This window comes from Homo sapiens, chromosome 6, assembly GCF_000001405.40.
Source record: "Homo sapiens chromosome 6, GRCh38.p14 Primary Assembly".
Classification (NCBI taxonomy): domain Eukaryota; kingdom Metazoa; phylum Chordata; class Mammalia; order Primates; family Hominidae; genus Homo; species Homo sapiens.
This window is the reverse complement of record NC_000006.12, coordinates 143,938,693-145,070,790: the sequence shown is the minus strand read 5'-3', so window position 1 is coordinate 145,070,790 and position 1,132,098 is coordinate 143,938,693. Positions and strand designations below refer to the sequence as shown.

Sequence of the window (1,132,098 nt, the reverse complement as noted above, 5' to 3'; positions counted from 1 at the left end):
ATGCCTCCAGTTCCATCCAGATGCAGCTATTCTGTCTGTGACACAAGCCACCACTCCTATGTGGACCCCACCTCATTTCCCACGAGGTGATGGAGCTGATTCTGGACAGGCCTTATCTCAAAATCCTTGCCTGATTCACTCCACAATCCTTTTGACTGTGCTATAAACATTCTATGTACTCAATAAATATTTTAATGACTTGATTAATTCAAATTGATTTTGCTGTGAGAATTTTAGTCCTTTGGAAGAATTATATACCCCTTGAAATGGAACAAGGCAAGCTGAGACTGCATGTATAATACACTCTTATTTCACATATATCTCTCATATGAGCAATGTGTCAGTAAACTCCCTTTTAGATTTTAATATACAAACTTGACAAAACACATGTATCTTTCAACACACACACACACACACACACACACACAGACACACACACAAAACAATGTTTTTCTGTTAACACTGATTAGGAAAATTTTTATGTGAATGTCACCAAAACTCATTACAACATCATTAACAACATGATGTGCAGATAGAAGTCTTAAGTTATACTCAAAGTACAGCATCACCAAGAGTATAATTGTGCTGTGAGTGTCTCAGCTGTTACTGGTGCTGAGAGTAGACCCTAAGAGACGATCAAACCAGAATGAGTCATGCAGAGGCAGTGACAAACATTACGCTGAAACATATTGGTGATATGACAATATTTCTGTTTAAAACTTTTTCTTTGAAGTAAGTAAAGTTGTTTGCTTTTAGCATTTTTTCATCCTAAAGCCTGAACCAGCTCCCCTGCAGATTGATCACAACCTCCTGTTCTGGAGCTTTTCAAATAGCCTCAGGAACATGGTGCCTCTGTATCAGTTCCTCTGATTCTGAGAATTTGCCTAAATTTGTCTTGTTGTTGCTGCTGTGGTCTGAATATTTGTGTCCCCCCAAAATTCACAGGTTGAAATCCTAACCCCCAAAGTGATGGTGTTAGGAGATCGAACCTTGGGAGCTGATTCAGCCATAAGGATGGAAACCTCATGAGTAGGATTAGTATTCTTACAAAAGAGGTCCCAGAGAGCGCCCTCCCCACTTCCACCATGTGAGGACACAGTGAGAAGGCAATATCTAGGAACCGGGAAGCTGGCCTTCACCAGACACTGAATCTGGACTTGTCAGCCTCCAGAACTGTAAGCAATAAATTCCTATTGTGTATAAGCCACCCAGTCAATGGTATTCTGTTACAGCAGCCCAAGGGGACCAACACAGTCACCCAGGCACAGCAACTCCTCATACCACCTCTTTCCATAACCCTTGACAAACCACTGCTTCAATCCTTCTCCCCAGCTCCATTCTCAACTTTTTTCAAGCTGTAGATGACAAAGAATTTATTACAAGAAACTAGCTTTTTATTGTAACTTTTTGTTTTTTCCCTAACAGCTTTATTGATGTGTGTTTATTTCTATGCCTTATCATAAACATAATATTCATGATGTGGCATAAAAACTGTATATGTTACTGTATACACAGTCATTACTAACAGCCTAATTAACTGGTGATTAGAAAGTGATGTTTAAGCTTTTTATTCCTAACATGGTAGTTACTTCTACCTAGACATTTTACTAGGTTTAGTTATCTTTTAGGAAATTGGTAGGTTGTTTTGTGATGCCACACAAAAAATTGGTAGGTTGTATTATATTCTTTCTCGTCTTCAAATAGTGGGCAAGAGGCTCTGGTTAGCATTTTCATGAAAAAAATGCCTGATTTTCAGAAACACACTCTTGTAACTATCATTTCATTACATTAGACTGAACAAAACAATTTATTCAGCATTTATGAAGTTTCTATTGTATTCAAAGAACTGGACTAGGTGCTATAGAGAAACCAAGATGATCACTCTGTGATTCTCCACCCTCAAACAGCCCCAGAATAGTAGGGGAGATAAACATCTATTCACCAAATCACAATGCAGGTCTAATTGTGGAAAGCAACAAAGTCCAGGCAGAAACAAAGCTCTATGTGAGCAGAGATGCAATCATTCCAATTGCAACAAAGGGTGGAGACTTCACAATGAAGCCTAAAACCATCAAGTTGAAAAAGAAAGTGTATAAGCACTTGCAAATGTGTTGATACATATTAATGACAGCATCAGAGTTCTAAAGACAGCAGCAAATATATCAAATCCTCACTGATCCCAGCAGTAGTAGGGATGAGATACAATTCTGCAATGCTGGTGAAAAGGCAAGTTTATTTACTAAACAAATAGGTTAAATAAGAACATGAATGAAACACCTATTTCCTAAGCAAATGATGTGCTTGGATTATTTTTAAATTATATATTAGTCATATGATCTTCAGCAAGAACTTAACTATTGTTGGCTTAATTTTCCTCATCTGGAAAACTAGGACTTGAATTAAGTGGTATCATAAGGTTGAATATGCTGTAATTATATCATTTGCATACAATTCACCAAATTTTTGAGTGCCTGCCCTGTATATAATGCTGTGTACACTGGAAAATTAAAAAATACCGTAATGCATAGCCTCTGACTTCAAGAAACATAATCTTTGTGAAAAGGGCCATCAATATCAGGCAGTCTGTGTCTAAGTGTTGAAAGGAAAGGTCCAAATAATAAGCATTGTGGGAACTGAGCGCATAGGGTCTAGGAGCCAAGGAAAGCTTCCTGGAGAAGGAAAATCTTGAAATATAACTCAAAGGAAGTTAAGATTTGGATAGGATATCGGAGGTGGAAGGCAACCACCATCTTCACCCATCTGCTACCCCCGGCCGAATGCATCTCCAAGTGGGTGTGCAGGAATCAATTCAGGCTCCAAATCACTGTTTGGAAAATATTGTTATTTCATTTCAGCAGTTACCCACTAAATGTCAATATCCAGGCCATGCATTGGAGCAATTAGCAAAGACTGGTTTTCCAGGCTTTTGTAATGGATTAACTTACAAACATTACTTCTGTTGGCACTGTTCTTAGTTTTATGTAGTCATCAATTTAAACTTTGAAAACAAATCTACAATCTGTGCAATAGCAGTAGTGATGAAAACCATGTTACCTTATTCACAGAGTTTATTATTAATGATAATAATGCCTGTTCAATGATTCATCCCCCTTCCTCCCTGGAGTGCTCATGGCTGCTATTATCTCATCATCACAGGTATTGTCACTGGGCATAGTATTCTATGAAATGTAATGGTCTTGTGATTATTACACTGTGGCATATGAATAATGTACTTCATCAGTTTATAGACTATCCTTTGTGAGAATATGTTACTGTTGTTTTGACTAAGATTTCTTAGGAAACAAGAATGAAATTTTAATACCAGAGATGCTTTCAGTTAAATACAATGACTCACTCACAATACAATCATCATACATAGCCAGTTGGGAAAATTAGAAAAAATGTAAAATTATCTACATCACTTTTTGTTTAAAAGATCGATTTTAAAACATCAACCAAAAAGGAAACTAAATTATGCAAAGATTCTGTAGGCTTTATACATAGTTACAAAGATAACCTATTTTATAATACATACACTCAATGCCATATTTTTTCACTCACTGCCTGTGTGGCCAGCTCCTTTGTCACCCTTCCCAAGATGCTCTCTATACTTATGACTTATTCTTTCCTGTTAGTCTGTCTTTTTTTCTAACTTCCTAAATGATCATCATTACACATACCTCTCGAGATTTGTAAGGTAAGGTAGGTTTTTATCATTTTTAAAGTGTTCTGAGAGCATTCACCTGTTTATGTGAATATATTACAATGCACTGTTTATGTCCGGTGAAATTCATCAAATTCTACTTTGAGGGAATTTGTACCATGAGAACAATTCTGGCTGATGTCTGGATCACACTAAACATCATGACAGCTTCCCTCCAAGCCCTGAACTTAATTCAAGACTTGGTCCTGATTTTGAATCCCCAAACCATAAATCCACCTTAGGCAAGGTAGAAACTGATAACCAAGACTTCAAATGGGTATATCCCTACTCCATCCCCTTATGGCAAGGATATTAAAAAACTCCAATACATCAAGGACTTGACAGCATCCTTGGCCATACTGTCTAAGGAATCTGTGTCTCATAATTTCTCATTTGGAAAGAAGCACTAAAATCCCTTTCTGTGCTAAAAGGATGAAGCTTGAGGACTAATGAGAAATTTGGAAACAAGATGCCATTTGTCAGAAATGCAAAAGCATTGTCAATTAATGTGTGCTTCATTGAGATGGGAGGCTAAGGGGTGCATGAAAAAAAAGGGAATCATGCTTTTGTACATAATACGGCCAAATTTTTCACTTTCATAAAAAATCACAAAGAATAGTTTTTTAACAATAGGAGTAAAGAGGGGCGCGTAAACACTGAGTAAGCATTTCTTATGTAAACTAAACTTGGGAAACTTTTGAAAGAAAAAATCAGTTATCATGGTCACCATACTATTTGTGTCCAAAATTTCTAGAAAAAAATGAGACCACAGTTCTGTTATTGGGCCAAGTTTCAACAAGAGAACCTTCCATTATCTCAAACTCGTCTTTCCTACGACCAGAAGTCCCCTCCAGCCATGAGGAAACAGCACCTGTTAGAGCAGACAAAGCTCTGCTGACATCCAGTCAAGCTACCTGAAGACTAGACTGGAACTACACATGGGACTGAGCAAAGACTCTGGCGAGTTGGGTGTGTCCAGAGAGAGATGGCGGAAACACTGAATAGTGAAGGGTTAAAGAGGATTGCATGGGAGGGGCTATGAGAAGGATTGTCAGGAGAAGGCTAGCATCATGGAAGGCAGGGGCATCCACCTGAGTCATCCTCTGAAGGAAGACTGACCACAGGAGAACCTATGTTCTACCAGGACTTAATTCCAGACACTCAAACTCTGCTCTTGTTCAGGACACTTAGAAAGAAATCAGTCAAAGGACAAATTACACTTCCTTTGGAGACTAGTGTGTACTTACTGGAAGAAGATGGGAAAGGTAATAGCTCTTTGGTCCATGGTCATCTGAAGGGCACTTGCCAACTCCAAGTAAAGGAGTGTGCCAGTCTGCACCCATCTAATCAGCTTGGGAGATTTTGAATCTGATGCCCCAAACTCCTCCTCTTTTCCCTGCACAGAGGAGCTAGGAGCTACCTCCAAACCCAAAAGCCCTGCTAAGCTGAAGTAACATATCAGTCTATTTGGTGGTGTTTAAGCAAATCTTAAAACAATCATGTCTTAAAATGTTTTAGAATAAATTCACACAGTGGTAGGAGTTTTAACAGGAGAACTTATTTGAGTAACCATCTTGTAACTTTACTGGCAAAATTCAGGGTCCTCATCAGTATCTCCATTTCAGAAAAAAAAGGGGGGTTGAAAGAGGAGAATCAGGAAAAAATAAAGATAGGAAAGAGGAGAAAAACACAGCAGACAACATAAGAGTTCTTTATTCAGCCTTAAAAAACCCCAGTGTTCTAAAGCCTATAAATATTATGATTTTCTTCTCCAGACAAGATGGTATTTTGACTCTTATTTATTACACTGAGCTGGAAAAATCCAGAGTACCACGAGACAGCCAAAAGGGTTTCTCTGGGCCTTTATTTCCTATTAGATGCAGAGCCAATTAATATCCAGACAAAACTTTCACTGCTTCCCACTGCCTGAAGATTGGGTTCTGTAATTTTCCAAAACATCTTGAACCCACTTAGGGAATCTTCCCACAAATTTGATACAAGGGATAGCAAAAGCACCAGCAGTCTCTTTCCAGAAATCTTTCCTAAGTCCAGCATGTCCTGTCTTAACTGGCTTTGGTGGCTTGGAAGGAAGGATAGCAATTATTTCTTTCCTCTGTACTTCCCTCGACTGTGGTTCTGTAGATGACTGAGTCAATTTTAAAATAAATGCCACATTTGGGTGCTGTTAGGTTGTCATAAAATGGGAAATGATAGGATGTAGAAATGTCTACACCATCACACCCTCACCTTATACATTTGGAAATACCGTGTTTCCTAAGGTAAATGGCACTGGCACCCAGATTCCTCTGAGTCACTATTGGCTAGGCCTTTGTCAATGAATTAACACAAGTTTTCACACTAAAGTCTCCATGCAGGTTTCGTATGCTGCCTCCCTTCAAGGTTATGATTCTTAATCTTATGGTGACTATGACAAAGTAATCAACTTGCTATCTAGAAAAAAAATGAACAGATGCACAAATACTCAATATTTCCGAGGGTTCCTGGACCCCATGAAGCCTATACACTGATCCTTAGGGGCACATGGACATGGAGTTGCAAACTCCTACACAACTGAACCACTTCTGGACTTATACCATGAAAATCTCTGCAGTTGAGCTTTTAAAATTAGCAGCTCTAACTCATTTTAATAACTTCAATCACTTGCCTTGGTACAAATTTGGAAATGAAGAAATGACATTCCCCTAGAGAATTGAGTGAAATAGCCCAAAATGCCAGTAACCAAACTTTTAAGAGTGGCATATAGTATCACAAAGATCAAGTGACAGAACTGCAAAAGGATGCATGTCCAAATAATTGAGAATAAATTTAGATAAAGTCTATTGCCTTATGAGAAGACAGCTTCCATATACTTTACATCATTGGAATTCTCAGGAATTACAAACATTTGTCGTATTTCAGACACTGAAAATCTGTGTTTCAGAGGGTTTCTGGGTTCCCTGAAGCCCATGCACTGCTTGCCTAGGGGCCCATGAATATTTAGTTACTACATCCTCCACAAGTATATTGCCTCTGGGAATGCTAACACAATTTAATTCTCAATGTGAAAGTTATGAGTATCATACATTAAGCAGCCAGTGTAGATAAGGTTTTGACAGAACTTTTCTACTTTAACACTAATTCTCACCTTATAAGAAGAACATGATACTTAACCCCAATAGCAAAATTTTAACAATAGTTTTGTATGATATTGACATTAAGCAATAAAGTCAATAATATATTAAATAATAAGTCATTAACAGCAAGAGTACACACAAACAATAAGAAAAGATAGCACAGTGAGTCCAGAAGGAGAAAAAAGAAGCAGAAACAGAGAAGCATGGAACTCTATCTTTAGATGCTGAGAAAAATACAGAAATAAGACATGAAAGAAGATTTTAAATACAGATTTATATAAACTTAAAAAAATAGAAACTTTCAAAAAGGGAGAGCATGGAATATTCCAAAGTCAGGAAGGTATGACACACACAAGGACAACACTAGCTTGATCCCCCAAAAATAAACCCTATAGAGTCATTAAAAAGTTTGAAGAATTTTCCAGGAGAATCAATTTAACCTGAAATCTAAGGTGAAGTTTAGAATTGAAGAAAATCTGACCACCAAATTTTTTTCTGCATGTTGGTATCAAATTTCATATCTTTTTAATGAAGAGGACCATCTGGCTTTCTTTACTTATGTATACAGTCTTTGGAGATGTGGCACTATTTACTTCTGCTTAATTCTGTAATAGTCTCTTTTCTCTTTTTACAGCTTTCATTTCAAGCATGCCTTAGAGAAAAACATTCTCTAGAAGACTGCTGAATTGCATGACTTCTGAGATTCTTGAGAAAACATTTTGTTGTTCTTGCTATGAGGAAATCTTTGAGGGAAGTTATGAGTATAGTACATTAAAACAATAAATATTTATTTAGGTGTGTAGGAAGCTGTACATTTTTGTAATGTTATACAAGATGCTATGGTTCTAATGTGTATGTTAGTATTAGAGTATTATGAATTTGATTATATATTTACATTTTTCAGTGAATTTTATTCTTTCATATGTTTTCATGTTACTATTAGGCTGGTGCAAAAGTAATTGCAGTTTTGCCATTAAAAGTAATGGTGAGAATTGCAATTACTTTCGCACCAACCTAATAATTAATAGCCTCTCTTTCCAGCTTGAAGAACTCCCTTTAGCATTTTCTGTAAAGTAGGTCTAGTGATGCTGATCTCCCTCAGTTCTTGTTTCTCTGGGACAGTCTCTATTTCACCTTCCTTTCTGAAGGGTAGCTTTGTCAAGTAAAGTATTCTTCATTGGTAGTTTTTTTTTTTAATTACTTAGAACTTGGACTCTATCACTTCACTCTCTCCTGGCCTCTGAGGTTTCTGTTGAGAAATCCACTATTAGCCTTATTGGCAACCCCATGCACATGATAACACTAATATGCGTAGGTTAGAAGAGGGTTTTCCTTCTTCAAGGGGCCTGCAATTCAGCTTTCAGACAAAACATAATAGATATTAAATTGAAGGCAGTATAGAATCAGTATCAAGTAAACAGTACACACAAGTATACAGTGAAAGCAGGGGATCATGTGAGGTTGGGTGATCATGAAAAGTTTGAAGGACTGGGTAGAAATGGACTGTTTGCTGCATGGACACCTGAATAAGATGGAGCTGAATGAAATATGCTGATTATGATGACAGAGACCTTGAACCTCATTTCTTACTCATTTTCCTGGTCAAAACAACATGTACTCTTAGTGGCCAGCTCTATGTGTACAGAGAACCAACTGCTAATCAAATTTTTGGAACTGAGAAATCATATTTAGATTAAAATCAACCATATACCTAGTTGCTCACTAGAATGAACACAACTTTAAAGAAAAGTGGGAAAAACCTAAAGGATTTGATAGTATATATTTAATTGTATTCTATTAGCCATTTTTCTCTTCTTAAGTGATGTTAAGTGGCTTTGGGAATAAAAGATTATAATAACATAGGTTTTTTAAATTATTCAATTAATGTCGGTGATTAATTAACATGCTATCTTACTATTAGTGTGTTAGTACTTTGAGACTCAATGAAGACATAATAGTTTTCACCTTTACAATATTATTATGTGACAGATGCATGTGTTTTAATGCCCGTGTTTCTCACACAATGGCAGATTACCTAACAAATGAGTAATGACTAGAAATCGCTCTGGATAGAGAATATTTTTAAAACTTCAAAATATTTATGAAGACCAAGAAAATGGGAGAAGAAGCAGATACATTTTCTGTGCCCTGCTCTATTTCCTTTCAGAATTTAAATTCTTTTGGGTAATTTTTGATCCAGATTGTATGCAGCTGGTCTAATTAGCAGAAGAAAATGGATTTAGACCACTCAGTAAGTCAGGAGATATCTGTAGTCTCCTTGTACCAGGTATATATTCTAGTTAATTTCCAATAGAAATATGTCTATAAAAAATGTTTTGGTTAAAAGACCAAAATTTTGATTACATGTGATTAAATGTGATTAACATATTTGTCCCAGAAAGGTTTTTTTAATCATTCTTATCACAAAAAAATTCACTAAGTTTCAAGAGGATGCATGGACAAACAAAGTGCAATCGTTTAAAGCAAGATCCTAACTTGCATTTCCAACCCCACATCTCCTTTCCTATCTTCTACCATCCGGCCCCTGGGTAGAAACCCAGCAGTGTAAACCTCAACTGATACCATGAACTACAAACTAACTGTAGCTGAGGCAAAGAGGCTCCAGTTTTCTGGAATCCACAGGCACTGAACACATATAATCTATATTCACAAGATCTGAGGCAATAGTTCTTCTCACAACACTATAACAATCTGCAAAAAGAAAAATAAGAAACTTTAGAATCTGACAGCCTAAGTCAATGGGATTCATAGGACAGTATTTTGGGGAGGTTAGGGTTTGGGGCATGTAGGCCAGGTCCAGGTGGGGCAGTGGGGCATTTCTAACAAGTTGTCAGACGCTGCTGCTGTTGCTTCTCTAGGGGCTTCACTTTGAAAACCACTGGTTCATTGATAAACTCCTTCCTTCCTGTCATCCCTACCTATGTGGCAGTTTCTGGGCACACTGAATCATGCAGAATGCCACTGCTCCCTGTCTGCAAGAATGGACTTTTAAATGGTGGCACAACATCTAAAATAACTTCCCTTATTTATTTTTGAAATGATGCAATACCCTTCCTCAAATATCACTAACATTTTTTCTATGAAGACTAATTTTTGAAATCAGAAGTGACAAATTTATCAGAATTCTAACTATACATTTTTTCATATTAAATGGCATTAGTATGATTTCATTCTTATTCCCTCTCTGCCCCTTACTCCCCATCTTGCCCATTTGTAAAATGGCTCAGTAGGGAAAATGAAGCAGCTTTTTTATTCTCATGGACTTCTTGCTCTAAAGACATTTAACGAAAGAAAAATAATGTGAATGTTAATTCTGTCCTAGTTCTATTTTCCTTGCTAGGCCAAAATTTAGACAACACAGTATTGGAGTATTCTCCATGGGGCACCATCTGACTAATACAAATTTCAATTAACTTCCATTCTATGCATCTAAAACATCAGCTCAGAGTAGTTTTTATATGAATACAAAAACACATGTAAAAACAGTTTCAAAAACTAAAGATACTATACAATCATTCTAGTCAAGAATCTTGGTTGCAACCAACTCCAGCTAACTAAAATACAGCAATGTGTTTGTATACATCTGGGAGAAGTGGGTCTCTAATTCAGTGGAATATTAAGGAAGAACACTTGGGACAGTTCACTAACTACAGATGGAAAGCAGAAACTGGGAAGGCCAAGGATGCTCTCAATCTCTCTTTCTCTCTGTCTCATGGCTTCTTGTCATAAATGATGCATTTTTCCCCTCTATCTCCCTGTCTCTAATTCCACCAACCTTAACCTCATTCTAACCAAAAACATGCTCTTCACAACCTCTCATCTTGGTTCCCCATGGCTTAACTCCCCCAGCTCCTCACAGTCCAAACTTTACATTTACAGGAAAGAAGGGAAAAAAGATCTCAACTACTTCAACTTTTTTACACAGGCTGGATTTTCTTCCCTTGGCAGTGGGGTTTGATCACACATAGCAAACCTGCTAGCCTAGGCCCAGTCTTGCACAGGAATTGGGAGCAACACCAGTGTAAGAGGAGGCATGACACAGGATTACACAGAAGGAGAAGCAGAACCCAATGCAAGCCCACCCTTAGCCTCAGTCAGCCCACAGCAACCATCCAGAATTGTTGTTTCCAGTTGGGACAAGGGGCAGGTTCATTATACCCCTTAATTGACGGTCACTGGACCTGACCGAAGCTGTCCCTGAAAAAAAGAAAGTGACCTTGAGTGAGTCAGTTTCCTTCAGCTAAAGCAACTCTCAAAGAGGGCTGACCACTGAGCACCATCTTGGGGCAGCACTCTCAGCAGCTGGGGAGCAAATCTTTCATTCCTGAAAAGACATCGGGGCAGCACACAACACCATTAACTCAGCTACCCTAGCACCATGTGGATCAATTCTTCCTGTAGGTTCTGGGAGCAGCTTCTCCAGAATTCCAGGGTACCTCCCTTCCTAGGTGAAGCTAAGAAGAAGGCCAGTGAGAACCATGCCCACCAGGGCTGGAGTTGATCTCAGGGCCACAGCTGACCCATTGTGTCCCTCCTTTACTGACCAGTCTGGATTCTTCCCACCCACAGCTCAATAATTTACCTGATGTTGTGACTCACATCCTCATCCCTGGGATCTAATCACCTTGACTTCTCTGACTGGGGTGGTTACGCTTGTCTATTTACAGCCAATGTAGGGCAAAAGAGTACCAAGAAGTATGTATGTGGATTGCTGGGGTGCAAGATGTACTCCTCCATGTCCCCATGTGTAACAGCAGTCCTATCTCCTCCACCTGATGAGAATCACTTACCTCTGCTAGAATGAAAATGCATCTTCTTGTTTGCTATTCTTTGGTACAAGTAGCCCAAAGTGCCCAGAGAGCAGCTTTAGCTTATAGTTTGGCTGTGTCACCTGAAAGAAATGCTCCCCCTTTGAGAACAAGGATCTCTAAACTCACAGGGATGGGAAGCACAAATTTCCCAAGTAGATCAATATGAGTAATGGCTAGCAAGGTTAACACCTTCTTCCTCCACACTTGTTTCCTGAAACTATATGTTCCACCTGTTGGGAACACAGCACCATTAAGAGATTTTTTTATTTAAAATAATTTTTGGCTGGGTGCGGTGGCTCAAGTCTGTAATCCCAGCACTCTGGAAGGCCAAGGCTGGCGGATCACGAGGTCAGGAGATTGAGGCCATCCTGGCTAATACGGTGAAACCCCGTCTCTACTAAAAATACAAACATAAAATTAGCCAGGCATGGTGGCGGATGCTTGTAGTCCCAGCTACTCGGGAGGCTGAGGTAGGAGAATGGCGTGACCCCGGGAGGCAGAGCTTGCCGTGAGCCAAGATCACGCCACTGCACTCCAGCCTGGGCAACAGAGAGAGGCTCTATCTCAAAATAAATAAATAAATAAATAAATAAATAAAATAATTTTCATTCCAGAAAATGGGGCCCCATCCCAGTAAAGTATTACCTTTGAATTACTCTTTCAACTGTGTCTTCAATAAACTGTTCTTCCATTCTATTGTCTGGCATTACTGGGTATTGTAACACACAAACAGTGAATTCTGCAGTCCTGGATTCCCATCTGTACCTCCTTTGCTGGAAAGTGTGTCCATTGGTCTGATGCAGTGTGATTTTTGCTTGGGAATCAAACACTCTCTTGGTCCTTGCTAGTGATGCTGGTGGGAGCCCTGCAGGCAAGAAAGGCAAACCACCCATACATGGAATATATGTCTATTTCCATAAAAAGGAATCACTCTTCCTTCCAGGGTAGAAGTATTCAAACATACTCAACATGCCACAAGTAGATATTGGTCTTCCCAAGGGATGCTATTGGTGTCTCAACTGTATTGGTGGCTCAACATTGGTCTCTGCCACTGGCAGTTTGAGAATGCATTGTCAGCTCAGTCAGCCTTCTTGGGCTATTGGGCCCATGCAGAACTTCCACAACTGCAGTCATGACTATTCATTTCATGCATCTGTGTGATAGCACTGGAGTAAATAGAACAGAAGCTGGCTGATTTCAACTCTCTATTTGCTTGTCCTGTGCCTCCTCCAGGGCATATACTATTTGGTGTTTATATCAAAGGTCCACCCACATGCCTCTCCTCCCAGTTCTCTTGTTTCCCGGTCTTCTAATCTTTCTCCTTTCAGGACCCAGGCCAGTCAACCAAAGCATGAACCTCCACTCATGTGTTTGTATATGTTTCATCCTTGAGCCACAAGGAATACCGGATGCACTGCCTGAAGCTCTACCCAGGAACATACCTGAATTGTACTGTAGTGCAGCCACTGTCCATTTTCAGCTAAGCCTCCTATGAACTTTGCTTGGGCTTTTTCCTCTTCTATCAGCTTGTATAAAGGTTTTCCCATGTTACCACCAATGCAGGCTGAGAGAGAAGCACTGAGCCAATAGTGGTGGAGAAGTGGATGTCCAACCCACATGCTCATCTAGCTTGCTCATGCTCCTGGTTATGTCTATGGGTTATCCCAGATGAACATCCCCTATCCTTTGAAAAGTTAGCTGCTGGATGTGCCTGACCTGGACTTAGTGGGTCTGCACAAACCTAACTGATAATGGATAATACTGTCCACATGAGCACTTGGTGCCCATGGTCAGGTGTTCTGTTCTACTAAGGCCCAGGGGTATCACGAAGTGTTTTTCAAAAATTGTGTTTCTCTTCTTTGTTGCTCCAAAGCCCTGCTCACGTGCACTGCAGTTTCCCCAGCAGGGGCTTACCATAATACTCCCTGTGGTATGTACCCTCCACCAGTATCTCTCACACCACAGGGCCTGCCCACTCACCTAGCCCATGTTGCAGAGCAGCCTCACCCACTTTTGGCTGTCAAAGCTTTGCACTTTCTGCATTTAATGGTGTTTTCAGACAGAAGCCTGTTCAATGATTGTTAATGAATCCTTTCTTGCCCTGAGCCTAATTCAAATTTGGCAGCCTTTTGTGTCACCCACTATATAGACATGTCAGAGCAGTGTTCCCAAGTGTGGAATATGCTGCAGCTACAGTCCAAACAGGCCTGCCACGCACTGGCCTTTCTTCTTTATGGTAGAAGCTGCAAAATGAATAATTTGTCCTTCATTTTTGGGGAGATGTGCTGGTGTGGAGAATGTGTAGGCTCGCTAAATGTTTGCAGGCTTGATTGCTCATTCTCTGGAGAATGAATCCTTACAGAGTTCTCCATGCTAGCAATTTCTTGCTTATCCATTCTCTTTAGCATGATATTATCATTACAGAGACCAGTGTGATGTTCTACAGGACGTTCATCTGGTCAATATTTGACAGCTGGAGGAGGAGGTGACATAACATTGGAACAAAATGGCAAATACTAACTTCCACTTAAAGTAAACACAAACTCTTTCTGTTCCTCTTTTTGGATGAAGATGAAAATAATAGGAATACATGTAACTGATCAGTGGTCAGATATCATGTATTTGAAGCTGTGTTAGTCTAATCTTGCAAAGATATGTCTTCCAGCACAGTATATGCGACCGATCAACTGCTGAGTTGAATTTGCAATAATCTGCCATCACCCTGTAGGACCAATCTGGTAGTTGCAGGGTCCAAACTGGTAAGTTAAATGGAGGTGTGGTGGGATCAAGACAACTTTAGGGCTTTAAGAAAGGCACTCATTTCTCCCCTATACCCCAAGATAAGATTTTTTTCACAGTATTTATTATTGTTAAGGAGGGTAGGAGAACATTTTAGGGATTTTCACCTGACTATCCCTACTATAATAGTTTTACCCCATAGGCCAAAGATGAAGTTGGGTTGAGTGGAGGATTATGACAATTACCCAGTGTGTCTATTGTACCTTTGGGTTCCAGGAAAATAAATAACAGGTTCATCCAAGGACCCACTGAACCTATCATAAGCTGCACCAGATACACATAATGCTCACACTCTAACAGGTTTCAAGTCTGCAGGAAGCAACTCAGATCCTTGTCCATCAGGCCTCAAAAGGTTTGGGTGTTGCTCTTTCCTCAGTACACAATTACTCCCACAAATGGCAGTAAGTACCATTGGGGAAGGATTAGGAAAATCATGACTAGGTACATTTGGCCAGTATTGCATGGTCTGTCCCTCAGGGGACCTAGCCTTTCTTTCAGTCAATAAATTCTGGGTTCAAAAACTGTTTCAGGTCCAGAAACCTGGTAAGGAATTGCAACATTTTATTGAATTAGCTGCTCATAGCTTCCTGATTACCCAATTTGATTTCCATTGACTGTACAAGTTCAAGTACACTTGTTGGCTGCCCGTCTATTTTGCCTGTAGGTGTGTTTAACCATCTTGATAACTCTCTTTGAGTCAGGCCCCTTTGCTGCCACTAATTGTGATAATTGGGTCCACTTGGCTTGAGAGGGTGACATGCTGCTATCTGAATTCGTTTTTTTTTTTCAGGATTCTGTGGTTCCCATTGCCATTTCTGAGCCCAAATCTGTAATGGAATCTCCCATTACAGATGGAATACATGACCCGTAATGATGTCAGCCCTGAGCTTCTCGGTGATGTTGCCTCCATTCTCACCAGTGCGTTCCTCATGGCTACGGCCAATGACGTGTCCCTCAGGCACATCCACAGAATATAGTCATCGGTGGAATTTCCAGAACTACATATTATAGCCTCTCCAGCAAGCCTATTTTTCTGAACCTTTTAATCCCTTCTTTCATTGTCTGCTGTAGGAATTCTGGCATTTCCCTCTCTCTCTGTGCAGACCACAGCATTTTCTGTACTTCTTGGAGCCATCTGAGAAGAACATTCGGGGCATCTCCAGATGCTTTCAAGGTGCTAAATTCTGTATCCTGAGAGAGTGCTCTCTAATGATAAGTTCTCTTTTATCTAAATTTCTGTTGTGCCACCTCTTGGGCTATCGCCCTCAGCATACAGTCGCACATGTGCTTTTCTAGCTCCTGCTAGTACGTATTGTCCAGGAATCCCATTTTCTTCAGGGATTACTCCCTTTCCTCTACTAGAGGACCCTGCATAGCCCTGTCTTTGACCTAATTATTGCTCTAGTAGCCGGGAAGGGAAGATCCTGAGGGAGCAGATGATGTCTTCCAAAAGACAGGCCTCCAAATGCTCTTCAAACAAGAAAGGAGTCCCAGCCTTTCACTTGTGTAGGCTCAGGGGAACTTAGGGATACAAGATTTACACGCACATTCAACACGTAAGTTTCCATCCTAAATGCAGGGTCCTATTCTCTTCTGATCAGGGCTTTTACTTTGACATAGCAGACCAGTCTTTTTTATTATGATTATTATTTTTTGAGACAGAGTTTCACTCTGTCGCCCAGGCTGGAGTTCAGTAGCATGATCTCGCCTCACTGCAACCTCCGCCTCCTGGGTTCAAGAGATTCTCCTGCCTCAGCCTCCTGAGTAGCTGGGATTACAGGCATGCACCACCATACCTGGATAATTTATTTTTAGTAAAGATTTATTTATTTTAATTTATTTTTAGTAGAGATGGAGTTTTGCCATGTTGGTCAGGCTGGTCTCGAACCCCTGACCTCAGGTGATCTGCCTGCCTCGGCCTCCCAAAGTGCTGGGATTACGGGCATGAGCCACCATGCCCGGCCAGACCCCCTCTGTTTTTTTGAGACAGAGTCTCGCTCTGTCACCAGGCTGGAGTGCAGTGGTGTGATCTTGGCTCTCTGCAACCTCCACCTCCCAGGTTCAAGCGATTCCCCTGCCTCAGCCTCCTGAGTAGCTGGGATTACAGGTGTGTGCCACCACATCTGGCTAATTTTTGTATTTTTTTAGTAGAGACGGGGTTTCACCATGTTGGTCATGCTGGTCTCGAACTCCTGACCTCATGATCCGCCCACCTCGGCCTCCCAAAGTGTTGGGATTACAGGCGTGAGCCACTGCACCCGGCCCAGACCCCCCTTCTTTTAGAGTTCAACTTTTTTTGAACTTTATGAGAAGACAGGGGTTGGCCTTCTGCTTTCTCTGCTGTTCCACTGAAGGAAATGAGAACCTCTTTATATGCTGCTAAGGAGGCCCTTTCGCTTTCAAATTTGGCTTTTTTCAACAATTAATCACTCTTAGCTTTGAATTATCTTTTTTCAGAGTACAATATTATCAATAGCTGCCTGATTTAACCATCCATATAGTTCCCAAATTCCTGACACATGGCACCAACTAATGGTATAATTAACTTTCATCAGTATAGCATCCCATTTCATCACCAGTAAACATTTAAATAATTTCACTGTTAGTGCCAAGAGCTATCTGTGTTCCACACACCAATAGTTCCATGTTCCAACTGGACAGTAGGCCATCCAACTCTAAAATCCCTTCTCAGCATCCACTTTCATCAATCTGGTACTCAGCTTTGTAGTTTTGAGTTCTCTGGAACATAGACTTTGGCAGGAAGATGGATGTGCACAATGTTAACTAAGGAGGTGTCTTGGAGCCAACACCTGTGCAAAGGAGTAGAAGAAAACAGGATTCGCAGAGGAAGAGAGTGAGCTGTGACGAAGTCCCAGTGAATGTTTTAGCTGACCTCCCATGAAGCTCTAGAATTTGGATAGCCCTTTAGGGGTGTCCCAGGTTGAGGCTAGGGGATCAAGCCTTTATATTACTGGGTTAATTACTCATCGATGTGGGCTGTCCCTGGAAAGAGGTATGACCTTGAGTAGGGTATGACATTAACTGAGACAACTCCCAAGTAAGAGTGACAGCTGAGTGTCATCTTGTGTCCGTCCTTCCAGCAGCTGCAAATAAGCACTCTAATCCTACAGGAGGAATCTGGGCAGCACCACAAAACATGTCTATGAAATAAAAATTAAGTATTCTAAGAATTATGGATACAAAAAAAAGAGAGAATAAGACCTACTATTTGATAGCACAATAGGGTGACTATACTCAATAATAACTTAATTTTATATTTTTAAATAACTTAAAGAATGTAACTGGATTGTTTATAACTCAAAGTATAAATGCTTGAGGGGATGGATATCCCATTCTCCATGATGTACTTATTTCATATTGTATGCCTGTATCAAAACATCTCATGTTCCACATAAATATATACACCTACTATGTACCCACAAAAATGTAAGTATTCTAAAAATTATGATTGTAAAAATTATTATCAAAGTCATATGACTATGGGACACATTACTAATCATGAAATATTTTGACTAATTATATTTTTCCTCCCCAAAACCCTGTGAGGTTATCAGGTTTGGGTATCATTATCTTTAATATACAGATTTTTAAAAAATTTTTAATTTTTAATTTTAATTCCTTATATTAGCAAAACTGTCACTCACTTATGTTTGACATTTGCACATTTGATATTTATATAACTATAAAAGGATGAAAAAACAATGTAATTGGACTTCACGTTAAGAATGCTTTCCACTATACCACTGAGGATCCTTATATGATAAATAAAAGATCCAATAATAAGAGCATAACATCAAACTTCCCCTCTAGAGTATGTGAGTGAAATTTCTGAAACTTTTCATTCCAGCTCTGATCTTTTATACCAAGGAATAATTATAAGAACCGACACTTGAGAAACAGGTTAATCAGTGAATAAGAAAAGAGATTATTTTTAAAAATAAGAGTTCTTAGCAGTTCTTGTGGGCTGTAGGGAGGCATCTCTCCAAACTCTGAAATAAATTTCTTCCCTGAGAGTTAAACTTAAAAATCAGGGCTTAAAGATTAGAAAAGAATAAAGCAAATTCATCTTGAAAAGACACACCTAGGCCCACAAATTTTAACTACAATTGAAATATAAATACACTTATATTTAAAGAAGAATAATGTGCCATTTTAAAGGGGCTTAGTCATAGCAGGAGAGAATCAGCAGCTTTGGCAGCAACATTGGCATATTCAGGCTAACCTTGCCACTAGAAAATTGTGTCCAGCGTAGGAACTGCCTGCCCAGGTCTGGTGGGAGGAATATGCAAAAAGTAAGGAAAAGTAAGGTAGATGCATTAGATCACCTTAGCTTGCAATCATCAAACGTCTTTACAAAAATGAACACTGGGCTATTAAAATTCTATTACCAGGGCTCTTTGCACTCCCTCCTCCCCACAAAGGGATTATTGCATCATCATGCCCTTTTTGCATGGCAGTCAAAACATTTGATGGAAATTCCCCAGCCACTGAATTTTTTTAGACTCTCAGTTTTTACACTCAGTTTGTTCTTGGCACCTAGATAGGAGAAGCAATAACTATCATGAGGCCCATATGGCAGGAGAAGGCCATTTGCTTTGCATGGACTGATGGATGGGCTTATTCCAGAAAGCTTCAATTTCTAGGAGAAGTGACAAGCCAAAGTCTGTATCATTCTTTTCTGAGGAAGCCAGAATTTCTTTAACAATACCCAACCTTTACAAAAACCCTATTGTAGGAAGACCATGTGCTCACCACTGGACTGCCCCCAGAAACAGTGAAGTCTGCAGAGACAGCTCTTCCTCAGAAGGCTCTCCTTCCATCACAGCCCTGTCTATGATTCTCCTATTTAAAGCTGACAATAGTGAATTTTTCTTTTCATCAGGGAAATTTCTATTAAAAGAGAATAATCAACTCAAAGAAAAACTGTTCTTAAAACTGCTGAATGAATATACAAATATACTGATACATGGTCTGGCTGTGTCCCCACTCGAATATCATCTTGAGTTATAGTTCCCATAATTCCCACGCGTCGTGGGAGGCACCAGGTGGAGATAATCAAATCATGGGGGCAGTTTTCCCCATTCCGTTCTTGTGATAGTGAGTGAGTTCTCATAAGATCTGATGGTTTTATAAGGGGCCTCCCCCTTCACTGGGCACTCATTCTTCTTCTTGCTGCTGCCATGTGAAGAAGGACGTGTTTGCCTCCCCTTCCACCATGATTGTACGTTTCCTGAGGCCTTGCCAGCCCTGTAGAACTGTGAGTCAATTAAACTTCTTTACTTTATAAATTACCCATTCTCAGGTGTTTCTTCAGAGCAGCATGAGAATGGACTAATACATATATGCATATTAATAAAACGTTTTGCCTTTGCAACTCATTTAAAGGAGTCTGTAATGCCACTCCCATGAACTGGAGGTGGCATATCCAGAAGTAGCAAGTCTTTCTCTTGGAAATGGAGGGAAAGGAAGAAGAAGAAAAGGCCACAGACATCTTCATGACTGTAGCATCCTTTATTGCTTTTTAGATGTAGGTTGAGCAGTGTCAAAGGATGCACTCCAGAGGCAGTCACTCTATCTAATGAGGCTTCGATGCTCTCCACAGTCCTTGGCTTCTTCAGCTCCAAACTAACGTAGGTCTCCTGTGAAATGTATTAGAACCCTAAAGTCCACTCCAACATTCTTCAGCAGAAATGAAGTAAAGTAATACAATCAAATAATCAATAAAAAAGGAAATATGTATTACTCCCTTTTTTGCTGCCTCCCCTATACCTTTTATATATAACTCTACTGCTTTGTTTATCTTAGTGTATGAAAATTCTATGTTTAATACTGTTTCTCCCCACTAGGCTGTGAGATCTGTTGAACAGGTCATAATTGGGAGGCCATTAGACTCCTGCACTTTAAGTTTCTATGTAAGCAACCCAAAGCCCAACATAAGGAGTAAAATGAAACCACAGACTTTACCAATCAGACACTCAGAAACTGTCAAGTTGTAATCCTAGCACTTTGGGAGGCCAAGGCAGGCGGATCACGAGGTCAGGAGATTGAGACCATCCTGGCTAACTCTGTGAAACCCCGTCTCTACTAAAAATACAAAAGATTAGCCGGGCGTGGTGGTGGGCGCCTGTAGTCCCAGCTACTCAGGAGGCTGAGGCAGGAGAATGGTGTGAACCTGGGAGGCAGAGCTTGCAGTGAGCCGAGATGGTGCCACTGCACTCCAGCGTGGGTAACAGAGCAAGTTCCACTCTGACCAATCAAATATATTTTCTTTGTGTTGCTCTGCAAATGTCATATAAACATTTCTCTATCACCTCATCCCTGCACAGTGGAATGCTAACCTGCTTGCAGTTTGGTACAGCACAACTCATGAATCATTAACTGTTCAAATAAACTCTTTAAAATTTTAATATACCTGAGTTTACCTTTTAACAATTCTGGTGTCATAAGTGAGGACCAGGGTGCTGATGGAGACCCTCAGAGTAATGAACAAACAAACATAGGTACCTAGGAAGACCACTGTGCTTACTGTTTTTCTTGCTGCACCAGAGGTCACTCAGTAAGCACCCACCCTCAAATACAAGTTCCACAACTTGGGTCAAGCACCTGTAGTTTATCTGATCATTTTTAATCCAGACTAGATTTGAAAGTCATATTGGGTTCAACATCAGATTGGGTCTAACAAAACCTGAACTGGGTCCAGTAAGAGGCCTCAGGCAGGAAAGATCATGGAAAGATATCTAGGAAGATTCTGCGAAATAACTAAGAAGATTTAGATAATGGGTTTATCCAAATTCACAGAGTTGGGATTCCTCCATCTTGGAACCTATTATTTTCTAGAAAAATAGGTAAACCTTCCCAAAAATAATTTAGAATTTTGGTGGCCACAGTGGGGAAGTCTTAACCTAATCAAAATTGCTCATCTGTGGAGTTCACTGAAGAAAAAGGGGGATCTCAAATGCCTCAGAAACAATGAGATGTATTTTTGATTATCATGCATAGGTTTCTAAAAGATGAAATAAATTAAAAGTTGCCTTCTAAAGACTCCTTACAAAGTGCAAATAAGAAATCTTAAAGATCTCCTTTACAAATATTAGTCAAAAGTTTTAGATATTAGGACAGGTAATTTTGTTCCATCTGCCAGAAACAGAATTCACATCCAGATATTTATTTACAAACTAGTAAGTTTTGTATGACTGTACCTGGAACATACTAAAACTCCAGAATGAAAGCTGTAAGATTTCCTTCTGTTCATATGTTCATGTATGTCTATGTATGTTACACATATGTGATACATTTTTCTACCTCTGTACGCTAATGTCAAAATTAATTTATTAAAAAGCTCTATTTAATTGACTTAAAAGAAAAAGTAAGCACTTATATGTTGTATTCTTTAACCTCTTTGAAAAATAAGAACTAACCCAAAATAATTTAAATTTACATGATCTGATATAATCTTCAGTAAATAAAAGCTAAAGTATGTTGGTTTAATTAAATGTAGGAATGTCTTCAGAGTGTTGGCATTATATATAATGCAGACACACAACTTTTGTTTTACATGGATTTATTAATCAAATGCATTTATGTTATCTCTACTAGATGTTTAAGATGCTAAAACTATAAATAACTTCTATCCAAGAACAATTGTGAAAATGGATGCAATGTTTACTACTTCATATATATCCAGCACAGCTACAACAAACAAAAAAAAAACACACATATTTAACTTTTTAAGGATTCTTGCTTTCATGATAACTACTGCCTAACATGTGCACCATGTAAAAATAGTTATCAGGTAAATAACTTGAGATAATAGCCAGCTTTGTCTAATGGCTAGCTTTTGTCTCATAAATTTTAATGAGTAATCCAAGATAATTGTTAAATACAAGTGAATTAAATAACCAAAAGAGAAATAAACATTTATAAATAAACTTTTCAAGAATAATTATGTTTTTAATATGTCTGCTAAAATAATTTTCCAAATCTCTTTCATACCTTATACCCTTAGAGTTTTGCTAAGTTAAATTATGAATATTTATTAAATTATCTAGATCCTTTCCAAATAAGGTAAATTACTGAATCCTATTAATTACTGAACGTAAGTTTAACCTTATTCACATTTGGCTTATTATAGAAGAACTAAAGATATTTGAGGCAGTTAGTAAACATTTCCTGTGCCGCAATGAAAAATTGTACTATGAGGAAGCTGATACTTCTCAAAAATCATAAAAAATGATGCTAATCTACTGAATGCTAATGTGACAGAAAGTCGACAATTGCTTACTTCCCAATTTTTACTAGAAATTAAAGCTACTAGAACGTAAGAATTCTAATTAATATATTAATTAAAAATAGAATTAAGGGAAATGACTTTTGGGTCTTATTAAAATAATTAATAATTTTTGCCTTTTTCCAGTCTTTGATTACTTCAAAATAAATACTGAGTCCTCTCTATTGAAAGAGCTAAGATTTTCTACAACTAAGTAACTTTCTGTATTTGCTTTTAAGGTATTTTAATTATCAGTCTGGTTAAATGAATGACTCTAGTTTCCCACTAGCCGATGATCCTGTTTAATAAAGTATTTAAACTTTTTATTTAGTTTAAACCAAAATCAAATTCTAAATTAAGTCTTTTTGACTTTGGACTAACTTTGGGAGCTTCTAGAGGGGACCCAGAATATCTCAAAATACTTTATTCTCTCTTCTTATAAAAGGAGAGATGTTAAACTAATTTGAGTTATTTGATGTGTTAAATTGCATGGAAAGTATTGACAAAAAATAAGTGACATTTAACTCTCTTAGAGTTATATTTATATGGATGAGTTATTAATGTGTTCCAGAAATTGTGTGAAATTCCTAAAAATCTGATAGTCTTGATATAACTTTCAGTCATAATTCTAGTTATTATCTTAAAATGTTGTATGTCACTGAATTGATAAAATTTTCTTATCAATTGCATTGTAATGAACTCTTATCAGATCTTTTACCATGGCCATTTTAAATCTTGTCATTCATAGACAGTTTTGTTCTGGTATTTTACTGAAAGCTTTTGCAAGCAATTATAATTTTAAAGTGTTTTGTATTCAAGGAGATATATGAAAAGGACTGACAAGTACAAGCTTCTAACTTTAAGGATTTTGCCATTGGAATGAGTAAGAATTTCCAGACTTCTAGTGAAGAAACCGATTGGTTCATGAAACTGCTCACATCAAACAGAACAAGAATTAATTACATGGGAGTGAATGAACAGATGAAAAAAATGGGTTTCTATGGCCTTTTTGTTTGAAACGTTGCTAATTCTTTAATGTTTTCAAGATTTAAGAAAACCTTTTTCTTTTTTCTTAGGCTACCAATAGCTTACAGCAATTTGGTAAAGTATACCTTTGTGAGCAAAATTGAAGCATGTACTTTTTTCTCCCTACCTGAGCCCTCCAGAATTCAGAAACCATAAAATATTCTTATTTTCATGGCAATATAGTTATTTGCATAAGTTCAATAAGAATTAGTTGCTTTTGTAACAGGACATAATTGGAAACATAAATTATATTACCAAAGCTTTGACTGGAATGTCATATTTAAGAATATGCATAGTTTTAGATATGACCAGATAGTTTTAAAGAACTGAGATTGACTTTATGGAGGCAAGAAAGTTCTTGGAAAAAATTGGCCTACTATTTGGCTTTAAAGGTTCCCTAGTTTATGAAAGTAAGGCCCAAAAATGTAAAAAATATTTTAAAGACCTCAAGAGAGAAATTTACCTAAACGTATAGGTATTGCTGGCAAAGTTTGACGACAAGTTCTTGACATGGCTTGCTAGTCTGAAGAGGCTTTTAAAATTCGAATCTGAAAGTCTTTATTAAAAGTTCTGGCAAAGCACTCTGAAAAGGAGGCGATATGGTCAACCACTAGACTTGCTGCACTTATGTGAATAATCAGTCCACGTTTCATGACTTATTTCACAAATAAATTTGTCTTACTGTGATTTTCTTTGTTAAATACAGGGACAACTGTAGAGAGAAAAATAATGTTTCAGTAAAAAACTATGATACAACCTCATAGATATCAGATTCATCATGTTCATTGTTCTTGAAATTTTTTTAAATATGAACTTAACTTTTCACAAAACCCTACAAGCTGGAGCAAGACTGTTCGACATAAATTTCACAGGACAACTTTTGGGCCTGATGTTATGTGGCCCACTCAGGGAGTTCACCAAGATGCCTGATGCCATAACCAGTGACATTCAGACTGCAAACTAGGAAAATATGCTTTGAGCTCAAATCTTAACATTTTCTTGACTAACTGCCTTCTGAACACACAGACTGAGTTATATTCATTAACCTGGTTTTTTTTTGTTGTTGTTGTTTTATTTCCATAGAAATGTTAGCTTGTTTGGTTTCTGGAAACCTTGGCTAAGCAGTATACTCCAATCTTCTTGGATTTCTCTTCCTGATAGCCCTCATTTAATCTCCCAGGTGCACTGTGTTCTCTCAAGTATTTTAAATGCATGTTTGCAGCCATCAACAGTACAACAGATGGTCTCCCTGTGATTAGTGACAAAAAACAAGATGAACAAAAGGAATATTTCTTCAATGAGTCTGATGTCATGAGTTATGAGTTCCATGCTGAGACCAAGACAAAACAGACATGATTATGACAGAGAGGTGTGCTTATGGTCAAGTTTTGGCCAATCTCTCATAAGTGAGTGGCAGACAAAAGAAGGAAATTGTTAAAAAATTTTTTTTTAACTACGAGGCCGTTAGACTGGGGCAGTCAAGTGCTATAAGTTCCTATGTAAGCAAACTGAAGCCCACTATAAGTGGTAAGATGAAACTAGAGAATTTATCAATCAGAAACTGCCAAGTAATCTCTAAGGACTTTCTACCCTAATCAAATATGTTTTCTTTGTCTTTCTTCCACGAATATCTTATAAAAGTCTCTCTCTCTTCACTCTCACACCAACCCTCACCTCTACAGTGAAATGCTAAACCATGTGCAGTCTGGTGCTTCTCGATTCATGCATTGTTAAATGCTAAAATAAAATCTTAAAAATTTTAATATGCCTAAGTTTATCTTCTAACAGTTCCTCAAGGGGCTATGGAAATAAACAAAGACCACCACTCGAATGAGAATAAGCATGAGTTGTTTATTCAGAGCTTACTGCAGGAAGGGAGTCAGCTGCCATCACTTGCATTTAGCAGAGACACAAAGGTAGGCAAGGGAGTGGAAAGGCTTTATACTTCCAAAAATAGAAAGTGTCAGGTCTGCTCTGATTAGCAGTTATTAGCATGGGGAAGCTAGGAATGAACTAAATAGAATTGGTGCCTCTTATGTGATAGGGGTCTGGGGAGCATATTGGGTTTTCTGTTTGGTCTTGAGTTGAAAGCAGAGCCAAAAACTAGGAAAGCTGGCAGTCATAAGCAATGCTCTGAACATTCTGGGCTGACTGCTGCAGAGGTTACTGTTTGGCTTCCTGTGCTGTTTGCTACAGAGGTCGTGAGTCAGTGTCCTGTATATGCTTTCACCATTACCCATTCGTACATTCAGTCTCTTGGGGGAAATCCTACATCTTGTTTTAATCTTTCTCACTTGGTTCTAGCCCCAGGACTGGTAAAGAATAGAAGCTTAATAAGTATTTGAAGAAGAAGAAAGACAGGGAAGGAATTAAAGGGTTCAAATTGCAGTGAACCCTGATTAGATATTGTGAGCTGGTAAGGGAAGTGTTCATATAAGAAGTGTAATGAAGTTCCTCCAGAAAGCCAGGTGCAGTGGCTCACGCCTGTAATCCTAGCAACTGGGGAGGCTGAGGCAGGCAGATCACTTGAGCTCAGGAATTTGAGACCAGTCTAGGCAATATGGCAAAACCCTGTCTCTACAAAAAAATCACAAAACTTAGCTGGGCATGGTGGCAGCTACTCAGGAGGCTGAGGTCCCAGCTACTCAGGAGGCTGAATGGGAGGATGGCTTGAGCCTACAAGGTCGAGGCTGCTGTGAGCCATGATCCTACCACTGCACTCCAGCCTGGGCAATAGAGCAAGACCCTGTCTCAAAAAAGAAAAGAGTTCCTCCACAAGATCTCAGGAAGCACTCCTTCAGGTAGTGTTGCTTTGCTTAGCTATTGCTTGATCAGAAACACAAGCAGACCACTTATGGATGTGGTATGCAGCAATCTAAAAGGAGGTCACTTAATCAGGGCGAAGCTACGTGGCAGCCACATGCAAATGAAAAGAGTCACAATGACTGGCCGACAATATCGTCCTCCCCCAACCCCAGCAAAAGTTATAATCTTTGAGGTAGTCCCCTGTGGGACCAAGTGCTCCAGTGTCTTTTAAACCAACTTTCCCTGAATAGTGAGCCCTGTCAGAAACTTCTGAAATTCAATGAAAGATGGAGAGATTATCTTCTGTTTAGACTGCTTCTGGATGAGTACTTTCTACTGCTTTTACAAGCACTTAACCTAAAGAGGACATTGCAGATCTGTTTGTCCAATTCCTTTGCTTTTTATATACACCTGCACGCATGCACACAACCACTACCCCACACACACGTTAAGAGCCAGAGAGAATTTAAATATGTTCAATGTGATCTGAAGGAAAGAGTGGTAGGTTCTTTAAAAAGGAAGCAAATGCGTGCGTGAGGTATTTGTGAGAGCCCTACTTAAGAAGTGAGAAATAAGCCAAGGGAGGTTAGCAAAGACATAAATTGTTTGTTAATTTCAAATTAGCATTTACACCAGTTTAAGGCTTCAAAGGGCAAGAATCTAAGGAAAAGGTAGAAGTCTGTGTAGGAAAATTATTTGTCCTCGTTGAAAAAAAAACAGTCTTCAGGGATTCACAGTAGGGAGTCAGGTACTTGGGATCATTGTCATCTGTCTGCTGTTTTTAGCTGAGTTGCATGTAGCAAAAAGCCATTTCCTTTGGCGTGAAACTGAGAAGCAGGGAGGCACTGCAGAGCAGGTGATGGTCAAGGACATCAGAGACTTGAGGTCATAACTCAGAGCCAAAAGAAAATTATGAAAGTTTTGATACCTGATATCAAGAGCTGTCTTCAAGGCACTAGAGCTATGGAGATAACCACAAAAGTCTAGAAAGATATGGAGTGAGAAATTCTGTAGGTCTTGTACTGGGTTAAATAATTTCCCCCTTCTTATAAAGATACCAATCATTCTTTTAGAGCAGGCAGATAGCTAGACATGAGCAGGGGTGGGGAGCCCCTGAGAAAAGTGAGGTCTGGAAAATGTCACACCCCAGAGATCACCAGAAACATGCATGTTAGAAATGAGCTGAGATGAGGGGAAGGATATATGCAGAAGGAAATGCTTCTTTAAATGCACCAATAATCATTCGCTCTGCAGTTAAAATGTCAGAATGTTGTTAGGTACATGCTAATAAGAAAGGAAAGAGAGCAAAAGGGAAAATTCCTGAGAAATATGCTGGCACCATAAGTACAGGTTAGGGCAAACGGGAAAATCCTAAGAGATAAGAGATACTCAGGTGCAATAAGTATAGATTTGACCACCATACAACCTTCCTGGGGTGGCGGTAGTGAGCAATGTAGCCATTAGGTAGAATTCAGCTCCAACACCGGGCCCACGTGTGTGCACCAACTAATAGTAAGTGAGGGTCCCACAAGCCTGGAGTGGAAACTAGGCAGGGAAAAGGCAGGGACTTAAGGAAGAAGAGGGAAAACTAGATAAAGAAAAAAGACAGAGACTTAAGACGGAGGTGGGAACTTGAAGAAAAAAATCTGACATCATAATACCCAAAGCAGAACTGTTGGGCAGCTGCGGGTTCATACTCTTTATCAGCAGCCTGCTCTGCCTCATCTTTCAAAGTGTGCTGTCTCTCTCTAAATAAACTCTCTGCTCCCTATTTTCCTTCAATAAATTCTCTTTCATGGAGGCTAAATTGTCTCTTGGTAGAATTCTTTCTCCCAAGTAAGACTAAGAACTTCCCGGTAACAATTCAATCAGGGCCCACCCAAACTGGTGTGACTTCATCCTAACTTGAGTACTTCTGCAGAGGCCCTATTTACAAATAAGGCCACATCCACAGATCTTGGGTAGACATGATGATATGGTTTGGCTGTGTCCCCACCCAAATCTCACCTTGAACTGTAATAATCCCCATGTGTCCAGGGCAGGGTCAGGTGGAGATAATTGAATCACGGGGGCAGTTTCCCCCATACTGTTCTCATGGTAGTGAATAAGTCTCACGAGATCTGATGGTTTTATAAGTGGGAGTTCCCCCACACAAGCTCTCTTACTTGCCTCCATGTAAGACATGACTCTGCTTCTCATTCGCCTTCTGCCATGATTGTGAGGCCTCCCCAGCCATGTGGAACTGTGAGTCAATTAAACCTCTTTCCTTTATAAATTACCCCATCTCAGGTATGTCTTTATTAGCAGCATGAGAACAGACTAATACACATGAGTTTTAGGTGGGTCCTAATCAAATGACTGGTATCTTTATAGGAAGATGACAGACACATAGGAGAAGGCCATGAGAAGGCAAAGGCAGAGATTGGGGTGAGGCAAGAGTGGCCAGCAACCCCCAGAAGCTAGGAAGAGGTGAGGGAGCATGGCCCTGCCAACAGCTTGATTTTAGACCTCTAAGCCTTTACAAATGTGAGAAAATAAATTTCTTATGCTTTAAGTTACCCAGTTTGTGGTAATTTTTTACAGCAGCCACAGGAAACTATTGCAGGACTGAGGAAAAAAATTACATGAAAAGTTCAAAAATGGATGCCAAATAACCTCAGTAGCTATTTATTGTGTACTTGCTATGCCCCAGACTGCAGGTGCAGAAAATATAAGGATATCTATGAACCTATTCTGCTTTTGAGGAGCTTAGAATCAGGTAGGTTTGCAAAACAATTTAAAAACACAATTATTTTATGATAATGAAATAGCCTTTTTTACCCATCAAATTGGTGAAAGTTTTAAATATTGTAATATACAGTGTGGTAAGCACATAGAGAAATGGGTGATGACAGGAATGTAAAATGGTACAGCTGATTTTGAGAACAACTTGGCAGCATCTTCAAAATTTTTAATCTAGCTTCAGAAGTTTATACTACTTACATAAGTGGACAACAATATTTTATTCATTGGCCACATGCCTTTCATTATGCTAGGAGCTGGAATGACTACGATGAAAAAGAAAAATACAGTATCTGACATCAGAGCACTTATATTCCAGTAGGAAGATGAGAAAACAACAAATGAATAGACAAATATTTAAATCAACGAAGGGCTGAAAGATAAAATTGAAGCATTATTTGTACTGGTGAACCAACCTGAATAGTATTGGAAGAATAATTGTATAAACCATATAGAGTCAGGCATTGATTAATGACAGGAATACATTCTGAGAATGCCCCATTAGGCATTTTGTGGTTGTGTGAACGTCATAATATGTATTTGCACAAACCTAGATGATCAAGCCTACCTCATACCTAGACTATGGTACAGCCTATTGTTCCTAGGCTACAAACCTGTGCAGCATGTTACTCTACTAAATACTGTAGGCAATTGGAACACAATGATAGGTATTTGTGTATCTAAACAGATTTAAACATAGAAAAGGTACAGTTATAGGGTCTTATAATGTTACAGGACCACCATTGTATATGTGGTCTGTTATTGCCTGAAATGTCATTATGCAGCACATGACTGTACATTCCTACTATGAAATATTATGCAAGTGTTAAAAAAGATGAGGTGTACTTTCTGTTATGGATTGAATTCCCCCCCCCACCCCCCCCCCAAAGATTTCTTGAATTTATTTGGAAATAGGGTCTTTGCAGATATAATTAAGATGAGGTCATATTGGCATAGGGTGGGCCCTTAAACCAATATAACGGGTGTTTTTATTAGAAGATGAGAAGGAAAACAAAGATAGACATACACAGAGAGGAAAGCTCCATGTGAAGACACAAACACGCAGAGGTGCACGATCATGTGATGACGCGGGCAGAGGTTAGAATTATGCAGCTGCAAGCCAGGGGATGCCAGTGAACACTGCCAACCACTGGAAGCTAAGAAGAGAGAGCATGGCCCTGCTGGACCTTGATTTTGGACTTCCAGCCCCTAGAAGAGTAAGATAATACATTTCTGCTGTTTGACTCCATTTGTGGTGCTTTGTGACGGCTGCCCTACAAAATGAATACACTGGTAGAAACATTCTGGTATCTAAACATCCTCAACATATGTAAGCAGAGAACCAAGACAGGAATCTTTATTCAAACTATATTTTTAAGAACTCTCTTTTCCACGGGTATTGATAACTAGCATTTCTTTTTTTCTTTTTTTTTTTTTTTTTTGAGATGGAGTCTCGCTCTGTTGCCCAGGCTGGAGTACAGTGGCAAGATCTCCACCCACTGCAAGCTCCGCCTCCCAGGTTCACGCCATTCTCCTGCCTCAGCCTCCTGAGTAGCTGGGACTACAGACACCCGCCACCACGCCCGGCTAATTTTTTGTATTTTTTTTTTTTAGCAGAGACAGGGTTTCACCATGTTAGCCAGGATGGTCTCGATCTCCTGACCTCGTGATCCGCTCACCTCGGCCTCCCAAAGCGCTGGGATTACAAGCGTGAGCCACCGCGCCCGGCCGATAACTAGCATTTCCACTAACATGAATAGTGTGTTTTATTAAATATTGGGGCTTTTATATGAAAAACCATTGACCGGATCTTGTTCAACAATAAAACACTCAGATTTGGCCCCCAACTTGAAAGGGAGAGGACGGCCAAGAAAGGAGTTCATTGTTCAGACCATAGAATTAGAACCCAGGCTCCGCTGAGATTCGTCTGAGGCCAATTTACCCAAATGCAGGCACAGTGCTGCCAACTGCAAAAATAAGCCCCACCACAAATCATCGTGATATCATTTGCAATGTTTCTGTTTTTCATACATCTGACTGATTTACCTCTACTTCCCCAGTTCTCAGACTTCACTTTACCTAAGAGTTGGAGAATCCTTAAAGAAGTCTTTCAGGTTCTTCTTTTCCAGTATTACTGAAAATGGTCCTGCAAACGAGGCAGAAAGCCATCTAAGTCTGATCGCACAACGAGCAGCTTGGGAGGCCTCTGCTCGCATGAGCACACTGGATTGATTGAACTGACTGCCTCATCCCCAAATGTTCTCATGGTTACAAAGCTTCCACTGACTTTGAAAAATATTTTTTTCTCTTCCTTTAAATAACCCTGTCAGGTTAGCAACCTAAGCCACAGAATGAGACAAGAGGATCCAAGCTGTATGTGGCATGCAATATTTTGAAAAGACCTGTAAACCACGGCAGAAAAATACATGCAACTTTATGACAGAAAGGTACAATGCAACTCTAGAAAAGTGAACTTTCTGAACCACTTTTCCTACCTAATGCCCATTCCTTTCTCTTCAGTAATAAAGAAGGCCAAATTTGAAGTAGCAGGAAAGTAAAAAGTTGGGGAGAGTTAATGACTAATAGCAATATCAATGCTGACAGGTGCTGGAGGAAACTTCCAACCTCTAGCATTTCTACCCATAACAAACCTGTCATCAGTGAAGGCACTCAAGGAAGGCTCCTTGCTAGTCTTCTGAGCACTAGAAAAATAATTATGGTAATGTAAATGATCTAATAAACATTTCACGAATGAAAAAAAAAATGACCCTTCTTCTGAAAATCCCCTTCCAAAATGATAGTTTATCCCTTAGGGGTGGAAATTGACTTCTCTCTTCCCCCAGGTAATAGGATTAGAACAATTCCACCTGATATTGGTCCCTGAAATTTAAAAAAAAATTAATTTATAAACTCTGGAGCTGATGGTTCCTGAGGTTAATTCTTCACACGGCCTTTCACATTCTCCCAGGAAGACCTCTTTCCGATATGGTGTGGGTTTGGGCTATGGCAAAGAAAAACTGCACTGCACAGAGTTAAACAAACAAGGAAGACTTTATTTAAGACGATTACAATAGGGGTCAAGTCTGTTGCCAGAGGGAACACAATTCTGGGTACAGACGAAGCAGCTGGGGGTTTATAGCCAATGGGAAGGGTAAGGGAGTGAATGAAAAATTACTAAAGGAACTTGGTTAGATATCAGTGGTTGGGGGTGACGGGGCTTCTGCTCATCTGGCTTGGCAGGATTCTTACTGAACAGGGCTAGAAGGCCAAGGACAGCAGGCCAGGGATGAAGACCAGTCAAGAAGAGAGCTCAGAGAATCCCGAATCAGTTGACACACCCAGGGTCTGAGGAATAGACTGCATTGACTCCGTGGTTTTTGCTTTGGTGTTTGTTTGCTTGTTTTTAAGATGGAGTCTCACTCTGTCACCTAGGCTGGAGTGCAGTGGTGCTATCTCGGCTCACTGCAACCTCCACCTCCGGGGTTCAAGCAATTCTTCTGCCTTAGCCTCTGGGGTAGCAAGGGTTACAGGCAGGCACCCCCACACTCAGCTAATTTTTGTGGTTTTTTTAATAGAGATGGGGTTCACCATGTCGGCCAGCCTGGTTTCAAACTCCTGACCCCAAGTGATGTGCCTGCCTTGGCCTCCCAATATGCTGGAATTACAGGCATGAACTGCCATTCCTGGCACTTATTTTGTTTTTGTTTGGTTTATTTACTAACTGTTTAAAACATTATAGAGCCTGATATTTAAATCGCTCAAGTCATTTTTACTAATTGGTATTTGTAAGTGTATAGAAAGGCTACACTTCAAATAACCAATATGATTATATCAATAAAAAAACAAAATACTTAAAAATAACTTTCATGGTGAAGTTGCTTATTTCTTGCTGTTGGTGATAAGTTATACATAAAGGACAAAAGGAAGACAGAGCAGACAGGAATGAAAGACACACTCTGTCACCCTTATGCACAGCACCTGGTAGGCACTCCCTCCCTTGGGGAAGCCTCAGACCCGTCCTATGACTCACTCAATGTCAAGTGTAGAAGCCAGGATTTGAAGCCAGATCTGTCTGACTCCAGAGATAATATTCTTTCCATTACACCAGTTCTTCCCAAACACCAGGCACTGGACATGGGCCAATTCAAAATTAAGTTATAAGCTGTCAGAGGCAAAGTGAAAAATATAAGGACAATGCAGTGAGTTTTTTGTAAAACAAAGTAAATTCAATTTAAGGCACTGTTCCTTCTGAGAGTATGGCCTACTTGAGGTGTCAAAAATGTTTTATTTTATAAAATGATAGTGATTATAACAGTTACTATTTGTTTTGGTTGTTTAGGGTTTTTGTTTGCTTGTTTGTTTTTCAATTGTGCTTACTTGGCAAAATTTAAAATTCAGCAAAGTTGTATTAGCACTGGAGTATATTCAGTATATCATTACATTCTGATATTTTATCATTTGGAGAATTTCAGAGCCTGGGAGCCAGGACTCCAAAAGGGAACATTCCCATGAAGCGTGGATGGTGATAGAGCCAGGAAAGGCAACATTGTGGCTTCATTCAGTCGTTCTCCACCTTCACGTTCACCTCCACATTCACCTCCACCTCTGAAATTTGGAGAAAAGCGACTCCAGTTTAAAGAAAAGTTAACATCTCTCATTGTGATCAAGCCAAGAAGGAACCAAGTACAGACACCAAGGCACAGCAGAGGGGAGTGAGAATCAAGACAGTTCTAAAGAGGAGAAGAAAAACAGCTGTCGGAGAACTAATGACATGGAGGAGGAGCCACAGGACGGTGATCAAACGGAGGAGAATATGTGCAGCATGGCTCCTGAGTGCAGGGCAAGCAGGATCAGTGTCCTCTGTTGGCTCCATCATGTTTTCATATCTGGGATTTTGTGCACTGGAGGGATGCTTGCTTTTGCTGCTTCCTGTGTGAACAAGCAGCATATTTGTATGCGCAGAAGGGTATTATTTCTCAGATGTCTCATGAGCCATTTTTTAAAGATGACTAGACATACATCTGTAGTATGTCTAGTCACCTTTAGTAATAACAGGAAGTATTCTAGTTTTTACTTTTTCTCACTTACTTATATGAATAAGAAAAAAAGGAAAAAAGACCTTGTTTCCTACCTAACCTAAAGGAAGCAGAGTAACGTCATGTTTCAGAGTCGTAGAATTAAAACAATTAATGTGTGTACTATCCATTTATGTGTGTAACTCAAGGCAGCTCTCTGAACTCTGGACCTTTCTACTTCCACCCCATCCCAACCCACTCCAGAGACTCAACCTTTCAGAGTCCCACAGGGCTTGTACATGGAAGTGAGTGTGTGCCATGTGCAATGTTGGCTCTCTGCCTCATGAGGTCAAGGCATGTTGGTTTACTTTAGACAGCGAAAAGCACTGCCCAAAGGGTACTCACTCTTGTTAACAACTAACTGTTGGTAGATTGATTAACACTGAGAGAGGAAATATGATGGCAAAATGAGGACATGAGTGTTATTCTGAAGACCAATAGTTGCCATTCATCTACTTTGAGGGAATCCATTTTTGAAAGCGTTTCGAATTCTTGATAGCTTTTCCAAGTTTATTTCTAGGCATCAGTGACCTTTTTTTTTTTTTTTGAGACAGAGTCTTGCTCTGTCACCCAGGCTGGAGTGCAGTGGTGTGACTTTGGCTCACTGCAAGCTCCACCTCCCGGGTTCACACCATTCTTCTGCCTCAGTCTCCCGAGTAGCTGGGACTACAGGCACCTGCCACCATGCCGGGCTAATTTTTTGTATTTTTAGTAGAGACAGGGTTTTACCATGTTAGCCAGGATGGTCTCGATCTCCTCACTTTGTGATCTGCCCTCTAAGGCATCGGTGTCCTTTGTTATTGCTTCGGAATGGTCTTATACACAATCTTTATTTCTTTGTAGTTTATCATCAGAGTTCATTTTTAAACCAAATGATATGGTTTGGCTGTGTCCCCACCCAAATCTCATCTTGAATTGTAGCTCCCACAATTCCCATGTCTCTTGGGAGGGACCCTGCAGGAGGCAATTGAATCATGGGGGTGGGTCTTTCCTGTGCTGTTCTTGTGATAGTGAATAAGTCTCATGAGATCTGATGGTTTTATAAAGGGGAATTTCCTGCACAAGCTCTCTCTTGCCTTCCGCCATGCAAGACATGACTTTGCTTTTCCTTTGCCTTCCGCCATGATTGTGAGGGCTCCCCAGCCATGTGGAACTGTGTGCCCATTAAACTCTTTCCTGTATAAATCACCCAGTCTTGGGTATGTCTTTATTAGTAACATGAGAACACACTAATACACCAAGTTTTACTTTTTACTGAATTTTTTTCACTGTAAAGTTGATAATCCTACTAGGGTTTAGAGATTTCTGAAACAAAGTGGGATTACTACTGGAGGTCACCTAAAGCCACATTCCTTAAGTGAGGTGTCAGCAAACTATGACCAGCAGGCTAAATGGGTCAGCTGCCTGTTTTTGTAAATAAACTTTTATTGGAACACATCCATACTCCTGCATTTACATATTTTCTGTGGCTGCTTTCACACTGCAAAGGCAGATTAAATAGTCATGACAGAGACTGTATGGCCAGCCAAGCTGAAAATCTTTCCTCTATGGCCCCTTACAGAAAACAAACTGCTGACCTCCACCTAATTGAGTCAGACCACACTGAGACAAGTTACTAACATCATAATTAAGTAATCAGTTCTGCCCAAAAGAGTTTCCACTTATATGGCAGCATGCCATAAGATCTGATGCTTGAAACTCTTTTCTGTTTTGATGGTTCAAAATGAGACAAAAATTACTATCTTCCAATGGGAATTAACCATTGGAAGTTCTATGTTAGGAATCCTCTCCCCAAAAACGCCTTCTGTTAATCAGAGTTGAACACCTAAAAAAAACTACATTGGGATAATTTTGGTGGGAAAATAAGAAGATGGAAACTTAGTCTAAGCCTCGATTACATTTAATAACTGAGACAAAACTCCAGATTTGGAAATTTTTGTAACTAAATCTAAACAACAGTTTAGTTGAAAAAAAAAATACAGTTCCTGTCTCTTTTTACCACACTAGAAGGAAGCTATGTATTGCAGTACAGTCAACAGCAATATTTTTTCCTCCTGCCCTCTTTATTTATGTTTTTGTGGTAAAAGCACTCTTATAAGATCTACCATCTTAGCAAATTTTTAAGTATACAATGCAATATTTTTACCTATAGGCACCATGCTGTAGACGATAACTCTAGGATTTAATCATTTTGTGTAACTGAAATTTTGTACTTTTTGGCCAATACCTCCCAAATTCCTCCTCCCGCTAGCGCTGGGCAACTATCATTTTACCCTCTGTTTCTGTGTCTGGCTTTTTTCACTTAGCGTAATGCCCTCCAGGCTCATTTGTGTTTTCCTAAGTAACAGAATTTCCTTCCCTTTTTAAAGGCTGAATAACATTCCATTATATATATTTCTCACATTTTCTTTATCCATTTGTCTGTTGATGAGCACTTATGTTGTATTCATTTCTTGACTATTGTGAGTAATGCTGCAATGAACATGGGAATGCAGATATAGCCTTAAGACATTAATTTTATTTCCTTTGGATATATACACAGAAGTAGGATTACTGCATCAAATGGTAATTCTATTTCTAATTATTTTTAGGAACTTCCATCCTGTTTTCCACAGTGGCTGTACCAATTTATATTCCCACCAACAGTGTACAGGGTTGCCTTTTCTCCACATCTTCTCCAACACTTCATTTTTTAAATAATGGCCATCCTAACAGGTGTGAGGTGATTACTCACTGTTATCTCAGTTTTCTGATGACTGTTGATGTTCAGCACCCTTTCACATACCTGCTGGCTATTTATGTGTCTTCTTCAGAGAAATGTCTATTCAGTTCCTTTGCCAATTCTTTAATCTGGATATTTCTGACTTTTTGCAATAGGGTTGTAGGAGTTGCTTATATATTTTGGATATTAACAGCAATATTTCTGAGCCAAATCTGAAACCAAATAATAAGTACTTAGTGTTAATATGTGTTAATCAAAGTAATTATTCTTAATGGTTTGCTCCATTTGTGGAATAAGAAACAAAGGATGGAAAAATGAGACTATGAGATGTTAGGCCAGAAAAGCTACTCCTGGTTCCTCACACAAAGACATTTTTAAAAACTAAAATAAACAAAATATATTTCCTCTAAAGAATAAGAGAGAATGGTGTTCTGTTAAAAAGACAGCTTTCTCATATTGTTTTTTATTTGTTCATAGTCCCTGCCACAAGTTCCATGCATTTTTCTTCTGTGTGTTGGGGGATTGTATACTGCTAGGTTGCATACATTCTGAATGATGTTAAGCTTTCACTGACTTCCCTTAATTCAGGCATCAATAAAATTTTCCACCCAGTTAAAATTGTCACATTCCCTATGGAAAGCAGCTTGGAAAAACATTTTAAGATACACAGAGCGTTCAATAGTCTTTGACCCAATTATCTCATTGCTGGGAGTTTATCTTAAGAAAATAATTCAGAAAGAAATTATGCAGGAGAATAAAAATTCTTATTAACTACAAAATTATTTATAGTGGCTAAAACTCTTGACATCCAGAAATAAGGGAATTATGATATGTCAACTATAAGAGCTGTTATACAGCCATTAAAAAAATTATGAAAACTAAGTAAACACAGAAAGTATTTATGGCATGTTAAGAGAGAAAAGTAGAATGTAAAATTTTTATCTGCTTTGTGATTACCATATGAAAAATGACATCTGCGTATGAACTAAGACTGAAAGAATCACAAAAATGATTTATTGGATAAGTCAAAGTATAAAATTATTTATGGTGGTCTGATGAATACTATATATTTTTCTTTAAGAAATGTTCATTTTTATGGTATTGTTTATAAGATTAAAAATGAAGGAGAACATCTCATTTTGTTCTCTTTTCTTTACTATTTAAAATAATTTAGTAATGATATCGGTTATGGTCTAGTCACAGAGAAGATAAAACTTTTCCAAATACTTTAAGCAGAACAGAATTTGTTACAGGATCAAGACAATTTATTATAGAATCAAGACCAAAAAAATTAGACTCTCAGCTGAGTTTGTAGGGATGATCCTCAAGGATGTACCACATATATTTGGACCACTGAAATAATTGATTCTCCCGCCATGACCAAGAAGCAGCTTATGAAACAGGAAAGTTGTGCTTACAATCTGTTAGCTCCGGAAGAACATTGCCTTTGTAAGGTCTGCACCAGTAAGATGGAGTTTCATGTCCTCTTTTGCTATGTAACCCAGTTCTGAATTTGAGTCTTGAACAAGCACATCAGACTGACCATACTTAAATCACATGCAAAATGCCCTACACCTTTCCATGTCTAGGAATACACCAGAAGGAGGTTGAATAGTGAACGAGCCAGTTTGTAGTACCTGCCACGTAGGATTGCCAGATAAAACCAAAGATACTCAGTCAAATTTGAATTTCAGGTTAACAACAAATAATTCTTTGTATAAGTATTTCCCAAATATTGCAAGGGACATACTTATACTAAAAAACTATTCACTGTTTACTTGAAATTCAGACTTAGCTGAGTATCTTGTATTTTTATTTGCTAAATATGGCAACCCTACTTCCATGAAAACTAGCAGAAATTGAATTATTCCCAATTCATACAAAGCTTTAGTGATATTTATTCTCAGATAAGGATTCCTGCAATAGAGTGGCCCCAAATATCTAATGGAAGCATTGTTGTTTTTTTAAACCAATAAATATTCTCTGATTATTTTAAGGTTTCTCCCAAAATAGGAAGCAGACAGGTATATGTGGGTTACAGTCTTATAGCTGATCAGAGGGTATCTATGCTGGATGAGACCCTAGAGAGAATGTATTCCTTAGAGATAATCACTTTTATCCCTTTCATTTAACAAACAAGAAGTCAAGTTTGTATGCAGTCTCAGCGTTAGAACCCAGGACTCCCAGACTTAACCTTTTCTAGTTGAGTGCCTCCAAAAAGATAAAACTTCCTATTTCAGTTGTGGATTTAATTCAAATTTAAGTTGCTATTACCAAAATGTAGTGTCTTTATTAACTTCTCACGATTATTGAGTGCTAAAGAAAAATGTGAGTTCAACAATTGCAGTCGAAAAATCTCTGGGCCAGGGATGGGCTGGATTTTAGCTCTGGAAGTGTTACTAATACACTCAATGAATTTGGATATGTGATAATTCTTCTGAGTCATAGTTCCTTTGTCTCTAAAATGAGATCATTAGTACTTTTCCTGTCTCCCTTATGAATTTGCCATAAGGATCAAATAAGTTCAAATATGCAAAGTTTTCTAAAATACAAGAAGTGCTATTTAAGAAGCTTTGTACAATCTCATAATTGAAAATTTCTAAAGCTTTAAATATTCACTATTTCAGCTGTTGTCCCTTCCAGGGGTGGGGTGGAAGGGCTTATTTGTGATAACTTTAATTCTTGCTTATTTTACTCTTGAGCAGAACAAACTTAAAGTAGTGATGGAAAGCCCAAAGTAGAAATGGTTTAAATAAGATAAACATATTTCTTGCACAAGTAAATGAATTCTAGAGGGAAGTGACCATGGGATTAAATGATCCTTAAAGGCACTGGTTTCTTCTGTGTTGTTCTTCTGCCATCCTTATCACATAGATTCTACCTCATTACCTAACATGGCTGATCAAACTCCAGTCATCACTTCTGCATCCCAGGCATTGGGGTAGCAGGATGGAGGTAGTTTTGAAGAGAGTATCCATCCTTCTTTTGCACTGTACGTGCTTCCTGGAATATAAATACCATTTTCACTTATATCTTGTTGCCATCACTTCATCAGGTGGCCACACTTCACTACAAAAAGTAGAGAAATGAAGTTGTAATTTCAGGTAGCCATGTGTTCCTCTACAAATCAAGACCTATATGGCTAAGTCGGTTGGCAGTCTCTGCCACGGTAGGTAAACTCCAAATATCTTCTCATATGAATTAGCTGGTAATTGAATTAAAAATAATCTTTTTTAAAAATGAAGACACAGCTGGAAAAGCTAAATGAGGGTTGCTTTAATCATATAATTAAATCACTGCTAGCTAGATTATAAATGCGATGTAGCAATAGCACAGTATCTGCCACATATTGATAGTTTATAAATAGTTGAAGAATGAATTGAATAAACATCTGTTTAAGAAGGAAGAATCTCCCATCCTGGATAACACGGTGAAACCCCGTCTCTACTAAAAATACAGCAAAATTAGCCAGGCGTGGTGCCGGGCACCGTAGTCCCAGCTACTCGGGAGGCTGAGGCAGAAGAATGGCGTGAAGCCTGGATGCGGAGCCTACAGTGAGCCGAGATCGCGCCACTGCACTCCAGCCTGGGCGACAGAGCGAGACTCCGTCTCAAAAAAATAAATAAATAAATAAATAATAATTAAAGAAAAAAAAAGAAGGAAGAATCTCATATTTTATCTCTGCAGAATAAAACTTCCAACAATAAAATTATTCTGCTATTGAGAACTGACATAGAATCGACTTGCAAAACTGTCCTCTGGCTCACAAAACAGGTAAAGTATCCTAAATCATTAAATGGAAGCAAATTATCTGAGATCACAATTTTCATTCCATTCAGACATACGTTCCAAGATAAAACCACAGATAAACCGATCTAACTTTTCCCAGATTCATAAGCCTTCTGATTGTTCAAAAACCCCCGAGTTTACAAATTCTGACCAGTATCTCAGAAGACCTGCCTGTGATTAGCTCCAGCCTACAAGTAATACTGTCGCCTAACTCCCTCTTTTCTGAAATACCCTACGGTAGCCTTGGTATGTGTTAATTACACTAATGAATTTAACTTTGATACGCCTGTGTTCCTGGTGTTGCTTGGCTAGTAGTCACAGTATTAATTACCTTAACAAAAGATAATGAACATAATTTCCAGGCAATTTTTTATTAAATGCTATGCTCATTGTTAATGTCTGATTTCACAGAATATTTAAGGAACCGACATGTCTTCAGGATGTATATTGGACATTTCAAATCCTTTCTGCTAAAAGGTAGTAGAAATATAGATAGATAATCAGTGTGAGAACTGAAGAAGTTTTTTTCCAACACAAATTATGTGTTATCTAAATTATCCCTGGTAAAAGAGAGAAGAAATTGGCTGAGACATGGTATCTGTTGAAAAAAATGTCATGAGAGGCAGCAGGTACAAGAAAGAAATATTTTTGAATCACTGTCAACAAAATAGAAAATCACTAGTGAACAAAATAGAAAAATTTTCCATACTGAAAAATATAAGTCAGATACATTTATCTTACAGAAAGTTATTGCATTCCCCTGCTTTTTGTCTTTTCTACAAGCCTTAAAGGCTAATAACTAGGCAGAAATTGACACCAGCTTTGGATTCAGAATATATTATTATACATTTTAATTTTGCTTCTTATATGACTTGGGGCACCCATCTGAGTTTTAATAATCTCTTTTGTAAAGTAGAGATATTATATTACATTTAACATTATATGTTTAGCCATATGGCTGCCTTTTATGTAATTAGAAAACACTGTACATTTTATTTTACATGTAGACACTATATTATTATATAGTCATCTGCATGCATCATGTACTGCTGATGTTCATAGTTCTGTACTACGTATGATTCTATACACAAAATCATGTTTATTATACCTTATGAGCAATTCTAATAATTTTTCATAGATAGTTCTGAAATGTCTGGAAATGAATTGTAAAATAGTTTTTTATTCCACTGTAAAAACTATAACACAGATGAGTGGTTATGAACATTAAAAGAAAGTGGTAAAAATGTCGACACATGATAAGTTCTCCTTTTTGTGGGCCAAATCTGAGTTTTTATTCCCTAAGCCTAAGACAAGCATATTTTAATGATATAAACAGCAGAAGGGTAACATCTTATAGCAAAGACAATGACTGTATTAACGATAGTCACCTAACTACACTGAAGGCCACCAGAAGATGGCAGTCTCATTTCTTCAAGGAATAGAATGACTCTAAGACAAATGAATACAAAGATGACAGATAGCACGGGAGACAAAATTGTCAGGTCAGTAATGGATACTGCCTGTCAGCATAATTCTTTCTCCAGGTAAAGCCAACAAACTTGCTTTACAGGAAGTGCCAGAAACTAAAAAGCATGACCATCAATGTTATAGATTTTGCCAAAACATCATATATATGGAGAGTGAAAAAGAGTTCACAATTCATCTGAAACTTTTTCACCAATGGTTTTTTCTCATCCATCTTGGCACATTCCTCCTCCATGCTATGTCAGAGTACGTGAATCCTGAGCTAAAACGGAGGGCACTCCTTTGTAGTTTCTTCTAGATACATTTATTTAAAGAGAAAACACATTTACTGTGGTCAAGAGGTGACACTGAGACCAATTATCTAGTCATTCCCATGTCCTTTAAAAAAGATATTCCAACCTAAAATACATTTAAATCCAAAAATATATATTGTCTGGCCTCTTTCCCAACCCTGAGAACTTAGGCATTAAGGAACTGGACATAAGCAACACACTGGACCGTCAGGCTGCGTGCCTCCTAAAACCCCCTCCTATTGATCTTTGTGACTTTCAGATGTACCACAAAAGAGATACGCTGGGCACAAAAATTCAAACATTCTAAATTGAAGTTCTATAATGGTTACCCTGCTGTTTTATTTCCCGTCTTTTTGATAAGCTGCGTCTCTCCAACCTATGCATATAGAACAGAAACAATTTAGTTTGCCTTTCAAGAATCCCTCCCCTCAACAAAAAAGAACACTGACGATATTCACATTTTCCAAATGTAGATTCACGTAATGCCATTTTTTTCAATTCAGTTTTGAAAGCTTGAAGAGTGGTGAAAGCTCACATTAATAAGCATAACCATTTAATTTCCAAAATTAATAAGTGCAGCTCAACATATTGAGTGCATTACACTGGAATATTTGATGCCTTTGGAATTGCTGTGAAACAAAGAGAGATTATGATGACCAAATGGTGCTAAACTAATGATGTTTTCATAGTAGGATAGAAAGAGAGAGACATAAATATTGTAGCATGCTTACACAATATTGTTTCAATTTGTTGATGACAAAACACATTTCATCTCAATTAGCAAGTAAACTTTGTTATGCAGTGCTAGTCAGATTGCTAATAATTAAAAACCCAATGTGTCTTCAGTCATTATAACAGCACAATGATGAAAGGTTGTGAAAAGTATTTGAATTCTGTTTGCCATCCTTATTTGGGGAAAGAAAAAATTCCCTATCTTCCTAATGAATTAGTTAATAGTCCCTATGATTATTCTGGGTCTTCTGGAAAAGTTAAGATATCATTTCTCAGCGTTTTCCAATGATGATACCTCAATATAGAAATTGCGTCCAGAGAATCCCAGGATAGTTCAAATAACCACCCACCCCCCAGGAACTAATTTCCTGGCACTTACTCCACATACCTGTGTCCCCAATATCTTTGATAATACTCACTTTTTAAAGTTAGTAATTAACAGTTTACTCTGATATGTATGCTTTCTCCTACTTGGGGTTATACTCCTTCTGGGTAACTGGCCTACATGGCCAGTTTTATTTTTGTTTGTTTGTTTGTTTTGACTTGGGCCACATAATTGCTTTAGCATTTTGTGTTGATTACTTTAGCTACCCATTTTCTCCTTCCTTTACCTGCACCTTAGGCTCTAGACATAATTTTCTGCATTCAAATTATCACCAGCATCCATTTTTTAAACCCAAACCAGCTTAGGGTCCAAAGATGTCAGTTTCCAATATATTTTATGTTTATGCCAATTGCTAATCAGCTTCAATATTTACTAAGGACCTCTTTCACCCTAAAATTTTAAAATAGTGAGCTCATGCCCTGTAGCAATATTTGCCGTTTCAAAGTCCATGTGGTCCTGTGGTGCTGTGGTGCTTCCGTTCTTGCCTGGACTTTAATTCACCAGTATCAGTGGCAACAGAGACAGTGAACTGGACCTGCACATGGTACCCACAATGCCAGATGCTGTGCACATAAAGCTAAAAAAAAGGTGCTTTTTGTCCCCTGGGAACTTTCTTTTTGAGATTAATTTGATCTCAAGTAGGATTACAATATGATTATTCCTGTCTGAAAAATGCAGACTGAAATTTCTGGCACAAATATGCCTTAAATTTATTTTGTTTTATGCTGATCCAGAGCCTCATCTACTTACCAAAAAATTGAAGCGTTCAGCAAATGTTAAGGATTTTTTTTTAATCAGAGTTAGCCATTCTATTTAGCCATTATATTTAATTTTCTTTTACATTATAGGCACTGCCTTAACCATTTTATCCCAAATACAGACGGTTTGCCAATAAGTGATTCTTCTTGACAAGAATGGTCAGACACTAGATTTTCTATCCTTATGCTTATATTTAATACAAATGAGTGAATAACTCATTCAGATCATAAAATTTGAAATTGTAATAATCATCACAGTTCAATTCCCATGGAATTTTCATTTAAAGAATCCAAAGTATTTTCCTGTGTTTTGCTTTATTTTCTCTAGTCTCCTAAAATGTAATAAGAAAAAAAATGCATTTTATTTTGATTTTCATTTTTCTGACTGGACTTGTATGGTACAATTTGGTTTAGTTGACTTGCAGTGGTCATTCATTCACAACGCAGTATTCAATCAATATTTACTGAGCACTTATTTCATGCCAGGGATTGTGCTACATGCCGGAAATAGAACACTCAGGCAAAACAAACACAATCTCTACCCTTGAGCTTTCAGATACTTTTATAGCCAATTTGAAGTAGACCCTAGAGATTCAACATCTCAATTTCCTGTTTATTTCTTTAACCAGTAAGATATGATTACCCAACAGATTTAGTTTTTAAATTTAATTTAATTATCTCATATTTCCTCAACTCTCAGTAGAATGTTTTGGCAGAAATTTTTCAGATATCATTAATTTAGTAGCAAAAATGCTATGAAATGTGATGATATTATGAAAGTATAGTTCTACTCATAACATTTTCTTAGCTTTCTTTATGGAATCTTCTTAACTGAACAAATAAAAATAAGAAATTTCTTAAAGAAAAATTAAGAAATCATTATTGACTCAAAATTGTCTTTTTTTTTTTGAAAGTGCAGGTCTTTTTTAAGAAATATCTTGCACATGACAGCCAGTTAGTGAATGACTTTTTGAATGAATGTAAGCTCCATGACAACAGACTTGGCCACTTTTGTTCACTTCTCTATTTCCAGCACATTAAACAATACCTGGACCATAGTAAGCACTCAATAAATGTTTCTTTAATGGATGAATGTGGCCTAATTGGTAGCAAAATACCAATTCTTACTATTGAACTGAAAAAGAAAAAAAAAATCACATGAAATTCCTCTGTAAAGAACGTTTTTGCAATAGTTTTGGTCTACTAACGATGTGTGACAATATTTACAGGAGGATTTCTTTTTAAAAAATGTATATTGCTTAGGACTTAAGTCTTGTTTTGCAGATTCATATCTGTTTTCAATTCTGGAAAATTCTCACTTATCTCTTTAAATATTACCTCTCATTTTCTCTATTTTTCTATTTCTGAATACATGTTAAATGTATGTGAGAGCTTCTTTTTTTTTTTTTTTTTTGAGACAGAGTCTCACTCTGTCGCCCAGGCTCAAGTGCAATGGCACTATCTCAGTTCACTGCAACCTCTGCCTCCCAGATTCAATCGATTCTCCTGCCTAAGCCTCCTGAGTAACTGGAATTACAGGCGCCCGCCATCATACCCAACTAATTTTTTGTGTTTTTAGTAGAGACAGGGTTTCACCATGTTGGCAAGGCTGGTCTCAAACTCCAGACCTCAGGTGATCCACCCACCTCAGCCTCCCCAAGTGCTGGGATTACAGGCGTGAGCCACCATGCCCGACTGAGAGCTTCTTATTCAGTTTTCTATCATTTAATCTCTCTGTCATGTGTTTTATTATTTTTATCTCTTTCTGCTGTATTGTGTTAGATTTCATTGTTTCTAGCTTTTAGTTCACAATTTCTTTACTGTGTCTAATCTGCTCTTTAACCTATAAAGTGTTTAATTACAGCAATTATATTTTTCATCTTCAGAAATTGTATTTTTATTCTTTTCCAAATCTATCTGTTTCACTCCATAGTATCTTATAAATTGATAATATTTTTATTTCATCTTTTATTTGTCACTGTTTGTATTATGTCTCTAAAGAAAATGTGAACCTCAGGAATCTATTATTTGAAGTTCTGGGGAAACATAAATTCGTATTTTGCAACTTCCAAAAACACTTATTCATGGCCTGTGTAGAGAGCATGGCCCTGCTGAAATAATTTCCATTCGTTTCTGCTTACTGCCTCCAGGTGACTACGCTAATGGGCATTATCACCTCAAGTTTTCCCAGTAGGTAAACATTATCTTTTCAAAATACTTAATGAAATGAGGCCAGGCCTATGGTTACAAATTCTTGGAGGTGAGTTTTTTCTTCCATTCACCAACAAGGTCATGACAGATAGTTTTACCTTTGCTGGTAACTATATATATATATTTTTTTTTTTTTTTTCTCAGTCCATCTTTTCACTGTTATGATTGTGGTTTTCTATGCAGTTAGTTGATTTCCCATTTTATGGAGTCCAGGTTTTTGTCTCCCCCAAGGGCAATGAAAACCTGGTCACCAAATCTAGCTAATGCCCCTAAGAGAGCTCAGCAATGACTTGCAGCTTCCCAGTTGCGTAGATTTTCCCTTTCTATCTTTGAAACTCAGCCATGCAATCAAAGTGTCTTGTTCAATTTTGCCTAGCGACTTTTTTTTTTTTTTTTTTGGAAGAGAGGGTAGTGGAATACCTGGTAGGTCATATTACTAAAAATAAAAGTCTTACAAGTTATTTTTAGCTCTCCTTTATTATTTTGCTCTTGGTCCTGGCACACATAATTAAAAGCTGCCATTTCCATCTGAGTTGAAGGTAAAGAAAAGATGACAGATACACTCTCCTTTTCCCAGGGTGCTGGGACATCTGCAGTCCTGCCAGAAAATACTTCAGCTTCCAGAAACTTCCTTTGAAAAGCTGCTGATGCCTGTGCTGGAGGGTATGACTGAAGTGTAATCTCTTCCTAAGTGTAAATGAATGCTGCCCATCAGTCTGGGCGAAGGTTACTGAATCTTTATTTCTTCTCTCTTTTCACATTGCAGTCTGCTTTCCTGATGTCCCCTTGACTTGGATCCCTCTGTGAGTCAAGGACTTTCTTCTTGAGAAAAGAATCATAACTCATCTGATCCTAGCAGCATAGAAATACCCATTATGAGGCTACACCCACAAATGAGGACAGACTCCTAAATCTTAAAAAAAAAAAAAAAAAAGACAATGCATCCTTGTTTTCAAGCACTTATTTCCCCTCCCCCCCACCCAATCAATTTCCAGTTAAAAGCATGTGGCGTTTTTTTTTTGGTGGTGGTTAAATGGAAACTATGTGTGTTAAAGATAGGAATAGAAGTGAAAATGAGAAAAATCAGTCCTTAAAACATCTTCCTGACTGGAAGGCTCCCACAGCATTCAGAAGCCGTTCAGTGGTCCTGACAAGTTAAATCAGTGGCATAATTATTCTTGCAGAGGAAAGATAAGTCGTGATTTCAAAAGAATATGAAGAATGCTTACAGAAATCTGCATATTTATCTTATTCTTAAACCTACTCTTTTCAACTCCCACTCTCATCATATTTATGGACAAAGGAAAGGGTGAAGAGACAATTTAAAAGGCCACATGATGTGCAGGCTGATTAAAAATGAAAGCCAGATCTGCTGACAATTGACAAAAGATCAGGTCATCATTTATTTAATTGGACTCTGAGTGACAAGAAGAGGAGATGATTATCGAAGAGATGACTCCTTTGTTCCAGCCTCACAGTTTAAGTCATTTCAAATAGACAGGGAACTTTTTCAATTTCTCTAGGACATCAGCCTGAAGAGGTTTTTCAGTGTTAATCCAGGTAATCAGGATCAAGAATACTATTTGCCTCCCTTACAGAAAGAAAAGATTATGGGCCACTGAAATGGAAAGGCTAGGAATGAGAAGGTATTAACTCCGCTGCATGTCAATGAGACACAGGGAAGTGAATAATCAGTCTGTGCAGTTTGACTCTTCCATTTTTATTCAGTGGTATAAAATTATGGCTCAAAAGAGAAACACTCAACTTCCATCCTATTGCCAGTGTAACCTATGGAAGAATTGGAATTTACAGTTTACAACTGCTAGAATTCTGACCCAGGAGTATGACTTCTGGTACAGAAATCTGGATAATGGGGGCAAATGTTTTATTTTCTTTGCATTAGATATATGAGAAAGAAAGAGAAAAGAGTTAAAATTTGCTGATTATCTAATATGTGAATATGTGTGAAGCAGTGTGCAAGCCACATTAAATATTTTATTATATTACTTCTCACAATAACCCTGTTTTAAGAAGAAAATATCTTAAATCTTCGTAAGGCTGAAACACTTTGAAAAAAATGATTATTTACATCTCCAATACTTTTGTGTTTGATTTAAAGGTAAAAATGAAATAGTCAGTTTCATGACAGAATGTTGCTATATTCTCTGTTTAAATCTCAAGTATTGGCCTCTCCAAGGGAAAATGGCCTCCCTCAAGAGAATATCAAAATGTCCTTAAAGCAGACTGTATCACTAGTAATTCCCAGCAGCTAAGGGGTACTTTCTGAAAAGGAGGAAGCAGTGACCTATATGGTAACCCCTCCTTGTTTGTGATAGGTGGCACTTCCCACCATGCTAGGGGAATTCATTTCCATAGTTGTAGGGTTGGATTTGATCTGGATAGGCTGGAATCAGGATAAAAGCAAATGGAGAATTTGAAGATTGCTGCTGGTGTCAGATTAAATTTTACTTACACAAGTAATGCATGAATACAGGGTACTCTGGAGAAGTGGGTAAGAATGCCGTCAACAAGCCTTGGGAGATGACAGTGGTATTGTGCAGGCTGAATGGAAGCAGCTGGTGTCTGGAAGGCCACCTCCTATTCACTAATTTTCCCTTCCCCTGCCGTTCCAGATGAGTATAGCTCTGGAAAGACGTGAGCCCGTGAGGTCACCTCAAGACCAATGTCAGCAGGAGAGAGGAGAATTCTCAGATGGTGGCCACATTAAGGCAAAGGCACATAAGAGCTCTCCATAGATGAAGCTTCTCTACAAGTAGCCCATTAGAGCATCTGCAGAAAGTGGAGGGCCAGGTGGAACTGCACTGCAGTCTGTGCCTGTCACTCAAAGAATCTTATGTTAGACTCAGAAAGGGAGAATATCCACTGTGCAGGATCCAATGGCTAGGGACCCACTGGGCAGGGAGATAGACTCTAAGCACAAATTCCAGAGACATCTTTCTCTTGATTTGAAAGAACCTCTTGCTATGCAGTATATTGATATGTGATTCCTAGAAGGAAGGAATAAAACCAGCAAGCTACATTTGAGAAAAAAATTACAAGTGTGTGCAAGGATTTTCCAGCAGACAGCAATCTTACCAGGATGAACCTTGAAGAACACAGGAAACCTTTGGGGTGAAGTATAGGCAACATGTCAGACCAGCAAGGAGCAGAGCAGAGCATTGATGAGTTATTTCTCTATTCATGCCCAGAATGGAGAGGCCTTTGCTGAAACTGAAAGCAACTTTACACAAAAGTCTACCAATGCCAAAAGACTGGGAATACAACCTACAACCTGTCCTGGTAATTTCATCCTTCAGCGCTTTCCTGAGACCATCTTTGAATCAGATCCAGGCAAACTAACTCTTGCTGACTGCTAAATTATATTGAAAAGCTCTCTGATCTCTCACTTTATAGGTTTCACCTGATAACAAAGTAAGCAAGCATTTTCCAAACTATATCCCATGGAGTTTCAAGTGTTTCCTGAAAGAAAAATTTCTACATCAAAATAATTTTCAGAATTCTGAACACAGTATCTCCCTCATAGAGAGTCACATGTATTTTAGGATATTAAAAGTTCTGAGGAATCCAGCAATAAGGGAATCCAGTTACATTTGTTTAATTCAATGATTGCTAAACTTATCTGACCATTGGACCCTGACCGAATCGACTAATAAAATCTCTTGGAACTTCATTCATCATAATTGAATAGACAGTGATCCAGCAGATGAGATCATCATTAAAATTCTGTAGACCAATCAGAACAATCAACTTTATTTCATTTTCTCATGGGTTCTGCTTATCTGTTCATTTATAAAGTATTTATTCAGAGCAATTTATATGACCCATATAGTAATGTTACCGGATAATATGTAAATAAATAGAAAATACACGCATCCAGCCATTTGGGGAGGAAGGGAAATTAGACAAGAAATAAATACTACAATTACTAATAGTAGCAAGTGCTATGATGAAAATGAAGAGTAAAAAAACATGGTCAGAAAAGACCTGAATTGGGGCCTAGCCTTGAAGAATTAAATGATGTCAACCATGAGAAAGCTAGGATCAAAGGCTCATAGCAAAACAACTAAAGCTGTGTGCCCTTGGAATACTACTTTTGTTTTTCACACAATAATGAAAGAAACTTCTTAAATTCAAGAAAGTGCCTTCTTCTTATTCTACCATTCTAAAAATAAAACGTGGGATATTACCTTCAATATAAGTTCCTTACATTATCCTGCATTTTTTTTTCTCATACTGGTCATTAAGTATATTTCCTGTTCCATAAGCATCTACTTTGATTGTCTATGGTAAATGAGGGCAAAGACCACGTCTGTCCTATTCCCTATCCTGCCATATATTAGACACTAAAAAACTATTTGTTCCATGAATAAAATATTTACCTAGCCAGGTACAGTAGCTCACGACTGTAATCCCAGCACTTTGGGAAGCCAAGGTGGGAGGATCACGAGGTCAAGAGATGAGAATATCCTGGCCAACATGGTGAAACCCCGTCTCTACTAAAAATACAAAAATTAGCTGGGCGTGCTGGCGCACACCTGTAGTTCCAGCTAGTAGGGAGGCTGAGGCAGGAAAACTGCTTGAACCCAGGAGGCTGAGGTTGCAGTGAGCCAAGATAGCACCACTGCACTCCAACCAGGTGACAGAGCGAGACTCTGTCTCAAAAAATAAATAAATAAATAAATAAATAAATATTAAAAATAAAAATAAATTAAAGTAAAAAATGTACAAATAATTGCCTTGTTCCTCAAGAAGGAATCAGGGCAACCCATCACAGAACCTACTACAAATATCTTCCTTTGGGTAATATAATCTTTATGTCCAGAGTATTTATTGTACTTTGTTTTTAACTACAAAAACTTTTAGGTGTCATTAATTTGGCACACACAGTCTGAATAGATACAAAGGTTCTTTACATTATTCTGTATCTAATAATAGTGGGTTGGAGAGTAGGGAGATGTTGATCAAAACATACAAAATTTTAGTTAGACAGAAGGAATAAATTTAAGAGATCTATTGTACAAAATGGCAACTTTATTAATAACAATTCACTGTATTCTTGATAATTGCTAACAGTAGACTTTAACTGTTCTTACCAAGAAAAAGTATGTGACTGTGTGAGGTAATGCATATGTTAATTAGCTTGATTTTACAATGTATACATATTTTAAAACAACATGTTGTATACAATAAATGTATACTTTTTTTACCTGTTGATTAAAATAAATAAAAACTGAACAGAAAATAGATATATATCTAGCAATATTTCAGAAGCTGAGGTGATACTCTTTTATTTAATTAGAAAAAAATTTAAGGTGATTAATATGCATCAACAATCATTAGCATAAAATTATACCTGCATTTATGTTATGGCCTAAGTTCTCTCTACATAAGACTATAACATTATTCAAAGAAGGACCACAGGGGAGGCAACACCTTTTTTTCGACCCATCTTAGGTTCAGGCCAGGGCTCTGTAACTCTGACTGCCAAAAGACAGATGAACAGGAGAAAGGCATACACACTTTACTTAGTAATTTTCACATATGCTTGGGAGCCCTCACAAGAGAAATGAAGACCCAAAGAAGCAGTTAGAGTCAAAAGCTTACATACCAGGCAGGACAAAGGGTAGTAAATTGTGAAAACACAGACTAGAAAAGGGTTTGGGCTGGGGCAGTTAATTGTGGAAAAGTAACTAGAAAGATAATGGTTGGTTTAGCAAGAGTTGTTTGTATGGATTTCTCTCACCTTGACCCCCCATCTCCGATGATAAGAATACCTTCCTTCTTCCTGGCACAGAGGGGACACACCTTTCACAGGAGAGTTTTGTCTCCTGCTTTCAGGAAGAAAACGGAAAGTCAGAATGCCCTTTTTGAATCTGCTATTTTTTTTTTAATGCCATTAACTCAAAATACTTCTTACGTCAAAGTAGCATATTTTGGGATGGCATTTCTGCTGCCCTATGGAACCAATGATGGAACAAGACTCATGTTTTGGAGAGAAAGGAGGGATAATCATAAAAATAATGTAACTCTGAGTAATTTTAAAATTGTAATTTCAAGGAAAACAAAGACGAACATTAAAAAAAATAGAAGAGGAAACTTAATAAGAAAACCAGATGACTTTAAGCTAAGAAAACTCTAAAGAGACCATTTGGGCCCTTTTGTTGAACGGTTCTCCTGACACAGTGAGTGCTTCTGAGCCATGGTCTGAGGTTGCAGCAACTCTGTTGGTAAAGACTTTTTTAGACTAATTTGCTTGACTCACACTTCACAGGAAGGAGCCCTCTCAGATCCTCTGAATAAAAGAAACCTGATAATGTCTTGACTCTGTTAAACAGACTGCCATCTCCCCAGAATGGGGTTTTGTAACACAACTGTCATCTCTAAATCTTCAACAGCCTTCCGGATAAGGAGGGCTTGGGAAACCGAGGCAGAGATGTGATGCATGTAAGGATGGCTCTGACTAGGATGTGACCAGGAGAGGCTGAAGCAGTGTGGTGGGTTTGGTGTTTTGTCATTGCTGTCTTCTTTTTTAGATTTCCACAAAATTCACTGTAACTCACAGGGTAGGAAAGCAAATAGGGACATGGGGTCATAAATAAAGTATTTGCAAACTGCTAAAGCCATGCATGAGCAGATGCTTGATTGAGGCACAGACACAGACAGGGCAAGGAGAATATTGACTGTGTTTATGTTGCCTTGAAAACTAACCTAAGGTATTCACAGCCAATTTCTGCAACATTTCTCCTCAGCCAAGTAACCAAGTGAATAATCAAAGAATGAATGAATGCTTTGTGGAAATGATGTCTAATAATTAGCAAATCACTCAGCCATATTATAATTAAACTATACTAACTGATTTAAATGCTGTCATTTTGTAAAATCTAACAAAAGTAAAGCAAACATGTTTGTGAAACCAGCCCAATTATCCCATAGAAATGATATTTAGATTTTTGAATAAACATAGTGATTGACCCTCCTGGTCTCAAAGTTTGAAATTCATGTGTGTGACATCTGAGTTCCTCCCTCAGGAAACTGATCCTCAGGCCAGGGACTAAACCTCACCAGATCACCACATCCAGACAATGATACACCAGACCTCATTCCCTATGATTGCTTCCTTACCCCTCCTTAATTCTTATTTTACATTCCTTCCTCACTATATAAACTCCCCAATTTTAGTTGGTTGGGGTGATGGATTTGAGACTGATTTGTTCTCCTCAGCTGCAGCACCTGGTTAAAGTCTTCTTTCCTGGCAATACTTATTGTCTCAGTGATTGGCTTTTTGTGAGGCAAGCAATGGGCCCTAAACCAAATCCCTGACATTTGGGTAACATTTGGGATTTTTTTTAAGTTGCTATAAAATAGACAGAAATAATTCTGACAAATATCCTAGGCCCAGAGCTACTTTTTTGGTTGTGTGAATGTGTGTATATATGTGTATATTTGTATATTTTATATGTATAATTGTATATATTATATATGTGTATGTGCATATATGTGTGTATGTTTGTATAATTTAATGATCCCTCAGACACTGTTGTGGCATTCTACGTGGCTAAAATGACATATGATTTGTGCATTCTTTTGCCTTCACCTGTACCACATGTTGTGGTCACCATCTTATCCCTGAATACCATGAGATCCACAGTTGGAGTGCAGATGTAAGATTTCAAGTGCATTTAGATAGCAATATGTCCTGGAAACCCAGAAATGAACAAGTGCATTCTTAAAAATCATCTGCCCTCCTGACATGCCTCTTTAGGGAAGTCTATATAAGAAACTAAATCTGACTCAAAGTATGACTCAGTCATTCCAGTAGCTGAGTCAGTAACTCCCAGTAGTTGTCCCCCACACAGCAAGGCTGGCTGTTAACAACTGTGCTGAGCACACAGCTTAGACCCTGAAGACTAAGTGTGGTCATTCACTACCTCCTTCTAAACCTGACTCTTAGAGTTTACCAAGGGCATTTATTTCTGCAAAGAGAGAGATAATGGCTGACCTGCCCAAGGTGAGCCAGTCCGGCCCTGACTAGTCCTCTCACCTGTGACAGCTTAAAGAGAGAAAGCAGGAGAGACAGGCCTTGGAGAGAACTAGAAAACCTCCTTGCATTATTTAACATATAACAACTCCAATAGCCAGTTTTAAAAGTGGCTTGGAATACCCACTTTGGGCCTAACATTTTTCTCCATTAGGAAAGCTGGTAAAATGCATGTGCTTGCACAGGAAAAGGACAGGAAAGATTTACAAATAAAATATTTAAAGTGGCTCTCTTTTGGTGTTGGGGTTATGTTTACATTTCATATGTTTTGTACTTTTCTGTATTTTCCCAGTGGACATATATCATTTTTATAATCAGAAAAAAAACTTTTAAAAAATGCTGCCTTTTAATATTGGTTTTGGCTTTTAGTCCATGGTCATGTGAAAATGATAGTCTACAAATTTCAGGAAACATATTATGGCTTTTTTACTGGAGTTTTTACTTTTGATTTGGCAAGAAAAAATTAATTCTTTAGTTCAGTATTGTTAATGTAAATCACTCATAGGTACATGAGTTCAAATTTTTTAGTCATATCAGTAGTTCCTGGTTATGTTAACAAAAAGTAGTCTAATTTTAAAATATTTTCCTGGAAATAAGAAAAAGAATTCAAAATTCATTTTTTTTATTCATTCCAGCATTGAACTTATTTATTGGCTACTATACGCAGAGTTTACAGAAATGAGCAAAACACAGTCCCAAACTCAAGGCATTCACAATCTAGTGGGAAAGACCCACAAATTGACAATCATAAATAATTACAAACATATACATCTACACACACACATAACGTTAGAGAAAAACTAAAAATAACTCTTTCCAGGGGAGATAGTGTTTGAGTCTTGAAAACCAAACAAGAGGTAAGTCAGCATTCCAGAAGGGAACACAGGGAAAGAGCTGCAGAGTGCAAGTAATAGTATTTGCAAAGTCATGAATCTGTGAAATACTTAGGGCATTCACTACATTTCCACTAACTCAGACTGGTTGGAATATGGAATATATGAGTATGACAGAAGGTGAGCATGGGATGTGGATCACATAGGTTTTATAAATTCACTTCGAAGAGATACAATTTAACTCTTTGAGCAATGGGAAGCCAGTAAACATTTTAAAACTTACAAATGTCAAAGTCACTTTCAACTCAATATATCCAAACCCAGTACATCTAGTTTCCCTCCAAACCTAGCTCTCACCTGGTGCTGCATATTCTGGTGACTGTTGCCATCATCTGTGGTATTTCATAAACCAGAAATATATGCAGCATTTTTGACATGAAATCTCAATCCCCATACTTACTCTGTCAACAGATCACTACTAAAATATCTCTCCAGTCCCTCAGTTTACCTCCTTTTCAACAGTCACCACCCCAGTCCAAGTTTCTAGTACTTCTCATCTAGATTATGTTGATAAAGTACTAGCTGGTCTTCCCACATCTCTGGTTTTCCTCCAAGCTGATATTCACATTGAAGCAAAAGCTAGTAAAAAGTGCAAATCTTATTCCTTCTTTACCGTATTTAAAACCTGTTACTTTGCAATGCTCTTATGATGAAAACTAAGGACCTTAAAAAGTGCCTGTAATAATTTGCATAACTTGGCCCTTGCTGGCTTTCCCAACTCTTCTCCCCTCACTCTCTGGGCTACGGCCATGCTGGTCTTGTCTCAGCTCCTCAAATATATGCTGGGCCCCCACCCCAACGCTGTTGCACTTGCTGCCTTCTCTATCTAGATTAACCTATCTACCCTCCATAGTTTCCACCTCTCTCCTCCATTGTCACTTCCTCAGGCTAACCTTTTCTGACATCTCCAGTAGGTCACATACTTTTGTTACATATTTACGTGTTCTTCAGTGTAATTATTAGTACTTGACTGTGTGTCTTTGCCATTGAACTTTCTTTTTATCATTATTGTATTTCTGGCATCTAATGATGCTCAACAAATCTTTTTGAGTAAATGAAGATGACATTAACAATTTGTGTTTTAAAAAGTTATTTTTGATAGGAATATGAAAAAAACGAATTTGCGTGAACATGATTAAAAGTAAGGATCGAATTAAGAGATAAGTTTGATAATCAGACTTGAGATGGTGGAGGTTTGAACAAAACATGGAAGTAAGATTAGAGAGAAGAAGGCAGATCTGAGCCCTATCAAATAGAAGCATCATCTTACGTAACTAAGATTTCCTTCTGAAATCAGAAAATAACCTATCAGTTTATAGAAATTGCTGGATGGCTGTCACAGTATTTAGATGCTTCTAGGTCTTTGGGCCAGGAACTTTTCTTTATAGCAGAAAGTTTAATTGATTGTTGATGCATAGGTTATTTTAAACAAGTACAAAGAGGTATCCTAAGATAAATATAAGTCGTTTCTATTTTAGGAAGGGGTCAGTGGGGAAGTGAGAGAGATCCCAGAATACATGTATTTCAAAAAGTTTCCTATGTGAAATTGACATAACCTTTACTTCTACTTCCACCCTTGTTATTGGCCCCTGATATAAGCTCTTTGCCTTGACTCCATTAGGGATGGGAGATGAGTAGTACCATGATGCTACCCTACAGCTTCAAAAGCCTGTCAACTCTGAGCAATCAGAGCTTTTTATGTTGTAAAGAGCTTATGCTAGATGAATAGAATACAATTTTGGCTCATCTATGCATGAGATGCCTTAGAAAAAACTTAGTCACTGTGGTGTAGTCTTAGGCCACAATGAATTTCTGAGAGAATACGGCAGTGCCATAATCTATTTCAAAGCACTTGGAACGGAAAAGTCCTCTTTCTAATTTTCAAGGAAGAATTTGAAGAGTTGAATGTGGCAATGCCATGTTTGCTCTTTCAACCTCCAAATGTATCCATTCAGCTCCTACACATAAAACTCTAGGAATCTTCAGTGTGCTTTGTCACCCATGAATGTGCCTATTAAAAGACATTTGCAGAAATTTCTCTTTCAGTTAGTGTGCTTCCCTGTGAATGGGCTCATCTTTTTAAATGTGGAAAAACATTAGGGCCATTCAGCGTCCTCTGCAAGATGTCTATTAGGGATGCAAATGTGCAGATATGGACAAAAATAGTAGTCCCACTTGTAAAACATCGAGTTTGGGAAATTTAACTTAGAGAGAAAGCACTGCTACTTTCCATTTGAGCAAAATTTTTTAATTCTTTGTATCTACATATTCTCAGACTTCATTTCCTCTCCACTCCTCAGATATGGTCATACATTTAGTCCTTGGCATTCTAACTTTCTTGTTCTACATTTTTTTATCACAAAATTCTCATACAAATTCTTAGCTTCACTATTTACATCTGCTACTCTGAGATTTAGTCCAACACCTCCAACTGCCTGCTAGACAATTCTACTTAAACTTAAGATGTCATAAGCCAAGCTCATCATCTTTCACCTACCCCACCCACAGAGACATTATCAGTGCAATAGACTAGATGTCAGCCTTCACTTAACACTTTCTGTGTTGACTGGTTCAAATGGTAATCGAGTGCTGTTGGCCCTTACCATGCCTACTATTTCACAAACCTATCCTTATCCATCAACATTCCTTTAATCTTACCCACCAATTGTGTCTCTGCTGACACCACAGTTCATGGATTTTTTTGCTCTTTAACCTGAACCAGGCTCTCAGTACTGCTCATCAACATTTTGTTTATTTGTAGTTGAATTGCTCTTTAAATCCTCACCGCAGCTGTTGCTCACATCCTCCCGTGGCCCGACACCCTCATCTCCACAGTCAAGCCAGGCTACATATCACAAGCTCTCTAAGCTTGCGTATGCTCCTTCTCCAATGTATGTTGTTATATTTGTATCTGTTACTTTTTATTTCCAAACACATATTTTACATTTTGCCCAGTATAACCATTTCCCAGTGTCCTGAACCCAGTTTTATTCATTTTCCCTGGCAATTTATTTCATCATTCATCCTCCATAGTTCCTTCATTTCTGTTCACATAATATCCATTGGCATTTTTTCTCTCATCTACCAATATATATAGTTATAACATTTTCTTAAAAATAAATTTAGAAATACCTGTGTTTCCTCTTCTAGCTGCTGTACTAGCTCTATCTTCCATTTCTTGGGAAATGTCTATAATCAAATTATTTCTGTATACTTTTAATCCTGATTTCTTCTCTACCTACTTAATGATTTGGCAGTGCATGATCAGCCATTACACTGCTAATAAAATCACACTTTCAGGGTCATCAGTAACCTCCTTATTACCAAACTCAGTAACCCTTTTCAGTCTTCCTCTTCCCTGACTACCCTGCATTATCTAACATTTAACTCTTTTCTCTTCATTATCTCTCTTGCCTAATTTCCATGAGATTACACTTACCACTAAGCAGATACTCTCCTTAACTTTGTGACAAATCTTTTTAGTCCTTTATTGGCTCCTCAATAGTCTACCTCCACAGCTCCTCAGGCTTCTCTCCATGTCCTTTTATTTTCCTTCATCTTCAATACATTCTTCCTTGTTATTTTTATTATTATTATTATTATTATTTTTGAGACAGAATCTCACTCTGTCACCAGGCTGGAGTGCAGTGGCATGATCTCAGCTCACTGCAACCTCTGCCTCCCAGGCTCAAGGGATTATCCTGCCTCAGCCTCCCGAGTAGCTGGGATTACAGGTGCAGGCCACCACGCCCAGCTAATTTTTTGTATTTTTTTTTTTTTTTTTTTTTTTTTGAGACGGAGTCTCGCTCTGTCGCCCAGGCTGGAGTGCAGTGGCGCAATCTCGGCTTACTGCAAGCTCCACCTCCTGGGTTCACGCCATTCTCCTCCCTCAGCCTCCCGAGTAGCTGGGACTACAGGCACTCACCACCACGCCCAGCTAATTTTTTTTGTATTTTTAGTAGAGACAGGGTTTCACCATGTTAGCCAGGATGGTCTCAATCTCCTGACCTTGTGATCCACTCTCCTTGGCCTCCCAAAGTGCTGGGATTACAGGTGTGAGCCACTGCGCCTGGCCAATTTTTTGTATCTTTAGTAGAGACAGGGTTTCACTATGTTGGCCAGGCTGGTCTTGAACTCCTGACCTCAGGCGATCCACCAGCCTCAGCCTCCCAAAGTGCTGGGATTACAGGCGAGAGCCACCACGCCCAGACCCTTATTAATTTTTTCTGTTGCTATTGCCTTTGCTTCAGTGCTCATTTCTTAGAAATGGATCTCAAATTTTGTATTTCCAGTTTCAATGCCCAACCCTCTTCCTACACTTGAGGCAATTATTCATTACCACCATATTTTCCCAAATTCTACACTTAAATAAATCTCATTGTCTTCAACTAAATGCCTCTACCTCCTGCATTCCTTTTGTTTTTCATTTTTTTCAGTTCTCCATATACTAAGTGTATTCATTCCACATTTATTCTGCTCATGCTGTGTCAGTTTAAGGATTCAAACAGAAAACTAGAAACCACTAAAAATACTTTAAACAGAAAGAACTTTCTGCAGGAAATTGGTTCACAGGTGATGGAAGACCTGAAAAGCAAGACAGGATGTCTCAGTCTATTTCTGCTGCTATAATGAAATTCAGCAGAATGGGTAATTTGTAAATAATAGAAATTTATTTTCCACTTTTCCTAAGGCTGGGAAATCTAAGATCAAGGCAAGTTCAGTGTCTGGTGAGGGCTGGGTCTCTCTGTTTCCAAGATGGTATCTTGGAAACACTTTGTCCTCCAGAGGTGAAAAACGCAGTGTCCCTACATGGTGGAAGGTGGAAGGTAGAAGGTCAAAGGGGGCCTAAGCTAGTTCCCTCCAGCCCTTTTATAAGGCACTAATCCCTTGCTCAGAGCAGAGCCCTCAGGACTTAATCACATCCCAAAAGATCCCATCTCTTTGACCACCACAGTGGTGATCAAGTTCCAATACATGAATTTTGGGGGGACATTTAGATCATAGCACAAGGGATGGTGAGGCAACACATAGATTAGCAAATGCTAATCTTAGCTAGAAGGATGAGGAGAGGAAGTTTTGTAGAAAGCTCAAGATTTAAGTTCACTCAGAAGAAACTGGAACTATGCCAGAAGCTATAGCAACAGGAAAGATGCAGCTGTTCCCAGAGAAGCTGTTCAAGTCAGGAAGAGAGGGTGAGAAGTACCCTAGATTCTTACTTCTTCTTGTCCACCAGTCTCCCCTGGTGCCTCCTACTGACCAAACCAATCTGGAAGCCAGTGGTGATCATAACCTGGGAAATGCAATCTACAGAATTCATCCCTCCCTTCCTCCCTACCCAACTCTGCTATATGGACCAGAGTCAGAGGAGAGTGAAGACAGGATGTGACAGCAAAATAGGCCAAAAATGGATTATTCTGTATCCATTTTTACTATTCAGCCATCTTTTCCTCTCATGCAATACCACCAAGCTTCCACCTAATACGTTGTAAGTATTCTTTGTAGAAAGTTCTTCCCGTGTGCTCCTAAAGAAAGGAGATACAAACCTCTGTGTCTGTCCCTATGTCTATCTCAATAACTCAGGGACTCCTCATGATATGCAGTTATCTACATCTATTTCAGATGTAATTTCTCATTGGCCTAGCGACTGTGAAACTCAACTGTAAAGTTAAGCACAGCCAACATCCCTTTTATTAAAAAGTAGAGGAAAGAAAAAGAGGAAAACATAATGTCCTTAGCAGCCTCAGTCCCCATTTATGTAACTGATGCCAAGACCATAGCTAATATTTTTTAATATAAAAGCTTTTCTGAGATGTAATTCATATACTGTACAATTCATCAATTCAAAATATGTAATTCAATGGCTTTTATTATAGTCAGAGTTGTGCAGCTATCACCATAGTTTTAGAAGATGTTCATCACCCCCAAAACAAACTCTGTGCTCATTAACAGTCACACTCCATTGTTGAAGATCCCCCGTCTCATTTCTTTGAAGATCAGTTCAAGACTTAGCCACCTAGGCTTTCGGGCTCTTCTCCAGATTCTGAAATCTGTAGCATTTACTGTCTGGACAATTCATTTGGATTCCCCCTAGAGCCATTCATCTTTTTATGTATGTGCTCTGTCTCTCCAATTAGATTATAAGCTCTTAAGAAAAAGACCCTTGTCTTGATTGAAGAGATAGAAAAAATATTTAGAAATGTAGCTCCTTCATCGAATTTAATCCTTTTTCATTTGTGTTTGATTAATTCATATTACTGCACACTCTTCTCCTAACAGAGATTTTCTTGCTTAATCATTTTCCCAGAGAAAATAATTCAAAACTGCCGGAACAGACTTAAACAGAAAATTTAAGGTGTTCATTAAAATGCAAAAATGGAACAGATTAGAAAAAAAAACATCAGAAATCACTTGTTATTCTCATCTACTGTGAATATGCATTTAAGATGTGCTGGAAATGCTGGTTTTTCTTTTATTCCAGTATTAAAATAGTGCCCATTCACTGTCGTATATAACAAAGCATGATATTAACTAATGGGGAAATAAAACACATTCATTTCTTCTAATAAATACTAAATTTGCAAGTTAAAGTTGGTGTTAGATCTAGCACACTTGTAATCAATTCTTTCAAATGTATAAATATTTATATATGTTTTTAAATATGTGTAAGGATATCTTGAAGTGTTTCTTATGAACTGGAACACATGTACCTGTTGTTTATGGTTTTCTTTTTCCTCTCCTCTCTTCCCTTCCTTCATTGTTTTCTCATCCTTTTCTTTTTTTTTTTTTTTCTTATATCCTCTTGCTTCTTCCATTTCTCTTAGGAAGACATTGGTACAACTTCTTATACTTGTTAGGAGCAATCTTGAAAAGCTAAGAAAATTAAAATAACTGAGTAAGAGGAAGTTCTTATAAAATTAGTGTGAAGTTTTTTTCCCTCTCTAAATCTTATGGTCACCATGAAAATAGCAACAGGTCATGTATCCTTTATATTACACTCTAAAATGAATACTTACCTTGAAAACTATTTTGAAATATACCAAAAATTTTACATTAGACTGCATCAGGTAACATTTTTATAGTGCTTATTTTGTGTGTGGAATTGCATAAATGGTTGAGAATGTTTTATAATGTACTAGAGAAAGACATAAAAAGAAAATAATCACAAGGCAGTGAGGAAAAGATGTATAAAATGTGATAGGAGCACTGAGCCTGGTCATTCAGTTTACAAGTAATTATGAATGCCCAGTTTGTGCAAGGTACTGCTCTAGGTGCTGGGGATACCAAGTATTTTCCTTCAAGCAATTCATGGTTAATACATAGTGACCTTACAGTGTGATAATCCACCTGAAATTTAAAGGTGAATACAGACTGTTATGTGGAAACCAGAGAAGGAAGTCAGGACAGGGAAAGGAATTTCAGGAGTGTCAAGAAAACTTTTGAAAAGAATTTACTTCAGACTGGGATCTTGCACAATGAATAGAAGTAGAACATACTCTACCTTGTAGAAAAAACAAAACAAAACAAAAAAAACACAAAAAAACGGTGCGTGGAGATGAAAAGGACAAGAAAAGGGCATCCCATGCAGAAGGGACGGCACAAGATTGTCTTCATCTACTGAGGCTGCTTTAACAAAGTACCATGAACTGGGTCACAACAGAAATTTATTTCTCACAGTTCTGGAGGCTGGGAAGTTCAAGATCAAGGTGATGATAGACTGGGAGTCTGGGAAGGTCCTCTTGCTAGTTCAAAGATGGCCATCTTCTCACCGCGTCCTCACATGGTGGAAAGAGTGAATAAGCTCCCTTGGACTTCTTTTATAAAGGGACTAATACCATTCATGAGGGCTCTACCGTCCCGACCTCATCACCTCCCTAAGGCCCCCAGCTCCTAATTCATAGGATTTTAACATATGAATGGGGGGCAGGCACAAACATTCAGACCATAGCAATGACCCGTATAAAGAACCAAGTATTGTCTTTCAATGACCACAGATTGGTATCTCTGAATTTCCAGGTGCTCCTGAGGAATTCGCAGGAGACAAGACTGGGAGGCAAGCAAGCAAGAACCAAGCCATTGAACTTTTTGTGCCATGCTAAAGTCATCAGATTTCATTCTGAACACAATAGGAAGCCATTAAGAAATTGTTAAGTAACATTACTATCAGGTTTACGTTTTAGAAAAATTAGTCTACTCCAGTGACAGGATATGCTGGCCAGCTGAATGTTGGAAGAAAAGTATTGAGGATAGAAGGAGATTCGTGAAGAATCCCCATTGCCGTTCTACAGGTGGGAAAGTATAAGGGTCTGAACTGAGGCTCTGGCAGTGGGGATGCAGAAGAGAGTAAGAAGAATAGAGAAAGTTAGTTTAGAAACAATAGTACTTATTACTTTTTTATTGTATAGAGAGGAGAGAAGAGGAAAAATTATTGTGGCTTGTGCAGCTTATAAGGAACTAGGCAGAGGAATATTTGAAGAGGAAGAAATGAGTTAAATTTTGAACATACTGTGCTTACCATTCTAAGATAACATTAAAATATTCAGGAGGCAAGCCAGGCACAGTGGCTCACACCTGTAATCCCAGCCTTTGGAAGATCAAGGCAAGCGGATCACCTGAGACCAGGAGTTTGAGAGCAGCCTGGCCAACATGGTGAAACCCCATCTCTACTAAAAATACAAAAAATCAGTTGGGTGTGGTGGCAGGCACCTGTAATCCCAGCTACTCGGGAGGCTGAGGCAGAAGAATCTCTTGAACCTGGGAGGTGGAGGTTGCAGTGAGCCGAGATTGTGCCATTGCACTCCAGCCTAGGTGACAAGAGTGAAACTCTATCTCAAGAAAAAAAAAAAAATTCAGGAGGCAATTGGAGGTATGAGTTGATGTTTGAGGAAAGAGGTCAGTGTTGGCTGTGTGTATGTGCGACACAGAAAGGGTGTGAGGGGAGAGATACAAAGTTAGGAGGGAAGAGAAGTCTTGGACCAAAAGGAACTCCAGTACTTAAGCATCCTGCAGATGAAGAGAGAAGTCATAAATGGCAGACAAGCAGCTGGAAGGAAAACCAGAGAGTGCTAGAACCACAAGAGCAGTTTTGAAAAGGAGTAGGCAACCGTGTCAAATACAACAAAGATATATGCACATTTATTTCTTTATACTTTTCCATTGTCTAAAAGTTTTCTAACCTTAGTTTTTATTTTAATAGATAGAAAATCTCATACATAACCAACATCACTCCATCTTTACTCCAGCCTGAAAATTACTTCATTAGAAAAAATTTCTATTTTTAAAGCCCTGCGGGATGACCAAATTTGTGTTTCAGAAGGTCATTCTAACTGAAAGTAGTTTAGAGGCTCTAGTAATAGTTTCAGAGATGACAGAGAGAAAGGGATGAATTCAGGCAATATATTTATTATTGAATTGATGGAATTCTATATTTAAATCAGAAAGGAAAAGTGAAGGAGATGAGAGAGTCATGGTTAATTTAGAGGTATCAGGGCTGAGCATCTAGACAAAAGATGGCCCTATCCGAGAGGTTTTAAAAACTAGGTACTGAATCGGGAAAGGTGTATTAGCCAGGGTTCTGCAGAAAACAGAATCAATGGAGTTTAAAGAGATATATAAGAGGAAATTCATTATGGAAATTGTCTCACAAGATTATGGAGACCCTGAAGTCCTACAATATACAAGCTGGAGAACAAAAAAAGCCAGTGGAGTAATTGAGTCTGAGACTAAAAGCCTGAGAACCAGTGAGTGTGGTGAGTGTTAGGGGATGCTGGTATAGGTTTTGAAGCCTGAAGACCCAAAAACCAGGAGTTCTGATGTTCAAAGTCAGGAGAATATGGAAGCCCTGGTTTAAGAAGACTGAGTAAATTCACCCTTTCTCCACTTTTTCATTCTATTTGGGCCATCAAAAGATTTGACAATGCCTACCCACATTGGTGAGGGTGATCTTCTTTTCTCAGTCTACTGATTCAAATGCTAATTTTTTCTAGAATTACCCTCCTAGACACACCCATAAATAATGTTTACCAGCCGTCGTGTCATCCCACAGCCTGCTCAAGCTGATACATAAAATTAACCATTATGGAAGGGACAAGTAGTAGATAACAAAAGGCAATCCAATGTATTCTCCTAAGTAGTGTATTCTTTTTGCTTCCATTCTAGACAAAACTCTGGTGGTGATTGGTGCTACTTATTAAATATTTCCTGCTCTCCATCTCCCTGACATGCAGTTGAATTGCACTTCTTCTCCTACTTCTAAATGAGTGCACCTTGTGATGAGTTTTAGCCAACAAATTGTGAGCAAAAGGAACTTGGGCCACTTGAACACCAGAGCACTTTCTTGCTAATATGAGGCCCTCCACAGCTGTCTTCCCTGTGACACTGTAACTGTCCTTGTTTGAGTTGATAGCTGGACAGGGAGCCTGGGTTCTTGAACGAGGACAATGAGCAGAATTCCTCTTCCTGACCCACAATGGACACATTTCATGAGCACGAATTAAACTTTTGTTGTTTAAAACCGTGAAAACTTGGAGAAGTTATCTCAGCATAACCTAGTCTTTCCTGACAAATATATGCTCCCTGGATAATTTCATAATCTCCCTTATCTTCAGTTGCTATTTATGCACTGATGAATCCAGATCCACTGCTCCAGCTCTCACTCCTGAAATCCAGACCCTTATTTCTAGAACTACCTGTAGAATGTCACAAATGTTTCAAATTGACCAGTCTAAAATAAACTCATCAGTAGTGACTGCATTTTTCCTGAGCACTAACTCTGTCCCAGGTACTTGTCATAACTTTTATATAAATTATATCGTTTCATTCACAGGATAACCCCAAGAGCCAGATACTATCTGTATTCCTGTTTCCAACCCTAAATCCCAAGGGGAATAGGAGGTGGTAAAGAAGATGGTGAAAGTACAGCCAGAGAGGTGGAAGGAGAACCAAGACAGGCGAGCAAAGAAGAGAATCACAACTAATAATTAGTAATACAGAGAAGTCAAAGGAGGCAAAATAAAATCATTTTACTGCTTTGGAATTAGGAAATCACTAAAACCTTAGGAAAAACACCCATGATGCAGTGAGGTAAGGTGGAGAGAGTGAATATGGAAAACTCCAGAACTTTGGTGATAATTAGGAGAAGGAAGGAGACAAGATATTAGCTGGAAGTGGGCTCAGGATTTAAAGATTTAGTTTGGGAATTGTTTTTAAAGAGACACAAGCATGTTTATAGGCTAAGATGAGAATGTAAACATAAAAAAGAATGTGAGAATTGTTAATGAGGTAAGCTCCAGAAAGAGCTAGACAGAAATGGAACCATGACACAGTTGTAGGATTTAGAGTTAGGCAAGAAAAGAGCTTTCTATTCTTCTAAAGTTGTTTAAGAAACGGTTATGGTACAGACAGGCTTAGAGGTGCAGTTAGGATTTAAACCAGTTCATGTCTGATGTTCTCAAGAATCTTTGTAAATATGTCAAGGCCATCTGCCCAGAGCTCAAGGAGGATTGGTCACAGGGCATGTTTAAAATGTTTATTTGAACTTATAAAAACAATGAGCTTAAAAAATTCAATACTAAAAATGCAAATTGGAAAACACTTTTTAGAAAATAATAAATCCCATAATGAGTGAAGAGTGAGTGCTGATTCTTTGTCACAGCTAACTTCTATTTAATCATTCGTGAAGCTCTGTGTAGTGTGATGATTGCCGCTTACAAGTAATCTCAAATTTCATTGTTATCCATCATTTTAATTTCCTCTAGGACTAAGCTTTTTACTAGAGCAGTTGACTCTTATTCCTAAAGTGTGATTTAAGTGGCTTTTCTTTTCTTTTTTTTTGACAGAGTCTCACTCTGTAGCCAGGCTGGAGTGCAGTGGCACAATCTTGGCTCACTGCAACTTCCGCCTCCCGGGTTCTAGCGATTCTCCTGCCTCAGCCTCCTGAGTAGCTGGGACTACAGGCCCATGCCACCACGCCCAGCTAATTTTTGTATTTTTAGTAGAGATGGGGTTTCACCATGTTGGCCAGGCTGGTCTCGATCTCCTGACCTCATGATCTGCCAGCCTCAGCCTCCCAAAGTGCTGGGATTACAGGCGTGAGCCACTGTGCCTGGCCTTAAGTGGCTTTTCAAATTAGGAAGAAGACCTGTAAGACAGAAAGAAAATTGACCAGGGAATTAGCAGGCCCTGCCTCCAAACCTAATTCTACTACCAGCTCACTGACACCTCCGAAAACTGCCTCTCTTCTCCACGTATGTAATTACGCATGAATCCACTCCCGGTTCTAATATCCCAGTTCACTCTAATATGGTTTGGCTTTGTGCCCCCACCCAATCTCATCTCGAACTGTAATCCCCACATATCGAGGAAGGGACCCAGTGGGAGGTGATTGCATCATGGAGGTGGTTTCCCTCATGCTGTTCTCATGATAGCAAGTGAGTTCTCATGAGATCTGATGGTTTTGTAAGTGGTGGTTTCCCCTGCTGTCTCTCTCACCTGCCACCATGTAAGACATGCCTGCTTTTCCTTCCACCATAATTGTACATTTCCTGAGGCCTCCCCAGCTGTGCAGAACTGTGAGTCAATTAAACCTCTTTTTTGTATAAATTACCCAGTCTCAGGATGTCTTTATAGCCAGGTGAAAATGAGCTAGTACAACCTCCTTCTATTTCAACTCCTCATCCACCCATATTCATGTATAGCAAGAGGGCTCTTGACCTTTACAAAGAAAGAAGATTCAAGAGAGCAAAGTATTTTGAACAAATCCCAAACTGCAATATCAGTCTGTTAATCAATAACTTGTTCTCTTAAGTATAACTATCCCCTCAATGATCCAGAGCATCATGGATATAAGGACCTTCTGGTGCATGTATTGGCACAGCATAGAAGTCCCTGAGGCTCCCAGTGAGGCATAATAAAATACGTGTGTTTTATGTATGTGTATGTGGCTGTGAGTAGTATGTGGTGTGTGTGTGTGTATAGGTGGTATGTGCATATGATATATGCATTAGTGTGATATTAATGCTATAATAATGCTAATGCTATAATATACTAATACTAATATACTAATGCTATAATAAATAAATCCTACAATATAGTAGCTTAATAAAAAAGATGTTTCTTTCTCTTGTGTCATAGCCCAATGTGAGTGTTGCTGGGTGGTGGAAGTTTGCCTCTTGTGCAGTAATTCAGGGACCCTCACTCCTGCCATCTCATGGCTCTGTATTTCCTCAGATCTCAGGTTTACTGCATCCAGTCAGAAGGATAAAGAGACGGCAGAGAAGGCATGCTCACTTCTAAAACCAGAAATGATACACATCTCTTCCTTTCACATTTTCTTGGTGAGTACTGATCACATGACCACAACTTGAAACAGCTGAGACTGGTAATGGTGGCCCCTGGCAAGGCACCATCTCCAAGCTACAGTATGGAAAGGGAAGTACAAGTATTCATTGGCATCCAGCTATCTCGGCCACAGCCTGCCTCTCTGATATAGCCTTCTTCCCACACATAAAGCACCCACTTTATGCCTCACTGCCTCTCCAAGGATGTTGACCTAAAGTCCCATCCAATCACTGTGCCTGGCGGTGTAGAACATTCTCCATCAGGGACAGATGTGTGTGTTGTCTCATGGGCCACTGACCTATATTCCAATTAAAATTTCTTTTGGGTAGAGGGAAGAATGGGAGCTACTTAGCAGCCGTGGTCTGCAGCCATAAGAAATCTTCGCAGGAAGAAACAATATAGACCCCTTGCCTTAGCAATGGAAGACATCCATTGCTTTGATTCTGCTTTGGCTTTATTTATCTTGTCAATAGTTCTCTGTGGCCCCTGGTTCTGTTCCCTGGGAGTTTTCTATTATCTTTATATTTGAACTAAGCATTGAGAAGTGTTCTCTTTGAAGCCTACATTGCTTTTTCAACCCGTGTTCTGCTGGTGTCATTTGGGAGCCTTCAGGCTGATTTATAAATGCCAGTTTTTAAAAATCTCAGCTTGTGATGACTTTATCAATACAATTTACTAAAAATCTTAATAGATTTCTGATTCAGTTGATTCTATTCACCTCCACGTGCCAGGATCCTTTGACGAACAATTCAGCACTGCTTAATTTCACGGCTTTCTCGCCCTTATGACTCTTTTTCATCTTTTTGGTGGCTCCTTTGTGGCCATCTAAAAATTAGACCAGAGTGGGGAGGAAACATCCTTTATGTGTTCTTTGCTGCAAGAGTAAGGTTCCTGTTTAACTAAAAATTTCAAATGGGTCTTTGTTGTTTGAACTTCTTTCTATTATTATTAATGTCTCAAGTTCAAAAACGTCTGCTTTTTCCAATTCTAAAAGTTCTCAGATTTCAAGATTCTTCAAGTTTCTTTCCAATTATTTCTGCTCCAAGTCTCCAACTCTTGCCTAAGCTTACCTAAACTTTGAGACGCCTGCTCAAAGAACCCAGCTCTTCCTCTAGTTTCCAATGGCTGCCAGGATTCCTTGGCTTCTGGTCCCATGACTCTGGTATCTTTCTCTTCAGCCACATTACCTCCTCCTCGTGTATGTGTGTGTTCCCTCCCTCTCCTTCCTCTTATAAAGATACATGTAGTTGCATTTAGGGCCCACCCAAATAATTCAGTATAGTCTTCCCCATCTCAAGTACCTTAAAGTAATCACATCTGCAAGAACATTTCTCCAGATAAGGTAACATTTACAGGTTCCAGGATTTAGGATCTGACATCCTTTTTTTTTTTTTTTTTTTTCCCTTGAGACAGAGTCTCGCTCTGTCACCCAGGCTGGAGTGCAGTGGCACTATCTCAGCTGACTGCAACCTCCACCTCCTAGGTTCAAGTAATTCTCCTGCCTCAGCCTCCCAAGTAGCTGGGATTACAGGCGCCCTCCACCACACCTGGCTAATTTTTTGTATTTTTAGTACAGATGGAGTTTTGCCATGTTGGCCAGGCTGGTCTCGAACTCCTAGCCTCAAGTGATCCACCCACCTCAGCCTCTCAAAGTGCTGGGATTACAGGCATAAGCCACTGCGCCTGGCTGGACCTGACATCTTGAGGGCCTATTCACCCTACCACCATTAGGGTAGTGGATCATGAGCCACATCTGACACAGGCTATGGGTGGTTGTGTAAGTGTTATGTATGATATGGTATGTTGGGAGGTGTATTATGGAATATGTATTGTGGGGAATGTGTAGGAGATAACCACATTGTGGTACATAGTGGAGTGGGTATCTTTGTGTGTGTGTCATATGTGTGGCATAGAGGTATGTTTGGGCATGTGATATGTGTGCCTGATATTATGCAATGTGTATATTTGTAGCATATTCGAGTGTACTGTGTGGGGGTGTGAATCGTTGTGAATGTGTATGTTTGCTATGTGCCTTGTGTTTGTGCACATGGGTAATGCGTGTATTTGTAATATTGTGTAGCATAAGTGTGTTTGCACCTATGTGAATGCATGCATTTGTGTTTTTGTGTTTTGTGGATGGTTTATGTATACGTGGTATGGCTCTACATGCAGATAGTGTGTGTGAGATGTACATGTGCATAGTATGTGTGTATATGTATTTGTGTGTGTGTGTGTGTGTGTAAGATTCCTTAGAGCCTCACATCAGCATTTGTTTCACTCCCATTATGACTAATATTTGATCATAAAAGCCTAGGAAATGCAGATTTGGCAACAACCAAAACTCATAACTTAAAATGCTGAAAGGAAAGGGAGACTTGGAGCTTCCAACTATGAGGCTCCCAGTCCTAGAATTCCTCTTAAACACAGTTTCCTATTTTCTTCTGCTGCATAAGGGATCTTCTAGCACTCCATGCCTTGGTGCCCCCTTGAGGGCCTTGAGGAATCCATCAGACAAAATTGCTCGCCTCAGCCTCCTACTAAGAACTCTGAGTAAGTGGAGTTGGGGGGATGAAGTATAAACTGTGTCCTAGAGTGAAATAGACAATGTCATCCCAAACTTGTGGCTATCTTATTAAGAGCAATGTGAAGGAGGGGGTTGGAGCTCTGGAGGGAGGGGAATGGGGAAGACACTTGTTCCTTGCTCTGTCAACTCTACTTTGGCAAAGCAAGGAAGAGCCAGGATTTTCATATACATGAGGTTGTCTTTGTTGTAGCATCTTGTCAAATAAATTGAGTCTTTAATGTGCAGTGTGTTTCCCACCCCCTCCCAAACGTTCACTTTCAAGGAGACACAGTATCAAAGGATGGCACGCACTCAATTTCACGAACCAATAAACACAGCTTTTGCATTAATTACCATTTTCAGCTCCTTGGAAAACCGTGATGAGAGTTATCAGGAAGATGTTCATTATTGCCAGCCTTTATCTGATGGAAATAGAAATCCGGCTTGTCACAAAGTGAAGATCCCCAAATGAAAACCAGCTATCACTTGTGGGAACAGGTCTGGCTGCCCTCAGATAGTTTTTCAACATTTTATTAGCAACACTGGGCTACAGGTAAAACTTCTTTCTGCAGCCCTCTCTTCACTGACTGCCTGGCTCAAAAGGATGTCAGCATTTCCAGTTCTAGCCTTGCTACTCTGTTCAACCCTCTGCTGGTCAAGACCATACTATGTGACTCTGTGTCTTGGTCCATCAGTGGACAATCCAGGCAAGGTATCCATCTTGCCCAGGCTGGATCAGTCAGAGTCTCTCTCCTATACCTTATTGTGAGGCCTGGGGACTGATTTTTACCAGAACTGAGTTGAGTTCATGAGTTGGACTACAGAAGACATTAATTTCTGCTGCTGAAACCCCAGAGTTGTACAAGGACCTTTTCTTCCACCCGGAGTTTGGAAGGAACTCCAAATTCTCCCTGTACTTTAACAAATTTCCGTAGTATCTTTCCAATGAATTCCTTTTTTCTTTAAGCTCAGAAGGGTTGGTTTATGTTTCTTGCAACCCAAAGAATTCAAATTAATATTTCCTTTGGGATGCAGCTTAGAAACCAACGAGCTAATCATATTTTCAGCATGTTGCTGAAAATGAACCCTAAATCCTCCTGGAGAACAGCCTCAACATTTTTAGTAGCTATATTTCCTCCCTCACTCTCTCCTCACTTCCCCCAGATTCTAAAAAAATCTTTAAGGGACTTGAGAATTTGTCACACTCTACCCAGGGACTTGACCTGCTTCTTACCAAAGTGTGGTTAGAACTAGGGACATTCTGGAAGGGAAACTAGAAAGCGGGATTAGAGAGACTCCATTTTTAAGTACCCAGAAGCTTCCCCTGATACCCTTTCAGGCAGCTTTATAGAAAATTCCCCTGGAACCTCAGGCAGTGGATTCCAGCAAGTTCTGCAAGCTTGGCACCGCAGTGAGCTCTTTGCCATCCGGTGAGCCACAGCCCTGAAGGGCTCCTTTTCAATGGCATCTAGAGCTCAGCCCTGTAGAGGTCATTTCTTTGGGCTGTCTATCTCAGCCCTAGGGGCAGTGGCTGATCTTCACATCTATTATTCCTGCGTTCTACAGAGTTCTCTTCATATCCTATTAGCCAATCCCTCATTGCATCAATCCCCTGTCATAGTTTATAATTTTATACTAAACTTCTCCTTTAAAAATTCCTGCATAGCTTCTGTCTCCTAGATAGACCCTGACTGGCTGATATAGTTAGTATCCCCATTTTAGAGATAAGGAAGCTGGGGTTAATGAGGTTAGTAAGACACCTGTGGACAAGAAGCTACCAAAGGGAAGAGAAAGAACTAATATACCATTTCTGTCTAATGACAAAGGCTGTTCTCCATGACCTGGAGATTCCCACAGCCTACATGATTCCTGGAGACATTCAGTAGTTTAATAGGGTGATTGCAGGCAAAGCCTTTAAGCATAATGTCTTTTAAACCAGTGCTATTTCATCTGATCTTCAGACTTATACCACTTTGCAAACTGCTTGTTACTGATGTGCAATGAGATAAGCACAAAAATTGAAAGGGTACAAAATCTCAATTGGAAGGAAAAAACTTTTTTATTGAATGTTTATTGCACAGCATGGTGATTTATACAATAATAGTGTATTATACATTTCAAAACTGCTAAGAGTACATTTCATATGCTCTCATCACAAAAAAAATGATAAGTAAGAGAGGCCAAGTGGGGGCTGTGGAGAAAAAAAGCAGAAAGAAAAATAAGTGATAAGTATTTGAGGTGATGAATATGTAAATTAGCTTGATTTAATTATTTCATATTATATTCATAGATCTAGCATCACTTCGTATCCCATAAACATATGCAAATATAAATTGTCAACTTACAATAAAATCTTTTAAAAGGAAATTTCACATTATGACAACATTCAAATTCATTTTTATTATATTTTACAAAAGTAGTACAGATCCACAATAATTTAAAAAGAAAAGACAATACTAATTCCTGTACTATGGACAATTTTCTAAACCTTAGGACAAGATTAAGCATAAATATACCTCTGCAGTTGTTGCTGCTTTTTGAATTATAAGTGGAGAATCACTTGAGTCTGGGAGGTGGAGGTTGCAGTGAGCCAAGATTGTGCCATTGCACTCCAGTCTGGGCAACAAGAGTGAAACTTTGTCTCAAAAAAAGGAAAACCTATTATCAGGGTGGAGATGAGAAGAGATTATAAGTAGTATAATTATCACAGGACATAGATGTACTGTAAAGAACGTATAAAATTAATCATCTTTCCCTGGTGTTGAAAGTATACAGATCTATAGAGACTTTATAGAACCCTTTTTAAACTTCACAATGTTTTACCCATGTTAGTGTGAGCACCAATGTAGTTCTTGACATCTCTGTTAATAATCAGTTAGGGAAATTTCAAGTAAGCAGTCTAGATAAAAAGTAAATTGATATATTTAACCATATTAAGTTATTTTTTATTCAAGGTATGGTATAATATGTAAATTTATTCAAATATGATAATGTGAATATCATATATGTCTTTAGTTCTCCATACATTTCCTTATTTGGTTCCCTCTTAAACTTACATTGTAATACATTAACTGGTGATCATACATTTACTGATTAGTAACTGTGTGCACAGATCTGAGCTAGTCTTTGTGGGTGATTCAGAAGTATTGTGAGTTACCCTTGTGTTGGTTAAAATGAGCCAATCTCAGTGCTATGAATAGGAGAATGGAAAAGCTACAGTGGAATCCAGTGGCTAACAATGAATTAAGTTCTGTAGCATAAATTACAAATATTCCAGAAGATAAAAAATGCATATGTCATTATGAGTGAAATAACCAAGTCATGGAAAAAGAGGCTTTGAGTTGGTCCCTGACACCCAAGCCTCCTTATGCTGTAGCTAAGATGACCTGATTTGAGAAACAGTAAAAAAGTAGCACAAAGCCATCGAGATGTAGAAATACTACAAACCAGGAAAATGCCTGAGAAAACATATTGGGGTAGCTCATGCATAGTGCAATTTAGGAAATAAACGGTAGTGTCTGCTTTGATCAGTACCCATAGCACATAAATCCTGCCTTTCTTTTAGATTCTAAAGGATGTCACCATGGAAAGAAGAATGAATATTCTACACTTTCTTCCTTGGAAAATATGAAACAGGCCTGCAGCTTTAGTCTGGTAACTTTTTCTTTGGCTGCTTCTCCTTGACTCCTAAGTAGAGGCGTGATTATAGAAGAGAAAAGGAGAAGATTTTGGGGAGAGAGCTGTGATAAATTTATCTATAATCCTATGTCTCTTACAAACATATTTCACTTAACAGAACTCCCCAGCAGAAGCAAAGAACTACCCATATAATGACAGTTTCTTCTTAAATTTCGTTTTAAACATGTTTAAAAGAAAAAAAAATTGACACGTTACACACATCTTGTCTTCTTAATAAAAAGGTGCTAGATATAATGTTACATTTATGGAGAAGAGAATCAAACAACAGTAAGGTTTATGCCTCTACACTTAGTAGAATGAATGAGATTATTTTTTTAATGTTTGCAATTTAGAATATTTTGCCACTTTTCTTGCATCAGTCTCCATTTTTTCTTAAGTTATAATTGGAGCCTTTGCTTTTACAACTGCACGTTCTTTACCCTCTCTGCCTACTCCTTTTCTAGTGAAATGGGCTGACAAAACAAATAATTCAATGCACTAAAATGGTGTCTAGAGTAAAGGTAAGTAGATTTTGAGTGAAAATATGTATTGCTCTTTAAGAACTAGGTTTTTGTTGTTGTTGTTGTTGTTGTTGTTGTTTTCCCTGAGATGGAGTTTCCCTCTTGTTGCCCAGGCAGGAGCGAAGTGCAACAGTGTGATCTCGGCTCACTGCAACCTCTGCCTCCGGGTTCAAGCGATTCTCCTGCCTCAGCCTCCCAAGTAGTTGGGATTACAGGCATGCACCACCACACCCAGTGAATTTTGTATTTTCTTTTTCTTTTTATTTTTTTAGTAGAGACAGGGTTTCACCATGTTGGTCAGGCTGGTCTCAAACTCCTGACCTCAAGTGATCCACCCTCGTTGTTCTCCCAAAGTGCTGGGATTAGGATTACAGGCATGAGCCACCATCCCCAGCTGAACTAGGTCTTTGACATATATTCCTGATCTTGACCTTTTAATTATAAAAAGGATACAATTTTTTCTTCCATTTTTAAAAATTTTTAATTATCATGGATACATAATAGTTGTACATTTTCATGAAGTACATGTGATAGTTTGATTCAAGAACTCAATGCATAATGATCAAACAGGGTAATTGGGCTATTCATAACCTCAAGCATTTACTATTTCTTTGTGTTAGGGATGTTCCAGAAATTATAAAAATATTTTCATAATAGGAGAGTTGGAAAAAAAGTAGAAAGTTTAAATAATTGTAATGCCATTTGATTGAAGACAATTTGATTTCTGTGTCTCAAAGAAGCTGAGGTTGTCAAACTGGTGGACTTCGGTAGTATGGTCATCTGGATCGGTCACTGCTCACTTAAGACAGACTTTAAGAAGGAACTCTCTTACTCACAGGAAATCCGACTCCCTATTCCTGCAGTCTGCAACTTGACCTCTTCCTCACAGATTCTATGCTATTCATAAGTCAGCTTCTCCTAGCCCCAGAAAGTCCAAGTTTATAAGGACAGTCATAGGTAGAGAGGTACACCCTTTTCCTTTGCTGATCCCACACTAATTTGCTGTTCTTCAAATTTTGGTACTTTTCAAAAGCAAACAGTCACCCTCAGTTTACATAAACATATGTAAAGAAATGTCGTTACTTTCAACCTTAAGAAATCAGTTGGATTACAACCATTTTCTGGTCAGTGGTTCCAGTGGAAATCAAATGATTTAGAAAAAAATTATTCAGCCTTGGTTAAAGTTGAGAAAAAATGTAGCATCCGGTAGTATCTAATAAGCCTTGAAAGGAAGCATCCTGCTGACATAAATCTGTTATAACTGGGTTCTAGAAAGATAAAGAATAAAAGATGAGAAAATAGGAACATTCCTTGAAAACCAGATCACAGTGAACAAAGGGCAATGATAAAAGATTATCCCGGTGAATAAAAGGTCTCTCAATTTACACCTGTATGGTTATGTCTTATTATCTTTACTGAGAGCGAGCAGTGTGCTTTCTGAGATTTTTTAACTGTTAACCACAAAGCTTCTATTTAAAGTCTCAGGAATATAACCCTCAACCACAAAGCATATAAAAATCAGAACACTCATAAAAATTTTGATTTATGAAATAAAATTCATTCCCATAATTTGTAAAAGAACACTCTAAGCCTTCTCTCCAATAACCTTTTTTATTTGGCCATCAATCACCACCACCTGTTAATTGGATAAACTTACACCTTTCTGTCCAGTTTTTTTCCTTGAAGATGCATGAAGTAAAAGATGTCTGTAGATTCTAACCCAAATGCACAACTGGAAGCCCATTTTCTCCCAACCTCCTAAATATTGGTCTGCAAGTAAAGTTTCTTTGGTCTGCAAAATCCTGGGGAAAATGGGGAAATGGCATGTTTGTTCAACAGATTATTATTGAGCACTATCATGGGCAGGTAAACACAGTCAACTCTTGTTCCCAACATAAATTTACTTTACTTTACAGACTCATTTATTCTGGTATTATGTTTTTCTTGCTGTTTGGGGGTTAAAATATGGTGATACCAAATGATAATTGGTTGTTTTTAACATCCTTACTTGGAAAAATAAAATGTTGGTGGTCTGATATCAATCCCCACATTTATTTTTGCAATTTTACTCTCCATGAAATCCTCAAAGGCTACAACCACTGATTTTGCTCCTTCCTTCACTCAAGCTGTCTATCCCTTACTATATATCCAGCACCAAAACCCATGGCTCCCAATTTATGATTACTGAATAAATAACTACTGGATGTATGGATGGATGAATAAACGAATATGTCCATCTCTCTGAGACAATTTACTGATTAGAAAGAGCCACAGTTGTACTAAATCAGGAAGCCAAGATGTGCCAAATGTGCCTGAATGTGCTACCATTCTTTACTGGTAATATTAGTGTGTACTATCACAGCTCTAAGAACTTTGTATTTGCCAACTCATTTAGACCCCAAAATGAATCCCTAAAGAAAATAGTTTTGTAACATCATTTTACAGGGGGAAACTGGGTCACAAAGAAAATTTTAAAAACTGCTTAAATGGAGACATCCCAGACTCTGTTCTTAATGACGACGTTATGCTGCCTCTTGTTTACAAGGAGAGCAGTAAGAAAATGAACCAGAAAGGAGTATAGAAAATTCACCTGTGACTTCCAGTCCACACACACCAACCTTACTCTCATGTAGCGTGTGCTACAAATTCTAACTCATAGTAAGGCTATTCCATATTAATCATAATATCAAGTAATGCCTATATCTGCTTTAAAAATGTAGCTGCTATGGTTTTAGGCACGTGTGTTCGTGTCCATTCTGTCTTCTGCAGGGCCTAGAGTTGCGTCGTGCTCATAGTAGGCACTCAAAAATATTTGTTGGTGATATAGTTTGGCTCTCTCTCTCCACCCAAATCTCATGTTGAATTATAAATCCCCAATGCTGGAGGTGGGACCTGGTGGGAAGTGTTTGAGTTATGGGGATAGTGAGTTACTGTGAAATCTGGTCATTTAAAAGTGTGTGGGCTGGGCGCGGTGGCTCACGCCTGTAATCCCAGTAGTTTGGGAGGCCGAGGAGGGTGGATCACAAGGTCAGAAGATCAAGACCAGCCTGGTCAACATCGTGAAACCCCATCTCTACTAAAAATACAAAAATTAGCTGGGTGTGGTTGCACATGCCTATAATCCCAGCTACTCGGGAGGCTGAGGCAGGAGAATTGCTTGAACCCAGTAGGTGGAGGTTGCAGTGAGCCAAGATCATGCCGCTGCACTCCAGCCTGGCAACAAAGCGAGACTCCATCTCAAAAAAAAAAAAAAAAGAAAAAAAAGAAAAGAAAAAAGTGTGTGACACTTCCTCCCTCCCTCGTTCTCTCTCTAACTCCTGCATTCCTCATATGATGTGCCTGCTCCTGCTGCACCTTTTGCCATGACTGTAAGCCTCCTGAGGGCTCCTCAGAAGCAGATGCCACTCTGCTTCCTGTACAGCCTACAGACCTGTGAGCTAGTTAGACTTTTTTTCTTATAAATTATCTAGACTCAGGCATTTCTTTATAGCAATGTGAGTATGAAGTAGTACAGTTGGATTCAGTAAAATTATTTCAGAGGTGCTAAGATTTGAATCTCACAGGTGCAAACTGCCAACCCATACGACTGAAGGCATTGAGCATGAGCTTAAAGCACAAAGTAGCAAATGAACAATTTCTGACATAAGGAACATCTTAAGGGCTTTAAATAAATACCTATAGAAATCACCTGAAGTTGTGAAGACTCAATCAATTATGTCACAAAAACCAGAGAAATACACCACCTCCAACAAAGCATTGTGCAGAATCCTCATCAGGCAGTGCTTTCTTGGTGCATTGAAAGCTCACCATTCACAGTACTTACCCAATGGCTGTTCAAAGTCATACAAATTATTGCCATGACAACTACTTCTTCAGCAATAAAATTATGAAAACCACAATTTCCCTGGCAGGCAGAAGGAGCTTATCATTTTCTATTCAGAATGAGTTTAATGTTTACCCCTCAGCAGTCATCACAGATAAGACACCTGTCTAGTAATGCAGGCACTCACCAACGTAAAAACGGGTGCACCAGAAGAGTATGGACAGTGTTTGGATTTCAGGAGGAATTATCCCCTAGAAGAAAACACAGAAATGATGTCAGAGTTCCACACTAGCCCACAGAGGCCTAAATAGCCCGTATGATGGCAAAAATGCATTACATTTGAGGAGGGGGAAGGAAAACATACCATTGCTATATTCATAATTAACAACAAAAGCAAAATAGAAAAGAAAGTTAATCTGGAGAAGAACCTCTGGAGAGTGTTAAGGACTTCAAGGCTGACAGGATGGCTTGGTTGCTTTGCTCTGTTGAGGAACCTTGTCTCCTGCCACTTTCTCTACCCCTCTCTGCTTCTGCCTCACAGACTTCTTGTCTTCCTCAACCTTTTCAGGCTCTTCTGAGCTCAGGGTTTCTGGACACACTTCTTCATCAGTCTCTAAATCTCCCCCTCCTACACCCAGCTTCTCCACATTACCCAGGCCCCCTTATTCATCTTCACAACTTCAGACCAGAGGGCTCTCCTCTTTGAGTAGCATAGTGCCCTGAGCATTCATGCATTTACCTCAATCCTAATTCTTGGTCATAGTAGGGTCACTTGTCTGGATAGCCCTTTATTCCTGTCTCCCCAACTAGACTATAGGCTTCGTGATGTCAGGGATGTTCTCTGTCCTGGTCACCTCTATGACCCCATTACCTACCTCTGCCTGTACTAAATATTTGTTGCATAAAAGTATTTTCAAACCAACCTTCTCTTATCTTGATAAAAATGTAGCCTTTACATGATTCTTAAGCCATGCAGTATTTTGAGGATATCATCTCAGAAACACAACAAAGGAAGAGAAAAGGGACTGATCTAAGACACCTGAAAAGAAGGAAGGTTAGATTTTCCACAGCAAAATAAGTGCTGGGGAAAAATCATTAAAAAGAAATAGGCAAATACATCCTCTGCATGCTCTCATTTCAAAGGATAAAAGGAATTGGTAGCAAAGAACTATTACATCATACAATTCCCAGAACTGAGCAGAAGAGAATATCATGTGGATAGGCAAAGGCTGTCTGAATCAGGTAGGGGCAGAAGAGAATAAAGGCAAAACACAGCTCACAATTCATCTGTTTAGTACCAACACAACTTAGGGGTTTGTAACTCAAGAAATGCCTTTTCAGGGAAGTATGACTTTAACTTGATAAATATCGTTTAGTTTAGCTTCACTTATTTTTTATCTTTTCTTCATTCATTTAATTCTTTTGAGCCCCTGCTGTATATTAAATCCCAAGCTATGTCCCAATGATACAAGATTAACAGGACAAGAGCTGATGAAAAACTCATAATTAGGAAACTGGATGAACAACTATGAGACAATGTCAGAGCCCTGTGCCAAAATTGATTCAAATAAATAAATCATTGCATGGGCTTGCCAAGGGAAAGAGGAAAGAGGAAATGTGAATGGGGCACTGGGCAGAGGCAGCGTTTAAGCTGAGACTTAGGGTGAAAGGAGTTTGTCTCTCCAACAAGGGAAGAAAACGCACTCGTAGAGAAGGAAGAGCATGTGCAAGGCAGAAGGGAGAGAGTGTGGCATGTTTGAGAACAGAGGAGCAGTTTTCGGTGGCTGGAATAGAGGATGCATATTGTGGGCTGGCAACAGTGAGCCTGGGACAGAAGTTGGGCTAGATCTTAAGAAGCCTTGGAAGTCATGAGTTTAAAATGTTTTTAAGATTAATGATTTTCCAAATCCTTAACACTAGCAGCTTCTTTCAGGCAATCTTATATCATATCAAAGTCTAGCATATAAAGTAGAAAAAGACATAGGTTTTCCAGGGGCCACCTGAGCCCCCACCTCCAACCTCCACATTTAGCCTAAGGTTCATCTTTAAAGCTAAGACCTTTGAAATCTACACTTGTGGACAGCACAGTGTTGTGCAGGCAGAGCAGGGACCCAGTAAATAAATCAGCAAGTCACATGACCAAGTAAGACATTCATTTAGCCGTTTAATTTTTGCTTTAGAGATTACTCTGACTGTCATGGCGAATGAATAGGAGATCAGGGAGCTGGTAGAGCAAAGGGCAGGCACCTGAGTGTGGCACAATGCAAGATGGAAGTACATTTTCCCCTCACGAATATTCTCACAATATTTTCTACTCCCTTCCTTGCATTCCCCCCAATCTTTTGGTCTCCAATGCTCTAGGGGACAAAAGTATCATTACCCCTATAACAGAAGTTGCCTTCTGGCCTTCTGTCATCGGCTCCAGGCAAGAAGGAAAAGATCCAAAGAGGGAAAATGAAAAGACCGTCCCAAACCGAAAGGAAGCCTAAGATTAGAGCAGGGACAAACCAAAGGTTTCATGGGTCTGAATTGCATACCATTTAAGGAATCTTTTTTAAAAAAAATACAAAGTTGTGAATACAAAATTAAGGAGAAAATTGATTTAGAAGGAGAAAAAAACACAACAAATTATGCATTTTAAAGACATTTAAAAATAGAAAGCATCATAAATCCATAAATAAATTATAAATATTTTATTTATGAAAGGCCTTACCCACCTATATGATAGTATTTTTGCTTACGTTTATTATCTGCGCACTCTTTGACAGCCTTTTCATATGACAATTGTTAATTTTCTATAGCAAAGGTAGAAAATCTTTCTTCTAGCAGAGTTCATTGAATTTTGATATATTATTGTCTTTAGTTGTTATTTAAACTTTGAAAAATTTTCTTTCAGTTCTATAAATCATTTTGGTAGTATCATGCAAATATTTTGAATTGTCAGATTCAGGAAAACTTCTATCAAGTTTCTTTTTTATGTGAGCTGTAAGATATCAGGTCATTTCAAGTTTTCTTTGGCTGCGATCAATCTTAAATACCATTTCAGTTAATAACACTCATTGACCAGTTTGTCATTTATGTCGTCATTGTAGTATTGTATTATGCATTTATAATATGATCATTAAAGTCACTATTTCATCTTAAAGTGGCAAGAAATTTAAATCTTTTTCTAATTTGTTCATATGAGTCACTTCTCGTCATTAATTGGATTATTAAATAATCCAGAAGCATATTCAGTAATTCCACTTATCACTTTTACATACAGAGAATTTTTGGCTGGTGAAATATTTAAAAGTCATTCATGAGGTTTCAGTGAAAACAGTAGCACATGATAATAACCAGCGAATCACATTTGTTGTAGATGCTATAATAATACAGTAATTTTTGGTGTCTGGTTTACCTGATTTAATACTTTATATGTTTTCCCATTATTTAGTTCTAGTGAATAATTTGGGATAATTAAGGCACATTTGGCTATTCATTTTGAAATTTTTTCTAAGTGTTCATACAAAAACAAATCAAATGTAGCATTTATTTAGTAACTCCCATTATTTCAATAATTATCATTACTTGAAGAACACCATTTTTCATTGTGTTCTCTGAAGGGGAAAGGCCTTCACTTAAAAATTTGATAGGAAGAATGACATCAGAAAAATGGCAGAATAAGATGTCTCAAGCTCCACACCCTCTACAGAAAGTTTATCTAGCAAGTATCTATAGCCTAGAGCATCCTTTTGAAAACCCCAACATTTGGCAACAAGCCTGAGACACCCATGTTTTCCACAGAATTGAATGAAATTTTAATTAGAAGGATAAGAAGAACAGTCTCATACTGATTGTGCTGCCCCATCCTTCTTCCAAGTCTAGATGGTGCCAGATTGAGAGGATTTTCTTGGGCCTACAATTTCTACAAGGGGAAAAGAGACCCTGAGGAAGTCATCCAGTTTTCCTTGCGTTCCAAGATGCTTTCTGGGCAGCTCACTCTAGTCTCATTTTATGGGGAACACTAGGAAAAATGGCATGAGTAGACAAGGTGGAGTTAGGTAGAAACAAAGAAAGAAGGCAGAGGTCATAGTGACCAGTGCACAGATCTTGGTAGTACCTCTGTGTTCCTGCCAGCTATTCTTGCCAAATCAGAGATATCTGTAAACCGCATAGCCCACCTACAAAGCCGACCTGATCCCCTTCAGAAGCATGGTGGGAAGTACCACCTAGCTTGAGTTCCTATACTGCTAGTCTCCCTGTCTGGTCTCAGAACCCTTCCTGATGACCACACCCAGGCAGGGAGATTTCTACTTTCCCATATCTCAGATAAGTGTATGAGATAGACCAGCTTTACTTTAGAAGTCGAGCTGTGGCTCCACCCATCCAAAAAGCCTGGCAAACACCCTGCCCAGGCAGAGAGACTCCCACTTTTGTGGAATTCAGGAAAGCAAAGGGGCTAAATCTGTTTGACTCAGGAAGTCAGGCAGTAGCTCCGCTCAGCCAAAAAGCACTCCCAATACTCTTCCCAGGCAAAAAGACTTTCACCTCACTGATCTTAGAGAAGCAGAAGGGTTAAACCTGCTTGACCCAGTAGGTCAAACAGCCAGTTAACTCAGCTGAAAGCTCACCACACACATCTCCACCCTAGCAGTGAGACAATCCTCAATCATGCATTTCTAAGGAGCATAGCCTCTGATACTACCTATTCTGAGCAACAATTCTACCTAACCTCCAAGCCTAGCCTGCAGACCTGCACAACTGTACATCTCAAAGAGCAGAATTACCCAGCCTGGAAATACATCTTGTGACCAACCCGATAAGAATCCCTCACAATTCCCAGCCAGCAGCTCCACTTGATAGCAATACCCAGCCAGTAATCTCAACATACAGTGGAGCACAGTCAGCAGCCCACCCAACCTCAGAACAAAGGCAGTGGGCCAGTCAACTAGAGAATTCACAACAAGCTCTGTCCGCCTGGTGTCATTACCACCTGACCCTTCCAGAATCACAATCTGAACTAAATAGCGAAAGTATATCCTCATCGTAGAACACCTGTAAAGGCTGGAAAAGGAGGCAGTCTCCTCAAATATACAGACAACAACACAAGGACACAAGGATCACAAAATTGAGGGAATCCTGACACCTCCAAAAGAAACTAATTAAGCTCCAATAACAGACTCCAAAAAAATGAGGAGCTATGAATAATATTCATAAAGAGTTCAGTGAACTACAAGAATATGCAGATACAAAATTTAAATGAAATTTGAAGAAAAAACAAGAAAAACAGTGAGAAGTTTGACAAAGAACTAGAAACAATTAAAAAAGAACCAGATAGATATCCTGGCAATGAAAAATACAGAGGCTAAACTGAAACATTTAGTTGAAAGCTTCAATGAAGGCTTGATCAAGCAGAAGTAAGAGTCAGTGAGCTGGAAGACAGACACTTGAAATTACCTAGTCAGAGGAACAAAAAGACAAAAGAATGAAAGAGAATGGAGAAAGCCTATGAGAAATATGAGACACCATCAGGACACCAAATCTTCACATACTAAAAATCGCAGAAGAAGAAGAATGGGAAAGGGAGCAAGAAAATATATCAAAAGAAATAATGGCCAAAAACCTTCCTAATCTGGGGATAGATGCCAACACCCAGGCACAGGAAGTGTAAAGGTCTCTAATCAATTGCAACCCAAAGAGGAGTACACCACAACACATAATAATCAAACTATCAAAAATCAAAGACAAGCTGGGCATGGTGGCTCATGCCTGTAATCCCAGCATTTTGGGAGGCTGAGGAGGGTGGATCAGGAGGTCAGGAGTTCAAGACCAGTCTGACCAACATGGTAAAACCCCATCTCTACTAAAAATATAAAAATTAGCCAGGTGTGGTGTTGCATGCCTGTAATCCCAGCTACTCAGGAGGCTGAGGTAGGAGAATCGCTTGAACCTGGGAGGCAGAGGTTGCCGTGAGCTGAAATCGCACCACCATACTCCAGCCTGGGTGACAGAGCAAGGCTCCATCTCAAAAAAAAAAAAAAACAAAAAACAAAAAACAAACAAACAAAAAAAAAAACAAGAAAATATTCTGAAATTAGTACATAATAAGAAACACATCACATACAAAGGAATTTGAATATAACTACCAGCAGATTTCTCAGCAAAACTCTGCATAACAATGAAGAGTGAAATGACATATTCAAAGTGGTGAAAACAAATCCTGCCAAGCAAGAATACTTTATTCCTCAACTCTGTCTCTCAGAAACTAGGGAGAAATAAAAATTTTCCCAGACAAACAAAAGCTAAGGGAGTTTATCACCTTAAACCTGCGTAATAGGAATTACTAAAAGGAGTTCTTCAAACTAAAACAAAAAGCTGGTAATTGATAATGTGAAACATGAAAGCACAAAATTCAATGATATAAGTAAAACAGAGCCATATTCAGAATACTCTAGAACTTTAAAGATATCATGTAAGGCAATTGTGTCTCTAGTACAATGGTTACAAAACAAAACCATTAACAATAAACATATCTAAAATAAATTATCAAAGTATGCATATTGCAAAAAGGTGTAAATTATGACATAAAAACATAAAATGGAGGGATGTAGAGCTGTATGCAGTCAAATTCATTGTTATAAGCTTTAAATAAGCTGATATAACTACAATATGGTCTATGCATGCCTCATGGTAACCACAAAATGAAATCTTTTGTGGAAGTACAGAACAAAAATAAAAAGGATTCAAAGCATACCACTAAAGAAAGTCATCAAACAATAAAGGAAGATGGCATGACAGGAAGAAAGAAAGTGTCTGCAAACAATTAGAAAGTAATTTTCAAAAAGTAGTAAGTTCTTACCTATCAATAATTACTTAAATGTAAATGGATTAAATTCTCAATATAAAGATACAGAGTGACTTAATGTATAAAAAAGTAAGATCCAACTATATGCTGCCTGCAGGTAAACTCACCTAACTTTCATGGATACACATAGACTGAAAGTGAAGGGATAGAAAAAGACATCCCACACAAATGGAAACCAAATAGAACAGGGAGAGCTATACTTATATCAGACAAAATAGACTTTAAGTGAAAAACTGTAAAAAGAAACAAAGGAGGACATTATATAATGATAAAAGGGTCAATTCATCAAGAAGATATAACAATTTTAAATATATACACTTAACATTGAAGCACGCAAATATGTAAAGCAAACATTAAAGGATCTGAAAGTAGAGATAAATTGCAATACTTTAATAGTGGAAAATTTTAATACCCCACTTTAAGCAAAAGACTGTTCATTCCAACAAAAACGCTAATAAGGAAAGATTGGACTTTAATTATAGTTTAGACCAATAGACCTAAAAAACTTATAAAGAACATTCTATCCAATAGCATCAGAATATGCATTCTTCTCAAATGCACATGGAATATTCACCAGAATAGATCACATATTAGGGCACAAAACAAGCCTCAGCAAATTTAAAGAGATTAAAATTACATCAAATATTTTCCAAACAAAATGATATAAAATTAGAAATCAATAAAAGGAGGAATTTTAGAAAATTCACATATAGGTGGAAATTAAACAACATAATCCTGAACAATCATGGAGTAAATAAAGAAATTAAAAGGGAAATTTAAAAATATCTGGAGGCCAATGAAAATGGAAACACAACATACCAAAGCTTATGTGATAGATCAAAAGAAATACTAAGAGGAATTTCTATAATAATAAATGTCTACTTCAATAAAGAAGAAAGATCTCAAATAAACAACCTAACATAACACCTCAAGGAACTAGAAAATAAAGAACAAACTAAGCCAAAAATTAGCAAGAGAAAGGAAATAATGAAGACCAGAGCAGAAATACAGTTGAGATGAGAAAAACAATACAAAAGATAAATCAAACTAAGAGGTGGTTATTTGAGAAGATCAAAAAAATCAAATCTTTAACTAGACTAAGAAAAAAATGGTAAGAAGAATACAATCAGAAATGAAAGAGGAGACATTATCATCAATATCATAGAAATACAAAGGATCATGGGACTTCTATGAACAATTATAGGCCAACAAATTGGATAACCTAGGAAAAATTGATAAATTCCTAGAAACATACAACCTACCAAGACTGAGTCATGAAAAAAAAAAAAATATGAATAGACAAATAACAAGTGAAGTGCTTGAATCAGTAATAAAATGTTTCCCATCAAAGAAAAGCCCAGGACCTGGTGGCTTCATGGCTAAATTCTACCAAGCATTCAAAGGAGGATACCAATATTTTGCAAACTCTTGCAAAAAATTGAAGAAGAGGGAACACTGAACTCCTTTTACAAGGCCAGTATTAATTAACCTAATACCAATGCCAAAGACATTACAAGAAAAGAAAACTACACACAAATATCCTTGATAAACATAGATGAAAAAAATCTCAACAAAAGCTAGCAGACCAACTTCAACAACACATTAGAAGAATCATCTATCACAATCAAATGAGATTTGGCCCTGGGATACAAAGATGGTTTGACATCTGCAAGTCAATAAATGTATTATATCACATTAACAGAATCAATGAAAGAAATCAACTTATCTAATTAGATGCAGAAAAAGCAATTGAAAAAAATGCACATCTTTTTATGAAAAAGCTCTCACCAAATTAGGTATAGAAGGAATGTATTACAACATAGTAAAAGTTACATATGAGAATCACCAGAGCTAACATTATACTCAACGGTGAAAATTTGAAAACCTTTTTTCTAAGACCTAGAACAAGACAAGGATGTCTACTCTCACCATTTCTATTCAACATAGTATTGGAAGTCTAGAATAGACTTCTAATAGCAAAATAAACAAACCAAAAGCATCCAAATAAGAAAAAAGTGAAATTGTCTCTGCTTGCTGATTAGATGATCTTACAGAGAGAACCCTACTCAATACACCAAAAAGCTACTAGAACTAATAAACAAATACAGAAAAGTTGCAGGACACAAAATCAACATGCAAAATCAGTAGCATTTCTGTATGCTAATGCCAAATTATCTGATAAAAGAATCAAGAGAACAATTTCATTCACAATAGCTACAAAAATTAAAATTCTTAGGAATAAATTTAAGCAATTAGGTGAAAGACCTGTACACTGAAAACTATAAAACACTGATGAAAGAAATTGATACGATTTGGCTGTGTCCCCATCCAAATCTCATCTTCTCATTGTAGCTCCCATAATTCCCATGTGTCATGGGAAGGGCCTGGTAGAAGGTAATTGAATTATGGGGGTGGGTCTTTCCCATGCTGTTCTCATGATAGTGAATAAGTCTCACAAGATCTGACAGTTTTACAAAGGGGAGTTCCCCTGCACACTGCACACACTCTCTTGCCTGCCACCATGTAAGACATGCCTCTGCTCCTCCTCTGCCTTCTACCATGATTGTGAGGCCTCCCCAGTCATGTGGAATTGTGAATCAATTAAACATCTTTACTTTATAAATTACCCAGGCTTTTGTATGTCTTTATTAGCAGCATGAGAATGGACTAATACAGAAATTAAAGACACAAATATGTAGGAAGATATTTCATGTTAATGGATTAGAAGAATTAATATTTCTAAAACATTTATACTACAAAGCAGATCTACAAATTCAATGCAATACCTATCAAAATTTAAATGTCATTTTTCATAGAAATATAAAAAAATCCTAACATTTATATGGAGCCACAAAAAAAATAAACAAAATACAGATAGCCAAGGCAATCATGAGAAAAAAATAAACAAAGCTGGAGGTATCACACTACCTGATTTCAAACCATACTACAGGCTATGGTAATTAAAGCATCATTACTGGGAAAAAAAAAAAAAAAAAAATAGACACATTGACAAATGGAACAGAATATAGGGCCCAGAAATGAACCCATGCATTTGTGAACAATTGTATTTTGACAAAGGTGCCAAGAATATGCAACAGGAAAATTATAATCTCTTTAATAAATGGTGATGAGAAAGCTGGATATCCATGTGAAGAAGAATGAAATTGAACCATTATCTCACACCATTTACAAAATTAAACTAAAAATGGATTAAAGACATAAACATAAGACCAGAAACTATAAACCTACTAGAAGAAGACAGAAAGGAAAAACTACATGACATACATCTGTGTGATGATTTTTTCGAGTGTGACCCCAAAAGCACCAGAAATAAAAGCAAAAATAGATAAATGGGATTTCATCACACTAAAAAACTTCTGCATAGTAATGGAAACAATTATCAGTGTGCAGAGATAGCCTATGGAATGAGAGAAAATATTTTCAAGCCATACCTTTGATAGGGAGTTAATATTCAAAATATGTAAGGAGCTCAAACAACTCAACAGCAAGAAAAAAAATTCAATGAAAAGATTGATACAAGGGACTTGAATAGACATTTTATGAGGGACCTCCATACAGTTTTGTATAATGCCTGTACTAATTTACATCCCCACCAACAGGGTACAAGCGTTGCTCTTTCTCTACCTCCTTGCCAACGATATGGAGGTCTCTCAGTAAACTAAAAATAGAATTACCCTATGATCCAGCAATTCCACTTCTGGGTATTTGCACAAAATGTTTGAAATCAATTTGTTGAAGATATGTGTGCACTCCATGTTAATTGCAGCATTGTTCAAGTTATGGATTCAACCTAAGTGGCCATCAACGATGAATGAATAAAGAAAATGTGGCATATACACACAATGGTATACTATTCAACCTTAAAAAAGAAGCAAATTCTGTCATCTGTGACAACATGGATAGAATTGGAGAATATTATGATGAGTAAAATCAACCAGGCACAGAAAGACAAATACCAGATGATCTCACTTGCATATGGAATCTAAAAGGATCAAATTTATAGAAGCAAAGAGTAGGATGGTGGCTACAGAGGCTGTTGGGTGCATGAAATAAGGAGATGATGATCAAAGGGTACAAAATCTCAGACAGGAGGAAATTTTTTATAATTCTATTTCACACCATGGTAGATATAGTTAATACTAGAGAATTGTACGTTTGAAAATGCTAAGATAATAAATTTCAAATGTCCTCACCACAAATAAGTGTTATAATGTATGTGATGTTATGAATATGTTAACTAGCTTGATCTAATTATTCTACATTATGTTTATAATTCATAACATCCCTTTGTACCTTATAACATTGATACAATTATAAATTGCCAATTACAATAAAAAAGGCATAACCACTCTTTTAAATGTTTAAAAAGAATACTAAACATTAATAATAAAACTGACTCTTCTCTGTTCTTCAAGGTGGTGTCTAGTGCATTTGTTTTTGATTGATATGTATTCCAGTACCCGCTTGTCTGTGGAGTATTCCTGACTTTCAGGAAGTTATGTCTGCCTATTAAAACACTTTCTCAATTATACAATATATACATCTTATCTTGGACTCACTAGCTGGGATCTCAAAACAGTTTGAACATTTTTCTTTTGGTGTTGTTCATAACACCAACTTTAAAGATATTTCTATTGTCCATTGTATATTTGTTAAACTCTCTAATTATTACTGGCATCATAATTTGAAGAGGGACACAAATTTCTTTGATAAAACAATGCTGGAGTACATTTATCAGGACAAACATGCTACTTATCAAAGTCAATTAATTTTCCCAATAAAGCTGTTATTGAAATTCCTTCATGCACTGGTAACTATACAAATTATGTTTTTCTTTGCTGTTACTTTCATTTTCCTTCTACTTTTTGTTCACAGGGTGGGAGTCTATTCATTTATTTATCTCTTCTGTTGTCATCCCTATTATCTGTTCATGTTTTTGCTTGTCTATCATGATTTTTTTTTATGATTTTGACCATCAGAATTTTTAGTTTCAGTTACAGTAAAAGAGTTTTTGACATGTTGCCAAATTTTGTCTTTTTGTGCCAAATTATCTTTTGCCAAGATTGTCTTTATATTACATTTCCTAGCTTCCATTAGAATCTTCTCTTCCCATAGAATCTGGCTTTTTTTGTAGTTAATAATTTGGATAACAATGTACATAATTAATTTGAATTTAAGGTATGTACAAAAACAGTTCAAATTTATTTTTAGCCTACTGCCATATTGTCATGAGCTCCATAGTTGTGTAATAATAATTTTCTAATATTAAGTATATTAACATAATAATAAATACATATAGCATATCATTGGACCACTTATTTTTTCAGGGTGTTTTGAAATGTTGGTGGTAATTTTGAATGTCAATTCATCTGGGACTCCAAATTACTTCAGGACATATGCCTCAGATATACTAAGATTTGAGCTAATTTTTTGGGATGCATAAAACATGATTTCGCACTTAGAGGTACTTAATATTTATGGCACTGCTATGTGGAAAGTGTTTGTATTGTGCTACAAATACAAATATTCTGAGTAAAAATATTCTCATGCTTTTAGCTTAAAAATAAAAACGTAAGTGATATTCAAATAATTGTATATAATGTATTAACAAGTATATTCCTTATAGAGGATTTCTTGACTAATTATCAGCAAGAATTGCTTCAGTGCTAAACATCTGATAACTGGAAGAATTTCCCATAGACTAGCTTCTGGCTCCAAACTTTTCAAACCTCATTTTTTCTTCATTACCCACATACTTCCAGTGCCTTAGGATCTGTTTATATCACAATCAACCTCTGGTCCTGCACCACTGTTTTCAATACTGAGCTAGTCATGGGAGCATTTCTGAAAACCATTCCTATAATCATATGAAGAGCAATAATGTAATCACACACAGAAGGCACCCAGCATGACCTCAGCAAACTAAATATTTCCTTGATTCAACTTCCATTTAGTATGATTTCCATAACACCAGCAAACACTCCAAAGCCATCTAACATGAAAAGAAATCAGCATACATGTGCATGTGTCTTTATAATAGGATGATTTATATTTCTTTGGGTATATACCAGGTAATGGGATTGCTGGGTTGAATGGTATTTCTGTCTTCAGGTTTTTGAAGAAACACCACACTGTCTTCCACAATGGTTGAATTAATTAACACTCTCACCAACAGTGTAGAAGCATTTCTTTTTCTCCACAACCTTGCCAGCATCTCTTATTTTTGACTTTTTATTAGTAGCCATTCTGACTGGTGTGAGATGGTATATCATTGTGGTTTTGATTTGCATTTCTCTAATGATCAGTGATGTTGAGCTTTTTTTCATATACTTGTTGGCCACATGTATGTCTTCTTTTAAGAAATGTCTGCCAAGATGGCCAAATAGGAACAGCTCCAGTCTGCAGCTCCCAGCAAGATCGACACAGAATAAGGATGATTTCTGCTTTTCCAACTGAGGTACCTTGTTCATCTCATTAGGAGTGGTTGGACAGTGGGTGCAGCTCACGGAGGGTGAGCCAAAGCAGGGCAAGGCGTTGTCTCACCCAGGAAGCACAAGGGGTCAGGGGATTTCCCTTTCCTAGCCAAGGGAAGCTGTGACAGACTGCACCTGGAGAAATGGTACACTCCTGACCAAATACTGCACTTTTCCCACAGTCTTAGCAACCGGCAGACCAGGAGATACCCTCCTGCACCTGGCTTGGCAGGTCCCATGCCCACGGAGCCTTGCTCGCTGCTAGCATAGCAGTCTGAGATCAACCTGCCACACTGAAGCTTGATGGGGGGAGGGGCGTCCACCATTGCTGAGGCTTGAGTAGCTCACAGTATAAACAAAGAGACCGGGAAGCAGAAACTGGGTGGAGCCCACTGCAGCTCAGCACAGTCTACTGCTTCTATAGATTTTACCTCTGGGGGCAGGGCATAGTAGAACAAAAGGCAGCAGACAGCTTCTGCAAACTTAAATGTCCCTGTCTGACAGCTCTGAAGAGAGAGGTGGTTCTCTCAGCATGGTGTTCGAACTCAGAGAATGGACAGACAGTCTCCTCAAGTGGGTCCCTGACCCCAGTGTCGCCTAACTGGGAAACACCTCCCAGTAGGGGCCAACAGACACCTCAAACAGGCAGGTGCCCCTCTGAGACGAAGCTTCCAGAGGAAGGATCAGGCAGCAATATTTGCTGTTCTGCAGCCTCCGCTTGTCAAATCCAGGCAAACAGGGTCTGGAGTGGATGTCCAGCAAACTCCAACAGACCTGCAGCTGAGGGGTCTGACTGTTTGAAGCAAAACTAACAAACAGAAAGGAATAGCATCAACATCAACAAAAAAGACATCCACACCAAAACCCCATCTGTAGATCACCAATATCAAAGACTAAAGGTGGATAAAATCACAAAGATGGGGAGAAACCAGAGCAGAAAAGCTGAAAATTCCAAAAAACAGAGCACCTCTTCTCCTCCAAAGGATCACAGCTCCTTGCCAGCAAGGGAACAAAACTGGACAGAGAATGAGTTTGATGAACTGACAGAAGTAGGCTTCAGAAGATCAGTAATAACAAACTAATCCGAGCTAAAGGAGCATGTTCTAACCCATTGCAAGGAAGGTAAAAACCTTGAAAAAAGATTAGATGAATGGCTAACTAGAATAAACAGTGTAGAGAAGACCTTAAATGACCTGACGGAGCTGAAAAAAATGGCACAAGAACTTCGTGATGCATGCACAAGCTTCAATAGCCAATTTGATCAAGTGGAAGAAAGGATATCAGTGATTGAAGAGCAAATTAATGAAATAAAGTGAGAAGACAAGATTAGAGGAAAAAGAGTGAAAAGAAATGAACAGATCCTCCAAGAAATATGCGACTATGTGAAAAGACCAAATATACATTTGATTGGTGTACTGGAAAGTGACGGGGAGAATGGAACCAAGTTAGAAAACACACTTCAGGATATTATCCAGGATAACTTCCCCAACCTAGCAAGGCAGGCCAACATTCAAATTCAGGAAATACGGAGAACACCACAAAGATACTCCTCGAGAAGAGCAACTCCAAGACACATAATTCACCAAGGCTGAAATGAAGGAAAAAGTGTTAAGGGCAGCCAGAGAAAGGTAGGGTTACCCACAAAGGGAAGCTCATCAGACTAACAGCAGATTTCTTGGCAGAAACCCAACAAGCCAGAAGAGAGTGAAGGCCAATATACAACATTCTTAAAGAAAAGAATTTTCAACCCAGAATCTCATATTCAGACAAACTAAGCTTCGTAAGTGAAGGAAAAATAAAACCCTTTACAGACAAGCAAATGCTGAGAGATTTTGTCACTACCAGGCCTGACTTACAAAAGCTCCTGTAGGAAGCACTAAACATGGAAAGGAACAACCAGTACCAGCCACTGCAAAAACATGCCAAATTGTAAAGACCATTGATGCTATGAAGAAACTGCATCAATTAACGGGCAAAATAACCAGCTAACATCAAAATGACAGGATCAAATTCAAACATAACAATATTAACCTTAAATGTAAATGGGCTAAATGCCCCAATTAAAAGACACAGACTGGCAAATTGGATAAAGAGTCAAGATCCATCATTGTGCTGTATTCAGGAGACCCATCTCACGTGCAAAGACACACGTAGGCTCAAAATAAAGGGAGGGAGGAAGATCTACCAAGTAAATGGAAAGCAAAAAAAAGGCAGGGGTTGCAATCCTAGTCTCTGATAAAACAGACTTTAAACCAATAAAGATCAAAAGAGACAAAGAAGGCCACTACATAATGGTAAAGGGATCAATTCAACAAGAAGAGCTAACTATCCTAAATATAAATGCACCCAATACAGGAGCACCCAAATTCATAAAGCAAGTTCTTACAGACCTACAAAGAGACTTAGACTCCCACACAATAATAATGGGAGACTTTAAAACCTGACTTAATATTAGACAGATCAACAAGACAGAAGGCTAACAAGGATATCCAGGACTTGAACTCATCTCTGGACCAAGCAGACCTAATAGACATCTACAGAACTCTACACCCCAAATCAACAGAATATACATTCTTCTCAGCACCACATCACACTTATTCTAAAAATGACCACATAATTGGTAGTAAAACACTCTTCAGCAAATGTAAAAGAACAGAAATCCCAACAAACTGTGTCTCACACCACAGTGCAATCAAACTAGAACTCAGAATTGAGAAACTCACTCAAAACCACTCAACAACATGGAAACTGAACAACCTGCTCCTGAATGACTACTGGGTAAATAACGGAATGAAGGCAGAAATAAAGATGCTCTTTGAAACCAATGAGAAGAAAGACACAATGTACCAGAATCTCTGGTACACATTTAAAGCAATGTATAAAGGGAAATTTATAGCACTAAATGCCCCCAAGACAAAACAGGAAAGATCCAAAATTGACACCCTAACATCACAATTAAAAGAACTAGAGAAGCAAGAGCAAACAAATTCAAAAGCTAGCAGAAGGCAAGACATAACTAAGATCAGAGCAGAAATGAAGGAGATAGAGACACAAAAAACCCTTCAAAATATCAACGAATCCAGGAGCTGTTTTTTGAAAAGATCAACGAAATAGATAGACTGCTAGCAAGACTAATAAAGAAGAAAAGAGAAAAGAATCAAATAGACGCAATTAAAAATGATAAAGGGGATATCACCACTGATCCCACAAAAATACAAACTACCATCAGAGAATACTATAAACACCTCTATGCAAATAAACTAGAAAATCTAGAAGAAATGGATAAATTCCTGGACACATATATCCTCCCAAGACTAAACCAGGAAGAAGTTGAATATCTGAATAGACCAATAACAGGTTCTGAAATTGAGACAATAATTAATAGCCTACCAACCACAAAAAGTCCAGGACCAGACGGATTCACAGCCAAATTCTACCAGAGGTACAAAGAGGAGCTGGTACCATTCCTTCTGAAATGATTCCAATCAATAGAAAAAGAGGAAATCCTCCCTACCCTACTTTATGAGGCCAGCATCATCCTGATACCAAGGCCTGGCAGAGACACAACAAAAAAGTTGAATTTTAGGCCAATATCCCTGATGAACATCGATGCAAAAAATCCTCAATAAAATACTGGCAAACTGAATCCAGCAGCACATCAAAAAGCTTATCCACCACGATCAAGTCGGCTTCATCCCTGGGATGCAAGTCTGGTTCTACATATGCAAATCAATAAACATAACCCATCACATAAACAGAAGCAATGACAAAAACCACATGATTATCTCAATAGATGCAGAAAAGGCCATCGACAAAATTCAACAGGCCTTCAACAAAACTCAACAGCCCTTCATACTAAAAACTCTCAATAAGCTAGGTATTGATGGAACATATCTCAAAATAATAAGAGCTATTTATGACAAACCCACAGCCAACATCATACTGAATGGGAAAAACTGGAAGCATTCCCTTTGTAAACTGGCACGAGACAAGGATGCCCTCTCTCACCTCTCCTATTCAACATAGTGTTGGATGTTCTGGCTAGGGCAATCAGGCAAGAGAAATAAATGAAGAGTATTGGATTAGGAAAAGAAGAAGTCAAATTGTCTCTGTTTGCAGATGACATGGCTGTATATTTAGAAAATCCCATCATCTCAGCCCAAAATCCCCTTAAGCTGATAAGCAACTTCTGCAAAGTCTCAGGATACAAAATCAATGTGCAAAAGTCGAAAGCATTCCTATACACCAATACTAGACAAACAGAGAGCCAAATCATGAACTCCCATTCACAATTACTAGAAAGAGAATAAAATACCTAGGAATCCAACTTACAAAGGATTGAAGGACCTTGTCAAGGAGAACTATAAACCACTGCTCAACGAAATAAAAGAATACACAAATAAATGGAAGAACATTCCATGCTCACGGATAGGAAGAATCAATATTGTGAAAATGGCCAAACTGTCCAAGGTAATTTCTAGATTCAATGCTATCCCCATCAAGCTACCAGTGACTTTCTTTACAGAATTGTAAAAAACTACTTTAAAGTTCATATGGAACCCAAAAAGAGCCTGCATTAGCCAAGACAATTCTAAGCAAAAAGAACAAAGCTGGAGGCATCACACTACCTGACTTCAAACTATACTACAAGGCTACAGTAACCAAAACAGCATGGGACTGGTACCAAAACAAATATATAGACCAATGGAACAAAACATAGGCCTCAGAAATAACACCACACATCTACAACCATCTGATCTTTGACAAACCTGACAAAAACAAGCAATGGGGGAAGAATTCCCTATTTAATAAATGGTGCTGGGAAAACTGGCTAGCCATGTGTAGAGAAAACTGAAACTGAATCCTTTCCTTACACCGTATACAAAAATTAACTCAAGGTGCATTAAAGACTTAAATGTAAGACCTAACACCATAAAAACTGTAGAAGAAAACCTAGGCAATACCATTCAGGACATAGGTATGGGCAAAGACTTCATGACTAAAATGCCAAAAGCAATGGCAACAAAAGCCAAAATTGACAAATGGGATCTAATTAAACTAAAGAGCTTCTGCACAGCAAAAGAAGCTATCATCAGAGTGAACAGACAACCTACAGAATGGGAGAAAATCTTTGAAATCTACCCACCTGACAAAGGGCTAATATTCAGAATCTACAAAGAACTTAAACAAATTTGCAAGAAAAAAAAAAACCCATCAAAAAGTGGGCAAAGGATATGAACAGACACTTCTCAAAAGAAGACGTGTATCCAGCGAACAGACAGATGAAAAAACACTCATTATCACTGGTCATCAGAGAAATGCAAATCAAAACCACAATTAGATACCATTTCATGCCAGTTAGACTGGTGATCATTAAAACATCAGGAAACAACAGATGCTGGAGAGGATGTGGAGAAATAGGAACGCTTTTACACTGTTGGTGGGAGTGTAAATTAGTTCAACCATTGTGGAAGACAGTGTGGCGTTTCCTCTAGGATCTAGAACTAGAAATACCATTTGACCCAGTGATCCCATTACTGGGTATATACCCAAAAGACTATAAATCATGCTACTATAAGGACACATGCACACATATGTTTACTGTGACACTATTCACAATAGCAAACACTTAGAACCAACACAAATGTCCATCAATGATAGACTGGATTAAGAAAATGTGGCACATATACACCATGGAATACTATGCAGCCATAAAAAAGGATGCGTTCATGTTCTTTGCAGGGACATGGATGAAGCTGGAAACCATCATTCTAAGCAAACTATCACAAGGACAGAAAAGCAAACACCACGTGTTCTCACTCATAGTTGGGCGTTGAACAATGAGAACACATGAACACAGGGTGGGGAACATCACACACCGGGGCCTGTTGAGGAGTGGGGGGCTGGAGGAGGGATAGCATTAGGAGAAACACCTAATGTAAATGACAAGTTGGTGCGTGCAGCAAACAAACATGGCATATGTATACCTATGTAACAAGCCTGCATGTTGTGCACATGTACCCTAGAACTTAAAGTATAATAATAGTAATAATAAAAGAAATGTCTGTTCATGCCCTTTGCCCACTTTTTGTTTTTTCTTGTAAGTTTAAAGTTCCTTATAGATGCTGGATAGTAGACCTTTGTCAGATGCATAGTTTGCAAAAATTTTCTCTCATTCTGTAGATTGTCTGTTTCTGTTTACTCTGTTCATAGTTTCTTTTGCTGTGCAGAAGCTCTTTAATTAAATTAGATCCTATTTGTAAATTTGCTTTTGTTGCCATTACTTTTGTTGTCTTCATCTGATGAAATCTTTGCCTGTGCAGCACTATTCACAATAGCAAAGACATGGAATCAATGTAAAAGTCCGTCAATGGCAGACTGGATAAAGAAAATGTGGTACATAGACCCCATGAAATACTTCGCAGTCAAAAAAAAGAATGAGATCATGTCCTTTGCAGGGACATGGATGTCATTACTACTGCTATTGCTACTGTTTTCTAATTAACTGGGAACTTCCTAGTCCCCTGTAATGACCAGCTTCTCTCTCATTAGCCTGACAAGAGGTGGATTCAGAGTACACTATCGACAACAAAGAAATGTAACACATCTTGCATGGCCAGATTTGAGTTTGTGATTACAAATTCATGCCCATTATAATGTCAGTATTCCATATGAAATACTTGTTATTTCTGAATGCCACCCCAATAAGCAGAGAGGGTAATAATAAATATATATCATTATAGACAAAGGCATGACACTAGCTAAGGAAGGTATTAAGGACATTATTTTCATTGAGAATACTTTTTTTTTTTTTTTGAGACAGAGTTTCACTCTTTCACCCAGGCTGGAGTGCAGTCGTGTGATCTCGGCTCACTGCAACCTCCACCTCCTGGGTTCAAGCGATTCTCCTGCCTCAGCCTCCTGAGTAGCTGGGATTATAGACACTCACCACCACAACCAGCTAATTTTTGTATTTTTTAGTAGAAATAGTGTTTCACCATACTGGCCAGGCTGGTCTCAAACCCCTGACCTCAGGTGATCCACCCGCCTCAGCCTCCCAAAGTGCTAGGATTACACACATGAGCCACCACGCCTGGCCCATTGAGAATACTTTCAAAGGATAGTCCATAACACCCCTCAATATATTTATGCATATTCTTCTTTTCATAACACTATAAAAAGTGATTTGCTTCTAGTTAAGTAGTTTCATTTTGTTTTCATCATTGTTAAAGCCAAAAATCTGAGTGGAAATACTTTAATGAAAAAGAATAGTGTTCTGTCTTGCACTTGGGTTTTTTTAATGCCTCCTTCTGCACCATAATCAGAAACCCATGGTTACTCTTGTACCTCCATGAAAATTTCTGGATAGAATCGTCATGTTTAAAATACTCCCCAGGTCTCCGACAAGCACTCAGAGAACAGTGAACATTGCACTCACAGCTTTTGCAAAGAACACTGGAAACTACTGTTACAGAAACTGCTGCCTGACAAATAATCAAGGATCTCATGAATTTAGCTCCTGGCACTAAATAAAAGAGAGATTCTGTGTTTACTGACCAATCTGAAACACAAAATACTTTGTGTTTTTGCAGCACTTGTGGAATCATTTCGATCTGCCACTAGTTTGACACTATGTGTTAATAAGTGTAACATTGGGTGAGAGGATGACGTGTACACATCACTCCAAATTCCTGGAGGAAAAACAAATTCTAGGTGCCTGAACAAAAATTGATGGCACATAGAACAAGATGTCAGCAATGATCATTTTGAAATGTAAGTCCCAGTTCTATTCTGCCACAGGGTAAAACGTGTTGATTTTCCCTTCAGGTTAAAAGAAAAGCATGAGTGCCCTGTTATCATTTAAAGGACGATGACATTGTAATCTTTTCATCTCCCAGGGAGACCTGCCTCTAGCAGCTTTAAGAAGTCTGGGTCCTTACAAATGTTTTAGTCACTCTGAGCCTGTAATATTATGCGCATAAACAGGGGTCTAGAATTAACTGTCGATGCCCAGCAGCTGAGGTAAGAGATAGCATGGGGTGGATCACTCTGCTCATCCTCACCTGGTATCACAGATGCCTTGGGCTGAAAAAGTGCTGCACAACTGGAACAATTTTTCTCAAAAAAAGAATGGTACTCACTTCTCTTTCAGGCTCATTAACTTGAGGTCAAGCTCCTCCACCAGGAAGGTATGAGTGTGCACAGTTGAAGCTGGGTCACCTTGAAATTATGGTGCTATTCCAGTGCTTAAAGTGCACCATTTCTCAAGAACTAGGCAAAGTGGTTAAGAATGGCTTAGTCTGAGCTCAACTTGAGTACTGTCTCCCTGTGATTTTGTAAAAATGACTTGTCCTCCTGAGTCTCAACTTCTTCCTCCGTCCTATAGAGATAATGCCAGTACTTTCTTCTGACGTTAGGCAAGATAATATATGTAAAGTGCCTGACTCATAATAAACATTCAAACACAAGGGGGCTAATATTTTCTTCAAACTCCAGATAGAAGTCGATTCAGTTTTCAGTTTTGAGTCATCCATTCAGTCATTCTAAATAATAATTACAACATATTCACTAAATATGCATTGAGCACCAACTCTGTGTGAGGTGCTAAAATGGGCAATGGGGATATAGCAATGGGCAAGACACAGTCCCTGCTCACTACTCTGCCCCAAAAGGCCAACTCAAGGCATGTCTGAGCAGGAGAAACTCTTGACATGGTGTGTGCCTCGCTCTCAGTCATAGTGACTTCCTCAAGGAGACTAAAAGGCAATCATCAGAAACAAAGCACACACTTGAAATTATTCAGAGCCAAATAGATCAAACTGCTTTACTGATTTTTAAACACTGAAGACCATAAAGATCATACTGCACATCAATAAATAAACACACCTTTTGAAGTCTTAACGCATTTCCTCAAGGGTCTTCATTGTAAGGCCAGGTCCTGCCTCTGAACGCTATTTCAGAAGCACTGCAGACGTGCATTCCACGATGATGCCATTAAATATGCAACTCATCAAATCACTCTGGATTCTGAATCTGTGACCCTCATTGTCATTCACTTTCCCAAGAACTTAACTACAGACAGAGAATCCATTCCCCATGCAGGCCCGCATGCTGCCCATAGCTTGGACATCTTTCCCTCAATTGACAAGTTTTCCTGAATGCCTACAATGTGTTAACTGATGTTCTAGATGTTAGAAATACGAGAGAGTGAATAAGACAGGTTAATTTTAAATCCTCTAGGAGCTTACATTCTGATTATCGAAACAGTAGTTTTTCCATTCTTCAAGGAGCTGGCTATGGGACTCAGATGGTGGTATGAAAACAAAAGAAAAAAAAAACCGAAATATTGAATTATCCTATTTTATCAACTCTAAGAAGCACTTTTTTTTTTTTTTTTTTTTTTGCTTTGTAACCTCTCTGAAATCCAGGTACAATTTATAATCAATTAATTCTGCAGTCATTGTTATTTGTGTCATAGTTTTATAAGGGAAAAAGTACCTTGGTTATTCTAACAATAAGAAGCAAGCCCTCGCACAGCAACTGCTGTTAACAGGTAAACCTCAAGTTTTGCAAGCAACTCAAAATAATAAGTCTGTTTCTCTCGCAGCCCAATGCTAGTGTTCCTTTTTGAGTAGCTCTCCCTCGAGTCCTAATTCAGGGACTAGGTTCTCAAGGAATACCCTCCAATCAGGGACTGTCAGAGTTTCTCTGTGGGTCTTTTCCTTTGTCCAGGCAGAAGGGAAAGCATGTGTAAGGTCCTATACAGGAAGTTTCTGTGGGCCAGGCCAGGAGGTGGTCCACAGGACATCTGCCAACATTCCATTGGCCAGAACCCTGTTGCATGGCCACACCTACATGCAAAGGAGTCTGGGAAATAAGGTTTAGCTACAGGTACAGGAGGAAAGGAGAAGAGTCTGTGGACCAGTGAGCCGATCTTTTCCACTGGCACTTAAAATGATTCTTCAGAAGAAGCAGCTTTGTCTCTTCCATGTCTTCAGGAGCGTGAAGTGCTTGGTGAAGTGTTTGCTGATATTATTTCAGCATTCTTTCCCTCTTTTTAAGGAGTGGAAGCTATCAGATTGTTTTTACAGCACGACAGCAACAAGGGTAGTATCAGCATTAGCAGGACAGCCCCACTATGTGATCTTATCAAATTAGAAAGGGTCTTATTTTCCCTCCAAACATAACATTTAAACCTGCAACTCAATCATTCGACCAATAACTATTAATTATCTAGTAGAAGCCATGTTTATCCTAGATTTTCTCAAAGATGCTGAAGACCTGAAGAATTAACCAGTGATGTTCGGGAGCTGGCAATATGGCCGCAATTTAAAAACTGACCTACATGAAACAACCAAGAAACAATTCATTAAACTGTGCAATGTTACCTCTAAGTTAAAATGGTGTTTGAAGAAGAGAATGATTAGTGTAGGATGAAAGAAATTATCTTCATTATTTCTAATGTGGGAAGGCTTGAGGTCACCTTCTAAGCAGCAGGCTCAGTCAGCTTTGAAGGCCATCTCTCTTCATTCCTCTCTTCTTTTTGCTCTTTCTCACACATGGCACACCTAAGAATGTAAGTTTCAAGATCTAGATCTGGGCTAGGAAATAGAATTCTCCACTCCAGCGTCTTGCTATTCCAGCCATTATCAGAGCTCTGGATGGTTACATGTGCTTTCCCAAACAAATAAAGTGATGCTTCCATTCCTATTTATTGTTTTTTTGTGGGTTTTTTTTTTTTTATTTTTGGTACCTAAACTTAATTGGCCAGAATCTTCACAGGGAGGAGTTATAGATGGCACCTTCAAGCCCCTAATCATACTCACAGAAGTCTTCTTTCAAAAGATGTGATTTGAGATGGGATTTTAGCTAAGAATACAGAAAGTGAGAGTGGCAAAGAGAAGCTAGATATTCCACAAGGTGGGTAGAACACGCAGAAAGATTTGGAAGCAGGAATGAGTGTGGTGTGGATGAAAGGTAGTGGAGAGCTTAGCCAGAGGAAAAGGAAAAAAATGTCTTGCCCATTTTCTTGGCTGAACCTTTAATAGAAAGTGCAATATCTGCAGCTGAGAGCAAGAATCAGGGTCAGCTGTAAGAAGTCCACAAATCCTTGTATCTTTCAGACACAGAGCAGGAGGATGAAAAATAGGAAGCTTGTCTAATAGGTTACACTTGCTAGTATGTTTTAAAGCTCTTGTGTTTTCCCTCTCATTCACTCCTCAAAATAGCTTTCTGAGATGGGTAATTTTTTTGCAAATGAGGGATGGAAACACAAAGACTTAGTGATTTGCCTGATTCTATATGGCTGATAATTAGGGTGACCACATTATTTATCTTCTAAACCAGGATATTTTTGAGAATGAAAGGGGGCAGTCTTAATAACTACACTGGAGAGCAGGTGTAAATTGGGCCAATCCTGGGCCACGTACTGGTGGGATGTATTTTCCACCAGTACATGGGACAGAGTATGAACTGAAGCATAGAACTCCAGCCCACAAATTTGATGTTCTTCCAACTATACTGGATCTGGTCTTTCAGTCCAGCTGAAACTAAGAAATTCATGTGGAAAACAGTTCTTAGTCCATCCAAGAGTACTGTATTTAAAATAAGCCTTTAATGATTGCAAATAATATGTTTGCAAAATTTTAACGAATCTCAGAAAATGTTCAGTAAAAGTCACAGGCATTGAATCCATACAAATAAGATAAACTGGGCTTTAATTGCAGGTAATTTAGTTTTATAGTGAAAACCAAGGGGAATATAGATTCGATCAATTCTGTTTTGCACAGGAGGAATGAAATTAGGTATAGGACTCCATGCTATGACCTGTGATTCATGTGAACAAAGGGAATCTGCCACCAAGGGGATATGTGTGAGGGACAGAGCTTTTCCCCTGGACTTGTGAATAAGAGGGACCATGTAATTTATCGTCTAAACACTTTAGAGAGTGAAGGGGGATTCTACTTACAGATATTTCAGGAAAGCAAGTATAAATGTGTACTGCCACCTCGAGCAAACTGAGATGTATGATCATCGCCTATAAGGGGAGAAGAAGATTCTTTTTCTTATCCACCCACAGCAAATCATACTTAGGGAGAAATCAAGAGTCATGTCTACTTCACTGGTCCACGTTTATGTTTAGAAGAAAGTTTCAGTTAATGAGGATTTTCCCAGAAGATGCAATATTTTATCTTCGCTAAATTAACATGCTATCCAGAAACTTCTCTGATTTCTGTAATTGTAGGAAGAACTCTAAAGCAATCATAATTCCTGGAAAGGTTTTTTATTGTAAATAATGCAAATGTTTAATTTATTTATTAGTAAACGTTTGCTTATTTATATTATTAATAATGTATCTGCCCTAGACTATAACAATGTTACATGAAACTGGCTCCTTCCTTCAATAATAGCGCTGAATAATTCTTTAGAAATAAGTAACCAACTACTGAGGAAAATGACCAGTTGTTGTATTAAACCAGTATGCAGCAGGCCTATTTATCCCAGAGGTTAATCCAAACAACCTTGTATGTAACCAAGCCCACATCAGTACCTACTTTCCTAGTCTTTCAGTTCCTTAAAAAAAAAAGTGAAATTTTATTCAAAAGCCACTCAATAAAATATCAGCAGAGAACCGCTTGTAGAAAAGACAATTAATTTTGATATTGTTACAACTGTAGAAACTGGGCATCCTTTGCACATTTTTCTCAATACATAGTTCATAGTTCACTTTGTTTTTTGTTTGTTTTGTTTTGTGTTTTGTTTTGTTTTGAGATGGCGTCTCGCACTGTCAGGCTGGAATGCAGTGGCGTGATCTTGGGTCACTGCAACCTCTGCCTCCCACCCAGCTACTTTTTGTCTTTTTAGTAGAGGTGGGGTTTCACCATGTTGGCCAGGTTGGTCTCAAATTCCTGACCTCAAGTGATCTGCCCACCTTGGCATCCCAAAGTGCTGGGATTACCGGTATGAGCTACTGTGCCCAGCCTACATAGTTCACTTTGGTCAGATCATCCTGGAAGCCTGAAAATAGAAACCCCCTACCCGCAGAATGATTTTCAACCACAGTTGCTCTAACACAATTTCCTGGGTCTGATCATCCCAGGAAGAGGAACAAAGATTATGTGGGTCTCACTAATCACATTTCTAGTGTTCTCTGGGGAGCAATCAGAGAGATGAGCCCTTTGACTCCGTATGTGATCTGGGCCAAGTGTGATCATTGCCTGTGTTTCACATTGCCATTGGGCACACAAAAATGCTACTCTGAATGCCTGCTACCATTACGTACCCCAGACACGCAGAGACTCAAATGCAGATAGGATAAGAAGATACAGAAATAACCCCAAAACACTCAGTCTCAAGTGTTTGTAGCATAGCAAGATAGAAAAATAAGCCCAAATCAACACAACAGTAAAAATAGGAGCCTAGGACCTTTATTATAAGGATTATAGTAATAACAGGGACCATCTTCATTCTTTGTGTTGATGTTTCTTGTAGCAACTGTAACTAGAAACGTTAGGCCATTGCTGGTTTTCTAAGAGGTTGACTCTCACTCATGGATCTACCACTTCTCCTCCACAAGCCAAGAACCCAAGCAATTCTTCCCTCTGAATATACAGAGCAAGGATGTGATAGTGATTTTGCATATACCAAAGGCACTCAAATGTTTATATTTGCAGAGATGCTTCTTTGGTATGTATTCCAGTTATGTATGTCTTAAAACAAACCCTTGTTAATTTAGTAACATACAACTACGACAGTTTTATTATGCTCACAGATTTTGTAGGCAAGGACTTAGGAAAGTGCATAGCAGGGACAGCTTTTTTTTTTTTGCCCTACATTGTCTGGAGCCTCAGTCAGAAAGACTTCTGAGGCCGAGAAGTGGAGCAGCGAGGGTGAGGGGAGCCACTTCCAAAGTGGTGTCTTCATTTGCATGTCTGATGCATGGGCTAGGGTGAGTTGAAGGCTGGCTTGACTGGGACTGTGGACAGAACACCAACAAGTCATTTCTCCATGTGGTTTGAGTTTCTTGTGGCATAGAGACTGGGTTTTGAGTGGGAGTGTCCAAAAAAGAGAGCTCCAAGAGGACAGGTAAAAGCCACACAGCCTTTTCTGACCTAGCATCAGGGATCACCACCTGACCCACGGCAGCAGGGGTCAGAGAAGTTACAAATCCAACCAGATCCACAGGGAAGGGATGTGGACGCCATCTGCTAGTAGGAGGAGTGGCAAAGAATTTTTAGGCCATGTTTAAAACTGGCATGTATGATAGTAGCAAGCGGCTCTTTTTCCTTCATCTTTTTCATCAGAATTGCATTTGGAAGCTATTAAAATCACAATAGTAACAGCTATAATGAGCTGTATTTTTAAAATATGAAACAAGCTAAAAGATAATTTGTAAAATAAAAATAATATTATTGCCAGTAGTCTTGACACTTTGAATGTGGCAGTGGGGCTGAGAGTGCAAACAAGGAGTAGAGAAAAATACTAAATTCAAATTACTTACTCAGGACAACAGTCAAGGCAAACCCATGCAGGACATACTATGGGCCATTGCTAGACAGGTTTGTACTCTTTTTCTTGTCCACTCTGCTAATAGTGGAGGTTCAGGTGGTCAGAGCCTGACCTGCTGAGACATTACTCCACGTACAGCTACAGACACTCCTCAGCTTCTCAACTAAACCCTATCTTTAGTCTTACAGTCAGCAGTCATTTGTCTCTGTTTCTCTCATACTGGTTTTTGGGTAAAAATATGTTCTATAAAGATAGATAGTTATGTGGTTCCAGGAGACTGGATTGAGGGAACTGTGATTAGAGTCTTCAGTCTTGGTGTCTGGGCCCCTGGAGTTGATAACCCTTTTGTAATTCATAGTACTTTGTTATTGCTGGAGGCAGTGGTTGTCTTAGTAAGTTGCTATAACAAATTATTATTGACCTAACAAACGTTTGGTTGGGTGGCTTAAACAGCAAACATTTATTTCCCACATTTCTGAAGGCTGGGAAGTCCAAGATCAAGCACTGTAGGCTGTCTGGTAAGGACACTCTTCTTGTTTGCAGAGGGCATCTTCTTGTATCCTCCCATGGTAGAAAACAGGGGGACACTCCTTTTTCATAAGGGCACAAATTGCATCATAAGTTCCTCCCTTTTTGATTGAATTAAACTTAACCACCTCCGGATACCATCACATTGGGGGTTAGGGTTTCACCGTATATATTTTGAGGGGACACAAATATTCAATCCATAGGAGTGGTGATGGTGGTATTTAGCCCAGTGTTTTAATGGTGGTAGAAATGGTGGATCTGATCCCCTTTTTCATGCTGGTTATAGATAAATATTCCAGAGAACTAAGGACCACTCTCTTACCCACCCCACCCACTTTGCCTTTCTACCCTCCTCTAACCAGGAAAACTCAATGCTGTTCTTGGTCCCAATACATGGGGACCTAATGGAAGGAATCATAACTGTGTATATTCATGATTCAAAAGTTTATGATTTCTATGAATTCTAGCTCTGGGCTTTGCTTTGTGTATTACCTTGTACAACAGTTTTCCTATCTCAACCTGTTTCCCTATTGTTTTCCTTTGTGAAAATTGGTGAGAAAAGTATTTTATATGGTGGTTGTGTAGTTTAAGTGAAATTATACATGTAAAGTGCTTAGCATATTATAAATATGCAGGAAGTCAGTACATATTAACTTTTCTTAGCTACTATGACTCCAGTCCCAGCTGGAATTGATGATTTTAACTTTTCCCTCTCCCATTTTATATAATCACAAGTTTGAATCTTTATTTCTCCCCTAGAGCTATATCATTTCATTGCTTCATCTCTGATTGCCTCTGAATTTACAGAGAATATTTTTCTCTGAGGGTTACTCAGACATTCCCAAAGCTCACAATTGCCTTAGAGTCTTAGAGTCCTGAGTTGCGGGATGTAACTTCTCAATGTCCTTTCTTCTCCGCCCAACTTCCACTCCCTACATACACATAACACAGAGTGTGGCACATGAGAAGAGACGCTGGCCTGGCATCTTATCCTCCTAACAGCCCTCATCAAGAGCTACCACTCCCCTGCCACCATTCCCCTCAAAAAAAAGGGCCCATGTATGGTAGAGATGCTTTCTCAGTGATTCACACCACGGGCACCTGGGAACCAGATCAGAACTTACTCTGCTGATACAGTCTCCTATTCAAACAGCAACACATCAGAGTCCACACTTAGCAAGGACAAGTAATGAACAAGATGATCCCTCAGAGCCATGCCGGCTCGAATTTCCTGTGATGACAACATTTTTAATACTCATGAGCTATGGCCAGTGGTGCACCGGAGCCCACTTGCACTGGTTTACAAGCGCCAGTTATTAACTTTTCAGGATTTTCGTGAGTCAGTCATTAAATAAAGCCAGTATCGAAAGTTAAATTATATATACTTATAATCAAATGAATTATTAAAAATAACTATAACAATGTACAACTATTGTGTATCCACAATAATTTAAAATAAAAAATTAAAAAGCAAAGATAAATACCTCCAAATTCATCACATCCTAATTATTTAACTACATTTTCCTATTGTCTATGCCTTAGAGGTTCCTTATGTCTAGTATATCTGTATGGAATGAATAATATATGCTGATGTGCTATTGTGTATCTCTTCACAACTCTGCAATCAGTGATGTTATGTCGGTAGCTTTAAATTGGACATGGTGGCTACCAATCAGAGCTTGATTTACTCTTTTTCTGATAGTCTAGACATGAGAACGTGATGACAAACATGTTAATAATGCAGATTAAACTTATATGTCTGGTGCCATTACAATGTGAAGAGCACAAAAATATTGAGGACTATTCTCCCTGTATTTGAAGCAAAGGAGTTGCTCACATCATTGACACACTAAAAATTCTGGCACACATATTTATTTTTTCATTTCACTTTTGTCTTACTCATTAATGCCTATAAAAATATTAAACAACATTCATATGAGAATTACCTTCACTTATCAATTGCAGCCACAGGTTGGCTACATAAGGATAACAATTTCAGCAAATATCAACTACAGCATTCTATGAAAATCAATTTACAATGAAGAATATGTGTATTTTATTATTTTTTGTCAGTTGTGTGCTATGCACACAAATAAATAAAATATACATATAAATAAATAAAATTTGTGATAAACTTTTGTACATATATGTATGCATAGTTTTGTTTGTTTGTTTTTTCAGAAAGCCTGTTGTGAAACATTTACTAGACACCAGTGATGCAGTGACACTTTCTACTAGTTCCTTATAGAAGGGTCAGACAAAGCTTAGAGAATGTGTAAAGGATTCCAGAATTCCCAAGGTATAGATCTTGACTTCTTCAAATACTTGTGATGGCTTCTTTGCCTTATAGCATGACTATGATGTAATGAAGCTGATTTGATAACAACAGCCCACAGTTCTTGCTTACCCTAAGGAAGAAGCCCTGGTTTCAGGATACAACCAAAGCTCCAGGAGGCACCAGTTTCTCAGCATCTGCCTTTTTGCTTGCTTGTTGGTGAAGCATTAGGAAAAAGCAGCAAAGATTCTTTGCAAGATGTCCTAGGGAAAGAAGGTGCTGGATCTTCTGTCTCCCAATAACTTGTTAGGCCAGAGCCAGTGACACAAGCAGCTATTCTTGCTCCCAATATGAGGAGGCAAAGAACCTAGTAAGTTCCATCTGATCTGAGATCGTGTCTGATGTAAGCCCAAGGTGTAAGAGGAGACAGGGCTACAAGTGAGTGCAAAAAGGTCCTCAGGTGCACCTGATCTCCCCAGTAACCTGGCCAATGTGAGTAATAACAACCCCCTGGAGATGCAAAGGAAAGCGCAGAATGATCCAGCAGTCAAATGAGATGGCAAACAAAGAGCCCAGGAAAGCTAAATTTATGCCGTAAAAAGAGGAGACCCAGAAGGACATGGCACCTTCTTTCAAGGTACCAATAAAATTACAAAAAGAGAATTGTTGGTAGCATGGGTTAGTGGGAAAAAATGGAGATAGCATTTGATGCAAAGAAAGAAAACCTTTGCCTTTGATTATGGAAAATACTTTAGGAAAAAGTAATTCATAAGCTGTCTTCTAAGGTAAATAAGTTGAGTCTTTTTTAATGAATATTAAATAATGGGTTAAAGGATTACATCACACTAGGAAAATTATAATGCGGAACTTTCAAAATGAATGATGCTTTTACAAGAGAAGTTTTAATGATTCTATGCCAATAAGTTCTATAAATATGTTAGCTAATATTAAAACTATACCTTTATTTCATAGATTCATTGGTCTGTGATCATATTTTTCCTAAGGACATTGTTTGCACAATAGAAATCCGCATTTCCAGTTTCCTGTTTCTCATGATGACAAGCTCCTCATGTATGATATCATTGAATCACCTAACTGGGACTACAGACTGGATTTCATTATGATTGTTTGGGTTGTAGGATATTAGATTTTTACTCAGTAACTACACATCTTAAAAGGAGCACCATATTTAATGGCATGTACATTTACGATTTCTAAAAGTCTGGGCTCCAGAAGACTCTCTGAAAGAGTATACCTATTTCTAAGACTTGCAAATAGGCACCTTGTTCCCAAATGGAAATGAGTAAAACATTTAATGATTTTTAAATAATTTGTTACAAATTAGCCCCTTGATTTTAATTTTGAATGTGCAAGTTATCATGAATTTATTTAGGAAACATGGTTCAGATTGAAAACATTTAAACCCAGGTTCCACTTTCAGCCAAAATGAGAGTTTTGTTTAATTCTCTCAACATACACAAGTGGAAGGTGATGGAGGAGCAAGCCAGCATTTCACAGACCTTTCTACACCACAAACTGGAATGTTTGCAGAATATCAGTACTGTCCCTGCTGTAGTGGATGTAGGGGAGCTTGTCGGATGAACTTCCAGAGCCCATTCATTTGCCCTTTGTGACTTATATGCCAACATCAAAACCAGAGTGCTGCCTTTGCTGTACAACTAGTCCTGGCATGAGAGACTTGACACTCTTTCTTAGCAATCCTTATTTAAATGTGTTCTTATTTTGTCTAATCTAAATCTTAGATGCCATATTTTATACTTAATTATTTGGCCTTATCCATATGAGATATGAAAAGAAAAAGAAAATTATTTATTCTTTGCTTAACATTTCTTCCTGTATTTGAACTTCACCAATCAGTCTCTTCTGAATAGGCATAGTGTGATGGTTAATTTCATGTGTCAACTTGAGTAGGTGGTGGGAGCGGGGATAGAGGGGTATTGTTTCTGGGTGTGCCTGTGAGAGTGTTTCTGGATGAGACTAGCATTTGAACGGGTAGACTCAGTAAAGTACTTTCATAATGACATTTCAGTCAAGGATGGACAACATATACAATGGTGGTCCCATAAGATTATAATGGAGCTGAAAATTTCCTATTGCCTAGTGACATTGTAGCCATCGTAAGGTCGTAGCACAATTGCTTTTCTAAAAACTTATTAAAAATAAAGTTGAATGTGAAACACCCTCAGGCAGGTCCTTCAGGAGGTTTTCCAGAAAAAGGCTTTGTTATAGGAGGTGACAGCTCCAAGTCTGTTATTGCCCTTGAAAACCTTCCAGTGGGGTAAGATGTGGAGGTGGAAGACAATGATATTGATGATTCTGAATCTGTGCATGCCTAGGCAAATGTGTGTGCTTGTGTTTCAGTTTTTAACCAAAAATTTTAAAAGTAAAAAAAAAATTTAAAAATTTAAAAATAGAAAAAAATAAGAATAAAAAATAGAAAAAAGAGAATAGGATATAAAGAAAGAAAATACATACAGCTATACAATGTGTTCATATTTTAAACTAAGTGTTATTACAAAAGAGTAAGAAAGTTAACAAAATTTGGAAAGTAAAAATGTTACAGTAAGCTAAGTTTAATTTATTATTGAAGAAAGAAAACTTTTTTTCTTTTAGAAATGTAGTGTAGTTTAAGTGTACTGTATTTATACAGTCCACATTAGTGTACAGTAACATCCTAGGCCTTCACACTCACTCACTGACTCACCCAAAGCAACTTTCAGTCTTTCAAGCTCTATTTATTTTAAGTGTTCTATAAGATATACTATTTTTATCTTTTATAACTTTTTTCCCTGTATCTTTTCTATATTTAGATATGTTTAGATACATAAATACTTACCATTGTGCCACAACTGCCTACAAAATTCAGTACAGTAACATGCTATACAGGTTTGCAGCTTAGGAGCAATAGGCTATCCCATATAGCCTAGATTTGTAGTAGGCTCTGCCATCTAAGTTTGTGTAAGTACACTCTATGATGTTTGCACAATGACAAAATTGTCTAACAATTCATTTCTCAGTATCCTCATGGTTAAGCAATGCATGACTATAGATCATCCTCCCAAATCTGCGTGGGCATTATCCAGTTCACTGAGGGCCTGAATACAGCAAATGGTAGAGGGTGAGGAATTTGCTCCTTTTTTCCTACCTGTCTGCTTGAGCTGGAACATCTCTTCTTCTCCTGCCTTTCAACTGTGATTTCCCATGGTTAGTTTCCCAGATTCTCAGGACTTGGAACTCAGACTGAATTACACCACCAGCTTGCGTGGATCTCCTGCTTGCAGATGGCAGACCGTGAGATTTCTCAGCCTCCATAATGATGTGAGCCAATTCCTCATAATAACTCTATATACATAGATGGATAGATAGATGATAGATAGATAGATAGATAGATAGATAGATAGATAGATAGATGATAGATAGATAGATACATAGATACATAGATGATAGATGGATAGATGATAGACAGATAGATGATAGATGGATAGATAGATGATAGATGGATAGATAGATGATAGATGGATAGATGATGGATAGATAGATGATAGATGAATAGATAGATGATAGACAGATGGAAAGATAGATGATAGACAGACAGATGATAGATGGATAGATAGATGATAGATGGACAGATAGATGATAGATGGATAGATAGATGATAGACAGATGAATAGATAGATGATAGACAGATGGATAGATAGATGATAGATGGATAGATAGATGACAGACAGATGGATAGATAGGTGATAGACAGAGGTCTTCTTGACAATTGCCTGGTGTAGGCCTAACATTCTCAGTGTGTGTACAGAGGACCATTTACAAAGCCTTCACTTCAGACAGTTCCATGTTTCACAGAAGCCCTAAAGTTTAGTTGCTTAGGGACTTAATTTATTTCATGTGAGCCTAATATTAGTTGTGCCACTGTAGATTAGAGCTTTACACAACTTCAGAACCAGTCTCCAGTGAATGTCAAAATTCTCTTTTAATTGTGAGATGTGGAATATCAACTCCCAATAAATTATTCAACTTACCACAGTTAAATTTTCTTTAAGCCCATGGGTGTTATCTACATGCAGGCACATGGCCAAGCCAAAGTTGAACTATTAGGTTGGTGCAAAAGTAATTGCAGTAATTGAAGGTTTTGCCATTACTTTCAATGACAAAAACTGCAATTCCTTTTGCACCAATCTAATAGATTAAGAGATCACTGAAAGCGACCTAAGATAAAACTTGAAATAAATAATTCCCCTGCACTCCTATTCACAGGAAGATAATGAACTTCTTCACAACTCCCAACAATGTGTAGTGATATGTAAAGTAAAATTCTAGCAAGGACCAAGGCCATGAGTCATTGTCTGAATTCCCCCAAGCTGTATTTGCAGTCTCAGAGAGCATTTTTACTTGAGATACCATACCGCTTAACCAAAAGGAACTGGTGAGCATCTTAGGCAAATGCTAGAAAAGTTTGTAGTGGGTATTCAAATCGTCCTTATTTAAACCAGCAACAATCCCTTCCCACCTAAGCCATTCAGAATGCCTTTTGTTTATTTAAGGTGTAACATGCTGAAGGGAGTCTGGTCATGAGGGCTTCTCAACAGAAATAAAATAAATTGATGTAAAGTTCTTTTCAAAAACTTATTGGAAGAACATGTAACAATACCTGTTGAATACAAAAGGCACAGTTGAGGGTACAGAGGAAAAAAAAAGGAATCTTTATTGTTTCTCATGTTGGCCTTTCCTTCTATTTCTTGGGCAGATTTCATAGTTTCTCTGGTGTCTTTCACCTAATAATAAACAGTATCATCTTTTAAGATAAACAGACTAGTTCTGTCTAATGTCAAACTTCACTCTCAACCGATTTAAAGTTTTTCTGCCTCCTGACCTGAGCCTGCAGAAAGGAAGGGACAGGCCCTGCCTCACTTCGGAACTATTTCTTCACTGCCATCCTTCCCTCCTCCTTCCATCTCACTGTGCTACCTCTGGTGTCTGGGAGGAGGGGAAACAAAAGAGGAAAGAAGGAAGGAGGGCCAGATGTGGTGGCTCATGCCTGTAATCCCAACACTTTGGGAGGCCAAGGAGGGCAGATCACTTGAGGTCAGGAGTTCGAGACCAGCCTGGCCAACTTGGTGAAAACCCGTCTCTACAAAAAATATTTTAAAACTTAGCCAGATGTGGTGGTGTGCGCCTGTAATCCCAGCGACTCAGAAGGCTGAGGCACAAGAATCACTTGAACCCAGGAGGCAGAGGTTGCAGTGAGCTGAGATCGTGCCATTGCACTCCAGCCTGGGCAACAGAGTGACACTCTGTCTCAAAAAAATAAAAAAATTAAAAAAAAAAAGAAGGAGGGAAATGGCTCCCTTAACTAGTATCATGACAAACTATCCCCACAAAGTCCTCTGTTACACAGTTGGTTCTTTCTTTCCTGGGCCAATTCCAAAAACCTTTGGCCCCCTCTTTACAGAGACCTCTCACAGCTAGTCTCTGTGACCTATGTAGTCTCTGGCTAGACCCCTAGCCAAACCCCTCATTCCTGCCACCAGTGTGTGCCCCATGTAGGCTCTCTCTGCTGGGGTCCTTCCTGGGATCAGGCAGCCCATTGGAGTGGGACCCGTTTCAGGTCTGACCCTTGCTTTGTTCTTCTTCTGGCTCTCAGGAAAATACCCAGCCCCTTTGCCTGCCAAATCAGAAAATGCAGGTGGCCCTCTCCTTTCATGTTGCCATCAGGGGCAATGTCAGCCAGCTTCTCACCTTTGCCCTTTCCAGATAAGGACCAGACACAATCTCTGAAACTCTAGCTTAGGAGGCACAAGGAGAACAGAACTCAAGTTCTCCAAGAACCTTCTCTCCATTCTTTGCTCTGATCCTAAGGTCATCCCCGAATGGCATGGGGCCCCCATGTTTTGCATCTTAACGTACAGGGCATGAGAAGAAGACTGAGATGGCAGTCTCCTCCCTGGAAGACATCCCTCCCAACTCAGAGAGCATCTCTGTAGGCCCTCAGCTCCCTTCTTGGTGGACTAGCAAGCAATCCAATACCATCCTCTCCCAGTGAGGGCAATACAGCCAGCCATTCACTTATCTCAAGGAAATCCTCATCTTCTGCGTACATCAAGCACCCTCTTTAGAATGTAGGGTATTTGCCACTTACTGCTCTTAGCTCTGAGGCCTCAACCACAAGTAAACCAGCAAGAATAGTCTCATTTACCATCCTGTTACAAACGTTTGCTCGATTCAGGCCCGCCTTCCATTGTCTATCCCTCCGGAGGATCTGCTCAGAGTCTGCATTCTTATTATGTGGCTCACCCTCATCTCCAATGACCTGAGGTTGAAAGCAATGCCTTTGAATGCCAGCCACATTCTTTCATGGCTGCTAGAAAGACACCACAGGTCATAGCCAGCCTGTGGCACACTTACCAATCTGATTAAAAAAAAAAAAAAAATGGGTGGGGGAGTGTCCACTACCCTTAGCTCAAAAACAGCGCTGCTTTCCTTAAACATCTGGAAATATGCCCCAGCAATGCTGAGGCTGCTGGCAGAGGTAAAAAGACCAATTCCCAAAACATAAAATGGTGGGTAAAACAAACTTATCAAGCATTAGCCAAGGGAAATTCTACTTTTTGTAGGTGTATAATAAATACAAGAGGGAGGGAGAAAGAGACATACACAATGGGGGAGGAAAGAGATTGGGCAATAGTGAAATGAGACTTTTGGAGGGAGGCAAAGTGAGAACTTTTAAAAAAAAAACACAACCATCCTTAGACTTGATCAGAAAAGCTGAGTGAGGTAGGAAGGTGTGTGCACACCTGCTTAGGCAAGGCAATACTTTGAAAATAATGAGCCAGTATTTTTTTTGGCCAGAAAAGGAACTCACCAAAAATAAAGTGGGAAATGTTTTAAATCTTGTTAATTCTGATAAACACATTCACTTTCACATGACTTGATTTTTTAAAAATAATTTCAAAGGCAGAGCAGAATTGATTGATGGTGAGCTGGCCTAGCCTGAATACTATAGGTAAGGGTCTGACTTCTGGGATGATTTTACTCAAACATTCTCAATGAAATCATTTATCGAATTCTCCAGTTGAGTTCCTACCATGTGCAAAGCACAGTGCCAATAGAGGAAATAATTAAGCAAAATACAAATGCTATAAACATCAGCTATGGGGAACTTGTAAAAAAAAGCTATTATATTAGGAATATTTAATATTTGCCTTATCATCTTCAGCAATTTCCAGTTTGCTATTTAAGAAAAATTTCCAGCTTGCAACCTTACCTCCTGATCATTCTAAATCAAGAGCTTTTGAATATATTTAACACTTTTTATTTTAAAGGGAGCTGGAAAGGAAATAGAGAAATGAGATCAACAGATAGATTCAGTAATTTACCATCAGAAGTTTCCCCAGAGCTGCCAGTAAATCCCTTGCAAAGTACACAATTAATATTTATGAGGGAGACATGTAGGTCTTACATCTGCCATTGCTTGGTAATTCACTTAATTTCTTTATGGTTCTGTTTTCTTAGCACTACGATAGAATCAATCTACCCCACTCCCTTGAGTGAGGGGGATGGGATTTGGTGTAAAAAAAGGTAAAGACTTGAAATTTTAAAAAAATAATCTGGGTTGGGTCATCCTTCCTGGATGGCAAAGATAAACCAGTTTGCACCTAGTAGAGGTTCTTGTAACTTGATCCAAGCTCAGGAAAGAGTCAAAGCCTCTTACAATAATGACAGAGTTTATTATTCTTCAAGGGCAGGGTGACTATTCTTTCTCCATATGATATTTGACTGTACAGTCAGTCGCCATATCCACGGGTTCCACATCCACAGATTCAACCAACCACAGAGAGAAAAAGAGAGAGAGAGAGAAACAAAGAAGGAAATAAGGAAAGGAAAGGAAAGTGGGAGGGAGGAAGGAAGGAAGAAAGGAAGGAAGGAAGGAAGGAAGGAAGGAAGGAAGGAAGGAAGGAAGAAAATACAGTAATTTAAAAGAATACAAACAAAAAATACAATATAACAATTATTTACATAGTATTTATGTTGTATTAGGTATTATAAGTCATCTAGAAATGACTTAAAATATGCAGAAGAATGTGCATAGGTTATATAAGTTGACAAAAAAAGCCAGAATCTGTAAAATATTTGAAGAGACTTATTCTGTGCCAAATATGAGTGATCACTGCCCAGGACACAGCCTCAGGAGATCCTGAGAACATGTGCCCCAAGTGGTTGGGTTACAGATTGGTTTTATACATTTTAGGGAGACAAAAGTTAGAAGCAAAGACATAAATCCATACATGTAAGGTACACATTGGCCTGGAAGGATGGGACACGTCAAAGTGGTGTGGCAGATGAGGGCTTCTAGGTCATAGGTGGATTCAAAGATTTTCTGATTTGCAATTGGTGAAAGTTAACCTTTGCCTAGAGAGTTGAAGTCGGCTTAAATAAATGCTTGAATTAAGATAAGGGGAGCTGTGGAAGCCAAGGTTCTTGTTATGTAGATGAAGCCTGCAGGTAGCAGGTTTCAGAGAGAATAGATGGTAAATGTCTCTTTTTGAAACTTAAATGTGTCAGACTCTCAGTTAAACCTCCTGGATCAGGAAAAGACCTAGAAAGGGAAGGAGATTCTCTACAGAATGCAAATTTCCCCCGCAAGAGATGACTTAACAGGGGCATTTCAAAAGATGTCAAAGAAAATATATTTTGGGGTAAAATAATTTCCTCCAAAACCTGCTATCTTTCACATGATGCTATATCAGAGTCAGGCTGGAGTTGGTTATCTTATTGCTACAAAAAGTCTGTTTTTCTTATGATCTTTATCTTAATGTTAGTGCTGGTCAGTTGTGCCTAAACTCCAAAGGGAAGAGGGTATAACAGGCAAGTCCAACCCTGTCTTCCAGTCATGGCCTGAACTAGTTTTTCAGATTTTCTTTAGGATCCTGTTGCCCAGGGGGTGGAGGAGTCCATTCAGTTGATTAGGAGCTTACAATTTTATTTTTTATTTATGTATACAAATACTGTGCCATTTAATATCAGGAAATTGAGCATATGGGGATTTTTATATCCATGAGCTGTGGATACTGAGGGATGATGGTATTATCCAGGAGAAAGTAATTTTGACTGTGACAGTGTGTTCTGGCATCCCAGGAAAACTTGTGAGGAAATTTCCCTGCCTATATCTGGTGGGGAGACTAAAGAGGATTTGAAATTCCCGTGTCCATCATCACTTGCAAGACTATAACTTACAGTCTCCCTCCTCAAAAGCTAATTAGTGTTGTGCTAAAGTTTCAAGAGGGAGAAATGGTGGTAGAAGAATCTCCACGTGGAGACTAATGGAGATTCTCAAGGAAAGGTGTTGGGGATGCTAGAAAAGTTGTTGAAGGGGGAGGTGGCCAAGAAAGGAGAGGGGACTGAGATGAAAGAGTGCAGGAGAAGGGTTTCATGTGCGTCACCCTACTCTGGAAGGCCAAGTTTTCAGGTAAAGCTACAATCTCCTCTGAAGTCTGAGCTTCTAGCAAAATTTGTTTCCAACTCCATCCTGATTGAGTATGTGTTGGGTTGGAGAAGACTCAGAAGGAATGGAAGGAGGAGGTGGCGCCCAGGGGAAAGACGATCACCTGTCATTCCTATTGCAGAGGTTTGATCACAGATAGTGAAACCACTTTTGCAAAATTATGACTGAGACAGTGAAAAAGATCTAATTTAGTGGACTCCATCTTGCTTCTAACCTCCAAGCTGTCCTTGTTCATTCCTGGGTGTAGGCTGAACTCACTTTGGGAGAAATATGGTTTATACTTTATAGTTTAAAACAAAGATGATAACAGCCCTTTCCCAAAGCAGACCTCCTTCTTGCCTGAGGACTAGATCGCCTTTGTAGAACTAACATTAGCCACAAGTTTAGAAATTATGGTTTAGGAGTCATGCAGCTGGAGGCTACAAGATTCTCATCCTCCCTAAACTGCTCCTAAGATCAGTGCTTGAGATATTTTGCAGACCCTGCACTTGATGGATCAGCTGGCACCACCCAGATTGATAAACTGGCTCATCTGATCTTGTGGTCCCCACCCAGGAACTGACTGAGCACAAGACAGCTTCAACTCCCTATGATTTTATCTCTGACCAATCAGCACTCCTGGCTCACAGGCTTTCCCCCAGCCACCAAGTTGTCCTTAAAAACTCTGCTCCCCGAATAGTCAGGGAGACTGATTTGAGTAATAATTAAACTCCAGTCTCCCACATAGCTGGCTCTGCATGAATTACTCTTTCTCTATTGCAATTCCCCTGTCTTGAGAAATCGGCTGTGTCTAGGCCGCGGACAAAGTGAACCCATTGGGAGGTTACAATAGAATGAAGAAGGACCTCCTCCATCTCTACCCCTACCTCACCCCTGTCCTGGGGATTTCTAGGCAGAGCTGTCAGTGACCTGTGGAGTAGGGAGATACACAGGCCTGCAACAGCAGAGAGACCTCACTGGCCCACATGGCTGCCTGCCTTGAGTAAGGAACAGTCTTTAAGACTGGGAACAATAAATCTTCAAAATACACTGTGAGTATCAAATTTGACAATTTAAATGAAAATACTTTTCTATCTATAAAGTACTATACAAATAAAAGTATTATTTTTAAGTATGTGCTATTAACTCAATTACATAGATCTTGACCCAAAGTGTTTGGTCTGTCCTTCTGTCTCTAATATCAAAGTAATTTTTTTAATGCCTACATATTAGCATTCTGGGTTGAAAGCCACCTTGAATCCAGTATAACCTCTCTATTGACTCTATTTACCACTTGGCTTATTCCCAAGGTAGTCTGGAACAGAGTGTGAATACACCTCTGTAGCCTGGAGTACAAATAAGAAGGCATTGAATTAATTCACTGAACTGTTTTGGAACATCTACTTTGTCCTAGGCAGTGTGGGAGATACCAAAGAGAAAAAATAAAAAGCAATTTGTACTCTAAGGAGATCTAAATCTAGGGGAAGAGCTAGACAACAATTCAGTGGAATTTAGGACAAGATGTCCTATAATAGGAGCATCACTCTTCTTAGAGACAAATCAAAGAGAAGCATTATATTCTAAGGAGCTGGCCTGGTACATTAACAGTGGGGTTAGCAAAACACCTTTTACAATATGCCTACAAAAAGGGAGTTTAAATTGATTGCCTAGTGATTCACACTGGTAGATCTCTAGATTTGTTATGAACTCTGGGTGTTGCCAAGAATATAAACAAGAATATGGTGGGCTGTGGGGTGTGAGCAGTAGAATAATAATAAACATGGAAATGCAGAGGACACATCTTAACCTTATAAAGGTAGTATCCCATGATCAACTAGAGTCTGGGCTCTAAATCATTCTACCACATTTGAATTCCAAGGTCTACTCCCTAATCACTATGTGATCTCCAGCAAGTTAATTTAACATTTCTTGCTTCCATTTTCTCATTTGTAAACTAAGATTAATAAAAGTACCTACTTCAAAGAATAGTTTCACAAATGAAAAAGAATATCCTGGAAAAACACTTAAAACAACTCTGGCAAAAAGTGAGGGCTCAGTAAATCCATTATCAGTGTTATGTTTTTCAGCTCCAGGAAAAGTTAAATGGCAAGAATTATTGGGAAGAAAATCAATTTCAGACAGGCAGGCCTCATGAAGTTTGCAATATCATGAACTGGTAAGTCATTGAGAATCTGAATAGCGCTAATGCTGTTTTTTGTTTCCAGGCCTCTCTCCCATGGGCTAATCCTTCCTCAGCTATAGATCTGTTTGCTTTCACCCAGCCTTTGCCACTACTGTGCCTCAGCTCTTCTCCCCAATTCTGGGTCTATGGCTTCTTTCTTGATTTCACTGCTGCTGGCTTTCCAGTTTCTGTGGGCTCATGCTGCTTCCTCCCTGTGTGGCACTTAATTTCTGCTACCATCACCTATGTATTGGTCTATTTTCACACTGCTATAAAGAAATACCTGAGACTGGGTAATTTATGAAGAAAAGAGGTTTAATTGACTCAGGGTTCTGCTGGCTTAACAGGAAGCATGGCTAGGAGGCCTCAGGAAACTTACAATCATGGCAGAAGGCAATGGAGAAGGAGGGCAAAAGTCAAGTCATCTGAAAATATCTAGATTTTGTTTATGTATGTGAAGTAATATATTTTACACACAATTGAATTCCTGTATCATGCCTAAATGTAAAATGAAAGAAAGAATACCTTTAAGTTTAAACCCATGGAGGCTGCCCCAGGACAACAAATCCATTTATCATAGAATGAACTTAAATTAAGAGAGCCAAGAGAGCAAAAATATGCTGTCTTCCCGTTAGAATATTTCAATACAACATGAAAATTCAACTGAGTCCAACTTCACAAGCACACATACAAAAAAGGTGGAGTATTCATTCTTCTCCCTTATGGTATGGACTATTATTGAATTTCTATTTTCTAAACTAAATAATGGAATTTTTACTTTCTAAAAGAATATATGGAAGGAAAAACGCTACCCATTTTTAAAAGAAAAATTTACATCTGCTAAAGCCACCCTTGGTAAAAGAAAACAAAATTTTTGTCTAACTGCCAGAGCTATTGACAGTAATTTTGAAATCTCAGAGAAGTTCTGCAAATGGCAAGTTTACTGTGTTTTCTGGGTGACACACAGGTGATCTCTGTACTTGCCAGCCCATGCGACCACTCACCTCAGCAGTCACTAAGGGACCTTTGCCAGTGAGCTTGGTTTTCTCTATATGAATTGCCAACCCCCTCCTCAAACAACCAGTAAACTAAACCTTTAATCTTGGGATTGCTGAGAAAGATTTGATAAAATGTGTTTGATAAATATTTACTCAGTGTCTACTTTATGATAAGCAGTATTCTGGCTCTGAGAATAAAGCAGAGAAGGAAACAGGCAAAATCTCTACCCTTGTGGAGTTTACATTCTAGTTACGGGACACAGAGAATAATAAAATAAGTAAGTAAAATATATGGAATGTTAGATGGGATAAGTGATATGAAGAGAATAAAGCAGGGAAGGAGGATAGAAAACGTTGAGTGAGAATGGTTGCAATTCTTCATAAGGCAATCAGGGAAGGACCTACTTAGATAATATTATACTTGTGTAAAGACCTACCTGAAGTTGATAAGAAAATGAGATGTGCATATTTGTGGAGAGAGTATTCCAGGCAGAGAGAAAAACAAGTACAAAGGACCTTTATAAATTATTAATAAAATGAAAGCTATTCTTCCATAAGGAGTTGCTTGGGATGAAAGAATCACATGCATACACAAAACGAAAATCTGTTTACAAACCTACTTCTCAAACCCTATAAAAATTTTTGCATCCTAAACATCAAAATACTAGGTGAATTTGGTTTTGGAATTTTTTTTATCCTGTGTCTACGTTTAACTAAAGAAAACTCAACTTGATAGAATACAGTAGGAGGCATAGTTGAAGAGTTAGTTACTGTATCTGTTAAATTTATGACAAGATTTCCCACCTCAAAAAAATAGACCTCAAATTGGATGACTTACTCAGTTGGAATTTTCTGGCTTTTAATTTTAGAGGGAAGAAAAAAATTAGGAGAAATAAGCTCATATTAATTATTAAAGGGGCAAAACTAAACTTTCAGATTATGCCCTTGGGTCTTTAATATTTATTCCTGTCTTTTGCAGTTTCTGTATTTGCAATTATAATTCTAGAAAATCAAAACTAATACTCATATGGAGGCATGGGAAAATTTCCAATGTTCAAGAAAACATAAATTATCTTCATAGTACTGAATTTACTAAACAAGAAGTATATACATGTTGATATCAGAAAGATCTCTATCTAATGTTGATACATTAATAAACACTAGTATATTGTATATTTATAAGCATGTAAAATATCATAATCTGTATCATGTCTCTTCATGAGTCTCAGAAGAGCTAATCACAGATATTACTAAGGGTCTTAGTCAGTTTGGCTGCTATTATGATTACCATAGACTGGGTGGCTTAAACAACAGAAATGTATTTCTCACTGTTATGGAGGATGGAAGTTCAAGATCAGGGTGTTCTAATGATCTTGACCTAGCATGGTCAGGTTCTGGTGAGGGCCCTTTTCCAGGTTTGCAGACAATCACTTTCTCGCTGTATCTCCACATAGCAAAGAGAAAGATCATCTCTTTCTCACATCTCTTCTTCTAAGAACACTAAGCCCATTCTGAGAGCTTCATTCTCATGACCTAATTACCTACCAAAGGTTCCACCTCTCATACCATAGCATTGGGGGTGAGGATATCAACAGGTGACACACAAACATTCAGTCCATGGCACTGAGATCCTGAATTCTAAGATGATAACAGCCTTTTCTTCCTCCTCACAAAGACAGACTTGGGTCTCCAAGTGGTGGGATGAGGAAGCATCTCTGATGTTTGCCTCCTTCAGCAGATGGAAGAGTTCTACCTTTATCAAATTTAGGAACAGAAACTCTTCTCCTCAGAACTCCAAGAGGCTTAGCAAACAAAACACTAGGATATGAACCTAAAAGTATTAGCTATTCAGAAGGTGGCACATTCTGGATATCTACCCTTCATACTAAATTATGAACATAGAACAGCCCTGCTTTTGGAATATGATGGTGCCCCCTTTTTTATGGTGTCACTTAGAAGGATACTAGACCACATCCAAGATCCTTTGGAGGGAGAGAAATGAATTCATAATTATAATACACTGATGGATGAGGCAAGAGGGAAACGTCTTTCAGCTTGCTCTGAAATGGTGAGTTTCTTACTCTCCGAAGCATGAGGACCTAATTCTCCTTTCAATTTTATTTTGCTAAAGTTTTACTATTGCCTGTTTCCATTAAAAAAAATCATAAAGTCCCTTTGTTAAGCTCAAAATACCTTCAGAGAATCTTCCAGCAATGCATGTTTGGTATACCATTCCCATAGGAAACTAAAATGACTAAGGTCATGGTTACAAATAATTCAATCTTCAGAAAGTATTTCTTAACCACCTACTTTGTGCCAGAGCCTCTGCTAGGAAAAAAAGCTAGAGCAGAGTCTAGGATAGAAACAGCTCCTACCCTCATGGAGTCTGTAGGCTCATCTAGGAGGATCTAGCAGAATGATTACAACTGAGATGATGGGTTTGAAAATGCAAAGGGTGCAATAATTACAAAACTTCAGGCACCTGACTTTCAGGGATATCAGGCAAGGAGTTTCCTCTCAAAGTGCCAATTAACCTGATAGGTGAAGAATGAGCAGAAATTAATCTTGGTCTTAGGAGAATGAGGGGAGGAGTGTGCCAGGGAAAGAGGCTTCCAACAGAGGGATGAGCAGTTAGTGCCATTCAAGCACCAAAGAGAATGTCTTTTGTGACTTGAACGCTGTAAGAAGGGCAGCAGTCAGGTCCTGTAGGACTTCAGAGGCCCATGGAAGATTCTGAACATTACTGTAAGAGTGCTGGGAGGCTTTAAGGGTTTTAAGCAGGAGAATTAAATGACCAGGTTTTAAAAGTTTGAAAGATTGCTCTGTGTGTGCATTAGTCCGTTTTCATGCTGCAGATAAAGACATGCCTGAGACTGGGTAATTTATAAAGAAAAAGAGGTTTAATGGACTCACAGTTCCATGTGGCTGGGGATGCTTCACAATCATGGTGGAAGCCAAAAGGCACGTCTTACATGGTGGCAGACAAGAGAGAATGAGAACCAAACCAAAGGGGTTTCCTCTTATAAAACCATCAGATCTCGTGAGACTTATTCACTACCATGAGAACAGTATGGGGGAAACCATCCCCATGATTCAGTTATCTCCCACCAGGTCCCTCCTACAACACGTGGGAATTATGGGAACTACAATTCAAGATGAGATTTTGGTGGGGATATAGCCAAACCATATCAGTGTGCAATCTGAAATTTGTCATTAAAGCTTAGAGAAAACAAACAAGCATAAAATGCAGTCTCACCCCAGCCTGCATATGAGAGATTGGGTACATATGGGTGCTCATGACAGGGCAGCCTTTCCTAGCTGTTAGGAAAGCAACTTCTAAACATACGCTCTTGTAACTGCCCACAGAGTCATGGCCGGGCACGGCTCAATGTCTCACAAGAACAGAAATCTTACGTGACCTTCATTGACATTGACTGGCAGTGTGGATGTAATAAAATTCTCCTCAGAGGTTTTAATGGTCTGTTATATAGCTCAGGTCATAGTCCATCTTGCTAATAACTTTGTCAAAAAGCAAGCACCAATATATCATCAAAAAGACTGTTTTCCTTTCCTTCAGTATTTGAAGAGTGCTGATTTCCTCCAAGCTCAGAGGCTAATGATTGGTTGTGGCATTAATTAGAGAGCATGTTTGGGAACTTCATGTTGCACTCTGGTTAATATACTGTCTGAGGGAAGAGGTAATATTCTTTTTTTTCCATTAACCCCTAATGCCTTCTTGTCTCACCCCTACTCCTGGATTCAGCAGGATACCAAAAAGCCTCGGGCTATTCCAGATTTAGTAATAATCCCAAAATTCAGCCAATAGTCTCTGACATGTGGCCTCAATCTGCATTTCCCAGATTCAAACTTGCTTAACTCCATCTAGAACTCACCAGCCCACCTTTCAGAACACCTGAGAAAAAGGTCTGTGTTTTGTCTTCCAAGATATAAATGTCCTAGGAAGGTGTTCACCAAGCTTGAGTTCTACATGTTCTCTTGGGGCCCAAGGTCAGGATGAGGCAGAGGTTTGCTGAGTCCTTCCTTCATGGAGCATGCGTCTGCACAGTCAGGGATCATGACAAAGACAGATCAAGTTTAAAGTCTTTTTTGGCTCTGGGACTCCATTTCACCTAGCCAGCCTCCCACCTTAAACATTTTTATGTTATCAGATCAGAGAGAAGAACTCTGAGTGGATAGCTTTGAGATATCAAGACTTTCCAAAATGATCTTCACAGGGGTCTGCTATACCGGATAAATGAAAAATCAACTCAAGAATAGGCTTCTCCCCAGGAGGATGAGAGCCAAGGCCATTTAATATATGAAGGTTGAAATGACACTTTGCAGTCACTTCTAAATTCACATCTTCATTCCACTCTTTTCTTCCCTTTATCCATCCACGACCTTACATTAGAAGAATGCACTGCCTTTGCAAAAGACCTCTGTTTTTTAAAAAAAAATGTATAGTTTCTTAAAGAGTAATTTTAGATTTATAGAAAAATTGAACAGAAAAAAAAACGCCAGAGACTTCCCATATTATCCTAAGCTACCCGCCTTCACCAATTTCCCCTATTGTTAACATCTTGCATTAGTATGGTTCATTTGTTACTTTCAGGAAATAATATTGATACATTATTATTAATTAAAGTTCATAGATTACATTAGGATTTACTCTGTGTAGTAGAGTTCTATGGGTTTTGGCAAATGCGTAATGTCATGTATCTACCATTATACTATGATATGAAATACTTTCACTGCTCTAAATATCCCCTGTGCTTCATCAATCCTTCCCTCCATCCATTATGGCTGAAGTAGAGACAACACAGAGGAGAGCAGTAGGGGACGAAGAGAGAGTTAGTGAGGAGCCAGGCTATCCCAGCCCTCAGAGGCCATTGAAAGGACTTTGGCTTTGAAATAAGGAGCCATTGCAAGCTCTTGAGCAGAGGAGTGACATCATCCGGATTATGTCTTCACAAGATCTGCCACCTGTGGAGAATAGACTGAAAGGGGGCAAAGGACAGAGGCAAGGCCCAGTTAGAAACAATCAAAATAACCCAGGTGAGAATTGATGGTGAGCTGGTCTAGAGTGATGAGTATAAAGATAGTGAGAAGTAGTTAAATATTTTTCAGGCATTCTGTATTTGCCATCTGTGCTATCACTTCACATTAGCAAATAACAAAATTAATTAATAAACAAATAAATATATTGAAATGTTGCTAATAGGCCCGATTATGATACACAACTGCTGGATAACATAGTAGTAGGCTCACCCAAGGAATGTCCAAGGTTTCCAAACTCAATAGTATGACAACCTGCCAGAACCTCTGACACCCCTGCCTGGGGGAGTTAAGAGTTTTAGGAGTTTGGGTTTGGCCACAGAAGGCACCAGAGAGATAGACAGAGAATGTGGAAGTTGTGAGACTGCTGTGAAAGTGTCTATGGGGCCATTCTCTCTCCAAAGTTTGATTATGCTTTCAGATCATCAAGCCCTCTCCTGGGCCATTGTGAGGTGATTGCTATGAGTGCAATTCGGAGACAGGTCAAAGGCTGCAGGTATCACATAGATACTGTCAGTTTGGGCTTGGAGGCTGGAATCTTGGGAGAAAATGTAGGATGTGGAAAACACAGTACCTTATTCTACTCCCTATTAAAGTGCATTATCTGGCCTTCTGGGAGAGTCACGCACATCGTTTCTCATTTCTGTTTCTTTAATATGACGAAGGTCTTTGCTCTGTGTGAAGTCCATTTCTTTTATGTCTTTTTCTCCTAAAACACATTGTTTCAATCATCAACACTTTTAAAATGTCTCTTCTCAAAGTCAAAAGGTGTTTTTCAGCTATCTCAGACAGAGAGTTTCCACGCCCTGCAGCTCTTATGAGATGGGAGAACTTTCTTCCATGTGTTGGGTCACCGAATACTCTCCCTGGCAGACCTAATCTAATCCAGTCCACTGAGGCCCTAAACTAACCAGCCAGTTGTCATCACTAATTAAAGAGATCATTTTAAAGTCATCTCATGAATGATTCACAGACACATCTCAGTGTCCTTCGTATTTCTGATGGCATTGGATCACAGAAGTAAATGTACTTGAAAAATATCCCAGGGCTAACCAGTAACTACTTCAACCAATATTTCCTATTTAATTGTCTTTGGCCCTGTCAGGGGCCTTGAATTCTTGAAGATTTTTCCCCCATTTCAAACAGTTTGCTTCTTAATAGATCATCCCTTCACCATTTTTTCCCTAAATCCCATGATTTCTGCTTTATTATTTCTATGTTCCTGAATTCTATGGTACATCTTTCCAAACCTTTTACCTAAGATTAACATGTCATAATTGGCCATCATTAAAGACTTTTACAAAATAGTTTCTAAAAGTATTTTTTAAACCTCATCATCAATTCTAAGGTCAATGAACCAAGCCCATAAGGGGTTATTAGACAACTGAAGAGAAATTCCTGAAAATCATGATCCACTGGGTTTCCATAATTTTTTCTTAGTCATAATCCAGAAGGTAAAACAATCATTTGGCATCAAGGCTGACAGTTTAATTTCAGCACTTTCTTCCAAGAATAACCTCAAGATTCCAGCCTGTTTATTTCTAATGCTGGAAGACAGCAGCGACTAGAAAGACCCTTCCTTTACTTGTTTTGAATTCCGTACTTCTCAAAAAGCAACTCTACAATGAAAGTAAGAGTGCCATCAGCTGCTGTTTGTCAGGCTTCAGCTTGACTCAGCCTGGGCTGACAGAGGGGTTAGCACTCCGGGTAATCCCTTCCAGCTTACCTGATTTCCAGTGCTAAAAGGAATCACTACAGGCCTTTGGTATACTCTGCCTCAAATAAAAGTAAACATTTGCTTCCTGAACTAAGTCTTTTTGATTTGGTCCTTGATGTCTCGGGTGGATGCCAGGGCCAGAGACAGAACAGACCATGCTAGGGAAGCTCAGGTGCTTTGCTCAGCAGTCTTTCCTCATCAGCACTGTCTGTGTTGTGATTCTAGAATGTGTATTTGACAGTTTTTACAGGCATGGCAGGACAAGCAAGAAATAAATGAAAAAAGAAGGATACAATTTTATTAATATGCATTAAATACATAAACTATCTTGAATTATCAATACTGATAGTATTCGTCAGCCCTTCTTTAGGGTATAGTTATGTCAAATCTACAAAGAGCGTGAGATGGAACAAAATAATAACAAATGGCTTTTTTTCCTCAAGTCAGCCAGCCAGGGATTTTTTGTCCCAGAATTAGATCTCTGGAATTATGGAGCTTTGGGCTGTAACTTTATCAACTAGACCAACGAGCTTTCCAGATTCTATAGAAGTAGCTGGTAGAAAATAAGCCTGCATGACAGGCTAATAGTTTGTGAAAAATAAGCACCCAACAAAGGGCTTCAGTTGCAGGAGGACAGCCACCACAGAGAGAGGCAATGGAGAAAAGCAGGTAAGGATAGGAAGAGATTTAGTTAAAGAGCGCAATTTCTTCTACCATTGCTGAACCAAAAAGACCATTTGAATCTGTTAAAATAAAATTAATGGTTCCTTAATCAAAACCTAAAGCAATGTTTTTAGGTTTCAGCTGAACTTTTCAAATGCTTTGCTCACTCTTCTGACTCATCCCCTTCTCCTGCACTCAAACATGCTTCTAATATGGAACTACAGTCTGGGGATGGTTTCTTTATGCTGTGGCACTCTTAGTCTGGAGATTATTATGCACATGTGTCTGGTTAAAGAACAAATATTTGGGGTCAAAGTCAATCATATCTTTTTATACTCCCTCCAAATGAGTTCAACTGATGAGAAACTGAGACTTAGGGGAGTTAAGTGATTGGTCTAAGTTTACACAGCCACTAAGAGCCAGGATCAAACTTAAGGCTAGCTCTAGTTGAGTTCAAGTCTCAGATGTAGCAGTGTGTCTTTTGCAAAGTCTGGTCAATCAATATCCTCTGGGTGATAAGAGAGTAAATAAAGTAAAAAAATGATTATAATAACTCTAAAACACTAGAACTTTGAAAAGAGCCTTTCCAGAATACCCAATTTCATTTTCCCATTTTTTAAAAAAGATATGGGGATGGGGTCCAGGATTGGATAGAAGAAGAATAAGCATTTCTTTTTATTTCACCAACAGCTAAGAGATCTCCTTTGGCAAGTCACTTAATCTCACGCGTTTTGGTTTCTCTAAAGAAAATGAAGACACAGTACTGAACATTCTGTTACATTTCCCAATTAGTTTAAGAACCTCAGATGACCTGCACTGCATGAGAATGGTGACTAGAATTGAAAACAAGGCATTCCAAAATTCTTATTTGTTTTTAAAATACATGAATAAGTAGAAAAAGCAATCACAGGGCGTCACCTTTCCCACTTGAACTGATGCCTCAATACTCACTGAAGGGTCTTAGCACAGAGACCCAGGGAAAGATCTAGAAGTTCACCTATACCCTGACTCCTTTCCCAGTTTCCTCAAGAGATGAAATTTGGGGCCTGTTGAAAGGCAGGCTGTCAGTCCTGACCCCTACACAAAATCTGAGTGAAAATGGCTGATGAGAGGAGAAAGACGCTTGCTATCTAGACACAGAGCAATTTATGACCATTAATTCAATTATACTAAAGAAATATTGATTGAGTGCCTCCTAAGTGGTGGGTACTGTGCTCTGTGCTACGTATACAGTTATGAACAAGATGAGGTTTTCCCCCAGGAACCTTACAGAAAGGCCGACTGAATTCCAAATTGACACAATGATGTCAACAGAATAGAGTGAGGGCAAAAGGAGGAAGAAAAGAGTTCTGCTGGCTGGGCACGGTGGCTCATACCTGTAATCCTAGCACTTTGGGAGGCTGAGGCGGGTAGATCACCTGAGGTCAGGAGCTTGAGACCAGTCTGGTCAACATGGCGAAACCCTGTTGCTACTAAAAATACAAAAATTAACTGGGCATGGTAGCACGTGCCTGTAATCCCAGCTACTCTGGCAGCTGAGGCAAGAGAATCACTTGAACCCGGGGGGTGGAGGTTGCAGTGAGCCAAGATCACACCACTTCACTCCAGCCTGGGTGTAAGAGTGAAAGTCTCTCAAAAAAAAAAAAAAAAATTCTGCTAGAGAAGAGAACATCCTGAGACTTGAAAGGTGAGCAGTGAGTAGGGAAAAGACAGAGAAGCAGTGGGGACAACATGCACAAACGGTCAAGAGCATGAAACACACCGTAGATTTGAGGAAAAAGAAATAATTCCATGACAATAAAAAGAGCTGGGTAGTATTGAGGAGAAAGGACACAAAGCAGTGTCTGAAGAGGTAACTCTGAGGAGGGGCATAGAGATGATATCATGAAAGACTTACCAGCCTGGCAAGAAATGTAAGCTTTAATGTGAAAGCCATAGGAATTAAAGATATTTCATCAGGAAAGGGCATACAAAAACATTTGGCCTGGCAGAGTTGTGGAAACAAATAGAGTGTAGCAATTGTCCATGCAGGTTTTGGGGGTCAAGACTGAGACTATAATAGAAGGGATTGAAAAGTGTGGGCTAGACATCAAGATGTTAAAATTTACATGATTTAGAAATCAATTGAATGTGGGTAGATGGAGGAGAAGTAAATTAGATAGGTGCGAGTTCATGTCAGGTGCCCGGCTTGGATAGCAAAATGATAGATGATGCCAGTCACCAAGCTAGGCAAGACATTTGTCTATCAGCTTATATGCATGTGTGCTGGGATGAGACAATGAGCGTTAGACACATCGTGTGTGTGGTGCTAGTGGAATGGAAATCTGAGTGAAGATGTCCAGGGTCTTGAACACACAGAGGCCCAGGTTATTATGGGTCTGCAGTTAAAACTTTGAGATTAAGTGATATCATTTAGGGAGAAAATATAGAATAAAAGGATCAAAATCCGAAGACGAAATGCTCAGAAATAAACAGAAACAAAGTATCAAAAAAGAAGAAAGATATCCAGGGGAGAAGGGTGATATGGTTTGGCTGTGTCCTCACCGAGATCTCATCTTGAATTGTAACTCCCACAATTCCCATGTGTCATGGGAGGTACCCAGTGGGAGGTAATTGAATCATGGGGGCAGGTCTTTCTTGTGCTGTTCTTGTGATAGTGAATAAGTCTCATGAGATCTGATGGTTTTATAAAGAGGAGGTCCCCTACACAAGCTCTCTCTCTCTCTCTGTTTGTGTGCTACCATCCATGTAAGACGTGACTTCCTCCTCCTTGCCTTCCACCATGGTTGTAAGGCCTCCCCAGCCACATGGAACTGTAACTCCATTAAACCTCTTTCTTTTGTAAATTGCCCAGTCTTGGGTATGTCTTTATCAGCAGCATGAAAACTGACAAATACAAAGGGTATCCTAGAAGTCAAAGGAGAAAAGGATCTACAGGAGGAAGGGGCCATCAACAGTATCAAATCTCACAAAGCAGATGAGAAAACATCAATGTGTCTGTCAATTAGAAGGCGTGAACATCCATTTCTAGGAATGTAAGGAGTTGATGGGCTCTGAATAAATGAAGGCAGAAAGTGCGGACTGCTTTTTCAATATTCTTGGTTGTAATGGGGTGCCTTGCTACAGGGCTTTGGCTGAAGAAATATAGAGGCCTAGCAGAGGAGTTCATTTACAATGAGCTTTCTTATGTTCACAAGGTGTTGAGAAGTCAGTGAAGAGGAAAAAGTTTAAAAATACTAAAGAGGAGTAAATATAGAAGTGATAGGAGAGGATGAATGAACTTGAGATCATCTGTAAATTGAAGCTTCTTTCTCTAAGGCTACAGAGGAAGAAGTGAAGATGTGAGTCAGCCTGGAGTTCATCCCACTTCAACTTCAATTATCTTTGGGACGTGGACAACAGCCTCGGCAGCTAAAAGAAGAAAGTGCAGGGGTGGAATAAGAAACTTGATCAGAGCAGTTAAAATCCATGATCCTTCTGGGGTGAATGGCAGAGGAAACTGACCAGAGGCAGACAAAGGTCTTGTTGAGTAGTTTAAATGGCCCATCTGAAGCCAAAGACCATTAAAATGATCCTGGTACCAAGAATCCAAATGTGTTATTTTCTCTACTATTCGTTAATTCATCTGTAGAAGGAGAAAGAAAACCAGTTAGATTAGAATGATTACAAGATTTGTGTGGTAGAAAAATGGAGGAAACCATTGAAAACAGGGAAGAATTGATTGAAGTAACTAATTGTGAAGTCTGCTCTGAAGTGGGAAGAATGTTAAATCATAAAAAGAACAAACAAGGAGAAAAAAGAAAGGATTAAGGAACTAGAAATCTCAATGATGGTGAAGAACAGGCAAGTGTACTGGACATGTAACATGCAGGAGGAATAGAATGAGTTCATAAAAGGAACTTTACTTTTGGCTCCCACTTACCCTTTAACCTTGCTGGGTAGGGGCAGAGGGTAGAATGTCTTCTGTTTCTGAATGAGCGGGTTCTCAACTCCCCCTCTGACCCTTTTCAGGTAGCAAAAATTTCTTCAGATCCTTTAATTCACAAACAATTCAGTAATAAAAAATATCTGGTTCAACATTAACCCACAATTCAATCCAGCTTGGAAGGTAAGCCCTATCACCCTATCCCCTCCTCACCCTAGGTTAGGGCCAGGCATAGGTAGGCTGCCTGCCACTTGGGGAGGAGGATGGTTTCTTCTCCCCACTGAACTGACTGCTATTTCAGACTTTGCCAGAATGGAAGCAGAGGGTGGGAGGAGAGGTAAGGGATACTCGAAAGTTCTTGACTACTTCTACTTTAGCTTGCCTTTATTGTCTCTGAATCTAGCAAATATTTAAAGCTCATTCTTATCTCCAAGGGCTGTTTTGTGCCTTTGTTAGAGACTCCCCTTCAGGAACCCCCTGACTGCAATTATCTTGATTCACAGAGTCCTCTTCTCTAGCTAACCACCCCTGATTCACTCTGAGTTTCTGTCCCTGCTTTTTGTTGCTTGGCCCCTTATCTGGCAGGCCAGAGTCATCTTTAGAGAAGAAAAGAGAGAGAAAATGTGTGTGTGTATGTGTATATATACACATGCATACACACACACACATATGTGTGTGTATATGTAATAAATATATATGTATATCTGTTTTATGCATATACACTTGCATATTTAATTTCTTCCTATGGATTTCAGTCACTGTCCAGTATCAGTTCTTTCAGCCTGAAAGAGTTTCTTAAGTACTTCAAGTAGGACAGATCTGCCAGCAACTAATTCCCTCAGTTTTTGCTTATCTTGTAATGTCTTTGTTTCACCTTCAATTTTAAAAAAGGAGAATGAACAGGGAGAAAAAACATCATTGAATACATCATTGGGTATAGGATCCTTGGTGAATAGTTTTGCTACATTCAGCACTTTGAATACATCATTCCACTGCCTTCTGGACCCCATTGTTTTGAAGGAGAAGTCAATCATTCATTGTTTGTCATTCCCTTGTATATAATGAGTCACTTTTTTCTTTTTTTTTTTTTTTTTTTTTTTTGCTGTTTTCAGTATTTTCTCTTTGTTTTTAACATTCATCAATTTCACTATGATGTCTAGAAGTGGGTCTTTTTTGTTTATTTTACTTGGTATTTGTTCAGCTTCTTGGATTTGTAAATTGTTTTCATTAAATTTGAGAAGTTTCAAGGCATTTACTTTTTCTTTTACTTTTCTTTTTTTTTTTTTTTTTTTTTTGAGACAGGGTCTGACTTTGTCTCCCAGGCTTCAGTGCACAATCTTGGCTCAGTACAACCTCCATCTGTGGGGCTCAAGCAATCCTCCTACCTCAGCTTCCTGAGTAGCTGGGACTATAGGCACATGACACTATGCCTGGCTAATTTTTGCAGGGTGTTTTGTTTTTGTTTTTTTCTTTTTTTTGGTATAGACAGGGTTTCATCATGTTGCCCAAGCTGGTCTCAAACTCCTGGGCTCAAGTAATCCACCCACCTCAATCTTCTAAAGTGCTGAGATTACAGGCATGAGCCAGTGTGCCTGGCCGCCATTATTTCTGAAAACATTTTTTCTTTATTTTCTCTCTTTCTGTGAGACCTATTATATATATAGATACACTTGATGTTGCCCCTCAGGACTCTAATACTCTGTTAATTTGTCTTCTCTCTTTTTTCCCTCTGTTCTTCAGATATATCCAACTTCAAGTTTGCTATTGTTTCTTTTGCCATCTCAAATCTGCTCTTGAGTCCATCTAGTGAATTTCTTATTTCAGTTATTGATCTTTTTAACTCTAGAATTTTTATTTGGCCTTTTTAGAGCCTCTATTTCTCTCATGAGGTTCCCTATTTTTTGAGTTATTGTCACAATATTTTTCTTTACTTCTTTGAGCATATCTGTGAGAGATGCCTTGAAGCATTTTTCTACTAAAGCTTACACTTAGACCTATTCTGAGTCTGTTTTTATAAACTGGGTTTTGGGTTTTATTTTAGTATGAATCACACTTCTCTGTTTCTGTGCATGTCTTATAATTGTAGCAAGTATAGATTCTGTTTTATTTTTCCAAGTGTTACTTTTTTATTAATTTGCTTGGACATAAACTCCAATGTCTGTCTCCCCAAAAATATGTACCTACTGATGTCTCCATTCTGTATTCTTTTCTTTTTATTTTTCTATTTTACCCTGGCTTCCTAGGTGTTATTCCTATAACTGCACAGTTTAGTAATCAGACAATAATGTAGATTGAGGTTGTGTTCAAACCCCTCAAGCCCATAAGTTTTCCTCCTTCTGTTCATTGATCTGTACATGGGCTGGGAAGTACATTCCAAGTTGCAGCAAGTTTTCAAGTGTCCCTTAACTTATACTTTACGCTAGGATAAAGCTAGGATAAATGTAGTTTCCCAGTAGGCCGAGGATATATGAAAAGTATATCTTAGGACTTTCATAGCTCTTTCTCTTCCAAGATCTTCTTATTAAATTTTTACTAGTTCACTGCTCACCCTAACCAGGACCACAAACCTAGATAAGCAAAGCTACAGGTCCTCCCCATTTATTTTCTACCAAGTTCTTTAGTTTTAGCTGACACAGCTATGGGGTTTTGTCTTTTTTCTCAAATTGATTCTGTCCCCTCTGGCAATAAAGCTGCTGGGTTTTTTAGACAGCACCACACTGGTAAAACTATACTTCTTGTCAACTGTGCTGGGGCAGGAGGGAGGATGGGAGCAGCCCAAGCAAAAGGGCATAGATGTCTGCCTTTCCTTCCCAAAGCACTCCAGGTTTTTAAGAATACATGATTCTAAAATTGTGGTTTACACACTCTGGGCTCTATGGTCAGTCCAGTGCCTGGAAATATTTCATCCTTTTGACAATTTTGTTCAGTTTGGCTAAAAGGATTCACCAATGTTTTTATGCTACCATAACTGAAAATCCCTCCAAGACAGTCACTTTTAAAATGAGTTCAGGCTGACATTACTAGTGTGGTTCCCATACCTGGTCCTTAGGAATCATGCCCACTGGTCTGCAGTTGGAAGGAAGGCAATGCTATCACAGACAGTTCACTCCTAAACCACAAGCTACTGCAGCCTTCTCAAGCATGAGCCAAGCCCCATTAATCTGATTCAAAACCTACAGAGATTGCATATCAATTTCTCAATGTAATCCCATTGGAGTTTTTCATGCTAGACTTGGGATTAGGGGCAATTGCCCCCTTTACACACACTCTCTCGTTTCATAGGTTGAACTCAACAAGATAGCTCACTGCAAAGAAGTCCTCTCCAAATTCTACTTATCACGCCCAATAATAGCCACTTTTTAGATCGTTAAAAAGATCTAAAAAAATCGTGTGGCTTGAGAGTCATTCAATCAGTGAACTGACTTACAATTCATTTTAGAAGGTGTCATCTAGTGTCTTTGGCCTCAATTGAAAGACAGGACAAGTCCCATTTTAATGTCCTGTTATAGGAATAACCTAATGAAATATTTGTACATACACAGGTTGAGGTTAGATGGCAACAAGAGTGTTGTAACATAGGAGCTGCAATATTGACAGCTTGCTTAATCCAAATAGAAAGTGATTCTGCTAATACAGGCACCTTCAATTTAGCTCACCCTTAGAAATGAATTGACATTATTCTTTGCTGTGTAAGAAAACAACTGCCTTCATGCACTGCTCATACAGACAGCTAATTAAATGAAACAAAAGTTGCTACAAACAGAAAGTTTCATTAAGAGGCCCCTGTGGATGATTCAAGTAATTATGTCTGTCAAGGGAAGATATTATAGGAAGGATGTTGTGTTTGGAGAGCACACAGTATTATTAGTGTTATATTTTGGCAGTCTGAGACATCATAGCATCCTTTAATGTATCAGTGCCCTTAAGAAGATCAAAGGAGAAGAAACCTCTCTGCCTGCCTTTTTAAGAGTTAAAAGAGATTTAAGAATGGCAGAGCTTGGCTGTAATAAGTAAGCAAACAACAACCTGCAGGTATCTAGTGATTCCTGTTTATAATTAATTAAGTAAAAGACAAAAGTCATTTCTCTCAGAAGGCAGTGTTTCAATACTGCCAATGTTAGTTAAGAAAGATTTTTTGGTGTCTCCAGCCTCCTTAGGGGTATCTTCAATCAGAAAAAAAAAAGATTTCAAATGAACAATCATGTATATATGTGTGGTGAGGTGTGAAGGTATATGCACATTTATAATAAGTACATTCATTTTCCATATATAGAAATGCAGCTTCCTGCTTAGGTATTTTTGGCATTCACTAAAAACAGTAAGCATGCTGTTAGACAAATTACCTCTCAAGGTCTCAGTTTCTCCATCTGTATAATGAAAGGAATCACAGATGGCAAATAAAATTTTCCTGCTGAAACAAAATGGTAGAGGCTCTATACCATAAAGAAAATGATTTCGAGGCTATTGAGGGCTTAGTAGACAAATGTGCTCTGGTAAATAAGTAATGTCTTTCATGGCCAAAAGATAGGAGAGTGGTAATTTAATTTGCAATTTTGCCATCTCTGGACAATATATCTAAGGGTTCTTTAACATCTTACAAATCTCTAACTCTATGTTATAGTCTGTATTATATCTTCTAGAGCAAGTCAATCTAGTTCATAAACAGAAATAGAACTGAGGTAGGAGACCAGCAGGACTGGTTTTCTGGACACAACCCTGCTAACCAAATCAGGGTCTGGTCCAGACAGGATAAAGTGAAGAAACCAGCAGGAACCAGCAGATGGCGATGAAAGCAATCTCTAGTGCCATGACTATTTACAAATGCCACGACAGCAACCCAAAAGTTACCCCCTCTTTCCATTCTAACAACCCCTAAGTTACTGTCTCTTTCTTAGAAAGTTCCAAATAATCCTTCCCTCAATTTGCATTGACCTGCCTCTTAATTCACATGTAACTGAAAGTGGGTTTAAGTGAGTACAAATACAGTTGCCAAGAGCCCATACATTGATAAATCTGGGTGCACTGCCTATGATTAGAACTTCTCTGCAAGGAGCAGTACTGTTCAACAGAAGATTACTGTCTTACTGGTGATCCGGCTTGCCCTTAAATTCTATCCTGGGTAAAGCCAAGGACCATCCCAGATTAACGCTAAATTTTGGAACCCATCCGTCCTGCAACAGGTTCACTCCATAGAAAATTGAGGATGAAACTGATTTCATTGGTAGGTAGACTGGTCACTCATTTATATGAAGAGATTTGGGGAAGTAGAGTAGACAGAAGTTCCCTTGCATCATTAACAATGGAAGTGTTTTTCGTGGGTCTAGTATTTTCTCTACAGTTTATATGCAATCACTCCTAGGAAATTAACTCATCACACTAAAATGTCATTGAATAATATCAATAAACACGTTTTTATTGCGATATTCACTTTATAAAATGCTTTTATACTCATTTTTTTCTCATGCATAGTTGTTATTTCATAATAAGCCTGTAAGGTAAATATCTTTATTCATATTTCAGGTGAAGAAGTTGATGCCAGTGAGGTTAAGTGAATCAGTTGCTCAAGACTCCCCGGCTATACAGATAGTAAGGGTTAGAGATGGGACCTGAACCCAGAGTACTTAACACTAAGTCCAAAGAGGTTTTTTTGATTGTTTGTTTGTTTGTTTTTGAGACGGAGTCTCGCTCTGTTGCCCAGGCTGCTGTACAGTGGCGCGATCCACATACAATAAAAATGTATGTGTTTATTGATATTATTCAGTGACATTTTAGTGTAGTGAGTTAATTCGCTGCAAGCTCCACCTCCCGGGTTCACGCCATTCTCCTGCCTCATCCTCCTGAGTAGCTGGGACTACAGGCACCTGCCACCACACCCGGCTAATTATTATTATTATTATTTGTACTTTTAGTAGAGAGATGAGGTTTCACCATGTTAGACAGATGGCCTCGATCTCCCGACCTCGTGATCTGCCTGCCTCAGTCTCCCAAAATGCTGGGATTGCAGGCTTGAGCCACCATACCTGGCCTAAGTCCAAAGAGTTTTACACCACATCACAGCTAATCCTTCACAGAAAGTAGTGTTCAATAGGAAGAAGAGAAATGGCGTAATAGAAATAGTTATTCAAGAAGGCAGGAATGGAGGAGGCTAGTGGTGGTAGAGTCAGATGTTTAGGAAAGAAAAGAAAAATCCAAGCCTCAAAGCCACACATTACTGACTCTCTCCTTTATATCTCAACATCCTTCACTCTGACTTTAAAACTCATATAATCCACAACCATTTCCACAAGGAGAACTGTTTATTTTTACCCCCACGCTCCCACCCTGCCCAAATCTACTCTTTCCACAGTTTTCTACATACTATTACATGGTATATTAATTTGCTAGAGATGCCATAAAACATTACCACAGACTGCATGGCTTAAACAATGGAAATTTATTTTTTCACAGTTCCAGATGCCAGAAGTTAAGATCTAGGTGCCATCAGTGTTGGTTTCAGGGCTGTCTTCCAGGAATGTAGTTGGCTGCCCTCTTGCTGTATCCTCATATAGCTTTTCCTTAGTCTGTGAATAGAAAGAAAGAGATGTCTGGTGTCCCTTCTTCTTATAAGGACACCAGTGCTACTAAACTAGAATCCTATCCTATGACCCCATATATCCTTAATTTTACCTTTCTGGAGGCCTTGTATCCAAATATAGTCACACTGGGATATAGGCTTCAATATATGAATTTTGGGAGAACACACACAGTCCATAACAACATGGAATAGCTTTTCAATCAGTTATTCCGGTCAAAATACTAGGAGTTATATTTTGAAGGTAGATAGTTTGAATGTGAGATGTTTGGGAAAAGAGGAGTCAAGGATAACTCCTAGTACACCACTGACTTCTCATCACCTCCATTGCTATGACCAAAGACCAAGCCACCTGCCCTCTCCTGGACTACTACAAAAGCCTCCTAACTGGTCTTCCTGCCAAAGTGGTCATTTAACCCTCTAAATCAGATAACTCCTCTTTTTAAAACCATCAGTGACTTCCCATATCCCTTAGAATTCAATCCAAACTCTTCCTAGTGTTGGGAAGGTATTGACTAATCTCCAAGTAACCTCCCCCTTGCTCAATGGTTTCCCCAGCCATCCTGCTTCTCTTGCTAGTCCTCCAACACTCAAAATCCTTCCCATGCCAAGGGATTTGCCCTGACTCTTCTCTCTGGCTAGAATGCTGAATTTCCTAGAACTGCTCACAGCTCACCCTTCACAACAGTCAGACCTCTACTAAGGTTTCATCAACTAGGAGGCCTTCCCTGACCACACCAACTGAAATAGCCCCCAGCATTCAAACTATCTCAACCACACAGCTCACTGTCTGCAGCTACAGGGCATCACTCTTCCAGAAAACCCTGGCTCAGGAAGATAAAGTTGCAGATCACGTGATTGTTTCAGGAACTTCCCAATGTCCATTTATCCAAACAACACTAGCTTTCATTCAAGTAAACTCCTTTTCTCAGATCAACAGATTGCTCATCTGGGTTCATCAAACATGGTTTATTTCATGCACATCCGTGTGAAGAGACCACCAAACAGGATTTGTGTGAGCAATAAAGCTGTTTATTTCACCTGGGTGCAGGTGAGCTGAGTCCGAAAAGAGAGTCAGCGAAGGGAGATACGGGTGGGGCCCTTTTATAGGATTTGGGAAGGTAAAGGAAAATTACAGTCAAAGGGGGTTGTTCTCTGGTGGGCAGGGGCGGGGGTCACAAGGTGCTCAGTGGGAGAGCTTCTGAGCCAGGGGAAGGAAATTCACAGGGTTAATCACTCAGTTAAGGTGGGGCAGGAACAAATCACAATGGTGGAATGTCATCAGTTAAGGCCGGGCAGGGCCTTTTCACTTCTTTTGTGATTCTTCAGTTACTTCAGGCCATCTGGGCGTATACGTGCAAGTCACAGGGGATGCGATGGCTTGGCTTGGGCTCAGAGGCCTGACATTCCTGCCTTCTTGTACTAATAAGAAAAATAAAACAAAATAGTGTTGAAGTATTGGGGCGGCGAAAATTTTGGGGAGTGGTATGGAGAGAGAATGGGCAATGTTTCTCAGGGCTGCTTCAAGCGGGATCAGGGGCGGCGTGGGAACCTAGAGTGGGAGAGATTAAGCTGAAGGGAGATCTTGTGGTAAGGGGTGATATTGTGGGGTTGTTAGAAGCAACATTTGTCGTGTAGAATTATTGGTGATGGCCTGGATATGGTTTTGTATGAATTGAAAAACTAAATGGAATAAGAAAAGGAGAAAAACAGGTATAAAAGGACTAAGAATTGGGAGGACCTAGGACATCTGATTAGAGAGTGCCTAAGGAGGTTCAGCATAGTCCTGCCAGCAAAGATTATTTATTTACTTCAAGAGTTTAGAGTGGCAGTTTGGGGATAGCACGAGGAGATATCAGCTGTGATGGCTTGGAGAAACAGTGTAAACCGGCAGTGTAAACAAGAGCAGGGCATGTATGAGTAGTTGAGAACGGCAAATAGGAGTATGACTAGACAGAAGATAGTAGGGATGACAAGTTATTTGGGGGCACAGTCTAAGTTGGTCGGGTGTCTGGAATGAGAATGGGACCTAATAAAAAGAAGCGTCTATACAGGAGCTTAAATGGGCTGTACCTTGTAGCATTCTGAGGACAGGTCTGACTTCTGAGGAGGGAAAGTGGTAAAAGTATTGTCCAGTCCTTTTTAAGTTGGTGGCTGAGCTTGTTGAGGTGTGTTTTTAATAGACCATTAGTCTGTCACTGAATACTAAGAGCCTGAAAAACTGCTTGGCTGATTTGACTAATAAAGGCTGGTCTGTTATCAGACTGTATAGAGGTGGGAAGGCTAAACTGAGGAATTATGTCTGACAGAAGGGAAGAAATGACTGCAGTGGCCTTCTCAGACCCTGTAGGAAAGGCCTCTACCTATCTAGTGAAAGTGTCTACTTAGACTAAGAGGTATTTTAGTTTTTGTGACTCGGGGCATGTTGAGTAAAGCTAATTTGCCAGTCCTGGGCGGGGGCAAATCCTCAAGCTTGATGTGTAGGGAAGGGAGGGGGCCTGAATAATCCTTGAGGAGTAGTAGAATAGCAGATGGAACACTGAGAAGTTATTTCCTTGAGGATAGATTTCCACAATTGAAAGGAAATGGGAGGTTCTAAGAGGCGGGCTAGTGGCTTGTACTATAGCATAGCCTGCCTTTGCTGATGTGTGGCGATTAGGCCTGGTGGAACTGCCATCAATAAATCAAGCGTGATCAGGGTGAGGAACAGGGAAGAAGGAAATGTGGGGAAATGGGATGAACATCAGGTGGATCAGAGAGAGGCAGTCATGAGGGTCAGGTGTGGTATCTGGAATAATGTGGGAGGCTGGATTGAAGTCCGGGCCAGGAACAATGGTAATTGTGGGACTTAACAAAGAGTGAGTACAGCTGAAGGAGCCAGGGAGCAGAAAGTATATGCATCAGGTATGAGGAAGAAAATAGATTCTGGAAGTTATGAGAAATGTAGAGAGTGAGTTGAGCATAGTTTGTGATTTTGAGGGCCTCTAAAAGTATTAAAGCAGTGGCAGCCACTGCACGCGGACATGAGGGCTAGGCTAAAACGGTAAGGTCAAGTTGTTTGGACAGAAAGGCTACAGGGTGCGGTCCTGGCTCTTGTGTAAGAATTCTGACCGCACGAACCATGCCTAGGAAGGAAAGGAGTTGTTTTGTAAGGGACTGAGGTTTCAGAGATTAATCGGACACGATCAGCAGGGAGAGCAGAGCACGTGTGTTTTTACGAGAATTATGCTGAGATAGGTAACAGATGAGGATGAAATTTGGGCTTGACTGAAGTAATGGGGTCTGTCTGTGAAGCCTTGCGGAAGTACAGCCCAGGTAATTTGCTGAGCCTGATGGGTGTCAGGGTCAGTCCAAGTGAAAGCGAAGAGAGGCTGGGATGAAGGGTGCAAAGGAATAGTAAAGAAAGCATGTTTGAGATCCAGAACAGAATAATGGATTGTGGAGGGAGGTATTGAGGATAGGAGACTATATGAGTTTGGCACCATGGGGTGGATAGGTAAAACAATTTGGTTGATAAGGCATAGATCCTGAACTAACTTGTAAGGCTTGTCTGATTTTAGGACAGGTAAAATGGGGGAATTGTAAGGAGAGTTTATAGGCTTTAAAAGGCCATGCTGTAGCAGGTGAGTGATAACAGGCTTTAATCCTTTCAAAGCATGTAGTGGGATGGGATATTGGCATTGAGCGGGGTAAGGGTGATTAGGTTTTAATGAGATGGTAAGGGGTGCATGATCGGTCGCCAAGGAGGGAGTAGAGGTATCTTATACTTGTGGGTTAAGGTGGGGGGATACAAGAGGAGGACTCAAAGGAGGCTTTGGATTTGGAAGAAGGGCAGCAATGAGATGCAGCTGTAATACAGGAATAGTCAGGGAAGCAGATAATTGGTTAAAATATCTCGGCCTAATAAGGGAACTGGGCAGGTGGGGATAACTAAAAAGGAGTGCTTAAAAGAGTATTGTCTAAGTTGGCACCAGAGTTGGGGAGTTTTAAGAGGTTTAGAAGCCTGGCTATCAATACCCACAACAGTTACAGAGGCAAGGGAAACAGGCCCTTGAAAAGAAGGTAATGTGGAGTGGGTAGCCTCCATATTGATTAAGAAGGGGACGGGCTTACCTTCCACTGTGAGAGTTACCTAAAGCTCAGCATCCGTGATGGTCTATAGGGCTTCCGAGGCAACCGAGCAGCAGTCTTCAGCCGCTAAGCCGAGAAGATCTGGGAAGGAGTCAGTCAGAGAGCCTTGGGCCGGAGTTCCAGGGGCTCTGGGAGTGGCTGCCAGGTGAGTTGAACAGTCTGATTTTCAGTGGGGTCCCACACAGATGGGACGTGGCTTAGGAAGAATCCCGGGCTGCAGGCATTCCTTGGCCCAGTGGCCAGATTTCCGGCATGTGTAGCAAGCCCCTGGGGGAGGAGGTTCTGGAGGAACGCCTGGCTGCTGCAGTTCAGGCGTTTGGAAGTTCTTGTGTGCTGGAGATGTGGCTGGGGTTTGTCTCACAGTGGAGGCAAGGAATTGCAACTTTTTTCTGTTATTGTACACCTTGAAGATGGGGTTAATTAAATCCCGTTGTGGGGTTTGAGGGCCAGAATTTAATTTTTGGAGTTTTATTTAATGTTGGGAACAGATTGGGTAATAAAATGTATTTTGAGACTAAGACGGCCTTTTGACCTTTTAGGATCTAGGGCTGTAAAGCGTCTCAGGGTTGCCGAATGAGCCATGAACTGGGCTGGGTTTTTATATTTGATGAAAAAGAGCCTAAACGCTTCTGATTTGGGATAAAGAAAAAGGAGCATTAACCTTGACTATGCCTTTGGCTCCAGCCACCTTTTTGAGTAAATTGCTGGGCAGGTGGGGGAGGGCTAGTCACGGAACAAAACTGTAAGCCAGACCAGGTGTGAGAAGGGGAGGTGATACAAAGATTATAGGGTGGAGGAATGGAGGCTGAGGAAGAATTGGGATCTAGCTTGGCCTGGCAAGGAAGGGAGAGGTCAGATGGGTCTGTAGAAAAGGAAGATTAGAAAGACTCAGCGACGCTTGGGGTTGGGACTGAGGGGACAGGCGGGAGGGAAAGAAGGAAAATTTGGGACAAGTTGCACTGAGCACAGAGACTAGGAAGGGACTGATATGTAAAAGAATGCCTGGACATCAGGCACCTCAGACCATTTGCCTATTTTACAACAAGAATTATTTAGATCTTGTAGGATGGAAAAATTGAAAGTGCTGTTTTCCGGCTATTTGGAACTACTGTCAAGTTTGTATTTTGGTCAAGTGGCATTGCAGAAGAAAATAGGACGCTTAGATTTTAGGTCAGGTGAGAGTTGAAGAGGTTTTAAGTTCTTAAGAACACAGGCTAAGGGAGAAGGAGGAATGGAAGGTTGCCCATAGTGAAGGAGGCAAGCCCAGAGAAAAGAGTAGAGACATGGAGAAGGGCTGGGGGTTTCTTGCCCTCCAGAAAAGCAGAGAAAGGGTTGGGGCATGGAAATAAGGTATTGGGGGTTCTTGCACCCTAGAAAAGTGGGACTTGCCACTAACGGTGAAGGAGAAGGGGTTGAGGGGTTCTTGCCCCTGCCCCAGAAGAGCAGAGAAGGGGTAGAGACACAGAGAGAAGGGGTTGGGGTACTTGCCCCTCCCCCAGAGAAGAGGGACTTGCCACTAAGGCTGAAGGAGAAGGGGTTGAGGGGTACTTGCCCCTGCCCCAGAAAATCAGAGAAGGGGTAGAGACATGGAGAGAAGGGGTTGGGGTACTTACCCCTCCCCCAGAAAAGCAGGACTTGCCGCCAAGGGTGAAGGACCAAGGCAGGCATCCCTGTGTGGTCTGACACCTTTGAAACGTGGGTGAATAATCAGAGAGGCATCCCTGCAATGATTAAACACCAAGGGAAGGCTGCCTTCCCAGTCCGTGACCGGCGCCGGAGTTTTGGGTCCATGGATAAAATGTGTCTCCTTTGTCTCTACCAGAAAATGAAAGGAATTGAAATCAAGAGAAGGGAGAGATTGAAGTGTGGCGCCAAGATTGAAAGGAGAAAGAGGTTGAGGGATAGTGAGGGAGGTTGGAGAAGAGAGTAAAAAGAGGCCACTTACCGGATTTGAAATTGGTGAGATGTTTCTTGGGCTGGTCAGTCTGAGGACCTGAGGTCATAGGTGGATCTTTCTCACGGAGCAAAGAGCAGGAGGATGGGGGATTGATCTCCAAAGGGAGGTCCCCCGATCCAAGTCATGGCAACAAATTTCATGCACGTCAGTGTGAAGAGACCACGAAACAGGCTTTGTGTGAGCAATAAAGCTGTTTATTTCACCTGGGTGCAGGTGGGCTGAGTCTGAAAAGAGAGTCAGTGAAGGGAGATAGGGGTGGGGCCGTTTTATAGGATTTGGGAAGGTAATGGAAAATTACAGTCAAAGGGGGTTGTTCTCTGGTGGGTAGGGGCGGGGGTCACAAGGTGCTCAGTGGGGAAGCTTCTGAGCCAGGAGAAGGAAATTCACAGGGTTAATCACTCAGTTAAGGTGGGGCAGGAACAAATCACAATGGTGGAATGTCATCAGTTAAGGCGGGGCAGGGCCTTTTCACTTCTTTTGTGATTCTTCAGTTACTTCAGGCCATCTGGGCATATATGTGCAAGTCACAGGGGATGCGATAGCTTGGCTTGGGCTCAGAGGCCTGACAGTTTACTCTTCCAAACCCAAGCCTCTCTGTGTCCATTCTCAATCAGCCCTGACATTTAAAAGACCTGTCTTAAACCAGATTTCAAGAACTCAGTAATATTCTACTTTTTCTCTTCCACTCTAAGACTCTCCTAAGACTTTGTCAAGATAGTAGTCATCTTCCTGCATTAGTGATAAACTCAGTTTTGCTTTATCAGCAGGTCATTTTAATGATTTGGAGGAGGAATTGGCATTTGAGTTTATTCATTTTCCACTTACCCTGCTTATGTTTTATTCATACTATTTATTATTACCAGGTACCTATATAATCATTTATTTGTTACTCATTTATTATCTTTCCCTCAGACTAGAATATAAGCTCTTTCGTGTCAGGGATCTTATCTATCTTATTCTCAGCAAAATTCCTAGAAACTAGAGCAATGCCTGGCACAGTAAAATCTCATTAAATGTAAATTTAAAAGAGTGAGCTCTGCAGTTGTGCTGAGATGGGATCAAGGAGACAAGGCAGAAATAGAAGCCTATCCACATTCATCAAGATCGAATGCATTTCTGGGTGCCTGGAAGGATTAGAGAGGCTGTAGAAAATCCCTCCGAGTCCTGCACAACAGCACTGCACCACCAGAGCACAGATGCCATGGGGCCCATAGGGCTGTGTCCAGGGGATTCTGTGTGTTCCAGCACCCCTACCTCTCTGTAGCAAATGCAAAGCTTACCAGTGCTCTGTTCTGCCTTCCTCTCCTACCTCTCCTGTTTGCTGAAAGAAAGAGAGGCACGGTGGTGAAGCAACATGTCTGGGAACACTTCTGGTTCTGTTGGCTCTTCCTCCTGAGATGTCTGCCCTACATAAAAGCTGGCCAGAGTGAGGCTGCATGAGAAGCAGATGTTGGGCACACTCTCAGCCACAGCAGCTACTGGAGACACAGTCATGCTTTGGGAGGAGCATCTATACCAGGGCAGCCAGATAAAAGACAGAATGCCAAGTTAAATTTGAATTTTAGATACACAATGAATTGATTGTGGCATAATAGGACAAATAATTCATGAGATATATGTACACCAAAAATTAATGTGTTGTTTATCTGAAATTCTAATTTAACTGAGTGTCCTGTATTTTTATTTGCTAAATCTGGCAACTCTAATTTATACACTTACAAATGGGCACATGTAATAAATACAAGGGGACTACTGAATGTACATATCCCCAAATATTAATCAAGGATAACTTGTGTTTTTGTCAATTTTTAAAAATATATAAATCCCTATGACATAGTGGTTTCCCATTCAGATACCATAAAAATACAGCACTGACGGGCATGTGCCAAAACAATTAAGTAACACATACAGGCATAAACAGAATTCACTAACTAAATCAATACTATGTGGAAATTAAATATTAACCAAATGGAAACAAGCAAAGGAGTCAGCCACCGTTGCTCATGTTTTGGCAGAGACTCAGAGGCAGACAAAGGGGTGGAAAAGCTTGGAATAGAGAAAAGGGGGTTCAAACGTGCCCTGATCAGAGACTGCAGGCTTGGAGCAGGCTAACTCATCATGGAGCACGTCATATGGGTGCATATTTGGCTTTCTCTGGTTGGTCCTAAATGAGAAGTGGCGACAAAAAATAGGGGAGCTGTCAAGTATTATTGAAGTCCTGGTCTTTTTTTGCTAAATGTTACAGGGGTGATTGGCTTTCTGGATTGTTCTTAGAGGTCTGACTTCATGCAAACCTGACTTGGCTTTTTCCTGGGCAGGTCGCTGTCTGTAATGGGTCAGAGTTCTGTTTTTATCTACAGTGTGGCCATGGTCTGGATATTCAGTCCATCAGCTGTGAAGCTGCACTATCCAACCTGGTAGCCACTAGCCACATGTGGCTATTTGAATGTGAATTAATTAAAATTAAATTTAATTAAAAACTTATTCCCTCTATCAAATTAGTCACATTCCAAGCATTCAGTAGCCACATGTGGCTAATGCACTCTTAAATTGGATAGTGCAGATATAGAATCTTCCTGGCATTGCAGGAAGTTATATTTGACAGCACATGAGAGGACAAAATGCTTTTAAAACTTTGTTCATTAGACTTTCAAACACCTCTAGGAAAACACAAGCACCATTATTACCCCACTGGAAAAGCTCTACCTTCTCCATTTTCCCTCTGAGTCTCATTTCTTCTGTTTTTCCACAACTTTACATTTCTTATTCTCCTTCTTCATTACCAGACTGTGCCTTTGCCCTGTTTTGTGCTTTCCTAGTTTGCTGAGTTGATGGTCTCTTTTTTTCACAAATAGTTTTTAAAAGTTACTCTAGTGAACACTTATTGTCTAATGCTGCTTTTCTAGAAATGACTTCCTTTTCTGCTACCCACAAGCTTACCCCAGAAGCTGACACATTTCTACAGTGTGTCACCCCACCCTCAAACACCATGGTCTCATTGATTCAATGCCTGAGACAGCAATCAGTCCTGGGAATTGGGAAAGCAATTCTTTAGCTTGAGAGAGCAAGAAATCTGCTTCCCACTGGGTCACTAGTCTGCGATAAGTAACTGTTATCTGGAAGCACGAGGTACCAGCTCTTTTATACAAGGCCATAGAGCCTGTGAGAAAGCAATGAGAGAGAGTCATGAAAGAGATGTACAGAAGACGCGGAAATGTGAGATGGAGGAGGACTCTGGCTTCCTTGCAGCATTGCAATCTTTACTTTGGTTCCTAAGGTCTAGTTGCTTCATTGCCCTCAAATTCAATGACATGGTCCATGATCTGTCCAATAAATTTTCTTTTCTTTTTTTTGCTTAGAGTAGTTTGAATTGATTTTTGTTATTTGCAAGCAAAAGAGTCCTAATCAATATAAACTACAATCAAGGGAATTTGGAAGTTGCCTATTTAGACCCTTTTTCTTTCTCAAAGTGTCACATGTGATCATCAAGCCCTTCTTTACTGCTGGTTGGCAGAAGATGTGTCATATCTGAAGCTAATCTCATGAAAAGAAATGAAGAGACACAGGATACACCTGTTTTTAGAATAAAGTAGTTTAATTAATAATGCTTACTTCCCAAGTTCTACCAATAAAAAATAGAAAAAAAAAGAGGTGATATTTTCTGTAATATTATTTAAATCATTAAGGTTCCATAATCATTTCTGACAATACAAAAAAACTAATTCTTACCTTTTTATTCACTTATTTATTTATTCAATAAATATTTATTGAACATTTTTATGTGCTGGGTACTAAGAACATTGGGGTTTCTAAAAAAATAACTTCTGAAGTCTGAAATTCTGACTTTTGCATAATTACAAAATGAATACATGTTAAAGATTCTATTCAACTTATTAATAAGAGAACTGTCGGAAGGTAATCCTCTCTCTGTTACTTAGTATTCCTGCACCGTATGTGTCTCCTTAGCATAACAATTGATATGCTATAATGACAGAGAATGCCTCCTCTTTTCCCTCCCCCAAGCATTTGCTTTTCACATATTAAGGGTGTCCTTCATGGAGCTGTTTGTCTTCTTTATGATGAAGACACTTGCTCCCATTCCAAGATGAATACAATATTTTTTATCTCTCCCAGAACCAAATATTTATTTTCCAGAGTAAAGACCTTCCCCTCTTCCATGACAGGACTTGTTTACATTCTGAGTAAGATAACCAGGTAAAAACTAATATCTCTCTCCTTCTCTAGAGGGGAAGAGGGAGTAGATGTTTCAGCTTCTGTATAAGCTCCAAGCTGCTTCATAATTTTGCAGTTTCTCTCCTGTGGTACAACCCCTGTACTCAGAGGTATAACCATGTGGCTGTCATTGCAGCATCCAATATGATGCTGGGCATGAGAAACCAGTGTTACACTGTTATTGCTGTGAATAGCAAAGGTCTAATATCCTACCTAGCATCTGATGTTTCTGCAAGTAAGGTAACATCTCAGGTTCTTCACACTTTCTGACTTGGGAAGTAGTAAAACATTAAAAACTGGTTCAAAGGAGAATTTGAAGAACAGATACACAAACACACACCCACACACAAAATCAGAAATGCTGAAATAAATTTGTTAATAAATATAAAGCTGGTTAATACCCTTTATGGCAATAAAATGTAATGTTTTGACCATTATCTCTTTGATGAAACATAAGCTACAAGATAAGACCTTGTCTTTGCATTCCTATGCATGGCTATCTGTTTTCTGTAACTTCTATGCATATAAAACTATAAGATAGCTTAGTCAGTAGAAAAATAATCAAAGATGCAAACTCTTAGAACGTTGATAATGCTAAGATAGATACTTAGAGAGTGGAGCTGCAAAGGGTCCACTAGACCAGTGGTCCCCAACCTTTTTGGCAATAGGGACTGGTTTCATGGAAGACCATTTTTCCATAGACAGGGAGGCAGGGGATGGTTTCAGGATGATTCAAGTGCATTACTTTTTTTGTGCACTTTATTTCTATTATCATTACATTGTAATACATAATGAAATAATTATACAACTCACCATTATTATCATAATTCTACAACTCAGCATTATTAACTGAGCTACTTTATTCTAAAAACAAGTGTATCTCACTTTCCACATTTTATCCTGTGTTTCTTCATTTCTTTTAATGAGATTAGCTTCAGCTATGACACATCTTGTGCCAGCCAGCAGTAAAGAATCTGTGGGAGCCCTGAGCTTGTTTTTCTGCAACTAGATGGTCCCATGTGGGGGCGATGGGAAACAGTGACAGATCATCAGGCATTATATTCACATAAGGAGCGTGCAACCTAGATTCCTCACATGCACAGTTCACAATAGGGTTTATGCTCCTATGAGGATCTAAAGCCACCACTGATCTGACAGGAGGCAGAGCTCAGGTGGTAATGCGAGTGATGGGGAGCAGCTATAAATACAGATGAAGCTTCAGCCACGTGAGTGCTCCTCACTGCCTGCTGTGCGGCCCAGTTCCTAACAGGTCATGACCAGTACTGGCCCCTGGCCTGGGGCTTTGGGAACTCTGCACTAGGCAGTGCCCAGTACTCTAATGAAAGGATACCCAGAAACCTCTTGCCTATTTTTAAGGCTTGGACAATTTTTTTCTGGTAAGATAAAAAGAGTAAAATACATATGGTCCTGACATTATGGATCTTATAGTCTTGTGAAAGAGATTGATATTAATTAAATAATCATAAGGATATGTTTCTATTTTTAACTTTTTTATTTCCCTGTTCTGAGTCTCCGATGTTTATTATACCACTCTGCATGCCTTTGCATACCTATAGCTTAGCTCCCAGTTATAAATGAGGAGACAGTGTTTGGTTTTCTATTCCAGAAGTTACTTCACTTAGGTTAACGGCCTCTAGTTCCATTCAAGTACCTGCAAAAGACATTATTTCATTCTTTTTTTATGGAAGAATAGTATATAATGTATAAGCTATTATATAGTATGTATATATTATAGAACTATTACATAGTATATGTATATATCTCCATATACAATAATGTCGTGCTATTCTGTTTACTATAGCCTTGTAGTGTAACTTTAAGTCAGATAAAATGATGTCTTCAGGTTTCTTCTTTTTGCTTAGGATTGCTCTGGCTAGTTGGGATCTTTTTGGTTCCACATGAATTTTAAGATTTTTTTCTAATTATATGAAAAAATGACATTGGCGTTTTGGTAGGAATAGCATTGAATCTGTAGGTTGCTTTGGACAGTATAGTCATTTCCACAATATTGATTCTTCCAATCCATAAGCGTGAGATGTATTTCCATTTGTTTGTGTCATCTATGATTTTTTTAAGGAGTATTTTGTAGTTCACCTTGTAGAGATCTTTCACTTCCTTGGTTAAGTATTTCCTAGGGTTTTTTAAAATAACTATTGTAAAAGGGACTGCATTCTTGATTTGATTCTTAGCTTGGCCGTTGGTGTATAGCAGTGCTACTGATTTTTGTATATTGATTTTGTAACCTGTGACCTTACTGAATCCATTCATCAAATCTAGGAGTTTTTTGGAAGAGTCTTTAGGGTTTTCTAAGCATAAGGTCATATCATTGGCAAAGAGAGATAGGTTGACTTCTTCTCCAATAGGTTGACTTCTTCTGCTCCAATTTGGATGTCTTTTTATTTCTTTCTCTTCCCTGATTGCTCTAAGACTTCTAGTACTAAGTTGAACAGAAGTGGTGAAAGTGGTCATCTTTGTCTTGTTCCAGTTCTTAGGGGGAATGCTTTCAACTTTTCCCCATTCACTATGATGTTGGCTGTGGGCTTGTCCATATGTGGATTTTATTATTTTGAAGTATCTTCCTTCTATGCCTACTTTGTGGAAGTTTTTTTTCATAAAGAGATGCTGGATTTTGTCAAATGCTTTTTCTGCATATATTAAGATGATCATATGGTTCTGGCTTTTAATTCTGTTTATGTGATGAATCACATTTATTGACTTGTGTATGTTGAACCATCCTTACATCCCTGGGATGAAACCCACTTGATCATGGTAAATTATTTTTTTGATATGCTGTTGGATTCAGTTTGCTAGTGTTTTGTTGAGGATTTTTGCATCTATGTTCATCAGGGACATTGATCTGTACTTTTCTTTTTTTGTTATGTCCTTTTCTGGCTTTGGTATCAGGGTGATACTGGCTTCATAGAATGAGTTGTGTAGGATTCTTTCTTTCTCAGTCTTTTGAAATAGTTTCAGTAGGATTGGTACCGATTCTTCTTTGAATGTCTAGTAGAATTCAGCTATGAATCTGTCTGGCCCTGGACTTGTTTTTGTTGGCAGATTTTTTTTTATTACTGATTCAATTCACTGCTTGTTATTAGTCTGTTTAGTATTTCTATTTCTTCCAGATTCAAACTGGGAAGATTGTACATTTCCAGGAATTTTTCCATTTCCTCTAGATTTTCTAGTTTATGTGCATACAGGTGCTCATAGTAGTCTGGAATGATCTTTTGTATTTCTGTGGTGTCAACTGTAATGTCTCCATTTTCAATTCTAACTGCACTCATTTGAGTCTTCTCTCTTCGTTTCTTGGTTAATCTAGCTAGTGGTCTATCAATTTTGTTTATCCTTTCAAAAAGCCAACTTTTCATAGCATTGATATTTTGCATTTCTTTTTTGTTTCAATTTCTGCTCTGATTTTTGTTATTTCTCTTCTTCTGTGAGTTTAGGGTTTGATTTGTTCTTGTTTCTCCAGTTCCTTGAGGTGTGACATTGGGTTGTCAATTTATGATCTTTCTGACTTTTTGACGAAGGCGTTCAGTGCCATAAACTTTCCTCTTAGCATCTCTTTTGCTGAATCCTAGAGATTTTGATAACTTGTGTCACTGTTATTATTCATTTCAAAAAACTGTTTTAATATCAATCCTGATTTCATTGTTAACCCAAAAATCATTTAGGGGCAGATTGTTTAATTTCCATGTATTTGTGTAGTTTTGAAGGTTCCTTTGGGAATTGATTTCTAGCTTTATTCTGCTGTGGTCTGAGAACATACTTGATATGATTTCAATTTATTAAAGTTTTTTGAGACTTGTTTTGTGGCTTATCATATGGACAATCTTGAAAAATGTGTTATGTGCTGATCAGAACAATGTATATTCTTCGGTTCTTGGGTAGAATGTTCTGTAAATATTTGTTAGGTTCATTTGTTCTAGAGTGCAGTTTAATCCAGTGTTTCTTTGTTGACTTTCTGCCTCAATGATCTGTCTAGTGCTGATCACTGAGTGGAGTGTTGAAGACCTGAACTATTATTGCCTTGCTGTCTACATGTTTTCCTAGTTGTAGTTGTAATTATTTTATAAACCTAGGAGGTCTGGAGTTCGGTGCATATATACTTAGGATTGTTATATCCTCTTGTTGAATTGATCCTTTTATCATTATATAATGAAAAAACAAAAACTTTTAAAATCACAAAAATACTTGAATAATTGAAAATTAATGAATAAAGATATGATAAACAATGACAGGAGAACATATGGGGAACCTGGTATGGTTGACGGTCAGAAAATAGTCCTTAGCAAAACATTGTCATAGACCAAATTTTTCTATAAAATAATTACTTTTTGTGACTTTTTTGTGATTAAATGCAGATGGTACAAAATTTCAAAGGCAACAAATGATATACAGTGAAAAAAAAATTTTCCCTCTAACTTCTAATCCCCAGTCACCCTGTTCCCCTCCTGGAAGAAATTAGTGTCCAACAGTTTTTGGCTTATTTATTCCATCATACTCTAGACACAATCATATGCATTCATGCATACACACATACATACATTTTACACAAATAATAGCACTATTCTGATTTGCTTTTTAAAACTGAATAGTATGTCTTTGAAATTATTTTATATCAGTATAGAGAGAGTGCTTAATTCTATTTAATGATTACAAAACTGCCCATTAAATGTATGTACATACATACACAATTTACTTAAAAAGTTGGACAAATTTTTAATTGAAGAAAAATATTTATGAGTATAATAACTTTAACTAAACTGTATATATGTTACTCATGTCATATGTGAGATTCAGTTCTGTCCAGGCTATAATTATCTATCGTGTATGTGAAAGAGTATTGAGTTTGTTTGATGAGGTGTCAGCCCCCATCTTGGCTCTGGTACTTATCACGTGTAAGAGTTTAAACAAATTGCTTAAATTCAGTTGTCTGAAAAACTTGAATTAAAAATGCCTGCCCTATGTAGTTTGAAGTGTAGTGGTAAAAGTATATGTCAGTGGCTTTGAAGTTTGATGTATGCAGCTAGAAGTGGCAGAGCCCTTAGTCCACTGAGACATAATTTCCTTCCCACACTCTACCATACACACATGTTAACCTGCGCATCTCAGCTCTTTAATCCATTTATTTATTTTAAGCTTCTGTATTAGTTCGTTTTCACACTACTGAAAAAGGCATACCTGAGACTGGGTAATTTATAAAGAATAAGAGTTTTAATGGAATCACAGTTCCACATGACTGGGAGGCCTCACAGTCAAGGTGGAAAGCAAAAGGCACATTTTACATGGCAGCAGACAAGAGAGAATGAAAGCCACACAAAAAGGGTTTCCTCTTATAAAACCCTCAGATCTTATCTACCATGAGAACAGTATGGGAGAAACCACCCCGTGACTCAATTATCTCCCACCGGCTCCCTTCCACAACACATGGGAATTATGGGAGCTACAAATCAAAATGAGATTTGGGTGGGGACACAGCCAAAGTGTATCAACTTCCAAGTAAGATGTTATTTGAAGGCAAAAAAGAAAAAAGTGATTTTTAAAATTTTCAAGTATATGGAAAATTATAAGCTATAAAACAATGTATAAACATAATATGTTATTGTTACTATCCTATTAGAATAAAAAAAGAAACATAAAGAAAAAAGGGAATGAATTAAGGTACCAGCAAATCTATAGGGCAAGTAGTGTAGCAAAACTCAACTCCCTTGAAGTATCCCTTTTTGAGAGTAAGTCATTTTGGAAAAGGCAATCTTCTATTAGAAGCAACTGAAAGGGATCATTTAAGGAAGAAAACAGCATTAGGAAACTCAATCTCAGTTTGGTGACTTCAGAACAAAAGCTTGAGAGAAGGCTCCAAATGAATGACTAAGTATGCAGTTCACATTCAAAGCATTAAAGGCCTACACAGAATCCATGAGTAGGTACATTTTCAGTAGCCTGTAGGCCTGATGTTATTTTGAAGTACCCATCTACTCAGCCTTTTCCAGAGAAAAGTACATTTCATCACAAACACAAACCCAGTATCCTTGGCTTAAAGCTTCTGCAGAGAAGTAGTCTCCTGAGTATTATAAGTTACCTTATTTTTAGAGACAAAATCCCAATGTGTGACTCTTCACATATATACAGCACCACAAAAAACACTTTTTTTTTGAGACAGAGTCTCACTCTGTCACCCAGGTTGGAGTGTGAAGTGGTGCAACCTTGGCTCACTGCACCTCCGCCTCCCGGGTTCAAGCAATCCTCCCACCTCAGCCTCCTGAGTAGCTGGAACTATAGGCATGTGCCACCATGCCTGCCTAATTTTTGTATTTTTAGTGGAGACAGGGTTTTGCCATGTTGCCCAAGCTGGTCTCGAACTCCTGACTTCAGGTGATCCACATGCCTAGGCCTCCCAGAGTGCTGGGATTACAGACATGAGCCACTGTGCCTGGCCACAAAACACTTTCAATATATTGAGTAAAGTGACCAAATACACAAACATAAAAACAAGTACACAAAAAGTCTTCCTCTTCTGAGCATCAGACAGTCAACAAAGAAAGATATGACAAGCTTTCTCCTATGTGCCCAACATTGTGCTGTGTTAAACACTAAAGCTACATAGATCAATGAGATACAGCAAGAGCTTCCAAAAACTGGAAGAGCTGTCTTTGTGGGAGATAACTAAGCAGATACTAGGGAGGGCATTCCAATCAGAAGGATCTGCTGGTGTGAGTTATTAGAATTAACATGACTAAGCTCCTGCTTCAAGAAAAGGAGTCTAAATGCAAACCAATCATAGAATAAGTAATTGAAAACATTCCAGTGTTTGACTCTCTCTTCTGGTTTCACTTTTCCCCTTGTGGTGAAGTTAATCTTTTTAAACCCTCAGCTTTGCCGCAGTTTAGCTCCTGAAAATGACTCATGTATTTTTTATAGTATTGTTTTTTCATTATATTTTTTACTTATTTATGGTATAAAGAAACGTTATTGAAGTTTGTATATTGTTGAGCTCTCTTTTAGCCCAAAGAATTTTCCCATTTATTCTCTTAGTTTGTTGCTTAAGAGATGACAAAATTTTCAAGCAATGACAGTTTTACCTCTTTCTTTCCAATCTTCATACATTTCATTTTATTTCCTTTTCTTATTGAAAGGACTAGGACCTATACTTTAATAATAGGAAAAGCAGACCTCTTGTTTTATTCCTAAATTTAATGGAAATACATTCTAAGAGTTTACCATTAGGCATCACATTTACTTTTGATACTTGATATATCCTTTAGCAAATTAAGGAAGTTTCACCCTGCTCTTAGTTTGCTAAAAGTTTTTATTGCTAACAGATTCATCATAAATTGGTGTTGAACTTTATCAAATGCTTTTTCCTGCATATGGCTCTTCTTTGTTAATCTCCAAGTAATATGCAACATTATATTGACAGCTATTCTAAAGTTGAACTATCATTTCATAAAGCAATATATCACCTTGGTTATGATGATTATTTGTAATACATTGTTATATTCAATTTCCTGGCCCACAATTTTATTTTCTTGTACTTTTTCAAGTTTTTATAACAGGGTAATAAAAATGCGTCAGAAAGCTTTAGCTCTTTTTAAATTTTTAGGAACTTTTAAAATAAGATGTGGTTTAACTGTTCTTTGAAAATTTGCAAAATATTGCCTATAAACAGCCTACTGTATTTTTTGGGTGGGTGAGTAGGTGAGGAAGAAATTTTTGTTACTATTTGATTTCTCTGATGGTCATTGGTCTATGCAGGTTTTCTATTTGTTCTTTTCAACTCAATTATGCTACTCCATAATTTTCCTTTAAAAAAGTTCATTTCATATAAGTTTTCAATTTTTTGATGAAGAATCTGGTCCATGAAGAATCTGGCCCTTGTCTTAACATTTTACTCCCAAGTGCTTAGCAGATGTTGAACTGAAACAATTAACCATTTCAGTTCTCTTTTTGCCTAGGCCTAACGTTAACTAGCATGGCCTCACTGCCTTCTAAGGGTGGTATGGCACATTGATTCCTTCCAAGCCTGTCAACGAATACTGTGTAACTCAACAATTGTGCTGTGATTTGTAACTGTAGCAAGAGAGCTTTTTTGGGGTGATTTCTAGTCTTCTACTACCAAAAGAACCAGTGTGGCTTTAGCACAAAAAGGAAAATTATTTTTTCCCATTTCTGTGTGTTGTATTTGCAGTTACTTATTGATTCTTGTGAGACAGGACAAAGGGAAAGTCACACATCTTACCAATAAAATGCAGATATGCAGCCAAGCTCTTCTTTACATGCTTTACTTTGAATTTTATTTTGGATTTTTTAAAGAATAGGGAGGTTTTAGCTACTTTTGGGTCTCTCATTTGTATGACACAGTTAAAAAGAATTGTGGCCTTAAAGGAATTATAATCAATGAGAAGACCATATAAACGTTTTAAACAGACCCAAAAAGAAGCATTTCATTTAGAATATTTAGTTCATGGAAGCATCCAACCAAAACAAACAATAAATATGTGCCTAGATGTTGTAAGGCAGGAGGTCCTTTTTCCTTTCTGGAAACAAACCACCAAAATAAAACAAAAATTATTTCACCTGCCCCTTTGAACCGCATGTCGGCTGACTTCAAAACCCCTGATCACTCCTATTTGCCTCATACATGGTCTCCTGATCTTTCCCCCTTGCTTCGGCACTTGCTTTGCTGCCTAACTCTCCACCATTCATCTTGGCATAATTTCTTGTGCAACATCCATTTTCAACATTTTTTCAGGTTCTTGATGTTTCTCAGCCCCAATTATTCTTCTCTCTGCCCTGCCTCAGCCATGCAACTCATGGCCATATCTTGTCATCATGAAGGACTACATATTTATAAACTATCTTTTGACTCCCCTCTCTCTGAGACTCAATTTCAGTATTTCCAGTGTACCCTAGTAATTCCATTCCAGTAAGGTTCTGACCTCACTGCAACCCCCAATCATATTTTTTTCCCTGAATAATATGCCTTTAGTGTACGCATTTCTCTCTGAAGTTATTTGGGATTCAAAGTAGAGCAAATACTCTTAATTTCCTTGCCCTTCTTTCTCTCCTTTTAACCCCCTTAGCAACACCTAGTTCTGATAGTACCTAAGTAACCACTCATTCTTCACCTTTGCCAAATCAGCTGAATGCTTCTGGAGAAAATCAGATTCCTGTGCTGACTAGACTCACCTTAATCTTTTTAAACTACAAATAGAAATTTGACAATTAATTTGGCAAAATAGTGCTACTATAGACCCTTAATAAATTTTATCTGCCTCTCTTCAAAATGATTATTTAATAGCTTCTCCTCTCCCTTGACAAAGCCTCTCCTTGACCAAAGTTTAGTGAGTCGCCCCTAAGCCATTTTCTCAACTAGGCCTTGTCCTTGGGCTTTGTCTTCAGGCCTGCATAGCCCAGTTTCAGCAAGAATCATACAAAGTCAGTTGAGTAAGAATCATTCACTCTTGATATCTGTTACCTTTGGTATCTGATCAAATCCTCACTTCCTTACTATCGGCCAAGTGATATCTGATCACCCTGGCATGACTTCATCAAGGATCCTGTTAGATCAGTTTAGCAAGAATTCCTCCTACTCTTCCAACCCCTGAGGTCTCTGTTTTTTTTTTTTTTTGTTTTTTTTTTTTAACCCAAGACAAAGTCTTGCTCTGTCACCCAGTCTGGAGTGCAGTGGCACAGTCTCGGCTCACTGCAACTTTGGCTTCCCAGGTTCAAGCTATTCTCCTGCCTCAGCCTCCCGAGTAGCTGGGATTACGGGTGCATGCCACCACGCCTGGCTAATTTTTGTATTTTTAGTAGAGATAGTGTTTCACCATGTTGGCCAGGCTGGTCTTGAACTCCTGACCTCGTGATCCACCCACCTCGGCTTCCCAAAGTGCTAGGATTACAGGCGTGAGCCACCGCACCCAGCCAATATCTCCTCTTAGTAATTTTTCATCCACCAACCTTGCCCAACTGCCACCCCAACTTGCTCCTTGGCTATAAATTCCCACTTATATTTGGAATTGAGTCCAGATCAATCCTGAGGTCTCTTTTTTTTCTCCTATTACAATATTTCCTACATAAAATCGTTTTTCATTCTTTCTTTCTTTCTTTCTTTTTTTTTTTTTTTTTTTGAAACAGGGTCTCACTCTGTCACCCAGGCTGGAGTACAATGCTGTGATATTGGCTCATTGCAACCTCTGCCTCCTGGGCTCAAGTGATCCTTCCACCTCAGCCTCCTGAGTAGCTGGGACCACAGGCACATGCCACCATGCCCAGCTAATTTTTTTTTTTTTTTGGTTGGTTGGGGGAGAGATAGGGTTTCATCACTTTTCCCAGGCTTGTCTTGAACTCCTGAGCTCAAGTAATCTGCCCACCTTAGCCTCCCAAAGTATTGGGATTACAGGTGTGAGCCAACGCACCCAGCCTAATAAAATCTTTTTACCACTTTAACTATCTGGCTCTGATTTTCTGTAACATCCCTCCAATTTTAACATCTTATCCCCCCTCCACGCTTTCAGCTGACAATGGCTCTGGTTCACACATAATGGAAAAGACAGTAGCCATCAGTGTAGAACAGGGTCTGCAAATTATAGTTTTAACAATTGGGGAAAAATTATTTTGCAACACATGAAAATTCAAATTTCAATGTCTATAAAATAGTTTTTGGAACACAGCTACATACTTTTGTCTATGTCCTGTCTGTGACTGCTTTCATGCACCAATGGCAGTTGAATAGTTGCAATGAAGGAAGCATGGCCCACAAAGCCTAAAATAGTTACTGTCTAACCCCTTAGAGAAAACATTTGCCAATATCTGGCCTAAGACAACCTCATCCCTGCACAAAGGTCTTTGTGCGTGGCCCATGCTTTGACTGCTTTTCTGTTACAATGAAAGAACCTCCCTTCTCTAGCTCAGGCTCTCGCTCCATTTACTTCATGCACTCTTACTTTCTCAAGAATTTCACTTGTACAATTAACCTTTTTTATCCTTCATTATCAATATATTCTTCTCTACTGGATTATTTCCATAGACATAAAATCATGCCTTAATATGACCCAATTCTTTAAAAACCTCTATGATGTCGTGTCCCCCTCTAGCCACTATCTATTTCTCTATTCTTCATGACAAAATTTCCCAAAAGGGTTTCTGGCCACACTGTTCCCAACTCCTCCCATCTTTTTCTCTCTTTCATCCACTCCAATAAAGGCTTTTCTATTTACCATTTGCCTGGAGTAGTTCCTGTTAAAGTCAGCAGGGACCTACCTCTTGCCAAAGCCAAGGCGAGGTCTGTGTTTTTTTCCCATGGATGTGTCACTGTCAATCTGTCAAACAATACATTTTTGCACTTGCATTTTATTCTATTCTGTGGCCAGTTGTGGGCTTGACATAGCAACAGTGTTTCATAAATATTTATATTTGAATCTAGAAATAGAAATTAGGGAATGTATTTAATGTCCTTTATTACAGATGGCATGTAATAAATTTCCTGAGTAATAGTATTGTTGTAATTTTGGAAAATGTCTTTAGGAGAGGCGTGCTAAAATATATAGAAGTGTAACATGGTTATAAATTACTTTCAAATGGTTGAGAAAAGATACAGCCAGGAATGGTGGTGTGTGTCTGTAGTCCCAGCTACTCAGAAGGCTGAGATGGGAAGGTCACTTGAGCCGAGGAGGTTGAGGCTGCAGTTAGCCGTGATTGTGCCGCTGCACTCCAGCCTGGGCAACACAGCGAAACACTGTTCCAAATATAGATAGATAGATAGATAGATAGATAGATAGATAGATAGATAGATAGATAGATAGATGTGTGTGTATGTGTGTGTGTGTTTATGCAGAGAGAGAAAGACATCAAATATGACAAAAAGTTCACAAATCTGCATGAAAGGTATATGGTTGCTCACTGTACTACTGATTTTAACTTTTCTATAGGTTTGAATTTTTTAAAGTAAAAACTTGGAGGGAAAATGAGGGAAAATTATGCCATAGTCAATTTGGGTTCATCCCAAAAATCAAAATATCATTCAGCTTTAGAAAAACTATCAATGTTTTGATGGTTTAGAAAAACTATTAACTTTAGAAAATCCAAAGTTTAATGGAGAAAAAAGTAGTGATTTTAACACATACAGGAAAATCATGTAATAAATTCAAACCCATTTGTGATTTAAAAAGAGCTTTTAGGAAATTGAGTTTAGAAGATAACTTTCTTCATTTGATTAAAGAAATTTACCCAAAATCTATAACCAATCTTATTCTGAATGATGAAATTACCATTAATTTCAAGACTGGAGTTTCTGGCAAATTAAACAAGGAGAAAAAATACACATATCCTTGAAAGGAAGAAATAAAAGTGTCTTTCAATGCAGAAAATAAGATTATCTATATAGAAAACCCAATAGACTCATTCATTTCTGGCAATGCAGTATGCTACCAATAACTGGAAATACTCTCTTCCCTTACAAAACACTAGAAATTCTGGAAAACATAATAAATTTCTCCCAAGAACAGTAATTTCCCATGGGCCAGAACAAAGAAGACACTTAAAAGCAAGCAGCAAGCAGAAGTTGATGTCTTGGCTGCACGGCGTGAAGGTGCATTGTCTGGTTATCAGGGGGCTTGGGCTCCAACAGCCACACAGGAATAGGAATTAAGGCCTTGAGCTCATGTGAGGCAAAGAATTGGAACCAAAGACCTTCTCATGAAGCCACGACTCTTGATGGGCTCTAGCTCCTATAAAAGGGTGGATTAGAAAAACCTTATCCATCAGCCCAGAGAGATGACAAGATCTCTTGTTTGCCTAAAGTTAGTATTTTGGTGAAGAAAAAAATTCTCCCCTGAGAGCTCATGCCTGTGTTCATACAGTTTAGAGTTTGAATTTACACTACTAATATCATCTGATAACCCAGAGGGAGAGAAATCAGCATACAAATAGTTCCAAGATGGTGATAATTCATACATAAGGAGATGGATATATTCTCTGGAAGAATATACCATCTTCAAAGTACACAAGGTCTCACAAATCATGCACAACAAAACATGAGCTCCCAATTCTGAAATAGAAGACACACAAGGAAAGAATTATTTATAAGTCAAATCTAACAGACACAATCAAAAGTCGACTTAATGCCCTAAGAACCTGAGAAAATAAAATTAGGAAATATAGGTTCAAAAGTTAAAATTATTAAATACTTATGGAAGAAATGTAAATTCATCTATAAAATTAAAATCTAAGTTGATAAGCCAAAGGATAATTAGGTACAGCTAAATAGATAAGTAATAAAAGCAAAATCAAGCTCAAGAATGTAGCCAAATTCATCAAAAGAATTGAATAAGTAGAAAATATAAACGGGAAATAATGAGACAGAAAGGCTATGAGAAGATGCAACATACATCTTTTTAATTTTTAAACACTGTTTCAGTAGGAAAGAATAGAGACATTGGGAAGGGGTACTATTTTAAGATACAACTGAGAATTTTCCAAAATTGATGAAAGATATGAACCACCAGAATAAGGAATCTTTGAATTTGTTAATCCAAGACAAGGTAGATAAAATAGATCCACAGCTAACATAATTAGTAAGTGGAATACTGAAAATCTTAGAAGAAAGTAGACATAAAATACTGTTTGTTAACGTGGAGGGAATAAGACTAACCACGCATATATCAATGTCAACAATTAAAGTAGAGAAGAATGAATAATATCTTCAAATCACTGAAAGAAAACTGTATATCTAAGATCATATACTAACCAGCAAAGAATGAAGATAGAGTAAAAACTTTTCTGATAGACATAATCTAAAAGAACTTTCTTTAACAGACCTCACTTGAGGATGTACTCCAACAAAAAAAGAACATAAACCCAGAGCAGCGGCCATTAAAAAAGGTCTTCGCTATATCTGTGATTGTTTTTTTCTATTTAAAGGAAACAAATACAATAAAATAGTAACCACTGCTAATGCTGGGTGGCAGTAATGTAGGTATTTGTTGTATTTTTTTAGTTTAAAAATTTTTAAATTAAGCAAAATTTATATATAGTGAAGAACCATCAATAAACTCTCATGTGACTCTCCCACAGTGAAGCTGACAATGTTTCTTTGTGAAATTTTTAGGAAATGAAATATTTTTGAACTTCCATTTATTTAAATATATAGTACAAGTGTCTACCATTTGTCAGACATGCTACCAGACATGAGAGACAAAGGTAACTATTGTCATGGCCCTGCCTCAAAGAGCTTAAAATATGGTAGGGAGATGAAAGTAGCAGACAGATAACTCTCATTCTACAATTATAATTTAAATTAAATGCCTGACAAAGACAAAATCAATAAGCAAAAGAAATAGCAAAGAAACCATTATTACTTTCTCTATATTTACATTATTACTAGAAGTTTTAATGTTTGTAATTTTCAAATTTGATTTATTGTCTATCGCCAAAATATAACTTATTAGTCCCAGAAAATCACAGGTAAATTATGAAAATGAAGCAACTTTGCCATTTAGAGACTGCTAGGAATAACTCAATGTGCCTTTTTTATAGGAAGAAAAATAACTTCTCTTTTTTTTCAGGTATATTTCTAAGATAACTGGAGATGAGCCACTGACAAAAGATAGGAGCTAATATGACCATCAACTAGAAAAATAGGGAGAAAAAAGCATTTTTTGAATAGGATCTCCAAATCTCATACTGCAAGTGATTTGCAGGCAGACTCAATTTGTTTTCTGTACCTGCAATGCTTTCTTTCAATTCAGACAATTGAAAGTGTTTTCAAACTACATCTTACTATTCTCACATCATATTCCAAGTTATAGGCAAGATTGTATTAACCCTTAGAATAGCTATATGGACATAGGTTTAAACAGTCTTTATTTAATTATTATATTAACAAAAGACACAATTTTGACATTAGATATAATGTTAGTGAGTATGATTATTGACCTGATTATTTTAAAATTTGAGTGTAGCAAGATGTAAAATATATATAGACTTTTTATGCTGAAGCTGGAATCCCCACTGTTTTTCTAGGAGGAGTCTCCGTGTTGCTCCTGTAAGTCATTGCTCAGGAGCTATGGCATGAGAATGGAGGCCTTACAGGAGTATTTGGGACCAGAACAGGAGGAAGTCTCAGGAGGCATAAAGCAAACTATGCTAAGACGTGAGACTCCTTTTGTGTGAGCATCCTATCAGAGCCTTCAATAATAGAATCAAATAACAGTATCTGTACAATAGGAAACTCTTGCTGAGAGAAGAGTGATGGCTTTTCCTCCACAAAGTGCAAAACAGGAGATAAACAAGAGCCCATGGTTTTGTTCCCTTTTCAGAATTTGCTGGTATCAATATGACATAGTGGAAAGAACAGCACTTCTGAGCATATCTGATAGGAGTTTAAATTCTGCCCCTTCTTGTCACTTAGCCTGGGACCTCAGCAATACTTTATCTCACTATTCCTGCCTCAGTAAAATGGAAATTTGACTGTTTCCCTCTTAGTATGGTTATTGGGATTAGAAATATTACATATATAGTACCTACCACATAGCAGGCACACAATATATGGTAGTTGTGATAATTAATTTTTGTTAATAATGTCCTTCCAATTCCTTTGAGATTATAGTTTATCATTCATTCTACATGCTGTGTATTAAATCAAATTACATATGGTGCTCCCTGGATAGACAGACACATGAAATATGAGTAAGAGCAATAAGATAATGATTATGAAGGGTTAACTGTTGGCGATGGTGGTGTCTCTTGGAACACTTGGGGACAATACCTGCTCTTTGTAGGCAGGAGGAATGGAAGCTAATGTGTTGTCAAACGGACTGACTTAAGTGTGGGATAGTGCATTCTCTCCTACACTTTTAGGACTCAGATCCTCAGACAAATCATTGAATTTTTGCATTTGTTTGATGCAGTTCTTTAAGTCAAATATTCTCTTCTTCCTACTAGAAATCTCTAAAGTCATGGAGACAGAGCTCTTGATTTATCAATTTCAGAGGCAAGTAACCATTTAGAGACATCTATACTAAAGAAATTAGTTAAAAGCTGAAGCCAAACTATTACTCACGCACTAAGTAAAGAAAGTAGTAGGAGAGTTGTGCTTCTGGCCATGATGGAGTAACTAGTAACAAAATTTCTTACCCACTTAAACTACTTAAAACCTGGATAAAACATATGAAACAATTACCTTCAGGTACTAACAAACAGTATAAGACTGTGATGCCAGAGAAAAGGAATCAAACAAGGTGAGTGCTACATTCACTCTGGAGTTCTGCTTGGAGGCACTTCATGGATTGACACACAGGGAGAGAAAACAAAGAAAGCAGCAGTCTCGTTACATTGAGCAGATGAAGAGGTTTAGAAAAAAACAAAATCAGTGACTTGAAAACATGGCAATAGAAACTATGCAAACTAAAGCACACAGAGAAAAAAGAAAAAATAATTTTTTAAAAAATAGCTCCTTAGTGACTCTGGAACAATGTCATCGTCTGATACATGTGCAACTAAAGTCCCACAGGAAGGGAATGGGTGTAGGAAATTATTTGAATAAATTATGAACAAAAACTTTCCAAATGTAATGGAAACTATAAGTCCACAAATCCAAGAAAATGAACAAACCTCAAGTAGAAGAAACAAACAAAAATCACACCAAGACACATCATAATAAACCTGCTGAAGACCAGAAAATTACAAAGCAGACAGAGGAAAAAAGAATGACTATAGACTTTACATCAGGGGAATAAAAGCACATTTGAAAACAATGGTATAATATTCTCAATTTATGCAAGAAAACACAGCCAACTTGGAATTCTACAGCTAGCAAAAATATCCTTCAAAAGTAAAGGTAAATCATGTGGAATTAATCTCAGGAAAGCAAGGATGGTTCAACATATAAAAATCAATCCATGTAATATATTGTATTAAAGGAATGAAGGAAAATAAATAAGATTATCTTAAATGATACACAAAAGCATTTGACACATGATAAAACCACTTAACAAACTTGAAATGAAAGAGAACTTCCTCAACATGATAAAGGACATCTATGAAAAACCCATAGCTAATATACTCAATGGTAAAAGACTGAAAGCTTTGTTCCTAAGATCAAGAAAAAGATAAGGATGCCTACTTTTGCATTTGTATTCAGTATTAGATTGGGAGTTCTAACCAGAGCAATTAAGCAAGTACAAGAAATGAAAGACATTCACTGGAAAGGAAAAAAATCCATTGAGAACAGCATCAAAAAGAATAAAATAATTAGGAATACATTTAATCAAGGAGGTACAAGACATGTACACTGAAAACTACAAAATATTGCTGCTGAAAGAAATTAAAGAAGACCTAAAATGAAAAAACATCTATGTTCATGAGTTGAAGTACTTAGTTGTCAAGATGGCAATATTCCCCAAAGCAAACTACAGATTGAATGCAATCCCTCCCATAATGCCAGTAGCCCTTTTCAGTCATTAAGGAAATGCAAATCAAACACAACAGGATATACCACTTAGCACCCCCTAGGATGGGTATGATAAAAAGAATTTTTAAATCCCACCAAGTGCCAACACTGCAAGAAAACACTGTCAACTTGGAATTCAAGTGCCAACATTTGTTGGGATTTAAAAGGATATGGAAATATTGGAACCCTCATACATTCCTGGTAAAAATGTAAAATTGTGCAGCCACTGTGGAAGACAATTTGGTGGTTGTTCAAAAAGTTAAACATAGAATTACCATATGGCCCAGCAATATACTTCTAAAATAATTGAAAACAGATATTCAAACAGATGTACACAAATATTCATAGCAGCACTATTTACAACAGCCAAAAGGTAGAAACAACCCAAATGCCCATCAATGGATAAATGAATGAATAAATAAATTGCGGTATATCCATACAATGGAATGTTATTTAGCCAGAAAAATGAATGAAGTACTGATATGTGCCATAAAGTGAATCAACCTCAAAAACATTATGCTAAGTTAGAGAAGGCAGACATGGAAAGTCATATATTGTATATTCCACTTACATGAATTATCTAGAATAGTTAAGTCCAATTAGTGTTTGCCAGGGACTGGGGGTATGAGAGAATTGGGAGTTGCCTATAATTGCTTAATAGGTACAGGGTCTCCTTTGGGAGTGATGAAAATATTTTGGAATTAGATAGAGGTGATGGTTGAATGACATTGTGAATGTACTGTCTCACCAAACTGTACACTTTAAAATGGTTAATTTTATGTTACATGAATTTCATCTCAATATAAACACATAAATAAACAAGTAAATTTGATTTTACTCAATTGCCAAAGAAAATGAAGGCAAAATAGACATTTTAGCAAATCGAATCTGAGAGAATTATAAAAACTAACCTAAGAAATACCAAACCTCTGTGTGTGTGGGTGTGGGTGTGTGTGTGCATCAAAGAAACCTACAGTTAGCTTCATACTTAATGAAGACTAAATTCTTTTCACCTAAAATCAGGAATGAAGCAAGGATTCTATTCTCACTACTTCCTATTCAAAATAGCACTAAACAGCCTAGTCAATGCAATGAGGCAAGAAAAGAAATAAAAAGCATATGGATTGAGAAGAAAAAAATAAAATTATCTTCAGATGACATAATCACAGATATAGAAAATCCTTCAGAAACCACAAGTTACAAAGAACTAATAAGTGAATTTAGTAAGATCCCAGGATATAAGATAAATATACAAACAATCAATTGTATTTCTAAATACTATGGAAAAACAATTGAAAAGTGAAATTTTTAAAAATATGAAAGTTTATTTCAGAAAAGTATCAATAACATGACCTACTTGTGGATAAATTTAACAAAATATGTGCAAAGCCCACATAATAAAAATGTTAAAACATTACTGAAAAAATTACTAATAACATAAATGGAGCACTATACCATGCTTATGAACCAGAAGATTCAATATTGCTAAGCTATTCATTCTCCCCAAATTAATCTACAGATTCATCACAACTGCATTCCAAACCCCAGCAGGCTCTTTTATCATAGAAGTTAGTAATGGTATTCTACAATTTTTATAGAAATACGAAGGCTGAAAATTTAAAAAAATAAAAAATAAAAGAACAAAGTTGTAGGATTTATCCTACTTGGTTTTGAAGACATGTAATAAAAAATCAACAAAAATATATTTTTGGAGTAAAGATACAAATATAGGTCAGAGTAATAGAAGAGGGTCCAAAAATAGGCATATACACATACACAGTCAACTGATTTCTGAAAAAGTGTCAGTTGGGAAAGAACAGCCCTTTCAAAAAATATTGTTTGCAAAAGTAGACAATTTTTTTTTAATGTCAAAGAACTTCACCCCCACTTCATATTACACACAAAATTAATTTGAAGTGTTAACCTAAACATAAAAGCTTAATTATAGGCTGGGCGCAGTGGCTCACGCCTGTAATCCCAGCACTTTGGGAGGTGAAGGCAGGCGGATCACCTGAGGTCAGGAGTTTGAGACCAGCTTGGCCAACATGGTGAAACCCTGTCTCTACTAAAAATACAAAAATTAGCTGGGTGTGGTGGTGGGCACCTGAAATCCCAGCTAGTCAGGAGGCTGAGGCAGGAGAACCACTTGAACTCAGGAGCCAGAGGTTGCAGTGAGCTGAAATCACGCCATTGCACTCCAGCCTGGGCGACAGAGCAAGACTCTATCTCAAAAAAAAAAAAAAAAAAAAAAAAAGCTAAATGATAATACTTGTAAAAGAAAAACTAAACTCTTAGAAAATAATGTAGGAAAATATCTTTGTAACCATGATAGGTAAAAATGTCTTAGATAGAACACAAGAAGCACAAAGGATAAAAGAAAAATTGATAAATTGGACTTCATTAAAATTAAAAACCTCTGTTCTTTGAGAGATAACATTAAAAAAAAATAAGGTAAGCTACACACTGGCAGAAAAGTTTCACAATACATGTATCTGACAACTTATACCTAGAATTTATTTTTTAAATGTTGTAAATGCAATTAAAAGAAAAATAACCTAATAGAAATGGGAAAAATGTTGAAACAAACATTTAAAAATGACTAAAAAGCACATGAAAAGATACCCAACATCATTAGTCATCAAGAAAATCAAAATTACAACTGCAATGGGATAATAATATAAACCCACAGCAATGACTGGAATTAAAAAGACGGACAATATCATGTGTCAGAATACAGGCCAACTGGAACTCTCATATACTATTGATGGGAATGTAAAATGGCACAACCACATTGGGAAATAGTTTGATGGTTTCCTGTAAGTTAAATTACTCTTGCCACACAACCCAGTAATTTCACTCCTAAATATTAACTCAAGAAAATAGAATAAATTACATACCAAGTAATTACCAATATCACATATCAAGTAATTATTTTGCAAAAAAATTAATAGAAGTGTAAATAGATAAACAGATGGTGTTACCTTTGTACAATGTAATATTACTCAGTGATAAAAAGGAATAAATGTCTGTTACACATAAGACATGGATGAATCACCAAATAAAATTTTTAAATGCTGAGCAAAAGAATCCAGACCCCAAAGATTCCAGAACCCCTGCTTTATTTCATTTACATAAACTTCTAAACAAGCAGAACTATAATTGCAGAAAGCAGATTCATTCTTGCCTAAAGCTGAGGTTGGGTGTGGCCATTAATTGCAAAGCATGAGAAGGAAATTTAGGGAATAATGGTCAGACTTTCTACCTTGACTGCGGTGATGTTTACATCTTTACATTTGACAAAACTCATTAAACTTTTTCCTTAAAATTACGCATTGTATCTTATCTTAATTATACCTCCATAAAATTGCTTTAAAAAATAAATGCATAAGGAGATACATATTTAATATTATTTATGATATAGGGCTCTCAAGAATGTGTATTTAACAAATATAGAGAAAGAAAACTTGTTTTTCCATGGTGAGTCTGTTGCTTTTCAGAGAACTCAAGGCACATTTCCTCCTGGCAGACAAATAGGAGTAGAAAGGCAGGTAAACTTTCCTTGTCATAAAAGCCATATATTGGCTGATTCCTAGTTAACTCATCAATTAGAAGAAACTTTCAGGAAACTACCAAGAGCAGAGATCAAAGTCAGATCCAAGAGCAACTTCTAATTCATCATGAAAGAAAACCTCAGAAAATCTGTTTTGGCTATGACAAGAAGTAGTGCACAAGGCCCTGAATCATAGATTTAAGAATCAGAGACACTAAGAGCATCTTTTTTGAATATTTTAAATCAAAGGTGAGGCTATGGCAATTCATGAAGAAAACCTCTGACTCACCCACGGAAATAAGAGGTGCTGACCACAAAGGGCTTTGACCTTCACAGAGCCTCAGAAATTTCATGACTGATCCGTAAGGGCTTTGAAACACACCATTTAATTAATGGAATCATAATGGTATCAGGATGAAAATACGGAATTCCTCCTCTATGCTTCTTCCTAAAGGAGGTGAGAAATTTATGTCACCAGAAAAAGAAGAAATTATTCTATCCTCAATTGACAAATCAGTTGATTTAATACACTTAGGACCGATGAGGCTACTTTCTCAAAATATGTTTTTTAAAGGTCTGATGTGAGCCTTCGGGATGCTAAGCCAGAGGTGTTATTGATTCCAACTGATTCTATAGTTGACTATGGGCTACGTGGGGTAAAGAAAGGAAGGCTGGGCTGAGTAAGAGGTCTGAATCATGGCTCTGTCACTTGCTGGAATGTGAGCTTGGGAAAGTCACTTGATCTTTATTGTTTCATTTTTCTCATCTGCAAACCAAATCTTCCTGGGCTGGGCTCTATGGAGAAGGAACTGGAGCTCTGCAGGCCACAGGAGGCCCATCATGCAGGAAGTTCAGCTTTAAAAGCCAAGTTCATGGGTGAAGGCAAAACCAGCCCAATTGCCCCATAGAAATTACGTTTACGAGGTTTTGAATAAACACAGACATTGTCCCTTCTGGTCTTAAAACTTGTAGTTTACATTTGTCTCATCTGAGTTCCCCCTCAGGCAAGGGACTGAAACTCATCAGACCCTGCATTCAATGAGATGCCAGACCCCTCTTTCTTCGTAATTGCTTCCTTACCCCTCCTTAATTCCTGTTTTACATTCCTTTCCCACTGTATAAACCTCCCAATTCAGTTGGTCGGGGAGATGGATTTGAGACTGACCTTCCAAAATTCATATGTTAAAAGTGCTAATCCCTCTAATACCTTAGATTGTGACTATATTTGGAGATAGATAGAGCTTTTAATGAGATGACTAATTAAAATAAAGCCATTAGGGTAAACCCTAACCCAAAATGACTGGTGTCCTTATAAGAAGAAGAAATTTGGACACACAGAGACACTAGGGATGCACACACATAGAGAAAAGACCACATGAGGATATAATGAGAAGGTGGCTGGCTGGCTGCAAGCCAAAGAGAGAGGCCTCAGAAGAAACCAAACCTGGAACAACTTGACCTTGGACTTTCAGCCCCTTGAACTATGAGAAATAAATTTCTGTTGTGTAAGCCACCCAGTCTATGGTAGCTTGTTATCACAGCCCTAGCAAAACTAATACAGTGTTCAATTTCAATTTAATTAGTTGAAATTGATTAATTACACTTAAGCTACATATTCAAGCAGTGAGGAGTATGTATTTGCAAGAAATGGGAGGTACCAGAAAAGCAACTTTCTAATTGGCTTTGTGGATTCTCTAACAACAAACACATGAAGGAACATTGACTGATGTTCCTATCAATAATATGCTGAAAGACATGTAAAATATCATATTCCTTAGAGTGTTTACAAGTAATACCCTAAAGTTAACCTTTCTGGAAGTAGTCTGAGTTGCAAAAGACAAGAATGGAGAATGAGATCCAGATATTTTTTCATGATATGCTCATGATGTCCTAGAACTCTCTAGAAGCAGTCAGGGTAAACCTGAACTAATCGCCTATGTTCCAATGCACTTCCAGGCCCAGAGCTGTGACCAGATTTGTCTAGTGGCCCAAAACAGATGCTGGATGGCTTTAGGCCAGCAACAGAGCAAGAGAAGCTTAAGTGTTCTTTCCATCCTCATTGATGGAACAGTGAACACGGGGAGTTCTGCCTGAAGAATCAAGAAAATAGAGGGAGATATCAGAGGAACGCAAAATAAAATGCCCTGCTTTTATTTAGAGAAAGAAATAAAATGAAATGTGAAACTCAAAAGCAGGTAGATTTCGTGTTGCTTCCTGGCAATCTCTTAAAACAGAATTAGTTCTACTTTGAATGCCAGGCTTTTAAAAGAGAACAGGAAGAGTAAACAGGGCAATTAGGCAGAGAAAGACCCCGCTGAGAAAAGTCAAAATAACAGACTGGAAGCCTCTTTGCTCCAAGGTTGCAGCTCTGCCAGGTTTCTCTCCAGGAGGGTGGGGAGCAGAAAGGACATCACAGATCCCAGCATGATGGCAGTCTTGGGTCACTGGAGACAGCTCCCTTGAGGGAGAAACGTCTGCTTTTTGTACTCCTGCTCTGAGCATGCCCCTGGCTTTTTAATCATGTGCATCAACACATCGGTGGAATAGTGAAGGCATCTGGCATTTTCCAAACCTAGCTGGGCTGGTGAAAAAGCCACCTATTCATCATCCATCCAGCCTATGGGATAACTAATTTCTGTGAACCCGAGGGATGTTCCTTCAGTGTAATGCAGGTGACAGAAGAATATAAATTACATGTTTACAGATGTCAGTACCTAGCACAGTAGCCAGCTTGGTGGACAGCATAGAAACATTGACAGATTTTAATATAATGCTGTCTAGCCATGGGAATGTGTACACAGACTCACAGAATCATCCATGACCTTGGAGGGGTGTCTCCTTTGTTCTTCAGTCTTCAAACAAAATAAACTTTAGCTATGTAGAACAGAACTTATCCATCATTTTTTTTCCATTCTTCTGCAACAGTGTTTGCAGGGAGCCAACTGTGTGCCAGGCACTGAGCCACGTGCAAGGGGTTAGAGTGTGAATAATTCCAGCTACTCCCCACGTGGTGCCTGAGAAACCACCAACTTATCTGATGACCATAGCGTCTTAGGGACAATGCAGGAGCATCTTCCCTTGATAGGAAAGGGAATGAGGCAGATTTATGAAATCTGAGAGGTCTCATTTTAAAACTTCTGGAGAGGGAGAAATCGTGTAATCTTCATGAATGCTATAGAAAACCTGATCATCTGGGGGAAGTAATCCATTTCCTTTCATTCTCTCTTCAGTGGGGCCATCATGAGGCTCAAAACCATCCTCTTATTGGCACCTCTCAACAAGCATGGTATTTCCCTGATGGGTAAGCCAGTGCATCTCTCTTTTCACCCCATCCTGCATGATACCTTCTGGGAAAGGAGAGGGGGTAGTGTTGACGATGAGATAGGGAGAGGCTTACCCTTCCCAGCCCTGCAGAACAGAACAGTGAAGACAGGAAAGAAGCAGAAGCGGTGGGGTATGAGAGACAGTGATGCCACAGAGCCAGTGTCACTGCTCCAGGTGTTGGGCAAGAGCATAGAAGGTGGTACAGACACGTTGAGGGGAATGACTTGAGCAGTGGACTTTTGAATAGAAATTCAAATCCTATTGGATTCTGAAACAGATCATCTAGAAGCTGTCCTCTCTTCATGGACAGGTAGCAGAACTTCTTCCTGCTCTCTGGTGTCATGGGAAAAAAGCTCAAGCAGCATCACAGGGCCTGCATTCAGCCTATCTTGAGGTAAAAGAGCCAAAGAAAGAATGTGCCAGAGACTCAGAAGGGTCAGGAGCTCAGGGGAGCCCAATTAAACAAGGACTCTGGCCAAGGCAGGGAAGATGTAACCATGAATTACACAAGCCTCCAACTTCAGCTATGAATGGTAGCAGGAACTAGGGGTAAGAAACCATGCTGCAGAGACTAGAGGAGGCAGATCTGAGGCCCCCTTCCCTCTGCTGGGAGGAAGTCCCAGGAAGTCTCTTTGTGCACCCAGATAGCATCGCTTTGAAGAGAAACAGGGGCAACAAGATCTGAATTCAAGCATTCAACCCAGAGAGACTGTCCAAATTACTGAATCAGCAAAAGGATGGTCAGCAACATGTGCTTGGTGGCTGCTGAAGAATGGCAGAATTTCAAGTGATTTTTACTTTCTTCTTTACTCTTATGTATCATTTGGATTTCCTACCATGAGCCTGAATTATTTATATAATCAGAGAAATACGCTATCTTTAGCATACTAAGACTGCTGGATTGGATTAAATCAATCCTCCCCCCTTACACACACACATCTTATCCCTCCTGCTATTTAGTGAGCAAGGGGTCTAAAAATGATCACTAATGCAGGGAGAATAAGAATTACATTTTCCCTGAAGTCTCAGCTTAAGGCAAAGAAATTTGCAACCAACTCCTACATGCCACCCCCACAGCCATGTCTGGAACTTCAGACTCCATGCCTCTCTTTGTTGACACACCATATCTTTTGTCTCTCAGAAGCAAACTATTCTGTGATTCTTGATTTCCCATAGCCCTGACATGCTCTTATATTTAGTTATTTATCTTTCCCACCCTTTGCCGGTCCTCCTTGTTGAGATAAGGATTCATAATGTCTATAAAAAGAGAGAGAGAGAGAGCAGATTCAACAATTGTTTCTTTTGTTTGTTTGTTTTTTTGTAATATTTGTGTGTACTCAAAGACATAGTTCTTACTCAACATCCCAAGTAACCTTTAACTAAATTGCCCGTGCCATTCAACAAGCACAAGACAGGACTCCAGACAAAGAGGTTGAGCAAATTAAACATAAGGGTCCAATTCAATACCCTCTACATAGACTTAACAGGAGTAAGTCAGCCCCTGAATGTGAGCAAAATGATCAGGAGAAAGGAACAAAGATGAAATGGGCCAAAGTGAATTTTCAATGTACAAATAATAATGACAAATGGAAGAAAAAGAAGAACTTCCCCCCCGAGAGGTGGGGTGGAAGGAGTAGAGACCAGAAACCCTCTCAGCCAGTGGGCCCTGTTTTCTCCAGGCTGAATTTAGCGATCCATCCAAATCAGGCAATCTCAGTCCCCTCTTCTCTAGCTCGAGGAGCCTACCTTCTCAGCTCCAGTGTGACAATATTTCAATCACTTCCCCTAGGTCTCTAGGGCTGGGGTAGCAGAGGCCTGTTCAGCACAGGCTCATGACCAGGATGCAGCCAGTTTAGACCCACAGAGAACCTTCCAATTTGCCATTAAAAATGACCTCTTCCACACCCCAAATCATGATTGCCTCTTTGCCACTTGTTTTTTGCAGTTGAATCTGTTCTTCTCTGATACGCCATGCTCTTACCCTGCACCGTCACACTCAGGTGTGTGTTCCCCATTCTAAGGGAGTGCACTTTGTTTTTCCTAAGTGCCCTATCTTTGGCTGGACCTTATTGAACACCAGGCTGTTTGCTTCTGACCACTCTCCCTAAGTCCCCAAGATCCTTTGTGATCTTGTTTTTTAAGATGCCACTACCACCTGCCTCATTGCTTCCTTGACAGCATCCCCACGCTGAACACTCCTCTCCATCACTAAGCCTCTAGAAGTTCTCAAGTGGGAATGATTTTGCCTCCCAGGGGACATTGACTTTGTCTGGAAATATTTTGGGCTGTTACAAAACTGGGGATGGGAGAGTTGTTACTAGTATAGAGTAGGTAGAGACCAGAGATGCTACCGAGCATCCTACAATGCCCAAGGCAACCCTCACAGCAAAGAATTATCCAGCTCAAAATGTCATAGTGCCAAGGTCAAGGGACCACTACCTGGAGGATGATTCAGCCTTCAAGGACCCTGGTAGATCTCTCCAGTGGGGTGGCGGGGGGGAATTCTTTATCCCACCACCCCCAGCCCATCAGCCAGACATCTTTCTTCCCCATCCCCCGCCTTTTTTTAAGTTATGGAATTGAAGAACACAAATGTTGAAATTGTCTCATTTCACAGATGAGGAAGTTGAGGGCCCAAGGGAACATGAACCTCTACCAAGGTCAAACAGTGAAGCTGGACTGTCTGGAATGTTCAGTTATGGTAAATTCCCCATTAATCTATCTGGCAGGCATTTTATTCAGAAATGCAAGCTAGGTCAGTCTGACAGGACCCACTCTTGACAATTCTACTCTGTGTTCTTCTGTTGTCTCCAAAGGACATTACAATGTCATTCTTCAGGCAGGCTTCTGAATTATTCTTAAATTATTTGACGTCTCTGTTTCCCTGTATTATGTATTTAAAAAACACATTGGTGTAATATCCGGTGTGTCTGCATTGCTCTTAGTTTACTTATTGCACATTACCTTCCAAAGCTACACTTTCCCTGGACTGACGTTTGCATACGAAGACATTCGGTAAGACAGTGTGTCACCATGATTATGAGATTCCATCCTGTAGTGACACAAATTCAGATTCAGCATTTTATGAATCTTCTTTTCATTGTGGTGACGGAAGCTCGATTCAGACTATCTTAAGCCTAAAAGGGGAATTTTGGAGTTCATTTATTCGGGAAATTCAAGGTAATGGCTGGCTTCAGGAATGGCTGAATCTGGGGATTCAAACAATGTCAGGGGGATTTATTTTCCCTTTGCCCTCTGTTTCCCCCTGCTTTTTTCCATGGGTTTTCTTTAAACCAACACTCTCTACGTGGCAAAGAGGACCCTCAATGCCTCAACAGCACTAGGCTCTCAAGAGCTGGGCTCTCTTCCTTCCAACATCAGAATCAATCTACAAAAAGCTCTCTGTGGCCAGGCGCGGTGGCTCACGCCTGTAATCCCAGAACTTTGGGAGGCCGAGAAGTGATCTCCTGATCACGAGGTCAGGAGATCCAGACCATCTGGCTAACACGATGAAACCCCATCTCTACTAAAAATACAAAACAAAATTAGCCGGGCATGGTGGCAGGCGCCTGTAGTCCCAGCTACTTGGGAGGCTGAGGCAGGAGAATGGCATGAACCTGGGAGGTGGAGCTTGCAGTGAGCCGAGTTCACACCACTGCACTCCAGCCTGGGCAACAGAGCAAGACTCTGTCTCAAAAAAAAAAAAAAAAAGAAAAAAAGGTCTCTAGTGAGCCTCACTTGGCAGAGAGGTTGAGGTGTCCCTTTGATTGTCAGGCTTATCAGAATCCTATGAAATGGGAAGGAGAAACTTTACCAAAAGGAAGCATTTAGAAGCAGAGAAAATATTAACAACCATATATACTGACAAATATATGTGCCAGGAAACCATCACCACAGTCAAAATCATGAACATATTCTTTTCCGCCAGAGAAGTTTGCTCCATAGTCCCAGCAATGCTTGGTACAGTCAGTCTTTTTAAGTTTTGCTATTTGAATAGATTTGTAATGGTATCTTATTAGGGTTTCAGTTTATATTGTTCTAACAACTAATGATGTTAAGCTACTTTTCACACCCTTGTTTGTCATCCATATACCTATTTTGGTAAAGTACTGTTTCAAATCTTTTGCACATCTTTATTGGGTTTTGTTTTGTTTGTTCCTATTACTGTGTTCCTAGGATGCTTTTGTTTTTGTTTTTTTGAGACAAGTCTTGCTCTGTCACCCAGGCTGGAGTGCAGTGGCACCATCTCGGCTCACTGCAACCTCCACCTCCCGAGTTAAAGTGGTTCTCGTGCCTCAGCCTCCCGAGTAGCTGGGATTACAGACATGATCCACCACACCCAGTTAATTTTTGTATTTTTAGTAAAGATGGGGTTTCACCATGTTGATCAGCCTGGTCTCAAACTCCTGGCCTCAAGTGATCTGTCCATCGTGGCTTCCCAAAGTACTGGGATTATAGGCATAGCCACCGTGCCTGGCCAACTAATTGTTTAACTAATATGAGAATCAGTTTACTTGCGCCGGGCCAGGATTCTTTATATATTCTGGATACAAGTGTTTTTTGTTTGTTTGTTTTTAATCAAACAGGTTATTTGAAAATACTTTTTTTCTCTTTATCACTAATGTTTTCATCCTCTTAACAGTATGTTTATAACAGCAGAAGTGTTAATTTTGATAAAGACTATATTATCAATTTTTTCTTTTATTGATTGTGTTATTAGTGCCATATCTAATAAACGAATTGCCTAACCCAAGGTTACCAATATTTCTTGCATGCTTTTTTATAGAAGTTTCTAGCTTATGGTTTTACATTAAGAATTATAATTTATTTTGTGTTAATTTTTATTTACAGTGTTAATTTTTTTTGCATCTTCATATCCAATTGTCCCATCATCAGTTCTTGAAAAGACTATCCTTTCTCCATTGGATTGTCTTTGCAATTTTGTCAAAAGTCAATTGCCGGCTGGGCATGGTGGATCACACCTATAATCCCAGCACTTTAGGAGGCTGAGGCATGTGGGTCACTTGAGGTCAAGAGTTCGAGACCAGCCTGACCAACATAGTGAAACCCTGTCTCTACTAAAAATACAAAATTAGCTGGGTGTGGTAGCATATGCCTGTAATCTCAGCTACTCGGGAGGCTGAGGCAGGAGAATCACTTGAATCCAGGAGGCAGAGGTTGCAGTGATCTGAGATGGGCCCACTGCACTCTAGCCTGGGCAAGAGTGAAACTCCATCTCAGAAAAAAAAAGTCAATTGCCCCCATATGTTTGAGTCTATTTCTTGAATGGATCCAGTTCCATCAATCTATTGAGCTATCATTATGCCAATACACACTTTCTTGATTATTATAGATTTTACTTTAAGATTTGAAATCAGGTAGAAGTCCTCCAACTTTGTTCTTCCTTTTCAAAGACTATTCTGTATACTTGGCATTGTGTTTCCACATTAATATTAGAATCAGCTTATCAATTTCTACAGAAAAATTGTGCTGGTATTTTGACTGGGATTGTATTTAATCTGCAAATTAACTTGAGGACAATGGACATCAGAAGAAAATTGTCTTCTGATTTATGAACATGGTATATCACTTAAATTGTTTAGGTGTTCTGTAGTTTCTCTCAGCAATGTCTCATTCTGTACACGGTTTCTTGCACAACTTTTGTCAACTTGATACCTAGGCATTTTATATTTGTTATGCAATGTAAAATGATACTGCTTATAAATTTTTTCAAATTTGTTTTAAAATTGTTTTCAATTGTTTGTTACTTGTTTATAGAAATATAGTTAATCTTTGTATGTTGATCTTGTATACTACAACCTAGCAAGGGTCACTTTTTATTTCCGGCTGCTTTTTGTAGGTTTTATATATACTTCAAGAGGATCATGCCATTGGTGAATTTTTTAAAAATCAGTTATCATCTGGAGATTCAACTGGGGAAGAATTTGCTTTTGAACTCATTCAGACTGTTGGTAGAATTCACTTAGAGGTCATTCTTATTTCTAAGAAGTCAACTGCGATTCCTTGCTATGTGGTCTTCCTTGGCATGTCTGCTTATTTCATTATGTCCACAAGGAGAATCTCTGGATACAGTCTTCTTGAAAAACAAAGTCTTAAGGTAATAGAACCACAGAAGTGATATCTTGCAACCTTTGCTATAGCCAAGTAGTTAGAAACAAGTTACAGGTCTTGCCACATGCAAGGGGAGGGATTATACAAGGATGTGAATACTAGAAAGTGATCATTGGAAATCACTTAGTGTCTGTCCACCATAAATTCTGACATAGGGTAGCAATATTCTGGCTTCCAAGTGTTCTGTGCTTAGGAATAAGAACAGGTGTGTGTGGGCGGGGGTGTGTGTGTGGCTTTTTGTTGGCAGAGAGAGAACAATCAGCCCCTTTTGAGCTTCAGTCACTTCCATTTACAGTTTTCATTTCCCTGCTTCATCAGTCATTATATGTGATTAGTTTTATGTGTCAAGTTAGCTAGGCTACAGAACCCATCATTTAACCCATTTATTACTACAGTCTAGGTGTTGCTATGAAAGAATTTCATAATGTGGTTAACATGTACAATCAGTTAGCTTTATTTTATTTTATTTATATATATTTTTTGAGACAGAGTCTCGCTCTGTCACCCAGGCTGGAGTGCAGTGGCACAATCTCAGTTCACTGTAACCTCCGCCTCCCAGGTTCAAGCCATTCTCCTGCCTCAGCCTCCTGAGTAGATGGGATTACAGGCACCCGCCACCACTCCCAGCTTGTATTTTTAGTAGAGACGGGGTTTCACCATGTTGGCCAGGCTGGTCTTGAACTCCTGACCTCAGGTGATCCGCCTGCCTTGGCCTCCCAAAGTGCTGCGATCACAGGTGTGAGCCACTGCCCCTGGCCAATTTAAATAAAGGAGATTACCCTTGATAAAGTGGGTCAACTTCATTCAATCTGTTGAAGGCATTAAGAGCAAAAACTGAGGTTTCCCAAAGAAAAAGAAATTCTTCCTCAAGACTGCAGCATCAGTTTCTCCCTGAGTTTCCAGGCAGCTGGCCTGCCCCATGGATTTCGGACCCATTCCCTCTCAATTACATGAGCCAATTCCCTAAAATAAATCTCATAACATATACATAGGTATCCTGCTGGTTGTGTTACTCTGGAGAATCCTGGTGAATAAACCATACATTTGTTGAAATATTGCATCGGCTGGTAGCTTTCTTTCCATTCTTTTTACCTTGTGGGTTTATAGCTCTTTAAAATCCCTTTAATAATATTTTAATGGAGTCTTTCAAGGGAAACTGTACAACGCTGTGCTCAATCTGAAAGCAGATGTCAAGATAAAGATTACTTGGCTGAGTAAGACTTGATCCTCTAATTGCAAATGTGTTACTCTCATGGGTTTATTTTTAATTTGGAAGTTTCTTTAAAAGTGTCTTAAAAATCATACTATTTATGTGGAAGATGTAAAAGAGAAAAGCTAAGGAAAAATACGATTAGAGGCAGCATCCAATTTCCAAAAAAATTTCTTGAATATCTACTTAGGACCACAATTCATTCTGAGTGGCCATCTATCATCAGGGAGAAGCAGATGGCCACTTCAGCTAGATTTGATGTGCTGCCTAAGGAAATCTCTTTTTATTGACTTTTTAATACAAAAATCCAAGGATTTTTCACCAGCTTTTCCGTATATCTAATGTATTCACAAGTGAGCATGAATGTGTTAAAAAGCAAGGCATCAACTGGACTAAGCAATTAATTGCTAGTGAGCAAGCAGGGACAAGAAAGCATTTGATAGTCACCATGGAAAAGTGGACATGATGGAATAATGGCAGGAAGACTTTAATGTTTCAATTGTATGTGTTTTTTCTCTACCTGCTGAAAAATAAAAATGTATATGTAAGTCTTTTCACTGCATTAACAGAGAGAAAAGACAGCATTTTTTATTACATAAGACTTCCCTAGGCAATCATAATAGCTGTAATAGGCATATTTGCAGCATAGAAAAAGTCATGCATCTATTTCAGGATTACACAGATATGCACAGTAGCCAATAGGAAAAGAAATAGCTACCTAAGTACATGGGTACATGTTCACAAAAAAATTAAAGGCTAAAAGTCTGGTAATTACTGAGATACTGACAATTTAGTGCAATATTGATAATAACTAATATTATTATGTTCTCCCTAGATGCAAGACACTGTGCCACATGATTTTCATGTATTGTGGTGTCTCCTTATCTCTGACGTTTTTTGCTTCAGACTGTCTCTAGCACAAGTGGTCTCAATAGACTATGCTTATCAGACCACACCAGGCCCCCTTCACTGGTCTGGCTTCATTTCTGCCACATCATGATATGACTCTCATTCTCCCACTGAGCTTTTCTTTATCTTAAGCTTTGATGAACTCTGTCCACTTGAGTTCACACTTCTCTTTTGCTCATTCAGCTTCAGACTTTTCTAGCCTTCATTCCAATCATTTTCTGACTGATCCCCTAAACGTCAACTTAAGTTTTCATTTATTACTACAAAACAATCACTCTTAATCATTGCCATTGAACTTATAATTACAGCAGTAGCCCTTATAACTCGACTCATGGTGGCTCACACCTATTCCTCTGTTGATTAAGGATTTCTTGATTGTCTGCTCCGTGTCCAGAATATTCCTCTTCTCTGCAGTGAGTAAACATGTGTAAGACCTGTCTCTGTCTGTGCTGAGTTTAACATAATTTTCCCCTTTGAAAATCTTCCACTGCCACGTCTACTGACACCTGCTCCTGAATTTCAACAGATGATTTTTCTCCTCCTGCTCCATTCTTGCATTTGTGGATTTTTCTGCTGGTGCCTTCCTCATCTTGCATTTATTCTCTCCAGTTAGGCAAGATATGAAATCTTGTCAAAGTAAGCATTTTAGTGGCTCTGCACAGTAACAAACTCTCAGTAAATGTCTTGAGAAGGATTTGAGGTACAATAATGATGGAGTTGCATCCTTAGTTCCCATTTATCTCTTTCGATTTTTCTTGAGGTCATAGAACAAGGGGGAGAGAGAGAGGAAGAGAGAGAAGCTAAAGCTCATTCGTGGTAAGCCCACTTGAGTGGTGGCTGAGGATTCTGCAGGAACAGTATATGGACCAGGATTTTTTACATTATTGCATCATTATTCCCTTTTTCTGCACTTCATGATGATGTTTGAAAGAACAGCACTTAGATAACAGTGAACATGAAGGGCTTGGAGACTTAGTTAATATCCTTAAATACACCAATATGCTTTAGTAGTACAGTAACTGAAAATCTAATGAAAGTCTAATAGGTAAAATGTAAGCACGAACAATTATTGTCCCTGCCCTTTCACATTTCTCCCTCCTTACACACTGAAATGAACATGCCACATTACTTAAGATAATGACATTAGACTTGTATTTAATTTTTATTTGGACCATAACACCCTTTCCTTTTTTGGTGTTAATCGCATTTAAGAGAATTTAAATACAGACTTGCTCTTAGCATAAGGGAGATGTGTAATAACTATACTAAATATGCCAATATTCTTGCTCTGCCCTCAGACCTCTTCTGAAGAGGGAGAGGTGAAGACTGATGGGGTCAGAGTGGACCCTTGACCTAAGGGCTACCTGGCTATAGGCTAGGCAGGAGCAGTTCAGAGATAAAGAGCAAAAGGTGCTGCTTAGGCAGGTCACACAGACTGTTTCTACATAGAATTGGCGTGGGGAAGTAAGAGAGAATTAACTAGTGGGTGGGTAGTGAGAGAAATAAAAATAAAATACACAAAGACAAGCAGAGAACAAAAAGAAGCATAGTCACCAAGGTGGAATAAACTGGGCTAGCTGGATCGTGGACCTGCCTTGGGTCTTCAAGTAAAACTCTTGTGTTTTTCTGGTAGTTCAATCTCTCTTTATGCCATTGGTCTCATGGTAACTCCTTTGCTGGAGGTAGCTATAAGCTCTTGAACCACCAAATGGCCTAACCCAATACACCATTTCCTATTATCCTTTATTGTTCTGCTTGATTCTCAAATATGGTAATAACTGAGAAGTAGAGGACAAGGTAGTGCATATTATTAGTCACTACCTGGCATCCATTTCCTCCTGCAGCCTTCTTTATTTACAGAAACTGACATGCAGTGGAAAATCCTCCAGGAAACTTCTAAGAAGTTTTCTTGTTCCTAAGAAAAAGCTACAGGAAATCACACTCTCCTTTTCTTCTGGTTGCTGCTAGAATGAAGTTGTTGCTGAAGAAAGCGAAAGAGAGGGAGAACAGCCGGAGTCATGAAATCAACCTGAAGTTTCCTCCACTCCTGGACTTGCCATTATTCACATTTTTGATGTCTTTTATATTTCAAACTGCCTGAGTCGAGGTTCCTTGGACCTTGAAATGCATCATTTCCTTTATTTTCTGCTGAAGATTCCTTGTAATGAAGATGAGGGGAGAGATTGGGGGCCACTGGAGTTTTTCAACAATAGGGGAAGATTTTAAATAAGGGCTCTGGCATCCCACATCCAGGCCTGGTACTTCATTCATAGTGTGCCAGGAAACACAGGTCAGTTTCCCAGTGCATGCCTGGACCTCTAGCCTAAGGCTCCAGGGCAAACCAGAGGCGGAGAGCTGATGTTGAGGGTCTGCTTACTATGGAGCAGCATCCACTGCATCTTTCTTGGTGCCTGGCCACTCACTTACATCTTCTTCACTCCTGAGCATCATGGCAGGGATTGTTTTAATTTAATTCAAGCAGCATAGCTCAGGGAAAGGGGACATTTCAAGATGATTTATAATTTAGTATAAGCAAATTTGAGATATTTTCTTTAAATTGTATCCTCATACGGAAGACAATAAACAGAAGGGAGAAAGAGAAGGAAATAAAGGCTCTTAAAAAGAGAATGTGTTAGTTTGCCAGGGCTGCCGTAGAAAGTATCACAGACTGGTGATTCTGATGATTTAGACAACAGAAATTTGTTTTCTCACAGTTCAAGAGGCTGGAAGTCCAAGATCAAAGTGCCAGCAGGGCTGGTGTCCCCTGAGGCCTCTCTCCTTGGCTTGCAGGTGGCTGCCCTTGGGCCATCTCTGCACATGGCCATCCCTGTGTGCACACACAACCCCAGTGGCTCTCTATTAATCCAATTTCCTCCTCTTAGGGCACTTGTCAGGTTGCATTGGAGCCCATTTGAACGGCCTAATTTTAACTTAATCCTCTCTATGAAGGCCCTATCTCAAATACAATCACATCCTCAGGTCCTAGGAGTCAGGGCTCCAACACTTTAATTCTGGGGAGACACAATTCAGCCTCTAACAGAGAAGGAAGGGGATGTGGTACCAGTGAAAACTATCCTTTCCTGGGCACAGGACGACCGCTGAGTTCCAACAGCATGTGGGAAATTACATGTTTCGTAGGTGAGGTGCAGAGGGCCCCTCTAAGGAAGGCCCTGGGCCCTGGTGAGCTCTGCTTTCCTCACTGCCTGCCTTGTTCACAGCACACCCCACCTTCCTGATTCTCCTGAAGGTCAGGCTGTGGCTCTTCCTGGGCAGTTGCTGGCCCATGCAACCACATTCACGACTTGGACCCTTCAACAGATGTCCTGGGTGGATGTTCTTGAGCTTGGCAGCCCAGCATCCACTGGCTGCTTTGAGCAACACTGCCTTCGCTCTCAGCCCTTCCTGCCAGCAGTCAGCCCATTTTCTCAGAACTACCTGAATTATTTTTAACTCATGATTTTGAGCCCAGGTGTGGTGGCTCATGCCTATAATCCCAGCACTTTGGGAGGCCAAGGCAGGAGGATCACTTAAGGCCAGGAGTTTGAGACCAGTGTGAGCAACATAGCAAGACCCTCATCTCTATAAATAAATAAATAAACCCATGATTTTTAAAAATAGCCACCAACAAGGCTTTCTGGATTTCTGTGCCCATGGGTTTATTCTCTGACTGACCTGGCTAAGATGCTGAACTACTTTAAAAATGTCAAACGCTGAGGACTCCAATGGTAAAAGTCAAGCAGGCTTTATTTCTACATGCTGGGCAATGTTGTTTTCCTGAATGTCTATCAAAGTAGATGAGCAATGCCCAGTTGCATGTCTCCTTCTCGTTTGAAAATGTCTGTCTTTTGTGTCAGCTAACAAGCAGGGATTTCTACCAAGCGTTCTTTCAAGCACAACAGGCCGACCTTGAACTCCGTGAGTTTTAGGAAAACAGTGGGGTGTTTCTTGTTGGCAAACCACAGTAAATATTTCCAAAAGCTGTCACCTTCCATCTCAGTGACACTCCTGGTGCTGTCTCATGTCATCTGTATCAGGCAAAACTGGTTATTGGTCATGTATGAAACCAGTGAAGGAGGAGTACTATGTTTCTATGGATTATTTTCCTACATCTGAACATTTGATTTTGTTTTATCCACATTATATTTGCTATGCTTTATTATATTTGTTATGCTTTATTTTCCCTTTCGTATTTCCAATAAAGTGTTTACTTCCCAGCATGGCTGGTTTTTACTCAGTCCGGAAATCCTGGTCCTATCAGTCTCCAGTGGTGGAGTAGAGGAGAGATCAAGAGCATCAGAGGTCAAGGGAAGGGAAGTCATTGTGGGCTTCCTCCAGTCTCTGGATTCTGCCTCCCCGATCCTGTTTTGGGTCTCTCTGACATTGTGCCTGTGAGCCACATATAGCCCTCATCCATAGTCTCCCTTCTTTTTGCCGTGATGAGATGTTTGATAGCTGGTGACCAATTTCACTATGAAGCCAGGCTTTCAACATGATCACAACTTCAATAGAAAGAAGCCAGTTGCCAGAATGTTTCTGTCTGCCTAGCTCCATATTAATACCTCCGGAGGTTTCTGCATATATTCCCAGTGCCTGTGTCTGTCGGAAAGATAAAACCCTAATGTATTCGTTCGCCTCCAGGGAAGCATTGTCTCTCTCCTAGCCCCTTCCATCTTTCTGTAAGGGGACACTGTGATAAATATATACTAGGTGATGGCCCTAAAGGGGAAAGAAAAATCCTTTTCCTCATAATTTCAATTCTAATTTCCAATTAAGTAAACTTAGTGAAGGGTGGAGATAAGACTATAACGAAACAAGAAGACTCCCTGGGTACCTCTTGTCTCCTGAAATGGAATCATAACACTTGTGTGCCAATGAACCTGAATTGCTTGATATCAATTTCTGTCACAACTAGCCTTAGGTTTCTGCCTCCAAGGGAGTGTGTTCATTATAGTTAAGAGAAATGTGAAAGAGAGGTGAGGAAGTGACATTTGTATTCAACCCCAAGTCTTGCTCCATCAAGTTTTCACTTTTTTTTTTTCATATCTATCTTCTTATGGAAAAATTGATAGGAGCTGTAATTACTCTTGGAAAGAAAGAGGTCAAACTTTTTTGCTTGCAGAGAGGTCTGCAGAGATGAGAGGTGAAAGAGAAGCATCTAAACAGAGACACTGCTTGCCTTTCTGTACTCCTGTATTGGATTAAAAGCTGGTCGGGACCATCTACCAGGAGAGGCACAAAAAATAAATGTCAGGAGTCAGAAAGATTGTCTCTGTCCTTATTGGTAGCTCAGTGCAAGACTACCAGCCCTACACCATCTCAATCCTTCCTAATTCTATTTTTCCAAAGTTTAGAATGATACCACCATTTAAAAATCATGTCATATTATTATACATAGGAAGAAGCTGCACCGAAGCCTCAGAAAATTGCTGTCAGCAAAGACTGAAGGGAGGATGAAAAGATCTAGGAAAGTGATGCATCATCTCAGACCAATAGCCAGTTGGCTCCATATGTCTGAATATGGTGGATGATTTTGTGTGTGCTGTGGCTGCAGGGCAGATGAGGGATTTCTTTTTCTTTCTTTTTTTTTTTTTTTGAGATAGAGTTTCACTCTTGTCGCCCAGGTTGGAGTGCAATGACGTGATCTCGGCTCACTGCAACCTCCGCCATCTGGGTTCAAGCAATTCTCCTGCCTCAGCCTCCCGAGTAGCTGGGATTACAGGTGCACACCATCACTCCCTGCTAATTTTTGAATTTTTAGTAAAGATGGGGTTTCACCATGTTGTCTAGGCTGGTCTTGAACTCCTGACCTCAGGCGATCCACACGCCTCAGCCTCCCAAAGTGCTGGGATTAGAGGTGTGAGCCACTGTGCCCAGCCCAGATGAGTGATTCCTTAGCTCTGAATGCAGAAACCAGTTGGAGCTTTGAGAGACTATTTTACCTGACAAATGATGGTCACCCCTGCCAGCTTTATGGCTGCCTACTATAAGTCAGGCTTCCTGCGTCATTATTTTCTGCATCTCTGTGGCTTTCTTAGTGTCCCTTTCTGCAGCCTAACATGGTTCTCATCTCTCACTTTGCCTCTAATGGACTCAAACTTCCTGGAAAAAACAACCGGGTAGATGCATAAAGCTCAGGATGAGAGATGGGGTTTGGTTGAAAATATTTTAGTAGGGACATTCCTCCACACTCCATTCAAATGTTTGAAAAATGTGGGACCATCTGGCTCTCTTCTATTCCTGTGGTTTGAATGTCAGCAAAGGTCCTTGCAAGTCAATTTGATGTAGGTACTAAATTTTTAAAGACCTGTGGCAACCTGGCCCCCTCACCACGAATTCTCCTGATTCTTGATGGCTAACTTGCCTCGGGCACCTTCTGTCTCCACCACCACGACAACATGAGCTACCTCAGTCACTGCCCAGGCATAAGCCTCACCTTTCACCTGAGTTCATAACAGATGCACTCACACCATACACATGGGGATGTTAACTTTGCTGGACATACGAGGAGTCTTAGGGAAGGGTCCTATCGCACCACATGCAGCCATCGGCAAAACCTCTCATCCGTCTTCTTCGCCTTCGTCTCTTCTTCTATCTGTCACCACCCTTCCCACCCCCTTTCCAGAATAAAGGACATATTTGTCTCCTTGTCTCCCACTGAACAGCTGTACTCCAGGAGCTCATGACATGTCACTGGCTATGGCCAAACCCTGATGGGGTATTTTTCTGAACACAAAACCAATTTCCTTCTTAAGGGGAATTCTGGTGTCAGACGCTTATCTGGTAATATTGGCTATTTTTTATCAATTATATTGGCAGCTCCAGAAATGATATTTGTGTCCACTCACGCTAAAGGAGTTATTGAACCATGAGACATCAAAGGGGGAACAAGGACCTTAGTGAATTCACTGCCTGCCACCCAAACCAACCTTTCTCAGTTCTTATGTTTTCCTGTTCTAGGTGTTAGAAAGAGCAACAAATAGATTTTTCAGAATTTTGTTGCTGTGGAGGACATCCTAGGAGGAACAAGTGTTGAGACATTGGGTCTGGTGAGAGCTCCCCTCTCTTTAATGTTTCACCACTCTGCTGTCACATGCAGCAGAACCGGCAGCCCTGATTTGTGGCTCTCTTCCAAAAGTGCCATCTAGCACACATTAAGTAAAATGCAAATTAATTTCATAGTGGGAATGTCTTATCACTCCAGAACATTCCAGGGTTAGGAATCATACTTTTATTGGTGTTTACTTTTGGTACAAATGATACATTGCAGAGGAGGGTCTGCACTTTCATCTGCTTGGGCTGCCATAACAAAATACCATAGCCTGAGTGGCATATTTTCTCATAGTTCTGAAGGCCAAAAGTCTAAGATGAAGGCACCCTCAGGGTTAGTTTCTGGTGAGGGCTCTCTTCCTGGCTTGCAGACAGCTTCCTTCTTACTGTGTCCTTACGCGGCTTCTTCTCTGTGAGCACATGGAGAGAGTGAGCTCTTATGTTGCTTCCTTTTCTTATAAGAATGTCAGTTGTATCAGATTAGAACTCTGTAATCTCATTTAGCATTTATTACCTCCTTATAGACCCCATCTTTAAATGCAGTCCCATTGTGGGTTAAAGCTTCAAAATATGAATTTTCAGAGGACTCAGCTCAGTCCATGGCAGCCTGAAATCAGACTTCTACATGGAATATCTTCAAAAAGTGGCCACATCAAAACAGCCATCACTTTTTATAGCACAGATGATTCCTGAGACAAAACCACACGTGAGCTTTATAGCTTTCACTATTTTATGAGCGGCAAGACAAGTAGCATTATCCTCGTTTTTAGATGAAGGGATAGGCTCACAGAGAATAGCTGGCTTTGAAAATGTCTTGGCTGGGGAGGAGCAAAGCCACGACTGGAGTCCCCATTCCTTACCCCAAAGGGGTTCTAGTGCAGGGTTTATGCCTCACAGTGAGCCCTCAGCATCCTCACACTTGCACAGAAACCACAGTAAGCATTTTCAAGAACACATAAAATAAAAGGCTGACATCAGACTTGCCTTAGTGGTAGGGGGAGGAGAAGGAAAGTGGATAATGGCAAAAAAAAGGGAATTATCAGACAGATAACAACAGGAGAGGAGTCTGGCGCCAAGCCGGGAAACAGTGTGACATGAACCAGAGGCTATGATTAACTCAGCCCTCTACACCTGTGGAACAGAGAAAAGTAATGGCTCGATGCCCAGAACGTCCCTGATGTGAAAGAGTCGGGGACAGTGATAGAAATACTCATCCTGGCTTATCTAAATCTGAACCACCTTCTTGTAACAAGTATGAAGGAAAGTATGGAGCTCTCCTAAAACACTTATTCCCAAAACATACTTCGTGATGTCCTTGCCTCACTGGAGTTTTAACTTGATTGATGTTAGTTAGACTATCTGTGGCATACTTGCTCCTTTGAGAGGCTGGTTTTTGAGGTGAGAACACAACTTTGGAGTGAGATATATTTGGGTTTAAAGCCCAGGTTAGCCTGTTACCTGCTTAGGAAGTAGCCTTGCTGAGCAGGTTCTCTCATCTGCAAAATGGCCGTAATAGCCATCCTGCAGGATTTTATGAGAAGTGGAGTAAGGTATGTAATGGGTCTAGAACAAGTGTCTAAGAACATGGTAAGTGTTGAGTAAAGACAAGGTTTATTACTTTTATTTCTAGTAAAGTGCCAGGGAAGAACACATTGAGGAATCTGGAAGTGATAAAATGCATCTCCCCCGTGTTTAGACGGCCACCAGGCAATTAATAAACAACCAAATTTACGGACAGATTCTACCTTGGGAAAGTCATATATGAAAGTATAAAAGAATGAAATTTCTTAGTTATTAAATATCAGCTATAATTAAATATATTTGTAAGAATTAAATAGTAATAGGTATGTGTACTTTTTAAAACGTTTTCAGAAATTATGTTGTTAAATGAATTATCGCATGATTCCCTGAAGAAAACACCTAGTTTTTGCTAATCACCGAGGGAATGGTGACCCTAGACCAGGCAACAGTGAAATATTGTAGTCCTGTACTGCGCAGTGGTATTTTACTAGATGTTTTAAAAATTGATAACAGGAAAGTTTATTGTTTGTAGGATCACAGGGTGTTCTTTGTTAGGAATGGAAAAACTCCTTCCTACGTTTAAAACAAAATTACTTTCTCAGCATTAAAAATCATCACTCTTCCCTCCTGTTTTGCGTGAAGCTTAGTGTTAAATGATGACCAAGTTTGTGTGATTGCAGGCAAATAAGTGTTGTAATTTTTATGTGGCTTTAAAAAAATGTTTGGTCAATTAGACAATTAGATCCATCTCCCCTTTGTCCTTGAGTTTTGAGTGTGTGTGTGTGTGTGTGTGTGTGTGAGAGAGAGAGAGAAAGAGAGAGAGAGAGACAGAGACAGAGAGAGAGAGAGAAGGAGACAGAGAGAGAGAGAGAGAGAGAAGGAGACAGAGAGAGAGAGAGAGAGACCAAGATTGAGGCAGAAACAAGGAAAGACTATTAATGGTGGACTGGATATAGGTCAACTATCAGAAGAGAAACTTCGAGTTTTCAAAGTGAAGTTTCACAGAAGCTTCCCCCTTTGTTAATTGCCAAGTAAGCAGATACTGAACTTTCTTAAATTCTGTGTTCTTCTTGGGTATCATGTGGATTGATGGAAAGAGAATATTAAGATTCCAAATGCAGTCTTTCTTGCTTTTAGGTTCACTTCTTCTCCCTTATCTTGGCACTTTCACCCTGCAGGTCAGAACCTTCTGTGATATAGACCACTGCATTTAAAGGGACATTGCATACCTCCATGGCTTGTTCCACATTCCCTTTCACTCTCACAGTTATACTTCTCATGAGTTGATACAGATAATACTAACTAACCTCTTTATTCAATTAGTCTCTTGTGATCTGCATCGCCCCCAGTACTCTACTAAAAAATGTACTTTCACAATAGTTAAAAGGTGGAAATAACCTAAATATCTATTGAAGTATGAATGGATAAGCAAAATGTGTCATAAACATATGATGTCATATAATTCAGCCTTAATAAGGAATAAAATTGTCATACATGTTACAACATGGATGAACTTTGAAGACAAAGTGAAATAAACCAGACACGAAAGGGCAAATGTTTATGATTCCACTTACAAGAAGTACCTGGAATAAGCAAATTCATAGACACAGAGTAGAATAGTGGTTTCCAGGGTCATGGGGGAATGCAGGATAAGGAGTTAGTGTTTAAAGGGTACCAAGTTTCATAGTTTCAATTTGGGATGATGAAAATGCTTTGGAAATGAATGTGAATGTATTTAATACTACTAATCGTACACTTAAAAATAGTTAAAATGATACATTTTGCAATATGGATTTTACCACAATGAATTTGAAATACTTTTCCAATACTTTTGTAAGTTTCTAATGATTTCCTAATCAATTCTTATGCTTTATCTTGGCCTGCAAGTTCCATAGAAGGATTGAATACCTATCTACTCTTTTGTGTCTATGCTTTTGCCTTCAGAAAGCTCATGTGTCCGAATGTTTAACAATTGCAAATCTCATCTTGACCTTGTTACTTTTGCTCCAATCTGACAAACACAACTATATGGTTTTTAACATCTTACTGGTACTTTAACTAATTTAAGGAGTAAATCTTTAAATGTTCATTTATATTTGTAGGTGAGTCATGATTTTACCTTTTAAAAAGTATTCTTATCACAATAGTTTTCTAAAGTGTATGGGGTCTCAATTAAAAATATTTGTATAGTTAATTTGATAAAATAGCACAAACTCTCTCAGCCTCCATTGACTAATTGGTTTCCTCAGTTCCTGTAATCTTTGAGGCCCAAAATATTCAAAAGAATATTCAAAAGAAGGTTGTTATCTGTGTATCAGAGCAATTGGATTCTACCCTAACATTAGGAGATTCTCAAACTGGACCCTATACCAGGGCTATTAAAGCAAGATTGTTGGGCCAATCCAAGAGTTTTTGAGTCAGTAGCTCTGAAGTGGGGCCCAAGAATTTGTAGATCAACAAGTTTTCAGGTGATGCTAATGCCGATGGTCCCAGAAACACACTTGGATAATCAATATCTGAAAGTAAGCAAAACTTACTGACTATATTGCTGAGCAGGATGATCCGATTTTGGTCTGAAGATTCCACTTTACTGAGACTAGCTCTCTTATCTCATAAAATTTGACAACCATTTTCTCAGTCGATTAATGATTATTAGGATTTTTCTTAAATATATTAAAACACTCCTCCCCCCCTTCACCAAAATTCTTTTTATCTGAAAGTAACTCAAACAAATGTGTGCACTGCATTTTCAGTTTCAGTTGCTAGCATAATACAATACCCCCAACCCTTGCTAAATAAATTGGCCGTGACATGAAGCTTCCTTAGACTCATAAATATCACAAAGTAATTTTCAATGAAAATTTGTGATGTACAAGGTGAAGTTATAATGAAGATAATTATTATTTAAATCATAGTAATTGCATGTTTGCAAGTAGATTTTAATATTGACATATCTAAATTTGCAGTCTATTTTCATCAATAATATGACAATTGCATATGCAATACTAGGATAATTACATTTTGTGTATATGCAATGCTCCAAAGGAGATAAAATATATAAATATGTGTATATAAATCTACCTACACACAGCTGTCAATGTTAACATGATTTTACTAACATTACTTTAGCATTTTACTGTCTTTGTCTACATGATTTTACTATCTGATAATCTCTTGCCCAGGAAGAAAAAAGTTGCAAGTAACTTCATTGTTTATTCCAGGAACTTCCCAAAACCCAATTTAAAGGAACATCAAATTGTTCAACTTTACCGTTGATATAGCATCACACATCTGTTCACTCTTCATAGTCTTAAGATTTTGCCTCGGAATTCTTGCCTTGCTAAGCCTATAAATTCTAAACTATTATAGTATGACCCTCACGCACTCCTAATATTGAAAGATCCTGTATTGAAAGACCTATCTTAAACCAGAATCCAAACCCTTATATGTATACATCCTGTCTTTGCTCTCCTCATTCAAGACTGTCAAGCAGTACTTTATTACCAGCTTCATCTTATCAATAGGTTATTTTGGTGCTTTGTTTTGTTTTTAGGAAATCAGTATTTGACACGCTTAGAGCTCCCACTAGGATTCCTGCTCAAGATCCTTGACTTAATAATAGATACTTGGTGGCTTCTTGAGCCCTGGGAGAACTTGTTAGAAATGCAAATTCTTGGAGGGGTCGGGGGTGGGGGAAGAGCATCAGGATAAATAGCTAATGCATGTTGGGCTTAATACCTAGGTGATGGGTTGATAGGTGCAGCAAAGCACTGTGGCACACATTTTCCTATGTAACAAACCTGCGTGTCCTGCACAAGTATCCCAGACCTTAAAATATAATAAAATAAAATATTAAAAAAAGAAAGAAATGCAAATTCTTAACACCTCTCCACCACTGTCTCAGAAACCAGTGGTGAGTTTTCTATATGCTAAGTTTAACTCTTAGGAATAAAGAATCCATTTTAGGAATTATTTGTTCTCTGATCAGATTTGGAAAACTTTTATTTATGGTGCAAACTGCCTTAGTATTAACAACACAACCACTTGTTTCTGTCTCTCCTTGTCACTTTTTGTTGTGTATTTATAAGAGGGAAGTTCACAGGAAAGAGGACAAGCAGAGGTCCCACATTCCTTCACAAACTGGCTCTTTGAATTGGAAAGGTCAAAAGGTTTCTTCTCAGAATTTGTAATCACCCAAGGGGTTCTTCCTGCCTGCTGCACAGATAAACCCAATTCACTAAAACAGCATTATTGCAGTAAAGAAAGAATTTAACTAACATAAGGCTGGGCAAGCCAAAGGACTGGAGTTATTGCTCAAATCAGTCTCCCCAGGAGCTCAGAGACCAGGGCTTTTATGGATAATTTGGTGGGCAGGGGGCTAGAGAATAGGCGCTGCTGATTGGTTGGGGATGAACCATAAGGGTGTGGAAAATGTCCTTGCACTCTGAGTTGACCTCTGGTTGGTGGTTGGGGGTGGGGACAGGAACCATGAAGTCATGAGTCACAAGTCCTGATGGGGTCAGTCAGTTGCCAGAATGCAAAAGTCTGAAATACATCTCAAAATACCAGTATTAGGTTCTACAATCATGATGTTATATGTAGGATCAACTGGCAAAGTCACAAATCTTGTGACCTCTGCCCACATGACTCTGAGCAGTAAGGGATTGTAGAAAAGCAAGTTAGGAGACAAAGGCTAGTTATCATTTAACTACACCTACATTTTAACAGAATTCAGGCCTCTTCCATAACCCTAATCTTGTGGCCTTTCATTAGTTTTACGAAGGGAAATTCAGTCCCTGAACAAGGAGGGTATCAGTTTTAGGGAAGGACTATTATCATCCCTGCTGTACAGTTAAACTAGCAACTAAATTCCTCCCGTAGTTAGCTTGGCCTATGCCCAGGGATGAACAAGGACAGCCAGCCTATGAGGCTGGAAGCAAGGTGCAGTCAGCCACACTAAACTTCTCTCACTGTCATCATCTTTGCAAAGGTGTTTTCAGTTTTGTTGTTTGAACAAACTTTGTCCCAGATCACTACACAAACCTTATGAGAACTTTCCCTAGTCTCATCTTGTTTTGTCCACAGAAGTCTAATTCTGGAAAAGTTCTTTTCTCCAAGCCTTTCTGTATTCCCTAATTAGTCAGGTTTGCAGTCAAGACAGTCTGGCCTTTAGGCTGGGAGGCTTGAGCCATGAGATACACAAACTACACTTTGACCAACAGTTCCAAGATTCCCAGGGTTTGTCTCAGTCACATAACTGTCTGTCCGCATCTCATCTGTGTCAGAGGCATGTGAACCAGAGCAACTCCATCTTGAATAGGAGCTGGGTAAAATAAGGCTGAGACCTACTGGGCTGCATTCCCAGGAGATTAGGGATTATTATTTATTTATTTATTTATTTATTTATTTTTGGCAGAATCTCACTCTGTCACTCAGGCTGGATTGCAGTGCTAAGATCTTGGTTCACTGCAGCCTCTGCCTCCCAGGTTCAAATGATTCTCATGTCTCAGCCTCCCAAGTAGCTGGGACTACAGGTGTGCATCATCACATCTGGCTAAATATTTTTGTGTTTTTAGTACAGAAGGGGTTTCACCATGTTGGCCAGGATGGTCTTGAACTCCTGACCTCAAGTGATCTGCCTGCCTCAGCCTCCTGAAGAGCTGTGATTACAGACGTGAGCCACTGTGCCTGGCCTAGGTAAGGCATTCTTAGTCGCAAGATGGGATAGGAGGTCAGCACAATTTACAAGTCACAAAAACCCTGCTGATAAAACAGGACATGGTAAAGAAGTCAACCAAAACCAAGATAGTGATGAAAGTGACCTCTGGTCATTCTCACTCCTTGTTATATGCTAATTATAATATATTAGCATGCTAAAAGACACTCCCACCAGTGCCATGACAGTTTACAAATGCCATGGCAACATCCAGAAGTTACCCTGTATGATCTAAAAGGGGGAGGAACCCTCAGTTCTGGGAATTGCCCACCTCTTTCCCAGAAAACTCATGAATAATCCACCCCTTGTTTAGCATATCATCAAGAAATAACTGTAAGTATAGTCAGTTGAGAAGACCATGCCGCCACTCTGCCTATGGAGTAGCTATTCTTTTATTCATTTTACTCTATAGCCTGGCCCCAAATTATTTCTTGCACAAGGTCCAAGAACCTTCTCTTGAGTTCTGGATTGGGACCCTTTCTGGTAACATCTGGGCCAATTCTGTAGTTTGAGTGTAAGAAATCTGCCTCAGATTTCTTACATTCCAACTTCAGATCATGAGTTTAGTTTTCAAAATGTCATATTCCCCAAGGATAATTTATCATTATATTTGTTCCTTGGTCTGTGGTGGTTGATTCCAGGACCCTGCAGATAAAAAAATCCACAGATGCTCAAGTACCTTATTTAAAAGGGTCTACTATTTCATATAGCCAATGCACATCCTCCTGTAAAATTTTAATCTCTAAACTACTTATAATACCTAATACAATGTAAATGCTATGTAAATAGTTTTTATACTACCCACCTCCCAGGTTCAAGTGATCCCCCCACCTCAGCTTCCACAGTAGCTGAGACTACAGATGCACACCACCATGCCCAGCCAATTTTTGTACTTTTTGTAGAAACAGGATTTCACCATGTTACCCAGGCTGGTCTCAAACTCCTCAGCTCAAGCGATCCTCCCACCTCAGCCTCCCAAAGTGTTGATATTACAAGTGTGAGCCACCACACCTGGACTATATTAATTTTATTGTACTTTTTAATGCTATATTTTTCAGATATTTTCTCCCTGTGGTTGGCTGGATCCACAGATGTGGAACCAACAGTCTTGAAACCTGTGGGTATGGGGGGCAGACTGTACAATGGTCATTTTGGGAGAAGTTTGATATAATCAAAATTGTTCATTTACAAGCAACCTTAGAATTAATGGGAACCAAAATTTCAAACATCCAATTGTCTGTAAATTTTTATTGGTATAAGGAAGCATTTAAAAGGAATTCCAATTTCAAAATTGTTTGCCTAAGAACATTCTTGGCCAAAACATAAGAAAATGTGAAAAACATAAAACAATCTCCCTTTTCGATACTCTCAAATCACATGATGAACCTAATGCCTTTATCGTGCCATTGCTTTTCCACTGCACTACACACCCCCATTTCCCTCTGCTCCTATCTCTCTGTCTGACACACTGCCCTTCCCTCCCAAGTAGCCAGAAACCCCCAAAGCTCAACCAGCTCTTAAATTTTTCCACAGAAAAGGGAAAGCTTCTGTAGCGGCCAAGGGAAAACTTCTCCTTCACCCTCTGAAGGCTGGCTGAAAATCAACTAACAAAAGGCAGATTAAAAGGAGAAAAGGCATGCAAATATATTAACATGCATAGGGGAGGACCACGGAGTGATTACCAACCACATATTCCAGTGGGACCCAGATACTTATATAGCCTTTTACTAGAGGGCAGGGTGTAGGAAGGGAATAAAAGTAATGCTGATGAGGGTCAATGAATGATTACTAGGGAGAATGAATGGGTTGGGGAACAGAGGTTAATTTATAAATGGTTCTCTTTGAAAATTGAATGAGCCTGAGAGACAGACATTATCTTGTGAAAGAGTCTGTCCAGGTGTGGTTACATTCTTCAGTCTCTTTTTCTGCGGGAAATAATGAGATGAAATAACAAGGAGGGGAAGAAAAATAATTGTCCTCCTTGGTTCGACCCTCTGGTCTTTATATAGATGGGCAGAAGTCTCTTCTGGCATCTGTTGAACTTGAAGGGTCTTTATTTATTTATTTTTGAGATGAAGTCTCACTCTGTCACCCAGGCTGCAGTGCAGTGGCATGATCTCAGCTCACTACAATCTCTGCCACCTGGGTTCAAGTGATTCTCCTGCCTTGGCCTCCTGAGTAGTTGGAACTACAGGCATGCACCACCACGCCCAGCTAATTTTTTTGTATTTTTAGTGGAGATGAGGTTTCAACATGTTGGTCAGGCTGGTCTTAAACTCCTGACCTCAAATGATCTGCACACCTGGGCCTCCCAAAGTGCTGGGATTACAGGCATGAGCCACCACTCTTGTCCTTTAATGACCTTTAATCCTGTCTGGCCTCTGAGCCCAAGATAAGCCATCATATCCCCTGTGACCTGCACATACACATCCAGATGGCCGGTTCCTGCCTTAACTGATGACATTCCACCACAAAAGAAGTGAAAATGGCCTGTTCCTGCCTTAACTGATGACATTGTCTTGTGAAATTCCTTCTCCTGGCTCATCCTGGCTCAAAAGCTCTGCCACTGAGTACCTTGTGACCCCCACTCTGCCCGCCAGAGAACAACCCCCTTTGACTGTAATTTTCCTTTACCTACCCAAATCCTATAAAATGGCCCCACCCCTATCTCCCTTCGCTGACTCTCTTTTCGGACTCAACCCACCTGCCCCCAGGTGAAATAAACAGCTTTATTGCTCACACAAAGCCTGTTTGGTGGTCTCTTCACATGGACACGCATGAAAAATCCAAATACACATTATACCAGGAAGCCACATTTTGGGGTGAAATACTTTGGTTTCCTTCACTTCTTATGGTTGATTTTGAGTTCTGGTCTCAGTCTGAGCTGACAGCCATTTTCAGAAAGTTTCTAAAGCCTAGAAATTTGCAGAGGAATGTAGAATAGTTTTAGAAACAAACAAGCCAGTGTGTCCAGTTCTGTACCAATTAACTAAGTGATTAGTGGAAATTCAGATGCAGAAAATTAAAAGAATAGGCAGAACAGGAAGATCTCAAGGGTAACCCCAAAATAGCCTCAATTGCATAGGAATCTAGAGGGTTTTTTAAAAAGCTAGAGGTGTTGAACACAGTCTTTTGGAGGCTATCCCCAAAAGCTTTCTTGTGAAAATAGGCTGGACTCTGATAGAACTGTAGGCAGAGAAAGGATGAGTTTATTTTATACTTCAATGGCAGGTTCTTTACCACCTTTAGACAGAATGCAGGGGTATATCCCAAGGTAGATGTCCATCAGCTTTGTGACTGTAGGTGGCCAGAAAATGCCACCCTGAAGTATGACTGTAGGAGATTAGAATATACCACCCCCAATGCAGACAGTCCCTGACTTACATTGGTTCTACTTATGATTTTTGGACTTTACAATGGTGCAAAAGTGATACACATTCAATAGATACTGTACTTCTAGTACCCATACAGCCATTCTGTTTTTCCCTTTCAGTACAATATTCAATAAATTACAGAAGGTATTCAACACTTTATTATAAAATAGGCTTTGTGTTAGATAATTTTACTCAACTCTAGGCTAATGTAAGTGTTATGAGCACGTTTAGGTAGGCCAGGCTAATCTATGATGTTCAGTAGGTGAGGTGTATTAGATGGATTTTTGACTTAGGACACTTTCAACTTACAATGAGTTTAACGAGATGAACCCCTATTGTAAATCAAAGATCATCTGTATGCCTCTTGACCATAAGGGTTATTTTGAGCTGATATTTTTAGAAAAGTTAGACACAGGAGAAGCTCTGAAAATAGAATTACCAGTTACCCTTTGAAAGGAAGATTTACATATATAGGTAAAATCTCCATATCTAAGCGTGTTTCCCTCTCTGTACCAGGAAGAGAAGTATAACCTACATCACAAGAGACTGTCAGACTGTCACCAATGGAGAAGTCTGGGAATTAAATCTGCATAACAAATCTTACTCGTGTTTACCATGCCATTTCTGGTCATCGTTCCAAAACTTGCCTCCCTCAAACCCATCTTTCTTTGTTTTAGCTAAAGAAGATATTAAAGCCCAAGTTCTAAACACCTGTTAGAATTAGTCTTCCCAGACTTTGTCCCATGTATGTATGAAATATACATGTAAACAAACCTTGCTTGGTTTTTCTCTTGTTAATCTGTCTTTTGTAACAAAATGCCCAGCTGAGAACTGAAAAATGTAGAAGGAAAGATTTTTCCTCCCCTACACTCCCCACTTTTTGTCAATAGTCTTAAACTAGAGTAAATCAAAAATAAAATTCTAAGCCCCCCAACCAGCTTGAATGGACCCCTCCTCTCAGCCAAGGGCATCCTAAAGTAAACCTGAACAGTACTTCAGGCCATGATGGGAAAGAGAGCGTCAGATATGTCTCATTACATCCTTCGCCTGTTGGAATTCAGGCACAGCTGATTAGCATTAACATTAAAAGAGACCTTAAGACTGGCAAAACAGACTCTTTGTAGCAGTAAAATACCAATACGACAGATAGCAGGCCCTGATAGAAATCAAAGTATTTTAACCCCAAATATATTTCTTTGACATATTTTGAAATTGCCCTGCAAAGCTGTCTCTTGTGGGGAAATTTTATGTGCTGTAGAGAATTCCTTTCCCTTTCCAAGTCTTTTTCCTGATCCAGGCGAGAATTAACTAAGAGTCTGGCATCTTTTCAAGTCTGATAAGAAATTTTTACAATCTATTCTCTCTGGAGACTTCATCTGTATAATAAGAACCATGGTCTCTATAACCACTCATCTTAACCCCAACAATCCCTTCTATTGGTTCTAGGTCTTTAGATAAACTTTTTCAACCAACTGCCCATCAGAAAATCTTTGAATCCACCTATGACCTGGAAGGCCCTGCTTCCAGTTGTGCTACCTTTCTGGAACGAAACAATGTACATCTTACATGTATTGATTGATGTCTTATGTCTCCCTAAAATGTGTAAAACCAATCTGTTGCCTGACTACCTTGAGCACATGTTTTCAGGATCTCCGGGGGCTGTGTCACAGGCTGTGGTCACTCATATTTGGGTCAGAATAAATCTCTACAAATATTTTACAGAGTTTGACTCTTTTCATCAACACTAGAAATAGGGGATCTAATCTGAAAGTGAAAGTGGGACTGGGAAATAGTTCTTTTATCAGGCTTTCAATCCCTCATTGAACATTTTGAAAAAGGCTTACTCCAAAAACAGAATAATACTCAGGATAAATTTATGGCTTTACAGGAAAAAAAAAAATACATCTAGAAGCTCCCATACCCATCATTTTATATGGGCAAAGGGAGCTTCTGATGAAGTCATGGGTAGTTACTGTAAGCAGAAAGACATTGGAAAAAGAATAGTTTTGTGTTTGCTAAGAAACTACAGGAGAAAAATAAAGTGGATGATCAATGAGGGTACTCCAAGGAGGAAGCAAACACTGAATTTCCTGTTTTACCCTGAAACTCACAAGGAGAAATTTCTCTAAACATTAAAGGGAAACCTTGCAATTTGTTGTATTGATAGAGATGCTGCTATTAAACTGAAACTCTGTCTCTGTTATGCAACCTCACTTTTGATGTGAACAAACTACTCAGGTGGTGGGTGTCTCTAACAATTGTCAGACATTCCTTGTGTTCCAGTCCATAAATGTCACCCTCGGATGTGTATATACACATAGGTGTGTTTGTGTGCATGTGTGTGTGTGTGGCGGTGGGGGCTGTGTGTGTCTTCTGGGTTTTTAACAGGGATGATAAGAATATTATAAGGAATGCTGCAATGTACGATGAGTCCTTTCTCAGGCTTTTGACTATTGGTTATAATCGTTCTTTAACCTCTGGTTAAGAGGATATTGTACAAGTTTGAGTTGAGGTTTAAATGGCACAGCCTTAACCTTGATGGGCTCAGCCCCAATAATGCTGTCTACAAATGCTAGAACATTTGTTGGTTAAACGCTGATACCTCCTTCAGATCTGCAATGTGGGCTTCATTGAGATACACAGACATTGGTAAATCAATATTCAAATTAGCTATGCAATTATTATGAATAGGAGGACCCTTGGGGATATATATATACACACACACATATATTTATACACACATATATATACACACACATATATATATACCCGCATACACACACACACACACACACACACACACACATATATATACACACACACAAATATATATACACATATTTGTTGAAGATATCGGGATAGTTATTCCCTGTTACCTTGTAGTGGCAAACTCAGATACTATTTTATTTTATGTGGCTTCTGAGGCTAACAATTTTACAGTAGCAAGTCTGCATTCTGTTTGTTTTAGTGTCCCTTTAGGTCAAAATAGTCAGTACCTGTTTGGTTTCTCCTGGAAAAAACAACAATACTCTAACTATTGTGGCCAAGGAAGTTATTGAGACACTCTCCTACTCTTCACAAGTCTTCAATCGCAACCTCAATGACTTTAAATGTTCCTGTCATTTTGTTCTTATCCAACATGTAATCACCTGATGGATTCTTCTCACCCAGTACACAGAGAAAACCAATTGACCAATATCATGGTGTTGCAGTAGAGAAAGAGTTTAATTGATGCGTGACTGGCCTACATGGGAGAACTGGAGTTATCACTCAAACCAGTCTCTCTGAAGGATCAAAAGTTAGGGTATCTTTGGACAAGTTGGTGGACAGAGGGCTAGGGAATGGCTGCTGCTTGTCGGTTTGGGATGAAATAGGGGTATGGCAAACAGTCCTCATGCACTAAGTGCACCTCTGAGTGGGGCCACAGGACCAGCTGAGTCATAAGTCATGAGTCCAGTGGGATCAGTCTGAAAAAGATGTCAAGAAAATCAATCTCTGGTTTTCAGATGTTATCTACAGGAGCAATTCAGAAAGCCACAAATCTTGTAGCCTCTGGACGTACGACTCCTAAGCAGTAAGGGGTTATAGAAGCTACACTTACATCTTATCAGAATTTAGGCCCCTCTCATAATCCTAATATTGTGGCCTTTCCTTAATTTTTACAAGACAGTTTAGTTTTGGTAAGAACTGTTATCATCCCTGCTTTAAGGTTAAACTATAAACTAAATTCCTCCCAAAGTTAGCTTGGTCTACACCCAGGAATGATTAAGAACAGCTTGGAGGTCAGAACCAAGATGGAGCCAATGATATCAGATTTCTCTTACTGTCACAATTTTGCAAAAGTGGTTTCAAATATGTGGTTGACCTTTTGTTTTTTTCTAAGGATGAGGTGGGCTCTAAGATTGATTCCATGTATCTGCTTGCTGTTTTCAGAGAGGGCATAAGTTTTCCAAAGAGAAGTTACAATTTTGTCAAAGTAAAGTTCATTACCTCGAATATGACTTTTCTCAAGTCCTCTCTTAACAGACTTGGCCTTTCAAAACTTTTCCAGATAAGTAACTAAGAAACAAGAGGATTCCTGGATCTCACTGGATACAGGAGTTACCAGCTTTCCTAAAATCCCACTTCATTGTATGGCTTAACCAAATCCCTGATGTATTAGTCTGTTTTTACAGTGCTATAAAGAACTAGCTGAGACTGGGTAATTTATAAAGGAAAGAGGTTTAATTGACTCACAGTTACACATGGCTGCGGAGACTTCAGGAAACTTACAATTATGGTGGAAGGTGAAGGAGAAGTGAGGCATGTCTTACATGGCAGCAGAGAAGAGAGAAAGAGAGAGGTGAACTGCCAAATACCTTTAAACCATCGGATCTCATAAGAACTCACTTACTATCATGAGGACAGCATGGGGGAGACCATCCCCATGATCCAATCACCTCCCACCAGATTCCTCCCTCAACACATGAAGATTAAAATTTGAAATGACATTTGGGTGGGAACACAGAGTCAAACAGTAACATTCCACCCTGGGCCCCTCCCAAATCTCATATCCTCACATTTCAAGAGGAAATCATGCCTCCTCAGCAGTCCCCCAAAGTCTAAACTCATTCCAGAATTAACACCAATGTCCAAGTCCAAAGTCTTCTCTGAGACAAGGCAAGTTCCTTCCACCTATGTGCCTGTAAGATCCAAAGCAAGTTAGTTACTTTCAAGATACAATGGGGGTATAGGCATTGGGTAAATGTTTCTATTCCAATTAAGAAAACTTGGCCAAAACAAAGGGGCTACAGGCCCATGCAAGTCTGAAATCCAGCAGGGTAGTCATTAGATCTTAAAGCTCCAAAATGATCTCCTTTGACTTTATGTCTCACATCCAGGGCACACTGATGCAAGGGGTGGGCTCCCAAGGCCTTGGACAGCTCTGCTCTGCAGCTCTGCAGGGTACAGCCCCTACAGCTGCCTTCATGGGCTGCTATTGAGTGCCTGCAGCTTGTCCAAGCACACAGTGCAAGCTGTCAGTTGATCTACCATTCTGGGGTCTGGAGAATGGTGGCCCTCTTCTCACAGCTCCACTATGCAGTGCCTCAGTGGGGACTCTGCATGGGGGCTCCAACTCCATATTTTTCCTCCACACTGCCCTAGGAGAGGTTCTCCATAAGGGCTCCATCCCTGCACAGACTTCTGTCTGGACATCCAGGCATTTCTGTACATCCTCTGAAATCTAGGTGAAGGTTCCCAAACCTCAACTCTTAGCTTCTGCACACCCACAGGCCCAAGACTACATGGAAGCCACCAAGACTTTGGGCTTGAATCCTCTGAAGCAATGGTCTGAGGTGTACCTTGGCCCCTTTAGGTCATGGCTGAGCTAGAGCACCTGGGACACAGGGCACCATGTCCTGAGGCTGCACAGAGCAGTGGGGCCCTGAGCCCAGCCCATGAAACCATTTTTCCTTCCTATGCCTCTGGACCTGTGATGGGAGGAGCTGCTGAGAAGATCTCTAACATGCCCTGGAGACATTTTCCCCATTATTTTGGCAATTAACATTCAGCTCCTTGTTACTTATGCAAATTTTTGCAGTGGCTAGAATTTTTCCCTGGAAAATGGATTTTTCTTTTCTACCACATGGTCAGGCTGCAAATTTTCCAAACGTCTATGTTCTGCTTCCCTTTTAAATACAAGTTCCAATTTCAGATCATCTCTTTGTGAACACATATGATTGTACGCTTCAGAAAAAGCCAAATCATTTCTTGAATGCTTTGCTGCTTAGAAATTTATTCTGCCAGATACCCTAAATCATTTTTTTTCAATTCAAATTCCACAGATCTCTAGGGCAGGGGCAAAATGCCGTCAGTCTGTTTCCTAAAGCATAGCAAGAGTGAGGTTTACTCCAGTTCCTAATAAGTTCCTCATCTCCATATAAGACTGCCTCGGCCTGGACTTCATTGTATGTATCACTATCAGCATTTTGGTCACAACCATTCAACAAGTCTCTAGGAAGTTTCAAACTTTCCTCATCTTCCTAAGCCTTCCAAACTGTTTCAGCCTCTGCCTGTTACCCAGTTCCAAAGTCACTTCCACATTTTCAGGTATCTTTATAACAGTGACCCACTCTGCTGGTAAACATTTTCTGTATTAGTTTATTTTCATACTGCTATAAAAAGCTATCTAAGACTGTGTAATTTATAAAGGAAAGAGGTTTAATGGACTCACAGGTCTGCATGGCTGGGGAGGCTTCAGAAAACTTACAATCATGGCTGAAGATGAAGGGGAAGCAAGGCACGTCTTACAGGGCAGCAGGAGAGACAGGGAGGAAGTGCCAAACACTTTTAAGCCATCAGATCTCATGAGAACTTACTCACTATAATGAGAACAGCATGGGGGAAATCTTCTCCATGATCCATCACCTCCAACCAGGTCCCTCCCTCCACATATGGGGATTACAATTCAAGACGAGATTTGGGTGGGGACACAGAGCCAAACTATATCCCTTGGTAACCAAAGCTCTTCTCTGAGAACCCCAACACAAACACTCCTTTCAAAAGTTAAAATTAACTCTTCAATAACATCTCATTCTATGCCAACCTAATTATCATAAACTTGTCTATTCATATATAATGTGAGAGATTTGAATAAGCCCTGTGTGTTCTAATTCAACTTCTTGTGAATAATCAGAGACCAAAAGCTCACTACAGTTTCTCTCTTATCTCAGTGGCAAAAGTCTACTCACCTTGCCTAAGGGTGATAGCCACAGCAGCTAAACTAGGGAGACTCTGTTCACTTGATTTTTAGAAAGTTCTTTAAACTTGATGGTCCCTCCCAATATCTGGTCTTTGTCTCTCACTGAAAATAAACGATAACTATCAGTAAGTAAGCTTACCTCCTAGAAGTTCTATTTCTCTCTCTTTATTTGCATATCTCTATTAATTACTGAATTTTGCAACTCTTCTTTCATTTTCTTTAAAACAGGGACACCTATGACTCTCTAACCTCTCTTTTCAAACTATCTATTCCCTGAATAGATATGCGAGAAACTACACTAGGAAATCAAGATTTAGTTTTGTTTGTTGATGGACCATATCTTAAGACTAAACAGAAAAATATAATTTTAGGTAAAACCTACTGTATCAGGTCTCATATTGTTCCTAAAATATGACTCCTTATAGAAGCAAAATCTACCAGGTGCTAAAACTTAATGCTCTCATCAGAGCTTGTCAGTTAGCTAAAGATAAATGAGCTAAAATACACACTGAGAGTGGACAAGCTTTAGGAGTAGTTCACAATTTTGGAAGGCTTTGCAAACCAACAGGGGTTCTTGACTTTTGTAGAAATCTCAAATAAAAATGTTTAGCAAATTAAAGGAATTTTCAGTGTGCTAATGCTTCTTAAGGCAGTAGCTATAATAAGGTAGGAACTTGTACAAAAGGAGTTCAGGCAGCCTTCACAAGGATCCTACCCTAAGAAGCCAAATCTTTGGGTATGTTCAAAGAAGCTATTTCAGAAGGCTAGGATTTGACTCCAGCATAAAGAAAGGATACTGGGAAATATGTAGTTGCAAACTTCCCAGGGGTGATTTCAGGCACTTTAAGGATGGCCCTCAGTAGCAAAGAAAGTTTGCAAAATTTTACATGGAACTATCCACCCTAGCAAGGACATATTTGCCTCTACACTCAGTCAACATCAGCAGCAAAACTTTACCAAAATGGTCAAGGGTCCTCTGATACATGAATCATATGTCAACAGCACAATTCTAATAAAAGCTATAAAGATGGGACGTGGACAAGAGCCAAGCCTCAGAACCCTTCCAAATTGATTTCATATATATGCATTCTGTGATGACTTTTGAATATGTCCTGATCAATATCTGTTAATTTGTAGTTGGATTGAAGCCTTTCATCAGACATTTACAGCTCTAACAGTAGCCAAAAATATATATTTTTTTATTTTGTGTTCCCAAACCTGGGAATTATTTATCTATCACTTTAGTGATGGAAAACCCATTTTACTGGGGCTTAGCAAGAGCTTTGAAAAGCTCTGCCACTTATTCAGGAGTGTATGTGTCCATCTGGACTTAGGAATATGTCCACACGATTGCAAGCAGCCATGGCCAAAGAATGCTGGGGATTCAGGCAATACACTTAGTCCTACCGTGAACAGGTGGGAGCTGTCTTTCTGCCTCTTAAGTTATCTTTACATGAACTGAAACCTAGAGAATGGGTCTTCTAGAAATTATATCAGAGAAAGACAGCCCTGAAACCCTGATGCACAGTACCCCTTGAGGTACTGTTAACAATTAGCAGGACAGTAAAAATCCAAGGGGTTTATTCTTGGAGCTATGTCTTTCAGTCAAGCATAAACCATCCTAGAAATGGAAGATGAAGTCCTCTGTGAAGACCTCAAGTTAACCTCTATAAACAGACTTTGGGAGGAAATAGCTTCCACCAAGACTTCTGAATTCACCTTGGATTTATGAAACAAAGCCACAGACTATCATGCTTTAAAATGAATTATTTTGTTATTTTCCTAGCTATCTTGTTTCCTCTTTTGCTTGTTTCAGTTTGCCTTTAACTATGTTATCTATAAGGCACCTCTTTCTAATATATTTTTTTTGCATTCTTAGTCACTCCTACGTCTAAATTCAATGTCTATCTAGAATTTCCTTGAGAACTGGCATACAACCAAATGTACGGTTTCGTTTGTGCACCATCCCTTTGAGAAATATTCTGCTTCTCTTCCTATCATTTCTTTGTAATGAGTTAGTTGACTTCTTAGGTACTTGGATTCAACAATGAGATAACTTTTTAAATGCAAATATCACAAAAGGACTGATCACTGGAAATCTAAAACCCTTATCACATTTGTATTAGTCAGGGTTCTCTAGAGTGACAGAACTAATAGGATAGATGTATATATGAAAGGGAGTTTGTTAGGAGAATTGACTCACATGATCACAAAGTGAAGTCCCACATTAGGCCATCTGCAAGCTGGGGAGCCGGGGAGCCAGTCCAAGTCCCAAAACCTCAAAGGTAGGGAATTCGATAATGCAGCCTTCGGTCTGTGGTCAAGGGCCCAAGAGCCCCTGGCAAATCACTGGTGTAAGTCCAAGAATCCAAAAGGTGAAGAACTTGGAGTCTGTGGTTCAAGGGCAGAAAGCATCCAGCACAGGAGAAAGATGGAGGCCAGAAGACTTAGCCAGTCTACTCTTTCCATTCCTGCTTTTATGCTGGCAGCTGATTAAATGGTGCCCACCTAGGATGAGGGTGGGTCTGCCTCTCCCAGTCCACTGACTCAAATGTTAATCTTCTTTGGCCACACCCTCACAGACACATCCAGGAAAAATACTTTGCATAATTCAATCCAATCAAGTTGACACTTTAACAGTAGACATCTGGCGAGGCTGCGTGTGGCCCTTTCTTTGCAGGTCAGCCACTCACATGATAAGAGCTTGTGTCTGATTTTCCACAATTTCAGCTCTTTCTCTACAGGAGATAAGACTCTAACTCAGGGCAATCTTAGCAGATTTGAGGTTCAGTATGTGCTTCTGGAACAGGGAGTTAGAATCCCTGAGTTCATTGTTTTCCTTCATCATTTTGCCTAGCGAACTTAGGAGCAACCAACCAACTTCATTATATTCCTTGGTTCTCCACATATAGTCAAAAGTGTTATGTATAGAGTCACTAAACTCCTTGCCTCTCACAAGCAGTGAATTAGGAGTATTGAATGCATTTATTTTGCATAACCCTTGAAACAGTTCTTGCCAAGAAGTATGAGTGTTCTCCATACTATTAGAAGTCGAGTCCTTAGCATTTTGGGGTCTAATAATATTAAGCATCCACCTCCAGAAACCCCAAAACCAACTAAATAAATTCATCCTTAGAATTCTGTTCCTCTACAACTACTCCTGGTACCAATTCACTGTATTAGCCTGTTCTCATTCTGCTGATAAAGACATACCCGAAACTGAGTAATTTATAAAGGAAAGAGGTTTAATGGACTCACAGTTCCACATTGGCTGGGCGAGGTCTCACAATCATGGAAGAAGGTAAAGGAGAGGCAAAGTCACAAGAAACATGGTCGTAGGCAAGAGAGCTTGTGCAGGGGAACTTCTATTTGTAAAAACCATTAGATCTCATGAGACTTATTCACTATAATGAGAACAGTGTGGGGGAAACCATCTTCATGAGTCAATTATCTCCACCTGGCCCTGCCCTTGACATGTGGGGATTATTACAATTCAAAGTGAGATTTGGGTGGGGACATAGAGCCAAAACATATCAACATCTTACCTAGAAAGGTTGGTTCCTACCCCTGCCAAGACTATATTCGGGGAACTTTCATGAAAGCTAGTCTTTGGCACTGAACTTTCACAGAAATAGAACTTGGAAACAGAGGGTATATATTTGACGGCTGTCTTAAACTTTTGCAGCTCTTAAAAGGCACACTTTCCCTTTTCTTTATCTCCATCTAATGATATCAATACTACAAATTTCATTGTCTGGTGTCATGCCACTTTTGATGAATTGTATGAAAATTGTTCAAAATTTCTTGGCAAGGGTTCACCATTGTTTCATAGGGATATTTTGGCTAAAAAAGAAAGAAAGAAAGATTATTGGATGGTTCCCCAGTGACAAGTATTGGATTTTTGGCTACTGCCTGGATTAGGGGCTCCTTGTGTTGTTAAACTGATGCCCACTTTCTGGATAATCTCTGACATCAATCAGAATATATTTTGGCCAATCAGTTTTTTTCTTAGACAAAGAGATTGTTTGATAACATTTCAAGAAGGATAAAAATTTTGACTTGATTTGGAGCCATAACTATTCAAGGAGCATTCTGGGTTACTTTCTTCTCTTTTCAAGAGAGAAGTCCAAAAAATTAAAAGAATCATACATACTACATTTCATATACTAGCAGGGGAGTTAGACAATATCACCAAGACTATAGAAGTCCTGGCCTGCGACGTTCATGAAATTGAGCAAGTGGTGGTTGAGAATAGAGCTGCTTTAATCAGCAGCTCATTTTTACAGCAGCTCTTCTTCTAGGTTGCAGAACTTGAATTTGTGATCTCCAGCATTTTGCATACTCTGTGCAGCCATTGTCCCATGTAACGGTCCAACAAATGATCATCCAACAAAAGGAACAGGAAAACCTGACACTTACAGTGGTTGAAAAGACCATCCTGGGAATATAATACATAATCATGACACTCCAAATTGCGGTGAAGGTGTGGCTTGATCCTGCCTCCAGATATTAATGATTTATCCTTTAACTCTGGCTGAAGAAGCTGAGAACCAAAAGCATCTTACACCCATGCAGCTTTCTCTACATTGACATGACTTTATGCGTTCATTATCTTCACTAACATAGCTTTGATATTCCTCTGTCTTCAAGATCATGACTATATTGTAACTTATCTGTTCCAAAAATTTTCTAAAACTTCACTTGTATGAACATCAAACTGTTAAATTATTTAATAGCATCAAACAGCTGTTTTCCCCAAGATTCTTCAAAATCTTTGCCTCAAAACCTTTGCCTTGCTACGTCTCCCAATCTTCAACTATTACAGCATTCTCCTTATGCAATCCCATTCAAGATGTTTCCCCTCTGAGATGCCACAAAAACTGTCAAGGACTGTTCTCTTATGGCTTTTAAAAATAGCACAGCTTTGTACCATCAATAGCTTATTTTGGTGGCATTTGTCTGAAACCGGCAGACATATATAACACAGATTCCTGAGCATGGTCTGTGGAGCTTCATATTCAGTATTTTTGGGGAGAGTCTACCGAGACTCCAGATGATTCTGAGGAGGGTGCTATGAGGACCACAATTTACTGCTCTAATATAAAGTTGTGTTTAAACTTGCAAAACCAGTTAAAGTTAAAATGACTAAACAATTCGTCTCTGAGGCTAGGACAAATACAGTGACATATACTCTGGTGTCCTTATATGTATGGGTTTGGTCCTAAGCTGTTCTGATTCAGGAACTCCACTTAATTTATCTACGGGTGGTGATAAAACTAAAGAGAACTGATACTTGATGATTAATCTCAAGAGAATTAGTTTATATTCACAGGGCACATTTCCAGTAATTGCTATATAGAATTCCTTTTGTTATCAATATTATGAGAAATAAATTTAAGAATTAGTACATGCTTTCTCAAAACACTAAAGGAATAGAGTTATAAAATATTTCAAATAGGCTGTGACGATCTACAGCATTGTTCTTCTTAAAAAAAGAAAAAAAGATCTGAAGAGAAATATGAGTAAGCTTTTACCTGTATGCAAAAGAGCCAGACCTTCAAAATAAAGGAGAGGTTGGAAGAGAGAAACTAAATGGTCCTTACAGTTGTATTTATTACATGGCAGTCACATTCCAACTGGATAATATATTTTTTTTTTTTAGAGATAGGATCTTGCTGTGTCACCCAGGCTAGAGTGCAGTGGTGTGATCACAGTTCACTGTAACCTCAAACTACTGGGCTCAAGTAATCCTCCCACCTCAGCCTCCTGAGTAGCTAGGACTATAGGCACGTATCACTATACCTGCCTAATTAAAACAAATCGTTTTTTTTTTGTAGCGACAGGGGCTTCACTATGTTGCACAGGTTTGGTCTGGAACTCCCAGCCTCAAGTGGTCCTCCTGCCTCAGCCTCTCAAAGTGCTGAGATTACAGGCACGAGCCACCATGCTTGGCCTTGGATGTTTTAGTCAGTTATAGGAGAAGCCAGGAAATTCCTATTCTTAATTAGGCAAAGAAACAAACAAAACATTTAAAAATCAATATTTTAATATTTTTGAAAAATGGCCCTAGAAAAAATAATATCAAGGACTAAGCGTAATTACATCCCATGGCAACCTGGAAACTCTTCTCATTTAATTATGATGATGTTGACTTTATGTGTCATCTTGACTGGGGTAAGGGATGCCCAGATAGCTGGTAAAATGTTATTTCTGGGTATGTCTGTGAGGCTGTTTGTGTAAGAGATTAGCATTTGAATTGGTACACTGAGTAAAGAAGATTGCCCTAACCAATGTGAAAGCATCATCCAGTCCACTGAAGGCTGGAATAGAACAAAAAGGTGGGGGGAAGGGCAGATTTGGTCTTCCTGTGCAAGCCTGGAAGCCCATCTTCTGCCTTCAGACATCAGCACTCTGGGTTCTCAGGCCTTTGGGCTGAGATTGGGACTTACACCACTGGTTCCCCTAGTTCTCAGGTTTTTGGGTTTTGGACTGAACTTCACCACCAGCTTTCCTGGGCTTCCAGCTTGCAGACGACAGATGGTGGGACACCTCAGCCTCCACATTCATGTCAGCCAATATTTCATAGTCAATCTCTTTCTACATATCTATATCTATCCTATTGGTTCTGTTTCTCTGGAGAACTCTAATACCATTACAAATTCAAAATTTGTGATTTCTGGTCTGAGGACAGAGCTAAGCTGAAGGCAAATTGTCAGTTCATTTCTCCTAATTACCCACAAAATTCAAAACTACCAAAAAAGAAGCTGTCTCTAAAAGAATATCTGAATTTAAGCATATGTGTCAACTGCAAATACTCTAAAATATGCCACAATTTGAAGGCCTCTAAAATGAGAGATTAGAGCTAAGTTTGTAAGTTTATGCAAAGTGCAAATAAATTGCATGCTTTTAAGCATGCCCCTTGGGAGGGGCACTGTAGCACATGTGCCCTACTGATTTGGTCAAAGTGAGGAGCCTCCTACATGTTGTGTGTTCTTCCAGCTAAAATTTTTTAATGCTAAACCTGAACAAAGGTTCATCTGAGCAGTTTATTGTAGCATCTTTATTCCATTTCTCACAGTTTTTTTCCTTTCCTGTTTTTATTTTTCCTAATTTTAGTATCAGTTCTGAGGTCTTCTTCTCTTGGGACTTTAGGCACAGGCATGATAGATTTTCCTACTTGTTTTTTCTTTTGAAATTGCTTTGTTAGTTTGGAGTGAAAGGGCTGATCTTTTCGACCTTTGTTTTAAAAGAAGCCCCTGTAAAGAGGCTACTGCCTTTTCCTTCCACTGGAGCAGTGGACATGAAGCCTAAGGAAATGGATACTTTATATTCTGGCTCCAAGTTCTCCGCTTTGCCTATCTCAAGGTTTACATAATGAAACCTAATGGCCACCAGTTCATTATGCTTTCTATAGCTATACCTATCCTTTATCCTTGACTTTTGCAGTTTCTCTCAGTACAGACATGAAATGTATTCCCCATACCAAGATGTGTAATTTGCTTTGACCAACAGAATTTGGCTGAAGTAAAGATGTGCCACGTTTCAGCAAAGGCCTCCTTCTGCATGCCCACACTTCTGTCATTGCATGAGAACATCCCTAGGTTAGCCTGCTAGTGAATCAAGGAACTCATCCAAGTGTCCCCAGTCATCCTAGGTTAACCATGCCACATTGGTCAACAGCCAATCAGCTCCCAGACCTGGGTGCAACCCAGCCAGGATCAGCAGAGCCCTCAAGTGATCCAAAGCTGGCCACAAATGTGTGAGCAAGTCTAACTGAGATCAGAAGAGTCTGCCCAGAGTAGCTGAACCCCATATACCATGAGCTAAATAAATTCTTATTATTAAGATTTTATGGCTCCCATGCAGCATGACTGTGGCAATAGATAACTGATACCATAGGCAGTGGATGCGATGTAATTGTGATTATCTCCTGCTGTCTGTAGCAGCCTCATTCTGGTTACTTAATTAACCTCACAAAAACACAAGCTGACATTGTATGTCAGTGAAGCTTTTGGATCCTACTCATAGGTTTAAGTAGTAGCGTTAGTGGTGGTTTACTGTATTATCATTAAATTCTCCACTAATGAATTTAGAAAGGCCTTTGAAAAAGCTGGCATACTGAAACAGTGAATGTGGGTGGGAGAAAAGATACACAGGAGCAAACTACAAAGATTATCTGTCTGTCTATCTCTATCTATCTATCTATCTATCATCTATCTATATCTATCTATCATCTATCTATCATCTATCTATCTATCTATCTATCTATCTATCTATCTATCTATATCTATCATCTATCATCTATCTCTATGCCTTCACAGTATATATAGTATACTGTGCCTTGATTGTAACATATATATTATATATATATGTGATATATAACAACTTGAAGGCACAGTATACATCTTTATTCTATTTTGTGTTGCTATAACAGAATACCACAGATTGGGTAATTTACAAAGAAAAGAAATTTATTTCTCAGCGTTCTGGAGGTTGGGAAGTCCAATATCAAGGTGCCAGCATCTGGTAAGGCCTGTCTTGCTGCGTCATCCTATGGTGGAAGGTGACAGGGCAGAGAACATGCAAGAGAAAGTGAGAGAACCCAACGTGCTTTGGTAATAAACCCACTTGAGATAGCAAACACACTTCTGTGATGACATTAATCCATTCATGACCTCTGACCTCATGATCCAATCACTTCTTAAAGGTCCAACCCCTCAACACTATGGAATCGGGGATTAAATTTTCAACACATGAACTGTGGGTGACACATTCAAACCACAGCAGTATGAAAGCAAAACTTGTTCATTTGTTCGCACTTCTATTTTCAGCTACCTAGTCAACAAGTTGCTGGAAATCAAGTGTTTTTTCAGGAATGCTTAATGTCAGCATTACTTAGTGGTACACAGGATGTTTAAAATGTTTGTTCATCAGAATGTATCAGTTTTCTTTATTTTAACAAATTATATTTTAGATGATTTTTCTAGTTCATAGACAGCTTTTAATTTTAGAATAAAGCAACATGATTCTCAACATTGTTTCCCACTGAATGGCTTCAGAAATTGATTAAACCTACTAGAGTGGTTAAAATCCAGTGTACGGATAAAAAGCATACAGTATTTGAGAGCATGAAACTAAAAGTACATTTGAAAGGAACTTAATGTCAACAGCATCTAGTTATTAAAACACTCAACAGGTTTTATGTACACATTTTTACATCCAATATTACTTTTCTCTATCAATAAACCTTCTATCTGGAAAATAAATTGAGAATCATATAATTATATGTATGTGTAAGAGATGGGGAGAGAGAGAGAATGAGAGCAACAGGAGACTGTATTAGTGTGTATGAGAGAAACTGCAGGAAAAAATGTAGATGTATCAGGACACAGGCTATCTCTATATCTTGTTTTCATAAATGTGCATTCAAAACTCACATTCTATCAGTGAATCCAGCTGAAGAATATCAAAGTCATCTTGTGTTAAAATTACTTTTATTCAGGATGAAAAATACAATATGTAACCAGATTAGATGATAGTCTGTGATTAGTTCTTTACCACATATTTCAAAAGAACTACATACTTACTTCCCATTGTTACTGCAATATATTTCTTTTTATTTATTATTACTTAGAAGGTTACAATGTAGTGTTTTACGTAGCTTTTCTTTAATAGCAGATAGAGGACATTTTGCATACAAATACAGGCAGAAAAAAAATTAACACATGACTTTTTAAAGTAAGAACAAGGAAGACACCAAATCTACAACTTGGAGTTGAGAGCTCAGGGAATTGTTTTTTCTTTAAATAGGTGCTTTCTTGGGTATGACATGGCCTGATAAAAGCTCTAGACTTTGCAGACTGCAGCAGCATAAAGCAGTTTCCAATGCAATGGATGAAGATGGATCTGAGGTAGAAAGGTGGTCATGGCTTTCCTTTTTATATAAAACAATTTTCTTCTTTTCAAAATATCTCTGCTGCAAATAGACACCCTTGCCCCCCAACCCACCCAACCTATTCTAAAATAATAGCAATTTCTAACTTTAAGCCTCCTTCTGGCCAGATCCCAGCTAAAGAGAACCCAAAGTTAAAATGTCTTTATGTTTTTATGTCTTTAGGTTTGAATCAAAACATATTATTTTCACCTTTTTTTGGTTCCTCTACATTTGCTAATTAAGTAACATGTTTAAACTGAATCAATTAAATGTTAAATCAGAAGCTAAACCAAAATACATAATTGAATGCACTCAAAAAGATGTAGGTGGAGGTACCATCACCTAAGCATTAATTTCATTCTTCTGTAGAAGCAGTGACATAGACTTTTGATAAACATTCTTTCCAAATATATTGATCAAGTGAAGGGTATAAAAACATCTGATCTTTCACCCGAAAGGTAAAATAAGCCGTGCACTAAATGTGTGTCTGCTTTCAACAAGAAAACAACTAGGAGTTTCAAGAACTATTAAGGACTTGAAAATACAAAACAACAATAAAATTCTCTTTGAAGGGAACCAAAGACAATGATGTGTTCTGGTATCACAATAGGTAAAGGTCTGCTGTGCATGTAATGATGAAAATCAAGACATGGGAACTAGGAAAGGTTGTACTAAATTTTGTTTCTGTGTCAAAATGAAAATATGCTCAAGTGGGCAACCTTTGGTAATATGATCTTTGAGATTATTATAATGTAGTCTTCTTTATCAAATAGATTAAGACATAAAATAAATAATTAATTCCTACTTATATAAAAAGGGAATAAAATGCAGGAAAAATATCCCAAAAGAAATGCCATTTAGGCTTATAGGATTTTTATTACGGTTATCCAAGTGGTCAGCAAAGAAGTAAGTGGGCAACGTCAAATAAAGTTAAACGGCATACACAGGGCTGTAGCTTAAACCATATGTGTGTATATATAAGATATTTGATTGAAATTTATGAATTTATTAATGTGGCCAAATCACGGAAACAAATACATGGATCTATTTGGGATCTAGTTGGTTATATGGCTGATAAACATATGGCTGATAAATTATAAATAACCAAAACATTGTGGTAAAAGAGTCAAAGAAAAAATGAAGTAATTGTGCAAGGTTAATATGAACAGCAGAAGGAATGTAAAAATGTAAAGTGGTCTTCTAATTCTTATGTAAGCTTTGTCATAGTTATTAAAAAGACGGTATCATATTAGAAAGCCCCCACCCACTTTCCCAATGCTGTATACATTATACAAATCCGTGACAAATGTATTACCATTTCCAAATACCTCTCTGTTCATTAATTTACACTTGCATAGAAAGGGAAGAAGAAAACAATAATATATGGTTATTATAAAAACAAAATATCCATTTCTCTTTGGATAGTCAGTGTTTTACTCTTTCAGTAGAACACACAGTCAGCACTCAACATCGTGGGCCAAGGAGCCATGGAGCTTCTGATTTAATGGAACTTGGAATTGGCATTTGCTGAAAAGGGCAACACTGTACGTCAGGAAACATTGGTTGGCCGGATGAATACTTCACATTGCCTATGGGAAGGGAAAATAGCACTGTCAGAAATTTGCACAAAACATTACAGGAAGCAGAGATCTGTCAATTCTTCAAGAAAATAAAAGTGCTTCTTTCAAGAGTCTTAACTCTACTGTGACTTTTGCTTCCTGCAATGAGGTCCCTCCCTCTCATGCTGAAGTTACCTAGTCTGCTTTCTATCACTGCAGCTGATTTAGAGGGAAGTCTGAAAGTCTTTTCTCTTGGCCAGGCTGGAAGCAAAGTTAAAATGGAGAGGACTTCATTTCTTTCTGCTGAAGGTACCAATGGTGAGCGAATGAGGCTGGTGAAAATATCCCATGTCTTCCTGGGGGACTGTGGGAGGTCATCTGTAGAGGGGGTACCCTAACAATGCCAACCATCTTGATCCCAAGCTGGAGTCCAGAGAAGAGGAAGGCAAGGCAGGAATCATAACCCAAGGGTGTTTAGTGGTGCCAGTTAAAGTTAAATGTCCCAGGTCAGAGACAATATAAATCCAGGCCACACTCATGGAAGTGGTATCAACCTTTTGAAGGGAAGGTCAAACATTTGGTCTTCTAAAAGGATTTTGAAATTAGAAAAAAATAAAAAAAAAGTGCTAAAATGAAATCATCCAAACTGGTCCATGCCTCATAAATCATAAAAGGCCTTTCTGGACCCTCAGGAAAGATATTCCATCTGTCTTTACACCTTATTTTATGGGGGACTTTATCCTGCTCCCTGGAAGCATGTTCCTAATGAAGCCACTGGAAAAACTGCCCACGGAGCCCCTCCTTTTCCCAGGTATGCTGAAAGCAGCAAACTCATTTGACTCTGGCCTAGAGCCCATTCTCCATGACTATTCAAATTTGGATTCTTCAGACACTTGCTTCTCCATTTTGAACATTTGATTGCCATGTTAGAGGGAGCAAAAATTCAGCAAACACTGATGGGTTCCAGGCATTGTACTGAGGGGAGGCCCTCCTGTGAAGCAGGTGTGGAAGATATCTCAGCCAGGCAGCCTCATTCAATTGTAATATGAGGTAAGTGCCGGCCACAGTAAATTCAAAGAAGTGGTTTGAGGACAGAGAAGGGGAGAGATTAACCCCATATGAGAAAGGAACATTTTGTTACATATTAATATTGATAACTGAAACTCTGGCGCTGATTCATGTTAAATATAAAGCCAAGAGGATTTTTGAATTGTGCCTATATACTCCATTATCCTTGAGAATGAGATGTGTCTATTAATTGGACACACAATACTGCTCATTTTAGGTGTCAGAATTCTAAAAATTTAAGATCATGCTATGTAAATATTAGCCCAACCCTCCAGGTGAAAATATATACTTTTCATGAATTTCCATTCGACCCAAGACATGAAAAAATGAAGAAAAGAGAAGAGCAGGAAAAAACACATGGAAAGGGAAGGAAGAAAATGGGAAAGGGGCCTCTTGTATTGAGTTACATGTTTGCTCCATCCACTAAGTTGCTGTACAACTGGGAACCATTTAGCTCTTTGTAAACTCAATTTCTAAAATCTAGAAACAGAGTAGGAGGAGAAGGCCTCCTCAGATAATTTTCTGCTTTAAATTCTGAGCACTTGTATTATATCTGAGGATTTTAAAAGATTCTCTCTTCCCTCCTTGCCTTTGTCACTCACAGCCTCATTCCACCTGGGGACCATCAGGACTAACCTCTTTGTACCCTTTATCCCTAATTTTAATGGGCCACCCTAAAAAGCTCTAGACTCCTGGTTGCCCTTCCATCACCTGTATTCTAGTCATATAGAGATCTGCATACCCCTTTTTGTGACCCTATGCCTCACTCTTCCTAGCTCTTGAAACCTGTCCTATAGGTCATGTGGCCTGTGATCCGCAAAACCCATGTTCCCAAACCCTTCTCTGAATGCTGCCTGCATCTACTTGCTCTAATCAATATCTGCATCTACCTGAAGACACAGCTTCCCTCATAACCCTCTCACACAGCACTTCCCCTCCCCATTCTCCCCCATTCCTCATACACTGCATGAGTCTTCCTTGGTCCTCATTGGGGCCTCTGGGGTATCTTCTTTCTCCTCTCCCTAAAAACACCCAGCTTTGAATCTCATATCATCAGACTATATGACTCCATTATGCAGTCATCTACTGACTCCGTAGGTCATGTTCCTTCACTTCTTGAAGTAAAAAATGGCTCAAAGTCCCCTACTCTAAAGCCATTTTTAAATGTTAGTGATTTCAACACCCATGGAGATGATTCTTCCAGCACTCTGGCTTCTTGGTTCTTTAGGCTCTTTTCCTCCAATGGTCCTGTCCTCCAACCTTCTTAGCCATTCACACAAAGGTCCAAATATGGACCATTACCAATACTTGCAACCCCTCTAATTTCAGTATCATTCAACCTAGCTTCTGACAACCACCTCTACCTCCACAGCTTACTTCCCCTACAACTGCAAATTTATCCATCCTTTGACAATAGGATCCATTGATCCTCCCATCTTTATTTCTGTCTCCCACACTGGACATTTCCTCATTCCTTTCACTACTGAGCTTAAGCATCTGGTTCAATCATTATAATCACTTCTTTGCCTCTTCCCTTGAATCACTGTACTCACTTTGTCAAACCCCAACTTCAACTTTTTAAATGCCAATACTCAGCCCATTCTGGTGCCTGTGCTCATGAACGTGAATATGCCTAGAGGGCAACTTACAACCCTGCAGAATGGCCTCATGTTAAATTCATGAGTGGCACCTTTAATGCTGCTTATAGTCACACTCTATTTCCCAGGCCATCTGCTCTTCTATTCTCCAAGAAGCTATCACACATCCTCCAGTCTCTCCTCGCACTTCTGACACCTCCTCCCCAACCTCACTCCCTGCTAAAGTCCCGGCTTCCAATTCACTTAGACAACAGAAGCAAGCAGGAGAGAACACCCACAGCTCACCACACCCCTAGCCTACTTCACATACCCTTGTCTTTTAGTTAAGATCCCAGCCTCTCTTGCCAATAAGACAATCATTCAGAAGGCTCATTGTTTCAAAAAGATTAGTAAACAAGTTCATGAAAGAAAATGTTCTCCAAAGCTGCTGTGGCTTTGTGGCACATTATTACTAAAAGTATGTGATAAGAAAATGTGAATGGAAAACAAAATCTCAGGATCCCTAACTCACTATGCTAAAGGGAAAAATTAAAAGTGGGAACTGAGTCACACAAAAACTACCTTCCTAAGCAGCTACTTGCAAAGATAGAAGGCCAGTGACCTCCCTCACAAATTGCTCACAAGGAAATTTCTAAGGGTCCCCAAATCTTTACCCTAAAACAGAGTTTTGTTGAATTTCACCCTGACAATGTGAATTAACAGCTTATCTTTACAGGACAAAGGCAGGACTAGAAGTCATCTCTCCTCCCACCCTGAGAAAAATGTGTACTTGACTGCTTCTTCTACTCTAGGCATACCTTATCTTAATTATATAAAACGCAGATTTACTGAGCATAAGACAAATGCATAATTGACTGTTCCTCCACCCCCTCCTGCCTGCTCTTTCGTTTCTGTGAAGCCCTCAAAATCCTTTTTGGGAAAAAACAAAAACAAAAAACAAAACAAAACAAAAAAACAAAACAAAACAGGCTACAAATCCTAATGAAATTTATCTCTCTTTTTCCCAGGTGTGTCCTCAACCTTGGCAAAGTAAACCTGTCTCATACACTTTTTGGTTTATAGAAAATACTAAAAGGCATAAGGGTACAGCTGCCAACAGTTCTCAGCAAAATTTTTAAGTAAAAAATTGAAATATTTTCCCCTGCAAAGTAACAAAACCACCTCTGTGGTACCAGTCATTTTTTTTTTAGGTCAATGTTCTGTGATAGCCACCTTAAGTAGACATTTGAGAGAGCAGTGGTGGTCAAATCTATCTAGAGTGACTTTATGTAGCACATAAGATGCCATTAAAAAGCTGTTAGAACACAAAGGATCAAACACATGGTATTTTTGGTATCTGTGGCTTGGGAGCCACCCCCCACTCCCAGACTGACAAACTGTTGTACAGAATCAACTAACATTTAAATGTCAAGTAAGTTTACTTATTTACATGGAGAATAAAGTAGGAATAAAATCAGTCGTGGATAATCTGCTTACTCTAGGTTGGGATCAGTAACATAGAGCCAACCAAGCCATTAACTCTTACCTGTGGCCTGCTGGGAACATTTGCTGAAAGAGAAAACAAAAGAAATCACTTAATGGCAGTCCTGTTACTTTGTTGGTTCCAACTCTCAGGCATGCAAATGCGTGGAAAGTATCACTCTACATAGGGTAATAATAGCCCAGTTGTTAAATGGATGCTAATAGGAAAAACAAGAAACACATTTTTTTTTTCCTGGCTTAATGCTTCAATGAGGGCTAGTTTTCCTGGTTAGTTTCTCATATCCCATGTGATTTAAGATTTAGTGCATACACTAAAGCATTCACTGAGCACTTAGTCTTGCAAAAAATCTCATTTCCTATTTAAATCATACTGTGTATTTGGTTTATGTATCAGAACAGAGCATGTTCTACTTACTTTGCTGAGTACTAATTCTGACCAAGGGACCACTGAAGGCATAAGTCTTTGGTTTCTGCCTCTCTTGACCCACCCTTGACACACCCTGGACCCTAACGCCCAGGAAAATGGTGGCCAAGTACTTGCATCAAGGAAAGTGCTGGCCTAATCCTCAGTGTCCTTCTGGACACTTGGGATAATAATAGTCCCTTGGATGGGCCCAGTTAGGAACAACGGAGAAGTTAGAATATGGCATCTAATTCTCCTTTCCACACAGATAGCTCAATTCCTTTTTGGTTCCAGAGCCCATAACAGTGAAGACGATCTGGCGGGCTTTGCAAGGGCAGCCACTGCCATCTCTTCTCTAAGGCATCTGCTTTTCGTCCCCTCTTTTGCTACATGATCATCTCGTTCTCAATGCTGGGGGGAAAAGAGGAGATCTGTCCCCCAGTAATGGCAACAATCTGTTCTTGGTCAAATAAAAGTTGTCCCTAGTCATCTAGCATGCTGCACTCCTTCCATCTCTCACTGTTCTATGCTGAGTGGGAGAAAGGACATCAGTGACCATGTGCTGTGTGCTGGGAGCTATGTGAGAAAAAAAGAGCAGGCATGAAGAGTACCCTTCCTATAACGTCTGGAGGGAAAGTGTGAGGCCCGGTATTTGGGGGAGAAATCAGGCTAAAAGAAGCCTAGTTCTAACAGATCTGTAAGTTACATCCAGGAGAAAAGAGTGGACCTCCACAGTGTCCAAGGGATAGCTGAGTTGAATTATTATTAAGTACACCATAGGTTTACACACTCTTTTTAAAACAGACAGAGTTATGCTTCTCTTGCAAGTAACAAATATAACAAATAGCCAAACCCTAGACAGAAGTCTAATCCATTTTGCTCTAAACCAATACTTTTAACCTTACAGCCTTTTATCAAATAAAAGGCTATGGGTATTTGCCTGAACAAATCACACAAAAATATTTTAAAAAGGAAATCACTGCATTGCAGTGGGTTTTGGGTTTTTGATGAATGCCATTCAAGCTTAATAAACATAGGCAATTCATAGTAAAAATATGCCTGTGGGTCAAAAATAATTTTGAAAGCATTTCTTGGTCTATCAGCAAAAATTAGTTGGCTTACTGCCAGTATTTCATACATTTGAAGGACATAAGTAAAAAATGGACAAAAAAAATTTATACCAAAAAATAAAAATAGTTACTGCAGTCAGTGGGAATTTTAGTAAGTACACTTGTTAATTGGCAGTACATTTAAACCCCTTTCCTTAACTCCTTGCCAGGAAGTGAAGGAAATGTCTGCTTCTCTGCTCTAAGACTCAACATAAATAATTTTAAAAAGACTTTAAAAGGCCATAATTCAAGGATGCTATCAGGACCAACTGGGATATTAATTCAGACAAAGGAGTTCTAAAGTGTTATGTGCAACAATGTGTAGACACAGTTAAAAAACGGTCATGTTAAAATAGGCAATTCACACAATTAGGATTTATGAATACAGAGTTTCATTTTAATTCCAAGATTGCCAAGAGTGGAAATTCATTTGGGGCCATGCTAATTTTTAATCCACAAAGGATCAAAAGTCAAGATTAACATGAAGATCAATTCATTGTATGCTGGCGACAAGCATTTTTAAAGTTCTCATTAGTTACAGGGGCTCAAGGGATTGGCTTGGCATTGGGAGGGTGCCAATCCGATTTGTTTAGATAAATTCTCCAAAGGTGGTTGGTAAGCTTTGGGAATCACAAAGGCTTATTAAAATATTTGCTGGCTGAGCAACTTTAAAGGGACAAAAGAACAAATGAATCCTACAAAACGTTCTGAGTACTATCTAGGAATGCTACAAGGAAACCTTCCCAGCTAGAAAATGTAATCATTCACTCAAGTCAGAAACATGTATTGGGGCCGGGTGTGGTGGCTCACGCGTGTAATCCCAGCGGTTTGGGAGGCCAGGGTGGGTGGGTCACTTGAGGCCAGGAGTTTGAGACCAGCCTGGCCAACATGGTGAAACCCGATCTCTACTAAAAATACAAAAATTAGTTGGGCGTGGTGGCATGTGCCTGTAGTCCCAGCTACTTGGGAGGCTGAGGCATGAGAATTGCTTGAGCCTGGGAGGTGGAGGTTATACAGACCTGAGATCGTGCCATTGAACTCCAGCCTGGGCAACAGAGTGAGTCTCTGTCTCAGAAAAAAAAAAAAAAGAGAGAGAAAGACACATGCACTGGGCACTGAGTCTACCTCCCACGCTGATTTCTATTTTGCATCAATTTTTAAAAGGTTTAATAATTACAGGCAGAATATGAAAATATGTATCAATTTTATAAATAAGTCAATACAGCTTTTATTTTTATGGAAAGCTGTCCCTGTCTTGTATATAATACCAGAGAAAAAATATGAATAGCAGAACTTTCAGAAGCCAAAAATTAAAACATGGAGATTTCAAAGGATTCTAAAATACACTTTTCATCATTTCATACATGGATGTGCTTGAATTCTTGAAAAGAAGACATGACTAGTAATGCTCATTCAGAAAACTATGACTATTATAAATATTTGTGAATGTGCATAGTTAACACTATGAAAACATGAAGCCAGCTGCTCCAAACCAATACTTTTAAACCAACAGCTTTTTATCAGATAGAAGGCTAAGGGTATTTTACATACAAACATATTTAAAAGGAAATCATTGCATTTCAGTAGGTTTTGAGTTTTTGACGAATGTGACTCAAGCTTAATAAACATTAAGGAATCTCAGGGCTCCATAAACCACTCTCTGAACACTGAGAATGACATTGGTGAAGAGGGGACCAATGCAGGGGAGAGGATGAATCTCTGTGATGTGGGTCCCATTGAAGGTACTGTGTATACTCCTCTCAGAAACCAATATCAATGAACAGCTAACAAGATCCCCAACCAATAGGAATTTTATACTTGCCTTTAAAGTGAGGCCATAAAAAGAGATACATACATTTACCTGTTACAATTCATTTTTGCTCTAAATTATGATTATTTATTTTTAATAATGTTCTGTTTTAAAATGACATGGGTCCAGCTTTTGTAAAATCTGGATGTCAGAGTATACTTTGAGAAAAATTTAAGAGTAAATTCTTTAGGAAATGGAACTTGGAAAAAATCCCACATTTTTAGAATAAAATTTTTAATATGGAAATTATATATTTTATATATATTACAAGGTGTATATTGAAACACATTTCCCATCCTGGCTGTCACTGCCAACTGACTTTTACAATTGAAAATGTCCATGATATTTAAATAAAAACTTCTAAACAGCTTTGATGTACAGAATTTGTTTTTAACTAATTATTAAGGTTATTTAGGTATAAGCTGAACTAAAAAGTAATTTCCTTTAAGAATTTAATTCTGGCTCATAAAGACTATGATGAGATTTTATCTACTCACTAAGTAACATAACAATTGAAAATCAAAACCTCTAAATAAATTTGACCTTGAATTATAATTAATAAACTAGTTTTAATCAGTTTATCTATTACTGTGGTTACAGAGCCTAGAAAATAAGCAACAATCTGGTAGCATGTGAGCATTCAGTGATCCTCTTAAGCTTTTGTGAGACTCTAAAAGCCAAAAGTGTGTCTATATGGGTGTGCACATGCATGCATGTGCTTTGGGGGGTGGGGAGGTGGGGAGGTGGGTGTGGAGACTGATGTAGTGTAAATGTGATTCTGCAAACTTTGAGAAGCATTATAGTAGATCTACAAATGAAAACCTGGGAAACACTGGCAAAACACAAATAGATATATTCATGTGCTGGTGGAAACCATAATATAATCTTCAGGCAAATATTCCTGAAAATTCACAAAGAAATATATGTTTTATTTATTCATTTATTTTGTTGTTGTTGTTGTTTTGAGATAGAGTCTCTGTTGCCCAGGCTGAAGTGCAGTGGCATGATCTCAACTCACTGCAACTTCAGCCTCCCAGGTTCAAGCGATTCTCATGCCTCAGCCTCCCAAGTAGGTAGGACTACAACTACAGGCTTGTGCCACCATACCTGGAAAATTTTTTTGGTATTTTTAGTAGAGATAGGGTTTTGCCATGTTAATCAGGCTGGTCTCAAACTCCTGACCTCAAGTGATCCACCTGCCTCAGCCTGCCAAAATGCTGGAATTACAGGCATGAGCCACCGCACCTGGGCCAGAAATATATTTTAAATAGCTGTTTTCACATTCTGCTAATGATGGTATTTTAAAAATTACAAAGTTCTATACAGTAAATAATAATCTTTAAATGAAGTCAATATATCTTATTTACCTACACTCCTGATAATTGATAATCTCTTTTTCATCATTTCGGATGGCTTTTTTTTTTTTTTTTTTTTTTTTGGAGAGGAAGTCTCACGCTGTCTCCCAGGCTGGAGTGCGGTGGCACGATCTCGGCTCATTGCAACCTCTACCTCCCAGGTTCAAGCGATTCTCCTGCCTCAACCTCCTGAGTTGCTGGGATTACAAGTGCATGCCACCATGCCCGGCTACTTTTTGTATTTTTAGTAGCGACAGGGTTTCACCATGTTGGTCAGACTGGTCTCGAACTCCTGATCTCATGATCCACCTGCCTCGCCCTCCCAAAGTGCTGGGATTATAGGTGTGAGCCACCGTGCCCAGCCTGGGATGGCATTTTCTAAGGAGATGACAGACAAGGGTAAAATAAGAGGCTATGCTTTACATGAATTCTTATTTTAGTGACTGCCCTGGATTTAAAATCAGTTTGAGAGTAAATCTCTCTAAAATTACAAATAATGTCTTCAAATCCTGTCAAAGATTATTTAAAATATAATTATAGTACTAAGTAATTTATATGCATTTATATATTTGTATGTGTGTGTGTATATATATGTATACATATATACAGTTTACTTGTATGTATATATTCTGCTAGAAACACCAGAAGTGTTTTAGGTGAGAGCTCAGCCAAAATTGCAAGGTGGCAAGGTGCTGAAGACAAAACACTTGGAAAAAATGAATAAGTAAGAATTATTATATAATTTCCCCAGGAATTTGGTTATTTTCTGGCTCTTGGTTGTTCAGATGGAAACTTCACAGGATCCTAATCTATGATGACTTAAATTGTTTGGCCTTTATACAATGACTATTTTATTCCATGAGAAAAGAAACCAGCGGGAATAAAAAGGGAAAATCTGAAAACAATCCCTTTCTGCACTGGAGTCTGATGACATTGGAGAACAATGTTTGAAGAAAAGAGAGGGAATTACACTAGAAAGGCTGTTTCCATGCCTTGTTTGGCATGCCACTGAAAGCTCTTCTTTGAACTAAGATGTGTTCCTTATGATAGCTTGCATCGAAGAGGATAATTTCTTCTTAAAACCAGACTTATTATTTTATTTGCTTTCATTTTATCACCCATCAGGCATATTGAAAAATCTCAAAGAGCAGAATTGCGTTGCGACTGTACCCCCGTTACTTGATAGTATCTAGGTTGAGCTTCATTTTCTTATATAATGTTTGCCTTATTTTCAAATAATATTCAGTCCTGTTTGTAATAAGGTTTTTGTTATCTTAAGGAAGAAGGCGAAGGGCCGCATGCAGAAAAAGAGAAAGGGAAGGAACACGTGCAGCTGTGGTGCTGCAATCTTTCATACTCACGGCAGCAAGATGGAAACGTGCTGTGAATCTGCTCCATGACCTCCGTGAGATCCGTGCTGGTGTCGTGCGGTGGGGCCAGCAGGTCCTCTCCCGCTGTGACAGCAAATAAAGAGAACAACAAAGCTTCTCAAATTAATGTCTAGCCTTCCACTAAAACCCAAATTCAGGAGGAAATACTCCAACCAGCCTCTAAATATCAATGTGAAAAGATTTCCCATTGCAAAGGACAATTTTAGGGGAATATACCCAAAACATTTTTGCTTGAGTGTTGGTAATATAATTTTACATAATTGACACGTACTAGCTGTTTGTTTGTGTAGAAAGAATCCACACACCAGGGGACTGAAAAATATGAGACTGAAAAACAAGTAATATGGTCTTATTATTTCAGTGTTTGAATGAGAAATCTATTATTTTTGCACCACAGGTATGTTTTCATACAAAAAAAATTTCACCAATTTCTTTTTCTGTCCTCCTTTCTTTTTGGAGACTTCAGCTTAGGCCAGCTTATCCTGCCACAAAAGTAAAGGCATCTTATTTAAGATACTTTTCACTAGGATGTGTTTTTTATCCTATAATCCATAGTCAAGATAGTTCTCTTATTTAAAAAATATGAAAATAATCTTAATATTTTAATATATATATTTTTTGAGATGGAGCCTCCGTCACCAGGCTGGAGTGCATTGGTGCGATCTCGGCTCACTGCAACCTCCGCCTCCCAGGTTCCAGCAATTCTCCTGCCTCAGCCTCCCGAGTAGCTGGGACTACAGGAGTGCTCCACCACGCCTGGCTAATTTTTGTATTTTTAGTAGAGATGGGGTTTCACCATGGCCTCCCAAAGAGCTGGGATTACAGGCGGGAGCCACTGCATCCAGCTAATATTTTAATTTTTTTCTGGTTAATGTACCAAAAGATATCCCACCAAGAAATTAATTTGGTTACAATATATCGTTCTCAGTAAAATTCTAGAATTTTAATTTAATTGATAACAAAATGTCATTGGTTAACACCTAGTTTACTGAGTCCTTCCTAGCATCAGTGACAGGTCCCCATTGTGACCAAGGACAGGCTGCGTGGGACCGCTGCCTCTGATGGGACAGGCAAGACAATGTCTAAGTGGACTAGGACGAAGAAAAGTGAATAAATGAGTTTCCACACCTTGGCAGATACAACCATAATGTTTGGTGTAATATTATTAGTCCTGAATATGCACCAATGTAACATTTTAGAGACAGAAAGTGTACTAAAAAAATCATTCATAAGCAAATAATTTAATTTCTTGCTCATTCTAAAGGGCAGAGGAGGCTTTTTCATCCAAACTTCAATCCACTTCTACAGATTATATAAACAAGTGTATTATAGCTTATTTGAAAATGTTTGCTTTTTGATATTGTTGAAATGGATTTGCACCTATTTAAGACCAAATACAAAAAACTCTTTTACTTCCTAAGGCACCAGTGTGTAGGAATGTTACTTAACAGGAAACACAAACTAATGGCAAAGCACAAAGCAGACTCAGCAGAGGAGCTGTGTGCTGGGGACACCGACCTGCCTGGTGGAACTGTGGGCCGGAGGCATCTGGATCAAGCGAGTAGCTCAGTGCAGAATGCTGAGGAGAAGCCCATGGGGAAACACCATTGATTCGGGAATCAGATTCAGGCTGGAACCACATTCAGAGGTTAAAGCAGAGAAAGGATTCAAATAATCATAAGGAAAAACATTTCCTTTTTAACTTCCCCGCCCTCACCATGGATAATTAAATCATATAGAAGTCTTTGCCTTCAGATGTTTTCCATACATTTTAGCATCAGCTTGGTGGGGGCTTTGGTCCTTCTCTTTCCGCTTGGACACCTTGAAGAATCCACTTGGTTATGCTGCCAGACTCATTTATCAACACCATTTTTATCCCTCAATTTTTCTGTTGTTTTAATGTTAAGTGAATTCATAAGCATAGTTCACTCATATTTTAAACATCAGCACTGGGTTTCTAATACAGTAAATTTATCCAATTTCAAAATCAGCTCATACTCCAAGGCAATATTGAGAGAGTGATTAGAAGCATGATTATGGATTCAGATTGCCTGGATTCTAATTCCCACTCTGCCACTCATAAGCTGTGTAATTCTGGGAAAACTGTAGAACCTTCCATGCTTTCAGTTCTTTATTTGTAAAATGGGGAGGGTAATAATAGTGCTGTGTTATAGAGTTTTGTGAGGGGAGTGAAGAATGACTATTTCTAAAATGGTTAGAACAGCCTGACACTTAGTAAATACTTCGTAAAGGCACTCACGCAAATCTTCAATATGGATACGCTGACAAATATATGGTCAAATTAGAAAGTGTGAGCCATCATATAGGGAATGCAGATGTTACAAGTTTTTCATGCAGATTTTTCCATTAAATCTATATTAGTTGAAGCCTGGTAGTTCTGCTAGTTTTTACTATTAGAGTTGAATTTTCCATCTACTTCTAGCATTCATCATCCTAAATTGTTTAGAAGAGATAAGAGCTCTGCAGTCTTGGATATAGAAGCCATTTGGATATTAGCTATCTCTAAAAGCATTGCTATGTGATTCTCAAGGCACATGAGCCATCAGGCAGCACTGTCTAATGGGATGGAGGGAGTAGGGGAAGGCAAGGGTGAACAGAAAAGCCTTTTGCTCTCCTGTGGGCATCAACCAGCCATGGCAAATAAAGGTTTTGAGCACAGCTTCCTTCTGTAGCAATTCCACCTATGCACTAAGTTGTTAACACTAACACTTCATATTCTAAACAAGAGATTGCAAGAGAAAATCCATCCCTTACACAGCACCATTTGGAAACTTCAAGTTCGCGGAATGAAAAATGTAACGTTTTCAATGTATGTGGCTGGCACTAAGTAAGACTCAAACATTCCGAAGGGCTTCAAGAAACCCACGTCTTGGGTCACTCTTGGGAAACTCTTACTTTCCAAATTGTGGGATTGAGAGGCCCTGAAGTAAGCCTTCCATTGAACAGCCTCACCCAAATTCTGAAACACTGAGAGACATAGAGAAAAGTGTATGGTCAAATTATGAATTGCCTACACAAATTTCTGTGTAGGTAAGGCAGAAATGACACTGTTTTGAATTATTCTGGTAAGTTAAAAAGACTGAGAGCAACTGTGAAAAGGCAGTTTTCTAAAATTTGAGAGAATCACTGGAGAGAAAGTTGTTCCTGCTTTGAGTCAATAAATCATTTCTGGAGAAAGGCACTCCTATTATATCACATAGGAGCTCCACACAGCACAGGCTAGAGAAAAAGACTAAAGATGACATGCATGTTGATGTCAGGGATTCTTCAAGAGAGAGGAGCTCTTGGCCCCTGTGCTGGGACTCTACGCTCTCTGCACCTGCTGCAAAGGTCTCTCCATCACTACTTCTGAGACATCACTCCTATTCCTAACTACTATGTGCCATCAAGCACTTAATTCCCTACAGTGTGCTGTGTCTTCACATATGAAAGTATCTTGCTGTGATCTCTAACAAGATGGCAGGCACCAGAAAGGCAGAAACTGTATTGATGCTTCTTTTATATCTCAAAGAACAGTGTTTTTCAAAACTGAATGCAATAACCCACCGATGAGTTATAGAATCAATTTAGTAGGTCCTGACCAGCATTAAGAAAGAAAAACAGAAGGAAGAAAGGGAGGGAGGAAGAAAGGGAAAATAGAAAATAAGAGCTGGCATTTCTCTATAAAGGCAAGTATTATTTTGTATTCTCCATACATGCATGTATTCATCTTAATGTAAATTGTATTTCTTATCATCCAGAAAGCTTGCAAGCAACTCCCATAAAACATGGTCCAGTGTTAGGAAATAATAGTAGCAAATTAATAACCATCTTTAACTCAATTTCTTGAGAATAGAAAATAATGATTCTTGGAGTCAGCATTCTTGTCTCACTGGAAGAAAGCTTTAGAATGCCGATTTCAGGTCTCTTGCTGTTCCTTAATACAGATGCTTCCCATGTATAATTTAGGAAGATATATGTCATAGGATATTTTCTCTCAAACAGTTCAGAGCTGAGGCGGACTTCATTGTTAAAGAAGACTGGGAAATTCCATTGTAAGCTGGGCAAACACATTTTTGTGTGCCAATGAGGATTTATATGCTTACATGTAAAAGGAAATTTCTAAGCCAGTCTGAATTAACTACGGAGGTAAGAAATTGAAAGTGGACTTCTCTGCCTCTCCTGACACCTGGACCATCATCTCCCAGGGCAGTGGACAGATGGCCTGGGGAGGTGTGACGCTGAATTCTACACACCCTACCTGCTCCAGCAGCTGTCGGAGGCGGTGGAGCTGAGACTCCAGCTGTTTATTGTGATCTTCTAAAATCTGCATCCTAGCCTCCAGCCGACCTTTGTGCTGCCTGAGGAGTTTTGCTTCTGCTATAAGTTCTGAATCCTCAGACGTGTGATGGGGAGATATAATCGACTCTGGCGGTGAACCGACAGGGAGCCCCCTTCGGAGGTGCTGGTCCTTCAGCTGCTCATACTCCACCTGTAGATTTCTAATACAGAAAGAGGGAGAAACAGAATGACTACCACGTGCATTATCGTCTCTCCAAAATCGTCTGTGAGGTTCAAATTTAGCTCATGCTAGTTCCTCTTATATAAAAATGTGTATTAATAGCAGGATGAGCATGCAGGAATAAAATTGTAGTTTTAAGCAAGTGTCCCAGTAGACATCATCAATGAACCCCCAAATGCTGCTGTATTGCAGCCAGCATCCCAGTTTGTTAATAGCCTCTAAAATTTTCACTCCACTGAGATTTCTTAGACAATAGTCTTGAAAAAGAGAATAAATGGGGGCTACAGTGAAATTCATACAAAAGAAAGGATGACATATTTCCTTCTCCCAGGCCTAGCACACCTTTGTTCTTCCTCCAGGTCAGCAATGATCCTCTCCAGTTCTCCACGTTCTTCCCTCTCTACTGACTTCAGGATCTGAGCTGGGCTCTGCGGCTGGCTCACTGGGGACTCTCCTCCGAGTGTTTGGCAATACTGCTGGATGAGGGCGTGCTCGTCTTCCCTAGCAAGACAAAGGAAACAGACCCAGAGGCTCACATCTGGATGGTGATGTTTTTGGACATAAAGGAAGTAGAAATAATGATGGACAGGATAGTGGCTGGGCCAAGTTTGTCTTAGAGCTCAGTGTCTCCATGACCTCCCTTTTAAAACTCTAGGAAGAAGTTCATCTAGCAGAGCATGGATATTACATGAGTCAACATTTCAGGCTTCTCTTTCATCTAACAGCTCTATCTCATAAACTTCAGAAGGGATATCTTACTCAGCAGAAAAAACAAAAATAAGGAACAGCATTTAGTATAAAAGCTACTGTAGACAAAATCAATTACTCCATGCCTAAAGAGTTGATTAAAAGACTACTGAATTAAGAATCATCTGACTTCACTGTCTTTAGAATTTCGTTGAAAGTAACTTTGAAATGCTTTGTAACCCATATGACAAGGTTTATAATCCTTATGTTCTTTTATTTAAATAGCTCAGCACAAATTATAATTGTAGATATTTATAATGTCTCTACAGATATTTTACTTTATATTATTAGCAGGTCATTTTTAGGGTTGATCACTCTGCATTAGAACAAGAAACTACATTTAATGCATGTGGGTTCTCCCACTTATCTAACTACCTGTCTAATGAACTAGACATAGCAGTAACGTGGTTGAATTAGTAACTGACATAAGTGAATGTCTAACAAAGTTGATATATTTATGGCAAGAAAATGCTTTCTAGCAGACTCGGAATTTCTTATCTTCTTTCAACAAGAGAGATCCAGTGAGATCTTATAAATGTGCAAATACCAATCTCCTGGCTAATACTAGCAGGGCAGTCCATTAGCAGATGGCACGTGGTCCGTTTTGATGGCTTTTGGTAAACAAGTCCTGGAAATCGATGGCTTTACAGGATAGGGCAGCAGGAAAACCTCATGTCAGTTATGTAGCTATCAGAGTGTCAAATGGGGCTATCTCATGACTGAAGCAGCTCCTTCCTGTGTAAGCGATGGGGGCTGCGAACATCCCTTAGAGACTTCTTCTGTTACTCTGGAGTCAGACAGCATCCTGTTGCAGCCAGAAAGAACCTGGTGTGTGGTGCTGGCAGTCCTGGGCCTCTCTCAGCTTCACCAGAGCCTTGAGATTACCTGTGCCCTTGAGCTGATGAGTAACACTTGATGCTGGGGAAGACCTCTGGTACTTGTAATTCTGGTTTGAAAATTCATCTTGGTGTTACTGCAGTTTACTCTAACAAGGAAGGGACTTGAAATTGTATCAGACAGTTGGTGAATTCCTAGAAAAGGTTTATCCTAAGCATTGAGATCAGAGAGCTAGATGAAGCAATTGAGAAAACTGAACGTTCTGGTATTATGCTTGTCAAACAGCCAAAGCAAAAGTTCAGATGTGCCACTTGTTGATTTATTTTGCTTTCTTCATCAATAAACCCCCTCTCTTTTTCTCTCCCTCTAGAAATATATAGATATAGATATGAACATGTGTGTATGTGAGTATATATATATTTAAATAAAGGTCATATACTTTGGTTAAGGCCACAATATAATAATAAGTACCTAACCTGACCTTCTTGCTTTTATCAAATAAATTTTAAAAGAGGATGGGGTGGGACCCTTACAACACAGTTAGCAACTGGAAATAAGGAACACCAGTGGGTTAAGGATTGAAGTAAGCTGCGGCATTATCCTTTGATTCCCTTTCCTGAGAAAACGCAGCATCACTGGGAAATGAATGAAGGAACCTCTGCAAGAACCCCATGCTTGTTCCTGGGTTTAGAAGGACGAGAAGAAGAGAGTATGGGTACTGCACCACTGCAGAGAGCAGCATTTGAAAGCAATCCAAAAGCTCCTCAGTTTCCCATGTAGCTAAATCAAACAGACTGGCAGGGAGATATGGGTCTGTGTATGTGTATATTTTCCTCATAGGAAGTAAATGGCCAACACCCTAAACCTAGCTGTGTTATCCGGGGCAGAAGCAAGCTGTAAGACTAATGTCTCAACACCACCAGGACACCAATGAGCTGCAGTGAATTACACAATGCAAAGTCAGCGATGCCTGGAGGCACCTCACCAAGTTCATGTGAAGAGAGAGGTGATAAAACATGACAAAAGAGCAGCTCTAACATATGGATAGGACAAATGGACAAAGCGTAAAGATATAGTAGATAGATATAAAATAAAACAGCAAAATAAGAGTTCAGTAGAACATCCTGTAAATATTTCTCATTTCTCAGGATGAAAAAGATCTGAGTATAGAAACTATAAAGACAGAGTACCCAAAAATAATAATAACAAAAGAAGCACATTCATATGTATCCCTGGAAAATGTCTGTATTTTAAAGATAAAGTATCACAAGCAATCTGCCAGAAATCAAAATAAAACAGTAAATCATGTTCAGCGGTGGAAAAAGGTTTAGCTTCCTATTTTCCATAATATTAAATGTCCAAAGACAATGGAGCAATATCTACAGTCCTAACCTATCCATCCATATGACCAGGCAGGTCATTCAAGTGTACAGGCAAAGCACTTTGTCCACATAGCATATGAAAGAAAGAATGAGCAAGGATAATGCAAAATGGAACTAAAGTAGATGGTAATCTCAGGTGTTACGATAAAAATAGAGGTAAACTTATTCTAATATTAGTTAAAAAAACAATTAGTTGGCTGGGCACGGTGGCTCACGCCTGTAATCCCAGCACTTTGGGAGGTCGAGATGGGCAGATCACTTGAGGTCAGGAGCTTGAGACCAGCCTGACCAACATGGTGAAACCCCATCTCTACTAAAAATACAAAAATTAGTTGGGCTTGGTGGTGGGCACCTATAATCCCAGCTACTCGGGAGGCTGAGGCAGGAGAATCACTTGAACCCGGGAAGCCAAGGTTGCAGTGAGCTGAGATTGTGCCACTGCACTCCAGCCTGGGCGACAGAGTGAGACTCTGTCTCAAAAACAAAACAAAACAACAAACAAAACAAACAAACAAAAAATTAGTTCTATGATACCTATCAATAACATACCTAAAAGAAAATAATAAATATGGAAAGAAAAGACTTAAAATAAGAACTAATATAAGGACAACAAGAATTAAAAGAAAACTTGGATCCCTTTAAGCTATGTGGCTGATCTTGTGGCCATGATTTGACCACAGATCCTGGCGTAGAGTTCCTCCAAGATCACAAGCCACCATTATGCCCTCAGAACATTTACTACAGCACCTGACCTCATGGATTAACTTCAGTGCTTAATATTAATACCAAGTAAATTTTTGTTTTAAAGATTTGGAGACTGACTATCCATAGTGAAACCAGCCAAAATTAGATTTGAGATGTATTTTTGTTGTCAACATACATATAGATTCACTTCTCTGGGGAAGCTGATAGAGTTTAACACATTATTATAATTATCATCCCCACTATCATTGCATTCTTTCATTATGGTATCTGGAAGAGAGTTAAGGCAGTTTTCACAAAAATAAGAATTTAACAATCATTTATATAAAACATACAATTTTAGTCTTAAGTGTTTTTCACAGATTATTAGGTCTAAATGTTGAATATAAAAATAGATACATTCTAGTTCTTAATTACATATAGTAAAAACCAATAACAAACTCTTTAAATGCAGATAGAACATGAGGTACCAGATCAGGGACATTAAACATCAATCGTATGTCTTGGGCTAAAATAGAAAATGTTGCAAAAATAATAGGTTTGCACCAAGGAAATATCATTAGATGGAATATAATTATACTACAGTTAAGTCACACATAGTAAACACTATCTAGATTACAAAATTAGTACATATCAGATGACAAAAAAACTGTGATTCATTCAATGAACTTTTGAAAGTAGACAAGACATAAATAAAAATAATGATTTTCTTTCTTTTAAGGATTGTTCTGTTCTAGGTTTCAGATTTGCAAACTGCAATGCCTGTGTAAACCACAGTCAGCCTCCCCATTCTTTCTTTCCAGTGTCACCCAAGGGCAGATGGCAGATGGAGTGAGACGTCCTGATAGCCATGGCCCAAGGAATTGTCCTTGCGTTCCCACTTCTGAGATTCCCCAGAACCGTCATGAGTCCTATCCTGTCCTGAGATGTCACTGCTCAATTTTTCCTTCAAAGATATGTAGTATTCGTAACATCAATTTCCTTTTAAATTGTCCAGAGTCAATCGAACGTACTCATGTATCTAATTGTAATAGATATATGGGTGATCAGGGACATGTCATTTATCTTTCTGGATGTCAGCTTCCTTGTTTATAAAATAGGACTCATAATAATGCCCATCCTAGGGTTCATAGGAGATTATTTGTTTCCTTGCATCATCTAGCACCTTGAGGTCACCTGCATTCCTCATTTTCAAAGCCAACACAGCAGCATCTGCAGATCTCTCTCTGACCTCTGCCTCCATTGCTACGTCTCCTTCTCTGACTCTGGCTCTCCTTCCTACCCTTTATGAGGACCCTTGGGATTACACTGGGGCCATCTGGATTATCCAGGATAATCTCTCTATTTCAAGGTCCTTAATTAAAAACCTGTGGCAAAGTCCCTTTTGCCAAGTAAAGTAGTATATTCATAGGCTTCAGGGATTAGGATGTGGACATCTTTGGGGGGCCATCATTCTGTTTACCACAAATGCCTTCATCATGTTCTTCTGGTAGGACTACTTATCTATTTCCTTTCTAGCCTATAAGATTCATGGAGACAGTATCTGCATCTATAGACCTATTGCAGTATTGGGTGCATGGCGGTCGTGAGTTGGTAAATGTTTAACAGGTTCTCCAAGAGAAAAAGACCTTGATTTGTGGCATTTGCAACTTCTGTGATTTAAATACTTTTTGATCATGGCCAATTTCAAGTTCATGACTTCACTGAATGTGGAACTGGGAAAAGATACACATTTGTACACCACCTGACAGAGATAATGAATCAGGAGTATTCAATCTTTTGGCTTCCAGGAACCACATTGAAAGAATAAGAATTTTCTTGGGCCACACATTAAATACACTAACACTAATGATAGCTGATGAGCTAAAAAAGCAAAAAAAAAACAAAAAACAAAAAACAAAAAACAAATCACAGACAAATCTTATAATGTTTTCAGAAAGTTTATGAATTTGTGTTGGGCTGCATTCAAAGCTGTCCTGGGCCACATGTGGCCTGTGGGTTGCAGGATGGACAAGTTTATAATAAATAATCCCAAGGGCATAGATATTAGTGAAATGAAGTAAAATCATTAGGGTGTGATGAGTTTTGAGAATTACTTTTGTTTTTGTTTTAATCTAATTTATTTAATTGTAACTGTATATACATGTATATAAATTATTTTTAAAAAGGCTCTGTTTAACAGCTTACAAACATCCTGAAAATGTAACAATCAGCTCTCACAATTGGCTCCAGCATACCATTACATGGTAGGTATATATTAATAACAACTGTCTGTTGGATGGGTGAATGAGTTAATATATATAATGACAGTATATTAAAATGTATCTGACTGTTAATCTTCTGACTTTTTTCTTTTCTTTTTAAAAAATGTTAATCTTTTCTGAAACAGTGCTAAATCTGAAAATAGTATTTATTCCTATTTTAAGATACAATATACTAAATTTGAGCATTACCTTTACTGTGTTCACAGGGCATGACAAAACATTTTAAAGAAGTAAGATTTTGTTCTGAATTATTATCTTTTATTTCCTTTAACGCTTTGGCTATGGTCAGCCTTGAGGAAATTTGTTGATTTAGGAAAGATTCAAGATACTTAACTACTTTACATGAAATGCACACCAGTAGGTTAAATATGAAACAAACATTATGAATACACCTTTATTTTGATTTGGGAATTGTTTCACACTCATAGTACATGAATGATAATGTATAAATCTCTACTACATTACTGTCAAGTATTAAGATGCAATCTTTGAAATTTGAAATTGAAAAACCTCCTGATAACTTTTATTTATAACCATAATAAATAAAACAAGTTTTAGAAAATATGGAAAGAGAATATTCTATATTTGAGCACTTTAAGTATTTTAACCTAGCACTCTCCATAGTTTTTTTTTTTTTTTAGTGAAAACACCCAACTACTATGTTTGACAACTTTTCTGTCTACTTTACAGATTCCCATCAGATCCAAACCACAATAGAGCTTTGTTAGTCACATAAGCTTGACAGTATTAGTCTTTTAGATATTATTCAGGATTAAAAATGTGAATTCCAGGGCACAAAAAAAAGAATAAAAAGTTCCAAAAGTAAGAGTACACACAATAGTGGGATAATCAGTGATAAAATATTTGCTGAGAAAGTTCCACAACCAAGTGGAATATACACATATGGGGAAATCAGAAATAAACTAATTGGCTAGAAAGCTTTTTAGTATATAATATCTTTTTAGTATTCTAAAGTCAATGAGGCTTTTCTTAGTTGCTAATAAAATAAAATATTGGCAGAGGAGTTAACAGTTTTCAATGAAGGGTAGGAGTATATATCTAAGTATGTGTGGGTCAGAGGTGCTAAATGCAGATATTATGGAAAAAATGTTAGCTAGTGGAAGAAAGAGGATTTCACAGAAAGGGCACATATTCTGTCAAATTACCTTTGTTAAATTAATAAGAAATATAAGACAAATGGAATGAATATATACACCTGTTATCCTAAATAAAACAATCTGATTTTCGTGGGGTATATAAGTTGACAAATGTAAGATTTTTTTCATTAACTTATATGAAACAAAGTAAATAAACATATTGAGTTTATACTATCATGGTTTGAAAGCATAAAATCTACGTAGAAATTTTTGGAACCACACTTAATAATTTTGATTGGGATCAAGATTCAGAGCCACATCAGTGAAGATTGTTTCTGACAGCCATAATACAAGAACTAGCCTTCCCAGGCAGCACTAATTTCATGATTTACTTACACACTTCCTGTGGTGGAGCTGCTATCAGTGAGAAAAGACCCATTAGTCCTTTCCATCTGGGCCAGTCTGCAAAATAAAAATAAGGAGGTTAGACAACATGGCCATATAGGACATGGTCAATTGGACGTACATCCTTAATCATTTTTAAATTGTCAAAATTCTGACAAAACATAGAAAGATCCAAATCTCCTAACACGACTGTAAAACTAAAACGTTTCATGTTGAGCTACCTTTCTATCACCACTGCCTTAATGCCTGTAGGCCTTTATCTTACGCCATGTTGTAAAGTCTCCTAACTGACCTAATCTTCTAATTGAGCTCCCAGACCTAGGCTTTCCTTAACCCTCTAGTTGGTCTACATCTAAGTGAGCGTGACATTCTCAAACAAATAAAATGATGTTCCTCTCATAACAAAAACTCTCCATGACTTCCCTTCAACTAAGGACATGATCCAACTCTTCAGTGGCTGGGTTTTTCATTATCAGACCTCAACTTCTGTGTCCTTCACTTTCTCATCTATTTCTCTTTCCCCTACCTGCAGTTCAGTAAACAAACCATGCCCTTTCCCAGCTCAATGCTTTTGAGTATATTATTCCATTAGTCCAAGACTTTCCCCTAGAAATTCTAGTTGGCCTAGACCCAGTTCAAATGTTACCATTTTTATGATGCTTGAATTAACCTTTCTAGGCAAAGCTACTTACTAGAATCACAGACACCTAGTATATACCACTTTTCTGAAAGTCTGTGCACACCATCAAGACCAGCCTATATATTATTTAGAGACTCTAAAATAAACCCCTATCCTAAAGCATTAGCATAAATTTAATTACATATTGTAATTCACATGTGCACCATCTCCTGAGAATACCTGCAATCCCACTTTCATTTACTGAAACTTGGTTACACCATCTAAATCCTGCTTGTACAGTGTTTGGATTCTCATTAGCTGGAGAATCACATCCTGGTTAGGTTTACTTTTCATAGAATATATAGCAGGTGTTTGGTAAAGTGCAAACTGTGTCATGAAAATATGAGAGCCCAAATTCCAAATATAATGGAATCATAACTCCTGCAAAACTGCATTTCTTAAATCAAGGTATATTAATGATATTAGATTAATTAGACATAGATACATTCTGGGTGGCAGTGCAGTGGAGGGCTCTGATCAAAGTTTCTTACCGTGTGGCATATTGTTCTATTCTTGAATGGGTGTCATCATGAAACAGTTGAGGAGATTGTGAGGGGCTTTAAAAGAAAAAAACAAAGCAATAATTTTATGCCCAAATATTGATAGGTGTTACTATTAGAAATGTTAGGTTACTTAAGTAATGAATCTGCCATGCAAACAGACCACTAGGATTGTTACCCGGAACACAGAAGTATTATTTTAGACCAAGAGTTTAGTAAGACCCCCATGCTAGTACCACTGATCAGAACACCTCTCCTGCACGTGGGCTATGAATACTCACTCATAGTGCTCTGGCCACATACTGATGAGTGTGATAGGACTGCAAAGAGGGGAGAGGGAGACAAAAGTCACAGAACAAACACTTTAGAGCAATTTAAGACAAAAGCAGTGGGGGTGTGGGGAGATTCTCAATTATCTTCCGCTCATATATGTGGTTGCCCTGAGAGCCACCATGGGGAAATCAAAAGTAACAGAAGTCACAGTGTATTCTAGAGAAGTCGCCGTGTATTCAAGAGTCTGCAGGGGCCTTTTCACAGATATTACAGGATATTTGTTCAAGGATAGCAAACACATCTTTAAACAGTCATACTGGGGAAAAAACCAGAATGCTCAAAAATAACTCAAAATTATAGAATAATGTAAAGATACCATTCTATAATATACCAAGGGGGATGCAATCATATTTTTGTTTTTCCTAGAGAAGAAACTTGGTTAGAAAGATGAAGTTAAAAATGAAACACTACATTATATGTTGATGGCAGAGGTGCAATAAAATTAGACTTTTCTGTTCTTCATGTAATTTTAAATGTAAACATCCAAACCCAGATGTACCCAAAATACCTCAACCTCACACACACATTGAACAAACATGCAACCTAGATACCACCCCTAGATCCCACCAAAAATGTCACATCATAAATAACACTGAAGGCAACTTCCTGAGATCATGATACATTTTCTTCAAAAAAAAGTTTTTTAGAAGTTTAAACTATGAATCGATGCAAAAAAACTTGTTCTGCTTGACTCAGGGGCTTGTGTCTGGAGCCAGATCATTCAGTGTCACTCTTAATGCTGGGGATGTCATATACTGCCTAGGAAGAATTCCCAAGTCTCCATGAAATACTTTTGAAAACAACTGATCCTAATTAAAAGCTAGTTCCAACCCTAGCTTTTTGAGGAGGAAGGAGAGTAAATGAATGTAGAACATTTACAGTACAAAGAAAATTAGCTATTTAATTAAATAAAAGTCTGCAAAAGCTAACAGTGTTTGAAACAAAATTATTCCAAAACTCCTTGATTCTCCTATTTCTATTATACATACCTACTTAGACAAAGAAAGTAGGTATCTATAATGCCTACTTTTCTCTTCATCTCCTATAGTGAAGTGCAGGTTGATGCCTGCACAGCAAAGACTTTTGAACATTATCTTATTGGGATGAAAAACTAAGACTCTTCAGATCTATTTTCAGAACCAGGCATTTATTTATTTATTTATTTATTTATTTTTTCTTTTATTATTATTATACTTTAAGTTTTAGGGTACATGTGCACAACATGCAGGTTTGTTACATATGTATACATGTGCCATGTTGGTGTGCTGCACCCATTAACTCATCATTTAGCATTAGGTATATCTCCTAATGCTATCCCTCTCCCCTCCCCCCACCCCACAACAGTCTCCGGTGTGTGATGTTCCCCTTCCTGTGTCCATGTGTTCTCACTGCAGAACCAGGCATTTATCCAGACTGTTTGTCAGAATATCTATACTGTCAGTAAACTTAATTTACATATGTGTAAAATAGATACAATAACAATAAAACAACATAGTATTAGTCAATACTATTTCCACGTCACTGTTCTTCATTAACCCTGAATATGTTAAATGTCAGGTGAATGATATGCTATATACTTTCTAAAAACAGTAACTGCTTAAGAGATTATTTCCAAAATTCAAGTGTAGCAAAACATATGCCACGAACTTCAAATAGAAGAAAAGTGTGTATTTTTTTTGTCTTAATCAACCTTGGGAAAGCTCTGTCAAATTGCTTGACTGGTTCTTGCTAACTTAATCCAGTTAGCACAAAAGTGATCCATGACCTAAAAAATGAGAATGGCAAGGGTAGAGAACTGAACTGAAGGGTTTCTCAAGTTTTGTTATATATTTGAAAAATTTCTAAAAAAAGAAATAGAGATAAAAAAGTCAAACCTTGGGCTTCATTGACTTCAGAAAATTTTGATTTGTAGAAAAAAAGATTAAATGATAAGCTTTTTCATTTAATTCTGAAAGGAGAAAATAAGAAACTGCATAGTTACAACCTATCATTACAAAGCCTTGGAAATAAGAACAATGTGTGTGTTAGCCCAGGCTTCAGAACGCAGCCTATCCCTGCTCTCCAGCATGGGGGCTGAACAGGTGATTTTGTCAATCACACACTAATATTCCAGAAAGCAGACTCTGCTACAAATACTTAGATATTATATGAAATGTAACCCAGGCCAGCCTCGGTAGCTTGTGCCTGTAATCCTAGCAGTTTGGGAAGCTGAGGCAAGAGGATCACTTAGTATCATGTAAAATGTAACACAGGCCAGGCTCGGTGGCTTATACCTATAATCTCAGCACTTTGGGAGGCTGAGGCGGGAGGATCACTTGAGCCCAGGTGTCTGAGGCCAGCCTTGGTAACATAATGAGACCCCATCTCCACAAAAAATAAACACATTAGCTGTGCGTGGTGTCATGATGCCTATAGTCCCAGCTTCTTGGGAGGCTGAAAATTTCACCCAGAAGTTAATTTACAAACTGATACAAGAAAACTTGTTCTGCTTGACTCACAGGCTTATGTCTGGAGCCAGATCATTCAGCGTCATTCTTAACGCTGGGGGGACACCCCCCCCCACCACCAACTTCACATACTGCCTAGGAATTTCCAAAGAGGAACACTTGAGCCTGGGAGGTCGAGGCTGCAATGAGACAGTGAGCTGTGATTGTGCCACTGCACTCCAGCCTGGGAAACAGAACTGGACCCCGTCTCAAAAAAAAAAAAAAAAAAAAAAAGATATATATATATATATATATATATATATATATATATATATAAATAAAATGCTATATTAATATATATACATATGTATTATATTTGTGTATATATACATATATATACAATATATACATATTTATTGTATATGTGTATATATACTATATATACATATTTATTGTATATGTGTATATATATACAATGTGTGTGTGTGTATATATATATATAATGGTTTTATATATAAAACCCAGATTTTGAAGAACTTAATGACCCTTTTAGTGCCTTAAATTGTCATTAGACTCTTCCTTGTTCTTTGTCTTCTGCCTTCTTCAATCCATTTGCTCCAGAGCAGGGTAAGTGGGATCCCTGCTGCTTTTACTCAAAGACCCCCAAAGGCTCCCCACTGCTCTCAGAATAAACTCCAAACACTTTGGCATGGCTTAGAAGGCCCTTCATTATATGGTTCCATCTTCTCTCTCCACTGCCATTTCTTGCCATTGTTGATAGTTTTCCACCCCAGTTTCTGAAACTATCTTGCCTCCAAGCTTTTGAAAATGCTTCCTTGGACCAGAAACTCTCCCTCTCAACCTCCCACATCAAACACATCATACTTAGCCCTATTAATCTTTCAGGTCTCAACTTGGCTGTCATACTTCCTTCTAGTCGGATGTTAACTGCAACTGTAGTTAAACTTATAGTGTATTTGTTTCTTGCTATAGCAAAGGCTCTTAAAAAAATCTTTAAACTCATTTACTCCCCTTTAACCAATACCAGGGAGAGGTGTCTATTTTACTTTTTTTAATCTTTAGGGAAACCAACCTATCTCTTTAGCCAATAATAATTCTCACAACCCTTGAATTACTTTTGCTACTATTTTAGCTTGTTCCTCAGATTTATTTTCAATGGAGTATTCTTTAATCAAACTCTACTCATTTATTGATTTATTTTCTGGAAAATTTTGCATAGTTATAAAATTAATCGAATAAACCTTAGCATGGATTTGTTTACTCCCTTTTAGTAATAACTCATTTTCCCCATAAATCCCCTCCTCCATGCATGCATGTGTAACTACTGGGCAGAGGACAAAATGCTACATTTTGCAAGGATGAAAAAGAAAGAAGCAAAAGAAAATTCTAATTAGCTTCATAAATAACTTCAACACATTTGCCACTTCGCTGGTTTTTCTCCAATGTTCTCCTCCCACAAATAGGAGAATAAACAAAATCAAACTTTTTTATTACCCACTCACATAAATTGTTACACCAGAAGATTAAGCGGCCCTGTACTAGAAAGGGCTCAGCCGAAAAGTGAACTATATCAAATCCCGAGAGCTTGGTCTAGGATTAAAAAAAGAAAACCTGCCCACTATATCTAGTAGTTCATAAATCTGTCCAAAAAGGATCTTGGTGCATCTGATGCAAGCTTACACTTCTTCCTTTTTTTCTCTTGTTTTCCTCTCACAAAAAATGCTCATAAATTCATTTTCAATTGAATGAATTGAGGCGAGGCATTTTCAGAATTACACCCCAAAATCACAGCACAAAATTATTTGGCATGCTTTTCTGTTAATTTTTACCTAATAGAGTCACTCAGAATAGGATGACTGACACCAATGATTATTTTGACATTGAAAGGCAAATTAAAAATGTTTTAAAGGAGTATAAAATATGCATCTATCTGCATGATTCCTGTAAAGCGTGTAGATATTTGTGATGCAAAATGCCAATGGTTTAGCAAAAGATTAAAAGGCACATCGCTTAGTTCAAACCTATCAAATTATCCCGTAAATTAAAGCACCAAGTAATAATTCTGTGCCTCAGAATTATCCATTCCAAAGGTTAACTGGATGGGATACAAAAAAAGTACAATTTTGTCTTTATCCTAAGGCATCAGCACAGTTAAACATATATTAGATACTAAGACAAATAAGAATCTATTATCACACAACCTTTTGAAGGAAAGGACAAAAGCATACCCACAAATCAAAAAGAGGACCAAAAGTCTACTGTTCCTGAATGTATTCGAACAGCTCTCTTTCAATTGAAATTGCTTTATTAAAACTTTTTCTAAATTGTACTATGCAAAAGAATGTTTAGAAAGACACAGATCTTAATTGTACACAGTTTGATATCAAGTGGAAAGAATATATCTTAAGTGTACACAGTTTGATATCAAGCACAGTAATCACACAGTTGAAATTTTTTCTTACCTTTTGTATGTGTATGTGTTATACATGGACCTATCTAAATATGCATTTGCATTGTATTTCTTTCTGTTTACACACACACGACATTACCTATAGAGGGAAAAAGGTATCTCCTATGCTTTGGCTGTGTTCTTTCTTCTATTTCTTAGCCATTCCACAAATAAAAGAGATAAACTGGTACATAAATTTAGCAAAGTTTGAGGTCTACAGGGATTTAAAAAAATCTATTTTGGTCTGCAGACCAAATACTGTATTCTTCTATTTTGACATGTTTGAGACATTGACTATCACAAAGCACTAAAATATTACTACTTCCTGATTTTCTATCATGTACAAAATAAAATGAACTATGAATCTGAAGGCTAAAGTTTCATTTCACAAAAATTGCACTTGACATTTTTTATACTTCTTACTACAATTTTCTCTATTTTTTATAAAGTAGAAAACTTCACACTTTTGAGTTTCTCTTCTCTAGTCATCTGAGACGGTGTCTTTCTCTGACTAGAACTTCATTATGCTATACAACTGGGCACTCTGTTGATGATTAGTAATAAAAGTTCATTTTCCCCAAGATTCAACCACAAGAAAATGGCCTTAGCAGGAATATTTATCCTGACATATGAAAAAGCAATTCAAAGATTTAAAATCTATCTATTTGGATCTTAACACATAATTGTTTAGTATCTTAAAATTACTTCTTTGCATTTTTTCTGGGTCATTGAAAAACATTTTTTTTCTTTTCACTTCAGGCCATAAATTCTTATTCCCTTTGCTTTATAATCACATGGTAATTTCACCATCTTGAAACTTTCATGTATGCTAACCAACTCAAATTATACACTTTGAATAAATTTTTTCTATTTTATGTAATATATAAAGCTATCTCAGTTTGCTGTCTTCATTTTCAATAAAAAATAGATTAGAATCATAATGTGATACTTTAGAATTTTAGCATAAATATCTGAATCAACAGATTAAGTATTATTAATAAATTTATATTAAAGAGATGCAAAAAGAGTATAAAACATACTCTGAGAAATAGTAAAACACCCCCCATAAGGGGAAAAAAAGGAAAATAAATAATGAAAGACTATATAATGCCACACTTTAAGTGTTTTTAAAAAGAAAAGAGATGACCAACAAAAGAGATGACCAGTGTGTATTAAGGTTGACATATTAATACATATTTTTAAAATTTAAGGACATGTGCAAGGTTAAAATTGAAATTTTGGCTGTGACATTGTCAAAAGTGAATTGTAAAAATTCATGTTGTGAAGACTGATTCCAAGTTTAATTTACCTCCTCTAAAATGCAGTTGGTATTAAACAATTTCTCTTGTGTTACTAACATAAAAAAGACAACATCAGATATAAATGTTCACACTAGATTTAATATTAAAATCAAACTTACGTCTCTAAGTTGTCACCTTCAAGAACTGTCTGGACAGGCAGGTAACCAAGTCGAGGGTGTTTGGCAAAGTACTTCTTCGACCTGAACTTGTTCTTAAGTACCTTTGTGAAGTCTCGTACATCTTCCCCAGATGTTGTCTATAAGGTTGAAAACAATTACACTTCTCTCAGTAAAATGGAAGGCAATAACTATCTATAACAAAATCAGAGCCGATGTAAATTGATGCAATTAAATGTCAACAGTTTTGGTAGTTTTATGCATTTTTGAAATAAAGCAGTCTCATGAAAACACTTGGCAATAAGAACTCATCACTAAATATATCCAGTGATATGTTTATACTTTTTCATTCTCTGTTGAAAATAAACCATACCTAGTTCATTTCCCCAATATTTTAAAACTTGGGCCAAAAAGTATAATTAGTTTTGAAATTTTTCCAAACTAATTTTTCCAAACTATTGGCTGGTTCTTATCACTAAAAAAATTTTCAATTTGCTATTAATATAGTGATGACAGAGTATTGTGGTTTTAACCACAATGGTTTTAACCAAGCTGTGTTAATGGAAATTAGTCATAGAGCCGATGCTGGCTACACACAAGCCAGCATATATTCTAGTGGGGAAAAAGGTAAGACAATAAATAAGAGAGAAAGAGCAGGGCCACATTGGTGCTCTGTTTGGGAAGGAATACTGTCAATTTCTTTGTCCTTTCCCAACTATGCAGACATATAATTATTTTACCTGAACTACATTTTTAATAGTGGTATAAAATGTCACTGTTCCCTTAGGTATTTCTAAATGATTAGTTTGATAATCATTTAGGGTGATATGGACTAACACTATCCCAACCCCACCCACCCCATCATCCTATCCCATGAACTATTGTTCTCCAAGCCCCAGTTTTCTACTGTATATCACAATTCTAGTTTCTATTTACAATACAGATATCAACTGTGATCCTTCCGAAGATGCATTTAAAATATTTACATTACCTGCACAGAACTTAATGAAGCCCATGATCCTCTGGCTCCAACTTGGCTGCTCAACCTACCACTCATTATACCTCACTCCCTCCTCTTAGAGACAGAAAGAGAGAGAGAGAGAGAGAGAGGAGGAGGAGGAGGAGGAGGAGGAGGAGGAGGAGGCGGCGGAGGAGGAGAAGGGGAGAAGGAGAGAGAAACTTTCTTGTAATCACAGACACTGAATGATAAGTATATTTGCTTACCTGCTGCCTGCTCCCTGTCCCTGCCCTTCAGCTTTTCCTTCACAACATGCATGCCCAGGACTCACAGAAACTTGTTTTGCAGACAGAAACTTTTTTTATTTTTTTGAGACAGAGTCTCGCTCTGTTGCCCAAGCTGGCATGCAATGGCACGATCTCAGCTCACTGCAACCTCTGCCTCCCAAGTTCAGCCGATTCTCGTGCCTCAGCCTCCTGAGTAGCTGGGACTACAGGTGCGCACCACCACACCCAGCTAATTTTTGTATTTTTAGTAGACGGGGTTTCACCATGTTGGCCAGGCTGGTCTCAAACTCCTGACCTCAAGTGATTCACCTGCCTCAGATTCCCAAAGTGCTGGGATTACAGGTGTGAGCCACTGCACCCAACCAAAAATTGAAAAAAACAAAAACAAAAACCAAACTATTTTTGAAAACAACTAAGTTCTGAGTTAACCCTTATATAGTTTTGCCACTTTCTATCCATTCCCCTTCTATCAAAACATGTCTGCTTCTAGTCAATAATTAAGGGAACTTTTGATTCTCTTGGCTTGCAAAGCAGAGATGAGACATGATTAAGCCGCAGCTACTTATCATTTAAAATTCATCAGTTTTTACACTGACAAAACAAACAACCTGCAACAAGGTGCCAGCCCCATGCTATCACCAGGCTTTGCCATCAGATTCACAATGACCCATCTTTTCCTGAATAACTGAATATTAACTACATAATGATCTGCAGTTATATGGATATAGGGCTTCCCAAATGCAAAGCAAAAGTGCAGAAGAAAAAGGTATTCATGAAAAGAAAAAGAATTCAAGGAAACCCTGTGGAGAAAAAAGGGTTGTTATAAGATCTGACGGTTTGAGAGTATTCAGCTCTTACCAGGCAGAAAAGGAAAAAAAAAAAAACAACAGATTGTAGTTGGGAGCAAATAAGGAAACTTTTAGAGAAGCAATATCTGGGTCTCAGAATAAAGCCAAAAGGATATATCATCTACTATAAACGATTTTCACATCTTTTGCAATGGTTATCACAACTGCAGATAATTTAGTGTAGAGATATGCTTACCCTAAATGTCTTGGTAAGGAAGGAAAAAAAGAAGTTTCCATAATAGAAATGCATAAAGAGGACCCGTGTATAAGAATAAGCATTTATGACCCAATTTATTTCTTTGTCTGTTCTTAGTACACTGTTAATATAGAGAAATACTTAATAAGCAATGGACTCCAGCTTTTACTTGGGAGTAAACTCCATACCTAGCAATGTAAAAGTTTTGATCTCTTAGGCCAGTGGTTTTCAAGCCATATCCAGGTCTTCAATTCACAGCCCTGAGTGGAGTGAGTGGGTGAGAGGAAAGGCCAGGTGGGCAAGGCATCAGGCCCCTTACCCAGTGTGCCTCAGAAAGGGTAAGGTACAGTTTACACTTCAGTGGTTTTCAGTGAATTCATAAAGTTAAAAAAAATCACCACTATCTAATTACAGGTCATTTTCATCACCCCAAAGAGAAACTCTGTACCCATGACCCTTCGCCTCCCACAACCCATGGCAAGCATTAATCTATTTTCTCTATGAATCTGCTTATTCTGGACATTTCATATAAACAAATTAATATAATATATGGTCTTTTATGACTTGCTTCTTTTACTTAGCATCAGTTCTTCTAGTTTATCTATATTTGAGTTCCAACATGAACTCTTGCTTGTGAAAAAAATGACAAATTATTCAAAAGTGCCAGTTCAATTCCACAGCATACATTCTTTAGCTAAATATTTTCAAGACATGAAAGACCAAAGCAAAACCACCAATAACAAAAACAACCCCTTTCTATCCCATGCACAAAATAACAAACAACTACTTGCTGTCCCCAAAAGTTATAGTAGTTATTGAAATTAGAGTTTCTAATAATACTCATATTTACATGTTTTTAAAAGTTAGTACACACACAGAAATAGCTTATTTTTATTTCCTTGGGGAAAAGCTAGCACAAAGAGTTGTAATCTAAGAGCATTAACTCATTATTGCCATAAACTTTATGCAATATTAAAAGAAAAAGTGAAAAGTAATTCATCCCAAGGAATTAGGGATTATATTCAGGTTATCAGAATGTAATTCTTCAGCTGGGATAGAGCCAATAAAGTGAATTTAACCCATTTTTGCACCGAAATGTTAAAACATTTATATATACTTGGTCCAATTTGATTTTTATTATATAATAGTAGTACCTAATATTTCTCTATTTTAAAATGCTAAAGTAATGGTTTGGTTTGGAAAAAAAGAAAAAGAAAGAAAGAAAAAAGAGAACCACCCACTTACCATAATAAATATAATCAAACTCAACTCTGCCTTTACACTAGGTATAATACATTTTTCTTTTTTTTAAGGAAATAACTTTTGATATTATGATAGAAAGATAAAATTGAAAGGAACAATCATTACTACACAAATTACCCAACATTTTAAATGCATTTCTTGGAAGATTCGGTTTCTGTTTATTTCTGTAAGAAAAGGAGAACAGATTTTGCAGATCCCATTAGATCAAACACAAGGGTAACAGGTTAGCATAGGACCTTGTACCTTATAAATTGTTTTCCTTCAATCTCATTTAACCATCATGGCCTCTGAGGAGATTATCATCAGGTTTTTGAAGCCTAAGTAAACTCACACTAAGCCTTTGATGGACTCCAACCAAGTTCAGTAAGGAAAAAAATGTTCTTGAAAACTTGAGCCTTTTTACAAGACTATGTCACTGCTTCTAGAAAAATGGAACTGTTTTAAGTTTTGAAAGGGAAAGAATCCATAGCCATTGACTAAAATATCTAATATTGCATCCTAAATTTGTCCTTCATTTTAAATAATGTACTGATTAGATGCCATGTGGTTGGTTTTCTAAAAAATTATATTAAAATGTCATTTTATAAATAGGCTGGATGCAGTGGCTCACACCTGTAATGCCAGCACTTTGGGAGGCCAAGGAGGGCAGATTGCTTCAACTCAGGAGTTCGAGACCAGCCTGGGCAACACGGCAAAACCCCATCTCTATAAAAAAAAATTTAAAAAAAAAAAAAAAGGAAAAAAGCTAGGCATGACAGCACGTGCCTGCAGTCCCAGCTACTTAAAAAAGATTTAAATGGTGTATATAACACGTTTGGTATAAGTACAACTAGAAAGAAAAATAAAATATACATGAAGGAATAAAAATAAAATAAAAATTGCCAGCTATTTGACCATCCAGAGACAGCCATTTGTAAAATTTTGGTGACTAGACTGATTTATTTTTAGAATTCTTTTTATTTTAAAGTAAAACAAAATATATACACAAAAAAGTATGGCTTAATGAAATATTATCAGTCAGAAAATGGAACACTGCTGCACATTCGAGAAGCCGCTTCCAGGCAAAACTTTCTTCCCCTCTCCATTATTACCATCAACTTCATTTTTTGAAGTAGTACATAACTTGAATTATGTTTCAAAAATAGTTTTATCACTCCAATGTCTATCCTTAATTTGTTTTGCTTATTAAAAAAAAATCTGACATATTTTAAATCACTTTTAATTTACAGGTCCCTCCTCCACACCTGCCATTTCCCTACAGTTTGTCTGTTGGAAAACTCAGGCAATTTGACCTGCAGAGTTTTCCAGAGTCTGGATTTTACAGAATGTCTATTTTTGGTACAGCTCAGTACTTTCGTCTGTCCTCTTGATAACCTCCTACAAATCTGCAACTTGATCCAGATAATGCAGCAGACTTTTGTCAAGACAATTAGTGGTATTTGGCAGTGTTATAGGAGGCACATAATAGCTGTCACCTCTCTTAGGTGATCTTAGCAGCTGTTCATGCTAAGTGTCCGTATCCATTCATTGGGAATTGCAAAATGGTGTCATTCTATCATTCATTTTTCATTTATTACTTGGAATACTTTGTGATGGTTAATACTGTCAACTTGATTGGATTGAAGGATGCAAAGTACTGTTCCTGGGTGTGTCTGTGAGGGTGTTGCCAAAGGAGATTAATATTTTAGTCAGTGGACTAGGAGAGGCAGATACACCCTCAAACCCGGTGGGTACCATCTAATCAGTGGGCACCATCTAATCACTTGCCAGTATGGCTAGAACAAAGCAGGCAGGAGAAGATGGAAGAGCAGACTTGCTGAGTCTTCTGGCCTTCATCTTTTTCCGTGCTGGAAGCTTCCTGCCCTCGAACATAAACTCCAAGTTCTTCAACTTTTGGACTGTTAGACCAGTGGTTTGCCAGGGGCTCTTGGGCCTTCGGCCACAGACTGAAGGCTGCACTGTCGGCTTCTCTACTTTTGAGGTTTGGGTACTCAAACTGGCTTCCTTGCTCTTCAGCTTGCAGACAGCCTACTGTGGGACTTCACCTTGTGATCATGTGAGTCAATACTCCTTAATAAACTCCCATTCATATATACATCTATCCTATTAGTTCTGACCCTCTAGACAGCCCTGCCTAATACATACTTTTATAAAGAAACATCACCATGTCTAACATTTAGGTACTCTGTGGTACAGTTCATTTAGAAAAGTCAGGATAAATATTTTACTGTGTTGACTAATTTTCAGTATCATGAAATGGTTTCCTATTATTTTCCAAAGATGATCAATGCTTTTGTTCATTTTAAATATCATGAGATTTTAATGTATTTGATGGGTTTCAATCTATTGCAATTCTCATTATTGAAGGTCAAGTTCAGTTGGCAACTTTTAATGTGACTCTAACAGTCTTCAACAGCTTCCTTATTAGCTACTATTACAAGATGTTCCAAGCACACCTTTTAGGCCTTTTCAGTGTTAACAGGCTTTTTCTTTGCACAGAGCTGGGAAATATGCATTTGAAGGTAAAATTTCTCTTGAAGTTACATTGATGATTCCAATTCAAATTTCTGATTTAACTTAACTTGTTTTCTAATACACCTCTATCTCCTTTTTTCAAAACCAAAAATCTGGTTCTCAAGGACACAAGAGATGATAGACCTAGACAATCCCATAATTATTCATTTGCTTTTTATCATATTACGTACACAATAGTCTTAGAACACTAATACCAATACTACCACCCACATGATTAGTGAAAACATTAAAATATAGATTTACTTTTCCATTTTCCTCCCATTCATAAAGTAGTTACACTGGCATGCTTTATTTGTAGTGATATAATTTTGTTCCTTATCTCTTTTTCTTAAAATTCCTTTATATGAGATTTGGTCTTGATACTTTTGTTGCTCATTTTTTTGGTTGTATAATTAATTTTCCTAAACTTTTATAACAAAATGAGGTTGAGGAGAGCTTTTCTAACTTCACAGAGATTCCTCTTCTTTTGCTTTTGTGTGGTATTTACAATTACAGCATGTGTCTCAATCTATTCAGTCTGCTATAACAGAATACTATAGACTGAGTGGCTTAAATAAAACAGCAGAGATTTATCTCTCACAGTTCTGGAGACTGGCAAGTCCAAGATCAAAGGATTGGTAGATCTGTGGTCCAGTGAGTCTGCTTCCTGGGTCATACACAGCCGTCTTCTCACTGCGTCCTCCCATGGTGGAAGGGAAGAGAGAGCTCTCTGGGGTCACTTTTATGAATGTACTAATTTCATTTATGACAGCTCCATCCTCATGACCTAATCACTTCCAAGGCCCCATCTCCTAACACTATCACACTAGGGATTAGATTTCAACCCATGAATTTTTGGGGGACATAAACATTCCATTCATAGCAGTACTTGAGTTTGAGACTTCCTGGTCCTGTTCCCCCATACCCTCTACCAGCACGTAGGAACAGTTTGGACTAGGCCTTCTCCTTTCATTTCTGTTGCCTTGAGATGCTCCATATTGATTCTATTCCCAGAAGTTTTGCTCAGCATGAGACCTTCTTTCTAGAAGGAAGCCCTGATGGGTCCAGTCTGAGAGCTCACAGCAGGCAAGAGCATTCTAGAAATGTCACACCTTTTTTACCCTAGCCTCTGCGCATGGCAAAACCCTTCCAGGTTTAGCTCTGCTCTCAAGCCAGCTTTCCATTAAATATCTGTTGCCTATTTTGGGGGCTATCTGGTTCTTAGGCACCCTCACTTCCTTGTCTTTCCTCTCATACAGGCAGTGATGTCTTGTACGTTTTGTGGCTGGTGGTGGCTTATCGCCACCTGGATTTATTTTGGATCTCTCTTGTCATCTAGTTTGGTTGCAAACATTGTACGTTTTAGTTTTGCTGTCTAGTTATTCTCTTTACAAATGTCTCTTTATAAATGTAACTGCTTTACCAATGGAAGGAAAATGGCAAAGGCAAAAGACATGGAAAAACTCTGGGCCAGGTGTGGTGGCCCATGCCTGTAATCCCAGCACTTTGGGGAGGCCGAGGCGGGCGGATCACGAGGTCAGGAGATCGAGATCATCCTGGCTAACAAGGTGAAACCCCGTCTCTACTAAAAATGCAAAAATTAGCTGGGCGTGGTGGCACATGCCTGGAATCCCAGCTACTCAGGAGGCTAAGGCAGGAGAATCACTTGAACCCGGGAGGCAGAGGTTGCAGTGAGCCAAGATTGCGCCATTGCTTCCAGCTTGGACAACAAGAGCGAAACTCCATTTCAAAAAAATAAATAAATAAATAAATAAAAATAAAAATAAAAAAATAAAACAACAACAACAAAAAAACTCTGATGCCATGCTACCACCATCTTCCCCAGATGCCTCTGGACTGATTTTCAACAAGCACATAAAAATTCACATGTACAAATTAGGGCTGTCCTTGAAATTGTCATTTTTGGAAAGCTAATGACAGTGACTCACTGTGAAAAACATTTTAGAACTGAACCTACACAGATAAGTGGGCATGTGAATTCTGAAAATGTGCTTTACTCCACTGTACTGCTATTAAGTAGCCGTAAAACAATGAAAACTTACCTGTATAATAAGAATTAATCAATTTTTTACTTGTTCCCCACCAACTAATATAAATGAATAAATAAAATATGGAAAGTATCACTGAATTATAAAATGTACCCTGTGATACATCTATCTGTAGCAAAACCCTAAAGAAAAACCCTAAACAAAATCACTTTTAAGGCGAAATCAAATAATTTTTTACTTTTGAGATTGTATTTTACCAACCAAAATACAGTTAGGAAATTTTCAATTTTCTTCCATTTTATCCTTGACAGAGAACAAATATAGATACATCACATGGAACATAATTTAGAGTTACTCTATCTTTTGCTTGAGTTTGTATATCTCTATATGAATGCATGTGTATCCTTCTATATGTCCCTGTTCATATTGCAAACTGTATAATCTTACTTTATGCTGAAATCTATGCACTACTGAACTTCAAAAGCATTAATACATGGCTGAAAGTTCCCTTTTCACTAATATGTATCACAAGAAGCAGCAAGGATAAGGTATAGAAGAATCTAGAATGTAGAAAAGCTAACCCCCTTCCCCCAGTATTCATAATCAAGTGATCCTTGAATAAACGGCTTTACTAGGTCAGCTCAAAGGACTCTTATTATTATCCCCAAAGACCGGCAAAGCAACACATGAAAGGAAGCTATTTACAATGCTACCAAATAACCTAAATCCCGTAAATAACTTCTAATTACCAAACAATTTAAACAAAACAAGATAAAGAACCACAAATAAAGAAACAAAACAAAACAGAAAATATTTGTTTTAATTCTCCCCACAACTTTTTTTTGGGGAGTCACTTCTTAACTTGAGATATCAGTATTAACTAATTCCTTAATGCTCCAAACAGTGGATTTAAATTGTTAATTACAAATATGAATAAGTTACATACAGAGGAAAACAAAGGCTTACAAAGAGGCAAATCAAGGTTATATAAAAAAAGTCACTTGGCACGCAAACAGAATAATTAAACATTATCATTTGGATCATGCACAAGTGCTAAAATCATTGTTGAACAGCACCCTCATTAGCAAGAGTTACTTCTTAAATATAGAAACCAGTAGTCCCAACTGGTACATGCATACTGCTAAGCGGTACATTTCATTATCACAAGACTTATTTTAAAGATATTCTTAACAGGTTTTTTTTTTTTAACTATAAAACAACCTCTCAGTTTTTATTTAAGTTTCAATGATTTCAACAAGTTGAAATTCAGACACATTTGAATGCCATGGATAGGATGCAATCAGTAAGAAAAGCTCAGAGACTTTCAAGCCCTAATGAAAATATATGAAGCTAAAAAAATTAGCATTAGCAGAATTACCAAGGAGTCAAGAATCAGTGGGATGATAAGTCATCCAAAATAAAATGGATTTTGCCCAAACCTCACCTTAAAAGCTAATGACAAATCTAAATGCACTGGACCTACTGGTAAAACGATGTAAGGAGAGCAGGAGCTGAAACACCACTTCAGGATGCTGAGGTCAGAGAAACAGCCGTGATGCTGCGTTTTCAGTATATTGGCAAACACCCCACATCACATCTGAAGAGACAAGACTGCCAAAAAACAAACTACCCTAACTCAAGGTAGAGCTTTCCAAAGAATGAATCAGCATTTTTAAAATATTTGATTTTTATAGTCTTACGAAGTACATTGATGCTGGCAGGGGTGGAAAGGATTGATCAAAACAACTGCTTCTAGATTTTTTTCTTTGTTCTTTTCGGGTGTTTTGTGTGTGTGTGTGTTTTATTTTTGCCAATGGCATATAGTTCATAAAAAAAAGGCACAATTTATCTTTTAAAACAGAAATTCGATATTTTTTACTAGAAAATTGTAATTCTTCTCACTGAAAATATGATTCTTCTCATGGAAAACATGTAATTTTGGTTTATTTCCCTACATATTAATCAATATCAACAAGAATACAGTTGAACCTCTTGCTTTTAAAACAACTGTATTTGCTTAAAACCTGCAATATAAATCTGTTTTGAGTGGTATTAATTTAATAAGCTGTTTCTCATTGAGGTATTTTTTTCCTGTTGTTGCCTCTTCTCACTAAACTCATCAAAGTTACCAGTACAAACTAGTCCTATGTAAAGCTCAGCAACTAAACTATGACATTGACAATGAATCTACCCTTGCAATTGAAATGCTGGAAGTAGCTGATGCTGTTGACCTTTCAAGCTACAAAATTTTGCAAATATCCTGTCTCTTCTCCCTCAGCTAACATGTCTCTCAAACTACCTTTCTATCCTGGCTAACCTTTCCTTGCTTATTTCCTCCTTCTTTCCTTTTACTATTTCCTCCATTACCTTGCTCTATTTCACATTTTCTCTCCATGGATGGGGTTACTGTACCTCACTATATGCATACAGCCTATCTATCTACCTTTCTTTCTCCATTACAGTGGATTCTGTGTTCTTTTACACATTACCTTACATTTTGTTCATAATTAGTATTTCAACCTATCTCCTTGAATCAATCCCGAAGCTCCCATGATAATGCCATTTCCTATAACATCTTTTTCATTTGTGGCTGTATAATCTCTTTTTCATAACAACCAAGAGAAAAGGATGTTTACACTTGGCAAGGGTTCAGGACACACTACCTCCAAATATGGCACATTGGCAGTTGAGAAAACAGCAGACGTAGCAAGATCTCTCTGACCTTCTCCCATCCTTCTTCCCTAAAGGGTCATAAGACCCTTATTTGAGAGGTGCCCTCCTTATTCCTGGAGGGAAGAAACATCCTTATCACTGAAAACAGAAGGACACAGAAAAGAATCTGAACAAACAGGCCTTGCTAAGTTCGCCTAGTTCATTAGCATTAGGTCGTATCTTCTTATTCAATCATACTTCTACGCAACTGTCCACTCTTCATCAAACCTAAGCATAAAAATACACAGGCTTCCGTTTCTTTGGGTCTTCTCTTCCTGATGAAGGCTTCCATATAATGTAAAATTTATATTAAATCAATTCGTATGCTTTTCTCTTGTTAATCTGTCTTTTGTTACAGGAGCCTCAACTATGAAACTAAGATGGGAAGAAGATATTTTTTTCCTCTCCTACACACCCTTTTCCCCTTAGCTTCATCTACTAAAGCCAATGTGCCCTTCCCCTCTCCTTTGATGGCACAACGCCAGACAGGGCTATCATCTGTCACTTCACTTCTAGAAATGCAGTGATGACCTTCTAAAAGCCATCTCATTTCTAGAACCTTCTATGTCCCACTTCAGTCACACATTGGGGTATGGCCATACCCCAGGCCTCATCATAACTTAAAACCACTTTTAGTCCAAAATCTCTAACTTGAAAAAATCTTTCACTGACTGGAATCTTCTGACTCTTCTTCTCACTTCTTATATTATAAATAAACCTCTTCTTTCCCCATCATCTTGACGTCTAGCCCTTTATCCCACCTTGGGATTTCTTCAGCATGAGGATACCTCAAATCAACCACAGTATCATTAACACCTTGGAATTTTTCACTCCCTTGGCCTTCAAATATACTTTTCATCTTTTAATTCCAAAGCTGCTGAGCAATGATGGAGTCACAAACTACAAATCCTTGTCAATTAACCTCAGCTGCACTCTAGTGGCAAGGTAGCAATCAGTTTACTCATCTCTGTGTGACTCAAGATTGACCCTAGTAGCTATTCTAAACATTTTCCATTATCCTTAGTATTTAACCCTATCCACTTCTCTCTCACTGTCAGCAATTGTATGAACTTTTATAAATCATGTGAAATTTAAAGAAGAACTCTCCAACTTAAAGAACTATCTTTGGTTCAGTCATTATGAAAAACAATCTAAAGGTTCTTTAAAAAATTAAAAATAGAACTATCATATCATCCAGTAATCCCACTTCTGGGTACATATCCAAAGAAAATAAAATCATTATCTCCAAAAGGTATTTATACTCCTATGTGCACTGTAGCATTATTCACAATAGCCAAGATATGGAATCAAACTAAGTATCCTACAACAGAAAAATGGATAAAGAAAACACAGTGAAATATATCCAGTCATAAAAAAAGAAGGGAATTCTGTCATTTGCAATAACTTAGATGAGCCTGGAGGACATTATACTAAGTGAAATAACCCAGATACAGAAAGACAAATACTGCATGATCTCACTTATATGTGGGACCTTTAAAAAAAAAAGTCAAGCTCATAGTAGCACAGAGTAGAATGGTAGTTACCAGGGGCTGGGGGGTGGAGGAAAAGAGAAGAGACTGGTCAAAGGGTATAAACTTTCAGTTATATGATGAATAAATTCTGGAGACCTAATGTACAGCTTGTGGCTACAGATAATACACTTGAAATTCACTAACAGACTAGATCTCATCTCAAAAAACAAAACCACACACTATCTTTTATATGCTCTAACAACATATGAAAATGTTTCTAATTTGAATTAAATTTTGGTTACTTACAACAAAGATGATTTTAAAGAAGATCTGAGTAGGGTAATTTTCACGATGAAATTAAATCATCATAAATAAAAAAGAAATTTAAATCTGAACATCTTTAATATAAGATATAACTATTTATTTAAAAAATGATAATCCCTGAATTCAAAGGTTTAATGCATGGATAATACAAAAAAAAATTGACTACTCTCTTGATTCATAAGCTTAATCATTCTAAAAAATATTACAGTCTTGTTGAATTTCTCCACATAGAGGTATTTTTTCTCCTTCATGAAATTTTCTCTCTATTTCCAACTCCTAGCAAAATGCCTGGTATGTAAAAGGGTATTCAACAAACATAATATTCCAGCAAGGATATACACAAACCCCTATTTTCCAATGTGCTAACTGCGTGTGTGTGTGTGTATTTCCCTAATGGAGTTAAGTCACTAAATCCATACCATTAACTTTGCACAAATCACTTACCTTCTCTAAGACTTAGTTTTTTCTTCAAAATAAAGATAAGTTAGATGATCTCTTAGAGCTTTAATTCCAGCTTTAATATTCTATAACTAGTATTTATAAAGTCAGATACGAGCTCATCTGGCTTTTATGAGGCAAATTTAACTAACACAGGGAGAAAAGTATAAAAGTCATCCCAGTCCTCAAGGAGGTAAAAAGATAATTGAGAAGACAAAAACACCACAGTTAGAAAATGATACAAGGGAACATAGAATCAAATCCTAATTGGTAAAGTAGAGGCTATTGGCAGAGGCCCCTGAACTAAGTGCTTTGATGAGGGTAAAACTGGAGGAGCTGGGAGAGATTTCACACACAAAGTGGGAGTTGAGCTGTTTTTGTGAGAAGGTGGGATTTGGACATATGGAGACAGAATGATGACAGGCATTAAATATCATCTGTGTCATGCTGTCTCTTGAAGATCAACTCTTATTAAGCCTAATGAAAGAATTCTTAAATGTACAAATTTGGATTATAGAATAGTAGGGGGAAATAAGACAAAAAATCATTTCCTAGAGAAATAAAAATTCTGCTACATTTCTTCAGATAATTTATATATACATATATAAATTATCAATATCATAAAATACTTTCATGAGTCATGATAGTTCATTCATATACCATTAGTCTTCTTACAGCTAAAGGAAAACATTACCATAAATCATAAGCAGATATATTGGCAAAATATTTAGGGTGCTTTGTGGATTTAAAATAAGGTTTCTAAATTGCAGAAAGCTCTTAAAAATAGAAACATTCAGAGTCAGCTGTAAAGGACTTTGAAAAGGAAAGAGATGAAGTCAGTAAGGTGACTGGAGCATCTTCTTAACTAAAAAGGGAGATGCAGTCTGAGGAATGCAAACATCAAGGTCCATATGGGAAGGTCTGATCCATTTAACACTCAAGTGTTGCTTATTATCACTGTACCAAACAAATTCACACTTGAGTTCATTTTCTAAGGCAGACATGAAACGACTTTAGGAAATGTTGAGTAAAAGATGGATGAACCATAAATAAAACTTAAAAGAGTAGAGCAAATGTAAAGAATGTGGGTGAACAGAAAGAAATTTCAGAAAGCAATGATTTCTGAATACTTGCATTTATATTTTTCCTGTTTTCTACATTGAGAATATAGTACATCTAAAATTTGTATTTCGAATGAGAGAGAAATATGTCCAGACTTGATACCTGGTTTAGGCACAAGAGTGAGCAAGCAAAGGTTTCTTCAAGCTAATGGTGACTTAATTATTGCACAAAGATTACACATGAAGGGAATGAATATAAGAACAATTCCAATAGTAAAATGGGGTCCAGTTGGAATAGGTCTGATTAGTTTAGTTGTAAAGAGATGCATCTTTCTCTGTGGCTTCAGAGAATGAATGGAAAGACATTAATGCTACAATAATAGCAATCAGATCATTCATTGCTATTAAATGCAAGTATCTTTTTAAAGATTCAATTTACATATATTTCTAGTTATTTTACAAAAAGTTGTAGGGTCAAATGCAGAAAGTGACCTGTCATACAGATGATTTATAAGTAGGCTGTTGATAAGATCACTACAAAGCCTCAGAAATGGGCAAAGGATGTCTTGAAAAATGAAGCTATCCTTGTATAATGCAGGATAAGCTGCAATCTTGGAAATGATAAACAGTGACTTTTGAAAGACTATGCAACAAGAACAGTTTTGGGTAACTTACAGATTTCATTTAAAATTGGTAGTTGGAGAGTGGAATTCATATGTGTATCAGTGATTCTTAAGTATGCACCTACTGCATGACAACTGTTGAAGATATGTGGGTTTCAAATTGTTTAGGTATTTTGTAAAGCCATTAAGAATTATTATATGTTCAAGACCAAGAAAAATAGTAATTTTATATATCTTTACTATAACAACATATATTTACTTTATGATATTTTGATACTAGCATTTTATAATCAGTTTTCTAAACTTCTATAATAGCTATTCATGTAAATATTACTATGATATTTTCCCCCAATCCAAATTCCTTACAATGATCCCCAGGGTTCTATACAATCTGATAGTTGCCTTTCTTTTTAATTCCATCTCCTACTATTGTCTCTCTTTTGTCAAATTTGTCCTGGTTTCTTTCTGTTCCCTGGTTACACCCACCTCTTTCCCAGCCTCAGGGTGAGCTTCAAAGATATTGCACTTATGCAGTTGTACAGGGCCCTACAATCAGAAGGGCTTTGAACTATTGCACTTATGCAGTTGTACAGGGCCCTACAATCAGAAGGGCTTTGAACTTCATTTACTCCTCTGATGTTGCCAACTCGGAAGTCTTAATAATTGTTAAACAAGGGGCCCCCCAGTTTCATTTTGCACTGGGCACTTCCAGTTGTGTAACCAGTGCTCCTTTCCATGCGCCCCTTGGGGAACAGGCTTCACTTTCTGCAGCCCAATCACGCTAACCTTTTTCCCAACTCAGACCACTATATGTTCTGTTTCTTCTTTCTGAAACATGCTTCTACTAGTTCTTTACAGGGCTGAATCTTTCTCAAACTTTGGTCTCAACTCAAATGTCAACTCAGACAAACCTTACTGATTTCTTTATCTAAAATGTCTCTTCTAATCATTCTATCTCATTATCCATTCATTTCCTTAAAGGCACTTACTGCAATGTATAACAACCCCATTTATTCGTTTCCTTGTTCATTCTCACACATTCTTCCTCCTAAAGGGAGAGTAGCAGGAAGTCCACAATCTTATCTTTCTGGGTATACTCTGATACACTATCAGAGCTGAAATTACTGACAAGGATTCTCTCCTTGACCAAATTTGAGTTGGCCTCCTGTAAGCTCTGTTGTCTACTGAAGCCTTGGCCTATAAAAGCTGCAAATTTTCAGCACAAATCATTTTGTCCATCCCTGTCCACCCACTTCTCCATTAAAAGACTTAAACAAACATGAACATAATTTATAACAGTTCAAGACCACATCCCTAGGATGACCCTTAAAAAAGGGATTATTAAGGCGTCTGACCCCTTAAAGCGTCTGCCTGAAAAACAAACTCCAGACTGCCAAAAGAATTTACTGTTCACTCTAGCCAACACCTGAAGACAGGTCCCTGCTCACTCTTTCTTAGGGCATTTACTGGAAAGGGTTTACAATGGGGAATCCTTCCTCTGTCCCTTTGAGATGTGGATGTATCTCCAACAACTCAGGAGTGTCTTTCTCAAGGATCTGAAAACCATTTCTTTGAAATGTAATCATCAGGAAGGATAGGACCCCTGTCTCCCAGTCTCTCTCTGGAATGGTAGAATCCTAACTCTGACAATTGCCAGCTCACAGACACAGCTGGTCTGATGGAACTGATGCTGACCAATGCTTTGTCATTTTTCACTTCCTTGCCTCTGCTCAAGTCCCTCTTTTGTTTCCCCAGTCTATTCCCTTCTGAAAACACCCAGTCACCTCTGTACAAACAGAAATACATGTGCATAATCAGTATATTATTGATTAAAATCTGTCCTTACCACTTTAACTAGTGTCTGGTTTTGCTTATCTTTGACAAGAGGGCCTGACACCTGCAAAATGTTCAATATTAATTTGTTGAGTGAATAAGTTGATAATAGTAATAAATGATGTCTCACAAATTTTCTTGGGGAGATTTCTTTTTCCTGGTTAAAGCTATAATGTGATGTGGGCACTTCCTCCATTATAATTCAGCAATATTTTCTACAGATTTCCTCTCCATACACAGGGCACTTATTTATTTGAGATAAGATACCTATGAGTGTGAGATTTATATGTGTATATTTTATAAGTATTACAGCCTTTCTGTCAATTTATGATCCAAAAAAGTAACTCAATTCCCTAAACCAAAGAAAATAGACAGCTTGATGAATACATTTGGGCATTATTTGGAAGGAAGTAAAAGAATAGCTATTAATAGAACATGAGGATAACTTCAGGAAAAAATAGCTGTAAATCAAAGGAAAAACAAGAACTTATGTCCAATACTGGTGGGGCTTAGTAAAATTGAAACTTTAACAAAGTGTGATAATAATGTAAATTGGGATAAACCTATTTTGAAAAAAACGTTGACATCAAGTATTTTGACCATAAAAAATACCCATATTCATTGACTGAAATAACCTACTTATAGTGCTTTATTCTATTGCAATGTAGTTTACATAATATCTGGAATGAGCTACCCTCACAAAGATACTTGTAAGAGTGTTATTTATAACATCAGAAAATTGAAAATAAACTATATGTCCAAATTTCAGGGAATGGTTAGGTAAACTGTAGTAATTCACTCAATTAAAAATTTTGTGACTAAAAAAAATTACACTGTGTGACGAAATGGAATGTCGAGTGAAAAATATCAGGGAAAAAGATACATAAATATAAATATAAATAGAATCTTAAAACCAGAGATATGGAAAAATTAGAAGGTAGTTTATTCAGGAGCTAGAGTTAGGAACTATATTTTTAATATCTCCATTTTCTGTATTTTGCTAATATGAATATGGTATTTAACTATGAAAGCATAAATATGTCTAAAAGAAACATGATTTTTCGTTACATAGTATCATTTTCAGTGTAGGTCAGTATCAGCTCTTAAAAGAATTTGCTACCAAAAAAGTTTAAAATCAAAACACAGATATTTAAAAAAGTTAATATTTTTTTCTGCACTAATTAATTCAACATAAATGAGTTTACTTAAAAGAAAAAAAAAATCTTCAAAGTGATATTTTTTCAAAAAAGATTAAGTCTAAATAAATAATAAAATTTTAGATACTAGTTAATTCAATGGCAATGTATTAAAAACAAAACAGTGGGTTAGTACTCACAGGTATACAATATTCCACCATTGGGTAATGTAATTTGTGACCTTTTGCTGTTCGACCCGAAAAGAAACAACTCTGGCAGACATCATAGTTAAAATGCTTAAGGCTTCTATACCTAGAGAAAACAAAAGAAAATTTATTGGCTTGCATTACTATCATTTAGTCTAAATTTGTGGTAAGAAATTTCATTCATCCGAATTACCAAAAAATAAAATATAAAATTTTGGAGTTCAAGTCTCTGAAACATGCTTCTATCTGTTTATACATGAGAGGGAGACAAATATGCATGTCAGAAGATTTCTTTTAATGTTTGAATACGAATGGAAAATGATAGGCAAGAAAAGAATTATATCTATTAAGTTGAAACATCAAATTTTAAAATATCAATTATACCACCAATAAGAAATGAATTTTAAAATTCCCTCACAAAGATACAGTTTTCAACAATGAGCACTTTTATATTTGGTTTAAATTAGTCACTAGAAAAAAAAGAAATCAAGAAATACTGTGTAACAAAGGAAAAACTAAATAAAGCCTTGATCACAATGCATCCTTGAATGGAAATGGTGTTTTAAAATCTCTGGCGTAAGAATGACACTGCACATTGACTTGTACTTGCAGAATCTTATTTACAAAAGCAAAACCTTAGACGATAAGTTTCTATGGGTCTGAGTGGAAAACATCTTCTCCGAAATCTGTTCTGTCAGAATTGCTGGTAGAACTAAGAACATAAATTATACCCACATCTACAGAAAAAAAATTAAATGATAGAACCAACAGAATGAAAATGGAAGCAAAATTTAAAAGTTGTGTGGCTGTAAACTACTAAGTACTGAGTAGCTTCTAAAATGACCTGAAAAATCACTTGCAAATCAATCTTAAGGAAATCATTCTGCATATACTACAGCCAGCTTACTTTTGCCAAGGAGGCTATTGGTTTGAAACAATCACATACACTAACGACATCTCTTGGCTTATCAGCATGGCTTGACAGGTATGACTGACATCTTCTTTCTAAATGAAATTTTGTTTTCTGCTGAATACTCCCTTGGCAGATAGCCATTCTCTCTTTTTCATTGGTAACATACCCTTGTACTGTTAGCACATTTTAGCAATGAGCCTTGAGAAAATTACTGTTTCTTAGCCTCTCTTGCTGATGTTGGTGACCAGTGCAATAAAAACCAAAGTTATTGGGTGGGGGTTCTAATTGGAATTTCAAGGGACTGAGTTAGCTGGGAAGAGGCATGCTGCCTCTTCCTCCCCACTGGAAAATGGATCTGACATCCAGAAGAGTCACTTTGTTAGCATGAAGTGACTTTGAAGATGGAAGCCACATGTTAGGGATGACAGTGCATGAAAACAGAGCTAAGGGCCCAGGTGGTCACAGAGAACAGTCTTGGATTACCTACCTTCACTCTGTTTACAAGAAAGAAAACTAAAGTTCTAATTTATTTATGCAACTACTATTAAGGAATTGTGTATGATTCTAACTGAAACAATTCCCAGCTTACAAAACATTATGTAAATCTAAGATTTCATTAACATTTTATTTGGAAGTAATTAGTGAAAAACTCTAGCAGTATTTATAAAAGTTCGGGGAAAATGAAATATATATATATATATCTTGGGTAGAAGCTTGATAGAAAGACAGTCTGAATGAAGTTAAGATTATTCTATAATAGACATATTCCTCTATCTTTATTTCTGTACTTGTCTTTCCATTCATTCTCTGAAGCCACAGAGAAAGATGCATCTCTTTACAACTAAACTAATCAGACCTATTCCAACTGGACCCCATTTTACTATTGGAATTGTTCTTATATTCATTCCCTTCATGTGTAATCTTTGTGCAATAATTAAGTCACCATTAGCTTGAAGAAACCTTTGCTTGCTCACTCTTGTGCCTAAACCAGGTATCAAGTCTGGACATATTTCTCTCTCATTCGAAATACAAATTTTAGATGTACTATATTCTCAATGTAGAAAACAGGAAAAATATAAATGCAAGTAAAAGTAAGACAATATATCACTTACCATCTTCCAATTTTCAATATCCTGACATATTTTAAGTTATAGCTAGATTTCTTAAACAAGTTGTTTGCACATATTCGCCTATGTATTTTCCTGAGCCATCTTTATAACGACACGGATAGAATCCTCTCTAAGATTCCCAATGACTTCTGATTCAAAGAATCTTTCTGATGCACTTAACACCTCTACCATCTTGCTAAAGCACACTATGCGTCTTTATTTCTCTGAAGAATCCTGTTCTGTCCCTTATTATACCTCTCTCTAATCTTGCCTTTTACTGAGCAACATCATTGTCCAGGTTTTTCTGGCATTTCCACTTAATGGAAATGTTCAACAACACACTCATAGGTTTAGCTACTATCACACTAATGATGTTATTGGTAGTAACAAAAAGAGCCAACATTTACTGAATGCCTACTCTGTGATAGGAACTGCCCTAGATACTTTCATGTATTAACTATTCCTATGAGGAAACACTCATAGAATTTGAAGTTGAAGAAACTCAGGTTCAAGCAGGCCAAGTATCTTATTCAAAGTCTCAGCACCAAACAATAGATCCAGGATTGAAATCCAAGTAGCCTGACTCCAGAGCTACTTCTCAATACACTATCTCCTGAATATCCTCCCATAACCTTAATCTCTGACCTGCTGGTCAACTTCACATCTCTATCATAGAGACATTTACAGGTCAATTTGATAGTACTAGCAGAAACTTAAACCCTTGAAATTTAACACTTCAGGTTGTTCACCCTTTATAATTGCTCTTTCATATTTTTCTTATTAAATATTTCAAGTTAATTCAAAAGTAGGGAGAATATAATAAACATCCATGTCCCACAACTCAGTTAAATCTTAATATTCTACATAGTTGCTTCAGGTCATTTTTAATTTAAGAAATGAAACTTTAAAGGTCATTCAAATATTTAATGTTTTTAGAGTATTTTATCCTCTCCTTCACTCTCTACATCCATCAGATGCTGAGAAACATGGTCCCTCATGGCATCTCTAGGTTATACCAATGGCCATATATGGCAGATTTTATATATATCTATATATGGCAGTCTCTTCCCAAGTCAATTAATCTGGATCTTTCCCATGGCTTCACATTACCGTTTATATCCAGAGTAATATTTTTGGTCTAATAATTAGTGCTTTAAATCAATTGCTCTTTTCAATACCATTTAATTACTTCTTAATATTAAATCTCTCTCTCCTAAAAATCTAATCTGCTTTTTAAAACCATCTTGATTAAGAACACAAACTGGAAAACCAAAGGGTTCTGGATTTGAATCCTAACTTTGTCTCTGCACAATCGGCTGCCTGGCCTTGGGCAAGTTGACTAATCTTGGAGTCTTAGTTCCTTTATGTGTAAAGTAGAGGTAATACTCCCAATCTTACAGAGTTATTAAGAAAAGTGACTAAAATAACAAATATAACACCTCTTAGCACATTGTCTGGCATAAAGTAAACAATAAATAGCAGTGATTATTAGCTTTGATGACTACATCTCTCATTTGAATTATCTTCCCAGTAGTAGACTGACCTTGCCACATTCCAGCTATTCCCTCTCCCATACATCTATGTCTACCAGATACTCCAAATGTAGCCATTCCAAGAACCCTGCTGCATTTAAACTGTGACTTTACCATTCTTCTTCTTCCAACATTTGTGCTTTGACTTCCACTGGAAGTCATCTATTACCCTAGCTGTCTGCCAGGCTAATGCTCACTCTACTTCACACTACCTACCTGTCTTTTCCTCCTCTTAGAATGCATAGCAGCAAGGCCCTCTGACCTCACAATACTTTAGTCTTCCCAACTACACCATAATGCATGAGAGAAGAGAACTTTTGAATTTTCATTTCTTATGTTAGCCATCCACAGAGAATGCAATGATATGCTTCGTACAAACTATTATGCTGATAAAGTCAGTCAAATGAAAACAATTCTGTTTAATTCAAGATACTAATACTGATACAATATACAACAACAACCAATCCCAGCCCTCCTGATTTGACTCTCCCTCAGAGAATCACCGTATTGGTACTTGATCTTCTGGTACGAATAAAAGATACACATAGGGCCAGGTATGGCGGCTCACGCCTGTAATCCCAGCACTTTGGGAGGCCAAGGAGGACAGATCACATGGTCGGGAGTTTGAGACCAGCCTGGCCAACATAGTGGAACCCAGTCTCTACTAAAAATACAAAAATTAGCTGGGTGTGGTGGCATGCACCTGTAGTCCCAGCTACTCGGGAGGCCGAGGCAGGGGAATCGCGTGAACTTGGGAGGCAGAGGTTGAAGTGAACCAAGATCGTGCCACTGCACACCAGCTTGGGTGACAGAGTGGGACTTGGTCTCAAAAAATAAATAAAAAAAGACACACACAAAATCTTGAATTTCCCTACTGAGTAGGCTTATGTTGTTTCATAATAGATTTCCAAATTAAACTGGGGCTATTTTCCAGATTCCCCCCAGTAGAGAAATATAATATATTCAAGAGGTCAAATGCATACCTATGTTAAGAGGAGTGGATCAGGATGTCCAAAAATGTCCACCTTAGGACAAACCACAGACTCTGCACTGTCGGCTTTGGGGTCACAAACTGAAGAGTCTGACACACTGATTACATTAAAGTATGGCATTTAGCAGTGCTCCTCATGGGAAGAAGTCGGGTTAATGTACTTCACATCAAACTTGGCAGAAATAACACAAAGTAATTTGATTACTTCTCAGCTGGTAATTAAACATTGCTTCCTGCTTACTAAGTTTGACCCCAAGACCTCAGAATATTTACCAAATTCCATCAGGGTTATATATTTATAATCAGCCATACAGTTTTCATGGATGAATCATTTCTGTGACCTAAGTAAACAGACATTCATAAAAATCTCTGGTTCTGATCCAAGTAGTGTAAATGACAATAATAATAGCAACAATAATAAAATATGCTTCATGTAGTAGTTATAAAAAGAAATGCTACTTTTAGATAGATGAGACATACTGAACATACCATTTATTTAGAAAGCAAACCTCCAAATGGGAATGAATGGGAATGGAGGATGGACGTACCACTGAGATTACACAAAGGAAACAGAAAATAGCCTCCTCCAGCACTGGCACGCCTTACCTGAACCCGACAATTGGACATTCTTTACAGATGTTGCATTTGGCCTGATGTTTTGCAGTCTCCGCTGCTGCCACTCGATGTAAAACTGGGAGCCAAACCATGGACTGTGGTTCCAAATGCATCCAATCTATAAACTCTTTCACACTTATTTCTGGTTTATTGTTATTCTGGTGAAAAAAGAAATATATTAAAAGTGAAGAAATGCCTTCATTTAAACTGTAGCTAGTGTTGTTGCTTCATAATCTTCTGAAAATTTGTGCAGAAGAGGAAACTATATAACTCTTTCCATGTCAGTTAAGTCACAATGCTTTAAGGTTCTTCAAGTCAAGAAAATTCTAGAACTTATGAGTAGAAAAAGCAGAAATTGTCACATAGGAAGAAGCAAAAAAATACCAAGACTTCAATATACTCAGATTTTGAAAGAAACAAAAGCAAAAACCCAAACCACTCAATTTAAAGTCATCTTTTTACATAAATAATTCTGTAAAACTCATTTGGCCGGGTGTGGTGGCTCAAGCCTGTAATCCTAGCACTTTGGGAGGCCGAGGCAAGCGGATTGCCTGAGCTCAGGAGTTTGAGACCAGCCTAGGCAACACGGTGAAACCCCGTCTCTACTAAAACACACACACACAAAATTAGCTGGGCCTTGTGGCGTGCACCTGTAGTCCCAGCTACTCGGGAGGCTGAGGCAGGAGAATCGCTTGAACCTGGGAGGCGGAGGTTGCAGTGAGCCGAGATCACGCCACTGCACTCCAGCCTGGGCAACAGAGCAAGAATATATCTCAAAAAAAAAAAAAAAAATTTCATCTAAGACAGTAAAAACTTGTGAAAGACTCACCGATAATTTTACAAACTTGAAGGCCATTATAAATGCTAAATAAAAGCTGTCATTTTTGTGTGTCCTGCTCTAGTCCCATTATATCATCACACAGAAAGCATATTGCTATGGATGTACTTTGCAGAATTTATCAGGATAAATTACATAAAACTCCCCAATCCCTCTTCAATTCCCAATACTAAGTAATTTTCCTATGTGCAAAGCTAAATATCTACCAATTTTATCCTCCTGTTGCTGTTGAGGTCATTCTGTGAACCTACATGTATGACTATAAATCATATTTAGAATTTGCATTTGATATTTTTTGTATTTCTAAAATAAGAAAAAGGGCCATTATAAAATGTAATAACCCATGACATCAATTCTCCTCAAAGACACGGTGTGAGCCTTTTTTTTCCCTAGCAATGATAAATCACTGGATATGCTTTGCCAAAATATCTGTAGACTTGTACTTTATGCATATGTATAACATCAGTAGTAACATTTCTAAAATGTCTTTATATGCAGTAAACATTAAAAAGAAATGAAAGTGCTTTCTCAGTTTCAAATTAGTAACTTAGATCAGTATAAAACTTCGTACATCTTTCTTTTGTATGCATAGTCTCAAAGAAAAAAAACTGATACTTTAATAACATCTTTAATGTATATATATTTTAAAAATCTTGTCTTAAAAAGAACTCAGGACATTTTAATTCAGTTCTTTAGCAGATATTTATTAAAGTAGTTATGATGTTCAAGGCACAGGAAATGTAATAATCTGAATATTTTTGTCCCCCAAAACTCATATGTTAAAAACCTAACCACTTAGGAGATGGTACGAGGAGGTAGAGCCTTTAGGAAATGATTAGGTCATGAGGGTGGAGCCCTCTTGAATGAGGTTAGTGCCCTTATAAAAGAGGCCCAAGATCTCAGAAATAATGCCACACATCTACAACCATCTGATCTTTGACAAACCTGACAAAAACACGCAATGGGTAAAGAATTCCCTATTTAATAAATGGTGTTGGGAAAACTGGCTAGCCATATGCAGAAAACTGAAACTTAACCCCTTCCTTACACCTCACACAAAAATTAACTCAAGATGGATTAAAGACTTAAATGTAAGACCTAAAACCATAAAAATCCTAGATGAAAACCTAGGCAATACCATTCAGGACATAGTCATGGGCAAAGACTTCATGACTAAAACACCAAAAGCAATGGCAACAAAAGGCAAAATTGACAAATGGGATCTAATTAAACTAAAGAGCTTCTGCACAGCAAACAAACAAACAAAAAACAAACAAAAACAAAACAACAACAAAAAACACCTATCATCAGAGTGAACAGGCAACCTACAAAATGGGAGAAAATTTTTGCAATCTATCCATCTGACAAAGGGCTAATATCCAGAATCTACAGAGAACTTAAACAAATTTACAAGAAAAAAATAAACAACCCCATCAAAAAGTGGGCAAAGGATATGAACAGACACTTCACAAAAGAAGACATTTATGCAGCCAACAAACATAGAAAAAAAGCTCATCATCACTGGTCATTAGAGAAATGCAAATCAAAACCACAATGAGATACCATCTCACACCAGTTAGAATGGTGATCATTAAAAAGTCAGGAAACACCAGATGCTGGAGAGGATGTGGAGAAATAGGAATGCTTTTACACTGTTGGTGGGAGTGTAAATTAGTTCAGCCATTGTGGAAGACAGCGTGGCAATTCCTCAAGGATATAGAACCAGAAATACCATTTGACCCAGAAATCCCATTACTAGGTATATACCCAAAGGATTATAAATCATTCTACTATAAAGACACATGCGCACGTATGTTTACTGAGGCACTATTCACAATAGCAAAGAGTTGGAACCAACCCAAATGCCCATCAATGATACACTGGATAAACAAAATGTGGCACAAATACACCATGGAATACTATGTAGCCATAAAAAAGGATGAGTCCATGTCCCTTGCAGGGAAATGGATGAAGCTGGAAACCATCATTCTCAGCAAACTAACACAAGAATAGAAAACCAAACACCACATGTTCTCACTCATAAGTGAGAGTTGAACAATGAGAACACATGGACACAGGGAGGGGAACATCACACACTGGGGCCTGTCAGTGGGTGGGGGACTAGGGGAGGGATAGCATTAGGGGAAACACCTAATGTAGATGATGGGTTGATGGGTGCAGCAAACCACCATGGCACATGTATACCTATGTAACAAACCTGCACGTTCTGCACATGTACCCCAGAACTTAAAGTACAAAACAAACAAACAAAAAAAGAGGCCCAAGAGAGATCATTCACTTCTTCTGTCATATGAGGAAACAGCAAGAAAGGTTGCAATGAACCAGAAGGTGGGCCCTCAGCAGATACTGAATCTGCTAGCACCTTGATCATGGACAGCCTCCAGAACTGTAGAAAATAAATTTCTGTTGTTTAAAAGCCATCCAGTTTATGGTATTTTGTTACAGCAGCCTGAATGAACTAAGACAGGATACAACAGTAAAATGATAGCCGTAGTCCTTGTCTTCATGGAGCTTAGGTTCCTAGAGAAGAAACAAACACTAAGCCATGAATTATATAATTCAGTGTGTAATTATAATTGCACTGAGTATGAGAAGGAAGAGGTGGACGATATTAGGTGAATATAATAGGAAAATACAGCATTATCTGAAGAGGTCAGAGAAAGATTTTCAGAGGATGTAATAGCTAAAGCTAAAATCTAAAGATCAAATAAAGATTAGGTATGAGAAGGGAGGTAGTGGGCAATGGGGAAGGAAGAACGTCTAAACAGCAGACACAGGTCCAAAGGCACTGCTGAGGCAGGAATCAAGGAAATAAAACAGTGCAGCTGGAAAGCGGAGAGCAAGGAGAGGAATGGTAGGAGATGAGGCCAGGAAAAGGGCAGGACAAACAGCAATCTAATGGCACAGGTTAAAGATTGTAGATTTTATCAAAGAAAAACAGCAAGTCTCTTTGCAAGGGTTGCTATTTTTTGAAGCAAATGAGCCTTAGGAAATAAAATACACCACTTGTTGGATGGTACCCAAAGTCTTCCAGTATTTGGCTCCAGCCCGAGTTCCCTATTCCATGTCTCAGAACATCCTCAAAACCCTTCGCCAACACATCCTACACACCAGTGATCCTTCATGCTTACCTGTTGGAAGCAGCTGCGAACACTAGGCTCAATATTACTGCCTCCAAAAGCTGCTACTTCACCTAGCTGCCGGGGGATCTGGATGGCATCATGAAGTAACAGGCCCAGCTGCCTCTGGTCACACATTTCTGTTGGCCCTGCAACTTCCTTAAAGAGATCTGCAAAGAGAGGCAAGAGGTTAACTTTCATCTGTCTACCATGTTCTTTTACTTAAAATATATCTTTGGTAATGTGGACTGAACCATGCAGATTAAAAAAATTTCAGAAGGACATGAATCTGATTCGTTGTCTCCTGAATTCCAATGACCTTAATATTCTGATCTTAATATTCTGCATTACATATGATATTAGATTATTTTAAGAAGCATGTAGTTAACCCGTTCCTGCAAGAATGGGTTATGTATACATATAAACATAAATCATGCATATATAATATAAATCAATAAATGCAAATTTCCTTTTTAAAATGATACAATAAATGCATATGAATTAATTTTATGATCTTCATAAGAACTCCCCTTCTTATTGAGAAAGAATGAGCCAAAACAAAGCTTCCTTCATGACTTGTCAAAGGAATAGATGTAGTTGGGTGCTGTGGTGCATGCCTGTAATCTCATCTACTGGAGAGACTAAGGCAGGAGGATCACTTGAGCCAGGAGTTTGAGACCAGTTTGGGCAACATAGCAAGACCCCAACTCAAAAAAAAATAAAAAAACACAAAGGAATAAACGTACCTTAAATAACAAACCTTTAAATTTTAACAGATTTGTTTACAAACTTTGTGTGTTCACTCCTAAATTCAATATTCTACTAAATGTATATATATTATAACTTATTTTAAAGACTTTTATACTCACATCTATTTTATATAAGAAACACTAAAAAGTACAAGAAGGTGTGTTTTTTCTCCTTTGGGCCAGTCTCCCATTCCTTATTAGCTATAACCACTATTTTTGTTTTACTTCATGTAATGAAATACATTTAATCAAATTTAAAAATTTGTGCATATTTTCATACAGTTTTTAGGTTTTTCCATTCATTAAAAAACTGATTTGTTTTATAATTTTCTTAATTCAGTAAAATTAAAACTCTTCTATTTTGTCCACTCTTGGTTTACCTTTTATTCACCATATACAATACTTTGAAGATCAAAATTATATATTATTTTCAACAATAAAGCTAATATCCTAAGATAAGTTACTTTTGGAAGAGGAAGAAATTTCAAATACAAACAATCTACTTCATTATAGAAATTAATACTTTTTGGAAATAAATTTTCAAGTTCTAAAAATTCAAAAGTACTTAAAATCTAAATGCTCTTCATGTGACATTTTCCAAGAATAGAAGAAAGTGGAGTAAATATTTATTGGATTCTAAAACTATTTTCAAACAGTACCTGATATCAGATCAAAATGCATCATTTTCTCTCTCTCTTTTTTTTTTTGAGATGGAGTGTTGCTCTTGTTGCCCAGGCTGGAGTGCAATGGCACGATCTTGGCTCGCTGCAACCTCCACCTACCGGGTTCAAGCAATTCTCCTGCCTCAGCCTCCTGAGTAGCTGGGATTACAGGCATGCACCACCACACCCAGCTAATTTTGTATTTTTAGTAGAGACAGGGTTTCTCCATGTTGGTCAGGCTAGTCTCGAACTCCCGATCACAGTTGATCTGCCCTACATCGGCCTCCCAAAGTGCTGGGGATTACAGGTGTGAGCCACCGTGCCTGGTCCATTCTCTCTTTTTATAAGGAATATAATGCTAGATCTAACACTGTCAGTGGTGAAATTTCAAACTGAACCAAGCTCAGTGATATTGACACAGTAATTATAATGAAGTATGGCTTTAATTATAAGCATACATAGGGAAAGCAAATTCAATGAAGATAAATTTGATTTTTATTATAATTTTTTCACTTAGATTTGGTTAGAGCTCTACTTATTTCTTTCCATTAAAAACAATAAGACTATCATAGACAAAAATATTTATCCAGTAGTCTTAGCATGATGTTTATTTTAAACCAGTCCCTGGGAAGAGGTCTGTTAAGTAAATAAAAGTTGATGCATATGTATAATAATCTTTGCAGAAAAGTGCACATTTTCAGCAAGATCAACTATGCCCAACTTTCCTCTTTTGAGGCATATGGCTATACCACTATGCCACTATTAAAGTAAAACTACTCACAAAACATAAGGACAAAAGTGTCCTTAGACATTTTGACATATTTCTATAAATCCTTATAAAAGTTCCTACAAAAGTTCACATTCTCAACATTATAGTAAGATACAAAAAGCAGTGTCAGGGTAAAGGGGCAGGTAATAAGAAAGTCATAATCTAAAAACTCAAATTCTAATAAATAAGCACAGAAGAGATACTAATGATAATTTAAAAGGATGGTTTGAAAATGTGTACTTTTTTTTTTTTTTTAAGGTCTCGCTTTGTCATCCAGGCTGGAAGTGTGGTGGTCCGACCATGGCTCATTGCAGCCTCCGATTCCTGGGGCTCAAGTGATCCTCCCACCTTAGTCTCCCAAGTAGCTAGGACTACAGGCATGAACCACTGTGCCTGGTCTGTAAATGTGTTTTTGATGAGGCAAGGAAGCTAGCCAGCTATAAGCATAAAGGCCAGGGCACTGTTAGAAACTAAACAAGGAATATTCTTAGGAAAGGACCAAGAGAAGAAGGTGTTATGGGGTGAAGACACTGACATTGGGCATTGTATTAATAAAATCAATGTTCAGACAGATACCAATGATCTTGAATGGCGGCCCTGCCATTGCATTTGAAGAGCAAACTGTCTTGAATATTAATTCTAATAAAGGAAACAATAATGATATCACAGAAACTGGAATCAGAGTGGTGAAGGTCCTCAAAGTAAAAAGCAAAATAAAACCCCAGGACATTCCAAAGTCTAGATATCCCAGTAAAGATTTAGATTAAAGATTAAAACCCAAGAGATTTCATATTTAATTAGTTCTAAAATGGCATACTTCCTGGATTCAATTAAATATCAGAAATTTCACGGCAGAGCCTTCTGCTTCCCCTGCCAAAATCTGAAAGTTAATGTTGAATTATCCACAATGTAAGCTTTGAGGTTGAATTTGCAAATATTTCAGAGTAAGCTCCACACTATAACTGTTACTTTCAGAGAACCCTAATTGTTTCAGAAGCACAAGAAACCCCAAATCAGAGATGATAAAAAATCCATTTCTAATTTTGTAACATTGGTGTTTTCATTAACATTTTCCTTTCCTGATCATTATAAAAAGATAACGTTTTCAGCTGTTGAAATTATATCTTTTCATGATTATGATTCCAAAAACTACTTCAATTCTGGATAAAGTGCCACAAAGCAAAAGTCTTGGGCAAAGCTTTCTTCTGCATGGCTAACTAGGCTCTCACTCCGTCATAGCACCTTATCTCCTAATCCTACAATCAGCTTTTCATTTTATATAAATCCACATTTCTTTTCACTGACATTCTTGTCAAACTATGTAGAAAAAACAAGCCATCATGGTCTAGACCTGAAATTCAAAATCCAATAACCTCACAGAAATCCCAGAAAATAAAAGCTTTTAAAATGTATGCATGTTGACATAAGACACAAAACTTAACTCAGTTTACAGGGCCTATAATCAAACATCCTATTGTTTTTTAGTATCTCTCCATTCATGGAATATCCCTAAACCTCTCCCACAAATGTATGGATTTATCTGTAAAGAATCATCTGGGAATATGCATGGTGGGATCAAATTCACATTTTATGGACAAAAATAAATCAAAAGATATGTGATAGTAGTTAAGGGTTTGGGGACTCAGCAGCAACTGCTACCATTTATTCAACAACTGCTATTTCTAGGTACCTTAAACATTACTCCTAATTATTCTCCAAGCAGGAATTATTAGCTTCATTTTTTCAGTTGAAGAAAATTTGCTAAATTTCAGCTTCTTGAACTGTAAAATTGGAATACTATTACCTCTTAGTTGGCAATATTCAATGAAATCACATAACCTGCCCAAAGACACTCAGCTACTAAGTGGTAGAGATTTGAAGACAGGTCTCCTTGGCTCCTGAACACAAGTCTTTTCCAAAGCCAATATACCTTTCATTAACTGACAGGTAAAGGAACACTGTTGATTTATTTGATAAATCCAAATATAATAAAAATTTAAAAATCATGTTTTATTTTGTCACAGCTGTAAAATATATTTATTTAGGATTATCGTCTATGACTGTAAAGGTTCTAGTTCATCTTTTTCTTTTAAGCATTGGAAGTATAAAGAAATAAAAAAAAGTTTAGGCTTTGGAGTCAGAAAAACCTAGTATCTAATTCTAGCCCCATCCCTTATCAGCTCTGCAGTCTTAGACTAGATTCTTAACCTATCTCAGCATTAATTTTCTCAGCTAGAAAATGAAAATCTCAAATGCCTACATTATGGAGGGATTATTCTAAGAATTAAATGAAGTATAATTTGTAGTTGGGTCTCACTCCATCCTGGCACCTCACCTCTTAGTTATAATCAGCTTTCCATTTCACACAAAGCCCCAAGTCTTTGCACTGCCACCCTCTGTCTAACTTGGTATAGGCACAGTAAGGGTTAAAAAAAGAGAGAGAACTATTACTACTAACAAATTATATAATTTAAGTTTCCAATAAATTGTTATAATCATTATTATTACTAAAAACACTGTTGGTATAAGAAAGGTCTTACATACATCTGTATTTTTCTTCCAAGAGACCTTTGGAGAGAGACATTAATCCAATCTTCAGACTCTGCACTCTAATTTTTCCAGTTCGACCCCTAAAATTATAAGAATGTTAATGTGTTAGATGCATTTAAAACCATATACAGCATGTTCATTGTTTCTGAATATCTATTTTCTTGGGGGTAAACCATCAAAAATAATTGTATCTTAAAGATGCAACTTTTCTATTAACTTTTAACAATTAATATTAAACCAATACTGTAATTTCATGACATATATTAACAGGGTGTTTGGCCAAGGCTAGAAGAACACACAGCTTGAAGCCACTTTGCACACAACACATAAACTAAGAAGAACGAACTAAAGCAAAATGAAAATGATGATTATAAAGCTGAAAAGATTTCACCTTTAAAAATATTATGAATTGGCTGGGCACAGTGGCTCATGCCTGTAATCCCAGCACTTTGGGAGGCCAAGGCAGGCGGATCACCTGAGGTCAGGAGTTCGAGACCAGCCTGACGAACATGGAGAAACCACATCTCTACTAAAAATACAAAATTAGCCAGGCGGGTGGCGCATGCCTATAATCCTAGCTACTCGGGAGGCTGAGGCAGGAGAATCACTTGAACTTGCGAGGCGGAGATTGCAGTGAGCCGAGATCGTGCCATTGCACTCCAGCCTGGGTGACAGAGCGAGACTCCATCTCAAAAAAAAAAAAAAAAATACTATGAATTAAACCTATACGTTAATAATTGTAGATGCAAGATTCAAAACAGCTAGAGCTACGCACACTATATATATATATGACTTCATACAGGAAGAAAAGTCTAGTGATATATCTAAAAACAAGAACACAGACTAGAAAATTAACTATATACTAAGAGCTTACAACTTGCTGAATACTAATTGGTAATTAAGTATTAATTAAGTATAAATATTGGTATTTAAGTATTCAGCAAATTATAAGCCCTCAGTATATAGTTAATTTTCTGTCAATGCAGTTTTTATAAATTACTATTGCAATTTTAATAGTCAGTGATCTTAGACAGATGTGAAATCCCTATTTGGGGAAATATCAAATTATAATTAAAACCAGAATGTATTAATTAATCAACATTAGAACATAGTTTTACACAATGCTAAGGATAGATCATTTCTATTTCACTTATAAGTCGACCAGATGAAACATGTTTTTTTATCTTTAAAACCAAAGAGTTTTCTTAATTTCATTGCTTATCAAAGAATTACTGAGTAATCTACCAAATGTTAGTCACAGTAGTCCCAGTCCTAGGGATTGGAAGATAATTACAAAAATTAATAAGATATTATCCTTGCTATGGAATAACACATAGCCCAGAAAAAAAGCCTTTATTGCTATCTTTATTATTACACATTTAGGATCCATTTTCATTTTAGGTTTTTATTGTCCATTTTCTTATATGTTTTTAATACACAAGTACAGCACACTTAAAACCTATAACTAAAAGTTTACATAAATATATGAATGTATAAAAGTTAACAATTTGTGCTATTTTAAAAACATAAATATTTGTATCACGTAACTTTAATTTTAAGCAGTCTTCTTGCCAAACTATATTTAATCATTGATTTTATTGATATTTTTACTACTTACACTAATTGATATTCTTCCATTCTCAACTATATGTACTGAAGGAAGTTTCTGTACGCATATTATGACATATAAAGTATGCAATAAATAAGAAAGGAAATCGTGCTTAGGGATTGGTGCAATGTATTTTCAAAGTACTCCCTCAATAGGATAGAGTTTATAATTTATATTAAATCATATCTAATAAACTTACTGAACCCTTAGTATGTAGGTATATGACATTCAGAATTAACCTATGAAGTGACTAATACTTAATATTAAAATAAACATAGCCCTTCTAAGCAGAATTTCTAAATTAATATAATCATTTCTCACAATTACAGAAACACCAGTTTCACATTAACCCTACAGACAGCCATGCTACAAACTGTGTTTCTACTTTATATTTTTTAGAAGTTTCCTAATTATCACATGAAACAGACAATGTTTGCTTCCTTTCAAAAGCAGGAAATTTTTACTCTCTGGACCCAGTCAGACAATAGACTTGCAGAGGATAACAGAAGGCTTTGTGAACGGGCTGAGACAAGTACATGAATGTGGCTAAGGATAAAGTGATCCCTACAGGGAAAAATGGTCAAAATAATATGCATTAAAGCATGACTCCCACTTTACTGTCACAACACAAGAAAGGAATATCATCAGGAAGACAACTGATGCTGTCAATCACCCATTCATCACACCATCACCAGTTACAAAGGCTTACTGTGATCCTGACATTGCTCTGTGTACTGTTGGGACCAAGAGAAAAGCAGAAGACATGATTCCTACCCCGATGAACTCACACACTAGCTGAGGAAGGTAAGATAGGAATACAACTAGAAAACATATGAGACAATCCTTTATGTATGGAAATCAAACATCAAGTACAAGATCATTGTGGCTGCCTATCATTAGTGATTTAGTCTAGGTAGTCATTAGTTTCACAACATGTGACAGAGAAGATAAACCCAAAATCAGACATAGAAGGTATGTCATGCCATGACAGTCCCAAGTAGGAGAACATAGAGTATCACAGAGAAAGCCTGAGCAAAGGCACAGAGGCAGGGGTGTGAGCATCGGAGATAAGACACATTCAGGCCCGGCGCGGTGGCTCACGCCTGTAATCTCAGCACTTTGGGAGGCTGAGGCAGGTGGATCACGAGGTCAGGAAATTGAGACCATCCTGGCCAACATGGTGAAACCCTGTCTCTACTAAACATACAAAAATTAGCTGGGCGTGGTGGCGCGTGCCTGTAATCCCAGCTACTCGGGAGACTGAGGCAGGAAAATCGCTTGAACCAGGGAGTCAGAGGTTGCAGTGAGCTGACATCATGCCACTGCACTCCAGCCTGGCGACAGAGTGAGACTCTGTCTCAAACAAAAACAAAAACAAACAAATAAGATGCATTCAGGTGGGTCAGAGACTTGCATCAAGGTTAACTGGTTGACTGAACTGTACAGGTTACGTGGGACCAGACAATAAAGGACACTGATGTAAATAAGCTACATGGATGTGAGAGACAAGAGGGAGACAGTAAAATATATTAGTGAGTGACATAGCCCAGTGTTGACATATTTAGTCTCCTGATAGTTTTCATAGGCAACTCTTTAAACTGGTTTAACTATAAAGACATTTACTTTATAAAATTATACCATCTTTGGAATAGTGGAACAAATGACACTACTGCAAATGAGGTTAATATTTTTGGTAGAAAAAAACACATTTAAACCAAGTACTACAGACTATTGCTTTATATCATGATTTAAACACTTTTGATTTCCATTAAATCCAGAAGGAAGATTGTGAAATTAAGACCTTTTAATCTGGTAAGATGACTGAGGCTGCAAATTCATAAATGAAATCAATTTTATCTTTATAAAGTACTTTTTACATATATTAGTTCATTTGCCCTTCATAATCACCTTTTGTGTGGTAAGCAGAGTGGATATTTTTATTTCAATTTTTCAGATGAAAAATTAAGATGCCAATGTTAAGTAGCTGCCAACTCACACAGCAACCAGAACCAAAAATTTGAATTCTTGTCATCCATGACAGATGAAAATAAATTTTTTTTACAAAGTTCAGAATATCAGGAGGTGGGTACATGTTAAAATTGGAAAAAAACTGTTCACTTAAAATAAAGTACTATGTTTCCTAGATATAGAAATATAGTAAGAATAATCAAATGATTATCAAAAGACTGAACACTAGTTCTTTAATTATGACTAATATGCAATAGGTAGATAAATTCTCCTGTCTCAACGGGCAAGGTTTTCAATTAGTAAAGAGAAAAGGGCAGAATTAAAGATCCCCAAATCCTTCTACTTTGAGAATTCTGTGATCTGTGTGTGCATCACTCATTATCAAGAGCTGGCTGAAGCTGAAAACACCAGTTCTGGCTGTATCACATGCCAGGAAAGAAGGCAGTCACGGGTATATGATTAGTGAGTGAATGTCAGGACGGCTGAATGAATAGAAGTGTTAGAACAAGGTACCATTCCTCAGATTCACAGATGTATGAGTCTGTAATGTCCTAATTGGAGGGTAGATAGTAATTTCTATCTGATTCTCAAAGAAAATTATTGGTTGAAAAGAGTTAATAACTATTATTTAGATTAATAAATAAATCATGGTTGTTAGAGAAACCTGGGCAACCAGCTCTGGCCGTCTGACATTACTGTCATAAGAATAACTGTTTTTTCCATAGATTAATCCCCAATACTCTCTCCAAGATAGAAAGCTACACTGCATGGGCACCATTCTGATCCAGCATGGTCTTTGCCATCTTTCTTTTTCATAGAAGGGAGGTTAGTCCTGAAAGATTTTTTTCCTTTAAAATGAAAAATGAGAAATTTCAAGATACTGTCTTTCTAAATGAGAAACAGTGGCAAATTGTAGCATTTCCCACATATTCCCATTTGATGGAGGCAAGTGGAACTGTGCCAACATTTAACTCCCTAGAATATGAATCACGGCATTTCACACACTGCTTCCTCCCAACCAAGTGGCACTATTCCCTTTGGGCTGTCCAGTGAAAAGAGCATATGTGTGCATTATGCACTGAACTGTGTCCCCTAAAATTTACAGGTTAAGGTCCTAACTCCTAGTACCTCAGAATGGGACTGTATTTGGAGATAGGGTCTTTAAAGATGTAATTAAGTTAAAATGAGGTCATTAGAGTGGGTCATAATCTGATATGACTGGTGTCCTTAGAGGAAGAGGAGATGAGCACACATCAGACAAGGAAAAACCATGTGAAGACACAGGGAGAAGACGATCATCTGCAGACCAGAAAGAGTGGCTTCCATAAAGACTCAACCCAGCCGACACCTTCATCTCACACTCTCAGTGTCTAGAACTGTTAGGAAATAAATTTCTCTTGTTGAAGCCATTCAGTCTATCATTCTTTGTTATGGCAGCCCCAGAAAACCAAAACAGTGTGTCAGAGCCATGGACAATATAAGGCAACTGAACCTCTTCTCCAGTTCTTCCTTAAAATGTAGTTCAAGATGTATACCTCTACCATATTCTATAGGACTGAATGGAGTTCCTAAGTATTCTATGAATTTAGCAATTTTCCTGGGATGTAAAAGTTAAGTTACAGGTTTTGTAGTTAAAACACCTTTGACCAACTATTTTGGTGAATTTACTATGAAAAAGCATCTTCTGAGGATTCAAATTATTGAAGAGCAACTTAATGGTGGATTAAGGCTAATGGTAATATTTTACCCTAGGAGAACTTAAAATGTGCATTAAAATGAAATGTATTAAAAAATATCAGACAGAGATATCGCAAATCCCGTATTCATTATGGTAACTGAGACTCATGCTTCAGCAGGTTTCTTAAGAGCCCTCAAGCACACAGTGGCTGATTATTTAGAAAGACTTTGTTATGATATTTATGAACACTAAAAGATAAAATACTTCTCTAATTAAAAAAAATCGAGAGAGGAGGACAGGGAAAGTTTCATTAATTGGTACAAAAGTACATATAGGTAGGGGGAATAAGTTCTAGTGTTCTATAGCACTGTAGGGTGAATATAGTAAACAATAATTTATTTCACAGGTTCAAAAGATAGAACAGAGGATTCTGAATGTTTCCAACATAAAGAAGTAATAAATATTTCAGGTGATGGATATTTTAACTTCCCTGATTTGATCTTTACAAACTGTATACATGTATTGAAATATCACTGTGTACCTCATAAATATGTACAGTTATTACATGTAAACTAAAAGGAATAGAAAAAAAATCCAGATTTTTAGTCAGCTCATTGCTAAAGCTACTGTCATCATTATTTACTTCCTATACAGAACCAATCAGCTCCTGAATGTGTGCATTTATGAATGATCATCTATCTTATTTATCTCTAAATCAAAGGTTGGTAAATAGAAGTTTTCATGTAGCTAATTAATAGATAATAACTTTTTGGGCATGAGAGGCAAAACAACAGTTCTAGTTTTCTTTTCTTTTTTTTTTTTTGAGACAGAGTCTTGCACTGTCACCCAGACTGGAGTGGAGTGGCACGATCTCAGCTCACTGCAACCTTTGCCTCCTGAGTTCAAGAGATTCTCCTGCCTCAGCCTCCCAAGTAGCTGAGATTACAGGCACCTGCCACGATGCCTGGCTAATTTTTGTATTTTTAGTAGAGACAGGGTTTCACCACGTTGGTCAGGCTGGTCTCGAACTCCTAACCTCAGGTGATCCACCCACCTCGGCCACCCAAAGTGCTGGGATTACAGGCGGGAGCCACCGTGCCCAGCCCAGTTCTAGTTTTCTTATTTCATCTTTGCATACTTTAACCTCCCACCAGAACAATGAGTAATTCCTAATGTTTCAGAAATGTCAGCCCACAGCAGGTCTTTCTAGAACTGACTATTTCACAAATGTACTGTCGTATTCAAAAGGGCCAAATTAATGGCAAATGAGTTATGCTGGGAGTTGAGAGTGTGCTTTATGAACAGTGAGTACCTAATTAAATGACAGATATTAAAGTGTCCTGTAGCATAAATTATTTAAAACACCATATATATATATATTATATATATATACACACACACATAACCACTATGCAAATAAAGCAAATATTAAAAGACTACCTCGTTCATGGCCATTCAAATCACTCTTCAGTTGGATTACAAAGATTGTAGAGCAGATTATTATGAGCTAATAAATTACTGTAATTCATAACAATAAACAGAAGATTTTTTATTTTGAAAAAAGAAATACTGTGAGACATTATGAAACAAGAAGAAAGTAGGACTTAGCTATATTGTTTCCCCTAGCATTTTGGCAAAGAATACTATAAATTTGACAGTCTTTGTAAATTGAAGCAACATTTTAAAATGAAAGATGTACATTCTTTTCTGTTCTATTGTTTGTTAAGAAGCTCAATGATTTGTAAAATCATTCAGTTTCAACAACAAACATAAATATTTCCACTGGGAAAGTAATTTGAAAGCACTTATTAAAAAATTCACTTAAAAATCAGACATTTTCTATTAACATATTTCATTCAGTGATCGTATTTTAATGAGAAAAAATATAAACTTACGTGTCATAGACATTGAGCAACCAATTGAGACACATATCAACACAGAGTGGAACGTTGACCAGGTCCTTATGCATTTGCTCAAGTCCATCATAAGTTGTTGTCAGACAGTTGATGACATCTGGAACACTGAGGAGCTGGTCATTTTGGTTCAACTTGTGCTGTTTGAAAATTTCATTTGTTGTACTCAACTCTAAGAGATCCACTAACCAGGAGAGAAGAAGGAATGTTTACAGTCATTACATTACATTACATTACATAACAACATCACAACAAAGGCATTTCTAGTCTCAAGTATTTAGCTTGATTCTTCAATTTAAGAATCTATCCTTTTTAGCTAAATTTCAGCTTTTAAAGAAACAAACACATTTCTATTCTTACATTTTACCACACTTTCATACTTTTGAATCTGAACTCTGTTGCTTCCCAATCTTATCTCATTTTTTGCTCTTTGGAATATTAATTATTCCTACTTTCTTTTTCTGGCTTTCCCTTTGCCAGGCTCTTTTTGCTTTTAAATGTAGCAAGGCATAAATCTCTCAATCTACTCCAAATGGCAGCGCATCTCAAATATTACACTGCTCTCCTCATCTTAACTCCTGCAAGCAGCCTGTGCACTGCTCTCTTCATTCTTTGTATCACAGCCAAACTAATTGTTCTTAAACAGTCTTTTATCATGTACATCATTACATACAAAATTTACTGAAGATGCTCCATATTAAAAAACAGGTTTTATAGAAAAATAACAGCTCTCCACTGCCTGCTGAATCAAGCCCGATCTATAAGATTGTCACAAACTGGCCCTAACCTGGTTTACTTCCGATGATGCTCTGACACAGAGGTGACCTGTAGCTAAGAAGAAGTACTAGAGCAGTCAGTACTCTAGACACAGAGGTGACCTGTAGCTAAGAAGAAGTACTAGACAGCCCCCACATCCATTGGTCTTCACAAATTTGTTCCCATCCTTACTCTTCATGTGTACAACATCTATGGTAGGCATGGCTGGGGCTAGAGCCAGGAGGGTGTGCACAGGAGGTGAAGGCAGAGCCCCTGCTCTCAAAGACATACTGATGGCTTTACTAAAAGGAGGAGTAAACATGCCCTATGAGAGGAATACGCAAATTTCTGCTAGAGCTACTACTTCTAGGAGAGGAAAGACAACTGGAAAAGGCTCCCTGGAGAGGTGCGATTTGAAATGGGCTTTGAAAAATGGATAAAATACAAGAGATCCACATGAAGTGAGGAAAGAATTCCAGGTTTAGAGAAGTACTTGAGAAAAGGCAAGAATTCACTCAAGCCCAGAGGCTCTAAGGAATGGTGGACTGCAGTGTGGGTGATGCGTGACTTACACACGAGTGGTGTTTGCCGGCAGTGAAACAGACAGGAGAAATGCATGGTCCAGGCACACACTGCCCAAGGGGAGGCCCGCAAAGGCCCGAAGGAGGAGTTTAGATGAAAACGACAAATTTTTTTTTAATTTAATCAATTTTAAGTCTTTCATTCACTAACTGAAAACAAAGAGACAAAGCAGATTATCAAACTACCATGTATCTATCTATACATTTATTGAGTGTGGAGATGACTCTTCTAAATCTAAACATCTGAGTAAGGAAAATTAGAGTCCACATTAATTTAAGGTCTGCTCATAGACATCAGTTTTTATAAAATTCTTTCTCTGTCTCTGTATTTAACCTTTTAGCATAAAAAAATTAGACTAGAAGAACTCTAATCTTATTTTTTCTTATTTTTTAACTTTTTGGCATTAAAAAAATAAGAGGCAAAGAGAAAATAGTTGGTTATATATACACATATGTTATATATTTAACTTTTAGCATGAAAAATAAGAGGCAAAGAGAAAAAATAAGGTTATATACATATAAAACCAACTTCTTTCTCTTCGCCTGATGCAAAAACTGTTCTCTCAAAAAATATGACATATTTTGACAGTTAACTAAAATGAACAAATAGCTTCCTTTGTATTTATCCATTTGTAACCACTGAATAACTAATAATTTTGAATTTTTAAAGACATGTATGAAATGTGTCCATGCTAGCTGTCTGAGTAACACAGAATTATTTATTTTTTAAGTTATCTACAAATTAAAAGAACTGCTTTAAACCCATACAGAGTAAAATGATTTCAAAAACAACTCAACAGGGAAGACTTTTTTTTTTTTTAAAGAGATAAACATAAAACATACAAGTCTGGATAACGAACCAATCCATTTCCTTCAGATGCCAAATGTATCATTGGTAAACTTAAGCTAATAACAAAAATAAGTCAAATAAGCTTCATATGAGTTAGAGAAGGTGTCAGAAAAAAACTAAGAACCATCTGGAATTTTCACTGTAATTCTTACCTCATTTCTTTGCCCTGTACAGTTGACGCTTGAACAGCGCCAGTTTGAACTGTGAGGGTCCACCTACACGTGGAGTTTTTTCAATTAAAGTTAAGCACTGAACGTGCCTGCCTCTCTTTTCTCCTCTACCCTTTCTGCCTCTGTTACCCCTGAGACAGCAACACCAACTGCTCCTCTTCTTCCTCCCCCTCAGATTAATCAACATGAAGTCAACAAGGATGAAGACCCTTTATGATGATCACTTCCAATTAGTGAATATTAAATATATTTTGTCTTTTACTATTTTCTTAAAATTTTCTTTTCTCTAGCTTACTTTGTTGTAGAATAAGAGTATATATTACATAGCATATCAAATATGTGTTAATTGACTGTTAACATGTTAAGTTTTGGGTGTCAAGGGTCAACTGTACACAGTTTTCAATTGTAAACCTCTAGAGGGCAGAAGCAAAGTGCCTGACAAAGGAAAGTGTTTAATAAAGGGCAGTAGCTAGGGAACTACAGCTCCCCACAGACACCAAGGAACATATTCAAATATGGCCAAAAGGCTGTAAGTTTTCTGAATTCCAACATTAATTATGCCAGTAACACAGCACTGCTATTGGATCCCCACATGGCATCAGGTGACAACAGACCAAATTCCAAAAAGCCCATTTCCTGCATCAGGCTGTCCTTGCATTTCTTTCTGAAGTCTCCCTGGTTATACACTCTGTAGCTGTGACACTAATTTGCCACATCCCACAGACTATCATGTCTTCAATTTTTAGTGATTTACTCTGACACTTTGTCTTAGTGCCTAAGTCAAGCGTAAATCTTCCTGAAGTGTGTCACATTTAGGTACCTTTAAAGAACTGACTACATTTAAATCACAGAAAATTATGATTAAGATTTTCTCATTTCAAAGGGAGACAAATGACAGCTCAGTCATGTGGTAAATGAAACAAACAGCATAATCATTTTCTATCCAACTTTCTGACTTTTTCTTTAATCCCACATACAAGGCACAGGGGATGGAATAGAAATGCATCATCATTCTCCTGTTCTGCAAAACAATGAACACTGTTAAGCATCCAATCTTGGGCTTCAGTGACACTTCTCCAGGTGTCAAGCTATGTGGCCATTCTTTATTTTTTTATTTTATTATTATTATTATTATTATTATTAGCATTTCCCCTATCTTCTCTTCCCCAGAAATATAGGCAGAGCTCAAGGTTTCACATCTGGCATTTCATTCTGTGAGCCTGAGGCCCTCACTCACTCCTCTTACTTCTATTATTGCTTCTCTTTGGATGGCTCCAGATTCTCTTTTCTCCTGCTGATCTCCTGCCTCAACACTTGACCCATGTCCCATTGCTCTGATCCCTACAAGAGCTATATAATTCTCTTTCAGGAACCTCTCCCCATAAAGGCCTGGCCTTCTTGTCATGATGAAATCCAGTCTGCAAACCGTGAAATATCCTAACATCCTTCCTTCTTCTACCTGCCACAATTTACCAACTACCCAATACCCCGAGTCATCAGTTCTTCCTCAGGCAGCCTTAAAAATCCAGACCCTGATCTCCCCTCCTACAACTCCCAGCCAGCTCAGCTTTGATCATCCTTCACCTGAACTATTTACCCATTCTCTGTTCTCTGCCCTTTGGTCTTTCTTAGATATTCCCTAAAGCATACTTCCACTTCTGGCCCTATCTCTAAACTCCCACAATACAGAAAATGCCTCATGGCTCCCCATTCTATAACGAAAAATATCCAAACATGAAATACAACACAATAAGAACTTGAGGAAAAAAACCGAAAGGAATTTCAGGAAAAATATGACGTTCAAATTGACCTAAATTAACTTTAAGGAAATTTCTGGATATTGGACAAAATAGCTAAGCTATTCCATTCAGACTCTATAACTTAATGTTCCTTGAACACCATCTACACCTTAATTCTCACACAGATAACTCCTTCCCTTCTTATCCCCAATTAACTGCCCCATGCCTAAATCCCAGGTGCCTTTTATAGCCTGGCTCATATGCCCACTAATCAAGGAAGCCTGCCTTCTTCTTCATAATGAGAGGACTCTCCCCCTCCTCGGAACATACTTCCCTTTTGCTTTTCTGCTATTACCTATCACATAAAGTTTCAAAATCAAAATACAAAGGAAAACAGAAAATACATATGTGTGGTCTAAAAGAAAATAATAGAACAAATACCCATTAGTCCATCACACAGCTGAAAAAAACAGAATGTTACCACTATCTTGGAAGCTCCTTGAATCCTGCCTAATTACATCCTCTTACAATTATGGGGTAACCATTAACCTTTGTATTTCACTTTCAGTTTTTAAAAGTGTATATAGCATTAGTTTTGCATGGGTTTGAACTACATATAAATGGAACAGAGTGGTACACATTTTTTTTCTGCCATTTAATTTTTTCATTTAATTTTATAGTTCTAAGATTAAATCATGTTGATGCTGATTACTAGCTCATTGATTTTTGTTGCTGTATTATATTTATAAATATGCCAAAACTGAATGAGTTTTACTATGAAAAGTACTGCTATAAATCTCCTTGGACACATCTTCTGGAGTACTGCTATATAACCTTCAAACTCAAATCATTCACTCAGTGTGTCCTAAGCAACCCCTGCTCTGTGCCAGAAATTGTATGAGGTCCTAAGTAGAGACGAACACAGACTCATCCATCCCATGATGGAGAAGCAAACAATAACTAATAAACAGAATATTAAAAATTACCATTGACACTCTGCCTTAGTGCCTAAACCAAGCACCAGAAGTGTCATGTAAGGAAAAGAACAGTTCTATGAGGAGCCATAGAAAACCTCATTAAAAGAGAGGTGATCGACAACATTGAGACCTACAGGAATGAGTGTCCCAGCCAAGGGAAGAACAGAAGGATTAAGTTGGTGCAAAAGTAATTGAGGTTTTTGCCATTACTTTTAATGAAATACCCTAACTTACTTTTAACGGCAAAAACTGCAATTATTTTTGCATCAACCTATACAAAGAGCTAAGACAAGTGCTTTTTAGGCAGGAGGAATGGAATACAGAGTTTGCCATTTCTATCACTAAGTGGATGATGAAATGGTGATGCCCCGGTGGAGCAGAGGGAAGGAGGTGGACAGAGAGGTGAGCCAGGCAAAGACCATTCCATTCTGAGGGCAGCAGGAATCTTTTGTAAGCAGGGCATTGGGTCCATGTGCAACGTTCTCGAAATATGAGTTCCTTCAGTGTGAGAATCAAGTCTCTTTATAGTGTTTTATCTCCTGCACAATCTTGGAGCCCAACAAATGAATGAACAATGACACTGCCCTCTGCCTTATGCTGGGTGGAGATTTGCACATAATGAGAGACAGCCATGACCTAAAGTAGTTCACAGTGGAGATGGGGCAATCCACCAAACATTATTCGAGCACACAAAGGCAAGCACTTGTCACTAAGGTGAGAGAACCTGCTATTACAGGCAATCATAAACTACTGGGAAAAAATGTGGAGACGGGTAGGATTAGCTTGTAAATGTTTCCAAAAGAGGTAAATCTTTAACAGTATTTGGGAGGAAAAAAGGGTTACAAGCCAGTGCAGAGAAAGGGTCAGGGTATTTCTAGTAAACTGAAAGGAAGGGAGAGGAAGAAGCAGATTAATAATAAACTGATGAGCTCCAGGAGTGGCCCAGAGGCCTTGGCTGGAGGGCAGTGGGAGAAGGCTGTAGGAAAAGTGAAGGTCAGTTGGCTCTGAAAAAAGCACCTCATATACTTGAAATCCAATACAATCTAGCCCTTTTCTAACTGTCATTTAGTTGTTTAATTGTCATTACCAATCTCGTTTAGTTTAGAAGTTGGAGAAGCGTCCCTTCTGTTCCTCTCAGGTTTGAGGGGAAGAGCTGAGGAGGGGGTTTTTTTCTTCAGGAATCCAAAGAACCAAGAGAAGAAAACACCAAATGTGTTAATATGCTTATCCACCCATAAGTGTTGTCGAAAACTGGGACCATGTTCATAATGACAAAAAGCAGTCTTCTGTCAATGGAAATTTTGTGGCTGAGTCATTTGTCCTCATTTTATAGCTCATCAGGCCTGAGAAGAACTTCCAGACCCATCAACTGGATCCTGGATGTGCAGCTGAGCCTCTTTCAAAACTGCTGTCACCATGGACTCCTGCGCAGACCAAACATCCCTTTTGTGTGTTCGTAATTTACTTCCTATTCTCTTTTCGCTCAACATACTGATCAGTAGCCAGAGCGTGGTGGCTTTCTTTTCTTTGTCCGGGTAATTCTGCAACACTTGCTGCAACTACTACCACCTGCTAATTATCTTTGAGGCTCTGTGGATTATGCAAAAGTCAAGGTCATCTCATTCTTCCTTGCATTGCCTCATCTGGAGGTGTCTTTCAGCCCTGTAGACTTCTCTTCCATACATAGCTTAAGCTTTTCCTATTTTCAAGCTTTGCATTGCTATTTTTTCTCAATGACATTATACCTCTCTTTCCTCAATTCTTCGTGCAGCCAGCTTAAAATTTATTGCTAACTTCTATTGACTTTCAAGGAGCAGATTTTTCAACCTTAACATATCATTTTTCAAAGCATAATTTTCAAAGCATCACTGAACTGCCTAGACGTATATTAACAGTTAACAAAAGGTAGCAAAGAAGAATACTTGAAACTTTTCAATTTACCCTATCTTAAAAGAACAGGTAAATATCACTTTCCACATCAACTATCTGACAAGGCCTAGGGTAGACTCAATCATTAGAACTACAACCACAAATAGAATCCAGATAGCATAAATCTATATGCTAAGTATTCACACTGCTACTTAATTTTAGGTTATTTTGCGGGAGGAAATATCCTTTTGATGAAAGGACTGCCACAGAATTCCACTCTGAACACATCCTCCACAGGAAAAATGCATTGATAATACTAAATGTCTCAAGATATATTTAAAAGAAAATAGAGCCTTTTATCTCACTTGTTAAGGTGCCAGTTCAAATTTAGATCAGGAATGTGATTTTTTAGTGTTTCTTTATATATAGTGGTATTGAGACAAACTGGAACTCTACATTGCCAAATGGGCAAAAGGTACTGAAAACACATGACTTAATACTTTCTTTGATTTAATCCTTTTAAATTGGGTGGCAGCACAATTTTTGAAAAAGCTTTTTACATTACTCCTGTGTTTTGGTTAATTTTGTTCTCCAAGTAAGAATGGCATGTGTTCAGTACTGCACACTGATGGGGCAAGTAATAAAACATTTATAGAAACAAAACCAACTCCTTGAGTGAGGTACACTGAAGACCAGATTAACTTGGCAAACACTCCATCCTCTTCATTTATCTTCCTCTTGGAAAAAAAAAAAACGCAATTCAAGTAACAGATTGATTAACTTTGGTAGAATAACTCACAACATAGTGCTTTTTGTAGTCTTCGGATTTTGATTGCTGTACGGTAGGCAGAAAAACGTACATTATTCAGGTCAGCTGAAATAGAAAAAGAAACAATTTGAAGATAGGCTTATTATTGAATATATATTGAATGCCCAGAATGTATTTGGTTACTTTGGATGATGAAAAAATATTATGTTTGCCTGAAATAAAAAGTCTTCTCCCAAATTCCCCAACACGTATTTAAGAAAAAAGTTAAATGATCATTAGCACCATGTTGAGATACATCTCAAAGCAGTGCTACAGAGAAAATTCTAAGAAAGTATTTTCAACAGGTGTCAGGGCTCAGAACATGGTGGGTTGAGTACTTTGAAATGAAGGAGACTGGAAGGCCTCAGTAGTAAGGTCTCTCTGACCTCTGGGTCTCTTGTCTCCTGACCCTCTTTCTCCTTCCAAAGTGATAAATAGAAACCAGAATTCCCCTTCCCCAAGGTGGGTCATGAAAACTAGAACTTCTCTTCCCCAAAGCAAGCCATAAAATCTAGCAAGTTCACTGTCACCTTCTCCCTTCTCTCCTGAAGATTCTCCTGTGACAGGTATCCTGTCCCTAGAGGAAAGGAATATGCTGCAGGGAGAAGCCAAGAAGAATCTGAATAGATAGGCCTTGCTGGAATTCCCTTCTCAGTCTATTATCATTAAATTATACCCTTTCATCCAATCACAATTCAATGCAGTCATCCATTCCTCACTCAATCTAAGTGTAAAAACAGACACTTTTCCCTGTTTTCTTTGAGTCTTCTGAAGGTTCTCATGTCAGGTAAAACTTTGATTAAGTAAATTTCTTGTGCTTTTCTGGTTGACCTGTCTTTTGTTATAGGAGGGTCACCATGACCCTTATGATGGGTGAGAAAAGGTACCACCCCTTTCAGCCCTTTGGTAGGAAAAAGAGGAAGGTGATGAAGAGAAAGCACAGCTGTCACATGGCTTATTAAATGCACTGCACAGTAGGCAGAGGGCCCTTCCTTTTTTTCCCAATAAAGGAGATTTTCCTCCAGGGGCATCTTCCCCAAGGACACTTCATTTTCTTCCAACCACACTGTCCAGTTCACTATTCATGGAGCTCATCTTATTTCTATGCTCCTCCCATCCTGATTGATTTGGTTTTCCTGCCCTTTTGCAGATCTGGTTCAAATGATCCTACAACCAATACTCAACTCTTTGGAAACAATAGATATTGTAATTTCTTTCTTTGTCCCCTAAAGACAGAGTATCAGAGATTAGTAGAGTTAAAAGAAAACTCAGATATCATCAAAATTTGCCCCCTCATTTTACAAACTAAGCAAACCAGTTCTATGTCTTTTGTTTGTCCAACTTTTGCAGGCCCCTTCACCCACCAAAAAAAAAAACACTCACACAGAAGCCCAACATTTAAAGAGATTAAAAAAGGGGGCATCCTTTTTATTGAAATGGGAGAGGGAGGCTTCGGGTGCTGTTTTTCCCTCCAGCATCTCCTTAGCTACCCAAAGAGAAAACTTAAAAAAACCGCTGGACCAACCAGAGGAAGTAGGTTAAACAATAAGTTGAAAGCCACATTGCACTAGAAATTAAAACAAAACCGGAATTCTCGTCTGTGTTTTCTTGCATTTTTATATAAAAATGAATTTAGCTTTTAACAATTTAGACAAATTTAAACTAGGTGAGCTAATTTGATGGCACGTACTAAATAAAAAGTGAGCCAAAAGCAAATTTAAGGCAGTGGATTAAAGTTGGCTATATTGTAATTGTATATCTATATATATTTTTTGCGTGCAAAGCTGAAGGTTAAGATGACTCAATACGAAGGAGGTAAAAACTACAATTACATTCCTCCCTGTAAATCAACTCTTTTTGGCTCACATGATTTCAAACCACACAATTCTCCTAAGAAAGGCAATACCTGTTTACTGCATTGCCCTTAGAAATTTAACTACTTTTAAATGTCAATGACATGATTCTTTTAACATTAATATGCCATGTAAGAAAGGCTGGTGATTAGCTCCTATTTAACAATATACAGTTCTCGGCCGGGCACAGTGGCTCACGGGAGCACTTTGGGAGGCCGAGGCGGGTGGATTGCCTGAGCTCAGGAGTTCGAGACCAGCCTGGGCAACACAGTAAAACCCTGTCTCTATTAAAATACGAAAAATTAGCTGGGAGTGGCGGCGGGCGCCTGTAGTCCCAGCTACTCAGGAGCCTAAGGCAGGAGAATTGCTTGAATCCGGGAGGCAGAGGTTGCAGTGAGCCGAGATCATGCCACTGCACTCCAGCCTGGGCAACAGCGAGAATCCACCTTAAAAAAAAAAAAAAAAAAAAAAAAAAAAAAAAAAAAACCGGTTCTCAGTTGTTTAGGTTAATTTATTACTATTAATAACACTTACCAAGGGATTGAAAGAGTTCGGTCATTTTAGGATGGTCCCAACAGGTGGTCTGTGTTTGATGGCTGGAAAAAAAAGGTAAAATTTTAAAAATAAACAAAAAATCAAAAAACTTCATATAGGCCAAAAACGAAATACCCAAGTAGAAATGATTTTTTTCAAATTTTTAAAAATACATGCAAAATTATCCTCATTATCAACCATTCAGAAACCCAATGCCCAATTGTTACTTAACATTTGAAACATTGGCCAGGGGCAGTGGCTCTTCCTGTAATCCCAGCACTTTGGGAGGCCGAGGCAGGTGGATCACTTGAGGTCAGGAGATTGAGACAAGCCTGGCCAATATGATGAAATCCCATCGCTACTAAAAATACAAAAATTAGCCAGGTATGGTGGTGGGTGCCTGTAGTCCTAGCTACTCAGGAGGGTGAGGCATGAGAATTGCTTGAAGCTGGGAGGTGGAGGTTGCAGTGAGCCGAGATCGTTTCACTGCACTGTAGCCTGGGTGACAGAGTGAGACACTGTCTCAAAAAAATAAAAAATATTAATAATAAATTTTAGCCAGGTGTGGTGCCTCACATCTATAATCCCAACACTTTGGGAGCCTGAGGTGGGAGCCCAGGAGTTTGAGACCAGCTTGGCAACATAGCGAGACCTCATCTCTATACAAAAGTTTTTTATAAAAATTTTTTAATAATAAATTTCATTTGAGCAACTACATTGTAAAAACACAAATGAAATCTTTGCTTTGCCTATTTCAAACAGAACTGAAACTACAAATTAAAACCTAGATATAAAATGTGACTGTCATGAACCCTTCGGTCCTGGCTTGATGTGGCCAGATCAATGCAGGCTCCAGAATAAACCCATATCTGTTAAACAGATGTAGATTATCATTCAGAACGAATCCTCCAACAGCAGAAGTAGTGCTGTGGGAGTCACTACACCTTAAAAGTCTCGTCATATTTCCAAAGATTGCAGAAACAAGTTTAACTCTGAATAACATCATCCCACAATCTACAGAGCCTCCCTCCTCTTCTACCTTGAGTCGAACTTTCCTCAGTGCAAATCTACCCTTTCTTCTCTTCATGTGTATCTGGATTCCCCACTCCCCTCAGGCAAGTGTCTCTTGCCACTTAGACTCTGTGTTCCTCTTCTCAGCTTCCTCTCATTAACCAGTATTATTATTTTCTATATGTATTAAATTGTTTTCCTCATGTTCTTCACTTTAAAAGCAAGTTTTATACTTTCTCTTTTTCTGTAAATTTCAAAACTAATTCATATGTTAGATGGAAGTTTTGGGGTAATAAATTGAGGTTAAAACATAAATGGAATGCTTCAATTAAGTTTCTTAGGTAAACAGTTCATGACTTTGGTGGGTCAGTGGCCTTACATTTAAAAAGAGTTAACTGCCCCTTATCTAGGTCAGGGTAGATTCATAACATTTAATAGTGCTCCAAAGACTTCTTAAATGACACCTAGTTCTTATAAAACTATTTAGTAAACTAAATGAACCAGCATAGTACCTAAGAGAGTGATATTACAACATTCATAAAATCAAATTCAAGAGAAATTATTTTTCAAGCCTATGTAATATATCAAAAACTGGGGCATGTCACTGGGAAAAGAATATCATCACTGTTATATATACACAGGTAACAAAAACCCCAAATAACTCATACTTACCTTTGAAAAATATTTAAAGTGTGTATTTGCAGTTGGGTACGTATCCCGGAAATATTAGCAATTGGGTATGTATCCTGGAAATTCCAAGATCTCAAACAAAATAATGTAACTACAATGTGAAGATCTGTCTTGGAAAGAGATGGAAAGTTGTCGGGCTCCTCTACCCAGATTCTTGACTCCAATGCAGAGACAAATACTTCTACTTCATGGTCCACTACTGAACACCAACAAAACCATTCCACCCTTTCGGTTTGATGGTAGTGATACTACAAATTGCTCAAAAGACCATGGAGCCGGGTACTGAAGTTGTTTGACCTAAATTCTTACTATTCATCATTAGGCTCAGAGCTTTACAGAAATGCAGAGTCTCAAAAAGAATTTCCTCCCTATTACCAACAAATATGGAAGGATTTGCTGAGGAGGTAATGCAATTCCAGTAAGGCATCATGGGCTCCCAGTCTGAGAGAACCTACTAGGGTTCATTGATCTCTTGTCTTCTCTTTCAGGGAATTTCAATCCCCACGACAACAGTACTGTCCAGAGACAGACATCCCATCATGATGGAGCAAACCAAGGCTCAAGAACCAAACTAAAGCCATCGGTAATGTAGAGCCAGACGTTATACTTAAACAACAAATATGCTTTCTCTGGAATTACAGGTGTGGGTCTTCACCTCACACAACCCCTACGGAATCACAAGAGGAAAATACCACTATTTCTCAGTCAGGCGGAGGACTAAGAATTCAAGGTGAACACCTCTTGCTAATGGCTCTTTTTAGTGAAACCACTACTGAGAGCTGACGGAACACACACATTTGGCAAACAGATGGAGGGAGGGAACGGGCATCTCCCTTTGTGAATTCAATACCAGTTGATTCATTAGGCAGAACTGCCAACACAGAAAATAAATACAGCCTCTGGTTACAAAAGTATAACTGCTGCTTACCAAACAACAGAAATAAAAAAAACAGGCAATGCAGTTGGCTGCTGTTTTTTTTTTAAGTCGGGGGAGAGGGTTAAAGCAAAATCCACAATGAACCCAAAGGCTTAAAGTATTTGAACAGCTGCAGATAGCTCAGCTCCTCTTGCCAAAATGCCTGAAGTTCTCCCAGAGTAGGCAACCAAAACAGAATAAAAGTAGCATTTTCCCCCAAAATAACAACAGCTTGGGTTCTAATTAATCTCAAATATGAACAGGGAGTGGGACTTCATATTGTGCAGCTTGATAAGCTCTAAAATAAAATTATGATTTTATTACTAAAAATCCTCTCTTTAAAAGGCAACAGCCATGGGAATCTATCCAAGAATAAAATTAAAAAAAAAAAAACAAAACAAAACAAAAAACAAAGTAGCAATTAACAGTTAAGTACAAAATCATATGAAGCAAACAATAGTGAGAACATGTGACATGTAACTAGGCTGGCCAGCCATCCAGTTTTGCCTGTGCAGGGAAAAATTGTGAAGGTCTTTGTTGTGGGCAAAAAATGAGTGGGTATCCTGCAAAGCTTAAATTATCTCTGAGCTATTTTAAACTCTGCAAACTGAAGAAAACAGATAGTAATGCAAATGATTTCTGTCCATATAAATGCAAATTGTGCCCAGTGGAATGCAATTGATTATTGTCCTGTGGATATTGACCAGTTTGTCAGCTTTGCATCCAGAGGTAAATTCATTTTAGCATCCCTAATCTCACTATAAATATGTGACATTTTGTATTCTCTTTGGAACCTATTATAACTTCTTACTGGTTCCCTTACTATGAGTTAAATGAAACATGCTCTTTTTGTATTTGTATAAGAGTTAAGATTTTTGCCTATTTTGAAAACTATCCTTCAAGCAGTATAAATCCTGCTTTATACTAGACTGTATACAGGAATTACATATCAGCATCCTGGTATAATTATTAAAAGTGCCCCCTTACTCTGAAGAGCCCCAGCTGGGATAACATATAATCTCTGCATTTTATGGACATTATTAAAATATTAAGCCAATAAGGTTAAGAAGTAGTATATCCTTCCACCTATCTATTATTATTCATAACAATATAACACTGATAAGCCACAGAAAGTAAAACACAAATAATATAAGACTGTAGCACCAACAAATAAAACAAAAAAAGTTGTGCTGCAATACTGCCTAACATGTAACACAATGAACCAACAGCAAAGGACATGCACTTTTGATAGGCTGGTAAAATCTTGATTTCTGGGCAAATGACTGCTCTGTGGAAGATACTTCTTAAACCCATTTGTCCTCATTAGAGTGGTCTCATATTTTTCCATGAAACCTTAAAGGATGATCAGAAGGCAACTTGTTTCTCCAAAAACTAACACTTACCCAAATATACTTATTTGTTACTAGCTATCCAATTTTATGCTTATAACTGGATTTTGTGAGGTTTGTTATATATCATTCCATTCCAATTATAATTATAAAGGCATATAACAGAACAAAACTAAAGATAAGTAAAAATACAAATGTGGGGACAAGAACTATGTATATTGCTCTGAGATAAGACAATCAAAGAAAAAAATATTTCTTCTTTGCTGTGCAAAGTAAAATATACTAGGTCAGGATGTATATTAATCACAGTAATAACATGCTATTTGAGTGCTCGATTTGTACCAAGTAAACTTTTTTGGATAAACTTTTTCTATGTGTAAATTCTATTTGGATTACAATTCTATGACTTGGGTGACAATATTGTCTCCATCTTACAGATGGAAAAAACTAGGGCAGAGAGTGCTTAGATAGCTTGTCTGAGGTCCTATAGTAAGTAATAGAAATGGGATTTAAACAGAGATAGTCTCATTTTAAGCTAAGCTCTTGATATGGAAGTATATTTGCATAATTAAGGTTTTAAAATATTTCTTGATGAATCTGTCCAAATTTGAGTCCATGGTCTATCATTAGAATCATTACAAATAACCTCATCTCCCTTGCTTCTCTCTCACCCCTTGCAAATCCCAGGCCTGGATCAGCTCAATTACTTGCCTACTCTGGACCTGAGCAGCTGTGGATAAAAACAACTGGAGAAAATCACTCAACAGACAGACTCAATTTACTTTAAAATATGTGATTTCAAACCTCAAATGTCCAACTCCTGGCAACTGCACTATATTCCCTAATAAACTTGCTTTCCCAAACTCCAAAACAGAAATTCACTACTGCTATCTCTCTCCCCAAACTGGTTTATTTCTCTGCCTTAATATCATTTTACTTTATCTCACGCTTCATTGAAAACCTAAATACTACTAGATGAGGACTCCTTTCTCTCTCCACCACCAACTCAGGAAACTTCCCTCCAACTGCCAGTCTGTTATCCTATCTCCCCTTTAACTGAGAAATTGTCCCCCTTCTTATTAAAGGCCAATTCTTCCCAATGATTTCTTAAAAATTTCCTGTGCTGCACTGTCAACCCCTCTCTCAAGAAGACTATCCTTTGTAGAATATAAATGTTTACAGACGTGCCATCCTTAAACACACACACACACACACCCCTACCTCAAATCTACATTTTCTGCTAGTTATCACCTTTTTTCTCTCCTTCACAGGCAAAATTCACCAATGAGTACTGTACCATATCTACTTCCTCGTGTCCCATTCACCACTCCAGCCACTTCTGTTTGGCTTCCAACTTTTCTCCTGCACTCAAACTGGTCCTATAATTATTAGCAATGAACTCCATGGTGCCAAGTGGAGTGGCCATGCCTCAGGATGGGGAAAAATAAGAGACGACAAACACTGTAAGTAAGTTATACAGTGTATTAGAAGGTGGGAGGTACTATGAGAAAACCAGAAGTCTCCAGAAAAGGAAGTTGACACAGGCAAAATACAGGTTCTGTTAACATTTACTTTATGTACACTTATAGAAGTTACATATATATAGCAATCAAGCACGAGCTCCCAACTAATCGATTTTGCATTCAACTGCCTAAAGTATGAAGAGTGAAAACAAATGTTGGCAATCTGATATGACAACATTTATTTGAGTAACACCTTCTTAAAGATCTGAGAGGTGGTGTACTTACTTTGGAATTTATAATCTTTTCAGTCCTTGTTTCACCCAAGACTAGAATATAGGAAGAATGTGGAGTACCCCCATCAGTAACATTGATTCTCACTCTGTGCACGTGCTTGTGTGTGTGTGGGTGTGGGTGTGGGTGTGTGTGTGTCTGTGTGGAAAAGCCCCTGGGGAGAGGATGGAGGTAGTGGGTGAGAAAGCTGCAGGAATAACTTATATATTCCTCAGGTTATATTCAACTTCCTCATCCACTCGCAAACACTGTCTACTGTCCTCTAAGCTTTTAAAGGCAGGAAATCCAAAGATATACTTTTAGAAACAAAAATTAACTTAAGAGAAAAGAAGCGTGGAGGTCAGAATTTCAAGAAAAAAAAAATTCTGTCCAAAATTCAAATAAGATATATGATCCTATTTGATAATAGGTACTGCAAAAGTTTAGAGTCTTCCTTAAAAAATGCCATTAGTATCTCATGATAATGAAGACAGGAGGCAGGAAGACAACATTGTAAATAATGAATAATTCCGTAGGATTTGACTATAAAATGCATTTAAGCTGGGCACAGTGGCTCATGTCTGTAATCCCAGCATTTGGGGAGGCCAAAGCAGGAGGACTGCTTCAGGTCAGGAGTTTGAGACCAGCCTGGGCAACATAGCAAGACTCCATCTCTAAAAAAAGTCCAATTAGCTGGGCATGGTGGCATGTACCTGTAGTCCCAGCTACTCAGGAGGCTGAGGCAGGAGGTTCACTTGAGGCCAGGAGTATAAGACTGCAATGAGCCATGGTTGCACCACTGCACTCTGGCCTGGGCAACAGAGTGAGACCCTGTCTCTGAAACAAAATACACTTAAAGTAATTTCACACTCAAGAGTAGATTTAAAGATACAAACATGGAAAGGACTATATAGAAATAGGCTACCATACCATACACCCCAAAATATAAGATGTCAATATTGCATGTATGACTACTAGAACATTTGTTACAAAACAATAAGACAAAGTTTATTTGTGTTTGTTTTTAAATAAAGTAGTAGAATTAATGATCAAAACTGATGTGTCTACGTGCGAGGGGAGGGACAGGTGATAATTGTCTTGAGGGTACTAAATTGCTTGGAAATATAAACATGCAAATACTCAGTAAACCCAGGGGATCTGCTAGCTTGATAATATTTCTACATGAGCCCAGAATTCATAGGGAACCCCACCTCCCACCCAACCCTACCCTCATCTCCGTGACTCTCAAACTGGGGAGATTCAGACCATCAGCCAAATTCCTGTAGGTCATTTGTTGTTGCATTGGCCCTGGGGAGCCTTGTATGCCCCCATCTGAAGGTGTTAACACCAGGACTATGTTCCCACAACAGTTGAGGGGATCATTGTATCCTTTAAGTTTGCTTTTAAAAGCTGGATTTGTAGCTTTTAGCTTTTTATTAAAAAAAATTACTACTTTATCTCTTTCTTTTATGTATTTTTAAAAGAAGGGATTAATTACTTCTATTTTTTTCTATATGGTTATATGAAATCTTTTACTGTATTATTTTACTTTATAATCAGCATATTTCTATTTATTTTACAATTTTAAACATTATTACTTCTGTACTTTTGCTAATTGCAATGGCAGTTTTAAAAATTTAATCTTTATAAAGTATAGATATCTTTTTTCCTCTCTAAATGGCCCCACAGTGATCCTTCCTACATTGTATGGTAGAACTTTACTAACTGCATCCCTTACCCTAAAAATCAAATTGCCCAGTAAGGCTGATGGTGTCACTATAATGCAATAGAGTTGGGTAATCTAGAAGATTCCAAGCCAAAATACTACTTCATGGCCCAACAATATGTAGACTAATGGCAGTGAAGGTGATATTTTAAGTCCTTAACTACCTAATGTCTCTCAAAGACAATATCAATTCCACCTAAATTACCTCAATTAACTAGGACACCAGTAATACATAAGATTTCTTCCCAGTGACGGTTTGCTGGCTGCTGCAGGGCAGGCTTTCTACTGTTTAGATTTTTAGTTAGCCAAGGTATGCTTATGCTCATTTATCTGAAGCCCCTCCAAGCCCAGGGGTTTAGTGATCCTAAGGTACTTACATTCTTTCATAAAGCAATTTTGTTCTTACCTCCCCATCAGCAGACTTGGCCCAGTGAGTTTTAAATATTTATTTTCAGTAAAAACAGAGTCACAGACTACTAGAAAGACAGACTCTCCAGTACATTTTGCTTATGCTTCTATTTCATTTACTTCTTTATCATTAAAACCAAAACCACAAGCTCCAGTTCTTGAAAGAGATTCAAAGTGCGGCCCAAGAGTTCTTTACTTAAAAAACTGGAACCAAAAAGATACCATCCCTCATCTTCACGAAAGAGGGAAGGGAGAAATAAAGACTGCTGTAGGGACCCTTTTGGAGAGAGCTATGTTTATTTTTCATTGTTAATTATACCTTTGTTACGGGTTTATTCTGTTCTGGGATAAGTTTTCTATAACCGTTAATGATAAAATGCTTTATGTTAATTCTTCGTTGTTGCTGTTACACACACTTTGTTAGCTTTCATTTTCCTGTTAGGCTGAGTATTTGGAGATTGCCTTGCTGATACTCCTCTCTGACCATATTTAGGGAAGGACTATTTCTTCTGTATTGCCTAAGCTGGCGCACAATTCTTCTAAAGAAGTATGCATGAATTCTCTCCTCTAGACGGTATATGTAGTTCTGCCAAGACAAGTATATACAATCTATGCAAATGAACTGTATGACTGCGATAAAGATCAACTACTCGCTCCCCAAGATTTTACAACTATTACAAATTTCAATTCCTTTCAGTTACTGAAGGATTAGGGCAGGTAGAGGGTGGCCTTGGGAAATGAGAGTAGGTCTAAAAGAGCTTTGCAGGATTATCAATAATGGGCACAAGAATGGAAAATAAAAGTATAAAGAGAGATGTAACAAATTGAGGATAATCTTCATTTGGATCCACTCAGAGGGGGAGTTAGAACAAGGGAAAGAAATGTAAGACAGCAAATTTTATAGATATAGACAAGTTTATGCTGGTTAATTTCTTGCAATATTGAGGAATGTCAGTTTTAGAAAATGTGACATGCATGGTATATATAACCAGAGATTACTAATATGTACATAATGAAAGCTGTGTGTTGTGTGATATTGTACATTGTATTTAGGGTTCTATGAAGAATTAACATCTGCACTGCAGACTCCAGTGGGAAAAACTGAGCTATAGAATTGTTAAATTGTGATGGTGACACCTTGTCACAAGAACAGAATAGTCATCTGTAGCAAGACTAAAGGCTTACTGAAAAGTCAACAACTCAGGCTTTAGAGAAGGTGTTATAAGGAAAAAGGAAAATCTTATTTCCTAACTACATCTTATTAAATTCTATTAAATACTGTGACTTACCAACAGGCCGGATGTATAGAGAACCATCTGTGTTTCAAGTCCCTTAGGACTTATAAGCCAGCTTTGTTGGCCATCTTACTCGCAGATACTTAAATCTACCAGTTGACAGAAATCTTCAGATCATGTGAATGGGGAAAGATAGAGGAAGGCCAAAGAGTGTGTTTCCCCACCTCAGAGTTCCTCTCAAGGTCCAACTGGCAAGCACTGTGGGAATGACATCTTCCTATCTATGAAAAAGCACCTTTGTCCATTACCAGACCACAGTGTGAAACTGCTTTAAACATCTAGAAAATAGATCCTCCTGTAGAAATTAGCCTATGGAAAAGCCTATACAACGGCAGTGTGGAGTACTGGAAAAAGCATGGGCTTTGTCCTTGGACAGCTGGACTCAGTTGCTGGCACACAGGAGGTGCATAGTAAATGGTAACCGTCTATGGTATGAAAGAAAGGATGTTTGCTCATACTTTCTCCACTACTATCCTCCTTCCTAAATATAATCCTTCATCCTATTCAAAGTTTCCATGGGACTAAAAACTTCCGTCCTCTGACTCAACTAATATTGGGGCCAGGACACAGCACCGCATAGTGATCAGGAGTTCAGGAGCTGTAGACAATCCCTGGGTTTGAACACTAGCTCTTCTATTTACCAGCTGTGTAATCTCAAGCAAGCTGTAAGCGTGCTTATTAATTACTTTTAATGCAGTTATTGATAATTCATTAAGACTTATGTGTAAATGGGGGTAATTATAGTACCTATACTTCACTTGGCTAATGAGAGAATTAAAAGAGATCATCTATGCACAAGATTCAGCACAACACCTGGCAAATAAATGACTGTTCAAAAATGTAATTTATTACAATGATCATTATTACTTCCCACAGCAACTATTTATCATTATTATATGTTATTATTATTTCTGTGGCAAACTGAGAAATGGTGAATTTTACATGGTTAATGTGATGCATTAAGAAAGTTCAACCGAACCCAAAGCTTTCATTCCTCTTATTCCTCATATTCCCTGGAAGTTGACTTTTATCTGAGGAAATGAACAACTTGTGCAAAATACATAACCAAAAATTTACAATGAGAGATATCTGGCTTTTATGGCAGATTTTTGTATATTGTGAAGGCAGCAAGAACCATTTTAAATTTTCTTTTTCTCTCTCTCTTTATTTATTATTATTATTATTATTTTTTAAGGAGACAGAGTTTCACTCTGTTGCCCAGACTGTAGTGCAGTGGTGTGATCATGGCTCACTGCAGTCTTGACCTCCCGGGCTCAAGTGATCCTCCCACCTCAGCCTCCTGACTGCTGGGACTATAGGCGCATGTTACCATGCCCAGCTAATTTTTTGTAGAGATGGGGTTTTGTCATGTTGCTCAGGCTGGTCTTGAACTCCTGGGGGCAAGCAATCCACCCGCCTCAGCCTCCCAAGCATTAGGATTATAAGCATGAGCCACTGCACCCGGCCCCATTTTAAATGTTCTTAAACCCTGAATACAATGAGCTCTCATTGCACTATACTAGGAAAAAAGAAATAACTAGATCAGTTTCAGAAAGTCTACCTTAGAGGAAGCAAATAAAATTTTCAAATGTTAATTTTAACTTAAGATATTAACAAATAGAGAGGTTTATGCTATATAGACTAGTTTTAACTTAAGATATTAACAAATAGAGGGATTTATACTATATAGACTAGTTTTAACTTAAGATATCAACAAATAGAGGGGTTTATACTATATAGACTCTTTCAGTTCAGATTTATATTCTTTCATTTTCTACAAACACATGAGCCATGGAGCCACCGCAGTGCACTTCAAAATATTAATAAGGAATTACCTAGAGAGACAGAAATGCAGTGGGAAGCCATCAAAGTGGGCTTTAAGTGATCTATAAAATTAAAATATGACATAAAAATAATTTGCCCTTCCTAGTCTCCTTTCAACTTTCTGGCCATATTCTAACAGTGAATACAAAGATGATATACTTAAACACCAAAAACGTTGAATATTTCTACCTGAATATTATTTTTTGTTAGCCATATACATTCTAATTTGCTCCAGGAAATTCTCATTGCATGGCAATCATGCAAAATTTGTTTTAAACATTTTTCTTCTACTTTTGAAGCCACGCAAAGGGAAGTGTATATTAAAAGCTTTTTCATTCTCCATTTGCTTGGTTATTAATTTGGGAATTAAATTTTGTTTTCATAACAATTCTTCACACATAAATACTGGCTTTTATAACTCTACCTTCAGAATTTGATGTTCCTTCTTCATGAGGAAATAAACTGTTAAATTACACAATGAAAGATCCTGGTTAAACAAGTTTTGTGAAAATGGGAATTTGCTATATACAAATGAGCACATTTCTAAAAATTTGGAAGACTTAAAAGACATTTAACACTAAAACTACATATATTTTAAACAATCTGATCTTTTACTGGTGATGGAGAAGATTTTTTTAAATGCTACAGTCCTAAACGTTATTATTTAAAATAGTGGCCATCATTATATTATATCTATTTTCCAGTGCTGGTAATAGTGCTCTAGCCAATGGGAAGCCAGGTAAAACTAACTTTTATTCTACCAATCTGCCCCATAAGAACTCTGCCCCACAAGAACAAGAATACAATCCTACCAGATCCTTCCAAAATTATAAACATTTTGAATTAGAGAAATTCTGATTTAGACAATTCTCAGTCATATATAATTAACCTAAACATATAGAAATTCATTTTTAAAAAAGAGCTAAAATTAAGGATGGACTTTAAAAGTCCCAAACCACACAGATAATCATGATATAAACATAAAGCAAGATATTTAATTTTTTTTATTTAGTAAAACCCAAAAACTAGATCCAGTTTGCATTTTTAAAAAAATCAGATGATAAAAGACTCTAAGTCAATTCAATAAATTAATTAATTTCAATTAATTTGCGTGAACTTCTTGATTTTTTTATAGTACATGCATTAATTTTCTATTGCTGTTACAAAAATGTCTCCCTGGGATAAAATCAAAGTTGGCAGGGCTGAATTCCTTCTCTGGAGGTTCTAAGAGAGAATCCCATTTCTTTGCCTTTTCCAGCTTCTAGAAGCTGCCTGCATTTAAGGATCATGTCTGCTTCCTTTACCTTCCAAGCTAGTAGCTAGCATTCTCAAATCTCTGCCTCCCCTGCCACTTTTAAAGGCCCCTGGGATTACATTAAGCCCATCAGGATAATCCAGAATAATCTCCCTAATTAAAGGTCAGTTGATTTGCAACCTTAATTCCATTTACGACCTTAATTCTCCCTTGCTTTGTAACCTAACATTTTCACAGGTTCCAGGGATTATGATGTGAGCATCTTTCAGGGGTTGGGAGCAGTTATTATTTTGCCTACCACAGTACATCAGATTTATATCTAAATTTGTAAGATTAAATTCAAGTCAATATTCAACCAAGCAAATTAAAGTTCTCTAATACTATTACTATTATTATTGTTATAGTGTACAATAAAAATGTAAACAGTTTTAAACATTTTCAGTTAGATAATCACATCTTCTTTCACTAGAGACATGCCAACTTAACCAGCGTCTGACCTCTTTCCATTCTTACTTGGGCAAATTTGACACCAATCAATTGCTTTAATACCTTGTTCTCAACTCAGTTCACAACTCAGTGCATTGTAGGTTATACACTGATAAAAATATTAAACTCCCATAAGCTAATGTAACGTATATTGCTTATTATATTTATTATATATTATGCAAACCTGTTTTTTACCCTGAGCTTACATCTCAGACTGTAATAAAAAATTATAAGAAAAGACTATTTCACCAACATGGACTTCACACAACGTTTTCAGGAAGTATACTGGAAGAGCAGATTATTAGCATTTGTATAGATTTTGGAGATACCACACCCCATGTTAGAAATGATAAAAAGGAAACTTGGCCCAGAGATCTTCATCTGACTTACCTGAGGTCACACAGCTAACCTGAGACAGAGCTGTCTCCTGACAATAAGTAAGTGTTGTCATGATTATGATGCTGTTCGTCTGACACATAAAATAGGGTCAACTATGACTCATCACTAGAGCACGTTGTAAATTAATATCTTTACTAAGTTACACTCCAAGGGACTATAGAAGTAGAATTTTATCATTCTGTTCCATGACAATATATAGCCCTAAGCCAAGGATCAACGCCTACTAAGAGCCTGTGTAAATTATACAAAACTTATAAAATGTCATATAAGAAGAAGAAACAGTATGCAAGAAGGAGAAACTAACTGGACAACAGAATCAAAGAATGATGAGCCTATGCTAATAATGCAGATAACTTCTATAAGACAAAGAAAAACTTGACAATATTTCACTTTTTCATGATAAATCATTATTTCTTATTGGTGGAATAAAATGACAAGAGTATAAGACATTTTTATATGGATTTTCTTAGAGGAAGAAAAATGGTTTAGAATTTGTACAATTTGACAAATATCATTATGTCAAGAGTATTTTGAAATTCTGTCATTTTTCTCCAATTTTTTTTTTTTTTACTTTTTAGAGACTGGATCTTGCTTTGTTGTCCAGGCTGGAATACAGTATGGCCATCATAGCTTATTGTCTGTCTCCAAATATTTAAATCTCTACTTTAAAATATATCAGCTAAACACACCTATATCCCTAATCTGATACATGAAAAATATAATTCTCATGTTAAAAGTAGTTTCTTTTTAATATTAACTATATCACAGTTTCTTTCAGATAATAGGACTGAATTCTATTTTTAAAAGTTATGGGGAGAGAAGCCTCTTAAGTTATCAATAAAACATGATTTTCTTGGTATCATAAAGGAGAATTAAAATCAACTTACTTGATGTAATAGGGCACTTTATTATGTGAAATGGATCTTTGCCACGGCAGCTGGACTGACGCTGAGGAAACAAAGGGAGATTATTGGAAACGTTGGAAACCAAAAAGCCTTACACCTTAATGCAAAACAACTGAACATTTTATAGCAAATTCAATGAACTGCTCTGGTTTCTGAGCTGGATTCCTATAATTATGAGATCCACTGGGCCAAACAAAAAATGGCTTTAAGGATTCATTTGAAGTAAAACAAGAAACAATACAGGTTCAAGGTCTAATGCCAACTAATCTAACCTGTTGATAAAAATACTTTTAAACTTTCAAATGGTGTTGCTTATAAATACTACAGTTTAAACCTTAGTGCCATCTGGAAACTGTACTCCATATATATTTTTGATAAAGCTAAAACCAAAATTAATTTTACCTGGTATATCCAGATTAAAAATTAGATTTTTCAAGACCGAATTTTCCAGATGACTAATAACATTGTTTACTTTGCATCGTAGTCACAGGAGTAGCTATTGAGTACAGATGGCATTTAAGTAAATTCAATTCTATAACATTTAAAAAGAAGGAATTTAAAAATAGGCAAAAAGTTGTGAAGAACCAAGGCAATCGTCTAGGCAGAAAAATCCCAATTTCTTACTTTCATCTGAAACATACAGAGAGCCCAGTCTCCTACTTTTGCACTAGACCTTACTATGACTGAGATTTTATGGGGTTTTTAAATTGAGGTACTTTTTTTTTTTTTTTTTTTACAATTCTAGTTACTTCTTACTTATAAAAAATATATTATTCCTACATTAACCAATTATTTTAAGACTTATTTAAGAAGAATAGTACATGTGAATTTAGTGCCATAAAAGAATTTTGCTAAATGAACAAATATAAAAATTCAAATAATACTTGGAATTTTCATACTTTGCAAATATCATCAGATCCTCACGTAGCCAGTTGTCACCAATACTTTTTTTCTCAATTTCATGTCACATTAATATCTTACAACTATTCAGCATTCTAAACTTTGCCAAGCATTTTCAAATATATGTTTTCGGTAAGGAAGCCAGCAAGATACACGTTAAAGTTCCATTTGATAGATGAGGAACTAAATGTGTAGAGATAAAATAACTTGCCCAAAGAGTGACAGCCAGTAAATAAACGGTCGAGCTCAGATGTGATCTCAATTTCTGAACACTAGCTGAGCAATTCTTCTACTCAACAATTCCTCCTCTCTTTATAAAAGGCAAGCACTCTGTTCTCAATCTATGCCCACCAAAGTATAAACAGGGATGAAAATGAGGAAGTAGGTATGTTACATTTCTCATTAGAGCCAACCTCATTTCAGTGTTGGCACCAGGCTAATAGGTCAGTTTTTATTTTGTGCCTAACTAAACAGGCTTCTTTTATAACCATGGCTGAAGTCCAAGAAATATAATAAAGCCAAAGATTCCAAGCAGCAAAGGATAACAATTATTAAATGTATTAATTGGGACTTTGTTTACACTTCCCCACTCATTTTAATAATTGTTTTGATTTGAATAACTTCTACCTCCTTGGATTCTCAGTGTTAGATAATACAAGGCCATGTATTTGACTTTTACAAAAATGTGTATAAATTTCACAATATTTCACTTCCAAAAGAATATGTGCTTGATTTCCACTATGAGAGTGATTGCTAGGTGAAAGTATAGCATTTCATCAATATTAAAGATAACTGATAGTTAGAACTGTAAAGACAGTCTCAATTATTTTGTAAATTCCTCTTTCATTTGGTCTTGGTACATAGCTTTACATTTTGAAAAACTGAGCTTTAGAAATCTGGAATACTTAATAATCTAATAAGTATACAGCAAACCTATTTACTTCATCAACATTGATGGTATCTGGACTTTAAAAATGTGTCCTGGCATCTAGGTACACAGTATATTCCAGGAAGGCGTATACCAAAGATTAACTACCTAAGGTCTAAGGTTTGTGAAACAGAAAAACTGTATGGAGTTGAGGTAGGGGTGGGGGCAGTGAGGAGGGTGAGAGGTAGAGAGGTGTAGGGCAGGAAGGGGCAGAAAATGACTGATTAAGATTCTTGAAATTGTAAAAGAAAAGCCCAACCTTTAACTGAGGTAAGGCAGTTTATCAAGAGTGACAAAAACATTAAGAGGAAATATAAATGTAATCAATTTAGTTAGAAGATATAGTACTTTTTAGCTGTTTCTATGGTTATAGTTGCAAAAAAACTGTCATAATTGAGAAATAAGCTTTGCCCTAAGTTTTAAAGTTTACTTAAATTGAATTAAATGAAACAAATTGCTTTCTTACATATATTTGCTAAAGGAAATGAAAGGAAAGGAATTAATATTTATTGAAAGCATTTGTGTCAAGAACTGTGCTAGGTGCTTTGTGTAATTCGATATGCCTTGTCATTGAGTTCTCAAAACAATCAGAGGAAATAGGTAATACGGTATTTTAAGACAAAGAAATCAACCTTCAGAAATTCACAGGTCTGGTAAGCGACAGAATGAATGTTTAAACTCAATCTGGTTGACTATAAATCCGACATTCTTTAGTATCTTCACTAGTGAATGATAAAGTAGAAGCTCAAATTGTTTATTGAAGATCTCAAGAATAGTCCATAAATTTATCAATTCCAGTTGAAAAATATTACATAAAATTCTGCATAGGTGGTTTGGCTACATACGCAATACTCGAATAGCAGAAAAACTAAATATAATCGCAGCGAGCCTAATAAATCAAAATCTTCCCACTTAAAGATTTATGGGGAGTGATTTTTTTTACTTTGAAAGTTGAAGGTGTGTTTTAAATAAGCACATTTTAAGCAGAAAAATTAATTTAAAACCTTAAAAGATAAAACTGATTTCTTTATTATGAAAAAGTTCATAATCTTTGCCTATGACAAAGCAATGATGATATGATACTATGTTAGTTATCAGACATTCCAATGAGAAACCATAGCTAAAGATGAGTTCATTTCTGTTCCACCTTGAAGACTTCTCAGTTGTCATTACGTTATTACAAATAATAACCATTAAGCAATATTTTCTTTGATGTTAGTACCTCCTTACAAGGATCTATCTAAATAAACATATTTATAGCAAGGAATACGGCTTCTTCAATTAAAGTGAAAGAAAATGCTAATTCATTCAATTAATGCGATCAGTCCAGTTTATTAGTACTTACTAGAGAGAAAATGCTGAGAGGATGGTCCAAAATCTCTGTGGGCTTCCTGAAGCTGTTTAAGGCGATCATCCACAGAAACCTGCACACATACACATGCAAGTCAGAGGAAATAATTTGATTCCGAAACAATAACTTTAATAATATTTTTGCTTTAAAGACTATAATAAATGATGCTATTGCCCAGGATATGATTGTTTATATAGACCCCTTGGACCCCTTCTCTGTCTCTGGTATCAGAGTAATGGTAAAAAAAAAAAAAAAAAAAAAGACTCCTTCTGACCTCAAATAATAGTAAACAGTGCCAGGTACTCTTCTAAGCAATTTATAGAAATTAACGCTTTAGTCTTCACAATAACTGTAAAGGTTATTTTTATCATCATCTTACAGATTAAGAAACTAAAACACAAAGAGGTACCCAAGGATATAAAGCTAGTGAGTGGCAACACTCCTGTTCGTATTCTGGTCATACAGTGCCAGAATCTGTGCCCTAACTGTTACTCTGCATTGCCTCTAAGGCAGTACATTGTTTGTAAAGCCTCTAAAGTCAAAATGTGGTCATGGGATCAGTGACCACTCATCTCTCTTTTGTAAGGAAGATGGTAAAAAGTGTTATGGGGAGCAAATGAAAAAGAAGCCTAGGAAACTAGATAGTTAGATAGATAATAGATTATATATATATATGGGGAGTGAGAGAGAGAAATAGACAGTACATAGATAGTGGATAGTTAGAAGGATAGAGTGAGTGAGGTGGTAGAAGATAAACAGAGAATGAAAAGACATGTGAGTATGCAACATCTTATTTTCCTCCAAATTTGTATCTGATCATCTCTACTTCGGGTTGAGATATATATTTCAGTTTGTACAGGCATATTAATGTACTCTTCGTATTTTTTTTAATATACATTTTTGGTTTTGGTTTTGTTTTGTTTGTAAAGACAGAGTCTCACTCTGTTGCCCAGGCTGGAGTTCAGTGGCACGATTATGGCTTACTGCAGCCTCGACCTCCTGGGCTCATGCAATCCTCCCACCTTAGCCTCCCAGGTAGCTGGGACTACACGCATGTGCAATCATGCCGGGTTAATTTTTTTTTTTTTTTTTGGTAGAGACAAGGTCTCACTATGCTGCCCAGGTTGGACACTCTACATCTTTTATCCACATCTTTGTTTTTGTTTTATTTTTAAAGACAGGGTCTCACTCTGTTGCCCAGGCTGGAGTGCGGTGGCACAAACATAGCTCACTGTAACCTTGAACTCCTAGCCTCAAGTGATCCTCCCACCTCAGTCTCTCAAGTAGCTAAGACTACAGACGCACACCACACCACATATGTAATTTTTTAATTTTTATTTTGTAGAGACAGGCTCTTCCTATGTTGCCCAGGCTGGTCTCAAACTTCTGACCTCAAGCAACCCTCTCACCTCAGCCTCACAAAATGTTGGGATTACAGGCAAGAGCCCCCATGCCTAGCCTTTTAAAAATACACATTCTATAGTTAGTTCTCTGCATTATGAAAATGTAAAGGGTTACTAAACTGAGAAACTAAATGCAAATCAATAACAACTGCACACAGCCTACTGACATTTCCATTTCCTTTTTCTAGCCTTGGTCATGTAATGCTAGTTACTGTTCCACTTAGAGGGACAATCTCATTTGCAGCTGTCCTTAAATGAAACTGTGTATGTCTGATTCCCTGGACAGCACTAGTTCCTCCTGGCTAGCTATTTAAATTGCATTAGTATGCACTTTGTTCATTAAGGCCTAAAAGCCTTCAAATGCCACACTTTATGAGTAAAGAAAATATTACTCCTGCAATTCAACAGTGTTGCCCACCAGCATAGATTTTTCTCTTCTTTTCCAACCAGCAACTAACATCTGAGCTCTAGAGGTTACCAGGATCATAGATAAGGATGACAGAATACATATCTTCTTTCAAGTATAACATATTCCCCGACTTCTAATCTTCGGAAATGGTGATAACAGAAATAGAATGGGAAGTAAATCAAGATGGACCATAAGAATCATCACATGAAGATAATGAATTAGAGAAACAGAGCAGAAGAAAAAAAAAGAATAAAGAACAAATATTTCTATGTTCCATCCACTAGAAAAACACATAAATTTAACAGATTTTGCTTTACTAATCCTAGGTTATTAACACTCTTTGCAAAGACTAAGATTGTAAAATATTGTACACTAATTTCTTACTTCTTCAATTTCATTAAGAAAATATGAACCATTGAGTGCTTTGATATTTGAATTAATTCAGCAAACCTATTATAGATAAAATATATCTCTCAAATGTTTTTATGTGCTACATCAAAATTGCATATTTAAATAAGGTCTAGAGTCATTAAACCAACTGCATTAGCTAAAATCTAAGAACTAAAGGTAAACACCACTGGTATAAATGTGCTATCTGGAAAAAATAAGGAAGATATTTAAATAGCAACCAGTTAGAAGAAAAACAATAGAGACTTTCCTGATTTTTCAAAATGAAAAAAAAAATACATGATGAAAGTAAGAAAAATGACTCCTTTATTAGCCATTATGTGAAAAATGTTTCTGTGACCTACCACAGGTTTCAATTACTGTGATTTATTTAACCTTTTGCAATTTTCTACAAATATCATATGAATAGTACATCAAAAAATTAAATTAAACTCTATAAATAAATGAGGCCTTTAGGTTCAAGATACTGAAAGACAAATACCTGATGTCATCACATGCTAAATTCATTATCAAATACCATCAGCAAAGAAAGAGAAAACGGTGAGTGGTAATATAGTGAGGTAGGGTTTAAAGACCACCCAAGGTGTAAGCCTGCATTATGAAGGGGAATAAGCTGATACCTGTAAAAGTTTCCATCGCATATTAAGGTCATCTAGCTGGCGAGACATCTTTAGAGAGGGATGCAGGTCAAGTGGAGACAGCTGACTGGATAAATCATTCACCGTTTTAACTTTAAAGTTGATTGGTGCAATTTCTTCTCTAAATGCCTAGAAGAAAAGAACAAAAAATATATTATTGGAAACGAATATAACAAAAGCTAATACAGTTGATCCTTAAATAACTTAGGTCTGAACTGCATGGGTTCACATATGCACAGATTTTTCTCAACCAAACTTCCTGGGTCCATTTATGCACAGATTTTTTTCAACCAAACATATGGAAAATACAGTATTTGCAGGATGCGAAACCCATATATATATGGAGAGCTGACTTTTCCTACATGCAGGTTCCATGGGGAAATGTGGGACTTGAGTATACATGAGTTTTGGTACATGCGGGGTCCTGGAATTGTACTTCCAAATAAATGGCAAGGCCAGCTCAGAGGAAATCAACTACAGTTGCCCACTCAACAACAGCTGACTTAATTCAGGTCTTCAGTAACTTGGATGAAGAACCAAAAAGTCATTGTTTATTACCCAAAAATATAAATAAATGTGTGAAGAGAAAAATTATAATTCAAACTTTTAAAATGATTATGTATTTCCTTTCATGCTTTCTATTATATGCAGTTTACTCTGGAAAATGTATGCCATTATTTTCCACTTTACTGATATCTAATGTTGATTCTATCTTTAGTTTGTATTCGTGTTTTCTTTTTATTCTGTTTTAACATAGCTACCTTAATATTTTTTCACCAAATGCAACAACTTGATTTTAACATGTTTCCACTTAAAATTAAATTAGAAAGTGGCCAGTAGAAACAACATTCCTAACCATGAAACCAATGCCTATTACAGACTCAAGAGGTAAGATCTATCCCTGTCAAAATCATTTATAATCACTGTCTGTGGTTAGGGCTTGGGCAGGAAGAGTGGAGTCTACAGAAAAAAGGTAAATGAGTCTTAGAATTGACAAATGCCACCTCTGAGCAAGGTCTAGAATCATTAAAACAACTTACTAAGAGCACTTAGAAATTGTAATTATGAGCATCCACATTCTTGACGTTCCCAGTAAAGAATGGAAGCTGCTTGGGAATAGACCCTCACTATTCAGCACAGAACTTGCAATCCAAGAGAGACAGAATTAATTTCTATTGACAAAGGCCCACAAAAATGATATTTGAGCAATATTAAGCTAACACAGAATGGATAATGGAACTGGGATATTAAAAGAAAACAGTTTAAATTTAAATTGGCCACAAAATTATAGTTAATAATGTACCAAACTAAATTTAGAAGTAGTAGGTGTTGTAAACATCCCATTAGCTTTGCCCTCAGGTTTCCTCATTTCTACATTGTCCACTCTTTAAGTGGGGAGGCTCTTTAAGTCTCTTTAAGAGACTAGAGTCAGGGTGAGAACTATGAATGTTGGAAGTTTGAAGTCAACATGTGTAAAGTAAGAAATATTACCGAACCCTGCAGCTACCAACATTTCAAAGACAGGGTAGAGGAAGGGATGCATACAAATTCATGGGAATTGCTTCAGTATGGAAGGAGAAGAAGAGTTGAGATAGTTTTTTTTCCATTGCTGCAGATTCGGCATTTTAATGGATGACAGAATGTGCACACACAGAAAAACACACAAATACAATTAAATAAGAAGAGCAGTTGTATGGTAATAGAGGCATTATAAGTGTAAAAAATTCACAATTAATATAGAAGCACAGGGAAGGAGGAGGGGTGGGTTAGGGTGGGCAAAGGGATTTTTCAGTCTGAACTTTGAAAAGGTCTGGGTCTCTCAGATTCAGTTTGAGAACAATTACAGAATTCAAATCCTTCAAGGTTTCTTTAGTCAGGATTTTAGCTATATGCATTAATATTCTCTCCATGGGTAGGTACCTTGGAGGACTCAAGAACTGTAATTAGCTTTTAAAATCAACATCTTTTTATTTTTATCTATTAAAGATTAAAAATGAAATGCCAGAAAATGTTTTGAGATGCATATAATTTCAAATAATAGCCTATTTTATTTCAAAAGATAGTAAACTTTAAACAAATAGAATATAACTTCAAGACAGGCTTTAAAAATCTTTTGGAACAAAAAAGAAATTCAAATTTTTCCTCTCCAAAAATAATGTTTCCCTATATAAGCCACAGGTTAAAACATTTAAAAAGCTTTGACAAACAAGGTCTTTGGTTTTTGTTTTTCTTTTTATGGTCAGGTGTTATATGGCAATGAGGAGTCTTTCTATCAAGAAAGTTTATCTTTTGTTTTTGAAGAGCTTCCAAATTAAGGGGCTCGAGATAAAGCAAGTTTTAAAATGGTTTCAGAACTGCTGTGTGTTCTAGCATAAAGAACCTATTTATCATGTTATGACTGCACTTTCCTATAACAGAATAAAAGACTATGTGGCCTTCCTTGCCATAAAAACAGAACATCTGCTAGTATCAAAGGTGCTAACTGGAAGTCTGTTGGCAGGTGTGACTCCTAAGCCCTTCTCCTGCCAGAAGGTGTGTATTCTGTAAATAAGAACGATTAATGATAATTTTAGGCAGTTAACATTATTTGATTACCCCCAAGGATTTCGTTTTCCAGTTGTTTTGACATATTTAATAATATTTAGCAAAATTCAGTACTTATTTTTATCTGACTACACTGTCAATGAGATTTGGGGTATACTTTAAACCATCTCTTATATCTCTTATTGTCTAAATTTTATTAACTTTTTTTTCAGGAGATGTTCTAGAATATGGGAACCAAAGGGGAGGTAACCATAAGTCTAACATCCATAGCTTTGGGCAATTCCTTACTACAAACAGAATTTATAGCTAAACTAATTCTTCATTAATATACAATAAGATACAATTTATAGATGAGAGTTCCCAGTAAAAGAGTGTGCTTTTGATTAAATCTCTATCTCCATCCACCAATTTACAAGAGATACCGAGTAGAGAGGAACCTGGAGACTATACCATATGGACACAATTCTGCAAAATCCAGGCTCTGGGAATCAATACAAAACAAACAATTCAGTGTCTTTAACAAATAAACTGAAAAGGAAAAAGGAAGAGAGGGGAAATCTGGGGATTAAAAATATTTTTTAAAAATAGGTAAACCTAATCTACATTGTCTAGAGATGCACAGTTGGATAAAAAATAAAAATAAATGTAAATTATCATAAAAGTTGCATTAGTTGTTATTTGGGGGCAGGGGGTTCCAATGAACCCCAATGAGGGTCATATGGAAAGCACCTGTCCTGACTCCTGATGGGTGGGGTTGCAGCGGCGTTGGCTTTGTAACAATCCCTTATAACAATTTATATACGTGGCTCTCTTTATTTGTGTTATATTTAACAAGAAAACATTTCTTAAAAATCCTTCAAAGACAATGATGCTGACCATGATTTTTTCAATGTGATCCTGCAGCGAGTCAATGAGTAAGTCTCCCACGGGCTTCCAGCCATTCCGCACGGACTCTGCCTCCTTCATGTCAGCGTCCAGGTCATCCATAGCTCCCTGCAGGTCTCTGAGTTTCTCCAATGCCTTGTCCACTTGCTTTTGCCAATTGCTAGTTACAGCATTTAGACTTTCCCATTTTTCTTTGACTTCAGAAGACTGTTTGCGCATGGCTTTGGCAATCTTTTGGGCTCTCTCCTCAGGAGTTAATTCTGTGATTAAAAAAAAGAAAAAGAATAATTTGGATGTCTGATTATATATTCTTAATAGCCAAGTGTGAGTGTTACCATCGTTACTGAGAAATACGGAGAAAAAGTAAGAAAAAATTACTCCAGGGTAAAAATTGTCCAGGGTAAGAAAGAATTTCTCCATACTTCATCCATGAATTCTCTGCTACATTTAATCACACACTCAAAAGGATAATAAAACAGTTACTGAGATTAATAAATTGACCCGGTTTTTGAACTTTAATATATTTCTAAAGCCACTGAAATGTAAGAAGATAACACAAGAAATAAACCAATTTTTCTTTATCATAAATTCAGTTACACAAAATCCAAAGACACTTTTTCATTTCAGTATTCTCAAGAGAAATGGTAAGTATAATTAATGAAGAATGACTATAAATTATAAGCAAAAACTCTCAGAAAATAAGATTAATGTATTGTGTTCCTAAAAATAAATACTGAAGACAAATAACATACCTTAGATAGTGATCATCTCTCTAAGGCTGTTTAGCAGTTTAGTTTTAATAAAGGGCATCATCTGCAGCCCACAGACATTTTAGCAGGAAGATAGCAAGATTTCAAGGACCATCCTAAGTTTGTAATAGAGCAAGGGGGCTTCCACAATGCCTGAAATAAACTTAGAGTTTCAGATAAAAATAGCAAGCATAACACATGGACAGGCCACAGGATGTGGGCTGGAACAGTCCAGAGGAGAAGCAAAGGATACAGACAGAAATCAAAGTCAAGTTCAAAGCCAAGGGTCAGAAATATAAGAGATGGGGAGCTGGTAAAGCAAGGGCAGAGGAATGCAGTCAACACTGAGGAGAAATTCTCAAGACAGCTTAGAAAGGTCTCCAGCATGGCTCCACACTCCTGGGGCCTCACTATCTTCTACACCTTAAAATACCTCCTTTCCTATCTAGCTGGTTTGATGGTGGTATCCAACTGTCCACTGCAAATAAAGAGGCAGTGCAATTGACATAAACTGTACATTAATTTGAGACAGAAAACACATTCTTCTTTGTGATAACATCTCATCTTTCAGTACACATCACATTAGCAATTTCCACTTCACCTCAAAATGTTCCAAATCACTTGGAAAATGATCATCATAAGATGAACTTCACCATAAAATGCACAGAAGCAAGCTCTCCTAAACTGTAACTTTCATCCTCAGTGTAAATTGGTCTGCCTGCTTTATTTAAATATTATATAAAAGCCAAGTCAAAGGTGACAGAACACATATGTTTGTCTCTCTAAATTTCAAAAAAATTCTAGACATTGATATTTAGCAACCGCAGAACTACAAGTTGTGCTGCTTAAGTGGTGGAAGTCTACAGGAAACTTCAGAAATCTCTTGGCAGCTGAACTGAAGGAAGAAGAGAAAACATCACAACTGGTAGATAGGCTGAATATACCAGTACAAGATAAATAAAGAACATAAGTGAATTAGAGGCCAGGTGTGGCAGCTCATGCCTGTAATCCCAGCACTTTGGGAGGCTGAGGTGGGTGGATCACCTGAGGTCAGGAGTTGGAGACCAGCCTGGCCAACATGGCGAAACCCCATCTCTACTAAAAATATAAAAACTAGCCAGGTGTGCTGGTGGGTGCCTGTAATCCCAGCTACTCAGGAGACTGGGCCAGGAGAATTGCTTGAACCCAGGAGATGGAGGTTGCAGTGAGCCGACACAGTGCCATTGCCTGGGTGCCAGAGTTGAGACTCCATCTCAAAAAAATAAAAATAAAAATAAAAAAATAAGTGAATTAGAGAAACAGGTTCAAGTAACTGTCTAGGAGCCCAGAGAAAAGCCCTAAAACATGCAACATGTCAGGATTGCAAAGGCTTCTTGAGAAAGCAGCTCTCTGAAGGCCAGTGTATCATTAGAAAGACAAACTTTATTTAAATCCTTATACCTTTAAGATATCTAGGCTGGGTGCGGTAGCTCACGCCTGTAATTCCTGCACTTTGGGAGGCCAAGGCAGGTGGATTACCTGAGGTCAGGAGTTTGAGACCAGCCTGGCCAACATGATGAAACCCCGTCTCTATTAAAAATACGAAAAAATTAGCTGGGTATGGTAGCGCATGCCTGTAGTCCCAGCTGCTCAGCAGGCTAAGGCAGAAGAATCGCTTGACCCCGGGAGGCAGAGGTTGCAGTGAGCCGATAATGTGCCACTGTACTCCAGGCTGGGCAACAAGAGCAAAATTCCATCTCAGGAAAAAAAAAAGATATCTAAAAAATGATGAATATATAATACTTATATTGTATATATTTTATATAAATATAAAATGTTATGTCTAAGATAAAAAAATCATTCTTAGTCTCATGAGAGGTGGTAACTTTTATGATTAAACACCTGTGTTTGTTAATAAGTCACTTGGGCTTTTTCAAAAATATATCTTAAGCATTGACTACTGTAAAAAAAGAAATACACTACTCATTTCAGAACGGACAACTTAATTATGGTAATTTTCCTCAGATAAAGTAAAAACTCATTCTGTCAGACATTAAATAACTTGGCACAGGGAGGCCCATGGGTTCTTTGTCTTGTGACAAAACATCATCTGCTGCCTCTGACGTTTTTATCTTTCCTTAATGTAAAAATTTATTGATTGAGCAGTCCTTGTGCAGTATTTATTACATAATCCCCACTCAAGAAGCTACTCAGAAGAAAAGAAAAGCTCTGTGTTCAATTCACCATCTGTCTGCCAGAAAGGAAACATATCAACGAATCACTTTTGAGTCAAAATAAGAGTTTCCCAGTGCAGCAACAATCTCAGCTGAATGCATACTTTAAGCCAAGCACAGAGCAAAGTAAAAAACAAAACAAAAACTTTCTAGAAGTCTGTGAAATACATAAGAAGAAGCGACATGTGAAATATGAAGGTATGACTATTTGGGGTAAAATAAATAATAAATAAATTCAAACATCTAAAAGGCAGAAAAAAATGAAAAAAAGGGAAATTATTGCATTCTTAAAAAAAAAAGTACTCTCATTTGAAAATCAAAGGACAAATGTTACTTGAGATTTTCTGAATAGGTATTTGTGGTAAATGCTAAGGACCACCTACAAGTAGAAGCAGAGAATCTGCTTCACCAGTGAAGAACCCCGGTGTCATGTTAGAAACGACCCTCACAGTGAGGGACTGAGTGAGTTTTTAAGGCTGATAATCCAGGAACCCTCCCCCAAAAGGTAGTGATTTCCCTGGTCAGCGTAAGGTCTGGCATGGATAGATAGATGCCAAAGCTCCCCAGGTGGTTCTAACAGGTTGTCAGGATGGAATGTGGCTAGCCTATTGGCATATAAATTGATTTCTCTGGACCATGTAGCTGAAGCTTACGGGACATTTCCACTCCACTGGGTTCTTGTGTCAACACAGAGCACAGTCACTAAATACTGGAGGCCAGAGAGCAAATGAAGCTCAGTGATAAGAGGGTAATCTAATTTGCATTGGGAAAGGCAGTAATAGAGGCTAATGCTAGAGACAGAGGAAACAGCAGGAGAAAACCAAATAAATTTGCTAGCAATTCTGAGATCAGAAGACTTTTTTTTCCTATGTCACTTTCCTATTCTCTAAAGTGTGTGTGTGTGTGTGTGTGTATGTGTGTGTGTGTGTGTGTGTGTGTATGCCCTGTCACTCTCCATTCTCCTCCCTTCGGGTCTTCCCATTGAACTGGCCAAAATTTGAGGGTAGAATTATATTACGTACATATACACTCAACTACTCAGAAGAAAATATATATATTTATGTATAATATACATAAGTAAAATTATGTATATATTATACATAAGTAAAATTATGTATATATTATACATAAGTAAAATTATGTATATATTATACATAATTTTTATATATCTATATATTTAAAAATTTTATACACACACACACACACACACACACACACACACATATATATATATATATGTATACACCATTTTTTTTTTAGTCAGGGTCTTGCTCTGTTGCCCCAGCTGAAGTGCAGTAGCATAAGCCTGGCTCACAGCATCAAACTCCTGGGCTCAAGTGATCCTCCCACCTCAGCTTTCTGAGTAGCTGGGATCACAGTTATGTGCCACAGTGGCCAGCTAATTTTTTTTTTTTTTTTTTAGGGATGAGGTCTCACTATGTTACCCAGGCTGGTCTCAAACTTCTGGCCTCATGTGATCCTCCCACCTCAGTCTCCCAAAGGGCTAAGATTACAGGCATAAGCCACCGCACCTAGCCTCTTACTTATACTTTTATATTTATTTATATTATATATTTATGTATCATGTATTATGAATATTATTTTATATTCATATTTCATAATTTTTAAACACCAATTTATTTATTGCATTACAAAGCTATTTAAGGGACCACAGATAACTATCTTTTAGAAAGAAGAAACAGGAAGAAGACAAAGGAAGAGAGGAAAAAGGAAAGATCAATCCTGATGTTTTCTGTCATCCAATTACCTTTACTTCTTCAAATATGCAAATTAGTGGCACAGCATTTATGCCACGCTCTCCTTTATACCATGAGGAAGAAGACTATAATACACTTCCCTAGAATGCAGGTGAAAAACCAAAGCTGGACCAGGAACAGAGACTAGGATTTGGAATCAGTCCTGCTCCCATTTTGCCCATTGCCCCTAGGCCAGTTACTTGACCTGCCCAGCCCAATTTTATCAAGTGCAAACCCTATTTTCTCATGCTAGAAAAATATTTTATTTCAAGAGTCTATTTTACCTCAATTCAATTATGTAAGAAGGTTGAGCCTCTGTATATCTCAAAGAAATCTTGATAGTAGAGGAAAAAAAACTCTTCCTTTGAGTGCTTATGCAAAGCTATTTTTTAAATTTTAAAAATGAAACTATGTTTCTCCCATGAAATAATGATAGATATTTATTAGAATTCGCCCAGTGTTATTGTTTAATAAACATTTCCCATATGTATGGTGTTTTTTTCTCAATTATGATATCAACATTTGTAATCTCCATTGTGGCTTTTCTACACTTACGTTTTAAAGCCCAATGTCAAGAATGTTTTCTTTCCTTCCATATTGATTTTATAGTAGCCAGTCTAGAGATTGGTATGTCCTCAGTATATAATTACTTAATTGAGTTGGACGGAATTGAATTTTTAGTGCTCCTCTTTATTGAGAACATTCAACTTTACACTTTTAAGTGGACATATTTTCACTTCATTTTTCTTCCTCCTTCTCACATCTGTGTAAAGCACTTACAAAAAAACTATTGTGAAATAGAAGGATCAACCTTACAAAGTCATTTCAGGTATGGTAATTCCAAATACCTTATTTATACTATTTGCTTTTTTGCATGTATCTATAATCTTATTGTTTTATTCTACCAAAAGACGAAAAGGAAATATTAAAACAATCAAGTAAAGAAAAAAATTCACAACTGGCATTTTTACTGTTGGACAATTTGGTAGAAGAAAAGATTAGGAGATTGCATGCCAGTTCCAATACTAACTAGTTACATAATCCTAGATATATTCCTTATCTCTTTCAACCTCAGTTAATACATAGAAAGCTACTGGCACATGTGTGGCACACAGTAGGTTCTTGAGGAAGGTTACTCTTTCATTCCTTTTTACTATTTTATAACTAGCTCTGGGAGGCTTAGATATCTGTAGAGATTTTCACATAAGCAAACCAGGTTGATTAGCCAATAAGAACTCAAAGGAAAAGACTTGACTTGCTCTCTCTCAATATCTCTCTCTCTTTACCCCCCTCCTATTTCTCTCTCTCTTTCCTCATGACCAAAAGATGTTTCTGATTAAAATATTGGGAAATACATTATTTCCTAATTTTCTGATAAAGTGATTAAGATCCATTTAATAACTCTGAAATGTTCAATCAGTGTTTGAGAGGGCCCTGACCATTTCCTACTCTGTACAATAACTGATGACAACCACTCATTATGAGCCAGATTACAAGTACATCATCAAGTGCCACGGCTGATTAGTGCTTCTAATTATGTCCATTTAATAAATTATAAGGATGACAATAACAAGAGGCTACTCAGAGCAGATTCACCTGTTAATATGTAGCCTAAATCTTTCAATACAGATATGATAAAGATGGCATAGATTCATCCATGCTGCCAGTGGACTTCTCAAATTCTTTTTTTTTCTTTTTTTAAGAAAAGAGAACCTAGATATATTTAGGGAACATCAAGACCTCAAAAGTAAACAGATTTAGGGACTACCTTCCACAAATAGTAAATGCAAGTTATTAAGAGAGGGGACACAAATGAAGGGGAACTCAGAATACAAAACACGCTTTGGAGGGAGCTACATGGCACCACTGACCTGAAGTCAATAGAGGCAGAACTGGAGTCTAAATACATTCAAGGTTTACTCTTCTTGTGAAGTGGCCAAAGTAAATAAGCCCAGAGTTGAGTGGAGGAAGAAGCAGGGGCCAACCACTAGACAGACGCAACTCCAAGGAAAGAAGCAGGAAGAGCAAAGAGACCCTGGAACAGACAACCAGGGCCTCGCTAAGCAACCTGAGATCTTTCCATTTTCTTCATTCAGGAATAATCCCTGAATTTCCTCCAAGTAGTGGCAGTTTTGCGATTTATTCAAGTGAATTCCTTTGGGCTGGACATCAACAGATGGGTCACTGGGGGCAGGCAGGTGGCAATAAAAGGAAAGAGGAAAAGCTGAGAATGTTTCAGGAGGAAAAAAACATCTGTTTTGCCTACTACTGTATCCCGAGTATCTAGAACACCCCCCTTGTAAATGGTAGGCACTCAAAACGTACTTGTTAAATGCATAAATCAATCTCTGTACAATATCTTTAACTAGAAAAAGAAAATAAAGAAGAAAATTCTCCCCTTTCTCTTTCAAGAATCAAAGGACAGGAGTTTTAGATTCAAAGTCTTTTATTTCTTGCCACATGACTGCCCATCTCTCCCCAGGCTGCTTCCCAGCTAAACACAGCCCCTAGTGATTGATCGAGCTACAGAGAAGTCTGGAGCTTTCTACCCATGCTCTGCCATTCTTATAAGTTAAATATGGCTTATGTTTATGTACTGCCAAAATAAGTGATGAGTTTAATTGAAGAGGAGAATTCATGCCTTTGCTAGGATTATACTTCTTAAAAAATGGCAAAACCTCTAATTCTTGGAAGATTCCAGTTTTCTACTAAGAACAACAACAATCACAAAACATAAGTACATTATACCACGCTCAAAGAGTCTTGTATCCTCCGGTCCTTTATGTTTAAATCAGAAAGTAATGTCTCAGATGCTGATTATAATAAAATACACACGTGTAAACGATTGCCATCTTTTTATGAGGCAAATGTGATTTATGAATGGCTGTAACACTGATTAGAGAACATAACAGATGGTAAACAATTAATTGAAAATGCTATGTCTATCAAACAAATCTTTATCATATAATTCTTCATGAAGACTATTGTTTATTTAAATGAGATTTTATTACTACAGTAGGAGTTAGCATGAAAAACATTTTCCAAATTTTTACCCAATCGATGGGCTTACTCAGCTGGCTCGTTGTATTTTAGAAAAGTTGAAGACTAGATGCATTATATTCATACAGATATTATAGAACTTTAATTTGTGAAAAATCACATTACTGCTCTGTAGTTAAGAACACCGGAAAAGAAAGTAACATTATATTTTTCTGCGCTTTTTCATGCATTACAACTTTACTAATCTAATTTGGACTTGAGAAGCTAATGAAATTATTGTCGTGGTCTATAGGCCTGAAAGCAATTACTTATACTTCAAATTTTTATATGAAAATTAAAAAGACAAAGTCTAATATTGCCTAGACACCTTCTCCCTCGGTGTTAGGAAATCAGTGAACTGTTTATGATTCCATTATGCAGCGTGGTATTTCAGTGAAGAAAGAGCAACAATAAAGAAAAAAGCAAAGAGTTATAAACATATTCAATTACTGTGTGAATTATTTTAAAATCGAAGAAAATGAAAATAAAATGTTGTTTCTATTGAATAGCTACAAATACTAATTATTACGGAAGTAGTTTAAGATAGTACACTATGGCAGTTAAGAGCATCAAGTTTTGTGACATAAGCCTTAGTTTGTATTTTGGCTCTGTCACATAGAAGACAGTATGCCTCTAAGCCTCTCAGACTCTCAGTTTCCTCATCTGTAGAATGGGTGGTAAGTATTCACCCTTCAAGGAATTATTATGAGAATGCAATTAAACAAGGTAGGTAAGTTTCTTGGCACAGTGTGTGGCACATGGTCAGCACCTGTGAAATTCTGGCTTGTTGGGAATGTCTGCATTTACTACCATTTTTCACTTTCCCCTTCCTTTATGGGATTGGATTCTTCCTCCATTTAGCATGATATTATGAAGAAGGTCTGCCAATCCTAGCAGTCCCTGAGTCCCATGTTACTCGGGCCAAGTCAACCAGAGCCCTCTCCTGGAATATTCTGGATCTAAAGAAGGGTGAGCCCTTCCTGGTATGAGGTTGTGAGCTATACAGTCATAGGAAAGCTAAGAAAATGAAAACCTGTACAGAGAAGCAGAGAAGAAGACATGGAGAAAAGCCTTCTGGGTGGTATTCCAGTCCCTGTGGTCAGCTACGTCTCTACCGTGGCTCGGTTATGGAGGCCAATGCCTTCCCCTTCATGCCTACACTTAGGGAAGCTGTGTGCCTGTCATTTACAATGAATGAGGCTCCAATTAATAAAGTTGTTAGTGAGGAAAACAAAAGCCCTGGGAGAAAACACCCATTAGTTTTACTAGCCCAGTTACTTCTATTAACTAATGTGTAATTTGTCCTCATTTTATTACATACAAGAAAATAATGTTGTAACCTTAAGTTATATGGAGAATATAAAAGTAACTTCTACTAAACTATATAATAATTTCAAATCTTCACTCATTTAATAACTATGAAATTGTATTTGCATAAGTTTGCTAATACTGGCATAAAGTGGACTGACATAGTGGACTGAATATGTCACTTATAAATTCTTCGTTGTATCACAAAATATATGAGATTTTACAGGGAAGAAAAATAGTCTTAATACTTGGCTTTCTAAAATATCAGGAAATATTTAAAAATTAAACAGTATACCCTGAGTTAAATATTACATACCATATTATGTACTAAATATACATAGCCATCTGTCAAAGGACCAAAGAGGAAAACATTAACCCATACATACTTTTTCATCTGAAAAATTATTATTAACTATTCATCACATATACATTCATACACAACTATATAAAGTTGTATATGCACATACACACATACACAACTATACCCACTATACTCAACTATACATGCACAAATAGACTAAATTAAGTAATAGCTGGGTTTTTCTATGATTATTAATAAAATATTTAAATTAAGCAAAATTGACTGCTCCAGGCTGAAACAGAAATGATATTCAGGCAGCTTAAATAAAATAGTAGTTGTAGTAACAGTAATTCTTTAACTGGAATAATTTTTAAAGATGATTCCTGAGGAAACTGGTGGATAAATAATGCAATCTCTTTTTTAATCTAAAAATATCACAAGAAGAGGACAGGTGTTTTCTCCATACATATGTATACAATGAATTGTGTAATTTTCTAAACACATTTAGAGGTGAGATAGCCTATAAAATTGTTAGCAGTTTTATTTAGTGATTGATACCTTAGCTTTAAATCATAAAGTATGTTTGGTGGGGGGTGCTTGTGCATGTGCGTGCCTGCCTGCCTGCATCTGTATGTGGTATGGAGAGAGGAAGACCGACAGAAGGCTCCAACTCCCCTGTGCAGATCTGACTTTTAAACTGAACTGAAGGTAATGAACAGGAGAGAAGGCACAAATATTCCCTAATTCCCTCTGGAGGTTTGGGGGTAGGGGTGGGTGAAGGCTGTTGTCTTGCACAGCTTCACTGTGCAGCAGTGTGGTTCACACAGGAATTCTGATCTGGTACTGAGAACAGCCAGGGGAGGCTGGCAGCACAAGGGAGAGACCAGAAAACATGGATGCAAGTTTAAGAGGCTCTAGACATTGAGATCAAGGAGGAGCTAGGAAGTTAGGGGCCAGATGGCCGTCAGTGAACACAGATAGAGGAGATAAAATCGAAGGGATGAGTCAAAAGCCAGCCAAAATCCAGAGGTTAAGGAAGTCATTGTCATAGACGCATAGGGCTCTGTTCTTGCATCTACCTTTCGTTAGCTGGATGACTTTGGTCAGCACCATAATATCTTCTTGGCCTTTGTGTTTTTATTTTTAAAAAAAATCATACTGTATGATCGGCTCAACTCATTGGGATAGACAGGAGAATGAATATGAAAGTTGCTTGGAAAGTACAAAGAACAATGCAAAGGATGAGAGATTGTTGTACTGTGATACTTTCTAACACATACAAACTAGGGATTAAAATAAAAAAAAAAAACAGTTCAATTGCATTAAAAGGAAAAAGTATACATTGACATGATACAAATTAAATGAAATTAAGTATTTCCATATTGCTCAAACAAAAGTCAGGGACTACTGACAAAGTTGTGAACTTGGTAAAATTTCTACAAGGATTCAGATAATTTTAGTTCAGCTAAAAATCATATTTACTTAATAGCCATTTATAAGCAGAAATCTGAGTAGTTGAGTTTTCCAAAGAGCTACATTTTACCCATTTAGCCCTATTTTTTTATGGTTACCATTTTGGAAGAAAATTTACTAAAATATAATATAAATTCCTATGCCTTCTCTTAACTGATTTATATTCTGTCTTCAGAAATACACACACCATAATTCACAGCTTCAGTTTTCTTTTACTGTTGAAAGTCCCAAAGACTACCTCGTTTTGTTTTATTTTAGGATTCTTGCATATCTTTTTATCATTTCTTTCTCCTCATTGCTGTCAGACAGCTGGAGTCATTTCTTACCATTAATCTTTGTCCCTGTCCTGTCACTTCATTTTGCTACTTACCCATCACTCACCGGACATCAAGTTCATACAGTCGCACCAGTGTCTACAGCAGAAGTTAATACCTCTGAGAAGTACTTCAGTGGCTTTCCCATGATCTAAGAAAAGGATCTGCACTATGTTTTCCATACAATCTCTATCCTGGCTGCTCAGATCATTTTTTTACACTCTTTCAGACTCTCCATCAATGAGGGTAATCACTAAAAAAAGAGGGAAGGGCCAAGCTTCAGACACAGACATTGGAAAACACAGTGAGAGAGACCACAGGGTGCCAGGGAATCATGGCAGAGAGCTCGGGAAGGGAAAGCGTCCAGGAAGACACAAAGCCCCAGCAGAGCCGGCAGGATGACCAGCAGCTGCGTGGGCAAATGAGGCAAGCGTTGGAAATCAGGTCAGAGGACCTACAGGCAGAAAACTGGGATGGGCAATGGGGCAAAGGCAAGGAAGACCACTACCTGCAGAATGTAGTGAGGAGCCTGGCTCCCAGCAAACCTCAAGAGTGGAGTGAAGAGAGGCACAAGGTGGGGCCGGATGGAAAAGCTGAGGACAAATTGCTGTGCAGCCTTCTGTGCCAGGTGGAGGAGCTCAGATCCCATGGCATGCACTACGGGCAGTTTTTATCTCCAGGAAACCTCATGCCAGGTTTGTGCTTTAGGTTTATCATTTTAGGATTTATGTTAATGGAGAAATGCCAATTAAGAATATATTGAAATAGGCCTAGCATAAGATTGGTATGGAGGAAACTAATGTGGAATGGTCAATTAATAGTGATTTTTAAATACTTAAAAATACATACAACAGTATAAGATAATTAGTAATGGAAAAAATTTAAAGGAACTGGAAGAAAAAAAGGCATTGGAGATAAAAATCATGGAGGAAAGTGTTTTCTAGAATGGTTACCTAAAAGAAAAGAGGTGACTCCATCTTGGTATGTCCTTATAGCATGGTACACATCACATACTCACAAAATGCTTATTAAATAGAACCGAAAAAAATCACTTGATTTCTTCCTGATCTAACCTCTCCAACATTGAGTACTTCGGCATCAAACAGGATAACTAATGTTCAAATGCTTGCTACTTCTAATAGCAGATGTACATAAGTCATGGTAAACAACAAAAGTATAAAAGCTATTATGGATAGTTTTCTTCGATTTATTTTTAACAAGTAAAACCAGCCATTGTTATAGAAAATAGTATCAGGAAAGGAGGCAGTATGAAAATTGCTAATCATAAACAAACAACAACAAAAAAAACCATAAAGTTAAATTGACATGACTTCTTTTTTTCTTGTCCCCCCAAATGTAGTATTAAAAACATGGAGCTTAAAACATCCTGAATGTCACAGTAAAATAAGAACTCAAAAACCAGTATTTTTTTTTTCTGTGTATCTTTCTAGACATTTTATTAGGGATTTGAAACATGTGTGCCCAAATGACTTCCTCACCAACACTATGAATGACGCATGACTAGAATGTTCATGAAACTTTTTTTTAAATTATACAATATCGTTTTAACCCTTAAATGACTGACCACTGAGAAGAGTCCAGAATAATGTGGCGTTTTAGTGATGTAACACTTTGTACTGCTTTAAAGTAGCTTTTTATAAACTTCGCAAAGTCCTAGGGAAGAAAGGAGACAAGAAAAGCTGACTGAAGGTAGATTTTAAATTGGATAAGATGAGACAAGTGAACTTCTTATTTTTTTCCCCAAGCTTAAAAAAACAAAACTGTACTAGCACCTTCTTTCTTGTTGTATGAAGTTACAATGTTCTGCCTGACTTTCCAGGTCCTCTGTAGGACCTTTCCAGGTCCTCTGAACCATTCAGCACATACAACCATCTCATCCCCATCTGCCGTCCAGGCACAAGACTCTGGCAACCAGGCCAGGCTGTCTACTGACTCCCCAAAATACAGCTGCTCTTTCCTTATGGCTGAGCTGTTCTGCTAAGGATTCTGTCCCCAGCATGGCCATTCCTCTTTCCCGAACTTAATCACTTCCTACCTGTCCATACCCCTAAGACTAGCTCAGGAATCAACCTCTCTCCACTCTGACCCTCAGAGTCCTTCTCTCCTGGAATGCCCGCATCACTTAGAATCCTCAGGACACAACTGAGTGCATGACTACGGACACTTTTACATTGCTTGCTTTCTCACGCTCTGTGCTAGTTTTGATCTCCCACTAAATTGAAACCTCAGGAACATGCGTTATACTTCTTTATCCATCTTGGACAGTGCTCAGCTCATGCGTATTCTTTCAAACACTATGTAATAAGCACTTACTATGTGCCAGATAGTATTCTAAATATTACAAAATACAGCAGTGAAAAAAAAATAACCCTCTGTCTTCAAGGAGCTTACATCTACAGGGAGTGGAACGAAAGGGACAATAATAAGAGACCAGGTCAGAAATGTAACATGGCACCCCCTGGCATACAGTCTGTGAGCCATTATAAGAATCTGACTTCTCTGAGTCACATGACATGACTTATATATTCAAATGGTCCTTACAGCTATTGTGTTGGAAATCTCTAATAAGGGAGCAAAGGCAGAGCAGGCAGATGAGTTGAAGGAACCTGCAATCATCCAAGGGGTAGTGGGGGCTTAGACCAGGAAAGCATAGTAGACGTGGTGATAAAGGATCATATTCTAGGTACCTTTTGAATGTAGTGATGACAGGACTTGCTGACAGAATGGATTTGGGTGACAAAAGGACAAAGGAGCCAAGAGCGGCCCAGTGGATTTTAGCCCGAGCAACCCAGAAGACGGAGGAGCATGAGGTAAGATGCAAAGACTGATGGAAGAATGGACTCAGGGTGACGGGAGGGGGCAGGGGCTTCTTGACAGATATAGGAAAGGAATTTCGTAAATGTTGAGTGCTCATTCTAGAAAAGTTGGGGTTTATTTCCATTTCATCTTAAAAATCAATAATCCAATTACTCTACTGCTGATAATATCAGTTTCTCCCATCTACAGTTATTCTTTATAGACTCAAGATTGTGAGGAAAAGCAAGTACTGATGAGTTCAACTCTTTCAAAGAATTCTCTACAGTTTCGGCTTGTTTCCTTTTTTGAAAATTTTTGTGGGTACACAGTAAGTGTATACATATTTACGGGGTACATGAGACATCTGGGCTCATTTTCCTTGTTGTTAAATATGGTGATGGCGGCCAGGGGAGGGGTGAGAGAGGAATCATTGTTAAGCATCTAGCTCATAAAAATGTTCTTGTAATAGGTTGTATATGAAGTCAGAATAATAAATAAATGAATTTCTTTATACCTCTTATTTACTCAGGTAGTCATGTACTCTTCATCAAACTTTTATTGAGTACCTGATATATACAGGCATTGCATAGGTTATAAAATGCTCAAAACTGGATTCCTCAACTTAGGGCAAGTAAGAAAATTTTAACATCTGAAAATCAATACAAACAATAGCTGCATATGTTAGATATCCAACAGGACTGGGCTGAGACCTGAGCAGTTCATTTTTCCTCGATGGACCTCAGTTTTCTCATCTGTTAAGTGAATAGCCTTGGACTAGTTCATCTCTAAGGCTCTTAACCATTCTAATATTGTATATGAAGGACATAAGCAAGCCTTAAAATGTTCTTTTGAAAGAACTTCAAAAGATGGAAGAAGGGAAGGTAGCACATCCATGACAAGACAGTTCCAAAATCATTCAAGGAAGTAGATAGTATAGATTGGTTATGGAACTATAAAAATGGTAGTAAAAAATTTGTTGAAAAATCAGGAGGGCTTCAATTACAAAGTTTTTTTTTTTTTTTTTTTTGAGATGGAGTTTCACTCTGTCACCAGGCTGGGTTGCTATCTCAGCTAACTGCAATCTCTGCCTCCCGGGTTCAAGCGATTCCCCTGCCTCAGCCTCCTGAGTAGCTGGGACTGCAGGCATGCACCACCACACCTGGCTAATTTTTTGTATTTTAGTAGAGACGGGGTTTCACCGTGTTAGCCAGGATGGTCTCCATCTCCTGACCTCATGATCCGCCTGCCTCGGCCTCCCAAAGTCCTGGGATTACAAGTGTAAGCCACCGCGTCCGGCCAAAAGCAGTATGTTTTCCAAATGGCAGTAATGTACAAGGATTGTGTTCCATTTGATCAAATGTGCTATATTCAAAATAGCCCTAAGCTCAGCAAATGATATCTTCAGAGTGCAACATATGTGCACAGAAATCACATTTGTGTGCTTTAATCAGTAGTCTCAATTATATGCCTAATTGCTGCATGTTTGCATTCAAGGTGATGATCCAAAGATTTTTAAAATAAATATTATGCTAGGCTGGGCACGGTGGCTCATGGCTGTATTCTCAGCACTTTTGGAGACCAAAATGGGAAGATGGCTTGAGCCCAGGAGTTCATGACCAACCTAGGCAACACAATGAGATTCCATCTCTACAAAAACTTTTAAAAAAGATAGTCTGTGGTAGTCTCAGCTACTCAGTAGGCTGAGGTGGGAGGATTGATCACTTGATCCTGGGACGTTGATGTGCAGTGGGCCGTGATTTCACCACTACACTCCAGCCTGGACAACAGAGCAAAACCCTGTCTCAAAATAACATAACATAACATAACATAACATAACATAACATAACATAACATAACATAACATAACATAACATAACATGACATAAAATGAAACAATAAATGTCATGCTGGAGGCCAAGATTTTTTTTCAGTATGCAATGGAAAGTCAAGAAAGATGTATAATCAGGGGAGAAACACGAATATGATTACATGATAAGATTTACTTATCAGTAGTAGACTAAAGTGGAAGAGAGAGAATATATGGGCAAATACTACGTGTTGCACACAGATGACAGAACAATGCAATGGGACCAATGCTACCAAAAGTAGCAACAGATTCTGCCTAAAACTATTCTAAGTCTACACACAAAAGGCTGAGAATGTGGAATTAATGGCAGTATGTGTGTGCACATGAGTATGTACGTGTGTGTGTATACATTTTTTATATATATATATGTGTATATATATATATGTGTGTATATATATATATATGTGTGTATATATATATATATATATGTATATATATATATATATATATATAAAACAGAGTACTCAAAAGGAATAATTCTTCAAAGATAGAAATAACAAATATAAGGCTGAGTGTAGTGGCTTACGTCTGTAATCCCAGCACTTTGGGAGGCTGAGGCAGGCAGATCACCTGACGCCAAGAGTTCAAGACCAGCCTTGCCAACATGGCAAAACCTCGTCTCTACTAAAAATATGAAAACTAGCTGGGCGTGGTGGTGGACACCTGTAGTCCCAGCTATATGGGAAGCTGAGGTATGAGAATTGCTTGAACCTGGGAGGCAGAGATTGCAGTGAGCCGAGATCGCACCACTACACTCCAGCCTAGGTGGTAGAGTGAGACTCTGTCTCAAAAAAAAAGAAAAAGAAAAGAAATAATAATTATGAGTGATTTGTAGACCACTGGATTTGGTGAAAAGTGGAAGACTCAACAATGACTTAGCTTTGTAGGAGGCTAACTGGAAAGACAGTGTTACCACCAGCAGAAAACAAAAAGAAATGCTAGACAAGTTAAGTGTGCTGTGTGTGTGTGTACATGTGTGTATATACACACACACATATATACAACTAGTTTCAGAGAGTCAAAAAGATTATGGTCTTGATGGGAAATTTATTCGGACTGAAGAAGGTTCCTTGAGTAAGATTCAGTAGGAAAACGGCTACCTGTCCATATGTCTGATCCAGTTCCAGTTATAGTCAAAGAAAGCATTTTCTAACTATGCTTCCCTTACAAGTAATAAATGTTCATGATTTACACTGCTGGACACAGCATGAGGCAATCTTTCAGGTTTGCTGTTACTATGTGAAGTGAATGATGAAAAACGATTTTGAATGGCATGTTTATTTTTAAAAATGCATCAGAATGATTTTATTGTCAGCAGTGAAAAATCACAATACAGATATATATTGGACCCAGAATTCATTACACATTTTCTCTTAAGTTTACTATGTGATATATTGCTATTTGTTAGTAGGGTAGTTACTATTTCAATTTTAAGCTAAAGTATATAAATGTTACAGGTTATTTTTAAATTAAACAAATGTTGTCTGCTTGTAAAAGAAAAGTATTTGGTCTCTCATTTTTAAAAGTAACCTTACATATAGATATTTAAATATTTTATATATTTACTATTATATTTTAATAAATGTCTTCTACTTGCAATTATTTATCACATAACATGTTTAAATATAAGAAATATATATTTTTTGCTAGTAAATTTGCTAGTAAGGTAGTTATTATTTAAATTTTAAGCCAAAGTAAATAAACACACAGGGTATTATTTTTAAATTAAAGAAATGTTGTCTGCTTGTAAAAGAAAGGACTTTGGTGTGTCATTATCAAAAGTAATCTTACTTATAGACCTTGAAATATTTTGTATATTTATTATATTTTAATAACTTTCTACTACTTGCAATTATTTATCATGTAACTTGTTTAAATATAATATAAATTTTTATTTCTTATAGAAATTACTTTTATAGTTACAGTACACTTTTTAGACAATCTATTTTTTCTGCAGTTAATTTCCTTTAAAATTGATATTGAGGTATACAAAAATTTTATTTTCTTAATTTAAGAATCTAGATATCTGTGAATTAATGACATATTTGAATAAAGTAACACTTAGAAGAAAAGATTTAAATATTAGATCCTAAAATGCTGTAAGGAAATTTCCTACTTGATTTTGGGTTTTTTGTTCTCCTAGCATGTGTTTTTATGATGTAGTGGAGAAACCAGTCTCACCTGTTTTTGATTGTAGGTTTCTTCTTGGCTCTTCAGGGGCCTCAATTGGCTGATCAGCCAAGAAAACTCGGGCCTGGTCGACAGCATTCAGGACAGAATATTCTTTCTCCTTTAACTCCCGTCTCAGGGCCTTTCAAAAGAGAAGCAAAAGTTGAGTTTGTAACCTCACGTGTTCACCAAATTATGGGACATCTTCAACTATACCACTTCTGACCACACTTAGCAAGAAAATGACTAATAGCAAGCATTTCAGCTAAGTTAGAAGCCAAAATGTAAATTTTATAGATATGAATGAAGAAAAATACAAAGGAAAAAAGATAATTTCTGTAAACGTTAAGTATACAAAAAAAGAAACAGCTTTAAAATATTCACTTAAGGGAAATTGTTACAGTGTATTTGAATTTACACAAAATGTACTTTTAGGATTTTCACTGATGTCAGATTGATAAAATATAATAGCCTTTGCTAAGATACTTTTTTCTTGTAAGACTGACTGACAAAAAAATTACATCCAATGATACAGAGAAAGGTAATTTCACAAGTAGCAATAAGATCCTCAGAAGGGTTTTACATTATTTAGAATACATTAAGAAAAAAAAATGAAGCGATAGAAACAAAGTACATACATGAAATCAAAAATAAACCAATGAGGGCACATATAAAACAGTCTCCAATTATCTTAAAATATGTTCCATCTCTCATGCTGAGGCAATTACTATTTTTCTTTTGTGAGGTTTTTCATGCAAATCTATGATTCTCAGAATAGTTTCTCTTTAGCACCTTTGTTCCTTGAAGTGGAGCTAAACTTTCACCCCTGCACCTATAAAAACAACCAAACTCCTTCAGTGACTGCTGCAAGATAAGAGTAATGAAGATTTTCCCAGGTGCAATTTTAACGCTGTTGCCAAATGGAATTTGTTAATGTTGTTATCCTCTTAAAATTAAACACATAACCACCTACTGGCTCTAGTATTTTGCCTTCGGTGTAGTTCCCTGGCAACCTATTATGAAAAGTCAGACTTTTATTTTCTAAAATACTGAACTTTCATTATATGTTAGAATGAATAAAATCTTTCCTTTTGAAGACAACTAAATTTTTAGTAGTATTTGACATCACTATGTTGAGATGCTACAGTATTTGCAGGCTAGATCCTTTTCTTCCATAGTCAATAAAAGGTAAGAATGAAAAAATCTAGAAATACCAGAATAATTATCTTATATAAAAATATGGATCTAAGCAACATACACACAAAAAAACCCTGGTAATGAAGCTGACAGAGACTAATGGGCTACATTTTCTATATCCAGAAAATCTCATGATAGCCTTTAGGAAATCTAAAGATTCAAGGAGGATTTAGCAGTAAATCAAGAGTAGAGTGCTTGATTGAATAAGGCCATGAAGCATGCACACGCCACCCGTTACCCTCCTCAAGTACTACTCTAGAAACCACTATTACTGATAATTTTCCTACTCGTGTATAGAGGAGATAAGTCATAACATGGTAAGCATACTGGAAAGTGTGCTTGGACTAACCAAAGTGTAGCTTAACCCTCACAGGTGGGGAGGGATGAGAAGAGCTGACAAGAACTAGTGAGAGACGGAGTGACAAAAATGCTATTTTTTTGTGTGTAAGCATTGTAAATATTATTTTGATTTTTAAACTATACAATTATTACTTTGATAAAAAATTTAAATGAACGAGCAAAGTGAACCAAAAAATCCACAATTAAGATATAGTGATGTAACACAGGATATAGGATAAAATAAAACTTTCTCTAAAATGCAAAGGTACATTTATATGTCCTTCCTAGATCCATAAAACCAAAGACTGACAGCGAAGCAAGCACAAATCAACTAAATTCACACAGCAATTATCACTGATGAGCATTAAATGACTATGTTGGTGGGTGGGGGCGGGGATAACAAACCTTCCATCATCTCCTATTTAACAAACGCAGCTTGTGAAGAAATCGCAGGATGTGTGACATTCAGGAAATTAAAAAAAAAAAAAGATTATATACATCTGGCACTTAAAGTTTTAATATATGGAAATAAAAAGAGATACAAGAAAAATGGAAAAAAAAAGATTTTTAATCCAAAAAAATACACATTTACAAGTCTTGAGCCAGTTCTTTAACTTAGATTATTATGTTGTTAGAGCAAGAAGCTCTAGAGGAATAAAAATATTCCTAGCATTTACTTCCATAATCACCTAAAAATATATAATAACGACATGAAAAATCATGTTACTTAAAAAATAGTGAAAACCAGCAGGTAATATAGCAAAATTATTTTTTTTAATTTTAGTGGTCAAGATATTTCCAAAATCCAAATCAAATCAGTAAATATGGGAGCAGTAAACATTCCTTTTTTTTTTTTTTTTTTGAGATGGAGTCTTACTCTGTCACCCAGGCTGGAGTGAAGTGGCATAATCTTGGCTCACTTGCAACCTCTGCCTCTCAGGTTCAAGTGATTCTCCTGCCTCAGCCTCCCAAGTAGCTGGGATTACAGGTGCCTGCCACTGCACCCAGCTAATTTTTCTACTTTTAATAGAGATGGGATTTTACCATGTTGGCCATGGTTGGCCAGGCTGGTCTCAAACTCCAGACCTCAGGTGATCCACCTGCCTTGGCCTCCCAAGTGCTGGGATTACAGCTGTGAGCCACCACACCCAGCAAGGAGTAGTTTGTTGGGTTTTTTTGTTTGTTTGTTTTGTTTTTTGAGACAGAGTCTCGCTGTGTTGCCCAGGCTGGAGTGCAGTGGTGCGATCTCAGCTCACCGTAACCTTCACCTCTACCTCCTGGGTTCACGCCATTCTCCCGCCTCAGCCTCCTGAGTAGCTGGGACTACAGGGCCCCATCACCACGTCTGGCTAATTTTTTTGTATTTTTAGTAGAGATGGCATTTCACTGTGTTAGCCAGGATGGTCTCGATCTCCTGACCTTGTGATCCGCCCGCCTTGGCCTCCCAAAGTGCTGGGATTATAGGCATGGGCCACCACGCCTGGCTCAGGAGTGGTAAAGATTCTTAAAATGCTGTGCAAGGCCTGTGCTAGATTTCTTCCTGGGGAAGGGGAAGTTCCAGGAATGTACAGATTTAATGCAAGCCACTGAAGAGAAGATGAAGATCTTAGAACAGGTCTTCACTCTGGTTTATCAAATAGGAGGAAGAATTCACACAATGGCATTTAGAATTTAGCACAAAAGATCAACCAGAAAACACCAATAGGCAATAATGTGGAAAGATTAAAAACTGAGAGAAGACGGGACATAAAGGCAAATGACTCAGAGAAGGAAGAGCAGAGGCAGAACTGGCCCTCTGGAAATATAAAACTATTACGGGGCATATATTTTACAGGCAAATCCAGATCTTTTGTTGGAGAAAGAAGACAATATGATCTGTGCAACTTAGGTGTACAGTAATTTCTGATTAGGAATTCTAGACTATTAATAGTCCACAAAATGTGCATTGTGCAGGGGTGTGGGGAGGGAAGAGGGCAAAGGAGAGATTTGTCTTGGAACTTCTTTTTAGATTTCAAAAATTGAAATGGAAATATGTACATATTGGTCTATAGAAAGGATACTTTGGAAAACCAACCTATCAACTTCCTTTATGGATGGAATTTTATTTGTTTAACATGGAGACTCTCACAATAGAGTAATCTCTTTGGCTGTCTGTTTGCTCTGCCTGGAAAGCTCTTTCCCTAGATTTAGCCATATCACAGATTCCCTCATCCTTTTTAAGGCTGTCTAGAAGGTGAGGCCCACCCACCTACCTTATTGAATGTAGCATTCCACCTTTCTCATCCCCTACATTTCCCATTCTCATTATTCTGCTTAACTATCTTTGTATTTCCTAGACCTGGCACCTTCTACTATGCAAAAGAGGTGACATTTCTATATTTCTTGTTTAGTCCCTCTCTTAGATAAAATATAAGCTCCACTAGACCAGGGACTTTTTCTGTTTTTGTTCAGCATGGTAAACAAAGCACCCAGACTAATGCCATGTCTGGGACCTAGTAGAGCCTTGGGGGATCTGTAATGCTTCCTGGGGGAGGTGGTGCGTAAATTGAGTCTTGCAGAGAGGGAAAGGTACTCCCAGCAAAGGAAACTAAACACTAGCAGAGAATGCAGGAGTGTCACAGTGTGCGCCCTCAGGGAACTATAAAAACTTCAGTACTCAGAGAGCGGTAGCAGCTGAAGCTGAAGGTGTGGGCGGAGGTCAGGCCACAAAGACCACTGCACTGCTTCCTATGCACTGAGACTCACTCAACCCAATCATGGGCTATGGGAAGCCACTGACAAGTTGGGGGGTATTGTCAGATTTTTATTTTTGTTTTTTATAATGTATCATTGTCAGGTCTCCTGGATTCATTAAAAGCAAGTCTGAGTCTTAGATTGTATTTTGCTTCCTAACCACATTAAACTCCGTGCTTCAGAAAACAAAAAAAAAAGAAAAAGAAATCCTCTCTGCGCAGGGTGCTGGCTGGAGAATGTCTCGCGAACTCCTTTGATATGCCAATGTAGGGAAGTACAGGAGGCAAGCCTGGGCAGGTGGGAACCATGCCAAGTAAGTACAAATACAGGGCTCTGGCCCTCATGCCAATGCACCACCCAAATATCCTACAAAGCAGCATACATATGATAATTTCCATTCATATCCTGTTTTGTAAATTTAATTTTGTTATTCAATTTGTCCTATTTCAATTATATTTAATTGTATGTCAGAAATAGATTTAACTTTCAACAGTTTTATACATATAATCATTTCACACTTTAACTCTCTCAATTAGACATAAAAGAAAACCTGCATTTCCCAACCACCTGGTGAACATTAATGATAAGATCATTAGACTCCAATGAGCTGTTTTGTACACAGAGCTACAAAGTGGCATTCAGCTTTAAGTTCTAATATCACGTGACTGATATATGGGCCACCTTAAATGCATATAACATAATATAATTGGAATTTTTCTGTTTTAATGAGTTTATATTTTCATTCAAAACAGTTCTGTTCCAGATAATAACAACTTTTGGTGAGGATGTGAAGAAACAGGAACCTTGATGCTTGTTGGTGGAATGGTAAAATTGCAACCTGTATTAGTCCATTCTCACGCTGCTAGTAAAAACATACCTGAGACTGGGTAATTTACAAAGGAAAGAGATTCAATGGACTCATAGTTCCCCATGGCTGGGGAGGCCTCACAATCATTGCAGAAGACGAAGGAAGAGCAAAGGGACGTCTTACATGGCGGGAGGCAAGACAGCATGTGCTGGGGAACTCTCCTTTATAAAACCATCAGATCTTGTGAGACTTATTCCCTATCACAAAAACAGCATGGGAAAAACCTGCCCCCATGATTTAATTACCTCCCACTGGGTCCCTCCCATGACATGCGGGGATTATTACAATTCAGTGAGATTTGGGTGGGGACACAGAGCCAAACCATATCACAGCCACTCTGGAAATCAGTTTGGCATGTCCTCAAAATGCTAAACACAGAGTTGTCAACATGACCCAGCAATTCTACACATAGGTATATACCGAAGAAAAAGAAAAACATGTCCACATAAACACTCATACATGAATGTTTATAGTAGCCTTATTCATAATAGCCAAAAGATGGACACAACCCAAATATCCATCAACTGCTGAATGGATAAACAAAATGTGATATATCCATAATACAATGACATCTTATTCAGTAATAAAAATGAATGAAATACTGATATGTGCTATAACATGGAAGAATTTTAAAATCATGCTCATTGAAAGAAGCTAGACATGAAAGGGCATAGTGTAAGATTCCATTACCATGCAATGTCCCAAACAGGCAAGTCTAGAGAGGCAGAAAGTAGATTACTCGTTGCTTAAGGCTGGGGAACTGGGGAGGGAGGGGAGGGATAGGAGTGACTGCTTATGGGTATGGATGTTCTTTTTGGAATATAAAAAAGTTATGGGCCAGGCGCAGTGGCTCATGCCTGTAATCCCAGCACTTTGGGAGGCTGAGGCGGGAGGATCACAAGGTCAGGAGTTCAAGACCAGCCTGGCCAATATGGTGAAACCCCATCTCTACTAAAAATATAAAAATTAGCCAGGCGTGGTGGCGGGTGCCTGTAGTCCCAGCTACTTGGGAGGCTGAGGCAGGAGAATCACTTGAACTCGGGAGGCAGAGGTTGCAGTGGGCTGAGATTGCGCCACTGCACTCCAGGCTGGGTGACAGAGCGAGACTCCATCTCAAAAAAAAAAAAAAAAAAAAAAAAGTTATGAATCTAGATAGCAATAATGGTGCACAACTCTGTGAAAATACTAAAAGCCCCTGAATTGCACACTTTAAATGGGTAAATATTATGATACAGGAATACTATCTCAACAAGGTTATTATTAAAATAAAACAATAATTCTGTTTTTTACACAAAACAATTCTCTAGGTAATTTGTTTCTTTTTTTTCTTTCTTTTTTTTTTTTTTTTTTTTGAGATGGAGTCTCACTCTGTCGCCCAAGCTGGAGTGCAGTGGCATGATCTTGGCTCACTGCAACCTCTGCCTCCCGGGCTCAAGCAATTCTGCCGCCTTAGCCTCCCAAGTAGCTGGGATTACAGGCATGCACCACCATGCCTGGCCAATTTTTTTTTTACATACGTTTTTGTAGAAACAGGGTTTCACCATGTTGCCCAGGGTGGTTTTGAACTCCTGAGCTTGGGCAATCCACCCACCTTGGCCTCCCAAAGTGCTGGGATTACAGATGTAAGCCACTGCACCCAGCCTAATTTGTTTCTTTTCTAGTCTTTATCCCCAATGCATATGCAAAGTAAGAGCTCATTCTGTGTGTTCAGTATGTGCAATAACAAGATGGCTGCTCCCACCTCAGTGTTTCTAGAGCACTTCCTATTCCTCTAACAGAGCTTGTACTGTGTTAATGTGCATATATTTTGACCATGCATCTGTCCCCTCCATTAAATTGTGAGTTCTTGCATGGTAAGGTTCAGGTCTTAATCATCTGAAATCCTCTACTGTACCTGCCTAGACATATATAGAAAGCACTCAATAAATGCTTGAGCATAATAAATTATGGGAGAAATGCTCTCAGAATTAAATACTATGTATTTAATGTTACAAAACATGTCAGAGCAAGATATAACAAAGTCACCCAATCTGTTCATCTTAAACTGAAATAATGGATTTCAGTTAGTTCTGTATTTTTAAATTATCTACTTTGCAAATTGCTGGTAGTAATTTTTTGATGTAAAACTAAGTCTGTGCTATTAATAAGTATTTCAGTCTGCAGTTGGTTTTTATTTTAGTAATAGCAAATATCCTTTTCTCTTTTTAGATAAATAAGGAACTGATCTGACTGTCATGGATGGTATGGATTCACTCTGTCTTCCTCATTTTGTGACATTCTCACCCATGAGGTAACCCCTTAGGGCATGGTTTCCAAATTACTGTCAGTCATTAGAATTGAAGGGTGTTTCCATTATCATGACTGTGTATCAAACCTATATAAAACTTATAGCTTAAAACAATGACAATTATTTTTCATGATTGTGTGGGTTGGCAATTTGACCTGTTCTTTGGCTGGTACCACCTGGGATTACTAGTGAGGTTATAGTCATCCTGCAGCTTGGATGGGGAGGGCGGGACAAAACAGCCTCACTCACATGTCTGGAAATCATCACTGCCTATTGTCTGGGGTACCTCAGTTTCTCCCTATGTCGTCTCTAATTGCTCTCCAATATGGTACCTGCTAGTCACATATGTTTATTTAGTATCTGAAATATGACTAGTACAGCTGAGGAACTAAATTTTAAATTTTATCTAATTGTGATTTAAATACAAATGGTTACATATGTCTAAGGGTTCCTATGTTACACAGCAAAGCTCTAGAGTTTGCACATCACGGTGTCACAGTCTATTGTTTGAAGCATGTCATGAAGCCAGAACAGATTCAAGAGAATGGAAAAATGTACTTTATCTTTTGATGAAAAGAGCAAAAATTTCCCTCTGCATAGGAGTGTGGACACAGGGAGGCATGATTCATTACTATAAAAATCTACCACACAGGATGAGTGGGAGAGGATGGTGGGTTGAAGATGAGGGTTGGTAATATTTTGTGTAAGTGGTCAGGGAAGGCATCTGAAAGACAGCGATATTTAAAAAAAAAAACCGGAGGGAAGTGAGGGAGCAAGGCATGAGAATATCTGGCAAAAGAGCAATCTAGGCAGAGAAAATGGAAAGTGCAAAGGCTCTGAGGCAAGTGCATGCCTAGCTTAGAGATTGGTGCTCTCAGAGCTGAGTGAGTGAAGAATGAGGGTGATTGCTTCTGTTAAAATGTTTTCTATCAAGGAAGTTAGGGAAAGAGTCCTTGTGGTTGATGGGAGAGACACCTAGCAACCACATACTTCTCTATGCAGCAGATATCTGGCTACTTGCTGGCTCAAGGCTTGGCCATTGAGCTAAAAGTGCTCTTACATGACAACCTGTCACAAAGCTTATGTATTTTGCATTCTACAGGTTGAGCATCCCTAATCTGAAAATCCCAAATCTGAAATGCTCCAAAATCTGAAACTTGAGTGCTGAAATGATTCCACACCTGATACTCTTGCTTTCTGATGGTTCAAATGTATACAAACTTTAGTGCATGAAATTATTTAAGTATTGTATAAAATTACCTTCAGGCTATGTGTCTAAGGTATATCTGAAACAAATGAATTTCATGTTTACACTTGGTTCTCATTCACAAGATATCTCATTATGGATACACAAATATTCCAAAATCCCAAAAACTGAATTTTGAAACACTTCTGATCCCAAGAATTTTACACAAAGGATGCTCAGCCTGTAGTAGATATGTGAAAAGACCTTCAATTCCCCTCCCAGACAAATTGTATAAAGTGAAGTTTTGGCCTCCAAGCAATAGACCAGCATCAGTTAGAATAAGTAGGAAGATACAAAATAATTTCAAAAAGGAAAACTGAGGCTGGCTGTGGTGGCTCATAACTGTAATCCCAGCACTTTGGGAGGCCAAGGCAGGAGGATTGCTTGAGGCCAGAAATTTGACACCAGCCTGGGCAACATAGCTAGACCCCGTCTCAATAACAACAACAAAAATTAGCCAGGCATTGTGGCATGCACCTATAGTCTCAGCTGCTCAGGAGGCTGAGGCAGGACTGCTTGGCTCCAGGAGTTTGAGGCTACAGTGAGCTATGATGGTGCCACTGCATTCCAGCCTAGGCGACGGAGCAAGACACTGTCTCAAAACAACAACAACAGCAACAAAGGGAATACTGAAATCATGTTTTAGAAGTCGCATGCTCTGAGGTGTTTAGTAGAAGGAGATATAATCCCAAATACCTCAAGAGTCAAAAATAACAACTGGAGAGCACAATGATTATCTTGTGTCCAAAAGAAAACATTCAAATTTTCTCCCATCCTTAGGTGGCATTAAAGTATATAATAGATTTTTCAACAAAGATTTCCACCAAAATAAAAATTTTAAAGTACAAATATATACAATATATAAAAATACGTTAGGCATAAGAGAAGGCAAAAATCAGCTATAAACTCAATCTTTGAGAAACTTATAGTATAAAGGGGAAGAGAGAACAATACTAGCCCAGAACGTGGTTAAGTGCCACAAATCTCTGAAAGAGGTACACACGGGGTACCAAGGAGCCTCATTATGAATAAATACACAGAGGAGGGAGGGAGGTCAACCTTCTCAAACACACATGAGCTGTGTGTTGAAAAAAAATTGTAACTAGCTTAGAGGTAATAAGGTGGAAAGCAACTCAAGAAAACAGATAGAATAAACACATTGAAGGTAATGTAGTCTCTCATGGCTTGTCCGATTGTGTACCTTCCACATACTTACTTAAACTAAATGAAGCCGTGAAATGGCAGATTAATGAAGACCTGATTGTAAATATCAGAATGTAGCTACTAAAAATCACAGTTTCCATTCTCAACAGAATGTCTAAGAGCCTGAATTCACTTTATTGAAGACACCCTTCCTCCTGTCCCACCTCTCCGACTCCTTCGAACTCAGGGTGCTCTTTGGATGCTACTGGTGTGCCTCTGAGCACCAGGCAGCCGAATAAACTGCTGCTTATTCAACTTTAAATGTCTATACAGAGATTCCCAATTATCCTCCTTTAATGGTCTTGGAACATTTCTCCCACCTGCTACAACTTAGTGAGAAAGACAAGAGATTAAAAGATAAGACGGTATAAAGAAGTGATTGGCGTGGCTTAGGGCAGAAATACTTGGAAGTCAATCAGCTGATCTTCATTTTCTTCATGAGCATGGCATCAGCTCACCATAATGGCTGGGTTGCTGACATCACTGACCGAGATGGGATCCTGCAAATCTTTTAATAAGAAAACAGGGTCTAAGAGAATTGGAGGGAAGAGGGGAATCCCTGCTAAACCCTTCTCTCCTAAACTAGCAGTTGGTCATATGGACTGAGCTAAGAACAGAGAAAAGCAAACATGTGGGTGTGAAATAAATCCTGGGGTCACCCCCCTTCTTTAAATAGCAACTCTTTCCTAACCTTTCTTCAATCTAAAGCCATTATCCAAATTGTCCGTGTATCAAGCACCAAACTTTGCTAACATGCACTTTTCTTAAAATTTTCTAAATTACAAAATTAAAATGATAGATAAATCAGATCCTGTCTTCTGTTTAAAACCCTCCTCCCATGGCTTCCTGTTGCACTTAGAATAAATTCTAAACTTCCTACCAAGGTCTGGACCCTCCCTGCTGTCTGATGTCATCTCCTAATACACCCTCATTTCTAGCTTCAAAGTCCTTATTTCTGTTCCGAGAACATGCCAAGCTATTTCCTCCTCATGGTCTTTGCAATTCAGAAGGCTTTTGCTTCAAATTTTCTTTCTTTCTTTCTGTTTTTGAGATGGAGTTTCGTTCTTGTTGCCCAGCGTTGAGTGCAATGGCGCCATTTCGGCTCACCACAACCTCCGCCTCCTGGGTTCAAGCGATTCTCCTGCCTTAGCCTCCTGAGTAGCTGGGATTACAGGCAGGTGTCACCACGCCCAGATAATTTTTTATATTTTTAGTAGAGATGGGGTTTCTCCATGGTCAGGCTGGTCTCGAATTCCTGACCTCAGGTGATCCGCCTTCCTCGGCCTCCCAAAGTGCTATGATCACAGGCATGAGCCACTGAGCCTGGCCTTGCTTCAAATTTTCAATAGCTCTGCTCTTTCTCATTAGATTCTAGCACTCAGTATATCTTTTGGATTAATGAATGAGAAAATGAATAAACTGGCATAAAAGAAAATGTGGAACCTCAGGAGGCCATTGTTAGAAGGGGATCAAGGAAGGAAAACACCTGAGAAATGGGAGCATTTCATACAAAGTAGGTCTGTGGAAGAAAGCAGCATGGAGCAACTCTGCAGTAGAAGGAAGTAGTCTTCCCCTTCCAGCCCCCATAGAAGACATTATTATCTCAAGACAACATCTGTGTTGTTTTGCTTTCTTAACAATCTCATTGACCCTCACTGGTGAAAGTCAAAGAAATCCACAGGGCTCACCCCTTTTGACCCTTCAGGGATCCGGCTCCAGTGCCACCTGCACCACCAGCATGAGCTGCAGCCTTCCCTCACGGGGATCCAGCATTCACCACACTCCCTCACCATGGCCTCTTTGCAAACCTGACTCTGGTGCCAGACTGAGCCCTCATGGAAGGCTGAAATTTGTGCCAGAGCAGGTATAGCGGAAAGCCAATAAATTTTTGTATGAATGAAGGAGGAGATGTTAAAAATACTGTTCTGTGGTAAAGTAAAACCAGACAAAGATTTGCAGCCAAAGCCTTAGGTACAGTCCAGTCCATACCACACAGGCACACCCTTACTCATCCTGTGCTCATGGGCCCTTACTTGGGTTTGTCCCTTAAATTCTCTGCGTGTTAATCATCTCTCTCATTTTACTAACTTCACTGGTGAGACAGTGAATGAAAAGATATTTTGAAACTATTCAGTGCTGTAGAATAAAAAATTACTTTTTTTAAGAGACAGGGTCTCACTCTGTTGCCCAAGCTGGTACACCATCAAAGCTCACTGCAGCCTTGAACTTCCGGGCTCAAGTGATCTTTCTGCCTCAGCCTCTTAAGTAGCTAAACTACAGTTGCATGCCACCATACCAGGCTAATTAATTTTTTTTTAAATAGGGACAGAGTCTTGCTATGTTGACCAGGCCAGTCTTGAACTCCTGGCCTCAAGTGATCCTCCTGACTTTTCCTCCCAAAGTACTGGGATTACAGGTGTGAGCACCACTCCCAGCCCATTACTATTAAAATCATGCTAATCTAAAATTCTACCATGTTTCTCAGCTCTTGTCTCAGACTGAATTTCTTTCCAAAGCCTCTATTCACTCTTACTTGTAGAGGAAGGTTCTAGCCATTTTACCTAGAGCTTTGGTTGACCAATGCCAGAACAAAGCCCTCCGTTTGCAGGAACATCTGAAAGTAGATGACTTAACTCTTCTAAGGGATAAATTATTTAATTATGAAAAAAATGGGCCAGGTGCAGTGGCTCAGGCTGGGCACAGTGGCTCATGCCTGTAGTACCAGCACTTTGGGAGGCTGAGGCGGGTGGATCATGAGGTCAGGAGTTCGAGACCAGCCTGATCAACATGGTGAAATCCCCGTCTCTACTAAAAATACAAAAATTAGCTGGGTGTGGTGGCAGGCACCTGTAATCCCAGCTACTTGGGAGGCTGAGGCAGGAGAGTCATTTGGACCCGGGAGGCGGAGGTTGCAGTGAGCCGAGATCGAGCCATTGCAGTCCAGCCTGGGCAACTGGGCGAGACTCTGTCTCAAAAAAAAAAAAAAAAAAAGAAAAAAGAAAAGAAAAAGAAAAAGAAAAAAATGGAATTATGTGATTCTCCAAGATAAAGCCAAAATATTTCATAAGCAGAAAACTGTGTTGCAAGACTCATATCAGTTTAGATTCTTAGAAAGCAAAGAAATAAATGCAGCGGTTTTTTTGTGAACCGGTTTCTTCCAGAATAAAAGGGCAAAACAATTCTCTAAGGAGGTATAAATGGTCAGCTAGATGACATCACACACACTAATTTCAGACAAATATAAATTTCTTCAACTAATGTGTTTAACAAGCCATGGAGAGCTTTTCTCCTATCCTTCTAGGCATGACTAACCCAAACATCAAACCAGTTCTCCTCTTCCTCTTTGTGGAGAGAACCTTGACTCAGGTGTCTGATATTCCAAAACTGTTTTCTAAATTTCTATACATCTATGAAGTACTAGTATTTTACTGCTAACAATACAAGGATCACTAATAATAGAACAAAAATGAGAAATCACAGGCCAGGGTATGGTAAAGCTTCACTTTCACACATTGCTGGAGGCAAAAAATTGGTTTGATCATTTGGGAAAGTAGGCTGGCAATATATCAAAAGTCATTACTATGGTCATATTGTGTGAAACAGGAATTTCACTTTTGGGAATATATCCTAAGAAAATGATCCAGAAAAGCTACGAACACAAAAGTGTTCATTATAACATTATTTATGATTTTTAAAAAATTGAAAGAAACTTAAATCTCCAACACCTGGAATATATTTAGGTTCTATGATATGGCCACAATAGAGGCCATTATGCAACCTTGAAAAGTTATTGTGATAATGACCACATAGCAATGTGAAGAAATAGGCATGACATGTATCTAAGTGAAAAAGATGACATAAAAACTCTGCACCCAAGTAAAACTATGCAAAAGGTAAATATGCAAAAAGGAAATAATGCAAAATGAAAAGGGTTGTTATGGTGATAAAATTATGGCCATGTTTTTATTCTTTATTTCATAAACTCTGTAATATGTTATTATTTTCATAATTAAAAATTATACTTTTAAGAAAGGAATGCCCACTAGAATTGAGCTCATTTAGCATTGAATAAATTACTGCTTTCAAAGAACAGCATTATGAAGAATTACAAATGTGTTTAGAAGCCCATTTTTTGTATTTGTAACAATTATAAAACTTTCCCTTTATATTTTGCTTCAATGACTTGGGGCTATATTTATTTATAAAATATAATGCATGACAACATAGTCACTGAATGAGAGACTCCACATGTTTAAGCTTCTCCCTGCATTTGTTAAGAATCTCAACTCAACTAGCATTCAAAGGTATCAAATTCCTACAACAGAGAGAAGCACAAACACTGGAAGAATCTAGCAATATCCAGCACATACAGCTAAAAAAAAAAAAAAGCTATATTTTAAAAGCTATCTCAACAATTAAAGGTATGCCAATTCATTTTCCCTTAAATAAAAATCTTTCCCATTCTTGAGTTGAAAATTTAGGCAGTATTAAGATAGAGAAAAGATAACCTCTGAACTGACTACAATATCAAGGCATAAAGTGCCATTGTGTTATTTAATTTGCTTACATTTCAAATATGTCATGTAACTGAAATGATTTCTAGCTCTCGAGACAAGATTATTGCTTACACTTCTATTTCAGTTATTACCTTTATTAAACATTTGGCTATTTAAAGTAGGAATATTTTCAAAATGTAATATTCTTTAGAACGCAAATGAATAAAAAAGAATTACTGAGAAATAAAGAGACAAAAGGAACATTCACACCAAAGGACATGTTCCCTTGGGTATAGCTCTTTCAGTCAACATTCAACTTTTATCGAGCATCCAGAGTACCAAGCAAAAAAAAAAAAAAGACATAGAAAATAAGTCATTGTGTTAGATTCTGATAAATGCTATAGAAAAAGAAAGAAGTAGAAAAGGGTGGGGGGGGAAGAGAGAGAGAATGAGAGAGAGAGAAGGAGTGCTCAGAGGGAGCTGCAGTTCAAGTAGAGAAGTTGAGTAAAGAAGGGGCATTTTGGGCAGAGCAGACAGGCTGGCACTGTGACTGAAAGCTCAGCAAGGGACCAGTGTGGCCGAAACCAGTGTGTCAGAGAAAAAACAGCAAGAGAGGAAATGAGCAAGGTGTGAGTAGGGGGTAGGTCAGATCAGGCAGGGCCTTGCAGACCATTCCGAGAGCTGTGGCTTTTCCTCTGAATAAGTTAGGAAGCCCCTACAGAGTTTGATTTATTTTAATAGGAACACTCTGGTTGCTGGACTGATACTTCCAGAGACAGAGGAGTGTCACAGGTGGTAGATTCAGATTCTATATTTTGAACAGAGAACCAACAGGATTTCCTAACAGACTGAAAATGAGAGAAAGGCAGGACTAAAGGTGATTATTATTTGTTACCTAAGCAACTGAAATAATATTCCTACCAACTGAAATGCAGAACGCTGGGTAGAACATGTTATAGGGGCCAATTCAGGAAGCCAGTTTGGTCATATTAACTGTGAGGTGTTTATTACACACTCAAGTAGAGATGACATGTAAACGGATATATCTTTGGGAGTGCTTGGCATATAGATGGCATTTTTAAACCCAAGAAGGAGTGAATACAGAGAAGGTGACATGGCCTGACAAGTGACACATCCCAATTTTAGAAGACAGGGGAGAGAAGGAAGAACCAGGAAGGGAAACTGAGAAAGAGCTACCAGTGACGTAAGAAAAACATCAGGAGAGTGCGGTGTTCTAGAAGTCAAGTAGAGTCCGAGGAACAGTTAATAAGTCAGCAGGAAAGGTGAGGTCTTGGAATGAACCCCTAGTCAAAGCTCAGCCAACACTAACAAACAGAGACATCACAAATTACAACAAGGGGCATGTAACTCAGAGTGGGGCTCAGGATGGCTTCCTTACCTAAGGAGATGGAAAGATGCTTGAAGCAAGTTTTAAGAGGCATTCAATATTGTGTTACATGTGTCAGAATATATATGTTAATGTTCTTCGCAATGCAAGCAGGTCTGGCTATGTGATTGCAGACCTCAGTGTAACAGGGCCCCTTGTCCAAATATTACTAAGAATCTCAAGATGGCAGCAGAAGAACATTAAGCCAAGTGCAGAAACCTTGTAAGAGCAGAGCCCTGTGTGACTGCATGGGACACCTGAGAAGCTGGCCCTAAATGCAGGGTAGCTGAATTATAACAAATAGAGGTATTGCTGGTACAGCAGGCTTCTTTAGCTTTTGGTTTCAAAAAAGCAGTTAACTGCTTACTGGAGAATATAAGCAGAAAAAAATAAATGATGCAAACATGAGACAAATCTGCTAGAATGTAATTTACTCTTTTCCCAACTTGCTTTCAAAGCTAAATCAGCATATATGGATCTGAAGTCATTACAGAATGACAGCAAAAAAGGGCAGAGCACTCATTAAATTTGATAGCACTAATAAAACTACATGAAAAAGGAGACAGAAAACAGGCTTACTTTCCGTTGGTATGCAGACAAAATTTAAAAAAAAATCTCCTACATAGTGCCTTGAAAGTTTTGGTTAACATCCCTCAATGAGCAGTTAATATACAAAATTCATTTTGGTTCCACCCCAGTGACATAAAAAATAATGCCTGAATCAGAATACCAAATATCAATGTTAAAAATGAGACAGAAATTCTTTTGCTTTTCATAGTAATAAAATAGTATCCTTCCCTGTACTTTTTTTTTTTTTTTTTTGAGACAGAGTTTCACTCTTGTTTCCCAGGCTGGAGTGCAATGGCGCGATCTCGGCTCACCGCAACCTCCTCCTCCCGGGTTCAAGCGATTCTCCTGCCTCAGCCTCCCGAGTAGCTGGGATTACAGGCATGTGCCGCTATGCCTGACAAATTTTGTATTTTTAGTAGAGACGGGGTTTCTCCATGTTGGTCAGGCTGGTCTAGAATTCCTGACCTCAGGTGATCCACCCACCTCAGCCTCCCAAAGTGCTGGGATTACAGGCATGAGCCACTGCACCCTGCTTTTTATTTATTTATTTTTTTTTTTGAGACAGAGTTTCGCTCTTGTTGCCCAGGCTGGAGTACAATGCTGTGATCTTGGCTCACTGCAACCTCCACCTCCCAGGTTCAAGCGATTCTCCTGCCTCAGCCTCCCAAGTAGCTGGGATTACAGGTATACACCACCACACCCAGCTGATTTTTTTGATTTTTTTTTTTTAGTAGAGATGGGGTTTCACCATGTTGGTCAGGCTGGTCTTGAACTCCTGACCTCAGGTGATCCACTCACATCAGCCTCCCAAAGTGCTAAGATTACAGGCATGAGCCACTGCACCCGGCCCCCTGTACTCTTTAAAATACATGCACACATAAATGTATTCCTTCATCCAGCTAATATATGCAATACAGGTTGAGTATCTCTAATCCAAAATCTAAAATACACCAAAATCCAAACATTTCTGAGTGTCAATATTGTTACTCAAAGGAAATGCTCTTAGGAGCATTTTGAATTTCAGATTTTCTGATTAGGGATGGTCACCTGGTAAGTGTAATGCAAATATTCGAAAATATGAAAAAATCTGAAATCTAAATACTTTTGGTCCCAAATATTTCACTAAGGGATCCTCAATTAGTACCTATTCTAATGTGGCACTGGATTAGGTGCTGAACTTGTATTTTCTTCTTTCAGTCTTATTCTAAGTATCATCACAAAAGGAGGTAAGCAGCACCCCTTACTCTACTGCATACTCCAAAACATGCCATGGCTAATTTGGAGGATTTTCTCCCTAAAGCATTTTGGTAACACCTTTAGTGATTTCTTACTTATTCCAAGGCATCTTTCAGCTCAAAAGCATCTTGCTCTGTGGAGCCTTTCCCAATCTTCCCAAGCACAAATAATCGTGATTCATGTCTCCTTGGCTGTGTGTCCATGCCTGTATTACAGCACTTTTAATATCTACTGTAGTACTTGTTTTCAAGCCTGCATCACTGCTAGAGAGTGAAGTGAGCTCCATGATTGCAAAAATAGTCTTACAAACTCATGCATGCTTGGCACCTAGCAAAGTATGCAGCAAACATCAGGTACAATATAGAAGTTTCAACCTGAGTGAATATATGAACTGCTAGATAAAATAAATTATCTCTGGGCTAAATATGTGCAGAGGCAGTAAAATGATTGTTTTGCAAAAGGGTTCATTGGTTTTACAGGCCTCTGTTTCTTGCCTACATTTGTGATCCACTCTTAATTTTACCACCAGAGAGTGACACCTATTAGGCTGTCTCACCTCTCCCTCTAAACATGGACATTCTATGGCCCTTTGGGGTAAAGTTGCAATATTACATATTATGATTAGGAGACAAGTCCAGGTGCAGACAACCAAATGGGGTGTTGCAGGTAGGTGCAGGCTCACTGACAGAACTGCTGCTTCAGGCCTGCACACAAGTAACAGCTTGACTAATGGGCCTTAAAGAGCTGAGCGTTTAATAAGGAGTAAGTCAACACAGACTGGCAAAGGTTGGAGAGGAACTTGGAAAATAATTTTTTTTAATTTCAGAAAAAGACAAGTTTCCCACTGTAGGCAACCTTCTAACACAACAAGACCTCAAAATTACAGAATTTCAGGCAGAGTCTCCGATTACTTTAGTAGGGAAAAAAAATTCTACCACACCTACGTGTGCACAGACACACACACACACACAGCCTAAATTTAACAGTAGGGTGTTGTTGTTTTAAAGACAATGTTAGAATTTGTTATTTTAATGAGCAAGTTTGCTAATGTTTCTTGGCAATTCAGCTTAAGGCCAGATATGTTCTGAGTCTTATATAATAAAGCTTGAATATAGGAAATAAACTGGGTTAAGCAAAGGCCAGAGTAGCCCTGAGGGAAAGAACACACAAACAAGAAATTATACCTGAATCATGCACTTTCAATTATTCTAGATTTGCTTTTCTAACATCAAATATGCATTCTATTGGAGAAAGGGTATTAGAGCTCTGATAATTGCTCCTACATAACTTAATATTTACATTGTTATGAAAATGAAGTGCAAATTGTACAGTAAAATCTGCATCTGCAATTTTATCCACTCAAGAGCATTTGGTTAGAGTAAATCCATAACATTACAAACACTATATACATTGTAGGTGCATTATAGGTAATTGTTGACTGAATGATAAGCTCACATTCTTGAAAGGGAAGTTGCATATAAGTGACCTCAGCTTCTTCAAAACTTCAAAAATGATTCTAAAAATTCGATTGAAGTCATTAGATGGGAAGATTCAACTTTACCCATTTATTTTATTATTTATTAGTAAGCTGCTTTTTTTTTTTTGTTTGTTTGTTTGTTTTGAGACGGGAGTCTCAATCTGTTGCCAGGCTGGAGTGCAGAGGTGTGATCTTGGTTCACTGCAACCTCCGCCCCCTGGGTTCAAGCGATTCTACTGCCTCAGTCTCCAACAAGTAGCTGAGATGATAGGCACCCGCCACCACACCTAATTTTTATATTTTTAGCAGAGATGAGGTTTCACCATGTTGGCCAGCCTAATCTAGAACTCCTGGCCTCAAGTGATCCACCCGCCTCGGCTTCCCAAAGTGCTGGGATTACAGGTATGAGCCACAGTGCCTAGCCTATCCATTTATTTTAAAACAGTCCTTAAAACACTACATATTTTTTAAGTAGCAATTTATGTTAACATTTGAGGGAATTAAACATGTACTTACACGAAAAAAATAATGAGTGTGCTGTTTACCAAACTGATACTTGCAAAGACTATAAGGTGACCCTTGTCTAATTTGACGGGTTAATCTAGATAGTAATTGAAAGCTAGTTCTGTTGGGTTATACTAGGTGGTAAATAACAGGTATTAATACAGTTTTATTTAGTTAAAACTGCTCATGTAGCCTATATAGTTTTAAACAAAATAAAAATGATCAAAACTATCAGAAAAGACTCCCAACAATTATGGGAAAAGATATCAGCCACCTTTTACTGAGTGTTTACTATGTGCTAGGCCCCAGGTCTCAAATGTTTATGTATTGTTGAAGCACTGAACAAAGTATTTATTATTGATGTTGCTGAAAATATATCAATGTTCTGAGACACTGATTAAAACACCCAAGAAAGTACGCACATTTAATTAAGGATCAACAATACACTGAAGTTTCATAATAGCAGTGCCTGGGGCATTTACACTACGGAAGGAAAGGATGCCAATCTGTGAATCACTCATTTCTGTGTGTAAGAGAAGGGTTTTGAGCTGAGTCTTTGCTATGGGGCTTCCTGCCTGCTCATCACTAGGGTCTGCTACATTTTTCCAGCAGCATCAACATCACTAGCTAGTTTGCTTTTCTGCTTTGTTTCTGGCCTGTAGAATGATTGTCATGTTTTGGAGCCCACAATGCCATGTTTGGTTTTCTGTTTTTTATATTTGATCTATAACCGCTAGGTGTTTGAACATAGGAGATGCTTTAAAGCATTGCTTTATATCCCTATTCTAAGGCGAAATCTCAGAGCCATCACCTAAACATTTAAATGTAAAGTATTCCCTCTGGATACAGCCAACAAACCACAAGCACAGGGCTTTTAGTAATAGGAATTATTAAAATATATCACTGAGGTGCAGAGGCTATACCTTATTGCTCTTCGTACAGAAGCATCAACTTTAACATTAAGACATTTGGTGAATAGTGTGGATAGGTGGGTGGATGGATGGGGAATGAAATGATTGGCACCACTATTATCAAAGAGTAACTTTGAAAAGGAGTCATTAAATCATTTATGTACATATAAAGGACTAGAATATATAAAGATAGTTCGGAATCAGAAGACTCAGAATATATGAGTTTCTATAAATCAACCCCTAAATAAAGGTTGTATATAGTGGTATTCAAAACTTGCATTTATGAGATCATACCTTTTGGAATAATTAAATTAGTGTTAAGTTCTTTGTCTCTTCACAAAATTCCATCTGATATTCTTTAGACATCTTAAATTAGCAGTGAGAGTTTACGTCAAATTAATCAGTATTGTGTTGCTTGAAATAAAGTAATTCAAACTATTACCTTAAGATTAGAGAATGAATTAGAAATCAAGTACAAGGTCCCTTTCTTTCTATGGGAACTTTTAGGGAATAAAAAACCTTGGCTAATATTAGTATCAAGCCATCTGAGGGTTGATCTTGATTGATTCTAATTATGTACTTTTGAGCTGTAAGACAAGAGTTCTTTGTAGCTAAAAAGATTTTTAAACTTTATTACAAAAAGGAAAAGACCTAAAAAGTAGGAGATCAGAAAAAATACTAACAGAATTTATAATAATAGACAAGACTAAATGAAAAGAGAAGCAACTTTATTTCAGTAAGCTAAAACATATCTGAAAAAATTGGTTTTAAAAGTTATTTTATGTTCTGTTTAAAGCTACATCATAATGTTATAATTGAAAAGAGTTCTGTATTCCCTTAAAGAAGAGATTGGAAATAAATGGGTACATGAACTAAAAGCTTGCCCGAATTGCAACGAAGTACTATGGTTTGAATGTCCCCTCCAAAACTCAAGATGAAATTTAAGTGACACTGTGCTGATATTAAGAGGAGCAGCCTTTAAGCGGTGATTAGGTCATGAGGGTTTGACCTTCATGAATGGACTAATGTCATTATCACAGTGGGAGTGGGTTAGTTATAGCAGGAGTGGGCTCAAAGGATAAGTTCAGCTTCCATCTCCTCTCTGTCATGAACGCTCTCTTGCCTTTGTGCTTTCCACCATTGGATGACACAGCAGGAAGACCCTCATCAGATACAGGCCCTTGATTTGAACTTCCCCGCCTCTGGAACTGTGAGCCCAGCCTCCAAAAGTGTGAGCCAAATAAATCTCTCTTCCTTATAAATGACTCAGTCCCTGACATTCTGTTACAGCAGCAAAAGACAGACTAAAACACCAAGGGAGAAAAGTTGGGGTTACAGAAGTGGATGACTGGGCAAAGACAACCTGAGATTTGGGATAACAATGCGCAGTTCACAGCTCAGCCATAACCTTTTGGGAAATGATTTCTCAAAACACAGAGAACAGGAACTCTAAGTTTAAGGATAAGCAGAGGATCTCCCTTGAATGTAAATTTCATGTAAACAGGGACTGTGTTTTTTTCTATACCAGGACCTCTCTGGTGTCTTAGATCCTAGAAGAACTCAGAGGGGATGAAGGCGTGAGGAGTCAGAGGCCCGAGGAGTCAGAGCCTCTAGAGAAGAAAGGAAAATATGAGAGGCCAAAGGCAAAGCCTCTAAACACTTTATCTAAAAAATGGCACTCTTTTTTATCGATTCAGTTTTGGGACTGGAAAATACAGAAGACTTCTTGGTTTATACATGGTCTTGTAAAAGAATCAGTACTTACAACTCTATTGCAATTCCAAGTATTGAAGCAATCGCAGAATTACCTCTGGACTACAAATTTACAAGATTCTCTTCAAGCAATTCAAAAATAACTGGCTACTATCCAAACCTTCCATTGGTCTTATCAAATGATCAGACACTGATAACCAAATAAGTTATCTTTACTGAAAAGTGAAGTGAAGACCCATATATGCAGCTAAAAAAAAAAAAAGTTAATTTTCAAAAAAATACTGTAAAAAGCTTTAAGAAACGAGTTTTTAATGAAAATTGACCAAGAAGTTGATATTTGTCCATAGGTCTCCTTTTATAAGCCATCTTGATGTTTAACAACTCTTATTATATTAAAATCTGAGTATCCTAGAACTTAAAAGAACCTTATTGAAATTTTCTATACGAATAGTTTTGAGATTAGAAGTCACCTGGGGACACACACCACACACACACATTCACTCTTACACAAATGCCTAGTCCAGCAGTTCTCAAAGTGTGGTCAATAGACTAATAGCATAACATTACCTGAGAACTTGATAATGCACATTTGCAGGCCCCACCCAAAACCTGCTGAATCAGAAGCTCTGAAAGTGGGGCCTACCAATCTGTGGCTTAACAAGCCCATCAGGTGATTCTGATTTACACTATAGGTTGAGCCCATATCCTCCAGAGACTGGCTTAATTGGCCTGGGTAAATATAACTGAGCATTGATATCTTTTATATGTCCTAGGAAAGTGCAGCCAGAATTGAAAACAACTGATCTATACCAATTCTTTCAATTAATAGCCTCACTGAGTCCAGTGAGATTAAGTGATTTTTCCAAGCTATTAGGTTTTATGCTATTCCTGTGTTCTCCCAAACAACAAAATAAAGAGACATGATTTCTTCCCTGATCATACAGCAAGTATGGAACAGAGATGGTCTAGAAGTCAACTATCTCAATCTCCATTGTTACCCATTAGGTTTTTTTCTCTCTAATAATGTTAAAGGCTATTTAATTTATTTCATCAACTTTAACCCTTACATTCTCAACTGGGAACAAAAATTGGTTCTTGGGGTGAAAAAAATCTTAGATATGGATTGTGACCTTCCAAAATCAGCCTACCCAACAAAATCTTTTGTATTAATTTCTCTCATTAGGAAGAAATTTATAGTTAAAGCTATTTAATTTAATTTGAATTTAATTTTTGTAATTGAAAAGGAGGGTAATGATAAAAAGGTTGAGAAAAAATGCTTTAAAGGGTTTTACAGGCATACTACAATCCAGGATTGCTGTGCTCTATGTGCTATGTATAGTCCTATTAGTAGCTATTTGTTGCAAGATACTTGGAGCCAAATAATGTTTACAGTATAGGTTCCTGGCTACTCTTTATGCTGTAATTTCACTCTGTCTATCATGGGCAGTATTAGAAAATACACTGGGTTTTCACACACTATCAGTATTTTACCTGGATTGTAGTGGAGAATTTAGCATATTGATGCATGCAATGGGAAAAAAAAGAATTTTGTTAAAATTTGTAAATGTTCATAAAAATCCCAGATATACAGTGGGATGAGTATCTCTGGGTAGGTAAAAAAAATTACGGAAAATTTTCCCTCACAGTCAGTAGCTTTGTTTGATATTTACCAATAAGTATATGATGACATACTTGAAATGTATTTGCAGAATGTCATTGGAATATTATAATGAGAATACGTAATCAAGTTTAGGACTAAATGAAAGATGCTGTCTCATGTATGCTTTAAATAGAGAATTGATTTTTTTTCAAAATAAAGTTATTTTTCCTTAAAAAATAAAATAAACTGCCAGGCATATAGTAAGTAAATGAAAGTAAGAGAGGGAAGGAGGGATGAAAACTCAGGTTTGCTTAAACTACACTGTGCCTCTCATGTTCCTCTACCGTAAATAAGAGGACTGGACTCTTATTTCTTAGGGTTCTTTCAGTCCAGTAATTGACAATTCTAAATTATACATGAATATACACTAAATAAAGACTTTTCCTGATCAATGGAATATGACAGCAGAGGAAAAGGACATTTTCAAGGACTTAAAAAAAAAAAAAGCTGCCCTGAAATATAGAGCAATCTCTTACACACCCATAAGAGATTTTGATTTCAAGAAAAGACTCAGGATAAGTTAGAGACTTAGGTTTATGTTCGAACACTGGCCAAAAACTATTAAATAAACTCTTAGGAAGGGAATTCTTGGATGCAAGGCTAAGGTTAAACTATGCTTAGACTATTCGATAATTATGACTGATGATGTTCAGTAAGATAAATAATTACGGGTAGGTACCACACTTCTTTAAATATTGCTCTAAATCTACAAATGCATAATCATTAGCCCTAACTGTAATAATGTAGATTTATATTAGTATGAATTAATGTTAATTATATATATTTTATATAATATTTATAGTAACGTAATTTTAAAACATTACTCTTGGCAATTGGTAAAGAAGGTTGCTTTTGACAGAATATACATAATTAAATAAAATTATATACTGCCCTTCAGCACTTTACTTTTCCTAAATTACTTTCATTTCCACTATTTCATTTGATTGTCAGAACAATTCTGTGTAGAAATGGAACTACTTGCTACAGTTTGAATGTCTATGTGTCACCAAAATTTACAGGTTGAAATCCTAACTCCCATAGTGATGGTATTGGGAGGTGGGTCTTTGGAAGGTGATTAGGGCATGAGTGAGGAGCTGTCATCAATGGGATCAGTATCATATAAAAGACTACCTTCCACTATGGGAGGACACAGTGAGATGACATCATCCATGAACCAGACAGTGGGCCCTTGGCAGACACCAAATCTACTAGTGCACTGATCTTGAACTTCTCCGCCTTCAGAACTGTAAGAAATAAATTTCTATTGTTTATAAGCCACCCAGTTTATAGTATTTTGTTACTGCAGCCCAAAGGAACTAAGATACTACTTATTTCCATACACTGAAGCTTGGGTAAGTCAAATGACTTTTTCAGGGTCACCCAGGTCATCAGTGACAGAGCCAGCCTTTAAATAAAAGTATTCTCATTCTAGCTCAGTGCCTTTTCTACTACCAGTACCTCACTCACACCTCTAACCCAAATTATCACACCTATGAGGAGCCAACAACCCTCCTTACCTGCCTCCAGTGCACCCTAAAACCCATGGCCACACACAATTCACAGTAGATTATCTACATTACAGATCTTGTGTCTCACATTAAAAAATGTGACACTGGACTTTCAAACCTTTACTCACAAAGCAACAGCAAATGTCACAACCTATAAAGAAAATATGAAGAATTCATGTTTTTGGGTTTTTTTGTTTGTTTTTGAGATGGAGTCTCACTGTGTCGCCAGGCTGGAGTGCAGTGGCGTGATCTTGGCTCACTGCAACCTCTGCCTCCTGGGTTCCAGCAATTCTCCTGCTTCAGCCTCCCAAATAGCTGGGACTACAGGCGCACGTCACCACACCCAGCTAATTTTTGTATTTTTAGTAGGGGCGGGGTTTCACCATGTTGGCCAGGAAGGTCTTGATCTCTTGACCTCATGATCCGCCTGCCTTAGCCTCCCAAAGTGCTAGGATTACAGGTGTGAGCCACCACGCCCAGCCAGAAAATTCATCTTTTAAGCTTTTATTTCTTCCCTCGAGTTTTTCTTTTCTGTAAGGGTAATGTCAAACATGATGGCAACTAACTTACTTATTAATACATGATGGCTACCCTGGAAGGAATCAAGGAATCCTCCAGCCCTGTGACTTCAGCAATGACCTACAAAGAATGCTTACCCCAAACCCAGCACACCTTTCTGTACTGTGTCATGTTCTAGAGGAAGCAGATAACTGGAGGGTTTTTTGTATAAATTCTGTGAATCAACTTATTCAGCTAATCTATACCGAGTACTAATTTAGCAGAAAGCTAGCATTATACACTAAAATATTAGTTCTTGAGAATAATATGTTAATATTCATTTCTTTATTGTCCATTTTTGGAAGGCAGCTAAAGAAAAAGATAGGGTGAAAAAGGTGGCTTCATATTCTTTCATAAACTAAGCTAGGAAACTGACATAATAGAGCAAAAAAGAGGGAACAGACTCAAGTAAAAACAAAAACAAAAATGTGAGGATATATCTCCAGTGCTTAGAATGGTGCTAGGACATAAAAGTTATTCGGTAAGTAGGTTTTAAATGGATGATGAATATATTTGGAGTCAGACAGACCTAAGACCCACTGCTCCACTTGTGCAATGGATTGCATCCTGCCACTGTTTGAGCTGGTATCCTCTCTCCTGCATCACTGATTCTTCCCACTTCACAGAATCATTCTTACCAGCATAGAACATGCTGAATAATAAAATAATATTAATATATTATTTCATAATTCACTACTCAGCAATGAGTTATAAAACCACTACTTGACCCTACATTCTTTCTTCAGCTACTATCTGATTTTTCTGTTACCTTTGTTGTAAAAGTCCTTAAAATGGTTTTCTGTACTTTTGTTCATATTCTCTCTTGAATCTACTCCAATCATGCTTCCAACTCCATCATGCCACTGTAACACCTCTTGTCCAAGGTCAACAAGATGGTCTCGAGATGATTAATTTTCTGTCCTCATCTTATTTAACCTCTCAGCAATATTTGATCCTTGTGATCACGCCCTCCTTCATAACACACTTTCCTCCTTTGGCATCCTGGACTCTGTTCTCTCTTGGTTCTTCTAGCCTTCTGGCTCTTCCTTCTCAGTTTCCTCATTTTCCCAACCTCTGAAGTTGTGGCTCCTCAGGGCTCATTTCTTAGAATATTTTTTTTCCCTTGGTACAATCACATACAATCTCTCCCTATAGGTGATCTCATCCAATCCCAGGGCTGATATACAGGCTGACAATTTTGATCTCTAATCCTGATCTTTCTTCTAACTCATCTCTAATCCTGATCTTTCTTCTAACTTCAGATTTATATATCCAACAGCTTAAACATCTATAAGCTTAACATGTCAAACATCGAGCTCTTACATTTCCTTCCCAGACTGCTCCTCCAGCAGTTTTCTTATCTCTCTAAAAGGTACTTCCATTTTCTATTTGCTTTGTCCAAAAATCTTTGACTTCTGACATCTTTGGCTCTTCTTCTCTCATTCCACACATCTAATCCATCAGCAAATTTTGTTGATTCTTTCCAAATGTCTTCAGAAAGCAGTTACTCTTCATCATCTCTCCTGCTATACCCTTTTCCAATTCACCACCACTTGGGTTACTGAAATAGTGCTGAACTCCTCTATATTCTACTCTTCATAATTTACCTATATTATTACATAATATTAGATCACAGCACTATAGATACCTACATCTTCCATGGCTTCCTCTCTCATTGAGTAAAATCCAAAGTCCTTAAGAAAGAATATTCAAGGACCTAAATGATCTGAATCCCTTTCTCCCACCCGCCACCCCAGCTTCATCTCCTATCTACCATATTTGGCTAAATTTTTTCAAACATATTGGTCTCCCAGCTATTCCTCAAATATGCCCCAAACATTGCAGGCTCTGTGGCCTTTGTGCTCTCTGCCTCCTTTCCCTAAATGTTCTACTTTCAAGAGGGGTTGCTAAGTGCTTACTACATCACTCCAGGTCTCTGTTCAAAAATCACCCAATTTGTGATACTTTCCTGACCTTCTCCATATAAAATAGCACCTTGGCCTATAATCCCACATCCTCCTGTATCTTCTTGACCTTGCTTTATTTTTGTTATTACCGTAGGACATATATATTTATTGCCTATTTGTCTAGTGTCCATCTCTCACAATCAGGTAAGAACCTGGTTTTGTTCATTATTGAGTCACCAGTGACCAGAATATGCTGGTTCATATTAGGCACTCAATAAATACTTGCTGAATAAATGAACCAATTGTATTACCATCATTATCAGTATTATCTTCATTACCTAAAGGCTTAGGTCTCAAGGACTGAAGCAGAGCAACTGCCTGCAGTGCTCTAAGATAGAGCAAAACACAACCTAAATCCAGGTTACCTTGCTGGGAGGGAGGCCAAAATACAGCCAGGACAGACTGAGAGGCTGATACATACTTTATGTGCTAAGGCCAGAAGAGGAAAATCATTTCATACCTCAAGATGTGGATTTCGGTAAACACTATTAGCATATGGCCATAAGCAGCTTGTATTCCTTACAGAGCACATCTATTAGAAGAGCTTTGTGTTATTCTGTTTCATCCCTAATACTGTAACCCACAAAAAGGGACTACTGTATGAATAATTAATAGAAGTAAAAGTTAGAAAAAGTTAGGAGAGAATAGGATTTTCTTAAATCGGTCATTTTAAATCTTCTATTATTATTATTATCTTGCATATCATACATCAACAGTGTTTTCCTTTTTCTTATCTTGGAGCTATTTCTCTATCATATTCCTGCTTCGAGTAGAAAGAAAAAAAATACACCCAAATGGTAATTTTGATAATCTAGTCACAAGGGTTCAAAAAGCAAATAAATAAATTTCAGGGTCTTATCATTTTGTATTAAAGCAACTTATTACATAAATGACATTTTCCTTTAGGAGATGTGTGCATTCGTGTTTGTCATTTTTAAAATGGAAATAGAATCATAGTGTCACCTTAAAATGACCAGATTTAGAATGAGAACTTTCATTACATGGGAGGAGTGAAAAATACAATAAAATAAGATGATATGTATATACAAGAAAATGGGCATAAAGAGATATTAAAGAAATCAATGGAAAGTGAACAAGGCACAAATTTAATCACACAAGGATCTAAGGATTAATGTGTCAGTTGATAACATTTCAGCATATCTTTTGGCTGATCAGAGTAAAAGTATACATTTGCATAGGAACAGAAATTTGAGCAGTATAAAAATGTAATCAAAGAAAAGGCTTGGCTCAGAAAAGTAAAACACATAAAATGATTTTAAATAGTATGGTCTTCATCTGCATTACTTTTTTTTTTTTTTACTACAAGTCCTTATTTTTCACTTTTATTAAACACAAACAAGATAGTTTGTAATTCCTTATGACTCGATGCCTTTTGAATTTAAGATTAATTTGTAGTTTAAAAATTTTCTCAGGTCGGGTAAGGTGGCTCATGCCTGTAATCCCAGCACTTTGGGAGGCCGAGGAAGACAGATCACCTGAGGTCAGGAGTTCGAGACCAGCCTGACCAACATGGTGAAATCCCGTCTCTAGTAAAAATACAAAAATTAGCCGGGCATGGTGGCATGCGCCTGTAGTCCCAGCTACTTGGGAGGCTGAGGCAGGAGAATCTCTTGGACCCAGGAGGTGAAGGTTGCAGTGAGCTGAGATCATGCCACTGCACTCCAGCCTGGGCAACAGAGCGAGACTCCATCTAAAAAAAAAAATACAAAATACAAAATTAGCTGGGGGTGGTTGCAGGTGCCTGTAGTCCCAGCTACTTGGGAGGCTGAGGCAGGAGAATCACTTGAACCTGGGAGGCAGAGGTTGCAGTGAGCTGTGATCATGCCACTGCACTCCAACCTGGGTGACAGAGCAAGACTCCATCTTAAAAAAAAAAAACAAAGTTAGTTGGGTGTGATGGCAGGCACCTGTAGTCCCAGCTACTTGGGAGACTGAGGCAGGAGAATCGCTTGAACCCAGGAAGCAGAGGCTGCAGTGAGCCGAGATCATGCCATTGTACTCCAGCCTGGGCAACAAGAGTGAAACTTGGTAAAACAAACAAACAAACAAACAAAAAACAAAAAAAACCCAAAACCTCAATATATTATGATTCTAAAACCTATTAGAAATTTAGATAAACTTCATAATAAGCTAAAAGCAATATTATACTTCAGATACTGGTAGTGTTTGAAAAAAATTTAGTTAAATGTGAAGATAATACAAATGGAAACAATGTATGCACTTTAAATGTCTACTGGCAACTAAAAGCAGACGGTGGTGGGGGGGGGAATCCTGTGATAATTGGTTCAACTCTGATACTTATCTATAATTGTATTTCAAATATCTACCTCACTAGAATTTGAATTAAGCGACTCACTATAGGTTATCCACTTACCTTACAATGGTCATACTGGAGCTGTAAGGCTGGAACATCTCCTCCAATAGGCATTTGTTTCTTAAGCTCTTCATCTTTCATATTCAGCCATTTGATCAGTTCTTCTAAGGACATCAGCAACCTGTTCCACTTCTCAGCGCTGGCCTCCAAATGGGCCCTGTTGAGAGATAATAATAATAATAATAACCACATTTAGAAATGCAAATTACATTCACAAAATTATCTACCTTCCTTTAGCATAATAATCTTATCTGACCAAGTAATGTTTACTTCCACAAAAGAGACTGACTCCTTGTAAATACATATATATATGTATTTATAATATACTATATATACATATATATGTATGATATACATATATACAATACATATATTACATAAGTATATATATTTATACATATGTATACACACATATATCCATTTCCTGTAAGAAACAGCTATTTTGAATAGGCTATAATATTCAGAGGATTTATTGGTAATAACTATCAAAATTTAAAACACAGACCTATACAAAACGAAGGCTTTCAAGAAGGATGTCCGTGATAGAATGTACAATTATAAACCAAGTTTTGATAGTTTATGTATAGTATATACGCACATCCAAATATATTTTTTTCTCATTTTATCTCTATACATGGAGAGAGAGAGAGGAAAATAACCACTAAGAGCACAGTAAATACCTAATTTTAGCTATTTTTACGCCATTTAAGGATTTACAACAGACTCATAGTATTTTTCTTTCCAAAAAAAAAAAAAAAAAAAAAAAAAAACCACTGACTAATTATTATTATTATTTTTTTTTTTGAGACAGAGTATTGCTCTGTCACCCAGGCTGGAGTGCAGTGGCGCAATCTCGGCTCACTGCGACCTCTGCCTCCTGGGTTCAAACTATTCTGCTGCCTCAGCCTCCTGAATACAGCTGGAATTACAGGCATGTGCCACCATGCCCGGTTAATTTTCGTATTTTTAGTAGAGACGGGATTTCACCATGTTGTTCAGCCTGGTCTGAAACTCCTGACCTCATGATCCACCGGCCAGGGACTCCCAAAGTGCTGGGATTACAGGTGTGAGCCACCGCGCCTGGTCTTGATTAACTTTTTTAGGAATGGAAATTACTGATGTGTTACTTTCTCTTGTAACCAAAAACTCCTTCTGTTGTAACCAAAAAGCAGAACAATAGCAATGTTTACTTCAAAAAGTTGGAAAATAATCAGGCATTGCTTCGACAGGATACTATTTGGCTTAAGGTTGACCAATGTCTAGTGACAAATGACCAGTGTGAATAGAGAACAGTTGGGCGAAAGTCACTGCAGTACTTTATACTCTCATTTAAAGGTGAGGTCTTTGTTTCAATAATAATTTCTGCATTTAACACAGAAATGCACCTTCAGATTCTTAGATTATGAACTCCATAATCACAGATATGTTTAGGAAATACATTTTGATATGGTTAAGGTTCCAATAAGAGCAAAGGCCCTTGAGAATAGGAGTATAAATCTATGCACATGTTCCTTTTTTGCTCTTGTTAGGGCCCTGGTGAAAGCCCACTTATCCAGCCTCAGGCCCACTGGTGGGCTGGATTTGAAAATATGGATCAGTCAGAAACAACTCCAGCGACTCAAGGAATCGAACTGGGCTTGACTCAATCCTGCATCATCCCAGAGGGCAGACTGTGAATGCGGGCTTATGCCTTAACTTGGGGAAATGGAATTACTGTGACTGCCCATGATCTTTGAGGTTTAGAGGTGTAACAAGGCACACGTCTGCCTTTCATCAGCATATGCTGATTAAAAAACGCTGTGTGAAATAATAAAAAAAGTTTAAATACAGAACGAAGTTCAAAGCATTTTGTAAATCTCTGAGAACAGTATGATTAGAAAATTTATTTTCTTGTATTTATGATCAGTTCTATTTATTCCACAGGTGCTACAATTGAACTCATTTTACAAAACTGTGGTTAACAAGGTCCTGATTCTGCTTGAGCTCCAGCTTTTCTGTGTTCATATTGATTAACTTTAGGCCAAATATGTAATTACCTTTCCCTGATAACTAATAATTTCACTTGTCACAGAGCAGAACTAAATAATTTCAATTATATTAACTGAAAATTCTCTGTAGTTCTAAGCCATTTTGCAGCAAATAAATTTGACTGAGCTACTGCAATTTCTTTCCAATATTTTTAATTGCAAAACCAGCTAGAAATCAGATGTCCTCAATCAAGAAGCACTTGAGTGTCTCCGTGTGCAAAACATTTATACGTGTTCCCTGCCCTTTTATTTCAGATGATTTGATCCTGCATCTTCAACGTCTGTAGTTTAACTCAATAATCAATAACTAAATCACACATTATATTCCTTTGAAATTGAGTTGCAAACACTTATTGTATTGAAATGCACACAAACATATTTTCCAATGCAGTCTTCTTTGACTGCACAGAAATAATGAAACTGATTACTGAAACTTACAGTATTTAGAATCTGAAAAACTATCTATTAATTATGAGGATGAAGACAATACTTTTTAAAAGAAATGCTGAAGTGGCTTTGAAATCAAAAAGAAAACATTGGTATATGTGTGCTTCTCTGCATCTTTGATTTTTCATAGTAAAAAGCAAGTTGATCTGCCAGAATCTTTGTCTGGCAAATCTGTTCTGGTTATTCTCAAATAGATTATAACTATGTGTTTAGTGGATTACTACCATATGCTCAAATAAATGCATGCTTCTGTAGCAGCCTTCAGTGTTCTAGTTTCATTTTAATTCTTTCATCTTGAAAGATGAAAGCCTTTTCTTGGGCAACAGGTCGAATGCTTTGTAAGAAGAAACTTTAAATTTGCGTTCAGCTTAGTGGTACTTTCTCAATTATCCTATAAGCATTTTAAAACTTAAATTTCTCTAAGACTATTGATAACTAGTGATCAACCAGATTTTCAAAATCTTCACATAAAACATTTCTTTATCAAACATATCTGTGGGCATTCATATTTTTAGACAATTGACTTATTCTAACATCTCAGCTGCTTCAGTTCACTCCTTTAGTACTTTGATATGTACAAAGCAATAAACACTTTTATTGACTGTATTATCAACCTAGGATGATGTCTACTACAGAATATCTTTTACGCAAGTTACTCCTTTTAAAATTGAATCATTTTTTACAACTCTATAAGTATTTTTAAGTGACCAGTTATTCTTAAAAAATGTAATGCAAAAACATGTTAGAAGGTAAAGACCCATAAAAATGGTACTTCATCATTTAAGCACAGTAGAAAGGAATTATGGAAGTAACTACAAACCAGTATCTGTTTTAAATCAGCAAAAGCCTCCAACTTTCAAACAAACTGTATCTTCAAGCAAGTTATTATTCCTTCTCCCAGTGTACAGATATAAAAGGAAATAGTGTGAGTAAGTGTGAGAAGGAGCATTGGTTAAAATAAAATACAGTTTTTCATTTACTCAGCACAAGTAAACATTTACGGAGCACCCACTCTGGCAGATATCCCATCCTCTGTTGTGTAATGACTACCCAGAATCAAATGTCCAATTTGGTATTCTTACTACAAAAGTATATATATATATTTTGGTTTATGGTAAAATCTCCAAACTATAAATTGGGTTATAATGAAAGAAAATACCTTTATTAGTCCAAGAACAACAAGTAACTTTAAAAGATTGTTCCTACTCCCAGGAAAGGAATTAAGACATATTAGGAGAAAAGAGTCAAGTCTTCAGAATTCAGTCTGACGGTGCTGAAAAGAACACCAAAGCCGTGATTCCAATACAGTAGACATCAGCAGCATGTGGCTATTTAAATTTTAATTTAGGATAAATAAAATGAGTAAATTTTGAAATTCAGATTATCAGTTGCACTGGTCACATTTCAAGTGCTCATTAGGCCACATATGGCTAGCAGCAATTGTATTAACCAGTGTAGATATAGATAATTTCTATCATTGGAGAAAGTTCTATTAGAATGTGCTACACTAGAGAAACCAGAAAAAAAAGAGAGCAGTTCCTCTATTAGATTTGGAAAAAAAAAAAATTTAGTAGTTTCACAATATGGTTAGGAAAAGCAACTATCTAAGGCTAAACATAGTGTCAATGACACTGTAAAATGTGGTAACATTAGATTTAAATGATGATGTTAAAGGTTAATCTTCTCTACGGGCTTTTAAAAAGGTGCCCTGAATTTTTAATAGACTCATAAAAGAAAGGGAAGATAGAATTTTATCTTTGAACTCTGTTTTCATTAGATTTGACAATTTTACTGGCCTTTGAAACCATGTTAATAAAGATCTATATTAAACATCATTATGCTGATAAATGGATATTTAATTAAGACAATCTCAAATTAAATAAGTTTAACATGAAAATTTAAACCCATGTTATCCACAGCAGAGAACTTATTAGTGTATTTCCAATTCATATTTTTCCAGTGAGTAAAAAATATAATAAAAGTTCCTGACAGCCTGTCTTCTAGCTGACGTTTCAAATCATTAGCATTCTTCTCTTGTACAGATTGAAGTGAAATTTATCATTGTATGTATTGTTTTAGATGCTAAAGGAGATGTAGCATGTTGGATTTTAGCATATAAAAAGTTTAGGCTGAGCGCAGTGGCTCACGCCTGTAATCCCAGCACTTTGGGAGGCTGAGGCGGGTGAATCACAAGGTCAGGAGTTCAAGAGCAGCCTGGCCAACACGGTGAAACCCCGTCTCTACTAAAAATACAAAAAATTAGCTGGGCGTAATGGCGGGTGCCTGTAATCCCAGCTACTTGGGAGGCTGAGGCAGGAGAATCGCTTGAACCCAGGAGGCGGAGGTTGCAATGAGCTGAGATCATGCCACTGCACTCCAGCCCTGGCAACACAGTGAGACTCTGTCTCAAAAAAAAAAAAAAAGTTTAATCATGGCTATCCAAAGAGAATGAAAAATAACGTTTAAGATATTAACCTATGGTATTGAGCCACATATTATTACATTGTTCCAATGGCCACACCATGGTCAAAGAAGTTAATACCTGTAAAACACTTAGGGTAGATCTAGCATATAAATATTAGCTGTTATTATGATCTTAGCAGACATTTTCTTTTTAAAAAATTATGATAAATTAGAGCAAATGTTCCCTGCCATGACATTTTATGCTATAAAACTTTAATATCAACTTTAGCGCAATAAAAGCATAATGTGAAATACAGAACCAATGCATATTAAATACTCCAAGTAGCATAAAGAGTATCAATCAGATAGCCTCACTCTCAAAAAAAAAAAAAAGGCCACCTGCAGAGAGAGAATTTGGGGACTAAAAAGGATCAAAATCTTTTAAAATAGGCATGGTGATATCAGAGCAGAACTGTAGGAGACTGAGACACAAAAAAACCATTCAAAAGATCAACTTATCCAGGAGCTGGGTTTTTGAAAAAAAATGAAATAAAATAGATAGACTGCTAGCAAGACTAATAAAGAAGAAAAGAGAGAAGACTCAAATAAATGCAATCAGAAATGACAAGAGGGATATCACCACTGACCCCACAAAAATACAACCATCAGAGAATATTATGAACACCTCTATGCACATAAACTAGAAAATCTAGAAGAAATGGATAAATTCCTGGACACATACATTCTCCCAGGACTGAACCAAGAAAAGATTGAATCCCTGAACAGCCCAATAATGAGCTCTGAAATTGAGTCAGTAATAAATAGCTTACCACCCAAAAAAAAGCCCAGGACCAGATGGATTCATAGCTGAATTCTACCAGATGTACAAAGAAGAGTTGATACCATTCCTAATGAAACTGTTCCACAAAATTGAGGAGGAAGAACTCCTCCCTAACTCATTATTTGAGGCCAGCATCATCCTGATACCAAAACCTGCCAGAAACACAACCACCACCAAAAAAACTTCAGGCTAATATCCTTGATGAACATCAATTCAAAAATCCTCAACAAAACACTGGCAAACCGAATCCAGCAGCACATGAAAAAGCTAATCCACCACAATCAAGTAGGCTTTATCCCTAGGATGCAAGGTTGGTTCAACATATACAAATCAATAAATGTGATTCTTCACATAAACAGAACAAGACAAAAACCACATGATTATCTCAATACATGCAGAAAAGGCTTTCAACAAAATTCAACACCCCTTAGGTTAAAAATTCTCAACGAACTAGATACTGAAGGAACATACCTCTAAATACTAAGAACCATCTACAACACCCCACAGCCAACAACATACTGAATGGGCAAAAGCTGGAAGCATTCCCCTTGAAAACTGGCACAAGACAAGGATGCCCTCTCTCACCACTCCTTCAACACAATATTGGAAGTCCTGCCCAGGGCAATCAGGAAAGAGAAAGAAATAAAGGGCTACCAAATAGAAAGAGGAGAAGTCAAACTATATCTGTTTGCAGGTGACAAGATTCTATATCCAGAAAACTTTATAGTCTCAGCCCAAAAGCTCCTTAAGCTAATAAACAACTTCAGCAGCGTCTCAGGATAAAAAAAATCAATGTGCAAAAATCACTAGCATTCCTACACATCAACAACAGTCAAGCCAAGAGCCAAAGCAGGAACACAATCCCATTCACAACTGCCACAAAAAAATAAATTACTTACGAGTATAGCTAATCAGGGAAGGGAAAGATCTCTACAAGGAGAACTATAAAACACTGCCCAAAAAAATCAGAGACAACACAAACCAATAGAAAAACATTCCATGCTCGTGGATAGGAGGGATCAATATCATTAAAATGACCATACTGCCCAAAGTAACTTATAAATTCAATGCTATTCCTATTAAACTACCAATAATGTTCTTCACAGAACTAGAGAAAACTATTTTAAAATTCATATGAAACCAAAAAAGAGCACAATAGCCAAGGCAATCCTAAGCAAAAAGAATAAAGCTGGAGGCATCATGATACCTGACTTCAGACTATACTACAGGTCTATAGTAACCAAAACAGCACGGTACTGGTATAAAAATAGACACATAGACCAATGGAACAGAACAGAGAACTCAGAAATAAGGCTGTATGGCTACAACTATATGATCTTTGACAAAGCTGACAAAAATAAGCAATGGGGAAATGATTCCCTATTCAATAAACGTTGCTGGGTAACTGGCTAGCCATATGCAAAACATTGAAACTGGACCTCTTCCTTATATCATATAGAAAAATAAACTCAAAATGGATTAAATACTTAAATGTAAAACCCAAAACTATAAAAAAAAAAACCCTGAAAGACAACTGAGGCAATACCATTCTACACATAGGAATGGGCAAAAATTTCATGATGAAGACACCAAAAGCAACTGCAACAAAGGCAAAAATTTGATAAATGGGATCTAATTAAGCTAAAGAGCTTCTGCACAGCAAAAGAAACTATCAACAGAGTAAACATACAGAATGGGAAAAAATTGTTGCAAACTATGCATCTGACAAAGGTCTAATATTGAGCATCTATAAGGAATGTAAACAAATTTATAAGGAAAAAACAAACACCATAAAAAGTGGGCAAAGGACATGAACAGACACTTTTCAAAAGAAGACATATATGCAGCTGACAAGCATATTAAAAAAAAACCTTCAACATCACTGATCATTAGAGAAATGCAAATCAAAACCACAATGAGATACCATCTCACACCAGTCAGAATGGCTATTAGTAAAAAGTCAAAATATAACAGATGCTGACAAGGTTGAGGAGAAAAAGGAACACTTTTACACTGTTGGTTGGAGTGTAAATTAGTTCATCTATTGAGAAGACAGTGTGGCGACTCCTCAAAGACCTAAAAACATAAATACCATTTGACCCAGCAATCCCATTACTGGGTATATACCCAAAGGAATATAAATCATTCTATTATAAAGACACATGCATATGTATGTTCATTGTAGTACTATGCACAATAGCAACAACATGGAATCAACTTAAATGCCCATCAATGATAAGACTGGATTGAAAAACTGTGGTACATATACACCATGGAATACTATGCAGCCATGAAAAAGAACGAGACCATGTTCTTTGCAGGAACAGGGATGAAGCTGGAGGCCATTATCCTGAGAAAACTAATGCAGGAACAGAAAACCAAATACCACATGTCTTCACTTATAAGTGGGAGCTAAATGATGAGAACACTTGGATACATAGAGGAGACCAACAAACACTGGGGCCTATCAGAGGATGGAAGATGGGAGGAGGGAGAGGATCAGGAAAAATAACTATAGGGTACTAGGCTGAATGCCTGAGTGATGAAATAATCTGTGCAACAAACCCCCATGACACTAGTTTACCTATATAACAAACCTGTACATGTACCCTGAACTGAAAGTAAAAGTTAAATAAAATAAACATGAAATCTAAATAATAAATAATTAAAAAATAAAATAAAATAGACAAGGTGGTGAATATAATAGAAAATCATTGCAAATCACAATGCCAATTTTAAGTAGAAAGTATCAAATTATAGCAGGATCAATGTTACCATTTTTCACTTTCTAGTGCAACACTAGGCAGAATCCAAGATTAAAGACAAGGGATAGAGAGAGTATGGACATTGGAATGTCAGAGACTGGGAAATAGAAGAAGTTAAAAGGGGAAAGGAAATTCAAGCTCTTGACACTGCTGAAGTATCTTATGATGGGCTCCAAACTAGGTAGAAGGGATTAATGGAGTCTGAAAAGAGGAAGGGTTTAAGTAACTGAAGATTAGAAGAAAGATGTGAAAATTCAGGAAAAAAAAGGAATAAATGTTTAAAAGCTGGAGAATTTGACAGTTGAAAATACTTTAGGATGTGCATTTAAATATAATCAAGTTGGGGCCAGGTGCAGTGGCTCACGCCTGTAACCCTAGCACTTTGGAAGGCCGAGGAGGGTGGATCACTTGAGGCCAGGAGTTCGAGAGCAGCCCAGCCAATATGGCGAAACCTTGTCTCTACTAAAAATACAAAAATTAGCTGGGCATGGTGGCACGTGCCTGTATTTCCAGCTACATGGGAGGCTGAGGCATGAGCATCACTTGAACCTGGGAGATGGAGGTTGTAGTGAGCCAAGATTGCACCATCGCACTCCAGCCTGGGCAGCAGAGCAAGACTCTGTTCCATAAATAAATAAATAATCAAGTTGAAATATTGTAGATCTAGCATATAAACTGAATAAAACTTTTTTTTTCCCTAGATGTTGAATTGGAAGCATTGTTAGCATGCTTCTTCCACTTGGAAAGACGAAATAGTGTGTAAAGATTCATACTGTGAACTTATTTCCAAGAAGCAACACAGGAACTTAACAAGAAAACTGACAGACACCACAGACCCTTTGAAAGAAGCAGCAGGCTGCAGTGTATATCATGAGCCAGGCCAAAAATTGTAAGTCCCCAGAGTGTGAAAAAGGGAGAAACTGCCTACAGCACATACACACCCACCGGGGAACCTGGCAATCCAGGTCAGGGAAAAGGCCTTAACCCTACCCAGCTCCGGAGCTGGTGTAGTGAGCAATGGGGAGTAGATGAGAAGGAACCACATCGGGATGTGCTGTGTGTGCACTCCCAGTCTCCAGAGGGATGAAGGGAAGTCATTCCTGATCCTGTCTCACAGGAGACCTTGTGGAGGTCAGCCAATTAACTCAGGCACGGGTCGCAGGTTAAGAGATGCTCCCAACTGAAATTCATGATATAAACTTGAGTGGGCATAGGAGCTGGGTGCCCCTGCTTCATGGGCAGATGAGGATGGGCATGGCCTGAAAGCCCTGCAGTTTCCATCTCCACTGGGAAGGCTTATGATCTGGGGCAGTTTTGAGTTTCAGTGCAGACTGGCTGGAACTTTGCTAGCTGTTGCTGTTAGTGGAATGCTGCAGATGTGAGACCTGCCTTGCCAAGTGCAGGGAAGCTAGGTGGGTCTTACTGCTGCTGGCTACACCCCCCTCATTTGCACTCTTCTGTGCAGCAGAGGCAGCTGTGCTCCTCCTTGGAACACTACCCCAGCAGCCAGCAAACTGTCCTCCAATCCCACTAGGGCTGCTGCTTGCGTCTGCCTGTGGAGAGCCAGAGCATGGACTTGCCTGACCCACCTCCCTCCTGGTTTTGCCCCTTCACTCCTCCTGGTAGCTTAACACACACACACACACACACACACACACACACACAAAAAAAAAAAAAAAAAAAAAACAGAAACTTTTGGGAGCTCTATGGCCCCTCCCATTGCTTGGGACACCAGAGTACCTCCCCTGGGTAACATAAGGCAAAGCATAAATCCCACCAGTACCACCACAGCCAGTGCCCTTTTCCAAGTGCCACCTTCTAGCTGGAGGCCAACTGACTCACTCCATGATAGCATCTGCAAGGAGAATAACACCACACCAGGAAGGGGAAAACTTGTGTGACCTTGGCCGTCACCATTACCTGCATCACCCTGGCTAACCAGGAGGCCCTGAGTCTGCCCACGTGACCTGTTCGTTACTATTACACATGGCATGTGAGAAAGCCAACACACTAAGGCTATTTATAACCAAGGAATATCACAGAGTCTACATCACTCCTCTGCAACCCCCCTCAGAGCTGGTGCTGGCACCCACTGCTGTGAGACTTCAGGACAGGTCACATCACTGGATCCCTTGCAGACATTCCCCCTGCACCAGCCTGGACTGTGGCAGTCCAAATGGGTTGCTAGACTGAGTGGAGCAGCAGCATTCACAATAGTCTGGCCCTCAGGGATTCCTCCTCCTAGGGGAAAGAGGGAGTGCTCCACATCAAGGGAGCAACCCGTGGGACAAAAGAATGACAAAAGAATGAAGACAGCAGGCCTTGACTCCCAGACATTTCCACCTGTGGGAAGTTTCTTTCAGCAGAGGCATGGGTGTAATGCTGGGCTCAGTGGAGAAAGTCTGCAGCTCTGCCCCAAGAGTCAGGCAGCCCTGGTGCTCCTGAAGGGTCTTGGAGGAGGGGACTTCTCTCCTTCACCCACCATTGCAGACACACCTGGGGCTGCTCCCACAGGAGCTTGGCGTGGGTGCACCTGTAGACAGCCATTCTAGAACAGTGGGGTGACTGCATCCCCACAAGAGAAGTACCTTCCAGGTTCAGGCTTACATGAGGGGTAGAGTCACAGTCCCTCTCTATATGTAACATCAGCATTCCTACAGATGGAAAGAGGTATCTGTGTCATCTGAATAGCCAGGAAACTGGGTCAGGAGAGTGACTGGGTAGTGGGGCTTTCCTGCTGGCCTGACAGGAGGGCTGAGGTAGCTTCCTCCCTTTTCCCTGAAAAGACCTCAGTGCATTTCCCTGAGAGATCCCCTAGCTGCCTCTGTCAAGGCTGGGACCTCTGTGCATCACTGGGTATTACATTACCCACCTGTTTGGTTTTTACTCATGGACACCTCCACTACTGGCCTGAAACCTGAACTGTTCAACCTAGTAAATGAAATACTGGATAAAATAAATAAGTGCACACCACTGGGGAATGAGATAACCTTCAAGAGACCACTGCCATTCCAATGCCACAGGAGACAGTGAACCCACTCACACACCAAGCACATTACTACTACAATGAGTATCTGAGAAAGCCATCATACAGACTCTATAACCAAGGAACTCATACAGAGTCTTCACCCCTGAAACCATGCAGAGCTGAATTGGGTTACAATAAACTAGAGTCATTAAAATCACATCCTCAAGGAGAGAAAAAGAAATTTAAAAGAACACATAGTCGAACAAAAAATAAATTAAAAAATAATTAGAATAAATAGTTTTCTGCAATGAGAAGGAGCCAGAAAAATAATTCTGGCAATATGACCAAACAGGGTTCTTTAACACCACCAAATGATCACACTAGCTCTCCAGCAATAAATCCAAATCAATATGAAATCTTTGGAAATACCAGATAAAGAATACAAAAGGATGACTATTAAGTTACTCAACCAGATACAAGAGAAAAGTGAAAAACAACATAAAGAAGTTATAAAAACAATTCAAGATATGAATGAAAAATTTTCTAATGAGATAGATTTAAAAAAACAGAACTTCTGGAAATGGAATACATATTTAAGGAATTACAAAACGCAGTGGAAAGTTTTAATAGATTAGACTAAGTATAAGAAAGAATTTCAGAGCCTTGTCAAAATTCTGTCAAAAGCCTGTCAAAAGACAAGGCTTTCAAATTAACCCAATCAAACAAAATTAAAGAAAAAAGAATGAAAAGAAATGAACAAAGTTTTCAAGAAATATGGGATTATGTAAAAGGGCCAAATCTAAGAATCACTGGTGTTCCTGAGGGAGAAGAAAAACCAAATAGTTTTGAAAACTTATTTGAGGAAATAACTGAGGAAAACTTCTCTAGCCTTGCTAGGGATTAGACATCTAAATACAAGAAGCACAAAGCAGTCCTAGGAGACTCACTACAAAAAGGACATCAGCAAAGCATATAGTCATCAGGCTATCTAATGTCAACATGCAGGAAACAGTTCTAGGAGCACTGAGACAAAAGCATCAAGTAACCTATAAAGAAAAACTTATCGAATGAACAGCAGACTTAGCAGACTGCTAAGTCAGACTCAGTAGAAACCTTACAAGCTAACAGGAATTTGGATCCTACCTGTAGCCTCTTTAAACAGAAAAAACCGTCAGCCAAGAATTTTGTATTCAGCAAAACTAAGTTTCATAAATGATGGAGAAATAAAGTATTTTTCACACAGCCAAATGCCAAAGGAATTTGTCATATGCATATATATTTAGGATTATAATATCTTCTTGTTTGATTATTTCATTATTATATAATAACCTTCTTTGTCTTTTTTTGATTGTTTTTACTTTAAAGTCTGTTTTATCTAATGTAAGAATAGCTACTCCTCACTTTTGGTTTTCAATTGCAAATAATATATTTTCACCCTCTTTACCTTGAGTCTATAAGAATCCTTATGCGTTAGGTGAGAAAGAGAAAGTCTTCCCTAACTCATTCTATGAAGCCATTATCACTCTGATACCAACACCAGGAAACAACCTAACAAACAAAAGTACAGACCAATATCCCTGATGAACATAGATGCAAAAATCCTCAACAAAATACTAGTAAACCAAATCCAACAGCACATCAATAAGATAACTCACCAAAACCAAGTAGGTTTCATCCCAGGGACGCAGGAATGTTTCAACATATGCAAGTCAATACAAGACCAGCCACACAAGAAATGCTAAAAGGAGTTCTCAATCTTGAAATGAAAGGTCATTATGCCCCAGAACAGAACCTTCTGAAAGCATAAAACTCACTGGGTCTATAAAACAATAACACAATAAAGAAAACAAAGTGTCTAGGTGACAATCAACATGATAACTGAAACAGTGCCTCACATCTTAATAATAACATTGAACATAAATGGTCTAAATTTCCCACCTAAAAGACATAGTGGCAGAATGGATAAAAACACCCAAAGTGTCTCTTCAAGACACTCACCTAACACATAAGGATTCTTATAGATTCAAGGTAAAGTGGAAGAAAATATGACATGCGAATGGCAACCAAAAGTGAACAGTAGTAGCTATTCTTATATCAGATAAAACAGACTTTAAAAGCAACAACAGTTAAAAAAAAAGACAAAGAAGGTCATTATATAATGACAAAAGGATCAATCCAACAAGAAGATACTACAATCCTAAACATGTATGTGTCTAGCTCTGGAGCTACCAAATTCAGAAAGCAATTACTACTAGGCCTAAGAAAAGAGATAGACTGCAGCACATTAACATTAGGGGACTTCAACACTATACTGACAGCACTAGACACATCACTGAGGCAGAAAGTTAACCAAGAAACACTGGACTTAAACTACACTCTAGAACAAGCGCACTGAACTGCTTTTTACAGAACATTCTACTCAAGAACTGAAGAATATACAATCCTCTCATCAGCATATGGAACATTCTCCAAAATACATAAGGCCACAAAACAAGTCTCAATTAATTTTTAAAAATCAAAATTATATCAAGCATCTTCATAGACCAATGAAGCAGAATAGAGAACCTAGAAATACAGCCAAATACTTACAACCAACTGATTTTGACAAAGCACACAAAAACATAAATTGGAAAAAGGACATGCTATTCAATAAATGATGCTGGGAACACTGGAAAGTCACATGTGGAAGAATGAAACTGAATTCCTATTTCTCACTATATACAAAAATCAACTCAACATGGATTAAAGACTTAAATCTAAGACCTGAAACCATTAACAATTTTAGAAGAAATTCTAGGAAAAACTCTTCTGAAAATTGGCCTAGGCAAAGAATTTATGACTAAGACCCCAAAAGCAAATGCAAATGTAGCAAGAACAAAAATAAATAAATGGCACCTACTTAAACTAAAATGCTTCTGCACAGCAAAAGAAATAATCAACAGAGCAAAAAAACAACCCACAGAATGAGAGAAAATATTTGTAAACAATGCACCCAACAAAGAATTGATATCCAGAATCTCCCAACAAAGAATTGATATCCAGAATCTACAAGGAACTCAAATTAGCAAGAACAAAAACAAATAATCCTACTAAAAAGTGGGCAAATGACATGATTAGACATTTCTCAAAAGAAGATATACAACTGGGCAACAAACATATGAAGAAACACTCAATATCACTAATCCTCAGGGAAATGCTGGTAAAACCACAATGAGATACCACCTTACCCTGACCAGAACGGCCATTATTAAAAAGTCAAAAAACAATAGATGTCAATGAGGATGTGGTGAAATGGGGATGCTTAAACACTGGTGAGAATGCAAATTAGTACAATCTCTAAGCAGATTCCTCAAAGAACTAAAAGTACATCCACTATGTGATCTAGCAATACCACTGCTAGGTATCTACCAAAAGGAAAAGAAGTCATTATGTCAAAAAGACACTGGCACTCGTATGTTTATCACAGCACAATCCACAATTGCAAAGATTTGGAACCAACTTAAGTGTCCATCAATCCATGAGTGGATAAGGAACATGTGGTATGTGTATACCATGAAATACCACTCAGCCATAGAAAAGAATACAATAATGTCTTTTTCAGCAACTTGAATGGAGCTGGAGGCCATTATTCTAAATAAAGTAACTCAGGAATGGAAAACCAAACACTACATGATCTCACTTACAAGTGGGAGATAAGCTATGGGTATGCAAAGGCATACACAGTGATATAATGGACATATGAGACTCAGAGGTCGGGGAGGTTACCAAGGCAGTGAGGGATAAAAAAAATAAAACTACAAAATGGGTACAATGTACAGTACTCAAGTGATGGGTGCACTAAAATCTCAGACTTCACCGCTATACAATTCATCCTTGTAACTAAAATCACCTGTACCCTTAAAGCTACTGAAATTGTAAAACTTTTAAAAAATAAATAAGTAAAAAATAAAAATGAACTGGATAAAACTGTAAAGTTAAATAACAGTAGATAGACAGGTCCAGTATATAATAAGCTAATGAAGGAAGGCACCCCCCTGGATAGGACTCATAACCTTAATGTGAAGGAGAGCCATCTTACTGATGAGGTTGAAAACAATTCTTATTTGATTTGATACAACAGAGGGCTCTTCACTAACTAATAGGGGAAAACCAATTGCATTCAGATGCACATGGCCAGGTCGAATGTAATAAAATAAAATGTGTACTCTGGAAAACAGTCTGCCCTTGATCTCCTGGAAATTGATTATCTCAGGGATGCCAAGATGACAGGAAATGTTAACTGACTCCCAGTGTGACAAGGTCTACGGGACTTAGAACAGGGATAAAGGCATTTACAGATAAAGTAAAAAGAAACTTGGAAATCAAAATATAAAAAGTTGTGAATATGGATATTGGCACCAACAATAATAGTGGAGAAAAGGATGGAGAATAAAAGGTAAATGGGGCTGGGCGTGGTGGCTCACGTCTGTAATCCCAGCAGTTTGGGAGGCCAAGGCGAGTGGGTCACCTGAGGTCAGGAATTTGAGACCAGCCTGGCCAACATGATGAAACCTCGTCTCTACTAAAAATACAAAAATAAGTTGGGTGTGGTGGCAGCCACCTGTAATCCCAGCTACTTGGGAGGCTGAGGCAGGAGAATCACTTAAACCCAGGAGGTGGAGGTTGCAGTGAGCCAAGATCGTGCCACTGCACTCCAGCCTGGGCGACAGAGCAAGACTCTGTCTCAAAAAAAAAAAAAAAAAAGTAAAGGGACACTTGAATTAATGAGGAATGTAGAAGCATGTCCTATATATAGATCAGGAAGAAGCAGAAATAAGATGATGAAAGATTAGGATAATGGATGCATTCACTTCTAAGGAGATGTTGTTGAAAGATGGAGAAGCAATGCTTAATGAGTCACAATGAGGCTGGCAATTGTCCCTCTTATCCCTGTGTGACAGGGCTCCCTTTTCAGCCAGTGTTTTCTGGCACCACATTTGATGTTTATGGCTGGTATTCAGGCCGTTTGGTGTCCATAGCAGTTGGTAGAGATTCAGAATATTCTCATTGGCTGCTAGGTGAGGAAAATGAGGAAATTAACCTCTATTGAAAAGAGTTTCAAGCGAAGTAGGCAATTAAGGGGAAACCCAACATTTAGAGAGAAAAGTGATGGAAAAGTTTCGAGAAATATTTGAGACATAGGAGAATGTGTTCACAATAGAAGGCAGTATAAGGAGCAGATTGTGCATGAAAGGAATGAGAGGAAAGAACAGAGAAGTAGGGCTGAACAGTGTGCTCCACAGTGATCACTTTCAGTAGGCAATGAAGGAGCCAGGAGCCTGGGAGGTGGATTGCCTCTACAGATTTGTTATGAGAACACTCCTCCCACTCCTTGGGGAGGGATTTTCTCACTAAGCACACTCTGGTCTCTTCTCCACCCCTGAAACAGTCCCTGCAAAGGTAGAGTGACGAATCTGATCTGTAAATTCAGGGAGAATAATTGGGCATGCTTAGCTCAGCCCATACGGTCCACTTGACGACAGGCCATGAAGATACTGAGTTCTTTTCTACTCTTCCATGTATGGTTTCTCACTTGGGAAGCCACCTTGCCCAGTGACTGCTGGTGATTCTGCCTCATTCTGGGGTTTGGTTGACAGCTCCACTCACCTTCACTCTAAGTTACCACCTCCAACCTGGCCTCTATCAGTAATTAACATGGCATTTGAGTTCTCTATTGGCCACATGATGAATGCCCCTTGAGCACACTTTGTTTCATACTTGTTCAGAATCCAGCCAGCAAAGGGGGAAGCTGTTTTGGGAGACCTTCTCAGAAATCCCCAACATTACCGACCGAGAGAAAAACATAGGGTAGAGAGAATTCCTGTGTATTTTAAATTAGTGCCAAACAAAGAGGTAATCAATGAGAATAATAATAGCTAACAATTACTGAACACATACCACGTGCCACCATTTTTGGCAAATGCAGAGGCTAAATTAAATAACAAACTATTTTATCTTTTATAAATATCCAAGTAATAACAAACATGCTATTTTAATTTTATCTTATTCATTTTTTAAATATAAAAATAAAGAAGAGATCATTTACGCCTTTAGCTAAACTTACCTAATCTAGTTAAAAATGGCTTTTATCCAAAAGTCAGGCAATAACAAATGCTGTCTAGCATGTGGAGAAAAAGGAACCCTTGTGAACTGTTGGTGGGAATGTAAGTTAATATAAACACTATGGAGAACAGTTTGGAGGTTCCACAAAAAACTAAAAATAGGGCTACCATATGATCCAGCAATCCCACTGCTGGCTATATACCCAAAAGAAAGGAAATCAGTATATCGCAGAAATATCTGCACTCCCATGTTTGTGGCAGTACTGTTCACAATAGCCAAGATTTGGAAGCAACCTAAGTGTTCATCAACAGATAAATGGATAAAGAAAATGTATTTATACAAAATGGAGTACTATTCCACCATTCTGTCATTTGCAACAATGTGGATGGAAGGGGAGATCATTATGTTAAGTGAAATAAACCAGGTGCAGAAAGACAAACATTGACTATTCTCAGTTATTTTGGGGATCTAAAAATCAAAACAATTGAACTCATGGAGATAGAGTAGAAGGATGGTTACCAGAGGCTGGGAAGGGTAGTTGGTGGGGCAGGGGGGTGATGGGGAGGAAGTGGTGATGATTAATAGGTATAAAACAGTTAGAAAGAATGAATAAGATCCAGTATTTGATAGCAAAACAAGGGTGATTATAGTCAATAATAACTTAGTTGTACATTTTAAAATAACTAAAAAAGTATAATTGGATTGTTTGTAACACAAAAGATAAATGCTTGAGGGGATAGATACCACATTTTCCACGATGTGATTATTATGCATTGCATGCATGCCTGTACCAAAATATCTCGTGTACTCCATAAATATATACACCTACTATATGCCCACAAACATTAAAAATAAAATTAAAAAAATTTTTAAAAGCCATATCTAATCTCTGTAAAAGCACGGACAGGTTAATATAGATACAGATACAGCTTCAAGCTGTTATAAACTTGCAATACTATCAACTATAATAATAGAGCAAATGCATTCTTCCCTCCTCTTCCCTTCACAGATGAGTTCCTTGAGATAACGAGACTGAGTAGACTCAGTTCTTTTTCCACGTACTCACCTCCCCTTCTGTCTCTTTAGTCCTCTGCAATCAGATTTCTCCCTCAACCAGAAAAAAAAAAGGCCCTGGCAAAAGGCCACCAAAGCCCTTCTAATTGCTCCTGGACTCTGCAGGCCTGATCTTACTCCACTTCCTCAAGCAGCTTGCACCATTACTTATGCACTTCTTTTAGAAATCCCTCTTTCCTTGGCTCTCGACAGCATTCCTGGATCTCATCCCTCTTCAGGATAGGGACTTCTCAGTTTCCTTGCTGCTTCCCTCTCCTTCACCATTCCTTATGTATTAGAGTTTCTTGGACTTCTTTGCCCTCTTCTAATGTTTCAACCTCTCTAATAACTAACTCACAATGGTTACCTGCCACCTGTCTCTGGACACCGCCTCCCGTCTGTCTATTTCACCTACTGCTCTCTTTTGAAGAGCAGATCTCCATCTAATGGCTTTGGCTGTCTTCTCCTGGATGTCTCACCAGTGTCTTAACAACGTGAACTAATTATCTGCTCAATCTCTCTTCCCTTTCCTAGATGCCGAAAGTGTCTCCTACCAGGTCTCCCCTCTTCAGAACAGGCTCATCCGAGGCATCCTCCGTAGCTGTGTGAGGGATTCTTCCAAAGCCCAAATCTAATCATGTTACTCAAAAGGCTCCCAATTCCATCCACAATGGAAGGGAGCTTGGTTACACATAGGTGTGCATGACTTGTCTCTTACACCTCTGTCTTTTTGTTAGCCATAGTCTTTTCCCCATGACACCAGCAGCAAACTGTATTCTCAGCCAGACTTAATGTATTGATTTTCATATCAACACAGTGTTATTTCAAGCCCCTAACTTAGTTACCCTTCCCCAGTCATCACCTAGACTATCTGGGGAATAACTATATATGTTTCAAGGCTCAGCTAAGGAATGACCTCTTTTATGAAGCCTTCTTTGATCATCTGAAGTGAGAGTAACCACTCTCTGCTTTGGGCCCTACCTTAATCTAAACAGATTTGTGAACCTCTAGGGGTAGGGACTACATCTTATTAATAGCAATGCCTTAAGCACAGAAATAAGTTTTTATTACATGCTTGAATAAGTGCTTGAATCTCTTGAGGTGACTAATCAAAGTAAAAGTTATTTTAATTCATTATCACATTAATTTATTATTACATTTTACTGGAATGTCTGATCTACCTTAATGCAAAAGTCCACTGCCACAAGCATATTCTCCCATCTTCTAAAAATAATGTTAACTTACTTATTACATAATATTCCAACTGTAGTTTATAAGTTCTTTCTTTCCAGGTTAAAAAAAAATGTGTCATGATAGGCTTAGGCAATAACTCCCAAGAAAGACCAAAAATTTCTTGTCTGTAACTTTTTACTTAGAATGATCTGTTTATGATATAGGTCTTCATTAAATTATTCTTCCTAAATAAGTCATTCTCTAACCTCTGAAAATCCCAGCACCATGTATACCATCTTCACTAGGGCCAGCTCTGGAATTCTTAGGTTGCTGGCATAGATGACTTGCTGGATGCTCAGTGAATGCTTTTCACTATTAATATTTTAAATATTTTTGTTCATATTTATGAGGAATGGAAAGTTGCAACCTGATGGGATCTAGGCAGTTGAAAATTCAAATCTTAAAAAAGTATAATCCCTCACTACATAGAACTCCCTAATTTTCTTCTCTTACTAAGAAAAAGTAGTTGGCCAATGCTGACCTATTGTATTTCCCAATGGGAACTTTACACAGAGCATCCATGTCCATGCTGCATTGCTCCCTTCCTCACATGTAAGAGGAACTGCAAATTCCACTCTCTGAGCTCCAGAAGAATAAAAACCTTTCAATACATCTTAGAAAAAAAAATTTTAATTCATTTATGATAAGTAATCATTGAAAATTCTGTTCTCCATTAAATCTTGAAACCAGCTGAGGCAGATCCAGTGAGCCCCTTTATGTATAAAAATACTTAACTAGATGCTTTCTTAGGCAGGATTTACATAGATTAGGGAACTATCAAACCATTCCATTAAATCTTCATAGCAATCATGAGTGTTAAATATTTCTATTCTGATTTTGTAAATAAAATAATCCAAGGCTCAAAGAGGCTGAGTAGTTTGTTCAAGATCAGAGAGTAAATAGTGAAGTCAGAGTCAAATTCAAGACCATTTGGTTTAAAGGATGTACACTTGGTACAAGGCAAAAAACAAAACAAAACAAAAGCTGATCCAGGACTTCCTGCCAATGTTCTGCTTTTAGATTTTTGCTCAATAACATATTTTTCAGCCAGTATTCACTAAATTTATATATAATTAGGAGCTGTCCACTCTCTATTAAATATGATCTTAAAATATTCTTGATCCCAATAACACTAATCATACTGTCTCTCTGGGTAATTTTCAAGGTCTTTTCCTAGTCAGAATTCTGGTCCTAAGGTTCATCCTTATTTAATTTTACTCTCTCCAAATGCAGACATGAATCATCAATTTTCCATTTTAGTGTCCATAAGAGATATTTAATTTCTATAAATACATCTTGAATGAGGCATAAAAAACAACATGATTAAGCAAAACATGTTCACTGCCAAGAGTAAAAAAGATCTAGATTCAAACTCTGACTTGGCACTTCTTAGCCCCAAAACTTGGCAAGTTCCTTATATTCATTAAACCTCTGTTTCCTCATAGAAGAAATAATGTTACCACCCACCTTACTAGGATTTTTTGATTACGAAATAAAGTAACATTTGTAAAGATCCTAACAAGTACTTAGTCAAGGTAAACACTCAGTAATTAGCAGATGTTGCTAACAGTATTGTTACTAGTATTGTTAGATTTAAAATATATGAACATTTATGAATAGTCTAGAACAGGTGGCAGAAAGTATTGGACACAAATAGAGCTTGAACTATATAACTCAAGGAAACAGGCTTTGCATTAAAATCTTAAACTATTTCTGATGAAATAGAAGTGGTGGTAAGGCTGCGCTTTCTCTTTCTGATATACAAAAATCACAAGTATCTACCCCTTCCACCCCATTATTTTTATTTTGATATTGACTATTCTGACCTGATGCTAGCAGATTTTGCTTTTAAGTCATTCCATCTTTGGTTCATATCATCCAGTCGATGTTGAAGCATAGTAGCCTCTTCAGAATTTCCCAAAGCTTTTACCATCTTCTGCCTGTTTCCGTCAATGCTTTTAAATATGTCATTGTGGGCATCAATTTCTGCCTGGATGTCCTAAACAGAAAAAAGCAAATAGATAATGCAAGTGTTAGGAATCAGTATATCTTTATATTCACAGATGAGTTGCTCTCAAGCAAAATAGTTCATTTCACCTTAAATTATAAGAAATTCAAGTGCTTCCAAAATTCTTATTATTCTGAAAATTATAGTCTTTAAATCTTCAGTACCTCCAGCTTTGTTCTTTTTGCTTAGGATTGTCTTGGCTATACAGGCTCTTTTTTGGTTCCATATGAAATTTAAAGTCATTTTCTCTAGGTCTGTGAAGAAAGTCAATGGTAGCTTGATGGGAATAGCACTGAATCTATCAATTACTCTGGGCAGCAAAAGAAACTACCATCAGAGTGAACAGGCAACCTACAGAATGGGAGAAAATTTCTGCAATCTATCCATCTGACAAAGAGCTAATATCCAGAATCTACGAGGAACTTATATTTACAAGAAAAAAAGCAAACAACCCCATCAAAAAGTGGGCAAAGGATTCAAAGAGTCACTTCTCAAAAGAAGACATTTATGTGGCCAACAAACATATGAAAAAAAGCTCATCAGCACTGGTCATTAGAGAAATGCAAATCAAAACCACAATGAGATACCATCTCCTGCCAGTTAGAATGGCAAGTACACAACAGGTGCTGGCGAGGATGTGGTGAAATTGGAATGCTTTTACACTGTTGGTAGGAGTGTAAATTAGTACAACCATTGTGGAAGACAGTGTGGCGATTCCTCAAGGATATAGAACCAAAAATACCATTTGACCCAGAATCCCATTACTGGGTATATACCCAAAGGATTATAAATCATTCTACCATACAGACAAATGCACATGTATGTTTACTGCAGCACTATTTACAGTAACAAAGACTTGAAACCAACCCAAATGCCCATCAATGATAGACTGGATAAAGCAAATGTGGCACATATACACCATGGAATACTATACAGCCATAAAAAAGAATGAGTTCATGTCCTTTGCAGGGACATGGATGAAGCTGGAAACCATCATCCTCAGCAACTAACACAGGAACAGAAAACCAAACACCGCATGTTCTCACTCATAAGTGGGAGCTGAAAAATGAGAACACATGGACACAGGGAAGGGGACATCACACACCGGGGGATGTCGGGGGGTAGGGCGAAAGGAAAGGGAGAGCATTAGGACAAATACCTAATGTATGCAGGGATTAAAACCTAGATGATGGGTTGATAGGTGCAGCAAACCACCATGTCACATGTACACCTATGGAACAAACCTGCACGTTCAGCACATGTATCCCAGAACTTAAATTGAAATTTTTTAAAAGGTGTTCAATACACTGACTCCTCAATTTTTTTAAAAAATGTATTGTAATCTATAGTTCATGTACCAGCTAGTTAGATGTTGGTATATCAGATTCAATTAGCAATTTTTGAAATCTTATACAACTGTTGTTGCCAAATCACTGAACTTTGCCTAATATCCAACAGACTCTTACTCTCCCGTTTTCACATAGGTAAAACTTCCCTTAAAATATTACATCTTACAGAGGTCACTAAGATATTACATAACTATAACTAAAGTGTTTTTCACATTTTGAAACATTTACTAATAGTTTGTCCTTTCAGTCTTATAAAATTTATTTCTAAAATGTTAAAAGAATATTTTTATATACAAGTTCATCATCTTTAAGAAATAAAAACTAGTAACAACGGTTTCATCACACACCGGGGCCTGTTGTGGGGTGAGGGGCTAGGGAAGGGATAGCATTAGGAGAAATACCTAATGTAGATGACGGGTTAATGGGTGCAACAAACCAACATGGCACATGTATACCTATGTAACAAACCTGCACATTTTGCATATGTATCCCAGAACTTAAAGTATAATTAAAAAAAAAACAAACTTTTAACGTGTCAGCAAAAATACTTCCAAAAGCATAGAATAACTGATATATTCAGGCTTATGCACACACAAAAACAGAGAAAGAGGGGAGAGGGAAATTTTGACAAGATCTAGCCTTTATGCACATATTTAAGTGAAGTTATCTGATTTAAAATGGTTCTTAAATTTATCAACCTAATTATTTTATTATTGATGTGAAAGATCATTCTTGGGAATAAGCACGAAAAACATATATTTGGCATGTAAATAACAATCTAATTCTTCTGTAACAGAAAAATTTCTGGCTAAGTATAAAGAAAGTACAAAGAAAGTCAGTCTCCCTAACTTTACTTGCCCTTAATCTATTTTGATAACTAAATATAAAAGAAAATATTATCCCACTGATTTATCCAAAACAATTGCATGCATTATCTGGGAAATTTCAATAATTTATTTATATCTAGTATTAAATGAAAAAGCCAAAAAAAAAGAAAAATAGTTTATCTTTATAAAATACATTTGGGGGCAGTTTAAGTAAAATTAGAATTATTATAAATTTTTTTAAAATTGGTTCAGATTTTGGGGAAACATTTGGCAATCTATATCAAAAGCCATAGACTTAAAATTCTTTTGAGGAAAATGGCAGATAGGAGACAGGTCTAATGCACAGCTCCTGCTTAGGCAGACAGAACAGCGTCTGGAGACTCACACCGTGAACTTTCGCTCCAAGAACCACTGCAGGAACATACCAGGAAAACCAAAAGAATTCACAGACCCTTTCAAGGAAGCAACTTGCCACTGCAAATGCCACAAGACAGCATAAGCTCTTGGGAGTTTTACAGCCTTACCCATCACCTGAGATGACCTGAGTACTCATCCTGGCCAACATAGGGCAACATTATACCATCCTTCTACTACTGCAGCTGGTGCTCTCTTGAAAGCACCACCTCCTGGCTAGAGGCCAACCAACTCAAGTTATGACAGCAACTCATAACAGAACAACCCTGCTCCAAAGAAGGAGAAAACAACAGCTAATTCCACTGCTTACCACACATCAGCTTAACCACAAGTCCTGAGTCTGTTCACATGACAACTTCACTGCTAGCATAACTGGCATTCGAGAAAACCAGAGCACTAAACCAAACTACAACCAAGGATTCCCACAGAGTCCACTTCACTCCCCTGCAGCCTCCACTGGAGCAGGTGCTACTATCCATGGCTGGGAGACCTGAGGACAGATCACATTACAGGACTCTTTGCAGACATTCCCTAGGATCAGATTGGAGCCCGGTAGCCCTGCTGGGTGGCTAGACGCAGAAGAGCACAACCATCACTGCAGTCTGGTTCTCAGGAAGCCCCATCCCTAGGGGAAGGGGGAGACCACTACATCAAGTGATCATCTTATGGGGCAAAAGAATCTGAACAGTAGCCCGTGAGTTCCAGATCTTTCCAATGAAACAGTTTATTCAAATGAGAAGGGGAACTAAAAAAGCAGTTCTGGTAATATGAAAAAATAATGTTCTATAACACACTCAAAAGATCACATTACCTTTCCAGCAATGGATCCAATCCAAACCAACAAGAAATATCTGAATTGCCAGATAAATAATTCAGAAGGCTGATTATTAAGCTACTCAAGGAGGCACCAGAGAAAGGTAAAAACTACCTTAAAGAAATTTTAAACATGGCCAGGTGTGGTGGCTCATGCCAGTAATCCCAGTACTTTGGGAGGCCAAGGCAGGAGGGTCACTTGAACTCAGGAGTTTGAGACCTGCCTGGGCAACATGGTGAAACCCCATCTCTACCCAAAATACAAAAAAATTAGCTGGAAATGGTGGAATACACCTGTGGTCCCAGCTACTTGGGAGACTGAAGTGGGAAGACTGCTTGAGCCTGGGAGGCAGAGGTTGCAGTGGGCCAAGGTCACACCACTACACACCAGCCTGGGTGACAGAGGGAGACCTCATCTCAAAAAAAGAAATTAAAAAAACAACACAGGTTACGGATGAAAAAGTCTTTAGAGAAATAGATATCATAAATAAAAGACAATCACAACTTCTGGAAATGAAAGACACACTCAGAGAAATGCAAAATACACTGGAAAGTTTCAAGAGAATTGAGCAAGTAGAAAAAAAAAACTTTAGAGCTCAAAGACAAGGCTTTCCAACTAACCCAATCTGACAAAGACAAATAAAAAATAATTAAAAAAAAAACAGCCTCCAAGAAATTTAGGATTATGTTAAACAACCAAATCTAAGAATAATTCATGTTCCTGAGGAAGAAGAGAAATCTAAAAGTTTGGAAAATTTATTTGAAAAAAAAAAATCAATGAAAACTTCCATGGTTTTGCTAAAAATCTAGACATCCAAATACAAGAAGCTGAAAGAACACCTTGGAAATTCGTCACAAAAAGATCATCACCTAGGCATACAGTCATCAGGTTATCTAAAACCAAAATGAAGAAAAGAATCTTAAGAGCTGTGAGGCAAAAGCATCAGGTAACCTACAAGGGAAATCCTATAAGATTAACAGCAGATTTATCAGCAGAAACTCTGCAAGCCAGAAGGGATTGGGGTCTTATTGTTAGCCTCCCTAAACAAAATAACTATCAGCCAAGAATTTTGCATCCAGTGAAACTAAGCTTCATAAATTAAGCCGAGATAAAGTCTTTTTCAGATGAATAAATGCTGAGAGAATTCACCACTACCAAATCAGCACTACGAGAAATCATAAAAGGTGCTCCAAATCTTGAAAAACGACTTGAAATACACCAAAATATAATCTCCTTAAATCATAAATCTCACAGAACCTATAAAACAACAACACAATTTTTTAAAAAAGGGTATTCAGGCAGCAACCAGCATAAGGAATAGAATAGTACCTCACATCTCAATACTAACATTGAATGTAAATAGCCTAAATGCTCCACTTAAAAGATACAGAATGGCAGAATGAATAAAAATCCAACAACCAAGTATCTGCTGTCTTCAAGAGACTCACCTAACACATAAGGACTCATAAAAATTCAAAGTAAAGGATTACAAAAAGATATTACATGCAAATGGAAACCAAAAGCAAGCAGGAGTAGCTATTCTTATATCAGACAAAACAGACTTTAAAGCAAAAACTAAAGAGACAAGAAAGGATATTATATAATGATAAAAGGATTAGTCCATACACCTAACATAGGAGCTCCCAAATTTATAAAATAATTACTACTAGACCTAAGAAATGGGACAGATGGCAACACAATAATTGTAGGGGACTTCAATATTCCACTGACAGCACTAGAGGGGTCATCAAGACAGAAAGTCAACAAAGAAACAATGAACTTAAACTATACCCTAGAACAAATGGGCTTAACAGATATTTGCAGAACAGTCTACCCAACAACTGCAGAATATACATTCTTTTCATCAGCACATGGAACATTCTTCAAGATAGACCATATGATAGGCCATAAAACAATCCTCAATAAATTTAAGAAAATCAAAATTATATCAAGTGCTCTCTCAGAAGACCACAATGGAATAAAATTGTGAATTAATTCCAAAAGGAACCTTCAAAAGTAAACAAATACATGGAAATTAAATAATCTGCTCCTGAATGATCTTTCAGTTAACAAAGATATCAAGATGGAAATTAAAAAATTATTTGAACTGAACAATAATAGTGACACAACCTATCAAAACCTCTGGGATATAGCAAAAGCAGTGCTAAGAGGAAAGTATACAGCATTAAATGTCTACACCAAAAAGTCTGAAAGAGCACAAACAGACAAGGAAAGGTCACACCTCAAGGAACTAGAGAAACAAGAACAAGCCAAACCCAAATCCAGCAGAAGAAAAGAAATAACAAAGATCAGAGCAGGACTAAATGAAAGTGAAACAAACAAACAAAAAACACAAAAAGTAAGTGAAACAAAGAGCTGGTTCTTTGAAAAGATAAATAAAACTGATAGACCATTAACATGATTAACCAAGAAAAGAAGAGAGAGGATATAAATGAGCTCAATTAGAAATGAAATGGGTGATACTACAACTGATACTACAGAAATACAAAAGATGATTCAAGGCTACCATGAACAATGTGAACACCTTTACACACATAAGCTAGAAAACACAGAGGAGATGGATAAATTCCTGGAAATATACAACCCTTCTAAATTAAACCAGGAAGAAAGAGAAACTCGGAATAGACTAGTAACAAGCAGCAAGATTGAAATGGTAATTAAAAAGCTACCAAAAAAAAAAAGTCCACACCAGATGGATTCACAGCCGAATTCTATCAGACATTCAAAGAAGAACTGGTACCAATCCTATTGACACTATTCCACAAGACAGAGAAAGAGGAAATCCTCCCTAAATCATTCTACGAAGCCAGTATCACCCTGATACCAAAACCAGAAAAGGACATAACAAAAAAGAAAACTACAGACCAATATCACTGATAAACACAGATGCAAAAATCCTCAAAAACATACTAGCTAACTGAATCAAACAGCGTATAAAAAAGATTATCCATCATGATCAAACGGGTTTCATACCAGGGATGCAGGGATGGTTTAACATCTGCAAGTCAATAAATGTGATACAACACATAATAGAATTAAAAACAAAAAATCACATGGTCATCTCAATAGCCACAGAAAAAGCAATTAACAAAATCCAGCATCCCTTTATGATTAAAACCCTCAGCAAAATTGGCATAGACGAGACATTCCTTAAGGTAATAAAAGCCACCTATGATGAATTCACAGCCAACATTATACTTAATGGGGAAAAGTTAAAAGCATTCCCCCTGAGAAATGGAACAAGACAAGGATGTCCACTTTCATCACTTCTATTCAACATAGCACTGGAAGTCCTAGACAGTGCAATCAGACAAGAGAAAGAAATAAAGGACATCCAAATCTGTAAAAAGGAAGTCAAACTGTTAGCTGTAAAAAGGAAGTCAAACTGTTAGCTGATGACATGATTGTATACCTAAAAAACCCTAAAGACTCAACCAAAAAGCTCCCAGATCTGATAAATAAATTCAGTAAAGTTTCAGAATACAAAATGAATGTACACAAATCAGTAGCACAGCTATACACCAACAGTGACCAAGCCGAGAACAAATCAAGAATTCAACCCCTTTTAAAATAGCTGTAAAAAAAATAAAATACTTAGGATTATACCTAACCAAGGAGGTAAAAGATCCCTACAAGCAAAACTATAAAATGCTGCTGAAAGAAATCACAGACAACACAAACAAATGGAAGCACATCCCATGCTCATGTATGAGTAGAATAAATATTGTGAAAATGACTATACTGTCAAAAACAATCTATAAATTCTACATGATTCCCATCAAAATACTATCATCATTCTTCATAGAACTAGAAAAAAAAAAAACTCTAAAATTCATATGGAAGCAAAAAGGACCCCACATAGCCAAAGCAAGACTAAACAAAAGGGAGAAATCTGGAGGCATCCCATTAGCTGACTTCAAACTATACTACAAGGCTATAGTTACCAAAAGAGCATGGTACTGGTATAAAAACAGGCACACAGACTAATGGATCAGACTAGAGAGCCCAGAAATAAAGCCAAATACATACAGACAACTGATTTTCGACAAAGCAAACACAAGCATAAAGTGGGGAAAGTTACTCTATTCAACAAATGGTGCTGGGATAATTGGTAAGCCACATGTAGAAGAATGAAATTGGATCCTCATCTCTCACCTTATACAAAAATCAATTCAAGATGGATCAAAGACTTAAATCTAAGATCTGAAACCATAAAAATTCTAGAAGATAACATCAGAAAAACTCTTCTAGATATTGGCTTAGGCAAAGACTTCATGACCAAGAACCCAAAAGCAAATGCAACAAAAACAATTATAAATAGACGGGACTTAATTAAATGAAAAAGCTTCTACACAGCAAAAGAAACAATCAGAAGAGGAAATGGACAGCCCATAGAGTCACAGAGTGGGAAAAATATTCACAAACTATGCATCCAGCAAAGGACTAACATCCAGAATCCACAAGGAACTCAAACAAATCAGCAAGAATAAAAACAAATAATCCCATCAAAAACTTGATTAAGGACATGAATAGACAATTCCCAAAAGAAGATACACAAATGGCCAACAAACACATGAAAAAATGCTCAACATCACTAATTATCAGGGAAATGCAAATCAAAACCACAATGTGATACCCCCTTACTCCTGCAAGAATGGCCATAATTAAAAAATAAAAAAAAATAGATGTTGGTGTGGATGTGGTAAAAAGGGAAGTTTTACGCTGCTCATGGGAGCATAAACTAGTACAACCACTATGAAAAACAGTATGGAGAGTCCTTAAAGAACTAAAAATAGAACTACCATTTGATCCATCAATTCCATACTTGGGTATCTTCCCAGAAGAAAAGAAGTCATTATATGAAAAAGACATGTACACAGGAATGTTTATAGCAGCACCATTTGCAATTGCAAAAATATGGAACCAGTACAAATACCAATCAGTCAACAAGTGGATAAAGAAAATGTAAACATATATGTATACACACACACACACACACACACACACACACACACCATGGAATACTACAATACTACTCAGGCATAAAAAGGAATGAAATAATGGCGTTCACAGAAACCTGGATAGAGTTGGAGACCATTATTCTAAGTGAAGTAAGTCAGGAATGGAAAATCAAACATCGTATGTTCTCACTTATAAGTGGGAGCTGAGCTATGATGACAGAAGGTCATAAGAATGGTATAATGGACTCTGGGAGCTCCAGGGGAAGGGTGGGAGGTGGGGTGAGGGATAAAAGACTACACATTAGGTTCAGTGTACACTGCTTGGGTGATGGGTGCACCAAAATCTCAGAAATCATCACTAAAGAATTTATGGATGTAACCAAACATCACCTGTTCCCCCCAAAACTACTGCAATTTTAAAAAGCCATAAAAATGTTAAAATTATCTAACTTAAGAAGACTTATGTATAAAAATGTTTTAACACACTGATTGTTTTTAGAGTAAAAGAGTGGAAGCTATCATAATATATTAGTGGTGATATAATATTTTTAACAACAGGATATAAAACTATATATTATGATAATTTCATTTTTAAAAGTACATACTTTAATTGGCATATGCATTTGTGTATAATTTGACACATACACAATAGGACTACAAAAATAAACAAAAATAGTGTAACCTCTATAGAAGAGGATTACAGATAAGTTTAGTTTTCATCTCTATACTTCTCTGAGTTTTCAAAAAGTTAAACTCAAAGTTTCTTTTTATTAGATAAATCTAACAAATTTAAGATATAGAGTGTCTATCCAATTTTTTTCCTACTTTTCCCTTATAAAATTGTCAGCATAACTATCCATATTAGTTTGGCAATTATCTTTTCCTCCTGAATTTAATGGAAGCAACCTAATTGTAGCTAACTCTGGCATGACAGCCAGTAATGTATCATAAGTAAGTGTGAATTACAAACAGAAAAGCAGGGACCAGAGCTGGGTATGAAGATGTGGTGTGAGTCTCCATGGCTATCATTGGTAATGAACAGTAAAACAGCTCACTGCAGAAATAAAAAACTTGCATTTCAGGCAATGAATCTGAATTAGTAAAGGAGAGCAAACTCCTAAACACCATAGTTCTATTGTCCTTCTACTCTGAAGCTTTTCTTTATAAGACTCTGCTATAGTCTGAATATTTGTGTCCTCCCAAAATTCTTTTTTTTGAACCCCTAACCCTGACAATAATGGTATTAGGAGGTGGGGCCTTTGGGAGGTGATAAGGTCATGGGTGGAGCTCTCATGAACGAGATTACTACCCCTATAAAGGAAGCCCCAGAGAGCTGCCCTGCCCTTGCCATCAGGTGAAGACCCACCTAGAAGGTAACACCTATGAACCAGAAAGTAGGCCCTCACTAGAATATCGAATCTGCCAGTGCCATGATCTTGGACTTCCCAGTCCCCAGATCTGAGAGAAATACATTTCTGTGGTTTATAAGCTACTCAGTCTATGGCATTTTGTTATAACAGCCCAAACTGACTAAGACAGCCTCACTCATTGTAAGTTTCTCTTGTTATAAATAAATAAGCAGGGTGAAAATTTACATAGGAATACTTTAAATACTCAGAATGCTTTTCTTTATTTAAAATTCACTCCTAGTAAGCACACCCATGCATTCTACCAAGAATCCAGGCTTAGGGACCAGCATCTAAGTGCTTGTTTTTCAATCACCCATAGACCTCCACTAACCAGAAACACCCAAGGAAGGGCCTTTTGCACCTCACTACTCCAATCAGCATGTTAGGAAGATGTCAGTTACATGAGGTGAATTGGCAGCACTGACCTAGTATTATTTCTGATGGGATTTGAGATGTCTAACATGACACTAATAGGGTCAGATTTAGAGACTGGGTGAGATGAACACAAAGTTTAATAGACAGCTCCTGCAAGATTTATGGTCCAAATTTGCAAACCCATTGATCTCTGAGGTTATCTGACCCAAATGACAAAACCAAATCTGGTCCAATGCAAAGTGTGGTTTGCAGTTTGCAGAATTAGGCCTAACCGCTGAATAAAAACTCTGAGATTGTTGAATCTTTTGCATTTCACTGGCAGTTCTATCCCAGAGCAGTGCAGAAGAGAAGTGAATAGGGCAGCTGGGAAACAGAGCCAGATAATGATTCAAGGTTCTCAGGCTGTGCAACATTATGTGTAGAAAATTGCAGTCTCATTATAATCATAGTTTGAGATGTGCCAAATAGAAATTCTCAGTGAAAAAAAGAAAAAGGGAAGTTCCGCTGAAAAGTTCTTTGGTGTCATCTCCTGATACAACTGTTCTATTTTTGTGTCCTGAAGTGCATTTTAAGACCTCTAAAGAGACATATTTAAAGGTGTGCAGATAGTGTTTTGCAATGATTTTATGCTTACGCTATATATCTGTAAGGTAGCCATCTTTCTCAGGAAGCTCAATGACACGACAAGCAAGGCACCTCTTTGCTCTCTATTGCCAAGGAGAACCTGGCTTCAAATTTCCTGTTTAAGTTCCTATACATCATTATCGATGAACCACACCTAAAATCACAAGACAACTTCAAACTACAACATCCTGATGTGGTTTGACCTATTTGATTCCTTTCACATTGAAGAGAAGCAAAAAGTAAAAGGCCGGGCACAGTGGCTCAAGCCTGGAATCCCAGAACTTTGGGAGGCTGAGGCAGGTTGGTCACCTGAGGTCAGGAGTTCCAGATCAGCCTAGCCAACAGGATGAAAATCCCATCTCTCATAAAAATAGAAAAAAATTAGCTGGGTGTGGTGGTGCATGTCTGTAATCCCAGCTACTCGGGAGGCTGAGGCAGGAGAATCACTTGAGCCCTGGAGGCAAAGGCTGCAGTGAGCTGAGATGGTGCCACTGCACTCCAGCCTGGATGACAGAGGGGGATTTCTTCTAAAAGAAGAAGAAGAAGAAGTAGAAGGAGGAGGAGGAGGAGGAGGAGGAAGAAGAGGAAGAAGAAGTAGTAGTGGTGCATTAAGATGCATAGTTTTCTAAGTTTCACAAGAGCATACGCAACATCAGGACATTTGGGTTCCAAGAACATAAAGAAAATTCGCCTTCTCACATCAGATCAGGCGATGTGTTTTCCAACCCAGCTACCACGACGAATGGGAATGAAACAGGACTGCATAGCTGGCCCAACCAAGGATGATAAGCAGTTCCACAAACCTTTCTTTAACTGTGCTACCAGTGATCATATGTTCATGTTGGAATATAATTTTCAGTATGTGGAAAACCCTTCCACACATGATCATCATCAAAAGTTGGGAAGAAAATCAAACCACAAGTGATCAAAGAAAAGGAAATCCACAGACATTATTTTGTTTTATTTGACATTTGGTGGCATATTAACTTTGCCAAATATACCCAGAGTGCCTCAAAACAGAAAATCATCTTAATATTTCTTCTGTATCCTCACAGTCTCTGTTACATAGAAGGATCCTAATGTAAACAGAGTAGATAGATGACACATAGATACACATATCAATGTATGAGTGGATTAATAGGTTTATTTTGATTGACTGGCAAATTGGCCACTATAGTGCTAGGAGAAAACCAAACAATTGAAAAATTGGAAGGAAATGTAGTAATCATTTTGTGCAATTTCTTCACTTGAAAAGTTTAATGGGGGAACTTAAAATAATTTAGAAGCCTGCACTGCAAAGTCCTGGCTAAGCTTGCACTGAAAATTTAGAAATAAATGCAGTTAATGAATCATGTTTCTTCGTAGATCACTATGCAATGATGCACTGATTTGAAACTCAGGATGTCAGCATGGGAGGCTGTCAGATCATGACCCTGATGTGGCGTCAAATGCTACAATAAATTAAAGTTCCATGAAAGAGGGCTGGCTCTCACTGCACAGCTGGGAGACTTGGCCCTACTGATGCTTACCTCTGTCACCTGCAAGCCCTTCTGAACTTTAAACAGCACAAAATGGTTACTGATAATTAGTTATGGGAATGTAATCCATCTTGAAGCACAAAGCAATGCTCTTCCAAGCATTTAACATAAGCCAGTCATGTGCACAGAGGGGCCATGGCAAGATATTCAAGCAGTTGAACTAACATTTGAAAACAGGGCAGAAGCAATGTCCTAAGGATTCACTTGAAAAGTATTTTAAAACAATGTAAGTATAATGTAGAAGGTTAAGAAAAGCCAGGAGTTAGAAAAATAGGACTACACACTTTTCTCTAAATAAAACACCATCAAAAGCATAAGATGCAAACCCTCAGAACAGCCCTCCAGAAGATGGCTACAAAAGCTCACTGAGGTTCACTGATAAGTGGTTAGTCTTTCTGTAAACAACACCCACTATTCAGATCAAGATAAACTTCACAAATACGGGAAAACATTTATTTATTTACTTTTTACTTATTTAATAATTAGTATTTGACTACAAGTTTTGCCCTTAACTGGGCATTTCTCTAATGATATAACCCATAGAGATATAACTGTAAACACTTTATAATGTATATCAAATAACTTGTTTATAATGTTTCACAGTCAAGCTACTACTTGATTATAAAGCTACAAGTAGTAGCTTGATTATAAAACATTATAAACAAATTATGTGATATACATTATAAAACAAATCAATAAAACATCATGAAAATAAAACATATTTTGCTTAAATATGTAAGCAAAAATATTTCCTCACATTATAATAAACAGAACTGTCTGAAATCTCTGACAGGAAACAGAGATTTAGAACAGTACCACCAGGAAGTCTTCAACAACTAAATGGGTGCTAGACTAGATTCATCCTCTTTGGTCTTGTTAAAATAATTTTGGTTTATTTTTGCACCAACTATTTACTTAACCTTATGTGGCAACAGTGATGTTTTTTTCTGAAGGAGTTCTGACCCCTTTCCTGAAGGTGAAGAAGAAATGAGGTTAGAACAATTTCGCTATCATGTCCCAAAGCTCAGCCTAACTAAACAAAGTTAATCATTAGAGGAAAATAAATCCACCATTCCTTTCAAAAGTCAGACTAGATTTCAGAATTATTATCAGGAGCTCAGCAGGATTACTGCCAGAGCTTTAGGTTTTGAAAATGAGGAATCATGATTTTAAAAATATATATATATATTACTTAAATAATAATAGAATAGGCAAATAACATCATCTTCAAAGGTTATGTCATATGTAAATATGTTTTGAAACAGTTTGTGAGGTTTCTGGGATAGTAATTGTCATTAATTATTCAATTAATTTATTGATTTTAATTATTATTCTATAAATTTTCTTCCAACAGCTAATCTCACAGATTTTAATCACTCTATTGAATCACATTTTTGACTGACAATAGAGGTGGTATCATCAGGTCTACAGCAGCATTTCTGAATTAAGAAATCGATGCTAATAATGTTCTTTTCCTATTATCTGTGATGATAAATATAGGTAAGACTCGAGGTGGGTGGATAGCTTGAGCCCAGGAGTTCAAGGTCAGCCTGAGCAACACAGCAAGTCCATGTCTCCAAAAAAAAAAAAAAAGTAAGACAACAGAGTAGAAAACAGTCAAATTACTAAGTGGAACAAACTCAGATAGTGTGATGAAAACTGAACAAACAAATCAGATCGTGTAATCAAAACTGAACAGGTCAGAAAACCCAGAGAAAAATTATCGCATTTCAAATGTTTAAAACTACAAGCCTGGGGCACACAGCTTCTCAACTTCTGACCCATGTCAAAGCAGTCCCTGTTACCCTGAAAGCTCCCAATTTCTTCCCCTGACACAAGTCCACCCATGGGCCACACACATGCACACACATTGGTATATAATCTCATTTCCTTCTTTCAACTTAAACTCATCTGTTAAGTCTCAGTTTAAATGTAATTTCTCCAGGAGAGACTTCACAAGTACTGAGATTAGGGCTATCATTACTCTTATAATTTCATCTACTTTTGCTTAATTATGCAGTTGTCATTGAAAATGTCCTTGTCTGTATCCTCCCATTCGGCCATAAGATCAATGTCTTCTCCATCTATACACTTAGACTAGCACCTGGTACATACTTCACAAATATTTGCTAAGTAGGGAATAAATGAGGAGACTTTGAAATGTGTTTACTATATCTTATTGAGGACACATTTGTTTTAAAATGAGATATGGCAAACTGAGCAATACAATATAGCTTCAAATTGTAATTATAAAAGATAGAGTCATGTGAAAGGAGGTAAATGCCATAAAGTAATTCAGCATTGAGTGGTTTCTCTCTGTGTTGTTATGATAGGAAGCATCTTTGCCCAAGGAGTCACCAAGAGAATGGTACTAAGAGAACGGCACTCACACACACAGCAGACACATACATCAAAAAATCCCTTAGAGAACTACGATTATCATTAACCATTCAGTAGCAGGTCTGAATAAATTAATAAAAGGCAGCAGTCACTCAAAATGTCACTGAGCTAAAATTGGCCATTACACTATCCTCTGTGACTATTAAACAAAAGAAATACAGTACACAATGCAAATGGCTTAAGTATGACAGTATGTTAATAGTCCCTAAAGTCATGAGATACTTCCTTTAGGAAGTACTTTCAGGGAAAAAAATTAATTAAAATCAGCGTGGCAAATAAAACTACCTATTGGCTGGATCTCAGAGAGGTGTGTTGGTGGACTAGTCAACTTTGAATGTGAACTCTTCCCATAGTCACCCTTGAGCCCATGGCCACAACTTCTCATCCCTTATCACTTTGTTAGATGATTAGGACCTGCTTGCTGGCAGGCACATCTTGGTATGGGGTCATCCTCCCCTGGTAAGAAGTTCTTCCTCTTTAGGTACCACTCGAGTTGGCATGGTTCCCTCCAATTGGGCCTTCCTAATCTGTAATGAGCTGTCATCTTGTAGGAACATAATACTTCCTGCCTGCAAGAGACTCCTAGCCTTGCCCTTTCTGGTTCTAGAAGACTAGAAATCAGTACCCAATGTAAGAAATTGCCCATCCTGCCTGTGCTGGGAAACTACAATCCCAGCATCACACATGCTGAGACAAGGTGCTCAACCACATGCCAAACATTCTTATATGAGTATAACATGCCAAACATTCTTATATCCAGTAAAAATCACAAAACCACTGGATGTCTCCAAAATTCAAAAATATCAACTAAAATATCCCTTTCAATTTACCTTCACAAAAAAACTGCTGTCTTAAAGTTATGCTGAAGGTCTGCTTTCACCTGGGAATTTTAATGATCTGACCAGTCTATAACTTTCCAGATTAGCCACCATTGGAAGGCCTGCTGCTCAGCTGTTGGCCTCAACTACTAAGCGTATCAGGATTTGAGTCTACTAGTCCAACAGTGGACCCTCGTTTTCTTAAAGCCTGAAATTCCTTCAGGAATACAGCAAAATCCCCTTTCTACTGTGGTCACCTAAACTTCAGACTGAACAATGACAACTGCTGATATGAAAAGTGGTAAATCGTTAAGGCTAGTATTCTCTCTAGAAACAGGTTACTAATACTGAGGAAGAGACAGGACTGAGAATTGAGGGTAAAGGGACTCTACCTCTGCGTGTAGAATGGCTGTTACTCAGCTTCTGAAGGGATCCTGTGGCTTCTGCATTATAGCAGTAGGCCTTGGTCTTTCCCTAGAAATGGCATTATTGCTTTGTTGGGGGAAGGTGGTTAGTTGTATTTGAGACGTGTGAGGTACTGATACTTTTCCGTAATTCCAGTTTTCCTGCCAATAAACCAATGAAGCAACATCTCAATATATGAGACAGATTTTGTAAGAATACGCAAAGGATTTTATTAACACTTTGGAAAGAATACATTCATGTACGACAACTTCCTAGAAGTAAAATACGGCCAAAGAGATCAACTTTCACATAGGTTTTTATAAAACTGCCTAACACAAAAATACACATATATGGAGAACTTCAGACTGAGAATTACATCAGGACTGTTTCTTTGAGTTCGCCTTTTGTCTCAAAAATAAATAAATAAATAAATAGATAATAATAATAATAAAAATCCCAAATCAAGCCTTTGACAGGAAAAAGCCAGTAGATATCTTCTACTGTCAATTCAACTACTAAAATAGGAATAAGACAAATACTAAGACATGGGAGTTAAAAGGGGAAACATGCTAATATAACCAGAACTTCTAACTCTGCCAATAAAATGGCTTGAAGCTGAGGCAGGTTAGGAACCCCTGGTATCTGACCTAGACTTTTAAGACTAATAGCAGCAATTACAATACAAAAGTCCAGCTATTGCCCACAATTACTGCCTCTCAGGGGGTCTAAGTAATGAATTATTCATGTAACATATGCTCTATACCTTTAAAGGAAGAAACAGACAAATCTATACAAAACAAGCTAACAGACCTCTTTATGGTCATAAAGTTTGTCACCTGCTGTTACCAGCTGCCATAAGGAAGATATTCCTTGCCTTCCCCGCCCCTTCTAAGTGGAGAGCAAGCTGAGGGAGAACCGTCTTTTACTCTCAGGAATTTAGATGCTTAACCACATATTAAAGCGAGAGGTCGAAGTCCGCCCTGTGTTACAAGCCTAATCCTTACATTACAGTAGAGGTGCAGAGAGAGATTGGGAGAAGCAACTGCAGCCAGGAGGGAGCAAAGAGCTAAATTCTTCTCTCTCCACATTCATCCCACCATAACGTTCCTATCATCAAAAGGCAAGCAGTGACTGCAATTGTTTTGGAAAAGCTTCCAAACTTTTCAGATGGCATGATGTTGCATCTTTTCCCTCTGGCAATTGTGGTTTGTAAGAAAAAGCCCATTATTCTTTTAATGACTCAATCCAGTCCCGCTTCTACAGTATTTGTACTTGCAATGATCCATGGGGCATTCACGGTGAAAGCCACTGAGCACAGCTTTTTAAATATTAATAATTGACTTACATACCAAGTGAGGGAGGACTTCACCCCTTTCTGCCTTTCTTTTTCTTTAAAGACTGGAAATTGGAAGAAGATTGGTGTTTGGCATCCAAAGGCTAAAGAGGGCAGGAGCGCATACACGCATGTGGAGGTTTTCTGTTTTAACTATAAATGTAAGGTAGTATTTGGCAGGCTAGACTCCATCTAGATTGTGCCAGGAGCCTTCCTATGGAAAAAAGAGCTACACGCACATTTAATAATCCAAGCATTAAAGCTTCACAGTGCATGCAAGCACTCCATGTTTAAAACAGACACGCTCAGATAAAAAGCCTGAGGTCAGATGTGCCACTGTCACTGTGAAGCGACTTCTGCCACCCACAGCTGAGTCCCCAGGCAGAGGGCTGTACAGGGCAGTGCACGGCAGGCAGTGGCTGGACAGATAAACCTGAGGGGTATGGAGAACAGAACCCATGCCTACGAAGTCAGACTTTGGCACCAATACCCAGTGTTTTTTGCTGGATTTTTATTTTATTTTCATTTTCTTTTTTTTTTCTCCAAAGAAGTTTCAGTTAAATTACCAGCTGACTTGAGTACAAAGAGTTTCTTCTGATGTGGAATTCTAAAAGTGACAGGCATCATGAGAAGCCCTCCTGACCAAAGGAAGTAATTGCTAATTAGCCCTTTACTTGAAAAACATCTTTAAAGGAGACAGCAAAATTGAATATTCCTTATAAATTATACTAAACCACCAAAGAGTCAATAGAGCATCTATCTAAATGTATAGTGAAAAAAAAGGCAAGAAAGAAAGGAAAAAAGTACATTCATGAAGTTTGCTTTCTGCATACCTTTTCAAATTTTGTCAGCAGTTCCCGTAAGTTGAAGTTCAGACCAATCATTGTCCAGTAGCCCTTGAAGCCTACATCTTTCCGGCAAACTTCCTTCAGACAACAGCGTTTAACTTCTAAACACCGTATCTTTTCTGGCTATACTTTAAAATCCTTTGTAAAATCCTTTACAAGCCTTGCCCTTGAGCTATGGTCCATCAGCAGCAGCGGCAGCTTGCGCTGGGACATTTTAGCCACCCCACTGTGGGTCCGTTTTTTCATGGACTTCGGAGTTCGCAAGGAATAGACCTGCTTCTGTATTTCCTGGTAGCTGTGTTCCACGAGGCTGGCATGGTCTCCTCTTTCTCTGGGAAGTCCAGGATTCCCTTCTGCTCACCTCACTAATGACCTGCAGGCCACAACTGTTCTCTCCAGGGCCCCAAGCTTAGAGTTTGGTCTCAATTACATACAGCAAAAAAAGAAGCTATATCCTGGAAACTTGCATGAGAGAAGAAAAAAAAAAAGCCAAGTATTACCAACTTCCTCCATTCAGACCGATTTCAGAACGAAAAAAAAAAAATCCTGGGTAAAGAGCCAGTTTTCAAAGAGCATGACTTATGTAGAGTTCGAAGGAGGAGTGTACTCTTAGCTGAAGAAACACCAAAACACAGGACAAGAGGCCACCGGTTCTCACTCTCCCAGACACCAGCAGCCTGGGTTGCTATGGTAACCACCAAGCTAGTTTCAGTCCATTTCCCTAGGTCAGCCTGGCCTAAGGGATGCTGTCAATGCAACAGAACTAAACTTGTTTTAAAAGGTGTTCTGTCTGTCCAGAGAAAAGCTCTCGCAGCAAATCTAGTCCCTTCTGCCGGCTTTGTGGCAGGGGAGAGCAGCCTCAGTGGGCTCTGGCAGCTCCCCTGGCTGATCTGACAGCAGTGTGGTAATCAACTTCTCTTTCCAGCAGTTGTTTATTATTTTAATCAGCATCCTCCCTTTCCACCACCCCTCACCCAGTTTGAAGTGAAAGCTCACTCCCACTTCCTGGAGGCCTGCCTGCCCCAAAAGTCAGTTCTCTATCTTTTACATTGTCTCAATCTTGAATGGATCACAGGTTCCATGTTCCAGTTGGGAGCCAACCCATGAAAAGAAAAGGGAGTGAATGTACAAAACAATACAAATCACAAAAGGAAATACGCGTTGATTAATTTTATTTTTCAAAAAGGTGTTAGCAGGCAACTGATGAAGAAAATAGTTTTAAAGTGTTTCGATCTCTTTGATGCCGCTGAAAGTCATTCAGACTGTTTTCTTATAGGGAATTTACTTGTTTCTGACATAAAACTTAATGAGAGAAACTACTGTACTCAAAATGTGAGTAATAACTACATTGAATGTGTCTTCCATTTTGATGTTAAATTACTACTGGCACTCAGAGAAACACCATCTTCCAGGAAGTTTTAAGTGTCATCGCTTTAAAGAAAAAAACTCCAATCCAAATTATAAATTCTTTGTAGTGATATTATGGATATCATTCCAAGGCAAATGTGATTTTGCTTTTGCATTACATAGCTATACAGTATACCAATAAAGTATAACAGAAATGTCCATTTGAAACATGTTTCTCTAGTTGTAGGCAGAGTTTCATCATAAAGATGCAGTGCTTATAATGGTGACACTACCACAAGTAGAATAATGTAAATTTTAATATAAGTAAGTTTACTTTTTTTGCATCAGGGCATAGACCAAAGTGGGGGGGGGAACCCCTAAAATCAGAATATGCATCTCCTAAAGGGCTAATGAGTTGCTTAAATATCAATACCGTTAGCACTTATTTAATCATGGGTCGTAAGAGATTCCATTTAAAACCAGAAAAACTAAAAATCTATCAGGGAACAGTATACAATGTTGGTATTATTTTTTGGATTTGCAAATCATTTTTCTTTCTATTTCATTCCTAACTTATTTTCATATCAGTATTTAAATAGCATGTGTTTTACATATGCCCATCTATACAAATTTTAACAAGCTTTTAAAATATTTTCATTATTTTTTCATAAAAACCTGTATGTCCCCAGGGGCAAAATGGCTTTATGAGCTTTCTAGCAGAACGTGTTTCACCTCAACGCACATTTGATTTCAAAAACAAATGTGTTAATCTAATGCTTATTCAGAAATTCACAGGTAAAAATAATCTACAGTTTGGATCAAAACAGCACTGACATCAGCATGAAGACCAACCATCAGAACTGTGGTGAAGAAACTTACAGAGAAAGTGGCCACAGGGAACCTGGTCTGTAAAGACTCTGGGGCCACATGCTGAGATCTTTCAAGAGCAGCAAATAAACTTTTTACATAAATACAAGACAAAAGAAACCACCAGCACCAGCACCATCACCACCACCACACACACAAAAAAATAAATAAATAAAAAAGGGAGAGAAAAAGAACAATCTTTCTCAGCTGGGCAAACTTCCAGCTACCACCCAGGGTGCTGGATGGCTGGGATCAGGGACATGTGCAAACACGCCATTCCATTCCCCCATGCACAGATCAGAAGGGTGAATTAAACAAAAACTCCGTGGAACAACAGGGAATACCATAGTCTTTCTCTAAAGTAGACCCTTTCTGTTTAAAGGGCTCTTATAACAAGACAAGAATGATATGTTATTGTTAGAGTCCCACATATCTTGTATCCACACCCAAGGTTAAACACAAGGCATAAAGATGAGGGAAAAGAAAGGGTATCCTTTGTATTAGGCCTTCTTCCCAAAAGATAAGAGCATGGGAACTTTTATCAGCCTGATAAGTACCTGAGTCCTGGACAGGAGAAAGGAACAAGAGTATGTTCTCCTGTGGAATTCGAGAGTAGAATATCCAGAAACTGTTGCCTTTGTATCAGCTACCTTCTCAGAACTGACATCCTCTGCTAAGGTAGAAACGATGACACTTACCGAAAACTCCCTTATATACAGTTATGCAGCAACAAAAACTAAGATATTGACAAATCTAGCTATGATGTCAGCCTCTTTTTTTTTTTTTTTTTTTTTTTGAGATGGAGTTTCGCTCTTGTTGCCCAGGCTGGAGTGCAATGGCGCGATCTCAGCTCAGCGCAACCTCCACCTCCCAAGTTCAAGCGATTCTCCTGCCTCAGCCTCCCGAGTAGCTGGGATTAGAGGCATGCGCCACCACGCCTGGCTAATTTTGTATTTTTAGTAGAGACGGGATTTCTCCATGTTCGTCAGGCTGGTCTCGAACTCCTGACCTCAGGTGATCCACCTGCCTCGGCCTTCCAAAGTGCTGGGATTACAGGCGTAAGCCACTACACCCAGCTGATGGCAGCTTCTTTCGAAGAAAGAGTACAAAACTCAGTGGATCCATATTCAAAAACAGATCATCAAAAGAATATGGGATCATTTGAAAGATTTTTTTTAAATTCTTAACTAATTTTAATCACAGGGTAACTATACTCTCACTAAAACACAAGAAAGCAACTAAAAATGTTGTTTTTTAAGTGTTAAAGTCAAATAGATTATTCATGTAAATATCCAAAGTCATTCTGTGAAATTCAAATAGCTAAATATCTAATATATTACTCAAAAGTATTGCACTCTTTGATAACTGATACATTAAAAGACTTGTAAATGTGAGTTGCTTTTATAAAAGTGAGCACATTTCATCATGAATTTGTGTTTGATATCTATAAGATAAAGTGTACTTTCCATTACCCAGATGTAGTGGCCCATGACGATAATCCCAGCTACTTGGGAGGCTGAGGTGGGAGAATCACCTGAGCCCAGAAGGTCGAAGCTGCAGTGAGCCGAGATCGTGCCACTGCGCTCCAGCTGGGGCAACCAGAGTGAGACTTTGTCTCAAAACAAAGAGTACTTTCTTAGTTTAAAGTCAGTACACAAAATATCATCTTGGTAATATACCTACATTTCTACAGTCCTTTTTTATCAACCACCTCTTTGATACATTATCACCTGTAATCCTGTAATTATTAAAACAAAAAATAGATGCCTCCAGTGTAAGCAATACATCACCAGAGAGACTTAATAAATTAGATGATGACATTTGAAGTAGTTGACATTTTCCCAATTTAAGCCAATGTGCAAATAAATTGTTCACTAATCCTCAGTAGGTGGAATATGCTTGACACTACCAATCCCTGTATCAGATCAACACTGAATAACCCAGGAATCTCTAGCTAAATAAACCATGTTTCAAACATAGACATAGAGTTTCATGAGAAAGCAAAAAGTTCCAGAACCACAGAGAAGCACAGGAAAACTCAGCAATGGACTCAAGAAAATCTAAATCTAAACTGCTTAATAAAAACCACATTCCAATGCCAAAATGAAGAGAGCTATAGGTATGGCTTTGCCAACAACTTTCAAAGGGTAGGACAATTTACAAATGTTTTGTACTTAAAAACTATATTTCATATAATTTGTTAAAAGATGACCTATTTAGTAATTTTATTAAGGCAATAAAAGATTCTTTACAGCTCAAATAAGAACTTTACATCTTACTCCTATAGTGGATCTTAAGGCACCCTTCCCACTAAAGACAATTTTTAAAACTGTAAAGATCAAGTATGTTTTCTATGTAAATTCTAACAGGTTTCTCTTTATATTGGCCAACACAAAGAACAAAAAGAAAAGAAAAGAAGAAAAGCTTCTTAGGAGCCTCTAAAGTGAAGCATATGGAAGGTCAATAGGTGATTACACATAAATCGCTACATCATGGCTTATTCATTACTAAAATGAGGAGTTTCTGGCATGGGGAGAAAAGTTTATTTGTTGTAAGCCCATTCTGACTCAAAGAAAGATCCAACTTATTTCTTGTGAAAGAAATATACACAATTCTCCTTTTCATAACCCTTCTAACTTGGGATTTAGAATTCAAAAATAAAATAGCTTCAAGACCCTAATCGTGATCTGAGTTTTCAATTCATTGTCTTCTACCACTGAAGTTCCATTAGGGAGAGACCAGTCCATACATTTCGACTTTCAAGTTAACATCAGCCTGCAGCAAAGTGTGTCAGCTGGTAGCTATTTAAGGTAATATACAGCCCTAAAGGGCAAAAAGTTCAATCTAAGGATGGAGGCCTGAGTCCCCTGATGAAAGGGAAAACTCTCCTTTTATCCCAGGAAGTTCAGGCACTATGCTTTGTACGCAAAGAATTATTTTTAATGTTTGTCTCTTCAGTATAATGCCATCTACTTTGATAATTTTACAGGTGGTCATGGAGAAATAAAAATTAGGATTCATAAGAAAAAGATTCAATACTTAATATATTTTCTATAACACATAACCAAAAGATTCCAATAGACATTCAAAGAGGCTCAAAGAGCTTTTTCTTCTTCAGGAAAATGGGTGGGTGGGGTAGGGGTTCAGGAAGAGAAATACCAGCTGATTTGCTTCTGAATTAGCCAACCAGGTGCAGGAGTCAGCCTTCAGCAACCTTCTAAATATTTAACAATTCAGACGGCACTTTATTAGGTGACTAAAAATAATGCCAAGACAAGTTAATGCTTCCAAACCATATTCTTCCTAAAAAATATGCAGCATCAGACAAGAGGGAAACAATCTCAGGAGGCCAAGCCTCAAATTCCAGATGTCTACTGACAGCACAAGCCTGTAGCATATGCAACTAAATCCACAGGGCTCTGGGAAAAAGGCTCTTAAAGGTTTTCAAAAGGTTTTATAAAGGTTTCTCCAGTTTTCTTCAGCTATGTAGATTTAGTAAATTGAAGCCAAAATTAAAATACAAATTTTAATAACAGCAACTAAAATGTCAAAACAAATCAAAATTGAAAGCGCCGTTTTCAGTCACAAGTAAAAAGCTGGTACTTTCCCCAGGAGGGCATTGTTACTATAATCTGAATACATATTTAAGGAACTGAACATTGGGTAAACACAGAGGAAGTTCAAACTAACCCCACGCGATCAGCTATACTTTTGTGTATAATACTAAGCAGTGGGATTTCTCTCATGCTTGGAGGCTAATCCATTCATTGTGGAGCTACTGCTTCAACTCTGAACCATGTCCCTGTCATCTTCTTACTTAGGAACCCATTCTGCATTCTCTGCAAAATCACACTCTAAACCTACTTCAACTCCCTAATCATGATCCATCTTCACTAATATCACCAATAACCAGTTAATACTTAACCACATGAACCACTCACACTTACAACTATGGTTTCCCACAAAAAGTCACACACCACAATCACACATTTTCTCCCCTCCAGTCATATTTACTTTCTGTACCGTTATCTCTCTTCCTTCAGATGTTTGCTCTGAGCAATGAGTTCTACATAGACGGTGAACACAGACAATGTATTATGCACCTTTCATGGAAATCAGTAGGCTGATTACAAAATGAAGAATTCCTTTACTTTAAGTCATTACATTTCCTAGAGATTATTAGAATCTGCCAAATTTGAGGGTAAGGGATAATTTAACAATGCCCATCAAATGTTAAAATGCATATAACTTTTGACTCAGAAATTCTATCACTAGGAATTTGCAAACATGTGTACAGACATATGTACAAGGATGCTCAATAAGTCCTACTTGACTTATTGAGCTGAAAACAATCTATATGTCCATGAAAAGGTAACTGGGTAAACAAGTTATGGCAGACTCACATAATGAAATGCTGTACAACTATGGAAAAGAGAGATAATTTCTTTTTTTTTTTTTTTTAAGATGGAGTCTCGCTCTGTCGCCCAGGCTGGAGTGCAGTGGCGTGATCTCCGCTCACTGCAAGCTCTGCCTCCCGGGTTCACACCATTCTCCTGCCTCAGCCTCCCAAGTAGCTGGGACTACAGGCGCCTGCCACCACATCTGGCTAATTTTTTGTATTTTTTAGTAGAGATGGGATTTCACCATATTTGACAGGATGGTCTCAATCTCCTGACCTCGTGATCCACTTGCCTCAGCCTCCCAAAGTGCTAGGATTACAGGCGTGAGCCACCGTGCCTGGCCAAGAGGGAGATAATTTCTAAGAGCAAATAATTAACCTCTAATATGTATGCACGTACATATCCTATGTATACGCCAAAAAGGGGGGGAGTGATATGTAGTTATGTACAGGTACAATCTATGAGATACAGATAATATTTCTGTAAAGATCTATAATACAGCAATAATGGCGACCTGGAAGGGAGGGACTGGAGAGCTGAGTGTCTAGAATGAAACATTTCAATGTTCAATCTTTTATACTGTGTGAAAATTTCACCACAGCCTGTGTTTCTATTTTCATACAAAATTAAATCATTAGATAGAAAATACCCAAGTAAAACACATTTACCTTCCTGAGTAGATACCTATTCCAAAAAGGGTGGCATCATTATATTTGAAAGCTAATGCTACTGGAGACAATTATTTTTGCCTTTAAAAGTTTCAGAAGTTTTGAGGTGCCAGATGGTCTAACACTACCAAACCAGCCCTCAATAGAAACAAGCTTTCTGCAGCAGTGGGCTGGTCAATGGTAAGCTTTTCTAAGGGACAGACAGAACAAAGCCTTTTTGTTGTCATAAGTTACTTTATAACTAGTAACTCCTGCTTACTTAAAGGACAACTTTGTGTCTAAACAGGCATTATATAACTCGAGCTATTCTCTTCCCAAGGAAACGAGTATCCCTATTGTCATCTAATACTGTGATACTACGGTCTAAAGTTTTTTGGAATGTTTATAAAAATCCATTGATAACGCTTGAAAATGAATGTCTGGCCTGATTTGTCCAGGCAATTGAAGCATCGCTTTATCTTTCAAGTAGGTTTAAGTGATCCCACCTAGACTGTGGCAGAGTGAAAGCGCCAGAGTCTACTAGTGTCTAAAGAGATGCTGCAATGTGAATAGCACCTTCGTACATGGATCTAAGTTGCAGAAGTGAAAAAGAAAATTATAGTTTAATCGTGAGGGCAGGTCTTTCCCGTGATTTTCTTGTGATAGTGATTAAGTCTTATTCCCTGGACCCTGTTTGTCAGGTTCAGAGACAGGAGGCTTTATGTGCCATGAAGGTTACTGTAACAAAATATTAAAGGAAATGAACGTCCACAGGTGAAGCACCATCTGACACTGACATCAGCCACATTCTTGTTTAGGGATAAGTTAAGCCACAGTAGAAGGGACTTTGCAATGTCTTGTCATCTCAAGCTCTGCATTTGAAATTGCTAAACAAAGGAATTTAAAGTACAATTTCCATCTAGAATTTAATCTGGAGAGTGTTTTAACTTTAAAATCAGAATATGGAATAATTAGGAAGTAAAAGAGCCTTTAAAAGTACAACACAATGGGGACTCAGGGGAAAGTGTGGGAGGGGGGTGAGGGATAAAAGACTACACATTGGATACAGTGTACACTGCTCAGGTGATGGGTGCACCAAAATTTCAGAAATCCCCACTAAAGAACTTATTCATGTAACCAAACACCACTTGCCCCCCAAAAACCTATTGAAATAAAAAAAAATACTGTAAAGAAAATAAAAAGGCAAGACACAAACTGGAAGAAGATATTTACAACACGCAAACTGACAACACTACACATTGGTATAGAAAAGACTATATGTAGTTCAGGATGATAAGAACTTAAGTCATCAGAACATAACTTCCTCACTAAAAATTGAGTCAGATCATTCTACTACTATGATAGTCTGAAAAGCAATACAGAAAATGTTTTAATTGTATGAGAAAATATTCATTGATGTTACATGTAAACTAGATTACTTATCTGTATTATTTCATCCTGGCCCTATAGTATATATTTCATGGGATAAAAAAGAAAGAATAACACTCTCGAAATCAAACGACCTGTGTCATGATTTCCTTTATGACACTTATCTAGCTGCTTGACCCTGGAACTCTTGTCTGAACCTTGATTTTTCTGTGTAGAATATTCCTCTAACACTTGAGCAAACACTCTTATCAAGAAAGACATTCACTAGTACTATATAATTGCGCATTTGTTTCAACACAAATTTATTGAGATTTAGATAGTTTTAGTTACAGGACAATTAAGACTTTCTTATTATTATATGTATACCAGAAATGCCTGCATTGACTTTTTCAGAGGTGAGGGTTCCACTAGTTTTCATATATATCAAAAAAATTGATAAAAACTCTAAAAATATATTATTATAGTATTATTATTTCGGTTGGTTTAACAGCAAAAACCGTGATTACTTTTGCACAAACCTAATATTTTGAGAGAAGCTAAGTGTATGATATTTTAAAATATTTCTTCATTTTTTACCACAAAGAAAACTTGTTATGAGTTAACACTGGTTATTATTAACAATAAAATTTTAAAATAAAATATAAATAGGTTACATAAAGATTTATCAATGACCAGTAATTATTATTATTATTATTATTATTTGAGACAGAGTCTTGCTCTGTCGCTCAGGCTGGAGTGCAGTAGCGCAGTCTGGGCCCACTGCAACCTCCGTCTCCTGGGTTCAAGCGATTCTCCTGTCTCAGCCTCCTGAGTAGCTGGGATTACAGGCTCGTGCCACCACACCTGGCTAATTTTCGTATTTTTAGTAGAGACAGAGTTTCACCATGTTGGTCAGGCTGGTCTCAAACTCCTGACCTTGTGATCTGCCCGCCTTGGCCTCCTAAAGTGCTAGGGTTACAGGCGTGAGCCACGGCGCCCGGCCTATGACCAGTAATTATTAAAAGCCAGATTGAATAATAAAATATTCATCACATCAGTGAAGCCATTCCTAAAATAGCAATGCTCTATTGTATTCATTGACGTATCCCCAGAAATTACAACAGTCTCTACCATATAGTAGACAACCAAAAGTCGTTATTGAATTACTAAATTATCTCATACATATCATCTCAAACAACTTTGAAACTTTAAAACAAGTTGGAATCACCAATTAATACACCCACATATACACACTACTTAAATATCAAAATATCTTAATATTTTTTGATATTTCTTGCTTCTTTTCTCTTCCACCTCCTGATATGGTTTGGCTGTGTCCCACCCAAATGTCAACTTGAACTGTAGCTCCCATAATTCCCACGTGTTGTGGGAGGGACTTGGTGGGAGGTAATTAAATCATGAAGGTGGGTCTTTCCCATGCTGTTCTCCTGATAGTGAATAAGTCTGATGAGATCTGATGGTTTTATAAAGGGGAGTTCTTCTGCACAAGCTCTCTTGCCTGCCACCATGTAAGATGTGCCTTTGTTTCTCCTTTGCCTTCTGCCATGATTGTGAGGCCTCCACAGCCATGTGGAACTGTAAGTCCATTAAACCTCTTTTTTTTAAATAAATTACCCAGTCTTAGGTATGTCTGTCTTTATTAGCAGCATGAGAATGAGCTAATACATCTCCTCACAGGATTTCTTCACGTCATCATTCCTGAATCCAGTCTCTCTGTATTCTCCAGTTCTGTATGCTGCATGACAAACCTAACTGAATTTGAAAACTAATGAAAAAGTTACTTCCTTTAGCTCACCTTCTATTTCCTCATTAAAGCTAGTATACTAGTAGCTAATTTAAAATAAAAAATAAATATGACAGTTTTTAGAACACTTATACAAAATGCTTATACCTTGCAAGTTCTGTTTATGCTCCATCGAAAACACTTAACATTAAAAAAAAAGAAGTTCCCTTTAAGTTCCCGGCTTACAGATTTAAAATTCAAACATTCTTTATACTGTCGTATCATTCCCTGTTTCTTTAATGATTCTCCATATTCCAACCCCCAAATAACTAAACTGTGATGCAGTGCTGTCCAATAGAACTTTCTGTGATAATGAAAATATTCCATCTTTGTGTTGTTCAATAATAGGATGGCTATTAAACATCTGAAATGTGGCTAATGATGTGACTGGGGAAATACATTTTGATTTTGATTTTAATTCATTTAAATTTAAATAGTCACATACAACCAGCGGCAATGGTATTGGAGAGTGCAGCCCTGACTCCTAACTTTCAAGGTGCCACAATACAGCCTTATCCTACCTACCAGGCATCATTCCTACAATGTTCTAAACAACAGGCTTTCCTAGCATGCCCTGATGCACTTTGTACTTTTTCTCTGTTGACAGGATTCTATTTTCTTAAATAATAGCCTCCTCGTGTTTTGTTTTTTTTAAATCTATTCAAATTTTATCCACCCACTGAGGACCAATTCAATTTCCACCTTCTACTCAAAGCCCTGCATTAAAACCCTAATTCAACAATTCCCTATCCAAATCGGCCATCTCCATTATGCTGTACTGTTACCCTGTACCTTATTTACATGTTGCCTTGGCTTGTTTACAGGTTGTTTTGCCAATGTGCTTTCCCTTCCTTGTCACCCCAAGGGAGTTAAGCTCTTTAAATAATGAAGAAAAAAGTTAAATTTATTTGTTCCTCAAATGACCTATAGAATCCTAAACATAAAACCATTGCTCAATAAATACTTTTTATTTGATATGAGCAAAACAATTTGAATATATTAAAATGATTCACTCTTCATGTTTTGCCATAATAGAAAAGAAAGACATGATCTTGACAGACTTTTACACATTTACAAAGTTACCAAAATAGTCTCCAAATTCAAACTGCAAGTCAAAAATTCTAGGGCTTGATTTTAATCCATCGTTCCATTTTCTAAGGATCCCAAGTTACCCTGCAGATCTGCACTCATCTTAACTCATAAATTGCCCCCAGGACAGAGAGGCTCCCATCTTCCTGTAAATCATTCAAGCTTAACTTCATGATAGAAAACGTTAATTTGATTGTATTTTTTTAGTCATACTTTAAATTTTAAAAGAAAGTGCTGCCCTCTTGTGAAATGAGCTAGAAGATTTATCATTTCACTGACAGTTGTGTAAATACTACAAAGGGATTAAAAGTTAAATTTTAACATTAAAACAAAAACAGGGTTTATCTCAAAGTTGTATGTGTTTCCCCTGAGGTCTCTCCCCACTGTGCTTTTCTGCTCTGTTGGTGAATTTCCCAACCAAACAAGAAATGGATATTAGGGTAAACTGCTCGTCCTTGCACTATAATTGAAAAATAATGAATGAGTGGTGTATTTTCACTCTATTGGGAATGAAAGGCTGTAGTTTCTCTATATTACTGAAGGAATAAAGGGAACAAGAGCCAGCAAAGGAGAAGACGCATCAGTGACAACATGGGAAGACACAAGTCAACTCACTGTCTGACCTTGGGCAAGAGTTTAACCCATACATGCTCTACTCTCAGCTATAAAGTGATTATTTCAACAATATTCCAAACTGTGTAGAGTTGTGTTAATGTTAAGTAAGAAGTATAGGTGACATAAATAGCATAGTGTTTACCATCACACAGTAAGTGCTTATTATAAGTCATTTAAACAATAGGGTCCCTAAGAAAATCTAACAACTGTAATACATGTGGTCCTTTATTCAGGCATTCACTATGTGGCACAGGTACTAGACACCATGAAAAAATACATATGAAAGTATTATTTTACAGGAGCTTCCATTTTGAACTATCCATGTGTGAAAGTTGTTGATACCAAAATGGAATCAATTATGTCAAACCCTAGCAAATGGAGTTGGAAGGCCACGAAGGGGGAGCCCTCACTCACAAATGCCTGTAAAGGCCTTATAGGAGACATTCCCGCATTTACTGCACATTTGCCTGTAACAGGACTTTTAGCAAGGAAATTCCCCTAGACCGCAAAGCTCCAGATAAGCAGCTTGCACAAGGACATCTGTCTAGTAATGACGTCTTTAACAATGATTTGTCGCCAACTCTTACAGCAAGCTCTTGTAACCAATGATCTTTCTGGTTTAACAAACAGTTTATGAAGACTTCTCTTTGTCTTTAAAAGTCTCCCTTTGGTCCCAGTCTCCTTGATGCGCCTGTGATCTGGCTCAGCACACATTTTCTGGGTTATAATCCTCTGCTATTTTCAAATAAACTCCTCTGTTCTGGAGAACCTAAGTTTCTTTTCAGATTGACACATGAAAATACATGAAAAATTATTCCATAGTTTCATGAAGAACAAGTATGAGCAGATTCACAATTGACAGAAATGACCAGTATAAATCCTATGGGCTTTAAGGATCTAATTAAATATATCAGTTCACTCGAAACCTACCTGAGTGACAAATAATGAATTATCTCAATTCTAAGGGTACTAAGAACTAGACAGGAGAAAACAAATACCAAACTGAGTATTATCCAATACAGTTTTCTTTCTTTCCAGAGTGTGTTTTTTGTAATAAGATTTTGCTTTTACTCCTATCCTCTCTTCTGGAATTAGGATGAAGGGAGGATGAGAGATTGGCTGGACAAAATAGCATAGCAAGAGCAGACTGAGCTATTTTGACTATATTTCTAACATCATTAACAAACTTGAGTAACTCACACACTGGTTTTCATTTACCCACCACATTGGGTCTCACATGTAAATAGGTCCATTTACATAAGAATATTAGGAACAGGTGTGCCCATTTTAAAATGTGTTTAAAATGTAGAACATTCTTTGATTTTCGGTACACTGAGGGAGTTGTCTACATAAAGTAATCTTTAGAAAAATTCTTTTGTAATGTAGCAGATCTTTTGTCAAATTAAAAGCCGCCCCCTGATACATTTGCTTTCCCAGTTTGAATTTTTATGTGTGAGAGGTTTTCTTGACTTAGGAAAACCTCCCATTTCTTGATCGGTATTATGATAGGGAATAAAGGAATGTTGGCATGGTGAAGTGAAAAAATGCCTCAAGGAGAGTATGGATCTTATATTTCCTTAATATAATACATATTTTCTCTTTTTAAACAAAATCTCTTTTTAAAAATAACCTGTAAGAATGGAGGAATGACAGTCATGTTGTTCTGTTATTCTAATTAGTTGCTTGTCTGTTCAAATAGTAGACAGCCACAGAGGAACCTAGTAACATTTTGGTGAGCTAACTGTGGAAAAAAGTCTCCAATTAAATGCAAAGAAAGGAACTTAACATGCACACATTTTAAATTAAATAATGCTTTGACTTTACTGGAGTCAGGCAAAACCAGTGTTGACTCATCATACACTTAAGGGAATGCTTCTACTAAATAAATGAAGGTTAAAAAGGTGGAAAAACATGCCTCAATAACTTTTCAAGCCGAATAGAATTGCATGACACTGTAACCACTAATTTTCTTAATCTTGTAGAGGGGGTAGAAGTCTGACAAAGTGAACTGTTAAGTAAGTATACAGTAAAATCGAAGGAGTAGACCTAGGCCTTGTTACCATTTATTTAATCAGGTAAAATAGAATCTGTTTAGTGACCCATATGAAAGATCAACAAGAAAAGGATTTCAAGTTCAGAGAATAAGAGAAATGAACCCCTAGAGTGTGTGCTAAATAATATGTTTTCAATAAAGGTGTGTTGATTCAATGTGATGGACCACTGAATACCATTTTGACATAAATTTTTTTAAAGAGTTGCTTTCTCCCCCACTCCCATTACAAGCAGCCAACTCTGCTCTGACCTCCCACTTTTTGCCAGAGTCAGAACCATGCTTTGAGAAGCCCATAATACTCACATCACCAACACAGCTTTCTCCATACCTCCTGCCACTTTTAAAATTTGTTCTCCTTGAGCCCCAACAGCCCCGTTATACAACACAGACTTCTTGATCATCACCTTTAAGGGTGTCTTCTCCAGATCCTTTTATTTTTTCAGATTCTTATGCATTTCCTCTAACCCTTCAGATTCTGTCTCTTGTTATTAATCAAAAAACTAACATCACCTGTATGTTTGCCACCTTGTCAATTTTGCAAAGTATCGTTTTATGACGTGAATCCTATTTCCATTATTTACCTAAATGTTTGTGTTTTCTCTGTTCCTTCTAAATTGAACTAAGAGGAAAGCCCAAGGAATAATGCAGAAGTTATCTTTGAAGCCAGTGAATTTAAAGACATCTTCAAAACAAAATACTTTATAACAAAACAGTATCTAAGGACTATAAGTATTTTAAAAGATACAATTCTATTGAACTGAATAAACAAAATTATTTTTAATAATTAAAGCAGACACAAATAATTCCTTAGAGTGTCCTTAAGAACAAAAATTACTTGGGAATAGAATCCAATTTAATCCCTGGCATGGATATACCTCCAGGACTTTACAAAATTCTATGCTAATCTCAACCTAAAATAAACAATAGAGGGACCAACTCTCCACAACAAAGAGTTTATTGAGAATAGCAAGAAATTGCAATTCGGGTTATGCTTGCTATGGCCCACCACAGGTGCATGCAAAGAGGCTGAAGCAAGGGGAAGCTTTTGAAAGAAAAAAAGTCCACATGAACTGTTTTGAAACAAAGACCACTGGTTCCAGGAGCTTGTTACAGGAATCCACATTAGCTCATTGATGAAGGCAGCTCTTGTTAGGCAAACTTCCTTGTGCAAGCAGCTTATCTGGAATACTATGGTTCTGAGGAATTTCTTGGGAAAAGTTCCATCATAGGCATACATGTGTGTGCTCCCTTACTTCATGGCCTCCTGGCTCCATTTTATTACTGCTTGGCATAAACCACTCCATTTTGGTACTGGCAACTCTTACATCAACTAAATTCAAATTTATTATTACTCTTTAATGAAGTTGAGATAAAGTTGGTTTCTCTGACAAACTAAGAATTACAAAATGATACAATTTCTTTTTAGAAAAACACTGTGGAAAAATGTAACTAAAACACTGCCAGGGAAAAAAATATAAAGTAGGCCCTAAAAATATATGACTAATATATAGCCAAATATATAATTCCATATACTTTATATTTTATGGCTGTCATAATTATCTCCATTTTTAGAACTTCTTGAGATTATTATGATATTAACAGTTTGTAAAACTAAATCATATTACATGTATAATAAAATATTTATTTTCACTTCTTAATGAGTCAGATAAAAATCATTCATTTGGAATACCCTGGTATTTTATTCAAAAACCCAATTCAGTTTAGAAAAGTATTGAACCTATGTATGAAGCTCTTATATTTTGCATCTCTGGATCCAAAATGACATGTAAGCATCAGCCATTTGAACAAATCAGGGAGATTTTTCCAATACTAATTTTAGAGTTAATTTAAAATGGCATAAGAGGATAAGGATTAGGAATTTTTACTTAACAAGCATTTAGTTCTGTGCATAAGGTTTCTACATAGGCCTACATAGGGTTTTGCTTTTCCTTCACATGTATTGATTTGCTTCAGCAATTGTGGATTCATGCCTCTTATTCATATATTTCCCTGCTTTGCAAAAGTAAATATAAATTAGTCATACGTGATTCAATATTAAGAAGAAAAATTTCCCATCGATTTTGCCTTTTTCAGGAAGATGATGAAAATAATTAACTACATTACAAATGCGACACGACAGAAATATCATGAACTCAATTGTGCAGGTAAAGCAATTTTAAAAAACGTGTGCATGTTTCTAGAAGAATATAGTGCTGCAATTTTTGATCCAGTCTCAGGACCACCTCAGCAAAATTAACAAATTTTTTTTTTTTTTTGAGATGGTGTTTCACTCTTGTCCAGGCTGGAGTGCAATGGCATGGTCTGGGCTCATTGTAACCTCCACCGCCCGGGTTCAAGCGATTCTCCTGCCTCAGCCTCTCAAGTAGCTGGGATTACAGGTGCCTGCCCCCATGCCTGGCTAATTTTTGTATTTTTAGTAGAGATGGGGTTTCACCATGTTGGCCGGGCTGGTCTTGAACTCCTGACCTCAGGTGATCTGCCCGCCTCAGCCTCCCAAAGTGCTGGGATTACAGGCATGAACCACCGTGCCCGGCCCAATTAACACAAATTTTTAACAAAACAAAACTATTTACAAAATAAATAAAAATCTGAACAACATGACTATCCAATACAACCTACTCTCTTACAGGAAAACGTTAAACTCTTTTCTTCTTGTTTTACTCAAATGTAATATTTTAAACCTTAACTTATACTTTGGATACTTACAGTCTCCTTAAAATACATTATTTTCCATTCCTCTCTGATAGACCATAATCTAAACTTTCACCTTTAAAGTCCCCCCTACCAACTTCCATGACTCTTTCTCTAGTTTTAAAATGATAACCACTCATGTATGTTACTTTCTAGTCTCCATCATTTTCTGATAGAGACATGAGCTGTTGACTACCCAGTACCTTTAAGTTTAGCCTTGAACTTTTCTCTCATGCACCGGTAGGTTTTCCAGGACAATCTATTATAAAATAGTAGATACTACTATAAAATAGTAGCTATATAGATACTATAAAATAACAATAATAACTCCAGGAAAAATATCCTGAAGATCAGGATGAAAGGAAGACTGAAGCAGAGGATTTGGGATTCTGATAAACTCCATGGAAAAATAAAAAGTTTATGTAAACTCAGAAGGAGCAAAAAAGTATTAAATTAGGCTCATGGTCAAAATTTCTCTGATTATGTAAAATCTATTTGAGAAGCACATCCAATAATATATTTTACAGTCAGAAATATAATCTACCCAGGGAAATCAATATTAAAAAACCATACCAATATTTATTCCCCCAATTCTAGGGAAGACTATATAGTCAAAATAAAACAACCGCCCTACTGGGGAAAAAAAATCTCCTCCTTCTTGGGCTGGGGAGACTGTGTCACTATTTTGTAATTTCCCCAAAATAAAGAAGGCATTACAAATTAAATAGTTAAGAAAACGTGACGTTGTAGAGTCCCCTGAGAGAGTAGAGGAGGTGGACAGATTTGTGACATTTTATCTCTAGACGAACTTTCCTGTCACTAGTACAAAACAGGAGGAATGGAGCCATTTGCAGCACAACTTATCTGAACAAGGGGAAGGCAAGCACAAAACTTCTCAAAAATCCCTCAAAATGTATTACTTTTGCCTCTTGGGATTAGAGTTAGAAAAACAAAAGATTGCAAACACAAAAAAAGAAGATATTAAGGTGACAATGAAATCAGATTATCAGAAAATGAAAAAGAAATGGCTTGAAATAAGATCTAAACATGACAAGGACAACTAAGACAAAAAATTAGGCTTTATACAACGAATATAATCTCTGTGGACCCACACTACATATTAAATCCACACCTGTTAATTTTGCTGGCTCATAATACTGGGTATTTGTATAAGTAGTCTAAATTAAAGGAAAATTAGCCATAATAAAAAGAGAAGTTCAGACCACGCTTTTGCAGCTTTTTAACTGGGTCAAAATTGGCCAGCCCAAACACAGACAGTAATTAAGAAAATATCATCATCTTTTCAAAAAGGGACATACACTCTATGCCTTGTTTGAGATCTCATTAACTTGGAATAAGTTCTAGTCAAAGACAAACAGGTTTTACATACCTTACTAGATTTTAATTATAGCTAAATATAGTTGCTAATTTCATATTCATGTAAACACTTGCATTGCCTGTGTCAAGATTCCTCAGCAATATTTCTGTGAACTGAAAAGCATAAAGTCAACCAATCACTAATCAACCGCTTTATTCATGGCAATATTATTCGGGTCTTGAGTATTTTTTCCTTAATAACGAGTTCTACTCAATTGAATTTCTAAAAACGTAAGAGAAACTCAAACTCTAAAAGTAGCATTTTGGTATCTACTTAATATAAGCATGGCATCCAGAATCTATAATTACCTTAGGGCCAAGGAATCATTTCCATAATGGGTTATGTAAACCCAAAATAAAACTCTACATGCCCCCCTAACCATCTGAATGGACCAATCCTCTTGGCCAAGGGCGTTCCAGAGTTAACCTGAAAAACTAGTTCAGGCCAAGATGGAAGAGGGGGTCAACATGCCTCATTACACCCCTCCAGCATTAACATCAACACAGACTTTAAGTCTGATATGAAACATCTGTAATCTGTTCTCTCTGAAGCCTGCTACTTGGAGGCTTCCCCAGCAGGATAAAACTTTAGTCTTCACAACCCCTTATTGTAACCCAGACATTCTTTTCTACATTGAATAATTCTTTCAACCAATAGGCAATCAGAAAATTTTCAAATCTACCTATGACCTGGAAGCACCCGTCCCTCCATTTTGAGTTGTCCCACCCTTCCAGATCGAACCAATGTAAATCTTAAATGTATTGATTGATGTATTATGTCTCCCTAAAATGTATAAAAGCAGGCTGTACCCCAACTACCTTGGGTACATGTCCTCAGGACCTCCTGAGGCTGTGTCATAGGTGCATCCTTAACCCTGGCAAAATAAACTTTTTAAATTAATTGAGAACTGTCTCAGATATTCTTGGGTTCAGAGTTATTATCATTGGTAAGAATGAGTTAGGAACCCTAAGATACAATCTAGTGCACAGTTTGTACTACTAATAACTGATCTTCCTCAATTTCAAAGGAAAAAAATCTTTTATTTCACTTTATTTACTTATTAATCTGAAATAAATATTCTTTGTTCAGGAACTTCTGGTCTTCAAATGAAACTGATAACCAAAAGACTGCTGGCATTAAAAACTATTTCAACTACAAAAATTAAAAATTAGTATATTTTAGGTTTCAAAAACAATGAGGATCACAGTTGAGAAGCAGTTCTTTTCAAAACATTTTAATTTATAATATAAATATTGGGACCAAGTTGGCAGACTTTCATACAAACCCCTAATAATAACAGTTGTTAAAACAAGCATTTATATAGCAATTTTCATGAGATCAGAGCTTTGAATAAACAAACATAAACTGTACTCCTGATTATATACCTCCCTGCTCAAATCTGTAAGTTATGAGATACTCTTTAAGGGATAAAAACTTAACACATTTTTTTCTGGCAATTTCTCAATAAACTCTAAATTCATGATCTTAGTACAGAAATATATAAATTGAATGTACGATATCAGTTTAGGAAGACGTAAAATAGAGTTTAGACACTGTAAAGCTTTTGGGGTTCCTTGGTATTATACTAAGGGATACACTTAATGTATCATGTTTGGGACTGGACTTTGGCGGTCCTCTCTAATCTACTCTTTACAATAATTCAATTCCATCTATAATATACTTGATAAGTATATTCCAATTTCTCTTTGCGCATCTGACACAGTGGGGAACTACTTCTCATTAACATTAGATTCCACAATTTGTTCTTGATATTAAGGTGGAGGGGGGAGATGTTTCCACGATATGTCTTAGCTTCCTCTTGTATCACAGAACCAACACATTTTCAAAAGATAATCCTTCCTCTATTTGACTATAACTATCATGATCCCTTGGTTTCTCTCTCTCTCTCTGTCTCTCAATCTCTCTCTCTCTCAAAACCAAAAACACTTTGTTCACTGGGCCATTTTTTCAAATCTTAATGTTGTCTGCATCATCTCTGGCACATGCTGGAGCCTTTCCTGGGAATAGCCTCCCTCTCTCCTGCCCCTGATAATGCCTCATGGCCCTGTGGCCAAGATACTATCAACACATTCTTCAGAATTATCTGCAGACGCTCTTCCCTGGAAAGTCTGCTTTGGCATTTCAAAGCTTTGTTAATGCCCCTCTTCCATATAGAAACTCCCACAGCAACATGGCACAGACAGCCCTAACACAACACAGATCACCTTGTCTGTTTATACAGCTTCATGATTCAAAAAAATACTGAAAATAAAAGCAATAAGATAAGAAAAAAAAAAAGTAAGAAGCAATAAGACTGTGTATTTGATTGATCGGGTGTGGAAAGGAAGAGAAACAATGTATTCAAGAATGATACCTAAATTTCTGGCTTGGGTAACTGAGCAAGATTAACAAACAAGGGAATATACTAAGGGAAACAGATTTGAGTTTTAAAGGGTCTGTTGAATCACGAACTTGTATGTCCAGTGAGCAGTTGCATATAATAATTTAGAGCTCAGGGAGAGTTATGGGATGGAGACAAAGCAAATAGATTGTTACAGAAGCCTGGGAAGCCTGGGAAGAGTATATCCAGTGAAAATGAAAGAGATTTAAGGACAGAAATCTGGAAAATTAGTTAAGTATGGAGCAAAGGAAAGTGAACAAAGAAAAAAAGTGAAAAAAATGGCCAAATGTAGCAATAAAATTAAGAGTATATGACAAATCAAGAGGTGAGGACACTTGAAGGAGAGTATTGTCAGTGTACAATGGGACAGGAAGATAAAATTATGTAAAATCTGGGGAGAGGTAAGCAGTAAGGTCATCAAAGATCTTGGCAATGCCCATGCTGTTGTCACTGATGCAGAACATCATTGCCTTCCTTTTCTTTTATTTTTATTATTTTATTTTATTTTTTAGAAACAAAGTCTCATTCTGTCCCTTAGGCTGGAGTGCAGTGGCAAGATCATAGTTCACTGCAGCCTTGAAGTCCTGGGCAATCCTCCCACCTCAGCCACCCAGGTAGCTAGGACTACAGGCATGAGCCATTCCTGACTAACTTTTTTTAAAAAATTTCTTAGAGATCGGGGTCTCGTTATGTTGCTCATGCTGGTCTTGAATTCCTGGCCTCAAGCGATCCTCCCACCTCAGCCTCCTTGAGTAGCCCCATTGCCTTCTAAAAGGATTATAAGCAATAACTACAATTTAATATATATCATTCTCTCATACAAGAAAAAGAAAATACACATAAAGTATGTGTGCAACTTCCAAAATTAATTTTAAATACCACTGGTAACTCAGAGCACTATTTAGTAACTTTGATTAATTGAAAATCAATTCTGATGTAATTTTCCAAACAGATATACCCTAGACCTAACTTTTTGCTAAGAAAATGGATGTTGTATCACTATGAAATTCTACATACAGTGACAAAGACAGAACTATGACAGACCTATGTTAAGTGACTTCTTTCACTGTTAAACAAAAATTCTAATGATTTACTACCTGTGAATCCCTATTTAAAGGAAGCATCCAGGCCCTAGAGATAAGCAGTCCCAAGAGGAATAAAACCAATTTCACCACATTCAAAACAAAACACTGCAGTCTGAAAGAATGACAAAAAACATGAACTATTTTTTCTATTTAAATACATTTCAAAGAATAAAAACAGTATGAATACATCAACAAGGATGACAGATGCTCAAGAGCTTATCTTCCGAGTATAATGAGCACTGTTTTAAAGAAAAGTCCCCTGTACTTCAAAATTGTTTCAAATGTTTCAACTAGAAAATCATTAGTGGTTTTTTTAAAACAGTGCTCTCATTAGATAAAAAGCTTTTCGGAGTTTATAAACTACATTAACCATTTGGGGTATTTCAGAACTAACTAACATGTTGGAAAAGAAAATTTCCTAAATACTATCTTGATATCTAGAGCTACCAAACACTGAAGCTATACAAATACAGCGTAGTGTCTAACAATGTCTGATGCATAAGGTTAAATATGTCTCTTCTATGAGCCATAATTCCTGAATCCTCCTATTCACTCAAGTTGTTTAAAAGGCTCACGTAAAGAAGCCATAATAAAACTTTTTAAAAAGATTTTTTTAAAAATTCAGAAAAAGAAGAACATTAAATCAGAAAGTGGAGGCTATCGTAGGCAATTATAATTGAGCACAGGGCTCCCAGCAAGTGTAAATGAGCCTGGAGCTCCCTGGCTGCCAAAGCTAACAGAAAAGCAGAAATTAGTTACATCATTACCCAATGTCCATTAGGGTGGAGGGGAAAAGGCAAGATGTTGAAACATATGCCACGTACAGAAAAACACCATTTCTTTTTTTTTTTTTAAACAACGTGTATGTGAATACAAGTGCTTGTATAAAAATACATAAAATTTTCTGGAAAGCTGTATAAGAAACAGTGGTTATTCTGGGTGTGGTACTTAGGAAGAATCCCAGGGCAGGAGACGTTGCACGTTATAACATGTATCTACTACTATAGTTGCTCTTTCAAGAAACGTGCATTATTTCATAGTGTAAAAATCTATATTAGATTTATATATAGTTTATATTAAACTATAATTTTATTTTATAATTTAGAAGTATAATATAAATGAATGTAAAATAATAAAGAAGATAGTACAGGGCAGAGTAACGTAAGGGCCACATAACTACATTAGATTCTGAACATCACAATATGATAGAAATCAAGAAGCACTTGGCTGGGCGCAGTGGCTCACGCCTGTAATCCCAGCACTTTGGAGGGACGAGGCAGTTAGATTGCTTGAGCTCAGGAGTTTGGGAGCAGCCTGGGCCACATGGCAAGACCCTGTCTCTACCAAAAATACAAAAAACTAGCCGGGTGTGGTGGCATGCACCTGTGGTCCCAGCTACTTGGGAGAATGAGGCAGGAGGATTTCCTGAGCCCAGGCAGCAGAGGTTGCAGTGAGCCAAGATCACATCACTGCACTTCAGGCTGGGTGTCAATGAAGACTCCGTCTCAAAAAACAAACAAACAAACAAACAAAAATCAAGAAAGAAGCACGATTTCAACCACCTCATCACAAAATAGTTACCAATAAAAAAAACCTCAAGGCTACTCTGTTACAGTTTGTAATCAAACTTAAAGATAGCTCAAAGCAGAAATCCAATCATGTTCTTTCACAAGACCAGTGAGAGAGAGAATGAGAGTTCAAGAAAGAGAGAATGAACGAAGAAAAAAGAATAAGGAAGATGTAAATGCTATACTGCAAGCAACTATAATCCCAATGTATAGCACTGGAGTGAGCTATAAAGATGACTATTACAATGTCTGCAAATATGTATTAAAATGTCTGGAAATATGAGGAAAAGAATACTTCTGCTGCTAAAATCTATCTTCTTTGTTATCTTCATTATCAAAGGAAAACTTTCTTAGAGAAACCAGCTTAAAACTATTTTTTTTTTATTATACTTTAAGTCCTGGGATACATGTGCAGAACGTGCAGGATTGTTACATAGGTATACACATGTCATGGCGGTTTGCTGCGCCTATCAACCCATCATCTACATTAGTAGGTATTTCTCCTAATGCTCTCCCTCCCCTAGCCCCCCACCCCCTGACAGGCCCCAGTGTGTGATGTTCCTCTCCCTGTGTCCATGTGTTCTCATTGTTCAACTCCCACTTATGAGTGAGAACATGCAGGGTTTGGTTTTCTGTTCCTGTGTGAGTTTGCTGAGAATGATGGTTTCCAGCTTCATCTATGTCCTTGCAAGGGACGTGAACTCATTTTTTATGGCTGCATAGTACTCCATGGTGTATATGTGCCACATTTTCTCTAATTACAAGCATAAGAAAGTATGAAACAAATCATGACGGCTTACACTTCGATGGAATAGAAACTTTTATTAAAAATTTGCAACATACTATACCTTAAAAATTTCCACTTTTAAAAATACTATCACTATTACACTCAATTCTAGGGTACTTAAAATTCATACATATAAATTATAAATAAACACCCAAATACAGTGTCAAAAGTCACCACATTCATATATTTAAAAAAAATAATAATTTTCTAAGAAGTCACAGCCAAAGGAAAGAATGACTAGGTTTAAATATTTCAATAATGTGAATTATTAAATTTTTTTTAAAGGCAGCAGGGGGGCCTAGGCTGGGCACGATGGCTCACACCTGTACTCCCAGAACTTTGGGAGGCCAAGGCAGGCAGATCACTTGAAGTCAGGAATTCAAGACCAGCCTGGCCAAATGGCATAACGTCATCTCTACTAAAAATACAGAAATTAGCCAGGCGTGGTGGCATGCACCTATAGTCCCAGCTACTCAGGAGGCTGAGGTGGGAGGATCTCATGAACCCGAGAGGCAGAAGTTGCAGTGAGCTGATATCGTGTCACTGCACTCCAGCCTGGGTAACAAAGTAAGACTCCCTCTCAAAAAAAAAAAAAAAAAAAAAAGAAAAGAAAAAAAAAAAAAAAGAAAAAAAAAGGCTAGCTGCTAAGTAATACTGAGAAGTCTATGAATTCAGAAAAGGACATTGCAGGCTGGGCATGGTGGCTCACGCCCTTAATTCTAGCACTTTGGGAGGCCAAGGTGGGCAAATCACTGAAGCCTCAGAGTTGGAGAGCAGCCTTGGTAATGTGGCGAAACCCTGTATCTACAAATAATAGGAAAATTAGCCAGAGGTGGTGGTGTGTGCCTGTGGTCCCAGCTACTTAGTAGGCAGAGGTGGGAGGATCGCTTGAGCCCAGGAGGTCAAGGCTGTAGTGAGCCCAGATCATACTACTTGGACTCTAGCCTGGGTGACACAGTAAAACCCTGTCTCATGTCTCCAAAAAAAAAAAAAAAAAAAAACACACAAATAACTGGAGGTTTTAGATTGTTGATTGCCTTTAAAAACCATTTCATACTAGGTGACAATATTCCCATATATACACAAAAGACTAAAAACATATTAACAGGCCTAGCAGTTCTACTCAAGAGGAATAAAACCACACAAAAACTTGCACATAAATGTTCATAGCAGCATTATTCGGAATAGCCAAAATATGGAAACAACCCAAATGCCCATCGACTGATGAGTGGACAAACAAAATGTAGCCTATCCACACAGTGGAATATTATTTATCAATGAAGAGAAAGGAAAGTACCACAAAAGCTACAACATGAACAAACCTTAAACACATGATCCTAAGTGAAAAAAGACAGTCATTAAAGCACTATAAACTGTAGGATTCTATTTATATGAAATACTCAGAATGGCAAACAGAAAGTAGACCCAAGGTTTCCAGCAGCTAGGGAGAAGTAGGGATGCGGAGATAATAGCTACAGGGTGGTGATGGTTGTACAGCTCTATAAATACACTAAATACCACTGAAATGCACAATTTCAATGGGTACATTACTTGGAATATGAATTATATTGCAACAAAGCTTTTACAAAATAAAAAACATATTATCAAGTCAAGATTCTCTTCTATTGTCTCCGTTAATCTTAACCTCATAAACCCTAATCCTGAGCCATTGCTGCCAGAAACAGAAAAGAACTTACGCCATCCCAGCCATGCATCTGTGGGAACATTCAAGTAAAGTCTCCTAGTTGTCACCCACATGGCAACGCTAACCAGGGATGGCCAAAAGATGACCCTGACGGACAGTCACAAGGTGGCAGCTCATCTGAAGGGCCCCCAACTGATACCAGGACTTCTTCACCCAAGCTCCTCAATTCAAGATACTTCAGGGTGGCCCAGCAGTTCAGATTTTCTAAACCCAAGTTCTCATGAGCTATTTACTGGGCTCTAAAATCCTGAATTCTTGATCACTGCGAAGGCAGCATATCCACACATCCCATGCCTGGACTGTCCATGTTCTCACTAGGCACCAGCACCGGCTCGGACACTATGCGTGATCTTATAGTTTGCCTGAATGGGGCTGAACAATAGGAGTTCCCCTGGGCAGCCTGTTCTGACTGCCAGGTTGGGCTTTTTTGCTCAGCTGTGCAGCTAGACATTTAAAAGCAGGCAGAATGCCTATTCCTGCACATCTAATCCAAAAACCTTCTAGCTCATAGGAAACACTATACTAATCATGCTTGAGATTACCAGTCAAGTAGTGAGGAAATATTTTCTGACAAATTGCAAAATATTATTTTTTCAAGTATTTTCAGTTTCCTGGGATTGAATAAAACCATTTTAAAAGAATTTATCATACCGAAGGGAAGGAAAAGAATGAAAACTAGTCTAACAGATAACTAAAAACATGCAGTTAATTCATCAAATAGAATATTAGTGTAGTGCAGCCCATTAAATGGTACTTAGATTGCTTTTCCTTTTGATGACTACTCTGGTGACTATCTGAAAGAAATTGTGTGTTCACTGAGATAATGTACTCACTACAAAACAATACATCATTCAATGCCACACTTCTGAGGAAAAAATATTTTGTGAACAAAATGGAGAAGCAGGCCGGGCGCGGTGGCTCACGCCTGTAATCCCAGCACTTTGGGAGGCCAAGGCGGGCGGATCACGACGTCAGGAGATCGAGATCATTCTGGCTAAAACGGTGAAACGCCGTCTTTACTAAAAAAAATACAAAATATTAGCCGGGCGTGGTTGCAGGTGCCTGTAGTCCCAGCTACTCAGGAGGCTGAGGCAGGAGAATGGCGTGAACCCGGGAGGCGGAGCTTGCAGTGCGCCGAGATCGCGCCATTGCACTTCAGCCTGGGTGACAGAGCAAGACTCCGTCTCAGGAAAAAAAAAAAAAAAAAGGAGAAGTAGTGAGTTATATTTCAAGTTTCCTTACTCCTTAAGAAATGTACTATCTGACGGAATAGGTAAAATAATTATAAATATATATGTCCAATTTATTTTGTTAAATGCCTCATTGCACATAAGCAATGAAGCACTGGCAAAATACTAAATTATGCCAAATATTATTGGTTGTTTAAAAACATACTTTAAAAAGGTAAAAGTTGGGCCAGGCATGGTGGCTCATGCCTGTAATCCCAGCACTTTGGGAGGCCAAAGCGGGCAGATCACCTGAGGTTGAGAGTTCAAGACCAGCCTGACCAACATGGAGAAACCCTGTCTCTACTAAAAATACAAAATTAGCCAGGCATGGTGGTGCATGCCTATAATCCCAGCTACTTGAGAGAATGAGGCAGGAGAATCGCTTGAACCCGGGAGGCGGAGGTTGCAGTGAGCCAAGATCTTGCCATTGCACTCCAGCCTAGGCAACAAGAGCAAAACTCAGTCTCAAAAAAAAAAAAAAAGTAAAAGTTTACAATATAAAAATAAGTCTATTCTTACACAGTATTTCTAACATTTGTGAAAACAAATCACGGGTATGCTCTTGCTGTTAAGATGTAAAAATTAAATAAGACCGCAGGTATCAGAGAAAGGAGTTTCTGCAGTTCAAGACTGAGGACAATATTTTACAAAATTGTACATCTCTGCTGTCAAGAAAGACAATTTATAAAGGTCTGAGTCATGTTTGCTATTATTTCACTTCTCATATTTCTGAAATTTTCAGGAAAAAAAAGTAGAAAAAAAACTGCACCTCAATCTGTCTGTAAGTTTCTATTACTTACTTCCCAGATCTTCAATTTGAGGAGATGTCCCCCATCTTACTGAGACTCTCCAGCCATATTCACAAACGTTTCTCAGCTTTTGATTTCTTTTTCAGTGTCAGTATATTTATAAAATATATTTTAACACTTGGATACAATTATAGAACAGAATATAGACAATATGAATAACCAAAAACCAAATGTTAAAAAAAGAGGATCCATTTTCATAACTTAGTGCAGTTGAGACTTAAGTTGTTTTCACATAGGATGGAATTAAGAGGAAACTGGGTTTTCTCAGTACAACTTTGGTTCCCTCAAGATCATGTAAAAGCTAGATGGTCCCCACAGAATTCAGAAAGCTTTCGGATATGCATGTTCTAATAAATGTCTTTACATTTTTGATGGACCCTGGCGCTTCCCAGGTCCCTTACAAGCCAAGGTATCTGAAAGACTTTTTCTTAACATCCAAAGGGTAGCAATGTCAGTCTTTTACGATAACTCAGAAAAGGTCAGAATTTCTTCACCATGGAAAATTTAGCCTCCATTCCCTCTAAATTAATTTTCCTTCTTTTTCTTTCTTTCCAGAGCATTAGTATGCCTCAGTGAAGTATGACATTATTGTGTTCCGAATGCCAAGTGGAATAACTTATAAAACTTTTTTTAATAGAAGGAAATAGAAGATAGAGCCCAAAGCCCTCCCAAATATGAAATGTGAAAAGAAGTAAATGAGAGGAGAACCGATCCACAGTAGACAAAATGAAATAAAATATTCTACGCTCTTTTGAAATGATGACAAGCACCTCTCTCAACATCCTTGATTACCTGTTAAGTTACCACAATTTTCCAATACATACGCCAAGCTCTCAGCACTCCCTGCTACTCCTTTCCCTCACAAAACCTTTTCTTCCTTAATTATGTATCCCCACAAATTAGTCATTTTTGGAATTTAAAGAATGATGAGCCAAGAGTACTTTAAGAGCTCTCTAAACTAAAACTTCTTTCCAAACTCCCTCTCTTTCCTCCAATATTTGGAATATAAGCTATACAATAAGATATCCTAAGATCAGCATTGCTGGAGTTGGCCAGGTGAAATTAGTGAATGCCAGACAGGAGGTTACTTAGGAATAGTTCCAAGTCATCTTCAAAAGAATAGTTACACACACACACACACACACACACACACACACACCTCTCTCTCTCACACACACACACTCACTCTCTCTTTCTCTCTCTCTCTCTTTTGGTTTTACCTTCAGCAATGCAACCTCAAAAACTTGTACTCCATCCTCATACTAGAAGGGAATATCACTTAGCAGGTTCAGCTACAGACAAGGACAGAGAAGGATCTTTCCACTGCAACTGATATGACACCCTCTGCTTTGCCTCAACCAAGGTCAGGGGACATGACCGCTAATACCACTGCATGTATGAAGGGAAGGCAAAGCAGGGAAGAGAGAAGAACCAAAACCAAAATAATAAAAGTATCTTCTTTCTTCTTCTTTTTTTTACATGCAGATGAAAAAAAAATCTGAAAAGTCTTCTTGGGGTGGTTATTGTGAAAGAGCAGGGCTGAATGAGGGACAAGGAGGGTGACAGTTGCAGCACAGGACACATAAGCAGATAAATACTGAACTCAAGCCTAATCTTCAGGACTACAAACCGAGGAAACATATTAATGGTATGCAGAGTAACTTAAATATGCATATAACAAACTCTCCAGCTCAATTCTATTCAATAAATATTTATTAATGACCTGTTTTGTATCAGGATGATATGGTTTGGCTCTGTGTCCCCATCCAAATCTCACCTTGAATTGTAATAATCCCCACGTATTGTGGGAGGTAACTGAATCAGGGGGAAAGGTTTTTCCCATGCTGCTCTCATAATAGTGAATAAGTCTCACGAGATCTGATGGTTTTATGAAGGGGAGTTCCCCTCACACACTCTCTGGCCCACCGCCATGCAAGACGTGACTTTGCTCCTCCTTTGCCTTCCACCACGATTGTGAGGCCTCCCCAGCCATGTGGAACTGTGAGTTAATTAAACCTCTTTCCTTTATAAATCACCCAGTGTCAGGTATGTCTTTATTAGCAGGGTGAGAACAGGCTAATACACAGGCCCTCAGCAAAGCATGAAAATTAACAAGACTAAGCTCTCCTTTTGAGTGTTAATCCTTCCTATAATATATATGCTTAGTAACTCCCAATCAGAATGCCACTTCATTTTTTATTTATTTTTTGAGATGGAGTCTCGCTCTGTCACCCAGGCTGGAGTGCAGTGGCGAGATCTCGGCTCACTGCAAGCTCCGCCTCCTGGGTTCATGCCATTCTCCTGCCTCAGCCTCCCGAGTAGCTGGGACTACAGGCACCCACCACCACGCCTGGCTAATTTTTTTTTGTATTTTTAGTAGAGATGGGGTTTCACCATGTTAGCCAGGATGGTCTCAATCTCCTGACCTCATGATCCGCCTGCTTCAGCCTCCCAAAGTGCTGGGATTACAGGCGTGAGCCACTACGCCCGGCCAGAATGCCACATTTGAATGCTTTAAAATGTTTTAAACTGTCTTCCATATTCTAGATCTCCATTCTACATTAGCAGGTATGCAATATGCCTAAAATGACACAAATAAATTAAATTACAAAGGAGATGGAATTATCTTTCACATATCTAAATCATGCCATGGCTAAAGCAGAAGCAAAGTTTCAGCTCAGATGAGGAGCACAGTGATTACATGACAACATCTACATTGGAGTTCAAAAGCACCAGGAACAATCCAACAATGCTTAAAGGAATTAGTCTCTAGACTTAAACACTTAGGCATTTAGGATGCAACATCCCTGCTTCCTTGCTGGACATGGAATCACAAGACTCAGAATAGAGGTTACTTTTTGAGAGAAGAAGGGGGATCTGATCAAGGAGGCACAGACAGCTTCTAAGGATCAGCAATAACTTGGAATAGTGATTGTTTTAATTATGATTCTTCATGCTGTCCATGTATGTTTTACATACTTTCCTGTATGTATGCCACACTTTAAAATAAAAGACAATACAGCAAGTATCTCTGGAAGAGCACACAAGAAACTGGCATCGGTGGCTGCCTCTTGCAAGGGCGGTGACAGTCTATGGTCATGATGCGTCATTTAGGACGCAGTACACTAGATTTTTTACTACACATCCTTTTTGCTTTTTTTTTTTAAACTATGTAGCACCTTCTGAAAAATAAGTAAGAGCAAATAAGCAAATATGCTAACACTTTGCTCACGCATGATATTAAGATTCAAGGTAAGCAATGAAGATTTGTATGTCACAGTCAAAGGGAAAGATTTTCAAGAATGTGGATAAGTACTGCTATTGGCCATGCTCAGAATAAAAGAAAATTTCATAAAGAGAGCTACCAATGTAATAATCAATTTTCCATACACAGGGTAATCATTAATCAAATTTAACAGTTGCAGAACCTTATTCCTCCAGCCCAAAGATTTGTCATATTTTACAGGTCCAATGCCACACAGGTTAAATGCCCTGATCAGTTAAACCAGCCCTCAACTCCAGAACCTCCTATCTGCCCGGGCAGTTTAACTCTGTAACAATGACCAATGTATCCCAAAGAGATGAGAGTTGTGAATCGTCAGATCTATCATCCTCAGCCTCAGGGAGCCCCCTGAGGAATCTGAGATTCACCATACTGTAAGAACCCTTAATAGTCACATACCAACCAAAATGGAATCAACAGAATGTTTCTATGCGTTCTTTTGGATGATTCTATTTAGGATATGAGTTAGTAAACCATGAAATCTAGTTCACAGAACAACTCAGAATGAAGGAGCTTTAACTAAAGCATGTCTATTAGAGAAAAAGTCAAGGAAAAGCTGAAAATGTTGGAAGTTCTAAAGAAACACAGTTTAAACAGCTCAGTAGGGCTTCCAAAGAGAAGCATTTCAGTGGAATTCTTGTGGGATAGAAACCAATGGTTTCTGGTGGAAGTTTTAAGCACTGGAGTTCTGCACACATTTCAAAAAAAAGGGGCTAACACCCTCCTCTCAGGAGTACAATAATAAAAGAATACTATATTCATACAGATTTTTCAAAGGAAGTGAACACTGGAACAAGAGCTTTGAGAGGTGAATAAAATATCTGATTAAAACGTCATGTTTATATAGACCCCAAAGAAATGAAAGCAGAGACTAAAACGGATACTTGTACACCAATGTTCATAGCAGCATTATTCACAATAGCCAAGAAGTCAAAACCCAAGTACCCATAGATGATAAAGAGATAAGCAAAATGTGATATATGCATAATAATTAGCCTTAAAAAAGAAGAAAATTGGCCAGGCAAGGTGACTCACGCCTGTAATCCCAGCACTTTGGGAGGCCGAGGCGGGTGGATCACGAGGTCAGGAGTTCGAGACCAGCCTGACCGACATGGTGAAACCCCGTCTCTACTAAAACTACAAAAAATTAGCCGGGAGTGGTGTTGTACACCCATAATCCCAGCTACTCAGGAGGCTGAGGCAGGAGAATCGCTTGAACCCGGGAGACGGACGTTGCAGTAAGCTGAGATCATGCCACTGCACTCTAGCCTGGGTGACAGAGCGAGACTCCACCTCAAAAAAAAAAAAAAAAAAAAACACAGAAGGAAATGCAGAAATGTGCTACAACCTGGATGAACCTTCAGGACATTATGCTAATGAAATAAGCCAGTCACAAAAAGACAAATATTGTATAATTCCACTTGTATAAGGTAAGAGTAGTCAAATTCTCAGGTACAGAAAGTAGAGTGGCCATTACCAGGGATTGGAGGGAAGGAGGAAGTGGGGAATTACTGTTTAATGGGAACAGAGTTTCCGTTTGAGATAATAAAAAAATTCCAGAGATGGCTAATGGTGATAGTTGCACCACTGTAAATGTTTCTAATGCCACTGATTTGTACACTTAAAATGGTTAAAATGCCATATTTTGTATATTTCACCATAGTTTTTAAAAAGATCATATTAACAGAGTTACAAAATAGAGCAATGAATTCAAAGACAGAAAGATAAGGGTTATCAATATTATTAAAAACGCCTCTTATCTGAATCACATGAAGAAACAGAAAGTAAACCGATAAATGAATGTAACAGCTATTACTCCCTTTGACAATGCTTTGGCCTTTACAATGGGAATGACACCATTTAGATGTAATGCCCTTGTGCAAAGCACAACTGTACCCAACATCTTCCTCTTGGAGACAACTCTACCCCCAACCCTACCCCACCCCACCCTCCTATCCCATTCATCCTCCCACTGTGCCATGCTCCTCCCCAGCCCCCTAACCCCCCATCTGCCGCGTAGTGCACACACACACACAGGTAGGGCAAAAGGTTACTGAATGGGGCCTAAAACTAGGTCAGTGTTTTGTTTGTATATATCAAATCTTATTTCTCAATGATCTACAAAGACATAAGATATAAACCAGAGGCTGCAAACTGAAATGCCTAAAAGAGACATGCAGGTAACACAAACGCAGACTGTGATTTGTGTATAAGAAAAGCCACAACACCAGGTGGATCACAAGGTCAAGAGATCGAGACCATTCTGGCCAACACGGTGAAACGCCATCTCTACTAAAAGTACAAAAATTAGGTGGGCGTGGTGGCGCTTGCCTGTAGTCCCAGCTACTCGGGAGGCTGAGACAGGAGAATTGCTTGAACCTGGGAGGCAGAGGTTGCAGCGAGCCGAAATTGTGCCACTGCATCTCTAGCCTGGGCGACAGAGCGAGACTCCGTCTCAAAAGAAAAAAGAAAAGCCACAACACAAACTTGCTACAGAGGCAGCAATCTCAGTGTTGGGGGAAACTGAGTGGCCTGTAGGCAGCTGTGGACATGTGCAAACCCACTGTAACCAAATCTACCGATTTTTCTGCCTTAAAAGAGGAATTATTTCTAACTCATGAAGGTGGAGTAGAATTGGAGAAATGCAGAAAGGCGGGGAGGAAAGCGGATTCACGTTTGAGGTCGGAATGTCATTTGGGTTCTTCTCTAGTCTGGCCCTTGACCAGTTGCGAGAGGGAAACTGATTTAAAGGAGATTGGAGTGATACTTTGTGCCCAGAAAACCTGCAGACGTCTCTGAAAGCCATGCTTGGGATAACAAACTATTTATTACTGACCCTGTGATAAGGAGAGTTTTTCAGATGTTTGTTGAAATAATTTTTGCAGTACCATGGTAAACAAACTGAAAAGGTGAGAGATAATAGACTAGTTTAAAAATGTAAATCAAGATTTGCATGAATTCTTTAAATAAACACCCATCACTGCTTAACATATTTTTAATTAATAACTATACAAGTCCATATTTGCTTTCTTTGAAAGTATGAGGCAATGAAAATAAACTACTGGTCACTGTCAGCCCCTAATTTCTGTGATACAGCTATAGAAATATTGTCTGAAAGAAAACTGTTTGATCGGTCCAGTGTCAACAGAAACTTTTCAGCCAGAAACTGATTTTTTTTCCTTCTTTTCAAGCTTAGAACAAGGCTTTATAAAATCTCCAGTTTTGTTTATGTTTTCAAAACAATTAAACATCATTTGATGTTTCTCAATTATTTTTGTCACATAAAAGGAAGATGAAATATATTCAACTGGCCCCATGAAAGCAAAAACAATCTTAGTAAGGCTGTGCTTTAGGTTTACTTCTGTGGTACAGAAGGTAAAGATTCTAATAAGTAATAGAGGACTAAGGGGCCCTAGGGAAAATATGTAGAGCAAATCAATTCATAAGTATTTGCATTAGCACATTCCTTCATAAATTTGCCAGCTTCTCACTGAACATGGCACCAATTTATCTCAGTCCTCCGGCTTTTCAACCACTTCCTTTGAAAAATCTAAATGAATTCTAATGGTTGTGATTTTAGACCAGTATTCTTTACATGCCAAAATAAACAAAATTCTTTCAAGTTTTTAATTCTGAAAACCAACAAAGTCAAGAAGTCGCAGGTAAGTTAAGGAATCAAATATGCAGATAAATACCTCACAAACAGATTATCCCATCAAATTTCCATGGAAAGCATAAACCATAAAAATCCAACTCAAAATAGTATAATTACATAGCTTTCCATAAGACAGGTAGCCAGTAAGGGTATCTAAAATATTGATGAAGGCAAAAGACAGTTATTTTAACAAGAAACTGATTCTATTAATTCATTGTTGACCTAGAATTACAGAAGTCTGCTGTGGCTGCTCCATATTTGAAACGTTACATTCACTGGTTTCTTTACAGGGGGCATCACACTATTTCTTCCAGACGTGTGGATATTTTCTTCCTAATGAAAGTACTTCATTAGGGCCTTTATTGCCAATCCAATAATTCAATGTTAGTAGCCATTAGAGTGCCTTAATTTCAATTTTAGCCACTGCTGTGGAAAGTGAAATGGAATTTCAGAAGCACTATTTTCCTCTGTTATAATGGTCATCTTGTCCTCTCTTCTGACTCTGCCCTCAGAGAAAACACATTCCGCTCTCTTTTCTAAAAAGAAATCTCTGTCTCATTACTCCCTCAACGTATTCATGGTATTTGATTTCACTGTCAAAAACGATCTAGACTCACTGCCTCATCAAGCATTGATTTTTAATCTAAGTTCCTAAGGCTATTTACTGAAATGCTCTCGTAAAGACCTGACTTCCTATCCTATCTTAGTACTGTATCACCACTGCCTGCTGCACATTTCTAGCTGGAGAGCTGACTTAGCTGCCAGGATGTCAATGAAGCCGAAAACTCCTCATCTCCTTCCCATTGCCCCTTCTGCCCAGCCCCAGTCAACCTTACCCTCACTTCACTCTTCCTGGTAATGGCCCCCGGCCACCCTTCTGATCTTCTGAACTGAAATTTTGGAAGTATCTCCAAATGTTCCCTCCCCTCTCGCACACCCATGATAACCAGGTATCAGTGGCTATTTTCTACCAATTCAAACTGCCCACATCTACTTCTGCTTTTCCATTTTCAGTGACATTTCCATTCTTCGGTTGTTGGCTGACTCTTGTCTAAGCTCTTACTGTCGTCGTGCCTGGTCTCCCTCTTCTTTCCACCTATTACTTTTCTGTATTACATTATAAATTGTGGCCAGATTAATCTTTCTAAAGCACAGTAATGCCCTCCCTTGCTCAAAAACCTTCAGTAATATACTCAAATCTAGACTCAAGTTCATATTCTTTGACAAGAACTCAAAATCCTGTATTATCTGACCTAATTTTACCTTTCTGTCCTCATTTTCCCAATATGCTCCTTTTAACAGACACTACTTGGCAACACTGGCTTCATCCCATTCCCAAGCCACTAATCAAGCTGTCCCCTCTGCCCTCAATGTCATTTTCTTTCTTTCCCACCATTTCTACCTTTAGGAACCCAGCATAAAACATCTACCTGGTGGCCAATTTTCCCAAATAGAAATAATCTCCCAAATCTGAATTACTGTAAGACTTTGTTCCTCTCTCTCAATGATTACTTTCTTCTACTTGTCTTCTTTTATTGCCCCAGAGATATAGTTTTATCTGCCCTCTAAAATTCCAAAATTCAAAATTCAAAAATTATTAAAGGTATCATGTATTTTTCATCTTCCTGTCTTTCAGTCCCCTACCAATGCAGGATAATTTTCCCAAGATGTGCTATAGAACCTGTTGTTGAATGAAGGGAAAAAATCCCGTGAATAATTTTTTAAGCACTGAAATCTAAATACTAACAAAGCAAATAGTGAATTAGAAATATTAAAATTAAATACATTTTCTATCTCTGTAACTTGCAAAGCTCTAAGACATTTTTACACCAAGACTTCCAAACAGCTGACTTAGTAATCTATCTGAAAGAGGACTACCATTTTTCTTCACTAAATTCTGTGTGCCATAATGAAATTAAAAGCAATCTTCAATCTTCCCCAGTGTTCCAAAGGGGATCTATTTCAATGTATGAATGAAACAGCGTAGTTAAGAGTAACAAGTACTTAGAATCATTTAAAGTCATTTACAAAATAGCCTTAAACATTAACTCTTACTATCACTGTCATTTGCAAATAAAACACTTTGTAAAAAATTTCCAAAGGTGAATTAAAGGTGTATTTTATATCTAAGTTCCTTAAATGATTGAAAAAATGAATTTATATACACAAGCTTCACTGACATCACTAATATTTCTGATTGATAAAATATATTGCTAAATCAATTATTTCGACCTTTCTCATATTACAGATGAAGAAATTGAGGCCCAGAGAATCTAAACGACTTGATCCAATTCACACAGCTAATTACAAAATCAGGACCCAAACTCAAGTGTTCAGTCCTCTATTTACAGAGCTACTACTTAGGCTGATAAAGTAACACCAGTGGGAAAATAAGTTTATCTAGGAGATTCCTTTATAATTTTCTGGAAGAAATCTGGCTGATTGGGAGAACTGCCACTGTAATTCTTTAAAATGCCATGTTGCTAGCACTGTCTCTATACTAATATTAATGGAGTTGCCAATAATCTTGCTCTTCTGTTAATTAGTTATGTCTCATTTTAAAAACAAAGGTGATCCAGAATGAAACAGGTATCATCTGCAACAATCATTGTCCAATACGAGAGTGACAGTCACTTTCCAATGCAGATGGGAGTTCCTACAATCCTTTCCTGTTTTCTAGAGCTAAATTTCCTCTTTGTGAGAAAACATATTTTAAAAGTCCATTTATAAATAAAAGCCTATAAATGTTCATGCTTTATTTCCCCTTGGATAAGGTAAAACAACATTACAATACAGATGATTTCTAACATTCTTGTAAAGATATCAGAAAAGACACATTATTATTCCATCTAAAATAGTAAACCAATATATTTTTCTTATCACATGATCCCACAAATATATAACTGGCTATTATTCTTAAATTTGATGTCATAAAAATACTTATATCTTTTCTTGATTAGAAGATACCATCCAGCCTGGCACAGTGGCTCACACCTGTAATCCCAGCACTTCAGGAGGCCAAGGCAGGCAGATCACTTGCGGTCAGGAGTTAGATACCAGCCTGGCCAACATGGTAAAACCCCATCTCTAATAAAAATACAAAAATTAGCCAGGTATGGTGGCATATGCCTGTAATCCCAGCTACTTGGGTGGCTGAGGCAGGAGAATTAATTGCATGAACCTGGGAGGCGGAGGTGGCAGTGAGCCAAGATCGTGTACTCCAGCCTGGACGACACAGCAAGACTCCGTCTCCAAAAAAAAAAAAAAAAAAAAACAACAAAAAAAAATGGATACCATCTATTGTAAGATAAAACACTCATTCAATGGTATATTTGAGAAGAGTAATATTACACATATGTATAAATAATAGAAAATATTCAACTGTTTATTAAAATTTCATGAAGAATGTGATAAAACATGTCACGAATACAATGAAGATCTATTTATATTAAGGATGAGCAAAAATAAGCAAGAGCTTTAAATAAACTAATTATAACCAAAAAAAGGAGAAGAGGGAGAGAGAAGGAAGAAAAAGGAGGACAAGGAGGAAGAGGAGGTGGAAAAGGACAAAAGGAGGAGGCAAAGGAGAAAAAAGAGAAGGCGTAGGAAGAATAAACATCTTTTCCATAAACCAAACAGATCAGCTTAACAATTCCCTTCAGCATTACTAGCAAATGAATCAGATAGTTATTACACTCTTATACTGGGGGTCTCATATGCAAGGTAAAAGATACGGCAGTGATTGAGGTATAAGGAGAGTCTGACTTGTGAACACGATGAGAATCACTATACCTTTCCTAATTAAGTATCAGCAACATCCACCTGTTTCACATACACAGGCTACATATGTTATTATTAACACTATGAGAAGACTCTGCATTGCCATCAAGGAGAGAATATACAAATCTGAGAAGAGAATTGCATCATAGCGAGATAAGTGCTATGGGAGCCCAAGATAGGGCGTAAACTCATTCTGTCTGAAAGGGATGAGAGACAATTCACTGATAAGATACATTTGATATGGGCCCTGAAGGATCAGTAAAACTTTCTAGAAGAAAGGCATCCAAGCAAAAGGATAGGTACAAAGTCAGAAAAAAATACATGGTTTCTCTGGAGAACCATAAAAAGTTTCATATACAGTATGGTTTGTTCACATTAGCAATAAAACAACTATCGTTCTCTAAAATGGTTCATAATCAATGTTTTATAACTCACTGAAATTGCTATTCCCACTCCTAATAACAGTTATTAGTAAAAATGAATATTACAAATAGGCGTTTTTCTAAGCACTTTACCTGTAATAGCTCATTTAATCTTGACAACAACCCTAAGAGGTAATACCACCATTAATTACTCTCATTTTGTAGATGGAGAGACTGGGGCCCAAAGAGGTTAACTAGTTTGTCCAAGGTTACAGTCTGACTTCATGATACCCTTAGATCCAATACTGTAAATCACACACTCAATCATTAACCCTACTAATACCACACTGGAGCTGCTCTTACTATGCAAGCTCTCCTCACTTACACCTGACCAACCTAAGTATGCTGTGGACAAAAAGAATGGGAATCCCAGATATCTTCAGGCCTCCTTAGAATCCTTACCATGTCTCTTCTTTTCCTTCTTCTCCCTCAGTGTTTCAGACCTCAAAGCTGCTATTTCACTTTACAATAATCCTTAATTCCCTCCTCATTCTCATAGTAATATCACCAAGAAGGCAGCCAGATCAAAAAGAAAAAAAGTAAAGAGTTTGTCTATAACAGGTAAATCCCCAGAGTTGTCTTGTCCCCAGCTCACCACACCTTTATTAGAGAAGGTAGGTTTTCATGAAATACAGACATAGAGATGTACAAGAGATGGAAAAAAAGTAGTAAGAAAACCAGTATTATCTTGGATGCTGTTTCTCATTGACTACATACATCTCAGCACAGTGATGGCAGAAATTTAACATCTCCCAAATAATACATTTTTCAAGAGTTCTGGTTCTTCTTTCCCTTGAGAAGCTATGCTTTTTTTCAAAGTGATTTTTTGAAATAAGAAAGGCCTGTAAGTCTACCAATTAAGCAGATGGAGCCTTTATTAGAACAGGAGCAGAAGCTAAAAGGGCAATGGCATGCACACCCCGATTAATTTACCCAGGCATCAGAGTTAAAGGAACCCGCTCTGGAGCAAAAACATAGTAGCCAATAAAATGCAAATGGAGAGTTTAGCAGCACAGGTGGGTACTTAAAAATGATTTAAGCAAACTGGCACATAGTAGTGACATTTTCCATTCTGCAATCATGGCCATCACAATGATCTCATTAAATTTACAAGCTAACTCCAAATAAGCCAGGCTCAATATAAACAGAAGGCATCTAAAGTGATGCAAGAGGAATCCAATATATAACTCTCCATTTGCATCCTTAACAAAAAAGATAAAGAGAGACACATTCATGCAGACACACTGGATATCTGGGAGAGCTCCAGAAATATCCACACTTACACATTACATGTGATGTGGTACTCCAGGTTTAAAGACCTTTCCTATTACAGAAGGAATGCCCTTCCTGGGTGGTCTAGTGTTGAATCATCCACCTGGTTTTAAAATGCTTCCTTATTTCTAACTCAACTGCAATAGAAACATTATCCGCAAAATTTCACTTTCAAAATGGGGGCAGATATTAAGGCATCATTTTTAAGTCCTCTTCTCTCCTATGGAGTCCATCTAACTTTGTCTTCTTCTTTGTCATCTAACTTTGTCCATCTAACTTTGTGTTAGAAAATTAGTAGAACTGGGATATTTCACATTTTTGACACATTTTGACAAACCCAACCAAATTCCACAGCAACTTCACAAAGATTAATGTACATCTCCAGAAATAAATCACATAGAATAAAAAATGTATTCACCATTGAGAAATTTCACAAGGCACATTAACACCTTTTTCTGTGTAGACACCCAAAAGTTTTAAAGGTAAATTGGGCTTCTCCCATATTCTGGTTTAAGAGGTTGTAAAGTTGTATTCTGCTTCAGTAACTATTCAGCTTCATTCTATAATGAGTTGCATTTCTAGACTGACCAAATTGATAGGCAGAGTCCTCAAAGGATAATGGCATCATTTAAAGTAGAAGGCACTGCTTAAATGCCAAATAATCCTGATGGCATAAAAAACAGCTGTACTTTACTAATGAATATGACATTGTGGTCATACTACTACATATTGATTTAAAAATTAATAATGATAGTCTGGCACAATATTAAAAATGTGTTTATCGACCAATTTGATATGAATTTTGTTGTGCTTATTTAATCACATAGATACCAAATTCATAATATGCTACTAAGACCTCGAGGGAGTCATCTATGACTCTAAACTTACTATGATCACAAAGAAATTATATCTAAAATAATGGGCTATTGCTAAGTGTCAGCAAAATCGAATGATTCTATTTAAAAGATCAAATAGCTTAATCACATCAAAGTTATGCATGGTCAATTTAATCCTTATCTTTAAAAAGGCTCTTGTTGAAAGAATATAAATTCTGATGTGAGGAACATAAAAGTTGTTAAATACTATACCTAAATATATCATTTTAAATATTTGCATGTAAATAAAACATATTTGGTGTGTTCTAACTTTATTTGGCTGTTATTGTTGTGTTTAATGATACAGCACCATGCTTAGCTTTAACTAATATAGCATATAATATAGAGTATTTTAATTTCCAAACTTTAAACAATAATAACAGAGTAAAAGAACTGGGAAAAGGTTATCATTGTGCCAAGTACATAGTAGGCACAAAAATAAATATCTGTCAAATAAATGAATAGCTAGATGGGTAAATAAAATTAAAATGGGGCTCATTTTTTTAAAGTTTCTTGGTTAACTACTGACTACTAAGATTCTTTGAAGCAAATAGATTTTGAAAACCAACTCTAAAGTCTTTTAGCCTGTAACCAAAGTACAGTTAGTGCATGCCTAATAAATAAGCATGTGTTTTGTACATGCCTAGTTAATACATGGAAGATTAAATTCAAATGTCAAGCTAAAGACTGGTTTGTGGCAAAATATTCAAACAAATTGAAGAAATATTTATTAAGGAATACACTCAAGGAAGCACTGTACTTAGTAGTATCATCAATAAAAAGTAAATATAATATTTAAACTTGAAAAAATTTCAGCTGAATAAATTTCCAAATTTAGTGTGGCATTGTAGAGGAGAGGTAAAACCTCCAGTGGATATCCCAAAGCTTCCATTTTCCAATGTATGACAATGACATTAAAAATTATGACCCTAATTATAACTTTCAAATAGTGACAGATGGCTTCTCTGAATGGTCTCTGTACCTTTTAATTTAGTTTGCAAAAAAGATCCATCTGAATTACAATGTAAGTGCATTAACACTCACATGTATTCTCTTTTTAAACACCCAGGTGCAATTTAATCAAAGCAAGCTTTTAGAGAAACAATACAATACAGTCAAAGGAAAGGATTTCTCAATGTTCTGCTAAATCGAGGGATGGCTTTTTTGATTATCTGGAAGAATAGTTGAACTGCCCATTTCAAACAATCCTCCCTGAACTCCCAAGCAAGCTCTGCATGGTACCGAGTGGGTAGCAGTAAATTTGAGATTATGCTCCCCTGCAAGCATACTCCCCGGTAGAACAGTAGCTCTGTGCAGCTTATTCAATGCAAGGTGATCATGCTTCAACAGCTTGGCTATGCAGAGCAAGACTGATGGACATTTACGAAGAGCTGAAAAAAAAGAACACCTTCCTAAAGAGAAGTCCACCTCAACTCTCCTGAAATGATCTGAAGAAGTACAGGGGCCAAGTTCACTCAATGCAATCCCAAGGGCAATCTCCTGCAGTTCATCAACAAAGCATAGCCACAATGACTTTAGACTGGAAGATGTTCAAAGCAAACATAAATCAATACTCATAGTTCTGGTCTCCATAAACATAACCTCAGCAGATCCAGTATTAAGAAATATAACTTGCTGAAGCTGCCAAGAGGAATTTATTGCCAAACGCAAACCTGGATACCAAATTGAGGTGACTTACAGTTACACTACTTTAAATAGAGGAAATATCATGTGAAATCATGATGATGGTTTCAGAATAGTTAATTGATAGCAGGGATTGGATGGGTAGGCCAGTGGGTGATTAAAAACATTCTTAGTTATGTTTCTAAACATATCATTTGTATAATACAGAATGCTTCTCTTTTTGCTCACCAGAGTGATGGTATGGTGGATATAATTCAGCCAAAAGAGGCATCAAATCATTAAGAACTCACAATGTGCAGACAGATGGAAGACAGAACACATTCCTGACTAATCCCAATGAAAATTATCCACTGATATCTCAAGAAATCATTTCTATTGACCCTGAATGTAACCAACTACAGTATAACAGTATTATGGCACAAGTTCTGCTTGAAAATCAATAATGCAGGGTTTGAATTGAATTCATGGGACTTTATTCAATAATAGATTTCTGCTCACGGATTCAAAGGCAAAGGATAGTCAATAAAGGCCACAAATAGTCTTCCCGTATTCCTAACAGATTTCTACACCAGGTGGTAGAACGCTATGGCGGGCTGGCTGCACTGATGCCCACCTGCGCCTGGAATAGAACCTGGCACAAGAAACACAGGCTCACAATTTATAAGAGCGGAACTGGCATAGAATTCAGAGAGACTGTACAATGAGCCAGTGGGCATAAGATTTGGGGAGACTAAAGAATTCTTTTCTTGAAAAGGAAGTGGTAAGCCATTCTGGGTATTTTTAGAGGCTATTAAATAACTATAATAATATACATAAAAATCAAAGTAAAAGGCTACCAAAGATGTTCACTTTGGTTAATTTTAGATTGTGTGAAATTCACCTTTATTTTTAAAATCTTTTTTAAAAAAGGGCTTTTCAAAAAAAAAAAAAACTATCAGACAAAACACAAATTTCCGAAGTAACCACTGATCCATGAGTGCATAGGAAACAAACTGACTTATATTTGTCATTAGCATTACAAGGCTTGCTACTGCAAATTATAATGGCTTGTAGCTTAATCCAAAGGATTCGCTAACAGTTATTTCTCTCATCTTTATTATACATTTCTATAGATTAAAGGTATCCAACAAATTGTCTTTAAATTCTAGCCACAAACCCTGCTTTATTAAGTAGTTCTTAAGCAATAATGGTAATTATAATTAACTGTGTGAATTATTTAACAATAGTTCAGAATCAATACTTGTTAAATTATTCAAGATTTCACCTGTATGCTGTTAAGGCCCACTGCTTATCTAATTCAGAGTAACTGAATTAAACACAGTATAAAACATTGTACATCCTTAGGGTCCAATGCTACTGCCGAGAAGGAGTTACAACATGGAGATCAGTGAAAACTGTTTCAAGATAATGAGACACTAGTGCAAAGGTCCTGTGGTAGGAAGGCTTGGTATGTACAAGGAAGAGAAAAGAGCCAAATACAGTGGGCCAGGGGACAGGAGTGATGGTTAAAAATTTTTAAAATGTCAGAGAGACAAATGGCCCTGCCTGATCATGTAGGACCTGGTAGGGCAGCGTAAGGGGTTTAGATTTTATTATAAGTGTAATGGGAGCCTTTGGGTTGTTTCAAGCAGAGAACTGACATGACTTGGTTTATGTCATGTTATGTATTTGCTTCCATAACTTATGTTATGTATTTGCTTCAAATACTAGAAGCAAAAACAACACTTAGATGGCTACTCCATTTGTCTGGATAAAATGGCATGGCTTTGATGGATTAACCATGAAAATGAAGAGAGACAGATGATTAAGAATATACTTTGGAGGCAGAGACCAATGTGCTAGCTGAGGTACAACAAATAGGAATACATAGGGTAGGTGAAAAAATGAGCAATCAAGCGTGACTTAGAGTGTTCTGGTTTGAGCTAAAGGATTCAGAAACTAACTGAATGAAAAAGTCCTAAAGGGTATCATATGAGCACAGAGAAACTCCTAGTCCAGGTGTCTAAAGGGAAAGGCAGTGAGATAGGCTTCCCAGGAGAAGTAATGCCTGAGATGGCAACTGAAGTTAGACAAGTGGACTCCTAAAGAAAACAGTCTAAACAGACAGAGGAAATCATATTTATGAAGGCTCAGAATTAAAAGATCATGTCCAATCATTTATGAAACTGAATTAATAGTGATTATGGCCAAGTAATATAGGAAATGACTTCTAGGAAGCTGCGCCATTGAGAAGTGTGTCATTTTATAATATTATAATATATAATACTGACTCTCCACTGAAACTACAGATCTAGTGCTTTGTGGACATTCTTTCAATGTAAGTATTTCTGAACAGTTACAAACAAACTGTTTTAAATAAACTAAAATGTCTGTAATTGATTCATAACAATGTTTCATGAAATTTAGCATCTTTTCTGTATCTCAACTTTTCTGTCAAGTATTTTATACCCTATAAATGAATATCGGGAAAGAGGGGGGTTTGTTATTTAGACTAATGCTCTAATTTGTGCCTTTGAAATGTTGAGGGTTTCTTAAAGGTTCATATATTGAAAGCTACACGTTATCTTTGTTTAAGGTCAGGAATTGCTTCTAAACTTCTTTAATTATCATGTAAATAACTTTCCTAAGAGGAGAACAACTTAGAAAAAGCCTATATTTCTAACCCTACATAGACTCCATAGCCCAAAGTACAAGAAAGAATTTATTCATCCACATATTTAACACCACTGTGCAAAAGCACATTTGACCTCCTCATTTACAAGTTAATTCATAGGGATCATTCTAACTGAAGTGCTGCTGGTAATGGAAGCACCACAGGCCAAAGGAAGCTTGCAATGTTCAGGGAATATCTAGCTCCTTTTGTTTATTCATTCCCTTGTTCATTCATTCATTTACTTTGCTTGAAGAATGTGATGCAACTGACATGTAATCCATCACATATCTGAGAAAACCTTACAATTATTTTCGAATTTGTACTTAATTAGGAAGATGAGCTGAGACTAAAGGGATGTATTTAACCTAGCGGTTAGGTTCAAAAACTCACTGGAAACCTTCCCAGGAATCTGTCCTTGGGGGAAGGTCCTGGGACTCCTGTATTTTTTCCTATGATTTGGTAGCCACTCTTTTCACTCTTGTTTCTTCTTCATTTGCTCTTTCTAGAATCAGCTGGATCTTTTCTCCATGCTTTACTGTTTCTGTTTTAAGATAATATTTGAATTTATATTCTTGTTTACCACCATGAATCTCATTCAACACCTCCCCACAGCACCTTTTAGAAGCAGGAGAAAGCATTACATACCAGCATTATACCTATTCTTTCAGGCTACACCTGCAACCATTGGTAAAATTAATGACAGGCAAACCAAGCTGCTGAGACTTCTAGTGTTGAGTCGTTACTATAAATTCAGAAAAGGAAAAAAAAGGCTCTGACTCATAATGAGAGAATCATTCTTTCCCACAGTCACAGGTGAGAGGAGGAAAGAAGAAATCAATGACAATCTGATGAGTACTTTTAGTATGGGAAAAGATAAAATAAAATAGTGTTTTGAAAATATATATGTTTGCATACATGCATTAGAACACATTTTAATGCGTGTATATATATTTAATTTTACAAAATACAAGAGAATCATATCACTATTTTTTATAAGTTCCTTCCTCAGTTTTCTTTGGGGAGGGGTTTCTTGTCAGCTTTATTGAAGTATAATTAATTTAAAATAAAATTTTAAGTACACAATCTGATGAGTCGTGGCAAATGTATACAGTAGCGGGACCACCACCACAATCAGCATATAGGTCATTTTTAACACTCTAGAAAGTCCTTTCATGTCCCTTTGTAGTCAATTCTCAAGCCCCTGTCAACAATTGAACTGCTTTCCATAACCATAATTTTGCCTTTCTAAAATGTGATATGAATGAAATCATACAACATGCATTTAGTGTTTTTGTTTTTGTTTTGTAATTGAAAAACCATAGTGGTACACATTTATGGGATACAATGTGATACATGGATACAACACGGCATGATCAATCAAACTAATTAACCGATTCATCTCCTTGCTTACCTGTCATTTCTTGATAAGACATCTCAAATTTATTCTCTTAGAAATTTTGAAATACATAACACATTATTGTTGATTTGGTTGGTAGCCACTCTTTTCATTCATGTCTCTCCTTGGTTTGCCATAAATCCTCTTATCTATCTGAAACTTTGTAGCCTTTGATCAACAATTTCCCCTTCCTTCTCTCCCTCCCTCACCCACCAAGCTTCTGATAACCATAGTTCTACTGTCTACTTCTATTAATTCAAATGTATTAGATTCCATAGATAAGTGATATCAGGCAGTATTTATCATTCTTTACAAAGGACTTTAATCTCTTTACATAATGACTTCCAGGCTCATTTATGCTATCACAAATGACAGGATTTACACCATTTGTAAAGGATGAATAGTATACCATTATGGAGATATACCACATTTTCTTTATCCATTCATCTGTTAATGGATGTTTTGTTGTTGTTTCCATATCTTGGCTATTGTGAATAATGCTACAATGAACGTGAGAGTGCAAATATCCCTTTAACACTGATTGCAGTTTCTTTGGATATAAAGACCCAGAAGTGGGATTACTTGGTTGTATGTATTTCTATTTTTACCTTTTTAAGAACCTTCATACCATTTTACATAATGGCTATACTAATTTACATTCCCACTCACAATATATGAGTTCTTTTCCTTTTCTCTGTATCTTCTCCAACACCAGTTATCTTTCATGTTTTTGACAACAGCCATTCTAACTGGGGTGAGGTAATATCTCATTGTGGTTTTGCTTTGCATTTCCCAAGTAATTAGTGATGCTAAGCATTTTTTCCTGTACCTGATGATCATTTCTGTATCTACTTTTGGGAAATGTCTGTTCAGGTACTTTGTCAATTTTTAAATCAGTTTATTTGTTTTCTTGCTGAGTTGAGTGCTTATATATATTGGCTGTTAACCCCTTATCAGATGTACGGTTTGCAAATATTCTCTCCCCTTCTGTAGGTTATCTCTCCACTTTGATTGCTGCCTTTGCTGTGCAGAAGCTTTTTAGTTTGATTCAATCCCATTTGCCTATTTTTGCTGGTGAACGGCCATATTAAAAAAATCATTGCCTTAACCAATGTCAGGAAACTTTTTCCCCATGTTTTCTTCTAGGAATTTTACAGTTTCAGGTCTTATATTTAAGTCTTTAATCCATTTGAAGTTGATTTTTGCCTATGGTGTAAGATAGGGGTCTACTTTCATTCTTTTACATGTGGATATCCAGTTTTTCCAACATAATGCATTGAAGAAACTGTCCTTTACCCATTGTGTGTTCCTGGCACCTTTGTCAAAAATCAGTTGACTATAAATGTGTGGGTTTATTTGTGGGTTTTCTATCTTGTTCCATGGATCAACGTGGAATTGCATGCCGATTTTATGACAGTACTATGCTGTTCTGATTACAGTCTCTTTATAACATGTTTTATAACCAAGGAATGTTAGGCTTCCAGCTTTGTTTTTTGTTTGTTTGCTTGCTCCAGATTTGTTTTAGCTATTTAGAATCATTTGTGGATTCATACAAATTTGAGGATTATTTTCTATTTCTGTAAAAAATGACACTGGAATTTTAACAAAGATTGTGTTAAATATGTAAATTACATTGGGTAGTATGGAAATTTTCACAATATGAAGTCTTCTAATCCATTAACACAGAATATCTTTCCATTTATTTGTGTTTTCTTTAATTTTTCTTCACCAGCGTTTTATAGTTGTCAGTACACAGTCATTTACCTCTTTATTTAAATTTATACCTAAGTATTTTGTTGTTGTTGCTACTGTAAATGGGATTGTTTACTTAATTTTCTATTTGGATAATTTGTCATAGGTATATGAAAACACTGCTGATTTTTATATGTTGATGTTGTATCCTGCAACTTTATTAATCAGTCCTAGAAGTTTTTTAGTGGAATCATTAGGGTTTTCTATACAGAAGATCATGACATCTGCAAATGGAGACAATTTCATTTCTTCCATTCCTGTAAGAATGCCTTTAATTTCTTTCCCTTCCCTAATCGCTCTGGCTAGGACTTCCAGTACTATGCTGAACAGAAGTTGTGATAGTGGGCATCCCTGCCTTGCCCCTGATCTTAGAGGAAAAGCTTTCAACTTTTTACCACTGGGAATGATGTTAGCTAAATGTTTGTCTATACATCCTTTACTGTGTTGAGGTACATTCCCTCTACAGCTAATATGTTGAGAGTTTTTATTATGAAAGGGTGTTGAATTTGGTCAAATGCTTCTAATGCTTTTTCTGCATTTATCGCGATGAACATATGGTTTTTGTAATTCATTTTGTTACTGTGATGTATCACATTTATTGATTTGCATATGTTGGGCCATCCTTCCATCCTGGGGATAAATCCCAATGATCATGGTAAATGACTCTTTTTATGTGCTCCTGAATTTGGTTTGCTAATAGTTTGTTGAGGGTTTTTTCACCTGTATTCATTATGGAGATTGCCCTATTGTTTTCTTGTTTGTTTTGGTTTGGTTTGGTTTGGTTTTTTTGAAACAAAGTCTTGCTCTTGTCCCCGAGGCTGGAGTGCAATGGTGCAATCTCGGCTCACTGCAACCTATGCCTCCAAGGTTCAAGAGATTCTCCTGCTTCAGCCTCTCAAGTAGCTAGGATTACAGGCAAGTGCCACCACGCCCGGCTAATTTTTGTATTTTTAGTAGAGACGGGGTTTCACCATGTTGGCCAGGCTGGTCTCAAACTCCTGACCTTAGGTGATTCTCCCACCTTGGCCTCCCAAAGTGCTGGGATTACAGGCGTAAGCCACCATGCCTGGGCTTGTCTAGCTTTTGTATTGCTAGCTTTGTAAAATTAGTTTGGAAGTATTCTGTCTACTTTGATTTTCTAGAAAAGCTTAGAATTGGTATTAGTTCTTCATTAATATTTGGTAGATTTCAGTAGAGGAGTCATCCAATTCTGGGCTTTTCTTTGGTGGGAGAATTTTTATTACTGATTCAATCTTCTTACTTATTATTGGTCTGTTCAGGTTTTCTCCTTCTTCATGATTAATCTTGATAGGTTGTGTGTGTCTAGAAATTTATTCATTTCTTCTATGTTATTCAATTAGTTGCTGTATAATTGTTCAGTTCTTATGATCCTTTGTATTTTGGGAGTATCAATTGTAATATCTCCTTTTTCATTTCTGATATTTACTTCTTTGGGTCTTTTTTTTTTTCTTGGTTAGTCTAGCTAATGGTCTGTTGATTTTTTTTTTTTCAAAAAAGAATCTCTTAGTTTTGTTGAAATTTTTCTTTTATTTTTCTAGTCTGTATTCCATTTATTTTGGCTCTGATCTTTGTTCTTTCCTTCCTTCTGGTCACTTTCAGATTAGCTTGTTCTTCTTTTTATTGTTCCTTGAGGTGTAACATTAGATTGTTTATTCATGATATTTCTTCTTTCTTGATATAGGCATTTATTGCTATAAATTTCCCCCTTTCTGCTAATTTTGCTGCATCCCATAAGTTTTGGTATGCTGTGTTTCCATTTTTCTTTGTCTGAAGGCATTTTAAAATTTCATTCTAATTTTTTCTGTGACCCAGTGGCTGTTTAGGAGCATATTGTTTAATTTCCACATATTTGTTTATTTTCCAAGATTTCTCCTGTTATTGATTTCTGGTTTTATCCCACTGTGATCTGAAAGAACACTTGATATGATTTCAATACTCTTACATTTGCTAAGGTTTGTTTTGTGGCCTAACATCTGATCTATTCTGGAGATTATTTTATGTTCACTTAAGAAGAACGTGTATTCTGTTGCTGTGGAATGGAATGTGCTGTTAGGTCTATTTGGTCTATACTGCAATTCAAGTCCAAAGTTTCTATACTGATTTTCTGTATGGATAATCTGTCCACTGTTCAAAGTGGGATGCTGTGGTCCCTTGCTATCTTAGCACTGCAGTCTACGTATCCCTTCAGGTCATTTTATAATTGCTTTATATATTTAGGTGCTCTCTAATGTTGCATTCATATGCGTTTACAATTATGTCTGTGAATTAATACCTTTTTATCATTATGTGATAGCCTCCTTTGTATCTTTTATGGTTTTTGACTTTAAATCTATTTTGTCTGATATAAGTATAGCTCCCCTGGCTCTCCTTGGGTTTCCATGTGTGTGAAATATCTTTTTTCACCCCTTCACTTTCTATGTACATGCTTATTAGGAAAGCAAGTCTCTACTAGGCAACATGTGATTAGACCTTACTTTTTCTTTAATCCATTTGGCTACTCTGTATCTTTTTATAATAGAGAGTTTAATCTATTCTTTATTTCCCCATCCATTGAGCCAGTCTTGGTTATTTTATTGAAGAATTTAATCCATTTACATTCAAGGCAGTTACTGATAGGTAAGAATTGCTACTGCCGTTTTGGAATTTGATTTCTAATTTAGATCCTTTGTTTCCTTCTTCCTCTGTACTGTCTTCCTTTGTGGTTTTTCTGGTTTTCTGTGGTTGTATGTTTTGAATCCTTTCTTTTTATACTTTGTGCAACTACTATAGGTTTTTACTTTGTAGTATAAAAGTTGCAGATACCAAGATGAAATTACTCTTCTCAAACCCAAACAAATTGCAGCCAGCAAAGCACATAGAGAGGTCGTGTGTGGATGTCTGAGATAAAACCTATCTCAAGTACTTTCTAAAATAGCCACACAAGAACTTTTTCATGTCCTTCACATATCTCCCTCCCACAAAGGGACCCAAAATGGCGAGGAAATGGAATATCCTCCTCCAATTCACTTTTCCCCCTGTAGAAACCATGGGTCTAGGGAAATTCTCTGTGTGTGCCACTGTCCCAGCTTGGGGGAGGGGTGGTACAGTCAAAGAAAACTGTTCCGCTTATTGTTCAGCCACAGCTTTTCTCAGTTCTGTGGTCAAGTGGATGTCTCAAGTTCTGGGTTATTCACAATGGTATTCTTGCCTGATGATAGTTGTTAGTTGAATTTCTGGGAGAGAGGGGAACAGAGAATGAGGCCCGATAACTTCTATTCTACCACCTTGCTGATGAGATTTATTTTAGGAAATTGGCTCACATGATTGCAAAGGCTTGACAAATCCAAAATCTGCAGAATAAGTCAGCAGACTGGAGACCCAGGGAAGAGCTGCTCTTCAAGTCCAAAGGCCATCTGCTAGTAGGATTCCCTTTTCTTCTGAGGAGGTCAGTCTTTTTCTATTAAGGCCTTCAACTGATTGGATGAGACCCACCCACATTATGGAGGATAATCCGCTTTACTAGAAGTTGACTGATTTAAATGTTAATCTCATCTCTAAAAAATAACTGCATAAAACATCTAGTTTGAACAAAAATCCGGATACCATGGCCTAACCAAGTTAACACACAAAATTAACAATCACATTAGTGTGGAGAGATGAAAATGAAATCTGGGGAACACAAGATTTGTGTTAGAAGGCAGTAGAGTGATTGACCAGCCTGCTTTATCTGGGACTGAGGGGTTTCTCAGAGCAAGAGGATTTCAATGCTAATGCTGAGACAGTCCCAAATAAAACAAAACAAGGTCACTCTAAAGCAAGGTTATTTCATCAGTCCTTGTTCTTGTTTCAATCTCTTCCAGTTTATCTCTGACCTTCTAAGTTATACAGATTCATGGGCACAACAGTCTTTGGACAAGAAACTACCAAAATAATGAAAAAATGTACTGTAGTTTATACAGAAGTTTTTGGTGAATTTTGATCATGATGATGAGTGTCCATCTCTAAGTGTACTGATGAAGTCTAGTGTACAAGCCCACCAGGATAATGTCATCAAAGTTTCAAAGTGCCCAAAAAATCAGACAAATAGCCTTTACCCAGTGAAACCTATGGTCCTTTTTGCAAATTTTCTCAAACAAGATTATCAGTGAAATGTTGGTATAGCAGAAAGAGCATTTCCTAAACTTATTTCCATGGTAAAAGTTGGTTCAGAAGAAAAGAAGATGTTTAGAAAATATTGACATGAGAAGATGTTTAGAGAATATTGAGATGAACAAAGTTAAATAGCAGAACTTCCCATAGCCTTAAAAATATAATGTGCATCGTGCAGCTCCAAAGGAAAGCATAATTTGCAGAATTTTCCAAACTGGGCCACAGAAATCACTTTCACAGTACACACTATCTCCCAGAATAGGGTTCAACAGAGATCCAGTTTGTTAAAGACAGGATTAACAAGACATACATAGAAAATATTTCAGCTCATCAAAATATTTGCAGAAACATAATTTCTGGCTCAACATTGATTCTCATAAGCAATTTTGCAGACTCCATATTTGTTTATGTATCTTAGTAAATGATTCAAATGTTGATTCACTAGTGAGTTTTACCTTTAAAGAGAAAATTACTTTTCTTCTTTCACTTTAACATATTTACAAACCAGCAAATAAATGGGTAAAGGATGTACAATGAGGCCAAGGACATCATGTGGTGGAGCCACAGCCCCTCACTTCTCTCCTCCTTACAGGCGTTCACCTGAAGCATCCTGGGTAACAGATCTCTCTCTGAGCGAGGAATTGCAGGTCACCTGTAAAATTATTCTAATTGACTTACACTTCACTAAATTTTTAAAGTTAATATTGGCACTTACACCTCAAACAGAAATTCCAGGATAAAAACTCAAGAAAGCTAAGACAATGAGATTTTAGGAAAATGTGTGTTGCAGGTTATGGAGAATTTCTAATTCAGTATCTAAATTATGTAAGATCAAATTTATAGAATCCAATTCGAGAGTGTTGGATACTATATTTCTAAGAGTTTGCATCAGTGCTACTTTGACCCACTGGAAATACTGCTTTAAGACCCAGATCAATTTGAGAGAAGGTCTGAGAAACATTTTTAATATAATACAAGGCATTCATGCAAACTTGAAAACAGATACTTACTGGAATGAGAAAATGCAAAACTAATGAAAATATTGAAAATGTCAGTACATTGTGTAGCACTTAAACTGAGCATTAGCTAATTTTAATGATTGCTTTTTCCTGTGCTACTGCCAATATTGTCAGCAACAGATGTTGTTACTGAAAATGCTAATTATTATAGGTCATAGACACCCTCTAGCTCGCTCTCTTTCTTGCTCTCTCTTTTGGTTTGTATTGGTAATTACATCTGTGCATGGATAAGCTGCATATGATTTGAAGTTGTGTTTTGTGTAGGATGATGTCATCACATCAAAATAACAAAGAGATCAGTTGTTTAACTTCCCAATGTCAAACATTGTTTTACAAATAGTACTGAATAAAACTAAGTTCATTTATGATCACCAATCACTGCATTGTCACATTTCAGGTCGACAAGGTACAATTAGAATATATTTCCATTTGGTTATAACAAGCAAATAACCTCAAATTAAAATGTTAAGACATGAAAAAAATCACAAAACATATACTATATTAAATTTCCAAGAAAGAGTTTTTGCAGTATGGACATAAATGCCACTAAGACAGGTACAAAACTTGAAAATTATTTTTAGTAACTCAAAAATGCAAACATTTACAAAGAAAGATAAGGAGAATTTAAAATAAGAGTAAAAAGCTGTCATAAAATCCTCAAAATAATTTCTTCTGCTTAATTTCTAAATATCCCAGATATCAGGAAACTTAGCCTGCATTTATACTATGAAAATCTGAAATGAAGATTTCTTACTTTATACTTAAGTATTAAGTTCAGTTGTTAGATACAAAACATGAAATACCAAAAAAAAAAAAAAATGGCACCCACACTGAAGTTAACAGATTCTGAGATTAGCTGCAAGAAATAGGACTGTAGCGTTTTAAAGTAGAGGTGACACAATAAACAGAATATTGATTCACTTCTAAGTAATTTTATACAAATAATTGACAGGTTATCTCTTGTCAAAACTGAATGGTAATGGAAAAGTTATTCGGTCACAATGAAATAAGAGTGGGAACAGACCTGGAATTGGAGTTTCATAATGAAACAGCAAAGGAAGTTCTATTATCAATGCCCTGCCTAGCAAACTGGTAGTTCTATTCTATCCTAATTCATCTCATCAAGTACTCTTGCATACCTATTATATGCCAATGCTGGATATCAGGGCTGTGATTCTGTGTATAGCAAACCTTTGGCAGATGTGCTATAAAATTTTGATGCATGAAAAATTTAATTTTGTTAAAAATTTTGTACCGTGCTGTTTTGGATATATAACTGTCATGGAAAATAGGATTAACTGAGAAGGTCCTATGACCTGGTACAAAGGTGATACCATTAGCCTAAGATCCAAGGGGTAATGACCAAGACATTCCAAAGAGAGATCTGTGTTCATTAGTAATTAGAATAACTTTTTCAAGGCAATAGAGTTTTACTCAATAGCAACAGAGAGCTGCAGGGAAGCCAACGATATATCGTGAGAAGTGGATTCTTCCATAAATATGAGACTAGGCTCAGATAAAATATTTGCAAACTTTAGTGATTTTTTTTTGTCGTTTATTTTTCATTTATTTATTTATTTTGAGACCGAGTTTCGCTCTTGTCACCCAGGCTGGAGTGCAACGGTGCAATCTCGGCTCACTGCAACCTCTGCCTCCCGCGTTCAAGTGATTCTCCTGCCTCAGCCTCCCCAGTAGCTGGGATTACAGATGCCTGCCACCATGCCCGGCTAATTTTTGTATTTTTTAGTAGAGATCGGGTTTCACCATGTTGGCCAGGCTGGTCTCGAACTCCTGACCTCAGGTGATCCACCTTCCTCAGCCTCCCAAAGTGCTGGGATTACAAGCATGAGTCACCACGCCTGGCCTTTTTATGCTATCAAACTTTAATATTCAAAGTTGAAAAAAAATTACAAAGTATTCCACATATTGTACTGGGGAGACACATGACAGAAAAAGACAACTTCTTCATGATAGAAAGAACACACCATTAGCTGAATAATAATAATTCATTTATACAAAGCTCCTGAGTTTAAACAAATTATATTAGTCTAAAGTCAGTTTCATAATCTTGCAGATCGGCCTAGAATTTTATGAAGTATAGTAACAACATGCAATTTTTAATTCTTTAAAGCCTTAAAATCAGCTAATTGATTTCTTCAGGCAACATCATTCATAATTGAGTGGAAGTTGCCCCACTTCACACTCTTCTTTTTCTCTCATAATCCTATATGGCTTTTCAGAAGGCCACACGGAGTATAACTACAGCATATATGGCATACCTTATACATGTGTAGGCAATGTGCTGGGTAAGACATGGCCATGCATGGTTTACCTTACGAGCTCAGAGATATGACTTACTGTTTCTACTGCCTAGATGTGAAAAGGGCTCATAGACCTCGAAAGTAACATAATCAAATGTAAAACAGTATCTAATTTTAAAGCCCAGTGGATCTGGAATTACAAGGAAGCAGAAAAATGGAGACAGGATGCAGAGGTAGAATTCATATTCTGGAAAGCATCATATTTCAAACACACCCCTATAATTCAAACATTTTATTTGATGGAAATCATATGAGGCTCTGAGTATTGATATACCACTGCTGTGTCAAGAGTTGACTAGACCATTTCTGAATTAATTAAAATATAAAAGTAAATTCCCTTAAAAATACTAGTTATTTTAATAATGCTGGGCCCATTCTTGTAACTTCTGCTTTCTTTTTAGGAACTAATGGATATATCAATGACTAGGTATTTTTAATAAATCATTGGAATGTCTACTTTTTTCATGAAATATCGAAAGTTTTTACGATAAAGACTGAAATTTTGTTCTCAAATACTTAGGGAAAAATATACCTCATTACTTCGATGACAGAACTGCTTCCTAGTAATTGGCATTTCTTAACATCAAAGAGATGTTAACCACGTGTTGAAACATCAAACACACGTATACCACCTCAAAGGAAATAAACAATTTGTCATGGACAAAGGGTCAATAAATATAACAAAAAATTCTTACAAGTAATCACTGATGCATAAAATGCTCAAATTAACAAAGATATAAAAATTATAAAATTCAAGGCTAATCAGAGTATGGCGAGATGAGTGTTCTCATATGCTATAGGAGTAGACATTGGGACAGCCTTTCTGGAAAGCCACCTCGCAATGTATAACCTTTGATCCAGCACATACACAGAGAAACCTATCCTAACAAAACACAATCATTTGTTACAGTAAAAGATATGCATAAAAAATTCATTGCAACCTTATAAGATCAAAATCAGAAAGCTATTTGTCCAGAACACAAAATGCAACAGAATGTTTACCACTGCCCTAAAAATATGACATAAAATAGTTAAAGAAATACAAATATGCTTATAAAGTACTATTAGGGAGAATCAAACAAAAAAAATTCATAAAAACAAAAGGAATTCTATAAAAGACAATTCTAAATTTGTGCAAAGATGCTTTACATGCATACAGGCGTATCTCAGAGACATTGCAGGTTTCGTTCCACATCACCACAACAAAGCAAATGAGTCACACAATTTTTTTGGTTTCCCAGTGCATAAAAAAGCTATTTTACACTAAACTACTCTATTAAGTGTGCAATAGCATTATGTCTAAGAAAAATAATACACAGCAGGTCCTAGAATAATGTTGTTTCATTCAATGTCATTTAATTCAACATTCTTTCATTATAATATTGATGAGAAAAAACAATGCTTCCAGTCAGGGCCCCTGTCTGTATGGAGTCTGCACTGAAAGTGTTCAGTGTTCAGTGAGTAGTGCTTGTTTGTGATTGTTTTGGAATTGCATGGTGGGAGGAGGCGATACTGAGAATTTTCACTTTGCAAACATTTGTTCCTTTATTAATCTACTCCCACCACTATGACAGACATCACTCATTGATTCACCTAAAACTGGGTAAATAAGTATCTCACTTGTATTTACTAGTCTTTCTTAAATGTATGCATAGCTTACAATTCAATGTTTTAGAAGTATTTTGGTCTTTATTTAGAAGTTTGGTGATCTTTTGTGATGAGAAATATGCTGTAGGAGGCCGGGCACAGTGGCTCACGCCTGTAATTCCAGCACTTTAGGAGGCCAAGGCGGGTGGATCACATGATGTCAGGAGTTTAAGACCAGCCTGGCCAACATGGTGAAACCCCATCTCTACTAAAAATACAAAAAAAAAAAATCAGCCGGGACTGGTGGTGCGTGCCTGAAGTCCCAGTTAGTCAGCAGGCTGAGGCAGGAGAATTGCTTGAACCTGGGAGGCGGAGGTTGCAGTGAGCCAAGATCGTACCCCTGCACTCCAGCCTCGTTGACAACAGAGTGAAACTCAGTCTCAAAAGAAAAATAAAAAAAAAATGCTGTAGGAATTTAACTCTTCTTTATATCAATTGACTCATGATAAAACTGGTTTTGTTATATGACATTTTGCTTAAAGTCGTAGTTTCCAAGAACCTATCAACAATGTTAAGGAAGGACTTACTGTACATACCTTAATTTTAAAATATTTTATTGCAAAAAAAAATGCTAACGATTGTCTATCTGGGCCTTCAGCAAGTCATAACCTTTTTGTTGGTAGAGGGTCTTGCCCTGATTTGATGGTTGCTCAGTTAAGGGTTGACTGACATTTTCTTAAAATAAGACAGCAATGATGTCTGCTCCATTCACTGATTCTTCCTGTCTGCCCCATTTATTGAATCTTCCTTTCATGAAAGATGTCTCGGTAGCATTTTGTCCACATTAGAACTTGTTTCACAACTGGATTTGTTCTTCTCAAGCCTCTCAAAGCCACTACTTTACTAAGTTTGTGTAGTATTCTAAATCTGTCATTGTCATTTCCATAATGTTCATAGCATCTTCACCAGGAGTAGATTCCATCTCAAGAAACCACTTTTTTTGCTCATCCATTAGAGGCAACTTTCCAACAATTCAAGTTTTACCACGAGATTGCAGCAATTCATTCCCATCCTCAGGCTCCACTTCTAATTCTACTTCTCTTGCCATTTCCACCACAGCTGTAGTTATTTCCTTCACTGAACTCTTGAACCCCGCAAAATGATCCATGAGGGTAGGAATCAACTTCTTCCAAACTCCTGTAAATGTCACTATTTTGACCTCCTGCCATTAATCAAGAATGCTCTTAATAGCATCTAGAGCAGTGAATCATTTCCAGAAGCTTTTCAACTTACTTTGCCCAAATCCATCAAAGGAATTACTATCTTTAGCAGCTATAGCTTTATGAAACATTTCTTAAATAATAAGACTTGAAAATCAAAATATCATCTCGATCCATGGGCTGAAGAATGGATACTGAGTTAGTAGGCATGAAAATAGCATTACTCTCCATCAGAGCTCTTGGTTGACCAGTACATTGTCAATAGCAGTAATATTTTGAAAAGAATCTTTTTTTCTGAGCAGTAGGTCTCAACATTGAGCTTAAAATATTCATTAAATCATGCTGCAAACAGGTGTGCTGTCATCCAGGCTTTGTTGTTCCATTTATTGAGCACAGATAGAATAGATTTCACATAATTCTTAAGGGCCCTAGGATTTTCGGAATGGTAGGTGAGCAATGGTTTCAAATTAAAGTCACCAGCTGCATTAACCACTAACAAGACAGTCTTGTCATTTGAAGCTTCGAAGTTAAGCACTGACTTCTCCTCTCTAGCTATGAAAGTGCCAGATGACATCTAATTGAAAGCTGCTGTTTCATCTACATTGAAAATTTGTTGTTTAGTGTAGCCACCTTCATCTATTATCTTAGCTCCATCTTCTGGATAACTTGCTGCAGCTTCAACATCAGCATTTGCTGCTTATTATTTGTACTTTTGTGTTATGAAGATGGTTTCTGTTCTTAAACTTCATGAACCAACCTCTTCTAGATTCAAACTTTTCTTCTGTAGCTTCCTTAACTCTCTCAGCCTTCATAGAATTGAAGAGAGTTAGGGCATTGCTCTGGATTAGGCTTTGGCTTAAGGAAATGTTGTGACTGGTTTGATCTTCTATCCAGACCACTAAAATGTTCTCACTATCAACAGTAAGGCTATTTTGCTTTCTTATTATTTGTGTTTTCACTGGAGTAGCACTTTAAATGTCTTTCAAGAACTTTTCCTTTGCATTCACAACTTGGCCAACTGTTGGATGCAAGAGGCCTGCCTGGCTTTTGACCTATCCTGACTTTGGACAGTCCTTCCTTGCTAAGCTTAATCATTTCTAGCTTTTTATTTAAAGTGAGCATTGTGCAATTCTTCTTTTCACTTAAACACTTGGAGGCCAATGTAAGGATATTAACTGGTCTAATTTCAATATTGTTATGTCTCAGGGAATAGGGAGGCCCAAGGAAAGTGTGAGATGGGAATGGTGTGTTGATGGAACAGTCAGACCACACACAACATTTATCGATTAAGTTCAGCATCTTATATGGGTGTGGCTTGAGGTGCCCAAAACAATTACAATAGTAACATCAAAGATCACTGATCACTGGGTAAAATAATATATAATAATAATGAAAAAGTTCGAAATATTGCAAGAGTTACCAAACTGTGACACAGAGACACAAAGTACATGCTGTTGGAAAAACAACACTGATAGACTTGTTTCACAGAGGGTTGCCACAAACTTTCAATTTGTAAAAATGCTACAGCTGGAAAGCACAGTAAAGCTATGTGTGATAAGATGGGGGTATGCCTGTGTACACACAGAAAAGAAGAGTGAAATGAAAGTAAGACATTAATAATATTCCCTTCTGAATAGTATGGTTAACTGGTAAGTTTTATTTTCTTCTTCCTTCCTTTCTACTACATTTTACAAAATGTGCACTTTCTTTTTAATATATCCAAGAGTAAAAGTGTAAATGCTATTTTAAAGCTAATGAAATCTATTTTCATTTGCCAAACAAAATTATAAGTGATTTGCTGTATATGCATATTCAAGCTGTCATTATACTTCTTTGACATTCAGAGGTTTTTCTAAAAAACATTTTTTATACCTTACAAAATCAACTTAGAGATTTAAAAAAAACAAGTTTCAGCATAGTTGACATATCCATTTCACTCCTCACAGTTAAAGGTATGTCCAGAATAATAACCTCCCGCCTCCAACCCAGTGTGTCCCTCACTGCTTCGTTAATTACCTTAATTATTTGTTTAACCTCTTAAAGATTTTTTCAATATAAAATAATATCAAGAGAACTACTTAATTGAGTACTCTTCCTCACTTTCTTCCAGCCCTAACCAACCACCCCATTTCCCCAAATACACCTGTACTAAATCAGGTATATATCAGGAAATACATGGGCTGGTTAATTCCTGGTCTTCAATTTCTGTCCTTTATTAGTAAAGAAAACATTCTACTGCTTTACACAGTGCTTTGTGCCTTAAATGAGATTTCTCCTAGACCGCAATAAATATTTGCTAATTTTGATTTAATTTAAAGACGAGGGAGGTTAATCAAGAGCAATTAATCAAGAGCACAAACTAGATGTCATAAATAAATAAATACATTTTAAAATTCTCCAACAACCTTTGAGTTATTTCTAGTCTAGCAATATTCATTCTGATTTGGAAACCAAAAGTAAAATTCTATGGCCCCCAACCAACTGAATGGATCCCTCCTCTGGGCCAAGGGCATTCTAAAGTAAACCTGAAACACTAGTTCAGGCCGTGATGGGAATGGGTGGTTGGACATGCCTCATTATAACTTCCTCTCTTTGGAATTCAGGCACAGCTGACTAGCATTAACATTAATACAGCGACCTTATGATTGACAAAACAGACTCTCTCTAGTAACAAGATATCAACATGACAGATAGCAGGCCCTGAAAGAAATGTAAGTATTTTACCCCAAAATATATTTCTTTGACATATTTTGAAATACCCCTGCAAAGCTGTCTCTTCTGGGGAAAATCTACATTCCATAGAGAATCCCCTTCCCTTTCCAGGTCTTTTTCCCTATCCAGGAGAGAATTAATTAAGAGTCTGGTACGTTTTTATGTCTGATAAGAAACATTTACAATCTATTCTCTCTGAAGCCTGCTAACTAGAGGCTTCATCTGCAATAATAAGAACCTTGGTCTCTGCAACCCCTTATCTTAACCCAGACACTCCCTTCGATTGATTCCAGGTCTTTAGATGAACTCTTTCAACCAACTGCCAATCAGAAAATCTTTGAATCCTCCTACGACATGGAAGCCACTTCAAGTTGTCCCGCCTTTTTGGACCAAACCAATGTACATCTTACACGTATTGATGGACGTCTATTTTCTCCCTAAAATGTATAAAACCATGCTACACCCTGATCACCCTGGGCACATGTTATCAGGATCTCCTGGGGCTGTGTCATGGGCCATGGTCACTCATATTTGGCTTGGAATAAATCTCTTCAAATATTACAGAGTTTGACTCTTTTCGTTCACAGATTCATCCTTGGAAGCCAGAATGATATATGTTGTTCCATATAATTTTCAGTAAATAAGGAACAACCCTATGTTTCAAACATTGTAATTCCTATCATTCTTTCACCAGATAAGCAGGGGAAAATTCAGGTTATCTGGCAGTGTAAAAATTCTAGATATAAAGAAGTTTAAAATGTAATGATTTAAAAACAACAGTATGTGTGCTAAAAGAATCACACCATATGTGATTAAGTCAAATTATAAAGCACCAGCTTTAAGTAATGACTCAGAGAAATGAGAAAAGCAAAACAAAAAGGTATAGTTATGAATGGGCTTCACATTGACTTATTATGAGTAAATCATTCCTTTGACAAAGTTTATGCTTCTTTCATAGATAAAGACCAGGATAGTTCTAGAGCTTAAGAATAGAAACTTGACAACTTTCTACTAACCTTGATGAATAAGAAAGACAAAAAGATATTATGTCAACACCAAAAGAAGGGCCCCCATGCCTGTCTCAACAAAAGTTATCAGTTGCAAGCCTTGTTAAATAAGGTTACACACCAACTTTCCTACTATATCGAATTTTAGAGAATGACAGCTTTCATAAAGGACAATTTTGTTGCTCATCTCTACAGGAATTAGTAAAATATAATAAATGAGGGTATCAACTCTACATATTTCATGCTTTGAAAAGTTGCAAACTTTTATAGTAGGCATGCCTAGCTTTTGCAAAAGGAAAAAATGAATTTTTAAATGTGTTTCAGTTAAATGTAAATGAGCTAAATGAATGAAAGCTGCAGACTCAATAAATGTTTATTGCCAGGTAAGTTAAGGCACTTTTTTTTTTTTTTTTTGAGACAGTCTCACTCTGTTGCCCAGGCTGGAGTGCAGTGGTACAATCTCGGTTCACTGCAACCTTCGCCTCCCAGGTTCAAGCAATTCTCCTGCCTCAGCCTCCCCAGTAGCTGGGACTACAGGCATGTGCCACCACATCCGGCTAATTTTTTGCACTTTCAGTAGAGACAAGGTTTCACCATGTTAGCCAGGATAGTCTCAATCTCCTGACCTCATGATCTGTCCACCTTGGCCTCCCAAAGTGCTGGGATTACAGGTGTGAGCCACTGTGCCTAGCCAAGGCACTTTTAAGCCATTTTGCACTTGTCACCATCTGAAGTTGAAACATGAAGAATCCAAAAACAAAAGCATTTCAAGTTCTTTTATGATGCTCAACAGTAAAGTATGCAAGGGCTCAAGTAATCTGACAAGCTTTTATTAGAATAGGGTTGTTGTTACCTATAAGACATTTTATCATAAAAATATTCAAGCATACAGAATAATTGAAAAAAGAGTAAAATAAATACCCATATACTGACAACCAGACTCAACAGCTGTTAAGATGTTACCATATGTGTTTTATCTAAAGAGATACATTTCATTAATTAATTTTTGGAACCACCTTCAAGTAAATCATTTACTCCAACTATTTGATTCATTTGATGTCAATAGTCCAAATTAGAAACATATAAAATACACTTTGGTAGTACAGTCCCATGAAACCCAAAAATGGAATATATCCATATCATCGCAGTTTGGTCATTGCCACTACTAATTAATCCTATAGGATTAACTCTTTTAAGCTTCTGTCTCCTGATCTTGAAAAAATCAGGAAGCTAAACTTGAGAATATCCAAAGTCACCATAGGTTATTAAATGTTACCATTTCAATACCCACAGGAAAACTCTACTCTCACTGCCCTGTTTGATCTGCATATGAAACTCGGAAAAACCATAAGACACCTGGACGACAGCTGGCCAGAAGCTGCCCCGTACCCTAACCCGCAAGGATGTGGACACATTTCTAGAAATCACTCCAGCTTTTAAAGTAAGGATGACATTTGGCATAAGTAAACTATTGAATTATTAAGTTGTCTAATGAGGTACTGATTCTCAACCACATGCAACTTCCTGAAATTTTGGTTTATATGACATAATTTCTCCAATCTTTCTCTAGCTTCCTATCAAGCTTACTGCTCAGCTTTTAGAAATAAGCATAATAGGTCATTAGGCTTCCATTAGAAGCAATTACTTCAAAATAGAGCAAATGTTCCCCTTTCTTTACCACCACACCGTATAAGGATCTTCCACAAAGACAGGCCATGTAATGAAGCAATCTAGGTTTTGTTTCAAGAATTAATGCAAAACAGCACTCAGTCATTATGGTCATTAATTCAGGTTATTCACTACCTATCAAAATCACACTCTCAAAAAACATATTATGCAAAGCCACTTGAGATTTACCAGAATGTTTAATTATTATTGAAATTCAAGAAAGATCTTCCTTCTTCAAGCCTTCCCAGCATCTAAGATTACTAATGTATAGATTTTTAAAATTATGGCTGCCCTAATTCTGGATTGAATAAAGACTTCAAAATACTTCATTTGACTAGATGCTGCAGACTCAGGGGCTATTAGTCCTGCTCTGAAGACATGGACCCTTTTATGTAGCCCCAGTTTGAATCTAAGTTGTTTGGAAATAGTATGATTTTACTGGCAGAGAATGTACCTCAATATGGAAGCTGGCTGTGTGCCCCAGGAAAGAAGAAAAATGAACTGACCCTGCATTGCAGAAAGACCTAAGGTGGTTAGTATTCAACATTCTTCCGCCTCAGTTGAGACACACAGAAGTTTGAGTTAGTCACTGTTTTCAAAACGCATTTCAGCAGTGCATGGTGAGAAACTCAAATGTAGGTAAATATTGTCATTGATTGTTATTTGTTGTTTTTATTCATAGGAAATTTAATATTTCGATTTCCATAATACTCCAGCTCTGCATAGCAAATTCATAAACATTAATACACTGGTCCTATAACAGCTTTCTAAAATATGTGGAATGTAAATTATTCCCACTGTCTAGAAGACAAAACTGAGGACTGATATGTCACTTGGGTATTACATAAGATCAAACAAGTAAGGAATCAAATCTAGATCTTGTGATTCCAAATTCAGCATTTTTCCCATTATACTTTACTTGTACTGTATTCTAAATAATTTCTATTAAAAGTACATTACTGTGCATATTTTATAGATATGATTTACATAGCATTTAACATAAGCTGCCCTAGATAGTACTAAGAAAACTCAAAACTATCAAATTCTCTAAGATAAAGTAGTAAATTTATCACAATGAATTAGAATTATATTTCCATGACTTTTACCTAATCCCATGGTTTCAAAATCTTACTGTCAATCTAATATTAAAAAGAGAAAGTGTTCAGGGTTGCCTAGGGCTGGGGCAGTGCGGTGGGAAGAAATAGGAAATGACTGCTCATGAGTGTGAGGGATTTCTTTTTAAGAAGAGACAAAAGTGCTCTAAAATTAGATTATAGTGATGGCTGCACAACCCTGTGAACATGCCAAAAGCACTGAATTGTACATTTTAAAAGTGACTTTTACATGAATTATATATCAATAAGACTATTTTGAAAAGAAAAAAACTAAAGTCAAAGTATATAGAACTTCTGCTTTACTGTACTAATTTTTAAATCTAAGGAAAAATTGAAATTTGGTTTATTTATTCAATATTTACAAATACTGTTTTGTCCACAGAACTAGAAAACAAGGTATAGTCCCAAATTCAAGAGTTTACAATTCAGAAGGTCAAAAAGAAATAAATAGCTAATTATAGTACCAGGCAAAGTTAAATACAAGTTCCACAAAAATAAATGCACATAAGATGTAGTGAAAGATACTACAGTAATCTCCTGGGAGCTTAAATATGGAGTACCAGTGGGTTGTGTGACCTTGGGCAGCACAAAAAAAATATATTAAAGCACTTTAAGAGCAAAGCTCTACATAGATGTTAAGGCACTGCTTCCCTATTTATAAAATAAGGAAATTGGTCATTTCTACAATTTCCATAAACTCTAATGTTCTACAAATCTATAATTTAATTCTAGACAGACTGACTTCTACTGTGAATTATTTTTCATTTTTGCTTGAAATATTGTGTAATTCCCTCATCAACTAAGTCATAACATAAAAGTATAACATTTTTGTCACTCCCATACCAAACTGACTTACATCCAAAAGAAGGCTGTTTCCTTTAAAAGAGGCATTCTGAAGAATTATGTCCTTATTTTAAAGATACAAATATTATGCAATTTCTTTTTTAGAATTCCTTTTTGGAAATGCTGTCTGTGTTTGAGTATCTCCAATATTCACAAATATTTTTCCTTTGAAAATGAACTAAATTTTGGAAACAGTCAAAAAGATCTGGCATACATAGCTGGCAATCAAAAGGGCAACTTTTTTATTAATATAAAAATGTAAATGAATGAACTTTGTAGACATTTATGATGGACAAGTACCCAATGTTCTCTGAATACAATCAGCATACTTTTGTGCTCCATGTCTGAGGCAGAAGAATAGGGTCTGGAGACAGGCAGCCTAAGGCCAAGTCATGGCTGAGTTCTTGGAATTGGGCCAAAAGGAAAACCCCATCTCTCCATGCCCAAGTGAGAAGAGGCCAGAGACTCCCCTCTTTACAAAATCCCTCTACCCTAGCCTACAAATGGGAAATGCCTCTGATTGGTTGCAGGCCAAAGCTTACCTTCAGCCTCTGATTGGTCGCAAGCCAAGGCTTCACTTCAGCCTATGATTGGTCACAGGCCAATCCTTCTTTCATATAGGGTGTTGTAACCAATTGGAGGCCTCTAAGGGTACCTAGGGGTGTCACCAAATTTTTTTAGTTTAATAAAATCCCTAAAGCAAATTGCAATCAGGGCTTTTGGGCCACCTGCTCAAGCCCATTCCCACTCTGTGGAGTGTACTTTTCTTTCAAAAAATCTGTGCTTTCATTGCTTCATTCTTTTGTTGCTTTGTTTGTGCATTTTGTTCAATTCTTTGTTCATTGCGCCAAGAACGTGGACAGCTCCCAGTCAAGACTTTGCATTCTGGTAACAAGTTTACTCATTCAGTCTATTCGCAGAGTTTTCTGCTCTACTAAAATTCTATCTACTCCTCAAGATCCATATTAGTACTAACACTTCTCTGACATTTTAAATTCAGATTTTACTGCCCCTTCTTCTGTGTTCAAACAACTTCTAGTTTTATTATACTGTATTTGTTGCATCCCATTTTAGAAACTACAGTGACTGGGTTCTCAGTATCTGAAATTCAGACAGTTCTGGGATAGAATATTTGATCCCACACAGGTAAATCATTCAACTTGACTAGGTTTCCGTTTATATTCTATAACAGGGTTATGATTTTCATCTAACAACTTCATAAAATATTTTTAATTGGTATTGCCTATTGTCTGTGAGGATACAAGAAATCAGGCATTCAAGCTGGTAGTGGTTATGTAAACAGGTGCTACCTTGCAAGATGGAAATCCGGCAATAAATATCAAAAGCTTTTCATTGGCTGGGCACGGTGGCTCACACCTGTAATCCCAGCACTTTAGGAGGCTGAGGCAGGGGGATCACGAGGTCAAGAGATCGAGACTATCATGGCCAACATGGTGAAACTCCGTCTCTACTAAAAATACAAAAATTAGCTGGAAGTGGTGGTGCACGCCTGTAGTCCCAGCTACTTGGGAGACTGAGGCAGGAGAATCACTTGAACCTGGGAGGTGGAAGTAGCAGTGAGCTGAGATTACTCCACTGCACTCCAGCCTGGTGACAGCAAGACTCTTGTCTAAAAAATAAAAAAAAAAATTTAAAAATTTAAAAAGCTTTTCATTGTTCTGGTCCTTTTGGTCCAGTTATGCTATTCTAATAACGTACCCTGGACATAATCAGGATGCACTTAATGATGTATAAGGATCATAGAATTATTTATCATGAGAACATTGGTAACAACCTAGTTACCTAACCATAGTGGGTTCCCTGAATAAATTATGGTGCAGCCACTCAATAGAATTTTATTTACATTGTTTTAAAAAAGTCACAATATAAGACATAAAAAAAGCATTCATGACCTACAAAGCATTCACGATGTGTAAAGTGTAAAAGGAAGGCTATAAAATCCTAGAATAAAGCTACAGAGCAAATTGCATTTCCCGTACTTCTATATTACAACCACCCTAGCCTGCAGGATGCCAGGGTAGGTGCAGCTACACTCTAGACTTTTAAAATTCTGAACCCAGAGTAAATACACAATCAGATAATGTTTTCAACTAAAAAAGTTCCCCCTTTTCTCTACCTCTTTAACTCTTGCAACATTTACCCTGAAGAAAAAGGAAAATTCTTCATTTTATAAAATTTTTGAGCCAAGAATCAAGAACTTTTTTTTTCCGGCTATAATTAATACTAGATTTATACCAAGAATACTAAATTCGGATTTTGGGGGGTGAGTTTAGACTCAAAACTGATGGCACCAAAAAGCATAATTCTTAAAATGTATACTTTCCAGAAGTACATTTAAAATTCTCAGTATTTCTTTCCATCCTCTACTAAGCAACCATGTTTGTTTTTCCTCCTGTATCACTCACAGTAAAGACGACTTCTTTCCTTTGCTTTGTTTAGTTTCTGGCAATGGAATAGGATTCTTTTTAATATGAGGTTTTATGTCAATCAGCATTATATCAGTTTCTTTGTGGGTTAACTAGATTTTTAGGGGCCATCTCAGAGCCTAATCTATAATCCAGAAAAGGCTTCATAAATTGAGGAGCATCCTACAGGATCTTCTATCACAAGCCCCACTGGTCAAGGGAAGTTTTTTCTTGCATTTCCTCAAGCTGAGACTCAGAGAAAATAACAACCCCAGGGAAAATTTCAAAGATTTATTTTCTCCTTCACTGTTGAAAGCAGGAGTTTATGGCATCTTCGCAGTGGGGTGACCAGGGTGCATCTGAACCCCAGTGAGTCAAAGTCTGCAGGGGCATGAATCCTTTGGAAAAATTCTCTGGGCGACTGTAATGTGAACATCCTTGTTAAGATGTAAGGGTTACTTCAGAGATAAAGATAATGAAGATTATGATGCCATCACCACAACCAAGAGACATGAGACTGTGCTAGGCATGTCAGGTGGATCATCTCATTTGATCCACACTCAATCAAGGTGGGAGAATAATCCTACCAATAGTGGTAACGGTAACAACAGTAGCCAACCCACATAGCAGATATGTGCCAGGCTTTGTTTTTACCATTTTATCAATATTAACTTATTTAACTCCTACAACAACCTTATGTGTGTGTGTGTGTGTGCATGTGCGTGTGTGTGTGTGTGTGTGTGTGTGTGTGTGTAGATTGAGAGAGAGAGAGAGACTAATTCCAACCCTATCTTCTGAAAAGGGAACTGAAACACAGAGATGTGGAAGGATTTGCCAAGGTTACATAACTGGTAAGTGGCAAAGCCAGAACTGTTTGAATTTAGTCTCACGCTAGACTCGTGTGAACGACTAAAATTCCTCAGAACAACATATTTGTACTTCCTTGTTTCCCATGGAAAATGCAACACTGCATTTTACATTTATGCTGCTTAGCACATATCTCTGATGCATGACAGCCATTCAATACATGTTCTTTGAATTAAATTTTTTAAAAATATATACATATTTCTTATTTTAAACAACTCAGTCTGTTAAGTTAGTTGACTCCTTTCAGTTTCTTTCTTAGGGAGCTATTATGTCCTTTTAAATATAATGATAAAAAACTACATGTGGGTATGGAGAACTGGGTTCAATGAACACATAATTTAACGTTTGTACTGTTAAGAATCAAACCAAATTAAGTTATAAATCAAAAACCAGAACCAACTATTTTAATATGGATGGAAATGACCCAATCCATCTTTCTTATCAAAGTGCAAAATGAACTCATTTTTAAAAATCTTTATTTCCTTAACATTATATAGCCAATACTTGAACATCGAACATCGAAATAGTTTTGAAAAGAATATATTTCCTTACTTTTAAACTTCTAGGAAAACAAGTACATAGCCACCTGCTCAAAACTGTCAGGAACTTTGGAAGGCCGAGGCAGGCAGATTGCTTGAGCTCAGGAGTTTGAGACCAGCCGGCGCAACATAGTGAGGCCCTGTCTCCACAAAAAAAATACAAAAAAATTAGCCCGGTGTGGTGGCATGCACAGTAGCTGTGATCCCAGCTACTCGAGAGGCTGAGGCGGGAGGATAGCTTGAGCCCAGGAGGTCAAGGCTGCAGTGAGCCATGATAGCACCACTGTACTCCAGCCTGTGTGACAGAGACCCTGTCTCAAAAAAAGAAAAAAAAAAAGCTGTCAGCAATAAAACATCCATTATAGACTATCTCTGTTTCCTTATGTCCAAAATGAAATGGTTGAATCAGATGATTTCCAACATCTCCTCATTCTCCAGAATTCCATGTTTTAAAGGAACATGGAATGTTCTCATGCTCCAGCTCATGTTTTAAAGGAGACTGCAGGTGAAATTTCTTTAGACAAGGAAATGCATATGGAAATAATTCAGAACAAAACAATATCTATTACTTAGTTAATGTAATCTCTCTTTCTATATCTTCTATACTGAGTGACCCATTTTATCCCAATATAATTCCAAAAATTCTCTATCTAAAATTACAGGTAGAGAGACACTGGCTATTGAAGCAGAAAATCTATGTTGAACACAAGCTGCACCGCATACTAGCTGAGCAACTAACTACTGGCATGTTCCTTCACTTGCTGACTTGCAAAACAAATTTCTTTCCTATCTATCTCTTAAGGACACAAGATAATATAATATTGTTAATATTACATTTATTAATGATGTAATATATGAGAAAACACATTGTAAACTCTAAAATACTAAAAATGTAAGGAAACTGTACTAGCAGTATCAAGATATTTTCCCATCATAACAGCTAACAGTTATTCTATTGTTGTAGTCAGCCATTTTTCTCTCAATTCTGTTAAAATAAAAACAAAATAGTTGTCTATTGTGCAAACAGTTCAACATCTTCTTCCATTTGATGTTTTTCCAAAATTCTTGCTTAACTTTATGAAGCCATACTTTCACATAAGCCTATTATTTATTAAGCACTAAAAGGCACTGTCTGCTTTTATAAGTGAGCTTTGTTATAAATTAATCTTTTTAGAGTTCCACAGAACTGAACAAACTAGAAGATGAAAAATGAAAAGCAACCCTCTGATGCACTTCACATCCTTTCCAATTTCAATTATTTGGACTCATTTACCTCGCCCAGAAATGAATAAGCTTTGTGAAACTGAGAAAGCTACCAAGGCATAACATTTTCTACATTCTTTTATCTCTATGGTAGGAACTCTACTAATTACTTATTTTAGAGAACTAAAAATAAACTACCAAATATACTAAGAGAAGTTGGTAGTGATCACAGTTAAGAGTAAGAGGAAGGAGCTATGTCTGCACATTTAAAATCTAGCAGTACCTACAGCTAGGAAATTTCCACTTGAAATTTAATAAACTTTGCCTCTAGGAAAACACAAATCATCAACCCTTTAAGTTACAATTATCAAATAATACTCTACAAATAAAAGAGACCTTTTATCCGTATCCTTAATACTACTTCAACTCCATCTCAGAAGGACCTTCTATTTGTTCCGGATTTGTACTAGTATTACACTTCTAGACATACACCAATGATAATGATATCTTGGCTATAAAAGAATTTTAAAATGCTACCTTATAGAATGTATTAGTTATTCTTTAAGTGAGTGACAAAGCATTGCATCAGATCTAATTATACTGTTTTTAGCTAATTATATTGACTTTATCCAAGTCATTGATAGCATGAGTTTTCTGATTAAGAAAATGTTAGTTAATTGGATAACTTTTTAAAAACATAATTTTGACAACACATATCAACTTGGGGAACTACAGCAAAACAGAGGTCCAAGAGCTTTCTAAAATGGCACTTGTGCTCTTGGAAGCCACAGGAATCATGTCTGATAGTGGCAGGCAGGGGTGCAGGTGTTTTCTCCTTGATCCCGTCTCACTTTTGTCTGTAATCTTGACCTGACTAGGAAGTGCAGAAACAAACGCAGAGTAGAGAAAGTAGTCTGTGTGGGTATCCATACAGCTCCCAGGAAACACACCTACAGCATCCATAGAGAGGGTTAGATGGAGGCAAACCCATCTACATACGCCATTTTTCTCCATTAAACCTCAACCTTCACACAGTTTCTGTACTAATCTAACCAAGACTTTCTCATGAAGCCAAGAAGAGACAACTCATATGATCAAGTGGGAATTCTAACTTGCAGACTAGAGGGTCATGACTCTGAGCTCCATGGTTCAAACAATCTATGTATGAGTTGGTTATTGAGAGAAACTGAGGGAATCCAAGAGTTGACCTTAAAATACACACATCTCAACAATCAGATCATGTTAAAGTAAATCTCCATTGCCCTGGATCACTTCAGGATTTAATTGTCCAAGGAGAGCAGGGTTCTCCTGTGAAAAAAAGGTGGGGAAATGTTTGAGAGTAAAAAATACAAAATTCAACCGGTCGAAAATACACCACTCCATTCAGTGTCTTCTAAAAAACCACATACTCAACCTTAACTACCTCTAAATACAGGGAGCTGTACATGTAGATGAAAAATAATATGTGACCTTACTTCATCAGTGAACATAAAAACCTGCTGAGAGATTAATGTGCCTTCATGTTCATTATCTATTTACTCATTAGCACTACAAGCAACTACATAGTTCTGTGTTGTCCACGTCCACACATGAAAACACACACACACAGCCACAAAGCAAGCCTTTTGTAGACATCACTGGTCAATCGTGACTTCCCAGGTGGAATCTTCTGGTCTCTTCTATTTTTCACAGAATATTCAGAAGTAGTTGCTTTAATACCACAGAAGACACAGTATTCCGGGGAAGACTTTGAGATCAGCACCACACTGAAAGCTCAAGCCCCCTAGAAGGCCAGGCTAAGAATAGCCATAGTTTCACTCTGTATGTAAATGACTAGTCACCAAAATCGTGTTGTGTATACCACATAGAGAAAAAGAATCAACTGTGGTACAAAAAGGCAACAGTAGAAAGTAAGAACAAAATTATACACTACTAATATTTAATACATGATTTCACCATGGCATATATGTATAATTTTTAAATGAATACACATCTATATACAGCTAGATGTTTAAAAGATTTTTGCTGAAGAAATATGATCAGAATAGTTTGGGGGGTGACTAAAACCACTTAAACTAAAATGATTTACATATACATTCAAGCAAATAGAAGTTATATCACTTAAATCAACATTTTCTAAAATGCTTGAGTCACGAAGGAGTCAATTTACAGCACTAAATATTTTTAAATTTTTCTCATTTTTCTATAATGTTCATATCCCAATCTACTTTACAGGAAACTGCTTTTTACCATGCCCTCAATTGCTAAATATTTTACAGAAATTGGCACTAAGAAAAAAATAAGGAGGACTTACAAAAATCTCTTCTGATTTAACATTAACACAAATAACCCAGTTCTAATCTAAAGACTTCATGATATAAAACACCCCAAAGTAATCACGTAACAATAAAAACAAATTAAATTCAATATTATTTTTCAAATCATTTACATCAGCTTTTTTTCTACTGTGCTCTACTAAAAGAAAAATTATTTTATAGGCATGAAAATTTTAAAGAAACTAAGCAAACAAAACCATATCTGAGAAAATTAGCATCCAGTGTAGGGTGATTTTAGGTCATCAGGGCAATTTCAATGCTGCTAATTATATCTCCAAGTAAGCAGCACTTACGTTTTTGCTTCCTGCTCAAATTTTATTGGATGTATAACCGAGAAGAAATATTTTTAAAGGCAAAAAATACACGTGAATGTGTAAATAGATTGTGGGAGGGGAGTATATTTTAACTCTGAGAGCTGTGACATGCCTTTTTTCATTCCTCCCTTCTCTTTGAAACATACAAGAAAACCCACAAAATGAGAATATTCTACACAAGTATCTACTCGTGTAACACACACACTATCTTCTGACAAACAAGAGAAGTATGAAAATAAGCAGAAAAGACGAGCTGCCACAGAGGGAAAAGTCTAACAAAAGACTAAACAAATAATACATAAAAAGAATGATCCTCAAGAGGAATTTAAAAGAAGATAAAAATATTCAGACACTGAATTTCAAAATGCCAATATGAATTTTAAATAGTCAAATTTCCCTCAGATTATGCCACATTTTATTCTCATTCATTTTGGTCTCTACATGTATTTACAATAGACTGTTTCTGTATTTTTATGGAGATACACAAACTTAAAGCATTTTTTTCTAAGAAACTAAATTTAGAGAATGTGGGAGGAATAAGGAGAAAGTCAAGACAGCATTTACAATTTAATGGGAAGGGAATTTACAGTGTCTTAAAGCAAATAAATGTCAAACCCATTTAAACTTTTAGGTATGACACATGGACTATTGATAATTAAAATACAATTAAGTATTTTTGGTTGGTATAGCTACCTCTATCAATATTTGAGATGGCAACTGTTAATATTTAAGTCTACAACTAAATTTTCATTTCATTACATTAATATAGCTCAATAACTTAGATCAGTTTTCAAAATATAACCACACAAATAAAATTTATCTGTTACTAGTTTATTTATTTCATAGTAATTGTGCCGCTTCCTAATCTGGATTTCCAGTTCTTTAGGCAAAATCTCCTATGTCACTGCCTTATACTGACACCTGCTGCAATGTACTGGAATTGTACATTTCTCATTGCGTTAATCAGGCAGTTGTTAATTTTGCATATGGGAAAGAATACGTGGAAGATAGTATTTCAACAGCAAATAATGTAAATTTTAATTCTCTAAATGAAATAAGTAACATTTATTCTAAACATTTAAATTTTCATGGTATCTTTAGGAAATTATAAATCAAGAAGTCTTCCCAAAAAGCACTTCTGATGGTAATTTATCCAATGACTTCAGTGACTTAACTTGTGCCTATTTGCGGTAGAATTAGCAAACTAATTAGCAACTTTCTCCAATACTTGACTTCTGCTGTTTCATCTTTTGCACTAACTTAATACCTTCGACTTTAGAAAAATATTTGGTTTTGTGAAAGTACACACACAAACGGATCAGGAAAATGACCCTGCTCTTAAAAAAAAGAAAGCTTTATACATTCATACTGGTAGTTAAAAAAATTAAATAGCATGAATTAGTGAATGAGCTTTTCTTATCTATTATCAAAATTGCCTTTTCATGAAAAACATAAATGTTTTACCAGAATAAACTTATCCACTGAAGTAGAGCAAAACACAACACATTGAAATAACTAGGTTTACAAATCTTTGTAACTGAATTAATTAAGCTCCATTAAGTTTTAATTAACTTCTTATGCAAATAAAACTCTTGTAAGTATTTCTGAAAAGAATACCCCACTACCTGAATCTGTCTCCCAAAACTTCCGGAAAAAAAAAAAGTTTCCAGACAGCAATATATCTAATTGGCCAAATTGTAAGAAATTACAGTGTGATATAATAAAGTTAATGGAATACTGCTTCCCACCTCAATCTGCTGCCATATAAGCATCATCTAGATGCCTGGACATGCCATACTGTATATCATCAGAAAAATAATATTTTCTTAGAGGCAGTTGTTTTGATCACAAATGAGTTTGGGCAGCTAACAGAGCAACAAGATACATTCTTGAGAACGGTACTAAAAATATGATAGGAAGGAGGAATATAGTACTGCGGTAGTGTAAAAATTGCTATTATAACTCTCTCCTTTTATATCAAAACACTCTAATTTTGACAAAAGTAATGACATAGTATCAACATAGTTTGAATAAAACAAAACTATGATCAAACATATAACAGCTGACTTAAAAAAATACAGCAGCTGATTGAATGGTTTATGTTCGGGATGACGTAGTATTAGAAATTTGCAACTGTCAAACAAGTTGTCTCCAGTAAGTCTACTTAATTCATCCATCCAAGTGAAATTAAATTCTTCAAGTGTAACTATAATATATGGAGATTTAAGAATATAGGGGATGTTTTATGATGAAATTCAGTCTGATCATTTTTTTAAAATGTCTTTTAATTGTTTTAATTGAAAAAGCAATTAGCTATAAAACAATGGAACATTTTTTAAAAATCTACTGAAAGATTATTTGGCACTCTTCTTTTAATTTTACTAAAATTTACATAAGATTAATGTGCCATTCACTATTAAGATACTGCAAAGTACCAGAGAGGTAACAGGTCTTAATGAATGTAGTAGTTTTGCATCATATTTTCTCCAAACATTTCACTAGCCCATCTCAGAAGACAAGATTGTGTCAATTGCAAAAGAAACTATGTACTAAAACTAAAACCTGTTTTAGATTTTTAAACAAAATGTAATTATGCAATTCACTTTAACAGCTTTCACAATCAGTTACTAAGAAAGGGAATCTTTCCTTGATAAGAACCTGAAAGATTAGTTTTTAGAGCCTGAGAAACAGTAGAACTGTCAGACACCCGAGATCCTTATTTTCAATCACTCAGTTACCTTACAGAGCTTCTGATACCGAGGAGAAGAAACTGCCATCCTTTGTAAGCGATGCAACAAAACCACAACTTTCTGCAGAGACGTTCTCACCACAGCCATCATTTTAAGTTTACCACACTTCTGGAGACACCTCAGAATTTGCATTATAAATGAAGAGCAACGATCATTTCCTCCCGGTCACTGGACAATGATTTGTCAGTTCTCTGAGCATGCTCGTTTCCAGGAAAGCATTTGAAAGATACAGGGGGTTAGGTTCTAGGAAAAAGGAGGCTGGTATTCCTTCAACTTCTCAATTTAAAAAACACAGACAAACGCCACAGAGAAAGCCCCCCAGCAGATGCTCACAGGCAGCACTTGCTCAGCCCGGCATGGCCAGAAATGAAGGAAGTTGTCGAGCAGCCAAGCGCTGCCGGCTGCGGGAGAGGAGTGCGCTCAGTAGCCAAAGAGGATATTAAGTGAAACATTAAAGCTGCAGATAGAAAGCGGACATCCCCTGGGAACAGGGATTCAACATATCACTGCCACCACCACGGTGCATGCCCTGTAGCTGGTTTCTATTAAGAGAGAACAGAGCATTCACCGTCTCTAAAGAGGGATATGTTCACTACCCAATAAATGCAGCTCTAGCTGTGCTCTGTGAATTAGTGAACAGGAGACCCTGTTATAAATCTTGAGAAGAGCAGAAGGGTACACCTGACTCTGATGACAACAGCCCATACATTAAGTGCTAAAAAATCACCCCCAGACAGATCTCAGCCCAAAATCACCTAAAACAAAACAAAACAACAAAAATAAAGCAAAACAAAAAATACTTGCAGGGGTTATATGACTAAGACACCCTAAAAGCAGAGCGATCCAGTGGATTCTCATCTGCCTGCCTAGAAGGAAAGCCATTAGAAATGGAATAGGTTAGGATTTGTCTAATTAAACAGCTAAGTGAATAAAAAATTAAAAGTCTGTAATTGACTACTGAACATTCCAAATTGCCACATTTCCCCTTAGACAGCATCTTCATGATCTCATTGTATTTGCCATAAAGCTGTTTTAATTTTATGAATAGGAAATATGAGGCCATAATTATATCATATAAAAATCCAGTACATAATTTTGGGGTTCTATGTGTATATATATACACACACTTGAGACATATTCTCTACTGCAGCCTGAACATCATTGCAAATATCAACTGGGGTAAAGTACTATCAGGAGATGTGCAAAATAACCCTGGATGATTAAATGACTGGGTCAAAGAGCACAGCCAGAAATAGAACCCAGATGTTGCTCATTATCAGTGTCCTGCTCAAACTGGTAACCGGGCTAATGCTGCAATTTCACCTCTGTCTAATGTTGTCATGATTCTTTAAAAGAAATGCAGTATTTTCAAGTATTTGTTTTTCCTCCTTTACTTCATTTGCCTTTCTTAGTCCTTCATGTTACAACGATTTAAAGTCCTATATTGTGTCTTACAGAACGGTGTTTATCAAGCAGTGCTTTGCCGACTTTATTGGGTCTTATAGAACTGTGTTCATCAGGCAGTGTTCTGTGGACTTCTGCCTGTATCTTTTTTCCCTGCAGGTCCATACTGAGAATCTACACTGCCTCCCTCTGGTGAGGCTAACAATGTCACCATATCTGTGTAAAGCCAAAAGTGGAGAACATATTCAAAGGATAGAGTATAAAATGTTAAGGTATTTGGCAAATAGATAGAAATAGATTAGTGATTGTTCAGAGGGGAGGGAATTGGCGGGGAGGAATGGGAAATTGCTAGTAAAGGGAAGGGGTTTCTTTCTGAGGTAATGAAAATGTTCTAACTTGATTGTGGTGATGGTCGTACAATCGTGAATAGACTAGAAACAAATGAATTGTAAAATTTAAATGAATGAACTGTACAGTATGTGAATTATATGCCAAGAAAGTTGTTATTAAATAAGTATGAAGCTATAATTCCTGTCCTAGAACCAGCAGATGAAGTCCCCATGAGATAGGCATTCACCCCTCAAACACAGTGCTAAGCATGCAGCTGGGCACAGGAGAAAATCTAAAACAATCTATAATCAAAGTCTGCATCTATGGAACAAGACGATGAAAATGAGGCTAAAAGCAAACATAGGAGATAAAAGTGTAATAATCCTAAAACGTAAATTATTAGAGAGCAAAACCAGCCACCCATGACAACACCACTCCAGAAAGGCAGCAGAACTCAGGATTTTACCCAGCAAAGAATCAGAGCATTTCAATTAATTGGTAATGCCAAATGTAAAGCTGAAATTTTTAAATATAATTAAAAGAATAACAATCTTTTAGAATATGAACATGCACATTAAGAATAAATGCACTTGAACTAATAAACTAGTTGGAAGTCAATAATGGGCTTTCATACAAAAGCAAAAAATAAAGTTTCTGCATCTTTGGCCAAATACTCTTATCTGAATATAGATTCACAGTGACAACTGCATACCAGGCAATTCCTCCTGGATGTTACTCCAATGCTTCATTTCAACAAAGTCAAAACAGATGAAATTTGCCATCCCCACACATTTCCCGCTAACTTGCAACCCTGCTCTGACATTTTCTTCTATGTTCCCAGTCTTAGGCTCTAACACCACTTGGCAATCTGCCTTTCCCCTTCCTCAGTCTATGTATACTATTGAGTCATTAGATCTACTACCCCTGCCATTGTCTCCTTTCTGGTAATTATTACCTGTAGCCTGGATGGCTACATGAGTATCCTAACAGGCCTCTCTTCTGTCACTCTTGTCTAGTTCAAGTCCATTCCTCATACCATCAGCTAAATTCCTATAAAGCAAAAATCCCATTGCATCACTCTTGTTACTATCCTTTATGACTTCTCTTCATTGCCACTGGATTAAAATATAAATACTTGCATGGCATTTAAGACCCTCTATGAGCTGGACTGCTCAGTTCTCAAGGAGCTTGTCTCTCCTGCAGGGCTCCAAAGAATCGGCTTTTCTCTTGCCAAAAGGCTTCTGCTGGGGAATAAATCCTAACAGCCTTGCAGCAGGGCAATGAAACATAGATACATAAATCCAAATCATCATCCATCCTTAAAAGAATGGCATGTATCATAGCATACTCCCAAAAGTTAATCATCTTCCATGTGCTTTAGACCTATCCTTATCAAAATTCACCCAAGATTCACCTTAAACTGAGCATAGAATAAACTGCTTTATCTTCCTGAAATACTCCCATGGCCTTGGATCTGGTTGTCATAAGACATGAAGCAAGTATAAACAGCGAATGTGTCAGCTAAGTAGTTCTACATACACATCCTGTGCATGCAGCAAAGATACACGGAGCTCCTTATTCCATCTTCCTTAGTGCACAAAGACTGTGCACCACCAGCACCACCACCACCACTGCCACCACCATGCCACCAGAACTTTTCTGTTATGATTTGCCATGCTTCTGTACAGTCATTTTCTCCAACAAACGTCTCTCCATTTCCAAACAAGTTTCTATTTTAAATGTCTGTTTACTCATACAAAAGGAGAATCATTAATATACAACACCATAAAAAAATTAAAATTCTCTTGCCTCAGAAAAACTCAGTAAAAGGTACTAAATCTCTAACAATCTTCTATCTATAAGGTGCTGAAAATAAAACCATGGAACTTTTTTAAAAATAGAATGGAGAGAACACTTTAAAATTAAGAGCATTTAATAACAAAGCAAGGGAGTGAAAAATCATGCGAATTACCGTAATGTGAAACATTCTAAACATAAATGTACATATTTATCTTTAAACAAAGGAATTTTAGTGGACTCTTAGTAAATGTCCTCTTTATTACTTTCTACCAGCCAAAAGAGACTATTTTTAGCAACACTAAAGTAATAATGTATTATATTTTATAAAGCATTATAATGTATTTTAATATTTTTATCAGCACCCTTTCTTGATGCTGTTTGCCATAAGTAATCCTGTGCTTAGATATTTTTATTTTGAAAGATTTTAAACATTTCTATTTACATTTGTCTTCCACTGTTTGAATATTCATTAAATATTGAGAAGAGTCTTAGCTATGGTAAGAATATATCCTAAGATAAAATATGTCAGAAGACATCATTAAACTCTAGAATAGGCCTGTGTTTTGCTGGTGCTCATTACCAGGGTTCATTTAAAGCCTCCTTTATTCATTGTGTATAAACTGTTACCTACTCAAGTGCACAGCCTAGATAGCTACTGAAATTAAACCATTGCATAAGTTAACTAACTGTGAGCATTTATAGGTCAGGCTTTTTCTTGTTTAAATCATAAAAAAATAAATAATCTAGCATCTATCCACACTTAGAGTCCTCTATGACCTCCTAAAATACAGATGATGGCTAAATATTTTATCAATTAACATTTATAGTGACCTCATGAGGCTCAAAAGAGTGAGTCAAAGGAACAGATTTAATTTTGATACTTGCCTGGTCACACTCATTACCAAGTCACAAAATGTATTGCGCAATGAATAAGATAGAAGCAGCAATGTATTTAAACAGAAATTTTCAACAAATGAATCTTAAGAACTCAACAGTAAAACACCATGAGTTTTCATGCACAGGGACAATTTATAAATAAGCTCATTCCAAAAAGATCTGTTTTTCAAATTGTGTAACTTTTCAGTGAAAATAATTTCAAACTTAAAGAACAATTGTAAGAATCAGAGTAGTTCAAAGAAAGACTCTGTATCCTTCATCCAGATCCACACATTTGTTGACATTTTACAAAATGGTCTTTTTCATGTTTTCAGAGAAAAGAGTTCCTAAGAACGGATTTAAAAAAGGTTTCAATGCTGAGTTTCATAACGGTGAGTCAAGGTCCAAGGACAGCAGTCAGTATTCACTTAGGATTTGCACACAGGGCACTGCGTAGGCAACAATACAGATAATATAATCTCTGCCCTTGAAGAACCATGTGACCAACTGGGACAAGCAGAGACATGTATCAAAAGACAATGGAGGCCAGGCACGGTGGCTCAGGCCTGTAATCCCAGCACTTCGGGAGACCGAGGCAGGTGGATCACTTAAAGTCAAGAGTTTGAGACCAGCCTGGCCAACATGGTGAAACCCCATCTCTACTAAAAATACAAAAACTAGCCAGGCATGGTGGAGCACACCTGTAATCCCAGCTACTCAGGTGGCTGAGGGATGAGAATCACTTGAACCCAGGAGGCAGAGGTTGTAGCAAGCTGAGATTGCACCACTACACTCCAGCCTGGGCAACAAAACAACAACAACAAAAGACAATGGAACACGTGTTCACAGGTACATCAGAAATAATAGTTGTCAAACTGATGTGAGCATGGCATGGTATAAAGTAATCAGATGTAATACTATGGTTGACAAGGAGACTTCCCCATTGAAATAGGTTTTTGTTTTGTTTCTTTGGGAGTGGACAGAGTCTCGTTCTGCCACCTAGAATGAAGTGTAGTAGTGCGATCTTGGCTGACTGCAACCTCCACCTCCTGGGTTCAAGTAATTCTCATGCTTCAGCCTCCCAAGTAGCTGGGACTACAGGTGCGCACCACCACGCCCGACTAATTTTTGTATTTTTAGTAGAGATGGGGTTTCACCATGTTGGCCAGGCTGGTCTCAAACTCCTGACCTCAGGTGACCTACGCACCTTGGCCTCCCAAAGTGCTGGGATTACAGGCGTGAGGCACCACACTCCGCATGAATCAGATTTTGAACTGGAAGGTTCAAGAGTACTGAAGCAGAACTACTTGAGGGCAAAAAAAGATTCAGACGTATTTCATAAGATTCCTTATAATGTTTATAAATGAAAAGTTTTATATTAGCACATTTTGTGTAGAAGAAATATTTGAACCTCAGACTACATATACAATCACAGTTATCAAGCTAATGACATAAAAGTAATATCATCAAGCCTAATATTCTTAGTTATAAACTAAGCCATAGAGCTTTTGCAGCTTTTATATTAAGTATGTATAATAAATGGAGAAAGAAACAACTTCACATTAAGGGAAAATGCCCTTATAATTTAGGATTCAATAAAGCTAACCATAATAGGGCTTAAAATGACAAAAAGCAGAATAGCTGTGAGCCTCTAACTCTAAATAAACAATTATTACTTCCATAAAACAAGGTGGGTTTTTTCCCCTCTAACATTAAGTAAAAATATCTAATAGAGCTTATTTCAAGAAACCTATTATTCACAGGAGAGCACGGATTTCATAAGAGAATAAAGTGACAACTTCACCTTTTAAGGGTAACACATTTGCATGCAGAGGGATCAAAAGCACACAGGGCAAACACAGGTACTGGTGTGGTTTCCCATGCACTTACCTGCATCTGCTGTTTGAGTTCCCTGGCCAAGATACTATCCTGAAGAGCATTCTCCCGATGAGAGGCATCCACAAGCACATTCACTGTGGTCTCTGCTTCTTGGATCCACTTCAGGAAGTTTTCCAGATCTCTGCGAGAGGCCTGCACCGTCCTCCACTCAGCCTCCAAGGCGTTCTGTCTGTCAGCAATACTGAAAGTAACAATATGACAGCACGGCTCCATTACTTACAGTGTTGTGACATTCCACATCACGCATCCCCTAAATAAAAAACTAACAGGCAGCCCCCAAAGGACCTTTTATTCAAGTCACCATAGGTAACTGGGAGATTTATCTGTATGTGTGTCTTGAATAATCCTTAGTGGAGGGATCATGTGAATTCTGAGAAGAGTGAAAGGGGGAGAGCCATAAAAATATTAAAATCACATCCATATCATAAAATAATTATAACTACATTTTACAGCTCATAATTGTAAGTTAAATTATTCCCCCATATGTTGTAGGTCAATACAAAAGGCAATTCTATTCATTCAGTCACTGAATCCTACCACTCCTTTAAGGATTAAATATTCATACAGTCAGCGACTATACGAATATTTGTTGATACTGCCTTTATGTAAGTCAATACAATTACCTTTTGTGTTGACTTACATAAAGACAGTATCAACAAATACTCCTACAGTCAGTGGCTAAATGAATTCTAGGAAGAAATAATATCTGAAGAAATATTTAAGACAAAATAAAAATAATTGAAGCAGCTGATTTTATATATTTTAAACAATTCATATATATACAAGTTGGTTTCTTATTTAGTAATATTTAGAATGCATTGGACAAATGAGCTTCTATAAACCCTTCATTAAATCTACATCAAAATTAGAACACAGAGCTATCTTGGAGTTATATGAGTTAAGAGATACACACACCTGTAAATTCAACATTTAAAACTTTATATTCTTCAGAGCTCTATAATAAGAAAACAACTCAATTTTAAAAATTAGTATCGATAATTTCACTCCTAGGTATTTAAATCCAAGAGAACTGGAAATATTTCCACAGAAAAACTTGTACACAAATGTTTGTAGCAGCATTATCTATAATGGCCAACTAGTAGAATCAACCTAAATTGAGACAGAAATTAATAAACAAAATACACTATATTTATACATAGACTATTATTCACCCATAAAAAGGAATGAAGTACTGACACGTGTTACAATATGGATGAACTTTGAAAACACTATGTTAAGTGAAAGAAGTTAAACACAAAGGGCCAGATATGGTGAAATTCCATTTATACAAAATTTCCAAAATAGGTAAATTCATATATATAGAGAAAGTAGATTAGGTGTTGCCTAGGATTGCATGGTGGAGGACAATGGAGGCTGACTACTAATGGTATGGGGTTTCTTTGGAGGATGATAAATTTTCTGAAATTAAGAGTAGTGATGGTTGCCCAACATGGTGAATATACTAAAAATCCTGATGAATTTTGTGATACAGCAGTCCCTCCTGATCTGTAGGGGATACATTTCAACATCCCCAGTGAATGTCTGAAACCCCAGATAGTGCCAAACCTTATATATACCATGTTTTTTCCCATGCATCATACCTATTTTTACAATATAAATTAGGCACAGTAAGACATTGATGATAATAACTAATAATAAAATAGAACAATCATAACAATATACTGTGTAAAACTTCCGTCAATGTGATCTCTCTCTTTCTCAAGATTTCTTTTTGTATATACCACAGGTAACTGAAACCACAGCAAGCAAAACCACAGATAAGGGGGGACTACTGTATACAAATTGTATCACAGTAAAAATCAGCATATCTAATAGACTTTATTTACACGTATTTTTTCTCTCTGTCCATCCATTCATCCATCCATCCGTCCTTCTATCTGTATATATACATAGAGGGAGAAATGTCTGGAATATTAACTTAATATTCAAACAGTTATTTTTGGGTGCTGGGATTTAAGTTGGTTTACTTTCCTATTTGTACTTTTTGGCATTTTTTTTATTTTATAATGATGCAGTATCTTTTTTTAACATATCATTTTAAAAAATGGGCAAAAGATTTAAACCTATACGTTACCATAGAAGATGTTTAGATGACAAATAAACAAATGAAAATATGCTCAGCACATTAATCATTAGAGAAATGTAAATTCAAACCACAATGAGACATTACTTCATGTTAAAACGGCTTTAAGAAAATGACTATACCAAGGGTTGGCAGGAATGTGGAGTAACTGCAACTCTCATACATTGCAGGTAAAAGTACAGCCATTTTGAAAAACAGCTGGCAGTTTTTTGTAAAGTTAACCATGCATTAGTGATACAACTCAGCAATCTTACCCCTAGATATTTATCCAAGAGAAACAAAAACATATGTCTAGGTGGGGCACAGTGGCTCATGCCTGTAGTCTCAGCACTTTGGGAGGCCAAGGCAGGCAGATTACTTGAGGTCAGGAGTTCAGGACCAGCCTGGACAACATAGTGAAATTCCTTCTCCACTAAAAATACAAAAATTAGCTGGGCATGGTGGGGCATGCCTGTAATCCCAGCTACTCAGGAGGCTGAGGCAGTAAGAATTGCTTGAATTCAGGAGGCAGAGGTTGCAGTGAGCCAAGATTGTGCCACTGCACCCCAGTCTGGGTGACAGAGTGAAACTGTCTCAAAAACAAACAAACAACAACAAAAAAAACCACCATATGTCTACATAAAATCTGTATGCCAGTGTATATAGCAGCCTTATTGGTAATGGCCAAAAACTGAATACAACCCAAATACCAACTGGTATTACATACGGATAAAGAAAGTTTGGTACAGGGATACAATGGAATACTATTCCACAATAAATATAAGCAAACTACTGATACATGCAACAACATGCATGGAATCTCACATGCATTCTGCTAAGTCAAAGAAACCAGACACTAAAGACTACATACTAACATTCTGTTTATATGACATTCTTGAATGTCATCAACCTCATCCTAGCACTTACTTCTTAACCTGCAGAATCAGTTCAAATTTCCTCGCCTGGAATTTAATTTCCTCCATAATTGATCCCAGTTTACTTCTCAAACTTTATCCCCTAGTTTTCTTCAATACTCTGTTTAGGTAATAGTGGTGTGCTCCTTTTTCTCTAGAATATTCTTAATATTGTGTCCACACGAAAATGTTATATCCACATAAAAATGTCTTGCTGACCCTCTCCATTTATCACAATCCTACCACAATCCTACGACTCCTTTAAGGGTTAAGGACTACCTCTTCCAGAATATTCCATCCCAGTTCAGTATCCTTGTTATGAGTTCGTAAAAGGTCAATAATCCTCTTCAAACAATGATTAATCACATGAATCCTGGAAAAAGGCCTTGAATGATGATCTTGTTTCATTCTTAAATTGTATTTTAACTACATTATATAGTTTTCGTATCTTTCCACCCATTCTATAAACTGCATTTCAGCAGAACTTTTTATACCTTCATATTCCTGAGTCCTATTTATACAAGTATTTACCAAATGACAATCTTTCCATAATATTCCTTTATTTTATTTTATTTTATTTTATTCTAGAGATGGAGTCTTGCTCTGTCACCAAGGCTGGAGTGCAGTGGTGTGATCTCAGCTCACTGTAACCTCTACCTCCCAAGTTCAAGTAATTCTCCTGCCTCAGCCTCCCAAGTAGTTGGGATTATTGGCGCCTGCCACTACACCTGGCTAATTTTTGTATTTTTTTAATAGAGACAGGATTTCACCATGTTGACTAGGCTGGTCTCAAACTCTTGACCTCAGGTGATCGGCCCGCCTCGGCCTCCCAAAGTGCTGGAACTACAGGGATGTGCCACCACACCCAGCAAATTTTTGTATTTTTTTTTTTTAGTAGAGATAGGGTTTCACCATGTTGGCCAGGCTGGTCTTGAACTCCCAACTTCAAGTGATCTGCCTGCCTCAGCCTCCAAAAGTACTGGCATTACAGGCTGAGCCACTGTGCCCGGCCATGCTATGTCTTTAAAATTAGCTCCTACGGTTAAACAATTTACAAGAAAAAATCAAACTACCAAATCAAAAAGTAGGCGAAGGATATCAACAGACATTTCTCAAAGGAAGACATTTATGCGGCCAACAAACAGATGAAAAAAAGCTCAAAACCACAATGAGATACCATCTCACACCAGTTAGAATGGCAATTACTAAAAAGTCGGGATAAAACAGATGCTGGAGAGGATGTGGAGAAATAGGAATGCTTTTACACTGTTGGTGGGAGTGTAAATTAGTTCAACTATTGTGAAGACAGTGTGGTGATTCCTCAAGGATCTAGAACCAGAAATACCATTTGACCCAGCAATCCCATTACTGGGTATATATGCAAAAGATTATAAATCATTCTACTATAAAGACACATGCACATGTATGTTTACTGTAGCACTATTTACAATAGCAAAGACTGGGAACCAACCCAAATGCCCATCAATGATAGACTGGATAAAGAAAATGTGGCACATATACAACATGGAATACTATGCAGCCATAAAAAAGAATGAGTTCATGTCCTTTGCAGGGACATGGATGAAGCTGGAAACCATCATTCTCAGCAAACTAACACAGGAACATAAAACCAAACACTGCATGTTCTCACTTATAAGTGGGAGTTGAACAATGAGAACACATGGACACAGGGAGGGAAACATCACACACCGGGGCCTGTCAGGGGGTGGGGGGCAAGGGAAGGGAGAGCATTAGGACAAATGCCTAATGCATGCGGGGCTTAAAACCTAGATGACAGGTTGATAGGTGCAGCAAACCACCACGCACATGTATACCTATGTAACAAACCTGCACATTCTGCACATGTATCCCAGAACTTAAAGTAAAAATTTTTTTAAAAAAACTAAAAATAATAATTGAGCTAATTATAAAAAATAACTCCTACATACCATTTTTCAAGAAGCTCCTAGATATCCCCCACAGAACTCAGTTTGCAAATCAAGAAGGAGGAAGATATGAGAAGCATAAAAAAGAGATCCAGCCCAGGAAGAAGCAAAGGGGCTCTCCTGTTAATGGTGAGAGGAGATCACAGAAAAGAGGGTCTGAATCCAAACTGGAGCAGGTATGGGCTGTCTTCAGCGTTGCCACCACTCTGTATTCCTGTTTTAACGTGACAAAACTTACAAAGGATACACTCAGACAAAATGAGGAAATCGCCCCAAGAAGAAAACAAATAAACCAAACCAAAACAAACAAACAAAAAAGGCAAAAACAAACGAATAACACAAAACTTCCATGAGATCCAAGCAACAGGGATTCTAAACTAGGAGCAAAGCAAATACCCAGCATGATGGCTGTGCAGCAGGCCTAGAAAGCATGTCTCCAGAAGAGAGGTCACCAAGGACCAAGGAACAATATTAGAAGTGATAGCCTGCTGAATGTGACTGGCTTTGTGGAAAATTGTACTGTCAGGTCACTGGAAAATGTGGGAGGGATTAGCAATAGGTGCAAAGAAAACTAGGCATATAAAAATAAGGCAATTATTAATTTCAGGTAAAACAAACACATAGGAAACAAAATTACAGTAAACCTCAGTTTTTAGCTGGTAATAATGTTTGGACAAGCAAAATAATGTCAACACTGTATATGTATTTACCTAAAATTCAATGGCGAAGCAGGGAAAAGAACAGTAGCATCCCTAAGCAACTTCCTATGTATTTACCAAAATAGGATATCAGCAGACAATTTCTAATACTAAAGAATTGAAAGATGATGGCATACCCATTTTATTTAGAATATGGAAATGTAAAAATGATAGAAGAAGGTAAGGAGAATAGTTGCCTCTAGGAAGGGGACTGCAGTGAGTCGAGGGAAAAGAACTATATTCTGTTATAAACCTTTCAGTGCTTAGTGGTTGTTGGTTTTTTTGTAATCATAGGTGAATTTTAATTTTTAAAATTTAGAAGTTACCCACTAGAATTTGAGTAGTTGTTGTTGGTGGTGTTTTATCCTTCCCCAAACCCTGCCCATATTTTCCATTTTTAAAACATCAACAGAAAAAACATTAAGAATAGCCAAATGAAGGCTGTGCTAAAAAGGCACTAGAAAACAAAGATTAAAGGAGTGCACATATGCAATCAATCCACTACACACAGGTGATTCTCCTTTAAGAACATTCAATATATAAAATTTAGTCATTAAAAAATTTAGTAAGGTCAAACACCTTCATTTCCCATAATCAGAATTCTTTTTTATTATTTAAGAATATTCATATGCACATAATAGGTTATATGGCAACAGCTAATGTAAAAAGAGATCATTACAGATTAATTCTATTAAACCCTGAGAATGTCCAAACTAGGGAAAAGGATGCAAATGTCCAAGAAACCTAAGTGTAAAGGCAGATGATTCTTCTTATATGACAGATATTTAAATACCTAGCAAGTATAAAGGACAAGGCTACGAGGGGAGGTAGACAACCTACGGTCATACTTCAAAGGAAAAGTGAGCTAAGGGACCATGAGCACTTGGCCTCAGACAGTATTCCACTGGGTAAAGTAACTTCAGCAGCACACTTTGGTGACCAGTGGAACATTCTCAATCCAGAAGCTAGACCACCCATTGACAAATTATCTACTGATCATCAGTGAGAAAAGAGATACTACTTTAAAAAATATTCACTTTGTATGAAACTTTCAGAAAAACAAATTTTAGTTGTTTTGTAAGAGATGTCTACTTTGTTGGTTATATAAGTAAAAAAATATGGATTTTGGATTAAGGTAGACAAAGCTCCATTGCTCACTAGCCATGAGCGCTTGGGCAAGGATTGTCTTCATCATCCCTAAACTTTGCCTGATACACAGGTTTTCCATCATCTGACTCTGGCTCACCTCCCCAGGAGGCATCTCCCCACTTCACACTTCATATGTTATTTATCTATAAAAATGAACCAATTATTAATCCTCTGAGTGGTCACTGCCTCTGTCGCATCCAGACCTCTACATTTTACTTTTTTTTACCTTAAATATCCTCCTGCTCCTTTCCTCCAGCCTCCACTAATTTTCTCCATCCCACCTAGTTAACTTCTACTGACCATCCAGACCTGGGTGCAAACACTTTCCAAAACCATGGTACCTTCCCCAAGGCATCCCATAGTTTCCCCTACCATGGCTATTGGTGTTTCATTGCTGCTATCATAAATAACCACAAACTTTGTGGTAAAAAACAACACAAGTTTATTATCTTACAGTTTTGTCAGTGATCAACACGGGTCTCCACTAGACTAAAATCAAGTTATCAGCAGGGCTGCATTTATTTCTGGAGGGTCTAGGGGTGAATCTGGTTCCTCTTCTTTTCCAACTTCTAGAGGTTGCCACATTGCTTGACTCATAGCCACTTCTTCCACCTTCAAATCCAGCAACAGCAGGTAAAGTCGTCAAATCACATCTCTCTGAACCACTCTTCTGCCACCTCCTCCACCTTTAAGGACTCCTGGGATGAAATGGGGCTCACCCAGAAAATCCAGAATAATCACTTTGGGGGACACTTTTCTGCCTTCCTCATTGTATCTCTGATCATGACAGTAAGCAATTGTTTTCTTGCCTGTTTAAAGCTGTTGCTCATCAGTGCACCCAATAGGACCAGGACCTACATACAGTAGAAACTCAACAAGTATTTATTGAATAAACTTATACAGCAATAGGAATAACATCTCCATATTGCAGCAATATTTGAAGGAGGAAATGAGATATACACATATAAATGTATCAAGATATAGTGAATACTCAGTAAATATTTTCCCTAACCTCATGTATGAATTTGGTGAAATACTAGGCAATTAATTTTGCTTATTGCATGCAAATGTGAAATTTAATGATAAGTGTCCTGGAATTTTTTTTTAATGCATATATAGCTGGTATCAAATTTTTATCATAAACTTAACTACTAAACATAATGACTATACTAAAAGTCAAACCCTACTTATAGCAGTGCAAATTGTCTTCATATTATTATAATGAATGTATGTGTTTAAGTTTAAAATCATAGCTTATACATGTTATTTTATATTCTGATTTTTGAAATTAATATAATTTATATAAAATTTCTAATAGACTATAGCTTAGTTGTTTCCTCCACCTCCAGTTTATTTTTTCTTACTTTTAAAAATTAGACCCTAGGCTAGAGTATGGTATACTCAATATTACAAGATTTTTTATCCATTCTCAAGGAACTCCACATGATTTATCATAATATCATAAGTCAATAAAATCACTGAAATTAGAGTCTCAGGAACACGTATTCATACTTTATTACACAGGTGAATATACCACCTTTAATGCCATTTGTGTACACTGCTCTCAAAAGACAATGACCTAATTCTATCACCTCCACCATTTACTAGCTGTATGGCTTGGGGTAAATCATTTCAAATCTCCAATTTATTTTTTTCATCCTTAAAATAAGGGGCTTGTACTGGATCAGTAAATTACCCATTTCAAAATCTCCAGAGATCCTTTTAAAACTACATAATCCATCACAGGAATCACAAAACCTACTAGAAGTGTTCCTCCACTCTCACCTCCATCCCTAGTTTCAAATTCAGCTTCATTAAGAATTGCTGCATGTAAACGAAAGATGACTGGCGGGAATAGATGAGTAGTGTGCCGATCGCAAAAAAGGTTGGGAAGCATTAATGTGGAAGAGTTCTAAGATCGCATCCAGCACTGAACTTGCATTCGTCTATGATTCTCAATGTAGATTTCATATTTGGCAGTTCTGACTGCTACGTCTCAAGAAAGATCAGAACACAGCTAGAGGACGTATTGAGAAAAATAACGAGATAATACAAGGGAAGGAATGCTGTTACAGGAAAAGAAATGATTTTAAGCTTAGGAATTTGTGGCTAGAAGACAAAGGCAAAGAAATTTTTTTCTAAATCTTTTGTTAAATCTACAAATCACAAAGAACACAGACTAAAAACCTAAAGATACAACATTTTAAGTTTAGAAGGGTAACATTAGCAGAAATAATTTTTTTTTTTACTTCAAACAGAAGAAGCAACAGACTATAAAAGTCTTTACTGCAAGAAATGACACCAAGTAAAAATATAAATAGCTTCCCAAAAAAGATTTAAGGACATCCACGGGTGACAGATTTATAACACTTTACAGTAAAGGGAAGTAGGATTTTTTTTAAATGTAAACGCTTAGCTTTTAAAAGATATTTTTGTAATAAAAGCAGCTATGACACCCTATAGCCTATAATCATTTTGTAACACAATAAAACATGACATACTTGCCTTTTTAAAATGTTATTTTAAAGATGTTAAATAATACTTGATATTTTAAGCTACAAGATATATTATTTAATCAATTGTGCATTTACTTATAATTGGTCAAAAGAGTATTTGAACATGAATAGATATGTCTCTCTTTTTAAAGAGTTTAATGAAAAGAGCATCTCAGGAAACCCATCAATGTGTGTTGCCAAATTTTGGTGTGCTCAAAAGGTGACCTTTACATTAATATAATATTTAAATACATTTATCTCTTTTAGAATGAAAAACAGCAGCATCAGTAGTTTGAGTGGCAGGTAGAAAACTTACAATGAAACAATACCTTAAACTTTTCAGTGAGCACCTTCACAAGGTAATTTTGTTCTTTTAAATAATATTCACCTGGGAAATACATTAAAGCATGCTGTGGGGAAAAATGCAGTTGAAAGAAGAGTCAGTCTTCATTTCACAATCCCCTGCTGCTACCCCATGATCCCTGCCCACAGCCTTGTGAACCCAAAGGAGCATCTCTCTTGGGGCTGTGATTGTCAGGAAATAAATAGTCAAGACCACAGAGCCATTTCTTTGAGAGGATTTCCCTCACCACATCCTATTTCCCCTTTAGCTAAGTCACTACCAGATATTTGGTCTTCATTAGTCAACCAATATTGAATCATAACTCCAATACCTTCCCCAGTCTGCTCCAACACACTCCCCAACCCTTCTTCCACCATGCTCTAGAGCTCCTCTTCTAGGATCAGCAGACTCTGCTGTACCTTCCATCTCCCCAGGCCAATCCCTTTTTGTCTTCACTGAAACCAGTTTCCATAGGGCCATTATTTCTCCTGCAAACTTTTTGTTTTTTCCAGAGTCTGGTTCTGTCGCCAAGGCTGGAGTGCAGTGGTGTGATCACAGCTCACTGCAATCTCCACCTCCTAGGCTCAATCGAACCTACCACCTCAGCCTCCCTAGTAGCTGGGACCACAGGCATGTGTCACCACACCCAGCTGATTTTTGTATTTTTTGTAGAGATGAGGTTTTGCCATATTTCCCAGGCTAGTCTGGAACTCCTGGACTCAAGCGATTCACCTGCCTCAGCCTCCCAAAGTGCTGGATTACAGACATGAGCTACTGCATGGGGTTCCCTGCAAACTTTTCATGAAGTCTTTTCCTTTTTCTCTCAGATCCTTTATGCCTCAGTTTGAGAAGCTGGAATAAGGGTCCTCCCTGCTCCCCACTGCTACCTCCAGGTTATTGTTCACCCATCTTCCAGGCAAAATCCCACTGTAGAAAGCACAACACATGTATCCACTCTGTTCCTATACTGAGCTTCAGGTTCAGGGGCACTGTATATAGAGGTTGACCACTGCCTCAATGAGGAAGTGAAGTTTGAAATCCAACTTAAGGTCTGTTTGCCAAGCCATAGCTCTAGTGAGGAATGACACCACCCAGAGAAAGGGACACATTAGACACTATTATGGACCACAGGCAATCCTGTTCTCCTCTCATTTCCAAAGATCTTACTCTTCCCTGCTCCATCTTTCTCCCACTTCCATCTGCATTCTTCTTCATTGCCTCATTGAGTAGATGAATGCTATTAAAGAGTAGTTCAACAGGGCTACCTTTCCTTACATTTAATAATATAAACCACAAATAGGCACTCATTACTGCCCAGCAATACCATATATTTACCCTAGGAAACTCTCCATCCCACTCACAAAGATCTGAACTTACACCCAATCCTCTCTCTTCCAACTTCTCTTAGTCCTACCTCCAACTTCACTGACAATGTGCTCGATAGATCATAAAGCTCAGTTCTTGCATGGAGAACCTTTCATCTTCCACCACTAATGGTCTAGTTCACGTACATCTAAACTCACCTTCTCGTTGACTTTTCTGGTCATAATGAAAAATGCATTCCAGTTCTTACCAAACCCAATTCTCTAAATCTCACTTTCTTATCTTCTCAAAGCCTTCCTGTCCTCCTTCCTTTGTCCCCTCTGCATTTAATCATCAGTCTCTCATCTAGTGGGTCATTCTCATAGGCACACAAACATGCTTTACTATAATCCATTTTAACAGAAAAGTCAATCGACTCTCTTAACCTTACAGCCCCCACACTAAGCACTACCTAAAATCTCTGTCCCTCTTCACACAAACTTCTCTAAAGTTGTTTCCACAAACTGTTTCTACTTCTTCACCTTCATCTCACTCTCTAGCTTCCAGCCACATTACTTCCTCCAAATTGCTCTTTCCAAAATCACCAGGAATGTCCAAGCTGTGGAATTACCAAAATAGTGTGCTGTGTCATCCTATTTGGTTATTCAGCCCAATTCAATCCAGTAGATCATTCTTTCTTAGAAACATTCTCCTCTCTCCATTTCCTCTAAGAGATATTCTCCTCCCTCTATTTCTGAACATGACAAATCTGCGTTTTTTCACTTCATTGGAAATTTTTTCTGAGTCCCTTTTGCTCCTTCCTCCTTTTTTGTTCAATCACCAAACCCTAGGCCTTATGGACTCAGTTAAGCATACCCCTCTCTTCTTCATCTTCACTCCTTCCCTGGTGATCTCATCCAGTCCCACATGTTCAACCTCCAATGTGAATGCTGAGAACTCTCAATTCATATCTGAGGTCCAGAACATCTGAGTTCCAGATTAACATACATAATTGCCTATTTAACCTATATACTTAGATATCTAACAGGCATCTCAAACTTAACAAAATCCAACTTGCAATTTTTGTTCTTCCAAAACTCCCACATCCTTTCCCAATTCGGTGAATGGTACCACCACTCATCCTTTTACAAAATACCATCTTGGATTGTTTCCAAGCCCTTAAGGCATATATCTAATCCACCAAAATGTCTTTTCTACTTCCAAGGCATATCGCAAATCTAACATCTTATTTCCATCATTGCTGGCATACAGTAGCCACGGGGACCACCATGTCCCAGTTGGACCACAACCATCACTTCCTTTCTGATCTTCGCAATTATTCTACTATACCCACTAGCAACCTATTATCCACATAAGATCCAGAGAGATTAAATTTTAATATATATACACATTAGACAGTGTCACTCCCTTCCTTAACAATTCCAATAGCTTTCTATTGTACTTTTAATATCCAAACTCCTTCCCATGTGATATGATTAGGTTTTGTATCCACACCCAAATCTCACCTTGAATTATAACCCCTATATCCCCATGTGTCAAGGGAGAGACCAGGTGGACATAATTGGATAATGGGGATGGTTTCCCCCATGTTGTTCTCGTGATAATGAGTGAGTTTTCACAAGATCTGATAGTTTTATAAGGAGCTCTTCCCCCTTCACTCAGCAATTCTCTTCCTGCCACCTTGTGAAGAAGGTGCCTTGCTTCCCCTTCACCTTCCGCCATGATTGTAAGTTTCCTGAGGTCTCCCCTGCCATGCTGAACTATAAGTCAGTTAAAACTCTTTCCTTTATAAATTACCCAGTCTCAGGCAGTTCTTTATGGCAGTATGAAAACGGACTAATACCCCATGTCTTACAAAGCTCAGCATGATCTGGCCTCTGCCTTCCTCTCCTACCGCATCTCAAGCTCTTACCATCATATTCATTATATTGCAACCACATGCTGTGCTCTTTCCTGCCTCATGACTTTTATATTTGCTGTTCACTCTGTAATTTTCTTCAGATGGTTCCTTCTTAACCTTCAGAACCAGCTCAAATGCCACCAAGTTATGCTTTCTAAATTTGCCTCAGTTAAGTCCCTCTCTTACATAGCACCTCTTTAATTTCTCTTACCTCCAAAACAACCTCCTATAATTATGTATTATTTTCCTATTTACCACTTACGTACATTGCAGGCTCCCCCTATGCAATGTCAGCTTCCTGGGAGCAGGAATGAGGTGTATTTATGGTTGAATCTTTAGGGCTGGTCACAGAGCTTGGCAAATAGGAAGCTAAATAAATACTTGTTTAACTGGTTGATTAATCAATTAATGGAAAAAGAAACAAATGAAAACAAAAACAAAGACTGTGGGCATTGTTTCTGTGGGCATTGGCTCTTTAGTTTGTTTGATATGGAGCTAAATGTGCTGAGAAAATATCCGCATGCTTGAGTTTGATATTTACAAAATGAAAACATTAACATTCATAGGCATTTATCACAAAGACATTGTTGGCAATTGTTTTTTAAAAAAAGTAATAAAATGATACTTGAAATATTAAAACAACGTAACAGAAGAGGAAAATATAGAAGACTATAATTTTTACCCTTCTCTTTTTGGCCAGCTTTATTCCCAGCTTGGAAGGGAAAACTAAAAATCAAATCCTAGCAAAGAAAATAAACAAAACAAGTTGAAAAATAAAGGTGATTTTCAGGGAAAGAAGTAAGCTTCCGAGAGGATAAATCAAGTTGACTGACCCAAATCTCTGAACCTCATATTGGTGGGCATGCTAGGAGGATAAGGCTACCTGTACTTTTCACCTAAGCCCATTCATTCGGGAATGACAGCTGCTACAGCATTCATTTTTAAGAGCTTGAAGGTTGAGCCTGGCTGATATCAGGCCTTATGAAACAATCCCAATATAAGTATCTTCTACTGATCACTGTTAAAAGGAATTGACCAAATTGGACAAAGAATAAATGCTGAAAAAAGCTTCATTTTTATTAATCTATAGGGACAATAAACATCATTACTGAAAAAGTAATAACAGATATAATAGAAGCTTCCAAATATACAACAAAATTACTTGGAAAGTCAATCAAAATTAAATTTTTGAAACTTAACCTGTTTTCAGAATAGTTACAAAATCAGTCTTTACTATACACAATATTTAAATAACCTTTTGAAAACTATATACATTCCACATGTCTAGCTGGCCATTATTAATTAATAAATATTAATGAGAAAGATAATAGCATTTCAAAAGAAGAAAATAAAGTTATCTTACTGAATAAATCTGTATTTGTGCTCCCACATTAAATAATTGTGTCTTATGAACAGACACTTCTCAAAAGAGGACATTTATGTGACCAAACATATGAAAAAAAGCTCAACACTACTGAGCATTAGAGAAATGCAGATCAAAACCGCAATGGGATACCATCTCATGCTAGTCAGAATGGCAATTATTAAACAGTCAAGAAACAACAGATGCTGGTGAGGCTGTGGAGAAATAGGAAGGCTTTAATGCTGTTGGTGAGAATGTAAATTAATTCAACCATTGTGGAAGACAGTGTGGCATTCCTCAAAGACCTAACAACAGAACTACCATTCTACCCACCAATCCCATTTCTGGGTATATACCCACAGGAATATAAATCATTCTATTATAAAGATACATGTATGTGTATGTTCATTGCAGCACTGTTCACAATAGCTAAGACATGGAATCAACCCAAATACCTATCAATGATGGACTGGATAAAGAAAATGTGGTACCTATATACCGAGGAATATTATGCAGCCATAAAAAGGAATGAGATCATGTCCTTTGCTGGGACATGGATGGAACTGGAAGCCATTATCCACCGCAAACTAATGCAGGAACAGAAAACCAAACACCGCATGTTCTCACTTATAAATGTGAGCTCAACAATGAGAACACATGGACCCAGGGAGGGGAACAACACACTGGGGCCTGTAGGAAGGGGGCAGGAGAAGGGAGAGCATCAGGATATATAGCTAATGAATGCTGGACTTACTACCTAGGTAATGGGTTGATAGATGCAGCAAACCACCACATTTACCTATGTCATAAACCTGCATGTCCTGCACATGTATCCTGGAACATAAAATAAAATAAAATAAAATATTTTTTTAAATAAATAATTGTGTCTTTTTAAATTCCGTATCTTTTCTTCCCAGGATGGTTGGACTTTTGCTTTGGCAGAAAATGCTTAATTGCAAGGTAAATTCAGCAACTGTGATAATTCTGCAAACCAAGGAAACTGCATTTTTTAAGAAATTTCATCTGTTAATAAAATTTTAGAATATCTATACTGCACTCAGAAAAGCAGACAAAGAAGTATTTTATCATTAATTAAAGTAGAAAGAGTTAGAAATGACTATGGACAAACAACTGATAATGACTCAACCTTCTGCTAATTTAACCCCAGAAAGTACTGTGCATTTGACTAAAGGAAGTGGACTTATCAGAAAGACATTATATGAAAGAGCATATGATGACACTTTGGGCATCTTTTTCTTAAGCATATACTACCTACCAAGAACTTTTACACATAACTTTTGATATCACAATAACCCCACATATTAGACATGTTCTCCACTTTAGAATCAAGGAAATGGTGACTCGGTGAGTTGAAATAACTTCCTATAGGTTAGCACAGAAGGCAAGTGCCTAAGATGGGCTTTTAACCAAGGATTGCCCCATATACCTTACACTCAGTGCTTTCTGTTCTGCCTGTACAAACCTAGAAATACCTTAACATAGGCAAGGTAAAATGCGATAAGGACAAGGAGAAAAACACAGAGTAATTAGTGATTTCTAAGAAACTATTTATAGCACACAGTTATACTGTCTCATTTCCTTTACAATACTTCAGTGTAGATAACTATGTGTGTATATACATGAGTGTGCATATATATACATACCTGTATATACATGCATGTGCAAACACGTCTATACACACAGTTATATGTGTGTGTATATGTGTGTGTATAAACACACACATATATGTGTATGTATATATACATGTGTGTTACACAGGTGTGTATACGTGTGTGTGTGTATGTATATATATATATATATATATATATATATATATATATATATATATATATATATATAATGTTATTTTTGCCCTGGAGTGCCAAAATATATACAGCTAAAATAGCATTTTAGACCCAAATCAGGCATCCACACTGACTGTGCTATAAACACATTTCAACAATCACTATCTCAACTGGCACTAGAAAATTTGTTAATTAGCATTAAGAGATGGAAGGAAAAAAAGTGATAAGTAAAAAAAGTAGTGGTCAGGATATATAGATTAGTTAGAAACATTAGAGACAGGCCTACTTTTCAAAGAATCCAAAAAATCAGGATTCAGTTGCGTTTCAGAAGTAATATTATTTTTGAACATTAGAAAACTAATATTATGAAAGTAACTATATTAATTACTACCCCTGAACAGGGTCTGGGGAAGCAATCAAACACATTAATATTTCTGCAGCAAGGAAAAAGGCTATTCATACTAACCAGAATAAATAAAGACTTTAATAAAGAGCTGCATGGTAATTCAAAGATTTCTGTTATCAAAGCTGTTTTTAGATTTTGGCATTGTAGATAAGGGATTGTGGACTTATAATTGTGAATAGCTAAATTATTTAGGCTAACTGCAATTCATACAAAACATTTCCTTTGAAAGCTGATATTGAACTTCACACATTATGCTGCACAGTATTCCATGTGCAAATATAACAACCCTTCACCCCTCCAGAATTTGGCTGACAATGATGTATATAAAGAACAGGCTGGAAGATAAGAGGGCAGCCATGGTAAAAAGGCCTCTCAGCAGCCATTAGACGGGGTGTGATGGCCACGTACTGGAGTGCATTACATTATGCATAAAAAAGGCCCCGTATCTTTCATCTGATATGGCTTCTAAACTCAACACAGATAAGAATCAGTAAGCGGAATTACAGACAGAACTGAGAGGCGGGTACACAAAGCAGTCACCAAGAATGTCAGCAACGGCTGACAGTCTGATTCAAAGAACAAAAATGAAACTGTTTTTAGAGACAATAAGAGCCTGGCTTGCCAGTCAAGCTTGAATTCCAATCCCAACTCTGCCATTATAAGCTGTGTAGTCTTGAGTAATTCCTTAACTTCTCTGTACTTCAGTTTATTCATTAACATAGGACTGATGAAAATGCTACCTCTCTCCTGCAGTTGTTGTGAAGATTAAATGAAATGATGTGTGTGAAGAGGTCAGTACAGTGCCTGACAATGAGACGACACTCAAAATTTATACGCACAAAACAAAGCCCCAAATCTCACAAAGTATAGCAGCCTGAATAAATTTACTGCCAATTCTTCAGAACTCACAGCATGAAGAGCATTACCATTTAGTATAGAAAAATATCATCCTGACTGTGTTGCATGACTTTGAACATGTCACTTAACTTCTCTGAGCCTGAGAATATTAGATTAGACCATGTATTCTCAACACAGGTAATAAATGGTTATTTCTTTTCAGGGGGAGGGTGAAAAAATGTATTCTTTTTATGTATAAAGCACAACCATACAGTACACAGTATATCATGGTATTAAAATTTCATGGGAAGATGAGTCTACACAGGCTCCTTAGGGAAGCGATAATGTAAAGAAAGGTTGAGAAACACTGGTTCAGAAGAACTCTAAGGTCACTCGTATCCATTAAAGTTCCTTAATTCTATCTTTGCAACAATACTACCAAGAATTCAGAAAAAAGTTAAATATACATTCACAAGCTTTAAGAAGGCAAAGAAAGATTTATATATTCTACAAAGATGTCCATTTAAAATAGTTAAAAATTGTAAAGTTCACTGGGTTTAAAAGAGAAAACTCTCTTTACATATAGAAGCCCTAGTTATCATTCACGAAGGGATCCTATGAGCCAGTTTTGCTCTGTTTTCCCTGTTTTATAGATAACAATATATCTAAATCATGTCTAAATATTAATATAATTACTTATTTCCACCCCCCGGAAAATGCAGAGAGAAAACACAATAAGGACAACCACTTGTAACTACAAAGAAACTGGAACATTGTAATTGTCTTAGCTATGATAAACGAAAAATCACCTTGCAATATAATTCATTTTTAATTGCCTCTTCCATCTAATCCAACTACTGCTGTAGGCTGTCTTAAAATATTTACAAAGTAAAAGCAAAAAAAAAAAATAAGAAGAAGAATTGGAGGTGCTAAATAAAGCAGGCCACACATTCCTAACGGATAAATTTTTTGTTAAGTTTACAAGGAAAACAAAGTCCTAACTCTTATACATGGAATTTTTGGAAACACAAAGACAGAGCATATTTAAGGACTATATCTCTTTTTTTTATGTTAGCTATATTATGCAAATAATTTTTATTCATCGTACTTACTGTAATACGTATATGTTTTCATCCACAGTTCCTGCAACATAACTCCCATAACACTTGTTATAGCCTTTTGTTCTAATATTGGGGTGCCTCAGGGCTCAGAAGCAGGCCTCAGAAAACAATCTCTCTCTGTGACCTTCTCCTGCCCTTTCACCTCCTTCTTTCTCTCCTGAAGGCAGGAGTCTTCCCCTACCTTTCTGTCTTGGAGATGGCCATAAAGAAATTCTCTAACCTGCTTTGTCTGATTGTAGGTCTTTTCTTTTTTTTAATTATTATTATTATACTTTAAGTTTTAGGGTACATGTGCACAACGTGCAGGTTTGTTACATATGTATACATGTGCCATGTCGGTGTGCTGCACCCATTGACTCACATTTAACATTAGGTATATCTCCTAATGCTATCTCTTAAGGTTAAAGCTGTTTTTAATTCACCTTCTTCCCTGCCTGAGTTATGATATCCTTACTAAATCCAAATAACCTATTATAATAAAAGAGAAAAGTTGTAGTAAAATGTTAGAAAGACCAATATTATAGCCACTCTGCTTTAACCACTTGTGAAGTTTTGTCTTTGCTAACCCAGTCTTATTTTCTCCAGTATCCAAGGTATATCTAACAACACATTCAACCTCACATTGTGCCATCATAACCCTCTTCTTTGAGTTTTCAGAGCTTCAGAGATTGTAACTAAAAATAACACTCTGGAAGTGTATAAAACGTATCCATGTCAAAATGTTATTAAATGCTTAGCCATACTTTATTAGCAGGAATATATCAGGAATATAAAGTGCTCTAATACCCATTTTATTCACGTCAAAATAGATGTGTTTTGATACCAAATTGGTTTTAAGACAGTTGCATTTTAATAAAGATGTGCGTAATTTCACCTAGACACAGGCATTCCCAGTACTATATGCATGATGTAAACATCTTTTTTTACTAATGATGAATATAAATATGCAGTCTTAAAGAGATGCTAATCACTGTTTATAGTTTCTCAAATTCTAGGTGTTCAAGTGATTCAAGTGACAGAAAATTCTCTTGTAAACACATATTCTATTTTGGGCTGTTCCAAATACTCTGACTAGACAAAGTAATGGGAAAAAAGATAGTAAATTAACTAAAATCCTAAATGCACATAGATTATTTCAGGGATCTAGTGTTGGATCCATGTGTGTCTGGTCCTCAACTTAGGATGCCCCACCCAAATAGCACGCTATTCCAATTACCTTTAGGGATACCATTACCCTGATGCATCTGTAAACACCTGCACTCCTTACCATCAGAAGACTACAAAGTGTATTCTAGATAATACTGAGAGCGTAAGACAATCAGAACACATAATCATTGGCAAGGTTTAGGCTGATTTAAAAAAATAAAATAAAAAACTCCATTGTAAAAATTCAAAAACATATTGTATAAGCATACATTCTGTACTAAGTATGATAATACTAACTCAGAACATCACAGTATAAAAATACATAATAATAAAATGTACTTGTAGTAGCCACATGTTTGGCAGGTTTCCACGAGAAAGCCAAAGCCATCAAATTCTCAACTTGACAATATACATTTACCTGCCAGGGCCTTAGACTTACCTTTGTTTGAGATTGATCCATGATGTTTTTAAGTACTCTGTGGTTTCTTTCACATTCCTTGTGTCATCACTCCCATATTCCTCCAGGAGTTTCTGCAGGACGTTATCGAACGCCATGACGATACCATCTCCAGGACCCAGTTCTTGAAGCAGTATCTGAGGTGCAAGTGCAGGTCTGTTTGTTAGACTTGGTCACTCAGTAATTAGTATAATCAAAACAATGGTACTCCCAGCAGATTTTGACATGCTTTAGATACAGATATCACAGGATGAAAACAGACTGGGGGCAAACCCTTTTGTTATATGTAAGCTTAAACCAAAATTAGTAGAAGTGAAAAGAAACATGTCCAAGAAAGTGATCGAGTACATAGATGACAATATTACAAGATTATTATCATTTTCTTTTTGAGATATTTTCCTTCCTCAAACCATTTGTCTTTTTCATTCCTTCTGCTGTACCTCTCTGATCCTTACACGGACATGCGTCATAAAGGACTGAATACAGAGACAGTTCCTGCATACATGCCTGGAGAAACGTGAAGAATCAACAACATGGACGTCTTCCATCTCTTGCCCCTGGATCACAAGGTGTGTTTACAAAGATAACCACTTGAATGGATCAAGCTGCCAAGCAAGGTTTACTGAGAGTTTGCTTGAATAGCCAAACTGATGCTGAATTTGTCCACTGGCATTGGTTCTTTGACATAGTTTTTCAGCCTCTGAGAGTCTCTGGATCAAGGTACTCACCATGAAATCTAAATGACAACTGAAACCTTTAATATAATGCTTTTTGTAGCAATTGGGAAGATTTTAAATCAGCCTAAGGTTTCAGAAGAAAAGAATCACACTGCTGATTAAAAAATAATGTTCTAATATGATAACTGAAACACTGACATCACTTTTAATTGTATTCCTCTAGTTAAGGGGCCAGGGGCTTCACTATTACTTGGGAGTCATTTGGTGGAAACAGTCAGCAGTATCACAAACACACAGAATGATCCAGAAATGCATATAACTGGCCACTTGCTTTTAAAACTGTAACCAAGTAAAGTCTGCATTTGTGGAGAATAAAAACATACTTCCACATTTTCGATTGTTTTCTACATATACTTTCTTAAATTCTTCACAAATATACACTTCCATCTTAGGCTAGCTGAAGGGCAAATAAATGTTATACCAAACTATAACCTCACAACTAAAACCTCCAATTCAAGAATATTTTATAATTTTATACAGAGAATCTTAAAAGCACTTTTAAAAATACCATAGTTGTTCAATATTATCAACTCTATAACTGAACTGATGACAAAAAAGATGTCTGCTATTACGAAATTGATAAAACAGTTTGGTTAAAAAGTCATTAAAGGAAACTAAACTTACTTATCTGATTTGTTCACTATAGTAGTCCTCAAATGAAAGTCTTGGAAAAACTTATTAATAAAAATAACCTTCAGGGTAAGTAAGTAATATGGTTTGGATTTGTGTCCCCACCCAAATCTCATGTCCAATCGAAGGAGGAGCCTGGTGGGAGGTGACTGGATCATGGGGATGAATTTCCCCTGTGCTGTTCTTGTGATAGTGAGTTCTCACAAGATCAGATGGTTTAACAGTGTGTGACACTTGGGAGGCCAAAGTGAGCAGATTACTTGAGCTCAGGAATTGCAGACAAGCCTGGGCAACATGGCGGAACCCCGTCTCTACAGAAAATACAAAAATTAGCTGGGCATGGTGGTGCACGCCTGTCATCCCAGCTACTTGGAAGGCTGAGGCAAGAATCGCTGGAACCCAAGAGGTGGCTGTTGCAATGAGCTGAGATAGTGCCACTGCATTCCAGCCTGGGCGGCAGAGTGAGACAATGTCTCCAATAAATAAATAAAATGTGTGGCACTTCTCCCTTCTATCTCTCTCTGTCTTGCTGCCTTGTAAAGAAGGTGCCTGCTTCCCCTTTGCCTTCCACCATGATTTTAAGTTTCCTGGTACCTCCCAGTCATGCTTCACTACAGTAGCCCTCAAATGAACTGTGAGTCAATTAAATCTCCTTTCTTCATAAATTACTCAGTCTCAGGTAGTTATTTATAGCAATGTGAGAACAGACTAATACAGTACAGAAGGGAGCAAAAGAGGGTTCCTGGAATCTTGAAAGTGTTCTCTTTCTAGATGCTGATTTGAGGGTGTGTTTCACTTGCAAAAAGTCAGTGAGCTATAAATCTCGGAGACATGCATATTCTTACTTGTTATGCCTCCAGAAATTTTTCGAAAAAAATCTTCCAGATCAAATTCTTCATATAAATTTCATTAGACACTCTAAGAACTTAGGAAAAAACATGGCAGGGTCCTATTGTTAAGAATTACAGTGAACAATAGAAAAAAAGTATATCCAACAAAACAATACTGCCAAAAAATATCTGATGAGTCTTACTTGGTTATCAGAAATTTGTTTGGTGAGTGGATCCCGTCGGGCTTGCTGAAGAATATAGAGTCGAGCCTCATATTTTCTCATCAGTTCTTCAGTCTCCTCCCTATGGTCATCCCACTGAAGACTGTCAATAATCATGTCCTCAAGCTGCTGCTGTCTTAGCTCAACGCCATGCTGGGTGCCATCCCACTGGTTCTTGACCCTTTCCACTGAGGGTAGCATTATAAAAGAAAAAAAAATCCCAACATGTAACCCTCAGGAGAAAGAAAAAATATCATATATCAAATGTATCACAAATAAGTCTATAAACAGAAGAAGGCAAGCTGATAAACACATTTTGAAGGAATTTTAATATACATCTGCCATCCTATACAATTGATATATTTCTGAAACGGTGTTTGAGAAAAAAAAATCTTGAACTCTTATTTTCAGTGCTCTAAAACAACTCCCAAAAAAATATCTACTATTATAAACTGATACTGCCAAACAATTATAAAGAAAATACTGTTCTATTTAATTTTGTATTTACAGTTGTATTTATAGACCTGGTTTGATGAAGGTAGGGTTTAACAGTACTTCATGACAGAACTTTAAGACAGAGAGATAGTCACCTGTTACCCTCAAAGGAGAATTTTCTAAGGCAGTCTTGATTTTAGAAGAAACTGAACTGTGTAAGAATTTTTTTTTGCATTTGTTTTACTGTAGCAGGAAAACTCTCTAAAAGGAATTTTATATATTCAAGTTCAAGAGAAATGCTAAAAGTAAAAGAGACTCATGAACTGTGCACCCAGCAGCTCTTCATCATAAAAATTCCATACTGGCTCTTGTCCTTCCTCTTTTATTATTGTTCATTCCTTTCACTCATTATCACCTTCTCTCTCTTTCTATTTCTCCTCAAGCTTTCTCTCTTCTCCTTTCTCTATTTTTAACAAGGTTTTAAGGACAGACAGATCTAAGGAAACTTTTTTTTTTTTTTTTTTTGAGAGAGAGTCTTGCTCTGTCGCCCAGGCTGGAGTGCAGTGGCACGATCCTGGCTTTCAGCTCGCTGCAACCTCCGCCCCCAGGTACAAGTGATTCTCCTGCCTCAGCCTCCCATGTAGCTGGGACTATAGGTGTGTGCCACCACACCCGGCTACTTTTGTATTTTTAGTAGAGAGAGGGTTTCCCCATGTTGGCCAGGTCTCGAACTCCTGACCTCGTGATCTGTCTGCCTCGGCCTCCCAAAGTGTTGGGATTACAGGCATGAGCCAACGCACCCGGCTGGAAACTTAAATTTTTTATTAATCACTTCAGAGTTAGTTCATAATCTTGAACTGAGGTACTAATAAACAATAACTTAGAATATCCGCAAGAACCTGCTGATAATAAGTAGGTAGAATGTTAAAACCACGCTGCTGAAAGATGCTTTGGATATCAGACAAAAAGAAAGGCTATAGTTAAGTACCAGGCCCAAGAGGAACGTAACTACAAGATAACATTCCAGCTGAGTTATCATGGAACACTTTGGCAAAGTTCTTGGGATAATATATGGTTATAGTGAAACATAAAAGCTATCAACTGGCTGGGTGCAGTGGCTGACACCTGTAATCCCAGCACTTTGGGAGGCCGAGGCAGGTGGATCACCTGAAGCCAGAAGTTCAAGACCAGCCTGGCCAACATGGTGAAACCCTGTCTCTACTAAAAATATAAAAATTAGCTGGGCATGGTGGCAGGTGCCTGTAATCCCAGCTACTTGGGAGGCTGAGGCAGGAGAATCGCTGGATCCCAGGAGGCAGAGGTTGCAGTGAGTCAAGATTGCACCATTGCATCCAGCCTGGGCAACAAGAGTGAAACTCCATCTCAAAAAACAAAAAAGCTATCAACAAGGCTGTTCAGGCCTTAAGTTATACTTACATGTCATCATTCTTTAAAACTTGCTCAATGAGACAATCTGTTTCATTCTGTCTTAGCTGTTTAAATAAATTGCTTAAGTTTTAAACTTAAGGAAGAGAGGCCAAATCTATCATAATGTTCTCTTGTCAGTTAAAAAGTTACATAAAGTACTTATGACCAATTCTATTACTAATAGAATCCTTTAACAGTAAACAAATGAAACCAAAGACATCAAGCGAGAGTAAATATCACAGGTTTATCATAAGAAATAGGCAAATTATCCCATTCATTGTGAGTTAAGCCCTAAAACGAGGTTACTATTGGTAGCAATACATTCCCCCTGGGAAGGGTTTTTCATATAATGAGGAGTGATGAAGGTTATAGAACCTCTACACACACAGAAATATTTATATATAGAGAGAAAATAGAGTGTGTACATTCAATGGGAAAGGGAAGATATTTAGGAGAAGTCTTGTAAAACAAAAAAACAAACACCTGAAAGAAGTTTTGGACAAAAAGAGAGGTGATGGAAAAAATAATAATTAAAAGAAAACATCAAGATGATAGAAAAAGCAAACTGGAAATGGCTTGTCAATAGTTTGGTATCACTAGAGCAGAGGAGCTCCCCTGTGATGTGAGGGAAACCAGCTCACTCCAAAGTTCCATAATAGGCACAATCCATCCATTCATAAAAAGAGAAAAGAAGGAAAATGATGTATTTAGTAAAAATAAGCCAACACTGTTAGACATTAAAAGTTCTTTTCTAATGTATCTCCTATAATAACCCTGTTGCTACCATGACTATTTTGAAATCAAAACATACTTTTTACAGGGAGAGTAGCTGACTTTCTTCCCTTGACAAATATTAGGATTTATCCTTCCAGTTTATATTTTGTCACAAATATTTATTAGGTAGTTAATTTGTATTGGCACTGTTAAAGGCCCAAGGGCAGAAAGACGGATATTCACAATCTATGGAAGAGAGAGACAATTAAAGTAGTTGTAAGATCTATAATAAAGCAATGGGGGGAAAGGCCATAGAAGGAACTAAAAATAGAAATTAACATTCACCAGGGACCAGAAGAGGAGGGAAAGATGTCACAAAGGGGATGACATTTTAGCTGCTGCGTAGAATTGCACCTGGGAAGAAAAGGCCAAGAGAAATAAAATAATGCAAATAAAGGTAAGAAGACTAGGAAATGTCAGGATATTTTAAGGAATAACAGCATAATTACAGGCCGGGCTGAGGGCTGAAGTGAGAAAAGGGGTAGTGGCAGCAGATTGTGACAATCCCTAGGTGTCACTCTTGAGAATTTAGACTTCGTTTGCTATTGGTAGTACATTCCCACTAAGAAGGGTTTGTAGAACCTAGATGCTTCTGAGCTAGAATGCAAACCCCAAGCAAGGATCTTTGTTTGCTATTGTTTTGTATGTTTATTTTTTGTTGTTGTTTTCTCTCATTTATAACTAAAGTATCCCCAAATTAATGCCAGTCACATAAGCACATAGTAGTTGCTCAATAAATATTTGTGGACTGAATTTTGGGTTGAGTTAAAAGACACAGTAAGACCTGATTTTAGAGAATAAAGTATAATGAGAGAAAGGATTTGCATTCTTGTGAGTTCCTTTAACCTTTTTTTATTCCTCTAAAAGAAAGCCTAAGTTAAGAGAAGAAAACCCAATGTGTAAGTAATTACTTAAGAGTCGTGATGTTAATAATTAAGGACTTCATAAGGTTATTGTAACAATGTTCACAAAACATAAAAACAAGGGAAAGCTACATTTCTGTATAAATAAAGAGTAACAAATATTAAACACTATTACTTTCTAGTTGAATAATCTTTGAAAATGTGTTTGTGTGTGTGTGTGTGTGTGTGTGTGTGTGTGTCACCATTTGCAGGGAAAGTGGATGATAATACATAACTTTTTTTAAAAAACTTACATTTTTCTGTAATTGCTGTTCTCATATCTGAACTGGAAGCTTTATTTTTCAAATTCTGTGCCAATGTAAAAACATAATCCAGCTGAGGATGGCGCTGTTCTAAGTCAGCCTTTGTAATCTGTTAAGTAGAAATGATTATTCGGATAGGTTAATAAGCCATATGAGAAGAATAATAAGCAAAACAGTTGTGCTGACATCAAAGTTGTCGTTGTTTTCCTCCTCTATGGCATAGTGAAGCATCAGCAACGTGGCAGAAAATGAGTGCATGATTTAAAGTCAAGGATCCTGCATTCAAATCTCAGTTCTTCCATTTAGCACCTGAGTCACCAGGCAAGGAGCTTTACCTCTCTGTGTTTTTGTTTTCACAAAAAAGAAATAATAAAATACTGACAGCTCAATTACATCCAGTCTGAGGACATTAAACAAAGAAAATCCCTTCAAAAGCTGAAAAATGCCCTGAAAACATTAGCAGTTATTGCTGCTGATGATGACTTGCATATCTGTTCTGTGTCAGGTACGAACACAAACTAATGTCATAGGGTTGGGGGTGACACAGAAAAGTGCTAAGAGGAATAACTATAAATTAAATCCTCTTAGACACGAAAAACTGCTGCTGTAGATGGTTTGTCTCTCAGTGCTAATAAATATGGGAGAAATGGTAACAACATCAGGAAAATCATGTGTTTTCAGTACAGAACTAATGACAGTCATAGAGACTAGAAAGCAATTTACAAAAAATACAAATAGTGGCAAATGACTTTTTCCCAGTCCTTCCTCTTTACAAATTCACCCGTTTTGTAGATTCCAGCTACTCCTTTGGTGTCAAATATTACTTCTAAATGGATTGCTCACAACTTTCAATCCTAAATCCCAGGGCACATGGTAATGAATACTGATCACTTCCTTCTAAATGGCATAAGGACTCCCCACCACAACACGTCTGAAACTAAATCACTCAAACCCTCATTCACACTCAATTTCTTCTATTCCTTATTTCTGCTAATTGCAACAGCATCATCTTAGTCATTTCAGAAAGGGCTCTTTGCCTTGATTTATGCATTTCTTGCCTCCAATCCATCCTAGTCTTCTACTAAAGCAGAGCACGGTTATCATGAGTTCATAAACACAATTTTAAAAAGAAAAAGAAATGGGAAGGAAGATGTTTACCAATTGCTTACAGACTAAAAATCCAAAGGGCTTTGCACAGCCTGCAGGCTCCTTCACAAAGGGAATTTGAGCTGCTTTTCCTGCCTTGTTTCACACTGTATTTCTTAATTGCACAAATGTTGGCCCTACTGTCCTTTGTGCCTCCTGTACCACATGACTTTATTCACTCTGTTCCCTATACCAGGAATGTCACCACTTTGTCCCAGATGCCAAAATCCCACACAGTTTGCTTTCCATCACTGGAGAAGTGATCCCCTTCCTCATCCTGGCTCCCCCAACAGGTTGCCTGTACTTCTCCTGAGGCTTTTATTAGACTCTTGCCTTGCTACAGTAATTTGTCAACTCATATGCACTCAGTGCCTCTGCCTCGGTGTGGACTTATTTGTAATGTGGGGATAAAAACAGTACCTATCTCACAAGACTATTAAAGAATTGAATGAGATAACGTGTACAATACTTAGAAAAATGACCAGCACACATGAAGCACTTAATAAAATTTAGCAAGAGCTGTTATTATTATTTCATTGTAGTTTCCCAATTTCTACCTAGAATATTCTTGTCAGTATCCTTGTACCACTCACAGCCCAGAACTTAGCACACACTAAATAGGGAAAAAGAATTTTTACAAATGAATATTAGATGGTACATGTATAGTAGTAAAGTTATAGGAGATATTCACTTTTAAAATCAGAAATTAATCTCATTATGAAATATAAGTTGCAAAGGCACTTTAGGAGATTATCCTACATCACACAACAGGCATGAAATGCTAACGCCAGCTTATATTTATACTAATGTGCCTAGCTTTACGGTATCAGTTTTAGATTTTAAAAATGCACTGGGTCTTTAGTTTAAGTCAGTAAACCTGATCATATCACAACAGTATAAATGCAAGAAAAGCTCTATGCTTTGTAGTTAGCCCTGAATGGTTGTTTGACAGATACAGAATTTTTTAAACCTCATTCTCTCATAGTTTAGGATAAACAAAAGGGATTCAAACAGATCTGGTCTACCTCTGGGTTGTGGCGTTTCCATGACAAGCTTTTACACTATGCACCTACTTTCATTCGGGAAACGGTCTTATTGATCTCTTCTACATCCCCAACAGTGACAATGTTGGACTTCAGCATCTGGTCGATTAATACCAGCCAGTCGGCTAGTTCTGTTATAGTTTTATCAAGATCAGCAGGAATTGAAATTTCCGAAGTACGATGAGACTGAACAGGAATATCTGACGCAGATGATACTAGCACCACCTTTTGGACATTAGGATGAGCTGAAATGAAAAATGTAGCAAAAGAGAAATTAATCAACAGGATGTTTTAATTATGGTGGTGTCATGGTGACACGTGTATGTGTATTTAAATAAAATTTAGTTTAAGTAAAAAAAATTCTAAGAGGTTATTTTTTCATACTGAAATGGCTATGGTATTACCTGTAATATCCATATGTCTTTGGTAGCTATCAAGCCAACAAAACAGTTTTGCAACATTCTATAACATAATCAGCACTGACACTGAGAAAAATTAAAAGTACAAATGTGGGAGAACTGGAAGTATTATTTTATTTTGGCAAGATGATTTTAATTATAAAGCCAACTTATTCATAATTTTTTATTTTTTTCATTTAACTTTATAATGTGAGCATATTTTATTCTTAGTAAACACAATTATGAATACCTATGTAATAACCTATACCCATATTCACTTTTATTTAACCCTTGGATATTTAGATTGCTCCTGAAATTTTATTTTAATTTTTTAAAAAACTTGCAAAGAATATCTTTTCATGTAGAGTATTTTGCACATTTCTGATCTCTATCTTAGCATAGATTTCCCAAGTAGAATTACTGAGTCAGAAAATACAAAAAAAAGTATGTATTTAATATTCATTGCCAAATTGATTGGTTTTGATACAATAAGTAGTTGAATTAGTAATTAAAACTATCTGTAACCTACTTCAGGTATGATATATTAGATGAGGCTTAAATAATTTTCTAAAATGTATAGCCAATCTGTAAATTCAGCACAATCCTAATAAAAATCCCAACAGGCTTGAATGTAACAAAATCATTAATTCAAATTTCTGGTTATAAAATTAATATTGAAGAGAAAAGGACAAAAAACAGTCAAATTATTTTTTGATAGAGGAATATGCCCTCCCAGATATTAAGTTATATTATTTAGCTAATAATTATTAACTCAGTATATTATAGACTGAGACATTTAAAGAGACCAACAGAAGAGAAGAGTCACAATGTGTAGGTGGCAGAGAAATCTGACCTTGGCAGAGACTGAATTACAGATCAATGAAGAAGAATTTACTGTTCAATTAAGTGAGTCACCACGGCTGCAGCAGGGAAATGATGGGACTGATTTTAACCTCACATACACCATAGAAAAATTAATTCTTAGTGGATTAAGGACCTAAATATGAAAAACAAAATTGTTAGTTAAAAATAAGGAATACTTTTATTACTTCAGAGGACTGAAGTAGCTCTCAAACAAAACACAAAAAAGGGAAGCTATTAATAAACCATTAATGGTTAAGAATTCCAAAGAGCACCATAAGTAAAGATTTTAAAAGCCTTTGAAAGATGAAAGGAGATGGTATTTGCAATGCCCATTGCAGACAAAGAACTGATAGCCAAAATACTTTTTCTAAAACTTAAAAAATCATCTAAAGACAATCCACAAAAGAGGAAATAAAAAAGGCAATAAACATAAAAATGTGAAATAAATGTCTGACCTCTTCTATAACTGAGATAGTACAAATTAAAATGAAATACCCTACATCCACAGGACCACCATCAGAAAAGTGACATCTGAGAAGCTCTAGGTTAAGATGCCTACACTATTATCATCAGCACATTATTTGCCTTTTTAGGCTCAGTCTCTCCCACGTGTACAGTGTGTTTTATCTAAGTCTACATAACGTGACATCACAAGAGACCAAATGCAGAAGCAGAAATAAGAATACAGCTGTGTTCTATTAAACTAGACATTTAAGAGATTTCAAAAAATATAAAACTGCAGCTTTTCCAGGATTTTGTTTGTTTTAGAAAACAGAGTTGTTTGTTTGTTTGTTTGTTTGTTTGTTTTTTCTTTGAGATAGGGGCTCACTCTGTCACCCAGGCTGGGAAGCAGAGGCACGAACACAGCTCATTGCAGCCTCAACCTCCTGAGTTCAAGTGATCCTCCCACCACTGCCTCCTGATTAGTTGGAACTACAGGCCTGCATCACCAAGCCTGGCTAATTTTTTTTATTTTTAATTTTTTGTAGAGACAGGGTCTCCCTATGTTACCCAGGCTGGTCTCAAACTCCTGGGCTCAAGTGATCCTCCTGCCTCAGCCTCCCAAACTGCTGGGATTATAGACATGATTCACTGTGCCCAGCATCTTATGCTAATGTTACAAAAACATGCTATTTTTGTTAACATATAATGGCTTTATTATTATTTTTAAACAACTTAATAAATGAATTAATGGAAAATTTTTCTAGTTAGGTAAATACGGATAACTATCACTCACAAAAGCAAAAGCTATTTGAGGGTCCTCAATAATTTTTACAAGTGTAAAGGGGTCCTGAGAGCAAAGTGTTGAGGTGCTGGTAATGCTGTAGAACAATAAGAACCCATTACACACAGCCAGTGTCAGTGTAAACTGGGCCAAGTAATCCAGACAGCACCCTAATGGCAGCTAGTGAAGTAGAAGGCACCCATATGCTAAACCCAGTGATTCCATCACTAGATATACACCCTACAGAATATCTCACACATCCTTCTGCCCCATCTTCACTTTAACTTTTTTTGTAGATAAAAAAAATTCATTGTTTTAATTCATCAAATACCTATTAAGAACCTATTATGTGTAAGGGGCTATTCTAGACGCTGCAGGCATGAGAGTGTGCAAGACAAAGTTTGGGCTGGAGTGCAATGGTACGGTCTTGGGTCACTGCAACCTCCACCTCCTGGGTTCAGGCGATTCTCCTGCCTCAGCTTCCCAAGTAGCTGGGATTACAGGCGCCCGCCACCACGCCCAGCTAATTTTTGTATTTTTAGTAGAAACAGAGTTTCACCATGTTGGCCAGGCTGGTCTCGAACTCCTGACCTCAGGTGATCCACCCGCCTTGGCCTCCCAAAGCACTGGGATTACAGGCATGAGCCACCGTGCCCTGCCAGAGCTTGCATTCTATCAGGAAAATGGATGTGTGTTATGAAGTAAAATCAATACAAGAAGACAGAGACAGGGTGTATCTGAGATATTGTGGGCAAGAAAGGGCTATTCTAGAAAGGGATATCTGAAGGAGAACTAAAGGAAGTGAGTATGTGAAACATGAAAATATCTAAGAGAAGAACATTTGGGGAAGACAAGAAGAAGGAACACCAAGCACAAAGACCAGAAATGATTACGTTCTTGGCATGTTTGAAACAGCAAGAAGACCAGTGTATTTGAAACAGAATGAACAAAGGGAAAAGTAGTAAGAAATGTGATTAAAGAGACAGGCAGATATGCATGGTGTTCTGGACTAAGGCCAGACTTTGGAACTCATTTATGTGGATGGAAGTGATTAAAAGACTGTGAACAAAGAAACGACACAATCAAACTCGTTTAAAAGAATCACTCTATCTGCTATCAGAGGAATAGGTCATGGAGAAGTACTGAGGCAAGAATAAAATCAGGATTATGAGTTAGGAGCATATTCCAATAATCTAGATAGAAAGATAAGGGTGTTCAAGACCACGGAAGTAGGTGGAATGGAACATGGAAATGATGCTACTTGCTGATGGATTGAATATTAATTCCAGAGAAGAGTTGAGGTTGACTACAAGTTTATTGGCCTAAGGACTGGGTGAATCATCTAAAAAAAAATGTCTACAGTTCTGGGACTGGTAAGCATAGGTAGAAAAGAGAATTTAGAGGATTGTAGTATATCCAATGTTATGTAATACTGTACATCAGTTTAAATGAGTAGACTAGAGCTACATGCTTCAAAAGGTATGGCAATAAGGATGATCTAGTAGCTATCAGAGAAAGAGGATACGTAAGCAGCCCAGAGAATATGGGATCCTATGCATAAGTGGAGGAGCTGGTCTTAGGAAAAGAGATAATAACCCTTTCACTGAATAGGAAGGAAGTGTGTAAAGTATATGGGTACAGCCGCAGGTAGCTTGATGGATTCTCTGGTGGGAAAACGAAAAAGGTTTTTTTTTTCTTTTGAAAATGAGATGAGGTCACTAGTTGAGAAATGAGTACCAAGGAGTACTCAGAAGAAAGTACGGTAGGACTGTCTCTTAGCGCTGAGTGCTTATTTGAAATGAATAGTCATAGCTCTGAAATGAGTACAGTCGGCAAGGTGTTGGCAAGGATGAACCTCAAAAACATTATGCTAAGTAAAAGAAGCATCGTATGACTCCATTTATATGAAATATCCAGAATAGAGAAATCCATGGAAACAGAATGCAGATCGGTGGTTGCCAGGGGCTGGGAGTAGGAGGGAATGGGAAGAAACTGCTTAATGAGTAAGAGGTTTTAGTTTGGAGTGATAGAAATATTTTGGAACTAGATAGAAATAGTGGTTGTACAACATTGTGAATGCATTAAATGTCACCAAATTGTTCACTTTAAAATGGTTAATTTTATTTTCTAAATAAAATGTTAAAAAGAAGGAACTGAATTAAAACACTGCGTAGGAGGAGAGAGACATACTAAGATTAGCTTCAGGTCTCAGGCCTATCCCAAGGACGAATATCCTGTTAAAAATGAGCCATCCACCTAATGGAAGTTGTAGCTTTGCTGTTAGCTTTTTATACTTCTAAATATGTATTCAAATTTTCCCTGCTCCTTTACCATATAGAGGTTTTAAAAAGTAAGATAACCCATGACGATTTTATAAAATGCATCAAATTCTTTCCCTATGATTATGGAGTTGAGCCTGTATTTGCAAAGCAGCAGTACCCAAATGTCAACTCAAGTGTTCTGAATATTAATCAAGAAACTTGATCAGGCCCCAGGTACTTTTTGTGCAAATTTCCAGAAATACAAGTAATAAAAAACACAAACTTGGTCCTCAATTAGCTTGCAATCTCGAAAAATGAAAAAAAATATATTGTCTGTCATCACTTTTTTCAAAACTTGAGGGGAGGAGGAGGAAGAGAAGGAAAAGAAAAGAAAAATAAGAGGAATAAGAGAAATAAAAAGAACCCTCCCAAAAAAAAGAGGTAGAAGAGGTAGAGGTGGAGGACGAGAGAAGAGGTAGAAAGTAGAAGGTGGACATGGAAGTCAAGGAGGAGGAGAAGGACAAGGGAGAAGAAAAAAGCGGGGAGGAGCAATAAAAAGAATCAGCAGAAGCAGCTGTCAGGGAGTGAGTGGACAGTTAGAGTTGGTCACATTTGCGGTTTTGCCAGGTGACTCAACAGAGGAAGAGCAGGGCATGATGGTTCAGAAAACTTGCAAGGCAGTGGCAACAGTGGCTATGGGGCAGGAGCCTGCGATCTAATCTGGATAAAGAGAGAAGGAAATAGTGAGAAAACATTCTTCTTTCTCCACATCCAAGTGAGAAGTATTTGTCTCCTAGGTTGGAGAATGCTTCTAAATATCCATCCCCCACCTGCTTCCCAGGATATCTAAGCCTTTTGTTCTCAGTCATGATCAGGGTCTAATTACATATGTTAACCAAGCTCATGTTAACACAACAAGTTATAGCTGATTTCCTGAAAAGCTGCCTGGACCCAGAAAACTAGTCCCCAGTTTTTGCACCTAGCCTCTCATCTTCCCTTCGGCAGGACCTGTGGATGCCCAGGTAGCACTGGAGTCCAGAGAAAGGCCAGCCTTATCTGCCGCGAGAACAAATGCCTTACCCACACTGGGCAGCCAAATGTGTCTTGGGTTTAAAGAAGATGTTCTTTCCAAATCATTGAAAGTAGATTAAATAAAGAAAATGGCACGACGTTTCTAAGTCTTTCTAATTCATGTATGAGGCTCATATCACAAAATTTTACATACTGATTTTTTAAAAAACTTTGTTAAAGATAAACATATCTTACCAGCAATCCTTGTCTGTGAAACAGAACTGGGCTCCTGGATGCATTCCTTCAGGGTGGTAGGCACCTCTCTGCAAATCTACCGCATCAGGACAAACAGAAAGAGAAGAATACTACGTAAATAAAGATGACTGTAGTTCAAAAGAAGAGGTGTTATTCTGAATGGCAGCTCTGCTACTTTTCTTCCCCTAACGACCTAAACTTCTGGCTCTACCTTCACTCTCCATTGCAATCTTGTTTGAGCCCCTAACTCCACTGACATTGCTATCAAAAACACCAACCAGTCCTTAGCTGTCCTGACCCCTGTGCACCAGTTAATGCCGTCCACTCCCCCTCCCTTGAATTCTGTTATTACTCTGCAATTCTGGCTTTCCTCCTACCTCTCTGGCTGGCTCTCCTGAATTTCCTTCACCAACTCCTTTTCCTCTGCCCATCCATCAAATACCAATATCCTTCAGGGCAGCTGTGTTGCTCTTCTTGCCCTTCACCCTGGGCTCTCCCTGAGTCCTGGTTTCCAAAGATTTCAGGAATCAAATGGAGTTTTGAGAGGCTAAAGACTGCCCAAAACATATCTTCAGTCCAGCCCTCTCTGTGAACTAGATATTCAGATATGTCCACATCTGAATTCCTTATCCCTATCTTCCCTGACACCCGTTTCATAAACTCTTCTGAAGATTCTAACTCATCTTTCTATATCAATTCTTAGGATCACTTCATCTATCTCCGTAGTGAAGCTATAGCAATATTTCAAAAACATGACTTTCCTCTGCTTAAAACCCATCAATAGCTGCCCACTACCCTCAAAGTGGTAGATTGTTTGCAACATGGAGCTCAAATTCCTTGTGATGCACAGTGAGTCCTCCAGGATCTCATCTCTGAGAACATCCCTCAGCCTTCCATTCTACAGTGGGCTACTTCCTGGACCTATATACACTGTGCTCATTCTCTGTCTCTTCTAGACACTTTCATTTGCCACTTCTCTCTACACTGCACTTTCCCTCATTCTTCACCCGACCAATACTTATTCATCCTTCGTAAATTAACCAGAATGTGATCTTTTCAACAAAACCTTCCACAGCTACCCCTCAAAGCCAAGCAGGTGCTCCACCTTTATGTACCCATCACTACCTGGATGTTATAATTGGTTGTCTGCTGGTCTCATCCATGATAAGCTCTTTGAGTTAGAAGGAATGCCACACTCTTTAATGCATTCCTATCTCTTAAAATGATACCTGGCAGAAAGTGAGACTCCAATAAAAACCTATTGAGTGAATGAATGACTGTATGAATGAATGAAATAAACCATGTTAGAATTTCCCAAATTATGTTTGTTGAGATTTTCTGCACAATGAGCATTGTTGGTCTTAGACATTCATAATTCACCAAAGTGAATTATATTAAAATTTACATGAAATTCTGCAATAACCAAAGCTCTAGCTTTGTCTGACATAGTGCACCCAAATTAACAACTGTGCCCTTTTCTGCAGAATACCCACTGATACCCTTTGTGTTAAATAAATATGTGTGCTCCGACTGAATATGGACAACCTTTCTGGCAAGTGACACAGGACCTAACATGTCTGGAAAGGAGTGTAGGGGAGAGAGAGCAGTGGATATTGTAGGAGAGATCACAGGACGCCAGGCCATGAGAAGCCTCATAAGCCAAAAAAGCATTTTGGCTTTCACCCTGAGCAAGATAGAAAACCATTGGTGGACTTTGCTCAGATAAGTCACTTGATCTGAATTATGTTTTAACCAATCATATTGGCTGCTTTGTCTAGAACAGAATAACAAAGGGCAAAGGAAGAAGCAGGGGAGATGAGTGGGGCAGCCTTTGTAGTCATCAAGACAAGAGATGATGGCAGGCTTGAAACAAGTTAGTGGCAATGGGGGTTGTAAGAAGCAGTCAAATGTATGATATTTTTTGACCTAAGAAAAGTCGAAAGAATTGTAGAGGAAATATCTATGTGCCCTCTGACATCTACAACTGTCAAACTTCTGCTACATTTGCCTTATCACACATAGCCATCTGGCTATCCAATAAACCATCCATCCAGTAGATACGTATTTTGAAGGAAAAGCTGCTAATGGTGACTGAGGTATAGTTTTTGGTTTGGGGGTTTTCTTTGTTTCTTTTTGTGATAGAATTCATATACCATAGGATTGACTCCAATATTTCTGACTTAAGTAATAATAAGATGAAACTTCCATTGACTAAGGTGGGAGATGTATATTAAGGCACAGAAGGGAGAGGGATATCAAAAGCTCGATTGTGTATGTTAGTTTGAGGTGCCTATTAGACATTTAAGGAGAGATGTTGAGCAGGTAGTTGCATACACAAGTTTAGAGTATGGAGAAAGGTCCAGACCAGAGATACACATGTGTGAATCACAGTGACTCAACAGGCAGTGATTCCCAATCAGAGAGACCAGATCAATAAAGCACCTGCATCATTAGCTATAGGATAATGGCTACCATTTAAAGAGGATGAGAGAGAAAATGACTGATATGGAGTCCATCCAAACCAAGGACAGAGACATATCCATTCAATGTCCTATACAGACGTCATACTCTGAAATGGTGTGTACCAGGTCAAACAAAAAAGATATCTATGACTTTATCTACTTTTAACCGTTTCAATGGCAAAAAAAAAATAATGGTAGGAGGGAAAGATATTAGTTGTATTTGTAGTCACATGCCATTACATTTCACTGGAACCTAGTAAATATATATTTAATGAAAAAAATCATTGAAAATAAACATACATGTGTGAAAAGTCATGTGCAAAATCAGGATGCTATTTTCTTTATTTATTTCTTTTTTTTTTTTTTGAGACAGGGTCTCCCTGTCTCACCCAGGCTGGGGTCCAGTGGTGTGACTGCAGCTCACTGCAACCTCCACCTCCCAGGTATAGGCAATTCTCGTGCCTCGGCCTCCCAAGTAGCTGCGATTACAGGCGTGTGCCACTACGCCTGGCAAATTTTTCTATCTTTAGTAGAGATGGGGTTTCACTGTGTTGGCCAGGCTGGTCTCAAACTCCTGGACTCATGTGATTCCCCCCATCTCGGCCTCTCAAAGTGTTGGGATTACAGGTATGAGCCAACACACCCGGCTCAGAATGCTATTTTAAGGTCTTCATTTTCAGAATATCATCACTGGAATTTTCTTACTAATTCCAACATATATTCATTATTTAATGTAGTATATAATGTATAAATCCCCTAGGCCAAAGAGTTCTGTATAAAATAAAAAGTATTCTTCTAGAATATATGCCTCTGTCTATGACAGATAAAAAATATAAACATTAGTAAGCTTTAGTAAAATTTGCCCCATTTGGACATACTTGAAAGTAAAGCAGTTACATGATCCCACATCTCTGACAACAAAATCAATAAATATGAGAAATGTGTGATAGTAACTTTACACACACCTTATTCCATGTCATATTTACAGTCCTTAAGCTTTCTGAAATTTTATCCCTTTCAGGTAAACTCAGACTTTTATCTGAAAGCATCTCCAATTCAGTTCTATTCAGCCATTTGAGTTTTTCAGCATGTACTTCCATTTCTTGAGTTAAGTCCTGGAGAAGTTAAAAGATAGGTGTGGTTAGAAGGTAGTCAGATAAGGGAAAATTCAAGAACTGTATTAGAAACCTTTTTGGTATTATTACAAATGTAACTTTCTAATTTGTTAAGTGAAAAAATAAACTTATAAGAAGCTTAAGCTCATGCTAACAAATGATAACTAGGAAGGGAGTGAGCACATGCCTTCTGTGTGTATTTTTGCACTCCTGTGCACAAACGGGCTCTCTGGTACTCACTGTCTCTTAACCGGGTCATATATTATTTTTACACTGCTAATTTAACATTCTGTTCTTATCTCCTCCTTGCTACTCCATCCTAATATACTGTTCCACCTTTTCTAACTCTCCTCAAATTGTTTACAAAAGAGACATTCCCAAAAAAACCACTGAAATTTTTAGGTAAAAAAGGAAGCTTGTTAGATATTGTCACATTTTAAAAAGAAAACTTAATATATGTTCCACAAAATATTTTTCATCATTATTCAATGTTTCTTTCTCAAAATGCTTCAATCATACTCCTTTATAGACAAAATCTCTGAATTAGTAAGTAACCTTTCACACACACTTATGCTTGTACATGTATGAATACACACTCATAATTTCTTTTTTTTTTTTTTTTTTGAGACGGAGTCTCGCTCTGTCAGCCAGGCTGGAGTGCAGTGGCACGATCTCGGCTCACTGCAACCTCTGCCTCCTGGGTTCATGCCATTCTCCTGCTTCAGCCTCCCGAGTAGCTGAGACTACATGCGCCTGCCACCACGGCCAGCTAATTTTTTTTTGTATTTTTATAGAGATGGGGTTTCACCATGTTAGCCAGATGGTCTCGATCTCATGACCTTGTGATCCACCCGCCTCGGCCTCCCAAAGTGCTGGGATTACAGGCGTGAGCCACCACACCCAGCCCACAATTTCTTTTTTTAAAAAAAAATGTGAGCACATTATGCTGAGTGTTCTGCAACAAGTATTTTAATTCTTAACACAAAAAATAAATATTTATGAATACAAAATTTATGGATATTTGGATATATTTATACATCTATATATGTATGAATTTTTATAGATTATATACATATACAACTATAAACAATACTTGTTAGTTGCAAACCAACAAAGAAAATCTGATTAATACAACCATGACACTAAACCTATTGCAAGCTGCATTTTGTTCCTCAGCAAGTCACTCTGATAATTACTGATTATCTATAAAGTTGAGTTTTGCAGCTTTATAGACAATAATCAGTAATTTTCTTCCAAATCTAAAAACAAAAAACGATATTTCATAGCCCTATTGTATTTTAAAATGATAAGGTCAGTTTACAATATCCTAAAAACCTTTGGTCTAATACTGACACCATAATAGTTTGTTCTTTTTACATAAGTGAAGTTTAAGCTCTGCAAGACCAAAATTATAACTGCTCTTTAAAAAATAAAAGATATTCCTCTTTCAGGTTCACCACATTTACCAAAAAGTACAAAGTTTCTTTTCCCTTTTCTTCTTGAGACACGCAGTATGTGACTCTGAAGTATAATGTTCGGGCACCAAAAGGCATATAGACAGAAATAAACAACTTACTCTTAATTCTTGCAGGTTTTCTCCCAATTCGGTGGTTGATCTCTTTTGCATAGCATGCTCAGCCTTTGTTAACCAACAGATAATCTCATCTAGCTGATGCCTGTACTTCATCACCTGCTTACTTTCTCCTTTTAGCCTAAAAGAATATATTATTTAAAAATATTGAGGAAAAACTGTCCAATTAAGCAGAACCTTACATATTTGCTTTGAATATCCTGACTAAATATTTCCCAAAATAAATAATTTCTAATAATTATTTTAATATATATTTTAAGTGAAACAATGTATATATTCTACAATATAAAGATTGCTTAATAATAGACCAAGAAGCTTTTTTCCTTAGTTAAATTCAAAAACATTGAAACTAAAGAATATTATCTTCCCTCATCATAAAAAGTTATGTAGAAATTGAATACAAAAGCCTTTTTTACAGTTAGATACCACTCCGCAACATAATGGAAATTTTTTAAAACATGAAAAATGTCTTTATCTAAAATAATAGGGAAAAAGCATAATTCTCTTTGAGTGTTTCACGAATATTGAAAGGAATCATTATATGACATGTTATCACATTAGGTGGTAACTATTACTCTGCTTTATTCATAGAACAGAAAGAATAAGAACAAAGCAAGGTATCAAGAATGGGAGAATCTTACAAGTATTAGGGAAGACAAGAAACATGTGAATTTGGCTTGTTTATTAAAATAACTATTATATTTGAATAGAGCACTGTTACAAAAAGAGATATAGAAAAAAACAAAGCAAAAATTTTAAATGATGCAAGGAAAACAGTCAAATGAATATAAAAAAGGAACTGCCTCAATTAGATCTTTATAGTGTTATAAGAATAACATTTATAAGAATATAAACCATCTGTCAGAAGAGAGGAATATGATTAGAACTCATATGACAAATAAGATTATGTGTTTTTTAAAAGGATTTGAAAGCTATTAAAAGCCTGGTGGTATCTTTATTTTTATAGCTGCTATAATTAACTGCTGGTTTAAAAACTGAATGCAATTTTTAAATAAATTGTATTGTATCATTCCTAATAAGAATTTATGTTTTTGCAGCTAGGAGTTTTCATTTTTAATCACAAAAGTTCTCACATAATCGTGCAATACATGTAATAAAATATTAGATAATACTTCTATATTTAATAAACAGTCAATATTTGATGTATAATGTTTAAAAAAATGAAAATCACTACAAAATCATAATTTTTAAGTATCCATCAAGAAAGAATGCTCCTTTAAGATTAAAAATAAATAAATACAGCAACAGCACTAATTACTAAGACTAAAACAAGTAATCTACCCTCCATAGTGAAAAGTATTTAACTTAAATGACAACTTTGGAAACACCCAAAATACTATTATAGGCCTTTGTTTCTAAAAAAGAGTTGAAATTTCACGTCCAATGTTTCAAGATCATGACTAATTTAGTACTTTCAAAACAGAACTATGAAGAAAACTAGCATTATAAAGTGATTTCAATAAGATATATTTGAGTCACCCAATATTTTCATCTGCAAATTAGCTAAATATAATCTACATTTTAAATATTATCCCCAAGAGTAAAAACAAATTATAAATTCATGTTCTAACAGAAGAAACAATTGCTCACTAAGGAATAACCCACTGGGCATGGTGGCTCACGGCTGTAATCCCAGCACTTTGAGAGACTGAGGCAGGAGGATCACTTGAGCCTAGGAGTTCGAGACCAGCCTGGACAACATGGCAAGACCTTATTTTTACAAACAATTTAAAAATCAGCTGGGTGTGGTAGCACACACTTGCAGCCCCAACTACTCAGAAGACTAGGGTGAGAGGATTGCTTGAGCCCAGGGGCTCAAGGATGCAGTGAGCTACGATTGCACCATTGCACTCCAGCCTGGGTATCAGAACAAGACCTTGTCTCCAAAAAAGGGAAGAAATAACTCTGCAGGTTGCTGAACTATGCAAATACTTAACTACAGGCACTCAATACAAAAACAAATTGAACTGTGTGATAATTCTCAATTACTTTGTTAACAACATATATACAATCTACCCAAAATGGTCCCAATTTAATATAGACTACCAACCTAAGGTGAAGTTTAGCGTTAATTTACAAAGACAAATATTGTTTTAGTCAAAATATAAGCTGTTGGGGAAGAGATTCATTATTCTTTTCACTTCCAAAAAATGAGTAAAAACACGTATTAGCTTCACCTTATTAGTTTTAGGAGCTGTAATTACCACACTCCACAGATATCTACCTTTAGAAGAATTTCTGCATTTATTGTTAAAACCCTCCCAGCAGGTACATGTTTTTCCTTAAAAAGGTATAAGAGAGGATAGGCTCAGTGGCTCATGCCTGTAATTCCAGAACTTTGAGAGGCCAAGGCCAGCAGATCAACTTGAGGCCAGGAATTCCAGACCAGCCTGGCCAACATGGTGAAATGCCATCTCTACTAAAAATATGAAAATTAGCCAGGCATGGTGACAGGCACCTGTCATCTCAGCTACTGAGGAGGCTGAGGCACGAGAATTGCTTGAGCCGGGGAGGCAGAGGTTGCAGTGAGCTGAGATCACGCCACTGCACTCTAGCCTGGGTGACAGAGCGAGACTCTGTCTCAAAAAACCAATAAAGGTCTAGGAGATAAATCATTTCAAGCTAAGACCCTCCATGCAAACTGAATAGCATGACATATAAGATCTTATGGGACCTCATTTTCCAATCCTTCCCCTGGTCATTGAACCCTCCTCTCCTTTCAATCCTTTGCAGATCTCTCACACGACGATGCTATTTATGCCTCCCACCTCTGCTGTTTTACTTCTTCTGCCTAGAAGGCCCTCCCTAGAAGAAATTTATAGAAAATTGCTATAAATGCTTTAAAACTCAGCTTCGGCATGCTTCCTCTGTGACACTTAAATTCCACAGCGCATCATATCTGCCTCTGTGACACTTTATCTTTTTAATGATGTTTTCTTTCATCATTTTCTTCTTCTTAGTCTTTGAGTTCCTAATCATACTTGTATCTTCAGTGCTAAACATAGAGCTCAATAAATATCGATCAAGTCATTAATCAATCATTGGCAAAATTCAGCAATATGCTTAGAGAATAAGTTCTAAGATAACTTGCTTTCATAAGAAATAGATACTTTAAGTGTTTACTATGAATAGTCAAGGCATGCACATTTTCCAAACACTATTGCATTTAATCCTCATGACAGTCCTCTGTGGTGATATCATAGTTCTCATTTCCAGAGGAAGACACTTTGGCCAGAGAGTTCTGTGCTCTTTCCAAGTTCGTACAGCATAATATTGAGAGCATAAGACAGTATGATCACTTACTTTCTATGAGATCTTGGACAAGTTACTTAACCTCGCCTCTCTTAGCCTCAGTTTCTAAAGCTGTACAAGGCTTAACAGTCCCCTAAGAGGTGAGTCATGACTCCTAAACAAGGCAATGTGTGCAAGGTGCCAGATACTCTCTCTGCCATGTGGTAATCTCTCAACCAAAACGTACTAATTATTATTTGTCTCTTACCAAAACACACAAAATAATAGATTTTTTAAATGAAAAGCAACTGTAGGTCACATGATACTTGAATATTTTAGGTTGCATAATAATACTGGACCTGATAAAGTATTAGATTGGCCTTTCACAAAATGATAGCTTATCACTAAAATAATACTTCATCAACAGAGTTAAAATTAACAGAAAAAAAAATCGTGGAGTTTTTAACCCTAAACTACCAACAAGAAACAAACAAACAAAAAAGATCATTAATGACGGAATATATGAAACAAAGTAGAAATCATTCATAAATCTTGACTGTCTCAGAAAATAATGTCAAATAATTTTAAATATGGAAAGTGTCTATAGTGTTGGGCATTATATTCCAATTGCAAAACAAATTTGCAACTGGAAGATGCCCAAATAAAATCTGAGTCACTGTAACATAATCTGACATAAAAATTAATAATACTATATTATATTATATTATATTACATAGATGAAGAACTTTATTATTGGCAAAGCATGAATAGAACACAACATTTGACACCAAAATAACTTAGTGAGACGTATTACTAAGGTAGGCTCAATCAGGAAATAAGCAAAGGGAAGGTCTGATCTTGAACCCAGACCTTCAAACCTGAAACCTGGAGTTTCAGTTATTTCAACTACTTTAAATTCCCATCATAATCACCATATCATAATAAGCAGTTGTAAATAAAAGGAATAAAGGTGTTTGGTTTTTACATATGTAGCATTTGAGTAGAAAAGTGAGACTTTATGGACAGCCTAAAAATACAGGAAGGGAGAACGTGGGCAGTGGAGGTCTTAAATGTCAGTAAAATTCCTATTATAATGTCAAACAATAAAAGAACTCATTAGATTGCATCTTAAAAGATTCTATCCAAAATATGTTCACTCCTGTGCCTGCAAACAATCATAGCTAAATCACCTTGGCTGCCTATCCTTCACTTCTGCAACAATTGCATCCCAGCGTTGGTTTAAACCTGCCAGTTTTTCTTTCAAGAAGCTTCCATCTGCCTGGGAGAGTTTCTGCACAATCCCATCCCCAGTTCGGTTTAGTGCTGCAAAACTGGGCTGGTGGCTGCTGATGCCCACCTCAAGTTCCTGTAACAGAGCACAACTCAAGATTAGTTTCACTAATAAGTAAATGATTCTGATGCAATGAATCCACCCAAGTATTGTGGTATCAATTTAAGTGTGAAAGAAACAAACTCCTGGAAAGATATTTTATGTTAGAAAAAAAAGGCATTTTAAAACAATTTAATTACATTTCAATGAACATGCTAAATGAAATTTATTTTGAAATCTAACCCACCTTCATGAATGTCATCAGGCAAAATACAAGGAAATAGGGCAGCTTAATAACTAAAATGAATAACAGCTGTTTACATTAAAGCATAAGCATCAATCATGTTTGATGAAAATGAATTGCTCATCTTCTTTCAAGCAAGTGCTTGAAGGCATTGCTTTAAAAAATTATATACCCCAATAAATCCTTATATCCTTGTGTCCTACCACATACAAGTAAACCTAAATGCACATTTTACTAAGATATTGCTTCACTGGTTGATATGGTTTGGTTGTGTCCCCACCCAAATCTCATCTTGAATTGTACCTCCCATAATCCCCACATGCCAAGGGAGGGACCCAGTGGGAGGTAACTGAATCACAGGGGTGGTTACCCTCGTGTTGTTCTAGTGAGAGTGATCTGATGGTTTTATAAGGGACTTTTCCCCCACTTTGCTCAGCACTTCTCTCTCCTGCCGCCATATGAAGAAGGACATGTTTCTTTCCCCTTCCACCATGACTGGACGTTTCCTGTGGCCTCCTCAGCCATGCTGAACTATGAGTCAATTAAACCTCTTTCCTTTATAAATTACCCAGTCTCAGGTATGTCTTTATTAGCAGCATGAGAACAGACTAATACACTGGTCTACAAATGTTTAAGTAACAGATTGAATGAATATTTTCAAGTCAAATTTAAACACTTATCTGTAACTCCAAAAATAAGAAAAATGCATTAACACATTTATTTATTTATTTATTTATTTATTGACACAGTATTGCTCTGTCACCCAGGCTGGAGTGCAGTGGCACGATCTTGGCTCACTGCAACCTCTGCCTCCCAGGTTCAAGCAATTCTCCTGCCTCAGCCTCCTGAGTAGCTGGGACTGCAGGTGCGTTCCACCATGCCCGGCTAATTTTTTGTATTTTTAGTAGAGATGGGTTTTCACCATGTTAGCCAGGATGGTCTCGATCTCCTGACCTCATAATCCGCCCACCTCAGCCTCCCAAAATGCTGGGATTACAAGTGTGAGGCACCGCGCCCGGCCACATTAACACATTTATAAGAAAAACAAATGAATTATCTTTAAATTGTCATGTCCTTCTAAATAAAATACATTTAAAAAACTTAATAAAAGAGAAAATATTTTTATCAATGGTAGAATTGAAATTGCGTGTGCTTTCTACCATTATTTTTAAAGACCTATTGTTATCAGAACTAACTTTGTGTTATATTTTCCCAAGACTGAATTAGACTTACATGAGCAGCTGCCCTGCTGTCGCTCCAGAATAATTTACTTTATGATAATTATCAATGATACAAAGAAAAATGAGATGCCTAAGTGTTTAAGTACAAAAAACAGAGGTGAGGCATGCAAATATTTTTTCTGTTCTTGGTATAGTCTTAGGCATAACAGTTTACAAATTTTATTCTAAATATAAAATTGTTTAAATAAAATTGTTTTTCACATTAGCCACCAAGGAGTATTTTTATTTAAATTTCTTTGAAATCCTGATTGAAAATTGTGATTGACCAATTTCTTAAACTTTTATAACTGGTAACAAGAATTGGAACAAAAATTACAAATTGTCCATTGACTTCTGAAAAATTAATATATTTTGTCCCTACTTCTGAAATCTGTCTTAACAGGCATACACTAACCATATGTGCAGTCCCCCTCCTCTAACAGAAAGCACTCACCTGCTGATGTATCCTGGCTTTCTCTAAGTCCAGGCTGCCACCTGGAGCACAGGTATCAACCAGTAATTCTTCAGCCTCTGTTATCCACTGTGTGAGGTCATTAAGGTCACAATGGAACTGTCTCCATTCTTCCATTGCCCTGTCAAAACAACTAGAGGACAATACACAAAATAAAATAGGTTTCCAAATTTTCCAGGACTGCCTAAAGCCATTTTTCTAAAAAAGAAAATCAAATTTCATTTAAACAGAAAGACCTCAAACAACTGAATTCACAGCCTATTGCTCCACAAAACCAATTTTCGTAGTGGGATACAGGTAATAATTCCTCCTAGAGATATATGCATCATAACAAGGGCAAAGCAATCTGCTCACACCACCAGCTACCAAATCCTCTCTCTCATACACACACACATGCACACTCACGTATACACACATGCACACTCACATACACACTCACAAACACACTCACACACACACTCGAGCAGCTTTTTAACTAAAAAGATGCAGCCTTTTCTGGCTTGAAAAATCAGGATCGATTAGTTGTAGGCATGTTAACGCATCCAACTTTATACATTTAACATTTAAATACTGTGAAATATAAAATATGATTCATTATTTTCTTGGGGAAAAATATGTTGTTTTACTACCAGAACACTTAGTTCCCGGCAAGAATAAAGCACAAAAGGCCAAAACACTTCAAAATGCCCGTATACCCCTCTATCTATATGTTATATACTGAATTATGTCCAATCAAAATTCTTATGTTGAAGCCCTAACCCCACAGTGTGACTGTACTTAGAGATAGAGCTTTCCAGGACACAAATAAGGTTAAATGAGGTCATAAGTGTGGGGCTCTAGTCTGAAAGGACTGGTGTCCTTATAATAGGTGGAAGAGTCACCACAGAGCTCTCTCATGTGAGGACACAGCAAGAAGGTGGCCATCTGCAAGCCAGTAAGAGAGACCTCACTAGACACCAAATCTACTGGCACCTTGATCTTGAACTTCCAGCCTCCAGAACTGTGGGAAAGTAAATGTCTGTTGTTTAAGCTACCCAGTCTATGTTATCTTATAACGGCTGCCTGAGCAGATTAATGTACTTCGGGTAATGACTGGTCCTGAGGGTCCCATTTACCTAAATACAGCAAAGTATGAAATTGCATGCAGAGCCCGTTATGCAATAAGACAGAGGGCTATTGAGATTTCTGTTTAAACCAAACTCTTTTAAAGATGGCAAAGTAAAACCCAGTGCTTGTTATATTCAGGATACATGAAATAAGCATAAAAAGGAAAAGCTTTATTGGACCAGGATCCTAAATAATTTTTTCTCCTATCTTTTTGTTTAAGAGTAATGGAGCTGAGTTTTAGAAGTGATCTCTGAGATCTTAACAATATTAATAAAATATATATTTTTTAAATAAAATGGCTCCTAATATCAATAACCCCTAAATAATGTGTATATCGTCTTTCTCCATGAAAATTACTTTTAACATTTTGCTAATACTGCCCACAGTAAAGCAATTTTCTATTGAGCATGGAAAAAGAAAAGCACTTAAAAAAAAGGCACTATGAGGTGATATTGACACTCATTATCATTTGCAAAAATTCACAATAACTACACAACAATCACAATTTCCAAATTCGAGATGCTATAAGACTGTTCCAAAGATCTAAAGACTTTGAAAATACAAACATTAAACTTAGAATGTATCATCAGTGACAGAGAGAAAAAAAAATGGTGGATAGGAGGAAGGTCTAACTTGCAGCTCCCACTCAGACAAACAGCAGCATGTGCAGACACATAGTGGACTTTTGTTCCAAGAACTACCGCAGGAACATACCAGGAAAACTGAGAGAATCTACAGACCCTTTGAAGGAGGTGGAATGCTGCTGCATGCTGCATGGGAGAGCCGAGGAACTGGAGATCAGCTTGCGTTCTCAGCTGGGAGACTTGTCACCTGGGGCAAGTTCTCAACCCTGCTCACCAGCTGCCTGGAAATAAACCCAATGCTGTTGGGCCAGTGGGGGTGTGGGGGTGGCGGAAGGGGTTCCTGATAGGACTAAGACTGGCCTTTTGGGCCGTGGGCTGCATGGAAACTGAGTGAGGCCTGCAACTGCACGCTTTCCCTCACTTCCCTGGCAACCTGTGTGATGCAGCAGAGGCAGCCATAATCCCCCTGGGAACATAACTCCACTGGCCTGGGAACCACACCCCCATCCCCCATAGCAGCCACAACAAGCCATGCACAAGGAGAGTCTGACTCAGCACCTAACCCTGCCCAACCTGATGGTCTTTCTCTACTCGCCCCAGTAGCCAAAGACAAAGAAGATAATTTCTTAGGAGCTCTATGGCCCTGCCTGCCGCCTAATCCTCTCTATGCTACTGCAGCTGATGCTCTCTTGTAAGCACCATCTCCTGGCTGGGGGCCAACCAACAGAAAACCAGCGAACTTAACCAAAATACAACCAAGGACTCTCACAGAGGCCGCTTCACTCCCCTGTTACTTCCACCAGAGCAGGTGCTGGTATCCACAGCTGAGAGACCTGAAGACAGATCACATCACATCACAGGACTCTTTGCAGACACTTCCCAGTACCCGCTCAGCACCCAGTAGCTGTGCTGGATGGCTAGCTTCAGAAGATAAATAATAATCACTGCAGTTCAGCTCTCAGGAAGCCCCATCCCTAGGGGAAGGAGGAGAGCACTACATCAAGGAAGCATTTCATGGGACAAAAGAATCAGGACAGCAGCCACTGATTCCCAGATCTTCCCTCTGACATGCTCTACCCAAATGAGAAGAAACCAGAAAAACAATTATGGTAATATGACAAAACAAGGTTCTTTAAAATACCCAAAAAGATCACACTAGGCTGGGGGCAGTGGCTCATGCCTGTAATCCCAGCAACTTGGGAGGCCAAGGCAGGCAGATAACCTGAGGTCAGCAGTTCAAGACCAGCCTGGCCAACATGGGGAAACCCTGTCTCCACTAAAAATACAAAAATAAGCTGGTGTGGTGATGCGTGTCTGGAATCCCAGCTACTCAGGAGGCTGAGGCAGGAGAATCACTCAAACCTGGGAGGCGGAGGTTGCAGTGGGCTGAGATTGTGCCATTGCAACTCCAGCCTGGGCAACAGAGTAAGACTCCATCTCAAAAAAAAAAAAAAAAAAAAATCACACTAGCTTACCAGCAATGGATCCAAACCAGGACAAAATCTCTGAATTGCCAGAAAAAGAATTCAGAAGGTCGATTATTAAACCAATCAAGGACACACCAGTGAAAGGTGAAGTCCAACTTAAAGAAATCAAAACAATGACACAGCATATGAAGGAAAAAATCTCGAGTGAAATAAACAGCATAAATAAAACAACTTTTGGAAATCAAGGACACACTCAGAGAGATGCAAAATGCACTGGAAAGTCTCAGCAATAAATTCGAACAAGTAGAAGAAACCTCAGAGCTCAAAGACAAGGCTTTTGAATTAACCCAATCTGACAAAGAAAAAGAAAAAAGAATTTTAAAAAATGAACAAAGCCTCCATGAAGTTTGGGAATATGTTAAAAGACCAAAGAATAATTTGTGTTCCCAAGTAAAAGAGAAATCCAAAAGTATCTAAAACATATTTGCAGGAATAATTGAGGAAAACCTCCCGGCTTTGCTAGAGATCTAGATATCCAAATACAAAAATCTCAAAGAACACCTGGAAAACTCATCGCAAAAAGATCATTGCCTAGGCACATGGTCATCAGGTTACGTAAAGTCAATAAGAAGGAAAGAATATTGACAGTTGTGAGGCAAAAGCATCAGGTAACCTATAAAGAAGAATCTATCACATTAACAGAAGATTTCTCAGCAGAAACCTTATAAGCTAGAAGAGATTGGGGTCCTATCTTCAGCCTCCTTAAACAAAACAATTACAAGCCAGGAATTTTGTATCCAGTGAAACTAAGCTTCATAAATGAAGGAAAGATAGTCTTTTTCAAACAAATACTGAGAGAATTTGCTGCTATTAAGCCAGCACTACAAGAATTGCTAAAAGGAGCTCTAAGTCTTGAAACAAATCCTAGAAATACAACAAAATAGAATCTTCTTGAAGCATAAATCTTGGCCAGGTGTGGTGGCTCACGTCTGTAATCCCAGCACTTTCGGAGGCTGAGGCAGGTGGATCACCTGAGGTCAGGAGTTTGAGGTCAGCCTGGCTAACACAGTGAAACCCCACCTGTACTAAAAAATACAAAAAAAATTAGCCAGGCATGGTGGTGGGCACCTGTAGCCCCAGCTACATGGGAGGCTGAGGCAGAGAACTGCTTGAACCTGAGAGGCAGAGGTTGCAGTAAGCCGAGATCATGCCACTGCACTCCAGCCTGGGTGACAGAAGAAGACCTGTCAACAACAACAACAATAAAGCATAGATCTCAAAGAACCTATTAACAATAACAAAATGAAAAAAAAAAAAAAACCAAGGTATTGAGGCAACAAATATCATGATAAATAGAATAGTACCTCATATCTCAATAATAACATTCAATGTAAATGGCCTAAATGCTTCATTTAAAAGATACGGAATAGAAGAATGGATAAAAATTCACCAACCAAGTAACTGCTGTCTTCAAGAGACTCACCCGACACATAAAAACTCACATAAACTTAAGGCAAAGGGGTGCAAAATAACAGTCCATCCAAATGGACACCAAAAGCAAGCAGGAGTAGCTATTCTTATATCAGACAAAATAAATTTTAAAGCAACAGCAGTTAAAAAAGACAAAGAAGGACATTATATAATGATAAAAAGACTAGTCCAACAGGAAATTATATCCTAAATATATATGCACCTAACATTGGAGCTCCCAAGTTTGTAAAACAATTACTACTAGACCTAAGAAATGAAATAAACAGCAACACATTAACAGTGGTGGACTTCAATACTCCACTGATAGCACTAGACAAGTCACCCAGACAGAAAGTCGACAAAGAAACAATGGAATTAAACTATACCCTAGAACAAATGGACTTAACAGATACTTACGGAACATTCTATGCAACAACTGCAGAATATATATTCTATTCATGAACACATGGAATATTCTCCAAGATAGACCATGTGATAAGCCACAAAACAAGTCTCAACAAATTTAAGAAAACTAAAATTACATCAAGTACTCTCTCAGACCACAGTGGAATGAAATTGGAAATCAAGTCTGAAGGGAACCCTCAAAACCATGCAAATATATGGAAACGAAATAACCTGCTCCTGAATGATCATTGGGTCATCAATGAAATCAAGATGGAAATTTAAAAATTCTTTGAACTGAACGATAATAGTGACGCAACCTATCAAAACTTTTGGGATATGGCAAAAGCGGTACTAAGAGGAATGTGCATAGCATTAAATGCCTACATCAAAGAGTCTAAAAGAGCACAAATAGACAATCTAAAGTCACACCTCAAGGAACTAGATAAACAAGAACAAACCAAACCCAAGCCCAGCAGAAGAAAAAAAAATAACCAAGATCAGAGCAGAGCTAAATGAAAATGAAACAAATAAACAAAAATACAAAAAAAAATGAAACAAAAAGCTGGTTCTCTAAAAAAATAAATAAAATTTACAGACTATTGGTGAGATTAACCAAGAAAAGAGAGAGGATCCAAATCAGTTCAATCAGAAACAAAATGGGTGATATTACAACTGATGCCATAGAAATACAAAAGATCAAGGCTATTATGAACATTTTTACATGCATAAACTAGAAAACCTAGAGGATATGGATAAATTCCTGGAAATATACAACCCTCCTAAATTAAACCAGGAAGAAATAGAAACTCTAAACAGACCAATAACAAGCAGCAAGATTAAAATCATGATTAAAAAATTACCAGCAAAAAAAAGCCCAGGACCCGATGGGTTCAGAGCTGAATTCTATCAGACATTCAAAGAAGAATTGGTACCAATCCTACTGACACTATCCAAAAGATAGAGAAAGAGGGAATCCTCCCTAAATCATTCCATGAAGCCAGTATTACCCTAATACCAAAACCAGGAAAGGACATAACAAAAAAGAAAACTACAGACCAAATCCCTGATATAGATGCAAAAATCCTCAACAAAATACTAGCTAACTGAATCCAATAGTATATCAAAAAGACAATAAACCATGATCAAGTGGGTTTCATACTAGGGATGCAGGGATGGTTTAACATACACAAGTCAATAAATGTGATACACCACATAAACAGAATTAAAACAAAAATCACATGATCACCTCAACAGACTCAGAAAAAGCCTCTGACAAAATCTAGCATCCCTTTATGATTAAAATTCTCAGCAAAATTGGCATAGAAGGAACATACCTTCAGGTAATAAAAGCCATCTATGACTTTTAGCCCATAGCCAACATTATACTGAATGAGGAAAAATTGAAAGCATTCCCCCTGAGAACTGGAACAAGAAAAGGATGCCCACTTTCACCACTTGCATTCAACATAGTACCGGAAGTCCTAGACAGAGCAATCAGACAAGAGAAAGAAATAAAGGGCATCCGAATTGGTTAAAAGGAACTCAAACTGTTACTGTTTGCTGGTAACATGATCATATACCTAGAAAACCCTAAAGACTCATCCAAAAAGCTCCTAGAACTGGTAAATAAATTCAGCAAAGTTTCAGGATACAAAATTGACGTACAAAAATTAGTAGCACTAAAAATTTAAAAATGAAAATAAAATTGAGATGTAATCTATCACTATTAAACTGGCAAAGTTTTTTTAAATAATAAAAAAAAAACCTGTCAATGTTAGTAAGGGCTCAAAAAGAAGGATATTTTTACAAATACTGTTGGCAGGGGTATAGTAACCAATTTCATGATATAATACAGGGGTTTAAAATGTCATTATTTTTAAAGAAATTTGTCTTCATCTAATGATCAAGCCTAATGAAATATAAGTATGGATAAAGATGTATGTAAAAGAATGTTCTCCAAAGGTACAAAGAGAAAATTTGTAAAATCCAAACAAAGGAATATACCAAAGGCCACTAAAAGCTATCTTTTCAAGGATTAGTCACATTGAAATATGTAGGCTAAAATAGAAAAAAAGAGAAGGAACATGATGCCTAGTTTTTGTGCGTATGTCTCTCAAGTTACCCAATGTATTATTCTGTGCTCCCTTTCCTCTTATACAGCGCTTTCCACTGGGTTATTTCATAACTTATTTGCCTTTCCATCACATCCACAGCTACTGGCAAAAATCTTGCCTGTTTTCATTTCTACCTATTAATAGTCCTGGTCAAAATCTAGTAAGAAGGCTCAAAAGCATTCATTTAAACAGAAGGCTATAAAAAAGAGTTTGGTACTATATATGGATTCTAATTATCTGTAGCTGCCTCTGTTCTTCACTCACATTAATCATCAAGTGTGCTGAGAAAGTGAACATTAATGAAAAATTTCTTTAGTTTTTTTAAAGAGAATGGACACTATTTAGACACTAAAAATTAGAAGTGCTTCCATATCATTAAGATATTATGTTATAAATGGTCATCTATACATGATCACATTCCTCCTTTAAGGAACTATACTCATCACAATTTATTAAACAGGGCATAAGGCCGGGTGCAGTGGCTCACACCTGTAATCCCAGCATTTTGGGAGGCCAAGGCAAGGCGGACTGCCTGAGGTCCGGAGTTCAATACCAGCCTGGCCAACATGGTGAAACCCCATCTCTACTAAAAATACAAAAATTAGCCAGGCGTGGTGGTGTGCGCCTGTAATCCCAGCTACTTGGGAAGCTGAGGCAGGAGAATTGCTTGAACCTGGGAGGCAAATGTTGCAGTGAGCTGAGATCATGCCACTGCACCCCAGCCTGGGTGACAGAGCAAGACTCCTTCTTAAAAGAAAAAAAAATAATAGGGCATCCTACAAGGATATGAAACATGTTCTCATTAATCTCAGTGTCCACATGATCTTCTTCACGCCCATGAACTTGCAGGCATTTTTTTAAATTAAATATTAATTTCATTTACACATACCCTTTCCGATCACTGTACATTCTATTAATTCTGTCCCATTTTGCATTCAGCTGAGTAAGTGTATCTCTGATCTGAATGGCTTCAGGTCCAGAGGCTTCAAGGATGACATCTGGCTGTTTTTCATGAATGACTGCAATCTGCTCTCCAAGTTTGTCCAGTTGGTCTTTGATATTCTAAAAATATATTGTCATAGATTAACAAAATCCAGCAAAGTAACAAAAAAAGGAATCACAGATGACCAGATATTTATATTGTAGAACACTCATTTGAAATAATAATGAGACATAATCATTGTTAATCATGAAAACTGAAAACTTTTTTTTTTTAAATGATACTCTGTTTTAACCAAAGTGTGTGGAATATGCTACATAATATACTCAAGGCAGGAAAAAAAGTCCTCACAATAGTAGCATTTGTACAGAACACATGAAAGGCTTCAGTAACATTCTCTATAGGTAATGAGGCATTTGAAGCTGGAAATAGTGATATTTTCAAATATCTAATAATGTTAGTTTAAATGAGAGGAATGCACTATCAAATCCATATTATCAGTGAATTTATTGTGATTTTACATATAAATGCAATCAAGTTACATGAAAATGCCTTGCTAGAATTTAAGTTTAATTAACTTACAATCAAGATGCCATTCCATACCTCAACTGGCCAATTTTAAACCATTATAGATTGCCTGATAAATGCTGACAATTAACATCAACTGACAATCTAGTTTATAAGACAGGAAGGTGGTCTATGTCTCTGTTTAATTTTAAACAAGGCTCTGATGTTGCAAATAATTTATAACTGTGCACATTTAACAATCCATACCCACTTTTTAAAAATTCAAAATTTAATATATTTTCTTTGACAATATAGGAAAGCTTTACTAGTCATACATATTATTAATCCCCTGGCACAAATTGTAAAAGATATAGACCATCTAAGTAGGCACAAGAACAAATTTCTTCCTCTACTTCTACATTAACTGTGGCCATTCAAACACAGTGCCCAGAGGTCTACCTTCAGAGAGTCTTCCTGAAAAGAGAAGTCTTCGTAAATAGCAGTGTTGAGCTCTGGAACATTAAGCGATAATTCAACATCATCCATGCAAAGTAAAATTTTGTTAATTTCAACCAGATAATCTGTAGGAAGAAGTGATGATCTAATTCCAGAAGCAAGTTGACCCATTTTCCTCTGTTGAATAGGGATTGCCTACAAAAACAGCAAAAAAAAAAATATATATATATATATATATCTCTTAAAATACCCCCACAATGAATAATAACAAGACTATTGTGTGAAGGAATGCAATATCATGAACCAAATTTTTAAAACTTAGTTTTAATATTTTATATTATAAACCTACCTTGCAACAGAAAACCTTAACAATCTGTATCCTAATTTTCATCTGCAGCATGATATTAAACAGTATAAGTATGTTATTAATTTGACAGGCTTTAAGATCTATGCCATCTAAACTCAGTTAGCAAACAAAAAACAACAATTCCTTTCTTGAGTTGTTGAAAGAATGAGAATATCCTGCCAATCACAAAGTTTTGTATGAAATAAAACATTTTGATACATTATTTCACTCTTTTAAAAATATCACAATTTTAAAATTGGACCTCATTGCTAAAAATATAAGCAAGTTAAACATGTTTCCATAACACAACATGAAATGCACAAAGGGTTTTGATTAAAGTAATATCCAGGTAATTCAGTATGTAATCTTAATCTCTGAGAATAATATTATAGAGCAGGAATATCCTACATTAGAAAATAGATCATGAAGTGTCATATTTAGACAGACTTGAGGCTCTATGGACTACTCATCTGCCCTAATATAGATTTTCTGGATCCTCTTCTCAGAGCTTTCTTTTTCATTTTTATTTTTTTGGGGGGGTGCAGGACAGAGTGTTGCTCTGCCTCCCAGGCTGGAGTGCAGTGCTGTGATCTCGGCTCACTGCACCGTCTGCCTCCCAGGTTCAAGCGATTCTTCTGCCTCAGCCTCCTGAGTAGCTGGGATTACAAGCATGCACCATCATGCCCAGCTAACTTTTATATATTTAGTAGAGATGGGGTTTCACCATGTTGGCCAGGCTGGCCTCGAACTCTTAACCTCAAGTGATCAGCTGACCTCAGCCTCCCAAAGTGCTGGGATTACAGGCATGAGCCACCATGCCCGGCCCTCTTCTCAGAGCTTTCTAAACAATAAAGTGCTCTCTGGGATGGACCGCCAGTCCTTCAGGAGTTCAAACCCTTTACTCCTAGATGGCCACAATTTAATAAGTGCTACGTATTACCACTTGCAAAGGGCCAAACTGCAGCTGCTCATGAATTAAGGTACCTTCCTTGACACTTTCACTTCTCCTATGTTGAACTTCTAAAAAATGATAATCATCTGTAAATTCAAGATGATAGGTAAAACGATCACAAATGCATGTTAATTCAGTTAGTGATCTTGAAAATGGTTACAATCCAATCTCTAAAGGAATCCAAGACTCATGACTAAAATCATTGAGTGGATAACATGGTGTTGAACCTAGAGGACTGCATTATTGCCTCCTAGAATTTGTTAAACTACTGCGTCCATCATTTGAGGGTAGTTCTGGATAGCCAGGTTAGAAGCAGGTCTATACATTTCTTGACTTTAACAACAGAACTAATTACACTTGTCTCCAAGATTAATTTTATTATCCTAATGCCGCAAGTTTAAATTTTAGTCAGAAAGCATTTCTAGATATTTACCCATATGTCTAAGGAAACAAATTCTGTGTTTTAAGCAAATATAAAAGAATGCTGAAATAAATAACATATCTACCCAGAAACCAGTTATGAATAAAAAGATGCTAAGTATTTTTTAAGAAAAGAAAAAATCAAAAATAATTCTTTTGGATTTTCATTTCAAATAAGCCAGTGTTTTTATTTTGGAAGATCAGAAAACTAGGCTCAATTGTTCTCCCTCTTAACTTTAAGGAAAAGAAAATAGCCCAATGAAAGTATTTCTAGGTTGAGTAATCATGTCGAAAAAGTAAAAGAGGAAAGTGGGACCCGTTTTCCTTCTTGGCTTCCCATCCATTAACCAAGATTTTGCTGAAAGGTCATCTGTTTTCCAAAAGACCAAAAAACTCCAGACATCCAACTACTTTATTATGCTTGTAGGGACATTTACCTTTGTAGTACTTTCCTCATTTAGCACCACTAGATAATACATGCCACATTTGTTTTTTAATCTGCTCCATTAGGTAAATGTTGGGAGCCACTTTTATACCTCAGCTACTACTGCAAGACTGGAATTCCTGTGCTGCTTCTTCAGTTACATAACGGATTGTCATTCTGCAAGACCACGTGTACCTGAAGCTTTAGAATAAACTAGGGAGGTTAGTAGGTATCATAAAGATCCAAGTTTAAAAAATTCCCATTCATTAAGACTGCCTCTTTTTCTTTTCAGACTATAGGACAATCCAGGATTTTTCTGAGCCTTCCCACTCTTGCAGAAGCAGCAAGGCCGTTCAAGACTTAAACATGTGCTTTCTGTATTCCCAAAATAGATTTTTTTCCCCCAAGAGAGTGATCAATCAAAATGCCCTAGGACTAAAAAAATGTCCTCGAGATCTGACCGAGACTTTACTTCTGGACAATTTTATTTTTAAAGAATTCTCCAAGGACACAGAAACACAAATATACTAGAGGTCAGTACTTAAATGAGACAGTGTTACATGACGTAGCTCACATCATATAGCAAAGATTAAAGAGATTTTTAAGTGAGTGTTTTATTAAATTTCTAAGTTTTGTTTTTACCAAACCATAGGAAAAACCTGGAACTAAACAGAATTGAATATTCATCAACTTTCTGGAGGATGAAAACTTTTTAGATCCCAAAACAGAAACCCCTGAAAAATCACTAAGGGAAAACATAGTCACCTGTGGCTAAACAAAAATTTTAAATGGTTATATCTTAAAGATAAAATAATTAGAAGATAAATATCAATAAGATAATATTTTATAGCAATTATGGCAAGTGGTTAATATCTTTATAAAGTGCTCATACATAATTTAAAAACAGTAATACTCTAGTAAACAAATTGGAAAAGGTCACTTAACATATATTTCAGGTAAGACAATGAGTCCTGTAAACTAGTGCTTCTCAATCCTAATTGTACATTAAAATCATCTACAAATGTTTTGTGTTTTGTTTTTGTAAATGCCCACACCTAGGTCCTGAGAGATTCTGATTTACCTGTTTCAGGAATTAGATTTGGGCACTGTAGTTTTTTTAAAGCTCCCCCACAGTAATTCTCATGTTCACACTTAAGAATCATATAAGTTTGAAAACTATAGATTTGAAGTTTGTAACATAGTTCGCCTACCAATGTTAGTAAAGCCAGAATGAAATTAGCTTGTATAGTATATATTAGTACTTTTAACAAACAAATTTATTTATGTATTAAAAGCTTAAAACTTATTTCTATTTTGTGCCAGTAATAATTTCTGATTTCGGACCCAAAGATGAAAAAGATATTGCCTGAACTTGGAGAAGCATTAGGGAAGAAAGATACTTTAAAAAGTCACAATAAAGCAGAGAACTATAATATAATCTGACAGAAGTTAGAAATAAAAATGGAGCTGAGTTTTAAAAGATAACGCATTTTTCAGCTAACCTAAAAAGACAAAACTCACTCTAGGGAATCGGAATAAAATTAATAAGTTCCCAGATGTGCTAAGGCACATGATGTGTTTAGGAAAATGTAAAGAAAAACCAGCATAGCTGTACTACATGGGAAGTGACAGCACATCAAAGACATAAGGAGCCAGGGGTCAGACTGAAGACTTTGTATGTCGTTATATTGACAGACCTTGCATTTAAAGCTTTTTCTGTATTTTGCAATATTTTCCTAAACAGTTTCTTCGATGAAGGAATGACATGATCAGCCATGACTTTGGGGAGAATAACTGTGAGGAAGAGACAAAGGACATGCTAGAGTGAGAAAAAACAGACATAAGAATATGTCCATGGGATATAATATCATGGGAGAAAATCATTAGTCTAAATTATGGAAAGGATAGTGAAGTAAAATAAGCTAAGGCACTTTCTGATGGTCATAAAACAAGCAGCTGGTAGAGCAATATCTAACTTCACGTTCAAACCTGTATGTTGCTTCAAGCAGTCTCAACAGTTTTAATGCCTACTCAGTGTGATGTGAGAAGATATGTGAGGAACAAGAAATAGTTAAGAAGGATGTTGAGGCTTCAGCCTTGAGAGAATGGCTAGTTTTTAAAGTATAGTCATGCATTGCTTAATAACAGGGACATGTTCTGAGAAATGTGTCTCTAGGTTATTTCATTGTCATACAAACATCATAGAGTGCCCTTACACAAACCTAGATGGTACAGCCTCCTGCACACTTAGGCTGTGTGGTATAGTCAATTGCTCCTAGGCTAAAACTTTACAGCACGTTATTGTACTGAATACTATAGGCAATTCTGAAACACAGTTGGAAGTATTTATGTATCTAAACATATCTAAACATAGAAAAGGTACAGTAAAAATACAGTACCATAATCGATCTACTTAATTTCCAAAGTCATCAAATAAAAATCGTTCTAGAAGGAACTACCAAAGAACGGACCCCAGGGAACAACAGCACACTTAAAATGCAGCTAGAAAGATTGCCGTTTAAAAAAGAGCTGGAGCTGGATATGGTGGCCCACACACCTGTAGTCCTAGCAACTTGGGAGACTGACATAGGAGGATCACTTGAGCCTAGGAGTTCAAGATCAGCCTGGGCAACATAGAGATACCCCATCTTTAAAAAAAAAAAAGAAAAATATAAAGAAATAAAAAGGGAGCTGGTAGTGAATCTTTACTAGAATATAAATCATATTACATCACTTTCACAAACTGAGTTATTTTTAAACTAGAAATTTTTTTTGACATAGACAAGACCTTCACAAATAAAATATGGAATTGGAGGAAGCCACTTCTGAAATAGATAGATCTCTTTTAGGTTTGATAACATAATCAGAAATCCAAAAGAGATGGCCAATAATAAGGTTTTACATTTCCATTTTGAGTTCTGCACCATCCAAAAATATGAACACATCTAGTAACACACACTAGAAAGGAGGAGATGATATTCCAACTGGTGTGTTTTAAAGCATCTGTGATGCAGCATCACACATCTGAATGGCAAGAGTTAAGTAAGGTATTTAAATGCAACAGAGACTCTCCAATCATAATACCTTAATTTTGTTGTATCTAGTATGCAAAAGTAATAATTGCAAACGGATCTTTTCTTTTTTATTATCTTCCATAGGTTGATGTAACATTTCTTCTCCTCTTTGTAGAACTTCCTCAATCTGGGCACTCTCCTCATCCATCTAAATTTTTAAAAGGAAAAAAAAAATGACTCAAAAGAAAAATGCATAAGGTCACTTCCTATCAACTCCTAAGGAGGAAAACTAACCTACTTAGTATAGTATACGTCAAGATATGTTAACCTGAACGATCAAAAAATTTATGTTTTTTTTAAATATATTTTATATTTGAAGATAAAATGTCTCAAAGAGAGTTTAGCAAACATTAGATAATACTAAGGATTATGTCTAGTTCAGAAACTGAGTCTATTTTCTTTTTAAGCACATGAATCATGTGACTCTTACATTGACACACATCAAAAAATCACATTTGAATCTGTTTCATCATGTTTGACAGATTATATGGGCAAACATCTTGATGTAAAAATGAAATTAATAGAGAAGAAAAATGAGACCACCATGGTTTTGAAATCTCCTTGAACCAACCTTTTCATCTTCATCACTGGATTCCAAGTGTTTTTCCACAAATTTTAACATATTTTCTATGTCATTTTCTAATTTTTCCAAGTCAGAGAAAGGCACACCAGTTTCAAATGTTTCAGTGGTGACCAAACATTGGTATAATGGTTCCTGAGCAATTAGCAACTGTAGAAGGAAAAGAATTCTCTGAAAATAGATTTTTAATTTGACTTTCCATCATTAATCAGAGAGATGGGGTGTCAAGAGAGAAACTAACACTTTTTTAACTGACTTTTCTATTCAGCTCAGCTAACTTTTGTTTCATTCATTTATATGGCAATGATTTTACCAATTCAGACTTCTCTGAATGACCCGTTTTCTCCAAACTCTAGCCAGGGATGTGACGTAGTATTGCAATTCATTGTGGCTGCCCAGAGTGTTGTGGCGTGGATTTGGAGACCACATGCGAGCATAGCAGGAAACTATGGCCATGATCCAGAAACTATCCTTACCATGGCCACAGAAAGGAAGAACAGCCACCCAGCCCCCAGGGCAGGGACACCTCACAGAATGTCTCCCAGTTAAGTTTCCTCAGTAGAATTCCCCTTGGATTTTCATACACAAACGTCAAAGAAGTGCATATTTCTCAATGTCATCTTTTCAGATAACATCTACGTAGAAAAATTTTATATTTGTTTAAATAAAACTCAATAAAACAATTTTAATAAAACTAAATGCAGATAAATACCATCTGGGGTTGGCTAAGTGTGGGAAAACTAGCACTCTCATAAAGGTCCTATTTATTACCCTGTTAATTAAATGTCTAAAGCTCTTTATTAAATTTATAAAATCAGGTAGTACTTTCCTACATTAGGATTAAACTGTGAAATTATCTGTAACTTTTAGATTTGTCGTCATATAAAACAAAAAAAAAAACAAGTTCTGTGGTGTGTGCAATGTGAAGACATATATAGAGTGTGACCATAAAATAAAGGGTTTAATATTCATCCCTAGCTTGGGAATTAGTTTCATCATTTCATAACCAATTCTAACCTTTGACTGAGTCTTTGAAACCTTTTCTCAAATAGGTTATTTTCTTCAATACTAATTGCTTGTTTTCTCTCCTTCATATGCACAATCACAAATAAATACGGACAAATGCTCCATTCAAAGAAAAAGTGATTAAAAACATTTTAATTTAAAAATTGTTGGCCGGGTGCAGCAGCTCACACCTGTAATTCCAGCACTTTGGGAGGCCAAGGCGGGCAGATCACTTGAGGTCAGCAGCTCAAGACCAGCCTGGCCAAGATGGTGAAACCCTATCTCTCCTAAAAAAAACACAAAAATTAGCTGGGTGTGGTGGCAGTTGCCGGAAATCCCAGCTACTTGGGTGGCTGAGGCAGGAGAATAGCTTGCACCCAGAAGGCGGAGGTTGCAGTGAGCTCATGCCACTGCACTCCAGCCTCGGTGACAGAGAGAGAAAACAATAAAATTAAAATAATAAAACAAAATTGTTGATGTATGTACTGTATGACTATCATTTAGATACATACCCATAGGAAAAATGGTTTACTCTAAAAGCATAATTACTCACTTTGGCACTTTTGATATGTTGAGACACCTTTTCAAAGTTCCTATTCAGCTCAGCTAACTTTGGTTCTACAAGCTCCCTGCTTGAGCTTCCACGGGCATTCATCAAAATAAGGGCTTGATCGCGGACATTTTCAACCTGGAGGTTGGCATCATCCAGCTCAGATACTAAACGCTAATTATAAGAAAACACAAAATTATCTCATGGGAAAAATCAAACCCAAACATGAGTGTGATGCTTATACAGAAGGAAAGGTAGTTTAAATAAATATCTGGGATCCCCAGTAAGAGATTTCAGCATAATCAACCAGGTGAGAGCTGTTCACATAGGACTCATTGGAGAACACAGAGGTAAGTAATTCTCATTGGAAAATACAGAAGTAAGACTCGCTGGAGAATACAAAAGTATGTAAGACTCATTGGAGAGTACAGAAGTAAGACAGACTCATTGGAGAATACAAAAGTAAGTAAGACTCACTGGAGAATACAGAAGTAAGCAGCACTCAATGGAGAATACAAAAGTCAGCAATCAGCAAGACTCATTGGCATCTTATGTGAATAGGTCTTACTCCGGTTGATTGTGCTGAAATCTCTTACAAGTCTTTCAATTTCAAGTTCGTCTCTTATTTTGTCTCTTATTGTCTCAGTTTCTCCCATCAAAATAAATGTTAATGAATCTAATGCTTGGGAGGAATGAGAGCTAAGTAACTTAGAGCATTCCAGAAGAGAAAACATGACAACAAAACATGCCACTCCCAAAAGCGTTACTGATGTCTGTGTTTGCTACCTTCACAATTTCTTCCTGTTTACTTGTTGGTTTCTTTTCAATTTCATCCAATAGAGCTTCAGCTTGATAAAGCCAGGTACTTATGTGAGCCACGTTCCCATCAAATATTTCTAGCTGGTTCTGATGGTTCTACAAAGGAATTAATAAAATGCTTACATAACCATATGAAATATTTAAGATGATAATCTTAAAAGAGATTTAAAAGACCTTCAAAGAGCAAACTGTACCATGAATTTAAAGGAGAGCTTTCACCTTCCTGCAGAGCTCTTCTTCAGTGAATAACTCATCTTATTCCTAAAAATGCACATCTATGGTGCTTAACACTTTTTAAATTTATTTGATTTAGACCTCAGCACAATAAAAAGTTGAAGTAGAATAAAAGGTGAAAGTTTCTTTTTCAATTTCAATGCAAGTTCATCTCTTATTCCTTATTCTTATATTACAACTGATCTGATTTGCCCTCTTCAATCTTTTTTTCTTTTTTCTTTTGAGATGGAGTCTTGCTCTGTCACCAGCCTGGAGTAGAGTGGCACAATCTCAGCTCACTGCAACCTCCACCTCCCAGGTTCAAGTGATTCTCCTGCCTCAGTCTCCCGAGTAGCTGGGACTGCAGGCTTGCACCACCATACCCAGCTAATTTTTGTATTTTTAGTAGAGACGGGGTTTCACCATGTTGGCCAGGAAGTCTTGATCTCTTGACCTTGTGATCCACCTTCCTCAGCCTCCCAAAGTGCTGGGATTACAGGTGTGCGCCACCACACCTGGCCCATATTTTTAAAAAACTCATTTAAGGAATAATTTTTTAAAATGATGAAAATATGAATTGAAAAAGATTCTGTATGCTCTGCTCAAAGGACAGTGCCTTTGTATCCTTACCTCAGTATCACCAGCCCTTAATATTACATCTGGCACAGACCACAGCAAGATGTACTGAAGCAGGACATGAAATGTGCTTGACAGAACAGATTTGAAAACAGAAGCAAGAGTTAAGCAGATTATGACTGGGAAAAACAGTTAATCTAAGGCAAGAAGTTAGAGTGTGACCAAAAAGGGTAACGAGACTTATGATGAAATTAACCTTTAGCAATTATATTTTGTGGGATAAAAGAAACTGGAAAATGCTTAGACAGTAAAAGTTTTTACAAAGAAAGAAATCATTAATCTATAATATGAAACATAGTTGAAAAAAGAAAATGTAGGCTGGGTGTGGTGGCTCACGCCTGTAATCCAGTACTTTGGGAGGCCCTGATGGGAGGATCACTTGACCTCAGGAATTCAAGACCAGCCTGGACAACATGGTGAAACCCCCTCTCTACAAAAAATAAAAAAATTAGCCGGGTGTGGTGGCGCATGCCTGTAGTCCCAGCTACTCTCAAGGCTGAGGTGGAAGGATCACCTGAGCCTGGGGAGGTCGAGGTTGCATACCACTGCACTCCAGCATGGGTGACAGACTGACACCCAGCCTCAGAAAAAAAAAAAAAGTGAACAAATAAACAATATAAAAATAAAACAAACTTGCCCTTGTACCCCTGAACTTAAAATAAACATTTTTAAAAAAAGAAAATGTGAACTAATAAATGATATGAGAAAATATCAACAGTGATCTGGATTCTAAGTAGGAAGAACTGATGAGTGCCAGACTTGTTTACCCCTATTAAGCAGGTAAATCAAATGTTCTAACAGCACTAGAAAGATACTGCTTGAATGGAGAGTTTGAAAGGTGTAGACTGAAGAATACAGAAATAAGGGCCATAAGAATGTGAAATAAAGCTAGTAATTAAAAATTAATATATAAAATATTTAATGAGCATATTCTATGTGCCAAGAATCTCATATTCACTATTATATTCAATATTTAACAACTCTGTTAGGTATATACTTTTGTTCTCATTCTGTATATATGGAAATTTAAGCTTAGTAACATTAAGTAACTTAGCTAAAGTTAAACAGATAATAAGTCATGGACTGTGGATATAAATCTGTTAGAGATCAAGAGCAAAGCCCATGCTCTTCACTGCCCTACACATCCTGAGGAATTTAAATAAATATTCAAACACATGATAATGTATTTTTTATGTCTCTATCCATTACCTAGTAATTCTATAAATTTGATAAAAGTCCTATCTCAGGTATTTCAGAATTAAAAAAAATTATAAATGACAATGCCTTCCTCAGCAGGGGAGGGTGGGGTGGCCATATATTCACAATTAGTATCATAGGAACATAAAACCATATAAAAATTAAATGGTAACTATTTCCATGAGATGCAAATTTACAGAGCAGTGGCATAACCAAAGACTAACACATATACAATATTTAATAATTATAATCATAGCAAAATCTAAAATTGGTTGTTTTGCATATAGTTATTTAAGAGCACTACATGTTTAAGGCTCATAATCAATCATTGCAAAACTGTATGAGATAGATATAATAATGTCCATTTTACAAATTAAACAACTGAGGTTTAGAGAATGTTTAAGTAACTTTACCAGTGTTACCAAGCTAGTAATGAAAATTTTTACATAGGCCGTCAGATGCTAGAGCCTGTGCTCTTAACCAGTATGCCATTATTCAAACACTATGAAGATTTTATATAAAAATAGCTTCTGATAGTACGAAAATCAAATACAATATGAAATCATTAAAATGAAACAAATAAGGTGCATTTACTAAAATATGAAAGTACCTCATTCCATGCAGATCATGAATATTTAGAAACACTGTAAATTCTTTCTAGTTATTACCTTTCCAAAGAAAAAATAAAACCTAGTCTAATGAAATTAATTCACAAGCAAAACATCACTGTGACACACAGTAAACAGGATTTGAAATTTAATCAAAGTTGTATTCATTTAAAAAATAACTAGAAGAGAGGAGAAGATTTCATCATTTACTTTTTCCTGAGACATACCATCAAGGTATTGCACCAATCTTCAGTCCAGGTACGAACTCGGCTCCACCCAGCGTTAAGGACGCAGAGCCTCTCTTCTAAAATAGGCTCACTGCCCTCAATCAAGTTTTGCAGGGCAGCACTACTCTCTGTGATGGTATTTAAATCAGCTTTTCTCTTTTCCAGATCCTTCAGAACATTCTAGAAAATAAAAACACCAAGACCTACTTGATGCTTCAGAATATTATAAAAGTATATACAACCTTAAATTATTAAAAACTTTTCTGCCACATATACAAAGTAGTCCATGACTCCCTATATAATTTACAATGTCAAAGTTTACAAAATTCCCAAACTTATTAACATAGTGAGAATTCTTAAGTTCCAAATGGAAAACAAAATGTGTAATTCAACAAATACCAGTGAGTGTAACACACTCAGCTGTGGGAAAGCAATTATTTCATTTATTTAAATATAAATCCATTTATTACATATGAATGCCAATTACCTTCATCATCACTCTAAATGTAAAGGCTCAATTTCATTTTCAGTAACTACAAGCTGGCAAAGCAGAAGGATCCTAGAACTCACAACTTAAAAAAATTCACAATGAATTTATCTCCTAGATTACCAGAGGAAACTATCGATGTGTACTATAGGTACTTGCAAGGATAACATCTTACAGCTGGGTGATTTCACATATAATATACTGAATAAACATTACAAAAAAACATTTCATGTAAGTAACTCACAAGAGAGCAGCAAGTCTAAGCTTTGGTCTTACAACTGTCATAAGTGCAAAGATAATACTCTGGATGGTATGATGATAAAGTGATCGGCACATTCGTAAGTTTCACCAGGCAAAGTATATAGTCACAGAATTATAGAGAGAGCATGAGTTCCACAATTAAAACTACAAAGCTCTTTCAATCAAAAAGCAATATGCATGTATCTACCCTACTGCTACTATTATTGACCATTTTTTAAATCAACATTTAAACCAATCATTTTAAGGAGCTCAAGTTTATATTTCTACATTAAATCACACCTTGGAAAGCATACCAATTACAAATTCACAAATGAGTCCAGGTTTAAACACTCACTTGGCCATGTCAATTACTGGCATATTTATGACAGAACTGAAATACTACTTTCCAATATTATTCTCTAGCAAGGGGGGAGAAAATAAAGGATACCCAATAGCTATGCTCTCAGCAATTATTAATAAGAATCTTTCATTTCTTCAGTGGGCATGTACTGATTGACTAGAATAGCATTTAAGAACTATAAAAAATAATGAACTACAAGTAATTACATCTAAATAGTACACATACTTTTTTACAGTAAAAAAGATTACATTGAAAATAGTTATATTTAAGTTATGGAATAAAAACAGTATTCAGAAATGAAAATATTATTTATTTAAGCTTTGCATTGAAAATAATTTTACATAATCTTTAAGTGCAAATACATTAAAATGTGGTGAAATCTGCATGTTCCTTAAATCTGAAAAGACAGTGATAAAAAGATGGTGGTTATTAATATATACTGATGTTTCATTTGATTTACTCTAATGAAGAGAATGTGCTGTGAATTTGTGACTTGTATATATCATCTTTATCATTTCAATTCTGAAATAAGATTAAATGGAAACTTAAGAGCATATTGTTCCAAAAGAAACAAATTTTTCATTGCTTTGAGTCTTTACCTAAAAAAGCTATGAGAATCAGCTGAAAAACAAATTGAATTTATGAGTATATGAACATGGATGTTTAAAAATTGAATATATAAAATCAATATCACCTATGTACCAACAATAAGCACTCTGTAAAAAAACCGAAAAGTATATTTTTACATAGCAATAAAAATAGATATGTAGGAATAAACTCCTGTGCATATATGAATAATGTTTATAAAGAAAAAAATCAAAACATTATGTAGGAATGTGAAAGAATTTAGGACAAAAATGAGACATATATGTTACCGAATAGAATTAATATAACAAAGATATCAATTCTGCACTACACAAATGTATGAATTCAAGGCAATTCAAATCAAAATTTCCAATAGAATTTAAGAATTTAACAATAAAAATTCTAAAGTTCATATAAGATATATACCAAAAATGAAGCATAAAGAGAGGGAACCCATTAACTGCAGTTAAAATATACTATAAAACATGGCTAAACATTCTAAAAACTGGTACATTTCATGGGGCCAGATCAGTGGAGCAGAAAACAACGAAAGGCAACAGGAAAATAAGAATATATGAACTTAGCATGTCAAATCCATGGGGACAAGGTTAATTACTCAACCAATAGCACTAAGATAATTGGTTATCCTTTTGGAAAGAAGGTTAGAGCCTTACCTCACGAAATACACCAAAATAAATACTGGAAAGATTAATGCATTAAAGGTAAAAAGATGAAACTATAAAAGAGCTAGCAGAGGAGGTGGCTGGCAAGATGGCCAAACAGGAACAGCTCCAGTCTGCAGCTCCCAGCAAGACCAAAACAGAATGCAGGTGATTTCTGCATTTCCAACAGAGGTACTTGGTTCATCTCACTGGAACTGGTTAGACAGTGGGTGCAGCCCACGGAGGGTGTCGCTTCACCAGGGAAGCGCAAGAGGTTGGGGAACTCCCTCCCCTAGCCAAGGGAAGCCATGAGGGACTGTGCCGTGAGGTACGGTGCTATCCAGCCAAGATACTACACTTTTCTCAAGGCCTTCACAACCTACAGACCCGGAGATTCCCTCAGGTGCCTACATCACCAGGGCCCTGGGTTTCAAGCACTAAACTGGGCAGCCGATTGGGGAGACACCAAGCTAGCTGCAGGAGTTGTTTGTTTGTTTTTTTTCACACCCCAGTGGTGCCTGGAACACCAGCAAGACAGAACCATTCACTCCCCTGGAAAGGGGACTGAAGCCAGGGAGCCAAGTGGTCTAGCTCAGCAGATCCCATCCCCATGGAGCCCGGCAAGCTAAGATCCAACGGCTGGAAATTCTCGCTGCCAGGACAGCAGTCTGAAGTCGACCTGGAATGCTGGAGCTTGGTGGTGAGAGGGGCATCCACCATTACTGAGGCTTGAGTAGGCAGTTTTCCCCTCACAGTGTAAACAAAGCCTCCAGGAAGTTCAAACTGGGCAGAACCCACCACAGCTCAGAAAAGCAACTGTAGCCAGACTGTCTGATCTCTGAAAGAAGGGTGGCAGCCCCAGCAAGGGGCTTATAGAGAAAACTCCCATCTGCCTGGGACAGAGCACCTGGGGGAAAGGGCAGCTGTGAGCAAAGCTTCAGCAGACTTAAATGTTCCTGCCTGCTGGCTCTGAAGAGAGCAGCGGATCTCCCAGCACAGAGCTCGAACTCTGCTAAGGGACAGATTGCCTCCTCAAGTGGGTCCCTGACCCCTGTGCCTCCTGACTGGGAGACACCTCCCAGCAGGGGTCAACAGACACCTAATATAGGAGAGCTCCAGCTGGTATCTTGTGAGTGCCCCTCTGAAACGAAGCTTCCAGAGGAAGGAGCAGGGAGCAATCTTTGCTATTCTGCAGCTTCCCCTGATGATACCCAGGCAAACAGGTCTGGGGTGGACCTCCAGCAAACTCCAGCAGACCTGCAGCAGAGGGGCCTGTTAGAAGGAAAACTAACAAACAAAAAGCAACAACATTAACATCAACAAAAAGAAGGACCATGCAAAAACCCCATTCGAAGGTCACCAACATCAAAGATCAAAGGTAGATAAATCCACGAAGATGAGGAAAAACCAGCGCAAAAATGCTGTAAATTCCAAAAACCAGGATGTCTCTTCTCCTCCAAAGAATCAGAACTCCTTGCTAGCAAGGGAACAAAACCGGATGGAGAATGAGTTTGATGAATTGACAGAAGTAGGCTTCAGAAAGTGGGTAATAACAAACTCCTCCAAGCTAAAGGAGCAAGTTCTAACCCAATGCAAGGAAGCTAAGAACCTTGAAAAAAAGGTTACAGAAACTGCTAACTAGACTAACCAATTTAGAGAAGAACATAAATGACCTGATGAAGCTGAAAACACAGCACGAAAACTTCATGAGGCATACACATGTATCAATAGCTGAATCGATCAAGCGGAAGAAAGCATATCAGAGATTGAAGATCAACTTAATAAAATAAAGTGTGAAGATAAGATTAGAGAAAAAATAATGAAAATGAACAAACAAAGCCTCCAAGAAATAAGAGACTATGTGAAAAGACCAAACCTACATTTGATTGGTGTACCCAAAAGTGACAAGAAGAATGGAACAAAGTTGGAAAACACACTTCAAGATATTATGCAAGAGAACTCCCCGAACCTAGCAAGACAGGCCAACATTCAACTTCAGGAAATACAGAGAATGCCACAAAGATACTCCTCCTCAAGAAGAGCAACCCCAAGACACATAATCGTCAGATTCACCAAGGTTGAAATGAAGGAAAAAATGTTAAGGGCAGCCAGAGAGAAAGGTCAGGTTACCCACAAAGAGAAGCCCATCAGACTAATGCAGATCTCTTTGCAGAAAACCTACAAGCCAGAAGAGAATGGGGGCTAATATTCAACATTCTTAAAGAAAAGAATTTTCAACCCAGAATTTCATATCCAGCTGAACTAAGCTTCATAAGCGAAGGAGAAATAAAATCCTTTACAGACAAGCAAATGCTGAGATATTCTGTCACCATGAGGCCTGCCTTACAAGAACTCCCAAAGGAAGCACTAAATACGGAAATGAAAAACCAGTTCCAGCCACTGCAAAAACATACCAAAATATAAAGACCATGGACACTATGAAGAAACTGCATCAACTAATGGGCAAAATAACCAGATAACATCATAATGACAGGATCAAATTCATACATAACAATATTAACCTTAAATGTAAATGGGCTAAATGCTCCAATTAAAAGACACAGACTGGCAAACTGGATAAACAGCCAAGACCCATCCGTGTGCTGTATTCAGGGGACCCATCTCTTGTGCAAAGACACACATAGACTCAAAATAAAGGGATAGAGGAATATTTACCAAACAAATGGAAAGCAAAAAAAAAAAAAATGCGGGGGTTGCAATCCTAGTCTCTGATAAAACAGACTTTAAACTAACAAAGATCAAAAAAGACAAAGAAGGGCATAACAGAATGGTAAAGGGATCAATGCAACAAGAAGAGCTAACTATCCTAAATATATATGCACCCAATACAGGAGGACCCAGATTCATAAAGCAAGTTCTTAGAGACCTACAAAGAGACTTAGACTTCCACACAATAATAGGGGGATACTTTAACGCCCAACTGGCAATATTAGACAGATCAGTGAGGCAGAAAATTAACAAGGATATTCAGGACTTGAACTCAGCTCTGGACCAAGTGGACCTAGTAGACATATACAGAACTCTCCACCCCAAATCAACAGAATATACATTCTTCTCAGCACCACATAGCACTTATTCTAAAATTGACCACATAATTGGAAGTAAAACACTCCTCAGCAAATGCAAAAGAACAGAAATCGTAACAAACAGTCTCTCAGACCACAGTGCAATCAAATTAGAACTCAGGATTAAGAAACGCACTCAAAACCGCACAACTACAAGGAAGCTGCACAACCTGCTCCTGAATGACTTCTGGGTAAATAACGAAATTAAGGCAGAAGTAAAGAAGTTCTTTGAAACCAATGGGAACAAAGACAAAACATAACAGAATCCCTGGGACACAGCTAAAGCAGTGTTTAGAGGGAAATTCATAGCACTAACTGCCCACATGAGAAAGCAGGAAAGATCTAAAATCAACACCCTAATTAAAAGAACTAGAGAAGCAAGAGCAAACAAATTCAAAAGCTAGCAGAAGACAGAAATAACCAAGAGCAGAGCAGAACTAAAGGAGATAGAGACACGAAAACCCTTCAAAAAATTCAATGAATCCAGGAGCTGGTTTTTTGAAAAGATTAATAAAATAGATAAGCCACTAGCCAGACTAATAAAGAAGAAAAGAGAGAAGAATCAAATAGTCACACACAAGAAAAAGATAAAGGGGGTATCACCAATGATCCCACAGAAATACAAACTACCATCAGAAGATACTATAAGCACCTCCACAAAAATGAACTAGAAAATGTAGAAGAAATGGGTAAATTCCAGGACACATACACCCTCATAAGACTAAACCAGGAAGAAGTTGAATCCCTGAATAGACCAACAACAAGTTCTGAAATTGAGGCAATAATTAATAGCCTACCAACCAACAAAAGCCCAGGACCAGATGGATTCACAGCTGAATTCTACCAGAGATACTAAGAGGAGCTGGTACCATTCCTTCTGAAACTATTCCAAACAATAGAAAGAGAGGGACTCCTCCCTAACTCATTTTATGAGGCCAGCATCATCCTGATAACAAAACCTGGCAGAGACAAAACAAAAAAAAGAAAATTTCAGGCCAATATCCCTGATGAACATCAATGTGATAATCCTCAATAAAATGCTGGCAAACTGAATCCAGCAGCATATCAAAAAGTGTATCCACCATGATCAAGTCGGCTTCATCTCTGGGATGCAAGGCTAGTTCAATGCAAATCAATAAATGTAATCCATACACAAATCAATAAACGTAATCCATCACATAAGCAGAACCAATGACACAAACCACGATTATCTCAATAGATGCAGAAAAGGCCTTTGATAAAATTCAATACCCCTTCATGCTAAAAACACTTAATAAACTAGGTATTAACTGAACATATCTCAAAATAATAAAAGCTATTTATGACAAACCCACAGCCAATATCATATTGAATGGGCAAAAGCTGAAAGCATTCCTTTTGAAAACTGGCACAAGACAAGGATGCCCTCTCTCACCACTCCTATTCAATATAGTATTGGAAGTTCTGGCCAGGGCAATCAGGAAAGAGAAAGAAATAAAGCGTATTCAAATAGGAAGAGAAGAAGTCAAATTGTCTCTGTTTGCAGATGACATAATTGTATATTTAGAAAACCCCACAGTCTCAGCCCAAAAACTCCTTAAACTGATAAGCAATTTCAGCAAAGTCTCAGGATACAAAATCAATGTGCAAAAAATCACAAGCATTCCTATACACCAATAATAGAGAGCCAAATCATGAGTGAACTCCCATTCACAATTGCTGCAAAGAGAATTAAATAGCTAGGAATACAACTTACAAGGGATGTGAAGGAGCTCTTCAAGGAGAACTACAAACCACTGCTCAATGAAATAAGAGAGGATACAAACAAATGGAAAAACATTCCATGCTCGTGGATAGGAAGAATCAATACTGTGAAAATGGCCATACTGCTCAAAGTAATTTTTAGATTCAATGCTATTCCCATCAAGCTACCATTGACTTTCTTCACAGAATTAGAAAAAAACACTGTAAATTTCATATGGAAACAAAAAGAGCCCATATAGCCAAGAAAATCCTAAGCAAAAAGAACAAAGCTGGAGGCATCCAGCTGACTTCAAACTACACTATCAGGCTACAGTAACCAAAACAGCATGGTACTGGTACCAAAACAGATATATAGACCAATGGAACAGAACAGAGGCCTCAGAAATAACACCACACATCTATAACTAACTGATCTTTGACAAACCTGACAAAAACAAGCAATAGGGAAAGGATTCCCTATTTAATAAATGGTGTTGGGAAAACAGGCTAGCCATATGCAGAAAACTGAAAGTGGACCCCTTCCTTACACCTTATACAAAAATTAACTCAAGATGGATTAAAGACTTAAACGTAAGACCTAAAACCATAAAAACCCTAGAAGAAAACCTAGGCAATACCATTCAGGACACTGGCATGGGCAAAGACTTCATGATTAAAACACCAAAAGCAACGGCAACAAAAGCCAAAATTGACAAATAAGATCTATAAACTAAAGAGCTTCTGCAGAGCAAAAGAAAGTACCAGCATAGTGAACAGGCAACCTAGAGACTGGGAGAAAGTTTTTGCAATCTATCCATCTGACAAAGGGCTAATATCCTGAATCTACAAGGAAATTCAACAAATTTACAAGAAAAAAACAAACAACTCCATCAAAAAGTAGGTGAAGGATATGAACAGGCACTTCTCAAAAGAAGACATTTATGTGGCCAAAAAACATATGAAAAAAAGCTCATCATCACTGGTCATTACAGAAATGCAAATCAAAACTACAATGAGATACCATCTCACACCAGGTAGAATAGCGATTATTAAAAAGTCAGGAAACAACAGATGCTGGAGTGGATGTGGAGAAATAGGAATGCTTTTACACTGTTGGTGGGAGTGTAAATTATTTCAACCATTATGGAAGAGGTGATTCCTCAAGGATCTAGAACCAGAAATATCATTTGACCCAGAAATCCCATTACCGGGTATATACTCAAAGGATTATAAATCATTCTACTCTAAAGACATGCCCACGTATATTTATTGCAGCACTATTCACAATAGCAAAGACTTGGAATCAACCCAAATGCCCATCAATGTTAGACTGGATAAAGAAAATGTGGCACATATATACCATGGAATACTATGTAGCTATTAAAAATGTGAGTTCATGTCCTTTGCAGGGACCCGGATGAAGTTGGAAACCATCATTCTCAGTAAACTAACACAGGAACAGAAAACCAAACACCACATATTCTCACTCATAAGTGGGAATTGAACAATGAGAACACATGGACACAGGGAGGGTAACATCACACACTGGGTCCTGTTGGGGGCTGGGGGGCTAGGGGAGGGGTAGCATTAGGAGAAATACCTAATGTAGATGACGGGTTGATGAGTGAGACAAATGACCATGGCACGTGTATACCTATGTAACAAACCTGCACGTTCCGCACATGTATCCCATAACTTAAAGTATAACAATTAAAAAAAAGGAAAAAAGCTAGTAGAAAAAAAAAGTGAATAATTAAATGAACCTGGAGTTGAGGTGGTCTTTCTAAGCACTAAAGGCAGAAATAATGAAGAAAAAGATGGATTTTGTTCATTAAAAAATATTCAGAAGGATTTACTTTTTTTCAAAAAAAAAATAAAACTTAAAAAAACAAAAAAGGAAGCTACAGTAATAAAAAAATTTGTTTGCAATCAAACACAACTCACTAAGCATTGATAATCAGAACAGATAAAAAGCTCCAAATTAAAAGACCAATTTGGTGATAAAAAATGGTCAGAATTAGAGTAAAAAGCGGTATTTTTAACAGCGCTATAGAAGACCTATAAACTTGTCAAAAATGTTCTAATTAAATAACCAAAACATGATGTCAAGTAGAAATTCTCATTCGCATGTGGTAGGTGCACTATTTCTGAAGAACAATTGCATAATATGTATAAGACTTAAAAATGGATATATTCCTGTCCCTTGATCAATACTTTTAGGGTTAAGAATTTATCCTCAGGAAATAATTATGAATGTATGATATGGTTTAATATATTCACCATAGCGTTATCTATAATAATGAAAATGGTAATAATTTAAATGGACATGAATAGAGAAATGAGAAAATAAAAAAATTAAGAATGAAATACTATGCATATCTCTAATATGCTATATAAAAACAAGTATAGGTAAAGAAAAATGCCAAAGATGTAAGTTTTTAAAAGAAGGTCAATAAATACTAGTTACAACAAAATTTATTTTTAAATATATGCTTTTGCATGTGCACATCGAAATGTGCTCAAAAAAATGAAAAAAAATAGCATTGTTTGATTATAGGTGATTTTTGCTCCTGTTTTTTTGTATTACACTAGGCAAATTTCATTCAAATAGCTTCTATTACTTATGTTACTAATTTAAAAAGTAATGATTTTCAAAGTATACTGCACGAGGATGATAATATGTCCTTGAAAAACTTAAATTTAACAACAATAAAGTTTGGTGCCTTTGTTTTGCATTCAACCACAACACACCGATGACTTGCAATGCTCATTTCCCTCATACATTCCTTTCTTCACTTCCTTTACACTCACACTGCTCATGGCATGATCACGCTTTTCATGAGCTTTTTTCTAAACTGAGAATAGTCTTTCCAGTGTCTACTATCTTAACTTTCTCCCAGCTGTCATCTCCACAGAGCATTCAAAGTAAGCAGGAGTTGTGTCACCCCACAACCTCTCAGCACCTTCTCCTCAAGGCCCACAGCAAACGTGTAGAGCTGTAGAGGGTGTCAAACTGATACTTGTGGCTTTATATAAACATCAGTCACAGTATTGATCATTTATATTCAGCACTTCCCACTAGTATACTCGCTTCTTTCTCAGGAAAGAGATTTAGGAAAACAGAATGCCTTGTTAAAAGAACCACTCATGTTCCATTCAATTCTTTCTCTACTGCAGAAGCCAGAACCAGCAAATCAACTTTCTAATCTCTGTGATTTCAAAGTACAGGGTTAAAGAAAACTCTTGTATTGATTTTTTAAAATTCTATTCCTAAGTTCTTTACATCTGAAAGTTTGCAATAGAAAGATTACTTATTGGTTTTAAAATGTTATTAAAGAAGAATTAAACTCAGCACAATTCTTTGTAAACACTCTGTAAATATGTGTCATTGATTTTAAAGGTGGTGAATTAGGCTTTTAAGTACTATATAAAAATAATACCTATAAAGGCCTTGATGATCCATGAATGTAATGCTTTTGGAATCAGGATAAAAATATCTTATTAAAAGAGCTGTTTTACAAATAACCCCATTAAAAAGTGGGCAAATAAAATGAACAGACACTTCAAAAAGGACATACTAGCAGCCAACAACACACGAAAAAATGCTCAACATCACTAACATTAGAGAAATGCAAATTGAAACCACAATGAGATACCATCTCACACCATTTAGAATAGCTATTATTAAAAAGTCAAAAAATAACAGATGTTGACAAGGTTGCAGAGAAAAAGGAACACTTTTATACTGTTGGTGGGAATGTAAATTAGTTCAGCCTCTGTGGAAAGCAGTTTAGAAATTTCTCAAAGAACTTCAAACAGAATTCTGATTACTGACCCAGAAATCTGATTACTGGGTATATAGGCAAAGGAAAATAAACTGTTCTACCAAAAAGACACATGCACTCATATGTTCATCAGCACTATTCACAAGAGCAAGGACATGTCATCAACCTAGGTGCCCATCAATGGTGGATTGGATAAAGAAAATGTGATACATATACACCATGGAGTACCATACAACCATAAAAAAGAATGAAATCATGTCCTTTGCAGCAACATGGTTGCAGCTGGAGGCCATTATCCTAAGTGAATTAATGCAGGAATGGGAAACCAATTACCACGTTCTCGCTTACAAGTGGGGGCTAAACATTGGGTACGCAAGGCCATAAAGAAGGGAACGATAAACACTGGGGACTAGTAGAGGGGCGAGAAACAGAGGGAGGCATGAGCTGAAAAACTACCTAGTGGGTACTATGCTCACTACCTGGGTGATGGGATCATTCATACCCCAAACCTCAGCATTACACAATATATCCATGTAACAAACCTATATGTGTACCCCTTAATCTAAAAGTAGAAATTATAAAGAAAATAAAATATAATCATTATTTTTAAAATATTTTTTCTTAGGACAGAGAAGTGGAAAAACAATGCAAAAAAGAAAAGGCTAGATTTAATATAAAATGGAGGGACATGGTATCCAACCAGGTCGCCCGAACAAATGCCATGTTACGCTGGCATCATGCTGGTGTTTCATCTGAACTGCAACTTACTTTAGCCCAGGAAATTTCTGTATCCAAGTCACCAAGCAGACCTTCTGAAGTGGACTTCTGTACCAATTCAGTTTCAGTAGCAGAAAGCCATTCAGAGAGAGAAGCAGCCTCTTTCTTCATTTTCCGGGCCAACTGTGATGCTCTTTCCAGATCCTGTTTTCCTTCTGTCACCTGAGACGGAGAGAGGCAGGGAGAGACTGAGACTGAGATGGGAATGAACATAAATGAGAATGAATCAGAATGTTAACTAAAGATCCAAACTGATTCATATATAACCCCCAAGACATACATAACCTTTGTCTTAGCACCTTAGAATCCTCTAAGCTTGCATTTCTGCAAGGAGGCAATATGCTGTAGTGGTTAAGTGCCAGGCAATCCTGGGTTTTCATCTTAGCTCTATCATTAATTTCCTAAGTGATACTGGCAGAGGTATAGCCCTCAAAAGATTGGTATGAGGCTGGGCACAGTGGCTCATGTCTATAATCCCAGCACTTTGGGAGGCCGAGGCAGGCAAATCTTTTGAGTCCAAGAGTTTAAGACCAGCCTGGGAAACATGACCTCATTTTCTACAAAATGAAAGACCTCATTTTGTAAAAAATACAAAAAATTAGCCAGTATGGTGGTGCGTGCTCGTAGTTCCAGCTGGTCAGTAGGCTGAGGTGGGAGAATCGCTTGAGCCCTGGAGGCTGGGGCTGCAGTGAGCCGTGATCCTGCCACTGCACTCCAGCCTGGGCAACAGAGCAAGACCCCGTCTCAAAAAAAAAAAAGATTGTTATGTGTATTAAGCGAGAAAAACACACATAAAAGGGCAGAAATAAAGTTGAAAAATCACTAGTATCTATTATAATTTTGAACATAAGATATCTTAGAATCCTCTCCATGAAGGAAAAATACGGTATTATAGTAACTTGAGGGGAAAATAGCACCATTTTCACAATTATATGTTTTATAATTAACCACTTTAACTTAAAATGCAGTACACGACTATACAAACCAAACCTTATTATTATTTTGCTCTCATTGTTGTTGACAGAAAACAAATGAACTTAACTAACATTTACCAAGCTCTTAATACAGCTTCCGTGTTGTGCTAAGGAATCTTACACACGTATGCAATAAAATTCACAAAGCCTCTTTCTACTTTATGGATAATGAAAATGAAACTTAAAGAGGTTAAGGCCAAGGCCAGGGTGGTACAATCTTTGGATTGAGCCATGCCATTCTGGCTTCTACCACCATCACTCCCAGACATTGCCCTTGCTAAGTTCAATAATGACCCCAATGGCAACTGATCTAATTAATATGTTTATGTGGACATCATATTTAACTTTCAAAATATCCAAAACAGGTAACTGCACTCTGTCAAAATACCATCTTCCCCTAGCTTTCCAGACCTAGTACTCAACTGTGTCCCTACCACTTCTTGCTACTTACATTAGTTTCTTTTGCAAGCTCATCTTCCTGAGATTTCTTACTAAATGATGTAATTCTTAAGACTTGGTTGAGGGCCCTCTTCTTTCACTATATCCTGTTCCTAGACAATCTATCATCCCTGATTACTTTAATTATGACCTCTATGCAGATGACTCATAAAATCCACCTCTTCAGTCCAGATATATTCTCCAGACCTGAATAATCATGTGAGTACCCGACATTTCCAATTAACATTCTCAAAGGTACTTAAAATGTCAACATGTCCAATACATACCTGTGATTTCTGCATGCTTCTACCTTTTTTTTTTTTTGAGACAGAGTTTTCACTCTTGTTGCCCAGGCTGGAGTGCAGTGGCACAATCTTGACTCACTGCAACCTCAGCCTCCCAGGTTCAAGTGATTCTCCTGCCTCAGCCTCCCGAGTAGCTGGGATTACAGGCACATACTACCACACTCAGCTAATTTTTTTTTTTTTTTTTTGAGTAGAGACGGGTTTTTGCCATGTTGACCAGGCTGGTCTCAAACTCCTGACCTCAGGTGATCCACCACCTTGGCCTCCCAACGTGCAAAGATTACAGGCATAAGCGACCGCACCCGGTCCTCTATCTTTTCTTACAGCACCCATCTCAATGGCCACACCATCCACATCATCAAGCCAGAAACCCAGGGGTCATCCTTCATCTCTCCTCCTGGACCAAGTCCTGTTGATTTCACTTCCTACATATGTCTGAAATCAATTCACTCACTCCATCTCCACTCTCCATCCTAGTTCAAGGTACGACCATCTCTCACCAAGTGTACAATGACTTCGAAACCAGTCTCCTCACATCCACTCCAGCCTCCCTCCAATTCCTCTTCCAAAATGCAGTGAGTAATCCTTTAAAAGACATATCTGAGTATGTAATTTGCCTACTAAAACCTGTGCAGTAACTGCTTAAGACACAGATTTTAATCTGTAACACAAACTCTATGACATTGGCAGGATTTTGTCTAATCCTATCTCCCTAGCACCATGTTCCTCACACTGGCTCTCTCTGCTCTAGCCACATAAATGTACCACACTGCCTCCTGCCTTAGAGCTTTTATATATACTGTTTTATCAGTCTAGAAATCTCCTCGTTTCACCCAGGTTACTCCTACCCAGACTTCAGATCTCGGCTTATGCATCACCTCCTCAGGGAAGCCTTCCTAACACAAGACTGGGTGAAACCCCCCTTTACCTATACTCTTAAAGAACCATGTACATTCTTCATAACTCTTCAGACTGATAATGTGACATCATCTCATGTAACTACTCAATGTTTTTCTCTTTCACTACCCTAAGTTCCATTAGACAACGAGATAATTTATATCTTTCCTCATCACTGTCTCCTTGTATAATTCCTGACACAGAGTAAAATCTCGATTGAGTGAAACTTTAAATGATAAAATTAATTAATACTAAAATTATAGTCACAATTGGAGAATTAGTGCAAAAACCAGCAATACCATTCCATTCATAAAATGCCCAGTCAGTGAATAAATATAATAATATTTAACGAATAACCAGCTGTATAATTCCAAAAAGAAGCTCTAAGGTGTGTGTTCCAGACATGTAATACATCAAAATGTATCACATCAACAATCTAAGCTTGCAGAAGTGAGATCAAAATCACCCAGAAAAAGTATAAACTGGTCGTTCTGATTTCAACTGAAAACAAAATTTCAGCTATTTTTCTCTGGGCTTATATAGAAACTTCAATATTACCTCAACTGGAAGTAGTTAATATTTCCTAACTGAAGGAGGATCCAAAATACTATCAAACATGGGTTTTCAATATTACCTATTAAGGTTTCACACTTCCACACATTCTTTGCTCTCCTGGTTTCAGGGCAAAAATTCATTCACTCACAGTAAATGCTCAACAACTCCTGCATGGATTCACTAAAATGCCCAAATTAGAGATATTTCTTGCCAGGATTTCAAATCCTGGTAGATTAATGTGAACTTCTTGCCACTGGTTATTTACTAGAGCCCTGATGTTTTAACATTTCTCGGTAGACTGTTCAATTTAGAAATCTAAGGACCAACAACTTGAGTTTTTACAGGGATTATTATTTCCCATTTTTCCTACATGAAATGGGAAAACATTAGGACTAAAAACAGAATGTTTCTCACAATTAAAATTACACTTAGAAAAATCTTACATGTTGCGACTAGAAAAAAGCCAACACCGGCTACTGCTATCCATTGAAATTTGGAATTATTAACATTTATTTTTTCCCTTGTATTTCTTTGAAGTACTAATGAGAGGTGACAGCATGCTGGCAGTCCTCACAGCCCTCGCTCGCTCTCGGCGCCTCCTCTGCCTGGGCTCCCACTTTGGCAGCACTTGAGGAGCTCTTCAGCCCACCGCTGCACTGTGGGAACCCCTTTCTGGGCTGGCCAAGGCCAGAGCCCACTCCCTCAGCTTGCAGGGAGGTGTGGAGGGAGAGGCGCGAGCGGGAACCGGGGCTGCGCGCCACGCTTGTGGGCCAGCTGGAGTTCCGGGTGGGCTTGGCGGGCCCCGCACTCGGAGCAGCAGGCTGGCCCTGCCGGCCCCAGGCAATGAGGGACTTAGCACCGGGCCAGCGGCTGTGGAGGGTGTACTGGGTCCCCCAGCAGTGCCAGCCCACCGGCGCTGCGCTCAATTTCTCACCGGGCCTTAGCTGCCTTCCTGCGGGGCAGGGCTCGGGACCTGCAGCCCGCCATTCCTGAGCCTCCCACCCCCTCCATGGGCTCCTGTGCGGCCGGAGCCTCCCTGATGAGTGCCACCCCCTGCTCCACGGCGCCCACTCCCATTGACCACCCAAGGGCTGAGGAGTGCAAGCCCACGGTGCGGGACTGGAAGGCAGCTCCACCTGCAGCCCGGGTGCGGGATCCACTGGGTGAAGCCAGCTGGACTCCTGGGTCTGGTGGGGACGTGGAGAGTCTTTATGTCTAGCTCAGGGATTGTAAATACACCAATCGGCACTCTGTATCTAGCTCAAGGTTTGTAAACACACCAATCAGCACCCTGTGTCTAGCTCAGGGTTTGTGAGTGCACCAATCCACACTCTGTATCTAGCTACTCTGGTGGGGCCTTAGAGAACCTTTATGTCTAGCTAAGGGATTGTAAATACACCAATTGGCACTCTGTATCTAGCTCAAGGTTTGTAAACACACCAATCAGCACCCTGTGTCTAGCTCAGGGTTTGTGAATGCACCAATCAACACTCTGTATCTAGCTACTCTGGTGGGGCCTTGGAGAACCTTTGTGTCCACACTCTGTATCTAGCTAATCTGGTGGGGACATGGAGAACCTTTGTGTCTAGCTCAGGGATTGTAAACGCACCAATCAGCGCCCTGTCAAAACAGACCACTCGTCTCTACCAATCAGCAGGATGTGGGTAGGGCCAGATAAGAGAATAAAAGCAGGCTGCGCGAGCCAGCAGTGGCAACCCGCTCGGGTCCCCTTCCACACTGTGGAAGCTTTGTTCTTTTGCTCTTTGCAATAAATCTTGCTACTGCTCACTCTTTGGGTCCACACTGCTTTTATGAGCTGTAACACTCACTGCAAAGGTCTGCAGCTTCACTCCTGAAGCCAGCGAGACCACAAGCCCACTGGGAGGAACGAACAACTCCAGATGCGCTGCCTTAAGAGCTGTAACACTCACTGCAAAGGTCTGCAGCGTCACTCCTGAGCCAGGAAGACCATGAACCCACCAGAAGGAAGAAACTCCAAGCACATCCGAACATCAGAAGGAACAAACTCCAGATGCGCCACCTTAAGAGCTGTAACACTCACCACGAGGGTCCACAGCTTCATTCTTGAAGTCAGTGAGACCAAGAACCCACCAATTCCAGACACACTAAGTCTACCACAATGAACATATATTACTTGTAGTATCCTTAGAATAATTTATGGAATATCAGTAGCCATTGAAAGTATAAATATTAGCCTGAATTAAATATTAAAAATAAATTTTTTTTAAAAACAGTGTCTCACTCTGTTCCTAGGCTGGAGTGTAGTGGTGTGATCTCAGCTCACTGCAACCTCTGCCTCTCAGGTTCAAGCAGCTCTCCCACCTCAGCCTCCCAGGTAGCTAGGACTACAGATACTCACCACCATGGCTAATTTTTTTTTGGAAATTTGTTTTGTTTTTGGAGGTTTTCATTTGTATTTTTTTGTAGAGACAAGGTTTCATCATGTTGCCCAGGCTGGTCTCAAACCCCTGGGCTCAAGCCATTACCTGACTCAGCCTCCCAAAGACCTGGGATTACAGGCGTGAGCCACTGTGCCTAGCCAAAAATAAATTTCTATGTAACTATGAATCACTGTAATATTACCACATACATTTAAAGAAATATAACAATTATTACAATAAATTGAAAACACGTATGAATCTCATAATTTTCAAACATGCATTTTCCAAAAAATGAAATTTAAAAATACATGAGAGAGAACGAGAGAGAGAGAGAGATTGAGAGAGAGAGAGAGAGAGACAGAGAGATGAGCTGTGGGGCTGCTCTCCTCACCTGTGCGCCCAGGTCATTGTAAAGAACCTTCAGGGAAGTCAGCTGCTCATCCATCCCTTTTGGGTTGTCCGTTTGCTGTTTCTGGACAATATGTCTTCCTGTTTTAATCACAGTTTCCACTTCAAGTTTGACTTCACTCAAAGTTTTATACAGTTTCTTTAAAACAAACAAAGAAAAAGACAAATTACACACTGTGGTGACAACTTGCCAACTGGCATCATGTCAGACCACAGCTTACACAGATTGACAGCCAAGACCTAACTATGGTGATCAAAGGCCATCATCTTTCTCAGATTTGGTCTGAAGGTCGAGTCAAATGAAATCAAGCTTGTAATAACTTCTTCAAATCTGACAAGAAAATAAACTAATAGAGTTTATGCTCATTCTTTCAAAATCTCAGACAAATGCTTATGAAAGTACTTGATAATATAAATATTTTTCCTACATAAAATGGGAAAACATTAGGACTAAAAACAGAATGTTTATCACAATTAAAATTACATTTTTAAAAAATCTTGCATGTTATGACTAAAACAAGCCAACACTGGCTACTGCTGTCTGTTGGATTTGGAATTATTAACATTTATTTCTATTTCTCAGAAGTACTAAGTCTACCACAATGAACATATATAATTTGTATGATAAAAAATACAAAACTCGATATATCAAGATGTATATAACTATAAGTAAACAGATTTCTGATGCAAATCAAAACCACAATAAGATACTATCTCACACCAGTCTGAATGACCATTATTAAAAAGTCAAAAAACAACAGATGCTGGCAAGGCTGCAGAGAAAAGGGAACACCATACACTGTTGGTAGGATTGTAAATCAGTTCAGCCCCTAGGGAAAGCAGTTTGGAAATATCTCAAAGAACTAAACATAGAATTATTATTCAACCCAGAAATCCTATTACTGGGTATATAAGTAAAGGAGGATAATCGTTCTACCAAAAGGACACATGCACTCCCGTGTTTATCACACCACTACACACAATAGCAAAGACATGTCATCAATCTAGGTGCCCATCAATGGGGGAATGGATAAAGAAAACGTGGTACAAATACACCACGGAACACTACACAGCCATAAAAAATGAAATCATGTCCTTTGCAGCAGCATGAATGCAGCTCAAGGCCATTATCCTAAGTAAATTAATTCAGGAACAGAAAACCAAATACTAAATGTTCTCACTTATAAGTGGGAGTTAAACAATGGGCACACATGCACATAAAGATGGAAAGCAAAGACAATGGGACTCCAAAAGGAGGGAAGGAGGAAAGGGGCAAGAGCTGAAAAACTACCAATTGGGTACTACATTTATTATTTGGGTGATGGGTTCAGTCGAAGCCCAAACCTCAGCATCATACAATATATCCATGTATCAAACGTGCACATGTACTTCCTGAACCTAAAAGTCTTCAAAAATTAAAAATAAAAATAAATTTAAATATAAAAAAAGAAATCGTAGTTCTGTAGGTCAAATTCAGAGCTGTCTTCTTCCTAGTTACCTGAAACCAAAAAGCTTTATTCTAAACAGCTTCTCTTGACACCTATACATCATCATCTCAACATCTCATAGGACGCTGTCATGTAACAGACCCCTGAACTATGTATGTTCCATGAAGTCAAGGACAGCACTTTCTCTGATTACCATTATGTCACAATAATCAAATAAATACTTACATACATGCACATATATATTAAAATTTATCCTTTGTTTTGAAAAGCACAAAGAACTGTCCCTATACCTCTCCTGTCCTAAAGAGTCTCATCTTAAGTTCTGTGATTCTCAAGCAGAACACTAATTCTAAGATTGTGTCCCCTTAGCCACATTATTTTTAAATTTCTATTCAATTGAATTATAAAGTTCAAGACTAAAAAAGTAATAAGGCCTTATATATCATTTCTTCTTTCCTATCTTAAGGTTTAAATTTCTATTGAAATTTTTATTTTCCTAGAAAATGGAATTTTTACGATATCCATTCTAAGTATGGTTCTTCTAGCTAATTCAAATTTATCCTTGAAAACTTTGCTTATTAGTCACACTCTGCTGAAGCCCTCCTAACTTCACATGGTGATTAAGCTGTATTTCTTTTGTTTTGGTTTTTGTCATCATGTTATATACATGTCTATTCTAGTTTCCTTAGCTATCTCTCTTATCTCTTCTAATTTCTTTGGAGGGAAAGACCACACTTCTTATTTTTTAACACGTTTTCCATCATCAATCCTTATGTTTAGCACACTGTAGACTAGTGATCACTGGACACACTAGGCATGTACTTGCTAGACCAAGCCATAACAGCTGCTGAAAAAGCCACTGGATGTGCCAATCACCCAAAAGCCTCACCATACACTTGTCCAGGTGCGTCTGTATGACGTCAGGGTCTACGTCCTTCACATCCAGAACGTGAAGTTCTGCTTTCACGCCATCCAGCACACGCTTGCAGTCCAGCATGCGCTGCTCGAAGTTAGCTGGCTTCTGGAAAAGCTGGAACTTTGTGGACACCTCTCGGAGTTTCCTCTGTTTGCAGAAATGAAAATATGCAATTCCCATCAGGATGATTATCTCTCTCATCATGAGCATAACAGATACTACTAAAAATTTGTACCATAAAGTACCAAAAGAAAAAAATTCAGAAATATGACCCAAAATAAAAAACTCCTAATGAATCTCAGTGAGGGTACCCGATCACCTAAGTGAACTGCATAGCCCAGTGTCAAAAATTACAACACTCAGTGTCTCAATCTCAGAAGTAATAGATTTGGATAAGAAATTTAGATAAAGCTGACCTCACTGGAATTAAAACTTCATGTTCAAAAAGATAGTTCAGGAACCTAGAACTCAAAATGCCCTTCATCACAAGTTCAGAGTGAAAGTCAATGTCATATCAACCATGAAAGAACTAAATGATGCTGCATCCAATTCATGCTCGGCCTGCCCACAGCATCAGCCACACGATACTGACAGAGGCTCTGCATTAAAGAAAAAGTGTATATAAAGCTAACTTCTAAATCTGGCTCACTCTCTTGTTTCTCATCTCAGCTATCAAAATCAGATTTCATATTTTTCCACACATGCAACAATTTGTTTCTGCTGCCCTAGGATGCAACCTTCAACACATCATCACTCCCATCCCATGGTTTACATCACAAAGAATACAAACGGTGCCCAAGTAATCAATTCTTTCTCTTTTTTGAAGAAAATTCCCAACAAGTTGAAAAGTAAAAGGAAGCTCCTGGCCTTCTTTACCTGTAGCACATCCATCTGACTTCCTCCTCTGGCAGTCCTACTCTCTGGGGAGGTCAGGGGCTGAGAACGCATATTTCTTCTCAACTCCTCTAGGGTTAGCTCATGGGCTGAGATCTCTGCTTGGATTTTCTAAAAAGAGATTGGAAAGGGGAGAGGATGTCCTTTTTTTTTTACTTAAGTATAAAAAGAGACAATACAAAAGTTCTATATCGTTGTGTAATACATGATATCGTATTTTACATAATGTTGACCTCCACAGAAGCTTTAATAAGTTTTTGTAGGCCAGGTGCGGTGGCTTATGCCTGTAATCCCAACACTTTGGGAGGCCGAGGCGGGTGGATCACGACATCAGGAGTTCAAGACCAGCCTGGCCAAGATGGTGAAACCCCATCTCTACTAAAAATACAAAAATTAGCTGGGCACGGTGGCGGGCGCCTATAATCCCAGCTACTCGGGAGGCTGAGGCAGGAGAATTGCTTGAACCTGTGGGGCAGAGTTTGCAGTGAGCCGAGATCGCGCCACTGCACTCTAGCCTGGGCAACAGAGTGAGAATCCGTCTAAAAAATAATAATAATACGTTTTTGTATAATAATAATAATATGGCCCACTGCATGGTATGACTATTGTACATGACGCACCTGCTAAGGGCTTTGCATTTGTCGTTTCTAATGTTCACAACTTATTTATAAGGAAGGAATTGTCCCAACTTCACAGCTAAGAAAACTACAATTTAAAATATACAGGACTTTTCAGCCAGGCACAGTGGCTCACGCCTGTAATCCCAGCATTTTGGGAGGCCGAGGAAGGTGGATCACCTGAAGTCAGGAGTTTGAGACTAGCCTGGACAATATGGCAAAACCCCGTCTCTACTAAAAATACAAAAATTATTGGGAGGCCGAGGCAGGCAGATCACTTGAAGTCAGGAGTTCAAGACCAGCCTGGCCAACATGGCGAAACCCCGTCTCTACTAAAACTACAAAAAATTAGCCGGGCGTGGTGGCGCGTGCTTGTAGTCCCAGTTATTCGGGAGGCTGAGGCAGGAGAGTCACTTGAACCCAGGAGGCGGAGGTTGCAGTGAGCCAAGATCGTGCCACTGCACTCCAGCCTGGGTGACATAGTGGGATTCTGTCTCAAATAAATAAATAAAATAAAATAAAATAAAATAAAATAAACTATATAAGACTTTTGCCAGAGTCTCACATAGAAAGCAAGAGAACTCCAAAACCCAAATGCTGCCCTGTAAGTAAGGTCAATCTTTCCCATTGACTCTCGGTTTTGGAGAGCAGGAGGGGTTCTCTTATAGTTGAGGAGGCAATTACAAAAGCTCTCTTTACAGCTCAAAAGCCCTCAAATGCACGGCAATACCTGAGCTTCCTGTGGAACTTGGAAAGCATCTATCCTGTCAGTCAGGTATGTGGTGAGCTGTTTGTCCAGCTCCCCCAAGCTCTCTTGCAAGACTTGAAGCATCTGGTCAGTTTCCCGCAGCACCTGGAGTTGCTTTTCCAAAGAAATCTGCTTGCTCTCTGCCTGCACAAAGGAGAAATTGAATCATTAGTTGCCCAACACAAATATAAATAGCAGAATATATATATTCTGGCCACTAAGAAAAGACCATAAAAGCTTTCATCCAAGACTTTAGCTTTCTTTATAAATAAATAATAATTACTAATGATAACAGTGAAAATGTCCCACTAGGATCTTATGTACCATGCAGCTGAATTACTAATTATTACTTCTTTCTATATATAATGTTGAAATACAAAAATGTAAAGGTTTCCCATAAGATGCATTAAACAGAAGATAAAAATGTGTTATTTATTATAATTTTAAAGCATTTTTAGGAATCAGCAATGTCTGCCAATTAAGAATATAAAACATAAGAAAAATGTCTATCAATACACAAACATCAGAGTCTCTTTTTTTCCAAAGCCTAAAACAAATTCTATAGGTGTACATACATATCAAACTACTATTTACAGCACTTTTGGGTTAAGCTTGATGTTATTCATGGGCTGAACATCAACAGTTATTATTTAATATGTGTTTGGAAGCACCTAATATTCATACCCAACCTTCCTATAAAAGAAATGTTCTTTCTCTAATTTGTGATACGAATATGTATGTTACAACCTGGATATGAACTAAGAGACTATGGCTTTCACAGCAGCTTATGTGAAATATCATGGCCCTAATATTTACTAGGATAGTATGAGTTGTTGTTCTTATATACAGCTATCATATGATCCTTAATGAAAATTAAATGTTTGTAAGTAGAAGTAATCTCAAAAATAATTTTTTTAATCATCCAGTTCTGTCTTAGAGTGTTAGATCTATTCTTCCTTTCTGAATATTTCAATACCCTCAATGCCCCTGTTAGCATTGGTTACCAACTTTAACCAACATTAAAGATTTTTCCAACATTAAAGCTCTATGATATGGAGCTTAGGGCCAGCTCCACTTCATCAATACCTAATCAACACCCATGTATGTCCCAACTCTTACCAGGTGACTTAGATCTTCATATCGGCTGTTGAAAGCCTCCAGTTTCTCACTGATTATATCATCCAGGATCCCCCCATCAATCAGAGTCTGGCCAAGCTCTCGAATCTGGGTGCGATTATCTGCCGGGTGGCGCAGAACAGATTCCAGAGACTGGAATGGAGATGGGAAAAAAAAATAATAATGCATTTACTAAGGCAAAAGGTATCAAGGATCCCCAAAATGTCTATTTGTTAAACAAGTAATTATATTTTCTAAAAATCTACCTAAGTAACAGGACCAAAAGTTAAGTAAATTACTAATTCACAAAAATATCCATCATGGGATTAAAAAATGCATAAAATTGAGAAATTAGCACAAGTGATATATGATATAATTTCACAAAAATAATTTCAACTATTATTAATTATGGGAGGGTGAGGCAGGAGGATCACTTGAGCCCAAGAGTTCAAGGCTGCAGTGAGCTGTCATACCACTGGACTCCAGCCTGGGCAACAGAGCGAGACTATGTCTCTAAACAATAAATAAATGAATAATAAAAAGTTAAAAATAATTATTAATTATATGGGGAAATGCTCATGACACAAAGTTCAAAGGCAGAGAACAGTACTATACAAGCAAAATGATCTCAACTTTTATTAATTATATTACTAAAAATAAGTAGTCATTTTCCTACAATATATGCAGAATAAGAGGCATTGTTTTATATACACACTTTTTATATACATAAATCTAATTAACCATATGGGCTAAATAGCATTCCCAGTTTACAGATTGGAAAATTGAAGCTCAGAAAGGTTAAATTACTTGCCTACATACACACAGTCAAAAGAAGAGCTAAGATTCCAACATGGCTCTAAAGCTTTAAGACTCCAAAGCCTGGCCAAGTGCGATGGCTCACACCTCTAATCCTAGCACATTGGGAGGCCGAAGCGGGTGGATCACCTGATGTCAGGAGTTCGAGCCCAGCCTGGCCGACATGGTAAAACCCCATCTCTACTAAAAATACAAAATTAGCTGGGGTAGTGGCACACGCCTGTGATCCCAGCTACTCAGGAGGCTGAGGCATGAGAATTGCTTGAACTCAGGAGGTGGAGGTTGCAGTGAGCCAAAATCATGCAATTGCACTCCAGCCTGGGCAACATAGCAAGATTCCATCTCAAATAAAAAGATAAATAAGTAAATAAAAGACTCCAAAGCCTTTGATCCAATATACTACCTTCTAGTATGCATACATAAAAGATAATAATTAGGAAGAAATCTACAAACTGTTTTAAAATGTTTATCTTAGAGTTTGCTTTATACTTTTCTTTATTTTCCATATTTCAAGAATATATACGTATTCACTCTTACATTAGGAAAAAAATTAAGCTTTTCATATTTTTCATTCACTCTGTCTCTCACTCTGCTATATTTGAGAAGTGACATCTTTTCTCTAGCAGAGCATCCGTCTCCTGGAATGTAAGTGCCACATTTTACTCATTTCTGACCTTTAATCCAGTTGTCCACTCAGTTCCCACATGGTACCATGACATTTTTAAAAGCCTATCTACCCCCTTCCCTTTTCTTTTTTGTTAAGCAAACCTACCCTCTTTGCACTGTATTTCATTTAAGAAACGGTTATTAAGTTAACATGTGCTACACACTGTGCTGGGAACTGAGGAATAACAAAGCATCGGGTACATTTCTTGGCCTCAAGGAGTTCAAATCCAGGCTTGAAGACAAGCTCCTACGACAAGATCCCATGGCTCAACCACTGTCTTAACTTCTAGCATCTGAAGGTAAGAGACAGGAATCCCCTATAAACTGTCAGTGCTGTGTTTAGTGAGTAAAAATAACTTGTTGATGAAACAAGAGAGCAGTTGTCCTAATAACATATGGCAGAGCTTTGTCCAGGGCCTACTAAAATAAACTGGAAAACCACTAGAGTGCTTCAACATGTCTAAAATGTAAGATGTCAAACAGCTAACCACGTCTTGAGGCTGATATAATGGGTCACCAATAATCTAAATACACATGATTGTATAAACACTTCAGGCTATGGAAGAAAATGCAAGTGACATTGAAAACCACTGAGGAAGCAAATGCATTTGCCTGCGTAAAGCATTACATTCCTCATTGTAATACACGTGTGGCCTCATCACAGCAAAGAGAAATGCCGTGGAGATCACGGGTTCCAACCTCCAGGGCTTCGTTGACAGCATCCGTCTTCTCAGGCAGGACCTCTGTGCTCTTCATCCGCTCTTCCAAAGTGTTTAACCAGGTAGTTTCAAGATCCAAATAGTGAAGCAGTTCAATCCAACAAGACCAGACCTCCTAAAGCATGAAAAATTTTAAATTAGACAAAAAGCCATTTCACACATCGTATCTCTAGTACTACACATTCTCTTTAATCGCTAATAATTTCATTTGGATGTGAGTATACCTAGGAATTCAGAACTGATGGAGTTGAAACTTCAAAAAAATAAAATAAAATCGGCCAGGCGTGGTGGCTCACGCCTGTAATCCCAGCACTTTGGGAGGCTGAAGCAGGCAGATCATGAGGTCAGGAGATTAAGACCATCCTGGCTAACACGGTGAAACCCTGTCTCTACTAAAAATATATATATATATATAAAAATATTAGCCGGGTGTGGTGGCGGATGCCTGTAGTCCCAGCTACTCTGGAGGAGGCAGGAGAATGGCGTGAACCCGGGAGGCGGAGGTTGCGGTGAGCTGAGATTGCACCACTGCATTCCAGCCTGGGCAACAGAGCAAGACTCCATCTCAAATAAAATAAAATAAAATAATCAACAAAATCATATGAGACCAGTTGGTGAAGGGTGGGGAGCAAAGAGTGGGCAAGAGGCTGCCTCACTCTTTAAAATAAATTCCATGATCTGATTTAAATGTCAAAAATAGAACTATATAATTAGTAAGAAAAACAGGAGAGAAACATTATTTAGTTTGTTTTTTAAAGACCAAGTGCGGTGGTTCACACCTGTAATCTCAGCATTTTGGGAGGCCAAGGCAGGTGGATCACATGAGGTCAGGAGTTCAAGACCAGCCTGGCCAACATGGTGAAACCCCATCTCTACTAAAAATACAAAAACTAGCTGGGCATGGTGGCAGGCACCTGTAATCCCAGCTACTCGGGAGGCTGAGGCAGGAGAATCACTTGAACCTGGGAGGCAGAGGTTACAGTAAGCCCAGGCCACGCCACTGCCCTCCAGCCTGGGTAACAAGAGTGAAACTCCATCTCAAAAAAAAAAAAAAAAAAAAAAAAAAAGTTTGGTTTTTGAACAAAATGAAAAAATTGCTCCCAATTGTAAATTTTTAAAAAATAATTTCATAGAAAATTGAAATCTCCTGGGCCCCACCCAATTCCAACTTGGAGCTAACTGATGTAAAAGTTTGCAATGTAGCCTTCCCAACTTTTTTCTAAATTCATGAGGACATGTCAATATAAGAGAGCCACATTTTACCAAAACTGGAGTTATACTGTTCTTACTGTGTTGGTTTTGATCACTCATTCCCCTCTGAGGTTTCCAGAGCAGGGACCCAGGGGTTGTGTAGTGGGTGGAAACATTTATAAATTTATAATCCCTTATTATAAGAGGAACTTATTTGAGTGGTAAGTTTAGGAGAAAGAACTCAGCTGGATGCCTCCTGGGCTTGTCGTCTTGAATGTACTGAATGAGTGGAGGCATCTTCTGGTTTACATAAATGAGTGAAGGCACCTGCCGGTCCACTCTCCATATGAAGTATGCTTACCAGATCAAGGAGCAGTACATTTTTCTACAAAGGGCCAGCCAGTAAATATTTTAGGTTTTGGGAGGACACATTTGCTTCCTATCACAGATTCTTCTTGGAGGGGGGTATGTGTTGTACAACCCTTGAGAAATGTATAAACTATTCTCAGTTAACCAGGTATCCAAAACCAAACTACAAGTTAGATTTAAACCCTCAGCCAGTCCGGGTGCAGTGGCTAATGCCTTTAATCCCAGGACTTTGGTAGGCCAAGGCAGGAGGATGGCTTGAGCCCAAGAGTTCCAGACCAACTTGGGCAACATAGCAAGACCCCCATCTCTACAAAAAAAATTTAAAAATAATTAGCCAGGTGTGGCATTGCAAGGCTGGAGTCATAGCTACTCAGGAAGCGGGGGCAGGAAGGTCACTTGAGCCCAGGAGTTTGAGGTTACAGTGAGCTGTGATCATACCACTGCACTCCAGCATAGGTGACAGAGCAAGACCCTGTCTCAAACAAAACAAAACAAAATCCTCAGCCATAATTTTCCAGCCACTGAATTAGAATAAAAGAAAAGAGGTTCTAGTCCCCCAATTTCCACAAGCAAAAAGCAGACCAAAAATCTGCTCAGATGCAAGCACAACCTCTTTTCTTATGGGAAAGAAAAAATGACTCAAAGAAGACCACTTCCAAGAAGCAGACAGATCCCAAATCAAGTAGCTTTCTTACTAACTTGCCTCAATGATATATATTTATCTTAGCACAAAATTGGTTTAGAACAAGAAACGAATGAATTTACAAATGAATGAATGATCAAAGTAATGAATGAATTTAGGTTAAATATTGCAGTTGCCATTTTTTACCATTTCAAGATTTGCCACAATACAAATATTTGTTTTACGTCAAATTGAATGTAAATTAAATTGTTGTAAATTGAAAGCCTTCTTAAATCTTCCAACAAGCAATAACAAAAGTCATACTACTATAAAAACAAACAAGCAAAACCTCACTCTTAGTTTAAAAAAATTTCATAGACTCATCTACATTTTACGTGTAATGGCCAGGGAGAAAAAAAAAAGGTATTTTATCTAAGACCCAGTAAAACTGTCACATATTTAAGTTCTATTTTTCCTTCAGGTGACTCTTGAACTTTAGACACCACTCAAAAGAAAATAATTCCTCTCTATGTACTCAACCAGGCAAAACAAAACAAAAGAGAGGCTTGAAATGTGCTCTGCAATTTTTGGACTGGAATAGGCCCTACAGATCATCTGTTACATGAAAACCTGGATTGCACCTATAAAAAAAGTAAAGTTTGAATATACAAAATGACTTGCCCAAGAACCTTCTGATAATTAGGGACAGATTTTGGTCTCCTGTTTTTAACCCCTCTTTCATTTTTATCAAACTATTTCCCAAGAACTATTTTTTCTTTATAATCCAGAATTTGAAAGAAAAGAGAAGTTTTCTCCAAGATTTGAAAATGGCCAAAACATTACAGAGTTTGGATCTCAGAAATACATCACTGAAAATAATAATAATAATAATAATAATAATAATAACAACAATAATAATAATAGCATACCTCTAGCGTGTGGCACTTTCCTCGAATTCTATTACAAAGAAGTTGGTAATTCTCCAGCACAACATTCAGCTCAGACGTCAACTCCTGGCCACCAGAGGGCACCTTGGCAGCTAATAACTTGATGTTGTCCTTGAGAATCTTCACTCTCACCTCCTTCTGCAACACATCCTCTTTTGCCCTCTGTTCCAAGAAAGGATGGATGAACTTGAAAAACGTCTCCCTTTCTCAGTAACCAATTTCTTTTCTTTCTTTTTTTTTCAAGAATTAAACCAAAGTTAAAACATCTGGATGATTCTAACTGCCAAAATAGAACATTATTTAGGTAACAGTGAATGGTTCTTTGTGGGGTTTTGTTTTTGTTTTTGTTTTTGAGATAGAGTCTTGTTCACTACAACCTCTGCCTCCCAGTTCAAGAAATTCTCCTGCCTCAGCCTCCCGAGAAGCTGTGATTACAGGCACCCACCACTATGCCTACCTAATTTTCATATTTTTTAGTCGAGATGAGGCTTCGCCATGTTGGCGGGGCTGGTCTCAAACTCCTGACCTGAGGTGATCCACCCACCTTGGCCTCCCAAAGTGCTGGGATTAGAGGCGTGAGCCACTGCACCCAGCCCAGTTGAGCGTTTTTGAAATAAGAATGCTAACTCTGAAATTTCACTCATGCATCCAATGTACTCAGCTCCCACAAATGTTTTCATTTCATAACAGCAGTGTTAACGTAAGTTATCCAAAGTATGTTTACTGACATGAAGTATTTTCAAAGTCTGGGTCCAAGATCAGAATTTAAGTGAGTGAATTTTCATTATCACTGGAGGGCTGAGCAGATTACACTGTGATAAATATATTTTCACAAAAATTGAGGTACACTATGGTAGAAGTATCTTTAAAAGTTCTCTAAATAATTTAAGCTTTTTAAAAAATTATAGAACATAGGCACATGTATCCTTCTGCTAATTAATAGCATTTCAATGATAAAGTTAGACTGAGATGATCTGATCCAGAAATAGCTGTTTCTCAGTGCTAAGATAAACAATCTGACATTCAGGAAAATCAACCTATCAGGTTGGTGCAAAAGTAATTGCAGTTTATGCCATTACTTTTAATGGCAATAAATACAAATAAAACAGTCTTTCACTTTCCCCTTTACTTTTCTCTACTACTTAATGGTTTTGAACTTCCTTAGATTGGGGGAAAGTAATTAAGTGTAGTGGTTTTGTAAGTCCTAATGGCTGTTTGAAAGAATAAAAATAAATAAAATGTTGCCCAATCAAATATTTAAATATCATTTTTCTCAAATCTCATCTATAGCAACTTTTAAAATCCACAGAACTACAATGCCAATAGTGTAAAGAAAGACAATAAATGAGACAATTCTTAACATGGTAGCCTATTTTAAAATACCTTATGTACTGAGTATTTTTAAATCTTTCAAAAAGAGCTACACTAAAAAAGATGTTTTAGTGAAAAAACAACTTCCAACAAGTCTCCTGTCATATTTACTTTGATTCATGTATAATAATGTATGAATGTCATATAATCCCTTTTTTGAAAAAAATCACAGATTTTTGCTTTAGTTACACTTCTAGGTAAGTTAACTTTGAGGTAAAACATTAGTCACTGTGTTGCTTAAGCTTACAGGAAAAAAAAGCTTTGAAAACACCATCTCCTTTGGCTTGAACATTCAAGGACAGTTGAAGCTGTGTTAGAAATTTGGGAATGATGCCCAGTTCTTTTATTATATATAAAAAGAGAGTGTTCAAGACTATCGACAGAGGAGTACAAGTTTACAGGAAATGTATCCAGTGGATCCAACTAATATGAACTCCCCGATGCATTCCTACCGCTATTCCTACCTGCTCTAATGAAACGTCAGTGTTCATATGTGCCGTATGTATTAACTGGAAGATTAGTAACAGGAAAATAAGAATAAACCTCAGACAACTTGGGAGGTCTCTTTTGTTCCCCTTACAAAAAATAACTCTTTGTGAAAATGTTTGGAAATAGTGATGAATGCAATTAATGCCACTGGATTGTGCACTTAAAAATTAAGCTGACCAATGTTATATGTATTTACCCCAATTAAAAAAAAATGATCATTCTTCCTCATGCCCACTACCAGAGGTTTTTAAGTCATTCTCTGTAGCCTCCCAAAGGTCTAACTTAAGAGCTTGTCTCATGGGCCCTCATGGACTCAACTCATGGGCCAAGCCAAATATGTGGACTCCTGGCTTTCTTCCCCTGCTAAAATTAGAGCAGCTACCCTGTTATGTTTTTTTAATTCAAAAACCTACTGTGAAAGATGCTACATGCACATAGTGTTTGACAGATAGACAGATGATTGATGTGCTGGTTTTAAAGGGAGGAGGGAGGCATGAAGCCTGTTGGCACTGGTCGTCCCCGCCTCACCTTCATCTCTTCCACAGCACTCTCAAGCTCTTCTGGTGACTTGTACTCAAAATCCCGCTCCAAATATTCTTCCTCGGCCTGGGTCATCCATTCCTGCATCTCTGCCAAGTCTTTCTTCAGGTTCGCAGCTTTTTCTTGACTTTCAGACAACCTACTTTTTTGAGTAGCGATCTACAAAGGAAAAGCCATTCCCCCAAATAAACAAATGTTAATGTGTTCAATGTCAAGTTTTAGCTCTTAATATTTAAAGGCACAGTAATAACTTTCCACAACGAATTGCATGCTTTAAAATTCAGATAAAATCTCATACATCTCATGCTAACGCTGTGGAATATAAGCAGTAATGAAAATAATCTTAAGACTGGGATTCCACACCACATTTGGATAATACTCTTATCTCGAAATAGCTATTATAATTTTGACAATGCATAACTGTTGACTGTAATCCCAGATGTAGGAATCTAATCTATAACAGTAAAAGCACATATATGAAGTAAATTTAATGTAGCACTACTTATAATGGAAAAAAGAAAAAAGAAAGCAAAAACAAAAAATCTAGAAGCCAGTCAGTCTTGGTGGCTCACACCTGTAATCCCAGCACTTTGGGAGGCCACGGCAGGGGGATCACCTGAGGTCAGGAGTTTGAGATCAGCATGGCCAACATGGCAAAACCCCATCTCTACTAAAAATACAAAAACTAACCAGGCATGGTGGTGCATGCCTGTAGTCCCAGCTACTTGGGAGGTAGAGGCGGGAGAATTGCCTGAACCTGGGTGGCAGAGGTTGCAGTGAGCCGAGATCGCACCACTGCACTCTAACCCAGGGAACAGAGCGAGACTCTGTCTCAAAAAAAAAAAAAAAAAAAAAACCCCTAGAAGCAATCAAAATGTCCATTTTCTTCTTTTTAACTGCACTTCCCATTAAGATTTCACTTTTAAAAAGCAGGGAGGGAGAGGCTGCTATTAAAGATGTCATAAGACACCGCTCTATAAAATTTTGGTTTTGATGTCTACTATGTTTGTATATGCCACACAGACACAAAAAAGTTACAGTAAAAAATAGATAGTTGTCTGATTCTGATTCAGTAACTTAGTTAAAAATTTTGGAGAAGTCTAGAAATATTTTCAGAGCACTCCTCCCCATAACGACAAACTGACTTCTACTGTGAGAGAAGGCGCCGTTCTGCAGTCACAGTCCAACCTCTACTTGGCAGGTTCAGCCTCATGCTCAAATTAAACGCCACAGTAGTGGCCACCCTGCCAGGGCCTGCTTGGCTGCTAGGTGGATAGTAACCAAAGGCCAGCACAGGAGCTGGATGGTTCTCACAGAAGTTAGAGTTAAGCAAGAGACAGAGGCTTTCCCAGTCCCTCCCTCCAAACAGGATCTCCGGCATAAAAATAGACAGGACCAAACAAGAGCTTTTCTTCCACTGTCCCCACAGGGTAACCAAGGAGCTGATGCCAGCAACACTCACAATCCCATTCCCAAGCCTGGCTGATCATCAGGTTAACCTGGTCAGCTTTTCATAAAAATACATGCACACACACAGAAAGAGAAAGAGAGAGACAGAGATTCTTGGGCCCCATTTCCAGAAAATTCTCTGTATGTGTACTTCTTGAACACTAGTCAGCAATATAATTTTCACAGATCCAAAAAGAAATGAAGAAAATAAAGACACTACCATAAGCTTAACAACAACAAAACACCCTCAAAATTATCTTTAATTATCCTGAGAATATATACTTTCTATTTTTTGGCATTAAAATGTTCCTTTTTTTCAGGATATCATGAATATAATAGATGAAATAGACTATCTTTGTTTGTTGATTTGTTTTATATGCCTGTTCTTTTTAGCAAAATGAAAATTTGGCAAAATTATGTTTGTCCAAAACTACTTCAACATTTGTACTAGTCAATGCAATGCAATAGTCTGGAAATGCTCTAGATAATTATTCACACATGTGGTTACCTCCTTCCTGAGGACACTTTAAATTTCCCATATATTTATTCCTGTATTTTGAATCAGTAATTCACAATGAATTATTTGTCACCATATGTATGTGGATGGATGGATAGATAGATAGATAGATAGATAGATAGATAGATAGATAGAGATACAAACTTCTAATTATCACCTTCCTTGATCCTCATTGCCACTTCCAAACCATTTTCTATTTCCTCAAAAACCCCAGTTCCTTAAGGCACATGCCATCAGATTATAGCACATTGAGAAAAATTTGAATTTAGCTAGGATAAGAGATGAGAGTATAACATTATTAGTTTCTTAAGTGTGATCATAGTATTGTGGTTTTGCAGAAGAATGCCTTCATGCTTGGAAAATCATGCTAGAGTATTTAGGGGTGAAGTGTCATGATGTTTTCAACTTACTGTTCAAAAGTACCAAAAAAAAAGGGTGTGTGCGTGTGTGTGTGTGTGTGTGTGTGTGTGTATAAAGAGAAAGGCAGAGAGAGAGAAAGCAAATGTGGTAAAACATTAGCAAGTCTCTGAATGGATGGATATACAGCTGTTCCTTTTTATCATTCTTTAACTTTTCTTTACATTTGAACATGTTCAAAATAAGTTGGGTAAAACAATAAACACAAAGCAAAATATTCAGTTATGCAAATATAAATTTTTCTGATACAAACATTAGCCAAAAGCATTTTATTAAGAAATACGTACTATTTACGTGACTGTGGGGTAAGCCTATATTTCATATTGACTTCTATTTTTCACTGCTTTGTCACTCACTTCAGCTATATATAGCCTCACTATTATTCCACTAATAAAAATCAAAGCAATTGGGAAAGAATACCTCCCAGTTCTACTGTTCCCATATCATTTCCTCCCTTCCATTACCACGGAGAAACCATATCTCTAGCAACATCTTCACTTAGACGGTGGATCTCATCCTCGCATAATCACAGACTTCACTTGATAAATTCTCCTATCTCAATCTCTTTCTGCACCATCATTTTTTTTCTAAAGTGAGGTCCTCTTATTAATATCTCTCATTTAATATCTCTCATTATTAAAAATAACAAAACCACCTCTTTGGATTCCCATCACCAGCACCCACCCATTTCTCTGCTCCCCTGAAGACAGAAATTTCTCAAAGTTGGTTATGCTTGGTGTCCCAGCTCCTCAGTTCCCATACCCTCCTCGAACTATCCACTATGACTTTTTTCCCACCAGTTCATTGACCCTGCTTTCTCAAGGTTATTAAATGCCTCCTTCTTATCAAATTTAAAGCTCGATTTTCTGTTTTGATTGGCCCCTGCAATCCTCAGCATTAGGCCCTGTGAAAAGTTTTCTCCACCTAGCATTTGGGACCCCACATTCCCCGTTACTGATTTTTCCTCCTTAGCTTCTAGCATCAAATTTAACCCTTCCAGAATGGTAGTCATCATTTCACCTACACCCACAGAAGCTTCTCCTTCGTTATTGCAGTAAATGACACCACAATTCACACAAAGTGGAAGCTTTGTAAAAATCCTGAGTCATCCTTGACCATTCACTTTTTCTTCTATCACACATCCAATTCTTTCCTTAGGTCTCTTCTTTATTTTCAAACCTAATATTTCTCATGCCCTCCATCACTACTTCGTTAAGCCTCCCTAGTGTATGGGTCCATCCTCTCTCTCCAAGCCTGCAGTAACCTTATAAGAATTCTTTCTGTTTTCATTCCTGCCTTCCCAGAGCAAACTATTCACATGAAAACCAGAGAGAGGCCGAGTGCAATGGCCCATGCCTGTGATCTCCACGCTTTGGGAGGCTGAGGCAGGAGGATTGCTTGAGGTCAGCAGCATCTGACCAGACTGGCATCTGGTCTCAAACTGCTGACCTCAAGCCATCCTTTTGCCTCAGCCTCTAAGAACCCCATCTCTACAATTTTTGTTTTTTTTTTAAGACAGGATCTGGCTCTTTCGCCCAGGCTGGAGTGCAGTGGTGCAGTCTCAGCTCACTGCAACCTCCATCCCCTGGGCTCAAGCCATCCTCCCACCTCAGCCTCCTAAGTAGCTGGGACTATAGGCGCACACCACCATGCCCGGCTAATTTTTGTATTTTTTATAGAGATAAGGTTTTGCCATGTTGCCCAGGCTGGTCTCAAACTCCTGAGCTCAGGCAATCCACCCACCTCAGCCTCCCAAAGTACTGGGATTACAAGCATGCACCACTGCATCTGGCTCAAAAATATTTCTAAAATTATCTAGGCATAGTGGTGAACATCTATAGTTCCAGCTACCCAGGAGGCAGGAGGACTGCTTGAGCCCAGGAGTTCAAGGCTGCAGTAAGCTAGGATTGTGCCACTGCACTCCAGCCTGGGTGATACAACAAGATACTGTTGCTAAAAAAAAGGAAACAAAACAAAAAGCCAGAGTGACCTTAAAAGATCTATATCACATGTCACTTCCCTGTTCAAAACCTTCCAATTGCTTTCTGTGTAATATCATACTTGAAATAAATCCCAAGTCCTTTCCTCCAAGGCCATAGCTAATCCATCCTCTGCCTACCTCTAACCTCAAATATTCCCATTCTCCAACTCACTAACTCCTCTCTGTTTTATTCCAGCTACACTGCCTTCATTCTTTATTAAACAGACCAAGTTCATTCCCACCACAGAGTTTTAAAGCCTGCTATTCTCCACGCCTGAATGTTCTTATCTGAACCTTACAAGGCTCATCTCTTACTTTACTCAGTTCTTTATTCAAACATCCCCATCTCAGAAAGTCCTTCCCTGACCATCCTATTTGAAATAACCCACCTAGCCCTAACTCCTTGCTACTCCTCCATGATATTATTCATTATCCATCTGCCTCACTAGAATGTAAGCTCCTTAAGAGGAGTTTCTTCTTCCTTGTTCAATGCTGTACCTGCAGTGCCTAGAATGATGCTTGACAGGTGGCAACTGATTAAGAAATATTTGCTAAGTAAATAAATGGTCCCACTCAAATGTCTTAGGGGTAAAGCAAGTGTCATAAATGTGTTTCAAGCCAGATTTAAGACAAGAATGGATAAGCCCTGAGCCAAACTGGACAATCAGCACCCTCTCTTAATTTAAAAAATGATGCCTTTTTTTTTGGCCCCAGCTCACTACCCATGCTGGAGTTATTCTAGACCATCGTTTTTCAAACTGGATGGGTCATAATACATTTAGTCAGCTGAGAGAAGCTACAGTCTACATCTCCTGAAAACCGTAGGTAGTAAAGTTGAAAAACTCACCTCCTTGCTAAGTTTCTCCAGTTGAGTTTGGTAGTCACCTAGTCTTGTCTGCACCCAAGTTTTTATTCCAGCAACTGGACCACTTCGAAGATTAGTCTCTATTTCCTTCATGTTTTTCAGAGATGATTCAATTGTTTCTATTTCATTAACAAATGCCTAAACACATAAAAGATGCATGTTGAGTTCATTACTATATAAGTGGATGCCATAATTATAGTTTGTCTGCTTATCTCCCTGCAAATATTACACAAGCAGACTGCTTAAGAGTCAGTACTTCTAACTACTTAAGAAATATTGTGCCTTAAGAAACTCATTTCACCTGGGTGCTTGATATAGCCATCTGCCAAATTAGACTGGAAATACTTGACTCTCAGAAGGGAATAGCCTTTTAATTAATGTAGAGAAGCCTGATGATTTCACCAAATATAAACTGCATGCACTATTACTAGCAAATTCATTTCTTGTTTTTTGTTTTTTTAACACTTTAAGTTCTAGGGTACACGTGCACAACATGGAGTCATTGTATATTGCTTTTCTTGTGCCACATGGTGAGGATTTAAGAAAAACATACTTAAATGAATTTGATGAACAGACACTTCTCAAATTCATTTGTTAAATATGTTTTTCTTAAATCCTCACCATGTGGCACAAGAAATGCAATATACAATGACTCCTAATGAACCAAAATTGTTCTTGTTCTCTATTCTATAACCTCTCAAAATTCTATAACCACGTCCAGAAATAAAAACTTGAAGAATCTGTCATTCTTTTATTAGCTATAAAGTCATAAAAGCTTTATGATGAAAGATATTTTATCTAGATGTAATGCTATGCTATATTCTCACAATTTTAATAATAGCAGCAAATAACATAGAAAAAGAACAAAATGTTATTTATGACAAGTTCCCCAGATCAGCAGAACTCACAGAGCACTGGTCTAACTGCCTCTGTAGACCTGCGTCGTCTCCTTGGGCAGCCTGCTGTTTCATTAAGAAGTCTTTCACGCCATCCATCCACTTCTCAATGACTGTTGAATCGGCCTAATCGAACATGATAACAGAGGGGGATATTACTTCGTGACGTTCAGCCTACTACATCTCAAGATCTACCGCCACTGGAACAAAGGAACTTTTTAAAGCTCCGATAGCATCGCTTTCATTTATGTTATTTCTTTTTCTAAACCTTCCAAATTTGAAAATGATTATTTTCTTCATTCTTGACTAAAATCCTCAAGAGATGACAGGTTAGTAACCACTCTAAAAATTTCCAAACGCTAGCTCTTTTTGCTTAAATGCAAGCAATAGTTATGATTTAAAATGCAAATTACAGGGAAAAAATGCATTTCTAGGTTTTATCAGCTATAAAATATTTTGCTCTGATATAATTTAGAACAATTTTTCTCTAAAGTTAGTAACTCAGAGCAGGAATAAACAAATAGCACGGTAGAGGGAATACAATAGATGGTTCTCATTTCTGCTTTTGGATGCCTTTTTATCTGAGAACTCAAGACAGTCCCCGTTCAGCTCCAATATTTCATCCAACATTTATTAAGCACCTACTATATATATAAAATCCAGCTACTGTGTATGGCGATAGGGGTTCAAAGACAAATGTGAAAGCAAACATTTTGCAAAGAGAAAGAGACTTTAGAGAGAAGGTAACATTGGAACCAGGCCTTAAAGAATGCAAATAAGGGCCAGGTACGGTGGCTCACGCTTGTAATCCCAGCACTTTAGGAGGCCCAGGCTACGGATCACGAGGTCAAGAGATCAAGACCATCCTGGCCAACAAGGTGAAACCCCGTCTCTATTAAAAATACAAAAATTAGCTGGGGGCGTGGTGGGGCACCTGTAGTCCCAGCTACTCGGGGTGGCTTAGGCAGGAGAATAGCTTGAAACTGGGAAGCAGAGGTTGCAGTGAGCCAAGATGGCACCACTACACTCCAGCCTGGCGACAGAGCAAGACTCTGTCTCAAAAAAAAAAAAAAAATGCAAGTAAGTAGATGCAATTTTAGCTTTTGAGCTCCAATACCAAAATCATTGTCATTTCTTTCCATAGGTGGGCAACTGCCATGTTTTTCTCTGGTCTTCTACTGATTACATGTTCCCAATTCCTTCCATGATGTCTGTAGGACATGATATTTAGGTATTGCTCACTACTCTGATCAACACGCTCTGGAAACTACATCAATTTTTAATGTCCTTAAAATATGCCACCCAGAACCAACTATTCTGATCCTTATAATGTTTGAATTGATCACAAAGATCTAACTAGTTTATATAAGGTTATCAGAGATTATCTCAAATACTTTGGTGAAATCAAGACTTGCCAAGAATGTTCATTTGTGAGCATTATTTGAACTAAATGAGAGAGCATCTTCAAATGTGAGATGTTATCACTCTGTGTATCTAATAATCTAGGCTTCCTCCTCCAAAAAAAAAAAAAAAGAAAAGAAAGTAGTACTTAAAGGAAATGAGTCTGGGCAAGGCCTATTATTGGTATCCATGTTGATTCCTGGTGACCACGACATTCTTTCCTAAGCACATATAAGATCTCTAGTCGGTTATTTATCTTACAGTTTGGCTAGGAACTGACATCAAACTTACTTTATATCTTCTGCTTCTAAAAACTAATGTTTCCTCTTAATTAGGACATTCCTCCATCTCCATTTTTCTGGTAATTTCTCACAAGATTATGACGTAAATGACCCTGAGATCAAGGGTAAAAATCCCACTTGGGATGTAGATTTATGCATCTGGAGGAGCTCTGAGTGGTTTTGCTTGTGGTCCTAAGTTCAGGCTCTAAAGCACTCTCAGTAATGACTATTCTATACTTTGTAGTTTTGAAGGCCATTCTCTGATGAAGATGGCAAGTAAAAAGTGCTTATCTAGCTAGGTTTCTCTGTGTCTTCCATTAATATTATACCATCCTGTCTAAGCACTTCTGCATCTCGTTTATTCTTGGCACAGCTTTGAAAGCCTTTCAGTTCCATTGCACACTTTCCCCAAGCTGCTTCCTCCTCTCTTCTCCAGCCTGTCTGACACTATTCCCACAGGTCCATGCTACCCTTATATATTTTCAGTTGGTTACAGGTCACTTCTGTGTTTGCTCCAGCATTTCAAGGTCTTAGCATAGAAGGCTTCTTGGGAAGACATGCTCAGGACGGGTAGAGTGGGGCATCCAAAAAAGACAGAAGTGCAAAAAGAGAGAAAGTGTGAATACATTCACAGAGTTCATAAAATGACTTTAAAAATTCTCCGTTTAACTTGTCACCACAGATTCTTGCACTGCTAATCTCCATTCTGCACTTTTAAAGAATGCATTACTGCTGTATAACTGGGAAATTCATTAACTCTAGTTTGAATAAGGAAAACTGATAGTCTCCTCAGCCAAAATTTTCAAAATTTATATGGAAGCATTATATTTCAAGGAAGTTTTAACCACAATTGGCTTTGACTTGAGTAAGTGGCCTTAACTACTCCAGTCACTGGCATATGAGGAAGTTTTATGGCCTCAACAGCCTTCCCTCCTCCCTCCTTCCCACCCTCTCTCTAATACACGCAGACCCATCAGGGCACATGCAATTCACATGTATCTGTTCCTTCTCTCCCTCTGACATGAGAAAAAAAGAAAGAGAAAAGAAACAGATCCCTCTCCCTCTCCCTCTCCCCCTCCCCCTCCCTCGCCCCCTCCCCCTCCCTCTCCCCCTCCCTCTCCCCCTCCCTCGTCTCCCTCTCCCCTTTGCACGGTCTCCCTCTGATGCCGAGCCAAGGCTGGACTGTCCTGCCGCCATCTCGGCTCAATGCAACCTCCCTGCCTGATTCTCCTGCCTCAGCCTGCCGAGTGCCTGGGATCGCAGGTGCGCGCCGCCACGCCTGACTGGTTTTTGTATTTTTTGGTGGAGACGGGGTTTCGCCGTGTTGGCCGGGCTGGTCTCCAGTTCCTGACCGAGAGTGATCTGCCAGCCTCGGCCTCCCGAGGTACCGGGATTGCAGACGGAGTCTCACTCACTCAGTGCTCAATGTTGCCCAGGCTGGAGTGCAGTGGCGTGATCTCGGCTCGCTACAACCTCCACCTCCCAGCCGCCTGCTTTGGCCTCCCAAAGTGCCGAGATTGCAGCCTCTGCCCGGCCGCCACCCCGTCTAAGAAGTGAGGAGCGTCTCTGCCCGGCCGCCCAGTCTGGGAAGTGAGGAGCGCCTCTTCCCGGCCGTCATCCTGTCTAGGAAGTGAGGAGCATCTCTGCCTGGCCGCCCATCATCTGGGATGTGGGGAGCGTCTCTGCCCCGCCGCCCTATCTGGGATGTGAGGAGCGCCTCTGCCCGGCCGCGACCCCGTCTGGGAACTGAGGAGCCCCTCCGCCCAGCAGCCACCCCATCTGGTAAGTGAGGAGCCCCTCCGCCCGGCAGCCACCCCATCTGGGAAGTGAGGAGCGTCTCCGCCCGGCAGCCGCCCCGTCTGGGAGGTGGGGGGCGCCTCTGCCCGGCCACCCCATCTGGGAAGTGGGGAACCCCTCTGCCCGGCCGCCACCCCGTCTGGGAGGTGTACCCAACAGCTCATTGAGAACGGGCCATGATGACGATGGCAGTTTTGTGGAATAGAAGGGGGGGAAGTGTGGGGAAAAGAAGGAGAGATCGGATTGTTGCTGTGTTTGTGTGGAAGGAAGTGGACATAGGAGACTCCATTTTGTTCTGTACTAAGAAAAATTATTCTGCCTTGGGATGCTGTTGGTCTATAACCTTGCCCCCAACCCCGTGCTCTCTGGAACATGTGCTGTGTCCACTAAGGGTTAAATGGATTAAGGGCGGTGCAAGATGTGCTTTGTTAAACAGATGCTTGAAGGCAGCATGCTCGTTAAGAGTCATCACCACTCCCTAATCTCAAGTACCCAGGGACACAAACACTGCGGAAGGCGGCAGGGCCCTCTGCCTAGGAAAACCAGAGACCTTTGTTCACATGTTTATCTGCTGACCTTCCCTCCACTATTGTCCTATGACCCTGCCAAATCCCCCTCTCCGAGAAACACCCAAAAATGATCAATAAATACTAAAAAAAAAAAGGAAAGAAACAGACAGAGAAGCCATGTAGGCCAATGGATCATCCCAAAAGTGACAAAGGGAATAGAAGGGAACCTGTAAAGCCACACTATAATATTTTCACTACTAAAAATCCTGCATGTAATTCTAACCACACTGTGCTCTAAAAGAGACAGTGTGCCCATATAAAGAAATGCTGAGGTCTGACTACCAAGCTCAGCACCTGCCTAGCCATGGGGCCTTGAGAAACTAATTTTTCTTTGAGCCTTAATAACTCATTGTGAAACTGGAATCATAACAACTATCTTGTCTGGTTGTTCTGAAAAACAGAGACTCCCACATAGAAGAATGCACTAAATGGTAGCGATTATTATACTAAGATCTACAAAACCAACTGCTTTATTATGACCAAGATTGAGACCATAAAAGAGTTACCACATCCAAGTTTTGGTGTTTATGTCCCATCAGAGGCACCACAGGAATGAACAGCCAGGATGAGCATGTGTTTGCATAAGCATGGGTTTCACTTTTTTAATTGCTGCCAACATTAATGCTTGTTCTATCCTGTAACTGTTTCAAAGTAACTGTTTCAAATGGCTACTGCTTATATATCTGGCTAGACCTGGCCAAATACAGCTCATGGGAAGGAATTGGTACAGAAGGAAAGGCCCATCCTTTAGAAGTGCCTGGCAGCAGCAGATTCACTCGGCGTTTCCACCTCGTGGCACACCGCGCGGGAAGGGTTATCAAGTCCCAAAGATCAATGCTACCTACCACCTGTACCTGTATGGGTGAAGGCAGAAGACAGGGAGCTCTACTCTGCCTTCCACTCTCCCTATCTTATCTCCCCTTTCCCTGAGCAAAATATTGTCACAATCAACCTGTAGCAGATGTTTCCTGTGCTTTTCAAACATACCAAAAGTCTGCTCATCTTTAAGTCAATTCCACCACAACAAAGAGGTTGATTACAAAGATCGTCAAAGAGCTCACATGAAAATAGTGTTTCTCTGTCCATTTAAAAATTACTCAGCTGATGCACTTACAAGCTTCTAATCTACAATAATGACGATTTTTTTCTTCACCTCCATCTGCTTACAGAACACACGCATGCACACACACACACACACACACACATTTCTTTAAGGGACTTCAGTTCTTACAAACCAAAACGAAATATAAAAACTGTTAGTAAATTTCTAAAGCAAATGTCATTATTTCACATGCAAAAAAAAATAAACTAAGTACTAATCTGGGGCAGCCATTTCTCATACCTATTTTTACTCACAAATATTCAAATGAATATAAAATTACGAATACAGTATTTTTTGAAAATCAAAATATCAAATATTCTAGTATGGAAGGGTCAAAGTCTACATGGACCATCACTGCTCAAAAGCAATGATTTCTAAGCATTTCAGATGGGCAACAACCTGCTATGGGATCACGGACAAGGAACAGCAAGGTCATTAAAACAATTCCTCTGACCCTATCTCACCTCATTTCCCATCCCCCATCCTGTGACCTAAGGATGGAGGTAATTTAAAGCTTGGTAAATCTGGATTTAAGACAGTAAGATTGCAAGGTACACAACTACCTCTGGAGACTTGATTACAGCTAAATTCTTGGCATTTTCTTTTGCTCCTCCCCCATCTGTCGGAATGTCCACAGCTTTTTAAGACATAGACCAGAAAAAAAAAAAAATAGTGTGAAGCCAGAATTAAAACAGTAATTTAAGGCAGCCAGGTTCCTATTTTGTTTCACTTTATAATACTCAATAACCTCAAAAACACAACCTTGAAAATGTGCTCTCTCACTTAGTAGGGAAGACAAACAATGACACTGCTACTACACTTATTAAAAACTAATAAGGTTCTTAAATCTAAGGAAGGGAATATATGAATATTCCCTTCAGTAAAGTAAAATGTGTTCACAAATGAGAAAAAAAACTCAAACCCTTATGAGATAATTATATCAATTATATGTTACCTAAGAAGGGTTAAATCATCCGTACTAATATTACTCTTAGAAAGTATTGCATTTTTACCCTAAAATGCTTTCCAAAGTACTCTCAAAACCTGGTTCTGCCTGTTGGAGCTCCAGCACGCCCCCCTCCAGATTCCGGGTCAGAGCAAGTCCATTCATGTGTGCCTTTGACTGTTCAACAGTTGAAGGAAGAGGCATGACTACACAGGTGTCCTGCCACTTAGGATAACCAGGCTTTAGACTGTATAAATCCACTCTCACTAGAGAGGCCGGACACATCAATTACATTCACATCTGCTAACTTGCTCTATGCCTGACAGGGATCCAACCCTCAAAGAGCTCATGCCTCGTGGGAAGAGAGACACACATTTCTCACCATAATAAAAGACGGCCTGAGATGGGTCATTGTGAAGGTGTAAATGACACACAGTCGAATCACAGAGGAGGGAACGATTATCTAGCTATGGGTGTAGTGATGAGCTGGGCTGAAGACAGATGAGCAGACAGGAGGAGGAGGGATGTGAATTCCTAGCAAGTACATGACATTTTCAGAGAAAGGCAATAGTCTAGGATGGTCTTTGGTGACCCACCGTATTCTCCCCACCTGACTCAGCTCACAGTGGAGATGCAGGGAGGGCTTCAGGGCAAGAAAGGGACATTTTGTATTAATGGCACTTGGTATTAATTTGTATTAATGGTGAAGACAACCAGATCCTTTCAGAAGTACAACTCTGGTATTGGTGTGAAAGATGAATTCCAGAGAGAAGAGACAGGAAGTGGGAATCAGATTTAAAGGGTAATGAAATTTTCAGGGAAAGAGATTGCATGAGAGCCTGAACCCAGAAGGAAGGGCCTGGAGGAGGAGCCTGAAAAGGCAGGAGCGCTGGAAAATAGAAGACAGTTTTGTGTGTGCCTTGGGGACATCTTTCATTTCCCAGTTATACATAGGGCAGGAGCTCTTGAATAAGGAAAAGGAAGTACGTAATATGAAATACTTTGCAGCCCCTAAATCCAAAGATATTACTACTGGTGAGGAGAGATATATAAGCAGCCTCTTAGGATTTTATAATATGTTATCCCCATGATTCACATGAAAATCCAGTCAGTAAAATCAATAATGGAAAAAAGAAATACCCATTTCATGTATTTTCAAATGTTTTGTCACCTGGAAGGGGTATAGTAGTTTGTAAAAAGTAACAATGAATATTTTACCTCGTAAGTACAGGAATGGAGGTTATTGCTTTGGCATGGCACAAATAAAAAGAACTTAAGAATGTATTTGGGCATAACACAATGAATAAAAATATGTAGGTCCAATCTCAACATGCACAAAAGGAACCAGCTATGGAGACAAAGGAAATGCAGGCAAATGAGGAAAAACACTGCAATGCCAACAAATAACAGAAAACTGAAATTCGCACACAACTAACAGCCTCTTACAAATATTGAAGGATAGCAGAAAAAAGCAAGCACATGGCCATGAAAACACTTTCAAAGTTTAAATGTGCTGTATCAATGAAAGATGTTATTAAGTAGTGGGATTCACTTCCAAACTCTATCTGGACTATGGATTTAAATGTCCTTCACAGAGTTCCAATATCATTTCTTTCCACAGTGTGGGGGAAAATGATTGGAATTAGCAATATTTGTCAATTGTTCTTGTCTAACTTGTATGTACAAGGATCCACTGTTAATATTAGCTGCCCCCAGGAAAGAAAATGGTATTGGGGAAGAAAAGGAACTCTAAATGTTCACTGTAAGTATTTCTGTGGTATTCAATTTCTTCACAATGTGTAGGCTTCAAGTACTACTCATGTAATGAAAAATGCATTTTAAAAATAAACGAGTTAACTATTTTGTTCCTACAAAACATTATTATGAATTGGCATTGAATCTAAAACCTACTGTGCTTCATGCCTTAAAGACAAAAATAATTAAATGCCTAAAAAATCATATATCAGGTCATTGAAAAAGGGAAAACAATGATAATCTGCAAATAAATATTTATTATAATTATCTAATAATTTGAGGGTGTGGAATTTAAAGTTTTCCCAAGTAAATCATGAGTAGTTAAGTAACCAGCAATTCCTACAAAGCAAAAAAAAGGAGTTTTCTTTTGAATTTAAGATAAAACATGTATTTCAATGAAGAAGTTATACAATTAAGAAATATAGACACTGTATTCCTTAACCACAATCTTGCAGTTAGTACACAAGAAGCAAATAAAAAAAGTACTGGACATTACAAATCTGCTACTGTAACAACAAACACTTACATATCCAGACACACACCCTTGATGTTGGATATTTTTAATGGAAATAAATATTTCCAAGTGACCACTTTTAGTGCCTGGATTTGCTACATTAATAGCAACAACCCACCAAAGCTTAAAGCTGGATTACTATAACCACAGGACTCTTTTGTATTTTGGGAGAATATTTATTCTCTTTAAGCTCCATATTGAAATAGTAGCATACATTTAGCTAACCCTAAGATATACTTTTAAGAGTCAAAAGAAGACTAACTCTGAGGTTAATCTCCATTTATACTTTGGACTTAAATCTGAAAACAAAGGGATGATCTTTTGAAAAGATGGGGAATGTTTCATCTGGCATTGCTAAACTTTGGCACTAGTGACATTTGGAGCCAGATGATTATTTTGTTGTGAGGCTGTCCTGTACATGGTGGGATGTTTAGCTGCATCCCTGGCCTCTACCCACTGGAAGTCTTCTCCCACAGTTCTGACAACAGAAATGTTTCCAGAAATTAACAAGTATCCTCTGGAGGGTAAAATCACCCCGGTTGAGAATCACTGATAATACAATGCTGGGACCATAACCAAAAACTTTAGAATTATAGAAAAGGCCAATGCTCATTTTGAAAGCCGGGAACAATTGCAACTCATAATACACAACGAGAAGTGGGACCATCGCAAAGTAAAATGGGCCAGGCATGGTGGCTCATGTCTGTAATCCTAGCATTTTGGGAGGCCGAGGAGGGTGGATCACCTGAGGTCAGGAGTTTGAGACCAGCCTGGCCAACATGGTAAAACCTCATCTCTACTAAAAATAAAACCTTAGCCGGGCATAGTGGCATGTGCCTGTAGTCCCAGTTAATCAGGAGGCTGAGGCAGGAGAACTGCTTGAACCCGGGAGGCTGAAGTTGCAGTAAGCCAAGATTGCACCATGGCACTCCAGCCTGGGGCAACAGAGCAAGACTCCATCTCAAAAAAAAAAAAGTAAATGAGTCAAAAACACTAAGCCACACAAAACACATTTCTCTCCATAATTACTGGTTTATTTGAATGAGATCTCCATCTAGAACTGCACTTACACCTAGAGAAAAACTACCTCCTGTCACTACCATCACACACAGCTACCCACACACACACACAACCCCTCCATCTGTATCTTCTGCTGATCATTCATTGGAACTACCCATTAGTTCCTGAGTCAAAGAACGCCCCTCCAAATTCAGTGGTCCACTCAGAGAATCTGGCTGGATCCCTTCCACACTAATCTGTGAGGTCTTCCAGCTCCTCTTCTACCACGTGTTCTCTGACTTTGATTTTCAAAACATACATTTTCATTAATTTTTGTCTTCGCTTTCAATCTTTTCACTTTTTGGGGGCAATATTCCTTATGCAAATTTGCTTAGCATCTAAATCCAAATCTATATATATTTAGATCTAGATCCAAATATATGTAGATATAATATTTAGATGTAGATCCAAATATATGTAGATATATATATTGTATCTACATATATTTGGATCTACATCTAAATATATATAGATTCGGATTTAGATTCTCTCTATATAAATAAAGATGTATATGCATATATACAGAGACATCTCCCTATATATATAGATATATATCTACACATATTTGGATTTAGCTTCCAAGAGAATCTATCTATCTATATATATAGATAGATAGATATACAGAGATATATCCAAATCTAAATCTCCTATTGCTAATTTCATTTCATTCGTTGAAAAATATTGATTGGATGCCTTCTCTGTGCCAGGCATTGCTCTAGTTATGAGTACATCTTGGCATACATCGGTGAATAAGAAATTTAAAAAAGACAAAGATCCCTGACTGATGGGGAAAAAAAAAAAAAAAGACCAAGGTAAGGAGTCACTGGAGGATAGGAAGCCTTGCAGGGAGAGAGTGTGATTGGTTCATTCTCCACCCAGAACTTTCCTATTAAAATACCAGGTGACCTGGAAACTCTGCTTCTCCATCTTTCTCACAGGCAGAATGTTAAAATCTGACACTGACTTCTATTGACATTGACTCTCTCCTTATACATCCTCACATTTATCCTTTCCTCTTAAACTTTATCACTGCTGCATCTGTCAACATTTTCAGGTGTAGTGAAGGATCCTGTTTCTGAATTTTCATGTCCCTGGAACGATTTGCCTTCCCACTCTGACACTGTCAATGGCCTATCTCTGACTTTTGACTTCAAATGTCAAAAACCTGCAAAAAGTAGTTTCATGTATTCAGCAATTTACTACTACCTGGGCTATTTCTACCACCCCAACCAAGTTACTACTATAATCTAATCAACAGTCTGTATTTCACACAGGCCCTCCATGCCTGAAACATTATTTTGACCATTTTTAAGCAATTTTCTCTTATCTTCAAGGTCCAGTTTACTCTACTTTTGACTTTGCTTCCAGGCAAAAGGAAATAAATGTGCTCTCTAGCACATTAAAAGTACATCTTTGATAAGTCCCAACTTAAATACATAATAAATGGGGATCTAGAAAGAATGTAAAATATTTAAATAATAAATACGTGAATCTTATAAGATAATTACTATTTACCCCGTAATAAACTTAAACTCCCAGTGGCCTCTGGATTTACCTCAAAAGCTCTGAGTGTGAGAGCAATTTCCTCAAGCAAATGTAGATCTTTGGAAACCAAGACCTTTAGCTTGTTCCACTTTCCTTGCACATCATCAAATTCTTGCTTATATAATTTTTCTACATCAGGATGAACATTTTTCTCCAGAGCCTTTGTTTCTTCTGCAAGTTTATGTAATGCAGGTTTCTGATTCTCAAGGATTTCATCAAGGGTCTGGAAAAAGTTTTAAAAGATTAAAAATATGCACAAAAATGTGTCTGCACAGATATAGTAAAATGGGCTATATAAAGTCAAAAGTCACTTTAAAATGCATTAGAAAGCATTTTTATCTAAAAAGAACAGTGGGTGGGAGTGTGAATTAGTTCAACCACTGTGGAAGACAGTGTGGTGATTCCTCAAAGACCTAAAACCAGAAATGCCATTTGACCCAGCAATCTCACTGGGTATATACCCAAAGGAATACAAATCATTCTGTTATAAAGATATATGCACACTATGTTCATTGCAGCACAATTCACAATAGCAAGGACAAGGAATCAACCCAAATGCCCATCAATGATAGACTACTTAAAGAAAATGTGGTACATATCAACCATGGAATACTATGCAGCCATAAAAAGGAACAAGATCATGTCCTTTGCAGGTATATGGATGGAGCTGGAAGCCATTATCCTCGGCAAACTAATTCAGAAACAACAAAAAAAAATACCGCATATTCTCACTTATAAGTGGGAGCTGAATAATGAGAACATACGGACACATGGTGGGGAAAAACACACACTGGGGTCTGTTGGAGGGTGGGGCATGGTGGGAGGGAAAGCATCAGGAAGAAGAGCTAATGGATGCTGGGCTTAATACGTAGTGCAGCAAACTACCATGACACACGTTTACCCATTTAACAAACCTGCACATCCTGCACAAGTACCCCTGAACTTAAAATAAAAGTTGGAAATCAAAAAACAAAACAAAACAAAACATGAAAAACTCATGAAAAAAATAGGCATAATCATAAAAATTAAAGCTTTTTCTTCATGAGTTGTGTGTGGGCAATACAGTGTATTCTCAACCCTAAAAACCAAGGGAACAGCAAACCCAGTGTGGGCCAAGTGTGCAGTGCTCAATGGCTGCTCTCCTTTTCATCTAATAGCACAGAGCCATAAGGCTACTCAACTAAATGACCTCGGAAACATTCCTATTCGATGCAGAAAAAAGTATACATCAACACGTCAACTGATAGTCCTCATTTCATAAAGATATTTTAGCAGATTTTATGAACAGGTTGAGAATTTTAAGCTAATCACAGCAGAAGGAGAAAATATGCTTTTCTTCTATGAAAAAATTTTTAATAACTGTACTTTCTTTTATGTGAGGTCAAACTAACCCTCAAATCATAAACACATTTTTGCACCAATGATGAACAAAACTGACCAACTTTTTTTTTAATCTCTGAAAAAACATTTCAAAATATGTAAGAGGAGATATTAGAAGAAGCGCTAGAGTTCTAACATGGAAGATATATGTTACCTTTTTTTCTTGCAGGGCCTTCTCCACCTTGGCAAGATCATTAAGGACATTCAGAGACACCTGGGCCTTATTTTCTGAATCATTTAGCACATCTTTCAGTGTTTTCAATGTTTCCAGATATGCATGTCCAGGTTGGCCCTTCAGTTCTGTTTATTTAAAAATATTTAGTTTGAAAAAATCATATTAGGAACCAATATTATTACATAGACCATTATCCTAAATGAATTCCAATACATGGCAAAGGAGACCCCATGATTAAAATGTAAAAGGGTCTCTGTTAATTAACAACATAGATCATTCCATTGGCATTTCTGAGAGTCAGACAGTGACTTCATTCCTGCGGATGTTGACGTTTGAAATATTAACTAACCCACTATAATTTTTCTTCATTTCTTCATGATGAAATGTCTCTCTGAAGATGGAACAACAATGTCCCTTTTGTTCCATATAATCTCCTCTTCCTTAACAGCTACACAAAGAATAAAAGAAAACAAAGATCCCTTCAACCAGTCTTGCTGTAAGCTCCACCGTGTAGACAAACCCAGGTCCAGAGTGGAGGAGATTATATGGAAATACTGCCACCATGCTGCCCAGGTACCCTGAGAAATAATGACTGAACAGCCAGCTGGAACAGTGTCTACCTCAGTCACTAATGTAAAAATATCACAGAAGTAACACTTGCGTGGAAAGGAAGTGAGTTCTCTTGAAGCACAAAGAGGTGAAACCAACTAGCAGCAAAAGTTAAACTGCCTACTGATCCTTGTCAAAAGTGAAAGCACAGCTTGTACCAATAAGTGGAGAAAGAGGTACCCTCAAAGACATATTTCACATAACTGAATTCAAGGAACAAAGACATGCTGTCCAGATGCACTTTCAGAAGAAAGGCAATACGACACATTTGCCTAGCATGCACACATACAGACACTTCCAGTCATCACACAATCTACAATTGCTGAAGTTAGGCTGGGTTACATGTGGAGCATTTCACACAATGCTCAATGCATTTCACAAAATAATGCACAATGCAACACAGTTCCTAACTCAAATGGCAGCTAGGAAGTAAATAGTGTAACGTAGGAGGGATGAGCTTTCAAAATCTTTAACAGTGAACCTTCCAAAACCAAGTGTATTCCAAAAGTAAGAACTCTAAAATTTTTCTGAATCTGACAGTGGAATATGATTTCTTTTAAAAGACAGTATGAGACTGCCAAAACTTTAACTATTTTGAGGAAACAGAAGTAAGGGATCATTCATTTTGATCCTCCTAGCAATGATATTAAGTGGCCTCCTCAACCAAAGGAAGAAATTGCACCTGTTTCTCAAAAAAAAAAAAAAAAAAAATCTTTAAAAATCATTATATCCAGGTCAGGTACAATGGCTGACACCTGTTATCCCTGGTATTTTGGGAGGCTAACATCTGTTATTTTGCCTAACACCTGTTATTTTGGGAGGCTGTTATATCACCTGTTATAATGGCTTACACCTGTTATTTTGGGAGGCTGAGGTGGGAAGATCACTTGAGCCCAGGAGTTCTAGACCAGCGTGGGCAACATAGCTAGACCCTGGCTCTACTAAAAATAAAAAACCAGCCAGGCATGGTGGTGCATGCCTGTAGTCCCAGCTACTCAGTAGGCTGAGGCAGAAGGACCACTGAAACCCAGGAGGTCAAGACTGCAGCTATGATTGCACCACTGCTCTCCAGCCTGGGTGACAGAGTGAGATCCTGTAGCTACAAAAAAAAAAATTATTATTATATCCTACTGACACAATTTTAGAGAATGTGAAACTTGCTTGTATGTTTACAAAAAGGTGTGAATCTGGAAAAGAATCTGAATACAGAAGACTTTAAGACTTTGAACAATACAGGCACAAAGGAAAATGGAGAAGGTTGGTGCAAAGCAAGCAAGTGTACTCAAGTTCTAAATGTTGGGAGTCATGTTTACATTAAGGCAAACTGAGACAGGAGATTTTAAAATTGTTGGGTTTACCATTCTCTAGATGTTGTTGACGATCCTCTACAGCCTCTTGTACAGCTTGGTAGCGGCCCAGAAAGCTATCGAAGCCCCGCTGGACAAAATCTGGGGCAGAAGGCTGAGACATCAGGGCCGAGCAGCTTGCACGAGCCATTTCAATTTTGGGGTGAAGGCCAAGAAGATTTGTCAATTCCCGCTAAGGAAGAGAAAATACGGTCACACAACTCACTGAAGATGAACATCCTCACAGGAAGTTAATCAGGGCAGCATTAACTTAAAGTTCATGATACGAGAAGCCCTCCTTAACTCTGGAACTGCACATAGAATTCCTCCACTTTCCAGACCGTTGGCTCCTTACCTGACAGGAATCCTTCAAGCTTGGCAAGGACTGCCGGGAAGATTCAGAAATGGAAGTGTGTTTTACCCACTCCTCCTTTGTCTTGATGACCTTTTCAAGCTCATCAAGCTGCTTGAAATAAGCATTTATATCTTCCTGTAGCTGAATCTTTCTTTCTAGATCTTCCAAATGTTGAGATACATTCTTCCATTCTGATGAAACCTTCTCCAGAACATTTTTTATTTCTTCAGTAGGAAGGCCTTCTATGCAGACATGAAAAACAAGCAAACAGTCTATATATTACAAAATGTGTCTTGAATTTATTCTGAACATTCTAACACTCAGAATAGTGAGGCAATGTCACACATAATGATCACTTTCTTAAGTCCCTTTTAATACAACAACAAAAATTTATAATGATGCACTTAAAAATAATGATGTTTATTTCAATTCCTTGAACAAAGAAGAAAGACATTTTAAAATAACGATTCAGGCACATCAGTAGAACTTCAGCCACTGCCTTTTCTAGATAATATATGTTTCCATCCATGCCATGCTTCTACTCTGCTAGTTTATCACCTGAACCAGTGAAATAAGATCAACTACCTTGATCTGTCTAGGCCCGACTTCAGAAAGAAGACCCTTTGTCCTAAGAAAAAAAGAAAGCTGGCTAGAAAAACTAGGAGGCAGCTCAGGTCTTGGTGACCAAAGCACAGTGTCATATAAATTAAAAAATGAATGGCGAGGATGCCTTATGCTGGGAAGCAACCTGGTGAGTGCAGGAATATTAAGCCAGCAGCCAGGCTCTAGAAGCATCAGCAAGCCCACTGGAGACCTTGCACATAAATAAGCAAATACCAAAAGACTGAGGCAGCAATAAGATGATCTACTTTAGAAACACATCAGGGAAAACAATGCCACCATTTTTATTACTGAAATCTTATCATTTTATTTGTCCGATATTTTTGAAAAGTAGAGAATGTTCCTAAAAATAATAAAGTCATATATAATAATAGGTTTTATCATAGTCCTTCCCTTAATCTAAAATACCTTCAAATCCTCTAAAATGACTATGAAAAAGTATGGGAAATCTTCAAAGGAATCTTTCTATTCGGAGGAAAACATGCATACCAAAAGGATGGCTTCACATTTTTATTGAGTAGGAAAGCAATAAAACAATCCTGCTTTATAAACATATATGATCAAAATCCAGGATAATGAGAGCTTGAACTAAAAAACAAAGGCATAAAAACAAAAAGTCATGTATGATCCACAGACAATGCAACTTTGAAAATTTTTATAATACACTGTGTCTACTGAAAATCATAAATGAGGGCATATCATGCTGTCATTTGAATGTGTCACCTATGTCAATTGCAGAAGTTCACTGTTCACCACCATCTCTCAGGTAAGAGAATATGAGACATAAGCAAAGCATTCACACCACAAGCCATGCTGCATTACCCCTGTTAATGGGGAGAGTATACAAAACAAATCACCATTTTCCTAACAATATGAACAATGGAGATATGGGTCATGCCCCTGCCCCATCATTTCTATTCTAGGCAGGCAAAGGAATAGTAACACCAGCCACATCATCTTTATGTTGGACAATTCATACTAATCAAGGAAGAAAATTAAGTAGGTAAATAAAATTTCTGAGATGGAAAATTACCACTACTCATCTAGAAAACTGGAAAGAGGTGCTCACTTCAAGAACAAGGGCGGTTAAAACAACTTCAGTTATTTTTTCACTGACAATGTCTTACAAGCCATTCATTTTGCCTCTTTAAACCAATTTTAAACATCTGAATCTCCCTTTCTCTAATCCTGAGATATTGCTGGTTACAGTGATGCCCGGTAATGATTCAAACACAATTTACATCTTATAAAAGGAAAACTGCACATTGTCTTTAAAAATAGTTGTTTTACTCCCAGAGATCCAGAGTTTAAAATTTTCTATTTCTATAAAACACAGAGTTCTTAGAAGGTGACTAGTCAAAAGGCAAAATCAACAGAAGATCACTTTATTAATTGTCTAAAAGGGAGAACATAGAACACATTCCTGCCACTCAGTCTCACTTGACTTTACACTTCTCAGTCTATCACTATTGGAATCAAGGGAAACGTTTACAAAACATAGGACCTTCACCAAACTTCCTGGGCTTATATGCTTAGGCAACCACAATGGGCATTGATTCATAAAGCCACATTATCCAGATGCCCAACTACTCTACTGTATTTTACTAGATGAAGAGCTCTAGGAACAAGATAAGCTAAACGAAGAAAACCAAGTATATCAGCTATGAAAGTCAAATGAAACACACTATTTTATTTATTATTATTATTATTATTATTATTATTATTATTATTATTATTTTGAGACAGAGTCTTGCTCTGTCACCAGGCTGGAGTGTAGTGGTGCAATCTCAGCTCACTGCAACCTCCGACTCCCTGGTTCAAGCGATTCTCCTGCCTCAGCCTCCTGAGTAACTGAGATTACAGGCATGTGCCACCATGCCCAGCTAATTTTTGTATTTTTAGTAGAGACGAGGTTTCACCATGTTGCCCAGGATGGTGTTGATCTCCTGACCTCGTGACCCACCCACCTCGGCCTCCCAAAGTTCTGGGATTACAGGTGTGAGCCACTGCGCCCAGCCTCACGCTATTTTATTTTCTAAAATTGTTTCTATGCTCTATGAGATACCTCAAAACTTATGTAAAATGCATTAGGCAGGAAAGACCTATCAGAATTGGCTATGGTGGGCTTTTTGATGGAACTGGTTTCAGAAAAACAGTGACGTGATTATTCAAATATGGGTTTTACTGAAGAATTTGACATGCCTCCCTAACTGAACTGGAACACACAGACTTTATCCAGTTCAGCTCCCCCATTTCTCAGCTTCCCACTGTTGTCCTAAAAAAAATTTTTTAATAGATGCATCTTTAAAACAAAAAAGAATTAGGGTCCTCTAATGAATGCATTTCTAATTCCACCAATGCTTGAAAAAACATGATAATACAAACTATAAAAGGTTTCCTATGAAATTGGGCAAGTATACATTAGGTGACAAAAGCCCCATGTCAACTATTCTCCAGTGTTGCCTTTGGCCTTTTGCAAGTAGCACTTTCATGTGAACTCAATGTCCAGAATGTGTCTATTTAGGACCCATTTATGGTAGAATTTTATGGACCAAAGCCTATAGTCAGCTAATAAACTAATAGTCACCTGATAAACTAACAGCTAAGAGTCAGCTAATAAACTCCCTCATTTTCCAGACACCAAGGCAAAGAAACAAGGGTTCCAAGACTTTCCCAAGGATAAGAAACTAGAAAAGGACAGGAGAATCCAAGTTTGCCCATTCCCCCAATCACTGTTATTCTCACTATAACATCACCTCGCACCAACTTCTCATCTACATCAAGTCTCCCCCATCTTCATAATTCTGCCACACTGCTGAAAACCTGACAGAAATGGGAGTAAATTCAGTACACAGATTCAAGAAATTATCCCATATTCACATCAGATAAAGTCAGAGTCACCAGGTACAATGCTGAGGTAGAAGTAAAAAATCTATGCTTGTAAAGGAAATAAATTCAACATCCAATGCATTATAATTATTGAATGAATCTCAAGGGAAGTTATCATCTGTTTGTGTCTCTGGATCTCTTCAAGTAAATACTGGAAAGAGTAACCTCCAAGTGGGATGCCCACAGGAAGGACAACTAAGACAATCTGCTAGAATGGATTTTGAAAGAAAATATTAAATACTATTCTATTTAATTTATTTAAAGAAAGAAATTAACATTTATTAATAATAAATGGATTGATAATACATTTGCATAATTTCAAAATAAATGGACATACACTGTCCACATGGTATACATTCCATATTTTGTGTGTATGTGTATATATCTATATATGTTTGTGTGTGTATATATGTTTCTGTGTGTTTGTGTGTGTGTGTGTATACACATATCCAGTATACATACTAAATAAATAAACATATTTGTTAAAGGCTGGAGGCAAAATAATCTAAGGTCAAAACAACATGAACAGTTGTTTTCTGGAGGGAGGAAGGTGACTAACCCAAAAGAGAAATTTCTGGAAAGATGGAAATTTTCTACAGTGATGTGTGTGTGTAGGTTACACAGGTATATCTATTTGTCAAAACAGCACAGCTAAGTCATGTATTTCAATGTAAGTAAATTTTACTTCCAAGAAAACTGTAAAAATAGTAATAATTGAGAGGCTGAGGAACGAGTAAAGGTATAGATAATTCAAGAATGGCAGAATATTGTCAATTACTAAACTAGGTAACTGATACAAGGAAGTTCATTATAGTATTCTATTTGCTTTTATACAGTTATATTTTCCATAACAAAAAGTCAAACAATAAAAAATTAAATGCTACTGCTTTTAAGATTCTTGTCAAACTAATATTCCTAATTCTGTATAGGTATCTGTACAGGTGTCAAGGAGAGCTACAGCAGCCTTCCAAAGTGCTTACCATTATTAGACCAACGTACATGGAGTGCAAGAAATGTCTTTCAACATTTCTCTAGAACAAAGAGAGATTCATATGCAAAACTGCACATCAAGAATATTAATCTTTAGCTTATTCTGAGTCACTGGGAGCTACAGCAAAAAAAAAAGTCTTGGGAGCATTTAAAAATTTCATATATAAGTAACACCTTATCAAACTTAACTATAAAAATACTGTAGTAAATAAATATAATGCATTAAAAGTTATCAAAAATCAAATACCCTTAATGAATTTAACGTAACTTCGTTTCCCAAATGTTGCCAAGTAAAGTTTTCTTTTGCTACCACCCTGCAAACAAATTCCCAATATATAAACCCAAAGGATACAGTTTTAAAATATACTATGCTAGTGGGTTTTAACTGTTCTGCTAATCAGGGTATCCAGCCCCGACCCCATATAAAATCAGAACAACTTTGCTTTTATCTGCTTTTTTACAATCAGCTTCAGAATAAAATTTCATTTTTAAAGATTCTGCTGCCTAAAAACATTTTTGAAAACCATTTATCTAGCCAAAAGAGGATTCGAGTATTAAAGCAAAATATTTAATAGGGCAAACTGTAATATTATTCGATGCCACCATCTGAAAAATATAGGGGAAAAAAATCAAGGATCTTACCTTTTCCCATTTGCTCCACAAGGATTTGTCCAGTTTGGTTTAATTCATCTGCTCTGGGGATTCTTTCTCTCTGTTCTTTTTCTAATGCCTGCAAATGAAGTCCCAACATAAGAATATTGCAAACTTTCTTCTCAATATAATGTTGCTGTTTTAAATGTTTAAGTTGAATGGCCCTCCTACATTCTTTTTAAATCTGAAAAGGTAAATTCAAACGTAATCATAGCAACTAAAAAGCATTGGTTTCTTTTGTAAGAAAAAAAATGTACCTCATAATTATAAGCTCCTATTAGAAGGAAATAATTAAAATTATGTTTTAGATCCAGGATATCTATTCACATACATACCCTGAGTACGCCATGCCATAAAAATAATGGTTTGAGTCAAAAGAATTGAATGTGTTATGACAGAAGTTGTTGAACAAAAATTAACTAACAAGAAAAAAGGATAGGCTGGGCATGGTGGCTCACACCTGTAATCCCAACACTTTGGAAGGCTGAGGGGGGTGGATCACTAGAGGTCAGGAGTTTGAGACCAGTCTGGCCAACATGGTGAAACCCCAACTCTACTAAAAATACAAAAATTAGCCAAGCGTGGTGGCGTGTGCCTATAATCCCAGCTGCTCAGGAGGCTTAGGCATGAGAATTGCTTGAACCCGGGAGGCAGAGGTTGCAGGGAGCCGAGATTGCACCACTGCACTCCAGCCTGGGCAACAGAGCAAAACTCCCATCTCAAAAGAAAGAAAACAGAAAAAATGGATAGAAATATTTTGAGGCTCAGTATTATTTGTTTGGGTTATATTAAGTCTAGGGTTCAATGCAAACTTCAAGCACAATCATATTTCATACATAATTTTTAAATAATGAAAATAGTAAATATGCTTTAGAACCCAAACCAAAGCATTTTGTTCCTTTTTTTTTTTTTTTTCTTTGAGGCAGGTTGTCACTCTGTCACCCAGGCTGGGGTGCAGTGGCACAATCATGGCTCACTGCAGCCTCAACCTCCTGGGCTCAAAGGATCCTCCTATCTCAGCCTCCCGAGTAGTTGGAGTTACAAGTGCAAGCTCACGCCCCACAAATTTTTTTTTTTTTTTACTTTTTGTAGAGACGGGGGTCTCCCTATGGTGCCCAGGCTGGTCTCAAACTCCTGGGCTCAAGCAATCCTCCTGCCTTGTGCTGGAATTATAAGCGTGAGCCATGGCAAGCCCAACCCACATTTTGTTCTTTATGTTGAGGAATGGCTCCTAATTTCATTATTTTTTTTATCTCTATAGTTTGATACTCCCAAGACAAAATTCTTTCCAGAACTAGTAAGAATGAAGCAAGTAAAATCATGTATACACACAAAAACACAACTATATGTGCACACAACTCGGTATTTGAATTTTCTCTCATTCCTCCATCCCCAACTGATATTTATATATTATTCATATTTATATACTATTCAAATAGTATCCATCATAACACAATCACAACTTCTGAGCAACCCATATTACTTCAACCAGACAATCCAGAGAAGAATCCCAATTCTAAATTGTTTACATGTAAGTGCTATCAAATAAATTCAGCTATCCTACTTTGATTTTCACAAAGTTTACTGTGACTAGGTAGAACAACCTTCTTATAGTCAAAGATCAAGGAATATTAGTAAGAGACTCTAAGAAACACCGTTTATTTTGTCTAACTAAAGATCAATGTAAAAGTCACCATCGAACTGGAGAAAAAGGCAATTATCTACTTTTTACAAGTTGATTTTTTGCTACCTCTTAAGATGGCAGGAGACTAGACTATAGATTCTCTACCCAGGTGCCCAAATAGTTAATGCAGTAATGTGTAGGAGACGTATGAGCACCCAGGACAAAAAAGCTCTGCAAGTTCCCATCACACTCTTCAGAAACACACATAAGCATGGAAAGCGGCAGGGCTAAGATCCCACACCTTTTAATTGTATTTATTTTTTACAACTCTAAAGAAAATATATTGAATACACTTTTTGATTTAAAATAGTTTGTTGTATTCCGAAGGCAAAACATCTTCAGCATAATGTTAATATAGAGTCATAAATTATTAGATACCAGATTAAGGGTGATCTAAACTAACTAAAAAGTAGTACCACTAACTGGATCACCATAAGAAGTATTCCTCACTGTACATCTCAGTGACTGACAAAGATGAAAAAAAAAAAACGTCCTCCAAATAGGGATCTGATGACAGCTAGCATGAATGGATTCAAAATTCACTACAATGTACTAAAAGCTACCTTCTGCCTACATTTATTTTACAGGAGGCTTTTGAATTCCATAATGTCTTTATGCCAGCAGAAAATCCAGCATGATGAACTATTTTATGCACTAGGATATATGTGGTTTATGTTTTTTACCTTCAACTTCTTTTTCATTTCGGAAGTGTCTTGCATCTTCATATACTCTTTTATCTCTGTGGTCTGAATGGCAGTTTTCCATTTCAAAATCCAGTTCAACAGCTCTGCACTTATAGCATCAAACCTGTTTGAAGATTCAGAGGTGACCATTTGTCATGTTTCCTTCTACTGTTTTACTTGACTCCAGAAAGAGCAACTCAAATGCTCATCAGGAATATGTCTTTTTATCACTCCCCCAAAAACAGCAACCCAGAAATAGGGTAACCATGCAAAATGAGATCATATATTTACAACTAAAAGTATGAAAAGAGTAATAATATTATAGGGTTAATAAACAATTGAAGAAAATAATTAAATAATTTGTTGTTGTTGTTGTTGTTTCGAGATGGAGTCTCGCCCTGTCACCCAGGCTTGAGTGCAATGGCACGATCTCGGCTCACTGCAACCTCCGCCTCCAGATTCAAAGGATTCTCCTGCCTCAGCCTCCCGAGTAGCTAGGATTATAGGTGCCCACCACCACACCCAGCTAATTTTTGTATTTTTAGTAGAGACAGAGTTTCACCATGTTGGCCAGGCTGACCTCATGATCGGCCCGCCTTGGCCTCCCAAAGTGCTGTGATTACAGTCATGACCCACCATGCCTGGCCTTAAATAAAAATTTTTAAAACTTTACATATTAAAACAATTTTCACCTTTATAAGGAATCACTTGTATTTTTATAAATGCTTATAGATAATAAAAACCAGAGTTGGTTAGATAATCAGCAAAGAACAAGTACAGACATTACTAAAGTTAACATCTTCTTTTGTTCAATATGTAATGATTGAGCCTTACTAAATGTCAGGCACTGGGCTGGGCTCTTGATATGAAAGTGAACCAGATACAAATCTCAGCTCCCAAGGAGCTTCTAGTCTAGTAAGCAATGGAAAGTAACAGGCAATAACAAAAGAATTTGCTAGGTGCTAATTCCAGGAATTCACAGGAGTGGCTTCTAATCCAATTGGGGCATGGATGGCTTCCTAAAGGAGAACAACAGCATTACACTGAGGAGTTTCCCTTGCCAAGGGAAAGCAGAGAAAGGGAAGATCACATTTTGCAAACTGCAAGTATTAGTTAGGCGTGTCTGGAATAATGAGTACTGAACTCACAAGGGAGGGACAATTGACGATGTGGCCAAGAATCACATGGACCAGCTACAAGAAGGCCCTGCAGGACATATTAAGGAGTTTGGACTTAACCCAAAGGCAGTTGAGAGCCAAGGGAGAGTTCTATGCATGGAACTGACATGATTCTATTTATCCTTTAGTGTTCACTGAGGAGAAGGCATTAAAGAGAGACGAGTCGAGAACAGGCTGTGAAAGCAACGGGAGTCACAACTAAGATAGTAACAGTGGGAAGGAAGACGAAAGGACAGGTTTGAGAGGTGTTGAGAAGGTTGGTCAAAACCACAGCAAGGAGGAACAAGAGGAGTCACGATCACTGATTGCTGGCCTTCTACCCGGCCCCTTTCTAAGTGTTTTATGTCTATTATTAACTCAAGGAATCCTCACCAGCACCCTAAAAAGTATACACTATTATTATCCCCTTTAGAGATGAAGGTACTGAGCTCACAGAGGTTTTCAGTAACTGTCCCATGTCACAAAGCTAACAAAGGGTGAGGCTGGGATTCAAACCAAGACTGTCTTCTTAACTAGTACCCTCCCCACAGAGCTTCTCGATACATTAAGCAGTGGCACAAGTCGTTATTGCTGATTCTTGTGAGAAACTTTGCTTAAAGTGTTTCTGGTGAACTATGAATATTTTATCTTTTCATCAAGGTAGATTTTCCCTGTAAAATGTGAGGGATTTTGTGATGCTCTAGATAAATATCTGGGGTCAAGGTATTGCTCAAACAGGGATATGTTCCTCCTGTCATCTTAACAGCAGCTTTCTATTTAATATTTCAGAGAAGAGACGGCCATCTAAAAATCGCACGTTTCCAATGACCTTGGAGACTCAGTCAGCATCTGCTCTCAATATGGGCAAGAGTGATGCAATGATCGCAGGTCACAGGAACAGGTGTCTACATTCTAGGAAATGACTGTCCACTGTACCGCGAGCTGGTAAAAACCACCACCACAGCAGCACCAGGGGAAGAGAAGTGGAAATGAGCTGCCATTTTTTAAGCATATATTTTAAACTAGGCACTGCATTAAGCAGTCATTTAAGGCCCTCGATTATTGGGGTAGTCCATTTTAAGGCAAACCAATAGTGGTTTCTAGAGCAGACAGAAGATATAAAAGGGTCTGGAAACCATGTTAATAGGAATGGTTAAGGATCCCCTGCACTTTCTGACAATAAAAACTGGGGAAGCTATATTCAAAGACTGAGGAGGTCACTGTCGAGTTGTGACAGTGAAAGAAAGAATAAAAAGACAGTCATGGACAATCATATCCTTCCAAGGAGAATAATGGGAAAGGAAGAAAGAAAGCTTCGATCACAAAGTTCTCCCAATTGAACACAGGATAAATAAAATCATCCAAGAAAATTTGGATGCTTAGCTAGTGCCAAGTAGAATATTCAGAAGACAGGGGCAGTGAGTGGTTCAGTAGTTGACTTTTCATAATAATAATACTTATTATGTCTAGATTTGCCTATGATTAATGATTAGTACAAAATAGGCACCAAGTAGAAAATATAGTATGTGCAATATTGGATTTGAACAATTTCTCTATCTCTTCTCACTTTTTCTTAGCTTCAATATCCACATGGATCTGTCTCTTCTTTGGGGGAGGAGGAGGAGGCAGTTCCTGCTTAGATTTTTTTGTAATTGCTTGTTCTCTTACACGAACAGTCTCCAAAAGGTCCTTCTGAGGAATCTGAGACATCCCCAGCTTTGCTACAGCCTGAGTCACCTGAAATAAAAGCCATCCAAAATTTCAATGTTTATAACAGCTTCATTGAGATGTAATTCACATGCTATAAAATTCTTTCTTTGAAATACACAATTTAATGGTTATTAGCACATTTATACAGTTGTATAATCATCCTCACAGTCTGTCTCCAGAACATTTTATCACCCCAAAAAGAAATCCCATAGCCATAAACCAACACTCCCCATTCCCCACTCCCACCAGTGGCAACCATGCATTTACTTTCTATCTCTGTGGATTTTCCCCTTGTGGACATTTCCTATGAATGGAATCATAGCGTATATAATCTTGCGATTGGCTTCTTATACTTAGCATAGTGTTTTCAAGGTTCATCTATGTTGTAGCATGTGTCAATACTTCGTTCTTTTGTATTATCAGATAATATTGTATGCATACACCACATTTTGTTTATCCATTCATCTGTGTATGGATATTTGAGTTGTTCCACTTTTTGGCTATTATAAATAATGCTGCTAAGAATATCTGTCTACAAACCAATGTTTTATGTTTGACTAATTCATTAAAATATTTTTAAGATTAATAAGATTACTTAAGATTTAAGATGTTAAGATTATTTATTGGCTAAGTATAATCAGTTACTATAAATTAAATTATAGGATATTAAGATAATCTATTAAAACTTACTTTAGAAAACTGAAGGTGATTTTCACATGTCAATTTTTCATCAGGTGTAAGGAAACAACTTTTTAGTTTATTTCATACAAATTAAAACTAACCTGAACATTTAAATTTTAAATGTTTACTTCATGGCACAACATATGATCCAAATCAAAAAGTACCTGGTTGGAGGAATCTTCTAGTCTCTGAACCAAAGAATCCCATCTTTGAGTCAGTTCCTCTGAGTCACTGTTGATCTTCTTAGATGCCTTGGAATTATCAAGTAATTGTCCCACATCCTGGCCAATCTCACTCAGCTGATCCAATGTTTGACGCTTCATTTCCATGTCTTCCTTCAAAATCTAGTATTTCAGATATTTATTAGATGACTCTTTTTAACAGGACTTTGTCTTTCTGTTCCCCAGCCAAAAATTTTAAACATGTATCTTTTATAGTAAAATGTACATGCTTTGCAGTTCACTATGCTAAAAGGTAAGACTCGTGGTTCCAGATTGTTACAGGGCAGCAGTCTAATGCTAGGTAATGAGCTGTAATCTGCATTCACTAAATTCTACTAACCATTAGCTATAAAACATTAAGATATCATAGGCTTACAACACAGATGCTGACAACCCCATCACTTACAGCCAGACGTCGAACACTGACACTTAGTTCCTTTTGGTCTTTGAAGTTGCTTGTCTGGACTTTATTTAAAGCCTCTTCTTTTTCGGTTAACCAAGCTTTCAACAAGCACTACAAGTAATAACAAAAGTTGAACTTTATCTGCAAAATCATTTGGTAATTCAATTAAATCATGCATCCAAATTTCTAACTTTTATTTTATTAGAGGCTTCACCCTTACATGGGGATAAGAAGGCCTTCAAACACCTAAGTCTGAGGCACAAATGACCCAGAAAGATACCTTTCTTTAAAATATTATCCTTCTCAGATTTGTAACAGAACAATCAGACATTAGCCTCATACCTAGGGAACTAAACCTAATTCTCAAGGAGATAGGTGGAGGGAAAAGGGAAAATCCAACTATGCAAGTCTCCAAAGGAATTACATTACAACTTCCTAGAGGCAGAAGTAAGCTCGGAGATTGTCTTGTCCCAGCCCCTCATTTTAGAAAGGAAGGAAAGAGAAGTCAAGTTACATGTCCCAGATCACTTGGATAGTTAATGGCAGAGCTGGGTCCAGGGTCCACACCCCAAAACCAGTGTTTTCCATGGCATCATGTAGGAAATCCACACTAGCATTCAAGGTTCAACAGCAATTATGATTAAAGGAGGGAGTCTGAAGAGCACCCAAAGCCCATATAAAGATTTTTCAACTTCATTGGACAACAATGTGTGTTTTCTAAGCAGAGGATATTCAGTCATGTAGAGAGATAATCCTGAAGAAGGGATGGAAAACAACCGTAGCTACATTGTGATAATTTCTCCCAAAATGTAGCATTTAGGGTGGAAACCCTTTTCTATTTAGTAGGGAGGAAAACAACTTGGTTCTGTATTTGCAACGGAATCAATTCTTTCTCAGCAATTTTATTTATGAATTAAATATTTAACAACTATTCCTTGCCTCTATATTTCACCCCCCAATGGATACTGTCCTCAGTCTAGTGAGGCTGGTAAGATATGCACATAAATAATGATGCCATCAGACAGAACATGTAGACAGTACACACACACACACAAAAGGTATAGTTAAAATGTCAGATCATTATAGAACACGATGAAAGGTCAGTTTAAAACCTAAAGTGGTACAAGTGACTGAAATACTAGCACTCTATTTTTAAACTGTTTTTTATCATCAAATTAAAATTATTTCCAAATTTGCAATTACTTTACTGGATAGAAGAGTAACACAATGGTTTTCTCTAGCAATCGATGTCTTCTACTGCAATTATTACTATTACTATTATTTTTATTTTTTGAGACAGAGTCTCACTCTGTCACCCAGACTGGAGTGCAGTGGTGCCATCTCGGATCACTGCAACCTCTGCTTCCTGGGTTCAAGCAATTCTCCTGCCTCCATAGCCTCCTGAGTGGCTGGGATTACAGGTGCCCACTGCAGGCCTGGCTAATTTTTTGCATTTTTAGTAGAGACAGGTTTCAACATGTTGGTCTGACCTCAAGTGATCTGCCCGCCTCGGCCTCCCAAAGTGCTGGGATTACAAGCGTGATCCACCGCGCCCAGCCTTTCTACTGTCATTATTGAAGTAAAATTTTAACTATTCTGAGACTTTTTGGCCTAAATACAAGGTTCACAATAAACATAAATATTTATAAAGTGAAATGTAAATATTTGTAACATGAAATGTAAACATTTCATAAATCAGAATCAGGTCCCTTTTGTGATTCCTAATAAGAAAAATCTGACCACAGATTGAGGGCGGGGGGGGAAGTAGTCATTAACAATTTATATTTGGACAAATTCTGCAACTATCTGCCACCATATTTAGTAAGCCACAAAACATCACACACTTGAGTTTTTTCCCCTGAAGAGAATATAGTTGCTTCTTATAGATGGAAATGAAATGCATTTAAAAGAATCAAAATGGACACTGAGAGATGTGGGAATAGAGTATTTGCTTTTTTTTTTTTTTTTTTGAGAGGGAGTCTCGCTCTTGTCTCCCAGGCTGGAGTGCAGTGGCACAGTCTCGGCTCACTGCAACCTCTGCCTCCTGGGTTCCAGCAATTCTCCTGCCTCAGCCTCCTGAGTAGCTGGGATTACAGGCACCCACCGCCACACCTGGCTTATTTTTATATTTTTAGTGGAGACGGGGTTTCACTATGTTGGCCGGGCTAGTCTTGAACTCCTGACTTCAAGTGATCCACCTGCCTCAGCCTCCCAAAGTGCTGGGATTACAGGCGTGAGCCACCCTGCCCGGCCAGTATCTACTTATTTTTTAAACCACAACTGTTTGGCATTTGGGGAGAAAAGTTTTGTTTATTTGTATTTTGTTTCAATGGTTGCTTTTCTGGAAAGACAGAGAACAGGCAAAGAGCCACCAGTCCTATTGAAAAATTAAGGTGGCAGCTTTGTACAACAGATTCATTTGCTGTGATAACACTTAGTGGAAAAAATATGCAATTAATCCAGTGTTAAATCAAAGGTGTGACTAAATAATATTTTCTCATTAATTTCAATACTTGTTAAAAATCAAGAAAAAATCTAGGGAATTAAAGTTCACAGTGTGTTGAGTGGATTCATTACTCATTATTTACTGAGCACAAATTATATGCTAGGCATTGTGTTGATACAAATTCAAATACATCACCCAACACAAATCCACTAATAACTATGATGTCAAACAAATCATGAAAATAGCATATCTTCTAAGTACTAACATTCCAAGTAATGAAAACAGGTCAAATTAATGGAGCCAAATGACACAATCTCTGTGAATAAGCTTCATGATCAGTTATAAACTGGATAGAAATTTGATCTTTAAAATAATTATTTATATATTTTCCTTTCAAAGAAAAGTAAACAAGGCAACTTTATTCTAAAGTCACAATAAAAGATGGGTTACTTTTCACCATTTATTTTGCCCCTTATGGAAAACAGTTTCATACCTGTTCTTCCAATAATTCCTGCCACAATATATTGATTTCTTGTAACCTATTCCAGCGTTCTTCAGTCCAACGGCATACTGCTGTCCAGCGCTCACCAAGTTTCTAGAAAAAGGAGAAACCATCCTTTGTCAACACAGCCTTAAGAGAGAGTTATCACAATCCTTGAAGAAATTCATGATTTCCATTGTTCTTTATTATAGAATAACAACTTATAAAAAGTATTTTTATAAAAATTGCTTTAAAATAACAGACTAGGCCTAGAAATGTATGAATCAGAAAAACTAATTTCCATAGAATTGAACAAATGATTTCACATAGCTAGAAACTAACATAATAGAACTGTATCCTCTGAATCTTTGACTCCAAACCTGCTCTTTCTATTTCATTGTGGTTTTTATGAGAATATGACATTTTTACATATTATTAAAAAATAAAACAAACATATCTACTTTTTGTGCTTCAAATTTTTCAAATTTTTAGCTAAAAAAACCAGCATGTCTGTTATATTCCTTAACTCTCTTTTACATGCCAAGAAAATTTTCATCTGTGGTACCAAAATTATGAAAAATGTTTAACTTATAAAACCTGTTTTGAATAAGAGAATTTTTATGAGACAATAAAAAAATCAAATGATTTGTTCTGTTTACATTATGTGATCCATAAAAAAATTCCCCATAAGTTACATAAATTAGCAATAGAATCTTACTAGTATCAGCAATACTAAATAAATTTTATTAATTATAAAAAATCACTCTTCATGATTATTTTCTCCCAAAATCATTTTATTACAATTTTACAAATAATGATTAACAAATGTTAAAATTTATTTTTGTACTATATACATGTGAACAAGAATTATTTAATTCATATTATACTATTTTGATACTTAATATGAGAATAAGCTTTTCATAGTACAAAGGGGGAGAAAACTTAAGAGCCAGAAGATAGATTTCCAGTCTCAGCATGATAACTCATTGTCTATTTAAATCTCAGGAGGACTACTTAACCTCTCTGAATCTCAGATTCCTTACTGCTAAATAGTCAAGGCATGAATACTTAGCTCTCAGGTTATAATAACTAACTACTGCATACAAGTCTTAGAACCTCTGGCTGACTTTAAATATCACAAAAGCAAAAGGACCTCACGTGATGAAATTACAGTTTGGATTGCCTCACTTAATGAGGCATCATATTTAAATAAATTGGCAACGTCTTACCAGAAAATCCAAGTATTGTTCAAATGAAATACCAATAAATTTATCTGTTAAAGACTTGTAAAGATACACTATTGCCTTTGTGCAAAAAGAAGCAATTTTGGGAGGTTTCCAAAACTGTTGTTGAAATTCACATATTAATCTACCGAAAACACTGAGATATTGAATCCTACTAGGTGAAATTCTCAAACTTTACTATGCACATGATTTTTCTTACATTGCAAATTCACTGCATCCCTCCCTCACCTAGATTTAGGTAGTGGGTAGAGCCTAGGAATCTACATTTTAACAAGCTCCTCAAGTGCTTCTGAGAAGAAGTCAGTGGATCACTTAATAAGATCAGCTCCTGTGTGATATGGTTTGCCTGTGTCTCCATCCAAATCTCATCTTGCATTATAACTACCACAGTTCTCACATTTTTTGAGAGGAACTTGGTGGGAGGTAATTGAAGCATGGGGGCAGATCTTTCCCATGCTGTTCTCATTATAGTGAATAAGTCTCACGAGATCTGATGGTTTTACAAAAGGGAGTTTCCCTGCACAAGCTCTCTCTCTTTGCCTGCCACCATGCATGTAAATCGTGACTTGCTCCTCCTTCCCTTCTGCCATGATTGTGAGGCCTCCCCAACGATGTGGAACTGTAAGTCCATTAAACCTCTTTTTCTTCCCAGTCTCAGGTATGTTTTTATCAGCAGCATGAAAATGGACTAATATAGTAAATCGGTACCAGTAGAGTGGGGTGCTGTTGAAAAGATACCCTAAAATGTAGAAGTGACTTTGGAACTCGGTAACAGGCAGAGGTTGGAAACATTTGGAGAGCTCAGAAGAAGACAGAAAAATGTGGGAAAATTTAGGGTACCTGTGGAAGAAATTTCTAAGCAGCAAAGCATTCAGGAGATGACTTGGGTGCTGTTAAAGGCATTCAGTTTTATAAAGGAAACAGATCATAAAAGTTTGAGAAATTTGCAGCCTGACAATGCAATAGAAAAGAAAATCTCATTTTCTGAGGAGAAATTCAAGCTGGCTGCAGAAATTTGCATAAGTAACAAAGAGGCAAAAGTTAATCACCAAGACAATGCGGAAAACATCTCCAGGCATGTCAGAGGTCTTCACATCAGCCCCTCCCATCACAAGCCCAGAGGCCTAGGAGGAAAAAATGGTTTTGTGGGCTGGGCTCAGGGTCCCCGTGCCTTGTGGCTAGGTACTTGGTGCCCTGCATCCCAGCTGCTCCAGCCATGACTAAAAGGGGCAAAGGTACAGCTCAGGCCATGGCAAAGGTGCAAGCCACAAGCCTTGGCAGCTTCCATGTGGTGTTGAGCCTGCGGGTACACAGAAGTCAAGAATTGAGGTTTGGGAACATCCACCTAGATTTCAGAGGATGTATGGAAACACGTGGATGTCCAGGCAGAAGTTTGCTGCAGAGGTGGGGCTCTCATGGAGAACCTCTGCTAGGGCAGTGCAGAAGGGAAATGTGGCCCAAACAGAGTCCCTACTGTGGCACCACCTAGTGGAGCTGTGAGAAGACGGCCACTGTCCTCCAGACCCCAGGGTGGTAGATCCACTGACAGCTTGCACTATGCACCTGGAAAAGCCGCAGACACTCAACACTGACCCATGAAAGCAGCCAGGAGGGGGCTATTTCCCGCAAAGCCACAGAGGCAGCACTGCCCAAGACCATGGGAACCTACCTCTTGCATAGGCGTGACCTGGATGTGAAACATGAAGTCAAAGGAGATCATTTTGAAGCTTTAAGATTTGACTACCCCACCGTATTCCATACTTGAATGGGGACTGTAGCCCTTTTGTTTTGGCCAGTTTCTCCCATTTGGAACAGATGTATTTACTCTTTGCCTGTGCCCCCATTGTAGCTAGGAAGTAACTAACTTGCTTTTGACTTTGCAGGCTCATAGGCGGAAGGGACTTGCCTTGTCTCAGATGAGACTTTGGACTGTGGACTTTTGAGTTAATGCTGAAATGAGTTAAGACTTTGGGGGTACTGTTGGGAAAGCATGATTGGTTGTGAAATGTGAGGACATAAGATTTGGGAGAGGCCAGGGGTGGAATGATATGGTTTGCTTGTGTCCCCATCCAAGTCTCATCTTGAATTGTAACTCCCACAATTCCCACATTTTAAGTGAGGAACCCAGTGGGAGGTAATTGATTCATGGGCGCAGGTCTCTCTCTTGCTGTTCTTGTGATAGTGAGTAAGTCTCACGAGGTCTGATGGTTTTAAAAAAAGGAGTTTCCCTGCACAAGCTCCCTCTCTTTGCCTGCCACCATCCATATAAAATGTGGCTTGCTCCTCCTTCCCTTCCACCATGATTGTGAGGTCTCCCCAGCCACATGGAACTGTAAGTCCCTTAAACCTCTTTTTCTTCCCAGTCTCAGGTATGTCTTTATCAGCAGTGTGAAAACGGACTAATACACTGTGCTTCCAAATCTTGTCATTATGCACAAGGAAGCTGGGGACTGCAACCAGCCCCATCCATTCACCCCAAGAGCTGAAGTAAAGGAATCAATACCTGGGTACTCCTGTAGCCCACACACTGTAGAACCCCAACTGAGAAGTACAATCAAAGGTAGGTTTTTCTACCCTTCTGGATAAAGAATGAGAAAGGACATGAAGAACAAGGGCAATATGTAATTGGGTCTCAGACCACAGGTCCCTCAGGATTATCCAACTTTACAGCACTCTTACCTGTAACTGGTCTTCTAGGATAGCTGTAGCACTCTCACCACTGTTTTCATCAACAATGACCACCATGTGAGTTAGTGAATTTACTTTCACCTGTTCAGCCTCAAGATCACTTTGCAAACTCTAGAGAAAAAAATTAAGATAAACCATTATTTCTACTTTCACATTTACCTATTTAAAACGCACTCAGTTGTCAATAGTAATTAAGGACAGTTAATGAGGCATCATATTTAAATTTCCAATCATTACCCTAACTGTTCTACTAATGAAACTAATCCTATTATACATCTTTACATTCCATTATCAACAAAGGCAGTTTGAGGATGCAGTGTTATAACAGACTGCAAATGGAGATATCACCACTTTTATTCAAGTTCTGGCCCTCCCTCAGAATTTATAGCATAAAGGAGTTGAGTGTCCATACTAGGAATTAATACAAAAATGTAGAAGTGGTAAAGCAAAAAAGTCCAGAGCTTAAATAAACCAAGTCAGAGATCATTTTATCTAGTGTAGGACAGTATAAAGAGATAAGTAGAATGCTACACGATAGTCAAAAGTTACTCTGATTAGCTACCCAATAAAGCAGTTAAAGAAGTATGGACACCTTAGATTCTCTCGCCTTTTCCATGGGAAGAGCATAGTCATTGGATACATGTGTATAGAAAATTTATAGGCTGGGCATGGTGGCTCACACCTGTAATCCCAGCACTTTGGGAACCCAAGGCAGGCGGATCACTTGAGGTCAGGAGTTCAAGACCAGCCTGGCCAACATGGTGAAACCCTGACTTTACTAAAAATACAAAAAATACAAAAAATTAGCTGGGTGTGGTGGCACACGCCTGTAGTCCCAGCTACTTGGGAGACTGAGGTGGGAGAATCACTTGAACCCAGGAGGCAGAGGGTGCAGTGAGCTGAGATTTTGCCATTGCCCTCCAGCCTGGGTGACAGAGCAAGACTCCATCTCAAAAAAAAGAAAGAAAGAAAGAAAATTTATTTAAATACTATCAATAGTGTTCTCAAATGCTTCTCAGAGTTGTGTTTAATGTATTCCTAAAGTTTTACATATTAGTTACCTCAATGTTTCACTGATCAATAAAAGTCTTCAATTTACAGAGAGCATATTTTATTCTATCTTTCCTTATCTTGACTATGAAAAGTTTATCTCCTAGACTTGTGACCAAATTAAATTGCCCACCCAATTTTGGTTCCTAACTTAATGCCTGACGCTTTCCTGAATCATAGACGAAGAATTTGCTCTTCACCCACACACCATGTGAACGCCAACATGCTTGGGTTCTTAGCCACTTAGAGGGCCAAAAGAACCCTTCTCCAGTTGTATGAAAGCTATGTACTTTCAAAAGAAAACTGCACATCACATATAAAATTTTACCGTGCCCTTTTATCCCTGGCTCAGAAAAGTCTCATCTCTATCAATTCCACCCTGTGAGCTGCTAAATGAAGACAACCCTGAAGAAGTGTCCCAACTTCATGTTAACGATAGATGTCATCAGCCTCTGAGATGCTAAGTGCTGCTCTTTCATATTTGATAAGGTATCGAAGAAATATGAGACAGATTTACTTTATGTTCTTCTAGCAGCTTTTGTAGAGATTTTACATCATCATCCAGGGGGCAAGTTTCCATCTTCTGAATGCGCTCCTCTGTGAGTGTTAACCAGGCGGAGAGCTGCTGCAGTTGCTTCTTCTGCAGTTCCATCAGCACATCGTGCAGCCTGTCCGTGGGGAACACAGCATTATTCCTACAAGCCTTTTCCCTTTGCAAAGTCAAATATACATTCTGGGCACCGGAGATACAGGGCAAGGGAAGACACCCTTGTCTAAACATTCAAGGTAGCATTTAGTCTTTAAATATAGAAGCCAGGAAAGTAAACTTTTATTTTGTCCTAAATGGAGTTCATTAAATGCAGACAAAGAATGCAAAAAGCAGCACCCTGTATTCATATCAGAATCATTGTTTCTTCAATCAGGAATTCCTGCTTATTAAATAGGTGGAAGTGGCAATGAATGCAGTTTGCTCCTTAAGACACAATACATGAAATAAAATAAACCATGAGAAAGCTTTAAAATAAAAGTCACAAAATGGAAAAGTAGATCAATACTCCATAGTCCTGTCTTCACACCAAGTTAATGTTTAGCTAATCTTAACATTGCAAATAAGTAACTGCCCCTATGAAATGTCTTTTCCTTTTTTTGGAGACAGTCTCACTTTGTTACCCAGGCTGGAGTGCAGTGGCTGAATCTCAGCTCACTGCAATCTCTGTCTCCTGAGTTCAAGCGATCCTCATACCTCAACCTCCCAAGTAGCTAGGATTACAGGCATGGCCCACCATGCCCAGCTAATTTTTGTATTTTTAGTAGAGACGGAGTTTCGCCATGTCGCCCAGGCTGGTCTCAAACTCCTGGCCTCAAGTGATCCATCCGCGTTGGCCTCCCAAGTGCTGGGATTACAGGCATGAGCCACCATGCCTATCCTCTTTTTCCTTTTTGTTAAATTCTGTATTCCAACTTTTATCTTTTGGTGTGGCTAACACATCAAAGGGGAAACAAAGATCATGCAGAATTCCAGCAATATTACCCGTAGAAAAGAGTCTTACTTTTCCAAGGCAAGTTCTGTAATCATCTCGCTTTCACAGACATGCAGACATCTACTAGAGCTCAACTGTGCAAAGCAGCCTGTGGAATTAAGTGCATTTCTTGGCTTTCCACTCACCGGGACTGTCTGTCCATACTCTCCACCCTAAGAGCCTCCCATCTAGCATTCAGCAGGGTCATCTGTTCCTGAATCTCAAATTCTTCTTCGTCTGACAGAGTTCCTTGTGTTATCAGTTGGTTGCCTGCCTGCAGGACGCTGCCCACACTGCTCTGGTGTGCAGTCAGTTCCATCATAAAAGCCTAGAAAGGGACATTGTTATAATTTGTGAGCTACTCAGTGCAAAAAAAAAAAAGGAAGACTGAACAAATTGCTAATGCCTAACCTAAATGTCAGTGATGCAGAAAAAGGTAGCCTAGTAGAGCGCAAATAAAATAGACATTGACCACATTTTTTAATCTCTGAAAATAGGAATAAACACCTGCCATAAGTTAAAAGAGAAATAGCTCAAAGCAAGCAATGATGCATCTGATAATACCAGCTATTTTAAAGTAAATGCTGACTATGCTACTCATAGATCATGAACATGGAATTCTAAATAAATAAAATAAAAGGCTGGGTGTGGTGGCTCACACCTATAATCCCAGCATTTTGGGAGGCTGAGGCAGGTGGATCACCTAGGCCAGGAGTTCAAGACCAGCCTGGACAACAAGGTGAAACCCCGTCTCTAACTAAAAACACAAAAAATTAGCCGGGCGTGGTGGCACATGTTTGCAGTCCCAGCTACTTGGGAGGCTGATGCAGGAGAATCACTTGAAGCCAGGAGGTAGAAGTTGCAGTGAGCCAAGATTGTGCCACTGCACTCCAGCCTGGGTGACAGAGTAAGACTCTGTTAAAAAAAAAAAAATTATAAATATATATATATACACACACATATACATATACATATATAATATATAAATAGATTATATATAAAAATATTTATATATTTTATTTATATATATTTATTTATATATTTTATTTATATATAAAATAAAATATATATTTATTTTTATTTATATATATTTATATATAAATATATATTTATTTATTATATATATAAATATATATATAAAATAAAATACCATACTCACCCAAGAGGAACTGTTTAAGAGATATTACCACTTATATTATTTTCTATCCAAAACAACAAATAAGATCTGTCAATTCACATAACTATACAAAAGAAAAATTTAACCAAAAGAAATCTCCATATAGTGAAATTCACTATGCTGCAATATAGTATGTCCTCAAAGGAGCAGGAAACTTTTATGATATGAAAAAATACAGGAACCCTGGGTATGACATTTGCTTAATCATGCAATTAAAAAGAATAATCATTTCCTAGGGAACACTCAAATCTTAAAGATTTGGTGTATTGGTTCACTCGTTTGCTTTTGAAATATAACAATGCACTTCAGAACTGAGCAGTACTATGCAATGATTTTCATCAGTGGCTCTCCAAAACACACAAGGAGACTAAAATCTAAAATCTAATTCTGAGGCACAGTTTAATCACCCATACCAATTTTGTGACAAAGCACTATTTAAATATCACAGTTCCTGAAATAAACCATTGACCTTTCCAAAGAACAGAATTCAGTAGATAACAAATAGGAGAGTAGAGTCCCTGATTAAGGCTCAGGTCCCGTGGGGGACACACCCTGCTAAGAAACTACAGATATTTACTTCATGGGTTGCAAACTGGTCTTTGACTTCTTCAACATCATCAGAAATATCATCCTGCTCCTGGAAAGTGTCCTCAGCAGAAAGCAACCAGGTCAGCACTTCCTCCAACGCAATCTGATAGCTGTCCAGATCCATGTCAACCTCAGTGACAGTGCTGGGAGTTTCAGCTCGGGGACTCTCATGCTCCTCCTCAGGCGCTGTACTCTGTAAAAACAAAGCCAAGAAAAACCCACACTAATCATCAAAGCAAGAGGTGTTCAGCAAACTCACACTGTATGGCGAACCCAAAGTACCCACCACTCTGTCTTAGGCACTAATCCAATTCTCAGGAGCCAAATGGGCACTGCCATGAATGAGTTAGAAGCATTGAGTAAGTGCACTAGGGTAGCAAAGAGTATAAAAGCAGCATGCACTCATGAATTCTGTACTCAAGGAGATTCTAATATAGTTAGGGACAGAGAACCCACATGAATCACTTCTGAACAGAAATTGAAGAACAGCTATTAGAAAAGTAAATGCCATGGTCCCAACAAGGCATGATATTTGAGTTCAACAAAGGCTAAAACAGGAAAGTTTCGTAGAGGAGCTGGAACGTGTTAGGCCTTTTCTGTAATTTAAAGAAAAAGAAAGGTGAGAATTCTGCCTTGACCCTTAGGTAAATTGCTTTTGCTGAACTGCATTTTAGCATTGCATTTTAGACACTAAAAGACAGCCACACAGGCTGCTGTACTGATTGTATTTTTCTTAGGCAGTTGCCCTCTGGTTTATCTGATGGCCTTTTAGGGCTCATGGAATAAATTTCTATCAACCTCTTTCTAAATAACTGAGTATTTCCATATATACTTTAAGAGCTTATAACCAAATTGACTCTCCCTAGTTCTTTTGTTCCCTTTCAGAGCAAGATTTCTTGAAGACTTGCCTACATTCTGTCTCTACTTTATCAACTCTCATGCATGATTTTTAAGTACAATATTTCAAATGTACAGAAACGTATAGAGAACAATACAAAAAATGCTCAAGTATTTAACAGCTATGGTTTGTTAACATTCCCTTTAACTTCAACTTGCTATTTGCCCCATGACTCAACTGAAAAGGCTTTTACCAATGTCATCAATAACCTTCCCATTGCCAAACGGACCTTTCTAGCATCATCTTCAGGGTGACCATATAATTAACCAACAAACTAGAGTATTTTTGATGATAACTGTGCTCAAACAACAAATCCAAACCAGAACTGTCCCAAGTAAGCCCGGAGAGCTGGCCACCCACGTTCCTTGCTTCAGACCTTGGTAGCACTCCTCAAGGCTGAGCAACTTGAGCTTTCAGAAGCTTGTTTCCCTGCTTCTGTGACACTGCCCTGGTTTCCTGCTGGTTCAACAGCAGCTGCTGACTCATAAGTAATGAATCTCCTCAAAATTAAGTTCTAGGCTCTTTTTTCTCCCCACTGTATACTGTGTCTGAGTAATCTCATCTACTCCTATTGGATTTAAAGAACATCTAGAACCACCTAGGAGTCTGGATTCCAAACTCTCATATCCCACTATTTTCACATCTCTACTTCAGCGCCTCCTAGGCATATTAAACCATGTCCATATTCAAAACCTTTACTTTCTTCCAAAGCTTGTTCCTCCTCAGACTTCTCCAACTCAGTAGATGGCTCCTCCCTGCAACTAGGTACTCCAGCTACAAACCTGGGAGCCAGCCCCAGCTTCTCTCTCCTTCATCTTCCACATTTAATACATAAGTAATTCTGACCTTCCTTCAAAACTTCGCTCCCTCTCCCTCCCCCTCCCCCTCCCCTCTTTCCACGGTCTCCCTCTGATGCCGAGCCGAAGCTGGACTGTACTGCTGCCATCTCGGCTCACTGCAACCTCCCTGCCTGATTCTCCTGCCTCAGCCTGCCGAGTGCCTGCAATTGCAGGTGCGCGCCACCACGCCTGACTGGTTTTCGTATTTTTTTGGTGGAGACGGGGTTTCGCTGTGTTGGCCGGGCTGGTCTCCAGCTCCTGACCGCGAGTGATCCGCCAGCCTCGGCCTCCCGAGGTGCCGGGATTGCAGACGGAGTCTAGTTCACTCAGCGCTCAATGGTGCCCAGGCTGGAGTGCAGTGGCGTGATCTCGGCTCGCTACAACCTCCACATCCCAGCCGCCTGCCTTGGCCTCCCAAAGTGCCGAGACTGCAGCCTCTGCCCGGCTGCCACCCCGTCTGGGAAGTGAGGAGCGTCTCTGCCTGGCCGCCCATCGTCTGGGATGTGAGGAGCCCCTCTGCCTGGCTGCCCAGTCTGGAAAGTGAGGAGCGTCTCTGCCCGGCCGCCATCCCATCTAGGAAGTGAGGAGCACCTCTTCCCGGCCGCCATCCCATCTAGGAAGTGAGGAGCATCTCTGCCCGACTGCCCATCTTCTGAGATGTGGGGAGCGCCTCTGCCCCGCCACCCCATCTGGGATGTGAGGAGTGCCTCTGCCCGGCCGCGACCCCGTCTGGGAGGTGAGGAGCGTCTCTGCCCGGCCGCCCCGTCTGAGAAGTGAGGAGACCCTCTGCCTGGCAACCGCCCCATCTGAGAAGGGAGGAGCCCCTCCGCCCGGCAGCCGCCCCATCTGAGAAGTGAGGAGCCCCTCTGCCCGGCAGCCACCCCGTCTGGGAAGTGAGGAGACCCTCTGCCTGGCAACCGCCCCGTCTGAGAAGTGAGGAGCCCCTCCGCCCGGCAGCCACCCCGTCTGGGAAGTGAGGAGCGTCTCCGCCCGGCAGCCACCCCGTCCGGGAGGGAGGTGGGGGTCAGCCCCCGCCAGGCCAGCCGCCCCGTCCGGGAGGGAGGTGGGGGGTTCAGCCCCCCACCCGGCCAGCCGCCCCGTCCGGGAGGTGAGGGGCGCCTCTGCCTGGCCGCCCCTACTGGGAAGTGAGGAGCCCCTCTGCCCGGCCACCACCCCGTCTGGGAGGTGTACCCAACAGCTCATTGAGAACGGGCCATGATGACAATGGCGGTTTTGTGGAATAGAAAGGGGGGAAAGGTGGGGAAAAGATTGAGAAATCGGATGGTTGCCGTGTCTGTGTAGAAAGAAGGAGACATGGGAGACTTTTCATTTTGTTCTGTACTAAGAAAAATTCTTCTGCCTTGGGATCCTGTTGATCTGTGACCTTGCCCCCAACCCTGTGCTCTCTGAAACATGTGCTGTGTCCACTCAGGGTTAAATGGATTAAGGGCGGTGCAAGATGTGCTTTGTTAAACAGATGCTAGAAGGCAGCATGCTCGTTAAGAGTCATCACCACTCCCTAATCTCAAGGACCCAGGGACACAAACACTGCGGAAGGCCGCAGGGTCCTCTGCCTAGGAAAACCAGAGACCTTTGTTCACTTGTTTATCTGCTGACCTTCCCTCCACTATTGTCCTGTGACCCTGCCAAATCCCCCTCTGCGAGAAACACCCAAGAATGATCAATAAAAAATATATATTAAAAAAAAAAAAGACTTATCTCAAATCCATCCAGACCTTTCCATTTCCACAACCACACACATCCATCTTCTGAACTGGAATACCTGCTAACAAGTGTCTTTACTTTCCTGTTTTCCCCCACCCAACACTCTCACCTTCACAATCCACAGTCCATTTCTCACACAGCAGCCAGAATGATCTTTCAAAAATGTAATGCCATCATAAGACGTACCTGCTGAAAACCTTTCACTGGCTTTCCCAATGCTCTTAAGATACAATTTAAAATTCTTAACACAGTTTACAAAAATACTGTGATAGTAAGAAACCAAGATAGAGTGACAGAAAGAGAGAGAGAGACAGAGAGTTGTATTTTGATAGATTAATCAGAAAAGACTTCTCTGAAAAGGCTCCATTTAAACTGAGGAAAAATGTGCAGGCTGCCATATAATGGTGGGTGCAGAAGCATTTAACAGAGGGGAACCTGCATGAACAAGAGTCTTGGGGGAAAAGTCCACTCTAACTGCAGGGCAGAGTAGCAGAGGTAGGCCACAGCTTGTAAACTATAGGAGAAAATGAAGTCTTTAAATAGCATTAGGAGATATACCTAATGCTAAAGGACGAGTTAATGGGTGCAGCACACCACCCGTGGCACATGTATACATATGTAACAAACCTTCATGTTGTGCACATGTACCCTAAAACTTAAAGTATAATACTAAAAAAATAAAATAAAAATGAGTATGAAGGCTGCAATAAAATGAAAACACACACAAAAGACATTTTGGAGGAAGGCTTGAAGAATCCAGGAAACTGAATATATGAGTTAAGAAATGAACCAATCAGCACAGAGTCGAAACAGTGGATAATTAAAAGACAGATGGTGCCAAAGACAGAGAAAGAAAAATGAGTTAAGTTATGGACAAAAAATCCTAAAACTGTAGAGCTAAAATAACCCCTGGAGATCATTTAGCTCCAAACCTCTATACTATAATGAGAATTTCTAAGAACCAGGAAAGTTAGTGACCAGCCAAAGGTCACTGAGATAGGCACCAGCATCCATGAGGTCGAGAAGGAAGGCACTATCTAAACACAAATGTTCAGACGGTATTAATTCGAACACATGAGGAAACTTTCAACTGACGGATATTTAAAGAGAAATGCAGGAATTATTCATTGACCACCAGCGTATGTTTGTAGAAAGAACAGGGCAGAAGAAGTCTGACTATTAGGAGAGTAGCAGATGGCAAGCTATGTCAGAGAGATGATTAAAACTTGATCACATTTTAGTTTTCAATTAACGTAATTCAGCCTCTAAGACACTAATGAAAGCTTGCAAATGAAGAGGTGTTAATACACTTGCACTTAATCAAATAGCAAATGTTTTCTGAAGTTCTTATCATGCCACGCTGAGCCCTAAACAGAAGTGATTATTTTATCTACACATCATGAAAAGTAAATGAAGTCTCCTTCCTTTTTAAGAGAGAAGGCCCTTAACTATAAGAACTAAATAAAATATCTCCTCCTTCTAACAAAATGCAATAAGGAAATGAATCTAAAACCCTGTAACAAACTCAGAAGATCATCTGAGCCAACTAAAAAGGTGCATCATTAATGTAGAATAATAACTATACTTTTAGAGGCAAATACTTCCTAGCATTTTTTTCAATTATAGTAAGTTAGGAATTTTCCTCAGCATCATTTGATATTCACTACAAAAGAGAGCCCTGGGTTCACAATCAGGCCTCATTTCTCAATCCTTTCTTTTCAGTAAATTTTTTTCTTTTTCTATAAATCACACTATTTTTGAAACGGGGGAAATAAAAGGATGGGTACATATTACCCAAAGAAAATTTAAAAGAATAAGTAAATTCTCTGAATCTCAGAGGATGGAAAAAAAAGATGCTATGTCAATTCAAGACTAGTATCATAATATGGGAATTAAATAATATTTTTTAAAGAAATCTGTTAAATGAGAATGCCAAAACAAATCAAGAAGAAAAATGATAATAATGATAGCTGTTGCTTGTTGAGTGTTTATTAATGTCATTTTAGATACTTTGAATTCATTATCTTTATGAAGTTGGTGGTTTTAACCACATTTTGCAGACAAAACTGTGATTGAGAGTTTAAGTAACAACCCAAAACAAGTAGCAACAGGATGAATTTAAGGTCCATCCAGAGAAGCTTTCTTTCTCTCTGAAATGTAGTTCTTATAATTTTGAAATCTACATGTATGTCTTGGTTGCTTGGTCACTAGAATGTTGAACCAAGTGACTTCTAAGGTCCAATTCTTAAGATTCTCTCATCTTATGAATTACAAGGACTGGCTAGACTAAAACAGAATGAGATTAAATATGGATTGATTCAAACAGTAGAACTAAGGAAGAAAATAAATTATGATTTTATTTCTCTCTTTAAAAATTCATTTATATCCTGATGAATGAAATCATCGTAATCCCTTCATGAAAAGCTCACCAAGTAGTTTACCATACATTACTCCTCCTAAAGGAAAGGGAAAATAAGGCTTACATTTTGATAGCCCTTGTGAGATATATAATGGAAAAAAAATCTTTTCTCAATGGCAAAAAAAGAAAGACAATTAGTACTTAGAAAAAAAACTAGGCTGATATGAGAAAAACCATCTTTAGCACATGACAGAAATAAAAGCTGGCAACCAGATGATGTGAAAACATAGATTCCCAGCATGTCATGCAGCAGCATGAGCAACAGCCCAGTTTTGCTGGGTGAAATAAAGTATTTTCCTTCTTAATAAAGTCCATTGAGTTATGGTGTTCTATTACACACATGTGACAGAATGCTAACTGCTAAGCTGAACTTCTTATGCAAATGTAAGCTGAGAAACCAAGATGTTCTCAGTCAAGAAAAAAACCCTCTAAAAGTGTTTTTATCTAGTACCTAGGAGAAAACAAATACGGCAAGCCAAACATCTTAATAAAATGTTACCTGTACCTGTATATTAATTGCCTCTTCTTCACATTCTTTTTTATATTTCCTTGGGAGTGTCTCTACCTCACGGATGGCGTCTATGGTGACTTGCTGAGGTAGCACCTCAAACAAAGATGTTAAATACATAATTATGGATTTCTTGTCAGGAAGCTGAACGGCAACATCTAAAAGTGGAAGAATATAAGAACCAGCTTAAATTAGGTGTCCAAAATATGTGAATTGCTCAATATTAGATATAAAATAACTCTCCTTAGTACCCATAAACAATACCTAATATATAATCTTTGCAATACCAGTAAATTGCCACTTCATAATATATGAGACAAAGGCAAAAGGGATTACTTATTTTTGTTCAGTATCTCATTTTTTAAAGTCTTCCCTAAAAGCCTCCCCAAAATGGTCAAAGATAAGCTACCATATGTTACCATTTAAGATAAAGATACAGACTTTATTCATACTATGAAAATAAGTCTAGAATTCAATCCTGCAACATTTATAACTAAAGTCTTTACATCACATGCAAGATGCTCACATAAAAATGCATTTTATTGGACTAACCAGATACTGAATTTATCTAATAATTACATTTTCTTAAAACTTTAACTCTTACTTAATTTAGATTAACTATTGTCCAGTGCTGTAGTTAAATTTCTACCTAAAAGATCCCACAAACTGCTAAGTACAAAAGTATTAATAAGTGTCAGTAATAAAATGACTCGCACCTATACTCCAAAAAGGAAAAGGTTCTTCAAGTCTCATAATTCATTTTTAAAAGGACAAAGAAACACTGCTTTTCAAGAATGCAAAACTGTAAAGCAAAATCAAGGTGGAAATTAAATACTGGACAATACCTTCAGGATCTAACAGCTTTTCAATTCCCAAATAAGTTTGAGCCTTGCTGAAGGCATGTTCAAGTCTCTCAATTGGTGACATTTTGACAACTTTATCCCAGCTGAAGAGATCAGGTCTGAAAACCATGCAAATAAAATGCAATGAAGATGAAATATGTGGAAACAAAGTAGGCATTGTTATAATCTAATACATTTTAGTTTTAGATTATTTTTATTTGTGAGGTTTTTTTGAGTTTATTTTTATATCCCAAAGGCTTGTCAAATACATACTTGAAATTAATTCACAAATATGAAAATAACAGATAATACTTTCCAAGGGTCTTGTATTAGCTAAATAGGACTGCTATTTTCTGTGGTAACCATTAAGACTAGAAGTAGTATATAATGTTTCCCAAAGAGTAGAAGAAGAAAAGGGGGTAAAGGGAAACCTACCGATACAAAAAGAGATAAGAAAGTAAAAAAAAAAAAAACCACAGAAAAAATAAGAAAAATGAGCAGCTCACACTATGCGGTAAAAATGAACCTAAATATATAAATAATCATAATCAATGTTAATGGACTAAATTCTTCAATTAAAAGATCAAGATTAGCAGAACACAAAATCTAGCTCTAATCTGTTCTCAGGATATTCCTAAAACAAAAGCCTTGGAAGAGTTTCCCTCCAATCCCCTGCTTCCATGCTACTACTATATTGTCTAGGACTGTATTTCATTTCTATCTTGATTTTCTTTTAATCTCACAAATTGGACATTATTGTTGCTTTGACTTATCCAAAAGTTAATCATTTTCTTTATTCTGTGTCTGTTCTTGCATGTTAGACCCACCCACCTTCTGGGATGCACTTCCCCCACTTCCCTCCCTGAATTCATCTCCCATTACTCCCCCCACTCAGGTCACTGCAGCCACTGCCCTCTCCGATGCCAAGTGCCTCCTCTGCTCTTGTCTGATGTATTTTCCTTCAGTGTGTGTACATTTCTATATACTACACAACTTTATTATTGTCTTGTCTCCCTCTGTTGGAACATAAGCTCCACGAGAACTAAGATTTTTGCCTGTTTTGTTCTCTGCTGTATACCCTGTGTCTAGCACATAAAAGGCACCCCACACGTATTTGTTGAATCAATTAATTAATAAATGGAATGGTATATTGGCTAAAATTCTACAGTTTCTTGATAAAATCCCTTAACCAACTAAAAACCTAGGGCAACCTCCTTTAACCTCATAAAAAGTGTACCAAAAAAGCTACAAAAACTATCATTCTTATGGTAAAACACTAAAAGCACTCCTTTTATTATCAACAACAAAAATTCTGCCCACTATCACCAATTCAAATCAACATTGCATTGAAGGACAAGGCACAATAGAGAACAAAAAAGAAAACAGAAGAAATAAAAGGATCATAATTCTAGGACATTCTAATCCCTCCTCCTCCAAGAAACCTACAATCTAGAGACAAACTTACTAAAATTTGTAAGAACTGATTAAGTTTCCAGATATAAGACGTAGAAAAGTCTATTGCACTTTTATATACCAGCAAAAAAACATAGAGGAAGTGAAATTTGAGAAAAGTAATCATTTACAACAATAAAATATAACAAATTTTGCCTTTGGCATTTAAATCCCTGATCCATGTAGAAATTATTATTTTTTTTTTAGTGTGGTGAAGTAAAGATCCAATACATTTATTTATATATGGGTAATCAATTGTCCAAATCATCTATTAATCTGCAATGTCAGCTCAAGCGTATATCAGATTTTCCTGTGTAATGGAGCAATTTCTGAGTTCTTAATTTTATTAGGTTGAACCATATGAAAACACCATTCTTATATAGCAAAAACACTCACATGTCGGCAATTTCATATGGTTCAGCTTATATTGGTGTGTATATTGATAGTACTGCATAGTCTTAATTAATATAGCTTCATAGTTTTGGTTTCTTTTTGGAAAGTATTTCAGCCTGATTCTTCCTCAGAAGTCTACTGGCTATTCTTGGGCCTCGTCTTTTATATAATTAGAATCTGTTCACAAGTTTCATTAAAGACAATTTGGCTATTTTTAATTGGGAATGCATTGAATTTACAGAGTTTTACTTTCAGTTTGAGAAGAAAAGCTAACACAATTTTTTGTATACATTATCAGTTAGTGCTGAATGAGTGGGGTTGAACTTTGTGAATTATTTCATATTTTTTAAATTCATAAATATGCAGGAGAAACTATGGACCTTGTATTGCAGCATTTAAGTCCTAAGGAAATAAAAACCTGATGGGTAGTTTTCTTCCATGATATTTCTTTTCTTAAGGTTTTGGTAGAACATGTGCAGAAAGGAGAGCAGTGGCACTGGAGAAGGGGCTTCAGGGAGTAGTGGTGGCAGCAAAGGGACAGAGAGGAGACATGAATTTGTAAAGCCCACTTCTAGATAGAGTAATGTCTCACTTATGTCGGTGGAGGACAGCATTAAAGGCGAGTCCATCTGTCCAGCTGGTGGTGAAGTTGAGGACGTTGACTTGGCTGTAGGGCCTGGTGGTCTGACGCACCCAGCTGAGCAGGATCTTCTCACTGTTCGTCTGCTGCAGGTCCGACATGACATCCTTCATGACATCTTTCACCTATGTAAGAGAAACCAGGCCTGTCCATAACTAATACTTCAGTAATTTACTTCAACTTACTTCAATGAAGTCCTTGAAAAAGCAATATTGCACTAATTAACCATTATGGATCAGGTAACTGGCATTCATTTTACTTCAGATTTTTCTGTAGACACTAGAGCAATACATTTTAACAGTGATTATTTTGGGGGACTAGAATTTGAGGTGATTTTTACCTCACTTTTATACATTACTGTGTTTTCTATATCTTAAGCAATACTTGTACTATGTTTGGTTACAATGAACATAACTTTCACAGTCATAGAAAGTCATATTTAACTCTATGTGTTTACAAAGACCTTTTCAATTAAATTTTATTTTCTACAAAAATGAGAAAGGAAAAACTTTTGAGTGACTACAAAATAAAGTATCTTTCCTGACTGCAATCACGATTATACTCTAGAACTAACATTTTATAGTATTATTCTAAATTAGTAAATATGTTTTAAGAAAGTGCTCAAAGAATGACATAGATCTATCTAAGGGACACAGGAGCCAATTTAAGGGGCTCACACTGGCCAAATCTAGGATGACTTGAACACTGAAATGAGTACTAGTAAAAGATCATAAACCTATGCAAATGTCCATGAATCTATACTGATACATAAATGAATAAATGAATGGAGAGAGAGATAAGATAGAGAAACAAGAAACAAGGGGAAGCTCTTCTTTACAAGTAGAACACCAACTAATGTAGAAGGATTAATGAAATTAGAAAATCATTATCTATCAAGCATCATAATAATAGCTGGTCCAGGCAAAAATTATGAACGGGTGCTAAAAGTTTGATAAAAACTAAATATTTATACAGTCTCAAAGTATATCCCCACCCGATACTTTTAATAACAAAGGGTAGTCAATTTACAGGGAAGAAACTTGGTAAATACCACCTTAGCCAAACAATCAAAGTTAACACTGCCAGAAAAAGAACAGATATCACCTATCCCCGATATGATGCACTAAGAAGAACTCACGTCACTTTTGTGACGTCCCTGCCAAAAGTGAACAACCTGAACTTAATCATAAGGAAAGCTCAGCCAAGCCCAAGCCCACTGAGAGAGACATTCTACAAAATAACTAGCCAGCACTCTTCAAAAATATCAATATCATGAAATACAAAGACTCAAAAACTTCCAGATTAAAGAGGACTAAAGAGACATGAAAAATAAATGTAATGCATGATCTCAGATTTTCTTTTGCTACTAAGGATATTATTGGGACAACTGACAAAATCTTAAGATCTGTAGATTACATAATTGTATTATTTCAATGTTATTTTCTTGATTTTAATAATTATATACTAAGTTTTCATATTTAATAATCAATAATTGGCATTTTAAATATCAATATTTTACATCTCATATTATTATACCAATATGCTATTGTGTTTACATAAGAGAGTTCTTGTTTTTAGGAGAATGCCATGGCGTTAGAAAATACACACTAAATATTTTAGGCAGACTGAGAGAGAGTACAAATGAAATATAGACAACTGGTAACATTTAGGAAATGTGAGTGAAAGGTACTTGGGAATTCTTTGAACTATTCCTGCAACTTTTCTAGATGTGAAATTATGTCCCTTTTTAAAATTTAACATAAGAAAGGTAGGTACTTTTTTCCCTATGCCAGGAAAATAGGGCATTTTGTCAGCCTCTTCCATTGAAAATTGTTATGAGTTGAATTATGTTCTCTAAAATTAATATGTTGAAGTCCTAACCCTCAGTACTTCAGAGAGGGGCTCTATTTGGAAATAAGGTCATTGCAGATGTCACTAGTTAGAATGAGGTCATACAGGAGTAATGTGGGCCCTAAATCCAATATGACTGATGTCCTTACAAAAAGAGGAAATTTGACAGATATGCACACAGGGAGAACACCACGTCAACACTGGAGCTATGTTATCACAGGCCAAGGAACTGCAAAAATTGCAGACAAACCACCAGAATTTGGGGGCAAGGCCTGGATCAGAGTCTCCCTCAGAGCCCTCAGGAAAAACCAACCCTGCTGATGCCTTGATCTTGGACTTCTGGCCTCCAGAACTGGGAGACAACAAATTTCTGTTGTTCAAGCCAAGCAGCTTGTGGTACTTGGTTACGGCAGCCTTAAGAAACTAAAAGACAAACAACACATTTTCCATCTCTATTAAAAAGTGATTGGAAATTTCCCCACCTGCCAGTGCAAAATGATGCTCCAAAGTAACCCCAAAGTCAGTTTGTGATTTCCATCCACAATGTCAGTTCCCCCTATATTCACTAATTCCACCTATTAAGACAAAACAAAAAACAAAAACAAAAACGCTTTTAAGACAATTTCTTCACAGAACTCCAGGTTTTTATTTTAGCACATTTGGACAGCAGTATAAGTGAGAGATAAGAGAAATTTCATTTTAGAGAATCAGGTAAGCTTAAATCTCAAAAATGTATTATTTATACTACAGATCAATACAGCCATCAGAAAAAGCACATGACTGTTTCTTCACTCACAGAAAAAGTTCAGTATTTCTCATAAGAAAAAATGTTTGCAAGAATCAGTGGATGCCAATGCATCAAGCAGTTGGTGAGTTTCACAATAAATAATGCTGATGGCAGCACAGACCCCCAGAACTCACATTACACACTTACATTGTTCTGATGTAAAACCTGCAGCACTCTGTTGACGTTATTTAAGGCATGTACCCTTGTGGAACCACGTTCCTTTGGCTGGAAAATAAAACAAAAAAGCAAGTAAAACTGATTGTCCCTCCATATGCCTGACTAACACTAGCACTGAGATACACACAGAAGTGAAGCTCAGCGTACAGGGCCCCTCAGAGGCAGGAGATCTGGCTGAGGTCTCAGGTTACCACCCTGGAAGCTGGTGTTCACAGTATGAAAATCCCTCAACTAACAACATCTTAAGATACCAGTTCCCTAACTTGCATGCACGTTGAAATCTCCTAGGCAGCTTCATAAAAACACCAATACCTCTGTCCAACCCCACCCCCAAAGAGTGTGGCTTAATGGGTCTAGGGTGTGGTCTGGACTTGGGATTTTTAAAAGATTGCCTGTAGTTCTAATGTGCAGACAAGTTTGGAAACCAGTGCTCTATGAACAAAGCTTCCTTTCTCTTAATTGGTCTGGCTGCAGAAGGATTTTAGAGAAATTGTGTCCTCTTTATTCTGCACAGATGTGAACAGAGCAAGGAGGATTCAGAGGCACCATCCCAGGCTCCAGGTAGCATTGCAAGAGCCCTCGGAAGGCAGGGAATTCCCATCTGGGGAAAGATAACCTATGCAGCTTCTTTCTACTTCACTGGCCAGAACCTTATCTGAGAGAGGAATCAGCCTGTCTAACAGTTGTCTACCCACTACCTGGAGGGCAAAGAGAGAGAATGACATCCCACACTTCTGCAAGAAAGAAATTCATCTTCAGGAGTGCATCTCTCTGTACTGTGATAGTAATTCTACCTCTAGAGTTAACATTTGTACCCATACATGCATCCTCTTTATTGGCAGTTTTATCTGCATGAGTTTGGAGTACCCCACACATAAAATAATAGAGTTGTATTTAAAAAATAAATCAACAAAATATAATCCTGAAAATCTGAATAAAAAATAGATGTCATAGTTTTTAACAACTTTTTTTTTTTTTTGAGACGGAGTCTCACTCTGTTGCCCAGGCTGGAGTGCAGTGGCGCAATCTCGGCTCACTGCAACCTCCACCTCCTGTGTTCAAGCAATTCTCCTGGCCTCAGCCTCCTGAGTACCTGGGATTACAGGCACATGCCGCCACACCCAGCTAATTTTTTGTATTTTAGTAGAGATGGGGTTTCACCATGTTGCTCAGGCTGGTCTCGAACTGCTGAGCTCAGGCAATCCGCCCACCTTGGCTTCCCAAAGTGCTAGGATTACAGGCGTGAGCTACCGCGCCCAGCCTTAACAACTGTTTTAAAAAATATTTAACTCTTAAATGTGTTTGTCTCCAGACTCTACTGTTCAAAACATTGTGTCCTCTCTATAAATCCATTCTTTTTTGTAATTCTCTCATCCTGGGCTGTCTCAGAGCAATAAACATTTAAGGTAATTTTATCTTCAATAAAAACAGAGCCCTCAGAAGAGCCAAAATGTTGTTGTATCAAAGCACTCATTAAAATGCTTTGTTAAAAATGTTCCGAATTTCAGCCTTTACATTTGAACGTAAAGTAAAATGGATACTTTCACTTTAATGGGTACCCACACTGGGTCATCAAGTATCAGCAATGACCGGAGACTCCGTTGTTTACAAAGATGACTTGCTCACCAGTGATGTTCCTGTGAGGCCTTCTAGAAGATCCAATAGCTTCCTTCCATCTTTGAGGTCTGTGAACATATCATTGATGGGTGGTTTCCCACTCTGTAAAAGAAAAACACAAATAAAATATGGGGTATGCCAACAGCAGAAACTCCATATATACCTGGGCAAATAAATGAGTGGCTTCATTTTTTGCTCAATTAAAATGTTGTGGATGATCTGCAGACTATCCAAATTTGTCTTTTGGGGGTTTTTATTTATTTATTTATTTTAATTAATTAATTTTTTTTTTAGACAGAGTCTCACTCTGTCGCCCAGGCTGGAGTGCAGTGGAGTGATCTCAGCTCACTGCAACCTCCGCCTCCAGGGTTCACGCCATTCTCCTGCCTCAGCCTCCCGAGTAGCTGGGACTACAGGCGCCCGCCACCACGCCCAGCTAATTTTTTATATTTTTAGTAGAGATGGGGTTTCACCATGTTAGCCAGGATGGTCTCGATCTCCTGACCTCATGATCCGCCCACCTCGGCCTCCCAAAGTGCTGGGATTACAGGCGTGAGCCACTGCACCCGGCCCAAATTTGTCTTTTATAGAAAGAACAAGTACAAATACAGAAATTTTTAAATCCCATAAAGAATATTTTAAGCTGAAATAAATTGCATTTTTCCTTACAAAGAAAGCAAATCAAGCTGTTGGGCATCGTGGTTCATGCCTGTAATTCCAGCACTTGGGAGGCCGAGGCAAGCTCAGAAGTTTGAGACCAGCCTGGCCAATATGGTGAAACCTCATCTCTAGTAAAAATACAAAAATTAGCCGGGCATGGCGGTAGGCACCTGCAATCCCAACTACTCGGGAGGCTGAGGCAGGAGAGTTGCTTGAACCCAGGAGGTGAAGGTTGCAGTGAGCCAAGATCGTGCCACTGCACTCCAGCCTGGGCAACATGGCAAGACTCCATCTCAAAAAACAAAAACACTACAAAGTCTGGACATAATTTCACACAAATATACAGTAAAGTGGAAGAAAGAACAATAAACGACAAAATAATAGGCCTTGAGTATGGCATATGTTCCTGAGAAAGCAATGATAACGAGACGCATTAAAAATGTAAATGAGCCTACAACATCCGGGTGCAGAGGCCAACTAAAAGTATAAGGACTGTCACTTCATCACTGCGTCTCACATCACAGTGTGACAATGTCTTCCAGCCTTTCCATTATGGGAGTACGTGATTTGGTCATCAATTTCAGGGCTGAGGTGTTCAGTCTGTATTTCTGGTTATTAATTTCTTAACACTTAAGGCACTTTGGGCTTAACAATTAAATACTTTTTGTGCTTAAAACTAGTACCAGTCCAAGATTTTAACTGACAAAGCTTATAGAATTTCTAAACTCTTTTTCCTGATAAATAGCATCAACTCCCACAGATAATCCTGCTCTAGTGTCTGATGCCAGAAAATCCCACTCCATTCACTGTAAGTTTGGTAGATCCTTGCCTGTCTGTGATACAATGAATTATTATGCAATGGGGTGATCACCGCATAGAAAATCAGGAAGCCTCGGCTTTAAGTCCAGTTTGACCTTTAACTACCTGGTGAACCTGGCTCAGCTACCTAACCTTTTAAATCAAAAGTCACTGTAAAGATCAAATAATAGAATATTATAAGAAAATGCCCTGAGAACTACAGAATACAATGTAATATTTAATAAATGTTGTATTATCTTGTATCGAATTACTGCCTTATATAATAAAATCTCCACAGAGATGAACAGTCCCACTTCCTGTCAATAATAGATATTTTTTAACCAATACTTCTTTTATCTTCTTCATTTCTCACTTTAAAAAATATATACATATCATTCATATGAAGCAAAACTTTACTCTGAGTTTGAAATGGAGGAGGGGGAAGAAGGAGCCATTCTGAAGTTTCCTAAAATTTGGCATTATTCCTTCCTTCCTTCCCTCGTGATTCCTTATCTGTTTTTATTGTGTGTGTGTGTGTGTGTGTGTGTCTGTGTCTGTGTGCGCACAAGTGTGTGTACCTGAAGAGACCTGAATTACAAAGATGAATAAAGATTCCATATTTCTGCACACTCAACAGCTTACCATTCAGTGGAAGTGATACTCTTTTTTAGAAAATAACAATTACAGTGCGATGTGTAAGGTCTGGAATAGAAAAGTGTGCCAGTGCTATAGAAGCACAGAGGAGAGAGAGACCCCAAGACCACTGCAAGCCAGGGAGTGGGCAAAGGCTTCAGACAGGAGCTGACCCTTGAACTAGACTTTATTTAGTTTTTTACAAGGCATAATTTAATTATCTTTTAAAACATTCAGATTCAGGGAGTTCATATGCAGGTTTGTTACATGGGTATGTTGTGTGACACTGAGGTTTGGGTCTCGAATGACCCCATTGCCCAAGTAGTGAACACAGTACCCAGTAGGTAGTTTTTCAACCCTTGTTCCCCTCCCTCTATCTGTTTTTAAACAGGTATTAGGTATAGCCAACTCATAATTTTTAGCATGTGCCTTTTTCATCATTCATATACTTCAGATGAGGGAAAGTGCAGTAAATTTTCACCACAGAATCAGTAAAGAATACACTGTTACTTATTCATATCTGAAACAAAGCTGCTTTTCTGTTCCCAGCTGCCTTTTTCACAGGCAGCGATAGATTCAGGGACAAAGAGATTTTCTCCATCAATCAAAATAACACAGAGATGTGCAAGATGCAGGGGCCACTTTCCAGAGGCAGAACTTCAGGAAGCCGGGTAAGGGGTAATTTCCCCTTGAGGGGAAAGTCCCCTGAGGACTTGCTACCCACTGTCAGTAAAAGCAATGGGCAGAAGTGGCCTTCGTCACCTGCCTACGTCTAATCCCCCTCCCCCACCCAACCAGAAGTACAATTCTGCAAAATAGCCAACAAATAACCGAATTCACTTTCAGGTCTTAGGCATAGCAAAAATATATTATATAGGTAAAGCGCATGGGAGAAACAAATGGGGTTATATAGGCATAGAAAGGATCTTAGAAAATACTGATGATGGCAAGGGCAGCTAATATAACACCTGGGCAGCCTGAAACCCTTCTCAAATCCACTCTCCACTTTCCAAAAAATAGTATAATATAAAACAACTGGCTGGGCACGGTGGCTCATGTCTGTAATCTCAGCACTTTGGGAGGCCGAGGCGAGAGGATCACTTGAGCAGGAATTCGAGACCAGCCTGGCCAATGTGGCAAAACCCCATCTCTACTAAAAATACAAAAATTGGCTGGGTGTGGTGGTGCACACCTGTAATCCCAGCTACTTGGGAGACTGAGGCAGGAAAATTGCTTGAACCCAGAGGAGATGGAGACTGCATGCCACTGCACTACAACCTAGGCAACACAGCAAGACTCTGTCTCAAAAAAACAAACAAACAAACAAACAACAACAACAAAAACAGCATTATATAAAAGAAATACAGGCCTGGCACGATGGCTCACGCCTGTAATCCCAGCACTTTAGGAGGCCGAGGCGGGCGGACCACGAGGTCAGGAGATCGAGACCATCCTGGCTAACACAGTGAAATCCCGTCTCTACTAAAAATACAAAAAAAAAAAAAAAATTAGCCGGGCGTGGTGGCGGGCGCCTGTAGTCCCAGCTACTCGGGAGGCTGAGGCAGGAGAATGGCATGAACCTGGGAGGCAGAGCTTGCAGTGAGCCAAGATCACGCCACTGCACTCCAGCCTGGGTGACAGAGCGAGACTCCATCTCAAAAAAAAAAAAAGAAATATAAATATTTATTCATATTATAAATAATTATGGATGTCCATTAATGACCTCATCTGTAAACAAGAAGCCTCTTATTGGCCATAGAATTTTGGGCAAGTTACTTGGCCTTTCTGCATCTATTTGTTTACCTGTTAAACTAAGATGACAGATGTTCATTAAATGGTTGATGTGACTATATCACAAGCATAACTTTAGTGTTTTCTATTGGCAGAAAAGTGTAATAAAATATCAACAATATCTGAAAGGACTGAGACAACAACTAAGCACTTCTTCATCTCAAGCAGGAAGGCAAAAGCAGGCCCTGAACATGAGAACATGGTAGTGTCAATTCACAGAGAAAGATCTCACAAGTCTCAGGTTTCATTAATATGTCATATGATGACCTGCAGGAACATATCTCATTCAAAAACAATTAACTACCTTTTGTTGTAAAGTGAAAGCAGCCATAGAGAATACATAAACAAATAAACCAATTGGAATGACTATCTTCCAATGAAACTTTATTTATAGACACTAAAATTTGAATTTCACATAATTCCCACATGTCACAAAATATTACTCTTCTTTTGATTTTTTTGCAACCACCTAAAGCTGTAAAAACCATTCTCAGCTCATAGGCCATACGGAAACAGGCAGTAGAAATATGAAATGTTCTTAGACATAATGATAGCAAGCATTTACTATGTATCATATGTTCTAAGAGACTTATAAAGATTTAGTTGTATTATTTAGATGTATTATTTATTTCCTTATAATAGTATTTCGAGAAAAACAGCATCATCTTCTTCATTCTACAGGCGAAGAAACTGATGTGGAGGTGACTTAACAAATGAGAGGCAGAACCAGGATCTGATACCACAAAATCTGGCTCTAAATCTATGTTTTCAACATCTGTGCTATACTGCTACTAAAATTATGAAGACACAGGACTAGGACAGATAGGGAAGAAAATATTTCATCACTGGACTGGGATATGTAGGGAAAAAAATATTTAATCACTGGAGTGGGTGGGATATATTTAGTGGCCCCCCAAAGAGAGCAACAAGATATATACTACATTTTGATGAATTCAAAATGCAGACTATTTTTTTTTCTAGTACACCACTTTAAAGCGTGTCTGGTGCTTTGGTATCACAAGCTGTAAACTTGGGATCCACTCTGTGAAACAGCTTGGAAATGTCAGAAGTCATCTATGAATAAAAATAAAAACTGATTCATCCTGACAGTTAACCTCTTATTTCAATTTTGAAATCTTTGCAAAGACTCATTTGCAGAGACTTCTCTGACAAAGAGAATACAGTTGAATAATGCATTTGGACAAATATTTAGTGAATACCTCCTTTGTGCTTGGCCCTGCAGAAATGCCAAGTTCAGGTCATTCTCCTTATTCTCAAGAGAGTTTCCATAGTTTTCCAATAAATACAAAATGGTATAAATGAACAGTCTTGAACTTGAAGGGTATATAAGCCTTGGGTCACATTTAACTTTAAAAAAAGTAAACAACCACATGACACAACTCTAGATGACAGATACTACAGCCCTGGCGTGGCCAGCTTTGGCTGTCCCCAAGTCTCATCTCCCTCTACCATCACCATTTTGACAAGTGAGACCAGCACTCATGCTTGCGGCTGGGACACTACTGCTGCTGGATTTTAAAATGTTAGAGCACAAAGGCGAACGGTCAGCACAATGCAAGGGGAGAAGCCAGGGGGGTCTAGCGGGGAGCAAGGGCTGCAAACAACTGCAGTGATGACACATGTGAGGGAAGCAAACCTGATGAGCCCCAGGCACATCTGGAGAATCAGCTGGCTCTGCAGGCTCAAGTGGCAGCTCCTGCTCAGTTCTAGCTAAGGGTGGCCATATGGGAATTCAGGTTCACTGTGGGCAGAACTTCTCATTTTTAAAAAGAAGGTGGAAATCTGAATTTATATGTATAACCTCCTGGTAACTGTAATTTCCTAAAACACTGTGCTAAACAAATAGATCTTGTCTACAGGCACACCAGGTCATAGGGTGACCGATGAGCAATTTCTGCATAGAGCATGACCACATATAGGTGAAATATAGGATTAATCAAAGAGGAATGCCTTAAGGAACTGGTCAACTCTGGAGAAAGGCCACACACAAATATGCACACACCCACACACACACACACACACATACACACACACACATCCACGGACTACAGAATATGATTAATTGCAAATACATCACATATCAAGAAATAATGACTCTTGCTCAGGCCAAAAACAAAGGAGTCATTCCTGATTCATTTCCTTTCACTTCTTCTCCACCTCTAACCTACCCACCAGCCCTGTCCTTCCACTTCCAAAAACACATCCCAAACATGACCACTTCTTACCATGGTCATTGTGTCAACTCTAGCCCAAACCGCCATTATCTATTGCCTGAACTCCAGCTCCAGCCAACTGATCTCTTTGCTTCTACGTAAGAGCCAGAATAATTCCAATTTTAATGTGCAGACCACATTGTGTCAATTTCCCTGATTTACCCTAATGGGCATCCATTACAGGCAAATCCAATCCAAACTCCAAATAAAAATCTTGTGAGATCTGGTCCCACCCTCTCTCTGATCTGATACTGTATTATTCTTACCCTACTTCAATACTCTCAAAGCACAATTATTAATATTTCTACCACAGATCATGTTTTTCAGCAATAGTAGTAGTAATAGAAAAAAATCTACAAAAAATTGAATAAGAAAGTAAGATTTAGAAAGTGCAGTTTGGATTTCTTAAAAGAGTGAAATTCTAATTCTTTGTATCAATAACAAATCAGATGCAGAATTGGGCCTTGGATTTTCCAGTAGAGAGATAGATCAGTGCCTACTTTCTGTCATACAGTATGCGAAAATCAAGGCTGGTGAAAGCAGCTCTTGACTTCACGGCACTCAGATTCCAAATACAGTCATGAGTCACTTAAGGACAGGGATACATTCAGAGAAATGCATCCTTAGGTGATTTCATCATTGTGCAAACATCATAGAGTATATTTACACAAACCGAGATGGAATAGCCTACAATATACCTAGGCTAGATGGTATAGCATATCACTCCTAGGCTACAAACCTATAGAGCATGCTACTGTACTGAATAATGCAGGCAACTGTAACACATGGTAAGTATTTATGTATCTAAACACAGAAAAGGTACAGTCAAAATATGATATAAAAGATTTTAGGCTGGATACAGTGGCTCATGCCTGTAATCCCAGCACTTTGGGAGGCCAAGGCGGGTGGATCACCTGAGGTTGGGAGTTGGAGACCATCCTGGCTAACGTGGTGAAACCCATCTCTCCTAAAACATAAAAATTAGCTGGTTGTGGTGGTGCACACTTGTAATCCCAGCTACGCAGGAGGCTGAGGCAGGAGAATCGCTTGAACCTGGGAGGCGGAGGTTGCAGTGAACCAAGACTGCGCCACTGCACTCCAGCCTGGGCAACAGAGAGATACGCTGTCTCAAACGAAAAAAAAAAAAAAGATATAGTACACCTGTATAGGACACTTAACATGAATGGTGCGTACAGGACTAGAAATTGCTCTGGGTGAGTGGTAAATGAATGTGAAGGCCTAGGACATTACTGTATACTACTGTTGACCTTATAAACACTGTACACTTAGGCTACACTAAATTTATTTTTAAAATATTTTTCTTTCTTCAATAATAAACCTTAGATTACTTTATAAATTTTTCAATTTCTTTAATTTTTTGACTTTTATAATAACAGCTTAAAACACAAACACATCACACATCTGTGCAAGAATATTCTGTTTCATTTTGTCCTTATTCTACAAGGCTTTTTCAATTTTTAAAACTGTATTTTTTTAGTTTTCAAACTTTTTTGTCAAAAACTAAGACACAAACATACACATTAGCCTAGGCCTACACAGGGTGAGGATCAATAATATCACTGTCTTCCACCTCCAGATCTTGTCCCACTGGAAGGTCTTCAGGGGCAATAACATACATGGAGCTGTCATCTCCTATGATACCGATGCCTTCTTCTGGGACACCTCCTGAAGGAACTGCCTGAGGCTGTTTTGTAGTTAACTTTTTTTTTTTTTAATGAGTAGGAGTACCCTCTAAAATAATGGACCAGACACAGTGGCTCACACCTGCAATCCCAGCACTTTGGGAGGCCAAGGCGGGCAGATCATGAGATCAGGAGTTCGAGACCAGCCTGCCAATATGGTGAAATCCCGTCTCTACTAAAAATACAAAAATTAGCCAGTCGTGGTGGCACATGCCTGTAATCCCAGCTACTCAGGAAGCTGAGGCAGAAGAATCGCTTGAACAGGGGAGGTAGAGGTTGCAGTGAGCCATAATTGTATCTCTGCACTTCAGCCTGGGCAACAGAGCAAGACTCCATATCAAAATAAATAAATTAATTAAATAATGATAAATTTATAATAAATACATAAGCCAGTAACACAGTTGTTGGTTATCACTACCAAGTATTATGTACTGTACATAAGTGTATGTGCTAGACATTTCTACAACTGAAAGCACAGTAGGTTTGTTTACAACAGCATCACCACAAATACCTGATGACACAGTTTGGCTGTGTCCCCACCCAACTCTCGAATTGTAGCTCCTATAATTCCCACGTGTCATGGGAGGTGCCCAGTGGGAGATAAGTGAATCATGGGGGTGGGTCTTTCCTGTGCTGTTCTCATGATAGTGAACAAGTCTCATGAGATCTTATGGTTAGTTCCCTGCACATGCTCTCTCTCTTGCCTGACGCCATGCAAGACGTGACTTTGCTCCTCCTTTGCTTCTCACCATGGCCTCCCAGCCATGTGGAACTGTGGGTCAATTAAACCTCTTTCCTTTATAAATTACCCAGTCTGGAGTATGTCTTTAGTAGCAGCATAAGAACAGACTAATACACTCGAGTAAATGGCATTGTGCTATGCCCTTATAACAGTTACAGCATCACTAAGCTATGGGAATTTTTCAGCTTCATTATCATCTTCTGGGACCACGATCATATATGTGGTCCATCAATGAGTAAAACATCCTTATGTGACACATGACTGTAGATTTAAACAAAAAACAGTACTAACATAATATGGCAAACACGTTAAGGTGAATTTGCAAATCTAGCTTGGTGCTGCCAAAATTGTACAAAGAAACAGATACAGCAGGGAGACAGAATCTGTCCTATGACTTACCTAAACCCATTATCAGCAATCAAGTTATAACTGCATATAATAAAAACAGTTGGAAGATAACAGATTTTAAATGCTTTCAAAAGTAACATGTCTGATGAGTGTCATCTTACAAACGAATAACAAATTTGAGCCCTTCGACACTGATTATTCTATTATTTATTTACACCCTATTTTCAAAACAGGATTTGAGACACTCTAGTTAATTCAATTACCAGTCCCATTGTTTACTGTGTGTGTGTGTGTGTGTGTGTGTGTGTATGGTGTGTGTATATATATATATATACACACACACACACACAAACATATATAGTGTATATACCATAATATATTCACACTCTCCTCAGATTAATTTGAGATTAATCTGATGCCCCTGATAGTTCAAAATGATGCCCAAGCATCTGATAACATTGTAAATTTTATGGTCTCTCTCTCTCCCTCCTCATCTGTTTTTTGCAAGAAGTTGGTTAATTTAAAAATTCAAAAAGAAATAATTTAATGCAACATTTCTAAACCTTTTCAAATTAGAATCTTTAACTCATGAACCCCAATTTCAACACTGACACAAATGTAGCATCTTTTACATTCTTGTAATTTTTCAATTTCTTAATAATCAATAATGCATCAGTAAGCACTATGTACATCATCTTAGTTAATGATAATATATTTATATGATAATACATTTTTAAACCATTATACAACAAAATGCTACACTTTTTCTCTTGGTAGTGGAATTAAAAGTAGTTTGAACAATTTTCTTTGGATTTATTGATTTATCTAATTTTTACAAAGTTTATGTATTACTGCATAAAACAAATAATAGATGTTTTAAAAAGAATGCTGTCTCTAGTCAAGATTAAGCAAAATGATAAAATTAGGTTCATCTCAATTATAAAATGTGTAGTTGAATCAACGAAATGAAGACTGTATGATATGTAGTATTTACTTTTATGATTCAACTCTGTGGTAAAAGAACAAACACAGCATTGCTTTCCACAGAGAAGACTGAAAGTAAAATGAGGGCACTGCAATAATGCCTAATGAGTTCCTTCCACACCTCGACAACAGAAAACCAGCAAAATGTGCTCCAGTCACTTAAACAATTAGTGACTGCAGATCTCTCAGCCGTCCTCTTTAAGAATTCTGGGTGGTCAGCATAAGTTGCTAAGAATTGAAAAAGATTCCATTTAGAAGCTTGCTTGGAAGGAGGGAGGGAGAGAAGAAGAGGAAGAGAGAAAGACAAGAGAAACAGATGGTGCTGGTCATCACAGAGTATGCCTCATTAACTACAGAGCAATGATTTACAGTGTTTACTGTAAATGTGCAGAGAACACTCCGAATCAGTAAATGTGCACCTACCTTCAGAACTATAAAATACTGTAAAACACATGCCAAACCAAGTAATATCTTTCAGGGAATCACAAGTCATACAGACATGTAACAGAATGTTTACCTCGATTTTGGTAAGTTACCGGTATAGTGATGATAAAATCTGGGATGATAAGAAACCACTGTGGGGCTCAGATACCTGGCGGCCAGAGGCAGGGGCCACTAGCATACTCCACGGACAATCAGGTGAGGGCTGGAGGCTGAATAAGCTCTGACTCCAAATTAGCAAGTAAAAAAGAAAATGGGCTAAGGACATGAATGGACAATTCTCAAAAGCAGATATACAAATGGGCAACAAGAATATGAAAAAATGCTCAACATAACTAATGATCAGGGAAATGCAAATCAAAACCACAATGCCATACCACTTCACTCCTGCATGAATGGCTGTAATCAAAAAATCAAAAACCAATAGATGTTGGCGAGGATGCAGTGAAAAGGGAACGCTGCTGGAAATGTAAACTAGTACAACCACTATGGAATACAGTGTGGAGATTCCTTAAAGAACTAAAAGTAGAACTACCATTTGATCCAGCAATCCCATTACTGGGTATCAACCCAGAGGAAAAGAAGTCATTATACAAAAAAGATGCTTGCACACTCATGTTTATAGCAGCACAATTCACAATTGCAAAAACATGGAACCAGCCCAAATGCCCATCAGAGGTAGGCATTTGGAAAAGGAGCCATTATACCAAAAAGATGCTTGCACATGCATGTTTATAGCAGCACAATTTGCAATTACAAAAATATGGAACCAGCCCAAATGCCCATCGATCAATGAGTGAATAAAGAAATTGTGGTGTGTATATACACACACACACACACACACACACATATACACACCATGGAATACTATTCAGCCATCAAAAAGGAATGAAATAATGGTATCTGCAGCAACCTGGATGAAACTGGAGACCATTATTCTAAGTGAAGTAACTCAGGAATGGGCAACCAAACATCATATGTTCTGACTCATAAGTGGGAGCTAAGCTGTGAGGATCCAAAGGTATAAGAATGATACAATGGACTTTGGGGACCTGGGCGGGGGGTGCAGGTGGGAGTGGGGGTGAGGGATAAAATTTTACAAATCGGGTACAGTGTATACTGCTCGGGTGATGGGTGCATCAAAACCTCACCAAATCACCGTTAAAGAACTTACTCATGTAACCAAACACCACCTGTTCCCCCCAAAACCTATGGAAATAAAACAACATAAATAAATAAATAAAAAGCTCTGACTCTTTATGCATACCAGGCAAGGTCTGTAGGCAAACTCAGGAAACAATATAGCTTATTCCATGTATACACAACTGGCAATACAGTAGAAATGTTTGAAGAAGGCAGTCCTTCAAAAGATAGGCTTCCATGAGACTAGGGTGAGGCACTGGTAATAGCACTGATTATGATAGTGTAAAGGTAAATAAAATCAAAGTTCCTTTGTTCAATATATATAAAGGAGAGGCAGGTACACTGCTCCTTCCCTTCCCTTAGGGTGTCTCCTTAAAACAAAATAGACCCAATTTTTTTGGTCAGGAAATAGATAAATCCAGTCTCCAGTTTTTCAAGCTAAGTTAAACACAGGAGTTGTTGAGAAGGTGGACAAGAGACTATCACAACAAGGCACATCTAGTTGTCTCTCACAGAGACAAGTGTTCATTGTTCTTTCTCCCACTTTACTGAATATTTGTGTGAAATTCTGTCCAGACTTTGACGTCTTTAGCCAACTGCCTGCATGCACTTAACCATACATGCACACTTAATTGTAAATTGTGTTTTCTCTGTATTCTATGTTGGTAACCAGAGGTACCAGTGTTGGCAGGGTTTTTTATTTCTCCAACAAATAATAACAAAAATAAATGTCAGCTTCCCCCTAAGTGTGACTCCCCTCATGGCTGGTGGATGGTTACCTGTGGCAATTGCAGCTAAAAGCTTCCCAGGCCAGATACAGCTGGAAATGGGTCCAGTGTCTCCTTGCTCTGTGTAATAGGTAGAGATTCTCTCCCCTCAACCACTACCTCTCAGCAATCCCCTCTTGATACCTTACTTCCCACCCTGGCATAAGCCCACCCTTCCCTGCACCACCAGAGCCCATCTCTGAAGCTAGAGATGGTGGGGCCACAAGAGGCTGAATGGGAAAGCACAAGGAAGGTGGTCCTGCTCACTCCTTCCTAAGTGAAGGGTGAAAAGTCATTTCCTCCCAGTTGATCAATTTCTAAACTGATCGTCAATTACAAAGACTACCAAATTTGCTTCACAATTATGAATACCAATAGGCTGAATCAAAACCCTGTATTAAGTACTCATCAAAGCATAGCATATTAAATAATACTTGACAGTTTTAATTTTAATCATTTGTTTTTAGTTTTAACCAAGGTGAAGTTCATTTTACAAACAATTTTGAGACAAAAATCAAATTTTAAAAATTCAAATTGAATGAAAACAAAACAAACAGCAACAACAACAAAGCTTGCATAAGTATAGCCAAAGTATCTGGAAGCTGGTGTTTAAGAATATGGAGTACATTTTATTGTTTTCTTTTTAGAGGTATTAGTGAATAGACACAAATTCACATTTCTTTTTAAGGAACCACTTGAATGTGTATGGCTCCTAAAACAATCAGTTGAGTTGCCATATGCATACTCATGAAATAAACCAATGGCAGACCCAATGTGTAACTCTTCAAGCTCAAGCCTCTACTATAGATGGGATTTATCTTCACACAGGAAGCCTGTCAGCCTCTTTACAGTACTAAAGAGAAGACTGAATATCTAGAGGTGGAAAAGGGTTTGGGCTCCTTTTATTGCACCTCCTGTACAAATCTCCCTCCACATCTTTTCCCACCCTTATTTTAGTGATTATTAACTTCCAACATGAAAAAAGTAGGAAAACAATCTAAAAGCAATGTCTCACTGTCTCCTAAAGGAAAACATCTTAATAGCTCTCCATATTGGAATCCATAAAAAATGCTTCATGGCTTTCCTCTCTTACGTTCTGTCAATTTGAATTTCAAGGTTGGAATTGTAACTTACATGAAAACTTGGCTCATCTGTGTCTTAGAAAAGAGAAAAGCAGGGATTTGCACAAACTCAAGTTCAGCATTTTTAATTTTGCATATTTTCTACCTAACCTTTATTTGTGAAGCCTCTTTAGAGAACCATCTCACCAAATGGATAAAAGAACTTCTGCAATTTGTATGTTTTCAGCTCTGCCAGATGAGCAGCTCTGAAAGTCAGCCAAAGAAAATGCAGGCTCAAAGTCAGAGCAAATTTCCCAAAGCAAAGCAATGAGGCCTTTGCTGCCTCCCTTGGGAGACCGGCCGGCTAACAAGCCAGAGGCTCTGAAATTTAGAAGGGGCAAAACACTCAAGTCATACACACCATACAATGGAAGAACGCGGGCTTAATGAGCCAGTGCTTTTTCCCTTTTCTGTTTACGTGTGGCACGGATCCACAGATCAGGACTATCACAGATTCGAGGTATATGATAGGGTTTTTATTTTGCATTCCTAAGTAATTATCATCTCCTATACACTTCTCAGCAATGCCTCAATATTTCTTCACGATATAAGGAAGGTAATAATGATCGATTGCGTCTTATGGCTATGGAAATGTAGACCAGGTGATCTGAAAAAATTGACTAATAATTTGCCTGAGGTCATAAATAAATGAGCAGGATATCCAGAAATAAGTGTTTAATTTCCTAATTTTTAGCTTTTTTTAGATAATCACTTTTTCTGAGCTCTTCATAACTTTTAAAAATCCAAGAGCCATAATTTACTCTACACTATGACTTCTCAGGATCCTGAATTCCAAAGCACTGTATACTCCATGATATGTTCACAAGGATTTGCAGCAAAAAGAATACATATTTTGAGTGAGCACTGTCTTGGTTACTGTATATTCATTTACAGTTACAAATTAAAAGATGGTTTTAGACTGATATTATTCTCAAGTTCTTTACCAAATCCCTTATCAAGAAAAGAATTGTTCTGGCTTTAAGTTTTAAGTCTTATTTTTCTTCACAGTGAATTTAATAGTTAGACCCTATGTGAAGAATTGTATTGGGTAAATAAAACAATAATATGCATTAAGTCCAAGTGGTTATTTAACAATCACTGCAGCACAACTCCAAGAAATCAGGTAAATAGGGAAAGTTTGGATAGCTGGATTTGTTTATTTTTGTCAATAATGCAGCAAAAGTCCTGATGCATTGTATTCATATCCAGGACTTAGCACAATTCATGCCATGTTGCACTCAGTCCTAAACTCTACTCCTGTCTCTCCAATGCAACCATCCCCAAGTGGCTTATGAACATATAGAATTAGGCATATTCAATGTATGTCTATGTCATTGTCATTCATTTATTTATTAAGCCTACAAATAGTTTACTGGATACCTACTAAATGCCAAAAGATATGCCAATAAGCAAATAGAAAGTCCCTGCACCCACAGAGTTTATGTCTAACCTAGGAAAAAAGGCTGGCAACTATTTAAATTACAGTATGGTAAGTGCTTCAAATCATAACACTTTGAGAGTATACAGCTTATCTACCCTAGTCTGGGAGCTCAGAAAAGAGATCCTTCAGGAAGCAACATTTAAGCTCAGACAAGCAGGAAGGGGTAGGAGCTGGCCAGGAAGAGATAGAGAAAGGACTGTGTGCAAAGGCCAGGGAGGGCCCACCGGGATGGTAAGCAAAGGCCGTGTGGCTGGAGCAAAATGAGGGAGCGAGAGGAAAGTAAAATAAAATTAGGAGTAAATTGGGAGGCAGCTATTTAGAGCTTTAAGAACCAAGTAAGACCAAAACATCACACTATATACCAAAAATTATACAATTTCAATTTTTAATTGTGTTTTTTAAAAAAAGGAAAATGGGCACCCAACGAAAGAGCTTACAGAAGAGAAAAAGGTATTCAGGTTTACCCTTTAGAAGCACCGTAGATACTCTCTTGAAAATGGAAGGGGAGGCCGGGCGTGGTGGCTCACGCCTGTAATCCCAGCACTTTGGGAGGTCGAGGCAGGCGGATCACTTGAGGTCAGGAGTTTGAAACCAGCCTAGCCAACATGGTGAAACCCCATCTCTACTAAAAATACAAAAATTAGCTGGGCATGGTGACATGCGCCCATAATCCCAGCTACTAGGGAGGCTGAGGCAGGAGAATCGCTGCAACCTGGGAGGCAGAGGCTGCAGGCTGCAATGAGCCAAGATTGCACCACTGCACTCCAGACTGGGCAACAGAGCTAGACTGTGTCTCAAAAAAAAAAAAAAAAAAAAAGAAAAGAAAAAAAAAGGAAAGGGAGATGGAGAAGGTGGAGCATGGAATGGAAGAACCAATTAGCAGATTATCACAGTGGTCCATGTATTCAAGGATAATTTTCCAACAAGGTAAAGTCATAACTCTCAAACCAATGTGATAATAATGTCTGTCAAAGATTTATTTAACTCATTAATTAATGAGGGACCCAGTAAGCTGTTACAACCAGTTCAGGGGAAAATTTTTAAAAACACATGTTTTACACAAGAAAAATGAAAACTGAAATAGATTTGCAATAGATGCAAAAACTGGTCTATCCAAGGAGTAATAATTAACTGCTTTACAAATAATTTTCATTTTTATGGATAAGAATCATTTGCATACCTATTTTCCACAACTTACCTAGTCGTAAAGTAGCTCAAAAGTAATTAAAGGCAGAGATAATTCAGATGCCTGAGCTAACAGGACACCCACTAGTTTTTTGCCCATTGTAAAGTCTCTCACCATTTTTTCTAATACAAATAACAATGCCTTGGAAAAGAGACGTGTCACTCTACATAGAGTAAGTGGACAATTTTGAATATATGTAGGTATTGGAATTAACAAGGCTCGATGTTTGATTGACTTTTGATGGGGAGGAGGCCACAAAGGAAATATCTAGACAAATGTCTGTTTTAAAACAAATTCCTAAATGGCAGAAGGTGCCATCAGTGTCTGTTTGGATTTCTCAGCACAGAGGTCCTGTTGCTCTGTTTAGGAACCCACACTGTAGGGAAGTAGTGGACCCACTGAAAAATTATATTGTAAAACCCACCACAATGTACCAAAGGACATGGATTTTTAAAAATGAAAAAAAAAATTCGTTCCCTTCAACGGGATTTATTTTTTTTTCTTGTTCTATCCTCGCATTACCTAGTAATACCAGGCATGAATACGGTCTTTCCCCAGCTCAGCAAGAGTTAAGCCACATGGGAGTCTATGGAAATCTCCCAGTCTAGAAATGTGTTACTCCCTCTTTCACTATCCCCAATTGGAAGCAATCCAACTTATGGTCTTAAGACAGCCAGAAGAAAGAAAAAATAATGTGGATGTTTAGTGTCACTGCCATGAGCTTCCCATCTCCAAATATTCATAATTTCTCAGATAAATTCCTTCTAGGTTTTGATTTCTTGCTAGATGAAAATAAAAGTTTTCAGAGTCATCCCACGTTTGGTAGTTTTTCTCCAAACACCATCTCCAAACACTAACACAGAAGCTGAGCTTAGAAACTACCATCTCCAAACACTAATAGAGAAGCTTTTAGCTAAAACTAACTATAACTTTTACTAAAAATGATAAAAATTACCAAGTCTTTTCCAGTATCTTGGTAAGAAATACAAATATTCCAGGGCAAACAATTTACATGGGACTTAAAGCCCCATTTAATTGCAAAATAATAGACATTATAAATGCACAAATTTAAATATCAAGTTCATTTAATAAACTAGTCTGGTACTACCAGATTTTGTTTTCTTTGAGGTCTTTTTAAAGGTGTCAATGACCCACCATAAATATTGAGAAATTTCTTTTCAATTATTCTGTCTCAGTTGTCATCTCTCTTCCTCTACAAACCCTTTCCATGTCCTATTTTACTACCTATTTCTCTCCATTTTCATAAATAGGTAAAAAGTAATTTACCCAGTTTCAAATGCTCTCTAAACTTAGGTCTACCAAGTTTAATGCTTTCAAAACAATCTTCAAAATTAGTTCTAAGGCAATTCTTCCCCAAAGACTAAATTAAGCTGCTAAAAACTGCTTCACTTGTTCTATCTAAACAATTACTGTGTTATCCTCGTGAATAACCAGGAAAAATAATCTTACTTTTATGAGCAATCATAAGACCACTGGAATAAAACACCTCATATCCAGACTCCCAGTTGCTAAAACTACATTCTCTGGAAAATGGTCACATGCAGATGAATAGTTCAAAAGTTTTTATTCATGTCAAGCCCGAGATGCACATATGTTACCTGTGTCTCTGGAATAAAACAAACTAAAATTTACCAAAACACACCTGCATGTGATTTGGAATAATCCTACACATATAACTGCCAATTATGCAAGCACCTTTATGTTCTAATTCTCTGTATTTTTAACCCTCTGTCAAAGTTGGTTTTCATGTTCCTTACATACTCACAGGCAAGATAAAATACCCCTCAAGATAAACTCGCAAAGCCCAAAAAGCAGTGAAATCAAATAACCAACTATAAATATTGGGACGTGGAGCATTTTTTAAACTATGCTGCTACTCAAAGTAACCTTAAGATATCCTCATTTTTCCTCAAGAAATACCAATGTTTGTCTCTCTGACCTTTACAACTTTTGAAAAGCAACCAAAAATTTTGAAAAGCAACTCTTCATTAAAATAGCTTTTATACTATTTAAAAGACCACAACAGTGTTTCTCTGAGAAACTTCTATTTTTCATCTTGTTGTAGAAGAGTCCTAAACAATCTGTTATCCTGAAAACTCTCCTCCTACCTCAGGCTTAGTGCACAAAATTCCAACACCAATAACTAATAGATAATCATATTAGAACAGATTTGAAAATAGCACTGACAATTCCTCTCTTCAGCATGCTCTGCCCCTATGAAAAAATATTGCTCAAAGCATTGATTATGTTCTAAATGGTTAGAAATGCTAAGAGTAGATCTTTGGGGTGGGGGAGGAATTAAGGAAGTACACAAGAAAAAACAACCCACAAGGCAGATAAATATTATTAGCCACATCCACAAGAATAAAAATCCATAAATATTTCTGACAGGGTAGAAAGACTGCCTGAATTATAACATTTGGTTTTAACCAGGCAAAATGAAATCATCATCCTCTTAACCAAGAGAACTCAAAAATTTTCCCAATGATATATTCTTTTCCAAGATGTACCCAGGATTCACAGAATCGAAAGCAGCTAACTGCTGCCTTAGATATCTGGAGAAGGCCAGGTAAAAGTCAATAGCGTCCCATAAACTATGTGCATGAGAATTTCCGTTTAAACATATTTTAGGACAGAATAAAGGAACAACAAATGTATCTGCATACTCAGAAGACTTCGGCTAGGTGACATTTCCTGGGGAAAATTCACTGCACTTCCAACCAAACTCCTTCAATCAGAATGCGGCATCTGAACCATCGAAGTTTTTGAAAGTCTCAGTTACCTTTGAAAATCGAGCATTTATCCATTTGGTAAAGGTTTTCTTCTGTACGTCATTGTGTTCATCTGTGGAATGGAAAAAGAAAGAGAAGGAAAAAGTATGAGAGTCTGTACCTTTAGTAAAGCACCAAATAAGGTTATCTCTATCCTGGAGAGTTTAAAATAGTCCTATTAGTCGAGCTCCTTGAGCACAATGAGGCGGAGCTAATGCAGAATGTGATGACTGCCCGGTACACTTATGGAGCCCAACACTGCCTACAACAGAGGGAGGCTCGGGCACCTTTCCCAAGGGACCAGGTTGTCTCACCCTAAACCCCGGAGTCCTGCCATCAGTGACCAAATCCAGGTTTATCGGATCAAATCAGAGCCCTACTTTCCAGCTAGTACCCGTAGCACTTTCTGCTACATTTTGTGCAAGTAAAATTTCAGCATAATCAAAATGTCAGCATGCTAAAAACAAAAATTAAAGTTATCCAATAAAAACTCAGGAATTCGTGACTTCCTCCCTCTTCATACTGGTCCTACACCCTCTAGAATGACAGTATAAGGTTTATGGTCAATCTTGTAACCCATTTTCCTGTAGTAAGATTGGCATGAGGTTTTAATGATCTTGATCTATACGAACTTTTACAGGTAGAAAAATCAGAAGAATTTAAAACCATTATCCGTTTTGGTTTTGATTACAAATTCATTTTCTGAGCCATAAAAAAAAGAAAAGTTACTTTAAAAGACTGACCACCCTGAACTTTTGAAATATGGGTAGAAGGATTTGGTTACATACAAGGAGTCCATGTGGCTAACAAAAAGAGAAAAGGACTTTCTCTTTAGAACCAAATAGACGGTGTCCCAATCCATTTATTGTGTGACCTTGGGTCATTATAACATCGCTTTTCCTCACAGTTCTCATCTGTAAAATGGGGATAAATAATACCTAGCTTGCAAGAGTATTGTAAAGGTTAGTGAATATAAATGAAAAGCACTTGACGAAGAGCTGGTGTTCAGCTCGTTGTTATAATGATTACAGTAAAAGTGTAAGCAAGGTAGATAAATAAATATTCATTGGACCTCTTCAAATCATACTCTTCCATCACTCCACGATTTTCTATTAAAGCCAGTAAAAGAGTCATTGTTGGCTTAAATCCTACAAAACAGCATTTTCACAATCTCTATCAGTTGTTCAGAAAGCTGTCCAAGGCGTATCTGCGACAGTGCAGAAAGGTGTGGCTCCATCCATATGTGTGTCCTGCCTCCTTTGCCACCTTTTATACTGCTGGGCTGCCTCCCACATCAGAGCAGCAAAATAATAATGGAGGAAGCCCAGGTGTGCTTGGCCCTCCAGTGTCAGTTCCACATTAAATACAGACCTGCTCACGAACCTCTGCTAGGATCATTAGAGGTTCGCCTACCACTTCACCCAGTTTGTGGTCTTCGGTCCTTACCCCCTTGTGGAAGGAGAGTTTGTAATTAAAAGGTCATTCCCAGAATAAATATAGCAGCAGCTTCAGAAAAAAAAAAATGCACTTTTACAAATCCATAAAGGTAATTGGAGACCAACTCCAAGACACTAAGGGAGCAAGTGGTATAGAAAACAAAACTGCTGTTTAAGAAACTCCTTGATATTAATGGTGCTCAGAGGTGACCTTCCTTCAAGAAAGGACAGCAAAGACAGCAACGATCCCTATTTCAAGCTTTATATTATCTGATCAAGGCCACATAAGCCATTTATTAACCAAGAGAACTTGCTTACACAGTGAATGACCCTTTACCATCTTCATATCAAAGAGGGACACAGTAGAGATTATACTCAGAATATAAGGCTACCACCACACATCAACCTGAAGGGGGGATATACCAGCCTCACCAAAATGAATTTAATATTAAAAATCAGTGTTTAGGGCATTTGGAAAATCCAATTATTTGTCCCACTACCTTAAAAAGGATTTATTTTCATAAATCTTGTTATATGCAGTTTCATTTAATCCCATGAATAAAAAAATATAGAAAGGTCATAAATAAGTATTAAATTATCTTAATTTGATAACATTCACACAACTTAAGAATTTGGGGCCATAAAAATGGAAAAAATTCTAAGAGAGAAATCTTACTACATTTTACATTTTCTTAACCTGTTTCCGGAGCATTTAACTTTCTTATTTCAAAAACATATTAAAATATCTAATACTATGTAGGTTTCTCCCCAGATATAAAGTGGGCAAAGAAATGAGCACTATTACCCTATCAATGATAATAATCTTTCCATTTTATCACATATGAAATGAAATAAAATTTATGGATTCCCATTCTTATGTTTGTAAAAATGAGTAAGATAATATTTCAACAATAGTCTTTATTTTATGGGTCAAGTCAATGTCAGAATATAAGTCTAAGTAACAGACAAATTATTTGCCTGTAAACGATACATTTTCTAACATCCAAATGTTTCAAAAATACTTCAAAGTTTATAAACACACTTCCGCATTCATTCTCTTGATACAGTTAAAAATGGGGAAAAGGGAGTACATATTTCAAAGACTAGTTTGCATTTTCCTTTTTTCAGACACACACACACATACAAACACACATACTTCTTATTTTCTACTAGACAGGAATTCAGTAAAAGAACAAGAATTTGCCTGTGGCTTTTCAATTATGAGATTGAAATGTAACAAATTTCACACACTTACTAACCTCCACATCACAACAATTAAGGTAAACAATCTTGGCCCAGATCTCGGGCACGTAAAAATAGCAGACGAGTAACAGGACAACTAAAACTCCGTCATGCTATTCTGATCAGCCATTTTGTCTGCCTAGAAATTTATACAGAACTTCCACAGTCTGAAATTATTTCAATCTTCATTATCAAGCCAATTCGTTATTTTAACTTCTCCAAAACAAAAATGTGTAAGAATGCAACAAACATACTATAACTTGATTATAAATATATATGTATAATATTAAGTGAATGAATATAATTTACACTGCATATACACCTTCTCTAAATGTATTCTTTCAAGCTCCCAAATTCAAACCCTGTTTTCCTTAGGCTTGGATTTTTGAAAACCATTTTGTTTCTAAAAGCCTTTGCTGGCTTAGCAAATCTTATCCATTAATGACCTTTCTCCATTAGAGGGATGAACACGAGACTGAATTAGAAGAAGAAAAATGTGTTAAATCCCTTAAGGCTGCTTTCCCAAATTCTTCCTCTAAATATTTTGCTCTTCTTAAAATGCTTTTGACATGCTCACACAGATCCAAAGGCCTTCACTGCTGCCTAGCCTGGGATTTTATTTCTGTGATAGGTAAAAGAAGTATAGCAAGACACATCAACAAAACTGCTTGATAAATCTTCAAGGAAACTGGTTTCAAAATGTTTTCACTTCACCAGCTCAAATGGGTATGGAAAATTGTTTTAGCAGAACGTAGCAACATATATCAATTTAAATCCTAAACTGGAAATGTGGCAGAGAAATTAGGAGTTGTTTCCCCTATGAAAGCACACAAATCACCTCTAAAACTCTACTGTTATTAGAGAGAAAGCATTATCCTCTAGTACACCATTTGAAGCAATTTAAGAGTGTCCAGTTGGCTGACACTAACATAACATGAGTTCCCTAAAGTGCAGCTTATTATTCAGGAAAGTAGCACCTAGACCTTTAGCCAAGAAAGAAATCTCTTATTGGATGATTTTAAACTTGGATTGATTTTATTAAGGCCTCTTTCACAAATGCAAAACTTAACACACCCTAGAAAGCCAATCTCTCGTTAGCAAAGATTATTATTTTGGAAGTAACAAAAGCATTTCAGATCATATTCTCATTTCTTCTTTTTGTGGGCCCTACATGTGAATCACTCCCAATATAATTCTGCCACTCACACTTAGTTATGCCATTATGCTCTCTTGTTTCATCACACCCAATCACACCCAAACACTAATTCATTTATTCAAACAATATTTATTAAAATGTCAAATGGGAATAATAAATATTATATAATAATCTGTAAAATATTATAAATATGTATGTAGACAAAGAAACAAAGCCAACAGGATACAGACTGCTCTCAAACAGAAATGTTTAACCTCCCTGAGTTTCTTTCAAAATCCGACATCCTCAGAGGACCTTAAAAAAGCCAAAATTAAAAATGTAGTTTTCAGAATTGTCAAAACTACCTAAGTGTACAAGAAGTTTAGATAATTAACATTTCAAATGATATTTTTGTGAGTTTGCCACATTTAAACCTTGACGTTATTAAAGCTAAAAACCGCATTTAAAACAGAGTTTCACTTCACTCTGTAAAAAGCTAAATACAAGTTGATTTTTTTTTTTTAACGATATGTTTTGCTTTAGTTTACAATGAACTAGTTGCTTGGGGAATGAATCCGATGGGCAATAATAACACAAGTGGACCATGTCTTCCCAAGATGCTGTGTCACCTCACTGGCTATCAAACCTGTGAAGCCATTATAGTCTCATTTCTTCTGAGAGAAGAAGCCCGCAGGGCAGTGAGCTATTCCTGGTATTTTCTTGATCCCAGGGGCTGGCTCTTCATGCTCTCACAAGCTGTTCTTTTTCTCTCCGTACTGCTGTGTATGTATCATAGCTCCTGGGTGCTTCTTCATAATAACCTGGCCTGCCATAAAGATAATGATCCTGATATCCAGACTAGCCTGAACAATTGAAGTAATATCACTGTCCTGGATAACCAATAATTGGAGGGAAAAAAATGCCAGCACATGCTTCCATGATGTTCTTCAGAGGCCCTTGAGTGTGCATTAATGCAAGAAGAATCCCAGCCAGATGCCCAGTGAAGGAAGTCCCTGGTGAGAATAAGTGAAAAGGCACAAGTGTGGCCCAACAAGCAAATCTATTGAGGACAAGGAAGCCCAAAATGTTGACAAAGCCTCCAAGGCAATGATGGTTGTTAAGAAACTCCAAAGCAAACAAAACTCCTGGAAAAACCTACAGCACAGTACCTTCCAAAGCCAGGTTCATCCAGAAATTAGAGAATATTGCAAGAGCAGGTACACCACCCCAGGGAACAGGGAAAACGTGGTGATGACACAGGCAAACCATCTACTTCCCAGTCATCTTTCCAGATTATTCCTTTCCAGAGCACGGACGCCATATTGAAATACAAATGCCAATCATCAGCAATGGTGAGCAGGAGACAGCAGGCAATGCTGCCAGTCTTTCTGCTGGTAACTCCTCTCTGCCCTAAGGCAAGGAGAGGTGGAAATGGTGGAAGTGAGAAGGGAAAGGAAAACAACTCCACTTGTCAAAGGAGAAGGCTGAGGCAGAAGTTAAATGAATTGTCCAGCATCACCCACCCAGCAAATGCTGGGCCACAGAGAGAACCAGGTCTAACTGACTGTGGAGCCTGTGTTCAATGCACTTCCATGTAGGAGGAGGTTAAAGATAATTTAATGGAAAGAAGGCTTTAAAATATATCTTGAAAAATAGATGAAGTATGGTTCATGCAAAGATGGGAAGGACATTCTAGATAGAATAAGCCTAGTCAATACCTCTTCATTTCAGCCTCAGACTCAATACCTCACAAAAAAGAACATGTTTAATATAATTTTGGTATCTACAAGAAAACACAGAGGGCTATAACATCTAATGATGTCAAAATAAGGCTAAGACAATCCAAATTTCAGAAGTTTTCAATCCTGAAAACTGTATATGCCCATAAAAGAGAAGAAGGGTATGGAGTTAAAATATATGCTTTAAAAATGTTCTTGTAATAAAATCGAGATTATCTGAAAAAAATCAACCTCCTTAAGCAAGCACATGCTCTGCTAGCATGACCCAATGACCCATCCACTCTGCCCAAAACTGAAGGCAATTATGGAGCCTTGGGATCCTAGAATGTCTACAGCCACATCTGGACTGCATTTAGAATTTATATCATGTTCAGCATCAGAGGAACATTTTTTTTTTTTAAGACCGAGTTTCGCTCTTATTGCCCAGGCTGGAGTGCAATGGTGTGATCTTGGCTCACTGCAACCTCTGCCTCCCAGGTTGAAGCGGTTCTCCTCCCTCAGCCTCCCAAGTAGCTAGGATTATAGGCGTGTGCCACCAAGCCTGGCTAATTTTTGTATTTTTAGTAGAGACGGGGTTTCACCATCTTGGCCAGGCTTGTCTCGAACTCCTGACCTCGTGATCCACCCACCTTGGCCTCTCAAAGTGCTGGGATTACAGGCATGAGCCACTGTGCCTGGCCAGAGGAACATATTTGTTCCAGCTGAGAACCAACCTAACCCACCAAAACTATCCACCTTACTATCACGGAGCCACAGAGGACAGGAGTAGGAAGTATATAAGAGGGTGCCTGATGGGATTCCATCCTGTGACCAGAGAGGTCAAGGACTTACCCCTCATGACATGCAGTTGGATGGTGCCATAAATCAAATCAAGATTCATGTCTCCTTACCTAGCTCTCCTCCTACTCACAAGACTGCCTCTTTTTAAAAACCTGTTTTATGGAGGTATAAAATTCACCTACCATACAATTCATCCACACACCTACCATAGAACTCACCTACCATACAATTTACCCATTTAAATTCACCTACTATATAATTCACCCAATTAAAGTTTACAATTCAATCGTTTTTGGCATATTAATAGATTTTTTTTAATTGTGGTAAAATACATAACAATATTTGTGATTTCAGTCATTTTTAATCATACAATTCAGTGGCATTAGTTACACCTACAGTGTTATACAACCATAACCACTATCTAGTCCCAAAACTTTTTCATCACACTGAACATAAACTCTGCTGTCATTAAGCAATAAGTCCCCATACCCACCAGCCCCTGGTAATAGCTAATCTACTGTCCGTTTCTATGCATTTGCCTATTTAAGATATGTCATGTAAGTGGAATCATACAATATTTGTCCTTTTGGGTCTGGCTTATTTCATTTAGCATAATGTTTTCAAGGTTTCATCCATGTTGTAGCTTGTATCAGAACTTCATTCTTTTATAAGGGTAAAAAATATTCCATTGTGTGTATAAACTACAGTTTCTTTATCCATTTGTCTAAAGATGAGCACTAGTTGACCACTTTTTGGCTATTATGAACAATGTCACAATGAACACTGGTGTACAAGTATCTGAGTTCCCGATTTCAGTTCCTTTGGGTGTAGATGCAGGAGTGAAATTGCTAGGTTAATATACAGTAATTCTATGTTTAGATTTTTGAGGAACCAGCAAACTATTTCCCATAGTGGCTGCATCATTTTACATTTTCACCATAATGCATGAGAGTTCCAATTTCTCCATATCCTCACTAATATTTGTTATTTTCCTTTAAAAAAAAATGTATAGCCATCCTAGTGTAAGACTGACTTTGAAAACACAGAAACTACCTAACAAAACCCCCAAACTTAGACACCTCCTGAAGACTTTCTGAATGAGTTCAAGTTTAACAGCATGCTAACCTGAAGTAGCTGGGATTCAGAAATTGCTTTTTCACATTTAATCCACACCATATTGCCAAATGATTGATTTACTCTCAAAATAGTTATTTTCAGAATTAAATGTAACCATTAATTCCATCTTCTAATTTTAGTTTATTTACTTCTTAACCTGTTTTCTTTTCAACAAACTCAAGTTTTTTTAAACAATGCATAGGAATATAGGAGATAATGTTTTTCTACTTGCACTTTCTAGAGCGCCTAAACTTAAACTGAAAGAATGTTTCTAAGATTTACAGGCATCCGACACTGTTTGAAACTTTTCCTCTAGAAATATATTTTGCAAAAAAAAAAAAAAAAACTCAACATCTTTTCTATCAACCATATTATATGTGTTGCAAATGCAGAAAAACAGACTCCATTTATGGTGGTAGAGATTGTAAACCTTACATACAAACACTTCACTTTGAATTTTTGTCCTGGAGTGAAGATTTTCATTAAAATTGCTAGAAATGTCATAGAACAAGGAGGGATTATTTAGGACACAGTGAATTAGTCATAATGATATGAGTCACTGTCATGAAAAGCCAACAGAAAACATTTTTTTATTGATTGACAAAAGGCTAAACTTATGAAAGAAAATTTCTATGAAATTAAATTCCTCACTTTATTATTATCAAATAAACATCTATTATGTTCTACAAACTGTCTGCAGAAATCTCAAGAAAAAGCAACTATCTCATTAACATATAATTCTAGATGTATAAGCCTGGAAAAAAAATGGGGAAAACATTTTGAATGTAAAAACCATTCCAGTGATTTGACCTTCAGACTTTCTCATGACAAGTTCTACTTGTCAAAATAGCAGCAAAAATATGTCCTTGTAAGACTGCTAATTATTCAAATAATATTTTTCTCATTTTAATTACTTTATTTATTTCATTATTTTCCTCATGTTATGAGGGATCTTCCTCATAAATTCACAGAATAAAACAATATAATATCCAAGAAACAGCAATTTTCAAACAAAAAAATGTATAAAATATCCAAAGAAAAAGAGAACAATACTTTACCCAAATATCTCTCCAGATGCATATATAGGAATGCTATGTTTTCTATAGAGCTAATGTAGGAAACCTTTCACTGTATGCCATGTGTCTTCTAAGATCATGACACCGGGTCATCATAGTCAAATAAAAAATATATTGTGAGAGAATACATATTGATATGGTTTGTCTGTGTCCTCACACAAATCTCATTTTGAATTATAGCTCCCATAATTCCCATGGGTTATGGGAGGAACCTGGTAGAAGATAAATCATGGAGGTGGTTTACCCCATACTGTTCTTGTGGTAATGAATAAGTCTCATGAGAGCTGATGGTTTTATAAGGGGTTTCCCCTTTCCTTTGGCTCTCATTCTCTCTTGCCTGCTGCCATGAGAGACGTCCCTTTGCCACGTGGAACTATGAGTCCGTTATACCTCTTTTTCTTTATAAATTACCTAGTCTCCAGCATATCTTTATTAGCAGCATAAGAAGAGACTAATACACATATATATGATAATTCAATAATAAATTGAAAAGCATCAAGCAGTGAATGAGCATTGTAAAAGCCAATGATGACATTCTGAAGCCAACAACTCCAATGGATAAAATGGACCAGCAATAATACAGTTTGGCTTGCTTCCTTACTTCAATTTAGTCCTCTGTGTGTCAGAGCCCATACAACACCTTGAGATAGACAAGACCCAGACAACAGCAATCCACATACATTAAAGCACTGATCTTTCCATTCTTCCAGACAGGAGAGTCTCCAGGTAGCATCAAAGAACAATGCAACCTCAAAAAACTCATGGGTCAAAGAGAAAGTGTCTCCAGCTCGTCAGGATTAGACATCTACAAAAGTTTACATAACCTTAAGGGCCACAATGAACATCCCCTCAAACAAATCTGCCAAGCCTTCTTTACTACACCCCATCATTTGGAGAATCATTGGAGCAAAGACTCTCCCCCTCTTTCTCTCCTCTTCATTTTCAGAACCCACCTCCTTCTGCCTGTTCTACTTTTTTGAACATTCAAACCTCCCTCCATCCTGCGTCACTGAATATTCTTTTTCAACACCCTTCTCTGACGTGTCATGACACAGGCCGCCATCTTGGAATTCTCAGCCACAGAGCCATCCTGCTGTACCAGTCTGGGCTCCCTGCACCATGTGGGTCAGTCTCTTTCTACCATTTCTCTTCTGGATTGCCTTTTTCCATCGTTTCTTTTTCTTCTTAAAACTTCCTATATAATGTCTATAATATACTTTAGAAGATTTCAACATACAAAGTGTAATATGCTTGTGTTAAACTAGTTTAAGTCAGAAGCTTCAAACACTCTTGTTCGTGAACTTCCAAAAGAATTTCCATGCACATTTTAAAGTTGAGAACTGATATTTATCATAAATTTAAATCGTGAAAAAGATGTAATTTCTAGCATGTTGTTAAGGAGTTGCAAATTTAGCTCATTCAATTAATAGAAAATGCCTCCTCTGGTACCTAATTGGCAAAACTAGTCCTCACTGTCAAACTAATCAGCCAAAGCAGATTTATTTTCTGACAAGAGGAGTCTGACTTGGTTTTGGATTTAAAAACCATGTTATAGGTGTTTCCAAATAACATCTCACTTCAGAATTCTCTTTCTAAGATAAAGGGATGGATGGATGGATGAATGGATGGATGGATGGATGGATGGATGGATGGATGGATGGATGGATGGATGGCAGCTGGACACAAAGCCTTGCCCTGGATGCAACAAGCACCAGCCATTTAAAAAATTTGTAAAGGATTGCTCTTTGTTTTGCATTCTTAAATTGTCCTCTTGTTTGATGCCTCACAGCAATGCAGCACAGTAAAATTTGAGGAGAGTGAGAGGTATGACTTTCTTTTATAAAGTCAAAAAGAAGAATTATGAAAGGAACGCTAAGAAAAGAGACAGGTAGGATGCTATCTTGGGTGCCTTAACCACTACAAAAGCTTGCCAAGATCACAGTAAGACACACATATTCCAGTGTGCAAACCACACTAGAGGCTCACATTTGTGCCAAGCCAGTATAACATTCCAGAGAAGTTCAGCTATAATTTAATTAGAAAGGCTAAACTCCAGAGTGGACCACTACAAAGGCATCAGTTATCTTTATTTTCATCAACACCAGAGACTTTGTTAATTAATGAATATGAGAAATGTGCTTTTACTGTGGCTTAATAATTGGCATAATTAGAATGTTAGAAATATTCTCCCACTGTTGATTTTAGTGTTATTCAATGAACAAGGATTGGTCAAAATATTTTCTAGACATGCCCCACCACTGATTAAACAGAATATAAAAATCTAGTGAGTCTGGGAGGCTAGATCCCTAAAGGTCCTATGTTCAGCCATTGGCTGGAGGATTTTAGTTATCTGCTGCTGATTATAAGACTAAATCCTCTCCCTAAGACAACATTGTCTAATAAAAAGATAATGAAAGTCACATACATAATTTTAAAAGCCGCATTAAAAAACAGGTAAAATGAATTTTTAGTAATATGTACTATTTAACCCAATATCTCCAAAACATTATCATTTCAACATATACTCAATATTTTAAAACATCTTGAAAATATATTTTATAGTCTTTTTTTCTTACTAAGCCTTTGAAATCCTGTGTGTATATTACATTTACAGCATTATTTCAATTCAGACTAGCTACAGTTCAGGAACTCAGCACCCAATGCACCAAATTATACAGCTCTAGAATATTGCTGCATTTACTTTAACTATGACCTTCAAAAGGACACAGAGCTGTCGGGCACAGTGGCTCACGCCTGTAATCCCAGCACTTTGGGAGGCCAAGGAGGGCAGATCACGAGGTCAGGAGATCGAGACCATCATGGCTAACAGGTGAAACCCTGTATTTTTGTAAAAATACAAAAATTAGATGGGTGTGGTGGTGCATGCCTATAGTCCCAGCTACTGGGGAGGCTGAGGCAGAAGAATGGTGTGAACCCCGGAGGCGGAGCTTGCAGTGAGCCGAGATTGCACCACTGCACTCTAGCCTGGGCGGCAGAGAGAGACTCTGTCTCAAAAAAAACAAAAATGACACAGAGCTGCAGCTTACCAACTTTACATGCAAGCTGTATGAACTGTTTTTCGAGCCTACTTGCGAATAATGATTGCTTAATGAATGCCAATGTTAATGGCAGGATTTGGTCTGAAACTTGCCTTTATTATGACCCTTATAGGAAGACAGTGGCATTGGGAGCCAACATTACCAATCAAAAAAAAGCCATAATTTATAATTACGCATAATCAAATTGGCTTAGGTCATTTTGTAAGACTTCTAGTCAAATAAACTGACATAATAAGAACTGGGGACCAGGCAAGTGGCTCACATCTGTAATCTCAGCCCTTTGGGTGGCCTCCAGGAAGGATCTCTTGAGCTCAGGAGTTCAAGATCAGCCTGGGTAACACAGGGAGACTCTGTCCCTACAAAAAATCAAAAAAGTGTCTGGGTATGGTGGTACATGCCTGTAGTACCACTTATTCAAGAGGCTGAGGTGGAAGGATTGCTTGAGCCCAGGAGTTTGAGGCTGCAGGGAATTGTGAATGCACCACTGCATTCCAGCCTAGGTGACTGAGCAAGACCTTGTGTCAAAAAAAAAAAAGAACTGGGAATATTTCCAACTCTTTGTTATGTTTGTTGTCTTAAGTTTTATATTTTCTAGTCTAAATGACTAATTGTTATTAAATATAACAATTAGTTGTACAACTATTTTGTGAAAAACACTGTACAAAGAAATAGTAACATTTACAGAGCATCTACTATGTGTCAGTCCCAAAAGAGATCCAGATGTTGCTTTCAAGGAAGCTGTGGTCCAGTGGCCTGGGATGAGTGGGGAAGGGACTAAGACAACAGAAAATTATAACTAATATATCAGGTACAGATACATTCATAAATTCATAGACAAATATGTCTTGATGGGGATGAAAAGGGGATCACGGAAAGATTTGAGGAACAGGTTGCATTTGAGCTAGATCTTGAATTACTATGTTTGGGGCACGTAAAAATGGTTAGAAAGGCATTTGTAGAAGAGAGAACAGCTGCAGCAAAGTCCTAAAAACATGATGCAGACACAACTGTGAAGAGGTTCCTTTGGCTGGGTGGTTTTTTATCAGAGCTGTGATGCCACTGAATTTTGGAACAGGCTGCAGTTAAATTGCAGAGGACTTTGAAGGCCACAGCAAGGGGTTAAATGAGCAGGTAATGTGGGCCATTGGCTTTTCCTGAGCAAGAGCGTGACATGATCAGAAGGGTGCTTTAGTGAGATTAACATGAAAAATGGACTCATGGGGAGGGAGGCCGGAAGAAAGTAAGCCAGTTTGAGGCTTATTAGAATTGCCCGTGCTAGACATCAGCGAGCCTGAAAGAGTAGAGAAGTAATGAGACAAGAAAGGGGGAGGTGGATGCAATAGGTATTGAATTGAAGAGAGAAGGTTGCTGCTGGGACGTGGTGAGGTGGATGGGCATGATCATTATTATACAGCGTGTCTCCCGTTCTATTCTCAATTAGACTCTATGGCTCTTAAGAGACAAAATTTTATTTATTAGTGCTTTTGCCTCACATATTTACCATTTATTTGTGATGAGAAGACTTAAAATCTGCTCTCTATGCTATTTTCAAGTATACACCAAATTGTTATTAACTATAATCATCACCTTGTACAATAGATCTCTTGAAGTTATTCCTCCTGTCAAACTATATTCTTTGACCAATATTACTCCAAGTCCCCCACCCCCATGCTGGGACTGGACTACTGAATTATTATAAGAGTAATGAAGGAAAGGCTGGGCACAGTGGCTCACACCTGTAATCCCAGCACTTTGGGAGGCCAGGATGGGCGGATCATCTGAGGTCAGGAGTTCAAGACCAGCCTGGCCAACATGGTAAAACCCTGTCTCTAGCAAAAATACAAAAATTAGCTGTGCGTGGTGGCAGACGCCTGCAATCCCAGCTACTCAGGAGGCTGAGGCGGGAGAATCGCTTGAACCTGGGAGACAGAGGTTGCAGTGAGCCGAGATCATGCCACTGCACTCCAGCCTGGGCAACACAGCCAGACCCCGTCTCAGGGGGGGAAAAAAAAAAGAGTAATGAAGGAGAAAGGGATGTGCAAAAACTTCTCAGACTTTGGTAACTTAAAGAATGGTGTCTCTCCATTAAAAAATAAAAAGTGCAAAAAAAATTTTTTTAAGCACAGAAAGAAATTGATTAAGGAAAGAAATTCCTCTTTGCACCAAAAAATGTGAGAGATTAGCAGCATACTCAGGTAAACTTATCAAGCAAGCCCAGTGTGAAAGGAAAATAAACGGTGGGGCCCCAAAAATCACTAAGCTAAAGGGAAAAGTCAAGCTGGGAACTGCTTAGGGCAAACCCGCCTCCCGTTTTATTCAGTCACCCCTCTGCTCGCTGAGATAAATGCATATCTGATTGCCTCCTTCGGAGAGGCTAATCAGATATTCAAAAGAATGCAACCATTTGTCTCTTATTAACCTATGACCTGGAAGCCCCGTCCCCACTTCGAGTTGTCCTGCCTTTCCAGACCAAGCCAATGTTCATCTTACATATGTTGATTGATGTCTCATGTCTCCCTAAAATGTATAAAACCAAACTGTGCTCTGACCACCTTGGGAACATATCATCAGGACCTCCTGAGGCTGTGTCACAGGCACACACTCTCAATCTTAGCAAAATAAACTTTCTAAATTAACTGAGACCTCTGTCAGATATTCAGGGTTCATACCAGGAAAATGCAACATTAGAGCAGACAGGAGAGGGTCTTCACACTGAGGAGCTCAAACTCTCACAGGCATCTAGCTTTCCCAGTGTCCATCCATGAGAACTGTTTAAAAGTATATTTTCATGCATTAAAAAGGATACTAGCGGGTAGGGCAAGGTGGCTCATGCATGTAATCCCAGCACTTTGGGAGGCCCAAGTGGGTGGACTGCTTGAGCCACCAGCCTGGGCAACATGGCAAAACCTCATCTCTACAAAATGATACAAAACTTAGCCAGGTGTGGTAGCACATGGCATGGTAGCACACGCCATGGTCCCAGCTACTCAGGTGGCTGAGGTGGGAAGATCACCTGAATCTGGGGAGGTGGAGGCTGCAGTGAGCCGTGATCACACCACTGCACTCCAGTTTGGGTGAGTGAGATCCTGTCTCAAATAAATAAATAAATAAATAAATAAATAAATAAATAATATTAGCCAGGCAGAATGGTCCACACCTGTAGTCCCAGCTACTCTGGAGGCTAGGGTGGGACAATCGCTTGAACCCAGGAGTTTGAGGCTGGAGTAAGCTATGGTTGTGCCACTGTACTCCAGTGGGACAACAAAGTAAGACCCTGTCTCTAAAAAAAAACACAAAAGGTTAAAAAAATGATATTCAGATACATATAATGAATATGGAAAGACATGGAAGGATTTTCACAATGTATTAAGGGGTAATAAAGCAGGTCATTAAAGAATATACACAGTGCTTCACTTATACGTAAGTGTACGTATGACAGAAAGCCAAGAGCCAAAATGTTAGCACTGTATCTGTACGTTAGAAGATTCTGAGTGACTCTTATATTCTATTATTTGTTAGCCATATTTTCTAAGTTTGTAATAAATACGTAATACCTTCTGTAACATTTTTTCTTTAATGCACCCATCTTGTAAAAGGTGTATTTTTCTCCACTTTAATGAGGACAAGTAGGAAAGGAAGAGAATTTGTCAGCTAAAAAATAAACTGGGCTGACACAAGGTCTGTCTGTCTGCGGGTCTGTCTGCTTTGGTGGAGGATGGTAAGAATAAGGGAGACTTCTGCATATCTGTATTTACATGCAGACAGGAAGGATCTAGGAGGAAGGGAGATACTGTAGATGCCAACACTCAACCAAAAACAAAAAAAGCTCCCAAATCCCAAAGGATGGGAGACAGAAATGTATCGGGAGCTAAGCTCCTAAACTGGATAAAGCCCACATATTTCTAAAAATGAAACTTGCCGGTTTACATTGCTTTATTTGCACCTGCCTGTCCAGTGGGTTTTCCACTTGGAAGTGAAAAAGAGTGCTAATTCTCTCTTCAGAGAGAGAAATAATGTAAAATAACTGTGTTTATGGAGGTCACTTTCTTCCCAGCTTCCAGTCTATTCACTACAGAAACACCGTGGAAGAGGGAGCTGAATCATTTAAAATACACCTTTTGCAATAAATTCAAGTATTTTAAGGCAAAATCATTAGTTATTAAAATGGGAAGAAGGCCGGGCATGGTGGCTCATGCCTGTAATCTCAGCACTTTGGGAGGCCAAGGCAGGAGGATCACTTAAGGTCAGGAGTTCAAGAAGTGGACAATATGGTGAAACACCATCTCTACTAAAAATACAAAAATTAGCCAGGCATGGTGGCACGTACCTGTAATTTCCACTACTCAGGAGGCTGAGACATGAGAATCTCTTGAACCCAGGAGGCGGAGGTTGCAGTGAGCCAAGATCGCGCCGCTGCACTCCAGCCTGGGCGACAAAGTGAATGAGCCTCCATCTCAAAAAAATAAATAAATAAAATGGGAAGAAAAAAATAGAAGATTAAGGCAAAACAAAATGCTACCAACAGATCACACCAAACTACCTAGACTTTCTCCAAAGCCTAATATTTTACTCACTTTCAGAAAAAGAATAGAAACCTGGGAAAAAATGAGGAGTATCTGTCCTTTGCTTATGTACTTTGATGAAATGCCAACTACTACTATAAATAGCATTTTTTTAAATAAGAAAAAATGGAGTATTTCGGAAGTGGTTTTTGGTTTTTTTTTATATTGAGTTTTTTTGTCTTTATTTGGAGTGTTTTAATATCCGCCATGACAAGTTAAAAACAAAATGTAAGATCATAAAAAAAGGAAGAAGAGTCATTTTAATAATTAAATTTGTAAAATTGCACATCCGCTAAAATGCAATCCTTTGTCCAAGATAAATATTTATAATAAGCAGGAAAAACAAGTCAGAAAGGAACACTGCATTCCCCTTCAAAACTCAGGGCTAAAAATTTCTTCCCATGGACATCACAGTTTAAAAATTGGCCCATAAATCACAGAACTCTTTGCCTAAAAGGGTATAAATTGGAAGTTAATAAATAAAATAATTGAAAGGTTTAGTCTCATATTGAAAAATACATATTCTTATTTTTAATTTTCATAACTATGAAAAGGTTCACATAAACTACTAATACTTTTTGTTTGTTTGTTTGAGACAGAGTCTCACTCTGTCACCTAGGCTTGAGTGCAGTAGTATGATCACGGCTCACTGCAGCCTTCAACTTCCGAGGCTCAAGCGATTCTCCCACCTCTGCCTCCCAGGTACCTGGAGGGCATGTGCCAACATGCCTGGCTAATTTTTGTATTTTTCTGTAGACACGAGGTTTCGCCATGTTGCCCTGGCTGGTCTCGAACTCCGGGGCTCAAGCAGTCCGCCCGCCTACACCACACAAAGTGCTGGGATAACAAGCATGAACCACTGCTCCCAGCCTTACTAATGAATTTTTTAATTAAAAAGCTCATTCAGGTAGGGTTGGATGAGGGGGACAGATAAAATCCATTGCCTGAGCAAAAGCGCAAGAAACTTCATTTACAGGCCACTCACTTTCCTAATGACTTCCTTCATGTTAACTTCTTGTCACTGTTAAAAATTAGGGTTCTGGGCCGGGGACAGTGGCTCATGCCTATAATCCCAGCACTTTGGGAGGCTGAGGCAGGTGGATCATCTGAAGTCAAAAGTTCAAGACCAGCCTGGTCAACATGATGAAACCTTGTCTCTACTAAAAATACAAAAATTAGCCAGGTGTGGTGGTGTGCGCTTGTAATCCCAGCTACTCAGGAGGTTGAGGCAGGAGAATCACTTGAACTTAAGAGGCGGAGGTTGCACTGAGCCGAGATCGCACCTCTGCACTCAAGCCTGAGCGAAAGAGCAAGACTCCGTCTCAAAAGAAAAAAAAAAAAAAATAGAGTTCTGGCAGCACTGTCTTTATTTAATAGTCTACTGTGAGTCTGACATTTATTGCCTTTAAAAGAAAAAATTTGTAAATTCAGTCTATACTATCACTGGGTACTGCAAACTTGCTAATTATATCTTCAGTGTAAAATAGCTCTTCCTCTCATTTGTCTTGAACATTTGCTGGTCTTTTAAGCATCAAAAAGTCCAGATAACTGTTGAAGGTTAGAAGAATAAGTTTATGTTTGCTTTTCTGAAATAAGCTTATAGCTGGTAAGTATGTCTTCTTTCCACTTTCATATTTTTAGACTGAAGAGTACTGATCACCTTAGTCAGTTTTACAAAAGTAACAAATGCATTCGCTCCGGGACTTGGGTTTCCTTCACTAGAATACCTTCCACTGTTAAATCATTTAAGTAGGAGACCAGAATCTCAGATCGTAATCCATGTGCACAGTCAACATGGCTTTGCAAAGGAAGGATAACGTTCTCTGTTTTCTTTCTTGTCTCCTTCCTAAGGACACCCCAAAACCTAGCGTTTTTCTGCATTACAGCACTGCAATGGCATCTTTTAGGAACACTAGAATTACTCCCTTCCCTGAACCTATGGACTGTATAAAATATAACTCGTGATCACAAATTTTTCTTGGAGGTTAGCAAGAGTCAATCAAACAAAAAGATTTGGATGAATGATCTTTCCTCAAAACTTTAGCATTTCCCTCAAGATAAGAGTAAGCTAACTACCATTACCTAGGGTTATGTCAAGGAGAAACGGGATCTGAGTAAAAAGCATATGCAATGATATAACCAGAAGAACTGAAAGCAGAATCTCAGAGATATTTGTACATCCATGTTAATAGGAACGCTATTCACAAAAGCTAAAAGATGGAAGCAACCCAAGTGTCCACAAACAGATCAATTAATTAGCAAAATGTGATATTTACATAAAATGGAATAATAACCAGCCTTGAAGAGAAAGGAAATTCAGACACATGCTACAACATGGATGAACATGGAGGACAGTGTGCTAAGTGACACAGCCAGTCACATAAAGAAAACTATGGTATGATTCCACTTACATGAGGTACCTAGAATAGTGAAAGTAAAATGGTGGTTGCCAAGGGCTAGGAGGAGAGAGGAGTGAGGAGTTGTTGTTTAATGTGGCGGTCCCTAACCTTTTTGGCACCAAAAAGGAACCGGTTTTGTGAAAGACAATTTTTCCATGGGCGGGGCAGTGGGGGAGGCAGTGGGGGAGTGGTTTCGGGATGAAACTGTTTCACCACAGATCATCAGGCATTAGTTAGATTCTAATAAGGAGTGTACGACCTACATCCCTCACATGCACAGTCCACAATAGGGTTCGTGCTCCTATGAGAATCGAATGCCGCTGCTGATCTGACAGGAGGCAGAGCTCAGGAGGTAATGCTCGATTACCCACCGCTCACCCCCTGCTGTGTGACTCGCCTCCTAACAGGCAACAGACTAGTAGCGACCTGTGGCCCAGGGCTTGGGGACCCCTGGTTTAATGGGTATATATTTTCAGTTTTTCAACAAGAAAAGAATTCAGGAGAACGATGGTAGTGATGGTTATATAACAAGATGTATGTACATTTCAAATGGCTAAAATAATAAATTTTATGTTATCTGTATTTTACTGAAATAAAACATAGAGGAAAAAAACCAGATGCAATAAACATTTTTCATGTTCATTTCACAGTGTTATTTTTTTGAAGAAAAGAGATTAATTTATCTCAACTTTTCATATATTCCCCTATAAGACAAATGGAGAAATTGTACTTGGTTCCAATTTTGTCTTTTAATACTCATATTTTCAACCTATCATTCTTTCAGAATATAATTACAGGTAACCTGAATTCTAGAATCAGAATTGTTTTCACTCTGATCATGCCTCTAGACATGGTATTTAAGATAGAACTATTTGCTGGAACTCACTATGGTACACACTGCTAGTTGCCTACTCAAGCATCCTTTCTCTCCTTCTCACTTACAAGATTAATCCCATTTTTTTTCCCTGTAGCAAGGTGGCCAGTTAAAATATTCACCTTGCCTTGCAACTAGAGATAACCATTTGGCTCAATTCCGCCCAGAGGAGGGGAGAAGTATATTGGGTGGAAGACCCAGGAGAACTATTATTTCCCTGATAAAAATTAACAGACTTGGCTGGCATGAACATCTTGCCCTGGGCCTTTCTGCTTCCTCCAGGAAGACAGAAGCTGCCAGTTTCCCTGAGCAGGTAACCAGCCCTGGGTTGCCTACCTACAGACTGAAGCTTACTTGAGAAAAATGAGTTCTTTCTTAGTTAATCTATCGTAAAAGGGTTTCTCTTACTTGCAGCTAAACTCAATCCTAACTCAATCTGGTGCCACTGAGATAAGTCTGAGGAAAGAAATTCAGGAGTATTTCTGGTCTACAAGTTGGAGTTGGATGTTCCAGCTCTGCAAAAGGAATGTTAAACAGGCTGAAATGGCCTGGGCGCAATGACTCATGTCTGTAATCCCAACACTTTGGGAGGCTAAGGCGAGTGGATCACTTGAGCCCAGGAGTTCGAGACCAGCCTGGGCAAAATGGTAAAACCCTGTCTCTACAAAAAGTACAAAAATTAGCTGGGTGTGGTGGCATATGCCTGTGGTCCCAGCTACTTGGGAGGGTGGGGTGGGAGGATCACTTGAACCCAAGAGTTCGAGGCTGCAGTGAGCCATGATCACACCACTGCACTTTAGCCTGGGAGACAGAGTGAGAACCTGTCTCATAAAAGAAAATAAGATAAAATAAGCCTGACATGTCCTATAACTCTGATCTAAAACGTAACACTGAAGGACAGATGACTGGAATAGGGAGATGCATGCACTAAGGATGCTATCAGAGTCTCCATCCATGAATCATGTTTTCTCATAATAAAACTGACATTTATTAAACACTTTCTATGTGCCAGACACAGGGCTAACCACTTTGTACACATTATCTCATTTGATCCCAACAGCCTTATAAGGTAAAACTCAGCTCCCAACTACTTTATGGAACTGCTTTTTGACTGCTTTATGTCTTGAACAATTTATTTTTCTCCTATATACAAAGAGGGTAAAAATGCAACCCTTAAACAATTGTTATGAGAATTAAAGATAATAATCAGCATGCGGCAAGAGCCACATGGTTAATTCTCAATAAAACCCAACTGTCATCATGGTCAAAAAGAATAGTACACTGCACAAATTCCCAGATGTAGCAAAACATCAGAATCCCCTGGAGAATTGTCTTAGAATACAGACTCCTTGACTCCAGCCAGGCTTAAGGAATCAGGTGCAGCCCAGTCATCCAGAGATGTGAAGGAATCTGGTCTAAGGGAATACCAACTGCTGTATTCTCAAGATAATAAAAACTTTACCACTTTGTTATACCAAATCATCACAAAGCTTACCTAAGCCACATATAGGAATCTACCCTGTGCCTGCACAACTGCCTTCACAGAACCTACATTTTAAAGTATGCCCTCTGTTTTCCCAAGACTTAAGAACATCGCTGTAGCTTATGTGAAATTGCTTTAAATAAAAGAAGACATACATGTGGCCAAGCATATTAAAAAAAGCTCAACATCACTATCATTAGAGAAATGCCAACCAAAAACACAATGATATAAATTTCACACCAGTCAGAATGGCTATTATTAAAAAGGCAAAAAATAAAAGATGCTAGCGAGGTTGAAGAAAAAAAGGAACACTTACACACTGTTGGTGGGAGTGTAAATTAGTTCAAACACTGTGGAAGACAACATAGCAATTCCTCAAAGACCTAAAGACAGAAATACTATTTGACCCAGCAATCCCATTACTGAGTATGTATTAGTCTGCTTTCACACTGCTGATAAACATATACCCAAGACTGGGCAATTTACCAAAGAAAGAGATTTAATGGACTTACAGTTCCATGTGGCTGGGGAAGCCTCACAATCATGGTGGAAGGCAAGGAGGAGCAAGTCACATCTTACATGGATGGCAGCAGGCAAAGAGAGAGCTTGTGCAGGGAAACGCCTCTTTATAAAACCATCAGTTCTCGTGAGACTTATTCACTATCACAAGAACAGCATGGGAAAGACTTGCCTCCATGATTCAATTACTCCCACTGGGTCCCTCCCATAATACCTGGGAATTCAAGATGAGATTTGGGTGGAGACACAGACAAGCCATATCAGGGTATACACCCAAAGGAATATAAATTGCTCTGTTACAAAGACATTGCAGCACAGTAACAAAGACTTTGAATCAACCTAAATGCCCATTAGTGGTGGATTGGATAAAGAAAATGTGGCATATACACACTATGGAATACTATGCAGCCATAAAATGGAATGAGATCATGTTGTTTGCAGGGACATGGATGGAGCTGGAGGCCATTATCCTTAGCAAATTAACATATGAACAGAAAGCCAAATACCACATTTCTCACTTTTAAGTGGGAGCTAAATGATGACAACACATGGATATATAGCAGGGAACAATATACACTGGGGTCTATTGGAGGGTGGAGGTTGGGGGGAGGGAAACGATCACGAAAAATAACTAATGGATACTAGGCTTAATACCTGGATGATGAAATAATCCGTAAACAAACCCCCATCCTGTGACACACATTTACCCATGAAACAAACCTACACATGTACCCCTTAACTTAAAATAAAAGTTTAAAAAAGAAATCCTTCAAATGAAAAAAAAAAAGAAAGAAAAAAAGAAAGGAATTGCTTTAGAGGGCAAGGTGCCTCACTTCTGCTCACTTTGGGGACCAGGCATAAAGCAGGGTGTCTTGACAAAGATCAGAGATCTTCTTTGTATCATTTTGTCTTGGCTGCCAGGAAGTTCAGAGCCAAATGTTGTACTTTAATTTTTCTCAATCAAGTTTTTTTTTCTTTTTTGAGGCTTCAGGCTGGAGTGCAATGGCACAATCATAGCTCACTGTAGCTTTGACTTGTGCTCAAGTAATCCTCCCACCTCAGCCTCCTGAGTGGTTCAGACTACAGGCATGAGCCACCAAGCCCAGCTAATATTTTAAAAAAATTATTTTAGAGATGGAGTCTTGCTGTGTTGCCCAGGCTGATCTCAAACTCCTGACCTCAAGCAATCCTCCCACCTCAGCCTCTCAAGGTGCTGGGATTGCAGGCATGAGCCAATATGCCGGGCCCCTCAATTGAGTTTCAACTATCATTATTTTCATTATTTTTCTTTATTTTGGGAGGGGATATTTTCAAACATTTTATTACAAAAGCAATTTCCATTTATTAAGGAAGATTTAGACAAACCAAAGGAAGGAAACTTAAACCACCCATTTTCCCTCTGCCCAGAGATAACCAGTATTAACAGGTTTATATACATCCTCCTAGACATTTTTGTCTGCTTCTTCCTTACATAGTATTTTATATTTATTTAAAATACTTTATAAATCTGTTTTTATTACAGTGCACATTCTTTAATAATGTCATTTTAAAGCTTCATAGGTATTTTATTGTCTGGACATTAAATAATTTTTTACCAATATCTCCCACTCTGTTATTATGCATTCCTAATGCTGATTTCCATTCTTAATTTTATAAGCATTTCAATAACAATCATACTTAGAATTAAAATTTTGAACATATACATGACATTTATTTATTCATTCTTCATTCATTCAGAGAATAAATTCTTAAAAATGAAAGTCAAATACACATTCCAGTAGGCTTCCACAGAATAGAACACTCCCTGCCTGAAAAATTCTTCTCATCTTCCCAGATTCCATTTCTTCCTTCTCCTCCACTCCTCCACAGCAGATCCTCTACAAGTTAGATTTCCTAAAGGATCAGTCTTGGACCTCTTCACACTTTTACTAAGTGGTCACGCATCTACTCACTCCACAGCATCTATGTGCAAAACTCCTAATGTCTTATTTCCAGCCCAAACCTTTCTTCTCAATTACAAAATCATGTGTGGTGGTTTTAAAATACATTCAGAAATTATTTGGTGGCTGTCTATTCAAGCGGGGGGCTTAATTCCCCACCCACTGAGTATGGGCTGAAATTGGTGACTCACTTCTACTGAATAGAATATGGCAGAAGTGATGAGTCGGACTTTTGAGACTAAAAGTATTACAGCTTCCCCTTTGCATTCTTTCATATCTCTCTCACTCTAAGAGAAGCTCACAGCCATGTCATGAAGACACTCAAGCACCCTAGAGAGAGGCCCACGTGGCGAGAAACTGTGGCCTTCGACCGAGAACCAGCAGGGAACTGAGACCTTCTGCCAAAAGCCATGTACATAAGCCATCTTGGAATCAGATCCTCTAGCCTCGGTCAAGCTTCAGATGATGGCAACCCTGGCCAGCATCTTGAGTGCAATCTCATGACAGACCCTGGACTGGAATCACCTAGCTAAACCACTTCAAAATTCCTGGCCAAGGAAACTGCATGAGATAATAAATATTTGCTGTTTTAAAGCACCAATGTTGGGGTGACTTGTTACAGAGCAATAGATAACTAATATAGATTTGCTGCTAAGTTTCATAATAATTTATTATGCAGCAAGAGATAAACACATACTATGTAACTAACCACCTACTTGACATCTCCACTGAGATAGCTCACAGACTCATTTCAACCTTAACCCATCAAAAAACTGAACTGTTGCTTCTCTCTCAAATCTATTCTGCCTCTAGTCTTTCCCAACTACGGAAAAGCACTTTCATCCATTCACTGGTTCATGCCAGGATGCTGAAATGAATCCTTTCTTCTAATACCACAATCTAACCCTTCTATCAACTTTTGTTGGTTCTAATTCCTAAATACAGCTTGAGTCCATCCACATCTCTTCAGTTCCACTGTCAACCCCCAGTCCAAGCTACTGTCATCTCTTGCCTCCAGCCTAAAGCCAATAACCTTCTGACACTGTCTCCTAAATTCTCTTCTTATTCCTTCTAATCAACTCTCTGAACTTTGGAACAACTAAATTAACATGGTTCATATGGCCCTGAATCATCTGACCACTCCTATGCCAAGCCTTGTCTTGAAACACTCACCCTCCTCAGTTTGCTCCAGCACACTGACCTTCATGTTACTCTGACAAACCCAGCCCTTTCCTGCCTCGGGATATTGGTTCATGCTGCTATGCCTGCCTCCTTCACCCTGTTCTCAACCTGCTTAATTCAGACGAACATTGCAGGTTTAATTTTAAACATCTTCTCTTCAGAGCGGACTTCTGGACGACTCCTCCAGTCTCTAAAGGCAACCTGTTTTCCTTCCTTGTGCACCCAGTACTTATCTTAATTTGATTACATATTGTTTTGGGTAAGCCCAAGAGGGCAAGAAATGTCAACTTTGATCTCTATAGTATATGCAGTTCCCAATACAGGTTGTCAATTTAAAAAATATTGAATAAGCTTATTGAAAGTGTTTATTAAGTCTAAACACAGAGTGTATTCAATCTAGACCTCTAACTTGTCCATTTCAATAGAAAGAACATGAATCTGTTATATGTATTGCCTTTTCAACCTTCTGCAAAATTGCAAGACCATCATCATCAAGATGATCCACTGACTGTTTTTCTCATCTTTTCCACATGTTTAAGGATCCTTTAATTCTTGGCAAAGATGAAAATTGACTTCTAGAAACATTAAAAAGAAGAAAAGCTGGTATAATAATAGTCCCTAAAGGCAGACCACAAAAGCAATTCTAAAGTTCATTAGAAAATTAAATTGGCCCCTGATTGATCTAAATGGGAACATTTTATCCTAGTGTTTAGAGTTGTGATGAGTAATCATTTCCCTTTCCAAAGCTCAGTGTTTTATAAAAACAGGGTTGATCATGACTCTCTGCAAGATTATTTTTTGGTGAAGAAATCAGAGACTCACTGATGGAAGAACCAAGAAATACTAATAAGGGCATGCTGAAGCACAGTGTAAATCAACAGTGCCCTGTCTTTTAACTTCCAGTAAATAAGACACTGACTTGTAACCAGAGACAGAGTAGGTCTGGGAGCCAGCCGACTCTGTGGGTTCTGAGGCAGAGCCACACACAGGGAGCAGCCCCACAACAGTGTTCACAGTGACTATACAGAAAAGAAACTGTTAATAATGGCACTCCGGTAGAAAAAATAGCAACAATCCATGCCTCACTCTTGCCACCTGCATTCATACACACAGACTCTCAGGCTAGCATCAAGGCTCTGAATTCAAAGATCATATAGGGTTATGTATATATATGTAATCACTCCAAACTTTGATAAGTGGCACAGATTTTAACTTAATAGATTTATGGGAAATACATGGTGATAGAATATGATAAACTCAACTCTGTAACAAGCACATGTATATTCCTGCACACAGAAAGAAATGTTACTTGGTACAGGCCGGGCACCGTGGCTCACACCTGTAATCCCAGCACTTTGGGAGGCTGAGGCAGGTAGATCACTTGAGGCCAGGAGGTCAAGACCAGCCTGGCCAACATGATGAAACCCTTTCTCTATTGAAATACAAAAATTAGCCAGGTGTGGTGGTGCACGCTTGTAATCTCAGCTACTGGGGAGGCTGAGGCACGAGAATCACTTGAACCCAGAAGGTAGAGGTTGCAGTGAGCTGAGATCACACCATTGCACTCCAGCCTGGGTGACAGAGCAAGACTCTGTCCCAAAAACAAACAAACAAAAAAAGAAGTGACTTGGTATAGAAAAATATATAATAGTCACAGATTTGAAATACTATAGCTTTGGTCACTCCATTTATTGTGACAAACAGGGTGCATATTTTTCTAATCTGTAGCTTAGAGCACAGTATTATTAATATACTGTACTATTAACTATGATTTATTCATTTCTATAAACCAAGTAATAAAGTTAGACCATTTTTACTTTGGTAAATTCTTCAGTTCTCTAGAAGTGAAATCTTGGTAAAAGAATTTAACCACAGGCACCTATAGCAATTTTATACATAATTCTTTAATTTGCAAATTACCAGTAGTAACTAAACTATTTTTTTCTAAGCAATAAAAAGTAAAGAACATAATGCTATAAATGTTTAGGATACAATAATCATTCTAGAAAAATTCTAGAAATCTTTCTAGAAAAATTCAAATCAGAATGACACTGGGAAGCCTGGGCATGGTAGCTCACACCTATAATCCCAGCACTTTGGGAGGCCGAGGAGGGCGGATTGCTTGAGTCCAGGAGTTCAAGATCAGCCTGGGCAACATAGTGAGGCCTCTGTCTCTACAAAAAACTTTTTTTTTTTTTTTGAGACAGAGTGTCGCTCTGTCACCAGGCTGGAGTGCAGTGGCATGATCTCAGTTCACTGCAACTCACGCCTCCCGAGTTCAAGCGATTCTCCTGCCTCAGCCTCCTGAGTAGCTGGGATTACAGGCACACGCCACCACACCCAGCTAATTGTTATATTTTTAGTAGACACCAGGTTTCACCATGTTGGCCAGGCTGGTATCGAACTCCTGACCTCGTGATCTACCCACCTCGGCCTCCCAAAGTGCTGGGATTACAGGCGTGAGCCACCCGGCCCGACCCAAAAAACTTTTTTAAAAAAAGCAACTGGGAATAGTGGTGCACACCTGTAGTCCCAGCTACTTGGGAGGATGAGGTGGGAGGACTGCCTGAGTCCCAGAGTTCAAGACTGCAGGAAGCTGTGATCGTGCCACTGCATTCAGCCTGGGTGACAGAGTGAAACCCTGTCTCAAAAAAAAGAAAAGAAAAATGACAGTGGGTATCAAAAACCCATTACAACTTATAAAAAGGCTGCTACCCTATGTGGGGGGGAAGAAAACATGCCATAAAACGCCAGGCAGAACGTGCTGATTGACAGAGACCAGGCTGTGCACTAGACCAGAAGAGTGGTGCCCTGAAACAAAGAGGTGGAGCTAGGAAGCAAGGACTCCAACATCTAAGGCCTTCAATGGATACATTCCAACCAGCAAGCAACACCCAGGCAGCCGCCTGGCAGGGCAAGGCTAGATTCCACCAACGAGGTGAATCCCCCCTAAAAATGAATCAGAGTCACAGCTTTATCAAAGGTCAAAGTGAAACACTGAGAATCAGTAGCCAGGCAAAAGCAAACAAGGGTACAGATATATAGCAATCAAAGACAACTCAAACAAGGCCACATATCCAAACAAAGAGCCTGGAAAACAAAAAGTCACCATGACACCCAACCACCAGGAAACTGTGAAATGATCTTGAGATTGATAATAATGAAATTAGAACACCCTTTAAGCTTAAGGAAAGAAATCCAGAAATGAAAGGTATAGCCCAGATCACTTTTAGATCTGTGCTAGATAGCTAATATGCATTTCCCTAGCCATAATCAAATATTCTAACATGCTTATAAACGCTGAGTTATTAATGTTTACACACTTGCATAAATATCATTTAGCTCTTATAACCATAAAATGCCCCCCAGTCTCATCTGTTAATAGTTCTAAAAGGATCACAGCGCTTAGGATATGGCTGACGCATTTAGCAAACATAATCCAAATGTTAATTCTAGATAACCAACTAAAGAATAGAGTCCATCTGGGACATGTATTTTACGTAAAATATTTTCAAAAAACATTCAAGTGTGATGATGTTAGCATAGTGCACTACTAGAAGTCTCATACTATGTAGCTACTGCCCAAAAGAAGTAAAAACTCCTTGTTTAACTATGGGAGAAAACATGGAAAGGATAGTTCATCAAGATTGAGGAATTCCAGTATTTTTTAAGTATTTCCTTTTAGTTACTTTTTTTTTTTTTTTTTTTGAGATGGAGTCTCACTCTGTCACCCAGGCTGGAGTGCAGAGGCACAATCTCAGCTCACTGCAACCTCCGCCTCCCAGGTTCAAGTGATTCTCCTGCCTCAGTCACCCAAGTACCTGGGATTACAGGCGCAGGCCACCACACCCAGTTAATTTTTGTATTTTTAAGGCTGGGCGCGGTAGCTCACAACTGTAATCCCAGCACTTTGGGAGGCAGGGGCGGGCGGATCCCGAGGTCAGGAGATTAAGACCAGCCTGACCAACATGGTGAAACCTCATCTCTACTAAAAATACAAAAATTAGCTGGGTGTGGTGGCACGTGCCTGCAGTCCCAGCTACTCTGGGAGCTGAGGCAAGAGAATCACTTGAGCCCGGGAGGCGGAGGTTGCAATGAGCCGAGATCACGCCACTGCACTCCAGCCTGGTGACAGAGTGAGACTCCACCTAAAAAAAAAAAAAATTGTGTTTTTAGTAGAGATGGGGTTTCACCATATTGGCCAGGCTGGTCTCAAACTCCTGACCTCAAGTTATCCGCCCGCCTTGGCCTCCCAAAGTGCTGGGATTACAGGAGTGAGCCACCGTGCAGGGCATCTTTTAGTTACATTTTAACATCCATGCTCTTTTTGTCTCTACTGATTCATTTTTTAATTTTGTTTTGTTATACATATTTTTGTAAGCCACTGAACCTAGAACAAAGTATGGAGTTATTAACAAATGTAAAATATTTACCTTATTCCATGAACTAAACTAAAATTATTCAACCAAAAATAAAAAACTAAAAGAAGATTGAGGCATTCCATAGCGTTATCCTATTCTTGGTTTCTTTGCTTTCTCTCCATCACGGGAGTTGAGAGTACCCAATTATATAAATCAAATAAAAGAAAGTAAGAAGAAAAATCTATAAATGCCATATGATCTGCCAAGAAGTACTTTATTTTATAGTAAGAAGATGCAGTGTAAGCAAATGGATAACACATACACCCACGGTAATTCAAAGGCTCTCCATCCCAGGACCTGTTCACAAATGCAGACCTTTGAAAATATTCTGCAAGCACTGAGTGGCTAATATTTGTGTAATTTGAAGAAAAGAACTAGAAATAATATAACCATAAGAAATTGATATTTTTAGGAATAATGAATGGAATTGATTTTGTAGTAACAATGAAAATGATGACAGCAGCAGCAGAAATAACTAACACATAGAGTGCTTACCATGTTAGGGGCATGGTACCACCTCCCAGCTATTATCCTATTTTTTGTCATTGGGATGTAATTCACACGCCATAAAATCCATCCGGATTTAACGGATGTACGATTCTGTGGTTTTTTACTGTATGCACAAAGTTGTGCGACAATCATCCAATCTTAATTCCAGACACTTTCATCACCCCAGAAAGAAACCCATTAGCAGTTACTCCCCCATTCCCTGCCAGCCTCTGAGCCCTAATAAACCACTAGCCTACTTTCTCTCTTTATGGATTTTCCAGTGGCAGACATTTCATATAAATGGAATCATAGGATATGTCACCTTTTGTGCCAGACGTCTTTCACTTAGCATTATGTTTTCAAGGCCCATGCATGTTGCAGCTTGTATCAGTCCTGTATTTCCTGTATGGCTGAATAATACTCCATTATATGAAATGACCATATTTTGTTGATCCATTCGTCGGCTGATGGGCATTTTGGTTGTTTCCACTTTTTGCCTATTATGAATAATGCTGTTATGAATATCCATGTACAAGTTTTTGTGTGAACATATGTTTTCAGTTTTCTTGGGCAGAAAACTTAGAGAGAAATTACTGAGTTATATGATAACTCAAAGCTTAACTTTTTGTAGAACTGCCAAAATATTTTCCAAAACTGCTACACTATTTTACATTTTCACAAGCAATATAAGGTTCTAATTTTCCCACATCCTTGCCAACACGTATTTCTTTCCATTTTTATTACAGCCATACCAGTGGGCACAAAGTAGAAAAATTTCGCTATGGTTTTGATTTGCATTTCCCTAAGTGACTAATGATGTTGACCATCTTTTCATGGGCAATAATTATTAGCCAATTGTTTATCTTTTCTGGAGAAATATCTATTCCTTTGCTCATTTTTCAATTGGGTTGTCTTTAGATTGTTGAGTTATAAGAATTCTTGGCTGGACATGATGACTCACGCCTATAATCTCAGCACTTTAAGAGGCTAAGGTGAGCATATCACCTGAGGTCCAGAGTTCAAGACCAGCCGGGCCAACATGCTGAAACACGTCTCTACAAAAATAGAAAAATTAGCCAAAATTAGCCAGGCATGGTGGTGCATGCCTGTAATACCAGCTACTTGGGAGGTTGAGGGAGGAGAATCGCTTGAACCTGGGAGGCAGAGGTTGCAGTGAGCCGAGATCACACCACTGCACTCCAGTCTGGGTGACAAAGCAAGACTCCATCTCAAAAAAAAATAAAATAAAAAATAAAAAGACTTCTTTATCTATTGCGGATACTAGACCTTTAGCAGATACCTAATTTGCAAATATTTTCTCCCATCCTCTGGACTGTCTTTCACTTGCATTTTCTTATTTTAATCCTCACAACAGCCATGAGGTATTATTGTGGCTATTACTATCCCATTTAACAGATGGGAAAACAGAGCTGACATACACAACTAATAAGAACTGGAGCAGAGTCCAACCCAGGCAATCTGCCCCCAGGCATCCATAGGACATACTGTCAGAAGCGCTGAGCTCATTAGATGCTATAGCAATAGGCACTAAATAAAATAAGCAGGATTAAAAATGATTAACTTAAAAAGAAACAGTATTACTGGTGCTTTGCACAGAAATACCAGAAGGCCCTTCTTAACTTGAGGAGGAAGAGTGGCTTAAAATAAAGCACATTCAGCCTTAAAAGGAAGGCAAAACTTGGCCTTTAAACACTGTCTATTCTTTTCAATTGTAGGAAACTTTCTTTCTTATTGAGTTATGTAGTTGAAACAAAGGAATTCAGAATACAAATGGTATTTTTGCTGAGATGCAAACATTGTAAATAGTCACAGTGGGTGTTTTGTTAGGTGGAGGCCTATTTCTTAGTCAACAACCCCCTCTTTTCAGAATGTATGCCTCCCCAGCCCTACGCACCCACTCTCTGAGATGATGAACAAAGCAGAGTTTTAGCAACTAAGATATCACTCCAATCTGTCACTCCTTCTTCTACCCTTATTTCTGCCACCAGCTATGTGAAATATAAAAGTTAATCTGCGGCCAGGCGCAGTGGCTCATGCCTGTAATCCCAGCGCTTTGGGAGGCCGAGGACGGCAGATCACCTGAGGTCAGGAGTTCAAGACCAGCCTCAACATGGAGAAACCCCATCTCTACTAAAAATACAAAATTAGCCAGGTGTGGTGGTGCGTGCCTGTAATCCCAGCTACTCGGGAGGCTGAGGCAGGAGAATTGCTTGAACCTGGGAGGCGGAGGTTGCGGTGAGCCGAGATTGCGCCATTGCACTCCAGCCTGGGCAACAAAAGTGAAACTCCGTCTCAAAAACATAAGCACATAAATAAAATAAATAAAAGTTAATCTGCAAAGAACTTTAGTATGTCTGTAGAATTAGGTTCATGGTAAATAATGGGTAATAGGGGGATTTAAAAAAGCATGCTAGATCTACTAATACTGGCATGGAAAGGAATTCAGTATATTTAGCTAAGGAAAAACAAAACCTGTAAACAATATAAATAATATCATCTTGTATTTATTAAAAATAGGCAATATAAATTCATATTTTAATACTCACGTTAGTAAATGCACATAAACAAAAAAAGTCAGTGGGGAGAGAAGACCCTGTTGAACTTGACTCTATTCTGGCACAGTGAAGAGACATGAGAGGTGTAGAATAAGTGGGAGGCCCCCTTGCAGGGATGAGTCAGGGGACTGGGGACAGTGCTAGGTGGGGAGTTTGACTGGGGCAGTACACCTGTCAAACAGTAATGCAGGTGTCTTAAGGTGAGCTCAGGGAGGACAGAAACATCCCATGGAGCAAAAGGGCAAAAGCTCACTTGATCTTGATTTTCAGTACGAATACAGGCCCCATGTAAGTCTGAAATCCAGGAGGACAGTCAAATCATAAAGCTCCAAAATGATCTCCTTTGACTCCATGTCTCAAATCCAGGTAATGCTGATGCAAGAGGTGGGTTCCCATGGTCTTGGGCAGCTCCGACCCTGTGGTTTTGCAGGGTACAGACCCTCCTGGCTGCTTTCACGGGCTGGCATTGTCTGTGGCTTTTCCAGGTGCACGATGTTAGCTGTCAGTGGATCTACCATTCTGGGGTCTGAAGGATGATGGCCCTCTTCTCACAGCTCCATTAGGCAGTTCCCCAGTGGGAATTCTGTGCGGGGGCTCCCACCTCACGTGTCCCTTCCACGCTGCCCTAGCAGAGGTTCTCCATTAGGGCTCTGCCCCTGCAACACACCTCTGCCTGGACATCCAGGCATTTCCATACATCCTCTGAAATCTAAGTGGAGGTTCCCAAACCTCAATTCTTGACTTCTGTGCACCTACAGGTCCAACACCATGCATAAGCCTCCCAGGGTTGGGGCTTGCACCCTTTGAATCAACGGCCTGAGCTATACGTTGGCCCCTTGTAGCCATGGCTGGGACACAGGGCACCAAGTCCCAGGACTGCACAAAGCAGCAGGGCCCTGGGCCTGGCCCACTAAACCATTTTTCCCTCCTAGACCTCCTGGCTTGGGATGGGAGGGGCTGCCGTGAAGACCTCTGACATGCCCTGGAGCCATTTTCCCCACTGTCTTGGGGATTAACATCTTCCTGGGAAGCCCTCCAAGTTCTTCAAAGCTCTGCCTGTTACCCAGTTCCAAAGTCACTTCCACATTGTCAGGTATCTTAATTAGCAGTACCCAACTCTACCAGTACAAATTTCTTGCATTAGTCCATTTTCATACTGCTGTGAAGAAATACCCAAGACTGGGTAATTTATAAAGAAAAAGAGGTTTAATGGACTCACAGTTCCACATGGCTGGGGAGGCCTTGCAATCATGGCAGAAGGTGAAGGAGGAGCAAAGGCATGTCTTACATGGTGGCAGGCAAGAGACCATGTGCAGGGGAACTGCCCTTTATAAAACCATTAGATCTCATGAGACTTCAATATCACAAGAATAGCACGGGAAAAACCTGCCCTCATAATTCAATTACCTCCCACCAGTTTCCTCCCACAACATGTGGGAATTATGGGAGATACAATTCAAGATGAGATTTGTGTGGGGACACAACCAAACCATATCAGAGGGTTCCCCACTAGGAGTAGGGTGTAATTTGTTTTCTGTTTTGTTTTCTTTTTTGAGACAGAGTCTCGCTCTGTTGCCAGGCTGGAGTGCAGTGGCACGATCTCAGCTCACTGCAACCTCAACCTCCTAGGTTCAAGCGATTCTCCTGCCTCAACCTCCCAGTAGCTGGGACTAGAGGCACGCGCCACCACAATCAGCTAATTTTTGTATTTTTAGTAAAGACGGGGTTTTACCATGTTGGCCAGGATGGTCTCGATCTCTTGACCTCGTGATCTGCCCACTTCAGCCTCCCAAAGTGCTGGGATTACAGGCGTGAGCCACCATGCCCAGCCCAGGTTATAATTTTTATGTGATGAAATGTTTGACTTTTAAAATACAACTACACAATATTGTATTTAAAAAGAAAGAAAACAACTAAGGGTAGCACTCTGTCAGATGGTCCTACAAACCTTATAAGCCATAGAAATGAATAAACAAATATGAATCAAATGAACGAATGAACAGATCTGGGTAAGTTTTAGTGACTTCCCAAACTTCTTAAAGTTATGAGAAAAATAATGCATGTCCTCACATATGTGAATTTGAGCACAGGCAGAAATTCTATAACCTCCACATCAATTTTTTTAAAGACCTCTCAATCCAAAAAAAGTTTATGAACACTATCTTAAGAGAATTCTATAAGGTCTCATTTTATGAAAGGTCAAAACAGAAATTAAAAGATAAACCAAACAAAACAAAATCCCTTAAGTCAAACACAGTAAAAAGACACCTTGTAAGTCACAAAAGAACTGTCATTAGAGCTCTCTTAGATCCTGATCTGTAATTTCCAAACTGCCACTAAACGGACCCTAACTTTAAAAAACCTTATCATTTATTCATTTATAATCCTTTTTTTTTCTTTTTTTGCGACGGAGTTGCCCAGGCTGGAGTGCAAGGGCATGATTTGGGCTCACTGCAACCTCCTCCTCCCAGGTTCAAGCGACTCTCCTGCCTCAGCCTCCTGAGTAGCTGGGACTACAGGCGTGCACCACCACACCCAGCTAATTTTTGCATTTTTAAAGTAGAGATGGGGTTTCATCATGTTGGTCAGGCTGATCTAAAACTCCTGATCTCAGGCAATCCGCCTACCTCGGCCTCCCAAAGCGCTGGGATTACAGGCCTGAGCCACCCAGCCATGCTTATCATGTATATTCCTTAATGGTAAAGATATGTTTCTCTTTCCTAAGGCCAAAAAACAAGGAATCTAGCATATAAAAATTAACAAATTAACATATACCAACAAATTATTTGGTCCATTGCTTTAAAAAATATTTATTGAGCATCTACTCTGTGCCAGGCTTGTTATTCCTTTAATGTCATATGTCTTTCTGGTTTGATATATGTCACAGTTTTCTTTCTTCTACACACTGCAGGATAAAGAAACTGAAGAAATCAATGGCCAGAATTAGGTTATCTTCAATGTCCACGTGATAATTCCCAACAGCCTGTACCATGGCTTTTTATGAGACATGAAAAGGGAAAGTAGCAACAAGCTTATAGGATCTCAGTCTTTAGATCACTAAGGATTATCAGTAATAAAGGAAACAGAAGGCGGGGTGCAGTGGCTCACGGCTGTAATCCCAGCACTTCAGAAGGCCAAGGCAGGCAGATCATGAGGTCAGGAGTTTGATACCGGCCTGGCCAACATGGTGAAACCCCATCTATACTAAAAATACAAAAATCAGCCAGGCGTGGTGGCGGGTGCCTGTAATCCCAGCTACTCGGAAGGCTGAGGCATGAGAATCACTTGAAACCAGAAGGCAGAGGTTGGAGTGAGCCGAGATCGCACTACTGCACTCCAGCCTGGGCAAAAGAGTGAAACTCCATCTCAAAAAAAGAGAAAGAAACAGAAACTTCTCCTTATATAGGGGTTTTCACATTCTTAGGATTTTTCTCCTGGTCGCCCCCCGCCAACAAATTACTGTCTTCTTGAAGATAAGTTTCTCCTTGAAAAATAAAAGCTCGTAGAATTTATCCATATAAGAACAAAAGATTCAGGCAGTATCTAACCTAGTAGGTTACTATGCTATCGCTACATCTGTTTGTCTACGACAAAATCCTTACTTAATTCTAACAGTAACTTGAGTTTTTCAGAAATGCATAATAGAAAATATTCTATTATTCTAAATAATTTAGATATTATTCAACAACTGCATTGTCTATATAATAATTGAGGAAAGTCATAAAAAGAACATATCTATAAAATAAAATTCACATCTGTAAAATTAACCAAAAAAAGTGACAGTTCTGAGTAATGTATGTATAATTATCTTGGAAGGATTTTTTTTTTTTTTTAACAAATCCTTGACTCATGTATAATCCTTTATTAAAAACGCAGGTAGAGGGGCCGGGCACAGTGGCTCACACCTGTAATCCCAGCACTTTGGGAGGCAGAGGCAGGCAGATCACTTGAGGTCAGGAGTTCAAGACCATCCTGGCCAACATGGTGAAACCCCATCTCTACTAAAAATACAAAAAATTAGCCGGGTGTGATGGCACGCGCCTGTAGTCCCAGCTACTCTGGACACTGAGGCAGGAGAATCACTTGAACCCGGGAGATGGAGGTTGCAGTGAGCCAAGATTGCGCTACTGCACTCCAGTCTGGATGACAGAGCGAGAGTCCATCTAAACAAAAAACAAAGAGACAAAAAAAAAATGCAAGTAGAGATACCATCTCACATCACTCAGAATGGCTATTATCAAAAAGTCAAAAAATAATAGGCACTGGCGAAGTGGCAGAGAAAAAGCAACACATACACACTGTTGGTAGGAGTGTAAATTAGTCCAACCATTGTGAAAAGCAGTGTGGCAATTCCTCAAAGACCTAACAACAGAAAGACCATTCAACCCAGAAATGCCATTACTGGGTATAAACCCAAAGGAATATAAATCATTCCATCATGATGACACATGCATGTGTATGTTCACTACAGCACTATTCACAACAGTAAAGACATGGAGTCAACCTAAATGCCCATCAATGGTAGACTGGATAAAGAAAATGTGTTACATATACACCACAGAATATGTGCAGCCATAAAATAGAATGAGATCATGTTATTTGCAGAAACATGGATGAAACTGAAGGCCATCATCCTTAGCAAGCTAACACAGGAACGAAAAATCAAATACCGCATGTTCTCACATTTAAGTGGCAGCTAAATGATGAAAACACATGGACACATAGAGGGGAACAACAGACATGGGACCTACCAGAGGCTGGAAGATGGGAGGAAGGAGACAATCAGGAAAAATAACCAATGGCTATTAGGCCTAGTACCTGGGTGATGAAATAATCAGTACAACAAACCCCTATTACACAAGTTTACCTCTATAACAAACCTGCACACGTACCCCAGAACTTAAAATCAAAGTTAAAATATATATAGGTAAAAATTTATTGATAGCAACATCTCCCACGGGTATACTCTCCTGGCTTTCAAGTGAATAAACATGAGCTGTACTGCTTTAACACATCAACTTTTATATTCATGTGACGATTACGCTGTTTATTGTGTCAGAAATAGAATGCGATGCACATACATCTCTATCAGCTGCCATAATATTTTAAGTTAATGAAAATAAATTCCCAGGCCAGGTGCGGTGGCTCACGCCTGTAATCCCAGCACTTTGGGAGGCCGAGACGGGTGGAACACCTGAGGTCAGGAGTTCAAGACTAGCCTGGCCAACATGGCGAAACCCAGTCTCTACTAAAAATACAAAAATTAGCCAGGCGTGATGACACATGCCTGCAGTCCCAGCTATGCAGGAGGCCGAAGCAGGAGAATCACTTGAACCCAGGAGGCGGAGGTTGCAGTGAGCCGAGATCACGCCACTGCACTCCAGCCTGGGTGACAGAGCAAGACTCAGTCTCAGAAAAAAATAAAAATAAAACTTCCTTCCATGAACGAAATGATCATTGAATCCACAGATCACCAAAAAAATACCTTAAGTAATCTCTGAACTTCTTCACTTTTCATAAAATTGGAGTTATTTAAATCCCACTTTTAGTTTGGCTACTCATTTTCTTCCCAAGTACATTTGAACACTGTGGTGAATGTTTGTCGCTTAGTAACAATCCTGCCAATGACACTGAGAGAAAACCATTAAATCACATTAACTGAAGCATGCAATTTCAGAATAAAATGTGAAAAGTGGAGAATCCTAAGTGGTTTATGTACATGCTTTTGTCACAAGAAAGTTGACCATCTCCTCCTCATGATCTACTCCAGAATTCCAATCCTAGGCTGGCCCTAAAGTTGAAAGTACTTGAGTCATTCCTTCCCTTTTTCCCCTTCATCAGACAAACATATGCATCATAACACACACATGAACAGGAAAAGCTTCTTCTAACATTATTTTTAAAATTAATTATTAAATCAACTGCTAAAAGAAAGGCATGAAATTTATTTCAGGAGAAAGCAGGAATGATTGGAGAATTATCCACCACTCTCAATTCTTTCTGCAGATGTTCTTTTTTAAAAGAAGTGAAAATCAAGAGCTACGCAATGTGGCAAGCAGAATAATACATCTTCTTCCTCTCCACTTGCAAAAGAGGCCCATGTCCTGTGAGTACCTTAGGTTACACAGCAAGGGGTAAATTGAGGTTGCAGATGAAAGTATTGTTTGCTAATCAACTGACTTTAGGATAGAAGGTTATCTTGGGTTAGCCTGGTGTGCCCAGTGAAATCACAAGGGGCCTTCTAAGTGGAAAAGGAAGAGAGTTGAATAGCAGAGCGAGCAACGAGCCACATGAGAAGGACTCAGCCCACCACTGTTGGTTTTGAAGACTAAAGAGAGCCATGAGCCAAGAAACATGGGCAGCCTGTGGAGGCTGGAAAAGACCAGGGAAAGGAGTCTCCTCTGGAGCTTCCAGAAGGAACATGGCCCTGTCAACACCTTCATTTTAGCTCAGTAAGACCCGTGTCAGACTTCTAACCTTCAGAAATGTAAGATAGTAAAGTTGTGTTGTTTTAAGCCATCAAATTTGTGCTAATTTGAAACAATCACAAAATGAAACAAATACACGGACTCATCTGCAACGCTTCTCAGTCAGTCATCCCTGCCTGTGAATCACAAATTGGGAAACAGAAAATCAGAAGTAAAAACGCGAAGTGGGGAGAGCAAAGCTGTGGGTGCCTGAGCTTCTAGCCCCAGCTGGCTATAAGTACATTAGCACCCACACACAAAATCTACACCAGGAGTCATCCCACACAAACCAACCCAAAACAAAGGACATTTGACCCAAATCACTCCTTTTACCTCTCAGGGGGAAACATAAGGGAGACAGTGGGGAGAAGCAGGTCCCAATCAGAGGCAATTTCTGCAGGTACCAATTGAGTTCCTAATCAACAAACCAATAGCACAGACCCAACAAGAGGGAGACTCTCACACGCAAGTTCCTTCCATCACAGTTACACCGAAAAGAAGAGTGAGCTCAGCTTTAAGCAGTGGAATCGCAAATATTGAAATCCACGAAGAGAGCTTTGCCATAACTCAATTTAATTCATCAACAGAGCCCAGATATTCCCAGGCTACCAACCTCAACATCCAGGTCCTCAATAGCATTCTCTCAAGGTACTACAATAACCTCCCATACTATCTACCCTTGTATTTGCTTCCTAAACACCTCTGACAGATTCACCTTCTTCTGATCACAAAATATCTTATGCTCCAAACCTCCGAACATCACCCACTGCCTTTAAATTCAGATACATCTATATGCTACAGGGCTAAATGCCTACCTAGCATGGTATTCAGCATGCTTTTTATAGCTACCCCCTATTAATTCTGTGCCCTCTACCTGGAACATTTTCCTCCAGCCCCAACATTGCCATCAGTATCCACAGCAAATGGTACCCCCTTTCATGAAGGCTTTAGATGGTTTCTCTCCCAGCTCTAAACCCATCCCACCCTCACCTTTTGAATTCATATGGTACTTTGTTCCTTATCTATAACAAAATATTGTATATATACACGCCTATATGATCTCTCCCTTTTTTGTTTTGTTTTCTTGTTTGTTTTAGACAGGGAAAGACTGTAATGTGAGTTGAGTGAGTTTGTATCTCTGCCCATCTGCAGGTTTGCTACTGCACAAATTCCTACCAACTGAGTTGGGACCTAGACGCTGTCTTGAGAGGGAAGATGTAAGGCCCAGGTGGAAAATAAACAAATAGTAATAATGCTACAAAGAAACAGGTCCGACCAGGCCAAGTCAGTCCTCAACCATCTTACACCTCACCAGTTCTGGAAAACCAAGCTCTCTGTGCGTCAATTTCAAAATGATTTTAAAGTTGTGTTAGGTCGCTATACCAATGGACATATGTATAGAAATATTTCAGTGCTTCTCGAAGTGAGAAAATTAAAGATGGACAGACTCTTTCCTAACATCTGACTCAAAAGCCTAGAAAACACATAGAAAAGAAGCAAATAATACAGTTCTGTAAGATACTGTGTTTTGTGTGCCATGGTTTCTCTATTTTTAGATTTAAATACTATTGTGTGTCCATCAATTATTATGTATAACCATTAAAAAATCTTTTAAAAACATAAAATTAAAAGTGCTATGTACTGAGAAACTTATTCAAAATCATATTTCAAATAGCAAACCATACCCAAAAAATTAAAAATATTTTTTTAAAAAATAGCAAACCCACATAATACAAAACCTAAGAGAAACTGAGCACTTAACAAAATAAGCATAAATATAACACATTACTTAGCATAAAAACTCATTCTAAATGACCTGGCACACAGTAGGTCCTCAATACACCTTTGTTTTAAAGTCCTGACTCAGTGCAAACTCATCAGCCTCATAGGTCAGATGTTGTAAGGACCCAAGATATTGCATCGCGTGGAAATCAACTTTCACATCACATAACAAGTGGCATGTCATTTTTTTCCTTCTCTACCGTATTTCTAAAACTATTCAGGTGTTGATGCAGACCTTTTTCCATGTCTTGGCAAAGTGTAATTTGAACAGGCAGTTTCTCATGACCTTCAAGTCTGTGTTCAACAATGAAATCATTTGGCTTTATATCCCATCCAGTTATTAATCACAAACAACAAAAGAAGAACTTTCACACAGAAAATGTGAAACCTATGCTGGCCAGCACTCACTCTGGGTCACTCCAGGTCACATTCACTTGTAGCTAAGTTCACTGAAGACCATGCAATGACCTCAGCTATTTAGAAAATACATTCAAAATTTTTCTGGAGAGGAAAAATACAGCTATGTGACTTTAAGACAAGTGCTCCTGGAGGTCAGCAGTCTGAAAAGGGTACAATGAACAACATGGCTGGGTCCTGGGCAGATGGGGGGTGGTGTGCACAGGTCACTGGGTGCCACCGGATGGGCGGGCACATCACCTATCCTCCCTCAGTTGGCTCCTTCACTAAGTGCCTGAGCAGGAAATTTCTACCCTGGCATGGAATGCCCACACCAGGATCTCAGCATTCCCACCCCACCCATGTAGGAAGGAATCCAGCTATTCTAGCAGGATTTAACTTTATATAAATCAGCTCCAATGAGTTGATATGTTTAATAACAAAGCAAACATTCACAACTCTATTTTACTCCTTTTTTTGTTGTTGTTGCCATTATTATGATTACTATGATGAATTTGGCTTTGATTTTTATTCTTTTAAGTAAGAAAGTGGCAGCAAAAAGGAAAAAAAAATTCCAGGAATTGACTTGTGTCTCTCTAATGAAACAGGCAGTTCTGGCTGGGTGAGGTGTCTCACATCTGTAATCTCAGCACTTTTAGGAGACCAAAGTAGGAGGATCACTTAAGCCCAGGAGTTCAAGACCAGCCTGGGCAACATAGCGAGACCCCATCTCTACAAAAAAAAAAAAAAGAAAGAAAGAAAGAAAATTAGCCAGGTGTGGTTTCAGACACCTGTGGTCCCAGCTACTTGGGAAACTGAGGAGGGAGGATCACTTGAACCCAGAAGGTTGAGGCTGCATGAGCCATGGTCATGCCATTGCACTCCAGCCTGGGTAACAGAGTGAGACACTGTCTCTAAAAAAGATAAATAAATAAATAATTTTTTTTTAAAGAACAAGGGACTTATTTCCTTATCAGCCCCGCAATGCCCCTTTTAGCATCCAGAAATAGATCCACCTGGTCTTCCCTGGAAGATTCTGGACTTCCCTGGAAGACTCCTGGATGGTTTTAACTCAAACATAGCCCTCTGGATTAAGCTCACAATTGAAACTAATATTTCCCTGCCTGCCAAGCTAAAATTTTTCCCTGGAGCATTAATAATTAGCTCAAAATCAAGGACAAAATTAGTAGAGCAACACATAAGGTGTTTCTCCCCCTTCCTAACATCAGCCAGTCTTTTTAGCCACAAACTACAAGCTAGTCTTTCTGAAATCCAGCAAGCCCCTGAGTCAAACTATGGTGTAAAGAAAGTGGGTGGAAAGTCACATTAGTCAGGGACATTAAGTGCCATCTGCCATGGCTTTAATCCCATAGTACAATCTGAAGACTCTTTCTTAGGACACCCTGGGAAGCAGCATAACAAGAATATTTACTGTCCTGTCTCTTGAATCGGTGAAGTTAAATTCATTACTTTTTATACAGAAAGGTCTTCAAAATATTTCTGTTCTCCTGGTCTGATCTTTCCTCTTCTTTCATCAATCAAAGTCAAAAGAAAAGTTGGCTAATAATATCTTAGTTTGGTCCTTCCCCCAAGAAGCAGACCCTGAGACAAGGATTCAAATATAAGTAGTTTATTTCAGAAGTGATCCCAGGAAACACTGCTAGGGAGTAGAGAAAGGAGACAAAGAAGGAAAGGTGGCCAATAATAAAAAGGTCATTATCAAGCAAGTTACCATTCGATCACAACCCAACTGGGAACTTGGAGATGCAGTGTAAAATGTTCATCTCAAAAGTAGGCGACCTGAGATGCAAGAGAGCTGGAGAATTTATACTACAGCAGCAGTCACTGGCTATGGGTTGCTGGGCGCTGACACTTCCTGCCAGCCCTGAGTGTGAACTTTCCAGCCAGAGAATGCCCTCAGGCAAAGGCATGCCGGTGTGGGCAGCTGGAAGTCCCAGTGCACCAGAAGTACTGACAGCAGGGAGTGGGGTCAATAGCAGCCTCTGCTACAGCTAGGATTGGGGTTATCTCCAAAAGGGTACTTAAACCAGGTCTGGTGCAGTGGCTCAAGCCTGTAATCCCAGCACCTTGAGAGGCTAAGGTGGATGGATCACTTGAGGTCAGGAGTTTGAGACCAGCCTGGCCAACATGGTGAAACCCCGTTTCTACTAAAAATATAAAAATTCGCCAGGCATGGTGGCAGGCACCTGTAATCCCAGCTACTCGGGAGGCTGAGGCAGGAGAATCCCTTGAACCCGTGAGGTGAAGGTTGCATTGAGCCAAGATCATGCCACTGCACTCCAGCCTGGGTGACCAAGTGAGACACAAAGAAAGGAAGAAAGGAAGAAGGAAAGAAAAGAAAGGAAAGAGAGAAAAGAGAGGAAAGGAAAAAAGAAGGAAGGAAGGAAGGGGGGAGGGGAGGGGAGGGGAGGGAAGGGAAGGGAAGGGAAGGGAAGGGAAGGGAAGGGAAGGGAAGGGAAGGGAAGGGAAAAAAGAAAAGAAAAGAGAAATAAAAGGGTACTGAAACCAGAGGCAATCATTTCTGTTACAGGACATATATCACTGAATACAAAGTTGAATTCTTTTCCACAAAATTATCCTTATATTCAAATTTTGGAAGGTTTCATATTATGCAGCAACACTGGGAAAAACACAATAATCCAAAAGGATCTCAATCAATGTTCTACTCAGAGGCTGTTAAACATCAAGCGATGAAATGTAATACAGGCTTAGCTACTGAGGGATGAATTTCAACTTTAACTGTTGAATGGCAGAGTAACTAAAAAAGAAAAAAAAAAAAAACGATGCGTAGACAAAGGTTTTTACCAGAATCTTCAAATGTGGCAATGCAAATAAAAAAAATATAATAGATGCTCATCATGGCTAGTAATTACAGAAATTGAAGACAAAACAGTATTTTGGGTACTCACAATTCAATACTGGCTGGGCCTCAGAGATACTGGCATATTTGTATAAACTGATGACGTTAAACGTGTTACAGTCCTCTGAAGGGCGTATCAGAAACCCTAAAACTAACCTCTCATCCCATAAATTCTATTTCTGGGAATTTATCAGAAATGAATACCTGAAATGAAGGATGGTGCCAACAACAATAATAATAGTAGCAAGTATTTACACTGCACTCATCAGATCAGTGCCAGGCTGTTCTACTGACTTATATCAGGGGTTCTCAGCTGGGAGTGGTTTTGCCCCTGCAAGACACCTGGCAATGTCTGGAGACATTTTTGTTTGTCACCACTGGGGAAAAGCGGCCAGGTATGCTGTCCAGCATCCCCAAAGCACAGGACAGCTTCCACAGCAAAATGGAACTGTCTCACGGTGGACAAACCTGCCTTATATCTATCCCCTCATATAATCCTTACAACAGCCCTGGAGTACTTGTATTATCTCCATTTTACAGATCAATAAAGATAATTTTCGCTGTACTATTATCCATAATGTTGAAACTAGAAGTAAACTAAAAACAAAAACAGGAAAACCATTAAATAAATGATGGTATAACTACCTAACAGAAAAAAATGGAAAATGCTTATGAAGTAATGTCAAACGAAAACACCAGAACTAAAATTAGAAATATTACATAATTCCAATTATTTTTAAGTATGAGTATAAAGACTAGATGGGAAAATAACAAATGAAAGTTACTGTTGTATTAATATGGTAGAAATAGAAATGGATGCTTCTTTCTTTTCTAATTTTTAAAATGTTATTGCAATTTTTAAAAGAAAAAGCACTCAACAATGAAGATAAGAATACTGGAATCTTCTTCTGAGGAGACTGAAGTGGGAGGATCACTTGAGCCCAGGAGTTCAAGGCCTTCCTGGGTAACATAGTGAGACCCCCATCTCAAAAAACTAAAGAAAGAAAGAATACTGGAATGTTTTTTAAACAACACAAGAGTTAATAGAATATGAAGAAGATGGTTAATATTAAGAAATTAGGAATAAAAATTTCCATGGGACCCCACCAAATGTTGGTGCTTTAAATTCTGAAGCCATAACTGTTTCACGTAAGGCTAAAAAATCTAAATGTTGTATCTACCTCCTTCTGTATTTTACTTATTTCATGGCTCACTATCACCTATAGCAAATAGGCAAAAAGAATCAAATTTCAATTCAGCTAAACCTGATTCATTTTAGCAGCTCCATTATACAAAGTGTGTGTGTATGTATGTGTGTGTGTATACACACTGTTATGGTATTTCAACTGTTAAGATAATTTAGACTGTCACATAGTTTTAATATATATGGTAATTTAAACTGTTATTCTAAATTTATCAAAAGTAGCAGTCATATTAGGAGTAGTAACATTATTGCTGTTACTATGAGCAACATTTACTGAACGTTTCTTAAATGGACTACCATATAGTCTAATACCCACAATATCCATATAAGATAGATGCTTCTATTGTCCACATTTTTCAGCAAAGAGCACAGACATTTAAAGTTAAGCAGTTTGCCCAGGTAAAAGTAGCTGAATCCAAATTCAGGCAGTCTGGCTCCAAAGCTCAAGTGCTTGAATCAAACTAGTGTATAAGAATGGTTGGGGACAAGATGGCGGGGAGGGAGCCACAGGCTCCTACCCTTCCTCTCCCTACAGCAAGGAATTGACTATCTCTGTTCTACCAGATGTAAAACCTGGCTTTTGATATAAGTTTACTAAGTTGAGTAGACTTCACAATAATTTTACCAGCAGCATCTTATTTGAAATAAAAATAACAATTATTATTACCAACCAATATCAGCAAATAAATGTTTCCCAAAAACACCTACGTGGATTCAAAGGAGGAAAAAAAATAAGGCTGTCAGAGTTTCTGCAGGAAGTACTAAGATCAGTGATTCTAAAGTGGGGGGATTTTTATCTGATCCTCATATCCCACTGACTATTCCGTTCTTGTAGACTTGAGGATGAAAAAACAAAATCTTCATCCTGTTAATAGGAAAATGGATACCATAGAATCAGTAACAGAAGGAGTGTTTACACAATGTAAGCATCTGTTTCTAGAACACCGAAGAGGAAAGGATAGGAAGACTACAAATAAAACACTATTTGTGGATATTAAATTGTTGGGCTTCAATGTCTCTAAGTCTAGTCTCACCTGCCCAGAGCATATATTATGAAATGAAGTCACTGAAAACAAAATGCTGTGATCTTCTGAGATTCCTGAAGCACAGCTTAACTTAACAAATAACAGGGATCAGAATACTAATAACATATCATCGTGCGGAAATGAGGGGAATTTGGTATGAGCCAAAGTACAGGCTCCTACCCTTGCTGAGCCACTATCAACTAAAAGCAGGCTATGGGTGGGTGTGAGGAAGTCTGGAAGAACAAGTGGTCTACAAATTCCACACCCATGTGCTCCAACAGTCTCAAACCTTTCTCGAGGCTGCAGTGTCAGGAACATGGCAGGTGAGGGCAAGTAAAAAAGGCTGAAAATCTCCCTCAAAAATAGAACTTACATTTCTTCCTACAACAGGCTATGGGTCTCCAACAAATTCTGAGTAAATCTTACAAAAAAATGTAACTTTATTTTTTATGCATGTGGTGATTTAACTATAAAGAAATCCTAATATGTCTTGATAAACAGTATGTGTGTGTGTATATATACACACACATATGTATATATACACACACATACACACACACACATATATTTATTTATTTATTCATATTTTAGACGGAGTCTTGCTCTGTCGCCCAAGACAGAATGCAGTGGTGCAATCTCAGCTCACTGCAGCCTCCGCCTCTGCCTCCACCTCCCAGATTCAAGTGATTCTCCTGCCTCAGCCTCCCAAGTAGCTGGGATTACAGGCATTCGCCACCACACCCAACTAATTTTTGTAATTTTAGTACAAATGGGGTTTCACCATGTTAGCCAGGCTAGTCTCGAACTCCTGACCTCAAGTGATCCACCCACCTAAACGTCCCAAAGTGCTGGGGCTAAGCAGTGTATGTTTAAAAGTTATCAGAAATAACAAATGAAAGATACCAACAACAATAATAATAGTGAATATTTAGAAAGCAGTTACTAGAGCAGTGCCAGCCTGTTCTAACTGCTTTATATCAGGAGTTCTCAACCAGAAGTGATTTTGCCACCTACGAGACATCTGGCAATATCTGGAGACATTTTTAGGACATTTTAGACATTAATAGAAATGTGTCAGTTAATAGGACTGACACATTCACCAGCCAGCATCCCTTCTGATTACTTGAACAGCAGTCTGGGTGGTTGAGGCCTATGCCAACCTGTTAAATATTTTGAATAGCACCTCTGCCTGAATATACCATAAATAATTAAAACAAATATCATATCTAACAAAACCTGAGATGTCGATAAGTAATGATTGTCATTCATATGGAGTACTACAGATAGATTAAATGAATGTTAGCCTTTGAAAGTAACCTTCCCCCTTTTGAGGTTCCAGAAGGCTAATGACAACTGAAAAACCTGTTTCAGAATCATTCTCACAAGAATTGGTCTACTTGCTTTGTGGATATATTCCCAACTATGACTACATATAAGAATTCAAAAGTTTTAATTCTTAAAATCAAAGAATTCAAATTTTAAAATATTTCTAATTCAAAATTTGGTATGTTCTAAATATTATTTCATCTATAAATTTATAAATCTTCAACAATAACTCTTAAAGCCTTTAATAATAACAATCCTGATATCAGTTCACTAAGTGTGATCAACGTAACATAGTAATGTAAGATGTTAACAGTGGGGAAAACTGGGTAACAAGATGTTAACAGTGGGGAAAACTGGGTAACAGTGGCAAAAAGTGGTAACTGGGGAACTTTACATACCATCTTTGCAACTTTTCTATAAATGTAAAATTATTCTAAAATAAAAGGCTTATTTCAAAACGGCAAAAATATAAATAATAAAGATACAGTTTATTTTCTTGGGCAAGAAAATAAAAAAGCTATTTTTGTATATCCATATTAAATTTTAGGTTTCACATAATGTTGATTTACAAAACAATAAGAAAAAATGGGCCAGGCATGGTGGCTAACGCCTATAGTCCCAGCACTTTGGGAAGCAGAGGCAGGTATATCACTTGAGCCCAGGAGTTCAAGACCAACCTGAGAAGCATAGGGAGTCCCCATCTCTACCAAAAATACAAAAACTAGTGGGACATGGTGGTGCATGCCTTTAGTCCCTGCTACTCTGGAGGCTGAGGTAGGAGGATCCCTTGAGCCCAGGTTGCAGTGAGCCGAGATTGGACCACTACACTCCAGCCAAGGTGACAGAGACTCTGTCTCAAAAAAAAGAAAGAAATGAAAAATGTTCGAAAATCCTTCAAGCGGCTTTTGATCACATTGCTGGATTTGGATTCCATAGGCATACCTGCTTTCCACACATTTTTTAACAGGAATTATATCTCATTCACCGAACAACAACAAAAAAATTACCAGAATTCTACCTCATTCACTGAACTACAACAAAAAATCTGAGCAACTAAAAAACGTGCCAGGAGCTAGGGAAGGTTTAAAGATTCAAAGACAAGAACAGGACTTTCTTCAGGCTCATGGTCTAAAGGAGAGGTTCTCAAACATACACAATGACCACCTGAAGAGATTATTAAAAGATAAGTTCCACCTATCTTTCAACACCGTGCAGAGATAGACCTCGTTTTCAAAAACACTGATGGGTAACATCCATCATGAATGTTGTGACAGATGAAGACATCTTAGAATCTCTGAATTTAATCCAAGCAGGGAAGGAGAAAGCAGAGAAGAGGGGCACCCAACCCACACTTGGAAGTCAGCAGAGAATTCCTAGAGAAGGTGTCCTTGACCGACCATAGGAGTGAATGGCTGATGATCTAAGGGCAGCATGAACCATGAGGACAGGCCCGGCATCCAGCAGAGAACTGCTCAATACCAAGAACATTTACCCTGCTTCTGAAAGTCACTGGACACTGGCTCCAAAGTACCAATTAGAGCACTGGAAACTGCCTAACTCGGGCCACTACCCAGCCAGAGAAAGGGGCTTTGTTTTAATCCAGTTGGGTCCAACAAAATATGAAAACAGGATTCTAGAACGTGGTTGGATGCTGCAGCACAGAAAACCAGACTACCTGCCTTAACTTGCATTGTCCTTTCGGTGGAAGAACTTTTTCACTTGCTAATTATTTCTCCAATGTTAGTCTACTTGAGTAGCAAAATACAGCTTCCTACTGACGCAGGGGGCAGAGCTTTGAGACTTTTTTGTTCTGCCCTTTATTTTTTCATCTCCTCTGCAATCAGCCTGTCAACAAGCATATCGTTATTGTCAGGGTGTCAGTTTATAGCAGCATTCACACCCACTGCCTTTCTCATTTACTGCTTTAGATCTAGAAACCGATACCCAAGTGTGAAAACAGTTGCAAAATGAGAATCTAAGGCTCTTCACTGATGTGCCTGCACTGCACAGGTGAGGACACAAGTGTCCATCATCATCTCTGCAAGGCATATGCAGTGGTTCTAGGCTGCCAGTAAGTAGAATCCTTAAGTTTAAAACCAACTTTAAAACATCCCAGCACCTTCACAACAACGACCGCAGCACCCAGCAAACCACAGTTGCTCAATAAATGTTCACTGAGTCATTTATTTTTGGCTCCTTGGTTTTTTTGTTTTTGTTTTTGTGTGTGTTTGTTTGTTTGTTTTAGACAGTCTCGCTCTGTTGCCCAGGCTGGAGTTTAATGGCAGTATCTCAGCTCATTGCAACCTCCGACTCCCAGGTTCAAGCGATTCTCGTCCCTCAGCCTCCCAAGTAGTTGAGATTACAGGCACTCACCACCACACCCAGCTAATTTTTGTATTTTTAGTAGAGACAGGGTTTTGCCATGTTGGCCAGGCTGGTTACTGTTTTCTTATTTCTAATTCCTAGTCATGTGTGGCATAGTTGAAGCTGACAGAAACATGAGCACTGCAGTAATTAGGAAACATAAATAGCCAGGCACAGTGGCTCACGCCTGTTATCCCAGCACTTTGGGAGGCCAAGGCAGAAGGATTACTTGGGCCCAGAAGTTCAAGACCCTAACCTGGGAATAGTGAGACCTTGTTTCTATTTAAAAAAAAAAAAAAAAATCAGAAGGGCCGGGCACGTTGGTTCACGCCTAAAATCCCAGCACTTTGGGAGGCAGAGGCAGGTGGACCACAAGGTCAGGAGATCAAGACGTTCCTGGCTAACACGGTGAAACCCCATCTCTACTAAAAATACAAAAAATTAGCCAGGCATGGTAGCATGCGCCTGTAGTCCCAGCTACTCGGGAGGCTGAGGTAAGGGAATCGCTTGAACCTGGGAAGGGGAGGTTGCAGTGAGCTGAGATCGCACCACTGCACTCCAGCCTGGGCAACAGAGCGAGACTCTTACCCAAATAAAAAAAAAATCCGAAAAATGAGCTGAGCGTGGTGGCACATGCCTGTAATCCCAGCTACTCAGGAGGCTGAGGTGGGAGGACTGCTTGACCCCCGGAGATCGAGGCTACAGTGAACCTAGCTCATGCCATTACACTCTAGCTTGGTTGACAGAGCAAGACCCTGTCTCAAAGAAAAAAAGAAAAAGAAGAAGAAGAAACATAAATAGATGAGAAAATTTAGAAAACTACTGGAAAATCAATGCTGACAGTCTTCCTAACACAAACCCAATATGATAAAAATGATTCATTATAAAACACCAGGCAAATATTATTTACTGAATAACTTCCCAAATTATGGGAAATAAATGTCAATACTTTATTTCAGTAATCAAGACATAGATTTACCTTGAACGACCTTTTATTTTTATTTAGATTTGATTACTCAGAAATGTTGCAGCGTAAGGCCTAGTAACAAATTCAGCAAATATACAGAATGCAATCTCAAGGACTTTTTAAAAGAATAGTGCACACTTCACTTAGTCACCAAATAAATTTTCATCATAAAACATAAGATTCTCCTTGCAACAGCAGGAGAAATGCATAGGAGGGAGGCAGACAGATATGACATGTCCCGTGGGACATGAAAAGGGAAATGAGAACTATTGCCTCAACCAACTTGCAAAATGTCCATAACCTCCCTCTTTAAATACCATCACTATGAAATTTTTAATGCATATAAGCAAAGTGAGAATTTAATAATTATTTTAAAGAATTCACATGGGCAAAGGTAAAATATAATAATTCATTTCAAGGTGTTTATTTCTCCTCTATCCCCAAAAGTCCCTTAAACCACATTCGTACACACACAAAAAAGATTCTACTTTTCCTGCTATAACACTCGTTACTCAGAGTTAGATAATAAATACTGATTAACAATCAGTGGGTCTCAGAGTATTGGCAGATGCTAGATTGCATGGGTGGGTTAGAGTTACCTCAGTAGAAAGTGAATTTGCTAGGGGAATAAATTTCTTCTGTCAAACACAGTCTAGGAGCTACTAACACCAGAAAGAGAGTAATGGCCAATGAGTCCAAGGAGAAGCTAAAGGCACAGAATCCAGAAGTCAACAAGAAAATAGGCCAGGGCAGAAGCCAAGTGACTAACTCTGGCAGCAGGTTCCCAGCAAGAGACTGGCTGAGCCAGGAGAAAAGTAGCAGTGTCGGTGTGATAGGAGTTGCTTCTCAGAGTGCCAAGTGGATCGCTATCTGATGAGGTATTTCTACTGGCGATATGTGCAAGTGACCTGGAAGAATCTGTGCAAGGTGCCTATCTTACAAGTGCCACACAGCCCAGCCTTTCAGAGTATTTGGATCAGCGGCATTCAACTGAAATCTATCACGTTTCCAGACTACTATGACAGTTCACCTCTATTTGGAGAAATAACCTCTCTGCAGACTAAATAAAGCTTTTTATATAAGGCATCAAAGGCAAAGAGCACAGAATCATAGGGGAGGCGGCTGCGTGCCCTTTTCCTTTGCTTGCCTGCTTGCTTGCAAGCAATGAAAACCTTTCTGAACAAATGATAGCAAACTTTGAAAACAGCAAAACATCTGGGGCATCTTGCCACAAAGATATCCTCCACACAACTGCAGGCCATTTGCTGTCCTGTATAGCTCTCTATTTCCTGCCATTTACTGGATCTGTGGTTAAATGAACCCAACATAGAATTACAGCTTCAATGCTTTGATGTGAAAAATCACTAACGAATCTAAATTGAAGGACGAGGACACACTGGTAAATTTTCAATATGATGGTGCATACGGGGCCTCATTTAAACTAATGTCTTATCTTCACTTAGCATCTAAATGTATTTTTTCCTGTACTGACTTGAAATACTCTAACACAAACAGACACCATTTATTATAATCCTTCTTGCAATCTGTCAAGTTATGTTCAAAAAATTTTACAAAGATGTACCTTTAAAGACTGACAACAGCCCCAAAACAGGAGGCAGAATAGTTAGGGCTTAATTTTAAGCCTAACTCCACAGCATCTTTCTGCTAACTCCATGTTCCATAAAATATATAAAAAATGGTTTTTTTCATAAATAAATCTGGGACTTACCATCCATATGGAAATAATTTATCAGTATACGAAAATGTAATAAAATAGTGTATCTAAATAACTACTAGTCTCAGCACAGTTTGGGATGATGACGTCTTCCATATCAGCCAAAAAAAGAAAGAAAATACTATAGAATCTAAGTCCAAAGACTCAAACCTCTGTCCTAGATATCTGAAAATAATATCTATCTTTTAAGGTAGCAGTTAACCATTTTAGAACTCAAAAGAAATTCAAATAAGTCCTCCCAAATCTGCCATTTTGTAGGAATTTCCCTTGGAATCATTAAGAGTATAAAAGTCAGGGATCCAAGCAACAAAAGAAAATGAGCAATGCATGAAAAGCCAAATCACTGACGAATTTGTCCAAAGAGCCAATAAACATATGCAGAGAAGTTCAGTTCCACAAAAAAAGAAATGCAAGTTCAAACAACTATAGACTACATTTCATCTCTCTACATGTCATCTGTTGTAGATGACGATTTAACAGTAAAAGCATATTTGCCCCAGCAATTGCCCAAGTAAGCGAAGATACATGTACACAGGTAGTTTTTAATAATGTTTTAAGTGGGATGCCACTAAATCAGGATGGTTTCAATTTTGGTTCAAAAAAGAAAAGCCATGCTCACCCATAGAGGCATACATTTTTACATTCATAGAAAACAAGGGTAGCAGAAGAAACGAAACTATTAACAATGGTTTTGGAGAGAGGAAGGAAATGACAGTTTTCTACTTTGTAGAATTTTCATTTTGCATTACATTTTTTTTTTTTTTAGAAAACAGTCTGATTACTTAAGATATTTTAAAGGACATTTGAACTATATTACTAAAAATTAAATTTGGAGTCAAAAACGTATTTAAATGCTCCTTTTCCTTGAGAGCAACTCCACACAGAGGGCCACAGGAATTCCTGCCCAGCTCACAATCTAAGTTTCAATACTCTGCAGCTCAGACAGAAAGTTTGGCCTGTGTTCCTTTAGTCCTAGACTAAAATTTCACTTTAGCACAATGGTAGAACCTGGCTATGAGTCATCTTCCTCTGCAAAACAATGAAAGGTCTAGTTCAGTGGGAAAAAACGACTTCAGTTGCCAGTTCATTGAACTGTTCAAATTAAGGTCAAAATACTGGAGCAGGAGCGAGGGAGTCGCTGTGTCCAGATCCTATCTAACCCCACACCAGTCCCCTGAATGGCCCTCCAACCAAGTCTTGAATTTGCAAACGGTTAGAATAGGAAGCACCTGGTGCCCTCTAAGTAGGGGTCAGAGAACGCAAGTGAAAACATGAAACAGATCCAAATCCAGTTTCATGAGCATGCCTTTCAAGTAATGCCAAGGAAAAATATATCAAAAACATGATGGAGTGCACAGCTTCAGCTTAAATATATTTCAAGTACCATGATGAATATAATGTTTGATTTCCTACCCTAGACTCTACCTAAAAGAGCCCATTATCAACAGACTAGGTTTTTATAATTTTTACAGAATTTATTATTCCATTTATTTACCTGGAACTATTACTATAGCTTGCAAAGAACTTTAAAATGTGTAACATCATGAATCCTGACCACACTCTCCCGGGGCATCCTCCCTGGTTGGGAGATCCTGTGATCCTCCTGGTTGGGAGTCCCCTTCTCAGAGGTTCAGTGACTTACCCTGACGATGGCAGGGGTAATGGAAACCCAGATCTTGAGGGCCAAGTCTCATCCCTTAAAGAACTGCTCAGGGCCAGGCGCCGTGGCTCATGCCTGTAATCCCAGCACTTTGGGAGGCTGAGGCGGGCGGATCACGAGGTCAGGAGATCCAGACCATCCTGGCTAACACGGGGAAACCCCGTCTCTACTAAAAATACAAAAAATTAGCCGGGCGTGATGGCGGGCGCCTGTAGTCCCAGCTACTCGGAAGGCTGAGGCAGGAGAATGGCGTGAACCCGGGAGGAGGAGCTTGCAGTGAGCCGAGATCCCATCACGCGCTCCAGCCTGGGCGACAGAGCGAGACTCCGTCTCAAAACAAAAAAAAAAGAACTGCTCAGTACCATGTTAATCCCATTTCTCATTTTCTCCACCCAAGATTCTTTTCTTTTGTTTTTGTTTTTTTTTGAGATGGAGTTTCGCTCTTGTTGCCCAGGCTAGAGTGCAATGGCGCAACCTCTGCTCACCACAACCTCTGCCTCCTAGGTTCAAGCAATTCTCCTGCCTCAGCCTCCCTAGTAGCTGGGTTTACAGGCATGCGCCACTAGGCCCGGCTCATTTTGTATTTTTAATAGAGACAGGGTTTCTCCATGTTGGTCAGGCTGGTCTTGAACTCCCGACTTCAGGTGATCTGCCCGCCTCGGCCTCCCAAAGTGCTGGGATTACAGGCATGAGCCACCGCACCGGCCGATTCTTTTCTTTCACATGTCGCTCTTTCTACTCTTTTTCTCCCAACTTAACAATTCTCATTCTCTCACCTCTGTAAGTTATAGTTACCTGGTCTTCCTAACCACCTACTCATTTTCTCTATAATTATTAAGATCTGCAAAAAATTCACGAGTCCTAAGATATCTTCCCAGACAAATCTCACTGCCCTGTGATCACTCCAAATTCTGTGTTCCTTTATTTGGATATAGTCAACTGGTGGGTCTGGCAATCCCTAACATATGACAAAGATGACAACGTTCCTTCCTTTCAGCCACCAGCAAACCTAGCATTCACTTCACACACCATCCTTTCCAGGTCCTAACCTCCACGGGGGAAGAATCAAATCACCTTCATTTTTATATCCCCATACCTCCCCAGAGCTGGGCGTGTGCTAGGTACCTAGCAAATGCTGACTGAATAGATGAGTGTGGTCGTCAACCTCCTGGAGTTCCAACACAAAAGACTTGAGCTCCTTTAAGAGTGAGTCACGGCTGGGCATGGTGGCTCAGGCCTGTAATCCCAGCATTTTGGGAGGCCAAGAGGGAGGATCACTCGAGCTCAGGAGTTCAAGACCAGCCTGGGCAACATAGTGAGATCCCATCTCTACAGAAAAACTATTAAAAATTAGCCAGGTATGGGAGCACATACCTATAGTCCCAGCTACTCAGGAGACTGAGGTGGGAGGATCACTTGAGCCTGGGAGGTCAAGGCTACAGTGAGCTAAGACTGTGTCACTGCACTCCAGGCTGGGCAACACAGCGAGACTTAGTCTCAAAAAAAAAAACAAAAAAAAAAAACAAAGAATAAGCCACAGTTCAGGAGATTCTCCCAGGAGTGTCCCCATCTGGCCTCACATCCACATTCACACACACACACTCAGCCCCTGATGAAATTCTCTTTCCCAAAGTTCTCAACCTGCCTTGCCTCATAAGGACACCACTGCCCTGGAGCCTTGTCTCTTCTGAGAGGTCTGTTCAGCATTCCCCCAGATCAGCCACCTGTTCCCCTGTGACCTTTTCCTGGAGTGTCTTCCAAGATGACAGCCACTGTTCAGCCTAACATAGCACACTCTCCTACATCAGCAAAGACCATAACTAAGCCTCTGTCCAATCTTCTTCCAACTTCCTGTTACTCAAAGGAACTAATTCATTCATTCATTCCACAAGCAGCTACTGAGCCTCTTCTGCACATCAGGCACACATTCAGGTGCTAGGAGGCAGCAGTAACAAAGCTGCCTCTACTCCCTCCCATGGAGCTTTCAGTCTAGTGGGGGACGAATACATTCCCCTGTACCCTCCACATTGGACACCCTTGGCTGGCTTTTGACAAGCTACAGAGCAGGGCCTCAGTCCAATCAAGTCACGATCTCTGACTGTGGGGCACAAGCATGTTGGTGATTCTAATGGGGGACCCAAGTAGTGAATCTTTTAACCCTTCCATCTAAAAAGGAAACAGCTGACATAGAGTCCTGTCAGCAGGCAAGAAAGCAGGAAGGATGGCAAAACGAGCAGGGCTCCCAGGAGTGGTTTCCTGAGCAGTGGCAATTTCCAGACATGAGTCATCTGGGCCTTCATAGATGCCTAAATGGCCAGTCCCGCCTCCAAATTATTCATTTCACATTTTCAAGCTTGTTTTGAAACTTTGGTTTATCTCAGTTATATTATTGTTAGCATCTAGTGAAAATGATGATACAGCTGGATAAAGATAGAGATCGATAGATAGATAGATGATAGATAGATAGATAGATAGATAGATAGATGATACATAGATAGACAGAGAGATAGTGATAGAGATAGAGATCTATTTTTTTTTTAAACAGAGTCTCGCCCTGATGCCCGGGCTGAAGTGCAGTGGCGCAATCTCAGCTCACTGCAACCCCCGCCTCCCGGGTTCAAGCGATTCTCTTGCCTCAGCCTCCCAAGTAGCTGGGATTTCAGGCACCCACCACCACACCCAGCTAATTTTTGTATTTTTAGTAGAGACGATGTTTCACCACATTGGCCAGGCTCCTGGCCTGAACTCCTGACCTCAGGTGATCTGCCCGCCTCGGGCTCCCAAAGTGCTGGGATTACAAGCATGAGCCATTGTGCCTGGCTGAAAATATTATTTTTAACATTAAATTTAATGTCCTTATTTCTAACAAGATGACTAAAGAGCCTACACTATGGACACACACAAAAAAATCAGTTCAATAGCAACTGATGAGAGGAGAATCTAGGCCCTTGTGAAATTGGAAATCATGTACACATTGGTTTTCTATTTTTATTAAAATAACATGCACTGAAATACATTTTAATTTTAAAAATGCTATTTTCCTAAAGCCTTTTGATTGGTCATAGGGCAGGAAAGAATGTTATCTAAATGAACCAGAACTCAACCAGCACAGCATTTAAATATATTTAACACTGTAGCTACTCATTTAAAAGCCTGCTTTTTTATTTTATTTTTTTTTTTTTTGAGACAGAGTTTTGCTCTTTCACCCAGGCTGGAGTGCAATGGTGTGATCTTGGCTCACTGCAACCTCCACCTCCCAGGTTCAAGTGATTCTCCTGCCTCAGCCTCCCAAGTAGCTGGGATTACAGGCACGTGCCACCACGCCCGACTAATTTTTGTATTTTTAGTAGAGACAAGGTTTTACCATGTTGGCCAGGCTGGTCTAGAACTCCTGACCTCAGGTGATCCGCCTGCCTTGGCCTCCTAAAGTGCTGGGATTACAGGCGTGAGCCACCGCCCCCGGCCAAAGCCTGCTTATTATTTAAAGGTTTGTTTGTACTTTTCTTCTAGCTGTCTTCTGATTTCAATCATTAAGGTTACCCTAGACCCTTTGTAGCAAGACCCTTTGATGAAGACTAGCTGACCACAGAGACTCTTAATGGTGGGGAAAGAGAGAGGATTTAGTGACAATCAAAGGAAATCTTCGAAAGGCCACAAGCCTGCAATTGCTGCCCCTATGCAGGTTTTTGAGACAAGGTATCCCTCTGTTGTCCAAACTGGAATGCAGCGGCATGATCGTGGCTCACTAGTCTCAAACTCCTAGGTTCAAGCTATCCTCCCACCTCAGTCTCCTAAGTAGCTGGGACCACAGGCACATGCCACCATGCCTGGCTGATTTTTAAATTTTTTGTAGAGATGGAATCTCCCTGTGTTGCCCAGAGTGGTCTCGAACTCCAGGCCTCAAGTGATCCTCATGCCGCAGCCTCCCAAAGTGCTTGGATTACAGGTATGAGCCATTGTGCCTGGCCCGCGTGGAGTTTTAATTCAGGTCCCTGAGAGGTATTTTGATGTTGTGTTGGGATCACATGGTTATTTAAGAAAGAAGTAACAGTTAATGATGAGAATTGTAGCACACCAGTCTCCTATGCCACTTGTTCAAGAAACCCAATTCACTAAGAAAATATGGGCTGCTCCAATCATTTTGGTTTGAATTTGCTCTGCAGAGACAACGCTACAACCCCTTACCACCTCATTCACTGAAGCTAAGAAGGAAAACATTAAGAGGGAAAGAGTAATTCCACAAGAAAGGAAAACATTGAAAAAGAAAACCAACCAGTCTCAAAGTTTTTTCATAGTGACAACATTCATGCATGATATGTATGATCGAATAAAACACATCACTTGGGGTTTTTCCCCTCCAAAAGCTCATACAACCAGTACACACATGTATACATTAAACAAGATATGAACATCTAAACTGATCAGAAAAACTAAGTCACCCCGGAAGTAAACTTCAGCGAGAGAAAAGTGCACGACACTTTCCCTGCATGAAGTTATGCATATGCATGTCTCATAGACAAGCCTGCACTGAAACAGAAACCCCAGCACTCATACTGTCCCCCAAAGTACAAACGTTTTATTCTCCCCTTTCTCAGGTCAAAACTAAATATTTCAAGAAGTAAAATGCCTTTTTAGCCAACAGAGTAAATCAAATACAATATGGGATGAGGTCTACCAATACTCAACACCACAAAGGAGGCTTCTTCTCTAGATGGCAGTAAACAGCACAGAGTAAGCTATTTTGAAAATACAGGGAGGTAAAGTGAAGCATATTTGCTACCACAAATATAGGGATCCTGGAAGGCTTCTTCCAAAGAAACTAATAACTCTGGTGAATTATCACTTCCTGAAGAGAAGTGTGAAGCAGACAGCGTTGGTCTCTACTCTTGAGGGTCCACAACAGACGTGGCAGCAGGAAAGACAGGCTGTCTGTTCCCGTCACCAGCCTGGTCCTAAGCTTTGTTACTTAACAAAACTGAATGAAAGAACCCTGTCTTCATAGACGTTTCTTAAGAAAACCTCACTGGCTGGGAGTCGTGCAAGTTGACAAACTTACCTGGTAATCGCTTGCAAGCCTGGAGAGCTACATGCCCTGGCAAATCCAATCTGCACTTTTTCCAATGAAACGTGGTGGCTGCCAGGCCGCTCATCACCTACATCTGCTTAGATGATGAGGAAAAAGATGTGGAGGAAGTGGACAACAAAAGCAGCCTTCGAACTGCACACTGGGATGTCCTGTGTTATTTTGGGTTTTTTTTTTTTTTTTTTTTGGTGGCTTTTATTTTTCCCATGAGAGGATCTGACTAAACCTAACCCCACCTCCTCTAAACACCAGAGAGGAAGTTACACTTTGTAGTCAGTGAAAACTCCTTAGGCAGGTTTTTTGTTTTTTTAATAGTCACAACTAAGGGCCTCTATTCATGTTCCTATGACAGAGATTATAACTTTGCTTCCTGTTTTGACAGTATCAGCTGGGAAGGGGCACTCCACCCACCTCCCTACCCACTGCGTAGATAAATAAAGATGTTAGAAGGCGTTTGCCCTGGGTATACAACTGGCCTTAGGAGTTTCGTTACATATTAACTATACTTCAAAGAATAAATTGGACTTATTATTTCACTATAGTAGTTATACACACCTTGGGGAAGTAAAACTGAAAAGGATTTCTTCTTCATCCCTTAGAATTCGCTACTAGGGAAAAAATAAACTTAACCATATGCAGCTATAAGAGAAGAGGCCACCATTTAGACAAATTTTTCCAGCCTATTCTCTTTTGTGGTCACCTTGCTCTCTTTATTATCATTATTTTTTTTTCACTCGTCACCCAGGCTGGAGTGCAATGGCATGATCTCAGCTCACTGCAACCTCCGCCTCCTGGGTTCAAGTCATTCTTGTGCCTCAGCCTCCCAAGTAGCTGGGATTACAGGTGCCCACCACCATGCCCGGCTATTGTGTGTGTGTGTGTGTGTGTGTGTGTGTGTGTGTGTGTGTGTGTGTTTAGTAGAGACGGGATTTCACCATGTTGGTCAGGCTGGTCTCGAACTCCTGCTGTCACTTCTGCATGTGTCCACCACATACATGCAAAAAGCAAGGAAAATCATTATTCATATGATCACATCTACTTTCTAGTCCTTCTCTCATTCTTTTTCTTGCTTGTTGTGAAATAGAAATCTTCTACTTATTAGCAAAGACTTTTCATAGAATATGTATCTTTGTCAGGATACACACAGGTTTGAATTCAAAGGTGTCTCTCATCCTGCTACTGTACTATGATACAGAAAAGAGAAACTAACAGTACCTCCCCTATGCTCCTCCTCCTCATCTCTGCATTTTCCTTAGACTAGTAGCTGTATGACTCTGGCAAAATACTCTCTCTCTCTCTCTAAGCCTCAGTCTCCAAATCTGTAAAATGGACGGGCTGACTTCACCTGTCTTCTAGGACTGTCACAGGGAGGGAGACCGGGAAAAGCACAGTGATACAGATGATGTCCCATAGTCAATACCCATTGATCTTTTTTTGCATCAAACTTTATTGATATATAATTCATATATTATACAATTAGCTCATTTACACTGTATAATTTAATGATTTTTAGTATTGTCAAAGAATTCTACAACCATCACCACAATCGACCCCCATCCCTTAGCCCAAGGCAACCACTAAAATCTACTTCCAGTCTCTATAGAGTTACCTATTCTGTACATTTCATATAAAAGAAATCATACAGTATATGGTTTTTTGTGACTAGCTTATTTCACTTAGCATAATGCTTTTGAAGTCCATGCATGTTGTATTATGTATGGGTATTTCATTTATTTTTAAAATATTCCATTGTATTGATAGACCATATTTTATTATGTATTTATCAGTTCATGAACATTTGGGTTGTTTTTATCTTTCAGCTAATATCAATAATTCTGCTATGAGCATTTGTGTACACGTTTTTGATGTGGGCATACATTTTCATGTCTCTTGGGTGTGGCGGGTGTGTGTGTGTGTGTGTGTGTGTGTGTGTGTATGTGTGTACCCAGAAGTAGAATTGCTGAGTCATATGGCAACCCTATGCTTAACCTTTGGAAGAACTGCCAGACAGCTTTCCAAAGTTGCATCCTTTTACATTCCCACTAGCAGTGTATGTGGATACCCATTTCTCCACATCCTCACCAATATTTGTTATTATTTGTCTTTTTTATTATTGCCATCCTGCTGGGTATGAAGTGACATTTCACTGTGGTTTGATTTGCATTTCCTTAATGGCTATCGAAACCCATCTTTTATCCATAGCCCAAAAATGTCATTTCTAGAATCAGGACTAAATATTCAAAATACAGAACAGCCAGTGAGGCGTGGGCACCACCTAGTCAGAACGGATACTGGCTACAATGCTGAAGTGAGGTCCTGAAGGTGTCCATCTTTAACAGTGGCTATTTTCCAATAGGAATCAAAGACTTTCAACATTGTTCCTGGTACAGCTGTATGGGTTCATACCAGCTAAATATTGCTGGCCTTCATACTTCTATCTATAGTAAGAGGCTGTGAAAGAAGTTGGCCCTGCTTCCTCTACCAAAGGGTTCTTCTGAAAACTGGTAAGGAAATGAAATTCTGAATGTAAATATGACATTTCAATCTTTACAAATCAGTTCTTTCCACCTGTCTTTATGTGTCTTCCTCTGAAATAGAAACAGGCACAATAAAAGCAGCCTTTTGTCAGTAAATAGTCATAACTGTTTATAGGAAGAATTGTTAGACCAGATGTGATTTAAGATTAAGGATCTCAAATTTTGAAGGTAGCCAAGGAAGACAAGTTAAAATTTAGACACTAGCAACAATTTCTCCTTCCCTCTCAAAAGTGCAGTACTGGGAGAATAGTAATTATTCAAACAAATCAACATCAAAGAGATCTTTTTTTTTCAGACCTTACTGTGTTTGAGCAAATTCATGTACAATGATGTTAATTACCTTTTTCCTAAAACATTCTATCTTAGGATTTATTTTTTGATCCCCCCAAAACTAAACAGAACAAAAACTATACAAAGTACAACAAAGAAAATATCAGAAGGCTATTAACTTTAAAAAATAAAAACTTTTTTCCTTATTTTTTGATGTAAGGCCTTGGGCCTTGCAACATGTATTAATAATATGACTCATCCATCTTCTAAAAAATTTCCCATGTCCCAAGGCTATACTCTGTAATCCATTGTCTTATTTATTTCTTGCCGTGGAGCTGACTATGAAATTGACCGTTGAACTTTCATATGTCAAATAGAACTTTCCATAGTGGGAAACTTCTAAAACATTCATATTAAGCTAAGTGGAAATATCATGATAGCTCAGGAGCAAACAAGGTCTGTAACAGCCAATATAACTTCCAAACTAGATTCTATGTAGGAAAAGCAAACCATTGAACACACACAAGTGCAAAGGCTTCATTGAAGTTTCTGTAAACACTTGATGGTGAGGAAAATCAGAAGCTAAAATCAGTTTATCTGAAGATTCTTCTAAAAAGATCAATAGGGGGGCGCTTTTGAAAACTGTTGTGCAATGTCAGGACCCACTCTATTCACAGATCCATTCTTCTGCTAGATTACACGGTGGCCTCATTTTCTAGTTCTTGTGAAATCAATAGACCATTTATGTTGCAAGTATCTGTCTAGGGTATGCGCTTTCTTATTCAATCTAGTGTTGACAGCAGTAATCAAATTTTGTTCATACCACTAGCTCTATTATAGCTCAATAGCAACTGGCTGCCAGCCTAGGTCTACTCTCATCAAAAAAGGAAAGAAAGAATTGGAGTGGAGAGAGAATTACAGAACAAATTAGCTGAAACTACAGGAGGTAATGTTGAAGTTAGAGAGGGAAGCAAAGGAATTCAGAAACTAATCCTCTCTCCACGGAGGAAATATACACCCAGCAGCATCAGCCCCACAAAATCCAGGCAAGCTGACCTTGGCCATGAAGGGTACACATCTTCTTCATTCTTCCCTGTTATCTGTAAACCTTCTTGGCTTTGAACATCATATTATAACTGTCAGTCCTAACTAATACAACTATACCTCGCCCTGCAGAGCTACCAACAAGAACTAGAGCCAAACCACACCCTCCAACACCAGGGAGACTAAATGCAAAGGACAAGTTATGGCACTTCCCATGAGCTCTCCATTTTATAACTCTTCTTTTTTTTTCTCTTGAGACGCAGTCGCAGTCTTGTTATGTCGCCCAGGCTGGAGTGCAGTGGTGTGATCTCAGCTCACTGCAACCTCCGCCTCCCAGATTCCAGCAATTCACCTGCCACAGCCTCCCGAGTAGCTGGGATTATGGGTGGGCACCACCATGCCCGGCTAATTTTTATATTTCTAGTAGAGACGGCTTTCACCTTGTTGGTCAGGCTGGTCTCAAACTCCTGACCTCAAGCGATCTGTCCACCTTGGCCTCCCAAAGTCCTGGGATTATAGGCGTGAGCCACCACGCCTGGCCTAGAACTCTTCTTTATATGATTACGCTACAGTCAAGCATTTTTCTCAGATCAGAATATAAAAAGATAATCTTACAATAGAAACCAGGTCAGCTTTTTTAAAAAGAAAAAATTGGGAGGGGGTGAAGGCCTGACTGAAATTCTACTCGATTTGCACTTCTAGACTTTGAATTCTCCTAGAAAACTAGACTTCTGCTCATAGATACTCTCTACCTAAAAGCATCATGAATGATACTGTTCCCTGATATGACAAACACCTCTTTTTCTTATTTTTCAAAGTTTTATCTTGAAATAATTTTAGACTTATAAAAGAAGTGGTTAAAAAAAAAAGAAAAGAGTACACAGAGTTCTCATGTTCCCTTCATCCAACTTCCTCAAATATTACCATCTTACATAACCAGAGTACAATGATGAAAACCAGACAATTCACATAGATGCAAATCTATGAACTAATCTATAGGTCTTTTTCAAATTTCTGCAATTGCCCCCTTTTTCTGGTCTACAATTCAATCCAAGATCACATACAAGCAATACTTCAAAAATTCAAGATGCATCCTTTTCAATGAATCATGCCTATCTAATGAATATTTCTGACCCCTCCTAAAGTTCTACTTCCCTTCAGTGTTAATGAGGCAGTGTCATCATTAACTTTTGAGTCTTTCCAGAAATGTTCTTTTCTTCCATAGATCTTGCCTCCATTTCTTATCAGTCAGTTTCATCAACCTTATCCTGTAAACACATGTCAAAGAGTTTCACAACCTCTTTTCCAAAACCCTAGGGCCAGAGGTGCTGCTGAACCAGAACTCTTCCCATTTGAGAAAAGTTATATAGCACAAGTCATATATTACAGTGAAAACAAAAAACAGCAAGATCCAGGGCAATTTCCCCTAATCAAACACATTAATAGCCCTGCAGTAAATACATATGTTTATGAAGGATGCCTGACATACATAAGGACTTTAAAAGAGTCCCAGCTGTTCAAGTCAGGCTTCAACACCAAATGAGTTCAGGTCAAACTCAAGTTTTCTTGCCAAATGAACTACAAATAAAACACCTTCTGGTTTTCGGAGGTCTTCTTCAATAGTGTAGCTACAGATGAAGGATGATGAATCTGTACCTACGAAATCCACAGTTTCATCCATCTCCCGCCCACCCTCACCACATCTTCTACCTGGTCTCCTGGCAGAGCCACCTGCAATGTTCCCTGGGCCTCTAGGGGCTCTTCTCTCCAAATCACTCTCCTACAGAGCCCAGAGTGATCTTTCTATTAACCTGCACCTGCCCAGCTTCAAAATCCTTAAAGGTTTCCCATGCGAGGATGGAGTCTCGTCTGCTTCATGCAGTTCACACAGCTCCCTACAATCAGAACTAAGTCCCATGACTATACTGATCAACTACACGGCACCCAAGAAGAATGCAAAAATGAAAAAGGCATCAACTGTCCTCAAGAGTCTCACAATCTAATTAACTCCCCTTAATATCTTCATCAGAGTAATATTGTTTAGAATACAACTTATCCAATAATCAAAGAGCATGTCGGGTTTTTTTTTTAACCCATTTGTGTCCAGCTAGGAAATTCTACCTCAGTTCTTGATCACAGCAATGATTATAAACAAAACTCTTCATGTTGACATTAAAAGAATTTTCACATGATTTTAAAAGCACATGTCTAAAAATACTCATTATGCGACTGTTGGTATGGTTCAAAAAATTATAAAAAGCAAAAGCCAATAAAAACTGTTTTAAAAACAAGCAAACCCAAAAAAGTAATGTCAAGGATGGTACTTCATGGGCTGAGTGATTTCTCATGAAATTGTTTTTCCAAAGCATGAAGATATAAATAAAATCTGAAATCATGCCTTTGTTTCCATATGAGTATACTAATGGGATTGAATGACATTATAATCAACAGAATTAAGTCAGAGAGAGTTAAATCGAAGCCGCCATCATCAAAGAGCTTAGAAAATATTCCAGGCTGGGCGCAATGGCTCATGCCTATAATCCCAGCACTTTAGGAAGCTGAGGCGGGTGGATCACCTGAGGTCAGGAGTTCGAGACCAGCCTGGCCAACATGGTAAGACTCCATCTCTACTAAAACTACAAAAATTAGCCAGGCGTGGTGGCGTGTGCCTGTAATCCCAGCTATTCAGGAGGGTGAGGCATGGGAATCACTTGAACCAGGGAGGCAGAGGTTGCAGTGGGCTGAGATCACACCACTGCACTCTAGCCTGGGAGACAGAGCAAGACTCCATCTCAAAATAATAATAATAATAACAATAAAGTATTCCAAACCACACGGAGCCAGACCTCAGACATAGATCTTAAATAGCTGCCAATAAAAGCAGGGAAATCATATTTAAGTATTGGTTTCATTTTCTAATGTGGAAACAGACAAAGACACCTACTTGGAATGATGAATTAAAAAGAAAACTCCTAGAAGTTGTATTTCAGGATTAAATTATAACCTTTCTCAAGAAAGCTGCATGCAAGTAGTGAGATTAAAAGGGAGACAATAATCGCACCAAAGCCCTTAATGAGGAGGTAAAGAGAGGTAGTAATAGGGGCACACAGCTTCTCCCTCTACCAGGAGATAGAAGGAGTAGATAGAAGGAGTGTGCTAAGAGGGGAGAATTCAGGGTTTCCTCCCAGGGTGGCCCTCCTCTCACATGTGTGTGTGTGTGTGTGTGTGTGTGGTGTGTGTGTGTGTGTCTGTGTGTGTGTGTCTGTGTGTGTGTGTCTCTGTGTGTGAGTCTGTGTGTGTGTGTCTGTGTGTGTTGTGTGTGGCAGGGTTTCTCACTGGCAGTGTTGCTTCTAAACAGAAGTGGCAGCTGTCTGGAACCCAGTGGGTGAGGCCTCCAGTGGCTGACAGCGATCTGCAGGAGAACAGAAAAACACTACATGGAAGCCAAGTGATGCCACCACTTGGTAGAAACAGGGTCCAATCTGCCAGGGCCACAGGCGCAACCCTACATGACTGGCTGCTTAAAGCAGTCATCCCTGGGATGGCCCTTCCAGCTTAGAACTTCTCACTGTAGTGGCAGGAATGAAGGCCAAGAGTTCTTCAGGGAGGCAAGAATTGTCATTTAAGGCAACAGTGAACGAAATTGATAAAAACAACCCAAATACTTCAAAAAGAAAGGAATTTTAAAATATTACTTTAAAAAAAAAAGAAAGAGGGAGTAATTTTTCTGGACTGTCTCCATAATCTGTTTTTATAAATCAGGTGGCAACCTGCTGGGCTGTGGAACAAAGGTCAGCAAGTGAGTTTTCTCGAAGCACACTTGCTGTCATAGTAAGGAAAATTTTTCTAGTTTCTAGTGAGCTCTAGAACTTTCAAGCTTCATGGGAAGGTGTGAAGAAGAGACACCTAGAAATTATTCTTTGGTGTTGGCAGGAAAAAAAATGTGTCCAAGTGTCCTACAGGGCCACCAGCCTATGAACCCCAATGTGGTCTTCATAATATTTTGTTCCTTGGTCACCTACAGTCACAATCTCTACCTCAGAAAACTTGTGCCACTGCCTGTCTTCTGGCTGGCTCTCCACAGGTGAGTGTGCTGACGTCCCCAAGCCCTGAAGGTTGTTTACTGTCATTCAGCTTGCCCGTGGCGATGTCGGAGTCTGGATTGAAGTTCCCACCATATCAGGATCACCCTCCATGAGGCAACACTTTCCCTACCTACAACCTGTCTTCCACTGGCCACCACCTGCCGCAGCCCAGCAGACACACCTGTAGGCATCTCAGCCCTGATCACAGCATCTGTGTGCTTCCTCTTGCAAATGCCCACATGCAAATCTGAGGATGTTGGCCACTCAGAAGATGTGGGTATTAACATGTGTGAGTCATCTGTAGATCCTGCCGCAGCTGGTACCACACAAAGATAGTCCTGTCTAAACTATGGGCACACCCACCCACTCTCATGTGTCCTATCTCTACTTGGGAATGAGACATAATCATCTACTTGTGACAACTTAGAGCCAAGAGTGAGGAGACAATGAAGAATATAGGTGTTCATTAGACAGAACTGATGCTGAGGAACTGACCAGAGGTATTTCAAATCAGCTCCAGGGTTTCCAAGATGATATAAAGACAGTTCCAGGATGATATTAAGAGGTGGTCAGGTAAGAACTAGAGAATTCAAGTCACAATTATCACTTGAGAGTTTATTTATGAGCCACGAGATTCAGCAGTGGGTTCACAGTGCCAGAGTTCCTGGAAAGAGCATTTGAGAGAGCCAGGCAGCTGATAGGTTTAAGCAGTGCCTACTCTGTTCCATGCAGTACAGCAGTGAAAGAGCCGGTTCCCAGGCCAGGCAAGGCAAGTGCTATAGATGGAGAGTTGAGGGACCTGCCATATCATTGCCTCAGGAATCGGGTTCAACTACGGAGGCAGGTCAGAGCATGCCAAAAAGGGGAAAGGAGAAGTCAGAGGCTGAGGAAACAGGTGGGAGTGAGTGCTGCAGAGGCAAGACAGGCACAAACAACCTGTTATTAAAATGCTCTACAGAGTTGCAAAGGAGCGGGTGGCAGATGGGAGGAGGGAACTCAGAAACAATGTCAGAAGGTACAAAGGAGAAAGGGCGATCCAGAAATAAGACAAGAACAAAGCTGGGCTCTCTTATTCCAGGACAGTGGTCAACAAGCCATTCCTGAGTTTGCAAGTCAGGACCACTTATGTGCCATTTCACATTAAACTTCACTTTCCATGAAATTTTTCTCTGCCAGAGAATGTCCAGTAGTAAATCTGTCTATCTATAAAAGTATAAATAAATTAAACATGGCAAAGTTGGTTTTAAATAAGGAATGTTAGACTACCGTAACTTTCTGGAGGTTGTCAATGAACTATAGTACTGGAACTACGGATGTTCCTACTTGATCATCAGGATATAATTTGGTCTGTATTCACTTTTAGAGATCTCTGAACTTCAAAGTTCGTTCAATTTATTTTCACTGATGCCTTCAAAATTCTTAAAAGTTAAGTTGTGTCAATATTTCAACTCTCACTTGAAAAATGAGGTTATTGAGGTTTCAGGACACAAAGTAAAACACCAAATTCGTGCTGTGAGTGGATTTAAACCTCAGGGCCAGCTCCCAGCTATTGAGCCGTTCCTTCAGCCATAGCATGCATCTTGCAAAGCAGCTCCCTGGCTTTCGAGAGCATTGCCTGAACCAACATGAAGCCTAGAGATGTCAAAGTTATGTTTATGAAAGTAAATGATACTATGCAATACCTCCTGTCTTCCTCAGTCATAGCCAAACAGCAAATGAAGCCAAGAGGAAATACATGTTCCTCAATAGCAGTAAGGTTCCAGGTATCAGGTGGCGGCAGCAGCTGCTGAAAGCCTGTTCCACTTCACCCCTCCCCTAGAACCCCAAACTCGGGCACAAACCCACGCCTCAAACTCTTGAGGCTGCCCGGATTATGAGTCTTTCGGCGACAGATGACAGAGTGACGCAACACTACCACTCCCGGGGGCGCTAAAATCATAGCCTTGACGGAACAGGAAGGTGGTTACTCTTCACAGAAGCTACTAATCTGCTGCCCCCACCCTGCCTCACCACCCCCACCCCCCCCAAACACACACCGGAAAGAGGGAGGAGGAAAAGGAAATGAAAGCAAGTGACTCTAGGGTCTGGATTTCATATGCAAGAATAGCCAGCAACAGGTGCAGCATTCCGGTGAAATTAAGACACTCAAAGCACCATTTGCCTCCACAGCATAAAGAGCCCAGGCACAGAAACCCAACATTAGGCAATGATGTCAGAAGTGCAAATCATCATCATTCTCTAGCCAGCAGCAATTTTGTAGGGAAAAAAATAAAAGGGCATTTGTCTGTTGATACATAATTTCTTTTAATTTAGGAGTCCTCTCTTAAAATAGTTTGAAAATAATCTTAGCATCGATCATCAATGTACTTTTTTAATACCTAGTGACTATCACAGTGCCTAGCACATAGTAGGTGGGTGGATAAATATTTACTGAACGAATGAATAAAATGAGATATTTACTGAACGAATGAATAAAATGAGAGGTAAACAAAAAATTTTCTTCACAAATAAAGATAACCAAAATCTACACTAGTATATAAGTGTATCTTTTTCCCCATTTCTCCAAGAACAGAACAAAAGGTTGGAATCAGTAGCCAAGGACACTGGCTTCATCATGTTGTTGATGAACACATCAGGAGATGCAAACCGTCCACCCCTGGCTGAAACTGAGAAGCCCGATCTGCCACCCCTTGGGTGATCTATGCAGGGAATTCTCATCTGCAGAAGATCCAATGGGAAAAACAATCACAATCATTTAAGCAATCCACCTTTAGATTTTCCTTTCTTTCAATGTGCCATTTCACATAACATTTTTTTTACCTGGCATTATAAGAGAATTTACAAGATAAGTGTTGCTGTATGATCTTCTTCAACATGACAGAAATCATCAACTCATAATATGTTATGGAAAATGTCTTATACTGTGTGTGACATGCTATATGAAAAATCTGAATGTGAATAAGACGGTATAGAAATGAAGCTATTTTATGGGCTCTAAAAACTGACAGAATCAGTAGAGAACAAAGAGCAATAAAAATGAGCCCATCAATGGGAGAAGGTCTGTTATGGGAAGACTGTATTGAATTAAAAGGTTAATATCAGGCTGAGCTCAGTGGCTCATACCTGTAATCCCAGCACTTTGGGAGGCCGAGGTGGGTGGATCACCTGAGGTCAGGAGTTCGAGACAGGCCTGGCCAACATGACAAAACCCCATCTCTACTAAAAATACAAATACGAAAATTAGCCACGTGTGGTGGTGGGAGCCTGTAATCCCAGCTACTTGGGAGACTAAGGCAGGAGAATTGGCTGGAATCCGGGAAGTGGAGGTTGCAGTGAGCCAAGATCGCACCACTGCACTCCAGCCTGAGTGACAGAATGAGACTCCATCTCAAATAAATAAATAAATAAATAAATAAATAAATAAATAAATAAATAAAAGGTTAATATCAGCATGAGAACATTACTGATTACGTAAGTTGAAAGGTTTCAGTAAGTTAAAAATAATGATATTAATTATAAGAATAAAGTGTTCAAAGCACAGATAAGAGTAAATCACCAAAATTATCAGGTTTTAGAGAACTGAGAATATACATAAAAAATAGTGTCATAAATAACTTTACAAAATTACTATTAAAAACGGTTTGACTTAATGATACTCTTTGTTCAATTTTTTTAATCTATGAATTTTTCTTGTGTTTGTAACTTAAGTATTCTGAGTAGGAGTTCTCTCTTCCCTATATATTCAATTTAAAGAATCCTTAGATTTTTTCAAGTTAACTTCCAAAGATCCAAAATACTCCCACTTTGTTTTACTTTGAGGTAATACCCAAAGGTCTTGACTAGGGTTCTTAATGGAGATCCTAAGTGGCTAGTTAAGAATTACCTCAAATTTCAAAGAATAAACAGGAATAGCAAGTCTATTACAAATGCTTTTGTTCTTTTAAGTGACTCCGCCTTTTCATTCATTCATTCACTCATTCATTCATTCACAAGGATCTATCATCCCTACAGAACAGGCACCGTACAAGGCACTATGGACACAATCGTGAACAAGACAACCTTGGTCCCTGCCCATATGGAGAGCACAGTCTTGGGGACCTATCAACACTAAAGTAAACAAACAAGTGAACAAAAGCAATGAGCAATGGTGACAAGTGTGGATGGTGGAGACAACAGCACAAAATCTACTTCAGGTGGGTGTCAGGACAGGCTTCTCTAAGCAGGTGCAATTTCATCCAATGCCCAATCCCAGAAGGAGGAGAAGGAGATAGCCAAGAGCTGGGGGCCGGTATTCCAGGTGGAGGAAAGACCCTGTAAACAGAGGTTGTTCCCAGAGCTGAAAGCTGACCAGTGTGGCTGGATGGGGCAATGATGGACAGTGAGCAAGGAGGTGCATTATACATTTGAAAATGGCATCTCACCATATGATTCACTGAATATTTGCCTTTCCAAACACTTTCTCCTCAGCCTGGAATTCTTCCCTTCCACATTCCTCTCTACCACTTTGCAAGTCACTTCTCTGGGAAACATTCCTTGACCCTCTGAGGAAGAGCAAAACTCCGGGAGTTTATCCTTCCTGACCTGTGGTCCCACAGCACATAGTATGTATCATGAGCACACGTCTTACCACGCTGCTGAATCGCTGCGTTTGAAAGCCTGCAAGCAGAGATCTTGCTTGTCTGCCTCCCAGCAGCCTATCACGTAACTTGGCACCAGCAGAGAGAAATAAATGACAGTGAACGAACCAAGAGATAAATGGACAAATTAAATGGATGCAGGGGCACTAATTAACTACTCAATTGTTGGAGATTTGGAATAGCGCCAAGGTTACAGCTCCTTAACTCATTTACAGTTTAATTTCTACCCCATATGACTTTCATACAACAGACACTTTTCGGTAAATCTTTTTCCATCACGGAGAAGTGATGGAATAACTTTCATAGCGTATCATTAGACACTGGACCCAATCCATTCATATTCAACAAACACGCATTAAGTGCCAAGTTCTGTGCCAGGCTCTGAGGCTGACAGTGGTCCTATCCTAGATGATTTACAAGGTTAGTAAGCAAAATAAATCATATTTAGAAAATGTTTTTAATGACTGACCTTGTTAGATTCTTTACATGTAACTATCTTATTTCATGACATTATTTAGAAAAAACGTCTTTTAAAAACTTCCTAGGTCACCCAGAGGACAAAATAATTTAGAATCTGTTAACTCAGTAATTTTCACACTAATTATTGGCGGAGAGTCATGCCTCGGCTTCCTTTCAATGAACAGGTGGACAAAATTTAAGTAGCCACATTCTCAATGAGTCTTTACCTGCCTGTGACTGTCTGCCGTCTCCGTTTGTGGATTCAGATCTCACTTCCATTTCTCGTCGGCTCAGCGTGTCCTCCAAATGTAGTTAAGACTCCCAAACCAACAGTGCATGATTTCTGAAGTCACAAAGGGATGTGTACCCCTCGGCTGGAGAATGTGCTTTGATGGAGTCAAATTGAAAAACAGGGCCAAACAGTATGGGAACCGTGGATAGATGAGTTCCTCCCCAACTGCCCGGACCAGAATGGTCACATTCCTGCCTCTGTGAATAGCCCAATCCTGGTCTGCTCTGTCTGAGCCTCTGCCAGGTGTGGAGCCTGTCGCCTTAAAATCTGAAGACGTGTGACAACACTTATCTGCCTAGGAACAGCAAGGTATGCATTTCTACAAACACCACTGTTGAAACTGCTTGGTATACAGAGAAGCCAAGCACTTCCTCTCTTCTCAGGTTTTCCTTAGATTCAAGCCAAATAGAAATCTGAGTGAGGAAAAATGTTAAGGAATTTAGCTTTAGAAAAATTTGTTTTTATGTTTCTAACTCTTGCAAGAGAGCTTGTTCTCATCAATTTTATAACCTATTTTTCAACCTACATACTCCAGACTAATTCCTAATGCTTTTAGGGATCCATCCATTAATGCACTAAATAATACATGCCCTCAAACTAAGAGGTAAACCATGCCCCTTCAATCAGGATAAGAAATACTACTGAGTGAAATGCAGACTGCATCTTTCTGCCAATTTTAATCCACAGCCCTCTGCTCACTTCACTCCCAATCACCGGCCTCAATCAGGCTTTCTGTGGGCCAAGTTCTGCCAGCTTAGAGCCTGCACACAGCTCTGCCTTCAGCCAGTGCCCTCCACCACCTTGAACTATGGACTTGAATAGATTCCTCAAGAAGGCCTTCCCTGACCACTCAAACTATCACTCATTCCAGGTCCCTATGAAGTCCCCGAGTGATTTGCCATGACAGCACTGCAGAATGTCTACCCTCTAAGCAGTTAAACAACTATTTGTATGCTCTGCAATTTGATGTCTGGTTCTCGTACTAGTCTACACACTCAAGAGGCCAGATGCCATCATAGAGCTCATCAGTTTTGTCAACTACACCCAGTGCAGTGCCTGCCATATGGGGCATTCACCCAAGACTACTTTCCATTTAAAATTGTTGTCTCTTTTGAAACACTCTGTGGCACACTGCTGCCACTGCTGAGGTTTAAGGAAACAAATACTCATTTTAAGCCATCATCTTTATCAGGGGTTATTACCAGGCAGGGGGTCCATGAACTTGGACAGGAAAAGCAATTAGATCTTTTCACTGACCTCTAACAGAAATTTGCATTTCCTTCCATTGTGATGGCAGATCACAAAACACATTATTAGTGGTAGCTTTGACTGTGTCACCAGCAAAAATCATAACCATTTTCACATCACCTTACAACTCTAGCAGGTATCTTGAAAATACCATTTGGCTCGTTGTTATTTCAGAAGAGTAGAGAGGTTAGAGATGCTAGAAGTTCTTACTGAACACACTAATGAAACAGCAAATACTACTCTCTCACAGACTTTTTCAGTATTTTGGTAACTGTATGCATGGAATACCATGTACTCTATTTTATGCATTTAAAAATATTTGTCAGGCTGGGTGCGGTGCCTCATATCTGTAATCCCAGCACTTTGGGAGGCCGAGGCAGGCGGATCACAAGGTCAAGAGATCGAGACCATCCTGGCCAACATGGTGAAATCTTGTCTTTACTAAAAATACAAAAATTAGCTGGGCATGATGGCGTGCGCCTGTAGTCCCAGCTACTCGGGAGTCTGAGGCAGGAGAATCGCTTGAACCCGAGAGGTAGAAGTTGCAGTGAGCCGAGATCGCCCCCCTACACTCCAGCCTGGGTGACAGAGTGAGACTCCATCTCAAAAAAAAAAAAAAAAGGCCAGGTGCGGTGGCTCACACCTGTAATCCTAGCACTTTTGCAGGCCGAGGCAGGGGGATTACCTGAGGTCAGGACTTCAAGATCAGGCTGGCCAACATGGTGTAACTCCGTCTCTACCAAAAATACAAAAAATTAGCTGGGTACAGTGGCTTGCAACTGTAATCCCAGCTACTTGGGAGACTGAGGCAGGAAAATCGCTTGAACCTGGGAGGCAGAGGTTGCAGGGAGCCAAGATCGCACCACTGCACTCCAGGCTGGGCAACAGAGTGAGACTTTGTCTCAAAAAAAAATTTGTCTGGCTTCACTAAACTGCCAAAGGAGTCTATGGGGGCAATGAAGGGGGGATGAAGATAAAGAATAAAAACCCTGATCTATTAACAGATCACTATCATGAGATATAAACATCTGATGCACCAAGAAACAATTATATTTTGTTCTGAATGAATGTATTTTTACTCATTGTAAAAGGAAATAATATTTCCTTAAAAAGACTTTGCAAAATAAACAAAATTAATAAATTAAGATACTATTTTTAAAACAAATAAAGATATTTATTTCCTTGGTTTTAATACAAAACAACTCTAAAAGAAGAAATTCCCAAGAGACATTAACAAGTTTAAGAGTTACTTAACAGCTCAACTATTAGACACCCCTGACACTCCTAAGAATATTCTTGATTTGATGAAACTTCTGGTAACACCTGGAAGCTTAAAGTCATTTTCCTTTGTTTCATCACCTCTCTAAAAAGTTATCGTTCCTTTGTTAAGATGCTAGATAAGCCCAGTTCTAACCAACCCTTTGAATTACTCATGTCTGGGTACTCCCATGTGTATGCACTACGCATATCTTAATAAACATGTTTGTTTTTCTTTTGTTTAAAAAAAAAAAAGGAAAGAAACTTCTCTCCCTTTTTTCTAGAAAGACTCATCCTTGAACCATCAAGGCCCTGGGCTTGCAAAGGGAGGATAGCAGACAGGTGGGGTTGCGATAGTAGACAGGTGGGGTTGCGGAATGTATTACACTCCGATTTCCCTCACAGTGTTGTCCTAGTTCTAGCCTAGCAGTTGGAAATTCAGCCCCATCTAACTTCCGTTGTTTTTTGTTTCGTTTTGCTTTGTTTTGTTTTGTTTTGTGTTTTGAGACGGAGTTTCGCCCTTGTTGCCCAGGCTGGAGTGCAATGGTGTGATCTCGGCTCACTGCAACCTCCACCTCCCGGGTTCAAGTGATTCTCCCGCCTCAGCCTCACGAGTTGCTAGGATTCCAGGTACCCGCCACCATGCCCAGCTAATTTTTGTTATTTTTAGTAGAGACGGGGTTTTGCCATGTTGGCCAGGCTGGTCTCGAACTCCTGACCTCAGGAGATCCACCCACTCGGCCTCCCAAAGCGCTGGGATTACAGGCATGAGCCACCATGAGCAGCCCAGTCCCCTTACTTCTGTAACAACTCTGTGAATATATGCACATAACCACCGGAAAGAGTTATAATTAACACCTTACTATGAACTACTTTAATCAGCCAACCATTAAAATCCAGGGAAAAAAGAGCTTTGATGAGAGGCGAAAGGCCGAGCCTGGAGGGAGTTAGGCCAGTGGGCAACACCCAGGGGCTGCCTCAGCAGAAAACAGGCTCAGAGAAGACACCAAAACCAAGCTCTGCAGAACCTCAAGGGCAGCCAGCAGGCCCTGGTTGCGTTATGTGGGCTTCTCTGGAAGAATAAATACCACAGCATTTCTTTTACACAAATTAGGACAGGTTCTGACCAGTTCAGTTCAGCAGCTCCAGTTACATTCAGGAGCTTTCTCACTCTCTCCCGCCAAAAGGAAAATGCGTAACAGGAAAAGAAATGATCCTGGCACCCCTCCTCCTTCTCCTCCTCCCATTTCCCCTCTCCTTCACCCCCTCCCTGTTTTCTGTCTCTAAAACTTAGACTCCAAGCCAAGGTCGGCCTGATCTGTCTGCTTTCATCCACAGGCGTCACATCTCTTACAGAATATTCACAAAACCCCCTCGGCTTCACACAGCAGACAGAAGCCTAAAATCCCTCCCGAAACATCCCTTCTCAGGTACAAATCCACCAGACGAGCATCAACAACGGCATGAGATTTGAAGGAAAGTCAGAACTGTCCTTCAGGTCCAGGTGGCCTAGAGACGCAGAAAGAATGCCAAGTTTGGACCCCTAGTCATCTCATAGGAACAGGTGCATCTTGAGAAAATCATTTTCTCCCTCCTTGAGTGGGATTCCTCAGGGATAGGGGAAAATAACTGGACTGGTTGGCCCCTTAAAGCATCTACCAGATCTAAGATTCTGTGAGGGTCCGTGTTACCACAACAGCCATCCATGGTTGCAAGTGATGGAGAAGAGCAGAAGGAAGCCACTTACTATTAAAAGTGGTGTATCAGCCAGAAAATGTTGGAAAGAGACCATTTCAGCTTGAAAGTCGGCTCGCTCCTAGTATTCATTCAGGATTCCAAGTTCCTTGCATTTGTAATTCATTACTAGTGAGCTAAATATACCACAAGTGTAAAATGTCTCAGAGAAAACACTCCCATCATCATCAGCAATATGGAAAATACATGGCCGTCACATCAGAGGAGAAACTTGCCTCAAAATAATTTGGATATTTACAGCCACACACACAATGTGATGATTTAGATGATTTCTAAAGCCATGAAGCTTCTCAGGCCTGGCAGAAAGTATAAAAAATATTAGGATGACTATGCCTAACAACAGCAAGAATTTGGTGCTGAGAAAAGAGGGCTACTAAAAAAAAAAAACTAAGGGACCATGTTATTCACAGAGCTTTATGAAATTGCCAAAAAAAGTAACAGTACAGCATTTTCTGTACTATCAATAAAATGTTTTAATAAAATGATTTCTACAGTCTATCTCATTATATATTTCTCAATTTTTATCCAAGTAATAAATGCACTTAAGTTTGTTTTCAATAAAATAAGATGATAACACAATGCAGCAGGCTTGGGCATCCCCTTTCCTCTGTTATCTGTTTCTTCTGACAATAGATTATGCATTTCTAAATACTATGCTTATAAACTCCTTCCTGATTGCAAGTCAGACATTATCTATAAGACTTTTTTTACTTATCACTTTTATATCCACTCTTCCAATCTCTACTTGAGATCTTATTTCTGATATCACACTTTTAATTTCCAAGATCTCTTTCTTATTCTCTGATTTTTTTTTTATCACATTCTGTTCTTGTTTCAAAGACACAATTATTTTCCTACTTCTCTGAGGATACAGGCCACATTCCTATTTCCCCTAAGTGGCTCCTTCCTTTTGTTTGTGTTAATATAAGGTCTACTGGTGGAGGCTTTCAAACATCTGCTGACTCCTAGCAGCCCCTCCCATTTCAAAATGAGGCTCAACAATGCATAGGCTTGGGTGTCACCTACCAACTGGTGGGCTCAAAGTAAGGTAATCAATTTACGTGCTGTAACTATACTGTACTCCCAGTAAAAGCACTCTTTAATTGGTGGCTGATCAGCGATGGGAGGCTGTCTTAGTCCATTCTATGCTACTGCAACAGAATGCCACAGACTGGGTAATTTATAATGAACAGAAATTTATTTGGCTCAAGGATCTGGAGGATGGGAAGTCCAAAAGCATGGCACTGGCATCTACTGAGGGCTTTCTTGCTACATCATCCCATGGAAAAAGGTGAAAGGGCAGGATACACTGACAGCAAGTAAGCAAGAGAGAGTCAAACTCACTTTTATAACAAGGCCATTCTCAAGATAACTAACCCACTTCTGCAATAATGACATTAATCCATTCAAGAAAGAGAGCAGAGCTCTCATGACCTAATCACCTATTTTTAGGCCCCACCTCCAAACACTGTTGCACTGGGGATTAAATTTCCAAAACATGAAATTCGGGGGACACTTCAAGCTATAGCAGACAGGTATAGCTTCAGGAACTGGGGCACCTCCTGGTGTCAGTTAATCTTCCTGATGTCTATTCAGAGCCTTGCCATGCTCTCTGGGCTAAGGATCCCAAGTTGGAATTCAGTTTTTCCAGAAAAAATATATAAATCTCTGTTCTCCTGTGCAGGTGAGGAAGAAGGGGAAAGCTCTGAGAGTCAAAGTGTGCTGTTTAAAGATTCTCAACCAAACTCTCAGTTTTCAGCTTCAAACTTCTCCCACTTTCCCCTGAACCAACCTCAAACAATCCTGGCAACTTTCAATCAGAGGGCTTGCAAAATCTGTGAGATGCATAAGAAAGCCACTCCACCATCGTCTTTCTTCCCCATCAATGGTTATTTCATTTCCACTTCCATTTGACCACAGGAGTTTATTCCTTTTTGTTCTCTTATTGTAATTATAGTAGCAACATGACAGCAAGCAATGATAAACACAAATTGCTCTACCACTTTTAACTGTAAGTTCTGCTCTCTTTAATTTATACACAGGAAGACTCCTAAAATGGTCCCATTTCCATGAGCCTGGCACTGAGTTTCACATGGAGCAGTGTGCAAGCAAGACGTGGTTCTCATAGTCTTGAATTCCAAAAGGTAGTCTTGCTAAATACTTTATGGCCAAACCCAGACTTTTTACAGTAATATTAATAACATCAGCTGTAACTGTCAGTTAATTATTCTCTTTATGATTAAGTCCAATTTGAAATATGCAGTGATTTCCTATAGAGAGAAATTTTATAGTCATAGCATAAAATTACATTTCCTTTCCTTTATTTTCAAATGTGAAATTTTACTTTAGACTTGGTAAATCAATACAGCCAAATTACAGTTGCTTTTTGGGGACCTCGATGCAGACTTACTTTTACTTCATGTACTAAAAATCCTAAATTGCATTAATGTTTTATTAAAAATTTAAATAAATTTAATCTCTAAAAATGTATGCCAAAATAAATACAGAAGCTCAAAGTTCACCTATATGTATTAAAGCAAATCTATATCGAGATATTAACAATGAAATAAAAATACACCCAGTGTAAAGGTTTCTAGAACCCAAATGCTCAGCTTTCTCTGACCCCTAAAGGTCTGCCTCCAAGTTCTGAAAACAGATAGCAATTCTCATCCTGGCTGAAAGGAAAACAAATGTTGTTGATAGTAATATGGTGAAATACAGAAATAATTTCAAGGCCACCTTGCAGATCAGAAAGAACTTCACCTCTGATACCAATGTTCCCCACAAAACCGAGTAAAATTGTCTTTGGCTACCTAAGGATGGAGAAAACTTCTCAAGCTAATAAAGGTAAGATTTTCCAGCATATTCATAAAATTGCAAGCTTTCGCCCAAATTACTTGGTTTAAAAGGACACATACAGCCAGTTTGATTAATCCCCTGGCAGTCAAGAAGCTTGTAAAAAATATTTTGCCCATATCGTGATATATGTTTAATATATGACCAAAAAAACAAGCAAGAGAAAGAGAGAACAAGGAAGAGAAAGAGAGAAATTTTAATAAAGTGTTCTTTTATTTTCTTTAAACCTTAATGTTTTTGAGAAAGCTTAAGGAAAAGATAAAAGTAATTGCTACTAAATGACTGCAAACTTTTAAGCAAAATAAATATTAATGTTGTGCTTCATGGATTCTGATGTAAGAATGTTTAAAATCCCCTAACATTTAAAACAGATTATCACAAAAAGTGATCTCCTTGCTCTTTTCCAGCCCATCATTAATTGGAGGGAGGGAGGGCTCTTCTGGCTCTCATTCAAATGATAATAATTTGTCTATTAATCTTGATAAGGGGATGGAGATGAATGATGTTGGAATACTCATAAATAATCTTTATAGTAGTTAATCCACCATTTACCTAGTGGTCATGATGATTTAATAGCTTACTGAAGGGCATATATATAGTCAATCCAATCCCCAAATTTAAGAATTGCCAAGGTTATGCTTCATCAATGCAAACATCTTTGTTACTTAAATGTAAGCATTAGACCTGGAATTGCTAGGAAGCCAAAATAGTGCCACTCTCCACATTTAAACTGGATTTGCCTCTAAAAAGATCAGAATCACACACTCCCTACACATTTCCCTATGTGTATCCTGCTCACTAATCCTTTACACATGGATGGAGTCCCCAGGTACAAAGCACTGCTTAAGACAGTGACTTCCAATGGCCCATGAAATCCATTTTTTTTTTTTTTTTTGAGACGGAGTCTCACTCTGTCACCCAGGCTGTAATGCAGTGGCGCAATCTCGGCTCACTGCAAGCTCCGCCTCCCAGGTTCACGCCATTCTCCTGCCTCAGCCTCCCGAGTAGCTGGGACTACAGGAGCCCGCCACCACGCCTGGCTAATTTTTTATATTTTTAGTAGAGACGGGGTTTCACCAGGATGTGTTAGCCAGGATGGTCTCGATCTCCTGACCTCGTGATCCGCCCACCTCGGCCTCCCAAAGTGCTGGGATTATAGGCGTGAGCCACCGCGCCCGGCCGAAATCCACTTTTACTATTTCTCCTACACTTTGCCCACCAGGATGTTAGTTTCATTTAATGAGTCCCTGTGTGGAAGATATTTCTGAGTCAAAGTGTCTTTAATTTCCAAATCCTGCTAGAGAATGATAGAAGCTCTTGGTGATGAGTCACAAGGGTAGTTTGCTGGTCAAAATAAATTCCTGCTCCACAAAGTCCCCTGCAGGGCAGCTGAGAAGGGCCACTCACAGATTTAGGGGGATTAGCTGAGCTACAGGTTCACAGATGAGTGTGGTAAATCCATCAGACACATTCAGTGAATGCTCACCAGGTGCTCACCAGTGCAGGACACACTGCAGGGAGCCACCAAGATCACTTGCTACACAAACACCCAACTAAAATATTTATTTAACAAATGAAAACAGCCAACTCCCAAACAAACATCCATCCAAGGTAAACAAAAGAAACCAGTTTCCATGTGAAAAAAAACTGCATCATTTCATAAATTTGCTTGTAATAAAATAACTTTGGGCATATTGTGGTAATTATTTAATTATCATTTGCTTGGAGTTAGAGGCTCAGCACTGAGAACTACTCCAGGGTAGTGATTAAGAGTATGGGCAGCCGGGTGCTCACGCCCGTAATCCCAGGACTGTGGGAGGCCGAGGCGGGTGGATCGCTTGAAGTCAGAAGTTCAAGACCAGCCTGGCCAACATGGTAAAACCCCATCTCTACTAAAAATGCAAAAATCAGCCAGGCGTGAATGTAGGCACCTGTAATCCCAGCTACTCGGGAGGCCGAGGCAGGAGACTCGCTTGAACCCGAGGCGGAGGTTGCAATGAGTGGAGATCACGCCACTATACTTCAGCCTGGGAAATAGAGCAAAACTCCATCTCAAAAAAAAAAAAAAGGCCAGGCACAGTGGCTCAGGCCTGTAATCCTAGCACTTTGGGAGGCCGAGGTGGGCAGATCACGAAGCCAGGAGTTCGAAACCAGCCTGACCAACATGGTGAAACCCCCTGTCTCTACTAAAAATACAAAAATTAGCCGGGCATGGTGGTACACACCTGTAATCTCAGCTACTCAGGAGGCTGAGGCAGGAGAATCGCTTGAACCCGGGAGGGAGAGGCTGCAGTGAGCCGAGATCACGCCACTGCACTCCAGCCTGGATGACAGAGCGAGACTCTGTCTCAAAAAAAAAAAAAAAAAAAAAAAAAAGATATGGCACAGCTACTTGGGTTTAAACTCCACCTCTGTCCCTCATTACCCGTGTTGGGCAAGCTACTTACCCACTCTCTGCCTTGGCTTCCTGACTGTAAAAAGGCGAAAATAGAAGTGCCTCTTTTATAGGGTTATTGTGAGGATCAAATGAATTTATATATGTGTGTACATGCACATATATGTATGTATATAGACAAACACATATACCCAGATATGGGTGTATATGGTTGTGTGTGTGTGTGTGTGTTTGTAAATAGTAAAACGGTTAAATAGTGGCTGGCATAGAAAACATGAAAAACCATTAAGCTACTCTTCTTATCACTACAATACTTCTTATACATCAAATTATTTCATACAGTGTTTCAGGTTAAAATTAAGCAACCACTAAACGTGTGCAACTGTGTTTAATATGATGAGCTAGAGATGCTTGAAAATGATCAGCTGATTCCAAACAGCTGTGCCCTCAGAGCCACTGCTGCACAGCGAGCTTGTCTGAGTGCCTGCCACGAGCACCTCCCCCCACTCCATCCCCATTAGCAGGGAAAGACAATAAGTAAATCTGGTGAATAAGGTGCAAATAGAAACTCAACACTTAACAGATTTCAAAAAGCAGACTCAGGTAAATAAAAGTTCCCAGTATTAAATGAGGCACATGCTAGTTCATCTTCAACCTGAATGCGAAAGCTCAGACCACGACTGAAAGGAAGGGGTGGAAAAATCGAGTGAGTGGTGCACTAGTTTTTTTTGATTAATGGTTTTACCTCTGTAATTCTACCTATGGAAACTGTCCTTTGCCCCAGAATACCCTTCTCTCCTTTGATTTCTCACTGCTCTGTTGTTCCCTTGCTTCCTGCACAGAGAAATCTAACCAGAATGTCAAATTGTGTGTGTATGTCTGAGCATCAGACACATTCCAACCAATTTATAATTGATTATTTCATAATCATTCTTTGTATACATATTACTATTTATAATATTCACAAAGGCAAAATTCCAGTGGCCAGAAAAGTGGGTCAGAGTCCATTCATCCAGACCTGGTAACCTGGATTGGGAGACGGCCCCTCTCACTATCAGCAGCCTGGAGATAGTCAGAGGCAATGATGCAAAGAGGGAAAGAGAGAGCAGGAATGAAGCCAGGACGTAATAGTAATAGTAATAATAATAACAAAAGCAACAGCCCCTAACAATATTAGCCAAATACTTTGAACTCATTTAATCTTCACAATTATAACGATCTGTTAAGACACAATAGAATAATTATTTTTATCCGAGTCTGCAGAATTTACACCTTTAAAAATTTACTTAAAGACCAGGCACAGTGGCTCACGCCTGTAATCCCAGCACTTTGGGAGGCGGAGGCGGGCGGATCACGAGGTCAGGAGTTCAAGGCAAGCCTGGCCAACACGGTGAAAGCCCGTCTCTACCAAAAATACAAAAACTAGCCGGGCGTGGTGGCACGTGCCTGTAATCCCAACTATTCAGGAGACTGAGACAGGAGAATTGCTTGAACCTAGGAGGCGGACATTGCGGTGAGCCAAGATCACACCATTACACTCCAGCTTGGGTGACAGAACAAGACTCCGTCTCAAAAAAAAAAAAAAATGTACTTAAGTCTGGGCATGGTGACCCATGCCTATAATCCCAGCACTTTGGGAGGGTGAGGCAGGTGGATCACTGGAGCTCAGGAGTTTGAGACCAGCCTGTCGCTACAAAAAGTATAAAAATTAACTGGGCATGGTGGCATGTGCCTGTGGTCCCAGCTACTCTGAAGGTTGAGATGGGAGGATCATTTGAGCCCAGGAGATCAAGGTAGCAGTGAGCCGAGATGGCGCCACTGCACTCCAGCCTGGGCAACAGAAAAAGAAAAAATTACTTAAAATAACTTGGGACCAAAAACTGAAGATAGAAACATACAATGTTTCAACTAAATCTTATGGTATATAAGATTCTACCAGAAAATGTACTAGGCTTCGTCCTTTGCAGAAGTGATCATGACGACAGGAAGCAGAAAGATGTTAGTCAACCAAGTTATTCCGAGAAACAATCATCTAAATGTCTAGTACCAAGTAAATGCCTCATGAAACAATTTGTCATTTTATCAACAAATCCTTAAGTGTCGAAGTCTCTGCCAAAAGGCAACACACAAGTACAGAAAGTCTAACATGCCCAGAAACAGCATTTCCAAGGAAAATGTCAGACCCACAACTTAACAGCCTGATTGGCAGACAGACTACCCTGGGCCACAACATTAAAAGAGTAAAATTCATGTACCTTAACCTGGAAAAATGTGAAAGAATAATGAGGAAAAAAAAAAACCTAACTAAATATTATAAAAATTAACTTTAATTCAAAAAAATTTTAAGCAAATTTATTTTTGTTTGTTTTATTTTGAGACAGGGTCTCATTCTGTCAACCAGGCTGGAGTGCAGTGGTACCACCATAGTTCACTGCAGCCTCGACCTCCAAGGCTCAAGTGATCCCTCCACCTCAGCCTCCCAAGTAGCTGGGACCACAGGTGCTGGCATCACACCCAGCTAATTTTTGTATTTTTTGTAGAGAGGAGTTTCACCATGTTGCTAAGGCTGGTCTTGAACTCCTGAGCTCCAACAATCTGCCTGCCTACGCCGGCCAAAGTGCTGGGATTACAGGTATGAGCCAACATGCCCAGCTAGATTTATTTTCAGTAGACATTATAGGCCAGGTGCAGTGGCTCACGCCTGTAATCCCAGCACTTTGGGAGCCCGAGACAGGCAGATCACTTGAGGTCAGCAGTTCAAGACCAGCCTGGCCAACATGATGAAACCCCATCTCTACTAAAAATACAAAAATTAGCCAGGCGTGGTGGCAAGTGCCTATAATCCCAGCTACTCGGGAGGCTGAGGCATGAGGATCACCTGAACCCGGGAGGCAGAGGTTCCAGTAAGCCAAGATCACGCCACTGCACTCCAGCCTGGGCGATAGAGCGAAACTCGGTCTCAAAAATAAAATAAAATAAAATTAGCCAGGCGTAGTGGTAGGCACCTGTAATCCCAGCTACTCAGGAGGCTGAGGCACAAGAATCACTTCAGCCCAGGAGGTAGAGGTTGCAGTGAGTTGAGATCCCACCACTGCATTCCAGCCTGGGCAAGAGAATGAGACTCCATCTCAGAAAATAAATAAATAAATAAAAATAAAGACATTATAAAGGAATTAAACTAAGCAACACTTTATTTCTTGGTATTCCCTAAATAAACTTGAAGAAGTAAGAAAGATGGAATACACTGAAGGAAAATTTTCCTTTGAAGAATTGGGAGTTACAGAGAAGTCCACAGCACTTCATCGTTAACAGTATTATTGTACAGGCTCTTAACAGTGCAAAGTATTTTCAGTATATATCACAGGGTGTTAAAAAAAAAATCCTACAAGCAGAGTACCTAAGCCGAAAATGAAACTCAAAAAGAGATAATAGGTCAAAAAATGGTGAAACATACAGTCGTGAGGTTTGTCAAAAGAAAACAATCCCATCTGGAAGCTATTTCCAGGAAAGGAAAGGACAGAACAAAGCCCAGAAAGAAATGCTTATGTTCAGATTTACTGACTGTGAGAGCAGAAATTTACATAAAGCAATGGAAAAAGTACCATGCAATATGATCAACTATCAAAGGGTTCCTTGACAGGAAAGTCTGAGGACTATTTTAAAAAATTAATTTATAAAAAGAAAGGTAAGAGAAGGTACTAATCTCTATTACAACAATTTGGTAATTTATCAAGATACCAGATTGGGGCTGGGCGCGGTGGCTCATGCCTGTAATCCCAGCACTTTGGGAGGCCGAGGTGGGTGGATCACTTGAGGTCAGGAGTTCGAGACCAACCTGGCCAACATGGTGAAACCCCATCTCTATTAAAAATACAGAAATTAGCTAGGCATGGTGGTGGGTGCCTGTAATCCCAGCTATTTAGGAGGTAGAGGCAGGAGAATTGCTTGAACCCGAGAGGCAGAGGTTGCAGTGAGCCGAGATGGCCCCACTGCACTCCGAAAAGAGCAAGACTCCATCTCAAAAAAAATAAACTAAAATAAATATATATATCAGATTGGAATGTTTAAATTGGCTTCAGGATTAAGGCAAATCGTTGGCGAACTTCCTGCAATCTCTCTTTTTTTAAAATGATTTTCTGTACTGTAACTGGTTTACAATATGGGATGCCACAAATGAGAGTTCTATTCATCTAGATTATCACATGTAGCTGAAGAAATAGCTTCCTCCATATCATTCGCTGTCCTATTTATGAGGTTCTGAGTTTTGGGGGTCCTCAGGACCAGGAGAAACACAAACTGCCTTATTTCATCAAATGTATTTGTGAGAATTTATGAATTATGTCAATCTTAAAACTAACCATTTTCTTATTGCTTTGTCTAATATGACACTTTGAGACAAATATGCATCCAAAGTTTACCAAAGGGAGCAAGCATGTTAGAGAAAGCAAGCAGTTTCTGTGAACTACCCATGGCCTTATCTTACCAATCCACTCATTTCTTCCTCTCTGCATTGTTGTTGATTTTTGCTTTTTCAAAATCCTACTTCCTATGTGGCTCTCTGTAAGAATTCAGAATTAGATGGGGCATTTTTTAAATATGATAAAAAACTTACTCTAAGTCCTAACTAATAACAAGCATATCCTCATCTATGAAACACTGACAATTATATCTTCCCCATAAAATTATGGTAGGGAGTAAATGAAATAATATATTTGAAAGGCCCAACACATACACCTAGCTCTCTGCCTCCCTCTGTTATTTTAGGAAATATTTTCTCCATCTAAAATTAATTTCCCTTGTGTGCTCCAGATTAGCAAGCGATCAATTCATTCACACTTTGCTAACTTTTATAGTGAAACTAACTGGTTACAATTTTAAAAGTTAATGTATATCCAGATACTTCCTGTGAAAAACATTGACTTTGGCTAAGACTCCTGAACCCATACATTATTGGAAGTAAAAGTTTAACAGATTATGGTTAATTTTAAATGAAAGTAATGTAAGTGAAGAGACTGCAAACAAAGCAACAGCTATACTACTAATATATTTACCCAGACCCTCTCATTTCCGATGTTTTCTTTCAACATGACAGCATTTTCAACTCAATTGGCAACAACATTGTGCCCACTATCACACAAACCACCTGAATGAGAGCTATGGGGTCAGTAAGAGCCACCAATTGCCACACATATCCAAATAGGAACCAACATCAGTCTATCCGTTGTTTTGTTTTTTAGAGACTTTTTTTGTTTTCTTGCAGAGACAGGGTCTCACTGTGTTTCCCAGCCTAGTCTCGAACTCCTGGCCTCAAGTAATCCTCCTGCCTCGGCCTCCCAGAGTGTGGGGTTACAGACGTGAGCCACTGTGCCAGGCCCCACTTTTAATACAACCATGAAAGATGAGAAGGTAGTGCAGAAGGAAACAACTGAGGGAAATGTATCCTGAAATCCTCTAGCTGCCTCTTCCATTTTGAAAGAGGGAGTGTACAGGGAACAGTCCTGTCCAGATAGCAATGGAGCCGAGGCGACCTTCAGCAGTTCACAGCGCCATGACGTTCTCATCTGGCAAATCATGGTAATACCTATTCTGCCAGATCATCACCAGATCATGCCAAGGATTCAAACACATATAAAGTGCTTTTCAGGTAGATTCCTACTAATGCCAAGCTGCCTGAAATCTGTCCACTGCATAAAGGCACGAGGCCAAGGTGAAAAACGACGCTGAAATCCAGCCAGCACAGCGGCACGGAGGAAAGAACACCTTTTGCTTTGCACAAAGGCACAGCCCACGAAGTAGTGTGTCCATCAGACTGTGTCTCTCCAGAGTGGGCGCCGTTATCTAATTGCCCACGCAAAAGGGCTGCCTTGGTCTAAGTTAAAATAATGCCCAGCAGCAGCACTAACTAATGGCAATTTCTAGGTGAGAACAAGAACAAGAGTTTGGCATCGGGCCCTGTCCAACTAGTGTCAGAACCTCAGCCAGTAGCCAATTCCCCCTTCCCTGACCCCTTCAATGCACATCAAGCACCCGAACCTTCCTTCCTCTCTTCCCATCTCACCACAGTGCTGCCCACACTGCCACTGGGTCCTGGAACAGTGCCCTGACTGACCTACTGCCCCTGCCAGCCATCCAGGAAGGAAGATAAGCCACTGTTCAGGCCAGGGACCCCACTTCCTGACCCCGCTGGTTGAACTTAAGATGTCTTTTCTTAAGAAACAATGTTAGGATAATTACATCCTATGGCACTTTTACTGCAGTATTGTCTTTCAGCTACCATTAAATGTGAAACAGGATTCTGCAGGCTGGCTTATGTTCCAATGCTTCAAACAAGCAAATTAGAAACTCTTATAGCCCACTAAGTGCCCAGGCCCTGGGTCCTGGCCTCTGTTTGCAAAGGAGATCATCTCCTCTTGATCTTGTGTAAGCCATTCGAGCTCATGAAACCTGTTTCCTTAGCTGTTAAATAAATAAATAAATAAATAAGGAAAAAAATATATAGAGAGAGGTATATATATACATAGGTATTTTTGTTGTGAGTACTTCAAATGCAATACATGTAAAATGGCACCAAATGGACACTGAGAAAGCAGTCACCATACCAGGTGCACAATCCCTTATCCACAATGCCAGGATCTGAAAAGCTCTGGAAACCAAAGGCTTTTTCCATAACCCATTTGGCAGCAAAACGTGACCTGAACTGACCTGAGGCTATTTATAACCCTGTTTGTGTTCCACTTAGTGTAAATATTCATACATTTTCTGCAGAATGATGAAGATATTGGATGATAGGGTACTGTCCCAAACTCCTCTGGAGGCTTTATGTAACATAGGGCATATGGGCCATAGCCTTTCTGAAATGGGAAAAAGAAAAATCATAAATTCTGAAGCATATCTGGTCCCAAGGATTTGGATAAGGGATGGGGAGTTTTACCATGAAGGAGGTTCGCTGGCCAACCCAAGAGCAGCTTTTTGTGCTAGACTTTCAGCTACATTTCCCATCAACAAGTTGTCACGATGTCTGAGCACAGCAACAGCTCCGCCCTGAAGAGGTCAGCATCCAGGTCCTGGGTCTGGGCTGGCCAGCTCTAGGGAGTGGATGGGGTTAGGAGCTAAAAGGCTGAGCAGACAGGGAATGCGGAAACCAGGCCTGCGCCCTACTTCACTTGCACTCAGACAACCCAAGCCATCAAGCACATTCTTATGACTTGTGTAGTCATTTTTTTTTTCTAGATTTTCAAAGTGAATCTTAGTTTTTATTCCCAACGCTGGCTCCCTCTAGTCTGGGCAAACTGCCATTTAATCACAAGGGCCACTCAAAGGTTGTTTTTTCTCTTTTTTTAAGCTGTTGAAAACATTAAGCTAAATAAGTGAATATTCTCCAGCCTCCCTCTCTGAGCCCCTCCCTACCTTTCTCATCCATTAAAACAGCACTCCATTTCATTACAAATATTCTACTCCTAGTGTATTAAAGACATAACATGTATATTATAAAAAGTAAATATGAATATTAATGAAACAGAAGCATGAGGAAAAGGGAAAATTTTAAGAACTGAATCAATGTAACATTCTCTTTGTAGCATCACCTGTAGACCTAGACAAGCAAGGACCTTGCCTTAAATCCTGACTTTTAGAGGGCCTCACTCTACCCTCTTCCATCCCCATCTCTCCCCCAGAAATAGAGAAATCAGAGGACCAAGGGGATATGCAAGTCCTAAAGCACGGTCTAGAGGCACAGGGTCCTAGTACTCACTGCTCAAATGAGCACTGGGCTCTTTCCCAAGCAAGGGTGGACCACACTACTGTTTGCAAGTGGGGAAGAGTGGGAGACCATGGGTGCTTGGCCAACTGACCACAAACTTGGGTGCAAAGCCCTTCCCAGTGCCAAATGGAGCCAGCATGGGCAGACAAAGGGGAAAGTCTGCAAACTGGAGCCAGGGGGCAGCTCTCTCCACCACCATGTTCTGTCATAGAATCTGAGGACTTGGAAAATTCCAAACTCAAACTTGGCCCATGAAATTGTGATCAAAGCATATGTATATTTATTATTATCCATTCTCCTTTCTATTTTCTTTTCTTTTTTTTTTTTTCAGTATCAGAAACCTGCTCTTCTCCTCCATCCCCACAGTTCTAGCTCAGCACAAGCCATATTTCTCAACCTCCCTTGCAGCAAGATGAGTCCACGTGGCTAAGCAGCAGCCAGTGGGATGTGAAAAGAAATCAGGAATGCAACCTGAGGGCCATGCACGTTTTAAAAAATTGCTTATTTTTTACTTCTCTTTTCTCTTTCCTTGGACTAGAACTTGACATAGTGTTGAGGGGCAAGCCTCATCAAGAAAATGGAACAACACTTTGGAAAGGCAGAACAAGAGAGAAGGAACCAGGATCCCTGAGAGACCATATGAAGCGGAGCCACCTTCCCACCCTCCATCACCCACCAACTCTGAACTGTAAGGAGAGAAAGAAATAAACTCTGATTTTATTTGAGCCACTGTATTTTGAGGTTTCTTTGGTACACCCCTGGAGCCTCTCTGTAACTAATACATTTGCAAATGATCTACATAAACTGGCTGGAAATTAGTTGTATGAATCCACTATGGTGACTTCAGCCAAAAGAATATAATATCCAGCCTCAGCAAGTAAAATAAAATAAAATGGGAGAGGAGAGCTACTGTGTGATGCAGTTATTTTTTCAAGAATTCTACCAGAAAATCATATCAAATATATAAACATGGAAGAGAAAAACTAAAAGAATTCCACAGGACAATTAGCCATGAAAAGGCTTAGTCTATCCTAGAATGTCTTGTTATTAAATATAAAGAAGCAGAAAAAGGGAAATTCTGTATATATTTAAGAAACAAAAACAAATCTTCCTAGTGCAATATGATTAAAACTATTTTTACATGCTTATTTTAAAAGACTGGAAAGAAATAAACCCACATTATAATAATTATTTGTATGGAGGTAACGGCTTACATTTCTTGAGTGCTTCTATGTTCCAAATTGCTTTTTTTTTTTTTTTGAGATGGAGTCTTGCTCTGTCACCCAGGCTGGAGTGCAGTGGCGCAATCTCGGCTCACTGCAAGCTCCGCCTCCTGGGTTCACACCATTCTCCTGCCTCAGCCTTCCGAGTAGCTGGGACTACAGGCGCCTGCCATCAGGCCGGCTAATTTTTTGTATTTTTAGTAGAGACGGGGTTTCACCGTGTTAGCCAGGATGGTCTCGATCTCCTGACCTCGTGATCCACCCGTCTCGGCCTCCCAAAGTGCTGGGATTACAGGCATGAGCCACCGCGCCTGGCCCCAAATTGCTTTATATATGTTAATTCACTTACTTTTTACAACACGAGGAGGTTGATGCTATTACTATCTCTACTTTACTCAGGCACAGAGCAGCTAAGCCATTTGTCCAGGTTCACAGAGCTAGCAGGTGGCCATGCTTACACCCACAGCACCTGATACTGTCTGAACCATTCCCTAAAGTATTTCTACAGAAGAGTACTAATAAGATTTTTAAATCCTGCAGGATTTTTCTTATTATTCTTTTCAAATATTGTGTAATCTAATACCATGCCATCCTTGATATCTAACTCATTTTAGAGATAAAAATGCTTACCCTAAATACCATCATATAATCTATATTTCTATAACCCCAACAGCAATATTGCAGGTTAGAATCCAAGTGTGCAGAATATTTGTGAAGATCAGTGTAGATAATACTGAAATGACAGTGATGAGGAAGAAGGTACTAGAACACAGCCCTTCCCGAGCACAGCTCGCACAATTAAGCATTAACAATTAGGTTTTCTGGAGCTTAGAAAGTGATCAGTGTGAGGTCATCTAGTCCATACTCCTTACCTTACAAACAAATCAATTAATTGTGCAGACAGCTTGAGTGACATATTCAAGGTCACACAGCTGGTGATCTGCAGAGCTAAAACTGGAACCTAGTTCCTCTTTGACACTAAGCTAAGCTCTTTTTTTAAATAGGGCATCCAGGTTTTCTAGAATTTAGCAATTAAAGCAGTGATTTTCAAATTGTGTTCCAAAAGACATGAAGGACCCTCAGAAGCCTGGGTTGAGCTACTCACCTGCCAGTCCCACCCCCCAAACTCTGCTGTATAGAAAGCCACATCCTACCTATCAGCAATGCATCGTCACATTCCTAAAATGAGCCTCCACTGGAAGACTTGTTTGCAGAAAGACTTCCAAGGCAAAAATAAAAATCACATAACCAAGTGAAGTATTCGCATCGTTACTTTCCAGAGCCCCATAACCTGGGACCTTTTAGAGTGCTTAGTAATCTGAAGAAAGCTTCTTACGCCAGAATTCTTCCCCCAGGAAGATCCTCATCATTTCACTAAATGGGCATTTTCATGCCAACTAAAAATGTAATATAATCACACAATAAAGGGCAATCTTAGAAGAGGAAAGGCAGTTGGCAACCACGCTGACAAATATCTATACTACACTGACCTCAGTCTGCTCATTTCATGACTGCCTGTTGAAAACAACATCAAGTGATCGATCTGTCGTGAGCATCTGGGAAACACAGTCAAAGGCTGACATGCAGCTAATCAATCGGGACAATAAAGATCAACAAAGATTGAACTGATATTTTTCTCAGGGATTGCACACTTGTTTGTTTTTTGTTTGTTTGTTTGTGTTTGAGACAGCATCTTGCTCTGTTATCCAGGCTGGCGTGCAGTAGCACGATCTCAGCTCAATGCAACCTCTGCCTCCTGGGTTCAAGCGATTCTTGTGCCTCAGCCTCCCCAGTAGTTGGGATTACAGGCACGCCCCCCACCCCCCGCCACGCCCAGTGATCCCTGTCTCCCCACCTCGGCCTCCCAGGTAGCTGGGACCACAGGCATGCACTACCATGCCCAGCCATTTTTTTTTTTTTTTTTTGAGACGGAGTTTCACTCTTGTTACCCAGGCTGGAGTGCAATGGCTCATCTCAGCTCACTGCAACCTCCGCCTCCCAGGTTCAAGCGATTCTCCTGCCTCAGCCTACTGAGTAGCTGGGATTACAGGCATGAGCCACCATGCCTGGTTAATTTTGTATGTTAAGTAGAGACAGGGTTGCTCCATGTTGGCCAGGCTGGTCTCCAACTCCCAACCTCAGGTGATCCGCCTGCCTCAGCCTCCCAAAGTGCTGGGATTACAGGCATGAGCCACTGCACCCAGACCAATTTTTATATCTTTTGTAGAGATGGGGTTTCACTATGTAGCCCAGGCTCACACTTGTGGAAAGCAATGAAAAATGTGATTTGCTTCTGCACACGTGTATTTATTGAGCACATACTATGTGTCAGGCACTGTTCTAGATACTAGTGATTCAACCTAGACAAAATACCTGCATTCTAGTGGAAAAAGACAATCAGCATAATCCAGTAAGTGCTATGGGAAAAAATGAAACAGGATAAAGTGGGTGGAGAGGGCTAATGAGGGAAGGATTTGCTATTTTAATTGACTGGCACAGTAGCTCTCTGAGAGGAGGGAGTTAGCCACAAGGTTATCTGCTAGAAGAGGGCTCAGGCCCTGACCTGGGAGGTGCCTGCCTCATATAATGAGCACAAACTAGTAAGGGGAGATGAAGCCAGGCAGGATAAACAGGGTCCTGTAGATCACTGTAAGGTCTTTCGCGTTTATTACAACTGGAATGGGGAGTCACTGCAGACTTGGAAACCTGAAGCAACATATCCACTTCTGATTTGAAAAGGATCCCTCTACTGTGGGGTTCAGACCAGCCTCCATGGGCCAAGGGAGGAAGCAGAGAGACAAGTAAGGAGGCAATTCCAGAAAAAGCAATGGTCCCCTAGACCAGGACAGTAGCAGTGGAGATCGTAAAATATGACCGGATTCTGTATAAATTCAGTATTAGGAAAATAGAACCAGCAGGATCTGCTGCATTGGATGTGGGTATACGAGAAAGAAAGGACTACAAAGATGACTCCAAAACTGGGGCAATTGGAAGAATCACATTGCCTTTATCTGAGACAAGCAAGACTGTGGGATCAGCTTTGGGGTTTACGGGAGATCAGGAGTTCAGATTTTCAGATCTGAACATAGAAGATGTGAAGTAAACAACTGGAAATGCAAGTATGCAGTTCAGAGGAAGAGGTCTGGGCTAGAGATAGAAATTTGAGCCAGCATTCAGATAGTATTTAAACCAGGATACTGGTGAGATGACAAACGGCAACAGTGGGGACAGAGAGGAGGTCCAAGGACTGGGTCCTGGGCCCTCCAACGTTAAGAGGAAGAATCAGCAAAAGATAATGGGTGGGAAACCAGGAGCGTGTGGGGTGTCCTAGAAGCCAAATGAAGAAAGAGTCATGGAGGAGGGAGTGATCAGCAGTGTTGATGCTATTGAGAGGTGGAATAAGGTAAGGACTGAGAACAGGCTACTGGATTTAGCAACAAGGAGGTCCCTAATAACTTTGACAAGAGCAGTTTTACTGGACTGGTAGGGGGTCTGCCTGATTTGAGTGGTCTTAAGAGGGAATGAAAGGAGACGAACTGCAAATGTTGGTACATACAATCTTTGAGGAGCTCTTTCATAAAGGGGACCAGAGGAATGGCGTGGTAGCTACAGAGACAGGTGGGATCAAAGTAAAGTTTTGCTAGAAGAAAAACAATAGCATGTTTGTAAGCGGATCCACTAAAGGGGAAATCATAGGGATGCAGAAGAGAGAAGGGAGGTGACTTTGAGTAAGTAAAGGAGGATGGGTACAATGTACACGGTTAGGGTGGCCTTGGGTGGGTTCTGGTTGAGGATAGATGTGGTATTGAAGTTTCTGGATTCCTCTTTGGTTTGCTTCAATTTTCTTAGGGCAAGAGTAGGCAAAGTCAGCCGGGCATGGTGGCTCACACCTGTAATCCCAACACTTCGGGAGGCTGAGGTGGATGGATTGCTTGAGCCCAGGAGTTTGAGACCAGCCTGGGCAACATGGTGAAACCTCTTATCTACAAAAAAAAATACAAAAATTAGCCAGGCGTGGTGGCACATGCCTATAGCCCCAGCTACCCGAGGGTGGGAGGATTGCTGGAGCCCAGGAGGCGGAGGTTGCAGTGAGCCATGCTAGTACCGAAAAAATGGGACGCTTAAATTCAGATGACAGAGGGGCTGCCACCATAAACAATGACCTGGTCTAGCCAGAATATACCCACCACACTGGGAGACAAGATCACTAGAAAGAGAACTTAGAGAAATTAAGAGGACAGAGTATTAGAAGGATCATCAATGTTTACACCCAAATCACTAAAACAAGAGTAACTTTTAGAGAGAGTGACAGAGCTAAACTCACTGAGAAATGAGAGTGAGCGGTGGAGGGAGGGAGTGACATCTCACCAATTAGGTTGAGTTGGTGATGCAATCCGATGGCAGGAGATTGCAGCTGGGGAATCTGGTCTGAATGCGGAATGAGGAGCAAAGGGCCATTATCTCTCTCTCCTGTAGTAGGAGAGGGCTGGGAGAAAAGAACCCACACAAAAGGCAGTCACAACAAACATGTCTACACTTTGACAAAGAAATTTCTTTTGATGTCAGAAAAAATAAAGCACTGTGATATCCATTCCACCTGAGCTTGATGAAGCCCAAGTTTCATTAATTAAAAAAAAAAAAAACTGAGGCAGACTGTTAATTAGTAATCTATGTCTGATTATTTGCCACTTTTAGCAACAAAAGGGAAATATTCATCAACAAATAAAAATACATTATATGCAAAACTGGGTCAAACATTATCAGAAATTTTGCCCTTCAAACTTTGTGTCTTCTCAACCTAATTCTAGCAATCAGGTCTTTTGTTTGAGTGGCTTTAAGGCAGTAGAAGTAAAGTAAGGACCAGAATTTGAGTTACAGCAAAAGTGTGAGACCCTCAGTTCGTGCCAGCGTATTGGACTGCCAATCTAATTTCAGAAAAAAAGAAACATTATGAAGACATAACCCTATAATATGTCACTCTTCCTCTAACAAGACTTAACTTTTCATTAAGTCATAGGTCTCCTTTGAGAATATAATGAAAACTGTGGACCCTTTTTCTAAGAAAATATGCAGAAACACAAGTGTAAAAACTTCTGCACATATTGCAGGATTTATTGTTAACCTCTTCTCTCCCTCCCCAAACACCCAGTCAGGCTAGGTAGAGTAATATCTGCAAGGGGGCTTCCTATGCCCTTGGGAGATAAATACAGTCAACAACTGCGGCATCAACTAATAATATCTACTAAAAAATATTACAAATCAAAAACCACTTCTTAATTCTTCATCTTCCGCTGCCGTCATCTACCATCCAGATGCTCATTTTAGGGTCAGTCAAAAATATCTCAGAAAATACAAAGATAAATAAAATATGCAACAGTTCTTGATTTTTTTTTTTTTCAACAGAGTCACACTCTGCCACCCAGGCTGGAGTGCAGTGATGTGATATTGACTCACCGCAGCCTCCACCTCCCAGGTTCAAATTATTCCCATGCCTTAGCCTCCTGAGTAGCTGGGACTACAGGTGCGCGACCCCATGCCCAGGTAATTTTTTTTTTTTTTGTATTTTTAGTAGAGGTAGGGTTTCACTATGTTGGCCAGGCTGGTCTTGAACTCCTGACCTCAGGTGATCCGCCCGCCTCGGCCTTTCAAAGTGCTGGGATTCCAGGCATGATCCACCACACCCGGCCTCTTGAATTTTTAACATTATCTTGCAAAGAGCTCAAAAAATGACTCAGGAAAGTACTCAAGACTCCAGCTGCCAGTTTTCAAGGGCAGACCCCAGCCCAAGCCAGTCTCATACATGTAAGAGAAATATATATATTACATATTTTTCCCAGATATCTCCAGGCACCTCAAAACTCAATCTAGAACTTCACTTACTATCCCCTTATGCACTGCCCTCTCCACAAAACCTAGAAAGAAAGGCTTCATTTGCGAGTGTTAAAGTCAAAAACCAGGCTTCTCTCTCCATCCCATCCACCACCCATCATCTGAAGACCACCACCATGTCCTATCAGGTCTGCCTCCTACCTAAAGCTTCTAAACTCTCCCCTCTCCTCCTTCCCAGCTACCTCAATCTCAGTTTTGGCTTCAATACCTCTTATCCTCTAACTGTGACAGCCACCCAAAGGTCCTCCAGAACCCCAGGCTTGCCTCATCCAGCACACACCCCACACCATCCATGCTCCACGTGGCTTCTAGAGCACCACTCAGAAGAGCAAATCTGATCAGATCAGCCCTCTGCTCACAAGCTTTCAGAGGAAGCAAGGCCTTCCCAAACCAGGAGTGAGAGAGAGGAGGCCATCTCAAGTAACCAAAAACACAGAGAAAAGGGAAAATAAAACAGAAAGTATGTAACCTGATATTACAGCTACGGTTTGTGGTGTGTGGTGTGTGCAGGGTGTGAGGTATGTATGTGTCAGGGAAGTAGTTCGGTGAATACTGCTCCTAGAAATTGGAAGCTTTTTTTATTTAATATGTCATATCTTTCAGACATAGAAATAGACAATAATAGGCAAAAGAAAATGGTACAAGGTCCATGACTGCAGTGAATCTCCTATCCAGATCTGCCTTTCAGGCAAGGCAATGCACAAATTCATTCCCCCAGCAGCTGAGGGCTCATAGCTGAGCATCCGTCCAGGAACTGCCCTTGGCCAAGTTACCTTGCCCAGATTTTCACCTCACCTCCTTCCCAGGGTCAGCCAAAAGCCTACTGGTCAAGGCAAAGGTCCCCAGGCTCAACACATTGCCTCAAGTTGGGAAATCTCTGAAGGGCCATCCCAGCACCAGCATTCCCTATGGATCCAATGGTGGCCCTGCTGTAACTCAACTACACTTCAGCTTTTCCCTGGCCCAGTCCTTCTTCCCTCATTTCTTTCATTAACAGGAATTGTTCTCAAGTGCACACAAATCTCTGTCTCAAATCCTACTTCCAAGGAACTGGGCTTAAGACAGTCATCACTCAGTTCACAAATCAGCATTATTTCATATTAATTTAAGATTCTATTTCTATTTTCATTGAGGAATTAAATATTATAGATAAAACTGAAGAACCTCCTCTCTCACTATCTCTAAAGAAATCTAGTGTTTATAATTTCCATAAAAATTTTTGTATTTTGCTATATATTTATAATATGAATACATAAACACTGCAGGGCAATTTCTGCAGGTATATGAGCTTTATATACAGTACCATTCAATACATTGTGCAACCTGATTTTTGTTTGTAGTCAAATTGTTTTTAAGATTTATCTATGCTGACATAATTAGCTCTTTAAAATACAACCTAAATCAAATACGTCAAAACATTACCAGCCTGGCCAACATGGTGAAACCATGTCTCTACAAAACATACAAAAAAAATTAGCTGGGCATGATGGTATATGCCTGTAATCTCAGCTATTCGGGTGGCTGAGGCACAAGAATTGTTTGAACCCAGGAAGGGGAGATTGTAGTGAGCCGAGATCGCGCCATTGCACTCCAGCCTGGGCAACAAGAGTGAAACTCCATTTCAAAAAAAAAAAAAAGTCAAAACATTAACAGCTGATAAATTTCAAATGAGGGCACGAGCATATCTGATATATCATTTCCTGTACATTTTTTTAGATTGAATACTTCAGAATTTTAAAAATGATAAATATATAAATATAAATTTTTTTAATTTTAAAGCCCTTTCAAAGATTCACCATTATGCTTAGGATACAACTCAAACTCCTAAAGATGGCTTATAACACTCTTCTCAGCTTCATTCTCCAGCATCCTGCTTTAGCCATATTGAAAACCTCACAATTCTCACCTCCAAACCTCTTGTCATCAACTCCCTCTGTCTTAACAGCCTCCCCACATCCCCACTCATTCTTTCAGATCTCAGCTTAGATATCCACTCTTCCAAGATGCCTTCCTTGAAGCCCTGGGATGTCAGGTACCACTCCCGTGAGCTCACACAGCAATCTGTGCTGTTTTTACTTTTACAACTGTGTAACTGCCTGTTTAATCTGTTTTCTTAAATTCCTGTGTACCTGCCCTCTCTAGGTGACAGACAGTCGACAACTGGAACTGTGTCTTATTCACCATGCGCCAATCCACAAGCCTAACATGTTGTAGAGGCAAGGCAACAAAGTACTATGCAAAAGTCTCTTACCGGCCAAAGCAAAAACTTGGGTACCACCAAGAGACAACCCAAGAATGCTTGCAAGTGTTTACAAATGAGAGCTTTTGTTTTTTCTTGAAGGTTAAGGGAACCACCATTTCTGAAATATCAGCATATATAGTAGATTTTAGTTATCCACTGAATGTAAAGAAAGATGAACTTACAAACAGTATGACAATAACAGCCTCTTCTTTCTTCTATTCCCAAAACCTCCACAGCAGAGCATCACATTAAGGAAAGCATTTGTTACCTGAATTATTATAATTTCTGAGCATCCCAGCTTTATTAACTGAACTCCAGGGCCCTTCTACCACTTAAGAATTCCCTAAATGTAAGATATTTCTCAACATCTGCTCCTAATTTATTTTTAATTTGCATTTATTCTATCCTATTTGTTGAAGCTGAAATTACTAATAGAGGATGGCATTATCTTCACAGCATCACATTAGACTACTCTTTAATTAAAGTTCCTCTGAAGTAGTTTTCCAAACTCTTTTAGTATATAGATTTTCTCTTAGCTGTGCAAGAGTTTTACCTTCATTTAAGATGAGATTAACATTACCTTTCTTTGCTACTTTTTCAAAGAACTGTTAATAGTATACTGCATAGACATGAATAAACCATCTCTTTTCTCATTTTCATCAACTTTTTCCTAAAGCATGACCCTTCTCTCAGAATATATATAGAAAAAAATACAGATCCTATTGCAGCTGAACTGAATTTGAAGTTCCCCATATAAACTGACCAAGAGGTACTGTGAGAAAAACAGCAGTAGTCAACTTCAGTAAGAAGTAGAAGTAACTGTAAACGGTTAAGAAATTGATCAAGAAAATTCTAGAGAAAAAGCTAATAACCGAAAGTGTTGAAAATCTGAATTACAGTACGATTTGAAAAACTACATACCTCATTGAAAACATAAAGCAAATCCCACCAAGGTGAAGTTTACATTGCGGCTTTATAGATACTGTTACTAAAAAGTCCCACAAAGGTGAAATTTACCTAGAGGCTTTAAACATACTGTTACTAACTAACAAATCCCACAAAGGCGAAGTTTACATTGAGGCTTTGCACACCCTGTTACTAACTGCTAACCACTTTTCACATCCTTTCCCCTGCTCAGTCTCCTCTTGTACCACTCTGGTCCAAGTCCTTATACTCCTTAACCTCAATTTTTTCACAACTCTTACCTGTTCCCTGCCTCCCCCTAACTCTGCTACCTTCCAAATCTATCTTTCCTGCTGCCAGCCAAGTTATCTTTCTGAAAAACAGTTCTGAGCTAGTCATTAACTCACCTAAAATCCTGTAGTGGCTTCTTACAGGGAAAGATCAAATAAACCCTGCTTCAAAAGGGCTTTCGAAATCTGACCCCAGCTTCTCCCATCATCCCCATTACCCCAGCCACACTCAGTTACCAGGGACAGACTTCAAATGCCTTGCTCTTTTCTCATCATCTGCAATGTTCTTCCCACACTGTCCACAGCGTTGCCTCTTACACATCCTTCAAGGCACACCTCAAATTCCTTGCCTCTTTCACGCTCTCTTACTCAAACCTACCCTCATTCCAACCAAAGCAAGACATCCTTCCTCCCTCCATGTGTCCCTGGTTTGTGTGGGGATGTTTATTGATGTCTTTCTTTCCAACTAGCCTGAGAGCATCTTAAGAACAGAGGTGGGTCTTGCTTATCTCTGAGCCCAGCATCTAACAATGAATGAACAATAACCATTTGCTGAATGAATGAGGTATGTATGTAAGCAAGTGTAATTTTTAAAACCATTAAAAGGCATAGCAAGTCTTTTTTTTTGAGACAGAGTCTCACTCTGTTGCCCAGGCTGGAGTGCATTGGCACAATCTCGTCTCACTACAACCTCTGCCTCCCAGTTCAAGCGATTCTCCTGCCTCAGCCTCCCAAGTAGCTGGGATTACAGGTGAGTGCCACCACGCCTGGCTGATTTTTGTATTTTTAGTAGAGACGAGGTTTCAGCATGTTGGCCAGGCTGGTCTCGAACTCCTGACCTCAGATGATCCACCCACCTTAGCCTCCCAAAGTGCTGGGATTACAGGCATGAGCCACTGCACACGGCCACAAGTCTTTGTTAAGCACTTACTGTGTGTGTGGAGACTAAGCTAAAGGCTAGCATCAGAAAGTCAGATGAAAAAAGGCATATAGACATACACAAGCCAGAAGGGCCACAAACAGAAATGAAGAGTGAACACGTGGGAAAGATTGATTCTGGCATGCAGATAGCACAGAGAGCAGAACACCTGGTGGCACTGATGCTGATGTTTTAAAGATGGAGGTTGCAAAACTGGGGACGCAGGGAGAAGGAGAACAATCAAGCCCAGAACACAAAACAAGCGAAGTCACAGAGGTAAGAAAAGGACCATGGGCAGTCTTCACCTGGTGCCCTCTGCCTCCTTCATGGTGGTTTTTGGGGCGAGGGGGAGGGTGGGGCAGTGCTGTTAGAAAGTAGGATGGTGGCCATGAGCAGTGTCTCACGCCTGTAATCCAGTATTTTGGGAGGCCAAGGCAGGCGGTTCACTTGAGGTTAGGAGCTCAGGACCAGCCTCGGCAACGTGGTGAAACTCCACTTCTACTAAAAATACAAAAAGTAGCCAAGCATGGTGGCAGGCACCTGTAATCCCAGCTACTTGGGAGGCTGAGGCAGAAGAATCACTTGAACCTGGGAGGCGGAGGGCTGAAATTGAGTCACTGCACTCCAGCCTGGGCAATGGAGCAAGACCCTGTCTCAAAAAAAAAAAAAAAAAAAAAAAAAGAAAGAAAGAAAGATAGGATGGCATGAGACTTCCCTAAATGTCTCCCTTAGACATATATGCAGAGAGACCCCCTCTCTGAGCAATCTGCCTTGATGCCAAGGCCCTCAGAATAAGGTATGTCTGACACCAAATGCCCAACAAGGCTGCCCTGAGACAGCAAGCATATGCATGTGTTCCGAAAACACCAACACTCTTCTAATTTACAACACGTTACGTATCTTGAAAAAGCGTATGCAAGTTCAAATAATTCAAGTCAACTCTGATTTTTCTATACAAACTATCAAAATGGGAGTTAATATATAATTAAGGGTCTGATATGTTAACATTATAGAACTGGCCATTGATTTCACATGTAAAAACACAAAAGTAAACCTTTTTATATTTGCTAATACGGCATTTTCTAATCACCTAAAGGAACTAGATGAGGTAACAGAGTAAACTAGAACACACACAGTTTTATTTATGAGCCCCCCACCGAAAAAGCTGGGCTTTAGGGTAAGTCCAGGAGCCTTTAACACTAAATAAGATGGAGATTCATCCTCCCACCCCTGAGACAATATTTACATTTTAAATTTTAAAAGATAATATAATTTCAAAACTGGCAATATAACAATCACTTTAAGAAATTGGTCATATACAACTTAGGACCAAATGTTGTTTTAAAGTCTATTTGCTTCGGGGTATTTTATTACTTTTATTTTGCAGTTTCTTAGTTTCAAATAAGAAAAGGCTTCCTCCTGTTTCATGAAAACTTACTCCACATATGAACATGGCCAACCTCTGCACCAAAGTCTCTGTTCTAACATAGATTACCAGCCACTCACACCTTTCCAGTGGCTCCCTTTTTGATCCTTAATCTTAAAACTGCCTGAGGAGCAGGTCTCATTAAATTTTGAGATGTGATCTCAAATACCACACAATGATATACAAAGAAGCAATTCCGTATCTCAAGTCACTCTGAAGGTTATTTTATCAAAGAAGAAATAAAGATCCCTTCCTGTATCTTCAAAGAGGTAAAAGATTAAAGCTCAAAAGACAGGTAAATAACCCCAAAGATCTGCAAATAACTCAAGGTCTATAAAAGGTTTGGGGTTTGTTATTTGACTTGATTTGGTTTGGTTAACTGAATATAAGGATATCACAAGAGGCCGGGAACCATGGCTCATGCCTGTATTTCCAGCACTTTGAGAGGCTGAGGTGGGTAGATCACTTGAGGTCAGAAGTTCGAGACCAGCCTGGCTGACATGGTGAAACCCCATCTCTACCAAAAATACAAAAATTAGCCAGGCATGGTGGCACACACCTGTAGTCCCAGCTACTCATGAAGCTGAGGTGGGAGAATCACTTGATCCTAGGAGGCAGAGGTTGCAGTGAGCTGAGATGGCACCACTGCACTCCAGCCTGGGCAACAGAGCAAGAGGAAGACTACGGCTCAAAAAAAAAAAAAAATCACAAGACTTTTGGGCTGTTTTTACAGATCCATAGGGAAAATGCTACGGTGGTCTATGTCACTTAACTCTTTAATTCATCTTCACATAAAAATCACTATACATCTTTTAAAATTCACTCATTTTAAAGAATGGTAGGCAAATTATTTCAAAAGCAAGCATAGTTATATTAAATATGTCACCTATTTAGAATTAAAAAACAGGGAGGCAAATATTAATACATATATAATACATTTCTCTAACCACCCCCCCTTAAGATAAGAAAACTAGCATAGAGGTTGAATGTGAGGAGTTTTTTTCCCACCATGATTCAAAAACACGTCTGTCTTTGAAATAATGTAATAGAAAATATACACAATACATTTTTATAATGAATGCATCAGCGGACTCTAAGCTGATGCATTCCCTAGAAAAAGAGTTCAAGATGTGATGTTACACTCACAGCAAGAAGACCTTGAACACACTGCAGCAATAACTAAGGAGCGCAGTGGAGAAATATGTCGGCACTAGATATATTGGTATCATCTTCTGGTTCAATGGGCCAAAATAAGAAATGCACCAGGTTTCATCACTCTCCTGACCCACTTTCCTCACTTTTAACTTCACCCAACACAACCCAAACTCTTCAAAATACAGTGTAAAAGAAAAAATGCCCAACATCATGAAATCTATTATCTTTTCAAATTATTTAAAGGGAAGTGTTTATAAGTAGAAATAATAAACGTTGTAGCTTTCCTTGCTCCTCTAAAATGCAGATCATTTTCACTTTGGTTCTATGACTTTTAAACCTGCCTTCCTTGTCTATAAATTAAGAGCACTAAAGAGAATAGCCCACAGAACTTGTTAAAACTCCAGATGCTGGGACCCCACCCCACATATCTGAGTCTGGACCCAGAAGGGTGGTTCTGACATAAAGCTTGAATTAGGAACTCCATATGTGAGAAGCTCAAAACCTAGTTTTCAAAATAAAAGCATGTGCATAAATCTACATATTGACTGGATCAATGTTAAATAACATGACTCACACGTAGCCTTTGAGGGGCAAGTGAACAAATCAATTAGTATCAACCTCAAAATGTTATTTCCTGCACCAAAAATCTTTTGCATATAAATATTGTATACCAAAATCTTAATTAGAGAATGGAGTTGAAGAAATTTGCAAAAATTAAGACTATGAAATTAAAGAAAAAGATCTAAAGAGATCATACTTTTGAAATTATACAGATGTGTTAATTTCAAAGCTGTACCACTTTAGAGACACAAAGTCATATTTTTTATTGGATTCCTCTGCTACATCAGAAATGCCCTTATATGCTTTTCTCTACACTTTGAAAAAAGATTTTGTTCCATAATTAAATGTTAAAAGGATTGAACTGAATGTAACTAGCCACCCGTCCACATACCAAAAAAGGCTCATTCGAAAATATTCACACAAAAAATGTGACTCTCATGCTCTATGTGTTGTTGAGCTCCACTGCTATGAAAGACAGATCTGCATTTTTTTTAAACTTAATTTCTTAAAAGTGAAGGTGAGGTTATACCACTGTAAACCTTAATCTTAGCTGCCAGATGCGCATACACAGACATTTCCCTTATGAACCGGGCCAAGAGAATGTGCTTCTGATAGAAGAGCCCCACAGGATATTAATAAACGTCAGGTATTTGGTTGTTTAAAGGCACAAATGCAAAGATTGGAAAACCACATGGATGCTGGAAACTACCTGCTTCCTGGAATTGACATGTGCAAATCCAGTGTCACAGGAAGTAAAAGCGAAAGGACTGGGACCTGGTTTCAATTTCTCAGTCCAAGAGCCATCATCTCGAGAGTAAGTATACATTAAGAACTCATACTGCCTCACATTTCAAATATTGAAATAAGTCTATTTATTATTAAACAGTTAAGGCATATAAAAAGATAAAAATATAACATAGTAAATGTCTATGCCTCCACACAATTTAAGGGGAGAAAAAAAAATCCAGCCAATGCATCTGAAACCACTTCAGCAGAGTACCCTTTCTCCATTGCTTTAGATTAAATTTTAACTAATATTTACAGCTGCTCAAATAGTCTTGCATGTTGACTTGTTCCCAGAAAAATCATCATATCAGCATCTAGTTCAAACTTCTGGGTACAAATAAGGTTCAATAAAATTGAGTTCTCTGTTCTGTCTATATAATTAACGTACTTCCTTTGCTTAGAATCATCCTCAGCAATTCACGTTTTCCAGTCGGGAATGGATCTCCTCTAAAAGTTTCACAACCATAGTAACAGGTCATGAGAATCACATTAATACAAAAAAACTTTCTCATGATTGCACTACTTCAGCATAATGAGGTAACAACATGGAGAATATCTTTACAAGCAGGACAAGAATAGCTGCCCTTCTCTGCCAGAGTTGAATTTCCATCAGGGTTACTGTCTATCACTACAAATCCCCAGGGCTCATGGAAAAAAACAAACCTGCTCAAAGACCTCCCTTCAAAGCACAGGTATTCCAGCCAAGGAAAGCTTCAGGAGAAACAAAAAATGAACTATTTTTTCACAGTCCCTTGAGCTGTTTAGAAAAATCCCCTCACAGATACTGCTTTAAACATAAAAGAAAGAAATAGACCGATGACTGCCTAAATACAACTTAACCACTGTCTTTCCTCAAGAAAGGCCTCAGAAAGATAAACAAATAAGGTAATCCTCCTCAGAATTTTCATAAAATTGAATCTTGTTAAGCAAGTTTACTTTCCAAACATAGCAGATTTTCAGGAGGCTTGCTATAAATGTAACCTGGTATAATATTTCATATTTAATAATTTGTTTTATTTTTATTTCACTGGTCTCTCTTTGCTTCCTTCCCCTACACTCCTCAACCAACCCTTTGCTTCCTTCCCCTACACTCCTCAACCAACTCTTTCAGTACCACAGATACCTATCTGGGCATCGGACCAGGACCTACACTGTGCCAAATGTCAGTCCTTATGAAATCCACTACCTTTTTTTTTTTTAACTTCAGCTCGTTAAAAGCCTTGAGCAGTAGTCAGAAGAAAAGAGAAAAAGGAATTCATGTCAGAAACACATTATCCATTTCTCTATCTTCCACCCAAAGGACTGTTTGTCCTCTGGTATTTTCCCCTTTGCTAACTCAACAGAGAATGACAGAGACTAGAGCCAAAAATCAAGAAAGGATGCAACTGGCCCAGAAGCAGTAGGCTGTGTCTCTTACAATTGGCCTTCCCTTGTCAGGGCTCTGAGATACTAACCTGGGGTCCAGAGGAGCTCTACCTCACAGTCCAGGGTCCCACCCCTGAAAACTACAAAAAAAGAGATAGAAGAGCTGTATAAATACAATTAATACAGTGCAAAATGTGTAAGGGACAGAATTAGGCACAAAATGAAGAAGAGTCACCGAGCAGCAATGGAATAAAATGTCTTGTGAGTTAGGAGACTGGGCACTCCATAGAGGTCAAATGCAGGGTTTCTAGAGTCAGATCATCTGAGTTCAAATGCCAGCTCTGGCACTTCCAGACTCTGTAGCCTTTATCATTGAATAAACATTTATTGCTCACCTATTATGAGCCAGGCATTGGGCTCAGTACCAGGGATGTATTGGTCCCTGCTCTTGGGGAGTTAATTAAAGTGCAGCAGTCCCCAGCCTTTTTGGCACCAGGGACCAGTTTCATGGCAGACAATTTTTCCAAGGGATGAGGGGGATGGTTTTGGGATGAAACTGTTCTACCTCAGATCATCAGGCATTAGATTCTCATAAGGAGCAGGCAACCTAGATCCCTCGCATGTGCGGTTCACCATAGAGTCTCACTCCTATGAGAATCTAATGCTGCCGCTGATCTGACAGGAGGCAGAGCTCAGGCGGTAGTGCTTGCTCAGCCACCACTCACCTCCTGCTGTGCCACCTGGTCCCTAACAGGCAACGGACTGGTACCAGTCCAGGCCCTGGGAGTTGGGGAGCCCTGTTCTAGTGGGAAGGCTATTAATGAACACACAGTACCAGAAAAGGTACCAGAGAGTGCTAAGAACAACACAGGGAACGTAAATACAGAGATGCAGTCAAGAGTGACTGGGAGAGCTACTTTCTAAAGTCAGCAAGGAAGATCTCTGAAGAGGTGACATTAGGCCTACATCTAAATGACAAGAAGGAACCAGCCAGGCAAAGATGGAAGAAGAGAGATGTGCAAAGGCCCTGAGGAAGACACACTGGGCCTTTGGAGAAATAGAAAGAAGTCCAGTGCCACAAATCACTTCAGTATGGCTCACATTTATCATCTGCAAAATGGCGGTTGTGAGGATTAAACTGTTAGCACCACATCTGCACACAGAATGTGTTCAATTAGTGTAAGTTGCTAGAATCGTCATCATCAGCAGCAGCAGTGAGATGCCATCATTGGAGGTGTGCAAACAGAGACTGGGTGAGCACATCACAGGAATGGCTGGGTTATAGGGCGTTTAAGGTTCCCTCAACAATTAGATCCTAAGATTAGACAAGAAGAGAAAATGCAAAGGAAGAAATGATAAAATTGTTACACACAGGCTTCCAGCCCAAGGTCGCTTGAAGAACACATTGAATTATCCAAAAATGTGAAGCTTGCCCAACTATTTCATTCATCAAACAGTTCTTTCCCAGCTGAGAGTCTATAATCCCAAACTGTCAAGAACTCCACATGGAGCCAGCTGACACACTGTCCTTAGCCCTGAGGTCTACTCTTTCTACAGGGCTCTGGGATAAAACCACAACAACACTGACAGCAACAGAAAAGGATGACTTATTCTGTGTTACTAGCTTTAATGTATGTTAATTATTGAATGAAATAGCAGTGAGGATATTCTTCGATTGTATATGCATCCCAAACCATTTTATTATTTCATGTTTAAAATGTTCCAAGCAGTACTTTCTGCATCACACACTCTACTGGCAATAAATTTCACTTTTTAAAAATTCTTAGTCTTGGCCTATTGTTTCAAAATATTTACTAACTTGTTGAACTTTCTAAAGCCTACTAATTAAGGCTGTTAATAATACAGTACTTGATGATGAACTTGGCATATGTGCTTTTAAGTTAGAGAAAGACAGGTCTACTTTTACCCAACACCAAATCCTTGGTCATTATAGATCAAATTCTTTCCAGTTCCTTTCTAACACTCACCCAAACCCAAGGCAAGTATACTACAACCATAAATAAATACATGGCTTTGTATTTATGAAACTACTTCATTACGTACCCTTGACAACTTCCTATTTCTGTTTAGATGGTAGAAATGGCTTTAAAATTATAAAATTTAAAAAATTATAATATTCAAAATGGCATGAAACAAAGTAATACTAAGTGAGGACAATAAAAATAATCACAATAACTTAACATAAAATGCATAGACATTTTTATTATGCCAATTTAATTATGCCAGCCTTTTGGATTGTCCAAACTCGAGGATTTGGAGAGCAGAAACCACACTCTCCGTCCCCCCACTTTCATCCAATTTCCCCCCAAAAAAGAAACCTGGAAGAGCAGATGAGGATCAAAATTTTCCTAAAGGAAAGTATTCCCTTTTAAAAAATGGAAAAGCAACCAATTTGGCATACAGCATGTAGACAGAGGATCTTTAAAATACATATATGATATGTAGACAATTCCTATGACTTAATCTAAACTAAAAATCTCTTAAAATATGTAAGTTTTAGAGTACCATGAAATATTACCTCTGTATAGTAAGCATTTGCCTTAAAAGAATCAAAAAAAGTCCCTTAGAGGAAGCCAGATTGGGACTAATGGGTCCATTCAAATCCAAATTTATCTACTGGCTTTTGCAACATAATTCAGCCAAAAGAATGTGATTCATATCTGAGCTATGTAACAACTAAATTTTCAGTGTGTTTTGAAGTAGATGCCACCACAAAAAAAGTAATAGTCATAACCTTGGCATCTAAACACTCTAAGCAATTTGATAATCTTTAAAAATATAAGAACTCAGTAATGTGGGTTCATTGAAGAACTTTAGAAAATATAAATCAGCAAAAAAAAAAGTAATAATCTCAAATGCCAAGATGACCACTATTAACATTTATTGTATACTTCACTAAATTTTTAAAAAACATTTTTCATATAAATGACTTCATATAATACATACTTGTTTACTTACTATATCAAGAACACATTTCTATATTCATACACACACACACACACACACACATCACACACATCTGTATCACTTTTTATGAATGCTTAATCTTCTACTTTATGGATATACCCTAATTTAGTTACCTCTACTGAGATCATGTATGATCTGTTCAGATGTGCTAGAGTAAAGAAACAGAATAATAGGTTTAAACAACTATTTCCTAAAGCTATTTGACCATAACATCCTTTTGTGAATTACACATTAACAATCCTAGAACTTTTGATCTTTTCGAAATACTTTGGGAAATAATGATCTAACCAATTCCTAATATTAGATTTTCATGGTGTTTACAATGTTTTCTATTATAAATGATACTGTGATCAATTTCTTGAGTGTACCTTTTTATGTATTGCCTAGGGAAAAACTCTAGAAACAGAATTACTCAGTTAATTGATATGCATGTGTTAAAAACATGTTATCATTTTTGCCAAATTGTTCTCCAGCAATATTTTAGGTTCATCAGCCTTTTTAAAAGATAATTTTAAATTAAAATAGTTTGGGAGTTTATATGTTCATTATATATACACGGTATTTCTGAAATTAGATAATTACTCTTTTATGGACACGGCTAAAGTACAAGTTATAAATATCAAAGGTCTTACTAGAATGAAGGCTGACTCAGAAAACTATTTAGGAATATACCTCCTCACAATTTATAGAAAATGACTAGTATGGAGACATTAAATCGTCTCTCTTCCATTTTCCTCTGTTATATTTACATATGTCTGAATATGTATTCCGTACTCCTAAGATGATATTAATAATCCCTTACATTTTTGTAGTACCTTATACCACTAAAACATTTAAAACAAAAAGAATTTTACAGGAAGAGAACATCCTCAAAGCATATTTTAAAACAAGATATTAAGCTATACCTTCAAAAGACCCGTCAAGCTACACAATAGTTGCTACATATTTACAGCCAAATCTGTAATAACTAAAATCTTTATCAATCAACCAACACCGGTATCATGGAGGAAAATGTGTATTTTAAGACAGTTAATTTAGATCTTATTTTCACTGTGTATTTCTACAGTTTCACATAATAAGAAACAAGCTCCTAACAGAACATAAAGATGGTTCACACAGCAAAAACAGGCTTTGGGTTCCTTTTTTGTCTTTAAAGTGACACTGGATGTAATTTTATACCTCAAAGTAACTTTTCAAAGTTACTTAAGTATAGTGTTCACACTCAGGGTGGAGTTCTGTGTAATTTTCAAGGCTGAGAAGTGTTCTGCCTGTTCAAAAATATCTCCCCTTTGAGTTTGTCTCAGAATCATATTTGAAGCTTTTTAAAAATACAGAAATTTTTATTCAATGGGTCTGGAATGGAGCCAATGCATCTGCGTTTTTTAAAACTCCCCAGTTGATTCATCTGTACAGCCAGAGTCAAAAAGCACTCGGTTATATAAAAAGATTGGAGGAGGGGGTGGTATCCTGAGGACCCCAATTTAACTGTTCGTGTGAAAACCATGAATCTGTCTGAGTCTGGTTTATTAGATTACCTAGGTGAAAATTTTACCTTGAGAAGGCTCATAAGATATTTCAAGGTAGGACACCTGTTGGCCTATCAATGGCTATGAACAGGGATGGGGGTGAGGATATATGGTAATGAAATCAAACTGTGAAAGATCTTTCCTGCCAGAAACTGTGGCACTTCCTACATTAAGCATATAATCCCTTCAATTTCCAGAAAATAGAAAGAGAAATGTTCGGTCGTATTTTATTTTAATGGAGTAGTCTTCCAAATGAACAACCTTTAGCTACAAGCAGCAGTTTCACTAAGCACAAAATTGGGTTGAGAAAGGATAGGACACTCAGAGATATTATACCTTTTACATATACCTTTTACAAAATTATAGTCATTTGTCAGAATTCAGTTTCTTAAAAGAACTTCACCTCCAAGAAGTTCTTGCAAGAACAATGCAAATCAATCCAAGAAACATAGGTTTTCTAAATACATAAAAATCCATAGCTTTCTTGAGCTTCCTTTACCTACCAGATCTGGACTTAATGATATCACTGAATTCGTTCTGCCCATTGTCAGGACTGGCTTCATGTTCTCCATACTTGGCCATCTTGCCAGAGTTTCAAGATAATCCAAAAACTTTACCAAGTCCTCTTTCTAAGGCTTTCAACTTCCTACGATGGTTCAGCTTGACATCAATACCTAAAAGGAAAAGGGAAAGTACTGACTTGAAAAAATGTATTTATATATTTTATATAGTTATTCGTAGTAACTATTCATTCACCAAATATTTATTGAGTGCCTACCACGTGTAAAGCACCAAGCCAGGCAATGGTGTTATGACTATGAACAAGAGACATAGCCTCTGCCATTACGGCGCTTATGCACACTAAGCAATTAATTACATAATGAATTATTTCATTACAATACTGACAGACTACAAATCATACAAAGGAGAAGCACAGAGTATTAAGAGCACACAGCAGAGGAGTCTGACCTGCCCTGGGCAATTAGAGAAGGCTTTCTTGAAGAGACATTTGAGCCAAGCCTTTAAAGATGACAAGAATTTAATTAGCCAAAAAGGGAAACAGAAAGAGAAAAGGTAAGAGCTTCCTATGTGAAGTGGCAGAAAGAATCATGGAGCAGTCAAAGAATGGAGCACAAGCCAGTGTTTCTGGAAAGAAGACAGCCAAGAGACAAGTGTACCTGTTGAACCAGGTGAAGAAGCTGGGCAGGACCAGGGATAGGACCATGGAGAACAGGTCAAGGGTTTGTGTCTTTATCTGAAGAGCAATGGGGAGCCAGTAGATGGTTCGAAGGAGGGAACCAACATGGTCAAATTGGCCTTTTTAAAAGATCGTCAAGGGACGGGCACGGTGGCTCATGCCTGTAATCCCAGCACTTTGGGAGGCCGAGGCAGGTGGATCACGAGGTCAGGAGTTCGAGACCAGCCTGGCCAGCACAGTGAAACCCTGTCTCTACTAAAAATACAAAAAAAAAAAAAAAATTAGCCAGGCATGGTGGTGTGCACCTGTAATCCCAGCTACTCAGGAGGCTAATGCAGGAGAATTGCTTGAACCTGGGAGGTGGAAGTTGCAGTGAGCTGAGATCACGCCACTGCACTCCACCCTGGGCAACGAGAGTGAGACTCCATCTCAAAAAAAAAAAAAAAAAAAAAAAAAAAAAGACGATTGTGGCTTGTAGGTAGACCACAGTAATATGTGGGGAACCAGTGAAGACTATGGCAGAATATAGCAAAATGCAAATTAAGGAACCTAGCTCATGGGTATATGAATGCTGAATGAAAATTTCTTGCAACTCTTCTGTATGTCTGAGAATTTTTTCATAGTAATATGTTGGGGAAAAATTCCTAATCTTAACCAAGTGATCAAAATTCACATAACCAATCATGGGGCATCATGCAATTGAATGGAAAATCACCACATCATCTACACAATATCCTTGCCAAGATGTTGAACGTGAATCTTCTCATGAGCAGACAAATCTAGACTGTGGCTAGTTTTCAAAAGAAATGGCCTGGTTTCTTCAAAACTGTCAGCGTCTTGAAAACCAAAATTACCTGGGAGAGGGGGAGCTTTGTGAATTAAAGGAGACTAAATAGACATGACAATGAAATGTAATCTTTGATTGAATTCAGAATTTTAAAATAAAACATTTGAGGATCATTTGAAAAATCTGAATTTGGACTATGTATTAGACAATATTATTGTATCAATGTTAAATTTCTTTAACATTAATTATGGTATTGTTGCAGGAGAATGTCTTTGATTGTAAGAGACATGTGGTGAAATATTTAGCAATGAAGTGTGATGGTATCTTCAACTTAAGTTCAAACAGAATAGCATATATCTGTCTATACTGATATAGGTATATTTAGGTTGATATATGTATGTAGATGTATATATGCATACACACAGACAGACAGAAAAATGCAGTAAGTATTGTAAAATAAGTGGGAAAACTAGGCCGGGCAAGGTGGCTCACGCCTGTAATCCCAGCACTTTGGGAAGCCAAGGCAGGTGCATCACCTGAGTTCAGGAGTTCGAGACCAGCCTGGCCAACATGGTGAAACCCCATCTCTACTTAAAAAAAAATACAAAAATTAGCTGGGTGTGGTGGCAGGTGCCTGTAATCCCAGCTACTTGGGAGGCTGAGGCAGGAGAATCACTTGAATCCAGGAGGCGGTGGTTACAGTGAGCCGAAATTGTGCTATTACTCTCCAGCCTGGGTGACAAGGGCAAAATTCCATCTCAAAAAAAATAAAGTAAGTGGGAAAACTTGTTAAAGGGCATCTGGGTCTAGGCGAGGTGGCTCACACCTGTAATCCCAGTACTTTGGGAAGCTTAAGCGAGAGGATTACTTGAGCCCAGAAGTTTGAGATCAGCCTAGGCAACATGGTGAGACCTTGTCTCTACTCCATGTAAATAAAAATTTTAAATAATAAAATAAAATAAAATAAAAAGGACATCTGGGTGTTTATTGTGCTATTCTTTCTATTGTAATATTATATGCAGGAAACAAGTGTGGTCTAAACAAGAGTAGATAGAAAGAAATGGGTGAATATGTGGGATATTTAGATATCAAAGAAAGTCAATAGGATTTGGGAATTGATTGGATATGAGAGATTCATATCCAATGTGCAAAATGTGCAAAATGACTCCCCAATTTTGGCTTAGGCAATTAGGTGAAGTGTGAGTCATTGAGCTGGGCAACACTGAGGATAGCAGGCTGGGAGAAAGGAATCATCAATGTGATTTGGATTTGCAGAGCTTGAAATGCCTCTGAGTTATATAAGCGGAGATGACAAAAAGAGAGTTGGGCCCAGCATGGTGGCTCATGCCTGTAATCCCAGCTCTTTGGGAGGCTGAGGCAGGCAGATCACTTGAGGTCCAGAGTTCAAGACCAACCTGGCTAACACTTGAGGTCAAGAGTTTGAGACCAGCCTGGCCAACATGGCGAAACCCTGTCTCTACTAAAAATATAAAAATTAGCCAGGCATGGTGGCAAACACCTGTAATCCCAGCTACTCAGGAGGCTGAGGCAGGGGAATTGATTGAACTCAGGAGGTAAAGGTTGCAGTGGGCCAAGATCGCTGCCACTGCACTCCAGCCTTGACGACCGAGTGGGTGAGACTCCATCTCAAAAAAAAAAAAAAAAAAAAGAGAGAGAGAGAGAGTTGGATATAAAGGATTGGATCATCAATCTGACAGATTTTATGAGAGTCTAAAAAACTTTTTTCATTTTTTATAGGCTCTACTACTGCTAAAAATTTATGGATTATTATATGATTACATTCTTTCATTCAAGTACATAACTATAAAGGATTTGCTAAATTCTTAAGTGTATTTTATTATATTCAAGAATCAAAAACTTTGTTCAGAAGAATGTCTATAAAAGTTTATCATGGAAAATTAAGTTTGCCCAGGGAAAAATTCTCTTTCCTGGAAAGAACTACAGTGTATCACTTTGGAGCAGTAAGTCTAATGCTTTTCTTCACTATTGGTCTTAGCCAAGATCTCCACTTCTATGCTACCCAAAGCCTTTATTCACCCATAAAAGAGAAAAGTCAACTGTTTACACACTACTTTATTCCATTTGCCCATTATCAGTAACACTTCTTCACTATAATGTTTCACTTGCCACTCTCCTCAAGGTGATTTTTCAAATTTTTCTCTTCTTGATAATGAAAATCCCTTACAGGTTGCAAAGATACAGCAGAAAAGGTGATCAGAGTACAGAGGAAAATGGGGAGAAAGAAGAATAACAGAAGGCTATTTAAATAGTGATAGCCACTGAGGTTACTTGCCATTAATGGCCAGAGGAATTTGAGTACACTTAAGGCAAAGGATGACTCCTTCTAATTGCCAAATGCAGAATCTTTGGTTCTCAGGAGACAGAATCAAAGTTTCACCACGAACAATGCATCCCAGTGTGACCCTCCGTCTTCCACACCTATAAAATGGAGGGAACACCATCTTCACAGAAGGCTAGGTGAGAAACTGAGAATCAATGAATGAGATGTTGCTTTAGAAGCTTCAAGCCCTATACAAATGCAATTTATTGTTACCTCTGCCCTAGATTTCCCTTCCCTCAAATGATATTCTGTAAAAGCCAGATGTTCTTACTGAAACCAATCCAGTCAAGTCGATATTCACTAACTCTCCCTTCAGAACGCTTCCGGCTGTCATATGGACCACCAAGCAAGAGTGTATGAAATAAACATAAGGTGTTTAAAAAATAAACATAAGGTGACAGCCTTAAAGACAAAACTAATGTTTCAATTTTTTAAGATTTTAGGAATTATACAATGAATATATGTATATAATTTTTATTTTGTACTATATTTTATGTATATAGCACATATATATCCAACAGTGTGCATTATGATGGAAATGCTGTGTAATGCAAACACTATTCATTAATTTACTATAGGAACCAAAACCTAGGAACGATTGAGATAGTAGAAAAGGAAGCCAAGCGGACAAGAGTTTGCTGCTCTGCTTGAAACACAGTAAAAGAAAACGGTGAGTGCCAAGAACTGCCATTTACACTCGGAAGCGCTCCAGGGAAGGTTAATACTACTGTGATTAATACTGTTTACAGAGCCAATAAATTTTAGGTAAACACCCAAAGGAGAGTTAAAGAGTTGTCTCATCGGTCCCATAAAGGCTGGTAAAAGGGGCGGGGAATGGTTCCACGCCAACCCTGTCCGTCACCGCAGAACTACCCACAAGCTTCGCATTCCTCCACCTCTCCCCTGACCCTGAGCTATCCGCAGGCTGCGTCTCCCACGCCCACCGCCAACGAACCGGGAGGGCCCAGATCGACTTCCTGAGGCCGGTGCAACTTACAAAGGAATGGATGCGGTCGCTGCCGCCCGGCCGGGCGGCCGGGAGGGTCGGCTCAGACCTAGGGAATCCGGCCTCCCCCGAGCTCCGCGCGCTCTGGCCGCGGCGACCGCTGCACTGACCCTCCCAACCGCGGCAGGGGGAACTGGCCCGCAAGGCCCTGGTGATCCGGCTGACCTGAAGGCTGGGAAAGAGGAGGCCCTGTCCTGAACACCTCAGAGAGCGGGGCCGTGGAGTTAGAACCCGAGCTCTGCAGTTCCTTGTAAAATAAAGTGCTGGTCCCACAGCTCTCTCGGAGGTCGGGCAACGTTTTCTCCCTCCTCCTCGAAAAACGCACTGGAATGAGTCCCTTTCATAATCTGAGGCTTGGAGGAAAAAATCCTTTGAACAACCTGCCATCTGAAAGTTGCACAGCCTTCAATTGGTGCTTTGTTGGTTTTTAAGTGGCCTTGAGCAACCACAGCCTCGGACCCCGGGCCAAAGCGGGGCATGAATTACCTTGTCAGTTGCAGCAAGAGATCCCCAGAGTCCGGAAAAGGAGAGCCGGCGACTGCGCGGGACTACACACCAATGGGGCGCCCCCCTCCTCCTGTCCCCTCAGTCTCTCCAGGGCCGCTGCCAGGGAGCTTGGCGATCGCGCCACACTCTCCGGAGCCCCACCCTTGGGAGCAGCAACCACCCAGAGGTCAAGCACGTTCCCCGCCGGGCGGCTGGCTGGGAAGCGCTCCGCTGGCCGCCGACCACACAGCCACCCTCTGCCCACCCTCTCCTGTGGACACCGCCGGAGCCCCGCCTTCCCCGGGCCCGGGTGTCTGTGACAGACTCTCCTAAGAGGCCACGTCCCCTCTTGCAAATCACTGGCCCAGCGCCCTGCACCGCGCGATGCACGGAGGGCGACTCTGTCACCCCGGCGGGGAGGAAGATTAGGGGAGCAGGGAGGCAGCACAGAGCTGGTCAGATAAGTTTGGATCGTTCACAACTAGTACGGATCCCAAGGACCTCCACGCCCGAGCTCTCCACGCCTCCGGCATTCTCTCTCGCACCGCGGGGAGCTAAACTGAGGCCCCGAGGAAAGGGCACGCAAAAGTTACTCCCATCTTCGACTCTGGGACTTGGGAAGCAGCTCGGGACGCCGATCCCAGGCGGAAGAACCACAGAAAGAGCCATCCTCCTCCCGGCCCCCGCCCCATTCCCTCGGGGGCTGTAGTCACATTACCAGCCCGAGGCTTCAATAATGCATGGGCTTACCTGCTGCCCGCGGGCCTCCTCGCCTGCCGGTCGCCACCGCCGCACCCCGAGCTGGCCAAGGGCTCCTCTAGGAGTTTGACACGGAGTAACCGCGGGGGTGTGTGCGAGTGTTAGTTTGGTGGTGCGATGTATTTAAAAAAAAAAATAAAGCTTGGAGAAGCAGACACGAACCGAAATTTTAAAAAAAGAAAGAAAGAAAGAGAAATTGACACCCGACTGAAAACGCCCCTTACTTGTGCAATCTTCCTGCCTGGTAGTTCCGCCAAAAACAAAACAGTCAAAGCGCAAACCTGGAAGGGGCGCGCAGGCACCAACTTTGCCAAACGCTACAGAGTTTTCCGTTTGCAGAAATGACCCAAAAGAAGGGGGGCGCCGCTCCCCGTGATTCCCCAATCGGCTTCTGGAGCCAGAGGCTCCTCCTCGCCCCTCGGCGGGAGAAAGCCCGCGGCCGGCTGCTGCTGCCCGCTTCCCTGCTCCGAGGAAAAACGACTCCACAACTTTGTGCGCGAGAGAGGCTCGCTCCTTCGGCGGCTCCTCCTCCTCCTCCCCGCTGCGGGCCTGCCCCTTTGTTGGAGCCGAGCGCTGGAGGCGGAGGAGGGAGGGTGGGGCGCAGGACCGCTGGGTCGCGCGTTGCCGCCCCCACCCCCCGGGAAGGGGCTCGCCTCCGGGCAGCCAGGGGTCCGCTCTCCAGATGAGAAGGGTGCAGATCAGCGCCAGCCCTCCGGCCCGCGCCTCTGCAGCGCTCCGGCTCCCCCTCGGCGCTCTCGCCCCGCCGCCGCCGGCCCAGCAACTTTGTTCCGGAAGATCAGCCCCACTACGTTCCCGGGTCAGCGTCTGCCGGGCCTCGGCGGTCACCGCGGCCACCGCGTCGGGAACTTGGCGCCCCAAGTCACCTGACTGCGCGCCCCGTCAATCAGCGCCGGCCCTGCGCGCCCTCCCAGCCCGCAGCAGCCCGGCTCGGCGCTTGGCTGGCCTGGGGCGCGCGCTCCAGAGTGAACCGTGCGTGCCGGGAGCCGGGAGTCCGGAGACCGAACCAGAATGGATGCCTCGAGCAGACACAATTCCCCTTATTCAGATTATCCGAAAATGTGAGTCACGTCCCCTTAGGCAAAACAGGTCTCTAGTTAGGGTGATATTTTTTTAAGAGATAAATTCCAATCTGCCTTCCAACTCACCCCATCTCAGTTTGCTGACGTTGCTGATTTTTTTTTTACCCCTAGTTCCAACCGTATATTTATTTTACATTATTTCTCTAGTGTCGTTGTTAATATTGAAAAAGAAGTTTTCTCTTACATTAGTTTGTATTACAAGTAGTGTTTGCGCTGACCTTATTTTTCTGTTTTCCAATATGCACACACAAACGCACATCTGTTATAGAGCCTGTTCCAAGCTTGAGAGGTTGACCAAAAAATATCTGGGAAGAAATGAGCTCGTGATGTGTGTGCATTTTTCTTATTTACACATTTCATTGCTCGTGTGTTCCTGTGATTCTTTTACACGATCAGCACACGTGGGAGGGGAAAGAAAACAGCAACCTGAGTTCCTAGTTCGTATTAACAGAGAAAAGGATGGTTGATACTGGAGCGCCGGTTTATTGCTGGCTTAATATTTGAGTTAATTTACGCGGCAGTAAAGATTAAACCACTAGGGGCCTTAAACTAATTTTCAGAAAGAGTTTACTCGCCTTTTGTTATAGTGAAAGTTTCCCCCATCCATCCCTAAGTGCTCCAGGGAGGGGGCAGGTAGGAGATTCCCAAAAGAGACTCTTCCTTGTAAGGTTTCTAGGACAGTTTCCTTCCTTTTGATGATTTTCTACGTATAAGCCAAATAAAATCCAAAGGATTAACTTGAAATGGGTATGATTTTATTCATTCACTTCATTCATTCATTTAACAAGCATCAGTTTAGGGCTGTCAGGTTTGCTGGTTCTGTGGGTAAAGCAAAGATAAATCTGATAGTGATCTTACCCTTAAAGAACTTGGAATGTAGTAGGTGAGATAAGACATGTAAACAAGTAAGTATATACAAGATCCGGGAGATAAATGCCATAAGAAAAGAACAGATCAAGTGCTAGCTGAGTATGGTCACATAGAGGGACTCCAGGATTTTTTCTTTCTTTCTTTCTTTCTTTTTTTTTTTTTTTTGACAGTGTCTCTCTCAGTTGCCCAGGCTGCAGTGCAGTGGCGCGATCTCGCTCACTGCAAGCTCCGCCTCCTGGGTTCACGCCATTCTCCTGCCTCAGCCTCCCTAGTAGCTGGGACTACAGGCGCCCACCACCACGCCCTGCTAATTTTTTGTATTTTTAGTAGAGACGGGGCCTCCCAAAGTGCTGGGATTACAGGCATGAGCCACCGTGCCCAGCCCCCAGGTTTTTTTTAACTGATCATTTTGCAGACACCAAAAGTTGCTTATCACTCACTGTATCCTGGTTGAGTTGATGAAACTCAGATTTTCTCCTTCAAAATAGATAATAAGGCCACATTGGAGTGTTTGATGATGTTGTCACTTAAATTAATATTTGTGACACTTTTCACAATTTACAAAGTAATACATCATTTTAGCTCAAAAATTTTGAAAAACGCACGTTTAGGGTCCTATGATTTCTGGGATTGTAAGCTGTGAGGAGATGTTTAGTCGAGCTTCCTCAACGCCTGTAAGAGATGGAACAGGAGGCCAACAAGCCACCTTCTGTGCAGGAGTGACCTGCCCCGCATATCAGCCATAGTGGCTTACAGCCAGTTACCTGGGGACCTGTGCCCTATCTGTTTCTAGCCCTTCTCTCCAGGCAGAGACTGATGCTCTTTGTAGGTAATGAGCAAAAGAGGCTAAAGAAATTCTTGTTGACTGGGTGCAGTGGCTCACACCTGTGATCCCAGCACTTTGGGAGGTCGAGACAGGTGGATCATCTGAGGTCAGGAGTTCGAGATCAGCCTGGCCAACATGGAGAAACTCTGTCTCTACTAAAAATACAAAAATTAGCTGGGCGTGGTGGCACATGCCTATAATCCCAGCTACTCAGGAGGCTGAGGCATGAGAATCGCTTAAACCCCGGGGCAGACGTTGCAGTGAGCCAAGATGGCGCTACTACACTCCAGCCTGGGTGACAGAGCAAGACTGTCAGAAAGAAAGAAAGAGAGAAAGAGAGAAATAAAGGAGGGAGGGAGGGAAGGAAGAGGAAGGGAGGGAGGGAGGGCGGAATTCTTGTTGATGGAACGATCAAGAGATCTCAAGCTGGTCCTGTGCTGGTCCTGTCCCCCAACACTTTCTTTATTTGGTAGGGAAACCACATTTGGTGGGCGATCTTGACCACAGAGGGCTATATTTCCATAAAGCACAGTGTGATCTTCCTTTATATCCAGAGAATCTAGGTGAGGCACGGTGGAGACAGGCCTCTAAGGTAATGGGCCTGCAACAAGGATGCTCAGTGGGGTTTTGTCTGCTCATCCCAAAGATCAGATCGCTGTAGAACATCTGGAGAGAATAATAGGAATGTGGCCCTGGGTCTACTGGTAACCCAAAGTCAGAATTGCCCTGCTGTCACCACAGAACTGTGAAAATTAAGGAAAATGGAGTTAGTGTCACTGCAGGATAGAAAGCCTTTGACAAAGGAGAAAATTATGATATGAGTAGTGTATATATAGATTCATATATAAAGATATATGTATATGTGTGTATAGTGTATATAGACATGATTCACATAAATATTATTCCCATACAGGGAACTGCATCCTAATATAAGAACCAAAAGGAAAACATTTGCTACTAAACTTTGTGCAAGACTATATAAATGCAGTTTTTCTTTAAACAGTAGAAACAGGGGAAAATACACAATGTATAAAAAAACAAGACACTCCTTTAGCTTTACCTTTGGTATTGACTATAATTAAAGCCCCACATACAAGCATTTAAGAGAGGAGGAAAGTTTAGGGAATTTAGCCTTTCTTATATTTTTCAGGTAAAAAAAGTATAAATCTGGAGCTTGTGTGTAATAGATACTGGATTTTTGCTGAGTATTGTTGGTAAATTCTTCAGTCAAACGTCTAGTATGTGTGCGAGTTGATAAAATTTTATCATATAAATTTTTGTAATAGAATTGAAGAAACAAAAAATAATAGCACATGAAACTTTTAGAAAATAAATAGTACAAAGGCTGAGTTCCTTACAACTTAATGCACTCAAGAATTACCCAGAGAATATATTTTAAATTCAGATTGATTGCCATTCCCCAGAAATTCTGATTGACTAGGCCTGGTGGGGCCCAGGAAGCTGCAGGTTTAACATGCCTTAGCTTTAGATCAGAATAGCTGAGGAGCCACACTTTGAGCCCCTGTGCCCTGGGGTGCTGGCCTTAAATAGGCCACTTTGGATGATTGGAGGGGTCAAGAAATTGCCCTACCAAAAAAAAATCCATACTGAATCAATCATAATTATGAAATACCCGTGATTAGCTTTATCTCTTTGAATTCAAGTGTTTCATTCGATTCGGACCACCCTGGAGGTTACCTACAATTGGTAAAACCCTAGGACTATTCCTGGCAATTTAACCTGCACAGGTGGTAGGAAGCATGGCCCAGTTCTGAGGAAATGAGGCTCTGAAGAGAAAGTTTAATGATGAGAGGACAAGGAGGACAGGAATATTGAGAATACAGGAGCTGAAATGTGGAATCCAAAGAAGCTAAGGGCAAAATAAAAGCACTAAGTTGTTGGGCAGAGAAGAGCAACTGATTGATCAAAATGGGAGAATAAAGGAAGCGCCAAAAAGAGAAGGAAGAGACGCAGAGAGGGTGGAGGATGGGAAACCCAGAGCACCACCTTCGGGGAAAACTGAACAAAACACAGTCTACGCTGAGTTTATCCTACTTATAAATTTTTCTTGGCTTAATTTAATTTGTATAATTTTATAATGTTGTTGCTGAAAAAGATTTTACAGAGTCTTTCCATCAACCCTCTGAATTTTTTTTTTTTTTTTTTTTTTTTTTTTTTTTTGAGGCAGAGTCTCGCTCTGTCTCCCAGGCTGGAGTGCAGTGGCGTGGTCTCGGCTCACTTCAAGCTCTGCCTCCCGGGTTCACACCATTCTCCTGCCTCAGCCTCCCGAGTAGCTGGGACTACAGGCGCCCACCACCATGCCCGGCTAATTTTTTGTATTTTTAATAGAGATGGGGTTTCACCTTGTTAGCCAGGATGGTCTCGATCTCCTGACCTCGTGATCCGCCCGCCTCAGCCTCCCAAAGTGCTGGTATTACAGGCGTGAGCCACTGCCCCCGGCCAACCCTCTGATTTTACAAAGAAGCAAATGAAAGATACAAAGCTGATCAGGGAATACCTTTAGGTAAAATAAAACAATCTATTGGGGGAAAGTGTCCAAATTACTGAGAAGTGAAAAGAGAAGATCCCTATGTTACATGAGTTCATTGTTAACCAGAAGAAGAGGGGAGAAGGTGGGGGAAGAAAGCGAGCGTAGCCGAAAGAGAACTGGTCTAGATTTTAGTTACCTAAGTACTCATTATGATATTGAAGGCTATTAGCCATGTAAGCTTGTGGAACTTAACCTTTAGCTTCCTACCTGTAAAGTAGAAAGAGTAATACCTTCTGCAAGTGTTGTGAGAATCAAATGAGTTAGTTAACATAAAGCATTTACCACCAAATCTGGTACTTTTTACTTTTATTATGTTCCTTTCCCCTTTCTCTTAACTCAAGAGGATTGGCTGCCATTTTGTGATTGTCTTCATTCATTCTTTATTGAAAACATTCCTGGAACTTCCATTATCTGCTGCAAAGCAGGATATGCAAATGGGATAGGCCACAGTGGTTACCTTCAAAGAGCTCACTGTCTCGTGAGAAAGACCAACACATAGATAGACAATTATAAATTAATAGGGTACACCAGTACAGCCAAAATGTAACATGAGCCAGGAGAGGGACACATAACCCAATAGAAAGGACAGGAATGGGCAGTACCAAGAAGTGACACCTGAGTTGAGCCTTAGTGGTTGAGTAGGAATCCTAAAAGGCACCTGTTGTCTTGCTGTGCCCAACATCTTTCCACTCTTATTGAAGGAATATTACTCCTTCCTTTGGAGATTTCCTTTTCTGCTCCAATTAGATTTTGTGTGGCTGTCAATCATTTTGTGGGACTGTCAATCACTGAGCCTGGGGGTGGGCTCATGACCTAGGAATAGCCAATCATAGGGCCCCTTCCCCAACCACAGTAATTAGTCTAAGCAGGGACCAGAGATCCAAGTTAAGCCCATAATAGTCCTTGCTAGGCGTTTTCATGGTAACACTGAAAGGGAAAGTTACCTTTTTCTTTTTTCCTTTGGAATTAGTAAACTGGAGTGACATAAAATTGAGACAAACTCCCTCCATTCCCCTCTCCTGCTCCTACTACTGGCTGGAGTTCCACTTCTATAGAAGGAGAAAATTAAACCATTGCACCGGGAGCTGAAAATATACAGAGAAAGCTGAGAATGCAAGAGTCGCTGGCTTCCATGCCCATCGGCAGTGCCCTATCACTCCCTTTATCCTGAATGTTAATGTGTATTGGAATTCTGTCACTTGCAACTGAATGAGCCCAGTTCAATATAAAAATTAATCAGGAAAAGAGCAGGCCTATGAGAAGGCTTCAGGCAAAGGAAGACATGGAATATGTATGAATGGTGGCAAGCGGCAGGAGGAGCATTTCCTTTTGTTGGAGTCCTGGGTGGTCTCCCTAGCTCCCTAACACATGCTAAACCCAAACACATTTGCAGTCTTAGCCTGGTATGCAGGGGATGGGGGATTACCATCTAGATTTCCAGGCCATGATCAGACATCTTCTATGTCTAGTTTTGCACTGGTTCTCCTGCCAGACTCCAGTTGGCTATTGGAACTGGAATGTGCCCTAAATCGCAGCCTATTTGGCAAGAGCCCTAACCCTCAGTGTAGCTCTGCAGCTTCCTTGCCCAGAGGCAAGGTTCGGGTTCCTGGACACACCCTTGCAATTCACTTGCAAGAAGATACACCCCTCTAGCCTGGATTGTGCATCCTCCTGCTCCAGTGCAACTCATCCGACAGGAAGGCTGGATGAGGTCAGCTCAATGTTTCTGATGCCCCTCTGGAAGGCTGACTCTAAACTGTCAGCTGATTTCTAAGGGATCTGGTGTCTCTATGGCCCATTCCCCCACCCCCCTCCCTGCTTCCGGGACTCCTCCCTCTGGGCACTGCCTCTCTGTATTGAGGAGAGATGGCCAACATGACTTACACCTGCGCCTGACCAAGTTATGGTATTAATCAGCTGGCCCTGCCTTATCAACCATTATTTCCTTCTAGAAAACTCTCATAGTTTTTAGATGGATGCCAAATTCTTCTGCGTTCTTACTCTGCCTTTCAAACACGTGGCCAGGTGCAGGGACTCATGCCTCTAATCCCAGCACTTTGGGAGGCCGAGGCAGGGGGGATCACTTGAGCCCAGTAGTTAGAGACTAGCCTGGGCAACATATTGAGACTCTGTCTCTACCAAAAAATAAAAAATAAAACAATACAAATTAGCCCGGCGTGGTGGCACAGGCCTGTAGACCCAGCTACTTAGGAGGCTGAGGTGGGAGGATCGGTTGAGCCTGGGAGTTCGAGGTTGCAGTGAGCAGTGATGATGCCACTGCACTCCGGCCTCGGTGACAGGCTGAGACCCTGTCTCAAATAAACATGAGTTTCCCATCTTAAATCGAGGGCCTGGAGGGGCAGGACCAGACACTATGTGGATTTCTTCTCTGGGGAACTAGCAAGGGGCTCCAATGCACTGATAAGTGCCTCCCAGTGATTACTGGGCATTTCTAGCTATATGAGCCTAGGGGAAATCCCAAGCAGTCCATTGCAGTAAAAGAGGAAAATATTGGGACAATCTATTGGAGTCATGCAGACAATTTTAAAATATTGATTATTTTAACAAAGTCAACTATTTTGTTTTACAAAATTAGGTCACATTGCTTTTCAGTATACTTCAAATTACCACAGACCTCAAACTGGTGGCCATCTGCCCGAGAATGAAATGGTATTGCCACATCAAATGTACCCTTCTTCCAATAGGCAGCTTTATTCGCCTAGTATTTGCTCTTACTTTGTGAAGAAAATCCAGGAAAAGGTGCTTTTCATTTCTGTAATTCTACATAAGTACATACTATTTTCCTGCTTTGATAAAACGGTCACCTTCTCCAGGAAAGCTTCCCAGAGAGCTAAGGACCGACTGGTGTCACCAGTCAACTCATGTGGGCAGCACAAAACATTCCTCAGAAAATATGTTTAAATTAAAAGAAGAGCAAAATTCTTTTTCACATTTATGATCCCCTTGGCGTCATGAAGTTGTGTCATATTTGTTAGAGACTAATATAATAAGAACAGATGCAGGCTCAGTAGGTAAAAGATGCATTCTTGCTAAGTCATGCTTGTATGGCAACAAACCTTGCTATCTGAAAAATGGTTTCTCTGTGTTTCAAATTCAGGGAGAGATGGACAAATTTGTCTCTCATGCAACACATTGTAGCAGATGGATGAAGAGCTTGAAAGAACCCATGACACAGCAATAAGCATCATATTCATATTTAGAGCAGCAATTCTGCTCCATTAAAATAATCTGTCACATTAAATTTATGTAGTTAATTTGAATTAAATATGTGCTTTTGTTGTATTGGTTTTTTTGTCTTATATAAATGGACAAGAGCTATAAGTATAAATAGTGCAAGCTTGTTTGTACACATTTCTTTCTTTCTTTTTTTTTTTTTTTTCGAGACTGAGTCTCGCTCAGTCGCCCAGGCTGGAGTGCAGTGACACGATCTCGGCTCACTGCAAGCTCCATCTCCCAGGTTCACACTGTTCTCCTGCCTCAATCTCCCGAGTAGCTGGGACTACAGGTGCCCGCCACTACGCCCAGCTAATTTTTTGTATTTTTAGTAGAGACGGGGTTTCACTGTGTAAACCAGGATGGTCTCGATCTCCTGACCTCGTGATCTGCCCACCTCGGCCTCTCAAAGTGCTGGGATTACAAGCGTGAGCCACCACGCCCGGCCGCCTGTTTGTACACATTTAAATAACGTTGTAATTAAAATAATGTAATTCAGCCCAGGAATCTATAGATTTCATTTTTCCTTAAGAAGGGTTAGAACATTACTCAAGTTTGCAAAACATTGGGTTAATGCAATAGCTGTGTGATATAGTTTGGATATTTGTTCCCTCCAAATGTCATGTTAAAATTTGATCCCCAATGTTGGAGTCTGATGGGAGTTGTTGTGTTTGAGTTCATGGGGGAGGATCCCTCATGAAGCACTTGGTACAGTCCTTGAGGTAATAAGTGAGTTTTCACTCAGTTAGTTCCCTTGAAAACTGCTTGTTAAAAAGAGCCTGTAATCCCAGCACTTTGAGAGGCTGAGGCAGGAGGATCACCTGACGTCGACAGTTCGAGACCACCCTGACCAACATGGAGAAACCCCGTCTCTACTAAAAACACAAAATTAGCCAGTCGTGGAGGTGCACACCTGTAATCCCAGCTACTCAGGAGGCAGAGGCAGGAGAATCTCTTGAACCCAGGAAGTGGAGGTTGCAGTGAGCTGAGATTGTGCCATTGCACTCTAGCCTGGGCAACAAGAGCGAAACTCCGTCTCAAAAAAAAAACCCAAAAGAACCAAGCCTGGCATCTCCCTCCCACCCTCTGTCTTCTCCTCTTTGGCCAGGTGATCTGCCCACTCTGGCTGCCTTTCCCCTTCCGTCATGAGTAGAAGCAGCCTGAGTCCCTCAGCAGAAGCAGATGCTGGTGCTTTCTGTACAACCTTCAGAACTGCAAGCCAAGTAGACCTTTTTTCTTTATAAATTACCCAGCCTTGGGTACTCCTTTATAGCAACACAAGAGGAGAAAAAACACTGTGTTAAGACTGGCCAGATGATCGTAGATGCTTATAAAATGTTATCCAAAATTTCAAAAGCCCCATAAGTTATTGTATTTATATAAAAAACTAAATACTCAATTTTTTTTTTTTTTTTTTGAGACAGGGTCTCTGGCGCCCAGGCTGGAGTGCAGTGTCGCGATCACTGCTCACTGTGGCCTCCACCTCTTAGGCTCAAGTGATCCTCCCACCTCAGTCTCCCAAGCAGCTGGGAATACAGGCATGGGCCACCACACCTGGCTAATTTTTGTATGTTTTGTAGAGACAGGGTTTCACTTTGTTCACCCAAAGTGCTGGGATTATAGTCCTGAGCCACCTCTCCTGGCCTTCTAACCTTTTTTTTATCTTTGAGACAGGGTATCCCTCTGTCGCCCAGGTTGATGGGCGGTGGCATGATCTCACCTTACTGCAACCTCCACCTCCTGGGTTTGAGTGATCCTAATGCTTCAGCCTCCAGAGTAGCTGGGACTACCCGCCACCACGCCTGGCTAATTTTTTTATTTTTTTGTAGAGGCTGGGTTTCGCCATGTTGCCCTGGCAACAAGAGGCTGTTCAAACTCTTTATAATCAAAAACTCAATTGCAGTGACTTCCAGGTAAAGATGGAGATTGAACTCTCTTTGCTTCTTCCCAAACCCTACCGAAACTACACCAAAATGACTTATTTTAAGGCATAGAACTCCAAGGAGAGGGAGATAATGACAACAACACCTTTGAAGGAGGAAAGAACATGGCCAAATGGAAATTGACTTTGCAGGCCTGAAAAAGCCTAATCCTAAGTTAGCAGCAAGGGCAGCTAAGAAAAATACATATATAATTTCCACTGAAATGTCAGGCAAAAGCCCAGGAATTGAAGGCACCAAGTACCCTGAAAGTGGAGGGTGGTGGGGACAGGATCAAAAGGATTGGTTGAAAGAAATAGTTAGATTCCTCAATTCCTTGACCCACCCTACAAAACTAGGCAGCTGCAACCCCAGAAGAAGATTAGAACTGTGTTTTTGGAACAGAGAAACCAGAGGATCTCTAGACCAGGGAACCAAGTCAAGGTAGGGGAACTGTACCAAAAACAAGGAGGATCAACACCACCTGCCTCCTCTCCCAGTATGACAACCAGAATACAGGCAGCCAGGCCTTCCCCATTCATACAGGAGGCTGAAGGTGCCTTCTATGGGGAATCTGAACAGCCCAAGAAGAAACACCGTAAGATAGACAGTGGAGGTTCCAAGCCAAAATAGCTACCCATGTCAGTGAAGTAATGAAAGCCACCCATGTAGGGAGAGCTTCTCCTCGGCTGTGTATTGTGATACCCTTAATCATAAGCAGACAGTCAAGAATTATCAGACATCCGAGGATAGCCTCTCGCACAAATGTTGAAATAAAATACATAAACAGCAAAAGGCAACTTGAAAGTAACAAAGACTAGGTTGTCAGGAAAAAAAAATTTAAACTTCTTTTAAAATTAGTATTAATATCTATAGAGAGGAGTCCAGCAAGGTGGCACATGCCTGTAGTCCCAGCTATGCAGAAGCATCACTTGAGCCCAGGAGTTAGAAGCCAGCCTGGACACCACAGCAAGACCCCTGATATCGTTAGGCTGTGCCCCCATTCAAATCTCAACTTGAATTGTATCTCCAAAATTCCCACGTGTTGTGGGAGGAACCTTGGAGGAGGTAATTGAATCATGGGGGCCGGTCTTTCCTGTGCTATTCTCGTGATAGTAAATAAGTCTCATGAGATATGATGGGTTTATGAGGGGTTTCCACTTTTGCTTCTTCTCTCATTTTCTCTTGCTGCAGCCATGTAAGAAGTACCTTTCACCTTCTGCCATGATTCTGAGGCCTCCCCAGCCACGTGAAACTCTAAGTCCAATTAAACCTCTTTTTGTTCCCAGTTTCGGGTTTGTCTTTATCAGCAGTGTGAAAACGAACTAATGCAACCTCCTATCTTTTTTTTTTTTATTTATTTTATTTTTTTATTTTTGAGACGGAGTCTGGCTCTGTCACCCAAGCTGCAGTGCAGTGGTGCGATCTTGGCTCATTGCAACCTCCACCTCCTGGTTCAAGCAATTCTCCTGCCTCAGCCTCCCTAGTAGCTGGGATTACAGGTGCCCACCACCATTCCTGGCTAATTTTTTGTATTTTTAGTAAAGATGGGGTTTCACCATGTTGGCCAGTCTGGTCTCGAACTCCTGACCTCAGGTGATCTCCCTGCCTCAGCCTCCCAAAGTGCTGGGATTACAGGAGTGAGCCACTGTGCCCGACCCCCACTTTTTTTTTTTCAAGACAGGGTCTTGCTGTGTTGCCCAGGCTGGAGTGCAGTGGTGTGATCTCAGCTCACTGCAACTCCACTTCCTGGGCTCAAGCAATCCTCCCACCTCCGCCTCCCAAGTAGCTGAAACTACAGGTGTGTATCACCATGAGTAGCAATTTTTTTGCATTTTTTGTAGACACAGGGTTTCGTCATGTAGCCCAGGCTGGTCTTGAACTCCTGAGCTCAAGCAATCCACTCACCTTAGCCTCCCAAAGTGCTGGGATTACAGACAAGAGCCACTGTGCCTGGCTGTTTCCCCCCATCTTTCAATAATAATAATAATAATAATAATAATAATAATAATAATAGAGAGAGAGAGGTATTCGAAGATTTAAAATTAATGAAACAAAAATTAATGAAACAAAATAAATTTACAGAGAACAAAAAATAAATTTAAACGTTGTAAAAATGAAAACTCAATAGATGGATTGGAAGAGAAGGTTGAAGACATCTCCCAGAAAGAAAGAAAACAGCATGTAAAATAACAGGTAAAACATAGGCAAATTAAAAGGCCAGTCCTGAAGAAGTTCCTCAAAGATAGATTAGAAAAAGCAATTATTTCATCAATGAAATAATTTAAGATTTCTGAAAATTGAAGGATACATGTCTGCAGTGTGAAAGGGTTCACTGAGTATCCAGCAATGAAAATATATCCACACTAAGACACATAACAGAGCTAGTTCAGAACACAGGACCTAGGGACAGAATGTTGATGTCTCCCCCACCCCCAGTTTATATGTTGAAATCCTAACCCCCAATGTGATAGTATTAGGAGGTGGGTCCTTCGAGAAGTAATTAGGTCTTGAGGGTGGAGCTTCATGAGTGGAATAAGTGTCCTTATAAAAGGAGACCCCACAGAACTCTTTCCCTCTTTCTGCCAAGTCAGGATACAACAAGAAGAAGGCCACCTGCAACCTAGAAGAAGGCCCTCACCAGAACCTGACCATGCTGGCTCTCTGATCTTGAACTTCCAGCCTCCAGAGCTGTGAGACAAAAATTTGTGTTGTGTATACGCCAATTAGTCTATGGTACTTTGTTCTAGCAACCCAAACTGACTAAGACAATGGGGTCGATGAGAAGATTTTACAAGTTTCCTGGTGGGTGGGGGAAGGAAGATTGCATACAAAGTATCAGAAATCAAAAGGGCTCTGAACTTCTCAGCAGCAACACAGAAAGTTACAAGAAAATGGGGTAACGCATTCAAAATTCCGAAGGGAAATAATTTCTAAATAGTATTAAATATCTAGCCAATTTCTTTTTTTTATTTTTTTCCTTTAACTTTGATTTTAAGTTCAGGGGTAAATGTGCAGGATGTGCAGGTTTGTTACATAGGTAAACATGTGCCATGGTGGTTTGCTGCACAGATCATCCCATCACCTAGGTATTAAGCCCAGCATCCATTAGCTATTCTTCCTGATGCCCTACCTCTCCCCATACCCACCCCACCTTGACAGGCCCCAGTGTGTGTTGTTTCCTGCCATGTGTACATGTGTTCTCATTATTCAGCTCCCAGTTATAAGTGAGAACATGTGGTGTTTGGTTTTCTGTTCTGGCGTTGGTTTGCTGAGGATAATGGCTCTCAACTCCATCCATGTCCCTGCAAAGGACACGATCTCATTGTTATTTATGGCTGCATAGTATTCCATGGGTATGCATATACCATATTTTCTTTATCCAGTCTATCATCGATGGGCATTTGGGTTGCCTCCCGGGTTCAGGCAATTCTCCTCAGCCTCCTGAGTAGCTGGGATTATAGGATTATAGGCGCGTGCCACCACACCCGGCTAATTTTGTATTTTTAGTAGAAATGGGGTTTTGACATGTTGGTCAGGCTGGTCTCCAACTCCTGACCTCAGGTGATCCACCTGCCTCGGCCTCCCAAACTGCTGGGATTACAGGCGTGAGCCACCGCACCCGGCTTACATTTAAGTCTTTAATCCATCTTGAGTTAATTTTTGTATAAGGTGTAAGGAAGGGGTTCAGTGTCAGTTTCTGCATATGGCTAGCTGGTTCTCCCAGCACCATTTATTAAATAGGGAATCCTTTCCCCATTGCTTGTTTTTGTCAGATTTGTCAAAGATCTGGTGGCTGTAGGTGTGCAGTCTTATTTCTGAGTTCTCTATTCAGTTCCATTGGTCTAAATGTCTATTCTTGTACCAGTACCATGCTGTTTTGGTTACTGTAGCCTTGTAGTATAGTTTGAAGTCAGGTAGTAGGATGCCTCCAGCTTTGTTCTTTTTTGCTTAGGATTGTCTTAAATATCTGTCCAACTTCTGAACTAAGTGTGAGGGTGCATATCTTTTAGTCAAAAATTTTAGGCCGGGCACAGTGGCTCATGCCTGTAATTCCAGCACTCTGGGAGGCTGAAGTGGGCTGATCACGAGGTCAGGAGATCAAGACCATCCTGGCTAACATGGTGAAACCCCATCTCTACTAAAAAATACAAAACATTAGCCGGGTGTGGTAGTGGGCACCTGTTGTCCCAGCTACTCGGGAAGCTGAGGCAGGAGAATGGCGTGAACCTGGGAGGCGGAGCTTGCAGTGAGCCAAGATGGGGCCACTGCACTCCAGCATGGGCAACAGAGCCAGACTCTGACTAAAAAAAAAAAAAAAAAAATTTACCCCTCTCCCATACACATATTTTTCTGAGGGAGTTACTGCAGGATGTGCACCACCAAAATAATGGAGTAAGTCTAGAAAAATGAACACAAGAGTTACAGGGTAAAACAGATGTAACATAGAAGAAATGCAAAAGGAATTCCCACACTTACTCAGGATGATGCACCAAGCATGGGGGCAACCCATCTGGAGACTTTTACTCCTAAGTGCTCCAGAAGAAACTTAAGACAATAAAACTGAGATAACACCCAACATTAATGAATGTATCAAGAAAAGATTTAACCATCTGGTGAGGAGTATGGATTAGGGATAAATGTGTACAAAGAAAATTGGGCAAATGAGAAAACATGACAATTCTTAACTGAGGAAAAACTACAAGTTGTACAGTCAAGAAAATGTCATCATAGTTGCCCATATGGCTGGACACTGAATAGCCTACAGAGTCACAGCAATGTTAACCCTGAACACTGAGTTATTCAGAAATAAGATAAATCTAAATAAGGAGAATGAATAGCTTAGAAGTATCTATGACTTTATTTGGTAAGGGTGGAGGACAAAAGATACATAAATCCTCATCTTCATGAAGGGAAGTCAATAGGTAATGTCTAAACCTAAAAAAAAAAAAGTAACATTACAAGTGTCTTATGTAGAGAAATGGAGTTACATAACAGATGAAGCATGTTTAAAAGTTAAAAATAGATACCTCTGGGAAAAGGGATATGGAAAATAAGGGGTTGGGAGACAATTTTCTTTGCAAACTTTGTGGAACTTGGTGATAATTAAAATTATGTTTATGGGCCGGGCACGGTGGCTCATGCCTGTAATCCCAGCACTTTGAGAGGCAAGGAGGGGGGTGGGGGGTGATCACCTGAGGTCGGGAGTTCGAGACCAGCCTGACCAAAATGGAGAAACCCCATCTCTACTAAAACTACAAAATTAGCTGGGCATGGTGGTGCATGCCTGTAATCCCAGCTACTTGGGAGGCTGAGGCAAGAGAATCGCTTGAATCCGGGAGATGGAGGTTGCAGTGAGCCAAGATTGCACCATTGCACTCTAGCCTGGGCAACAAGAGTGAAACTCTGTCTCAAAAAAAAAAAAAAAAAAAAAAAAAAAAAAAAAAAATATATATATATATATATATATATATATATGTTTAAATATATTTTAATAAAAATTGGAAAAAACAGGCTCACAGAATTTATACATGTATGCAGAATAATGCAAAAAGCCATGGTTTTATGGTTAGAATTGGAGAGGGTTTAAGTATAGGAGGCAGGGCTGCATTATGACTGTCATGAGGCCTAGGCACTTTGACTATGTGGGCCCCTCACACTGTAACATTAATATTAAAATTTATTTTTGATATAACTTTAAATATTTCAATTTTTTTCCTTCTCAGGCAAAATTTAGTAGAATTTCATAGGCCTCTTAAAAGTATCATGATCCCTAGGCATTATGCCTACTGTGGCAGTCAATAAGTCCTTCCTGGTAAGAGAAAGAAAGGAGGAAAACTACAGAGTCCTGTTTACTTCATAGTTAACAAAGCTCCCTTTGCTTTGTGGCTCAACATTTCTAGGTCACAATAGTGGAAAATTAAGTGACTTTATAAACAATGAAGCTTCATTTGATCTGATCCCAACACTGTTAGTACGCAACCATCTTACACAATATTTTCTAAATTTATTTCATACGAAAAACATCAGGTTGAAATGTTTAAACCCAGCAGCTTAACATAAAACAATCATAAGTTTGTTGACTGCATTTTTCATTTCCCATAGGAATATTCTCAATTGAATAGAGTACTCAAAGCTTTTATGTCTCCAATTATTTCTCCATTATTATAAAGTAAAAGTGACATTTTGTAAGCTTTGAGTTACAAGCCTTAAACTTCTGTATGAAGAGTATGTCATACATTGTGATCAACTTAATCCTTCCCATCTCAGCTGGTTAAGCTGGTGAGACCAATACTGTTGAAACTGTGCCCAAAGATGCAGATAAAAACCAAAAGCATTTGTTGAAAAATGTTTTGAATAGTCATGCCTTGCAGTTGTACAGCTCTATACATTTTTTAAAGGACTTTCTCTTTTCTGCTTGGATGTCTATTTTTTCCGTATTGGCATATCTAAAACTGAACTTCCCTTCCATATTATTTCCCTCGCTTCACTTACCCAATCCATTCAACTGGAACCACATTTCTCATCACTCCAGCTTGAACCTAGTATTCCTGCCTCTCCTCCTCACACTCAAAATCTAATTGATTAAAAAGTTCTTTTTTTTTTTGATACGGAGTCTTGCTTTGTTGCCCAGGCTGGAGTGCAGTGGCACGGTCTTGGCTCACTGCAAGCTCCGCCTCCCGGGTCCAAGCAATTCTCCTGCCTCAGCCTCCTGAGTAGCTGGGACTACAGGTGCGTGCCACCACGCCCGGCTAATTTTACGTATTTTTAGTAGAGACGAGGTTTCACCATGTTAGCCAGGATGGTCTCAATCTCTGACCTCGTGATCTGCCTGCCTCCGCCTCCCAAAGTGCTGGGATTACAGGCGCGAGCCACCGCACCCGGCAATTAAAAAGTTCTATTGATTGTTCATTATATATTTTTTACATATCTACATTATCAATGTCCAATCCTACCACTGTACTTGAACTTGCCTTTGTACTTGAACTGTTGTATTGGCGTCTTAACTAGCCTCACTCAAACAACTCTTCCTCCTTCAATCCATCCTACACTTTGCCATCAAATCAACTTGTAAACATGGTAATCATGTTATTCAAAAATCTTCAATGGCTCCCAATTGCTTACAAGATAAAACTGGCCATTTATCTAATATCTAATAATATCAGTGTGTAATGGCCATTTATCTATAGTCTAATACCAACCCATGCTGGATACTCTGAGACTTTTCTAGTCACTTTTTGTTGAACATCTTTTACAGCTCACCCCCATGTCACTCTGTTCTTTCATCTGGAGTGCCTGCTCATATTAATGTAGCGCAAGTCTACCTTCTCGTTGAAGCTTTTCCTGAGTACTCATCTCATAATGATTGTGTCCTTTGGATTCTTCACACTTACTGTGAGTACCATCATTTAAAACATATCAGATACTGCCTTTTATAGTTGTCTTCTGTTTATATATTGAGTCTCCTAAACAAATGATAAGCTCCTTGAGGGCCCAGAGGCTGTCTGATCCCACCATGTAGAGTCACGTGGTATGTGTCCATTAAATAACTGACTGATAATGGGAAAGACTTTTTTTTTTTTTGAGACGGAGTTTTGCTCATGTCACCCAGGCTGGATTGCAGTGGCACAATCTCAGCTTGCTGCAACCTGTGCCTCCCAGGTTCAAATGATTCTCCTGCCTCAGCCTCCCAATTAGCTGGGATTACAGGTGCCTGCCACCACAACCAGATAATTTTTGCATTTTTAGTAGAAATGGGTTTTCACGATGTTGGCCAGGCTGGTCTTGAACTCCTGACCTTGTGATCTGCCTGTCTCGGCCTTCCAAAGTGCTGGGATTACAGGCGTGAGCCACCGCGCCAGGCCCAGGGGAAGACATTTTTCACTGACCCTTTCAATTGCCATGTAGATACTCAGCATTTAAATATATGTACATGGGGGTGGGGGGTGAACAATAAAAGACTCAAATTGGATTCAGTGTATACTGCTCGGGAGATGGGTGCACCAAAGTCCCACAAATCACCACTAAAGAACTTACTCACGTAACCAAATACCACCTGTTCCTCAAAAACCTATAGAAATAAAAAATTTTAAAGGAAATAAAAAACAAAAAACCAAAGGTATGTGTTTTGTTCAGGAGGGTAAAACATTGATTAACTTAAGACTTTATTAAATTACACACTTCATTAAAGTACACACATATATACATGCGTATATATATGTATGTGTGTGTATATACATTTTTATATATATGCTATAAATTCTAGGACATCCCATAAAATATAAAAAACAAAGATATAAGTTCTAAACTAGTAAAAGAAAAAAATAGAATAAGAAAAAATAAAACATGAAATGTAATCCAAAAAAGTAAAGAAGGAATATAAAAGAATGTAGAAAAGGCGGAACAATAGAATGCATAAAATAAAATGGTAGAAATGGAATCCAAATTAAATATATATATAATAATGTGAATTTACTTAATGCTGCTGTATCGTACATTTAAAAATGGGTAAGATGATAAATTTTATGTCATGTGTATTTTACTACAGTTAAAATTTAAATATATGTGCCAAAGTTTATGTTTTATATCTGAAAATTTTAATGTAATTTTGATTTGGATAACCAACTATAAATGAGTTGGAAGAAAATACTGGGTTTTCTGAGCTAACAGAGTCCTAGCTCTGTCAGAGGCCATTTATGTGACCTTAGGCAAGTTGCTTAACTTTTTGAGCCTCCACTGCCTGGCCTGTAGGATGAGTGGATGGATCCACTAGAAGACCTCCCAAGGCCCACCGAGTTCTAATAGTCTGTAATGTTACATCTCTCCGGAGAGCACACGTCATCTTTAAGAATTATGGGAGAAAATCCTCTACCTGGCTCCTGTCCCAGAATTGCAAACTGAGCCACACTAAGTGAACAGAACCTGTTCCACTCCCAGCCCTGCGGCTTCTAAAAACAGTTTTGAAACTGGTAGCAGCTGTGAATTTGGAGGACTCTGCTTCTGCCCCACCCCAGCTGTGCCTCTGTTTTGGGAATTCCGGCTGAGCTTGTACTCAGCCAGCATCCTGTCCTAGTAGCACTAACTGTACCTAGGCTTACTGGAAAGGGATAACCCTTTCGGGAGTCCACTTACCAAGTCTCTATTTCCAGCTCCTCCTGCTGGATGGGGGAGGGGTGGGAAAAAGAGCCTTTTCTTCCTTCAACTTCAAGACAACAGGGAGTGTTTGGGGAACAGGTCTAATTAATTAGCTCAGCAAGATTTTTGAGCCGTTTATTAACTTCAGATTTTAAGAGTTGGGACATTTGTCTGTTCTGCAGTTCCAAAATCTTTTAAAATATATATATTTTTCAATTTTCCCACTTTGGGGAAAAAATACTGTTCTGATGGTTGTTCTTTGAAATTAATTATGAAAGCTGAGATTGTTGGGGGTTTTTGTTTGTTTGTTTTTTGTTTTTTTGCTTTTTTCCAAAGTAAGAGCAGTTTTTGCATATTTGCAAAAATCTCTAGTTCATTTTTTAGCTCAGGGTAGTTATAATAACTACCCTGATATACAAATTTATCAACCAAAAAGGCAGTTAATATGAATAGTCTTTAAGAGTGCTAGCACACTGTAAAATCCCAAAGGCCCAACTTCTAAATGCAAAGGAGGGGGGTGGGGATTGTCATCTTAATTGTAGATCACTCGCCTACCAAGGCTTACCCGGAGTCCTGAACAATGGGGAAAGCCAAATACTTTAGGCCTGAGATCACCCGACTGTCAACCAACCTTCGTTTAAAAAGAGAAGCGAAAGAGGAAGATAGAAAAAATTTCTTCTGTCATTTTCTTAATAAGTATTTAAGTGTTTAGTGACCTGCTGATTTCTCTATGGGATTTAAGGCTATTTATATAAAGATTAAATAACATTGAAACTAAGTGAATGAGAAAACCTGTGCTAAAGAAAAATTATAGATTGGAAAGAAAAGAGATTAAGACACAAAAATATATGAGGAAATTTTTGCATATTTCTTTGGTGAGAATAAATACTCATTTAATCATCACTAAATGTTATTTGTTACCAGGACGGTACTAGTAAAAGGCTCTTCAAGAGCTATTCTGTTACGTGGCCCACTCCAGCTGTGTCAGAGCCCTGCATATTTTGCTTATCTTCCTTTGGCTCACGATAAGGTAATGAATACCAGAGTGTAGTTTGTTTAATATTAACCTGAGGGGTCGATGCCATTAACAGAGCCAAGATTCCAGGGACAAACCCCTTTAAATTCTAGAAGTTGCAATTTTCATTTTTCTTTGTGATCGGTTAACTGTCTCCAGTTGGCTGGGTGAATAGTATGGTTTCTACATGGTACCTTCCTGAACTTGACCTCCAGCCTCTCAGTGGTTACCTTGAGAAGCCAAGTGTTTGGATCCTGCCAGTGATCCAGTGGTTGCATTCATTTTTCTGGTTCTGTTGAAAGGAGGTTTTTCTGTCAGAGCTTTTGTTTCTAATATCACTTGTATAGTTTTGTGATGACGCTGCAGTTTCTTTAGAACACTTCAATACCATCTTGAGTTTTTCCCACAAATTCCATAACCAACACATGACACATTTTTAACATATTAAGAGTAGAACTGATTTTCTTTAATCTAGAAAATGTTCCTAAAAAGGAAACTCAATCCCAGCTTGTCTATCAGTTTCCCCTAAAACTAAGCTTTTCTCTGTTTAAGCATGATGTTCCTTCAGTGTTCAAGCTGGGATGTAGGTGGGAAAGTGTGCCGAAGAATTCTTCCAGAGGAGAGAGTATAAATGTTTCTACAGCCCTTTGACTAATCAGAGATAGAAAACCAGGGGCTGGGTGACAGCTCATACACTAAAGAATTCTAGCACTGGAAAAGAATGCTGCCCTCCGGCCAGTGCTTTCACAGCTACGTTTCCTCCCTCAAAGTTGGCCTTGGGTAAACATGGAGGAATAGGCATCAAGAGTGGAAGGCTGACATCAAAGAAGGAAGAGAGAGGCAAGAAAGAGAATTCGACTCCGGGGTTCTTTTTTGGCCACCTTGTCCCATTGTAAGAGCATGTATTCCAATTTTTACTCAGCAGAGAAGGTGACCATAAAGGTGAAAAACAGATTTCTCTCCTTCTATTTTAAGTAGAGCATTTCTCTCCTATTAGAGGAATCTCTCCTAAGGATTCCTCTCCTACTAGAGGAATCTCTCCTAAGTAGGAGGATTTCTCTCCTACTATTTTAAGTAGAAATCCATTTAAATTTATTTTGTGAACATTTAAGTAATTGTTTGCATATTTCTGTCTAAACAGAAGAGACCACAGACCACCTCAGAGCGCATGCCCTGGCTCTAGGTTCCGCTCCCATTTGCCAGTTGTGACATCAGGAAAATATTCAACCTCTCAGTTTTCATCATACCTACTTCATAAGAGTGATGGAGGATTAAACGAATATAATACATAAACCCATTTAGCATAACTCTGAAGACATAGTATTCAATAAGTGATTTTCATTCTTAACATTTTATTCAAAAGTACCTGATACATAGTCAATACCTATTTTGAATGTTTTCCTTTGGTTTTATTATGAGCCTGGGCTAATGCCTATAAACATCTTATTTCATTCTCAAACCTTATAAATAGGTGTGATACGTATTTTGCAGATAAAGAAACTGAATCTTAGTGCAATGCACTGAATGTTTGTGTCTCTCCAAATTCAATGTTGAGGCCTTAATCCCCAATGGGATGGTATTTGGAGGTGGGACCCTTTGGGAAGTGTTAGGTTTAAATGAAGTCATAATGTTACTAGAGGAGGGTGCCCAGGTTCTTGGCACCTTGCACAAAGAATTGGACAAAACGCACCAACAAAGCAGGGAAAGAATGAAGAAATTTATTGAAAATGAAAGTGCACTCCACAGTGTGGGAGCGGGCCCAAGCATAGGGGCTCTAGGGCACCATTACAGAATTTGTAGGGGTTTAAATACCCTCCAGAGGATTCCATTGTTTACTTGGTGTACACCTCATGTAAATGGACAGGATGAAATAAAGTTACAAAGTCGTTTGCTCAGCGAATGCCCTGTGGAGAGGATATTTCCTGTCACAGCTGAAGTGTGAATCGGCCTTATGTTCCGTGCCTCCAGACCCTAATTTCCTGCCTCAATATGGGTGGGGCCCTCATGATGGAATTAGTGCCCTTATAAAAGAGGGAGAGACCAGAGACCAGAGCCCTTTCTTTCCCCGATATGTGAGGATATAGCAAGAAGGTGTCTGTCTTCAAACTAGAAAGAAGCCCTTCACCAGGTACCAAATTGGCCAGCACTTTGGTCTTGGACTTCCTAACCTCCAGATCTGTGAGAAATAAATTTCTGATGTTTAAGCCACCCAACCTATGGTATTTTGCTATGGCAGCTTGAGCTGATGAAGACACCTAGCAAGGTGAAGGAAGGTCACCTGAGTTGACATAGCTAGTGAGTGGTTGTGCCAGACCTTGAATAAGTGTCTCATGCCAATGCCTTAGCCTTTTTGCATAAAACCGCGCTGCCACCCAATGTTAGAGGGAAGCAACTTGGGTTTCTCCAGACAGAAAGTTTCCCTAAGCCAGCCTGAATCTAGCTGGTATACTTTGCTATGCGTGATACTGTTGTCATATGTAAGTTACTTCGCTTCTCTTTGCCTTGGTTTCTTCATCTGTAAAATGGGGCTAATAGTCATACTGTATCCCACAGCACTGTAAAGAGTCTTATATGAAGATATGAAATTTTGAAATCAGTGTTTGACGTATGGTAAATTATAGTATTATTAACTTTATCATTGTGATTACTATTTATAATCCTGGGGTCAAACCAGATTAGCTTTTGGGAGATAGGAGGAAAGAACAACAAATATTATATTTTCAGCACAGGTTGTAAAACTTCATGTAGTGCAATACTTGTACAGGTAGTACAAGTGTATTACTTGTGGCTATTACCTATGTTTCCTGAAATCATCCCTGAGCATTTTAGAGTAGAACATGACTGGTCCCCCAGCAGAATCATGATTGGAGCTTTTAGAAAACACATCTCAATCCACACTCCTATCCCTAACCCCAGTCCCACCTACCTCCACCCCATTCCCATCCCAGACCACTAATCAGAATCTGAATTTTAAAAGTATCTCAAATTATTAAGATGTCAGATGTTAAACCTTTTTTTTCTTTTTTTCTTTTTTTGAGAGAGGGTCATGCTCTGTCACCCAGGCTAAAGTGCAGTGGCACAATCATGGGTCACCGCAGCTTCAACCTGTCTGGCTCAATTGATCCTCCCCCCTCAGCCTCCCAAGTTGCTGGGACTACAGGCACAAGTCACCATGCTTGGCTAATTTTTTTTTTTTTTTTTTTTGAGACAGTCTTGCTCTGTTGCCCAGCCTGGAGTGCAGTGGTGTAATCTCGGCTCACTGAAACCTCTGCCTCCTAGGTTCAAGCAATTCTCCTGCCTCAGCCTCCCAAGTAGCTGGGACTACAGGTGCATGCCACCATGCTTGCCTAATTTTTGTATTTTTAGTAGAGATGGTGTTTCACCATGTTGGCCAATGCCTGGCGAATTTTTAAATTTTTTTGTAGAGACAGGGTCTTGCTATGTTGCCCAGGTTGGTCTCAAACTCCTAGCCTCAGCCTCCCAAAGTGCTGAGATTACAGGTATGAACGAACATGCCTTCTAATTCAGTCCATTAAAAAAACAAACAAACAAACAAACAAACAAAACAAGAAGAGACAGAGAAATTAAGAGATTTTCCCATTTCCCAGGGTTCAGTGCTTTTTTTTTCTTTTTTTTTCTTTTTTTTTTGGAGACAGGGTCTCCCTCTGTCACTTAGCCTGGAGTGCAGTGGTGTGATCATGGCTCATAGCCTCTACCTTCTCAGGTTCAGGTGATCCTCCTGCCTCAGCCTCCTGAATAGCTGAGACACAGGCACGTGCCGTGAAACCTGGCTAATTTTTAAATATTTTTATAGAAAAGGAGTTTTGCCATGTTGCCCAGGCTGGTTTGGAATTCCTGGACTCATGCAATCTGCCAGTTTCGGCTTCCCAAAGTGCTGGGATTACAGGCATGAGCTAACCGTGCCTGGCCAGTTCAGGGCTCTTTCTACCATAAGGAGTTGACATTCACTCAAATGCACAGCCTGATTATTCCAGGTCTATTGTCTTTTTTCCTTGTCAGTCAAAATATGTATGAATTCTATAGAAATGCTAACTTAGTCTCACAGATTCTTCCCTTTATAGCAGGGATGTTAGGAGGCTGGGTTTGGGGGAAGACTTGAGTGCCAAAACCCACTCCCCTCTTCTGTGAACGAGGGTGACAGAAAAAAAGGAACTCACATAAATGGGCTGGTCTCTGGGCCTGTCATAAATACTATTAGGATTCTCCATGTAAATCTGTAACTTATCTTATTTTTGGCCTAGTCCTGGTTAAAAGATAATGCTAGGTTACCCTTTTGAGCTGCTGTTAACACTGGGGTTGAGGTTGGCCCATTGATTCTATGGAAGATATCAAGTCATTCATTTACTTATTCCCTGTCAGGCTGAACTGTGCTTGTAGATCCACCAGATGACTTTCATAGCAAAAATGCTTTTGTACTGTTGACTTGTAAACATGGCCTTAGAGTCAACAGGGTCTTTTCTCTAAGAGCTCCCAGGCATTTCAAGAAATCTAAGACCAACAAATTCTCTTCAAGTCTCTCATGAAACCCATTTGTAGATATGACCTAACAACTGCCTTAACTATTATTTAAAAACTAAGAATGCAATCATTTTTTGAGGTTGTTTCTAAGTATCTCCCAAACAGTAATAGTTTATAAAATGTGAAGAACAGCTATAGCCACCTAGAAAAAACTAACAGAATTGTTATAAATACCTAATCTTATGAGTGAGCAGCTGTAAGTTAGAAATATGCCTCATGCTAAAAGGGATGTTTCTATTTTCTTAAAAAGGAAGAAAAAATTATTCATAGGGACTTGTTTCTATTTCTTAATACAGATACTCCCTATGTGAAATCTTTCTTTTGGGTTGCCAGGAGTAGGAAATTAGAGAGGAAATACAGTCATATTTTTTAACCCAGTGGTTTATTCTCCTGAAGCCCAGAGGGAAAAGAAATATTCCCATAACAAACATTCTAAATCCCTTTTATTGTAATACTCATCAACCTTATAATTGCTTCTTCAATATCCATCTTCCCAGTTAGACTATAAATTCCACAAGAGTGACTACGTTTTTCCCATTCACTATTCTGTGTCTGGTATAGAGCCTTGGCACATAGTTTGATGTGCAATTAATAATATCTTTTGAATAAAAACGTTGAATAAATTACATTGAAGCAATAGTCTTCAACAGGAATAATGGGAGACATTGAGATTTAAATTGCAGATGAAGCCACTGTGTGGAGTTGGAGTTACTTTATGTGTTCAAAGTGATATAGTTTATAATGGGAATAATTAGATGAAAGAAAGGGAATTTCTGGTTTTCAAAGCAAAAACAGAGAAGAACCTGACACTGGTAATCATTAAGAACCAAAGAGAAAAATGTATTTCACATTGCACCTAAGTCTAATTGTCTTGAAATATTTTTGTTATCTATTATACAGTACACAGTAGTGTTTTAGGTTTCATTTGTTTTAACAAAGAGGGGTTTTAGATTTTTTTTAAGTGCTACTGTAAAAGTAGTCACATCTGTGGTTTAGACTGTATAATTTCAACAACACAATTAGCATCCTAAAGCCATCTGAGGTAGTGTAACATCATTGCTGGTTTTATTGTTGATAAATAAAGCTCTTGAAAAATAAATCTCTGAAGTTAAACATATGAATATCTACAATAATGTTATAAATGCTATCTTTTTAAAAAATTAAGAGAACAGTATCATTTCATACTACAACCTTTTTTGGTGGGATGAATACTTGAAAACGTGACGATGAAAAAGTCAAGTTGAAAAATAGTTGCGAGCATATCTCTTCGTCAAACTTCAGTCCCTTGATAATGCTGCTTCTTCTACAGAAAAGTGAGAATAATTGACTCAAAATTACAATAGCAGATCGGTACCAACATTTGAGAGCTATGAACATGTAAAGTAAAGGAGACAAATATACCCACACTGAATTCTTAAAGAATTTTGAATGACTACACTTAGAATTAAAAGATCATTGAGGGCCGGACATGGTGGCTCAAGCCTGTAATCCAAGCACTTTGGGAGGTCACAGCAGGAGGATCACTTGAGCCTAGAAATTTGAGGTCAGCCTGGGCAACACAGAGAAACCCTGTCTCTACAATACATTTTTAAAAATTCGCCAGGCATGATGGTGCGCACCTATAGTCCCAGCCACTTGGGAGGCTGAGGCCGGAGGATCACGTGAGACAGGGAGGTTGAGGCCGCAGTGAGCCATGATCACACCACTGCACTCCAGCCTGGGTGACAGAATAAGATCCTGTCACAGAAAAAAAAAAAAAAAGGAATATAGCATAAAATTTACCATCTTAGGGAAATAATAATAAAGATTAGAGCAGAGATAAGTAAAATTGAGAATAGAAAAATTATTTTAAAAATCGATGAAGCTAAGATCAATGAAGCTAAGAGCTGAAAAGATTAATAAAATTGAGAAACCCTTACCTAGATTAACTAAGGAAAAAAAGAGAGAAGATTCAAATAATTAAAATCAGAAGTGAAATAGGAGATTTTTTCTTTTTCTTTGTTTTTTTGAGATGGAGTCTCGCTCTGTTGCCCAGACTGGAGTTCAGTGGCACCATCTCAGCTCACTGCAAGATCCGCCTCCTGAGTTCACGCCATTCTCCCGCCTCAGCCTCCTGAGTAGCTGGGACTACAGGTGCCCGCCACCACACCTGGCTAATTTTTTTTTTTGTATTTTTAGTAGAGATGGGGTTTCACTGTGTTAGCCAGGATGGTCTCGATCTCCTGACCTCGTGATCTGCCCGCCTCGGCCTCCCAAAGTGCTGGGATTACAGGCGTGAGCCACCGAGCCTGGCCTAAATAGGAGATAATACAACAGATGCCACAGAAATAAAATGGGTTATAAGAGTGCTGTGGTTTCACTGTGTCCCCCAAGAGTTCAGGTGTTGGGACCTTAATTCCTTAATGCACAGTATTGGGAGGTGGGTACTAGTAGGAGGTGTTTGGGTCGCAGGGGTGGAGCCCTCATGAATGGATTAATGCTATTCTCTAGGAACTTGGTTAGTTACCTCAAAAGCAAGTAGATATAAAGCCAGCCCCAGCCCAGCCCTTTGTACTTGTCTCTGTTCACATGGCTTTCTTCCCCTTCCCCTTAATCTGCCATGCTATGCAGCAGCTCAAGGCCCTCACCAGATGTGGCCACCATCTTGGACTTTCCTGCTTCCAAAGCCATGAGCTAAAGAAACTTTTTTTCTTTATAAATGACCCAGCCTCAGGTGTTCTATTATAGCCATGAAAGACAGACTAAGACAAAATGAATACTATGAACAACTGTATGCCAATAAATTGGATAACCTAGAAGAAATGGAAATATTCCTAGAAACACACAACCTGCCAAGACTGAATCATAAAGAAAAAGAAAATCTGAACAGACCAATAACTAGTGAGGAGGTTGAATCAGTAATTAAACACCTCCCAACAGATCCTCTGGCTTGAGGCTGTCCAGGCTAGAGCATCAGAAAAAGACAAAAGATTGGATTGTAAGAAAAGAAAGCAGAAGTCATGTTTTGAAGATCTGTATTGCAGATGCTTCATCAGTTTGTAAGACATGAGTCCAAAATATCCAGCAGTTTGGTTTTTGAAAGATCTCTGAATCATGTGCAGTTACTTTGGCAAGTGGGCCAAGACCCTGTGATTTAATAGTTGGGGGAAAAAAAATCTAGTCACCACATTTTCTCTGCCCACAAATGAGATATGGCAATCAAGGGAAAGTGAGGTATACGAAATGGGTGCTTAGATGGGTTAATTTACTTGTTAATATTAGGGAAATAATGTACAGTACTAAAGAGCTAATTAGGAAGATGATTATTAGGGTATGACCATGAAAGGAAAGGAGTTTTTCTATAATAGGTGACGTAGTGTCTTGAAATCCTAGCTGAAATGGATACGCCAGTCAAAAGTCAACACGGCGCAGAACATCAGTATTCCTACCCAGCCTGAGAGGTGTGGCACATCAGTATATGAAAAAGAGGTCTAGAATTTATGTGGGAAGGAAGTAAACTATGGTGAATACTTGGATACAAATAACATGAGGCAGCAATCATAGCTGATAACATTATATTTCTGAGGGACCAGACAAAAGAGAAGGCGTAGAGTGGCCATTGTTTGGTACAGTCTCACTTCCAAATCATGTACAATCTTTATAGTTTCTAAGGACAAGATTTAAAATATTCTTAAAAAAAAAAAAAAAAAAAAGCAGGGTTGGGTGCAGTGGCTCATGCCTGTAATCCCAGCACTTTGAGAGGCCAAGATGGGAAGATCACTTGAGTCTAGGAGTTTGAGACCAACATGGCTGATGTGGTGAAACCCCATCTCTACTAAAAATGCAAAAATTAGCTGAGCATGGTGGTGAGCACCTGTAATCCCAGCTACTTGGGAGGCTGAGGCACGAGAATCACTTGAACCCAGGAGGCAGAGGTTGCAGTGAGTTGAGATTGCACCACTGCACTCCAGCCTGGGTGACAGAGTGAGACTCTCTCAGAAACAAAAATGAAAACAAAAAAACCCACAACAACCCCAATAAGGAAAAGCCCAGGATCAGATGACTTCACCGAATAATTCTATCAAGCATTTGAAAAATAATCAACAACAATCCTCCTCCAACTTTTTCTTTAAAAATTTAAAGAGAAGGAACACATCCAAGCTCATTTTATGAGGCCAATATTATTAACCTGATTCCAAAGACTGGTAAAGACACCATAAAAAAAGAAAACTAAAGACCAATATCCCTGATGAATATTAATGCAATGATCCTTAACAAAATACTAGCAAACTGAATTCAATAGCATATTAAAAGGATAATGTACCATAACCAAAGGATGTTTTTATTTCTAGAATACACTATGGCTCAATATATGATAATCAATAAATGTAATACAACTCATTAACGGAATAAAGGACAAAATCACATGATTATCTCAATTGATGCAAAAAAAACCCCATTTGGCAAGATCGACAAACTTTCATGATAAAATCACTCATTGAAATAAGAATAAATGAAACTACCTCAATATAACAAAGGCCAGATATGAAAATTTCATCATTAATATCCTATTCAAGGGTGAAAGACTGAAAGCTTTTCCTCTAAGATCAGGAACAAGACAAGGATGCTTGTTCCTGTTGTTTCCATTCAACATAGTATTGGAAGTTTTAGCCAGTGTGATTAGGCAAGAAAAAGAAACAAAATAAATAAGTAATTAGAGGCTGGGCTTGGTGGCTCATACCTATAGTTCCAACTACTTGGGAAGCTGAGATGGGAGGATTCCTTGAGCTTAGGAGTTCAAGGCCCCAGTGAGGTATGATCATACCACTACACTCCAGCCTGGGCAACAGAGTAAGACCCTGTCTCAAACAAAAAAAAAAAAAGTTGGACTTTTATCTTATACCATATACAAAAATTAACTCAAAATGGATTAAAGACCTAAATGTAATACCTAAACCTATAAAGCTCCTAGGAGAAAACACAGGGAAAATTTTTATGACATTGGAGTTGGTAATGATTTCTTTGATATGAAATCATTTTAACACCCAAAGCACACACAACAAAAGGAAAACAAATAGGGATACATCAGGCTTAAAGATTTTTGTTCATTAGAAGACACAATCAAGGCTGGGCACAGTGGCTCATTCCTGTAATCCCAGAATTTTGGTATGCTGAGGCAAGAGGATCTCATGAGCCCAGAAGTTTGAGATTGCAGTGAGCCATGATTGTGCCACTGCACTCCAGCCTGGGAAACACAGTGAGAATCTGGTCAAAAAAAAAAAAAAAAAAACACACACACACACACACACAATTAACAGAAGGAAAAGGCAACCTATGGAATGCGAGAAAATATTTGCAAAGCATATATGTCTGATAAGGTGTTAATATCCAGAATATATAAAGATCTCCTACAATGTAACAACAACAAAAAAATCAAATAACCCAATTAACAAACAGGTAAAATTTCTCCAAAGATCATATACAAATGTCCAATAAGCATATGAAAAGATGGTTAATATCAATAATTATCAGAGAAATACAAATTAAAACACAACGCAATATCATCTCACACTCTTTAGGACGGCTACTATAAAAAAAAAAAACAGAAAATAACAGGTGTTGGCAGAGATGTGGAGAAGGTGAAACCCCTGTGCATGGTTACTATGGTTGTAAAATGGTGCTTTGGAAAACAGTATAGTTGTTACTAAAACAAATAAAAATAGAACCATTGTGTGATGCAGCAAACCCACTTCTGTGTATATATCCAAAAGAACTGAAAGCAGAATCTCAAAGACATTTACACATCCAGGTTCATAGCATCATTATTCATCATATTCAATAATGAGTATGACCATTACATCAGGTTCTTCAAGCCAAAAGGTTGAAAGAACCCAAATGTCCATTGACACATGAATGAATAAACAAAATGTGGAATATACATACAATGGAATATGATGCCACCTTAATAAAGAAGGAAATTCTGACACATGCTACAACATGAATGAACCTTGAGGATATTATGCTAAGTTATATAAGCCAGTCACAAAAGAACAAATACTGCATGATTCCACTTACATGAAGTATCTGAAATATTCAAATTCAGGCCAGTGTGGTGGCTCACACCTGTAATCCCAGCACTTGGGGAGGCTGAGGCAGGTGAATCACCTGAGGTCAGGAGTTCGAGACCAGCCTGGCCAACATGGCAAAACCCCATCTCTACTAAAAATACAAAACTTAGTCAGGCATGGTGGCGGACACCTGTAATCCCAGCCACTCAGGAGGCTGAGGCGGGAGAATCGCTTGAATCTAGGAGGCAGAGGTTGCAGTGAGCTGAGATCACGCCACTGCACTCCAGCCTGGGCGACAGAGTGAGACTCCCTCTCAAAAATAAATAAATAAATAAATAAATAAAGTATTCAAATTCTTACAGACAGAAAGAATGATAGTTGCCAGGGGCTGGGGAGAGGGAACAAAGTGGAAGCTGTTATTTAATATATAGAGAGGTTCAGATTTGCAAGATGAGGAAGTTCTAGAGATGTGTTTCACAACAACGTGAGTATACTTAACGCTATTGGACAGTACCCTTAAAAATGGTTAAGATAATAAATTTTAGGAGTGTTTTAATTCACAATAAAAATTTCTGTAAATAAGTGAGTAAATAAATAAATAAAACTCACCACACCAAGTGTTGACATGGATGTAGAAGAATTGGAAACTTCATACACTGCCAGTGAGAATGTACAACAGTACATCCACTTTGGAAACCACTTTGTCAGTTTCTTAAAAACTAAACATATATCTCCCATGCCACACTAGGTATCTATCCAAGAAAAATTAAGGCATACATCTGTACAAACTTGAACAAGGATGTTCATAGTAGCTTTATGAGTAATAGTCAAAATCTAGAAACAATCCAAACATACATCAACAGTGTCAAAAGACAACATTATAACACATTTAGCTATAGATCTAATTGGCTTTTATTCTTGACTTACGAATCAGGGTAACCTTCATTCTACGAAATAGAATGAGAGCTCCACTGAGCAACAGTGGGGGTTGCAAGGTGAGAGCAAGAAAACAGAAAAGAAAAAAAAAATCGTTTTTTTGGTAAGGATTAAAGCAGAGGGGACTTCCTTATTATGCTGGCTCAGCTAGACTGGAATCTCCTGTTTTCAGGAAAACTGGTTTGTTTTGGGATCTATCTGCTTCCTTTAAGTTTCAACTTGATTATGTAGCATTTAGTATGAGTGACTCCATTTTGGTTTGATCTGGTCTGTTGGAGTCTAGTTCAGGAGCTCAGTCCAAATTAATGGCCTCCACAATTTTCGTTTAACAAAAGTGAATAAAGAAATTGTGTATATCCATACAATGAAATATTAATCACAAAATAAGTATACTTTTTACATATAATTTACTGAGTTTTTATTATGTACCAAGCATTCTGCCAAATGCTTTAAACAGGTAATCAAACAACTCAGTGAGGTAGAAATAACTAACCTTATTACACAGGTGGTGAGGCTGAGTTTTGTAGAAGTTTAATAACACATACAAGGTTACACAGCCAAGCTGTGTCAAAATCAGAGTTTAAACTTAGGTCTAGAGTAATGGCAAAAATAAGAGTGTTTAATCCCTACACTGTATTTCTTGAATTCTAACAGGAGTTGTACACTCCTGATGATAGTAAACATCCTATACACTACTGATGATAGGCTGATGCTAGTAAACATCTCAGTTGACGAATTTCTTAGAAAACAAAGCTCTGGCTGTTTGCTGGTCATGTTATCTGCCACTATAGTGCAATGGTTGAGAATGTGAACTGTAAATGTCAACAACACAGGTGTGGATTCCTACTGCTACCACTTTCCAGTTGTGAGAGCTATTTAATCTTTCTGTTCTGTTATCTCTAAAATGGAGATAATAGAATCTGTCTCATTCTCTGATTGAACTTCAAACAATTTCTGACACATGATAAAACATTACCCATCTTTCTTTTAACTTTAAATGCTGCTTGTCTCTGTCAAGAAAGATAAGCCACTTTTTAAAAAAATTATTTAATTTAATGTGTTAAAACCTGTTATATGCAATGTCCTGGACATTGTTAGGGATACAAAGATGAGTCAGATGGGAGTATCTCAGATGGGAGAATCCCTGTCCCCAGGAATTTTGCAATCTATTAAGCAAAAGCCATGCTCAGCCAATTCAATACTCTTAATATTCATGTGACCTGTGCCTTGTGGTTGGTTGAACTTTATATTTAAATTTTTGACTTTGCAACATTCTAACATATTTTGCATTATGAAATACTGTGTCTGAGCCTATTCTCATTTAGGCCTTCTTAAATTATTAGCCCTTCCTCCTTCTTGATAGCAACATTTATTGATGATAGTATTTCATTTTTTTACTGCAAAAACTTAGTGAAACTTACCAAGCTTATCCCATTTTGAAATAATTTTTGTAAAGTCTTTTAAGTATTATCAAATTAATATGTAGGTATTGTAATATTATACACAGTAATGGCCTGACTCTTTAGTGAGGGACAGACAGAATTACAGGTTATGACAGCTTAAAGCAAACCAAGCTTTTCATGTTGTGCAGGTGACCTCTTTTGCTTTCATGATTGACTGAATCTACTGAAGACAGAAACCAGCTTCAATTTTGGTAACCCTGTATGTGTTACTGAACTCCAAAACTCAGCTTCACCACCTGTATAATAAGGCTAGTTATTCCTACCTCATTGAGTTGTTGTGATTACATGTTTAAAACATTTGGCACAATGCTTGGTACATAATAAAAACTCAATAAATTATATGTAAAAGTGTACTCACTTTGTAATATTTCCTTGTATGGATATACAGAACTTGTGTATTCATTTTTGTTAAACAAAAATTGTGGAGACCATTATTTTGAACTGAGCTCCTGAACTTGTCTAAATTGATCATTTAACCCCTCTGCAGTGTTGCCTTTAGGATAAGGCAAATAGGAAAACTACATCAGGTTCCCTGGTTTAGGGATCAGCATTGTGATAGAAGCTACACAGTAGAATGTTAGAGACTGAATTGTGTTTTCTCAAAGTCCATATGCTGAAGTCCTAATGCCCAGCGCCTCAGAATGTGACCTTATTTGGAAATGGGGTTGTTGCATATGTGATTAGTTAAGATAAAGTCAGTAGGGTGGGCCTCTAAGCCAATATGGCTGATGTATTTATAAAAACGGGAGATATGAACACAGAGATTCACACATAGAAATTGCCACATGAAGACTGGCATTATGCTGCCACAAACCAAGGAACTACAAGAAACCAGGAGATACCTGGAACAGATACCTCTCCAGTGTCCTCAGAGGGAGCATGGAGCAGCTGACATCTTGATTTCACACTTGAAGCCTCCAGAACTGCAAGACAATACATTTCTGGTGTTTAAGCCACTCGGTCGGGAGTACTTTGTTACAGCAGCCCTGGGAAACTTATGCAAGATGGGAGGGGAATTCTGTTTTCTTCTTTTGTTCTTTTCTCCATTATGATACACAAATGCAAGCGCTCTTCTGCAACTTGATTTTTTTTTTTTTAATTTAAGGATACAAAGATATAATACTTCCTCCATGTTGCTTAAGGCCTACTACGGGAGATAAAACAGATCAACTGGGAGGTCATCGCTTGAATCTAGGCTCCGTCACTTTATTCTGTAGTTCCAGGCAAGTTACTTAGCTTCCCCAAATTTCAGTTTCTTTATCTATGATATGTAGATAATAATATAACCTACCAGTGTTATTGAATAGTTTGAGATAATGTGGGTAAACAGTGTGTGCTCACAAAATGCACCCACATCACAAGGCAACTGCAGTTTAAGGCAGAATGATCTAGACAGGAATGGAAGTATAGCAGGTGCTTTGGGAGCTCAGTGGGGAGAGATTTCACATATGCTGGGAAACCTGGGTGAAAGTGATGGCATTTAGGTTGGTCTTTAAATAATTGCAAATTGAATCAGTGAGAAGCCACTCATGGTGAAAGAAACAGCATGAATGAAGGCAGTAGGTCTCCCAAACACAGGGCACATTCAACAAGTAGTGTGGCTTAGGCTGGAGTATTGGATATGAATTTCAGTTTAACTGTCTTCCTGGAAGAGCTCTCTTGATGACGCTGGTTTAGTTTCAAACCTCCTCCCCATCCCTCTCCAGCACATCGCTGTATTTATTTCCTTCTTAACATGTATCACATGTGGAGTCCTAATTAGGGAGGGGGAGTTGGGCTGGCAGGACCTAGGGAAAGCAAAAGGAGAAGGCAGATAAGCTATAAGCCTGCCTTTCTTCATGTGCAGGACACATAGCCCTCCTGTGCAAATAATTCACAATCTTCTTGCACCTAGCGACCCTTGGGTGATAGAAGAAGTCAAGTTAGCTCACTGCAACCTTGGCATTATCGATACTGCACAAAGCCGTCTTCAGCACACAGCACAAACACCATTCTATAAAATCCCCGGCAAGCCTTTGTCTCTTTGCAGTCAATTCCTTTTTGCTGACCTGCCCATTGCACCCTTGCAACAGATTTTTGTGCTTTCTCTAATAAATTTGCTTTTCTTTACCTACAACTGTCTTGGTAAATTCTTCTTATTGCCATGCCTCCAGCCCCAAATAGTCGCTAATTACCAGCAACGTCACAAACTGTAATTCTCCTGTTTATCTGCCTATTTACTTGACTATTGTCTGTTTCCCCTACTAGACAAGGGCAGGGACTAGCGCTTTTATTCAGAACTGTCCCAGCGTTTAACGCAGGAGATGCCCAACAAATATTGAGCAAGGAAAAAAAGGAAGGAAGAAAAGGAGAGGAGTGGGAGGTAGGAGAACAGAGGAGGAAACTGCCTGGAGTAGCAGAGGAGTACCATAAAATCCGTTGAAGTACTAGCTTGGAACCAGAGGATGGAGGAGCTCTTGGAAGGAAGGGTTATTAAGAACCTCAGCTCAGGCTTCTGAATCAGAATTCCTAAGGGAATGATTTGGTAGTCTGCCTATATAACAACCACCCCAGGTGAATCAGCTTCAGGCAAATTTGGGAAATACTATATGGACCAGCAGTACCAGCGTCACCTGGGAATCCATTAGAAAAAAAACTTCTCAGGCCCAGTTCTCAACCTTCTGAATCAGGATCTGCATTTTAACACAAGGTCCCCAGGAGATTGAAATGTACTGAGAATTACGATCCTGCCTCTTACTGTAATGTCGTTAGATGCCACCCACCGCTTTGCTTCTTCCAGGCTTGAGTGGAGAATTGGGCTAAATGTGTTTTGAAATAATGGGAATCCTTGAGCAGAAATCAGGGATATAAATATTCCTACTCTATTTGGTGTCTATAGATAGATCTCAGCTTCAACCATGAGACTTCCTTAAAATTGCAACACAAAAAGAGTCTTTTAACCAGCAGTTATTCTGGGACATTCTAGTTTGAAGCCAAAAATGATCTCCCACCCAAGAAAGGAACTTGAAAGACTCATACCAGTAACATAAATCACCACAACTAGAAAAAAAAAAAAAAAAGACTACGCAGAACACATACACACACAAATAAACTCAGAGAAATAACGTCTCCATTCAGGAAAATACTGAAATCTGTTTGTGGGGAAATCTTTAGGATAACTACAGAGGACTAAAGGAATAGGAACAAACCAAAATCCTTTAATGAATCATGGAATCTGTAAATTGGTATCAGATGTTCTCCAAAGAGCTGCAGACAGCCCAAACAACACTCCAAATTCTTCCAAATAAGGTAGCCCCAGCTACTGCTCTTAAACACAATTTTGCTCTACCTGATTGTCTCTTTGGTTTAGAATGAACCAGTTGTTTTCAGAATTAAAGTGCATTTCTACATATAAGATTAGAAGGATTGTGAGGAGGGCTTCTTTAAACACACACTCACTTATTTACTGAGTCAGATTTTCCAGTGTGTCATTTAGAGAAAAGGGTAGCATAAATCCAAGAAGCTGTCTTTGGTTTCATTTGGTGGTCAGGGAGCAAGGGGGATTTGTTTTTCTGTTGTAGCGTAGCAACTTGATTTCAGGGCTGCTCCTCTGTTGTATGTGCAAAGGGAGATACCAAGAGAATTTTCCAGAAGGTGCAGAGATGGTCTTTAGCCAGCCTGTGAGCTCTCAGACATATATTCAAAAAGAAATTACTTCAAAGAAAGTGTTTGAAGCAGAAACTTAAAAGAGTTAATAGTATAGAACTATAGACTCATAGAAAGAACTCTTAATGGAACATTAATTGGGACATTTACCAGTGTGACAATATATCCATCTCCTCTGCCACAGGTGGGGTGGGGGTGCTGCCTGGGCTAGAGTTAACTCCCTTAGGCCAGTTAACTCACATGATGAGCAGCTGCCTTAGTTTACCCCAGTGTGCCAACAAATATAGTTCTGTGTGACAAGTTGTGAAAAGATTAGGAAGCGCTGGTGTGAATCACACCCATATTGTGGGCTTTCAGAATGTGTGAATAGATTGATGATTTCAGGCAGCACATAGGCATGATATTACAAACGTTGAATTGCTTAGTGAGATCATTTCCCATTCAATTGTCTTTCAATCCATTGGAACAGAGAAAGAGAAATGATCAGTGTGTTATCATAGCTTCAACTATTAAGTTCTCATTTAACAAAGAGAAACTAGATCACAGGTATATTTTTGCTATTTCGATATGAATAACTTTTTTTTTTTTTTTTTTTTTTCTGAGACGGAGTCTGGCTCTGTCATCAGGCTGGACTGCAGTGGCACAATCTCGGCTCACTGCAAGCTCCGCCTCCCAGGTTCAAGTGATTCTCCTGCCTCAGCCTCCTGAGTAGCTGGGACTACAGGCACGTACTACCATGCCCAGCTAATTTTTGTATTTTTAGTAGAGACAGGGTTTCACCATGTTAGCCAGGATGGTCTTGATCTCCTAATCTTGTGATCCGCCCGCCTCGGCCTCCCAAAGTGCTGGGATTGGAGGCATGAGCCACCGCGCCTGGCCCATTGTTTTATTTTATTTATTTTTGGTCATTGGTACTTGTTTTTCATTTACAGTAGTGATTTAAAGTTTCATCTTAAAATAAACTTACTTCGACATAAAAGGGAGCTGATGCAAAGAAAATATTAAACCAAAAGTGGTACAACTTGTGTCTTTATCATATGGCAAAAAATTGTGAAGTTCATATTCAAATAATTGAAGTTCCAAAAGCATCATCCATCGAGTTGCTTGAATCCACTCTGCAATATCTCTGATAAGTCACTTAAAACCCTTCTAGACAGAGCAGACGTATTATTAGTGCAATTTATTCCATTTTAGGAAACGTTAAACTGTTAAAATTTTAAGACTTAGTTGAAATCTGTTTTCAGGATCTTCCTATTATTAATTCCAATTTATCTCCCTGGAGCCCAATGGAACAAATCTAATCACTCTCTACACTGAAACCCTCTTACATATTGGAAAATAACTCTATGTTTAGTATCCACCCCCGCATCATTAACATTCTTTGTCTCTTGGGACACATACACACTAGACCTCCTTCCGTCAAGCCAAACAGCCTTCAATTTCCCCCCTCTGACACAATTCTGATCACACTCACCCCCTGGCCATTCTTTTCTGGGCTTGTTCTAATTTATCAGTATCTCTCTTAAACCGTGTGAATCAATTAAAACTATTTTGGTTGCATGTGACAGAAAACCTAGTTTAAGCTAGCTTGCACGGTTTAAATCTCCAGAGTAAGATTCATTGAAGGCATGATTTGATACAGGGGCTCACAGAAGACCCCCAGAATCAAGATTCATTGTCTCTTTTCTCTCTCAGCTCTGTTTTCTCCTAAGAAGGGTCTATATCTAGGCAGGCATTTCATTCAGCATAGCAAGATGGTTAAAGAGGTCCAGGCTTACCTTCTTACAACCTCAAGTCTAGTACAGAAGAATGGGAATCTCTCAGAAATCCCAGAAAAAGTCTCACTGCATCTCAGTAGCTCCGAATGTGTCACATGCTTTCTCCTGGACCAATCACTGTCAGCAAAGGAGTGCAATATCCTGATTGGTCAGAAGCAAGGAGTAAAGACAACTTTATCAGCAGCACAGAGCTTTACATGGGGATAAAATTCATGTCCCAGAGGGAGAGCAAGTTGTGTTTACTAGAAAAACTCATATAATGATGTCCAGATAAAAATTCAGTACCCCCGGTGAGGTATGACCAGAGAATAAAGTAAGACAATCACTTCCTTTATTATGAACTTTCTATGTCAACATGGGAGTAAGTGAGATAGCATATTCTCCATTCCAAAACTATCAGGGGCTGTTATTTCTATCCTCTGTCTGTGCTGGTAGCCTATACATGGTGGGGACATTGTATCAACATAAAACATTGTTTTTTGGTTTCCAGACCAAAGCATATAATTAAGATGAGCTGGTTTTAAAAAGAAGAGAGAATTGTATAATTGGCTACCCTAATAGCAACCAGGTATGGGAGCTCACAGCAAGAAAGGAAATAGAAAAGCCATACCAAGTGGTGGCTATGATTTAAAAAGCAAAAAGATAAAACAAAAACAAAATTTTCGACTTCAAAACATCATATAGAACTGCAGTAATCAAGGAAGAGGGCTGAACCACATGGTCAAATAGAAGCCTTTGTCCACCCTACAGGAATGCCAATTTAACAACTATCTACACACAAAAAGCACCAATTTAACAAATATCTACACACAAAAATCAGGTGGCAACCACAGAACCTGGTTTTAACTTTAAATTGCTGAAAGAGGCACTGAAGAGGGTAGGAAGGACAGTCTTGAATTGCTCACACCACCCTTTCCCCATCCCCTGGCAGGACTGCATGGCATGGAGAGAGAATCTGTGCGCCTGAAGGAGGGAGAGCACAGTGATTGTGGGACCCTGCTGTGAACTCAGTGCTGCCCTGTCACAGTGGAAAGCAAAACCAGTTTAAACTCTGTTGATACCTGCCTATGAAGGGAGAGTCTAGACCAGCCCTAGCCAGAGGGAAATCACCCATCCCAGCAGTCAGAACTTGACTTTGGCAAGCGTCAAGGGCTAAAATGCTCTGAGGTCCTAAATAAACTTGAAACGCAGTCTAGGCCACAAGAACTGCAATTCCTAGGCAAGTACTAGTGCTGTGCTGGACATAGAGCCAGTGGACCTGGAACACCAGTCAGGGTAGCTAAGGAAGTGCTTGCTCCACCCCTCCGGCAACCCCAGACAGCACAGCTTGCAGCAACAAAAGTGACTCCTTTCTTCTGCTTAAGAGAGGAAAGCAAAGAGAAAAGAGGATTTTGTCTTGTATCTTGGATACTAGCTCAGCCACTAAAGGATAGGGCAACAGGCAGAGTCATGAGGCCCCCATTCCAGGTCCTAGCTCGCAGACAATGTGTCTAGACACACCCTGGGACAGAAGGGAACCTGCTGCCTTGAAGGGAAGGACCCAGTCCTGGCAGGATTTATCACTTCCTGACTAAAGAGCCCTTGGGCTCTCAAAAACCAGCAGCAATACCCGGGTAGTAAGCCGTGAGCCTTGGGTGAGACTCAAAGATGTGCTGGCTTCAGGTATCAGCTCAACTACAGTGGGCTAGAGCACCAGGTAGGCTCTTGGGGTCCCCAATTCCAAGCCTTGGCTCTTGGACAGCATTTCCGACGTGCCCTGGACCAGAGGCAAACCCACTGCCCTGAAGGGTGAGTCCTAGACCTAGCAGCATTCATCAAAAGCTGATTGTATGCCTTGGTTGTTAAGTGAACATTGGTGGTAACTTGGCAGTACCCCCATGGGACTGTGGTGGTGGTGGCCACAGGGAGAGTGCCACCTGCCTGTGGAAAGGGGAGGCAATAGTGAGAAGGACCTTGGATGCTGGATGTCATCTCTGGACCTGCCTGGGACCTGAGAGAATTTGCCGCCCTGAAGAGTCGGACCCAAGCCTGGCTGGTTTCACCACCTGCTGATCATAGAACCCTAGGGCCTTGAACAGACACAGGCAGTAGCCAGGTAGGGGTTAAACCTGGCCTTGGGTGAGACCCAGTGCTGTGCTGGCTTCAGATCTGACCAAGCACAGTCCCAGTGGTGGTGGCCACAGGGGTGCTTGTGTCTCCCCACCCTCAACCCAGGCAGTTCAGCAGAGACAGAGAGAGAGAGAGCAAGAGAAAGAGAGAGGGAGAGACTCTGTCTGAGAGAAAGTAAGGGAAGAGAACAAGAGTTTCTTGCCTGGTAATCCAGAGAATACTTGATCTTATCCAAGACCACCAAGTCAGTACCTCTATGAGTCTGCAAGAACCACGGGATTATTGGGCTTGGGGACCAAGTCCCTTCAAATACCTGGGAAGCTTTCCCAAGAAAGACAGACACAAACAAGCCCAGAATACAAAGACTACAATAAGTACCAAACTTTTCAGTGCCCAGACTCCGATGAACATCCACAAGCACCAAGACAAATCCTGGAGAAACAGCTGTGTGACCTTTCAGACAGAGAAGTCAAAATAGCTGTTTTGAGGAAACTCAAAGAAATTCAAGATAATGCAGAGAAGAAATTCAGGATTCTATTATAAATTTAACAAACAGATTGAAATAATTTTAAAACAATCAAGCAGAAATCCTAGAGTTGAAAAAATGCAATTAACATACTGAAGAATGCATCTAAGTCTCTTAATAGCAAACTTGATCAAGCAGAAGAAAGAATTGATGAGCTTGAAGACAGGCTATTTGAAAATACACAGTCAGAGGAGACAAAAGAAAAAAGAATGAAAAAGAATGAAGCACACCTACAAGATCTAGAAAATAGCCTCAGAAGGGCAAATCTGAGAGTTATTGGTCTTAAAGAGAAGGTAGAGGAAGAGATAAAGAGATAAGGGTAGAAAGTTTATTCAAAGGGATAATAACAGAGAACTTCCCAAACTTAAGGAAAGATATCAACATTCAAGTACAAGAAGATTATAGAACACGAAGCAGATTTAACCCAAAGAAGACTATCTCAAGGCATTTAATATTCAAACTCCCAAAGGTCAAGGATAAAGAAAGGATCCTAAAAGCAGCAAGATAAAGGAAATAAATAACATACAAGGGAGCTCCAATATATCTGGCAGCAGACTTCTTAGTGGAAACCTTACAGGCCAGGAGAGAGTGGCTGAGAGAAAAAAACTTTTACCCTAGAGTAGTATATCTGGCAAAAAATATCCTTCAAACATGAAGGAGAAATAAAGACTTTTCCAGCCGGGTGCTGTGGCTCACGCCTGTAATCTCAGCACTTTGGGAGGCTGAGGTGGGTGGATCACCTGAGGTCAGGAGTTCGAGACCAGCCTGGCCAACATGGCGAAACCCTGTCTCTACTAAAAATACAAAAATTAGCTGGGCGTGATGGTGGGCACCTGTAATCCCAGCTACTTGGGAGGCTGACGAAGGAGAATCGCTTGAACCCAGGAGGCAGAGGTTGCAGTGAGCCAAGATCATGCCACTGCACTCCAGCCTGGGCAACAGAGCAAGACTCCGTCTCAAAAAGAAAAAAAAAAAGACTTTTCCAAACAAACAAAAGGTGAGGGATTTCATCAACACCAGACTTGTCCTTCAAGAAATGCTAAAGGAAGTTCTTCAATCCAAAACCTGAATAGAACAATAACAAGTAATGAGATTGAAGCCATAATACAAAGTCTGTTAGCAAACAAAAGTCTAGGATTCCATGGCTTCGCTTCCCTGCTGAATTCTACCAAACATTTAAAGAGGAACAAATACCAATCCTACTCAAACTATTCTAAAAAACAGAGGAGGGAATACTTTCTAATTCATTCTATGGTGCCAGTATGACCCTGATGCCAAAACCAGACAAAGACACATCAAAAAAGTAAAAGAAAAAAAAAAAAAGAAGGAAAAGAAAAGAAAGAAAGAAAACCATAGACCAATATCCCTGAAGAATATTGATGCAAAAATCCTCAGCAAAATACTAGCAAACCGAATTCAACAACACATTAAAAAGATCATTCATCATGACCAAATAGGATTTATCCCAGAGATTCAAGGATGGTTCAACATACACAAATTAATCAATGTGATATATCATATCAACAGAATAAAGGACAAAAATCATATGAACATTTCAATTGATGCTGAAAAAGCATATGATAAAATTCAACATCCTTTCATGATAAAAACCCTCAAAAAACTGGGGATAGAAGGAACATACCTCAACATAGTAAAGGACATATATGACAGACCCATAATTAGTATCACACTGAATGAGGAAAAACTGAAAAACTTTCCTCTAATATCTGGAACATGACAAGGATGCCCACTGTCACCACTGTTATTCAACATAATACTGGAAGTCCTAGCTACAGCAGTCGAACAAGAATAAGAAATAAAGGGCATCCAAATTGGAAAGGAAGAAATCGAATTATCCTTGTTTGCAGATGATATGATATTATATTTGAAAAAGCCTAAGGACTCCTCCAGAAAATTATTAGAATTGACAAACAAATTCAGTAAAGTTGTAGGATAGCAAATCAATAGAGTACAAGGTAGTACCAAATCAACATACAAAAATCAGTAGCATTTCTATTTGCCAACAGTGAACAATCTGAAAAAGAAATCAAGAAAGTAATCCCATTTACAATAAGTGCATATAAAATTAATTACCTAGGAATTAATTTAACCAAAGAAGTGAAAGATCTCTCAATGAAAACTATGAAACATTGATAAAAGAAATTGAAGAGGACACAAAATAATAGATATTCCATGTTCATGAACTGGAAGAATCAATATTGTTAAAATGTCTGTACTAGCCAAAGCAATCTACTGATTCAATGCAATACCTATAAAAATACCAATTACATTTTTCACAGAAATAGAAAAAAGAATCCTAAAATTTATATGGAACACAAAAGACCTAGATTAGCCAAAGCTATCCTGAGCAAAAAAAAAGAAAACTGGAAGAATCACATTACCTGACTTCAGATTATACCACAGAGCTATAGTAACCAAAACAGTGTAATACTAGAATGAAAACAGATACACAGACCAATTGAACAAGATGGAGAGCCCAGAAACAAATTCATACATCTTTGGTGAACTCATTTTCAACAAAGATGCCAAGAACATTGGTGAAAAGACAGTCTTCAATAAATAGTGCTGGGAAAACTGAATATCCATATGCAGAAGAACGAAACTAGACCCCTATCTCTCACCAAGATGGATTAAAGACCTAAATCTAGGACCTCAAACCACAAAACTACTAAAAGAAAACATTGAGAAAACTCTTAAATCTAGACTCAAATCTGGGACCTCAAATGATCAAACTATTAAAATAAAAACATTGGGGAGTGGACAAAGATTTCTTGAGTAATACCCCACAAGCACAGGCAACCAAAGCAAAAGTGGGCAAATGGGATCACATCAAGTTAAGAGCTTCTGCACCGCAAAAGATACCAACAACAAAGTGAAGAGGCAACCCACAGAATGAGAGAAAATATTTGCAAACTATCCATCTGATAAGGAATTAATAAGAATATATTGGGAGCTCAAACAACTTTATAGGAAATAATCTAATAATTCAATTAAAAATGAGAAAAAGATCTGAATAGATATTACTCAAAAGAAGACATAGAAATAGCAAACACGTTGTTGAAAAGGTGCTCAACATCATTGATCATCAGAGAAATGCAAAACAATACTACAATGAAATATTATTTCACCCCAGTTAAAATGGCTTTTATTCAAAAGACAGGCAATAACAAATGCTGGTGAGGATGTGGAGAAAAGGGAAAACTTGTACACTGTTGGTAGGAATGTAAATTAGTAAAACCACTATGGAGAACAGTTTGGAGGTTCCTCAAAAAACTTAAAATAGAGGTATCATACAATCCAGCAATCCTGTGGCTAAGCATATACCCCAAAGAAAGGAAATCAGTATATCAAAGATATATCTGCACTTTCATGTTTATTGCAGCACTATTCACAGTACCCAAGAGTTGGAAGTGTATTAGTCCATCCTCACACTGCTATGAAGAAATAACTGAGACTGGGTAATTTATAAAGAAAGAGGTTTAATTGACTCACAGTTCTACATGGCTGGGGAGGCCTCAGGAAACATACAATCATGGCACAAGGCAAAGGAGAAGCAGGCACCTTCTTCACAGGGCAGCAGGATGGAGTGAGTGCCACCAGGGGAAATGCCAGATGCACATGAGACTCACTCATTATCACGAGAACAGCATGGGGGAGACTGCCTCCATGATCCAATTACATCCACCTGGTCCTGCCCTTGACACATGGGGATTATTACAATTCAAGGTAAGACGTGGGTGGGGACACGGAGCCAAATTGTATCAGGAAGCAACCCAAGTTTTCATCAATAGATGAATGGATAAAGAAAATGTGGTACATATACACAATGGAGTATGATTCAGATCCTGTTATTTGCAGGAACGTGGATGGAACTGGAAGTCACTAAGTAAAATAACCCAGGCACAGAAGGACAAACTTTGCATGTTCTCACTTATTTGTGGGAGCTAAAAATAAAAAGAATTGAACTCATGGAGATAGAGGGTGGAAGGATGGTTACCAGAGGCTGGGAAGGATAGTGAAGGGATGGGGGGAAAATGGAGATTGTTAATGGGTACAAAAAACACTGAGAAAGAATGAATAAAATCTTGTATTTGGTAGTGCAACAGGTTGATTATAATCAATAATAACTTTATTGTATATTTTAAAATAACTCAAAGTGTATAATTGGTTTGTAACACAAAGAATAAATGCCTGAGATGATGGATACCCCACTTACTCTGATGTGATTTTTATGCATTACATGCCTGTATTAAAATGCCTCATGTACTCCATAAATATATATACCTACTATTTACCCACAAAAATTAAAAGTAAAAAATTATTTTGGCCAGGTGCGGTAGCTCACGCCTGTAATCCCAGCACTTTGGGAGGCCAAGACGGGTGGATCATGAGGTAAGGAGTTCAAGACCAGCTGGCCAATATGGTGAAACCTCGTCTCTACTAAGAATACAAAAATTAGCCAGGTGTGGTGGCTCGCACCTGTAGTCCCAGCTACTAGGCAGGCTGAAGCAGAAGAATCGCTTGAACCCGGGAGGCAGAGGTTGCAGTGAGCCAAGATTGCACCACTGCACTTCAGACTGAGCAACAGAGGGAGATTCTGTCTCAAAAAAAAAATAAGTAAATAAAAAAAGAAAGTCAAAACCTTCTTGCACTTCAAAAGACACCATTTAGAAAATGAAAAGGGCCAGGCTGTCTTGGCTCATGCCTGTAATCTCAGCACTTTGGGAGGCCTAGGAGAGAGAATGCTTAAGGCCAGCAGTTCAATATCATCCTAGGCAACATGGAGAGGACATGTCTCCACAAAAAATTTAAAATTAACCAGCCATAGCGGCATGTGCCTCAACTACTTGGGAAGCTGAGGCAGGAGGATCACTTTAGCCCAGGACTTCAAGGATACAGCAAGCTAAAAAGATGTCACTGTACTCCAGCCTGGGCAACAGAGTGAGACCTCACCTCTAAAAAATAAAATAAATGTTAAAATGTTTTTAAAAAGAAATTGAAAAGATAAGCCACAGAATGGAAGAAAATATTTTCAAGCCATATATTTAACAAATGACTAGTATCTAGAATATAAAAAGGAACTTCTTCAAATCAATAATTTAAAAAACTCAATTTTTTAAATAGACAAAAGAATGGATGGACATACCAGCAAAGAAAATATGCAAGTAGCTAATATTCACATGAAAAGATGGTCAACATCATTAGTTATTAGGAAAATGGAAATTAAAACCACAATGAGATACTACTTCACACCCACTAGAATGACTATAATCAAAAAGTCAGACAATACCAAGTGTGGGCAATAATGTGAAGAAAATGGAATTCTCTACACTGCTGATGGGAATTTTAAATGATAGGGCCATTTTTCAAAAGAGTCTGGCAGTTTTCTTTAAAAATTAAACATAAATTAACTGCCTGGTATGGTAGCTCATGCTTGTAATCCCAGCACTTTGGGACAATGAGGAGGGAGGATTGCTTGAGCCCAGGAGTTCAAGACTACAGTAGGCTATGATCTTGCCACTGCACCCGAGCCTGGGCAACAGAGTGAGACCCTGTCTCGAAAAACAATAACATAATTTTACCATACAATACAGCAATTCCACTTCTGGATATTGACCCAGGGAAATGATGATATATACCCACATGAAGACTTGCACATAAATGTTGACAGCAACACTATTTATAATAGTGAAGAAGCAGAAACCATTCACTCTTCCCTCAAGTGGTGAGTGAACAAATAAAATGTGGTGGTATATCCATACAATGAAAGACTATTCTGCAATGAAAAGGAAAAAATTACTTATAATGCTACAACATGAATGAGCCTCAAAAATATTACGTTAAGTGAAAGAAGTCAGTCACAAAAGACCAAATATTGTATAATTCCACTTAAATGATCCAGAAGAGTCAAATCTATGAAGACAGAAAAGAGACTAGTGGTAGACTCAGTCTCAAAACAACAATGTCGGGCACGGTAGCTCATGCCTGTAATCCCAACAGTTTGGGAGGCTGAGGCAAGCAGATCACCTGAGGTTGGGAGTTCTAGACCAGGCTGACCAACATGGAGAAACCCCGTCTCTACTGAAAATACAAAATTAGCTGGGTGTGGTGGCACACACCTATAATCCCAGCTACTTGGGAGGCTGAGGCAGGAGAATCGCTTGAACTCAGGAGGCGGAGGTTGCAGTGAGCCGAGATCATGCCATTGCACTCCAGCCTGGGCAACAAGAGTCAAACTCTGTCTCAAACAAAACAAAACAAAAACAACAACAACAAAAAATCAAAAAATACAAAAATTAGCCAGGCCTGATGGTGCACACCTGTAATTCCAACTACTCAGGAGGCTGAGGCAGGAAAATCGCTTCAATTCAGGAGGTGGAGGTTGCAGTGAGCTGACATTGTGCCACTGCAATCCAGTGGGTGACAGAGTGAGACTGCGGTCTCAAAATAAAAATAAAAAATAAAATAAAATAAATAAATAAATATATATATATATATATATATATATATATATATATATATATATATATATATAATATGAGTCAGTGAGTGTTTTTTGTTTTTGTTTTTTTGAAACAGAGTTATGCTCTATTGCCCAGGCTGGAGTGCAGTGGCACGATCTCAGCTCACTGCAACCTCCGCCTCCTGGATTCAAGCGATTCTCCTGCCTCAACCTCCCAAATCGCTGGGATTACAGGCATGGGACATCACACCTAGCTAATTTTTGTATTTTGGTAGAGATGGGGTTTCACCATGTTGGCCAGGGTGATCTCCAACTCCTGGCCTCAAGTGACCCGCCTGCCTCGGTCCCCCAAAGTGCTGGGATTACAGGTGTGAGCCACTGCCCCTGGCCTGAATTGTATACTTAAAATAGGTATGTAAATAATATCTTGTTAAAGTTGTTTTTAAAAGCAGAATGCTTACAGCCACCTAGAAACAAACTTTATAAGTAAAGAAAATATAGTTTTTTTTTTGAGGCAGGGTCTCTCTGTTGCTCAGGCTAGAGTGCAGTGGCATGATCATAGCTTAGTGCAGCCTCAAACTCCTGGGCTCAAGCAATCCTCCTGCCTCAGCCTCCTGAGTAGCTAGATCACCAGGTGCAAGCCACTACACCCAGCTAACTTTTACATTTTCTGTGGAGATGAGATCTTGCTATATTTCTCAGGCTGGTCTTGAATTCCTGGCCTCAAGTGATTCTCCTGCTTGGCTTCCCAAAATGCTGGGATTACAGGCATGATCTACCACACCTGGCCTAACAAAACATAATTAAGTTCCAACTAGGTGGTGGAATTATGAATGATTTTTATACTTTATGTTTTTCTGTATTTTACAAGTAAAAATATTTTTCATACCAGAAGAAACAATAATGATAATTTTAAAAATTATTCTCTGAGAGTCACACATAAACCCACTACATAACAAACCAGAGGAGAGCTGTGTAAAGTCACCTTGATAAAGAGACAGAATTACTCTCAGGCCTTATTTGGCAGTAACCTGATTAAAGTTAATGACATGTAAAGAATGAAGAATCAGGCTGAGTGCCATAGTTTACGCCTATAATCCCAGCACTTAAGGAGGCCAAGGTAGAAGAATCGCTTAAACTCGGGAGTTTCAGACCAGCCTGGGCAACATAGCGAAACCCCATCTCTATTAAAAATACAAAAAATTAGCCTGGCACGGTGGCACATGCCTGTAGTTCCAGCTACTTAGGAGGCTGAGGTGAGAGTATCACCGGAGCCCTGGAAGTTGAGGCTGCAGTGAGCTGCGATTGTGCCACTGCACTCCAGCCTGAGTGACAAGACTGAGACCCTGCCTCAAAAGAGAAAAGAAAGAAAGAGAGAGAGATAGAGAGAAAGGAAGGAAGCAATAAAGAGAGAGAGGAAGAAAGGGAGAAAGAAAGAAGAATCCATCAGCAGAGAACGTTCATCAATAAAGAAAGCAAAGAAAACAGACAGTTGCAGAGGCAAGCATTTCAGGGCTTAACCAATCCCATGCAGCAAGGTGAAGGCTGGTCACAGAGCAGGCATGTATAACCCCATGGTGGAGATGGACATCACAAGTCTTACAGAACTTTAGAACATTAGGCATTTTAAATGTGTGTCTTAGTCTATTCCTTCTGCTGTAACAAAAATACCATAAACCGTGTGGCTTATAAAAAACAGAAATTTATTTCCCACAGGTCTGGAGGCTGGGAAGTCCAAGATCAAGGCCACACACCTGCTTTCTAGCTCATGGACAGTTTCTCTCTGTGTCTTCTCGCAATGGAAGGGGTGAGGGGTCTCCTGGGCCTTAGGGTCAGCTCACCTTTCTTGGTAACAATCCAATTTTGAAAAGAACGTTTCATTCAATCTTCATATAAAGACATCCAAGACACCAAAATATATTAAAAGTATAATATGTTCAGCATATTTTATTTAAGAACCCACTCATTGGAAGAATTTAAATTCTTTAAATCTTGTACTTATTGGCCCCAGACCATCCAGCTATATCAATGAAAATTCTAGCACTAGCCAGTTCAATTTCACTCTAGTCATAAAACCCGTCCTGGTTAAACAGAGAGCTTCCTTCTAATGACTTCTGGTGGCGTCGATGCTAGAAAGAGCCTTTGGCTCTGTACCTAAGTCCTCTGCTTGTGGGACAATGGAGCATATCTGAGTGCTGAGCTATAGTGTCCTGCAATATATAGGCACTGACCTTTTGTCCTGGTCATAATTTCTATTCTTATTCCCATATGAGACTTTGAGGCCAAGACACTGTGCCTCATTCTGTCTGCCCTCTACCTCCTTTCATAAACCCCCATTCTAGCTGGACCCCAATGAAATCTCCGCTCTGATCCTGGATGGATCTTTTGATTGCGGCACTCATTGGATGCTCTGAACCACCTTTTCCTAGAATAGTGGTTCTCAAACTTGGTTGCTGTGATGCAGCAATTCAGTTCTAATGCTAATCACCCACAGTTAGCATCAGAATCCACAGGTTTACAGGAAGTCCTCAATAAGACCGCCCTCATTTCAGATGCCAGCTGCAAGTTCAGGAGTCCCCAGGTCACCTGCACTTCTGACCAACTGGCTACAAATTTGGGAGTTCCTACTACCTTTTCAGGTTCAACGATTTGCCAGAATGACTCAGAGAATTCAAGAAAGTACTATTCTTATGATTGCAGTTCTATTGCAAGCAACACAAATTGGGACCAGCCAGATGACAATACACATAAGGTGGGATCTAGGAGGGTCCCAAATGCAGAACTTCCATGCCATCTCCCCAAGGAGTCAGGATACGTCACTATCCCTGCACAGGAAGCTCCCCCAAGCCTTAGTGCCCAGAGTTTTAATTGAGGTCTCATTATGTAGACATGATTGATTGAATCATTGGCCACATGATTGAAGTCTCCAGCCCCCTTCCCCACCCTGGAGGTCAGGCTAATATCACTGTTATTCAAAGACCCAACCCTCTAGTCACATGACCGGTCTTCCCAGCATGCCTAGTTCCCATTCTGAGTGATTGCCTTAGAGTAAACTCAGGTGTGGTCCAAGGGGCCGCCATGAATAACAAAGACACTACTATCACTGGAGGGAATTCTAAGCATTTTAAAATCTCCCTCTCAGGAACTGGAGACAAATGCCAGCCAAATCCTTTCTTATAGAACAGTTGCATATTGCAATCACTTAAGAAGGTTTTTTAAAATGTTCACGCCTGGACCCCACCAGAAGAGTCTCATTTAATTGGTCTGGGGAACGACCTGAATATGAAGATCTTTAAAACCCCCAGATGATTCTAACATACTGCTTTGTTCCATTCAGGCTGCTGTTTTAAAATACTGTAAATTGCATGGCTTATAAACAGCAGACATTTATTTCTCACAGTTCTGGAGGCTGGGAAACTCAAGATACAGGCACCAGCAGATTTTGTGTCTGGTGAGGACCTACTTCTTAATTCATAGATAGCTGTCTTCTTGCTGGATCCTTAAACAGTAGAAAGGGCAACGGAGCTCTCCGGGACCTCTTTTATAAAGGTATTAATCCCATTTATGAGGACTACACCCTCATGACCTAATCACATCCCAAAGGCCTCATCTCCAAATATCACATTGGGTATTAGGATTTAACATATGAATTAGGGTGGGTACACAAACATTCAGTCTGTAGCACATACCCTATAAGCTGTGCTGCTGACTCTCCTTCATCCTCTTTGTATGAACTCCTAAGATCTGTGTGCTCCTTCAAATTAAATTGGAATTGTTAGTTTAGTTAATAGAGCTCACAACATGCCACTTGGCTGGGGCCAGACATCTTATGATCCAAGTTAAGTCTAGGGCCTCTGTGTTGCACAACTCCAGGGGGCTCTATTCATATTATACTCTGTGTAAATGGCGCCCCTGGATTTATGCAGTGTACACACTACACCATGTAATGGGGCAAAGTCTTGTTCAGTCACCACCCATCAAGTTTACACCAAGCAAATTTGCCAAATGACCAACTTATCAGGTTTATCAATTTTACTTACATATTTATTAGCCCTATCAGGAATATTTTCATAGTTCTATCAGCTTTAGATTTTAAGTTTAAGACCATCTAAAAGTAAATCAGAATTTAGCTAAAATGATCTTCTATATTAAGAAGAAAATATGGACTAAAGGATTCCCATAGGAGATGCTGAAATTTTGAAAAGTTGAACATCTTGTGAAAGCCCATAGTGAATTTAACATTCTTATTAAATTCACTATTAGCAAATTTTGTAAATTCATGTAAATCTGATATGTCAGATTATTCTATAAGTTAGCTTTCAGAAAACTGGCTTTCAGTGAGTGGGAATTCTTGAAATTGTTTTCTCAGCTTCTTCTTGTGAGAAAGAAGGATTTTTTTTAATTATCTAAAACAATTGCTTATGTGAGAATGAGTTATACCCTAGTATTTTCCACCAAGATTTCCTTGTATAGAATGCAATTTGGAGATTTCATTTTGAAAACATTTAAAATAGAAAGGGCAGGAATAAAGTGGATTAAAATATGAACCACTTGTGAGAACCAAGGCTTTTTCCCCAGGGCCTGGGAGGTGCTCCCCGGCAATGAAACAATAAACTTTTGCAGCAGAAAAAAAATTTAGCAAAACTTGGCAACTATGGTGGAGTAAGAGGTTGTACTCAACATTAAGGTCCCAATGCGATACATTTCCTAAGCATAAACAGTGATTGCCTTTATCCTTACAAAGTCAATTCAAGGTACTTATGTGGGGCATTTTTTGTTCATCTACCTGAGGAAAAAAAAAAATTAGAAAGCTCTTTCTACCTCATACTAGAATAGGAAATAATTTTTAGCAATCTTCCTTTTCTTTTTCCCCCCTTTTTTCAAGGAAAGAGGATTCAAATTTGTGGCTATGATTGTATTTTAAGCTACCTAAGAAAATTGCTCGTGAGAAAACAGTTGCCTTCTAAAAATAAACCAAAGCAACCTAATACAAACATCTCTAGCCCTGGCTTTGAAAGTTCTGTCTGAATTCCAAGCCTCTAGTTTTCAGTTTGTTTCTGAGTTTGTTGATGAACTAGCCAAGCCTAAGGATTGACATTGCAGGACTCCATAAAAATCCTTACAAATATACAGGTATGGTTGGTTGCTTTTGAAAAATAAAATTTCCCAGCTCATTCCACAATCTCAATGATCTCATACTGCTAGAGGATCTGGAAATACAGAGCCAAAGTTAAGGGTTCCAGCAGTCGGTTTCCAAAGCGTCATTGGAGTGGGCTAAAGGTGCACATTAGTTAGGCTTTTACACCTCCTGTTCCTTTTCAAGAGCGTGATTAATTACAGTGATTTATCTGTGAAAAGTGCAGCTTGGAGTTGGATGTGGGGAAGCCACAAAATGGTGTCAATGCTTCAGCCTGGAGTAAATGGTGAAATATATTTAGCAAGCAATAATGCCAGGCACTGAGAAACAGAAATAAATAGAAGAAACTGTCTTTACATGAATAGAGAACTTTACACAATACCATGTATTCACAAAAAGGAAATAATTATAGAAAATACAAACAGAGGGAAAAAAAAACAGAAAGTCTTCCAAGTTCCAAATTTCCATTCTGATTCTAGCTCCAAAACGGCAGGTCAGTTTCTCAGGAACTTTATTCCTTCCCATTTTCCAGCCTCTCTTCATGTGTCAGTGACAAATTCTAGATAAAATGAAAAAGTGGCTTAGATGATAATACCTTCCCGGGTCAAGGCCAATGTGAAGATTCAAGCCAGGGTTAAGATTGGAGTTAGTGATTCCCTTCCTTTTCCCAGATGCGCCTAAAGAAGGACTTTGGCAGGACTGTGGAGCCTGACATAAAGAAGGTTTTCCCTTCCAAAAAATGCTGCTTTCCTAGTTTTGCTTTTCTCTAACATAGATTGGGCTTGCACACAAGTATTAATTTACTTCAAAGGACTTGGAAAGTCTAATCAAACAACTGACTTTACAACTGACTTTGCCAAGGAATGCAAACAAAAGCCAGCCAAATTAGTTTGTGTGCAGAGATATATCCAAGGATATATCTAATATCACTTAAATGTGAGCTTTCTTGGCCTGGCAAGGTGGCTTACGCCTGTAATCCCAGCATTTTGGGAGGCAGAGGTGGGCAGATCACTTGAGATTAGGAGTTCAAGACCAGCCTGGTCAACATGGTGAAACCCTGTCTCTACTAAAAATACAAAAATTAGCCGGGCATGGTGGCACATGCCTGTAATACCAACTACTTGGGAGGCTGAGGCACGAGAATCGCCTGAACCTGGGAGGTGGAGATTGCAGTAAGCTGAGATCACGATGCCACTGCACTCCAGCCTGAGCGACAGAGTGAGACTCCATCTCAAAAATAAATGCACTTTCTGTAGTACTCTCAGAGACCCTCTTCTCACCATCCTCTCTTCTTGCATAATTGTATTCAGGCCTTTGCTTCCTTTGCCACCTATATATTGATGACTCCCATCTTATTACTCTCTCGAGTTTTAATCTCATACATTTGAGGATCTTTGGAGAAGCAGAGAATGAGGGATCCAGAGCCTTCAGTTTTAGAAACTCTTTTGCTCCTTCAATGTTCTAAAGAAACTTAAAAATAAATATACATACAAGCTGTTGTCTGCTCTGCTTGGCACCATAATGTTCATATTATTGGCTGTATTTTCAATTAGATACATTTTCTTCTAAGCTGATTGATATGGTTTGGGTCTGTGTCCCCACCCAAATCTCATGTCTAGTTGTAATCCCCAATGTTGGTGGTTGGGCCTCGTGGGAGGTGATTGGATCATGGGGGCGGGCGTCCGTTTTGGTGCTGTTCTCATGATAATAAGTGTGTTGTCACATGATCTGGTTGTTTAAAAGTGTGTAGCACCTCCCCACTCTCTCTTCTCTCCTGCTCCAGCCATGTCAGATGTGCCTGCTTCCCTTGGCTTTCCACTACGATTGAAAGTTTCCCGAGGCCTCCCCTGCCATGCTTCCTATACAGCCTGTGGAACCATAAGCCAACGAAACCTCTTCTCTTTATAAATTACCCAGTCTCGGGTAGTTCTTCATAGCAGTGCAAAAACAGACTAATAATTGATATTCAGATAGACAGGTTGGGAATCTGACAATTTCCTTAAACTGCAGGCCAGCATTTCAGAGCAGAATTGACAGGATGTGTAATAAAAAGAAAACGCTAAAGCACTGGTATGCAGTGGATGGTTAGTGACTTCTTTCTTATATTTTTAATACTAATACTAATATTTATATTGATTTGTATTAATATCAGGTTGGATTAACATTGGCTGCAGGTGAAAGAAGCCTTCACCAAATAACAGTTTATTTCTGCCTTCATGGATGCCTGAAGGTTGGTAATCCAGGGTTGGGATGGTTGTTTTGCTTTAAGAAGGCCTCAGGAAGAAGCTCTTTCTAGCTCTCTTGTCTTCCAACCCCAGGCTGTGGCCTCCGTCCTCATGGTGCAATGTGATGGTTGAAGCATCAGCCATCATATCCATGTTCCCAGGAACAGGAAATGGGCACACACATGGTGTCTTGAGGATGTTTTCCTGGAAGTTGTCCAATAACACTTCTACTTATAAGTCACTGGCCAGAACTTATTGCCATTGCTGTTCGCAGCAGAGAGAAAAGCTGGACAATGCAGCTTTATTCCAGGCAGCTTTGTGTCCAGTTCAGCATCGCGCTGCAATTTTTACAGAAGGAATGGAGAATAGATCGGGGGAGGGAGCAACCAGCAATCTTGGCAACATTGTTTTCTGAACACTAAATAAAACCACTAGAAAATATCTAGATTGATTGGATGACACCGGGATGGGACTGTTAGTTTCGCATGAAGATTTAGTGGAGAAACCATGTATTTGTATGGATGAAGTGAAATGAATGGCCTGGCAGGCTTCTTTTCAAGGGCTCTCATGCATGCTCAGCCTCAGATGCATCACATCGGTAGCATCCTGTGCACCATGAGGACTTAGGGACCCACGGGCCATTTTCCTGAGAGACAGCAGCCAGCCAGCCCTGACCGCAGGAGCTCAGACAGCCAGATAGCCCTAAGCAGCTGAGTCTGGTGGGCGAACTTTTCTGAGTGGCTGCCAGTTTGTGATGGTCCCCACAGAAGCGCCTCTGTTATTTTGTGCAGTGTGTCTCTAAGTATTCCAGTGAGGACACCCACCACTTCTCTTGAATGTACAGACTCCTCTGTGGGGGTTTTTCTCCCTGCTTGTCAGCTTCAGTCTTCTTTGTTCAGAATCTTCCCTCTTCCTCTGGACTTACCCCTTCAACACGACCACAACCTCAAGAATGTGATGTTTGCACTTACAACGTTCTATGAAATCCAGCAAAACAGCCTCAGTGGACAACTCTTCTACTTAAGGAGATTTTTGTTTTTCTCTTCTCTTGTTTAAATCTAGCATAGACACCTTTATCAAGTACACGGGTATGTCTTAAGTGACTTTTGTGGCATTTCTAAGCTTTAATGTGACTTAGATTAAAGGTGTTTAAAAAGGAGAAAACAAAGACAAATTTTGAACTCTCCTTCGAACTAAAAAATTGTGCTGAACTCCTTAATATTTGAAATATTGATATTCTGAGAGGTAAAAGAATGTTAAGTAAATATTTCACATGGACAAATAATTTACTGTCATAATCGTCTTTTAGAAATGCTTTGCTCGTAAAGAGACTCACAGCTGCCTTTCTAGTTTAGGTTTCAATCTGTACATCAAATGAGCAATTCAGCAGGACATCTTGGTACAGGGTTCAAGAAGCTGTTAAGAATGGTTGCTTGGGGAGGGTCATTTGAGCCCAGGAGTTCCAGGTTACAATGAGCCATGATCGCACCATTGCACTCCAGCCTGGGCGACAAAGCAAGACACTGTCTCATTAAATTAAAAAAAAAAAATAGAAAAAGAAAGAAAAGAAAAAGAATGGCTGCCTGTATACCCCCAGGGAACTGAAGCAGTGCCCTTGAGCATGCCTACAGGCCAAGACCTGCACTCTGACAATATCTCATTAAATTGGCATGAAATAAAAACAGAAAAAGGAGGACCTTTTTCCATCCCAATGAAAACAGATGGAAGGACTGTGGAAAGGGCAAGGTTTTAGCGATATATCAGCCTGGGTTCAAATTTCAGACCTTCACTTACTAACTACACTGTGAGCAAGTTACTTAACCCCTCTCATAAGAAAGCAATGAGTAGTAGAAGCCAGCATAGATTCATTAATAACATCTTAGGTCAAACCGACATAATATTTTTTATAAGGTTACTATGCATAGACAGAATGTAACTTAATTTTGGCACAGTATTAGAAAGCACATCTCCAGATATTCTTATGGTCACAATGAATAAATGCCAGATCAGGTAATCATTAAATATAAGTTTGGAGCCAGTAGAACAATGACATACAAAAAGTGTATATTAATGTATTAATTCCATCAGGAATTAATTCCAGTTGTCTTCAAGATTTGATCAACAACTTGAATACAAATTTATTAAATGTTTTGATAGCTCCAAACTAGGAGGGGCAGTGAATGCAGTGGATAACATAATCAAAATTCAAAATAATTACTTAAAATAGCTAAAATAAAGACTATTAAAAGCGATCTATCAAATTCAGCATTTAGATTATAGCTACTTGGGATCTGGGCATGGTCCAAAGTTGAGGATGGTGTTGGTTCAGTATGACCAGAGCAAGCCAACTGGACCCACTTGACCAGCAGGTGTGGAGTGAGCCAGGAAGAAGAGATGATCCATGTGACTGGAAATTGGTTACATACTGGGAGATTATGTGAATATGGTGGGGATAATGGAAGGCAGATTTCTCACTGTTGGAGAAAGTAGGTACAAATATCAAAGTGGAGAAAGTTAGAATTAACCCTGTGCAGTTGTACTGGAATTGGAGGTGTATGTATACATACATACACACATACATACATACATGTGTATGCATGTGTGTATGTATGCATACATAAATTTCATAGCTCTATCTGCTGAAAGGGACTAGAAGCAATAATATCCCAGTACCAATGAACATATTTGGTACCCAGATTTTGGTTTCTAAATACCATTTTCCTCTGAAGGAATCATCTCCTTGGAAATTGGGATGATTCAAGGCCACTGGAGGGAAACATTCTAGATGAGCCTAGAACACTTGTATCAGAAAGTAAGAAGTGTTCAATGAAAACTATTGAATGAATACAAGAACCAGCCTGAAGGAGCTCCTATTGGCCAAATCTGGAAATTTGAACAGCTAAATTTTAGTTAATGATTATAATGGATTAAAACTAACTGAATAAAATAGGAATCCATGAGCCAATATTGATATAAACAAATAAGTAATGTCAACTAGTAAATGTAGAAGGAATAATGGACATAGAAATCATCATTTGGTAAGAATCACAGTTTAAGAATAATTGTAAGGTAGGTAAGAATAATTCTTTCAGACAAAAATCATAAATGGATGCTCATACTAATGGAAGTACCAAAAATGTGGTAAATAATTTTACAGTGGAGAAACCTGTCCAGTATCATCTTATCTAAGTCGTAAAAATCAACATCACCAGAAATGGGACAAATTGACATCATGTGCCACCTGATATGATATACTAAGAAGAACATGGCAGCACGTTTGTGGTATTGCTGGATCTAGTTATAACAATGTGTGAGACAAACATAAATTGAAGAACATTCGACCAAAAGAACTGATCTGCACCTTCCAAAGAGTAAAGGTCATGAAAGTCAGTATGTAAATACTAGAGCATGATTATAAAAGACAGAGCCCATCAAGTCACAGGAATACAGCAGCTGCAAATGCACACTGATATGGATGTATTGAACTAGGGACTCAAATACCACGGCTGCTGTTGCTGTGAGTGATGTGACTTTCCAGTGTGGAAACTTTTTTTGTTTTTTGAGACAGAGTCTCACTTTGTCACCCACGCTGGAGTACAGTGGCATGATCTTGGCTCACTACAACCTCTGCCTCCCCTGTTCAAGTGATTGTCCTGCCTCAGCCTCCTGCATAGCTGGGACTACAGGCGTGCACCACCACACTAAGCTAATTTTTGTTTTAGTAGAGACCAACTTTCACCATGTTGGCCAGGTTGGTCTTGAACTCCCAACCTCATGTGATCTGCCCACCTGGGCCTCCCAAAGTGCTGGGATTACAGGCATGAGCCACTGCGCTCAGCCAGGAACTAACTCTTGATGAAATTCTGAGTAAAACAAAGTACAATTTTCCCTTAAGTTACATGGTAGCTGTAGTACTTGCAAAACTAACTGTATAATGAAAGCTTGCAAAAATATTTTGTGCTTAATATGAAATGCAGAGTTAGTCTGTGGGTCCAGATAAACAGCCCTTTAACCCACGGGAACATCCTGTTGAACATTCAAAAGTCTTGCAGGATGAAGGACGATTAGTTATTGTGTGGGACTCCCAGATATTGCAGCATGCCTAGCAGCCCTGGCTGTCCCTCATGGCAGAAGCCCCCACAAGCCAAGACAAGCCAAAAGTGCTCCCATACTTCCCCAAATGTCTCCCAGGGCCAGTGCCACCACTATTAAGAACCGCTGATTTAGAGACTACTTTGCCACTGTCGGAAGTGATCAGTGGGTTATTTCTGCTTTATTGGAAGATTTGTTCAAGTAAATCCCTTCCAACTCTTACATTCAACAAGCCCATGATTAAATCTCATGTAGCCATTACCTGTTTCCCTTCTGAAACACTGCAATTTTTTTTACTCCTTTGATGAAGATACTCAAATATATATCAATACTTTAAAAGGTATATTAGTTAGCCAGGACCCTTTCAGCTGCAAATAACAGAAACCAATACAAACTACTATCTATCTATACACGAGAGGAACTTACTGTCTTAAATTGGAAATGCAAGGATGGTGTTGATTCTACAACAATGTGATCCAGAAATTCAAGTGAGGTTTGGGAGGGGCACTCCCCACTTCCTTCCTTCCTCTTCCCCTTCTTTCTACCTTCTTCCTTTTTTCTTCTCTTTCCTTTTCCCCTTCTCTCCTTCCTTCCTTGTTTTTTTTGGAGACGGAGTCTCACTCTGTCACCAGGCTGTAGTGCAATGGTGTGATCTCGGCTCTCTGCAACCTCCGCCTCCAGGGTTCAAGCGATTCTCCTGCCTTAGCCTCCCAAGTAGCTGGGACTACGGATACACGCCACCATGCCCAGCTGATTTTTGTATTTTTAGTAGAGACAGGATTTCACCATGTTGGCCAGGATAGTCTCAATCTCTTGACCTCGTGATCAGCCTGCCTCAGCCTCCCAAAATGTTGGGATTATAGGTGTGAACCATTGCACCTGGCTCTTTTTTTTATTCTTTCTTTCTTTTCCTCTTTCTCTCTCTCTTCTCCCCCTCTTCCTCTCCCTCTTCCTTCTCTCTGCTTCCTCCTCCTTCTCCCTCTCCCTTGGCTGAATGCAGGCTGTCTCCCAGTGATAGGCAAATACTACTGGTTGTCCCTCATTCACATTCTATCACTTCTGTGAACAGCTTCTGCTTCTTCTCTACTGCTCTGAACTGTACCCCACAGTTCAAGGGGAGATCCACAAAATAACTATGAAATAATCAATTGTATGATTTTAGTTGTTTAACACCATGAAGGCAGAACCTTGTCTTTCTTATTCATTGCTATATCCCAGCTCCCAGCATAGGTGAGTGTGGCCATTCTGGCCACTTTCAAAATACTTATTGAGTTAATGAATTGCCTAGTTGGAACTAGAGGTTGCCAGCTTTCAGTGCTTGTATCTCTCTACAAGACTTTCCTACACATTTTGAAAAAAGTGGGTAAATGGCAGCAGTAAGCTATGTGTTCTGGAAGGAGACTTTAGGCTGGCTCACAGTGCTGAGATATAGAAGCAGAATAGAGAAATTCAGTGGGGAAAACACTTTTTACCCCAAATCCACCCAAGCCGGCTTCTCCACCCAGACTTACCCAAGTTCATCCTCATTTTACTTTCATCTGAGGGCCATTCACAGGAGACTAAAGAAATTGACTAATTGGGCCGGGCGCGGTAGCTCACACCTGTAATCCCAGCACTTTGGGAGGCCGAGGCGGGCGGATCACGAGGTCAGGATATCGAGACCATCCTGGCCAATACGGTGAAACCCCGTCTCTACTAAAAAAATACAAAAAATTAGCCGGGCATGGTGGCAGGCGCCTGTAGTCCCAGCTACTAGGGAGGCTGAGGCAGGAGAATGGCGTGAACCCGGGAGGCAGAGCTTGCAGTGAGCTGAGATCGCGCCATTGCACTCCAGTCTGGGCGAAAGAGCAAGACTCAGTCTCAAAGAAAAAAAAAAAAAAAAGAAAGAAAGAAATTGACTAATTGACTCAATTAATATAATGTTGAGGTCACTTTAACTCGTTAGGCCACTTTAAAACTTCATTTGTTATCTGCAGCTAAAAGAGTACATTTGTGCATGTTGTTCTTTGTAGAGCACTAATGGAATTAGGCATTACACTGAATCACAGTAAAAGAGCTTTATAATAATAGACTTCAATTCCACTTTATACTCTCTGGTGCACTTTTGCTGCTCTTAAAAGCAGGATATCATATATTATTTTGCACATCTTCCGAGTGTTACGGGTTTCTTATTTTTCTTATGTGGGATTAAAAACAATTTTTTTTAAGTCAGGTTGCATTTAAAAAGCTGAACTGGGTGGGTCCAAATTGCTAGTGTTTAAAAAATGTGAAAAACATCCTTAATATAGCTATTTGTGACTAACCCAGTGGGTGTGATACACAGGGAGAAACAATAAGTTCTCTTATTGTGCATTTGAAAAGTTAGAGTTTAGAACTCTGCTATTTCAGAAATTATTCAGGGAATTACCCAGACTTTTCTTTAAGAAGAGGCTGTTGATGATGAAAAATTAGACATTTCAAAACTTTTACATGAAAAAAGTTTAATAAGTCAGAAGAATGCAATCTATGTCCCTCTCCCAATTTTCTCTCTTTTAAAAATTATATCTGTTGCTGATGATCTCATTCTACTCTCCTGCAATTGCTGTGGCAAATACAATTGTCAACTGAAGAATGATGAGGTTCTTAAATTTGGAAAGGAGAGCTTTATTTCTCATAAAGAGTTCCAGCCTGCAGGATGGCCATTATGACAGGCGAGGAAATATAGCCTCTGGCCAGAAGCCAGAAACAGACACTTTGAGGAAGGGGCAAAGGGAATAGGAATTTATGCTGGGCAGGATGGTAAATATATAATACATATTTAATAAGCCAGAGGAGGACTCATGCATACTTATGAAAGGAGAAACATGTGCGTGAGCATTTGAGCTTCATGCCCCTTCATGAGTCCCAGGTACAAAAAATGGCGGTGTTAGCATGATCCCAGAATGCAGTTTTCAGCCCTCTGATGTCAAAAGATGAAGCAGAGGCCAGATGGGGTGGCTCATGCCTGTAATTTCAGCACATTGGGAAGCCAAAGCAGGAGGATCCCTTGAGCCAAGATTTTGATACCAGCCTGGGCAACATAGTGAGACTCTGTCTCTATGAAAAATAAGAAAAAGTTAGTTGGGCATGGTGGCTTGAGCCTGTCATCCCAGCTACTCTGGAGGCCAAGGTGGGAGGATTGCTTGAGCCCAGGAGTTTGAGGCTGCAATGAGCTATGATCACGCCACTGCACCCTAGCCTGGGCAACAGAGTGAGGCTCTTTGTCTCAGAGGAAAAAAAAGGGTGAAGCAGAGGACACAAAAACCTTTACAGTACCTCCTCCACAGACTGACAAGAACCACTCCATGCTTGGTAGTCTCTTATTAGGCAAAAAAGGAGGGGCAGTGTCAGGCAGTTGGTTGATGTCAGTGGTGGAGTCTTTTGAAAGGGCTGGTTTCTGTTTAGGCCTTAGGGAAGAAAGCCTGATCCTGGTTAGTGAGGGAGAGGATATAAGGAGGCATGTCTGACCTCTCACCTCACCATGAGTGACAACTTAGTTTTCAAGGTTACTCTGGGGTCCCCCTTGGTTAAGAGGAGGTCTGTTTAGTCAGTGGGGACTTAGAATTTTATTTTTAGTTTACACACACAATGTACATCCAACAGAATCAATTCCATGAGCAACTTTTGCCTTTATAGCAAAACTGATCTCACAGTCAATCCATATATACACTTTATGAGAATCACTAAAGTATAACAATAGGTTCATCTATTGATCATTTTATATGCCAGGCACTTTCTAAGCATTTTTTCAACTTTACGTTTATCTCTTACAATGAATTGTTTGGTGGGTACTATTATTGTCAACTCCATCTCATAGGCGAGAAAACAGGGACTTGGAGAAACTGAATAGCCAGTCTAAAGTCACATAGCTACCAAGGGTTGCAGCTAGGATTAAAAATTGAACTGGCAGACTCCTAATCACAGTTCTTGTGTTGCCTCATAGGACCTATGCTGTGTATTTCACAAACACACACAATTCTGTGTTTATATATACATTAAATTGTGGAATTGAGGCAAATATTCAACACTCTTTTAAATAATCCATCTTATCCATGCAACTTAAAAAAGTTACCTTATTCAGTAACTGCCAACCTTACCATGCTATGGCAGTGAACAAAATGGCTGAAAATACAACCTAAACCCAAAGATAAACTTAGAACTTGAATTGCACAAGTGTATTGTCTAGCCTACCCAGATAGAAATGACTCAATGACTCAAAAACTACTTAAGTGTTGCCTCTTTGGGCTTCTGAATGCTTTTTTTTTTTTTTTTTTTTAAACAGAGCCTCACTCTTTCATCAGGCTGGAGTGCAGTGGCGCCATCTCGCCTCACTGCGAGCCTCGACCTCCTGGGCTCAGGCAATCCTCTCGCTGCAATCCTCTCACGCAGCCTCCTGAGTAGCTAGGACTACAGGCATGCGCCACCACACCCAGCTAATTTTTGTATTTTTCGTAGGGATGGGGTTTTGCCATATTGCCTAGGCTGGTCTCAACTCCTGGGTGCAAGCTATCCGCCTGCCTCGGCCTCCCAAAGTGCTAGTATGTCAGGTGTGAGCCACTGCTCCCGGCTGACTTCTGAATCTTGATTAGTAAGGTCCACCCTAGCTGAACAAAGAAGAAGAGAGGGAAAAGAAGTAAAAGAAGTATGAGAATGCCTGAACCCACAGTGTATTAACTACATTTTTAAATGTTCTGTATTTTTAATGCTCTGGCATCTGGGGTCTTACTGATTGGGCAGAGATTGTCCCTCCCAAGGTCAGCTAATTCCTAGAGACAGGAGACAACTCAGAATAGCCCTTACACCTCAGAGCCTGCTGAAATTACTCAAACCAGCCAATCTTAAGCATGCTTACCCTTTCTTGCCCCCTTTTTTCCTGCAAAAGCCACAATAAAGGCTGTTTGTAAAAATCTTACTGTTTTTTCATTCTTATTTTAAAAAAATTTTATGGGTGCATAGAAGCTGTATATGTCTGTGGGTACATGAGATGTTTCGATACAGGCATACAATGTGAAATAATCACATCATGGAGAAGAGGGTATCCATGCCCTCAAGCATTTGTCCTTTGTGTTACAAACAATCCAATTACACTCTTAGTTTTATTATATTTTATTTTTTATTTTACTTTATTTTTGAGAAAGGGTGTTGCTCTGTCACCCAGGCTGTAATGCAGTGGTGTGATCACGGCTTACTGCAGCCTTGGCCTCCTGGGCTCAAGTTATCCTCCCACCTCGGCCTCCCGAGTAGCTGGGACTACAGGCGCACACCACCATACCTGGCTAATTTTTGTATTTTTCATAGAGATAGGATTTTACCATGTTGCACAGGCTGGTCTCGAATCCCTGGCCTCAAGTGATCCAACTACTTCGGCCTCCCAAAGTGCTGGAATTACACGCATGACCAGCTGCGCCCAGCCACACTGTTTATTTTAAAATGTTTAATGAAGTTGTTATTGAAAATAGTCACTCTGTGGTGTGATCGAATAGTATGTCTTATTCATTCTATTTTTTTTTTTTGGTACCCACAATAAAGGTTGTCACTCATGCTTTCCCTTCAATCTTTCTGCCACTGACTGATCCCACTCCTTCCCCATTTGGCCCTGCATGGTGTGGTGTGACTCCTGTGTCTAGGAATCTGCAACATAAGAATTGCTTCCTTCATGACAGTCATTTTTGTGTCCTGTCCTACTGTTCCTGATTAAAATAAATCCACAGTACATTTTAAAACACATACCCTGAATAAGGATTAATATGTGTACAACACACAAAATGAATTATGAATACTCAATGGATTTCAGGGTAGTTCACTTATTCAGCAGGTATTTGTTGAGTGCATGTAATGTACTGGAGACACTCTGCTGGACGAAGTTTTCATTTCAGTTCTGTAAGGACCCACTGCCGACCCTTGACTGGTGTGGCTAATGAGACAGTTCTGGCCCTGGCTGGCTTACATTCCACAGTCAGAGGTTGTCACTGCCCAATGCAGCCTGTTCACACTGGGACATCCACTTTTTGCTTCAGAGCCCTTAATATTGAGTTTGGCCTTTGCCACATACTAATCTACAACCTGGGATTCTGCCTCAATGTTATTTTCTTCTCAAATGATATAATAAACAACAAAAGAATCATTCTTCTCTGCCAGGCAGTCTGATAAATGGTTCAGAGGCATCAAAATCTATTTTGATGAAAATGAAACATAGGCTGGGCTGGTTCGCAATCACCCTTTATCCAGTAGCAGAGTAATGAGGCGATGCAAGGCACCTGGGATTATGTTCTCTGCCTCTTACACAATATCTTTGAACTAAACAGACTTATTAAAACATGGAGCATTACCATTTATCCCACTTGAACAATTAACATATGGGTGAGATTCATAGCATATATTGAATTTGTTCTTTAGCTAGCTGCAATTGTATTTGAAAGTAAAATGAAAAACAAGCAAAATAATTAAGGCTTCCAAATTCCAACTTCCTACTGAGGACCAAGAACGCTACTTGTTCAGGATCTCTCAAATTGGACATGACTTCTGTGTTTTAAAGCTGATGGCTAATCCAGATATCTATTATCCTTCAACTTCATAGCCAGATTTGGAATTGGAAAATGAACTGAAACAAACAAAGAAGATGCAGTGCAATAAAGCTTCTATTGATACAATGAAAATAATGTCTCGTGCAAGTTGTATCAGTGATTCAGGATTATTTTCAATGGCAGGTTTATCATTAATGATTACAAGAGAAAAAAGAAAGTCAATTTACTGGCTGACATAGATATAGCCTGAATCTGCTTCCAAACACAGTAACTGTGGAGCAAATTATCAGAATTCTATAGTCAGAACAAGGCAGACAGAATTTAACAAAAAATTTGCCTCAACTTAACCAGTAGGTGTCACTGCGTAAATACATTGGTAGCAGCTTTTCCTACAGAGATCTATGTAAAAGCCCAATAGAAAATAAACAATTTTGAATAACTTACAACTAGTTCAAACCCACAGAGAATGTTTATAAAGCCACACTGTTAATTTTTAATTCAAAGGATTGACTTAAGTTCTTTTTGTTAAAATAATTATTAGAAAATCATTATAAGTTTAGTGGCAGTATACAAATTTAATGATTCAAATTTAATTTAAACTAATGTAAATTTAATTCAAACTAAGTTAACGATTCAAATTTAACTTCAATATATTCGCTATGTTTTAAGAACTTTTGAAAATATATAAAGAATCTAATATAACAAATCTGCTTTTCAAGGAAAAAATCCTGGGCTTTTAAGGAGGAAGAGAAAGACTGAGCTCAGTCTAACTGGCTATTAACAGAATTAAACAATTTTTCCCCCAAAATATTTTCTACCAATTCAACATGCCCCCCATCCCAAGCCTATAAAGACAGACCAAGATTCTCTACATCGGTAGACACAGATACTTCCAAATGTAACACTTGTCAGGTTCCTTCTGTTGCAAATCCTTCAGGGCATCCTGGGCATCATACTTCACAGGGCCCCCAGATGGCTCCCACGTGGCTTACCCCACCTGTATCTGTCTCCCTCTCCCTCTTGCCCCTCCCTCATCCCTGCTTCTCTTCTTTCACCTCTCAACTAAAGCTGGCTCTCTGAGGAAGAGTCAGGCCTTCCCAAACCACTCCTTTAGCACCTTGGGCATAATTCATATTTTTTCATTACAAATGTGGCTTATTAAAATCTCTGTCTCTTGCTATCTGAGCTCACTGAGACAGAGGCCGGGTTATTTATCTGCACATCCCAAGTATCTAATAGTGAGTGGCTCAGAGCCTGTTCTCAGTTGCTGGCAGGATGTTTATTTCCAAAATATGTAGACACTCTTTTTCTCTTTCCTTTTTGAACAATTCAATTCTAAAGCCATTACATGAGCTTAAGCAATGTATAGATCTGCACTGGGGAGGCAGGAATTCAGGGAGTTACAAACATGGACAGGGAGACAAAATAGAACAAAGTCTATAGTGTTGGATCAGAATTGGAGGTATATATAAACTCCTTGATATACATAAAGATATATGAATAAATATAGATATATATTTATATAGATATACAAATAGATAAATATGCACACACACACACTCCTTAATTCTGTCTACCCAGAGGGCCTGGAAGTAGCAACACCTCAAAAGCAATGAGCACACCTAGCACTGAGACCTTGGTTTCTAGATACCATTCTCCACTAAAAGGAACCAAGGATCTTTAGAAAATGGCTGATTCTAGTACTGGGTCAGGAAAGCACAAGGTAAATCTGGACCATCTTGGAGTAGGAAGTAAGGAAGTGCTAAAGAATAATGCAGACAGGTCAAAAGTCAGCTTGAATGGGCTGTCACTGGCCCAATCTGAGACACTCTGAGCATCAAAATGAATGAATGGATTGTAACCATTAATTAAAATAGGGCACCATGGATACATACGTACATAACTTATAATTCCATAAATAATTGAATAAAATGAAAATTTGATAAGGCACCGGATATTACACAGCTTCAAAGCACTTCCCTCTAAAACAGGTACTAATCACAAAGGGAAAACAGTAACTTTACAGAGGAGAAGCCTGGCAGAGAAGCAGGCCACACGGAAATCATGCGACCTGAGAGGCTGCCGTGAGAACACTGCATGGCTTCTGTGGAAGTCCTGCTAAATAAACAGAGCCTGGATCTCATCAGGAGGAAACACCAGAAAACCTAGACTGACAAAGGGACATTCTACAAACCGGCTGGCTTGTCAGCAGAAGTGTCAAGATCATGAAAGTCAGCAGAGGCTGAGGAGCTGATCCACACGGAAGAAGCCGAAGGAGACAGGACAAGTAAATGCAACGCATCATTCTGAAGAGGAGCCTTTTGCTATAAAGAACATTCTTGCGACAACTGGTGACCGATTGCGCACCGAGGATTAGATGGTATTAAATCATCAATGTTAATTTCCTGATTTTAATAGTAGTACTTGGGCATCCACTAGGTATTTTACTTTTAAATGATTCAAGAGAGGAAAAAAAGTTATTTGCAGTGTACTTGCAACTTTTAAAAATTCTTAGATGGCTCTCATTAAACAAACAATTTTAAAGGGAGAAGAAGAAAAAAAAAACTTGACCACGCTGTATTTAAAAATTCTAAGCCGAACCCAAGTTGGAGTGCATTTTACATCTAGGATGATACAGTCTCCGCCTTCTAGGAGTTAATAGAAGAGTTGTGTGCACAAAATTAACATTGGCGGGGGAAAAAAAAGGGAGAGAGAGAGAAAGGGAAAAAAAAGAGAGATGCATTTTTCACTTTTTTGCAGAGGCAGTTTTAAAAATACCCTCCAGGTCACAGCCCTCCCCCTCCCGGCCGCCTCCCGCCCCGCAGCTGGGGAAGTGAGCAGAGCTCTGAGGGCCGCCGCCTGCGCGGTCTCTTGGTGGGAAGCAGGACTTTGCGTGTGAGCGTTGCGCTTCTCCCAGCCAGAAGTCGGAATTCTAATGTCCAAGGCGTGGTGTGTTCAGTGAGATTCGTATTTTTAAAAAATAAAATGATTTAAGAGAAAAACCTAAAGCTACCAGGAGTGGGGTTCGAACCCACGCGGACATATGTCCATTGGATCTTAAGTCCAACGCCTTAACCACTCGGCCATCCTGGTGCAGACGTTGAACCTTGTTTTTGCTCCGCTTACAAGGCATCCTCTACCTCCTCCTGCCCGCACCCTCCCTCCAGAACGCAGAGAGTTTTCGCCGCCACTGTCTCGGCTCTCTCAGCCCGGGCTGGGGCGGCCGCCACGCCGGTACCTCGGTTTCTCGCCGCCGCGGCTCACTGTTGCCCCCGGCCCGCTGCGGCAGTGAAGACAACTGCAGCGGAGCGGCGCGCTCTCGGTTGGGGTGGAGGCCGCGGCAGCGGCGCTCGCGGGCCTTTGGCTGGGGCGAGACTCCAGGCCCTCCAGTTGCGCTTTCAGTTTCGAGGTGCGCGGGCGCCGCAAACACACACCAGCAAACTTCTGGGTTCCTGGGAGCGCGTTCTGGAGGCGCCTGGTTGGTGGTGCAGGGACGCGGCCCACAGGGCGGCGTTTAGTTTGTGTTGTTCTAAGCAGAGTAGGTTTCAAGGAATGAGGTGCACGGGCAGCAGCAGAGTTCCTGGACCCCTGCCCCTAGGGGCCGCTTTTCTTCTTCGCACGTGCCACAAGTCACACGGGAGGGAGGCTTTGTAGAAATGCGCGTGTCGGCTGTGCCACGCCACATGCAGGGGAGCGTGGCAAAGTCGCCCTTCCTGGTGGCTGAAGGCACCATCGCCACTGCACAGTCTTGGATGCAGCGCAGTGGCCTCCTCTTTGCCCCCGCTACCCTACGATGCAATGAGATATTTCTGTTCCCCTTCCTTGTTTTGCAATGCTGTCCTTCCTTTCTGTGCACATGAGATTCAGTTTGTCCTGTTATCCCTTTTCCCAGGACTTCCACTCCATTCCCCACTACCCAGGACCTCATATCTACCACAGAACCCAGAGCCCAGGCTCTGTGTTGTGGAGTGGTAGGGGCCTGTGGCTGAGCTGGGATCTGGCAGCCACACGACTGTCCGGCCACGCCCTTGTTCATATGGTGCAGGCAGAGACTTCTTCATCAAGAACTTCTATCAGCCTGGAGACTGCACACACTAACCTCACTGTGCAAGACCTCACCAATGGCTCTCCTACTGGGTCACATTGTAAGAACTGTCTTGCCTCTTCCTGGAACTCCTGTGATCCCTGGGAACACGGGCTGTCACGAGCCTGCTGCCCTGGTTCTTGGAGTTTCCGCCAACTCTTAGAGAACTGCCCCTGCGAGAGGGCCTCAGGATAGTAACCGGGAGAATCACCCCCTTTACACTTTGCCACACAGCATTGTAAGCTGTCAGAGGCCTGCTCCTGTGTCCTGACCTCAACAGCACCCCTCCTTCTAAGCGCCAGGCCCGGCCCTCCGAAGTACACGACAGGAGCTCAGGCAAGAGCAGTTCCTCGGGCCTTGCCCTGCGGTGCTGAGAGAAGAAAGGGAACTTAGACTCTGCCAGGGTCAAGAGGCAGCCACGTGGTGATGACATGGGGTCACCAGAGTGCCACCTGCCACCTGCCACCCGCCATCTCCATTGTATGGCGCCAAATTGTCAGAGGCCACAGTCTTGATAAAAATGGCTTTCAAGGCACTGAAATGATAATAATAACACGGATTGAGAACATGTCACTATGTGACAAGCATTGCTCTAAGCTCTTTACATATATCTTCTCATTTAATTTTCAGCTGAGCGTCGTGTTGCGTTCCTGTAGTCCCAGCTACTCGGGAGGCTGAGGCCAGGGGATTGCTTGAGCTTGGGAGTTCAAGGCTGTGTCTGTCATAATTGTGCCTGTAAATAGCCACCACTGCACTCCAGCCTGGGCAACATAGTGAGATTCCATTTCTAAAATAAATGAATAAAAATTTCTCAACAACCCTGTAAAGTAGGTGTGTGAGGGACACATTCACACCACAGTACTATTTGAATGATATTTTTGTTAACCCCAGACTCAGCTTCCAACAAGCCCCTAGTATAAGACAGTTTGGAGTAACACAGCTGCATCGTAGGGTATCCCTTAGAAATGCACCTTCTGAAGCCTCAAAATTGTATTAAAATTTTCTGGCTGCTGTTTAAGGATGGGCCTGGTACAAGTTAGTTTATCGTTGGTCATCTTTGGAAAAATACAACCTGCCACACAGCAAAACTATACCAGTATCTCCCATTACTAATGTTTTTCTTCCAATGTGATTTTGACACCCCTCCCATTAATAGATGGAATGTGGGGGGAGGGGGAGGTTTGTGTTCTCATTCATTGAATCTGGAAAGGGGCTTGTGTCTATGGAGGAGTGATACTATGTGACTTCTGAGGCTAGGTCATAAAAGTTGCTGTACCTGTACTTCACTTTGTTTTTTTGAGATACTTGATCTTGGAACTGAGCCACCATGCTGTGAGGAAGCCCAAGTAGCCACATGTAGTTGTTTCAGGTGACTGCCCTCAAACAACAGGCAGTATTAACTGCTATAAATATGACTGCGTGAGCCTTCAGATGATTCCAGCCCCTAGCCATCAAGTGACTCCTCCCCCACAGCCACTGATTCCTTCTAGTTAATTGCCCCATATTATTATGTATGCAGCGTAGACAGTTTGTCCCCATAGTATCCTTTTCCAATTCCTGATTCACAAAATCTGTGGAAATAATAAAATAGCTATTATTTGTTCCACTGTTTGTTTGTTCGTTTGTTTAAGTGAAGCAATTGATAATGAAAATTCTGAGAATGATAAACTGGGAGTGCGGTGATGAGGCACTAGGAGCACTGGAAGAGACAGGCAATCTGAGAATAAAGCCGGCACGGGGGGAAGCAGAACCCCAAGATGGAGAGAGTCCAAGGTCTGATTCCATCATTGGAGACATTTACTCCATCCTTCCTAGAAACTGGATTCAGGGCCATGCTGCCATCTTCCAAATCTACATCGTACATGGAAGTGTCTGTGTGGAAGAACAGAAGTTCCATCCCTGGATGCTTGCTGCAAGGGTGGATAGGAAAGAAAGTTCTGGCTTCTGCCTCAGGAAGCAGTCTTGAAAATGGAAGAAATTCCCCAAACATAGGAAAAGTTGCCAAACTTGCTGGCAACTACAAGGCATGACAAATACCCACTTGAGTGTTGGAACAAAATGTGAAAAGCACTGTGCCATGGCATTTGTTATAACTGACAATATTAGAGAGTAAATGTCAATATTAGGACAGATTTTGTAACGTTGAAATGGCTTCACGTTCAAGAAACTGCATTTAACGTACTTCTTACAGGGAAATGTTCCACGCTATTTAAACTAGTTTTCAGTGTGTATATGTGCTTAGTTAAGCCATGATATTCTTCATACATTCTGCGATAGTTTTAAAAATATGTCCATAAATGCTTTCATACTTCTGTCTTCAACAGGGGAAGACTACCTTTCCTCCCCTTGAGTGCGGGCTGAATCTAGTGACTCCTTTCTAATGGACAGAATAAAATGAAAGTGGTCTGCAAACTTGGAGATCAAATCATCAACAGGCACTGCTGCTACCACTGTGGTTGTCCTGTCTTGGATCATTCACTCTGGAGGATGCCAGCTGTGATGTCCCACATGGAGGCTCTGAACGGAAGCCTCTAGTAACCACCACAAGGACCTGAGGTCTCACATGAGTGAGCTTGGAAATGAATCTTCCACCTCAGTCAAGCCTTCTGATGACTGTAACAAGAGGCAGCAACTTGACTGCAACCTCAGGAGAGACCCTGAGCCAGAACTACCCAGCTAAGCCCTGATTTCATGACCCTCAGAAACCAAGTGAGATAATGAATATTTGTTGCTTTAGGCTGCTAAATGTTGTGCTATTTTTTACACAGCTATGAGCACTAATACGTTAATATTAATATTCTATTAATACTATAATACACTAATTCTAATACTAATACTATAGCACTAATACTAGGCAAAGTTAGTTTCTCTAGCACTGATGATGTGCTCACAGCATGTATTTTGTTTCTTTACATCTATTTTATTTTATTTTATTATTTTCAGAGTTGTTTATATATATTTTATTTATTTATTTAGAGACAGAGTCTTTCTGTGTGGCCCAGGCTGGACTGCAGTGGCATGATCTCAGCTCACTGCAACCTCTGCCTCTGAGGTTCAAGCGATTCTCCTGCCTCAACCTCCTGAATAGCTGAGACTACAGGTGTGCACCACCATGCCCAGCTAATTTTTGTATTTTTAGTGGAGACTGGGTTTCACCATGTTGGCCGGGCTGACCTCAAGTGATCCAACTGCCTCAGCCTCCCAAAGTGCTGGGATTACAGGCGTGAGCCACCATGCATGGCCTGTTCATATATATTTTAAATTTTTCTTTCTTTTTTTGAAAAATTTTAGATTCAGAGGGTACATGTGTAGGTTTGTTACATGGATATATTACATGATACTCTGGTTAGGGCCTCTAATAAACCTGTTGCTCAAGTAGGGAACTTCGTACCTAATAGTCTTGCAACCCTTTTCCCCACTCTCTCACACCCCATTGTAATACCCCAGTGTTTATTGTTCCCATCTTTGCATCCGTGGGTTTCTACACATCTATTTTAAAAGAAAGAGTAATCCTGCTAACCTCCTTGCTAACATCCAACTTTCCTTCTTGCATTTGTTTTCAAATTCTTAAATAGATTGCCCTTACTTTCCAAGCCTACTCATTTGCTTTCTGTTTTTTTCCAGAATCCTCTGAAATGTAGCTTCTACACTTATCTTTCTCTCTCTTAATCTTTTCAGAATGAAAACATCTTTACAGAAACAGATTCAAGTTGTAAACGTTGTATGACATCCAAACAATGTAGAAATAAAGTAGAATGTGAAACCTCTCATTCACAACCGGTATAATCAAAATCATACTAAATTGGGGTCCCTTGTCTTTTGAAGATGCTAAACCATTTTCTGTCTCCTGCTTTTTCCCATGCCTGCTCTTCCCCGCCTAATTCTCTTCCAAGCCCCCCATAAATCCTATCTTCCCACCACACACACAGTTGTAAAGTTAAAGGAGTAAGAATAAGCTGCACTTACAAGTGTGAGTTTACAAAACTCAGGAAGCTCCAAATTACACTCTAGAAATATCCTTCTTGCTCTGCCTGGCCTTACTCATTATATAGTAGCCCCCATTAGCTGCAGTTTTACTTTCCTCAGTTTCAGTTACCCACAGTCAACTGCGCTTTGAAAATATTAAGTGGAAAATTTCAAAAGCAAACAATTCGTAAGTTTCCCATTGAGTATCGTTCTGAGTAGCGTGATGAAATCTCACGCATGGAACGTGAATCATCTCTTTTCCAGTATGTCCACTCTGTCTATTCTTCTCGCCTCTCAGTCACTTAGTAACCCTCCTGGTGGTCAGATCAAAGTATCATAGTGTATATCAGATTCAGTACTATCTGCAGTTTTAGGCATTTGCTGGGGGTCTTGGAATGTATCCTCAAGAATAAGGGGGCCCTACTGTAATAGAAATTACAGTTTGTGTTATCATTAGAAATATATTCTTTTTGGTGGCAGAATTTTCTCTTTATTTACTTGTAGAATTTAAATTTTTGTCTCAAACTTTTATGAAATAGAGTATACACATATCCTACATGGTAAGCAGGATATAAATTTGCCTTTTCGTCCATAACAGAGGGTTTTCATTATGATAACAATAATTTTTCTGAACTATAGATAAAATAAAAGGCAGCAGTGCATAGTAATGTAAATGTATTGTTTAAACTGTCAAGTCAGTAGAGCTAGTTCAAATCATAATTCTTTAGTAGCTGTATAGACAACTTACCAATTTCCTCAAGTCTCATCTGTAAAGTGGGAATAATCATTCCTACCTGAGAGAAATGTTGTGAGAATTAAGTGAAATATGCATGTAAAATATCTCTGCTGGTTGTCTGGCATTGAAACAGAACCCAGGTTTGCCACTTAAGCCAGACACAAGAAATGAGGGTTGATGGGAAGAAAAGCAGGTTTATTCAGAAAGCCGGCAAAACCGAGAAGATGGTGAACTGGCGTTCCAAAATACCATCTTAAGTCATTATAAATTTCAGGCTCTTTTTATGTTAAGGGCAAAGGGAGGAGGAGAGAGTTGAGACTAAGGGTTAACCAATGACTGAAGACACCTAGGTGGCAGCGAGGGTCTGAGGAGGTTAGGAAATTATTTGTCCTTGGTCATAATGCTTCTACAAATCTTTAACAAGGACCAACTAGACACAACCAGGTGGAACAGCTGCCACAGAGGAATGGAGGAACCAGGATAACTGGCACGCTCCTAATAGACCTTCAGAGGGAAGGCACCAAGAATGGATGCAGGGAAGACACAGAAGCTGGGCTGAAGGGGGAGGAAGCTGGGAACCCTGCATGAGGCTACCAAGCATCAGGGCTCGTTTCTGGCCCCCAGCAACTCTGGGGTAATGGGTGAGCTGAACTGGTAAGGAGCAACCTGCTTTTGTCACAGCCTCTGGAATCCCAGCAGGTTAGAGACCCCTCAACCACCATGGACGCCTGAATTGGCAAGGAGAGCTGCTTAGAGAACTGGTAGGGGCAGCCAGCTGATGCGCAGCCCAGAGTGTTTGGTGAGGGAGCATCTGTGGTGGAGCACAGCCAGGGATAGCCATCTCTGTAGGCCCCACTAGCTCCCACAGGAGACTTTAGTCCTAGGGGAACTGTCAGACTTGAACTCTGCAGGGTGGTCTTGCCCATTAGACTGGACTGGTCTGACCTGAATAATCCTTGGTCTTCTGGTCCCTTCTGGAACCCCAACCTGGCAATGTCTGCTTGCAGGGCAGCCTCGGGTGCCCTGGGGGCCCACTCTATAGCTTTTGCACTGGTGGACCATGCCTGACTAGTGGAGAGCTGCAGTGGGGTGGTCTCCATGGCCACACATCAGTCTACCCACTCCTTCCCTGCACTGTAGCTTCCTCTGGGCCCATGGCCACCCCCCACATTGCTTTGTCAGCATCTATGTGCACGAGCAGATTTTGCTTTCCTTGCCCCACCACCTTGTGTGTACACATGCACCCTGCTTCACCACTGCTGCTGGCAGGAGTGCATTTGACTCTACCAGCCTCCCTCCCCCGCCATACTGCCATTGCAGTCAGAGCCTTGGTGGGCATAGAGCCCACTAGCCCTATCCCTGCCAATGCCCTGCCCCTGCATCAACACTGCCACTAGAGTGAAAGTAGGCACAGAGAACAGCAGACCCTCCCCAGCCATCCCCACTTGCATGAACGTACACAGATGGCACACTCAGACCTGTGCTAATCAGCACCCCAACCCCATGCTAATACCACCACCAGCACAACTGCATGTACAGTTGCCAGTGGGGCCCTCCTCCTCCTCAAGCCATGCTGCCTCCACTGCAGCTGTGAATGTGCACAGGGAGGCAGGCACCCTGGCATCCGCTAGCACCCTGCTGCAGCCAAGAAGCATGCACCTCACCATGCTGCCACTGCTGCTGGCATGTGAGAACGAGGACCATCCTGCTGTCACCACACTGAAAACATTTTGGGTGACACCACCAACTGGAGTGTAGTGACCAGCCACCTGGGAGCATATCAGCCCCCCAGCACAGTGGATTCCTAACCTCGAGGAGACAGAGAACAAAGTTGAGGCTGATACAAGTCCCCTAGAGTTAGAGCATACAGTCCAGGAGTTGGAAGCTGAGCTTTGGCCCCCTAAAATCTTCCAGAAATGAAGCCAGTTGGCTGAACCCACCTTCCTCCACAATAAAATCATTAAGAGCATCAACTAAGATAAAAGGAAAAAAGCCCATCCAAAGAACAGCAGCTTCAAAAATTGAAGGAACATTAGCCTAGCAAGATGAGAAAGAACCAGTGACAACTCAAAAAGCCAGACTGCTTTCATTCCTCTAAACAACGTCACTACATTGCCAGGAAGGGCTCTGAACCAGGCTGAGATGGCTGAAATGACAGAAATCAATTTCAGAATACAGATAGGAACGAAGATCATTGAGATGAAAGAGTACATTGGAAACCAATCCAAGTATACTAAGAATCATGATGAAACAATGCAGGAACTGACAGACAAAATAGCCAGTATAGAAAACAATGTAGCCAACCTGATAGAGCTAAAAAACACACTACAATAATTTCATAATGCAATCACAAGTATTCAAAGCAGAATAGACCAAGCTGTGGAAAGAATCTCAGAGCTCAATGAATAGCTTTCTGAAATAAGACAGTCAGACAAGAAAAGATAAAAAAGAAGGAAAAGGAATGAACAAAACCTCTGAGAAATATGGGATTATGTAAAGAGATCAAATCTATGACTTATTGGTGTCCCGGAAAGAGAGGAGGAGAATGGAAGCAAGCTGGAAAACATATTTCAGGATGTCATTCATGAGAAATTCCCCAACTTATATAGAGAGGTCAATATTCAAATTCAGGAAATGAAGAGAACCCCAGTAAGATACTTCACAAGAAGATCACCTTCAAGACACATAATCATCAGAGTCTCTAAGGATGAAATGAAAGAAAATATGTTAAAGGCAGCTAGAGAGAGGTCAGGACACCTACAAAGGGAAGCCCATCAGACTAACAGTGAACTTCTTAGCAGAAACCCTGTAAGCCAGAAGAGGTTGGGGGCCAACATTCAAGATTCTTAAAGAAATTCCAACCAATAATTTCCTATGTGGCCAAACTAAGCTTCATAAGAAGAGGAGAAATAAGATCCTTTTCAAATAAGCAAGTGCCAAAGAATTTGTTACCACTAGACCTGCCTTACAAGGGCTCCTGAAGGAAGCACTAAACATGGAAAGGAAAGACCGTTACCAGCCACCACAAAAACACACTGAGGTACACAGACCAGTGACACTATAAAGCAACCACACAAGTCTGCATAATAACCAGCTAACATAATGATGACAGAATCAAATCCACATATTTCAACACTAACCTTGAATGTAAATGGGCTAAATGCTGATTGCACAGAGTGGCAAGCTGGATAATGAAGCAAGACCCAATGGTATGCTATCTTCAAGACACTCATCTCACATGCAATGACATACATAGGCTCAAAATAAAGGGATGGAGAAAAATCTACCAAGAAAATGGAAAACAGAGAGAAGTAGACATTTCAATCTGAATTTCAGACAAAACAGACTTTAAACCAACAAAAAAACAAAAGAAAAAAGAAGGACATTACATAATGGCAAAGGGTTTAATTTAACAAAAAGACCTAACTATCCTAAATATGCACCCAACACAGGAGCACCCAGATTCATAAAGCAAGTTCTTAGAGACTTTCAAAGAGACTTAGGCTCCCACACAATACTAATGGGAGACTTTAACACCCCACTGACAATATTAGACAGATATTGAGACAGAAAATTAACGAAGATATTCAGGACCTAAACTCAGCACTGGATCAAATGGACCTGACAGACATCTACAGAACTTTCCACCCCAAAACAACAGAATATACATTCTTCTCATTGCCACATGGCAATACTCTAAAATCAACCACATGACTGAACATAAAACACTACTCAGCAAATGCAGAATAACTGAAATCATAACAACCACAGCACCACAGTGCTATAAAAATGGAATTCAAGACTAAAAAGCATGCTTAAAACCATACATTTATATGGAAATTGAATAACTTGCTCCTGAATGACTTCTTGGTAAATAATGAAATTAAGGCAGAAATCAAGAAGCTTTTTGAAACTCATAAGAACACAGACACAACACACCAGAATCTCAGGAACACAGCTGATTCAGTGTTAAGAGGAAAATTTGCAGCACCAAACACTCACATCAGAAAGATCTCAATTTATCAACCTAACATTACAATGAAAAGAACTAGAGAACCAAGAGCAAACCAATCCCAAAACTTGTAGAAGACAAGAAATAACTAAAATCAGAACTGAACTGAAGGAGTCACACAAAAAACCATTAAAAGGATCAACGAATCCAGGAGTTGTTTTTATTTTTTTTGAAAAAAATAAAAAATAAAATGGTCAGCCTGCTAGGTAGAATAATAAAGAGAAAAGAGAGATGATCCAAATAAACACAAGTAGAAATGACAAAGGGGAGATTACCATTGACCCCACAGAAATACATATAACCATCACAGAATATTATGAACACCTCTCTGGACTCAAACTGGAAAATCTAGAAGAAATGGATAAACTCCTGGACATATACACCCTCCCAAGATTGAACCAGGAAGAAATTGAATCCCTCAACAGACCAATAATGAGCACTGAAATTGAATCAGTAATAAATAGCCTACCAATCCAAAAAAGCCAAGGACCAGATAGATTCATAGCCAAATTCTACCAGATGTACCAAGAAGAGCTGGTACCATTCCTATGCAAACAATTCTGAAAAATTGAGGAGGAAGGACTCCTCCCCAACTCACTCTATGAGGCCAGCACCATCCTAATACCAAAAGCTGGCAGAGACACAACAGAAAAAGAAAACTTCAAGCCAATATCCTTGATTACCATCAATGTAAAAATCCTCAACAAAATACTGGCAACTCAAATCCAGCAGCACATCAAAAAACTTCTCCACTACCAACAAGTAGGCTTTATCTCTGGGATGCAAAACTGATTCAACATACACAAATCAATAAATGTGATTCATTGCATAAATAAAACTAAGACAAAACCACATAATTATACCATACTTGCAGAAAAGGCTTTCAATAAAATTCAACACCCCTTTATGTTAAAAACTCTCAACAAACTAGGTATTGAAAGAACATACCACAAAATATTAAGAGTCACCTGTGACAAACCCACAGCCAACATCATACTGAATGGGCAAAAGCTGGAAGCATTCTCCTTGAAAACTAGCACAAGACAAGGATGTCCTCCTCTCTCACCACTCCTATTAAACATAGTGTTGGAGGTTATGGCCAGAGCAATCAGGAAAGAGAAAGAAATAGAGGACATCCAAATAAGAAGGGAGGAAGTCAAACTATACCTGTTTGCAGATAACATGATTCTATATCTAGAAAACCCCAGTCTCAGGCCAAAAGCTCTTTAAACTGATTATCAACTTCAGTGAAGTCTCAGAATACAAAATCAAAGTACAAAAATCACTAGCATTCCTATACACGAACAATCAAGCCGAGAGCCAAATCAGGAATGCAATCCCATTCACGATTGCCACAAAAAGAATAAAATGCCTAGGAATATAGCTAACCAGGAACTGAAAGATCTGTACAATGAGAACTATGGAACACTGCTCAAAGAAATCAGGGATGACGTGAACAAATGGAAAAATATTCCATGCTCATTGGTAAGAAGAATCAATATCATTAAAAATGGCCATACAGCCCCAAGCAATTTACAGGTTCAATACTATTCCTATCAAATTACCAATGATATATTCCATAGAACAAGAAAAAAACTATTTTAAAATTCATATGGAACCAAAAAAGAGCCCAAATAGCCAAGGCAACCGTAAGCATAAAGAACAAAGCTGAAGGTGTCACACTACCCAACTTCAAACTATCTATAGGGCTACAGTAACCAAAACAGTGTGATACTTGTACAAAAACAAACATAGACCAATGGAACAGAATAGAGAGCCCAGAAATAAGGCTGTACACCTACAACTACCAGATCTTTGACAAAGCTGACAAAAACAAGCAATGGGGAAAGGATTCTGTATTCAATAAATGGTGCTGGGATAACTGGCTAGCCATATATAGAAGACTGAAATTGGACCCCTCCCTTACACCACATACAAAAATCGACTCAAGATGGATTAAAGACTTAAAGGTAAAACCCAAATCTATAAAAACTCTGGAAGATAACCTAAGCAATACCATTCTGGACATAGAAACAGGCAAAGATTTCATGATGGAGATGCCAAAAGCAATTGCAACAAAAGCAAAAATTGACAAATGGGATCTAATTAAAGAGCTTCTGCACAGCAAAAGAAACCATCAACAGAGTAAATAGATAATCTACAGAATGGGAGAAAAATTTTGCAAACTATGCATCTGACAAAGGTCTAATATCCAGCATCTATAAGAAATTTAAACAAATTTACAAGAAGAAACAACCCCATTAAAAAGTGGGCAAAAGAACATGAACAGACACTTTTCAAAATAAGACATACCTGTGACTACAAACATATGACAAGAAGCTCAACATCACTGATCATTAGAGAAATGCAAATCAAAACTGCAATGAGATACCATCTCACACCAGTCAGAATGGCTACTGGTAAAAAGTCAAAAAATAACAGATGTTGGTGAGGTTGCAGAGAAAAAGGAATGCTTATACACTGTTGGTGAGAATGTAAATTAGTTCAACCATTGTGGTAAGCTGTATGCTGATCCCTCAAAGAGCTAAAAGCAGAACTACTATTCAATCCAGCAATTCCATTACTGGGCATATATACCCAAAGGATTATAAATAATTCGACCATAAAGACATATGCACGCCAACGTTCACTGCAGCATTATTCACTATAGCAAAGACATGGAATCAACCTAAACACCCATCAGTGGTAGACTGGATAAAGAAAATGTGGTTGTACCGTGAAATACACACCATGGAATACTAAGCAGCCATAAAAAAGAATGAGATTATGTGTTTTGTGGGAATGTGGCTGGAGGCCATTATCCTTAGTAAACTAAAGCAGGAACAGAAAACCAAATACTGCATGTTCTCATTTATAAGTGGGAGCTAAATTATGAGAAATCATGAACACAAAGAAGGCAACAATAGGTGCTGGGGTCTACTTGAGGGAGAAGGGAGGAGGGAGAGGATAAGGAAAAAATAACTAATGGGTAGTAGGTTTAATACCTGGGTGACAAAATAATCTGTACAACAAACCCCCATAACACGGGTTTACCTATATAACAAACCTATACATATAACCCTGAACTTAAAAGCAAAAAAATAATAATAAATATTAAACAAACCATAGTTATTTCCCCTTTAACCCCAGCCTTTACTGGCTGTTTTTGCATATTGGCTCAGTGCTCTAAAATTATCCTAGCCTATGTGTAAGAATGGGCAAAGCCCTCTTAAACAAAAGTGGAGTTACTTATGTCAGCTTTTTTGCTGTTTCACTGCTACAGCATGAGGTGGGCTCTTTTGGTAGCCATTGTTTCTTGCTTATCCAACAGCCATTCCTCACCTTTCTCCCTGATAAAGGAAATCTTATTTTATTCAGGCAGTGGGAAGAGACACCTTAATTTCAGGGAAGGTAGACTTATTCTCCAGCTCCAGGGAATGAATCATTATTAGTGTAAACCAGTAATTGTCATCTCAACCCTTTGGTCAATACAGTAATTGGTTGGGAGACAGTGGCAGAGTGGTGTGTGATCCAGTTCTGGCCAATGAGAGATAAGAAAAAGCTGGTTGGAAGTTCTGGAAAGGATTTTCTTTTTGGATTTAAAAAACAGAGTCTTGGGAAGTAAAAGCCTTGTGCTTGCTATTCCTTCCCATTTTCTTCCCTTTTTCTTCCTGCCTTGAATGGGATCATGTTAGAAGCAAAGCTCGGAGTTGCAAAGAAAATGAGCACTCAAACAAAAGATTTCTCAGCAAGGCAAATTTACTTCTGCAGAAGGGTGCTTCTCTCAGTTGCCATGAGAGCACACTGAACAAAGGAGGGAAAGGATTTTTATTCCTAACGCAGCTTGTCCCTACTACTATGTCCTGTCCCTGTTGGCTGGAGTTGGGCCACACAATCTAAACTGAACCCAATTGGCTGACTTGAAAGACAGCTTTGGCGGGAAGAGCTGTTACAGTGAGAGTGGTAAATTACAGAGTGAATAGCAGATGTGGGCTCTGTAGATAAGGACCAGTGGGAGAGTTGTTTACTGGAACCAGGAGCAGGGAGGCAAAAAGGATAAGGAAGTTGGACGTTGAAAGTAGAGAATAAGGAAACTAAACAAACTAAACTTTTGAAGAGGAACTTCTCTGGGATCTGACAATGTGAAGATAGAAGCCTTGGAACTGTGTTGGCTATGCTGTGACCACGGGGCCAGGATTGGGGGCAGGGAGGTCACATTTCTATGGATAATGTGCTAATACCCAAAGATGTCAGAACGGTAAATTAGAAAGAGATTTTGCCTTTAAAGACCTTATGGAGCCACAGCCAACCAGAAACCATCTACCTCCAGTCTTCTTATTGTACGAGAAAATTTACATGCTTTTAAATATAAGCCTGTGGCTCTCAAAGTGTGGTCCTCTGACCAACAGCATAAAGATTATCTGGGAACTTGTTGGAAATGCACATTCTCTGGCCCCACCCCAATGTCCTGAATCTGCATCTCAGAGTCCAGCGATACTGAAGCATGCTCAAGTTTTAGGGTCACTGTGATCACAGTACAGTTTCTGTCAAAGGCATTCCTAGCTGAATCTTCATACAAATATGTGTAGACCAGTGAAGGGATCTAAAGTATTCCCTAGAAGTTGCTTCCTTGACTGAGTGCCTGTTATTGCCTTGATTTCTTAATATTTATCTCTATTTTATAAGTAAGGCTATCTCCAGAGGGTGAACTTGCTGTCTTGTGTTGGGGGGTTATATATGAAATATATTTATAGATATATAGATTTTGTGTGTGCAAATATATATATATATATATAAATTGTGTGAACCTTAATGCTTCCTTTTCCTAAATTGTGTTCTTGTCCTTGATAGAACCTTCATTTTCACTTTACCAGAAATCTCTCGCTTGCTAGCATCATTCTAATACAATTTTATTTAAACATTAGTTAAATGCTTCCACTTTCAGGTGACTTTTAAATCCATTCTTTAAACAGATTATGAAGAAATATGGCCATCTCATAGATATTCAGAATATTATCACTAACTACCATTACTACTAGGACACATTTTTGCATCTAAGGGTGAGAATGGGAAGCCATCTGTGCTTACACTGAGGACTACCAAATACTTTCAGTGCACTTTTGGATCCCTGTGTGTGCTGTTCTTATGGATTCCAAAGAAAAGAGGTGGTGGCTGAGCAAGTGTGAAGTCAACGAATCCAGTTTGTGGTGAGGCTCTTTCAGACAGCTCTGGGTCCCCTCTGATGAATACCATAAAGAGATGCAAGGTTGCTGGGGACATGGGACGAGGGCAGAGGGGATAGGGACTTTGTATTCCTCTGTGCTTCCTATCTCCCAGCTATCCAGGACCCAACTCTAGAGAAAGCTAAATGAGAATTTTGCCAGACTCCTCGTTTGCTTTCACTAGGACTCTTCTCCTTCCTGCCCCCATTATCCTCTCATGTTTTATTTTCAAATTTTATAAAAGATAAATGTTGTTTTATGGAGCAATGTCTCAACATCACTTTACTGTGAGAAGCACTTTACATATATTATCTTATTTCATTTATTTTATCTAATTTCCCCCATTTCAATTTTACTTGTTTATTCTTTAAGTATTCTGCCTCTATTTTGTTTTTCCTACTTTGTCTTTATTTATATTTCCATTAAAAATAATACTTTCACATCCTTTTGAAATTATATTTATTCCTAGTTCAGCCTAGAATTTTTGTTTTTAATCCATATTTATATTTTTCATAAAAGACTAATGAATCTAGCTTTTTTTTTTCCCCGCTCGCTCCCCTCTCCACCTTAGCACCGCTCAGGCTGCACTGCGCTTGCTGCAAGCTTCAGGCTCCTGCTAAGCTAGTGCTGCATCGTCTCCCTTCAGCCGCCATCATGATTATCTACCGCGACCTCATCAGCCACGATGAGATGTTTTCCGACATCTACAAGATCTGGGAGATCATGGACGGGCTGTACCTGGAGGTGGAGGGGAAGATGGTCAGTAGGATAGAAGGTAACATTGATGACTCGCTCATTGGTGGTAATACCTCCGCTGAATGACCCTAGGGCGAAGGTACAGAAAGCACAGTAATCACTGGTGTTGATATTGTCATGAACCATCACCTGCAGGAAACAAGTTTCACAAAAGAAGCCTACAAGAAGTATATCAAAGATTACATGAAATCAATCAAAGCCAAACTTGAAGAACAGAGACCAGAAACAGTAAAACCTTTTATGACAGGGGCTGCAAAACAAATCAAGGACATCCTTGCTAATTTCAAAAACTACCAGTTCTTTAATTGTGAAAACATGAATCCAGATGGCATGGTTGCTCTATTGGACTACCGTGAAGATGGTGTGACCCCATATATGATTTTCTTTAAGGATGATTTAGAAATGGAAAAATGTTAACAAATTTGGCAATTACTTTGATCTATCACCTGTCATTGTAACTGGCTTCTGCTTGTCATCCACACAACACCAGGACTTAAGACAAATTGGGGCTGATGTCATCTTGAGCTCTTCATTTATTTTGACCGTGATTTATTTGGAGTGGAGGCATTGTTTTTAAGAAAAACATGTTATGTATGTTGTCGAAAAATAAAATGCATTTAAACTAAAAAAAAAAACTAATGAATCCAATTTGTATTTTTATTTTATTTTATATTTTATACCTTTTTATTTCCTTGATCATCAGTCTAATTGTTTTATCTTATAATCATTACATTCATATTTAATCTGTATTTTAATTTCAATATTTGTTTTTTTTTAAATTTTCTCTCTTTCTTGTATAATTTTACTTAAAATTTTTCTTTTTTCTTTTTTTTTTGAGACAGACTCTTGCTCTGTCATCCAGGCTGGAGTGCAGTGGTGTGATCTCAGCTCACTGTAACTTCCACCTCCTGGGTTCAAGCAATTCTCCTGCCTCAGCCTCTCAAGTAGCTGGGATTACAGGCTCTTGCCACCACACCTGGCTAATGTTTGTATTTTTAGTAGAGACAGGGTTTCACCATGTTGGCCAAGCTGATCTCGAACTCCTGACCTCAAGTGATCCACCTGCCTCGGCTTCCCAAAGTGCTGGGATTACAGGCGTGAGTCGCTGCACCTGGAAAATTTTTCTTTCTTCCTGAAGGATATTTATTTTACCTTGTGTTTTTTGCTAGCAAGAAATATGGGCTTGGGACCTGGCAGTGAAGAAAGCCCACATCCTCTGTCCCCACCTGCTCTATATCAAAGAGTGCGACAATCTAACGAAAGGAAGGGTCTTTCTGCAATTACTCAGGATGGGGTCTCAGACTAAACTGGTTAGAGATCCAAGGGCAGAGTGGACTTAGAAAATGTCAAACAATGGTATATCCAGATTACATATCATATATATGTTGGTTGACAATATAATTTTTATCACCTAAACACAAACACTCCTGAAGGTGAAATAGGTAGCTATTAAAAATCATTCTGGGACAACAGGTCTACAAGAAGCTGGTCCCAGGTACTTTACAAATGTGTAAGAAATATGTATGCAAGGTAGGACCAAAATTAATTAATATCAGTTCTGTGCAACAGACATTTATTAAAGGAGCAACCATTAACATTAAGGACTATGTAAATTTAAGTGTGAATCAAAACACAATTCTCTGATGTATAAACCACTTCCTTTTTGGGCCAATTAGAAAAATCCAGACAGGAAATTATAGTCGTCTTTACATCTCAGGTATCTGGTGTGCATTTTAGATGACATCAGCCGTGTAGTAGTCCACAGATATTAATTTTTTTTAGTATTGGCAATAATTCTTTAATTTCACTTGGCTATGAACAGAGATGATGCAAATGAAAGTGATTCTGATGTTTTTGCCTCTAGATAACTGGCAGAATGAAGAAGGCCTATAGGAGGCAAAACAGAATACTGAGTTTGAGGAACCTGTGGGCCATTCAAGAAGAGAGGTCAAGTAGACAGTAGGTTATGGATGATGCTCATGTAGTCTCTGATTATCCCATGCTATGTAATATGGTTTGGCTGTGTCCCCACCTAAATCTCATCTTGAATTGTAATCCCCATTATCCTCAGGTGTCATGGGAGGAACCTGGTGGGAAGTAATTGAATCATGGGGGCAGTTTCTCCCATGCTGTCCTCATGATAGTGAGTGAGTTCTCATGAGATCTGATGGTTTTATAAGTGTCTGGCTTTTCCTTGCTGGCGCTTCTCTCTCCTGCCACCATGTGAAGAAGGACATGTTTGCTTCCCCTTCTGCCATGATTGTAAGTTTCCTGAGGCCTCCCCAGCCACATGAAACTGTGAGTCAATTAAATCTCTTTCCTTTATAAATTACCCAGACCAGGGGCAGGTCTTTATAGCAGTGTGAGAGCAGACTAATACACTATGCTTGGGTAGGACCCAACTGGAGCCATTATGAGCTGACCCCTGCTACTCAAAACAATCTTTTACCAATGGTGAGAATGAGAGCAGTCGTGCACTTGAAGGAAGATGAGTCTAGCTTGGATGCCATCTGCCCAGGGACGTTGCCTACTCATGCTAACAGCACGTGGGAATCTTGGGTGATGTTGACACTCTGTCGGCTCCTTATCAGTCAAACTAAAGAGGGCTGCCAGAGTCATAAGCAGTCAACCATCTCTCCACAAAGGTTTGACAATTATCAGGATAAGGTAGCAAAGCCACAGGGTAGATGAGATCACTTAGAAAGATAGGAAAGAGTTAAGGGTAGAATCCCTTGCCATTTCACACTGCGGTGTGTGGGCTCACACATTTGACCCAATACCATGAATAATGGATGTGGTAACTGTGTTTTTATGCTACCAAACACTGGGTAGCAGTAAATTTTCCTGCTCTCCTTAAGCACATTTGATGACTTATTGCTGTGTAGTGTGCAGGTACAGCTAAGGAGGGGGAGAGCACTGTCAACCAAGTCCACACAGAGTATGTGGGCTATTGGCAAATCCCAGCCTCTTTCTCCTGTCAAGTAAATCAGAGAAGTTGCTAATATATATTTGAATGCATGGATGTTTCCTTTTGTTTGTTTTTTACAATAAAGTTTAAGAAGGAATTCAATTGCTTACTTGCTACATGGTATGTTTCTATTTCTCTGAATTTTCATTTGAGGTATAAAACACAGTATCTGCTTTGTTTTTAAGACTTTGTGACAATTTTGAAAATGGAAAAAAAATATATTCTTAAATTTTTCTTCCGAATAAAAAAGCAGAATAAGCAAATAAACAATAAACTAAATGGAATTAATAGCATTGTTCTCTCCCAGTTTTACCTATTAAAGAGTAATACAATAAGAAGATAAAGAAAAGAATTGCATTTGTATTTTATCAGACTGACAATGGGCAGGCCTTAAATTTTTTTTTTTTTAACAAAAGAAGTAAAAGAGGCCAAGCCTGGTGGCTCACAACTGCAATCCCAGCACTTTGGGAAATTGAGGCAGGCAGATCATGAGGTCAGGGGTTTGAGACCAGCCTGACCTACATGGTGAAACCCCGTCTCTACTAAAAATAGAAAAATTAGCTGGGCCTGGTGGCGTGCGCCTGTAATCCCAGTTACTCAGGAGGCTGAGGCAGGAGAATCGCTTGAACCCAGGAGGTGGAGGTTGCAGTGAGCCGAGATCATGCCATTGCACTCCAGCATGAGTGACAGAGCAAGACTCCGTCTCAAAAAAAAAAAAAAAGAGAAGTAAAGGAAAAATAAAATAACACACAGATTAATGCAAAGGTTTTGAGTTAGAAATCTGTAAATACCTTTAGTTGTTAGGAGAAATTTCCAAAATTTTCATCTCACTTACACTGAATTTAAGCCCAAACAATATTATGCCATAGACTATCATAATATATAATTTTACCAAATTATACTCACAGGGCATGCACAGAGGAAAATGAAAACAACTTACCAACTTCTAGTTGTAACTGTTGTCCCTTTTGACAAGATCAGCCAAGAGAGTTGTTTACTTACTCTTTCTGTTTGTTGGTATACAGATGTAAAGAAACTGAACTAGTTCACAGGAGAGTCTGTGTTTTGTATTTTCAGCTTCCACTTTCTAAGTTTTGGTCCACTCGGCCATGCCCTCTCTTCTTGGTCTGCCCTTCTGAGTGCACAAGTTTTTGCTTTCTGACTTACTTTTTTTATTTTTTATTTTTATTTTTATTTTTTTGAGATGGAGTTTCCCTCTTGTTGCCTAGGCTGGAGTGCAGTGGCACGATCTCGGCTCACTGCAACCTCCACCTCCCGGGTTCAAGCAATTCTCCCGCCTCAGCCTCCAGAGTAGCTGGGATTACAGGCATGTGCCACCACGCCCAGCTAATTTTTTTGTATTTTTAATAGAGATGGAGTTTCACTATGTTGGCCAGGCTAGCCTCGAACTCCTGACCTCAAAAGATCCACCCATCTCGGCCTCTCAAAGTGTTGGGATTACAGGTGTCAGCCACCACGCCCGGCCCTGACTTACTTTCTGTCTAGGAACAGGTCATCCTTCTTTCTTCCTTTCTTCTTTTTCATTTTATAACTCAAACTCATTCACATCACTGGATTATTTCTTCCAAAAATATTTATTTTAAGCCTTTTTGTCTCTTAGCAAGAAGGAAAGGATCTCTCCTTGCCACTCCCATACCCATAGTGCATTCTGCCAGGCCATTTTTTAATGTGGCACTGACACTCTTATCAGAGAAGAGAGATGCAAGTTTTTCTAATAAAGCTGTGGTTTCCTTTTGGAAATGAGAACTTCTTGCAAAGTCACTTCAAATATTGATAATGGCCAATGCAGGGAGCCAAAACAGGAGAAGCTACCCCTCCTGTGGAGTTGCAGCCTTAAAAAAATGGCCATGTCTTTCATCTTCCAGGCCGTTTACTTTCTCCTAGTAACTGCATGTCCTAACATCTTGCCACTAGGTAACGTTTCTTGTTTGACAGGTTTCTTCCATAAACCAGATGACAAGGCGTGGATGAAGATTATGAAAAGAAACCATGTTACCTCATCTATGCCCTTCTAAGGGTGCATGAGACCAGGGTAAACCACATAGCAGAGCCAAGGAATGAATTAGTTAAACATTCCTACCCACAAGAGAAATTCCTCTGTCATGTAGAATCTAAATAGTTTGTTTTTATCTGGGGGTAACATTCCTTTTATAGGCACTACCCCCCTGGAGATTCTTTGCTTGATTTGGTTCACAATCATGTGTTTTTTTGTTTGTTTTGTTTTTTGTTTATTTTTTTTTCTTAATTTTTTTTTTTTTTTGAGACAGTGTCTCACTCTGTTGCCCAGGCCAGGCTGGAGGACAGTGGCACGATCTTGGCTCACTGTAACAACCTCCACCTCCCAGGTTCAAGGGATTCTCCTGCCTCAGCCTCTCAAGTAGCTGGGATTACAGGCATGCGCCACCACACCGAGCTAATTTTTGTATTTTTAGTAGAGATGGGGTTTCACCATGTTGGCCAGGCTGGTCTCAAACACCTGCCCTCAGGTGATCCTCCTGCCTTGGCCTCCCAAAGTGTTGGGATTACAGGTGTGAGCCACCACACCTGGCCCAAATCCATGTTTTCAAAGAGTTGGCTGCTGGTGGCTGAGAGGCACTTCAGGCCCAAGCAGCAGTCGACCTGCAGGGTCAGCTTCAGCAGGGAGAGAACTTGCAGCTCCAAGCAAGGGCAGTTTAGGGTCCTCCATTCTCTCCTTGGTCTTCAACGCTTGTAGGAAAAGAAGACCCTTGCTGTTACTGTTCTGCACAATCCACAGGCTGTTAGACATTTTTGTATTGAGTAAGTATTATGGATTCATAAGCAGTCTGGATGTGTGTGGGGTGGGGGGTGGTGGGATTCCCTGACATATTCAGAGGCACAGACTGAGGCATCTCAGACCATTACCATACCATGGCGACTTCAGTGGCTGAGGGCGTTTTAGGACTGAAGCCGAAAGCTGCCACACAGCCCTGTGTGACTAGGAGCAGGGAGCTAAGTACTTTGCACAAATTACCCTACTGGATGCCATGTTAGATGGAAATATGTCCAGCTGAAACTCAAGCCAACACATTTTGTCCAAAATTAAAAAAAAAGAAAACTTTGTTTTACATGCTTTGAAGAATAAAAAGAAAAAGAAAATCACTTCCAGATAAAATGTAGTTTTACAACTTTCTTTGCATCCAAATTGAGTCTGTACCTTGACTAAGCTATTTCTTCCAGGCTCTGCCACACAGCACCCAATCCCAGCCTCTGTTTGCTCCCAGTTCTGCTGGCTTCAGTGCCCGTGACTCAGAACTTCATTCTCTCTCCACTCACCTTTTCAGACTGACCGTTCTCCTGCATGATCTGCTTCTTCCCAAGCAGTCTTTCTCCAGTCCCATGTCCCCTCCCCTCACCAAGTCCCACCCCCCTTCTCAGGACACTGCGCCCCCAACCGCATCCTGGCCTCACTCAGCACCCGACACAGATCCTCCGGGAGGAGAAACTAGATACCGTGCTTTATGCTGTAAAATATGCATCTTCAAAAAGCTATACAAAAAGTCACTCATAGCAGAAAACAAATTCTGAATATCTCTATTTCTGCATGTAGAACACAAATACCCAAATGCCTATAAAAGATACTATGCAAAGTGCTAAGATCCCAAAACAAGTAAGATGTTATTGGTTGTCCTTAAAAATAAAAAAGCAGTTTAGTAACAGAAGCACACATAACACCGTGAAGATGGGGGCGATGCAGTCCTTAAATATGCACTTCACGGAGCTCCTACGCAACAATGGAACTGAGTGGGTGGGTGCAGTGCTTTGAAGTAGCCAGGGTGGTGTCTCGTGTCTGTGGTCCCAGCGACTCAGGAGGCTGAGGTGAGAAGATCGCTTGAACCTGGGAATTTGAGGCTGCAGTGAGCTATAATTGTGCCACTGCACTCCGGCCTAGGCAAGACCCTCTCTCTAAAAGAGAGAGAGAGAAGAAATAAAAGAAAGAAAGAAGAAAGAAAGAGAAAGAAGAAAGAAAAGAAAGAAAGAAAAAGAAATAAAAGAAAGAAAGAAAAAGAGAGAGAAAGAAAGAAAGAAGGAAGGAAAGCAAGCAAGCAATGAAAGGTGTCAGGGATGAAGCTGAAAGTAAGCGGGGCCTGGCTCCTTCAGGGCCTTGAAGAACCTCACTAAGGAGATGAGATTTTATCCCAACAGCAATCAGCAGCCATTACAGAGTTTTAAGCAGTTGAACGGCACTATTCACAGCAGCCAAAAAGTGGGAGCAACCTGTGTCCATTGACAGGTGAATGACTAAACAAAATGTACTCTATAAATACGATGGCATATTACTGAGCTTTAAAATCTGACACGCACTACAACATGGATGAAGCTTGAGGACATAATGCTAAGTGAAATAAGCCAGACACGACAGGACAAATACTATATTATTCCAGTTCAATGCAGTATCTAGAGCAGTCAAGCTCATAGAGATAGAAAGCAGAATGGTGGTTGCCAGGGGCTGGAGGGATGAGCAGTTTTTGTTTATTGAGTATAGAGTTCAGTTTTGAAAGATGAAAAGAATCCTGGAGACTGGTTGCACAACAATATGAGTGTACTTAGCAGTATGGGAACTGATATAGTTTGGCTCTGTGTCCCCACCCAAATCTCATGTTGAATTATAATTCCCAATGTTGGGGAAGGGAGCTGCTGGGAGATGATTGGATCATGGGAGCAGATTTCCCCCTTGCTGTTCTTGTGACACTGAGTGAGTTCTCATGAGATCTGATGGTTTAAAAGTGTGTGGCACTTCTCCCTTTGCTCTGTCTCTCTCTCTCTCTCTCTCTCTCTCTCTTTCCTGTCACCATGTGAAGATGTACTTGCTTCCACTTCACCTTCTGCCATGATTGTAAGTTTCCTGAGGCCTCCCTGGCCATGCCTCCTGTACAGCCTATGGAACTGTGAGTCAATTAAACATTTTCTCTTTATAAACTACCCAGTCTCAGATAGTTCTTTATAGCAATGTGAGAACCAACCAATACATGAAATGTATATTTAAGAATGGTTAGGATGGTAAGTTTAAGTCATGTATATAATACTGCAATTAAAAACAACAGCGTAATGACAACAACAACAAAAAGGCACTGTGGCTGTACTATAGCATTGTACAGAGATTAGACTGGAGAGGATAAGACTAGAGGCCAGAGGCCAATTAAAAGCTGCTGAAGTAATGGAAGCAAGAGAGGATAATTGTCTGACCTGGGCAGGTGGCAGTTGATTGATCCTGCCATTTGCAAGTTAAGATAGACAGAAGGAGCAGGGGATGGGGACGATGGTAGATTCTGTGTGTGTGTGTGTGTGTGTGTGTGTGTGTGTGTGTATACTCTGTTATTTTTACCCTCTATCAAACATTATGGGATGCTGAGATACAGAAGAGTGGATATGTCTAAAGAGTTGGCTATAGGACCATGAAAATATAGAAATATAGACTAAGAAAAATAGAAGAGGTCCAAGAAGTGTCTATAGATGCTTCAAATAGAATATAAAATGTAACTTAAAAAGAAACATCAGGAATTAAAAAATATAGTGTTGGGGACTTGTCTCTCAATCCTCATTTTGCAGGGCATCACTGGTTTTATTGTTGTTGTTTGCTTGTTTTTTGAGACAGGGTCTCACTCTGTTGCCAAGGCTAGAGTGCAGTGGTGCGATCTCAGTTCACTGCAACCTCTGCCTCCTTGGTTCAAGTGATCCTCGTGCTTCAGCCTCCAGGGTAGCTGGGATTACAGGCATGCACTGCCATGCCCAGCTAATTTTTGTATTTTCAGTAGAGAAGGGGTTTCACCATGTTGGCCAGGCTGGTCTCGAACTCTTGGCCTCAAGTGATCTGCCTGCCTTGGCCTCCGAAAGTGCTGGGAGTATAGGTGGGAACCACCATGCCCGGCCAGATATCACTCGTTTTAAAGCATCCTTTGTAGTCTCACTCAGAACATCAGTTCCGAAAATCTTTATTATCAATAGACACATGACTTTACAAAAGCTTCTAGTATATAAGGACATCTTGCCCATTCTTAATAACGTGTTGATAACAAAGACACTCATCATTTATATGATGAAGTTACATTCTAGATCCTATTCGTTTTCCATTTCTAATAGCCCCATTTTATTAATTGCAATGATTTTCAACTCCGCTATCAAAAGGAAGTCAACTGTTGCTCTGATTACAATTGGGTGTTTCAAACTATCGTCTTGATTACAAATGAATGAGTTGCATGCTGCAGTTGGAGATACTTCGCATACTTCAAAGAAAGGAGTAGAAATATGTCTGATGGTAAAATATAGAATGATAGAATTTATACATAAAAATCAAGACTATAGTTACCCTATTTTTTTTTTTAAGCTGTACACAATCTTCAGTAGTTTCCTGTCAAGTTAGGAACTTTATATGTTAGAGCCTGAACATATCTGCATATGACATTTAACTATAAAGCATTAGGACTGTTTTTAAATAAATGTAAAGGCATTGATATAAAAAGAGTACTGTTCTCTTTTTAAGTTGTTACCTTAAAAGGCCATAAAATTACTTCTGTGATGTCACAGTTCAAATATTTTTGAATGACTGACATTTTTAAAATTCTAACTCATATTATCCTGGATACCGATGCATACTAGATGAGCACCTTTCCTAGTTAGGACATTTCTGGAGTTGTTACCACCTATAATCTGTGGCTTGGTGGTAGTTGTAAAATTTGATATTTGGCTAGTAGAAAGTAGTCACTGTATATGTTAAAATAGCTATAAAAGATTCTTACCTTCAGCTCCTGAAGGATCTATTGTTCTTTGTGATTTGTTCTTTCATTTTGTACCCTAAAAGATATGAGTGTATAAAATTTGCAGAATTGCCACAAGGTCTTCTTGGCCAAAGTCACCTTTCAGAGTTGCCAAGCAAGCATCATGAGATTGGTAAAGCCAGCTCTACAGCATCTCTTGGTGGCACTAGAACACAATTTCTTAAGGAAAAAGCCAGCATTTCACCCACTGCCTGGTGTGGCAGTCAGAGCCAGGAAGGGCTTTGGTGAATAGGCCAGGACGTGCAGTGGGCCAAATGATGCCTTCTCTTAGGTCAGTGACCCAGCCTCTACAACTTCCTACAACTCCTTCCAGGACTTTCTGACTCACAGCTTGGGAAGAATTAGGAAAGAACACCTGCCAAGCTGAGCAGAACAGCTGCTTCCTGCTTACGTGTTTTTGGTGGAACATCTCATTTCTTCTTCAGGACATGTTTGGATATACACAGGGATAGAAATGCCATAGTGAAAACATCTTTATGACTGTCAAAAAAAAAAAAGCCCTAATATTCACAGAAGATGGGGTCTTGGTTTCTTTATTCCATTTTATTATTTATTAAGACTGTTAACAAAAAATAGGCTTTATTTTTCCTCTGTACTTAAAAACTATAAATTTACTTGGGTCACTAACAGTGCTCTCAGTCTGAGAGAAAATTACATAATAACAACAATAATGAACAAAGCACTTAGCATGTGCCAGGCACTGTTCTAGGTGCTTTTACATATTCAGTCATCACTTTTCACAACAGCTCTATGAGGTAAGTACTGTTATCTCCGTTTTACAGATGAGGAAACTGAAGCACAGAAAAACCAAGGTTCAGTCAGACAGCTAGTATGTGGCAGAGTCAAGATTTAAATCTAAGAAACAGGATCTGGAATCTGTACTCCTAACCATTACGCCACACTGAGATGGTTCCCAAACAGCAGGAAGAAGAAGTGTTCTTTCCCTATAGGTAACAGTTCACTCATTCTTTTGGTGCAGTAATGGACAGTCTGTACCGAACTCTCCAATATAAAACGTGAGGAATTAAAATGTATATAGAGCCTGAAAACTCACTTACTTTTATAATGGTTCCAAGCAAAGAAAATGCTTTATGGGTTCAAACATGTCAAATTTATGAACTCTTCGTTTTTTTGTGGAAACTGGCTGGCAGTCTCTATTTACAATATCTCTCCTCTATTATAAAAAACATTGCAGTGGAGCTATGTGAACATTTTTTCCCCTTTCCCTTAGAGAAAGCAAATTAAGTCAAAGGTGATACATATCCTTGGAGTTGGCTGAAAAAGAAATTGGGAGAAATATGAGAATAGCCTTGTGGAACTTGGTTTCCACAATTCTCAAATTTAACCATGAAATTAAAATTAGATACAGGGGATAGATTTTCCTGGTCATAAGCAAGTCAGGCAGTGAGCTCCAAAGAATTCACATACTCCTCCTTCTAATTCTTTTAAAATTCCAGCTTCTAAAGGACCTGAGAAATATGATCACTACTAAACTCACTCATGTATTAAATAATGATTAGGAAGAGCTAAGAGTTGACACAGAGGAAGGCCAGGAAACATGGTAAATGTGGGTAAGGGCATTAAGAAGTTTGCAGACTACACCATATCTCTAAAGCCTCATGATTTTGCTAAAGTATTGTAACTCAGGAGAGAAAGCAAGACACCCTCATGGGAATTCTTTTGAGTTTTTCATTCTTTTCCCCCTCCACTCAGTTCCATCCAGATGTGGCAGCCTCAGTAGCTAGTAGAAAAAAAATTTGGCCAGGGTCAGTGGCTCAGGCCTGTAATCTCAGCACTTTGGGAGGCCAAGGTGGGCGGATTGCTCAAGCTCACAAGTTTGAGACCAGCCTGGGCCACATGGCAAACCCTGTCTCTACAGAAAATACAAAAATTAGCCGGGCATGGTGGCACATATCTGTAGTCTCAGCTATTTGTAGGCTGAGGTGGGAGGATCACTTGAGCCTGGGAGTTTAAGGCTGCAGTAAGCCATGATTATGCCACTGCACTTCAGCCTGGGTGACAAAGGGAGACCCTGTCTCAAAAGGGGGGAAAAAAGGCCAGGCATGGTGGCTCACACCTGTAATCCCAGCACTATGGGAGGCTGAGGCGGGCGGATCACGAGGTCAGGAGATCAAGACCATCCTGGCTAACACGGTGAAACACCGTCTTTACTAAAAACATAAAAAATTAGCCAGACATTGTGGCACGCGCCCAGAGTCCCAACTTCTCAGGAGGCTGAGTCAGGAGAATCGCTCGAACCTGGGAGACAGAGGTTGCAATGAGCCAAGATCCTGCCACTGCACTCCAGCCTGGGCAACACAGTGAGACTCCATCTCAAAAAAAAAAAAAAAAAAAGGAAAAAGAAAAATTTTAACAATAATTGAGAAAGTAAACTAAATGGTCAAGCCAGAAATGTATAAAAATATGTGTATAATGTAATGTTTATTAAGCTTGCTTGAAAAACAGAATTCTTTTACTTTGAATTTCTCCATTTCAATGCATGGAAGGAATGGTCCACAGTAAAACAAAAGCAGTATTTCCAAGAATGTTAGTTGTCTCTAGCTCCGTATACATTTTCTACCGCCATATGTCTACCGCCATAACCAATGCAGAGTTGTTTAACATGAAGTTTGACCCAAACTGGACTAGGAAGGGGCAAACTGGAGTGAAACAAACTCAAAACAAGCAAACCAATACCAAGAGCCAGAAAAGTGTTCGTCTTGAAATTTATATACCATACTTACATAAAAGAAGTTAAACCAATTGATCATTATGTACATATATTAGTGAATATTAGTATTTTACATTTACATACATGTGCATATGTAATCAAGTAAAAATATAAATGTTAAATAATTTTTATCAGCGAAAAATACACAAAACATGACTGATACTTCAATTTGAGTGCTTGTTCGATATTCAGTGCTTAAAAATGTTTGGAAAAATAATACCAAAATATAACCTGGTGAAAGATATTTAAAAAGTGAAAGAGATAAGAAAATAGTAAGTGTTTGGTGTGATTTTAATAAGTAGGGGAAATGAGCAGAAATAAGATCTATATTTGGGGAGGAATTGCATAGCGTAGACCGGATGAAGAATCGGAAAGGAAGAACGTGGTTTTTCCCAAGGCCAATTTCGCTCAAAATGGAACAGAACCAGGGAATTTTCAGGACAAAGTAAATGAACTGAAGTTTCCATCATGAGTTCATTCTATTAGCAGATGCCCAATTGACTTCCTCCTTGAGTCTTTATTAGGAGGCAGGCCTCAGACATTCACCCTACAGTCAGATACAACTTCAGTTCCTTACTTGGCTTCTGTCAAGACGGTAAGAGTGCAAGGTGTCATATAATGACATTGCACAACTTTGTGGGAATCTATCTTTACTGAAGAATCATCGGACGGTATCAACTAACCATCTTTCCAAGCACAGGCTGGTTTGCAATTCTTGAACCTGGCGTTTCTTTTCTAAAGACTGAGTTCCGGAAAGGGTTGGGGCAACTCCCTGCAGGGCAGAGCTCCCGGCTTTGGTGCGTCCTTCCCAGCGCGCTCCATGGTCTGGGATGGGCGGTGGCGGCCCGGGCCGGCCTGCTACTTGAGGCAGGGACAGCAGAAGCAGCAGAGGGTCCGGCAGGGGTTCTTCTCCTCGTACTGCACGGCCTTCCGCACCTGCGCCTTGGCCTGGCCGGTGTAGTCGACCGTCTTTTGTACGTTGAGCTCGATGACGTTCAGGGTGTCGGCCTGCTTCTCCACCAGCACCGCCATCTGCAAGAAGAGCTCGTGTACGTCGCGGATGCGGCTCTCCAGGCGCAGCAGTTCGCGGTGGCGGCTCTCGATCTCGTTGAGGGCGGCCCGCGCGCCCTTCACGTCGGCCAGCAAGTTCTCGGAAAACACGTCCCACTTACCCTGCTCGAACATGTCCTCGATCTGGTCGCCCGAGACTTCCTTGCCCATGATCTCCAGCTGGCGCTGGATGCGGATCTTGCAGTTGTCGCGCTGCTTCATCTCGGCCTGGTTGTAGTCGTGCATGGCGCGCTGGAAGGTGAGGGTGAGCGCGTTGTACTGCGCCCGCGAAATGCGCGCCACTGCCGAGTGCGGGCCGTGCTGGGCCTCAGCCGCCTCGCTCAGCTCCTTCATGGCGCGCAGCTTGCAGTGGATGACCTCGCCCCGGGCCTTGATGGCCTTGGCGATGGAGTTGGTGTCGCGCTTGATGCTGCTGAGGCGCCGCATGGACGTGAGGAAGCGGGCGTTCTGCTTTCCCAGCCGCTTCACGTCGGCCACCAGCAGCTGGTTTTCATCCTGAATGTCCCGGATGTCTCGGTACAGGGACTCCAGGATGTGGTCCGTCTCGAACACGATGTCCTCGTGGGGCGAGTCAAACTCATCGTCCCCGTCTGGGAACTGCTGGTCATATTGCTTGGACAAGTCCAGAAGTTCTGCTAGCCGGTCTTTCATTTTGCCTGCAAGTAGAGATAATGAAGTTAAATTTCTCTATTGAGAGTCAAATATTTGCCTTCAAGGGATTGAAACTTAAACATTTTACTCAGCAGTCCCAATTTTGTATTCCTCGGTGTGGGCAATAAGTGCACTAAAGGAGCTAAATGTTCTGACATTTTGCTTACAAGGAAAGAAATAAGATGACTGAACAACATGAAACAGTTGTGTTTTAAGGCCTATAGGCACCTGCAGTTCAATATCATAGCCGCGCAGAACTCAATGAGCAATTTAAAATTTTATTTATTTATTTATTTATTTATATATATTTTATTATACTTTAAGTTCTAGGGTACATGTGCACAACGTGCAGGTTTGTTACATATGTATACCTGTGCCATGTTGGTGTGCTGCACCCATTAACTCATCATTTACATTAGGTATATCTCCTAATGCTATCCCTCCCCCCTCCCCCCACCCCACAACAGGCCCTGGTGTGTGAAAATTTTAGATTGCATTGGGAAACCATCTCTTTTCATTGCTTTATGTTTTCCAATCATTGCAAATTAAAACAGACACAGAAAAAAAAAAAAAGAAAAAAGAAGAAGAAAGACTTGCAAACTTAAGTATTTTTAATTGAGGATAATCTACAAGGCTTTGGGGCCAACATCTAAATGTTGCCTATTTTGTGTCTATTTCGGCACTGGGAAGCATCCCCTCCTGTACACACTAACAACTCTTAAAACAGTTACCATGCAAATCATGATTTAAATTTTTTTCTCTTGAAGATGTTGTAAAAGTAAAACATGCTTGAAGTAAAATGACAACAAAATACAGAAATCTAAGTGTAAAATTTAGAAGTTGAGGTTTCCTTACTCCTCTTCTCAATATCATTCCCTAATGATAAGCATCGTAAATAACACTGCTTTTTAAAATGCTTTTATGTGGAAAATTCCAATCATACGTGGCCTAGTAGCAATACTACAACACACTCCCATTCATTCATCATGTAGCAGCAATGTTTGCCCACTTTTAATAGCTTTTTGAAACAAGTTGGCAGCTCAAGCAGAATGTTCATGTTTTTACAAGGATGGTTCTGGTAATTCCTCTGCTTAGTAAGGCAAAGTAATAGTCTCTATGTTCATATTGCTTTTCAGTGAAGTGAAAAACTTTCATTTTTAGTAGCATGTATATATGCTAATATAGGGAATATCTTGTGTTTATACACAAGACTTCATGATGAGAAAGATTCTTTTTCTACTACACAATTTGCAGCAAAGAGGGGAAAAGTAGTAACACTTAATGGTTACGCAATCTATCAGGGTTCTTGGTCTCAAATTAAAAGCTTCTTTCAAGTTGAAGTAATTAATTTTATATCACCACTAATGGAATGCTGACAAGTTGGATTTGGTGGTAAATGGAAAATGGTGAAATATTAACCACGGCCTTTCATCTACCATGATCATTATTTACATAAATTAAGCAGAAGTTTTATTCTATGATGGTGATTTTTAATGTAACAATGTAAGCTGCTTAAAGTGCCATTTCTGATATCTGGTGGCTATAATCAATACCAGACCTTCTCACGGATGGGGAAGGTGATTCTCCTAGCAGTATGGTTGACAGGCAGAAAAAAGATCCACCCTGGACCAAAACTATGCCTTCACCTGGTCTGAATTTCTTGATATTCAACTGTTTCCTCACTTTGAACAAAATTGAAAGACAAACCACCAACTGGGGAGAAATTATAATATATGACAGACAAGAGGTTAAGATACTTAATATATATATTTCTAAGCTACCAAAAAATCTACTTACCCAAAGACAGTGAAGCAATTCAGAGAAGATGTAAATGACAGAGAACATAAACGTATGTTATATATGCCTGATATTTTCTAGGCATCTTTCATGTGATACCCTCTTTAGTCTTCATACAGATTCTATGAGTAGGTACTGCCATTATCAGAGTTGGTGTGAGCATAGGGAGATCAAGGAATTTACTCAAGGTCATCAGTAAGTGAACACTCAGGCGTTAGAATAGCACCACTTAACCAATGCACTAAATAATCTTTAGCAAAAGTATAAAAATATAGTCACAAAAGACTTCTGTATTAAACAAGGAAATGCAAATTAAACTGCTGAGAATTTTCTTGCCCATAAAGTTAGCAGGAATTTTTTAAAAACAATACTTTTTCAAATGGGTAAGGATTCTGGGAACTCTCAAAACATACTGGTAATTCCATCTCATGCCAGTCAGAATGGTGACTATTAAAATGTCAAGAAACAACAGATGCTGATGGTGGTTGTGAAGAAATAGGAATGCTTTTACACTGTTGGTGGGAATGTGAATTAGTTCAACCATTGTGGAAGACAGTGTGGCAATTCCTCAAAGATTTAGAACTGGAAACACCATTTGAGCCAGCGATCCCATTACTGGGTATATACCCAAAGGAATATAAATCATTCTATTATAAAGACACATGCATGTCAATGTTCACTGCAGCCCTATTCACAATAGCAAAGACACGGAACCAACCCAAATGCCCATCAATGTTAGACTGTACTATACAGCCATAAAGAGGAATGAGATCATGTTCTTTGCAGGGACATGGATGAAGCTGGAAGCCATTATCCTCAGCAAACTAATGCAGGAACAGAAAACCAAACACTGCATGTTCTCACTTATAAGTGGGAGGTGAACAATGAGAACACCTGGACACAGGGAGGGGAATAATGCACAGTGGGGCCTGTCGGGGAAGTGCGGGGGAGGGGAGAGCATTAGGGAAAAGAGCTGATGCATGCTGAGCTTAAAACCTAGGTGATGGGATGATCTGTGCAGCAAACCACCATGGCACATGTTTACCTCTGTAACAAACCTGCGCATCTTGCACGTGTACCCCGGAACTTAAAAACATAAAATAAGATAAAATAATAAAATCAGTATTATTGTTCAGGGTCTTGAGACCTCTCTCAGCTTCTGCTGAACTAAGCAAGTACATTAAATTTTTTTTCTAGATTAAAAAAAAGTCTAATTTAAAACTCCTGTGGTGTCTTTGTTTTTGCAACTTAATGATTTTGCAAACAAAGTCTATTCATTATTTTAAAAAATTGGTAATTGATAGAATCTTTCTGGAAGTCAGTTTAGTAATATGTATCAAAAGCTTTTCAAGTGTGCATTTGTTTTGACATATGTGCATTTATTCTAAAGATATAATGCAAAAGTGTATGAAACTCATTGCTCAAAATATTTTCATCACCACCTTGTTTTTGCAGAAATTCAGAAATAAGTTAAATGCACAATAATGAGGTCCTGGCTTCTACATAAGTCACAGAGTTTAGAAGGCTATCTAATGGCATGAAAAGCATATATACTCTGTTAGGCATAAAAAGTAGTTATGGAGAAAGAGAATGTGCAGCATTCTGAAACAGAAACTTGAGTAATACACATCAAAGTGTTAATTATAGTTTTCTTTGAGTTGTGGAATTATACATGGTTTAAATTGCTTCCTTTTGCTTTTCTGTATTTTCCAAAATTTTTATAATGTCCACACACATTTCATAATTTAAAAACCCCCATAAAACAATAAATACTATTCGTTTAAAGGACTAACTCCTTAGCAACTTTTAAAAGTCTATGCATGGCAATCAAGTTAACATTTTATGCTACCTGGGGAAAGCACATTAGCTAGTTTGCGTAGAGTTGAGCTGTACCCATCTGCTTAAGTTAGTACCCAATATAGTCTACCATGCAACAAGTGGATGAGATGGAATGGATGCATTTTGATGAACAAGGCAAGAATAGGTGAGAGATGCCTTCCTTCCTTACATGTTGGCCAAGCCTTACAAGGCACTTCAATGGAAGGAAATGGGTAGATAAGGGACTGTACCACGCCCTGGGACACTAGGGATCATTTGTATGTATCCTGCTTATCCTAGACAGGTCCTGTGCTCTGTATTGCTCTCCTACAGCCATTAAAAAGCTATTGGGGGAAATCATCTCATCACAATAAGAAGAGTCAAGTACAATTCAATCATATAGAAAATGGTTTTGGAAGATGTCCAGGGACAGTCATTCCTTCTCAAGATTGAACAACCATAAAGTCATAGATAGCAAATTATAAATCAGGTAAGGGCCCAAGCTCATGTGAAGGCGCAAGTCCATAATGTGCTAATAAGAGAAAAAGAAAGGGTACAGGAGACATAAAGATTCTCTATTGAGGTGTGGTAAAGGAGGGAAGGGGGCCTTCACCTGGCCTTCCTGCCCACCTCTCTTGGCTCAGCCAGCCTTGGATGAGTTGTCTCCACTGACATAGAAGGTCTCCTGGTCACCAGGGAGCAAACATTAGGAAAACTACAACAGAAAGTCAACGAAGAGACTGCTATTCCTAAGAATGTCTCCAAAAAGGTTAAAAGTGTATACACTACTGAAGTTATACAAAAATATAGAAGTGGGCACAAATAGAGAATCAAAATAACCTATATATCCCATAGCTTGATTCTGTACTATGAGTTCCTAGAAAGAGAACTATGGTAAATGAGAAAGAAAAATCAGACAATTCCACTGACCTTCCTGTCTTATTGTAATAAAAGATAATGTAATAAACTTTGGTAAATTGCATTCATCAAGTTGCTAAAAATAAGTCCTGCTTCAATTTGCATGGAGGTGAAGAATTCAAAAGAAAATTGACAACCAACTACCAAAAATCTGCTTCTGCTTTCTAATTTTCTTTTCAGGCATGCATATAATCTGTACTGAAAACCAGATCCAATAAGGAAGGAAGGGGGTATTGCTTAAGCCTTTTTTCATTGAGCAATAAAGTTTTGTGTAAGAGAAAACAAAGGAACAAAGAGATGATGGTAGCTCAGTGGTCCTCGGTCTGCAAGAGGTGACAGAATCTTCTGGAGAGCTTCAAAGATTACAGATGCCTGGGCACCTAGAGTTTCTGATTCGGTAGGCCTAGGATGATCTCCAGGTGATTATAATGCATACTCAAATTTGTGACCCATTCCATAGATACCTACCATGTCAGCTTTTTTTTTTTTTTTTTTTTTTTTTGAGGTGGTCTTGCTCTGTTGCCCAGGCTGGAGTGCAGTGGTACTATCTCGGCTCACTGTAACCTCTGCCTCCCGGGTTCAAGTGATTCTCCTGCCTCAGCCTCCCATGTAGCTTGAATTACAGGCATGCACCACCACGCCCAGCTAAGTTTTGTATTTTTAGTAGAGATGGGGTTTCACCATGTTGGCCAAGCTGGTCTCAAACTCTTGATCTCAGGTGATCCACCTGCCTCAGCCTCCCAAAGTTCTGGGATTACAGGCATGAGCCACTGCACCTGGCCCATGTCAGCTTTTTATTCATAATTATCATGCAATTCTGGAGAACTTATAATAATTCCTAGCTTGGGGGCAATCTCGATGAGCAAAAACCTGATAGAGAAGGAAAAGGGGTAGCTACTGGCCTCTCTCCCCCACTGGAAAGATGGTGGCTTTCATAAGCACTGCCTTCTGGCTCCCTGGTATGGAGGCTAAATAAGAAAGTCAGCTGAAAACTCACTTTCATAAAAACAATCTCTGAAGCTCAAAAGGAAAAGGAATCAAGAATGTTTGAAATAGTTTATTCTGATCCCTTCATTTTATGATGGAAAATTATAATTGTTGCAGGCATGGGAGTATGAATAAAATTGAAGACTGAGCTTACTATGATGAGGCACCCTCAGGTACATGAATAAATACTCTGATAGCATTCACAGGGAACAAGGAAGGATGGTGATATTCTATTAGTTAAATATTCTAGCCATTGAGACCTAGATCCTGCTTTGAATAGCCTACTATATTTGGCACATAGAATCTTAAAATTTTCTGTCATATCAGGAAGGAACAATTCAGAAAGCAGGTTTCCACCTACCTCAGCAGACCAAAGAGTGGAGGTGACAATCACATTGTATTAGTCCATTTTCACACTGCTGATAAAGACATACCCAAGACTGGGAAGAAAAGAGGTTTAATTGGACTTATAGTACCACATGGCTGGGGAGGCCCCAGAGTCATAGTGGGAGGTGAAAGGCACTTCTTACATTGTGGTGGCAAGAGAAAATGAGGAAGGAGCAAAAGCAGAAACCCCTGATAAACCCATCAGATCTCATGAGACTTATTCACTATCACGAGAATAGCACAGGGAAGACCAATCCCCAGGATTCAATTACCTTCCCCTGGGTCCCTCCCACAACACATGGGAATTCTGGGAGATACAATTCAAGTTGAGATTTGGTGGGGACACAGCCAAACCATATCACACATAAATAACCAAGACACTGGATGCTACAAAGAACAATTGTGAAAGTCATTGTTCCCAACATGCCTCTAAGGGAATTATTTAAAGTGACATACATAGTATCTCTCTGATAATAAAGGAGAAGCTTTATTAGGCAGCCCCAAAAGACTAATATATGCATTAAGCAAATTTTGCCAAAACCAGGAAACAAAACCTTTTCCTGTTTCACAGCAAGATGTTAAAGTATTTTTACAAGTAGTGAGAAATTTTCAGACATGGGAATATGCAATACAGAGCAGCTCAAGGCACACAGCAAACCTTGTGAAGCTTATTATGGAGATCAGCTTGTAGATACACACACACACAGAAAGAGAAAGAGAAAGAAAAAGAGAGTCTTTGCAAATGGAATTCGGCTATTTCAGAAGCAAAACAGACCCTGTCCCCAAGATATACACTCCATACAGGACTTACGCACAGTACCCAAGTTCTGATTTTCAGATTCTATGACATACCTCCTATGTCCTAATTTTATACCAATTGTAAACATATGATTAAAGTGATTATTACAAATCAGAAGGTCCACTATTGGTCTATAGGGTGCCTTAATGAGGTTTTGTGTTGGGCTTATATAGTATCTTTGTGAAAGCTAGGAAAGGGCCCTTTCTCTGGGTGGATAAAGCCCTGCCCAAGGGCATGCATCCTGGTGAGCTGAGCATGGTTGGATTGCCAGTCTCTCTCATCTGTGGTGAGATCACAACCTGCACAGCCCCATGGGGTCACCCTGTGTACCCCTTTCTCAACCACCTCATCCAGTCCCTCCTGCCCACACATCCCCGCTACCAGAGGCACCTAGAAATTCCACAGGTAGAGTGTCACTGTAATTTAGCAGTTCCTTTCTAGCATACCCCATAGTAACACAGCCCTTAAAGAACAACAAATGGACTTTCCCCAACAGGTTCATAAACAATAATTTCACTCAACTGAGTAAAACCAGTGTTCTGTTTCTTGATTTTTAAAATGACACATCTAAGAGGGTGATATGGTTTGGCTCTATGTCCCCACCCAAATCTCATCTTGAATGGTACTCCCATAATTCCCACACGTTGTGCGAGGGATCCGGTGGGAGATAACTGAATCATGGGGGCGGTTTCCCCCATGCTGTTCTGGTGGTAGTGAATAAGTGTCATGAGATCTGATGGTTTTATTAGAGGTTTCTGCTTTTGCATCCTCTTCATTCTCTTTTTGTCTGCCACCATCCACATAAGATGTGACTTGCCCCTCCTTGCATTCACCATGCCTCACCATTGCCTCACCATGATTGTAAGTTCTCCCCAGCCACGTGGAACTGTAAGTCCATTAAACCTCTTTCTTTTGTAAATTGCCCAGTCTCAGATATGTCTTTATCAGCAGCATGAAAACAGACTAATACAGAGGGAAACACTATTCTTTGAACATCAAAACATTACAGGTTAAAACTAAAAAGTTCCTAATGAATAGCTCTAATTTTCTTGCTGCTCCGAAGTTAATTTAAAAAAAAAAAAGCTTGTATCGTATCTTAAAGTGCATTGGGCAAGAACGCATTTAATATTGTCTTAGGGCTCATTCAAAGCAAAATTTGAAAGGCTGAAGAGTATTAATTGAAATGGTTTATAACGATAAAAGTCTGAGGCTAGAAGAAATAATTTTTAAATGTCTCTTGTTTTCTCTTTGCTCTAAAGCAGAAAGCAGGTAGGAGTTATTCAAACCACTGCTGGAGGAGACAGCCTCTACTTTTCAATCACTTTACTCATTTGATGCCCTCTGACATAATTCGCTTTTCAGTTTCCTCAATCAGAATTTTCTGCCAGTGTGTGAAGAGAAAAAGGCAGTTTGATATGCACAGTTGATAAACAGCCAGTGGGTAGCTGGGATTTCACTTTTAGCAATATGCTTTCAGATGCTTTCTGTAGAAATGCACGGGAAATCAAAGCAGCTACTCCTGTGTAGGTTTCATACATTCTGCTCTACAGTGAACATTTATTAAGCATTTGTAAAATGCCAAATGCGGTACTCAGCAATGGGCAGGTATTAACCCATTTATTCCTTATGAGGTATTATCATCATCCCCAGTCTACAGGTTTGAGGCCTAATGAGTTTAAGCAGTTTGCCTAAAGTCATACAGTTATGGAGTTGAGATATAAATCCCAAAAGTGTGACTACTTGAGAATCCATCCGTAATCCACAAAGCTACACTAGCTTCTTTTTCCTAAACTCCCCACAAGAAGGCTTCTTTTAAAATCGTTAGTCTAATAGGAAACGTATTCCCTAATTGAGCTTTTCTATTAGGAACAATTATTAGCATCTAATTCTTAGAACTGGATTAACACATGGAAATACTGTCACCATTAGAATCACTACTTTCTTTCCCACACAAATTTCTTCATATCAGAGTTTCCCCAACATTGCAACACTTCAGTTGTTACAGTCCTAAAAACAGGGAGTAAGTCACCACAACTTTAAAAAAAATCCATAAAATTATTAACTCTCTGAAATAACAGAATACAGACACTTGGAGATGTAAATTTTACAGTCAGGTGCATAGAAGCCACAGCAGGAAAGGACAGTAGATGAGCTTTCTTTCTTCTTTTTTTTGAGACGGAGTCTCCCTCTGTCACCCAGGCTGGAGTGCAGTGGTGCAATCTTGGCTCACCGCAACCTTTGCCTCCCGGGTTCAAGCAATTCTCCTGCCTCAGCCTCCTGAGTAGCTGGGATTACAGGTGTGCACCACCACACCCGGCTAATTTTTTGTGTGTTTTTAGTAGAGATGGGGTTTCACTATATTGGCCAGGTTGGTCTCAAACTCCTGACCTTGTGATCCGCCTGCCTCAGCCTCCCAAAGTGCTGGGATTACAGGCGTGAGCCACCGCTCCCAGCCAGTAGATGAGCTAAGGGAGAAAGTAAAGACAGGAGCACTCAAGGGTCAAGGCCTCAAGGCTCAAGTCATCTGTGCAAATTTTTCCACTTGTATCTCTATTAGTATTTACAAACTAAAACAGTTGTTGTAACTCTTACATCTGATTTCCCTTTGGCCCTAGAATGTGAAGCAAAACTTTGCCTGGAAAATACAGCAAAGATCTATGTTTAAAAAATGATGGGGAATAGATTTTGAGTCCAGTTGGAAAACATATATGCCTTTAAGTAATTCCTTTATATTTTGTAACTATTCCATGAAGTATCTTTGAAAGGGAGAAATCCATGGAGTTTCCAGAATCATCAATGACCTTTTCTTTTCCAACTCGTAACACCAGTTAAGAATTTTTACATTCCTTTATCTGTTCCTCTTTCTTGTAAACAGTGTCCTTTGGGCCACTTATTCTAGTCTCATTGCCTGGTTACTCCTGTTAAATTCTCCCAGAAAAAATATTCTTATATATGGCTGATATCTTTTACACAAGGTACGGAAATATCTGAGTTATCCAACATCATCAATGCATGAGGGTTTTCCATGTAAGTAACCTTTACAGTAACTGAAGTTTCTCCCTTCAAATGTCAAAGGCATCTACTTATCTTTGTTGGAAATCCTCTTCTAAAATGCCTGGACACACTTCCTTGCTTTTTAAAAAACAGGGCATTAGACACAATTTATTGATGACTCAAATGGCCATTATTAACATCTTTCAACCATGTGTTCAAAGATCAGCTTGATTTGATTTAAAATGTTTCTCTTTCCTGGGAGTTAAAATAGCAAACCCTTCCTCAGTTATCTCCACTCACCACTGACAGTCTTCTCACTCCCTTTAGAGACTGTGGCAAGCAAAGACATTCGAGAAGCAAACATTCTATAATAGTAACTTTCTGCGTGTGTCTGCAGCCCTCTAGAATCAAGCCCACTCCGTAAAGCAAGGAAGGAAAAACGAATCTCAGTGACAGACTGTGTGCACCCCAAACCAGTCATTGTGCTTGAGAACTGATATAAAATCCACCACAATCCTCACAATAACCTTGGGAGGAGGGTAACATCATTTTCGATTTACTAATAACTGGGTCTCGGAGAAGTTAAGTTCACCCAGTGAGTAAGAGAGAAGTCTGGGATTTAAACTCACATCTGTCCAGGTCCTGAGTTCATGCCCTTTCCACTTAATCATGCACTGAAGCTGTTGGGGGAGTTAGGGTGGGAGGCGCTAGTGTGGGGAGGTACTAGGTCGGGAGGCGCTAGTGTTGTTAAGGAGCAATATTCTCTGCTCTGTTTCTTCCCTTCTCTGGCATCCCTCTCCACCTCCTCCTGCAAAGGGGCATGGAGTTGCTTATCTAATTAGTGAATCTAAAAGAAGAACCTGTCTGCAGTAGCCCAGCCACTTCTTTCTTTTTCCTAAAAGTGGGTTTAGCAGAGAACCTGTGTTGTCTCTGCACTACCCCTGGGTGGGGTGGGTGAAATCAGCTGTGGCCAGGGAGGGTAAATCCAGCTAATGCTGGCTTCAAGATCAGAATGCACAGTCCCACAGATGTAAGCCACATCTTCCAACCTTGTCTTTATCGGTCACTAACGAGACCCTTTGGCCTCTGACTGCTTTTCCTTTCTTATTTCTCCACGGGTGTGGAAGTCAGGTGGGTAAGGAGCAGCTACTTACTGTGTTCCTTCCTTAATCAACCCAACCACCATGTTAAGTAAAATCAAAGAAGGTGAGAGCAGAAAAAGCCTGTAATGACTAGCTTGCACAGTGCCTTCACTGTAAAGATGAGGAAAGAGAGGCTCATTGTATTCACATACAAATAATGATTAAAAGAGTGTTATTAAGGCTGGGCGCGGTGGCTCATGCCTGTAATCCCAGCACTTTGAGAGGCCGAAGTGTGTGGATCACCTAAGTTCAGGAGTTCAAGACCAGCCTGGTCAACATGGTGAAACCCCATCTCTACTGAAAATACAAAAATCAGCTGGGCGTGGTGGCATATACCTGTAGTCCCAGCTACTCGGGAGGATGAGGCAGAAGAAAAAACAATGTTATTAGCAAAGTGGAAAAAAACTCTTATGTAATTGCCATTTCCATTTACAGCAATAAAATTCTAACATGTATAAAGCATTTTCATGAGAGTAGCATATATTGAGACTTCAACAAATGATAACTACTAATTTTACTATATTATCATTATTATTATTGTTTGACACAGGGTCTCGCTCTGTTGCCCAGGCTGGAGTACAGTGGCACAATCATGGCTCACTGCAGCCTCTGCCTCCTATGTTTAGCAATGCCTAAGCCTCCTGAGTAGCTGAAACTACAGGCATGTGTCACCATGCTCAGCTAATGTCTGGCATTGTTAGTAGAGACAGGGTTTCATTACATTGGCCAGGTTGGTCTCGAACTCTTGGCCTCAAGTGATCCACCCGCCTCAGCCTCCCGAGTAGCTGGGACTGCGGGCTAATTTTTATATCTTTTGTAGAGATGGGGTTTTGCCTGTTGCCCAGGCTGGTCTCAAACTCTGGAGCACAAGTGATCCCCTCTGCCTCAACCTCCCAAAGTGCTGTAATTACAGATGTGTGCCACTGTGCCTGGCCTAATGTTAGTATTGTAGTACCAGATAGTATCAGAACCATGAATACATCAACCAATTAGATTATTTCCATGACGTGGTGAGCATCTGTTCTCATCCCACATTCTTGATCTGACCTCCTAGGTGGCCCCATTCTTTCCCCTTGAATTTGTACATACTCTTTGTGAAAGGGTGCAAAAAAAACTTTTCTGGCCAGGCACAGGGACTCATATCTGTAATCCTGGCTTGGGAGGCCAAGGCGGGTGGATCGCTTGTGCCCAGGAGTTCAAGACCAGCCTGGGTAACAGGGCAAAATCCAGCTCTACAAAAACACAAAAATTAGCCGGGTGTGGTGGTGCACACCTGCAGTCCCAGCTACTCGGGAGGCTAAGGCTGGAAGATCGCTTGAACCTGGGATGCAGAGGTTGCAGTAAGCTAAGATCACACCACTGCACTCCAGCCTGGATGACAGCGTGACCCTGTCTCAAAATAAAAATAAAATAAAAATAAAAATCTTCTTACTACAAATTCTTTGCAGCTTCTCTGATCAAGAGGTACAGACTATTTCTCAACTCCTTGAGTCTGAGGGTGGCTATGAGACTGAGATTTGCTTTGACCATTGAGACATTAGCAAATATGATGCAAGCAGAGGTTTGAAAAGCATTTGTGCAAAAGGGCTTGCTATTGGGTAGCTTAATTCCACTATATGACGAAGCCTGGGCTAGCCTGCAGGAAGATGATGCCCAGCTGAGCAGTACTCGAGGCTGAGCACAACCACCAGCTAACCTAACAAAAGACTGAAAATGAAGGAGCCGCGGAGAGCCCAACAGAAGACTGCTCAGCCAATCAACAGGATAGTGAGAAATAATAAATCGTTGTGTTTGAAACCACCAAAACGGGTAGCAGCTTCTTACATAGCATAAGCTAAATGACAGAAAAATTGGTACCTAGAAGTGGCATGCTGCCAGAACAGAAACCTAAAACATTCCACCTTGGCTTTGGCACCAGATAGCAGGTGAAAAGCAGTGATGTAACTGTTAAGTAAAACTGGAAAGATGGCATGCAGACTGTCAGAGGAGGGTGGAAGTGGTGAGGAAACTGCGAGAGCAGTCAGGGGAAAAGGCAGCCCATATCATAGGCAGCCAAACACTTGGCAACACTGTTGCCTATGGCAGCTCCAAAGGCTGAAAATGTTGGTATGAATTTTGCATCTCGCTGCAAAGATCTCCAGACAATGTTGAAAGTGTTTTGAGTGTGTCTATAACTACATAGAAGTTCTGCACGATAGAGACAAACTAAAAATTGAATCATCTAGTTTGCAAGCATTATTTAGAGAAAATAGAGAGAAACCAGAACTCACAAGATAGGAAAATAAAAACTTTTTATCTCTCCAGTCTCTTCAACTGGAAGAAACAATTCTAAGTAAGAAATGGCCTTAGACCTCGGTAAAATTGAATAAGCTGCCTCGCAGACCTTCTCAGCTAGACAAAGTGAGCTCTAAGACTCTAAGTGTGTTGTCTCAAACAACCTGATCCTCAGCCTGAAGTAGACAGAGGTCTAACATGAAAACAATTATGAACATAGGTTTTAGGGGCATGGAGCCTAATTAGAGTATTTGGAAATCCACAAAGTTTTTAAGAGAATTTTACTAAAAAGCACACACACAACCTTGGCCTAAAAATACAAAGACTTTTCAAAGGAAAAGAGGCCTCTGGGTCCCCAACTTTTTATGATCAGGATCTAGGCCAATGAAGCTATTTAGGAGCAAAAATAAGCCATTTGTTGTGGGAAAAGAAGAGTTTCAGAGGGTAGAGCCAAGAGCAGTGGAGGAATATAAACCAAGAAACCACTTCTGAAAAGCAGAGCTGGGTCCTAATCAAGGAACATGGCCTAGCCCAGGATCAGGGGCACCTGGTAACATGTGCTTGGACAGAACTGCTATGGACCAGTGGTTGTCATATGTATCCTGTTAATGGCTCTTTTTTTTTTTTAAATGGGGTGTCTACTTTTGTTATCCTTTTCCTATCTCATCATTATATGTTGGATGTGTATGGGAAAGACAGCCTGTTCATTGTCTTGGGATCAAGAGGATCAGCATAAGAAGAGCTATCTCTGAGGAGTCTGAACTGTATCTAGATCTCATGCAGATCAGGCATAAGTCTCTAGACTTCGAGGCTAATACTATAATCTGATGAGACTTCGGGGAATCCTGGGATGGGAGGGAGCATATTTTTCTTGCAAAAGAAATGTGAATAATTTTTGTCAGAGACAGACTATACTTGATTACAACAAATGGCAACAAATTCTTAGCAGCACGTCCCATCAAGAAGTGGTGTCGGTCTCTCTACCCTTTGAATCAGTTTCTCTACCCTTGGCCATGAGACTTGCTTTGACCAAGAGGATGGGAGGAAACATGGAGCAAGCAGAGGCTTCAACAGCACTAGCACCTTGGGGCTTATCTGCTCTGGGAACACTGAAACCATTATGTGAGAAAGCTCAGACTAGCCTCCTGGAGGGTGAAGACCGCACGGAGAGCTAGGCCAGCCCCCAGCTGACCCACCTCTACAGCTGCATGACTGAGTCCAGGTGAGATCCGTAGAAGAATCACAGGTGCTTACTATCTGCCAGAGACTGTTGTGGAAGGTTTACATGGATTATCTCATTTAATCCTTGCACCCATGAGAAATAGAAAATTGTTATTTGGGGGTGGCTTGTTATACTGACAAAGCTACCTGATACACCTCTCCTTGGGTTTCTCCATGCTCCTTAAGGTGTATTCTTCTTTAAAGAAGACATGGAGGCTGCTGTGAATCATGGATAAATTATAATTTCTGGAAAGTAAATTCTCGTGCATTTAAAACAAAAGTTTATTGTTATGATTTTAAAACACAAACATAAGCAACGTGAACCAAACAGTTGTCCTTATGAAGTATGTCACCTATCCAATAATTGTGACTTAAGGTATATATTAATATCTTGATTTTAATTCAGTAGACCTTTGTGATATTCTACTCATATTGTATGTAAAAGTTAATATAAAGCGTACACATTTTTTAAAAGCACATGTTTCTTAACATGTCTGAAGACAGCGCTTCTTTTTTGTTTGTTTGTTTTTTGAAGACTGTGGTCATACTTACGGTGAGGAGAAAAAAAAAAGATGCTAAAAAAAAGATTATCTCACACACACACAGCTTCCACACAAAGACTCTGCAAAAGCTGTTCGATAATACAGTGTGCTAAATAGGAGTCCTTGAGCAGTGGGGTCAGGAAAGTAGAGAGATACTTGGCAGTTTTAACCTTGGCTGAGTTTCAGTCTGATAAGAGGTTTTGAGAACTTGAAGAGCCAGTTTTTAAATGGAAGTGGATAGTTTGAAGTGTATCACAAGTCTATCATTCAGCTCACCAAAATAAACAGTATGTAGGCACAGTGCAACTTCCCAAAAAACACAACTCCACTGCCACATCCCAAAGTTTCCTTCATCATCAAAGACTGGACCAGAGAAGTTTCCTGATGCCATGCTAAAAAGAGCAAAAATTAGTGGGATGTGAACTAGGTTTCTAAGGAATTTCAGAAGCTTATTATGGCCTTACTGACCCCCTTCAAAATGTTAATGGCAATCAGGACACTTCTTTTCAGAGCTGTAGAATCAGTTTAGAACTCCACATCTACTCAGGGACGTATAGGAGGGGGGCTAAGTGTTCAAGCCTGGGGAATTATGTGGAGACATATCCAGATCTCAGCTCTCCCGCTACTGGGTCTTGCCTGGGTTTCCTCACTGGTTTCAGGGTTCTCAGCAGTTAGGGCAATTCTGAACAGATGAGTGCAATTCTTAATCGAAGAGTGCTTTTCAAGCCTCTGCTATGTTCTGTATTGTTGTAGGCCATCTTCTCTATACCTGGTCTTCTCCATGTATAAATAATTACCTCATAGGATAGTAGAGGGGATTAAATGAGGTAAGCCATGTAAAGCTCTTAAGACTAGCACCTGGCAGAGAGTGAGCACTTTGTATATGTTACCTATGGTCATGTATTCCTGTGATTTAAATTCCCTCAAATAACTAATGTAGATTCAGTAACTATTTGTATAAATGATGCCATTTGTTAATTACACTACTAACAGTTTATTTTCTGTCTCATCTATGATCATAAGTGAACACTAATACCTGTGCATTACTCAATTACTTGAGGTTTTAAATATCTTTCTTCCAACTATTTTATTGTAAAATATCTCCTTCTGATTATGAAAGCAACCCATGCTCTTTGTAAAATATAATAATAATAATACAGATTGAGCATTCCTAATCTGAAAATCTGAAATCTGAAATGCTCCAAAATCTAAAACTTTTTGAGCATTGGCCACAAGGGGACTATTCCACACTTGACCTCCTGTGACAAGTCGCAGTCAAAACACAAGTACATAACACACAATTTACTCAGTGTCCCCAAGGCAAAAAAGACCCTCCCATCCCCCTTCAGCTGCAATACATCTTTTCTGCACATGTCCAGATTCCCCTTCCCACGCACACACACAGACAAAAGGTAATAAAATGGCATGTGTGCAGCAGGCTGGATGCACCAATAGCAGATTCTCCACCATGCTCCACATAGCACCAAGAACTTCAGGTATTAATCACTATGACTCTTTGCTTATACTCTGCTCTGACATTTTTGAAAATTTCAAAAAGGCCTGCAGATACTTCTATGAGTAACAGTGACAAGAAAAAGGGGAAGCGTTTATGTTTATCTGTAGCAAAGAAAATCAAGCTATTGGAGAAACCAGACAGAAAAATATGGTGTTGGAATGACCACCTTATATGACCTGAAGAAACAAAAAGATAAATTGTTGAAGTTCCATCCTGAAAATGATGAACAGAAGTTAAGTTAAAAAATAGTAAACACTCCATGCATGGTGGCTCACACCTGTAATCTCAGTGTGTTGGGAGGCCAAGGCAGGAGGATCACTTGAGCCCAGGAGTTCAATACTAGCAACATAGTGAGACTATGGCTCTACAAAAAACAAACAAAAGCCAGGTGTGGTGGTGTGTGCCTGTAGTCCTAGCTACTCAAGAGGATGAGGTCAGAGTATCACTTGAGCCCAGGAGTTTGAGGCTGCAGTGAGCTATGATTGTGCCACTGCACTCCAGCCTGGGTGACAGAGCAAGACCTCATAGGTAGGAAGGAAAGAAAGAAGGAAGGAAGGAAGGAAGGAAGGGAGGGAGGGAGGGAAAAGAAAAGGAGAGAAAAAAGGAAGGGGAGGAGGGAGGAAAACACTGTATAAAGCTAGAAATGAAGATCTTGATCATGTATTGAAAGGGTGGATCCATCAGCCTTACACTGAACACATGCCATTTAATGGTATGCTGGCCATAAACATGCTAGATCTATCACAGTGAACTGAAAATTGAAGGAAACTGTAAATAATCAAAAGGCTGGTTACGGAAATTTTAGAAAAGACACAGCATCAAATTTTCAAAGATGTGTGGTGATGAAGCATCTGCTGATCACAAAGCAGCAGAGAAATTAATTGATGAATTTGCCAAGGTCATTGCTGATGAAAATTTGACTCCACAACAAGTTTGCAATGCTGATAAAACATCACCGTTTTGGTGTTATTGCCCCGGAAAGACACTGACTAGAGCTGAGACAGCCTCTACAGGAATTAAGGATGCCAAGGACAGAACAACTGTGCAGGGATGTGCTGATGCAGCAGGCATGCATAAGTGTAATCTGGCTATGACAGGCAAAAGCTTGTGTCTTTGCTGTTTCCAAGGAGTGAATTTCTTACCAATCCATTATGCTAATAAAAAGGCTTAGATCACCAGGGGTGTCTTTTCTGATTAGTTTCATAAGCACTTGGTACCAGGAGCTTGTGTTCACTGCAGGGAAGTTGCACTGGATGACAGTTGCAAGAATTTGTTATTCCTTCACATCTGTCCTGCTCATCCTCCAGTGGAAATTCTCATCAAAAATAATGTTTATGCCACGTACTTTCCCTAAAATGTGACTACTCTACTTCACCCATGTGACAAGGTATCCTTAGATCAATGAGGATTAAATAATGCTTTCTTAAACAGCATGCTAGCAGCAGTGAAGAGAGGCATAAGTGTAGAAGATTTTCAAAAGGAGTTTAGCATGAGGGATGCCATATATGCTGTTGCCAATGTTTAGAACACATGACTAAAGATACAGTTGTGCATACCTGGCACAAGCTCTGGTGGGTTCAGTGATGATGATGAACAACGTGGTGACTTTGAAGGATTCCGTATATCAGATGAGAGAAAAAATGATGTATGACCTCCTTACATATGCAAAAAATATACCTTCAGAGTCAGTAAGCTGGAAGACATCAATGAAGTTTTTTTTAACATCAACAAAGAGGCTACAGTTCTTCATTCATTGACTGCTGATGAAAAAGCTGAAATGGTTGTCAATGAAAATGATTGTGATAATAGTGACAAGGAAGATACCATTAACACTGCAGAAAAAGTGCCTATAGATGACATAGTGGATGTGTGATGAGCTTATTGAAGGACTAGAGCAGCGTGCATGTATAACAGAATAAGAAATGATGTCAGTTTATAAAATCAAAGAGACTTCTAAGACAAACACCATTGTTAATGAGGCAGATGACTCTGGAGGAAATATTTGAAAAGGCCATCCAGCAGAATGCCTCCTCATCCTCAGAGGACCCACTTTCTGGTCCCTCAACTATTACTGATGTTTCTTCTCACCTACAAAAAATACAGTGTACAGTAACTTTTTAATCAGAATACATAATTTGCACATACAGACTGAAAGCCTGCCATTGTTGTTGCTGTTAACAGTGGGTATAGGTATTTGGTGATGCTACTGGGCTTAGTTGCCCTGAACACATTATTTTTTTCACTGTATTAATGGTATGTTATTTTTTTTACCATAAGTACTTATGTGTGAATAAGTCTAAGAACATGACTGTAGTGAGGCATGGTGGTTCACACCTGTAATCCTAGCACTTTGGGAGGCTTAGGCAGGCAGGCTGTTTGAGTCAAGGAGTTCAAGACCAGCCATGGATAACATGGTGAAACCCCACCTCTACAACAAACTACAATAATTAGCCGAGAGCAGTGGTGTACACCTGTATTCCCAGCTGCTTGGGAGGCTGAGATGGGATGATCACCTGAGCCCAGGAGGTTAAGGCTTCAGTGAGCTGTGATCGTGCCACTGCACTTTAACCTGAGCAACAGAGCAAGATCTTGTCTCAAAAAAAGAAAATAAAAAAGAAATGAAAAAAAGGAGAAGTGATTGCTTATCAGCAGCATGTAAATTCAGAGTCAGGAATGATGGTGATACCAAGCAAGCACAGATTGTCCACGTGGGTGCCTGAGATAGTGACACCTTTGTTTTCTGATGGTTCAATGTACATAAACTTTGTCATGCACAATATTATTAAAAACATTGTATACAATTATCTTCAGGCTATGTGTATAGGTATATATGAAACATAAATTTCGTGTTTAGATTTGGGTCTTATCCCCAAGATATCTCATGATGTATATGCAAATATTCCAAAATCCAAAAAAATCTGAAATCCAAAACACTTCTAGTACCAAGCATTTCAGATAAGAAATACTCAACTTGTAATAATAAATCAAATAAGACAGAATTGTTTAACATGAAAAGTAACAATTTTCCATCATCTAATACAACTATATATACTAATTCTATAAAATAACCAATGATAAAATATAATACATATTCTTCCAGATTCTTTTCTATACCAGAAGGTTGCCAACACTTAAGAGACAGTGTTCAGAAGAACCAATCCTGTTACTGTGAAATTTAGTTTGTTTCCCTGGAAAACTACAGGAGCTCTCTGGGGTTTCTTCTTCCCAGGGGCATCCCTCAGAGATGCAGGGCCACAGGGCAAGTCACACTGTACTTTCCATCAACAAAATTTTTGTGCAGGTGAAGTCAGGTAAAAAGAAAGAAAGAGAGAGGTAGACAAAAGGAAGGGAAGGGAAGGAGAGGGGAGGGGAGGGGAGGGAAGGGAAGGGGGAAAGGGGGAAGGTGGGGCCAGGCACTGTGGCTCATGGCTGTAATCCCAGCACTTTGGGAGGCCAAGGCGGGCGGATCACATCAGGTCAGGAGTTTGAGACCAGCCTGGCCAACGTGGTGAAATCCCGGGTCTACTAAAAATACAAAAATTAGCAGGGTGTGGTGGCACATGCCTGTAGTCCCAGCTACTTGGGAGGCTGAGGCAGAAGAATTGCTTGAACCTGGGAGGCAGAGGTTGCAGTGGGCTGAGATCACACCACTGCACTCCAGCTGGGCCGCAGAGTGAGACTCTTTCTCAAAAAAAAAAAAAAAAAAAGGAAAGAAAAGAAAAGAAACAGAAAGAAAGGAAGACTGAGGGAAACTTGCAAAAGAAAAGGAAATTTTAGAATGCAAGAAAATCCTCATGTGTGCTTTCATGTTTAAGAACCTCAAGGTGGTTACCCCAATTCCACACGTCCCAGAGATTGTGAAAATCTTGAAGCATCTAAGCCAATCTGAGGACTGATGTCTTTAAGACTTAATGTTTATAAAATTAGTGGCTAGGTTTTCTTTTGGGAACAAATTAACAATTTTAATGCATTACATATACGTTGAACATCTCTTCTTCATAAGTGTCTCAGAAAGGTAAGCTGTATTCCCCTCACCCCCACCACCAATTAATAAGGTTTCATTGTTAGTGGTGGTAGATTGTGTTAGGTTTTTCAGTTAGATTCAAGAACACGCAGTGAAAAGATCTTGTTCTTCATCTAACAGACAGAAGCCTTAAAAGTACTATTTCCAAACAAGAAGCAAAGGGTAGATACTCCTACGGCTGCTAATATCATTTGAAAAGCAAATGCCATGTAGGAGAAAGGGTACTTGGCCTGGTAAGCGAGGGCTTATTCCCATTTCCATCTCTAGCTGCGAGAAGTTGAGCAAGACAATTAACATCTGTCATTTCCTCATCTGTAAAATGGTAATAACTCTACTTACCTCACAAAGGTTACTTTTTGATTGTTAAGTTACGTAAGTTATGTACATGAGAGCACTTTGTTAACTTTAAAGTATTTTACAAACACAGTCTTAGGAGTTAGTATTTTGAACTACTACCATCCATAATCAGTTAATTTATCAGGTAGCTTATTGAAGATACTATAAGTACCACTCCTTTGGAAGCATGTGCAGATGATACGATCTAAAATGATTCTATAAAACCAAAGAATGATTCTATTATTAGTTTTTATATTACTCCTATAACTCAAGTTACAGCATATTAATGCTCTATTCAGCTCAAACTTCAGGAAGACAAGAGTTAGGTGCTTTGTACTCACTATATAAAAGGAGCTAAGAAAACAAACTCACTTATTGTAAAGAAAATTTTTCTTTTTTGTTTTTCTTTTTTTTTTTGAGACAGAGTTTCGTTCTTGTTGCCCAGGCTGGAGTGCAATGGCGCGATCTCTGCTCACCGCAACCTCCGCCTCCCGGGTTCAAGCAATTCTCCTGCCTCAGTCTCCCGAGTAGCTGGGATTACAGACATGCACCACCACGCCCCGCTAATTTTGTATTTTTTAGTAGAGACGGGGTTTCTCCATGTTGGTCAGGTTGGTCTCAAACTCCCAACCTCAGGTGATCTGCCCGCCTCAGCCTCCCAAAGTGCTGGGATTACAGGCGTGAGCCACCGCGCCCGGCCAAGAAAATTTTTCTTCAAAGTGAATATATTGCATTACACCTGTCAAAGAAGACAAATAACCAATATCTCCCTGCAAAACAAAACCAACTAAAAAGTAGTCGTAGATCAAATTTCTTACACATTTACCCCAATTGAAACTGTTCCATGTAGCAACTGTGCTCTTTTTAAGCTATATAGGCTGGGCATGGTGGTTCACACCTGTAATCCCAGCACTTTGGGAGGCCGAGGCAGGCGGATCACCTGAGGTCAGGAGTTTGAGACTAGCCTGGCCAACATGGTGAAACCGCAACTCTACTAAAAATAAAAAAAAAATTACCCAGGCATAGTGGCAGGTGCCTGTAATCCCAGCTACTTGGGATGCTGAAGCAGGAGAATCACTTGTACCCATGAGATGGAGGTTGCAGTGAGCCGAGATTGTGCCACTGCACTCCAGCCTAGGCAATAAGAGCAAAACTCTGTCTCAAAAAATGAAAAATAAAATAAAATAAAGCTATATAGAATCAACATCTACAGGTATTGAAAAAAATCTTAAACATCTTTTAATACCAACAGAATTTTAATTTTCCCTCATATGTGAGCTTCTAATTTGGATAAAAGAGATGCTGCATGTTTGCAGTGATACTGGTAATGTTTATCATGGGAATCAGTAGATATCTTTTTATATGTCCAAAACTGCAGAAAATTCTGTAGCTAAAGAATAATGTAATTTGTTCTCTTGTGAATAGACTATCAGTATCCATGCAGAATCATTCCCAGAAATCATGAAATGCATACAATTTTAAGTACCGTTAACTTTCACTTTTACTTATGTTGAGTATTCTTTATCATTTGATTTTAACATAATATTAAAATACCTCAATTCTATTAGCTAAAATATACACAACAGCATAGAAATAATGGCATCCATTAGCTTTATTTTATTTTTATAAACCAAGTTGGGAAGGCTTTTAACGAGATTTTAAGTAATATTCACAAGGCAGACTATGTGATTGATATTCTTATCCACATCTTTCAGGACACATGTTTGCACAGGCTACTCTGACAGGGACTTTCATGTGTTTATTCAACAAGTATTTATTGAGTATTTATGTGCCAGGCATGATATGATGAGGTCAGCTTGGTGAGCAAAACATAGGTGGTCCCAGTCCTTTTAAAGTATATTTTCTAGATAAGCAAAAAACAAAACTAACAAAAAAACTTAACATAAACCTTTTTATGAGAGAGAGAGAGACAAGGTCTTGCTCTGTTACCCAGGCTTGAGTGCAGTGGCACAATCATAGCTTTCTGCAGCCTCCATCCACTGGGCTCAAGCAATCCTCCCACCTCAGCCTCCTGGGTACTGGGACTACAAGCCATGTGCCACCACCCAGCTAATTTTTAAATTTTGGGGCCAGGCACAGTGGCTCACACCTGTAATACCAGCACTTTGGGAGGCTGAGGAGGGTGCATCACCTGAGGTCAGGAGTTCAAGACCAGCCTGGCCAACATGGAGAAACCCTGTCTCTACTAAGAAAAAAAATACAAAAATTAGCCAGGTGTGGTGGCAGGTGCCTGTTATCTCAGCTACTTGGGAGGCAGAGGCAGGGAGAATCACTTGAGCCCAGGAAGCAGAGGTTGCAGTGAGCTGAGATTGCGCCACTGCACTCCAGCCTGGATGACAGAGTAAGACTCTGTCTCAAAAAACAAAAATTAAAAAAAAAATTTTAAAAATAAAAAATTTTGTAGAGATGGTGTCTCACCATGGGCTAAGTTTTAAAATTTTTGTAGAGATGGGGTCTCGCTATGCTGCCTAAGATAGTCTCAAACTCATGGGCTCAAGCAATCCTCCTGCCTTGGCCTCCCAAAGTGCTGGAATTACAGGCATAAGCCATGACGCCTAGCCCATAAAGCATTTTTAAAAAAATAAATTAAAATGTTATAAATTTGACAGAAGGTAAGACTGATGAGATATTTTAAATGTAGACACAGTTGAAACCAAAACTGACTTACGCAACTTCCCCATTATCGACTATCTGACAGAGGTTCACAACACATTTAAAGACGGAACTATGAAGATCGTGGGAGAAATTCATCTTCAGTTTTCTATGTATTTACAATGAATTTATTAATTTCAATCACTGGTTTCAACTACGACACAAAGAATAGCTTAGTGTTTAAATAAGGATGCAGAATCGAATAAGCCTGTATGGGACTCCTAGCACTGAGCAAACTAGAATAAGACAATGAACCTCAAAAGGTATTTACACACAGTGAATGAATTCCCAACAAATGCAGGTATTTTCTTAGATAATACTTATGTTGTCACTCATGTTGGTAAACATACACACTTTCTATGAATATCAACAAGAAGATTTATAAATGATAGTTGAGTAATTTTTTACTTACTGCTCTTAGCCTGTCTTGGCCTACACAAACTCCACCATGGCAAACCACCTTATCCTGCCTTTCTTCTGGAGATGCCCTCCAACCAGAGATGTCCCTCAACCTTTCCCATCCCCTATCCAAATTCAAATTTGTCCATCAAAACATCCCATGCCTATGATCCATCCTCTATGTTTTAGGGCAGTAAACAACTGTTCTGATGAATGTATCTGCTTGTAAGTGCTAATAGCTTAATATACTGCTCCATCAAGAAAGCATATTTGCATTTTTGAAGACGCCTTCCACATTCTGGATAAAATAGCAAATTGAACATTACTTTTGCTCCCTTCCAAAACTCCACTAAAGGAACTTTCTAAAGGCATAAGCCAACTAGGATAAAGAATAAGAGAGAAGAAAACAGCAACACAATGTTGGAAATTATGAAGCAAATGGATAAATGATAATTGGTCTAGTAGATTTAAGAAAGTTAAATCCTCAGTGAACAATGGAGAAGTCCAAGAAGCAACCGAAGTTACACCATCAAATAAATTTCTAAAGACTCAGAACTCATAATAAAAGGCCGAGTATCTACGGGAAAGGGCGTGATGGTGGGGTAATAACAAGTTGGGTTTGGTCAGAAGCTTTTTAAAGAAGTGGGAGGGCCCTCCATCCTCTGTTCCACCCTGGCAGAAGAGTAGACAGATGACAGATTAGACTCTGAACAGGGTAAAAGAGAATCTAGAGTGCGGTAGAGGTAGCCAACTGAAAAGAGGAGGATTCAGTGAATATTTTTACATGGAATGTTGCACCTTCAAACCCTCCTCCTTCACCTACTTACCAGCACACTGAGCTATATCTTACAGGCAGAAAAATAGAAGATCTTTTTCTATAAAGAGAAAGAAAGAAAAAAGAGTTGAAAAAATAACAGAGTAAAGATAAGGAGCTTAGAGGTCCAGCCCCTTACATTCAAATTCCAAATAATAGGAATTTCAGAGAGAAAACATCCTACGAATGAAAATATGTATTGTGTTTGTGCTGCTGTTAACAGTGGTGGGTGCACGTATCTAGATGTCAACAGAAATACAAACTATCCATAGCACTTGAAGTTCCAGCAAAAGGCAGTTAATAACTTAAGAAATTTTCCGGCCGGGTGCGGTGGCTCATGCCTATAATCCCAGCACTTCGGGAGGCTGAGGTGGGTGGATCACCTGAGGTCAGGAGTTTGAGACCAGCCTGATCAACATGGTGAAAGCTCGTCTCTACTAAAAATACAAAAATTAGCTGGACGTGGTGGCGGGCGCCTGTAATCCTAGCTACTAGGGAGGCTGAGGCATGAGAATTGCTTGAACCTGGGAGGCGGGGGTTGCAGTGAGCTGAGATCATGCCACTGCACTCCAGCGTGGGCGACAGTGAGACTTTGTCTCAAAGGAGAAAAAAAGAAAATTTCCAATTAAAGAATCCAAAAATATGCTGACTAAACAGGATTTTCCTCCACTAACTGTTAATGTTTTCAGATGAAGTGACACTATTATAATTTTGATTCCTTAAGGAATACGTTTCATCCTCTAACGAGTTTACTTTCAAAAAGAGAAAATACTCCATTCTGCCATCATTGCTTCTTATTTAAAAATTCAAATTCTTCATGAAAATATAATAAATGGAGCTCATTTACAGTTAATTAAGTATTCAACTGGATTTACCGTGGCTAAAATCATTACCTACACTTCAGCAATGAACCAAGTTCAACCTATACAAAATGAAAAGTGCAAGAACAGATGTCTAGAATTATTTCTTTACCATTCATATGCTCCTTTTATATAATATTTATGGTAAAAGCAAGACAAAAAATGAGAACATGAATCAAGTTATACTTGAGATAAACCAAGGAATATGCCAAAGGGGGTGAGGAAAGATATGAAAATACATGGCAAATGGTCGTCATCACAGGACCTCACACATCCATTCACTTGAAGTCATACTTCAAGCCTGAGTTAAATGTTCACTTGCACTATAATTTATAGTTCCAGTTTTTTTGGTGTCTTTGTGGTCAAGATGCTGAATGGTGTGGATATGTTTATCCACTTGAATGGGACACAGCAGAGGATTACATAACTCCACCTACATCTAGTAAGTGCTGCTTTATGGTGAATTAATCCCTCCCTCCCTGCAATCAGCCAAATGTTTGGTATTCTTAGTACTTAATGTAGAGGTTCATAGGTTAAATATGCACATGTTAGCACTTGGCCTATTTGCTTTGTGATGTCAGGTTAAACAAGAAATAGGTTCTTACTAGAGAACGAATCTGGTACTTTTTCAACCCAAGATTTGCCTGTTAACTTATATATTAAACTTAAGGTCCTTTATCTATTGAATATAATAAATGTAAATAAATTGCAGCAGAAGAGCTGCAAAGCTTCAAAAGTTAAAAATCAGGAAGTCTCAAACCTTACCCTAAGCTTACAATTTATGGGGAGAAATAAGGAGGTACAAAAATAATTTTTAAAAAGGCCAGGCACAGTGGCTCACTCCTGTAATCCCAGCACTTTGGTAGGCTGAGGCAGGCGGTTCACCTGAGGTCAGGAGTTCGAGACCAGCCTGGCCAAATATAGTGAAACCCCGTCTCTACTAAAAAAATACAAAAATTAGCTGGGTGTGGTGGTGCACACCTGTAGTCCTAGCTACTTAGGAAGCTGAGGCAGGAGAATCACTTGAACCCGGGAGGCGGAGGTTACTGTGAGCAGAGATTGTGCCATTTCATTCCAGCCTGGGCGACAGAGTCTCTCAAAAATCATAATATTTTTTTAAAAAACAAGAACTGGCCAGAAAAGGAGAAAAAGGACCCAGCATGAGCCACCAAGCTGGGTGGAGGTTGCAAATTGCAACACTGGGGTTGTGGCCTCTTCACCCAGGGCATCAAAAGTGACCTGGAAAGATGAGAAACCTCAGTGGGCATGGACTTCTGGGGCAATGCACTTCACCCACTGTCTCCAACAAGACCCAAAAGCAAATCTGTCAAGCACCCTCCTAGGCCGTAGTAATCAGATCCTTGAGATTAATTTTTAAAAGGCTGTGATGTAAGTTCATGATTTTCAGAGCTTTACATTTATTTTCTTCCACTGTATATTACATATTAAAATATTAACAAAGTAACTTCTAGTAATGGTGCATTGAATGAGACACACAGAAACTTCCCTCTCCGTTCCTTGTTACCTATTTTACCTCATTAAATGAAGGCGTCATTTTCCTGTACTGTCTTTTTCCACATACTGGACGGACACACACACACACACACACAGAGTCAATTTTGAACTAGCTCAACCAAAAGATCTTCCTTTGTTAAAAAGTAGTCTCTTGTAACCAAAGCCAAATCCGTAACTTCTATTTTGATATAACTTATATTTCAGGAAAATGAGACACTTCCTCTGACCTTAGACTAGGCTGGGTTTCCAGCTCTATAATTTCACTTCGCTTTTTCTGGTACTCACCATATTTTATTGGTAGTTGTTTGATAACATATTCAATTGTTACTTATCTTCTCTGCTTGCCCATAAGCTTCATAGGGTCAGGAGCTGTACCTGTTGTGTCTGCACCATTTACTCCAGAGCACCCGGCATATAGGAAAGCCTCGATAAATAGTTGTTGAATAAATACGCTCACCAGAATCGTTATTTTTTTCACTCATTTTTGATGAGGCTAGGTCTCTCATACACAAAAATGAAAAAGACTGTTCTTGCTCTTACAGGCTGTTAGAGAGAATAATGATAATAAATGCCATAATAGAGGGATCTATGGGAATACTTTGAGAAGTCAGTCTGGCCACAGGGCAGGGAAGGTGGTGTCTGAGCTGATCCTAAAAGGTTTAAAAGGAGTTAGCTTGGTAGGGAGAAGGGAAAGGGACCCAGGCACAGACAACTTCAGCAAAGGCATGAAGCCTGGAAAGTGTAAGAAACACAGCAATTTGGTGTTTCAGGAGTAAAAATTGGTAGGCTTAAAAGTGCTTTTCCCTTTGAAGAAAAAATCATTGCCAATGTCAGTGAATCAGATAATATACCATCCTACATTTATGAATGCTTAACATTCTCCTGTAAGTTATCTCTGATCTCATTAGACAATTATTAAAGTTTTAAGAAAGCACCTCAAAGCTTCCTCTGGCATAAGATATCCTAAAACCTTCTTATTCTCCTAGAAATCCATCCTACATTTATGAATGCTTAACATTATCCTGTAAGTTATCTCTGATCTTATTAGACAATTATTAAAGTTTAAAAAAAAGCACCTCAAAGCTTCCTCTGGCATAAGATATCCTGAAACCTTCTTATTCTCCTAGAAAGTTTACTGATTCCTCTAAGTTCACTGATTCCCATCCCCCATCTGCAACTATTCAAAAAATTTGGCATCTCTCACTCTGCTATCTAAGATAGTATAAGGCCAAGCCAGGGACACCACTCTCCCTCTTGCAATCTTGGTCAGAAGCCAGCAAAGGAATTTGGGCTGTGCTGTCTGTTGGCCACATCAAGAATTTAAATGAAAAGCAAGGGATGACTCTCACTATACCAGGCCTGCTGGGACTAAGGCTCCGGTGCTCCTCTGCTGTCCCACGGTTCCCATGACTTCTGGATAATCTGAAAAAATCTCAATAGAGTTGGTCACCACGAAAGGCATAAGAGTTTAGGGTGAAGGTTCTCAAACTATAGCATGTATCAAAATCTTCTGGGGAAAATGTGTTGAAAATGTCAATTCATGGGTTCCACCCCTGGATTCTATTCCAGTGGATCTAGAATGGGGCCCTGGACTTTTATTTCTCTTTTCTTTTTTTTTTGTTTTTCCCCTGTTTTTTTTTTGTACTGAAATATCTTTGGTAATTCTGAAGGTTATAATCTACAGACTACACACTGGACTGGTTTGAGGACTTTCAAGGGCTTGAAAGAGAGAGCGAGAGAGAGAGCGGGGGGAACCCTAATATCACAAAATTGTTCAACATTTAACAATGTTAAAGCCTAGCATTACAGCAAGGACTGGTGTGTGTTATGCTTTTGTTCTGGGTCTGGATAGCCACAGCTGTTTGGGTGGCTGAGTTTAGCCACTCTGGGTGCCAGAGTTTAGCCTTCTTTGTTAAACACCACTACTGCCCTCACCACGGCCTACTCTCCCTGGCTCTTCTGCTCCTAATCTTCTTAGGATTAAGACTACTTTGTCTTCTTGCTCTCTGGTCAACTATTCTAAAATCCTTAAGGGCCTTGGAAAAAAATGACAACTTTCTGGGCTCCACTCTGCAAGGTGATGGTCTGGGCCATCAGACACAAACAAGGCTGTTGCAGAGGAGAATGCTCTCTTGGCTACAAATGTAGTAAATGATGTGGTATCCAGATCCCCTTCTGGACCAAGATCCTCAGTCCCCCAGGTACTAGGAAGGTTGGCTGCTGAAGGCTCCCAGTTCCAGAAATTGCCCTGGACTGAAGGGAGCTGCTGCCTGCATCCAATGATTAGTTGATGTAGGTACAAATGCTGAGCCTCTTGCCTCAGGAGGCAGAACAATTCTGAACAACAATCCCAGCTTCCAAGCTCCTCCCTGTTGAGGCCGCTGTTGTGCATGCCCCACAGTTCAGTCTCTCCCCCTGTGCAATCCCGTTTCCCTCTCTCCTACTGTGTATTGTGCCCAGAGCACTTCCCAATAAAAACCTCCTGTATGGAAATCTCAGAGTCTCAGGGTCTGTTTCCTGGCAACTTGACCTGAGACACTGAACTTGCGCCTTTCAGTCAAGTCCTGACAGCATCATGTAGCAGGCCTCTGCATTTAACTTCTTGGGCAATCTTGGGTGGTCACTTAATCTCTCCAGGTGTTTCCCACCTTATCTATAAAATGTGGATAATGGCAACAGCAACAATGAATCCTTATTTTTCCATTCTTTCTGGCTGTTATGAGAATTAACAGAAATAATATATATGACAGTACTTCATAAACAATAAACAGCTAAATAATATTATCAGCTGAATATCATTATATGTTGGTTTACCATGCAGTAGTCAAGGAAGAGGGGAGGAGGAGGTGGGAAATGTTGTATTATTACAGAATTTAGCTAATACACTATGTCCTACTTATCTCAAATCAACAGATTTGGGTCACTAATCAACATAACAAAGAACATAATAGAAAATTAGAAATATAACCGTGAAAAGAGATTGCTGCAATCCTGAAACTGAAACCGAAGACAGAACTACTTGCTTACTGTTTCCATAGGAAGATAAAAACAGAGCTATTTCACTATTCTGAAAAGCTGAAATTGACCTTATTACACAATAAGTTATGCAAGGAGTAATGGAATATCTCTTTGCAACTTTGAACAGGGAAACAAGTAAAACAAGTATACAAAATGGGAAATACTTTTCTAGATGACTTAGTATTTTCTGGATTATTGTGATGTCCTATCCACTGAAAAGAAGGAAATGAGGCCAGGTGCAGTGGCTCACGCCTATAATCCCAGCACTCAGGGAGGCCGAGGTGGGCTGATCGCCTGAGGTAGGGAGTTGGAGACCAGCCTGACCAACATGGAGAAATCCCATCTCTACTAAAAATGCAAAATTAGCCACGTGTGATGGTGCATCCCTGTAATTCCAGCTGCTTGGGAGACTGAGGCAGGAGAATTGCTTGAACCCGGGAGGTGGAGGTTGTGGTGAGCGGAGATCACACCATTGCACTCCCGCCTGTGCAATAAAAGGGAAAATCCTGAGGAGTGGGGAGGGGAGGGGAGGGGAGGGGAGGGGAAGGAAGGAAGGAAGGAAGGAAGGAGAGAAAGAGAGAAAGAAAGAAAGAAAGAAAGAAAGAAAGAAAGAAAGAAAGAAAGAAAGAAAGAAAGAAAGAAAGAAAGAAAGATTAAATTTTAAAACACATTTAATTAGCTCAAGAAGGGCAACTGAAAATTACCAATTCTACAACTCTACATCATTCTAAAAATTACCCAATTACTGAGCCTTACAAAGAAGTTGAATGAAATACACAGATAATGTCTGGTATCCATAAACTCAGAAGGAGTGGCCAAGAAATGACTTACTCTGACAGATGGTTTCATTATTAGTAAAAGACACAGAATGGTTATTAGGACGGGGAGGAGCCTTAGAGGTGGCTTAACAGAGCCCCCAACTCTAGCTATTCTCTTCTCTCAGGGAAACCACAGTTGAATTGAACAGCCAAGACAAACCGATATGAAATATTAGCCAAAACCCTTCCCTTTCTTGTGATCTGAGCACTGAATGAATTATAGGCAGGCACATAAAAGCTCAGGCCAAGGGGTAGACATGTGGGCTCTATTACCCTGCGAGGCTTCATGTCACTCTCATTTCATGGGCAACTATAAATATGTTGATTTCCCAATGAATCTGAAGAAATGCTGAACAAAACATTCAATGCATGTGTGGAGAAACTATTTTAAAACTTCAAGCTTTAGACATTTGAACATTCTCCCCCGCCCCTGCCGCTGCCCCCAGGCTCAAGCAATCCTCCTGCCTCAGCCTCCCAAAGTGGACATTTGAACATTTTAAAGCTTCAATAAGTGAGTTTGCTGATTCAGTTTGGGTACAACATTAATTGGGCGTTTTAAACCTTACATGGTCCAAAGTCGAGGTCTTTGAGGAAAAGATAACCAAGGCAGCTTTGTGGACATAATGGTTGAAGCTCTGGGAATCTTCAGACAGTCTCCATTAAAATGTAAATTCCCAGGAGAAAAGGTCTGATTATTCCAGTTTCTTCCTAGATCAATTCTTAGTCCCTGATTGCTGAACAAAAATCAGGATATTAATCCAAGTCAGGGTAGGTTGAATTATCAACAATGAGAACAGTTAAGAGTTGGGATCATTTTTTTGGAGGCGGTGGGGGCGGGTGGACAGGGTTGTTGGTCAAAATACTGCTGTTCAGACAAAAGAATCTACCCAGGTGCCCCAAATGGAAAGCAAGTTCTGAATGCAAGATACTTGAATCATTTTGCCAAGTTAAAATCAAGAGGACAGGAGACACAGCAGGACCAGACTCACTTAATAAAATTCTGGAAGTTAGAGGCAGGTAAGGCGCCTGCTTCAGGGTAAAACTAGAACAAAATAGGATTCAAAAGGCAGATCACAAGTCAGGAATGTAATATCTGGAGTTGTTATGTACCTGTCTGCATTTGTTAGTGGTTCTTCCACCATTTGACCCTGCTCTGTAGATTAATGCCTCCCTTGCTAGCCTTTCTGCTTCCCTATGGAAAATCTTAGCAACAAAACATTGAGTGCATCTGAGAAATATGAAAAGTTGAGCATTCAGTGTTTAGGAGGGGTGGTAACCAAGGCAGCTCTGTAGACACAATGATTGAAGCACTTGGAACCTTCAGACACTGTGAGTCTCCATTAAGATGTTTCAATTCCCAGGATAAAAATGTCTGATTATTCCAGGTTTCTTCCTAGATGAATCAGGTATTTCTTGGAGTGAAGGTAGGGGGTGGGATGTCATGTAGCACAGTAGGGACACTGAAGGCCCATCTTATGCATCAAGGCCATTCTTGGATAAGGAAGAATTGTTAGGGGCAGGAGAGTGACTTCAACCTGAGCTTACCACAAAGTCCAAAACCTCATTGATTCATTCATCAAGACAGCACATCACAGCAGGGTGCTTCAGAATGCAAGCTCTGGAACCAAGTGCTTGGGATCCATTTCTGGCTCTGTCAGTTACTAACACTGCACTTTCTTCACCAGTCAAAGCAGTTAATTTGAGTACCTATCTCACAGGATTGTACTGACGAGTAAAAGGCTTAACGCACATAGTGAGTCTAGGATAGTACATGGCCCTTAATAAGCACTCAATAAATTTTAGCTATTACTAGCATTCATTTGAAAAATCTTAATGAGCACTGATTATGTGCCAAGTACTGTGTGAGCTCCTCACCACCCTTTAGCCCAAACCTATTCTTCCACCGAGTAGGATATTCTTATCCTAGTCATTCATTAGAAACATGGGAGTCATCTCAACTGCTCCTACCTCCTCATTACACACACCCGACAGGGTTCCACCTATTAAACCTCTACCAGCCCCTTCCCTCTTTTCCCATCTGCATTGTCACTGCCCGATTCAGGCCTTCTTCAATGTCCCATCTGCAATATGACAACAGTTTCCACGGTGTCTTCCTAGGGTCAATGTCACTCTCATCTAATCTAAGATTTTTAAAATTCCAAGTTTTGTTATTATTTTTTAAACACATACCTGACAATATCATTCACTTGTTCAAAGGCTTCAGTACTATTAAACCCTCATGGGGCCTTTGTGATCTGGCCCTTCCTGTCTCCGTAGGCCTCCCTCTGTGCCGTCACTAAACAGGCTGGAGTTTCCTGAACGTCCAGTGCTGTTTCACTTCTCTATGGGTGCTGTTCCTTCTGCTGGGTCACCTACAGCAGACAATTCCACTTGCCTGACAATTCATCCTCCTACGTGAAGGTTCATTATTCCATCAATAAACACTTTCTAACACTTATCATGAGACAAGCCTGGGCCAAGTTCAGGGAGTACAATGCTGAATGACAAACTCGACCCTTTCTTTCTCATAGAAAAAGTAACTTTAGGGCTCTCAAAGGAGGAATAAAGTTTGGAAATTAAGGTAAAGTTGTCTGAAATTTAGCATTGTTGCCTTTACCAGTTGGATATCTTAGCAAACTGGGGAAACTTGGAAACCTTGATACTTGGGCATCCAGTTCAAAAGCATCTCAGCAGATTTCAATTGCAACAGTAAACTGTGATACGGTAGATTTATTCATTTTGGCTCACACGGCTATAATGTGATAAAAAACATTGATTTGAACTACAAAAACAATGATCATAAACTCGCTTCAATATAGTGTTACCAATGTATAAACTATTAGGCAGGGCATGGTGGCTCACATCTGCAATCCCAGCACTTTGGGAGGCCAAGGCAAGCAGATCACCTGAGGTCAGCAGTTCGAGACCAGCCTGGCCAACAGGGCCGAACCTTGTCCCTACTAAAAATACAAAAATTAGCCGGGTGTTGTGGTGGGTGTCTGTAGTCCCAGCTACTTGGGACGCTGAAGCACAAGAATTGCTTAAACGCAGGAGGTGGAGGTTGCAGTGAGCCAAGATTGCACCACCACACTCCAGCCTGGGGCAACAGAGTGAGACTCTGTCTCAAAAAACAAAACAAAACAAAACAACCTATTAATTAGTCACACCATTTCCTAAAAGTCATGCTGTTAACTAAAGGTGACTGCAATTGTCCAGGGGTGATAATCAGCTGAATTTCGTTTTACATGGTTATTAAATAACATGAAACATGGTTCATTCAAGCACTTTAAAAACCATACCTTTCAAATTCATACATTTTTAAATCATGTATCAAATGAAGAATAGGCTGCCTACAAAGACAAGTAAATGACTAAACTCAAAAGTTTCCTTGCTCTTCCAGCCATGACCCAGTCCATTCCAAATCCCAGATCTTCAGAAACATCAGTCATATTGGGACAGAAACTTTTCTCTGGGTATAGATTTACCCTAGCACCTATCTCATTATATTGAATTTTCCAGCATATTTAAATAAACTATTAATTAGTCACACTATTTCTTAAAAGTCACACTATCAACTAATCGTGACCGCAATTATCTAGGGGTGATAATCTGCTGAGTCTACTCTTTAAATACACTGGGACCCAGCATATTGAGTTATATTGGCACAGAAACTTCACTCTGGGTATAGATTTACCCTAGTACCTTGCCGGCAGGATCCTATTATTCATGGTTGTACAAGCAAGGTTCAGGGAAGAGGCTGGCACAGAGAAGGTACCTGGTAACTGTTGTTTGAGGCTGAATTCAGCTCAACTCAGCTCCAGTAGAGATGGTGTCCCCTTCTCTACCGTGTTGAGATAGTGTGCAGTCCCTTCCTAAGGGCTGTTACCCACCGCAATAGGACTTGTCAGCTTCAACTTTTAAATTTCTCTGCTCCCGCTGGGACCCACCCGCTTCAAAAATCATCATGTGGTTTTAGCACCAATTTAGTAAACACAAACTGTCTGAAATATTTTGATTTTAGAGAGTTACTTACAATCACCACATTAAATGATACCTTTCTCCCATGCAGTGAAAATGACAGCAAAATGGTCATTGAATAATGAAATTAATTTTCTCTTGGGCATCTGTGGCAAAGCACATGATTTCAATGGTTATCTTAGATCAGCCCAGTGACCTTTACTGGCATGTTGTAACATCAGGCGCCTTAGGAAACTGAAAACTCAATCGTCACTTCCCATACCACTGCCCCAGGTTGGCAGGGCAGGCATTTCACATCTAGAGTCTCATTTTAAAGCAAGCCTCGCTTTTCAAAAGTTCATTAACAAAGTCTCACAATTAAGAGAGCAGCCCTGTGACTCATTTTTGGATACCTGTAAATAACAGCTCCTCCCTCTGCTGAGAAACGGCTGAAACAAGTGCGTGAGAACCACAGGAAGTAATACAGATCTCAGCTGGTGTCAGCGGAGTCTAGAAAAAGGCAGAATTCCCTCTCAGGACGGCGTGGCTCTCGCAGGCATTGCCACTACTTCTCTCCATGTTTCTAAAACAAAGTCTTACGTGGGCTTCGAAGGGACTCCTCGAAGGCTCTATCAATTTCTCCGTCTTTCCTGGCTACTGAGTGACACCGCCAAGTTCAAGTCAAGAAGTACCCATTCTGGTGTTTTTGACACAGTCACCCTACTAGGAAGTGAAGAGGTGATAATAAAAAAACACTCCAGCCTTTCGATTTAAAATAAAAGTAGTCTTGGGTGGACACTTTATAAAGGCAGCCTACCAACAGGTATCCCTAAAATAATTCTTACGAAGCACTAAATCCTAAGTCCCTCAGCCTCTGAAATTAAAAGTAATTTTAAAAAATCATTCTGCTTTATATGAGAAACCCAATGCTGTGTTTCCGAAGGTGCCCAGAGGCGGCGTGAGGACCTGCGCCAGATCCAAAATCCCACCTAAGGCACAGCCGCGGGTCCCGAGCCTAGACAGTGCCCCCGCCCCGACCCGCCCTCCCCGATCTCTCCGCGCACGGGGAAAATAGTCAGGAAGAGAAATGGGGGCTCAGGAAGAGAAAAACAAACCTGGACTGGGAGCGAGAGTGCGAACCGAGAAGCCCCTCTCCCGGCAGGGCGCGCGTCCCCTGTGGGCGCAGCGATGGAGAAGGAAACCTGTTGCGCGACTCCCGGCGGCTCCGCTCCCGGCGCCTCCTGCGGCCGAGGCTGAGTTCCTCCACGGCCGCCCGAGCTCCGCGCCGCCGCGGCCGCATCTGGGCGCCGCCGGCTCAGCCCCCGCCGCTTAGGAAGCGACCACAGCTGGGGACCAGGCCCCGCCCCGGGATGACAGCGCTGGGGCGCGGCGGCAGCCGGCTCACAGAGCGCGGGTTCCCGCCCCACCCAGAGTCCATGCGCTCGGGACCGCCCGGAGCCGGGGACGCGCTCCAGCCCCTCCCGCAAGCCCAGGGGCGTTCCCGCGGGCTGCGCGGACCGGCGCGGGGAGTGGGATGTTTGCCGCCCAAGACACTTCCTCCGCTCGTCCTCTGGTCCCCAGGGCAGGGAGCGCGCTGGACTTCCCCCGGGAATCCCCGCTGCGCTGGTGACATTTGCAGTCCGGTGCGTTGCCGCGGCGAGGACGCTGGAAGCCGTCTCTGAGCGTGGGTGTGGCTGCGGAAGCTGCGGCAGGTCCTGCATCCCTGGGACCCTCGAGGACGCGGGCGAGGAGCCTGCGGTCACACGGAGGCCGAGCACCGCCTTCCCAGAACCCTGCCGACCAACCTCTCTCCAGTCGGCCTCAACACCCGCCGGGCTCATCATTCTCTGGATATCAACTGAGCGTCCCCTTGTGTGCCCACCGCGCTCAAAAATACTGCCAAGACCCACCCTCCAGGTCCCGGCACTTTAACGGGGAGGGATAAATAGAAAGTGTGGATTGTGCCAGGTGGTGGTAAAGCACCTTGAAAAACAAGGCTGAGGCTGAAAAGTAAGGAAGTGATACTCAAAAAAGGAAAAATCGGGCCGGGCGCGGTGGCTCACGCGCGTATTCCTAACACTTTGGGAGGCCGAAGGGGGAGGATCTCTTGAGCCCAGGAGTTTGAGACCAGCCTGAGCGATGTGGTGAAAGCCTATCTCTACAAAAAATAAAAAAATTAACTGGGCGTGGTGGCGCACGCTGTGATCCCAGCTGCTCGGGAGGCTAAGGTGGGAGGATCACTTGAGGCTGAGAGGTCAAGGATGCAGTGAGCCGAGATCGCGCCACTGTACTCCAGCCTGGGCGACAGAATGAGACGCTGTCTCAATTGAATGAGAAGAAAAAAAATAAAACTAAAGAACGAATCCTGCCTTGATGGCAGAATGTTTAGACACAGGAACCACCTGAAAGCTCCCAGTTGCCAAAGATGGAACCATTTGAGCAACGAAGTAAACTAAACAAGGTAGTATTGGATTACAAGCCAAAGTAAAAAAATCCATGAGTCTACACTGATATAAATAAATAATTGAATAAATAAATAAAAGGCGGAGAGGAGACAAATCTCCTATACAGAATAATTCCAAATAATTTATGTAGATCATGTACCCTAGGCTGTGCACAGTGACTTCCTCCAAAATAGTACAATGTGGAAAGGGAAAAACAGTAGGTTTACAATGGAGAAAGCCGACAGACACTACCCCAGCCAGATGTTCTAAGCCAACGTCAACAATCGTGACTCATTGATGGCATGTAGTCAATATGATGTGATGAATGTGGCATATTACATGTGTGGTCTCCCTCCTGGAAAACCATAACCTCAGTCTCATAATGAGAAAAATATCAAACAAATTCCAGTAGTGGAACATCCTACAAAATACCTGACCAATATTCCTCAAAGTTGTCAGGTTATCAAAAGTAAGGAAAGTACAGTCCAGACGTGGCTCACGCCTGTAATCCGTACACTTTGAGAGGCTGAAGCGAGAGGATTGCTTGAGGCCAGGAGTTCGAGGCCTGATCTGGCCGACATAGCCAGATGCTGTCTCTACAAAAAATAAAATAAAATAAGGAAAGTCTGAAAAACTGCCGCAGCCTAGAAGAAACTCAGGAGACGTGAAAACTAAATGTAATGTGGTATCCTGGATGGGATCCTGGGACAGAAAAAGGACTTGGGGAAAAACTAAGGAAATCTAAATAAAGCATGGACTTTCATTAGTAATAAGAATCAAGGTTGATTAATTAGTTGTGAGGAATGTAATGTAAGATGGTAATCATAGGGAAATCTGAAATGGAATTTATGGAAATTCTGTACTACCTTTGCAGTTGTTCTGTAAATCTAAAACGGTTCTAAAAAATACAGTTTATTTTAAAAGAAAGTAAAATAAGAGGGATGAGGTATGTTATATTTTTAAAAATGGGTATATTGCAAAGCCATCTAAGATAAGAGAATCATTGAGGGAGGAAACAATGCAGCTATTGGGATTAAGATCATTTCAAGCCTAGGAATCAGTGGATGTAAAGGCCCCGAGGCAGGAGCATGCTGGGCTTCTGGGAGAAATATCAGCGTGGGCAAAACAGAGTCCAGGAAGAGTGATGGTGGTGGGGCTAGGAGTGGGGAGTAGAGCATGTAGGGCATTGGTAGTCATGATAGTCTTTACATTTTACATTGATTGAGACAGGAAGACTGAAGAATGTTTATCAGAGAAGCTAAATGATGTTGCTGGTTGTTTTTTTAATCTACCGTTTTGTTGAGGACAGATTAAAGGACAAAGATTAAAACAGGCCAACGAGTTAGAAAGCTGTGATGGTTAATTTGATGTGTCAAATTTATTGGACCATGGGGTGCCCAGATATTTGGTAAAACATTATCCTGGGTGTGTCTGTGAGGGTGCTTGCTGATGACATTTTTAATTTTTTTGAGACAGCAGCTCACTCTGTTGCCCAAGCTGCAGTGCAGTGGCATGATCATGGTTCCCTGCAGCCTCGACCTCCCCTGCTCAAGTGATCCTCCCACCTTGGCCTCCCAAAGTGCTGGGTTAACAGGCATCAGTTACCATGCTCAGCTGAGATTAACCTTTGAATCCATGGAGAAGACTGCCTGAAAAAGTAAATTGTGGATGGGGAGGAAAGGTGAAGATTGCTGGGGATTAAGAGTGGCATTTTGGACACCTTCAGTTTGGAGTTGTCAAGTTGTCATGAAGGCAGTTGGTTAGGTGAGTCTGGGATGGTGGTATATATTTGGAGTTCTTTAGCATATAGATGGTGTGCAGACAGAATGGGGATGTCTGAAGTCTGAGTCCTGGCATGCTCCAAAGTTCAGAGGTTAGGAAGATAAAGAATCAAAAAAAGAGAATGAGAAGTTCTGATTAGTGAGATAGATAAACCAAGAGAGAGCACGTTTCAGGAGCCAAATTAAAAAAATTTTTGTAAAAAAGAACAATTAACTGTGAAATGCTGCTACAGTGTGTAAAATTAGGACGGAAAACTGAGGAATGGGCTTGGCCACATGGAGGTCAGTGGTGAGCTTGGTAAGAAGAGTTTTAGTGGGGGATGACCAAAGCCTGTTTGGAGTGAAAGAATAAAAACATCAGATGAAGACAAAGAAATGGAGTAGAAACAGGAAGGAACCATATAGTCAAAGCAGTTTTTTTTTTTTTTAATTAGAAGCTATACATGTTTGTTTGCTCACCAGCATGAACCAAAAGGAATGGAAAGAGGGATGATATGGGGGAGAAAAAATGGGTTACATGCTGGAGCAATGTTCTTGAGTAGATGAGCAGGTGTGCAATCCAATGCACACATGGAAATTTAGGGTAAAACAGAAGAAAGAGTTCATCCCTGGTAACAGGAGAGAACAACTCCAAACTGAATGTGTCCAAAATGCCACACTTAATCCCCAGCAATCTTCCCCTTCCCTCCCCATCCACAATTTACTTTTTCAGGCAGTCTTCCTCATGGATTCAAATGATAATCTCAGCTGTGTGGTAGCCTGTAAACCCAGCACTTTGGGAGGACAGGGTAGGAGGATCACTTGAGCCCGGGAGTTAGAGACCAGCCTGGGCAACATAGGGAGATCTTGTCTTTACTAAAAATCAAAGAATTAGCCGGGTGCGGTGGTGCATGCCTGTTGTCCCAGCTATTCAGAAAGTATGGCAGAGATGCTGGTAAATGTGGAGGCAAGAACATATTTTATCAATGAAATTAAAAGCAAGAGCTGGACGCCGTGGCTCAGGCCTGTAATCCCAGCACTTTGGGAGGCCGAGGCGGGCGAGTCACTTGAGGTTGGCAGTTCAAGACCAGCCTGACCAACATGGAGAAACCCCGTCTCTACTAAAAATACAAAATTAGCCGGGCATGGTGGCACATAATGACAGGGTTTAGAGTATGGCCAATCTGAATTATCTTCCGCAATTGATCTGCTCACACCCAGCTGAAACCCCAGATTATTCTTGTTTTATAAATTTCTCTGGAGACCTTGGCTCTCCCTTCCAGTCTGGAGTTTTTCAGAGATGATGACCGATAAGGACCTTAGGGTGAAGCTCAGATAAAACAGAGCAGGCACTGGGTGCGGGGCGTGGCAGTTGCATGGCGATCTGTCAGCCGTGGCCATCATCCTGCACGCTAGTGCCGTTCCTAATTTACAGAGCTCTAAACCCATTGAATCCCAGGGTTGGAAGGTCCTCTAGCACAGCCACCCTTCTGAGGTGCAACTCCTTCATGGCCCTCAGTCAAATAGTCATTGCGTATCCCTGTACCATGTAGTAACCAGCAACTACCATTTCTCTTTTTCATGCTAGTTCGAGAACTCTTTGCAGATAAAGAATGTGTTTAAACTTCTTATATGGTTGTGATAAAATATTTACAATATAGAATTTACCATTGTAACTATGTTAAAGTGTACAGTGGCATTAAATACAGGTACGTTCACATTGTGGTGTAACCATCACCACCATCCTGAACATTTTTATCTTCCCAACTAAAACTTTGCACCCATTAAACACTAACTCCCTGGTCTCTCCTCCCTCTCACCCTTAGCAACCACCATTCTACTTTTTTTTCTTTACTAACATCTCTCTAACTCAGTCCTTGATAACCACAGTTCTACTTCTACTTCTATGAGTTCAGTGTTTTTAGATTCCACATATAAGTGTCATCATGTGGTATTTGTTTTTCTGTGCCTGGCTTATTTCACTTAACATAATGTCCTCCAGGTTCATTCATGTTGTCACAATGACAAGATTTCCTTCTTCTGTAAGGCTGAAAGTACCTCGTTGTGTATATATATCACATTTTCTTTATCCATTCATCCACTGTTGAACACTTATGTTGATTCTATATCTTGGCTATTGTAAAGTGCTGCAATGAACAGGGACATGCAAAAATCTCATCACACTAATTTCATTTCCTTTGGATATATACCCAGTAGTGAAATTGCTAGATTCCACCATTTTACTTTCTGCCTCAATGAATTTGACTGCTCTAAGTATCTCATATAAGTGGAATCATACAATATTTGTCCTTCAGTGACCAGCTTATTTCACTTGGCATTATGACTTTAGTGTTTATCCATGCTGTATGTAGCATGTGTCAGTATTTCCTTCCTTTTTAAGGCTGAGTAATAACTCATTGTATGTATATACCAGATTTTGTTTATCCATTCACCTGTCAATGGACACTTGCGTTGCTTCCACCCTTTGGCTATTGTGACTAATGCTGCTATGAACATGAGTGTACAAATATCTCTTTGAGTCCCTGCTTTCATTTTTGGGGGGTATATACCCAGAAATGAATTTGCTGGGTCATATGGTAATTCTATGTTTAATTTTGTGTAGAATTATCATTACCATTTTTCACAACAGCCAAGACATTTTACATTTATACCTGCAATGCCCAAGGGTTCCAGTGTCTCCACCTCCTTGCCAACACTTATTCCCCTTAGACTATCTTTGATTTCTATTTCATACCCTGCAGGACACATGATAGTGTGTGAGTAAATTAATGACCGTTATTAACCCTGTCAAAAAGGAAATGAGGTTAAATGAAGCAGCTTGTGCTCAGCAAGTCTCAGCCAGTACACCTTGTTCTAGATTTACACTGTACTTTACCATAGCCACATATGGCTAATTAAATCTAAATTAATTAAAATTAAATAAAATTTAAAAATTCAGTTCCTCAGCCACATTAGCAACATTTTAAGTACTTAACAGCCACGATAACTAGTGTCTACTATTTTGGACAGTGCAGAATATAATATTTCCATTATTGTAGACAGTTATTAATATTTGGCTTCTATATTGGACAGCACTTTCTAGATTCTGGTAGCCACCTCTGCCTCATCTTACAAATAATATTTGAATAAGCTTTTCCAGAACTGGCCGGCTTTAAATTTAAGTTTAAGATCTTTCTTTCAGGAGAGAGAAAATATGCTGCTTAAAAGTCTGTGGCTTTTTTGTACCTCAATGGCTGCTCTGTGAACTCTCTAATTTTCATGTTTAAATATTGTATTTGGACACTCAGTGATCATGTGGTTCTGTTGCTCTTTATTAGCTCTGTGATTGCAGACTTACAAAACTAGTTAAAGCTTTGTCTACATCATTCAACTCACCTACTAAATCATAAGTTTCAAGAAGGCAAGGATCATGCCTGTTTCACTTACTCCTTTTTACCTAGAGCCTAGCACAATACCTAGAACATTAGAGACACTCAATAAATATTTGTTGAAAGATGAGTTAATGAATGACTGTAGTAAGCACTGAGTTGAAGGCCCTGATACAGCCTTTTAGAGGGAGGCACCTAGACATAACAAGACCTAGGAATATCTGTCTAGCTCTCATATATTAATGGTTAGAAAATATGTTTTTTTCTTACAGAGCATAGATTTTAAGCTAGGGTCTTTTCCCCATTATTTAAAAAGTAGCTTAAAATTTAATGCCTATAAGGATCTTGTCTAATGCATGTTTATAAAGCTACTACTCTGATTTGTAAACACCTGTTACCATAAGTGAACATAATAATGAGAGAAAATAAATTCTAGATTTGTATAGTATCAGCATGTGTCAGAGATCTCCTTTTGCCCCTCCAATCCACTTTCCACCTCCCTCCCACCCGTTCTCTGACTTGGGAGTCTGATCTGAATGGATTATTCTGACAGCTGCCTGTGCCCCATAGCTTTCCTGCAAATAGGAAAACTGGCAGGAGGACAGGGGCAGGGAATGAGGTCAGGAAATGTATTCCAAATAGAAGTTCGTGTATGCCCCTCAACAAAAGGCCCCAATTCCTCTAAGGTGGTCTTCTCTACACGTCTCTCTCTCCCTTCCTGGTTTCAGATACTTTTCCATACTTGTGATTCTCAGTCAAAGGTTCCATTACAGCTCCCCTCCACCCTGTCCATATCTTTATAATAGACCCCTTATTTAAAACCTCTGCTTGAATTATCCTAATTTGAATATGCTATCCATTTCCCTTTGGGACTTTAACTAATACAGTCTTCTTAATTAGTAGCTAGAGCATAGTCTCCAAATCCCATCTCTGAAAATTTTATAACTACAATCCTGACAGAAATGTTCCCTAGTGATATTATCATATCATTATTTCAATCCACTTATTAGCTTTATGGAGAAACCAGACTGTATGCCATATAAATTGTTCTCCAGTACACGCAGACTAGAAATATATTCCCAGATTCACAGGCAAATCTTTTTGCATATAGCTTTTCTACATAAAATGTAGAAATAAATTGATGGAAACATATAAATGAGAAATCTTTTAGTGTTTTGAATTGGTACATAATATTTTACATATTTGTGGGGTACATATGATATTTTGTTGCATGCATAGAATGTGTAAGGATCAAGTCCAGGTATTTGGGGTATCCCTCACCTTGAGTTATTAATCATTTCCATATGTTGGAAACATTTCAAGTTCCCTAGTTTAGCTAATTTGAAATAAACAATACATTGTTGCTAGCTATAGTTAGCAACAATGGAACAATAGAACTGTTATAAACATTAGAACTTACTTCTTTTATCCAACCGTAATTTGTACCCTTTGACCAGACTCTCTTCATCCCCCTTTCCACTCACACAACCTTCCCAGCATCTGGTATCTATCTATCATTCCACTCTCTACCTCCCATGAGTAAGAACATGTGAAATTTGCCTATGTCTGGCTTATTTTACTTAAAATAATAACCTTCAGTTCCATCCATTTTGCTGCAAATGACATGATTTCATTCTTTTATGGCGGAATAGTATTCCATTGTGTTTATATACCACATTTTCTTTATCCCATAAATGTAAATTTACAAAGTAAAATCAAGTTAATTGTTAAAGTTTTAAATATTTCAATATATAATAAGTTAAAGTTTTAAATATTTCAGTATGTAATAAGCATATCTTAAATTACTTCTAGATATGTGATGAAATCTGCAAAGGTTTCAGTACTGCAAACAAGTCATCATTACTCACATACAAGACAACACAGTTTTTATCCCTTGAAGCTTGTTTTAAATGTACAATTTTTAGCAAACATGAGATCATTAAAAAATATAAACCTAATAATGCTGATACCAATATTAAAGATAACCAATACTATTGTTTGGTTACAATGTGCTAAGCACCATATTCACATCGTCGTATATTATTTAATTTCTCATCACAAATTTGTGAAATGTGCACAACTCAACCCTATTTAAGAGAGGAATAGACTGAACCCTATAGCCTCCTGTCCACTGTCCAGGAAACAACAAGCAGAAGACTTCAGACTCAAATACTAGTGTGCAACACAAAAATCCAGGTTCTTCACCATTAATAATTCAAGAACAATGTTAGAGACCACAGAAGAGGCCGGGCGCAGTGGCTCTCGCCTGTAATCCCAGCACTTTAGGAGGCAGAGGTGGGCAGAGTGCTTGAGCCCAGAAGTTCAAAATGAGCTTGGGCAACATGGCAAAACCCCATCTCTACAAAAAAATACAAAGAAATTAGCCAGGTGTGGTGGTTGGTGTCTGTAGTCCCAGCTACTCGGGAGGCTGTGTTGGGAGAATCACCCAAGCCCAGTAATTCGAGGCTGCAGTGAGCCATTATTGCACAAGTGCACTCCAGCCTGGACAATGGAATGAGACCCTGTCTCAAAACAACAACAACAACAACAACAACAACAACAACAACAACAAAACTGAAAATAATGACTTTCCAAAGTAAATGATTTTTTTCATCTTGTTATCTGCACAAAAGGGCAATATGAACTTAAGGTAAGCTTAGAAAAAATACTAAAAAAAGAAAAGAATGCAACAGATAACTCTCACAGAAAAGCAAATTTCTTGTTGTTTACTAAGATCATTTCTTTTTCCAAGCTTGATACGCCAATAGGGGTAGAAAACATGTGGCGAAAAATCGTATTATTTTGGTATTTGTTAAATTGTGGTCCTGCCTATAATTCCTGAATTGACACTATTGCATCTTTACTTTAACCCAAATTTCAATTAAGTAAAAACTTTTCTTTGATATATTTGCTTACTTGTAAGAGGCCTGAAGTTTGATATGTACTGGTTGCTCTAACGTATACAAATAGAACAAAAGTTTTCTGTGAAGGAGAATGGGTTTTTAAAAAATCTGATCTAGAGATAATCTAGTTGATCCACTTAATAGCTCTTTATGGAAACCAATTTTTCTGCAACTGTGATTTTTGCATAACAAGTTGCAAAAGTATTTTAAGATCAGACTGTTACTCAATACTCATTTCTGGTAAACTCCTTTTTGCACCATTGCCTTCGTCTGCAGAACAGATAAAAGTGAAACGGAAAAGCACAAACAGAATATAACACATAAGCCATGCCTTTTACAGATATTAGTTTAGCCACAAGCCTTGAAATACTGGTTTTGAATGTGAATAATTAGTTTTCAACAAGTGTAATTTTCACAGATACATTAAACATTTGTATAGCCATATTCTGTTCATTTAGATGAATTTGTGTCATCTATTTAGAAACTCTATACTTCCATGCCAAGAAGCCTTACTTTGGGGCTGAGATCTGGCTTTCTTCTCTTCTTCCTCCCCTTCATCCATTTCATCCCCTTGAGGCTGCTCCATGTCTTTGTCTTACTTTTCCCTTTGGCACTCTTCAGATGGACCCATTCCTTCTTCACGGATGGTTTATAGTTTCTGTGAGTTCACAGACCACAGCCTGCTAGCAACCTTCCATGACCCTGAAGAAAATTTGAAAGTGCAATACTGGCACCAAAAAAAAACAAGTTGTTTCAAATGATGAATTGGGCCAGGCATGATGGTTCATGCCTGTAATCCCAGCACTTTGGGAGGCCAAGATGGGAGGATCACTTGAGGTCAGGATTTCAAGATCAGCCTGGCCAACACGGCGAAACCCCATCTCTACTAAAAATACAAAAATTAGCCAGGCGTGGTGGCGTGCGCCTGTAGTCCCAGCTATTCAGGAGGCTGAGGCAGGAGAATCGCTTGAACCCAAGAAGCAGAAGTTGCAGTGAGCCAAGATTGTGCCACTGCACTCCAGCCTGGGTGACAGAGTGAGATTCTTTCTCAAAAAATAAATAAATAAATATATATATATATATATATATATATATATATATATATATATATATGTGAATTGACCAAAAATGGCAGAGTAAACAGGTTGAAGTCTGAGCAGTGAACTCACCGATTCAAAGGACAGTCTTTCCTTGAGACATCTGCCTCTGTGGGTGATGATCTTTTTGAGACCTTGCAGAAGCTGACGGATGTTCCTGTCAGTCCCTCGCTCCTTTCCTTGTGTGCCCCAGGTGTGAGGAGTGATCTTTGGTAGGGTCTAACATGGCCTTGCCTCACTCAGGGTGTTGAAAGCAGGCTGCTGTAGCTGATTTCTTTAAACCCTATTTTTCTACAGTTTGGTGATGAAGAAAGGTGAATTATGAAACAGGAACTTTTGCCACAACCCTGTATCCCTAGTCACAAAGAAACATTTACAAAAGTCCACATGCAAACTGGAATTCATAATTGATTACAGTGCGAATGTGGGTGCTAGACTTATTCACACCTATTTCTTCCACAGACCTGGCACAGCATCTCTGCAAATTAATGAGTGGGCCCCTTTTCAAGAAAAAACCGATATGGCACCCAGTGTTGACAAATTATTTCTACCACAGTGTTACTTGAATGTAATATAAACACAGTGTTACTTAAACATAAACAAGCTATAAATTCCTTATGGCTGTAGACCCTTTAAAAAACTATAAAATCCAAACCAATTTGCACATTAAAAGCATAAAATTAATAATAATATTAAAGTAGACTGGGTACAGTGGCTTATGCCTATAATCCTAACACTTTGGGAGGCCAAGATGGGTGGATCTCTTGAGCCCAGGAGTTTGAGACCAGCTTGAGCAAGGCCCCGTCTCTACAAGAAAAAAAAAAAAAAGCAAAAATTAGCCAGGTGTGATGGTGCAAGCCTGTAGTCCCAGCTACTTGGGAGGCTGAGGTGGGAGGATCACCTGAGGTCAAGGCTGCAGTAAGCCATAATTGCACCACCAAACTCCAGCCAGAGCCACAGAATGAGACCAGACTCAGAATAATAATAATAATAAAACAGCATTGATTTAACATTGTTTTGATGAAACAAAACCACGGAAGTTTATTCTAAAAGTAGAAAAGGTCATTTGGGCGTTTTGTATTTCTCTTGTTAGCTATGTGATTCTCTTTATTTTGAATATATTTGAATATGAAAATATCCAAATATTTTGAATACCATTTATTTTGAATATAATAGACATGCATTTGAGGATCTCTCATTATCCCTGTTCTGATTTTCTCTTTTAAACTATACATATGTCCTGAATCGTCAATCCATGGTTCATTAATAAGACATCAATCTAAAATGCTCGCTAAAATAAAAGGCCAAAATATGAATTTAATTTAATGAAAATGTTTTTATTCAATATTTATGATCATATTTAGTCCTAATGAATTTAAATATTGGGTATGATGCATCTCCTTTGAAACACGAATGTGGTGGTAACTCAGGAGGTACAGGTGCTTCACGTTAGGCATGCTTGTGCTGCTAAAGACTGTATGATGACTCAGCTGTCCTATCATTTGCCTTCAGTGCTGCGGATCACCAAGATATCACCTGAGCTTTACTTGGAGCCAGGCTTTGATTTGTTGCCACACATATGTCAACCAGATGTAAATGGTGAGACTGCATACTTATAAAGTGGAGTATGCAGATAATCCTGAATTATAATTTTTTTAGCTTACCATCCAAATTCAATTTTGTAGAACAATTGGACCTCCTGCAAACATCAATAATAGTTCGAAATGCCGGGCAGGTAGTTATGGTTGTGCTATGTGGAAAAGCATGGTATAGAAAAAAGACTGGATTGAATGTCTGAATTCCAGGCCAACCATGGTTTGATCCCAATGCATCTGTCAGGAAGGCAGAATATCCTCACAGTCAGAAGTGCTGGTTCTGGAACCAGACTGCCTGAGTTTGTATCCTGCTTGTGTTTCTCCCTCTCAGGAAGGATCTGATGTGCAACTGCTAGAAATGAAGTCAGAAGGCACATCCAACTGTCAGAGCACTCCAGGCCTGACTTGGCTACAGAGAGCTGCTTCCTCTGAGGTTACACCTTCCCCCAGCAGCTTGTGTCCTGTGGGATAAAGCAGCTTGTGTCCTAGGGATAAAGCTGGGGCCATCTCAGCTCTGTGCAGGATACTCTGATGAGCACAGTATGCTACAGAGCTCCTGGCCAGGTTGACTGAGGCTTTGACAGGCCTCCATCCCAGTTTGACTTCTTCCTCTGCCCACTTCTGCCTCCAATATCTTCCTTTCATGGGTGCTGATGCCTAATAAACATCTTACATCCCAAACTCTGTCTCCGCAAATTCTTCTAGACAACCCAATCTGCAATACTGCATCACAAATTTTTGGTTGTTTGAATTTGGCTAACTAACCTGTCTGTGCCTCAGTTTCCTAATCTGTAACATGGAAATATTAAAATTATATTTCCTTTAATATAAGACACCTTTTCTTGTAAGATACACTTCTGTTTCATATGGCATTAAAAAAGAAAAAAATGGTTGGGTGCGGTGGCTCACGCCTGTAATCCTAGCACTTTGGGAGGCCGAGGCAGGCAGATTGCTTGAGCCCAGGAGTTCAAGACCAGCCTGGGCCACATGGTGTCTACAAAAAATACAAAAATTAGTCAGGTGTGGTGGCGCCCTACGGTAGTTCCAGTTACTTGTGAGGCTAAGGTAGGAGGATCTCTTGAGCCCAGGAGGCAGAGGTTGCAGTGAGCTGTGATCATGCCACTGCACTCCAGCCTGAGTGACAGACTGAGACCCTGTAAAAGAAAAGAAAAGAAAAGAAAGAAGAAAGAGAGAGAAAGAAAGACAGAGAAAGAAAAAAAGGAAATAAAGAAAGAGAGAGAGAAATAAAAAGAAAGAAAGAGAATTTACATGAAGGAGGCACTAACAGAAGATCTCCATACAGAACTGACACAAGGTGATATGGTTAGGCTGTGTCTCCACCCAAATCTCATCTTGAATTGTAATCCCCATGTGTCTAGGGAGGGAAGTGATTGGATTATGGGGGTGGTTTCCTCCATGCTGTTCTTGTGATAGTGCATTCTCGTGAGATCTCATGGTTTTATAAATGGTACCGCACTCTCACACTCACTCCCTCCAGCTGCCTTGTGAAGAATGTGTCTGCTTCTCCTTTTGCCTTGATTGTAAGTTTAAAATTGATATGGCCTCCCCAGCCATAGTGAACTGTGAGTCAATTAAACCTCTTTACTTCATAAATTACGCAGTCTTGGGTATTTATAGCAGTGTGAGAATAGATTAATATGCAGGGTAAGGAAGAAATAAAACTACAGAAAATGATAAGAAAACTTCTGTATCTTAATATTTTTTAATATGAAAAGAGATTTTATAATTATTATTTTTATGATATATCCATTAGTGAATATAACAGATTGCATTTTCACAAATGGCTAATGAAGCAAAGGATAACGTTTCTCTTTGATTCCCAGGAACCTCGAAATCATCTGTCTTTTGGAGGGTTCAGTTTTTTATGACACTGTGATACTGTCCATGAGGATATCAACAGTGCTTAGTGGTAACAAACATTTTGCTAAGCTGGTCTATCTGGGTCCTTGCTCAAGGTGCTCATATTCTTCTAATCTGGCTCTGAGCACCTGGTCATGTGTTTCTTAGTTATTATGCACAGGATCTGTTTAGAGGGATAGGTTTGGTGTGTTCATATGGAATGTCCACAGAACGGTGGTAGCATAATGTCATCCTGCCGTCAGATATCAAAGCAAGCTGTACTTTGCATTTACAGTCATCTGAAAGAGAAGAATACACGGAATTATTCAAATACTCAATTGATCCAAAAAAAGCAGAAAAAGAGGAAAAGGGGAACAAAGAACAGATGAAACAAACAGAAAACAAATGGCAAGATGTTAGATTTCAGCCTGACAAATAAATAATCACATTAAATATAAGTAGTCTAATCACTCCAACTAAAAGGCAAAGATGGTCAGACTGTACAAAAAAGAAAAATGCAACTATATACTGCTTACAGAAAAGATACTCATTAAATATAAAGACACAAGTGAAGTTATGAGAAAAGATACAGCATGTTAACACGAATAAAAAAAAGCTAGAGTGGCTATATTAATATCAGACAAAGTACATTTGAAAGCAAATTAGAAGTATTACTAGAGATAAAAAAGGTCATTTCATAATGATAAAGTGGTAAATTAATCAGAAAGAGGTAACAATTCTAAAGCTTACACATCTAATAATAGCTTCAAAATATATGAATTAATAAATTAATGAAATCCTGATCTATTTAAATAATTTTATTTTAAGTGTTTATGTTCATTAGTTATAATTTGTATTCTGCCTTTGCTTTAATTGACAGACTTTTGGGGAGGTCAGTTTTTGATTTATAAGAACAATTAAATAGAAAGTACAGAGAATTCCCACATACCCCCTCATCTTCTCTCATCTACACAAAGGGATAAATAAGAAAACTTTTGTGTCTTAATCTTTTTTAATATGAAAAGACATTTTATAAGTATTATTATTTTATGATATAACATATTAGTGAATATAATAGATTTCATTTTCTCAAATGGCAAATGAAGCAAAGGATAACATTTAAGTCTTTACATTCATTAGTCTCCCCTTTTAGTCACATCTTGTTTTAATGTGGTACATTTGTTACAATTGATGAGCCATATTGGTACATTCTTATTAACTAAAACCCACAGTTTACATTGGGGATCATTCTTTGTGTTATACATTCTATTGGGTTTGTATATGCGTATATGTGTGATTTTTCTCTAATTGGGTTTTGACAAATGTATAATGATTAGTATAGTATAGAAATGTGTAATCCACTCATACAGTATGATACGGAATAGTTTCAGTCCTAAAATATTCACTATGGGTTACCATACCCATAATTTTGTCTTTTCCAGAATATCATATAGTCAGAATCATATAGTGCATAGCTTTTCAAACGGACATCCTTCACTTAACAATATGTATTTAAGGTTCCCCCATTTTTTTGTGGTTTGATAGCTGAATTATTTTTTTCATGGAATAATATTCCATTGTATGGCTGTTCCACAGTTTGTTTATCCATTCACCTACTGAAGGACATCTTGGTTGCTTCCAAGTTTTAGCAATTATGAGTAAATTTGCCAAAAAATCTGTGTGCAGGTTTTTGTGTGGACATAAGTTTTCAACTCATTTGGGTAAACACCAAGGATCATATAGTAAGAGTATGTTTCATTTTGTAAGAAACTGCCAAACCATCGTCCAAAATGGCTGTGTCATCTTTCATTTCCATCAGCAATGAGTGAGAGTTCCTGTTGTTCCACATCCTTGCCAGCATTTGGTGTCATCAGTACTTTGGATTTTAGCCATTCTTATAGGCGTGTAGTGGTTTCTCATTGTTATTGTAATTCTTTTAATTTTAATAGATAATGTTAACATATTATTTGATATTTTGAGTCTTTTACATTTATTAGAATTTGTATTTTTTCAAAAGTAAATTCAAAGTGAGTTTTGAATATCATTATTGTTTATTTTTTAATTATTTAGATTGTTATGTCAACAGAATAAAACTATGTGAAATCTTACTATAACGATATAATATTTTGTTGAATGAATGTGAGAAAAACAAGTTATGAGGAATAAATGGGCCATAATGTATGAATTGTATATATTTTTTCTTATTCATCAAACATTGTTGGTCCATCAACACTCAACATATGCTCAGTAATAATTAAATTTAGTCACTTAAAAATATTTTCCCATTTGTAGTCACATATTTCTCAGTTTCATCATTGTGAGGTTATATTTGCCACCGTAGGATGAAGAACATATTTAACAGTTTCTTAGCTTGATTTATAATGTGAAAGTATTCATACATGTGGAATGTTGGCCTCTTTTTGGACTCCTGCCTTGGGATAGTCCTTTTGATAGAGGCAGGTCACAGTTTTTGGGAGTCATGAGAGGTTATGGATATTCTCAGTAGAAACTTGCACATACACAGATACAGACAAAGTTCTATGTACACCTCAGGGATTCACAGACTCCCTAACACTCATCGATGGACCCAAGGGATCCATTCACTGTAGATCGGCAGCCCCTGCTGTACAATTCTCTACGTGTTAGTGCCATTTTAATTTTCCTAATGCACAATCCTGAGATTGTCATCCTCCCATCTCTTCCTTCAAACTCCTCCAGGGGCTCCCATTTTTTTATCCAATATTTTCTTCATCCTACCATTTGAAGTATTCGGCAATCTCAACTCAACTGACCTGAACAGACTTATCTCCCTGTATCCCTTCATGTAGCCCAAGACTAAGCCATGACTAATTGGGACACTTACTGTTACCTGGATATATCTCCTGGCTTTCCAGTTTCTCTGACTTTGTTTATATAATTTTCTTCTTGAAATTTCCTTTTCTTCATCTGTGCTGACTAAAATTCTACCATTATTCACAGCTCTTTGTTGTAACCTTTTCTTCCTACCCCCACCCACCCTAAAACAATCTTTTATTTTCCTGACCTCTCAGAACATGTGTTTTTATATCCGTTTTTTCCTTTCGTTTCCTTTCCTTCCTTTGTTCCTTCCTCCCTCCATTCATTACTATCGAGCTATTCAATAAACTTTGCTGAGTGTGCACAGTACTGGGCAGTCTACTGGGACAAACTGTTACTACTCTGCAAGAGGTTCACAGATTAATGGGAGCACTTTCACGCAGGACCTGAAGAAGACCTTGGCTGGAGGGTGGTAAAATGCAGGGGTTGGGTTAGACTGCCTAGGCCCTGAGCCTGGCTCTGCCAATGCTAGCTGGGTGACCTGGGCCAAGTTACTTTACTTGCCTCTGTCTGTTTATTTATAAAATCAAGATAAGGGCACCTGCCTCACAGGGTCCATATGACGGTTAAGTGAGCTTACTGTGGAGAGATTTGAGAAGAGCACTTGTCAGGTAGTAAGAACCCAATAAATATTATTGTTATTATCAGTGTGAATGGAGGGAAAGTGGCAAGTTAGAGTAGATGTCCTTGCAAATATATGTTGGAGAAAACCTCACACTCTACTCTGCACGCTCCAGTGCTGGTTGAGGAAGATGAAACAGACAAACACAGACTTCGAGCAGGTCTCCTCTTCTGAGTTGATTTGGGAGTTTGTTACGCGTGTTTCAGGTGCATTTGTAATTTCTGTCCCTATAGCCAATTTATCTCTTGACCTGAAGAGTGGCTTTTAGAGGTCACCACTCCCTCATGAGTTTTTTGTTGTTGTTTTGATTTTTTTTTTTTTTACCACTGTGGAGCCAGTAAGTTTGCAAAAAGTTTTTAAAAATAAAAATGGCTGCTCACACATCTCCCCTAGCAAGCCAGGGCATTCATAGGAGTGAAGTCAGAAGATGGATTTTTAGGGCAGCTAGGTCATGGAAACTATGTATAGGTTACCCAGTCAGTAGGCAGGTAAATGGCCTTTTTAAGATATAATAAAGTATTTTATTGAAGTAGGGAGGAGTTGGAAGCAGGTAAACTGCTTTCGATTCATGGGTCATACTTTTCTAAACTGGAGAGAGTGGGCAAGTCATTCAAACTTTCTGGGCCTCAGTTTCATTATCTGCATTATGGAAATAATTCCTCTGTTCAGGATTAAATGGGAATGTACATGAAAGTGCTTGGAAGTGGAGAGAAAGAAGAAAGGAAGGAAGAGAGAGAGGGGAGGGGAGGGAAAGAAGGAAAGAAGAAAAGAAGGGAGAGAGGGGAGGGGAGGGAAAGAAGGAAAGAAGAAAGGAAGGGAGAGAGGGGAGGGGAGGGAAAGAAGGAAAGAAGAAAGGAAGGGAGAGAGGGGAGGGGAGGGAAAGAAGGAAAGAAGAAAGGAAGGGAGAGAGGGGAGGGGAGGGAAAGAAGGAAAGAAGAAAGGAAGGGAGAGAGGGGAGGGGAGGGAAAGAAGGAAAGAAGAAAGGAAGGGAGAGAGGGGAGGGGAGGGAAAGAAGGAAAGAAGAAAGGAAGGGAGAGAGGGGAGGGGAGGGAAAGAAGGAAGGAAGGAAGGAAAGAAGGGAGGGAGGGAGGAAGGAAGGAAGGAAGGAAAGAAGGAAGGAAGGAGGAAAGGGAGGGTGAAGCTCAAATATATTCCAAAGAAATAGCCGGAGATCTATGCTGTACATTTTAACTTTATTATTATTATTATTATTATTATTATTATTATTTTTTGAGAGACAGGTATCGCTCTGTCACCCAGGCGGGAGTGCAGTGGCGCAATCTCAGCTCACTGCAATCTCTGCCTCCCAAGCTCAAGTGATCGTCCCACCCCAGTCTCCTGAGTAGCTGGGACTACAGGTGCATGCCACCATACATGGATAATTTTTGTATTTTTGTATTTTTTATTTTTTGTAGAGATGGGGTTTTACCATGTTGCCCAGGCTGGTCTCGAACTCCTGAGCTCAAGTGATCCGCCCACCTCGGCCTCCCAAAGTGCTGGGATTACAGGTGTGAGCCACCATGTCCAGCCTTTTAAACTTATTATTAAGAGCAAGAGTGTACTTGGAGAGTGTTTTTTTATAGTATTGACTTCATGAGTTTTAACCACCAACTTTTTGAACTAAGTGCAGTTAGTGCTTTGACTATATTGAGCTGACAGCTTTCTTACGTTATTACATGAATGTCATATTAGTCCATTGTACACTTTCACCTTTAGAATAGTTGAACTGTATTTTCAGTGCCTAACTGTGAGTTACTGTGACCCAGAACACTTAGAGAAGTTGACTAACATTCAGAAAATTTATGAGTAATAGTGAGTAATTTATGAATGAGAACATGGCAGATTTCCATACATCACTTTTATTGAAAGTTGAGTCACTCTTTGTTATGAAAATAATTTATAGGGCAATGTTCCATTTGAGAAAAAAATGAAAAGTAATGGTATTTGTCAAAATGATGAATATGGTTTAACTTCAATGAGAAAGAGCAAATTTCACAGAAAATATAAACCCTACATCAGTTTATTTATTGTCATAACTATTTCAGGTTCTTCTGGTAAAACAGCAAGAGGTTTGGCTGAATTAGGTATCACTCGCACCAGCTATTTTCTGTCTTTCTAGATCCATTTTCGGCCATTCTCTCTGCTGCTTGGAGCCTCGGGAGGCTTTTGCAGGAGATCAGAAGGCACAATGAGGCTGGGTCAGGGTATTTCTCTACTCTTTCCAGGTGACACCAAGGTTCTGGCACCAGCAGGGTCCCTGCACACCACAGCTCCTTTTCGCTCCAGGCTGCACAGGACTCTGGGAGGGAAAGACTTCCTACTGTTGCTTCTTCCGATGCCCCAATTTTCCTTCTTGCTTTGCTTCACTCTGCCTTCATCTGTGTACATTTAACAGATTTTTATCAAAATTCCACCTGGGGAAGACTTGTTTTCTACTGAGATCTAGCCAGATAATATTTTCCAGTAAGTACAGTTGCTGAAACTCTTCTGGGGCATGGTTACCACAATAAACCAGATCTAAAGCAACCAGATATGCATGCTGCTTTTTACAGATGGTTTTCAGCCTGCCTTCCTTCCTTCTTTTTTCTTTTCTTTTCTTCTTTCTTTCTCTCTCTCTCTCTTTCTCTCTCTTTCTCTTTCTCTCTTTCTCTCTCCTTCCTTCCTTCCTTCCTCCTTCCTTCCTCCTTTCTTTCTTTCTTTCTCTTTCTTTCCTTTTCTTTCTTTCTTTCTTTCTTTCTTTCTTTCTTTCTTTCTCTTTCTTTCTTTCTCTTTCTTTCTCTCTTTCTTTCTCTCTTTCTTTCTTTCTTTCTTTCTTTCTTTCTTTCTTTCTTTCTTTCTTTCTTTCTTTCTTTCTTTCTTTCTTTCTTTCTTTCGACAGGATCTTGCTCTGTCACCAAGGCTGGAATGCAGTGGTGCAATCATGGCTCACTGCAACCTCAACCTTCTGTCCTCAAGCAATCCTCCTGTCTCAGCTTCCGAGTACCTGGGACTATAGGTGCATGTTATCACACCCAGATATATATATTTTTTTAATTTTTGTGTAAAGACAAGATCTCACTATGTTGCCCAGGCTGGATTTGAAATCCTGGCCTTAAGTGATCATCCCACCTTGGCCTCCCAAAGTTCTGGGATTAGAGGAATGAGCCATCATGCCTGGCCATTTCCAGACATCTTTATCACCATGTCCACTTTATTAAAATTTTGCTAAAATAAACTGAAATATTACATGTGAGTGTAGAGCTCAATTACATTTCTACAAATTCTCCTCAGTGTGCATTTTTGATTAGGAAGGGTCACAGGGGAGATTCTTATGTGAGATCAGGAGGAAATGAAGCAGCAGACATTTTTGTAGCTCATACACATTGTCATTTATCATCTGGATCTCTTGTTGGTGGGAGACAGCAGCCAGGCCTTCAACTGCTCCACCTTCCCCAAGGTCCTCCTTCGCCTTTTCTGACTGCTGGCCCAGGCGTGTGTTTAGCTTCTTCATGAAGAATCTCAGATTCTGCAGGACACCCACACCACCAAGACCTGAGGCAACGGGAGCTGACATGGTTCCAGTTTGCTCTGTGAGCTCTAGCTTATTCTTGCTCTCCTTATCCTCCTTGGCAGCCATCTTTCTTCCCTGCATCAGCCACAGCCATCCCCACAGCGCTAGCATCGGCCTTAAGGACAGACATCAACCTTATAGAGTGTGCTTAACCAGCTCTGACTGTGGAAGGCCAACTCCCTGTGCATATAGGAAACGAAATATTCATTGTTCCTTTTGTAACTTCCTTTTCACACTTTAAAGATGCTATTCCAATGTATTCTGGCTTTAATATGATAATCTCATCCTTATATGTATTCAGCTCCTTTTTTTGACTTTTATTTTAGGTTTGGGGTACATGTGAAGGTTTGTTACATACATAAACACATGTCATGGGGGTTTGTTGTACAGATTATTTCATCACCCAGGTATTAAGCCCAGTACTCGATACTTATCTTTTCTGCTCTTCTCCGTCCTTCCACCCTCCTCCTTCAAGTAGACTCCAGTGCCTGTCATTTCATTCTCTGTGTTCACAAGTTCTTACCATTTTAGCTTTTTCTTTTCTTAGTTCCTTTAAGATTTTTCTCTATATCACTAACTTTCAGTGGATTATGATTATGATTTTGCTTTTGTGTTCTTGTATTTGAGACAGAGCTAGGCAAAGAGTTCTTAGACATGTCATCTAAAGCATGATCCATAAAAGAGAAAAATTAATAAATTAGCAAAATCTAAAACTTTTATACTGTGAAAGACCCTGTAAAGAGAAATGAAGAGACAAACTACAGTCTGAGAAAAAATATTTGTAAGCCTTATGTCTGATAAAGATCTTATATCTGGAATATAGAAAGAACTCTCAAAACTCAATAGTAAACAATCCAATTACAAAACAGGCAAAAGATATGAACAAATATTGCACCAAAAAGGAAATAATGATGGCATATAAGCACATGAAAAGATGTTCAACACTATTAGTCATTAAGGAAATACAAATTAAAACCACAATCAGGTATCACTACACACCTATTAGAACAACTAAAATTAAAAATAGTATTAACAGAAAAGGTCACACATTATAATTCCATTTACATGAAATGTCCAGAATAGGGAAATCTATAGAGACAGAAAGTCTACTGGTGGTTGCTAGGGGATGAGAGGAGGGACAGGGAATGGGGGATGACTGCCCGTGGATATGTTTTTGTGTGTGTGGGGGGGATGATTACAATATTCTGGAATTAGACAGTGGTCATACATGCACAGCTTTGTGCATATACTAAAAACAGCTGAATTACACATTTTAAAAGGGTCAGTTTTGTGGTGTGTGAATTTTATCACAAAAGGGTCAATTTTATGATGTGTGAATTTTATCACAATTTTTTAAAGTAGTGATAATGTGGCCAGGTGCCGTGGCTCACGCCTGTAATCCCAGCACTTTGGGGGGCTAGGCAGGTGGATCACGAGGTCAGGAGATCGAGACCATCCTGGCTAACACGGTGAAACCCCGTCTCTACTAAAAATACAAAATAATTAGCTGGGCGTGGTGGCACGTGCCTGTAGTCCCAGCTACTTGGGAGGCTGAGGCAGGAGAACCACTTGAACCCAGGAGGCAGAGGTTGCAGTAAGCCAAGATCGCGCCACTGACTCCAGCCTGGGTGACAGAACAAGACACCACATTAAAAAAAAAAAAAGTAATGATAATATTAAATGCTGCTAAGAATACAGAGAAACAGTGTCTCTCATACATTGCTGGTATAGCTACTCTGGAAAATAATTTGGCAATTTCTTATGAAACAAAGCATGCACTTACCATATAACCTGGCAGTTGCAATCTTAGGAATTTATCCCAGAGAAATGAAAACTTACACAAAAATCTGTACACCAATGTTCATAGCCATTTTATTTATAAATAGCAAAATATTGCAAACAACCCAAATGTCCTTGAATGAGTGAATGGTTGAATGAACTGCCAAATCCATACAACAGAAAGCTACTTACTAATGCAAAAAACATGAACTATTTTTTTTTTTTTTTTTTGAGACAGGGTCTTGCTCCATCACCCAGGCTGGAGTGCAGTGGCACAAGCTCAGCTCACTGCAACCTTTGACTCCTGGGTTCAAGTGATTCATCTGCCTCAGCCTCACAAGTAGCTGGGACCACAGGTGCAAGCCACCACACCCGGCTAATTTCTTGTATTTTTAGTAGAGATGGGGTTTCCTCTACTTGCCTAGGCTGGTCTTGAACTCCTGGCCTCAAGTGATCTGCCCACCTCAGCTTCCCAAAATGCTGGGATTACAGGCATGAGCCACCACGCCTAGCCAAAAAACATGCACTATTGGTACATGCAACAGCCTAGATGGACTTGAAGGGCAACATGCTCAGTGGAAAATGTCACTCTCAAAAAATTATGTACAGTAATGATTCTATTTATAAAGCATTCTCGAAATGACAAAAGGATAGAAATGGAGACAGGTTAGTTGTTGCCAGTACACAGAAAAGTGGGTGAACAGGTGGAAGAACGTGAGGGCCAGGTGCAAATATGAAGAAATAGGTAATGGAATCGTTCTGTTTCTCGATTGTGGTGGTGGTTACACGAATCTATATATTGGAATAAAATTGCATAGAACTATTCACACATCCATAATAGTGAATGAATGTTTTTTAAATGGTGAAAAATTGAATAGCTGTAGCTTATTTAACAGTAATTTGCCAATATCAATTTCCTAGTTTTGATATTGTAGTTATATAAGATGTCACCATTGCGAGGAAGGGAACACAGGACTCTGAGCTATTTGTGCAACTTCGTGTGAGTCTGTAATTATTCCAAAATAAATAGTTAGGGTCAGACATGGTGACTCATGCATGTAATCTCAGCACTTTGGGAGGCCAAGGTGGGAGGACTGCTTGAGGCCGGGAGTTCAAGACCAGTTTGGGCAGCATAGTAAGACCTTGTTTCTTAAAAAAAAAAAAAAATTATTAAAAATTATCCTAGCATGATGGCCCACACCAGTAGTCCTAGCTACTTGGGAGGCTGTGGCAGGGAGCTGGGAGGATTGCTTGAGCCCAGGAGCTCAAGGTTACAGTGAGCTATAATTTGCACTACTGCACTCCAGCCTCGGTGACACGGTGAGAGCTTGTCTTAAAAAAAACAAAAAAAAAAAGAGTATTAAAAACTCCACACAATTACAAGGTTATATTCCCAGGAATAATTTGAGTTTATAAAATCCCTATAGATACACACATATGCGAAATTAGTTTAAAATAAATGATTAATATAGTATTTCAAACCAGAGAGGGAAATAAGTACTATTATTTTTTCAGTAAATGGTATTAGAACAACTGGCTAATCTATGGAAAAATAAAATAAAACTGTGTTTTTTTCATTTTCTTCACCAAAATAAACTGTAGAATGCAAAGTTCAGAATTGGTATTCAGTAAGTATCTGTTAAGTTGGATCAGTGATTTAAATATATAAAAGACATAGAGTTTATTTGTTGTTGTTGAGAGTTGTGGCTAATACAGAAATCTGAAGACAACAGGTGTTAATGACCCCCTTTTGGAAGCCTCTAGCTCTAGGGGCAGCCACCTTTCCAATGGCCACTCGAGAGGCGCCAAGGCAGAAACAACACTATCAACAACAACATATCCCCTTGCCTATGTAGGATGACCAGGAGAGAGTGCTGCTTTTGAGGGAAGTCCAGCGTTCTTGGAGAGAAGCTACTCACCTCATAGAGATGTTTAGAGGCTTCAATAAGACAGTGCATATAAAGGGCGTAACAATCTGCCCAGTGCACAGTAAGTGCTCCATGATGTTTAGTTCTTGGAGTGCTTTGTCTGCCCAGGGAGTTTAACCAGGAAAGACACCATCGGATTTATATATGTGTTTGAGAGAGCATTAATAGCATGAACAAAGAAATGAGTGGACAAACTTTTGTAGGAAAACAAAACTCTGTGAGAATGCCGAAGATCATTTCAGGACTAGGTAGGTCTTGAAGGTGAGATCTTTCTAATCAGAAGGAATAGTAAGAGCAAAAACATGGGAGTTGTGAAAGGGCTGTGGGCATCTTCAGGGAATGATAGCCCCTTCCTGCTGCCTTATTTCAGTCCAGGTCCCCTCTCAAACCAGGTGGCTGCCGTGGTCTCCTAAGGTGTGTTGTTGCTTGAAGCATTGCGTGTCTGCAGTTCTTTCAAGACATGGCGGGCATAGAATCTCTTGCAATAGATGATATTCATCATTTCATTCCCCCGCATAAAACTTTTTGTGGCTCTTCACAGCTTATGGAAGGATAATGTAAAAATTAGGATTAGGATTAGCTACAAATGACAGAAAGACACCATAAAAATGGCTTAAGCAAGACAGAAGTTTATTTCTCTCAGATAAAGTTCCAAAGGGAATCAGTCCAGGTCCCATATGGCAAACCATGGTGTCAGGGAGTCAGGGTCCTTCTAGGTTGTGCTTGGCTTCCATCTTGAACTCACCTCACCACCCAAATGGCTGCTCCAGTTGTAGCCACCATGGCCAGCCTCCAACCATCAGAAAGGAGAAAAGATAAAGAAAAGTGAATCCCTTCCGTTAGGGTCATTCTGCAGAAGTTGCAGAGACTGCTTCCATTTATGTCTGCTAGCCAGACCTTAGACACATGACCCCATCTAACTGCCAAGGAGGCAGGGATTAATCTTTATGCCGAATGGAGATGCACCCAGTGAAAGGTGAGGGGGGTTATAAGTAAAGCAAGAAGGAACAAACAGACATTGGGAGACAACACAATATCTCCACCACAGGTGCCCATTTCTTCAAGGTCCTTTGAAATGTGACCTCCTCTCCCACCTAGACTATTTCTACAGCCACCGAACTAGTCTAACTGCCTCTACTTTCTAATTCTCCTTAGTCACTATCATAGCCATCAATTCAAAATACATACTGAATTGAATTACTCTCCTGTCCCACACTCTTCATTGGCTCCCTATTACTTACAGATGAAGTCCAAACCATTTGGCTTAATGGAGCATTAAGAGTCCCCGTAGTACCATTTCAGCTTGATCTTCTTCCTTCCTTCTCTTCTTTCCTCCTCTCCTCTGCTAGCTGTTCTCTGAACACACCATGAGCTTTCAGTTCTCCATTACCTGTTTCATGAAAGAAAGACCCTTCCCCAGAATGATCACCCTAAAGGGCCGTCACCAACTTCTGAAATGCTGCACAGACTTCTAAGCCTACCCCAAATATCATTTCTTTTATAAATTCCTTTTTCATCACATTAAAAGTAATCCACACCTTCACTGAATAGTCAGTTTTTATGCTGCCTTCCATTGTAATAAATTATACATTTTTCATATTCATTACCACAATTACATTGTAATTTACATAGTATTCACTACATCTTCTTCACATTTGTAGTCCTGGAAGCACCTAGTCACTGAATTTTTACCTAACAGCTGCATAATACATATTTATTAAATTGAATTTGTATGTAGGCCTTGAATTTATAGAAGGAAAGGAAAAAAAGCTCAAGTCAGCTCTCTTGGGGTAAAGCACTCATTTAAACTGGATTAAATGCTTTATCAACAATCTAGTATTATTTATTACACAATTCTCCCTAAGTCCCATTTGGAATTGTTTTGAGTGATTCGTGTTAATAATACAAAGCTTAATATGGATTTGCATCAGGAAGAACAATTTGTAAGAGCTGACTATTTTCAGCTCTAACAAGGAAGTGACAGTTTTTCAATTTTTTAGCAGAAGTGTTAAAACTTATCTCAGTCAAACACTTGCTGGGTCATTTGGTATGTCACTCACGTTATTTAACTTTCTATTTTAACCTCTCAGGCCTATATGGAAATAAGAAAAAAAATTATAGTTTTAATTGCTGCTAATTTTCTGGCAGAAGATAGAAATAAAAATAGTCTCAATGCTGAATAGTTAATGTGTTTTATGACCACAGGCCTTTTCCGTGTTAATTTTTGTCCATGTTGGCTAATTTTACTAGCTGTTTATTGAGTTCAGACAGGAAAAATAAGGCTATAATATTTGAAACGAAGAAAAAGCTCTCAATTAACATTAATAAATTGCCTGAAAATGAACCTCACATTGGCCTTATATAGACACCTCTTCCTGAAAAATAGGACTTCATGCTAGCTCTTTTGTAAGTTTAAGCTATTTGTTCCCGGGTCTGTTCCTCTTCTGTGGACTCTCTGACCTCTTCTTGTGCCCACAGTTCTTTTTACTGAGCTGATTATAATGATCTCATGCACTTTGTATTAACCTCAATTTTATGGGAAAAATTGGAACACCAATCAGAGCTCAGGATCACACATCACTCCAGCTGAATCCTAAGCCAGAAGAAAGTTTAGTGAAATATATGGGTGAAATGAAAATAAACTATCAATCAAGCCAATAGTTTTTCTAGTTGGGATGGACTTCAGGAGATTGTAAGAGCAGTGGCCCCTATTAAATCAAGTGGAGGTGCCAGAGTTGCCAGGCAGAGTGGAGGAAGGGATTGAAAGGCCCACCAAAGTGTACATGCTAAACAGGGTCTACTATGTGAAACTGGAAACTTATCAGCTAAATATGATTCTTGAAAGAGTATGGAGGACTTATGCATCAAGGCAATAAGGAAATTGCTGGTAGAGGACACCAGTGTCATTGAGGTGAGTGGTGGCTCTCCTCTGTAGACCAGAGTTGATGATAAGAGATGCTATTTCAGAACTAGGGTCCCTAGTAGTCATGGAGATGATAGGATTCCAGAGGCCACACAGTAGCATGCTACCACCAACAGTGAACAAGCAAAACCACCCTCAGATTTCTGACCACCAGAAACTCTGTGGGATAATTAAAAGTCCTAGCCAGAGCAATTAGGCAAGAGAAAGAAATAAAAGGCATCCAAATCAGAAAAAAATTGTCTCTGTTTGCAGGCAACGTAATCTTATACACCAAAAACCCTAAAGACACCACCAAGAAAAAGCTGTTGAACTAAAAAAAGTTTCAGTAAATTGCAGGATACAAAATCAATATACAAAAATTAGTAGTGTTTCTACACATTAACAATGAGCTATCTGAAAAAGAAATTAAAAAGACAATCCCATCTACAGTAGCATCAAAAAATAAAATAGGAGTAAATTTAGCCAAGGAGGTGAAAGATCTGTACACTGAAAACTATTAAACACTGATGAAAAAAATTGAAGGAGACACAAATAAATGGAAAGATATCTCACATTCCTGGATTAGAAGAATTAATATAGTTAAAATGTCCATACTACCCAGAGTGAATTACAGATTCAGTGAAATTCCTATCAAAATTCCAATGACATTTTTGAGAGAAATAGAAAAAAACAGTCCTAAAATTCATATGGAACCATGAAAGACCCCAAATAGCCAAAGAAATCCTGGGCAAAAAGAACAAAGCTGGAGGCATCATACTACCTGACTTCAAGATATACTACAAAGCTATAATAATCTAAACATCATGGTACTGGCATAAAAACAGACACTTAGACCAATGGAACAGAATGGAGAGCCCAGAAATAGATTCACACATTTACTCTCAATTGATTTTGGACAAAGATGCCAAGAAAACACAATGAAAAATGAACTGTCTCTTCAGTAAATGGCGTTGGGAAATATGGATACCTACATGCACAAGAATTAAATTAGACCCTTATCTCACACCATATGCAAAACATCAATTCAAAGTGGACTAAGGACTTAAACATATGGCCTGAAACTGTAAAACTACTAGAAGATACCAGAAGACAAAAGCTCCATGACATTGTTCTGGGCAATGATCTTTTGGCTATAACCTCCAAAGCAGGGGCAACAAAAGCAAAAATAGATCAATGAGATTACATCAAACTGAGAAGCTTCTGCACAGCAAAGAAAATATCAACAGTGTGGAGAGACAACCTACAGAATGGAAGAAAATATTTGCACACCATACATTTGATAAGGGGTTAATATGCAAAATATACAAGGAACTCAAACAATAGATGCTAAGAAACACCTCAAACAACTCAATACTAAGAAAACAAATAATCCAATTTAAAAATAGATAAAGGACCTGAACAGTCATTTCTCGTAAAAAAGTCATACACATGGCCAATAGATATATTTTTTAAAAACTCAATATCACTAATCATCATCACATTGAAATCACAATAAGATATCACCTCACATTTCTTAGAATGGCTGTTATCAAAAAAATGAAAGATAGGGAAACCCCCTTTGGGTCCCCTCCCTTTGTATGGGAGCTCTGTTTTCACTCTATTAAATCTTGCAACTGCACACTCTTCTGGTCCGTGTTTGTTACGGCTTGAGCTGAGCTTTCACTCACCATCCACCACTGCTGTTTGCCACTGTCGCAGACCCACCGCTGACTTCCACCCCTCCGGATCCAGCAGGGTTTCCGCTGTGCTTATGATCCAGCGAGACGCCCATTGCCACTCCCAATCTGGCTAAAAGCTTGCCATTGTTCCTGCACGGCTAAGTGCCCAGGTTCATTCTAAGCAAACTGAATAGTAGTTGCTGGGTTCTACGGTTCTCTTCCATAACCCACGGCTTCTAATAGAGCTATAACACTCACCACATGGCCCAAGATTCCATTCCTTGGAATCCGTGAGGCCAAGAACCCCAAGTCAGAGAACAAGAGGCTTGCTGCCATCTTGGAAGCGGCCTGCCACCATCTTGGGAGCTCTAAGAACAAGAACCCCCAGTAACTTTTTGGTGACCATGAAGGGACCTCCAAAGCAATGGGAAACTTTCCCCCCAAGGCAAAAATGCCCCTAAGATGTATTCTGGAGAATTGGGACCAATTTGACCCTCAGACGCTAAGAAAGAAAAAACTTATATTCTTCTGCAGTACCGCCTGGCCAAGATATTCTCTTCAAGGGGGAGAAATCTTGCCTCCTGAGGAAAGTATAAATTATAACACCATCTTACAGCTAGACCTCTTTTGTAGAAAAGAAGGCAAATAGAGTGAAGTGCCATATGTACAAACTTTCTTTTCATTAAGAGACAACTCGCAATTATGTAAAAAGTGTGATTTATGCCCTACAGGAAGCCCTCAGAGTCTACCTCCCTATCCCGGTGTCCCCCTGACTCCTTTCCCAACAAATAAGGACCCCCCTTCAACCCAAACGGTCCAAAAGAAGATAGACAAAGGGGTAAACAATGAACCAAAAAGTGCCAATATTCCCCAATTATGCCCCCTCCAAGTCGTGGGAGGAAGAGAATTCGGCCCAGCCGGAGTGCATGTACCTTTTTCTCTCTCAGATTTGAAGCAAATTAAAATAGACCTAGGTAAATTATCAGATAACCCTGATGGCTATATTGATGTTTTACAAAGGTACGACACTCCTTTGATCTGACATGGAGAGATATAATGTTACTGCTGGATCAGATACTAATCACAAATGAGAGAAGTGCCACCATAACTGCAGCCCGAGAGTTTGGCGATCTCTGATATCTCAGTCAGGTCAATGATAGGATGACAACAGAGGAAAGAACAATTCCCCACAGGCCAGCAGGCAGTTCTCAGTGTAGACCCTGACTGGGACACAGAATCAGAACATGGAGATTGGTGCCGCAGACATTTGTTAACTTGCATGCTAGAAGGACTAAGGAAAACTAGGAAAAAGCCTATAAATTATTCAATAATGTCCACTATAACACAGGGAGAGGAAGAAAATCCTACTGCCTTTCTGGAGAGACTAAGGGAGGCATTGAGGAAGCATACCTCTCTGTCATCTGACTCTATTGAAGGCCAACCTATCTTAAAGGATAAGTTTATCACTCAGTCAGCTGCAAACATTAGGAAAAAACTTCAAAAGTCCGCCTTAGGCCCAGAGCAAAACTTAGAAACCCTATTGAACTTGGCCACCTTGGTTTTTTATAATAGAGATCAGGAGGAGCAGGCAGAACGGGACAAACGGGATTAAAAAAAAGGCCACCGCTTTAGTCATGGCTCTCAGGCAAGAGGACTTTGGAGGCTCTAGAAAAGGGAAAAGCTGGGCAAATCAAATGCCTAATAGGGCTTGCTTCCAGTGTGGTCTACAAGGATGCTTTAAAAAAGATTGTCCAAATAAAAATAAGCCGCCCCCTCATTCATGCCCCTTATGTCAAGGGAATCACTGGAAGGCCCACTGCCCCAGAGGACGAAGGTCCTCTGAGTCAGAAGCCACTAACCAGATGATCCAGCAGCATGACTAAGGGTGGCCGGGGCAAGCGCCAGCCCATGCCATCACCATCACAGATCCCCAGGTATGCTTGACCATTGAGGGCCAGGAGGTTAACTGCCTCCTGGACACTGGCATGGACTTCTCAGTCTTATTCTCCTGTCCCAGACAACTGTCCTCCAGATCTGTCACCATCCGAGGGGTCCTAGGACAGCCAGTCACTAGATACTTCTCCCAGCCACTAAGTTGTGACTGGGGAACTTTACTCTTTTCACATGCTTTTCTAATTATGCCTGAAAGTCCCACTCCCTTGTTAGGGAGAGACATTCTAGCAAAAGCAGGGGCCAATATACACCTGAACATAGGAGAAGGAACACCCGTTTGTTGTCCCCTGCTTGAGGAAGGAATTAATCCTGAAGTCTAGGCAACAGAAGGACAATATGGACGAGCAAAGAATGCCTGTCCTGTTCAAGTTAAACTAAAGGATTCCGCCTCCTTTCCCTACAAAAGGCAGTACCCCCTTAGACCCAAGGCCCAGCAAGGACTCCAAAAGATTGTTAAGGACCTAAAAGCCCAAGGCCTAGTAAAACCATGCAATAGCCCCTGCAATACTCCAATTTAAGGAGTACAGAAACCCAACAGACAGTGGAGGTTAGTGCAAGATCTCAGGATCATCAATGAGGCTGTTGTCCCTCTATACCAAGCTGTACGTAACCCTTATACTCTGCTTTCCCAAATACCAGAGGAAACAGGGTGGTTTACAGTCCTGGACCTTAAGGATGCCCTTTTCTGCATCGCTGTACATCCTGACTCTCAATTCTTGCTTGCCTTTGAAGATCCTTTGAACCCAACGTCTCAACTCACCTGGACTGTTTTACCCCAAGGGTTCAGGGATAGCCCCCATCTATTTGGCCAGGCATTAGCCCAAGACTTGAGCCAGTTCTCATACCTGGACACTCTTGTCCTTCGGTACGTGGATGATTTACTTTTAGCCGCCCCTTCAGAAACCTTGTGCCATCAAGCCACCCAAGTACTCTTAAATTTCCTCGCCACCTGTGGCTACAAGGTTTCCAAACTAAAGGCTCAGATCTGCTCACAGCAGGTTAAATACTTAGGGCTAAAACTATCCAAAGGCACCAGGGCCCTCAGTGAGGAACGTATCCAGCCTATATTGGCTTATCCTCATCCTAAAACCCGAAAACAACTAAGAGGGCTCCTTGGCATCACAGGCTTCTGCCAAATATGGATTCCCAGGTACAGCGAAATAGCCAGGCCATTACATACACTAATTAAGAAAACTCAGAAAGCCAATACCCATTTAGTAAGATGGACACCTGAAGCAGAAGCAGCTTTTCAGGTCTTAAAGAAGGCCCTAACCCAAGCCCCAGTGTTAAGCTTGCCAACGGGGCAAGACTTTTTCCTTATATGTCACAGAAAAAACAGGAATAGCTCTAGGAGTCCTTACACAGGTCCAAGGGACGAGCTTGCAACCCGTGGCATACCTGAGAAAGGAAAGTGATGTGGTGGCAAAGGGTTGGCCTCATTGTTTACAGGTAGTGGCAGCAGTAGCAGTCTTAGTATCTGAAGCAGTTAAAATAATACAGGGAAGAGATCTTACTGTGTGGACATCTCATGATGTAAAATCACATACTCACTGATAAAGGAGACTTGTGGCTGTCAGACAACCATTTGCTTAAATATCAGGCTCTATTACTTGAAGGGCCAGTGCTGTGACTGCACACTTGTGCAACTCTTAACCCAGCCACATTTCTTCCAGACAATGAAGAAGAGATAGAACATAACTGTCAACAGGTGATTGCTCAAACCTATGCCACTCGAGGGGACCATCTAGAGGTTCCTTGACTGATCCTGCCCTCAACTTGTATATTGATGGAAGTTCCTCTGTAGAAAAAGGACTTTGAAAAGTGGGGTATGCAGTGGTCAGTGATAATGGAATACTTGAAAGTAATCCCCTCACTCCAGGAACTAGCGCTCAGCTGGCGGAACTAATAGCCCTTATTTGGGCACTAGAATTAGGGGAAGGAAAAAGGGTAAATATATAAACAGACTCTAAGTATGCTTACCTAGTCCTCCATGCCCACACAGCACTATGGAGAGGAAAGGAATTCCTGACTTCCGACGGAATACCTATCAAACATCAGGAAGCCATTAGGAGATTATTATTGGCTGTACAGAAACCTAAAGAGGTGGCAGTCTTACACTGCCAGGGTCATCAGAAAGGAAAGGAAAGGGAAATAGAAGGGAACCGCCAAGTGGATATTGAAGCCGAAAAAGCTGCAACGCAGGACCCTCCATTAGAACTGCTTATAGAAGGACCCCTAGTATGGGGTAATCCCCTCTGGGAAACCAAACCCCAGTATGCAACAGGAGAAATAGAATGGGGAACCCCACGAGGACATAGTTTTCTCCCCTCAGGATGGCTAGCCACCAAAGAAGGAAAAATACTTTTGCCCTCAGCTAACCAATGGAAATTACTTAAAACCCTTCACCAAACCTTCCACTTAGGCATTGATAGCACCCATCAGATGGCCAAATTATTATTTACTAGACCAGGCCTTTTCAAAACTATCAAGCAGATAGTCAGGGCCTGTGAAGTGTGCCAAAGAAATAATCCCCTGCACTGCCGGCCATACATTCCTATCCCTGTGTCTTTAACCTCCTTGTTAAGTTTATGTCTTCCAGAATCGAAGCTGTAAGACTACAAATTGTTCTTCAAATGGAGCCCCAGATGCAGTCCATGACTAAGATCTACCACGGACCCCTGGACTGGCCTGCTAGACCGTGCTCCAATGTTAATGACATGGAAGGCACCCCTCCTGAGGAAATCTCAACTGCACGACCCCTACTATGCCTCAATTCAGCAGGAAGCAGTTAAGAGCGGTTGTCGGCCAATCTCCCTAATAGCACTTGGGTTTTCCTGTTGAGAAGGGGGACTGAGAGTCAGGACTAGCTGGATTTCCTAGGCCGACTAAGAATCCCTAAGCCTAGCTGGGAAGGTGACCACATCCACCTTTAAACACGGGGCTTGCAACTTAGCTCACACCTGACCAATCAGGTAGTAAAGAGAGCTCACTAAAATGCTAATTAGGGTAAAACAGGAGGTAAAGAAATGGCCAATCATCTATCACCTGAGAGCACAGGGGGAGGGACAATGATTGGGATATAAACCCAGGCATTCGAGCAGGGAGCAGCAACCCCCTTGGGGTCCCCTCCCTTTGTATGAGAGCTCTGTTTTCACTCTATTAAATCTTGCAACTGCAAAAAAAAAAAAAAAAAGATGAAAGATAAGTGTTGGTGAGGATATGGAAAAAAGGGAACCCTTTTACATTGTTTGTGGGAATGTAAATTAGTACAGCCATTATGAAAAACAGTAGAGAGGTTTCTCAAAAAATTAAAAATAGAGCTACCATATGATCCAGCAATCTCGCTACTGGGAATATATCCAAAGGCAATGAAATCAGTATGTCGAAGAGCTAATCTGCACTCCCATGTTGATTGCGGCACTAATAACAATAACCAAGATATTCAATCAAGCTAAGTGTCCACCAACTGATGAATAGATAAAGAAAATGTGGTGTATGCCTATGCACAGTGGAATACTATTCTGCCATAAAAAAAAAATCCTGTCATTTGGGACAACATGGAAAAACCCAGAGGATTATGTTAGGTGAAATAAGCCAGGGACAGAGACAAATACTGCCTGACCTCACTCATATGTAGAATCTAAAGAAGTTGATCTCATTGAAGTTGAATAATGGTTCCCAGAGGCCAGGAGGGTAGTGAGGAGGAGTGGGGATGGGGAATGTTGGTCAACAGGTATAATGTTACAGCTAGATAGGATGAATAAGTTCTGGTGTTCTACTGCACAACAGAGTGATTATAGTTAACAATAATGTATTGTATATTTCAAAATAGCTAGAAGAGAGGATTGTGAATGTTTTCACAACAAAAAAAGATAGATATGTAAGGTGATGGATATGCTACTTACCCTGATTTGAACTTTTCACAATGTATACATGTATCAAAACATATTATTGTACTCCATAAATAATACGTATAATTACGTGTCAATTGAAAATGAAATAAAACTTTAAAAGGAAAATATGGTATGTATACACCTGCACACACACATATACACACAGACACACAAACTGGAATATTATTCAGCCTTGAAAAAGAAAGAAATTTGCCACAACATGGATCAACCTGGAAGACATTATGTTAAGTGAAATAAACCAGAAAGAAAGAAACACAAATATCACACGAAACACTTGTATGTGGAATTTTTAAAAGTTGAACTCACAGAAGCAGAGAATAGAATGGTGATTATCAGGAACTAGCATGGAGAGGGCTGAGGATTGAGGAGATATTGGGCAAAGAATATAAAATTTCAGCCAGTCAGGAAGAACAAGTTCAAGATATCTATTGTACAATAAGATAACTATAGTTAATAACAATGTATGATATATTTGAAAATTGCTAACAGAGTAAATGTTAAGTGTTCTCACTGCAAATAAATGGTATGTGAGGCAATGCATTTATTAATTAGCTTGATTTAGCCATTTTACAACCCATTCATATTTCAAAACATCATATTGTACACCATAAATATATGTAATTTTAATTTGCCAATTTAAAAATAAAAAAGAAGAAAGCTCATTTTGATCACCCCCAAAGGATGCCTTATGCCCCAGTAAGTCCCCAGCCACAGAGGCAATCATTTTTCTGATTTATTTTACCAATAATTAGTTTTGCCTAATCTAAAAATTCATATAAATTGAATAGCTCATTTTAAAAAATAGAATAAAATGTTCTAAGGGATAAGATAGATGTGCAGCCATCAAGGATATTGCTCAATATATATAAAATCAAAAGAAAAACCAAGAGTAGATGAGCGGAAGACTGTGGTCAGCTACTCCAATAGAAAGTCAGGATTCCTTGCCCAGTTTACAAACCTCAGGTAGTTTTCAAACCCACTACAGAACATTCCCCTTGACTGAAAGAGAGGCCAGGTCCACATGAAGAAGGACACTGCAACACCAGGACAAATGTATACAGTAGCGATTCCTCTAGCTATTCCCCAAAAGGTCTTTGGCTATACACTAGGGTATCATGCTCTGGAAATGGGAATACATAGCTTTTATGAGGACTGTTAGATATACGGTCTGAATTGATGCAGATACCTAGAGAACAAAAGCATCTTCATGGACTTCTTGGTAGAGCAGAAGTATATGAGGTTCAAGTAATTAATGGAGTCCTAGCTGGACACATGTGTCCTCTGGTCTACAGATTCACACAGAGATCATTTTCCCAGTTTCTGAATGTATAATTGGAACAGACATATTAGGATTTTACAGAACCTTCATATTATTTCATTGACTTATAGAGTAAGAGCTATTGTAGTAGGAATGGCAAGTAGAAGCCCCTAAAACTACATTCTCACCCCATTGCCAAGACTATAAATCAAAAGCAACGTTGCATCCCAGGAGTGACATGGCAGAGTTTAGCATCACCCTGAGAAATTTAAAGGATATAGGGGTGCTGGATTTCATTATAAACCCATATAATTCACCATTCGGCCCCCTAGAAAATCAGGTGAATCAGAGCATATGACCTTGAACTACTACAAACTTCTCCAAGTAGTAACTTCAATAACATCTTCTGTATTCGATGTGACATCTTTACTATAGCAGATTAACACTACTGCTTGTGTGGTTAGTGGCTATTGATCTGCTTCCATTTTGCTCTCTATCATTCAGAAGGACAAGAAACACACACGGGATGGCTAACAGTTACACACTCACGGTCTTGTCCAAGCACTATGTCAATTCTCTAGATCTCTGCCGTGATAGTGCAAAGGGTTCTGGGCCATCTGAACAGTCCACAGAACTTCACTTGGGGTCACTAAGTGGGTGACATCATGTTATTTGGACCTTAGGAGCAAGAAATGGCGATTATTCTGGACGTCTTATTAAGACACGTAATCTAAACGGAGGAAGAAAAACACTACAAAGATTCAGCAGCCATACACTTCAATAAAGTTTTTAGGCATCCACATGCTGGAATATGCTGAGACATCCCTTCCAAGGTAAACGACAAGTTTCTATACATCACACCTTCCTTTACAGGCCATTTTGGAGGCAAAATATATAAAACACTTGGGAATACTCTTCAACAAACTGTTGGAATAATCTGGAAACTGTTAATTTTGACTTGGGCCAAGAACGAAAAAGACTCTGAAGCAGGTTCCTGCTGTGTTCCAAGCAACCCTGAAGCTTGGGTCCAACAATATAAACTCTGTCTCACCATGGCTGATCTACCTACTGTTGCTGCTAGATGTCTAAACTTTCAGCAACAAAGATCACTCCCGAGTACTTGATATGGTACCATTCCTTCTTTTTCCCCTCACCCTTATAGAGGTATACCTGACACATAAAAATTTTATGTATCTAAGGTGTCCATGTGGAGATCTGATGTACATACACACTGTGTAATGATGATCACAATCAAGCTAATTAATACACCTATCATCTCTACCTTTTCATGGTAGAAAAACGCTTAAGTAGATCTTAGCAATCTTGAAAGCAAATTTCAAGTATAAAATACAGTATCAATTATAGTCACCATGCTGTATATCAGATCCCTAGAACTTACTTTTCTTATTGGTATTCTTCCTTCAGATGACCAACTAGTCATTCGGCGGCCTATTGTTTATATCAGTTCCATTCAACTCTGGAAAAAAAAATTTATCTTGAATGGGATTGACACATATTCCAGATATGTTTTTACTTTTCCTGCCTGTAGTGCCTCAGCTATCTCCACTGTGTGCAAGCTCATAAAGTGTATGACCTACTGACCTGGGATGGCGCCTAACATTGTCTTTGAACCACGAGACTGTCTTCATAGCAACTGAGGTATGGCATTGGGCATGTGGTTGTGGATCATGCACCATCTAGAAACTGCCATCATGAAAGAGTAGTGAAATTGCCTCTTGAAGTTACAGCTAAAGTGCTGGCTGGGAGATGACACCCTGCAAAAGATAGGGCACTATCCTCAGGTTACAGAACAGACCTTCAAGCATCTGCCACTGTATGTGGTGCTATATTCCCAGTATATAGAATACATGGAGCTGGGAATGAAGTGAAAGTTGGAATGGTTCCACCATCACTCCCAGTGACCTATTTGGGGAATTACTTGTAAAGATCCTGATTCCCAGAGGAGTGATGCTTCCTCCAAGCAACACAGTAAAATAATCCCAAATTGTTTTCCAAAGTGACTGTACAGGTCAGGTGCGGTGGCTGTGTCTGTAATCCCAGCACTTTGGGAGGCCGAGGCTGGCAGATTGCTTGAGTCCGGGAATTCAAGACCAGCCTGGCCAACATGGTGAAACCCCGTCCCTATTAAAAATACAAAAATTAGCCAGGCATGGTGGCATGCTCCTGCAGTCCCAGCTACTTGGGAGGCTGAGATGGGAAAAACACTTGAACCTGAGAGGCAGAGATTAAAGTGAGCTGAGATTGTGCCACTGCACTCCAGCCTGGGTGACAGAGTGAGACCCTGTCTCAAAAAACAAAACAAAACAACAAAAAGAAACTGGCTGTACAAGTTACAGTATATTCCCACCAAAAATTAGAACTCTTCATCAACACTTGATATTATGAAACTTTAAAAAGTTTGCTAATACAGTAGGTACTCAGTGACATCTTATTTTAATTAGCATTTCTCTGTTTATTAATTATGTGAAGAACACTTTTCCATGTTTAGTAACCATTTGGATTTTCTCTATTGTGAAATGCATAATCAAGTCGTTTGCCTAGTTTTAGTTAGGGTTTCTGCCTTTTTTCTTACCAAATTACCAAAGGAGTTCTTTATATGATTGGAAACAAGTTTTGTTGTTGATAGTTGGTTACCTAAGTTGCAAATATCTCCTGCCAGTCTATGGCTTGTATTTTTATTCTTTTAATGGCATTTTTGTGGAACAGAAGTGTTTTGTTTTCATGTAATTTATTGTACTAATCTATACTTTTACGGTTAGTGTTTTTGTGTCTCATTTAAGAAACCTTTCGCCACCCTCCCAGGTCACGAAGATATTCTTCTGTATTAATCATTGGATAACTTAACAATTTGTAACATATTAGATCTCATATTCACCTGGAATTGACTTTTGTGTGAGTTAGGAGTTCAATTTCTTCTTTTTCCAGCATGGTACGCAATTGTCCTAGTGCCACTTATTGGAAAGACTTTTTTCTCCCGCTGCCCTGCAGTGCACCTTTATTGTACATCAAGCATTCATTTATGTGTGGACCATTTTATTTTCTTGTTGCTGGAATATAGAAGAAGCATTACTTTCTAATATTGACTTTGTATACAGCAAACCCCCTTAAATATTTTAAACTGCATTAATGGGCTTAATATATTTGATTTATTTTTAGCATTTCAAATGCCTGAACAAGCAAGCCCCGATCTTGTTTTTAAAACCTTCCACAGCACTTCAAAGGCTCTCGTAAATCTCAAGTAATAAATTTGATAAATCCATTTCTCTTAAATATTATGCCACTTACACTTTTGCTCATATTCTTACTTTTTAAAATTTGAAATTATGTAAATTACATGTTTTAAATAAATGGAATCACAAGACATCTGTAAGGTAGTCTAATACGGCAAATTCTTTTAAATATTATAAACACTTCAAAGAAAATAATAAAAAGATTATTCCTAAGCCTAACATGAAAGTATTCATACGGGTGGCATGATATAATTTACCAGCTTTGCATTTAATTATAAATCTTCGATTTGAAAAGTCACTTGCTTAGTAAAGGAAGCAGCTTTAACATCACAAGTTAAAGAAGCTTTAATATCACAAGATCAGATGTTCTATTTCAAAAGAACTGAGGTTACCACCTGGAGCAAGTCATTGTTAATAAATATACAATTTATGACCATAAGGTTACTTACCAGTATGACATTTGAGACTGGAATGGCAACATGGGAGACATTTAGGTACAAGATCATCTTTTCTGAACCAAAGATGGACACCTGAGTCCTTTAAAAAATCATCTCTAAGTTACGAGGGAGCTCTAAGCCCAAACTCTTCAGATGGAATTTCTCAACCTGCCTCTCCGAGTTCACGAGTCGAACACCCCAGCCAAGAGCCATTCCCTAGGCACACTGCAGGCCCAGTGCTATGCACCTGAGCAGCAAAGTGAGCCTTTGGGAGGGCAGATGCAGGAAAGAAACCTGCGCAAAGCCCTGGATGTGGGCTTGGGACTATTCATACTTGGAATTTCTGTTTCCAAATTTAATCTGTGTGAGTCCAAGCCAGGGATTGAGGGAGTGGGGAGCATGGGGGTGTGGACCTAGGTGGGAATGTCCCCTTGACCCGTAGACTCTGCAGCTCATGCGAGGGTGAAGCTCACAGAGGAGTCCAAACAGGTCCCTCTAAAGTGAGGGGCGCGGGGAAAGCCCCACTCTTGCCTTGGTCTTAGGGCAGAACCGCACTAAAACTAGGACAAAATTCCATGTGCTTTTCTTGCCTTTTTAAGTAAAGTGATTAAGCGGATAGAAAGACCGTCTAGCAAATCAAGAGATCCAAAAATAGAGATGAAGGGTATGAAGCCAAAGCAGAATTTCTCTATCTTGAGGACCCTGAAGACGGGGCTTTGACTGAAAGTATTTTTACGTTTCTGACAGAATAAATATGTTCCTCAGACAACTAAAGCAACTAACTCACTGAAGCTCATTATTTAGGCGGTCCTCAGCAGCCTGCTGGAATGTCTTTATAAGAGGGATTTAGAAGCAAACATCCACTTAGAAGGAGGGAGACTTGAAACTGCTTTGCATAGTGGCTTACATAAGCTGAAGAAAATGTCAAAAGAATGGGTGGGGAAATAGCACCATGGACACCGATAAAGATTTTTTTTTTTTTTTTCTGAGACGGAGTTTCGCTCTTGTTGCCCAGGCTGGAGTGCAGTGTCATGATCTCAGCTCACTGCAACCTCCGCCTCCCAGGTTCAAGCGATTCTCCTGCCTCAGCCTCCCGAGTGGCTGGGATTACAGGCACGTGCCACCATGCCAGGCTGATTTTGTATTTTTAGTAGAGATGGGGTTTCTCCATGTTGGCCAGGCTGGTCTTGAACTCCTGACCCAAGTGCCGGGATTACAGGCTTGAGCCACCGTGCCTGGTTGACAAAGATTCTTTAATCAGGTTTCTGAACTTTCTCCTGGGCCCATCTGTGCACTTCCTTGTAAAATCCAGCTTTAGCAAAAGAACTCTGCTAAGTCAATTTCACCAGAACCCCCATCCTCAATAATCTGATCATCCTTGATATCTGATCAGGTTCCTCGTCTCCATCCTCCCCCAGATGATGTCTGATCATCCTGGCCTGTCTTCAGCAAGAATCCTGTTAGGTTGATTTAGCCAGAATCCCCTTTACCCCTGATATTTCCTCCTAGTAATTTTCCATTCACTGACCCCCACCCTGCTCCTTGGTTATAAATTCCCACTTGTCCAGGCTGTATTGGAAGTTAAGCCCAATCTCTCTCCCCTACTGCAACACACTGTTGCAGTCATCCCTGTACCTACCTTGATGGTTCTGAATAAATTCTTCCCTACTATGTTTCAACAAGTATCACTGAATAATTTTTTTCTTTAATAGTAGTTAGCTGGCCAGGCGCAGTGGCTGATGCCTGCAATCCCAGCACTTTGGGAGGCCAAGGAGGGCAGATCAAGAGGTCAGGAGTTCGAGACCAGCCTGGCCAATATGGTGAAACCCTGTCTCTACTAAAAATACAAAAATTAGCCAGGCATGGTAGCATGTGCCTGTAGTCCCAGCTACTTGGGAGGCTGAGGCAGGAGAATTGCTTGAACCCAGGAGGCAGAGGTTGCAGTGAGCCGAGATTGTACCATTGCACTCCAGCCTGGGGGACAGAGAGCAAGACTCCGTCTCAAAAAAAAAAAAAGGTAGTTAGCTATGGCTGTGAGTGTCAATCTGCTCCACCCCCAAATTCTTTTTTGGTCTTAAGCTACCACAAACAAATGAACAGCAAAAAAATAAAAAAAATAAAAATAAAAAAATAAAAAGGTTAGGCTTGCTTCTGCGTCATGGTCTTTTCGGGTCACTGAAGACAATATATTAAACACAGATCCTTAGGGGCTTCTAAGTTAGGAAGCACTCATAGGTGAATGTGAAGAAAATATGATAGAAATAAATAACATTGCAAAAATTTACATGGAGATTTTAAAATGTGGTTCTGTTTTATGAAAGTAAGTGCAATTTGTGAAAAATGAAAGAAACCATACATTAATAAGGATGCACCTGTCATCACTTCTATACACATACCTGTTCTAAAAAGTGAAAATGTAACAACTACCCCATGTCGATTGAGAAGTGGCATTAAACTTTCCCTAGGGACCAGACAATTCTTACACTTGCTCAAATTCGGATAAAAAGAAAAGTATAAGCTCAGCTCCTTTCTTATGGGTTCACCTGCAACTTTTCCCCTGGGTAGACTGTAATGAATGACATCTTTAGTTAGAAACCTGAAGTGTTCAATATTTGCACAGAAGGTCAGTCCCATCCATTTCACCTCTTATTTTTAGACTCCAGATTCTAATTTGTAATTATTGCTGTTCAAGGACCTTAGCTGAACTGACTCAGCTAGGAAAGACTGTTCCATGTAATCCTCTTAGATAAGTCACTGAAGCAACTCAAAAACAATAAAAAATTAGTATATTCATAATTTTGTAAAGCCTTGTCTTGGGTCTTTTTCTCTGATGTTAATTCTATAGAATAAAATTTCCCCCCAAATCCACATCTCTTAGGCTTAAGATAAAGGATGGTTGAGATGTTGAGGTGACTAGTTTTAATTCCTGGGGGATCCTTTGAGATTTTGGTTATCTCCTGCCTACCCCATTATGATAGCAATATTCTAATACTGTCAATATTTTACATTTTAATCCATGCTGGTAGGTTTGGAGTAGAATCACATTTTGGTTTTAAATAACGTTTGTTTGTTCTATTTTTCTCTTTTTATGTCAAAGGTAATGCATGATTCAAACCAAATCCCCCTTAATCACCCATCTCATTCCCCCAAGGCAAATGGTTAATATTTCCTTCAATACTTTTCCTATGATGATACAAATGTGTGTGTGTGTGCACGTGTGTGTGGTGTGTGTTTGAAAGACAGGATCATATAACTTCTATAACTTCCTTTTCCCATTTAATATAAAATGGATGTCTTTTTATGCCTATTTATATCTACTAGGTATGGGCCTCTTAAAAGCTACATATTATGATTATACCATAATTGATGTAATTATTCCTTTTTGTTAACACTCAATTTGTTTCCAGTCCTTTGCTATCACTCAAAAGGCCATCATGAACATTTCTTCCTTCATTTATTCCATCAACATTAATTTAGTACTTAATCACTGAACTTCATGCTGCGGACAGAGCCATGAACCAAACACAAAAGTCCTTGTCTTCACGGAGCTTATATTCTATGTAAGGAGACAGACAATAAGCATGATAAATAAAACATTATTTATGTATTTACATGTAGTTAAACATGTATGCTAGCAATAAGTGGTAAGGGGAAAATAAAGGAAATAGGGGTAGGAAACATTGGTAATGGAGGGACAGGTTTACAATTTTAGATAATTTGGCCAGAAAAGGACTCATTTAAAAAGTGACATTGTGAGCAAAGGCCTAAAAGAACCAAGGTCCTTTGCCACATGGACATCTGGAGACAGTGCATTTCAGGCAGAGGAAATAAAAAGGAAAAATGCCTCTGAGATAGAAACATGCCTGGCCAGTGTGTTTGGAGCAATGGCGAGGCAAGAGATGGTTGAAGTGACAGGGCAGTCTTGTACATGCATCTTTACACAGATTGTGATTGTGGCTGTATTTAGCTCACTCTCTTCTTCCCTCCCAAAGCCCCCGTTCTGCACATGAGGGTTTCATAGTGCTCCCCTGGCTTCAAACTTTTTTTTGCTTCCCAATAGACTAAAAATTCAAACAAGACTGTAAATTACCTGGCCACTGCTTCCATGTCCAACTTCATCTAATGTAACTATTTCTCTGTCACTAGGCTCCAACCGTCTAGTGGTTCCTAGAGTCCTTCAAACTTCTCCCCACTTCAGTGCCTTTGTTCTATGCCTGGAATGCTCTTCCAGAGTTCTTGGCATAGCTGGCTTGTTGTCATTCCTCAGGACACATGCAAGTGTTACCTCTCTAGAGTGGCCTCCCCTCAATCACCTTCTCCTCAGTGCCCCCCTCCTTCTTCCCCATTATTCTTTATCATAGCACCCTGTTTATTCCTTTTACTGAAGTTACAAAAAATCTTCAGTTAAATCTTTTTTTTAGACCTCAAACCTCTTCTCACCATATATTTAAAGATGACTTCCCTCTCTTAGGTAAACTGTGAAAATGACAAATTGTGACTCTTAACTATTTCCTGTGGTTTAAATGCTTGTGTCTCCCCAAAATTCATTTGTTGACATTTCAACTCCAAGATGGTGGTTTTAGAAGGTGCGGCCTTTGGGAGGTTAGCTCATGAAAGGAGAGCTGTCATGAATGGGATTAGTGCCTTCATAAAAGAGGCCCAAGAGAGCTCCCATGCTCCTTCAGGCACATGAGGACACAGAGAAGGGACGTCTGTCTATTAACCAGGAAGCAGACCCTCACCAGACACCAAATCTTCTGGAACTTAATCTTGGACTTCCCAGCCTCTAGAACTCTGATGAATAAATTTCTGTTAAGTTACCCAATTTATGGCATTTGTGATAGCAGCCTGAACTAAGACACTTGTTCTCATAAAAATACTATTATAAGAGTAAATTTCATATTACTGTAACAAATGGAACATGCATACAGTGCTTCAATGTTTCTTTGTAAAATTTCTCCATTGAGAAATTGTTTAAAAATTGCACTGGCCTGTGATTTAATGTTATCACTAAGGAACAGAAAGGAACCAGCCTATTAAATCTTATGAGTTGTAGAATGGAGGCCCATGGCAATCATATCTGTCCCAAGAGAAGTTATATGAAAAGTACATAAAATTTAACCCTTGTAGTATATCCCCAATTAGGGGCAAAACCCTTAAAAAATGGAGAGTTCTAGATCTGCCCAGATATATGAAACCCACAATGGTTGGAAAAAGAAAAGTAGAAGATAAAGACATTTTCAATCACAGAAAAATAAGATTATAACTAGCAAATTTATTTTAAAAATTCTCTAAATTCCATATCACCTAAATTCCACATCACCACTTATTGTGTAATGCCCCCAAAGTATAAGGGAATGGTTGCTTCCTTTTCTCCTAAATTATCAAAGTCTTAGTTGCCTTTAAAAATACAGCACACCAAAGTATTATTTTTAGCATCTCATTCACAAGGCACCGTTCCTGCTTACTGTGATTGAGAAGCTCAAGGGTGCCTCATTATAAAAATGTTCTCAACCATTGTTCCATTTGTTGGCCTTAAATACTGTTTTGGCGACCCCTAGTGTGAAACATTATTTCAACATCTGGACATATTGAAAGTCCTCCTAATACTTGCTTACAGACAGAAATGATATCTAAAATAATTTTTCACCAAGGGAAATGTGACTTCAGTTAATTTCTACTTAAAGTTCATGTCTTTCTTAGATCATAATAAAATTTGAATATAATTTCTGGTGATCCAAGACATTTGAAAATCACCGAAAAGCACTATGGTTAGAAATTCATGATTGCGTTAAGTGTGTGCACAACAGTAGTTTCATTGTCTTTAATAATGCTCTAATTCCACTACTAGGAATTCACCCTACGAATATACTTGTACATGTGCAATATAACATATGTACAGTATTAGTCATTGCAGCAAGGTTATTCATTGCAGCAGTGGAAACAACATAAAGGGTAATCAATAAAAGGGTGGTTACTGGGAGTATGATACACTCATACAAGGGAATATTATGTGGCAATAATACAAGGAAAAAAAGAATGAGAAAACTCTTTTATGTATTAATATGCGATGATCTCTATGATGTATCAAAGAACATAGAACAGAATTAAACAACCAACACAAAAAACCAAGGTAGAGAATTATGGTGAGTATTTTGCTACCATATGAATTTTAAACGGGGGTAAAATACTATACATATTTGTGTTTGCTTATACATCCATGAATGTAATCTCCCAAAGGATACACAAGAAACTAATACAGTGTGGTTACTCATTAAAGATGGGGGTGAGAAATGGTATAAGTTAGATACTGCGTTCCTTGTTATAGTTCTCTATGTGTGGATTATGCCTTTGCTAGTCAAAATGTTAAATGGCTTCTTAAAAAATTTAAAGCCTGCAGCACAAGGCCAAGAAAGACAAGGAAGACTTTGCTTCAAAAACAGATCCAACAGAATATAATTTTCTGTCTTAAAACATATGTAATTTTTCTTTATACATTTTAAATTCTATACACTTTTCTAATGGAATCTTTTATTGCATATTTTTCCTTACTCAAATGCTGAACTGTAAGACAGCATTTGTAAAATTTTATTTTTAAGATTTCTGTTTACTTTTTTTCCTTCCCCAAAGTCACCTAGTAAAGACAACATTTGATAGTTACATAAAGTAACCTAACAGGTGGGATTGACTTGAGGTAATATCTTCGGTTAGGAAATTCTCACAGCTCTCCTGGCATGTCTTGCCAATAAGATTGCTGGTTCCAGACCAAAATTCTTTATTGTCAACAAGTGTAAGAAATTGTAATATTCCTTATTAGGTCATAATTTAAAATTCATGTGTAATATAAGTATACATGGCAGATACCCAGGAATAAACTTAACAGAATATGGTAAAGATATGAATGGAGAAAATTATACCAGCTTTATTTTACATTAAGAAAAGTAGACTTAGGCAGGTTGCGGTGGCTGACGCCTGTAATCCCTGCACTTTGGGAGGCCGAGGTGGCCTTGAGGCCAGGAGTTCAAGACCGGCCTGGCCAATATGGTGACCCCTGTCTCTACTAAAAACACAAAAAAATTAGCCAGGCATGGGGGCACATGCCTGTAATCCCAGCCACTCGGGAGGCTGAGGCATGAGAAATTGCTTGAATCTGGGAGGTGGAGGTTGCAGCGAGCCGAGATCATATCACTACACTCCAGCCTGAGCAACAGAGCAAGACTCTGTCAAAGGAAAGGAAAGGAAAGGAAAGGAAAGGAAAGGAAAGGAAAGGAAAGGAAAGGAAAGGAAAGGAAAGGGAAAGGAAAGGAAAGGAAAGGAAAGGAAAGGAAAGGAAGAAGACAAAGAAAGAAAGAAGTAAATAAATGAAAAAATATACCATGTGCATCAATGAGAAAATTCAACATAGTTAAGATGACAACTCTCTCCAAGTTAAAAATTAAATATAATTACAATTAAAAATTGCAGCACGGTTTTCATACTATTTGAAAGCTGACTTCATTAAATGTGAGGCTTTGTAGTGCCTTTAAGGATCATCTGGGGGAATGTAGAAACTACTATTCAGGCATTTATTTAGGTTTTAAAAGCTGATGCTCCCTCTGCTAAACTTATAAATTGAAAAACTACCTGTTCCCTTAAGCTTTTAACTTCAGCTAAAAATCCTAATCTATTTCTAAGTTTAGCAAATTTTAGCGATCGTTTTAAAGGGGACTTTGAATAAAATTTAGTTCTACTCCAAAGTTTAACTATTTTAAACACTTTAAATCATAGTTAATTTTTTTCCTTTTTTTTTTTTGAGACAGGGTCTCACTGTCACCCAGGCTGGAGGGCAGTGGTAAGATCTCAGCTCACTGCAGCCTCAACCTCCCAGGCTCAAGCAATCCTCCCATCTCAGCCTCCCGAGTAGCTGGGACTACAGGCACGTGCCACCAGCCTCAGCTAATTTTTGTATTTGTAGTAGAGACGGGGTTTCACCATGTTGCCCAGGCTTGTCTCCAACTCCTGGACTCAAGAGATCCTCCTGCCTTGGCCTCCCAAAGTGCTGGGATTACAGGCGTGAGCTGTCACGCCAGGCCTAAACCATAGTTATTAATATATTTTATGCTCCTTGTAAGTATTGCAATTATCTGATTTAATAAATAAAATCTTTTCAAGTATTTCAATTATTTTCATAAATCTAATTAAATTCACAAATATGTAAAAAGCAAGTTATTTTATGTATTCCATGTCACTGTATATAACTATTATGGCTGAATTGTGTCCCTCTAAAATTCACATGTTAAAATCCTACAGCCTGGCCAACATAATGAAACCCCAAGTCTACTAAAAATACAAAAATTAACCGGGCATGGTGGTGCATGTCTGTAATCCAGCTACTTGGGAGGCTGAGGCAGGAGAATTGCTTGAACCTAGGAGGTGGAGGTTGCAGTGAGCTGAGATCACGCCACTGCACTCCTGTCTGGGTGACAGAGCAAGACTCCATCTCAAAAAAAAAAAAAAAAAAATCCTAACCCCCAGCACCTTGGAATGGGACTGTATTTGGAGACAGTACCTTTAAGAGGTAATTAAGTTAAAATGAGGTTATATGAGTGAGTCCTAATCCAATATGACTGGTGTCTTTATAAGAGATTAGAACACAAACAGGCACGGAAGGAAAGCTTTGTGAAGACACAGAGAGCCAAGGAGAGATACCTCAGAATGAAACCAGCCATGCCAACACCTTGCTCTTGGATGTCTAGCTCTAGAACTGTGAGAAAATAAATTTCTGTTGTTTAAACGACCAGTGGTACTTCTGTTACGGCAGCATTAGCAAACTAATATATCTTGATTCTTAATTAATACACATAAGGGCATTTTCCATTTACCTCTAAAGGCTTTTGAATTTGAGGAATTCTCTCATATCTTAGAATCATTCTTAATGATATAGAAATAGTATTAAATTAATTTTCACGGCTTTGTTCTACTCTATCACAATTGCCATAAGGATTCTGCCAATTCTAAATTCATGTGGAAAAGCAAAAGATCAAGAATAGTCAATAAATTTATGAAAGAAAAAAATTGTACAGGCTTTCATCCTATCAGATATCAAGACCTATTATAAGGGTTCAGTAATTAAGACCCTGTGCTACTGTTGAAGGTATAGACAGATAGACTAAAGGAATAGAATGCCCAGCTCTATAAATAAGTAATAGAAGCACTAAATGAGTAGAAAAAAAGATGCACTATTTAATAAATGATTGGTTATCACTGGTAACTAGAAAGCCAAATAGGAAAATACTAAAAATTAGATCCATAAATCAAAACAAAACGAAACGAAAGCTTCCAGGTGGATTAAAGTTGTAAACATGAAAAACAAAAATTCTAAAACTTTTAGAAGACAATAAAGGAAACTCTTTTTGTGGCCCTTTGGCAGGAAAGGGCTTTGATTGATTTCATTTTCTAAACCAAATACAAAAAGCACAAACCATAAAGAAGGGCTGATAAATCTGACTACTTTAAACTTAACTTCTCTACAACAAAAGATATCCTAAAGAAAGGGTAAAGAAAAGCTATAGACTGGGAAAAGATACTTTCATTGCTTATAACCGCAAGCCTAGTATCCTGAATATGTAAAGAGCTCCTAGGCCAGGCACAGTGGCTCACGCCTGTAATCCCAACACTTTGGGAGGCCGAGGTGGGTGGATCACTTGAGGCCAGGAGTTTGAGACCAGCCTGGTCCACATGGCAAAACCTGGTCTCTACTAAAAATACAAAAATTAGCCAAGAGTGGTGGTGGGTGCATGTAATCCCAGTTACTTGGGAGGCCAAGGCAGGAGAATTGCTTGAGAGATAGAAGTTGCAGTGAGCTGAGATCATGCCACGGCACTCCAGCCTGGATGACAGAGCGAGACTCCGTCTCAAAAAAAAAAAAAAAAAAAAAAAAAAAAAAAAAAAAAAAAGAGCTCCTGAAGATTAGTAAGAAAAATACAAACATCCAGTAGGAAATGGGCAAAGTATATGAATATGCAATTCACAGAAGCAGAAATATAATAGATCAATAAACAAAAAGATCTCCAGCCTCCCTATTTAATCAGCGATATGCAAATTAAAGCCAAATTGAAATTCCATTCCATCCAACAGATTTGAAAAATTAAAAAATATCTGACAGCGCCAAGTATTGAAAAGTATGTGGAGCCAAAGGAATTCTCATTCTGCTGGTGGAAGAACCAATTGGTACAATCACTTTGGAAAGCAATTTGGCAACATTTAGCAAAGCTGGAAGACACTCATCCCTAAGTCTCAACAATTTTATTCCTATGTATATGCCCTAGAGCAGGGGTCCACAACCCCTGGAACTGGGCCAAACAGCAGGAGGTGAGCAGTGAGCAAGCAAGCAAAGCTTCATCCGTATTTACAGACACTCCCCATCACTGGCACTACTGCCTGAGCTTCGCCTCCCGTCAGATAAGCAGTGGCATTAGATTCTCATAGGAGCTTGAACCCTATTGTGAACTATGCATGTGAGGGATCTAGGTGGTGCACTCCTTATAAGAATCTAATGCCTGATGATCTGAGGTGGAGCTGAGGTGTTTATTGCAGCTTGCACTGGGAAGCAGCTGCAAATATAGATTAACGTTAGCAGAGGTTTGACTACACAGAGACCATAATAAATCAATTGCTTCCAGACTCATATCAAAACCCTGTCAATGAGTGGTAAGTAGCAATTAAGCTGCATCTGGTGGCAGGCTTTATAGTGGCAAGTGAATTGATGTACTTCAGTTATACAGCTGCATCTGGTGGCAGGCTTTAAGTCACAATTCAACACTTATTTTAGTCTGTGGATGGCCCACCCATTATTTACCACTTCCATCCATGCTTCTTTCCAGCACTTGTCTCAGCCACTGTTTTGGTAAGCACACAAGCTAACCCCAGCCAAAATAAGTAAAAAACAAACATCACTAGAGAGCTTCTTTGAAAAAGGAGAAAGACCCAATGATGAGATAGAAGACTCTAAGACTGACAGTGAAAAGAAAGCTGCATTTAAAAGAAAACACCGAGGGTCCTACTTAAATTACTCTTTGCAACAAGTAATTCACATTCTCCAAGCTCATTTTGTAGAATACTTGGTAACTCTCTATCCACCGAAACTATGAAAGCCTCAAAACCGCTTTACCACATGGAGACCAAGCAACTTGCATTAAAAGACGAGGTTTTGGAGTTTTTCAAAAGAAAAAAACATGAACACAAACAGAAGCAATTATTGAAGGCCACTACCGCATCAAGTGTGTCTGTACTGAGAACATCAGTCAATGGCTAACCACATTGCTAAAGCTAAGAAGCCCTTTACTGTTGGTGAAGAGTTGATCCTCCCTGCTGCTAAGGACATCTGTTGTGAACTTTTAGGAGAGGCTGCAGTTCAAAAGAAGGCACACATTCCTCTTTGGCTAGCACCACAACTAGACAAACTGATGTAATAGCAGAGGATATTGAGGCATAATTGTTAGAGAGGATTAATAAGTCACCATGGTACACAATCCAGGTTGACGAGTCTACCAATCCTGACAACAAGGCAACAACGCTTGTTTTTGTGAATATATTTTCAGGAGGATGTGCAAGAGGCTATGTTATGTGTACTTTTGTTGCCAGCCAACACCACAGCTGCAGAACTATTCAAGTCTTTAAATGACTACAAATCAAGAAAACTGAATTGGTCATTTTGTGTTGGTATAAGCATGGGTGGAGCAACTGCCATGACTGGACAGCTTTCTGGTTTCACTACTTGGGTCAAAGAGGTTGCTTCTGAATGTGTCTGTGCACTGTGTCGTCCATGGGGAAATGCTGGCTAGCTGAAAAATGTCACCTGAACTTCACAACGTTTTGCAGGATGTGATTAAAATTATCAGCTATATTGAAGTACATGCCCTTAACTCACGTCTGTTTGCACAGCTCTGTGAGGAGATGGACACAGAGCGCATTCATCTTTCTTATACACAGAGGTGAGATGGCTTTCTAAAGGTAGATCACTGGCCAGAGTTTTTGAGTTAGGAGGGCTGCTACAGAGATTTCTTTTAGAAAAATAGTCACCACTGGAAGCACATTTCAGTGACACAGGATAGGTGGCAAAACTTGCTTACTTGTGTGACATATTCAACCTGCTCAGAGAATTCAATCTGTCACTTTAGAGGAGAACAACTGTGTTCAAGTTGGCAGATAAAGTGGCTGCATTCAAATCCAACTGGAATTATGGGGGTTACAAGTCAACACCGGGATTTTTGACATTTCAAACATTAGTAGAGATTTTGAAAGAGACTGAGCCAGGGCCTTCTTTCTCCCAGCCGGTGCATGATCACCTGTCTTACATTCAATAGAGTTTGGGCATTACTTCCCAATTACAAAAGACCTCTGAACTGGGAAGGAATGGATCTATGACGCATTTGTGAAAAAACCAGGTGAATCAACTTTGCCCGTGCTAGAAGATCAACTGCTTGAGACTGCAAATAATGGTGGCTTAAAAGTATGTTTGAGACAACTTCAAATCTCCGTATGTTCTGGATTAGAGTCAAGGTGGAATATCCTCAGATTGGCACCAAAGCACAGAAAAGTCTGCTTCCATTTCCAACATCCTATCTATGTGAATGAGGGTTTTCTGCAGTGATAGCAACCAAAACGAGATTACAGAGTAGACTGGACATAAGCAACATACTTTTGGTGTCACTATCCCCCATCACCCCCAGATGGGACTGTCTAGTTGCAAGAAAATAAGCTCAGGGCTCCCAATGATTCTACATTATGGTGAGTTGTACAATTATTTCATTATATGTTACAATGTAATAATAATAGAAATAAAGTGCACAATAAATGTAATGCACCTGAATCATCCCGAAACCATTGCCATAACCCCTGTCCGTGGAAAAATTGTCTTCCACGAAACCAGTCCCTGGTGCCAAAAAGGTTGAGGACCACTGCCCTGGAGAAACACCTTCACATGTATAAGAATATTTATTTCGGCATTGTTTCTAATAACAAAAATACGAAAATAAATGCCCATCATTGAGAGAGTGGACATGTTATGTTATACTAATTAAGTGACATACTGTATAGCAGTAAACAATGAACTAAAGTTACATAACATGTAACATGAATACTGACAAGGGCAAAAAGCAACTTTTATAACAATATAGACGGAGTGTTATTTATATAGAGCTTTAAAACTTGCATAACAAAAACAACTATTGTGCATGGATACACACTTTCAGCAATCAAAAAAACAGGCTCCATAGAAAAATGGCAAAATGTTAAGGTTTGATACATCTCCCACAAGTATGCCTGGCAAAATTCTTTACATTTTAGGAGTGAAACATTTGTTATAACGAAGTTTAAACAGCAGAATAAAATTATTTTCAAGTTATCTCCTTCCCAGTAAAGTTTTCCTTCTCTTCGGTTGTAATAATTTATCCATTTATCAAATTTTTGTTTTGGACTTTTTTTTTTTAAAAAAAGGATCTTTTTTTCAAGTAGCTTCTACCCATGTAAGGAAGTTATTAAACCAAACAGTAGGACATAAAGCAATAATAAGGAAGAGACGTATAACTTGCAAAGAGGAAAGAGAGTTTACATCTGTCTGGAGCAGCCAGAGAAAACTCTAAGGAGATGCATTTGAGCTGCCTTTAAAGGGAGATGCGTTCACCAAGGGAACAGACATTCCACGTAGAGGGAATAGCTTGTACAAGGAAATGGGGATGGACACAACAGGTAACATGGAGAAATACAGTTGTCCCTCAGTATTCGTGAGTGATTTGTTCCAGGACCCCCATGGATACCAAAACTAGAGGATGCTCAAGTCCCTGATATAAAACGGCTTGTATTTGCATATACGCACATCCTCCTGTATAGTTTGTCTCTAGATTATTTAACATACCTAATACAATGTAAATGCTATGTAAATAGTTGTTATACTGTATTGTTTAGGGAATAATAACCTTAAAAAGTCTGCATTTCGGTACAGACTGATATTTTCCCCCAATATTTTCAATCAGGTTGGTTGAATCCACAAAACCCACTGAATGGAAGAGCCAAGTAGGGTGAGGTGAGGCCTTGGAGGGAGGATATCAAAATAAGTGGCTAGAGAGGAAGGAGGAGCTTGAGGTGGAAGCCGGAATGTGTGGGAACTGGTGCTGTACTTGCTCACCAAGCACCCTGGTTAGAGCTGAAATAACTCTTTTATGCCACAAACTCCTAAGAGACATAGTTGGGACCAGAACTGGCGCCTGCTGACTTCTGGGTAATCCATCCCCGGTTGTGAAGGGACGGCCGTGCCGCCACGACGGCTCCGAAATACACCAAGAGTTTATTTTCGGGGCTGCTCGTAGTCCAGTCATTCTTGGGTTTCCCATTTCCTATCAGCCCCAAGCCACCCACGGATGCTCCCCACCTCCAGACATCGCCCTCCACTAGGTCCCCAGATCACTTTTAAAACGCGACCAGGGGCCGGGCGCGGTGGCTCACGCCTGTAATCCCAGCACTTTGGGAGTCCGAGGCGGGCGGATCACGAGGTCAGGGGTTCGAGACCAGTGAAACCCCGTCTTTACTAAAAATACAAAAAAACTAGCCGGGCGTGGTGGTGTGCAACTGTCATCCCAGCTACTCGGGAGGCTGAAGCAGGAGAATCGCGTGAACCCAGGAGGCGGAGGTTGCAGTGAGCCGAGATCGCGCCATTGCATTGCAGCCCGGGCAACAGTGCAAGACTCCGTCTTAAACAAACAAACAAACAAACAACAGAACGCGACCAGGAGTCCCGGAAGCCTGCGTGCACGAACTCCCAAGACCACAAGTCCCAGCATGCAACGCTCCTTGTTGGAAAAGGGCCTCCCTTAGCCACTAAGTGGACCATCATGCAACATTCTCTGATGGGGCGGGGATCTCCATGGAGGGGGGAGGCACACTTGTTGCGTCGCCTCAGCAACTCCAATTGCGTGACAGAATGTGCTTCCGCTTCCGCCTCTGAGCCCTATGAGCGAGAGTTACGCTACTTAGTCGTTGTGACGCCATTCTTCTGCGACGGCGCGGACCTGGAGCTTCCGCGCGGTGGCTTCACTCTCCTGTAAAACGCTAGAGCGGCGAGTTGTTACCTGCGTCCTCTGACCTGAGAGCGAAGGGGAAAGCGGCGAGATGACTGACCGCTACACCATCCATAGCCAGCTGGAGCACCTGCAGTCCAAGTACATCGGCACGGGCCACGCCGACACCACCAAGTGGGAGTGGCTGGTGAACCAACACCGCGACTCGTACTGCTCCTACATGGGCCACTTCGACCTTCTCAACTACTTCGCCATTGCGGAGAATGAGAGCAAAGCGCGAGTCCGCTTCAACTTGATGGAAAAGATGCTTCAGCCTTGTGGACCGCCAGCCGACAAGCCCGAGGAGAACTGAGACTCTGCCTTACCACCGCAGTGCGGGGCACCTCTCCCAGCGTTTCTCCGGTTTGCCAATCCTCTTAAGTATTCCTGTCTCCAAAGGACCGGCTCTCCATGGCTCCTGCGCCTCGTGCTTTCCGCGTACAGAAGTGCTTGCCCGGGGAGTCCCGCCTGACCTGCCTTCATGTGGACCCTTAGAACAGCACTGGGAGACCAGCAGGACTCCTGAGAACTGTGCTGGTGGAGAGGTCCTAGAGCCGGCGAGCGTTTGAGAAGAGGGCATGGCGCTGGAGTGAGATGGGATTTGGCGTCTCGTTTTTGGCTAATTGATTGTCATTGGCTTTTTCCATAAAGTTTAGAAATCGTTCAGTCTCTTGGTGTGAACTTTCTGTGTTAGGGTGGAAGGCTCCGGAAAGAGCTGAGCGGGAAGTGGGTTTGGGTGAGGGAGCGCATGCCAGTGTCCATGGCCAGGCACTTAGATCCGCCGTGTCTACCTTTATAATTAATTCCCCGACTGCCACTTTTCCCAAGAGCGTTATTTTCAGGCCCACAATGCCTTCAGTATTGAAATTTGTGGTTATTGTATCCCATCTTCTTTTTCTCCTGTTTTAAAACTCTTTGCAGTCTTTGCTGTCATTGTCCTCCCTAGCCTCTTTAAAATGCATCCTTTTTTTTTTCTTGGGAATTTGTGGCCATGTCTCCAGAAATGACAAGCTGGCAAGCGAGTTCATCCATTCTACATTCAACAAATATTTGTTGAGCTCTATGTGACAGGCATTTTCCCGTGTTCTTGGGGCTTACATTATGCTGGTGGTGGAGAAAGGAGGTCAAACACTAGATGTAATAAGCAAATGTTAGAAGATGCTGCGGGGAGGGGAGAACAATGTATGTGGTGCGGGTGGGAGTAGCTGGTAGGGCTGTAATCTTAAATATGATGCACAAGTTACTGAGATGGTGACATTTGAGCAAAGACTTCAGGAAAATGAGGGAAATGGCCATGCGGAAAACTGGAGAAATTGCTTTCCATGAAGAGGGAACTGCCAGTGCAATGGTACTAACGCTGGGAGTATGTATGGTTTATTGGAGGAACTTCAAAGAGGCAAGCATGGCTGGAGGGAGTGAGTAAGGGGAAAAGTAGAGGGACAGGTAATGGAGGGGAAAACAGAGTAGAGTCTTGTAGGACAATATATGAACCTCTGAGGAGCCATTGGAAGGTTGTGGTTTTTTTTAATTTTAGTTTTTAAAAACACGAGATGGATCTTGATATGTTGGCCAGGTTGGTCTTGAACTCTTGGCCTCAAGCAGTCCTCCCACTTCAGCTTCCCAAAGTGCTACGATTACAGGTGTGAGCCACCACTGCAGACCATTGGAAGGTTTTTACGCAGAGAAGTCACGTGACCTGGCATAGCTTAGCTCAGTGGTGGCTTTGGAACTCCAGGCTGGAGTGCAGTGGCACGATCATGGCCCACTGCAGCCTCAACTTCCAAGGCTCAAGCAATCCTCCCACCTCAGCCTCCCAAGTAGTTGGTACTACAGGTACGTGCCACCATGCCCGGCTAATTTTTGCATTTCTTAGTTTTTTTGTAGAGATGAGGGTCTCATGTTTCCCGGGCTGCTCTTGAACTCCTGGCTCAAGCAATCCACCCACCTCAGCCTCCCAAAGTGCTGGGATTACAGGGGTGAGTCATTGCTCCTAACTTTTCGTTACACTAGAAAATTGTAGAAGACACCAAAGAGCCTCTGTTTATGTGGATTGTGGCTATTGATATTCACCACCATAGAAATGAAAACAAAAGTTTTAATTCATTGAAAAATAATGAAAATTCTCAGAAAGGTCAATGGTAAAAATAATGATAATAAAACCATTTCATGTTAACAAAAACTTTTTTTGTTTTATGAAAAATGGCAATTTACCAAGACATAATTTAGTGAGAAGAATGGCTTTTAAGAAAAACCGGTTTTTCAGAGGTCTTCTGTGTTTGGCTTAATAGAGGACAGCTTGATTCCCATATTTGCTTTTGCATTCAAACTGTTGGGATATGAAATTTTTGTCGAAGTATGAAAAAATCCACTTCTCATAAATATTTAGTATAGGAGCAATATTTAACTTTTTCAAATAGATGTACATATACTTCTTTGATATTATACTAAAACCCAACAAGTGGTAGTTTCTTAAAGGTTAGTTACAACATGGAATCTGAAACTGGTTTAATGAACTTTTTATTCTGTTCCATTAAAATTCATTCATGTATGTTGAGCTTTGAATGGATCTTTTACCCATACCTGATTTGGAACATCATGCATCAGTCATCTGAAAAGTAATGGGTTACTGAGTTATACAGACCTTCCAAATGTTGTTACATTCATTATACATATCAAAAATCACATTGAGTAATATCATCCCTGTCTCAGGAAGGTTTTATAGTATTGGGAAACTGAAAGACCTACTGTGAAGGTATAAGTTTTCCACAAGTTTAAGTTTTTACTTGATAGCTTGAACTTGATCAAGCTATCAAGCATGAGGTTGATAGCAAATATTATTGTTTTCCTTTAAGTGAAAGGCCCACTTGGTTCATTTTCAAGAAAATGTCTGCCAAATACATACCCAATACATACCCAAGTCTGAGTAACAAGATACAGTTTGTCATTTTTTTCTTGTAAATATGTGCCTTGAGAAAAAAAAAAAAAAGGCAGCCAATTCAATTTGCAACTCAAATAATAAAAAGTGTTTTTCCTTGAGAAAACTATTGTCCTTTGGTAGGCAGCAGAAATGCTTTATGCATATTATGAATTTCATCACACAGAATATTAAAAGACATCTTAAGGGCTAAGATTTCATAAAGTTAGCAATTTTTACTGCTTCATCAAGCACATTCTTAAGTGAAACTGAGGTTTTTTGTTTTTGTTTTTACTGAGGGTGCATGGCAATGAAGTATACAATGACTAGCAATACATTTTTGTGCCCCTCCATTGATTCATGCTAAGTGCTGGTAGTTTTATCACTATTGCTTTTGCACCATCTGTGCAAATGTTAATGGTAAGAAAGGCAAGTAAAATCTTACTTTTATGAAAATAGTTTTGGCTTCAGTTTCCCTGGGATTTCTTTCTTACCATTTTTACTGGAAAGAATGACTATAGGAGATTAAACTATGGTTGTTTACACTTGGGTATCTGGCAGATATTTTATCAAAAATGGATGAAATTGCCGGGCGTGGTGGCTTATGCCTGTAATCCCAGCACTTTGGGAGGCTGAGGCGGGTGGATCACAAGGTCAGGATATTGAGACCATCCTGGCTAACACAGTGAAACCCCATCTCTACTAAAAATACAAAAATTACCTGGGCGTAGCGGCGTGCACCTGTAGCCCCAGCTGCTGGGGAGGCTAAGGCAGGAGAATGGTGTCAACCCGGGAGGCGGAGCTTGCAGTGAGCCGAGATCGTGCCACTGCATTCCAGCCTGGGCGACAGAACGAGACTCCATCTCAAAAAAACAAAAACAAAAACAAAAAAAGAATGAAATGGGCCATCGCTTCAAGAAAAACAGTTGAACTGTGGTTTCAGATGATCCCTCTGGCTGCTGTGTTGAGAACAGACTGGGGTAATGTAAAAGAAAATAGATTGTAATAATTGGCAATTAAATAAAAATGTCAACACTAATTTTTTTTCCTCTTTAAAGAGTAGCAGAGTCAAACTAAGTCACCATCCTTACAAAACTTGATAAAGGTATACAAAGTGTCATTAGAGTGAGCTCCTGTCCCCAATTCAAGGCTGTAGCAGTAGAACAAGAGAGATGACAGCCTGCATTGGAGATAGAGAGGAAAGGACTGGATATATGGTATGGGATAGCATATGTAAAGAAATGAGTAACATGTACAGTAAGAATTTAGAAGGAAGTCAGTAACTTAAAGACCTCCATGAAGAGTGAGGTTTCACAAAGGCAAGGATTTTGGTCTTTTTTACAAACCAATATATCCTAAGTATCTAGAATGATGTCTAACACATCCCAGGTGTCCAATAAATCTTGAGTGTTGAATATCAAAGGACAGGGCTTAATCCAGGTGATATATTGGGCCCATGCTAATTCATGTTCTTAGGCAGTCTTTAACTTTACCATAATAGGTAATACCAAAGAAGAGCCATTTGAAAGCATGTTTCCTATAGTATTAATAACAGCTAACATATTGAGCATTTTTATGGTGTGCTAAGTGTTTTGTGTGATCTTTGGGAGGTACTGTCTTCATTTTGCAAATGAAACAGGTTCAGAAAAGTAATTTGCACAAGATCGCACAACTAGTAACCAGGTTTTTCTAGTTTCGAAGTACAGAGTCTTGTACTGTTGCCCAAGTAGGTCTAGTATACAAAAATAGTATTAGAATAATTTGAAATAAGTTGTCTCAGATTTTTTAAATGGAAATACTAAAAGTTTAGTAGATTATATTGAAAGAATATCAGACCAATATGAAAGATCTCATATAACTCTAAGTAAAAAATGTAATTTGAAATATATTGAATAAAGATTGAAGAAAAATAATCTTAGTAGGCAGCACAATTGTTTTGTGTGGAAACACATTTCAAGTATCTGAAAGTAAAAGTGCCGTCCAAATAAATTTAATTGAGCTATTCTGTTTTTGTTGTTCTCATCTGAGAGAATATTTGTGTCAAACACAGGAGGGCAGCAGATGATACTCAGATGGAAATTACTTTCAGAAAAAGATCTAAACTTGTAGATTCCTGATAACTTCGGAGAAAAATAAGCGGTTCCTATATTTATTTAGAGTGATGTAATTAGCCACTTTGTAAACTATAAAGAATTGGGCACGTTTTTCATTTGACAAATTTTAGTGATCATTTTACAGGTGACTGTATTATGCTTAAAAGTATGGGACAAGATGTGGGCATGCTTTGAAAGCATGCTAGTTGGAGAAATAAATATAGCAGCACATAAATAACTTTAATATGTAGTAGCAAGTGATAAATGCTAAAAAAGAAATTTAGAAAAAAAAGGCTACAGAAGTGTACAGGAAGAAATTATTGCAAACCGCCAATGAGGTACTGCATGAGGGCATTGAGAAAGGCATTTGGGCAGGGCCTTGGCTAATGAAACTTACACTTTTTTTTTTTTTTTTTTTTTTTGAGATTGAGTCTTGCACTGTTGCCCAGGCTGGAGTGCAGTGGCGCGATCTCGGCTCACTGCAATCTCCGCCTCCCAGGTTCAAGTGATTCTCCTTGCCTCAGCCTCCCAAGTAGCTGGGATTACAGGCACCCGCCACCCGGCCCGGCTAATTTTTTTGTATTTTTAGTAGAGACGGGGTTTCACTATGTTGGCCAAGCTGGTCTTGAACTCCTGACCTCATGACCCGCCTACCTCGGCCTCCCCAAGAGCTGGGATTACAGGTGTGAGCCACCACACCCAGCCAAAACTTACACATTTAAGACAAGGGCAAGGTTTCTTAGCTGCCCTTGAAGGGAAGGATAATTCAAATCCCTTTTCTCTATTAAAACCTTTTCCAGGCTGGGCATGGTGGTTCATGCCTGTAATCCCAGCACTTTGGGAGGCCGAGGCAGGTGGATCACGAGGTCAGGAGTTCGAGACCAGCCTGACCAACATGGTGAAACCCCGTCTCTACTAAAAATACAAAAATTAGCTGGGCGTGGTAGTGTGTGCCTGTAATCCCAGCTACTCATGAGGCTGAGTCAGGGGAATTGCTTGAACCAGGGAGGCGGAGGTTGCAGTGAGCCGGGATTACACCACTGTACTGAAGCCCGGGCAACAGAGTGAGACTCCGTCTCAAAAAAAAAACCAAAAAAAACCCCACAAAAAACAAAACCATCTCCATTTCTTCCATTAACTTCTTATGGCTTACAAGACCTCCCACCCTTTGGCCCCTGCTTCCCTGCTTTCATAAAGCTGGAAAACCAGGATCTACATCCTAGGTTGATAACAATAACATAACAATTACTATTTACTATGTGCACACTATGTGCCAAAGACCAACATCAACATCTCAGTTTTCATGACAAACTTGAGAAAGTTATTATCCCATTATACTAATAAGCAAAAATATTAGGAAAATTTAAAGGTTTTGCCCAATATCACTTAGCAAGTAAGAGCTAGAGCAGGGACTTAAACTAGCATCCAGTCTCTTCGTGGGGTCGATGAGGGTTTCCAGAAATGTGTTTTACAGAATTCTGATTTTCATTGAAAAATTATCAATGGTTTTTTGGGGTTTTTTGGTTTTGTTTTGGTTTTGGTTTTTAGGGATATGGTGGGGGGACTATCTTGGTGAAATAAGTTTCAGAAATGCCATATACCTTGGAGAGTCATGCTTCAGATTATTTAAAGTTTTATAGTAAGAAATTTTGCTTGACCATCATTTCCTACATTTATTTAATCCTGGAATTTATTTTCTCAAGAAATACAAAGATAATTCTGAGAAAAATATTTGAGGGATACTGCTTTTGATAATGAAAACAGTTTAGAATACAGAAGTGACGTATTCAACCCTGAACTCAAGGAAGATAAATTTGGCAGCAGTGTGTAGGTTGGAACTCATAGCCACGATAACTTTCCTTTCCTTGGGTTGTAATTCCATCGCTGAAAGCGAATACCTTTGTGAATGGAAATTCTTTGTTCTCAGCTCTGATTCTTTCCACCTCTCTTAGACTAGCAAATTAAAGATATTACAAAGAAAGGAGACATTAATTATATTGCACAAATTAGTTATGAAGCTATGTACAGCTCATTCTTTTTCAGGACAAGAGCAAGAAGAAAACCAATACATTTTGTTCCTTAATTTTATTAATGTCTGGAAGATGTGTACTGATGAGGCATCAGTACTGAATGATCTGGCAGCCAACAGTTGATCTGCTTTGGAGAGATGACAATTTGTTCTTAACTGGCTTTTCATTTCACGTCGCACATTTCTTCAGCTCTCTCTGTCCTGCATCTTCTTTATGTGTGATACACACATGTGCTCTATCACGCCTGCCCACTCAACCCTGAAATACCGAAACCTGGAGCTGGGGAAGTGCTGGTAGGAAACCAAGACATTGAAGAGTCCATCTCATCTCTCACACTACACAAAGGGTCTGGTACAAATGGCTCTTTGAAGCGCTATCTGTGATCTGTGTTAGCTCAGAATCCTTCCTAGTCGTTAGCTCAGAATCCTTCCTCGTCGTTAGCTCAGAATCCTTCCTCGTCTCCACTTCCTTCATTTCCTAGCCACTGTTCTCAGTTGTTATCTTGTCCTCTAGGCGTCCCTCTTATCACTCTGTCCTCCTACTTCAGTGAACCTTATCCTTGCTTCCTCCATGTCTCCTCTAAAAACAGTGGCCTTTAAAGCAGAAGTGTCTTCGTAACATTACAAACGAAGGGAAAATACAGTAGGTGATTTGAGGCCCTGTGGTACAGCATCAAAGCGTTTAGGGTGTTCACCACCTCAGCCTCCCTCTCCTCACCTCCAAGCCCTGGACCAGCAGACTAGGGCACTCATCTCTGGTTCTGGCCCACTGCTGTCTGTTTCAGAATTCTGCCTTTAAAACGATATCATTGGTATTAATACTATCTCATTCATCAGTTTTGATATGAGAATCGAATGATGTGTACCTTGCAGAAAAGTTTGTCTCTTTCTAATTAAACAAAAAAAAGTACACAGAATAATATAACATGGAGATACTTCTACCTCAAATTTTGTCCAATTTCCTTCCCTTTTTTCTATTTTTAAAACAATTTGCAAATTATGTATCTATGCCCCTTTTTAAAACTGAAAGGAAGCGTTGCAGGTAAAACTATTGTCTCCTTTGACCATTTGTAGCCCAGTCTCTCCTGTGTCCTCATGTCCAACCCTACCCCCACCACCAAAGTAATCACTTCTATGAGTAAGTTCTTCCCTTATAGCCATTAGATTTTATAAACATATATTCGTATCCAGGAACCATATGTAGAAGTGTTATTGTGTTTTTAAAAATCTATGTGTATATGCATACATACACATATGTATAGATACATATATGTGCATATGTATGCATATGTGTATATACATATGTATATGTATGCATATGTACATATGTATATACATATGTATATATACCCATATGTACATATGTATATACATATGTATATATACGCATATGTACATATGTATATACACGCATATGTATGCATATATGTGTATATACATCTATATACATGCACACAAATGAAACTATCTGGCAGTTTCTCAAAAAGCTAGACATAGAATTATCATATGATTCAACAATTCCATTTCTAGGTATATAACCAAAGGGATTGAAAGCAAGGACTGGAATAGATATTTGTATGCCAGTGTCCAATGCAGCATTATCTACAATAGCCAAAAGGTGGAAGAAATCCACAGGTCCACTAACAGATGAATGGATAAACAAAATGTGGCATATACCCACAATGCAATATTATTCTGCCATAAAAAAGGAATGAAGTTCTGATACATGCTATATAGATGAACTTGAAGATATTATGCTAAATGACATAAGCAAAACACAAAAAAGACAAATGTGGTATAATATCATTTATATGATGTACCTAGAATAGCCAAATTCATCAGGACTGAAAGTAATAGAGGTTGTTAGAAGTTTGGGGTAGAAGCAATGACATATTATTGCTTAATGGTTACAGAATTTTTGTTTAGGGGTAATGGAAAATTATTTCCAAAATAATCACAACATAGTAGTGATGGTTGTACAATACTGTGAATTAATGCAACTGAATTAATTGTACACTTAAATAATTAAAATGGCAAATTATATGTTATGTATTTTTACTGCAATTTTAAAAATTAATAATACATTTACCAAAACCTATTGAATTGTTCATTTTATTTTTAAGTTTATTTCATTTTGTTTTCCTAGAGACAGAGTTTTGCTATGTCGCCTAGGCCAGAATGCAGTGACTATTCACGGGCGCAGCCATGGCGCACTGCAGCCTTGAACTTCTGGGATCAAGCAATCCTTCTGCTTCAGCCTCTGGAGTAGCTGGGACTACAGGTGTGTGCCACTGTGCCCTGCTGAACTGTTCACTTTAAATGGATGAATTGTACAGGATGTAAATTATATCTCAATAAAGCTGTTTAAAGTAGATATATATGGTATTATATACATCTGGGTTATATACGTATTATACATATACATATATGGTATTATGCATATAATTGATATAATATACCAATGTATTATACATATAATTGTATTACAGTATATACAGATATGGTATTATACATATAATTGAATTATACATGATATTATATATTTTGGTATTATATAGTATGGTATTGCACACATAATTTAATTAAATATATATAGTTTTTTGTTTTTTGTTTTGAGACAAGGGTCTCACTCTGTCACCCAGGCTGGAGTGCAGTGGTGCGATCACAGCTCACTGCAGAGTCAGCCTCCTGGGTTCAAGCAATCCTCCTGACTCAGCCTCTCACTTAGCTGGGACCACAGATGCATGCCACCACACCTGGCTAATTCTTTTTATTACTGGTAGAGCCAGGATCTCCACATGTCACGCAGGCTGATTCCAAACTCCTGGGCTCAGGCGATTCTCCCACCTTAGCCTCCCAAAGTGCTGGGATTACAGGCGTGAGCTACTGTGCCTGGCCCACACGTTATATTTTTGAGATCTATCCAAGTTGAGAGCTATAGTTATGTAGTTCATTCCTTTTTAACGCTATGTCATAGGAATATACTACACAATTTATATGTGCATTCTCTAATTAAGGGCACTTAGAATGCTTCCAGCATTTTATTATTTCAGACAGTGCTGCAACAAACATTCTCATATACGTCTCCTCAGATGCGGGCAAAATGTCCTCAGTATATAGGTGTGTGTCATGTGTTTTCAAAGATTTAATGTATTATATGAATGTAGGCTTCTTATTTTTAGAACCTTTACTCTTAGCCATTTATTTAACACACGTTTATTGAACCTGCACTGGGGCAAATGGGGTCACGGCCTCTGTGGATCTCACAGTCTGCAGCAAAGGAGGCATGTAATCAATTGGTTAGTATAAGAGGTGATGGACTCTTGAACACTTCAATCTCTACAAAGCAGCTCCTTCCACTCTGTTTTTCATCTGGACCCACCTCAGCTTCTCCCCCTTCCTTTCCTCTGCTTGACCCCTTTTCCTCCCACCATTTCCAGTTGTTATCTAAACTCCTCAACCAGTCTTCTAATTTTCTCAGCCTCTCTTTCAAGAGAGGTTCTTTAATCTTACTTCGTCCATCTCACCTTGCAAAAAAGTGTATCAGCCTTAGAATAAATTTTTCTAAAAATCAGTTTAAAAGAAAGAGCAAAATGTGTATTTTCCTATGAAATTTAGGAGCTGAACATCTCTCATTTCTTGTGTTTTTCTGCTAGGTTAACTTGGACTTTGTATCAACAGTCCCCAACCTTTTTGGCCCCAGGGACCAGTTTCATGGAAGACAATTTTTCCATGAACCAGGGTTGGGGAATTGGAGGATTGGAGGGTTGAGGGGGTGGGTGTGGGAGGTTCGGGATGAAACTATTCTGCCTCAGAGTCTCATAAGGAGCGTGCAACCTAGATCCCTCACATGCCAGTTCACAATAGGGTTCAAGCTCCCATGAGAATCTAATGCTGTCACTGACCTGACAGGAGGTGGAGCTGAGGCAGTAATGCTCACTCACCCACCGCTCACCTCCTGCTGTGCTGCCCAGTTCCTAACAGGCCACAGACCAGTACGGGTCTGCAGCAAGGGTTAGGGACCCCTGCTTTAAATGATAAAATCTCATAAAGCAAGAACAACAATTTTAGCTGATGCTATTCATCATGTAGCTTAGCATTTAATGCACTATAGACACTTTAAAAATATTTGAAAAATATTTGTTGACTGACAATACTAGTCAGACCATGTAATGCACAGTCCTAAGCACTAAAGAGTAATACAAAGATTATGAAAACAAGGTCCTGCACTCACAATTAATAAAGAAAATGAGGCTGGGCATGGTGGCTCCCACCTGTAATGCCAGCAGTATGGGAGGCCGAGGCAAGCAAATTGCTTCAGCTCCGGAGCTCAAGACCAGCCTGGGCAATATGTCGAAATGCCATCTCTACAAAAAAAAAAAAAAAAAAAAAAAATACAAAAATTAGCTGGGTGTGGTGGTGCGCACCTGTGGTCTCAGCTACTGAGGAGGCTGAGGTGGGAGGATCACTTGAGTCCAGGATGTCAAGGCTGCAGTGAGCCATGATTGTGCCACCACTGCACTTTAGCCTGGGTGACAGAATGAGACCCTTCCTCAAACAAACAAAAAAAGTAGTAGGCCAGGCAGGGTGGCTCATACCTGTAATCCTGGCACTTTGGGAGGCTGAGGTGGGCAGATCACTTCAGGTCAGGAGTTCAAGACCAGCCTGGCCAACATGGTGAAACCCCATCTCTACTAAAAATAAAAAATTAGCCAGGCGTGATGGCGTGCACCTGTATTCCCAGCTACTCGGGAGGCTGAGGTAGGAGGACCACTTCAACTTGGGAGGTGGAGGTTGCACCCAGCTGAGAACATGCCACTGCACTCCAGCCTGGGCAACAGAGTGAGACTCTGTCTCAAAAAAAAAAAAAAAAATGTAGTGCACCAATGCATCTCCAGATTCTAGAGTGGTGCATGACACAGAGTGGACACAATAACTGTTTGTTGAATGATGAGTAAGTGAATAAATAAATGAACAAACAAATTCATGAGGAACAATGAGGACTGGATACAGTTGAGATGGGACACAGAAAAATGCTAAACATAGATTGATTATGAATCTTTCTACCCTTTACGTTCAATGTGGAACTCTGATGTTTTCTGATGTGTTAACAACCTTACCTCAGTGAGTTTAGTTTTATCAAGTCTGACAAGCATCATAGGTTTTGGGGTTTTTTCCTAACCTCAACATCTTTCAAAGAAATACACACTTGTTTCTATCATCAGCATACAAATAAGCATGTGTGAAAAATATCAAATGTTCAAATAACTTGATAATTTCACATAAAATGAAAGTCTCAAGCCAAGTAAATCTCAAAATACATATTTGATTGAATAAAAAGTGACACAATACCCATTTTTATAGGATCACATGAAAATTCCTTTAGTTTCTTGAAGAAAAAATATATTGCTAAAACCAAAATGTTTCCCATATGCAGAGGAAAACAATTATTGATTTATGGAAGGTGAAATCTGAGGTAAATACATGTCAGTAAGGACTTTGGAGGTGATGACTATATCGTGGGAGCACAGGACTAAATATGCACGTTGTCTTTCAGTTCTTTTAAATAGACTTAAAATTTGTGGAAGGCAAATTGTGGAAAGCCAGCATGTTCACACTCATGAGGATGAAAGCTGATTAGACATTCATTTTTTTCCTCTAGCCCTTCAGCATGTTCTCTGGCTTTTGTTCTATCTCCCTTCCCACTTATCTCTTTCTTTTTTTTTTTTTCTTTTATTATTATACTTTAAGTTTTAGGGTACATGCGCACATTGTGCAGGTTAGTTACATATGTATACATGTGCCATGCTGGTGCGCCGCACCCACTAACTCATCATCTAGCATTAGGTATATCTCCCAATGCTATCCCTCCCCCCTCCCCCCACACCCACTTATCTCTTTCTTGCTGTTCTATGATAAGAAACAACACATGATTAGTATAGTGAAGCCAATACATCTTTAACCCTTTTCTCTCAGCCCTAGAACTTCTTTAAAATTCATATACTAAGACATGAAGTACTAATTACATTTCCCACACTCCAAAGATTGTGTCATGCAGATAGGAATTTTTAAGATGGTAAATAAGGCATATGTGCATGAAGGAGTTCTTCGTTTGATAACACAAGTTTATTTTGATAAAATGTACATTACTAATGGGAAACTGAATGCTAAATAATATGTATATACTGTTATGGGTACAGTAGAAAAAGATTGCAGAGGTTATTCGTTTGTTGTAGGAGCACCTGAGAATGCTTAATGTATGAACTGCATTTGAGCTGGTTATTCAGGCTTCTGTATCAAAAATCTGAAAAAAAAGTTTAAAGGTGATGAATTTATTTAATGAAAAGTATTTTTAAGGCCGGGAGCGGTGGCTCATGCCTATAATCCCAGCACTTTGGGAGGCTGAGGAGGGTGGATCACCTAACGTCAGGAATTCGAGAGCAGCCTGACTAACATGGTGAAACCCTGTGGCTACTAAAACCACGAAAATTAGCTGGGCGTGGTGGTGCATGTCTGTAATCCCAGCTACTCGGGAGACTGAGGCAGGAGAATCGCTTGAACCTGGGAGAGGGACCTTGTGGTGAGCCAAGATCACACCACTGCACTCCAGCATGGGCAATAAGAGCAGAAACTCTGTCAAAAAAAAAAAAAAAAAAAAGAGAGAGAGAGAGAAGTATTAAAACAAACCAAAAAAAACCCCAAAACCGAGACCATGTTTGTGGGTTTATTCACTCTTTAAGCCAGCAACTTTGATCACTCCAAATTCTATTTTTATTTTTTTTTTTTTAGAGAGTCTTCTTCTGTTACCCAGGCTGGAGTACAGTGGCATGATCTTGGCTCACTGCAACTCCACCTTCCAGGTTCAGGTGATTCTCCTGTCTCAGCCTCCTGAGTAGCTGGAATTACAGGCACATGCCACCACACCTGGCAATTTTTTTGTATTTTTAGTAGAAATGGGGTTTCGCCATGTTGGCTACACTGGCCTTGAGCTCCTGACCTCAAGTGATCTGCCCACCTCAGCCTCCCAAAGTGCTGGGATTACCTGTGTGAGCCACTGCACCCGGCCTGCTCACTACAAATTCTATAGTAAGATTCAAACAATATCCCTATCCAGGCCAGGACTCTTGGAATGTTTCTAGTGGGAAGTCAGATGGAACTCTCAGGATGCTATTCACAGAGAGCCAGTCAAAGGGCATGTCTTTTGGAGATGGAGTCTTGCTCTGTCTCCAAAAGAGTATAATGGCACAATCTCCACTCACTGCAACCTCCGCCTCCAGGGTTCAAGCGATTCACTTGCTTCAGCTTCCCGAGTAGCTGATTACAGGCAAGCGCCACCACACCTGACTAAGTTTTGTATTTCTAGTAGAGATGGGGTTTCACCATGTTGGCCAGGCTGGTCTTGAACTCCTGGCCTTGAGCGATCTGCCTGCCTCAGCCTTCCAAAGTGTTGGGATTACAGGCATGAGCCACTGCACCTGACTGGGCACGTCTTTCTGAAAGCATTATGGGCACTGTAAGGCCAAAGTGACCTCCTAACAGTCATTCTGTACATAGTCAAAATTTGAGTGGTGATGCATGTCACTGTTGTATTTCTGGAAAAGCTCTTTCCGTTTTTCAAAAAAGAGCCAATAATATATGCATAGTTATCACCATACAGAAAGTTTCTTTGATAGTCAAAGCCTGTAAAATTGCCTCACATTTGTTCTTTGTGAGATTATGGCTACCTCCTGCCTTCATGAAAGTTATATTCGGATCTATTCAATTTAGCCCTCCTCTACAAATGAAGAGTTTTCCCTGCACCCACATGGTCTTTAAGTCTCTCTCAATTCTAGTATATCATTTCTAATTTGTATAAGAGCTGTTTTTTGCCTCAGACACAAGGTCCTAGACAATTTGCATAATATAAATTGGCTTTCATATGCACATATTTATTAGGTTTCAAATATTCAAATATATTACACCTATATAAGACTCCTACTAAAATCCTGTGTTCCCACTTAGCATTTGATTTTTTAAATTCCCATTCATATTGATATTAACTAACTCATTTTTTCAAATATGCACTTGAGGATACTAATTTTTATGAGTTTTAAGTAGTATAATTTCTTCCAACCAGCTCTAAATTACTGAAATCTTTCAATGTCAGGCTGTTTATAGGAATGCTAAAATGCAATTTCAAATGCCCAGCATGTTAATAAGCAACATCATTTGGCTTATCTCTGCCATGTTAAGCAATGCAAGGAATATGGCATTTATTTGTACAGCAGGCATTATTTCCCAAGTGACACATCGTTTCTTATTCTTCAGCCTAAACTGCTGAATATTTTCTATTTTACCGAGTAACTGAAACTTGAATATCGGTAGTGCATGGTACATAGACCTAAAAAAGATTTAATTCAAACTACCCTCTACTGTCTCTGTGGATATCTTCAGTAACAACTTTCTTGGAACAGTGGTGCTTATTTTAAAAGATAATGTTAGGCTGGGTGAGGTAGCTCACACCTGTAATCCCAGCACTTTGGGAGTCTGTGCATGCTTTCAGTAACAGTTTCCTTGAAACAGCACTGCTTATTTTAAAAGATAGTATTAGACCGGGCGAGCTGGCTCACACCTGTAATCCCAGCACTTTGGGAGGCTGAGGTGGGCAGATTGCTTGTGTCAAGAAGTTCAAGACCAGCCTGGGCAACATGGCAAAACCCTCGTCTCTACAAAAAATACAAAAATCGGGCCGGGCGCGGTGGCTCATGCCTGTAATCCCACCACTTTGGGAGGCCAAGGTGGGTGGATCACGAGGTCAGAAGATGGGGACCACCTTGGCTAACACGGTGAAACCCCGTCTCTACTAAAAATACAAAAAATTAGCCGGGCATGGTGGCAGGCGCCTGTAGTCCCAGCTACTTGGGAGGCTGAGGCAGGAGAATGGCGTGAACCTGGGAGGCGGAGCTTGCAGTGAGCCGAGATCGCACCACTGCACTCCAGCCTGGGTGACAGAGCGAGACTCTGTCTCAAAAAAAAAAAAAAAAAAAAAAAAATTAGCTGGATGTGGTGATGTGTGCCTATAGTCCCAGCTACATTAGAGGCTGAGGTGGGAGGATCACTTGAGCCCAGGAGGTTGAGGCTGCAGTGAGCCATGATCACACCACTGCACATGATAAATTGGTATCATGTCTTAATTTTTTTCTTAAAAAAAATATTATGGCTATGGAAAAGATGGAGTTTCTCACAAATATGTGGTTAAGAAAAGTCCAAATTTTATCTGTTATATTGCAGACTTGTGGAAATTCCTCCTAATGAAGCCACTAATGCAAAATTAGTATTTATCATTTTCAGGGTGTGCAAAAGAGTTCAAGGAAAATGCCAAACTAACCTGCTCAAGGCTGGTGGAAAGATTTTTCTCTTCCAACCTAGGAAGCGCTTCAATGGAGCGACTATTTTATTCATTTTTATAGCCCAGGATGTAACACAGTGCCAGTATGCAGTAGACAGGCAATAAATATTTCTTGAATGTGTTTCTCTGCCTAGCGATTCATCTTCCCTTTTCTGATTCAAGATAATTTCAGTTGCAAAAGAAGGACATTGAAATCCACAGGCTGAAGCAAAAAGAGCTTAGGGCTCATGCCACCACTGAGTCCAGGAGCTTCAGTCTTGGTGCTTTAAGATCCACGATTTGAATATGTGACTGGGACTTTGTTGCTCTCTGTTAATTTCTCATTTCTGATTCCTCAGTACTGTTTCCACTTCCTGAAGCTGACAGTAGCTCCAAGAGCTATATACTTCAGGTTCAAATCCCAGATGATCCCTGGACCAATCATTCTGGCCAGGGACATCAACATGATTAATTTAGCCATGGGCATATGTTCCACCCCTGGATCACAGGCGAAGTCAATGCCTGCAGAAGTACTCAAGCCCACAGTAGTAAGGGGTTGGACCCATTGATAGAAAGAGGGGGACAGTTATCAGGAGAAGACTGAATGGATGCTGAACAAAACTAAGCCAGAGTTGTCCCTTAAAGATACTTACAGTATTTGTTAAGCATTCAGTCAGTCAGCTACATGCTATGTACTGCATTTGCTGTATTTTAAGATGTACATGTTTTCTCTTCACATCTTTATATCTCCAAAATCAGGCAGCATCATATAATCACTGTTGGCCCAATGGCAGTCATGACACGGCTTGACTGTGCTTACCCAAATATTAAAAACTCCAAAATCAAGACCTGTCCAAAGGGGTGTCAGCAGCTTGAGAAAAAATCCGGAGACAAATATGGGATCATTTTCTTAGCTCTCAGAACCCAAATTGTAATGGGAAGAGGGGTAGGGACAAGTAGTGAATCTGATATGTTTAGCAACATTTCTGAAGCAAGGGTCAAAAAGCTCTTGCTCTATACTTGCACAGTCAGCTCAACAGCTCAGCACCAATGGCTTTTAGTTCTTTTACGAAGTCTTTTAAGAAATGCTGTGTCATCAACACTCTTGATACCACAAAGAATATAAGAAAGCATTGTGCCTTCAGTTAAGCAGTCACATTTTTTCCTCCTACTGGTATATAAAATAATGGTGCATCCTACATCTGATAGCATTTTAGACTTGATGAAATAAAGTACCAGTTTTTGTCAGGATGGTAAGGATACAAAAATAAAAAAGAACATAGAAGTAAATCACATAAACCTTGCCTTTAAGGAATTTATACTCTAATTGAAAAGTGAAGGCATCTGTATTAGTCTGTTTTCACACTGCTGATAAAGACATACCTGCGACTGGATAATTTATAAAGAAAAAGAGGTTTAATGAACTCACAGTTCCACGTGGCTGGGGAGACCTCACAATCATGGTGGAAGGTGGAAGGTGAAAGGCGCATCTTACATGGCAGCAAGCAAGAGAGAAAGAGAGCCAAGCAAAAGGGGAAACCCCTTATAAAATCAACAGATCTCATGAGACTTATTCACTACCATGAAAACAGTATCGGGGAAACCGCTCATGTGATTCAATTATTTCCCACTGGATCCCTTCCACAAGATGTGAGAATTATGGGAGCTACAATTTAGGATGAGATTTGGGTGGGAGACACAGCCAAACCATATCAGCATCTATTTACTGTGTCTTATATACAGCATTTACTACAAGAGAGGAGATAAAAGAAGACAAGTGAATGGCTCAAGGTTTCTGAAGAGGTAGTGATAACTGGCAGAGAGCAGACCCCTAGAAATGAATAGGGACTCTCTTCTGAAAGAAGTAGTTCTTGAACTTGGCATTTAAGTAAGGATATGGCTCAGGTCAACAAAGATAAATGAGAGAGGGTATTCTAGAAAAAAGAGAATAGAAGGTAAGAAAAAGTGGAAGTATAAATATGTATCTTAGAAGAAAGCCAGTCAAGAGCAGAGCATTCTTAAGGGAAGCTCTGTTGGAGGCCAGATTGTAAAAGAGCCCAAAATGCCAACCCAAGAAGCCGAGACTCAATTCTGGGGGCAATGGGAATTTTTGTGCAGAGATTTACTTGTTCAACGTTGTGCCGCTACAAGTTTAACCCAGAATCAATGTGCAGAAAGAATTGGACAGACAGGAAAGGGCAAGGGCGGTGGAGGGGACAGGGGACAGAATGGAGGAGAAAATTCTGTCATTGAAAAATAAAAACACAGCCAATAATCTAAGAAATAAATAGAAATAAAAATAATAGAAGGAAATAGAAGAACAAAACATTAATTTCAACAACAAAAAATAGTGTTATGGGTTGAATTGTGCCCCCCCCTAAAAATAGTGTGAAGTCCTAACCCAGAGTACCTCACTTGGAATGTGACCCTATTTGGAAATAGGGTCTTTGCATTAATCCATTTTCTGTTGCTAATAAGAGAATACCTCAAACTGGGTAACTTACAAAGAAAGAAATATTTCTTATAGTTATGGAGGCTGAGAAGTTCAAAGCCAAGGGGCTGCATTTGGTAAGAACCTTCTTGCTTGTGGGGACTCTCTGCAGAGTCCTGAGGTGGTACAGGGCATCACATGATGAGGGGGCTGACTGTGCTACCTCAGGTCTCTCTTCCTCTTCTTATAAAGCCATCAGTTCTACTCTCATGATAACCCGTTAATCCATTAATCTATGAGTGGATTAATCCGCTAACCTATGAATTGATTAATCCATTCATGAGAGCATGGCCCTTATGACCCAATCACCTCTTATAGGCCCCACTTCTCAATACAGTCACATTGGGGATTAAGTTTCAACATGAGTTTTGGAGGGGACAAATACTCTAAACGTAATAGTCTTTAAGAAGCAATAAAGTTAAAACTGAGGTCATTAAGATGAATCTTAATACAATATGACTGGTGCCTTTATAAAGAGGAAATATTTGGCCACATAAACAGATGTGCACATAGGAAGAACACAATGTGAGCATGAAGATAGAGATTAGGTGATGCATCTACCAGCCAAGGGACACCAAAGATTGCCAGCAAACTATCAGAAGCTAACAGGCAGCTGTGGAACAGATTCTTCCTCCCAGGCCTCAGACAGAACCAACCCTGGCAACAGCTTGATCTCAGGCTTCTAGCCTCCAGAGCTGTGAGACAATAAGTGTTGGTTAATGTAAGCCACCAGGACTCTGTTCCAGCAGCCCTAGCAAACTAATACAAATAATCTCAGCAACAGTTTTCCGGGTGGTGTCGAGAGGTTTCAGATACAGAGAGGTGTTTTTGCAACAAAACAAAACCCAACCAATCCAATTGCAACTTTAATACAATGTCTTCTTAATCTAGAAGAGCTTTCTTTACAGAAGTCTTTGAAGATCTAAAATGAAATATTCAGCATGAAGGACAAAAAGGCCAAGTGTAACAAGCAACTTTTCACCTAAGTCATTTCACTCTAAGCTGATCTTCAAAATGCAAACTCCACTCTCTTTAGTGTTTTTGAAAGGCATGGTGGACCAAGATAATGTGGCTAAGCTTACACAGAGCTGGTCTAGATTCCTCCAAGGGCACTTATACCCATTATTTTGTGACCTGCTGCAGTTGCTATAAACTAATGGACTAGTTCCATCTGAAGAGACAAAAGAGGAAAATGCTAGACTCTTTCAAATCTCTTGATGGCAGGGGATTTCCACTGTTCTTCAACAGCTTTCTCGGGTCTATCCCACACTGCCCTATTTGGACGGGGATTCCCTAAAGCCCCTCTGTAACTGGAGAAGTTTCCTGGGGTCACTCTGGAAGTGGGCACTGGCCTACACAGGCTGAGACCTGATGAGTTGCTTCCGCCCACCTCCCCACTTAGCCTACTTTAATGCAAACTTTGCACAGCATGGAAATTAAGGGCAAAGACCAAGAGGGCTAAGCTACCTAGATTCAAATCCTGGACCTGAAAGCCCTTGGAAAAGGGACCTAACTGATTTTTGCCTCTGCTTCCTTATTAAACGAGAATAATTCTAAAGCCTATTTCATAGGATTTTTGTAAAGTCTAAAAGGCTTATTACATATAAAGAGTGTAAACATATAAATGGCATATTGTAGGTACTCAATAAATGTAATTATAATATCCTTTATGAAATTTTCATATTATTGAGTGTAGAGAAAATATTTAGAAACTGTATCTGTATAAAAAAGTTATATATATTTATGATAAAAATATGACTATAATATCTATATATACTTGGGAAATAAATCACCTTATTGAGCTTCAGTTTAAAACACAAGATTGCCCACATACACTATTAAGTATAACACGTCTGCACAGACATAAGTTAAAGCCCTCCAGTCACTCAAAAATAAGTGCTTCTTTACCTTTTTTTTTTTTTTTTTTGAGACAGAGCTTGGTCTGTCGCCCAGGCTGGAGTGCAGTGGCATGATCTTGGCTCACTGCAACCTCCACCTCCCAGGTACAAGTGATTCTCTTGCCTCAGCCTCCTGAGTAGCTGGGATTATAGGTGCCCGCTACCACGCCCAGCTAATGTTTGTATTTTTAGTAGGGACAGGGGTTTCACCATGTTGCCCAGGCTGGTCTCGAACTCATGACCTTAGGTGATCCACCCGCCTCAGCCTTTCAAAGTGCTGGGATTACAGGCATGAGCCACTGTGCCCGGCCTAGTGCTTCTTTACTTCTATAAACTTCAAAACCCAGCTCTCATGATCAAAAATGATAATTGATATGTGAAGGTATTTTATTTATTTTAAATGAGTAAATTTTGAAAAAGAGAATGTAGTAGAGAAAACTCTCTCTAACCACATTTTTCCTCTACTCTTACACAACAGTCAACACAGAAGACTCTGTGATCAAATGTGTGGGTTTTTTTTTTTTTTTTTCCCACACACCAAGTAATAGACACAACCTGGGTGTCCTCCAATCCAGTTCTGACACCATTTACCCTAAGACAGTGTCAGATCCCACAGGCTGAGGGCTGAGTCCCAAGATTGCCTCCCCTTACACACACATCAGTCGCAAGTTCCATGACCCTTTCTTTGGGTTCAATTAATTTGCTGGAGCCACTCACAGAACTCAGGAAAACACTTATTTACACTTACCAGTTTATTATAAAGGATACTGCAAAGAATATAGATGAAGAGGCATGTAGGGTGACGTATGGGGAAGGGACGTGGAGCGTCCATGCCCTCCCTGGAGGCCAACCTGCAGGCACCTCAGTGTGTTCAGCTACCTGGAAGCTCTCTGAACCCGTCCTCTTGGGTTTTTTATGAAAGCTTCAAAACATCAGCTTTCCTTACCCCAGGGTGTAGAGTGAGACCCTCTCCTGGGAGGGTTTTAAGACCCACCCACTATCAGACAGGCGGGGAAACAGGAGAGTGAAAGGAAGGCAGGAGAAAGGCAGAGGCCTATCCCTGAGGCCAAATACACCCAACATTAGAACAAAGACTGTAGCAAGGGCTTATGGGAGGTATGAACCAGGAACAGTGGACAAAAACCAATATATATATTTATATATATCTCATAATACCGCAGAGAATGTTCTTACAGTACCGCATACTGAATCAAAGAACTTAGCTATATAAAACAATTATAATCATTTCCTGAATTTTTCTAAAATAATTTTCTTTTATTCAACCCATGTTTATGTGTTGTCAGATCCCTTATTAATGCATCAATCTATTCTTAGGGAAATCATTAGAATATGACTAATTCATCATAATTGGTATCTATTGAAAGATTAAAACCCAACTGAGATGAATCCAGGAAAAAAGGCATCACTGAAAGATGTATTTTTTTGAGTGACTCACACGCAGTGGGAAAAATATACAAAATGCAAAAAACAAAACAGTGGCATCGGTTTACAGAAACGATGAGAATAGAGGAACAAGTTGTTAAACTGTACCACAAGGAAGTAAACAGACAAATGCAGAATGTGGGATGTTTGAATATTATGGATCTGGTTTCTTCCACAAGTTAATGGCATGGAAAATAAAAAGACTAAAAAGGAGTTATGAGCAATAACAACAAAATGCATTGGGTAGAACTTGTGTGGTCCCTGATTAAAATAAAACAAAACAATACCCCTCCCTCCCCAAAAAAAACAGTTGTAAGAACACATTTTTGAGACAATAGAGAAAATTTGAATACAGTATGGGTTTTATACAACACCAAGCTATGACCATCAATTTTGCTAGTGTTATGATCACATTATAACACTATTATATGCTTTATGTGCTAGTATGGATATGCTTATATGCTTCTATTATATACCACTATTATAATAGCATAAGAAAGTAAACAGGAATGAAATAAGCTGATGTCTGGGTTTTGCTTTAAATACTTTAACAAAAGAAAAGAAAAAATATATTAGGCACACATGGCAAAATATTGGTATTTATTGAATTGAGCAATGGTCATATGAGAGTTCATTTTACTACTTTCTCTTCTTTGTATGCTTAAACTTTTCACATGAAAATAAAATTACTTGGACAAATGACAGATATATAGTTTAAAAATGTTACTATTTTCTTCTAGTAGGCAAAAAGATAACTGCATGTAATTTTAGCCTGTAAAAATTAAATTATTAGAGGTAGAAGTTGAATTTTACATCTCGTACTTGTCAAGAGGTTATACAAAAGTACTTTTTTGTAGAATGAATAATATCATTGATACTAACTTAAGTATCTAAATACTACTATTTAAATTTCATTTCTTTTTATGGATTTTCCTTAAAACGGTCACATCTGTGTAATTCCCAAGAGAATAAGATAGGTATCATAAGAATACACATGCCAAGCTTACTCTAAGTGCACTTTTGATAGATTTGGGACATACAATACGGGGAGGGAAGGACAGAGAAGAAACAGAGGCACAAAGTTAGTTTTCAAATGTAGGCATCTGGGAGAATGGCAGTGCTGCTAGAATTATGAAAATTGAAATAAGAAACTAGTTATAGTGATAAGATGCTGAGTTCAGTTTGGAATGTTGAGTGAGAAAGTCTGGTGCGCACTGCAGGGCAAGATGTTCAGCAGGCAGTAAAAAAAAAAAAAAAAAAACAAAAAACAGGTATCTTGTGACTGGGGATCTTTCAGGGCTAGCGATTTGGAATCTGTATGCCTAGAAGTGATTTATTATGTGCTTCCCAAGAACATAAGTGGAAAGGAGAATGAGCGAAGATAAAGGGAAATGTTTCAAGCTAAAATATTGGAAGACCCCCACATTTAAGAAAAGAAAAGAGGAAAGAATGACGATAAAGAAATATTTTGAGTGTTAGGAGAGCCAGGAGATACAGAATCACTGAAGCAAACGGAGGAATTACTTTCTGCTAGGGCTGGCATTATTTCCTCAATGCAGAGATAACAGCTTTGAATGGACAGATAATTTCATGTAGGATTTCCTTTAATTTCTTGATAATTGCTTTGCCTCTGCTTAGGGTTATTAGCTATTTCCTTGGGGCTACTTAGAACCCTGTCCTCCTTCCCCAAGCAAATGCATAGACAGAAAAGATTGAGAGAATATATAAAATGTGTCTTACTCAGTTCAGGCTGCTGTAACAAAAATGCCATAGATGGCGTAGCTTATAGACAACGGAAATTTATTTACCATAGTTTTGGAGGCTGGAATTCCAAAACCAGGGTGCCAGCATGAGTGGGTTCTGGTGAGGGCCCTCTTCCAGGTCCCAGACTGCAGGATTCTCATTGTATCCTCACATGGAGGAAAGAGAGCAAGAGAGATCTCTGAAGTCGCTTCTAGAAGGGCACTAAGCCCATTCATGAAGGTGGCATCCTCATGATCTAATTACCTCCCAAAGGCCCCCACTTCCTAATACCATCACTTTGGGGATTAAGATTCAACATATACATTTTTGGGGGATGCAAACATTCAGCCTGCAACGATTCTACCTAATTTTGGATTATTGATGTATGACATGAGATGCTCAGGTGTCCGGCTTGTTTTGAAGTGTTCAAACTGGTAGACCGTCAAAGAAACTAAGACCACTAAATAGGAGTAATAACAGTAATTTAAATCACGAAGCTAATTTTAAAATCCCCTGTTTCCTTTTTTAAAAAAGAGCCTTTGGGAAGAGAATGTGAAGGGAGAGGCACAGATCAACCTGGTAAATGGTTCAGAACCATTTTTATGGTAAATCATTTGGAAAAGTTAAGATGCTAAAGACTGAGCCCAGTGGCTTGGCAGTTAGAAGACGTCACTGTTGATTGCAAAGAACGGGTAAAGCAGAGTGGTGAGGAAGCCAGATTGCAAGGTGTGGATACTAAGGGGTTCCACAGTGAGTAGGGACAAGAACCAATGGTAATGGGCAGAGACATGCATTGACAAAGTTCAGTGGTGTATTAGTCAGGGTTCTCTAGAGTGACAGAACTAATAGGATAGATGTATATATAAAGAGGAATTTATTAAGGAGTGTTGACTCTCACAATCACAAGGTGAGATCCCACAACAGGCTGTTGGCAAGCTGAGGAGCAAGGAAGCCAGTCTGAGCCCCAAAGCTAAAGAACTTGGAGTCTAATATTCAAGTGCAGGAAGCATCCAGCACAGGAGAAAGATGTAGGCCAGAAGATTAAACCAGTCTAGTCTTTCCACGTTCTTCTGCCTGCTTTTATTCTGGCGGCACTGGCAGCTGATTAGATGGTGCCCACCCAGATTGAGGGTGGGTCTGCCTCTCCCAGTCCACGGAATAAAATGTTAACCTCCTTTGGCAATGCCCTCACAGATACATCCAGAAATGATACTTTGCATCCTTCAATCCAATCAAGTTGACACTCAATATTAAACTTCAGAGGTAGTAAGGGAGCACTGAACTACAAGTCAATAGTTTCAGGAAGTGGCAACGCTGCTGGAAAATTTTATATTAATATTAATGATTATTATTTAAAGAATAATGAAGACATAAGCTTGAAAGCAGAGGCCCAAGAGTCAATAAAGTGGAGGACTCTGAAAATGCAAGTAAAATGTGACAACCAATAGTCTAATCCTGGAGAAGTTTGGGGTTTTGAGCTGAAGTCACAGGGATTAGCTTTTGCAAGGAGAACCATTTTCTCAGAGAAGAAAGAAGAAAAATAAATAATGGAAAGATGCAAAAATATTTGTGAAAGCTCCAGTGGGAAGTATTTCTACTTGAAGAAGAAGGCAATTCACTCTGTTGAGAATGAGGAGGAGGAAAAGTTGAGATCTTGGATGCAAAAGGTTTAGAATTGCAGAGGTAGAAAATGTAATAAAGAGATGATATGGTTTGCTGTATCCCACCCAAATTTCATCTTGAATTGTAGCTCCCATACTCCCCATGTGTCATGGGAGGGACCCAGTGGGAGGTAATTGAATCATAGGGGCAGGTTTTTCCCAGCTGTTCTCATGATAGTGAATAAGTCTCACAAGATCAGATGGCTTTATAAAGGGCAGTTTCCCTGCACACTTTCTCTTGTCTGCCACCATGTAAGACATGACTTTTCTCCTCCTTTGCCTCCCACCATGATTGTGAGGCCTTTCCAGCCACGTGGAGCTGTGAGTCCATTAAACTTCTTTTTCTTTCTTTGTTTTTTTTTTGAGACAGAGTCTCGCTCAGTCGCCCAGGCTGGAGTGCAATGGCACAATCTTGGCTCACTGCAACCTCCATCTCCTGAGTTCAAGCAATTCTCCTACCTCAGCCTCCCGAGTGGCTGGGATTACAGGCACCTGCCACCACACCCAATTAATTTTTGTACTTTTAGTAGAGACGGGGTTTCACCATGTTGGCCAGGCTGGTCTTGAACCCCTGGCCTCAGGTGATCTGACGGCCTTGGCCTCGCAAAGTGCTGGGATTACAGGCTTGAGCCACCGCACCTGGCCTAAACCTCTTTTTCTTTAGAAATTACCCAGTCTTGGGTATTTCTTCATAGCAGTATGAAAATGGACTAACACAAGAGATGATGAAAAAGATGCTAAAAAGCTGTATGTGCTCTTCTGAAATTATATTCAGAGTAGATCCAATCAACATACTCTTTTGATGTCCCAGTAGCACGTAACAATTTGAGAAAGTAACAAAACAAGTGAATGAGGGGAGATTTCTGACTGGAAATGGAGAGAAGTCAAGGAAATGAAGAGTCATGCTTATGGCGGTAAGGAAATAAGTGCACACACGTACACACAAAACCACAGCAACAAAAACTGACCTATAGTGAGTGGAGAGGTAAGGGAAGTCAGAATGGAGGTAATGAACTAAGAAAGTAGGAAGAGGTTCTAGGGATTAAAGGTCACAAAGACATTTTTTAAAATAGGAAGCAAGACAAGGTGGGCAGAATAAGAGGCTGTGGCAACAAAAGGGAATTCTATATCCTTGGAGTAATTTATTCATTAAGGTGGTCCCTTACATTGGTAACTAATGAGTTCCTGGAAATGTGTTTAAAGGCAAAAAACAAAACAAAAAAAAAAATAGAAAAAGAAAAAAACAACAAAACCTGTAGATGTTAGAAATATTTCTCATTACTAGAAAAAAATTTTGATTAGAAAATTTCTCATGATGGTCTCTGTAGGTCCTGGCTCCCTCAGGCTTGAGCGGCCAGGGCTGCCAGTGAGAGTTCTAGCCTGTCAGCCCTCACTCTGGAACCCAAGGCAGGGAGATGGCTGCTGGGGTCAGGCCACCCATGTCCCAGGCACCTGGGTCGATTAAACCCAACTACCAACATCATGCCGTTGTTTAGTTGGAACAGGGTAGGGGGTGAGGATCTTCATCTTCTGTACCTACAGAGGATTTGATTGTATTATTTCACCAAAGAATTGAGGCTGTGTCTGCTGGAACTAACCCCATTCCCCAACCCAGGAGAGCAGGTTCTAGGCACTGGGACATGACCCCTGAGCCTCCTTCATGAGTGCCGTCTGTGTGGAGGCAGAGGTCCAAGAACATGGTTCTTTGGCATGGGGTGGTGGGCGCTGGGACCACAAGCCCCCGGCGTCTGTGCTTCTTTTGATGAGTGGCTAACAGCAACACCCATCACTCAATGGTTGGTGTCATCTCTTAGATCATGACCCAAAATGGAATTTGGTGTATGAAAGGTAGTTGCAGGTTATGGGGCAGGGGGTGCGGTGTGTATTAATAAACAGTGCACAGCTGTACTGATGGTATATAACCAAAGATCTTGTACTTGAAAGTTAAGGACTGCTGGATGCGCTAGTGACATCTGCAAATGAGGGATGTTGTGACTAGGTATACAACTAAGGAAGGCTGTACTCTCAGTCTGGGATTGGGGAATGACTGCTTTAATCTTCAAGCTCAAGGGCCTCACATCTTCTGTAGGTCTTTTAAGAAAGCACCCACAGACCAAACGTGGTGGCTCATGACTGTAATCCAAGCACTTTAGGTGGCCGAGGTGGGCAGATCACCTGAGGTTAGGTGTTCAAGACCAGCCTGGCCAACATGGTGAAACCCCGTCTCTACTAAAAATACAAAAATTAGCTGGGCATGGTGGCATGTGCCTGTAATCCCAGCTACTCAGGAGGCTGAGGCAGGAGAATCGCTTGAACCCGAGAGACAGAGGTTGCAGTGAGCTGAGATTGCGCCACCAAACTCCAGCCTGAGTGATGGAGCAAGACTCCGTCTCACAAAAAAAAAAAAAAAAAAAATTGTTGGGTGTGGTGTCAGGTGCCTGTAATCCCAGCTACTCAGGAGGCTGAGGCAGGAGAATCACTTGAACCTGGGAGGTGGAGGTTGCAGTGAGTCGAGATGGCGCCATCGCACTCCAGCCTGGGTAACAAGAGTGAAACTCTTACTCAAAAAAAGAAAAAGAAGAAGAAAAAAAGTAATGTGAGTCCCTCCTCCCTCCTCGCTCTCACTTTCTGTTCTCCAGCCTGCCATTTCTAGATCAGTTGGTCTAAACCTGTTCTGCTGTGAAGTGCCCAATAGCATGGGCAAAAGAACATGGGCTCTGGTGTCAGCTTGCCTGAATAAGCACTAGAATGGTAGCTGTTATTCCTTTCATTAGAGCGATTTCCTTCCCTCCTCTAAACTTTGGAAAAACCATCTATTCCTTGAAAGTTGTATGTATCCTCCCTCTCTCACTTCCTTTATTGAATTTGTTTTTGAAAGTCTTTGAAAGTTCAATTCCTGCATGAAAGTTCACTACCTGCCTGAAGGAGAAGTAGTGAACTTGCCTTCTTTATCTAAATGTGCAATCTCCCATCTGCCTACCCCATCCGAGCCACAGCTGGACTCACATGTTGTGGGGTGGGAGTGTGCATGGGTGCAAGGTTTATTTTCTGTCTTAACAAAATATTGTTGCTTTTACAGTAATACAATAACAAACTATTTCACAATTTAGTTAGAAAATTTAATGCACTTTTGTAGTTTTATTCATGTTTCTGACAGATATAAAATCTTTCTCTCTGAAGAGGCAACGGAAAGGATGTGTCTCATTCTCCTTCTCCTTATTCCTATGATCCTTTTATTCTTCTCTGTCCTTTCCTGCTTCCACTCTCCTTTTGCTCCCCCTAAAAATTTGATTTGTCCCTTTTATTACCCAAGAGGGAGAACAAAAGTAGAGGGGGGAAAATCTCTTCACGATACTGGCATTTTATAAGAACTACATATTGAAAGGCTGTGACTTAAGAGGCACTACCAACGACCCAAAAGAATTTCACTAATTCTTTTATGAATTCATTCATTCATGCAACGAATGTCCTATTATGTGCCTGGCACTGTAGCAGGCACTCTCCCTTCCTCACCCTAAATAACTAAGTTGTGGATCTAAGCTTTCTGTTTAGTTCTCCTGCAATAGAAACTTAAAATAACGACTTACTTTTGATATACTCTTTTCTTCCACTTTGCAAAACATAAATGACTTCATGTATTTTATTTTATTTTATTTTATTTTATTTATTTTTTGTGAGATGGAGTCTCACTCTTGTTGCCCAGGCTGGAGTGCAATGGCCCTATCTCGGCTCATTGCAACCTCTGCCTCCCAGGTTCAAGCAATTCTCCTGCGTCAGCCTCCCGAGTAGCTGGAATTACAGGTGCCCACCAGCATGCCCAGCTCATTTTTTTGTATTTTTAGTAGAGAAGGGGTTTCACCATATTGGCCAGGCTGGTCTCAAACTTGCCAGCCTCAGCCTCCCAAAGTACTGGGATTACAGGCGTGAGCTACCGCGCCCAGCCTGACTTCATGCATTTAAAATAGTTTCTTCTCTTCTCCCCCAAAGTGCAGAAAAAAGAGCTAAGATTTAGAATCCAGGCAAATCAGGTGGGTTCAAATCCTGACTATCTGTGTGAACTTAGACAACTTAATCTACTTTTGAGTTTTCATTAGTTAATTGAGGGTATTACAACTACAGCATAGAGATTTTGAAATTCAATGAGAAAAAGAATGAAGTGCCTTGAACAGGAAAGTTCCTTTCCTTATGTTGTTGTCTTCGTTTATACGCCCTTTGGGGATAGATTATAAACTCATTCATCTGAAGTGCAGTAGTATTAATAACCAATATAAAAACTAAACACATAGTCCTAACAGAGCAAGCAAATGTGTAACCTGAACACATTTCAGTAAATTTGTTGATTTTCCAGGTATTTCATATGCAGGGCAAGTCTTCTTTGCTGTTGCATGAGCTGGGGAAATTTTGCACTGAAAATTCATTAACAATTCACTCATGGGGGAATTTCTTCTCTTGCCCAAACAACAAGTTATGGTAACATAGTTACATATTCATATTTGTGAGATGGAACTGTGGAAAAAGCGGGTCTTTGCAACGTGGCAGAATTGGGTTTTCGGTGAAACCATGAACAAGTTACGTGACTCCCTGAGCCTCGGTGTTCTGAGCTATAAAACTGGCATATTGCTTACGCACGCGTTGGCATATGAATTGAGTTTAACACGTATTCTAACACCTGGCACATAACTGACAATCAGCATTATTTCCTCCTCTCCCAAGTCCACCTGGCCAGTTACAGGGAAATGATCCCTATAAACAACACCTGCTGAGTGCGCCCCGCACTATGCTAGGCCCCGTTCGCGGCTCACCTCATTTAATTCTCGCACTTAATTAATCTCATGAAGAACATTGCAGAGGCAGTTTGAGACGTGAAGCTAATGAAGCTTAAGCTTCGGGCCCCCTCACGCGCACAGATGCTTGCTAATCCCAGAATCTCATTTTATACTTCCCTTGAAGATTCGCCACCTCTACTCACAGTTGTTTCAGTTTCAAGCCCCACAACACGTGGATTCGCCCCTGGATAGGAATTATTGTTATTATTATTATTAATTTCCCTCCTTTTGCAGAGGGGTAGAGTAGGTTACCTCAGATCACACACTCCTAAGTGGAGGAGCAAGATCTGAACTGAGGCAGCCCGACCCGGAGCCCCAACTCTTAACCGCGGGCGGCGATGACAAGAGTCTCGCGGAAGAGAGGCAAAGTCCCCAACGCGGGGGCGGATAATCATAGCGCAGAAGTTCCCAAGGCGGCTACCGCGGGCCGGCTGGGGTCGGAGGGGGATCGCCCCGCCGAGGCTCCCGCCCCTTCCTCCCCTTCCCCTTTTCCGCGCCGCCGAGTCGGAGCTGCGCCGCACGCCCAGCGGCCGCCCGGACCCGCCGGCCGGAGCTGACCCAGTGGGCCACGGGCTCCGGACTCCAGAACTTTCCAAGCGGGGGAAACTTGGCGGCGGGTAGGTAGGAAAGGCAGGTGAGGCAGGGGCGAGCGAGAGAACTGGCTGGCAGCGGGGCGGGGAGCCGGGGGCGCGGCGTTAAGGTGGGCGCGTGGGGCGGGGGCTCCAACCCGTGCCGCAGGTGCCCACGTGCCGCGCGGAGTCCGCGGGCCAGGCGAGGTAGCCTGGCCGAGGCTCCTGCCTGCGTCCTGCCGGGGATGGCGGTCGGTGCTTGGGACACCGGCGGCCACCTTTGTGCGGCTTGGGGCGCGCTTCCCTTTTCTCCGTCGTCTGCAGCTCTTCGCTTCTGCGCTGGGCGGAGGGCGGGCCGGGTGACGTGGGAGCTGAACAGCCGCCACCTAGCGCCCGCCCCGCCGGCCACTGTCCCCGCGCGGAGGCAGGTCGCCGCCTCCCGGGTCCTGTGCTCTCCGAGGCTGGGGGCGGGGCTGTCTGCGCAGACGGCGGGGTGATCATTGCTGAACCACCCCAACGGGAGAATCTCAAGTGCCAGCTTAGCCCGTCTCCCAGAGACTGAGTTAATGGGAACAAAGTGACCGAGTTGCGGCGGGGAGGTCCCCGCAGACTCCGGGAGAAAAGAGACCTGGGCCGTGGCGTCACCCCGGATTACCGGCGGCGCGCGGGATAATTTCGAGAGCAGGACTCCCCTGATGGGGGCGGGCAGGACACGCCCCGCCACGGTGGGCGTGGGCACTTTGGCGGGTGCACAGCCGTGTTGGGTTTGTAGGGCCCCTGCTGTGTCGAGGACAGAGATACCCCTGGGGCTTCCCGAGTGTTCATGGGTCTAGGAGCGCGGGACCTGTTCATTTTATTGAAAAAGCCAAGTGAAGTGACAACTATGGCAGTTATTCAAGGGTCGTGGCATTGAGCATCTGTGTGGCCACCGAAAGAACAGAACTCCGATGTATTCACGGAATAAATAATGATATGACAGGGTTTATGTTTTGTGCGTCGCTGCCTAACCCGAGGCGCCTCCCAGAAGCACCAGGAGAGCTTTTCAGAACACACCTATTGGGCCCACCCCAGATGTCCTGAATCACGTGAGGGGATAAAGCCCTGGCGTGAGACTTTTTGTAAAAGCTGCCCCGGGGATATGGCTGGGGACGCCTAGTTAGGCATCAGGAAGGAGAAGAACTGGGTTCCACTCATGTGACCTTAAACACATTTTCAGCCCAGTTTTATCATCTGTAAAGTGGCCCCAGAGAACTTGTAATAGAGGTGAAATAGGGTGTATGGAAGTGTGTGGAAAGGGGAGAAATTGGAATACTACAAAGTTCCGGTGCAGGTTGCAACAAATAAATTCATTCTTTGGTTCTGCAAGTGATCTTTGGGCTGAGTGAGAGGAGTGTGGCAGGATACCCTTGCCACGGGAAGGAAAGGAGGGCTGGTTTTCAGGTGATCAACTCTGTGACAACGTTGGTGTAAACTGTAACTCAGAAAATTGTCAGCAGGATGAAAAGTGAGCCAGCTCCAGCCGGTGGAGGATGGTTTGAAAAAGGCACCATTTCTGCTTCCTCTTCTCAAGAACCAAAGGCTTTAGATTATTTTCCTGCAAGCAAATTAAGAGCCAGTAATCGCCAATGTGTCCTGCCCTATGGTAACCCCGGTCTGTCTGAAGGCTGCATGTTTTTCTGCTAAATGTGAATTTCTGTTCCATCATTCAACAGACATGTGTTGGGGATCTTCATGTACCGGGCATTCTTGGAATATAAAGATGAATAAATGCTGTTTTTTTGCCCTAGCCCTCTCTGTTAAGTTGGGGAGACTAATGTGAAAACAGGCTGCAATATAACCCGGCTACGATGATAACTAAGGTAGAAAATGAACAAAGTGCTGCGTGGCCCAGAGAGAGGGGCAGCTCCCTAGGTTTGGGGGGAAAAGCATCCAAGGGAGGCAAAAACAGGGACGGGTAAACAGTGCCCTTCTGTACTAGCCACACATATAATTGAGGATTCACTGTATAGTCAAATCTGTGTTTTTTTTTTTTTTTTTTTTTTTTTGGTCTGATAACATTCTAGTGTAATTATGTGCTGATAATCTAAAAATGGAAATGACTTTGTTTCATGATGTCTCTCTCTTTTTTTTTTTTTGTTTGAGACGGAGTCTCACTCTGTCACCCAGGCTGGAGTGCGGTGGCGTGATCTTGGTTCACTGCAACCTCTGCCTCCTGGGTTCAAGTGATTCTCCTGCCTCAGCCTCCCAAGTAGCTGGGACTACAGGCGCGTGCCTCCTCACCTGGCTAAGTTTTTGTATTTTTAGTAGAGACAGGGTTTCACCGTGTTAGCCAGGATGGTCTCCATCTCATGACCTCGTGATCTGCCCGCCTTCATCTCCCATAGTTCTGGGATTATAGGCATGAGCCACCGTGCCCGGCCCATGATGTCTGTTTTTTAAGTTTGCTAAGCATTCTGTCATTTCATCTTCATAAAAGTCTCAGCTATGTCTAAAGTTAACCTAATAAAGGGGTGGTTAAAAAACAAAACAAACAAAAAAGAAAAAGCTCAAAATGGGTCCTACATTCATAGTAAATATAATTGATACATTGTTTTAATTGCATGCACTTTCAAGTTGTAGGGGTTTGTTCTCATGTTAATTACAGAAGGTTGGAATGACAACAGAGGAGAAGTGCACAAAAGGAAAATCGTAAGAGGAATTAAAAAAAGGAATAACTAGAAGAGGGAGATTGGGAGGAGGAAGGAACTTGATAAAATTGATGGTGGGAGGTGGGGAGTAGAAAAGGAATAAGTGAATCAAATCTGGCTGCCAACTTCTTCCTCAGGGACTTATTTTTTCATATACATTTTAATAAAACTGTATAGATTTGTAGTTTTAAAGTTATTTCAAAATATAGAGGGAGGCAGTATAATGTGGAAGTTAAACATGGGCTAAACAAGTTTGAATAACTTACTGGCTGGTGACCTTGAACAAGGTCCTCAATTAGCTGTGTCTGCTCATTGTACAATGGGGATATAATAATATGATCTACAGGAGACTTATGAGGATTAACAGCTACGATGTTTCAGAGGCACCTGGCTGTGAAAAGGCCACATTCAGGAGTGGCTGCTCTCTTGTTCTTACCTCACTTTGTTTGATCCTGGTGGAACTTGGTAGGTTGCACAGATAGACTGTCCTGTTCCAGTTGTAGAAAGAAATTGGAATTGGAAGAGACTGACTTGCTAACGTCATATGGCTGATGGGTAACTGAAGTGAAATGAGAGGCTCCCTTTTGGAATTTAGTCCTGCGTGTTTCTTCTGCTCCATGCTATGGTTGGCTCTCTTCTGGCTGTTGTGACTCTCCCTGGAGTGAAAAGGAACAAAGGCTGTAATCATGCATGTCTGTTACAACTCTTCTACTCACACTGTCACCCAGTACCTTTCCACTTCCAATTGTAAATTTCTTTGAAAATTACATTTTTCTTTCTGAGGCTTATAAGTGGAGGTCTCCTTTTGGGGGCAGGGGAGAGAAATGGTGGAAAAGCTATAAGGAAGTCATATATGGGAGAGCTTTAGAAGGGGGAACCCCTCTAACTTCCAATAACATACTGAAATATTACTAGAGAAATAGTCAGCTTTATTGTTTAGCAACTCAACTGCTTTTTTTCTGCAGCTGGTAGTTCTGGTGTCAGAAATAATATTTTCTTGCATATCCTTTCACATAGGTCTGATCTCTGAAGAGGTCGGGGAGGGGACCATGGATCTATATGGAGATGAGGGATGTGGGTCAAATTTTAATTAGAATGGTAATGGGTAATTTGGAATGGAAAAGTGTGAATAAGAATCTCTTCGTTGAAAAATAAGGACACAGGAAAGTGTAAAGAATGCTTTGGAGAATACTTCCCAGTGTTGGTTCATTTTTTTCTTGGGAAGAGGCAGATTTAATCTCCATAGATCACCACCTTTCTAGTTTTAGATGCACGTGGCCCCTACTTTCATGTCTTCCAATTCAGCATTTTTAACCTTCTCAATCAAGTAATCAAAAAATGTATAACATACCAGCCCTGTGTCTAGGATAATATTGGGTGCTATATGTAATACATGAAGGTGGAAAGTCAACATTTAACCTGGGGAGCAATGAGGAAACCAACTAGGTGAAATAAATATAAATGCTAAATGCTGTGACACAGGCTGGCCCAGTGGCTCATGCCTGTAATCCCAGCACTTTGGGAGGCCAAGGTGGATAGATTGCTTGAGCCCAAGAGTTTGAGACCAGCCTTGGCAACATGGTGAAACCCCACCTCTATTAAAAAATACAAAACTTAGCTGGGCATGGTGGACTACGCCTGTAGTCCCAGCTACTTGAGAGGCTGAGGTGGGAGTATTGCTTGAGTCTGGGAGGTCGAGGCTGCAGTGAGCTGTGATCACACCACTGCACTTCAGCCTGGGCAACAGAGTAAGACCCTATTTAAAAAAAAAAATGGTGTGGCACAACTTCCTGAAAGGAAGGGATCAGAGGGTTCTCATAAAATTTGAGAAAGCTTCGTGGAGGAGTAAGGAGGACTTGCTCTTGCTAGATGGGGGGAAATGACCTTTCAGACCCTTGGCCACCTGGGGACAGTGAAGTGGCATTAGGGACAGAGAAATAAACAGTAAAGGTACTAATAACCTTGAGGTTATCTCCCAAAATGGACCTCAAGGCTGATCTCTCAAAAAGGCCCTAGGTACCCCAAAAGACTAAAGCAGGTTTACTTGCAGGGCAGCCTCAGGGATGGAAAATATTATTAATGGCAAGACAAAGCTTAATGCAGCCAGTGACAAGACTCCCTTAAATTCACAATAGGTGATAGATTTAGTGAGTGGCTATGATGGGTGGTAGCTATTTGCTGAATAGTTTTGCTGAATACATTTCCTAAATATATTAAAAATATCTGGGAAAGTTACAATTAGAGTTAGGGCTGTGAGTAGTATTTATCAAAATATATGTGATTCTTCCCTATTATTGAGAAGGGAGGTTACAGAGCAGGAGGTCACAGGGTCCCCAGGAAAGGGAATTGAGAGGAGGTATCTGGAGAGGACTTTGATGCTTTGTTAACAGACACAAAGGCCCCTGAATCCTGCCCAGTTGGTGGAGGAACCTTAGCAAGACCTGTAGGTCTGAGTCACATTGTAGGCCCAGAGGCCTAGGAGGAAAGAATGGCTTAAAGGGCCAGGCCTGGGGCCCTGATGCCCTGCACCACCCTGGGAAGCTGCTCCTCACATTCCACTGCTCCAGTTCCAGTCTTGGTTCAAAGGGCCCCAGGTAGAGCTCCGGCTGTGGCTTTGGGGAGTGCAAGGTGCCATAAGCCTTAGCAGCTTCCTGTGGGTGCATGGAATGCAGGAATGAAGGAGGCTTGGCAGCTTCCACCTATATTTCCAATGACATATCAGAAAGCCTGAGTGTACAGGCAGAAGCCTGCTGTAGGGGTGGAGACCCTGAAGAGAAACTCTAGTAGGGCAATGTAGAGGGAAAATGTGGGGCTGGAGCCACCACACAGAGTACCCCCAGGGCACTACCTAGTGGAGTTGTGGGAAGGGGGCCACCACCCTCCAGACCCCAGAATGGTAGATCCACCAGCAGCTTGCACTCTTGCCTAGAAAAGATGCAGACACTCAACTCCAGCCTGTGAGAGCAGCTGCAGGGGCTGTACCATGCAAAGCTACAGGGGCAGAGCTTCCTAAGGTCTTGGGGGTCTACTCCTTGTACCCATGTGTCCTGGATGCAGGACATGGAGTCAAAAAAGATAATTTCCGAGCTTTAAGATTTAATAACTGCCCTGCTGGGTTTCAGACTTGCATGAAAATTACCCCTTTCTTTTGGCCAATATATCCCTTTAGAAATGGGAATGTTTACCCAGTGTCTGTACCACCATTGTATTTTGGAAGTAAATAATTTGTTTTGCTTTTATAGGCCCAAAAATGGAAGGTCATGAGTCTCAGATGAGACTTAGGGCTTTGGACTTGATGTTGGAATGAGTTAGGAATTTAATGGACTGTTGAGAAGGGATGATTGCACTTTGTAATGTGAGAAGGACATGAGATTTGGGGGGCTGGGGCAGAATGATGTGGTTTGAAAATTCGTCCCTCCAAATCTCATGTTGAAATGTAATCCTCAGTGTTGGATGTGGGGCCTGGTGAGAGATGATTGGATCATGGGGACGGATCCCTCAGGAATGCTTAGTGCCATCTTCCTGGTGATGAGTGAGCTCACCCAAGATCTGGTTGTTTAAAAAGTGTGTGATGCTGTGGCAACTCCCTCACCTTGCTCTTACTCTCATCATGTGACATGCTGGGTCCCTGTCACCTTCTGCCATGAGTAAGAGCTCCTTGAGCCCTCACCAGAAGCTGAGCATATGTCAGCACCATGCTTCTTGTACAGCCTACAGAAACATAAGCCAATTAAACCTCTTTTCTTTGTAAATTAACCAGTCTCAGTTATTCCTGTATAGTGATGCAAAGATGGCCTAGCACAAATGATATTTTGGAAATGACACCAATTTTAGCTTTAGTATAGGTGTATAAATTTGGAGTCAATCTTATTAGAGATGGTCAAGTATTCATTGGCTCAGCCTAATCTTGGTTTGAGATCTGGCTAAAGTTAAAACTGCAATAGTAATAATAAGTTCCTTCAGACATTAATTTGCATGAGTCCATGAACCTGAGGGCTTTGGGCTGAAAGAAGAGAGGAAGCATGTAGAGGTAAAAAAAAAAAAAAAAAAAATGGTGAGGCGTGGTGGTGTGGAAGGCATGGGATGGCATTTGCCACTTTCTCCAACAACCTTTTCTCTTCGGGCACAGCTACTTAGACTGGGCTTTTAGGGAGAGGAGCTAGAGACATGAGCTGATGAAGCTAATGGGTGTGGCATTTTCAGAGAAAGATTGAAGGGAATGTAGCATCTTTTATCAGCTTGTGGGTTTGGAATCTTTCGAGTACATTGGGAAATGGCACCAGTGCAGGGAAGGGTACGATTCTCTGGAGCACTGTATGCAGTATGCAGCATGCCACAGTGGCACGGGTGCTGGCACATGCTTCCTCCTGCCACTGATGGGCCAGCCCTTGGCCAGGTATACATGTAGGGTGCCTCTGGTGAGAAGAAAGGTGATTTTTAATATATTATTCAATACAGAGCAACATATTTATAAACAACTTGTTTAGGAGAAGTAAAAGCATTACATTTCTATCAAGCAAGGATAAATAGAATACTGCTGGTTATTAACGATTTGCAATGTGCAAAGTACCATGTGCCTTGTCTTTATATAGGTCTTCTCTTTAGTAAAAGTGAATGTGTCTTTGCAAGGAACTTTGGCAGTTTTTTATAAAACTATACATACTCTTAACCATATAATCCAGTGATTGCACTACTTGGTATTTACCCAAAGGAGTTGAAAACTGAAGTCTACACCAAGACCAGTATGAGGATGTTAACAGCAGCTTTATTCATAATTTCCAAAACTTGAAAGCAACCAATATATCCTTCAGTAGGTGAATGGATTAACAAACTGTGGTTCATCCAGCCAATGGGACATTATTTAGCACTAAAAAGAAATGAGAGTCAGGCATAGTGGCTCAGCACTTTGGGAGGCTGAGGCAGGAGGATTGCTTGAGCCTGGGAGTTTGAGAGCAGCCTGGGCAACACCTGGGCAGCATAAATAAAATTAAAAAAAATTAGCTTAGCATGGTGGCACACACCTGTAATCCCACCTACCTGAGAGGCTAATGTGGGAGGATTACTTGAGCCCAAGAGGTCATGGCTACAGTGAGTAGTGATTGTGCCACTGCACTCTGGCCTGGGCAGCAGCGATAACCTGTCTAAATTTAAAAAAACAAAAACAAAAACAAAGAGCTATCAAGCCATGAAAGGACATGGAGGAATCTTAAATGCATATTACTAAGTGAAAGAAGCCAACCTGAAAGGGCTACCTACTGTATGACATTCTAGAGAAGGCAGAACTATGGAGGCAATAAAAAGATCAGTGGCTGTCAAGGGCTAGGGGTGAAAGAGGGTTAAATAGACGGAGCACAGAGGAGTTTTGTTTAGAGCAGTGACACTACTCTGTATGGCACTATATTAGTAGATATATGCTGTTATAAATTTGTCCAAACACATAGAATGTATAACGTCAAGGTGAGCCCGAATGTGAACCATGGACGCTGGGTGATAATGGTGTGTCAGTGTGGATTGAACAGTTGGAACAAATGCGCCATCCTGGTGGGGATGCCGGTAATAGGGGAGGCTGTGCGTGTGTGGGGGATGGGACATGTAAGATGTCTCTTTCCTCCTCAATTTTGCTGTGAACATAAAACAGCTTTGAAAAATAGGCTTTTTTAAAAAAGCGAATGTGTTAAAAGATATAAAGCAGCGGTTCTCAAACTGATCCCTTGGAGGTCTAGATTTCTTCAGAGGTGGGGGTGGGATGGAGAAAGGGATGAGGGGAAAGAAAAGTGAGTCATCTTTTACCATGTTGAACTTCTCTGTGGTACTTCTGTCTTATATGTTGAACTTCTGATATATCATTATGAAAAGGGTGGATCTGCTTTCAAAAGTAAGAGCACTACTATTTTATGAGCTTTTGAAGGTTAAATTTTAGCCCAAATCACAGGGCTGTCATGTAGGTGGAACATGAATCTCTCTGTGTGTGTGAATGTAGTACCCAAAGAAAGACAGTGGCTGTGTATCGTTCATGGGGATGAGGTTCTTTCTTCCAGGACTTGTTATCGTTAATAATGTAAATGTAGCTTTCACTTTCCTAAAGGCACCTGTAGTTATGATTTATATCTCTGACAACTGTGGCTCCAGATCTGGAGATGAGCACATACATGTTTCCCTTCACTAAGACCCAAAACTTTGCTAAGGATGAAAGTGAAGGTCAGGGTTGGGGCAGAGCAGAGATGGACCAGCACAAGGGCCATCAATGGAAGAGACTGTTGAGATGAGACTGGAGGGAGGAGAAAGAATCACAGGCTTGAGGGTAGTTGGGGGTCCTACGATAGAGGCACCCAGGGCAACAAGAAGCTAGATTTGGGGACAAAAGCAATTTAACACAGATAAGAACCTCCATTTAAACCATAAGCCTCATCTGTATAATAAAATTCATCATGTTAAAGAATGCCAGTGTGGTTTTGTATAACAAGCACAGCAAGTCATGGTGGGTTGTGGTTCTGGTGCTGCTTCTGTTCTTGGCTTTGTGACCTTTGAGTCTGCTTCCTTATATGTAAAATGAAAGTGTTGAACTAAGCACTCGGTAAGCTTTCTTCTCTGTCGAACACACTGTGTTTCTGGGTAAGTGTGTTTTCATGAATATCTGTGGATATGAATATCTGTGGATATGCCTCTCCGTGCTCATTAGACATTTCTTTTTCAAAATATATGGCACTACTATATGTAAAGGGTGTTTTTCAATAGAAAGTTCTATTTTTTTGAGCTTCAATAACACTTGGATGGAATCCTTTATTATGACAATTCATGTTGAAAAGGTGCTGGGTTAATGCATTTTCCTCGTGTTTTAATTTGTACATGTCCAAACACTGACCTGTGTTAAGTACAGAATAAAATGGCATTAAATTTCTATTATTTATATGTTGCATTTCCTTTACAAATTTAAAGTTTAGGAAAGAAATAATTTTGCTAGAAATACTTTTGTAAGGAAAATAGCTCTAGTACACCTTACACATGAACACACACACACACACACACACACACACACACACACACACACACACTCTTTTTTAGTTTTTCTTTTTCTTTTATGCTCCGGGATACATGGGTACAACGTGCAGGTTTGTTACATAGGTATATGTGTGCCATGGTTTGCTGCACTATCAACCCGTCATCTAGGTTTTAAGCCCTGCATGCATTAGGTATTTGTCTTAATGCTCTCCCTCCCCTCGCCTCCGACCCCTGACAGGCCACAGTGTGTGTTGTTGCCCTCTCTCTGTCCATGTGTTCTTATTGTTCAGCTCCCACTTACAAGTGAGAACGTGCAGTTTTTGGTTTTCTGCTCCTGTGTTAGTTTGCTGAGGATAATGGCTTCCAGCTTCATCCATGCCCCTGCAAGGGACATGATATCATTCCTTTTTATGGCTGCATAGTATTCTATGGTATATATGTACCACATTTTCTTTATCCAGTCCATCATTAATGGTCATTTGGGTTGGTTCTATGTCTTTGCTATTGTAAATTGTGCTGCAATAAACATACGACACACACATTGTTTTTCTTGCATAAGTAAAAAGTAAGTTTGGAAAGATGTATACTAAACTTAATCTTGGCTAACTCTGAAGAATGGACTGTTGTAGGGGCTGGTAAACTTTCAGTTTTTACTTTATATACTTTTGTATTGTTTGTTAAGTGAGCATATATTTTATAATTTCATGCATGTGGTATGTTATAGAATGAGACTTTATAATTATAAAGCACTTTATTGGATTTATAGGTACAATTGTCATTTGACATAAGTAAGTTAAGACCTAGAGTTAAATAGTATCATTTGTTAGACCATATAGAGAAATGAATATCCCTTTCCTGATGGATTTTGAAGTTGATGGTGTTCTTCTTGGTATGTACTTTGACAGGATTCATGTGATAATTAATATAATCAAAGACTTTCCTGCAGCTTCTTAAAGAGGCTGAGCCCAGAGATGACAAATAAGTTTCATCATATTTTATTGTAGCTGCCTAGAAGGATGTGCTGATAAGGATCTCGAGGTTATAACTATGTTCACTGGGCAAGAATACCGTGATCAGTAACTGGCCTGACATAGTTACTAGAGGATGAGGAAGACAGCTGATCATTTTCCATGTATTTGCCATCCCCGAAGCCTAAACTTTTAGGTGGTAAGTTTCTTTATGAAGGTAGTATTTTCCTTTTTATCCAAATAAGTCCTGTAGGGACTTATTGTCTGTACTGTCCATCATATTTAATCAAATAGTATTTTGCACAGTTATTGAATAGTTTCATGATAAATCATGTTAAGATGGCAAGCACTGGGACCTTTTGTATCCCTCATAGGTGGTAGCAAGATGTTATACTTGAATGAACTACTCAAGAATTAATGACTAATTAGGCCGGGTGTGGTGGCTCACGCCTGTAACACCAGCAATTTGGGAGGCCATCGTGGCTGATCACCTGAGGTCAGGAGTTTCAGACCAGCCTGGCTAACATGGTGAAACCCTGTCTCCACTAAAAATACAAAAATTAGCTCGGCATGATGGTGCATGCCTGTAATCCCAGGTACTCAGGAGACTGAGGCAGGAGAATTGCTTGAACCCGGGAGGCAGAGGTTGCAGTAAGCCAAAATTGCGCCACTGCACTCCAGCCTGGGCGACAGAGTGAGACCATTTCAAAAAAAATGATTGATTGATTGATTTTGGCAATGTGTGGTTGTAGCTGATAAGGATGACCCAATATGGTTGAGCATCAGTTAAAATAAATAATTTCATCCTTGTTTATCAAAGCATTTACAAGTATTGGTGCTAACCTGAAAAAATATAGTATTGTGAGTATAATTTTTTTCTGTGACCCCCTTCAGTCTTCTCAGTTCATGATACCAAGAAAGAATTAAATGGCTTAAATGTTGAAACAAGGAGTAGTTCAATTTTTTACATTTTTGTTCTAAGAGGGCACCAATGTTGCATATATCCTGGATGTGGAGAATTTAAACACATTGTTGATAGAATTTCTTTTCATAAGAACTAGTTGTTGGAAAAGGAAAAATACAGAAAATCAGTCCCTCCACAACCCCCTCCCCCACATTTTTTTTTCTTTTTTTGGTTTAGTAGTTGTGGAAAGAGAAAAGTGCTTAATCAGCATAGTGTGAAGCTGCCAGCATATTGAGTCCCCAATTATTTCAGACTGAATTTTTAAAAATCAAGCATTTGTTTGACATCCTGTTTGCAACCATATGAACAAGATATATATTCATCCATTCATTTGTTTAACAACATCTATTAGATGTCAAGCACTGTTTAGGCTCTGGGAGTAGAGTGCTAGACAGGAGATAGAGTCCCTGCCCCATGTTCATTATGGATGAGAAAAATTAGATCTCTACAAAATGTCTTGCCCAAAGTGGTAGAACTGGGGCTTGAACTAAGTATCCACATTTTAAATTCAGTGCTCTATTCTTTGTATCACACTGCCTCACATAATTCTAAAGGACCCTTATTGAATATCAGCAAAAATGTTCTATCTGCCTTGGTTGATTGATTGATTGATTGATTGACTGATTGCTCCTTCTTTGGTGGTAGTCTTTTCCTTGCCATGTGCTCTTTTCCTTGCCATATTGAATGAAGGACATATATACTATCTGTCAGGATCACTTACCTTCTTTTCTGATCTTAGGACAAATATTTATTTTTCTGAATAGCAACCTAGGATCATGTCATTAAAAATAGTATCTGAGTAAAGTAATTGGAGCAGTATTTTTCAAACTCTTAAGTTTTAATTTGGTAAAATGAAACCAGTAAAAATAAAAATAAATCTCACAGTGCATCATGAGTGGTAAGGTAAATATTGTTAGATTAAACTGTAATTCATGAATATATGTGATATGGTTTGGCTGTGTCCCCACCCAAATTTCATCTTGAATTGTAACTCCCACAATTCCCACATGTCGTGGGAGTAACCCAGTGGGAGGTGATTAAATTATGGGGGAGGGTCTTTCCTGCACTATTCTCATGATAGTGAATGAGTCTCATGAGATCTGATGGTTTTAAAAATGAGAGTTCCCCTGCACAAGCTCTCTCTTGCCTGCCACCATTCATGTAAGACATGACTTGCTCCTCCTCGTTTTCTACCATGATTGTGAGGCCTCTCCAGCAATGTGGAACTGTAAGTCCATTAAACCTCTCTTTCTTCCCAGTCTTATCTATCATAGTTATGATATGTCTTTATCAGCAGCATGAAAGAGGACTAATACAATATGTTTGAACTTGGTTGCAACATGAAATGTTTTTCTTAGTGTTGGTTTGGTAAAAACATTTGAAACATATTGGTTTAAAGGGCATCCAATAAGATATCATTTGTGAAAAAAACAGGAGTAAATGATTGTCCTTAGTTGTTATTTGATTGTATGTGTGTGCCTCATGCATGGTGGGTGTTGTTTACCAAAAGGATTCAAAGCAATAAAGTAGAATTAGTGTGAGGAAAGTGCTAGGAGAAGCTGTTTGGCATCTAAATATATGCCTGAATGGATCTTTTTCCATTAAGCACATACATGTTGCAGTTATTGGTTTCCCTGTGTCCTGCACTTTTGCTTATTGTGGTTTCCTGTATTGAGTGGATTCATTGTTTTCTGAAATTTATTGTAATTTAATTGTGTGATATATAGAAAACTTAGAGAAAGTACGTAATTGAGGTGATTTCCTAGACATTATCTGATAGTCTGTAGGTGTCTAGATTTTAAGTTGTTACATATTACAAACTGTTAAAGCTGATTTAGAGTTGTTACATATCATGTACTGACTTATTTTAAAGCTGATTTAAGATTTTATTTTTACATTTAATTTATAAATGTTTGTCAGCAGATTTTGCCTGAAGATATTATTGGTAATAAAAGAGTAACAGATACAGTTCCCTAAGGTTTTTGGCTTTGTTTTGTTTTTGAGACAGGGTCTTGCTTTGTCACCTAGGTTGGAGTGTGGTGGCACAATTGTAGTTTACTACAGCCTGAAACTCACAGACTCAAGTGATCCTGCCACCTCAGCCTCTTGAGTAGCTGGGACAACAGGCATGTGCCACCACACCTGATTTACTTAAAAAAAAATTTTTTTTTGTAGAAACAGGGTCTCACTATGTTTCCCAGGTTGGTCTCAAACTCCTGGCCTCAAGTGATCCTCCTGCCTTGGCCTCCCAAAGTGCTGGGATTATAGACATGAGCCACTGCACCTGACACAGAGATGTGTATAAATATCATGTGCTTATTCTTTGCAAGGCAGGAATAAGATATTTATTCCCTAGAATAAGCCTATAATGTAATAATAGAGACATAAACATAGAGAAGAGACAGCCTTAAAAGAGTGTAGAAGAATCTTTCTCTCCTCAGACAGAAGAAAAGAGAATAACATATGAGCGATAAAAATGCTCTGAGAAGGGATTTGGGCAGGAAAGCCGAGCAAGCCCTGGTTGCTGGTATCAAAGACCTTCTGGCAGCATTGTGTTATGGACATATTTCACTTAGTTGAGTTCAGCAGTCGATTTCAAGGGGAAATAAAAGAACAATAATTAGCACAGGAGGTTGCCCCTAGCATGTCACACAGTGGGTGTATTGTCCTGGAATGAGTACGTTCTGGGCAATGTGAATCTCTTGTTCCCTTAGGTGGTCTCAATTTCCCTCAAAACTCACCAGACACATAAATATTTTGAGTTAAACTCAAAGTAAGCACCCTTACTTGCTTTCATGAAAAATAACTACTCTCCTACTTCATTCAAAAAGCCGAGGCTCTAAATTGTGAATGGCTTCCCTCCCATTCACCCTTTCCCCCTTCTGCCATTTTTCGCATCTGCACCTTTCCTCCCCTCCACTTCTCCAGCTTCGAAGGATCTTAGTCCAGACCTGTCTTGTGCACTGTTGGACCCTGCTTACTCAATTTATCCTCTCCCTCATGATCAGAAGCTACGCAGCACGAAGGATAAAAACCTTGGCTTTGGAGCCACCTTCTAAGTATGTCACACAGTTATCAAACCTCCATGTGTCTCAGTTTTTTATTTGAAAAATGGGACTAGTAATAGAGTGACATAATTAGGCTTTGTGTCCCCACCCAAATCTCATCTTGAAATTGTAATCCCCATAATCCCTACATGTCTAGGGAGAGACCTGGTGGGAGGCAATTAGATCATGGGGCCAGTTTTCCCCATGCTGTTCTCATGATAGTGAGTGAGTTCTCACAAGATCTGATGGTTTCATAAGAGGCTCTTTCCCCTTCACTCCTCACTCTTCCCCTGCTTCCATGTGAGAAGGTCCAAGCTTGCTTCCTCTTTGCTTTCCACCATGATTGTAAGTTTCCTGATGCCTCCCTAGCCGTGCAGAACTGTGAGTCAATTACATCTCTTTCCTTTATAAATTACCCATCTGAGGTATTTCTTTATAGCAAAGTGAAAACTGACTAACACAGTTAATTGATACCAAGGTAGTGGGGTATTGCTATAAAGATACTTAAAAATGAGGAAGCAACTTTGGAACTGGGTAACAGGCAGAGGTTGGAACAGATTGGAGGGCCCAGAAGAGGACAGGAAGTTGTGGGAAAGTTTGGAACTTTCTAGAGACTTGTTGAATGGTTTTGACCAAAATGCAGTTAATGATGTGGACAATGAAGTACAGGCTGAGGTGGTCTCAGATGAAGATAAGGAAAGTCTTGGGAACTGGAGCAAAGGTCACATTTGCTATGCTTTAGCAAAGAGACTGGTGGCATTTTGCCCCTGCCCTAGAGATCTGTGCAACTTTGAACTTGAGAGAGATTATTTAGGGTAACTGGCAAAAGAAATTTCTAAGCAGCAAAGCATTCAAGAGGTGACCTGGTTGATTTTGAAAGCATTCAATCTTATGCATTCACAAAGAGATGGTTTGAAATTGGAATTTGGATTTAAAAGGGAAGCAGAGCATAGAAGTTTGGAAAATATGCATCCCGACCTTGTAGTAGAAAAGAAAAACCTATTTTCTTAAGGAGGAATTCAAGCCAGCTGCAGAAATTTGCATGAGTAATGAGGAGCCACATATTAATAGCCAAGATGATGGGGAAAACATTTCAGGGCATGTTAGAGACCTTCTTGGCAGCCCCTCCCATAACAGACCTGGAGGCCTAGTGGGAAGAAATGGTTTCATGGGCCTGGCTTACAGCCCTGATGCTGCTCTGTGTAGCCTCAGGACTTGGCACCCTGTGTCCCAGCCATAGCTAAAAGGGGCCAACATACAGCTCAAGCCATTGCTTCAGAGACTGCAAGCTGTAAGCCTTGGAGGCTTCCATATAGTGTTGGGTCTGAGGGTGCACAGAAGTCAAGAATCAAGGTTTGGGAACCTCTGCCTAGACTTCAAAGGATGTATGGAAATGCCTGAATGTCCAGGCAGAAGTCTCCTGCAGGGGTGGAGCTCTCATGGAGAACCTCTGCTAGCGTAGTCCAGGAGGAAAATGTGGGGTTGGAGCCCCCACACAGAGTCCCCACTGGGGCACTGCCTAATGGAGCTGTGAGAAGAGGGCCACTGTCCTCCAGATCCCAGAATGCTAGATCCACTGACAGCTTGCACTGTGCACCTGGAAAAGCCACCAACACTCAATGCCAGCCCATGAAAGCAGCCAAGAGGGAGGCCGTACCCTGCAAAGCCACAGAGGCAGAGCTGCCCAAGACCGTGGGAGCCCACTTCTTGCATCAGCATACCCTGATGTGAGACATGGAATAAAAGGAGATTATGTTGGAGCTTTAAGATTTAATGACTGTCCCCTTGGATTTTGGACTTGCATGGAGCCTGTAGCCCTTTTGTTTTGACCAATTTCTCCCATTTGGAATGGGAGCATTTATCTAATGCTTGTACCCTCATTGTATCTGGGAAGTAGCTAACTTGGTTTTGATTTTACAGGCTCTTAGGAGGAAGGGAGTTGCCTTGTCTCAGAAGAGACTTTGGACTTGGACTTTTGAGTTAATGCTGAAATGAGAAGGCTTTGGGGAACTGTTGGGAAGGGCTGATTGGTTTTGAAATGTGAGGACATGAGATTTGGGGGTGTCAGGGGCAGAATGATATGGTTAGAATTTGTGTTCCCACCCAAATCTCATCTTGAATTGTAATCTCCATAATCCTCACAATCCCCACGTGTTGAGGGAGAGACCTGGTGTGGGGTGATTGGATCATGGGGATGGTTTTCCCCATGCTGTTCTTGTGATAGTGAGTGAGTTCCCATGATATCTGATGGTTTTATAAGGGAATTTTCCCTGCTCTTGCTCTCATTTTCTCATGCCACATAAGCCATGCCTCTTCCCCTTCTGCCATGATTGTAAGTTTCCTGAGGCCTCCCAGCCATGTGGAACTGTGAGTCAGTTAAACATCTTTACTTTAAAAATTACCCCATCTTGGGCAGATTTTTATAGCAATGTGAGAATGCACTAATAGATAGAGCTTACCTTATAATGTTGAGAGGATGCCGTGAGTTAAGGTAGGTAAATAGTTGGAATAATGGTCCGCTCCAAGATGGCCAAATAGGAACAGCTGTAGTCTGCAGCTCCCAGTGTGATCGATGCAGAAGACAGGTGATTTCTGCATTTCCAACCGAGGTACCTGGTTCATCTCACTGGGACTGGTTGGACAGTGGGTGCAGCCCATGGAGGGCAAGCTGAAGCAGGGTGGGGTGTTGCCTCACCCGGGAAGTGCAAGGGGTTGGGGGATTTGCCTTTCCTAGCCAAGGGAAGCTGTGACAGACTGTACCTGGAAAATCGGGACATTGCCACCCAAATACTGTGCTTTTCCAATGGTCTTAGCAAACGGCACACCAGGAGATCATATCCTGCTCCTGGCTCAGCGGGTCCCACGCCCACAGAGCCTTGTTCACTGCTAGCGCAGCAGTCTGAGATCGAACTGTGAGGTGGCAGCCTGGCTGGGGGAGGGGTGTCCGCTATTGCTGAGGCTTGAGTAGGTAAGCAAAGTGTCCAGGAAGCTAGAACTGGGTGGAGCCCACCCGCAGCTCAATGAGGCCTGCCTGCCTGCCTCTGTAGACTCCACCTTTGGGGGCAGGGCATAGCTGAACAAAAGGCAGCAGAAACATCTGCAGACTTAAACGTCCCTGTCTGACAGCTCTGAAGAGAGCAGTGGTTCTCCCAGCACAGTGTTTGAGCTTTGAGAACAGACACACTGCCTCCTCAAGTGGGTCCCTGACCCCCGTGTAGCCTAACTGGGAGACACCTCCCAGTAGGGGCCAACTAACACCTCATTTAGCCAGGTGCCCCTCTGAGACGAAGCTTCCAGAGGAAGGATCAGCCAGGAATATTTGCTCTTCTGCAGCCTCTGCTGGTGACACCCAGGCAAACAGGGTCTGGAGTAGACCTCCAGCAAACTCCAGCAGACCTGCAGCTGAGAGACCTGACTGTTAGAAGGAAAACTAACAAACAGAAAGGAATAGTATCAACATTAACAAAAAGGACATCCACACCAAAACCCCATCTGTAGGTCACCATCATCAAAGGCCAAAGGTAGATAAAACCACAAAGATGGGGAGAAACCAGAGCAGAAAAGCTGAAAATTCTAAAAACCAGAGCACCTTTTCTCCTCCAAAGGATCACAGCTCCTTGCCAGCAACAGAACAAAGCTGGACAGAGAATGACTTTGAGGAGTTGACAGAAGTAGGCTTCAGAAGATTGGCAATATCAAACTTCTCTGAGCTGAAGGAGGATGTTCAAACCCATTGCAAGGAAGCCAGAAACCTTGAAAAAAGATTAGATGAATGGCTCACTAGAACAAACAGTGTAGAGAAGAACTTAAATGACCTGATGGAGCTGAAAACCATGGCACAAGAACTATGTGACGCATGCACAAGCTTCAGTAGCCAATTCAATCAAGTGGAAGAAAGGGTATCAGTGATTGAAGATCAAATGAATGAAGTGAGAAGAGAAGTTTAGAGAAAAAAGAGTAAAAGAAATGAACAAAGCCTCCAAGAAATATGGGACTATGTGAAAAGACCAAATCTACGTTTGATTGGTGTACCTGAAAGTGATGGGGAGAATGGAACCAAGCTGGAAAACACTCTTCAGGATATTATCCAAGAGAACTTCCCCAACCTAGCAAGGCAGGCCAACATTCAAATTCAGGAAATACAGAGAACACCACAAAGATACTCCTTGAGAAGAGCAACCCCAAGACACATAACTGTCAGATTCATCAAGGTTGAAATGAAGGAAAAAATGTTAAGGGCAGCCAGAGAGAAAGGTCGGGTTACCCACAAAGGGAAGCCCATCAGACAAACAGTGGATCTCTCGCCAGAAACTCTACAAGCCAGAAGAGAGCAGGGGCCAATATTCAACATTCTCAAAGAAAAGAATTTTCAACCCAGAATTTCATATCCAGCCAAACTAAGCTTCTTCATAAGTGAAGGAGAAATAAAATCCTTTACAGACAAGCAAATGCTGAGAGATTTTTGTCACCACCAGGCCTGCCTTACAAGAGCTCCTGAAGGAAGCACTAAACGTGGAAAGGAACAACCAGTACCAGCCACTGCAAAAACATGCCCAATTGTAAAGACCATCGATACTAGGAAGAAGCTGCATCAATTAACAGGCAAAACAACCAGCTAACATCATAATGACAGGATCAAATTCACACATAACAATATTTACCTTAAATGTAAATGGGCTAAATTCCCCAATTAAAAGACACAGACTGGCAAATTGGATAAAGAGTCAAGACCCATCAGAGTGCTGTATTCAGGAGACCCATCTCACATGCAGAGACACACATAGGCTCAAAATAAAGGAATGGAGGAAGATCTACCAAGCAAATGGAAAGCCAAAAAAAAAAAAAAAAAAGCAGGGGTTGCAATCCTAGTCTCTGATAAAACAGACTTTAAACCAACAAAGATCAAAAGAGACAAAGAAGGCCATTACATAATGGTAAAGTGATCAATTCAACAAGAAGAGCTAACTATCCTAAATATAGATATGCATCCAATACAGGAGCACCCAGATTCATAAAACAATCCTTAGAGACCTAAAAAGAGACTTAGACTCCCACACAATAATGATGGGAGACATTAACACCGCACTGTCAATATTAGACAGATTGAGACAGAAGGTTAACAAGGATATCCAGGACTTGGACTCAGCTCTGCACCAAGCGGACCTAATAGACATCTACAGAACTCTTCACCACAAATCAACAGAATATACATTCTTCTCAGCACCACATTGCACTTATTCCAAAGTTGACCAGTTGGAAGTAAAACACTCCTCAGCAAATGTAAAAGGACAGAAATCACAACAAACTGTCTCTCAGACCACAGCGCAATCAAATTAGAACTCAGGATTAAGAAACTCACTCAAAACCACACCACTACATGGAAACTGAACAACCTGCTCCTGAATGACTACTGGGTGAATAACGAAATGGAAGCAGAAATAAAGATGTTCTTTGAAACCAATGAGAACAAAGACACAATGTACCAGAATCTCCGGGACACGTTTAAAGCAGTGTGTAGAGGGAAATTTATAGCGCTAAATGCCCACAAGACAAAGCAGGAAAGATCTAAAATTGACACCCTAACATCACAGTTAAAAGAATTAGAGAAGCAAGAGCAAACAAATTCAAAAGCTAGCAGAAGGCAAGAAATAACTAAGATCAGAGCAGAACTGAAGGAGATAGAGACACAAAAAACCCTTCAAAAAAATCAATGAATCCAGGACCTGGTTTTTGAAAAGATCGACAAAATTGATAGACCACTAGCAAGGCTAATAAAGAAGAAAAGAGAGAAGAATCAAATAGACACAATAAAAAATGATAAAGGGGATATCACCAATGATCCCACGGAAATACAAACTTCTATCAGAGAATACTATAACCACCTCTATGCAAATAAACTAGAAAACCTAGAAGAAATGGATAAATTCCTGGACACATACACCCTGCCAAGGCTAAACCAGGAAGAAGTTGAATCCCTGAATAGACCAATAACAGGCCCTGAAATTGAGGCAATAATTAACAGCCTACCAACCAAAAAAAGTCCAGGACCAGACGGATTCACAGCCAAATTCTACCAGAGTTACAAAGAGGAGCTGGTACCATTCCTTCTGAAACAATTCCAATCAATAGAAAAAGAGGGAATCCTCCCTAACTCATTTTATGAGGCCAGCATCATCCTGATACCAAAGCCTAGCAGAGACACAACAAAAAAAAAGAGAATTTTAGACCAATATCCCTGATGAACATCGATGCGAAAATCCTCAATAAAATACTGGCAAACCAAATCCAGCAGCACATCAAAAAGCTTATCCACCAAGATCAAATTGGTTTCATCCCTGGGATGCAAGGCTGATTCAAAATATGCAAATCGATAAACGTAATCTATCACATAAACAGAACCAAAGACAAAAACCATGTGATTATCTCAATAGATGCAGAAAAGGCCTTCAACAAAATTCAACAGCCCTTCATGCTAAAAACTCTCAGTAAACTAGGTATTGATGGGACATATCTCAAAATAATAAGAGCTATTTATGACAAACCCACAGCCAATATCATACTGAATGGGCAAAAACTGGAAGCATTCCCTTTGAATACTGGCACAAGACAGGGATGCCCTCTCTCACCACTTCAATTCAACATAGTGTTGGAAGTTCTGGCCAGGGCAATCAGGCAAAAGAAAGAAATAAAGGGTATTCAATTAGGAAGAGAAGAAGTCAAATTGTCCCTGTTTCCAGATGATATGATTGTATATTTAGAAAACCCCATTGTCTCAGCCCCAGATCTCCTTCAGCTGATAAGCAACTTCAGCAAAGTCTTAGGATACAAAATCAATGTGGAAAAATCACAAGCATTCCTATACACCAATAACAGACAAACAGAGAGCCAAATCATGAGTGAACTCCCATTCACAATTGCTACAAAAAGAATAAAATACCTGGGAATCCAACTTACAAGGGATGTGAAGGACCTCTTCAAGGAGAACTATAAACCACTGCTCAACAAAATAAAAGAGAACACAAACAAATGGAAGAACATTCCATGCTCATGGGTAGGAAGAATCAATATCATGAAAATGGCCATACTGCCCAAGGTAATTTATAGATTCAATGCCATCCGCATCAAGCTACCAATGACTTTCTTCACAGAATTGGAAAAAACCACTTTAAAGTTCATATGGAACCAAAAAAGAGCTTGCATTGCCAAGACAATCCTAAGCAAAAAGAACAAAGCTGGAGGCATCACGCTACCTGACTTCAAACTATACTATAAGGCTACAGTAACCAAAACAGCATGGTACTGGTACCAAAACAGATATATAAACCAGTGGAACAGAACAGAGGCCTCAGAAATAACAGCACACATCTACAACCATCTGGTCTTTGACAAACCTGACAAAAACAAGAAATGGGGAAAGGATTCCCTATTTAATAAATGGTGCTGGGAAAACTGGCTAGCCATATGGAGAAAGCTGAAACTGGATCCCTTCCTTTCACCTTATGCAAAAATTAATTCAAGATGGATTAAAGACTTAAATGTTAGACCTAAAACCATAAAAACCCTAGAAGAAAACCTAGGCAGTACATTCAGGACATAGGATGGGCAAGGACTTCATGACTAAAACACCAAAAGCAATGGCAACAAAAGCCAAAATAGACAAATGGGATCTAATTAAACGAAAGAGGTTCTGCACAGCAAAAGAAACTACCATCAGAGTGAACAGGTAACCTACAGAATGGGAGAAAATTTTTGCAATCTACCCATCTGACAAAGGGCTAACATCCAGAATCTACAAAGAACTCAAATTTACAAGAAAAAAACAACCCCATCAAAAAGTGGGCAAAGGATATGAACAGATACTTCTCAAAAGAAGACATTTATGCAGCCAACAGACACATGAAAAAATGCTCATCATCACTTGGTCATCAGAGAAATGCAAATCAAAACCACAATGAGATACCATCTCACACCAGTTAGAATGGTGATCATTAAAAAGTCAGGAACAGGTGCTGGAGACGATGCGGAGAAATAGGAATGCTTTTATGCCATTGTTGGGAGTGTAAACTAGTACAACCATTGTGGAAGACAGTGTGGCAATTCCTCAAGGATCTAGAACTAGAACTACCATTTGACCCAGTGATCCCATTACTGGGTATATACCCAAAGGATTATAAATCATGCTACTATGAAGACACATGCAGATATTGTATGTTTATTGCAGCACTATTCACAATAGCAAAGACTTGGAACCAAGCCAAATGTCCAACAATGATAGACTGGATTAAGAAAATGTGGCACATATACACCATGGAATACTATGCAGCCATAAAAAAGGATGAGTTCATGTCCTTTTTAGGGACATGGGTGAAGCTGGAAACCATCATTCTGAGCAAATTGTCACAGGGACAAAAAACCAAACACCGCATGTTCTCACTCATAGGTGGGAATTGCACAATGAGAACACTTGGACACAGGGTGGGGAACATCATACACTGGGGCCTGGTGTGGGGTGGGGGCATGGGGGAGGGATAGCATTAGGAGAAATACCTAATGTAAATGATGAGTTAATAGGTGCAGCAAACCAACATGGCACATGTATACATATGTAACAAACCTGCATGTTGTGCATATGTACCCTAGAACTTAAAGTATATATATATATAGAAAGTTGGAATAGTATCTGCCACAAGCTCTCAATAAATATTAGCTTTTACTATTCCTATTACTATGGCTACTACTACTGTTAACTTGCTACTCCCCATTGGTCTTCACCCCTCAGCTCATATGTCTGCAAAACATTTCCTGTTCTGGAAAAGAATAAAGCCGAACTGTCTCTTGACCACAGATCCCTTTCTAACTACTATATTCTCTCTTTTTCCCACCTAAGGGTTTTAAAGATTATTCAAGGTGGGCTATCTTTACTTCTTCATCTCCTATTACTTTGCTTTTTTGTTTTGTTTTTGTTTTTGTTTTTGAGACAGAGTCTCAGTCTGTCACCTGAGCTGGAGTGCAGTGGTCTGATCTCAGCTCACTGCATGCAACCTCCACCTCCCAGGTTCAAGCAATTCTCCTGTCTCAGCCTCCCAAGTAGCTGGGATTACAGGCATGTGCTACCACACAAATTTTTTTGTATTTTTAGTGGAGACAGGTTTTGCCATGTTGGCCAGACTGGTCTCGAACTCCTGGCCTCAAGTGATCTGACTGCCTTGGCCTCCCAAAGTGCTGGGATTACAGGTGTGAGCCACTGTGCCTGGCTACCTCCTAGTAGCTTTTATTTTTTTTTAGACATTGTTTTCTTTATTTTTATATTTCTTTATTTTTTGAGACTGAGTCTCCCTCTGTCACCCAGGCTAGAGTGTAGTGGTGTGATCTTGGCTCACCACAACCTCTGCCTCTCAGGTTCAAATGATTTGCCTGCCTCAGCCTCCTGAGTAGCTGGGATTACAAGCATGTGCCACCATGCCCAGCTAATTTTTGTTTTTTTAATAGAGCCAGGATTTCACTATGTTGCCCAGGCTAGTCTTGAACTCCCGGGTTTAAGCGATCCACCCGCCTCAGCCTCCCAAAGTGCTGGGATTACAGGTGTGAGCCACCGTGCCTGGCCTAGACCTTGTTTTAAGTAAGATATTAACTAGCTAAAACATTACTAAAATATTTTCTATTTTGAGTGCTTTGATTATGTATTTAGTACTTACCATGAACTTTGGAGTTCCCTGTAGGTCCCTCCCTAAGCCCTTCCTTCTTTTTTTCTCATTAAATGTTATCACTGTGCAGTATTTTTATATTAATCATTTTCTAACCTTGTTCATCATTTTCCCTGACATTTGTATATGTTTAGTTTTGCTTGTTGTTGAATGTTGTACATGGAATTATATGATATAAATTATCTGGAGGCTTGCCTTTTGAACCTAACTATAATTTCATCCATTTTTATTGGCATAAGGATGCCATTATGTGCCACAATGTATTAATTTTCTTGTTGATAGACCTTTTGGCCTTTTGCTACTACAAAGAGATTTGCTGTGAACATTCTTGCAGATATATCTTGGTGTACATATGCATAAATATGTCTAGGATTTATACCCAGGAATGGAATTTCTGTAGCATTTAGTATATACCCCTTTGTATTCACTGACTATTACAAATTATTGATCAAAGTGGTTGTGCTATTTAATACCCCTATCAGAAGTGTAAATCTCTCCTTGTCAACCTTTTCATTTTTGGGGTGTAAAATGGCATGTGATATTTTATTTGATTTTATTTTTGAGACACAGTCTCACTCTGTCACCCAGGCTGAAGTGAAGTGGCACAATCTTGGCTCACTGCAACCTCCACCTCCCAGGTTCAAGCAATTCTCGTGTCTCAGCCTCTTGAGTAGCTGGGATTACAAGCATGTGCCAACATGCCCAGCTAATTTTTGTATTTTTTTGTAGAGATGGGGTTTTGCCATGTTGGCCAGACTGGTTTCAAACTTTGGGCCTCTAATGATCCACCCACTTCTGCCTCCCAAAGTGTTGAGATTACAGGTGTGAGCCACTGCATCTGGCCAGCATGTGATATTTTAAAATTTCATTATCTGATGACTAATGAAGTCAACCATCTTTTCATTGGTTTCTGAGCCATTTCTGTTTATTCTTCAGTAAAACACCTGTTTATATGCCTTGCCCATTTTTCTTTTGGATTGTCTCTTCCTTATTTATTTGTAATCACTTTTTATAATTCTGGAATAGCAAACCTATCTCCCAAATTTGTGGCTTGTGTTTTTACTTTATGTCTTTCCCCTATCCCTGAGCTACTTCTGATATTTATTTTCTATATTACTGGCTCTCAGCAATTTTTATGATGTGTCTCTTGGCATGGTTTTCTTTTCTTTTTGTAAAAAACAACTTACTGAGATATAGTTCACATATCATACAATTCACCCATTTAAAATGGCTTTTAGTATATTCATAGAGTTGTGCATTTTCCACTATAATCAAGTTTATGACTTTTTCATTTAGTCATCATCCCCACTCCTTTCATCACTTTTAGCCCTAGGCAGTCACTAATCTACTTTCTGTCTCTCTAGATTTGGCTACTCTGGGCATTTCATATAAATGGGATCATATAATATGTGGTTCTTTGTGATTGATTTCTTCACACAGTATAATGTTTTCAAAGGCCACCCATGTTGTAGCATGTATCAGTACTTCATTTATTTTTATTTCCAAATATATTTCTTTGTTTGGACATGTCATTTTATTTATCCATTCATTGAAAAAAAACTATTCTTTCCCCATTGAATTGTCTTGGCATCCTTGTCAGAAATCTACTGGGTACAGACATATGGGTTTATTTATGGGTGCTTGATTCTATTCATTAATCTATAGCTAGCCTTAATGCCAGTACCTCATTGTCTTGATTACTGTAGCTTTGTAGTAAGTTTTGAAATTAGGGAGGATGGCCCCTTAACTTTGTTCTACTCTTTCAAGATTTTTTGGTAATTCTGGTTCCCTTGAATTTTCATATGAATTTTAGGAACAGCTTGTCAGTTTCTACAATGAAATTAACCAAAATCTTGATAGGGCAACCTTATGTAGTGAAGAAGCCTCACAAGTTCAAACAAACAAACAATAAGTAGATAAGTTTCAGTCGTATTACCGTCTTAACACATGTAGCTTTATTTTTTGTGCTTTGGAGTTTATTAAGATTCATAGATCTGCAGGCTTATCGCTTTCATCAGATGTGTAGCATTTTCAGCCATTATTTTGTCAAATGCTATTACTATCCTCCATCTGAGACTCCAACTACTATCTGTTAGACAACTTGATATTGTTCCCACAGATCTCAGAGACTTTGCTCATTTTTTTCAATTATTTTTCTCTTTGCATAGGTGGGAGTTAGTTCATTTTAGTATTACCATTTATTGGCGACAAGCGCTAACTTTTCTTACATTCTAAGGGGGGAAATTGTAGCCTGAACAATGAATCAAAGCAGTACTAAGTCTCAAGAGTACGTGCTTTTCATTGCAGAACCTTACTGTGTACATTTCTATGTACAATAGCACAACATCAAAAGCAGTAGTTTGGGTTTGGGTTTTTTTGTGAAAGTGACTATTTTGTAAACAAAGACAGTAAATATCTAAGAAAATATAGAAATAAAAAACATAGTTCATAATGTTGATATGCATTGTATTCCTTAAAAGAAATGAAACTGTCACCATCATGATCATTTTTCTTTAAAATATCTTCTAAAACTGCTTTGTTTTTGTTTTTTTTAGAAATGGAGTCTTGCTCTGTCACCCAGGCTCGAGTGCAGTGGCACAATCATATGATAGCTCACTGCAGTCTCGAACTTCTGGGCAAAAGCAATCCTCCCATCTCAGCCTCCTAAGTAGCTGGGACTACAGGTGCACACTGTCACACCCAGCTATTTTTTTTTTTTTTTTTTTTTTTTGGTAGAGATGGGGCTTCACCGTGTTGTCCAGGCTGGTCTGGAATTCCTGGGGTCAAGTTATTGTCCCACGTTGGCCTCCCAAAATATTGGGATTACAGATGTGAGCCACTGTGCCTGGCCTAAAACTGCATTCTGATATGACTTGTCACATGGCTTCTCATCTTTTTAAAACTTCTCTTTTAGGTAGTGATTAGCTCTGTTTTAGAGAGTTGTCTGTCATGGTGTCTTTCTGTTTAAATGGTTCAGTGGTCCTCTGGTCACAGCATAAAATTCAGTCTCAAAAATCAGTGTTGTATCAGGTGGACTCTTGCCTTTACATGTATACTTAATTAAAGCACTAAAATATCACATGCTTTTAGAGACACGCAGGCGTGCTCTGTGACAAGAGGCAAGCAGACTGTGCGAAGGAAAGATTTAAGATACTACCTTTAGTTTTCCTTTCCATGTGCAAATGAAGGTGGTGTAATCACTTTCTGCCTCTCTCCAGGGCATATAATTCATCACAGCAATGTCTGGTCCTTTTATGATTTGTCCAACACCAAGAACAAACCATTAGGGGATGGCCTTCATTTTATGCCAGAGTATTTCAAACCTGTTTAGTCAAATAGTGTCATAATGGGCATTTAGCAGGTCTGCCTTCTTGCTTGTCTTAGAGCAGTTTTCTGGAAGTTGCACAATTTCTGTTCTGTAGTTTCACTTTTTCCATTCTTTCCTCTTTCTTTCGTCCCTGAGTAGTGAAGAAGCCTCACAAGTTAAAACAAACAAAACAAAAAGCTATTCTGAATAAGAAACACATGTTCCTAGAGTTGGCCCCTAGATGTCTACCACGCTCTTTCCAGCATGTCACTTGCACCCGGTAGCAGCCCCAGGACTGGAGTCCTGTCACGCGGCAGTAATTGTCCTGTCACAAAGTGCTGAGGGTGTGGAGTTGTGTAGCGGGTCCCCTTGTCTGGGCAGGCTCGGCTGTGGAATTTTTGCCCATTTGGTGTGGAGCATGTGCCCCTTTGGTACTGGGCATGTGGGCTGGCTGTCTTCAGTCACTAAGACTGAAGCATTGCACACTTGCACCACTTCTCTGCACAAAGTCTGTGTATTTCACAGCTGATTTCCTCAGGATTGTGTTATAAGGCTTGTGTTTCCTAAAATGAAACTGGCAAAGATGAAATAGCCTAAATGGACTGTTCTTAGAGTCAGAGGAAGTGGTTGTCATTTCTGGGCATAAAAGACTTCTCCTCAGGCCCCTAAGCATTAGTGAGCATTGGAAGGAGTCATTCTGGAGGCAGAGCATAAAAGTCGGCTTGTAGCTGCCCTCTGGGTCCACCTGGGGTGTCCTTGAAGCACTTTCTTGGGGTTGGAGTCCTGCATTGAGGGTTTCCAGGCTAAGCCACACGTAATCAGATGGCCATCCAGGCACAATAAAACCCAGAAATGCCCCTGCTCCTCCACCTCCTTAAAGAAGTTTCTCACCAGCCCACTCCAGTGATCCCTGAACTGCGTTTCTTTGCCCCACCAGGTGGCTACCCTTGATTTGAGGGCCTCTAGTAGTGCCAGAAATGTTCTTGACATTGTCATTTTTCTCATCAACCATATGAGATCAGTAATGATCTACATTACACATATTAAAAAAATGAGGTATCATATCTAGAGGCAAAAAGAAGAAAAAACAAGAAAATGAGGTAATTTGAGTATTGGGCATTTTGTTCTAGTCTCACCACTCATAGCAACAGGGATTTGACACAAAGCCTCTTGCCCCCTGTGATGGTTAATATTGAATGTCAACTTGATTAGATTGAAGGATGCAAAGCATTGTTCCTGGGCATCTCTGTCAGAGTGTTGCCAAAGACGATTAACATTTGAGTCAGTGGACTGGGTGAGGAGACCCACCCTCAGTCTGGTTGGGCACCATCTAATCAGCTGCCAGCACGGCTAGAATAAAGCAGGCAGGAGAAGATGGGAGGGCAGATTTGCTGAGTCTTCCGGCCTTCATCTTTCTCCCGTGCTAGATGCTTGCTGCCCTTGAACATTAGACTCCAAGTACTTCAGCTTTTGGACTCTTGGACTTACACCAGTGGTTTTCCATGGGCTCTCGGGCCTTTGGCCATAGACTGAAGGCTGCACTGTGAGCTTCCCTATCTTTGAGTTTTTGGTGCTTGGATTGATCTACCACTGGCTTCCTTGCTCCTCAGCTTGCAGGAGGCCTATTGTATGACTTCACCTTGTGATTGTGTGAGTCAATTCTCCTTAATAAACTCCCTCTCATATATACATCTATCCTATTAGTTATGTGTCTCTAGATAACCCTAATATACCCCCAACCCCCTGAAACATTTTAGTATGAAAAACTTTGAAATGTACAGGAAAGTTGAATTTTACAGTGAATGCCCTTATACCCACCACTAGATTCTATCATTAACATTTAACTGTTCTCAATGTATTACATACCCATCCATCAATTTACCTTATTTCCAAGTTAATACTCAAAGATTTTTGTCCAAACCTGAAAGCCTTCAGCTGTAGTCCTAGATCAGGCTCTGGGAGGAGTATTAGTCTACTCAGTGATGTTAAACAAAGCTGATGCTTTGTTCCTGGTTCATCTACTTTGCTTAAAGCTTGCAAAACTCCACAAATCTGAAAATTACTGTCAGCTATGTAAGATGACAGTCCCCTCCAAGGAAGATTTTTTTTTTCAATCTTAAAAGCTAGGGGGAAAACCTGATTTTTAGAATAAAATAAACTCCAAAGTTAAGTTCCATGTTTGATATTGTAGATGAAATTTTGGCTGTCCAAGGTTCATTATTGCATAATGACAATTTGTCGGGGCCTCCCACTTTTCTTTGCTGGAGGACTGAATTAGCTGCACACTTCCTTTCTGGCAGATGATTTATTGAACCCCCTGAATGAGAGGAGGATACAAAGGAAACAAATAAGTGTTTTATTTTCTTGAAGAGAAACAAACACTAAAAGGACTTGAGGCTTACTTAGTTAACAGGAAAACTGGAGAGGCTTAAGTCACTGCCCTTGGGATGAGTGTGCAGTGAGCCCCGTCTTCCAGTCAGCCTGGGGGCTGTGTGCCCAGCAGCCTGAGTCAGCAATCTGGGGCCTAGAGGCTTCAGTCCAGAGGGTGTGGTGTGGTTGGGGGGTTGTCAGCCTGGGCCTTGGCAGCTAGAGAAAGATGGAAGAGCCCTGGAATGAGGCACCCCAGGAGGGAGGCTGGGGTTCGCTAAGCTGGGGCACCCCCTCCTCCAACAACGTGGTTTTACATGTAAACACAGGTCATTCTTTTCAGCCCTGCATGGAGATGTAATTAACAGTATAAAAGACTCCAGGAAAATTGAAGTCTGCAGTTTTATATGTACTACATGGAGACCATGTCTGTAGTGTAGTAAAAGCATCCATGTGTTTTTGATTTTGCATAGTGTATCTTTCATCTCTAGCAATTCTATTTGGGTTCTTCTACATTCTTGAGTGTTTGGAGCACATTTATAATAGCTGCTTTTATGTTCAAGTCTCATTACCTCAGACTTAGAAAAGACCATTTCTTTTGACAGATTTTTTTCTCTAGTTATGGGTCATATCTTCCTGCTTTTTTGCATGCCTGATAATTTTTTGATGTGAAGGTAGACCTTGTGATTTTACATTGTTTTATGCTGGATTTTGTTTTATTCCTTTAAATAGTGTTGGACTTTGTTCTGGCATGTAGTTAAGTTACCTGATCAGTTCTAAACTTGGACATCTCTTTAGCTAAATATCCCAGTCCACTGTTTACACTTCTGGCTTTCCACATAACTACAGGACACATTTCACTAAGCTTTCTACTAGTATATAACAAAGATCATCCTTACTGCAGTTTCTAGTAATGTGTTCCTCATTTCCTTCTGAACTCTCACTGGTACCACCTTTCCTGTCTGTATTTCAGTTTGCTGAAGACAATCTAGGTTTTTCCATCATGTTTCTCAGAATTCTTCCAGCTTCTACCCACTCCCCAATTCCAAGGCTTTCCACATTTTTAGATATTTGTTACAACAGCACACCACTTCCAGGCAGCAAAGTTCATATTAGTTTTCTATTGCTGCCCTGACAAATTACTACAAACTTAGTGGCTTAAACCTGGTATTTATTATGCCCTAGGTCTGTAGGTAAAAAGTCCAAGCTGACCCTGCAGTAGCTCTGACATCGTCTCTCACCATTCTTTGTATATTCCAGGCTTTAGCAATTACAGGCAGTAGTCCTCATGTCACTCACATATCTGCGCACTTCTTGTGGTATGACCTTTACCTAGCATGCTCTTCCCATTTTGTTTATTTGCTGATGTCCTGTTTTCTAAAATTCATCTAATGAATAATTTCTTCTAGAAACTTGGGCTCTACTACTGAGTTCAGCTAAGTGACCTAAATCTGTGTGTCCATAATAGCATGTGGTCCTTCATCATCACTTATCATGCCATATAGAATTATCTATCACATGTCTATTGCCCCGATATAGTGTCCCTCTTAATCTCTTACCTCTCAGGGTTTACTTAGTAATTGCCTGGAACATAGTAGCAACCAAAGAATGCTTAGAATTGAACTAGGTAGGCTGGGCATGGTGGTTCATGCCTGTAATCCCAGCACACTGGATCACTTGAGGTCAGGAGTTTGACCAGCCTGGCCAACATGGTGAAACCCTGTCTCTACTAAAAATACAAAAATTAGCCAGGCGTGTTGGCATACGCCTGTAATCCCAGCTACTTGGAAGGCTGAAGCAGGAGAATTGCTAGAGCCCAGGAGGCGGACGTTGCAGTGAGCCGAGACTGTGCCATTTGACTCCAGCCTGAGTGACAAACCAAGACTCCGTCTCAAAAAACAAACAAACAAAACCCCAAAAACACAACCAAAACTGAACTAGGAGGTAGAAGAAATTATGACACTATTTTACCACTTAGAACTTAAAATTTCTGCCAAGAAGCTAAAAATTAGAAGGCAGATAAAAACTGGCTTAAAAATTGCAATAAGTAGCTGGGCATGGTGGTTCACACCTGAAATCCCAGCACTTTGTGGGGCTGAGGTGGGAGGATCACTTGAGCCCAGGACTTTGAGACCAGCCTGGGCAACATAGTGAAACCTCATCTCCACCAAAAAAAAAAAAAAAAAAAGCCAGGTGTGGTGGCACATGCCTGGAGTCTCAGCTACTCAGGAGGCTGGGGCAGGAGGATCGCTTGAGCCCAGGAAGTTGAGGCTGCAGTGAGCTGTGATTGTGTCACTGCACTCCAGCCTGGGCAACAGAGAGATAGATACTCTGTCTCAAAAAAAAAAAAATGCAATAAGTTATAGGGAGAAACTTGATATACCATATATTTTATAAAAACCATTGTGCCCAAATAGGTAAAGGGGAAAAGGTCATCATGACTATGAAAGAAATCATAGATGACACAAAGAAATGGAAACACATCCCATGCTCATGCATAGGTAGAATTAATATTGTGAAATTGATCATACTACCAAAAGCAGTCTACAAATTCAATATAATTCCTGTCAAAATACCACCATCATTCTTCACAGAACTAGAAAAAACAATCCTAAAATTCATATGGAACCAAAAAAGAGCCTGCATAGCCAAAGCGAGACTAAGCAAAAAGAACAAATCTGGAGACATCACATTACCCAACGTCAAACTGTACTCTAAGGCCATAGTCACCAAAACAGCATGGTACTGGTATAAAAATAGGTACATAGACCAATGGAAAAGACTAGAGAACCCAGAAATAAAGCCAAATACTTACAGTCAACTGATCATTGACAAAGCAAACAAAAACATAAAGTGGGGAAAGGACACCCTATTCAACAAATGGTGCTGGGATAATTTGCAAGCCACATGTATGAGAATGAAATTGGATCCTCATCTCTCTTCTTATACAAAGATCAACTCAAGATGGATCAAAGACTTAAATCTAAGACCTGAAACTGTAAAAGTTCTAGAAGATAACATCAGAAAAATCCTTCTAGACCTTGGCTTAGACAAAGACTTCATGACCAAGAATCCAAGAGCAAAAGCAACAAAAACAAATATAAATAGATGGGACTTAATTAAACTAAAAAGCTTCCACATAGCAAAAGAAACAATTAGCAGAGTTGACAGACAACCCACAGAGTGGGAGAAAATTTTCACAACCTATATATCTGACAAAGAAAAATATCCAGAATCTACAAAGAACTCAAACAAATCAGCAAGAATAAAACAAACAATTCCATCAAAAAGCGGGCTAAGGATATCCATAGACAATTCTCAAAAGAAGATATACAAATGGCCAACAAGCATATGGAAAAATGCTCAACATCACTATCAGGGAAATGCAAATCAAAACCACAATGCGATATCACCTCATTTCTGCAAGAATGGCCATAATAAAAAAAAATACAGATGTTGGTGTGGATGCGGTGGAAAGGGAACACATATATTGTTGGCGGGAATGTAAACTAGTGCAACCACTTTGGAAAACACTGTGGAGATTCCTTAAAGAACTAAAAGTAGATCTACCATTTGAACTAAAAGTAGATCTACCATTTGATCCGCAATTCCACTACTGGGTATCTACCCAGAGGAAAAGAAGTCATTATACGATAAAGATACTTGCACACTCATGTTTATAGCAGCACAATTGCAAAAATATGGAACCAGCCCAAATGCCCATCAGTCAACAAGTGGATAAAGCAAATGTGGTGTATGTATACCATGGACTGCTACTCAGCCATAAAAAGGAATGAAGTAATGGCATTCACAGCAACCTGGATGGAATTGGAGACTATGATTCTAAGTGAAGTAACTCAGGAATGGAAAACCAAACATCGTATGTTCTCACTTATATGTGGAAGCTAAGCTATGAGGACAGAAAGGCTTAAGAATGATACATTGGACTTTGGGGACTTGGGGGAAAAGGTTGGGAGGTGGTGAGGGATAAAAGACTACACATTGGGTAAAGTGTACACTGCTCAGGTGATGGGTGCACCAAAATCTCAGAAATCACCACTAAAGAATTTATTCATGCAACCAAACACCACCTGCTCCCCAAAAACCTATTGAAATAAAAAAATTTTAAAAAGCTGTACCTTATTCCATTATATGAACTTATATCCATTGTATTAAAATTTACATCTTCTTTTTTTTTTTTTTTTTTTTTTTTTTTTTGAGACGGAGTCTCGCTCTGTCACCCAGGCTGGAGTGCAGTGGCGCAATCTCGGCTCACTGCAAGCTCCGCCTCCCAGGTTCACGCCATTCTCCTGCCTCAGCTTCCCAAATAGCTGGGACTACAGGCGCCTGCCACCACGCCCGGCTAATTTTTTTGTATTTTTTAGTGGAGACAGGGTTTCACCGTGTTAACCAGGATGGTCTCGATCTCCTGACCTCATGATCCTCCCGCCTCGGCCTCCCAAAGTGCTGGGATTACAGGCGTGAGCCACCGCGCCCAGTCAAAATTTATGTCTTCTATTATTGAACTTTTGCTATTAGAAATATAGCTTTATTGCCTAACCTTGTTCTTCCATCATATTGAACATGTTAGTTTATCTACAGGACATATTCTTAAAAGTGGAAATGTGAGATCAAACAGTGCACGTGTTTATACTTTTTATAGATTTTACCTTCCATAAGGTTGTACCAGTTTCTACTCCCATCAGCAATATGTGAGCAATATGTGAGGCAACTTCCATAAGGTTGCCTTCCATAAGGCTGTACCAGTTTCTACTCCGATCAGCAATATGTGAGAGATGAGAGTGCCTTTCTCCAAATGCTTGACAGCATAGTATGTGTTAAGATTTTTGAATCATTGCCAATCTGATAAGTGGAAAATCTCAGCATAGTTTTAATTTGCATTTCTCTTATGATGAGGAGTATCTTTTAATAGACTTAAGAGCTAGCTCTCTATTCTTCACGAAATGAGCTGTGTCTTTTCCTATTCTTTGTTCATTATTCTATTGAGTTAATCTTTTCCTTACTTATCTGTAGAAGCTTTCTCTATATTAAGGAAATTAGCCCTTTATTGTGAATCACAGTTACCCCTGCTCCCACCCCATCAGGTTGTTGTTGTCTTTTGACTTTGTTTATGGTATGTCTTATCATACAGAGAATCTGATTTTGTTACATGGTTGAATTTATTAATTTTTTTGTGGCTGTTGGGGTTTGTGCAAACTTGGAAATGCCTTCCTTACCACAGGAGATGATTTAAAATATGTTGAAAGATTTATATGTAAAGATGTTCATTCCATTCTTTATAAATTAAAAAAGATAATATAGAAGTTCAACAACTGAAGAATGGTGCTTTACTTGTGATATAGCTACATAATAGATTATTATGCAACTCGTATAAATAATATCTACAGGAAGTTCCTCAAAACATATAGTAATAAAATGTTTACAAATGAAGGTCATGGGATTATGTTTGTTCAAGTTGAGACCAGAATCAATACTGTAATTATTCCAGATCATCTCAATTACATAAAAAATGAGAAAAAATGGAAGGCAGATTAATTACTGTAATTTGGAAGTGATATTATTTTATTTAAAATGTTTCTATGGTCTCTGAAAACTTCTAAAACAAGCATGTATTTTTATAATAAGAAAAAAATACAGCATCATGGATGATATTGTAGTCCCAGCACGTAGATAACAAGCATTTGCTTTGGATCCACTTGCTTTGAGTATTTGACATTCTCTACACCCTCAGCAGCCAAAAGTAGAGCAAAGAAAACTGATCATTGTTTTGTCCTGAATAGAGCTAGTTTATCCAGATTTTCTTCTTTTATAGACGGATATCAGGATTGCAGGGAATGTACTCTTTTATGTATTTCACTGGGAGAAGGTGCAGCTCACTTTACAGCCATACCCTAAAATTAGCACTTAACAGTAAATCTTTATTTCTCCTTTTAAAATTATTAGTGATTTGACTTTCTTTTAAAATTAGGCCCCTTTCCCTGCTCCCCTCCCACCACATCTTCATCACACTTGACAGAGTCTTTTTTCCTCATCAGCTTTACTGAGTTACAGTTTACACACAGTAAAATGCAACCAGTCTCAATGCACAGCTTGAATTTTGACAAATGTGTTTACCCTTGGAGCTGTGACTACAATTAAGATAGAACATTTTCATAGGAGACTACAGAGAACTGACTTAAAATATATAATTTAAAAGATATAATGTGTTTTATACTAATATACTTTGGAACACTTACAAGAGTAATAGTTAATTTTAGACAGAGTATTCTAAAGGAATAAATGTTTGAAAAGTTAATGGCTTATATAATAACTGCATACAGTTAAATAATTAACCTCACAAAGGAAGCCTGCTTTGGTTATAGCATAAAATTATAGTAAGAGTGATAAAGAACCATATGAGCCATTATTTAAATTGTTTGAGGTGCTGAGACTTCAAAGGGACAATCCTGTGCATTTTTGGAGTTTTGAATTCTTTATATTTCCTTGTTCTCTCTCTTTTCAAAAACAAATGCTGCCAGGCATCTGTTTATTCTCATATCAAAATGAAAGACACTCTGAGAAAATTGGGGAGCATCAGCAAAATCCTTTCTTTAGGACCTTATATGTGAGTCTGTGCACATATTTGCAAGACTGGAGAAATGGAGATTATTAGAATGGATATATAATAGTAAGTTTAGCAAATATGATTAACATTTCCCTGACAGAGCGAAGTGTTTCCCACTAAAGAGACTTTTAAATATATAACCTCATTTCAAAACAAGAACACTTAAAGGAGCTTTCATCTGTTGGAGCAAGAGGTTATATTTGTGTAAATCAAAGCACTGTACAGTCTTAGAATTTGACTGTGGTGCTTTTATAGGTTCTTTTCCATGGGTGCAGTTGGTGCTGGAGGATGGTGGGAGGTGGAGGTTAGTGTTGTTATATTGGCTGTTTTTGTTCTACTCCCTCACTCTTGAGTGGTATCTGCATTCTCCTATTTCTCCTATTAACTGCTTCTCTATTTCTTCCTACTAGTTTGTCCTGTTTTCTCTTCTTCCCTAGCTGTTTCTCATGGGATTGTAGAAGAAACAAAAAGATCCTCACCTGCAGTTTTGCTTCTTATTCTGAATACTTACAGATTTCACTTCTTAAAGACATTGTACTTCAGATCAAATAACTTTCTTTCTTTCTTTCTTTCTTTCTTTCTTTCTTTCTTTCTTTCTTTCTTTCTTTCTTTCGTTCGTTCTTTGAGTTGGGGTCTTTCTCTGTCACCCAAGCTGGAGTGCAGTGGCATGATCATGGCTCTCCACAGCCTCAAACTCGTGGGCTCAGGTGATCCTCCCACCTCAGCCTCCTGAGTAGCTGGGATCACAGATGCATGCCACCGCGGCTGACTAATTTTTTTAATTTTGTTTTTGTAGAGTCGGGGGGTGGGGTCTTACTTTTTTACCCACACTGGTCTTGAACTCCTGGACTCAAGTGATCCTCCTGCCTCGGCCTTCCAAAGTGCTGTGATTACAGGTGTAAGCCACTGCACCTGGCCAAAATAATGCTAATACTAGGTTTTATTGATGAGCTTAATTTGCACTGAGAAGTCTAAGCAAACTGATCCAACCTGAAATTGAAAAGCTACCATTTTTTGTCTTTAGAAAGAAATGTTCCTATCTGCTTTGCCAGTAGTTACAGTGGTTTGCAGGGCATCCAAAGGATTAAGCACTAACAGATCTTGAGCAGTACTGTGTTCTTGTGAATGTAATCTAGAGATTGAAAATACATATTTATTCTAACTTGAAACAATAAGCAAAGAAATTTGGACAAGTCGGGCTTGGGTATAGATGAATTATTGGAAAACATGGGTTTCTATAAGAATATACCATCAGAAATTTTTTAGGCTATTTGTACAGAAGATTTATGTGGCAGTTGAACCACAGGTCTCTAAATTTCATAGCCAGGGATGACTATCTTAACTAGACAGCTGCTATAAATTCTTTCTGGAGATATGGTGGAATAAATTATAAATGAATAAGTGTAAATATGCCATGATACTTCTTAGGCTAAGATTTTGTGAGTTGGTTAATGCAGTACTATTTTTTAGTATAAACCATAGAAAACAGTTCTATTTTGCTATTGTTAAAGCAAAATCTTTTCTCTAAGATTTACTCACCTTTTTTCCTCTGCTAAACCGAAGCTCCTTGAGGCCAGGGACATAATTTATTATGGTAGATTTCAAACTCTTTTGGCTTTAAATCTGTATTAAGAATTGCATTTTATATCATAATCCAGGACACACACACATACACGAAACAACCTAATCTTTTATTATATAAGTTGGATTCTAATACTTTTTATTCTTTCATTTCAGTAGGAATAAATGCTTATTGAATATATGAATGAATGGGTTGGGAAAGTAATAAGGAGCTGGGATAAACTGGAGAAATTCTTTAGAGGTAGATTTTGTCCATTATTAGTTGTTACTTAGTATTCGTGTTATATATGTGGCAGTATTCCCAGACTGACTGAATCCAAATCTCTTCAGGTAGAACTTGGGCAAGTAGGTGTTATTTATTCATTTATTTATTTGAGATGGAGTCTTGCTCTGTCACCCAGGCTGGAGTGCAATGGTATGATCTCGGCTCACTGCAACCTCCACCTCCCGGGTTCAAGCGATTCTCCTGCCTCAGCCTCCTGAGTAGCTGGGATTACAGGTGCGTGCCACCACACCCAGCTAATTTTTTTTGTATTTTTAGTAGAGACAAGGTTTCACCATATTGGCCAGGCTGGTCTCTAACTCCTGACTTCAAGTTATCTACCCGCCTCAGCCTCCCAAAGTGCTAGGATTACAGGTGTGAGCCACTGTGCCCGTCCAGTAGGTGTTTTTTAAAAATATAGTTTTTACTTTAGAATAGTTTCAGATTTACAAAAAAGTTGCAAAGGCAGTACAGAGAGTTTCTAGATACCTAGCACCCAGTTTCCCCGAGCATTAACATCTTACATTTCTATGGTACATTTGTCACAATTAATGAACCAATAGTGATACATATTATTATTAAGTAAACCTCATACTTTGGATGGATTCCAGTCATTTTCCCCTAAGTCCTTTTTCTATTCCAGGATTCCTCATTACATTTAGTCACAAAGTCTCCTTAGGGACTTCTTGGCTGTGACAGTCTCTCACATTTTCCTTTTTTCTTTTGATGACCCTTATAGTTTTCAAGAGTGGTGATCAAATATTTTGTAGAAAGTCCCTCAATTTGGGTGTGTTTAATGTTTTTTCTTATGGTTAGACTGGGGTTTGAGGGAAGACTACAAAAGTAAAGGAAAAGGGTACAGCTGTGACTATGACTTGTCGCTGTTGACGTTGACCTTGATCACCTGGCTGAGGTGATGTTTGTCTGGTTTCTCCATGGCAAAGTCACCCCTCCCCCCTCTATAATGTACACTTTGGAAGGAGGGCTGTACATGCAGCCTATGCTTAAGGAATGGGGAGTTATGCCTCATCTCCTGGAGAGTGGAGTGTCTACATAAATTTGAAATTCCCCTGCACAGGATTTGTCTCTTCCTCCTCATTTATTTACTTATTCATTCAATTATTTGTATCAGTATGGGATCATACTGATATACATGGATATTTATTTTATACTTTGGGCTATAATTCAATACTACATGAATTATTTGGTTGCTCAGATGGTTTCAGTTTTGGTCACTAGGAACTCTTTCAGGTTGGCTCGTGTCCCTTTGACATACCACCATTATTGTTTTTATTTTTGAGCACTTCCTTACTTTCTGGTATTCAGGATGCTCAAGTGTATTAGTCTGTTCTCATGCTGCTAATAAAGACATACCTAAGACTACTTAATTTATAAAGGAAAGAGATTTAATTGACTCACAGTTCCACATGGCTAAGGAGGCCTCACAATAATGGCAGAAGTGCATGGAACGTCTTACATGGCGGCAGGCAAGAGAGCTTGTACAGAGAACTCCCATTTATAAAACCATCAGATCTCATGAGACTTATTCACTACCACAAGAACAGTATGGGGGAAACTGCCCCCATGACTCAATGATCTCCACCTGTCCCTGCTCTTGACACATGGGGATTATTACAATTCAAGGTGAGATTTTGGTGGGGACACAGCCAAACCATATCATCAAGGTACATCTTGTATATTCCCTGCCCACCCCTCACATGAATGCTTTCTCCAAGGGGCATGGTTCCTTTTATTGGAGAATAATATTAGACATGAAAATCTGACCAGGTGTGTTCACCATCAGCAGAGTGTCACTGCATGTAGGCCTTCTCAGTAGACAGAGCTAGGAAATATATAGGTGGATGCTAACCTGTGCATACACACATAGCTACAATTATTTATATATCCACATGTATCTTTCTAAAGCTGGTCAGGTGCAGTGGCTGAGGCCTGTAATCTCAGCACTTTGGGAGGGTGAGGCGGGCCAATTGCTTGAGGCCAGGGGTTCAAGACCAGTCTGGTCAACATGGTGAAACCCCGTGTCTACTAAAAATACAAAAATTAGCCAGGCATGGTTGTGCGTGCCTGTAATCCCAGCTACTCTGGAGGCTGAGGCACAACAATCACTTGAGCCTGGGAGGCGGAGGTTGCAGTAAGCCAAGATTGCACCACTGCACTCCAGTCTGGGCAACAGAACAAGACTCTGTCTCAAAAAAAAAAAAAAAAAAAAAAAAAAGCTAAATATGAGTTCATAATGATGTCCAACTCTAATCCAGTCCTATGTGGCTTATTCTAGCTTTCCCCTCTTGCTTATCTGTAATTTCCCTAACAGAGAAACCTAGCTCCCACCACCTACCATCTAATTACTTACTTGGCCATTCCCATTGTGCATGGACTGTGGTTTTGGAATTGTTAATTTGTACCCCCACGGGAAACAACTTTATCAATTAGAGTGTGGTGCTTATTTTTCGTGCAGTTCCTTTTTGTCTTTATGCATTTCCAAAGTTACTTAGATCAGCACCTTTTTTTCCCCAGCCCCCCTTCAATGAGTTTATGCCGTACATTAGTATTACAGTGAGATTCTTTTGTCGCTGTCTGCATTCCATCCTGGGATTTGCATATGGTAAGGTTTACCCTTTGTGCTATAAAATTCTGTAGGTTTTGTCAAATGCATATTGTTATGTATCCACCACTATGTTATCATACACAATAGCTTCACTATCCTAAAAAAAAATCCCCAAATCCTCTGTGTTCACCCAGTCAATCTACTTCCTTCCACAAACTCCTGGTGAGTTTGATTTGTTTTTCATGTTTATAGTGTTCTCTTTTTCAAAATATTATGTGAATGGAATCATACAGTATGTAGTCTTTTCAAACTTGCTCCTTTTTCTTAGCAGTATGCATTAAGTTTCTTCCATGGTGTTGCATGAATTAATAGCTCATTCCTTTAGATTGCTGAATAATATTCCACATTATGGATATATCATAGTTTGTCCATTCATCTATTGAGGGACATTGTGGTTGCTCCCAGTTTTTGGCAATTATGAGTAAAGCTGCTATAAATATTCATGTGCAGGTTTTTGTATGGATATGTTTTCAAATCAATTGGGTAAATACCAAGGAGTGTGATTGCTGGGTAGTATGGGAAGTCTGTGTGTATTAGTCTGTTCTCATGCTGCAATAAAGACATACCTGAGACTGCATAATTTATAAAGGAAAGAGGTTTAATTGACTCACAGTTCCACATGGCTGGGGAGGCCTCACAATCATGGTGGAAGAGCAAGAGACATCTTACATGGTGGCAGGCAAGAGAGCTTGTGCAAGGGAACTCCCTTTCATAAAACCATCAGATCTGGTGAAACTTATTCACTATTGTGAGAACAGCATGGGAAAGACCTGTCCCCATGATTCAATTACCAGCACCAGATCCCTCCCACAACACATGGGAATTATGGGAGCTACAATTCAAGATGAGATTTGGGTAGGGAAATAGCCAAACCATATCACTATGTTTAGCTTTGTAATAAATTGCCAAACTGTCTTCCAAAGTGGCTGTACCATTTTGCATTCCCATCACCAATGATGGATTGTTGCTCTGCATCCTTGTTAACATTTTGTATTGTCAACTTTTAAAAACAAATTTAGCCATTCTAGTAAGTATGTACTAGTATCTTGTTTTAATTTGGATTTTCCTAAAGACAAATGATGCTGAACATCTTTTCATATGCTTACATGCCATCTACATATCTCCTCTGGTGAGCTGTCTGTTCAGATCTTTGCCCATCTTTTAATTAGGTTGATTGTTTTTATTGGTTAGTTTTAAGTGTTCTTTGTATATTTAATATAAGTTATTTCTCAGATATGTGATTTGCAAATAATTCTACCAATCTGTGGTTTGTCTTTGGAATGTTGGTTTTTAAAAAATTCTTTTGGTGATTCTCAGCCTCTGGTTCAAAGCCCTGCAACTGCCTGAGGTAGGAGAGTTGGATCACCTCTTTTGAAGCTATCTTCTCCTCTCCTTTTTTATTTCTTTCTAGTCAGCCTTTCTGGGTTGCCTCATCTATAAAATAGGAATATTAAGTTACTTCCCAGAGAGCCAGTATCTTTCAGTTTTCAGTTCTATGATTCCATGACTACCTGACCATTTGAAACCTTTCTGGAATGCTACCAATGTATAGTTAGATCTCCTTACCTTTCTAATTGCTTTCACAAAGGAAAAGAACTGTATGGTCCATAATGACAGTCTTTAATTTCTTTGTGGAATTTCATTACTCCCACTGCCTAAAAGCTCAACTGTAATGATGGCCTTCCAGAATGAAATAAATCTGTCAGTGACTTTAAAATCACAATAGGAGAAAAATCAAATGGATATCAGAAATGACCTCCATGTTTACCATGTGTTACAAACTTTTGCACATTTGTAGGTAGGTGAGGAAACTATTTGGCATGTAGAATTTCTCTACATCCTTCCTCCATGTAGTTATTCCATCATTAAAAAGCAGGTCTCATTTCTATAAAAGTTGTTTTTCTCCGTGCAAAAATGTCCCCTAAAGGGCAGAACAGGAAAGCTGCCACATAATATTAGAAAGGTTCACAAAGTGTACAATACCTTAAAGATTATCTACAGATGGAATAATTTTGAAAAAGATGTTAATGTTAGCCCAATAACACAAAAATACAGTAATAATTGCTAAAATTTCCTGATGAAATAGAACTTGTAGAGACTCTTATCCTACTCTACAATGTTATCAAATAAATCCAGCATGTGAAGTCCTTTTTCAGCTTCAGCAAGTATAATATGTTATGAACTTGCTCAAACCGCATAGGTTTGACCTCTTACCCGTTTAGTTCTGTTTCTGTGCTCTACATTATGCCCAGTTGTCATGTCTCAATGATTTTGTGGGAGGAGCATAGTACAGGCTATGGAATCATAAAGAGAGTTTTAACTTTATTATTTACTGGCTGGAAGATTTTTGGCACATTCCCTAACCTCCCTAAACACTGTGTCCTCATGTGTACCATGTATGTCTTAACCAGCTCATATATACATATATTTGTTATATATATGTATTTTATATCTATAGTTTTATATTAAATATATTTATATTATAAATTATATAAATTATACTATATATTTTATATTATAGTAATTATATTTTATATATATTATATTATATATAATATAATATATAAATATATATAGTTATATGTTTGTTTTATATATATAGATATATAAAACAAATATATAGAGTGGGTGGTGGCCGGGTGCAGTGGCTCATACCTGTAATCCCAGCACCTCAGGAGGCTTAGGCAGGAGGATCACTTGAACTCAGGAGTTTGAATTCAGCCTGGGCAACATAGTAAGTCCTTGTCTCTAAAATAAATAAATGAATAAAATTAACATTAAAAACAAACAAAGGGCCGGGCGTGGTGGCTCATGCCTGTAATCCCAGCACTTTGGAAGGCCGAGGTGGGTGGATACAAGGTCAGGAGTTCGAGACCAGCCTGGCCAACATGGTGAAACTCCAACCCTACTAAAGATACAAAAAATTAACTGGGTGTGGTGACCCGCACCTGTAATCCCAGCTTCTCGGGAGGCTGAGGCAGGAGACTTGCTTGAACCTGAGAGGCGGAGGTTGCAGTGAGCCGAGATTGCACCATTGCACTCCAGCCTGGGTAACAGGGCGAGCGACTCCGTCTAAACAAACAAACAAACAAACAAACAAACAAGGAAGTGTCCATAGAGTAGGTGGCTAAAACAACATGAATTTATTTCCCACAGTCTGGGAGCTGGGAAGTGCAAGATTAGGGTGCTGTCAGATTCAGTGTGTGGTGAGGGCTCTCTTTCTAGTTCGTGGACAGCGGTCTTCTTGCTTCCTCACAGAGTGGAGAGAGGGAGAGAAGGAGGAAGTGAGCTCTCTGGTGTAAGGGTACTAATCCCATCATGAGGGCTCTATCTTCATGACCTAATTACCTCCCAAAGACCCCATCTTCAAATACAATCACATTGGGGATTATGATTTCAATATACTAATTTGCAGGGGGACACAAATATTCAGCTGGATTTCTGGTCAATATTAGGCATACCTTGGTTGGGAGCTATGCATTTCTACATTTGTGGGAGTTGTTCCAGCAGTTCCTACCAGCTTGAATAAAGGAACATCATAATCAGATGGCTGAATCTGAGCTGGAGGGTTTTCCTTTTTTTTTTTTTAAGTAACTTTTTTGTGGTTTTGAAATTTTTCAAAACAAAAAGCTGGAAGAACAGTACAATGTGCTCCCCTACCCCCCCACTTAGATTCAGTAATATAGAATGCCTACTTATTTTGCTGAACCGATTGAGGTTAAACTAGATTTATGATTGTTTAACTACATCAGCATTTGTCTCCTAGGAACAATGACATTCTCCTACATAACCACAGGACTATTATTACACTCAGGAAATTTAACATTAGTACAATATTATTATTCAATGTTGAGCCCATGTTCAAGTTTATCCAATTGTTCAATGTCTTTATAGCATTTTTTTTTCCTCAAGAGAGTCTCCCTCTCTCACCCAGGCTGGAGTGCAGTGGCGCCATATCGGCTCATTGCAACCTCCGCCTCCCAGGTTTGAGCAACTATCCTGCCTCAGCCTCCTGGGTAGCTGGGATTACAGGCGCCCACCACCATGCCTGGCCAATTTTTGTATTTTTAGTAGAGACGGTGTTTCACCATGTTGGCCAGGCTGATCTTGAACTCCTGACCTCGTGATCCACCCACTTGGCCTCCCAAAGTGCTGGGATTACAGGCATGAGCCACAGTGCCTGGCCTTTATAGCATTTTTTAAAAATCCAGGGATCACTTTAGAATGAAGTATTGCATTCAGTTTAGTGGTTGTAATCTCATTTAATCTGGAATCTCAGCGTTTGTCTTTATAACATTGATGTTTTTGCAACATAGTCTAGTTTGTTGTTGTTGTTGTTGTTTTAAATATAGGGTCTTTCTCTGTACCCCAGGCTGGAGTATAGTGGTGCGGTCATAACTCAGTGCAGCCTTGATCTCCTGGGCTCAAGTGATCCTCCCACCTTAGCTTCCCAAGTTGCTGGCATTACAGGCATGAGCCACTATGCCTCGCTCTTTATTAATGTCCCTCGACTTTGGTTCATCTAATTATTCCATCATTAAGATTTAATTTGTGCGTCTTTGGCAGGAATACTACATATGTGATGTGTCTTGATCAGTATATCACATTAGGAGGTACATGTCAATTTGTGGCATTACTGGTGATATTAACTTTTTTTAAAGTTCTTGCAGAGAGAATTTAGATGTTAGAGTGAACATCACTTTTAAAAAAATTATTTTTCTTTAAATTGATGAATAAAAATGATATATTTTATGGTGTCTAACATGTTTTTATATTTGTATGCCTTGCCAAATGGCTAGATCAAGCTAATTAACAAATCCCTGATGTCACATACTTATTTTTTGTGGTAAGAATACTTACTAAAATCTGCAATTTTCAAGTATACAATAAATTATATTAACGATAGTCACCATAGTGTACACTGGAAATCTTGAACTTATTCCTCCTTACTGAAACTTTGTGTCCTTTGACCAATACCCGCTACCCCATCCTCTCACCCCCGCCAGCCCCTGGTAACCAGCATTCTACTCTCTGTCTACTTCTATGAGTTTCACTTTTTTATACTCTACAGGTAAGAAAGATCATGCTGTGTTTGTCTTTGTGTCTGACTTATTTCACTTAACATAATGTCCTCCAGGCTCATGCATGTTGTTGTAAATGATAGGATTTCTTTCTTTAACTTTTTTGAGACTATATAGACTATATAAATATCCTATTCCTCTTCAATGTTCCCCGAAGTAGTTTTAGCATCCATTGATAATTCATGTATTCATTATTACTCTGATGGCTACAAAATGTAACTTTTTAAAATTATTCCTTCTGTGCTCATTCATTAGTGGGGCTGGAGCTTTGGAGTTTGGTTTGGTGCAAGGACAGGATGTCAAGATCTGGACAGTGGTGAGAAAATGATTACAATCTTGAACCTTGTGGTGTAGGCTGGCTAGGGAAGGAGTGGAAACAAGGAGGGAATCCAGTGAAGGAGACTGGAGAGTCTTACTGCAGTCAGAGTAAACATCCTGTGAGTGAGAGAGTGAGAAACCAGGAAGAGCAGGAAGTTATGATCAGAGGTGGGAATTTTGGAGTTGAAGATTTCCAGGGGAGAGCAGATCCTGGTTGTTGAAGTCTACGGGTTTGCCATGGATTCAGGGAACTGTTTAAATGGAGAGGAGGTTTTCCATTAGGAGGAAGTGAAGGAATTCTAAGACTAGGCTATTGAATAAATCACCCACATGGTTGTCTAATTGGCCCAGGATGATGGGGCAACTAGCAGAGGCATTTAACCACCCAGGTGCCAAAGTCCTCCCTTGAGCAGGCTCGATAATGAGTACATGGAAAAACTTTATCACGTAAAGTAGGACATTTTAGTAGAGGTGCCAGACTTCACCTTGTGAGTCTTCTATGTTGACTAAATGTCAGTCAGTTGAAGATAGAAATGGACATTAGTCAGTTTTGCTTGGGGAAAACTTCAAAGATGTTATCATGGGAGCCCTTGTTGGGGAAGTGATACCTAGATGGAGAAGTCATTGCAAATAGTGGCAAGAGGAGGGAAGGGGGCAGGAATCCTCTGAGCCAAGATTACAGTTTCAAAAAAAGGAGAAGAGACTTGAAGTTTGAGGATGGCCAGCAATAAGACCAGCAAGAGGTAGTTTGGCCAGAAGCGATGCGCTTTAAAAAAAAACTACATATGTATACAGGTTTTTAAGGGTTATTTATATTGTGATTAGAGAAAATTAAATCTAAGCATTTGTTGAATATCTGTTGAGTTGAACACACTAAAAGATTTTTTCGAGTTTTTATGGTGCACAATCTGTTTGAAGGACTGTAAATGCCATAATGAGGCTGTTCTCTGTGGCTGCTTACTATTATAAAAGAACACTGGATTAGGAGTCCAAGAGAAGGCTCTAGGTCAGGTTTCACCTCTGCCACTGACACCCTCACAGGTTAGAAAACAGACTGATAATGCACAAGAGAGTGCTAATGAAAAAGCTCACAACAAAAAAAACAGCAGAAGGTCAATTCTAATTCAAATTGCTGGTAATAGAGATAAAACCAATCTCATGTGATTTCTCCTCATCCTATCCAAATAAGAAAGGAAATAATTTAATGACACTTACTGAAGTATGATTTGCATGTAATCAAGTGGATGTATTTTAGGTGTATCATTCAGTGCAGTATGACAAATACATAGCCCCAATGCAATCTTCTTACTAACCAAGAGGTAGAACATTTCTATCACCTTGTAAAATTCTCCAACACCTCCCCTCCTTCCACTGTAGAAAACTATTGATCTGCTTTAGAAAGACTATAATTTTGTGTTTCTAAAATTTCCTATGAATGGGACCATGTGTCGTTTACATATTATGATGGTTAATACTGACTGTCACCTTGATTGGATTGAAAGATACAAAGTATTGATCCTAGGTGTGTCTGTGAGAGTGTTACCAAAAGAGATTAATATTTGAGTCAGTGGTCTGGGGAAGGCAGATCCACCCTTAATCTGGTGGGCATAATCTAGTCAGGTGCCAGCGAATGTAAGGCAGGCAGAAAAATGTGAAAAGGAGAGACTGGCCTAGCCTCCCAGCCTACATCTTTCTCCCATGCTGGATGCTTCCTGCCCTCTAACATCAGACTCCAAGTTCTTCAGTTTTGGGACTCGGACTGGCTCTCCTTTCTCCTCAGCTTGCAGACAGCCTATTGTGGGACCTTGTGATCATGTAAGTTAATACTTAATAAACTCATATGTATATGTGTGTGTATATATATATATACACATATGTATATCTCTTATTAGTTCTGTCCCTCTAGAGAACCCTGACTAATACAATATGATTTCTTTGACTCCGCACAGTGTTGTTGTTGTTTTGATTCATCTGTGTTGACAGTATCAGCAGTTTGCCCATTTTATTACTGATATTTGAGTTGTTTTCAGTTTGGAGAGAATATGAATATTTGCATTTAAGTCTTTCCACAGACATGTTATCATTTCTCTTGGATAAAATACCTAAGACTGAGATTGCTGGGTCATATAATAAGAGTATGTTTAACTTTATAAGAAACTTTCAAACTGTTTTCCAAAGTGGCTGTATCATTTTATATTTCTTCTAGCAATGTGCGAGAGTTCCAGTTTTTCCACATTGTCACCAACCCTTGGTATTTTCAGTCTTTTCAACTTTAGCCTTTCCAGTGGGTATGTAGCGGTATTTCACTGTAGTTTTGATTTGCATTAATCATTGGGGAAATGATGTTTAATGTCATTCTTGGACTTCTTGGCCCTTCACATGTCTTATTTAGTGAAGTGTATTGTTTATTGTATTATTGGGTTCTTCAAATATTTTAGTGCAAGTCCTATGTCAGATATATGCATTGTGAAGACTTTTTCCCATGTGGCTTAGATTTTTTTCCTTAATGGTCTCTTTTAAAGATCAGGTTTTATTTTAGTAAAATCCAATTGCCAGTTTATTCTTTTAGGGTCATTGCTTCTTGTGTCCTGTCCAGCCAGTCTCTGCCTATCCCTAGGTTTTCTTCTAAAACAGTGTTGTCAAACAGAAATATCATGTAAGCTAGATAGGTAATTTAAAATGTTCCAGTAGCCACGTTTTAAAAATAGTTTAAGTTACTTTGAATTATATGCAATATATCTAAAATATTATTTCAACATGTAATCAATATAAAAATTAATAGGATATTTTACATTTTTAAAAAATCCCAAGTCTTTGAAAGCCAGAGTATATTTTACACTTGTAGCACATTTCAGTTTGAACTAGCTACGTCATAGCCATACATGGCTTATGGGTACTGTATTGAACAAGGTGATTCCAGAAGTTTTATAGTTCCTGCTTTTTATTTAGGTCTGAGATTTCACTTGATTCGTTTTTTGTGAATGGCGTGAAATGCATGTAGAAGTTTATTTTTTTCTCTATATAGATAACCAGTTCCCACACCATTTATCTCTTTCCAATGGAATTATGTTATACCTCTGTCAAAATACCAATAGATCTAGGCTGGGGACAGTGGCTCACACCTGTAATCTCAGCACCTTGGGAGGCCGAGGTGCTCAGATCACTTGAGTCTAGGAGTTTGAGACCAGCCTGGGCAACGTGGCAAAACCCTGTCTCTACTAAAAATACAAAAATTAGCTGGGTGCCGTGGCATCTCTCTGTAGTCCGAGCTATTCTGGAGGCTGAGGCAGTAGAATCACTTGAAACTGGGAGGTGGAGGCTGCAGTGAGCCGAGATCATGTCACGGTACTCCAGCCTGGGCGACAGAGCCAGACTGTGTCTCCAAACAAACAAACAAACAAAACCCAATAGATCTTATGTGTGGGTCTATTTCTGGACTCAATACACTATTGTTTTTTCTTATGTCAGTACCCTGCTGTCTTTTGTCAGTACCCTACTGTCGGTACCCTTATGTCAGTACCCGACTGTCTTTTTTTTATTTTTATTTTTTTGAGACAGAGTCTTGCTCTGTCGCCTAGGCTGGAGTGCAGTGGTGCAATCTTGGCTCACTGCAACCTCCACCTTAAGGTTAAAGCAATTCTCCTGCCTTAGCCTCCTGAGTAGCTGGGATTACAGGTGTGCACCACTATGCCTGGCAAATTTTGCATTTTTAGTATTGATGGGGTTTTGCCATGTTGGCCAAGCTGGTCTTGAACTCCTGACCTCAAATGATCTGCCCGCCTCGGCCTCCCAAATTGCTGGGATACAGGTGTGAGCCACCATGCCCAGCCATTACCCTATTGTCTTGATTAGTCTAGCCTTATAGTAGGCGTAAAAATCAGATAGCATAAGCCTTCCAACTTTGTTTTTCTTTTTAAGATTATTTTTTCTCTTCTAGGTTCTTTTCATTTCCATATAAAGTTTAGAATCAGCTTGTCAATTTCTATAGCAAAGCTGACATGGATTTTGCCCATGTCAACTTTGACATGAGGACTGACTGATGACCCTCGAAAATATTTGTGTCCTAATCTCTGGAATCTCAGAATGTAACCTGAGTTGAATAAAAGGGTCTTTGCAGATGTGACTTAAGTTACGGATCTTGAAATGAGGAGACCACCTTCAGTTATTTCAGTGAGTCCTAAGTACAGTGACATCTACCCCTATAAGAGAGATACACACAGGAGAAAGCACATGGCACGCACAGAGAAGGCGTTGTGAAGATGGAGGCAGAGATTGGCATGCTGTGGCCGCAAGCCAAGGAAGCCGAGGAAGCCAGGGAATGGCAGTGGTCACCAAAAGCTGGAAGTTGTGAGGAAGGAATCTCCACTAGAGCCACTAGATGGCGCCTGCGGCCTTTGCTGATATCTTGATTTCAGACTTCTGGCCTTTCGGACTCAGAAAATAAATTTCATGTTTTATGCCACCAGTTTGTGGTAATTTGTTATGGCAGCTATAGGATAAAATATAGCCACTATCTGGCTAAGGAAGTTCCATTCCATTCCTAGTTGTCATTTTTTTCAGGATGGGGTGTAGTTGTCAAATGCTCTTTTTGCATCAATTGAAAATAACATTTTCCCCCTCCATTATTTTGTTAATGTGGGCATAATCTGTATGATTGTCTGCCCATGTGGTATTAATTTTAGCCCCATCATAGCTGTTACCCCTGGTAACACCTGTTCCTGAAAGTGTTGGGTCCTGACACATTGTATCAACCTATAGATGTGTCAGCATGAATTTTCTTGTTCTGCATTTGCTGAAGAAATGTTAAGAAGTCATTCAATAGTCTGCAGAATAAAATGGAATCTCCAAATACTTAGAGAAAAAGTGTGATTATGGAATTTGTCCTGAGGGGTTCTGTCTACTACAGTGACCACGCTGGCAACCCTTGGGTCCAGTTTGACCTGGAGAAATACTTCATGTGGCCTCTGCAGTGTTTCCAAAATTAGAAGATTTTATATTAAAATGTTAGATAGCATACTTCCCTTGAAAATTATGCAGATGTGGCAACCCTGCCCTGAGTTCAAACATGGCAGCCATTGGCCTGAGCTGAGCATCTGCCCCTTACACAAAGAATGTCCTTTTCACTTTACCACAGTCCCATTGTTCCTCACTGTTTTAAACTTTGTAGAGATTTGAGTTTGCAACCCCTGCTCCAGAAGCTTTGCTAGGGCATGCTGTAATGCCAAAGCATGCGTCATTGAGGGAAAGCTCAGGAGAAAAAGAGTGTGTCACAGCTACCAGGTCAACATAGTCATGTTCAAAGAGACCACTGTGGAAATAACCTAAAGATAAAAAAGGATTTCATATAGTTCATTACCAGTGAGAAAGAAAGACTGCTTGACTGACTTCTGGATAAAGATGGCACAAGGAAGCACTAAAAAAATCAAAATTAAAATACTAAATCATCCAGGCATGGTGGCTCACGTCTGTAATCCCAGCACTTTGGGAGACTGAGACAGGCGGATCACCTGAGGTCAGGAGTTTGAGACCAGCCTGGCTAACATGGCGAACTTCCCCCCAACCCAGCACCCCCATACCAGCCTCTACTAAAAATACAAAAATTAGCCGGTTGTGATGGTGCACGCCTATAATCCCAGCTACTCAGGAGGCTGAGACAGGAGAATTGCTTGAACCCGGGAGGCAGGTTGCGGTGAGCCAAGATCATGCCACTGTACTCCAGCTTGGGTGACAGAGCGAGACTCTGTCTCAAAAACAAAACAAAACACTAAATCACCCAAAGGAAAGAAAGCAACAAAAAACTTACATGCTGCAACCAAAGAAGAAAAAAGTACAACCTTATAATGTAAAATTTGAGAATTGATAGCAAAAACAAAGAGAACAGAAGATTCTATGGAGGCGTGCTTTGTCTCCAGATGAACCTATGTCTGCCCAGCCCTCCACCCACCGCTGCAAGACATGTTGAGGAAAAAGATGATCAGACCAAATCCTAAGAATTCTCACAAACGTCCCCCAATGTGGAAAGGCAGGGCACACCTGTGAGATGTTGAGGAACCTTTGCATACCACTGTTGGATCTTGCCAGAGGCAGGAAAGTTTCCCACTTTCTGGGATACTGTGCTGAACTGAGCAAATGAACTGAAACTCTGAGGCATGGGATGTTCCCTTGGCTAGCTTGAAGTCCAGCTGCCAGAGGACTTAAAGGAATCTCAGATGTGAAGGTTGAGTTCCTCCAGCAAGCTTTATACTCTGTCTGAGCTGAATTCCACACATCCCCTTTTCCCCCACCTCTCCTTGTCCGAAAAACCTTGGATCACAGAACAAGTAGATAGAAACAACATTCAGCCCTGAAAAAGCAGCGTATTCAGATATATAATATACATGGGACATTAGAAAAGAACATAATCTATAAATTGGAAGATCATACTGTATGCTGGGGGGAAAAATTGATCTAGAATAACTGACACAGAGGCATAGCCCAGATAAGAATACTAAAGGGTATATTAATGTTAAAGAATTCTTCAGGTATCCAAGCAGAAAAATCAAGCCACCTCCAAGGGGAAAATTACATGGGATTAAGATCTTTCCACAGAAATCTTTGAAGCATTTCTCTAATGACCAGTAATGATGAGCTTTTTTCATATGTTTGTTGGCCACATAAATGTCTTCTTTTGAGAAGTGTCTGTTCATATCCTTTGCCCACTTTTTGATGGAGTTGTTTTTTTCTTATAAATTTGTTTAAGTGCTTTGTAGATTCTGGATATTAGCCCTTTGTCAGATGGATAATTGCAAAAATTTTCTCCCATTCTGTAGGTTGCCTGTTCAGTCTGATGATAGTTTCTTTTGGTGTGCAGAAGCTCTTTAGTTTAATTAGATCCCAATTGTCAATTTTGGCTTTTGTTGCCATTGCTTTTGGTGTTTTAGTTATGAACTCTGCCCATGCCTATGTCCTGAATGGTATTGCCTAGGTTTTCTTCTAGGCTTTTTATGGTTTTAGGTCTGATGTTTTAAGTCTTTAGTCCATCTTGAGTTAATTTTTGTATAAGGTGTAACGAAGCGGTCCAGTTTCAGTTTTCTGCATATGGCTAACCAGTTTTTCCCAACACCATTTATTAACTAGGGAATCTTTTACCTATTGCTTGTTTTTGTCAGGTTTGTCACAGATCAGATGGTTGTAGATGTGTGGTGTTATTTCTGAGGACTCTGTTCTGTTCCATTGGTCCATATATCTGTTTTGGTACCAGTACCATGCAGTTTTGGTTACTGTAGCCTTGTAGTGTAGTTTGAAGTCAGGTAGTGTAATGCCTCCAGCTTTGTTCTTTTTGCTTAGGATTGTCTTGGCTATACGGGCTCTTTTTTGGTTCCATATGAAATTTAAAGTAGTTTCTTCTAATTCTGTGAAGAAAGTCAATGGTAGCTTGATGGGGATAGCATTGAATCTATAAATTACTTTGGGCAGTATGGCAATTTTCATGATAATTGATTCTTCCAATCCATGAGCATGGAATGTTTTTCCATTTGTTTGTGTCCTCTCTGATTTCCTTAAGCAGTGGTTTGTAGTTCTCCTTGAAGAGGTCCTTCACATCTCTTGTAAGTTGTATTCCTAGGTATTTTATTCTCTTTGTCGCCATTGTGAATCAGAGTTCACTCATGTGTTGGCTCTCTTATTTGTCTACTATTGGGGTATAGGAATGCTTGTGATTTTTGCACATTGATTTTGTATCCTGAGACTTTGCTGAAGTTGCTTATCAGGTAACATCTCATGCCAGTTAGAATGATAATCATTAAAAAGTCAGGAAACAACAGATGCTGGAGAGGATGTGGAGAAATAGGAACGCTTTTACGCTGTTGGTGGGAGTGTAAATTGGTTCAACCATCGTGGAAGACAGTGTGGCAATTCCTCAAGGATCTAGAACCAGAAATACCATTTGACCCAGCAATCTCATTACTGGGTATATACCCAAAGAATTATAAATCATTCTACTGTAAAGACACATGCACACGTATGTTTATTGAAGCACTATTCACAATAGCAAAGACTTGGAATCAACCCAAATGGCCATTGGTGATAGACTGGATTAAGAAAATGTGGCACATATACACCATGGAATACTATGCAGCCATAAAAAAGGATGAGTTCATGTCCTTTGTAGGGACATGGATGAAGCTGGAAACCATCATTCTCAGCAAACTAACACAGGAACAGAAAACTAAACACCGCATGTTCTCATTCATAAGTGGGAGTTGAACAATGAGAACACATGGACTCAGGGAGGGGAACATCACACACTGGGGCCTGTTGGGGAGTGGGGGGCTAGTGGGGTAGGGATAGCATTAGGAGAAATGCCTAATGTAGATGACGGGTTGATGAGTGCAGCAAACCACCATGGCATGTGTATACCTATGTAACAAACCTGCCCGTTCTGCACATGTATCCCAAAACTTAAAGTATAATAAAAAAATAAATAAAGCAATTGCCATCTTGTTCTGTTAGGTTTTGAAGGAAGGTGTGAATTGAAAATATTTACCCAACTCACTTTTTATTTATGTATAGAGAAAAACACCAGATCTTCTCAAACATGGCAGCACTCTATAAACCCTCCTTAGGAATATGACTTGAAAATGAAGGAAGTCCATCAAGAACTAAATAAAAATAAAAATTCAGGGATAGATAAGTTACAGTGAATATCAAATTCATTTAAAGATAGAATTAAGACAACATCTGGAAAAATAAAGTTGCAGAGCAATTGCAAATGTTCTCATTGCTAGGAAGCCGAAAGTAACAGAACTAATGGAAATTGAGAGGCAGGGTTACCCCCTAAAGGTAGGTGGAGGTGTATGATGCTAATTAACCTCATCTTTCAGAGCTATGAGACTTTCTAAACCCGAACATGTAGTGAGCTCCTTACACCTCTCTTAATCTTTTTACGTAATGCTTATAGGCCTTTTAAAAAGCACGTCTTTTAGGGAAGAAAGCAATAGAGATTCCCTTCAGTTTATTTTTCTTAAATTCCAGTAACATGAAAAATTTGAAATTATATGAAGCAGACGTAGTGTGATACCGTAATTAGAAAATTACTTCTGTCTACCCTTTCTGCGTCTTCGTTTCTTCAGCTGTGAGACGGGTATTTCTCCCAGTGTTGCTGTGAGGATTACACGTATTTACCTGCAAAGTGCTTAGGACAGTGCCTGGCTCACGGTCAGTGCTCACGTTTGGGCAGCTGCACTTGGGCGCTGCTGGCACAGGAGGTAAGTTAGTTTGGCCTATTGCAGCGTCCCAGCATCTGTCGCGTTTCTCATGTGTGATTGGGCTCTGGCGGCCCATCCTGGCGGAGACTTCGGCTAGCAGGCCCCGCTGCAGACCCCAGGCCGGCTCGGGTCTACCTGCGCCAGCGCTGTACCTGGGCGACCTTGGCTTTGCCCCCACCGGTGACCCGGCCCGCAGGACGTGTGGGTGCCGCTCAGCTCCCCCCGCCTCGGCCGCCGACCCCCAGCTCCCCGGCGGGGCCTCCTCCTGCCACGTGACGCCCCCGCCAGGGGCCCCAGCGCCCTCCTCGCGGCCGCGCCGTTCCGGCTCCCGAGCCCCGCCTGCGCGCGGCCTCCTCGGCGCAGCCATCCTCTTGGCTGCCGCGGGCGGCAAAGCCCACGGCATCTGCCATTTGTCATTCAGCCCGTCGGTACCGCCCCGAGCCTTGATTTAGACACGGCTGGGGCGTGCTCTGGCCTCACTCTCCGGGCGGGTGCTGGACGGACGGACGGACGGGGCAGCCGTGCTCACAGCTCAGCAGCGCGGGGCCTTGGCGCGCGGGGCGCTTCCCCGGGTCGCCGTCATGGCCGCGGAGGTGGCACGCCCGAGCGGCCTCGCCTGAGCTCCGGGGGTCGTCGCCCCGCAGGGTAGGTGTTTGGGTGCTCGCGGCTGCGGCGGGCGGGCTGGGGGCAGCGGTGGCCGTGCATTGCCGCGCTGCGAGGACGGCGCTGGGTTCGCGGCCGCGAGGAGGGTGTGCCTTTGCCGCGCCGCCTACGTGCGGGTCCGGGCTCCGCGGGGCCGGGTGCGGGACCCCGCAGATCGTCACCCGCAACCCAGGCAGCCCCACCGCGAGTGCCGCCGGACCCCCTGGACGCCGCTGCCAGAGGCGTTCGCGCCTATCTGGTATGAGGTCCACAGACCCGATTCTTACAACCTGGCGCTCTAACCTCGCCAACGGGCCAGGAAAAAAACAGAACAAGGAAAAGAAGAAAAAGTCTGTTCCAAGTAATAATGGGACTAGACAGTAACTGTTTGCACTTTCGTCTCTTATGGAAAATATGATTATTTTGATGCTTTAGTATTACAGACTGTATCAGACATACTCTTAAAAGTATTTAAAAACGTGGGGTCCTAAAAATTTCCTAGATCGGGACAGCTGATAATGCGACTTCTGTTAGTCTCCGCATCCAACTTTCAGGGCGGAATGGGGATTTCTACCTTTTACTGAATATACTCCTGTAATTTTGAATATTTTTTCTCATCAAATGTGTTACTTTCATGTTTTAGGAAACCAATAAAAATCAAAAATAGAAACACCCAGCTTAGGTCCTCCTTCTTCCAGGAATCCTCCTCTAACCCCTCCCTCCCAGGCAGGATCGGAGGCCCCTCCCGGGTGCTTTCTGGGGCCTCACTGAGGTCCTGGTCCCCTAAGTCCTCCCCCGCAGCCCCTCCGCGTATTAACCCACCGGTCTCGCTGGGCTCAGAGATTGCTTACTTAGCACATGGTAAGTGATTAATACTGTTTAATGACCGAGGGAAAAGATAAAATGTTCTCTGATGTTTCACGCTTTTCGCTCTGAAGTTAAATAGTGGTAAATTTATATGCGCTTAGATAAGAACATTTAACAGTTAAGGATCTGGAAAAGTTGACGACGTCCGATGTCCGTGTTTCCTGATCCAGCAGTTGCACGCCTGGGTATTCATCCTTAAGAACAATGTTTTTCAGAATTTGAAGTCCATTTTAGTGGGTCGTAAAGTCATTTAAATGGATGATCAGAATTTGTAAAACACAGACGGAGAATAGAACATCAGTGTCTCTCAGGTCATAGGGGTGTTCGCTTTATGAATCTCTCTCCCCCTCCTCAGTTTCATACATACACAAATGTGTGTCATGATGTAAAACGTCATTCCTTAGTATGAGTCATGGACAAAAAAGTTTGAAAGCCACTGCCCTAGATAAATTTTAATACATGTCCACAAGCAGACGTGTACAAGAAGGTTGACTGTAATGGCAGAAAACTGGATGCCGCCTTCATGCCTACCTGAAGGAGAAAGATAAATTATACACCACTCATAAAAAGGGCACACTGTACAGTGGCCAATGAAGTATTTTTGTGTTTCAACACAAATGCCTTTCAGTGTTGAACCAAAAAAAAAAAAAGTTGCCGGAGAATGCTGTGTGATATCTTCTATGTAAAATTCAGAACCTGGTGGAGCAAAGCTGTTGTTTAGGGATGCATGTATAGGCATTAAAAGTAGTAAAGAAAAAAAGTCAAGCTAATGGTCATCTCCTAGTGGGGAGGAGAGGGTCAGGGGCTCAGAGATGCTGGAAATGCTTTATCGCCTGACCTGTGCAATGGTTACATGGGTGTTTGCTTTGTAACTCTTTGTTAAATGATACACACTGGGTTTGAATGTTACATTTCCCCCCAAATATGTTAAAATATGGGTGTTGCAAACTGAAGAAGCCTGAGTCTAGGGCTCTCCGTCTGTTATTCTTATTTCCTGGCTTCTTTTTAGAAAAAAAAAATCTTGCTCAGGGAGGAGTACCTAGGGAATTTATCAGTAATGTTTTATTTCATAAATTCCATGGTGGACATACCAGTATTCATTAAATTATTCTTTATGTATTCTTATAACTTAATTTATAATATTTCAAAAAGCATTTAGGAGAAAACATCATTTGGTGTGTTTGCTTTCCCAAAAGTCACATTTACATGTTTTGTACACAACTGGAATATTTTATATAGTAATTTTAGCTAAAATCAAATTTTGTTATGAAAAACGAAATACTAAAAAGTATATAAAAATCACAGAACTTTACAGACTTTCAGCGTTTTAAAATGCTAACATATTGTATTTACCTCAATAATTTCTGTTCCTCAGTTCTTTCAGGCCACATTTTTAGTGCTCAATAGCCTCATATGACTTTAATATTTTATTATATTTTATTATGTTATATATTTTACATTATACATTATAGAACAGAATATTTCCATCATTGCAGAAATTTATATTGGAAAACATTCTGGATACAAATATTTGTTATATACTTGCAGATATTAAACTGTAGACATTAATCCTTATGCTTTTTGTCTTAAGATACTCTACTATTAATGAAATGTATTCTGAATATTTTTCTAAGAATTTTTAAGTTTATGTTTTGTCCACATTTTGTTCTTTAATTTACCTGAGACATGTATATATTGAGATGTATATATTTTATGTTATGAGATCAAGCTTAATTAATTTTCAGATTCCCACATGAAAAGGTAATTGTCCCAATATCAGTGATTAGCAGTGCCACTTCTGTCACATACAGTACCCAGATATGTTTGGGCTTATTTCCAGGCTGTTAATCCTGGTTTATTTGTCATTTGAAAATACTGCAGATTTTCATTTACTGCTGCTTTCTATGTAGTATATTGTTCAGTTCTAAGAATTTAAGATTTTTTCATTGTGATATTTTTTCTTCCCCTAAGAGATTTGTAGAAAGTAGTCTAGTTCCAATGTGGAAGGTTTTGTGAGTTATCCTTTTGTTACTGATTTCTAATTTGCACTGTAGTTAGCATACGTGTCAAGGCCAACAATTCTTTGAAATTCGAGAATTGCTTTATGGTTTTAACTGCTCCTTGTATCATCAAGAATAATTTGTACTCACAGACTTTTGAGGCAATGTATGTAGGTGTGTGTATATATATAATATATACACATACACTTTATATATAGATTATATATAATCTCTCTGTAGAGTTTATATAAAAATTAAATATATTTATATAAATGTATATATATATATGAATAAAATCTCCTGTCTCTAAGGTTTATGTTTCATTAATTCAGGAAAGTTTTGTCTTTTATCTCTTTATTTTCACACATTTTTGTCCTATTCTTTAGGAGCTATGATTAGACTTCTGTTAGACTTCCTCACTCTATCACCCACATCTTTTAAGGTAGATTTAATGTATTTAATATATTTTTTATCCATGTTGAATTCTACATATGTTTTTTAGTTCTATAATTTATGTACAACAAAAAAAAGTGTGTAGCTTGGTGAAATTTACATATGTGTATACCTTTGTGATTACTACCCAGATAAACATATAAAACATTTTCATTCCTTCTGCCCCTTCCTATCAATGGAGCCACTCGCTTCCCCCAGTCAACTACTGTCCCGATTTCTATGACCATGTATTATTTTCAAATGTTTTTAAACTTCATATAAACGGAGTCATACAGTTTATTCTTTTGTTCACATTGTATTCATCCATGTTGCATGTATAAGAATTTTTGTTTGTTTTTTATTTTTGCTTTGTATCAAGGGTTGGCAAACTATGGCCTGTGGGCCAATTCCAACCCACTGCATGTTTCTGTTTATAAAATTTTATTGGGCTGTGTTCCATGGCTCCTGTCTATAATTCCAGCCAGTCAAGAGGCTGAGGCAGGAGAATCTCTTGAGCTCAGGAGTTCGAGCTTACAGTGAACTACGATCATGCCACTGCACTGCAGCCTGGGTGACAGTGAGATGACCCCATCTTAAAAAAAAAAAAAATTACTGGAACATAGTTATCCCCATTTGGCAGAGTTGAGTAGTTGTTATAGAGGCCATATGGCCCACAAAGCCTAAACTATTTACCACGTGGCCATTTACAGAAAAAAATTTATTGACACCTCTTCTACGGTATTACATTATGTGGATATATAATATGAGCAATTTACTTATTCATTTTCTTGTCGATTAACATTTGAGTTGTTTTCATTGTTGGGCCATTAAGAATTGAATTGTGAGGAATGTTCTTCCAACTTCCGTTGGTAGACATATATCTCTCAGCTATATACCAAGGAGTTGAATTGATGGTTTTTGGTAGGTTGGTTGCATTTCCATAAACACTAATAATGTTGAACATCTTAAAATATCTTAATCAGCTATTTAGATTTCCTTTATCACCTGCCTATTGAAATATTTTGCCCATTTTTTAAAAATTAGGTTACCTTTTTGTTAATGATTTTTAGTTCCTAATATAATCTGGATAGGGAATCTTTCTTGGGTATATGTTTGCAGGAATTTTCTACCCTGAAGTTTGCCTATTTATTCTCTTTTTTTTTTTTTTTTGAGATGGAGTCTCACTTTATCACCCAGGCTGGAGTGCAGTGGCACGACCTCGGCTCACTGCAAACTCCGCCTCCCAGGTTCATGCCATTCTCCTGCCTCAGCCTCCCGAGTAGCTGGGACTACAGGCACCCACCACTATGCCTGGATAATTTTTTGTATTTTTAGTACAGACGGGGTTTCACCGCGTTGGCCAGGATGGTCTTGATCTCCTGACCTCGTGATCCACCCGCCTTGGCCTCCCAAAGTGCTGGGATTACAGGTGTGAGCCACCGCGCCCAGCCCACTCTCAAGATTTTGAAGACATTTGCCTTTGTTTTCCTCCAGAAACTTTATAGTTTTAGCTGTTGGATCTGTGATTATCACCAGTTGATTTTTGTGTATGGTGTGAGGGGGGGATCAAGATTTATTTTGTATATGGACATCCATCTACTCTACACATTTATTGAAAAAAACAACACCTTTCTTTTCCCATTGAATTGCGTGGGGACTTTGTTAATAAATGAATGGTCATATATTTGGGTCTGTTTCTGGACTCTGTTCTTTCCACTTGGACTAATTATCCATTCTTGCATCAGTACCATACTTTTTTAATTACTGTAGTTTATGGTAAGTCTTGACATGGTATTGTAAACCCTCCAGTTTTGTTCTTTTAAACAAATGTTTTGACTATTTAAGTGCTTTACATTTCCATATAAATTTTCAAATGTGCTTGTCAATGTCCATTAAAAAAAAAAAAAAAAGCCTACCAGAATTTTGATTGGGATTGCATTGACTCTACAGAGCAACTTTGGGAAAGTGAACATTTTAACAGAATTGAGTCTTTCCCTTCATTGCATAAGTTCTTCTACAGTTACTTTCAACATTGTTTTGTATATTCAGTATAGAGGACTTACACATTGTTCAATTTATTTCTAGACATTTAATGTTTTTTTGATGCTGTTGTAAGTGGTGGAGTTTTTTTTTTCCCCCAGTTTTATTTTCCAAACATCTTGCCTAGTGTATGGAAACAAAATTTATTTTTATATATTGATCTTGTATTTTGTGCGCTTGCTAAATTCACTTATAGTTTTGGCAGTATGCAGATTTGTTTTTGTTTTTGTTTTTGTTTTTAATGTGCTGTCATGCCATCTGGAAAAAAAATGGTTTAAATATGCCTTTACAATTCTATTCTCTTTTTCGCCTTTTCTTGCCTTATTGCACTGGCTGGGACCTCTAGAACAATATTTAACAGAAGTATTAACAAAGGATATCCTTGCCTTTTCCTCATCTTAAGGGGAGAATACCTCAATATTTCACTATTAAGGGTGATGTTTACTGTACTTTTTTTGTAGATGTTCTTTACCAGATTGAGGAAATTTTCTTCTGTTTCTAGTTCACTGAGAATTGCTTTCGCAAATGAGTATTGAATTTTCAAATTCATTTTATTCTGAAATAATTTTAAATTTACAAGAATTGCAAAGATAGTGCAGTGTTTTTGTATACCCTTCACCCAGCTTCCTCTCATGTTAACATCTTACATAACCCTTGTAAAGTACCAAAGTTAAGAAATTAACATTGGCACAATAGTATTAATGAAACTATACACTTTATTCAGATTACCACAGTTTTCCCTCTAATGTTCTTTTTTTTTAATTTCAGGATCCACCCCATATACCACATGGTGTTTAGTTTTCATGCCTCCCTCGTTTACTCCAATCTGTGACAGTTTCTCAGTCTTTCATATCTTGTCACTTTTGAAGAGTACTGGTTATGTGTTTTGTAAAATGCATCTCAATTTGGATTTATCTGATGTTTTCTCACAATTAGACTGAGATTATGGATTTTGAGAGAAGAATATCGCAGAGCTGTTGTGCCCTTCTCATTGTATCACATATGGCAGCATATGATAGCCACATCAACTGATGATAACTTTGATCACATGGCAAGATGGTGTCTGGCAAGGTTTCTTATTGTAATGTTACTTTTTCCCCCTTTCCATGGTCTATTTGTTAGGAGAAAGTCCACAGTCAAAGGAAGGGAGGGATATCAAATAATTTGTGGTCATATGTTAAAACCACCACAGTGATTAATAAATATTTTTGAGGTAGTACAAATATTCTATTTCTCTTTAAAGTTTTGTCCAATAATTTTAGTGTTCAATGGATCTTGCCTGCAGCAATTATTATTGTGGTATTCTAATGGTGATTTTCCATTTCCTTCCTTCTTTCTACATTTATTAATAGAAATTCTTCTCTAAGAAAGATTGGTCCCTTTTTTCCCATTGATTTATTATTGAGTCAGTTATTTATATCCATGTATATTGATGGATATTTATTTAGTCTTTGAGCTATTATCTAATACCATTTTTATATTGCTTAAATTGTTCCAGCTTTGGCATTGGGATTTTTTCAGGTTGGTACTTTTGTCCTTTTGAAATGTCCCCATTAAAAATTTTTATTTTTTTTTTTTTATCATTTCCTTACTGTCTGGCACTATGAGATGCTCCAGGCTCATTTAGTATTTTCCCTTCCCCAACCTTAGAATCAGCCATTTCTCCAAAATGTCTTGATTCCTTTTATTGGAGGATGGTATTAGAAACCAAAATCTGTGTGCTAGGTGTCCTTGCTTCTATTGAGATGATACTGTTTCTTGGCCCTCTGTGGACAGAGCTAGGAGTTATATGTACGTATACTCTATTTTTAATTTTGTCAAATGCTTTTTCTGCATCTATTGAGATTATGACTTTTCTTAGTTTGATGACATGAAGAATTACAAATATCTGACATTTTAAAGGATGTTTTTCCAGTATTTCTTAGAACTTTGCAAGTATTAAAAGGTTTGTTTTAGAATGTCTAGCTCTCCATATTTCCTGAACAAATCTTCCTAAGATAACTCTAATGATTTTGATATGTCATAGAGCAGAAGCCTTCTTTTGTTTTTCTGCTGAATTGTTTGGCAATTTTAGACCTTTCCCATTCCATATGAGTTTTAGTACCTGTTTATGAAGTTTCTTGAAAAGTCCTGTTGGGATTTTTATAGAAATGGCTTTGAATTTATAGATCAATATGAGAAGAATGGGTATATTTGCAATACTCAATTTTTTCATTTATCTCACATGTCCTTTTTGTGTCCTTCAATGATATGATATAAATAAAGGACTTGTACATATTTTGTTACATTTATTTCTAGATCCTGATGATTTTTGTTGCTACTGTGAATAGTTTCTCTTAGTTTCTTATTTTCTAACCAGCTAGTTACTACTTCATAAATAACATTATATTTCCATTTACATAAATACATAATTTGCAAGAAATGATTTTTTTCTTTTCCTTCTGATCTTCAAATCTCTTATTCTTTTGTTTATGTCTAATTTCACTGGCTAGGACAACCAGTACAATGAAGAATAGTGGTACTGATCATGGGCATTCTTATTTTGCTTCTGACTTACATAAGAATGCTTTTGTAGCACTGAAGCTTAGTGTGATGTTGTTGCGGGATATTTAAAGTTCTCTTCTTCTAGTTCTCTAAGAGTTTTATATCATGAATTGTATTGGATTTTATTAAGTATTTTTTCTGAATCTATTGGACTGTGAAGCCAGATTGCTTGCATTCAATTCCTAGTTCTGCTCCTCTGCTGCCATGTAGTATAATCTTGGGCAGTTACTTCTCTGTATCTCAATTTTCTCATCTTTAAATTTAGGTACAACTGTCTACCATATAAGGTTGTTGAGAGGATTAAATGAGTTAATACATAAAAAGGGGTAAGAATTGTGCTTAGCCCTAGGAAGTACTCGTTTTTTTCTTCATTACTTAGTGTTAGGTTATTTTAATTTAAATTATCATAATAAGTAAATTAATTACTAAATCATCTTGCACTCGAAAGTAACCTTACACATATTTATTCACATGATTTGGATTTAATTTACTGTTTTAATTTTTTCATGTAATATTCATGAGTCATAAAGTGACTGTTCTTTTGCTATAGCAAAGAATGATGGATTCCTAGAACAACATTACACAAGAGCTTAGCAACTGAGGTGGCAACATTCCCAACTTTCTGGAGCGATTTATATCTGAGTCTTTTGATAAGCTGGAGATAGAGATAGCTCTTGCATGAGCAAATTCAGAACTTGGCATATTGTGGAAAATGGTCACTAAACAAAAAGGAAAAGTGATTTTAGCTTTTCTGCGTGTTTTATATTGCATCATTAATACATTGTATTATTTGTGTATGGAGATTTCCATATTTGGAATATTTGGAGAGTCATTCACCAATGATGTACTGAGCACTTTCTATGTGCCAGGCAATGTGTTTTGTTGGCTTGGGGGCTTATGTTTGCTCTCGAGGAACTTAGGGGTCAATTAGGATCAATCCTGAAGTTGAAGGCAGGCCTATTTATATCATTCAGGGAAACTCAGTGATCATTTTTTTTAAATTAATAAAATTGAACTTTCTCTTCCATTTGCATTCTGAAATACAGGAAAAAAATTTGAACTTTCTAATATCTTTCCTTCCTGCTTCTTTCACTCCCCTCAGCACCTTGGTTTAGGCCCTTGTCACCCTATGCTATTTTTCCCTGTATTGACTTTTCTTCCCTTCCTATCATGTGTAGTGACCACTGGGGTCAGTTCCCTGAAAAAGTCCTTTAGTGGCATCCCAATACTTACAAGATTCTTGGCTTCTTAGCATGACAATGGTCCTTTTTTTTGTCTGGTCCTAACTTACTTTACTGGCCTTCTCCGATTTCTCAAAACTAATCCAGTGGCACAGGTGGTCCTAACCACGCATCAGCCCCTAAAGGTTTCACTCTCCTGCTTTTGCAGCTGTGTTCTTATTTGTGCCATTTCCCCTGCCTTAAATGTTTTCTCCCCAACTAATTTTCAACCATTTTTTTTCAAGCTCTGTTCAGAGAATACTCACTCTACAACCCTACTAGCTACATAGAAACCCTATAATTTATAATCTATAGCCCTTGTTAAATTCTTACCTTTCGTCACCAATCTTTATATCTAAATGTCTTTTCCAGATGGTCAGGTTCTTAGATAGGGTTCAAGTGGCTGACATGATACTTTGCATACAAAGAGCTATTGCCAAATAGCTACCACTACTAAGTACCTACTATAATTGTGCTACAATTTTGCAAAGTAAGTATTATTATCTCTTTTAAATTGTGAAGAAACTTAGTATCAAAGAGATTAGGAAACTTTCCTAACACCATATAGTTAGTAAGTGGCAAAACTGGTTTGTCTGAATCAAAGCTCTTGCTCTTTCTTCTATGCCATACTGCCCTTGTGCTAAAAATGAAGAAATAATTAAATAAAATTATGAACAGAAGCATTTATGGTAAAACACACACTGAAAATGACATACACAGTGAAAGCTTTGCTTTCATTGCCAATATACTATAGAATCTTCACTTTGGTGACCATGATAGTTGCTATGGATTAACTGGTGTACTCCTATTTTCTTTGGACTTTCCTTCCAAGTTTTTGTTGATACTAATGAATAAGGTTTGAATATTCTAATTTTGGCTTATTTGGGGGTAAGAAAAACTGTAAAGTTTAGCCACACTTTGCTTGGTGTTTGTTTTATTTTAAGTAGAAAATTTTACATTTGCCTAATAACCTTTGCTGGGCAATGGATAAGGTAAAAAGAGTCTAATTATCTTTCATAAAGTACTTTTTCTCTGCTTCTGTTGAGGCCTAAAATACATGGGGAAGAAAAACATATGAAATCTGCCATTCTTAAGTATATAGCTTGATGAGTTTATACACACACACACATACGCACACCTGTGTAACCACATTCAAGAGCAAGCTAGACAATATTACATCCATCGAGGATAAAATTCTCTCATTTACCTCCTGGTCAACACCTCCCCTATGGATCACACTCTTCTGATGTCCATCACTGTAGATTAGTTTTATCTATTCCTTCCCCGCCAGCCCCCTCCGCCCCAAGATGGTATCTCACTCTGCCACCCAGGCTGGAGTGTGATTGCATGATGACAGGATGACAGTTCACAGCAGCCTCAACCTCCCAGGCTCAAGCGATCCTCCCACCTGAGCCTCCCTGTTTTGTCTATTCTTGAATTTTAAGTATAACCAAACAGGATGTACTCTTTTGTGTCTGGCTTTTATTCAGCGTAAATTTTTTAGAGTCATCTGTGTTGATGCATCTATCAATAGGTAGTTCTTTTTGTATTTTTTCTGAGTAGGACTCCATTACCACAATTTGTTTATCCATTTTGTAAATAGCTATGTGGGTGTGTTCTAGTTTGGGTTCTTACAAATAGACCTGCTGTGAATACTCATTCACAAGTCTTTTGGTGGACATTTGCAGTATTTTGCCAAGGAACAAATCTGAGACTAGAATTGTTAGGCCATAGGGGAGCCAAACAGTTTACAAAACTGAATGCATATGTGTACACTTTTGCTAGCAATAGAGTTGTAGTTGGAGTGCACATTTTCATCAGCACTTGATATTAGTCTTTTTCGCTTTAAGCCCTCTGGTGGGTTTGAGGTGATATCTCATGGCTTCATGGTCTCATGGTTTTCATGTGCATTTCCTTGATGATTTCATGACTTTTCTATGTATCTTTTAATGCTGTCTTTTGGTGTCTTAATGAAATCCAGTTTATCGGGTTTTTAGTGGTTTGTCTTTTGTCCTGTTTAAGAAATCTTTGTCTATCCCTCAATCATGAAGATATCAATTTTATTTTTACATTTAGATCTGTGACCCATTCCATCATCTATCTCAAATTAATTTCTGTATGATGTGAGATAAGGGTCAAGGTTAATTTTTTTCAGGATCGAGATTTAATTGCTCTAGAATCTTTTGAGGAATTTTTCTTTCCCTCCATTGAATTGCATGGTGCCCTTGTTGAAAATCAAGTGCCTGAGTATGTGTGTCTGTTTTTGAACTCTAAGTTCTATATCCTTGTTCTGTTCGTCTACCTCATGATCGAAGATGGCTAGCCAAGTTCTAGCTATGATGTCTGTATTTCAGTCAGAAAAAAAAAAAAAAAAAAGGGAATAAATAAGACTCTGCTCCTGCTTCAAGGACAATTCCCAGAATTTGCACATGACATTTCTGCCTACATCTTGTCAGTAACGTGACAACCTTTATCTTCAAGGGACATTGGAAAATGTTTTCATTCTGGGGAGTCATGTGCCCATTTAAAATTCAGAGATTATATTACAAAGAAAGAAAGGAAGAATGGATATCAGAGAAAATTGGCAGTCTTTGCCATACTTTCTGTTTACAAGCGCTTTGTAGGTGCTTAATAAACGTTCATTTGATTCAATTTCATCTACTTCTCATTGAAGCCTTCTTGGTCAACTTTTGCTTGTAATCATACATGCAGACATCGCAGCTCTGTGATAGGATTCTCCCAGATCCACCTAATAAGAAGCGTGCCCTGTAGTAATGGGGTCAGCTACTTCCTAGTGAGAGAAATGTCCAGACCTTGTTAAAGTTCTCTCAAATCACCCCATGTTTCTTCTTTATGTGACACCATTGTGATCATAACAGTTCAGAGAAAATGAGACCCTAAATCAAGAAAATTTAAAGCACGATGTGGCTCAGCAGGTCACAAAATAGAGTGGACGATGGTGGGAGGGTGACCAGGTTAAACCGTTTTTGGTTTTGGTTGAGCTCCTGACCATCCTTTATCCTTGATATTTTTGGAAAAAAGATTAGAGGTCTAGATTTCAGTTCTTCTCTTTGCTTTAACTTTATGGCTGGCCACCATTAATATAGCCAGTAATGTAGGTATTTTATGGAAATACTTATTATTACTGGGCTTTGAAACAAAAACCTCTGTTTTATAATTAAGATTTGAGCCCATCAAGTGTTAAATTTTCTCTTTCATCCCTGGAAAATATATTATGAAACATGTAGAAAGGGTGATCTTTCTTCCTTTAGTCTTCAGGAAAAAAAAAATCCTTATATTTCAGATTTGAAACATTTTATATAAGCATATATATCATAATAGTGTTTGAATTTTAAGTGGTATGAGTATCTTATGACAGTATAGCTTTTAAAGCTATTTAACTTAGAAAACATTCATAAATTTATTCAACAAATATTTATAGGAGGTAAACATAATTTCAAACTTTGACTAAAATGGTTCGCACCTAAATACAAAGTATAGAAATCTGTTTAAATTATGTAGTTTAGAATCATGTTTCCTTGGCTTAACTTATTCCTCAAATTAGTTTAACATTTATCCCCTTTCCAAAGCAAAGCAAAAAAACCCCCAAAAAACCATAACAACAAAACAACAAAAGCCAAAAATTATGCATCATTTATTGAATGATATGAAAAGGGTAGCTTGATACGTGCATACAAATAATCTGCATAATACTGAAGTTTAAGCTTTTTATTAATTAACTTTAAGGATAAATTGAAAGGGACCTTGCTTTATTGTGAATATTTTCTGTGTTGACCACTTGTTGTGAATCATTTTATTTAATTGTTCCAACAACCTGAGAATAGTTTTATCTCCTTTGTACAAATAAGAAAATTTTGGCTGAGAAAGAATGAAGCCTTTCCCAATATCAGACAGTTAATAAGTAATACAGCAAGCATTTGACCTCTGATTACTTGGATTCTGAGCACAGGGTGCCTGCTCTTTGTGATGGTTCTATCTTATTGTCTCTTAATTGTTCCCATTAGATGATGACAAGATAGAGGCATCACTGAGAGATGTGACATAGTCCAATTACCTCCGTGAGTTCAGAAAATCTGAAATTAATGCAAATTTGCTAAGAGCAAACACATCAGAAACTGACATGTATTATAATGAGAATTTTAATTGGATTAAAGCCCCACTCTTAAGACATCATTTAACCTTAATTACCTCCCTGATGGCCCTATCTCCAAATACAGTCACATTAGGGTTTGGGTTTTCAACATTTGAATTTTGAGGACACATTTGAATCTGTAACAGTGGATTTTCCAGAAACGCAAGCAGGAATAAAATGTTGGGACCGAATATGAGCTGCTCCAGTGGTCACACTGCTGTCTCTCATCATCTTCCATACATTTTTTTGCGAATAATAGTAGTATTTATAATGCCATTAGTTTCATTTCGTTCCTACTTGAGATTTCAAGAGCTACTGTGAAGTAGGGCTGCCTTGTTAAATCTGTCCGCACTTCTGCAGAGTGTAAAATCAGTGTCATACGCTTTAATGGTAATACCTTGTCACATTCAGAGATGTTTAAAACTGCAATCTAGAAAATTGCTTTTAAACAGCGGAGGAAAGATGTTCATATTCTCAGATGACACAGTGCAGAACATGTGGACATCCCATGCACTGTGAAGTCTTAAAATTTACAATATATAGGAAAATTCCTCGTTTTTCTGACACCTTTCTGAGATTATTAAAATAATACAGATCCAAACCTAGTATTTCCCACATTGTAAGTTATAAATTTCACGAGTATACTTTAGGGAGTCCCTGGTCCATAACAATTTTGAAATCCTTCAAAACCTGGAGAGTAAAATGCTTCTTGATTAGGCCCTGATTCTACCTTCTTGTTCATCATTTTCAGAAGTACTGGCCTTGCCCCTAGGGAGTTCTTTTCTTTTTTTTTTTTTCCTTAGCCATATATGAAGTGAACATTTGAGAATTTGCCCTAGTTGGGAACTGAGCAAACCTTTCTATCCTGCATATAGAGTACTGGGGGCCAAAGGATCGTTTTAAGACTTCAGCTGATAGTCTTATTCTTTTCGGCAGCACAGTGCTCTCCAAAATTTGGAAGCTTTCTTATCTGTTTGTCTCCAGTCAATTCTGTGTGCTAGTAAACACAGCCCTAGAATTTTCTTTTGTCATGCATGAGTCCTGGTTTTCAGATTTGCTACATTGATTTGCATTCTCACTCCCATAGCTGTCTTTCTGGTCCTAAAGGAAGTTATCTTGGGACTGGCTGGCTTCTATTGGAAAGCTTTACTTTTAATCTGATCTATTCTCTCAGTCATTTTATCCACATGAAAAGATTTAACGGATATATTATCTATCCTTGTCCTGAGACAATTTAGTTTTTTTAAAAAAAAGTTTTCCTTGGCTAATGATCTTCAAAGTCTTACCTTTAACTGTTAGTGTAGGGGTGGAGAAGAAGTTAGTTTTTGTAGTTGCAAAATCTGAAATGTCTGCCGTCTCCTCACTCCCTTTCACTTCCTGGAAACCGGATAGTTCTTTTCTAAGCTCAGCTCTTTCTTGAAATACTTTGTCAAATGAAGCCAATAATAACCAATACACATGTCAATTGTGTGTGTGTGTGTGTGTGTGTGTGTGTGTGTGTGTGTTTTGTTTTGTTTTTTGTTTTTTTGTTTTCAGACAGAGTCTAGCTCTGTCACCTAGGCTGGAGTGCAGTGGCGCGATCTTGGCTCACTGCAAACTCTGCCTCCCTGGTCCAAGCAATTCTCCTGCCCCAGCCTCCTGAGTAGCTGGGATTACAGGCACCCACCACACCCAGCTAATTTTTCTATTTTTAGTAGAGGTGGGGTTTCACTGTGTTGGCCAGGCTGGACTCGAACTCCTGACCTCATGATCCTCCCGCCTTGGCCTCCCAAAGTGCTGGGATTACAAGCGTGAGCCACCGCACCCGGCCGTTTTCTGTTTTTTTCTGTGTGTGTGTTTGTTTGTTTGTTTTTTTGAGATGGAGTCTCACTCACTCTGTCACCCAGGCTGGAGTGCGGTGGCAGGATCTCGGCTCACTGCAACCTCCACCTCCCAGGTTCAAGTGATTCTTCTGCCTCAGCTTCCCGAGTAGCTGGGATTACAGGCACGCGCCACCACACCCAGCTAATTTTTGTGTTTTTAGTAGAGATGAGGTTTCACCATGTTGGCCAGGCTGGTCTTGAACTCCTGACCTCAAGTGATCCACCTGCCTTGGCCTCCCAAGGTGCTATGAGCCACCTCGCCCAACCATATTTCAATTGTTTTTTCTTACCTCTTCTCCTAGAGCTACAAGTAAATTTGACAGGAGATCTGCCTCCTGAACTAGCAGAGGCAAATGTTTTACCAGATATGTTGCCACTGTATAAAACACATCACTATCTTTCTGGCCCTTGAGATCACTTTCCTTGCTACCTGCTGACCGCTAAACCAAGGTCATATATTTTAGGTTTTTGCTAAAACATCCTACTTCTGGTACCAATTTCTATGTAGTCAGGATGGGCTAACATTATGTTGTGCTAACAAGCCATCCCCAAACCTCAGTGGCTTCATTCAAAAACAGTTTATTTTTTGCTTACAATAAACATCCACTGTGGACTTGCAGAAGACTATGCTTCACACAGAAAGACTCAAGCCTGTGATTGTACCACCTTTGTCATTGTACACTTTCTGGAACACTTGGCCTTCTCAGCCACTGTGGTTCAAAAAAAGAATATTCAATGGTTTTTCCTCAGTAATCAACTTTTTATTAAAGTCTAGAACTAATCTCATGCCCCTCCTAACTATACGGGGGTAGAGTTCAAGCCAGGATATAAATAGAAACACTTTTACCATACATCTAAATATTTATAAGTTATAAGTTATGCAGACCAACTAAGTTCAAAGCTAACCAACGAAGTCCAAAATATATCTTTCCTTGACCACTTTACCTCATATTTCCTGGAAAACCATGTTTGAATGTGGACTTTTTGGAGCCTGTACCTCTAGAACATGGCACTGGAGAGCAAGCTGGCTACTAGGCCCTGGCCTGTCTTCCCTTCTCTTAATGTTCTGGGATCACTCTGCCCACTATGTCCACATCTCCTGCAAACAGACACCCCTTGGCCACCCCTTGGGTCTAGGTACTGCATATAACAGGGCACAGTCTGCCCTTAAAAACACAGATCTAGGAAAGAGCCTGTGCAGTTCCTGGTTAGCAGGCTTGAAGCTCTTTGGACAAGGAATGCCATGGTTCTGGGAACCAGGAGCATAGCCTAGGAGAGGGAGTGTAGGCCTGGGTGGGCACCTTCCCCTTAGGCCTTTGGACTCCTCATGATAAAGGAAATGGTGCAGCTAGAGAAAGGCCAGAATGGAACATGGATCCTAAGGCAGAGCTCCACTCACCTGGGTTAAGGGCAGTGCTGAGCGAGTGCAATGTCTGAATACCTAGAAAACCAGACAGGTTATGGGATAAGCACATAACTCTGTTCCGCACCTCATGCTCACCAATTTGGCTTCCATGGTAGAACTAGGGAGGGAAGATGCCCTAATCACCAAAATTCAGTATCACGGCCCCCCAGTGCCATGTTCTAGAGGTACAGACTCCAAGAAGTCCACATTCAAACATGGTTTTCCAGGAAATATGAGGTAAATTGGTCAAGGAAAGATATATTTTGGACTTGGTTGGTTAGCTTTGAACTTAGTTGGTCTGCATAATTTATAACATAAATATTTAGATGTATGGTAAATTAAAATCCTCATCATAAAGTTCCATTATGATATATAAGTCAGTTTCTGAGGTGTTTCTTCATAGCAAATTTGCATCAGTTCTAGGTTTTCCAACCTTGTGGACATAATGGGACAATGTCACATCTGTCAGAGTGATGCCCCTATCTTGCCATCATCTAATGGAAACAACTAAGAAACAATGAAATGCTTATTATCTGTCTGATGTTGGGAAAGGTTTTATTCTTTCTCCGCCACAATTTTCTTATTTGTACAAAGGGGCTAAAGCCACCTATTCTCATGTGGTTGGAACAATTAAATAATTGACACCAAGTGGTCAACACAGAAAACATTCATAGGCAAAGCAAGGTCCTTTTTCTCAATTAAAAATAATGAAAAACAATGAGATATTCTAAGGAATGTGTCTGATATATAATGCAGCGGCATGACACAAGGGAGGAAAGAGGGGTTGGGTCCCGGGAAGATGAAGTCTTTAATATCCTGAAAAGAGTGCCTTGGGGCAGCTCTGGGCTCTTGCATATCTTGAAGGGAAGGTACGTTTTTACTATCTCAACCTAGTAATCTCTCTTGAGCCTCAGTGTCCTGGTTTTTAAAATGAGGATAATAAGAATTGCTTTGATGACCTTGATAAAGATCTTTTGATAGAGTGGTAGAGATAAGAGCCTGGGGAATGGGTTGGAAAGTGAGTGGGAGGTAAGGAAATGGGGATTATCTAAGTTTTCTGTTCTTTTCAGAAGTTTGTCTGAGAAAGGGTGGGAGTATAGTGGGACCAGGAGGTCAATGAAGGTTTTGTTCTTTAAAAATTGAGGAATATCAGCCGGGCACGATGGCTCACACCTGTAATCCCTGCACTTTGGGAGGCCAAGGCGGGCGGATCCCGAGGTCAGGGGATGGAGACCATCCTGGCCAACATGTTGAAACCCCGTCTCTAATAAAAATACAAAAATTAGCTGGGCATGGTGGCACATGCCTGTAATCCCAGCTACTTGGGAAGCTGAAGCAAGATAATCGCTTGAACCCGGTAGGCGGAGGTTGCAGTGAGCTGAGATCATGCCACTGCACTCCAGTCTGGCAACAGAGCGAGACTCCATCTCAAAAAAGAAAAAAAAAAAAATTGGGGAATATCAGAGCATAGTATGTGTCGATGACAAGTATCTTTAGTAAAAAGGGAGAAGATAATGTATAAGAAATTTTGAATAGAGAGGTGGAGTTGGCCTCTGGTTTTAGGGAGGGTGCATCCTCCTGTGGATATGGGGAAGTTTCTGAGTTTAGAGATAGAAGGCAGAGATGCCCTATCCAACAGCTTTTGTTTTCTCACAGAAGCATTAAGTAGGGATGTTAACAGAGAGATGTTATGTGTTAAGTATTAGGAGTGGGGAAGGCAATTGGAAGATAGGAGAGAAGGTGTGAAATGAAATGACCAAAGATTAGGGAAATGTTGCATAATTGTTGGGCAGTTTCTAGAACCCAAGTGAATTTGAGTTGGCAGAGTTAGAGTGTATGTATGTTTACCCATGGATACATATATGGAGAGAGAAAGAGAGATTGATTACAAAGAATTGACCCTGATGATTATGAAGGCTGAGAAATCCCACAGTCAACTGTCTGCAAGCTGGAGACTCGGGAAAGCTGGTGGTGTGATTCTGGTCCAAGGCTGAACGCCTGAGAAGCAGAGGAACCAGGGGTATAAATCCCAGTCCAAGGACAGGAGGAGACTGATGTCCCAGCTCAGGCAGGCAGGAAGAAAAGGGGGTGAATTCCTCCTCCTTCCACCTTTTTGTTCTATTCGGGCCCTCAGTGGATTGGATGATGCCAGCCCATATTTGGGAGGGTGGTATGCTCCGAACTCCACCAACACAAGTGTTGATTTCATCCAGAAATACCTGCATGGACGTAGCCAGAAATAATGTTTAACCTGGCACTTGTGGCACAGTCACGTTGACACAATTCACTGTCATATCACACTCTCCAGGGATGAGAACTCATCTCTGAGTCCTCCCTGCATTTCTACTGTAGTAGCCTTTCCACTCTATTGTTTCTGTGCGTTTTTAATGTCCCCTGGGGCACCCCCAGACACACTGAGCTGCCTATCTGGGCTTTCCAAGTTATCCCTGAGGTATGCATTATTATTTGGTTAGCGCTGTGATTACAAAAGTGCATAGGTTTTGAGTGGTCTACTCTGAATTTTTCTCCCTCTGTTATTTTTGGTGTGAGATTTTGCAGACCATGAGTTATTTCAAACATACGTGACCTGTCTTCATGTCTATGTAAGGGCATTGCAATGAACTGAATGTGTGTGTCCCCCCAAAAGCCATGTGTTGAAACCCTAATCCTAATGAAATGGTATTTGAAGGTGGGGCCTTAGGGAAGAAATTGGGCCATAAGGGTGGAGCCCTCAGGAATGGGATTAGTGCCTTTATAAGAAAAGGACAGAGAACTAGCTGGCTTTTCTTCCTACCTTGTGAGGATAGGAGAGCCAGCAGTAGACAGTTGGAGGAGGTTCCTCACCAAAACCTGCCCATGCTGGCACCATGATCTCAGACTTCTCCCCTCCAGAACTGTGAAAAATAAATGTGTCAGCCATCCAGTCTATGGCACTTTGTTATTACAACCTGAACTGACCAAGGCAGGCATGGTCAGTTTTTAGAATTTTCAAATGCTTTCATGTAAAACAATAAAGGATATCATCTTCCTGGCAGATAAATGCAATTCAAAGGAAAGTGCCCACAGTAGCCCCTGATGCCAGGTCTTGCCTTTCAGGGAAGATCTTGGTTTCCTCCTCCAGAACCTCTGATGAAGTGGAGCCAACCTACCATTAACTCTGCTGTGATTGTACTCATCACTGCCAAGGGCATTTATGGGATGTTCGTGCATGGCTATTATTTGTAAACTAAGTTATACAGATATAGTCTTTATCCTCTAAGAATTTAACAACTTAAAAACAGTGACATAAACATAAATGTTACAGCTGAGGTGATACACAAACTTGAAAAATTTAGTTAATCTTGTAGGATGTTCTAGAATGGTGAACCACTGAGGAACCATACAGGTCATACCGTACACCACCAGATGACTGTGTTTAGCCGCAGAGGAAGAGTGATGTTAGTTTAGGCATAATCGTTATTACTTACCAAGACTTACTGGACAAACATCACTGGGAATGGAAAAGTGTTTCTCAGTTTTTATCTTATATGTATGGGAAAAGCTTGGCAGACAAGATAGAAAGGTTATTCTAAATAAACAATATGCTTTTAGAAAGATATGAGAAACAAGTCATGTTAAACTTCAAGGAGGCTTTGTATATGTATTTCCCTGGGAGAAGAATTGGAGATAAATGAGGAATTCTGATTTTTCTTCATTCTTAGAACGTTGACATCTATTTTGTCCCATGTTTTAGACAGAGTTTTCAGAGAAAATTAAGGTTACCATCTGCCTTGTATTTACTTAAGAAGACCAGGACACAGTGTTTTCTTGAAATAATAATGCTTATAAAAGTCTTAACTCTAGGAGCCATTGAAAAGAGAGCTGTATCCAATGTCCCCTGAGTCTGTCACGCTGGCCCAGCCACGGACAGCTGGCTTCTTGGTGAAGAAGGGCAAACAGGCATCGTAGGGTGGTGTCTGAAAAGGAGAGGGTTTCCTTCACCCTGATCTTTTGCTTACCCACCTTTAAGAAAATGTGAGTTTTTACTTTGGGAGGCCAAGGTGGGAGAATCTCTTGGGCCCAGGAATTCAAGACTAGCCTGGGCAATATAGTGACACCTTGTCTCTACCAAAAAAAAAAAAAAAAAAAAAAAGCCAGTGTGGTGGCACATGCCAGATCTTGCCTTTCAGGGAAGATCTTGGTTTCCTCCTCCAGAACCTCTGATGAAGTAGAGCCAACCTGCCATTAACTCTGCTGTGTTCGGAGGCTGAGGTGGGAGGATCAATTAAGCCCACGAGATCAAGGTTGCAGTGAACCTTGATCACGTCACCACACTTCAGTCTGGGTGACAGAGACCCTGTCTCTAAATAAATAAATAAATAAATAAAAGCCTTGAGTAACTGGGGGAGATTATAAAGCTAGTTAAAATCAATTAATAGTGATTTCTAGAAATCTCGTAAGATGTAAGCATTTTAATTTAAAGGTTTCTTTTTAGCTACCTTTTAACTGAAAATGTTTTTAATATATTTCAGTGTTAACGAAGTAATGAATTAACTTCCCTCCCAGAAAGTCAAGAATAATAGCATGTATCTTCCTGTGGAAGATGAACTTCAGAGCTCCATTTCCCTAGTTCCTATGTATAACTTGGTTATACGCACACCAAACCATGCTAATAATGCATTCTCCTCCCCTGGCTGCCTCTTGAACTTAGATCATCCAGGAGACGTCTGTAAAATTAGCACTGTAAAGAAAGCCTCGCCAGGGTATTTGGGGCAGCATATCAATGGCTTATTGAGCAGGCGCCTTTTAAGCACTGTTGAATGATAGGCAAAACTGTCACAGCTATGCATAAATGTGCTGTGTAGTTTCACAGAAGAGAATATTAGTCCTCAGTAATAATGCTATATTATTAAGCTAATAAACCTACAGAAAGTTTGTCACAATAGGTGTCTGTCAAATTACTATAATCTGAACATGATCTTTGGAGTTTTAGATGTCTCTATTGGCTGAAGAGCCTAATTTTGAAGCTTTTATCTGTTCAAAAATTTCAGTTCTCCCATCATCATCTCTGCTCAATTGAATATGTCTTTTTCAAGAGTAATCTTGACTATGTATAAACTGCTGCCTGTCAATCCCCAACGAATGTTAAGACTATCTTTTTAGGGCTGGTGAACAGTTTGTTGCTATAATATAAAGTCTTTTCTGCATGTCCCAACCTTTGTTTTTGGCAATTTCCTATGATTTCATGCTTGAATAAAATACTCCTTCCATTTTACACATCATTGCTTTGGACATTTTCCTTGTTGAATTCTGGTATGTTAAAATGAAGCTTACCAATAATTAGGTGATTTATTTGTCATAGCAATGAATGATGACATCAAAACATCTTGACTTTATCATGGGTTTCCTTGAGGGATGGTAGAGTCTGGGTGCCCAGAGTCTGGTCCCAGGTTCCAGGATTTGCCACTTGCTAGTTGTTTGACTTCAGGCAACTTGTAAACCTCTTGGTGCCTCAATTTTCTCCTGGGCCAAACAGGGTCAATGTGCATACATCAAAGGTTTGGTAAAAGGATTAAATGATATATATATATATATATATATATATATAATTTTATATATATATAATTTGATATATATGTGTATATATATCTTTTATATATATGTGTGTGTATACACACACACACACACACACATAATAATATATAATATGTAGCTTGGCCGATGGTAAGCACTCAGAGGTTTCTTGTTAGTAATATATTGAAAATATGGAATCTGTGAGTGCAGACAACATTTCTGACTCCCTTACTTTTTGCGTTTTGATTTTTGAAATGAGTGATCTATGCCATGCTAACAATGAGAAAAACTTCTCCCTGGAGAAGGTATTCCTTAAACTAAACCTTTAATGCAGAAAACTAAAAGTATTCATTCAAGATTTGACATATAGGAAGTAGTAGTAGTAGTAGTAGACATAGAACTATGGACAAGGAATGAAATACTTTTTGTAAATGGCTGTTATTATTTTAGTGTTAAAAATAGATGTGCAATGGGTCAGGGGCAGAAAGAGATTTTGGCAAAGGAGGTGGTGTGTGATTGTAAAAGGGCAACATGATGGATCCTTGTGATGGAACTGTTCAATATTTTGACTAGTGGTAGATATGTGAGCCTACACATGTGATAAAACTATAAAACACACTAATACAATTAAATGGGAAATCGCGATAGACTAGTAGATGGTATTAATATAAACATATCGGTTGTGATATTGTACTGTTGTTTTGTGAAATGTTACTATTGTGGGAGACTGAGTAAAGCCTCTTTTAAAATTGCATATGAACCTACAGTGATCTCAAAATTATAATTAACAAATGCATGTGCAAATATTATACAAAACTAGTAATTTTTATTTTTGTTTGCAGATTGTTCCTGCCTGATTCATAAACATCGTGATTGGCTTTTGTAAGCTGATATTTCAGTTTCTTTTATCCTCTTCCCCCAATACCTTGTCTTCTCTAATAACTTGATAATGGTTTTTTAGAGCTCCTAGAGCAAAAATTGGAGCAAAACTTTTTTGTTATTTGGTTCTTAAATTATTTTAAAGTCTGTCTCACTTTTTCTGGTACTCTTAGATAATAGTTATTTTGATAATGATTTTTGAAGTACATGTCTTGGCCTAGGGGCATTTGTTTCCTTATAGTGACTTCTTATCAGAGTTATGGTTAGTGGGAGCAAAGGGCAGAGCTGAGGTTGTATATAGATGCAGACGTCCTGTTGGGCATTAGTCTTCCTCCAAAACATATTTATGTATCTTTGTTTTTAAATAGTCTATGAAGTGTCATTTTTACGGAGGAGAATTGAAATATACTAAACCAATTTTAAATACATCTTTGAGAAGTTATTTTCTGAGATGGTTTTGTTTTTCATCATCTTAGCAGGAGAGGAGAATATTGTTACAAAGTAACTTAACAAGGATTTGCATTCTCTGACAGATTCTAAGTCTGTATCTTGAATCTTGTTCTAGCAGGTTCTGTTTCACCTCTTTTGAAGCCACCAAGAAGACACGCACCTCTAATACAGTCTTCCCGATAGTACCTACCTTGGCATACTCATTCCTTAGGATGTTAACTGATATTATATGGAAAATGAGCATATGGTCATTTAAATTTGGGAAAAAAGCTGAGTTAAAATCAAATTAGACTTGTTTGTTTCCAACAAGTGATTATCGATGGCCTTTGGTCTGTGGTGTTTCTCCAGCATATTTCACCATACAACCCCTACCTCACCAAATATACCATTGAACTGGTGCTCCACAGAAAAGTTTGAGAAATTTTGCTTTAGAATTTAGGAAACTGATATAAATGACAGAATTAATTGTACATTTTTCAGAATGATAGTGAAAGAGAAGAAGGACATTTGAGCAGAACGCAAGTTGGACCATAAAAGGACAGTTGGATTAGCTTAAAACAGCTGACTTGGAGTTAGGCCTAAATCATTATTATAAATATAGTTATAAGACAACATAAAAATTTAAAATCTGGAAAGTAAAAATACATCATTGTTCCTTATTCCTTGAAGATTCAGGAGCTGTCCTTCCCTGTAAGACTAATGTGTCCTAATTCTTGGTGATTTTCAGGCTTCGTAGAGTCTTAACAGCCTGGCTTCTCGGTTTCTTGATTTCCTCTCCTTCAATGACCTTGTCTTCCAAACCACATTAGCAACTTTCTCCCATAGTCATACTGTGGGCCTAGTCATTAATAAGAACTGCTCTCACTCCATGATCTTGAGTCCCAGCACCCCATTCTCCATCTGTCCTCCCACTCCAACACATTTTTAACTCCACCTAGACATACAACTTTTACACTGCAGCACACTTCCTTCATATCTCACATCCTCCCTTACTCAACGTCAATAGCCTACCCTCTCATTAAAATCACTCATCCACTCATCTTCTCTGTCCCTCCCCTTTGCTTTGTTGTACTTAGCCATCTATATCCCAGTGCCTTTGTTTGCTGATTCCATGCCTGCAGCAGTGCAGCTGAACGTAGCTGGAGAAAGATACCCAGCCATGCTCAATTTAAAGCTTACCCTTGTACTTATATTCTTAGTCCCATCTCCTCTCACCTGCTCAAGGATATAGCTACAGTAGTTGTCCCTTCTCTCTCCTGCATCATGCATTCCCACCTCCCTGCTTTACTTAAAAAAATTATTTAACTCCCATTCCTCTCTACTTACTACCCCATTTAATGTCCCTGCTTCCTTTTACACAATTTCTCAGTTCTGTCTGGGCATTCCACCAAAGTTCTCAAGTGTCACCAGCGACCTTCATATTGCAAACTCAACCATTAATTCTCAGTCTGTATCTTCCTTGACCTGTCAGAAGCACTGACCCCACTGATCATGCTGCTCTGTGAAGTATGTTCTTCTCTTGTCTTCTGAGTCTGCACACTTTCCCAACTGCCTTCCTATTGCATGTGACTACTCTTATCTTTCTTGCAGTTACATCCTCATTGTCCTGACCTCCAAACATTGGCTGTCCCTGAGCACAGTCTCTGTACTTGTCCTCTGTCGATTCTCACTCCCTAGCTGCTCCCATTCATTTTTATGGCTTTAAATACATATATGCTGGCAGCTACTAAATTGTCTCCAGTATGGACCTCTTCTCTAAACTCCAGATTAAAATATCCAATTGCTGGATGTCTAATAGGCATATCAAACCTAACATGTCTGCACCTGAGCTCCTGAGTTCTTCTCTGTTCCCAACCAAACTTCCTTCATCCTAAGTAGCCATTTACCGAGATGAGGAAGACTCTTCTTCCAGTTGCACAGGCCAGGTGCCTTTGCAGCATCCTCATTTCGTCTCTCTCACCCTCTACACATTCAGCTGTCAGGAGATACTGTCAGCCCCACCTTCCATAAATCCAGAAGGTGACCACTTCTCCCCAGCTCTTCTGCTACTGCACTGGTGCACGCCTTCATCATCTCTTTATAAGAGTAGCCTTCTAACTGGTCTCCCTGGTTTCATACTTTCTCCCCTAGAATTCACTCTCCACACAACAGCCCGATAAATTATTTAAAACTGTTAAGTCTGATCGTGTTACTTTTCTGCTCCAGTGTCTCCAGTCCTTCCCATCTCGCTTACGGAGGCTTATCATCTCCTATGTGCTATGGGTCCCATTACTTCTGGCCTAATCTTTTACCGCTTCCCTTCACTGACTGCTTTAGCCATACCAGTTTTCTTGTTTCTGCATCGAGTTTTGCAATTATTGTACCCAGAAATAGCCACATGACTTACATCCTTACCTCCTTCAGATCCTCCCTAAATTGTCATCCTCTCACCCATGCCTTTTTCCCTGACCAGCCTGTTTTAAATTGACACTGTTTTCACTGCTAAATCTCTTAGCACTTCCTGTCTCTTCATTACTTTTTTTTTTAAAATCACCATCTGATACATATTTTACTTGAGCTTTGTTATGGGATACAGTTAAGCTACTAGAAACAATTAATTCAAAGATAAGCTTAATTCATTGGTGCGCTTCACAAGGGTAGGAATTTTTGCGTGTTTTGTTCACAGTGGTGAATCCCCAGCACCTAGAACAATGCCAGGAAAAACAACCACTCAATAAATGCTGGTTTAATGAAAAAGAAAAATCTTAAAAACCAAGTCCACCATATATATCCCACAAAGATAGGAAAGTGGGATTGGGGAAAGGGATGCTATAGTAGTTTGACTTTGCTTATTACACCCTTCTCTAGTTGCTGACTGATCATAGAATTGGGTAAATGGCTTGAGCTGGGACAATTTATTGTAAATATAAAGCACTAAGGCAAATATAAAGGATTGGAACTTCGTACTGAGAGGACCTCTGCTTCCAGCCATCTTGTAATAACAGGAACTGGAGTTATTCTCTCGCCTAAAATAGCCTAACAAACCGACACACACAAAAAGCCCATAAAACATATGAAACAAAGGCATTCCGACATTGGACAAGTGGCACGAGACAGTGAACCCTGAGAGAAGGAAAAAACAAATGATTTGCCCCAGGCTGCAGTGCAGGAAGGCAGAACCCAAACACAGCTTATCCTAGGTTGAGATGATGGAGTTAGGAATTCTGGGAGGCTGAGGCAGCTAGAATTTGAAGGACAGAGTACCAGAGAAGAGAGAGTTAGTTACACAGAGAGTGAGCTCCAGAGATCTTCAGAGGGCTCTCCTGGAGGCTTCAGCCGAGTGCTGATTAGTGCATATGCATAAGAGAACTACCCATGGATGAGGAAAGAGGCACTGGGAAGAAGAAAGTAGCTCATATAAGGCAGTGAAGAGTGTGTCCCCCCCACCCCACCCCCACCATTCAGAGTGGAAAAACCTTGTATATAAGTGGGATTAGATGGTGTACTCAGAAGACTAATGCTTCAGCGATGAGGCAAAATTAGCCCTAGACTAGTCTAATCTGATCCTGCCTAAAAAATCTTAAAAGTAAGCCATTCAAGACAGGTCATAAAACTGTTTTGTAAAGGGCCAGATGGAAAATATTTTAGGATATGTGGGCCATGTAGTCTCTGTTTTAACTACTCACTTCTGCCCTTCTAGTGTTAAAACAGCCATAAACAATTTGTAAGCAAATGTATTTACATGTATCAGAATGTATTCCAATAAAATTTTATTTATAGAAATAGGCAGTGGTCCAGATTTGGCCTGTGGGCCTAGTTTGCAGACACTTGGTTTGAAGGATCAAATTGTTTGAAGTAGCTTAACTGTATCCCAGAACAAAGCTCAAGGATATTTAAGGAAATACAAAATATCCAGCACCCATTAATAAAGTATGCAATATGTAGCATTCAGTCAGAATTTACCAGATGTGCAGAGAAGCAGGAAAATTCAACAGTGAAGAGAAAACTCAATCAATAGAAACAGACCCAGAAGTGACACACATCTAATAAGTGGAGGTACTAAAATAAATTAAATAGATTTAATAAGGATATTCAAATAGTTATTGTTACTATGTTCCATATACTCAAGATGGTAGTGGAAAGCATAAGGTGGTTAAGAAAAGATGGAAGCTATAAAAAGACCTAAATTGAACTTCTAGACCTCTAGACATTTTATAAACACCTGAGTTGAAAAATACACTGGATAGGATTAAAATCCCAAAATACACTGCATAGCAATTATACAAAATGAGATACTGAATGGAAAAAAAAAAAAAAAAACTAGAAAAAAGTGAATAGCACATCAGTGAGCTGTGGGACAACTTGAAATGACCAAATATGTATGTAATTGGAGTCCCCAAAGGAGGGAGAGGACAGAAAATAAAGATATAATGGCTGAAGCCTTGCCAAATTTGATGAAAACAATAAATCCACAAATCTAAGTTAAATAAATATCAAGCAAGCACAAAAACATGAAGAAAACTACACCAAGGGACACCGTAATCAAATAGTTTAAAACCAGTAGTAAAGACAGATTTTAAAGCAGAGAAGAAAAAACTATACATTCAGAGGAACAAACATGACAGAAGGCTTCCTGTCAGAAGGAATGTAATCCAGAAGACAGTGGAAAGACACCTTCCAAGTAGTGAAAGCTAAAACTGTTAATCTAGAAATCTATAGTTGTGACAATATCTTTCAAAAAAGGTGAAACATGCAAGCACTTTCTTTGGTAGGAAAATAACAGGTGAAATAAAGACTTTTTCAGATGTACTAAAGCTGAAAGAATTAATCACCAGTAGACCCACAGTGTAAGAAATACTAAAGGAAATCTTTTTTTTTAAACTCTCACATTTATTGTCAGTTGATTTAATAAAGAAGGAAAATAATGCCAGATAGCAGTAAAGAGCACCAGAAATGGCAACCACCTAGGTAAATAAATACATACGATGATGATTATTATTAATATTTTTTAAAAGATGGTTTAAACAAAAATAGCAAATGGGGTATATAACATATAAAAGCAAAAGTTACAACAATAATTGCACAAAGGTCAGGTGAGGAAAAATATAACTATAAAGTTTTTATACTCTACATGAACTGGTATATCCCTTGGAAGTACACCATGGTAAGTTAAAGATATAACTATAAACTCTACAGCAACCACGAAGATATCAAAACATAGTTATAAGCCAAAGGAGATAAAACTAGAGAAAAATAATCAATTCAAAAGAAGAAAGAAAAGGAACAAAGAATAATTGAGGCAATTAGACAACAAATAACAAGATCGTACATTTCAGCCTAATCATGTCAGTAAGCATGTTAAGCATAAATGGTCTAACTGTCATAATTAAAAGGCAAAGAATGTCAGATTTAATACACATATTGGCCAGTCTGAAGGTAATGAGTTACCTCAATTGATTGTTCACAGTCAGATTTAATACATACAAAACGCTTTGAGAACTAACTATATGCTGCCTACAAAAAAATGCACTTCATGTGTAAAGACACAAATAGATTATAAGCTAACGGATGAAAAAAATATCATTTTTAGCACTGATTTTTTAAAACTGTGGTGACTGTATTCATATTAGACAAAGTAGAAATTAGAACAAAGAATATTACCAGGGATAAATAGAGTTGTTTCATAATGATAAAGTGGTGAACTCATCAAGAATAAATGATCTTAAATGTTTATGCACCTAGTAAAATAATTTCAGTATACATGGGAAGAAATAGACAAATTCACAATTGTGGTCAGATTTCAGCACCCTTCCTTCAATAGATAATAGATCAAGTAGTTGGAAAACCAAGAAGGCTATAGAAGACTTGAACAGTGCTATCAACCACATTGACTTAATTGGCGTTTATAGAACGCTACTCAACAGCAAACTGCACACTTTTTCCAAGCATAGCCAGAACATTTTTCAAGATAGACCATATTCTGGGTGGGAAAATAAGTCAATTAATTCTGAAGGATTTAAATCATACAAAGAGTGTTCACTGACCATAATGGAATTAAATTAGAAAGGAATCTGGAAAAATATCTTGTAACTGAACATCACACTTCCAAATAACCCAGGGGCACATCCTGAGACATTGAAAACATCTTAACAAATTTAAAAGAATAGAAACCATACAAAATACTTTCTGAGACTACAGAATTAAACTAAAAGTTAATACTGAAAAAAGTGCTGGAAATTTTCCAAATATTTGGAAATTAAACAGTATGCTTCTAAATAACCCATGGATCAAAGAAAAATCTCAAGAAAAATGTTTAAATATTTTTAATTTTAATGAAAATACAGTTTATGAAACCATGTGGGATACAGCTGAAACAGTGCTTCAAAATTTGTAGCATTAAATGATGTATTAGAAAAGAAAAAGAACCTAAAATCAATAACCTCAGTTTCCACCTTTGGAAACTAGAAAAAGAGAAACAAATTAAACCTGCAGTGAGCAGAAGAAAGTAAATACTGAAAATTAGAGCGGAAATCAACAAAGTTGAAAACAGGAAAACAATGGAGAAAATCAACAAAATAAAAAGCTGGTTCTTTGAAAAGATCAGTAAAATGATAAATCTCTAGCCAGGCAACCAAGGAAAAATGAGTACACCAATTGCCAATATTAGGAATGAAAGAGGTGTTATTCTGCTAATCCCATGGATAAAATACAGGATTAGTAAGAGAATAGTATAAATAAGCTCTCACTCACATATTTGATAAATTAGATAAAATAGACTAGTTCCTTGAAATACACATATAAACTTAAAACAGCTTCTAGACAGCAGACCCAGATGGTTGTACTGGTGAATTCTACCAGCCAGCCAGTGTGACACAAACGAAATCAATCAGCACCAAAAAGAAATGAGCTGGCCGGGTGCAGTGGCTCACACCTATAACCCCAGCACCTTTGGAGGCCGAGATGGGTGGATCACTGAAAGTTGGGAGTTCGAGACCAGCCTGGCCAACATGGTGAAACTGTGTCTCTACTAAAAATACAAAAATTAGCCTGGCATGATGGTGGGCGCCTGTAATCTCAGGTATACAGACTATACCTGTAGTCCCAGCTACTCGGGAGGCTGAGGTGGAGAATTGCTTTAACCTGGGAGGTGGAGGTTACAGTGAGCCGAGATTGCCCTACTGCACCCCAGTCTGGGCGATTGAGCCAGACTCCATCTCAAAAAAAAAAAAAAAAAAAAAGAAGAAGAAGAAGAAAAAAATAAAAAAAAAAGAAGTGAGCTATCAAGCCATGAAAAGGCATGGAAGAAAATTAAATGTGTATTACTAAAGTAAAAGAAGCCAGTCTCAAAAGGCTGCATACTATATAATTTCAACTATATGACATTTTAGAAAATGCAAAACTAGACAGTAAAAAGATCGGCAAAACTTCTCTGTATGATGTTATAATGATGGAGAACTGTCATAAATTTTTTCAAACCCATAGAATGTACAACACCAAGAGTGAACTCTAAACCATGGATTCTGGGTGATAATGATGTGTCAATGGAAGTTTATCAGTTGTAACAAATGTACCACTCTAGTGGGGGATGTCGATAATGGAGAAGGCTAAGTGTGTTGGGGGGGGGGAAGGGAGTATATGGGAAATTGCTGTAACAGGCTCAATTTTGCTGTGAACATAAACTTCTCTAAAAAGTAGCCTATTTTAAAAAAATCGAACAGGAAATTAGAAAATATTTTGAACTGAATGAAAATGAAACCATATTTTCAAGTGACTAAGATGCAACTTATAGCAATGCTTAGACAGGAATTTGTAGCACTACATGTCTATGTTAGAAGAGAAGAATGGTCTCAAATTAATAACTCATCAGAGATTGTCATAATCATCTTCAAAATGTCTGAACATCTTTCATTAAAAAATGTGTTTCTTTCATGTTGTGAGAGAAGATAGAATTAGGGGTGGTTACTTACAAAAAGGAACCCGGCTCTTAGGATAGAAACAATTGTCATACTTCACCAGCTCTAGGCTGAGTTTCTTTAGCAAGACATATTCCTTTAGATATTCATAAGAGTTCTTTTAAACTGTTTCTGATATAAATGGTAATGAAGAAAATATTTTAAAATATTAACAGGAAGTAAATTGCACATTTCAAGTGATGTGTTGTATAGTAGGTAATGCAATATAAGAATAAGCAGTAATTTTAAAAGTCACAGAACTGTAGAATGAGAAGGTGCCTTAGGTATTGATATTATTAAGTCAAACAAGAGTGGCTTCAGCTCCTGCCTCTTTAATATCAAGGCCTTGGATGAAATTTTTAAAAGGAGGTGAGGACATCCATTTAGGTTTTCAAGTGAACAAAAAGCAGTATAAGGAGAACTAAATCACTAAGTGAGATATTCAGAATTCACCAAAAAAAAAAAAAAAAAGAAAAGAAATCTCAGGCTCAAGGGCGACCAGGAATATTCCAGAAGTACGTCTGTACTAGATAAAAGGTTGGATAAATGTCACCTTCTCTGCAAAGCCTTTTCTGGTTCTCTCAGTCTTAGTGGCCTCTGTCTTCCCACAGTATTCTGTACACTCTGTACTGTGGCATCTCTATGCCACCGCCCAGTAATAGGGTGTCATGAAAAAATGAGACAAGGAATAAAAAATAAGGTTTGCTGTTTACCACTGGCAGTCTTCTCTTGTGCTACATAATTAATCTGTTTTCTCTTAGTAATGTGAGGGTCAACGAAGTAAGATATGTGTTAGTTCTTTGAAAACATGAAAGCACTATCTACAGACAACAGATATCCCTGTGTGTATTTTTCTCTTCAAGTGGTAACAGTCTGTGAATTTCTTCTTTTACCAATACATTTCTACTCGAAATGGCTAAGTGGCAAGAAGTAAAGCTGAATTGTGCAGAAAAACCACACTGCTGCTTTATAGTAGCAAGGATTTGCCTCAATTAGCCTTTTAAAACGACACTTCAATTAGTGTTTCTGTTTTGTAAAGTAGCTTCTTTCTCTTTTATAATAGTTTGATCTTGGTTCATTAGTTGTCCCCCATAAAATCCTAGATTTGAAGGCTAAACTTTTAATGCAAGGAATCATGCAATCTAGAGACTGAATGTTAAATTTTATGTCTTTTTCTTTAAAAGAAATTTTTCCTTTTAACAAGTTTACACTGTTTTGATTTTCAGCATTGATAATAGCTATAATTATTGATCTTTCACTGTATGCCAATGCTGTTTTAGGAGCTTTATATTAGTTATCTAATTTGATCCTCCACAAACCCTGTGAGGTTATTATTCCTCTTTTACAAATAGGGAAACTAAGGTTCCAAAAATATTGTTAATTGCTTAATTTATAAAATTATTACAAAGTGACACTAAAATTTAAATACAGATCTGACTCCAGAGTCCATACTCTTAAGCAACTACCTCATTGAATGGAAGTGGTACAACCCATTGGCCTCAAAAACTAGGATGACTTATTTAATATAACCTTGGTGAGAGAACTCCAGTGAATGATTATATCCCCAGTACATGGTAGCTGGTGTAATGGAAACAGCATGAGACTCAAAGATAGAATACTTGAATTTAAAGTTTTAACTGCTGATTATTAGTTCTATGACTTTGGCAAGTCAATTTACCTCTCTTGAGCCTATTATCTCCTCATTCAAAAATAGATTAATAAAACCATCTCTCTCAGGTGGTTGTGGCAGAGATCCAATGGATAATGTTTCTCAGTGTTTTGTAAATGCTTTTGAAAGATACGTAAATGGATTGATAAGTGTTTTTGGTCATTTGCCAAAGACTTTCTTTCAGTAGTATTTTTCCTGAGTGCTTTTAAAAAACAATTTGATTTATAGAAATGTAGCAAGTTTCCAGAGAACCTCTACTGAGTTACAGGGTGATCATTATATAAGGAAGTTCTACTCATAAGCCTAGGTTTCTTTGATGAGATACATAGTTTTTGAGGAATGGTTATTTCATAGTACTGCGTCAAGGAATTCACAGATATTTCTGTCGTGATTTTGGAAGAGTGGGAAGACAGAGGGGTTAAATGTGTCCCCTAGGCCCAAAGCAAGTCAATGCCAGAGTTAGCTTTAAGGTTCCTAATTAATTGTCACACCATTTTTGTCACAAGCTACCTTTCCTGTGCAGTTGAGAGTTCTGTATATGCAAAGTCCATTTCTGTCCTAATTTGAATATAAGGGAATGTCTTTTCTCCTTGAGGGCTGTTCAGCTCTCTATACAAAATAGCATCTTTGACAGTCCAAGGTGAGTAATTGGTGAATAGATGGCCCTGGAGGTCACTGGTGACCTCCCCCGCAACCCCACCACCGAGATCAGTACTGATGCCTGTGGGCACGTGGGAAGGTTGTGTTCTGCCTCACCGAGTGGGTTCATACCTTTCGTTCCAATATTGTTTATTTTCTTTTTGGTTTCACAATTTTGAAACTTAACCCATCGATTCCCATGTGTACTCAGGATTAGTGACAAATGGAACGGAGCACAATGAAATGAAGGCATTTTGTTATAGGGTTCCATGAAGGTGTGAAATAAGCAATTCAGAATTCAATGGTGAATTTGGAAACCTCTTAGTTATATTTGTTCCGTGTAGGTAACCAGTCAGAGTAATTCATTTTCTTTCATAGTCCCTCTTGCTCTCTCCTCTCTCCTTGACTAACCATCCTCACCCCAACAAACACACAACTCATTTATACACAGGAGCTTGGATTACCCAGTTTGGGTGATTACCTGGATCCAAAAAAACCTGTTATATCTCTGTTCACACTTTTGTTGTACAAACAGAATTTATGCAAACTAACTCCATCTTTAAGTTGTGTTGCTTTCTCTGGAGATCACCCCTTAGGGTAACCCTAGAAACTGCAGCTCTGGAGATCACCCCTTACTAAGGTAACCCTAGAAACTGCAGCTCTGAATTCATCACGTTGTAGTAGCTTATTGGGTGTAGCCGACTGGCTTTAGCACAGCAGTGAACTAATAGAGGCTGCGTGTATAGCCATCTTCCTCTGGCTATTAGAACGAACCATTCGATTGAGAATAAAGTTTCCATATAGTTTGGGTACGGTGACATGAAAGAAGTTGCAGATTGTTCAGTGAGACTATCGCTTGTAGGGTTGTAGGATGGAGGAAGAAAGGGAGAGTGAGAGGGAGAAGTTTATTTATGGAATGTCAGGGGGCCATTGAAGCTCAGCAGGCCCTAGAAGCAGAGGACTTCCCCCCGTGCTTGTTTTCTCCCTCTGACCTTGGATGAACTAGCGAGCAGTATATTATGCTGGGTGATTGTGCTGGTTTGTCATGGTTAGCATTCTGAACTGTCACTGGAATGTAGGAAACGGATGAATTTGAATTAAACCATGAGGTGGTCTGCTGAGCCCTCTCCTTGTCTCAAGGAAACCTGTCGCTGTTTGTCTGGGCTGGGCCTAATGAAAGCAATGGAGGGAAAGAGAGGTGGGCCTTTGATCTCTTTGTTGCAGCTGCTCCCTGGGAACTCGCTGAAATCAATGCCCTGTTTTCCTGAAGGAATGAATGGCTCTGCCTAACTAGCTTTGTGAAGCCGTGGGGAATTCACTGCCTCTGTTTATTGACAGCTGAAAAGGAGCACATGGGGTGGAATGGACCTTCTTGTGAAAACCAGGCACAGGGAAAATTAGACCTCAATTTAACACAGAGGAATTGGGAAATTCACCCCAAAGGAGACGGGAGTTTCTCATGCTTACATTAGAATTACTCAAGTTTGGGGCTAGTGTGTAATGAACAATGGAGGTTTTGTCACAACTATGTTATAAGTAGGAATATGGTCTGCATAATAAATGATGTTAAGTAGAAGTTGATTCTCCACCCGCCCTCTTTTTTTAAACACAGAAGTAGAGTAAAACAAATATTAACCATGATACAATCAGGTGATTCTTTTATTTTTGCCTTGAGAGGAAAGAAAACAGTGATACAGTAAGCATTATTGATATTATATGAAACTCTCTAAAATCCATCTTTCATTCATTATATTTTAAAACATCTTTGAACTTGGAAGCTACGTTCCACTCAAGCCAGTGATTCATGCCATTCTGGATTGTGTGTATTGCATGGGAATATTACAATAATATATTTATTTTAAAATATTTATATTCTTGGGATATTGTAACTGGAAGTGTGTGTCAAACAGAAACTGGCTAGCAGACCAAGATTAGCGCCTGACATTATAATAGTTGATAAATCTTAAAATTACCACCTTTTTAGAACACACTAAAGAAAAAGTCTTGAGATTATCACAAGGAAACATCTCTGAGATACCTTCTTTCACATCTCCCCTCACTTGCTTGATTTCCCAGGAAGAATTTATGGCTTCTTCCTTTGGCCCCCAGCCCTTTGTGTACACCTCTATTATGGCACTTAACACATGGCCCTGTAGCTCTTTATTTAGGTGTATTCTTTTAGCTGGAAGTAAAGCAGCTGTGTTGTATTCATTTTTATATCTCAAGCCTAGCAGAGCTCTTGGCTCGGTAAATGCGAGCTGAATGAATGGGGATTGATGGCTCTGTCTACATTCCTTTGAAAGTAATTACTTATCACAGTTTCAACTGCAAATACTAAATTTTGGGAGAACCTGATTGGTCTGCTGTTACCTGATTGTTGCTATTGCTTTTTAAAATTCTTCCTCTGCAGAGAACTATTATGCCCTTTTTTGCTTTAGCAAGTTTGTCAGGCAGTCCACAGCCTCTAGAAGGAAGCATCACCAGTGTGTGGCATTTTTCTTTTCAGATCCAAGCTCTCTTCTCTGTTATTCTTTCCTAAAAATAAACCACAACGTAATGTTTAGATATTTCCATTAATGAGATGAAAAAACTTTTCATTTAGAATTTTGTAGACTTTTACTTGACCGAATTTAGTGATTGAGATGGATAAGGCTGCCATTTTACATGATTTAATTCTATGATGTAATGTTAAATAATAGCAAAAGTCAAAACCTCCCTTGACAATTTCTTTAACCAGATTTACTACCATTGCATGTTTTGAATTCCTTATCAGAAAAGGCAAACAAACAGCTTTGCTTCTTAGTGAAAAGTCTAAGGGAAATTTTGATTCTGAAGCACTGACTAGTCTGATTTCACAGAACACTGGGACAAACCCAATTTCTTAGCTATTCTCAACTTATAACCTATTTCTTTTTAAAGCCAGAGCTGGAAGTGGGAAATTGTTGTCAACATTTATTGGGAAAATAACATCTTAAAATCATAATGGAAATTTTTAGAAAGTGTTGTAGGAGGGAGTAAGTAAGCAGACAAGTACAGGAACGGGCTAATACTTTACTCTCCATGTTATTTTTGTTTTATGTTCACTACCAAGATTATTTTTAAGGAAACTTATTTGCACTTCTGTTTTGATTAATGGTAGAGGTAAAATTTAAAATAGAGGTTTACACATTTGTGAATTGCGGGAGGAATCTCGTAGAGGAAGGGGCATTTGTATGGGTTGTACAAATAACGTCGGGTCAGCGGGATGTGATTCTGAGATTTTAGATTTCTCATGAAACAGAAAAATTACCATGACTTTGATCATTGGTAGACTCTCACCCTCATAAGTATTAACTTGAAGATAAAAAAAAAAAGCATTAAGCATAGCACTTAGATTTCATAACTTGGCTGCTCAACCCTCCCAGTTTCTGGAAGTAATTTTGTGTGACATAATACCAAAGTAGGGAGAGGCAGAGAGTGGAGGGAAATGTAGGAAATCAAACTGCACTTTTCCATTTGATGTTTCAGCTTTCAGCAGTGAGGCATATCTTTGTCTACATTAATAAAAAAGAACTACAGACAGGCCAGGGAAGTAACTGCAGTTAAAAATTGTGGTCTTGCTATGCTTATAGAATCAGATAACTTCAACTATGTGATTCTTCAGAAAAGAGCCTTTTTCTTCAGACTGAAGACTGCTGTAATATCCAAGAAGAAGAATTTCAAGTAACTTAAGAGAAACCCTCAAAATAGGTTTGGGGATGGACATATGTTATGTCTCTGTGTTTACATGTGTGTTAATCTACGTAAGCTAACTTCCTAGTAGAAAAATACCAGATATTTCCCTCTTAGACAGTTTCCCGTCCACCCAGACTGACCAAATAAAGCAGCCCTAATAAACGTTTATCTAGCCGTTGAAAACAAGACATCCTCCTTACCCACTAGATTTAGTTGCAAGAAAGCTATTCTGAAATACAGAACTATCTAAAATTAAATAATGTGTCAGTTGTATAAGATCAGATATGACTATTATAAAGATCATCTGTAATAATTAGATACCTAATCATTTGTAGTTAATCATTTGTATGTTAATGAGGTTGTTAAAATACTTAGTATATTTTCAGTAGTTTAAATGTTTACTTTGCAACATTACATATTGCCTTCTTTAGTGAGACATTTTTCTGCAAGGAAAAACCTCAATTCAGGAGGAAAAACCCAAACTCAGCTTATACCTAAAAGTTTATGCCTTTTGCATTAGTAAGATTCAAATTGATATGGTTTCGTTATTTTAAAAACACATACAACAGCAGCCTTTTTGGTCAAGGCACAAATGTGGGCTACTCAGAGAAGGAGGTTACTTAGGGTTGGTGCTCAAGTATTCATCCAATTGGATTGCACTGCTAATCAGTAATGAATTTATATCTGTGGAGGTGAGGGTTGATGGGTTTAAGTTATTGATCTATTTCCTGTCTTCATTATTTTCACTGAAAGCTATATTTCCATCTCTTTTCAGTCTGTAAACATTTTGCTGCTGCCCTCTCATCATTTGCTGTCCAGTTTCTGTCCTTTTCCTTATCTCAAGGTGAATGATTGGGTCTGCACAGCAAATTCTTTTCTCCAGGCCTCTGCTGATAATAGTGGTCTTGACTTTAAAAAAAAAAAATTGAAGTTAAGCCAAAGTGGGGTGTTTTTTTCCCCCATATTTTGCCTTTTAGTGGCTTTTTCTTCCCTCCCCCTCTTCACCCTCATCCCTGCTGAGGTTCTTGTTTCCCTTACCCAAAGGAATAGTGTTCTTCTTAGTTGACGCTCTTAAAAAGGTTCTGACTTAAAAAAAAAATTTTTTTTTTTTTGGTAGAGATTGAGTCCTGCTATGTTGCCCAGGCTGGTCTCAAACTCCTGCCCTCAAGCATTCCTCTTGCCTTGGCCTCTCAAAATGCTGGGATTACAAGTGTGAGCCACTGTGCCCAGCCATGAGTATTTTGTAATTTCTGCTTGAGGCTGTATTTTTACTTGGGGTCTCTGAAAAATAAATACAAATACATGAATACTCCCTGCTTACCAGACAGTGTCAAGCATTTATCTCAAATTAGTTTATTTAATTCTCAAAAGGGTCTTGTGATGTGGGTGTAATCGTTATCTCCATTTTACAGGACAGGAAGCTGAGGTAGAGAGAGAAAACCAATTGCATGAGGTCTCTAAGTGGCTCCAGGTGGCACCAAGATTGGAATCTAAGCTTTCTGGCACCATACTGTGGTCTTAACCACATCACTGTATAGCCTCTCTAAAACTAAAGATCCCTTAAGGACTCAAATGGGTGCCTCTGGAATGCTGGGATATGGCATTATAGCATAGCATGTCGATGGAGAGAGATTTTTGACCCCTGGTATCCTTGAACTCATATTCTGATTAGGTAAATGTCAGCATTCATAGTACCAATGTGTTTTTTCTTGATGCTTTTTTTTTTTTTAAACTTTTGATATTGTTTTTCCTTTAGGATTGCTGTCACGTCTAATGTGGCTGCTGCCTCGTGTCACATCTGAAACTCATCTGTACCTCACTTAGAAAGGTAAATACGTCTATGCGGAACCCTCCAACTCCTGCCCCCCAGTGCTCCTGCCATCAGTCATGGCTCTGTATTCTTATTCTCTCCTCGCATTACAGCACAAACCAGAGCCTTCGCCTCCTCCATGGTAGAGGGGCTTATGTCCCAGAAAAGACTTTGTGAGAGAATTTACATTTGAGGAACTTCAGGCCTTGAGGGGGAAAATAAGGTTGGGGGATTAAGATGTGGACTTAATGAAAGCCTGTTTTTCACTCTAAAAATTCAAGAGGACACGCTAAGAACGATCATTGCTATTTATCTGTCTTAAATTAGAAATCATGGGCATTGTACAGTTGATTTTTACTTATCATGACTTGCTCACTAGAAACTTCGTGATCTCTTTCTGTTATATTTTAAAAAGATGTTTTTAAATGGTTTTATCTTAAAGAAATATTAGGAAAAAAAAAACTGAGGTAGGGTCCACCATTTAGAATCAGATATCTAGAATGTAACGTATGTTACAATTCAGAGTCTCTAAACCACTCTCCTAAAATCATAATATGAGATGATTCTCAGCTTGCCAAATTTTCTAGAGTTGTGAAATAGGTTATGTCACTCAACCAGTGTTTATTTGAGGGAATTCATGGTTGGCAGGGTCCCCATTATACATCAGAAGTTTTTATTTCTTATTTTCTATCACTCATGTAAAGATTAGGATTTGTTTGAACTGCCTATTTCAAGATAATGATTCCAAATCCCAGCCTTAAATTTCATATCTAACATGTTTGTTGTTTTTCCCTGTCCCATACATTAATTCTAGGTTCAAGGCCATGTCACCCTAAAGCAGCCCTCACTTCTTTTGCAGCTGCAGTGCTGTTGCTTAACCATAACTCTTGGCCTCTCTCCAGACTGTTTTTTTTTTTTTTTTTTTTTGCAAAATGTCCTTGATGGTCATAATGGTGTATTTTTTAAAAATTCCAGTTGTTTTTGTAAGTTTTCTTATATCCCATCTTACATTCAATTCCCCCTGCAAACCTCCCACTAGATAAACCACTTCCCGCTCTATTCTTTGTCTTGAGACTGACTTCTAGGAAGGCTGTCCACAGCTGCCTCAGGCCGAAGGCTAACTAGGAGAATATTAGGTCGTGTGCTTGGATTCCTGTTCTCCAAACGATTCTAATTAAAACTAGTCCACTACCCCCACCAACACGTTCAGAAGGAAAAAAATGTAGCAGAATCCCCAAATGCCCTCATCACTTCATTATACCATTTGGGTAGCTTTATGGCACCTGTAGGACTAGTTCATGCCAGGCCCATTTGTAACTGTTTTCTCTAGTTAAACATGATATTGCCATTAACAGCACATTAAATAGGATTACACTGCTTAAGAATCTAGGAATTTCTCAAATATATGAGAAAATGTGAAAGCACAGGGATAATAGAAATTTATTTTATAAACACATGCTAGGAGATGGAATTGTGTCATGATGATCCACATTAAAGAAACATGATTGAAGTGAATCCATTATTTATACTCTGACTTTCCATTATATATATATATTACTCCAAAAGAAGTTATTCATGTTTCCTAATTGTGAGCTTACCCATCGTGTAAAATTGGCCCTAACACTTATTCACAGGCCACATCTACTTCGTACATGTACTTTGCCTCTGTATGTACACGTGTAACGCATAACCGTATATCAGCTCTGCAAGATACATAGATATCCCCATTTTATGGTGACGGAGACTGAGGCTTAGAGAAGTTATGCAACTTACCTAAAGTTACACACCTTCCAAGCAGCAGAGCCAGCATTCGAACTTAGACCCATCTGACTCCAAAGCCAGTGCCCTCTACACTAGACCACACTGTCTTTCTTAGGTTGGATCTAAAAAAATACTACCAGCTGGTTGGTTTTTTAACTAACTGTAGGAACACAACCTAGTATTAAGTAGAGTATGCATGCTGCATAGTGGACTGAGGTAGAGTAAAACCCATTATTGTACCACTTTTAGGTAAGAAAATGTATTATCTAAGGAATATCATTAAAATTTCCTTACTTCCCTCCATGAACAAACAAAAAATTAAAATGAAAGCAGTGGGGGATGAAGGGAGGCGGGGATCATAACATAGGAGTGTTAAATATTAAAATTAGAAAAGAAAATAATTTCTCTATCAATGTTTAAAATGCTAGAAATTATGCATGCTTATACTATAACAAAGAATACTTTATTTGGGGAATAACTTAATTGATCCATGATGTGGCATTTACCAAGGTAATTTTTCCCTTTTTGTTCCAGCAGTAGGAATTAGAGGTGGTTCATAAAACACACAATCACCATGTAAATTGAAACCGCATTAAGATCATAGTCATCTTATGTTGTTTCCCTAAAATGGTTCTCATTTGCCCCACATATTCAAATCAGAGTGCACAAAGATGTTGTGCTGAGTCAGGGAAGATTTAGAATGCTCTGTGAACAGTTTTATACTGAACTTCAGAGTTCAGTTATTGTACTTATTTTTTGGTGTGTGTGTGTGCACAGTTGGGTTTTTTGTTTGTTTTGCTATTTGAATTACTGTTTGGCCATTTTAATGTATATAACTGATAAATCCAGGAGGATAATCTGTATGTCTGCTCTCTCAGTTTCTTTCTATAACACAAGCCTGAACATATTGCTCTCCTGATTAACAACTTTCAGTGGTTCTGATTAGACAAGACTTTTCGTTGCAGTCGACAGAAACCTAATGGGACCATTGAAGAATTCCAAACAGGCAAGTGACAGGAACATATTTGCATGTTAGAAGAATCAGCCTGGCAGCAGCATTGTGATTAGAATGAAGGGGAACCGTCCAAAAACAGACTGGGGAACCAATATGGATCTGCCTCTAGCATGCGGAAATATCTCTCTACACTGACCTAACTGACTCACTAAGCTTGTGGTTTGTTTAAAGGAAGCCACATGAAAATTGAGTTTGGGCCAATAGAGTGAACTCGTTCTCCATTCTCTAGCATCCCTCCCCATGCAACCACCCTATCCCTGCCAAGTTTCTGGGCACCACAGATTGGAAAGTAGCCTCCTGTAGGTATTTGCCCATGTTAAGTGGTGGGGTCTCTTTCTGTCTTCCCTTCTTGGTCTCACCTGTCTGGTGTGACAAGGGAAGCATGTGCCAACCAAGGCTAGACCCTTGTGAGACCAGAGCAGCCCCACTTTCGGTAAAGCAAGCAACCTCTGCTTACTTGCCCAACACACCCTAGCTTCCGTGTTCCTTGCCTTGTGAGTTATCTTCTTGGGTACAATTTAACACAGCGTTCCCACCTCCTTATAACTAAAATAGCTAGAGGGGGCTTTGTGCCTCAAACCCCAAGGAGACCATCTTGGCAATCTCTGCCTCTGCAACAGGGCACTTGCTCCCTGGGCAACTCCTTTCCCAGGTCATCTTCTCCCTTGACATGCCCATCAGATTTAATAGTGTGCCTATTTGGCAGAAAAATGGGGTCCCTTGGTTGCTGATTCTTAGGAATGTGAGGTTCTCCCAGCCAGAGCTCTCAGCACTAAAAGTTCTAGTCTCTGCGTAATGGCCGGCATATCTTTGGCGTATCTAAAATCCTCTTCAGTTTCCAGCAGGGTCTTTATAAGCTTCTTCTGAAGGTCTCAGACATTCAGCCACGGAACTCAAGTGGAATTTGTTTGGATAACGTGACTGATTTCAAAGCCCGGACCCCTTAGACGTGCCCATTTGGTGCTGCAAGTACTGACCATTACTACAACATCTTACAGTCAACAAATTTGACACATTAAAGATTTATATCCTTTCTTTTGGGTTAGGATCTTCTCTCCCCTAAAGCATCTCAGTTTCCAGCATGCAATCATTTCCATCTTATGGAAATCAGCCATCCCGCTCCGTGCCAGCATGCTACCCTGGGAGGCACATCCAGGCTTGGGAAACGGGGGTGTCCTGGATCTCATGACTCCAGCAGCACCAGCTGCTCTCTTTCCTCTTCCAAGTAGACTTCCGTTCCCCCCCCACTTGGGTGTTTTTGTTTGTTTTAGCAATTCAGAGCTCAAGATAAAGACCTTAAAGATAACTTTGTGTGTCTCTCCCTTTCTAGGTATTTGCATAGGAATCAGAGGAGTTAATCTTGTGAGTATACTCTAACATCTGCCCTTGTTTCCTTCCTTCCTTCTCTATCTGCCTCAGGGGTTTAAAGCATAAGCCTGCTGCCCTCCCCGCCACCCCGCCCCTCCACCCTAGGTCACCAGAGCGTATGCAGAGTCCATGGTCCTCTCTCTAACGAAGCGGTGGCCTTTTTTGAAAACTAGATTGGCTCCAGTTCCAGCAGTTGTAGCTAGTCTATAGCACAGATGTGCACTGTTCTAAGATTCTGCACTTTATTGAGGTGCCCCACAAGTCTGCATTTCACCTCAGAGTGTCAACTATGCAAGAAGCATTACTGTTTTCATTCCCCATAATGAAAACGGACTCCAGTCCCCATTCTGCCAACCTAGAGGAAAATTTCATGTCAGTAAGATTTAGGTGCTTCCCCTTCCCCCATGGAGTGTGTCCTAGGACCTGGAGATTTTCATGGCCTCTGGAAGATGAGGAACCCACCTCTGACCTTCAGTTTATCAAAGTAGTGATTTATTGAATCCTTGTAGCTGTCTGCCCCAGGGCCGCCAGTGAGGGCTGGAAACCTCCTGCCTCAGGTCTGGCCTCCCGAGGCACACTCTTCACGTAGCTGTCTTCTCAAGGATTCTACTCATTGCCTTAGGGAACAGAGGGGTGCCAGGGCCTCTATTGCTGGGGACTGACATACCTCCTTATCAGGCCCTGGGATGGGGGGTTGGCCATGGGGGGATGGAAGGGAGAGTGTCATTTTGGCAGCTTCTCCTCTGCTTCTCCTTCTCGCCTCCCAGAAGTCCAGCAGAATTTCTTCTCTGGGTTTAGATATTGTTAACAAAGACAGACTTCTTCAGAATGCTTCTGTCTTCAGCTGGATGAAAATACAAGGGATTACAAAGCCTGCCACCTGTTTTAAATGAGCTAGAAAGGAGAATCATTGGGAATTCAAACAAAGTAAAATTCTGGAGTTGTTGTGCTATGCTGATTTGGAGGCCCTAATAAAAGCAAAACATCACCCAAACAGCAGGTAGCTATGGGAATTAAGAGAAGGAAATAGATTTGAGAGACAATAAAGTTGTAAAGCTTAATCTCTGAGAACAATCTAGACTGCAGAGCTTCTAAGTTTGGAGAGGCTGGGAAGTGACATGGGAAGAGGTTGACTTTTGACACGCACCCTGGATTCTACAGCAAGCTTAACTGCTTGCTGGCTGTAGGATCATGGGCAAATCAGCATAACTTCTAAGCCTTACTTTCCCCATTAATCAAATAGGGTTAATGCTACCTACTCATGCGGTTGTTGAAGGTATTAGGTAAAGTTCTTAAAACAGTAGCCATCACCTGGTGAGGATCCGGGAGCTCTGATGGCTATTGCATAGCGGTGCCATTAGCTAGAACAGGCAGTGCTGGAGGAGGAGCAAGTCTGTGGGTTAACGTTTGAAGCCCCACCATGTGACCTTGAAGGGGCACTGCAAGGTATCCCGAGAGCTGCGGGAGGGAGGTAGATGTATTAGTCTGGAATTTGAAAGAAAGTTCAGGATTGAAGATAGAGATTTGGGAGGCTTCTGACTTCAAGGAGTAATTGTAACCTTGGGTTGTGCATGGGGTCCCCCAGGGAGATCATGTATTAATGTGAGAAGGTAGAAGACCAGCTGCCAGGCCCACAAATCTATTCCAACTTCCAGCAACCCCTTCATACCATGCCCCCCAGTGTCACCTTTAAAATGACATCATTGCCTGGAGGTGAATCTGAATATCCCACTCAGGCTTCATTTCAAAGAAATAATCTCATTGTTCACCATGATCCATCTTGCTGAAATAAGATTTAGTTGTCTGTAATCTACCAAATCAGGTGGGCTCCTTTCCATCTGGAAAATAAAATAAAACATATTCGAGAGGCTTTTCAAAAACAAACCTTGTACATCTTCAGCCTAGAGGATTCTTTCACTGAAAACCAGGGCAGACTTCCCAGTGTTTGAGGGTTGCCCAATTCTTTCCCACTCAAATCATTAGAAATAAAAAAGTCAGTTTGGAGAATTTGCTTAAGTAAAACCAGGAGTCGCTAGAAGTGAATGAGCTGAAACTGGAAGGAAATCCCTTTGTTCAATGTGGGTTTCAGTGAATGCCCAGCAGGCGGCTAAACCAGTTCATTAAGAGAGAAAAAGACGGGTTCTTAAATGCTGTTCTCAGAAGCAAATGCCTAGAAAAACATATTGTGACAGCAAAAACACATCCTGGAACTCATACACTCTATGAAACTTTGGTTTTTGTCATCAACGAATAAACAAACTTTCCAAAAAATATTTCCCCCTTCATTTAAAACAATTAACTAATCTGTTTACCATCTGCCAGTCTTCACTCCCACAAAAATGTGATTCTTCTTGTTACTCTGGAACTCGGAAACATTTATCTTTAGGATTGTTTAATTTTATAGGGTCATTTTTAACCACATACTTAAAAAAGAATAATTGACGTATGAAAACCCTTTTTTCCCTCTGCTTTAGAAATCTAAATTCTGACCTGAAAAGCAATCTGCAAGTAGCATCCTGTCAAACTGAGATGTGTTATTTTTCCTGTCTGTTCTCTGCTTTATTAAATCGTCATATACTGCACATGATTTTCCCCCCAGACCAGGCCTGCCTTGGGCTCTCTGTTGCATTGTTAACTATTTAAGCATTAGACTGGCGCAGAGATGGCAGGTGGGAAAAGCTGAGGGATTTGATCTCCTCCCTGCCAGAGTTCTCCTCTTTCACGAGTGCTGCTTACATTGAACAGCTTAAGAATAAGCTCCTGTGTGAGCCCTTGGAGGCCAAGGAGTATTGTTGAATTCAGAAAGGAATCGCTTTCTTTTTGTGATAATTTGAATATTTTGACAATGAAGCTAAGCTACTTCACTGCCTGGTTTGCGTACCTCACGTTATGTGCACCCTTTCCTGGGAAGCAGAAGAACCCCTGCCTCTTTGAATACATAAATTGGTATTGTCCGTTTGTGAGATGGGTAGGTGCAAAGGAAGAATCATCCGGAAGAATTTTACTCTTTTGCTTTAATGTCTTTTTAAAGCTCTTTCAAAAAAAATTTTATACAAGCCTTTGGAGACCACCCAATTAAACCAGCACAATAAATGTTGAGCATTTTGAGGAAAGAGATGGACCATAAAGATGATTTGTAAAGTGTTTATACAAGCAAAACAAGGAATATGTTGGAAACAATTTCCCTAAATGACTCAGGCAAATAACCTGCTCACCTCCAGTATTTTCCTGTATTGTGATGCATTAACGTTAAAAACAGTTGTCCCAAAATGGCCTTGGTTTTTCCATTTTTAACTTAAAAGGATGTTCTCATACAAAATAAATGGACATAGCCTTTTTGATCAAATTCACAGAAGAAAATAGGCAAGTGAATAAATCACTTAGGCGAGATATAAATTGGCTTTGTTCCATAGCAGATTTGCCTTTGTACTAGTTAAGAAAATCCTGAAAAGCTTTCCCTGTAAGAGGATCAGTTGGTTGGAATAGCCTTGGTAGGAAGAAGCCAAGTTTGATAATTACTTGGTGAACGGAAATGCTGGTTTCCAAATGCTCATCAGGGTTCAGTGGCACAAAGCTGGCTGTAGACTTGGCTTCTGTAGATTTGGTAAAAACGTAAATTCCTGGGGTCCCAGTGATGCTGTTTTAGTCTGTACTGATTTGCCCTGTGGCCACCCAGGAATCTGTATTTTTAAAAGTTTTCCATGCTGATTCTAATGCATAGCCAGGTTTAGTAACCATTTAATTCAGTATTCAACTTAGAGACTTCAACCTTCTTGCACTGCAAATTTGATAAATCTTTGTTTATATGAATCTCCTTTGTTGAGTGCCAACTGGTTATTTGCTGACTTTCTTTCAATTCAGAATTTGTTTTAGGTTCTGTTATTGCATAGATTTGCATACCTGTTTTATGGTATTTTAATACTGTTGGTTTTAAAAAATACCATTTCCTCTGAGTGCTGTTCTGAATATATTATGTAAGCAATTTTGTGTGTTCTTTTTTTTCCACTTGCATAAAGCAGGGGAAAAGTTGAGAGTTTTTCTTAATCCAGTTGCAAGTAGGACAAAGGATATGAGTGTTTAAAGATCATCTATTAAAATGCATGAAAAAACACTAGAAAATCTCCTGTGCACATCGCCAGTCGTGTGTGTGCTCTAGAAGTGAAGTTCAGGGGGTAACATAATGGAGGAATGTTTTCCTAGCTTCATTCCCTGACGATGTACAAGGTCTCTTCTCACAGGTTTGAATCTTCAGACAAACTTCTGGGAGGACTCGGTCCCTGCCTCGCAGCAGATGTTCCCTGTCACTCAGTAGGTGCGCATGTTTTAAGATTATTTCTAGTTGGGCATGTTTATTAACGATTGCTTGGAAACACATCATAGGCAAGAACATGCTGGAGGTTCAGGGTACTTCAAAAAGGTTCTAGTGGAAAATAAACACATTTCCTCCACAAACTGCAGAATACCCGAGAACAGGGTTCTTTTAGCCCTTTCATTTTTTAAAGCTCAGTGCACATGTGTTTCAGGGAATTGGATGATGCAGTTAGCAACTTTTCATGACCTCTGCTGTCCCACATCCACAGCCTAGTAATACACATAGATCTATGGAATTTTCTGCTGACAACCCTGTCAGTTCAAAAGAAGAAAGCTGCCCCTGCCAACACTCCTAACTTGTGTACATAAGATGTGTAAGAGGTTGTCCTGTCTTTGTGGCAGATGTCGACTGAAAGATAAGCCTGGGAAAGATGCTGGTCGCATCCCAGCCACATGAGGCAATCCAGCCATACTTCCTGAGGCTTTATTTGAAAACGCTGTTGTAAAGCAGTTGCTGAACTTCACTGCTCATGTAGACAGTGTGGCTAGAAGGGATGGCAAAGCGTAGGTTGAAAGAGCACTTGGCTTAGTTCAGAACACCTGGGAGCAACCTCTGTTCATCATCATTATCATCATCACCAGTAATGATATTAATAGAAGCTAATGCCTTTGGGGCACTCACTCTGTGCTAGGCGTTTTGCTTAGGACAGTGTATTACTTGCAGTATGTCATTAGTCCATGCTGATGGGCAGTAAACTTAAATCCTCTGAGCCTCAGTTTCCTCATTTGTGAAATGGGGACAATGATGCCCTTCTACCTATCTCTTAGGGCTATGAGATGGAAATTATTGGAATAGCATGAGAGAGCTTTATGAGCTCAACTGAAATAGTTTATTAAATAGTATTCCGACTCCTACTGAAATACAATATTGTCACTAAATATTTGGATTTATTGACCAAGAAATTGAAATTAATCCCAACAGGGCCAACATATCTACTAGGACCTAGCAGTTCTAGTTAGGGCTGGGAGTTGGGGTGGGGTGGGGGAGCGTCTTGCCTGTATCTTCTGTTTACAGTGTGCCTGACATTAGAAGACTAGGAGTGCTAGCCAGGAAGATCCTGGAATGTGTCTGCCGAAGTATTCAGTGGCGAGTCCATGGGCTGCGAACAGGTGGGGTGTGGCTAACACAGCAGGCCTTGTCTGTCTCAGGAGCTGAAGGGGGCCAGCCAAAGCAGGGTGGACAGTATGATTGCAAGGCAAGCAGGGGAGGAAGAGCCACTTGAGACATTGCTCTCAGCTGCTGGGGAGGAGCTGCGAGCAGGCAGCGGTGGGAAATTGAGGCTTATTGTGAGCAAGGTGCCGGCCTCCGGGGCGACGGGGAGCGCAGAGCAGCACATGAAAGCTGCCTGCGGATGAGCTGGGGGATGGACCACACATGTGGATTGCAAGGACAGCTACTCAGAGAGTTCACATTCCTCCCCCATTGAACTGGGTATGATTGTAATGGTTTGTTAAACAAACAAAGGACCTAAAGCTGTGAATGGGAGAGAAAAAAGACTTAAGGTGAAAAGGAGAAGAGGCCCTGCTTGCTAGTGTTCCACTCTTTTTAAGCTTTCTCCCCCATTTCCTTAACATTCCTTTCCCCTTTCAGAAAAGCCAGTGTTGTCGCTTGGAAAACTTGCCTTGTCTCTTCAGTGCCATTTTCTTTTAAAATGGAAACCTGATGAAATGTTAATCAGTTTAAAAAGAAAAAATCAAGAATCAGGATAATCTTAAAGGACCAGTGATAAATATTTTTATTTCTCAAATTAACTATTCCTGGATGAACAATTTGCTTTGCATCCTTTGAATTTATTGGACATGACATGGAAAGGCAAAGAGAAAATTCTCAAGCTTCTTGAAATAATTGTGTCTAATAAAGTACGGCCTGTGTCCCGAGAGGCAGACAGGCATGCTTCTGGAGGAAGTGGAGTGAGCTTGGGAACAGGTGCAGCAGCTTCACTTTTCTCACATAACCATGCATGTACACAGTTTACTATAAGTTCTGGATATTTCTACATCGAGCTTGAAAAGTTACTGCACGTTACTTTAAAACTGCCCATCAAATTTGTGTCTAGGGTAATCCGATTTGGTCTTGGGTTCATCTCATGTAAAAAGAACCAGTTAGCATTTCAGAACAGTACCTTTCAATCTGCTGTTCTCTCCAGGTAACTGAGTTACCCATGGGGGAGGGATAAGTGATTATATGTAACTTTTTCCTCTCTGCAATTCATCTGTAGATGGGACATCCTCACTTTCACTGGCTCCCAGTTCCCTGTAGGATAAACCCAGTGTCCCCTGCCAGGTGCACTATCCCTGTTATTGGTTTTCTGACACAGGCCCCTCTCCTGCCCATCCCAGCCAGGCTGCACCACGTGTTCCACATTGCCCTATGCTGCTTCATGACTCCGAGCTCTTCTCTGTTCTCCCCTCTGCCTCTGCAATATGCCTCCTCCATTTGTCAACCGGGTATACTCCTAGACTCAGCCTAAGTAGTCATTATCAAACTTTAGAAAGTGCAGATATTCAAAAAATAAACAATGAGGTCATCTATAAATCCAGTGTCAAGATACCCTGCTCCCATGTAGTTATCTGTACTTCAAGGCCTTTTTCTGTTTATTTAGTGATATGTTATTTTAGGATCAAACAGTCCACCCAAGTCTTGAGCATCCTTTCTAGATCTCAGATCCTTCAAGGTCATTCCGGTGATTTTCACTCACAAACCAGGCATCCCATGGTCAATGTAACTAATATGCTTTTCACATTTCTCTTCTCAATGTGAGCCTATATCCTCACACACTTCCTGAGAAAGAAAGAGGCTTTTCTTTCCCTTGAATGTTAACCTTATTGGAAAAATAATAGGTCCTGCTGCTAATTAGAGTTCTGGTTCCTCCATGTCCTACACTTAAGAGTCCCAGGAAAAGAGATCACCGCCATCAGCTATAGAAGCAGACCCTAAAAGGGCCTAAAGGCGAGACTCAAGGGTTTCTAGGGAGTGAGGAGGGGGATGTATTTTCAGCTATCATAAAGGAATGATCCCCATTCCTGACTGTAACAATTAGAAAATCTTCCCCTAATACCAAAGGCTCTTGTCTGGATTTTGGGAGTTGCTCTCCACCCCTCACCCCCCCACCAGACTCCTGAGAGTCTTCATTCATAAATAGTCCTCTTCAAACAAGGCAGTCCCATCTCAGCTTGAGAACCAGGCCTGGACTTAACCCTTGCCTTTCTCAATGCACACATCTATTTTACTTGTAGACATTTGTCTATTTTTTTGTGACTGTTTCTATTTAAAAATACAATGCATATGGTGGGGAGAGGTGAGGAGGCCTGTCAAAGATCCAAGAGTCTGCAACAATATTTCTTTTCCTCCGTTCCCCCTGGTGGGTACTATACTGGATGACCCATCTGGAAGAAGGCCTTTGGCCCTTTCGTGGGGATCCTGGCTGTCCCAGCCCCTTGCTTCCGTGCTATATGGATGAGGAAGGCCAGTGGTGGAAGGGGCCCCAGACCTGTGAGAGATGAAGCACTTCTGGGGTGACAGATCCCAGCTCCCTGCTCATCAGAGTCATCCCTTCCCCCTTGGTAGTTCAGCATCTCTCAGTCCTCTGTGGCTCTCCAAGGCTCACATTCATTGGCTTTTGCCTTTTCCATAGCTTCTCTGGACTTCTTCCTGTTTCAGTTGAGAACGTTTTATTGGCATCCTCTACCTCTACCACCTCACTCCATCTCCATGTAGATGCAGTCAGGGGCTAGGCTTGACTCAATAGGTTAGATATCTTCAATCTGCTAAATATAGCAAAGAAAAGCTCCCATCTATAAAAAGCCTACCTTCTTCTAGTAGAAGAGATAACCAAAAGATTTTTGTTTTGGGTTTGTTTGTTTGTTTGTTTATTAGGATCTTGTTTGTACTATCACCATCTAGAAGTTATTTACCAACATCAAGTTTTTGAACTCAGACTTAATTCTCATTTTGCTCATTTTTATCACCATAGGCCTATCAGTAGACCATCTTATCCAAGAGGAGCTGGGGGGATTTTGAGGCAGAAGGCTGCTTCTGTCTTTGGAGCTCTGAGAATTCCATGCCCCCACAAGGCTGCTTCCATCCGGGCTACAGTGCAGAGTAGATGACCTAAGGGAGTCTCAGTCTAGCTGCAGCCTGCCATAAAGAAAACAAATTCCTCCTTACCCCCAGGGCTAGCCCACTTGACCAAACCACTCTAGGAGGAAAACATTGGTGATCAAGGTTGAACACGTGAGTCACTGACAGGATATGAGGCCACCCATGGAAAGCTCAGAGTAACTTATAAAATCGCCTGTATAAGTTAGGTTCAGAAAGGCATCCGCTTCCCTAGACTAGAAGAGCTCCTGAGCCACTCCACGCTTCACGTCTCCTTGCTGGCCCGAATGCCCATTAGGCACCATTAAGCCCAGCATGTCTAAAAATGAACTCCTAACGCTTATTTTTTGCTGAGTTTTTCTTCTGGGATGCAGAAGAAAACCTCTCTCTGCCACCACCATTCCCTCTTTCCCCTAACCTCAGTCCTAATCCAGTTATTCTGTTTACAGAGTGTCACTGGAACCTGCCCTCTCTCCTTGTGCAGGCCTGTGTTCTCTCTTCTGAGATCTGGCAGAAGCCTAAATGATCTCATTATCCAGCCCACCACCCTCCAGCATGTCTTATACGTCCCTGCCAGAGTTACCATCAAAAAGTGAAATCTGGTGGCAAGTCCACTGCTTCTGATCGGTCCCCATTGCCCAGCTCCCTGGTGGTGAGCGCCTGGGTCGTCCTTTCCCCTTGGTAGTTTGGTTTTGTCAGTTTTCTGTGGCCCTTTGAGGCTCACAATCACAGGCTGAGGCTTTCCCCACTGCCTCTTCCCATTCCTCACAGCATTTTATTGGCATTCTCTACCTATTTCTACCTCTTCTCTTCCCGCCCTCCTCACTGCATCTCCACATAAATTCAAGAGTTTGTGGCTGGACTTGACTAAATAGATCAATCTGCTAAAAACAATTTATGACAAAAAAGCCCACCTTCCCCTTGTAGAGTGGACCCTTCACGATTCTCCATCTCTCTAGCCTGTTTTCTCCTTTGCCCACATCTGCACCTGTATTCCAGTCTTACTGAACCACTTATTCTCCAGGTGGTTGGATTCATTCCCTTGGCCTGAAATAGACCACCTCCCTCTTGAACACGTTGTAAACTTCTACGCTAGCTTCAACTTTTACTTCTCTGTGACACCTTTCTTGATCTCCCAAGCAAGAGATGGTCACTGCCTAGACAACCACCACCTCAAGTTTTAGTAATGATTTTCACTTCTATTTATCTGTTTTCATGCATATGTCATTATAGAGCAATGTAATTGTATTCTGTCCATTCATTCCTGAGGAAACACATCTTTGAATATATCCTGTCCATGATTCCAGTCTTGCATATTGTCTCTTTCCCTTTGGCTGGGCACTAGTTACCTGTCTTTATTTTCTGGCTAATATGATGGTATTTAAACTATATTTCTGTTTGTGGATATTTAGAAATGCAGCTGTTTGTGTAGTTTGATTTTTATAATCAAACACCTTGCCAGGCTTTCTAATCTTGTGTGTGGATTCTTTGGGATTTTCTATATCGACATTCCTCTGCAAATAAATAATTATTCCATTCCAATTTTATGCCTTTCATTAGTTTATTGTCTTACTGTATCGTATTATCCATGACTTCTAATACATGAATGTTTCATGCAAGCAATGATAATAGGTAACTTTGTCATGTGATGAAGATAGTATACTCTGTTTTGTTAGTTTAAAAATCATCTCCTCTCCTTTCATGTTTCTTGGTGAAATGATACATATTTTAACCATTTAGTCAATGAATGTTAGTCTCTGGATTATATTAGCTGAGTTATAAGAGGCTGCCTCATGGTGTTGACTCTCAGATGCTCTCTGGGTTCTCAAGTGTTCCCCTTGCAAGTTTGACTCAAATGCCTGTCCCAGCCCCTGGGGTCTTGCACTGCCACTGCCTTTTTGTTGGTGTTGTCCTCTTTAAAAAATAATATCCTGCTCTTCTTTTAAGGACCTCTGTTCTCTCTAGGATATTAATGATTATTATTTTTGAAGTTTCCTTCCCCCCGTAGTCTTTTTTTCCCCGTTACTTTTTGTGTCAGTTTTCCCTATTAAGTGCCTTCCTCTGATTTCTGGTGATCCTTGGCCTACTAATTTGTGAGTCAAGCCAGTAAAGAGCTGATGGGAGCTTTGTATACTTAGGTGGGGCTTGTCAGCTGGGGCCTTGTATAGGGTAAGGTGGCGACCCCTGGAGGAAACCCCCTTTGTCCTTATGGTTTGCTCTTTTCTCTTGGGCTGGTCAGCTTCCCAGGGAAGACTCCTCCATCCTCCTGCCCTGAGAGAGAGGACATTCACCCTGTGTCAGGCTACTCCCCCACTTTCATACAGTCTCCATAGCGAGCACTTGTGCTAGGGGAAGGAAGGGCAGGCACCCCACTGCAGGCATCAGGAGAGGTCAGGAGGGCTCAGTGCTTCACTAACAGACTTTCACCTGCTGCTTTCATACCTGTTTCCATCCTCACTTCCAGAAGTACCTACTGTACCAAATTGCAGAGACATATGGTAGATGCTTCAGGGTATAGCAGGTTGTTTTGTTGCCTCTTAATGCTGGCTTAAACTTTAGCTTTCTTAGGATGGCCAAGTCGATCACTGCTTGTTTACCTGCTTTTCAGCTTCCAAAATTTGTTGTTTTCTCCCTTTTATATTAGGCTGTGTTTTAGAAAAATCCCACTATTACTGTTTTAGTAGAATTTTCAGAGAGACTGGAGCTACATGCTTTTATTCAGTTGGCCATCTTTAACCAAATATTACACTATTTGTAAACAGAACACACCCTGTCCCTTTTCAGATGTTCTGGCTAGGATGTGGATTTGATGTTCCAAAGCTGTAGCATAATCATCTGGACAGCTTTCTCAATTTTTTCCCTGAATATTAGAGAAATAATTCACTTTGTCTTTCTTGTTTATCTTAAGCCTCATTTCTTAGAAAGTAAGAGCTTAGTCACTGGGTTAACAAAATTCAGTCTTTCAAGGTGACAGCTGAAAAGAATCTATAGGCAACAAACCTGATGGCTCAGCAGGTGGCTCTCTCAGAGCAGAATAGAAGGGCAGGTAGTGCTTCCTACAATGAGGATAAACTAGAGTGAAAGCTCTTCAAACATATTAAGGTGGAGATCTCTACTGGGCCATTGAGTAAACACCTCACCGTGTGGAGGAGGAACTCGTGCCTCTGCCTGGCAGTGACAGAGAAAAGTAGAAGTTTGCCAGGTAGACAAGGGTTCCCAGGACATTCCAGGAGGGAGAAAGCCAGAAGCGTGAGAGAAAGTAGCACTTTAAGGAAACAGCAAGTGGAGTGATCCTTGGCCTTGCCTTCCGGCCATGATGGGAGTGAGGTCTGCAGCCATGGCAGCCATGACTACCTGGAGGTTCTGGATATCATCTTTCTCCTGATGACATTTCTAAATAGCTTTTTTAAATTTGATAGAGACTGCTACCAAAGTCCTTCAAAGAACTGATATTGAGAAAAACACCCTTGTTGGAAGACCAAAAGTGGAAATTCACTTTCCTCTCAGAAATGGGCCTTGCATTGATTGTGTCACTGAGGACAATGGAAATAGATGCCAGAAGTCACAGTTTATTTTAAGAATGTTGTAAAGCAGTTGTGCCCCATTAGATGATGTGTTATGTAGCACTGGAGAAGTCCTGGAACTACAGTTGTGTTCTGACTCCCCCCTCCACCCTCGTATACCCCTGTCCCCTGGGAACACAGTCTTTCCTGGCTGTTACCATATATATATGTTCTTCTTCCCGTCTGATCCTCTCTCATCCCCAAAATAATCAACATGAGCAGAACGAAGCAGATGGCACAAGCCTTCTTTGGCATACTGGCAGATCTGTATCACTCAGTATTTTTAGAATCAAGGGGACTGAAAATTATGTCCTGAGATGTTTTGGGGTAAGACTTACTATCTTTCTAGGGTGACAGGTGTTGAAATAGCACCGTATTTAAGACTCAAATGCAATTTCTATGTCAAGTCACAGAACAGAATGACTCGCATCAGGACCATTGCTCTGTAAGTTCTGTTAGGATCGTTGGTGGCCTGCCAGATAATAGAAAGTTGTCATAAATTGTTTTAAGGATGTGGCCAGAAAGTGCATTGGGTTTCAACCAAAGATTGGACTCATCAGTAAACAGCCTTTGAACTGATCAAGTGCGTGGTGATGAGAGATGTTGTATATACCCACAGTTGTTGTTGTTGTTGTTGTCGTTTTTTAATAGCTAAGCTTTGACCCTCAGCCACAAAGCGTTTATAGTCTGTTGGGGTAGACAGTCTTGTTTTTACAGAAGTTTATTATTATATCATGAAAACAAATATTTGTATTCTAAGGCCCATATGGAAGAAATACATAGTTACGGTGATTAAAAATTATGAATTTGAGTTCATTAAGGACTCTCTGAAGAAATTAAAGAATGTTCACTATTATATAACTAACTTAGTTCTGAGGACCAACTTTGCAATTAGTATTAGGCTAGGTATATTAAACACACAGACCTGGAACTCAAAGCCTTGGGAAAAGATATTCATGAAATAAGCATAAAAACGAGAGACTTTGTGTTTTAGTCTTTGAGGGAAACTTGAAGTTGGAGGAAATGTGCCTCACCTTTAAACCATGGCCATGTCTAATGCTCAGATTGTCCCATTCATCTTTGAGGGCTCAGGGGAAATGTAGGCATGGGTGATGTCCATGACTGCTGGCCTTTTGAATCTTGGGAAGAAGTGGCTGGAAAGAGATCTGGAAAACCTCATTCAGTGCCAAAGGGCAAGTTTTTCAATTGAATAAGCTTTATTTTTTTCTTTGTACTCCTAGTGTGTTTGGTAAGCAATGAGTCAAGGTTTACATCTGCTGAGAAAGAATGCAGGCGTTTTACTTGCCACCTCTTGTGTCCTTTCTACACGTGTGTTGTCCACACTGCCACTTCTTTCCAGTATAATTGATATGGTGTAGTATCCATAGGGAGAGAATGTGTCTCTTTCCCATTACATCCATAGCTAAATGGTTAGAACATGAGCTGTACATTGACACATGGTTCTATAGTACTTTTAATTCCAGTGTTTCATAAATACTGCCTATTTGTAGGGTGTTTATTTAGGTTACAGTGTGCTTTCAGATCCATTTTGTCTCAGTCGATTGTCCCAGCAGCCTGTTTACATACATCAGGTAACTATCACAAATGAGGAAACTGAAACTCGACACAGATAACATGGGTAAGTTGGAATTTGAACTGGGGAATCTTTCCACTGGATTCACAGAACAAGTGCCTGGATTTATAGCTTCAGGGTAAACACCTGAGGCTCAATCAGTAGCACAGTTGTGTCCAAGGAAAGCACAGCCTTGCCTTCCTCTCCTTTGATGGGAATACCAAGAGTCTGCCTGTGCCGTCCAGGACAGCAGCCACTGGCACTATGTGGCAATTTAAATTAAAGTTAAATAAAGTAAAAGTTTCAGTTTCTCAGAGGCACATTTTGAGTGCTCAGTAGCCATCACATCTGTAACATTTCCATCATTGCAGAAAGTTCTGTTGGACATGCCAGTCATCTCATAAAGCAAGAATTGGGGAGAATCAACTTACTGAGATAAGTTGAGAAAAGTGTATATGCAGGGTGTTAAGTAGGTGAGAGAAATGTAAAACCTTCCCCAACAAAGCAGCTCCTTCTCTGAAGGGGCGAGTGGGACGAGTGCTATTTTGAGTTCAGCTATAAAGGGAATGAGAAAAAGATGCATTTTCAAACTTCATACTCTGTGTGTGTTAGTCTTTTTTAATAAACCTAGAAAGAACACAGAGCAATTCTAAGTGAATGAGTGTGTTTTATAGCTGGGCCGGTATTATGGCCAAACTTAGGCTGGGTGAGAAGTAGAACAGATCATGATACCTAGCAGAGCAAACTCGGCAGGCGGAATAGAATTCCTAGAAGGAGTTATTTTGTTTGTGACCAGGGCTGTTGAGGATTCCTCAAGATAGGGCCTCAGGCATGAACTAGAATACTGGAAGGGAACCAGGGGTTGGGGGAAAGGGGTTTGGGCAGAGCCGGGACAGGTAATTAGTTAAAGTCACACATAATTGCAGAGGTTGTGTGTGCTGCTAGAATCACAGCCGTCACAAAGAAGGTGTGGTGCCAAGGTGCTGGCCGAGGACTCCTGTGTGTCCCCTGGTTTGGATTAGCGCTGACCAAAAGTGCCCGAGTCAGCTTTCACGTTTCCAAGTGGGTGAGGCAGGATGGTGAGGGGTATTTGCTTGGTACCGCGAACTCTGTCCAGACACTGAAAACATCTACAACAGAAGATGAGGAACTCTACAAGTTTCCTGGAATTTTTGCTGGTTAGAAAAGGAATATGTGTTTGGTTATGTCCGTGTGCTACATAATGCTATATTTAAACATGTTTAAACTGTTATTACAATAAAGTTTCATCTAGTTAGACTCATACTTTCTGATCTGAAAGTAACCAAAAAGGTAAGTAAAAATTAACTTTTAACAATAAAGAGCAACTCTAGAGACATGGCAATAAATGACTGCAAGGAGCAGGGAGGGCTTTAAAGACTCACTGCAATTGGTCAGTTTACCATGAAGTGCCCTGCTTACTGGCAAAGTTCAGCAAATGCTGGCCTGTGGACAAAAGCTACTCAAGTGTACTTCACCTAAGCATACAGTACTCTTAATTTTTTTAAGTATTGGCACTTGAAAGGTGAGCATTTGCCCACCTGAAAATCTCTCTCTAGAATAGCACAGGGTGGTAGTGATCCAGGGCTTTACCCTGGCAGGTAGTGGCAGGTAGAGGCCGATTTGAAACCTGCTGTCAGAGTCCAGGGATGAAATGTGGGGGGTTGGTCCAGGTCCTGAGAGTGAAGCTAGGAGGAGACATCTCCAAGTGTAAATTTTTGGAACACAGTTTCTCAGCTTGGGTGGAAAGCCACCCTAGTAAGTGGAGTATTGTTCATGATGCAGGCTCAGACACTTCAGGTTCCTCCAATGATGGCCAATTGGTAGAAAAAGAAGAACCTGGTTTTTGGTGACTCTGGCTGAGTCAGAAGGATGATAATGATTTGGGTTTGAGACAAGTTGGGTTTGAGGAGGCAGTAGGCCCATCTCCTGGAGGTGGCCTACCAGCAGGTAGCTGGATGGGCCCTCCAGGGTAGGGCCAGGGAATGAAGAAAGGTCCATAAACAAAAAAGGAAGAGATTAGTAGAACTTACTAGAGGATGGTGCCTACAAATCTGAACGTGGCCTGGGCTGGTTCCTGAGCTATCAGCTTTGTGCCACCACATCAGTGCAACTAGACTAGACTAGCTTCATGCACATTCTGTTTATATCAGCCCTTCTGCAGAGTAATCTTACAAACAAATTGACTTAGGTGTATACAAATTATTTCTTATCCTCTGGAAGTTTAAACAGGTGTGATAAGCAACTAATGTTATGCCAACAATGAGTGATGAGGAAGAGCCCGTGGTTTGAGTAAGTGTGGGTGATTTTTGTTTATGGACCAGTAAAAACACTTGAACACACTGAGGGAGGGAGGTTTTTGTTTGTTGTTGTTGTTGTTGTTGTTGTTGTTTTTCTCTTTGGTCAATGGAGCTTCACACTGACCTGAAATAGATAATACTGGATCCGTGGAAAGAACTCTCCTTACCAGAGGGAAAGTGTGCTCCACTGGCCATCAGTGCTTGACTCCTCACCCTCTGAGAAGCCAAAAGTGTAGACTTGTATGCAGATGGCCCTCTCACATGGAGAACTGTGTTCCATGAGCACCATTTAAAGGAACGTGTTGATTGTGGGTAGTTGATTCTGAAGCGGTCAGGGAGGAAAAGCATTGTTTTCAAATGGCTAATGCAAGAAAACTGTTCCTCTTCTCTCCACAGCCAATCCGGGGGACCCAGGACATGCCCCAGCTATAGTGATGCAGATTACCTTTCTGCTCCTGAATCGCACCTGTGCCTCAGACTTTCTCCCCTCAGCTTGAGACTGCATGTAAACTGGGATGTGTGAAAGCAGGAAGCAAAGCTAGTGACAGCTGAGAGGTCCATGTCTGGGTAGAACCAGGCCCACGATGCTGCCTCTCCCGTGGTCTGGAGTTCAGCTGCAGGGACTCTGCTGATGTGCCCAGCACCATCGTTCTGTTTGTGCTTAAATGGCACAGCATTTGGTCAGCACATCTGAAAAGGAAGGTGTGAGAAGCAAAGCCCATGGCCACGTTCCCCTGCCAGTTATGTGGCAAGACGTTCCTCACCCTGGAGAAGTTCACGATTCACAATTATTCCCACTCCAGGGAGCGGCCGTACAAGTGTGTGCAGCCTGACTGTGGCAAAGCCTTTGTTTCCAGATATAAATTGATGAGGTGAGAGGCTTTGGCAAAGGTATGCACTTTTAGAAGTACGTTTAAATGGCTTTTCTAGCCCTCAGACCACACGATGCAAGGGGAAAGGGACACAGGATATGGATGCATTTTAGCCTTTGAGGGATTCTTGAAATCTGCATCCAGTGATTCCTGTGGTTTTATGTGACCGTCTTGTTGTGCAGTGTCAGTTCATTCTTTCAACAGAGATTTTTTATGCACCTACAATATACCAGGCCTCTCCCCATGGCTGGAGAAATAGGAAAAGACAATTAAAATGCAACCTCACTGCTTTGACAGAGCTATACAGGTGGTAGAAGTTGTTCTTCACTGCCTGATGAAACCTGGGACGGCTTCTCAGATGGGGACAATCTTTAAGCTGTGACACAATGAAAGAGGAGGAGGCAGAGAGGAGGTTCTGGGAAAGCCATAAGTCTTGGCCTTAAAGCACCCATGTGCAGAGGGTACTATCCGAGGAGGAGCAGATGAGGCTAAAAGTGCAGGCAGGAAGGAAGCCACGTATAGCAGGCCTTACCTCTGTCTGAGAGGGTTTGTCTCATTCAGGTGTATAAGTAGTGAAGAAATATGATTCGTTTAGTATCCTAGAAAGAGGACTCAGATAATAATTTGAAGAAGTGGCAGGAAGGCTGATTTGAAACCTGCTCTCAGAGTCCAGGGATGAAATGTGGGGGCTGATCCAGGTCCTGAGAGTAAAGCTAGGAGGAGACATCTCCAAGTTTAAATGTTTGGAACACAGTTTCTCAACTTGGGTGGAAAGCCACCCTAGTAAGTGGAGTTCAGGTGGGTATGCAGATGAGCAGCATGTGCATTTGATCAGTTTTAAAGGCACCCATGACACACCAAAGGATAAAAAGCACTGTTTTAGCAGATGAGTCTTTTTAAAAAATTACATTTAGTCTAAGTTATTTATTGAGTGCCTGTTAGGTACCTACTTCCATGAGGGAAATGAATACATTAGATATCGTTTCTGCCGCCAGTGGATCTTTTTAATATCACAGGAAAGACTCCATGTACATGCAGTGGCTGTGCTGCACGGTACTGGGACTGGTAATGAGCATGGTGTGTGTTGTGTCTGTGCACACTCAGAGCCACACACATAGTGCGTCCACTCACACGTGCTGCTTTTGATACTTGGTTAAGGGAAATGCACCATTTGCCCTTAATTTCATGAAATAAACTTTGAAGTTTCAACTTTGACTGTTCACATACAAACGCCTGGAGAGAGCCAGGCTTTAGCAAGTGAGATTTTCCATCTGACTGGTATTACCATAGACCACATTATGAAATCTTGGAGTGACCCTGGAGGAAGGCACTTGAAAGAATTGAAAAGATGGAAATTATGCTCCTGGCCCTTAAGAATACCACTGTTATACATAATGTAATGTAATAAGTTGGTTTTAAAAATTAGCCTGCAAATGCTTACATATTTTAAAATTCAAATGTCTTCTATACATGGGCCTCCCTCTAGCTGTCACGAGTAGAAGTATTGAATGCTGATCACGTGCATGAGTTTGTTGCAGAGGCTCCCTGTTTTGCATGAAGCTTCTTGCGTGTGCGGAGGGTAAGCGTCCTTACCCAAACATGAGAGCAGCGCTGGCTGCAACTGAGTCACAGTGAGGACACTAAAACTGCAGATAAAGACTGAGACACATAGAAGAGATCAATGTTTAGAAAAGAAGAATTAGTGGAGTAGAACTATTGGGATTACAGTTGACCCTTGAACAACATGAGTTTGAGCTGCACGGGTCCGCTTATACACAAATATTTTTCAACCAGATGCAGATTGAAAGTACAGTATTTGCAGGGTGTGAAACCTGTGTATACCGAAGGCTGACTTTTCATACACATGTGGTCCACAGGGTGGACCGCAGGACCTGAGTATATGTGTATTTGGGTATGACAGGGGTAGAATCAGTACCCCGCATGTTCCGAGAAATAATTTACTATGGTAAACTGCGCTGAAAAAGAAGTCTTAAGTCATGTTTAGAAGGTAGTTGTTCTTAGCAAGGAAAATGGCTTGTTCAGTTAAGGGTGTAAAGAGAGGCAAAAAGGGAAGCTGTCAGTGTACTTTATGCAAGAACCGCCTTCCCTGCCTCAGCCCCCAGCATTTCTTGCCTCTCGCCTCTCTTGCCTGAAGCAGTGATATAGTAAAGGACTGGAAGAGTGTGAGATGGCAGGATGCTTTCGGTTTTGCTTTTAAAAAAAAGATGATGCCTGTAATCCCAGCACTTTGGGAGGCCGAGGTGGGTGGATCATGAGGTCAACAGATCGAGATAATCCTGGCCACCATGGTGAAACCCCGTCTCTACTAAAAATACAAAAAATTAGCTGGGCGTGGTGGTACACGCCTGTAATCCCAGCTACTCGGGAGGCTGAGGTAGGAGGATCACTTGAACCCGGGAGGCAGAGGTTGCAGTGAGCTGACATCGAGCCACTGCACTTCAGCCTGGTGACAGGGTGGGACTGCATCTCAAAAAAAGGATGATGAGGCAACAGAGGTTGAAGGAAAAAATAACTGACTTGCTTAACCAGAAAACAGAATGTGGGTCCCAGTACAGCATATAATGAAACCAGTTAGAGACAATAACAGGCAAGAAAAGATGATTTGGCAAGGTTGGAGGTCCTAATGTGAGCAATCAACCTCTAAATAATTCTAAAATCACTGACATGATCCAGATGATACCCAAAGATGGTGGCATTGGGTACTGACTCTAGGACATACTAAAGCTGTTTTCATGGGTTATAAGGTAAGATGAAAAACTGAGGGAAAGAAACAAGTCGTTGAAGTAATTTCAGCTATAGGATGAGAATGTTCTAGATCAGGATTGTTGAGTAAGTAAGGGATAAATTAAAAGGGAAAGAAGTAGATGCCAGGCAAGGGAAAGAGTCAAGAAATTCAGAAATGTGGGAGCTAGTGAAGTCTGGAAGGCAGTGGTCTTGCTCAAGTACTACTGGGGTGTCAGACTGTGCCCCACTTACAGGTAGTACAGGTGTAGGACAGGAAAGAGTGCGTAGGAAATAACCAGGTGCAGTCGTTAACCTGGTATTGATCTACCCATGGGTGATAAATGAAATCAAATCAGATGAAAGTCCTCTATAATGAAAGAAAAGAGAGAGGCACAAACTGACCCAAGAGCTATGGGATCCTGTTCACCAGTACTGGGCCAGAAAAAAAAAAAAAAAGGTTTAAATACTGAGTGTGTAAGCCAGCTCCCCCCTTCATATGTATTCCTGCGATATATATATATATACATATGGATATCCTGCAGAACAACATGGCTATTTGCCCTCTAACATGCTCTAAAAACCCTTTCTCCAACCTGTGCATTTATTTAGATAGACCTAGAACGTGGAAACACCAGCACAATCTGGTTTCTCAGATGCCCATCGTATTGGTTCCTGTCCCTGCCTTACGGTACCCATCATGTTATCATTTATGTGCAAACAAGCTGTGGTGTACTGGAGGGAAGGGAAGGGATGCACACAGCAGGCCTTTTTTGTTTTTGTTTGTTTGTTTTGTGACAGAGGAAGGAGGTATGAGGTTGTACTTTATTTTTAAGAAAATGACAGTTCGATTCAGATTAGCTTTATATTTTTTGAACTGGCTTCCAGTTGGCCTCTAGGTGGGGGCCTCCACTCAACGGCTGCTATTGTAGACCCCTCCCCAATTCTGGCTCCACAAAAGGGGCAGGAATAAACAGTATAGGGCAGATGTTGGCTGAAAGGTGTAATTAAGTATACTTTTGACTTAAACATACTGTCTTAAAGAGATCCTATCTCTTTTACGGAATGAGTTGTTAGAAAATCTTCTGTATCTAACGTGAAAGCTCACAGGGTACAACTGCACTTAAATTGTCAGTTAGGACAAGCTTTAACCTCTCGTGACAAAACCCCTAAAGGAGGTATCTGCCCTGAGGGATATGAAGCTACAAGTTGTAATGAAGGATTCTGTTTCATAGGACATGCTAACATGTAATGCTCTGCATTTTAGTTATTAAAATGAACCTTTTTAAAGCTTAAGGATGACAAACTCAGGGTTTCCTTATACCACTGAGTTTTTAAAAGCCAGTGGTGAGTTTAGATGTTAGCAATTCAGTGGAACTATGAAAAAGATGGAATTGTGATGGCTTTCCATAACTAATTTCTGCTTCACAAATATAAAAGAGCTATTTTGAAATTCCAAATTGACTAGACAGACTACGGCTTGTCCCTGAAGCCATTGTTGAAGACAAACTTACAACTCTTATTAGAAGTAGCAGCTTCATATTTAAAGAAGAAAGTCTTTTTGAATTTTGCCAATTAAATTACCAGTGACCTTTAAGAAGTAAGTCAAAGGTGTCTTAGAGGGAAAATTTGAAGTAACAGAGACAGGCAGCAGCATCAGAGATAAGAGCTGATAGTCAAGCATTGAATGAAGGAAATCAAGACAGTGGTGAGATCTCACGGCAGGCAGAGGCTGAGGCTGAAAGCAAGGCAGTGGGCTGATGTTCAGGGTCCTATTAGACACTTTTCTGAGGTTAAGGATGGACTTTTTAAGAGGCTCCTAAGAGTTACATGTCCATGGCTTGAACTTTTTGTCTCAAACAACAGAAACATAGGAACTAGGAACAATAACCTAAAACTGGGGCTTTATGTGGTTCTGGGTAGCAGACAAATTGAGTCACTTGAATTTCCAGAGTACAAAAGACCCCTTTAACCCCTTCCTGAAAAAGATTTTTCATGGTCAGGTATTTTTAAGTACTTGCATACTTTGTTCAGAAATCTGTATACATTAAAAAAACATGTTCTCTTTAAGAATATTCTGGCCAGGCACGGTGACTCTTGTCTGTAATCCCAACACTTTTGGAGGCCAAGGCGGGAGGATCACTTGAGCCCAGGAGTTTGAGACCAGCGTGGGTATAGTGAGACCTTGTCTCAAAAAAAAAAAAAAAAAAATTAGCCAGGCCTGGTGGTGTGTGCCTGTAGTTCAGCTATTTGAGAGGCTAAGGTGGGAAGATTGCTTGAGCCCAGGACGTTGAGGCTGCAGTGAGCCATGATCGTGCCACTGCACTCCAGCCTGGGCAAAAGAGTCAGATCCTGTCTCAAAAAACGTTTTATAGGTGTGAAAAATGTATTATGGCTTTAGTATTGCTTGCTTTTCTTAATTATAAAAGTTTATATATTTGGAAAATATATGAAAGAATTTTGAAAATTATACCAAGACCCAGAGAAAACTATTAACATTTTGATATAATATTGTTGCTACACCTTTCTTCAGCTCTTAAAACAACTCTCTATTGTGAAATTTCTCCTTCTGCTCCTAGGCATATGGCTACCCATTCTCCCCAGAAATCTCACCAGTGTGCTCACTGTGAGAAGACGTTCAACCGGAAAGACCACCTGAAAAACCACCTCCAGACCCACGACCCCAACAAAATGGCCTTTGGGTGTGAGGAGTGTGGGAAGAAGTACAACACCATGCTGGGCTATAAGAGGCACCTGGCCCTCCATGCGGCCAGCAGTGGGGACCTCACCTGTGGGGTCTGTGCCCTGGAGCTAGGGAGCACCGAGGTGCTACTGGACCACCTCAAAGCCCATGCGGAAGAGAAGCCCCCTAGCGGAACCAAGGAAAAGAAGCACCAGTGCGACCACTGTGAAAGATGCTTCTACACCCGGAAGGATGTGCGACGCCACCTGGTGGTCCACACAGGATGCAAGGACTTCCTGTGCCAGTTCTGTGCCCAGAGATTTGGGCGCAAGGATCACCTCACCCGGCATACCAAGAAGACCCACTCACAGGAGCTGATGAAAGAGAGCTTGCAGACCGGAGACCTTCTGAGCACCTTCCACACCATCTCGCCTTCATTCCAACTGAAGGCTGCTGCCTTGCCTCCTTTCCCTTTAGGAGCTTCTGCCCAGAACGGGCTTGCAAGTAGCTTGCCAGCTGAGGTCCATAGCCTCACCCTCAGTCCCCCAGAACAAGCCGCCCAGCCTATGCAGCCGCTGCCAGAGTCCCTGGCCTCCCTCCACCCCTCGGTATCCCCTGGCTCTCCTCCGCCACCCCTTCCCAATCACAAGTACAACACCACTTCTACCTCATACTCCCCACTTGCAAGCCTGCCCCTCAAAGCAGATACTAAAGGTTTTTGCAATATCAGTTTGTTTGAGGACTTGCCTCTGCAAGAGCCTCAGTCACCTCAAAAGCTCAACCCAGGTTTTGATCTGGCTAAGGGAAATGCTGGTAAAGTAAACCTGCCCAAGGAGCTGCCTGCAGATGCTGTGAACCTAACAATACCTGCCTCTCTGGACCTGTCCCCCCTGTTGGGCTTCTGGCAGCTGCCCCCTCCTGCTACCCAAAATACCTTTGGGAATAGCACTCTTGCCCTGGGGCCTGGGGAATCTTTGCCCCACAGGTTAAGCTGTCTGGGGCAGCAGCAGCAAGAACCCCCACTTGCCATGGGCACTGTGAGCCTGGGCCAGCTCCCCCTGCCCCCCATCCCTCATGTGTTCTCAGCTGGCACTGGCTCTGCCATCCTGCCTCATTTCCATCATGCATTCAGATAATTGATTTTTAAAGTGTATTTTTCGTATTCTGGAAGATGTTTTAAGAAGCATTTTAAATGTCAGTTACAATATGAGAAAGATTTGGAAAACGAGACTGGGACTATGGCTTATTCAGTGATGACTGGCTTGAGATGATAAGAGAATTCTCGAACTGCATGTATTGTGCCAATCTGTCCTGAGTGTTCATGCTTTGTACCAAATTTAATGAACGCGTGTTCTGTAATCAAACTGCAAATATTGTCATAACCAACATCCAAAATGACGGCTGCTATATATAAGTGTTTGTCATATGGAATTTAATCGTAAGCCATGATCATAATGTTAACTAAATAACTTTATGTGGCACTGCCTAGTAAGGGAACTATGGAAAGGTTTGGATTTCTCCAAATCTGGGAGAATTTTCAAAATAAGAAAATAACCTTTATATGATATACTATGACTAGGCTGTGTATTTCTTTTCAGGGATTTTTCTACCTTCAGGGTTGGATGTAGTTTAGTTACTATTACCATAGCCAACCTGTAGTTTTACATATACATTTTCTTGTGGAGCAATAGAGTTCTCCATTTTACAGAAGCATTTTAAATGTAGTTTGAATATTTTCCACAAGATGCTGCAATGTGAGTTATCACTTCATTTATCTTAAAGAAAGACTAAACTGGTTGTCAGTTACATCTGACAGAAAAAAAAAAAAAATCACTGTGTAACCAGGTTAAGTGGTAAAATAATCCAGGCGTCAGTCAAAGGCATTTTGCTGACTTTAATATTGATTATATTTTTAACAGGAATTTAAGAAAATATTACTGGAATTAAAAATATATATATATTAAACAAGAATTTTCTTTGCTCTGTCTAGCTTAAACTACTACTCAAGCTGCTTAAGTTCTTAAGTATTGTTTGTAATCACCAATAAATAAGTGCATTTGTAATTCATCAGTCATTATTAGCTTTTATTAAAAGAAGATTACGTTTTACAATGTAACTATAATCTCTTGAATTTGGTATCTTATTAATGAGTTTTAAAGATGTAAAACCTAACCTTTTTTAAAGCTCCATTGTCTTATGTTTTTAGAGGCTTTTCCGTAAACATATATCTTACATATAATAAACTTTTCAAATCTTGCAATTTGGCTTGATTAATTTTTCATACAGCTCCACCTGTGTCAACAACATGAACTACATACACTCAGATCAAGACAGAAAACACTTCCGGCTCCACCTGGCTCCCTCATGCCCCCTCCTGGTCATTACTTCCCCCACAGAAACCACTGTTTTGACCTCTACTGAGCATCTATTAGAAACTTCACTTTTTTTGAGTAAAATAATTATGACTTAAGATGGAAGCTTGTATGCGTCCATTAAATTCACAGCACTAAGAGCTTATTATTTCTAAAAATGCAATATTTAAATCATTCTATAATGTGACATAATTTATTTCTAATGTATAGATCAGAATACTATCCACCAGAGTTTAGTCTAACCTGGGCTACCATGATCCACTTTTACAACGGTGTTTACCATTAATTTCTAGCCAAATTAGAAATAAATGTACTTATTTCTTATTGGGATTTTCTCAAGGTATTATGCCCCTTAAATCTGACAGGCCTATTTCTGTTTGTTTTACTGCTAAATAGGGTGGGGATAGGTAGAGAAAGGGAAGACGAGTTTGTCTGTCTATCCAAGAAGCCCACTGGTCAAATGTGAGAAAACCTGACCCACTCACAGTCCTTAACAATGATGCTGATTGATGACCACTTAAGGGGCAAACAGCTACCCAGGATTGGAACTGAGAAGGAAATTTAATCTATGAGACCCAGCTGCCAGACAGACCTGGGTCTTTAAACTACAATGAAACCCGCGGGGAGGAAATGAGACAAAGTGATGTAAGTTATTCCGTTAGTAGGAGTCCACTGCTTGGGGACGTTTAAGTCAGTTCCCATATCCCCTCTTTGTTCTCAGAGGGAAAGCAATCTCCCAGAGCAAAAGGGGAAAGCTAAAACCTCCTGATATCCATTTATAGAAGCTTCCACAGATACTTTTACATGGCTTACTACTGTCTCCTGTGAGTTCCACAACACATACTTGATTTTCCTGAACACAGAACATAACATTTGGAGTTTAGTCCCCAAAATACAGATCATAAGAATTTCAGATATTCCGCATTACAAGTCAGGGTAGGCTGGGATTCTCCTACTTAAATTTGGACAGAAAGAAATGGTTTAATTGTTCTAATTAAAATTTTACGAGGTTAAGAAAAAGTTCTTGGATTTAAAATTATGAATTAAGTATAACTGACTCTACAAAAAGAGGTCTATTGACCCTTAAGATTGCAAAGAGGCTGGGCACAGTGGCTCATGCCAGTAATCCCAGCACTTTGGGAGGCCAAGGCAGGCAGATGGCTTGAGCTCAAGAGTTCAAGACTAGCCTGGCCAACAGTGAAACCCCATCTCCACAAAAAATATAAAAAATTAGCCGGTTGTGGTGGCGCAAGCCTGTGGTCCCAGCTACCCGGGAGGCTGAGGTGGGAGGTACTGCTTGAGCCAAGATCGCACCACTGCAGCCTGGGTGACAGAGTGAGATCTTGTGTCCAAAAAAAAAAAAAAAAAAAGACTGCAAAGAGAAGAGTCACTTCTCAACAGAGCTCTGTATAAATCAGTGCTAAAGAAATGATTAGATAGCTTCTGATTTGGCCATGATAAATAAATGGCTTGAGGCCACTGAGAACATTCTTCC

The 1,132,098-nt window shown here is 39.0% G+C and overlaps 5 protein-coding genes, 2 long non-coding RNA genes, 2 other non-coding genes and 4 pseudogenes across 47 annotated transcripts, besides 67 other annotated features; 4 read left to right on the top strand and 9 right to left on the bottom strand.

Moving 5' to 3' along the window:
* Positions 63,486-64,036: an enhancer, noted in NCBI's record as "OCT4-NANOG hESC enhancer chr6:145327891-145328441 (GRCh37/hg19 assembly coordinates)". NCBI's record gives its function as "activates a minimal SCP1, AML or CMV promoter by ChIP-STARR-seq in naive H9 embryonic stem cells {active_cell/tissue: H9 hESC(naive)}" and the evidence as "EXISTENCE:reporter gene assay evidence [ECO:0000049][PMID:30033119]".
* Positions 93,207-93,834: an enhancer, noted in NCBI's record as "NANOG-H3K27ac-H3K4me1 hESC enhancer chr6:145298093-145298720 (GRCh37/hg19 assembly coordinates)". NCBI's record gives its function as "activates a minimal SCP1, AML or CMV promoter by ChIP-STARR-seq in primed H9 embryonic stem cells {active_cell/tissue: H9 hESC(primed)}" and the evidence as "EXISTENCE:reporter gene assay evidence [ECO:0000049][PMID:30033119]".
* Positions 115,659-116,158: an enhancer, noted in NCBI's record as "H3K27ac hESC enhancer chr6:145275769-145276268 (GRCh37/hg19 assembly coordinates)". NCBI's record gives its function as "activates a minimal SCP1, AML or CMV promoter by ChIP-STARR-seq in naive H9 embryonic stem cells {active_cell/tissue: H9 hESC(naive)}" and the evidence as "EXISTENCE:reporter gene assay evidence [ECO:0000049][PMID:30033119]".
* Positions 118,470-119,137: an enhancer, noted in NCBI's record as "OCT4-NANOG-H3K27ac hESC enhancer chr6:145272790-145273457 (GRCh37/hg19 assembly coordinates)". NCBI's record gives its function as "activates a minimal SCP1, AML or CMV promoter by ChIP-STARR-seq in primed H9 embryonic stem cells {active_cell/tissue: H9 hESC(primed)}" and the evidence as "EXISTENCE:reporter gene assay evidence [ECO:0000049][PMID:30033119]".
* Positions 172,153-173,352: an enhancer, noted in NCBI's record as "CDK7 strongly-dependent group 2 enhancer chr6:145218575-145219774 (GRCh37/hg19 assembly coordinates)". NCBI's record gives its function as "activates an origin of replication core promoter dependent on BRD2, BRD4, P300/CBP, MED14 and CDK7 cofactors, with strong dependence on CDK7, by STARR-seq in HCT116 cells {active_cell/tissue: HCT116}" and the evidence as "EXISTENCE:reporter gene assay evidence [ECO:0000049][PMID:35650434]".
* Positions 172,884-173,178: a silencer, noted in NCBI's record as "tiled region #14510; K562 Repressive DNase unmatched - State 24:Quies". NCBI's record gives its function as "represses a minimal TATA promoter and a strong SV40 promoter by Sharpr-MPRA in K562 cells {active_cell/tissue: K562}" and the evidence as "EXISTENCE:reporter gene assay evidence [ECO:0000049][PMID:27701403]".
* Positions 200,410-200,929: an enhancer, noted in NCBI's record as "OCT4-NANOG hESC enhancer chr6:145190998-145191517 (GRCh37/hg19 assembly coordinates)". NCBI's record gives its function as "activates a minimal SCP1, AML or CMV promoter by ChIP-STARR-seq in primed H9 embryonic stem cells {active_cell/tissue: H9 hESC(primed)}" and the evidence as "EXISTENCE:reporter gene assay evidence [ECO:0000049][PMID:30033119]".
* Positions 217,757-785,456, bottom strand: UTRN (utrophin). Of its 2 annotated transcripts, NM_007124.3 has the most exons (75): positions 784,970-785,456; positions 778,884-779,054; positions 667,607-667,668; positions 648,821-648,913; positions 647,165-647,242; positions 646,713-646,805; positions 644,332-644,504; positions 641,898-642,013; positions 641,050-641,210; positions 634,653-634,856; positions 633,045-633,226; positions 631,896-632,046; positions 630,320-630,439; positions 626,409-626,510; positions 623,473-623,580; positions 623,010-623,189; positions 622,022-622,191; positions 619,298-619,421; positions 616,922-617,009; positions 611,780-612,021; positions 611,437-611,617; positions 609,449-609,594; positions 607,925-608,137; positions 596,958-597,071; positions 596,032-596,187; positions 590,809-590,979; positions 588,403-588,582; positions 585,272-585,406; positions 583,094-583,243; positions 581,957-582,118; positions 580,592-580,720; positions 579,689-579,862; positions 577,335-577,490; positions 571,364-571,534; positions 559,668-559,847; positions 556,754-556,882; positions 555,971-556,141; positions 554,404-554,562; positions 553,843-553,980; positions 548,620-548,811; positions 547,603-547,775; positions 539,589-539,739; positions 537,531-537,706; positions 533,074-533,209; positions 531,348-531,497; positions 527,921-527,996; positions 521,937-522,151; positions 519,709-519,826; positions 515,898-516,103; positions 513,480-513,634; positions 493,503-493,692; positions 392,213-392,385; positions 370,548-370,704; positions 340,305-340,434; positions 322,277-322,545; positions 318,839-318,985; positions 315,993-316,071; positions 312,802-312,862; positions 298,823-298,884; positions 296,427-296,501; positions 288,668-288,869; positions 281,512-281,597; positions 276,800-276,957; positions 272,801-272,967; positions 267,644-267,755; positions 249,773-249,909; positions 243,405-243,443; positions 243,115-243,180; positions 241,936-242,001; positions 234,853-235,011; positions 234,250-234,490; positions 231,507-231,618; positions 229,959-230,051; positions 223,964-223,986; positions 217,757-219,802 (listed from the first exon to the last, which is right to left on the bottom strand). In NM_007124.3, exons 2-75 carry the CDS (start codon positions 778,960-778,962, stop codon positions 219,794-219,796), a joined length of 10,302 nt encoding a protein of 3,433 aa, NP_009055.2. In that variant the 5' UTR covers positions 778,963-779,054; positions 784,970-785,456; the 3' UTR covers positions 217,757-219,793. The 2 variants fall into 2 exon arrangements, with proteins under 2 accessions (NP_009055.2, NP_001362252.1); NM_001375323.1 differs by lacking the exons at positions 493,503-493,692; positions 513,480-513,634; positions 515,898-516,103; ... (46 more) ...; positions 778,884-779,054; positions 784,970-785,456 and adding an exon at positions 487,191-487,643.
* Positions 256,587-257,088: an enhancer, noted in NCBI's record as "NANOG hESC enhancer chr6:145134839-145135340 (GRCh37/hg19 assembly coordinates)". NCBI's record gives its function as "activates a minimal SCP1, AML or CMV promoter by ChIP-STARR-seq in primed H9 embryonic stem cells {active_cell/tissue: H9 hESC(primed)}" and the evidence as "EXISTENCE:reporter gene assay evidence [ECO:0000049][PMID:30033119]".
* Positions 264,291-264,491: a silencer, noted in NCBI's record as "peak6190 fragment used in MPRA reporter construct". NCBI's record gives its function as "represses an SCP1 promoter by STARR-seq MPRAs in K562 erythroleukemia cells {active_cell/tissue: K562}" and the evidence as "EXISTENCE:reporter gene assay evidence [ECO:0000049][PMID:32103011]".
* Positions 276,784-277,078: a silencer, noted in NCBI's record as "tiled region #9645; HepG2 Repressive non-DNase unmatched - State 15:Elon". NCBI's record gives its function as "represses a minimal TATA promoter and a strong SV40 promoter by Sharpr-MPRA in HepG2 cells {active_cell/tissue: HepG2}" and the evidence as "EXISTENCE:reporter gene assay evidence [ECO:0000049][PMID:27701403]".
* Positions 283,478-283,979: an enhancer, noted in NCBI's record as "NANOG hESC enhancer chr6:145107948-145108449 (GRCh37/hg19 assembly coordinates)". NCBI's record gives its function as "activates a minimal SCP1, AML or CMV promoter by ChIP-STARR-seq in naive H9 embryonic stem cells {active_cell/tissue: H9 hESC(naive)}" and the evidence as "EXISTENCE:reporter gene assay evidence [ECO:0000049][PMID:30033119]".
* Positions 347,147-347,246: an enhancer, noted in NCBI's record as "active region_25222". NCBI's record gives its function as "activates an Ori minimal core promoter by ATAC-STARR-seq in GM12878 lymphoblastoid cells {active_cell/tissue: GM12878}" and the evidence as "EXISTENCE:reporter gene assay evidence [ECO:0000049][PMID:35858748]".
* Positions 416,644-416,938: a silencer, noted in NCBI's record as "tiled region #10150; HepG2 Repressive DNase matched - State 5:Enh". NCBI's record gives its function as "represses a minimal TATA promoter and a strong SV40 promoter by Sharpr-MPRA in HepG2 cells {active_cell/tissue: HepG2}" and the evidence as "EXISTENCE:reporter gene assay evidence [ECO:0000049][PMID:27701403]".
* Positions 422,244-422,538: an enhancer, noted in NCBI's record as "tiled region #2668; HepG2 Activating DNase matched - State 5:Enh". NCBI's record gives its function as "activates a minimal TATA promoter and a strong SV40 promoter by Sharpr-MPRA in HepG2 cells {active_cell/tissue: HepG2}" and the evidence as "EXISTENCE:reporter gene assay evidence [ECO:0000049][PMID:27701403]".
* Positions 596,587-597,786: an enhancer, noted in NCBI's record as "P300/CBP strongly-dependent group 1 enhancer chr6:144794141-144795340 (GRCh37/hg19 assembly coordinates)". NCBI's record gives its function as "activates an origin of replication core promoter dependent on BRD2, BRD4, P300/CBP, MED14 and CDK7 cofactors, with strong dependence on P300/CBP, by STARR-seq in HCT116 cells {active_cell/tissue: HCT116}" and the evidence as "EXISTENCE:reporter gene assay evidence [ECO:0000049][PMID:35650434]".
* Positions 600,483-601,159: an enhancer, noted in NCBI's record as "NANOG-H3K27ac hESC enhancer chr6:144790768-144791444 (GRCh37/hg19 assembly coordinates)". NCBI's record gives its function as "activates a minimal SCP1, AML or CMV promoter by ChIP-STARR-seq in naive H9 embryonic stem cells {active_cell/tissue: H9 hESC(naive)}" and the evidence as "EXISTENCE:reporter gene assay evidence [ECO:0000049][PMID:30033119]".
* Positions 609,999-610,098: an enhancer, noted in NCBI's record as "active region_25221". NCBI's record gives its function as "activates an Ori minimal core promoter by ATAC-STARR-seq in GM12878 lymphoblastoid cells {active_cell/tissue: GM12878}" and the evidence as "EXISTENCE:reporter gene assay evidence [ECO:0000049][PMID:35858748]".
* Positions 610,995-611,198: a silencer, noted in NCBI's record as "fragment chr6:144780729-144780932 (GRCh37/hg19 assembly coordinates)". NCBI's record gives its function as "represses an EF-1alpha promoter that drives an FKBP-Casp9 reporter gene in an ReSE screen in K562 erythroleukemia cells {active_cell/tissue: K562}" and the evidence as "EXISTENCE:reporter gene assay evidence [ECO:0000049][PMID:32094911]".
* Positions 636,669-637,171: an enhancer, noted in NCBI's record as "H3K27ac-H3K4me1 hESC enhancer chr6:144754756-144755258 (GRCh37/hg19 assembly coordinates)". NCBI's record gives its function as "activates a minimal SCP1, AML or CMV promoter by ChIP-STARR-seq in primed H9 embryonic stem cells {active_cell/tissue: H9 hESC(primed)}" and the evidence as "EXISTENCE:reporter gene assay evidence [ECO:0000049][PMID:30033119]".
* Positions 646,999-647,168: an enhancer, noted in NCBI's record as "experimental_90731 CRE fragment used in MPRA reporter constructs". NCBI's record gives its function as "activates a minimal promoter by MPRAs in K562 erythroleukemia cells, with activity observed for the non-introgressed 6:144744844 variant allele {active_cell/tissue: K562}" and the evidence as "EXISTENCE:reporter gene assay evidence [ECO:0000049][PMID:34662402]".
* Positions 659,177-659,346: an enhancer, noted in NCBI's record as "experimental_90719 CRE fragment used in MPRA reporter constructs". NCBI's record gives its function as "activates a minimal promoter by MPRAs in K562 erythroleukemia cells, with activity observed for the introgressed 6:144732666 variant allele {active_cell/tissue: K562}" and the evidence as "EXISTENCE:reporter gene assay evidence [ECO:0000049][PMID:34662402]".
* On the bottom strand, positions 665,024-665,136 carry SNORA98 (small nucleolar RNA, H/ACA box 98). The gene has a single exon (NR_132778.1). It is a non-coding gene; the product is annotated as a small nucleolar RNA, H/ACA box 98 (small nucleolar RNA).
* LOC100420214 (rhomboid domain containing 1 pseudogene) lies at positions 671,953-672,828 on the bottom strand (annotated as a pseudogene).
* Positions 682,824-683,118: a silencer, noted in NCBI's record as "tiled region #7657; K562 Repressive non-DNase unmatched - State 22:ReprW". NCBI's record gives its function as "represses a minimal TATA promoter and a strong SV40 promoter by Sharpr-MPRA in K562 cells {active_cell/tissue: K562}" and the evidence as "EXISTENCE:reporter gene assay evidence [ECO:0000049][PMID:27701403]".
* Positions 716,354-716,443: an enhancer, noted in NCBI's record as "active region_25220". NCBI's record gives its function as "activates an Ori minimal core promoter by ATAC-STARR-seq in GM12878 lymphoblastoid cells {active_cell/tissue: GM12878}" and the evidence as "EXISTENCE:reporter gene assay evidence [ECO:0000049][PMID:35858748]".
* Positions 721,503-721,612: an enhancer, noted in NCBI's record as "active region_25219". NCBI's record gives its function as "activates an Ori minimal core promoter by ATAC-STARR-seq in GM12878 lymphoblastoid cells {active_cell/tissue: GM12878}" and the evidence as "EXISTENCE:reporter gene assay evidence [ECO:0000049][PMID:35858748]".
* Positions 724,756-725,256: an enhancer, noted in NCBI's record as "H3K27ac hESC enhancer chr6:144666671-144667171 (GRCh37/hg19 assembly coordinates)". NCBI's record gives its function as "activates a minimal SCP1, AML or CMV promoter by ChIP-STARR-seq in primed H9 embryonic stem cells {active_cell/tissue: H9 hESC(primed)}" and the evidence as "EXISTENCE:reporter gene assay evidence [ECO:0000049][PMID:30033119]".
* Positions 725,257-725,757: an enhancer, noted in NCBI's record as "H3K27ac hESC enhancer chr6:144666170-144666670 (GRCh37/hg19 assembly coordinates)". NCBI's record gives its function as "activates a minimal SCP1, AML or CMV promoter by ChIP-STARR-seq in primed H9 embryonic stem cells {active_cell/tissue: H9 hESC(primed)}" and the evidence as "EXISTENCE:reporter gene assay evidence [ECO:0000049][PMID:30033119]".
* Positions 728,611-728,670: an enhancer, noted in NCBI's record as "active region_25218". NCBI's record gives its function as "activates an Ori minimal core promoter by ATAC-STARR-seq in GM12878 lymphoblastoid cells {active_cell/tissue: GM12878}" and the evidence as "EXISTENCE:reporter gene assay evidence [ECO:0000049][PMID:35858748]".
* Positions 728,691-728,830: an enhancer, noted in NCBI's record as "active region_25217". NCBI's record gives its function as "activates an Ori minimal core promoter by ATAC-STARR-seq in GM12878 lymphoblastoid cells {active_cell/tissue: GM12878}" and the evidence as "EXISTENCE:reporter gene assay evidence [ECO:0000049][PMID:35858748]".
* Positions 728,851-729,030: an enhancer, noted in NCBI's record as "active region_25216". NCBI's record gives its function as "activates an Ori minimal core promoter by ATAC-STARR-seq in GM12878 lymphoblastoid cells {active_cell/tissue: GM12878}" and the evidence as "EXISTENCE:reporter gene assay evidence [ECO:0000049][PMID:35858748]".
* Positions 738,860-740,059: an enhancer, noted in NCBI's record as "BRD4-independent group 4 enhancer chr6:144651868-144653067 (GRCh37/hg19 assembly coordinates)". NCBI's record gives its function as "activates an origin of replication core promoter dependent on BRD2, P300/CBP, MED14 and CDK7 cofactors, and independent of BRD4, by STARR-seq in HCT116 cells {active_cell/tissue: HCT116}" and the evidence as "EXISTENCE:reporter gene assay evidence [ECO:0000049][PMID:35650434]".
* Positions 743,435-744,179: an enhancer, noted in NCBI's record as "H3K27ac-H3K4me1 hESC enhancer chr6:144647748-144648492 (GRCh37/hg19 assembly coordinates)". NCBI's record gives its function as "activates a minimal SCP1, AML or CMV promoter by ChIP-STARR-seq in primed H9 embryonic stem cells {active_cell/tissue: H9 hESC(primed)}" and the evidence as "EXISTENCE:reporter gene assay evidence [ECO:0000049][PMID:30033119]".
* Positions 748,244-748,538: a silencer, noted in NCBI's record as "tiled region #1397; K562 Repressive non-DNase unmatched - State 22:ReprW". NCBI's record gives its function as "represses a minimal TATA promoter and a strong SV40 promoter by Sharpr-MPRA in K562 cells {active_cell/tissue: K562}" and the evidence as "EXISTENCE:reporter gene assay evidence [ECO:0000049][PMID:27701403]".
* Positions 764,583-764,702: an enhancer, noted in NCBI's record as "active region_25215". NCBI's record gives its function as "activates an Ori minimal core promoter by ATAC-STARR-seq in GM12878 lymphoblastoid cells {active_cell/tissue: GM12878}" and the evidence as "EXISTENCE:reporter gene assay evidence [ECO:0000049][PMID:35858748]".
* Positions 782,837-784,293, bottom strand: LOC124901418 (uncharacterized). The gene has a single exon (XM_047419641.1). The coding sequence runs from the start codon at positions 784,118-784,120 to the stop codon at positions 783,512-783,514; it is 609 nt and encodes a 202-aa protein (XP_047275597.1). The 5' UTR covers positions 784,121-784,293; the 3' UTR covers positions 782,837-783,511.
* Positions 785,517-785,616: a silencer, noted in NCBI's record as "silent region_17641". NCBI's record gives its function as "represses an Ori minimal core promoter by ATAC-STARR-seq in GM12878 lymphoblastoid cells {active_cell/tissue: GM12878}" and the evidence as "EXISTENCE:reporter gene assay evidence [ECO:0000049][PMID:35858748]".
* Positions 785,827-785,886: a silencer, noted in NCBI's record as "silent region_17640". NCBI's record gives its function as "represses an Ori minimal core promoter by ATAC-STARR-seq in GM12878 lymphoblastoid cells {active_cell/tissue: GM12878}" and the evidence as "EXISTENCE:reporter gene assay evidence [ECO:0000049][PMID:35858748]".
* Positions 786,017-786,086: an enhancer, noted in NCBI's record as "active region_25214". NCBI's record gives its function as "activates an Ori minimal core promoter by ATAC-STARR-seq in GM12878 lymphoblastoid cells {active_cell/tissue: GM12878}" and the evidence as "EXISTENCE:reporter gene assay evidence [ECO:0000049][PMID:35858748]".
* Positions 803,885-804,618: an enhancer, noted in NCBI's record as "NANOG-H3K27ac hESC enhancer chr6:144587309-144588042 (GRCh37/hg19 assembly coordinates)". NCBI's record gives its function as "activates a minimal SCP1, AML or CMV promoter by ChIP-STARR-seq in naive H9 embryonic stem cells {active_cell/tissue: H9 hESC(naive)}" and the evidence as "EXISTENCE:reporter gene assay evidence [ECO:0000049][PMID:30033119]".
* Positions 804,619-805,352: an enhancer, noted in NCBI's record as "OCT4-NANOG-H3K27ac hESC enhancer chr6:144586575-144587308 (GRCh37/hg19 assembly coordinates)". NCBI's record gives its function as "activates a minimal SCP1, AML or CMV promoter by ChIP-STARR-seq in naive H9 embryonic stem cells {active_cell/tissue: H9 hESC(naive)}" and the evidence as "EXISTENCE:reporter gene assay evidence [ECO:0000049][PMID:30033119]".
* Positions 806,912-807,112: a silencer, noted in NCBI's record as "peak6184 fragment used in MPRA reporter construct". NCBI's record gives its function as "represses an SCP1 promoter by STARR-seq MPRAs in K562 erythroleukemia cells {active_cell/tissue: K562}" and the evidence as "EXISTENCE:reporter gene assay evidence [ECO:0000049][PMID:32103011]".
* Positions 809,912-810,112: a silencer, noted in NCBI's record as "peak6183 fragment used in MPRA reporter construct". NCBI's record gives its function as "represses an SCP1 promoter by STARR-seq MPRAs in K562 erythroleukemia cells {active_cell/tissue: K562}" and the evidence as "EXISTENCE:reporter gene assay evidence [ECO:0000049][PMID:32103011]".
* Positions 841,233-841,452: a silencer, noted in NCBI's record as "fragment chr6:144550475-144550694 (GRCh37/hg19 assembly coordinates)". NCBI's record gives its function as "represses an EF-1alpha promoter that drives an FKBP-Casp9 reporter gene in an ReSE screen in K562 erythroleukemia cells {active_cell/tissue: K562}" and the evidence as "EXISTENCE:reporter gene assay evidence [ECO:0000049][PMID:32094911]".
* Positions 853,888-853,937: a silencer, noted in NCBI's record as "silent region_17639". NCBI's record gives its function as "represses an Ori minimal core promoter by ATAC-STARR-seq in GM12878 lymphoblastoid cells {active_cell/tissue: GM12878}" and the evidence as "EXISTENCE:reporter gene assay evidence [ECO:0000049][PMID:35858748]".
* Positions 854,028-854,157: an enhancer, noted in NCBI's record as "active region_25213". NCBI's record gives its function as "activates an Ori minimal core promoter by ATAC-STARR-seq in GM12878 lymphoblastoid cells {active_cell/tissue: GM12878}" and the evidence as "EXISTENCE:reporter gene assay evidence [ECO:0000049][PMID:35858748]".
* Positions 854,149-854,613: a silencer, noted in NCBI's record as "fragment chr6:144537315-144537779 (GRCh37/hg19 assembly coordinates)". NCBI's record gives its function as "represses an EF-1alpha promoter that drives an FKBP-Casp9 reporter gene in an ReSE screen in HepG2 liver carcinoma cells {active_cell/tissue: HepG2}" and the evidence as "EXISTENCE:reporter gene assay evidence [ECO:0000049][PMID:32094911]".
* Positions 854,149-854,777: a biological region, named in NCBI's record as "ReSE screen-validated silencer GRCh37_chr6:144537315-144537779".
* TRL-TAA1-1 (tRNA-Leu (anticodon TAA) 1-1) lies at positions 854,162-854,244 on the bottom strand. Its single transcript has one exon. It is a non-coding gene; the product is annotated as a tRNA-Leu (tRNA).
* Positions 854,488-854,777: an enhancer, noted in NCBI's record as "active region_25212". NCBI's record gives its function as "activates an Ori minimal core promoter by ATAC-STARR-seq in GM12878 lymphoblastoid cells {active_cell/tissue: GM12878}" and the evidence as "EXISTENCE:reporter gene assay evidence [ECO:0000049][PMID:35858748]".
* Positions 867,785-868,079: a silencer, noted in NCBI's record as "tiled region #5218; HepG2 Repressive non-DNase unmatched - State 22:ReprW". NCBI's record gives its function as "weakly represses a minimal TATA promoter and a strong SV40 promoter by Sharpr-MPRA in HepG2 cells {active_cell/tissue: HepG2}" and the evidence as "EXISTENCE:reporter gene assay evidence [ECO:0000049][PMID:27701403]".
* Positions 867,785-868,079: an enhancer, noted in NCBI's record as "tiled region #5218; K562 Activating DNase matched - State 9:DNaseU". NCBI's record gives its function as "activates a minimal TATA promoter and a strong SV40 promoter by Sharpr-MPRA in K562 cells {active_cell/tissue: K562}" and the evidence as "EXISTENCE:reporter gene assay evidence [ECO:0000049][PMID:27701403]".
* On the top strand, positions 869,712-870,553 carry TPT1P4 (TPT1 pseudogene 4; annotated as a pseudogene).
* STX11 (syntaxin 11) lies at positions 878,852-930,828 on the bottom strand. Of its 11 annotated transcripts, XM_047419437.1 has the most exons (5): positions 920,088-920,274; positions 919,573-919,695; positions 919,386-919,482; positions 902,115-902,251; positions 878,852-884,168 (listed from the first exon to the last, which is right to left on the bottom strand). In XM_047419437.1, the coding sequence occupies exon 5, from the start codon at positions 884,161-884,163 to the stop codon at positions 883,300-883,302; it is 864 nt and encodes a 287-aa protein (XP_047275393.1). In that variant the 5' UTR covers positions 884,164-884,168; positions 902,115-902,251; positions 919,386-919,482; positions 919,573-919,695; positions 920,088-920,274; the 3' UTR covers positions 878,852-883,299. The 11 variants fall into 11 exon arrangements, with proteins under 11 accessions (XP_047275393.1, XP_047275394.1, XP_047275392.1 ...); XM_047419438.1 differs by lacking the exon at positions 919,386-919,482; XM_047419436.1 differs by lacking the exons at positions 902,115-902,251; positions 919,386-919,482; positions 919,573-919,695; positions 920,088-920,274 and adding exons at positions 929,982-930,195; positions 930,638-930,828.
* Positions 883,818-884,318: an enhancer, noted in NCBI's record as "H3K27ac-H3K4me1 hESC enhancer chr6:144507610-144508110 (GRCh37/hg19 assembly coordinates)". NCBI's record gives its function as "activates a minimal SCP1, AML or CMV promoter by ChIP-STARR-seq in naive H9 embryonic stem cells {active_cell/tissue: H9 hESC(naive)}" and the evidence as "EXISTENCE:reporter gene assay evidence [ECO:0000049][PMID:30033119]".
* Positions 920,148-920,587: a silencer, noted in NCBI's record as "silent region_17638". NCBI's record gives its function as "represses an Ori minimal core promoter by ATAC-STARR-seq in GM12878 lymphoblastoid cells {active_cell/tissue: GM12878}" and the evidence as "EXISTENCE:reporter gene assay evidence [ECO:0000049][PMID:35858748]".
* Positions 933,512-933,712: a silencer, noted in NCBI's record as "peak6182 fragment used in MPRA reporter construct". NCBI's record gives its function as "represses an SCP1 promoter by STARR-seq MPRAs in K562 erythroleukemia cells {active_cell/tissue: K562}" and the evidence as "EXISTENCE:reporter gene assay evidence [ECO:0000049][PMID:32103011]".
* Positions 934,016-934,354, bottom strand: MRPL42P3 (mitochondrial ribosomal protein L42 pseudogene 3; annotated as a pseudogene).
* Positions 945,365-960,401, bottom strand: LOC105378036 (uncharacterized). Of its 2 annotated transcripts, XR_001744405.2 has the most exons (5): positions 960,162-960,401; positions 959,358-959,529; positions 957,861-957,938; positions 945,997-946,166; positions 945,365-945,545 (listed from the first exon to the last, which is right to left on the bottom strand). It is a non-coding gene; the product is annotated as an uncharacterized LOC105378036 (long non-coding RNA). The 2 variants fall into 2 exon arrangements; XR_943089.3 differs by having other exon boundaries at positions 945,365-946,166.
* Positions 974,769-975,468: an enhancer, noted in NCBI's record as "active region_25211". NCBI's record gives its function as "activates an Ori minimal core promoter by ATAC-STARR-seq in GM12878 lymphoblastoid cells {active_cell/tissue: GM12878}" and the evidence as "EXISTENCE:reporter gene assay evidence [ECO:0000049][PMID:35858748]".
* On the top strand, positions 975,218-975,907 carry SF3B5 (splicing factor 3b subunit 5). The gene has a single exon (NM_031287.3). It carries the CDS (start codon positions 975,294-975,296, stop codon positions 975,552-975,554), a length of 261 nt encoding a protein of 86 aa, NP_112577.1. The 5' UTR covers positions 975,218-975,293; the 3' UTR covers positions 975,555-975,907.
* Positions 980,978-981,189: a silencer, noted in NCBI's record as "fragment chr6:144410739-144410950 (GRCh37/hg19 assembly coordinates)". NCBI's record gives its function as "represses an EF-1alpha promoter that drives an FKBP-Casp9 reporter gene in an ReSE screen in K562 erythroleukemia cells {active_cell/tissue: K562}" and the evidence as "EXISTENCE:reporter gene assay evidence [ECO:0000049][PMID:32094911]".
* Positions 987,338-987,487: a silencer, noted in NCBI's record as "silent region_17637". NCBI's record gives its function as "represses an Ori minimal core promoter by ATAC-STARR-seq in GM12878 lymphoblastoid cells {active_cell/tissue: GM12878}" and the evidence as "EXISTENCE:reporter gene assay evidence [ECO:0000049][PMID:35858748]".
* Positions 1,003,541-1,003,840: an enhancer, noted in NCBI's record as "active region_25210". NCBI's record gives its function as "activates an Ori minimal core promoter by ATAC-STARR-seq in GM12878 lymphoblastoid cells {active_cell/tissue: GM12878}" and the evidence as "EXISTENCE:reporter gene assay evidence [ECO:0000049][PMID:35858748]".
* Positions 1,006,073-1,006,462: a silencer, noted in NCBI's record as "silent region_17636". NCBI's record gives its function as "represses an Ori minimal core promoter by ATAC-STARR-seq in GM12878 lymphoblastoid cells {active_cell/tissue: GM12878}" and the evidence as "EXISTENCE:reporter gene assay evidence [ECO:0000049][PMID:35858748]".
* Positions 1,006,192-1,130,491, top strand: PLAGL1 (PLAG1 like zinc finger 1). Of its 27 annotated transcripts, NM_001289046.2 has the most exons (9): positions 1,062,532-1,062,701; positions 1,085,617-1,085,656; positions 1,101,813-1,101,884; positions 1,104,506-1,104,633; positions 1,105,488-1,105,611; positions 1,105,973-1,106,004; positions 1,110,211-1,110,322; positions 1,122,331-1,122,806; positions 1,128,128-1,130,491. In NM_001289046.2, the coding sequence occupies exons 8-9, from the start codon at positions 1,122,655-1,122,657 to the stop codon at positions 1,129,365-1,129,367; spliced, it is 1,392 nt and encodes a 463-aa protein (NP_001275975.1). In that variant the 5' UTR covers positions 1,062,532-1,062,701; positions 1,085,617-1,085,656; positions 1,101,813-1,101,884; positions 1,104,506-1,104,633; positions 1,105,488-1,105,611; positions 1,105,973-1,106,004; positions 1,110,211-1,110,322; positions 1,122,331-1,122,654; the 3' UTR covers positions 1,129,368-1,130,491. The 27 variants fall into 27 exon arrangements, with proteins under 27 accessions (NP_001074420.1, NP_001275972.1, NP_001275973.1 ...); NM_001080951.3 differs by lacking the exons at positions 1,062,532-1,062,701; positions 1,105,488-1,105,611 and adding an exon at positions 1,006,192-1,006,340 and having other exon boundaries at positions 1,104,561-1,104,633; positions 1,110,249-1,110,322; NM_001317159.2 differs by lacking the exons at positions 1,062,532-1,062,701; positions 1,104,506-1,104,633; positions 1,105,488-1,105,611 and adding exons at positions 1,015,529-1,015,574; positions 1,016,966-1,017,128 and having other exon boundaries at positions 1,110,249-1,110,322.
* Positions 1,006,513-1,006,792: a silencer, noted in NCBI's record as "silent region_17635". NCBI's record gives its function as "represses an Ori minimal core promoter by ATAC-STARR-seq in GM12878 lymphoblastoid cells {active_cell/tissue: GM12878}" and the evidence as "EXISTENCE:reporter gene assay evidence [ECO:0000049][PMID:35858748]".
* Positions 1,007,333-1,007,382: a silencer, noted in NCBI's record as "silent region_17634". NCBI's record gives its function as "represses an Ori minimal core promoter by ATAC-STARR-seq in GM12878 lymphoblastoid cells {active_cell/tissue: GM12878}" and the evidence as "EXISTENCE:reporter gene assay evidence [ECO:0000049][PMID:35858748]".
* Positions 1,015,522-1,015,631: an enhancer, noted in NCBI's record as "active region_25209". NCBI's record gives its function as "activates an Ori minimal core promoter by ATAC-STARR-seq in GM12878 lymphoblastoid cells {active_cell/tissue: GM12878}" and the evidence as "EXISTENCE:reporter gene assay evidence [ECO:0000049][PMID:35858748]".
* LOC100131041 (FKBP prolyl isomerase 7 pseudogene) lies at positions 1,033,026-1,034,290 on the bottom strand (annotated as a pseudogene).
* Positions 1,034,181-1,034,230: an enhancer, noted in NCBI's record as "active region_25208". NCBI's record gives its function as "activates an Ori minimal core promoter by ATAC-STARR-seq in GM12878 lymphoblastoid cells {active_cell/tissue: GM12878}" and the evidence as "EXISTENCE:reporter gene assay evidence [ECO:0000049][PMID:35858748]".
* Positions 1,062,296-1,062,345: a silencer, noted in NCBI's record as "silent region_17633". NCBI's record gives its function as "represses an Ori minimal core promoter by ATAC-STARR-seq in GM12878 lymphoblastoid cells {active_cell/tissue: GM12878}" and the evidence as "EXISTENCE:reporter gene assay evidence [ECO:0000049][PMID:35858748]".
* Positions 1,062,532-1,065,875, top strand: HYMAI (hydatidiform mole associated and imprinted). The gene has a single exon (NR_002768.3). It is a non-coding gene; the product is annotated as a hydatidiform mole associated and imprinted (long non-coding RNA).
* Positions 1,062,536-1,062,725: a silencer, noted in NCBI's record as "silent region_17632". NCBI's record gives its function as "represses an Ori minimal core promoter by ATAC-STARR-seq in GM12878 lymphoblastoid cells {active_cell/tissue: GM12878}" and the evidence as "EXISTENCE:reporter gene assay evidence [ECO:0000049][PMID:35858748]".
* Positions 1,062,921-1,063,103: a silencer, noted in NCBI's record as "fragment chr6:144328825-144329007 (GRCh37/hg19 assembly coordinates)". NCBI's record gives its function as "represses an EF-1alpha promoter that drives an FKBP-Casp9 reporter gene in an ReSE screen in K562 erythroleukemia cells {active_cell/tissue: K562}" and the evidence as "EXISTENCE:reporter gene assay evidence [ECO:0000049][PMID:32094911]".
* Positions 1,096,801-1,097,385: an enhancer, noted in NCBI's record as "OCT4-NANOG-H3K27ac hESC enhancer chr6:144294543-144295127 (GRCh37/hg19 assembly coordinates)". NCBI's record gives its function as "activates a minimal SCP1, AML or CMV promoter by ChIP-STARR-seq in naive H9 embryonic stem cells {active_cell/tissue: H9 hESC(naive)}" and the evidence as "EXISTENCE:reporter gene assay evidence [ECO:0000049][PMID:30033119]".
* Positions 1,097,386-1,097,970: an enhancer, noted in NCBI's record as "OCT4-NANOG-H3K27ac hESC enhancer chr6:144293958-144294542 (GRCh37/hg19 assembly coordinates)". NCBI's record gives its function as "activates a minimal SCP1, AML or CMV promoter by ChIP-STARR-seq in naive H9 embryonic stem cells {active_cell/tissue: H9 hESC(naive)}" and the evidence as "EXISTENCE:reporter gene assay evidence [ECO:0000049][PMID:30033119]".
* Positions 1,105,644-1,106,157: an enhancer, noted in NCBI's record as "OCT4-NANOG hESC enhancer chr6:144285771-144286284 (GRCh37/hg19 assembly coordinates)". NCBI's record gives its function as "activates a minimal SCP1, AML or CMV promoter by ChIP-STARR-seq in naive H9 embryonic stem cells {active_cell/tissue: H9 hESC(naive)}" and the evidence as "EXISTENCE:reporter gene assay evidence [ECO:0000049][PMID:30033119]".
* Positions 1,111,688-1,112,246: an enhancer, noted in NCBI's record as "OCT4-NANOG-H3K27ac-H3K4me1 hESC enhancer chr6:144279682-144280240 (GRCh37/hg19 assembly coordinates)". NCBI's record gives its function as "activates a minimal SCP1, AML or CMV promoter by ChIP-STARR-seq in naive H9 embryonic stem cells {active_cell/tissue: H9 hESC(naive)}" and the evidence as "EXISTENCE:reporter gene assay evidence [ECO:0000049][PMID:30033119]".

Coding starts and splice junctions, on each gene's coding strand:
- STX11 (XM_047419436.1), bottom strand. CDS start 930,054: ATGGAGCAGCCTCAAGGGGATGAAATGGATGAAGGGGAGGAAGAAGAG. Junction 884,169..929,981: donor AGCCAGATCTCAGCCCCAAA/GTAAGGCTTCTT, acceptor CTCTACTTGCAG/GCAAAATGAAAGACCGGCTA.
- LOC124901418 (XM_047419641.1), bottom strand. CDS start 784,120: ATGGCAGGTTGTTCAAAGGATTTTTTCCTCCAAGCCTCAGATTATGAA.
- PLAGL1 (NM_001289042.2), top strand. CDS start 1,122,655: ATGGCCACGTTCCCCTGCCAGTTATGTGGCAAGACGTTCCTCACCCTG. Junction 1,122,807..1,128,127: donor TCCAGATATAAATTGATGAG/GTGAGAGGCTTT, acceptor TTCTGCTCCTAG/GCATATGGCTACCCATTCTC.
- UTRN (NM_007124.3), bottom strand. CDS start 778,962: ATGGCCAAGTATGGAGAACATGAAGCCAGTCCTGACAATGGGCAGAAC. Junction 634,857..641,049: donor AAGAGGCAATTAATATACAG/GTACAGGTAACA, acceptor TTGTTTTTACAG/AGTACAGCGCCTGAGGAGGA. Junction 554,563..555,970: donor AACATATCAAAAGTGCCAAA/GTGAGTAATTAT, acceptor TTCCTTCTACAG/TTGCTAATTGCTCAGGAACC.
- SF3B5 (NM_031287.3), top strand. CDS start 975,294: ATGACTGACCGCTACACCATCCATAGCCAGCTGGAGCACCTGCAGTCC.